The 1049098-nt window shown below is 39.8% G+C and overlaps 4 protein-coding genes across 15 annotated transcripts; 1 reads left to right on the top strand and 3 right to left on the bottom strand.

The window, feature by feature from the left end:
* The first annotated feature begins 5644 nt into the window (after positions 1-5644).
* Positions 5645-78920, top strand: Rsph14 (radial spoke head 14 homolog). Its single transcript, XM_038343242.1, has 6 exons — positions 5645-5882; positions 7948-8050; positions 11348-11466; positions 74829-75054; positions 76826-76962; positions 78679-78920. Exons 1-6 carry the CDS (start codon positions 5684-5686, stop codon positions 78918-78920), a joined length of 1026 nt encoding a protein of 341 aa, XP_038199170.1. The 5' UTR covers positions 5645-5683.
* On the bottom strand, positions 19212-44904 carry Gnaz (G protein subunit alpha z). The gene is made up of 2 exons (XM_038343241.1): positions 44182-44904; positions 19212-19556 (listed from the first exon to the last, which is right to left on the bottom strand). Exons 1-2 carry the CDS (start codon positions 44902-44904, stop codon positions 19212-19214), a joined length of 1068 nt encoding a protein of 355 aa, XP_038199169.1.
* Positions 78921-267546: 188626 nt separating the features above from the next.
* On the bottom strand, positions 267547-803509 carry Pcdh15 (protocadherin related 15). 12 transcript variants are annotated; one of them, XM_038341595.1, is made up of 36 exons: positions 803419-803509; positions 730387-730401; positions 729862-729927; positions 642125-642285; positions 630685-630840; positions 609191-609310; positions 599323-599433; positions 594427-594597; positions 550622-550730; positions 539627-539739; positions 527699-527905; positions 523990-524010; positions 520620-520754; positions 518895-519044; positions 505032-505225; positions 498051-498183; positions 471190-471269; positions 465976-466069; positions 457144-457272; positions 424236-424541; positions 421416-421640; positions 409567-409683; positions 396892-397032; positions 395450-395562; positions 379205-379314; positions 377273-377413; positions 349653-349780; positions 325686-325901; positions 316484-316572; positions 295294-295470; positions 289105-289323; positions 286828-286836; positions 286082-286222; positions 283939-283944; positions 271163-271271; positions 269346-270188 (listed from the first exon to the last, which is right to left on the bottom strand). In XM_038341595.1, exons 1-36 carry the CDS (start codon positions 803507-803509, stop codon positions 269346-269348), a joined length of 5346 nt encoding a protein of 1781 aa, XP_038197523.1. The 12 variants fall into 12 exon arrangements, with proteins under 12 accessions (XP_038197524.1, XP_038197525.1, XP_038197523.1 ...); XM_038341596.1 differs by lacking the exons at positions 269346-270188; positions 523990-524010 and adding an exon at positions 267547-268098; XM_038341597.1 differs by lacking the exons at positions 269346-270188; positions 523990-524010; positions 730387-730401 and adding an exon at positions 267547-268098.
* A 4725-nt stretch (positions 803510-808234) lies between these two features.
* On the bottom strand, positions 808235-808895 carry LOC119823781 (ferritin heavy chain-like). Its single transcript, XM_038343838.1, has one exon. It carries the CDS (start codon positions 808893-808895, stop codon positions 808386-808388), a length of 510 nt encoding a protein of 169 aa, XP_038199766.1. The 3' UTR covers positions 808235-808385.
* Positions 808896-1049098: the final 240203 nt, after the last annotated feature.

Raw genomic sequence — 1049098 nt, 5'->3', positions numbered from 1 at the left:
GTAACTTTGAACAACCCATTTGCCTTGAATTGCTTCTTCTTCCCAAACAGGTGTAATAGTAACACAGGAATATACACTCTGCATTTGGGAAGCAGAGGCAGGAGGATGGTGAATTCTGGGTGGTTGGGGCGATACAGTGAGTACCTGTCCTAAAAAGGCCCAAACCAACTAAACAAAAACACTCATTTTATTTTACAGGGTAAAGTGTTGCCTAATCCAGGTTCAAAGTCAGTTATGACTAAATTTCTTACATTTGTATTTTGACAAGAATCGCAAAGCCACAGAAGTCCTCAAAATGCACCTGTGAGTTTCATCATCACTTTTCATCAGGTTAAAAACACATCTCGGCCTCCATCCCCCTATGAGCAATATTAGGCAGAGTCCATTCCATCTGTAGGGGCCACAGTGAAGGAGCAACACATACCCCACCTTGCCCAGAGGCAAGATGTGAGTGTCTAGGAAGAGGGGGCCCCTTCTCTGGGCTCACTTCCTTGACCTGAGGGAGGTATGAAAAAAACCTGGCTGTGGATCACAGCCTAGATAGTGGAACTAGAGTGGGGAGCGGTCTCCTGCTCTTAGTGTGTTTTAAGATGGAGCCACTGAGTGGTACACGGACTTTAGGTTCCGGTCCCTTTTACTGATGGTCCCCCACAACACCCAGAGTCTGGTCCCTTAAAGGCCATTTGTCCTCTTCATCTGATCCGGCTCTCGCAGAGGCCTGGCCCGCAGGGGACCCTCAGTGAGGAAGAGCAGGCCTGCAGGCCACACTCAGGTTTGGGGGTAGGAAGAGGGCCGGGGACCGGGAAGCCTCAGGACCATAACCTCCGGGATGCGCCCCGAGTCGGGAGGGTGAGTGGACTCACCAAAGCTGCAGAGACCAGCTTCCGGCGCGCGCGGGCTGCAGCAAATCACTACAGCAACGAGGGCCTCGCGGGACTAGCTTGCAGCTCTCGAATCCCGACGTCGGGGGCGGGGTCTGGACCCTCCTCCAGGCCGTGGAAACTGATGGCACAGGGCCAACGCGGAGTCATCACCATAGCAACGAGAACCTCCCGGGGCGCAGAGCTCTGCACAGCCTGCTCAGAGACTTCCGGACTCCACTGGAGTGCCCAGGCTCACCATGACAACCAGGGCGGTGATGATCAGGCGGGACCAGTGGGTGGAGCTTGGTCTTTCGGGATGGAGTGTGGGTGGGGGAGAGCACGAAGGGGTTAGCTCTAGGTTTCCTCTGGCTGCCTTGTGGGCCGGGTCGTGACAGTCCACGGAAAAGTATTCGTATTGGATTGAAGCCCGCGTCCTCCTCCTCCCCCCCACACCCGGCAAGGGAAGGGTTCACCTCATGCCTACCATCTGCCTTACTGCATCAGTTTGAATTTAATGCTATTTGGAAATCATGTGCTTGGCTTCTGGCACTCACGCTGAAAAATTAATTTCCTCCATTAATGGATGTTTAAAAAGCTGACTCAAGTTACTGGGCTCCTTCAAGCTAGTTTCTGTTGAGAAGCGAGGTGTGGGGTACAGGATGTATCTCAGGGGCGTCAGAACTCTTACCAGACACCCCCTACCGGCTCCAAGTCTCATTCCAAAAGATTTGCCTAGTGAGTTAGAAATAGACTTGAACCCAGATTTTCTGACTCCCAGCCCAGGGGTGTTCACCACACGTTCCTAAAATCAAACTAGGGCAGTCTGGCTCGAGAGACCCTTTAGGGATCTCTCTGATCCTCTGAGGGACAGCAGCAGGTAGACTTCTAAGTGTAGGATGGAACTCTTGGTAGATCTATTGCCGTCCTCTTTAATGCAACAGGACATGCCCTGGAGGCTGATGCTTCTGCTTGATGTCTTGGTTAAGTAGTTTCACGGCTAAGGCTGTTCAGTCTCAAAGGGTCTTTACACCTCCAAACCTCAGAATACTCAGCTATTAAATGGCCCACTGGGGTCATTGTTAAGGATTTCTTGTGAGGATGACATTGCTGGAGACCTGGGTGCTTTTTAGCATAGATGCAATAGAAAGCAGACATGGGTATGTTCAGGTTTGGCAGGCAAGACTTTAAGGGATCTATGGCTAGGGAGTGGAAGTGGGATGGGACTGACAGATCAGCCCCCCAACAAAACGAGACACCGGCCTGTATCTTTTTACCAGGATGGGTAAGATGCAGGTGGTTGTCGCCATGCCGGCAGAGCTCAATGCACTGTTATTCAGAATTGTTTGTGGCAAGCCCTCATGCAGTCTAGGTGGACCTCAAATTTTCCATGATAATAGGCATGAACTCCTGATCCCGTTGCCCCCTTCACCCATGTGATAGGATAATAGGCATGCACCATGTGCCAAGTGTCTTTATGTACTTAAGAACATGAGGGTGGGGGTGGTAACTACGGGACCCTAGGCGTTTAAGTCATAGCGGCTAATTAAAGATCAGGAAGGCAGAAGTCCAGCTCCAAAAATCAATCTCCATGCAGGGACAGAGAGAATGTCACTGAAAAGGATAAGGCTGCCCCATCTTCTCATCCCTTCCCAGTCGCCCATCAGATGTTAATAGACCCCAATGAGCAGTCTTCATCGATAGGAGCCTTCAGATCCCTGAAAAGTAATCTAGACACTTGTTATTAGAACCCATATCCAGAGGTGTTCCCCACAGCAAGACAGTGGAAGACTACATTAAATATGTGATATTTAATCATCATCGTTGACAGGATTTAGACTTACCCCTGGGTAGTCAGCTCTGAGTGTGTCTGGAAGGATGTTTCCAGTGAGGTTTGACTGCCAAGAGAATACCCACCATAAATAGGACTGGAGTACCAACTGGGCACCAGCCTTCGCCATCCCTACCTGCTTCCTGTTCTATCAAGTTAGGAGAAGGGGAGGAGTCACAGCTGGGAGTTAGGGCACCCATCTTATCTTCCTCACCGTGATGGACTCCAATATATGAGCTGAAATAAATAAATCCCTCAATTTTTTTTGGGGGGGGGTCAGGTTAATTGGTCATACCAACGAGAAAACTATCAACTCGCCCAAATATGCGTCATTTTAGTCAATGAAGAACAAGGGAAACCAGAGGGTTTTCCTGGAGTTTGTGACCCGACTATAAATCAGCAACCCCCTTAGGCAGGCTCAGACACCTTCTCACAGGGGTCACCTAAGTCTTTTGGAAAATGCAGATTTTACATTATGATTCATAACAGCAGCAAAATTAGTTATGAAGTAGGAACAGAAATGATTTTATGGCTGGGGGGGGGGGTCACCACACCATGAGGAACTCTGTTAAAGGGTCGTAGTGTTAGGAAGGAAGAGAACCAGTGATATAAACTGTTTTCCTCAGGCTTATGTCTGAAATGCTTGGTCCCTAGCTGGTGGAAGCTTTAGACTATGGGGGGAACCAGGTCACTGGGGGCAAGTCCGTAGAAATCTGTTCTCCCTGGTATGCCCCTTCCCGCCTCCTGCTTCATGCGTCCGCACTGCCATAGTTTGCTAAGCATCCACGGGCTGGACCTCCTGAAATTCTAAAGCAAACCAAAGCTGTTCTCAGCTCTAGCGGCTTCTGCATTTGGTGATCTGTGAACTGTAGCAGAGGCTTTTACATTGTAACTCTTCATTCAAGACCGTCAGCCACTCTTTCTCATTTATGCTTCTTGGCGTATGTCTGGCACAGAGAGGCAATAAACAAAACAGGTACAGGCAAGGTCTTGCTCTGTTAGGAGTTTGGGCTGGGTCTTACTGAGTCGTGTCTATAGATGACAAGACAGGGTCTTGTTATATTGTGTGTGTTTGAGTTTGTGTAAGGTTTTAGGGGTGTGTGTGTGTGTGTGTTTATGCAGTCTCCATATGTTGTATGTATGTTACAGAAGTTAGGCTGGGCCTGCTATATTGTGTGTAGCATGCTAGGCAGGATTTCAGCATGGTGTATGTATGTAGGAGGGGATAGGTGGGGTCTGACTATATTGCCTGACTACCTCCCATGCAAAGGTAATAAAGGAATACACCACCACCTTCTATCTCAGGTTAGGGGTTTGGACTCAGGACAGAGTCCACTGGGGAGTCAAAGGGGGATGTTAAGCCGGTGCTGTTGGGGCACTCCAGACAGTATGACAGGGTGGTCAGCTTGCAGAAATGTGGGCCCTGACTAGGCAGTTCTGGGGACAGGTCTGTGTAATTGTCGGGGAAGCAACTGAATCTCTTTGAGAGTCTCAGCCTTATCATGCATGAAGTTACACCTTCTGAAGTTTGATGACCCAAAGCATGCAAAGTACACTGGGAAGAGAAGGGCGTAAATCCTTTCCATTCCCATCGGTACCACTAAAGTGAGCTGTCTTTGTTTTACATAGTAACATTGTAAAATATTGTTCCATTCCTGGCTGGGCTTAGCCTCAGGCTTTTTGCGCCTGCGCCTTGGCCCTCTAGGGGGATGACCAGGAAGCTGCAGACGCTGGCAGTCTCCTAGCAACCAGGTCGCCTGGGACTAGAATGAGCATTTCGGCTGGCAGACGCAAGGAGACAACAGGCACTAAAGCAAGTAAGGCAGCTGCAGCGGGTAGGTGCCCCCGCACAGGGCATGAGGGGGCTTCCTGACCTACCCAGTTCCGTTCACACTGGGCTTACGCCCCCCTGCCCCCCCCGCTGGGTCTCGCCTTTTCATTGGCGGTCGGATTCTTGTAGTGAACGTCTGTGTGCCCCTTACAGGAGGGCAGCTCCTGTCCTAGAGACCACGATTTCCTGGAGTGGAGCCCATTTCAGAGATGGCTGCCACCTTCCCAGCCTGGCTCTTTTCCTCCCCTTGTGGGCTGGTACCAGAGTCTGGCTTGTCATTAACTTAAGAACTGAGTCCTGCTCCTGCCACTAAATGTAATATGATCAGGACAATAAACACAATATATTTCAAGTTCTTGTCAGCCAGGCTCCTGCTCAGTTAAACGACAATGCTGGCAGGGCAAGAAGGAAGCACTCTTATTCCCTCATTTCTCAAACTGCACAGATAACACGCAGAAGGAATGATGTGTCAAGGGGAACCCGTAGCCTGAGACTATATCCCATTCCTAACCCTGAAGCCACACTGCCTATAGTTGTTCAAAGAGTGACTGTGTGGGTATTGGGGGGCGGGGAGATAATAATAAATAATCCTTTAACCTTCATCCCTTCTTGGGAATATGTCCTAAGCATGTGAAAACATGTCTTTGACATGAAGGAGCAAGAAATGTTTGAAAAGCTTCTAGTTTTGTCAAGTCCTAGGGAAAATATGTTTCCTTACTTATAAATGTGAACGACTCTTTATTGAGTGGTTGAGTTAGATGCCAGTTATGTACTAGTTAGGGCCGCCACCAGGTAAGCAGGGACATCAAAGGAGATACCGTCTTGGCTTTTGTTTGGTTGGCCTCTGTTTTTCTTGGTGCCTGTAACCAATGTACCATTTTTAAGTATCCCAAGCAGTTTCTTCTGTCAGTAAGGATGGAGATTTGCAGTTTGGGTTACTTACCTGAGCTGTGATCTTGAAAATCTCGTCAGCCTGTTTGCCTGTCTGTAAATTGAGGTGAGAGTATCCACCCATGTTTATCTTCACAGGCAGTTTTGAGGCTGAGATGGCTGACTTCTACACGATAACAGTAGTAACAACAGGTTCTTATTTATTTTTTTTCTCTTATTGGTGGTTTCTACAGAGCTTCGCTTTCAAAGCCCTTTGGCAGGTGTGGAAAGATGGCTCATGCCCGGATCTCCATGTACTTGCCTCCCGACATTGACCCCACAAAGGCTGCCATTGCTTATGGCTGTCGGGCCTTGCCCAAGCTTAATGAAGAGCTGCAATCAGAGATTCTCCTGACAAGGCAGAAAGCCCTAGTGGCTCTGTGTGACCTCATGCACGATCCTGAGTATGTCTATGAGGCTATCAACATAGGTGAGAGCGTCACACCCCAGCCGGTCACTACTGGGGTCCTGGTGGGGCTCAGAAACAGGATGGCATTAATAGAAGAGTTGTTACTTATTAAGCCTGATTTTAGGCCAGCAGTACCTTTAAGTGCAATGTTACCTGCAAGAGAGAGAGAGCATTCTCAGTCTACAGATATGAAAATCAGTGTTCAGGAGAGCAGTGTGAGTCTAAGGTTTCCTAATCAATAAATTAAATAAGGGGCTGGAGAGATGGCTCAGTGATTAGGAGCACTTATCAGTTTTCCGGAGGACCTGAGTTCAGATTCTAGCACCCACATCAGAGAACCCACAACTGCCTGCAACTCCAGCTCCAGGACCTCTGGGCCTTCTGTCCTTTGTGTGCCTTTGTACTCATGTGCACAAAATTACTTACACACACACACACACACACACACACACACCTACACCTATACATAATTTAAAATAGTGTAAGCAAATCTTTTAAAATTTAAGCAAGATCTTCACGGCTAAGTACTGGGCAGAGCTTCTGGAGACCAGTCAAAGAGAGGGAGGAGCAATAACATGAACAGAGGGGTCAAAATCACGATGGCGATGCCCTCAGAAACAGCTGGCCTGAGCAAGTGGGAGCTCTCTGACTCTGGACTGATAGTGGGGGAATCTGCATAGGACCACATTAGGCCTTCTGAATGTGGGTGATAGTTATGTGGCTTGGGCAGTCTGTGGGGCTACTAGCAGTGGGATCAGGATTTATCCCTAGTGATTGAACTGGCTTTTTGGTGCCCATTCTTTTTGGATAGATACCTTGCTCAGCCTAGATATGGGGAGAAGGGCCTTAGTCCTGCCTCAAAGTGATGTGTTAGACTTTGTTGACTCCCCATGGGAAGCCTTACCCTCTCCTAGGAGTGTATGGGAGGTTGGGGTGGCAGGGAAGTGAGGGGAGTGGGAGGAGGGGAAGGAGTGGGAACTGGGATAGGAATGTAAAACAAGAAAAGATGGTTTTTAAAAAATAAATTAAAATAAATAAATACAATATATTTTTATAAAACCTAAAAAAAATTAAGCAGGATTTTTATATGCTAAATCTGCCACCCACCCCTGAATCTAGCCAGCTCGAGGGCACATGACCAGTTTGTAGAATGTCTCTTTTTAAATTTTGCTTTTTATATTTTCATTATGTGTATGCGCCTCTGGGTGGGTATGTGTTTGTGAGGGCAAGCGTCTGCGGAGGTCAGAAGATGTCTGATCCCCGGAGCTGAAGTTCAGGTAGCTGCTACCTGACGTGCACACTGAGAACTGACTTTAGGGTCCTCTGCAAGAGTAGCGTGCATATGGCAGGTTTCCAGTTTGACCTCATGTCTCTCCTGAGATCAGAGAAATATCATGAAAAACTTTCTTAACCCCAGGGCTGATTACAAGAGGAGGAACTAATAAGAAAAATGAGGGTTTTGGGGATTTAGCTCAGTGGCAGAGTGCTTTCTCAGTTCTCAGTTCCAGGGGGCGGGGGAAGCAAAATAACAAAAAGGACAAAAACAAAATAAAACCCCCAAGGTAACTGGCACACACCTTTAATCCCAGCACTGGAGAGGTAGAGGCAGGAGGATCTCTGTAAGTTCGAAGCCAGGAACCTGGTCTACAAGATGAGTTCTAGGACAGCAAGGGCTACATAGCAAGACCCTGTCCCGAGGAAAACAGAGAGAGAGAGAGAGAGAGAGAGAGAGAGAGAGAGAGAGAGAGAGAGAGAGAGGAGAAGAGAGAGAGAGAGAGGAGAGGGGAGAGGGAGAGAGGAGTGAGAAAGGGAGGGAGGAGACAGAGAGAGAGAATGAGAGGGAGGGAGGAAGAGAGGAGAGGAGAAAGGAAGAGAGACAGAGAGAGAATGAATTATGAAGCGATTACATGAAATGGTCCCTGGTTATGAACCCCTTCTGCTAACAGACGCTGTGCCACTGACTTGGCTCCCCCAAACCCAAAGTGCAGATGTGGTGCTTTCCTGTTGCTAAACACTGGGTCACGTGTTGATTTCTAGCCAATCTGTTGGACTGGCAGATTTTCAAAAGGGTTTCCTGTGTCCACAGGCTGCCTGGAGAGCCTGAAGGCCCTGCTGAGTGATGATGACAACCTGGTGCGGATAAAGACCACCGAGGTGCTGTACATCATGGCCACCCATAACGTAGGCAGGTGGGCTGCTAATGGACACCAAAGTCCCAGTTAGAAGCTGTGCTGTTCCCCCTGGGCATCCATCCCTGCACGACTCTGAGCGCTTTAACTTTTCCCTATTTCTTCTATTTGCTGATGACAGTCCTCTCCGTAGGGCTGTGTTTGGTTTGTCTTGTGACAGCCTGACAGAATGGTGTCTGAAGCCTTTTCTTGGCACTGGGGATCAAACACAGTGCCTCATGCATGCTACGCAGGTGCCCGATCCTGGAGCTGTACCCTAGTTCTGTTCTAGACTAATTTTTATGTTAGCTCCTGGCTCTGGCCTTCCCACGCTGAAGGGGGGACGTTCAGACCCAACATCTGCAAGACCTTTGCCATCCCTGAGTTCTTTGTCTTCGATCCTCACAGGGAGTGCGGCTTCACCTTCCATTGTTAACACACGGCCAGTCTGAATGGTCTCACCTCTTGCTGAGACGCTGAGGACGAAGTGTATAATGCCTGAAAATGGTTCCCTCCTGCGTCAAGTTTTGTTAGTTACTATTTCTCCTTGCTAGTTTGGTTAGAGACTGGGGTGGCGGTTGGGGCAGGGTGCCTTCTCACAGCAGCTGAGCTCACCCCCTTGATGAGGGAGTACTAGTTGTACTTGGTATGAAAAACAGAATTCTAGGTAGGGGTATAGATCAGTGGTAGGGCACATGCCTACCTTGTAAAAGGTCCCTTGTTCCACTTCCAATACCCTCTCGTCCTCTGTGTACAGACCACTGCCCCTGTATAGATGCCCACAGAAAAAGAAAGCAGATCCAAGGACAGCTGCCAACCGTCTCGGGCTTATTTAGTGTAAATACCGACATTCAGAAAGGCTTTGTATCACTTCCAAAGTGCCTCAGGTTGTTTTAGAAAAATTCACACTGGCTTTGATGTTATCCCTGCTTTTAGACCCTTAGTGGCCTTCCTGTACTTGCTCCAGCCAGAATGTTTCTCAAAAGCACACTAAGATTAAAAAAAAAGACACTATTGAAATAATCTGCATACAAAAAAATATGGAATAGATTCAGTCATTTCACTTTCTTTAAGAGACTCATTTGAGTTTTTACATAGTATTCAAATTTTCTTTCAAGAGAAAATAAAAGCAATTCTTTATCTAATTGGCTTACCTAATAGTTAATTAAATTACGTGTTATTGTAACAAGCGCAGAGGGCAGCCTGGCTCTGGAGGGAAAGCAGCTGACTGCCTGCAAACTCTTAAGTCAGTTGGGAGAAGGCAAGAGAAGCAGGAAGGGCTGGGAAATCTGGCGGTGCCAGGCCTGTGAAATCTCTCCCTGGGAGCCAGAGCTGTAGAACAGTGGTGAGCTCAGCTCCACTGTGCAGGCAAGGTGGGTGCCAGGGTTCTGCTGCCTTGTGCCACTTCACAGTGGTGGCGCTGACGCTCAAAACGGTGAAAAGGATCCAGGATAGAGGGATCCCAAGACACTGCTCAAAAGCGGGAGGGCCGCGCCGCGATTCTTGCCACCCCACAAGCCACAGTACTTGGTGTTTCTGACCTCCCAGGCTTCTAGAATATAGCGGATATCTCTGGTCTTGGAGTCCAGCAGGATCAGTGACCTGATCTTAATCTGAGCCTCTTCAGAGATCATACTATAGAGCTATAGTAATAAAGACAGCATTGCACTGGCATAAGAACAGACATATTGGTCAGTGGGATAGAATGGAAGCCCCATGTGTAAGCACATATTCCTACGGCCACCTGACTTTTGACAAAAAAGAAAGAAAAGTCAAAATACACTTTGGAGAAAAGAGCATCTTCAGCAAAATGATGCTAGTCAAACTTAATAGCCATGTGTAAATGAATGGAACGAGAGTCGTATTCCACACCTAGAGCCACCTACCACAAAACTCCAAATGGATCAGGATTTCAACCTAAGTCTTGATATCCTGAATCTGATAAAAGAAAAGGTAGAGAATATACCCGAACTCGTTGGCACAGGAAAAGACTTTCTGATCAGGACACTGATAGTGTAGGCACCCAGACCAGGAATTAGTAAATGGAACCTCATGAAACTAGAAAGCTTCTATATGGCAAAGAAAGCAACCATTCTGAAGAAAGTCTACAGAATGGGAAAACCACTTACCAGCTATACAAGTTATAGCTCGACTATCCAAAGAACCCTCCCCCCCCCCCAAAAAAAACCCCTAAACTCCAAGGAAACAACCCAGTTAAAAATGAAGCATGAGGGGCTGGAGAGATGGCTCAGAGGTTAAGAGCACTGACTGCTCTTCCAAAGGTCCTGAGTTCAATTCCCAGCAACCACATGGTGGCTCACAACCATCTGTAATGAGATCTGGTGCCCTCTTCTGGCCTGCAGGCACGGAGGCTGAACACTGTGTACATAATAAATAAATAAATCTTTAAAAAAATGAAGCATGAAACTAGGTAATCAAAGAGTTCTCATGGTGGCACACACCTTTAATTCCAGCACTTGGGAGGCAGAGGCAGGTGAATCTCTGTGAGTTTGAGGCCAGCCTGGTCTACAGATAGAGTTCCAGGACAGGCTCCAAAGCTACACACACATACAAAAAAATCTGTCTCAAAAAACCAAAACCAACCAACCAAACAAACAAAAGATGAAATATGAATAGCTCAGAAACATTTTCAACATCCTCAATTATCATGGAAATGCATATTAAAATTACTTTGATATTTTAACTTAACTCCTGTCAGAAGGGATAAGATTTAAAAAAAAATGATGACAAACGTTAGCATGGATATAAGGAAAGAAGATGTCTTCACAGCTAGTAGGAGTGCAAACTGGATGCAGCCACTATGGAAATCAATGTGGCAGATCCTCAGAAAGCTAGAAATAGATCTACCACACAATCCAGCTAGACCTTTCTCGGGCACATGCCCCAAGGACCCTGAATCCTACTGTAGGGACAACTAGTAACCCGTGTTCCGTGCTGCTTTATTCACAATATCCAGGAAATAGAAACAACCCAGATGCCCATAAACCGGTGAATGGATAATGAAGATGCAGTGATTTACACAACAGAACATCAGTCGGCTGTTAAGACAAACAAAATTGGGTTTGGAGAGATGGCCAATGGTTAAGAATACTTGTTGCTCTTGCAGAGAACTTGTTGCTCTTGCTTGATTCTCAGCACCCATATGGTGGCTCCAGTCCCAGGTTTTTTACTGACATTCTTGGGCACATGTGATATATACACATACATGCAGGCAAAACAACCATAACACATAAATACTTTTAAAAAAAAAACCCTGAAATGGTCTTCTGATGTCAAAACCCATCTTCCCTTCTTTAGAACTGGCTTCTTAGAGCATGATGTCATCATAGCCCTGTCGCTCCTGCTGAATGATCTTCAGACAGTCTGCAGGGAAAACCTACACCAGGCATTCAAGCATCTGGCGCAGCTGCCCGAAGGTAGGGTTGCATGACATATGGGATGTGGTATATGACTGCCCGTGGTCTTTCCTTCTAGGTCAGTTTGTGCAGGGCCGCAGATCACAGTTCATGGTACTCCCCACCCATTAAAATGACCTTGGGGCAGGGCATAGTGGTGTGCAACCTGTTCCCTTAGCTACTCCTCAGTGTTGAAGAGGACCAGCCTGGACTGCAGAGGAAGACTTTGTCTTATAACCATAGCCATAGCAACAAAGTTACCTTTTTTGTTAAAATACTACAAAGTTGGGAGTATAGCTCAGAAGTAGGATAAAGCCGGAGTCACATCCATTTTTAAACACAAGAACCAGTGAATATTTGGTTAACTTTTAACAAATGAGCTGCATTCTTGAATGTATTGTGTCATGTTCCCATGTCCTGCATACTCCAGGCTAGCTGGCCCATGAATTTCTGGGCACGTTGGGTTCTGCCTTCTGTTTCTGCCCTAGGAATGCTGAGATTACACATCTTGCTTCTGCATCCATTTTAAAAAAAAAAAAACCCATGGATTCCAGGGATAGAATTCAGGTCACCAGGATTGTGTGGCAAGTGCCTTTACCTGTGGAGTCACCTCACTGGCCCTAATATTATAATTTTGAAATGTACCCATGTTGTACTGAAGGGTCTTGGACTCTCATTGTACTCTTTTGCCATTTGAATATATTTTTGTTTGTTTTATTTTGGTTTTTGAGACAGGGTTTCTCTGTGTAACAGCCCTGACTGTCCTGGAACTCACTTTGTAGACCAGGCTGGCCTCGAACTGACAGAGACCCACCTGCCTCTGTCTCTCAAGTGCTGAGATTAAAGGTGTGCGCCACCATGCCCAGCTCTTGAATGTATTGTGACATGTACCTACCCATGTTGGCTGTTTCCACTTCTGGGCCACCGAAGGAATGAGTAATGAGCATCTCCGCACAGACTTGCATCTCTGCACAGATTTTTCTGGTTCACAAGAAGAATGCTCTATGGAGTCTGCTAGGGAAGGTGATCCTGGCCTCCGATGCATGCCTGCCTTCACCTTAGCAGAATATCAAACTGCTCCCCAGCCTCCCCTCCCCCAGACAGGGGTATCCTTGTCAGTTATCCCAGTGGTGTGCCGTGGTAGATCACTGCTGTATAGTGTTGCCCATGGCTGTGACCAGTAAGAATGAACATCTCTCTGCTTGACATGACCTCAGACTCCTCTCTGCTCAGTGCCTCTAGGGAGCTGGGATCCATCCTGCCTATTAGTTCTTCTACTTCTTGTTAACCTGAAGAAGTTGTCCTAGAGCCCAAGTGTTTGCTGACTACCTGCATTGACAATACCACTTTTCCTGGACTGGTTAGGTAACATGATGGTTAATCTCCATTGCCGACTCAATGAGCTCCAGAATCATCTAGAAGATGGGCCCTGGGCATGAGTGTGAGGGACTATCTCGGGCACGTTATTTGGGGTGGGAAGACCCAAGACCCACCCACTGTGCGTGGCATCATGCCCTGGGCTGGGAGCCTAAATTAAAGGAGAAAGTGAACTGAACACATGTATTGGTCACGCTCTGCTTTCTGACTGGGAACGTGACACTGACAACCGCCCCAAGCTCCTGCCACTATGACTTCCTTGTGATGGACTCTTCCTGGATCTGTGAGCCAGATAAACCGCTCCTTCCTTAAGCTGCGTTTGTCCAGAGCATTTTACCACAGCCTTAGGAAAAGTAGCCGCAACAGGCGGCTTCGCATTATTTGTTCATTTGTTCCCCTGAAGGTTCTTCATGTGGAAGAGAATCTCACCAGTCTTTCCTTGGTGCTTTCCCCTGAGGGGCGGGGCCCATTGACCCTGAGCTCTTGGAGACACTCTGCCATGTTTCCTAGGAAGCAGAAGCGTTTGTTTTCACTTTTAGATTATGAAGGTTGTACCCTGAATGGAGCTTCTAGAAAGAAGGTCTTCTTTCTAGACCTTACCAATCAATACTGCCAGGGCTCTGAAGTGGTGTCCTGGGTTCTCTCAGATGCCCCCACCCATCTCCCTGTAGAACCCAAGCAACACAAAGAGCAGGGAGTCTATACCCAAATAACACGAAGAGTAGCAGGTCTGCTGTGTTGACAAGCCCAGTGAACACAAGTCTCTCTGGAGATCCTGGTACCAGCTCTGTCACAGGCCTTGATGGGTGCTGATCATTATGGATGAGGCCTCCAGAAGGGAGGTCAGGGCAGCCTGATGGAGGGATTGGCAGCAGGGGCTGGGGTGGTGACTGGGACAATGGGCAGAGGGAAGGAGGCAGTGTGGTAGATGCCTGGGGAGATGAATCTTGGGGTCACTCGGGTGTTGTGGCTTTTGGGTACGCTGGTATGCTGGGCTGTATGCCATATGGTGTCCTAGCTGGGCTTCTGGGTGGGGCATGGACTTCTACTTCAGCATCTCTCTAATCAGTATGTGACACTGGGCAGTAGCTGTTGGGGGGAGCCTGTGTAGTTTGTCTGGGTGCTCAGCTAGCTTGCAGCGTACGTTATAGGGCTTCCTGTCCATGGCCACATTGGAAAAGGTTTTTCTTTTTTTTTAACCATGGCACCCTTGCCACCTGTTGCTCCCATGGCACCACTGGTGCCTGGCCTCTAGAGTATCTTGTATATAGCTAATATTGTTTGGTAGGTGGGAGTACCTGCAGAAGTATCTGCCTTGTTCCCAGAATAACCAGCAGGGGGTGCTCCAGGATTAGAGCCTGTCCCAGTGACTGGCTTCTCAGGTCCTAAGGGGTTGCCCTGTTATGAGAAGAGAAACCAAAACAGAAGAGATAAATGCCACAAAAGGGGCTGCCAGGCCAGGATCCCTCATAAACTGGTGGCCTCGAGTGCCCACCCAGGATTTCAGGCATTGGCTGGGTATCTGGGTGAGTTTGGCCTGGTCCTTTCTCATGCTACTCCTCCTGTTGAGCCTGGCTCACAGAAGCTGGCCCCAAATCTAGAGGTGTTAGGTATAATTTGCTGTCTCTGGTTTTGGGTCAGGGCCTGGCGGCGGATGCAGGTACCCTTTCTAAACAGAGGTACCTGCAGTCAGTGACGGAGTGATGGGGTGCAACCTCTCCACGTGTGGAAACCATTCCCTGGCTTTGGGCCATCTCTATACCTCAGTGGGGGCAGTGGGAGCCACAGGAAGATGTCTGCATGCGGTCTTGAACCTGGCAAGGCTAAAATGCCACAGGGAGCTCCCCTGGAGTCATACTGTCTGGGCCGGAGTGAGATCTGAGAAGCGATTTCCACCGGGAGCTGAACCTGCAGGGACTGGCTATTCCCCAAAGTGAAGGGCTGCTGGAGAGACGGTCCCTTCACTGGGATCCCTCAACCCCCGGCAGGCGACCCTTGTTCTTCTGCAGCATCTGCCCGTTTCCTGAGGGCCTACGAAGTACTCCAGTAAGCCCTCACTCTCCTTGCAGCTGACACCACTTCCATGTCCTTAGCCTGACAGTCCAAGCTGCCCTGTCCCTGGCCTTAGCTAGGATAATGCCTGGCTACAAGGATCTATTTGGTTTCTAGGTTGCTGTCAATAGTTTCTGGGTGTCTCCTCCTCTCATTTCTACCCCGAAACCTCCAGTAGGATAGATCCTTTACCCGTCTTGTCCCTGTCAAGACTGACTAGGATCCCAGAACTTACTCTTAACAGCTCTTTTGGGCCAAGCAGCCTTTCACAGCTACTTCCATTAGGTTCTCATACTATCCCTTTAGGTTCAGAACAGCCTATTAACAATGCAATTACCGAAGGGACTAGGTCCCCTGGGACCACACTCTAGGCTGTGTTGGCTGGCACCTGGTGCGGAACTACCCCAGTCCTGAAGCTTCCTGTTAGGCTTCTGTGGGTGAGATGAGTCCCCCAGAGTGCCATCCAGCCTCTGGTGGCTGCTCACCCTCATGGCGCAGTTGCTGCCCTCCATGACATCTGCCCCTATGCCAGCTGGGCCTGTTCTCTGCCCATTTGTCTCAGATGCCTTCTTTTATCTAGGGCCTAGATAGACCACCTTTAAGTCTTTGGGGGTATAGATTGGCCAAGTCATTTGCTATGCTGTTTCATGGTGGTAATTTGTCCCGTTTGGGTCCCTACCTTTGTGTATGTGTGCATATAGGCAAATGTGTGTGTGTGGAGCCATAGATATCCTTGGGTTTTAGTCCTCGGGAACTGTCCATCTTATTATGTTGAGACAGGTTATTCTACAGGGAGGTAGGCTAGGCTGGCGAGCAAGCACTGTGGGTATGTCTGTGTCTACCTCCCCAGTACTGGGGTTACAAACCCACACCACGATTCCCAGCTTTTCACGGCAATGCTGGGAGTTGAACTCTGATTTTCATGCATGAGCAGCAAGCACCTGACCAGGTGAGCATCTTCTCATGCTGTTTCCTCGTTGGTCAATCAGAATCAACAATCTTAGCCTCTTAGGAATGGGATGCAGAGCACAGCTGTCGAGGGCAGCTAGCATCACTGCAACCATCAATGATGCCCTGCATCAGTGACCATACAAGCCACCAAGGAAGGTCATAGTCCTGGACGGTGCTGTCTTGGGGGAAAGGCTGGACAGTACCTGCAGAGGGTGGGCCAGTTCCATTCTCGCCATCAGCTTCTCACTTATTTCCTTTGTAAAGCCTGTTGCCAATCTCCCTGCTAAGGCTAGCTATTGATATTTACCTGGTAGGCCTCTCCTGACCCTTAGGGTCAGCCTGTGCCCCCAGGGGAAGGAGATGGGTCAGGCAGCACCTTGTGGGGGAATCAGTGGAACTTGCTATATTATACCGACCTGAATGAGTGGAATTTGCCTATACTGACCTGGAGTAGGTGAGCATGGGAAGGTAGAGACATGGGGAGAGATAAGACTTACAGACAGGCTGAGGTGGATTTAAGCTTGACCCTGAAGGATGGAAATATCCAGGACTGTGAGGTGGGAGAGCAAGAGAGAAGGAAGGAAGAACCGTCACAGGTGAACCGTGGTGGACATCCAGAGAGGCCAGCGTGGAGCGCAGAACGGAGGTCTTTCTGGGAAGGATTTGGTGGTTGATGCTGCTCGTGAGCCTGACAGGGTCTAGACTCTCCTGGGAGATAAGGCTCTGGGCGGGCATGCTGATTGTCAGGCAGGAGAGATTAGCTCAGTCACTGGACAAGTCTGTGAAGGATTATGTAGACTAGGTAAACAGAGGAGGGAGGGACCCACTTTGATTCAGGGTAGCGCCATTGTTCACACTGGGTTCCAGACAGACCACAAAGGGGCAAATGGACATTCGTATTCCTGACCGTGGATACAACGTCATCAGCTGCTCTTACAGCTATGATTTCTCCGCCACAAAGGCCTAGAACCTCAAATTGTGAGCCAAAGTAAATCCCTCCTTCCTGAAGCTGCCTTTCTCTGTTATTTTAACCATAGTACTAACCATAGCCATAGGACAAGTTACCAATACAGGGGTTGGGAGGGATCACGAGAAAGTGCTCATGGGGCTCCAGAGGAAAGCCATTTCCTGGGTCAGGCTCCCTCTGCTCCCTGCACACACCAAGGGAGGCAGGATCTTTCTACATTCCCTTCAGCTGTGTATTTTTAGGTTAAAGATGCTCACAGTGAAATTAGTTTTCTGTTTCACAGTTGGTATTAAAAGAACAAAGTACGCCTCAATGACTTACAGTTGAACATTTTTTTTCTTTTTTTGTTTTTTTGAGACTAGGTTTCTCTGTGTAGCTTTGGAGCCTGTCCTGGAACTCCCTTTGTAGACCAGACTGGCCTCAAACTCACTGAGATCCACCTGCTTCTGCTTCCCGAGTGCTGGTATTAAAGGCGTGCACCACCACCGCCCGTTGAACGTTTTATCTCCTTAAACAAAGCCCCCCCCCCCCAGTTCTTGCCGTTGGTGACATGGGGGCCTGTGAAGAAGTGTGAAGAAGATTTCCACATAGGTAGGAGGGTAGGTGAACCAGAGACCCAGGTCTGTGTATCTGTGTCTGAGATGTTTGCGAGGATGTCGGCTGTCCCACACTCAGGGCTCTGTCTGGGGTTCTCCCTGGAGGATGTGCAGGTATGTAGATGTGGAGAGGGAGTGGGAGAGACCCCAGTGGAAAGTGTCTCTAGCTGCTGTAGATGGCACCGAGTCAAGCTGCACATGAGCCACACACAGCACACAGGAACAAGGTCTGGCTCCATTCAGGGTATTTTATTTTCTTAAAGTAGACAATCTTTGACTTTTATATGCTCATCAGCTCTTCTCTCCCGCTGTACATCCCAACTCCTTGGCCGCGATTCTATACATTGACCTTGAACTCATGGGTACCACACAAAGGGTCGAGAGAGATTTGGCAAAGGCTCTAGTGGTGCCACCTCCTTGGCAGCAGGGGTTTTGGATTTCTGCACAGCCAGGGCTCTTTTAGGACCAGTGCCTGTGGGCCCTGGGGCTAGAAAGCCTGGAATGCATGGTACCAGCAGGGCTCCCTTCAGGTCACAACTCTGGCTGTGCCTTCACAGGAGTCTGAGCAGCTCCCAGCCCACCTCAGGCTCGGAGTATCTGGGGACCAGGGAGTAGCATCTCTTGCCTCCCCTTCCTTCATTTGGCAAAACCATAGATAATTTACACCTTAAATATCAAGACATTTAGCTATTGTTCATTCGCTCCTAGGTAAAGAACCTTCTGTAAATACATCACATTTATTTTTTTCTTAAATAAAAACAAAGCAGAAAACGGCACCAATTACAAGAGGACGCTGCAGAGGCTTATGTACACGTGTCCCATGAGGCTGGCGTCGCGGTGCCACTTGCCCCACAATTCTTTGGAGCCGAGGAGCAGAATCGTCCTATGACAACTTCTATACTCAGCAAGCCAGACACAAAAGGGACACCTGAAATAAAACGTGTTTTGAAAATCTGCATTTAAAAAAGAATATTTAATCACATCCGAAACCGTAGGATTTTTTTCCTGCGAAACATAAAAATTTGGCCAAAAATAAAAATTAAAAAAAAAAAACAACAAAAAAACGAAGATGCCAGAGAAGAAAAACCAGGTTTCCTTTTATAAAACATGAGACCAGCCAGAAGGGAAGCTGGGAACCCAGCTGGCCTAGTTTGAAAGAAACGATGCCACTCATTTTCCTGGGTTAATTTTTACTGCATACATTTTAGCTGTTTAAAAAGAGCCACCAGTGGTCAGAGGTCCGATTCCTACAGTCACTTCTTTCCCCAGGTCCGAGGTACTGGACACACGTGGTGCAGAGTGGCCAAGCTGGGTGTGGCTAGCAGGGAAGATACACAGTCCCTGCTCTGGGCATCCCTTCTGGTCAGTGATGGTCCCCAGTCCAGAGCTCAGTTGATGAGCTGGCCTTCTTCCGGGCAAGGGGCACAGCTGGCCGGACCTGGTCCCAGTCCTGCAGCCTCGCCCCCCGGGCGATCCAGTGTGAACCCCCATGCAGAGTAGGGCCAACTCAGGAAGGCAGGCGTGAAGGGGGCGAGATGGCCTTGGAACGAACTTGTGACAGCAGCTCAAGAGGAAACCTCGACACTTTGGGGAACTTTGCCATCTCTGGATGTGCGTGTGTGCGTGTCTACCTACCTAGCAATCTATCCAAATATATTTATGTTTGCGGAAACGTGGGGGCCAAGAAGGCAGAGGCTGGGGGTGGGGTGGGGACACATTCTTCAAGCCCCGTTTTCTGCCCCTGGGGTTGGGCCTCTCTAGCATGAGTTGGGGCATGACACCCCGTGGGTTTCACCACAGGCAAGTGGGCTGTGCCTGGCTCCTCAGCAAAGGCCAATGTACTTGAGATTGTTCTGTATAATGACATCTGTCACCGCGTCAAAAACAAACTGGATGTTACTGGTGTCGGTGGCACAGGTGAAGTGGGAGTAGATTTCCTTGGTTTCCTTGTTGCGGTTTAGGTCCTCGAACTGACGCTGGATATAGACCGCAGCCTCTTCGTACGTGTTCTGACCTTTGTACTCTGGGAAACAGACACTGAGCGGGATGCGCCGAATCTTCTCTGCCAGGAGGTCCTTCTTGTTCAGGAAGAGGATGAGCGAGGTGTTGATGAACCAGTTGTTGTTGCAGATGGAGTCAAACAGGCGTAGGCTTTCTGCCATTCGGCTCTGGGGTTGTGAGGAGGGAAGTGCTGGCGTTAGTCTCGCAGTGAGCAGAGAGAGAACTTAGACCCACAGCCTCGCCGCCAGGAGGCACTCCAGAGACTGCCTGCCTAGTGCTAGGCTCCTCCCCCCAGCATCATACTTCCGCCAGGAGCCCTCCCCCTCCTTAGTTCAAATCAGTCTTTACCCATCTCCCTCACCAACAACTGACAGCCCACTTCCTCCCGAGTACCCAGGGGTTTTCTACCCCTTCCGGATCCTTCTTGGGGCAATGGTGCTCAAATGGCCTCCATCTGCAGTATGAGGGCCGAGGCAGTGCCCAATCGAACCTCCTTGCACCCTAGGGATGCAGGTCCTACCACACTTATTCTGAGGCCCCATTTCAAACAGGGCTAGCTCCTGGGCCTCTCCACACCCACACTTAGAACTCAACTCTTCCCAGGGGAGTTATTCCTTCATCGCAAGTCTGGGTTTCACGCAGTCCCCCGAAAACTTAATTCTGCCATGCGGCACCTGCGGAGGGGCAGCCTGTGCTTCTGTAAGCTGGAACAGTTGCGGGTCACTGCCCCTTGCTCGTCTCCCTCACTGGCTTTACGGGCTCACATGCAGTGGGTGTCTGACGATGTTGTCTGACCAGGCAGGCTTGCACATGCCTTCCTATTTCCACCTTACTGATGGAGAAACCGAGGCAGGGAGAGGTAGGAGATGTGCTCCAAGTCCCTCACCAGGAGCTGTGGGCTTGCAGTCCTCTGCAAGGAAGTGGGCTGGGGGCAGAGTTTCAGGGCATCACACAGAAACCAGCTTTACAGACCCCGTGTTCTCCGAGGCAGAGGTTTTGGCAGTGCCTCTGCTGGGGGAAGCAGATATGCAGAATAAGGAGGGTGTAAAAAGGTACCTGTCATCATCCTGAGACTTGCCTACCTGGAAAACTATGTTTTGCAAACCCTTGTTTGGAGTTGATACAATCAATACAGAAGAAACTCTGAAAAGCGAGTAACCCCAGGTTTTGGCATAGTCTGAATTGACCCTTCCACTGAGAAACAGGAAGCAGGATCCCAAGCCCTGCGACACACACGAGAACCAGGCCTGGATGTGATGTTCTCAAAGTGAGATCAGTGGGTGGTGGTCTAGGGATGTTACATCCTACTGGGAGAACAATTAGCTCTAATGGATTCCTGGAAAATGCAGCGTAAAGATGACTGTGGGGACGGAGCTGTCACTTCTCATAGAAATGATGTCATAATTGGGGCTTTTGCTTCTGACTCCAGATTCTGTATCAGATATGGCTATTAGCACATATTCTTCAGTTCATCGAGCAGGCTTGCTGAGCATGTCCTGAGTGCACGGGGCCGCGACTCTCCTGCTAGACGGAGGGAGTCTCGGAGTTGTGAGCCTTGATAGGGATTCTGGAATCCACCCATGGGTGGCTAGGGAGCTTCTTCCGGCCTGTAAGGGGGATGGGAATCATAGAGTAGGGGGTTCCCTTAGCCCCGATGGGTCAACTGTGATGATGGCAGAAGTGGTTCTTGGACCCAGGTCAGCTCAGGGGTGTTCAGAAAGTGGGATGTGGCTTAGAGGGGCAGGAGAACTGTGTAAAGGTGCTGTAATGATTGACACACAATTGCTGGCCAGAGGGCAGTCCTCTTAGGACAGCGTTTGCAGGAAGAGCTCAGTTGCAGAGACCTTTAGGGGTAGCAGCATCCCTGAGACTGCCCCAGCTTCTGTGTGCACCATGGACCCCTTTCCACCCCAGCTGTCTGAACCACTTCCCCACTGGTGCTTCTCAGACTCTGGGGACCCTGCAGGACTAAACCTTGCACCTGTGACTCAGGACATCATGGAACTCAGGCACCTAGCTCACAGGGTGGCAGGCGGCAGAAGGGGTAGGATTAGGTGTCTAGGAAGCTCAGGATCTCCCTTTATCTCAGGCGCCTCTTGCTCTGTTGTGGGTTCAAGCTCAGGTTTCCTGGTGACCCCTCGATTTTTTGAGGACTACAGAGCCACACTGACCATCATTCAGCAGTCCCTTGGGAGATGATGTGCCTCCAATAACACTTGTCTCCACGGCACCATCTCTTGGTACCTGCCCAGTAGGGATCAGAAAAGTCTGCAGGGAAAACAGCAGTGCATTTGGCCTGTGGGCCCATGGAGACATGGGGCTTCAGAGCAATGGCACTTCCTGAGCTAGCCAATTCCTTCTGTCCTCCAGAGAGTCCCCATGCTGGGTGTGTTGTTGGTATGTGAGCACTGAAGCTCTGTAAAGTGGATGTGCAGAACTGCCCTGGGAGCCAATCAGGATGGTCGGTTAGAAAGCCCAGCATGGGCCGGGCGGTGGTGGGAACTTGGGAGGCAGAGGCAGGTGGATCTCTGTGAGTTCGAGACCAGCCTGGTCTACAAGAGCTAGTTCCAGGACAGGCTCCAAAGCTACAGAGAAACCCTGTCTCGAAAAAAACCAAAAAAAAAAAAAAAAAAAAAAAAAAAAAAAAAACCCAGCATGGTCAGAGTAGCTCCAGTGCACAACCTCTCAGTGTGAGGGCCCAGCAAGTGAGGCAGGTACCGCATCCTGCCTGAATCTGTCCCTAGACAAGAGGCTCTGTGATTGCCTGTGGCCCCGTGGCAGAGGTAGGAAGGACAAAAGAACGGCAGGCGATCACAATCAGGACCCTGCCCAAATGAAGCTGACAGGAGGATCCAGTGGCCAGGGAGGGTGTCTTACAACCTTGGGGGTGATGGTGGGAGCTCTGACGTGGTGCCTACCAATGAGTCCAATGCCCTTAGGGCCAGTTTCCACAGTGGTAGCCACTCTCTTGGAGACTTGTGTGCACAGTGGCACCCTGCTGCCTCAGTTCGTCACCATCGGAAGAGCTGTGCTACCCCAGGCTGTAACTGCAGAAGCCAGGCAGTGCAGGGGTGAGAGCGGGAGGGCTGAAGCTGACCTTCGGCCTGGCCCCCCAGCTCCATCACGGCAGCGCCTCTCACCGGTGCATAGTCTACTTTTCTTGTAGGGTGTCGCCTCAGGCCCCTTCTAGGACGCTGCTGCCTTCCTTCCTAACCACATCTGGCTTGTGCCCTAGTCAGTCTGTGGAGTCTCTCTCCCGCCTGTTCTCTGTTTCCGTCTGCTCGGCTTCAAGGGACATAGCTGCTTCTTGAAGTGGTGTGGCGGGGACTTCTACTGCGCCCCTAGGCTGGTAGCCACGACCCCCCTAGTCCAACACAACATGCTTTCTTTTGATCCTGGAATCTGAGTAGCTGCAAACATGCAAGGCCACAGTCCATTTGCTGGGGTAGAAGTGGCTATGGAGAGCCTTTGCTTTCACACAGAGATCAAGCCCTAGGGTGGTACTGACTTGCCAGAGCTTGGTTAAGAACCATAATATTTTCTCCTGGCAGGACATCCCCCTTACCTTTACCTCTCCAGCCACTAATAGTACAGCCATGGTGGCCGTGCTGTGGTCAGTTGTTACCATGAGGACAGTCAGGCCTTAGCCACCCAGCTCTCCGAAGGGCTCTTTCACTATGGAAACTGACATTTTCTCGGAGGCTGGGGTTCATCTGAACATTCGTTTATATAAATAACACAGAGCATATGATTCTGACAGCCTGTGCAATGTGGGAACCTTGCTGCTTGGTGGTGGGAACCAGTGATTTGTATCAAGTCATGTCAGCCACATCGAGGCTAGTAACAGTCCCCAGGGGGATTGTAGCTGTACCTTGGGCATTTGTAACATGTTTAGATATGTACTCAATGCCACATAACCTCTTCTACCCCAGGGTGGTGCTTCCCTGCACTTGGATTTCTTACACAGGGGTGGAAGAGAGCTTGTGGCACATTCCTAAGGACCTTCAAGCGTGTCAGCCTGAGAATCCAGGGGTCTTCTTCCCCAGTATAGCCTTCAGGGGCTGGCACCTATGGTAGCCGAACCAGGACTGGCTAGAATGATTCTTCAAGGAGGCCAGCCACCAGGGTATTTGTGCCAGGTTAGCCATTTGGTTCCCTTTCTGCACATCTGGTGACACACAGTGGCAGATGTCCCTGGTTATGCATACGAAGTCTGGGGCTCATTTTTAACAGCCTCCTTCTGTAGCCTCTCTGGATCCTGACTGAGCTTCTAAGGGTAGTATCTGGGCATTCTCCCCCTCTGCTGCTACCTCTGAGTTAAGGTGCTCCCAGAACCCCCACTGTCCCACATGGGCCAGCCCTACCGCTCAGGACACCACTCTGTCCCTTGTCACTCTGGGCAGGATGCTAGCTTGTCAGCGCCTCACACCTGTGCTAAGAGGTTGAGCTCAGCAGCTCCCAAAGAGGTTTTTTGTTTGTTTGCTTTGTTGTTTTTTTAAATCGAATACACGTACACACATAACCCGGAGTTCATGTGGGACCCAAGTCCCTCACCTCTGTTAGAGGCCTTGGTTTTCCACTTGGCACATACCCAGATGTGCCTGGCCAGACACCTCACCACACAGGCCCCAGTGTGGGGCTTGCGGTGACCACTGCCTTCCTTCCACATGAAAGAATGAGCAGCTTTGCTCTCAGAGTCATAAAGGTACCGGCTGGCTTTGTGTGTCAACCTGACACAAGCTAGAGACATCAGAGAGGAAGGAGCCTCAGCCGAGGAAATGCCTCCATGAGATCCAGCTGTAAGGCAAGTTTTCAATTAGTGATCAATGGGGGAGGCCCAGCCCATGGTGGTGTGGTGTCATCCCTGGGCTGGTGGTCTTGGGTTCTTTAAGAAAGCAGGCTGAGCAAGCCAGAGGAAGCAAGCAGCTCCCCTCCACAGCCTCTGCTTCAGCTCCTGCCTCTAGGTTCCTGCCCTGCCTAAGTTCCTGTTGTGACTTCCTCCAGTGATGGACTATGATCTGGAAGTATCAGCCAAATAAACCCTTTTCTTCTCAACTTGCTTTCTGGTTATGGTGTTTTGTCGTAACAATAGAAACCCTAGCTAAGGCAGTTTTCAAGATGAACAACCATGTTTTATGCCAAGCCTCTGGACTTTAGTTTCCTCTTTGAATTGAAAAGATACCCAGCCCTTGGGAAGCGGGACTGCCAGTTTGAGGTCAGCCTGGACAACATAGTGAGACTCTGTCTAAAGAAAAATAAAAGACGCCAACCCCCAAACCACGCACTGAAAAGGCCTCGGTTAAAAGGCACAAAGTTGTTCTCGTCCTCTGACCCAAGGAACAGCTCCTCCAATGGAGGTCCTACTAGCCAGTTAAGGAAGGAGGTAGCTAGGCTTGATGCTCAGGTGTGTCCCGTGCTCATTCCTCCAGGACCCACCTCCACCCCGAGAGCGGTGGTAGCTTAGGCCTCTTCTTCACGGGGGATGATCTCCCCAACAAGCCTTCTTGGGGAACCAGCATATCCCAGCTTCCTTTGGCTTTCATCTGCATGGAGACAGTCCTTCAGAAACTGGTCCTGTCTAATTCTTTCCCAACCCATCCCCCCATTTGTGTAAGCACCCCTGTAGCGGGCACCCCTAGTCATGTAGTCCATGGTCATACTGGTTTGGGGAAGCCACGTATAAACATCTCCTACTACCTTGCCCTCACCTGTAGGTCAAATCAGTTCTCGTGCAGTATGGGAAGTTCAAGTTAGCCAGTCTGTGGTAGAAAAGCCCAGAATACTTTTCTAAAGAATTCAGCTTTTTACCCTACAAGCGGGGCCTGGTCTGGGTCATGAATGAGTTTCACTCACCAGACTGTCAATCCCGTGGTTGAGTTAGCAGGCCTGACCCAGTCAGAGCAACAAACTGCCAGTCTTGGGGGCAGGGCATGGAGGGGAGGGACTTTGCAGACTTACTGGCTTTATATTGGTGGTCTTCACAGAGTGACAGCTAAGTTTGTGGGACCTTCCACTGTAGGGAAAGGCTTGGGAATGTCAAAGTGAGGGGCTGTCTACCAGATGGCAGTATGGCTTGAGGGTCATAGGAGCCGACACACCATGACAATCCTTGGTATAGAATGGATTTCATGGTCACAGTGTCTAGAGAAGGAAGAAAGGACCAGAGCCCCGTGCCTTGCATCCACTGGATATTACGTATCTCGGCCACTTCCCCGAACTGTCCTGAGCTCTACAGAAAGCACTTTTCTAGCAGGGGGAGAAGGTGGGTGGACCTAACCCTCAGGTCTCAGCAGGTCCACAGGATGGAGGAGCCTGTGAAAACAGCTTTGCTCTGGAGAGAAGGGCGGGTCTTCCAGGCAAGAGAAAGATGCCTTTTTCTTCCCAAGTGAAGAAGACTAGAAGTGTGGTACAGCTGGGGAGTTCACGGACAGGTTTCCAGGAAGCCAGGGCAATGTGCCTTGCCCCTGAACTTCATGGCAAAGAGACCAGTCTGCCCAACAATGCAGGGGGCTGGGGAGCTTAGCTTATGTCCCCCTGAACATTCTTTGTCAAGAGTTCTTGACTTGGATTTTCCTTTGGGGCTCTGAGATCATTCAGCACGGGCTCTGAGGAACAAGATCCCGGTCTGCATCTATCCCCAGGCCAAGGAGCTAGAAGCAGGAGCCAGTTCCACGGGTGACAATCTGGATCCTAGGTAGAATGGAGGAAGTGCTGAAGAACGAGGGTAGGCCCCACATGGGAGGAGGCTGGGTCCTGCACGGCCTCCTCATACAGAAGGGAAAATGTTCCAGAGGTCATATCGCCAGGTTCAGAACACCCTGTTCTAATGGAGCAAGCCTCAGCAGCATAGAACGAGCAGTTGGGCCATGTCCTGGCTGGCCATAATGCCTTGACCTGGGGGCTTTTCAAGGAGCCATGTCTCATAAGGTCTTCAATGGACTGTGCAGAAGGTGAAGCTGGTTTAGCGATCTCTATGGGGCAACTTGGGCATTAACATTTGCCTCTAGGGAATTTTTTTTTTTCTGAGGTGTAGGCCCCAGTCAGTACTAGAAGCAGTACCATTGTCTCTGGGACTCTGCGTGTTTACCTACTCCAGTGTCTCAAATTCTCCCCAAACAGATGTGCATGCTTCAGTTTTTGGTTCTGTTGGACCTCTCGAGGCCCCTCTACTAGGCTCCTGTTGGAGCCGTTCTGGCTGCTGTGTGCTCCCACCCTGCACATGTGTTCAGTTTCTTCTCTCTTCTAGGGCCACTTAGCCTCTAGCCTGTGCTGCGATCTCCAGAGGTGTCTTCCAGCTCCACATGGCTCCACCATGGTGCTTGGCCATGTCTGTCTTGTGGTTTGGGTGTGCAATGTCTCCACAGGCTCAGGTGTTTGAAACTTGGTCCCCAGCTAGTTGTGCTGTTTGGGAAGGCTGTGAAACCATACAAAATGGAGCCTCGGTGGAGGAAGTGGATCACTAGGGGTGGGCCTCCCTCTACTTCCTCTTTATACTTTGCTTCCTGGGTGTGGATGCAATGTGATCAGCCAGCCAGAGCTCCTGGCACCACACCTTCCCTGCTTGCTGTCACATCTCCTCTGCCCCAGCCCCGCCCTGGTAGACTGTGTCCTCTGGGAACTCTAAGCCAAACCAAATCCTTCCTCCCATTGCTTGCTCTTATCAGAGTATTTTATTGTAGCCACAGGAAAAGAAACTGAGGTACTTCCAGCGTCTGCCATGCTCTGTGATCAGAAGCCTCTGGTTTGGAAATGACCAGGTTAGATCGGAAACAGCTCACTGCTGTTGGGACCTGGGACCATTATAGGGACTGTCATTAAGATCAGTCACTGAGAAGCTTCTGTCAGGCATGACTCTGCTGGCTTCTTGGCGCAGAGGACCTGTATGTACATGTTAGGTAAGTGCTCTGAGCCACATTCCACTCGGACTGCAGCAAGACTCTGAGTTCATCACTTCCTACATTCCAGACCATAGTTCCTGCCTTAGGGAAATAGAGTACCCACCTTGGACCCTCAAGTGACCTGAATGGATTGTGTTTCTGATGAGTGGTCCTGGGATGGGTACTAAACCCTTCACCTTCACCTCTGAGACCTATCTCCAGGCCCCATGCTACCCCTTTAGTAGCCAGGCTTGCCAGCCGGGCCCTGCCCCAGGCCCTTGAGACTTTGCAGAGTGCCAGGGTCTCCTTTCACTGATAGACTAGACTGAGTCCAGTGCATTCAATTACTAGATGGTGTGAAGGCGTGTGCCATGGGGGAGGTTACTATCCATGCTCCGGTGGCCTCAAGGAGCTTAGAAACCTTACGAGGAGTGAGGTGAGAGACACGGAGGGAAAGTCAGCTGAAACCTAAGCAGGCATCATGGATTGCTTCCTGGCAGTAGGATGCGGCTGGGGAGACATCAGACATCTGCCTAGGGACCAGATGCTTGGTTCTCCCCAGACAATGCCAACTACTGGCTGCTGGCTTCCCCATGCCATCCTGTCTTCCCAGTGAAGTGGCTCGCAGTGGGCAGAGCCTACATACTTACCCCAGTGCCTGAATGGGATGCCAACTAACCCTCACAGAGACAGAGTGGCTGTGCCTCTGGCCCTGCTGCTCCCGGGCAAACTGGGCACGCCAGCCACATTCGAGAGTGTGGCAGCCCCTTGGGTCTTTCTCGGCACCGAACTGCTGGGAGGTGGTAACAGCAGCTGTCACACAAGGCCAGCTACCCCTCCCTCTGTGCAGTTTAGCACTCAGAGGCTCAGTAGACGCATTGCTGTTTCCATGACAACTGGAGAGGACGCCTCCACCCTCCGTCTCACACAGCAATAAAGACCAAAGACGGGAAGAGGCTGCACATCTTAGCCCAATATATCCACTTAGGGGTAATAGTAGAAGGTGGGCCTTGGGGAGTTGGGGGACCTGGTTCTCCCTTGATCTTTTTGAGGGAGCTCTCCAGGCGGCCAGCAGGTGGTTAGGATGGAAGGTCCCCCTGGTGACATGCTCCTAACAGGAGCATCCACGGGTGGGGAGGCCTCCATTCACATCAGAAAAGTGAGAGAGGGCTCCAGGCCCAGGGAGAGGAGTCAGGGTGGCGATCTTTGAAGCATTCCTAGTTCATAGCCACAACCAACCTCCACCTCGGCTCAGCCCAACATCCTGCACCAAGGAGAATCCTGGATAGACCGGATCACCTTCAGGCTTGGTCATGGATACTGGCCTCGGGCAGTATCTGGAGACAGAGAAGATGCCTGGGGACTTATTTCCAGTCCAATCTGGTTAGCACTCTTCCTTTTTCTGCAAATTTACACCTGGAGAATTGGATTAGGGAGGCTAAGGATTCAGTGAGCCCTACTGCCCTGGAGCCTGTCTGTGGGAACAGGACAGGACCAGACAGGAGCAGCTCAGGAGCAAGGGGTGGAATGGAGCTGAGGCGGGGCTGCTGTCAACAACGCGCTGGCTCCTACTAGTGTTCAGAGCCCTCTCCCTCAGGGTGGCCACTTCCACACAACTGTTCATCCACCTCACCTCCTTGCCCAACCCGGGCCTCACAGCTCCGTGGGTGCTCAGGGTACGGAAGCAGATGGCACAACCCAGCCTACTGTTCTGGATCCGAGGGCCTGGCTCACAGCCCCTATTCCCTTTCTGCCTGCCCACCACTTGCTTGGCTCCACACACTACCTTATTTTGTCTCTGGGATCTGCCACTGGTTTCCCAAGTAGAGGCCCCGCCTACCCTTAAATCTCAGGTCCCTCCATTCAGTTCAATATTCCTTTTACGAGAACGCTTCTGCTTGACTTTCATTTTAGGGCTTGGAGTGCTCTATGGGGAGGAGCCTGGAAGAGTCGGTGCTAGTCCCTGCTTGGGGGACAGACAGCAGCAATAAGCAAAATCAACTTCAAAGAAGCGAGTCCTTCCAGCTATCCAGAAAGACAGGAAACAAATGTGGAGCGTGGCTAGCTAGACGGTAGCACGGAGGACCATGTCTGGGCTGGGGCAGCAGTGTGGACATGACCACTTGGGAGTATGAGCTATCAAGAGAGTCTCTGGTGGGGACCCACCTTCCTGTGTGTGCCTTGCGAGCATCCTCCAGGGGCTTCCACCTCTGTTCCACACGTGGCTCATCCTCTGGATGCAGACAGCTGGCTGCCTTATGGAACCCACCTCCGAAGTTTCTACAGGTCCTAGCTTCAGCCTCTTAGCACTAGGATGCTTTTAGCACCGTTCGGGCCATATTCTTGTCTGTGGTCATCATCCGCCCACATCCATGACTGACCGTCACGGGACCTGCTGTCCTCAACTTGGGGCCATCATCAGACAGGGCCAGATGGCACTGGGAGTAGCAGCTCTGCTGCAGGTGGGGGTGAGGGTATGCTAGCAAGGTGCCCCTATTCTTTGGTATGGGGTACCAGGGTGGTATAGGGAAGAGCCCCAAAACTTCTGTGAGGATGCCTAGGCTGTGTTTGGGGGAGGTGACAGGTATCCAAATGAAGCTTTGAAAGAGTGTGACTGGGGGGCTTCCCAGTGACAGGTGGCCTGTATCGTATGTAACTACAGCTCTGATGCTCAAAGGGTTGGTCGGTAAGAGCCTAGAAAGGCGTTGGGTGAGGTACTCAGCTTTAACATGACTGGGAACCATCGGATCCCGTATCTTGGCAGGTGAGGTCTTGGGTTTTCTATTTGTAAATTAGCCCTCTCTGGTCAACCCCCTGGGCTCTGAGTACAGATGCTCAAGGTCCCGCTCTGTGTCTGTGCTCCTCTTTCTGGGTGTCCTGTGCATCCTGCTTATAAACCTGTAGGGACCAGAGACCCAAACCCAGCTGCAGCCTCCACCTGAACCTGCAGAAGCCACTCTGATCCAGGAGCAAAGGAGGGTTCGCCAGGAGGGTGGCTACAACTTGTAAAGCGAACATTCTGGACGTCTACTGGGTAGTGATATTTCATTTGTATTTTAATAAATAAAGCTCGCCTGAAGATCAGAGAGTAAAACAGCCACAGTGATCAGCCTTACAGACCAAGCAGTGGTGACACACACCTTTAATCTAAGTAGTCACACTAGTTTGCCATAGAAACCGAGTGGTCGTGATGCAAGCCTTTAATCCCAGAACTAGAGAGGAATATAAGACCGGGGGGGGGGGGGTAGAGGGGAGAGGGGGAGGAGGCAGCTCTCACTCAGTCTCATTCTGAGATTCCTGGAGGCAGGACCACCATTTCAGACTGAGGAAGAGGCAAGAGCCAGGGGCTGGCTGTTTAGCTTTTCCGACCTTCAGGCTGAAGGCCAATTTCTGTCACTGGGTTTTTATTAACTGTGCTATGCTACTGTTCACCTTTCCTCAGGTCTATTCTCGTCCAGTCCCCTTTGCTGTCACCCTCTCTTCTCCCTGCTGCTCTCTCCCCACCAAGGGCTGGCTCGTTGTCACACTAGGGGAGACCTACCTAGTTTATAGAGTACTTTGCCAAGCTCTCTGCTTGGCAGCAAATGAGATTTCTCTGGGTTGAAGGTTGGGGCAGGGGTATGACCAAAGCAAGTCCAGAAGTCAACCTCTGCTTACCCGTGTCCCTCCAAGTGCCCAGCGACAAGTGTAATATTCGCAGAAACAGTACACGCCAGGCTTGCCACTTCAAACAGCAAAGACTGTTTAAACAAGATAAGAGCTGTGGGTAAGGCTATACCTCAGGCTCTAATAACACGGACACGCTCGTCCCGAAACTGCCAGGAACAGCAGGTACTACTCCTTCCTGCCTCACGTAGCTGGAGAGCCTCTGGCCACCTCCTGTTTACCCATATAATGTGGAGGGGGCTGGGGTGACCCTAGATCGTAACAATAGAAGCCACCACCTAATCCTGCCAAGTCCCTAGGTAGGGAGGGGGCAGTGAAGGTCCTCATTGGGACCTATAGATTCGGAGGCCCCTGATTTTGCAGCCAGGGAAATATCTGTGCTTGGAACCCAAGTTTCTTCATCTGTGTCGTGGGGGCTGCCCCTTGCTGGGCTGGGGGCTCACAGGCTGCATGAGTGGTATTGTGGGAGAAGGCTCTGTGCCATCTGCTCACGGCTACTGCCCTTCTGTTTCTATTTATTTTGTCCCCAGTAAAACCCCACAGATCTCTTTCCACATCCTTCTGCATGGAGAGCTCAGAGCCCAGGATGTACCATGTGGATTGCCCTAGATCCCATGATGTACCACGTGGAGTTGGATGAGGGGCTTGGGAGGCCAGCCTGGATCTGGGCCATCCAGATGGACACAGGTGGCCACACGACACACTAGGATGACTGCCAGGCTACAGCCCTATCAGCCCGTAGGCCCCAGTGTTAGCTAGAGAGAGGTGCCTACAGTACCTGTCTACTTGTTGTTAGTTTGTTTCTTTAACTTACCCGCTAGAGCTCTCTAGGGGCATGAGTGGAACTATGAGAGACATTGCCCGTTCAGTCAGTGGCCTCTCAGCAGTAGGCCCAGCACCCCATAAGCCACCCTATTCTACCTTTTGTTTTGAATGGATCTTGGAAGCAATGACAGATGAGTTTTCAGGGCCTGGTAACCTTTCTGTCTTGATGGGTGTTGGTTCAATTCCAAGGGGAGGAAGAATCCCACAGTACGACATGGCCGTGGGCATCATATACCCAGAGGCTGTGACTCAGGAATGTTCTAAGACTTCTATGACTGGAACAGAAAACTACAAGATGCTAGGCACATTGACTACGGGGGGGAGTTGGAGCATAGAGTCCTGTTCGCTGTCCATGCCCAGCAGGCTAGCAGCACCAAGGGTGGAGGTGGGGGCAGAACTGAGGCTAGGGCTCCTATTCCAGCTTACGGGTTCTCCTGCCTGGCAGGAAGGTGCTATACTTTCCACAGTCCTAGTCTGCCTTTGCTTCTACTGAATTAAGAATCAGTCTCCTCTTGGCTTCTGTGCTAAATCTTGCTGACTGGATATAAGACACCGCCCCCATCCCTGCCAGTCACTAACAGGAAGTTAACGGCCACTAGGAAGCAAATATCTTATAGACTGGGGACTGTGGATACAGATACAGGCCTTTGAAGCAAACTAGTGTGTGAAGTCTTCCTGTTTGCTCTCCAGGGGACACTTCGGACTTACAGTTCAACACATCACCTTGACATGCTCAGCAGCAGAGACCCCAAGCTTGTAAAATCCTTCATGGCAGGACTGGGCCATTCCTTTGAGGAACAAAGGAAACTGGGGATAAAGAGAGATTCCAGTGGGGAATGTCTGTTTATGGCTACAGGATAGATTTCAGCAATGCTCACTCTTTATAAGAAAAGAAAGAGTATTAGGTCACCTGATGTCACCTGTAGGATACTGGGGGAGGGAGGAGATGCTGTAACAAGCTCAGCTCTGTCTAAAACTTGAGTTAAGTGAGAGGCCTCTTTGAGAAGAACGTATAAGGCAGTCACAGAAGCCAGATATGACTTACTCTTTGGGTCTCTGGTAATAGAACAGGGGCCTGGAACCTGGGATGTTTGCTCCTGACTCCAGCATCCATTACTATGTGTGCTGAGGAGCAGACTATATCCTGCCCTGAATACAGCAGCTGCCTAGCTTTAGGGACAATGAGTTGGCAGAAGACCTCAACTTATTTATTTTTCTTAATTCATCTTTTATTTTATATCCCGGCCACAGTATCCCCCCCATCCTCCCTTCCAAGTCCTTTCTTCCCTACCCCATAACTCCCATCCCCCCAATCTCCTCTTCTTCCATCTCCATCCAGGAAAGGGCAGGTCTTCCCTGAGTATCAACAAACATGGCATATCAAGTTGTAGCAAGGCTAAGCACTTCCCCATGTGTTAAGGCTAGGCAAGGCAACCCAGTATGAGAAGTAGGGTCCCAAAAGTGAGTTAAAGAGTCAAGAGACAACCCCTGTTCCCACTGTTTGGAGTCCCATAAGAGGATCAAGCTACACAACTGAACACATATATGCAGAGTGCCTACGTCAGTCCCAGGCAGGCTCCCTGGTTGTTGGTTCAGTATCCACGAGCCCCTGTGAGCTTAGGTTAGTTGACTGTGTGAGCCTTCCCATGGTGTCCTGGACCTGTCTGGCTCCTACACTCCTTCTTTAGGAAACCTCAGCTTTAAAGCTATCTTTTCAGAGGAACTCCCAGAGCACACAGCAGGATGGAAGGACCAAGGACAAGGCTTCCTGCCTGTCCTGATTTCTTGCTCTAGAAGAGGAAACAACTTCCACATTCCTGGCCCATGATTTACTCCACACATGGGCAGCAAAGCCAGGTCGTGCAGGAATTCTGATGCATGGTAGGGTCACCCCCAGTGTTTACAGTGGCAGGGACGGTCATACCTGTGGTGGCTATAGATCAAGGGCTCCTGTGCTATCTGTTTTGTTTTCTCTCTGGGCCAACCCTGAAGTCAGACTCTTGGCTTTCTGGACAGTGATCAAGGCTTGGTCTTAAGGCCATGCCTTAGGATGTCATGATTATATCGCAGGCTGCCACCTTCTGGAATATTTTAAGAACCGCAGAGTAGGTCATTAGGCCACGAGCAGTAATTAACAAAACAAAATAAAACAACAAAAACAGATGAGAAGAGAAAGCTCCCTCCATGTAATGTAGCTGCTACCATGGATGTGCTCCACGGTTCTTAGCACGTGACAATACTCATCCAAGTCAGTATCTTCTGAGGCCTCTCAGCGTATTTACTGACACCATTCTCATTCTGGCTTACTAGCAAGGTCCTGAGCCTACACACTTCACCTGGAGGAACTCTCAGCCTTCAAGCTGTTTTCAGTCAGGAAATACTTCATGCTGGGTGCCACCCAAATACCTAGCCCACCTCCAATCCTGTTCATCCTGAGTTTAACTGTTGTGTGACCCAATCCTTCCAGAGCAGACCGTGTGTCGGAGAGCAAGAGAAACCCCAGGGTACCACTCAGGCTGGGGCAGTCTAGGCTAAGGAATCACCAGGATCCAATGACAAGGCTGTCACTCAGAGTATTCTGGGATGATCTGGAAATAAGCAGGTCAGGGGAAGAGTTTCAATAGGGCCAGGTCAGGAGAGGCCACTGATGACCCTCTAAGCTCTGGAAGGCAGACAGCACAGATGCCCTAACAACAGGGCCCAGCAAGGGAGGAGCAGCCACAGCACGTGGCGAGAACTGGTCTATAGTCCAGGCTGCTCAGCAGGGTATGGCCTCAGTCCTGCTAAGTCCAAATTGGGTCATATAGAGCCTTCTACTAGGCTATAGGCGTGAGTTAGAGCAAGCAATGACTATGAGTTTCTATGTTGAGACTTTAAGTGGTCCACGGCCATGTCAAAGCAAAGTGCTAGCATAGGCTTTCTGTCTACATCTGCAATGAACCTTTCTCATTTTCAGTCACAAAGGTTGGGTGAGCTGATCTGTGCCAAGGTTATTATCCTGGAGCTGGGGCAGCATCCAGCTCTGCTGCCACGCTCTTGCTTCCTGTCTTTGGACAGGTGAGCCTCAAAGAGAGGCAGGTGCTCTGCCCAGAGCCTTTCAGGCCTGATCATTTCTCTTTAGTTTGCCTTGCTTGCTGGGGCTGGAAAGCCACATTGAAACCATGGCTTGCTCCTAAATCATTTCCAGAATGCTATTTTTGCCTAGACTGTGGCCTAGCTTGAGTAGTACCCTGAGATTCCACTTGCTTTCTCCTCTCTGCCTACTCTGAGAGGACAGGCTCTCCCAACCATAGCATAATCATAGGTAAGGGCAGGAGCAGAGGCAGATGAGGCTTTTGGGTTCCTGAGATGGAGTGGTGTTTTGACCCACACAACATGAAGGCTCAGAGTTCTTCCAGGTAGGACACACAGTCCAGAGCATGTAGTTTTTGAGGGCGAGCAAGCAGAAGCTCACACTTATTCAGTTCTACTTGCCACTACTCAAGGGAGGCTGGTGTCCTGTCGGGAGGGGACCTACCCATGGTCATGCTCTGCCTAGGCCAAACCACCCTGGAGGATTTGAACCTCCTGTTTTAGGGTGCTGGATCAGGACATCCAGCCCACCAGCAGAGCGGGGCAAGCTTTTCCCAGGTGCACAAGTGGGCAGGAAAAGTTGTGTAAGGCTATGGCCCTAGGTCTGAGGACCTTAGGATAGGGACCTGGGCACATAGTAGTGTTATTACTACTAGCCTGAATTTGTCCTCTGCCTAATTCAGAACATGCCCAGGGAGAAGGGGCACCTATCTTTATGCCCTTACCAACAATGGGTGCCTCCTTTAGATCTCCAGGGAGCCTCACAGAGGGTCAAAGAAGGGACTTTCCTGTCAGTACAGAAGCCTTTCTGCCCAGTAGGGTGGACCTACGTGTCCTGACCATTCTTCAAGGCCAGTCAAGGAACTCTCCCGGGTAGGGCAGACCTCATACCTACCCTGACCCTCCAAAGCCCCTGCCCCAAGCCAGTGAGACCCCAGAGCTTGCCTTCACCACCTCAGAGTCTGTTCTTGTCCAGTGGGAAATTGTTTTTTCAGCTCCTGGATTAGACAAATCCCTTAAAACAATAATAATCTGTGTCTTAAACCCCAGAGCCGTTCTGATGTGTACATAATGAGCAGAACTAATGTGCTCAGGAAATTAATTACCCACTGGCCAGGGCAGCAAGTGGACGGGAGGCAGATGCTACTCTGCCGAGTCTCTCGGTACAGCTCAGAGCAGGGCGTCTCTATGAGTACCCAGTGTGATTACTACTCTGGCAGCAAGGGAGCTCAGCCTGGGGGCTGAAACCACACCATGCCTGGCTCTGCATCACAGTATATTTGGACTACACCTCTTGCTCCTGGCAGGGCTGGGACGAGATGCAATGCTGGGGACTTTGTCCCACCTCCTCATTCCTTGGCCTCAGGACAGGGCGTCATCTACAGAGCTGTGCCGTGCACAGCCCTGAACAGCTGCCTGGTTTCTTCTGCCTTTGCCGGTTGCCCCAGCACTACCCTACAGTTCTGGGACTGGATTCTCTACGGTCCAGATCAGAATGCCACTGGACCTTTGTCCCAGTCTCTTCAGGCCCTGTTGCTGATTTCTGCCCCCCTACACTTTCATGCAAGCAGTTTCCAAGGCAGAAGTGCCCCTCCTGACTTCTCTGGCCCAGGCCAGCTGTTTCAGAGGGTATCCACAGATCCTTAATGCTATTTCCTCATCACTCAGAGAGGAAGGCCATGATGACTGCTATGTCCCTACTTTGTGAGCTCACCGGGTTGGGGGCCAGCACCTTCTAGGTGACTACTTTCCTGAATGATGCCTCAGGATGTGGCTCTCTCTGGGATGGAGGGCGTGCAGTGGGCCCAGCTTGAGCTGACGGGTCTCTGCTCAGGTTGGCTTACAGAGAGAGAAATGCTCAGTTCTACAGCTGTTTTTCTATGGAGCAGAGTTCTCCGAAGTCTGTGGAAAGGGAGCAGCAGCAAGGCTCAAGCGTGGAGTTGATGATCCTCCAGCAAATGATCCTTCTCCAGCAGGATGGTATCAATAGAAACGGCGTGTGGTCAGGGGGTCGAGGGAAATCGCCAAGGAATCACGGAGGAGGTGCAGACGAGCCACACTGCTCTGCTTCTCAAAAGCTTGCGGGCAGTGACTCTTGCTAAGTCATCATCTGTCGAGGATGGCCCTTGGCAGCATCTACCCACTAGGGTGTTCTGTCTGTAGACTGTTGGTAAATAGCAGCGGGCAGGGTGGGGATGGGAAATGGGACTGCTGGGTAAAGCCGGTCGATTTCTGTGATGTAATTACTGACACCTGGCTGATCTGAAGCTAGCACTATGTTGTCAGACACCTCGAAACTTCCTGATGACCAAGGGTTAACTCTCGCAAGCTGGTAAAAGCTGGATTGGCATACTGAGGGCTGATACATGTTCCTCTGCAAGGGGGTGAGTACCTGGGACAGGTACTTGCCTCCCTTCCTTAAAACTGATCAGCATTAAGAAAGCCAAGTTGGAAGGGAGCCCCTTTCCACCCAAGCCAGGGCGTAAGCTGGCTGTCATTCTGCTGTGGTATGGCCAACAGTCTCGGAGATCCAAGACCACAGTGCGTGTCTTGCTGTGCATTCTGTAAAGGTATAGGAGGGTTACTGTGGTGGAAATGATGGGCTGATAAGAGCTGGCATCCTGGGACTGTATCCAAGGAATGGTTTCTAGTGACACGGTGGGACACACGATCAGTCATTATGGAAAGAATAAGGTGAATTACACAGCCAAGTTCACAAGGATGCAATGAAGGCGTGACACATGAATGAAAAGGTCATGTCAGGAGTGCAGAGCTGTACCATGCAGGGATTTCTAGTGTAGGAGGCAAGGAAGTATACCGAGAAGCAAGCCCTAAATCCAATGGCCAAGGCCTGCTAAGGACCCACCAAGAGCAAGAAGCCACTGAACAAAGGGGACTAATGGAATGGCCTTGTCCTTGGAAGCACCCAGCAGGACAAGGAAAGACGGCCATGAGAAGGTGCTGTTGACATGGGTGTTTGTAGCTTATGTGTCTCTGAGAGCAGATGGAGGGCCTCAGCACAAGTATCTGAAATGCCATTTGGCAAGCCCAAGGGCCTTATGCCAGGGTGTTCTCCATTTTCTACCTCTCCCTGTCACAGGCTGAAGAGAGCACACTGCTGGGGCTTAGGTGAAGCCTGGGGTCCTAGGAGAACAGATTCCACCTCCCCCCCCACTGTCCGGGAAGATAGTATGGACAGCTGAGTCCTGCTCACTACTATTTCTGTTGAGTCTCTCAGGGCTGGGCCATCCAGGGGGCCACCAGTCCGTGAGACCCAAGCCCCCCTGCCATGCTACCCCACAAGGTCTGAGTTCCCGTCTCTGTCATCCCAGGGTCATGATTTGTGGACGTCATAAACGAACTGTGTGTGGCCCACAAGCCTCTCTGGCGTGGTTCTAAACACTAGGCCCTACTGCTGGAGCTGTGTCCCTAACTGGGTCAGGAGAAGGAGGCAGAGTGGGGACGGACACACTGTATTGAGGACTCCCGAGGTCCTGCTGCTGATTGTTAGGGAGCAGGTCAGCCCAGAGTCACTCGGGTCTCCCATGTGACGTGGGGCCGACAGGGGAGGGCGATGGCTTGAGTAGATGTCTCATAGGCACATGTACTATACAATTCAATCTCTGGCTGGCAGGGCTGTTAGGAGGTTGTGGAACCCTTCAGATTACGGCCTAACTAGCAGGGGTTGGTGGCTGGCGGGTAGGCCCCGAGGGTGGGATCTGCCAAGATGTGAACAAGCTGTTCTGCAGTCTCCTGCTCCCTCAGCCGCCATCCGTACCATGGCAGACTGTGCACTCCGAAACGTGAGGCAAGCATCGGTCTTTCCTCTCAAGTTACTCTGTTAGTACCGGGACACGTGATGCAGACACTCCTGAACACTCTTCCTCTGAAAAACTGCCTGGTTAAGGACGCTACGCAACCTGTAAGGTCCCTTGCGATTTAGTCTGTGCATGCTCAGAGAGGGGCGTCGTCCACATCTGGCTCTCTCCCATTTGGAGCTTCTTCCTGTGGCCAGATGTAAGCTGTTCCATTATCCCCGTCTTACAGCAGGCACTTTGCGCTCCTCTTAATATCTTTTTGGAGGCAGAGTCTCACTCTGTAGACCAGGCTGGCTCCCATCTCACAGAGATTCACCTGCTTCTGCCTCCTGAGTGCTGTGATTAAAGGTGTGTGCCATCGCGCCTGGTTCAACACCTCAGATTTTAATGAAATGTTTACATTTTTTTCCCCAGGTTGGCCTTTAACTTGTAATCCTGCCTTAGCCACTTGATTTCTAGGTTTACATTCCTTAAAACACTCTGAGGGGCTGGAGAGAAGGCTCAATGGTCAAGAGCACTTGCTGCTCTTAAAGGGACACCAGGTTCAGTTCCCAGCACCCATCTGGTGGCTCACAACCACCTATGACCTCAGTGCCAGGGAATTTGCTGCCTACTCTAACCTCTGACAGCACCAGGCATGCGTGTGATACACACAGACACATGCAAAACACTCAGACACAAGAAAGCAGGCCCTGAACGCAAGATAATCCTCCTGCCCCAGTTAAGATCACATGTGTGAGCTACTACACTTGACTTAAACTCCATTGAAAAGAAACTGAACACACCTTCTTTCAGTCTACACACGGCAAAGCCCGTGGTGGCTTTAAAACACAGTGGCAGGCCATACTGTTGTTTTCAGGACAGTCCTACAGATGCTTCCCTTCCTTTGGGGAACCCACTACGGATCAGCATCCATGGGGTCTCCCTCAGACAAGCTAAAGCGGGGTCCTCGGTCTCTAGCTCTTCCCACGCCTTCCTGCCTCCTACCTACTCCCCCGTGCCTGCTGAATGCCTACTATGGCCACAGCATAGTAGGCCATATGAATGCTGGCCTGCCCTGGGAATGTTGGGTCTAGACGGGGCTGCTGTCCTAGGAACCCGGACCTAGACAAGGGGCTGCTCTAGGTTATCTGCCTGGAATGTAGCTGCTGTAGACTCTCCTGCCTGCAGAACTTGCCCCTCAGCCCAAACGTAATATTCCGCATCTGGCTGGTCTCCTCGATTCTGTTGACCAGCTATCTGCCCGGGTGAGCACGAGACCTCCCTGTGGTGAGCCTCACCAAAGCTCAGCTGAACTTGTGGGACTCAAGTGGTCACCACTGATCCCACATGGGAGCAAATGGGGGAACAGCCCTGGTAACTACACCCCTTAGCTCTGGAAAGGGGGCAGGTGGCTTATGAGAATTACGCAGTCGCCATATAAGACTATCCCCCTTGTGCCAATCAACTCCGTGCTGTCAGAAGTTGACTTACGTTCGCTTGTTCCTAGTGCTCCCACCCCCCACCCCAATCAGGCCTTGTATCAGCCCAGCAGACACACAGCAGGGCACTGCGGGACTCGGGGTGGTGAGCTCTCTGTGGGTTTCTCTATGAGAACATTTAGCACTTTACAGCCATGCCTTTTAATCTGTCTCTTCTAAAGTGTCCCTCTACCCTTAAGTGGCTTCCGGTGTCCATTGGCTGATCCGCAAAGGGAGAGGCTAGATGGCAGCTGTCTGCTTCCTTCTGCTTCCACAGGACCTGGGGTCCTGTGAGGACTCTCACAGGTCACAGCCATGGCCATGGTTCCACATGGGCTGCTAGGGCTGTTTTATTCCTAGTTCCCAATCTCCAATCTGGTGGCCCCTGAATGACCTGCATCTGTTATCTGAGGAGGACAAGGCCTCTCTCCTCTGTCTGTCTGAGCCCTGGAGCTGGCTTCATGAAAAATACCCAGATGGGAGGGTGTGAGGCGGGTGGGCAGTTGAGTGCTGCTGGCTGGCTCACCAGACCAGTCAGGGGGTGGCACACAGGAGAAATCCCCATATGTCCCTGGGATGTGTTCCGCCTCTGGTGGCATCTGGGAGCACACCAGATGGTGCTGGAAAGCCCACCTAGGTTTGGAGTCTGCAGCTGCCTGTCAAGGTTGCCAAGGAGGGTGGAGACTCGGATGGTCTGGAGACCTGTCAAATCCTGGAGATGAGTGTATGAATCGTGGGCACACATGGCATGGCTCCTTGTATGTACCTGCTGCCACACTCCAAGGATGTCCTGGAAACCCGCACCTCCAAGGTGCTGCCTGCCCTGTGCTCACTGCAGCCCTGGTGCGCCCAGAAGCCTGGAGATGCTGAAGCTCTCCTTGGCAACACTGCTGACGCAGAAACCAGCAGGCGGGCTGGGGGGTGGGGGTGGGGCAATGGCTCCTTCTCCAGGCATGGGGATGGGAGGGGTACCACAGCCTCCGTGAGAGGAAAGGCAAGAGGGCCTTGGAACAGGGAAGGAGAGCTCTGAAGAGTGGTGTACACAGCCTTGGCACAGGCCCCAAACTTCATTGAGCTTTTGCAAAAAGTAGTGTGGTCCGTTTTGGACCGAGTCCTTGTTGGGGCTGGGACTCGCAGGGCATTCCGGGAGGGGGAGGAGGCAGCTGGTGGCAGCCCAGGCTCAGCATCTGGCTGAAGGGAGAGGTGAGAGGTGCTCACTGTTGGCCCCGGCAGGGCAGCGGGTGGGAGGGACGAGAGGAGGGCACTGTCTCTCCATAGCGGCCTGTTTGTTTTCTACCGTCAGATATTACTGGTGGAGCATGAAAGGTCAGACCATTTGGAATCCAGTGAATTCCCAGCTTTGCTAGGGTTTGTCATGAAGAATTTCCTTTTCTGGTGAACAACACTACTTCCTCAGGCCCATGGGGATGAGAGAGGGGGGGGGGGGGGAGAGAGAGAGAGAGAAGGGGGAGAGAGAGAGAGAGAGAAAGGGGAGAGGGGGAGCATAAGGGATAAGGGATGGAGGAGGTAAGGAGAGAGGGTGAGAGAAATGAATGAGAATAAATTTGTGTGTGTGTAGGCTCAGCTGTAAACCCCTCCCTTTAGGAGATGCCCTGGTAGACTTCAGTCTGGTTTCTGCACAGGCCTCACTGAAATCCCCCAGGGATGGGCCTGAAAGAGGGCTAGAGATACGAGGCCACAGAGCCCCATCAGTGCTCCCAGGGCCTATTCCCAGGAGCACCTTGCTTCCACGTGAGCGCGGATCCTGGCTGTTACAAACTACTCAGAGAGGAGTGTGCAGATTCCAGGCTATGGCCAGGGAAGGCATCCAGTGAAGTTCTGCCTGAGATGAGTTCTCGTCCTGATGAGCAGAAAGGGAGGGACCGGGCATGTGATGGCTGTGAACTATGGGAGGGATGGAGAGCTGCTGCAAACAGAAGCCACAGACAGCACGCGCAGAGAGGTGACACGGTGGTGGGTAAAGGTCAGGCAGAGCCGGGAAAGCTTGGGGTTGCTTTTGATGACAGATTCAGAGGGGGCAGAGAGGGTCAGGAAACTCAGGGACCAAGCATCCTGTCTAGGGATCCAGGTACACTTGTGGGCAAAGCCTGCAAGAGTTGGGACTGGGAGCCTGGTCCTGAGGGAATGTGCCATGCTTGTCGCGGAGATGGTAGATGAGGCCATCAGATCCAAGCCTGAGAGGCTTGTGAGCAGTATCTTCCCAGCAGACGTGTAGAGAAATTACAGAGAGCCTCTGTGGTGAGCAACGCCAGCATGGCTTGCCAACCTTCCACCATACTGTTCCCACAGCCAACCCCAGCACTGTGCTTTCCTTGCCTGACATCTGGGTCAACCTCAGACTCTGGTCTCAGTTCATGCTCTCTCCTCTGATAGGATGTCACTTCTAGTTAGAATCACACATGTTGCTGAAAGGGAAGAGCCAGAAAAGTTGGACGGGTGGGAACACTGAAGAAGGCTCACTCATAGGCACAGCCTGGGCACAAGGTCGACCATAGGGGCCAACAGGGCCACCTACATCTATAGCTTACACCTCACTCATTGGGAATAGTATCAATACCTGACACAGTCCCCAGGGTACCCGGATGCTGGAGGGGAGGGGAAGAGAGCCCTGCCTCTGTCTTCATGGTCACTCATCAGGCTGCAGGCTCTCTCTATGGCCAGAACACTCAGACATCCAGAGCTGTGGTCAGAGCCTTCAGTCTTCCAAAGACACCTTTGGGGGACATAGGCCCAAAGTTAGAGTCCTTGGATGAACTCAAAGAACTGTCATCACTCGTTTTAACTGGATCATCCTTGCCACTGAGCCCAGAGACCAGAGTTCCAAAGTGGAGAGGCTGGACCCTTGTCTCACAGCATGGTGGACATTGCATGCCCACAGAATCCTCACTGACATTAATACCTTCTCCTAGGTACCACAGTTCCAGGCATCCACAACCCCACTCAGACTCTCAGAGGCTGTAAAGGGAGGCTCTGGGTATTTGTTCAGTGCTCCTGCCTGGTAGAGGGAAGTCATCCCCAGAGCAGACCACTACCATCTGTCTGATTAATAGGCTCCCACGACTGCCATTCCTAGGGAGAGTGTAGGTAGCTCGGGTACCTCACCTTCTGCCTCAGCTGGATCCGAGCATGCTGGCGACACCCTCCATGCAAAAGGCCTACTTTTGCTTCCCAGTTTCTTCAGAAGCTCCCCCCCCCACCCCATCCCCGCGTTCTCAAGCTCTGCCAGCTAGCCAGTGAACCTAGGTCTCCTTCCAGTTGCTTCTCTGGCATCCCTTCTCACACACTGGTTTTCAGTCTAGGATAAGGGACTCAAAGAAGATCACTGAGGGCCACACAGCCTATTCCCTAAGCCCAAGGCCAGGTCCCTTGGGTTTAACCCATCTTAACCAGATCACTGCTAGCCGCTTCGCATCAAGAAGGAATCGTGTGCTGTTCTCAGGACCTACATGTTATGCGGTGCTGGTAGGAACTTAATGGTTTGCTAGACTGCCACACGGGCCACCAGGGATGTGCAGCCAGGCCTTGCCGTCCATGTCCTCAGCATGTGGCACCGGCACAATCTATTCACGGGACTGAGGCTGGGGTGACCTGGAAGCCTGGGCAGTGAAGCCAAGCACTACAAGGGAGGCTCCAAAGTTTCATCTGTAGCTGGGGGAGGGTAGTCAGAGTTGATATGGGTTGGGGGGTCCTGCCTGGTGAGCTCTGTGGGGCCTAAGGGTGTGGTGTTTTGTTGAACGTGTCATCTAGGTCAAAGCGACTCTCCTGAGGCTGGGGAAGTCATGGGAAGCTGAGATCTTACGGGGCATCAGCATGACTTTTACATCTTGACAGAAGTGCCCCTGAAGCCTTGTGGCATCTGTACACTCACCATGCTCCAAAGCACACTCCCACGAGCACAGAACAAGGGGCGTGCTCACCCCATCTCATGGAACTGCTAAAGGATCCATGTGGCTGGGTGAGGCTCAGTACCGGTTCTGGGCGAAGCCTCTCTTGGCTCACACGAGTCCATCTGCTTCCCAGGAACAAAGAGTAGGAACCCAGGCTTTTACTCACCGTCTGGTTATCCTCATAGAGCTTCAGGTCATAGCCACTGAGCTCCACACAGAAGATGATGGCAGTGACGCCCTCAAAGCAGTGGATCCATTTTTTGCGCTCTGACCTCTGCCCGCCCACGTCCACCATCTTGAACGTGAGCTCCTTGAAGGTGAACTTGTTTTCCACGATGCCCGTGGTCATGTCCCGAGAGCGTAGGATGTCCTCCACCGTGGGGATGTAGTCGGGTGCTGCGATGCGTTCCAGGTCATTCAGGTAGTAGGCTGCGTTGTCCTCCAAGTGGTACTCACTCGAGCGGCCGAAGCAGGCCTGAGCCCCAGGGTCGGCCCACAGCCGGCGCATGACACCCAACAGCTCGGGTGTAATCTCACCCTTGCTCTCTGCTGGGCCAGTCAGTGCAAACAGCTGCACGGCATCATAGGCACGGTCCGGGTTGTGGAAATCGATCTTTAGGGCAGCGAGGGCCCGAATGATACGGGTCAGTGAGTCGATGGCATTGTAGATGATGAGGGGCTTGTACTCCTTGCAGGCCTCCAGGTTGAAGCCGCCACTGTGGATGATCTTCATCTGCTTGACGATGGTACTCTTGCCCGAGTTGCTGGTGCCCAGCAGGAGGAGTTTGATTTCACGGCGCTGCCGCTGACTTTCTGAGCGCAGGTGGCGGTCAATTCTCCGGGACCGCCGCGCTGCCTCTTTTTCCTCTGAGCTTTGCCGACATCCCATGGTCTGGTCTGACAGCAGCAGGCCCCCCGATACAGAGCACAGGATGGGTGCCTCTCCCCCTTTTGCCAACAAACAGAATGGTCACAGTAAGGGATGGTGAAATGTGGGCTGGCGTGACAGGCAGACAAGAGAGACAGCTGACCCGGGAGTACTCAGCACCGGCTTTGGGGCAAGGCCGTGTCACACTGCAATCCCTGCCCCAGCACCTCTTCTCCTGTGGGCATGGCGCTCAGTGCAGCGGGGCAGAGACCACACCCTCCCCTCTAGTGACACTCCACCTCCCTTGTCAGCTGATTTGCCGTAGTCATTCCCTGTATTTGCCACGGTAGGAAGCTGTCCGCTTGCGTCTGCCTAGGCAGTGTCTGCTCAGGCTACTGCTGTCTGGTCGCTGGTTGCTGTGGCGATGCTTCTAAGCACGGCTGGAGGGCCCAGCGCTCCCTGAGGCCCCCCTGCCTCGGGCTGCTCCGGCTCCCTGCCTTGCATCCGGCCCTTCACCTAACGAAAAAGAGAACAGCATGAGCTATCTCTCGGGCCCACCTCAGGCTGGATGGGGAAAGGGATCAGCCACTGGGCCTCAGCAAACAGCAGAACAGTTCAACTCCCAGCCCCTTCGGTGCTTCAGGGCTAGTGCCCAACCCACAGCAAAACAAATACGCTTGGCCGATGCCTTCCACTCCGCTGATCTGCTTGACGCCAGGTGCAGGACAGGAGCGAGCCATGCACAGCTCTTGCCTGCAGCCCTCATGCTGGATTCACTTTTGCCACGCCTTCCTGCCTCCCAGACCTGGCTGACCTGTCCCTGCTGAGTCTGTGTGTGTGACTTGGGCTCCACAGAATGACCCCCTGTGGCAGTCCACCATTCCAGGACACGGAGGAGCTCATCCCCACTCTGCTTTGCAGTGTAGTCCTGCCCTTGTCCCTGCCATAAGGAAGTCAGGGGAAACTGGGGATCTCCCAGCTTTCATCCCTTTAGACCCAGGGCCATCTCTGTGGTAGAGCCAGATGCATAGAGTGTGTGGAGTGTGTCGGGACAGACTCCGGCCCCGCTGTCCCTTCCAGGCGGGGAGGGATCAGCCGGTGGGGGTACCACAGGGTCCTGAGTGTGCAATAGCTAGGCAGAGGTTTTGAGGAATGGCCAAGGCCTGCCAATCAGGGCAATATGGTGATAATCTGTCTAAGGAGGCAGGAGAGGATAGGGAGACTCTCAGAGAACTGGACATTGCTGAGTCCAGGCGTGGCTGCTCTGTTTAAGCCCTATCTAGGTTCAGGGTGAATCTTTCACAGATCCTTTCCGGGCTAGGGTGCTAATGAGGAACAGCTGGACTCACAGCTGGAGCCAGTGACACCTGTTGACCACCAGGGGGAAGGTTACCTATGATATTCCTCCATAGCAACCTGCTGGATGGCTGGGGCAGGTCTCCTCCAGCAGGGGGCTCAGTTCTGCCTCTGACTGAGAGCCCAGGGTGGCCTGCTGCCATGACACAGCTCTTGCTTTCTGATCTGTCTTTGCTTGGCTATGGTGCCGCGGGTACTTTATAACCGATCGAATGTCCTTTTCCCTGATAGCAGGCTCTGGGGTAGAAGACCCAAGGCAGACGGAGTTCCTAATCTAGGCAAGGGCCTCTCTCTGCCTCCACTCTTATGTGTGAGCAGCATGAGACCCAACCTACCCAACCACCCACGCACTCCTTACCCATCTGACTTGGACCCTTAGGAAATGGCAGCCCATCCCCCATGCTGTGCCTCTTTCTGTCCTACCCACACTAGACCCACGGTTCTGACTTTCTCCAGTGGCTGTGGCCTTTAGTCTTCAGGGTGTAAATCTCTTCACACGGCTTTTGACCAGGTACCCTGCTGTCTCTCAGCACCTTGGGTAATTCAGTCGACATCTCTGAGCTTGCCCCTCATGCTCACTGATATATGGGAGGGGTAGAGCATCTAGCACAGACAGACCCTGGTACTCTGCAAGTATCAGCCAATAACAGTCACCACCCAACTGTTTCAGTCACCGGGGACATCGTCACAGTAATACCTCCTTAGTCAGACTCCATTATTCTCCAACCCCCTTCCGCCCTCCCCTCCCCCGCCCTCTCCTCACTTCTGCCTCCACAGCGGCCCTCAGCTGTGGTGTGACATGCAGGACCTTCTGTGCTGATCCTGCCTGTGCTCTTCCCCTGGCAAAGACTGTGAAGCCAGCAGCCTGCCCTGGCTTTAGCTCTGCCGTGAACAGGGTGGTGCTCAGTGCAAAGCTCCCCCACCTCCCTGCCCCGGGGCAGGTGCTGGAGTAGGAGACAGGAAGGGAAGGTGAGGTTAAAGAAGGTCTCCATGTCTCCGCAGTCCCACTGCCTGAGCAGCCATGAAGTGTACCAGAGACATCCCAGGTGTAGAGTGGCTTGAAGTGAATGACGATTAGATGTCATTCAGACCATCTCAAGACGTCTGAGAATGGAAGCCTTGAGCCGTGCGTGCTCAGTGGTGGCACACAAACAGCGCACGCTCACGTGGGCCCTGGAGCCACACTCCTGCGTGTCTGTGTAGGTAAAGGTCCGGGAGCCACTTCCCAGCAGTACCAAGTTCCAGGGGAGTCCCCGCCGTGCATTTTGCCCACCATCTACGTCTCCTTTCGTGAACTTTCCTTAGGTAAAGGGGTTTGTAAGCAAATGTCACGGCGTCAATAAGGCCCTGTCTCTCACCACACTAGGGCTTGCCTGAGCCTCTCTCTTCATGGTCTGTGAGCAGGCAGAGGTCAACACGGACGGCTCCTGGTCCACACTGATGACCCCAGGGTACAAAGGTGTGTACCACCTTTAGCCTGCTGTGTGTGGGGGGATGTCTTTCCAGGAAGATGTCTTTCTAGCAGATGCTGGGGGAGGCACTGGGGGGAGCACTAGGAGGAAGCACTAAAGGGGAGCATTGTGGGAAGCCATAGGGGGAGCTCTGGAGCCAAGACAACTTCATGTCAGCATGATGGACAACACCCTCCTTCCTGAGGTCGGGCTGAGGGCGTTCCTTGCTAAAATCATATTCTTTGGTATTTTCAAAGTCAAAGGAATAGCCAGGCTTCACCAGCCAGTTCTCCTTTATCTGGATGGCATTAGTGGCAAAGGTCATCCGGAAAACGTGGAGCTGCTAAATGAGCCTCCCCCCCCCCCCCCACACACACCAAGTGTCTGCTGCCAAGACAAGCAGGATCCTTGGGACAGGTTTCAGCTACAATACTATCAGCACAGTCGCACAGTCTAGTCAAGCTAGGTGACCCCACTCTAGGTAGGGGACCCCAGAGTTACAACTCCTGAGGGATGGAAGGACAGCCCCCTGCCTTGGTCCAGAGTTGTATTTGAACAGAAGAGCCTGTCTACTTCCTGGCGGTGGACACCTACCTGGCCCTGCCCCTCCCACAGTGTGGCCCTGGGGAGCCCGTCAGGCCCTGCTTGCTCTCCTTGGCTACTCCTGATGTAGGTGTCTCTTGCTGGACGTCTGCCTGCTCTTTGTAGGTCAGCTCACACGTGTGAGGTGCCTCCCGGCCACGCTGCTGCTACTTCTGCACTCTGGCTGCTCTGCAGTGTCCCCCGCCAGGCGCAGGTCTTCCTACGGCTGCTGAAACTGTGGTGTGGGAGAAAGATGGGTAGCTAGTGAATGGAGCAGGCGGGGCACCAAAGCGGGGCACAGTCCTACCCTAACTGTCCATCCTGTTCCTGCCTTGGCGACCCCTCTGAAGCACTGGATCTTGAGAATGAAGAGAAGCAGCCTGGCTTTTGGTCTCAAGTGGCGGGCAAAGAAGTTTCTCTGTTTATGGACACGTGATCTGAATTTCAGGAAATGTGTTTCATCACCACGAGGCTGCGGGGGAGCTGGGAGAGCATGGTGGGGGGCAGTGGGCTGCCATCCGGGAGCGCTATCTTTTGCTGTCTAGAAACCCAGATCCAAGGGCTGGTCAGCTGGTCCTTGGTAAGTGGGCATTGGTTGCTAGGGGGCAATAAGAATAAAGGGGAAACTGTGGTCAGGCAGTGAGTTTGTGTCATGGGAACTACATGGGCAAGCAACTGTCACAGTGAGGGCACAGTGGAGTTGTCCTCTGCTAGATCACCAGGGTGCCAGATACCCAAAACCTGAAGCAAACACACTGATGACCCTACCCAGAATTCTTTTAGCAGTGGAACTGGGGGATGATGATGGATGCAGAAGTCCAGCTGTTCTCCAAATGGAACCCCAGCCAGTCCTACCTGCCGAGGTCAGGCTCCTGCCAGCTCTTCCTCTGAGTCTACCTGGATTTTAGTGGGGCTTGAGGGACTCCTCAAATCTCAGAATGGAACCTGATGTCATCAGGCCAGAGGTAGAGGCTCGGCGGGTGACCACACATTTTGATGTTCCCTAACCCAGAAACTGCTCATGGGTTCCTGAGGTGATACCCAGGAACCTACCAGCACAGTATCCTTGGGTATGGACAGAAATAACGGAAGTACTAGACAGAGGAGAGAGGCCTGTACAAAGGTTTGGAATGTGTGGGTGTGGGCAGGAGAGATGAGTTTTTGTGGAACTGAAGGGAGGTCAAAGGGCCTCAACAGAGACGAGAAAAGGACAAGTCGAGGGGAAGGGGCATGGTAGAAGAGACGCCTAGCTGGGCTCTTGGTTTTCCTTTGTCCAAGAGAAATAAGAAAATGGTCTGAAGCTATGTGTGCAGATGTGTGTTTGTGATAGTGACATGTATGCACTTATGTGCATGTGTATGTTTGTGTGTGTGCTCCTGCTTAAATATATCAGTGCAGCTGTTCCACAGAATGGCGTGTGTGTGTGTGTGTGTGTGTGTGTGTTCTATTAAATATCAGCGCAGCTGTTCCATGGGATGGGGTGGATGTGTCTGTGTGCAGTTCCACACGGCATCCTGGTACTCTAAAAGTGATGTGGCCATGGGCAAGAGGGACCAACTGGAGTGCAATGGAGAGGGGGGCTGGGAAAACCAGCCAGTGCATTACCTCACACTTACTTATGAAGCTATGGCTTTGAGCTTTGGAGCTTGGGGTTGTCTGCACTGGGTAAGGCAAAGACCGAGTCCCTACACTTGCTCCGGTAAAGGCAACAGAAGTCAGACCACAGATGGGGCATAAACAGCAGCAAATGACAAGGTGTCAAACTTTCTTGTAAAAATGGAGCTCCCATTAGGAGGGGAAGGTCAAAGGTAGAGTACACAGGCAGCAAGTCTGCAAAGGTAGGTAAGGCTGGCTGCCTAGCAGGTGACAAATGACTGCAAGCAAGTGGCAGAGGGTGTGCACAGGTGGGCATCTGGGGATGCAGGAGATGTTGGTGAAAAGGCTGAGGTACCCGTGAGAGGGCTGGCAGGACAGCTGGAGTGATGGTCTGACGGCAAATCAAAAACCACTATTGGAGAGGAGATGCTGAAAGTAGCAGGCATTTGGGGGTGGGTGGTCAACTTTCCTTGGAGTGTGGGACCTCAGTACAGACGCGTGGACTGTATCAGTATCAGCAAGTCCATCCCAGCCCTCCATCAGATGCATGCAGCCAGAGGCACGAAAAGCATAATGACTCTGCCCTGCAGTTTTTGGCAGCTGGTTTTCTTTGGCCCCCCAGTTCTTTACAAGCTCCATGCTGGCCTCAATCACGCCACTGCACAAAGACCATCAGTGTGCAGTGTGCAAACCCTGACCCCACACAGGGAATCCTCTACTGAAAGTCTATGCTCCTTCCGGTTCCAAGGCCAGAACTCTCAGTTTGTGATTGTATTCTATCACAAGTGCCAAGCATCTTCCTTAAGACCCCCCCCCCCCGCCTGAGTCTACAGCAACGGTTCTCAACCTGTGGGTTGAGACCCCTTTGGGGGGGGATCATGTGTCAGATATCCTACATATCAGATATTTATGTTATGATCCATAACAGTGGCAGAATTATAGTTATGAAGCAGCAACTAAATAATTTTATGGTTGGGGGTCACCACAACACGAGAAATTATATTAAAGGGTCACAGCATTAGAAAGGTTGAGAAACACTGGTCTAGAGTGTCCGACCCAAAAGGTGGTGGGCTAGCCAAGGCCCAGGTTACATCCTAACACACTGGTGGGCTACTCTATGTCCTCAAATATCACACACCTTGGGTGCATCAGGAGTCCCACTGTGTTGTACCCCAAGCAAAAAATTTGGCCTAGGGTATCTCTAGTCTTGCATATGTGGTTACAGGTCTTTTGGTTTTTCGAGACAGGGTTTCTCTGTAGCTTTAAAGCCTGTCCTGGAGCTAGCTCTTGTAGACCATACTGGCCTCAAACTCACAGAGATCCACCTGCCTCTGCCTCCCGAGTGCTGGAATTAAAGGCGTGTGCCACCACGGCCCGGCAATGGTTACAGGTCTTGAGGTAGAATCAGGGGTCCCTCTCACAGAGTCCTTTCTAATCCATGGGAGCCACTCTGGGGCTGCTTGCACTTGCCTGACCCTGGCCTATTCTTAAGTTTTCCACGGAGGACCAGTGTACCCCAAGTGGTGATGAACCTCAGTACTGCCCATGTCCTCCACCCCACTTTTTCGGTCACCTTTCACCCTGTCAGTGGCAGCTCTTGTGCCTCCCACGCTTCCGTGGCACCCAACCACCATGCCGTAATGTGGAGGGGGCAGAGGGCGGGTGGCTCAGTGGCAGCAAGCTGAGCTCCCAGGCCCCTCTTCCACACCAGGCTGTCAGGTAACAGGGGAAGTCTCAGCTCCTCAGCCACGCCATATCTCAGTCTGCAAGAACCAGTAGCAACAGCGCATCTGAGGTCCCCTGAGGCCGGCACCTGGGCCGTTCACACACTGCTGGCCTTTGGCTGCCCAACTCATTAGCCAGAAGGATTCCCCAGGCCAACAGAGCTCATTCATTTCTTCTCATGAGCTCGGCTGGGTGTGGTGGTATACACGCCATGAAAGGATTCTTTATGAATCCATTTCATTTGTATGTGTTCTTGAACAGTGGTGGGTAGCTTTGTGCTGGCCTCTGGGAGTGTTTGTCCCAGGGAAGTCAAGACAGTGGGCTTGGGGAGAAGGTAGTGGGCTGCACCAGGATTTCACTGTGCAGTCTAAGCAGCAGCATGCCTCCTTGGGCAGCTGGAGCCACCAGGGGAAGCAGGGCCCAGAAGACTGTGGCTACAGATACCCATTAATGAACACACCACCAGATACTGGAACCTCTCGCTTACCCCTGGAACTGAAGTCCCTGAGTGGACACCCAGTATGGCTTTATTTTAGAAACTGAAGAAAACGGAAAAGCTTGTGCCTGCGGCTGCTGCTGATAACCAGTTTCCTGCCCTCTTAATTCGGAAACATTTTCTCCTGCCCCTTCACGCCTGCCTCGCTAGATGCGTGCTCTCTGCTTCAGCTGCAAAACCGTATGTTCCTCGATTCCTTCCCTGCCGAGGTGGAACAGCCCTTGTTAGGTTTGTCCAGAGCCAGGCTCGGACTACAGGAGGAGAGTCTTCACGTTGTGTGGCCCTCTTGCCAGTTCTACTTCCCTTCTCTGTCTATCCCTGCACAAAGGAAACCCCAGAAGCCAAGACCCCACAGCTATAGACCTGTTCTCCGCAGCCAGATCTGTCCCCACACTGTAACTGCCTCGTCACTGTCCGGGGTCCCAGCAGACTCTTCAGGAATCCATTTTACTTGCGTGTGTTCTTGAACAGTGGAGGGTAGCTTTGGGCTGGCCTCCAGGAGTGTCTGTCCCAGGGAAGTCAAGACAGCGAGCTTGGGGAGAAGGTAGTGGGCTGCACCAGGGTTTCACTGTGCAGTCTAAGCAGCAGTTTGCCTCCTTGGGCAGCTGGAGCCACCAGGGGATGCAGGTGTTTAGGGAAACTCAGCCCAGGAGCCTGTGGCCACAGACACCAGGTGGACAGCTACACTCCCATCCCACACTTGTCTGCTCTCATCGACACCTGCACATGTGTAAGAGTAAGCGCAGGGATTGGTCCGTGACTTTGTAGAGGTCCAAAGAGAGAAGGCGACGCTCTCAGGGGAGGCTACAGAACTCAGCATTAATCACGCCCCTCCCCCTGCCTCTGTACCCCACTCTCTTTCCTAATCTGGCCACATCTGGATATAACCTGCTACAATGTTTTTCTTGAAATGGATACACATGCGCACCACACACACACACACACACACACACACACACACACACACACACACACACACACCTCCATACTTCAAGAAGAACTTTAAGCAGAAAGCCAGAGTAGTTCATCACAGAAATTATCTGGAATACACAACAAGGGGAAGGTCGTGTTTTTGCTGCTAGCCCGGGACTCACGTCTGCGGAAGAGCCAGGCGAGGTCACTCATTTATTAAACAGCAAGGATTAGTGCCTGCTGGATGGGGAGAGCCACACTGGCACCAACTGAGATTTTCTCCCCAAAGACAGAAGATTGTGAGATGTAGAGAGGATTACCTTCCTCACGAGAAAGGCTAGCACAGGACCTCCTAGGGTTTGGTGGCCACCCTGTCTCTTGCTGGGAGACGGAGATGGAGACGCTGGGTTCTGGAGCCACTGTTTTCTGGGAATGCAAATGGGATGAACAGAAGGCTTGGGCCTAGAGGACCTCTCTCTGGGACACTCGTGGGATTAAGACTCCTGGGCTGTGGCATCGACACTGTACCCCTTGTCTTTAGGCTGGAGACCCCTCTTCATCCCCTTCTCTGCCCGGCTGCACTTTCCTGTGTAGCAGGACATCCTCCACGGCTTTGGTTAGCATCTCAGATCTGCGTCTGGGCCTACGGCTCTCCACTCTCAGAGCCATGTGGGCAACACAACCTCTCTGCCCGCTCAGACTTAAGGTCCCAGTATGTATCGCTCTGCACCGTGCAGGGGGACATGGGAGGACAAGCTGAGTCTGTGTAACAGCTCATGCTATGGCTGGAAGATAACCAGACAGTTTCTGACACAGACCAGCGTTGCAGTGGCAGGGACACGGTGGCGGGTAGAGGATGGCACTGGTGAAGAATGGCTGACTTCACAGCAAGAGAGCGGGCCCTCGGTAACCTGGAGATTATGCCCTCACCTCAGAGGGAGGGTCTAAAGTCTGGGGTGGTGCTCTGGAGGCTAGCACCAGGGCTAGGAAACTGTGCTGGATGGGGGAGTGTTCTTGGGCAGGGTCGTGCAGGAGCGACTGCCATGTGGGACGCCACAGCTGCCACCAGGCTCCCAGAGCAGCTGTCTCCCTGGGTTTGGAAGGGGCACTTCCGTATTACAGCCCTCCATGTTACAGCGTAAGATGCCAAGTGGACATCTCGGCAAGGCTGAGCACAGTCAGTGTGTGTGCTGGGGAGTGAGTCATAGCTAAACCACACTCATCTGGATGATGGGCACACGTTTCCACACTCATCCTGATGACAGGAGCACACGTTTCCACACACATCTGGATGACGGGGGCACACGTTTCCAAACTCGTCTGGATGACAGCGGCACACCTTTCCACACTCATCCTGATGACAGGGATACACATTTCCATACTTGTCTGGATGACGGGGCACACATTTCCACACTCATCTGGATGACAGGGGCACACCTTTCCACGCTCGTCTGGATAACAGGGACACACGTTTCCACACTTGTCTGGATGATGGTGCACACATTTCCACACTCATCTGGATGACAGGAGCACACATTTCTGAGCAGTGGCTGTTCAGGTCTCCCTGAGCCTTAGGATTGAGGGCAGCCCCCGAGGCCACCGCTGAGCGGTGCCAGTGAGGATGTGGGAGACAGCCATGTACACGCAGACCCCGTTCTGGCTTCCCCTGTGCCTCTTCCCTCAGCCAGGGTAGACTGCAGGGAAGGTCTGATAAGTTCATTTAGGCTTTTGATACAACATGTATTTTGGGATCAAAAGCCACATCTTCCCAAAAGAGATAAAAACCTCTGCTTGTCTCGACGCCTGTGACACTGGACAAAGACAGGGTAGGCAATTCCACCAAGAAACCGCTCTAGTGGGAAGAGAGCTCAACCATCTCTCCTTCCTGTTAACCCTACCAAAAACCCCAGCTTCTGCTTCTTGGGTTCAGGTTCTATTTTACACCCTCAGGGCCACAGTGCCTATCACACGTGACATTTTCCCCGACCGCTTTTAAAGTAGAGTATGAGGCCAGCTCCATGGTAGTACTGGATTTTGCCCCAGGAAGAAAGGGCAGACTGGTCCCTCCCTGGCCTCAGGGCTCTTGGGTCCCCCCAGGGTACCCTTCCTGACCATGCTGTGAGTGTGGTCTTCCCTGAAATCCCCACTGTGGGCTTATCTGGGCTTCTGCTCTACCCCCACCCTGCAACTGCCAGCTCTACTTCCTTCAGAGCAGGTGCTCTGTGAAAAGATTTGCAGAACAGATGGATGGATAGATGGTCCAATGCTGAAAGATGTTTGCGCAGAGCTCGGAGCTTCCCAGCGTTCCCTTTGGAGTGCGTTACCTAACGTGACCTCGCTTAGGAGCCTGCGATGGAGGGGTCGCACACCAACAGCCCATATGGATCTCAGTCTCTGAGGTCTCCGCTGGACCTGGCTCTGCTGAGATTCCAGGGACCCTCTATCTGCTTCCCTGACTTTCTGGCTCCTACTTTCCATACATCTCCCTTAGATGGGTATCCCACCCATCCTTCCTGAACAGGAGGCCCGTCCAACAAAGACCCCAGACTTAGAAGTTTCTAGTTCCCTCATCCACATGGGCAGGAGTCCCAGGCTTCTCTCACTGCCGAGCCCTCCTTGCCTGAGATAATCACTTCCTACATATTCTGTGCCAGGCACGTGCTCATCCTGTGCCCTCTCCTCCCAGGTTCCTAGGCTCTTAGGCCATATTTTCTTCCTGATTCTCTAGCCCTCAATTGGTGTCTTTCCCTCCTGGTCCCTGTCCCAGTCCGCAGTTATATTCTCTTTACAGCCCTCCAGCCCTAGCCCTGTGTCCTCTGCCCCACCTCCATATTCCATTCTCTCCTCATCATCCTGGCTGAGGACCCCGTTTCCAGTCCTTGTCGCCCCTGCTCGTGCCCTCTCCCTCTGGTCCCTGTCTAACTATGTCTCTTACTGCTTCCTGGACCTCTGTCCCACTTTCCATGCCAGGAGCATCTCTTCCCTTCAGGTTGCCCCTAGACTCTCCCTCTACCGAGCCTGGCAACTTCTAAGAGTCCTTAGAAAAAGGGGCTTTCAGGTTGGCCTTCCCTGGGAGCTGTTACTCATTACCGAGCAGTCCCCTCCCACCCTTGGTCTGTCCCTTGTGACTTTATGTTTGTTGTACATCAGTTTACATTTTCTCAAGTAGAAAGACAACACCTCCCATGCGAACAAACAGTAGACACCCGCAACCGAGGAGACCAACTTTAAATGTAATCAATTATTAAGATGCATTTCTGATACCCATTAATCACCAAACACTGGTATCAAAGATGGGGCTGTTGGCTTGCTGCTTTAATGAGAAGAGATTTATAGAGAACGCTGAGGAACAAAAGCTAAGCACTTTAAATGCTTCCTTATCACTTAATACAGATGGGAGTACATTCCCGTGAGAAGGTGCAGTGAGGCTGGGATCTTCCCTCAAGCTCCGGCTCACATTCTGGAGCGACCGGTGGTGTCCTTGCTTAACTACAGCGGCGCACCTTGTACGACACCCAGCGCACTTTCCCCAACACCAGCGTGGCGAGAAAGGAGCTGCTCTGCAAACCCCGGGCTGTTATTACTCCCTGTGCCCAGACTTAAATTGTCTTACCCACACCAAACCAAACTACGCCCAGTTCTTGAGGACTCACAAATCAGCCGCTGTGATCTCGACAGAAGCCCCCTTGACAGTCATCTTCTATTCGTTTATGTAATATTCAAGGATATAATTATAATAAGGACAGCTGCCATAAACACGCTTGGGACAAACACAGCTGACACACAGGGGTGGGAAGACAAGTGCTCTGGGGTGCTGGAGGACTACCGCTATCCTGGGAAGGCACGCTTTACAGGGAGAATGGAGAACTCCCATCCTCCGCTCGCCAGTTTCAATAAGGCTTGCAAATGATTTTGCATTTTATTTATCACAAACCCTGCAAGTGTCTGAAAATTGATAGAAAATGCAGGGTTTCCTGATTTGGCTTAGAAAAACATGACTATGTTTGTGGTATTTTTGCAAACAAAGTCATGAGGGCCCTGGCCACTGGATTAGCTTTTTCATGTTTCCCTTACAACCTTCCTGACTTGCAAACTGGCAGCAGGTCCTCCTTCTTTGCCACCTCCAAGTGCTCCCTCTCTCTCTCTCTCTCTCTCTCTCTCTCTCTCTCTCTCTCTTTCTCTTTCTCTCCCCTCCTTCCCTCCCTTCCTCCCTCTCTCCTAGAGTCCAAGTAGATATTATAATGTACAAGAGTGTGTATATAGTGACCCAGTTCCCCAGACAGCCCCTAACCCAACCAAAGGCTCTGCTACAGCTAGGCAGGCCACAGTGGCCTATTAGTGTCCTACTAAAGGACGGTAAGATCACTAGAGAGACCCTTTCCTGTATCTCCATGACTCTGGCCAGCCACATCTTCTGGCCCATAGCAGCCACCAAGGTTGACCAGACAAGGGGGGATAGCTTCACTGGGAACACTGACTCAAAAGGAAATCTGGCCAGGACTGAAGAGGTAAAGATGAAGAATTTGACCTATGGAGGAGAAGGAGGGAGAAAAGATAGCCAAGAGGTAGGGTCTTTAATGAGCGCCACATTAAATGGTGTGCTACCTGGGGGAGCTGTGGCCTGGGGAGGCTAACTTTGTTTAATCAGGTCCTTGGGTTGGGGAGATAACCTTTATACTGGACCTCGGCAAATTCCTGCCCTTGTCTGAGATATCCATAATCTAGCCCTGCTTCCCAAAGCCCCTTTCTTCTCTTTGCTCTTTGGAACACAAGGTGCACCTCCCATCTATCTACCTGCTTCCCCTTCTTCCTCGTTCTGCCCCACAGCCCTCTTCTGGACCCATCTAAACTTACTCTTAAGTTTAGACTCAGTTCACATAGCCAGTGTGATGCTGGGATCCTCCTCAGGGCAGAGAAGGGCAGGAAATGCAGGAAAGTGCATATTGTCAGCGCGAGATCCACCTGTGGCTAGTTAGCTGCCTGGGGCCTTCGCCAACAACAGGTCACTCCTGTGAGCATCTGCACCTGCAGTTCCTTCTAAACCTTGATAAACAATCTTGGTGAGGTCCTTAAGAGGCACCGGAAGTCAGAGGCGGATATCTCAAAGAAACAGAACCAAACTAAAACAAAAAAAGAGGCTTACTGAGCATTCTTATACCATGATGAGCAGAAGGAGAACACCCAGGAGGAATTCTCAGGGAGTGAGGGGTGGGGCTCAGGACGGCATCGGGCCGTAGATAAGTACTGTGAAGTTCCAGCCATGGAGGAGCACTGGCCTGACCACAGGGGGAGCTTAGGAGGGGGAAGAGCTCTACCGCTGTGCACTCTGAGGAAGAGGCAGATCAACACAAGTATTTCCAAAGAAGAGGGCTCCAGGGCCCTGCTGCAGACGCCCACGAGTGTAGCACACCAGCAGGTGACAGTGTGGCCACATGACCAAGCTCTCCTGGGAGTATTATGGCAAGCACACTATGCTCAGTGGACTTTCCGGTTACTGCCTTTCTAACGGGCACCTCAGGCCAGGACTGGGCCCCTCTGTTATCCTTCTATCTATAACCTGGTCATTGAGCTTAATCTGCTTAGTCTGTCACCTGGACAGCAGCAGTGACCTCACAGGGTCCCTTGCTGTCACCCATGTCCTTGGTGCTCCACCAGCAGCTAAGGGTTTCTTATTGGACATAAGGCAACTGGTGTCTCCCTGCTGTGCTTCTTAAAGCCGTCTTTCTGTCTCTTGCCATTTTAGTTCAGAGCCGGGGTTGCGGTCTTGCCAGGGCCCAGGGGCTCTGCTGTGGCACACTCTTCACCTGCCTCCCTGCCCCCACTCCCTCCTTTGCTCATCTCCCCAGTGATCTCTATCATGAAGGGATCCCTCTCAACTGAGGACAACTGTGCCCTCCATCTCTGTCGAAGCCTGTGGACTTTTGTTCAGAGACATCTTCCATCCAATGGTTTAGATGTCTCTTCCTTACAAGCAAAACCAATCACCCTGACCCAAATATCCAAGTCTAACCTCACGGTACCGTTTCTTTCCACGACATGTCACTGCATAGATCGTGTACAGTGGGTGCTAACCCCTTTCTGAATCATGATCAATGACGTAAGCAGCACAGAATGACTGAGCTAGGGATGGGAGAAGGGATATCTGAATACCCCTTCCCCTGGATGGCATGCTGTCCTGCTGAGGAGTGACCAGGTTTATAGTCTGGGACATCCTTTATCCTGTATATTTTGGGGGGCTGTTGCTGCCTTCCCTATATACACTCCAAGCTGTTTTGAAGTCCTTCCCCAACCCGCAATGGGCCTGTTCTCCCGTCTTTAGCACTGACCTTCTTCCTGTGCCAGTGTCAGAGACATCTCTAAGCCCTAGAGGCTAAGGGCCAGGGGCTGTAATGCATCCTGAGCCAGAACATACCTATAACCTGATACCATGGATGTGTGTGTGTGTGGGGGGGCTGATCCAAGGAACCCCAAGAGCTGGGTCAGAGAGGAGGGTGCTGGTATATAATTGGAAAGCTTCCTGGAAAAGGCAGGTGGAATCGGGGAAACAGGAGTGGCCCCACCAAAGCCTCTGTGCAGTCCCAGCCACAGGGCAGGCTCTCTCTCTCTCTCTCTCTCTCTGTGTGTGTGTGTGTGTGTGTGTGTGGTGTTATCGCAGAGGAAATCGATGCCTGGCATCAGCCCAGTGTTTAAGGGAAATGAATAGATTTTGGCCGAGGACAAAGAGAGTTTGATTAATCAGAAATTGGATAATAGAGGCAACACTCTAATTATTTTTCTTCCCAGCATTTATCAAGAAATATGTTTGCAGTGCATATCAGAGGTAACAGAGTGGGTGAGGGGGCAACTCTGCTGCAGCAAATGTCCGACTGAGGATAGACCATCTGCACCTACACTCATGTCGGGGATGGACGTGAGGCTCCTGGACGCAGGTTCACAGGGCAATTGGAGGCGGGGAGGGGGGAGAGGGCAGGTGAACAGGTCTGAGCATGCGCACGACCTGGGCAACTAAGACCCTGAGGACACGCCATGAAGAGTGGAGTTCGGGGAGGAGGCACAGGGCCAGGTCATCCGTCAGCATGAACCCCCACCCTCACATACAGACTACTGTTAACCTGTCCCAGAGGCCCCCTTTCACCTGGCTCTGCCTACCCAAGCCCAGCATGGATAGAGGGCAGAAGGGCACACACTACCACTTCAGGTCAAGCTGTTTCTCACAGAGGTCTAGGACTTGCTGAAGCCAGGTTGTTAAAAGGTTGTTAAGTCTATCTTGCCAACCCTCATCTAGGAGAACCTTCCAGGGCTCCCCCAGCAGCTAGGGGGGTTTCCCACTTTCACCCTGGTCACTTTCTCCATGGTCAGGTCAGGACAGTGAGTCTCTCAGAGTCTAGGGCTCACACACCTTGTCATGCTCCGGTCACTCTGCCTCCTTCTCCCACGTTATCCCTACTCCTGCAATACCTCCTGCGGAAACCCGTAGTTTAGCGCTCTCTTCCCACCATAACCCGGTCCACTCAAACAGGCGGGCTTCTTAGGGTTCCACACAGGAATGAGACTTATGCCTGAGAGGAGCTTGGCCTTGCTAAGTGGCCTCTCTGATTCACTAGCTCATTCATTCATTCGCCCGGTCCACACAGTGAGGCTGCTATGGGGCAGGGAGGGAGACAAGACATCAGTGGACAGAAGGGACAGTCAACGACAGTGGCCCAGCTGCTTCAGAGACTCCAGATGCCAATGACAGGAATGTTGAGAGTGAGGATTCCTTTCCTGTGTGTGTGTGTGTGTGTGCGTAAGTGTGCTCATGCATGCATACATGCATGGGGGAAGGGGTCAGGGCCACATACATCCCCAAGTAAGGAGATATAGAATGAGTCAAAGCTGCCAGGCAACAGGCAGGCTGTAATAGCCGGCTGGCTAGCTGCCGGCAGGCACCTTTCCACCCTGCCTGGTGAACTTCTTAAGGATTATCACTAGCCAACCGTGACTGTTTCCCTCTGAACTATGACACGGCCTTAGAGTCCTCTTCGCCACAGCGTGCTTTAGGCGGCCACGCTGAATCTGGAACAAGAAAGGAAAGCTTTCCGTACCCTCCACTCAGCCCAGAGTCTCTGATTTAAAAATGAGGGTAGGGAGGAGGTTTGGTAAGATAGCTCAGCTGTAGAGGGTTTGCCTGTGTGTGCAAAGTACCCCTAGTACTGCAAAAATTAAACAAAACTGAGCAAATAAAATAATATAGGTGAGGCGGGTAGTGGGGGAGGATAAGAGTGTTTCAGGTCACTCTTGCTAGCAGCCCTGCTGACCTGACCTGATACGCTGTTTTCAGATCTGGGACCACTTAGCCACTGACTGAGCCGCTTTCCTTCCATCGGGATCTTGTTTCGTCCCCCAGGGCAGTTTCCCACGATTCACCTCTCCTGCATCACTTCCCTGTAAATTCCACTTCCTCGTTTTATCAAGGTTCCACTGAGGCACACCACATCACCAAGGAGCCAGGTGTCAGTCTGAGGTGTCTGACCCAGCCTCAGCAGCTAGGCAACTGACTGGTGTCTGTCTGGCACGTGAACCATGGCCAGGTCTGACGGGGCCCAGCTGGTGGTTTGTGATAGGTGTTCATCTCTCTTTGGAACAAAGGGCTAAGCCGGGGCCACCATTCTTCACACCAGTTAGCACATGCCAACCCTCTGCAAGAACGGGACTCGAGGGACAGACTGAGGTACAACCACTTACTGGGGGGTTGTTCCCCAAGAACAGATTTCCTGGGAGTTATTCTTATGTTCAAGTCTCACACCTCTTTCATTCAGACCCAGGAAACAATAAACAGCAAATAAAGGAAATAAATAGGTCAGACTGTGGTGACTGGCAAGGGGTGGGGGGAGAAGTGGGAGGGGCATAGACACATGCCTAGGGTGTGAATAAGGTTATAGTGAGGTCCCAGCCAGACTCGAGCAAGCATGGGGTCAGAGATGTAAAAATTCTCTCAGTGTGTGGCCCTATGTGAAAGCCACGACAACTGCAAGGCCCATTCTGTCCTGTGGAGAAATCTGGCCCACAATGCTGATGCCAGGAGTCAGGCAACTCACTTTAGGCAGGATCTGAGAAAGCGGAAAGACGGCGGGTGAGGCCAGCTTCCATGCTGAGTGCCCAACCTGGCAGCAGACCCTCAGCTCTCTACAGTTAGCCTACAAGGAACGTCACAGTCTGCTTACTCCTCTCACCCCTTTAGAGAAAAGGAAAATGTGGTCCAAAGGGGTAAAAGGGCTAAGGAAATAAGTCCAGTCCTGGAGCTGCACACCCCATCACCAGACGTGGAGCCAGAACGAAAGGGCTGGATGGGAAATACCCAGGTTTGCTGCAACTCCACCGCTCTGGCTGGAGCACAGGCCAGAGCCTGAGAGCTAGCAGCAGGTCCACCCCTGGCTCCAGGCCTATGGGTCCAGCCAGGTAGCCTCCAGCATGCTTCCTGTGGCCTACTGGGGGATAAAGTCAGTCTACAGAGTAGGAAGCTGAGCTATCCCCAGGCTGCTGAGACTCCCAGGTTCCCTAATGCCCTTCCTGAGCCTGGTTTGTCAAGGGCAGTGGCTTTCAGGGTCTACTGAGGCACTGAAGGACCCCACACCGCCACACCCATCAGGTCTCAGGTCTCCTCAACTAAAACTGATGTAGAAACAGGTCCCTCCACCACTGTGAGGGGATAACAAACATCGCCTGACCCCTGGGAGGCATGTGGCTGTGAAATACAGGGCAGATTTGGTAAGTTCTCCTTGGGGACGTCCATGTTTGGGCTCTAGGGAAATCTTAACTTCAGTCTACATCCCTCCGACTCAACTCAGCAAAGGACCATGACACCTGTGGCGCACGGGACACTCTCTCTGAGGAATCAGGATTCAGGCCAGGCCCATGCAGGAATCCTGTCCTGGCGGTTCTCCATCCTAGGAGAAGGGGTCTCTCTCTCTCAAAAGGCCTGCTTTGACCACAGCCCACGCCAGCATGGCCATGGCCACAAGAGCCCTGGGGACAGGATGTACCTCTAGCTGGATTCTGCTAGAAGGAACGTTGGGGTTGACACCGGAAGGCCCCTCCCCGCACTGTGGCTTTTGACAATCTAGCTTCCTAGCACTTCTTGATGGGTTCTCCAGGGACATCGCTAAAAGAGACGTATACCTTAATTTAGAAGTGAATAACTCAAAACTCTGTGATGTAGCAGGCTTTTGTGGAGAGAGAGAAAAAAAAAAAAAACTCACGGCAGCCACTGTATGAAGCTGCCAGCCACATCTGCCCCGTGTTTGACTGTGGGTGGGCTCCAAGATGTACCTCCCGCTACCTGCCGTCTTGGGTGGCTACTGGCCACTGAGGACAAAGATGGAGGTGGGAAGAAATGATAACGGACAGGGAGCAAGTTTTAATGAGTGGCTCTGGGATCCCTAGCCAGGAGATCAAAGGCAAGATCACAGGCTAGTCCTGACTGACCCCACACAGCCGATCTCCCCACTCTGGGGAAGGAAAAACGGAGCGGAGGGAGGGCAGCAGGCACGTCACAGGACAACTTGTTAGGCCTCTTTCTCTGCCCACTACAACTGTTCCTACAGTCTCCAGAAGTAGGCCTGCTTCACGGGCATACACATAGGTGGCTATACAGGGTCCTTAGTCAAGCCTGATGCTGAGCTGTGGCCATTTTGAAATGCTTACTAATTTCTTACCAAACCCCAATCAGTAGCATAGCCAGGGCGTCCTACGGCGCTCAACCCCACTGTTGAATACAGAACACCTCCCCTGATGTGGGAGGTGATGTATGCTGTGGATATGTTTATTGCCATTGGTTAATACAGTAACTGCTTTGGGCCAATGGCTTTACAGAATATAGCTAGGCTGGAAAATCTATCTATCTATCTATCTATCTATCTATCTATCTATCTATCTATTGAGTAGATGGAGTCAAAGGAGAAACCATGTAGCTGGCGCAAAGGTAAACCATGACTCTCATGGTAAAATATAAAATAATGGAAATGAGTTAATTTAAGATATAAAAGTTAGCTAGAAATATGCTTAAGCTAGTGGCCAAACAGTACTGCAATTAATATAGTTTCTGTGTGATTATTTCGGGTCTAGGCGGCTGGGAAACAAACAAGTGGTCTCTGCCTACACCCCTCCCACCCCATATCCTGGGATGCCTTCTTCAGCATCCTGATGGACCATCCCAAGGGTGTTCCCACCTAACCAGTCTGTCAATTCTCCTACCTCACCCTTATCCTCTCAGGTCCTATCCACCTTGGGCCTTCAGCGACCTCATTGGCCCACAGCTTCCTGGACACTTCGATGCCAACAACTCCACTGACTCTAGCTCTGACCACGACCTGGTCAATACCTGCCCGAGTCTCATCAGATTCCCAAGTTTCTTCCTCTTGCAGGGGTCTTGGTGAGCCTCCTTCCTTAGCCGGGCCAGCGATATCCTTCTAGTGGCTCAGACAAAATCCCAGAGCTCCCGCCTGACTCATACCCTTCTCCAGTCCCTCGCCCGAAATACTGCGTCACCCCCAGTGTTCTCAGGGTCTCATCCCAGCCCAGTCTACTTTTCTTTTACTTAGAGAATCATAGCTCTTTGGTAGTGGGGATGGAACCAAGGGCTTCCCTGTTTGATGATTCTCTCCCGCTTAGAGCTATACACCCAGCAGAGCAGAGCAGCTTTAAACACTCCAACTGTTCCAGATCTTCCTCTGTTCTACCCTGTGCTCCTCACACTGGAGTGTGAGCCTTACCTGGCCCAGTTTTAAGACCCTACCCATATGCTTGCATTGGGTTCCGGCCACCTATTCTTTTCTTTCACGTGTACATATGAACATGTTTGTGTACATGTACACACATACACATGGAGGACATCTCTCTGAGTGTTGTACACCTTGTTTTTTGAGAAGGTCTCTCATGGGCTTGGGTTTTGCCTGGTTAGGCTACACTGGCTGGCTAGCTAGCCCCAGGGACTTGCCTGTTTCTAGTCCTCATGCCCAACCCTGGAATTACAAGGATGCACCTCACCACATGGTTTTGTTATGTGGGTCCTGGGGATGGAATTCTGGCCCTCATGCTTGAGTGGCAGGGCTTTACTGACTGAGCCTTCTTCCCCCAGCCACTGCACTTTGAACTTTTGAGACAAGGTCTTGCTATATAGCTAAGGTTGGCCTCAAACTCACCACCGTCTTGCCTCTTCTCTTGCGCTTCTCCTCCAGTGTGGATACATTAAAATGGATGGCTGATGTGGGGACCACGGACAGCACTGTTAGGTCTTTACTGATGAGAACGAGAAGGGTCAGAGGAGATGGGTCTGTACTATAGGTAACAGGACCAGGGCCTGTCTCCATGGCTTCTGAAGCCTACACCGGAGTTCCTGCTTAATGGCTCTCAGTCACTGAAAGCCCTGGTGCTCCTGGGCCCTCCTTAGGCTACATAGAGTACAGCGTGGCCTCTGCCTGCCTGGAGCAAACTTTTGAACTTTTGGAGTCTGTCTGGAACACTTTTTCTTTTTTTAAAATCATGTTCCTTACAGGCTGCCCCAGGCTTGGACACCCTAGGTTTCCTTCCTAGGGGCTTTGGGAGACCAGTGGGCTATCTGCTTCCTCCAGAGTTTCCATGAGCAAAGCCACAGTCAGCAGCAGCTAACGCACCTCTGCAGACACCCAGCGCTTTTGGTCTTGAGGTGGCATAGGCATGCTCTGTCCTTGCCTCCAGGGGAGGAAGCACAGACGTCTGCCTGCGTGCACGCACACACACTTGCAAGCACACTGTCATCCAGGTTCACATACCACACTACTGAGTAGCTAGACTGAAGAGACATTCTCAAACTATCTGCAAGAAGACACCCTCTCCCAGCAGCCTCCGTGCAGGGGCCTCCTGGCAGTGATGTCTGTATCCGGCCACCCAGAAACTGCTGGACTCTCCATAGGATCTCCTGAGGGGCAGACTGAGACACTTTTCTTTCTTTCTTCTTCTTTTTAAAAAAAATCTGTAGGGACCAAAAGGTCTAGGAGGTTGGAAACAGAAGAAAGAATCTATTCTCTATGCTTCAAACCCTGAGTTCCATAGCAGGTTCCTGGAATGGGTCAGGGCAGGAGGGACAGATCATGTACTACATGAGGGCAGGCAGGCTGTGTTCTTGCTGCGGCACTCTGAGCCTCAGCCAATACCCAGTGTGTGTGTGTGTGTGTGTGTGTGTGTGTGTGTGTGTGTGTGTGTGTGTGTGTTTATCTTTCATGGTGGGCACACTATCAAGATGAGTAAGAACCGGGTCTTTCTGACAGAAAATCATAAAAACATCTCTGGGAACAAGAGAGCAGATCTAGGGCAGAAGGTGATGGCATTGGCCTCCTAAGGGGGAAGAACCAGGTCTACTCATAACCCGCCTCACAGAGGAGCGTCTGGGAGAGGAGTACCTGGGAAGAATTTTATACCAAATGCCAGCATCTCTTCCCGTCTAGAGGAGAAGGCAAACGGAAGGGGGCACCACTGTGTCCAAGCATGGGGCAGCCCTCTGTAGCTTCCTGGGTCCCTCAATGGTCCCTACTGTACCGCTGCTTTTTATCCTCCCCAACTCCAGACTCACCAGCTAAACACTGTCTCCTTCAAAGCAGGTGACTTCATCGTGGCTAAGAAGGGGGCAGGGTGGGTTGGTTACCCAGAGCCCTGGCTCTACCAGAGACAAGGTGCATTGTTAGGGCAGACCCAGGTGGCCAGGAGCCCTCTCTGCTCTCTGAAGTTCTTTCTGTAACACAACTCAGTTCCAGGGGGTGGTCAGAGAACCATTCCCTTTTATAGACCCAGAGGCTGTAGGCTCCACTGAGACAGCCTAACAAACAATGGTGTGTGGCCATGGTGTCTCTGCCCACTTCCCTTCATGTGTGTCTCTGGCCTTTCACCCACCTCCCACCTCTCCCTCACACCTCTGACCCCCCCCCCCCCATATACCCTGGGCTTCCACCCAACCCCGCAGCCTCAGCAACCAACTCTCCATTCATTCTCTCCCCTCTGCCCACATTGCTCATTCTGACTGTGCCCGTGTCCTTCAAGCTCCAGTTCAAATGTCACATTGCCCATAGGCAGGTCTGACCTAAGCTTAGGGGAATCTCTCTCAGGCCCCTCCCAAGCCCCCTGCACCACACCGAGGGCCTGGTTATCAGAGCACAGCCATATTTCTCCCATAAGAAGGCAAATCAGTCCTGGGAGGGCAGGCCCAGTCCACTCCCACCCTTCCACCTCAGCACCGGGCCCTGGGGGAGCCAGCACTCAGTAAATGTTTGCTTAATTGAATCTGGCCAAGCAGCTTCCTCTAGACCAGGGCCAGGTTAGCAGAACTAGATGATTCCTAGTGCGGGGAAAACCACTGGGCAGAAAAGAGTCTGTCAGGGCTCAGGTGTCTTGCCCCAAACCCCTCCCCAGACAAGGCGACCTCGGTTACCAGGCTGGTCCCTCCACCCTGAGACTCAGACTCCAGGGAACCCTGGTCTCACTTGGCACCGCTTTCCCATCCTCCTCTCTGTAACAGGATCCCCAATTCCCGGCCTAGGCAGATTCCTGCCATCCTCATCCAGACAGGCTCAGCACCTCCCTAAAGGCAGAGCCCCCATAGTTCCACCGCAGGATCCCAAGCAGAGGCCCTCACACCCCTCCCCAAACTCCCCACCGCCTTTTAAGGGAAAAAAATATTGAGCCAGGAACACATTACAATCGCAGCAGGTCGATACTCATCTCTGGCTCCAAATGCCTCCAAGGAACCTGCTCCCTTGCAAGAGCGATGACCGAGAACAGCGAGCTGTTGTACCCGGGCCTCAGGGCCCTCTCTTCCCTTTCTATCAAGGCCAAGCGCCGGAGCTCCTGACACCTGCGGCTGCCTGCACCCCTGGCCCCCGGAGAGAGACCCCCGCCTGGCGTCGCTCCCGCAGGTCGCCCGCCTGGGCTCCGCACCCGCAGCTGCTCAGGGCTTGCAGTGGCCCCACACCACCCTCGGCGCCCCCTGCCCAATCTCGTCAGGCGGCGGTCAGCCCATCCAAGGGTTACTGGGCCGCCGTGCCTCCCTCCCCAGGCACCTGTCTGGGCCGTGGCCACCCCTGCCCACCTCGCAGACAACCCCACCCTCGCGGCTCTTCTACCCGGCGGGGCATCCCTGTCTCTGCACCCCTAATCCTATAGCTCTCGGGTCCCCCAGCACAAAGGCCCCAAGCTCGGGCCCGAGTGGGGGTGGGGTGAGCCCCAGCCGCGCCCCCAGCCCAGGGTTCAGCTGTGCGCGCCGGGGCCGCTGGTGCGCTCACTCACTCACCTCCCGGGCGCGGCTTCGTGCGTCTGTCGAGCTGCACCCGGCGGGGCGGGGCCCGCGAGCGTGGGGCTGTGGCGCCCTGGTTCTGCACGACGCGGGTGCTGGCGCCCGCGCGAGGACGTGACCGGTCCGCGGGTGGCACACACGCTCCGCTGCCCTGGCTCCCTCCTCCGCCCTCCCGCGCCGCCCGCAAGCGGGTCCACCCGCTCCGCACCGCGCCGCCGCCGGCAGGGGGCGGAGTCGCGAGCGCAGCCCGTTGCCAGGCCAACCGCAGGCGGGGTCTGCCGCTCGCTTGCCCCGCACCACGCGCTGTCGCCGGACCACTAGCTCCAGCTCATTTTCCATTGGTCGATAGTGACCGACGGACGTACAAACAGTCCAATAACGACGGACGTGGGCGGGGCCGCGGCTGTGTGCGCGCTGCCGTACCGCACGCGCTGCTGGCTCCGGAGACTGTAGCACTGCACTGCGCTTAGCCTCGCCGAAGCCACTTCTAGCATCTTGGGAAACCCACCCAGAGAGCTTCGTAGCCCTGGTTCCTTGCACCCTGCTTGCTCCTTAGTCTCTACCTCAATGGTGTTCGAACTCAGCCCCGGCAACCTACTCTCCCACCCGTCTCTTTGCGAAGTGTTGTCTGTCCTGGCTTCCTTGGATCGTCTCAAAAATCCTTTAGGGAGCTTGAAAACGCTGATGGGTTGGCTAAGCTGGCGAGGTTCGCGGAACATGTCATTCGTCATCTCTTCTGCTCTCCTTTGCAACACGTAGGGGCACTTTTAGGAGACCCTCCTACCCCACCAGAGAGAAACCCAAGGGAACTAGACCAGTCCCCGCCTGCTTTGGAGACTCCCCTAGAGACCTCGGACCCTTGACAAAAAGCACCTAAGTGCAGCAGGCTGTGAGATTCCGCCAATAGGAGAAGCTCATGTGTGGGTCTTGGCTGGAGGCATCTCATTCCAGTACAAGAAAGACTTAGACCAGGGGGCATCAGAGTAGTGCCCCTTCTGTCTTTTCCATTCTTGTAACCCTGAACATACTATGTGTCTTGGAGTCCATGAGCACATGTTGATACCGGCCAGTCGTATGCTTTGGAATGAGGACACCATCCCACCGTCTCCCTGGGAATGGTTCTTCTGCTATTAAGTGGAGACTGTTTTCCTGCATATCCGGGGTGGGGGTGGCAGGGTGGGGCAGTCCACTTGTGAAAGTGCTGCCTAAAGTTGTAGGGAATGAACAGGTTGCTGGTTACGGATACTGCTGAGGCTAACCTAGACATACTACAATGCGTGGCCAATGAGGACTAAAGAAATGTGGCTAATGGATGAAGAACATGTCTACCAAGTCATCAGGCTGTGGGGCCAGTCTTCTGTCACTGGGACCTGGCTGAGCGTCAGTTACCTAATCTGTCAAAGAGGGTACTATACACTGCTCAGATGGTTAATGTACGTAGGACATAAAGGACCAGGGCTTGGAAGAGGCAGTTTGCACAGCAGGTTCAGGGGTCAGACTTCAGCCCGTTGCAGAGGGTAAAACCAATGCAATAATTAATTACCCCCTATAGCATTCTAGGTGCGGGAGCAGAGGCTAGCCCCTGAAGTCTGCCAGGGCTGATTACTGCCTTCTGGACCTGATCCTAGCGACTACCTCCAAGTGAGAGACTTTGGTCTCACCTGGTCTTTTCCTGGTGGCCTCGGCGTGCTCACCTGGTCTTTTTACTGGTGGTCCCCATGTGGGGTATACTTCTAGAATATAGCTCTGCACCCTTTTAGAAAACCCTGGAAAGGGGGTAGAAAGACAGCATGACCATTCATCCTTCTAGTATTGCAGTCATAGCCATCAAGTGGAGACTTTGGGGGCATAGGGAAAGGAGAGCAACCAAACCCTGGACTAGCTTTATAAAGATGCTTGGGCTAGAGCAATGGCAAGAGCAGGGATGGCCGGGTGTCAGAGAGAAGTGAGTTCCCAGGTGGGCACAAAGGAATGTGAGGTCTGTTGAGAACCTAGGAAAGACAAACTTGTCCACACTAGCGCCTACCAGACATGCAAGGATACTAGGAACAGTCACAGCTAGCTAATGGTACCATTGAGGACCAGCAGAGATATTTAAGACTGGCTTTTCCCACCCAAGAAAGTGAGTAGTAAGTATTGTATTATTTGAGCTAGGCGTGGCCTCACAGACAGGGCGAGCTGTGTTGCAGTGAATAATCAGATAATGAAAATATGGAGTAGTCCAGCTAGAGAAAATAAGAACAGGCTGAGAAGTCAGTCTCCAAGGCCTAGTGCGGGGTAGAGTCTGTTGCTTCTGTGGAATCACAGGGACACGTGTTCCCTAATGACTTGCCTGCCCCCACCCCCAGCTGGCTCTCCACCAGCCTTCCCAATACCCTGGTGTGGGCTGGAGGTGTCCTGCACCTCTCTGGTTTTTCAGCCCTCCAGGTCCTTGCCTTTAGAGATGGCACTGGTTCTGGCAGGGTCCGTTCTATGCTTTGCCTTTCTTTGCCTCCAAGACTCACTGATTCTCCTGTGGTGACAGCGGGTGGGTTTCTGCGGTATGGTTCCCTGTTTCTCATGTCTCCCATCCCCAACTTCAACATTGTGGATGGCACCCAGGTCAGTGAGAACTAGCCAGGCCTGCTACTCATCTTTTAGCCGAAAAGAAGCAATGTAAATGAGCAGAAAAAACACACCCGGCACAAAGTTTGTTTTTGATTTCCCCCCTTGGTCTCAAAATGAATCTTGGTCCTGGGGCTTAGTATTCCTAGGAGTGGTATCTGGAGACAGATGCCTGGGAAACAAAATCTGAGCTCCCGAGGGTCCTGATTTTGCCCTCAGCTGGCAAGTCCTTGGGCATTAGACTTGCTCTCTGGATCTCAATTCCTTACCGGGGGGGGGGGGGGGCTAGACAGAGGCAAAGAGAGTGCCTCTAATATTATAACGTTTCTAACTTCACCTCCCTTCATCCTTCCCCTAGCCTGTGTCTGTCTCAATTCAGGCAGCAGGGACACCAGTCTCCCCTCCTCAACACCCCGGGTTTCCAGAGAAGCTTAGACACAGGTCTAAGTCAGGGTAGAATCAAGTCCCAGTTAGAGAATGCACAGCTTCTACTGGCGTTGAACACTGAGGTCCATTTCGGTGCTGAAGAAACCTGGATCAGAGATTAGGTAATAGGTTCAAGTTACACAGCTGGGAAAAGACACATCTAGGCATCAAATCTAGGCTATGGAAGTCTGGGTGGGAAATAAAAAACAAACAAAAAAAGACCCCCCCCCCCCAAAAAATCCCAGTTCACTTGAAGCAGTGAGGAGGAAATTGGCTTCCCTGAGCTGTCCTGAGATCTTCCAGCACGAATGGGCAGAGCTAGTTGTCACACTCAGACACCCCAGGGAGAAGCGGGCTAAGAGCACCAGGGAACCTGAGGAGCAGTGAGAGCTGCTGAGATCCCTGCCCCACCTCTCTGCCCCATCACCACAGTCACCTGCCATCTGACATCCTCGGGGGACCGGGGAAGGAAAGCTGGGGTGATGCCCACAAAGAGGAAATTCCCTGGTGCTAATTGGCACTGAGAGACCTTTAGGCTAATTAACCTGTTCATTTGCCTCTCTAGAGTAAATTAGAGGGTTTAACTGGGGAGACCAAAAGAGAGATGTTTGCTGGTGGCTACCTCCTCAGGGGCAACGGGAGGCTTTGTAGTGGGCACAGTGGGCTGCTGAAGAGGCTTGGCAGTGTGACTGACTGCCAGGCGGTAGTCACAGGTGGCCCTTGTGTGGCAGGGAAGAGAGCTCCCTTTTGTTCCCTTTTCATTGCTGTGAATTGGGAAGGCTGCTCTGACAGCCCAGGGCTCTCCGGGTGCTGTCTGTGCCTGGTTCTGGATTCTCCAGAAGGAGAGGGGTAGGTCCCACTTATTGGGGTGCCCTCCCACTGTGCTGCTAGCATCTGCGCCCCATGGTTTGGTTGTAAGATGCCCCATCCCCACGGGTTCATGCACTGAGCATTCAGTCCTCAGCTAGTGACACTGTTTTAGGGAGATTTTTGGAACCTTTGGGGGGGGGTGGAGCCTAGCTGGAGGAATTGGGTCAGTGGGGGCATGCCTTAAAATTTATAGCCCGCCACCCCACCCCCATTTCTGTCCAATGTGTGTTTCCTGTTCTGCAGGTATATGAGTTGGTCAGGGGTCCAATCTTTGTGCTTCCACCACTACGGAGCCATATGTGGCTGTGCCTTCCCTACCACGAACGACTGTCCCCGCAGGGTTCATGTCACTTGTGTGTTCAGTCAGAACAGTGAGAATAGAAACCAGCACAGTCCTGCCCCAGGGATTCCCAAAACCCCTTGGCCAGAGTCCTGCCATTTTCAGATGGGGACACAGATCTTTAGGGGACAGGAGATGCTGTTTTCTTTCTCAGGCTCTATTCCAGGCTCCAGCAGCTTTGGCAAGGTTTGGATGGGAAAGGAAGCCCAGTGCTTCCCCACTACTCTGGAGGGAATTTGGTTGGTTTTCCTTTACCTATGACAAAATAACTTGAGAAAATTGATGTGGGATGCCCTTCTGTATATGTGTTGCTCTTATTGGTTGATGAATAAAGATGTTTCAGCCAATGGCTTAGCAGAGTAAAGCCAGGCAGGAAATCTGAACAGAGATAGAGGGAGAGAGAAGGTGGAGTCAAGGAGATGCTAAGTAGCCACTGAAGAAGAAAGATCCCAGAACATTACTGATAAACATAGCCTTGTGCCGATACATAGATGAATAGAAGTGGGTTAATTTAAGATGTAAGAGCTAGCTAGGAATATGCCTGAGCCATTGGTCAAACAGTGTTGTAGTTAATATAGTTAGTTTCTGTGTGATTATTCGGGTCTGGGCAGCCAGGAAACGACAACGCAGTCTCCAGTTACAGAAAATCAATGTAAAGGAGGGAAGATTTGCTTTGGCTCACGGTTTCCTAGGCTTCAGCCTATGTTCACATGGCTTCATGGCAAAGCATCTTAAAGTAGCTGGGGCAGAGCAGCACTGCCAACCTTATGGGTAGGTTGGGGCAAGGTGAGACAGAGAAAAGGGAGAAGGATGGGGAGAGAAAGAGGAAGAGGGAAGGAGGGGAAGGGGTGGTGGTTGGGAGCAAGACATAGTTTTCAAAGGCTCAACCCCAGTGACCTACTTCTAATAGACCCCACTTCTTATTAGCTCATTCAGTTATGAAGTAATCATGGATCACACCATCGATGAGGCTAATTAATGAAGTAAATGCCACCATGAGCCAATCACCTCTCAGCTGAGGCACTTATTGGGGACCAAGTCTTTAACCTGTGAACCTTTAGAGATAGTTTATGCCCAAACCTATCGGGGGTCTTAAGTACCAGCCTCAGTACCCCCTCAGGGCTCAGAATTGGATGTCTATGGCAGGTGAGGATCCGAGGGTAAAACTTAACTCAAGTACGTCACCTCTGCATCTTCTTTATTTTTCACGCAAGAGGAAGAAATGAAGGGAAGGGGGCGTGGAGGAGAGGAAGAATAAGAAGAGTAAGGGGAAGAATTAGGAGAAGAAGGAAGGAGGGTAAGGGGAAGAAGTAGAAGAAGTAGCGAGGAGGAGAAGAGTAGGGACTGATCTAGTTTTTACAGGCATAGTTGGAAAATTCCATAGGCAAGGACAATGATAATATGCCTATCAAAATCACAGAAAGGGGCAGGTAGAACCTGACAAAGCTGTACTCTGGAACCAGTGGCCCGGCCCAGGGAAAGGACAGCATTCAAGAGGAAGTACCTGACATCCCAAACCATTAGATAAAGCTACTAAACATCCCTGAATCCTGGATTCAACCAGCTCCTCACCTAATCTCTTTGGTGATAACCAGCTTTGGGGACACCAAGAATTGTTTGTTAGCAAAGGTGGGGCACCTTGCCATCCTGCTCAGTGACTGTCTTCTGTAGAAATTTCTATGTGTTCTGTTAGCAGGTAATTTTGTGGGACTGACTCTATGTAAATTTGACTGTTAGAACAAAAAGTGAATGCCATTGACCCAAAGCCTCGTGGTATGAGGGAATGGAGCAAGGTCACTCCGTTGCCCGTGTAGAAATCACACCGCTGAGGTGTTTTGGGAACAAATCCCATTTCGAAGGGAAGAATCATAGCTTCACAAGGTTTTTTACCAACACGACAGTGACTTTTCCAAAAGACAGGCATTTCTGCAGCCCTGTGAAACGGGCTGCTCCACGTGGACGTGGACACACACACTTCAGTGGATTTGTCTATTGGTCAGCTGTGCATTCACTGTATAGTCTTGTGGGCTCCAACACAAACCATAATAGAATGGCAGACAGAGGGTCTCTCTCTGTAAGCCCGGACCTTCAGCAGTGAGATGCAGCCTCTCAGGCTTCTGTGCACGGGCAACCAAAAGGCATCCATCTTCCGTCACTTCCAGGGCCTCCTGTCTCCAGACACCCTGCGTCTGTGAACTCTTTCTTGCCCACTCCTCGGATCAATCCCCTCACTTAGGCAGGCCAATTGGGGAAAGGACCCTTTAATAAATGCCCTTTCCTGTTCTGCAGGTGCCCGGGGCATCGTCAACAGTGGCCTGATCCCGTCACTAGTACGGAAGCTGCAGGTAGAGGAGGAACACATTCAGGAGATCATCTTGGACACTCTGGCACCATGCCTGCAGGAGGATGCCACTGAAGCTCTAAAAAGCCAAGCTGTGCCCCGCTTTAAGGAGAAGCTCCTTAGCGCCAACCCCCAAATCCGCAGCAAGGCTGCTCGGGCACTCATTGCCATCAGGTGAGGTCTGTTGTGTGTTGACTGAGTGGTCACTTCCTTGAGTCTTTGCTGAGGGTCAAAGTAGCAAACTCCTCCTGGCCTCTCAGTAGATCAGCGGTGGGGCTTTACCTAGCCGCGTCTGCCAGGGAACCCAAGAGCATCCATCCACGCATCCTCCCTCTGACTTCCTTGTGCCCTGGGGGAAGAGGACACTGGGTCAGAAGAGTACCTTTTCCATTAGTGTGGCCGTGATGCCTGAGATTGGCCTATATCCCAGGAAACTCTCTCGCGTTCCCATCCTGGACAAACCTAGCTAATCGGTCACTTCTCCATGAGGAAGACAAGCAGACAGACTCCAGTGATCATGACGATAGCCAGTGGTCATTAAGTATGCAAGCCTGTCAGGCACCGCCTAGAACGTCAACGGCAGCAGCTAGACAACTTCCAAGAAAGGAGACGTCCGCCTTTGGAGCGGAGAAAACGGAAGCATGTGTCCAGCCACTTGCTCGAGGTCACATAGCATCACAGTCTAAATCCTGGCCTGGAAACGGGGGTAGCACAGAACCTCCCCACAATTAGTCCTGTGCTTCTGGAAACCCCTTTGTCTGTGCCCACCTGCCCTCAGCTCGAGAGGGAGGGAAGGCCTTGCCATTCCTTAAGTCCTGGCTTTCCTTCTATCTGGGAGTCCTGCTAGAGGGCCAGGGTAGCATCTCTGGTGGGCCTGCCCCAGCCCCTGGGATGCTGGTTTGGAATGCTCACTATTACTCATATTCACCCGTATCTATGGCTGTCGGGTCTTTGGTAAGACATCCCCAGCCAGTGAAGCTCTGGCAACAGAACTTCATCAAAGTGCAGCTTCTGCCCTGTCCCTCTGGCCTCTCCCATCAGCCTGTGTTCCTTACCACCCCTTACTAATGTGTGTCACTCATGCAGTAGGTTTGTTCTCTTTGCTGCTGTAGACGAAGGGCTAGATAACAGGCTCCCAAATGTCACGTGCTCACTTGCCGAGGCAGATAAACTCAGCTTTTACCGTTGTGTCTGGACTAGTACCTGCCTTGTGTCACCAAGTAAATGAGCCCAGGACAGTCCTGCAGGTACACCCAGGACTCTTCGTTCCTGATAAATTGCCCCAGGGTCGATAAAGACTGACGGCCAATAGCAGCGCAGTATCACAGAGAAGTGGCTGCGGGATCTGTTTCCTAAACAGCCTTCCCGTAAAACACCTGAGGCGTCCCCGTAAAACACCTGAGGCGTCCAGAGTTCTGTAGGCAGTGAAGCGCTGAGACGGTGAGCAAACGGTCAAGTTGAAGGCTGTTTGTTGGGATGTCTGTGCGCTGTGTGGGACACAGCCTGTGAGGAGGGCTTCCTCGCCAGGAAATGCTGGCCCTCTCATGGCTGAGAAACTCTCGGGAAGTTCATTACCTTCATTTTCACAGCTTCATACAATGCTGGGACAGAGAGTTAAGCTGAGAGTTACCCGTGCCCGCAGGTGCTCGGCACTAAGCTACTCCCTGATTTGTGGAGCAGCTTGGTGCTTCCCTGGTAAAGAAGCCAGCTCAGGGTGAGGCAGATAGATAGTCTTGCTGTGGGTCACACCCTTGGGTCTTACTCTTCCACATAAACGAACACACCTTTACTTATGAGCCTGGCTTAGAATGACGCTCGCTCACTCCGCCGGGCTTCTTTATCTCTTTCCCTGACATTAAGCCACACTCCCAGCACAAGCCCTATCTTAGCCTGGGTGCCGGGATATTCCCAGGCCTTACCTCCTTTTGTCTTCTCTCTGCCTTAGCGTCCCTTTGGAGGGCAAGAACCAGGTGTGGCAAAACGATGTAATTCCAATCCTGGTGGAACTATTGTCGGACTCTGAGGAAGAGGTACAGGCTAATGCGGCTGGGGCCCTGATGCATGCGACAGTGACCACTGAAGGTAAGGCAAGGGTGCCCTTTGGATTCCCGAGGCTGGGTGGGTGTGGGCAGAAGGGGAGAGTAAGGCCCCCTAGCTTGTCAGCATCCATAGTGAGCTTTCCAAATGCTTCTTTCTCATGTCAAGGGCTGAAGTATTGACCCCTGAGATCTCTAGGCTCCATGAAAATCCACTTTCTGGCCTATCACTGAGGAGCTTTTGAAGTTTGGCCCAAGGTTTTAGATCTCTCTCATCTTCCTGGACTCAGTGGGTTGCCAGTGATCTCTCACAAGCTACTCGTGGTAGAACCTATACTCCTCTACAGCAAATCATTCCTTTGACCTAACGACCTTGCCTCAGACTCAGGTCTCTTTGAACCATGAGATTGATGAGTTTGGTGTCTATAGTTCTGTTATTCCTGGGGTGAATCAGATCCTGTAGCCCTTGACCTTATGTGTTTCGTTGAAAAATAATTTTGCTACTTTCAGTTGTGTGTGTGTGTGTGTGTGTGTGTGTGTGTAATCATAAGCCTCTTCTCCTAGAGCTAAAATAACACAAAAGAGGGAGATGGGAAAATGGCTTGGTCATAACTACATTTATCAAGTTGTGGGGTAGGACACATAAAAATATAGATGTGTCTTCCCCTGACCTGTTCCCCTCCCCTCCCTGGTCAGGATTCCCAGCTAGCAGATTTCAAGGCTAAGCTGCCCAACCACTGGCTGAGGGAAGAGACCAGGGTAGACAAACTAGATGTGGCCTTCTCCTGTCTTGCGCCTCATACCTTCTGAAAGCCATCTGGCCTTCCTGATTGGTTCATACTCCACTACTCCAGCCCTGTGTATGATGCTCTCTTTGTTTCCTGATGACTCTGTAGGTCTTGGATTTATAATCAGCTTGGCTCCCCACTGGACCCCAGTAGTAGATTCGAGACACACAGGAGGAGGGGTTGGGGCTTTCGCAGAGTCTATAGCACCTTCCTATTATATATCCTCCCTAAGGGAATTCTGATTGTGTGTGGATCAGGGCACCCCACATGTCTTCACATTGTGGGAACCCTCAGCCCAAGCTTATGTGGGAGGACTTGAAAGGCTGGGGACCCTTCAGGCCTTGGCCAATGGCTAGAGACACAAAGGCCAGGACCTAGGGATATATCACCATTTCCCAGCTGGGTCTCTGAGCCCCTAGCCCATGTCAGGCCCTGAGCTGGATGATGGGGCACAGAGGTCTCGGCTTTGGGTGTTTACAGTTGTCTGAAGAGGCAGAATAACAGAAGGTGTGGAGAAGCCAACATTTAGGGGATAGGGCATAAGGCAGGTGTCCAGCCTCCTCTGAGAGCCGCTGGAGGGCCCCACCGCTAAGCTGCACCTCTGACCTACCATAGATGTTGTGTGTCAGGTGCAGAATAGTTGCTCAAGAAACGCCTGACGCATGAACATATGATTGATTCTTTTCCTTTAGCAATACTATGTATTTTGTCTTATGGAGGCTGATTGCATGACAGGACAGGGGTAGGGTAACATAACTAGGCTGGTTAGGAAACTGAACAGGCAGAGGAGGAAAAGGATAGCCTAGGTTGGACTCAGTGGAACAGCGCAGCAAAGATGGGTGCGGGGGGGGGGGGCGGGGGAGAAGCAGGTGGACACAGGTGGTATTGCTCTTAAGGTACCCCAGGTAGAAGGACCGGGGGAGACAGCTTCTCTTGTGCAGATGATTGGGAAACTCAGTGTCTGTGGCCCATAGGGAAATACGCAGCCCTGGACGCAGAGGCCATTAGACCACTCCTGGAGTTGCTTTGTTCCACGCCCACGATCAAGGTGTGTCTGAATGCCACCAAAGCCCTCACCATGCTGGCTGAGGCCCCCGAGGGCCGCATGTTACTGCAGCCCCACGTGCCCACCTTCCGTCTCCTCCAGATGCATAAAAATGAGGCCATACAACGAGCAGCCCAAGTAGCCATCAAAGTGATTGAGTGGAGGCCATGATTTCCTTATGGGCCAAACCTGATAGGCGTTTCCAGGCCTGAATAAATGAGTTGAATCTTCTATTCTGGATTTCCAGTGTCATTTTATGTTCCTGGAACAATGTCACAGCTCTCCCCTGCCAAAGAAGAAACACTAGACCCCAAAGGGCTTGGTTCTGGGACGCACAGGTCCATCCCATGGTGTTGCGTAGGAGGAGGTAACCCCAGTACAAATATTTTCTGCTTGGATCCAAAGTCCTTATAGAAGGCAGATATCAGAACAGAGTCCTCCAGGGATAGGGGTGGGAGGCGGGGAGTTGGATTGGGGGTTAGAGGGTATACAGTCGGACCAGGCACCAGCCAAACTTTGTATACATTTGACTGATCAGGACCTTGGGGGTACAGCTCAGAATGGCTTTGCCAAGCACTTTCACTATGCTTTTCAATATAGACAGACCAAGTTACCCCATTAATATATGCTCATCTAGTCCTGTGTGAACGGTCAGTTTATGGATGCCCTGGCTTACAAATGAACTCGTGCGTCCAGCCTCTGTTGGAGGAGCGACTGGCACAGAGCAGGATTTCAGGGCCGAGTCTCTGGCCTGTGACTAAGCTGGACCCTCGTCTTTGTCCAAGAGCCTGTCTATGGCTCCTACCTCGCCAGTCAGAAGTGATTTTGAGAGGACTTCCGAGAGTAAATATTATCAAAACCAGAACCCCAAGAACCCGAGTCAACCTTTCTTCCCTCACTGTCCTTTCAAGGAGTCTCAGGGACCCTCCTGGTTATCAAGAGAAACACAGAGAAGTGTGTATCCTGGAATTAAAGGATCAGCTCAAGTTGTCTGTTTTGTGCCGAAGGGGACTGGCTGCTGGACCCAAGTGGCATTTCAGGTGCCATCCTATTTTCAAAAGCAGACGGCACCAAAGGAGACTAATCTCCTTCAAAAGAGGGGGGCCCTAGGGCCTCCACGGCCTCATTTTCTGATCCTGCCTCAATCCAGGGCAGGCTAACCCTGCTCCTGCCACGGGGTCCAGCCAAAGCCAGCAACACCCTCCCTGCTCCCAGGACCCTGTGCGTTTGATCTCTCTCCTGGAACTCTCTTTTGTGGACTTGGTCCCATGTGTAGACCATCCCCGCCCCCATAATCCCACCTATGTCACTATGGGTCCTTCTCCCATATCCCTTTCTAGCTGGGTGTGACTTTGTTTTCTCTGCCCAAAGCAGTGTTTCCAGCCCTAGTCTGCTTTAAGTGTTGGCCCTTTATGGTCTAACAGAAAATCGACCCTTAAATGTCTCCAGGCAACGATGAACACCAGTTCTTTGGAAAATGTTTCAAAAAATAGAAAAGGAAGGAACATTTTTTTTAAACGTAATTTTTAAAAAAGTTATTCCTTGGGAACTTGACATTGTGTACCCCAATCCCGCCCATTTCCCAGTCCATTTCCTACCTCCACCCTTGTAGCCTCCCAGCCCCCCCCCCAAAAAAAATGACATTTTGTTCCTCCATCTTTGCCGCCTCTCCATCATATTTTCTTTTGTTGTAGTGGCCCTGGGAGCTGCAGTGTGTCACACAGTATAACCTTTTGCCCAAACAGCTTTACTTGCAAATGTTCATTGCAGTGAGTTGTCGATTTGGTCCAAGGCCTCTCAGGCTTCTGGTCACCATCAATACTGGACCTTCCCCAAAACTTGTGCTGTTGCCCTGAATCATGAAGGTCCTACAGCTCTGGTTCCACAGGACCAGCTCTTTCCCACACTCCAGCAGGTCATAGGTGGGATAGATGCTGGGGTGGGCCAACTCAGAGTCCTGAATGGCTGCTAAGTTGGTCATATCTGGCCTTTATTGGGTCTGCCTGCCACACCCCACCCCCCCCCAGGCGAAGTTCAGGGCCAGCTCTCCTGCGCCTGTGCCGTTGGGTCCAGTTCTCCCAGGAATGGGGCAGCTCTCCTGCTGAGGTAACCAGTGAGGGGTAGGGCCAGTTCTCCAGTGCTCAGGCCAGCTCTCCCATGGCCCCTGGTGGTAACAAGGGCTGCAGACATGGACACAGATCCTAGATGCAGCAGGACCATCGACCCAGAAGTGGCCCTCAGCAACAGCTGAAGTCCAGACATCACCATGGCCTCAGGTGGCAGCCCAGGCCCTCAGATCAGTATGGCCTCTGGCAGCAGCATGGCCCTTGGACATCAACATGGCCTCAGGTAGGGACCCAGACCATAGGCATCCATCTGGCATTGGGTGGTAACAAGGGCCATGAACATCAACATAGACTCTGGTGGCTATAGAGCCACAGACCCAGTCATGGCCCTGAACAGCAGCGCGGGCCAGAACATCACATGGCCCAGGTGGCGGCGTAGGCCACCCAAGTCAGCCTGTTCCTCACGGTGGTTCCATCTTCAGTTCCTCGTTTCTGCACAGTGCATGAACCACTCGCCTCTCTGTCTCTCCTCGTTCTCAGCCAACACACCTGCTCATCGTCTTCCAGCCTGTGTCCCCCCTCCTGTCTTCCTGCCCACCTGTTGGAAGGAGCATTTTTTAACTCCTGTGACGATGCTTGCTACCGTTGTCCTTACACCACAGGGAAATTACAACAAGGACCAACATGCCTTCTGAACAGAGACATGAAAAAAATGGCAGCAAGCAATTAGTGGAGCAAATGTAGCAACATAGTAAAAGTATTACACATCAGGACCAACCAGGATTTAAATATCCCAGGAAAGGACACGAAAAAACCAATCAAGGTACAAGAGTCAGAAAGATCATTCCACACAATCCAACATCTGTTTGTCATTTAAAACAAAACAAAAACTGTTAGGATTCCCAAGTTAGGAATCTCAGAATAGAGGCAAATTTCCTCTACATAATAAAGAACACCTGCAAAAGGTCAACAGTTGGCGTCACATTAATGATTATACTAATTATTTCTTGAGATAAGGAACAAGACAAGAACCTCTGTTTTGGCCACTTTGGTTCAGTGTTGTCCTGGAGGTTCTAGTCAGGGTACATAAGCAAGAAAAAAAAGGGGGTGGGGAGCATCCAGACTTTTTTTTAAATGAGCAAACTATTTTTATACATCAACTATACCATAACTACAAGAAAAACACTTTAAAATTATTAGAACTAACAAGTTCATCTTCGTGGGTGGCATCAATATACAATTAATTATATTTCTGTACATTGACTATGAATAGAACAATGAAACTAAGAAATGTTTACTTACGGAAGCATCAAAGAATAAAATAAGTTAGAATAAAATATGTGCAGGCTAGACTTTTTTGTTGACACAAGTTAGAGTCATCTGGAAAGATGAACCACGATTAAGAAAATGCCCTCCCCAGATTGACCCATGGGAAGGACTTATTTTTTTTTATTGATTGATGTGGGAGGATCCAGCTACAGGGAGCAATTCTACCCTGAGGCTGGTGGTCCTGGATGCTGGATGACATAGAAATCAGGCTAAGTAAGCCGTAAGAAGTAAGCAGCGTTTTTCTATGGCCTCTGAGTCAATTCCTACCTTCAGGTTCCAGCTCTGAGTTCCTGCCATTTTTTCCCCCTGGATTGGAACTACAAGCTGCAAACTGAAATAAGCCCTTTCCCCCCGTGTCTGCGCTCTGTGCGCTATTACCCAGTTACTGAGCTTTGGGCAAGGGGGCAGGAGGTTAAAATACACAAACACATACAGACAGAGAGACAGCGACACGGGTCCTCCTTGAATTCCCCAAGAATGCCCCCTTTATTGTGTGCAGGGGCAGATTAGATAGAGATAGCCACGCCCCAGCCAAACCCACCAGAAACCACTCTCCTGCCATCAGGAACTCCTGAAGGTCTCGTGCTCAGAGCAGCTGTAGGCACTCAGATCAGGGGATTCCAAGAAATTCAGGGTCTGGGGTCTCACTGCTCCCAACACTTTCCCTTTCAAGCTGCTTCTGCCAAGGTGTTTTTATCATAGCAACAGTAACCCTAGAAGAAAGCCCAATAAAAGAAATACAAGACATAGACACTGAAATTTAAGTGTAGTGTGAAAGACCTTAAACATCTAAATAAATGGAAGGACATTCGTGTTTGTAGATCAGAGAGAGTCGACGCTGTCCGGCAGTAACACACTCACGCAACTCATGCTACACGTTGGAAACAGAGCTCTTGTTTCTCCCAGGTCTGTTCTTTCTCCAGTGCGGCTTATTCTAGACTGGATGGAGTTTTCACCCGAATTCTCATGACAGTCACCCCGGACTCTGTGATGGTCAAACCTGATTGTTGGAGGGATCTAGAAACACCTCCAGGCACACCTATATGAAGGACCATCTAGATTAGGTCAGCCTCTGGGCATGCCTGTGAGGGATTATTGTGGTTGGTTAACTGAGTTGGATAGACCCACCTTTAGAGAGTGATTGGTACCATTTCCTGAGCCGGGGTCCCGAGTTGAATAAAAGGAGAAACCAGGCTGATGGTGGACATTGGTCACTCTGCTTCTTGACTGTGGATGCAGTGTGATCAGCTACCCATAAGCTACTTTCACCCTGGCTTTCAGGCTATGGTGAAACTGTAACCTTGAATTGCAAGTCAAAATAGACTTTTCCCTGAAGTTGTTTTTATTGGGCATCTTATCCCAGCAACGTGGAAGGTAACTAAGACTCCCTCCACTCCAAAGTTCTCTTTGCCTCTGTTCCAGTCTCCCAGAGGGCGTTCCTGCTTCTCTTTCATCTCCCCAGCAGCAACCAGCAGATAGGATCTTATCATGTCTAACTCTAGAGGATTTAGGAGTCCAAAGCATACAAGACCTCTGGCTGGGTTTCAGAATCTCTACCGCCCATTGTCTTCGGGCGTCCTCAAATATGCCTTTCATTCTGGCCTCAAGCCTTCCACTGTTCCTTATCAAGGAAACAGCTCCTCCTTCCAGGACTCTGGATCTAGGTGGAAACCATGCTGGGCATTCCTGTGGTGTGCAGGATTCCTAGTGTGTAAACCTGTGGGCTTCTGCCTACCCCCAGATGGCTAGGTTTTGCTGGAGCTGCATTGCTTCCCCGCCGTGCGCAGTTAAGCAGATCCTCTGCCAGGCGGTCGTTCTACGTCTTGAAAGGGAAAAGGCGCTTAGGATGGGCATGCCGACAGCATATGCAATATAAGCTATAGCTACTATTGTTGTCTCCTCTCTGCATAGGCTATAAGGCCTCAGAGCTTAGATTCCTATATGCTCTGTTTGTAGCTATTTCTGTGGGGGCACAACACAGTCGGGGTAACACAGTAAATACCCAGAACTATCAGCTGGAGAATTAAGGAAAGAAGGAGGGACTGGCTCCTTGAGTGTGTTTTGATTTTCATGATGCTGGGTGGGCTTCCCCGAAGTTGCTTTCTTAAGGATTGTGTCATTTGTATTGGCCTAAAAAGGAAGAAGGAGAGGTTAGGTAGTCCCCGTAGAGGCAGCTCAGGAGTGCCTATACCTGATGGCTGGCTTAACATGAGACTGGAGAGAGTTCACAGAGAGTTTCCTTTCTACCTGCCCTCCAGAAATCCGTGTAGGAGACGCTAGTCAGTTGTGAATAGCTCAGGGAAGGCCAATTCAACTATACTCTCAGCCTTACCTCTGGGCCCTGCAGGAGACAAAATTCTCACCCAGGTGGCAGCTGTTGCCCCGATCTGAATGGTCATCAGCGCTGGGCCCAGCACCTGTGAGTCAGGGCCTCTGGCACCTCCACCTGGCAGGGGCGGGGCTGGGTTTATGACAGACATCTTTGACAACAGGGCTACCTTCAAGGATGAGACAATAAAGCCGCAGAAGGTGGGTGTAGGAAAGAAATCCTGATAGTCTGGTAAACACAAGAAAAAAAAAATGCCAAACATATCAGGGATAAGAAGCCAAAATTAAATTTAAAGCGAAAGTCGCTGCTTATGAAGTCGAGCCATTTGGAGAGAATGACTCATCTTGGAGAGGAACAGATGTTCTCATTTGCATAGTCTCCTTAATCCTGAATGGACTTTGCTCTGTCCCCTGCGCATGCATAGTCTGCAGCTGGTGGCACTCGCATGACACACCATTAGTGTTTTCATTAGCCTGGTCCTTGGCCCCGTATTGTTGGGTGTCCTTGGAGGAAACACTCCATCCCCATCACAAGGAGGGAGTCTAAAAAGGGCAGCTATCTTTCCTGTCCCCAAGTCCTCCCTCCAGCTAGCCTGTGATGGATGACACAGTAGACGTGGCCAACAGTCAACCACGAACACAGAGGATCCTTCCGGCAGTGACCGCTCTCCAATATGTCACCCCCTCTATGTCTTTCACATCCCACTCACCTCTGTCTTTCTGACTGCCTCTACTGGAGCTAGGACCTCTGTACCCCTCAACATGCCTCACGGTTCTCTACGTTCTCTTTAGTCACCTCCATCCTCGGAGTGGCCAGCTGTCGCTGAAATTCCTTCCTGGGGGAGATCAGCAACATTTACTTTTTTCTAAGGTTCCAGTGACAAACCTTCACTGGGCTTCCTTACAGGATAGAGCTGAAGGGGGGTTATTTACAGGGATATGGATATTTGTCTTAGGGCTTCTGCTGCTCTGATAAAACCCAAAGCAACTCGGAGAGGAAAGGGTTTCTTTCAGCCTTTACAGCTTGTGCTTCGGGAAGTCAGGACCGGAACTCCACACAGGTATCTGAAGGTAGGAACCGAAGCAGAGGCCATGGAGGAATGCTGCTTCCTGGATTGCTTTTTTTTAGCCTGCTCAACCTGCTTTCTTACATCACTTGGGGCCACCTGCCCAGGAGTGGTACTGCCTCCAGCGAGCGGGGACCACCCATATCAATCAGTCTTTAAAAAAATGCCCCATAGTCTTGCCCAGAGGCCTCTTTAGTGGGGGCAATTTTCTCAATTGAGGTTCCCTCTTCCCATGTGACTCTAGTTCGTGTCTTTGACAAAACCCTACCCAGCACAGTGTCTTTCCCTCCAACAGGCTGTACCTATAAAGCCTTTACTCACCAGGCATGAGGTCTTCTCCAGAGCTGAATAGATGGAGCACCCCCCCCATACTCTCCTGGCTGATATACTCTAGCTGTCTCCAAGGGCCACATGCAATTAAGGCAGAATTGTATACAACGGGTGGCAGGGGGCAGTTAGATCCTCAGGTGGGTGTCCTGTGAAACAGTCCAGAAAGCCCAGTTGGGACAACCCCTTGCAAGGGGCACACAGCTGAACTCCCTAAGATGGTGATTGTTTGGCTAGGAGGATAGTCACTCAGACAACGATTTGGGGTCAACCATGAGTTCAGGCCACAGAATAGGACCAGGGACATTTAGAGACAGGTCTCTAGGTCTCTCTAAGTATACCTGAAAGAAAGGGAACAGGCAAAAGTCTGAGGATGCACTAGTCTTGGTCCAGAAAGGAGGAACTGAGAGGGAAGCCCACCTCAACAGCGAGTACAGCGTGAATCCCCACAGACTCATGCCTAACGAGAAACAGACATTGACTAAGGCAGGGTGTGGGACGATGGTCTTGGGGGTTTGGTGGTTGGAGGAAAGGCAAGGAGGGAAAGCTGTGCTCAGATCCCATCAGCTGGACATTCCAGGTTCATATTATTGGGGCACAGCTGGCTCATGCTCCTGTTATGCTGTTATTTATTTATTACAACATCCCAACAGAGAATTACTTTTTCTTTTCAACATCTCGCTCTGCAGCTTCCCTGGTCCTCTCTGCTTGGATACCAAAGCCCTGGTGTTGCCAGGTGACTGACAAGAGTCCAGGGTCTTCTCTTTCTTTGCGATAAGTCCACTTCCTCCTTTTCTTAGATGTTTCAGATGGGCATCGCCGTGCCTCCTAGCCAGAAGGAGAGACGGCCCACATGTTCTTGCTATGCTGTTGCAATAGCCTGCTGTCTGTCTCTATAGGACTTGGGCATGTGTGGCCCCTATTCTGGGTGCATCCTCTCCTGAGGACACAGGAAACCCTGTGAGTCCTGGAAGCAGACATCATTCTCTTTCGATGACATCTGGGGCGTGTCTTCTCCAGGAAGCTCTAGTCCTCTGTTTGGCCGGCAGAGCATCTGCAGCTACCTGGGCCCTGGAGGAACATCCTATGGCCATCCTGAAGGGGAGCCTAGTAACTTCAGAAGGCTGCCATTCCTTTGTCTAGGACTCACAACTGGAGCTGCACATTATCCCAGCGTCTGTCTGCACTGATGGTGCAGGCTGGCCCCTCGGAGCCCGTGCTGGCCAGGATCAGTACCGTGTTAAGTTCTATCCCACTATTCTGGGTCCAGCCACCACCTAGGCTGTAACCTCCCAGACACACCTGGATAAAGAACAGCTCCATTTCAGTCAGAGCTGGATTACAATAATTGTGTTGTGACATCTCATGTCTCATCACTGAACAGCCCCTGAGTCTCCCATGTCGCCTGCCCCCTTCCTGTCTCTGCAGCTGAGGCTGGAGAAGCTCGGGGACAATGGAATTGTCTGTCAGAGATAGAGTAGTCTCCGTTACAAGGTGAAAGACACCTGTAGCCAGGGAGGACCAGTCAGTGAGATGGTTATCTCATCCTGTGGTGAGAGTCCTGATCACCAGCCGTGCTGTGGCTTCTGCTCTTAAAGGCCCATGGTATTACTTCATCACACAGTGCCCAGGAGCACACAGGCTGCAGGGAGGCACTGGAGACATGCAGGAAAGTCAACTAGAAATTCAACCTCAGCCCAAGGCACCTAACAGTGGGGCTGTTTGGTGAGCGTCTGGCTGTCTCAGGGGCTGAAAGCGCACATTTTGGGGGCAATATTCCTTACAGACCTCTCATTGGCTACCTGAGTACTAAGCGCTTCTACGTCCTTAGCTCTAAAACTCGGCTAGTAATTGTACCTATTCTACATCATTTTGGCAATGCCTGGCACATTGTGGGCACAAAGAGGTCCAGTTTTATCCACTTGGAGAAGAGCTAATAGTGGAGGATGTTGTGTCTTCTGACCCCAGGACAGGTGACTCTCACTCCACAGGCCATTCCTACCAGGTGGATCTGGAGGTCTTGAGAGGCTGCCACAGGTCTCTTTAGACCTAGAATTTAGATTGGAAGGGACCTGTCTTAGTCAGGGTTACTATTGCTGCGATGAAACACCACGGCCAAAAGCAAGTTGGGGAGGAAAGGGTTGATTTGCTTGTATTTTCACACTGTGGTCCATCACTGAAGGAAGTCAGGGCAGGAATTCAAGCAGGGCAGGGATCTGGAGGCAGGAGCTGATACAGAGGCTGTGGATGGGTGCTGCTTATTGACCTGCTCCTCATGGCTTGCTTGACATCCTTTATAACAGGATCCAGAACCACTAGGTCAGGAGGGACACTACGCACAGTGGGCTGGGCCCTTTCCCCATCAATCACTAATTAAGAAAATGCCCTACAGACTTGCCTACAGCCCAGTCTTACAGAGGTATTTTCTCAACTATGGCTCCTTCTTCTCCAATGACTCCAGCTTGTGTCAACTTGACATAAAACTAGCCAGTACAGGACCCCAGAACTCCACCTCTCCTAGAGTCTCTTTCCTTCTCCTTCCTCCCCTCCTTCAGATTCATAGACTCTCTCCAACTATGCCCCAGGATCGAGAGTAATCTCATTACAGCCTTTATCCGGCATTTGCGTCAGGGCTGGTGAGAGGCCCAGGTCACTGTAGTGCCTGGCCCCGTGACCTCACATACTCCTTTTCTGACCCTGCCTGCTAAGACAGGTTCTCAGGCCCTCTGGATACCTCAGGTCTCAGGGACAAATCGTTACTTTTTATTGGGTTTGAAAGTTAGTTCTTGAGACCTACTTTGATGGTGTGACCCCTTAAGTGAGATTGCTCATTCCCCTCTTTCTGCCCACCTGTCCCTGTTCTCTGTTACAGAAGGCTATCTCCCATCGCCTTCTGTGGAGGGTCTGGTTTGGAATCCTGCATTTCCCCCACCCCCACCATATCTACACATTTACACACACACACACACACACACACACACACACACACACACACATTAAAAGCTAAGCTCCACACCTGATAGAGAATATGCAATGTTGTCTGAGTCTGGGTTATCTAGTTTAATGTAATACTTTTCAGATTCATCTATTTTCTGGCAAATTTCATTTTTATTTAGTGTTGAAAAAAATCCTATTGTATATATATTACTGAATTTTCATTATCCATCCGTCTCTCTGTTGGTGGACATCTAGGCTGGTTTGTCTCCTTGCTACTATGATGGAGGGGCATCGATAAATGAGGATGTGCAGGTATTTCTAGGTAGGATATAGAGCCTTCGGGTGTATGCTCAGGAGTTGGTACAGTCAGATTGTATGGTAGTTTCATTTTTAATGGAAAATATTTATTTTATTTACCATCACTGTTTCTATTCTTGTGTGTGTTTGTGCACACACATACAATGGTGTGCGTATGGAGTCAGAGAACAGCTTTCAGGTATTTGGCTTTGCCCTTCCACCTTGTCAAGGCAGAGATTCTTTTGCTGTTTCTGTCAGTCTATGTATTCCACGCTAGCTGGACGGCTTCTGAGCAATCCTCCTGTCTCTGTCTTTTATCTGGTGGTAAACCTGCTCGGATTACAGGCACATACCACTGTATTCAGCTTTACCTGGGTACTAGGGATTGAACTTAGGTCATTGGGCTTGTGTGGCAAATGCGTTTACCCACTGAGCCATCTCACTGGTTCTATTTTTAATTTTTTGAGAGACATGTATGCTAATTTCCCTCAGTGGCTACACTAGTTGACACCCCAACCAGCACGGGATGAATGTTCCTCTCTCGTCACACCCTGGCCAGTGCTGATTGTCATCCAGTTACTTGATAACGGCATTCTGAATGGGTGAGATGGAATTTCAAAGTAGTTTAATTTGCATTTTTCCAGATGGCTAAGCATGTTGAACATTAAAAAAATATTAACAATTTGTTTTTCTTCTTTTGAGGACTGTCTGTTCATTTTATTAGCATGTTTACTGATTGATATGTTTGATTTGTTTTCCAGTGCTTTATTTATTTTATAAATTGGCCCCCTCTTAGGATTTAGCTGGCTGGCAAAGATGTTTTTCCCATTCTGTAGGCTATCTGATTGCCCTGCTGATAGTGTACCTTGTAATTTCCTGCAGTCTCATTTCTTGTTTCTTAGCACTATGCCCTGTGTTATTAGAATCCTTTCCTATATCTATATTCTCATCCGGTTTCAGTGTTTCAGCTTTTAAATTAAGGTCTTTGGTTCATATATCTATGTATCTACATATAGATGTAGATTATAGATAGATATTCAGTTTTACCAGCAGCATTTGTCGAATATGCTCTTTTTTATTTTATTTTATTTTATTTTTGTTTTGTTTTTTCGAGACAGGGTTTCTCTGCAGCTTTAGAGCCTGTCCTGGAGCTAGCTCTTGTAGACCAGGCTGGTCTCGAACTCACAGAGATCCGCCTGCCTCTGCCTCCCGAGTGCTGGGATTAAAGGTGTGCGCCACCACTGCCCGGCTGAATATGCTCTTTTTTAGTGTATGTCAAACATTAAGTTGCCGTAGCTGTGTGGCTTTATTGCTGAGTTTTCCATTCTATTTGAATTCATGTTTATTTTCATGCCAGTTTCAAGCTGTCTTTGTCACTATGGCTTTCTAGTATAATTTGAGGTCAAGTATTGTGATACCACGAGGTGTGTTATTTCTGACTAGGATTGCTTTGGCTATTCGTGGTTTCTTGTGTTTACATATGAATTTCTTGTTTAGTTTTTCTTTCAGTTTTATGAAGGATGTCTCTGGAATTTTGATGGGATTTGCACTGAATCTGTAGAGTACTTAGGGAACACAGCCGCTTTACAATATTATTTTGTCAACCCAGGAGCATGGAAGACCTTTCTAACATCTAGTTAAACTTTTATTCTTTAACTTTTAGTTTCATTATCTTAAGCTTTCCAGCATAGAGGTCTTTTATGGTGTGCTGCTAGTTTTGTGTCAACTTGACACAAGCTAGAGTCATCTGAGAGGGAGGAGACTCACTTAAGAAATTGCCTCCACTAAGCCAGGCTGTAGGCAAGCCTGTAAGGCATTTTCTTAATTAGTGATTGATATGGGAGGGCCCAGCCCATTGTGGGTGCTATCACCCCTGTGCTGGTGGTCTTCACTTCTACTAGAAAGCAGGTTGAACAAGCCATGGGAAGCAAGTCCATAAGCAGCCCTCCTCCACGGTCTCTGCTACAACTCCTGCTTCCAAGTTCCTTACTCTCTTTGAGTTCCTACCCCAACAACCTTTGGTGATAACTATAGTGTAAGTGGGAAAAAAAAACCCTTTCCTGCCCAAGTTGCTTTTGTTCATGGTGTTCTGTTACTATAATAGAAACTGTAACGAAGACAGCCAAATTTATTCCTAGGTACATTTGTGGTTGTTGTTTGTGTTTTGTGTCCTTAAAGATGCATGATTCCTAATTTGTTCTGCCCAGGGTCATTACTGGCATAAATGGAAGCTATTGGTTCTTATATGTCGGCTTTGCATTCCGCAGCTTCACGAGAAATGTTTATTAGATCTAGGAGTCTGTAAGTTCTTCTGCATACAGAATAACGTCGACCGTGAATAGGTGTAACTTGACTTTTCCTTCCTTATTTTTGTCCCCAGTGAGTTGCAAGCCCATGACGAAGGGCGGGGTCATCTTTCCTAAGTGGGGGCAGGGGCTGGAAGGAGGGGGACAGCTCTTCCCTGAGAGGCAGAGCCTGCTTTCCTGCTATCGTATCCATACCGAGGGGCAGAGCCATCCATCTCAGGGCCAGCAAAGGGCGGGGCTGTCTCACCACAGACCTCAGATTTGCACATGTGTGGTTCCTATGGCCCACTTTGCTAACACTAGCCATGGGTAATCACAGAACCCAGCTGCAGCAGGATCACAGACCCAGACATGGCCGCCACCAGTAACTTGGGTCCTGTGGCAGAACAGCTTTCGGACACTAACATGGTCTCAGGTGGCGGACCAGATTCTGGGCATTGGCAGAGCCCTCAGTGGTAATAGGAGCCATGCATATCACCCCTCACTATGGGCTGCTGCTGTTGGTCGTTTTTATTCTTTAGTTCTTTTTACTCTTTTTTTTGGGGGGGGGGTCTGCCACCCAGCTCCCAAATAAATACTCATGGAGACTATTTATTACTTATAAATTTCTGCCCTTTACTTGGTTTGCTTCTTGCCAGCTTTTCTTAATTTTCCTGTCTATCTTTAACCTCTGGACTTTTATCTTTCTCTATCTCTGTATACCTTTCTTTAGTTCTTACTCTGTGGCTTGCTGTGTAGCTGGGATGCTGGCCCCTGGAGTCCTCCTCCTCTTCTCCTTTTGCTCCTTAATCTTCTCTTCCTAGATTTCTCCTGCCTAGCTATTGGCCATTCAGCTCTTTATTAGACTAATCAGGTGTTTTAGGTAGGCAAAGTAACACAGTTTCACCGAGTTAACAAATATAACATAGAAGAATGTAACACAGCTTTGCATCATTAAACAAATGTTCCACAGCATAAACAATGTAACACATCTTAAACTAATATCACATAACAGTCTTCTTCTCGAGGTTGAGGATTAAGGGTGTGTGCCACCACATCTGACCCCTTTCTAGTTTCTTGACTTCTGTACACACCCCCTCACACACACACAAATGAATGTATAAAACCCAGCAAATTAGGATGCACATACGAAATAGAACATGCTGTATTATTTGTGTTCTGAAGCTGGATTAATTCAATTAATATAATATTTTGTTGAATTCAGTTTGCAAATATTTTGATGGGATTTTTTGCATCTATGTTTCTGTGGGAAACTGGTTTATAATTTGCTTTTGTTATGCCGGTGTGTAAGTGGGTGCACCCATGCCATGGCATGCATACGGAGGTCAGAGGACCAGCTTGGGTATCAGTCCTCACTTTCCTCCTTGTTTGAGGCAGGGGCTTTTGTTCGTGGCTGCAGATGCCAGGCTCCCTGGCCTGCAAGCTTGTGGAGATTTTTCTGGTTTTGCCGCTTACCTCACTGTAGGTGTGCTGGGATTACATCTGTTTCCCACTTCATCTGGATTTATGTAGCCCTGGGGATCCCAACTCTGCTCCTCATGATGTGTGGTGAGTGATTTATCCCCTGAGACAGCTTCTCAGTCCCTGTGATGAGACTTACTTATGCTGACATGTTAATAGGCATGCGCATACCAAAACGGGACAGTACTGAGAAACGTTTGTGTGAACAGGTATGCTCATGCTTCCATGTGATGGTGTGGGACTTGGCTCACAAGTAAACATGTGACCCCATGCCACAGTGGAATGGTGCTGGAACTTGGCTCACGTGATCATGTCATTACAAGACAGCACTGACGTAGGCTTATGTGTGAACACATATCCATGCTACCAGGGGATGGTGCTGTGTGCTGTGACATGACTCATGTGTGATCAGGTGTGCCAATGCCACCACAGGACAGACAGCACTATGCTATGGCTCCTATGTGAACATGCATGTCAGAGCTGAGACATGACCCTCATGTGACTGCATGCCCACACGACCATGAGAAAGTGCTGGGTCAGGGCATACATGTGCATAGGCACACCTACACTGACAGCACAGCATGTGTATTAATAGGTGTGCTCAGGTGGTACCACATGGCACAAAACATGTATGAATAGGTATGCCTATGCCACCCTAGGATGGCACTAGGACGATGCCACAGGGAATGTGGCTGAGACACAACTTGTGCGTGGACAGGTTTGTTCTCAGTGCCACAGGGCAGCACTGGGATATGGCTCATAGGCATGGCCATGTGGCCCTGGGTCATGGTGTGTGTGAAAGCAGGCATGAAAAATCCTGAAAACACAGACATGTCTCAGGTATGAACATATGTGTTCAGACTGCTGGCAGTGTTGGGGTAGGAGGATGCACAGCATAGGGTCGCCACTTGCGTGTGAATAGGCACACCCACGCCACCACATGACAGAGCTTGGACAAGAATTATTTAAGGACATACAAGCTCACACTGCCATGGGACGGGGATGGGGCACAGCTTGTATGCACACCTACGCTACTATGGTATTATGATGGGACATGGCAAATGTGGTGGCGCTGGAACACAGCCCAGCAGAGGCAGGCATGGCCATGTGGCCCTGGGTCATGGTGTGTGTGAAAGCAGGCATGACAAATACAGTCACTCGGTGGTGCTAGCACACAGTACATGCTAATTACTGGTTCTAGGAAACAGGCATGCCCCTGATGCTAAAAGACAGCCCTGGGACAAGGCATGAGTGGAAACAGGTGTGTCCACGCCACCACAGGAGGTGCTGAAGCACGGCATGTCTTTGAACAGGCTCACCCTTGCTGCTGTGGGATAATCCCGGGCCATGGCACATTGTGAACAGATGTGCCCATGCCACCACATGATAGCGTTGGAACATGGCACACATGTGAACAAGCATGCTCACATCACCACATGACAGCCTAGGACAGACTGTATATGTAAGCAAAGGGTGTCCATGCCACCACATGACAGCGCTAGGATATGGCATGCAGGGAAGCAGGCATGACCACACACACTACTGGGTGTTGTCACTGACTGTCATAGGCATCCGGTGTCACCATGTGGCAGAATGGGGATTGTACATGTGTGGGATCACATGTACCCACACTGCCATGTGGTGGTACTGAAATATGGCACATGTAGGGCCCATGCCACCCATGTTAGCATTGGCGCAAGGCATGTGTGGGAGCAGATGTTACCATGGTGCCATATTGAGGTGCTTGGATAGGACATGTGTGGGAACAGGCATGCATACAGCAGTGCATGGTAGTGTTGGGACCCTTGCTCATGAGGGAACAGGTCTATGCATGCCACTACCTTTTGATGCTGGAACATGGAATATATGGGAACAGGTCTAGTCACATCACATATGATGGAACCGGGTAACAACATGTCTGTAAATAGTTGTGCCTACACCACCGTGTGATGGCACTGGGGCATGACATGTGTATGAACAGGCATGCCCAGGCTGTCACATGATGGAGCTAGGACAAGCACAAGTGTCAACAGTTATGCTCATGGCACATTGTGATGGCTCTGGAACATGGCAGAGTCATGAACAGGAGCTCCTATGCCATACAACATGGCTCTGTTACACAGCATACATCTGAACAGGTGTGCTCATGCCACCAGATGTTGGTACTGGGACTCATGAGTGTGAACCCCACAGTGTTGGTGTAAGGATACTGCTTTTGTGTAGAAATACATGCCAACGCCACCAGGGGATATCTCTGGGACATGGCTTGCATGTGAACATACATAACCACACCCACCACATTGGGACAGTGCTAGAACATGGCACATGTGTTCATATGTGCCTGTGTTGCCACAGGATGGTGCTGAGACATGGCACACATATGAACAGGTGAGCTCTGTCATGTGGTAGCTCAGGGACAGGGCAGGTGAATCCATGGGCATACCTAGGCCACACATGGTGGTTCTGGGATATAGCAAGGATGCAAACAGGCGTGCCCATGTTTCCACATTGTTAGGCTGGAATGTGGTATGGGTATAAATAAGCAAACCCATGCCTCTAGATACCAATGTTGGGATACAAGGTGTACAAAAGGTAAGCCATCACTGTCATGTGGTTGCACTTGGAGATGGCTCACATGCAAACAGGCATGGCCATGCTCTCAACGATGTAGGACTTGGTATATGAATAACCAGGTCTGCCCACGCTGCAACATGTAGGTGATGGGAAATGGCAGGTGTGCCAACAGGTATCCTCATGCTGTCTAGTGGTGGTGCTGGACACAGAATGCACAAAGGCATGACTGGGCTGATGCAGTCTGGGACATGGCAGGTGTGTCAACAGCCATGCCATACTGCTGCACTGCAGCACTGTATGTGATAGGCATGCAAACAGGCATCCCCAAGCTGCCCATGGCAGTACTGGCACAAGGCAGGTGCGCAAACAGGCAACCTGTGCCACCATGTGGTGGCTCTGAGAAACAGCATGTGTGGGAGCAGAGGAGGCCAGGTTGACATGTTGTAACACGGGATCATTGCAGGTCTTTGGACAGCTGGGTCCATGATGCCACATGATGGCACATGCCAAAGCCACCACATGGAGGCACTGGAAAACAGTGTGTGGGAACAGGCACACCCAGGCTGCCTATGTCGGTGCTGGCTACAGCAGGTATGTGAACAGTCTTGCCTCTGTTTTTACAATGCAGCATTGGAACACAACATGGGTACCTTGTGTGCAAACGAGTATGCTACTGCCACAAGGTAGTGGCACTAGGATACAACACAAGTGTGAACAGAAGGGACTGCACCACCACATGGTGGCACTGCGACTTGGCAGATGTACTAACAGGCATTTCCATGACGTGATGTGGTGGATAGGACATAGCAGGCATGTGAACAGGTGTGCTAGTGCAGTTCCCTTGGTGGTTCTGGGACCCAGCAGCAGGTGTGCCTGCACCACCATATGACTGCTAGGACAGGACACTGTGAACACACAGGTGTTCCACACCGCCACACGACAGTGCTGGGCACAGCAGGTGTGCAAACAGGTGGAGTCATGCCACCACACATCATTGCTAGGATAGGGCAGTGTGCGAACAGGCCCGCATTTGCCACCATTTGGCAGCATTTGGATATGACAGGCATGCAAACATGTCTGCCCATGCTACCGTATGACAGCACCATGACACAGCTGGCAAACACCTAGGCTTCTCCATGCTACGAGGAGGTGGTGCCGACTTGGCAGGTATGAAAATAGTCTATGTGGCATCACTGGGGTACAGCAGGTGTGCAAATGAGCATGCCCTCACTGCCACAGGGTGGTACTGGGACACAGCAGGTGCTTGGATAGATGTGCTGTACTTCCAATCTGTGAGGGGACACAGCAGACGTGTGAACAAGCAGGTGGTAATGGTGATGATGTTATAGGCCAGCACGTGATGCAGGAAGTCCTTCTGTCTATGTGTTGTTTTTATTGGCTAAAGAATAAAGAGACTGCTTTGAGCCTATAGCAGGGCAGAACAGAGAGAGGCGGGGAAAACTAAACAGAATGCTGGGAGAAAGAAGGCAGAGACAAGAGAAGCCATGTAGCCTTTGCTAGGGACAGATGTGGGCTGGAACCTTGCCGGTAAGCCACAGCCACGTGGTGATACACAGATTAATGGAGATGGGTTAGCTTAGGATATAAGAGCAAGCTAGAAATACACTTAAGCTATTGGCCAAACAGTTTTGCAAATAATAGGGTTAATAGGGTTTCTGTGTGTTTATTTCGTGGTCTGGGCAGCCGGGAACAACAACCGGGCTCCTACAACAAGCATGCACATAGGGATGCTTATGTCATGGGGACGCACTTGGACATGGCAGATGTGTGAACAGGCAGACCCATGTTGCCACATGGCAACACTGGGACACGGTGTGTATGTGAACAGGCAAGCCCAGACTGCCATTTGGTGGTCCTGGGATGTGACAGATGTGTGAACACGTGTGCCAGACACAATGTGCATGCAAATAGTCTTGCCCAGGCTGTGTATTGGATTGCTGAATCATGTTAAGTGTGCAAACAGCTATGTTCATGCTTCCGCATGGCAACACACCCAAGAGTGTGACTAGGCATGGCCACGAATAGGTGCTGTAGCGGGGACATGCAGATGTGTGTGTAAACAGGTGTGCTAGCACTACCACATGGCAACACGGGGACTTGGTGCATCCCATGTACTGAGCCTTGGACTCAGCAGGCTCGTAAACTGGCATACTTGTGTGGATGCAGTGACATTAGGACATGGTAGACACATGCCAACGACTGCCTGCCCTGTCATAGGTCAACACTGGACATAGCATGTATGTGAAAAGGCATGCTGCATCACCCTCTGGCAGTCCTGGGACATGGCTGCACTGCGACAAGGTAAGTGTGAATAGGCACGCCCATGCAGCCACATGGTGCTGCTGCAGTGCAGCAGGTGTGTGAACAGGAGTGCTTTGGTGCTCCTGGGTCATGGAAGCATGCAAACAGTCATGCCTTGCTGCAGCATGATGGCCCTGGAACATGGCAGGCATGAGCAAGTATGCCTACACTCCCGTATCACAGCCATAGGGCACAGAGGGCACACAGACAGGTGTATTTGTACCCCCAGGTGGTAGCACCGGGACATATCAAGCTAACAAACAGGTGTGCATGTGCTACCATGTGTCAGCACTGGACATGGCATGTGGGTGAACAGGCGTGCTCACTCCATGATGTCATCACCAGAACACAGTAGGCACGTGAACAGGCATGCTTGTCCTGCCTCCAGGTGTGATATGTCGGACAGGCACGAAGTGGGCTCTCGTCAACCTGTGACATTTCTGGGACACGGTAGGCATGAACACAAGTATGCTTGTGCCAGCTGTGCTGGAACTCAGCAGACATGTGAACAGGTGTGCATCGTTCACCATGTATTGGTGTTCAGACATGACAGGCATGAACATACACGCCCACAGCACCATCATTTGGTGGCACTATGACACGGCAGGTAAACCACCAGGCGCAGGGGCGGAACATAGCAGGTGAATAAGTAGGTGTGCCCATTGCCATGTGGTGGCACAAGGACATGCAAGGCGTGAACAGGCATGGTGGAGGCACCACAAAGCTGAGTTGTAATGGGACATGGTGCGTGCGCAAGCAGGGACGCCTGTGTTGCCAGTGATGGTGTTGTAATACAGGGGGCACGTGAGCAGGTGTGATGCCACCAACCACCACCTAACAGTGTTAATATGGCAGGCATGCAAACCAGGCATGCTTGAAAGCTCTATGACATTGTTGGGACACAGAGGCATGCTAACAGGGTTTCCTGTGCTGCTGTGTAGCAGTGCTGGGACACAGCAAATATGCAAACATGTGCTCATGCCACCACATGGCATTGCTTGGCCATAGCAGGCATGTAAACAGGCATGTGACCAAATTGGGATAAAGCAGATACGTAAACAGGTTTGCCCTTGCCAACAAGGAGTGGAGCTGGGACACAGCAGGCTTGTGATCAGCTGTGCCAGGACCACCCATGTGGTGCTGAGACATGACAGTTGTGTGGATGGGCACAGTCAGGCTGCAGGTGCAGTGCTGGGTTAGTGTATGGGTGTGAACAGGCGTGCCCATGTTTCTGCACCCAGAGCTGAGACATGGATTTGGCAGACAGACATGGGAACAGGCCTGATCATGTTGCCATGTTTTGGAGTCGGGACACGGCAAGTGTAAACGAGTGTATCTGTGCTGTCATATGGCAGCCCCAGGCCACAGGAAGTGTGAACCAGGGTGCCCGTGCCACTACACGGCAGCTCTGGGACATGGCATGGGAGTAAGTGGGCATCCTGCACTACCGCATGGCAGTGCTGGACATGGCAGGTGTGCAAATAAACTTACCTACATAACTATGTGTCATTGATGGGCTAGGACAGTCATGCAAACAGATGTGCACATGCAAGCGCACGAGAGTGTTTTGATAGAGCAGCTAGGCAAGCACATGTGCTTCTGCAGGGCAGTGATGGCACATAGCAGGTGCACAAACACGTATGCCCTCGCTGCCAGGTGGTGGTGCTGGGGCACGGCAGGCTTGCAAACAGACACCTTTGTGCTGTGATGCAGCGGCACTGACATGGCTGGCATGCACACAGACATGCCTGGGCTCACTACATTGGCACACTAAGATTCAGCAGACGTGCCAAATGGATTGCCCATGCTGCCGTGTTTTAGTGTTGACATGCAGCAGGTGCACAGACAAACATGTTATCCTGGTAGTACCGGGACATGGCAGATATGTAAACAGGCATTTCCGTGCCACCCTGTGGCAGCAGTGGGACATGGCAGGTTCACACAGACATGCCTGTATTGTCAGACGGTGCTTGGGCACAGCAGGTATGTGAACAGGTGTGCCTGTGCTGCCACGTGGGAACACGGAAACGTGGGATGCCTGCAAACAAGGCTCAGGCCGCCATGTGGTTACCACCAGGTCATGGCAGCTGTGTGAACAGGTGTGCTAAGGTCATCAGGTGGTGGCCTTGGGAAACCGGGTGTAGGAACAGGCGTACCCAGGCTGCCTATTGTGTTGTTGGGATACGGCCCATGCTTCCATATCGTGAGGCTGGGACATGGCGTGTGTGTGAACAGACATGTCCACGCCACCAGGGACCTGTGCTGCATTATGGCCGATGTGCAAACAGGTGGCCCTGAAGATGGCACGTGTGTGAACAGGTGTGGTGGCGCCACCACACGGCAACACCAGTGCACAGCAGGTATGTGAACACGCATGCTGCATTTCCATGTGGGGGTGCTGCCACACGGCAGGTGGGCAAACGGGCATGCCTATAGCACTATGTGACCTTAAAGGGAAACATCAATCATGCTCACTGGCATGACTGCACCTACCACGTGGCATTGCTTGGATATTTCAGGCGAGCTCAGGCGACCATATGGTAGGACTGGGACTTGGTTGATGTGTGATCAGGTCTACCTGTCTGATCCTTGTTGGCCATGGGACGTGGCAGGTGCCTGAATAGGCATGTTCCCATTGCCAGATGATATTATTGGGAAATGGCAGTCATGCAAACAGGCATGCCCATGTGACACAGCAGTCATGAACATGCGTGCTCATACTGCCACATGGTATAGCTGGGATGTGACAGGTGTGTAAACAGACATGCCTATATCGTGTGGCACTGCTGGGAAGTGGCAAGCAAGAACACCTATGCCTGTGCTGCCAGGTGGCTGTGCTGGGTCACAGCAGAAACGTGAGCAGGTGTCCCTTTGATGCCACACATCAATGTTGAGACAGGACATGTGCACAAACAGGAATACTCATGCCGCCCAGTGGCAGCCTTGGGATCTGGAAGGCATGCACAGGCATTTCCACACCACCGTGTGGTGGCACTGAGGCATGGCAGGCATGAAGAGATGTGTGTGTAGTATTACGTGGCACTGCTGGGACTGGGCAGCAATGCCGATGACACACACAGAGCTTTTTGAGTCACAATATGTCAGAGCTGGGACACAGTTAATGCAGGAACAGGCATGCTTCGGCCAGCAGGTGGCTGTCCTAGGAAGTGATGGCATATATGCAGGCATGCCTGCACCCCTAGGTGACATTGCCGAGACACAGAAGACATACAAATAGATATGCTTGTGCCACCTGGTATTTCTGGGAAATGGCAGGTGTGTAAACAGGTGTGCCCGAGCACCAGATGGCTGTATTAGAACATGGCTGGCAGATGAACAGGAGCAGCTAGGCTGACATGTAGTGTCACTTGGATGTGGCCAGAATACAAACATACATGACATACATGCCCATGCTGTAATGGGGTAGCCCTGGGATCTGACAAATGTGTGCACAGGTGACAACCTGTGCCACCACGTATTGACTCTGGGACACGGCAAGCACATGAACACATAGGCTCACCCTCCCTCCCTGGTGGAGGCCCTGGTACACAGCTGGTGTGAAAAGGCAGGCTCAAATCACCATGCAACAATATTGGGAAATGGCAGGCATCCAAACAGGAGTGTCTCCCCTCAACGGTGGTGCTGGGACTCTACATGCATGAATAGGCAGAGCTGCATAGTTACGAGGCATAGCTGAGAAGTGGTAAATACAAATAGGTGTGCCCTCACTCTGGCAGGGCTAGGACACCGCAGATGCCCAAATAGGCTTAGCCATAATGCCACTTAGCGGGGTTGGGACACAGCAGGAGCAAAAACAGGTCTGCCTGTGCTACCACCTTTGTCTCTGGGATACGACGGATACAAGCATGTCCACACCGCCATATGATGATCCTGGGACGCGGTAGGCGTGCAAACAGGTATGTCTACACTGATGTGGCTGTATGGGGCAGGCAGGTTTGTGAACAGGTCTACTCACGCTCTTACACGAGACCCTGGGACACAGTAGGCATTAGCGAGTTTTCCCACACTGCCTGGTGGCATCTCTAGGATAGACAGGCATGTGAAAAGGTGTGTGTCCTTACTGCCACAGGCAGTGCTGGACATGGCAGGTGTGGAGATAGGCATGCCCATGTTCTATATGTTGGCACCGGGACAAGACAGGTATGTGAATGAACTTGGCCCTGGTAAACAGCAGGCATGACTGGATGCATAGAAGCTTCCACATAGAAAGTCTGGGGCACGTAAGCATGCTAACAGCTATGCCCACGTTGCAAGGTGGAGGTCTATTTTATGGCAGGTGCATACAGGCTTGCTCAAGCTGTTACATAGCAGTGCTGGGACAAGGCAGACACGTGCAGGTAATGGAGCTGCTGGGACCCCAAACATGTAAACAGGTGTGTTTGCACTGCCAGATGTTGCTGCTGAGATTTGCAGCAGGCCTGTGAACAGGTGTGCTTACATTGCCACATAGAGGTGCCGGACACAGAAGGCATGCAAACAGGTAAGCACGTGCCACACAGCATTGCAGAGATACAGCAGGAGCATGCACAGGCACGCCCACACATGGCAGCTCTGAGTCATGGCAGGCATGCAAACAGGTGTGCCTGTGCCAGCAGGTGGCATATCTGGGATGTGGTAGATGTGAATACAGGCACACCAGTGATGCCATGGAGTGGTGCTGGAGGCAGTAGTGTGCCCGCTCCACCACATGGTGGCGCTGGATGCCACAGATGTGTAAACAGCCCGTCCCTGCAGCCAGTGCTTGTGGGACTGGGACATCGCACGTGCACAAACAGGTTTGCCAAGGGCCACGTGGCAGCACTGGGACACAGCAGGAGTGCTGACAGGTGTGGCTTGTTAAAACCCAGCCTGCTCACGTTCCTCCCTATCTCCCTGCTGGTGCAGCAGGTTTGGAGGCCAGGTAACGCTCATGGTTCCGGATAAGAGCATATTACTCAGACCGCCGCTGCTGAAAGCCATTGATTCATAAAACAGTTTTGTGAGGCAAGAAGCAGTTCTTTTGTTTTTGCAAACAAGTAATTCAAGCATCCGTGTTACTAAACAACAGGTGATTTTCATGCAATTCAAGTGCTGTCTCTGGTTACTCTAAATTTAGAAACCATAACCACCGAATTGGCTCAAACAATGGTCACCAATGTCAGAGAAGTTTAAAGCCCGTGAAAACCTGTTCTACTGCATCTGAGCGAGATGAGGCTCGTTTCTTTTGTCATATTATGGAGTGTGGAGTTCGCTAATCCATTTCATCTAACCAACATAGATAATTTTGTGCCCTTTTATTTGAAAATGACATTATTTTTTTAATAACTTGTAAATATAGTTGGGTCAGGTAACTTAATTTCACTTTCAGTTATAGTGAACAAAATATGGGATTATTATTGACCTAGGCATTGCAGCACACATACTAGTAATCCTAATATCGAGAGGCTGAGGCCAGGCCGTTGTCAATCCAGTGTCAGCCTGAACATCAGAGTAAAGTTGTCTCAAGAAAAAAAAATATTAAAATGTAAATTAGTTTAGTTAGAAAGTAGCTATGGCAACACAATGTGCTTCCTATGAGGTAACACAATGAATATGTTCTAAGTATTTCAGTCAGACATCGTTATTATTTAACATGCTTTTGGTAATTAGAGAAAAAAAAATCAATTGAATTGAATATCATGAATCAGACAGTCACTGGGATAAAGGCACAGAGAGACAGAGCACCTAACACAGGCGGGATGTCCTAGGCAAATAAACACGCCTGGAATGACTGTACTGAAATGTTGCCCTGTTCCCATGTAGAGGGGCCATCTGGTCATCTCTTCAGGGCAGTGACAGTGGGGACGGAGCTTGGCAAGTCTGAGTGTCTGTGACTTTAGTCAATCCGAGTTTGGGTAAAATAATAAACAGAATATGAAACACGGCTTCAGTTGAAGACACACTTTCTTTTGGGAAGACCACATTGTGGGGGCAGAGGGACATCTAAATTGTGAGGTGGGATTCCTCTCTGTATGCTGGGAATACCATCGGTGAACAAAGAAACTGCCTTGGCCTGTCAAAAGGGCAGAACTTAGGTAGGCGGGGGAAAACTAAGCTGAATGCTGGGAGGAAGAAGGGTGAGTCAGAGAGAAGCCATGTAGCTCCGCCGGAGCCAGATGGAACTTTACCCCAGAAGCCACAGCCACATGGCGATACACAGATTACTAGAAATGGGTTAAATTAACATGTAAGAGCTAGCTGATAGTAAGTTAGAGCTAGTAAGCCAAGCAGTCATCTAATTAATATGGTTTCCTTGTGATTATTTCAGGGCTGAGCAGCCGGGAAACAAATAAGTGGCCTTCTTGCAACAAAACTGTTAAATCCTAAACATCAAAGAGACTACATTGTTTAGTCATGGTAACCATTTAGAAATTTTCAATGGGTCAATGCATGTTTAAGTGACTGCATGCATAAATAGAGATCAATGGGTGGAAACGTGAAAATAAACTGAGATCCAGGATTATCTGAAGAATAAGGGTTGAAGTGGGGGGGTCATTTTTTCTCTTTTGTCTTACTTAACTTTTTGGAAAACAGAGTCTTAAGAAACTGTATTCTAGACTCAACTTTATTCATGAACTGGTAGGTACCATGTTGAAAGAGAGCATCTTCAATCTTTGGGATACTTCCGATATTGAGACAAAATTCCTGTTGAGTAAAGGAAAGACATACTTTAGAAACACTTAAATATCTTGCAGTTTCCTTTCCATGGACAAACTGGATTAAACGCTTCCTGTCAATCACGATGGAATTCTGATTCAAAAGGAAATAATTTCGATGTGATTACATTTCAGTTTGTGCAGTTATAGCCACCTATGTGATTATGGCTTGGTAAAATTTTGTAATTCAATCAGCAAAGAACTCTTCTCTCCCCCATAGCCTGGTATAGAAAGACCAGATTTTTAAAGGCATTAACAAAAGCCTTAATGAAATAAAGTACCTAACTAGAAAATAATTGGATGGGATGATAATATTCTACTTGCTTTATGAAACCCAAACAGGATTTTTAAACTTAATGATGGTCTTTAGCAAGTTAAGAAATTAGCCCCTGGAAATGTATACTAGTAAGCACCTCAGCCAGCGACTCTCGGGCCACACAAATCCCAGCACAGCTATGAATGAGGGCTCTACTTTATTTTTCTGTTGCTGTGATAAACACCATCATAAACACTAGGAATGACTTGGATGAAAAAGGGATTTATCTCGTCTCGCAGGGTATATTCCATCACCGAGGGAAACCAGGGCAGGAACTCTAGCAGGGCAGGAACTTGAAGCAGAGCCCATTGAAGAATGATGTTTACTGCCTTGCTTACAGGATCAGGTTCAACCACCTTTCTCCTAGAGCCCAGCCCCACCTTACCTGCTTTGGGACAGGTCTTACCACAGCGGACTGGGCTACTACATCAGTTAGCAACCATGAAAATGCCCCACATGACTGACCCCAGGCTAGTCTGATGGAGGTAATTCCTCAGTTGAGGACTCCATGGTAGTATTCAGGCATCTGTACTGGCCTGATCTTGGGATCCTGACAGGCTATGTCCTCAGCTGTAACCACTAAGAGTACCTCCTGTGTACATTCGCTACGTTCCCTTTTAAAAGTGCTCTGCCCACCTCCCATCTCTCTCTCTCTCTGTCTCTGCCTGCCTGCCTGTCTGTCTCTCTCTCTCTTTTTCTCTTCTCTCCTCTCTTCTACCACTCCTGTTCCCAGAGGCCAGTCTCCCTTCTCCCCTCCCCCTTTTCCTATTCACTTTCCCCCAATAAAAACCCCTCCCTTGAGCTCTGTTGCATGGCATCTTTTTCTTTCACGCCACTTTTTCTAAATTACAGCAGTCCATACAGGTCAAGATGACAACCAAGACTAGCCATCACAACAAATCCCTCCCATCTCCTCTCAAAAAGCACAAGAAAACATTATGAAATTTTTGTGATTTAGAAAAAAATATGTACAGTCTCTAAGCTTGAACTTTGCAGATGACAACTTTATGTTACCACATCAAAAGCTGGACAGATATTCAAGGATGTATATAAAGAATATGTCTGGATGGCATGAACCTTGTAGTAATGTTAGGAAAGCTTCATGACACTCAGTCTTGTACCACCCCACGTACATTGACTGTGGTCCCTAAGGACACAGAAGCTACCACATTTGTGGACATATTTTTTGTTGGAGGAAGTTGATATTTTTAGTGCAGGATGAATGGCAAGCCACCAGATAACACTGCACCCAGGAAAGCGAGCAGGAGGTAAGATGCCTGCATTGCGTGTAGCAAATCCAGTGAAGTGTCATGAATAAAAGATCTCAAAACTCTCAGCTCAGAAGAAGCATAATGGAGTGGGAAGCTTCAAGCTTCATATCCCAAAGAAACGCTGTAAGATGCCAGACTCAATTTGTCAGCTCTCTGGAAGCAGGCAAGAGGCAACAGATGATGAAGCAAACACCAGCTAACACCAGGAGGACCCTTCAGGCCTTCTCTGTCTCATTCTTTCTCTACAGGACCATCCTGAACTCCACAAGTTTTCTCTGTTCTGTTTTCTTGAGAAAGCAGAGCAGACATCATTTAAATTTGATGCTTGTCTGTTCAAATTTACATTAGGACTGCCTAGAGAATTGTCCTAAAATTCTCTCCCTGTTTGGCTCATTGCTGAGGTCAGAGCAGAGAAACTGAGGTCATGGATGTAAAATTGGAGAAGTTATGAAATACCTGTGTGGAGCAAGAAGTTACACATGAAGCATGAGACGGACACCCTGAACTTGGAAGGAAAAAATTAGGGGGAGAATTTATTTCAGAAATGACAGCATTTGACATTTCTGTTTATTGAGGAATTCAATCACCAGCGTCCATACTGAGGGATTTACCTGCACCCCACACACCCAACCTCCCCCCCCCGACAGACACACAGGAGGAGTGTGTGGTGGGGAGGACAAGACAGAGGGAGCCATAGACAGATCTGTGCTCGGAAATTACCTGAGAAGATAATTTTTTAAAATAGCAATAGTTTTATTCTTTATTTAAAAGTATCTGCACTGACTGTCGCTTGATAGTATGTCTGTTATCACCACAATGGCCACATTCATCTCCAGTAGCTGACGTGTGTAACAGCTTCAATAAGATGTGAATTAAAGAACAGAGTGCTTTAATCTCACGATGCCACTTATGTTCTTTAAATTAAAATCATTTTAAATAAAACCGTGCATTCTTCTAGGTTTAATAGACTGCATTTATAAAATAAAGTTTAACAGGTGATTTTTGTCTTTCATTTCTCCAATTTTTTATAGTTTTATTGCCCATGACTATCTACAAAATTTGATCTATAATTTTTAATACCTATATAACTTGAAGGCTAAGACAATAAAGAACTGTGCAGTAAATGAGGACAATGACCTCCAAATGTAAACAATGCATAAGTATCTTGATCAGAGGTAGAAATGTACACTGCAATATGGTAAGTATATATCAATATATAAAAAGGTTTTAAACAGAGGTAGAAGCATACATGTATATAATCAATATAATTTAACTTTGTATCAATATACAAGAATCTATATCAATGTAATTGTCTATAAATAATAACTCATAAATACCAATCTATTATCCCATCCAATTTTTCCCTTAACAAGGTCTCATCTGTCAATCATTAGCATTAATTCTTGGGCACCTTGAGTCCTGTTAAGAGTCCTTGCCTATACCTTTAATTTAAAAATGTTTTCTTTATTATTTTCTCTAACAGTCTCAGAGTTTCAGATCTGACGTTAAGACCTGTGATCCATGTGGAGTTGAGTTTTGTAGAAGGCAAGAGCTGGGGCTCCAGTTTGACTCTTCTGTATGTGGCTAGCCACTTTCCCGGGACCATTTGTGAAGAGGCTGCCTTTCCACTGCTGTGCATTTTGGCGTCTTATTCATACATCCTGTAGCTGTAGCTGGAAGGGTTTGTAATCAAACAAACAGACAAGCAAATAATGTAAGGTATTGTTAATTGATTAAATAACTAAGATTTAAGTACATTATATATCTCTTCTCTGGAAATGCGGAGTCCTTTAGTCTTATAAGAATCATTTTATTTGCTTCATTTTCAAGTCCCTTAAAATTCTTTTAAATGTCAAAAATGAATCTCAAGGTTAGATTTTATTAGTATTTGATGTACTCATGTACTGAAATATGAAATAATACACTGAGCCCCACTGACATACATAATTTAAGCATATCAATTAAAAAGAAAATGCAAAAAAAACCTGAAAATTTTAAGTAAAAAGATTGGTCATAAATGTAAAAGAGAGATAAACTACATATAACAAGTTATTAATAAGGATAATTTATAAAGAACAAATTTTTTAGAGGGAACCGAACCCTGAAATGAAAATGAATCTTGAAAAACCTGTGCAGTCAAAATTAAATTGTTCTGCGACGGTTGGCAAGGGCGCTTAAATAAAAATGAAGGTAGAATACTTACCTCCTACTTGAGGGTTTGAAGACAAAGTGACATAAAATCCTAAGACAATAAATCAGAGATATCAAAAACCAGAGAGGGACACACAAGAAAGCGAATGCACAAGAATGGTCAAGTGAGCCTCATTAGATTGCTGCACAGGCCTCTCCAATTACAGCATCCCCAGGCAGTGTACTCTCATTTGCTTGAAGTTTCCTCTCCATTTATTAAAATGCCTTGGTTTTGAATTTTATATTTTTGCCTTAGGCAATAAGACTTCTAGGAGAGAGCAATGTGCAGCTCAGCAAAGTCACCAGATCTAGGACACCATTCACGCTTAGGACAGGATCCTCATGCATCACCCAAGACAAGCTTGGAAAGGGGTGGGAAAAGGAAAGGGGACTTGGGAAGGACTGGGAGCCTGTCTTCTTTCTAAATGGGAACTGTGAGGCTTGTTGGTAGGGGTCTGGGCTGGCAAGTACAACCAGAAATCTGGACAAATATTTAAGCAACAGATTGAGGATCAGTGCCCATGAAATGGAGTAAGCATATCTGGAGAGCGAGCAAGGAGTGATTGGGTTGGAACTGGCAGCTAAGGACATGGTTTCTGTTAGCCAACATTGTGGAAAAGCCACATTACAGATGGTGGGCTAAGAGCCCACACAAAATGACTATGGCAGAGCTCTTCCAATGATCTCCAAACCACCAGTTGGAATAGAACATAGACTCTAAATTGCACGCTACCGTTGGCACAACACTGCAGTGTGAGACAAAAGGCTTTCATGCTTCTCACATGTGAACACTCATGTCGAAGTCCTACTGACAACATGTGGCAAGTATCTGTCACATTTTATAAAGGAATATATGCACCAGATAAAGATTATGCAGAAAACTGCCTTCATTGTCTCAGTGACTGTTAGTTTTGAAATTTTATTTTAATAATGTTTAGGAAATGTTATTTGGAAATTTGTAGAAATATATAAACAAAAACCAATGTATCTCATTTTTACAGTATAAAAAAGAGCAAAAGTATTGTAAGTAATGAAAACATCCAACTACTCATATGAACTGCCAATTAAGGGACTAAACTGAAATTTTGCAATCCTCCTTGGTTTTCAGTCTTTGCTTTGTGAAGATGACAACATTCTTATCTTTATGGAAATATTTCTCTACTAAGTTCAGAATGTACCACATAAGTAAATCCACTGAGTGCTTAAATTCCAAGAATAAATGATGGCCACACTGAAAAGATAAACTAAATGATAAAAATGAGATTGGCCAACAAGTTATCAAGGTTACTCTAAAGAAATATTAATCTGAAGAGACATATTGCATTTCAGTAATTCAATTTTATGTGAATGTCATAAATTTCTGCATAAAAGAAAATTACTTTAAAGTTACATGTAATGCTAAAATTTAACATTTGCAAAATTTGGAATATAATCAGAATATAGCAAAGATAAAAATTCTGATGAATAAAAGTAAGTAGAAGGAACTGTTACACAGCAGGGGCCTATGAGTTTCACTTAAGGATCTCTTAATGATTATAAGAGAAACGGTTGAGTCCTAGGAGTCAGGCTGGCTCAAATTCCTTTAATCTTAATGCTGAAAGACACAGTCACAGGTTTCTGTGTGCATCATTAGCTGAAACAAAGTGTTTTTACCTGTGCTCTGTAGGAATTTAGCAGAATCACTGTAGAGGGTAAATATTTGAATGAGCAGCTGTTTTATAGAAGGACCTTGGCATTGAAGAATCCTTGTGGAAGATGGTGATTGTTTCACTGAGGGGCCTTGCAGTCATCCCGTGACTTTGACCACAAGACACCTCAGGCACACCCGAGGCTCTTGTGTTATTGTGTATTATACACAATGCATGATAAAGGACTAGAGTCATGGGGGCATGTGATGCTCCCCTTCAGTAAGACATGTAAATTAAGGTTAGGAACCTTGGTATGATGAAATACTTTGTGTAACAATCAATATGTATGCCTTTGTACAGCTGTTTGGGGTCCAAGTCCAGTCAGTCCAGTTCAGCCCATCAGAAGAGGCTGGACCAACCTGCTGTCACATAGGTCTTAAAATTTTACCCTGGAGAGCTTTTTTTTTTTTTTCTTGTATTGACAATGAAAGAACATGGAAAGAATACAGACTGAAAAAGGAAACCATCAAGAGAATGTGTGAGATAAAAAAGTCTTAGTTCACGTTGACACTGTGGATTCCCCTCGAGCCCTGTGTTTCTTCTAGGCTGCCCTCCTGCAGTCAGTGATGTAGCCACACCAAGGGGACTCACGGAAGGCAATGGCCAGAAAACAAAGGGATGCGATCTCATATGGAAAGGTGGAATCCTGAAGAAAGAGGGGCAATTGCCTAAGATACTTGATAATTTCAGACACTAAAACTGAGGTTGTATCCCAGAGGAGGTATGTGGAAGGTAGATTATTATCCAGTAAATGTTTGGATAACCGTAGTTAAGTACTGAAGACTGTGAGTGAGCTCCCTCAAGTTGAAATTGCAGCCTGCATCATGTTCCAGTAAATTGCAAAGGCAGTGCAGTTACCACCAGGTCTCCCCAGATCTGCCAAGATGTTCATTATTTAATGGATAGCACTTCGCTGTCTAGCAAAGGGCTCTGCCAAGTCCTCTGGGTTCATAATCCTTATTTTTATAATGAACTCAACTAGAAACAGGCGAAGATATAAACCTTAAGTATTTTCTTTGCAGAATAAAAAATAAAATTGCTGACCAAAAATCTTTCCCAGAGTGAAGATGAAATTCACACCTATACATCACCTAGAAACTATTTTACATGAATTACCACTGTTATTTTCAAATACCTAGCTTTGCAGGGCTAACTCCTGCCCACATGTCTGAGCGTGGACTTACTTTGTGCTCAATCATCTCTTTATTTTCTCATGATGTCAGGACAATCCTGTGCCATGTAAGATAGGTCTATTTTCTCCACGCTCACTTTAATTGCTAAAAAGATGGAAATACCGTTTTCATCAAACCGTCTCCTCTAACAGGCTCTGCAATAGATCTGCAAGCCGGCGGATGAGTGCGGCACCCGTGGCAGGACCTGCCTCGCTTGCACGTTGCTCCCCTCTTTAATTTCGTGTTTAATTACAGCTCGATGGAGAATTTCATTCTCTTCGAAGGGTAGTGAATTAATTTCCATAAATCTTAATCAAATTAAAACGACCCTAAATGTAATTAAAACAATCTGAAAATGGCCGCCCTTTAGACATCTTTGCAGAACAGTCCGTGGTAGCGCGTGGTGTATTCTGCAGACTGGGATACTTTGTGAGACAAATTACCATATTTTGTAAAAACCGTCTTTTAATTCGCAGGACTATCATTTATCATCTCATAAACAGCAGCTACTGGCAACTTAATAAAAATGCCTAATAGACATTATCAACTCAGTGATGTGATCCTTTTTGTGTGCTCTGGACTAGTTCCACAATATTGCTGAATTTCCAAGCAGCAAAACTCTTAGCATCTGAAATCTTTGTAACTCTTACTCTTAATTCTGTCCCTCTTATCAATGATCCTTATGTGTACAGTTTCCAGATTTGGACACTCTCCACTAAGAAGTGTTTCTATATGACTTCTGCTGCATATTATTATTTTTATTTATGAAAATATTATCCATACATTTACAAGCACATGGAAGTATAAAAAAACCATTAAGAAAAACAAAATGAGACAGCCATGGTGGTCTACGTACATAATTCCAACACATGGGAGGCAAGGCAGAGGAGGCAGATTTCTTTGAGTTTAAGGTCATACCTGATGAGTTGTAGAACAGCCAAAGCAACACAGTGAGCCCCTGTCTCAAACAAAGATTACCCAAATCATGTCATTTGTAGACATGTGTGGATCTACTGTTCAACATATTAAACGAAATGAATCAGACTCAGAAAGGCAAACATCATATTTTCTGTCATATGTGCGGTCTTGGGAAGTGAAGGACATGAAAGAAGAACAGATACCCCAAGAAAAAATTATGGGCATGGGGACAGGTAAAGAGGCACGTGGGAGAATATGGGATAAGCATGACTGAAGTACACAGCACACAGGTATGAACATGGGTGAACATGACTGAAGTACACGACACACGGGTATGGACATGGGTGAACATGACTGAAGTACATGGCACACAGGTATGAAAATGTCACAATAAACATCATTGTTCCAATGTAGACTAATAGCAATAACACTTTACTAATAACATAAAATGATAACTAGTAACAATAACTTTTGTGCTTTTAGTGGTGTGACCAGTGGAAGGTCGACCATGCTCCAGCAGACGGCCCCACATCCAGGAGTACATAGGCAGCTCAAACTGGACTCAATGGATTATTAAAAAAAGAAGGGAACATGAATTTCAGAGGGGATGAGGGTATAGGGTGGATCTGGGGGGAATTAAGGGGAGGACAGAGGGCGAATAGGATCAAAATACATTGCACCAGTTCTCAAGGAACCATAAATATATTTATTTTTATTTTTATTTATTTATTTATTATGTATACAATATTCTGTCTGTGTGTATGTCTGCAGGCCAGAAAAGGGCACCAGACCTCATTACAGATGGTTGTGAGCCACCATGTGGTTGCCGGGAATTGAACTCAGGACCTTTGGAAGAACAGGCAATGCTCTTAACCACTGAGCCATCTCTCCAGCCCCCATAAATATATTTTTAAACGCATGAATAGAACTAGAGGGAATTATGTGGATCTATAAACCAGACACAGAAAGACAAGTGCCACATTCTTCACATGGAAAGTTAAACAGTCTAATGGATTATAAAATCATGATTAATAAAGATTGGGCAGATCAGACATGGAGGGAAAACGGGGAGTGCGCATGCGTGCATGGAAATAGCACCCCAATCTCCACTACCTGTGCAGTCAGTATGTTTTAATATGAAGTAAACAATGAAATAGTAACAGATATAAAAGAAGAGATAGAACTATGGTTGTTCTGTTTGCCTGGAAAAGCTACTAAGGACCTATAACAGTTAAAGGTCTTTTGGAAATCCTGTGGTTTTGGAAATAAAAAAAATATCAATCAATAAAATTCCTGGATGCCAGCAAAAACGAGCTAGAAATTAGAAACACTAAAAGACCCCACACAAAAGAGAGTCCTTTTTAGTTTCCAATCATGCACAAAAATGGAGCTTACTAAAGTTTTGATTAATGACAGGTACCACAACTTAGATCATGAAGCCCAACACGGACAAGTTCAACCGAACCCCACCATACAGGCTGCCCATGTGTGCTTCGGCATTGCCAGGCCATACGTTTCATTCACTTCACCAGAAAATGAAGAGCAAGATGTGTATACAGAGAATAACTCAATGGGGTTCCACATTCATTTATCAAGAAATAAAAATACACCCACCATTTTTACTTGTTTTAGAACTTGAGCTAGTTTTTTAAAACTTCTTGGCGATTGTTTCAAATAAACTTAGAATATTGTAAAGAATATAAAATGCAGTCTGGATGGAAACTGATTACAATAACACTGACACTTACATAAGTAATCTTGTATGTTGTTAGCGGAATAACAGATATACTAGAACAACAATAACAAAAAAGCCCCAGCACAGTTGCAGGCTCAGACATATTTGAGGCTGTTTGTACCCTATAGGCGGTAGTAGAAGTCACTCAGAGAAGATGGGGATGGAGATTTTGGTAGCTGTCACTCACTAATCTTCATCAGTATCAACTTATCTATTATTTCCCAATACATTTGTTGTTAGACAAGGTCACGGACTAGGCTATGTAAGTGAAATGTGAAGTGAGCTGGGTTGAAATAATAAGAATCTTTCAGTTGCTTTTGATTATATATATGTATGTATATATATATATGTATGTATATGGACATATTCATGAATTGAGGAACATAAAAGTCTTTAGAAAGCAATGACATTAACAAAACAGTGTCACAGGAAACCCCGTGATGATATTGTAGCTAAAGGAAATATGCCACCTCTAAAAAAGATGCATTTCGTTTTCTGGGTATGAAGGTTCGACTTGCATGTATGTACGTGCACCGCACGTGTGCCTGATGTATGCAGAGATCAGAAGATGGTGCTGGATCCCCTGGAACTTGAGTTACAGATGGCTGTCAGTGACTATGTGGGTACTGGGAACTCACCCAAGATCAGCTGCAAGTGCAACAGATGCCCCTGAGCCAGCGTCCAGCTCTGAGAATAACACTTCTGTTTACAAGATTAGTAGCCAAATCTAACCAGTTGACAAATGATTTGTCATGAAAATTTAAAAAGAGTTAAAAATCATACAGGTACAAAGTTAGTATGTGTCCAAAGGATATACACCAAATCATGATTCTGTCCTAGGAAGCAGATAAGGTTAAAACCTGATGTGGAGAACTTAGGGTTTTTTTCAGGCCATGGCAGCAGGGTTACAAGAGCAGGGTTGATCCATCTTCTCTCCTTCCCTCCCTCCCTCTCTCTCTTACTCCTTTTCTGCCTCTTTCTTCTCTCTCTCTCTCCCTCCTTTCCACTGTCCCTCTTTCCCTTTCATTCTTGTTTTGTTCCTTTCTTTTACCTCGAGGGTTTGTAAAGCTGGTAACCAACAGGTCACTTACTGAAATAACACAGCTCAGAATCAGAGAAGTGAGAGGCAGTGTTTCCAGATGATCAATTCTCTGAATTTCAGAAGATAAACTCTGTCTGATTTTCAGTATTGTGATTTCGTGTTTTTAGTGTGATTAAAATTTAGGTCTTTCTTGGTATTTTCTAATTAATGTTTTAATCTTTTTTTTCTAAATAACTAGTGAAAGACTTGAATTTTGCCGGTTTTGAAGCCTCTGATCCTTATAAACAGCTTACCACCTCCCACCCACAAACAAAGGAAAAGCTAGCTATCATCCACAAGGCTGGGATGGCAGGGAAGTTTTTATGTAGCTGGCTAGAGTATCTCATGGCCCAATTTCACAAGCCATTAACACTCCAAAAGGAAGAATTAATTTGAATATTTGTCATAATCTAGACAGGGGGCAAAGTGCTGAGACATATTTTTTCAGTTGACTTCTTAGAAGGAATAGCTGGTTGCAAAATTAATTCTTTTTAATTTAATGGGTAGATATTTTCATTTAATTATTCATCAAGAATTTCCAGCATTCCCTCATTGTCCTTTGCTCAGCGCAAGGCAAAGGATGAACAACAATGAATTAACCAGAAGGCTTTCGAATGGGCACATAGATAAAGAAGAAAACGTTTAGTGTGGAAAGAGATTCAAGCAACTAAAAATAAAATTTAAAAAGTGTGGATTTAGAAAATGGCTGTTAAGAATTCAACAAAATGAAACAAATACCCCCGTGTGTCTTGTAAAAGGATATTAATTAAATATATTGAGGAAATATAAAAATCAGTTAGGCAGAATGGATTCTTCCTTCCTATGGAGGTCCTTACTCTAAAGACGACGGCAGCAAATCCTCTCTCTCTCTTCTCATGTTACTCTTTTTTATATACTCTTTTCTATTTTTACCCCCCCCCCCCCTTTTTGTTTTCTCAAAGTAAAGAGAGTCCTTATGTTGAGACTTAGGATTCCAATATCTGAAGTATCAGGTCTGAGAGGCAAGATGTAAAGACACAGGGTACAGCTAGACTCTGCCTGAGTGGCTGATGAGTCTACGGCTGCGATTGCTCGCCCTGCTGGGAGCTGCAATGCCGCAACCTTACTGTCTACTTTGGCATCCAGAAACCTAGTGGACTTGCGAGACTTCACAGCAGTCAAGTGTTAGGATGGAATCATTAGATGAAAGCTTGCAGACCCAACAACTGCGCTCTAAGCAAAGACGGAATGTTTCATCATGAGGAGATAGAAAGAGTGTAGGTATTTTTGTTCTTTTGAGCAAGTTGTGACTTCTTTGGCCAAACAAAGTTTAAAATATCTTATTTGGGGAACATGGGATTTATTAAAAACAGTTGCTTCCAGGGAAAGTTTTAACATAATTTTAATAAAATTAAACTAGTGGTACAGTATTTTAATCTTGTAACCGATGCCGTTTCTTCCCCTTAATGTGCAATGCTAAAAGGAAGGTCTTGGCGTTTCTAGGGTGTGTCTGAGTCCTACAAGCTCCTCCCAAACCTCAGTTCATTTTCTTGGTTGTCTCTTTGGTCCATTCATCTGAACGGGATTTGTCACGAAATAGTCAGTGTATTTCCTGAAAGTCTAAAACCTAATGTGAAGCTTCACAGCTTCTGTTTCGAATGTTAATTCTAACTGCACAAAAGTCCGTTAAGTGGTATAGACTTTGAGTCTGATTAATTTTGGTGTGTGTGATGTTTTCACTTATTATATATGTGAGATAATGTTTATTTAAAAAAAGAAGTATCCAGCACATAGCACATAGGTAGAATAAAACAGCTCTGGGGATCACTGCATGATTTTTATGTAGCATAGAGTTCTCTCATCTAGAGACTGACTGGTATCAAAAATCAGTGGCCCCCCAAACTGGAAGGAAATCAGATGCAAATAGGAGACAAATAGCATGAAGCATCAAGTCAGAACTAGTACCAAAGGCTTTTTGAAAAAGTCACATGGAATCTACTACTATAGACACTTCCTAAAATATACACGCACACACACACATATACACACGTGTATATCTATCTGTATCTGTGTACATATATACAAGGAGTATATATACATAATATATATACAATATATGTATATATACTATATATATGTATATATATCACACATGCAAAGAGTTCTAATTGAGTTACCCTATGATGGGGCAATCACTAGCTATAAGCTAGCAAATAAAAACCTATGACAGGAATGAGTTCCCTCATTTAGAAGTGTTTCTCACAGACCCCAAACATCACAGGCTATTGCCATTGCTCTTGATCAACCTCCAGAACTTAAAAATAATCTTGCTGTACACTACAGGGCAGGCCCCATGCTCAGGAGTATTAGGCCCACAAAAACCAGACTTAGTGGTTTAAAACCAAGCAAGAACATAAAGTTTAATGGGTAGGGAGGTTGGGGGTATCTGGGAGGAGTAAAGGGGAGGATGAATATGATAAAACACACATTCAATGATATTCTCAAATAATTAATAAAAACATTAATTAAAAAAATGAGACCTTATCACTGAAGACACCACGTATTTGAGCCATAGGAGAACTATAGCTGATACTGAGCTGGAAGTTTGATCCCTACTGACTCAGTGCTATGCATGCTCCTGAGGGACAACATCATCATCAATCTTACCATGCTCTGGAGCCTGGGAGATAGATAATGATTGTCCAGGGAAGATATGCCCACTGGTGCAACAGTGGCATTAGTGTCACAGGTGTATCCAAACACTTTCTGATCAGATTTAAAGTCTACCGCACAAGAAGGCAAACACGTCTGACAATGCTATTAGTGTCAAAAACTAGTGGCTAAACAGGTTTTATAGCTCATAGGGGAGGGCCCTACTGCTATTCTCTTAAATGGACATAAGTCTCCTAACGACGTATCAATAAACCCATAGATTAGTGAACCTCTCAACCCTTACTAGATAAACTTCTTTTAGCAGTGGGCGTTGACTAACCCAGAGACCCATAACTATTCAATGTGTAGTGGAAAAAATACTGCGGAGTACTCAGCCCTACAAGGTACATCTACACCACACCGTGTCTTAGTCACTTTTTTTTTTATCGCTATGATAAGACACAATGACCAAGACAACTTATAGAAGGAATATTTCACCGAGTCCTTACAGTTTCAAAGGGTGAGTATGGCCCTTATGGTGTGGGACTTAGTATCAGGTAGGCAGGCAGGGTGTGGAGCAGTAGCTGAGAGCTTGAGACACAACCACAAGGCAGAGAGAAAGAGCCAACTGGGGAAGATAAGGGCTTTTGAAGCCTCAAAGCACACCCCCAGCGACATATCTCCTCAAACAAGGCCACACCTCTTAAGCTTTTCCAAATGGTCTAACAACCTGGGACTAAGCATTCATATACATGAACCTATAGGGGACCATTCTTATTCAAAATCCCTCTTTCTTTTCTTTCTTTCTTTTTTTTGAGACAGGGTTTCTCTGTAGCTTTGGAGCCTGTCCTGGAACTAGCTCTTGTAGACCAGGCTGGTCTCGAACTCACAGAGAGATCCACCTGCCTCTGCCTCCCAAGTGCTGGGATTAAAGGCGTGTGCCACCACCGCCCGGCAAACCCCTCTTTCTTTAAAGACTCAGGGATCACTGTGGAAGACGTGACATCGATGGTGGTTGAGTACAAGGAAACTGTTTCCTGGAGCCAGCCTGGCAGTTGCTTCCATAAATACACTGTGTACGTGGCATGCTTAAGGATCCATGCAAGACCAAGCAGCACGGAGAGGGGAGATAGACATGACCACTCACCCCTTGCTGAGGAGCTATTGGCAACTGACCGCTTCTGGAAGAGTTAGAGTCAGTTTTCTTTAAGGATGTGGCTTCTGGTAGGTCAGCCAAGCTCCAGTGGGCAGTCCCAATCCAAGAGTATATGAGCAGCACAAAACTTTTTCAATGATTTAAAACACAAGACAAAGTGAGCACAGTTAGGCGGTGTCCTGCATGGTCTTGTGTGTCAACTTGATACAAGCTAGAGTCATCTACGGAAGAAGCCTCAGCTGAGGAAATCCCTCCACGAGATCCAGCTGTAAGGCATTTACTCATTTAGTGATCCATGGGGGAGGGCCCAGCCCATGGTGGATGGCGCCATCCCTGGGCTGCTGGTTCTTAATTCTATAAGAAGGTGGGCTGAGTGGGCCAGGGGAAGCAAGCCCGTCAGCAGCACCTTTTCATGGCCTCTGCATCAGCTCCCGCCTCCTGGATCTTGCCCTGTTTGAGTTCCTGTCCTGACTTCCTTCAGTGGTGAACAGCAATGCTGAAATGTAAGCCAAGCCAACCCTTTCCTCCCCGACTTGCTTTTTTGGTCATGGTGTTTCATCACGGCAATAGAAACCCTAACTAGGATGGGTGGATAGGAAAAGAAGGGATGGCCCTTGGAGGAGTTGGGCAAGGGGGTGTGAACAGGATCAAATCATGTATGAAATTTTCAAAAGATTAGTAAAAATGTTAAAAAATACAATGCCACATGGGTCCCTCCAGGAAACTTAAAAGTTTCATAATAGACAAAACCAATGTGATAGCAGAGAACAGAGGCAGGAAAAATGTTGCACTCTGAGGAGAGGGATGCTTCATGTGATTTTCTGATTTCTCATCGCTGGTTTTACATAATAGGTTTAACTGTCTGTTACGAATGTACAGCAGTCATCCAAAAGACCTATTTCCTCGGTTTCCCTTGTCAAGTCAATAAAACCTAAAAAGGGAACCCGCATTAAAGAACACATGGTAGTCACAGAACATGCTTTATATAGCAAGCTGGAACTTGCTAGAATTGCCTCAAGGAGGTTGATCTGACCACTCCTTTGCTCACAATCATGTAAGACAGAGATCACTTGGGGAAATGAATATATCACAAGGGTGGGAATTATGTATCCTTGCCAAATTAAATCTAAAATTTTATATGGGATATGTAATTGAAATTTGATACTTTCTCATAAAGAGGTACAGTTTGCTTCATCTGAATGAAGACATCCTTTGAAAGGCAAGGGTTAGTATCTCAGGCACATCAGACAGGAATGCTTAGTGGAGGGGGGTTGGATGAATTTATTAGTAATAGATATAATAGTAGCATATAGGTGGAATTCTATACCAGTAATCATAGCTCCAGGGAAAGAGCAATACAGCACTCTGTAGAAGACCAAAGTTTCTTTATCTTATTGAAGTTTAGCTGCCAATATGCCTTTCTGGTAGCCTGCAAACATCATCTTAAGTTGCCTTCAAGGGAAGCAGTATGCTCCAGCAGAGGTAAAGATGATAGCCAAGAGGAGCCATCTGGCAAGTCCCTTACTGTTGGAGACTCCTCTTATGCTTCTGATGCAAGCTAAAAACTTTGTTTCTTCTCCTTATCTTCCTCCTACTTCTCGTCCTCTTCTTCCTCCTCCTTTTCCTCTTTCTTCTTCTTCTCTTCTTCCTCCTCTTTCTCCTCATCTTCCTCCTCTTTCTCCTCTTTCTTTTTCAAGACAGGGTTTCTCTGTAGCTCTGGCTGTCCTGGAACATACTCTGTACACCAGGCTGGCCTCGAACTCACAGAGATCTGCCTGCCTCTGCCTTCTGTGAGCTGGGATTAAAGGTGTGTGCCACCACTGCCTGGCTGTGTTTGTATTTCTTTACCAATTTCCAGGAGGACAGAATGAGACAGCAAGAAAACTGCCTATAAGCCTATAGGACCCCACTTTTACATAATGAAAGTGAGAATTTATAATACTAAAAATCTATCTATCGAAAACCTTAGCATATTCATATCTGTCAGTTGAATCTAACCTTAAGTAAACAAAATCTTTAAAGGGAGTTTCCACAAAGGAAAAAAAATGTAGTATTTTAGTGTTATTTGTAATGTGTGTTTTTATTTAAAAACTCATTCCTTTTAATTAAAGCAAGCATTTTACTCTAACTTGGTTTATTGGATAGGAAAGTTGCTTTATTCCAGAGAGGAGAGATGCCCTCATGATCACAGAAGGTAGAACACAAATTGTACCAGCGAGTACGTGTCCCTTTGTCCCCGTGAACGGAATAAATGATCAATTGTCCAGTCCTGTCTGTTTTGATACGAAAAGGAATCATTGCTTACCTTTGTACTAACTATCTGATTCAGTTTCCATAGGGTATTTTGATTGATCTAGAAATATGGAAATTCTTGAATACATCATTTTGTACCTATTCAAAACCTTGTAACTTTTTTTTTTTTGGTTTTTCGAGACAGGGTTTCTCTGTGGCTTTTTGGAGCCTGTCCTGGAACTAGCTCTTGTAGACCAGGCTGGTCTCGAACTCACAGAGATCCGCCTGCCTCTGCCTCCCGAGTGCTGGGATTAAAGGCGTGCGCCACCCCCCGCCCGGCCTTGTAACTTTTTTTGTATCTGTCCTTCTCCCATCCTCATAGACCAACTGAGTAGTTCAAGGTCCAGGCCTGCACTCCTCTTCCAAAGATTCGTTTCCAAGGCTAGAACCCTTAGCAAACCCAGATGTCATTAAACTCACTACTAGCTAGGATTTGTAGCAGGCTCTTACAAGTATCACAGGAAGTAATTTCCCATTTTTTCTTGGTCTGGAAAATGTCCACAACGTGATACAAGTGGCAATTCTCACTAAAATGGGTGGTAATCAGTGACACACAGGTCACTTTCTGGAGCCCTGTGCGTTAGCTGTTATAGGCAAATGCAATATATTTAATTTTTACTAGTTTCCTTTCTCAGGCATTTTTTTGTGCTATTGCCTATCAAAACAAATATTTATATTAACACCAACAGCCTGGATGATAGTTACAATATATAACAATTCTTTGAGCAATTTGCTTTCACATCAGCAAACTCAAAAAACCTATACCTGGGATGGAATGCTGTTCCAAAAAAAAATGTTTTGGAATAAAATATTGTTTGTTTCTTTGTCAAATCCAACTGTAGTTTATTATCTTTATAAATTAATTTAATATATAGTATATGACATATAATTGTTATTGTGTATATTATATGATATATAGTTATATATATGTATGTATGTTCTAGTACCTTGAACTGTCTGGGAGAACCTAACCATATGAGATGGGATCCTGCAGTTTTCTGTGAAGTGAGGTAACGTTCCTGGGTGGTGATGTCTGTTTACCGAGGACGTTGACTATGGACCCCCTCACTGTCGGCTAAGAGCATCATGTTGTCTTTCATCACAGAAATGCTCCCATGGTATTTGTCTATAGCCATGACTTAGCAGAATCTTACAGAACTGGTTTCATGGTGATTTGTCTGAGATTTGAACTACCACCTGGTCTAACTGGAAATTACTGTCTAAGAAGCATTTGCTCCTACCTGGAGGTTGGGCAAACTCGGTGGTCAAACATTCACCTTACAAGCTCAAGGACTTGGGTTTGATTTCCACCATTGAAATGCAAGCATTTGATAAACTAGTGAATTATTAAATTAGTGGTAATTTAATGAACTGTATTTATATAGAGAGTCTGCATTCATACCTTAAATATTTCAGATGCTGGCTCAGGCTGAATGTCATCTAAAGAAATGTGTAAGCTGAAGTTTTCAAAATGTTATTCAGGAAGAAAATTATGACTCTATTTAAAATAATTATTATACTTTACCTAGCTGTCTAACCCACTGGGGTTGTCTGACATGACAGCCACACTCCCACCCTCCACCCACTGACTGACACACACACATACTCACACAGTATCAATCTTGAAAAATCAAACATTTCACCAAAATATAAATCATTTCATTGATGAATGGTGATGTAAAATAGCAAATTATCAAGTAGAAAACAACCCCCCCAAAATTTAAAAACCTAAAGTAGAGGTTACTTCCTAAATGCAAATATGGTTTGACTTTAGGAAATTTATTCATATTATACTAAGAAATCTAAGAGGAAAATCACTATTCCTTTGCATGTAGAAAGGCTTTAGATACATTTTAATATCTGTTCACGTTAAACATACTCAATAAAAAGAAGGAAAAAATGATAAATGGGTTTGCACTGTGATTTATTTTCCACAGTAAGATTAGCTACCTTTTCATATTCTGATGGAGGAAATTGAAATATTTAATAACTGAAGACAAGATGGACCATTCTATCTATTACTGTTTAATTTTATTCTGATGTTATGATGTTATTATCTAATCTAATTAACAAGGAGAAGCAATTATTGTGATAAGAAATTGAAATGTGCTGGTAAGTTTTTTTTTTTGTCTATGCTACAGCAAGCAGAGTCGTTTGGGAAGAGGAACCTCATTGGAGTAAAATGCGTCTGTCAGAGTGGTCTGCAGGCGAGTCCGTGGGTCATTCTCTCGATTCATGATTGACGTGGGAAGGTCCAGTCTACTGTGAGTGGTGCCACCCTTGGACAGTGGTCATGAGTTGTGTGAAAAAGCAAGCTGAGGAGCCATGAGGAGAAAGTCGGAAAGCCAAGGTTCTTCCATGCTCTGTGCCTCAGTTCCTGCCTTTAGGTTCCTGCTCAAGTTTCTTCCCTGTCTTCCCTCCGTGAGGGACTGTAAACTGTGAGGCGAAAGACCACTGCATATGAGAAAGAAGCGTGTTGCTAAGGAAACAGGTTGCTAAGTGAATAGATCCTAATGTGTGGGAAAAACTTGTTTGCAAGGGAGAAAACCCTTGAATTTATAGTTTTTTTTTTTTAAAGCCATCTACCATGCGCTCACAAAGTTAACTGACCATCAAACAAACACTATCAACAAGACCGGAAACCTCAAAAATGTGCTGACTCACATGAAAATAGGTTGGAGTGGTGGACCCCCCCAGTTTCCATGTGGGATGAGAAGTTTTACATCATTAAATCTAAGTTTTCCTGTAAAACAGAAAGTTAATGTCATTACAACAGAATTTAGTTTTTTATTTGGCAGGAATTAGATTGCAGAACTAGCACTCATTTAAATGAAATCATTCAAAGAAGGACTGAACTTAACCACTCACGAGAAGAGACTTGTATTTTTTTACTGATTATAACAATGTTTTGGTGCTTGACTAGGTAACTAATGAGAACAAAATATATTAAAAGACTTGGAAAAGACATTTGGTGTGGCTTAGTTTTTGAAAGAGACATTTTGTATCACTGAGAGTGTGTGAATTTCAAAGCAATGAACACGTAATTGAAAATTGTTGCACACCACAAGATAAAATGACTTCTGTCCTAGTTATGTTTCTGTTTGGTCCTGGAACATGTCTTCCACCTCCTGTTTGCTTGGTCTTTCTTCTCTCTACAGTGTCTCTCTGTGCAGTGAGACCCCAACACTGTCACCCTACATGGCTGAGTGTCCAGCTGCCATCAGTGAGAGAGAGTTCAATCTGAGAATATGGACACTTTGGCCCTTTCTTAAATTCCACCTTTCTTTATACCAGATTAAATTGGAGTAGTTACAAATAATTTACATTTCAAAGAAAGACTTGTTTCTGCAAACTGCCACCAGCCCTCTGGTCTTTATTTTTAGAAGTACATTTCACTAAAACTGGGCTCTTTTGAGATTCTCGGCTGTCAGAACAGAAACTGGCTAAAGAAACAGGGGAAAGGACAGTCATGTGGGGGAAATTCAGGGGTAGTTGGAGGGGGAAATAGGGGTTGGTCATTATTATGTTTAATTGTGTATATGTATGAAATTCTCAAAGAAAAATTAAAATATGAATATAATTATAAAATTTTTTACCATTTAATACATCTTATACATCTTCTTTTCTTTTTTATTGTTTTTATTGAGCTATATATTTTTCTCTGCTCTCCTCACTTCCTCTCCCCTTCCCTGCTACCCTCTCCCATGATCCCCACGCTCCCAATTTACTCAGGAGATCTTGTCTTTTCCTACTTCCAATGTAGTTTAGACCCATGTATGTCTCTCTTAAGGTCCTCATTGTTGTCTAGGTTCTCTGGGATTGTGAACTGTAGGCTGTTTTTTCTTTGCTTCATGTCTAAAAGTCACTTATGAGTGAGTGCATATTATATTTGTTTTTCTGTGTCTGGGTTACCTCACTGAGTATGATGTTTTCTAGATCCATCCATTTGGCTGCAAATTTCAAAATATCATTATTCTTTTCTGCTTTTCTGTTGTGTAAATGTACCACATGTTCTTTATCCATTCTTCTGTCGGGGGGAATTTAGGTTGTTTCCAGGTTCTGGCTATGACAAATAATGCTGTTACGAACACAATTGAGCACATGTCCTTGTGGTATGATTGAACATCCTTTGGATATATACCCAAAAGTGGTATTGCTGGGTCTTTGAGCTAGGTTGTTTCCTAATTTTCTGAGAAATTGCCATACAGAACTCTAAAGCAGCTGTACCAGTTTGCACTCCTACCAGCAATGCAGAAGTGTTCCCTTTACCCCACGTGCTCTCCAACATAAACCGACATCAGTGTTTTTGATCTTGGCTATTCTTACAGATATAAGATGGAATCTTAAGAGTTGTTTTGATTTGCATTTCTCTGATGACTAAGGATGTTGAGTACTTCCTTAGATGTCTTTCAGCCATTTGAGATTCGTCTGTTGAAAGTTCTCTGTTTAGGTCTGTACTCCATTTTTTATTGGATTACTTGGTATTTTGATGTCAAGTTTTTGAGTTCTTTGTATATTTTGGAGATCAGTCCTCTGTCCAATAAGGAGTTGGTGAAGATCTTTTCTCATTCTGTAGGCTATTGTTTTGTCTTATTGACCATGTCCTTTGCTTTACAGAAGCTTTTCAGTTTCAGGAAGTTCCATTATTAATTGTTGCTCTCAGTGTCTTGCTACTGGGGCTATATTTAGGAATTGGTTCCCTGTGCCAATGTGTTCAGGTTTGCTTTCCACTTTCTCTTCTATGAGTTCAGTATGGTTGGTTTTATGTTGAGGTCTTTGAATCATTTGGACTTGAGTTTTGTGCATGGTGATAGATATGGATCTATTTTCATTCTTCTATATGTTGAGATCTAGTTATGCCAAAACCATTTGTTGAATATACTTTCTTTTTTCCATTTTATAGATGTTCATAGGTATGTGGATTGATATCCGGGTCTCTAATTCAGTTCCAATGGTCCTCCTGTTTGTTTTTATGCCAATACCAGGCTGTTTTCAGTACTATAACTCTGTAGTAGAATTTGAAGTCAGGGATTGTGATGCCTCCAGAAGTTCCTTTATTGTACAGGATTGTGTTTGCTATCCTGGGTTTTTTGCTTTTCCATATGAAGTTGAGTATTGTTCTTTTGAGGAGTGTGAAGAATTTTGCTGGGATTATGATGGATATTGCTTTGAATCTATAGATTGTTTTGGGTTAAGAGTGCTGTTTTTACTATGTTAATTCTACCTACCTAAGAGCCTGGGAGATCTTTCCATTTTCTGGTGTCTTATCCAATTTTTTTTCATCAAAGATTTAAAGTTCTTGTCATACAGGTCTTCTACTTGTTTGGCTAGAGTTATTCCAAGATATTTTAATACTATTTGTGGCTATTGTATAGGGTTCTTTCTTAGCCCATTTATCATCTGTGTAAAGGAGGGCTACTAATTTTTTTTGGAGTTAATCTTGTATCTTGCTACGTTACTGAAGGTGTTTATGAGTTATAGAAGTTCCTTGGTAGAATTTTTGGGGTCGCTTATCTAAACTATCATATCATCAGCAAATAGTGAGAGTTTGACTTCTTTTTTCCAATTTGTATCTCCTTGATCTCCTTTTGTTGTCTTATTGCTCTAGTTAGGACCTCAAGAAATATATTGAATAGATATGGAGAGGGTGGACAAACTTATCTTGTTCCTGATTTCAGCGGGATTGCTTTGAGTTTCTCTCCATTTAGTTTGATGTTGGCTGTTGGCTTGCTGTATATTGCCCTTATTATGTTTAGGTATGTTCCTTGTATCCCTGATCTCACCAAGACTTTATCATGAAGGGATGATATATTTTGTTGAAGGCTTTTTCAGCATCTAATGAGATGATCATGTGGGTTTTTTTTAGTTTGTTTATATGTTGGATAACATTGACAGATTTTCATATATTGAACCATCCCTGCATCTCTGGGATGAAGCTGACTTGATCATGGTAGGTGATTTTTCTGATTTCTTCTTTGATTCGGTTTTCTAGTATTTTATTGAGTATTTTTGTATCAATGTTCATGCGTGAGATTGATCTGTAGTTCTCTTTCTTAGTAATGTCTTTGTGTGGTTTGGGTATCAGAGTAATTGTAGCTTCATAAAAAGAGTTTGGCAATATTCCTTCTGTTTCTATTGTGTGGAATAATTTGAGGAGTATTGGTATTAGTTCTTCTTTGAAAGTCTTGTAGAATTCTGAGCTGAAACCATCTGGTCCTGGGCTTTTTTTTTGGTTGGGAGACTTTTGATGACTGTTTCTATTTTTTTAGCGGTTACAGGCCTATCTAATTTGCTTATCTGCTCTTGATTTAATTTTGGTAAGTGATATTTATCCAGAAAATTGTCCATTTCCTTTAAGTTTTCCAATTTTATGGAGTATAGGTTTTCAAAGTATGACCTGGTGATTCTCTGGATTTCCTCTGTGTCTGTTGTTGTGTCCCCCTTTTCATTTCTGATTTTGTTAATTTGGATATTCTCTCTCTGCCTTTTGATTAGTTTGGATAAAGGTTTGTATATTATATTGATTTTCTCGAAGAACCAACTTTTTGTCTCATTGATTCTTTGTATTCTTTTTGTTGTTTCTATTTTGTTGATTTCAGCTCTCAATTTTATTATTTCCAACTGTCTAGCTGCCCTGAGTGAGTTTGCTTCTTTTTGTTCTAGAGTTTTGAGTTAAAACATCTGTTATTTCCCTATTTCTCTGTTAATTTTCTGTCTGGCAGACCTGTCCAGTGGTGAGAGTGGGGTTTTGACATCTCCCACTATTAGTGTGTAGGGTTTAGTTAAGCTTTAGTAATGTTTCTTTTACATATGAGGTTGCCCTTGTATTTGGGGTATAGATGCTCAGTATTGAGATTTCCTCTTGACAGATTTTTCCTGTGGCAAATATGAAATATCCCTCTTTGTCTGTTTTGACTGATTTTAGTTTGAAGTTTATTTTGTTAGGTATTAGGATAGCTACACCAGGTTATTTCTTAGGTCCATTTGATTGGAAAAATTTTTTCCCAACCATTTTCTCTGAGGTTCTCAAAATCCAGCAAAATCCACGTGGCATCACAGATTAATAGAAATGGATTAAACTAAGATGTAAGAGTTAGCCAATAAGAAGCTAGAGCTAATGGGCCAAGCATTGATTTAATTAGTACAGTTTCTGTGTGGTTATTTCGAGTCTGGGCAGATGGGAATGAACAAGTGACCTCCAACAACATCTCCTGCCCCATTCTTCTCTCCTCCTATCTATTCTCTCTGCCTGCCAGCCCCACCTATCTTTCTCCTGCCTAGCTATTGGCCATTAACCAATCAGGTGCCTTAGACAGGCAAAGTGAAACAAATGCAGCACATCTTTATCTAATTAAGCACACATCCTTACATTGCTAAACAAATGCAGCATAAACAAATGTAACACACCCTTACACAAAGTAATGTTCTGTAGCATTAACAAATGTCATATTTGCCCAGTTAAAATAATATTCCACAACATTATATATACATATATATGCACACATATATAAGTGTATAAACTGATGTATGTATATGTATGTTGTATAAACTGAGTAGAGCCAGAATCACAGGGTTATAAGGAGAAATGAGTAGCTAGTCGGAGGAGGGAAGCTCCTGGGCTGGATATGTTTGTGGTTGTGAAGAGGTGAGAAGAGGCAGGTACTTGTGATACTGAAGGAGCCTGGAGGCCAACACAGACAGCCATTTGTCCCTTCCGCCAGTGAGAAGGAATCTAGGGGAACCAACTTTATAAGCTCCTGAGGAAAGCTGACTGTTTCTAATGACCAATTGGGTGGGTGGGGGGGACAGTGTTTCCTTTCGCCCTGACATATTTCTGATGAATGAACTGGGGAAAGGGGAAAGGTACGAAACATCTAAGGTCCTGTGTCACCTCTGCTCTACTGGAAGCAAAGGAACTGGGTGTGGGGTAAAAGAGTCTTTGAAGTTGAGTCCAGGTCATTGTTTCCAATCCCACAACTTCTTTCTTAAGAACCCCTCTAATGCTGAAAAAACAGACACCCCAATTCTGCTTCCAGTCAGCATTCTTCCTCTGTGCTTCAAAGCTCTGTACCCAGCATCCCTCTGCTGTCTAATCAGTGCGGCCTCACAGTCTCAAGACGATATTTCACAGTGAACTGGTGGCTTCTTCCTCTGTCTTGTCTATCTTGGCGGCACACAGCACACCCTTCTTTCTCCTTGTTCAGACTTGACCTTATACTTGAGTCTGCCTTATACTTATGTCCCGTGAGCACATTGGGTCGTCTGTACCACAGAGGTATATGTGGCCGTTGATCAGGTCTGACTGCTTTGATCACTCTCTCAATAGCCTCACAGCTCTGGATGATAACTCTGGGCTCCCCATTTGCTTTCACTCTGGACCTCTTCCTCCATCAGTCTACTTTCAACACAGTTACCAATGTTGTCTATTTAAAGCGTCGTGCCAGCCCTCTGGTGGGAACTTTCTGGTGGCCATCATTCCACTGAGTGAGTGGAAGGTATTCTTAAAATCACCTACAGACTTTATCAGATTTAGACTTTCCCCTCTCATCCACTAACTGAGATTTTCTTTCTGTTTCTCTGTCTCTGTTTGCCTGTCTATGTGTCTGTCTGTCTCTCTCCTCCATGACTGCGCAGGTGTAGGACACAGGCGGAAGTCTACTGTCTTTGTCTATTGCTTTCTACCATGTTTTCTGAAACAGGGTCTCTCAACGAATCTGAACCTCAGCAATTGGTTAGGCTGGCTGGCAATTGGGTTTTAGTGATTTTTCATGTCTCTGTTCACGAGTTCTGGGGTGACAGGTACCTGTCAGGGACCAAACGTGGGTGCCATGCTTGTACAGCCAGCATTTGTCCACTGAGCCATCTCTCAAATCTTTGGAGGGAAAATTTTTCTACTTCTACCCTACACAAATCCCAGGGGCCATGTGTTCACCTATCACCACAAGCAAGCTCCATCCATCCCTAGGTGGGTGTCTGGTCTTCCTGTCTGCCCGGAGACCTTGCCTCACTCACTTTCCTCCATCCTGATGGCAATCTACCCTGAACATGGCACTGAGACTCATTTTGTTTGATTTCCCAACTCATTCTGTTATTGCTCTGTGCTGCTATTTTCTCTGTGGAGATGATCACAAATTCTCATATTGTGTGCTTTATTTGTTTGTTTGACAGTTTCTTTTTGTTTCTCCACATCTGGGAAAATGTGGGTTCCACAAGGGCACATAATAATCTTTGCTTCTTTTGAAATATGTACTTTAACAACTATAAATCTGCCTCAAATTGAAGCTTCAGCTAAATCATAAATTGTGTTCCCTACATTTTGATTATCATTCAGTCAATGTATTCTCTCTTTCTCTCTGACACACACACACACACACACACACACACACACACACACACCCTCAAATGCTCACACACACACACACACACACACACACACACACACCCTCAAATGCTCACACACACACACACACACACACACACATGAATGCACACAAACACATACATGGAAAGAGTATTTAAGAATGTTTACTTGCTTTTTAAGCTTTTGTCTTTAATATTTTGAGACTGTACCATAAAAAATAGAAATGGAAACTGGCCGTTGTTACTACGAAGCAAGTTTCTTTGTCATGGTCCTTTCTACTGGCCTAGGGATTAGCGACACCACCTTGCCTTCAATCAGTGTATGTGTGGCACAGTTCATTCACATCTTCTCAGTGTCCTTGTGGGAATCTAATGATGCACATCATACATTCTTTTAAAAACTTCAAACAATACCTGATATAGCTACTAATGCTTGAGTTTCAATCAATCATTTTGAATGTGTTCAATCTGTTTTATAGTCTTGTTTTCTCTTTGCCTTATTAGTAAGATGCTCTTTATTTCTCTTCATTTGTTATTCTGACAATATTTATAGGATACATGTAGTCTATGGGATTATGTTAGGAAGTGCAACATAACTTTTTCTACTCTAAATTAAAACTTGTGTTATTTCTCTGGAAACATTTTCATTTCATGGTTAATAAGGTGAAAACAATGATTTTCAATAATCAAGACCACAAATGTGGTTGTCTTTTCTGGAACTAAAGCTTACTGTTTTTTTAATATCAAGATTCATGTATTTATGCTTTTCAGGAAGCATCTGATCAACCCCTATTAAGAGCTATTTTTTTTTCAAAGTTAACTTTCAAAGTGATTTTCTCATATTATGTTTAAGTCCTCTCATTTTAAAGTATTACATAACCCAGCCTGTTAAAGGTTTGTTATCTTAGCAAATGCTAAGTGACTCGCTTAACAGAACTCATCCGTATCTAGGTGTGGTATCTGTACTCTAAACAGGTAGCATGGATCATACATCTCAGGATTTTGTGTGCCAGATGAGAGATGAGAATGGTCAAGGGAAGTTGCCACCTGGCAATGGGGAATTCACTGTGCCATCTCCATTAATTGGAATGAGACCAATGAAGAGAACCCTTGTACTCTTTTGAAAAGTTCTCCAGTGGATCAACGTGAAGTTGGGTAGCACACATGTTTCCTTGCTGGTCCCTGTACTACAAAAGATGACTGCATTCGGGTCAAAGAATAAAAAGGAAATCAGTTACTTTCAGAATTAGGGAGGCCCAGAAAATAACTCGATTGTTGTGTGAAATTTGTTCCTAAGACAATCAGAGGTGACTGCCAATCTTCACGTCACTGAGTTGGCTGGGTGTAAATAACATCTCTCTCTCTCTCCTTTTGCTTAGTGGTGTTCCAGAGACAGACTTTAAAAAGTCTATTGTTAATATATTGGAACACATGTGATTCCGTTTTCATAATAATTAATTTTAACTTTGGTAACTTGCATGGAGCAAAAAAGAAAATATCTTCCCAATGGCATCTTTGGGTATTTGAGTTTAAACTTATTCTCATCATTACGTTAACAATAAAGTATTCCCAGTATGCCTAGTGGCCTCCTTCTGGAAAGCAAATGAATTTTGTATAGTGTTCAGTGAGTGAATGGTTATTACCTTGCTGCACGACCCAGATAGGCTAAGAAACCAGAGAAGGCCCCATTCTTAAGTCGCTTCTCAGTGAGCTTTATTAAGAGATTCTGAAATTGTGCACCACGCCGCCGTGCCTAGATGTCCGTTTTCTGCAATGTGATTTTTACCCATAAAGTTTCATTGCGTGGGTCACCCAGCAAGGAGACCAGGAGAGTTAAGCTCTGTTAACGCGTTTCAAATCTGCCTCCCCAACAACTTGCTTTGGGGTAATTTGTAGGATGGGGAGGTGAGAAGCTGCTTTTTGGAAGGTGAGAGAGAGAGAGGTGGTTTTAGCATAGTCCTGGGGAAGCTCCAGTAGACAGCCACCCTGACTCTTTGGTGGTTCCATGCTTCCTCTCTGGGAAGTCGCTATACTTTCCACAATGGTTTTGACCTTTTTTTTTTTTTTTTTTTTTTTTTTGTAAAGCCATGAATGGGATGACGGGGCTGTCCTATGCATGTCTGCTCACTACGATTGAGTTTGTCTTTGTGCTTGTTATGAAACAGGGTCTTAGTATGTACTGAGGCTGACATTAACTCCTGGTCCTCCTACCCCTACCTCCCCAGTGCTGGGATACAGTGCAGGTCCTGATAACCATATACCTGTTCTTCTAAACTGCCACGAGTGGATTCTGGGGATTTTTTTTTTAAAGAACCAACTTAAGCCCTGTGTTATTCGATTCTGTTGTATCCAGGTGTATAGTACTGATTTCAGTCTCTTTTTAGGTTTGGAGAATTACACAGACACCAGTATGATATGTGGTACCACGTTCTAGCTACTTTAGTGAAAAACTTACAGCCAGTTGCTATTTCACACAGTGACAACAAGAAATTTGATAGTGAGTCTGTCACCTGCCCTCTCACAAGAGTGGGACAGAAACTGTACAGAATTTGGATACTTATTCATTTCTTTATTTTTTCTGATTCATGTGGGTAGAAGTTCATATAATTTAATAACAACCATTTATTTAACCATCTAGAATATTTACTTGTATAGGGTGCAATGTGAATTGTGAAAGTCTGATTTGTGGGTCAGCATTAACTTATTCATCCAAATGACTGCTTTTCCAGTAAGAATTTATTCGGCAGTGTGCTGTGTGGTTAACAAACCCTTTGCGGTTACGTGGCGGCAGAATAAACAAGGAAGCCTTTCTGTACCAGGCTTTTTCTTTTGGGCCACCATCCAGCTCCCAAATAACGACACAGAGATTTATTATTAGTTTTGAATGTTTGGCCTAGCTTAGGCACATTTCTGACTAGCTCTTTTAACTCAATCTGCTTCTCTTTATTTACCTTTTGCCTCAGGGTTTATTACCCTTTTCATTTCTCTATACCTTACTTTCACTGCTTCTCTATGTCGGACTGTCTGGCATCTGCCCTGGTCTTTCTTGCCCTGGTCTTGACCCTCATTCTCTCCTCCTCTCATTCTTCCTTCTCCTTCACCTGAGCCTAGATTTTTTCCTCCCATTTATTCTCTCTGCATGCCAGCCCCACCTATCCTTTCTCCTGCCTAGCTACTGGCCTTTCAGCTCTTTATTAGACCAATCAGGTGCCTTAGGCAGGCAAGGTGAAACAGATACAACACATCTTTACTTAATTAAACACACATCCTTACATCGTTAAACAAATGCAACTTAAACAAAAGTAACACACTTTATACAGTTCAAGTAATATTCTACAGCATAAACAAATGGAACACATCTTTGCCTAGGTAAAATAATATTCCATAGCACCTTTGTGCATAAGGATGGTTGGAAGAGCAGACACTTCTGTGGAAGATTTCACAGAAGGGTGCATGTTCCCTTTGGGCAAGAGTATTTTAGACCAATGAAGAAAAGCTTCACCTGTAATGTTTTTTTCCCTTCGGGTCCCAAGACAAGAGTGTCTCTTAACCACAAGGGATCTCGCCAGTGGAGGAGACAATATCTTCACCTGAAAAAACAAAGACTGGTTTGCTGCTATCCTTCCCCAGAGTTTTCTTACCACTTGCATCTTCAGCCACAAGCTCAAAATCCCATTTCCTTCAGCCTCATGGACATGAAAAGTCTGTGTGAAAGAGTCCCCTTCCATACCATTCACAATTTGATTGGTTATGCATTAGGTATCATGTTCTACCTTCCTGTTTGGTTATTAAGAGAAAAATGAATAGCAGTTGACTGTGTTTTGTGACAGAGAACCTGAAGATAATCCAGAATGCCGGAAGGAAGACATCAGCACCTTCACCAAAACATCATTTAAAAATATCGCCATCTCGTTAAAAGTCACATGGTACAAGATAGCTATTCTATTTGAGCTTTTCTTTTAAGAGGATAATAATGACAATGTTATGATTATGAAAGAGAAAGAGAATCTAACTGCTGTTTTTGTTTGTCACACCTTCATAACAAACACATTGTCGTGTCTCGGCTCTCGGGACTGACTGGGACAGTTTCAGGAGGGCTGGACGATCCAATGCCAGATGGTCAGCCCTGAAAACATACATGTGGTTAACATTGTATGGACCGAGCAGTTACACTTAGGAATTTATATGTCTACACACATGCATATCTGTATGCAATAGTGAGAGAAGAGGCCAGGAATTTAGAGGAGATGAGGGAGGGATATAATGGAAGGCTTGAAGGGAGGAATGTTGTAATTAAATTGTACTCTCAAAAAGGAAATTAAAAAAAAGAGACTTGGAGATTAAAAGTTTAGTAGCCCTCTTAGTAACTCTGGGGTACGTATTCTCCAGATGACAATACAAAAATGTCCCTGTGGGAACTGAGATGCACCTTATTATTTTTTCTTTTATATAAGATTTGTAATGCCTTAGTAAAATTTATAAAAGTGAAAAAAAATCCTCATTATTTGGAAGCAAATGACGACGACACCAGCCAAACCTATTTAATAGGTACAGCATGGAGCGACTTATCAAGGGAACGAATCAGTACTGATTTAATCCATCATAATAATCTGCTTTATAATTAATCAGGAATTTCCAATCAGTATTCCCCACAATATGAGAAATGACTAGTCTGGTTTTCTTGTCTGCTGTTTTCTGTAGCTGTGATGAACCCCGTGACCAACGGCAACTTGAGGAAGAGTGGTGTGTTTGGTTTATAGCTTACCGTCCATCCTCGAGGAAAGGAAGCCAAGGCAGTAACCCGAAAGCAGGGCCTGACCCCACAGATGTGCTGGTGGACCAGTCTGAAGGAACCAATTCTTCTTCTATGGAATTTTCCTTTTCCCAGGTGTGTCAGGTTGAAAGCTTAAGCTAACAATGACACACATGCATCTATGAGAAAGCAGACGTTTTTCTAATATGGGAACACATGTTTTTATGATGTCTGCATGCATTTAAATGTAGTAGCCTTGCTTCTAAATGTATATACATAAATTAAACGATGATCCCCAACAACACCCTTTCAAGTTCAAAACTAAAAATTTTTATTGCATTGTGCAAAAATAACTATTAAATTTTGCTCAAGAGTTAGTACAGATATATAAAATACAGATGGACGTAGGAGTCAGCCATGATAAGCTAAATAGAAACAGATCACCCAAGGGAAGTTCTTTCCTTCCAATCATTATCACCTGCCAGAGTAGGACTCAGCCATCAATAAATTTAATAGAGGCCTGAGTCTCAGTAGTTTACCCTGAAGCAATACCTGGTTGCAGGAAGAACCACAAACTGAGATTACCTGAGCACCACCCAAGAACAGACCATCCAAAGGAAATGCCTAACATTCCAACTGCTGTAGATAGGATCACCTGCTAGCATACCCACCAGGAAACCCCTAGACAAATGTCAGCCAATCAGGGGTCCTGAACCTCAGCAATCCCTCACCCCTACCTCTGCTACTATAAAAACCCAACTCTAACTGAGCTCGGGGGCTTTCCGTTTATTCCGATATGTTGGACATACAGAGAGGACAAGTTTGCAAACTTGCATAAAATAAAGGCTCTTTGCTTTTACATGTGGGACTCAGTCTCCTTGTCAGCTTTTGGACATAACATTTGGGGGCTCATCTTTATTTTTGATATTTTTAATATTGCAGGAAGACATTTAAGAGCTTTTAATTTTTTTTAGAAAAAATGTAAATAAATTTATAAGGCTGTGAGACATCTGTGCTATAAAATGTTTTATATTGTTAATATTTAAACTTGAAATAAAAGGCTAAAAATTAGGGTCAGAGCCATAAGCACCAAAAGTTAACCAGAAACAGAAATGTTCATTACTTGTGATGCAGACGACAATGACCTAAGCAGTTTGACTGAGGGCTTAGAACAGCATCCAAGCCTATGAATCTCAATCTTTTGGAGGTTGGACAGGGGTAGTCTAGGACCACCTGCAGGTCAGATGTTTGGATTGAGATAAAAACATAACAAAAACTGCAGTTGTAAAATAACCATGGGAAAAATTCTGTAATGGAAGGATCATTATAACATGAAAAACTATATTAAAAGATAAAGCATTAAAATATTAACTAGTGGTTTAAAAATATAGTTCCTTGTTCAAGGTCTATTCAGGCTTATAAGTGTATATTTAGTTTCCTTATCTTTGCTAACTTTGTTGGGTCTAAGCTATTTGGATAAACGGAGTCATAGATTTTTGTGTTGATACTAAGAGGTTTGGAGCTCCTCTTCTGGGGAAGGATGTTGTTTCTCTGCCATCACTCTGGGTAATTAGAGATTCAAAGGCTTTGTGAATGATAGAGAACAGAACGCTCACAGGGAAGCTGGATGAAACCTTGTTCAACTGGTCTCTTTCCAGCTCTAACGGCCCCTAGTGATCTTGCTTCTTATCAACAGACTTGATGGCTTTCATTCGAGAACAGGTCAATACTGTTTGACTGATGGATTGAGGTTCCAGTATCACCCCCTTGAGCCCCTGGACAGAAAGGACCCATGATTGAGTCCTGTCTTCGGTACTTGTGAAGGGGGAAAAATGTAGGGTCCGGGGCAGCTTTCCCAGCCCAACTTGGTACACACCTGCCAAGATGGGTTCTATAGATCAGCAGGAAGGTAGACCTGAGTTTGCCCTAGGGCAATGCTAGCTCTTAGATGCCCTCCTGTTCCCATTTCACCTTGGGACCTGTTGCTTGCCTTTGCAGGAGATAACATTAACAGCTGGATATAAACTTGTTCTGTGTTTACCCTCTGAATGACTAATTCAGTTTCTTTATTAGCTTTAATTCAAAATCATTACAGGGTGCGGAGTTCCAGTCTTGTGAAAGCTGCTAACTTATTATAGACTGTTAGGAAATACAAGTCAGTCATCTTTAAAGTACTGATTTAATTAGTTACAGGAATAGCCTTATTTAGTTCCCTGTATGTTTTCAAAGTCAAACTTAAAACAAATAATGAGAAACAAAGTTTGTCTAATCAGACATACTTAGGCAGCCCTCATACTTCAGAGATCTGCAGAATACGGCATTTAAAATAATGATTGAAAAGCTTATGCGGGGCTTCACGAATTGGGCATAACAATGGAGTGTGTGCAAATAGGCCTACCCACACACAGGGAATGCAGCATACAGTATGTGTAAATTTAAATTATTTAAAAAAGAGTGCATGAAAAAGTTTCTTCATTTGTAAATGTTTCTTAGAATATAGCAATCATTTTCTGTAATAGACTACCACCAAGTGAAAATCACATGTCAGTGTGGTATTTAATAACATAAATTACCCCACCGTAGGAGCAAAGAACCACTTTCAAGTTATAACACGAGAATAGGAATTATAAATGAGCGTTTAAAACTACAGTAATAACAGATAAAATAGACTTCCATACAAAAAGTCTACAAATGAAGAAGTCTATCTTACATCAGTTAAAGTCAATATGCTAGAATATATAACCATACACAGTAACACAGCAAAGATGTGTAAAGGCAAAACTGATAGGAATGAAGATGCAAAAAATTTTGGGTAGAACAGCTAGGCAGAAAGCCAACTAATAATAACAACAGACGATCAGGAAATGGGTCACACAGGACACCGTCACTACAAAGTCCCTAAGCAGGCTATGTAACAGCTTACACCCTCAACAAGAAGCCAGGTCATAAGGGTTTTAAGATTTCTCTACCATATGGTCCTTTCCACAACCATTAACTTGGCAACTGTAGTACAAAGATGAAATGCCAATGGCTTGGCATGACTGTGTACTGATAATATTTCACTCATAAAAGTTGTCATAAAATGTTGGCCCATGGTCATAGATTTCTAACATCTGGCTTAAAAATATTTCAGGCAATATAATGTTCAACTATTAAGTTTTATCACGTAGAACTATGCCGACACTTAAAAAATTCTTTCGTTTTTGATATTACAATATAATTACATCACTTTCTCCTTCCTTTTTCTCCCTCAAAACTTTCATATGTATGTAAGATAGACTTCTTAATTTGTAGACTTTTTTTTGTATGGAAGTCTATTTTATCTGTTATTACTGTAGTTTTAAATGCTCATTTATAATTCCTATTCTCGTGTTATAACTTGAAAGTGGTTCTTTGCTCCTACGGTGGGGTAATTTATGATATATATATATATATATATATATATATATATATATATATATTCCTTGGTCTCTTTCAAATTCATGGCTTCTTTTTTATTTCATTATTGTTTCATACATACATGGGTATACATACATACAAGCATTTCAGTCTGCATGTTATTCATATGTATGTTTTCAGGGCTGGCCATTGGTACTGGATAATCAATGGGAGGTTTCTGCTCTGGGGAAGACTGTTTCTCCAGCCCTCAGTACTCCTTAGTCACCTGTAGTTCTTTTTGTAGGACTGAGGTCTCATGGTCTCCCCCTACCCCAACCTAGTCCACTTTGGCACGCCTATTGCTGTTGTCCTTGGTCAGCTCATGTTTAAAACATTGCCAGCATCATTGGTCAAACCCCTGGAGTGTAGGAAGCTGTATGATTCAGAAATGCTTTCCTTGCATCAGTAAACTAACTCCAGAAAATTCTAAGAAAAGTAAAAGAGATAACTATATCAATTCATCTTTTCTAATTAGCAAAATAAAAAAAATGTGGCAAATTTGGGAAACAAAGCAATGATGCTATTAAGGAATCAGGAATGTATGTAGCAGATTTGAGACAAAACACGAACAGGAGAACAACATAATTTCATGCTAGCTGATGTTCAGACCATGCAACTGAAAAACTAGTCGTGTTTAAAATGAGATGTTTCATATGCTTGGTAAAAGAAAGATGTCATTTCTATGGCTTCTCTAGCTATCTCTAGACTTCGGAGCCTTTAAATCCAGTGATGCTGCTTAACAGACAACTTGACCCCAGATGGCTCTAAGTTCTGCCTCATTTGGACAGATTCATGTTGCATATTAAAACTGCATTTTTATATCATCCCAGAGTCACTGAAGGAAGAAGTCCCAATGCAAAGGTGTAAATATGGCCAATGGAACTTGGCCCGCTTCCCCTGGGTTCCAGATTTCCAAAGCAATAGTAGGTGTTAATTAAAGTTGAATACAGGAGAGTAAGCAATTTTCTAATTCTAGAAAAAAAGTAGGAGAGAAGTCTTGAGGGATGTGGTGTATTTAAAGAGCCAGAGATAGACAGCTTTTCAGACTGTAGCCTGGGACAAACCAATCTTTCCCCGACTCCTCAGGGGTTATTGCCTAATACGACACTCTGTTGGGGGAATATTTATTATTATTATTGTTTTTAGAGACAGGTTTTCTCTGTGTAACAATCCTAGCTTTCCTGGAACCAGGCTGGCCTTGAACTCACAGAGATCCGCCTGCCTCTGCCTCTCGAGTGCTGGGATTAAAGATGCGTGTTACCACCTCCCAGTAGGGAATATTATTTTAAGGTGTGTTACTTTTGTTTATGTTGCATTTGTTTAACTCTGTGAAGCTGTGTTACTGTGCCTGTCTAAAACACCTACTGGTTTAATAAAGAGCTGAATGGTTAATAGCGAGGCAGGAGAGAGAAATGGGAAGGGCTGGCAGGCAGAGAGGAGAAATCTGAGGAGAAATCTGGGGGAGAAAAGGATCTGGGAACGAGGAAGGAGGAGGACTTCAGGGGCCAGTCATCCAGCTACACAGCCAGACATGGAGTAAGAAGGAAAGAAAAGGAATAGAGAAAGCTAACAGCCCCAAGACCAATGTAATGTAATGTAATGTAATGTAATGTAATGTAATGTAATGTAATTAAGAAAAGCTGGCAGGAAACAAACCAAGATTAAGGCCGGGCATTCATAACTAAGAATAAGCCTCTGTGTGTGATTTAACTGGGAGCCGGGTGGAGACACGACCCTCCACCCCCCCCCCCCCCCCAAAAAAAAGCCAAAAGATTTAAAAGAGAAAAACAGGAACAACAACATCACTTGAGAAAGATAGTTAAACCAGGTTTATTCAACTTTTCGAGGTCCAATAAATTTCTTACTTATAAAATGCCAAATAAGCAGTAGTTCCTCATCATTTTCAAGGTCTCCACCGGCCAATAAAATGCTTTAGTTAGCATTACAAAAGGACCGTTCTTTCAGGTAGGCTGACGTGTAGAGAGCTAGCCTGGGATGCACAAAACACTAAGTTTGACCCCAGAGCCACTACCAATAAGTAAATACATACATACCAAATAAAGGAAAATTAAAACCAAAAGGGGCCGAGGAGATAGCTCAGTCAGTGACGTGCTCATGACGCAAGCATGAGGGCCCGACTCTGAACCGCTAGATTCCGCGGAAACACAGACACTGTGGCAAACATCTGTGACATCAGCACTGGGCATGTGAGGGAGGGATGAGACGGAGACGCCCCTGAATTCACTGGCTCATCAGCCTGGCCAAATTTATGGGTTCAGTTAGAGAAGCTGTTTCAGACAACAGAACGGAAATAATAAAGTCACATGACATAGACATCTGATCTCTATACACTTATGCATCTGTGCACACACACAGATATAGAGTACACACACACACACACACACACACACACACACACACACACACGCTCACGCACGCACGCACGCACGCAGGCAGGCACGCATGCATGCATGCGCACACGTACACACACACGCCCTGAAACTCCATACAGAGGATGTGTAGAGAAGACTGTGACTGGGTTGCAGGGCTAACCACACCTTATCCTGATCTTGGCCAAGCATTGCCACCGAGGACCCAGCCCATACCTTCGCATATAGACTGATGGACCCACGTGAGTCACAGAATGTGCTGGTTGGCTGAACTGGTCACACTTACTGGTGTTGGCATCTGTGACGCTACGGCAGGATTCACAGCTTTTGTATAACTAAGGTTCTGCCAAAGCCACGAAGCTATTCACGTTGAGCTCCTCGATTCTGTGCTATTCTGCATTTCTCTCTGAAGATCAGCAAGTAAGGTCGAGCTTATAGGCTCTAGACGCTGGCAGGGCAGCTTCATAACTTACTTTAAATCCTTCCCGTTTGTCATGTCTTCCTCATCGTAATTCTGAACCTGCACTTATAGATCCTGCTTATAGAACCTTCAGACCATATTCACATGCTGTCCTGCTTATCTGCCTTTGCTGCGAGATTATTTCTTCCCAAGTGAGCTATGTTTCATAAGAACATTCACAACATAAGCAAAATGTATTATTTATGAGTCTGGGTTGATGGAGATTGTAGCTATCATAGATACTCCTTGCAATCTAAAAACGATAAGGAAAGAATTGGATTTTATTCTTGAATAGGATCAAGGCGTGGTTTTTGAAACTCATTTGTGGACTCCTCCAGGCCTGGTGAACTTGCAATTTATCATCCAGGAGATGACTGTTAAGCTCCTATCTCCAGACATCACCGCCTCAATGAGTCCTTGATAATGTGCCGCTAAGCGTCACCTGTCAGTAGAGCACCATGGATCAGAGTCACCCCTGCATCTATTTATTAGTGCTATGTGCCACTGCGGAGTCACATCTCAGGGTCATGAACCCAGAGAGATGCTGAGGAGGCATTGTGATAAGTTATATCTTTAATAACGAGTCGAACTTGTTTTGTGGGCCTTCAAACAGCAACAGGGATGATGTCGGTAGGAATGTAGATATTATTTATGTTATTGAAAAACAAGAAGAAAGTTTAATATAAATTTTATTTCAGAATGTGTTTTATTTGTAACACTAGTCATACAGTATACTAGCTTTCAAACACCACATAATGTTTATTAATCGCGACTTATTGATATGACTTACTGACTTAGGTTTGGATTAGTAAACCTAACTCTTAGATCAGAGGTATTTTATATAAACTATGGATGATAGTTTAGTTATTTTGTTTTTCTTTCCTCTTCTGTCTAAACACATAACACTTCCTTTCTTTCCTCTAAGCTTAAAAATGCAAAGCCTTTGCAGGAAAAATTGCCCTTGAAAACCTCAGTTGATTTATGTTACTTGTACAATAGCCTCTCCCTGTTGGGTTATTTATTTACATTCGCTCCCATCACTCTGCCTAAAGGACCAGTTTCATCTTGCATAGTCGGATCTGTGAAAACCTGCCTTCCAGAGCAGAGGAGAAATAGCCACATTTCAATTTTTCATTGAGTTGTTACTTTATGACAGTTTTGTTACCACCTGCTAAGAACAATATAATTATTCCTGTTTTTATAAGAAGAGTACTTGGAGAAGATATGTGTCCAGAAGAGATCAATCAAGAGAGGAATCTTAGTTTTCGGAAAGCCAAGAGGCATTCATTGTTCCTGCTAATCCTGACATTAAAACCTATGCTAACAGTAATAATGACATTATGAGGAAGCAAACTTCCATCATATCCTATTACTAAGTATTAAGCAGTAATTTATTTAAGAAGAATGACTGTCTATTGATTCTCTAAACTAGTAAGAATTTTACAGTCTGCCTTTGCAGACTTGTGGGAGTGTGTTTACGATTTATCTGTCTGGAAAAAGACTGGGTTATAGTTTTAGTTTTATTTGCATGTTTGTCTGTTTGTTTAGAGGACAGGGATTGAGACAGGGTTTTACCTCTACCTCAGGCTAGCCTGAAACCCGCTCTGTTAGCCACGGCTGACCTTGAATCCATGGTAAAGTTCCCACCTCAGTCTCCCTTGTGCTTGTGTAACAGGCATGAGTCACCACACTTAGGCATCTATAGGTTATAGAATCACTTTCTTGCAATAGAGTTATAGCCTTTACATGTGTATTTAGTAATTAATCTTTTATTGAATGTATAATTTGAAAAGACCCTTTCTATCCCCTGAGTTAATGTTGGTGATTGACTCTTGCTATGCAGAACTTCTTAGTTCTGTTGCAAAGATCTTTCTGGAATATGCATTCCAACACCCGTGAGAGTGGAAGGGAGGAGATGTCACGAGGGGACCAATGCTGGGATAACTCATGAAAGGTTTCTGTCCTGGGTCCAGTTTGCATTCTCACTTGAGACTCTAAAACCACAAGGTGGGGCGGGCAAGCAAGCAGGATTTTACAGAAGCATATGTGGTGGTCAGCAGGTTATTAGGGGGCAGCGACCTATTTCAGCTGTTTCTGCAGGTCATTCTGTTTCTGGTGACAAGTTAAGTCATGTTTGGTAAACAGGCACTGCAAGCATTGCTTTAAGTAAACCATTAGATTAATCAATAAATCAGTATCTCGTATTTGGTCTTTTCCAGCTTATTCTGCTTCGTTCTCTCCTCTTCACCTTTATGACACAGATGAATCTATTTTGGAATGGGTTGGTACTCCTGGCGTATTATCTGTGCTGTACTTTGGTGGCTCTCATTTGTGCCTCAAGCCTTAACTTTTTAAAATGACATTTTTGGCATTTTCTCAAACCATTCCTGTCTGATTAGCATAAACAAGCATTCCTCATTTCAAAACATGCAAATTCCTCCTTTTTCAGCAGTAATCAAGTCTAATCCTGTAGGTTTAGGGAGGACCATGGCTGCCAATCAATCTGATTCTAAACACTGACTATGCTGTTCTGAACAAAGTTAAGTTCTTCCTGATGTGCTGGCTGGTTTTGTGTGCCAACTTGACATAAGATAAAGTCATCAGAGGGGAAGGAGCCTCAGTTGAGGAAATGCCTCCATGAGATCCAGCTTTAAGGTGTTTTCTCAATTAGTGATCAGTTGGGGAGGACCCAGCCCATTACGGGTAGTGCTGCTCTTGGACTGGTGGTTCTGGGTTCTACAAGAAAAGCAGGCTGAGCAAGCCACGAGGAGCAAGCCCATAAGCACCTCCCCTCCATGGCTTCTGCATCAGCTCCTGCCTCCAGGTTCCTGCCCTGCTTGAGTTCTGTCCTGACTTCCTTTAGTGATGAACAGCAATGTGGGAGTGTAAGCTGAATAAACCCTTCCTTCCCAGCTTGCTTTTTGGTCATGGTGATTCATTACAGCACTAAGACATTTGGTCTGAGTAGAGAGCTGGCTACATTGAACATGCCTATAGCAGTACGCTGGTGGTCACGGATCCTGTCAAGGCCATTCCTAGCAGGACTTATAGAAGTACAGGAGTTCTCTGATTTCTTGAATCTAAGGGATGTAAGTATTGCTAGACCCAACTTCCTGGAAACACATGTAAGCCAGGGGCCAAGAACACCCATTACCAAGTGTCTGCTAATAGCAGGTGTAAATACCTTTGGGGCAGGTGAAGTTAGGTACCATTGGGAGCAACTACTCTCTTAACTACTCCGTTATAGCTCTTTGTACTTTTCACATATGGTCTTTCCCATTGAGCGGGTGGCTCAGATAAACATGTCCCTTTTGTGTGTTAGGTCTTGGTTCATCATTTCTACCACAGCCTAAGTAACCTTGCTTACCTGTACATATATCCAGCCCTGTCCTAGAGATGGCTTTGTTAGGTTAAGGAGCTCAAGGCTGGCATTTATTAAAGCACGCATTTTGAGACATAGCTTTCCTGCATGAAGGGCTTTTCTATGGTCAGTTCCCTCGTCATTCCTCACGGATTCCCCCACCCCAAAGTCATATAGCGGCCATAACTTCTAGTTCCTCGGTGGAAGCTTCCTCTTCCAGACCCCTTCTTGGAGAAATCCATGCATGACCAATAGATTCCCCCGTAATCATTCTTTATCCCCTGGCCCTTGTCCGTAGGCTGTCACTACCTGTGTCATTACCCCTCTATAAAGAATCTGTGCCTGCTTTTCCAGCCTGGGCATTCCTGTCACAGCCTAAGGAGGCTCGATGGATGGTCTGTGGCTGGCCTAGTCCCAGGTCGCAGCACATACAAGAAGGAGCTAAGGCAGAACCCCTCTGGGGGACAGTTACATTTTGACAGGTATCCAAGAATTGGAGTTGCCCTGGGATGAGGTTGCACTCCGGACTCCGTTATGTGACAGGGTCAATGAGCAGGGACCGAAAGTGCAAACAGTATTTCAAATAGGTCAATAAATCAGTATCTAGTAACTGGTCTTTCCTACCTTATTGTACTTTAAATTTCTACACTATCAGTTTTGTATTTTTAACCCGTGTTTTGGCAAATACCTAAAATGCCACTACTCGGAGTAATGTCAAGAATCTTCCCCCCTGAGTTTTATGTAATATGTTTATAGTATGAGGTCTCACAATTGCATTTCACTCAAGTTTGAGCAGAATTTGGTGGACAGTGGAATCAGTGTCTGATTGTGTTCTGCATTTATATGTTCATTTTCATAATATTGTCTACTGAAGAGTTCTTTACCAGTGTGTATTCCATCTATATTATCTTTTGAGACAAAGGATCTCACTATTATGCAACTCTGGCTGTTCTGGATCTTGCTGTCCCCAAGCTCACAGAGACCTGTTTTGCCGGAGTGCTGGGATGAAGGGTGCGTGCCACCCACCCCAGGCTTATTCCTGACTCTTCTGTGAGAATCAGCTGACTCTGTTCCCGCACTTCTTGTGAGGCTCTGTATTTCACTGGCCGCCGTGTGTGTTTGCACACAGGACCCTGCCTTCATTACTACTGCACTGCAGTGCACTTTGGTTTACAGCAGGGTGCTGCTCAGCTTTGTACCTGTTTTGCTAGAGACTAACTTGGTTCATTTGGAACCCTTTGTGATCCTTGTGAATTTCAGTGAAAGTACCGGTAAGTTTCCAGGAGCCGCTATGGTGAATCTGTGGGTTGCTTTGAGTGATGTAGGTATTATAAATACTGGTTTTGCCAATCCATGAATAAGAAATATTTTCATTTATGCACATCTCTTTTAAATATTTCACTTTTAAGGTTTTCCTTCCTCCCTCCCTCCCTTCCTTCCTTCCTTCCTTCCTTCCTTCCTTCCTTCCTTCCTTCCTTCCTTCCTTCCTTCCTTCCTTCCTTCCTTTATTTTTGAGACAGGGTTTCTGTGTGGCTTTGGAGCTTGTCCTGGAACTAGCTCTTGTAGACCAGGTTGGCCTTGAACTCACAAGATCTGCCTGCCTCCGCACCCCCCCCCCCCCCGCAGCCTTTTGTTTTACAAACCAACATTCTAAAATAGTTAAGCTCTTGGGACTTTTCTGAGTGAATCCCTCAACCTTGCTTCATAATGTGCTTCCACAGAGTGACACCCAGGAATACACTGCCCTCTCAGGGCTCCGTTGCTCACCCTGCCCTCACAACTATTTGAGCCAAACATTTGTGAGTCCTGGGACCACACTGCAATCTTGTTATACTGCAGTTTTAATTGGTTATGATTTTATTAACCACAACACATATAATGAAGTTTTCAAAATTCAATAGATAAATTAAAAAATATGCAATTTTACAACTTAATTTAAGGCACTTTAATGAGGATTTTAGTCTTAATATGCAAGGATTTCTGCTTCTGTTGTGACATTTCTGGGGATTGTTTTTTATGTTGTCTTTTTTTTCTCTTCTTGAAATTTCTCATTATCAGAAGAAACCCTCCAATAGGAAGTTTTCAGAAGTGACTGGCTGCTTGTTATATATGCTTATGAATTTATTAACAACATATTGGCTATTCTGCAAGCAGCCAACAACAAAACATACAGTTATATTGCAACTTAAGTCCATTCTCAGGCCCCTCTCCACTCATATATGTACATGTAAAACAGCCTAGAACCCAAATAATATCACGGTCAAGTTTAGTCATTGCTGATGGCTCTGAGCTGTTTTCGTTCCTTTCTTCTGGTTCTCCTGCTTTCTGTTCTTCTCACTCAGTCTAGGAAATACTGCCCTGCACATAAAACTCACATGCTAACGCTGTGCTTTTGAAACGCAGGCTGTGCTGCAGTTGAAAATCGTGAAATCAACTTAATAAGACCTGATAACATCAAACTATGAACCGCTGCCTGGTTTTCTTAATTTCTTCTGTGCCTCGCTAATATGAAGCAAATAGACTTGAAACTCAGCCAACTATTTTGAAATATTATCACATCCAAGCATTATAAATCCATCAGAAACACCTCATTGAATTCGCTGTTTCCCATTTTCCTAATAAGATAATTTCAATGTTTGTTCAGTGTAAGAGCAAATGCTTTGTAAGAGGCGCAACCTCCAGGCAGAAAAGAAGTAGCTCACAGCATAACCAATGCTATCTGATCAGTCATCATCTGAGTTATTAGCACACGCTAACCTAAAAATCAACCACCGTGCTTGGCACTCAAGGGCATATGTTATTATATTAATGGCTTACTTTCAATATTTAAACAAGTTCAATTCCAGCTAAAATGCTTGTAGAGCTAATTAATAATGATCACAAATATAATTAAAAGACCTTCACATTAATTTAATAAAATCTTTTGTAAATATGGTATGTTTGCAGGTTATCAATATGTAGTCAATTCATGTATATACAGAAGTTATGTGTATTATGAGAATATATTTTTCAGATGTAGTTTATGTGTATATCTGTATATGGCTTATAGTTAAAAAAACTTAAATATAAAATCATCAGAAAGACTTAATGTTTTCTGGAAGGATATGCCAAATTTCATTTTGTCTGTTACATCTATAAATAAAGCTGGCTATAAGAGAAAGCAGTACACCAATATGCTAATTAACCAACTTAAGATATTAGATTAAAAAGTAAAAGTCTTGAGTAGTCTTTTAGATAAATGAAACATAGAATGAAAAATAACCAAATTAAAGCGAAACTATTTTATCTAACTGTAATTAATTTGGAAAACTGTTTTAATGTAGATAACAACATAAAATTTCCAGGGGAAACAGATTTGATTTAGCCAACATCAGAAGGCCAATTCCTAATGTAAAAATAATTCACAAATCCCCGCCCTGTCAACCTCATGACCTGAGCTGTCCTTTTCACACATGTAAACCTGAATAATGCTGTTGACTACATGACCTATCTCAAATGCAAGCAATGTAGCTAGAAATATTTATACTAAAAGTTTGTTAGGATGTAGAAAATGATAAAAGACTTTTAATTGTTTTCAAATCATAAAAGAGTTTTGATTGTCTTTTCTTCGCAAAGATCTTTAACATCAGATTTTGGCTTGTAGTTTATGTAGTTGTGTGTCTGTGGTGAGGTATGAGGGTGTGTGTGTGTGTGTGTGTGTGTGTGTGTGTGTATGTGTGGTATCTGTCAGTGGGTGAGGTGTGTGTGTGTGTTCCACATCAACTACTAAGAACTCCAACTTGTGAGAATAGTCAATGATAGAGGCTTCTTTATAGAAAATTGGTATGGGATAATATAGAATAAAGACGAATGTCTCAGACAAGAAGAAGAAAAATATAATGTTTAAACAAAGGTTTAACAGGCTTTTGTGAGTTTTCGTCAATGAACCACCAGCATGCTGAAGATGAGAACTCCCGTGTCAAGTTAGAAGAATGAGACTTGAAGCAAGTGAAGGATCTGAGGGTTCCAAAGCATGGGCTTGTGAAGCCTGAAGCCTGGGGAACGACACATTGTTGTCAGGCAGATACTGGTGTAGGCCTCTGGTGGAGAGCAGAAAGGAAAACAAGAGCAAACCCAACAAAACCCGCAGGGCATTACATCAATGCCAATCTTATACAGTTAGATTGAAATTTCCCATTTGGCTAACTAAAGTGTTTAGCTATTTCTCTTCAGAGAGTTCTTGTCCATCTCTCCTCATTTTCTCTGAAGTATCCACTTGTGTCTATCAGAGACCACGTGATGTATTGCCAAAGCCTGACAAGGGTCCTTGCTATAGCCCAGGTCCTGCCTGCTCTGTGAGTTCGAATAACTTTCTGTGACTGGACTCTGTGGAATGATGGACTCCTAAGTAGGCTTAATGACTCGTTCTACTGTAGAGAGCCTTTATTTCTCCTAGTGTGTTTTATAAGATCTAAAAATTATGCTATTACATTTTTATATCTTTTGTGCCCATGCATGACTTAACATCTACCTGTAGATGATAAGTATATGAATATACTTATATATATTTATTTATATTTATATAATATAATTTAGTATATGAATCATGGTTGTTGGATAGTTATTGGGAGGTCTTTACTGTTTCCATGTTTGTGGCATCTTTGCTTTGGTCACTTGGTTATCTTTCAGTAGCATTGAGTTTTATTCTTATTACTTTGTGAACTCATATAGTTTTAAAATAAATGCCCCAAATCCTTTGTACGATATCAGTCATGAAAGTGGAAGATATTATTCTTCCTGTCAGCAAGACTTTCCTGCCGCTAGTCCACTGCTGGCAGACTTGAGTTGCCACAGCCAGAAGATGAGCTGAACTGAGGTGTTACCATTACTGCCTTTGGCAGTCAGCAGCAGTCAGTGCAGACAAAAAGAATGTAGTAGCTGGAAGATGAGGAGGAGCACCATGAAATGCTGGACACAGAGGGCTTCTCCCTCTAGTGAACTCACAGCAGCCATGGTTGCTTGCACAAGATCAAGCCAGTCACCATCCCAGCAGAGATGTGGCCCTGCAGGGGTGGGATCAGCACAGATCCCTCCCTTGACTGTGGATCTATTGATTGGCAGATGACAACAATTGGAAGAAGAGGAATCTTTTTTTTTTTTTTCTAGAAAAATGTGGCTGCTTTCTCATGCACCTGTGCTGGCTTCACACCATGCAGGGGTAAGGTGTGTGCAAATTGGATTCGTGAGTGCTTAGAAAGGAGAAGTAGAGGGTAGGAGGTTTGGAGGGATGTACTGCAGGGAACACAGGAAGAGTGTGAAGGGGTGCAGTGGGCAAATATTATCACACTCCATTATATGTATGTATGTATGAAATCCTCAAGAAAAAAGAAAAACAATAAAATTTAGATTCCCCTCAGTTTGGGTTTTCTTTATTGATTCTATTTCTCTTGCAAGTGTTGAAATTTTTCTTCATTTTGTTCCACTGTTTATGCCTTCATATATTTCTTTAAGGAGTTTGTTCATTTTTCTCTTTAAGGACCTCTAACATATTCATAAAGGCTATTTGGAAGTCCTTGTCCTTTGCTTCAGCTGTGTTGATTTTCTCAGGGTCTACTGTGGTAGGGTTGCTGGGCTCTAGTCAAGACATAACTGTCCTGGCTGTTATTGGTTGTGTTTCTATGCTGGCGTCTGGGCATCTCAGTTTGGAATACTCATAATTCTAGGTGCTGATATTTGGTCTGGTCTTTGTGGGGTGAGTGTTTTGTTGTTTGGCTTCTGTAGCTGTTTCTTAGAGTGTGGTGGCTGTGTGTTATCTGGTAAGGAATGCCTCTGAGATCCCTGCAGGTGCGCTCCAGGTAAAATGTGTTTCTAAGTATTGGGAGCTGACACTTAGGAATGGGGATGTAGTGTGGTCACAGACAGCATTCACAGGAGAAAAGCAGTGTGTGCCACCAGGATCCACTTAGTTCCCTGGGAGTGGGGGCCGAGAGGGAGGAGAGGCCACAGCTGATCTGGGGATGGGACTGTGGACTGGGGTTGGAGGAGAGGAGGAGAGCGAAGATCTGAAGATCTGCTTCCCTGATGGGTATGGCTGTTGGGTTCCCAGGGAATGCCTGAGACAGATGGAGGCTGATGTGGTGCTGAGGAAAGCTGTAGGAGAAGATCCTTAGGAGATGGGGTGGGAGGAGGGAGGGTGCAGCAGGTGGTCTGTACAGGACTGGGGAAGAGACTGGGGGATTGGGTTTAGAGGAGAGAAGAGAGAGTGAAGGTCTGTGATCATCCACCTGCTTCCTTCAGGAGAGATATTAAGAGATGGGGAGAACGAGGAAAGAGGGTCCTGGAATGCATATGACAAAGCAGGAGGGGGCTACTAGGGTTGAGAGAGACCAACAATAATGGAGCAGTAGGAGGATGGGAGAGAGAAGTTGGGGAGCGCCCACCCGGAAGAACAAAGCATCTACAAAGATGTCCTAATGTTCCATTTTTTGTTTTTTAAAAAAACAAAACACAGAGTTGATTGAGTAGGGAAGAGGTGTGGATCTGGGAAGAGTTGAAGGAGGGAGGTGAATAGATCAAAAACATTATACAAAACTCCCAAAGAACTAATACCTTTTTAAAAATTAGAAAAACTGCCGGGCGGTGGTGGCGCACGCCTTTAATCCCAGCACTCGGGAGGCAGAGGCAGGCGGATCTCTGTGAGTTCGAGACCAGCCTGGTCTACAAGAGCTATTTCCAGGACAGGCTCCAAAGCCACAGAGAAACCCTGTCTCGAAAAACCAAAAAAAAAAAATTAGAAAAACTAAAGATATCTATCTATCTATATATCTATCTATCTATCTATCTATCTATCTATCTATCTATCTATCTATCTATCTATCTTCTATCTATCTATCTATCATCTATCTATCTATCTATCTATCATCTATCTATCTATCTATCTATCTATCTATCTATCTATCTATCATCTATCTATCTATCTATCTATCTATCTATCTATCATCTATCTATCTATCTATCTATCTATCTATCTATCTATCTATCTATCATCTATCTATCTATCTATCTATCTATCATCTATCTATCTATCATCTATCTATCTATCTATCTATCTATCATCTATCTATCATCTATCTATCCATCCATTCACGTACTCTCCCTCTTTCTTTCTTTCTTTCTTTCTTTCTTTCTTTCTTTCTTTCTTTCTTTCTTTCTTTCTTTCTTTCTTTATCTAAATGTAGGTCTAATTAAGGAAGTCCATGAGAGCCCAGAATAAAGGATCACTAATATTTATTTGGGAAAAGCTCACAATAAGGGTAGAGATCCATGGTCTTCTGCTCTGTGGGCACTGAAAGCTGCAAACCAAACTCTGACCACCCAAGAGAGTGAGCTGCTTCCTGTTTGTGCTTATCAGTCCACACATAGCCCCTCAGACCATGCTCTAATGGGCTGGTACAAAAGGCTACTGGTTTAAAGAATTCTCACAGCATCTAAACTCCAAGAAAGGAATACCATAGATGAAAACCTTGCTGCATTTGATTTGGGATCTCTATCTTCCATAGTGTGGAAAGGTGAGTGAGCACTTAAGGACCCAGCCTGTGGCACTTGACCATGGTGGACCTCCAGAAGTCTCCTGGAGAATGGAGAAGAAAAAGTAATTGGCTTCATTTAATATAATACATTCATAAGGCGTGACTTGCGAAAGCCCATTGAGAAGAGGGAATATGCTCTTTAGAATTTCATGAGCTTATTTAAATGTGACTTTCTCACCATCTGAGATGGATTTTAAGGATCTAGGAGTTGATAGAAACACTTGGAGGAGTGTAGTAGTATTCATTAGCAGAAATACAAACAGTAACTTTCAACCTCATTGCCTTACATAGAACTGTGCCAAAATCCAAGTTCTATCTAAAATAATTGTGTAGATTAACTGCATAATTAACAATATCAATGCAGACAATGAGGATTACAATGAAAATATTCTTAGGCTGAGATAAATGGAGAAGTGCTAGTACTTTAATTCCCTTATAAATATACATGAAGTACTTGAAAAAAATCACTATGGAATATTATTGTCCTGTTTGGTGTGGTCTCAAAATACTTTCTTTCCATTTTAAATCAGTGAGAACAGTGAATTCTGCCTCTAGATAAAATTGAGTCTTTGTTTTTCAATTTCATTAGGAACTTTTAACATATTACACTATGAAATAATGTTTGCTAAGACATTAAAGATCTTTGGAAACAAGGAATAAGTGGCGGCTACAAACTTTTCAGGAGAAGAGAGGACTAGCTGAGATGATAACACACACCCCCTGTCTTACTGGGTGCGCAGGAAGGCTGGGAGTGTGGACTAGCAAAACACAGGGAAACGGACGTGACATTGATGATCACTCCAGTCTGGCTTGATGATGCTGGCACATGGAGGGACTCCCAGTGAAAGTGATGGCATCTCAACAACTATGTCAATTTTATCTGAAGGAAGTGAGGGCTGAAAGCAAAGCAAAAAACGTTCCTGAGACGAAATTCAAGTCTTTCAGGGACAGGCTCCAGGCTAACATTCTATCCTAGAAGAGTGGACGTAGAGTCAGATCGAAAGCCAGCTTCTGTGCGCTGAACTCCTTAACATTGTGTTAAGTAAAGAAAAATGCAGGGCTCTGAAGGAAGATACTCTTAGCTAGAGACAACAGTTGAGTTGTTCACAATTTTTACCTCAAGGTGTAAAGCGGGCACCATACAAAAGGGAGGAGGAGGGCAATGGTGGCAGAGCCAGGCTTTAATCTTACAGCTGATAACGCTTGCCAGGGTTTGATTCTTAAGATGCTTGACAAAATACTTCTCTGCTTTTCAAATATCTGTCCAAGTAGACGTGATGATGATAAAATGTCTGACTTTGAAATTCCTAAAATACAGTTGAACTCCAGACGTGAAGAATACAATGGGGATAAAATGGGGAAAGAACTGTGACCCATTGCTTTAGAGAAACTTCTGAAAATCAAAGAAAGTAAGAACATAATAACACACCAGCAGAGAAGGACACATTTCCTTCAATGAAGTGGCAGTTAAGTGCACGTAGTGGCACACACCTTTCACGTATGCCTGAGGCGTGGATAGAGGATGCTATGTTTGAAACCAGCCTGTGGTATGTAGCCACAGTCTATCTGGAAAACAGAAACAAGGCAAAGCAAACAAAGATGTACTTTGATAACGGATTTCAGTAGGAATGAAGTAAAACAGAAGGCCAGATAGACGCAGGCTGGTAATGATAAATTCAAAGGGCATGATGATACCCTATAGATACCTACCAGTAAGCCGCTCTACCCTTCTCCATGGGTCTTTCAAGGTTTGGTGCATCTTCTGAACAGAAACAGGAAGCATTTTTGTTTTTTCCTATATTTTCAAAGATGTTTACACTGCAAATATTTTTGTAGGAGTCATAGGGTCTTGGGCAGACAGAAGTTACAGTTAAGGCAGAAGTTATGATTATATGAGATAAAACATCAATTTTGCCCATAAAAATTGTGTAGACAGCTAGCAGCCTGTTCAAAGGTTCAACAATCAAACGATTCTAAGCTTGGATGTCCTCAGCTGTTTCACACACTTGTTGGATATGGCATACAGGAAGTACTCCCCATCACACCAAAGAGACCCAGTACAAGACAGTGAGAGTCACATGGTCCCTATGGTAGCCTTGATCTCAGCCCCAGGTTTCTGACTTATGCCAGCATCCATGAAATTGTGTCAAACTTGTTAGACTATAAAGAGAATCACAAAACTGTCACAGTTCTGCACAAAAAATATTCCTGCAAATTAAAGCCAAACCCAAACCAAACCAAAAACAGCGCTGGACAAAAGAATGGGTAGAAGTATTTTTGGCTTGTTTTAAAGAAAAGCAGCGCACTGTGCCAAGAGTCCATAAGAATCACCCTAAATGAATGCACCACTCTGAGGGCAAGTCAGGTCAACCACTAACCCTGTCTTCAACAACGAGAGTGATTATCGTCTTATTTTAAAAGTTTGCTATTCTTTCCTTTCTTTTCTGAAAAGAAGCTTCTTTTCAGCTGGATGCTGATACAAGACTCGTGACTTGTGAAGACCCGGGAATCACGAGGCTAACTGTCCTCTCACTGTGTCACGGGGGGGGGGGGGGGGGGGGGGGGGAGGGAGCAGCTTAAGTTCATCGTCCGTGTACTTTCTTGGCTCCGAATGTGTTGTTTTTACTAATACACAGTTCAAGTTTTAAGCCAGATTCAGGGTTCTATTTGGTTGAAAGACATCCAGTAATCTGTACAGAAGCCTGAAACCCTGGAAGCCCTATCAGCTCCTTCAAGGATCAGCGGAGAAAACGGGAGCCTTCCTCTTGGGGCAGAATGTACTTCATCGTTACAAACTCACTAGCAGCTTGTTCACAGGGAGTCAACACAATCCTCAAGCCAATCCCCCCCTAATCCGATCTCTGTTTTATCTCTCCCAGAAATCAAATTATTCTGAACTGTGGGAAACTGAGCCCTGTATAAAGAGAGAAAACTTCATACTGGAGAAATCACAGGCTTATTTAACTCAGGATTTTGTTTATAATGATGTTAGCGGACAGTTTGGAAGAGCCTGTGATGATGTATCTTTGAGGTCTACATAAAAAAAAATCATGTACCAATTAAGTTGGCTTAATTAGTTTTGCTTAGAGCATTGGGAAAGAATTTAAGGATTGCTCCATTCCTGGTACCTTGTAAAGTATCTATCACTCAACAGACAAGAATATTGTTATATATTCTAATATAGTATGCCGTCATAATATTCTTTTAACTTTTTCTCTATCTGGCTGCAGGGAGTTGAGTGTGGGCAGTGAGGTGGCTCAGTGGTCTGTGCACTAACTGTGTTAGTAACTGTGTGTTACTAACACAATAAAAACTAGTTTCTCAGTGTCCCGAAAGCTGCCTGTGACAAAGATGGCATGATGATTTTATGTCATTTATGTTCGCTTTCAAAGGTCTAAAATCGTGCCCTAAAGGCTACATATAATATATAGATATATTTTAGTTGGTTTTCAAAGGGTTTTGAATTAAAGAAAATGCATAAGAAAAGACAAGATTTGTTTGTTTGTTTGTTTATTTACTGTTTTTTTTTCAAGACAGGGTTTCTTTGTTGTAGCTCTGGCTGTCTTGAACTTGCTCCGTAGATGGGGCTGGACTTGAATTCAGAGATCCACCTGCCTCTGCTTCCCGAGCGTTGGTGTTATAAGCGTGAGCCACCACTGCCTAGCTGGGTTTTATTTTTTAAAAGTCAACTATTTCTTGTACTACTTCTTGAAAGTACAGTTTGGCTTCATATATTTCTACCAAAAATATTCTTAGATGTTTAATACAAGCTTGCACTCTTGAGAGATACAATGTACCTTTTACTCCAAGCATTCTGGACCCTTGTTTTCCTAAGTTTTCTAGTAGCAGTGTTAGAAATCAGTTGTCAGTTGCTGTTTACTTAAACACCATGTTCTCCAGGAGGATGGCATTTCCCTGTGCACAGTCCCTGTCACCACTAGAAAGATAACAGGCACTGCCATGAAACATTAATGAGTATGTATTCTTTGTGTTTCGCTTCAAATGAAGACTTCTTCAAAATTAACACACACACAAAAAAAAATCTTAGTTTAAGACAAATGGAATCATTTTTAGGGAACTCGTGCCTGGCATGGCCTCTAGAAAGGAGAGAGCTTTTCTAAACAAAGTCCCTGTATTTCACAGGTGGGTCTTGCTGTACTCCAAGTACTCGGCACAGAAAGAATATCTAATGAGGGGAAAGAATATTCACAGTGTATGTGGAATGTCTTTGCTGTCAGACAGTGGCAACTGAGCGTGGGTGTGAGCTGCACAGAGAGACTGTACCCACAAGGCACTATGGGGAGCCACTTCTCCCTCAGGGTCGTTGATAAAGAAATAACTTGTATGTATTAAGAGGACAATGTTAAAAATCCAAAGGTAGAAGACAGCAAAAACAAAACACGGAATATAGAAGTTTGGAAAAGTGTCTTAGAAACAACTTTCTGTTTTTTGTTCTGCGGCACAAATTGTAAACTTCTTTCTATGTTTTGTTTTGTTTTGTCCCCAAAGTATACTTTGTGATTTTGCTGGATAGTTTTATGTACCAGGCTTTTTCTTCTGGGTCCTCAACCAGCTCCAAATCATGGCACAGAGACTTATTAGTTTTGAATGCTCAGTCTAGCTTAGGCACATTTCTGGCTAGCTCTTTTAACTTAAATTAACCTGTTTCTCTTTTTCTGCCTTTGGCCCTAGGGCATATCACCTTTCTCCTGTATAACTTTCACTGTTTCTCTGTGTCTCTCTGGCAGCTGCCTGACTTCTTGCCCAGAGCACATCCTTTTTTCTCCTCCTTTTTATCCTCTCTGCCTGCCAGTCTCAGCTATCCTTCCTTTGCCTACCTACTGGCCATTCAGCTCTTTATTAGACTAATCAGGTGCCTGAGGCAGGCAAGGTAAAACAGCTTTTCATAATTAAGCAAATGCAACATAAACAAAAACAACACACCCTTCCGCAGTTAAAGTAATATTCTGCAGCATAAACAAATGTAACACATCTTTGTCTAGTCAAAATAATAGTCTACAACAGTTTTATGTCAACTCAACACAAGCTAAAGTCAGAGGAAGGAACTTCAACTAAAAAATACATCCATAAGACAGGTCAGTAAGCAAGCCTGTTGCGCATTTTTAGTTAGTGATTGACTGGGAAGGGTCCAGCCCATTGTGGGTGGTGCCACCCTTGGGTTGGTGGCCCTGGGTTCTATAAGAAAGCAGACTGAGCAAACCATGATGAACAAGCCAGTAAATAACACCCCACCATGGCCTCTGCATCAGCTCCAATTTTAGGGAATCTCCAGGTTCCTGCGCTGTTTGAGTTCCTGTCCTGACTTCTTTCAGTGATGAACAATAATGTGGATCTGTAAGCCAAATCTCCTCCCCAAGTTGCTTGGGTCGTGGTGCTTCATCACGGCAATAGTAACCCTAACTAAGACAGTGATGTATTTAAACTTAAATTCCTGCACAAATAATTCAGTATGTACACAGGGTCTGCACAGATAAGATCCACATGAATATTGAGCCTGGCAACGGGACACCTGGTGAGGTTGCGTACCAGGGAGTTCTTTGTTGACCTCAATGAAGAGCAGTGCTGGCCCTGTCCTGGATGAGGAGATGCTGGCACTGTCCTGGATGAAGAGATGCTGGCACTGTCCTGGATGAGCAGATGCTGGCACTGTGGCAGTCTCTTGCTGATCATGTTAGGACCCATCGTTTAGCATCAGGATGCTTAAGTCAGCTTCCCACCATTGTGACAAAAAACAAGACATGCCACTAGAATAATAGAAAGGTCAGAGATTTCGGTGTCTGTTTACATTGGGCCCACAGTAGCTCAGGACACCGCTGCAGGAGCCTGAGGCAGTGCATCTCTGTTCTCCACAGGGTGGTCAGGAAGCAAGGCAAGAAAGAGAGACAGGAAGGAGCTGGGGTCCCCATATTCTCTTTCAAGGGCTCAATTCCCATCAGGTAACTTGTTCAACTGGGTCCCATCTCCTTAATGCTTTGCTTTGTCAATAGGATCAAAAGCTAGAAGGAAGGCAAGCCCTCAACATATGGGCCTTCCAGGAGAATTCATTGTTTCATTGTGCAAATTATAGCATTATCTATCTATCTATCTATCTATCTATCTATCTATCTATCTATCTATCTATCTATCTATCTATCTATCTATCATCTGTCTGTCTGTCTGTCTATGTCTGTCTGTCTGTGTCTGTCTGTCTGTCTGTCTGTGTGTCTGTCTCTCTCTGTGTGTGTGTGTGTGTGTCTGTCTGTCTGGAACCATCCATGGGCAGACAGATAACAGATCCATGATGCAGGGCCTTTGCTATTAGAGTAACCTGAAAACTGGCAAAAAGCTGATTTTCCTATTGCATTTAAGTTGAAGCATAAATAAAAGGGAAGGAAAAGGTTTTATCTTGATGTTGTTGCTCATAAGCCAAAGCAGTGCAAATGTTAAAGTCCAGCTTTCTGTGAGAGGGAGGAAATGCTATTTCCACTTGTTCTGTATTTGTACCAAGTTAGGCTTTACCCAGACGTGATGGCGTACCACAGGCCCACTCCGCTTTCACTCAGGGCTTTACGACAATAAACAGTTTTCATGAGGGGCTCTACCAAAGAGCTCCCGGCTCCTGGGAAGCAGCCTGGCCTAGCATTTGCTAATTTGTTAAAGTAGTTTGTCATTCATTCTTACACGACCTGATCAAACAGGCCTACCAAAGTGTGATATGGAGTTATCACTTGTCTGCCCCCCCACTCCAGGAAAGAGTCTGAGACAGAAACATGAAAAGTAAATGAAAAGCACAAGGTCACATAAGGTCGCCAAGGTGTAAGTGGAGGTCAGAGGAAGCAGAGCCCTGGTTTCCTACCTCACCGTCACAGCACCAGTGTTGGGCTCTTACGAGCCTGGGTTTCATCGTGGGTCTTCTACTGGGACATAGACTCTTACTGGGGTTGTCTTTGAAACTAGAGCAATGCATTCAAGATCAAAGAAGACCACTAGATGGATTGGAGACGTGATAATCGATGGGGCGAATCTTCTACCCACACCTTGGAGTATAGTCACACACCTTTGCAATATAAAGTTGAATACTTTTTCAAATAAAAAAATTATCTCTTATAGCCACAGTATCTCCACAGATAATTTAGCTCTTATTGCAGCCGCCAATTTTAGGGAATCTTGTAGATACACATTTCAGAGCTTTCGTTTCTGAGAGGATTAGGTTTCTCATGAAACTCCCTTACTGTTTAATGCTTCCTTGTTTTATTCTAGATCGGTCTTGGAGTTCGTAAAGTAAAAATTACTTTTAGCACATCAAAAATACAAGCATCTTTCCTGTGTCCTCTTTATGAATTTTGTTTTCCACCTAAATTGGCTTGTTTTATATCAAAATAGCAAGGGTAACATGAATGGCATGGGTGGGGTTAGGTGATGTACATACATTAAAATTTTTATTTAAATCTGAGTACAAAACACACTTGCCAGATGGAGTAAATTCACCTCCTAAACCTAAGTTTAGAGAAAGAAAATTTTTATAATTTTCCATGAAATTCTTTTAAATTACTGATCACTTCTTTGGGCCTCTTGGGCTCAGATATCAGATATTTTTTATCCAATTTCTCTTTGTGCAGATCTGAGTCTGAAGCTCTACACTGATAAACATTACAAGGAGAAAATTTACATGAGCACGTAGATCATCTCAGCCACTCTCAGCGGGATCCAGCACATTTATTCAGCGGCAAAGAGCTCACGCGTATCCCTCTCCATGACACCAGAAGGTAAGCTCCTACAATGATCTTTGATACTCATAAAATAGCTTTAAACAGGGATTTAAAAAATGTTCCACAACCACTAATCCCTGTAACACCTCAATAGATAAGGATTATAAAAGGTACTTTCGGAGAGGCCGAGCCTATCCCTTGATGCCCCAAATTGCCAGAACTCGAAGCCAGCGTAGGAAATGGATTTTCTTTGCCCATCGTTGCATGGCACCTGTTCTAATCGGGGCAGAACAGCGTTCTTATAAGTACCAGCTGTCAATCTGTGGTTCCGTTTCAAAACAATAAGCAACTCGGTACCTTTTCCCCAATCAGGCAATATATTAGGAAAGCAGTGGGATATTCACCAGAGATCAAGGCCTGCATATTCGTGATTGTACTTTTTGTTTAAAGGATTTGTGCGCGCACGTGTGTGTGTGTGTGTGTGTGTGGTGTTAAAAATACCACTTAGCAAATACACTTTAGAATTCACATCTGTTATTGTCTACACCAGTTATTTTAATTTTTCATGTAGTTACTGTAACAAGGCAGTTGTTACTGGTTCCTATGATCTCTGTTGAAAGAATTTATACAAGATAACAAGTACAATACCAACTAATGACAGAGTTTAGAGTATAACATCAGAGTGGACCAGGGCCATGGGTAGACAAATGCTATTTTCTAACGTCTCTGAAACAGACAGCCTTTCCGAGGGATGTTTTCCTTTTCAAGGGCTTGACAGGCCCATTTTTATTTACACTTAAGAGAGGAGACAATATTATGTCTTTTTTTTTTTTTTTTTTTTTTTTTTTTTTTTTTTTTTTAACAGAATGGCTTCTGGTGGATAGGATTCTTCCAATCTTCCCGACAGTTCAGAAAGTCATGTTTCAATGCATGTCTCACCACCTTGGAAAAAACCGAAACCACTATTGTAGGTTGTGAAAATGGTAAACGCAACTTGTAAATCCAGAGAGAAACATATAAATTCTACCTAGAAACACTGCCTATATTTAATGCAAGAGCCTTTGGCCAAAAGGTAAAGAAACACACTTTCATAGTAAAATTTATGGATATCACCATATATTAGCATAATTTAATTATGTATGTTCTATATATAGAACACAGAATTCTAGTGTCAACAAAGCTTTTTCAGCTTTTTTTTCCCCTGTGCCATTCTTGGATCTGTAGAAGTGGTGGTTTTATTTCCATGGTTAGGTCATGGTACCCAGGGCAGTTCCAATTGTCCAAGCATGAGCAAATCACATAAGACAGATGGTTGTAAGATGAGCAGGATTCATGCTGAGTGAGACAGACACGAGCAAATTCCACTGTTGTGCACTATTGAAAGAGTCACTTGGCGACAATCTAAAGAGGGACTCCCTCTGAGAGCAGCTGCTGGCCAAGGGCCACTGAGGGAGTTGGAACCTCCATCCTATAACACTGGAATGAGACCATAGACATAACAAGTGGATTTCTTTTCAGTCTCTAGAAGAAAACAGACATTAGCTGATTAAATCCATGAAACCTAGCCTTGCCTTATCTAATAATAAAACATGCTAACATTTTTAATTCTGATTAATTGTGAAATCATGCTGACCTTTGTGTGCCCAATTGTCACATGTCACACAGAACAATTGTGTCCTGGTGTGAGGGAGTCCTCTAGGAACTTAGAATGTTTCATGATTTAATGCATATGCTTGAAATATTATAAACCTTTATTGCCAAACATAAATCTGAATATTTAAATTAGCCTCAGATTTTCCTAGTTGGTGAATGTAAGATATTTTATTGATTTAATGATCAGGTATAAAAGTATGCCTGACTCTTCAATGAGCACAACACTGATGTCTCTTTAAATAAACACTTCATTCTCTAAGATAAAGAAAAATCGATGTACTCCAATTTTGAATTAAAAATTTTTAATTTTGATAATTATTTTTATTTCATTTTAATCATATTTCAAAAGATATTAATCAGCTGTGACTTTTTAAATTATAAGTGGTTGTGATTTCAAAAATATTGCTCCTAGTTAGCAGTTTGAAAAAATTCTCACTTTCAAATGCTTTGAGAATAGTTATTAAAAATAGAACTTTAACCTTGAAAACATACCTAACTGACTACAAGTTTGATTATTATAGATGACTAGCTACTAACCTGCACTCCCTAATTACACGTTACATTTCTTAAATGAGTTGCACCGGTACAATACCTTAAATAAGAGTAGAAACATATGTAGCATGTGCTAACAAAAATAACCTTAAATTTGTATCAATATACAGAAATCCATACCAGTGTAAAATATTTGTAATAATAGTTGCTTTTTAGTTTAAAAGTAGATTCAATAATCTACCTTTCTATTCTACCATTCCTATATCCTCCTTTTTATTTTCAGAAAGAGATCCTTGAATCCAACCTGCTTTGTTTTTTTTTTTCCCCTGACCATGATCAATTACAACTTGCATTTCCCACTGAAACCAGAAATCTGGATTCTTTAGGGCCATATTTCTTTAAAGGACTTTATAAGACAAACAAAAGTCAAAACCATTTATTTCCAACTGGATATAGCATTTGAGTGACCATTTAATTGTCTGTGTTTTACTTTAAGATTTTTGGTTAAAGAAAACAAAGCAGATACTTAAGAGAAATGCACGATTGAGTTGGGCCGTGTGCACATTATCCTAAGTGACCGGACAACTTGTAACAGCATGGAAAGCAACTGGAGTCAGGTCCTTTCTAGACTCCTTTGTAAAAAAGCTGTACCTGATCATATCTGGGTGATTTAAAATGGCAAATACAGCACAGGGCTCCAGTTGTACTGTGAGCCCCCACCACTCTGGTCACCTATAGCTTCCATGAGTGCATTATTCATGGCTTATTGCTCAGACCTGATGTATTTGCTATGTGGAGAACACAGGACTGAAACATTTAGCAAAATATATTATATTATACCGTAATAAACTATATTATACCATAACTTAAATACACAAACAACTCCTAAAGCTTTTCAGAGTCGGTACCAGTGACTGTTAAGTAAGAGAGGGACAAAGTGAGGGGAAACAGATGATTCTGCCCTAGACGCTGCTTTGCTCATCAACATCTCACCTCAACATCCCACTCCACTTTAATGGAGCACCTTTACAAACGACAAGTGGCTTAGTGAATGTAAAACCATACATCTCTCTAACCGGGAACTTAGACAGCCCTAACACAGCTTTGGCTCTACAAGGAATACTACAATCATATTTATGGTGCATATGCTTGTCAAAATGTAAAATCTTCCCTTTAAGATACTTGTGCACTGCGAATTATGACTCTTAGACTACTTTGCTTCATGAATGAGAAGAACAATGACTGCTTCATGAACGAACAGAACAATGACTGGCATCGACCGTGTCAAGAGTTAAAGACCTCCTGAAATTAAAAGTAGAGATTTAATGATAACAGGAACATTCAGTACCACGACACAGGTAGCTAAGTACTAAATCTTCAGACATCTACATGACCTTTTTCTCCTTGATGATCAGGGTATTAAGTAGAATAGCAGTCTTTGTGTAGATAACTGTTATGGAGACCTATGGCACTCTGACCTCTTTATAAATGTAAGAATATTAGCTGTTGTAAGAAGATCACTTGTTCATTTCTTGGCCGCCTGGCAGCTCAGACCCAAAATAATCACACAGAAACTATATTATTTGCAATACTGTTTGGCCAATAGCGTAAGTGTATCTCTGGCTAACTCATATCCTAAACTAACCCCATCCATTAATCTGTGTATCACCATGAGGCTGTGGCTTACCAGGTAGAGTTCCAGCATCCGTCTCCAGAGGGACTACATGGTTTCTCTCTGACTCTGCCTCCTTTTTCTCCCAGCATTCAGTTTAGTTTTCCATGCCTAGCTCTTCTCTATCCTATCAGACCAAGCCAGTTTCTTTATTAACCAATGATATTTACAACACACAGAGGGTATCACCTTCCCTTTTCTGTTTAAATAAAAAGGGAAGGTTTTTCCTCTTTTTTATTACTTTATAAATAATACCAATCAAAATTCCCACTTCCTCCCCTCCTCCCACTTCCTCCTGCTCCCCCCACCCCCTCCAGTCCTAAGAGAAGGCAGGGCACCCTGCCCTGTGGGAAGTCCAAGGCTCCTCCCCTCTCCATCCAGGTTTAGGAAGGTATGCATCCAAAGAGAATAGATCCCAAAAAGCCAGTACATGCAGTAGAGACAAATCCCAGTGCTATTATCATTGGCTTCTCAGTCTGCCCCAATTGTCAGCCACATTCAGAGGGATCAGTTTGATCCCATGCTTGTTTAGTCCCAGTCCAGCTGGAGTTGATGAGCTCCCGTTAGCTCAGGCACAGTGTCTCAGTGGGTGAACCGTAGCTTCTCTACGATCATGATCATGAACTATAGGCTCAATATCCTTTGTTTATGACTAGAATCCACTAATGAATGAGTACATACCATATTCATATTTTTGAGTCTGGTTATCTCACTCGGGATAGTGTTTTCTATTTCTATCCATTTGCATGAAAAGTTCAAGATGTCATTGTTTTTTACCGCTGAGTAGTACTCTAATGTGTAGATATGCCACACTTTCTTTATCCATTCTTCTCTTGAGGGGCATCTCGGTTGTTTCCAGGTTCTGGAAACGATGCTCTGAAAAATAATTGAATTCTCCTGCTCTCCCTCAGATCTAAAATCCTCGTGGGGGTAAATAACTAGTGACAAATACCCACAAACACTTTCTTTTGGACAACAGCACCAGCAGAGAATGTTTAAAAACATTAAGAGCTGGAGAGAGCAAGCAAACGAATTGCGGTTGTCTGGGCTTGGTCTTTTGGCAAACGTCTTCGGGACGAATGGCCCTCGCATGCAATGTTTAAGAAAACTAAGTGACTGATATACTCTCAATGGGAAGATGTAAGATGTGGAATTTCTGATTAGCCAATTGCTTGGCCTCTGCTCTTGAATAATAGCTAAACTTCCATCTAACACCAGAGGGCGCTCCAACATCAGTTTGTTTTATGTTCTGCTACTCCAGTTAAGTCATAGAAAATTAACACTTAACTGTGAGAAGATTCCCAAATAGAACAAGACACAGAAAATAGGCATGGCATGTCAGAGTGTCAGGGTGGTGCAGAGCTGAAACTTGTCTCTGGGGAAACTGTTAAAGGTCTCCGTGAGACATAAGAACGGAAGCAGTGCGAATGAGGTGCTGGCGCACTGTTCTAACTCAGAGAAACGGAATCATCAGCACGGTTTGCAATCTTGCAAAACGGCCACAGAAAATTCACTCATCCTTTTATTTTTGCTGAAATTCTTTTCAAACTTTCTTAGCGTAATTTGATACAAGATTTATCCAAATATTATTTCAATAATGATATTATTTTCCTGGACTGTTAGTGTGTAACTGTGACAACAGAAATATTGAAGGACATTATTTTTAAGAGATGAAAATTTAAAAATCTAAGTATGTGACAGATGAATCCATCCTTATGGATTATGATAAGCACCAAAATATTAAGACATTTTTTTTTACATATTGTGAATGAAAACACAGGGCTGAGGAGAGGGCTCTGTGGTTAAGAGCACTTGTTGCTCTCGCAGAGGACCTGGGTTCAAACTCCGGCACCTACATGGCAGCTCACAACCATTCCGAATTTCAGTTCCAGGGGTTACCCCTGTCTCATGCACCCAGCACACAGGTGCCACACACACATACATGTGGGAAAACTCTCATACCCATAACATATATAATTTTTTAAAAATATAAAAAAATCAAGAAATAAAAAATTCAGGAGGCAAAATCATAAAGTTAATCTGCTAAGTTCTTCATAGCCTTCAGTTATGATGATCTGTATCCTGCCAGGGGCTTCTATTTGGTTTATGATTTATTTCTTCCTTCTGTTTCTCTTATCAATCTTTGCTACTTGATTTTTATAATATTCCTTTATTCTTTTACTTTTTACCCCTCTCTCTCAGTTTTCTTTATATATATATGTGTGTGTGTATATATATAAATGATACAAAATATATAACAGTATATTTAAAACTAATATCAAATTAATATCTATCGTATATTAAATCTTTAAACTTTTATTCTTCTCACAATTTTGCAATTAACACCACAATTTCCACACTTTCTGCTCTAAGCCTTATTTAATATCTATTTGTTCATTTATAAAGTATTATTTCTTGTTATGTAGCCCAGAGTGTTGTCTATCAAGTTTAAATGTGGTCATTTTGTCCTTGATATCTTCCTGACTGCAGGTCCCAAAAGTACCACGTGGGGCTCAGCTTCTTTGCCTAAGGGAGAGATCTGAGAGTATCAAAAACTTAGAAGATGGTGCCTTTGCTTTCTGCAATGCTGTACTATTAAAATCCAACTCGATATCCTCTTACAACGAATTCTTCTTGCCGTGTGCCTTGATATGCATATTGATAAAAACAGGTTGCTATGAAGTGAACAGGATTCAGCCACAGCAACTTTCATGACTAAATATTAAATCCAAACCCAAGATATATATTATGCATGCATAAAAGGCTCACATTTAAATATAACGACAGAATGTCCAAATAAAAGACAGTAATTATAATACTCAGATATTTCTATTACATATTCACAAAAAATTTATTTCAAAAGTCACCACATATTACCAGTAAATTAACATATGAGGAAATTCAGGTCATGTGACATTTGTAAGGTTTGTAGGAAGAAACAGACCTCGGAGCATCCGATATTTCAAAGGCAGCATCAGGCAGATGCAGTCAGCTTGATACGTAAACAAGCAGTAGAAACTGAAGTGAGGTGAAGATGCATGGCCACGGTGGCACACTCCAGGACTTGGAGACGTGGCTAACTCCACCAGCAGCCAGGAGCATGTTCGATGATAGAGACTGGCAGTATGTTTGCGTAGGCAGGGAAGATATCCCATTAAGCTTGCTCTAGCCAACAGGAGCCCTTGGGAATTCGGCTGTGAGGGAGAGATGGGCGTGGTGAGGGTCCACTAACAGCACTCTGTAGGTCAGCATCTGTCTGCACCGTGCAATGGAGGAAGAAGAGTGGAGACGAGGGCGCAGTGCAGTGGGACCTCAACCAACTCTGCTAATCTCCAGATGGGATGGCCCTTCACAGGCATCCCAGGTGATGAGATGGTCCAGCATTTCACACTGATAGGGATTATCGATTGGAGGCAGGGTACTCCTGAAGGAGGGAATGATGCAGGCAAACCTGGGAATAGGTGACATTCAGCATCACTGCCAGAAAAGAGCAAGCAAGAATGAATATGTATGTACGTATTCACAAATACAAGGAGCAGCACTGAGTTGGGGGGAAAAAAAAGGCCATGAATTTGAAAGAGAACAAGGCGGCAAACAGGAGGGCTTTCAGGGAGAAAAGGGAAGAGGGAAATGATTTAGTTATATTATAATCTCAAAAATAAAAGAGAAATTGACAAAAAAAGTCAAGTAGTTTGTCCTTGGGACCCAAGATAGTCCATATTTGAAATATATTATCTCATGGCATTTTTTTCTGTAAATGCCTTTTTATATACAGTTAGGCTCTGTGTTTGCCAATCAGACTCCGTTTGATCATTATTTTTAGAACACATTTTTCTTTGTGTAGTGACTTGGTGAAGAATACTGAAGGGCAGTGGAAAGAAGGCCATTTCATTAGCTTAGAGTAAAGCATTCTGATAAATTAGAAGTTAGAGAGGTTCTAGTCCAATACAGGCAGACATCCTAACAGAAAAGGGAACAAGCATCCTCTGCCTTGATAACTAGCCTAAGGCAAGTTTCTACTGGCTCCCCAGAGAAGACTCCCCCATCAGCAGCTGGTCTTCTGCCTAAAATGGCAGTTTATAAATTAGGCCGAACTTGGCTTCATTGGCACCTAAGAGCTCTGTCTTGTTCCAAGTTACTTGAATTGAAAATGGGAATCATGAATCCTTGTACAAAGATTGAAGTGAGAGCTGAAGATACGTAATATATATACACACACATACATACACATGTATGTAATATTCTATATGCTATAATATATAGTATGTCTTATATTCTATATAGAATATACAATATTATTAATATCTGGTCCTTTTTTGTAAGATTTTTAATATTTTTTACATTTTTAATTGTTTTTATTGAGCTATACATTTCCCCCCGCCCCCTCCCTTCCTCCTCTCTTCTATTCTACCCTCACCCATCACCCCCATGCTCCACTGTGTCCCTAGCAGCATAATTCATGAGAGCCAGAACCTGGAAACAACCTAATGCCTCTCAACTGAAGAATGAATAAAGAAAATGTGGTACCTTTACACAATGGAGTACTACACAGCAGTAAAAATTAATGACATCTTGAAATTTGCAGGCAAATAGATGGTTCTAGAGAAAAAACATATTGAGTGGGGTAACCCAGACCCAGAAAGATAAATATAATATATACTCACTCATAAGTGGCTTTTAGACATAAAGCAAAGGAAAAATCAGTGAAGAATAATTAATAAAAACTCAGAGACAGATATTGGGGTTCAACCTGAAGGTTAGAAAAGCAAAGGAATCAGCCACTGGCTCTTACCTCTACCTCAGTCTGAAATGGCAATCCTGCCTCCTGGAATCTCAGAATGAGACTGTGTCTGAGAGCTGACTCCTCCCGTCTTCTATTCCTCTCTAGTGCTGGGATTAAAGGTGTGCACCACTACTGCTTGGTTTCTATGGCAAGCTAGTGTGGCTACTAGGATTAAAGGTGTGCGTGATTGTTGCTTGATCTGTAAGGCTGGCTGGCCAGTGTGACTGTTTTACTTTTCTAATCCCCAGGGAAAATTTATTTATTAAAATGAAAATGAAATACCACTACATTCTAGCCTACAGTCCACAAGCCCAGAGAACCTAGACAACAAAGTGGACCCTAACCTAAGAGAGGCACACATGGCTCTACATAGGAAGGAGAAAAAGGCGAGATCTCCCGAGTAAATCAATATCTGGTCCTTAATAAGGTTAAAGAGTCATTAACCATTTCTAGTATGAGACAATGAACATTAGACAATGAACACTATTTAAGGATGGCTAGCATTTTGAGGCACGGTTATTTATGAAGCACAGTGTTAACTTGATTTTAAATGCTGTATCTAAATGCTAGCATCATTGCAAATAGATATCCTATGCTATCACCTCTACATTACTCTATATTATCACATGATGTTAATATTAATTTCATAGTAATGTAACATAATAATGTGTTGGTTATATGTTATATATTGCCCTCTTCATACAGATGATGAATGACCTGGTAAAGATTTTCTAATAATTATAATGCTCCTAGTGGAGAACCAGCTTTGATTACAGTAGCCAAAGCCGAGATAATGAACTTAAAACAGTTTATTTGGACCCCCGTTTCGGGAGGTTTAGCTCAAGATGCTTTTAATTGTATGGTAAGTAATATATCACAGTGGGAATGTGTTAGAGCAAGCCTTGCCTTGTGACCAGGACCAGCACAAGAAAAAAGCAGGAAGGGCTTGGGTCCCCATGTCTCTCTGAAGGACCCCCACTTAATCACCTTGTTGGGGGAGACTGCTTGTTAGTTTCCGGCTGCTCAGTTCGAAATAATCACACAAAACTATATTATTTAAAACGCTGCTTGGTGCATTAGCTCTAGCTTCTTATTGGCTAACTCTTACACATTAATTTAACCCATTTCTATTAATCTGTGTATCACCATGTGACTGTAGCTTACTGGCTAAAGTTCCAGCATCTGTCTCGGGGGGGGGGTCTCTCTGTCTCTCTCACTCTGCCTCCGTTCTCCCAGCATTCAGTTTAGTTTCCTCCCCCCACCAGCTATGTTTCCCTATAGCTCTGCTATAAGCCCAAAGCAATTCCTTTATTAACCAGTGATATTCACAGCATACAGAGGGGAATCCCACATCATCACCTAAACACTTCCATTAGTCCACTCCTCTTAAATGTTTACCCATAATCTACTGGGAACCACACTTTTGTGGACCTTTTGAGAGCTGTCCAGATTTCAACCACACCCTGGACCAAAGGTCCATCCAAATCCTTGGTCCTAGGGGCATTTGTTTACTTTTATATTGTCTTTTCTTCCTAATAATTAAGCATTTTCATTATTAAAGAGCTGACATTGCCACTAGCTACTTTGTCGCCATAAGGTCAAATGATCAGGATAACCAGATACATTGCTTGGAAACAGAGACCTTCCTGCTTCTACCATGTTGTACTCTGAAAGAGTCAATGACTCAGGGAAGTCTGTTTAGTAAGGCATCTGACTCTCAAGTTCAAATCAGCCAATCTTCTAGCTGAAGTAGAACACTCATATATAATGTCTTGATTCACCTATTAGGACTAGAATGTGCACCCGCACAGCCCACTCAAACCCTATGGACGTGTCTACTCTATTCACACTATTCATAGATGTAGCAGTTTTCATTGATACAACACATTTTCAAAACCCCAATTTAAAACAACAAAGATGTATTAACTCAGTCAGCTTGGCGAAGATAAGGATGGCACAGGAGGATAGTTCTGTCTTAAAAGATTTCTAAAACTGAGAGCAATGTGGGATACTCGGAGTCTTCTAGAATTCTCCCTGTACCATTTAACCTTGATTGCACAAAGCAATCCTATTTAATTTAGGAAGGTTATAACAGCGATGGTCACAGGGACTTTCCTGGAGGTCTGCTACAAGGTTGGCTGTAAGTCAAAACATCCCCTTTTGTAAGCCATAGTCAAACTGAGCACGGCCGCCTCTACCAGAAGACTTCAGCTTGCAAAGCGCCTTTAATCATGCGCAAATACTTCAATCTTTGGATCTAATTCTCACTTTAAAAAAATGAAAATGAAAGCATTTGCTTTTCTTTACTGAGTTGATGATGACATTATTAACCACGACTGAGAATTAATGTTTTGACATGGAATAATTAGTTTCCGTAGCCCTTTAGACGATTAACACTATTAATGTGGAGCGAGACGTGTCAAAGAGGACTTTCTAGTCTTATTGATGTAGTGATAATTTAAAGCCAGGCAGAAACTTTCTAATGCTAAGAACTGACAGCGTAGCACCTATGCTGACCTCCGAGATTCAGAGAGTCACAAAGGCAGGGGCTGTCTAACAGAACCAGCCCTGTAAACTAAACTTAGTCCCTACATTACTTTTTTCTACACTACTTTTTTTGTTTTGGTTTGTCTCTGCTTACTTACTTAAGTGTACGCTAGACAATATTGTGTGTAACCTTAAGGAGCTTTGTTTTTAGAGGCCTCATTTTCTCATTCCACAGCCTACTCAGTTTAAGATCAAAGAAATGCATTCCCCCAGGGCTGTAACTGCTAGGACACAAACCATTTGACAATTTGGCCACATAACTTCAGGAGCATGGCTAGGCTCTATTTTTAGCATGTATTTTGGGTGTGCAGCTCCACCAAACTAAAACTGGCTATTGGGGTAGTCTGCATAAGGATGGTCCCCATAGATTCATGTATTTGAGTGATTAGTTACCAGTTACCAGTGAGTAGGAAGGATTAGAAGGATTAGGATATAGGCTTTGTTGGAGTAGGTGTGGCCTTCTCAGGGGAAGTTTGGGATAGAGTGGGTTTTGAGGTTTCAAAGGCCCTTGCTACTCTCTCTCTCTTTCTCTCTCCCCATCTTGCCCCCTCTCCCTCTCTCTCCATCTCTCCCTTCCTCCCTCCTTTTTTCTCTCTCCCTCCCTCCCTCCCTCCCTCTCTCCCTCCCTCCCTCCCTCCCTCCCTTCTCCCCTCCCTTCCTCCCTCCCTCCCTTTCTTCCCCCCCATCTCTCGGTCTCTCTGTCTCTCTCTGTCTCACTCTCTCTCTGTCTCTCTGTCTCTGTCTCTCTGTCTCTGTCTCTCTGTCTCTGTCTCTCTCTCTGTCTCTCTCTCTGTCTCTCTGTCTCTCTGTCTCTCTCTCTCTCCCAGTCTCTGCTTGTGGATTAGGATGTAGCTCTCAGCTACTCCTCTAGCACTATGCCTCCCTGCTGCCATGCTCCTTGCCATGATGATAATGAATTGAACCTCTGAAACCCTAAGAAAGCCTCAGTTAAATGTTTTCTAAGAGCTGCCTTGTCATGGCGTCTTTCCACAGCAATAGAAGAGTAACTAAGACAGCTACAGTATAAGAACCTGTTTTGTGAGTCAGGTAGTTTAGCCGAGCATCTGACTTTAAGGTTACTGGTCTAAATTTGGCAGATGAGAATTGGATTACAATAGAAAGCTTACACTGAGCAAGTGTGGCAAAGATCTGCAGTTTATGCCTGTAGTGTAGAAAACATTTTTTTAAAAGTTAAATTAAAACTTTATTATAACTGAACAAAACCATAATCTAAGCCAATGTTTTATTTCACAGAGAGCGAGGTAGATGCTCTCAAACTTAAGAATTTACCAGCAATGTTTTTCTAATTTGAAGTTTTTTTAGTTTCTAGTTGGGGAAGTGAGATTGGCAATGGTGTCTGATGCCATCTACTGAACAGCAAAACACTATTTTTAAGAGGGAAAGAGGAGCTAGCGGGAGTTGCCTCAGATTCCGCATCCAAGGTGAATGTGAGAGGAGAAGCACTGGTTTTCCATGCAGACCTTCGCGTTTGAATAAGAATCGGGAAAACATTCAGAGGGCGGCATGCCTCTAATCACGGAGATTAAGGGAAACTCCATGACACGAGCCCCCCCTTCCTTTGCAGAGACCCTGCTTGCGTGCGCCCAGAACTGGCCTGTGAAGGCTGATGTCTGGGCTTCCTCATCTTAACATGGCTTCCAGTGTGGAAACTGTTTCCCGAGGTTTCTTTCTGAAACAAAAGGTGAATGAGGTAGCTGGGGACTCTGTTTTTCAAACTTAGGGAGTTATGTGAAGTTTTAACTGCCTTTTCCATTTCTTTTTTTTTTTTTCTCTCATGGTTTTTTTTTTTTTATATTTAAAAATTTCCATCTCCTTCCCTCCTCCTCCCCCCTCCCTCCGCTCCTCCTCCCCCCTCCCTCCGCTCCTCCTCCCCCTTCCCTCCCCTCCTTCTCCCCCTTCCCTCCACCCATACCTCCCCTCCCTCCCTCTCAAGGCCAAGGAGCCATTTCTTAACCCTGATTCTTGATTTCTATGCTATGATATTTATTGCCATTTACTCTATTTTTTTTTCACCTGAAGTTTGTTTCTGTATAACTGCTGTGGCCTTCTGAAGGTAGTATGCCAAGTCTTCTCCTTGGGTAACAAAATCAAAGTGATTGCAGACCTGATTTCTCCTGCTCTTGGGTGAGCCTCCCCTAGGGTTATTCTCTCTCAAAGTTTAACAGTATCCAGAAGCCTGTGATATTTGTATTCTTTATAACAGTTTGCTCCTAAATTGACTCGGAGATTTTACACTGGAATAAACTGGAATGATTCTAATGTGACTAATATACAGAAAAAACTATGTGTAGCAGAAACTGCACTTGTAGCTTTATTTATGGTCCAAAAGAACAGCTCCAACTCTCGTCAGTGATTGCTTTAGCCTACACACTTCTTCACAGTGAATATTATTTTAATTTCATTTTTTTTCTAAAATTTGTTATTACTTTTTGATTTTCCTTACTTACAGCATAGTCACCTCATAAGGTTCAGTGCATTTTTTGATATCTTTAGAACTTACTTCTCAATGTGCTGTTTAGTCACATGATAGACTGTTGTTCAGAAGGTTTTTAAAAAAGGAGTAATTAATGTGGGCTCTCAGCAAACTATAAAAAAATCGAGTCTTTGGGAACTTATGATAAGATCTTATACCAATTACTTTTTTTTTTTTTGGTTTTTCGAGACAGGGTTTCTCTGCAGATTTAGAGCCTGTCCTGGAGCTAGCTCTTGTAGACCAGGCTGGTCTCGAACTCACAGAGATCCTGAGTGCTGGGATTAAAGGTGTGCACCACCACCGCCTGGCTACCAACTACATATTTTATTTTGCTTTTTTTCCCACCAAGGACTTGATTTCACATGGCCAGCTTCCCTCCATTTGCTTGTATCCACTCCAGATGTTCTCATTCTGATGTTTTTTACTCGATTGTCTTGTGACCTTTCTTTCTTTGTCTTTATATTTTTCTGATGGGTTGTGTCCTTTATCTCACTTGAATGGTGTCTCTTGGGTGACTTTTCTGGTGAAGGGAAGTGCCACAGAATCAGTTTCTTAAGAGGTTTCTCAACTGGAAAGTAAACTTCCTTCCAGTGTGCTGTTTCTGTGTGTGGGGCTCAGCTGAAGCTCATTGGTGCTGTGTCTCATTGCCACAGTAGATTCCAATTCAGAATCTCTAGGTGGAGTAGCTGGTCTGCAAACAGGCACAAGGAGATCAGGGTGAGGGTGGCCTCAGGTTCTCTGGAGGAGCTGAAAGGATGACAAGGAGCCTGAAACCTAGCTACATGCTGACCTCCAGTTATTCCAGCGCCATTTGCTGAAGATGCTTTCTTTTATTCCATTTTATAACTTTGACTTCTTTGTGAAAAACCAGGTGGCCATAGATCTGTGGATTTATGCCTGGATCTTTGATTTGATTCCATTGATAGAATCAGTGGGATTTTTTTTTTTTGCCAATACCATGCTGTTTTTATTACCATAGATTTGTACTAGAGCTTGAAATCAGGGATGATGATTATAGTACACAATTGTTTTAGCTTCCTCGGTCTTCTGTTTTACCATGTGAAGTTGAGTATTCTTTCAAGGCCTGTAAAGAATTGTGTTGGGATTTTCATGGGGATTGCATTGAATCTCTAGAGTGCTTTGGTAAAATGGCAATTTTTACTATGTTAATCTTACTGATCCATGAGCATGTAAGATCTTTCCATCTTTTGATAAATCCTCCAGTTTCTTTCTTTAAAGACTTGAAGTTCTTGCCATAGAGGTCTTTCACTTGCTTGGTTAGAGTTACACCAAGCCTGAGACTCACACCATGAGAGTGAGCCCACCCTGACCCTGCCTTAAGACTAGGACCTGGAGGCTGAATGGCCCAGAGACCTCAGATAGAGCCAAACACGACGAGTTTAAAAAAAAAAGTCAATGTAATGATTTTTAATAATATTCTGCTGTGCTCATAGATTGGTACCTATCCTAGTAGAGGCTTTATCCAGCAAATGATAGAAACAGATGCAGAGACCCACAGCCAAACAGACTGAGCTGAGAGAATCTTGCTGGAGAGAGGAGGAGGACTGTAGGATCCAGAGGGGTCAAAGATATCACAAGAAAACCCACAGAATCAACTAACCTGGGCTCATAGAACTCACAGAGACTTAACTGACAACCATGAGCCTACAGGGACTGACCTAGATCCTCTGCATCTATGTGACAATTATGTAGCTTACTCTTCTTGCAGAACTCCTAACAGTGGAGTCAGGACCTGTTTCTGACTCTTTTTTTTTTTTCCTGTTTCTAACTATTTTGCTAGTTTTTGGGATCCTATTCCTCATACTGGGTTGCCTTGTCCAGTCTTAATACAAAGGGAGATGATTAGTCTTCCCACAACTTGTTATGCCATTTTTTTTTTTTGTTGCTATCCATGGGTGGCCTGACATTTCCGAAGAGAAATGGAGGAGTGGTGGATGGGGGGAGGGCAGAGGCTGGGGAAGAGGTTGGGAGGAGAAATTTCGGTTGAGATGTAAAATAAATAAATAGATTTTAAAAAAATGCTGCATCTCCACTTCTGTTGCCTAGGCAACACTTAGATTCTCCCTGAAAATGTCCTGATTGTGTTTATTACATATTTATGAGCTTCAGAATTACTAACATACCTATGGTATTTTTAAAATTCCTAGATATTTAGTTAGTTTTCAACATTCAGGAGCTTGGAGAGTAACACAGTAACATTAGAAACAGATATGAATTTTTTTAGATAGTGTGGAATTAAGAGAGATCTCTTCAATAGCTCCTTAGGGATTAGGATACTTTCCTATGCTGCAGAAACCCTCAATGGGGGGCTTTGCATAGCACATTCTTTACTAGATGGTTGGCTTTATGGTTTCTTACTCACTTTGCTGGTTTGCAGAATTACAACATTTCCCACTCACTAATAAAACTTGAAATTAGAAATCCATTACAATGGCAGGAACCTGGAATTTGTGCCCCAGGTGGAGGCACACAGAGGACAGTGGTACATGTTTACAGTTTTAGCTTGGAACAAACAGATTCAAGGGGTCATTAGGGATTTACTCGTAATCATTAAATCTGAATATGTACTGTCACATGAGTAGCGAAGGTAATATCCTAGTTTAAAGAGCAATCCTGAAAAATATAAAATAGTCTTCCAGGTAGTTTGTGGGAAGTCTTCCTCTGAGCAGCGACTTTAGTCAGAGCTGGGGCACAAGTCTGGGTCCAGAGGCAATGGCTCTGCTGCTGTCTAAGTGGGTAGCATAGGCAAATCCCATCTGCAGTAAGAATGCTCTTGAGCTTACACAGTGTTGGGGTGTATTTATATAAAAAAAAAGGGGGGGAGGGAGGGATTAACTGATGATCTGAAGGAATAATTGATTTTTGTGAGTTATTGTTTTTCTTCCTTTTTTTTAAAAAAAACTATATGAGTGTTGATTCTTGTATATTGATATATTGAACATTGTATGAGAGTATGATACTACCTCTGTTTGAAACAATTGTTATATTGACATTGTTTACCATATTGCACTGTACATTTCTACCTCAGATATTATTTATGTAAGGACCCTGTTTACATTTGGAAATCATTGTCTTCATTTTTTACACAGTTGTCTATTCTATTAGTCATACAGTTACATAAGTGTTGAGAATTATATGTTGGTCATATTTATATTTAGGACAATCAGGTTTTTTAGACACATAGAGGTTGTATTTAGTATAGATAGCATAATCTTCAACCTCTTTGAAGAACTGTAGAACATGGCCTTTAATCTAACCTACAGTTTTGTATTTATGAGACACAATCACTCCTGGCAACAATGCTCTACTCCCGAGAGAACGTTGAGCACCAAAGACACTCCACTGGGAGTTTGTCTTCTACTTGGCAGAACTGGCCTTGGGGCAAAGAAAAGCCCATACCTCCATTACTGACTAAAGTACGAAATATCCATAAGTGGATAAAACAGAATTGTCTTATCTTGCCAAGACAGGATAGGATAGTTCTACTAAAGGTTCCTTGCCATTGTATAATGGTATGTCAGGTTTTTTCAGGCTTCAGCCAAAGTTGGTTGCCTCAACATTGCTATCAAGACTTCGTGTGGTTGCCCAGGTAGTCAATTGTCTCTGTCTTCTGTTGCACATTTTGGAAGTTTCTCGTTTGTGCTTCCTGGTTGCTTTGGTAATTTTACTCTCCTTCTCAGATCTTTGATGGGGTTGAAGATTAGATAATGGTAGCTACCTTCTAGATTATTTAGACTTCCCAAAGTAGAGTGATTAGAAAAATTCTTCATTATATACTTCTCGCCTGATATTGTTTACTTTTTGTAATTTTATATGATCTGTTCCCATTGTATATAGTTGTATTTGGTTTCTGAATCTGTCTTATTTAGACAAAAAGGGGGAGATGTTGGGGCAGCTGGCCCAATCCCTGCGTTCAGGGGCGTGGCTGCTCCAGCGGGGTAGCATTCCCCTTAAATAGGATTGGGGAGCCGGAAGGCGCCCCGTTCTTTTGCGCTGCCCCGCGCTCACCTTCGGCTCCGCTGGACCCTTGGTTCTGTAAGTTCCCTTATCTCCCCTTGTATTAAAATTGAGTAATTATAAAAGGACTATTTTTGGTTATTTCCAATCTTCGCCGCTTCAACACAGTCAATTGTTCATAAATTAGGTGGATGGAAGAGCTTAATAGCAAGTGTTGTAAAGGTTCCCAGGTGAAGCATGGATTCACCTTTCCAAATGACCAGTCCATGCCTGTTCCAGGACACAAACTGGGGATGCTCACTAGTAAACAGTAAGGAAAATGTCATCTAGACGGCTGTCAGTGCAGAATCTGAAAACTGTCAAGAGAGTCGAGTCAATTGAGTAAAAGATTCAAGAATATATAAAATTTAACAATAACACTATTTCAAAAAGCCAATCACACCAATAGCTGATTCTTACGGTTTAGGAAAGTCCCCAGACAGACAAACCCCCAGGGACAGAAAAGAAATCAAATAAAGCCTTTCAATACTAGCATTAACACACCATGTGTTGCACTGTTCCGTGAGAGGACAGTCTTTGGAACCCATGCTAGATTGTTTTTGTAAAACTTTAAAAATTATTAATGATGGGGGAGGTAAATGGGAGGCGGGGAGGAGGCGGAACTTTTTAATAAAAAAGATAAATAAAAAAAGAAAAAGATTATTAATGATTAGGTTAAAAAAAAGTATTTGTTGAACAGACATGATGCTAGACCATAAGAAAACAGTATTGATCAGGTAGACAAAGCCCTTTCCCCTGCTTAGTCTGTGACTGGAGAGAGATGATGCATACGTTGGTATAATTAGGCACTCAAGGGAAGCGCTGTATTGGAGGGTACCAATGCTTTGCTGAGTCAGCTCGCTCTCTGGTCAAGAGTCAGGAAGACAGAATGAAAGAGATAATGGTCAGGAAATCGGAAAGACGCTGCTGGGCTGCAAGGCAGGGTCTGAGGTGTCAGACGCATCCCAAGTGCAGGCAGGCATCACCTGTGTTTCCATAATTCTTTAATTTGACAAGTTACTCACAGAGGTGTTTATAAGGGAGGAGAGAAGAAGAGCAAGCCGAGCCTAAGCTATTTACTAATTTATCACCAATCAACAGCTGCCTAACACCGAGTGTTCACGATTCAGCAGAAAACAACAAAGTCAAGGAAGTTAGTTCTCTTAGACATCGCTTTCATCAAGTTCCTGAAGAGAGCTTTGAAAGGCAAATGGTTCAGAAGCTAAAAAAAAAAATCTTTGCTGTAAAACCATTCTGGACAATTATTGAGTTTTTAATAAACTTTAAAAAAATTTTTCCTTAATAATTTTAAACAAATACCAGATTAAAACTAATTATTAAATAAAAATACCACCCAAATATTTTACAGTATAAAGGTATATGAGGAACGTTTTGATGTAGAATTGGAAATGGAATATAATATTCTATTTAAGCTTTTCAAAAATTTGATTAATATGCTATCATTCCCTTTCTTTTTGTCTGACTAGGGAATAACAAACTGAATATTAAAATTTTCTGTTCCTGTTCCTTTTCAGAAATTTTAAATCAAATAGCATTATGACTTATTTAGCCTTGAAAAATTTCTGAAGAAAACCATGAGTTTTTTTGCCTATACCTTTAACTTATGAGCTCACTAAGAGAATTCATTAATACCAAAAGCTCTGAGAATATTTATATTATAGTAAAGACCATCTAGCATTTTAAAATGACTTTATTGCCTCTTTAACCCTTTTTAAGGCAGCAATCAAAACAACAGGGTATCAGAGGAACTCCTATTCAAATAGTTTCCCTCTTGCTCTAACCCTAACCTTTAACCCTTATCAGGCTATTGCATTCCCAGTGCCATAATAGCTGGGTCCACCAGGGTTCCGGCATCTTTACAAACAATGTCACACCTTAGCCTTTGCAATACAGCCACTAGAATGAACAACGATCTAAGTCACGTTCACTCTGGAATGACGGAGTGTGGCCAACAGTAACTATTGGGAGGGGCTACCTGACAGCAAGGAGTCAAATCCCAGGGTCTGAAGTGCCCTTGGGTTTTTTTTGGGGGGAGGGGCTAGCCTCCTACCCAGCCCACATCAAGCTCCATGCTGCAGAGCAGGTGGCCGCCTCTCACAGGTGTAAGGACTACCCACCACACGGACCAAACAGCAATCTATCGTTTCTCATCCTTCTCTAAATTCTATCACCGAAGTCCAGTCCGTTTTCAGCTAACGTCCCTGCTGTCTGCAATATGCCGCCACACGACCTCACTCTCTATGCCTTAGCAATCATGTTACTTATTTCATAATGAGTAGATAATAGTTTTTAATTTGCGGTAACAAGATGTCTCCCTCAACCTAAATAACAGCTGATAGTGTCAGATATGAGGGGAAGGTGGAGAAAGAAACCTTGTCTGTTTTTGCAACTTACAGATTAAATTAGATGACGTCCAAGGTGCGAAAGTCTGTGAATAATGAAAGCATATCTCCTGATGACATTAATTGATCCATGATTTATGTGAGAGGTTTGTTTTGTTTTTAGTTTAATGACTATGTTTAAATGATAAGAAACCAAACTAAGATAATAAAGGCGCTGGGCAGGGCTTGCCCTGGCCGGCTGCTCAACATTTATGAATGGTGTCCTTCTGCCTTCTTTTGTATCCTTGGCTGCTGAGCTACCCCACAAAGGAAGCAATCTTAATGACGAGTTAGTGAACTAACAGGACACGGGGAAGGGCAAAGTTATACCCTTCAGTGTTATCTTCCAGGAAACAGATGAGGACATAAAATCCCAAAACCTACACCCCGGGACAGAGCTTGTAAAAACGAGAGAAATCAAAGTATCATCAGTTCTACCCCTGCCACCGACTGGAGTAGAAGGGACTCATGACAATTTCATCTGTGTTAGCTGCAAGGTGAAGAGTGCAGCCTTGTGGGAAACAGTCCCATAGCCAGGACCCAGCATCACTATCTGTCATACATGGAGCTTCCTGACCGAAATAGTAGAGATGTTTTTCTCCATCGACTTAGTGTTCCTGGTACTTATTTCCCCTAACGATGTGGTTAGGCATTATACAGAGATAAAACACCTCTGAATTTGTAGAATTTAAAATTGATTCTGTATGAAAGGCTATTATTGTCCATACCGAAATTAAGCGCAGTTTTGAAAGTAATTCTTGTGTAATGAAGACTCATCTTTTTGCATGTACAAGTGTCTTGAGAAATGATGTGCTGAGTTAACGCGAGCCGGTTCTGGGCGGTATTGATGCAGCCACCCAGTGGTCACAGGCTGCTGTAAACACCTCCTTCCTCCTCTCCTTACTGTCTTTTTTTTTTTTTTTTTTTTTTTTCTTTTTTTTGGTTTTTCGAGACAGGGTTTCTCTGTAGCTTTGGAGCCTGTCCTGGAACTAGTTCTTGTAGACCAGGCTGGTCTCGAACTCACAGAAATCCGCCTGCCTCTGCCTCCCGAGTGCTGGGATTAAAGGCGTGCGCCACCACCGCCCGGCTCTCCTCACTGTCTTACCTTTCTTTCCCTTCTCCTTATCTCCCGCCAGGTAGGTGGTTCTCCCTTTCCTACCAGGGATCCTATTATTTTGGTGGCTATCGTGTTCAGATTAAATATCAAACACTATCAAAATCTGTTTTCTGATCTTTTGCCTCCAGAACGTTTATCTTCTAACTCTCTTAAAACTGCAGATTCCAGAACCATGAGATTCTAGAGCTTAGGTCTGTCACCTAAGCTGCGCAATTTGAAATACTCTATGCAAATATCCCACCACCGGCTGGCTGTCCTCTCCGCTCGCATGCACTGCTTCTTTGCCCGTCCTTTTGAATTCAGAATAGCGCTTTGATTTATGCTCACAGTCCTTCCTGTCAGCCCCTTTCTATTGTTTCATGATGAAGATGACATCCTCTGATCCATCAATCACTCATGTTGGTACCCTCCATTCCCCAGACCCACTAACTTTCCATCACGATGATCTTGAAATTTCCAGTACTCTTCGGCTTCACTGTCGGTGTTCTTGCTGCCCCTGAGTGACACTTTGACAGCCCCGCCTCACGTGATGATATACTCAAGTGCCCGGACACCACCTCATAATCTCAGTTTCTCTTCAATGATCAATCTTCCAGTTGCCATAGAAGCTTTGAAAAATGGTTCTTTTGTGATATCTGTTCAGCTAATCACTTGTTTTCAACGGTCGCGTGAATTCTCATTTTAAGGGGGGGAGGAAATAAAGCAAATTGGGGTTTGAGTCCTTGCCACAGACCCTAGGTTTCCCCGAATCCACATTTGTTTATGCTGCTACGCACATTGCTGCAGCGGAAGGAAGGAGGCAACTCCTCTGCCTTTCCTCTTCTTTAACCACATTTGAGGTTAGCTCTTTCCTCCTTTATAGTTTTGTTAATGTACAAAGTTGTTGTAGGAAGACTGCTTGTTCATTTCCCAGCTGCTCAGACTCCCGAAATAATTACACAGAATCTATATTATTTAAATCACTGCTTGGCCCATTAGCTCTAGCTTCTTATTGGCTAACTCTTACATCTTAATTTAACCCATCTCCATTAATCTGCGTATTACCACATGGCAGTGGCTTACTGGCAAAGTTTTGGCATGTCTGTCTCTGGCGGCGGCTTCATGGCTTCCCCCTGACTCTGCCTTCTTCCTCCCAGCATTCAGTTTAGATTTCCCTGCATAGCTAAGTTCTGCCTTGCTATATGTCCAAAGCAGTTTCTTTATTAATCAGCGGTAATCACAGCATCCAGAGGGGAATCCCACATCACAAAGTAGTAATAAGTCTTATGAAATATTAATAGATATATACCACTTTATCTGGCTCTTATTCACCCTTTCTTTGTTCTTTAATGCCCATTCTTTACTTGTTCCCTGGAAACAGTCTTCCTCTCCTGTGTGTGTGTGTGTGTATGCACGCATGTGCAAAATGTGCATTCTGTATATGAGAAAAAATGTAATATTTTGTGCTTCTTTTCCCTCTCTTTTTTTCCCACTCGTTCCCTTTAGAATTGTTCTACCTTTCTTCTAGAATTCCTTTGGCCACAAAGGAAATCAATGTGGCGGTTCCTTAGAAAGCTAAAATTAGAACTACCCTATGGTAGTTCTCTGCACGTATACCTGAAGGACCCTTTGTCCTACTGCAGAGATACTTGCTCATCCCTGTTTATCGCTGCAATAACCATAATACCTAGGGAGTGGAGGCAGCGAAAATAAATGTTCATCAGCAAACATATGAATAATAACAATGTAGTAATGTGATACACATGCACGAGGGAATGGTATCCAGTTGTAAAGAAAAATGAACTTATGAAATTCGCAGCTAAAATGGAGGAGCTAAAGACAAATGCAGTGTGTTCTCTCTCACACGGGGAGCCTAGCTTTGGATGTTTAGATTTGGTGGTTTACCTTAGAGCACCTGTAGAAGCCAGGAAACTAAGAAGCATTGTGGGGAGGAAGGCAAGCTTAAGAAAAGAGAAATGCTAGAACATAGTGTTGTAAAAGGATAGATAATGGAAGAGAAGGTGAAGTGGGGAGGGTGGGAGGCTGGTAGACCAAGGAAAGTGTGGGAGAGAAGCAACCAACACTAAGCATGATGTTTTGGATAAGAATGGCCCCTCTTAGGCTCATAGATTTGAATGCTTGTAGATACTTTGTGTACTGTGCAGTAACACATGTTGTGTATCATTTAATTTGCTTAATGGAAATGTACTTTAATAAATGATTAGAGAAATACCATTTCCTAAGTTACATGTAATTATGTTTGGTTAACTAATTGGCCCACACTTCAGCAGTTTAAATTGCTTGTTGACCTTTTCATGGCATTTGTGACATCAATTGTAAATTAATTTTTTTATAAATGTATATATTTAGTCATTTTTCTAATTTAAAATGTTTTGATAAAGTTAAAGATCCAAGTCTAATTACTTTGCACAACAATCTTTCCCTAATAGTTTTCTGTGAAGATTAAACGAAAAACAAAACAATGGCTTAAATCTGGGATTTCCGCCTTAACAAAGCATCTTGTTGTCAAGTGGAGTTTGGAAAGAAGTCTCTATCACAATGTCATGGTGGTACATGCCTTTAGTACCTGTATACAAGGCGCTGAGGAAAGGGGGTTGTAGATTTGAAGAGAAGCCTAGTCTACATAGAGACAGTCTAATTCTATTCCCCAAACAAAACAAATAACACAAACAGCATAAAAACCACCATGAAGAAGTCTTTTAAATCACAGCCCCCTAGATGAAACAGATTTTTTTTCCCAATAAATATGTATTTTGGGACTGAAATGATGGCTCAGCAGTTAAAAGTACCTGATGTTCTTCTAGACGATACAAGTTCAGTTTTTTTTTTTTTTTTTTCACCAAATCAAGTGGGTGACGGCCGTCTGTAACTTCCCCTCTGGAGATGAGGAACTCTGATGGCCTCCTATAACAACCACATGCACACCACGTGCGGCTGTGCACACATACAGGTCTTCTCAAAATTGCCTTCTTGTATATAGAAGCTTTCAAAAAACGAAAGAGAAAAAGACCATGAATTTGAAAGAGAACAGGGGAGGTGCCCACTTTGGAGGGCTTGAAGGGAAAAAAGGGAGAGGGGAAATGTATTCAATTGTATTATAATGTCAAATGTAAATGGTTTGCTCTCTTATGACTGTCAGAAGAAAGGAATGACAGGGAAACCATCACTAATTTTTTACAAATATATTGAAATAACTGATATGCAGGGAAGCATAATCCTTTTCATACTTGGAGGTAAATACACTTTTCAACTCCAGCCAAAAGTTTATAGTTATATGCAAACGTTTTTGTTCTGAAATCAGAATATTTTCCCATAAGTCTTAATTTGCAATTAATATTTCTGTAGATGCCAAAAGGTTCTAAATCTGCCAGATTTTATGGGTGAATTTTACTATGAATTTTGTATATTAAAGTATGTACTTCAATCATATGCAAATTTGAACTGCTTTTGAATTTTCTGAGATATGTCCCCTGTCTAGCATCTCATTTAAGCATATTCTTGATTACTATGAAAAAATATATATTGAAATGCTTAGCCGATTTTGTTGTCTTGTTTCTGACTCCTGTGATCTGTTTCCACGCTTTTCACTGATGTCAAAAGAGGCAGAAGCTGAAAGACCATCAAAACCAGGAGAATATCTTCAAGCTATTTAAGTTTCCAAAGCCAAGTCCTTTTGGAATCCTGAGAACTTATACCAATGACAGAAGGTTTGTGGGGCGGGGGCTGTGGCAACAAGGGAGTCTCAGGCCTGAGCTAGAAATACAGAGAGAAAAGAGAAAAGGATTTTCTGAGGGCCGGGACAGATCATGCACATAGAAACCAGTGAGTGATGAGTTTCTTTCTATCAGGCTGCTCCAGAGAAATTACAAAATCAATCAAAGATAGGGCTCAGACAATCTAAGGAATTTAAAAGAAAATGCGAGTTGTAGCCATTAACACTGCTGCTGACATCGGGAAGAAACCAAGCTTCCTTAGGCGGCTTGTTTTCCAGAATGCTCTCAACCAGGGACGTAGCCTGTGCGCCTGGCTCTGACATGGAAGTAACGAAGGACTAGCTGATTGTCAGCGCGCTGTCATGTGGAGCCTGGGTCTAAATCAGTTGATCTTGGAGATGACTGGCAGTGGTGAAAGTGTCTGCGGACCCTTCCATTCTTGCCTTCTCTTCTGCATGGAGGATGCTAACTTCCTCTTGGCAAAACTGAATGAGTGACTGAGTTATTGATTAATTTCTTAGGAATTACATTAGAAGTATAAAATATTGTTATAAAAAGCATAAGATGAAATGATACTAAGAAAAATACTTAATAGCTTGGCATCAGTCACTAGACAGAACTCGTGTGTGACTTGGCATGATACTACTGCATGATACTACTTGGCATGATACTTCAGCACAATGCCATGTGCCCTGTCTGTCCCACCCCTCCTCTCAGACACTGTCCAGTTGGCTTACCTCCATGTGTATGATGAGTAGGCAGAGACTGCTCGTTTGTTTCCTGGCTGCCCAGACCCAAATAACAACACAGAAACTATATTAATCACAACACTGTTTGGTTAATAGCTTGGGCATATTTCTAGCTAACTCTTATATCTTAAATTGACCCCACAAAGCTGTGGCCTACTGGTAAGTTCTGGTTGACATCTGGCATCTTTCTCCTTCGGCAGCTAAATGGCGTCTCCTTTACTCTGCCTACTTTCTGTCTGTATCTCTGTTCAGATTTCCTACCTGCTTTACTCTACTAAGCCATTGGCCAAAATAGCTTCTTTAATAACCAAAGATAATAAAACATATTCACAGCATGCAGAGGAGAATCCCACATTAATGATGAGTTTCCCAGCCTATAACTTTGTGTTTCTAGTCTACTACTCTATGGATCAATCAGTCATCTATCCACATTCCTATCATGGCAATTGAATGCTGACTCTGAGATGCCAACGACAAGAAATCCCAGGGCAAACAGGTGTCAGTGTGAACTCAGGGTCTGTGCTTTCCATGACCATACCCAGAAACACAGGGATGGAAATACACTGGTCAAAATTCATACATGGAAACAAATATGTCTAAATCCATATCTAGGTAACATGATTGCTGGTAGGGAGATAAATATGTTGTGATATGCTATAAGTCTAAAGCTCTTTCTTTGTATACAGTGTTTTTTTTTTGTTTTTTTTTTTTTTTTGGTTTTTCGAGACAGGGTTTCTCTGCAGCTTTTTTTAGAGCCTGTCCTGGACCTAGCTCTTGTAGACCAGGCTGGCCTCAAACTCACAGAGATCCGCCTGCCTCTGCCTCCCGAGTGCTGGGATTAAAGGCGTGCGCCACCACCGCCCGGCTAAAGCTCTTTCTTTATATGTATACTTCTCACCTGGGTTTGTTAATCCCAGTGTGATCTGGCCTGTGACTCTCTTATCTAGACTCGATTGTTTGACCTTGTGATTTCTGGGCCCCAGGTACATTGGTCTTTGCTTTCCTGTCACTTTTGACATGCGTGTAGTCTCTCTGTGATCTTTAGATGGGTGTCTCTACTTTGTGATCATGTCAAGTCATTGGAGACAGTCTTCTATTTCTGGTACACTTCATAAATATTCTCTTAATAACCCTTCCAGTTTTCTCTATAGTCACTGACTATGGTTTTATTCAAACTAGATAGGACTGCCAGGACTCATGAGTTTTAAGGCTTTACTACCCAAGTAAGTACCTCACTAGAATGCAAGCTTCAGGAGAGGTAAATTTGTCTGTTTTGTTTAATGTTCTTTGTTAAAGGAGAATCTTAATAAATTTCTCTTGATACTCACAAATGGTGATTATAGGATTATAATTAGAAGCCTAAGGAGATACATACCTTCTACCATAAATTTCAGGCCTCTGGGAATTCAAGCTCCTTATTTGTTTTTCTGAGACAGGGTGTTACTATGTAGCTCTACCTGGCCTGGAATTCCCTATGTAGACCTGAGTGGCCTAGAATTGAGAGATCTGCCTGTCTCTGACTCTGGAGTGCCAAGACAAAATTCATTCATTCCTCATATTTACTTTTTAAAAATGTACAATCCCGAGTTTGCTTTAGACAGGAAAATATACTAAGTCCTTAATAACCATTTGCATTTTGAAGTATAGTATTATACCTTGACTGTAGGTTTTCAAAGTCATTTTTAGAAATTGTACTTCTCTCCCTCCAAAACTTGACAGGGCTGGACGTAGCCATGATTTATCTGAGAAATTAAAGTTGATTTTCGTTAAGTGCTTTGCAAGTACATTTATAAACAATCATTAAAGATGAGAAATGACAGTGGTAAGGGCTGACAGAGATTCATGGGAATCGGCAGTGCTAGCCTCATTAAGGGACGTAGCGTCTCAGCTTTTCTGGTGGGAATTTTATATCACAGGATTGGACTCCCCGTGGCAGTTTCCACTGTGGGTAACCACTTCAGACCTAACGATTGCTTTACATCTTTCAACAATGAAGACTGTTTGTAGTGATTAAGAATTAGCTGTTTTGAGGACTGAGCCCAAGATCCAATGTAAAGTTTTTGTTTGTTTGTTTGCTTGTTTGTCTCAAAACCCCGGGGAAAGAAAAAGAGGGAAAGACGACAATAACAGCAAGAGAACATATTGTGGTGTGCTTGTAAGGGAGCAGTGTATACATCAAAAGAATATGTTTTAAGAAGCCACAGCTTTGTATAGTCAGCAATAATACAATTGTACTATTATTAAAAATAATTTAAATTAAGATTTATGAATTTCATAAGACATTTCAAAACAGCTAAATTAAGTGCTTGTAATAAAGGTTGATATTTAAATTGCAAAACTTGTTCCCAAGATAATTCAATTATGTGGAAAAACAAGCACCCCACAGTCCCTCTTAGTTATTAGCAAGCAAATTCTCACATCTGTGTTCTGATTTTGAAGCAGGAAATAAAGTCATTTTTACTGTTTTTCTGTCATTGTAACAGTGGATTTAAATTAGTGCTTATACTTTTATTGAAATAATACTGCTATAGCATAGTTGACGAAGTCTATTTCTATTTCAGCTCCACACGGAATGTTTCATTTATATAGTCTGTTGTTGAAACCCATGTCTGCAGCCCTGGCAGTGGAACGTCAGGGAGAAAGGAGGAAGAAAATGAGTTCCTGCAGAGGGAGGATGCAGGCTTCCTGGAAAGAGTAGGGTAATTCTTGTATGAAGCTAGCAGCCTCACAGACTGAACATGCAGAACCAGGAGAGAAGCTCTCTCTTGCTCCGAGGCAATTATGAGTCTATTTTTTGCATGGCTACCCCTCCACATCCTCCACAACTGATAACTCAGCCAACTGAGGTAATTGCCATGTCTGTCCTTTGTGTGTGCATGAGCTACAAACCCAGATATGACACTTACTCTCAGGAATAGGCGGTCAAACTTTTTTTTTAAATGAAAGAAATCAACCTTCTCCGTGCTTCCTTTACCCTTGAAAGCATATGAATAATGTGTTTCATTTTTATAAATCTACCAGTAAGTTTTACAGATGAGGGTTTTAATTGTGAATTTATCAATCAGCCTGTTGTGTGTATTACCATGTCTCCAGACAGACAGAGGATAGATGGAGATTCATGATGGCTAATAAACTGATGATGGCTAGATGGATGATTTATGACAGGAAGATGTTAATTAGATGGTAGACAGAAAGACAGACAGACAGACAGATATACATGGTTGGCCAGTAATATTTAGCCCCCACCAATTCTAGATGAAGTCATTTTAATACAGGATGTGTAGAGCTTTGGTGATAGTAAATTTCTTGCTGGCCACGCCTCCCCTTTAAACTCTGAGCAGCTCCTGAGCATCTTACTTTCTGGTTAGGCAAGAGCAGAAGTGAGGGGAGGACCACTGGTCTCACACGTAGACCAGCAGCCTTATGCAGCCTTCTATGTCCTATTCCTGATCCCTTTAGTGGCTGATACTCATGGGAGGCAGTGCCTTTTCTCACTGGTGCCAGAAGTCAGTGTGTGTGAGGGAGCCTTTCAAAGGGCTCCTCTGGAAAGGGATTCTATATTTGACTTCATAGCATCTCCTACACAGAATAAACCAAGGACTGGAGCAGAATGAGTCAAGCAACCACCTAAATTAGGACTCAGAACAATGAAGACATTTAGATACTAGGCATTATTTTTTAACAGATTTTTTTTAAACAGAGTCCATCGGACTCTTTAGAACCAATATATCTACTTTAAACTCTGACTGAATATTATGGATTCATGTTGTGAAGAAACACATACTAAAAGGACAACCATTGTGTTTGGTTTTTAAATATCCATGATATAATAATACTTACATACAAAGGCAATTTTGTCTCTACAAAGTTCTGTTGATTGGTATGTGGGAAGTCCTTCTGTATATGTGTTACTTTTATTGGTTAATGAATAAAAAAGCTACTTTGGCCTGTAATAGGGCAGAATAGATCTAGGTGGGAAAACTAAATTAAATGCTGGAAGAGAGTAGGAGGAGTCAGTGAGACACCATGTAGCTGCTGGAAGAGACAGATGCCGGAAATTTGCCTGTAAGCCATGACCTTGTGGCGATACACAGATTAATAGAAATGAGTTAATTTAAGATATAAGAGCTATCTAGCAATATGCTTAAGTGATTAACCAAACAGTGATTTGATTTAATATAGTTTCTGAGTGATTATTTTGGGTCTGGGTGGCCCGGAAATGAATGAGCGGTCTCTGACTACAGATTAATTCTTGTGTGTTTAAACTCTGTGTGTACATCTTATGACTTAAAAAAAATCAGATGGCCTTATAATCTAGTGCTATGGCATTTTTACTAGAAGACTCTCTTTGAATTTTAATTCTGCATTCTGAACATCTTGGAGATTTCTGTTTTGATTGACTATAAAAAGCAAACCTGTGTCAGGTTCACAGGGCCCAAGCAGCAGCGAGATGTATCCCACTCAGTCTCTGTGATAAGTAAGACGTGTTGTGTCTCTATGGAATCTTGTCCAGTGACAGCCCCAGAGACACTTGCTCACCCATACCTGTGAACCCATATAGTTGGGACCTGACAAGTTACCATATACTGAGAGCTAACTATGGGCCAAAAGCATTTAGAGGTCATGCATGCTGCATCAACGTTTGTCTTTCTATACCACAGCTCTATCCATAGGCAACTCAAGCCTGTCCATTGTCATACCCTGCCAAATGCTCATAATATAATATCCATGCTAAATGTGTAACCTAGACCACCCACATGTATATGTTTCACTTGAAATATACACATTGTATAATTAAAGATATAATAACCAAGACAAGCCAGTTGTGAAGGTTTGAAAAAAAGATGGCCCCAAATGGGAGTGACAGTATTGGGAGGTGTGGATTTGTTGGTGTAGTCTGGCCTTGTTGGAGGAAGTGTGTCACTGTGGAAGTGGGCTCTGAGGTCTCATATATGTTTAAGATATTGCATAGTGTCTCAGATCATTTCCTGTTGACTGCAAGATGTGGGACTCTTAGCTGCTTCTTCAGTACCATGTCTGCCTGCACATCACCATGTCCCCCCTCCCCCCAGGATGATAATGGACTAGACCTCTGAAAATGTAAGCCAGCTCCAATAAAATGTTTTCCTCTGGGATGTTGTGTTCCTATAAAGCTTATACATTTTATCCCTACCCCCAAGTAATATAGATCATAACTTTTAGGAATTGGTGTCTTTAAGGAAGTGATTAATTAAGATGAACTTATTTGGGAATGCCCAGGGTCGAATGGTACCCTTTGCAAGGAAGAGGGAGAGCAAGGGTCACATTAACAAAAGGACAAAGTCTATCTTCAGTGAACACTGGCTGGAGGCTATTGAAGACATTCACATTGAGAAATACTTTGTATATATGTTCCTGGAGTTTATTTTTGTAACTTGTACATTACCAATTTTGAAATAGAGGAAGAGTTACACTGGGTTTGTTGGTTATTTTCTCACTGCTATTACAGAAGCAACTTAAGGGAAGAGATAATTCATTGTGGCTCCCCAGTGGCAGGCAGCGGGAGCCTGTGGAGGAGGTACCCACATACCCAGAGAGTAGAAAATGGAAAACAGGAGAGTAGGGCCTGGTTAAAATTCTCAGAAGCTCTCAGAGCTCCACCACTGACAGCCAGGACACAACTCCTGATGTTCTGTAGCCTCCCCAGCCTTACCATCTGTGAGCCAAGTGTTCAGACACATGAACCCGTGAGAGACCACCCACACACAAACCACCGAACAATGCATGATCAATTGATGGGCTAGGGTTTCATTTTCTGATTGCGCTATAAACCATAGCTATATATATCTAAAGGTTGTACCCATAAATATGATACCTTTGCATCTAACCCCGGCCTCATAGTCAACAACCACAGTCTCTATAAACCACAGATGGATTTCTAATCCCCATCCCTATATTAACCATAGATATTTTTTCTTGTTAGTGATAATATTTGTTGGGCACTGTTTTTGATTTGATTTCCTTTTTGTTTTGATTTCATTGTAATATTACAAAATCATACTGTAACTGCCTCTTGCTGGGGTTGATTTATTGATCTATTGACCTTCAAAGGTCCTTGTAAGGATTCTGTATGTGTTAATTGTATTTAGGTTTCATAGTAAATGAAAACATTTGCTCTTCCTTGCTGTGATTTTTGGGATGTTTAATCAGTGATATTCAGGTGAAAAGGGGAAAGCTGACATTTAATCATTAATCTGTATTAATTTGATTAATAGAGTTTTCAGAGAGCCTGCTCTCCTTTCTGCCCCTGTGTGCACAGAAATACTGCACCCTGCTGGCAACCTTCCAGAGGTTTACATATGGGTAGGTACTCCATGCTGGTGTTGCTTCTGAAACTGACAATTATTAATATATTTTGCAACTCAAATGATACTGTATTTGTATAAGAAACCCGAGAGCAGTGAACTTAATGGAGTCTGTTAAAAAGTTAATTTTTAAAAGTATTTGTTTCAAGTATCTGTTAATGCATTTTATGAATGCTATGCCATTTGAACTATAAATAGAAATATTTATCTTCTCTCCAAAAAAGCAAAAAAAATCAATTTGATATGTTGGTAATAACTGTAATTAAAATGAAGTAGTACAGATATACAAAAGTTTAGTGAACTCAGGTTCATCAGCCCTGTTTAGTATCAATAAAATGTCTTCATATCTAATTTTAAAATAGTTCTTCAAAGTCCAGATAGTACCATAAGTTAAACATATCAGCATCCTTTTATTAGAATGTTGAGATCAGCTTTTATGTCTGCTACTTTTTTTTTCTCTTTGACATCCAAACGGGGAGCCCATCTGTCTTAAATGTATGTAAAAGAACCAGTAAATATTCAAACAACAAGGCAAGAAAAAATATTTTTACTTCATTCTTTTTCATGCTACCAGAATATTTTGAAAACTGTATGCATGGCTGATAAAAATTCAAATTTCAAGAAAAATTAAATGATGGTATAAGAACCAGTTTGTGTTCTTTAGAATTATTACTGTATAATAGTTAAGAAAAACTCACTTGGAATCAATAAAAGTTCTCTAATCTTCAGTATGTTTAAAGTCCATTTTAATAATCACTAAGCATGCTTATTTTATCCTGAAGAATATGAGGAATGTAAAAAATAGGCAAATGTGTTGTATCAGCCAAAACCCAACATGGCATCATAGAAACTTGTGGGCAATAATTATGAAGTCCACAGTACAGGACAAGCTTTAACTCAGAACAGTCTCCCAGGTCAGAGCCATGACTGTTCAACATGTTGAAGCCATTGCTGAGTTTCTTCTGATGCCTGCCATTATAAACAGTGTGTAATCTGCGACTAGGGAATAACTGTGGGAGAGAAGAGTTAGAAGACATGGAAGACCTGGGCAAAGCCACCCAATGTCTGATTGAACGTGAGGCCCAGGCCACGAGAGGGAGCTCATAGCTGATACTGCATAGATGGCCACGGACCAAAGACTAGACCATAACAGAACACAACAAACAATAAATCAATGAAGTGATTCGAAATGGTAGCCTGCTATACTCATAGATTGGTGCCCCCACAGCAGATAGGACCACATGCTGTAGGAAATAGTAACAAAATCTGCTTCACGAGGAGAGAAACCAGGGTAAAATGCAATGCACCATAGTGGTAATTCATTAGAAATAAACCATAAAGGCTTTCATGTGATATTCTGGAAATTTAACCATCTTAAGGTATTATTTAAAAATACCATTTTGAATTCACATATGTACTGAATCAACATTTTAAAAATTCTGTAAAGTTTGTATGTACTGTGAATCTTATGTAATAAAAAACACCAGTGATTACAAATCTGCTTTGTGTCTGGTTCACATACTCAGGTACAGTCTAACACGGGGTATGCCAGAACCCCACATTCAGGGCTAACGAGACATTGATGGTCAGAGAAATTTGATATAGTTGCTACTCTGTAAGTAGTAGGGTCATGATTTGTCAGACTTCAAAATTATGTTTTCCTATATGATCTGAATGCTTTTAATAACTTGTTCCAAACTGTAGCAAGTTATTGATGAACAGGATAAGATTTTTTTCAGGTTTAGACTGTGAATTCAGTGCATTGAGCTAAATACTCATTGTTGAAAAAGGCTTGTGCGACCACCAAGCGTTTCTGCAGGGGGACAGGCATATTTTCACAGATGGCTGTGCTGGTTAGCTTTTGTCAACTTGGCACAAACTAGAGTTACCTGGGGAGACAGTATCTCAACGGAAGAAACTGTTTATGTAAGAATGGCCCATGGGCATGTATATAGGGCATTTTCTTGTTTAATGTTTGAGCTATGAAGGTCCAGTTCATTGTGGATGGTGCCATCCCTAGACTTGTGGTCCTGAGATATATAAGAAAGTAAGCTCATCAAGTCTTGAAAAGCAAGCTAACAAGCAGGGTTCTTCCATTGTCTCTGCACATCAGTTTCTGCCCCTAGATTCTTGCCTCAAGTTCCTGACTTGGCATCCCACTGTGATGGACTATATCACCTGTAAGCCAAGATAAACCCTTTCCTCCACAAACTGCTTTGGGTCATGGTGTTTCCACAGCAACAGAGAAGCAGACCGAGATAACAAACATGTCAGTTTAAAAGTATCTCCATGCGTAACTTACGTGTGTCATGTTATCTTTCAGTACATGTGAGGGTGCATATGTGGCTATGAATGTATTGTTTTAATGGAACCACTATTTCTAACATCACATAGTTTTTCTGTAGAAAATTTCCCCTAGTAAAATAAATCTCAGCCTGTACATGGAAAAACTAGCCAGATTGGGTGGTGGAGAGAATCACTGCCTTCTGCTTCTGAGACCTGCCACTATTTTATTTCATTTGCCACTTATTAAAGACATAAAGGCTAACATTAAACTTCACCATCTATCCATCATGACATGTGGAATGAACCAATTAAAGCTTGGGCACTGTGAAATTGCTACCTTTCTATCTTTATGTGGATTTATGTTTGATGAATTGAGGAAACCAGGAAAGCTTATCATAGAATATGACCTAGGTAATAGGATTTCTTGTCATAGAGAATATGTTAGATGTAGAAATAGTCATGAAATTAGATACCTCTTGCATGGCATTGGAAGTTCTGGGAACGTTCATTAACTAAAGATGATGATAATGCAAATTCCCTATGCTAATAAAATAGGAAGAAGGATGTTACCAATACAGACAAAGAGTTCAACAAACAAGGGGAAATTATGAGGAAATGGATCTATGCCAAGTTTGCTTTTATGACAGTAGGCCACCATATGAAATTTTGATGAAATAGAAGAATTTCAGGTAATTCCTTTGACAGTATGGTGCCTTCTAACACATCCCAGAAGGAGAGAATGTTAACAAAAGCCATCCTTAAACAAAACAAAACAAAACAAAACAAAACCCACATATTAAGTTGCTCCTATCAGGAATCACAGTAGTAAGTACATATAATTGATAGACAGATAGTATTGGATGGATCTTTATAGATAAGATAGATATAGACAAAGATATATTATGGAAAATTGATAGATGATTGACATATAGATATTTCTAGAAAGATAGATGACAAATGGTTGATTGGTAGGTAATACATAGATCAATTGATTACACAAATTATAGAGAGATGATAAATACATAGATGATAGATGATGTATCATAGATAGATTACTGGTGATGGGCATATGATAGACAATAGATAGATGGGGAATAAGTAGATGATTGGTGCACTTAAAGTGAATAAGCAAGCCAACAGAACATTCTTAAAATATACACATAATGCACTGAAGACAAGCTTAGTTCCTAAATGAAGTACTCTGAAATAGAGGTACAGGACTCTATGCTGACTATTGATGTGCTACAAGAGAAATAGAAATCATGGCAAGACTCTTAGCATATCTCAATATCCATCATTATTGTGATAGTGACAGCTTTGACAAAATTCCAAGTAAAGTTTAGAAATACATTTTTTCCTTTTCCTGGTTCTATCCTTACATAACTTTACTTTCCCTTAACAATACATTGATGGACATAATATCATCCTTCAGCTGGCATGCAAGGAGGGCATTCAGTAGAGCTGAAGACAGAAGCTAATCCAGGGTGTGAAAGAGAAAGACACAGCACACATGTGTCCGTTTGGAGGGGCACAGATGTTGAGTGACATACCTATATATAACTCACATCAAAAAAAAACCAATAAAAGAGCCACTTTTCTTTAGAATATAGTCTGATATATAATATGTCTGTGGTGGGTTGGATGGGAATGACCCCTACAGGCTTACATGTTTGAATATTTGGTCCCCAGTTTAGTGGTACTCTTTGGGAAAGATAAAAATGTGTGTGGCCTTGTTGAAGAAGGTGTGTTACTAGGGGTGAGCTTTGAGATTTTTAAAGGCCCACACTGGCCTGGTCTTGTTGTCTGTCTACAGTGTGCAGATCAGATGTGAGAATTCAGCTACTACCGCTCCAGCACCTTGCTTGCCTGCCTGCTACTGTGCTTCCTGCCATGATGGTCATGAACTCACCCTCCGAAACTGTGAGCGAAGCCCTGAAAGAAATGCTTTCTTTTATAATTTGCCTTGGTCATGGTGTTTCATTACAGTCACAGGGCAGCAACTGAGACAATGCCATTTAAGACCTGGTATTGGCATTTTAAAACAATGGACATAATTTGAAACAAGACATGTTTAAAGGAAATTAATTTTGAGATTCAACCATACGCAAGCAAAATATTTTTAAAGAAAAATGGCCAAACTAAAGTTATAAAAAGAGCACAGTCATAAGGTAAAACACATGTACAAAAGAAAAATTGCTTGGTCTTATTGTTCTGATTTCAAATTTTTACTAAAATGTGGCTAGCAGTTAAACAAACATATGCCATGATATGCTTCCTTCCGCATAAGGAAGATTACTAACATCTAAGAGAGCACAATATATCTAATGCCAGAGCTACAACTATGAAAACACAAACAACATAAACAACACTCTTTGAATAGAAGAACACAAATAATATTTGTTATCTGCTTACAGAAGTGTGCTGAAATAATACACGGCATTATTGTCATCGATATACACAACTTATAATTCTCTTGATTTGTCTGTTGGATTGTTCTAAAATAATCTGGAAAATCGATATTTGTTTTCACAGCTCAGGCAGTTAACTATTGTGAGAATTTATCATGAGGTAGAAATTCTAAATAAGAGAAAATGTCATGCACAAAATGTTTATTGTCCTTTTTTTTTTTTTTGCACTGAGGAAAACATGATTCTTGATGAGAGTAGTACATTAGCATCGTGGAATTTCCCACAGAGACTGAAGTATTTGCAGGAAATGTAGAAGATGGTCTCTTAAGTTCTCTTCCACTTTAAAAATGGCAGCATTTTTTTTCTGCCTGTTGAACTGTTTGAAGAGACCACCAATGACGAAGCCCAGCGAGAAAAAGACCAGAAATTCTCCAAGATAATCTGACATTTCTCTCACACACTCGCTCTCCCATTTATGCCCGACTTAAAGGCACATGTCCTCCTTTCCTTTGTTTCCCCTAAGGCTTCTTCCTCCTCTGCTTGCCCTTCCTCAGTCCCTCCTCTCCTTTGTCTGATTCTGGATTCTGCTTTCTCCTCTTCTTCCCTCCCTCTCTTCCTTTCCCAGCCCTTCCTTCCTCCTCTCCTCTGACTAAAAACAGAACAACACAAAAGAACAATATTATGAGACCTTAGGCACACTATTACCATAAGACAGCTGTCAAGACAATGCTATAAGGATGACCCAGTCATCATTATATATAAGTGTTCTTTTCATTCATCTTTTGATTAATACCCCATAATAGACACCCCCATTTCTTCTATAACTTTCTTTTACTCTTTAAAAGTTTTAATATTCTACCTCTTGTAAATCTCAGGGGTTCTGTGGTAGCTTATAATATATTAAAAATAGAAAGTTAAACTTGCCTTAGTTATTATCTCAAAACCAAAAATTGAATATACCAGTGAGCAAATGAATTTTGAGACATATATACATTAAGCTGTAATTAAACCAAGCTAGACATGACTGTCTGTTCAAACATTTATCATTTCTTTATATATCTTTACAGTAAAAATTTACAAAATTTTCTCTTCTGGCTTTTGGAGTGTATGGTACACTGCTGAGCTTACAGCATAGCTGAGCCCTTGTTTGACCACTGTGTGGAATTCATCAACCCACCTTACCCATCTCTCATCATACCCGACTCACCCCATCCTTTGACATCTTCCATTCTACCCTCAATTTCTATGACACCAGAAGTTTCAGATTCTGCACACAAGTGAGATCACGATGTGTCCGTCTTCTTCCTATGTCTGTCTGACTTTGCCTGACATAGAATTCATTTCCATTCAGTTACACATGGTAAGTTTGCCTTTGTCTATTTTTGAGATTGTAATACAATCACAACATTTCTCCCCTCCTTTTTCCCTCTCCAAATCATCCCACATAGCTTCTGCTTCATTAGACTCTTAACACAGAAGTAGACTTTGTCCTAGTAGCGATGGCTTGTTGATGAGAAGTGATTGCTTTGATTCATAGGCCATGAGCCACCACTTACAACACAAGAACATAGCTAAACTTGCATTATTAAAATTATTAATCATTATTAAAATTATAAATTATTACAATGAATTTTAAGCAAAAACACTATTAATGATTTTAGGGAATGATCATATGTTGCTGGGACCTTGTTAAACTTAGCTTAGGATTTCCATTTTTCATAGATGGACACTGAAATTTCTTGCATAGACTCAAACAGTCTTATGCAAGAATTATATATTCTTCAATATTGCTTCCTCTTGACTTTGAATTTGGGGCACCTATTTTTTTGAAATACTTAATATTGAAGTGTTGTTGTCTACGTGAAGACATGTGCAATTCTCAGGATATCTGTAATCATCAACTAACATCTTTACACTGTGTGCCAGAAAACTTCTGTACTTCAGTCTTTCTTAAAGAAATTGCCCCTCGGGGCTGGAGAGATGGCTCAGAGGTTAAGAGCATTGCTTGCTCTTCCAAAGGTCCTGAGTTCAATTCCCAGCAACCACGTGGTGGCTCACAACCATCTGTAAGGGGTCTGCTGCCCTCTTCTGGCCTGCAGGCATACACACAGACAGAATATTGTTTGCATAATAAAATAAATAAATATTTAAAAAAAAGAAATTGCCCCAATTCAATTTATTGAATAAAAAGATCATCTTCATTCAAATTCAATGTAATTTCTTTGCCTGTTGAAGCTCAGTCACATCGTAATTTTTTTGCTTTGTTGTAAGATTTGTTTTGCACCTTCCTGTGTTATCTTTCCTCTTCTCTTCTTTCCACACTTTTATCTCTTTGCTGCTTCCTTTAAATTCTATTTCCAATTGCTTTTGTTTACTTGTTCAAACACTGATAAATTTCATAAAGTTTTATATTTATGCATTTCCTTAAGTACTACCTGGATCTATTAGAAGATAAAAGTTTGCTTTCCCTACTTTGTTTTCTGTTTTCCCTTTTTACCCTGTCTCCCTTATACAATCTTCCAGTCATCTCTGAGCCCTTGTTGGTGTGTCTACTCGGCTCTTCTGCAAGTTCTTGCAGCCCGATCTGTCTCCAGGGCCATGACTGGTTTGATAATGATAACCTCCTTAGTGTTTGGAGTTGATGTTGAGACACAGCTATTTCTAGAGCTCATGGGTGTCAGTGATGCTCGGGGCTCTCTAAGTCTAGAACTTGTGTCTTGTCCTCCATGCCTCAAATCACCTTTCCTTTGTCCTCTTCTCAAGAGTCTTATCTTCCTAGGTTTTCTCCTTTGATAAATATGGAGCTGGAAAGAGCTATCATTCCAATCTTATCTTTGTGTGTGTGCCGTGTGTGTGTGTGTGTGACAGACAGACAGACAGACACACATACACACAGAGAGAGAGAGAGAAAGAGAGAGAGACAGAGACAGAGACAGACACAGAGAGAGAGAGCGCACCACAAGAACAAAACCCCCAACTGTCTGCGAGGCTTCACCCTGGCTAGGTGCTCTGCCAGCCTGTGTTGATGCGGCCTCTACCCTTTCACAGGGTAATCTCATCTGGACCTGGACCTTGCCTCCTGGCCCCTGCTGGCTCTTCATCTCATCTCCGAGATGAACTCTACAGCTTCCCTTTCCTGTGGCCTGATGTCTGTACTGGCTTCTTCTTTGCAGCTGGATCTGGGTCTGTCACCTTATTAACACAGGCTCTTCTGATATTCCTCTCAGCCTTCTGAAATCTCTCAAACTCTGCTACAGCCTTTTTGCATTGTATTCATTCTATTAACTGCATACATACATATGTGGTTTTTATAATTCTATGTGATGTGTAATATGAGAATTAGCATTAATCATTAATATCAAAAAGAAATAAATGGCATTTGCATTGGCCAGATTACCAAGAAAAGTGGGATTATCTGACAAATTGCTGCCATTAAAACCTTGTCAATTTATTTATTTATTTATTTTTACATCCCAACCAAAGTTCTCCCCCCTGCTCCCTGCCATCCACTCCTCCTCCACTGTTTCATTTCAGATACAGGCAGGGCCTTCTATGGTTATCAGTCAGCCATGGTGTATCACTTTGCAATGAGACCAGGCACCTCCTCTTCTATTAAGGCTGGATGAGGAAATTTGGTAGGAGGAATGGGTCCCCACAGCAGGCAACAGAGTCAGAGACAGGCCCTGCTCCTTCTGTTAGGAGTCTCACAGTGAAGACCAAGTTACACCACTGTAACATAGTCACACCACTGTAACATAGTCATACCACTGTAACATAGTCACACCACTGTAACATAGTCATACCACTGTAACATAGTCACACCACTGTAACATAGTCACACCACTGTAACATAGTCACACCGCTGTAACATAGTCACACTGCTGTAACATAGTTCCACTGCTGTAACATAGTTATAAAACTGTAACATAGTTACACCACTGTAACATAGTTATACAACTGTAACATAGTTACACCACTGTAACATAGTTATACAACTGTAACTTAGTTATACAACTATAACATAGTTACACCACTGTAACATAGTTATACAACTGTAACATAGTTACACCACTGTAACATAGTTATACAACTGTAACATAGTTACACCACTGTAACATAGTTATACAACTGTAACTTAGTTATACAACTATAACATAGTTACACCACTGTAACATAGTTATACAACTGTAACATAGTTACACCAATGTAACATAGTTATACAACTGTAACATAGTTACACCAATGTAACATAGTTACACAACTCAAGCATATATGCAGAGAGTCTAGGCTGGTCCTATGCAGACTCCCTGGTTCAGTCGTAGTGAGCCCCATGAACCCAGGTTAGTTGCTTCTGTGAGTTTTCTTGTGGTTTCTTTAACAACATTGGGACCTGCAGTCTTTCCTCCCCCTATTCTACAGGATTTCCCAGGCTCCACCTAATGTCTGGCTGTGGGTCTGCATCTGTTTCCTATCAGTTGCTGAGTGAAGCCTCTCTGATGATGGCTGAACTAGGCACTAATCTATGAGCACAGCAGAATATCATTAGGAATCATTTCATTGTGTGTGTGTGTTTTTTCCCCCATTTGTGTTTGGTTCTATCCTTGGCCTTTGGGCTATCACGCCTCTGGGTCCTGGCCTTCAGGGGTGAGCTGCCTCTCAGGGTATGGGTCTCCAGCTGTGCCAGCCATTAGTTGGTCACTCCCATAATTTCTGTGCCATCTGCACCCCAGCACATCATGTAATAAATTCTGACATTGTGGGAAGACATGCAAGTCCGTTTACGTTTCTGGCAAAGCACGTTCTCTGTGTCCCTAAAATCAACTGGATTGCCCATCTGCTGAAGTAGTTTAGTCTCCGGAATCACAACTATTTAGATTATGCACTGCTTGTGCTTTTTGCTTTAAAACTTGAACAGAACACTTTTGTTATACCAGCTACATAGAGTAATTAAACTTGTAGAGATGAACCACTGAGTTGTTTTATGGAATTTCACTTTTTCTTAAAAATGAAAATTCTAGGCATTTCCTCATATGCCTTTATAAGAAGACTCTTTTATAAGAAAACCATTTACAAGAAAATGACAGCAGCAACAGCACCCCCTCTCCCCCCAAGACCCAATGACATGATAATTGGGGGGTTGCTGTCTAAAACCTATCTTTCACCATCTCTCCATCAGTATCTTTACAACTTTTCTCAAGAGAGACTTTTATTTTCCTTTATGTTTTTAGGAAAATGTTTGCAACAAAACTAAATACACTGACCAGGGAATCCCAAACTAATTAACTGTCCTACTTAACAAAATCCAGCTTAACTTCTGCATCAGAAAAAACAATAGAAATGCTAGTTTGATAAGACAAATCTAAATGGGTAGATTATAGGCCCATGCACAGCTATATTAATTCCTTTTCATGATCTCATGGGAGTAGGGCACAGCTGGGTGATATTTAATTAGGCTAAAAAAGCAACGCTGCTCAGTGGGTTATATATGCATTAGCTAAAGCCAGCGTTGCTGGAAGTGTTATGTAAGCTTGTTTCAGTGTGAGGTTGGGCTCATACAAAAATAAATTTAATATCTACTACATGTGAAAACCCCCTGTCCTATTGACATTTCCATACTGATAGAGATCAAACATAGTTTCTGGACTTGTTAGAACATGTCAGAAGATAAGGCTCATATGAAGTTGAATTTTCAATTTTAATTATCAAAGTTTGCTGCCCACAGTTGCTACTCATCTTGTGGTGATGGAATCAAATATTAGTTCTTCCTTTTAGTGCATTCCAAAGTCGTGAACTTTATAGTTATACTTGCATCTGTATGCTATCTTCAACAGTTAAGTGTAGGCTTGCTATTAATATTTTAATATATATTATGTGAAATACTCTGCTATGTGTAGGTTACATCGTGGAGTGCTGTTTGTTACTGTTTTTATATAAACAACATGAAAAGTTTTTCTAAATCACCTTCAAGTCAAGTCAGATATAAAGAAGATCCCTAACTAACTCGTGATCCCCAATTTCCAACCTGCTCATCCTCAGAGGCACAGTCAAGCTAAGCATGGCTTGTCTCTAGAACTTTGACCTTGTTATTCTTGGTGAGAGGCATTTTATAATAAGAACTGGTAAAAACTTAATGTAAATCATTTGTCTACTTTGTACATAGATCAAAGTATTGGGGACAATCACAAGCATGTTATTTTTCTGTTTCTTTTATGTTTTTAAGTCAGTGAAGTGAGACACTCAATTTACCAACTAAGGCTTAAGCTAGGATCCTATGTGTTTGGAGCTTCCCAGCCATGTCCTTAAAACTGTATCATCTCCATCACACCAAATATGCTCAAATTTTCAATGTCTCTCCAGTTTTATCTAAGACATCTCACTTTATTATTAACATTATACTATTTACATTTACAAATACAGTCATTTAATAAATCGGGAGCCCTGTTGGAGCTGGCAAGTTCCAGCACATAAATGTGTATGTTTGTATGTGTGTGTTTGTGTGCGAATATAAGGTAGACTTATTTATATGAATCTAAAAATTTTCACCAATTTATAATATTCAGGACTTCATGTAATATAAACGCATTATATGTTTTTAATTGATGGCATCGTATCAGTGGTGTGAAGGGCTTCTTTATCCACAAGAGGTGAGAGTTTTCTTGTACTATCAGTCACTAATCCTTTCTCTAAGGTAGTAAGAGCAGGTTTTACTCTATTGGGCATGCCACCTCTTCTATATGCTTGGAAGCAGTCATTCAGTACCGTCACATTGGTTCAGTCTTCTACAATTGATTCTAAACCATGAAGAATCATTGCAGGTTTGATCATATAGAGAATTTGTGACTATAGGAAGTCAGAAATCCAGTTGAGGGTATACAGTGCCATTATTTTACTGTTATAAAACCAAGCTTGTGGCATTTCTATGCTGGACAACTGTATTGTGGTCATCTTAAGATGATGATGAAGTCACATGGCATGTATCCTTTAACCTCAGTAAATATGGCTGCCAGCCACATGGTTCCTTCCGTCCTAATGAGGTCATCAGTCAAGATGAAGGCAAGTCACATGGTTACTATTTTAAAAAAAATCTATATTCCTAAACAAGAGTTGAATTAAAGATACACACACACACACACACACACACACACACACACACAGTAACTAGATCTACTTTTAAAATAAGAGTTGAATTGCATAGATAGTATGTTGTATTAAATTAAGGTTATGCATGTACAGATTTTTAACTGTAAGCCTTTTGTTATAACTTTTAAGATAAACTTGTCACAGATTTTTAAGCTATATCCAATGGACTTACAAATCCTGAGATAGAGTGTACAGCACGGTTGTAAGAGACGTTTTTGAGAGCAGAGCACAGAGAAGCCATAGAGATAAAAGATTTTTTAGGAGTGGGAAGTAGAAAACAAATCTTAGAGATAAGAGACTTTTGGAAGTGTGGAGCAGAGCAAGTTTAGATATAAGATATTTTGGGACATTTGTTTGTGCGGTGGCAGAAGTTGTCATATGAGAGAGCTTGAAAATCCAGCATGCCAATCTTCGGCCATTGATCTGCGAGGCCAAGTTCTTTGTAGTAACACAGCAGGGCTTCAATAAGATCTGAGTTTGTGGAGGAAGAGAAGAAAGGGTTGTGAAACCAAATTTTGCTGTTGGGAGGGTGGCTACAAGCTCTACCAGGGAGCCAAGAGATAGCGTGGTGGCCTTAAAGCAGCTGCAGGACCACAGGAGGCAGCTGTGAGGGAACAGGATCACAGAGTATCTCATGAGTCACAGGGAAGAAAAGGAGCAGGCAGCCCTGAGGGAGGAGAGAATACATCTGGAAGGAGCTGAGAAACAGAGGACAGGGTTGCAGAGGCCCAGAAGGGCTTCAGGAAATTGCAGAACTGCAGGCAGCTCCCAGGGGGAGGCCAGAGGAGCTGAGAGAGGCCACCCTGATATAGAGAAGCTGCAGGACTGCAGGAGGGAGCAGAGAGCACAGGAGGTGTGGTGACAATAATTTCAACTGGGACATTCCTAGTGGCATGAGAGTCTTGTGCTAGAGAAACACCCCAAATCACAGAGAGGTGCCTTTTTCAACATGATTGCATCCCGGGGGGGGGGGGGGGTGGGCAAGAAGAACTCCCTGGCACACTGATGTGGCTTTCATAGCAATAGCAGACAAAATAGGTAGTTTCCGTGTGAAACTTTTCAATAGTGTCACTGGGGAGTGGGCAGCGGAGGCTTTTGAGAAACAGGAAGCTGTAAGCATCTTTAGTAGAAAGATGTGCCTACATAGGCCTAAAAAGATACCCAGATGGACGTCGCAGGCCATATCTGAGAGATGCGAGGCAAGTGCCCAGGCAGATGCCCCAGGAAGGCATAGAAGGTTCCAGGAGCTGAAGACTCACTTGGAGTCGATGAGGAGAGGAACGGTCAGAGCAGGTGGAGAGGAGAAGTAGCTGGGGAGTCAGACTCTAAGGTTTGGAGTTAAAATTGGTGGGTGGCAGAAGCCAGCAGAAACACATGATCCATACATATCTTCATTTCAACATCTATGCCCCGGCAATGCTTATGCATGCATGGGCAGCCCATTTATGGCAGTTCTCCAGTTGTTCCTGTCCTGGGCAGTCCTAGATGCTTGCGTTATTGTCATATCCAAGGTCCCACAGTCTTCCTTTGTGATGTCTATTCAGTGTTTTATTGAGCCTCCCTTTTTGCCTTATGCTGTGCACTCCTCTAAGTAGGGCTATCTTTCGGGTATCTGCTGTCATTCATTCTCATAACATGGCCGAAGTATCTCAAGTGCCATTGTTGTATTCTGTAGTTTACTTACTTCTGTAGATGGAGATGTCATCGTTGTGCAGGCTAGTTCTTTGTGTGACACCTAGAATCCTCCTGAGACATGCCATCTCAAACACATTCAGCCGCTGTTCTGAGGAGTGCTTCATTGTCCAGGTTTTGGAGTTGTAAAGAAGGCAGCTCAAGACAGGTGTCTCATACACTTGTAATTTTGTTGTTGTTATTATGTCTCTTGCTAACCAAACCTTTTTTAGTGCTTGGAACGCAGCCCTCCCCATTTCTATCTGCTCTTGGAAGTCTGAAATAGTTCCTTCCTTTGAACCGAGGAGTCCTCCCAGATAGAGCTGACAGTTTGCTTGAGGTTCTGATTCTTCATTACAATGCTAAAATCCTTGTGTAATAGATCAGATCTTCACTTTGAGGCAACTGGCAGAAAAATACAAAGAATTTGGGAAAGACTTGTATGTCTGTTACATTGATCAGGAAGGCATTCGATAGCATTTGGAGGAAAGGACTTTGGGAAACTCAAGAGAGTCAAATCATCAGCTTGATTTGGAGAGGCCAAGTTCCTTATAAGGGAACTCATTTATGTCCAACCCAAGTTTTGGTAGCAGACGAATGAAGAACGAGAACATGGCTGCCCCTAGGTGTGGTTTAGAAGGAGGGGTTTATTGTACCTATGAGGGTGAGGGAGCAGCCAGAGGCATCCGGAAAGGTCCAGACTGAACTGGACCATGAGGTGGGGAGGACCGGGAGAGTGAGAGAGAAAGAGAAAGGAACTAGGAGCTAAGAGGTCAGGAAACCAAGAGGCCATGTATCCGAAATGATTGAGGTCATATAGGGATCAGAGGACCTGATTCCCTGGGTTGATCAGGTTGAGGGGTGGGGACAGACTATGCCAGCCAGGATGACTGACTCTGTAACAGGTGTAGGGACTGAAGGATTGGCAGGCAGAGTCCACTTTGATCTGTTAAATAGGAACCCCAGTTAGCCTTGTGTCCTCAATTGGAGACCTAATTGCTTTGAAAAAATAATCAAGCGATATTACTAAACTTTTCGTCCTAATCTTGATCAGGGTATTCTCTCCAACAGGACATTGTGAAAGGTTGTACATAGAAGCATTCAACACAGACAACCTTTTCGCTTATCTCTGAATTTCACCTGAGGTTATACAATCTGAGGTTACGTTTGATTTCATAAAAGGGTATAGGGACACACTTCTGTGATTTTATCTGCCCAGCAAATGATCTGAAAATCAAAAGCTTTCAAACACAGCATACTCATACATCAGTTTGAAAACAGTAAAACATGACATCGTAAGCTTATAATCCAGAGTGTTTTCCTACCATGTCTTCAGAAGAACCCAACCAGGTGATAATCTGATATTTCCTCCCGCGAGAAACACATTCCCACCACCGCCTGTTACAAGGCACTGTGAGCAAGAAGCTTCATTTTCAAATGAGAAAATAAAGCCAGTTCTCCCCTGCAACGCAAGGTTTTAAGTTTTACTGAGCACTGCAAAGGCATAGGTCTTCTTCTACTCAAAATATGATGCTGTGGTCAATTCTGAAGAAGCTTTTCCAAACAATTCCACTCTGTGACTTGAGAGATGTGTACCTTCAGCAGGTTATAACTTGGTGCAAAAGGCAGCGGCCTGTTGGTTTCAGACTGTGTGTGGAGGTACACACTGCCCTCACTTGCTCCGGAGCACTATGGGAAAATCACAGGTAGGCATGTGAATTTCCTTTGGGAAGTATCTCTTTTTTCAGATACATTTTTTTCTGTAGATTTTAAAGTTCAATCTTTATCATACAGTGTCTGCCCACCCTGTCTCTACATCCAGAGCGAGTATTAGCTGTGCTCTGTGCGTGTCTCTAAGGCTGCAAGCATGCATACACACCCTCTCCAGTCTTTATAGGTAGTAGACATTGGCCTAAGCACCTGTCTATTTTTTCTTCTTCATAATGAAAACCAAAAAGACTTAAAAGTTTTCAGAGTGCTGTTTGGGAAGAAAAGAGGTTTAAAAAAATGTTAATGGCCCTTTAAAAATGAGTCACGTGTAAACAATGTCGGTAATTATCTTGCGAGTAAGTGCTAATTACAGTGAAATCATTCTATTAGCACACACCTGCTGTTATGTAAGGTCCATTTCTTGCTGAAAAACTTAATTTGGGATAGGATTGAATCCGCAGTGCATTTCCTTAAGGGCTGTCTCCCTCACAGTGCCGCATTAGATTGGCCCACCTGAGGATATGGTTCTGAAGGTCACTCTTATAGGCTTCCAAAGGGTGAGTTTTCCACTGCGGTGTCTCCGCGATCTCTATTGTCTTAGGTTTTCTTCGGAGCAGAGGAAAATTAAAATTCAGTCTTTTGTCAAAGTCCCCGGAATGCAGTTTTCCCCTGTTTTGGGTCACGGAAGAGCTCGAAGTTCAGCCTCAGTCTCTTAGTCCTCGTGGAAATGCTACAGTGCCAACCCTTCCATCTACGTCAGCAATAAACCTCTTACTTTAAAATATTTAAGAGGCAATTTCCTTTTTATAGCTGTTCTTCTGTGAAATGAGGTTATGTTAGCCACACCACCCCAATACTGTGATCTAATAAACCATATCAAAGAATCTGCGTTACCTGTCTTACTGTCAGCAACGTCAGCCTCAAGGGCAGCAAAACAGCACAGACGTCACACTGTGCTCAGTCTCCAGGGTCCTAAGGTGAGACCCTGCACACACTGCACTTTCAGAAAGTGTTCGATTACATGTATACTAAATATATATGCATCAATAAATGACACACATGAAACCAACTTAGAGTAGAAAGAGCGGATCACAGAGTCATTTTTAAGAGCTGTCAAGTGAATTTTGGTTTGGGATTAGAGTAAGATTTCCAGAAACCTTTGAAATGAGTCTGACTAGGTTCTTGTGATTTAAAAAAAAATATGTACTCGTGCAAAGCATCACTTTGACATTAGTAGTTATAAAATCAAAACATTGATCTTTAAAAAAAAAACTAATGGGGGTACTTTTCTATGCTCTACAATGTCAAGCATTTAATTCTTTATGTAAAAATGAACAGATACACCCAATCTCATTCATCTGGCAATTTGCTTTCATTGTTAATAAATGATAACATTACATGCATTGTGTAAATATTTCTCAGGCAAAAAGTATCTGTAAGTAGAAAACATTGTTGTACAGGTCAGACTTAGGTGTGCTCTTTCCTTTTTTCTCCCCAAGAGCACCTTTATAAAGACCTGCCAGTCAAATCCTCCAAATACACATTCTACCCATGCACTTCCCTCGTTCTTAATTACTGCCAGCACAAGCCACAGTGATGCCCTGTCTAGCCTACTGTTCTCATCCTACTCTGCTTTCCTGACATTATCCTAGCCTCCCCCACCGCAAGATAGACACTTGGCAGTTTTGAAACTTCTCGTCTGTTTCTTGCTTTCATGCTTTACTACATCTCTCTAACTGAACCCTACAGTGTTAGCCAAGCCCATCCCATCTCTCCAATATTATCTGCCTTAATTCTTTGCTTTAGTTCACTTCCTCAATCTTTAATATCTATCTTTTAGTTCTTTGAATATTCTGAGGTTTTTCTTAAAGTAATACTTGATTTGGTGGAATGATTTTTCTCTCCAAGCTTTTAAGACAGAGTGTTTTATACGTTCACTCAAAATGTTTTCTTTTCAGAGGGCTGACCTTGACGATTCTTGACTCAGGCCATCGGGTCATTTTTCAGAGACAGGTCCCTAGAAGAAATGACCAGGAGAGTATAAGGTAAAGAAGATAGGAAGTTTGGGGTCAAGAGGTTTTGCACAAGCTATGTTTTATGGCAAGCAATTTTATATTAAGAAATGCAGCACCTTGTATTGCAGGGGGAAAACGGGACAGAGTCAGCAGAAAGCTAATTAAGCAATGTTGGCAAAGTAAGCACAGGAGTCATCAGGCACAGCTGCCTTAGGGCTGCTAAAGTCAGCCCAGGGGGCAGGCTGAGTTCCCAGAAACTCAACCTTGACTCCTTCAAGGCTCTTGTCACAGCCCCAGACCAGGCCTTTCCAAGTCTGCCCCTGGGTAAGTACTAAGAACGAGTGTTTGTTCCTTTATCTTTTCATTAGAGCTGCCGAGAAAGCCTTGGATTAGCCTGGTTCTTAGTAATTTCACCTACAGGGATCTGTTATTGATTCTTTGCAAAAATCATTGTATGCATTACCGTCTATATCCTCTCTCTCTCTCTCTCTCTCTCTCTCTCTCTCTCTCTCTCTCTATCATCTATCTATCTAATCATCTACTTATGCCTATCATCTACTTATATCTATGACATGTCTATGTATTTATCATCTATTATATATATATATCATCTATCTATATCTATTGTCTGTCATCCAGCTTTATCATCTATGTATATCTATATTATATATTCACTAGCTATTATTTATTAATTTCATCGTTGTCTATCACTACAACTGACATTCAAATTATAAGAGAAGAAAAGTTACATATCAAATACATTGGCCTCAATAAATGATTCAACGAATGAGTGAATAGAACTTGGAAACTACCTTGTGTGCTAGAAGTTTCTATGGCTTTGTTTGTGGGGTTAAGAAACTCAAGGCTCAGAACGTTACAGAATTTCTGGGGTTCACCAATGTGGTGATCCAGATACATCTCTGCTTGACTTCAGGTTCTCAATTCTGATCTTCACATTGTGCGTTCTGCAGAACTTCACCTGTGCCTGTAGTAAAGGACACAAGGTGGATTCTTCAGAAGCCCTTGACTTGACTCTAGCTTAGCTTTGGAGGTAAAGGAAATATGACAATATGTTTAAGCTCATGCTCTTAAATGACAAAGAAAAAAAGGAAATAAATAAAAGGAAAGGACATGGATGCTTCTAGGTGTGGTGGAGGAGGAAGTATACTATAGATAAAAAGGCGAACGTGGCCAAAGGAGAGTCCAGAGTGAACACGGCCACTAATCTGGACCATGTAAGGAGAGAGGGATAGAGAGCAAGAGAGGAGCCACTGATAAAGAGGCATGGCCTAGGCCAAGAGACCAGGATGGTAAAGAGTAGACCAAAGGCTAGGTAACCAAAATGTCTGGATTATACATGGAATAGCCTCTGGGGTAAGGTCAGTCCAGCCCCTGGACTGAAGAAGTTTAGGGTAGCGGACAAGGTATGGCGGCTATACCCTGTAACAGACAGGGACTAAGGGATGCTGGTAGAACCTGCAGCCAAGTCTGCTTTGGTATGGTAAATAAGCACCTCAGCCATTTGTTCCTGGTTTGAGACCTAACAGCTTTGCAGCCAAACTTGTTTCTGTAAGTGTCAGAGTCCAGAGTGGGCTTAGACATGCTCTCGCTCTCTCTCCTGGCTGAGGACGGTGTTCTCAACTGGTCTGTTTATGTTCCAGGTCTTATTAATCTTGTTAATACACAGGATTCTTTTATTAACCCTGTGCCTGCAGGTAGCACAATAAATCTCCTCCTCACGATAATGGGTCCCTTCCTTAGAGCACACAGTATCCTTCCCTACATCTTCTGGGAACAACTGTTGCAGGATAGACATACCATTCTGGGCTACAATGTAGCTTCTAAGAACATAAGAATATAATGTAATTATGTTTACTCATACCGAAGCTTAGATGATGTTAAAATGAACTTCATGAGTTGCCTTTACCAAAATGGTGTAATTTTGGAATTTATATAAGTTTCAAAAACATTTATTCTTTATTGAAAACCATTTGCAATTAACTTCTCTGTGTTTTATTTTAAATATTTATTGAATAGGTGCCATAAACAATTACATACATACTGTTATCCCTAAGTATTGAGTGAGAAATCTGTTTCTAGGAAACTACTTTGGTACCAAGTATGTGGATGTTCAGGCTTGTCATATAAAATGCTGCAGCATTTACATAAAATACACATGATTTTCGATTTTCTTTCAAGATATTTCTACATTTTATTTTTTTTCCTCCCAAAGTCAGACAACACTTTATTTTTTTTTTAATTTTATTAAATGTAGTATCTTTTGCAGTTTCTGTATTGTTTTAACGCTGCAAATTGCTTTCCTGCCCTTTTTAAAATTTTCTTTTTTTTTCTTTTTTTTATTTTTTATTTTTTTTCATGGTTTATTTTTTTATATTTAAAAATTTCCATCTCCTCCCCTCCTCCTCCCCCTTCCCTCCCCTCCTCCTCCCCCTTCCCTCCCGTCCTTCTTCCCCTTCCCTCCCCTCCCCTCCACCCATACCTCCCCTCCCTCCCTCTCAAGGCCAAGGAGACATCAGGGTTCCCTACTCTATGCTAAGACCAAGGTCCTCCCAACTCCCCCCAGGTCCAGGAAGGTGATCGACCAAGCTGAGAAGGCTCCCACAGAGCCCGTCCATGCAGAAGAATCAGAGCCCAGCGCCATTGTCCTTTGCTTCTCAGTCAGCCCCCACTTTTGGCCACATTCCAAGAGACGGGTTTGGTCTCATGATCCATCGGTCCCATTCCAACTGGAGTTGGTGATCTCCCATTAGTTCTGTCCCACCGTCTCCATGAGTGAACGCACCCCTCACGTTCCTGACTTTCTTTCTCATGTTCTCTCTCCTTCTGCTCCTCATCAGAACCTTGGGAGCTCAGTCCGGTGCTCCAATGTGGGGCTCAGTCATTTTCTTTATCTATCGCCAGGTGGAGGTTCCCTCACGGTCCTGACTTTCTTTCTCATGTTCTCTCTCCTTCTGCTCCTCATCAGGACCTTGGGAGCTCAGTCCGGTGCTCCAATGTGGGGCTCTGTCATTTTCTTCATCTATCGCCAGGTGGAGGTTCAATTCAGATGGAATGTCAGTGCACAGGATCAGGGATTCCAGGCAGCCCAGGGACACCGCCTGGACAAAAGGGCCAAGGTGGGGGCAGGGCGGGGTGGAATATCACACAGCGAACCTGGCAGCACAATCTGAAGGAGCCCGCACCCCTCCGCAGGAATCCTCAGACCTGCCTGGAGGCCAGAGTCTGACCCCTTTGGGTGGATGGCCTCAGTACAGGAGCAGGACACCAGTTCAGATGGAATGTCAGGGCACAGGGTCAGGGATTCCCGGCAGCCCAGGGACACTGCCCCTATTTCTACATTTTAATAATGCTTTATGTTATCTAAGTCCTATGTAAATATTTAGCATATTGAAATTTGAGGAAAATAGTGACAAAAGTCTATTTCTGTTTAGTATACAGTTTAAATAATTTATATCCATATTTGTCTGACTCCTCAGAAGCAGAGAATGGAAGACTGTGTGTGCATGTGTGTGTGTATAGGTGTGTGTTTGTATGTGTTCACATAAATGTGCACATATATTCATGTCTATGTGTATATGCACATATTCACATCTGTATGTGCATATACACTCATGCATTTATATATGTACATATGTATGCATGTGTATTCATATGCATGTATGTATTTGTATATGTATGTATATACATATATGGACACATGTATATGTTTATGTGCATATGTTTGTATATGTGTTTGTATGACTGTAAACATAAATGTAGCTACATGTAAAAATGAGTCAGAACATAAGTAATACTTAATTTTCCACTTTTACTTTCAGATTTCACATGTTTAAAAAGGAGTGATTGAAAAGCCACTTAGGAGTCCTGTGCTTCTTCTCCACTCTGATGATAATAATTAGTTTTATAAAAAAGTAGTTTTACAATGCTGAATAAACAATGATCAGTGTAAGAATCCAGTGTGTAAGTAACAAAATATTGATAAGTCACTCACTATGTTTTTTTTAAAATCAGATAAGACTGTGGCTCCCTCAATTAATGACTACCACAACTGTTAAAACCCTTTTGTGTATTTATAATGATTAAACTCATAAAAAGTCCTATTAGCTTTGGGTACAATATTCAATGTCCTTGACTATGGATATGTTATGTAGAAGCAGAGATAAATTCTGTGGCTGATTAATTCAGTTTCCTCTACTTTTAAGGCCTGAGCGTGGTTGAGCATCATTTATTAATGGATGAACACATTCTCACTTTGCCCAACCATCAGCAAATGTTAATGGGTTCAAGTGTCACAGCACAAAATGTACAGGGGTAGGGGCTGCTTCCAGTGAACTAGACCGAATGATCTCATTGATGGGAATCTAAATGGCAGGGATCATTTTCCTAGATGTGTTGGCTAGCGGATCAGCATCATTATCTTACGGTTCTCCTACAGTGAGGTAAGAGGAGTGGTACCCACATGCTAGGAGACTGATGTGGGGAAGGCAAAAACAAAGAGATGCAGCTGCTGAGCTTTGCCATTCTTCCATTTCACCCCATAAAAGGATGGGTCAAATTTGAGGATTAACTGTAGTATTTTTAAGGATACAGTTTTCTCAATGACCATTTTATTTAATCAGTCAAGATTAGAGAAATATTAAATACCAAAGCAATCATAAAGTTTGACTTACTGTCGTCTGGTTCCTGTGAAATCTAAATCTAGATGAACTGACATCCTGCTTATGAGCTGGTATTCGACGCAAGGATTATTCTGGGGTCAACAAGATGGCTCTGTGGGTAAAGATGTTCACCACCAGGTCTCACGACCTGAGCTGCATCACTGGAATGCACACAGAAGGAAAGAACTGACTCCCACAGGTGGTCTTCTGGTTTCAGATCTATTCCATGGCACGCTGGTATGCACCTCACTCATAATATAAATAAATAAAAGTAGAATAGAACCTGTCATTCTCTCTTTCACAAGGATGCTAGTAATATAGAAAGGGAAAGATGAAGTTGAAATTCAGTGTTTTATTGTACAGGCAGCACAAAGATCCTCACGTCTGAGAGGAGAAAAGTCGCTGCCTTGAAACGGCTAACATGCCTCACAACAATTTCTCTCTTCTTTATGCATAGTTAAATATGTATGAATATGTATAGTATGTATAAACATGTTTCTGTGTGTCACAGTGCTTTAAAACGGTTTAATCTGAGACGTATATGAAAGGATGATGTTCAAACATGGTGTGTTTAATACCTGAAAAAGATAAATTAAGTCACGAGTAGCGGTAGCGGCTCTCACAAGCGAGTAATCTAATTGACAACGTCTCCAGAGCTCACCTCTCTGCCCAGGGTCCGGATGAATTTCATCACACGCCGGCCGGCGGCATCGCAATGCTTGGAGACTGGGTGGAAGTGCCTCTGGTTGTCGGAAGTAGCACTTGAGCATCATGTGGGTCCAAGCAGCCTGGCATTCTGCCTGTGGCTAGCTTGGCGGGAAATGGAAGGCGTGAGAAAGTGCCGTGTGAACGCGCTAACTAGCTTCCTCCCCCAGCAGGGAGGAAAGAGTACGGCGGTGCATCGTGTTTCCCCTCGCTCAGTCCTCTCATCTTCCTATAAATGTATTCACAGCTTTTATATGTGTTGAAATTAATGACTTTTGAAAACGCTCATTATGGGGAGTGTGCTTTTCTGTAATTGGTTTTCTTTTTATCGCTTTAGTTTACTCAACCACAATTCTTCCCCTTCATGAAAATAAACTAGGCAATTAGGTCCTGGACAAGGTGGTTTACATTACCGCGAGTGTGCTTCTTGCCCAAATTTGCACTGCTCCATGATGTGTCTCCACCATTGTCAGATGGAGGCTTCCCCTTATCCTCTGGGTCTCTAAAGAGTATTTCTCTCTCCAAAGACCCAAGAAGAAGCTTCAGGTCATTCGGAACATACATATGATAGCAGAAAAAAATATTTCTGCATATTTTACGTGTTTCTGAATTACGGCGGTAGGCACACTGGGTAAATTTTATAGTACCACATTACGCTGTGGCTTCTAAATAGTGCAGCAAATGTCAGCACAGGATAGAGGTGGTGTGCAACCACTTCCTCAATTCCTTCAAGATGCCAGCATCAAAGGTGAGTAATCCTGAAGCCCTACACAGACAGACTCTAAATAACAGATATCCAGCCATAACCCAGGGCCTTCACTCTCCTCTTCTCAATACACTAGAAGACATTAACGGACAAGGAGAATGGTTGTCTGGGGGTAGCAGAGAATAAGTTTCAGCTCATAAACGCTAACGTCAGACTGCCTGTATCTACAGCTAGAGGCTGTAGTTTCTTAAGTTTCCTAGGCTCTACTTTCATATTTTACAAAGTGTAGAGGACGGCAGTGTCTATTTAACCGCACATCTTTAACGATTATAGATAGGTAGTAAATCTACAACTCTCTTAGGTAATGTTAGATGGGAGATTAAGATGCATACACAGACTATAACTTACTATTTTTCCTTTTTAAATAATGCAAACAGATAATATGCTTCCTAAAGTGGTTTTCAAACATTTGTATCTATATGTGTACTTTTCTGAGACAGGGCCTTACTCTGAAGGCCAGGCTGACCTTAAAGTCATGGTGCTATAGGTGAATTGTTGGCTCAGCTTAAACCCCATCACTATCATGGATCATTTTACTATATGTGCCTTAGCTTAAATGAACCCCTAGGGCCTAGAAATTTCTATTATCGAGCCAAAGGGATTTATGAAAACTCAGGCCAAAGGGGACTGATGTTATCTAGAAGAATAGATAGAAAGTTGCAAGGCCTGTCTAGATTTGGAGGTATTCAAATTAAGAAAGGATAGCAACAATTCTGAAGGATAATACTAAATGGGAACTCGCAGCCAGTGTGGATTTAGGAGAGATTGCTTTATTCCGCTGTTAATTAAGACCAGAGAAGCTGCCTAACAGGGTCAGCAAATCCTTATCCCCTACTTAGTAACAACATCCTGCAATGTGGGTAATGTGTTTGCTATTCAAACTTCCAAGAGGTATTCCAGGAGATACCATACATCGGGATGTTATTGTGCAACATCCTGCATTTTATATATCAGACAAAATACATTTTAATAGTATTTTGTAACCAAATAAAGAGAGCATGATGCCTTCAACCCAAGAACTACTTAAATAGCTTCTGTTGGCTACTGCTTCCTTGCTTATGTGCGAATTCGTCATGCTTCATCAGGTTAAGCAATCAGTCCTGTTCAATCATTACCATTCTGGTCCTTGTTTCCCTGTGTTTAGACACACTTGAAAGTTATCTGAGCACTCCGCTTTTCTTCTTTTTCTTAGAACCACGATGAAAACTCTAGTATGCTTTTTAATCTATTAACAAAAATAACCACACCCTTATCCATACAAGAGTACCGCATCTAATCCTGTTTCAACTGTTTTCCCCAAGCGCAGGAGTTTCTTTGTAATTTTGGTTGAAAAGACGTCATTCACAGTAACACTCCATATTCTCAGATATGGTCAAGGCAGAGCTAACTACTGTACTCTAAATGGCAGTGTAACATAGCCTGCACCGAGGGGCTATCTTTACTAGACCACTATAAACAAGAAATCTCTTTACTTCCGGATTTACTCCTCTGCCCTTCCTGATTTTGAACGTGTTTTATCATTTATTCCACTTGACACTTTCCTCAACACGTAGATATCTACTGCCACCTGTGACAGGAACACCAATGTCAGCGGCAGGACTGCACACAAGGGAGTTTTGTGAATGTGCTTAGGATGACGTTTATGGTGGACCCCATATTCCCACTCTCTAGTGTCCATGTTCTATAGTCTCCTTCTGGGAGCAAGCAGTAATGTGCAGAAAAAGCCCGGTGATTGGCTGCTTTGTAAAACAGGGAATTTTTAGGGTCTCTTGGAAGTCCTTTTAGTTGAATTTAAAGATATCAAAGACAAATTCTCAGAGGTAGGTCTAGCTCTATCAGGCAAACCAACAAAATAGACAGTAAAAATTCTGTCACTGGCCTTGCGAAGTTCCCGAGAAAGGCTACTTCTTGACACCAAGGAAAGCAAGGATCTTGGTTTTGAACTCCCACCAGAAACCGATTCTGATTAATGTGCATAAGATAGAGTGCTGATTCTCTGGTCAGCTTTTTAGCAATTCCTCACACCTTGCTCCCAGTCTGAGGACCTGTTTTAAGTCTTATTCTCAGAAGTCTGGCCAACAACCACTGTGACGTGACAGGTTTGTGTTATTTTGAAATTCGAATTTTGTAAATGTTTGGTACACCATGACAGAAAACTAATCAAAACTTATGTTAAATTTCTTTCAAGTTTTAAAATGAGGGAGAAGAAAAGTTATTATAAATTCCCCAAGCTTCTGTAGGATCACCAGTGGTGCCCCTGTGAGTTCATGATCCAGAGTGTGAGCATTCCTTCCGTTTTTCTGAACCTTACCATCTATAATGGATACTAATCTCCAAGGAAGCAAGTAGAATGGGCATAGAAAGGTAACTGCTGATATTTTGTGCCATATCAAATAAAGCTTGCCTGAAGATCAGAGTGCTGAGCTAGCCACACTAGTTAGTCATAGAAGCTGGGCGGTGGTGGCGCACACCTTTAATCCCAGCACTTACGAGGCAGAGGCAGGCGGATCTCAGTGAGTTCTTGGCTGTCCTCGAAGTCTCTATGTAGACAAGCCTGGCCTCAAACTCACTGAGATCCTCTTGTCTCTGCCTCCTGAGTGCTGGGACTAAATGCATAAGCCACCACACCTGGCCGCTATGACTAACTAGTGTGGCTAGCTCCGCACTCCGATCTTCAGGCAAGCTTTATTTGTTACAGCACAAACAAAATATCACCACATTTAACACTAGGCACAGAGAAGTAAAATTGACAACCAGGCAGAAGCAGATGGAATTGTAGCAAAATCTCTGTTGACCTGGTGCCAAGAGTTAGGAACTAGCTCTATGCTCTCCCTACAGGTTCTCACCCCACCCCCCAGCCACACCTGGCCTAACTCTGGAGTTAACACCTAGCCTTATCCGTCTTTTCTTTAGCTATTAATTTTTTGTTTCTCTTCTTGCTCTCTGTCCAAGAGTTTCCCAAGGCTACAAAGCCTATACAAAACTTGTTTAGAAGGAAACCCAGAAAACTGCAGTAATCTCCTTAATCTGGTATTTGCACTTGGCATTGTATTTTTGGAAGCTTCATTCAGCTTGTTTGGAGCATATGGAAATTAACTGGCTTAATTGTAAATATGGAGAAAATTAAAAATACCCATGGATGAGGGAAGGTGGTTTAGTCTATCGATGTTGGAGATCCTTGCAGCCGCAAAAGGCTAAGTTCATTCTCAAAGTGTCTCTGAGTTATCTTTCAAAGAACCTACATGAACCCACACCTGTGCAGTGCCATCCATGATGTGGAAATGACAGAATCTAACATTCAAAACTAGATTTTTGAATCCTGGAAACAGCAGTGACTTGCAGAAGTCTGGAGAGAAGGTAAGAGCATGCTCAACACAATCATGTTCTCTGGGACTAAAAGGCGCATTCAATGCTTGGTCTTATCATTTTACAAACTCAGGCGTTATAAGACAAGGAACTCCCAAAGATGCTGCTCAGTTTGTTTTCTGTTGGCCATCTGCTGCTGGGCATGCAGTTCATGCTGAAGACTGGTTATTTCCCGAATAAGATTCCCTTGGAGGAAACTAAATTTTCATTTGCAAGTGGTTATCACGTAGAGGTAGCGTCATAGCTAGGGTTGTGAGTTTATGTCCATTTCCCCTCTCAGCACCAGGAACTCTTCTGGTGCAGATCCGAACAAGCAGCCTCAGTCTCTGTGGGTCCACAAGATCCTGTTGGTTTAGTGGGCCTTATTTTTCTCAGTATCCTTCATCTCCTCTGGCTCTTACACTCTTTCTACCTCCTCTTCTGCAAGGTTCCCTGAGGTCTGAGCAGAGATATTTGATGGAACCATCCTGTTTTGGACTGAGTCTTTTTAGGTCTTTCACTCTCTGCATAATGTCTGGTTCTGGTTCTCTGTATTTATCCCCACCTGCTGCAGAAGAAGCGTCTCTGATGATGGCTGAGCAAGGCACTGATCTATGAGTCTAGCAGAATGCCACTAGGAGTCTTTGGTGGAGCAGTAGTATTTGGTTTGACCCTGGATCCCTGAACTATCTAGTCTCTGTTCTTGCTCACTCAAGCTGTGTCAGGAATGGCTCCTATCTCCTGGAGCAGGTATTAAATCAAATCAGGTATTGGTTAGTTGTTTCCAGTTTCCACACACATTGGACCACCATTGTGTAAGCGTATCTTGCAGGGAGGATGCCATTGTAGATGGGAGGGTTTTTAGCTGGGTTGGTGTTTATAGTTCTCCTTTGATAGCGTTCAGAGTACCTTCCTGTACTAAAGACACTAGCACATAGGGGTGAAGGCTCTAGGTAGGCACCAGCTTGACTTCTCCATGTTCAATGAGTTGTGAGCTGGAGGGAGGAAGACTTGATGTGAAGGCCCATGACATCCACTGGAGGCGGGGGCAGGGAGGGAGAGGGACCCAAGCAGGCTGTCTCCATGGAGCTGGGGGTGAGACTGGGGGTGAGACTGGGGGTTTGATTTGGAGGAGAGGAGGGAGACGTGAAGCTCTGCAGTTGGCCTTGAATGCTTTAAAGTTTAAAGAATTTCTTCTGAAAAAGTAAAGTTATAAGGTGGATTTACCAGGGATATTGTTTAGACGTAGGAATCAGAGGGAAGCAATAAAATGTCAAGATAATAGATCATTTTGTTCTTGAACAAACAATTTATGTACCATCTTTGACATCTCTGTTTGAGATGTCTTTAGGAAGACACACATTCTCTTTGTAGGGAATATTGACTTTGTCTGTGGAACCTGAATTTCCCTGACTCTGTTCTCAGGACAGGCAAGCCAGACCCAGAACAAAGAGATAACTTTCCTTCCATGCTTTCCTCCCATGTGACCATCATGGCCCAGTCTTTCTAGCCTGAGTCAAGAGGAAAAGTCTCTAGTAATCTTTTCCTTCTCTTTATTTATATTGGGGTGGGTGCAGGTCACACTGGGTACATGGCAGGCCCACTTTCAGGTCCTCGTAGATGTTTTATTGATAGATTGTTACTTTCAAAACATGGCTGCTGTTTTTTAATGCTCCAAGATAACAGGATGAACCTAGAGAGAGTCCCGTGATAGCCTCATCACACACTGCCGCCGATATCATCGGCGGAAAAGTCCTGAAGGGGAAACAGGAATCTGTGGGGACATGCTTCATGCCAGGCGTTCAGTAACTTTCACTCTTTGTGACTGGTGTCAAGAGTGACATATTGAGCCCACGCTGATGAACTTCATGTCTCACAACAGGAAAGGATCCTTTCGTTGTGCTACACACTGGGCAGGAGGTGTTGCTCAGCATTCATGCTCACTCCGTCTGGGCTGAGATTGAAGGTGCACTGTGGTTTGTGCAGGGATGATGAATAGATGCCTGCATGTGTCTGGGTCAGAGAAACGTGTAATTTGCAATCCTTGGTGGCAAATGTGTAGCTCAAATGTCACCAAGAAGAGATTTGGCATGATGCAGCAGTCCTTCAGGTCGGTTGTGGTCACCAACTGGACATGATGGGTTAGAGGACCCGTTTAGCATTATTCGTGCTCAAACATTATCTCTGTTAAAGAGAACAGATTTCGGCTGCAGCAGCTGGTGAGTGAACCACCACCACTGGACTAAACGCAAGCTTGCCATGGCCCCTTCACACCGGACTCGTCCCTCGCGTCTGCGGTGTGGATTGTTTTCTTAACTGTTCCTTGCTATCACTAAATCATAAGGATTCTGGAAGGTGTGTTACTTCTGCTTTGTTTCTCCACCACTTGGTCTGGTAATTTACAATCAATAGGTAGTCAGCAAAGGTAATTTGTAATAGAATATATTCAAAGACACAAACACTTACCTTTCATTATTTTTTGAGAGATTTCAAATCCATGATATCCAGTCATTTCTGAAGATTTTCCACATGTACTTCTGTGTTGATCAATCAATAAATTTTAAGTGCTCTATTATACCTATCAGTTTATACACATTAAATTACTAAGGGGCAGCTGGCAATTTTTTTGGAGCAGTTTAAGTAGTAATAATTTTTCTGTTCTCTAGAACTGAACTAGTAGATAGCTAAGAATCCATTTCCTCTTTATTTCGATACCTACTCTACCTCGGGTCCTTTTATTTTGAGGCAATATTCACCATTTTAGGAATAAATCTAACATTGTGTGTATTAGTGGATCATCAGAGCAATTAAGCATTCATAGAACTCCTTTGGGGGTGCCCCAGGCAGTGGTTGGCATAACAGCAATTTTCTGAAATCAGATTAGTGTTCACCACCCAGCTGTGCTGTCTCTCAGTCACAGTATAAAGACCTATATCAGGCTAAGTTTTATTAATGATGATGTCTAGCTTCTTATTGCCACAATCTTTGTAAATTATAAATGAATGGATAAGGAAATGGTGGATAGGATATAGAGGAAAAATAAACATTTTTCCTTAGAACGCTGAGCTAAGACTCTTGAAGAGAGACCATAACATCTACAATACAGTTCTTGTAGCTAAGGCTCAGGGATCTTTGCAGAAGAGGGGCCAGAAAGATTGGAAGAGCTGGAGGAATAGGAAGTCGGCTGTGAGACTCTCTTTCCTAGTCCGTGAAGTCTCAACAACATGGCTTCCTAAACAGACCGGAACAATAAAGGCACGATGGACATGCTAATGCAGTGATATTTTCTTTGTGTTTGAACAAATAAAGCTTGTCTGAAGATCAGAGTGCAGGGCTAAGAAGCCACTAGAGGCCAGGGAGTGGTGGCTCGCTCCTTTAATTCCAGGATTCAGGGAATTACATCAAGGCTACCCTGGGCTACATGAAATTAATTCAGTCAGAAAGAGTTTTGTACTTTATATTGGTTACTCACATTTTCTCAGTCTCTACACCATATCGCTGGTCAATATTTTCTTCTAATTCATATCATTTCTGCTATGCAATTAATTGTGGATAAATTGATAATATACTTCAATTAATGTAGGCATATGTCTATTTTACAGTTAACAGACACTGCAACGGTTGCACAAACACGGAACTTAAAGGAACTATGAAGCCCAGCAACATAGGGAGTTGGTGAACCTTGCTCTCAGCACCATAAACAGTTGCAGAAGCAGGGGGAATTTACAGCAAAATGATTTCACCTAAAACATATCCTTATTTTTCAGTGTCTCAGAGAAAAAGAAAGAAATAATTAAAATGCACAAAAGAATAAAGCAGTTAGGGCTCCTCCATGCAGCAGGACACCGCACAGTGTTGAAGTTATGTGAGTCCACTGGATATGCTGGGCTTTATAATTCCAGTTCCATGGAAGCCCTCACATTCCTTCATTCACATGCTGCCTATCACTACTATTGCTCTGCCACAGGAGAACAGGGCTTTTCATCCAGTGTTCTACCCCTAGTAAAGAATAATAGCTAATAATATAGAACATTTTCAGTATCAATTATATATGGTTCCAAAATTAAACCTAAAAGATTCTTGCTTTACATTCTGAATAAGTGATATTGTTTTCAAAATGTGTCATTCATCAGACTGCTTTGGTGTCTAACCCTAACCCATGCCAAACAATCAGTATCATCTGAGGGTCCCGCAACATTTTCAGGACTGGTCTTCCTGCTTTTGCTTGAAAGCTCCTTTATTCTTTGCTTCTCCTGATACAGTGGCCTATCATAATAGAATAATATATCAAATAAAAATACTTAAAGATAGGCTTGTGGCTGTATATGTGGACTAAAGGGGCAATAGAGGTTCTATTGGAAATAATACTGTTAAGGAACACATCTCTGAGGCTGAGATGAGTCAACACAGAGCTAACGAATAAGCACACACTCAGAGAGCCTGACTATTGAAAATCTGAAAGCGAAAACACACCTGATGTACTTGAGACACAACAAGAGCTTGCTGGAACCTGCTGAGCTGCCTAGAGACTGAATGAGCTAAACAAGAACTATTTTATATATGGTATACATATCATTAAAGGAGCTTTATTGCATTAAAATTAAAAGAAAATCCCTAGAGAACTCCAGGAGGCATGCAACAGAACAAATATGTGTCCTCTGAGGATACTCAGCTCTGTATATAAAGCAATGTTTGGATATGAGTTATGCCACCACCCTACTTTTGAAATCATCCCGACATTACTTATGATTCTTAATATAATATACACTGTGTGTAAATAGTTTTGTAAAGTGTTGTTCAAGAATAATAATAATTTAAGAGTCTATATAATGGTGTTTGTCTGTTTTCCTTGGTGAGGGGTAAAGACAACACTTACCTGTGAATATAAGGACAAACATTTAACACATATGTGTGTAGCAACAATTATCAAAAAAAGATGCAATAAATTTTAAAGAGATTAAGGAGGGGGTATAGCGGATGACTTCGAAGGAGGGATGGGAATGGAAAAATTATGTAATGATATTATAATCTCAAAAAATAAAATAAGTAATTGAAAAATCCATAGATATGCAATTTTTTAAATGTTTTTAGTCTATGTCTGGCTGAATCTGTGAATGTGGATCTACAGATAAGAAAGAAAATTTTATCATATTATATGCTAAAGAATAATATAACTCTGATACTCAATAAAACAAACCAATATATATTTTTTCATTTTTGCTTTTCTGTGACATTTTTTGATGATTTAACGAGTCACCGAAAGGATGCTCCAACTTCAAAGACAAAGATTAGGAAATTCCAAGGGAAGTTTTTCTTAGATTTTTTTTTCCCTAGGTTAGTCGTTCCTGACCCATGTAATTTGTTTCCTGAGAAAGTGTCAAAGTCACCAAAAGGCACAATTGTCTTCTCTCTTGTTTGTTCTGGGATGGAAACCGAATGAGGGCAGCAGCTGGAGAGAGCAACTAAGTGTCACAGAGGCTCTGCTCAAGTCTCCTATGAGAAAAACGAAGCACAGTTTGGAGTCTCTCCAAGCAGAACACACCACAAAGGCAATGCAGAGAACCACTGCTCTTGTCTGAATCTAGAATAACGCACTGGGAGTCAGCGTTGAGGATATGGAAGTAAGGGTGGGCTTTTGAATGTGTAGCAAGACTTCTATTATTTGTCAATTTGAATGCTCCCTTGACTCTGGTAGAGTAGAACAGTTCCAAGTTTGCTTACCACGAGTCACTTTGCTGTACGAGTTAAACGAGATCTTGCATAAGAGGTTTATACAACTATTCAGCAAGTTTAATGAGCACAGGAGCCCTGGGGATTTGAGACAACAACAAATGCCTTTGGCTGGAACTTACATTAACTGTCTTTTTCAAGAGCACTGCATCTCTTAAATGTTAAACCTGGCTGGCTGCACTGGAAGGGACTCATACCCATCCCCTGCTGTTTGGGGCCAGTGGCACACGTATGTTCCCATATTCTCTGCATTTTTCATACATTTACTAAAAGATCCTCATAAAAACATGGATAGCAAAAGTAACAGTTTACAGTGAAACACTGAAAACGAACATTGCATATGTAGACATTGTGTTTTCTTTGAAAATTGTGACAGCGCTGCCAGGCATTGGCTTAAAGAAAAGAATGGAGCGGATCTACAAAGGAACTCTGGAGTTGCAGGCTCTCACCGTTTACATGCACATAAGCACAAAGACACTCGGCTTTCGCTGATTCGATCACAGCTATGACTGTATGTTGATAGGCACCCTTCCGCCATCTAAAACATTCTGACTCCAAGAGAGTATTCTAGCCCCACATCAGGCATAATTTATGTCATTGGTAAAATGGTGTTCACACAATCCATATAAATTCATGCAGTAGTCCTATCCAATTTTATTTTGGTGTACCATTTGCTGTAATGCATATTGAACCATAATATGTGACTGCTCTTGACAGCAAAGTAGAACTATTTTTAGAATTCGTGACCTATTTTCTCTCCATTATACATTGATTTCTTGAGACCGCCATGACAAATGATTAGAACTGGGTAGCCTAAAATTGCAGAAATGTATCATCGCACCGCACTACAGGAGGGGACTGGGAAATCAGCGTGTCAGCACGGCTTGTGCCTCCTGGGGATTTGAAAAGGGTAACCCTAGGTTCTGGTGACTGCCAGCAGGCTGCCGCCTACAGTCCACAGCTACATCAGTCCAGTCTCCTCTCCCTCTTCAGATACTGCTAGTGTGTGTCACCCTTTCAGTGTGTTACCACTTCTTACAAGGACATCTGTCATTTGCTGTAGGACCACTCTAAGCAATGATTTCATCTTGTATCTCGAGTATTACCTCACCTTAAATTTCTAAATTAATTATGCTCACAAACTCATACCCACAGCCATAACTCTGAGAGATACTCTGACTAGGCTACACACATATTTTTGGTTGCCCAACAGGGACAAAGAGTTAATGGGTAACCTCCCTTTAGTTACTGCACATCCATTTCAGAGATTCATTTTATTAACCTCCAGGAGACTCCTTACCTGCCAGGTCAGGCTGACTGTAGCATCTACCCCGATGCATAACAGCACAACTTTATTTTGATGTGATAGTTTGAAAAATAAAAGCCCCCAAAGGGAGCGGCACTATTAGGTGTGGCTTTGTTGAAGTAGGTGTGGCTTTGTTGGATGAAATGTGTCACTGTCAGAGCAGGGTTTGAGGTCTCCTATGCACAAGCTGCTGCTAGTATGAAAGATAGTTCACTTCCTGTTGCCTGTGGATCAAGATATAAAACTCTCAGCTTCTTCTACAGCAACATATCTGTCTGCATGTGATGGGGGTGATTGATGTATGCTGTGAATATGTTTTTTTTTTTTGTCATTGGTTAATAAAGAAGCTGCTTTAGGTTAACAGCTTAACAGAGTAAAGCCAGGCTGAAAGAGATATCTGGAGAGAATAGGCAGAGTCAGAGAGAAGCCATGTAGCTGCCTGCAGGAGACAGATGCCCCAGAATCTTGCCAGTAAGCCACAGCCACATGGGAATACACAGATTAATAGAAATGGGTAAGTTTAGGATATAAGAGCTAGCTAGAAATGCACTTAAGCTATTGGCCAAACAGTATTGCAAATATTATGGTTTCTGAGTGATTATTTCAGTTATGGGTAGCCAGGAACGAACAAGCAGTCCTCCCCCAACATGCATGCTGCCATATCCCACCATGACGATAATGAACTAAACCTCTTAAACTGTAGGCCACCTCAACTAAATGTTTTCATTTGTAATTGCTGTCATGGTATTACATGGTATCTCTTGACAGCAATAGAAACCCTCACTAAGAAAGAAGTTGGAACTAGGAACTGGGGTATTGTGATAGGACTGGTCCTGCTTTTGTCTAGAGGAATTTGGACTTTGGGAGTTAGGGTTAGGAAAGCAGTGGAATACTGTAAGCGCTGCCTAGTGGGACATACTAGTAGGAGCAAGGAAGACAGCAGTGCTGAAGGTGAGTTGATGACCTGTGGGGGTCTGGCTCAAGAGGTTTCAGAGGAGAAGAATTTTAGTATGTTGCCTAACGACCATTCTTGTGATATTTTGGTGAAGAGTGTGGCTGCTTTTTGCCCTTGTCCAAAGAGTATGCCTGAGGTTAAAGTGAAGAGCTTTGGATTGATTCCTTACTATGCTCCGTTCCCTATGTTTTGGAATGGTAATGTATATCCTGTACCTTTATATGTTGGAAGTATACAATCTGCTTTTTGCTTTTGTGTTTATAGGGGATTATAGATAAGAGATTTCATGAATCTCAGAAGATACTTTGAATTTTTTTTAGACTTTTAAATAAGTTTGAGACTGTTATAGATTATGGGGACTTTAATATTGGACTGAATGCATTTTTGCATTGTGATACGGATACAAGTCTTTGGGGGTCTGGGAGTGGAATGTGGTGGTTTAAAAGAAAATGGCCCAGCAAAGGAAGAGGTACTATTGGGTTTGGCTCTGTTGGAGCAGATGTGACCATTTTAGAGGAAGTGTGTCACTGTAGGGGTTGGGTTTGAGGTCTCCTATGCTCAAGCTACACCTAGTGTGGAAAGACAGTTCACTTCCTTTTACCTGTATCAAGATCTAGAGCTCTCGGCACAGTCTCAAGCACCATGTCTGCCTTGGTGTGGCCATGTCCCACCATGATGATAATGGATTAAACCCTGGAACTGCAAGCTAGACCCAAGTAAATGTTTTCCTCTATAAGAGTTGCCATGGTCATGGTGTCTCTTCACAGCGATAGAAACCCTAACTAAGAAAATTGCTGTCTCACTTCCCTGGCTGTGATCTTCTCAGAATCAAACCCCAAAATAAATTTCTCAAGAACAAACTTTTACCACATGATTTGCTTTTAGGAAAACACAGGCTAAGTTACACTAATCTTGCTATTAATTATGAAAGAAGTTACCATTTTAAAAAGCTTATATGATTATATAGAACTCAAGTATATTTTTTTTAATCAACTCGTTTAGACATGTAGGCAGATAGATTTAATGACATTATATTCTAGTTATATTTTGTTTCTAATTATTCAATGAGAATGATCATCTTATAATAAACAAACCAAAGTTGTGCAAAGAAAAGCAAGTTAAAACAATGAAGGCAATATAACTTTTAACTATGTATAAATACTCTCTTTGTCCAATTTGGGATTGTTTATAGTTACATTTTACTTTTTTGGATTGTATATTGAAGGGGCTGGAGAGGTAGCTTGACAGCTGCCATCATGCCTCATAGTCTGAGTTTGATTCCCCTGATTTACATGGTAGTAGAGAGCTCACTCCCACAATCTGTGCTCTGAGCACATCTGTATTGTGGCATGTACACAGTATGGCACACATACATGTGCGCACACACATCTACACGCATACACACATGTATACACACATATACTGTAAAATGTAATAACTTAAAAATTTATATATTTACTTTTTAGTGTCAGCAGAATGAAAGAAAATACCTGGTGTAAAAAGAGTTTCTCCATTTTATATTATGGAGCGATCTCTATTTCATGTGATGTCTAAGTATTTTACACAGCGTTTTGCACAAGCACAGAGAAGTAGTGATGATCATGGTCTCAAGAAAGAGTTTTGGATGCCAGTCAGTCAAGCTGGCGTTTGCAGGGGCTTGGAAAATGCAGTTGTAGAGGACATGGGGATAAGTGGTTCATAGAAGCTCTGGTCTCTAAATTGACAAGTAAAACTCCTGATAGAATTGCTAGTCTTAGAAAAGATGCTGTGAGAACTTAGATAATTGTTTTCCTGTTAACTTTTAATATATTCAGAGATTAAAGTCATTAACCTGGGCATTTATAGTATTGAATTAAAATTCAATGGCATGAAGCTTAAGAAAGATTACTGTTGGATGTCTTGTAAGTTATCAGAGCCACCTAGGAAGTGATAAGACTGGCATCTTTAGTTCTTGGTGAGATGAAATCTCTTCAATCATTACTTCTTTCTCTTGTTTAATTACTTTTTTAGCAACTTTGAACAATCTCTTGGCAACTTTAAACAACTCAAGCAGGATTATGCTTAGTAATAATCATCAATATAGAATATGGACTCAAGTTTAAAAGCAGTATTAATTTTCCCACATCAGATTGGTGATAAAGTGTTTTCTTTATTTTTCTATTTTTGATTTATTTTAACATTACTATTTTTATTATGTAGCCATTTTACTATAGAAAATGTAACTTTTCCATAATTATTAAGTATTAATGTTTCCCTATGGGTTTGATATATACTACATGACTTGTGTATATTTAAAGGAAATATTTTAATAGAGCCAGTTTTCCTAAGCAAATTAAAAATTTGTACCTGAATTCTTCCTTTAGAATGCTTGAAGTTTCACAATTCCAACTGCATATAGGAATGTCCACTGAATAGAATAGAGATCTTCTGCTTGATATTGTTACACATAAGATATGAAGAAAAGCTTATTTCGTTAATGGCATGTCTTCCATTACACCTTAGCTATTGTTCGTTGATGTGCTGGGTTTTGTCTGAGTAACTGCCCTTCTTCTCTGATTCCTTCTTCCCCACTCTTTACGTTTTTCTTATTTATTCCAAGACTGACAGCAAGGAATCAAGTTGACTTTTGCTCCAAGGTCTTACCACCAAGATCAGAAGAAATGAAAAGTCCAAGTCTGACCCCAAACTTAAGCTAGGTTCTATAAGTCAGTTTTGTTGAGACAAATTTTTATTGGCATAAATTAGTCACGCTTTAAAATTACTGTGTGTCTCCATTTACTTTGTCCCCAAGATAATTTTTATTTGACAAAGTTCTGGAGGGGATGGTGGATGAGTCTTAAGTCCTTAACATCTAATTCAGCAATTAAAGGAGTTAAATTATTGACTTGGGAGAAACGACTTACTGCCATTAGTAAAACAAGAAGAAACTTGAATGCTCATTCTGTACTTAACTCTGAGCTAGGGACAGTGGACTTGACAAAATTGTCAAGCCAGTTTATCTGGAAGCCGAAGTCTGTAGAGCAAAGGCCAAGAGCCCTTATAGGTTGATGTCGACAAGAAGCAGAAGAAATAACTCTGTCTCTCAAGTAGGATCCTCTTTGACCTTGAAAACTCACCCGAGGAGAAGAACAATCAACCCCAGGAACTTTCTCTTAAGATGCAAATGAATCTTTCTTCCCTTGGGAAAAAGTTAGACGGGCTTTGAAATATTAAATATGTAAGATGAGATCACCAGAGAGGCGGAGGAAAAAATATTGACTGATTTTGTTGACTATCACTTTAATTCTTCTTGGGAAAATGTCTCAGTAAGGCATAGAGTGATGTAGCGAGACAGCCAGTGTCCTCCTCTAGCCCCAGGGTGTGTATGGGGATTCCCACACCTTAAGCACGTGTAATAGAGACATCATATGCTCGCTCATACTCACAAATCACCAGATCCCAGCACTCATCAGACATCTCAATTAAATGCCATTAGTTAATTTTGGGCCATTTAAATTCCTTTACTTTAGAAATGTAATTTAGTACAGAATCATTCAATATTTTTGAAATATTCATTCTCCAGTCTTTCGATAAATTTACGGATAAAAAGTATCATCCTCTATGATTTTCTCTAGTGGAAGGAAGGTGTGAACTTGCAACCTAATTTTCTGGGCCTTTTCAAGACCTTATGCATCTCTCTCTCAAACAGTTTCAGTATTTATATGGAGGAAATAAATATCCCTTTATCTCAGAAATGATTATCATCTTAGATCAAGTATGACCAACAGTCCTACTTCCATGGGTTATAAGAAACTAAGTGATGTTTAAAAATAGATTGTGTGGGCCCCACCTGAATTAATTCTAGGTTGGGCCAAACACTTCACTTTGCAGTCTGTCAACTTGCCTCTTTGGAAGAGTGTCTGAGGGCAAGAGACTATTGTTCTCAATGTCACATTGGCTTTGCCAAGAGTGTTCACGAAGGAGCAAGTGTTCATTGCTTCTTTTACTAGGGACCACTTTCCCAAGGTATTGGAGAGTGTCCCTGTTAAACAGCAGTTCTCAACGTTGGCTTTACGTTAAGAGCACATGGAGAGATTTTAAATTGAATGGCAGGTCTGGGTCCTGCCTGGAGCAATTAATACAGAATATCTGTCTATAGAAGTGGGACACCAGCCCTTTTCAAAGTTCCTAATCCAAGTTTGAAAAAGTCATCTTTTAAGAGGGTCAGACTTCTTGAGTTACATCAGTTAGATGTTCTCAACAGTGCAGTTTTTTTTAAAAAGATGTCTTACAACCTTCATCCAGTAACTAATAGAAACCAATGCCGAGATCCACAGTCAAGCACTGGACTGAGTTTCAGGAACCCTGTTGAAGAGAGGGAGGGAGGACTGTGTACAAGTTAGAAGGTTCAAGGTCATTACAAGAGAACCTACAGAAACATCTGCCTTGGGCTCATAGGAGCTCACGGACTCTGGACTGATAGCTAGAGAGCCTGCATGGAACTGGCCTAGGCTTTCTACATATGTGTGATGATTGTGTAGCTTGCTTTATTTGTGTGACTCCTAGCCTTGGGATTAGGGCCTGTCCCTAATCCCGGGCTGGCTTTTGGGAACCTATTCCCTATACTGGGTTGCCTCACCTAGCCTTAATACATCCTTAATTATCCTGAGGTAGCTTAGTCCTACTTCCACCTGATATACCATGCTTTGTTGACAGCCATGGGAGATCTTCCTATTTCTGAACAGAAACAGAGGAGTGGATGTGGGAGGAGCAGAGGAGAGACAGGGAGGGAATGGGAGGAGAGGAGGAAGGGGAACTGCAGTTGGGATGTAAAATAAATGAAAACATTTAATTAATAAAAAGGAATTGGGAAACAAAAGCAAAGAAGATGTTATTCTAAAAATAGCAAATATTGTACATTTAAGATAATTTTAAAAACCTGTGCTAATCTCTGTAGAGACAGAGAGGACAGCCCCTTTTGATTACTTCTTAGCATATCACATATTTGGGTAAGCACATGGGATTCATTTGCACTTTCTGCATGCTCTGAGGATGAAGCTTCCTCTTACTAGCATATGGCAGAGATTAGGTTTTTTTTTTTTTTTTCCTTTTACCAATTGGGAAAGTCCCAAAGTGAGATTGCACTACAAGGCTTCACAATGGACTTCAACAAGAGACATACCTGGGCCAAGGCAGTCCTTGTGTCCTGCTCAGCATGCCTAAACTATACTTACCCTTCCTGAAGACAGTCTTTTAACTTTCCTGTGTCTATTTTAGAAAGCTTTCGTTTCATCAATTTGGTCTGCAGTTAGAATATCTTTAAATCTTTCAGATTCTCCCTAGTTTCACAAATTAGGAAATATCTTTCTCAAGGACCAAAGAATATTTAAAACTGAATATTATTCTTCACATTGCTGTACTAAATATTGGACAAAAGCAGTATAAGGAAGGGAGGGTTTTGATTCACAGGCAGCAGAAAGAGCAAGAAAGAGAGATTGGATTTGGCATGGGATTTTTTTTTTTTTTGAAACCTCAAAGCCCACCCCAAGTGACACACTTCCTCCAACAAGGCCACACTTCCTAATCCTTCTAATCCCATCAAAGAGTTCCACTCCCTGGTGACTAAGCATTCAAATATATGAGCCCATGGGGTCATAATTATTCAAACCACCACATCTACTCCCTGGCCCCCATAGGCTTGTAGCCATATCATAATGCAAAGTGCATTTAGTTTAACTTCAAAAGTCCCCATTGTCTATCACAGTCTTCAAACTGCTTAAAAGCCCAAAGTTTCTTCTGAGATTCAAGGCAATCTTTTAACTTAACCCCTGTAAAATAAAAAAAAAAAAATTCAAAGAGCAGATCACATACTTCCAACATACCATGGCACAGAATACACATTATTCTTCCAAATTGGAGAAAATGGAGCATGGTGAGGAAATATTGGGTCAAAGTGAGTCCAAACTCTGGATCTCCGTGTGTGAAGTCAAGTGCTCTTCAGACCTCCAATTCCTTTAGCTTTGTTGACTACACTACACTACACTTCTCTCTCTTGAGCTGGTTCCACACCCGCTCTGCAGCTTTGCTTGGCAGGAATCTCATAACTCTGGCATCTTCAACATCTTGGAGTCTCCAAAGCAACCCAGGTTTTACCTTCACAGCTTCATGAAATGATCTCTCTGAACCTCCATGTAGGGACTTCCCTGTCACCGTTTTGGCCTCAGCGGCTTTTTTTTTTACCTGAGGAGGGAGATTCTTCAACCTTTTTCTTGTATCTTGACTCTAAAGCCAGAGCCATGTGACCAAAGCTGCCAAGTTCTGCTGCTTGCTGGAACTGAAACTTGGCTCCCTCATTCAAATACATTCACATCAGCTTTTTGTGTTTGATGGTTTCCTTCACTGCTTAAACTTTAATTTCTTTCTATAAACTGGAAGCTTAGCTGGGTGGGGTCTTGCTCTAAGGTTACCACTCCTATTGTTCCATTTAGCATCAGGCTTTTCTTTAAACTTTTTATCTCCTTGAGAACTGGACTGCCATTGCACTTCCTGGTCCCCTCTTCTCTTTAAACTGTACTTTTTGTATTGTTCTTGTTCAGCTTGCTTCTTTTAATTAAGAGTGACCAATAATAATCACACCACACAGTTAATACTAGGCTTGAAATCCCCTCTGCCAATGTCATTAATCCAAGACCCTTTGGCTTAGCCTCAGTCAGAATTTTAGGACAGATTTTTAGCTACATTTTTGGCCAAAATATCAAGAGAATGGCCTGTAGGCCACTTGCTAAAATTTTTCCCTTCTGAAATTTTTTGAGCTGGGTCTCCACAATTCCACTTGCCCTCATCTCTATGTCCCTTGCTCTTACTAGGATGGCCTATAAAGCCCCACTTTAAATGTCCAACCAGTTTTCTAGTCCAAAGTTCCAAAGGCTTCCATATTCCTCTAGCAAACAGCATGGTCAGGCTTATCACAGTAATACCCCACTCCTGGTAACAACTTATGTATCAGTCACTGTTCTATTGGTGAGATGGTCTAGACAACTCTTATAAAAGAAGACATTTAATTGGTGCCTTGCTTACAGTCCATTATCATCCTGGTGGGGTGTCGCGAATTAGGTTGATATGATAAGTAACCAGGCTAGCTCAAGAGTAACAGGAACACTTTAGTGGTTAAAGAGGGGAAACCTACACTATAAGAATGGGAGTTCCGAAATCCGCTAGGTCCGGCAGGCACCACGAAGAGAGAGCATGGGAACCTGCATCCCCAGGTTTTTCTGCTTGGGCTCCAGGTGGCCACACCCTAACTAGATGTGATTGGTTGAGTTTCCCCATCAGTGGGGAGCAAGGCAGCATGTAAACAGAACTAGGAAAGTAGCTGAGAGTTCTGCCTCTCTAGCCATAGGCAGCAGAAAGAGAGAGAGAGAAACTAGGCTTGGCATGGGATTTTGAAACTTCAAAGTGCACCCTCCAGTTAGACACTTCTTCCAGCAAGACCAAATTTCCTGTTCCTTCCAATGCAAAGAGATCCGTTCTTTGGTCTGGTGACTCAGCATTCAGTTATATGAGTCTCTGTCAACCATTCAACCCACCACGCATCTGTACTTGTACGTACATGTGCATATGTATTATCTATCTCTATGTGTTCCTAAGTATAGTAGCACAATCTGCTCAGCCTACACAATGTGACTTATAGGTATGTTTTCAGGGATGACTATTTGGTCATGCTTAAACCGCATTCTAAGTATTTGTCCTTACTCTCACCCACAAGTGCCGTCCTCACTCCTCGTTGAGAAATCTCTTTGAAACAGATGGAGACCATTACAGAAAGTTATAACCAATTAAAATACAGAGTTGTGGAGTCCAGTCCCAACAGGTCCATCTATATTACAACTCTTGTTTTCTTTGGAGGAATAGGAACCAGATTTCCATGACTACCAGTTAATAAGTGCACATGGCTATTCTCTGACAACCTTGTATACACCTAGGAACGGCTCCATATGCTGCATGCCCTGTACCTTCCGTTGACACCCCGCTCACACCCCTCCTTCAATGTCCTCAGTTCTTTTCTTTTTCGCATGCCAACATCTACAACCTTTCTGCTTCTTTAGATAAATTTTAGTTCAGATGCTCTCATTGAAAACCTTGAATAAAATCACCCTTTCCTATTTAGCTTTGCTCTCGAATTTAACAACGCCCATTTCATGTCTCCCTTATAACTTACTTGTACAGTAGAGAGACCCAAGGCCAAAGTGTTTTTACTCTCCAAATCCTCAAATGTCCTTAAGTAAAATGTGTGTGTGTGTGTGTGTGTGTGTGTGTTACTCATGACCTTATAGCATTATTCTGAGAATACTGAGTTACATTACTTAATGTTCTTAGTGATTTGGTTTAGTGAAAGAATAAACCCAGGCATGCTGGGTGTTAGTGAAAGAGGAAATAAGGAAGTGTGGGTAGAAAATCAGTGCATAGTGTTAATTGTTATTGATGTTGGCACTATTTTTGCTTGTACTACTCTTCCTATAGGTAGACAGCACTCAGCCCTTGAGCTTGATAAGACTGTATGTGACAAGCCATCACAGGATGGCTTCCTTGCCTTTGTTAAGTTAGTTCTACTTGATTGTACACACAAGAGGCATCCCAGACTCAACCTCAGATGGAGTCATAGCCTCCATAGCCGCTGGCACCTCGAGGCAAGCAGCTAATAGTGGCTGAAAACCCAGCTGATTGTTTAATGCCAATGATATTTGGAAGTACCCATTAGCACACCTAGGTCCAGGTCCAGATTACTCTAATATTGTCTTTGCTAGTCGCTGTTCATGCATGCTTGGAGGAGTTATTTTCAAACACTTCTTCTCAGAGTCTCTGTCTGTGAGACAATAGAGATGTGGTAAACTACAGGCGTTAATCACATGTCTAGTTACAAAGCTCTCTGTTTCTTTAGGAGACATTCATGTTTTCTACAAAGGCCGCATGTGGAGCCGCGCGAGGCAAGCCTGTGGTGGAGTGTTTAGGGCAAATCACAGAGGCGTCTCCTGAGGAGCAGCCACCGGTAAGTGAAGGTCTTTGGCTCTTATTCCCACCTGATTTATCTTAGAGCATCTCACTGTCATCACGAGACTGAGAACCAGGTGTGCTCTCCACCCCAGAAGACAGAGAGAGGCTGCGAATTTACGTCTTTCCATTCCTTTCCACATCCTGCTCTCATTATTTCCTGAGCCATTGAAGCATTTCATGTTTACCGAAGTAGTTTACAGTAGCTCATTTACCTTGTCAAATAAGGAAATAAAACCACCGTCAAGTTCACAACAAACAAACAAAACTGTCATTTATTCTAGTTTCTGCTGGAAAGTGGTTGAAGCCTGAAAACACCAGTTTCAGCTGTCTGTGTTTGGTGGTAGTGAAGCACTCGCAGACTTAATATTTGCTTTTTTAAAATGGACTTTTAAAAGTCTAGCTCTCTACACAGAATATCATGCTGAGAGCAAGAAGGAATAACTTTGGCCTCCTCCTTCCCCCCCAAAACCCCCTAAACACTGGTACCGGAAGCCTGCAACTAAACAAGAAACAAGAGGTCAGCCCTGAGATCATACACATAAAAGTCATGTTACATGGACTGAGCAAGTGGTATGTGATACGTGTGTGTGCACGCGCGCGCATGTGCACACACACACACACACACACACACACACACCCACCCACCAACAGTATTGAAAAGGAGGTCATGAGTTTGAGAATGAGCACAGTGAGGTGCATGGGAGAAGTTGGATGGAAGGAAGTGAAGCATGGGATATTATAATTTCCAAAAATACAAACATTATAAGACAGATAGACAAAAGGCCAGACTGCAGCTCGTGTTGCTTCCCTAGCTTCTTTCTCTGTCAGCTCGATAACTCTGCTGTGGAGAAGGTCGAGTGACTTTCTACTCGTTTGGGCAAAAGTGTAAATAAATTTGATTTCTGAATTTCAGGGAAGGCTGGGTAACATCTCAATCCAGCAAAGGAAGAGGGGTGCAGGGTCAGAGGTAGCGGGAGGGAATCAGATGAAGCATGTTGGTGACCCAAGTGCCCCCTCAACTGACAGGAACCTCCAGATTTTAGAAAAAAGTGAAAGACGAAGGGGTGGGTGGATATCGCTGGCCGATGCGATCCGGGTCAGGCAGTGCTCGCATGGATCACCCCCTCAGTTCTGTTCTGCGTGGAATCATGTAGAAGATGGTTTTGCTTGAGAGGAGTAAGCAGGCAGTCATGAGGCGGTCACTACGCTCTCGGGTGTGGCTCAGGGACTCTAGGTGCTTGGCTTTCTTTAGGGGTGATCTTTTCTGCTAGGTTTCTTTTGCTTGGTCAGGGGTGAGTGGGGTGGGGGTTCAGTCCTTTACTCTTTTTTTTTGTTTTTTTTTTTTTTTTTTTTTCCAGACAGGGTTTCCCTGTAGTTTCTAGAGCCTGTCCTGGAACTAGCTCTTGTAGACCAGGCTGGCCTCGAACTCAGAGATCCGCCTGCCTCTGCCTCCCGAGTGCTGGGATTAAAGGCGTGCGCCACCACCGCCCAGCTCAGTCCTTTACTCTTAAGTGTTTATTGAAGAATCCTGAAATTTTCTGGAATTCAAGCTAACTAGAAGAGAAGGTGACTTGAGGAAAAAGGTAAGAGAGGAACGAATTAGAACGAACAAGGCCATGACTGGTGCTGGCCCTTAAGTCTCCCTGTGATTTGTATGCCTTGTGCTATTTTCCTCGCAGTATGGCTAAGTGTCTGCATCCAGACCTGGATTGCCATGGCTGGAGCTTCTGGCAGCATTTCATATTCAATAGTTATATTTAGAGCTTTTGTTATGTCTTGTGAAGTGGGTAAAATGTAGTTCTTAAAATTCTCATAATGTGTTTAGACTAATGAGAAAGGCAGAGAAAAATAAGTAAGGTGCAATTTTACTGCAGCTTTAACACAGATAGGGACCTCTCCTGCAGACCAATGGGCCAGCATGGAATAGGTGACTAAGCCCATTACACATGGGTAAAGACCTCTTTGGGGTACTCATATTTACATTTCTGATCCAATTAATTACACACACACACACACACACACACACACACACAGAGAGAGAGTCATTGATGTAGTGTATTTCCTATATATGTCTGTCTCTCTCTCTCCCACCTCATGTGTGCATATGTATGTGTGTGCATGTGTATGCTTGTGCACATATGTGTGTGTGTGTGTGTGTGTGTGTGTGTATGTGCATGTATGTGTGGTCATAGAACAACTTGCAGGAATCACTCCCTCTTCACCATCTGGTTCCTAGGCATCAAATTTAGGTCCTCAGATTTGGCAGCCATGCCTTTACCCACTGAGCCATCTTACCGGCACCCACTTTTCTGATCTGATATTTTTACTGGTCAAAACAGAAAGCAATATAATTTGGTATTTAAATCTTTTTTTTTTCTTTTTTTGGTTTTTCGAGACAGGGTTTCTCTGCAGCTTTTTTAGAGCCTGTCCTGGAACTAGCTCTTGTAGACCAGGCTGGCCTCGAACTCAGAGATCCGCCTGCCTCTGCCTCCCGAGTGCTGGGATTAAAGGCGTGCGCCGCCGCCCGCCCGGCGGTGTTTAAATCTTAAGAGCAGAAAATGTAAATCTCAGTCCCACATTAGGTGTCCGACTTTGAGCAAAGCCTCCAATGTCTCAGCCTCATCTTGCAGACCCTGAAACTGTGGATGGTAACCTCATACCCTTGGATGCAGCTTTGTGAAGACGAAGTAAAACAATCACTCAGATATAGTGCTTAGCATAGTTTTGGTGGGGAGAAATCAAAACAGAATGGCTTTCATCACTTTTCCTATTCACTGTGGCACCGCTTCCATTTTTATAAGAACCTTAGTAGGTTCTCTTGCCGATATTAGTGCAGTGGATATAAATGCTTCTTGGGAGAAATATTTCCTCTACAGTCTTAGCATCTATGAATGACGCTACTGAGTACGCTTGTCAGGTCCCTAGATTCTTTTTAAGTCATGCGAATGATGGGCACCTTTTTATTTCCTAAGCTAGCTCTGCTTTACGTGACAAGCCACTTAATAACAAACCATTCCAAGTAAGCGCTTCTGTTAGGTGTCTGTTTTATTACTATTTCTCACACATGAAAAGTTGGCGCAGGAGTCGGTGCATGTGAACACTGCCCCAGATGCTCTCCTGTTCTCCGAGCTGCTTTAGCTAAAGAAGGCCTGCTGTTGGTTGTTTTCCACTTGTTGGCTCTTTTGGGGGTCCTGCCACCCACCTCTCAATAAACCACATGGAGGCCCAGTCTTACTTACGAATGCCCAACCTTACCTTGACTTGTTTCTAGCCAGCTTTTCTTAACTTAAATTATTCCTTCTACCTTTTGCCTCTAGGCATTTATTTTTATCTATTCTATATACCTTTCTTTACTTATTACTCTGTGACATGCTGTGTAACTCGGTGGCCAGCCCCTGGTGTCCTCTTTCCTTCTTTTCTTGCTCCTTGATCTTCTCTTCCCAGATTTCTCCTATTTATTCTCTCTGCCTGCCAGCCCCACCTATCCTTTTTCTGCCTAACTATCAGCCGTTCAGCTCTTTATTAGACCAATCAAGTTTTTTAGACAGGTAAAGTAACACAGCTTCACAGAGTTAAACAAATGCAGCATAAAGGAATGCAACACATCTATGCATCATTAAACAAATATTCTACAGCATATGAGAATGCAAAACATCTCAGCTACTTTTATATCATGGTCATAAAACACCGCAACCATGGCCTCTTCTAAAGGGAAGAGATTAATTGGGCTTATGGTTTCAGGGGTCAGTGTCTATGGTGGTCAAGCGAAGGCAGAAGGTAGCTGTGGCAGAAACTGATCGCCCACATCTTTGCTGGCAAACAGGAGGCAGCAACCACACTGGGAATGGCTGAAGTCTTTTGAAACTTCAATTTCATCTCCAGTAATACACCTTCTCCACACCTCCTAATCCTTCCCAAACAGTTCCAACCACCAGAAACCAAGTATTTAAACCTAAGAGTCAATGGTGGTCATTCTCATTCAAATCACCACAGAGAGGAAGGTGGAGAAATGGGAAGGGAGAGAGAAACAGAGAGAGAGAAAAAAAGGAGCTACAAATATTGAACAATTATTTTTTATGCTTTTCTAAAATGATTAAAAATACATTTTAAAGACTAAAGAACCATAGTATCACTCACATATTAAAAAAACTAGCAGTTTCATGAAATGCTAAAACCAAAGATAAAAACTATTGTAGCAACATTCAGACAAAAGCTCTAACAATAAAAGGACAGCTGCCTCTAGGCAGAAATACGGAGGCCTGCTGACTATGCGGTCTCATATTTCCATCTCCTTCTGGAGGATAGATTTAGGAAAAAGAACTGCAATGCTTCATGCTATTTTGATTATGAGAGCAGAAACTTGTATTACACCAAATACCAGACCTAGGAATGAGAATGACCCCGTAGGCACATATAGTTGAATACCTGGTCTCCAGTTGGTGTAACTGTTTCCGAAGTGTAGGCAGAATTTTTCAACTGGACTGCTGGCTGACCACATAGAGACATATTATTAATTAGGAATGCTTGGCCAATAGCTTAGACTTGTTATTAACTAGCCCTTACACTTAAATTAGCCCATATTTTTTATCTATGCTCTACCACGTGGTGGTATCTTTTCTCAGCACGTTCATCTCCTGCTTCCTTTGTGTCTCCTGGGGACTCCTGTGACTCGGCCCTCATCTTCCCCACGCTCTCTTTTTTGTCTAAAAGTCCCACCTAACCTCTCCTTGCCTAACTATTGGCCAATCAGTTCTTTATTAACCAATGAGAGTAATACATATTTACAGTGTACAGAAATACTGCTCCATAGCACTGAATGATTAAGAGGCATGGCTTTGTTGGAGGAGGAGTGTCACTGTGGTGGACGTTGAGGTTTCAAAAGACCAGAGTCATTCTCAGTTTTCTCTCTGCTTCCTGCTTCCAGATCAAGATGTGAGTTCTCAACGGCTCCTGCCACTTTGCCTTTGCTTCCCCAGCATGGCCTCTCACCTTACAGAAATGTAATCCCAATTAAATGTTCCATTTGTAAGTTCCCTTGGCTGTGGTGTTCTGTCACGGTAACAGAAACCCTAACCCACATAGGAATCAATAGTTATCTATAACTTCTTGATAGCTTTAGCTACACATACTTTGCTATTCTTCAAACAATTTCATCTTTCGTAGTACCCAGAATAGTTCATCATGATGTAGACTGAATCAAAATTGAACACTGTGAAGAATATCATCTAAAATTACACCTATTATGAATCCACACATCGTCTGAAAGATGCGTAAGACTTTCGGTAACTTGGATTTGGATGACGGGTGACAAGAAGCCACAGAGCAAGCAGTTGTGTGATATGCAGATGGACAAAGGACAAGTTCAATAGACAAGATTTGCACTGCTTCCAGCGTCCCAGGTGAGAAGGGTGCACAGACACCGGGGTGAATAGGTTGGGCTACAAGTCAAAGTTCTAAAGGGGATTCAGAGTCGGGAGTGGAAAAGCTGTTGGCAGTCTCAGTCCATTGGAAAACGTCTTTAGATGGTTACAAGAATAGTTCCTTAGTTGCTGAAGCTCACTGACGAACATTTAACTGCCAAAGAGAGAAGAAATATAGTTCCCCTTGCAGAGCTTTCCGTCGCCGTGGGGGAAGGAGGAACACAGATCAAAGGAAGCATTCTGTAATGAAAATTATTTTATTGTGGTGCTTGTTCTCCTTTCCCCCACAACATAAGAGGGATAATCACAGGAAATAATCTCTTATTTAAGAAGCAAGGGATGGATACTAATAAGAGGGATTTAAACCAAAAAGCTTTTTTTTTTGAACAATTGCTCATTGCAACAAAAATGTTATGGTTATACATCAGTTTCTGGCCACTTACATCATCCCATGAACCGCAGAGAAACCGTTCTTAAGTTAGTGAAAAAATACAAGTATTTTTAGAAAAAAAGAAAAAGAAAAAGAGGCTAAACACACAGAGGGCTAAAACCCAGGTGTGTTAATAGCGATGCCATTCGCTCAGAAGGCCAGAAACAATGAAGGAGCTCACGGTTCAACTTTTCACCAGAGCAAAGACCCCAGGTGCAGGCATGCTCTTCATCTTCTCTCAGCTGCTTTCATTCAAACCAGATACTATACACACAGAGCTCTTTCGTGTCGCGGGTGTTAGCACTGACAGGCTCTTTTGGTTCTGGAATATGTTTATGGTAAGCACGCACTGAGCCAGACTCTCATCTGAATGGAAGCCTGTCCTGTGGTGAGCTTGACCAATACTCATATCCCCTGCTTTGTGCTCAGTGACTCTGAAGTCTGCCCCTCCACTTTGATTTGGTTTCCCTTCTTTTGTATAGTTCTGCACTGAGTATTCAATGCTGCGACCTCAGATCCATTCCCACACTGGAGGTTCTAGGGTTCTTAAGGTTGTACAAAGACGAAATGTCCAAATTTAAATAGTCTGATCATTGCAACTCTCCCAGAGATAGGTTATGAGTTTGCTCAATAGTACGGCTTTGGATTTCTACACAAATGATCTCAAAAATGCATTTGTTTTTTGTATGCCAATGGCAAGGACACGCGATAAATCCAGTTCTGAAAACTAGGGAGCTGAGTGGTCCCAAGAAGATGATATCTTACATGAACTCAGGCAGTGGAAGTATTCAACTCCATCACACATATTTATGACTTAAAAGGTGGGAACCATGATAGAATGGTACATAGTAAGGACCACCACAACTGGTTTGAAAGACGTTTTCTCCAATGCTCAGGCTGAGACTTAATGGTCAGTAATGCACGCTCATGCTTCTATACCTTGAGGAGTTTGCACTCTGATGAGCTCACTATGAGGGTACATATCTTATATCACTTGTGTAGGGATTACCCTGGGAAACACACCTTAGAGCAAAACTAACCCTTGACTTGTGATGGACCTATGTCCACAAAATGCATTAGGAAGAAAACTCTTATGTCGGAATGTTGTCAGTGAGGGGATTTATGCGTTAAGGGACGTGTCCTTTGGGAGCTGATTAAGTCAGGAGGCTCTGCCCTATGGCAACACTGCCACATTTACAAAGGTCTCCAGGCTGATGATAAGAACCGGGAGGACTTGATGAACGTGAACACTGACATGGTCATTAGTTCAGCCCTTTGGACTCACAGTGTGGAAGGCTAATTGTGTGACCGCATCTGGCGAGAAGTCGGTAGTCACTCCACTGCTCTGTATATATGTTACTTTTTTTTCAAGAGAAGGTTTAAAAAGCTATGGAGGAAGCTGAGTAAAATCCTTGCTGCGCAAGCATGAGGATGCGTGCTTTTATCTCTTAAACCCACTTAAAATGCAAGCTACAGTCGTTCACGCCTGCTACCCTCACACCGTGCAGCACACAGTGCACCCACAGGTGCTTCCTGACCAGCCAGGCTAGCGAAATCGTCAAGCCCAAGGCTCAGTGAGAGACCCTTGTCTCTGAAAATACGGTGAGAGCCATAGAGAAAGGTATCTGACAGTGACCTCTGGCTTCTATACTGACACAGGCACATTCATACATTATGAAGAGTGTCACATGTGTGTGTACATGCACGCACACACACACACAAACACACACCGTTAAAGGAACGTGGAGATGAGAGAAAGTAGAAATTTTCCTGAGTTTCGGAGAACTACGAGTTCTAGGAAGCAGGGAGGTAAGCATGACTCTGTGCTGCACCTACGGCGTTCACCTGCGCACCATGATGCTAGATGGATTCCCAGGGTTTTCATCATTACACCATGTACCCGGAAGGTTCGCTTTTGCACCGTGATGCTAGCTATGTACTCGGCTTTGAACCATGAGGCTAGATCTGGAGTGTTCACCTTTGCTCCCCAACACTAGCAGTACGTCCAGAGGGCTCCCCGTTGTGGTCTGGATTACTATTTACTTAAGGTCCTAGTGAGTGTTTGGAGAACAGATATCACGGAGAGGAACTAGGGACAAGAAGCAATAACTTGTGAGATGACTGAGTCAAGGGGAGAGGGGCAGTGAAGCTTCCGCACTGGAAGGGAAAACAATCTTTGCTTCTTCCAGAGGGAATGAAATCCCAAAGCTGCACCAAATTGGCACTGCTGGAGCAGTTCAGTGCCATGAGGTGGGCAGTTGTTAGTGCCCAGAAAGTTCTGGTAGCAACCCATTGGATGGTTACCATGGTCCATGACGTTCACGCATGTGAGAGCTTTGCTTGCTCATCATGAAAGAGCAGAACGCTTGCCTCTTTCACTCTTTAAGATCTGATGACAGTGACTACGTTATCTTAACATCAAATAAACAGAGGAGGGCTGGAGAGATGGCTCAGGCAGGAGAGCGCTTGTCGTGAAACGGGCAATTCTCAACATTCACATTCAAAAATAACAAGAGAACAAAAACCTTGGTGCCGGAGCACTCTAATCCAGTGCTGGGGAGACGGACAGGGAGATGCATGGAGACAGCAGCATCCTTGGAGCCTCACCTTGCCTAAAAATTAATATGGAGAATAACAGAGGAAGCCATGCAGCATCAACCAGGGCTTCCACAACATGCGCAAGGAACTGTCAGGCAGATGTGCACACAGACACAAACATGTACACACACACAGGTGATACAGGAATACAGGGAAGAGGCTGAGGGTCAGGGAATTTCTGTATCTTGTTTGTCAATGCTCAGCTTCTGTGGGTACGCATCTTGTACAACAGTTCATCAAGAATTACTGTCCGTGTGCACATGCAGCAAGCAAATACAAAGCAAAGAAAGACAAAAATAAGAACCAAGTCCCCTCAAATGTAAGTACATATTCCTGCGCCTGTGCTGTGTATAGGATTTGCTTAGAGTCTCTTCATAAGGGAAAGGTACCATTTGAAATTATAAATACAAATGTCAAAGAAAAATTTTAAATGATCTGAAACTAGGATTGTTGTTATAAATTGTGTAAGAACCAAACAGGAAGTTGATGGGTAGTCCAGGAGTGAAAATTCCCTTTTCCTCGCATCTACTTTTCTTTGTAAAAATCGCTTCACCTGCAGATTAAAGCTCCCACCCACACAAACGTCACTGCCTGCACAGGACACTCCCTCCCTCATCCTGGATCGCACAGGAGAACCACTGCCATCCAGATTTAACAAGATAAACAGCTTTGCAGAAAGATAGAAGCTGGGATTATAACAGCTCTACTTCCCTCATTAAATATTATACCTAGCACATGCTATCTGTGTCAACCATGGAGAGAGATAATAAATCATCAGTTTCAGTAGGCTTGCATTGCTTTATCCTCTTTTATCTTCCACAGTTCAGAAAGAGATTTGACAGAAACTTGGAGATTATAGTCTTAAAGTTATAACATTGTCTAATTTAATTACAAATAACTGGGCCATCTTGCTTAAGTTTTTATTACTTTGATATTTTTCTGAGCTTTTCAATTCCTTTAAGGCTGTCTTAGTTTGCTCGAAAAAAAAAAAATCACAGTTTGAAGCCACTGTAAAGAAAGTATAAAAGTTGTTACCTTTGAGATTCTCAGTGTTGTTTAATACAATTGCTGGTGCTGAAAACCTTCAGTCTGAGTCTTTCTTCAACATTTGACAAAATCCTCGACACTGCAGCTCAGATGCACAGAACTCTCTGATCTTCATGTGGAACATTATACTGGGGCAGGGGGGAGGAGACTTATTGTACCCAACCAGGCAGTGACTAGATGGTTAAAGACTTTTATTTTGATGCAGGTGTGTCACTTGACAGTTTGTTCTAATCTAGACCTCAGCGGTCCTTACAGTGGCGTGATTATCTTAGTGCTACTTAGATCTCAGTGAACACAAGGCTTCCAAAGCATGGACTGCACAGAGGTTCTACAAATAGAAGCAGGACTGCGGCTTCCAGCTTCTGTTTCCCGAGACCCCAGGGCAAATGCAGTCTCTCGGTTGAGCCAGGTGTTTTGATATCGGTACACAAGCACCTGAGCCCTTTGCATTTCTGACGCGCCAGCTGACCTTCAGCCTTATGGGCTGCGCTTGAAACTTAGGATGTTGCAAGTGATTGTGCAGCCCGGCTTTGCTTTGACACCCACATCAGTGCATGTCTGGATGAACTGGATGAAGTTCTGCCAGACTGATAAGAGATTCAGGATTTTGCCTGCGAAGGCACAGGAACAGACATCAGTAAGAACTATGATGAAGGCCTTTTAAATGTTTCTGTGTCTTGAAACAAGCCACACTGGTCTGGTTTGTAAGTATTCAGGGTACAGCCTGGGAACGGGCAGCCGATTGCACTACATTTTGCAGTACAAAGCTCATGCCTCTGCCTAAAACAACAGCAAGGTTTTGCATGTCTTCCAGTGAAGACCGTACAGGGCCACCCCACCAATTGCTTCATTCTAGGTCTGACTTGAAATGTAGTCATACAAATATAAATGATTTGAAAGTCACAGGGCACAAAAAAAAATCTGCCAGATCTGAGGTCATTGACATTTTCACTGAAAATGCAGGACTGAGTCCAAGGAGATTGTGAAGTTCATTAATTTGTTTTGTTTTGTTCTCTAATAGAGGAAAAGCTGTGATAAGATTAGTAAAAATTTGACAAAACAATAGATGAGAATAAATAGCAGTATACGTAAATTTGGAGTTGAATGAAAAGCTTTATTTTTGTTTTGTGTGTCTGAGCCCTTGCCTGCATGGATGTGTGTGCACCATGTGTATGATTGCTGCATGGGGCCAGAAGAGGGCAATGGGTCCCTGAAACTGGAATTTAAGGTGTGTATGAGCTAGCTGATGTGGGTGGTAGGAACAGAACCCAGGTCTTCTGGAAAAAACTCACCTCTCCAGCCCAGAAGTTGAGTTTTATTTGTAAATATAAAGAGAAAAACCTAAACCCTCAAATGTATTTACACACACACACACACACACACGTGTACGTGCACACACGTCACACACGTTTGCACAGCAGTGTGATGCACGTCTTTGGCTTTCTACTTATACCTCTGTCGCTGCATCGTTCATCTTCAACCTTTAGGGTTAAAATTAGAATCTGCAGAGTCCTGTAGTATTAGGGGTTGGAAACCGAATAGCTTCATTTTCTCATGATGTATTTAGTGCCACCCTCCACCAAAAAGGAAACTGCTCTTTCTTAAGAATGTCTCTCCTTGGGGGATTGGTGTGCATATCTAACATATTAACCTGAGTAATTGTTTTTCAAGGTTTTTTTTTTTGATGAATGAATCAATGGATGAGTTTTATGTCAAGGAGATGAACTATGTTAGAACATAAATTTATAAGTGGTAAAGATTAATTGTGGACCATGGCTTTAGTCCATGCTTAGTCCTGTTTCCTAGGCTTGAGGTACCTTAGTACACTCATGGTGAGATCACACAACAGAGGAATCCTGCTCACTTTACCTTATGGCAGCTGGACTAGATAGTTTCATGTTGATGTGACAGACATTAAAGTGAGAGGGCAGAGACATAATTAAGTAAATGCCACCATAAGACCAAGCTGTAGGCAAGCAGGTAGTGCATTTCATAACTAGTGAGTGAAGGGGAAGGCCCAGCCCATTGTGAACGGTGTCATCCTTGGGCTGGTGGTCCTATAAGAAAGCAGACCAAGCAAGCCATGAGGAAGCAGCCAGCAAGTAGCGTCCCTTCATGGTCTTCGCATCAGCTCCTTCCTCCAGGTCATGGTGTTTCATCACAACAATAACAATCCTACCAAAAGAAGGAGAAAGAAGTAAATGGACCATAAAGAGGGACAGATTTCCAGCATGTCCTTTAATGGGATGACCCCAACGACCTAACTCTTTCTAACGAAGCACCACACCATAGTATAGTGACACACACCTGGAAAAACAGCACTATCGAGGCTAAGGAAGGGACGTTTAAATTTAAGGGCAGCCTGGGATACATAGTGAGACCCTAAAACAAACAAGCAAGCAAACAGATTTTCAATGTGATAAATGTGCATCTCCATAACTGATGTGCCAGCTTCCTTTATCACACTGGCTGGCTACAGTAGATGATGTTCTGAGACATTTTCTATCATGTACATTAAATATGAACTCTAATACTAGCGTGTTCTTCGTAATGAGGCATCATAGCACACCAAGAACCACCATTTACTAGTGTGGGGCCTGCTATTTACTTCTTGTGAAAGGGATTTGTCTCTCGAGCATGTGTACAATTTTTACTTCAGGGATACAAATATAAAGACATTTGTTCTACAGGATAGGATTTCAACTAATGAAGCAGGTAATGGGAACTGGAGCTATACACACTTCCATTTCTGTACAAATTGGAATTACATTAGAATAGTGATGTTAATGAGATTTAAACATTTATTTTCAATAGGGCCTTAACTCTCCCAGTGATTAAGTATATTTAATCAGCAGACTCTTTGGGTTCATTAGAATGTCTTCTGCTCATTGTTTGTGATTATTATAATTTGTTACAGTGTCGCGGAGAAAAGGGAGCGGGGCTGATTTCTAAAGCCAAACTGAATCAAACGTCTGCTGTGCTCTCAGTAATTTCTCCTTTAGTTCTTAAGGTGGCTTATGCACGTCATGCCAGCATTGGTTGGTTCGTCCACTTAGGAGAAAATTTGCACATGCTTGATTTGGGGGCAGGAAGATCCTGAAGTGGTCAATGTTGAATATAAGAGACAGGTAAGGTGACATAGTAGGGCACGGGTGTTAACGCATCCTTTTTTTTACAGGCCTCTTTATCCATTACTAGGCCATCTTCCAGCTTTACCACCAGTTAGTTCACAAGGAATTAGAAAGAGAGGCCAATTTATGAGTTAGAAAATGTCACGTGTGTTTTAGATTAGCCATTTTACCTCTGTACACAAGCAAATGGAAAGAACAAACCTAAATAAAATATAGATCCCATTTGTGGCTAAATAATAATAAAATGACAAAATTTTAAAACACACACACACTTTTCTTTTTTATAAATTTAATATTCTGAAAAATGATGATGATGTAATGTTTGCTTTAATTTGATAACATAAAATAGTAGCACATTAAAATATTTAGTGTCCCCTCTAGACATATCCTTAACACTGCTGTAGCCTGCCCACTTGAACCCCACTTCCAAGCTTCCCTTCATCTCCACGGAACTCAGACTCTTAGTTAATTGCAAACACCCATTTCTCATTACTTTGTGGCTCCCTTCCAACCACAGAACAGCTCTCCACAGGGACCCACAGCTGCCATATATGTCTTGGACCCAGCACGGGAAACAACAACTAACAACACAATACTCACCCAATGGAGAAAACACCAGATATCTACACCAAGAAGCACTTCAAACATCATGACTTCAGTTGCCAAGATCCCCATAAAAAACACATACATAAGAGACCCCTAGAAGCCATAAATCCTATTGTAATAGACCCAGAGAAAAACGAATTAGCTGAAGTATAAGATAAGGGTTGCAAAATAATTACATTTTCAAGGCCTTAAAGAAGATATGAATAAATGCCTTAATGAAGATCGGGAAAACACAAATATGCAGTTGAATGAAATGACAAAAACACTATACATGAAAAACTGTCAATCATAATCAACAAAGAAAGAAAAAACATTGAATGATTAATGCAAATTGAAGCAACTTTGCCCACCAATTCAGTTCTGCAGAAGGCACTAAAGGAAAACTTCCATCTAAAGAGGAAGTTAACTATATCCCAGAGGACTCAGGAATACAGCATCCAAGAATGGTTAACCATCAGAGTGGAATAAAAAGCCCATACCACCATAACAAAATGACAGGGATTAACAGGGGCATGGAGAGATGGTTCAGTGGTTAAAAACATTTGCTGTCACCAAGTTTGGCTTTGAACTTGTGTTCTTCTTGCCTCAGCCTTGTGAGCTGGACCTTGAGGCAGGTGTCGATGCCCACCTTAACCCAACCAGGTGCTGGAGCCCAACCAGGACACCAGATGTGTCTGGGAAATGAATCCAACCCTTTTCCAGTCAAGAAGTGAGTTTCACAAAACTTCGTGTTTGGTTGTGATTCTAGAAATTGTCCCAAATCCATGCATTGGAGTCTTGGTCACCAGTTGGCAGTACTCTTGAAAAGCAGCCAGATCATAACAATAATATTCATATAACCATTGGGGAGTTCATAACTGAATGGACTATTAGGGGGTGGGACTGGATGGGAGGAAGTAGGTCATTGGAGGTCTCTGGAGGTGTGTCCTTGAAAGTTATATCCCCCTTTCTCTCTCTTTCTCTTCCTCCTCCATCTTTCCCCTTCCATGCCTCCCTCCCTTCCTCTCTCCCTCTCTCCCCACCTCCTCCTGAGTTACCATCTTCTGCTTTATGTTCCCACATGTTGCCATATTTCAGGGTCAATATCATGGAGCTAGTCAGCCATAAGCTGAAACCTCTGCCTGCAGGCTGCTCATGGAGGAAGTTCCTAAGATGCAGTTTTTGTGAGTCCTCAATAGTCTTGGGGTGAACTTTCCTATGCTGCTGCTGCCTTGAGTCACTCAGTCTGCTGTATGCAACCCCAGCAAGCTAGCTAGTTCACGGTGGTAGCCTTGGGTAGAATTGTTTCTTTGGCTTGGCTTGGTATGGATGTCCTCTCTGGGTTGGATAAATATTTGTTCACACTTCTCTGGGACAAGTCACAAATCGTGCAGCTAAATTTTTGTTTGTTTGTTTGTGGGGTGTGTGCAGTACCATCTCGTTCCCCACAGCCAAGTTCAGCAGCTCCGTACCTGGGGTGATGGCAGCTTCGTTATCCTGGCACCTCCCTGAGCGCAGCACGCCCGTCCTTCCTCAGAGAAAACCACCCATCGTGCGGTCTGCAGCACCTCTCCCACCCACCTGACAATCTGTGACAGGTTATCCTCAGATCTCCTGGCAAAGTGTCACCAGAACCGGAAGTCCCACCTGTCGTGACGTCACAACATCGCGTCGCGCCCATCCAGGAAGCTGTTCCCCCTTACGTGTGAGGATAATGAGAGTAAGTTTTGATGACAGCTTGGTAGGAATGTGGTCCCTAGCCGGCGACATTGCTGGGAGCACTTAACAGCTAAAACTTCTTGAGAAATAAAGAGACTTCTTTCCTCAGAGATTTCAAATGTGTTTAATTAATTAATTATTAATTAGTTGACCAACGAGCTGTAACATTCACTGGCATCCTAGTTTTAGATCAGGCTGTTTTTCTCTAAGAGGAAAATTGCCATCTTTGACTTCAATCAATTTCGAACACTGCAGAACTCTTTAAAAGGATTGATTGATGCATGGAACTTGGTTTGTTGCAAGTGAGCTGCAAAGAAAATATAGGAAAAAAAAATCTAGTAGTATTTCCGCACTCCACATCATTTGGTACGCACTCAGCAGCTTTTCTTTTGACATTTAACAGGAATTTAATGTTCTAGAGTGGCGGGTCGTAATCCCATTCCACTTTTGAAAACCTCTGATTCATAAAGAAGTTTTCATGGTAATTAGAAATTGCGGTCACCAGTTTTTTATTCATGTTTTTCAAAACACTTTCTTTTCAGTGAAACGTGTTCTCAAATCCATACATGGGATAAATATTAACTTACTAAGTACTAAAAGAAGAGGTTTATTGTACCTATAAAATTATATGGCTGATTTTTAGATGCTGATAGCAACTGAAGTGTGGCACTCATGTTGTAAGAATCCCCATCCAAACAGTGAATTATTCCTTCAGCCATCCGAACCGGACCATAGCTTTGGGATCGGCAAGATGGATGTGGCGTAGTTTACCTCCGGAATGCTTCTCCTGGCAGAAGACAAAGACATCACTGAATAATCACAAAGTAAGGGAAGGGGCGTTCTCGTCCTCTCAGGAAGCCTCACTCTCCTGCTCCATCCGATACAGCTTTCTACAACACTGAGGACTGAAGAGGAGGGAGGGGAGAGAGAGTACTTTCCTCTATGGCGCTAACATAAACAGATGCTCCTCCTTCTGACGTACACTGATGTTCATTTGACAGCAGCCTGATATAAAGCAAGAAAGAGTGTGGTAAGAATGGGGACTCAGGCCAGTGCTGGAAGGAAGGAAATGGTCATCGTCCAGAATCATTTTCCAACTCCTTTTCAACAATTTGAGTACCCATTTCAGAGCAGGTTACAGGGCACTGGGAGTCCTCCACCCAGAAGGAACCATTCATTGATTTGTTCTTATTTTAAAATAATCCTTAGCAGAGTTGTGACCGCATCAGTCTGGCTAAGTAGCCTTACAAGCCTCCCCCCACCCCCTGCAACTGGGTGACTGTTTCTAGAAGAGAGCAAGCAACCTGTAATGTTGTGTATGACATTTCTTATTGTGTAATGCGGAGCCTTGAGAGTCACAAGTTGGTAAGTATGTTCTACTCATCTCCTAGCAGGTTGATGTCAGCCTCATCTTCCAGCCAGACCTCAGAAAGGCCAAACCCGCCTGTCTCAGCCATGGGACACACGGGCAGGTTCTGAGCTCATCAGAGGGCACAGACAGTTCTGTTTTTCCTCTCTAGCTCGATCCCTGTCACTTTCCATATGGATGAGCGACAACACTGTGGATGCTGGTTGCTAAAAACCAGCAAGAAAACGCATCACTGAAGATTTCTATGGGATTGTCGTAATCGTTTCTGACAGTGTGAAGAGACGCATCTAATAAGCCTCCTAATGGTGTGTCTGGACCCAGCTGCGAATGGATCAGGAAGAATGCAGGGAGTTAGTTTATTTATCTTTCATAACCTCAGCTGGGAAGAAGTGGCTCCAGAAAGCAAGCCATTTTTTTCTCAGTCCAGGTGTAGTTAGGGCTACCTACAATGGTCATATATGACAGGGTTACCCATTAGTCGAAGAGTGATTCTGTGTTAACATACATGTGAGACACCCATGAATGGCACATCATTATTTGAAAGAATAGGACTTTCTTAAGAGTTTATTTCCTATAATAGTCATAAGAAAATATAGAAAGATATTAAAAACACTATAAGGAAGAAAATAAATCTTATTTCTCTAACAGTTCAATGTAGTAATCAATATGTTTCAAAAATCTAAAATGTCATGTTTAACTTATAAATGGATAAGCACCAGAAACTTCTTGAAATATAGGTATATTTTCTTCTATATGCACTATACTTATATACATTGTTACAGTCATGCCTATACTACCCTCACTTGGAAGGCTGAATCAGAAGGACCATGAGTTTGAGGACAGCCTGGGCTACAAAAGTGAGATCCTGTCTCGTAAAAATAAATAAAAACTTTGAGGGTTGGGAGTGTAACTCATATTTGTTTGGCATCCATGAGACCCTGGGCTTGATTGCCCCGTTTCCAGATCTATAGCTTATTTTCCATGCCATATGTAATCAGCACATGTCTGGCACTCAAGTGCCCTAGGCACAGAGGTCTAGCAGCGTGATAATCAGTCTTTCTTTCCCCGAGGCCAGCCCCAAGAGTAGGAACTGCTCTGTTGTAATACAGAACTGGAAAGGCGGTCCTCCTAGAATTACATTGTCTATCTGTGAGTTCTCAGCCAAGGCCAAAGTCTTTTATTCAATCTAATGATTAAATTCATTCTGGCTAGAACGCATGTTTCTCCATCCTTACCTTGCTAGTTATTAGATATGAAACGTTGATAAATAAACCCGGTGTGCCTTTTTAGCTCATGCTTGTGGAAACAAATAAAAACAGTATTTTCTTGGGGTTCTGCTGTAACACAGTCTGTAGAGATTGGCAACCCACTTGCCCAATGACAGCTGTTATCTAAGTGTTGGTTTTGTTTGCCAAACAGCCCACCAACAATCAGTCTTGAAACAGTAGAAACCGAGGGGTCAGAAAGGAAGAGAAGATCCCCAAAGGTAGAGCATTCTATGGCTACACATTACAAGAGCAAAATGCCTTGAAGAAGGGAGGGAACAAAAGAGGATTCATCAGAAGAAGGGGATCCTGAACTAGATACTGACCTACAATGGATATTGGCAAGTAAATAAAGACAGAAGGTATTGTCTCTGTGTTCTGTCCATACGTGGAATTTCCAGGCAGTTTGGCTATCCAACTGAGTCAGTCTTCCAAAGTGTGACTTCTCAAGGTCAGCCTTTGACCTGCCAAACACCAGTGCATCCTCTCGAGGAAGCCAAACATCAGTGTTCACCAGTACAGTGGAGTTCATCATCAGCTGTAGCTTTGTTATTGCCGTGATAGCAGAGTGTGTAGCTCAGAGTCAGAGCTATTCTCTGGGTGAGAGACTGATCATTTAAAAGTCAATGGTTTATTTTAAATAAATGCATGTTCAGTCCAATTGTTCATTGCACCAAGAGCCCAAGATATATTTGTCACCTTGCCTATAAATCTATCTTCTGGTCCAAGCACATTATGGGTCCCATTGACAAATAAGCACGGTGCCATTCAAGTTGAGAATTCTTAGGGTGTTCTTGGTGAAGGTTAAAATAAGAAATAGTGTGGTGGGGATGATAGTTCCTGAGAATGATCTAAGCGTCAAGACCACAAGATTGGAACAGGATACATTTTGGAAGTTTTTACAGAAAAGGCTCTTGGTTATGGTGAGTTGGTGTTAAAAAAAAAACACAAAATAAAATGTGTTTTTAAAGTACATTTAAAATGAGGTTATGAGCAGTTGTTACAGTTACCAGAAACATTTGCATAGGAATTTCGATTGGGTTATGAGTTTAAGGGGATACCTATCTACGTAGGACCAAAAATGAGCTTGAAAATGAATGTATACAAAACCAAATAGCAATCAGTGCATTTCAGAGATGGCTGTGTTGGAGGACCATGTAATAGAAGCCCCTACTGAGTGTCAGAGTCAACAGAGAAGCATCTCAACTCCATGCCCTCTTAAAAAACATCACACACAGGGGCTGGAGAGATGGCTCAGTGGTTAAGAGCACTGGCTGCTCTTCCAGAGGTCCTGAGTTCAATTCCCTGCAACCACATGGTGGCTCACAACCACCTGTACTGAGATCTGGTGCCCTCTTCTGGTGTGTGGGCATACGTGGAGGCAGAATGTTGTATACATAAGAAATAAATAAATCTTTAAAAAATTATTAAGAAAAAAAATCACACACACAAAACCCCACAAAACAAGTAACTAAATTTGCTTTGGGAAGTGGAAACAAGTTCTTTCGTTTGAGCATTTGTGATGCCCTCTAACCACCTCCTATAGCTGCTTGCCTAGGGCTGTCACCCCTGGATTGCCAGATGTCTCACAGCCTTTGAGGGCTGGGAGATTAATACCCTCCAAAGTAATAGAGCAAGGACTCAGGTCCCCTGAGAACAACTGATGCTCTCCCCAGAGCACGACTAAATTCTTATTATTCTCTCTCTTCTAGGAAGTCAGACACAGCTGAGGAACAAACAGGAAGCTAACTTTTAGGATTGGAATAAGATGTAAGATAATATTGACTTTGAGATGGAGAGAGAAACTACCGAAACAGAGACAAAAATGAGGAGAAACAAACACATTTAAAACTGTGCATTTGAAATTGCCGCGTGGAAGAGGGTGCACGTGAAATTGAAACACATGATGTACATTGACATAAACATTCGTAACACACAACAACCCTTTAACGTTTCCTAAAGATAAACTAGACCACTAAAGTGAAGGAGAAACAGAATCGCCCCAAGTGTATGAAGAAGAAAGTTGTAGAGAAAATAGGGCAAATTGCTACTGAGGCCTTGAAAGAATATCCAAACCAGTAAAAAAGAGTGAAGCATAAGCTGGAACCAGGACACCATGACTTCTGTCATACTGACAAAAAAAAATAAGGTTTGGCAATGTAAACAATTTGGGGATAGGAAGAGAGGAAATTCTAGAATGGAGACGGGAATGCTGGGGTTACCATGTAACCCGATGAAGGAGACACAAGAATAAAAGAACAATTCTACTTTATTATTAGAGAAAGTAAGAATAAATCAATTCTATTTTATTATTATGATTTCTACCAAAAATGTCATTACTATCACATATAAATCCGTGTCACTCAAAATCAGTAAGTTTATTACCATTAACCATAATACCTACTTTGTGTGTTACACTTTCTTCTTTTCTGAGATGGTCACATGTAGCTCAAGTATACACAAACACATACACACAATGTGATGTGAGTATGTCTGTGTGTACAAAACAATAATTAATAAAAAATAGGCCACAAATTTGAAAGGGCAAAGAAGGGGTATATGGAGGGTTTGGAGAGAGTAAAGGGAAGGGGAAAACAATGTGATTATATTATAATCTCAAAAAAGAAAAAATAATTAAAAGAATAAAAAGATAATTTATAAATATTTTCATTTTTTGGCAGCATTCACTAGCAGGTTCATGTAAAGTGAGCTTTTACTTGTGAAAAGTTTGTTAAAGATCAATTCAATTTTATTGTGTTCAAAATTCTCTTTCTTCTCATAGTTTCAGTAATTGTCTACTTCTAAGAACGTATATATCTAAACTGTACAAACCATTGGCATTCTGCTGCTTATGATATTCTCTTTAAATCTATTGATTTTTGTAGAGTTGTTAGTATGGCCCTTCATAAGATGGGAGAGCTCCAAAGAAGTGGAAAGAATGGGATCCATTTGGCACAGAAAGAGAAGTGTCTTAAAACATACAAAAATAAACTCTTTTCTTACTAAAAGCAATGCCATTAGAGAAACAGCAAAAGGCACTGAATATAGATGTGGCAACTAAGAAATGAGACTTCTGCAAACCCAAGTATTAAACCAGGTAGTTACTCCAAGAATCATATGGGCAGATGCAATGCATGGTGCAATATTAGATACACGTAAAATAACATTCAAGGGAGAACCATCCCCTAGATCACGCAGGTAAGGCATGGCGTTGGTTCCTTGATGTCCTGATACTGTGGAACGATCCGTGCTGAAACTTCCATCTGAAACTCACTGTTGTCTGTGAAAGCTGTTCACGGGCATCATCACAGGACACACAGGAATGCTGATAGAGAAGAGGAAGTCAGGGCCTCGCTGCCTCTGGAGTTGGATGTTGGGCATGGGTTGCCACGGGCAACACTGAGATGCTCATTGGCTCAGGTGGATTCCTTTTATCGGCAGTATACCATATGACTAATATATTCTTGATTGAATTAAAAAAAATCACAGGATCCTAAGTAGAAGGCCATGAACTCTAAACCAACTAAGTGTATTAGAACATAGCATCTCAAGAGAAGATGTGTAACTGGCTGCCTGCATGTGAAAAGATAGTCTCCACCACTAATCACCAAGGACAAAGAGACTCTCATTGAGAAACTGTTAGACGAAGACAACACACGCAGGTGAGTTTACAGAGAGCCCCCTCCCTGCATGCCACGTTGTGGAGAAATACATGGCCATAGTCATTGCTAAATTGCATAAACATAAAACATTAAATAGAACTACTTTATGATCCAGCACATGCATGACTGGATACATAGCCAAAAGGAATGAGATAATTATATCTAAGACGCACCTGTCATTGTACCAAGCAAGATAACTGCCCTGCCACCTGTGTTATGTCATATTTACAAGCGCTAAAACATAGACTCAACCCAGATCCCCTTTAGTGGGTGAGCAGGCAGGGCAAAGGAAATATGCTAGACACTAGGTAGAATAGAATAAAAAGGAATGAGATTCTGTCAGGGTGGGAACTCAGGTTCACTGTATTAAGTGACATAAACCAGACGCAGGGACAAGGGCCATGTGTCCTCACTCACTTCAGGAAAGGAGTAACTTATCCCCATAGAGAGAGAAACAAAGTAATGGTGTCTACAGAGCTAGGAGACCTGGGGTAGGGGTTAAGAAGAGAGAGATGTGGCTATAAAGCCTAGAACAGTATGATGTCATGTGGAGTGAGAAAGTGGTTATTGCCTTTCTACAACACAGTGGGCAGTTATCATTTAAAACAGCCCAGGATTTCTTTCAAAACAGCATTTTAAAAGAGTATAAAATTTTCTACACAGGACATCAGGAAACAATTCACACTTAAAGAGATGGAAACGCCTGTCGCCCTGATTTGATTAAGAAGCATCCCAACTATCAAAGTGCATCCACAAAAACATATAAATGTAACTTGTTCAAAATACAAAAGAGAAAGCAAAACAACAACAACAACAAAAAAAATGGTCCAGGAAAAAAAAAACCCTTAAATTTAAGCGACTCCATACATCTGTTTTGTTCATGATCTAGACAGTGCGAAGGTGACCCCCCCAGCCCCCCAGGACAGACGGTAACCAGACTGTCCTGATTAAGTGATCAGGTGGAGTTAAGACTGGAAGAAATAGGAGGGTTTAAAAGCTGATTTTTGAGAAGGCCACCACCCCTGGGGGCCCACAATTTCAAATGATAGAGGAATTTTCCATTAAGAACCTTGACTACAGGACACTGTCTTGGTAATCTTTTTATGAAAAAGCCAATATTTTTCAGACAATGACTAGCCTACACTTCTGGAAAGATTATACTTGAATTTCAAGGCGAAAGGCCATGTGCGTTGTAGACTGAGGCTGAAATAATATGACAATAATTTAAAATGTTCACTAGTAGAAAGGCTTTCCTTAAACCCTCAAGAAAGGGCTAAACTATGCTGTAGTTACCTGCGAGGGTGTGTAAGGCCAATGGAACATGGCATTTGGCCTCATTTAAAAAAATTCCTATATATTAGGGGGATGGGAGGGGAAGGAGAGAGGTAAAGAGCGAGAGAGAGAGAGAGAGAGAGAGAGAGAGAGAGAGAGAGAGAGAGAGAGAGAGAGAGAGAGAGAGAATATGGTATTAGGAAAGGCAGATATATGCCATGGCATAGCATGCATATTGAGACACTTTGAGGTCCAGGGTTCATTTTCTTTTACTACTTTTATGTGAAATCCAAGGTCAGACTCAATTTGTCAGGGTTGCAAAGCAATGACCTTTACTTGCTATGCCATCATGGTGGCCTGATATGTGGCCTTTCTTATGGAAAAGGAAATAAATAAAGCACCTGGGACCAGGACACCACATGTCTACCATGGCCCAAAGGGTGCTTGCCACGTTATAGCTCATCAGGAAATGGAAACAGTGCCATGAGCCATACATTAGTTTGTCAGACGATGTGTTCAGGGCTACAATTATTTCCATAATATGTTGTCTTATGTAGGGGTGTTTTTTAAATTTACCATTTATATTCTCTTTGCTCAAGAGTCAATAAAAATATGATGCCATATCAACAGGAGTGAATATTGGCCAGAGCTATGAGAATAACTTAATCCCAGCCCTACAGAGTAATATAAAATGGGAGAAGGTAGCCCTCAGAGAGTCCCATTCTGAGGATTTCTGAAGGCAGGATTTGGACTGAGGCAGAGGTAAGAGTCAGTGACTGGCTGTTTTGCTTTTCTGAACTTCAAGTTGAACCCCAATATCTATCTCTGGGTTTTTATTAATTGTGCTACAGGGATGGGCTTTGAGGTTTCAAAAGCTCAAACCAAATCTAATGTCTCTTTCTTCCTGTTGCCATTGGATCCAGATGTAGAACTCTCAGCTGCTTCTTCAGCACCATGGCTGCCAGTGTACTGTCATGATGACAATGAACTAACCCTTGAAACGATAAACAAGCCCCAATTAAACACTTGCTCTTCTAATAACTGCATTGTTTGTGGCGTTGATTCTATTTTAATAAAAACCCAAAACAAGCAAAGAAAACTACCTAACATTTTGGTTCACACACTGTATCTTTGAATCTAGTCTCTTGAGATGTGTATTTTTTCTGAATGAGTATTCATTCATATATTACTGAACAAAAGCAGGAAGAAATATAGTCAGGTTGTGTCATGGGATGAAATAAAATTAAGAATATAAAGCATAAACACTTTACAATATTTAAGACAATAATCTAATAGTTGAATGTCTTTAAGTCTGTGTCTCAGAAAAATAAAATAAAACACCCTGTGAAAATAAAAACACACAAACCCCACACTTAAGTGTGAAAAGAAATCCTCTCTCTCTCTCTCTCTCTCTCTCTCTCTCTCTCTCTCTCTCTCTCTCTCTCTCTCTCTCTCTCTCTCTCTCTCTCTCTCTCTCTTTCTTTGTAACTGCTTTATATGTTTTCCACTGTCTGGACAACCTCACACATCTATACCTCATACACTGACTATGCAACAGCTGCCCATGCCTCCCGCGATGGTGTGAAGACAGGGCTCAGGTGTGACCACAGATATCACTCTTTTCTCCTGGAGGCGCTCTCCTTGTGTCCATGGAATATGATCCTTCAGCAAGCCTGCAGCCTGTCCTGTCAGTGTGGCTGAGCTCTTCTGACCCTTGACCCTGACACTCTCCTTTGTCACTCCAGATCCCTTTGGCTTTTCTCCACAGCATTCGTCTTACACTTAGAAGAAACTCTTCCCATGACGTGCTGACCCAACTCAAGACCTAAATGCCAACACCTGCGGCTGCTCATTCTTTTCACTGCCACTGTACAGAACTCTGGGCACACTGGACCTTTCTCTCTCCCAGTGTGAGGTCTTGTGTGGAAGCAGGGGAGCCGGATTTGGCTCCAGTGTGCCTTCACAAGCTATTTGCTTCACGAGGGAGTCTATGCTGCCATAAAGCACCCTGACAGAGCCTGATTTCCCAAACAAGAGTCTGATGAGAAACACATGTATTCTAACTCCCATTCCTATTCAGAAACATGGAGCAAAGACGGAGTCAAGAGAGGAAGTCAGAGTAAATATACATCATATCCGTTTCCTTCTATATCTGTAGATGAAAGAAGTGGTTTATCTGTTCTCTGGATGAGAGTCTTGGCATATCTTTTATCTTCTTGCCCATACCTTTTCACAACCCCCTTTATTACACGTTTGTGCTTGTCCCAAAAGTTTTACACAAATAACTCCATTTAACCCTCACATCTCCACACAAGGTCAGTACTTATTATGCTAATAGATGAAAAATTCTACAAGTTGCCAACACAGCTAGGATTGGGATCCTTGTGGTTTGATAAAATCTATGCTCAATTGCTGTGTTGGACTCTCTGTTATCTGGTTAGGTGGGAAGAGTAAGAAAATACAAAAACTGTACATGAATGAAAGGTTCATCATTTTAATATTTTCAGATTTTGACTTTACTTTTGCTAAGAGACATGGACAAGAGGATCCTGACAAGTGCAACACGCTGGGAAATCTGAGAGTTTCAATATGCAAACTACAAGTGTTGTTATTTCAAACAGGAGATGGAAACTGCAGAATAACACGGAGGATGAGCAGACAGGCTCGACCCGAGAAAGACCCAATTAGAGTGACACTTGGACCCACACTTTCTATGTGCAAATCTTCACCTGGATGCTTCTCATTTCCTTTAACTTAATGAATCCTATCTCTTATAGAAAAATTGATTGCATGACAGGATCTCGTGTTTGAATTTTTTAAGTGATTGCTGAAAGCCCACATGATAAGAAACAAATACAGGCTCAGGGAACGTATAGTGGGGGGTTAGTTAGTGACTGAGCTCTTTGCTGATAGTGGCTTAATCTTTTTTCTATTTCTTGGTCTAAGTGTGTTCTTTTGTACCATATGAAAATAAGAGACTGATATTTTTAACACATTACTTTACTGTTACCTTTGTACAAAATATTTTGACATGATTAGCATCCCGCAAGGACTCTTTTTGTCTCTTGTCTTCCCCCAGTGTGTATACAGCTTGCCTCTGACTAGTTATTTTTTCTGACGCCATCTCTCTGGTGAAGCATTTCTTTTGTAATTTATAGAGAAGGGACTTTACTGACAGATTTCAGATGGAAAGAAGGTGCTATTGATAATTTTAGGAGCAAAACACATAATCCCCGAGTCTGTGTCAGTGGGTGAAGGTCAGTTCTTAAGTTAGTGTTTTCAGGACAGATTTCCAAGGTATTCACAACTTGGAACTGACCATGATGGGAAATTTATGTGACAGAAATCTACAAACACAGCACAAACATTTTCTTTTGTTTTGTTTTTCTGGAGAGCTGTATTGCTTTGCTCACACACCGATGAAAATAAAACTGTCTATTCTTCATCCCCTGTAAGCCTTAGCTTTAAAATTTATGCATTTATATTCTGAAATATGTGCCTATAGGCTTCCTTTCAACGTTAACGTTATATGAATGGGGATATATATCTCAGGAAAAAATATAACCTTCAGTTTCACATAGTATAAATAATACATGACACGTAAAAGCTTAAAAGGCAAATTTAATATCCACACTGTTTTACTAATATTAATATACATACATAGCTAAAATAATTTTAATATAAGTTGTTCTTAGGTTATATTTTTCATCTATTTTTCAGCTATCTAAAACTCCCCTCTTTCTCTTCATTTGTACTATGACTGGTATTTTTGTCATGTTAGAGAATTCTGAGCCACTTGTGGAGGATGAACCTGATAAAGGATAAAAAACAAAGCAGATAAGGACATACGGAGTCACAGATTTTGACATTTCCCAAAAGCCATTACTTGGTGCTCATTGGGAAAAACCGGATGCTAAGGATATAGAGAGAAAAACCTAGATATGGATTATGTTTTTATTTAAAACTCAACTTTATTTCCAACCCAAAGAACCCAGGCTAATTCAGTCACTGTGTAAGTAGGTTTTGAGCAGTGGAAATGTGACAGGTTTTGGACACATCTCTAAATATTCCCCTGGCCTCCCAGATGCCAGGCCACCAAAGAGGGATTTCCTGTTCAGACATCGTCTGCTCCTCAGTAATAGTCCTTCAGTTTTCACCCTTTAAAACTCCCACTCTGAAGAAAAGGAAAACCAGAGCCAAAACCTGTTGGGCAGTGGTGGCACACACCTTTAATCCCAGCACTTAGGAGGAGGCGAGGCAAATCTCTGTGAGTTCGAAGCCAGCTTGGTCTACAAGAGCTAGTTCCAGGAAAGGCTCCAAAGCTACTGAGAAACCCTGTCTTGAAAAACCAAAAACCAAACCAAACCAAACCAAACCAAAACAAAACAAAACAAAAAACAAACCAAAACCGAAAACACCTTCTCAATCAATAGACCCTTTCTACTTCTGTTTTCTAAGTGCATTTTCAGGAGCATCATGGAAAAACAGTTACATTTTCTCATTTATTCAGTAAGAGGAACAGATCAAGAGGATTTAAATTCATGTCAGTACTAACATTTGAACAAATATGTGAAGACTATTGAAAGCAACTTTATTTCTTAATTTTGAAGGGTATTATTTCCTCTTCCCCATGGGATACATCGTAAACTGATGAATCTGAGCCTATAGTGTTGCAGTTATGATGAGTCAATCTTTTTTAATACCCTTGCTTCTCACCAGCTGTTGCTTATGGAAGGGGGCACACCGAGTGTGGGGCAAGTAGGAATCAATAAAGTTGTGCTCTAGAAAAGAACAGACGAACCGAGGGGCCAGGCAACTCCATGGCTAAATGGGTGGGATTAGAAACTTATCCTTATTGATAAGTATCACCAGCATTGGAAAGTAAGACAAGCTCCAAAATGTACAGGGAAATCAGGTGAAATTTCAGATGGACAAGCATGGAAAGACAGATGACATATAAACAATCATATATATATATTAGGTACATATATATGTATATATATTTACTACTAGGTGGTAGATTCTAGATAGATAGGTGATAAATGATAGGCTGTAGATAGATTGATATATGATAGAGACAGATGATAGAAAAATGCATAGACAGATGATTATAAGTAAATGATAAAAGATCAATGATAGATTAAAGATAGATGATATATAAATAGATAATATGTAGATAGATGATAGAAATGTAGATAGATGGGCAGAGAGTTGGCACATTGTTGATAACTATGTTTTCGAGACATATTCAATAGTGCTAAAGGTATATAACATAGCTTCACATTGGTTGCACCACTTCTCACAGTTCTGTGGTTCAACATTTCAGCAAACAGAATTGACTGGATAGAAGTGAAAACCTTAGTTTTTGCTTATAAAAATGTTTTCATGAATAAGAGAGTAGTATGCTAGGAACCACAGTCTTATTCTATGTAGAAAATGGGTAGGTACATGAACATGTGGTTGAAATGAACAAGAATGGGAATTAACGCTAAAATCTAATCTTTCTCCCACAGGTTTTTAAGAGCTGGACAAAAAGATTTATTATTTTTTTTCATAGTAAAATAAAGTTGTACATGGAGATGGCGAACGAATTGCTGATTTTATCTCTATCTGAAAGAACAATGAGACATGTTTTTTAAAATAGAAATTTATTTGTAAAACATCAGGTAATGTATAACAATGTACTTTAACTCAGACTTCAAACTTGATTTTTTTTTAATATGGGAACAAAATATTGACGGAAGAACAGGTGTTCGAGAAATCGGAAAAGCAGTGACTGTCCTGATAATTTCTCAAACTGTAGACAGAGTCCACATCCTCCATCCTGTGCTTAACTTACTGTAAACTTAAACTAGACTTCAGTAAAATAAAAAGTAAATGGAATCAACAAGTGCTAAAACAAGAGAGAAAGATAGCAAAGAATTCACGTGATTACCGTTGAATAGGGAGAAACTTTCTATATGAACTGGAGTCCTGGATACTATTTGAACTCACCCCTCAGACGCACCACTGTGGTACTGATAGGCACAGGAGGCATCTGCCCTGAGAATAGATTCTTAGCACATTCAGCCTGTTTCCCCAGTGAACTGAAGTAGTCTGTAAGTTCTCCTTACTATGTAAAGTGCAGGCAACGAACAAAGCAGAGCCAGAGATAAAAGAAGGTCCACGAAAGGAAGAAAGACAATGACTTTCGTTCACGAATCAGTGTTCAACGATTTCTTGCTCTGTGAAGCATAAATGTCATTAACAACGTTTTGATTGTAGCTACAGCGATCGATGGTCAGGAAGAACTGCAGAGGGCAAACGACATGTTTTAACATCACTGCTGGCAGTGGGGACTTCAAGGCCAGCCTCCTCCTTTACTTTAAGAAGGTTCTTTGGGCTGCTCTTCACTTGGAGTTAGATCTGTGACCGCTCTCGGGATTTTCAACCAATGAGAAGAAGAAATCTAGAGACTCAGGACATGGGGAGCTAATCGTCAAAACCTGGCCACACCGATTGCTTCACTTCTTGGCTTTCATGTCTACAGCTTCTGAAGTCACAATTCACAACAGTACTTGATGGTATTTGCTGCTTTGGTTGGTTCTTTGGGAGCTGCAGGTTTTTTTTTGTGTTTTCCTTTTTTTTTTTTTTTTGAAAGCTGGTGTTAAGAACAAAAGCAAAAGGAACTTCCTATGCCCTTCCAGTAAAACCAGCCTCAAATTTCCTCACACACATACACGGAAATAACATCTATGCTAACTCTTTTAAAGATTAAATATACCTAGGCATTTCCCCTGTGCTCCCCAGTTTTAATTACAAGTCAGGATTTTATGGGCTGTCCAAAGTCTCGTGAATGCAACAATTCAACTGCTCCAACTTTATTTAGCCAGAGTTTTAGTGCTGTCTCTTTTCTCCTAATACACCAGCCAAATATTTGATTTGGTTGTTCCATATCAAGGCTGCTCATTATCTTACCCCAGGAATAGATTAACCTCGTGATCATTTGTATCAAAACCTTCATCTTGTAAGAGCTGAAATAGGTACGCCTCTGGGTTTCAATAGCTGCATATTGTGTTACAAAATGAGATCTTGAAAATACAATGTTTTCTATCATGTTAGGGCATTAGTCTTGGGCAAAAAACCTGTCTTTAGAACTATGCTCATAGTTCATAATGATGGTCACAGAAATTTTCTGAGACCCATACCAGCTTATATCTTACCACAACCTCAAGTTTTTTTTCAATAGCAATAACCAAAGCATAAAACACTACAAACTTCCCTACCAAAGTATAAGAAACTCTGGCTTGAAACAAACAAACAAACAAACAACCGTGAAAGCAACAGCAACAAATAAGTTAAATTTTACAGCCAGAAGCTAAAGGAAGAAAAAATATACAGAGCTGTATGCACAAAGAATAGCAACAGAGGCTAGTGAACACCACCATGGAATGTCATGAAAATATTAAATTACAGTCAGTGATCAATGACTATGCTAATAGGGAAATATGAATGCTTAACTTGAGAGCTATGAAAATACTGTATGTCACAAGCAATTGCTTTGGTGCTTGAATGAATGAGACCTGCAGTACATCACTGCTTCACAACCTTCAATATGCACACAAGCCACCTTCAATACTGTCGAAACATGCATTCTTGTTAGTATGCCTGCGAGTGTGGGCCTGATTCCATACTTCTTACATTACTATTAATGCTGATGGGTTTTCTAAGGGTATAAAAGGGAATTAGTTCCCAAAATAATGAGATGTCAGGAACAAATATGTTCAGACATCTGAAATAAAAACACACTAGTCACAGAAAATGGCAAGTTTGTGAATATAATTCCTTCACCTTGTAAATATGAAAATAATACTCTAAAAACTTTAAAAATGTGGCCCATGTAGGGAAATTAATAGTAATGTACTAAATAGTTCTTTAATCACATAATAAGCATGCCTGAGGGAATTTAATTGAAATATGAACTTGGTCAACTTGTGTAAAATTTGAAATGAGCTATATCTATATCACACTAAGACATACTCATTAAAATTCTGAATTCTTTTAGCCTGCATTGGCCATCCTTTCTACTGCTGCAGAATATGCAATGCATAAGGTGATTTTTAAAGGATATTTTGTTTAGCTTCCATTAATGGTAAAACACCATGCTTTGTTCTGAGGTGGAAAATTAAGACACATTTGCAGACAATTGATAAGACAAATATGCAGACAATCATTTTTCTGGCTTTGGACCATAACACATAAGTATGTGCATTAAAATTACCTGTAAGTAAACTGGAGCTGGGAGAAGTTAAATGCATCAGTGCAATGAAGCTATATATGCATTTCACACATTACATGTATCCATGATCCTGATACATCCTTGTGTGCTTGGCTTCTAAAATATTCATGCCTAGTCACATCAAGACTTCTTTGCCTGGCCATGCCATCCACCCAACCTGGCTTCCATTACTGCCTATTTGATCCTCTCTTCTCCCCAGTAAGCTTTAGCTGAGAGTAAGGTTTCTATGTTGCTCCAAATAGTTGCTGAATTTCAAGTGGTTAAATTATTCGCTACATTTGGGGTGGATAGAGTGTGTGCAGACACCTGTAGGAATGGCTACATTTGGGGTGAATGGTGTGCAATCACCTGTAGGCATGGATACATTTGGGGTGCATGGAGGGTGTACAGACACTTGTAGGCATGGCTACATTTGGGGTGGATAGAGTGTGTGCAGACACCTGTAAATGTACAACAGGTAAAACTGGAAATTATTTATTTAATTAATTTTTGAAAAAAGCTTTGACCTCAAGTGTTCTTCCTAAGGTCTAAAACCACTCCTTCAAAATGTTTAAAACTTCATTGTGGATAATAAGTAAAGTATCTCCTAGATTAAAAATAACTTACAAGTGATTCCCACATGGATTGTTGCTTTGCAAGGCAATTTTTCATTTATAAAGTCAGCAATGTGCAGACAGTATCTGTATAAATCTCATACCCATAAAAGTCCCTGCATTCCATAGAAAATAAAATTACATGTGCTGAAAATCTAGAAATGGAGTACAATATATGTTAACAAAAAATTTAAATGATTTTTACTGTCATTTCTTATTTATTACATTGAAAACTAATTCAAGATCCAACAAATAGCTAAACTTTTAAGTGATATGTTATTTAGCAAATTGAATCTGCCCATGAACGTTTTCTGGAGCTAACAATTGATACAAATGTCCTCTCTCTCTCTCTCTCTCTCTCTCTCTCTCTCTCATTGTAAAGCATATTGTTCAAAATGTTAGCTTGTGCACATGTTATAAACCCCATATGTTGATTTTTGTGACAATAAAAAGCACAGTTCATTAAAAACAAGTAAAAACCAAGTTTTTTTTTTTTATTGGTCAGAGTTTTGTCATTGGTATATGGAGGCTGTTCCATGGGCCCATCCAGAGCTCCTCCTCATCTGATGGCGCATTGTCACCGTGGAATTCCATCGACTCTCTGGAGAGCCTACTGTCTACCATGGACTCCTGCTCAGCTGTGTTTTTCAGCCTGGTCCCTGATGGCTTCACTGCCGAGTGCTCGGCCACCACAGGGCACGGTGCAAATGTGACCAGAGTCGGGGTTCTTTTTACTTTTTCTGTAGAAAATGACCCCTTGAACAGCGTGTTCAAGGGCACATTCTCCTCACGTGTCACTGCCAACTTGTCTAACTTCTTCACGTGCCTCCCGAGCGGCACAGGGGAGGGGACCTTCAAGTTATCAGCAAGGCAGGCACGGCGAGTTCTCACCACGGAACCGTTCTGTGCAATGTAGATGTTGCCGTTGACATTGCTGTGGCCACCGGGCTTGTGGGGACAGCTTCTCTGACACTCAGGAGCACTGTCTTCTCCAGTGGAGCTGCTTTCATACTCTCGATCGACCACTAACTTGATCATTCTTTTTCTTGCCCACTGGGGGAAAAGAAAATAAAGAATCACAATAGGCCAGTCATTCTCAAGAAAAATAAAAGGTCTGTGCAAACCACAGCAATTCCTGGGAAAGGAGGGAGGAAGAACCTTTTCATCTCCTGTCCTTTTCTCCAATTCTGTATCTGATTCAGAGTTTTAACCTCCTTGAATAGAGTGTTACCGAGTTAGGGAGTAGACCTAATAGGAAACACTTTCTTTTTACATCAAAATACAGCAAGATGTGAAAAGAAAAGTGTATTCATAGAGACATTCCAACCATGGTTTCGCAGCTGCTCAGCGCTTCAGGGAGTTAAGCAGAAAGCCAGGAACAGAGTTTATATTGTACCCATTTTACGGCTTTTCGCTCCAGTATTTTAAAGATACTTCTGAATCCACGTAACTCTAATTTGCTATTCGCTTCCTCATGGTAGTGAAGTGGTCGGTACACTTAACACCTGCCATCAGCTGAAGCAATCATGGCGCTCCAAGTCAACTCACTTAGACTCCACTTGCCTAGAGGAACTGCCTGTCTGACAGGAATGCTTTTTACTCCACAGAATAGCATTCTCCCTGTAGAAGCAACTGAAATCCAATGGATGTTTTCACTGATTCAGTGGCCTTTTACCAACCAATATCAGAAGCGATGAGGAACAAAACAGAAGCTGGGCTGTCTGTTTCTCCAAACAGTGAGGCACTTTGGGGGAATGCGAACGCTCTCTTTGCACTGAATAGGCAATGGTTTCTGCTCTCCGTATGAATATTTTCAGATAGGATGTTTATTAACTGGTACAATTTATTTTAAACACAACATAAATGGCAATCACTTTTAACTTTCAAAATACAGTTTCTTTCAACTCCTAGAATTTGAAGGAGTGGGAGGCGATGCAGAGAGTCTTTGATACGGCACCTTTAGTGTGCAGAAATTACTTATATAATTTGTCTAGTATCTATTCTGCAAAGACCACATATTTGTCACATAAATGCATATCTCCTATAGCTATAGACAACGGTCACTGATAAGGCCACTTTATAGTCAGTATTGATATTTCCCTGTTTGGTGGTCTAGGAGAGAAGAGTCACTTTAGATCTAATGTGTTTCCGCATGCACATCTATGTAGGTAGCATAGGTCATCATTGATCTTGAGGCAGAGTGGAATCGTTCTAACGCCAAGAATCATTTCAGAGAGCACACAGAAGGCACTGCACACAAGAGCACACACCACCGCAAACCCCACCTACTATGAACTCTTCTAAAGGGCTGTGTTGTAGCCTTCCGAGTTTGCCCCCGGAGATTTCTTTGGGTCTGCATCCTCCCTTCTGTCATAATCTGGCACCTGGAAGCCCCACGGGCCTCCAGAGAGACTTTCACTAGTACTGCTGCTGCTGCTCAGCTCTGACTCCTCCTCACTTTCCACGCCTCTCTCCACCGAGGCTGATTCAGCACTGCCCTCCTCAAGGACGTCTTGAGCCTCCAGGTCTGCGGACTCATCCACAGGAGCTGCTTCACTTTCTTCTTCTGCCGGTTCTTCTTCTACCGGAGGCTCTTCCTCCTGCTCTTCCGGTGGCTCCTCTCTCTTGCGTTTCACCTCCCGGACTTCCTCTACCACAGGCCTTCTTCTAGCTAGCACGATGTTTTTCCTTGCTTTCTCTCCTTCAGACTCAGTGGACTCGGATTCCTCTGACTCAGGGGTCGAGCTCTCCTCCTCTTCCTCAGACGGGGTCTCCGACTCAGACTCTTCGGTGGTCTCGGACTCACTGAACTCAGACTCCGTTTCTGTGTATTCTGTGTAGTCGCTCGACTCCTCCTCGGATTCCACGGTGCTTTCTGTAGCTTCCTCCTGGTCTAGAGTTAGTTGGAGATAGTCTTTGTCTTCTTCCTCAAGGCGCCTTCTCCACTCCTCACCCTCAAGGTCAATGCCTCTTTTCTCAGCGAGACCTCGGACTTTCTTAAAAATCATGGGGAATATCCTGGCTCTTTTCCACGCTGGGTATGTGGGCTCAGCGGCTGGTGGCTTCTCAACGGTGACCACTACCTCTTCCTCACTAGGTTCTCTAATTTCAACTCTGGGTTTTTTAACTTTCTCTGGCTCTTCCTGAAAGTTTCGAGAGTGCAATTCAAATGTTAGCTTGAGGATAGTTATGGCGTGATCTTGTCCCTCATAAATTAAACAGGAATTTATCTTTTGGGTAATAGGCTCATGAATGCTATGCAAATAGTTTCCAAAAAAACAATGACGATATTCTTTTCTAATGATAGAGAGAAGCTGGCTGGCAGGCAGTAAGTTATTTTATTTTAGCTTTATTTGGTATTAATACTCAAATCTAATGGTCTTTCTTTTCTGTTATTCATAGTTTTATCTTTTAAAAAATCTTATATCAAGAAAAAATAATTATTGCCATTTTCCTCTCTAAATCTAGAGTTTTGGCTTGTTAGCTTTCTGCTGTGTCTCAGAATTTTTAAAATTCATGAAAATGTATTAGGTAATTTGAAAATTTATGAAAAATCTGTCTTGTTGAAGTGTGAACCAATTAGAGCTGCAGTAGCAGTCATTTCATGGGAAGAAAGGATTGTGTGCCAAATAAATGTAGCAGGAAAGGTCTAAAAGTTTGAAAAAATGATTCATGTTAATCTAGAAATGAGTCACATAATATTTTAAATATACGGGTAAAGATATTTTATACTCTGATATTTGAAAAATGAAGACTGTGGGTTTTTTTCTTCATGATTTTAGTTAAGCAGATAGTAGAACAAAAGTAACCAGGTATTGTATAATTTTTAATACATTTGGTTCTTAATTGTCTTTATAGAGAGATGCTCATAATTTTAGGGTGCATATTTTATTGCAACTTCTTTTAGTTAAGTTATTTAAGCTTTAATAATAAGGAAATAAACTGGTAAAATTAAGGACTTTTCCTCCACAGATAAGAGGATGTTGTATTTCTTTAAAAACAAATTATAAATTATTAGAAATTCTCAAAATTAGAATATTTGACTGTATGTTAATCAAACTGGTTCAAAAACTTGTTATTGCATTGCTGCTTAACGCAACAAAGTCACGGCCATTACCTCTTCTTCTTCGTATTCCTCTTCAGCTTCTCCCATCACTTCACCGTACTCCTCTTGGCCAGCAGGTGGAAGCAGTCGGCGGCGACTCCCATACTGGGGCATTTCATACCTGCAACACAAACTTGGAACTTGAGACGTTTTTCATGGGCGTGTAGCACCTACCACAATAATCTCTGCTTTCTTCTGTTTCTTCATCATTTCATCAACAGACACTTAGACAGGATCTATTCAATTCCCTCTAAAAATAGAACAACGGAACAGTAAAACTACGCAGTAAGAACCACTACCTGATGGCCAGAGGTTTTTTTGTTTGTTTTTGTTTGTTTGTTTTTGTTATTTCCCCCCAATTAGGGCTCCCTGGAATAACAAGGAAGAGAGTCGTTATTTCATATGCAAATCTGGGGAGAGGTGAGAAGGAGAAAGATATAACGTTTCATAACAAAACGAGGAACCAAGGTCACGAGGGAGAGTCCGTATACAAGTATGTCTCTCACCAAGGATGAAAAGAATCTATGTTTTTACATGAAAGTTTATGTGGAATATGGCCTGTGTGGCCATATTTATTTTTCAGTATGTTTTTTTTTTTTTTTTGTAGTTAGTTGGGTTAGGTGTGCAGAATTAACTCTACGTTTTCATACTTGCTATTAGATTCTTAAGTATATTTTCTATTTTTATTTTTTCACTGCTCTGGCACAAAACTTCAGGTAGGCTGGTTAGAAAAATTACTAAACACAGCATATGGAATAGGTGGTGAATTCAGGAATTGAGCGAACATGTTTGACTTCTATATTTCATGTTGATTATTACAAACCTCCTTAGCATAGTTCTAGAAACACAAGCGGCACAAATGAACTAGCAAAAATGGTGAGACCTTGACTAATCAGATACACTATTCATTTTCAAATATGAAACTGGGGCAACAATGTTTTCAAAATAAATCCTACTCATAATAATAGCTCCCTATTACATTTCAACATACAATACAATACAATGCTGAATGAAAAACTGAAGATGTACCCATGCTCATAACTGTAATAATCTTGTCCATATTCCTGGCCAGGATCAATCCCAGATTCCATGGATAACTCCTATTATTCAAAAAGAGAAATTTGCATTTTTAAACGAATTCCTTACGTGTTTCGGTTTCAAGTGAGATTTCCATACCTACAATTCATGTCTCTCCAAACACTCCTGCCAAAATAAGTTGAATGACAAGTGAGCTTTAACACATCCCTTTCTCACAGTCTCAACCGTTTTCGTGCAATATATTGGTGATGAGTTCGTGCGTCAACAGGAGAGCTCAGTCTAGAGACGTTCTCAGGTGAGTGGTTTTAGGTTCACCCGAATCAAAGAATTCTACCGAAAACCTGGGATTTGGGTTTCTCTTGGGAGACAAAGGTCTGGCATTATTGCATACTCCAAGAATCTTGTTAGCGTTCCGTGCCTTCCATGAGGTCTGGTTACTGCTCATCTTCTCCACAGCTCCATATCCGTACTCGATGTCACCCTGCAACCCACCCCCTGCCTTGCTCTCACTTCATGGTGTCTGTTCATGTACATGGCCAGTCAGCTTCCTGTAGTTACGAGGCCTACAGTTGCCCTTCTACACTAAAGCCAAATGACCTTGCAACCTACAAATACTTGGAAAACCAATTCAGTCCTGACGCTAAAACTCATTTAGCATTCCCATTAGAATGAACATTGAAAAGATAATTATCAATATCGCAGGTTTCCACATACGGTGGACAACCGGCACCTGTTAAATTTTGGGGTGCATGTGTGGGGAATATAACTCTGCAAAATCCTTTGGAAAATGTATACCACAATGTAGTCTTCATAACAGTCCCAAATCAGCACCAATGGGAAGGTCCAAGAATTGAATCCACCATGGCTCTTCAGCACAGGATGGGCAAAGGAGACCGAGGTCCAGTACAGATAGAGTGCCATGTGAGATCCCACTTATAAAAGAGGCTAGCAAAGAGGCCATCTACGTGGGGCATGTTTGAAGCCTGGAGAGCACTTAGGATGAGGGAAATGGGTGCTCAGAGTTGGCTCACATGCTAGTCATGCACGGGAACGCAGTCTTGAAAATTTCATCTAAGTGGTTTATGTGTGCTTTGTAGCTGTAGGTTTTAGTTCAAAAAATTTTCCATTACAGGAAGGGAAGCATAAAAATTCAGGTGAGGAAAGGGCAGTAAGAAATTAAAACAAAGTTAAAGCCTACTTTTAAGTTACTTTGAAAAACACATAAACTCCACACTGCTGAGTTCAGAATTTGAAGAGACTAATAGCATAATTATGTTGGTTTACATAAAGCAAGCACCTCAGAAATCCCATATTTCCACTGGTAATCAATGTGTGCCTAATCTAACATATATAAGGTGCCAAGAAGAAACTTCTAAACTTTAAATTCCATTTTAGTAATGACTAGTTATACATATATATATATATACTATATATAAATATATATGTACTTATATATGTTTATATTTTTATTCTTATGTACTTTTTATTGCTAAGGTAAGACCAAACTCAGGTCTTGCTAGTTGCTGTTTGGCCCCAGCACCAACTACTTTCAACAAGGTCAAGATTAGAAGGGAACAAAACAGGAGCTCTGGAGTGTAGTAAGATATTCTGCAGTTCTGAGCTGGGTCAAGATAGAGAGGGACTAACAAAACTGTGAATGAAGAGCAGAATGCTGTGTTTAAAAAAAGAAAGGAAAAAAAGAAGAGAAAACAAACAGAAGGAAAAAGTCCTAGTGACACCAAAAACCCCAAACTGAGCTGAGCAGGTGACAGGACTCGGCATCTTCACTGTATGACAGGAGCCCTAATTGCATCCCTAGTCACTGAATGGAAGGAGTCCTATCTGCATCCCTCATCATTACACAACACAGTCCCTATCTGTACCCCTCGTCACTGCACGACACAGGCCCTATCTGCATCCCTAGTTAGTGATGATTGTGTGAATGAACCCAACATTTAATGTCATTTGAAAGTTAATTTTTGCTGCTTACCACACAGAGTAAACAGAGTTAACTTAGTCTCTTATTACTATAATCAATGGTTTAACTGCTGTTAATCAGAATATTTTAGTCCCTCTTTCTCAGCTTCTCTCTGCTTTGTCTCTCTTGTTGACCAGAAGCTCATGAACTGAACGTGACCATCAACATTTTTGGGTGGTAGCACTGGTCAGGAGAATACATTTATTGATGAACGATGTGTATGCATTTAGATTTTTAACCCTGAATTTTCTGTCTCAATCATCCTGGGAGTTTTCTTCATTAAAGTTTCTAATTAAAAGCTTAACATTAACTAATACATTCCTGTCCCCTGTCTCCAGATTTGGACAGCTTTTCTTTAGTAAATGTAGGGTACTGTTCCAATAAATGCTTATCAAAAGCCTAAATTTATCATAAAGAAAATACACGCTTCAAACAAGTGTTACTTTATGTTCATTTTAGTCTTCAAGGTGGAGAGCAAATGAATAAAATAGTGTGCAATTATTGCATAACTCTGAAAATACTTTTTACTTTGTAGGAGAAACGCTGACTCATGCATGTGCTGAAGAGACCAGGGAGAATTCTGGAACTTTCCAGAAGTCTTTGCCTGATCTCTCTCTGACCTGAGGAGTCATGTGATAAGTCCACACTCAGATGAACCTCAGCTCCTCATCAGCCATGATATGATGTCACTCAGCAGTGCTGAGTCTTGGGGGGCAACCTTTCCTTGCCTGATTTCTATAGCAGTGGGTCTCAGCCTTCCTAATGCTGTGAGCCTTCAGTACAGTTCCTCGTGTTGTGGTGACTCCCAATCACAAAATTATTTTTGTTACTGCTTCATAACTGTAATTTTCCTACCGTTATGAATTGTAATGTAAATATCTATGCTTTTCAGTGGTCTTAGGAGGCCCCTGTGAAAGGGTCATTTGGGGTCGCAACCCACAGGTTGAGAACCACTGTTCTAGAGAGGGTAAAATTTTGTAATTTTGGCCAACGGCAAGCAATTGAGAGGTGATTTACTTTTATGTACTTTTTCCTTTCAATTTGAAAAAACATTTTTCTCTCCTTTGTAAAAGGGGACCACATCAGAGGCCACCCACTCTGCCCACACATAACAGAAATGTAAAAGTATTGTAAGGGTTTAGTGAGTTTGAAAAGGAAGTGAAAATCGATACCTCCGGCTTAAGAAGAGAAGGTCTCAGCAGTTGATGCTGCCAAAGGAAATCAAACAGGAAAAGGTTTAGGTAATAATTCAGATGGAGAATATAGAATATGATTGAGAAGAAAGGAATAAAGGCAACAGCTTGAACCTGCCGCTTAACATATGATTCATCATCCACATGACAGCTACCAAACTACTAAATAATAGTTTAGATAATTACTTGGGAACATAAGGTATATAAGAAGTCATTTGTTTCAATTTTGGTTACCTTAATTAGCAAATTTATAATCACCTTATTAACCAAATATCAATACAGATATTTTTGTCTAAGCTACCTAACGTGGGCTTCTAAGAACAAATGTCCCAGGGCCATTTTGAGAAGCGTAACCTTAATTCAAGCTCTTTACCATTTTACTTTTCATCCACTAGGAAGAACAGGAAACTAGGTGACAAGGTGCAGTATCCTTGGGATTGTGCTTAAGGCACGGTCCTCATTCCCCCACTTTTTAAAAACCAAATATGGATGGCTCACATTCAAGCATGCTTTTCACAGTCTTTCGGGAGTCAGGAAATTGTTCCTCGTCCTATTTTGTAGGGCCTGCCCCCGTCTTCTTCCCCTTTTACTCAGTCTGTGAACTGCGACAAAGTCCTTATTGGTAACTTCCATGATAATTTATGCTTCAAACAGATAGGAACTAATAACTGGTCAAATTTTGGATCCGCGAATTTTAGGAATAAATGGTTAAAGGATGGATCTTCCTGTACACCCTGGGAAGGTAGGGGGAGACGGCTCTGGAAGAGGTCCTGACTGGGAACCAGCTGCTCAAAATGAGCATTTAGACAGATTGCTCTTTGAAAAGGAAAGGACATTTAGGGCAGAACTCTGATTATAACTCAGTTGTTATCTGTTAAGGTCATCCCTGAGAAATAGATCTTCATCTAGGTCATTAGTATGGTTTTCCATAAGTCTAGCACATACACAGTCTGCAGTATAAGCTACTTAGAGAATATCATTACATCCCTCTCTGGGTTAAGAAGTTAAATCAAACTGGGTTCCCAGCAACTTTGCAGATACCGTCACTCACAAACCTCATTCTATTGGTTAGAATCCTCAGTATGTTCTCTGTAGGGTGAGTCAGAGGATCGTAATAGAAAACTCAGAGACTCCTAATGGTACAACTGAGTTATTAGATATTTAAGATACTTGGACTAGGTGAAACCCTGGGCTGTGTTTAGAGAAAGAATGTTAAGTAACTTTACAGCTTCTGAATTATATCTGTAGAACTAGAAAACCAAATTTGGCATGCTAACAGAGTCCTAAGTAGTTGCAATTCAGGACAAAGACATCGATCTTTGTTGACACCCTGACTTAAATCTCCAAAGCAAAAAAGCAACATATAGAAAGAAAATGCATTAGAAAACATCATTAAAAGTTTTGACTGAAATGAAAGAAGATAAAACTAGCTTCAAAAGAACCAGTATTCATCCTATACATTATACAAAGGCTTCCCCTGAAGGCTTGGCGCTGTACCATACGATAAGGCCCTTACCTCTGGTGCAAAGCCTCCCCTGAAAGGCAGAAATGGAAATTTGTATTAAATGCATGGATTTTCAGGCCAGAGAAAATTACAGATAAGGACCATTTAAGAGAATCAGAGGAAATACGATACATTTTACTAAAAATTGTCCGACCGGGGCATCTTTCCTATAATATTATTAAGATAAGAAAGTTCTGAGCCATGTCTGATTTGCTAAAGATTATCTCCACAGATTTTTCTCTCTTATGACCAACTAAGTATATCCAGTAAGCAGGTAAAGGCACTTGCCACACAGCCCGAAGACCTGAGTTCAAACCTCAGAAATCACATGATGGAGGAAATAACATTCCTGGAAGTTGTCCTCTGACCTCTATCTATACGCATGCTACGGTCCACGTGCTCTCTATCCCCATGCACACACATACACTGAATCACAGATGTGAAAATTACTTAAAAAGAATATGTAATAATTCATTCTGACTCTATTATGATCAGATGGCCTAAAGGTGTTCTGTGCTGTCTCTTCTACAAGTCTTGGTAGGAATAACAGTTTCATTGGGGAAGAGATGCTTCTTAAACCGAAAATAAGACAGGTATGTCCATACTCAGATTATAATCTTCAAAGTGATTGCAATTCTTTTGTCTGTGTCCACTTGATTCTAACAATAATGAAAATGAAAATAGTTACAACCTCCCATGGGTCAATAACAGTATTAGAACTAAAGCGAAAAAGACCCTAGAGAGTTAACCTTCAAGTATTCACAACTATAAAAGGTAAGTAGAGTTCGTGGACCACAAGTTGTCCAATATTTGACTGCCCTTGAGAGGTACAAGGGAGTGTAACACTAAGAATGCTACTGATTATGGGGCTTTTCTTATCTTCTGTATATTTAATCATTAGGCTGAGGCTGTTAATCTAGTTGTATATGCCTGTTATGAAGAGATGTTACTGAGTTAAAGGTATAGCTTTCTAAGGTACAACCAAAGTATCTTTGCAGTGCACAGGCAGGCATAATGCTACAGCAGTGGTTCTCAACCTGTGGGTCACGGTCTTCTCTGGGCATCAATCAGCCCTTTCACAGGGTCAAACTTCAGAAATCCTGCATATCACATGTTTACATTACGGTTCATAACAGTAGCAAAATTACAGTTATTAAGTAGCAACAGAAATAATTTTATGGCTGGTGGGGGGGTCACCACAACACGAGGAACTGTGTTAAAGGGTTGCAGTATTAGGAAGGTCGAGAAGCACTGCTCTGCAGGATGGGTCTACACATCCAGATGTGTCTTCAGTGATTACCCAATAGCTGGGTGGAGCTGCTGGTAATGGGGCCAATGCAGTGTGAAGTAATCCTCAACAGCTTATTTTCCTAACGTTTCGGTAGTGAACTTTACAAAGTGTTTATATACTTCTGTCAAGGCACGTGGCTATTATGATCCTTCTGATTTGTGTAAAGCTTTATACAGATTCAAATTTATCCCACTGTCTTTTTAGAGATGATAAGACACAGCTCACATTTAGGGCTTCATCCTGTTGATGCCACACATATCAGGTACAATATCCAGACAAATTTTATTTCCTAGGATATTTTGCAAAAAATTCAATATCCTGGTTTAGTGGGCTCCTGCCTACAACCCGGACACTTGGGAGGCTGAGACAGGAGAATTGGCACAAGTATAAGGTCAGTGTGGACTACATAGTGAATGTGAATTTACTGTGAGTTATGAGTTCAAGGTGACAGAATAAGACCCTTTTTCAAAAGTAATCACACACACATGTATGGACACACATACAAATGCATGCACACATGTACACACACAATACATTCTGGTGTTTTCATTGGGCAACTACACTGCTATTTGAGCTCAAAGGCAGAAACAAACCTACATGAGGTATATGATACAGTCAATATTCATAATTATCTGTGTTCTTTCAAAACATGAATGTTTTCATAATTATAAATCAAATAATATCAATGCATCTTTTATGTAATTTTATCACATTGTGTGTAGAAATCATTCATTTTACATCCTACATCTGTATACATTTAATTTTAATAATGATGAATGTATGATAAATGTTTTCTTTGGATTTTAAATAAGCTATCTAACCAACCTTGACCCATCGAGTGGACCTTCACAAATGCAAAGGAAAGGGTGTTCTTTTCATACAGACAGTGGTCAGCTTGGAGTTTGCCAAGAGGAGGAGCATTTAGGCTTACTGATCTAAATAACCTTTATAGGGCTCATGTGGAAGATAATTCAACTTGATTTCAGCAACAGCCTGTCAGAACCCACTACAAGTTCTCAGGTCTATGACCAGCTGCCACCAGCAGCACCAATTGCCTTTTTAGTGAAAGAGAGAAAACACGTTCAAGAATCCCTGGAAATCAATCACCTTTGATTTGGAGGAAAAACATCTGAAGCAGATGGGCTACCAAGAACAAGTATACTTGCTGATTTTTCTTTTTTAAAAATCTATTCTTGTTAATCAGGAATGAACATTAAATTATTGAAGAATTGTCCCAAATTTTAGAGCCAAGCCAAACCAAAACAAACCAAAACAAAACAAACCAAAAAAAAACCAACAACAAAAAACAATGAATAAAAACACCACCTCAGAGATGACACACTAGCAGTTTTCTCAGGCTTGGTGGACACACAGAAGTAAAGTCAAGCTTCACCCTGGCTGGGACACTTCAGGAAAACACCGGCTGTTTCCTTGAAGTAGCGGAAGCTATATTGGCCATCACAGCTGCTCTCCTGGCACACTGCATAGGGCTATTTTGGAAATGCACCTTTCTCTCTTTAGGTGTGTGTCTTCTCAAATACTACAGTTCTAGGGTCCAATGGATAAAGGATTTTGTTTCAAAAGTAGGGATATCTAGCAGTTAAAATTTATTCAACGGGTTTCATTGGAAAAATAGTTATTTGGTGGCTACATAGAATACATCATGTAACTATATATGTAGATATAATTATGAACAATGTGTATGCTTCATGAAGACAGTGATGCTTAGCTTAGCTTTGATCCCCAGAATTCCAGCTGTTGAGCTCAGGAATATTTTAACAACTATCGCAACTACGGGACTCTCTCCCCATGGGATAAATTTTTACCTGTGGTCTAAAACAAGGAGCAAACATATGAACAAAGAGGGGATAGTTCACCAAGTATAATGTCTCTTCTTTTTGAACATGATTTTATTTTATTTATTAAATGAATCGGATATCAAAGAATATTTTCTTGAAAGGAAGAATCCTAAAATTATAATTAAGGAGATGATGTCATCATATGAAAAGGCTAAATTAAACAGCATTTTAGGCACCTTTGATAAAAATAAGATGTCTTACAAATGTCAAGGGCATGAGATTTATTTTCATCATAAAGAAGGAAACAGAAAGCACCGAGAGAAAGGAATAGAACAGTAACTGAAAACGGGAGAGATTTATCGTCTGAAAGCATACTAATAAGATCAAAACAAGCCAGAACGGAGGGTATCATAAGAAAACCGATAACTACATATTATAGCACCTGAGATTGATTTGAAATCCCTACTGTCTGTCACTTCCTACATTTTGAAGGAACATTTTACCTGGGAAACATTTCTTTCCACCAAATACACAGACTTTAAGAGAGTAATAAGCCCGAGAGAGAGCACTATTGCTTACTGACAACCTGCTGTCTGTTTCTCCCCACTAGAACGTTTACATCAAATGATGGTCAAAAACTTTAGACAAAAGAAAAAAGTAACATCGCCTATCAGCAAAGTCAACAAGCCTTTGGTTTTAGTTGGATCAGTACTTTTCATGCCCATATCGCCCCAGGAAAAACAGAGAAAGTTACTTACTTTTTAAATAAATGAAGGACAAATAATGCTACCTTGAAGTTAAGAAAATTAAGGTAAATCTACTCTATGAGTTAGTGGCGATGATGTTAATTTAAATTAAAAGTGTGGAAGAAAACAGCATTGCATTGAGTTTGGAATTAAAACAGTGGATTCTTCTTTGACGTTCAAATTCTCGTGCTCCACTTGAGGATCATGACCAAGAAAAGAACTGCCCAGTTAAAACAGAAGCAACATTACAATGATGTTGATTGACTGTGAGGTTGCACGTCAATTCCCTCAACAACCCTAACCAACGTTTCCTGGCTCTGGTCACATGTGGTTTCCAAGTCTGTTTTTACTGGAGGGCAGAACGTGTGTAGTTTTGAGATGTCTGTGGGCGGACAGTTTTTTTCTATGTGGCTATACATGTTAGAAACCGACTTCTCGAGTTCTGCTAGGTTTTTCACGTGTCTGAGGACCCCTTTTGGATGTCTGTGAGGTTCCACGTCACACAGCTGTTTGGATGCTGGTGGCTGTGTCGTAGAAGATTTAGTTTCTCTGGCGTGGGTGACACTGGCAGTGCATTTAACGTCTGGGATACAAATGCTGTCTGTGGGTGGAACTGAAGTGGAAGGCGGCAGTGGGCAGAGACGTGGAGCTGGCAGTCGAGGAAGAGGAGGAAGCGATGGTGGTGGAGGTAGAGAAGAGGTCCGGGGGGCGGAAGTGGGAAGAGAAAATGTAAGAAGTTGGGGAGGAGGAGGGTTAGGAGGAGAGAGGGGAAGAGGAAAAGTGGTAAAGGCGACAGGAGGTCGAGGAAGAGGAGGTCGTGGGAGGGAAGCAAGGCTGTTAGGTGGATGGGGAAGGGTTTCAAAGGAGTTCCTCTTTGCTTCCGTATCTACCGTACAAGTCGGGGTCTCTCTCTTAAAACCTAGAGAATTTAAACCACAAGGTCTTGGAGGAGGAAGTTCCAGGGTGCAGTCGGGAGTGACAACGTTCGGTTCTGACCGGAGTTCTACCGCTCTTGAAATAGTCGGCAGAGTTGAGAAAGAAAGGTGAGACCAAGATGAAGAAAAGGAAGAGCTCGTGGACAGAGATTTCAACTGCTCTGTTTGTTGTACGACCAGGGTGTCTCTATGCCCCCTTTCTTTCTCTGACCCGTGGGCATCTTCGGTTGTGAGCATGACGTTGCTGCTACCTCTCGGGGTTGGGTGGGGTCCAGCGCTTTCGCATTCAGCTTTCTGCCTGGTGATCTGCCACTCCACCAGGTCTATGGTCTCTGGTCTGTGCGGAGTTTTCCACATGAGCCTCCTAGGAAAACTCACAGACTGGTTCCACATCCTCTGAATCTTTTCTCGTGGGCCCCTCAGAGACTGACTCTTAACTTGTGATCTGGGTGAAAACAGCTCTTCAAAATCTGTTCTTGGTGACAGGTCGGAATTGGTTGACCTTGGACCTATACTTTCCATATAGAGGGGATTATGGGTGCTTAAATCATCCTCATCGGGAAGAAATGAGAACGTCCTTGCTGGCTTAGGCTGGCTGTCCTTAAGCGGTCCCTCTACATGAGCCGGCTCATGAGACTCAGTGGTACTGGACGAAAAGGCCATCCCATCGTGATGACTGGTCCTGTCTTCTGGGACTGAGTTATTTCCCCTGCTTTGTTCAAAATGGTAGAGAAGGAAAAGACTTGAAAGAGAAGAAGGAGACAGGTTGTGAAACAGCTTTCATGAGAGAGGCTTTCTCATGCCTACCACTCTACTGTACACTACAAAGGCCTAACCGTGCTAAAGCCCTGAAGGGGAACATCACATTCACGCTCTAGTCTAGAAAAGACAAGGAGTTGGGAGAGGCCTGAGATGTTGACATTAAAATATAAATCTCTAGATTGTTGCCTCCCCCCATTAGTTTGATATAGCAAAGTATCTGGGTTCATATCTAATGGTTTGCTCCTGTACAAGTCACTGCTTTGGAGAGTGTAAATAGGCACCTCAATTTTTTTTGTGTGTACCCCAGGAAAAACCTCAGCTTTGACTGTGTACCCCACCTTGCTGGAGGATGCTCAGAGCCTGCTGTTATGCATGGGTCTTGGCAGTATCTCAGTTAGTAACTGCCCGTTATCTTGTATCTCACTAACTCTGGGAGCCAAATATATCCTCTGGTATAAAATCAAATTTGTAAGGCAATACAGAAAGGGATAGCACCTTTCCCAGCTTAGAAGAACGACAGCTTCCAAAGACAGGATGGTAAGTTCTCAGGGAGTTCAGAAATCAGAACTAAGAAATCAGCTTCACCACACAATCCTGAACTAAAATAACTTATTCCCATTTAAACTCTAGGCTTAATTATTTTACAACACAGAAAACATAAATAGAGAGAGGAAAAATGTACATTTTCTGCAAATATAATGTGGATCAAATTTTATTCAAGATCCCCGTTAATGAAAATATTTAGGTTAAAATAAGATTGTTTTGGTATCACTGTATGGTTTGCTCATGCATGAATACTGAGCAAATATCACAGTAGGTGTTCATTCTAATTAAAGTTAAAAAGTTTCAGAGCACCAATCAAGAGCCTGAACTACAAGCCTTGGAAGCCTTCCTTCAGAAAGGTTAGGTAACATGTACTTTACATAGCCCCCAATTAAGTTTGTTCCCAAGCTAAAACATAACAGCAAATTAATTTTGTCAATTGTTTAATGTTTAACATAAAAGAAAATAAAATATAAATATTTTAAATAAGAAATAAATAGTTATTCAGGATGGGGTAATAGATTAGACAATAAAATGATATGTAAGTTAGAAATTTGATGAGAAAAACAGGCATGCTCACAAACAGGCCTGGATTATCAGCCAATCTGAATAATTTAGAAAGCATAGACAAGTGGACCAAAAACAGATAATAAAGACTTTTGCCTTTCCTGAGCTTGGGAAGTGATCTTGAAAACATATCATTTAACCGGACATTGTATAGCCACCAGTTTTGGTGATTACATATAGGTCACTTGTGATAGAAAGAACTCTACGTCTGAGTTAAAGATAGAGATACTTTTGAAACCTCCCCTGCTGAGTATGAGGGCTGTCAAACCAGAAGGGAAGTAGGCGGGGAGGATGAGATTTCCTTTTAAACACAAACGCCTACATCCTACATCGTGACAGATGTGGACCACTGTGCAGACACAATACCGCTCAATCTATCCCATTGCATCTACTTTCTAGCAGCCTTTTATTAAAATGATATTGTTTACTTACTTATGCCTATGATTCCACGGGTGAGAAAGAGGAAACAGGTGACAGGGAGAAAAAGTTTTAGCTGTCATTAATTTGAGGCGATTATGCAATACTAACAGACACTTGCTTTAAACAATAACACATCCAAGAGAGAAAAAACTTGCATGTTTATTTTAAAAAATTTCTTCCCATTTATTCATGAGAATAATGCCTAATAATGTTTCAGATAAAATCTTGTGGCATTTACTCCAGTGTCTTATCATGTAGGAATTTAATTTAACAATCTGTTTGCTAGAGATATATACAATTTATCTCTGCGAAACATCTGTTACCTTAATCATGAAACATAAACCTTAAATAATAATAAGAATCATGAATGTGTCATAACTTTAAAGATTGGTTAGTGTGTGCTGTGTTAGGGAGATGGTACTGGGTTTGGGGAAGAAAGTAAATGTATCAAGTACAGATGAGTATTACTATAGAATGTTAAATTTACATGAAGTTATTAATTACTATGTGAAGATTTGTTTTTTCATAACTGTTTTTTTCTTTTAAAAATAATTGGCAATAATTTCCTTGGAGCTAGTTTATTTTGTGGCTTGCTAGAATCCTTATCAAATATTTTCAATAGAAAAGTGAAGCATTTCTAAAAGTGAGATAAGGTTCAGAATTAAAATGTTTCAATACATAATTGAAAAATCTACTACAACTTTTCAAGTGCAAATAGCCCTTAAAGACTCTTAGTTGCAATTTTCCCTCACAAAACTCTACTGATTGTCTCTCTCTCTCTTTCTCTCTCTCTCTATCATCTATCTATCTATCTATCTATCTATCATCTATCTATCTATCTATCATCTATCTATCTCAGCCATTGTTCTCATGTGTAAATACTGCTAACTTGAAACAAATTCTTTTTTATCTAAACATTGTTGCTGGAAAGAGCTGCTCAGTATAATCAGAGAATCAACTCATATTGGCTCAATTCCTATTTCACCAGTAATTCAATGAGAGCATCATTGCAGACTATGAAAGAGGTGAAAAGACATATTTAAGGAATGAATCCTGTATGCAAATACAATGCTGTGCATTAACATTCATAGGATTTATATACTGCATATTATATCTTAAGTATTAGATATATTTATACAACATAAAATGGCACCCATATACATTTTACAGCTTCATATATAATATTATTAATACTGTCTATACTATTTATGCATCCATCTAAACTGTTTTTTTTCCAGTAGAAACCATTTTCATGATTTTTTGTGATTGCTTTACTACTTTGAGTAAATGCTAGAAACATAAAAGATATATGTTTTTAGTCACTAATAACAAAGTTTCCTGAGTTTATCTCTCGTCAAAATTGTATAGTATACTTGATTGCTTATTATGTCCCAAAGTAGTTACTCTTGAAGCTTTATAATAAATACAAATTAAATCAGACTGCGTGGGTTGTATCATTTGACAGAAACAGTTGCAAAGTCTCAGCTATACATTAATAAGCTCTGTCAAAATGTCTGGCTTGAAATTGCTTAGGAATTCCACAGTGTGGTGGTGGGAACCACAGCTGCTTCCAGAGCAATACTGCTCGCAGACTGTTCAGAACACACTGTGTCATTTAACAGTTCAGATTTAAGTTTTCCTTTCTATAAAAGCCTACAGTAGTATCTTAAGAATGCCTGGTTTTTAAACTATAAAATTTGGCTTTGACTGACAAATGGGAGGTTTTTTTTTCTTTATCTTTCTGCTTGTTTTTTTTTTCTTATCTCAAATCAGGAATTACCATCTTATACCATTTAGATTTTTTTTATGATTTCCTATTTGGTTGCTTTTTAGAAATCTATAATTTTGTTGAGAAAATTGTCCCAATATCATTAAGCCTGGGAGATTAAATATAATATTCAAACTCTATTCTGCAGCTGTATGCTAACATGGATGCTGCCTTTTAAAAAATACATTTTTTTCTGTATTTTTTTTCCTTGATTTGCTTGCTTTTTATTATTGGCTACAGTTTTCCAACCTAACTTTTCAATTATTTTCTACTTAATAATAAATGATAAAGTATAATAGGCTTACAGCTGTTTTCTGCATAGGCTTAGAACTAGCTTGACTCAGCGCATCCACTTCACCCAACGCAGCTGGTCCCCCTGTTACTCACATGGTGCTGTCTCCCAGCTCCTCATAGAGATGTGGCCCTGGAGGTGGTGGTGGTGGTGGTGCCACAGGCACAGGAGCTGCAGGCTTGGCTGCAGGCATGGCAGACTGGATTCTTGCAGTCTTGGTGCACTCAGCCTGGCGTCTTGAGTAGAGTAAGGTTGTCTTGTAAAACTCAGTTTAGAATCCAAAAACAATCAATAGGCTATTGTTTAAATAATGAGGTCTTTTATCAGTGGGACCCACTTAAATTAGGAACAAATATTTGAACTAATAAATTGACATAAGAGAATAACCTCATGTTCAATATGCAAATGTTTTCCCCTTGAATAAACAGTATAATTCACAGAAATATTTTCAAATTAAGCTAATTTCTACTAATGTTCATGTCAGTGATGTTAGAGGTGATCTACGGTTTTAAATGTCACAGACGTATTTAATGTCTTTCTTAGAATTAAGGCATCAAATTGTAAAAATGATTAGAATACACCTTACCTTTCATGTTACTGCTCTGTATAACAAATGGTCTAAAATCAGCTTACACACACACACACACACACACACACACACACTCACGCACACGCACACGCACACGCACACACACACAGAGTTCAAAATCTTAAGCTCAAATAAGCACTAAGAAAATAATACACAGATCAGGATGATATGACTACTTGATCAATATAATCTGTGAGTTCTCATTTTCTATTACATAAATTCATGTGCAAAAATATTCATAATTATACTTACACTTTAAACCTGATTGGAAAGCAGTGTGTAGGGGGAAGAGAGAGCGGCATTAGAAACACTGTACTAACGGATTTCTAACATGACTTTCTATAAATTACGAACAATTTACTGATTCACATCATAATGCCACAGTAGCAGGGGAAGGAAGGACTTTAATTTGGTGAGTGGATGAGCAGAGTCTTACAAGTTATTAAAACATTCATCACAAAGAAAGAAATAGGTGAACTGAAGTGAGTAAGAAAAACTGAATTAAAACACAGACCTGTGAGTTTCAAATCTCATGAGAAAACAGAATCTTGAGGATGGCCTGATATTTGTAAGGGTTTTTTTTCCCCCATTGGAGGAATATTGATTTTACTGGTATCAGAATGTGATATACTCCTTTAAAGAATAGCTGAATGATAAAAGAGAAAGAACACTTCAAGATGTGAGAGATAGCCAATAAGAAGCTAGAGCAAATGGGCCAAGCAGTGTTTTAATTAATACAGTTTCTGTGTGGTTATTTGGGGGCTAAGCTAGCCGGGTGGCCAGGACTAACCAGCGGGCCCTCATCCTTGCAACAAACACTACAGAATAAATGTGGAAATTAATACTGATTTCTTTCAGTACTGTTTATGAGGAACATTTAATATAATATATAATATATAATAATTGATTTGTTAAGAAAACATTAACCTTAGCTTGTATCAGCCCAAATGTTATGTTTGCAAGGCCACATGACCTTTGTTATAAAATTATCTGTGAAACGTCTTCGCATGGAACACATCTTGGATTCAAGGTGGAATTAACTCACTGCATTCAGTTTAAGAGAAAATTATTTAGTGATTAAAAAGAAGGTATGATGACCTAATTTTGACCGTCAACTTGACACCCCTGGGAAGGTGGAAAACTCATTAAGAAATTGCTTCTATTAAACCGGCTTGTGGGTGCTTGTATTTGTTTTTCCCCCTCAACATCTCACAAGTTAGAAACATTTTGGAAGAAAGAAACTCAATGAGTAATATGCTTCCATCAGATTACCCATAGGTAAGTCTATGGGGCATTTTCTTGATGGATGATTGAGGTAGGTGAGCTCAGCTTATGGAATGTAGTGTCATTCCTGAGAATGTATGTTTGATTGTATAAGAAAGATGGCTGGACATGAGCCTGGAATCAAGTCAGCAGGTAGAACTCCTCCAATGCCTCTGTTTCAGTTCCCGCCTCCAGGTTCCTGTTTTGAGCTTCAGTCCTGGCTTCCCTGGATTATGTTTTATAATCCGTAAACCAAATAATCCTCTTCCTTCTCCAAATTGGTTTTGGTCAGTGTTTTATCACAGCAACAAAAAGCAGGTGAGGACAGAAAGGTTTCGGTGTAAGAATACAGCAGGAGCATCTTAATACTTTCTCTGGAGGTATTTTAAATAATGGATAGCTTTTCTGCCATTATTTGCTATATGCCAAACATTTATAAAATTTATTGTAATCATTCATCATTTACGTTTTGTGGCACCCTAAGGGCGACTTCTCCTGTTCATCAACTCTTCATTTTTTAAAGTGGCTGCCAGTAGGGACGCGTTACTAATTTCTCACACCTGCTATTAGGCCCACTGTATTTCTTGCTTACCTCATTGCAATGCTTCAAATACTTAAATACCGTGACTACCTCACAGGTCTTAAATAGTTTTCATGTATGGATAATCCAAATCGAATGTATTTTACTGTAGGAAGAGACTCTATCTAGCCATCCTGTTTATGATAAGATATGCCCTAGCAGGGGGCGCCAGAAGGAGAGAAGCCACATCAAAAGCCACAGGTGTGGTGTTGAGAGTTTACCACGATTTTGGCAACATTCTATTGTCTTCATAGAGGAAAACGTAGCTACAAGGATTAACAACAACAACAACAACATGAAATGATAGAACAATTAACAGGACAATATCTGGCCAGGTTAGAGACCCTGAAATATTTTTCTTGAATCTGGCTAAAGAGGGACTCTGATATCATCTTGCACTGCTTTCTCTCTGGGGGATTTTCTTGAGAGCTTTTGGCTTTCAGAAGAGAACGCACAAAGCCGGGAAGATAATAGCCCTGTTAGCAAAGACTTATTAGGAGCAAAGGGCACTAAGAAATGTATAGCAAGTCTGCGGTGTTGCCCATGAGGAAGGCGTGTTGGTACAGGCAGAAAAACACAACGACGGAATAGCTACACCATGGACATTGTTGTTCCAGAGGCTCCTTTACCAGGCAGCTTCCCGAATACCTTCCTGAGAATATCCACTGAGCGTCTCCCATACTCACTGTCGGTAGCTCACTAAGACAACCAAGATGGCCGGGATGCAGCAGAGGATGATGATGAAGGCCAAAGCCAGCAAGGCCCCTTCCGTGTACCCTAAGCTTTCCCCTCGCTTCTTGATGCTTGTCACGGCCTCAGGAGTCCGGATCTCCAGAATGCGTCCTCCTTCCCCGTAATAAGGTTGGAAGTCTTTATTGATATCGAGCAGTTTGCCGTCCAGGAATCTTTATTGTGAGACAAATTGAAAAACTAATTACATTAGAAGAGCACAGATGATTTGGAATTAAAATACATCTTTGAAGTCGTCTGATATTTTGAATTTAAAAAGCCAACTGTGGGGCTGGAGAGATGGCTCAGTGGTTAAGAGCACTGACTGCTCTTCCAGAGGTCCTGAGTTCAATTCCCAGCAACCACATGATGGCTCACAACCATCTGTAATGAGATCTGTGCCCTCTTCTGGCCAGCAGGCACACATGTAGACAGAACACTGTATACTAAATAAATAAATAAACTTTAAAAAAAAAAAAAGCCAACTGTGTGTGAGGAATAGTATTATTAACTTAAGCCCCAGGAAGCAAGCACACTAGTGAGGGATTGCTTAGTTAAGGTGAGCCTCTGAGAATGTCTTCATTACACAGAGAAAGGAGGACCTGCCCACTGTGGGTGGGACTGTTCTTTAGACCGGGGAAACTGGATTACATATCAGGAGATAGTGTGCACAGACCACGTGTGTTGGTTACTCTCTTCGGACCGTGGACGCACTGTGGTTAGCTCTGTCCTCATCCAGCCTCAGTGACTTCTCCACCATGAGCGTCTATAACCTGGAACTGTGTGCCAAGGAAACCATTCACCCCCTTAAGTTGCTTTTATTGGAGTTTCTTTACCATAGCAACAAGAAGCGAAACTGCTGATAGTAATTATACACTCTTTATCCCCTCCCCCCCCAAAGCAAGAAGGGATTGTGAACACCGTCACAGTAAATAAAAATTAAAGTTTAAAGAGATAAACAGGTCTAGCCTTACTCATGACAGGATACAGGGGAAGAGAGTGCAGTTATATAAGTTACATGTCAATTAAGGAAAGAAAAATACACGCTGAGCATGGTGGTACATAGTGGCAATCACAGAGTGGGGGAGGTTGACATGGAGGGTCATCAACTCCAGCTGTGAGTTCCCAATGGTCTGAGGGTCAATATTCATTTAGAAGCTACATATTTTCATTCTTTAAAACATTATTTATTTATTTTACATCCCAGCTGCAGTCCCCCCTCCCCTTCCCAGTCCTTTCCCTATCCCTTCTCTGTTCCTACCCCCATCCACTCCTCCCCTGTCTCCGTCCAGGAAAGGGCAGGCCTCCCATGAGTATCAACAAAACATGGCATACCAAGTTGCAGCAAGACTGAGTACCTCCCCATGCATTGAGGCTAGGCAAGATGACCAAGAGTTTGAAAAGGGTCCCAAAAGCCAGTAAAAGAGTCAGAGACCTGACCCCTTTGACTTCTGTGGTCCCTTTCCCTCCTCTTCTGCACAATTTCCTGAACTCTGCCCAATGTTTGTCCAAGGGTCTGCATCCTTTTCCATCAGTTGCTGGACAACTCCCCTCTGATTGGTTAGGCACCAATTCAGTCACTGGAGATGGCTGGATTAGAGTATTATCTGCTCTTGCGAGGAGTCTAAAATGGGTTATCCTTACAGATTCCTGGAAGATTCCCCTGCACTAGGTTTTTATCTGACCACCACCCCCACCCACTTCCACTAACTTTTCTTTCTTTCTTTTTTCTTTTTTTATTGCTGTAGCTCTGTAGTAGAGCTTGAAATCAGGAATGGTATACCTCTGAAAGTTCTTTTATTGTGTAGGATTGTTTTAGCTTTCTTGGATCTCTTGTTTTTTTTCATATGAAGACCAAGGTTTGTAAAGAATTGTATTGGGATTTTAATGGGAATTGAATTGACTCTGCTTTGGTAAGATGGCATTGTTTACTATGTTAATCCTTCTGGTCCATGAGCATGGGAAATCATCCCATATTCTGATATCTTCTCCAATTTCTTTCTTCAAAGACTTGAAGTCCCTGTCATACAGGTCTTTTTACTTGCTTAGAATTACACCAAGAAATGTAAAGGGTGTTGATTCTCTGATTTCTTTCTCAGCCTATTTATCATTTGTATATAGGAGGGCTGCTGATTTGTTTTTGAATTAATCTTGTATGTAGCCACTTGACTAAAGGTGTTTATTAGCTGTAGGAGTTCCTTGGTAGAGTTTTTATGGTCACTTATGCATAGTATCGTATCATCTGCAAATAATACTTTGAATTCTTCCTTTCCCATCTGTATCCCCTTGATTTCCTTTAGTTATCTTATTGTTCTAGCTAGAAGTACTATATTGAATAGATATGGAGAGAGTGGACAACCTTGTCTTGTTCCTGATTTTAGTGAAATTGCCTTGAGTTTCTCTCCATTTAATTTGATGTTGGCTGTCAGCTTTCTGTATTATGTTTAGGTATATCACTTGTATCCCTGATTCCTCCAAGATTTTTATCATGAAGGGGTGTTGGATTTTGTCAAAGACTTTTTCAGTATCTAACTAGATGATCATATGGTTTTTTCCCTTCAGTTTATTTATATGGTGGATTACACTGACAGATATTCGTATGTTGAACCATCCCTGCATATCTGGGATGAAGCTTTATTGGTCATGGTGGATAATCTTTTTGATGTGTTCTTAGATTAGGTTTGCCAGTGTATTCTATTGAGTATTTTTGGATCAACATTAAGTGAAATTGGTCTGTAATTCTCTTTCTTTCTTGAGTCTTTGCGTAGCTTGGATATCAGGGTGACTGTGGCCTTATAGAATGATTTTGGCAATGTTTCATGTCTTTCTATTTTGTGGAATAATCTGAAGAGCAATGATATTAGCTTTTGTTTGAACATCTGGTAAAATTCTGCATTTAAACCATCCGACCCTACACTTTTTTTAGTTGGGAAACTTTTAATGACTGCTTCTATTTCTTTAGGGATTATTGATCTACTTAAATTGTTAATCTGATCTTGATTCAACTTTGTTAAGTGATATCTCTCAAGATATTTGTCCATTTTTTTTACATTTTTCAATTTTGTGGCATACAGGATTTTGAAGTATGACCTAATGATTCTCTGGAGTTCCTCAGAGTCTGTTGTTATGTCCCCCTTTTCATTTTTGATTTTGTTGATTTGGATATTCTCTCTCTGCCTTTTAGTTAGTTTGGATAAGGGTTTATCTATTTTGTTCATTTTTCTTGAAGAACCAACTCTTTGTTTCATTGATTCTTTGTATTGTTCTGTTTGTTTCAATTTCATTGATTTCAGCCCTTAGTTTGATTATTTCCTGTCATCTACTCCTCTTAGGTGTGTCTCTTTCTTTTCATTTTAGAGCTTTTGGATGTGCTGTTAAGAGGCTAGTATGAGATCTCTCCAAATTCTTCATGAAGGCACTCAATGCTATGAACTTTTCTCTTATCGCCACGTTCACCGTGTCCTTTAAGTATGGGTATGATGTGCCTTCATTTTTACTGAATTCTAAGAAGTCTTTAATTTCTTTCTTTGTTTCTTCTTTGACCCAGTGGAAACTCAGTAGAGAGTTGCTCAGTTTCCATGAGTTCGTAGGCTTTCTGTTGTTTCTGTTTCTGAAAATCTAGCTTTAATCCATGGTGGTCAAGATACAGGGTGTTATTTCAATTTTTTATATATGTTGAGACTTGCTTTGTGGGGAGGATATGGTCAGTTTTGGAAAAGGTTCCATGAGGTGCTGAGAAGAAGATATATTCTTTTGTGTTTGGGTGAAATGTTCTGTAGGTATCTATTAAGTACATTTGAGTCAAAACATCTGTTAGTTCCATTATTGTGTTCTTACGCCAGCATTTAGGCATCTGGATTTGGGATGATTTATAGTTCTAGGTGTTGATTCCTGCATTTGTCTTTGTTAGATGGGTATTTTGTTCCTTGGTTTCTCTTTCTTCTCTGATCTTCTGGCCAAAATGTGGGCCCTAGCATGGAGCTCATGGGAGGGGTGAATTCTGGGATTATTGAGTGGGTTTTAAGGAGTGTTTTTGGGCAGTGGGTGGTATCTTACTTGGGGTCCCAAACTCTTGCCTGCCTCTGGTAAATCTGAAGACTTTTTCCAAAGTAGTTGGCCAGGACACGGGGTCCAGGGGAAGGGGTGCAGTCTAAGGTTGATGGACAAGCTTAAAGGGGTTCAGAGGGCAATGGGTGGTGTTTTTCCTGGGGTCCATAGGACCACTCTGGCCTCTGGTAAAGCTGCCAGGGAAGTGGGTCCTAGTGCAGAGCCCAGGGAAGGGGATGCAGTTTGGTCACTACCTATTTTCTTAACCAAAAATTATATACTATATAAACACATACATAATATATAATATACAATAATAAAATGTATATAAATATATATTAATGGGGGTTCATACAAAGAGACAGACATTACACCCAGGGCTCTGACAATAAATTTGCTAATTATTATTATTACTAGTTTTGTTTCCTATTTTTTTTTTTGGTTTTTTGAGACAGGGTTTCTCTGCAGCTTTAGAGCCTATCCTGGAACTAGCTCTTGTAGACCAGGCTGGTCTCGAACTCACAGAGATCCGCCTGCCTCTGCCTCCCGAGTGCTGGGATTAAAGGCGTGCGCCACCACCGCCCGGCTTTGTTTCCTATTTTTTGACCAAAGAATTCAACATCCTCAGATTCTTTGTTTTCAGATGATGAAAAGCTGAGAGAATAACCTTATTGTCTATGGCCTATGGCTGGGTGTTGAGTAACACGTATATTATCTCTGAATAATTTTTAAAGCATGATTTCCATTCCTATAATTTTAATGCTAATATCTGCATTTTGGGTCTTGGAACGTGAGTATGTGTGCTATTTATGAAAAATTCATAGTTTTAAAATGGCTAGTGTTACTCAGGTAGTAGTTTAGGAAAATTCTAAATGCCAGATATTATCTTTTCAAAATATTATTTTCATTTTCCATTTCCTTTTGTGGTTTGCTCTCAGATATTTTATCCTAAATTGCTCATGAACACAGTTCAAATTACACCCCAATCATTTCAGTTTTTGCCATCAGTTAGGATCCTTAAGATGCAGACATACTTCTAAAATCCTGAAATTTATTATCAAAATTAAAATAAATTTATATAGAAAATAAAGGAAACAGGTAGATAAAAACTAGGGAAAGATGTATTGAGAATACTTGTCAGGAAGAATATATGCATGGCTCTGAAAATCTAGATTAGACTCATGAATTGTGTTTACATATCGATGTGTTTTGATTTCTTCCCAGCAATCCTCAGGACACTAGGTGTCGCTATAATCCAGCAAAAATCTGGACACGGCCTTAAGATAATTAGAGCAGATTAACAGCCAATGAAAACAATGTAATGACATTCTATTAAGGATTTTAGGCTTTCTCTCCTTTATTGTTGTTCTTTCTGTCCTCCTCCTCCTCTTTTCCCTCCTCCTTGCCTTCCTAGCCCTTCCTTTTTCTCTTCTTCCCTTTCTCTGGAAATTCAGCTGTCGTACAGAATACAGAGCACGTGACTGTGAGTTTCCCTTTACCGAGCCCTCCCGAGTCAGGAGGACAGCAGACACTGTTTTTCTTTTTACAACAGAACTGTGAGAAGACACGATGTCTTCCTAACCTTCAAAACTGCTGAAGTCATTGCAGGCAACCTCCTCCACCATCGCCTGTGTCTCCCTCCTAGTCTCTGTCTTGCACCGGGAGAATGAGGTTCCTATGAGTGCTGTGGGAGCTCCTGATTTTAGCTGACTCCTGCTGCCCCGGGTTTCTGGCTTCGGTCCAGTCTGCGCAGGACTTGGAAGCGGTGTGTGGTGATACCACATCTCCCTCTGCTTTCACTTCTATGTCACTTTAACAACATTGAAGTAGTTTTTAAACTTTATTATCCTTCATTAAGAATTAGGTATAGGCCGGGCGGTGGTGGCGCACGCCTTTAATCCCAGCACTCGGGAGGCAGAGGCAGGTGGATCTCTGAGTTCGAGGCCAGCCTGGTCTACAAGAGCTAGTTCCAGGACAGGCTCTAGAAACTACAGGGAAACCCTGTCTCGAAAAACCAAAAAAAAAAAAAAAAAAAAGAATTAGGTATAGGTGCTCCAGTTACTGCATGGCTTACTATAATAAAATAAAAAACAACTTACTTAAAAAGCTCATTTCTGTCGATGGCTCTGTTGGTCTGGGGGTCGATGGCATAGACAGTCAGATCGCACTTGCTATAGTCTTCTAAGGAGAAGGCGTCTCCATGGCGACGGGCACCAATGGACTCTACCACAACCTTGGCACCAGGAATTTGCTCCTGAACATAGCGATCCAAAATCCTATATAAAAAATAACACATAAATATGACATTCTGATTGATTTAGTGAGGATTAAAAAAAAATCCACCTCAATGTGAAATGACATTTAGTAAATGATAGCTGGTGGTGCTCATGTTTACTATGTAGGAACCATTGGGCAGAGTCTATATGGGTTTTCAGCATTCAACTCTCAATGATTCTGGAGGATGAATAAGCGTAAGAGGTTATCAATCATGTGGATTTATGATATCTTTGAGTGCTTACTTGGCTCATGGGAAATGTCAGCTCTATCGCACAAACGAAGCTGTCGCTGGTTTAAAGGAGACACAGGACACTGGGACTCTCTACTCATATTGTTGATATCATAAATGACCCCTCTACAGGAGCATGTGATACTAGCAACATGTTACACTGGAGGAATAGAACACCAGCTTTCCCAAGGACACAATGGTCCTCAGATTATGGTCACAATGGAAGAATGTAGACATGTTTAGTGAGTTTACAAGACTAAATATTTCATGAACACCCCAGAAGCTAGTAAGGATTAATATAAAACACTTAAAAGATGTATTATTATCTTCTACGGAAAAAGAAATATTTGGTAGACGATAGAAATGATGTTATCCATTAGACCATTTCTTAGAGGAGTATACCTTTTTTCTAGTTCTATAACTTGATCTTAATTGAAAATACCTATTATTAAACATTCATTGTTTTCTATATTTCTATAAATAGGAACTTCTTTAATAAAGTCTTTATTATTAAGACATTATATCACTAACACTTGTAGAGAACATAAGAGTATATATATTAAAGTCTTATATTTAAGCATTAACAATAACCATATGTGTCAAGTTCTTTTGAAATAGGGTCTTACTAAGCAGCAAAGGTTGACTTAAAACTCAATCCATAGATCACTGACTTTTCATGCAGAAACCCTTCTTTACCCAAAATATCTTTGTTCTTACATCTTTCTTTTCAACGTGTTTTTCTCCAACTTACTGCCTCCCTTTCATTTTCTATCCTTTTTATGTTACCATGAGACATAGGGAGATTAACAAAATTATCATCTTATTAAAAGAAATTTGAATTCAATATACATATATAACATAATGTAATAACATTGCCTTTGTGCATATTATTATACTAAGAGACTTAGTACGTTTCCAGGGAAACCCTATACAAAACACAAGACAGCAAAATATCTTCTCAGTCTTTGTAGAGAATGATTTACAGTGGCCTTGCTTTCGACTTGGAGTGAGTGCAAACAGCAGACGGAGAAAGAAATAAGAGCAGAGACAAAGCCAAAGATGTGATCTTAGTCAAGACATAGAGGTACGAGGGAGTTTTATAGGCACATAAAAGAGGAAGTGTAGGGGTTACATAATGTATGATATTAAAATCTCGAAGGTCAAAGTCCAGCCTACTTAAATCAATGGAATTCTCTTAAATTATTGATCTGTTCATGGTAGCAACTACAAGGAACAGCTTAAAAGAAAATAATGCATATCTAATTAAAGTTCATTCCCATTTTTTTTCGGGGGAGTTTGTATATGCGTTAGCTAAATGTTATACCTTGTTAAAAAGAACCAGACTGCAAAAACTGACCTCCTGGATGTGGTGACCACAGTTGGAGGCCTATCTAATGTGGACACAGGGGCTAAACGGGAGAATATTTTGCCCTCACCATCCAAGGTTAACTAGATACCAGGGGCCATCTCTAAAATTGTTTTGTAACTTTTTGGTGTCACTGGCCTCTTGTTCAGGGAAGCCATGGAGACCTCCCTTGGTGGACTCCAACCAGTATCTATGACATAGGGAAATGTCCTCGGCACTTTCAAATGACCCTGCAGCAAATCAAGTCCCTCACCTCAGCTCATTCTCATTCAGATGGAACACCTGGAAATGGAGACCTAATGAACCAGAGGCTCTTTCCGAACCCAACTGACTCCTGAGGACCAGACACACAACTGGCCTTAGCAGTGAAAAAGACGGTTAATTTTCTCAACTTTCCTGACCTTAAATACCCAAAAAAGGAAGTATAAAAGATTAGAAAAAGAATTGGTATATTTCTATAACAGTCTGAGGGATTATGCTCTCTAAATATTATGCTTAAAACTATATAAGATGTTATTTAGACAACTATTTCTCACTAATGATATTGATTATAAGAGTCCCAGATATAAGATACCATGACATTGACTCAATTCAATACTGCAGCACCTACTTGCTACAACAGCAACAAAACAAGATAGTTGCACTGTTATTTTAACTTAAAGATCAAATGCTGATTAAATTTGTTCTTTCTCTTGCTCACTGGAAGCCGCCTGGGAGGGACCTCACACTGTGATGCTAGCTACTCCAACAGCTTTCAAAGTACCCAGAGCAGATCCTTGGCTCGACACTTTTGAGCTCAGTCTTTGGAGCTAAAGGAAAACTTTGGAAGAACACAATGGAGGGATGTGTGTGAGCTTTTCCAGAGACTTCAATGGACGTTGCTTGGACATTCCGTATCCTGGCTCATCCTGGCTCCCTGCCTAGGAACTGTAACGCTAAAGACTCTTGTCTTTACTTCTCCCTGGCATCTCTACCCAGGCACAAGGCAACGATTTTTTTCCTTCCTCCCTACCCCTGGCTGTCATACAAATGTAAGCATGAAGTACCTTTGATGTCCCCTAGATAGGTTCACTAGTGAGGTTACCCCAACTGCCATGTCTGAAGACCCCACCCGGCAGAACGAAGTCATCTTTGGTCAGTATCCCAGTTCCCTGAATGGCACCTACTATATCCTCCTCTTTGTAAAGGAGAATAAAGCCAGAAGAGACACTTACCAGGCAGTTTAAAAACAACAACAACAACAACAAAAAGCAGGGGCCTCAGGGCATGCTCTTGGCCAGAAGTTGAAATTGTCCTTGGTCCTGTCCTGGCTGGAGGCCAAAAGCATCCAGGAGTCTAAATTCCCAGCAACCACATGGTGGCTCACAACCATCTGTAATGGAGTCTGGTGCCCTCTTCTGGCTTGCAGGCATACACACAAGACAGAATATTGTATACATAATAAAAATAAATAAATAAATATTTAAAGAATGAATAGGCTTGGTAGAGACTGAACATTTCATTTGGGTGAGTCAGTGACCTGGCTAAGGGATCATCACTCGGAACGGTGGGCGCACCTTCAGCTAAGCCAAAGAGACCAGAGGAGTAAACAGCCCTTTAATGAGATGATGTAAAACTCTTTCCTAGGACCCCCACCCTCTAGCACAGTAGCCTAGAGAGCTTTGCTAGTCTGCCTGAGAGCTTTGCTTTCCCAAATTACTCAGAAGAGTGCGACTTTTCGTTTTTCTCTTCTCTTCCAAGTTCCTGCTTTCTTTAGTGCTTTAGGTTTCACTTTTTCTCTGAAGTGCTCCTTCCCTAGTGTGGCTGCTTCTTGACCACGTGGCTGGCCTGCACACAGGCTGAACTCAAACCACCAGGAACTTTTTCCTCTTCTGTTCCATATTTCTCCTCCAGGCACTTGCTAAGATTCACAGCTTGTCTGCTCTCTTAAAACTCAGTAAAATTGTCCTTGAGGTCCTTTTGGAGTCCATTCTTATATTTCTTTTTAATTCACAAGACTAAGAACCTCATGAGGGTACCCTGATATCCCTAGTAAATGTGATTCTTCCAGGCCTCCTCCATGGGGACACCCACAGTATTCTTCCTGGAGATTCTTTTTGGAGAAACCCAGAGCCATGCCATGGGTGTGCCCCTTTAAGGCAATAATGTAAAACCCTTTCCTAGGATTCCCATTCTCTAGCACGGTAGTTGAGAGAGCTCTTTACATTCATGGTTAATGTCCATATTAGAACCCCCACTCTAATCTACGTGAGTTCGAGGCCAAACTGGTCTACGGAGTGAATGCCAGGACAGGCTCCAAAGCTACACAGAGAAACCCTGTCTCGAAAAACCAAAAGTAAATGAATAAGTAAATAAATAAAAAGAATTCCCACTCTATTTCATTAAAGAAAACAAAGCAAATATTCAATACATAGCCCATGCAAGTCAGGCATTGCTGCCCATGCCTGCAAATCCTAAAATTTGGGAGGTGGAGGCAGGAAGATCAAAGGTTCAAGCTTGTCCCTGGAAATCTGGTCTATATGAGAACTGTCTCAAACAAACAAACAAACAAACAAACAAAGTGTGCAGCTCATACTTCCTTGAATTTGACTCCTGTTTTGTTCTCAGTAGTGCTGGGATTATTGGTGTGTGCTACCATCCTGGTTAAATATATCTGCAGATTTAATGCTCCTTCTTTGAAGTATTTGAGAGAACAACATATTTGAAAATGTTGGTACATCTAGAAATAACTTTGTTTCAAATATCAAACTGACTGACTTTCTGCTCTATTAAAAAATGCATCGCTTTAAGAGTCCAGTGTGTGCTACTTTTGCCCTTATTTCAAGAAAAATCAAGATCTTAACTTTGAAAGAAATTTGTATAACGGTGCATGCCGGGAGATGCTGCCAATTACAGTGAAACTGTTTTGTTTGCTTGATTGATCTTAAGCTTGTGTAGGGCAGATGCTTGAAGCCTGTCTCGTTAGAGTGCCGCTCTCTTTTCCATTTCTCTTATTCATTAGTTTCCCCACTTTTCCAGCTTCTTCCTAGAGAGAATCCCAAGGAACAAGCAAAACAGGGAAGACTCATGGAGAGGGGACAGTCACATACCAGACACTGTGAATATCTGACTGCAGTGTCCGTGGACGGAGAGGGAAAGGGGTCTCAATTAGCAGCAATATTTTTGATCCATATTTTAGGATTTTCTTTCTCCCTGAGAGATTTACCCTTATCATAATAATGAAATCCCGAGAGTCACATAAAACACACAGAATATAAGAAGGGCCTTCACCTCAAATCACTTTATAATTTTGACATTTTGTAGGTACAGACAGCATGAATATAGCATTGGAGCCCAGAGGGAGGAAGCAGGAGACAATCTGTTGTGTACCTTTAATAGAGCAATACCACCCAGCCCCGAAAAAAAATAATGCATAGTTAAACCTATTTATTTAATACGTTCTTGGGAAGTATATGAGTGCGTTCAACTAGAAGCCCTTTTCTTTTCTTTTTTTTGTTTTTGTTTTTTTTTTTTTGAGACAGGGTTTCCCTGTAGTTTCTAGAGCCTGTCCTGGAACTAGCTCTTGTAGACCAGGCTGGCCTTGAACTCAGAGATCTGCCTGCCTCTGCCTCCCGAGTGCTGGGATTAAAGGCGTGCGCCACCACCGCCCAGCTTAGAAGCCCTTTTCCACTTACAGTACTGAATTTACCCCTGCTCTGTGTTCCTAGATATTAAAAATGCTCAAGATGTCCTACATCCTTTTCTGTCACAAGACTCTACTTATTGAAAATCATCATTTCTACTATGACTTGGGGAAGATTTGGGGTGGAGCTTCATCTAGTAATTCTGAGAAGACCACACACACACCTGATTCCACTTCTGGGTCTCTTAAGTAACTGATTCTCACTGATCAGTCAGAACTTTTTTTTTTCTAAACATGCTTTCTTTTTAATAGGAAACTATGGGTTTTCTTTCCTTTCTCTGAGCCCCTTAATCTTATTTCCAATACAGGTTCTCTTCAAAAGGCTTCCATTTAATAGGATAATGCCAGGGTACGGCATTTTCTAATCTTGGTTGATCATTTTCCTTCCATACTTATTTCTGTCTGTCTTTAGCTCCTCCTCCCTCAAACAGAAGAGTTATTTTTCCCTGCCCTTGTCCTAAGTGAGTCAAAGTAGACTACACTTTCACGTTTGCTCACGGGTTGCATTCTTACAGTTCTTGTTGTAAGGCCCTTGTTACATAAGTCTTGTTTTAGGCCATTGGTGCTATCTGGTGACTGTGTTCACTCTGATTTCTATCCTCATCCTGATCCTGCATCTTCAAAGCTTTTCCAATCCATCTCTATATGCTGAGAATAGCTGGTGCATTCTGTTTCTAGAACCTAGGAGCTGCTGGTATGTGCACTGCCATTTCAGTGCTATTCCATATTTTATATAAAGTTGTAATAATTGCTACCGCCTTTGAAAGATATCTATAATCTAGATGTCAGTTTTGTCATTAAATTTCCTATGAATCAGAACCCCCAAGCTTAGAAATTACCAGGGTGCTTTTCAGAAAGTTATTGGACAAATAAACTGCGATCTATCTGCTACGTAGCTATCCAGATATTAGCAAACTTGAAGGTAAAACTAAAACCTGAAATGGGGAGAGGGCCATCCTTTATATTATAGGACAAAAATGGGATCTGGGTTTTATTTCTGGCCCTAATAGAGAAACATCCTAGAGCATCCAAATGATTACTACCCAGAAAAAAATTTTCTGATAAAGTACGAGAGCTTATTCTCCCTCCCTTAAGACAATGCCCATACGAACTGCCTAATATGGCTGTCAACATCTAGAGAGGCCCCTTCCCACTCCAGGAAAGGTGTCTGTTCAAGAAACATTAAGAAATAGTGCAAAGCCCACTGAATATATAGGTTAGCACAGTACTCTCCAGGCCACTGCTTTCTCTCTTATCCTTCTAGTGTGCCTCTATTGCTCCATAGTAAACGATGCTTGCCTTCTATACCAAGATCTATGTGTCTCACCTGAATTGTTTTGATGGAGAACACAAGGATCTGGGAGCAGAGAGGAGCCGGAGTGACATCCCTGCATCACATGTGCTTACTAAAGTACTAATCAGTGATAAAACAAAATGAGCTATCTAGCCCTGAAACTGTGGAGCAACCTTAGACGGTTATTATGAAGGAAGCCAACTTGAAAAGGCTGCATACTGAATAACTCCATACATTATCGTCCTTCAGTTTCCACGGAGATGGTTTTAGAATGCCTTGGGAATCGCAAAGTCTGTGGATGATCTTCAAGTTTTTTTTTTCTGCAAAATGTCATAGCTACTGCATTTAATTTTTCCACATCCTGTCAAATGACTTGAACCATCTCTACATGACTAATGGTACCCAACACAGTGTATGTGCCATGTAGACAGCTGCTATACTGGTTTGCTTGTCTTTCCATGTTCAGCATTAACTACATTTTTCTTTCAAAAATTTGAACCACAAGTTGGTCAAATTCATAATATGTGGCCTACAGATGTATAAAGGCAATTTTACATTACATTCTGGACCCAACAAAATCACAGATTAAAAAAAAAGAGTGTGTTCTAGGGAACTGAGTAAGAGAAGGGTGACATCAACATGTTGGACACAAATTATTACACCTGAGTCGGACACTTAGAAACTAATTTCTCTAAGGGTGAATGAGAATGAGTCCTCACTTGGGCTACAAGGTAACTAAAGTGAATGTCGGATTGACTCCTCCTCTTTCATTTTGTGTGTGTCTCCTTCACTATGGGCCAGACTGTGCTCTCTTTAATCACTTGAGGAGTGTCTAAGTCTATCTCATCTCCCTTCAAGGTCATTGTCTTGAGTCAGCTTCATTTGAGAGTTCAAGAAGAACAGGAATTCAGAGGAGTCAGACCCCCCCCCCCCCACCACATATGAGAGGAATTATCTATGAGGGTAAGTCTGCATTGCGCAGCAGAAGTGCTCATCTAGACACCAGATTGGTCCTCTGTGGTGATGACCAGTTATTAGATCAACAGTCCATCTGAGGACAAGGACAATGATGGGTCAGTGACATGCTGGACCATACCTTGGCCAACATTGGTTAATTATGTATACTTCTTGGACTCTATTTGAATCTAAATCTTACGGCAGCAGCTCGAAAGCAAACTTGTGTGTGGGGGTGTTACTGGCCCCCTCTATCTGTTCTTCCCAATATGGCTACATAGGATTAATCTCCCTTCTTTGCTTTCATCTCTTTAATCAGCATCATTGGGATAGCTGGTCAAGTTTATAATGTTGAAGCTGAAGGAACCTAGGTTTGTTTCTAAAAATTCTGGTTACACACACCGTTTAAATCCATAGAATGTATTAGCCCAAGACTTAATCATAATATAAATTCTGGACTTAGGTGATAATTATGTCTCAAAACATAATTGTTTTGGCAAAGAACACACCATAATGCTGGATATGTGTAAAGCTGACTAAGGGGCGGGGGATGAGGCTCGCGGTAACTCTCCATGGTTCCCTTTTAATGTTTCCTAAAAAAAAATAAGTTTAATAAATTCTGGTGATATTTGAAGAATAGAAGTAAAATGTACAAAGCACACAAAGTCAGACAAGGTTAACCACAAAATCTATAAAGAAAGTATTTTAGACAATTGATACTTTAAAATCAAAGAACTAAACCTTTGTCATTAAGTAGTATGACCTACAATAGGCTCTTTGAGAGCGGCATTTCACATTGAACACCGGCAAGTGTGGATTTAATAATATGAGTGTCAATGTGAAGACGAATGCACTGGTGTAAAGTTCAGGATGTGCACAGGTTAGTGAGAGAAATGGCATGAAATAAGTGTGTTTCCTCAAAACTGACAGTAATGCCTGTGATGTGATCATTTGTCAAACGTTCACATATGAGTGAGAGTACCGAGAAATTTTTATGGTGAAAATACTCTGAGTGATATTGTAATGATGGATATATATTACTTTAATGTATAGAGTCACTTGTCAGTGACCTATTCTTTAGTGTGAATAAATTCTATTATATATATTATTACATATAACATATATTATATATATACACATATTGTCTCTGTGCCAGCCACTTATCTATGTATTAGGCATACAGGAACATCTAAAAACTATGCTGACTTCATCAAATTGATACAAACAACGCAAGACTGATGTGCGATAGTACATTCTGGATACCACTGACTGTCACTTGTGTGGTCACAGGACATTTCTCTTGGTTTCACTACAGGCTCTGGTTTGCATTTAAGAAGAGGATTTATTCAATGTTTTGAAAATCTGACGATGGGGCTTGCTCATTGTCATGCACACAGAAAAAGGAGATATTGGTGACTGCGTTTCATCCATCCCTGCAGGGCACTTTAGCATCCTGTATGCTTAGCGAGAATGAAAATAAATGAGAGCATAACTGTAGCATCCATCGAAGAAGAACGAATTGAAGATGACTGACCAATAACGAGAAGAAGAAATGTCCTGAGTTTAAATTCTCACCATTAATTGGGTCTACTTAAAATACAAACACTATTGTAACAAAAATCTGAGACGAGGACTCATGCAAGAAATGCTGCGGTGGTGATGCTAGAAATACAGGTGGATGATGCCAGTCTAGTGTTTCGAGCTGGTGTGACACCCTAACAGTTACTTTTGGTTAGCAAGTGGCTCCATTCCACCCTGAGAGGCTTTGATGTGCGATGTGAACAGAGCAGGAAGAACCTATGACCGATGGCCTCCTTTTCCACGTCTTCTCTAATCCATTTTTGAAGATTGAGAATGTCTTGCTTTGCTCCCTGGTGTGGCCTTAAACTCATAACCTCCTCCCCCAGTTTTGCAGTGTTGGACTTATAGACATGTACCACCTCGCCTGGTTTCCTTTATCCTTTAAAGGCTCATGCCGTCTCACACTGTATTCTAAATTAAAGAAAACTTTTTTTTTTTTAGCTCACAGGAATTGAAAAAGCAATGTGTTTATCCATGATTCTGGCTTCAGAAGGTCCTAGATTAGAGTCAAAGCAAAGGAATTTCAAAAGCAAGGGCAGGGATTATACTCCATTCTGAGGAGAAAGACCGATAACACAGATAAACAAAGCTCTGCCAGAGAAGGGAAGACACACTACAGCAGGGATGTACACACATATCTCGTTGTAACCCAGTGTGTCCCACCAAAGCTTCCAACAAGCCTAGTCAACCCCTTCGAAGGTCAAGATGAAATAGAAAGCCTTCTCCATTTTCTTCAAAGCCAACTCTGAATCTAACAATAATACTTTTCAATTTGTTCTACAAAACAGAAAGTATTCCACAAAAAGGGAACACTATCAAATACTCTCTACAAAAAAATGTTATCTTGATACCAAAACCAAGTGATGATACAACAATAACCAATCACAGGCCAGTAAATCCAAAAATGCTCAAAAGAATACTTGCAAACAAGAATCACCCTGAAGAAGCAAGGTTGGCTCAACATACACAAATCAGATCATGTGGATAGAAAAATCTTGATAGGTGAAGAAAATGAATTCTAAAATGTTCAAAAGGCCTTCCTGATCAAAGTCATGACAGATATAGATATGATATACCTGTAAATAATAGAAACTATATACAGCTCTCTTAGTTACCTTTCTATTGCTGTGATAAAATGCCATCATGACTGAGGGACCTAAATAAGGGACACATTTGGTTTGGGGCTCAAATGTAAGACCTAGATAGCAATATGCTTAAGTAATTAGCCAAGCAGTGATTTAATTAATACAGTTTCTGTGTGGTTATTTCGGGAGTCTGGGCAGCTGGGAAACGAACAAGCAGCCTCCTTATAACATTGGAGATATTTTCCCCCCTTCTGCCAGGACTATAACCCAGTGCAGTCTTCATGAAAATCAATGTGGCAATTTCTCAATAATTAAAAATAGAACTACTCCCTGACCCAATTATGCCACTCCTGGGCATAGATCCAAAGATATAAAAATGGAATAGTATCTAGGTATAAAGAAAAATGAGATCATAAAATGTTGAGGCAAATGGATGGACACAGAGGCTTAAGTGAGGTGGCTGGAACTCAGAAACAAACAAAGAAATAAAGAAACCAAACAACAACTGTTGGGAGCAGTGAGACCCCAGATCCTGAATTTCTTGTAATCCCCTGATCTGAGCGCCTACAGCTGCTCTGAGCACGAGACCTTCAGGAGTTCCTGATGGCAGGAGAGTGGTTTCTGGTGGGTTTGGCTGGGGCGTGGCTATCTCTATATAATCTGCCCCTGCACACAATAAAGGGGGCATTCTTGAGGAATTCAAGGATGACCCATGTCGCTGTCTCTCTGTCTGTGTTTTTTAACCTCCAGCCCCTTGCCCGAAGCTTGGTAACTGGGTAAAAGCGCATCGAATGCAGACACGGGGGCGTGGTGCGCGGCAAACAACAAACGCTGAACATTCTCTTTCATCTGTAGAGAGTGAAAGTGTTAATGTTTCCTACTAAGAAATCTCTCTCTCTCTCTCTCTCTCTCTCTCTCTCTCTCTCTCTCTCTCTCTCTCTCTCTCTCTCTCTCTCTCTCTCTCTCTCTCTCTCTCTCTCTCTCTCTCTGTGTGTGTGTGTGTGTGTGTCTGGTTAGGACCTTCTCAGAACAAAGAGCTGGACATGCCATCTTCCGTAAAGTATATAATGTGAAAATCAATTACAACGTGCAATAAAAATCAAATTCAAATGGGGTTTTTATTGTTGCACCGTATTTTGAAGGCTGCATGTCATCCACAGCAAATATGGAAAAGCATATTTAACTAGGATTTTTCTATGTAAATAGCATTTAAAAAATAAGAGCCAAAAAAAAAAGGAAAAAAAACCCCTGGGTCATTTCACTTACATATTTTGGAACCAAATTATTTCTGACAGATACTTAAGTTCAAATCTGCGCCATCACCATTCCCAGTCCTTTGTATATAGATCTTCAGCTAGCTCCAACTGGAAAAAGCTATTGTGTAAGGAAGGGTTTTACTGAAATAAGTTTTAAGCTGAGGTGAGTGTGTTCATTTGAGAGTATTTTAACTTTTATTTTTATAGCAAATTATTATGGCAGTCATCTTCTTAATTACCTATTTGGTATTGTGAATAAGTCAAACTAAAATGATCATTTTCATTATTCAATGATAAAAATTTTTAAACTTGAATATTCAGCCAGAAAATAGTTATTGAATCTTTTAATTGAGTTTTCTTCATGGGAACCAATATCACCAAGGGGACGTGGCTTGGCTCTGTCCCTCAGTGTCGATTCAAACGAACCCCTACCTCCTAGTTATCTTCTATCTTTCTAGGAATGATGTCCCTTTCTAAAGTTTTGGAATTCCTTTGTACAATGAAGAGTCAGCCACACCCACCAAAACCAGGTTCTGTGTGGGATTCCACTGTGCATTCTGGCTGCTGTGTGGGCTCTAGAAGTCCTTACTCGTAAACCCTGCCTGGACTTTTCTTTTCCTATTAAAAGAGACTTATTGACCTTTGTGCCATCTCTTCAGCCCCCTTTTCTTAAAAATAAAATAGAACATCTTTTATTTATTCTTTGGCAATTTCATACATGTATATTTTGTATCTTGATTATACTTACCCCAGCTCTCCCTTCCTAGTCCCTCAGGCACTTTGAACACCCACCACCAACACATCCAAAGCCTCCCTTTCTGTCCTCTTTTTAAAATTAAAAAAAAAGCTTTTTCATACTACATATTCTTATCATGGTTTCTCCTCCCCCAAGCATTACCAGAATCTCAGCTCCTCACCCTACCAACTTCATGCCTTCTTTCTGTCTGTCTTTAGAAAACAAACAAACAAACAAACAAACAAACAAACAAAACGCAAACCAGACAAGACAACAAACCATAATTTAAAATAAAAAGCTAATGAAACACCCACATTAAAGTCCATAAAACTCAGAATATCTTAATATACAATCACAAAGTCAATAAGACAAAAACAAAACAAAAAAGCAACATGAGACAAAAAGTTTGCAAGATACTATTAAGTTCATTTTGCATTGGCCATCAACTGCTGGATGCAGGGCTTGCTCTTCTATATACTCAGTGAGACTACATAGAAGAAAACTCATTTCCTTCACTAGTGAATGCCCATTGGTGAATGCTTCTTGACTGGGGATGCGAGCTCATGCCTACTTTCCTCCTTCAGTACTGGGACTCCCCCTGGCTTGAGTCTGTGCTGGCCCTGTGCACACTGCCACAGTCTCTGTGAGTTCATATTACATCAGCCATGCTGTGTCTGGAAGACACATTTCCTTGGAGTCAATCATCCTTTATGGCTCTTACAATCTTTCTACTTCCTTTTCCTCATAGCTCCCCTAACCTCCCATAGCAGGCTTATATCCTCATATCTTTCCTACCGAGCTTTCCTGCTGTGCTGCCTGGGATGCTGACTGATTGTTGACTTGATCTTGAGAAGGTAACTACATCTTTAGTGAGTTCTTGAGTGTTATGACTATGTCGTGATGCCTGGAATTTTCTGTGAGTTTAACTGGCAATCCAAAAGGCTCTACCTACAGCTTGTCAAAACATTGTTTTTCCCTTTCAAAAGAGTCAACATACATGGCAGATGGTGGGAGAGCTCCAGCAGGTGGGTTTCCTGACCTTCTGAACTTTGTTCTATTCCTTCAAGGAATCTTCCCAGATTAAGCTTAAGTACCAGGCCAGGTGTTCCATAGCACTTTCTCCATTGGAGGAACCTTCTTCAGGACATCCCATAGACTGGAATTAGACTCTGAAAGAGTTTATTTTCTACAACAGCTGGTTTGGTGTTGTGAACTTTGAAACCGAGTTTATTCGGTTTGTATTTGGCTACGAGGCTTCATGCTAATTGTTCAATGGTTTGTGAAGACTCACTGATATTGACAGGCTCTTTAGTGATTGTTTCCTGTCTTGTGGTTGCTCTGTGCTACCTATAAGTTCTGTGGTGATTGCTCCCTGGCTTGTTGGTTGCTCTCTGGAAGGTTTTGAAGCCTATCTATTATTCTATGAGCTCTCTATTTTATTTTTCTGAACTAATTTTTAGTGTATTTTATCGAAATATACTATATAAGTCACTGTAAGCTATTTTCATTCTCTTTGGGATAAGGTGGACCATTAAGAATAATTCAGTGTAGGCATCAATGAAAGCATCTAAAATATTATTTATCACATTACTGATACAAATGAAATTTTTTACATGTAAGTGGTTGAATTTCCCATGATAAGAAGCAATAGCTCAGAGAGAAAATCCATGAATAAACTATAGACAGTTAAGAGAAAAACCATGAATAAACCATAGACAGTTAAGAGAAAAACCATAAGCACCAGAAAATGCAAAATTGATTGCTGCTGCTCAGAGCACAGTCCCGAGTAAAAGATTCATTGATTTTATACCCTGATGGTTGGATTATAAAATAATAAGTTGTTCTATTTGACAAAATTTCTGGATTTTAGAGCATAAAATATTACACTGCTAAATTATTCATTTGGTATCTATGGAGAAGAAGAGTACTTCAAAGCGGGGAGAGGGTCGCTACACTAGCTCATCTCTGTAAGGTAAGCACACAACTTCTCAAAAGAATGGTGGCTAGTGCCACACACCCATTTTCACAGGGCAACTGCAAATGTACTTTTTGGAAATGTTTGGGAAAAAAAAGCCAAACTGAATAGTCTTGTATTTAGAGAGAATAATACAGATTAATGATAACTAAGGCTGGCTAGTCTATATCTTAATCTTCCTTAACTTTCAAGGTATTTTACAATGAGAATCAGGCTAAATAAGCAACTAGAAAAAGGTATTTTCTTATTGCTTTAGTGACTTATTGATTCTGGTATCTGGGGGAGAATCCTCGGTAGATAAAAATGATGCTCACCTTGGAAGCAAGACAACCTGATTCTAATCCCTAGAATTCATGTAAATGTCAGGAATGGCCACATGGTCTGTAACCTCTGCATCATGGGATAGACATTGGTAAATCTGGGGAGCTCACTGACTATCCAGCCTAGTCAAAACAGAGAGCATTAGGGTCAGCAAGAGACCCTGCCTCAAAAACTAGCATGGGAACAATAGAACAGAACTTCCAATGTTCTCTTCTCACCTCTGCATGTATGCACATCACACACACACACACACACACACACACACACACACACACCCCACACACAGTCAGACATAATGATTCTTAAAAAATACACCACCTAAACACAATAGCTAAGTCTTGAATGTTGTCTTAACCTATTGTTTTTATTTGGTTAAAGAAGCATAGAAAAATAGCACAGATACGTGTTTGATTTTTTTATGTGATAGCTAATCAAAAAGCTAAGCAATTCACTATACTTTTGTGAATGTAATTCTCCCAACAGAAATGATATAGTTTTGACTATCAGCATTCCAAATAGAAACAATGATGAATGATGAGTGTTTTGGACATTGGAACAAAAGCCAAATCTTAGAAGAAGCAAGCAATGCAAATAAACAGGTTGCCTAACAGGAATTTTTACACAGGCGTTTTAAGTTTTAAACAGTAAAATCGAAATTGATTTTCTTTTTCGTTTAGTTTGTCTGTTTGATTTTCATGTTTTGTTTTTCTTGTTTCGTTGGTTTAAGAACTGACAGTAATTAAAATCCTGCCATAGGATACTCTCCATAAACTAGACATATATACGCGTACTTGTTTTAGTTCTCAAAGAAGATATTGCTCCCAGCACATGATGATTGACAACAATGGTTTCTAAATGCAATTATACATTTATTTTAAAGCCTTTCCAATCCAGGAGAGAAATTTTTAAAAAGATACGTGGGGAAGGTCTGAGAGGATTTGTGATGGGGGAAAGGATATGCTCAAAATATATGATATGAAAATCCTTTTAAATAAAATATTAATAAAAGAACAAGTGAAATCCACTTGTAAGTCATTTACTTTGTGTTACTTCTGCTTACCAGTAAGAACAGATTTACAAAGTAAAAGTGATGTAAAATAAACAGAATTGATCCTTATTCAAGTTAAAGATAATTTGGGTGACTAAAATCTAATTACTATGAAGCTCAGCCATTTGACACAGGAATAATCGTCAACACAAGGAATTTATTCGTATTATGATAATGTGATAATATGTAATATTCCTTCATATGACTAAGAAGTTTTATCAAAGTCAGCACAAAGTAGCAGAGATGCTCTGTGAGTAACCCCCCCCCCCCCCCAAAAAAAAATAACTGACTTTACCAAGTTAGGAACAAACCAATCAGAAAACAGAGCAGGGGCCACCTTTATCCACTTCCTTCTCCTGTGTTGTCAGTTGAAGATTTAAGAACTGTCAGTAACTAGGATTCTGCCCCAGGATGCTTCAGCACAAACTATTTATCTGCACACTTGTTTTAGGTCTCAAACAAGATATTACATTCTGCACACGGTGACTGATGACAAATGGCCTCCAAATGTAATTACTCATTAGTTTTCAATCCAGGAAAGAAATAAGACTTTTTATAAACTGTAAGTTTCAAATGGTCTAATTTCTTACAAATGGAGGAAGTTACAACTTCCCTGCGAAGATAAAGCAAAAACCTAATTTAGGAAAAAGCGGCACGTAAGTTCCCTGTGTGATGAAATTAAAAATTACCAAGAATGCTGCGGTTTTTTATTTCATCACTAGGGCAAAACAACTGAGTAGTTCGACTTAAAGAGAAAGCATTCAATTTTGCCTGACAGTTTCAGTCTATGGTCAACTGGCTTCCTGCTTTTAGGTCTGGAACAAGGTAAACCTATCATGGCAGAAAGGTGTACATGGAGGAGGGGGGCTGCTGATGTCATAGCTAGAGGGATTTCCATCTTTATTTTGAGTTACACTGATGAGCCACAGTGCTAAAAACAAATGATACTGGCACAAACGTGGGCAGGCAGATCCATGGAATAAAGCAAAGACCCAGATAGAAACCCATACAGCTACAATCATTTGATTTTTTTTCCAAAGATGTAAAGAATACTCGCTGGTGAACGGACAAACAGTGCCGAGAACATCGGCTATCCACAGAGAAAAGAATGAAAGCCGACCCTTGATGCTCACCTTGCATGAAGATAAACTCCAAATGGACCAAAAACTGCAACATAATGAAACCCTAAAAGGGATAGAGAAAAAAAGTAGGGGAAGACAGGACAAGATGCTGGCTTTCTGGATGGAGTTCATTACCTTGGAGGGATACCCTGCTCAGCTGCACAGTGGGGAGGGACTTGGTTCTACCCTACCTTGATGTGCCAGACTTTGTTGACTCCCCTTGGGAGGCCTTACCTTTTCTGAGGAGTGGATGTGGGGTTGGGTAGGGGAAGGTATGGGAGGGAAACAGGAGGAGGGGAGGGAGAGGGAACTGTGGTCGGTACGTAAAATGAAAAAAACCTTTTAAATAAAAAAATTTTTAAAAAGATACAAGAATAGGTAAAGATTTCCTAAGTAAGATTTTTGTAGCTCAGAAAGTAAAGCCATTGATGACAAATAAGACATCACCAGACTGAGAGTATTTGTATAGTAAAGGAAAAAGCTAATAAAGGGAGGAGGCAGCCTATAGACTGCCAGTTACTCATATCATAGAGCATTAATATCTAGAATATAAAAAGAACTAAAAAGAAGACTAAACACTAAGAACAAACAACCTAAATAAAAAGTGGGCTGCGGAACAGAGCAGTTTTTGAAAGAGGAAGGCACAAATGACCAATAAATGTTTTAGGGGTGCTTGATGTCAATACTCTGAGAGTCTACTTTGCCAGTCTCACAAGGGTATCATCAAGAAAAAAAAATGACAACAGATGTTGTCCTGGGTGTGGATAAAGAACCCCGACCCACTGCTGGTGGGTGTGATGTGGCACAGTGAAGCCACTGTGGGCATCACTGTAGAGATTTCTCCAAAAGCTGAGTGTGGACCTGCTCTGCATACCCAGCTATTCTGCTCCGAGGCATTTGCTGCAGAGAGACACGTCCAGCCATGAGTACAGCTTTTCTGTACACAATGCCCAGGGAGTGGAGTGGAGTCAGCCTATATGTCCCCAACTACTGGATGAAGAGTGAAAAAGGCAGTGCACATAAAAAGGCAGTGCACATAAAAAGGCAGTGCACATACTCAGTAGAATTTTATTTTACTGTAAAGTACAATGGAATTATATACATATATATATATATATATACACACACACACACACATATATATATATATACATTTGTATATATATACAAAATTGTAAAATGAGATAATTCAGGCCCTTAAAGACAAAAGCCACATGTTCTTTATTATATGTGGATCTTAGCTTATAATTTTTAATATATGTGTGAGAAGGTAGAAGCCAGACAATTAAAAAGGGTTCCCATAACAGGGGAAAATTACTTTTGTCGAAAAAGAAAAAACAAAACCAAACAAAAATAAAAAACCAAAACGTCTAAATAGCGGAATCACAGTAGGTATGGCCCCATGTCAAAATAGGTCAATCTGGAGGATGTTAGGCCAAGTCAATTAAGCCGGTCACAAAAGGTGAAATATCTGGTTTCACTCTACAGCCTGAATTAAAAAGCCAACTTCACACTGTTAGGAGCAGAATGTGGGTGCTAGGACCAGAGGATAATGGTATGGGAAGGAAGGCTGCCATGTGATTGATTGATGTGGAATCTTTTCCATGAGTTGAGGAAGTTATGGCATATGTTTAATAATAATGTGAGTCTATTTAATAATATACAACTGTGAACTTAAAAATGGTGAAATCTGTTTTACACACACACACACACACACACAATGGAGACAAAAGGAAACCAGGCATGTATGCATCTGCCTTGTCAATGAATGTATAACTCTATCAGGGTCAACAAGATGTTTTCATTCCCTTTTGAAGATGAGAAAGAACAGCTTCAAGTATTACTGGGCTGCCAGAGGCCACACAACTCTAACAGTATCCAAACACTTCCACCTGAATTAATAAGCTACTCTCTGTTACAAAGCTTTGTTGTCCTAAAAGACTGTACAAAAGCCTGGCCTCTCTCCCTCGGAACCATTTGACTTTGTCTACTGGGCCAATTTACACAGACCAGTCATCACTCACTGGGTGCTCGTGATTTTTATCACCTTACATAATTTGTTCTTTCAAGATCAGCCGTACCAGCCTTACTATCCCTTATCAACAAATGTTAGAACTCAGGCTGAGAAACACTGTTGCAGGTGAAAAGTCTTAGTACCGAAGTTTCCTTTGCAATAATATATGTATCGCAGGATCTCAGAATTCCCCATTCATGCCATTAGGTTCACTTATGCCATTAAATCTTATGAATGCTTATGAAATTATCCTTCTGTCTTGTTACTTTTAATTTCTGTGTAATACACTTTGTTTCAATATGAAGCAAAGAGCACAATGATTGTGTTTGGGTTAAGTGTCCAGTCAATAAAAATGCATCAAACGCCTCCTATAAAACTGAACTGATGACGGCATTAAACTGTGTTAATGCTTTCATTAGATTATAATCTAAGGAGAAGCTGATAAAAGATAAGAGCATTAGAGTACACTTTAAAGAAATCAAACAAACCAAACAGCTAGTTGGGGAATAGGGCATCACCTTTTTCAGCTGGTGTGATGAGAGAGCATGTGCCTAGGTGTGAAATAGAAGCAGCTAAGATTTTCGTGGAGGTTATCTGCACATGAACTGCACAGGTAAGCAAAAAGCTCCACTCTGGCTGTGCCTTGTGATGCTATATGTCTCCTGGGACGTTTACGTGGTATTAAATGTTCAAAGCACAAAATCTGAAGAAATCTCTACAAAGTCCGCAGGGGAACATGGCGTGTGCTAGCCAGGCTCTACTGTGTTTCATTCAGCGTTGAATTGTTGAAGGTAAACTACCAGATTATCTGAAGATTTTTCTGTGCATTTAGAACAAGGGCTATTTTTCAGAGAGAGCATCGTATTTGTAGCAGGAGTTGACACTGATCCATCCACCTGAAGGCACAAACATCACATGCTGCATGTAAAAAGGAGAAAGTGGCACCAGGCAAAAAGGACAAAAAAGGAAAATTTTAGTTTGATAATCCTTGCCACCATCAGAATATTAAAGACTAGAGAATTAATAAATAATAGTAAGACAGGTATGGGGCACAGAATACAACCTAATACCTAGGAAGCTGAAGCAGGGGCTTCAAGAGTTCAAGGCTAGCTGGGCAGTGGTGGTACACGCCTTTAATCCTAGCACTCATGAGGCAGAAGCAGGCAGATCTCTGTGAGTTCGAGGCCAGCCTGGTTTACAGAGTGAGTTTCAAGACAGCCAAAGCTACACTGAAAAACACTCTCTCAAAAAACAAACAACAAACAAAAAGTTCAAGGCTAGCCTGAGGTACAGGCTATTACAAACAATAAATATAGACCAATCAAAAATGACAGATGAAGTCAATACCTAACTAATGTTAAGGAGGCAGAACACATAAACTGATAAGCTAATACCACCTTTCATAATTTATTTATTTATATAAAGTAGAAAGCAGAAAGAGGAGATTTATTCAGTGTGGTCCTGTGGCCGAGGGACCAAGAGATCCAGTGGCCCACACATGGGTCCTGAAGTGTGGTAAAAAAATGAGGTAGAGGGCCAAGGACACGCACATAAAGTATCCCAAAGGTGCAGCCTTGCAATGAACGATACAGCCAACATTCTACAGAAGTAATGAACCAGTCAGTGGTCTATAGAAATACAGCTTCTAACATAGGAACCTGGACATTTGGCAGTGATAGCACATGACCCACAGTACAGCAGAATAGGCTTCAGTTACGCTTGACCTAAAGGCTATTCCTTCCCTACTTCAGTTGTCTAAAACGGGTGGTAAGTGTTTGCTAGCACTAAAGGATTTATGTTCGTCACCCACTCATTGGGGGAATCAAATCAGACCACTGAACGCAAATCTTTCCCTGGCCTCATGGAACAATGGAGAACAAACCACCAAATGGCTAATCAACAATGACTTTGTAAAATACCATTTTTTTTTAAATAAAAAGATGAGTTATATCAGTGGACATACGGTTTTGAAAAAGAACACTTTGTGTACATTGCATGGGACTGCGATTTTGAATTTTTTGGATGATCTTGGATGGCCATTCCAGGGCCCGTAGTCAACCACGTGCCTGAGAACTGCTCATGCTGTACTCTGAAGCTTTGTTGCTGCAGCAGAGCACCTGGACCCTGGGCTTTCCTCAGTCTAACGTCTACTGTTACTTGAAGGTATTTCCAGAACCTTTACCTACTTCCCGTGACACTCCACAGCCTGGGAAAAGAGTAAGCAAATTAGCATGAAGAAAGTGTTTTTCAAGCTTTACTCCATCTGAATATTGTAATCATTTAAAGGTCTCATTCGGACCAAGATGACAGCGCTATGGAGATAGATCTATAAAGAAGCGAAATCCATTACTCTGTGAGGTCTTCTATCTTCTTTTCCACTAACGTAGGTGGCACATTGGAGACAATGACCTGCATATCCAGCTGATTGACCACTGATACCTGAAAAGTGAAAACAGAATGTATTTAAGTCCTGATCACAGAAATTTATAAATATTAATAGTGTCTGTTCCCTATTATCTATAAAATTTGTTTCTTGTTTTTAACTCATTGCCAGATGTTTTTTTTTTTTTTTTTTTTTTTTTTTAAAAAAATCACATATTTCCCTACTGGTAGTAGGAATAAACCACTGCTGAGAGTACTTGCTATGGATCTAGAAATTACATGCTAAGAGGATTTCATTATTTTGGCTTTGAGTCTGCTTTTTAAAACTCTGTTTATGATGACTATGGAGGTTTGAATAAGAATGACCTTTAAAAGCTCCTGTTTGAATGCTTACTCACCAGGCAGTGGAACTGTTTGAAGGATTACAAGGATTAGGAGATGTGGTCTTGTGGGAGGAAGTACATCACTGGTGGTGGGCATGCTAGGCTCAGAGTCAGTCAGTCAGTCAGTCAGTCAGTCTTGTCTGTCTGCTTCCTGCCTGCCTATATGTCACTGCTATGGATTAGGATGTTCCTCTTAGCTCCTGTTCCACTGTCTGCCTACATGCTGTCGTGTTCTCCACTATGACTAAATTGACTAAACCTCTGAAACTGTAAACAAACCCCCAGTTAAAAGCTTCCTCATATAATAGCTGCTGCCTTGGTCATGGTGTCTCTTCACAGCCAGAGAACAGTCACTAAGACAGGGACAACGGGAGGGAAATTTTTGTTGTGCTTGATTTCATTAGTAAGGAACACCCAGCATAACAAACAGGCACTGTTCAGAATTTGCCAACCTTAGCTGGTAATTTATTCACTGCAACTGGTATTCTGAGGTAAAGCAGGTTAGAACGTACAGTTGCACAGAATTCTTACCGACAGTCTCCTTGTCTATTTTGCCAACTGTAATCTATAGATGCATGCATACAAATCTACTGTGGAGCCTAAAGGAGCCATTTTAGCAACAGTTGATGTATATGTTGTATTCATTTAGTATGCAATGAGTGCCTTCTCTTCTTATATAAAAGAAAAGAAATAACTCCATGCTGACTACATTCTATTTTATTTTTCTTTAGAACTCTACAGGCTTCAACTTTATCATTTACTATCCCAAGTAGTTATTAATATCATTCCAATTTAAATGAGAACACTGATGTGGGATTTCCCTCTGTATTCTGTGATTACCATTAATGAATGAAGAAACTGCTTTGGACCTATTAAAGGGCAGAACATAGCTAGGCAGAAAAAACTAAGCTGAATGCTGGGAGGAAGAAGGGTGGAGTCAGGGAGAAGTCACGGAGCCGCCAGAGACAGACACCGATTGTAATCTTGCTGTTCAGCCACAGCCATGTGGTGATACACAGATTAATATAAATGGGTTAAGTTAATATGTAAGAGTTAGTCAATAAGAAGCTAGAGCTACTGGGCCAAATAGTGATTTAATTAATACAGTTTCTGTGTGATTATTTTGGGGCTGAGCAGCTGGGAACGAACAAGTGCCTCCCAACAACAGAAAACTATAAAAATTGGAATATTTCTTGTGTGATTGTGATGGCTAGTTTTTATGTTAGCTTGACACAATCGTGAATCACCTCAGAGAAGGGAACCTCAGTTGAGGAATTGCCTCCAGAAATTTGTCTGTAAGTAAGACTGTAGGGCATTTTATTAACTACTGATCATTGTGGGTATTGCCATCCTGGTCTTGTGGTTCTGGTGATATAAGAAAGCAGGCTGAGCAAACCATAAAGAGCAAACCAGGGGGCTGGAGAGATGGCTCAGAGGTTAAGAGCATTGCCTGCTCTTCCAAAGGTCCTGAGTTCAATTCCCAGGTTGTGAGATGGTGGCTCACAACCATCTGTAGAGGGGTCTGGTGACCTCTTCTGGCCTGCAGGCATACACACAGACAGAATATTGTTTACATAATAAAATAAATAAATATTTAAAAAAAATAAAGAGCAAGCCAGTAAGCAGCACCCCTCCATGATCTCTGCATCAGATCCTGGCTCCAGGTTCCTATAGGCTTTGAGTTCCTGTCTTGTCTTCCTTCAATGGACTGTGATTCAAAGTATTTAGTTTTTAAGCTAAATCCTTTACTCTTCAAGTTGCCTTCGACCATATTGCTTCATCACAGCAATAGTAACCCTAACCGGGACAGAGATCAAAGGATGTGCCATAGCCACCGTTTAATAATTAATCCTGTTTCAGTGAGAGCTCTGTGGATCCATAGATTGTATGGTGCACTGCTTCTAAATATTTATACAAGACTATGAAGTCAAATCCTGAACAGTCCTTTACATATCCATGTCCCATTACAGCAGTATTAGTGCGTATACACCAAAACTATAAATTGGACACTCTGGATTGGTTATCGTTAGCATCAAATATCTCAAGAAAATTTCTGATAGAGAATACATTCATGCTGCCATATAATTTTTATATTGGCTCCAAGTTACCTTTATGTGGTTACTCACAGATGGGGTTACAAAACTTCAAGGAATCAGACCGGAAATTTAAATAACAAAAGTAGACAAAAGAATGGCTGACAGGAACTAATAGGCGTCTGCAATCTGAGGGCACACACCCCCGTCAAAAGCCTCTCATGGGCCATGCTGTGTCATTTAGATTTCCAAAGAAATAAGTTCAAAAGTTTACAGAAAATGTTCGACTTTAGTGTGAGCCTAATACTGTGTGAGGCTAGTAAATCTTCTCAAAGTCTATATTAAGAATGTGTTTGATATATCCATAGAAAAGCAGAGGGTACTCTGCTTCTCACTCGTAGGTAACTGGACCCCAATGCACAGAATTTTCTTGGATTTATTGTTTTGTGCTTTTAGCAGTAAAAATACTTGGGGAAAAAATCTTAGAAGCATGGATCTAAAGCTTATTGCTCCCTTCTCCCTTCCTTTCCCTTTCCTCTCTCCCTCCATGTTCCCTTCCCCATTCTTCCCCCTCCCTTTTACCTCTCTTCTCCTTTCTTTTCTACACTATCTCTTCTACTCCTTCCTTCCTTCCTTCCTTCCTTCCTTCCTTCCTTCCTTCCTTCCTTCCTTCCTTCCTTCCTTGGTGTTTTTGAGACAGGGTTTCTCTGTAGCTTTGGAGCCTGTCCTGGAAACTAGTTCTTGTAGACCAGGCTGGCCTTGAACTCACAGAAATCCACCTGCCTCTGCCTCCTGAGTGCTGGGAATAAAGCCGTGTGCCACCACGTGTGGTCTTCCAACTGTCATAAATGTCTAAGATCTTTTGTATAATGAATCTATCTAAGCATTGCTACATGCTCAGTAGAGTCTCATCGAGGGCAATGAAACATTGCCGTGTTATTTGTACGTGGGTTCAGAGAATTTGTAGACTTTATCTGTATATAAATATGTTCTGGTTTTCTGCAGCTTACCTCCAAGTAGATATTTAGAATGCAGTCTAGGTGTGGGACAAACTTTACTCAAAAGCTAAATTTGGCCATAGAGATACATGTAACTCTATCATTCACCATCTAAGGATATTTATATTGGGTCCTTATCAGTCATAAGGACAATTAACTTACCCAAAGGGATTTTAATTTGTTAGTGATATTTGGGCTGATTTTGATTGCACCAGAGGTCAAGGAAGTAAGGTTCTAGATCTCTGGAATTCACATGTATTACATTTACAATTTAAAGATTATTATCTTGACAAATTTTGAAAAAAAGTATTTTTAGAATAGGCAAGGGACTAGCAATTTTCAAATCAGTAGAGCAATTATCTTATCGGTAAAAAAGCAAGTATAGGTATGAAGCCTGGGCTCAGTTCTCATCACTGAACAAAAAATATATATTCATTTTTAATAAATTAAAAGTATATATCTATTTCTGATAAGTTAATAAATTGAGGCTGCTGCAACTCTGTAATTGGTTGTCTCTGACTTAGCTTTAAACAGGTATTTTAAATTTTTAAATAGCTGATGTGTAACAGAGCATAAATTTTTTATTATATATATGAGGAGAATAATGCATTATACTTATGTTTCCATCTTTAAGGAAATCCTGGATCCTGAGTTTTGCTGTTTTCAGCATCTCACCAAGCACATGTAAGCGATTAAGAGTATAACACTTGTCTTAATTTCCTATTGCAATCACTGTGCAAATATTTCCAGAAATTTACAACTTATTGTATCATAATTTTAAAATATCCTTATATAATTTCTTAATTTATTTTCTCTCTACAGGTCTCTACAGGCTGATTTTAAATATTTCATAAATGTTCATTTATATCACTGTTGCAGATGCTTTGACTGATAGAGTAAAATTAATAAAAATGTCAAAATAAAGAGAAGCATATGACTTACAAAAATCTAATGACAGTTTCACTAGATCTTTTATTTCTTCCTTATGAGCCATTTCTTTACCTTCCCAATTATTCCTAAGAAATTCAACATTGCCAAATTATCAATTATCACAAAGTTACCAATAATTGACCCTATGCAATTTTAAACTCTCCGGTACCCACATTAAAAAGGTAAATGTTAGCAAAATTGTTTTAATCATACTTTTAATCAAGTATTTAAAAACAGTTTACGAGCCAGGTGTTGGTGGCACACACCTTTAATCCCATCACTCAGGAGGCAGAGGCAGGTGGATCTCTGTGAGCTTGAGGCCAGCCTGGTCTACAAAAGCTACTTTCCAGGACAGGCTGCAAAGCTACAGAGAAACCCTGTCTTGAAAAACGAAAAAGAAAATATATAGTTTAAGACATGTTTAACACAATCCCAACATGCAATCAATATAAAACACCTCAAGGAGATATTTGACTTTATCCACAGAGTCTTCGGAATCCGGTTTCATCTCAAACTCAAAGCAGACCTCATTGTGCCTAGAGCAGGTCTGGGAACAACAGCTACGTGAAGTCAATAACTAATGTTGGCACACACTGTCCTTTTCTCATGGACTGTAACTATCATTCACAACTGGACATTACTATGAACTCACCTTTCATGAAATGAAAGGAGTAGATTAATAGCCTTTTAGGTAATTGTATATTTTCTTCTTTGATACTGCACCAAAATTCAAGTGTTGGTTTCTACAACCCTGCATTTCATTTGAAATCTGAAGCAAGGATTACAAATATAAAAGTCTATCCATTTTTTCTTGTATTTTAATTGATTTTTTTGTTTGTACTTCAAATTAATATTTGGTTACTTCTGTTTTAGATCACTGTCTCGTGTAGCCCAGCCTGGGTTTGAACTCTGTGTGTAGTTGAAATTGGACTTGAACTTTTGATTTTCATGCCGCCCGTCTCCAAAAGTGTAATTACAAGAGTATACTTTTGTATTCGACTCAATGAATTCATTTCAACATGTTGTCTTTGCCATTTGGATAATATTAGCTCATATTTTTCAAATACTGACATATTTCATTACACAATATGAAAGAGAAACATTTTTAATACGAACACCAATCTCATCAGACAGTCTCATAGTCATTGGATAATGGGGAGTTGTCAAGTTCACAGCGGGGAACACGAGCTTTCCAGTACTGTGATTTGAATTGGAAAGCTCCAGTACTGTCTGTCATCAGGAGCAAATGCTGCCAGTTGCTTTTCTCAAAATGAAAGCCTTACTTCATTCATTTTTTTGTAAATGTCTTTTGAATATTTAGCTTGAATATATATATTTTGCCTCTAAGTTGTTCCTTCAAATAAAAATATCTATTCTATGAAAACCTGCGTAGTTCAAATTGAATCATGTTTTTCTTGAGACGACTACATATTATTATTACTATATTAATTCATCATACAAAATGTTTAAAGATGTTGTCTTTGATAGTTAGATAGGTGATTGTTGAAAAGATAGAAGGTGTGTAGATAGGTAGGTAGGTAGGTAGATAGGTAGTGTCTGGTATTCAGGGGTAAACTCTGAGGTTTGAGCATTTTTACTACATGGATGATGTTTCAAAGTTATGGAACCAAAAACCTTGCCGAGTCAGTGAGAGTAGACAATAAAGAGAACACTTTGACAGATCCTTGTGAAGTAAAAATGCTACCAGATGAGAATGAAATAAACCAAGAAAAGAAAGCAAGAAGTTAGGAGTGATGTGGTAAGCCAACCAAAGGCGGTGAAAGTAAGCATAGATTTGTGTGCATTGCCTCAGATACTGTCAGCACGGGCATCGATCTAGTAGAAGGAGAGCCAGAGTTCTGTGGCTTTCTTAAAGGTGTACAATGCAGAGAGAATGGTGTTACGGTTGCATATTGACTGGCTGCTCTACTGAGTGCAGAATGGGGAAAGCACCTGTCAGGGTTTACCATTGAGGGTGGGGAGATGTAACAACCTCGTGGAGTCCACCTGCCCTGACAATGAGCTTGCTGTAAAGTTGCTTGGGGACCCAGATAAAATAAAGCACAAAATGAAAAAAGTCTCTCTTTCTGGTATTCTTTTCCAAGTAGACATGCTTTTATGGACAAATACCTTCTCTGCATTAACTCTGCACACGGACACTTACTCCTGTAACACTCCTAGGATTCTCAGGGCCTGGTGCTGCATTGTTAGCCTTCCCAATTCTGATGCTTCTACCTTCTTAGACTAGGGCATTTTGTCCCCTTCTCTGTGTTCCCAGCATGTAAACTGAAAATAGGGACCTTTCAGCCTCTATGGGCCTGGGAATCAATGTAGCAAATACTCTGACTTTATTTCCATGGAGATCACGAGGAAGGAATTCATAAGGAAAGGAACTTAGGTTTTATATCATGGGACATTTATTTAAATTGATGAAGCTTGATGTATTTGGTAATTAAGCATGGGGAACATGTAGGTTTCTCATAAGAGAATGTATGAGAAGGAAGCAATTCAATTACGTGGATTGAATGTCTTGCTAGGAAGAAGAGTGCTGAGTTTGTCTGGATACATCTGATATTGTGATTAAGGGTGGGGGGTTTGGAATAGACGTATAGTATAGGGGCAACAGCACAGGTAACCACGGCTCTAAATGATGAATCATCGTGGAGGACAGCATCATTGAGGGATGGAGCTCAAGGAAGTGTGAGTGCGGAACACGGGAAGAATAATCCCATTTAAAAAAATGGAAGAGATTGCCAAAAATAAGTCAGGAGATCTGGAAATAAGGAACCAAGCTAACTAAACTTCCTTAAGGCATAGAGGAGGAATCGCAAGGGCAGAGAATGGACTCTGAGGAAGCAGTAAAGAATGAGAAGTGAGCCGGGCGGTGGTGGCGCACGCCTTTAATCCCAGCACTAGGGAGGCAGAGGCAGGCGGATCTCTGAGTTTGAGGCCAGCCTGGTCTACAAGAGCTAGCTCCAGGACAGGCTCTAGAAACTACAGGGAAATCCTGTCTCAAAAAACCAAAAAAAAAAAAAAAAAAAAAAAAAAAAAAAAAAAAAAAAAAAAAAAAGAATGAGAAGTGACCACACGTGGGTAGCATAAAGACCACACTGTCAGTGGGTAGCATGAAGAACATACCAAAGAGAGTCGGTGAAGACTCCAAATGAACTAAAGCCCTCCCTTGAGAAAGCAACAGAAAGAAATAGAGGAATAGAGTAAAAAACGCCTTATCTAATGTGAAGACCATTACCTTCTTTTCTTGTTAATCATTGTCAGTGTCTACCCACTGCGTTGGCACACAGTTCCAGGGTATTTCACGTGGTTTCCAAGTCTCACATAAACCTCTGGCTTCTCTTACCCCACACATCCTCCATACTCCCTCTCTTGCTCCGTAGATTGAGGGAATAAGCATCTCTTACTTACTCAGCCTAGCTTCATTGTGGTTTTGGCATCTGTCATTATCACACCCTCTGCCTCCAGGCTTTATTTGGCCTTTCTCTTAACTGAAAAGATTGCATGCATTACTATAAAAAAATCATTTTTGGTAACAGAATTATATGTGTATATATATATCACATTGTGATTTCTTTTAGATTAATTTTTCTTTATAAATACATATTTAATAAAGTAAGAGTAAATACATATGATTTAAGCATATGGTTTATAATTTCTATTCAATTACTTTGAATTTCTAACAAAATATTAACTTCACATCATTCACGTTGCACTATTTAGTCCTATTTACTTTATACAAAATGGTTATTTATATTTACTTGTGCTTATCTTATAACAACTTATTTATATTTAGTACACTGACCTTATTTTTATTTTTATTTTTTTGGTTTTTCGAGACAGGGTTTCTCTGTAGCTTTGGAGCCTGTCCTGGAACTAGCTCTTGTAGACCAGGCTGGTCTCGAACTTACAGAGATCCGCCTGCCTCTGCCTCCCGAGTGCTGGGATTAAAGGCGTGCGCCACGGCCGCCCAGCCACTGACCTTATTTTTAAGCCTCATATTGTACTTTTCTTAAATAACAAGAAGGGATAAATGTACATTATCTTATATAAGGTATATAGACCTATATTTGATAAAAAATCTATGTCACCCATAATATCCTATATGTAAAAACTTCTTGGCTAATATTGACCTGATTTTACTACAACGAAGCCTTTTGTTTTGAAGGAGAGTATTGTCACCATACAACAATTTATGTATGATGACTAGGGCTCTCTACCACCTAAGAATAAAACATTTTATCCCTGATGTTTACATGTAGGTCAAAGTTAACTAAATGAGAGCTGAACAAGATGTGCAGTATACTCGGACACACAAGGGGATAGATGGATTTTACTTGATTTTTTTCTTGATATGATAAATGTTAATAATCATTCTTCTTATAACTGTTAGTTTTTTTTTTCAGAGAAAAATCCAAACAACCTTCATGCCCAAGTTGGAAGAGATGTGCACTTTGATGTTAGATATTTTGGTTAAAGTTAGAATCCAATTGCCCTTGAGATGATCTGCCCCTGAAGCTGTATTCAGCCTGAGAGAAGAAATGACAGGAATACTATTTTACATAAACACATGTAACTTAGTGAAGCATCATTTCTACCATCATTCGAGATTCTGTTATAAAAGGAAAATCATGCATATTAGAACACGTTACCACAATTTTTTTCTGTTTTTTAATTACAAAGGCCAAATATCTTGATAAAAATTTAATGACATTTACATTTTAGAGAGTCTATTTCAAAGTACTATTAAAAGTACAAATAGCTAAAACACTTGCCCCGGGCTAGCATCTCATGCCTCTCAGTCATGCGCTTACCAGCACGTCAGCTTTCCCACTCAACCCCTTCCCGTAGTCGTCAGTTGCGATCACTTGAAACTTGAAGTAGGATCTCCTCATATTGTGGAACAGCATGGCTGTCTTGATGAGTCCAGTGTATGTTTCCACCACAAATCCCTCTTTGCCCTCTTTAATGGGCGGTATGATGAGCCTGTAGGCCATGGCACTATAGTTCCCGGTGTCCCTGTCAGTAGCCTAGGAGGGTAAAACCAGATGAAAAATCGTCAGTGAGAAGTGAGTAAAAGCTTGCAACTGGAAATCTTGTTTCCACTTCCAAGGTTACTTGTGCAACAGAACAGCGCATTTCTCCTAAAATTCCGTTTCTCTGAATATCATTGTGCACAGGCAGAAGATACATCTACATAACAAATAGTTCTCATCAGAAAGATCCTGGCTCCGGGACAGTTGTTACAAAAGATGAGGAGCTAATCAATCAAATTATATATATATCTGTCAGGGTGAGTTCATGTTTAGGCTATGCATCCGGACCAAAGGCATGGTGGGATCTATGGGTCACCTGCAGAGCACCGTCACATAGTGAAGACATGACATATTTAGGCATTTTAAATTTGCATTAAAACTCTGAGACCCATATTAAAGTATTTTAAATAGTAAAAAATAATGCTGAGGAAGCTACTGTTCTGATTTTATAGATTAGGGATGCCTAATAAAATGTTCTGGGTGCTGATAGAAACCATCCCAGCATGTCTGATCAACAAAGCAGAAATTAGCCATATATGATTATCGAGAATTTAAAATGAGGTTAAGGCAGCAAAAGAACCAGGATTCTAATCACATGAGTGGCAGTGTTGGCATATAGACAGTGACAATAATAAATAACAGCTCACATACAGTAAGGTATAGTATACACTTGACTTAACTTCAAGTTTTATATATATTTCAAACTCGCAAAATATTTCAAAATAGGCACATCAACACAGCATGGGAAGTTAGAGTAAATAACACAGGTATTTCAACTCAAGATAAAAAAAATCATGATTTGTCTAAGCTGCTGTCACCGTTAATTCTGATTACCAACTCGACTGGTTTAGAGTTACCTAGGAGACAAGTCTATGGGTGTGACTATGGAGACACTGCCAGTTAAGTTTAATAGAGGAGGAAAAGTTCCCCCTAAATGTGGGCAGTACAGTGCCCTAGGTTAGTAGCTCAAACTGAACAAAATAGAAAACATGGAGGAAGTCATGTAGACAGCAGGATTCATCTCTGTCTGCTTTTCGACTGCATATGCAAAGTGTCCAACTGCCTTATGCTTCTGTCCCCATGGCGTCCCAGAAGGCCATGATGGGCTTTATCATCAAACTGTGAACCAAAGCAAACCCTTCCTTCTTACTTTTCCCCATCATTTTAGCCCCCACAGCAACAGCAAAACTACAGTTGCTAAAATCCCGCATTGAGAAGCGGGAAAGCTTGCTGTTTCGGCTCATTTTCTCGTGCGGTCTGATGATTGACAGAGCTGCGTTTGGGCATTAGAGTTCCAAGGATGAGACTTCTGTGAGCTTTCCATTCTCTTTCAGGGGAGAAAGAAAGTAGGAGTATTTAATGTTAACCCTTTAAAACTTTAAACCTTGGTGATTTTATTCATCCAACAAAAGATAGCATAAGAAATTAAATAAAAATGTATCCACAACTAAAACTCAGAATCTAAACCAACTAACATGAGATGTACATCTCCATTCTATGAGTAATTTGTTACTAAGGTCAGATCAAAGAGCCTTGACAAGGGGCTGTGAAGATGGTTCAGTCAGTAAAGCAACTGCATTGCAAGTGTGAGGACCTGAATTTGATTCCCATATATCACATAAAAGAAGTGTGGGCTTGGTGGCATGCATGTATAATCTTGGCATTGGGGAGGTGGAGACACTATAGTACTTGGGGTTCACTGGCCAGCCAGTCTAGCCTTCTTGGTGAGCTCCAGGCTAGTGAGACATCATCTCAAGATGAATGACACCCAAGAAACAACATTTCAGGTTGTCTTCTGGCTTCCACGTACGCATGCAAACACGTATGCACATGTATAACTACATATATGCAAACACATGCACACAGTACACACAGAGACATACACAAAAAAGATATGATACATACAACCTTTACCTCTTGGGTTAGCATTAAGATTCCTCTTTTAAGAAATATTTTATTGCTAGTGCAAACTTTGAGATGTAATACTCATGCCTAAAGCATTCCAAATTATGAATGTACAGAGCAATAAAATCTTGAAAAATATGCATATATGTGAGACTATTTGTATTAAGAGTCAAAACACCACAGCTCTTTATGTCTTCACGGATGCCTCAGTTATACCCATCCCCCTCGTCACACCCAATTCCCTGTCACACCCATCTCCCTGTCACACCCATATCCCCGTCACACCCAATTCCCTGTCACACCCAACTCCCTGTCACACCCATCTCCCTGTCACACCCATCTCCCTGTCACACCCATCCCCCTCGTCACACCCAACTCCCTGTCACACCCAACTCCCTGTCACACCCATCTCCCTGTCACACCCATCTCCCTGTCACACCCATCTCTCTGTCACACCCATCTCTCTGTCACACCCAATTCCCTGTCACACCCATCTCCCTGTCACACCCATCTCCCTGTCACACCCATCTCCCTGCCACACCCAACTCCCTGTCACACCCAACTCCCTGTCACACCCAACTCCCTGTCACACCCATCTCCCCGTCACACCCATCTCCCTCATCACACCCAACTCCCTGTCACACCCATCTCCCTGTCACACCCATCTCCCTGTCACACCCAATTCCCTGTCACACCCATCTCCCTGTCACACCCAACTCCCTGCCACACCCAACTCCCTGTCACACCCAACTCCCTCAGGGAAAGCATCACCTGGCTGCATCATTGCTTAGGTTTGCCCATTTTTAAATTTGTATTTGTAGGATCAGCACAAGTTCTACTTTACGACTCAACTCTTTCACCAATTTTTATGCTACGAGGTTCAATCATGTTCAATTTTAAGATAAATGCTAACACCACAATGATATGTAGAGAGGAGAGACAGTTACTGCACAAACATAGCGGTTGCTTGGTACATTAAGCTAACTCACACAGTTCCTATTGACTAACTTCCCATTTCAAAAAATTGTTTTGTGTTCTAATTTGTTAAATTATGAAAACTATAACATTGTCATATTTCATAATAAATGACTGAAGTGCTTTTTGTTGTAAGCTTTTTCTGAAGCAAATGATCGTTTAATATAAAACTCAAAAATAGCATTTGGTATTATAATTTTGCATAGTGGTCCAAAAAATGTAAAAAAATGAGGCACAGTTTCTAAAATTCAGGTTTGCTAGACCTTTGAGGCTCCTGAGCTCTATTTCTGTATGTTGTGCAATGACAGCCCTCTTTTATTTTCTCTTTCAAGGCTCACCGTTCTCGGTGGTCTATCTCAAGGATCTCACTTCTGGAGACGCTCACAGAACAGCTGTCAGGAATGTGTGAATTTTGGGAACTCTCTCCTCTCTAGCAAGTGTGTAGAGTTGAATGCTGGTTAACTACAGAGCAAGAGTGGAAAATTCCAGTGGCTGATGAACTTGGGACCAACACACAGCATGCTCAAGTTCCATTTAGGATCGTAGTTTCTCTAAGAGATGTAAATCAGATGGCTCATATAGTACATGCCCTACAGACAAGAACCAAGTGCTCTCATGAAGTAAATGATAAAATTGGCATGTTAAATACATACGGACTCATATCCAAAGTGCCAGTAACAAGATTCAGAGCACAGTTTGAAGTCTGGGTTAAAAGGTACACAGGCAGCAAAACACCTCAGTGTTGAGTGCATCATAACTTTTCGCTTTCTGCTTTCAATGCCTTTACATTTAATTTGCTTCCTTACTCTTACATTATGTTTTATATCGTAGGGGACTTCAAAGTCACTTTTAACTTGTATCTTTTATCCATCAATGAGATGACTTATGTCCAGAAAATATTATTATAAGCATATATTATATATTATGTATATATGCTGTGTTATATGACTATGATGTGCTGAAAATGATGTTTGTGAAATCATAGATAATGACCAAGGACGTCATGGCCACTAGAAATACTTGCTATGAGAGCTGTTAAATTCATATTGTAACAGCAAGAATACAGAAATCTAAGCACTCAAGAACTATATTTTGATTCTTCATCTTGGACACGTATGATTATAGCTCCTCTAAGAAAGTAATCTCTTAATAACTTCTTTCTTATTGAGGTCAGGGTGCATGCACTTGGTTTTAATATTCACCTTTCATTTCATTTGTGTTCTCTAGTTTTCCTTTATTGTTTCCTGATCCCATTGACCCAGTCTTACAAACCTTCTACCTTCGCTGAAACCCACACACTTACACAGAGAAAACACTCTCCCTTTATTACTGTATGCAAGGACATTGGTATGTAGTTCTCAGCCTTCCTCTCCAACTTATTCCTTCTTTCAAAGTGCAGTTTTCATGTAGATGGCATACTTGGCAATTTATCTTTCGTTCTCAGGCTAGTGACTCTCCTTGATCAGTGAGCTGCCTGAGAGTTGCTCTAGTGTTAAATCTCACAGAGGCAGTGTCCCTTGGGGAAACGCTCTGTCTCAGGAAGATAAAACTTCAATGTGTGCATTTCTGACCACAGTGCACTCATTACATCTGAAACCTCTTCTGCTAGAGAATTTTCCCATTTGCCCTCTTCCTTGAGACATTAGGTTTGGAAATTCCATCCACTTCTGCTCTGTCAAAGTCACACTGCGCGCATCTCACCTTTATTCCTTGGATCAATTGAGCCATAAGTTTATGCCTGATGACTTAAGACTGAAGATAGAGAATTTAAACAACCAGGAAAGCCAGTGTGACCATAAGCTCTCAACCTGAGCTCCTAACTGTGCTCTTGCTCCATTTAGAAAATCTTCTCTGTAAACAGTAACGTCTCACATCAATAATTCAGCCCACTTGTCAATGTGTGTGTCTTCTCCAGTCTCCTCTAGAGATGCACACATTCTAATTTACATGAAATTTCAGGATATCAAGTGTGACATTTCTCAGCTGTTCACCTTAGAAGCAAAATGTCTTTACTGGTGCCATCTGTCAGCTCTGGGAATCTTAGAGATGCAGCTGACCTGCTTCTCCCATCGAAGGCACATTCACAAGGATCTGAGCCTCCCCCAGTGCTCCGCATAGGGATCATGCTATCACCTCCCTGTCATTTTAACCTTTTCCTCCTAAAACTATAAAAACATATTAGTCTTTTCTATTAAGACAAAGTGAAACTTTTACTCTGATGCTAGCCACAGCGCTACGGTTCGGTTCTCTACCGTGTCTTAATAGAATTCCTTCCCTCCATTTCATTCTCCAAACGCAGTAAGACCTGAGCCTCTCCAGGGAGAGTAACTATTCCAAGTTGGCTTCAAGTGGAGCTCAGGCTCAGATCTCCCAGCCTGTGTTCTTGCAGGGCTTCTGCGTCAATAACACTGGTGCGCAATTCACAGTCAACTCTCATCTGTCCGCCATTCCGTTTCCAGCGCTGTGTGACACCCCATGTACACAGGCCCACTCACAGTCTACCGTTGTTTCACAGGACAATGATGAAGGCCAGAGGGATCAGTAAACCTATTGATAACCACACAGGTGTCCGGTAGCACAGCAGGGTGGGTCTCACTCTAAGTCCACTCTATCCAACATGTCAAAATACCAGGATTTCAAAACTCACTGAAAAGAACAGAAAATGAGACATAAACCACCCTAAGAATTTTTCCTGGATGCAATAAGGAGATGGAAAGAAAATAATAAACCTACACGCCACAAATGAAGTGCAAATGCCTTTTCCAAGGCTGTTAAAAATATCCCGATAATATGGTGTATGGAAGCTGGCCTTTTGAATAGTGATTGGTGCATGAGGGTGGAGCCTTATAGGAGGTTCTAGGATCTCCTTTATCCACTTCTGCATATAAAGATGTAGTGCAAAGATGGCTATCTAGGAGCCAGGGATACAGCTCTAGTGAATCTGCTGATATGTAAAAATCGCTTATGACCCAGGCCTCTAGGAACCAGGAATATAGCCTAAGTGAATCTGCTGATGGGTAAAAATTGCTAATGACCCTGTCCCAGGAGAAAGAATTTACCTTGCGTGAAATTCCTTAGTTATAAATGTCAGAATGGATAAGAAAAAAAACCCAGCAATATATTGTATAAATCTTATCATTTACTTGATATTTTATTTTATTCAGTTTTTTTTATAGTGTCTCATTGTGGGCTCTAGACAGTCATTGGACTTGCCATCCTCATGGCCCAGTCTCAAGTTCTATAATTATAGATGTGTACCAACAATTTTGGCTAAGAATGCAAAACTTTAATCTTAATGGTTTCTGCTTAGCTGTCCTCCTCTTTCCTCCCTTCCTCCCTTATTTGAGTGCCTGGGAGAGCAGGTAGCAAGGCGTGCTTATGGAAGAGAATTTAATAGTACGCCTTTCCCAGGAAGTAGGAATCTCACTGTAAATGGAAGAATATTCTTATCTTTTCTCCAGACACGTTCTGCCATCACCTCAAAACTGCAGTGAGACTTGATCATCTTGAACCCTAATACCCATTGCAGTGGGCCAAATTATCCCTGGGATTCCATAATCAAATGCATGCTCCATGTAAGGTTGTAGCCCCTCGTCACACACTTTGCTCAAGGCAAGAGAAAATAATCGAAGTTGTAAGGTCCAATGGCCCTGGACTTTGCTTGAATTGGTGGGCAAACCACAGTCTGGGGATTTAAGATCAACGATGTTTGATGAAGCATGGTGTGGGATTCTGACTGAGTGAGCTTTTTCCAAAAATCTCACCTCAAAATACACCTTACATAATTCTAGCAAATCAGGGTTCAAGAGAGATTAAAATTTTAAGTAAAAAAAAAAATCTAAAGAAAGAAACAAAACAGTAAGAGGATGTTAAGATAAAAGAACAGTTAAATCCATAACTAGGAAGACTTTAAAAATTTGAATAAGACTCATATAATGAAACAAATATTAACTATATCTATTTCTTTTTATATTTTTTCCAAGACAGGGTCTTACTAGCTAGCTCTGGCTGTCCTGGAACTCACTATGTAGATCAGGCTGGCCTAAGTTCATAGAGACTCTCCCACCTCCACCTCTGCCTCTTGAGGGCTGGAATTCAAGGAATGTGCCACAAAGTCCCCGCTAATTAATGATGTGGAATTCCCCTCTCTATGCTGTGGATATATTTTACTACCAATGCTTAATAAAAGAAGCTACTTTGGCCTATAGAAGGGCAGAATATAGCCAGGTTGTTAAAATATATATATTTTATATATGGAGAAAGAGAGAGAGAGAGAGAGAGAGAGAGAGAGAGAGAGAGAGAGAGAAGGTGGAATTAGAGAGAAGCCATGTAGCCACAGCAGGAGACAGATGAGATGCCAGACAGAACCTTACTGGTTGGCCACAACCTCATGGCAATAGATTAATAGAAATGGGTTAATTTAATTTATAAGACCTAGCTAGAAATACACTTAAGCTATTTGCAAAGCAGTGTTTTAATTAATACAGTTTCTGTGCAATTATTTCAGGTCTGGGCAACCTGGAAATGAATGAGTTGTCTCTGCCTACAAATTAATGATGTTTTAAAGTCATATAAAGAATGGAAAGTAGTTGAAGCCAAAAATCTCTTTCAGAAATGGAAAATAAACAATTCCATAAAAATCTCATTATAATTGATATTTTTAAAAATATGAACTGTTACAAATACTAAAAGACTACTCTCTTAAAATTGAAAATTTAGATATTTCCAAAATATCTATATTATTTTCAAAATAGAAAATTCATAGATATTTTCAAAAAGGTACAAACATATAAATAAAAGCCATAAAACTGTTTAATCATTTATTTGGTATTAAAAAGAGAACAGCCACTAACCTTGGCTAAATTAATACTTAATAACTAAAACTAACTCATCAAAAAATTCTACATGAATCATATTTCCTTAAAGAGTTAATACAATGTTACTTTGTTGCAAGGGAAGGAGCCGTTTGTTTGTCCCGGCCCCCCAGCCCTGAAATAATAACACAGAAACTGTATTCATTAAATCACTGCTTGGTCTATTAGCTCTAGCTTCTTATTGGCTAAATCTTACATCTTAGTTTAACTCATTTCTATTAATCTGTATATCATCACAAGGTTGTGTCCTACCAGCAAAATTTCAGCACATCTAGCTCCGGCCACGGATCCATGGTGTCTCTCTGACTCCGCCCCTCTTTCTTCCAGCATTCAGTTCCATCTTCCCGCCCTAACTAAACTCTGCCCTATCAACAGTCAAGGCAGTTTGTTTATTCATTAACCAAGAAAAGCAACACACAGACAGAAGGACCTCCCACACTATTACTTAATCTGTTTCTTTCTACTAAAAAGGTTATACCTGGTTCATGAAATAGTAACCAAGAGGAAGAGGTTAGCCTGATTTATTTTTATTTTTTCTGTTGGCAAAAAGTTATGTCTGGAGTTGCTTGGAAAGAAGCCAAACTTGGATATTACAATTCTACTTGCTTTAATTATATTTTATAATGAAAACTCAGATGCAAACAACCACTTACACGTTGCTAAGACCTCATCTGGAATTTTTAATGTGTACAGGTGCCCAACATTAAGAGACAACCACCAAATAATTGCCTCTATCATGCAGGGAATAGGTGAGACATTAATTTTCTAATAGCTTTAGTAACTGTTCCCCTCTGTTGCCTAAATGAATACCACGGATGCAGAAATATTAGTAAAATAATTAGTAATGTCCTAAGAAATTCCAAACCTATTAAAGTCCAATAATGAGGCTTAACTTCAGCTTCTCAATTAGACCCATTTCAGCCGTTAGTAGCACAGAAATCTTGCTTTTCCCGGGACAGAGTGAAGGTGATTTAGAATGTAGGGCCCAAAACTCATGCCTCACATCCACCCACTGGTGTGGGTGTCAAACTGTGATTATTCGAGGCAAAAAAGAACAGAGAATTGGCTTCTGAGTAATACTTTAACTTTACTCTTGTATTTTTAGAAAACATGAAGAAACTTTCTTTTCAAAGTCCTTACGGCCAATGTGCTCAGCTTCTGATTAAACATGGATAAAGAAATACCAAGGAGATTGATCTATTTCCAGGCCTATTCAAAAATTTTTGCAAAAACTATAAAGAAAAGGAAGAAATGATTTAAATAGGAAAAAAAATCAGTGCTAGATTTTTTCACAAGCATTTAATAAAAAGTGGCCACACTGGGACACTAATAACACCTAGTAATAAGTTCACATTAGGTAATTGTAGAGTTAAATAAATGATAACCAAGTTTAAAGCAAAATAACAACAAACAGATACTGGAACATTTACAAATGCAAATCAAACAGCTTCACTTCCTACTATTAAACAGAATATATTTCCATTGTTGGCAAATTTTTATCCTAGTAATGTATAGAACATTTTTCTCTTAAACACACACATGTACAGGTATATATTTGAAAGTATAGTTACCATTAAAAGATAGTCTTTAATCCTAACATCAAAGAGGCCAAGGCAGGAGGATCTCTGAGTTTGAGGCCAGATCTACATCCTGTGAGTTCTGGGACAGCCAAGACTACATAGAGAGATCCCATCTCAAAGACAAATAAACAAACAAAAAAACCAAACAAAACAATATTGGCTGTAAATTTGAATAAGAATCAAAAATAAGAAGACTTCTTATGTTTCAGCTCCTAAATTTAATAGAAAATCAAGTAAACAGAACAACAAGGTGTTTGAATATTCAGTCTGAAAGTTGATTTTTTTTTGTGAATTCACTCTCTTGATATTTATTGCCTATCAATTAAATTAAATATCACAAAAGAGCATCTTATTACATAAAGAAAAACTCATTTACCATGGCTTTTGCAGAAAAAAAGAACACATCTAGACAAATAGAATTCAATTTCTAAACCTTTTAGTTTGGAAATGCAGTGTGAACCTTCAAAGCATGATGAATCTAAATTGTTGCTCTGAAGCTAATGATAACCAAAAGAAGCCTTTAGTGTCATGAAAGTGGCACTAATTGTAAGGAAGTTCTAATCTGCAGGTTGGAGTGGGACTGTCTGCACATAGGACACTAAAATCTGTCTCTTTGGATTGCACAGTTTGCAACATTTTAATATAAAGACCACATTTATCCAAACCAGGGGCTATTCAAAATGTCCTTCATTTAAATTGGTCATATTTCAGAGTCTTCTCCTCTCTCTCTCTCTCTCTCTCTCTCTCTCTCTCTCTCTCTCTCTCTCCTCTCTCTCTCTCTGTCTCTCTCTGTCTGTCTGTCTCTGTCTCTCTCTCTCTGTCTTTCTGTCTCTCTCTCTCTCTCTCTCTCTGTGTGTGTGTGTGTCCTTCTCTCCCTCCTTCCTACCATTCCTTTCTCCCTTCTGGCATTTGTATGTATGAATATGTAAATGCATATGGTTACAAATATATATCGACATTTTTTTTGTCACAATGGATTTTATATTTTTGGGGTACAAACTGGTATTTTCTAAGAGGTAACAGCTGTTAAAACTGAAAAAACTATGAAATAGTCTTTGATTGGCAGAAAATATACTACCTGAAATTTGAGGATTCTTAGCCATATTCAGCATACACTGATAAAACTTCTTGGTTTAATCAGAAAATGACTGGGAATGAGAAAAAAATCCATGTGTAACAAACAGAAGATAAATATAGATGAGAAAGAGCTTTTCTGTTAAAATTTATCCATTTTACCATTTTTTACCAAATTATGAGACAATCATAATCTTTTGATCACTGAGACAAAACAAGCAATAAAGTATTTGTGTATGTGTGCCTGTGTATGAGTACATGAGTGCATGTGTTTGTGTGTGGGCATTTGTGCCCACGTTTTGTTTTTCTATGCATGTACATATATGTAGGTATATATGTATGCATATGTACGCTTATAAATGTGCCATGGTTTGTGTGGGTCAGAATAACACGTGCTTGATTTGGATCTCCCCTTTTATGGGATTGAACTTTGGGGTAAGCATAAGTTAGAATCATCAAATTCTGAAGGTTTTTTTTTTTGGCAAATATTCATTGTGCATAGCTATTCCTGCATCTACTTTGCAAACAATTCTTTAAAGTACAAATAAGTCAAGGACTTTGACAATATTAACCCCCATGCCCTCCCATTTCTACATCTTTCTCTTTTACTACACAGTGTGTTTATTTGTGTGCACGTGTGTGTGTGTGTGGGGGTGTGTGTATGGTTTTACTTTTTATTCTGGATCCTTAAATGAGAGTAAATACTCAACATATGTCTTTGCCACTTTGTTTAGTATAATCACCTTTAGTTACATCTATTGTTGAGCAAATGACATAATTTCAGTTTTCCCCTGGTTGGCTAAAATTGAGGGGTGTGCTAATATTCTTGTCAGCGGAGTGAATGAATCCCTCTCTTGCATACACACCAGCATGGGTTGTCAATTTTTTTTTTTTTTGTGAGTGCCATTCTGACAGGGCAAAATGTAATTTTAATTTGTAGATAAGAGTGTTGAATTATCCCCCCCATGCTTAGTGTACATTTGTATTTAATTCTTTGTGAATATCTTGTTCATTAGTCCATTCTAGAAACTGTTTTTTCATTCTTTTTGATATTCATCTTTCTAGTCTTTATATATTTCAGAAATATTCCCCTATACTGTTAGACTTTCTAACATTAAGGTGCTTAATACACTTGAATGATTTTTGTATAAAGCAAATGTACAGATCTAATCTCATTTTTTCTACATATGGGTATTCAATTTCTCTAGCACCATTTGAAGAGGTTGCCTTTTCTACAACACACGTGTGTCATCTTTAAAAAACGATCAGGTACCTGGGCGGTGGGGGCGCACGCCTTTAATCCCAGCACTCGGGAGGCAGAGAAAAGTGGATTTCTGTGAGTTCAAGGCCAGCCTGGTCTACAAAGTGAGTTCCAGGATGGGCTCCAAAGTTACACAGGGAAACCCTGTCTTGAAAAACCAAACCGAAGCAAACAAAACAAACCAACCAACCAGAGAAACAAAACCTGATCAGGAGTCTGTTACTGTGTGTGTTTCCTTCTGTGAACACCGTCTCGTTCTATTGATCTGTACATCCATTTCTGCACCATTATTACTCTTTGGTACTTTGACTTCACCGTGTGACATGAAATCAGGTATTGTCATAAGCCCAACACTGATCTTTTAGTTCAGGAGAGCTTTACTTTCTTTGGCCTTTGTGTACACATGCATTTCAGCGGATGTTTTCCCTATTTCTTTGAAGAATTCCATTATAATATTGATGGGAATTGCTTTGATGCTATAGATTATGTTTGGTAATACAGCAATTTCCACAAACATCAGTTGCACTGGTTGAGCCTGGCAGATGTTTCCACTTTCTGTAGCCTTCTTCAATTTATTTATTGAAAAAAATTTGTTTCTTCAGAAGTCTTCCCTTCCTTGGCTAGGCTTATTCCTACATTTTACAGTTTTGAAGCTATTATGAATAGGATAGGTTTTTTTGTCCGTTTTCTCAGCATATTCATTGTTGGTGTATAGAAAATAAGTTTCTTACTATGATATTATAAATATGGTATAGTGATTATGTTTTCTGCTACGTTGTTGAAGGTGTTTTTTGGTTCTAAGTGTTGAATGGCAGAATCTTTAGGGTCTTTATGTACCAGATCAAATTGTCCACAAGCAGAAATATTTTTACTTCTCATTTTTCTAGCTAAGATTTCAAGGACTTTATGTAGGAAGCAGATAGTCTTATCTCATTCCTAATTTTAATGCCAGTGCATTAATTTTTTCCCGATTCAGTATTATGTTGGCTATAGATTTTCTATAAACAGCATTTACTATGTTGATGTATGTTCCTTTTATTCTTGATTTATTCCAGGTTTTTATCATGGAGGTATTCTGGACTTTTTTATTAAAAGCTTTTTTCTTCATCTACTGAGATGATCATGTGATTTATGCCCCCGAGTTTATTAAAATTTTGTAATACATTAATTGTTTTTCTGTATTGAAGCACCATTTAATCACTGAAAGGAAATTCACTTGGTCATGTGGAAGACTCTTTACAATGCATTGTTGAATTCAGTTTACAAGTATTGAGAGTTTTTGTAACAATGTACATCTTGGGAATTAGCCTATCATTTTCTTTTATTGCTAAATCCTTGTATGATTTTGATAAGGGAGCTTGGCCAGCCATGTGAAATGAATTCGGTGTATTCCTTCTATTTAATTTTGTGCATTAATTGGGGAAAATTTATTTTTGAGGTCTGGAAGAAAGCTGTGAAGACTGGGGATAAAACTTGATGCTTGTTATGAGCGTGTTTATATCAATGTTCTTTGCTTAATCTGGTAGGTTTATGTGTCTGGAAAAATGAACTTTTTCCTAGAGTTTTAAATTTATTAGACCACAGGTTGTCATAGTATGCATTAATAATCCCCTGAATCTCCCTTCTGTCTGTTTTAATGTCTTGCTTCATCTGTATTTGTATATATTGGGTCTTTTCTTGCTTTTGATTAGTTTGGATAAGGGCTTGCTAACCTTGCTAATCTTTTCAGAGAAGCAACTCTTCACTCTGGATTCCTTTTCTGTCATTCATTCCTTTGTGCTGTTATCGTTACTGTCACTGCTTATTGATTTAGGTTTGCTTGATCTAGATTTTCTAGAACCTTGAGGCTCATTATTATTTATTCAAATTTCTCTGTTTTTAAAATACAGGTATTTATAGTACAAGCTTTCCTCTTAGAACCACTTTTAAACAATGTACCTCGGTGTCAAAGGGAAATGAGAGTTCAGAGTGAAACAATGGGAAAAACTAAGAGATGAAGAAGCCAGAAAGTGTGACAAGTCTCGTTCCTGAGGATATGGACCTCAGAATAATTAGGAGACAAAAGGACAGACACATCATGACATTTAATAGGAAAAAAAATCCAGCAACAGGCTATTACAATTGTAAATTTTGATTCTCAAGTTTGACTGTTTTGATTTTCCCCACAGAGAGGATTTGCTGACCTGTTTTCTATCTAACTGCCTTTGATGAGCTTGCTGTGGTTCAAACATTCTCCAGCCAAATCCACAGGGATTGGTCCTGATAATGGTTGGGGTGACTCAATGCTGAGGGATGGTACTGCACAAAGGGAAGAAACAACGGATGATATTTGAGGAATATCTGAGGAAATATATGATAATCTTAGGATGTAGAGTAAACGGGACCTGTCTAAACACTTTATTAATAGGTTTCTTTCAATCTTGCAGAATTACAGGCCCATCCTGTACATGGCATTTCTGAGCCTCAGAAGAGGTAGTAAAGAACCAAACATGAAGAAGAGCTTTCTCTTGACAGCAAGGCAGAAATGCCATTTGTTCATTAGTCAAACCTACAAGATCATGAGACAGGCTGAAGATTACAAAGAGGTTCCGTCTTTCACAGTGAGAAAATTCTTGCAATGGATTGACAGATTTTATTAAAATTACTATCTTGTGGTTGGCCTGTGTGGAGTGTGGTTTAGTTGATAACGTACTTGCCATCAGAACTTGAGAACTCAGTTGGACCCCAAACTCCCATGTAAAAGCCAGGTATGTGGTGTAGAGGTCCTTCTGTCTTTGTGTTGCTTTCACTGGCTAATAAAGAAACAGCTTTGGGCCTCTTGATAGGGCAGAATTTAGGTAGGTGGGGAGACAGAACTGAATGCTGGGAGAAAGAAAGGCAGAGTTGGGAAAGACGCCATGGATCCACCACCTAAGATAGATGCGCTATGCTGGTAAGCCACTGTCTCATGGTGATACACAGATGAATAGAAATGGGTTAAATTAAGATGTAAGACTTAACCAATAAGAAACTAGAGCAGTGATTTAATTTAATACAGTTTCTGTGTGGTTATTTTGGGGCTAAGCTAGCCGGGTGGCCAGGATGATCAAGCAGCCCCCTCCTTAGAATAATCTCCTTACAAGGGGTATGGGCACACACGTTTGTAACCACAGTGCCAGGGAAGCAGAGACGAAAGGATCCCTTGGACTCACTGGTCAGACAGTTTAGCCTAATTGGCGATTTCAGTTTCAGTGAGAAATTGTCTTAAAAAATAAAGTGGAGAGAAATTGAACAGGACAACCAGTGTTGACCTCTGGTTACCATATACTCATACACATGCAGCCTTCAACACACACATGCATGCACACACGCATGCATTGCTCCCCCATCTAATACTGTTTATTATTTTCTTGTCTATGCACACTGTCGAACTCTAGTATGAATTAGAGTAAACGGGCAGATTCTTTTCTATGCCTCCTTTTTCAGACAAAGCAGGACTTAAGTGTGGAAGGAAATGAGTTGCAGATGACCTTGTCTGTACCACAGCTCTGGTAGATGAGCTGTGGGGCTGTAATTCAAGGTTCTAATTGCATTTACTGCTAAGCAGACACTCATCAGCGTAGGTGAGATGTGGGTTTTCTGCAAAACTTCTGCTTTTCTCATTAGATGTCCCTAATTTCCTTGATGATTATTCATGTAACATACAATTAATATGCACAGGAGGGGGCAGAAAAGATTACACCATGATTCATTAGTGAGAGAAAAGATTGTTTTTTTTTTAAAACAAGTTTTATAGATAATTTATTTTATGTTCATGAAAGACAGTTTTTCTGCTGATCAGGACTTTCTTATATACCTTTACTCTGAAAACAAAACAAAAAACAAAAACAAAACCCCCAGTTTTTTTTAAAACATTGTGTCTATTAGGGAAAATATAAGGAGACCCTTAAAAATTCATAAATTGATGCTCTTTTCTGCTTTAGAAATGTTAAAGTTTTTATCTTTTCTAAGACCCACCCTATTTTCATTTACCCACAAATCTCTTTGCTTCACCTCTGCCACTTTATACCCAGACATCCCACATCCTCCTGCAGAGTTCAGCCTCGTGGGTACCCCCACCACTCCTCCCTCACTTTCCCACAACCCTCCAGATCTACTTTATGCCCCACAGCCCGTATCCTGGCACTTTGCAGTGCCTGTCCTCTAGCCTTCTGCAGGGTCTTACTCCCTGTGTCTCAGCCTAGTCTGACCTGTGTCATAGCTAAGGACCTTCCCTGCCTGCAGTTACCCACGAGTCCCTTCTTGACCACCTCTACCACCCTACAAGGTACCCAGATTTCCCACATCCTCAGTTGTACAGCATAGGACCCATATCCTTGCCTTGACTCAGTCAGACTGACGACTGACTCTGCTTGGGATTTAGCAGAACTTTAGGCTTCCACCAGCACCTTCTCTTCCTGTAACCATTGCCAAGTCTCTCTGTATTGCCTCCACCACCCCACTCCATACTCAGACTTCTTTCCATGTTTGCCTTCAGGGTCTGGCCCAGTGAGTCCCCCTGACCTCCTTCCTCATCCATTCCCTTTCCCCAATTCATCAGCTTTGCCTGGCACTCACAACCAGTGGACCAGTCTGGCCTTCATTACAAAGGAGATCTAGTTTGGGGCCAGGATCCTCCCAGCCCATCTGTCAAATCACAGGCCTTTCCTTGTCTCCTACATCATATCCAGCCATTGTATTCAGACTTCTCCACTGCCATACTCAAGGCTTGGAATGGGAAACACATTCTGAATACCAGCCTAGTCTCGTCTGTCCATCTGACTTAATTCCACCCAAAATATTTTCAACTAGAGACCCACACCATCCCCACATCTTTTCTCCTTCCTCAACATGCTTTATAAATCATAAACTCAGAACCAACAAAGGGAGTTCACATGCCCAGATCTCATCCTAGGAATATCAACAGTATGAAAGATAAAGTCAGTATCTTTTCTCTAAAGCTGACCAGTCCTGCAGACATGCTTGCAAATGCAATTATCTAGATGAACTCTAGGAGACAGGTTTAAAAGAACAATTGTAAAATGCTCCAAAGAACTCAAGGAGTTCAAAGAAGACCCATAGAAGCAGATTAACATCAATCCATCAAGAGTAGGTGATTTTGATACCCACTTTCTCCATAGACAGATCATCTGGACAAAAAAATAAAGAGAAACATCCAAATTAATTGACATCATACATCAAATTGAATTAACAGATGTCTATAGAATTTTCTGCCGAAACACAAAAGAATACACATTCTATTCAGCAGCACATGAAATCTTTTCTTCCACTTTCTGGGATGCAAAACAATTCTGTGCAAGTTCAAAAAGTTTAAAGTAATTCCCTGTATTCCATCTGATCACAGTGCAACAGAACTTAAAATTGGTAGACAAAAAGAAACCTCTGAAAAATAAGCAAATCAATGAAGATTAAATAACTCATTACTTGATGATGAATGAATCAAAAAAGATATTAAAATCAAAATAAAAACTTTCTGGAAGAAAATGAAAATGAAAATACAACATAACAAAACCCCTGATACATACTGAAGGCATTCCTACAAGAGGAATGTATAGCTCTAAGTGCCTATGCTTATAAAAACTATAAAGAGCACAGAGAAATACTGCAATAATAATGCAACCCAAAAGTCAGTAAAAAAAAAGAACAAATCAAATCCAGACCCAATCGGTGGCAACAAATAATAAAATATCAGAGCAGAAATCAACAAAGTAGAAACAAAAAACAATATAAAGAAAGAATCAACAAATCTAAGAACTGTTTCTTTGAGAAGATACACAAAATTGACAGACCTATTGCCCAACAAATAAAAAGAAAAAAAAATGACCCAAATTAATGGGATCAGAAATGAACGGGGAAACATTACAATTGATACTGAAGAAATTCACAGTTTTATAAGGTGCTATTTCAAAAACCTGTACTCTCTAAAGCTGGAAAACCTAGATTTCTAGGTCTAGTCAAACCATCAAAATTAAACCATGAAGTCAATGACTTGAACAGACCCATAACAAATGAGGAGATTGAAGTAGTAATAAAATGTCTTCCAGCTAAAAAAAGTCCAGGACCAGGTGGATTAACAGCAGACCTCTACCAGACATTCAAAGGAGATGTACAGCCAGTTCTGCCTCAGCTCTTAAAAAAATTAAAGATAAGAAAAAGGAAAAGAAAGAGTGAGAAGCAGCACTTATAAACTCCTCCAAATCCAGTATTACTCCAATACCCAAAGGAGGTAAAAACAGCAACAAGTACAATAACAGAAAACTATAGGCTGATATCTCTGGTGAACACAGATTAAAATAATCAACAAAATACTGTTTTTGTTCAGTGATGATGGTGCGCCAGAGGTCTTGCATCGGACCAATCACTCATTGCAATGAACTTTTTGCGGGTGGGGCTGATTGGACGAAAGAGTACACTGTGTGACCACCCCAGCAGCTCCTGGTACCACTACAATGGATGAAGAAGTGTTGGAAAGACAGAGGAAGGTGTTTTTTGTTTATTTTGTTTTTAATTAATTTTGGAAGGTGTTCTTTTGGGGGGCACACTGTAGGGAAGTGAAGGGCAGACATGGAAGGACTCAGAGGTGAGTGGGATTAGGTTGCATGATGTGAAATTCTCAAAGAATCAAAAGGAATTATGGTAAAAAATCAAAACAAACAAACAAACAACAATATGATACTGGCACAAAAAGAGACATGCAGATCAATGGAACAAAGCTGAAGACACAATTGTAAGCACATGTAACTTCAGCCACTTAATTTTGACAAAGATGCCAAAAACATACACTGGAGAAAATAAAGTATCTTCAACAAAATTTGGCATGTATACACTATGAGAATATTAATCAGCTGTAAAGAAAAACAAAATCATGAACTTTGTAGGCAATTGGATAGGACTAGAAAAAATGATATTGAGTGAGGTAAGGCAAGCCCCAAAACACACATCCAATGTTCTCTCTTATTAGAGAATCCTAGCTCCAAATCTTGAGATATAAATATATATTCATGGAATAACTATAGAAGCCAGTAAAACAGAACCATTGCCAGTATAAGGGTGTTGGGTAGCAATAGAGAAGGAAATCACAGAGTATACATGATCTGACCGAGGAAATGGGAAAGAGGGGATGCTTTAGGGAGGGAAAGGGAGGTAAAAACAGAAGAAGGTGGAGGAGGGTAAAGGGGAAACGCAGGGCATATAAATCAACAACGGTTATCACAAGAATGAGACTTGCAAGGACACTGGAGTAGGCTTTGGATGGAGAGGACAGAATAGTGTTGAGCTTTTAGGAAGAGTGCTGATGACCCAGCTCGGTAGCTGAAGGCACTGACCCCACTAGCCTGGCCAGGCTTGAGTTTGGAACTCATGTAAAGGTGGAAGGAAAGGTCTGACTCCACAACGTCCTTTGACCTCCACCACCAGCCATCCATTGTGCCACTCCCGCAAGATTAATACTAAGGCATTTTAGATGTATAAAGGGGCATTTAAATGGTATCAGTGTGAATGAATTAGAATAAACCGCAAGAAACCATTATATGTCCATCCAATGGGTAAAATATCAAGAATAGACTAAAAAATTTTTTCAGGAGACAATCAAAGTGTTCAGGTACTGCTAAAAGGTTGGACGTTAATTTGTGCAAAGATTTGGAGAGCGTTGTGACACCAACTATTAAGTATGAGCATACGTGCCAACCCTTATAGACCTCTACTTCTGTCTGCTAACAGAAATTAATACATTCCTTAAAAAATAACTGACATGAAGCTAAAAGATGGCTCGGAGGTTACGAGCAACTGTTATCCTTCTAGATGTCCTGGATTTGATTCCCAGCACCTACATGGTGGCTCACAAGCATCTGTAATTCTAGTTTAGGGGGGGCCTGATCTTCCAACCCTTTTTCCAACCTTTTTTTTAAACCCGTTTAAACATTCTCTTTAGACTTAAGGCTTCAGTAATCTAAAAGTCAAAATTCAGCACTGCTTACAATTATTTGGAACATTTTAACAAGACTCAATTACCATTTACTCCAAGATCTACCATAAACATTTCAAAGAAAATGTTTAGTGTAATATTTTTATTGAAATAATGTGTACCCAGAAGTGAAACGGTTGTAGAAACATCAGATCAGCAGCCCTCACAGCCTGCTGACATACCTTCTGTGAGTTACACCATTGCCGTCTCCTGTAGCTCTATTCTCTTTCCCTGGACTTCACGCACCTTCAGTATTCAGCCAGGATAGGCTACATGTCAGATTTTACTTCCCTTTAGGACTGAATAATATTGCTTCATATGTGCAGACTCTAGTTGTTCAATCCATTCACGCATAGACAGGCACATAGGGTGTGCTCCCAGTTTTTAATCTTTTTCTTCGATTGACATTGTTGCGTGCATGTTTGTGAATGCCTGTGTGAGTTCTTGCTTTAAGTTATTCTGGTATAGCTCTAAGCTTTGTGGTGGTGATGGGGCGGGGACTCTATCCCAACGTGAGTGAGACTTCTAAGGGATGTTAATGACTTGGATTAAAGACTGACGAGGAACAAGTATTGGGACTTCCCTCCCCCTCTGCCGTTGGAATGACTGATTACATGTTGCCGGTGGACATCAATGTGGCTGAACCCTTCGTGACAAACATGTCAGCCTTAAACCACAGTGAGTGCTGCTCAGGCCGATCCATCTTTATCTCCTGCGACCTTCTAACACAACCCAACAATTGCTTGAACACGACGTGAACATTTCATTTCCCAAGCCAGAAAGCAGACTCCATTGCCATGTGAAACACTCTCTCGTGATCTCCTCAGGAGGCTGCATGATCACTGAACACATATGCAAAACGAGTGGGACGCCCACGTCCAAGGGCATCATTTACAACAGGACAAGGGTGCTTGGCTCAGGCTGGCCAGGTTTAAGAGCAGGCTTAGCCTCTTCCGAGGCAGAAGACGCCAAGAGGATAAACACCTGAATAAAATTAGACAATCTAAGCAGGTAAAAGCCAAACATACCCTCCAAACTGTCCCATGGAGGCAAATAATTTAAAGGCACCTTTCCCCCTATTTCAGATGATTATGTTCGACTCAGTGTAGTATAAACATGTGGTAAGATCACGTTAGATGGTATTCCTATGCAGAGTTAACTACTGCTTCTCCCTCTGTCTTTCTTTCTTTTTGTCTCATTAACTAGAATGTTATTTATGTTATTTTTTTTGGAGGAGGGTAGAAAGCTAGTTCTGTATATTTAGCGCCTGAGTAGGAAAATAGTACACTTACTTCTTCAGCATGAGTACCCAGCAAGCCTGTTAGCATATTAGACGCTCCAGTGGAGAGCAGATACACAACTTCTTGATTTCCCAACACATACTGGGCAGTTTATTCCATCAGTTATCCTACTGTGTTATCTTCATATAGCATATTCGAAGTATCAGCTCGAGTCCACGCTCCAGCGTCTCAGGTAGTTCAGCTTGCCTTCCTGCCTTTTCAAAGCCCCATCGTACCCTGTCGGTTCTATTTTATGCAACATTTTTTTTCCTTCCTTATTCTTTTCCTGGCGGCATCTTTTGAAAGGTGTAACTTTCAGTATTTTTAATTTTATGGCAGGCTAAAAATAACTTTTATTCCTAGTAGATGAAACCCAGCATTACTCTAATACGCACCAGCAAGTGGCTTAAAAGCCCCTATCATATTCCCGGGAGATTTCTCATTTTTAAAACCATTTTTTTCTCAAACCTCCCAGGAGAGTAGTCCCCAATTCAGTGTGATTTTTTAAATAATATTTTCCCACCGCACGTATGAATTGAGAACTGCTTTAACTCGTGAATACTGGGCTAAAACGGGAAAGAGATGATTTCTGGGTTCCAGTCTGAGAGTGGCAACTATGCAGGCCAACAAAGACTTCTCCGTTGGCTCATCCGTCCCTTGCCTCCTGTCACCATCCACTGGCTTTTGCACTCACTGGCTGCCCTGCAATAGAGGATCCTATATATGTTCCAGTCTGATCTATCTGCCTTGCTGCACGAGTGTTATCTGCTGTGTCCTCCCGGAAAAAAAAATGTTCTTTCAGTAATTGAACTGGTTCCTTCCTTTAGATCCACAGTGTAGTCTTTGTTCTCCTAACTGAATTACTTCATCAGGTCTGTCCATCAGTGTATCGCTAAACTCTGCTCAGTCTTTGCATTCCTGGGTTTCGGATCATCCCAGGGGCATGTCTCAGGGTCGAACACTGATTTCCACGAAGCAGTTGATCTTTTGTGAGTGTTTCCCACACAAACTTCACTGTTGCCTTTCTCTAGATCCCCTAGAACTCACAAGTTCTGGAGTGTTTATCCTCCCCTCTTTGCATTGCCCTTACATTTGATTGTGGGTTTGACTGAAATTTCTTTTTGTTACTGAAGATGTTGGATATGTGCTGAAAGCAGTTGGAAACATTAAGACTGACCACGGAGGTCCTGCTCATGGGCAAGAAAGACAGCTTCTAATAAGCAGAGCTCAGGAAAACCAAAGCCGAGCTTGCCAGGGATCAAAATCAGTTCATATATTTAGTGTATAGCTGTTAAAATGGTTGTTAAGGAGAGCTCAGAAAAGTAACCGTAACCTGTAATCTACGGTGAACTAAGAATCTAACTTTTAGGCTAATCAGAAGAAAACATCAAAATTTTTATTACATAATAACAAAACAACTGAAAATATCCAAGAGCATTTTAGATATCTCTAGATGTATTTGTGGATATCAGAGAAAAACTGAAAGCATCAATCTGAAACTTGAGCATTCTCTACATTATATATGTAGTTTTCCAATTCTTTTCTGAATATGAAGAGACTTAAAAAACTTTTAGTCGACTACTAAAATTAGCAGTGTTTATGAGTATTATCTTTTGCTAATTTAAATATCACTTGATATTTGAAAAGTTGTTGTAAGAAGGCAATCATTCTCACTAGAGTAGATGATTTCCACATCTGTCATTAGAAATTTCATTTGGAGATTCTATAGAGTTATTTTGAAGAGGTCCTAGTAGAGGCATGAAAACCCATTGAGAGGGCTGTCAGGATGGTATTGCTGGTAAAGATGATTGCAGTATAAACCTGGCAACCTGGATCAAGCTCCCCAACCCAAATAAAGGAGGAAGGAAAGAAAGAACTCCAGAAGTGTGACCTCTGATCTTCCCAGATATGATGTAAGCTTCAGCCACGGCAACATATCCACACTTATACAATACTGAACAAACAAACAGGTAATAAATAAATAAATTAAATTAAATATATACTGGGGGAAACATTGTAACATTTTATGTAGAATATTATAAGGAATTTGACTCAGTTTTCAGTAAAAATATACTAAGTTGCTTAGTGTTGACCTCATAAAAACTGTGTTGAGTTTGGATAATTTAAGTTTATATCATGTTTGAATGTGAAATGTTCACTACAGGCTTACGTGTTTGAAGATGTGGTTCCCAGAGGCAGGTGCTTTTGGGGGAGGTTTTGAAACCTTTAAGAGGACAGAGACTTCTTGGAGGAAGTTTGTAACTGGGAAGGGCTTTGAGATGTTACAGCTTGGTTCTACTTCGTTTCCACTCAGTGGTTCTGAACTGGTGATACAATGGGCTGGTGGACCTTCTATTCCTGCTACTATGACTTCCACCATGATGGGTATATCCTCTCTGGAAGCAAGATCCAAAATAACTTTCTCTCATTATGTTGCCTTTAGGGTATTTTATCCAGCAACAGGAACAACACTATTGCAATTTGTAGTTTAAGAATTTTGTATTCAGGTGGTGGTGGTTCTTGCCTTTGATCCCAGCACCTAGGAGGCAGAGACAGGTGGATCTCTGTGAGTTAAAGGCCAGCCTGGTCTACAGAGTTAGTTCCAGGACAGTCAAGGGTATACATAGAAACCCTGTCTCAAAAACCAACCAAACCAAACAACAAACAAAGAATTTTGTGTTTTTAACCTGAGGATAAATGTCATTCACACAAATGATGAGGCTATAGCATATCGGCAAAACTCAGAGCTCTTTGCTTTCAATGTAGTTTCATATCAGGGTTTCTTTTCTCCTACCTTCACTCTGAGCACAGACGCAAACATCCTTGCATCCTCAGACACACCGCCAATGTAGAATTTCTTCTGAAACACCGGAGGGTGATCATTTTCATCCTGAATCTCAATGTACACTTTAGCTGTGTTGCCTGGAAAAGAAGATATATCTTTATTGGTGATTGTTCATTAGAATAAAAATCACTAGATTAATAGTTATTGTGCTTTTAGACAAAGGGGTATGTGTAATTTGTTTGAAGGTCATTCCTATGTTTTACCTAATTCTAGGTCAAGAGGAGATGGATAAAAATATTACTGGCAATGTTAAATTTTTACTATTTTTGAGGGACTAGGTATTGAATCTAGGGCTTCATGGGTGCTAAGCAATTTTTTTTCAGTGTTTCCAAACTGCTACCATTTGAAGGTATTACCATAGTAATTTACTTTCCATTTTAACTTGTTTAACTTATTTTCCCTTTTATAGTAAGTAATAAAAGAGCTGTCCAAATAACAATGTTCAGTGTTACGAGACACAGGCTTACTGAAAATTCATTGGAACTATATTTTTGTGTCATGCTGTTCTATATGGTTTCTATATTTGACTAGCTAAGATCTAGAAAATCAAAATTTTCACTTGTGTATTTCTTAACACAATGCATATATACATGCAGACACATATACAAATAGTAAGTTTAAGATAAAATCCTCTTTTGGTTCAATGGCCTGGACCAGTTCATGAGGGCTTTGAGGTAAGAAGGCTTATGGACAACTCAAAACAGAAGGTAAAATTTGAAGATGAAAGGAATGGCGGTGCTATGGGTTGGGTGTGATTGTCTCCTAAGGTTTCTCATGTTGGAGATTTGGTCCCCTGGATGGCAATATTAGGAAGTGGTGAAAATTTCAAGACTGGGACTTTAGGAGAAGTCACTGTATATGCTGACCCCAGAAGACAATCAGAAAACACAGATATTTATATTAGGATTCACAGTAGTCGCTAATTACAGTTATGAAGTAGCAATAAAAATAATTTTATGGTTGGGGGTCACCACAACATGAGGATTTGTATTAAAGGGTTGCAGCATTAGAAGGTTGAGAACCACTGACTTAAGGTAATATGCACATGGTTCATTTGTATAAATTTATAAATGCACAGGAAATAATACAAAATAACTGAAACACCCACACAGCAAGCTTTAGCAATCTTTAAAAGAAATGTACATAGAAAAATACAAGCTCCTACTTATATCTCCTCTAAAGCAGTTTATTCAGTTTTTCTGACAGAAGTAAGATTTTCCACTGTGCGCTCTTAGCATGATACACATGGGTCGTCGCACTTTAGGCTGCATCATGGTTTTATAGAGATTGTACTTAGCTCACCTTGGTTCCATAAGTAACAGTGTTTGTCATCTTGGCAATTCTTACTGGTGTAAGATGAAATCTCAGACTTGTTTTGATTTGCACTTCTCTAATGACTATGGATGTTGGCCATTTCCTTAAGTGTCTTTCAGCCATTTTAGATTTCCTTGTTGAGAGTTCTCTGTTTAGGTCTGTACCCCATTTTTTAAAACTGGATTATTTGTTCTCTTGATGACCAATTTCTTGAGATCTTTGTATATTTTGGAGATAGGCCCCCTGTTTGATATGGGGTTGGTGAAGATCTTTTCCCATTCTGTAGGCTGCTGTTTTGTCTTGTTGACCGTGTCCTTTGCTTTACAGAAGCTTCTCATATTCAGGAGGTCCCATATCTTTTAATACTTTATAAAATGTATTTTTGTCAAATTATCTGACAGCTTCTGACTAAAATATAATAATTTACAACTGCATGTAGCCTCTGAATTCCATTTGTGTGTGTGTATGTGTGTGTGTGTGTGTGTGTGTGCTAGTCTGTCTGTCTGTCTGTCTGTCTGTCAAGGTAAGTGAGCTGTTCAGCTCCCAGACAGCTGTTGGATGAAAGCATGAGACAGCAAACAGCAACATTTAGAACACAGCAGTTGCTGTTGGTTCCCTTTCCACTCATAAACCCACTTATCCTCTAGGACACTCCAGGAATTATAATTATAGTTATAATTCAGGAATGAAAATAAAAATTATTATAATTTATGTGCACATTGGTCTGTCTGCATGTGTGTGTACATGCATGTGCTTGTGGCTCCCTGTGTATAAAGAGGAGAAGCACTCTTTAGCTACCACGCTGTCTCTCAAGACATTATTTTTTTTTTCCTCATGGTTTATTTTTTTTATATTTAAAAATTTCCATCTCCTTCCCTCCTCCTCCCCCCTCCCTCCCCTCCTCCTCCCCCTTCCCTCCCCTCCTTCTCCCCCTTCCCTCCCCTCCCCTCCACCCATACCTTCCCTCCCTCCCTCTCAAGGCCAAGGAGCCATCAGGGTTCCCATAGTGTTCCTTTCTTAAAATAGGCCTGATGTTGTAGATGTACCTAACCTTTATATCCTAGTTTAAGGTATAAAACTAACCATTAAATACTGTTTTAAGGATTCATCAACATTAACAATTCGATTCATAGTAATGGAAAAGCTAATGGGTTTTAACTTAAGAACAGAATTTAGATTGTGACATTTTAGAATTATTGTATTAACTCACTTTAGATTGAGTTCATCTTTGTCTTGGTAAAACACCATGACCAAAGTAACTTGGGGAGGAAATGATTTAATTGGAATATGCTTTCATATTGCTACCCATCACTGTAGAAAGTCAGGGTGGGACCTCAAAACAGGAGAAACCTGCAGGCAGGAGGGGAAGCAGAATCCATCAAGGATCCCTGCTTACTGACTTGCCTCGTGTGGTTTCCCCAGCCTGCTTCTTATATACTCCATGAACACCTTCCTGGGGTGGTACCATGCTCAGTAGGCTGGGACCTCGCACATCAATCATTAATCAAGAAAATGGCCTATATACCTGCTTGCAGGCCAGTGTTATGGGGCATGTGATCAATTATGGGTCTGCTTTTCCAGGCATGTCTGTGTTTGTGTCAAGTTGACAAAACCCAACCAGCATGTTGTTACTCCTTGTTAACTTGACAAACAAACATAATAAACGAACACCATTAAACTATAACCTTTCATTTCTGATAGTCCTCAAGACGACAATATAAAACATTTTAACTTTCCTAAATTCAAGCCTTTAAAAATTCAACATTTTAAAAGTCCATTCTCTTTAAAACATCCAACGTCTCTATCTAAAATTGTTAGTACCTCAAAAAGTCCAACGGCTCTCTAAAATTCAAAAATATCTTAATTGTGAGAGTCTGTAAAATAAAAAGATAAGTTACATAATTTTTTACTCCAAGAGGGAAAACCAAAGCACAGTTGGATCAAATTAAAGGAAAAACAAAACTCCAGAAATATAAATAACGTTGTTCCAATGCCCAGGACTCAAGGTCTCTGGGCTGCAGGAGAAAGCTACACTGTGGTGCTGAGTTTCTGTTTGCTGTCTTTTTGTTTTAGTAGGTTTTTTTTTATTTTTTAAAAAGTTTACTATCCCAAGAATCCTTGAAGCGTTATAAATTAATAGAAGGCATGCATTTTCTTGTCCTAATTCCATTCACTTAAATTCTGAAAAGCTGGGACATTTTCTGTTTTTGCAACCTAGTCGAATATGTGTCTTCTATAAACTTAACAGAGATGATTGTCTTTACCAGTTGATGAATGCCCTGGCACCTGGCTGGGAAGACGTCAGGAAGTTTGATAATCAGAGCTCTTTGTTCGTTTTCTGTTACCAGATCCCTGACGTGGTTTGCCAAGACAAAGATACTAAGGAGAGAAAATGCTTCACTTCGGAAACATTGAGAGGTGTGCATTTATTCATCCAGTCCTGACACTTTTTAGGCTGTTCACAGTCACCCGTGCTCACCACTCCGGTGTCACAGAGCTTTTGCGGGAATTTGAATTACTGGCATTTCATTTGAAAGAGATTATTAAATATACAAGATTCCAAAGTAATCGCCAGGCAAACTAAAAACAATCAGTCATAGCTCAGATTTAAATGTCTAAGGTTACACTTATTTTAAAAAATGCCATCATTTCGTATATTTTACAAAAGACATAAAATTACTTTATGACTTGTGATTTAATATTATTTGCCGATTAACTCTGAAATTTATGCTTACAACCTTGTGCCAAACTATTTATGATGGTCAGCTAAAGTACAGTTGTGAAACAAGTGTTTTTCTAGTTGTGTGATTTATAGTTAGAATAAAATTAGCTTTATGTTTTTGCTGTAAAATAAGCAAGTCCACTTCTTCCTTTTCCTGCTAATTTTACAGGACCATAGAGGCCTTTGAACTTTGGACTTGAGAAACAGATGGCCACTGTTAGCGGAGCTTAATCAAAGACAAAATTTCTAAGAGCAATGTGGGACCATGAGGCTTCAGTGAGGAAAAAATTCTTAGCAGCTGACCTAAAGATTCTTGCGATATTTTGGCAAAGAATGTGAATGCTTTCTGCCCATGTCCTAAGAACTTGCTTGGGGCTAAATTAAAAATTAATGGACTGATTTCTTTGGTGGAAGAGATTTCAACATATTCTAATATTAACTTTGCTGTGTGGTTTTTAATAATCACTGTTATGTTCTGAAAAAAACAGTCAGCCCAGTAGAGTTTATGGTAGTTTGCTAGGTCAGGATAAAATCAGAACAACGACTTTGGTATTTAAAGAAAACAAGGAGTGCAGAGTCTTGGCTATAGGGGTTGCTCAATTATCTGACAGACTGCTGAAGGAAACGTTGCCATCAGTGCATTAGAGGTACTGATCAATTTGGTTCCTGAAACCTGAGGAACTGTCTTCAAGATCTTCCCAGGTCCTTGACTGTGCCAGAGAAAAGAATTAGAAGTTATTATAGAGGAGAAACATTGGTGCTTTATTGAGAGAAGAAATAGGACAGACATTAGATTTAAGTGTGAGTTAGTTAGAGAGGAAGGAGGGATCTTTAAATGACTTCACAGTGTGTGTGTTTTTAAACCTTTTGAAATTGCATTGCTTGAAAGATGTAATTGACCAGTTTCAATGATTAGTAAAAACCTAAAATACACACAAAACACAAGGTGTTGATTTGTTACTCTTAAAGAATTTCATTGTTGTAAATAGGATTTTGTGTTCAGGTTAAGGACTGAGAGAAGAATCCTAATATAGCTAAACCCAAACATCATGGATGTTCTGGTCTTAAGGAAGTATTATTTATTTGTGGTTTTTGCATTCTTGCTTGAGAGTCTTAGGAAAGTCATTTTTTTTTTCTTGATAGTTTTTATTGGCTTTGTCAACTGTATTCAGTTCTGGCTTCTCAGACAGTGGGATGTGCACCCAGACTTAGAGTGAGAAGCTATTTCCTTGCCCCAATATTTTCTTTCTATCTCATCTCAAAATAATTGAGCAAATTCTGTTGTTTTCTTCCCTTATGATCCTTTCCCTTCTTTATTTTTATTCCTTAGGCAAAAACCAAAGATTCATGTACTGGAGACTGAGCACCTTATTTACCCAGTTTGAGTCATGTGTGCACCCAGTATCTGAGAGGTAGAGAGGTTGCCATCCACCTCGAAAGAAGACTGATAAGGAATTTACAAGGAGCATGCGGTGTGTTTGCTAGAAGAATGCAGAATGAACGTGGGGCAATAGTGAAAGATCAAAGTGTTCACCTGTGTGTGCAATCACCAGGGTGCCTTCATTTGGATGCTTTTGCTTGTGGACACACAGCATGTGTGGTGCCTTGATTTCCATACCGTACACACATTGGTTGGAGGACTGTGTTGCTTTTTTTTTTTTTTCCCAGCCAACTCCAGGTTTGAATATTTTAAGGCAAATTCTGGGATGTAACTCTGATTTAAGTCAAGTTGCTTTAAATTTTATTGAACGCTTACAAAATCCCTTTCCTCCCCCTGTTGTATCATTTATTTACAACAGATTTTTAAACTCATGATAGATTACAAGCACACATTGAATAAAGATAAGATAAAATGAAAGAAGAGTTGATAAAATAGATAAAAAAAAATCATAGAAAGGCCTAGTATTCTTCAGTCTCCCTGTATGAGAGTCACAGTGAGTTGAGCTGGAAAAGTGGCTAAGGTTAGATTGCACAGACTGCTTCTACAGAGTATTTGGAAATAAACCGCTAGGCAGAATGAGATGAGAAAGCCACTGGTTCTTAGTTCTCAGCGTCTCTCTGTGACTTTATATTCTGCTGTTCTTCTGTGGAATTTGTTTTCAGTAGCCAGACAGCGAGAAAGATTGAATATTTCAAAGTTTATTTTTAATAGTTTTCTAATTTAGCTCTGATGTTGATTTAATTAACCTTTGCAAGATTTTAATTACTTGTATCTAAAACATGCACTTTATGTATGTGTTTGACTGAAAGGTTAATAGCTGAATTAGGGAAGAAATGCACACAACTGCTTGCCCCAGACACAGACATTCAGATTACTAGAATATATTGTACTGTATTTTAACTAGGTCTTCGGAGAAAATGACAACTCTGATGAGTTTATTACTATGATATTGAGGGCATAATTAAATGAGTAATATTCTAGATATTAATTAAAGTCTGAATTTGTGTTCATATTAACATATTCTCTTCTTTGGAAAATTATAAATATTTCACTGCATTGAGAGTCTCCTATATTAATGGTTATCTTTTTCTATAATCTATTATCAATATACCTATCTATCTAATCTTATATATTTATAATCTAATATCTATGTATCATTTATCTATGATCTATGCCTATCCCTATTATCAACCTGTTTATATATTAACTATCAATCTATCATATAGCTACCTATCCGTCCATTATTTTTATATCTAGTATATACATTTCATATAATTTTATAGCAAATGATCATAAAATTGGTGCATTAAAACATTAACTTGTGACTTTAAGAAATAAAAAATGTTTTATTTTACAGTATGTCAGTCCAAAATTTTCCTCTAGGCTTATTGAGATGCAGGCAGCATGAATCCCATTTGGGAAGCCCCAGGTAGGGTTGTGTCTTTCATTATCCATCTATTATGCAAATATCACAATTCTTTTAAAATGAATCTGCCAGGGTCTTACTTGGCCAGCTTTCAAAAGCTATGTGTGCTCTTCACTTCCCAATGCTTTGCTTTCTTTTATTCAGTTTAGAATAGCTGGAGAATTCCTAGTGTTGTTTTCCGACACAGATCATCTTGCTTCTTTCTCTCTCTCACCAGGACCTTCGCACTTGTGGTAACTCCCTGATGTCTTAGAGCTGGCTCCGTGTCTCTCACTCACCAAATCCAAGAAGTCTCTGAAGGTCAAACCTTCATGAAGCCCAGAGATTTGGACATAGTGATCTCTTGGGAATGAAGGTCACTATTCTGTCTACAATGACTTCAATTTTTGTATTTTTAAATTCCAGGAGACAGGTTTACAAAATAGAAAGGTTTTTAGGGAGTTCCCAAGTAACAAAGTTAGTGAAAGTAAAATTATTTTCCAATACAAATGCTTTTATTTTGTATCTTTTATTCATGCACGAACATGACCAGGGACAGTGACTCTTAGTAATGGTTATACCAACCTTGGGAACTCTGGGGGTTAAATGCTTTCCAAGTGCTATTTCCATTTAATTCTGTAATAAAATCTTAAGGATCATTGGTTGCCTTTGTTTTATCAATAGAGATAATGGGGCTTGAAGAAATTAAAGAACATGCTGGAAATGATACAACTAGGAGAGCCAGAAACAGGACTTAGGCCCAAACATCTGATCACATACACAGAATAATTTCATTATGACCTCAGTTAAATCATTTAAAAATTTAAGAGACTATTTAAAACTCTTCAAATATTGTAATTCAGAAAAAGAATAGGGCGCAGAGAATTTTATGTCAATAGATTGTTTTTTAAAAAAGTACTTTTATGCGTATAGGTACTAGACATTTTATTATTCTTCTGTATTTGAAAATGTAAGACATATTATATCGCTGGGGCATTTTCAAAGCTTTCTAAGTTTTAATAAGTACATTTGAGGCTGAGAACAGAATAATGAAATGGGATTCAGGAGCTGAAGTTTACTTTAAAACTGCTTCCGAGAATGGATGAACTAGTTGAAATGAACATGGTCCTGGGGGTGTATCTCTATGACGTCACATTTGACCTCACTTCAACCAACAGGAAATCATTTAAAAACAGAATGAATGAACAGTGAGACCTCACATCCCACTGAATTCTGCTGCCAACTATACTTGTAAAAGAAATCAGATTATCATTAACATGGGATGGGGAGACTAAATTGATATATCTATAAGGCAGATGATGAAGGTTATTAAGTCACTGAAATGGTGTTTCTGAAAAGTATCTAATGACATAAATTATTTTGGACATTATAATAATAAACAAAAAGAAACAGTCCCAGATTTTAAGAAGAGTACACACAATGAAAATTGTGTTTGTGTGCCTGTAGCCACAGCAAAATCGTTTAGGAGAAAGTATATCAAGGCTTAAAAGAACAAAAATGTGGAAATGTAAATTAAATTTCTTTTTATACACAGTTTATAATTTTATATAACAAGACACCACTTTTCTAACTAAAATAAATCAATTTAATGAATAAAAGGAAAGAGAATCCCCAAATTATAAAACATAATATTCTCTCTCACACACAAATCCTGCAGTGTGCTTGACCATGCCCATTCCATGTATTTTCTACAATGTGCTAAGCAAAGAGGAGACACTGTATGAATATTTACTTATTCTACACAAATAAACTAAGGATAAAAACCTACATTTTCCTCTATGAAATAAAAATATGATTTTGTGATTTTCTGGTTCACCTGTTTATAAGAAAGTATTTCCAACTAGTATATGACTTACTTGTGAAGATTTAACCAAGAAGGAACCACCGAACAGAACAATGATCATGCAAAATACCCCTAATTATTCTTTAATCTGTTTATTTTCTCTTAGTTCATTAATCACTGGTGCACAGCATATTAAATAATTAAATTTTACAGAAAAGTTGGAAGCAATTTAAGATGGAGCAATGTACTTGCAGCTCTTTAGTGTAATGAGTGTGCTAAATTTAGCCTTTGGAAAGTCCATAATGAATACCTGTTAGCATTTCACAGTTCCTGCAGTAGGTCATTAACTCTAAGCATTACTTCCATCCACTCCTAAACTACTTACTAGAAACAAAACATGTTTGAAGCAACACAACTTCATACATTTTTTTCAGCTATTCACCTACTAATAATTTTGAGCATAAGTCAGTAAAAATGAAAAATAAAATTCTAGTAATAGAACCTTTAAAGAATATCCTATTCCTTCTCATGGATCTCCACACTGCTCACCCAAACATTACCTAAAATATATCAGTGTTCTAATTTATTTTTGAAAAGGTAAAATTTTTTTTTTTTTTCGAGACAGGGTTTTACTGTAGTTTCTAGAGCCTGTCCTGGAACTAGCTCTTGTAGACCAGGCTGGCCTCGAACTCAGAGATCCGCCTGCCTCTGCCTCCTGAGTGCTGGGATTAAAGGCGTGTGCCACCGCCGCCCGGCGTAAAATAATTTTTTTGTCTTTCTTGGTTAGTAGTCTCTTTTTATCTTTCATTTTTATCATAGACTATTATCACCACTCCCCATACCTCATAGGTTACTGCCACATCTCATGAACTATGAGGATCCACATCTCCCATGGTCAAGAGGACACTCCAACTCAAGCCAACCAGGTTTTGTCCCCAACAGATACTTCCAAAGGCCAGAAAGTTAGTGTCCCAGCTGTCTTGGTGGCATAGTTACAAAAACAATATTAGTTACTAATATTGTTTGTTTCTCTAGTATTTATCTTTCCTTAGATCCTGTTTTACTTGAACTTTGGTTGTGAAAGCCTTAAAGGATTCTTCTAATAAATTCTTCTCACGAGTCAGTCAAACATGGCTTCCATTACTTCTAACCAGGTATCCTTTCTAGGAATAGTTCAGAATAATAAAAATATCATGCTTAAAATTTTCAAACATCCAATGAGATAAACACATTTTACCCCTAAAGAAAGTTGAGATTTCTAAACTTTAGAAAATATAATAAATACTGAAACTTGATATGAATTCCAGGCCAATCTAATACCAAAGACAGGGATGTGAGACAGTTGCACAAATATTTTATCCATATGCCTTTTTCTGTTCTGCTAAGGCAAATTTGACTGTGAGCATTTTTACTGTTAAACTTTGTGAGATGTATAATCTTTGCTAATGTAGATTTTTAAAATAACATTTCCTCTGTATTTGCTTTATGGCTATATTTAGCCTCCTTGCTAATGTCTTAGAATGTCTTCTATGGAAACAGTGTATGAACAAAGCTGAGCCACTGACCTGCCTAGTATTCTTGCTGTTCTTGTATGTTTTAATAAAGCAGGCAAGTAGCTCTGTATGTCAAATAGTCAAGATGGAAAATACATGCTGTATGTAAATAACTAGCAAAAAGACTTTCCAAATTGAAAGTGAAAGCATTCAGAATAATAATTTCCTTTGAACTTCTTGTCTGTAATTATTTTTAAAGGTATTATCTAGGGATTTAATTCTCTACACGTTTCCAGAAGAGGTGATAAAAGGAACAAGATTGATTAATGGAACTTATCAAAAGTCCTGGGAATAAAGGAATGAATTAGATTTTGAAGAATTGACTGTTAGACTTGCATTCTAAATAATGATTAAAAAGAATGACAAACTAAATTTATGTTTATTGCTTCTGAGTCATAAAATTTCCAGAAACACTGTTACAGCTTAAATCACATATTGACCTTCACACAGTGATAGTGTATGACTTCAGTACTCAATTCTTACCAATAGACATGGTAATTCAGACAAAAACTAAACAGAGAAATGCTGGTACTAACTGATATGATACATCAAATGACCTAACAGAACTTTTTACTCAAATACAAAAGAATATAACATCTCAGTACCTCATAGAACTTTCTCCAAAATTGACCACATACTTCACACAAAGAAAATCTCACCAGATACAAGAAAATTGAAACAGCACGCTGTACTCTATCTGACCACCACAGTTTAAAACTGGGTATCATCAACAACAGAACTAACAGAAGTTTACAAACTCTCTGAAATGGAACAACTAACTACTGAATGAAAAATGGGTCATTGAAGAAGCTAGCAGAAGATGGAAAGACCTCTCAGGTTCATGGGATGGTAGAATTAATACAGTAAAATGGCCAACCTACCAGAAACAATCTACTGATGCAATGTAAGACCTATTAAAATTCCAATAGAGTCCTTAACAGGTCTTGAAGGGACATATGTGTCGTAGTTAGGCTTTCTATTGCTGTGAAGAGACACCATGACCATGGCAACTCTTATAAAGGAAAACATTTAATTCAGGTGGCAGCTGAGAGTTTCAGAGGTTTAGTCCATTACCATCATGTGGCAGATGTTGGCATGCAGGAAGACCTGGTGTTGGAGAGGTAGCTGAGAGTTCTATATATTATAGGCAACAGTAAGTGGTCTGTCTCACTGGGAGTAGCTTGAGCATAGGAGACCTCAAAGCCTACTCCTACAGTAACACACTTCCTCCAACAAGACTACACCTATGCCAGCAAGGCTACACCTCCTAGTAGTGCCACTCCCTTAGGGAGCCATATTTCCTTCAAACCACCACAATATGGAAATACAAAAAAGACCCCACATGATAGCTAGCAAAACCAATACACAGTAATAAAAGAACCTTTGGGGGGTATTACCTTCCATAACATTAAGTTGTATTTCAGAACTGTAGCAAAAAACAAATAAACAAACAAAAAACATCATGGTGTTTACACAAAGGCAGGCATGTTGATCAACAGAATCTAATTGAAGTCCTAGACATGAATCTACACAGTCATGGACAATGGATTTTTGATTAAGAAGCTAGAATTATACACTGAAAAAAAGTCACCATCTTCAGCAAATGGTGCTATTTGCCCTGGATGAGTATGTATAGATCTAGGATGAGGAAAAGGCCTACTACACTTTTCTATTACAGATGTTTTCAAGGTGATTAACTTGCTTAATAGAAGGTTTAATTCTGCAATGTTCTATTTCTTGTTATTATCCAAAATGTCTTAATCAGTGTTCTGTTGCTAGGAAGAGACACCATGACCACAGCAACTTGTAAAGGAAAGCATATATATCTTAAAGGTATCTTGACTTCAAAATTTGGTTCTAAGAATATGTTGCTTTGGAAAAGAGGCTCTGCTTGTTTCCACAGAGGATGAGGACCTATAGATTCCTTCTAGCCTAGTGTGGCTGGATGGAACAAGACTCCCTGAAAGTTCTCTGTGAACCCCCCAAAATACTTTGCCCAACAAAAAGTAGGAAGCAGTTTGGAAAGGACTATGTCCAAATTCCCAAATATTGCTTATAAATGTTCATTTTCATTTAAAGGGGTATAAGATATAGAGATATATACTTTGCATTGTTATGGATCTTGATATATTGATACAAATTTAAGGTCAATTTTGTTATGTGTATATTTCTGCTCTTGATTAACGTATTGTGTTTGTGCAGCTCATTTAAAAATGTAATGTGTAATTAAGAAATATAGGTTAATAGTCATCTATAATAGTCAAACTTGTAGTCAGGTTAATTAGGTTTTCTAGATGTGCAGAGATATATTTCAGATAATAGGTAGTCTTCAAACCTTTCAAAGGCTTACAGAACATGTCATTTAAATGTCTTAAGAATTTAAGGCTTTTCATAACAATGAGACGCATTTGCTTCTGGCAGCAACAATCTACTTCAAGAGGATGATGGGCATTAAAGAGTCTCTTTATGGAGTTTGTTAGCCATTTGGGTGAGAAACTGCTCTAGCCTGGACTGCTTGATGTTAAGCTGTATAAACTGGACAAGCAAGACCCACAGAAAAATGACTGCTGAACTCACTTAAATGTGAGACAGTCCTTCTGAATTCCTGCTTTATGAAAGAGTCTGCCAGACATTCTGCAGGACACAGAAGAAAGTGACTGACAAACTGCCAATAGATGTGAAACAGTCTTTCAAATTTCCTGCTTCATGGAAAAGTATGCCGCATGCTATGGGCCTGTAGGCTGAAGATGTATGCTCCAGTATTACAAAAGAACTTTGGGTGACTATTCAGGCACTGAAATGTCTGTCAATTCTAGAGTTTTAAAAGTTGCTTACAATGTACTTCCTGTTAATTTAGGTAATATTATATCTTTCTGAGGTCTTTGATAATGTTAAAAAATAGATAGCTATAATTATAGTTTTCCTTAGTTGTGATAAAAGATAAAGTATATATAAATATTATAAGTATAATTATTGCTTGATAACTGCTTTCTAATAGGTAATTTTACTATGTTAAAGTTAAAACCTTCCTTTTTATTTAGACAGAAAAGGGGAGGTGATGTAAAACTCCGCTCTTAAGTTGTGAATATGTTTTATTAGCATTGGTTAATAAAGAATCTGCTTTGAGCCTATGGAAGGGCAGAATAGAGCAAGGCAGGAATTCCAAGCAGAGATAGAGGAGGAAAGAAGATGGAGTCAGAGAGACACCATTTAGCTGCTGATGGAGACCGATGCTGGAACTTTACCCAGTAAATCATAACCTTTAGCAATATATAGAATAATAAAAATGGGTTAATTTAAGATGCAAGAGTTAGTTAATAAGAAACCGAAGCTAAGAGGCCAAGCAGTGCTGCACTTAAATAATTTTTGTATGATTATTTCAGGTCTGGACCAACAGGAAATGAACTAGCAGCCTCCACCTACACAGCAACATTACTGCTGTATTCCTCACAATGATGTCTTACTGAATACAAACATCTGAGTTCAAGGGACTGTTTTCGGGCTAACCTGACCTCTTCTCGTACAGAGAAAAATGCTGTGTCTAGTGAGCAATCAATGTAGCCTTATTGATTCAGCCCTTCACTTTGATTCCAATGGCAAGGAAATAAGGCTCCCGGGGCTATGTAACAGAAACAAAATCATGTTAGGCGTATACCCTTAGATTAAATGAATCGTAGTTGTTTTAAGGGACAAAATAACTTTAAAAGAGTTACTCTGCTTGGGAGGTATGTGTGTGTATGTATGTTTGTGCGTATAAAGACTACTAAAATATGCTCTGATTTAAGTTGTTACATGTCTTTTGATGTGTCCCATTCACACAAGTTAAGACATTATTGTTGTGAACGATATATAATATGTATGCATTTGCTACATAATGAAATAGGAAATACAGTCCAATCATTTGCATTTTGAATAAGTCTTCTTCCTGTCTTTGAGTGGTCCATCCTAAGGATTGAATCCGGATTCTTGCCTGAGCTATGCACGTACTTACCAGCTGAGTCACATTCCCTAATCTATAAATTATCTTGATTCTACACAACTTGCATTAAGTACAAAAGAAGGACATTTTAAAAAGAGAGAATGGGGCAACCAAAGGAATTAAAGCGGCTATCCTTGAAGTAGTTTTAAATAAAAAAGAAATTGTTTCTGTGGCAGGGTCTCACATAGCCCAGACAGGCATCAAGCTAGCAGTTAGCCTAGAATGACCTTGAGATTCTTATCCCACAGCTTCTTCCTTCTATATACTGGGGGTTGCAGATATGCACCTCTATACCTAGCCATAATTCCTTAAGGTTAAATGAACATGTTCAATATGGAAACAGAAAAAACAGGTACCTAGATGCTTAATAGAATTGAAAAGGCTTACATAAATATTATTCAAAGAACAAGACTAACAAGGACAGGTTAGAAATCCTTTACCAGTCCCCGAGGTGTAATCTAAGATAATAGAGATTTCATCTCAAGGTTTCTATAACTTGTTATGCATGTGTTCATCAATTTTACCTTGGAATATTCTAGGTCGTATTAGCTACTTTCGTATCTCATACTTATTTTTATGTTTAATTTTTAGAAAGTTTCTAAATTCTAGACAAACCATAATTCACTTAGCAGAAACTATTTCATGCAGAAATTGTACAAAATTTTCTAAAGTCATTGGCAATAATATGTGAATAAGAATAGCATGGTCTTTACGTACATAATAAATGTCAAAGGTAAGATTAAGGAGCTAGAGGGAGACTTCTGGAAAATATACAGCTGCCATGAGTGAGAACCGGGGAGAAATCTTCAGGATTAAAAAACAAACAAACAAACAATAAAACTCAAAGCAAAATGTGAGATTGAATTCGAGCAATTGACAACAGGAAAGTGCTTTGTTCACAGAAAACAACTGTACAGAGAATTAATCACATTTATTACAAAAATTATGCAACGTGAAGGCAAAGGTGTGGCCACAATGGCCCCTGAAATAATATCCCCCACTCTACAGTGCTGTCCCTGCTTTATTGACCCACAGGATCAAGCTCAAAATTCATCTCCTGTGAGATTCCCCACATATCACCCGTGTCCTGGTGATAGAAACTGGGGCACTGCAAAATGGAATAATGTCACATCCTTCTCCTTATGAAGAAATCAAGGCCAGATGTATCTGTTCCCACTCGACAGGGACCACTTATCATTAAAAGTTTCAAAACCGGGACACTTTGAAGCTCAGGCTAGTAATCAGGGGTTGATGCGGATCGAAGAAATAAAAGTTCATTTTAAAAGGAGAAGGGTGCAAGCAAAGAAATTAAGATGCCCTTATTCTCGGAAGTCATTTTCAATCTGCTTTTGACTTCGGTTGTCTTGAGACCGGCGTTTGTCCAGGCTAGAATTGGTTTACTCTGTAGCTGAAGAGGACATCCACGACTGATGCTCCTGCCTCCGTATCTATCTCCAAGAGCTAGGATTATGACTATGGAGTATCACTCTCAGCTATATTTATTTCTTGAGAGTAAATAGATGTAATGAATATAGGATTGAGAAAAACGGCCACCTAGATGTTTTGCATAATGGGATTACACTTCAGTTGAGACCAAGATTCGCTTAAAGGGTCATTTCCGCTCACACGTCTTGCACATGGCACTTCTACGGTACTTCTGTTCTCTATATAAACATAATGTTGTGTGGGGAGCACACGACGTCTCGAGGACGTTTGTATTATTGACACACAGACAGCCATGCCACGGGTCCCACTGCGGCAAGGCTTTTCTCAGGCCAGGCTCAAATGAAAGGCAAAGCCTTCTCTTGGTCTGATCATCGATACTGACAGTGTATAGAAAATAATCAGCTGCAGCAACCTCCTCCTGGATGACGGCAGCCTGAGACGGCTCACTCCAGAGACCGCCTACGGACCCCAGCCACCTGCCTCTTTCTCCTTCCTGCTCTGCATTTTGAAGATGCTGGGTTTCTGAACTTATGCCTTTGCATCTCCAGCAGAGTGCACGGGTTACCTGAGCACAGCTTTTCTGTATGTCTGTCTACCAGTTCTTCAGTCCTGTGCGTCTCCAGCAGAGTGCACGGGTCACCTGAGCACAGCTTTTCTGTATGTCTGTCTACCAGTTCTTCAGTCCCTGCCACCCCATTCAAGTCAACCCCTAACTTTGCAGCACCTAGCAATCATGGGTACTTAAAAACAACTTTTAAAAACAAGGTTTATTCTAATTAGGTGTGTGTGTGTGTGTGTGTGTGTGTGTGTGTACAGAGTGCAGGTACCTTTGGAGGTCAGAAACACCACCGAATTCTTTGGAGCTGAAGTTATAGACAGGTGTGAGCCACCAGAAGTGGGTGCTGGGAATTGAACTAGAGTCCTCAGAAAGGGCAGTGAGAGCTCACAACTACTAAGCCATCTCTTTGGCTCTAGAAACTACTATTGTTATCAGGGAATAATGCTCAGATAGAGAACATCTTCCTAGTATGAGCACAGCCATGGGTTCTATCTCCAGTCTTTAAAAGAGTTCTTTCTCTATAAAGCATCGACCTCCCATTTATTCTATAAGGTTACTAACAGCAGGTTTGATGCCCAGTGTTTCTGCCTTCATGTATTTCTGAATGTTGGGCCATACTCCTCATGATTCTGCACAGATATGGTAAAGACTCAGATATGCCTGACCTATCTCACACTCAGCAAGCCCAAAGGCACAGAGATAAATATCATCATTCTTGGCTGCAGTCTCCCTGGTTTCCAGGATTAGATGTGCATCACTGGGCAGAGCACCTCCAAAGTTAGGGCAATTAATTCTGTTGGTGAGGCTAAACTCTGAAGCAGGTGTATTGTGATATTTTATTTGTTTTTTTTTTTTAATAAATAAAGCTTGCCTGAAGCTCAGAGTGCAAAGTTAGCCACGCTAGTCAGCCATACAGGCCAGGCAGTGGTGGCACACACCCTCAGCAGTCACACTAGTTAGCCATAGAGGCTGGGTGGTGGTGGTGGTGCCCACTTTTAATCCCAGCACTAGAGAGGAATATAAAGCAGGATGAGACAGGAACCTGCTCTCTTTTTCCGTCTGAAGATTTCGTAGAGGTAAGAGCTCTCTAATGGTTGGTTGCGTTGCATCTCTGATCTTTCAGCTTGAACTCCAGTATCTGTCTCTGGGTTTTTATTATCCATGCTACACAGGGGAGTCATCTTACAGGAACCAGATTTCTCCTCTCAAACAACTCTGTAGCTGAGAGGATGGCTGGGGAGACACACCTTGTCCAGCACTGGTTAATTGTGCAAACTTCTTGCCCTGATTCTCCCTCTAGTCAAACCTAAGGCTCCCGCCAGTCCTCCGAGGGTGGAGCTGGCCACTGACACTCTTTTATTGGGTCATCTTCTCAGCACAGCCACACCGATGGAAATGCCTCTGTGCTTTTTCATGATTGCTCCCCTCAGCTTGCTATGGAGCCTAGCCTATTAATTGTGCTGGACTCAGTTGTTGCCCTAAAACTCAGGCAACAACAATGCTGAAATTTATCTTTGTCTAGTTAATGAGATTCCTCCCCCCCCCAACAATCAAGAACCAGCAGGTTCAGCTGCTTTTAAAATCTGATCAAAATAAAGTATTTCATTAAGTAGAAAAAAAGTCCACTACTCACGGGCTGTAAGGAATAAAATAAATGAAAACCTACCTAACAGGTGTACTAAACCTTCGGGAAATTATCAAATGTCAGCTATGCTATTGGAGACTTGAGGTCTTTTGTCTTTGAAGCAATAGAAATAAAACCGAGTCGCATGCTCGGGAAACACAGGGAAAACACAGGCCTGACTGGCCTGGGCCTTCTACAATCAATGCAGTAGAACCAGCCTGACAAAGAGGCCAGGCTGCTCTCTGGGTAAAGAAGAGGCAGCTTTTATTGATTTGCTGGCATAGGTTAATGGGCAAGCATCATCTTGTCTGAATGACTTCAGATGCTTAAGTTGTTATAGCTGCTGAGAGACTAGGAGGGCACTAGTTCTGCCCCAAGGGAGAGTCAGCATGTCTGCACACAAGCCTGAAAGGAATTGACCCGGAGGTTCAGGCAAGAAAGGAAGGACAGACGTGTCAAGGTTTTCCATTCAGTTACAGGCACTATTGAGCATCCAAAAGCCCATGAAGCCAAAAGGCTTATTTAGCTTTTCTCTCCATAACCCTGGTTTTATGCTTCAGACCCAAGTTTCCTCTCTCTGATACTAGGGACTATAGATGGCCTTTGTGTAGGCTAGGCAAGCACTCTTCCTCTGAGTTACATCCAAACCCTGATCAAAATAAAATATCTGTAAACTAAATACAGCTGACTCTTACTCATCAACAGTAAGGAATTCATGTCATCTAGAAGAGAATAATGATGATTTATCCTGTATTTTATATTGCCTAGGCAGTTGCTTCAATTTTCCATTTTCAGAAATGATGTTTTAGTTCTATGCATTATTTAATGAACTTCAGTTGCATGAATAGTGTTGTGTGCATTAAATTGAGTTACTTACTCTCCATGGAACAAGTGTCTTTCTGATTGCAGAAGCACAGGGACCCATTGTATCGTTTAGGACTCTTATTATTAATAGAGCATTTGTGCTTTCTATTTTCTGAAATGGAATACAAGTTTTAAAAACTTTTTAATTCAATAAATGATCTTGACTTGATTCTTAATTCAAATTTGGACTAAAAAGCTTAGCGGAAGCTCAGATGATGGCACTGGTAACATAGTTCAGGGGAAAAATATTTTAGTGTATGAACAAGGCTCAGAGTAACAACACATACAACTGTCAATTGCAGTCATTAGAGAAAATTTAAGCAGGAATAAAATTACATCTTTTTTCTTTTCACTTGTGGTCAGTTCTCAAAGAGAAGCAAGGAGACTATTTTATGCATTCCTAATCTCTTAAATACTTTTTTATTAGTTATTTATTTATCCTAGGAATCAGATCCATGGGTTTATGTATGCTAGGGCATCTGCCACTGAGCAAAATTATCAATAATTTTTTGAAACATGATCTTTTCAAGCAGTTTGGGCTATCCTTTAACTACCTATATAGCTTAGGTTAGCTTATTATCCTTAAGCTCATTACCTTCTGCCTGCTGAACGCTGGTGCTTAGATTTTTAACCACCACTCCTGGTTAAGAAGATGCCTAAAACATTTGAGATAAAAAATGGTACACATGACAAGGCATTATTTTAAACTGGTATCCATATTTGAAATAAATGAATTATTCGTAGATTTCTAGAAATGCAGCCACATGAACGTACAACATTGACCGTACCTAGCATTTTTATGGTGAAGACTCTACTATGTAGCATGCTTCAGTTTTGTGGCTTGAGTTGTTTGAAGAATGCTTTTGTAAGTCAGTCAATAACAAATAGTCATTAGCATTATCTGTCACAGACCTTCTGTCTGAAACTGGAAAAAGCCAAGAAAATGAAATGTATTACAAGCTTGTACCCTAAAGCGAAACCATAAAATGAAATCAATAGCATTTGAGTCTGTTTTATCACCAGTTTACGCTTATCTTAATTGCTCTGTCATTTGTTCCTGACTGAAGGCCTAGTTAACGGAATCAAAAATATGATGGCACGCTTGTAAAAAGATTTGGTTTTCTCTTCGACATTTAAAGATAATTATAATTTTACAATAAAGCAAAACTTGCCACTTTAGTTATGGAATTACATAAATCCACCTCAGTCATAAAGTTTCATGTTGCTTCTTTTACACTACATAAAAATGAAGCATTTTGGGTATCGCTGTGGCAGAAATACTGTCATACTCTTCTGTACATGGTCTTGTGGTTACCAGCTCTGTAGCGCTGCTTTGAGACACAGGATAGTTTACTCTGTGGACTCAGGAGCAATTGGGTTGGTGTGGAGAGACATAGCACATGTGCAGAAACTAAAGAGGTGCCGGTGTTCAAGACAGACAGTCTATTAGAAATACCAACGCTCTTAAGTTCACAATTATTTGATCATAAATAGTGTTGAATGTGAGGAGAGAAAGAAATTACCGATACTGTCAGAATGGACTGAAGGTGTAGGGGAGGTCTAGAGAATGGAGTAGGAGACATCATAGGAGCCAGTCTGACTTTACCCCAAGAAAGGTAATCCCTCAGATGGGTTGTTCCCATAGTAAGTACTAAGGAACAACAGAAACCTGGCACATTCCTCTGATGACAGCGCTGGTGTGGCTCATCTTTGGTATAACCAAGGCTTGAGAGCCAATGTGGGGGATGTGGAGGGAAGTGGTGCTCAGGCGGCCAGTCCTTGGGTGGATGAGTACTGTGATATTCATTTGATGCTGTTAGCCTGGCTCTCCAACTTTTCACAATTTGACCTAAACTTTCCAGATTCACTCCTGCATTGAGCAAATACCCAATGGACATATTTATACATTCTGTTTTTAAAGTTATCGTTATACACCAATTTTGCTTTTATTGGGATAAGAACCAACAGGGCCTCATGCCTGCTAGAAATACCCTAACACTATTCTGTGTCCCACTCAATATTAGTAATATTAGTAATTCTAACAAAAACTTGTACATGAATTGGGCTCTGTTCATTACAACTATTCTCACGCTATAGTCTTACTAAAGAAGGACTCAGAACAGAGACACGGGTCATAGCTTTTGAAAGACTATATTTTAAAGATTTACATTTTATTTTCACTTAAATATATCCTTTAACAATTTCATATATGGGTATAGTGTATCCTAATTACCCCATCTCATAACTCCCTACAAAAGTATATGTGTTGTTTAAATATCTTTTCTAATCTTTGATTTAAAATATTTTTTTTCTGGTTGATAAATGCTTAAAATACCGCAGTTTAAAAACCTGAAATTATAAAACAATGAGAAGAAAATTATGGGGAAATATTTTACATTGATTGAAACACGATTCTCAATGCACAAGGAACAAAAGCGAAACTTCAGAGGCAATTCCTTCAAGATAAAGAGACTCGGCAGAGCACAGAAAACATCACTGGGGCGAAGAGTGTTCTACAGATTAGGAGAATGTATTTTCCAACATATCTGACAATATATTATCTGAATATATTATATTAGAAAGTTGAAAAAATCTTAACAATAAGAACAACCCCCAAAGTGATTAAATGGCATCAACAGATATTTCTCAAAGGAAAAATGTAAATGACCAGTAAAATTTATGGATAATTATCAATACATCATCTATCAGGGAAATGAAACCAAAACAACAGATGCCACCTGAGACTAGACAGCAACTAATTAACAAAAGCTAAACATAATAAATGCCTGCAGGGAAACGGAAAAACAAACCCTCTTGTTGAAAAACATGTTTTTTAAAAAAGAATACAAATTCTCCTACATTGATACTAAAGTTGCACAATCATTTTGAAGACCAGTACGAAATTTCTTTGTCAAATTAAAATTAGATGAGCCGTAAAAAACACTCCTCCATTCTACTTCTAGGTAAAAAGCACAAGAAATAAAAGCAGCAGCCAGAGGGAAGACCCCGAACACAGCCATGATCACAATAGTTAAGCTATGAAATCAATCTAGGTGTCTGCTGTCCACCAATGGATGAATAGGGAAATACCGTTATGTATACATGCAATGCAACATAATTCACCCCCAAACAAGAATGGGACTTTGTTATCTGCAGTAAAGTACAAGGACATGGGGGAAAATGAGTGAAACAATCCACTAGCAGAAGGAGGAGTACCACACCCTTTCTCAAATGGAGGAGCTAAAAAAAGACTAACCTCAGCATAGGTTTTCATTGAACATGGGTTTTTATTGAATCTCATATTATGTAATTAATACATATTAATAAAAAGGAGATAAAAAGAATATAATTGTTTATTAGCAAGTGTGTTTTAAAATGAATTAAACTATTTAATATATAAATTAATGCTTTAAATTTTATTTAAAGACAAACTCCCCCCCACACACACCATTTAGGGATGTTACCAGAAGTTGCCTGTTGTGGAAAGTCGAGAGTACTCTGTTTAAAGTAACTTCTCTCTCTCTCTCTCTCTCTCTCTCTCTCTCTCTCTCTCTCTCAATTGATCGATCAATCTATCTATCATCTATCAACCTTTCCATTCTCTTTTGTTCATTAAATGTTATGCTATTTCACTTGATTTTTAAAAAAGATGTACTTATTATATATTTATTTATTTTCATGTGTGGCCATGCATCATGACCCAAGACACACCTGTGAATCTCAGTGAACAACATCCTTTCACTATGGAGTATGTAGGGGTCAGACACTGGTTGACAGGTGTCTTTCCCCAAGGAGCCATCTCACTCAGTGACGCAAAGGTCAAGCTGCATCTGTGTTCCCAGGCTGTGGGCATTTATACTTGGCTCATAATGCACTCACTCTGACTTTGGAGCGAGGTATGAAGAAGCAAGAGAATAATTTTTTTGGTTGGGAGTCACCACAACATGAAGAACTGTATTAAAGGGTTGCAGCATTAGGAAGGCTGAGAACCACTGGTGTAGAAAGAAAACTTCAGACTGAAGAGGTTAACTATATCCAAGAGGTCACAAGGAATAAATAACCCAGAACAGTTAATCAAATAGGGGAATGAAAAATAAAGAGAATTAATAAACATTAATATCTCTAAATAGTAATAGTTTCAATTGCCCAGATAAAGAACAAAAACTGGTAGATTGTATTAGAAAGCAACATCCATCTTTTGGCTGCCTTGAAGAAACACACCTCACCATCAAGAATAGAGATTACTTTAAGGAAAAAAAATGGAAAAAGATATTCAAACAAAGAAAACCAAAAAGTAACAAGCATAGGTATCTTAATATCTAAAAAAAAATATAATTCTAACCAAAGCTAATCAGAAGAGATAGGGAAGGACAGCACATTTTATTGATTTAGGTAGAGGCTGTGGTGGAGTTATAATTAAGATCTAAGAGTGTTTACTGTTAACTGAAGTTTGCAATGCCATCCCTACCGTGTTGAAGTTCTACAAGCCTTGACGACTGGTTAGAACTTGTGAGGGTGGAGCGCTCAGACACCGCGTGAGCAGGGCCAGGTTATCTGGTGCTCATTTCAGTTCCTTTGAAAGCCATTCCTGCTCACTACTGTGTCTGACCCAACATCGTTTGGATCATGCGAGACCTTAGACTGTGTTAGCGAAGCGAATCACTGCTCCCAAGAGCTAATTATGATGTCAGGTAGCATCCAAGACCCATAGCAGAGATTTGCTCACTTTGCGGTAAGCTTCCTGTGGGTAGTATCCATTGGTTGTTTATAGGAATCTTTTGCTTGCAGGAATATTTGTTTGTAGGAATCTTTTCCTCAACCATGCGGATTTGGAGATTGACAGCAATTGCTCTTTTCTGCTAAGCAACCTTAAGTCACTTAAGCCCCCACCTTGAGGACTTTAAAGCCCGAATGAAGTGGCTGAAGAGATGGCTTACGTGGAGTACTTGCTCTTTTAGAGGATCTACTTCTAGTTCCCAGCTCTCACAACTGTGGCTCACAGATAATACCCTTTATTATTTGTATTTTAATGCCTTAATTTATAAATTTCCTTGTCCTGTTTCTTAACAAAAAGCATGTAATCACTGCCACAATGGAATGAGTCTTTCTGGACAACTTGAATTTATGTTTTGGGTAGCAGTCGTCAGTTTTGTTTCAAGAATAAAATATCACTTATTCCCTTTGAGGTCAGAGTTGTTTTGGGTTGGCATTATCTTTAAGAGATAGCATGGAGATATTCAAAGATGGATAGGATGTTTCTGATGAGATTTAGAAAAAACATGATGGCAGGTAGCTGGAATTGTGGAAGAGATGTTAATATTTCTCTGTGATGGTCAGGTAAGAGTTAGATGTTGAAATATGGAAAAAATGAAATTTATGCCCTAGCAAGGCTAAAGCATGCATGAGCAGCCCATATATCGTGGTTCTGTTGAACTTGTCCATATTGGGTTTCATGGTCTAAGTTGGTGAGGACGACTGACCAGGTCCCTTCCTCAAGAAGACACCAGATCTCATTACAGATGGTTGTGAGTCACCATGTGGTTGCTGGGAATTGAACTCAGGACCTTTGGAAGAGCAGGCAGTTATCTTAACCGCTGAGTCATCTCTCCAGTTCACAGTAAATTGAAATATGCCCAACTTTAATCCTAACACTAAAAAACCACTAGTCCTTACTGTCTTAAACTCTACAGCTGGATCTATGAAATAAACTCTATAATCGCCTGTTTTAATTCTCATTCACATGTTAAATCCATTTATAGAACAGTTATAAAATTCACTTTGAAAATTATTTTATGAACAATCACTTGATAAGGAAGTCACAATAAAATACAACTTCAGTGAATTAGATTCTTATTAATATATTGTACAATAGAGTTAAAATCCTTAGGGTAGCTAATTTTGTAGCAAAGTAAAACCTTTAGACAATTAATTAATTAACCTCAATTTACATAATGGTCTTCTTATTTGCATAGTTAATGGACTAGGGATTGATTACAGGCCATTAACAGTTATTAATAAATGGAATGATGTTGGAAATGCATGTGTCTTCACTTCGAAGAGAAGGCAAAGGTTAGTCATGAAATGTTAATAGCAATATTCAAATAAACAGGCAGCACTCAAATGAACATGTGCCTTTTAGACTTCATGCATTTCTGAGAGGTAATTCATGAGCATTTCCTAGCTGGTCTCATCACTACGTACCCACCAGAGCACAGTCAAGCATATACCTGGGCACTGGCTAAATTTCACTGCCTTCCATTTTACATTTAAACTATAGTGAAGGGAATTATTTGTATTATGCTTATATAGAGAGCTTACCATCTTTCTATTCTGAAAATCAAAAATAGTCATTTTGAAATACAAGATCCTACACCCTGAGCCTGCAGTTAAATTTTCCTTTTAAAGCTATGTGTTTCAATGAAAAGTGATAGTTACAATTCAATTAGCTTTTCCCACGTGCTGTGTTTACAAGTTACATAATACCTTTCTTTTAGATATCTGTTTTAGCCAACAAGATATACAATGCTGCTCTTTATAACATTTTATCTGTTTGTTTAGCCAGAGAAGTTTACAGTCTATGGAATCTTCTACCTTTCTCTAAAAGTGTAAATGCTTGCATTTATAGGGTTTTAAAATTGCATCCATTTAATCCATTGTGTGTGTGTGTATGTGTGTGTGTGTGTGTGCACATGTGTGGGTTCATCACAGGTAAGTGGGAGTCAGAGGACAACTTGAAGGAATCAGTTCCTCAATCATGGGGACCTGGGGACGGACAGAAATTGCCCTTTCCTGATAATCCACCTTATTGGCCCCAGCTTAAGGACTTTAAAACCTGAACAAAGGGACAGAAGAGATGGCTCAGTGATTCGGAGCACCTGCTGCTCTTGTAGAGGATCCGGTTCCAGCTCCCTGCTCCCACTCTGTGGCTCACAACCACTGATAGCTCCAGTTCCAGAGGATCGGACTCCCTCTTGGGCCTCCATGCCCATGCTGTCACATGCAGGGAAACCCCAGTACATATAAAATTTTTAAAAAATTACAAATGTTTAAAACCTGGGGGAAGTGGTTTACCATTTTAAGATAATTCAAACACGCCAGTGAAGTACTGTCTCCGAGGACAATTTAATTCCTTTAATTTAAAATGTATTATGTGACCTGAATTTTTGTTCTTTTTTTTAAAGATTTATTTATTTATTATGTATACAGTGTTCTGTCTGCGTGTATGCCTGTGGGCCAGAAGAGGGTACCAGATCTCATGGTTGTGAGTCACCATGTGGTTGCTGGGTATTGAGCTCAGGACCTCTAGAACAGGCAGTGCTCTTAACCTCTGAACCGTCTCTCCAGCCCCATGACCTGGATTTTTAAATAATGTTGATGTATCTTTACTTAACACTTTACTTAACACACGGGTGTGGGTGGCTGTACAGTTAAGATCGATAACGGTCTCCTCTAGTGACAGTCAGTGGCTGAGCTGATGTGATTGTATATCATATCTCCCATTTTTTCCCACCCTGGGCCCCTTTTCAGCACCTGGCTTTCTCTCTGAGCATCACATCCTCTCCATCTCTTTTTCTATTCCCCGTCGAGGGATGCTGATGCATGCCGTGCTGTAATTTGGTGTTGAAAGATGATGTCAAGGGAAAAGGCGGCTGTTTCAGCTCACTGGTTCTCAACCTTCTTAATGCTGTGACCCTTTAATACAGTTCCTCATGTTGTGGTGACCCCCAACCATAAAACTACTTTTGCTGCTACTCCATAACTGTAATTGTGCTACTGTTATGAATCATAATGTAAATATCTGATAAGCAGGATGGACAGTATGCCACCCCTGTGAAAGGGTCTTTTGACCCCCTCAACACAGGTTGAGAACCACTGTCTTAGAGGCTTTATTGGAACTTTCTTTTTCTGCAGGTGCCTCTATTGTATGAAGTTAGCTGAAATGCGTTTTTACTGTAACCATCTAGATCTTAACCAGGACACACTGGTTATAAAAGTCTCATTTGCATGAGAAAGTATTACATACATGGATTTATTGGGATACTGGTAACATCTCCTAGCGCCGGGGCCAGTTCTTTCTACAAACTGACTTGTCCTTGCTTTTCCATGGTGGTGACATTGCTCTTACAGGTCAAAGGAATATTTGAGCATCACAGTTCTGGCGGCATCACGTCTTTGATGTACGGACTGTCACTTTATAACATCCCTGAAACTAAGGGTAGTCATCATCACACAGAAATGCATGGGAATTAGATGGGATGGCGCATGTAATTTGGCATTACTGTTAATCACTGATTTAAAAATACTAAAATACCATAATTTTATATAGTTTGCTCCCTCTCTGTCTCTCTGTGTGTACATTGGGCATATGCATGCTTCCATTTGTGTGTGGCAGTTAGACGATAACATTCAGGCGGTGATTCTTTTCTTCTACAATGAGGATTCTGGGATCAATCTCATGTCTAGGCTCGGTGGCAAGTACCTTCACTCTCTGAGTCATCTTGCCAGCCCACTAGTTATGGTTTTTAATATACTTTTTCCTCTATTCTTATGTAGTCACTGTCTGGTGGTCATGCAACATTGCAGTATTGTTAGCCATGCTCCCAGGCTTCCAAAGGGGGATGAGAAGTTTAATGATGAACTTATGCAAGTGAGGTTATCATAACAGTATTTTATACATTATCTGTAAACAGTACGTATGTTATTATCTCATCCCTAGAGTTGCCATGCCAAATGCTACCAGCAACTGCAGAGGTTCTGACAGCATCAAAAGATAGCTTTATTTTATGCACATGTAACTCCTTATTAAACCAGCAACCCCCCCGCAAAACATATTCATTCTCCTAAGAAATGTAGCTTACTTTTTGAAGGAACCCGGAGATTGGCGAGGACCACTTCCAGAGAGTCTGCTTGCACCCGAAGCACATAGCTGGTCTGTGTTTCGTAATCCAATGGTGCATTCACGTAGATAACCCCTGTGACATTGTTGATTCCGAACTTATCTGGAATTTAAGATACAGCTCCTTAGTTTCTTCATATGGCAAGAAAAAAATTCTCTTTAAAGGGTATTATGGTTTCAACAGCATTAGAAACATCAGAAAGAATTGTTAAGTTTCAAAGTGTTAGGGTTCCGGTATTCAGAAACACATTCCTGCTCTTCAGATTATCAATATGTGTTCCCTGAATGGCGCGTTCAGACTGTAGCTTCGGTTGCATGTTATTTTGAGTCTGCTGGGTGCAAGTGCTCAGTTGGCAATCTTCCTGTCACCGTGATGTTAGATGGTCCCGCTTTAGCAGGGCCCCCCTTCTCTTACAGAATCTCGTTGCATTTTGTTTAACTGGGTGTCTTCTACTTTTACTTTTCACACATCCAATCCTGCAGATTTGGTGCTTGGCTATGAACACCGAATATGGTGTTTGAAATTTAGCTTGTAGGTTACTTTTATACAATGCTTTTATTGTTATTTCTTCTTCTTATTATTATTTGCCTTGCTTGCTTTTTTTAAGTTAGTATGTAAGTAATTTAAGTGGAACGAAGGAAGCATTGTCTATTGGTATAGTTCTCCACTGCTTCCTTCCCTACATCCTTCCTTACCCTTTCTCTGTAGTGATCAACATCTTTTGAAATACTCTACATGTGTGCTTAACCGTAACTGGATTGTTTAATTCTGAGCTCACGGGGAACATGCTTGTTGGCTTTTCTCTACACTCCTAGTCGCTGGAAGAGCTGTTATCACATAACTGACATGCAGCATTTGCTGGATGAGGAAACAGAGAAGCTGCACGAAATAGCCACTGTGGTGGAAACTGTTGATAAATAGTTTATTGCTACCTTCAAGGACAAGGACAGGGCGAGCACCAGAGCAAGCTGAGAAGCTCAGGAAGGAGATGTGGTGGTGGAGAGAAAACAGGATCAATAAACAGCAGGTCAATGAGCGCTTCCTGAAGGGGCAGCCCACTCTAGTGAGAGGTGGGGACCTAAGCCCTTCAGGCAGTCTCAAGACTGCCCTTTCAGATGCCAAGGAACAGCCATGTTCACTCTTTGATCAAATATTCAAAGTAATCGACTATATTAAATATGTATTAAGCGCTCTCAGCTACCCATCACGTCTCAGGCTGCTTAGGGCCTCAGAAGAGAAAACAGCAGACAAGCCTGAAATGCATTTCAGGGGTGGATGATGAAATTGCTCCTAGTGGGAACATGGTGGGAATGTGAGTGGGAACAAGTGTGGGACATCTCGTTCCTAGTGGGAACATGATGGGGACATATAAGTGGGAGACGATATCATTCCCAGAACACAGCAAACGACATTTTTGAGCATGGCTGAGAGACTAAACACAACATTCTTGTTAACGGATTTGGCTATTTGGGGCATTGTATTACATAACACACCTGTCTGTCGGCACTGATATGGCTCTTTTGGTATTTATACTAATATAAACTTCCTCAGGATTAGTATGCCATGAGGTCAGGCTTGTGGTCTACCAAAGGGAAAGAGGAGTCTAGAAAATAATTATCTCTTGTGGTTGAAATAACTGTTCATTCATTTTGAAGAAATGTCACAAAACTACCACCAAAAAAGGGAGGGTAAAAGCTATACTTGAATGGTAAGCATTAATCACGGCACACAATGGCTTTAGCTAATGCAATGCAACTATTAATCAAGTCGTAAATTACATGGAAGATGGACACAATTACATTAGGATAGAGAATATAATAGTTCAATCAAAAGTTCACCTGATTCCACATTTATTGGTTTTTGGAGAAAACATAGGCAGGATTTCCTACTTACCTTCCTCATTTCCTGCCACAATGGAATACACGATGCTCTGATTGACAGCGGCAGCGGAAATGACACCAACGACAGTCCCTTTGGTCGCAAGCTCGCTTACAGGAGGAGGTCTGCAGGGTTAAAAAAAAGATAGTCATTTCCTTCCTTTATTCATTCATATCTATTTCAGTACAATATTTTTATTATTATCATTGTTATCATTATTTTTTTAAGACAGGTTTTCTCTGGCTGTCCTGGAACTCACGCTGTAGACCAAGCTGGCCTCAAACTCAGAGATTCTCCTGATGCTGCCTCTCAAGTACTGGGATTAAAGGTGTGCAAGATGGATCAGCCTTTGAAGGCTGGACTCACAATCAAAAATATAAGTGACATTTATTTTTGAGTGAAACTGAAAACATGGAATTATCTACCCCAAATCCCCTGATGAACAGTAATACTTTTATAAATTTTAGGCTATTTCCTTCCAGTTGCAATTCCTAAAGCATTACACACAAATTATTTTATAGCAGGCCCATCACATTGGTTATATCAATAGAATCCCACCTAAATAGTCTTTGAAGCTTTATGTTAAAAAATGACAATTCTGATGTTAACATTTAGAAGGTTTGATCATGTGTGATTTGTATGTGTGGACAAATTTAAGACTTGTTGATCCCTTTAATCAATATTTCTTGACATAGCGTGTTATTTTTGCATTTCTGTATATAGTATGCATACATGTGTGTTCAACTGTATGTACATAGGTGTATGTGTGTACGAGTGTTCATGTACGTGTGAGTATATGCATGTGCAGGTGTGAATACATGTCTGTATGAGTGTTTATATGTATGGCTATATGTGTGGAGTATGAATACATGTGTATATGAGTGTTCATATGTGTGAGTGTGAGTACATATATGAGCAGGTGTGCATGCATGTATGTGCACTTGTCTGTGGGGGCCAGAGATTGATCTTGATGTGAGATGCCTTCTTTTATCATTCTATTTTTGAGAGTCACTGAACCTGGACAGACGAATATCATTAGAGTAATTAGTTAGAGAGCTCCAGAGATTCTGTTCTTTCTACCCCCTCCCCAGCACTGAGATAACCCGTGTGCACTGCCCTGTCTAGATTTTTCATGGTTGCCGAGGTTCCCATCTCATTTGTTTAAGACTAACTTTCAAAGCAACTTCAAGTTCACGTAAAAACTGAGTGGGGAGGGGGTAAAGAATTTTTTTGTATAACTTCTGCTGCTCCCAGTGCATAGCTTCCTTGATGCACAAACGCTATGGATACTGTCACCACAATTTATGGGCAGGCATTAATAAGCCATTGTCACCTCAATTCTGGTATTGCATATTCTATGGTGTTGGGTAAATATCTAATTGCATGTGTCAGTTTTGCCTTCATGATGTGCCTCTACCTTCAGTTCTATAAGAAACCCGACTGAGCAAAGCAGGGGTAGCAGAGGCCATGGAGAGGAGCTGCTGACGGGCTTGCTACCCCTGACTTGTTCAGTTGGCTTTCTTATAAAACTCAGGACCCTTAGCCCAGGGATGGCACCACACACCATCACCATCACCCTCCCCAGTGATCACTAATTGAGAAAATGCCTTAAAGCTGGATCTCATGGAGGTATTTCCTCAGCTGCGGCTCCTTCCTCTCTCATGACTCTAAGTGTATCAAGTTGACACACAAAAACAGCCAGTACACAGACTCTCTACATTTGAATTATGTTGTAGATGTACCCATGCCTTTCCTACCAAGAGCATTTCACTTATGGAAACAGTGAATTCTATCTCATACCTTCTTTATTTAGTACTTTTTATCAATTTCCTTGATTAATTTTAATGCTGTTGTGTTAGAAAAAGACATATGGATGAAGTAGATTTCTAAAGTAAGATATTACCGAAATAATATATTCCATAAGCAACTAATTTCCATATTGTTGCAGTATTGGGTCAGTGAAGTAGAAATACTCTGACCTTTAAATGACACTAACATAGTAAAGAACGACCGCACACTTACAAAGTTTTAAGGTTGGATTTGATCCCTAACTATAAATTTGTAGTATTTGATCTCACAAAGGAAAGAAAGACTACTTGTTTCAGCTCTGTTGCTTAGTGGGTGAACATGTAGAACTGATCCTGGATAGGATTAAAAGGAGCGATCCATAGGGCACGGGCAAGACAGAGTTCTAACATGATTGTCAACTATTTCTTCCTGGCATTCTTCCCTCTTGCTCATTTGTCTTCTCCTGTATGAGAGTCATGTGCTATTAACATCTAACCAGAATAGCGGAATAACAGATAAGAGATTGAGTGGCATAACTGAACATTTAACACCAGGCAGTGGTTACTCTTGACCACATCCCATGCTGGACAGAATAACCGCTACTTGGGGAGTGTTACATATAGCAGGAAGTTGAAGGTTCTGTCTTCACTGGAACCAGCAGACATTATTGATAACACCTGTCCTTGGACAGAATTGTGTCAGTTGTCATGGGGAGTTTTTAATGTGACAAAATCCAAAAGGGATGTTCAACCACCAACCTGAAATGAATCTAAGACCCCAGATCTAACAACCTCTAAGTCTTGACATGAGTCCTTGAGCTTAGAAGTTTATCCAAGCTCAACAGTTCATTGGGGATCTACATGAGCCTCACATGAGACTATCCCTGGTCTACACCTGTATGACAGTCACATCAAACTGTGAGAGATCACAAGACAGGCCATACCTAGTCCATGCCTGGGTTTCTAACTGCTGAATCTTCCAGATGACAAAGGTGTGATTCTTACACTTTAGGCTTGCTGTGCTGTGATTGTGCTGAGGTGGATACTCAAAGACTAGAACTCTGAGATGTTTATTTGTGATATACTATTACATGTTACCTTTTAATATGTTGGACACAAGAAAACATATTAATCAAACTATTGGATGATTTCCAAACCTGGAATTTCTTTTGTAGAAGTTCATAGCTGGTGCTTAGACTAAGTTTCTGTCTTGTTACTATATGTGATAAGCTAACTGCTGTATTTTTATGATGGATCTATTTTGTGATTAGGACAAGATGTATGTGTGTGTATTTGACAGCTGGAATAAGAACCCTTCTAGTATTAACATTGGGAAAATAACTCAAACATGGAAATGATACGTTGTATTCATTTTTGCTACTTTAACTGAATAATCAAGATATTCAATACATGAAATAATCAATACATGAAAAAAGAATGACATAATTTATAATGAAATTACATCTTCTGCATACCAATAAAGCATTTAAATTTCTTCTTGGTAGTGAATGTGTAAAACTAATTTCCTTCTAGACAAATATCAGCTCATTAACCTTTGCCCTAATTATTCTAGTGGCACACTTCTCTCTACCAGAACAAACACTGCTATAAAAATTCAATTTTCTCCTGCCTGAATTGAGTGGACCTCTATGATAAGTGAACATTAGATTAAACATTTTCAATTCTTCTCTGTTTATTGGAAGTCAAGCCCATTTTATTATTGTTTTATGCTCTGGAAAAGATCTGTTTTATTATTTGACAAATTACATTCTCTCTCTGCAGTGAGATATAAATTGAATATGAGATACATTAACTACAAATTATGAGCAAGATAATCCTATGGATGGAGGAACAGACTTATAATCAGGTTAAATCAGGTGAGCATGAATCACCATGGAGATGGATGGAGGTAAGGTGGTGGCAAAGTATAACTGAGATGTTATTGTATATCAACAAACTTCATGTATGTAATTCCAGTGTAATATTCTGGATTGACAAGAGAAATTTAAAGTTTTTAAAAATGTGAGTTGCATGAATTTTAAAAATTTGATAACTAATGGATGTTGTTTTATAGCATCAGGTGACTAAATTTGATTTATGGGTAAACATTTTTTAGTGTGTTTTCAAATTTCTCTCTTTGTAACTGATAGATTATGATGTATCATTCTTTTCTTTTCTTCTACAAAGTATAATCAAAATGTACTGCTTAATTTCTGCAGCAATTAATTATAGGTAAAAAAAGAAAAGATTTCTCAGAAGCCTTAGCCCAAAAAAATCTTCCACCATTAACTCATACACCTGAAATTCTTATAAAGTGCATTACTAGACCTCTTTAAATTTATTTTTGAAGATAGTATCTAACTAAGCAGTCTAGTTGGTGTAGGATTTTCTATGTAGCTCAGGTTCCCCTCAGTCTTGAGTGATATTCATGCCCCTGTGTTCTTGAGTGCTGGGATTATGGGTATGCATCACTTTGGTTGGCTTACTTTTCTTTTTAAAAGTTTTTTTTTTTTATTAGCTGTTACATTTTACTCATATTCCCTCCCATCTCCTCCACGATCCATCTTCATCTCCCTTGTGGCTCTACTCTGCCCCCAGCCCTCTGCCATAAAATTCATCAAGCCCAATTTGTGATACTCATATATGGTCGGCTGTGTAGTCAACCACTTGGCTCCTCCTCTCACAGCAGGCCATCAATTGTGGAAAGCCTCTGGGCTATTCATGAGATTGGGCCAACTTCCTCTCTCCACTTAATCCTACTTGTTCCATGACTTCATGACTTCATTCCATACCACTGCGTTATATGTCCTTGAAACCCCTCTACCACAGCCCCTTCCTAATTTCCCAACTCCTGTGGGTATTCCAAATGAAATGGGCATACCTGAAGATCAAAGGTAACAGCTACAAATGAAAAACAAAACAAAAACATGTGACATTTATCTTTCTGGGTTTGGGTTATATCACTCAGAATGTTTCCAATTCCACTCACTTACCTGAGAAGTTAATTTTGTTTTTCTTAAGAACTGAATAATATTCCATTGTGTAATTTTTGCATAAGAACGGCAATGAAAAAATGGAGATGTTATTCATGGAAAATGAAGTAGAAGGCATAGTGAGATATGATCATGTCCCTGGCTGCAAAGATGGCTATTAGTACTGCATTCACAGGCCTTGTGTGAGAGTGAGCTCACACAAGTCTCAGAGACTCAAGCAGGTAACGGTTTTGGTGTATGTTTCTGCTGTCAGCACAGTCCGGACTTCTGCTGTCCTAGGTAAAGGAAGTCTGATTTATGGTGACCTCAGAACTCCCCTACTTTCTCTGCTCCTTCCCTCCTCCTGAGCCTCCAGTTGCAGCCTATCTCTGTTCCCATTTCCCAGAATGCCGTGAGGTTATAATTAGATGGCAAGGAATATTGTCTTTCTTTAGCCACACGTACTTTAGTTTCCCAAGTAGCTTCATGATATGACATCACATTTCATTGCCTTGCTGAACAGTGCTTCATTACATGCACGGACCAGAACAGTAGTGGTTTTTAGAAGAAATTTGATCATAATAACTTTAAACTTACTTTAATAATCTTTATAGGTAAAGTATAAACCAGAAAGATTATTAGCTTTATAATAATTTATATGTAAGAAATGTGCAACCTAACTTTTCTTGGTGTTATAAATTAATATTTGCTTAACATTTCTGTTTGAGAAAACACATAGTGCAGTAATTCTTTTTCAATTAAATATTTCAAAACTGTATGAGTCATCTAGATAATAGCTACTAAAATAACACAATTTGTAGTATCCAAATGTTAGACCCCATTTTTACAGTATAAATAGAGATGAAGCAATTATTTCACAGTTTAAAATCAAGGTTTATATTTGGGTTCAAGAAGTAACAATAAAAGTAAATGTTATGCATGCTGAACAAAGCTCCTAATTATTTTTAAATGCTGTGTAGTTTAGGGCATAAAAGTGTTTGTCAATAGATGTTATAAAAGTTCAGTGGTTCCAATCTGGTTCTACTGCCCTCCTTTTACAGAGAGACAAATCTAATTTATTTTGACATGTTGGAATTCAATATATTTGCAAATGAGTACCAATTAAGGGACCATTTTTATATCTGCTCTGCGAAAGTTTAATGAAAATGAGAAGAAATAAACACCCACTGCAACTCCTATTATTTGTAACCTTGTGGTAATTGTTTCAGAGTGACCTAATTCTCCATATTTAACTAAGAAAAATAGTGCCAAGACAGGACTCTTCAGAGATACCAGCTCTCCCTGATTCTGGGGATGAATTATAAATAAGAAAATTAGTCAAGGGCCCAGTGGGCGGAAGCTATTAGAGGTTCAGCTCTGCTTAGACTCACAAGGCACCTTCAGCAAGAAGATGTGAGAGTTAGGATCCAAAGGATTCCTCAAATTATTGTCAAGATAAAAATGTCAACACATAGCGTTCTTGTGAGCATAGGGTGTGCATGTTGTAAGGTTGGGGCAACACTGCATGACTTGGAGTTTAACACTGAACAAGTACCGAGGCTTCTACTCTGCCCCATGGCAGCATGGGAAATCATCAGAAGAGAACATGGGGAGAGATGCCCAGCCATTTCCCAATAACTCAGTCTATATTCTGAACACATGCGGGTTGTATAAACTGAGATAATTTTAAAGTTTCCCCATTTGACTAAACTTAAGGAGATGTTCTTCCAGGTTCTTAGTTCTTAGCTTCCTTGTTCTTATAGCTTTCCACTAGAAAACTTGACATTGTAAATCACTTCCACAAAATCTTTAAGACAAACCCTTCTTGCCAGCTTTACAGTTCAGCGCAATGGCATTACCACTGGCCAGGGAGGCATGCTTTGACAGTAGGACAAACACCTATCTAACCTGTCACTGGTCCCCATACCTGGTTATTCTGTTTTATGGGTTCCCTGCTTCACAATGTAAAACTATGTCTCTTAATGAACATGGGAGGACCTCTCGAGCACAACTTTAAAACCCCTTTCCCATGCAATATGGATCTCTGGCTGAGTTCTCGCCCTCTCCGTCATTACAGTAGCTTGTTATCTTTCATGCAATCAACATGCTAAGTTAGGTTTAGTCGTGTGCTCTTCTTTTCTTCATAGCATCACATGTGAACACAGCTCCGACCAACACAAGTTCTATCCAAGCAACCCACGAATCATGAGAAACAGCCTGTGGCTATTAGGAACAACTGCACTTATTTATACAGTGATGTATAACTTAGGCATACAGGAAAAGTCTGTAACGAGCAAGACTCCTTTCATACATAGCAGAAAACAGGATATCAAAGGCACAGGGCACATACTACAAATCAAGATGTATTGGGAGGGATTCTAATAATCATATGATTCATCTTATCTGTGACAACCCTTTTGTACCTACTGCCATAGCTTAATACAATATGTGACTTTACACTGGAAAGTACTGTGTGTCAGGCACAGTAAAGATAGAGTAAGCAGCAAGTGTTAGCCCCTCACGTAAGTTTATAATCTCAGAACTCTACCTCTGAATTGTACCTTCATTATGTTATAGAATAGTCCTGGATTTTCCCTGTTTGCGAATGCCTGATATGTCTTTTCCTATCATGTGATTTTTCTGCATGTGCTTTTGTTTTCTATGCATTGGTTAATGGAACATAGCCGTGTTTTAAAATTTTACAAGAAAAAAATTAATTACCCCTTAGAAGAAGAATTAAATGGCACAGCTACTGCAGACCACGGTAGACTAAAGACGGGTGACTTCACCATCATAAACTGCAAACAACACCGTTTTGTGATTGTGAAGTCAAACTCAGTGGGAAGATTTGACTTCTGTTCTTAATAATCCGTATGACATTTTCTGGTTGACACCTTTCAAACTTTGAATTTCTCTTGTAATAAATAATAAAAATAGGCTCTTCAAATTTTTCCTAAGTCTCCTTCTAGTTTGGCTTATCTTGCATCTCTAGGCTCATCAAGTGAGAACCATACCTCCAGAGCCCTTAGACAGGACACTCCACCGATTAACTCAAGAAGAGAAAGGCACCATCCACAGAGTTCATGTGAGTAATGAACTCTGAATGAGGGAAGCAACAAGAGCCTGTGAAACATCTACAACTCAGAAGACGTGAAGAAGTTCATTTCCACGTGGCAGGGAAAGTGTATGGACTCACTCTAAATGTCCCAAGCTTTTTCTCAACTATAAAGAGAAACTCTCCTATGCTTGAGGAATGACTTAAATGGTGACAGAAGAAGACATGGCAGTTTGTCTTCAGGAGATGTGGGTTTTCATGTTGGGCCTCAGACATACACAAAAGTAGAGCAGCTTTAGGCATCAAGTAGCACTCTCTGTATTTGTAGCACTCCCTATATTTGAAGGTTTCTTGTCTTTGCTGTGGTCTCTTCAATCAGTGTTTTCTCCCTACACAATGTTCTTGATGAAAAAAGGTCTTTAAATTTGTAGGTCAAGATTCTATGAATGGTAGCAATGTCCCTCCATAGAACAGAACTGCAGTTCTTCGACTAACAAAATCTCTCTGGACGGCAGTGAAAACATTGCTTCTACTTTTTACAATTTAGTATATCAGCTACCTCTAATTATAAATTATAATTTTCCTCATTTTTACACATTAGAAGGCAGACTATTAATTCTTTATCCAGTTTCTAGTAATTTCAATCCCCTATATAAAACTGTTGAGATTGAGTTTAACTATGAATTATGTATAAGTTTTACTGTCATTAGGGATGAAATTCATTCACATTTATCAGCAACATAGCAGTTATTAATTCTAATGTGGGAATTGTGAAGGTTATATTCTAGTAAAGAGTATTTAAGGTTTGGAAATCATCAGGATAGTCTTATGCATAATTATCTTTTATCAGGGTTTGATACATTGAGATTGATAATATAATTAACAAAATACTTAAGACATTAACAAAATGCATTTGGAACATTTGGTCTTTTTCTTTTTAGCATATAGTTATAAACTTATTTATTTTCGTGGAAACTATACTTTCAAATACACAGTTTTAATTGTCTATAATTATAACTTTAAATTTGAAATATTTAACAATAAAATTGAAACATCTCTATCAGAAATAAATACCAAAGTGCTCTCCCCTCATTCTCTATCTATATACCTATATAAATATTTGTATTGTATTTTTTGGAAACTTTTAAGATAATCGCCTTTGACTAATTTTTTGATAAATGGAGAAGACGGTGCATTTCTATACAAAACCAATATTCACATTTAGACTGCATGGTCTATCTGAGACATGTTGATCTTTCTGTGATATTTACTCTCAAACTGAAGGCAAGTGGATCCCAGTGTACGCATGACTCAGTCTGCCATCCTCAGATGAAGAGCAAATGTCATTCTTTAGGGTCTAACACACTTGACCTACAGGAGTCAATCCATTCTCTGGTGATCATCCAACCTGAACTACTACTTGGACTTTGGTATTCTCGCACAGGGTAACGGAGAGACGCGGGAGATGACTTTTCCATGACGCTGCAATAGCTTTCTAGGAGACGCTAAACCAGGAAAGACAAGAACCTTATCAAGCACGGACAGGTGGTAGTGTAGGCTCCATCTTGAGGCTACCGCCACTGGAGGCACATCTGAACCACACTTTCAAGAATAGCACATGGAATTTTAGGGGGTATTTGTGTGAAGGATGTGTGTCCACCATCAAACTGCAGTTAATGGTGAGGTGAGCACATACACAGAGGTGCAGTTTTGTACTATGATCTACAGATGACCTGGTTGCCGTGTAGACGCACACTTAGGTGAGGTCATGCTCATTTCAATGCCACAATCAAATCTGGAATGTTGTGATGTTTCAGCCTAATACAATACCGATCTCTTCTTAACTTGGGTTCATAATATATATTTCTCTTAAAGTCCTCCATCCTGACCCCTACTCCCTTCCAATCTCACCTTGGTAATTTATTGTTGCCAGACTTTACTATTTTGATAGCTATAATTTCAAAATGTTTATTATTTAGGAGTTTTAAGTAAAACTGAGAGAAATTTAATGGATTATTAATATAGAATTTAAACAAATATATTAAATTCGGCCTTTTTATTTGCTTGTATACTAAAAGAAAATGAGTTACTTGGTTATATATAATATATGTTAATTTATGCACGTGTCACATTAGTAACAACATCAATTACATGGATTTTTCATTCCTAAACATCCCAAACCATGTCAGGATATCTACAACTACATGTGAGGACAATGGCCAGGTGGCTGTTATGTCCCTTTTTCTCATATGACTCCTTTCACTCCGTTTTAATCATAGCACTCGGAAGAGGAAACAAATTATGAAATGGATGAAGTCTCCAAGAAGAATGAATCAGAAATAATTTCAGAAAATGAACCTAATTACTGGAGGATTGATGACTAAATGACTCCCTAACCTGCACGTTGCTTCCAAGACTGAAAGGGGCACGTGAAAGACGGAGACAGCTTCGGCCAGTGAGATGCCTCAATGGGACAAATATTCACCTTATAAGCCTGAATACTCGAGTTTGGTCCTGAAAACCCACAAAGAAATGAGAGGAGAGAGCTGACTTCACAAATTTGTCCACATGTACACACAGTGACACACACACCCTCCACCATAAATATATATATACAGAATAAGCAAAAATGAAAATAAAAAAAACCCCAGCATATTTAACCTCATTGTGAGGATTTCAGTTAAACCAAATAATAAATTGTCAGGTCTGCCAGGTGGTCTATATGGTCTGAGCCAATCATGACATGAGAAGTTTAAGAACAGATTATTAGAAGATTTTTCTAGGTTTTTTTGAGGGTGTTTTTTAAGTCAAAGATGTGAGGCTATATCACACACATACATACACACACACACACACACACACACATACACCACACACAGAACACACACACCAATAACTTATATCACCCAGGGTAGGTACTATTACTTGATCTTTATTTACTGCAAAGGGAAAAATAAGATATAATTAAAGCAAGAGAAAGGGCACCTGGATAGATGCCGAGGGCAGGGCACATTTCAGCAATTAAGAGCCTCTAGCTCTTTAAGAGTTTTGTTTCAGGTAAAGGTAGGAGAGGGTGAATGAGGATGGAGGTCCTCATGGAGCCTCAATACAGTCATGTGGACGTGTTACAGCATTGCATGTTTAACCTTGTTTTAAGCTTGGTTAGACTGAGATCCCCTGCAAGAGGAGAGGAACACACGTCTGAACACACATCTGAGGGTAATTATAGAGAGGACAACTCCCCAGTGAAGAAAGGCCTGTCTTGAATGTGGTTGGTGCTATTCCATAGACTGGGGGTCTAAAAGGGGTTAAAGGGTAAGGACAGGGTCCCTTTTCAAATGTCCACTTCTCGGTGGCCACAGAGATTTATTCATTTCGGACTGCCATGAGAGACAAGCATGCGGCTTTTAATTGCTCCACCACCAATGTTTCTTGCGTTTCCCCTTTGAGAGACTGAGTGATTTAAGTGGTGGTTCCAGTATATGAAATGGTAGGGTGAGCGGGAGATGGTGTTAAGATTGTCAAGAATTCAGTTTAAATTCCTGAGCTACAAGATTAGTTCATCTTTGAATGTGTCCATTTTTAATTGATTTTTATTGAGCTCTACATTTTTCTCCACTCTCCTCCCTTCCTCTCCCCTCCCCTTCAACCCTCTCCTAAGGTCTCCGTGCTCCCAACTTGCTCAGGAGATCTTGTCTTTTTCTACTACCAATGTAGATTAGATCTATGTATGTCTCTCTTAGGGCTCTTATTGTTGTCTAGATTCTCTGGGATTTTGATTTGTGGGGTGGTTTTCTTTTTGGAAATAAATTTTCCACTAAGAACACAGACGTCAACACTTGAAATGGAGACAGTTCTGAAACCTAAAAACACAAGTATTCCAGCTCCCAGTACGACTTTTCTTAGAAAATACTGTCCACGTGTCAACTGTGAGTCCACATCACAGGGTCCGAATGGACACATTACTGTTTTGTATTTCTGCAAAATTTGATGCTAGAAGGATTTGTGTTTTTTACTACCAGGAGTGACACCACACAGGGTCTCCTATATAGTCATAGATGGGTGCCTCTTCACCCTCTGGGAGTGATACACAAACTGCTAAGGCAGCAAATGGATTTAAAAGTAAGAGAGCAAAGGCAGTAGGCACCTGATATCTCATGGATCCGTATTAGAAAGCAGTGGGGATGGCTTTTCAGGTAGTCTGCAGTAGCATAAGAACAATGCCACAGCCAGCAACTGAAAATATAATGACACGAACCATCCCTATAGACAACGCTTTCAAAAGGAACATGAGGAAATGCTGCAACACGAATGAGAATGACTTTCCGTATGATTAATAAATTGTGTGATAAGTCCTTTCAAATCAGTATAAGGTTAAATTATATCATTTGAAATGGCAGAAAATAGGATTATAAATTTCTTGTCTGTGTTTCTACCTTTGTCAACAGCTGGCTGACAGGGTTGTGCTGGGTGGGCTCTGTATTTTAGGTATTCCTGGAGGCAACGGTTCAATCAGGCCAAAACATGGTAAAGACTGTTCAGTGCCACATTTTATTTCCAAAAGTATAACCCTGTTGTGTGACTTGGGAAACAGTTTGGCGGTATGCTCATGAGAAAATAGGAAGGACTTAGGGAGTCCAGAAACACTGCCATGAGTATCCCCCAAATCCCCAAAGCTGGAGAGATTGCTGGGGAACTGCCCTCAGCTTTAAGATTTTCTTAGAATGTTGTATAAACATTTAAATTCAGATATTGTCATCAATCACCAAAGCAATGCCTTCTGCTCATATCTGCTACCATTGTTTTTTGTTTTCCAAAGTTCCTGGGAAATCTGGTAGAAAGCAAGGTCTTCTTTTTCAGGACCAAATTCCACTAACTCCATTTTAACAGGAACACTGACTCTCATGTAGAAGTCGATCCATAAACAATAAGTCACAAGATTGCTAAATCTCCTTTTTTGATTCAAAAGAATGTAGGATTGAGACAATCAGAGAGGCACTGCAGCTATTAGCAAGTTCTTGAAGGTCAGAACCCTCCTAAAGACATTGTGATGGCTTTTGTTTATAGCAACAGATAATTGGCAATTTTTTGTTCTCTAAGTTAATAATTTTATTAATAGAATTCATTTGTAGTTGGTATTTATATTCAGACACAGTGTGAAATGCTAAATTATTTATTGAGCAAAACATTTGTGTTTTTCAAAGTTAGTACTGAACAAGGACACATAGAAAAGAAAGCCAAATGAAAAATGTCCAGATTCTCAGCATGACCTTAGCCTCAAAGTCTCAAGGTTTTACCCAAAGGAGACAAAGATCAGCATGATTGTCTGAGAATCTGAGGCACACCTGTTACTGATGGGGAACAAGCCAAGTCCCAAGCTGGGGCCCAGAGGAAGGACGGGATTCCAGAGCTCACTCACAGAGAGATACTGCTTAGCCCATGGCCAACTGTGCTGTTTATTTGTTTTCTTTCTAGATTTTCCAAGGAAGGACTGGGATTAAGGTAAATAGTCAGGAGAAGTAGAAATTTCATTTACGATTGCTGTGACGTGTAGCATGAATAATAACAACCCAAAGACAGAAATTGGAGTTCAACCTGCAAACTAGAAAAGCAAAGCAGCCAAGCCATTAGAGAAGTTTTACCTCTATCAAGGCTGGGTTACCACAGACTAAGAGGACTAAGCAGTCTACAAAGACTAAGCAGACTGAGCCTTCCTCTCCTCCCATTCTATATTCTCTCTAGTGCTGGGATTAGAGGCATGTGACTCCCTAGTACTGGGATTAAAGTTATATGTCACTACCACCTGCATTTGTTTCTGCATTGATCTTGTATAGTCCAGGGTGGCCTTGAACGCACAGAGATTCATCTGCCTCTGTTCTCACAAATCCTAAGATTACAGGTGTGTGTCACTACTGTCTGACCTCTAGTGGCTAATTTTGCCCATATGATACTCAGAAAAGATTTATGTATTAAAACATAAATAAAATATCACTATAGTGATAAAACATCATGACCATAAAAGACCCCAAGAGGGAAGGGTTTACTGAAGCTTACAGCTTCCAATATAGACCATCACAGAGGGAAATCAGATCAGGAATTCAAGAGGGGCAGTAACCTACAGGCAGGAGCTGATGCAGGGGCCATGTAGGAGTGCTGCTTACTGGCTTACTCCCTCATACCTTGCTCAGTCTTCTTTCTTACAGCTCTTAGGACCACAAGCTCAGGGATAGCACCACCTTCAAAGGACTAGGCCCTCCCACATCAATCACTAATTAAGAAAATGCCCTATGGGCTTCCTTACAACAAAGAGAGCATTTACTCACTTGAGTTTCCTTCTTCCCATATGGCTATGACCTGTATCAAGTTGGCATAAAAGTATCAAAAACTACCTTGTGAATCTGTCACCTTGGTGCTCGAAACAGTCAATGAAATTCATCAGGAAAATCTTTCCAATGGCAGGAAACTGAGCCCATTGTAAACCAGAGAAAAAGAATTCCAGAACCGCTAAGCGAGAGGGCCAGCAATGATGGGCAAGATTGTGAAATGAACTCACAGTCACATTAACTATGTTTTTTTTTTTTTGTTACACCTTTGGTTTAGAACCTAGTATAGTTTGTGTGCTTGCTTTGGAGGACTGTCCAGGAGGTACGTCATGGAAGTTCAGTATTATAAAGATAACATTTTCTTGTGGTGGCAGATGTTCCCAAGATATGTCATTTATTCCGCTCACCAGTATTTTGGCTCCTGCTGTAACTTCAAACTCTTAAGTACTTATTTGAAATTATAATGCATTATGGTCCAAATTTAAAAGCGGGATGAACTCCATGGTCATCAGAAATCTCTTTTGCTCTTGAGCCTCAATTAGTAGCATCTTCCAATCCCAATTTGTCTCAGAAGAGACTAAATGAATTAAATTCTTTGAAACCCAGTGGAGACTCCATCATCCCTGTTACACTGATGTTGACACTGACTGACCGATGTGGGCCATTTATCAGTATTGTTATGGATAACCCTATGCCAAACCTTCAACTCAGCTCAGCAGAATGTGGGTATTCAGGCATGATTGCATATCTATATACCTTGTTTCCCCAGCACAGTGGTGCTACAGTCTCCTGGTGGATTATGTTTTCATGGTGTACTGTGTTACCAACAGGTACACTTGTTTTTAGTCCAGGGATGTGAGCCTTTTGGAGTAATCACTTTATTGGGAATATTTTTAAATTAAAATTTCTGTATTGTATATTGGTTCGTGATTGCATATTTGTGCTGTGGATGGATATTTACCACCCTTCAGCTGTCTTGGAGGGAATGTAGAGATTATTCACCAAAATAAGGGCAGATGTTTCCCATCTATGAATCAGCATCACTATCAGGATAAATGAGGGATGATGGAGTCTACTTTGGGTTCCAGGGCATTGAGCAATCCAGTCTTTCTTGAGACAAACTAGAAATGAGAAGATGATACTGATTAAGGCTCAAGAAGAGTCAAGATTTCAGATGGCAATAGAATTAAAAACCATATGTATACACACATGCGTGTCACATGTATGTTCACATACATGTTTGTGAGCACATGATGAGAGTTTGCAAAGAGCTGACTTTCTTTGCCATGTGCAGACATAACGAGAAAGCATCTCTAAGAAAGACTGGGTAGGAATCTATTCTGATGATGCTAGTGCCCCAGAGGATCTTGGCTGGCAGGTCACCATGGCCATAACAAAATGAATTGTAGGATAGGTTCATTTAGCTTTTGTTTCCAAGTGTCCTTGTTGAATGCCACTGTTTTAGAAAATGAAAATATTTTGCTTAATGAATAATGTAGAATTTTATACATGTCTTAATATAGATACTAACTGAATGAGATTCTATTAATGAAATTTGCAACTTGGGAAGTAAAATCCAGCCAATCATTTTGTGCCATTGTCAGAGCACATGCAAGAGGGTTCTGACCTGCAGGCCATTTCCTAATATTTGCCAACTTTCCCTAGACTGTCTCACTTTATTGGTTAGTCTGAATTATTTTCTTGTCACTGGATGACTTGAAAATGCCCTTGTTATAATACATAACATAGTATGAAGACTCACATCGCATGACTTAGAAAGTGTTGCTGTAGATCATACATCAGAGGTGGAGGTCACATTGTACTGGCAACAATGAGAACTAAAAATCTGTTTATCACCACTGGGTTCCTTAATGACTTAGAACTATATGATTACATTTCAGAATTCTTTTATTATTTATAAAGGATCAGCTATTCACTGAAGCATCCCTAACGTGCTTCATACTAAATGGTTGCTAGTGGTATGTCTTTAAAGATTATATTCTAATTTTAATATCAAGCTGGAGTTGAAAGTCAACATCATTGGTTAAACTCAGATCAATTTCGAGAGTGCCTTTAAAGCATACTAAAAGCTCAGTGTTCTAAAACCTGACAGAAATGCATACCTATATTCCTCTTGGGTGAAGCGGGGGATCTCTCCAGGATGTAAGACAAGAATTCTCACGGTTGCACTGCTGGACATCACAGGCTCGCCATCATCAAAAGCCACAACCACCAGCTAAAAAAGTGACAGGATCCACATACAGATTATAAATAGGAGAAAATGTCAACACAGACAGCTTCAAAGATTTTGATATTTTGTTTCTGGTTCCAGCTGTGGGAAGAAGTAAACATTTTCCTACTCCCTTCAAGGAAAGAAATACTGTGTTAGAACACGCCACATTCTCCCTTAATCTTCAAATATATTCAGCTATGTAATGTCATTGCTAGAAGAAAAAAATCAAATGAATTACTAATTCTATTAAGAAAATAAACCAGCTTCTTGCAGAGTGTATGGATGATGCTCTATCTACGTAATTCTAAACGGATATCTACAGTAAATGCTGCTGATAAGGAGAAAAATCTACTTTTATAGCATCAACACACTTACTAAAAAGATGTTAAATCCAATTATATCAGCAGCAAAAAGATAATTAGAGTACTTATAAAAAATTAATTGGCCAGTGAATTTTCTCTGAATTTAAAGAGTAGGAATGTTTTCCTTTAGAGAATAAAATAGATGACCTTTATAGTTAACACTTCATTAAGTAATGTCTTAAAACAATTAGTCCATTGAAAACCAAGACCGTGCAGTACACAGTGGGAATTATTCAAACAAATAAACTGAAAAGTTTTAGACTTATGAGGAAATATCTATAAATTATTACTGCAGTATTAATTGATACTCTCTCTTTGCAAACATAATACAAAAGAAGTGCTCTAATATTTACGTAAAAGCATGCCAAACATTTTCACAGAGACGTATATTCTTGTGAAAATTATAGGTTATTAATACAAAGCAACTCAGTTTAGGTTAATGGATTTTTTTTCTAAAAAATTCTAGAAGCATTGTCTGTCAAGATAAGATTTCACTTCTGCGGTTATACTTGTAGTCACTTTTATGCTTTCAAGCAGGTGTACAATGACATTCACACAGTTGTTTCAGAACAATAGAGGCGCTTGCTATAAAAACACAGTAACAACCTAATGATCTACTATTGTAGCATTAGAAGCACAAAGAAAAATGTAATGGTTTACTTGCACAGCAGAACACCATATAGTCATTAAGATAATAGCTTTACTGTTGTTGATTGGTATGGACAATATATAGTTGAGTACAGATTGAATATCATGATTATTATCTTATCATGATAAGATCAAGTAGCAGCAAATATATAAAATATAAAGTAATTCTTTTATTTTAAATATAACTTCCAAATTTCAATGAGAAATGATTTTTAAAAATTAAAGAGTTGAAAAATAGAAAGAAAATCATATTGACAACTGTTAAGTCGAACCCTCGGCGCTAAATGTCAAAGAGCTGTCACAAAGAAAATGCCACACTGACCTTAAAAATGGTTGTAGGCTCTTCATTAAGATTGACACGAGTTATTACTCTTCCAGAATCTTCTTCTACATCAAAAATGCTGGCAGGGTATGGAAACTGCACATCATCCACTCGATACCTCACCCGACTTGCAGGCAAACCCTGAAATGAAATAATTGATCTACCTAGATGAAGGCTAAAAAACATCAGCGGAGATAAACCGACTTTTACAATGAATGGCTTTGTAAAGAAAAAGTGTCTTGGTTCCACACACTGTGTTAAAATGTGACAGGGTATTTCTTCCTGTGAACGACTCAATCCTAATCAACGAACTGTGTTGCGATTAGGTTTTGGTGAAATGATTCTTATGAGGGAAAAGTTAGTATATTGCCACAGCCATCTTTCCTTTCATTCCACGTCATGTCTGCCTCCCGAAATACCCGTTCTCTGTGAATATTTTTATTTTCTGCCACAGCTGTTTCACTTTTAATTATGCTAATCTAAATTCAGGATGCTGGTTTCTTTCTGCTTGTGTGCATCTGGACAATAGCTAAATGGCTGTACCATAACAAAGGGTATATCCGAGAGAGTATCACCGAGAATACTCACCAATCCCTCTATCCACTAATAGTCTACAACCTACACTAAACTACCATAATAGTCACGACTTCTGTGGACAACTCATACCCTGATTTTCTTCCATTCCTCTACAGCCACTTTTTCTGTACTGGACACTGATCTGGCTCTCTGCTTCCGCCCTATTAAAACAGTCTTTAAAATATACACACTCTCAGCCGGGGGCGGTGGCTCGCACTCACAATCTCAGCGCTAGTGTGTTCAAAGAAAGAGAACCACTATAATTTAAGAGGCCACTCTGTGCTGCACCGTGAGTTCCAGGACATTCTGAAAAGCAGAGTGAGACCCTGTGTCAAAATTAAAATCAAACAAAACCCAGAGAGGGAGCAGGAGGGAGAGTTCAAAAGTGAGAGAGGACGCATTCTCATTAAAGCTGTTCATAACCCTCTGTGCCTTCCATCCAACACACAGATCCAGACTCCCCACGTGGGGAATCAAGTTTTGAAAATGTCTTATTTTTCTTACCTAATTTGCAATCACTGTTCATTTTTTGCTATTATCTATGCTTGGATGCCTCTGTTTTCTTTCTTATACTCTAGTTTGATAGACTTCTACTTTCTGAATTTGTGCTCATGAGTCCCTGGTTCCGGTTAAGATGTGTCTCGAAGCTATTTCTATTCTCCGATTCGACCTGGAATTGTATCACACATTTTGTGATGGCGCAAACGTGAAGTATCTCCTACAGCCTCGTGTTTTAAAATCTTCATTCCCAACTTCAGTATAAGTTCAGGAGGCTATGGGAGCTTCAGATGGTGGGTCTATCTGGTAGACAACGGCCTTGGGATTGTATACTTGAAAAACTACTTTCTATCTTGCTGTCTTTCATTTGGTCCACTGTGATATCAGTAGATTTTTTTCGGGTATGAGCTTGCATCACCATGAGGATTTGCCGGTCACATGGGGCCAATAAATTAAGGACTAAATACTTTGAAATCATCGGTCAAGATAAATCTTTCCTCTTTTTAAGTTGTTATGTGAGGTGCTTTGTTAGAGGAGCGCACCGGCCATCAATACACAAATAGTACAGGAGTGGGGTCATTGCTGGAACGAAGCCTATCCACATGGGTTTGGGCCTTTGGAACTTGTTTATAGGAATGATTTGGAAGTGTTTAGAGATTTGGCCTAGACAAGCCCTAAAATGCTATCAGATGAGCTTAATTGATGGCTCTGGTGGGGTCTAAGAAAACCAGAATGGCAACGCAAATGTGGAGAATCCTGGGGATACAGAGTCTGAGAGGAGAACAGACGTTGTTCTTAGAGTAGGCGCTCTGCCTCGTAATCTTCCCATGTCTCAAAATTTTGAGTGAGGAAGAACCAAAGCATTAAGAACGTATTACTTTAGCTGATTAAGTTTTAATTAAGTTGCAGAGCATCTTCTCTGAGACACGGCTACTGCTCATTTCTACCAGTCAGGCCTACCGTGAGAACCAGGAGCAAAGACTGAAGCAGGAAGAACTGCAAAACATGCAGACTGGCTGAAAATCTGCTCCTTTAAAGTGGTAGACAAGGAAACCAGAGATTTTGTAAATCTAAATTTGCTTATTTATTTTACATTTCGATTACAGTCTCCCCTCCCCTCTTTCTTCCCATTTCCTCATCATACCTCTCCTCCACCCCTAGTCAGTCCAGTTCCTCCTCTGTTTCTGTTCTGAAAGGGACAAGCCTCCCATGAGTATCAATAAAGCATGGCATATCTATATATAGATAGATCGTTGATTCTTTGGGTTGTCTAGTGAGGACTTTGAGCCCTCTGGCTTCTACGATTCTTCCTTCTCTCCATCAGGGATTTTTAAGTGTGAAGCCCCATTAAAAAGAGACCAAACGCTGGAATAATAGGAAATGTGTCCTGATACCTTTTCAGGGAGGGAAGGGACTCCTCCCCTTGCAGGCTCTGGGGCATAAGACTGCAACTCACTTTGCTTTGAAAAGGTGTGCTGGTGAATGCTATGTTTACAAAGCATTCTCTCCATTTCAGACACACTGACACGCAGACACCATTGTAGCCATGCTAAGAGGATGAGCAGTTACAATTTAAGTTGGATAAGAGCTTTCCATCATCCACTTGGTTCAAGTATTTCTGTTGTATATTGAAAGAATATAATTTTATCACCACCACCACCACCACCACCACCACCACCACCACCATCATCATCATCATCATCAGTTATTCCATAGAGGCTCACAGCTTTGACTTTCCATTGTCTTACACTTTCTAATGCTGCTTTATCTTATTGTTATTATGTTTTGACACAATTATTCTGGATGTCCCTGAACTTACTTTGCAGACCTTGATGGCTTCGGACACTCAGCCTCTTGTCTGTACCTCTTGGTTGCTGGGATTAAAGGCACATGCCATCACACCCAGAACACTATTGGGATTTTTAAAATGATAGGGCCATGAGCTTTTGGGGCACAGAAGCAAAATTTTATGATCTGCACTTGAAATTTTCCCTACAGACTCGGGTCTTAAATATGTTTGTTTCCATCTGTTGGCTGGGTTTGGGGAGTCTGTAGAGTCAGGAGTGATAACCTCACTTGCGGAAGGAAGTGACTGTGAGAATTGCCTCGAATGTTGTATATATCAGCTATCCCTGTCTCATTTCCTACTACTTTGTCCACCACGATGAGATCAGTTTTCCCCATGTTCCCATCTCCACGAACTGCACTTCTTCAATGGCACTGCTTGCTACAATGAACTAAAACCCTTGGAAACCCATAAGGTTCATCCCCTTTCTTGGGAGGTTCCTGTCATTTATTGTGGTCACACTAACATCAATGCCATATCATACTATTCGCTATGTGTGTAATAATGCAAGAGTATTGTATTCACAAGAGTAATGACTGTGTCTGAACAGCTCGAAGGACATTCCACCCCTGTACACATGCAAGGAACATCATGGCTGAATAAATAAATTAGAGAATTGAGGGCTAATGGTATCGATCAGGCCCAGGCATGTTGATAGCTATGTAAATATTTCCATATTTCAAGATTTTAGAAAAACACAACACTAGTTAATTCTTGTGATAAGTTGAGGAGGTATCACCTCCATGTTGGTTTTACATGTGACCGTATAATCTCTGAGTGGCATAGGGGAAGTCCTGCAGTATGGTGAAAGAGACACCTTTCACCATACTGTCTGTATAGTTTGTGTGTTTGTGTACATTTTTAATGTAATGGCAGTGCTCCTTGTTTCTTAATGATGCTGACGGCAGTTTCAGCAGTCAGTCTGCAAATTTGACTAAGTATCAGAATAGCTGTTATATTCATTCTCATATTTATATCTAAAATAGATCTAGGAGTTTGTATAGCCATTCATATTTTACAAATGAAAAAAACAAGGTTTTAAAAATGAATCCATTTCCTAAAATTTCCTCACCTAAATATCAAGGTTATTAGGCACTCTTTATATTTAAACATGATCCTTAGACATGAAGCTCACTTAATAATCATGATATCTTAAAGGTAATATTCCCATAACATGTGAATAAAATGGAAAAACATTTCTTAAAACTTGGTTGCAGAAGAAGTTGATGCTGTAAGAAAACCCAACGTGTATAGTTCCAATTGGGAAGCATAATTTCCCAATGGTTATTTTATTTGTGCATTATTTACATCTTCTTAGATTATTTTCAAAAAAATTATGCTCTCAATATAAATTGTTTCATTAGATAATGTATTCAGTGAAAATCTCCCATGCAAATAAGACAAACTAAACCAAGATGCAACACATGAAATTTAATTTTGTATTCTAAAATGTAAAAGAGATGGTATTAACTGTGCAATGCCTTTTGTCTGCTAAAATTGACATCTACAAGCCTACATACTGCTACAAGAGCTTTATTTATTGTAGATATTCTGACAGTGTAATATGATGTGCCTATAGCCAATAGGCCCAGATCAAAGAATCTTAGAAACCAAAGCTCAATGTAATTCCATCCTATAAAGTAGAAATCATTAATAGCAAAGTGAATATAATCATATTAAGAAATTACAAGCAATTTTGATTATTTTTGTTATCAGTACATTTTTTACTGATTATTTTTTAGAATTCTATTTTTATGGGTCAAATATAATATGTTTTAACTTAATTATGGTGAAAATCTAATTAATTAGTACAGTTGGTAATTGCAGATCTGTGTGAAAGATATTACAAACATACAAACATGAGGAATTTTAATGAGACTGTAATGGACCAAAATAATTAGATTCTTACTATCACAGGACATGTTATTTAGTTATTTTTAAATATATAATTAACAAGAAATTACTCAGACTCACATAACTTCCTTTATAATAATGTGATCATATTATATCAGGAAATACTAAACACATTATCATTAAATTCAAATACCAAGTAATCTGTTTTCAGATACATGAAGAGTTTTTCTCCATGACATGGTTTTAAAATCCCTTTCTGACACTATCTTTGAAATCAGCATTGGTTTACTGGGTAACTGTGTAATTCACAAATAATCTTCCAAGTATGAATTAGCACAAGGAATTATTAAAAAGTAGTTAGTATTTTTTCCATCACTCATGCTAATTTTGTCAATTATTTTCCTAATTCTAATAAAATGCTATAATAGCCTTGAAAATGATAAAGAGGAACTATGGGTCATACTCAATTTATCCCAAAGATCATTTTTATTCTTCCAGTCTGTATGTAACAGCACTCTGATAGGAGGGTCCTTCATGTCACACATCATGTAATTAGTATGTGTGCAGTTGTAGTATGTCCATAGCCATTAAAGTCCTAAGAAACATTTCTTTGAGATTATTTACCACTTAAGTTCTTGGAAAATATGCTATTAGAGGGAAACATAACCCTTCAAAATATCTATATAACGTCTCTGATCTATACACCTATTGACAGGCTGAGATAGCAAACTCCCTACTTCCCTTACAAAACGGATCACATAACCCAGAGGTTGAACCAGGACTAGAGAGATTCTGCCCCTGCTCCCCTAAAATCTTCCTACTTTTTAATGATAAAACAGGAATTTCAGGAATTGGAGAGATGGCTCAGTGGGTAAGAGCACTTGCTGCTCTTCTTGGGACCTAAGTTTTATTCCTAGCACCCAAGTCTGGTGGCCCACAACTGCCTATAGTTCTAGCTCTAAGTGTTATAACATACTCTTCCGGTCTTCATGGGCATACATATGTGTGTTATATGCTGATATACATACATATCAATAAAAACTGAAAATAAATAAAATGAAGAATTTTTCCTACTGCCTCCTTCATGAGGTTAGAAATAGGCCTCTCAGGGCTATTTTCAGCCTATTTTCACTGGAACATTGCTTACTGTATTCAAACCGTAGCTAACAGCTGAGGTGTGCACTGGTGGATAACCCAGTAAGGATGTGTTCTATGTGTGCAATGACAGAGAGTATACATATAGTGAAAAGGTTGCTGTATATACACAATCTTAACAGGAAACCAAATCCAGCCATTTGCACCAATGGGAACCCAGCTTAAGGGCACAATGCAGCCCCAGTTACATTCATAAAGAAAAACGCTATTTAATTCTTCCAGTATGAGGAATGTACAAAATGGGAAATGTTATCTAATTTTGCTTGCATTAAGAATCTCAAATAGTCAAAGAAACTGGAGAGGAGAATGGGGGTTGATGGGGGCTGAGGGATAGGTAAATGGGGAGCTGATGTTCATAAGGTCCAACATCCAGTTGCATGTTTTTGTTCTCTTTTCTAAATCTAAGAATTGAAGGATGGAGTTGTTAAGTGAGCCTATGAGTAACTGTTGGGTGACCATGTAGGCTTGCTGAAGGTTAATGAAAAACCCATTTTCTTGAAGCCCTTGGAAATTTTTTGAGTTAATGAACATTTAAGCTTGTGTATGGGGAGTCATAAATATCAGACAATATTAACATGGGAATCAATATCTAATTACATTACTAGTAATATATTATTTCTAGTAGACAAGCCAAAACAAAATACAAAAACTAATAAAATTATCTTGGCTTTATATAATTTCAGGTAACACAAGACAGTAGGGATCACACATGTATAGTGTTAAGGAGAAAACATTACAAGAGTCTAATAGGTTGTCAAATTGTGTTTTATATGTACCAACAAAATAAAACCCATATGCAGAAGAACTCAGTGTCTGTCCTCAGCTACGCAAAGAGGCAACAAAATATAATGTGTGAAAAGAAGGGGCTCGCTCACACATATCTTAAACTGGAGCTAGGGATAGAATCACCTCAGAATACCTAGATTAAGATGCCATGAATAATCCTATAGAGTTCTTCTGTAAGAAGTTTAGCAAAATAAATTGAGAACTGTGGCATATTTAGAGGTAAATTTAACAAAAGTCATTTGAGATCTATATTTGAATCTAAGGATCATTCCTGAAAAAAATAAGCCCTCTAAATAAATGGACAAAAATATCCAAAACAAATAGATGAAGACAAAGGAAAAACTGTCCCAGAAATGAGAGTTGTACTCTCAAATAATTTGATACATAAGGAAAGTAGCAGAAGCCCCTTGGGGACTCAAGGAGGTTTATTACCCAGGCTGCTAGTGAGCTGTCAATCCACAGAGCTGTGGTCCTTTATGTAGGTTGCATTCTGTCAGTAAAATCCTTCATTTTCAGTCCTTCTTCATCATTGAGTATCTTTAATCTGCTCTGAAACACAGGTAAATTCCTCCTCAATCTTTTCGGTCTTTTCTACAGACATTTCTGCCCTTATGCCCTACCGTGTCTCTGTCTTGGCGAATGAATTCGCTCCCAGCTTTGAATTCTGCTCAAGATGTTTCCAGGTCGGTGTTTATTGTCTTCGGTTTCTTCTGGAGTTTCTGCCCGATTCAGCCATCCCTGATCCTGAAAGGCTGAGTCATCATTGCTTCAGATCAAAGCAACTGTTCTATGTACCCGTTTATCAGCTTTTTCTACAACTACCTTCCCTGCTCCAGCTGAAACTCTGGATTGACATTCAAGTGTGCCTTTAGTACCCTGTAATCTTCTGCCTCATGTCCAATATCTATTATTTCCCTGCCTAAATGCCTTTACATATTTCTGTTGTCTCTATAAGCATGGCAACTTCACTTTTCTAAATTAAATGAAGGATGTGGTAGCCAATTTGTCCTCTGGATTTTATTTATCATGTTTTATAAAAATTTCTGTGTATCATAGAATAATTTATCATAATAGGTACCTTTGATTTTTTATTATTACTCTTTATATCTTTAGTATTTTTTTAGTCTATATAATAAACTGCGTCTCATAAACCATTGTTCATAATTGAGGCCTACAAAAGAACTTCTAAAGACAGATTTTAGGCTATCTTTCATATAACTTGAGTTATTTAACCAGACATCATCAAAATCATGTTACATAAATTCATGAATGTTCTGGACTCTGTAACATGTGAATATATTTTTATTGCCAACTTATTCTATCTACATTCATATGAAGCCCTGTATTTTTTTTAAAAAAAACAACTTCCTATCCAAAGCAGGATCAAAATATATGAGAGTACATACATCTGTCCATTCTCTGATGTATTTTTGGAAGCTATGGTATGGACAATAGCAAAGCCAAATTATCACTGCCTTCACAGACAATTAAATCCAAGGATCCTGGTCACAAAAGGCCAAAGTTTCTCTTTCAGAACACATGCTCCTTTTTCTTCTGAAAAGATGTTCAGAAAAAAAAGGGTCCCATTTAATACCTAATGGAAACCCCTGAGTGAATTCCAAAAACCAAGTAGTTTGTTTTACCCAGGGCCTTGAGAAATGCCCTTTGTGTTGTGACCTTGGTCCACAAGGTTTGTTTCTACAAGAAGAAAAGGCTGATGTCAATTACATCACGAGCTGATACTTTTAATTGACCACATACTAAGACAAAAAGCAAGTCTCAACAAGTACAAGAAGACTGCAATAACACCCTGCATCCTCTCCGCACACCACAGATTACAGCTGGATATAAAAGACAACAGAAGCAGCAGAAAGCTTACAAACTCATGAAAACTGGACAATTCAATACTGAATGAAAAATGGCTCAAGACAGAAACTAAGAAGGAAGTTAAAAACTCTTTAGAATGACAATGAAAACGCAACATATCTAAATTTCTGGAACACAACAAAGGCAGTTACAAGAGGCAAGTTTATAGCACTAAGTACCTACATAAAAAAGTTTGGAGAGATCTCCAAATCTAACTACATCCAACTGTCATTTAAAAATCCCACCTCAACTATTTCATAGTGTTTATTTTTCTATCTAATTAAGTTTCTGAAATCAAAGGGATGTGGACTGGGCCATGTCTTCTCAGTGTTTCCAAGCCATTCCTGGTGCAAGTAGACCATGATTGTATCCTGGTTCAGCTTTCCTGTGAAGGAAAGCTCCTGCAGGCTGTGCCCACCCCCCTGCTCTAGACTGTGTAGTCAGTCAGTTTCCGTTGCATAGCTGACAACAAATTGAATCAACGCAGTGTTACAACACAGGCTGGAAAACGAAGAGCGATGAAAAAATAGATCAGTAAAGATATGAAGGGAAAAGAAGAGGTGAGCACACCAAAGCAGAGGTAAAAGCACAGTTTTATAACATTTCTGGCTTGGGGCAGCTTTCAGCGTTGCACACAGAGCAAGCAAATAGGAAGCTATGGATCAAAATGGGATTACTTCTCATATGAGCTCATCAGTTATAAAACGCTGCAGAACCACGGATAAGCTTTCCAGAGGCCCACAATCAGCTGGTGCTCCTGACATCACACCATTTTAATAAAACAAGGTGTTCATTGTAGAAATAAAATGAATGGCCACCTTTCCCTCTCTGTAAATATCAGCTGAGGTACCCTGGCTGGTGAGGATAGCTGTTAAAGACAACTGAACAAATACATAGCTCTTTAGTGGCTTGCCTGAATCCAGAATGGCTAAGTCTCATGTTTTTATAGAAGGATATGAAATACATCACATTGGTGATTACTGTCTCATTATTTCTTCTGAAGAAATCTTGTAAGATTACTTACTGTTTAGGAACAGATTTTAAGCCAATTGTTACTGATAATTTACAAAATATTTTATGGAGATTTTATTTCCTAATTCTCAAAGACTATGTATTTATTTGAAAATAAAGAAGTTTATGAGTTGCAAACATTAAGCATGTTCTCATTAATGCCTTACTTAGCTGAACAGGTATCTCATTAAAGTACATGAAAGGAGAGATTACACTGAGGGTTTGAGCTTCCATGAGCTCCTATGCGTCCCTTCTTAGAAACGGGTAAACAGTCAACAGCACATGCAACCCAGTTGGTCCACGGCTGTGTGTTGGCAGAGGAGACTGTTTTAATACTAACTATATAATAGCTTAATTTATAACACTGCTTACTAACAGAATTCCAAGTGAGTTTGACCTGAAGCTTCAGAAAGACTCAAGATACGCAAATGGAAATTACACGTCCAGTTTGTTCTGTGGAAGTTTAAAGAAGTCCCCAGTGAGCAGAAAGAAAAGGTTAGCAGTATTTTTTTCCTCTCCCAGCAATCCATCATGCCTCAGTTCTGTGTGAGCACACAGTGTCAATCTTGCCGTCTCAGTAGAGGAAAACAGAAAATCCCAGCAGTGTCGGAGTCCTGGAAGATTGCTCCTCCCTCCAGAGCACTTTAATTTTGCACAACATGCATTTTATAATTTTTCATTTATATTCAGAAATAGTGTTCTCTCTGGCTTTGAGGCGGCACTCCGTCTCTGCATTCGGTACTTCAAACGGTTTGCTGCTACTACATTATAGTTTAAAATGTGTGGCTCTCACTTTCCTCAAATCAAGCAGGATGTCTTGAAAAAGGTATGGTAAATCTCAAAACATAAAAGTAATTTCTAGAGTAGCAATGATACTTAAAACAGGAGGGGTTGGGGAGAAGCTGTGCAAAGAAGAAATATGCATCATTCTTAAATCCCAGCTTTTCAGGGACCTAAGGGAGGCTTGGAGACAGCAGATCTTCCGAATATCATATACAACCAAATTTCTGAGGCTCTTTTTAATATGCCAACACCGAAGAGTTCACAAATAAGCATTACTTTATCTATTCATTACATCATGCGAATATTTCATAGCTTACTATTATGTGCTGAACTAAGAGGTGGGCATACAAATGGAGTGAGTTTCCTACCATTGGAGGATCTGGTTTAGAACAAGGTCACCAAATAAACATTTAGTATTATATTAGGCAGTAATAGCCTCACGTACTGAACAGGTAAAGGAGCAGAGACTCTATAAGATAGGACATTAAAATTATTATTATTATTATTATTATTATTATTATTATTATTATTATTATTATTTGCACTTGTGTGGATGCAGCCAAGTCATCTTAAATCAAGGGAAAAAAATCTGTAGAAGCAATTAAGAAGCCAAACTCCAAATAATAGCTACCATGAAACATTGCTAATGTTTCAAGAATGGAAACTGAATCAGAAGTTTGTACCTAGATGCAGCAGCTGAAGCCAACACTCTCAGCCAATGGGATGATCTGAATCAAGTTTTTACTTGCTAAAAAAGCTATCATCATCATCATCATCATCATCATCAATTATCAGATATTTCAATAATCACTTAAGAACCGAGGGTGCAAACTTTTTCCACAGAAATGTGGACCTGGGGCTATTTTTAAGGGTTTAAAAGTCAGAGACTCTAGGAAAGCTAACAATAGAGTCGACCACTGACTGAGACATCATTTCTCACCCTCTGATAGCCAGATACCAAAGTCGTGCATGCTAAGAGCAAATGCACTAAGACTTTGAGTACCTCATACAGAAGAACAGGACCATTTCGTTACCCATCATTTATACTTTTTATGCTGTAAGTTCTTCATCAATCAACTAGACTGTGTTCTAAGTTCTCTCTGCAGTTCTGCCTCGTCTGATGGTGAGTTTCTTGACAGCAGAAACAGGTTAGCGCAGTGGGCAGTTGGCACAGGTGCTCATTGTTATTGGTGTGCTCCTGGATCACAGAGGACAGTGTGCCGGGGGTGCTTGTTGCTATTGGTGCATTCACAGATATGAATTTTTGCTTATTTTTACAAGTGTGACAAGCCAGTTTCAAAAACATTTTAAAGCCCCAGAGCAGGTGCTCCTGAGCTAAAGACTGTTGCTTCCAAAGTCAGCATATTGTATTTGTTCGGATGTTATAGTCACGGCAAACTTCATACAGCTTGCTGCTGCCAGAACTGACAAACTTTATGGTTGCTATTGACTTTTCATTAAATAAAAACTCTTCTGGAAATACTATGGGTATTAGCCCTAAAAATATTTTTTTAACTTGCTTACATGATTCAAGACTATTTTTTTCTGACTTTTCAGTTATGGCTTAGTATGTTTATTTGTCTTTCCTAGAATCCATTAGTAGCATGAGTTCGCTCAAAGGAAAAATATAAATCTTTAATATTCTGTTCAGAAATTAAGAAAAAAAAAACAGTGGAAAGCACTGTAGGTTTTCCACAGAGCATTCTACACTGGTGCTGTTACTTTTAACTTGTATTAAATGTAATAATTTAACAACATTAAGGAAAATTTTCCTCACTGCTGTTGTAATAATGTATTAGCTGAAAGTCCTCTGTCTTGATTGGCAATTTGGGATGTTTTGAAATCGGTAAACACTCTACGTGGTTAAAGAAAAATCTCCTAAATATATTTGAAAGAAATATCGAGACTTATGTTTATAAAAGTGCAGGCTTATGTTATATGTGGACTTAGCATTTTCTTATAAAATTTTATGCATAAATAAAGCAGAAAATCATGAATGTGGAACCTTCCCACACAAAATTGAACTTAAAGAAAAGCCCTGCATGATGGCAAGTGTTTCCAAGAGCAATTCTGCCTGTCTTCATCATTAAGGCTACATAAATGGACAGATAATAAGAATTTTGAAATCTAGGCAAAAAGTATATCCCTGGCTGTCTCACTTTATCAGGATCAAGGGAGTTGTTTAGGTAATTAGTAAGAACCACCCAAAGGAGGGGCCAGGTTCTCAAGACTTCACTACTTTCTTGGGAACTGGGCACTTTTTCACGCAACTCAGAGCATGGGCCAGTGTCTCTACTTACAGGAGGATCTGCATCTTCAGCATACACAGTCGTGATTGGTGTCCCTTTGACAGCATCTGGAGCCACCATCCCCTTGTAGATACGTTTACTAAATACCGGAGGGTAGTCATTCATGTCCTGTAAGACAGGATAAGGATTTAGTGCTGTAGGTGAGATGGGGAAATGGTTAGGTTGATTTGGTTCTTTATGTCATGCAACCTATTTACCACGGCAAGCTGAATCCCCCTACTTCTACTTATTTCCCAACTCACACCCCAAAGAAGCCAGGTCCCTGCATCAGTACCAAACAAACTACCCAGCCATCTAGCTACCAATATGATTTCTTAAAAAGTTACTTTCTGAACTTGGCATAAGAAATTGTGCACGCCTTTAATCCCAGCACGTGGGATGCAGAGGCAGGCAGGTCTCAAAGTTCTAGGGTTCTAGGCCAGCGTGGTCTACAGAGTGAGTTCCAGGACAGCCAGAGCCACACAGAGAAACCCTGCCTCAAAACCAAAAAAAGAAGAAAGGAAAGTTCCAGGAAGTGGGATAAGATGATGTTTTTGATGTTTTGTTATTTGTTTGGAATATTTTGCATTTGCATACTTAATATGACTGTATGAACGAACTGAACTGTCTCTAATTTGATATTCATTCCTATGAATATAAAAACTAAGGGAGACTCTTCCCTGAAGCACATTACAGTGATGGTTTTCAGGATTACATATGCTTACAGATGGAAAACAGCGTTAATTTACTTAAGGGAAAATTTCAAAGCACTTCATATGCATCTGATTTCATTTCACTCTGGTGGTTAAGGCTTACTTTCAGTTACTAAGTAGATATTTGCTAAGTTATATCCATAATAACTAAGCACCGGATACTATACTATTGGCTATTCTATGACTCCAGATAAAGATAGTCCCGGAAGAAACCTCTTCCAACTGCTGTTTGACACATAAGGTCCAGACAGTTACGGAATTCATCAAACTGATCTAATTATTTGTCGGAGCCAAAAACAATAGGTTAAGTTCCTTGAGAAGAACGTAATTTTCCTTAACCATCTTATCCTTTAGGGAGACCTGTGTGCCATTTATTTATGACTAATGTTTATTACAGTGGTTGCCTTAATATTTGATTAGCCATCACATTCTGCACTGTTTGGGGATGTTTCAGGTCAAATGCATTAGGCACTATGCAACTTTTGTTAGTTATCTATTTTTCATCTTCAAGGTACCTTTTCTCACTTGCTCTGAAATGAATAGAGTAAAATACTCTATACATTCCCTCATATGAGTTCAGACACATCATCTCTACCCAATGCTAATCTGAAATGTACAAATTCACCAATTATATTCTATTCTATTCAAAAAATTCACCCTTTTATTCTTTTGCAGAATGGTCGAGGTGGTAGTGTCTGAGCAATGAGGCCAGTTTCCTTTTGTATGTACAGTACAGTAGGCTGAGTAAGAATAACCTGAAGGAACTGGATAGAAACAGTCCTTGTTCCACAAAATTGAAAAATAAAAGGTACCATTTCCCCAGACACATGATACTCACAACCTTTTCCTTTCTAAGTTATGGAGTGCAGCATCTGAACTAGCAAATGAGCTTAGAAATGCTGGCTCTCCATCAGGGGTGATGTAAAGAGAGTCACCTGGGAATCTCGGCAGGGACAATGGAGGGAGCATTTACCTTCCCATTGTCCACTGCTTTCTCAAGAGTGGTGATTAATTTAGTAACTGTATCTTATAACTAAAGATGGGAAGCCACTTGGGCCCCCTACCTGTAACTTCTAGAAGTTTTAAAAGGAGAATCCAGCATCACACTTTTTAACCATGTGGCTTTTCAAAGCTTGAGAAACTCAGTGTGTTCCTGTGTAGTTTCTTTGGTACCTCTCCATGCTCTTCTGGCTCAAGGAATCTCAAATTTTTGGAAAATTTCACTCTTTGGGGTAGGATATCAAGATGTATTTTTCTAGTTGCATTTTTTCTGTTCTTCATGATATTGAGAGCAAAGAACTCTTTTATCCCTGCTGGGAAGGTGTTTACCAGATTCACTTTTGTGAATACACTGTGGGTGTTTTGATATTCATCCTCATAAACCGATTACACGCACACCTAAGGCTCTAATAACAGAAGGCCATTACAAGATTGCTTATCCTCCTCATTATTTTTGCTTGCCATTGACAGTGTGAAGCATAAATCAATATAGTTATAATGTGGCAGTATTTCTTGTGATGGCCTCCTGTACATGTTTTAGTTTTATAATCTCTATTGTGGCTGAGATATGTGGCAGATTGCCCATCATTCTCCCACAATGCGCTGTTCCAGACGAGGCGGTTTATTGAAATGCAATGCAAACATGCATAATCAATAGTTCATTATATGTATGCTTTGGGGACGTCAAAGAAAAACCACACATAACTAACTCTGCTTCTGCACGTGTTCTATTATGCTATAAATTTAAAAGTGCAGCTCTCCCACTAGAGGGAAGTATTGGCAAAAGGAAAGATTTCTTCCTCTGCCCTATAGCTAATTTTATCATTAAAACCCATTATCATTTGCTTCCTGTGGTTATATTTGTTGATCTGAACACAAATTAGTTTTTGTATTTCAATGGAGCATTCTAAATGTTACCATGGTTTTCAGCTAAAACAACACCAGGGATCTCTCACGATGTTGCTTTAACCAGTACAGCTTGTAATTTGAATCCATGCATCCTGCAAATAAAACTTGACCTCAAGATATTGTTAGCTAGCTGGAGGAAAATATGAGTTCCTTGTATTCATTTTCAAAATTAAAGTCTAAAATAATCATACATACTATTTTTCTTTCCTTTTTTTCAGATTAAAGAGTAGATTTAGGGAATAATTTGAACAGCATCCCAGCATGCTAGGAGCTAGCTGGCAAATTTATAAATGAATAAAGTTTGAAAAGAAAACACAAAACCTGAGAAGGGGAGGATGGGGAGAGCATGGGGTAATGGGACAGTTGGGATGGAGGAGGAGTGGATATGGGAGCAGGGAAGTATATATCTTAATTAAGGGAGCCATTAGAGGGTTGGCAAGAGACTGGACCCTGGAGGGGTTCCCAGGTGTTCAAGGAGATGCCCCCAGCCTGTTCCTTGAGCAGCTGAGGAGAGGGTGCCTGAACTGGCCCTATACTATAGCTACTCTGATGAATATCTTGCCTATCATCATAGAACCTTCGTCTGGCGATGGATGGAGATAGAGACAGAGACCCACATTGGAGCACTGGACTGAGCTCCCAAGGTCCAAATGAGGAGCAGAAGGAGGGAGAACATGAGCAAGGAAGTCATGGCTGCAAGGGTGCGCCCATCCACTGTGACGGTGGAGCCGATCTAATGGGAACTCACCAAGGCCAGCTGGACTAGGACTGATGGAGAATGTGATCAAACCGGACTCTCTGAATGTGGCTGACATGGAGGGCCGACTGAGAAGCCAAGGACAAAGGCACTGGGTTATGATTCTACTCCATATACTGGCTGTGTGGGAACCTGATCTGTTTGGATCCTCAACTTCTTAGACCGGGATGGAGGGGGGAGGACCTTGGACTTCCCACAGGGCAGGGAACCCTGACTGTTCTTTGGACTGGAGAGGGAGGAGGAGGGGGAATGGGGGAAGGGGGAGGGAAATAGGAGGAAGGGAGGAGGTGAAAATCTGGAGTAATAATAATACTAATAATAAAGAAAAAAGAAAAAAGAAATGACAAAATGTGATTCTTTTCAGAAATTTGAATCAACTGTAGTCTAAATATCCTTCAGTTCTGATGCCTCCTAAGAAAACACAGTGGTGGAAACCAGTGCATGGATCAGAATTCATGCTTCTGCCGTTCTGTCTGGCACTGTCCTGGGGCACTGTCTGGCTGCCATGCCCTCCTCTGGCTCTTCTCAGTCAAGTACAGTTGGTTCTACTGTCTGTGCCCTTTAGTTCTCGTCCTGGCCACCAGACTCCGAAGTCAAAGCATGCATGCTTTTAGACAAACGGCAAATTCTTCTGTTTTGCACTGGGACTTTCTTAAATAGAAATCAATTTGTTTAATATTTTCATAGTTTCAGAAAGCTTAAGATCTTCACTAAAGGGTTCTTTCTTAGTTGCCCTCTGTGATGTCTATACTAGGTTGTCAACTTAACTACATCTGGATTCAACTAAAATCCAAAAATGGGGTACACCTGTGAAGGATTTTTGCATAATTTGAATTAGGTAGGTCCACTTCTAATCTAGATCTTTGAGGTAGGAAGACACGTGCCTTTAATCTGAACCACAGCTTTTGCTGGAAGCCTATGTAAAGAAAGTTTTCTCTTTGAATATTCCCTCCTGCCATCAATAGCAAGTCCATTCCTTTACTGGCATGAAAGCCTGTTTTATTTTTTTTGTTGTTGTTGTTGCTGTTTGTTTGTTTTTGTTTTTTGGATTCCAGTATATACTGAAGACCGGACAGAAAACAAAGTGACTTTAATATCAAAGACCCTCCCCTAGCCCTGTTCTCTATAATCTATTAATAGGCTAATTTCTTCAAGAGGTTAGAGCCCTTGGGAACCAATCAGTGAGATCCCCGTCTGCAATACTTCTGCACTGACTACCAAAGAGCTTTTATTAATTGATTTTTTATTGATTTTTTATTGAGCTCTACATTTTTCTCTGCTCCCCTCATTGCCTCTCCCCTCCCCACTTCAACTCTCCCCCATGTTCCCAATTTACTCAGGAGATCTTGTCTTTTTCTACTTTCTACTTCCCACGTAGATTAGATCTATGTATGTCTCTCTTAGGGTGTCATTGTTGTCTATGTTCTCTGGGATTGTGATTTGCAGACTGGTTTTCTTTGCTTTATGTTTAAAAATCACTTATGAGTGAGTACATGTGATAATTGTCTTTCTGTGTCTGGGTTACCTTACTCAAAATAATGTTTTATAGCTCCATCTATTTTCCTGCGAAATTCAAAATGTCATTTTCTTCTGCTGTGTAGTATTCAATTGTGTAAATGTACCACATTTTCCTTATCCATTCTTCAGTAAAGAGGCATTTAGGTTGTTTCCAGTTCTGGCTATGACAAACAATGCTGCTGTGAACATTGTTGAGCACATGTCCTTGTGGTACAATTGAGCATCCTTTGGATATATACCCAAAAGTGGTATTACTGGGTCTTGAGGAAGGTTGTTTTCTAATTTTCTGAGAAATCACCACAGTGACATACAAAGGGGTTGTACCAGCTTGCAGAAGTGTTCCCTTTTACCCCAAACCTCTCCAGCATAAGTTGTCATCGGTGTTTTTGATCTTGGCCATTCTTATAGGTTTAAGATGGAATCTCAGAGTTGTTTTGATTTGTATTTCTCTGATGGCTAAGGATGTTGAACATTTCCTTAAGTGTCTTTCAGTCATTTTAGATTCCTTTGTTGAGAGTTCTCTGTTTAGGTCTCTACTCAGTTTATTTTTTATTGGATTATTTGTTCTTTTGATGACCAATTTCTTGAGTTCTTTGTATATTTTGGAGATTAGACCTTTGTTTGATGTGGGGTTAGTGAAGACCTTTTCCCATTCTGTAGGCTGTTGTTTTGTCTTGTTGACCGTGTCCTTTGCTTTACAGAAGCTTTTCAGTTTCAGGAGGTCCCATTTAGTAATTGTTTCTCTCTGTGTCTGTGCTGCTGGGGCTATATTTGGGAAGTGGTCTCCTGTGCCAATGAGTTCAAGTGTACTTCTCACTTTCTCTTCTATGAGGTTCCGTGTGGCTGGCATTATGCTGATGTTTTTGATCCATTTGGACTTGAGTTTTGTGCATGGTGATAGATATGGGTCTTTTGAGGGCTTTTGAAACTCCAACCATGATATTACAGGCTTACACTCATTATCATGGTTTAAATATAAAGAAGTGAAGTTTGGAGACCTTAAATTATCCACTCTTATCCAGCTAATAAAAGATAAAGGCACAATTGAAATCTTGTGAGTCAGACAAACCCTAAAGCATCATCCTGATATTTGAAGAGAACAACAAAAGTGACCACAAAACCCACTAGAACATTTTTTGGGAAGAAGACCTAAATAGAATTTTCATTAAAAACAAAACAAAACAAAGAAAACCCTCAGACAATATTTAAAAGATCTCTTTCTCGGTTACCTCACTCAGAAAGACAATTATCACATGTACTCACTTATAAGTGGTTTTTAAACATAAAGCAAAGAAAACCAGCCTGCAAATCACAATCCCAGAGAACATAGACAACAATGACACCCTAAGAGAGACATACATAGATCTAATCTACACAGGAAGTAGAAAAAGACAAGATCTCCTAAGTAAATTGGGAGCATGGGGACCTTGGGAGAGGGTTAAAGGGGAAGGGAGAGGTAGGGATGGGAGCAGAAAAAATTGTAGGGATCAATAAAAAATCAATAAAAAAGAAATACTGAAAAAAGATCTCTGAAACTAGATTTTAGCAATCCTCCGTGTCTTTGCTATAACTCATTTTTTCCTTTGAAAACTTACAGATCTTAAATGATTGCATAGTTTTAAAGATTTTATGGAAGTTTTTGTGGTGGATAAGACAGAAAAGGGGTAGAAGTTATACCTGCATTTAAAAACAGCAACCCATTCAATGCTCAACCATCCAAACAGTTGTTTTCTGTAAAACTTAAGACAGTTTCCTCAAATATTATTCTTGGCAACCTTAATTCCAAAAGAGGATTCACAAACAGGACCAAATATTCATTATGGGAATCAAAAATATTATTTCATTTCTTTGAGAGTCACGATCTATAGTAGTATTTTATGAAGTCCTGCTGTGTGGAAACTGCATTTGCTTTTCTGAAGTCTAGTGTTTCCCAAAGTTATTTGTCTATTGTGTGTGTGCATGCACATGGATGTGTGTGTGTGTGTGTTTGTTTGTGTATGTGTATGTACTATCTCCAAGAATTAGTAAACTATAAAATATTCCCAAGAGACAAATCCGAGATGTTGAAGATGTTAATTATTATTGTTTGGAAAACTGAATGACTTTAATCGAAATTTTCTGAGGAAATACTAAGATACCAAACACGCACAAGCACCATACAGTGTATAACAGGTAGCTCCTTAGGGCAAGGACAGCGGCTGTGCATAGATGGGATGTAGCTAAGACAACAGAACCCATGATAGCTGGTAACAAGGTGCTAGTACAAATGAGATCTTAACAGCTTCCTTGGCTACCATTGGAAGGGGCGGGGTTTAGTTTCTAGAGTGTGAGGACTGCTTTTCAATTAGGGGCGTAAGTGCTAAACAGTGAAGGCTAAAGGACTGCAGTATATTCACAAGTGGGACGATTACTTAGGACTTCCAGAAACCATCATGATTTCCTGATGGAGTTCTAAGAGACCTATGTAGTTGTTACAGCTCAGGAGACAAATTCAACCTGTGTGTACCTTTTTATTGGCTTCCTCCAGTCTGGAGGAATCAGGTTACATCTGAGTCCTCACATTCTAGGCTATTAGAGCATAAAGAGGTCCTAAACAACTCTCTGCACCAGTCACAATCGTGTCTCCCAATATATTCAGCTTTTGAAATTTGATGGCCAACACATTAGAAGGAACACTTCAATAGGAATCTGACCAGAAGAAGAGAAGAGGGGAGATATTTGAAGGCCACCATAGAAAACAATTATTTTTATTTTGTCAAGATAAATTACCCCATGGAAGAGCTCAGTAGTTTTTTATTCTTAAATTTTATTTTACAAGTAAAGGTGTTTTGCCTGCATGCATGTCTGGGTACCAAGTGAAGGTCTGATGCCTGCTGAGGCAGGAAGAGGACCTCAGACCTCCTGAAACTGGAGTTACAGGTGTGCTGTGAGCTACCACATGTGTTGGGAATTAAACTCAGGAAGAGCAAAAACTGTTTTTAATCACAGAACAATCTCTCCAGTCCCATGCACCCAATAAATCTGAAGTGTAACAATCATTATTCCAGCAGCTAGTTTCATACAATTATCATTTTGTTCAAATGCCTCTGTTCAGACAGGAACATGATGGCTGTTAGTAGTCTTGGAAAGTGCAGAGTTTCTGCCTCCATTGTGCTCAGGCCGTTTCTTTAAGCCATGGGTACTACGTCCATATCAAAGCCAGGACCCTACTCACCGGCTCTCAGGTGTTGTGGCTTTACTAATGTTGTGGCTCTGTACACTGGTTCCTTCTAGAAGAGCTAACATCTAGTATGTAATATTTGGTTCTGGAGGACAGTCATTTGAAAAGATAAAATATGAGGTCCTTCTAGGACCCACTGTTTGTCACAGCCTCAGCTTCTGTGGGCAATCTCCCTTCATGTCCCACACACGCCCTCTGGAAGAGTCAAGCACAGCTAGGGTGAACTCAGTCATTTCTCTTCATAGGAGAACTCCCCCCTCCCACTTGCTCCTCTGTAGCCATTCTAATAGAATCATAACCAATGAGGGAACCTGGCCACACATCTGTCTTTACTTGTCCCCTGAAGGTGTCATTCACGTACGAACAAGTTCAGCCTTTCACACTGGCACTCTTTCTAGTGCTGCAATTGCATCATATCTTAGACTTTAAGAACTGATTTGTATTATAACTTAGTCTGTGAGCCAAGACATCATACTGGATCTTGTTGTTTATATTATTTAGAGGTTTGTTTTTGATTTTAGGTATTTTCACATAGTATGTAATTTACTATGTTTTCAGATGTTTAGTATAATAAAGGTTTTTTTATGAGTGCCCTCTAAATCTACAACAAAACATAGGTTGTTTATATGATTTTGTTTTAGACCATTAAAACTAGACACTGGAGAAGTCTTTCATGGGTGTTTGTGGTTAACTTCTATTTTGTTCATTGTGTCGACATATTTTCTTATTTTAATTTTTTTTAAAAAAGAAAACAAACTATCTTTCAAGTATTTGTTGATTTACCCAGCTGTCAAGATTTAAAATATTAGGTGCGCTCAGGATTAAATACTTTATCATTTCATCTTTTTTTTTATTTCTTCTCTACAAAAGAAACCATGTCTCTGTTCATATTTTTCAGAGAAAATATGCTTTCCCTGTGGGGAATATTTGGAGAACAAGTGTTTCTTCCTCAAATACCATGCAACTATGTTATCATTGGAATAGCTTGTCAGTGCTGCTAGAAACAGACATACAGTTGAAACTTTGCAAGCTCGGCAAGGTTGCATTTGTGGAGGGATGTGAGCTGGACTCCAGTTGCTGGTGTCAGTGGTATCTGAGAGAGTTTTAAAGTTTCAACTTGCACATCTCACCTAGAGTTACCAGAAGGATAAAACAACAACCTTCTGTTAGAAATGTTGCCTGAAATTTTATTATGTGTATATAAGTTATAAGAGAATTAAAAAAAAGTGATGTAGAGCATGTACATAATTCCACTTTGGAGAAGTTTTGTTTCAAATGTATAAAAAATGAGAAAAGATGTGGGTCAGTCAGATTTATCCACTGGGATTCTTGACTTTTCTCAAGAAAAGGAAGGACAGAGGCACAAAGTTAGTCCAACATCCTCTAATTGCTGAGGAAAAAATGAACCACCGAGAATGATCCCTCAGAGATGCTGCTGTGTGGCCTAGTGAAACCTTGTGTTATGATAAGGAGCAGCCTGGGACAAGGAAGCTGGAGTCTAGCTAGAAAGCAGGGTGACTAATTAAAAGCCGACCACTTCCTAAATATAACTCCAGTAGCACAGACATTGAGAGAATCAATTAATAAATGGAACCTCCAAAACTGAAAAGCTTCTGTAAAGCAAGGACACAGTCAACAAAACAAAATGGCAGCCGACAGAATGGGATAAGATCTTCACCAGCCCCACATCAGACAGAGGACTGATCTCCAAAATATACAAAGAACTCAAGAAATTGGTCATCAAAAAAAACCACCCAAATAATCCAATAAAAAATAAATGAAGTACAGGTCTAAACAGAGAACTCCCAACAGAGGAATGTAAAATGGCTAAAAGACACTTAAGGAAATGGCCAACATCCTTACCCATCAGAGAAATGCGAATCAAAACAACTGTGATATTTCATCTTACACCCATAAGAATGGCCAAGATCAAAAACACTGATGATAACTTTTGCTGGAGAGGTTGTGGGGTAAAAGGAACACTCCTGAAATGCTGGTGGGAATGCAGGCTGGTACAACCCTTTGGAAGTCAGTGTGGTAATTTCTCAGAAAATTAGGAACCAACCAGCCTCAAGACCCAGCAATACCATTTCTGGGTATATACCCAAAGAATGCTCAATTGTACCACAAGGACATGTGCTCAATTATGTTCACAGCAGCATTGCTTGTCATAGCCAGAACCTGGAAACGACCTAAATGCCCCTTTTTCGAAGAATGGATAAGGAAAATGTGGTACATTTACACAATGGAGTACTACACAGCTGAAAAAAATCTTGAATTTTGCAGTCAAATGGATGGAGCTAGAAACATCATATTGAGTGAGGTAACCCTGACCTAGAAAGACAAATATCATATGTACTCACTCACAAGTGTTTTTAAACATAAAGTAAACCAGCCTACAAATTACAATCCCAGAGAACCTAGACATCAATGAGGACCCTAAGAGAGATATGCATGGATCTAATCTACATGGGAAGTAGAAAAAGGCAAGATCTCCTGAGTAAATTAGTAGCATGGGGACCATGGGAGAGGGTAGAAGGGGAGAGGAGAGGAAGAGGGGGAAGCAGAGAAAAATGAATTGCTCAATAAAATGAATAATAAAAAGACAAAAAAAATATTTTGATTTTTTAATGAACTATTTGGTCTCAGTTTGTTCCTAGTGAGTTCTTCCATGTGTGTAATCAAAGCAGATAGTGCTTCAATCAGTTTGATATAGTTAGTCCCAATTTGACTTCTTCTGATCCTCTGCATGAGCCCAAGTCTAACCTAACCAGTACAGTGAGCTCCACTCCTGGGTATTTATGACGATTACTACCAGCCAGTCCGGAAAGACAGAAGACAGTGCCATTCAATTAGCTATTTTTCAGTCTGGGGATGATATGAAAATGCCATCAAATGACAAGGCTTTCTCCATTGCCATGTAACAACTGGACTATTCCCCTTTTTTCAAGGACTCAGTCCTGCCACATGAAGGTAAGAAAATCAGACCATGTGTCATCTCTTGGCATCTGCTTCAGGTGCTATTTGATGGACTTGATCCTTTTGGTCACTCTCACTCAGTGTTTTTCCCTACTTAACAGTTGTGACTTTTTAACCCCCCCACAAAAGTATGTGTACACACCATAGAACTCAGAACACAGACCAGGCTGATATTATTTTTGTGGGGACCCTCTCTTTGTCTGCTCTTTGCTAGGACCTTAGTAGTACTGACCACCAAACCTGGTAGTCATGACAAATGCTTGCCCACCAGAGAGGTAAGCTAAGTCCTCAGTGCCAGAGAAATTGGAAGTTAATACAGAATTGAGCACTAAACCCACCTATCTCTGAAGCCCTTTTCATCTTAGAATGTTGAAATTTTAAACTGAACTAGTTCATGCTAAAAAACTCTATCATCTATTCTCTCTCTCTCTCTCTCTCTCTCTCTCTCTCTCTCTCTCTTCCCCGAAAAATTTGTAATATGTTAATATCCACTTTGATATGGACTATCAAAATGAAGTTCTGATTTGACCAGTCACAACCTATGGAAGACTTATAACCAATCTTCAAAGATTTGTTTAATGCCTCTTTAAAATCCTTCTTGTAGGTTTATTTTGCAAGTTTTCTTAAGTACTTCATATTAATAAATCTTTATCCTTGGTTCATACCACTGAGTTCCTATGATTTTTTTTTTCCAAAAATACACTGTGAGTTGAAGAAACAGTTGTGGCACATAGAGAAGGGAGGGCGGCCCCTCCAGGTTCCTTACCTTTACGATTACCGTGACTGTCGCTATACCAGGTGGCATTGTTCCATAAATATCAAAGGCCTCCACCAAGAATGTGATGCTGGCTTCCTGGTCAGGAAAGGCCTCATAATCCAAACTCCTCAAAAGGGACAATTCTCCAGTAAATGGATGAAGTGCAAAAAGGTGCTTCACCTCAGGGCTTCTGATCCGATATGACACATTTGCTCCAAGATCAACATCCTTGGCCTATGAAGAGTGAGCGAGAAGAATGGTTATGTCAGAGGGCTTCCCACAAGAGGAATGAGGGCTGATGGAAGCGCATTAGTGCCTGGGACAGCGTGGGTTTCGTGATAAGGAAAGGACACATGACTGTCATTTACCAGGAAATGGAAAATGGAAAGATGGAGAAAGGACAAACATAAGATAGTGAACACAAAATATTTTTGAATTAAAATTATTTGTGGAGTGATTTACATAAACAGGTTCTAAAATCCCATAAGTAAATATGGAACCAGGTCCTTCTCGGAAGGCTGCCTTGGAAGGATGGGGTGATGTATTCGCAAACGCTACTCTCTCGCTCTTTCCTGCCTCTTGCTAGTGTCTGTTTGGCACGCATTATGCAGACGGTGAAGTAAAGAGAATACAATGAACTGACATGTAAATCTTGCCCTCTATATCACAGCCCAGAAGAGAATAAAAAGTATAAATACCCAAATATAAAGGGAAAGATAATGTTTTATACAAAGGTATTCTGAATGAGTCCTGATGAAAAGCTGTTTTTTTTTTAATGTGTGTGTATGGGGGGTGTAAAATGGTCATTCCATTCAGTGGGGCAGAGGAGAGAAGCACCTTGGTGGAGAGAAGGCAACTGCAGGAGTAAACATGTCAAATCTTAGTTCTGTGGAATGAATACCCATGGAAGGCCATGTGAGTCATGGTCTCTTATCAGTTGATGATGTCACAGTAGAGGGAACCAGTCAGGACACAGATTTCATGTCATTTCTTGCTGAAAAATTCTCCTGTTTCCACTCGATCTCTGACCGAGACTGTTAGTTCCCTTCCGGTATTTGTTACAAAATTCTTTAGTAAGTAACTTATAAAGTGGGGTTTCAGTCCCTGATCCCATAACCCTGTATGGACCTAGACATCATGGTGGCAAACAAAGACCAGAGAAGCCTTGTCTGTGTTATGAAATCCAGAAAGTAGAGAGAAATTCAAAGGGGCTGGAGAACTCAATATCTTCTTCAAGGGTAAGCTACCTCTGTCTCAACCTCCAATAATTCCACAGGCTGAGTACCAAGCCTTCAGCATATGGGCCTTGAGGGACATTTGAGATTCAAATGACAGCAATCTCATCCTCTGAATATTGTGACAGAACACAATGCCTTCTGGCTCCTTAGAACCTTGGGCATCAATCAGCATCTCCCTTGACATTTTGAGTGTTTTATTTTTACATGACCTTGATTAATCCTTTCTGTTTCTCTCTTTAACTGGGAACCGACTGGCTTCTCAGTACACAGCAGCACCGTAGCTTTTCCTAGCAGAAAGAACCACGCAAGTTTGAATAGAAGGTGTGTATCAGATTGCTAGGATCTTGCTTCTTACTACCAATGTTGAGAGCTGTTTAAAAATGAATGAGAAGTCCATAGGGGCTGTGAATCCATCTTGAGCACCTGTTCATCACCCAGACCGTATATACACACATACATACGTATGTATATAGCATATATGTATGTAACCACAATTAATGAAAAAAGAGGACATGAATTTTTGAAAGACAGCAAGGAGTAGTTTTGAGGATGAAAAAGGAAGAAGAAAAGGGAAGGGGAAATGATAATTATAGAATCAACAAATAAAAAAATTAATTACTAAATAAAGAAGTCATAGTATACAGCTCAGCACCTATACTGCATGAGTGTTGAAGAGGTAAATGGATGAACAAATGGACAGGTGATTTTTTTCTAGGTTGGCACACATCGTTATTTGATTTATTAATGTCTGTAACCTAAGTATTTGCTCAGGTCTATCAAGACGGTCTTGATAGAAAACTTCAAGCTTTACTTTGCAGACGAAGTATAAACAGACTGAGGTTGATTTTTTTCTTTTGTTATAATATGGTTCTCGGGCCCCCTTTTCAGTATTAAATAGGTAAGTGTATAAAAAGAGATTTATGGGTTCTCCTGAGCTACTGTCATAAAATGTTGGGAGCTACTAATATTACACTTGAGCACAGAGCTTTGTATATGAGTTTCAGTTAGGAAGAGTTAGAAATTTGAAAATGGTGTAAAAGTGAGTAAAAAAATTACTACAGAATAAACAATGTCTTATATGAGCATATAAAGTATATGAGGAAAAGTATATTAGTTCACATGCATATATGCATTTATGAATTTATATGCTATGTATGCACATACCTAAACACATGTTTATATATATGCATGTTTATATAAATGCATGTCTCTATTTGATGTCTATTTGATATTCGTGTGACTCCTCTGGAAAAATTTAATTTTTTTTTGAGAAAATCAGTTTTTTCTTTGTATTGTCAATGTGACAAAACCATCTAGCATTACTTTTATACATGCCAAAACGCATAAAATGTGGTATATTTCTTACCATTGCAAACTTTCTCCTTTTAATTTTGTGGGTTCTCCCAGAGGAAGGGTTTCGTATAAAACACAATATGCAATTTTTGAGACTTAATAAGGTTTATCCATAGCTTATCCGAATCTAAGTTATTCTGAGCTCATCATATATATGTTTGTAGTTAAACTTCAAAGTCTGATCCTCACAGCTAATCTTGTAATATAGATCTCCTGGAATTAATGCTTGTCCACACACCTCTATTTGCAGGAAGGTGGTCCCAGCTGGAAGATTCTCTTCAACCACGACTGTGTATGTTGAATTGGTAAAAACAGGACTGTTATCATCAATGTCCAACACCTTGATATACAGTGTCAGCGTTGAATGCCGAGGGTGCACGGCTCCATCCGTTGCCACAACAACCAGTTCATAGTGGTCCCTGACTTCCCTGTTCAGCTTCACGGCTGTGTAAATGCTCCCATTGGACGTTATGCGGAAGAGGTTGTTGAAGTTACCCAGGCTGTAGTGCACTTGGCCATTTATCCCAGCATCTGGATCTGTTGCCTAAACAGGAGAACCAGAGGGCTTAGCACAACTCTTCTGGCATATTGCTGATAAACTCTGCCACAGTTTCTAACCAAAAATTCTTTTTCCTTCTAAAGGGGAAATTTAGAAGGATAATAAAGGTACAATTTGCAGTCAAAATCATGAAAAGAAATGAGCTATGATTTAATTATATACTCAGTGGAAAAGGACATAAAGCTGATATCATTAGAAACAACAATATATTATGTCAGAGAAAATGAATATTATAAAAATGGAAGGTATCATGTACTTTCATTGCTGCAATAGATTTTGAATGTCAAAAAAAGCACTTAGTTTGAATTTATTTAAGATGATTTACGAACAGTTTAAGATTTGATGGTTGTTTTTGTTTAAGAAATTCATATAGTCATTTTCATATTTACATATGTTTGGGCATGATGCATATTTACCTCATTTAATCCTTGTGATGATTTTGATGAGTAAATATCATTGGCCCCATTTTGCAAATGAGACCATATGGCTTAAGGAAATTAATTGTCTCATGTAAAGTTACACAAGAATTAAATACCTTGGGGGGTCCTAGAATTTAAACAGTATCTCATATGCAAAACTATTTAATAAATGTTAATGAAATTAATGAAGGCTCTGTGAACATATAGAACTGAGGTTTGAAATTAAACATATTCCCAAACTGGATGACAATAAAGTGCAGTAACTGTCAAATCAGAAGACAGGGCTACTGTTTAATATTAGACTATGAATCTCAAATAATAGCAGGGAGAATTGTTGGTGCTGCCTGAATCTATATTTGTTCAAAATTTTAGGCATAAAGCCATTTTGCTCCAAACATAAGAAAGCTTTGAGTGACTATATTTCTGATAGAATGTTGATAGGAGTACTCTTATTTAAAATTCAGCAACTTATAACCTCACACCATCAAATACTGTACATCTTATACCAAATGATTCTATTACCATTTCTTATAAAGTCTTGAATCTTTTTAAGAAGCTGTGAAATACTGTAGAATTATGTTTCAAACTGCCACTAAAGAAAGAAAGGGGACAGGACTTTATTTTGATTTCTCTGCTTGTAATCACTGAATCTTCGTGAGGCCTGGAATGCAAGATGGTGCATTTTACTTTTTATTTATTTTTATCTATCTATCTATCTATCTATCTATCTATCTATCTATCTACCCACCCATCTATCTATCTATCTATCTATCTATCTATCTATCTATCTATCTATCATCTATCTATCCATCTATCCATCTATCTATCTATCTATCTATCTATCTATCTATCATCTATCTATCATTTATTAAGGCAGAGCATTTTAGCATCCCATACACACTGCTCAGTTTGGAAAAAAATAAAGACTAGATGTGGACACTGGGCTGGTTTTAAGATGGCACTTGCTGATGGCCTGATTTCAACCTTTGGATCATCTAGAATAGAAGAATTCATTCTGATCTTCACACATACACTGTGTGAGCACACACACACACACACACAATTAAATACACAATACATAAGCAAACAAACAAATAAATGAGATGCAAAAAGCTGAGAACAACGTTTCTAACACCAGTCTTCAGTTTCACAAGTCTGACACTTCAGCCAGATCTGTCCCTTAGACAAAAATACAGATGCCCTGGAGAGGTGAAGCCTGGGAAGAAAACAGAAGAGTTTGCAATAACACCTGGAGAAGGAGAACAAACATAGTCAGAGAACTATGCAGAAATACTTTCTTGGAAGCTCTACTTTGCTTAGATGTTTCCAGAAACTGCTGGTAGGTGAATGGCAATTGCCATCCCAGGGGGACAACAAAGAACAGGCTCCATCCCTCCATCATTCCAGACAGTCACGGAAGCATTTGTTCTCTGTAGTCAACTGAATGGATAAAGAAAAAAATTTACACCACTGCTCTTAGGATTTTCAGTCTCCCCTTCCAGCTCTGGGACACTTAGTAAAAACCGTTCTAATCATGTGTCGTATTTTAAGTGACTACTGCCCAAGGTGGTTTGTTCGTTCTTCTAACTCAATGTTCACTATGACAAGTGGTTTGATTTAACTAGTACAACTTTGCTTCCCTCTGTCTCTCATCTCTCTCCTTCCTTCCCTCCTTCCCTCCCTCCTTCCCTCCCTCCTTCACTCCCTCTCTCCCTCTCTCCCTCCCTCCCTTCCTGTTCCCCTCCCCCTCTCTGTGTGTATTTCTATGTGTGTTAAGGAGTTGAACCCATTGTCTTTGTATGTTCGGCTACGTAACAATGTCTCATTTCCAATACTCTGATATATCTGGGCAGATGCGCTCTGATTTACCATGGATTATACCCTTACAAACCCATTTAAATGAAAACTATTGTTAAGTCAAAACATATTTCAAACATTGATGTGCTGAGCCCTACAGACTAGGAACTCATCACACTGTACAGCTCTGGTCATTTCCTCTCCCAAAGAGGCATGCTGACCAGGGGCTGGAGCTCCCTGCTGCTGCCCAACACTGGACACCGCCATTGCAGAAGGAATGCCACCGTGATCAAGAAGAAACTTCAAAAATTTAAGTTTTCTTTGTATCTGATACCTGTTGCTTCTGTACCATCAGAAAGTCAAAAACTCCTAAGTCAACCTATCACACGCAGGCGGCACCTATGCTAGCATTTATTCCATTGCCAAAACATCAAATAATCATACCCTTATTGGCTCCCATGAAATAGCAGTTCATTATATAAATCTCTGAAAGTAAGATGTTCAGTGTAGGGTCATCAGTCTAAAAGCTAGGTTTGAGCCATCTCTGCTCCTTCCCGGAAGCTCTGGGGGAATATTGGCAGACTCGGCTATGTAAGCAGTGAGCCTGAGATTCTGATCCCTTTGAAAACAGAAATGTGAAGACTGTCGCCAGCCTCCTGCTCAACCATTTTCTGTACCTGTAAGTGCAGTAGCGTTTAACCTGGCTTTCTTGCAAGTTTTGAATCCCTCCTTCTCCTCTTTCTACTTTGCTTCTTTGACCCATGGTCCAACCACCTCGCTCCTTTTTAAAGGCCTGTGTAAGTATTTTAGGTTTACTTTGACAAACAGGGATAAATTATTACCCTCTCAAGGGCCTTTACTTTAACCATATGTTATGCAAATATTTAGCAATCTCTATAGTTTTTGAAATTATTTACTTTTAGTCTACCCGTTAAATTACCCATTTTAAAAGATTTCTATTAAGAAACTTTAGCTGGGACACCCTCTTTAATGCATTCCCTAACTTCTTTAAAATCCATTTAAATTGGCTAAAGTGTAGTAAATGTGTCAAGTACTTATACAGGCACCTGAACCTTTGCCTCGTGTAGAAATACTTAGCTCCCTGCATGGCTAGCCACCATGAAATAAAGCTTGTTTGACTTTATATTCTGTAGCAATTAACTCTAACCATGTTAAAGTTGCTCAAATATGCAGCTAATGGTGACAAAAGGACAGAATATGCACAAAACTGCTTCCTCCCTCCCTCCCTCCCTCCTTCCCTCCCTCCCTCCCTTCCTCCCTCCCTCCCTCCCTCCCTTCCCTGTCTCCCAGTCACTGAGCTAGACAAATGAGGTTGTGGCTCAGGCACTGGGGGCAGATTCAGTTGCTTTACTGTTACATATGAGGGAGCCAGCGTGAGACAAGAGAGTTCTCTCAGAGTTCCTATTATCAATAGTAGTGTCGAGAACTTTGCATGGATGCTTACCAGCTCCACTCAAGCAGCTCACTGCACAGTGCTGTAATGGAGCCATTCATCTCCTTACAGATCAATTAGAAGTTAATTAAAATTGTTAATAAGAAAAATCGCACTTCTCTACTTGTACTACATTGAAGCAATAAACAGTAAAGGCTGCAACTTTATAATCATCTGTCCACGGAACACTCATTTTAAAACCTATGTCTTCCCGGGGCCTGATTTGTGGTGAGATTTTTGGGCATGCATAGGGCTGGGAGATTGGCTGAAAGTCTATAATCAAATAATCACCTTAAAAATCAAAACAAAGGTCTCATTGGAGAGACGTTTAGTTGTGTGCTTAAAAGGCAAACAACACATTTAAATCACTAAAATCAAAATCAGAGAATATGTTAAAGAAAACCAGTTATTTAAGAGGGAGGCCAGAGGCCATGGAAAAATCACTTGCTAAACAAATATATCATTTTGAACAAAATTGTGCACAGATTTATTTTTCCATGCTACATGTCATCAGCACTAGGAATACTAGTTCCTAAGTGTTCAATTCATGCCCTCTTTTTCGTTACTGCTATCTTTGCTCACTGTCTTTCTGGAGGTCTAAATCTTTCTCTTTAGGAAATTAAGCTCACTGCTAAGGTTTCTACATCAGGGGCTACCAAACTTGTTGAACCCTTCAATCTCTCTGCTTCTTTTTCAGACATTCTCTTCCTCTGTGGCCCAGGCTGCCCACAAAATCAGCTTAAACACGAGCCACACACCTCAGCTGCCTGAGTTCTGGGAATACAGATGCGAGCTAGCATCCAAGGATTTCTGTGAGCAAAACAGACTGACATCAAACTCTCAAAGAAGGCTAGGTGTATGTGGCCTGCTGCTGAAACAGCTGGGAGGTAGGGCTCCTATGTAACATACAAGTAATTGATTCCAAGTTAAATATTTATCATTACATTCAACTCATTTAGGGAAAAGTGATTTGTTTACAGTGACGGAATTCTTCTACAAGCATCAGACAGATGACACAGAAAGGGATATCTCAGTTACCACGAAGGTGTGAACTACCGTGTGGCACCTCCCTGTACCAGTGTGAGGAAGAGAGAGAGCTTTGCTCCCTCTTTGCCCATTCTCTGCAGCAGATTTAGAGGCTATGCCCCCTCTTCTCACTTAGAGAAGAAGTGGGAGGTGTTCCTGAGGAGGTCATCCGTACACTGGCCCGCGCATCTTTCATGGCATTATTAGCAGAGATGCTTTTGAAGATGCTTATCTAGAAACTTCAACATTTATAAAGCAGTTTCTGGTGTACTTCTCTATCGATGCTGACCTTTCTCAAGAGTGATGATAATTTTTTTTGAGGGGAAAGAAACAATTCAATGACTCAAGTAAGGTTAGACTTCCCCCTCTCTATAAAAATACCGCATTAATATTATTGAATGAAAACCGGCAGTCTACTAGGCAAGAGTAAGTAGCCCATGAGTTATCCCAAATGACAGTCAGAGCGAACAGTTTCCTGAGCAGAACCCTGAGATCTCAGGCTGTAGGTCTCAGAAAGGTTGGGTTTTCCAACTTATAGACAACATTTCCATACTGATTGAATTGCCTTGACTAAGCCTCCCACCCTCCTCCTGTAAAGAATGCCAGCCAGTAGTGTTTACCTCACTGCCTCTTATGGGCTCTGTATTGAGTTAGCAACAAACTTAGGTCACATTAAGGAAGTAATCAAAATATTGACCCTGATTATTGTTATCACCTTTTCTGATCTCTATTAGTAGTTCATTTAGATAGATAGGTTGTGCCCTGAAATACTTTCAGAGTTTTGTTGTGGAACATGCCAGACTACTTTTATCAATGTCTGTATGCTATTTTCCTTTGTCTCTATTAACTCTGAGAGTCTAGAGATTCTCTGGGAGTTTCAGTGTTGATTTGCCAAAGAATTCACATATGAAGTGCACCTGTTCATGCAGCAATTTTAGTGCAACAAGTGATATTTATGAGGAGATTTTATTGGATGCAAGTAATAAAAATGTATTTTTTGTTATTATAAGGAAGATTAAAGACAATCAAAGCTTTCTTATGTGTTTATAAATGTACTGTAGCATTTATGAAGGGGTGAACTACCATGTATCACCTAAAATATGAGTGTATGTGTGTGAATATGCATATCTGTGTGCATGAGCATGGGGTTCTGTGTATGTGTGCATATGTGAGAATACATGTACATCAGTGTGTACAAATGTATGTCTATGAGTGCATTTGTATGTAGGTTTATATGCACATGTGTTACTATGGGAAAAATGCATGTATATTTGAGCATGTGTATGTGTTTATGGGCCTGTGTGGGTATGGGTGTTTCTGTATGCATGTGTGTGTGTGTGTGTGTGTGTGCATCTGTTCTTGCATGTATGATGGTTACATGTGTGTACATACACATGTCCATGTATAAATGCATGTGTACATTTATCTACATGTGGGTACATGTACACATATGGGTGTGTGTGTTTGTATGAATGAGAAACATCTCCATAAGTTCATGTACTTGATCTGTGGGTTCCCCATGGCAGTGCGTTTGGGAGGTCCTGGAATTTGTAGGAGGTGGAATCTTACAAAAGGAAGAAGGCCACTGAGGGCGGGATTAGAGCATCTATGGCCTCTCACTACTGCCAGTTCATGGCTTTGTGTAGTTGAAACTGTGATCTGTCGGCTTCCTGCTCCGGCTGTCTGCAGTCATGCCTCCCCCACCCTTAGGGACTCTCTCCCTGGACTGCTCAGCCAAATCAACTCCTTTTCCTATCTGCCACTTTCAGTTGTGCTGTTTTCTCACAGCAACAAAAAGTAATGAATCCATCTGTGTACCTGTATATGTGTGCAGGCACCTGTGTGCATTATATGTGTGCGCGCGCGCGTTGTGTATTCATGTATGTGTATGGATATACGCATGTTTGTGGGTGTGTGATCATGTAGAGGTGAGAGGACAACCTCGTGTGTTTCCTAAGTCACTGCCCATTTTATTTTATTTTTTTTTCATGGTTTATTTTTTATATTTAAAAATTTCCATCTCCTCCCCTCCTCCTCCCCCTTCCCTCCCCTCCTTCTCCCCCTTCCCTCCCCTCCCCTCCACCCATACCTCCCCTTCCTCCCTCTCCAGGCCAAGGAGCCATCAGGGTTCCCTACTCTATGTTAAGACCAAGGTCCTCCCAACTCCCCCCAGGTCCAGGAAGGTGATCGACCAAGCTGAGAAGGCTCCCACAGAGCCCGTCCATGCAGAAGAATCAGAGCCCAGCGCCATTGTTCTTTGCTTCTCAGTCAGCCCCCACTGTTGGCCACATTCAGAGAGACAGGTTTGGTCGCATGATCCATCAGTCCCATTCCAACTGGAGTTGGTGATCTCCCATTAGTTCTGTCTCACTGTCTCCATGAGTGAACGCACCCCTCATGTTCCTGACTTTCTTTCTCATGATCTCTCTCCTTCTGCTCCTCATCAGGACCTTGGGAGCTCAGTCCAGTGCTCCAATGTGGGGCTCAGTCATGGTCAGTCTGGCGATAGATGAAGAAAATGACTGAGCCCCATTTTATTTTTTAAGACAGGAATATCATTGTCCTAGAACTCTCCAAGTAGGCTAGACTGGCTGGCCAGAAAACACCAAGGATCCTCCCATTCCTTCCTCTGCAGTGCTGGAATGACAAGCTGCCTTAACAAACCAGGCTATTGCATGTGGATTCTGGGGGTCTAGGGATTAAACATAGGTCTTATATTGACTTAAACACATCTTCAGTGCCTCATCAAGTGTTAAAATTAATCTTCTGTATTATTATTGCTATTGTTATTCTACATGTGGACATCCACTTCTATTTGGGTAAAGATGATTGAACTCAGATTATCAGCCTTTTTAGCCAGTGCTTCTACCCCCTGAGCTATTTCCCAGCCTGATACAGAGGCTTTTTTTCTGATATACAAATTTAGATATTAATTAGACACATAACAGGGACAGTTTCAATGATGAAGTTGTAGATATTTTCACACAGAAATGTCTACCAAATCTGTTGTGAGAGAAAGCATTTCAAGACGCTCATTTTCATTTTAAAGTAATTTCACTGAGGCTTGAGAAACAAATGCATGTGTCTTTATGTAAGTGTTTACGACCTGGTCTTAAAAATCACGGCAGTGATGCATTAAAGGGTGTAAGAGTTTTCTCACACTAAGCATGCCTTTACTCATCGCTACTGCAGGCTGTCCTAGCACATTTGAAAAGATAAATTCTGCCCACAGGAATCCGTAAATAGTATTTCTACACATAAAAGGTTTGGCAGCTGCCCATATTTTTCTACAAAGCTATGGCTTTTTTAGTGTTCTTACATTCTTTCTATTCTATCACGGAGAAAGCACAATTAAGCTGTTGTAAAGAGTTTAGATATTTTCCCGGCTTGCAATCCTCCAATTGACTCCACCAATTTCAAATAGCTTTCCTTTCACTCCGGACCCCTGTCACCTTGTATTTATTTGGCTTTCTAACATGTTATAATTGCCTATTTACCTGCCTGCCTCCTACACTATACTTCAAACAGCCCAAGAAAAGAAGTACACCTTTTATCCTTGACTTCCCATTCACATCCTTCATGTATGCCCAACAAATATTTGTTGAATAAATGTTTAATTAAGAACTTCTTACCAAGCAATAGGTGGCTTTCATAAAGGTTTTTGCTGACTTCCTCAGCATCCAAAGCAACTACTCTTAGTCACACAATAAGTTGGGTTTTATAATAGCATTTGAGAATCTTCATGACCGCCTCCTCCTCTGTCTTTATGCATTTATTTCCACAGCTAACACTTTGACACCATCTCCATTTCATTTATATTTTTAAAATGCTAGTCAGTTATTTAGTGTCTGTAGTCTGTGGTTTCCTTCTCCCATCAATGCTGGCAGGCATCTTAGTTTCTTGCAATTTGTACTCCATCCTTGCTTTGCTTCAGACAGGAGAATGCTACCACAGCCCCACTGAAACAGGCCACTCTTGTGACAGAGGGGGAAAAGCCAAGAGATAATCCTGTCCTACCACTTCCTGCTTCTACTTGGAAGGGGACACCTCCACTATCACTTCATTGGTTGAGACAAATCACATGATTGAAGCTGATCCCATAAGGTGGAGAAGCTTACTTCAGAGGGCAATAAGAACAGCTGAGAAGCAATCATTCTATCTACTTGCCTCATTTGTCCTGAAATGCATTTGGATCTCTTGTGATTTCTTTGAGAGACTCCTTTCTCTCCCTTGCTAAGCCTCAGAAACTTCTCAATCTTTTTGTTCAGCCTCCTGATCCTTCCCATACTTAGCAAAAACCACTTTTTTATTGCTCTTTCTAAGTACGGTGTGTCTGTATATTAGGTGGGAAGGCTACAACTCACTATCTAATACATGGTGGTTCCAGTGTGAGAGAGAGGCAGTATTAGAGAAAAGAACCTGTGGGCTACTTGGAGAGAAGATAAGGGAAATAAGAAGTAGAAGCAGGGGTAGGGACATGAAAAAAAATTAAACCAGCCAGGCAAGTGAGAGGAAATAATCTCTGTGGATTTGGGGGTATGAAGATGCCAATTTAAGCAAGTCATTTTAAGATGCCCCCACACCACCTATAGATCTTGTAATGAAAGAATGTAAATTAACCCAGGTAATTAAAAAGAGACCATCAGGCAGGAGCGGGTGCAGCCTTGTGCTTGAATATTTACATATTAAATTGTCACATGATGGCAGACAGCATGAGATGAATGCTTTGGAGTGTCACAAAAGGGTTGTTCATTTCCCATGATATTTCTAGGTTCACTAACAGGCTCTCTACGATTCTATGATAATTCTATTTTCTTTCTGCTCTCAGTCTTGTCCAACAGAGCTGGGAACAAAGAGGAAGCTCTAGGAAGAGTTCTTCAATGGATTTTACCTTCCCCCCCCTCTGTTACTTGACATCATAGTTTCTGTTTCTATTACTGTGATAGAATGTCCTGACAAAAGCCACTCAAGGGAGAAAGGGCCATTTTAGTCCACAGTTCTAAGTTACTGTCCATCATAGCTGGGAAGGCATTGTAGAAAGAGCTTGCCACAGCCATGATCAGGCAAAGATGAACACTCTCATGCTCATCTTTCTCCCTCCATTTTATACTGTGTAGGGTTTCCTACCCACAGTGGCAGTTCTACCCATCTAAATTAAGAAAGAAAAAAAGGATCCCTCACAGATCTTGCATCTCCCAGGTGATTCTAGATGGTATCAAGCTGACATCATTAAAAACCACACCTGGTCTTTTATAACTCTACAATGGGTTCAGTCGATATGACTCTATTGCTTGAGGTGGTGAAAACCCACAGTTGGAATTTATATTTGGAATCTTTACCTTTGTTCTCATTCTTGAGAGGTATGGGCCAAGTCTAAGTACTAAGTATTTTCTCAAAATAACAATGCTGTCTTATACCAGCTCCTATATTTCCTAAGCTTATTTAATCTTTATCGCAAGCTTATTACCTCTCGGAAGCAACAGGCACTAAAAAGGGACATGGAATGATGTGTACAGTTCTTTAACCAATGCCTTATTAGTATTTTTAGCAATTCTTTTCAAACTATCCTTGTAATAGCTATTTTTCATTGCCATGACAGAAATAACCAGCATAGACAATGTAATCTGTCTCAATGTGATCTGGAAGATGTCACTCTACCACAGCAGGGGTAAGTGGCAGAGCAGAGCTATTCCTGCCGTGGTGGGCCAGGAAGCATGGAAGGGAGAATATTGGCCTTGGCTGCTCTCATCATTTTCATCCCTTTAATTCAGCTCAGATCACAAGAGCATAGGGAGGTCCTTCCATATTATGAGTGATTCTGTGGTTTTTCCACTCTTAGTTATAGACAACACAAGCTTAGTTAAGCCATTCGGGCAGCTGCTGAGATTAACCATCACAGCGCCAGGAAGTGAAAGATTCTTTATACTATGTCACATCCTTCATGGTCCTATGACCTTTGTAGCTAGGCAATATCTTCTGCAAACAACACCTTCCTTAAGCTTCAGCGTGTTGCTCCTATCTCAGACCCAGCTCATGAACAAATGGAAACTATTATTTGGTATTCACAGTGTTTTTTTTTTCAAAGTGGGCAAGTCTTAAATTTGTTAGAAAAAAATTAAGAAAAAATACTTCCTTCTTAAGATTAAAATTAAGTTAACAATAATATCAACAATAAATTACCCTCAAACTAGTAACTATGTGGCTACTCTATTGCTTTCTTTGGCTTGCCATTTAGAATCCCTTATGAAAATATATTTATGGTTTAACATGAATGTGAATATATTACTTTGTGCAGAGTTCATATAGTAGTTTAATTCTTCATACTCTTCCTAATGCTGTTCCACTCCCTTTTCATTATCATTGCCTTATAGAGGTTTTCTAGATCTCTTATATGTAACTAAACACTCATGAAACCTCATTACCACAGATACATAGGATATATATTTATATTCACACACACACACACAAACACACACACACACCTGTGTTTACACATAAAGAAGGAAGGTAAGCTATTTTCATCATGTAAGTAACAAGATTCACTTTTCAGGAATGCTATGTTCCCCAAACCATTTGTATTCTCATCTAGCAGCTCCCGTTTCTTCCTAAAATGACAGAGACATACAAAATAATGTTACACGAGAGCTGTCCTTTTAGAGCTCATTTTGATGCCAAGACTTTCTAAAGTGTTTGTCCATGTCACTATAAAGGCAACTCAGAGCAAGTGGAGCTGTCCTTAAGGAACAGTACTTTTCCGCAATAACTGTGCTCTGTGTAGCAATCTGCTTGAACCAGATTTTCAATGCATTCATGTGCATTTTCTGTCAAGTTCTGATGCAAAGTATTGCTTTCTTTCCTAAATTAATTCCTAAACTAATCACAGCCTACCTATTTAAAATTGTTGATGCAATATCCCCCTTACTAAATACCTACATTATTCTATAACTTAACTACTTGTCTTAATTGTATTTTACCCAATATTATTTGCTATTAAATATGAGCATAACATGGACTTCTTTAAGGAGCCAGTCCTAATTTTTGCTCTACATACTTTCCTCTATCCCAGAGATTTTTATTTTACTTTGCTGTCTTTTGATTTACTTTTTTGGTATCAGTATTGGTATAATATAACAAGAATCTAAAACATAAAATAAGGCATTATTCTCTAAATAAATACCTTTTAATTCTCCAAACTATCAGTGATTCTTTCAGTGTAGGTAAGCTGTTTGGGGTACTTTTCTTGCTGTGACGATATATCAGACTTGAAAGACTTATTTTGACTTAAGGTTTCTGAGGGATGCCACCCTCTCAGAGGGGCAATATTCCAGATGCCTTACAGAGGGGCCTTGCGGTGGAGGATCCTTACATGTGGCCATACCAGGAGGCAGAGAGCAAACACAGGGATCAGAAATAAGGATGGCAAACATGGTCATTCCTAGTTTCTTCCATTGGCTGCCTAAGTTCACATCCCTAAGATTCCATCACCTGAGATCATCATCTGAGAACAAGGCTCACAGCTGTTACATTCAGACCATAGCAGTTATGTCCCTGGCTCCAGTATGGTTATGCCCATTTCCTAAAGCAAAATGTATCTGATCCAACTTCAAGAATCCTCACAATTTAAAACCCTAATACTGTACAAAAGTTCAAAGTCTCTTGAGGCTTAAGGCAAACTCTCAGTTGTAGGATCCTGTGAAATTGTAAAAAAAAAAAAATTACCCTTCTAGCCAGGCAGTGATGGCACACACCTTTAATCTCAGCGTTCAGAGGCAGAAACAGGCAGATCTCTGTGAGTTTGAGGCCAGCCTGGTCTATACAGCTAGTTCCAGGGCAGCTAGGGCTATTACACAGAAAACCTCTGTATTGAAAAACAACAACAACAAAAAAAAATCCCACAAAAACTAACAAACGAAAAAAGAAAGTTGTCCTTCTAATGTGCCATGGTACAGAGTAACATGTCCAATTACCAAAGGGAAGACCAGAAAAATAACAAAAGGAGAGCACAACTAAAGGCAGAAGGGTAAGTAGGAAGATCTGTAGCTATAGCTCAAGATCTGAGGACAACGATGGCATCATATGAGTTCCAGCAGACTTGGGTAGCTATCCATCTACAGCCCTTCCCCTTGCAGCACTCAGCCTCTGTCTGGGCTGATTGCACCCAGCATTTGTAGCTCTTCTCTACGATATCCCTCTCCAACGTTCTGCTCTTTCCATTGAAACATGCACTTCATCAGCCCATCTTCATACATAGCTCTCTCAGGATCGCCATTCGGGGTTCTGCTAATGCCTCCCATTGGCTGGTCCCACAAGCTCCACTTGGTGAAAACCCTATGGCCATGGAACTTTCTCTTTCTGCACATCAATGGAATCAGAGTCATACAGTTGATGACAAATTCTTCTGCCAGGTGGAGATGTAGCCAAGCTCTCTTGGCCCATGACTGGTTTGATCATTAAGTGTATGAGAAGCTGAACTGGGGAAGAACTTTTCCGTGAACAGTTTTTTAAAAGTTGTTTCTTTTTTGTGCCTTTCTTTTTCTCCCCCGCTACACACACTACACTACACACACTACACTACACACACACACACACACACACACACACACACACACACACACACACACTACATGCTCACTATAAAGATAGATTTTTTTTAGATGTGTTCTCATTTTCAAATGCTGGGGTTTTCTAGGGAGGGTTCTCACTCTCAAAGCTCCCCTGCTATGGTCCCAGTGCATGTGTGTGGCTTTTGCTTAATCTCTTTAACAGTCAGCAATTTCTTTTCCTGTGTTTTTCCCGTCACTAATGTCATCTAGATTTGCATTTCTTTCATGGCTCTATTATAACATTTTCCACATTTCTGTTTTGTTTGTCTTCCCGGACATTGTAAATATGCCCCAAAGCAGGGAACAGTGAACCTGACACCGCCTGAAGGATTTTCTGTGTGAAATTTCTTCTATCAAATTAAGTGGATTCACTAATTTTATAATTTAGCCTTATTCAAAACTTCAGAAAAGGGGCCAGCACAGCCAGCTTCATTGTTTTACTATGTCACGAGGTTCCTTCTAGACCTTCCTCTGGCAGAATCCTTTCCCAGCTTGAGACCTCATGAGTCAGGCCTTTACTTCCTCCATTAATATAGGCATTCTGGTGTTCAGCATTCCCTCTAGCCTGGCTCATGAAGGTTTTCATTTTATAGACCCTGTCAGGTCTTCGAACTCTCCTACCTTTGCCTCCTGAGTACCGGTTCCAGTGGCCAGCCATCCACAGGATCAGGTTCGTGCAGCAGAAGTCCCCCTCTCTACCATCAATTTTCTATATTAATTTCTGCTTTCATCCATGTGACAAAATAACTGAGAGAAATGATTTAATGGAGGAATGGTTATATGAATGGTCTAGTGCTTTTGTGGATTTCAGTGCATCGCAGGAAGGGGGCGTGCTAAAGCTCACAACAGCAGGAACACAGAGCCGAAGTGCCTCACAGCTCAGCACATTTGAAATCAGAATGCATAGACCAGAAGCAGAAGTGGGTGTGACCTTTTTTGCTCGTGTCCTCACAATCCACTTCTTACAATTAAGACCCCTGTCTCAAATGTTCCAACACCGTCTAAAATGGTGCCACTATCTTGAGCCCAGATGCTCACAAACATGTGTCTGTAAGGGTTAGTCATAGTCGACCACAAGCTCACACAGTCGCTAATACAACCACAAAGTCACAAAATTAAAAGGCTCTGCCTATTTTGTACATCCTCTTACATTCATCCTTACAAAGCCAGCAGGAAGATCACCTCACACATGTGTTTTCTATTGTGCTTTCTTGGAGCTAGCCCTAAGATCCGTTTTCCAGCAATGTTCTTTACTGCACTGAGGATGCTGTTAATTTGTGAATCAAAATTGTGATTTCTGTATTCACTCCTTTACCAACCATTTGCCGAGGTCCTATTTTCCAGCAGTCACATCTGGCATACTCATTTCAATTAGGGAAGCAGAAAGAATGAGAAGAAATAACTCCTATGTTTAACATTTAGTATATGGAAGGTGTTTGGTGTAGAAGGAAATCCTGAGTGAAGAGAAAAAGTTCAAGAAAAATTTTCACTGGGTGTGTGTGTGAGTGCATGAACACACCCAGGCTTGCCATTTTGTTGCTGGCACAAAGGCAGTGAGTAGATGCATATTTGATGAGTGGAAATCTTCCTTGTTATAATGAGATGTGATCTATGGAGTTATGTTTATACAGTATTTCCCCTCCCCATGGGAGAGACTATTCAGTGGCATGCAATGATATAATGGTATAAAACAGCAGATATCAATTGGAAGGTTTTGTTTAAACTATATTACTCCTAGATGCCGAAACTGTATAATGTGTCCACCAAGAATTTTTGCATATAAATTAAGAAGAAAGCCGTTGACTTGCTTCAGACTTAAAATTTGAAGAATTCAAATAGAGGCGAGAGCTACCAGGCAACAGAACAAGAGAGAACCACTTTGATTTGGTCTACCCATAGGAAACATTACCCCTTCAGCTTCATAAAGACTGATTGTTCTTGACAGGAATCTGTCTGTGCCGATGTGGATGAGCAGGAGGCTGAGGAGTCATGAAACCATCAGAAAAGACTGCGGGCTCTGAGGAACCCCTCGTAAAAACAGAGCTGGCAAAGACAGTGAATGAGTGGCTGTGCTCGCTGTATATCCACGCTGTGAATTACGGGACATGCAGGGAATATCTCCAGTCCTGAGTTTCAGAAATCCCAATGAAGCAATTTTTCTGAGATACCATAAACTAAATAGTGAGAAAACAAGCCGAAGAAATATTGCCTGCTTTTATATATTTATTTTTTCAGCCTGAAACCCTCTTTGATTCCTGTAGCTTAAAGGAGAGGAGGCTACATTTTCTCACAGGCTGCATTCTTTGGGAAGAAGGCAAGGAGGCAGACATTGCCTACAAGTCCTTTATTATGATATGCTTTTGAAATTAATATCTTTGGGCAGCAAAGAAAAGCAGGGTTGGAGTCAAGGAGAAGTCTAATTTCTCTAAGGGGCCAACTATAGAATTAGCTAAGCCCAGAAGCAGTTCCGAAATTAACATAGCAGATCACAATTGTTCTTTACTGAGCCAAAATTACCATGCCCTACCCTGCTGCTATAGGTCAGAACATAAAATACAACAATCAGAGTGAGATGCTGGGCAAGGAAGCCTCCCACAGCTGAGAGGAACCTGATACACTGTCACTGAAGGGCATCTGCCTACCTTACCCACAGCAGATGAGGCATGATTTTTTTTTCCTGTAAGAGGAGTCTTGGTGGTGTCTTATACTCCCATTAAAAGCTTCTATCACAATTATTTTTATTAGATTATGAATTCCTTAGTTCAAGGGATACAGCAAATTTTCTAAGCATATATATGTAAAAACCATTACAATAGCAAACACTGATTTTTCTCAAAAAAGTCAACCAAAGCATAGCCATATAAATATTTAATAAAAACCCATGTTTTGATTGTTCAGTCTCATACAATTTTCTTTTCTGCCCAGAGATGTGGCTCATGCTTTTCTGTTGAATTTGATTCCATGTGAGATTCAAAATCACTGATAGCACAAGATTCAAATCCTTCTTTCTCATGCTTGCCCATCAACACTACTTTCAGCATTTGGAAGATGTTTTTTTTTTCCCCCCTGTGGAAATTTAAGCTTGTTTAGATTATTATGATGAGCACACAAAAAGAAATTGGATTTGAATTTAGGACCCTAGTGTGGTTTCTATCTGTGATCTTTGTTCAGGAACACACTAATTTGTCTGGTGTGGTGTTAAGTATTGCACCTTTAAGGGGATAGAGTCCAGAGATGACAGACTATTAGCTGGAAACGATATATTATCTCCTTTAAAAAGTTTAGTTCTATGTGTTTTAATTTTGAAAAGTGAGAGCCATATCAGAGAAATACATGCTTTGAAGATCACAATCCCATAAGAATTCAGAATTTACATTAGAGTTAAAATATGAAGATGTAGGTGACCTAGAATATTGTTGGTGTTTCCCCTCCCACTCGCCTTCGTTCTGTATTCATTCTGAAGTAATGTACTATCAGAAAGAAACCAAATTATTAACAAATTCCAGCAGAAGCCACTCTGCTGGATCACAGTGACAGAGTGTGCAATGTGCTCAGGGCTAGGAATGTCACTCATGATCCTAAAGCATGGAGAGCACGATGGCAAATAAACCGAAACACCCTTCACGGCTGTGCTGTTTCCTCTTTGTCCTCTTACTATTGAAACTGAAGGAAACACCAGGAAACGTCCGCATTCCTCCCACTCCAGAGGCCACCCCCAGGGGACATGCCATTTTCCCTGCAGCATCTTCCAAACCTCTCTTAAATACACCCATTAATGTTCAAACATGCTGACAAATTTTTCATTGCAAAGAAACCACTCTTCCTTTATCTATTTTTTTTTTAAAAAAAACCTCTTATCTCAATCTTATAGTGGGAGAAGATTCAACACTCCTAGCCATTGCACTCATCCCATTAGCGGTAATTCACTATGTTGTCTGTTAAGCTACTTGTACAGAATATTCCTATTGTATCTGCCTGCCTTATTAAGTTCCTCTGTGTGGCCCTCACTTCAGCCCTCAAGCCCACAGAAGAGAAACTTCTTCACATATACCCATAGTGCTCCCTCTTTTTCCTCATGGTGCAGCTGACTACTGGATGAATAAAGTAATAGGCAAGATATGTATATGAATAGTACACATACCAGTTTTAAAACGTTATAATGTATATCATGTTGGATCTAAAACCATGACTAAATGTCTGCTGATGCATCAGGATGACAATCATAAAATTTCACCCAGTCACTCACTATCATTAATTTATTTTTAACATTTAATAACAGGATTACAACTATTTTTCACATCTCAGGATCTCTAATTTCAAAAGCAGAGATTAAGCCAAGTACAAGAAAAATAGATTATGAAAGACATGATGCCATGGTTCTAAAATAGTTTTCCAAATATGTTAATCCGTGATGTGGGAAGTCCTTCTGTATATGTGTTGCTTTTATTGATTAATGAATAAAGCTGACTTGGCCTACTGCCTACATGGCAGGGCAGAATAGGATAAGGTGGGAATTTCAAGCAGATAGAGGAAGAAAGAAGGTGGAGTCAGAGGGACATCATGTAGCTGCCAAAGGAGAAAGACTCCTGTTGTAGCCCGCTGGAACCTTGCCAGTAGGCCATGACCTCGTGCTGATGCACAGATTAATAGAGATGGGTTAATTTAAGGTATAAGAGCTAGCTAGCAATATGCCTAAGTTATTGGCCAAGTACTGTTTTAATTAATTCAGTTTCTGTGTGATTACTTCAGGTCTGGGTGGCTGGGAATGAACAAGCAGTCTCTGTCAACAAATCTGCAACATCTCTCAAGGAGAAGTTTAGTTGTCACATGATCTAAATTGTTAGTGGGGTATTTAATACAACTGTGACTGTCCCTTGAGCTGAGAGAATTTGCTATCTGTGATTTTGGTGCAATCAAAGACAAAATTCTAGGCACAAAGCTTGGAAAAGTAGACCTAGTTTTCATCAGTGGCAAGGCTTTGCTGAACTGCATTTAATTCATTAAGTTTCTCCTGTGCATAATGTTGTTTCAGTACACTGATAATGATTTTTCTGTCTCCTCAGGACTTAGATTACCTGCACATCCCAGTGAGATCATTAAATTAAGTGTGTGTTTTATGTACAAAGATTTTTGTCTCATACTTGTTCCAAGTAGGTTCTAACCAAATAATCCATGATTTCACTCTGAAAGCTAACTTTGAATTTCAAAAGAAATTTTAGTGTGCCCTTAGAAAATATCTTCGTATTCTCAATCTATTTTTTTTCTTCTTCTTCAAATCAGCCTTCCTGAGTCTCCATCTCTGGACCTCCTCATATTCTTTCATCATTAAATTTTTTACCGCTGGAAAGTCTTGTCAAAGGAGACTTTTGTTTCATAAGTACATTGTGGTTTGATAAAGAATTAAATAACTCGAAGCAAAGCAGTTCGCAAACAACCAATTTCATTTTATTGCTTGGTATTTAACTTTTATGTCTATGAGAGGCCCTTGGTTTACAGAGCTCTCCAAGTGCCTTTTTAGGAACCACACAGTCCTTTCGCTATTTATTCCTCTACCCCTTTCTCAATACTTGTGTTTAGCCTACGTCCAACAGGACGTTGACTTTATGAGCAAATAATAAAATTAAACCAGAGATGCATTGTCCTAATGCAAAATTTTGATAGAACAGTAATGGCCAGGTTGTTAGCAATGAGCATTCTCTAGACTTCCAGAGACAAAAGATGAATACCCTTGGTCTCTGTGATTTCGAGGCTGTGATGTGAAAAATACTGGTCTACTCAATAGGGAGGTTTTCTATAGTAGCTTGTTGTTAAATTATTGGTCAGTTCGATCTTTCTGTAAAATGTACTGGAGAATGAATGAAATATACCGAATGGCAGCAAGCTCTTTTAAACCATCATGCAGGCACTAGTCACAGCTGTTTCTTCTTACCTACTTTTCTTGACTGCTTTATTGGATCATGATCCAACTGAGACCCTAGGATAACCTACTCTCCTTGGTCACTGGATGTAGGGAAGATATTTTAAAGTTAAAAACATAGCTATGTGTGGTGGTGCTTGACTTTAACCACAGCAAGCAGGAGGCAGAGACAGGCATATCTCTGTGAGTTTGAGGTCAGCCTGGTCTACAAAGAACATTTCAGACCCTCCAGGGCTACACAGTGGCACTCTGTATATAAAAAGAGATATTTTCATGATAATGAGTATTTAAAAATGTGTACATGACAATTTCTTTGCTATAATTATAAAATCAATGCCAAGTTTGAGGTCCATTTGAATAACTGGACTTACAGACAGAATAGATTTTTAGGAATTCAACATTATTCTGCAGGACATAGCCAAGTGGGGCAAACTTTAGATTCCATTGAATCTTGGTTGTACATCAAGAAGTTCAGAAATCTAAATTTATTTGTATACATATATGTGTATATTGTATATAAAATATGTATTTATATGTATTGTCTATGGGCGATACAGCATTATGTCCAGAATGCCTTTTAGTTCAAGCACCCTTACAAACTGCTGAAGAGCAGGGCAGTAGTGGCTCATGCCTTTAATGCCAGCACTCAGGGAGGCAGAGACAGGAAGATCTCTGTGAGTTTGAGGCCAGCCTGGTCTACAGAGGGAGGTCCAGAATATTCAGAGATACACAGAGAAATGCTGTTTCAAAAAACAAAAACAAAAAAGGCAAAGAAAACCATCTAAAATCTGCATTTTATAAAACAGTCCCCAAGTGATGAGTCTCTTTTATCCTATGCTATCCATGAAAGATGAAGTAAAATCTTGTATTGCCTTTCCTCAACATAAGTCAAGATAGTTTAAACATTGGAACCTTCTTAAAATAGAGAGATTAAATGTAATGAGATATAAATTTGGCAGCAAGACTCCAGTTGTTATTTTTTTAAATGCCAAGTCTCACAGTTTAGTAAGAGAGATGAACACACAGAATAAGGTCAGCCTGATATTTGATATAATTCCTTAAAAATCTAGCAAATTCTCTAATGACAGCCTATATTGGAAAGGATATGGAATAAGGAGACACCCCTCCATTGCTGATCAGAGTGCAAACTTGTACAGACACTTCAGAAATCAATATGGCAGTTTCCCAGAAATTTGGCAATCAATCTACCTCAAGACCCAGCTATATTAATCTTGGGCATATATCCAAAGGATGCTCAATCATACCACAAGGACACTTGTCCAGCTGTGTTCACAGCAGAGTTCTTTGTAATAGACAGAACCTGGAAACACCCTAGATGCCCCTCAACTGAAGAATGGTTAAAGAAAATGTGGTATATTTACACAATGGAGTATTAGCCAGCGTTAAAAAAACAATAACATGAAATTTGCAGGCAAATGGATGGAACTAAAAAAAATTATCCCCAGTGAGGAAATCCAAACCCAGAAAGGCAAATAAGGCAATACTCACTCATAAGTGAATATTAGCTATAAGTTAAGAACAACCAAGCTATAATCCACAACCACAGAAAGACTAGGTAACGAGGAAGGCCCAAAGAGGGACATATAGATTTCTCTGGAAAGGGGAAATAGAGATCTCCTGGGTAAACCCAAGTTAGGTTGCCTTGCCCAGCCTTGATGCAGGGAAGGAGCTTAGTTCTGCCTCAAATTGATGTGCCATGCTTTGTTAACTTTCATGGTAAGCCTTCCTCTTTCTGACTGGAGAAGTGGCTGGGGGAGGGGTAGATGAGAAGTGGGTGGAGGAGAGAAGGGGGGGGAGAACTGGTTGGTATGTAAAATAAATGAAAAATAATTTTAAAAGGAATAGAAAAAATATCTAGCAAATTTTCAATTCTAAAGTATTCCCTGATGCCCTACTTTAGAAAAGAAAAAGAAGATAAAGTCACTGGCTCATCATCATTCGATCAGACCTAGTGATATCGCAGTTGTTAGGGTTAGAGGATGCTACAAATAAGGACAAACAAAAGATGAAGCTGGGTAAAATATTAGTCTACAATCTTAGGAGGCAATTTCTGTTAAATTCATATTCTTCCTTGTCTGGGTGCTTGTAGAAGAAAGCTGATCAAATGCAGTTAGCCTAAAGTACTTGAAAACAGAGAAGAGTTTTTAAAAAGGCGACTCAGTGTTTAATAGCAGCTGCTGCTCTTGTAAAAGACCCAATTACAGTTCCCAGAACACAAATGATGGGTCACAACTAGTTCCAGGGATCTGACTCTTGTGCACCTCTATCCATGCAAGCAAACACCTGTGCATGTAAAATAAACAATTCATGAAAGTAAAAGAAAACAAACCTTAAAACTTCCAGACTAGGAAGCACAAATCTCTATCACTACAGGACACTGGTGTCCACTGTCCAGGAGGTGCATTTTGGTTTCTATTGCATCATCTTGAGATGGCTCACCTACTTATACTTCACATCTCCGTGGTCTCTTCTTTCACTGTCTCTGGACCAATAATTTAGGTCAAGCTATGGCATTGTCTTATAGGTGTTCTAGCCATTGCAGCTAACTGTCTGTGAAGTACAGATGTCTGTGGAAAACGATAATTAATCATGTTGTTCCTGAAGTCAAAATGGTATGGCTAAATTGGCATAATTTAAAAAAACATCTTGAACAGGTGAACTGAAGGCTTGAATTTTCTTCTATATTTACTGTGACATATATATATATATATATATATATATACACACACACAATATTCAGAGACATTATATATAATGCATATACATTACATATTATTATATATTAACATTGTACATATTATAATACACAATGTTATAATTATATATAAAATGTCACAGTGAATATATATATATATATATATATATATACATATATATTAAGTATGGGTTATTTTGTTCTTCCTACAATCCAGCAACCAATATTAATGTTATAGGGTGCTAAACAGTTCTTTGAGTATCCATAGATTCAAAAAACATGTTTTTTGTTTTGTTTTGTTTTTGTTTTTTTTATTAGCTATTTAGGAAAGGGTGCTAGAATATACAAAGACAACGTATCAACTGATCCCATGTATAGAAACAACAATCATTGCTGGCCTGTTCGAACCAGGGAGTAGACTCTCAAAGCAACAAGAAATGAAGGTAAGATTTGGGGATTGTTACTAAAGGGTTAGGGAAACAGTGACCATTGTGTACCACTACCTTCTCAATAGGGAAAACAGATGGGAATGGAAAGAGTTCAGAAATGGAGGGCCCTCTATTACCATCATCCTAACAGCCCTGGATGCATCCTGTCCTTAGGGACTGTGCACTTCTTCCTCAGATCACGTGATCTCTAAGGACTAGGATGATAATTTCACCAAGAGGATGCAGAGGTGTCCCACCAGAGTGACAAGATAGAGGAAGAATCCTAAAGCAATTGTCTACTAAATGATAGCATACAAAAAGGATACCACTACAGCACCAAGAAGCAGGAATGATACCAGTAGAGTAATAGTAATGCGTATGGTAATCACTGGTCACATTTGCCTATTTATGCAAATAGTTTGCAAGTACAACAAGGAGACACTGTGACCGAGGAGTTAGCCGAGTTGACTCTAGTGAAAATTCACCAAAGAAGAAAGAGGACTGATTTCATCACATACTAAGACTTGTAAAATTCAGGTAAGTAAGAGACTTTGGATGTTACTGCAAAGGTAGATTAATACACCAATAAAACAGAAGAGAGAAAACAGAAACAGCCCCTGGTACACATGAGTATGGAATTTATGATATGGCTCATGCAAAGCAGCAGCAAGGGAAGGATTGCTTGCTAAGTACATATAGGACCTTATGCACAAAACTACAGATAATACATTTAATAGAACTAAGAAAAAATGAGGTGCTGAAAAATAGTATAGAGTGTTATTCATGACTTGGTGGTTTAGGCAGCATTACTTAAACAGGGAAAAACAGCAGTGCCAACTTCAAAATGATTTATGAATGAGAATAAGCTGTGTCAAAAGTTGCTCTTATCTATAGGTTGATGTGGGATGTCCTTCTCTATATGGGTTGCTTTTATTGGTTGATGAATAAAGCTGTTTGGCCAATGGATTAGCAGAGTAAAGTTGGTGGGAAGTACAAACAAAGATACACGATACACACACACACACACACACACACACACACACAGAGAGAGAGAGAGAGAGAGAGAGAGAGAGAGAGAGAGAGAGAGAGAGAGAGAAATCAGAGTGGACATGCAATGTAGCTGCCAAAAGAGAAAGAGGTCTGAACATTACTGGCAAGACACGAGCCTTATTGTAAAATATAACTAATAAAAATGGATTAATTTATAGTTAGAGTTAGCCAATAAGAAGCCTAAGCCATTGGTCAAGCAATTATATATATTAAGCCTGAGAGTGGTTAATCAGGATCTGGTGGGTGGAACAGAAAGTCTCTAACTACAATAAGTTTTTGTTTGTTTGCAGATCTGGTGATGGAGCCCAGAGCCTTGTGCTTGCTAGGCTGTACTCCTGAATTGTCTCAAGCCCCATACCCCCAAATTGTCTTGCACAGAGAGGGAGAAGTTGTCTGAGCACATATAACAAGAAAAGGGTCATATTACCATATCAAAAATGGAACTGAGACTACTCATAGTTGAAAAGAGACATCAAGAAAGGACAGTTAATGGCAATCCAGTGGGCAAGTGACAAAGAAACTCAAATAAGCTTTTATTTTTTTTTGCAAAGAGAAGGTTCAGAATAATAATTAAACACATGAAAAGATGCTCAGTCTCAGGGAAGTAATAACCAAGGCCACAGTGTAATGTATCTGACGGTGTGTTATGCTGTTAAAAGGTCTGACGCAGAAGGATGCTGATGGCCACCTCCTTGACTCGCACATATTCACCTTGACAAGCAAACCAGGATCGCCAATGAAGCCAAACCCACACATATGTTTGACCTAGAGACCCAGGGACACGTGCATGAAGAGAAACAACAGGAGACTACGCAAAGACTTATGCGGACAATATCCTCAAGACAAAGACCACTCAAATATGCATCAAATGTGTGGTATAAAAACGAACCATGCTGCAACTGCAGACATGAAGTAGAATAAAAGACACAGAAAGGTGCTAGATCACAAGACAGATGAGCACATGGTAGCAACCACCAACACATGTACACTGGACCATTCTGCTTCTATATATTTCAAAAGACAGAGGCCATTAAACTACATCATGTATGGAAGTTCATTCTGGTGAGGAATCTGCACAAGAGAACAAGGTCCAGGGAGTGACTGAGTGAGTACTTCCTCTACTTCGAGGAGAGGAAGGTAGCTGCACTGAGGAGTGACGAGCAAAGTTGTTCCATGGCTCACTGTACAGACACACTGTGTTTATAGCTGTGTTTGCTTTAAATGACTTGGAAGGTATTCATTGGTATTATATCACATTCACCTTTCTTAACATACGAGGGAAAGAAGCTGTGGTCTATAAAAGGCTTCAGAAGAGTTGGAATCATGCCTGTGAACCAAAAGGTTGATTGCCATCTTTATTTCTGGTTGTGTAATAGTCAGGGAAAGTAATTGCGGCTATAACATTTGTAAAGAACGAGAAATGAATCCAGATAAGTGTATAGGCCATGAATCCTCACCAGTCTATAAAACAGGAATACAATTTGTATAAAGTGGGGCCTTATAAATATGTAATGTTGCATTGACTGACACAGCAAGATGAACCAAGCAAGGTTGTAAAGCAGAAACAGTGGGTAATTCTACTTCAGCAACTGTTAAAAAATTTAAAGAAAACATGTTGCCTGTGGGTCTGTGTGTACATCCACATGACTGTGTATGCATGTGGAGGCCAGAGGTCAATGAGGTCTTTCATTAGGCAAGGTTTCTTACTGAGATCGGCACTTGCCAGTTGGGGCTCCGTTAGCCAGCCCATTAGATCAGCAGGATCTAGTAATCTCCTTGCACCTGCCTCTTCAGGGTTGGGATATCAGTGTGCACTGCTGTGTCTACCTTTTTATATAGTTCTATGGATTGTTCTCATACTTACATAGCAAGCACTTTACCAACTATGCGATCTCTCCAATGTCGTATACATTTTAAAGGAGAATGTTTTTTTAAAATGCTGGAGAGATGGCTCAGAAGTTAAGAGCACTGACTGCTCTTCCAGAGGTCCTGAGTTCAATTCCCAGTGACCACATGGTGGCTCACAACCATCTGTAATGAGATCTAGTGCCCTCATATGGCCATCAAGCATACAGACAGACAGAACATGGTATACATAATAAATAAAGTACCTATCAGGCTAATAGCATGTTCGTTAGACTTTCTTCCTAAGTAACCTTCACACCTGAGATAATCCTCCATTATCCCAAGAGTTCTTACCAGCCCACTGCCAACCTCAATCACTGTTGTTTTAATAATTCTTTTAAAAATGAACTAAATATATAGTATGCTATTTGCCAAATTTCTAAAACTGGATAGATATGCAATATTAAAATACATTCTCATTTGCCAAGGGAGCTTATAGTTATGGCTATGCTTGCCTAATATGTCAAATAAGTACATTTGTGACATGTGATATGAATGTAGTATAAATCTCTTTCCAAAAATTTTGAATCTTCAGTGTAAAACATCAAATTTAAGGAACTTCATTCATCATAGATAATTTAGCATGTTTCTGTCAGCCCAAACCCAGGATACTGATCTTTCTAAGATCAATAATGCAGTCTGTGATTTAAAGAATTTTGATAACTGATGTTAATATGCTTTGGCAAGTATCCTACAAGGAGATACCTAATCTGTAAAAATGTCTCCAAGGGGTTTTCTAGGACATGTGTGTATATGTGGCAGAAAATTTAAGAATGAGTAACCCAAATTTAAGAAGTGGAGAAAGGAAATAAAACAAGTATGGGTAGAGACAGAGGCAGAGGCAGATGGGAAAGCAGAGGCAGGAGTGTCATTAACTGTTCCAACCCCATGGCAAATGCTAGAAACCAACAGCCCAAAGGAGGGGAGATTTAGTTTAGCTCACACTTAGAGCTTCCAATCCACTGTGATTGGGAGGACCTGGCTGAGTCTCTGAGTTGAGAGCAGCTGGCCTCCTAGTAGGCAGGGAGCAGAGAGAGGACACCTGTGCCAGCAAGTTCTCGCCCCTCTCACTTTTTAACTCTGAGTCCAAAGCATCTGGTATAGGGGACGCCATGCACACTTAGGACTGGTCCCTACTCCTTAGCCTTTTCTAGAAACACCACCACAGATACACCTGGAGTGCGTGCTTCTTCAACCTTCTAGGCACTCACTGTTCAATACAACCATGTGTACCATCGAAACTAACTGACGCAGGAGAGATCACAGACAGAGACATGGTAACTTCAAACAGGCTAGAACAGATGTTGGTGAAGTGTCAAAACAGTTAAGGTCTTTACAGGTATAGTTTCCTAATGGCATGATGAGGGGACCATCTGCTATAGCTCAGCTGTGTTAGCTGCATTATCTTATGAGTCACATGACAATAATTAGTAGCTATCTATACTATCTCATGGTTTTAAAAATACTTTGGATTAAAAATATGAGCCTGATAAGGTTGTTCGGAAAGAGAAGAGGAGACTGTAACACAATCACCAGCACAAATGGTAATCAGTATCAGTGACTGGTGGCATATAGATTTTAGAGGAGGATGGGCAGGTTCATGGCTTGCTGACTGCTGTTTTGGGGAGCACCAACAGAGGTGTGGACTAAGAAGGAGGAGCACTTTCAGGGAAAGTTGTTTTTCAGGCAAAGCTTGATGGTCAGAAGGAACACAAGATACAGCTGTGGAGCCACCAGCATCTGGATGGAATGCATTCTGTGGGTTTAACGTGAGTAGAACTTTCCCAAAGGAATCCACAGTTGCAAGGCTATATTTAGAAGATATTTCCAAAGTTTCTGGGAGAATAGAAAATATTAGATATAACCAAACATGAAAACTAGAAGCAAGCAGGTATTAGAGATGAGCAAAGAGACCAGTGACCTTTCATTGGTGATCTTGGGTCTATGGTGCATCACCATTCACTGTGTCTAGAATTATAAAATAATATTTATACATGCATATCTGCATAAAGACATGTATATACATTTATTATGACAGGTGGTAATAAAACTAAAACTGGTACCAGGCCGGGCTTTAAATAACTACTATAAAAATACTTTCACAATTTTCAAATCTTTTTATGAACTGCTAATGGAACAGTCAAAAGATCGTTTCCAAAAATAGCGACAGGAAACAGATGAATCTCATTATCAGTAACCTTAGAGGTAGCAACATTGAAATAGACACCTCCAAATTTTCAGACCCGTGTGATTTGTGTGTGAGTGGTTCGGGGGACTGAGTGGTGGTGTCCGCATTCTATTGTTTGGCTTGGCGAGAGAACACATAAAGCTCTCCACTTGTGGCCCACTTAAAAAAGAAGTATTATAGTTTGAGGCACTGTTGAGTGCCACGCTGAGCTACAAAATATAAAAGAAGACTCATAAAGCTCTCTACCTTCGTTTCATTTTTAGAACCCCTCACGGAGAGACAACAGCTGCATCAGTCAGAGACAGACCACAGAGGCTAAGATTTATTTTTGTTTAATATTAAAATGTATAGTCGAAGGAAACACCAATTTTCTTTTCAGATGACGCCATCACTGTCTTCTAAGCACCCCAGTTTACTAATGATCTTAAAACTGCCTTAAGGGTTTAGAAGTGAATGACTACCTTACATCCCGGTGACGATCTAGCATGCAGATCTCCTGGGAAATGCCCTTGACTTCAGGGTAAATAAATTCAGCGTCTTTGTTTTAGAACTACAGGGGAATGTTTCTGTTGACTCAGGGCTCCATTATAGGGCTTTAAGAACATAGCGGGCCATGACCTAAAGTTTGGTGGGAGAAGCCCTCCTCTACACTGTACACAGCAATAAGACCTAATTTAAACTAACAGGAAGTGTTCTCCCAGTTTCTTCGCTGGTGCACTCCGTGTGTGTTTATGCCTGAGGTTTCTCTGAGATGTAGACAAACTCATTGTTTCTGAACTTGAAGAAGTTTGGCCCTTAAGACATTTGTCAACGAGATGCAACTATGGAGGCTAGCCACCAGGGTATGAGCTTGGGGGTTCATATCCTCAAGTCCCCTCCTTCTGCCTCCACTCAGCCTGCATATCCACACAGAGATGGGCCAAAGTATCCAGTGTGTTAACTAAGATACTCACAGTCACTACAGAAAATTCTGGGGTCCCATTCTGCCAATCATGAAGTCATGTCACTGCAGATGATTTCCTGTGGAATACCATGATGGAGTCCCCCCAGAATTATACTGGCATTTGCCTTTCATTGGGAGCTATTGGATTATATTACTATATGACAAGCAGCATTGGTCCCCCGATCTTACTACTCACAGGGCATCAGGACTAGTCTAAGCACATCTTCAATGATCTGTGTGACTCTCAACTTCAGTGGCCCCAAACTACCTCTCCATAGGAGTTACATTATATTGTAACCTCTTCTGGCTTCACAATCTTGGCTTAGTTCCCCCTTTCTCAACATAAAATGTCAGTAGTATTTGAGATAGTACTAAAAATGACCTTTTTTTCTCTTGAACCCTGCTCTGGTCACTTCAGGTCTCTGTAATTTCTCTATTCTTCTATAAACACACACACACACACACACACACACACACACACACACCAATTAGGCACATGTTCATACTATATGACTAGGTTTTATTATATATATATTTCCTCCATTATTTCTTTTCTATTTCAAGTAGTTGGAAAATATTGATAAGCTTCTTTTATAAACCTCTAATAATTATTTGCGAATAGTAAGATCTACATTAATATTTGTTGATTGGTGGTTTATAATATATCCTGTTAATGAAATTTCATTGAAAAAAATTTGACATGTATGGTCTTACGCATTGATTAAGGTATTTTCCTTCCTATATAACTTTTTAAAAAAATTAAACAAAAATCCCTTCAGCTTTTGTACTAAAACATTGGATTGCTCATATTAAAACACCATTAGAGGATAAACAGAAACCAATAACTCATGTTTAGTACAGTAATTAACCATATGTATCCTGGCTTTGAGACTGTCCTAATAGTGTGTGGTGACAATTAAAATTAAACAAGAAGATCATGAGTCATTTAATAAAATTAATGTATTACATAATTATCATTAGGTAGCAACAAGAGACCTTTATGAGGCATCAAAATTCCATTGGAAGAACATTGTCATATTCTCAGAGCTGCACAGTCAGATGGATATCGGGTTCTTTGAGGTGTTTCTCTCATCTTTGTACATTCAAAATTGTTCTGGTTTTGTGTGGAATCCAAGATCACTGCATTGGATGATGAGCGGTAGGTTCAGTGTTCAGTTTTCAAAGCTGAAATACATCTTCTATGTATGTGGACGCCCAAAAATGTGAGCCTATTTCCACCTTGTCTAAAGGTCGGAGTTTGAGGTTGTTCAAGGTCATTGTCAACAAGTGTGGCTGCACATCGTGGCCTAGGGTGTGGTTACTTGGTGTTTGGACTTTAAGATGGCCCACACAGGTAGATCTACTCCACCATGACAAAAGGTCAGAGAATTCAAGCATACTCCTACTTCTTCTTTTGAACTAAGAAGTTTGACCTAGGGAATGGCTGCCTTCAGGATACTTGGTTTAGGGTGTGTTTGCTGCCTAAACGACAGAATGCTTTTCTCATGGATTAATGGCTTGCTATCTCAAAGTAATGAAGCAAGTAACTGTTTAAGTTGTTCTTTGTATCAAGTTAAAGCAGTCTTTTGTCTTCTTCCCCCTGTTGTATTGGGGCATAATAGTGTATGGAAAATCAAATGCAGGTGATATCAGTATTCACTCGAACCTCCCCCCCGCCAGTACTATCGTCTTCTGTTTTATTATTTTTACTCACATCTTCATTTTCTTTACTTACTTTTCTAATCCCCATGCCCCTACCCTGGTAAGTGGTATCCTTGTTGAAGCTGGTCTCTGACAGTTCTATACCTTAGGTAGGCAGGGAAAGCTAGGCTGAATGCTGGGAGAAAGGATGTGGAGTCAGAGGGACACCATGGAGCTGCTGCCATAGTCAGGCATGCTGAAACTTTGCCAGTAAGCCACTGCAACATGGCGATACACAGATTAATAGAAATGGGTTAAATTAATATAAGAGTTAGCCAGTAAGAAGCTAGAGCTAATGGGCCAAGCAGTGATTTAAATAATACAGTTTCTGTGTGATTATTTCTGGTGTAAGCTATTCAGGTGGCTGGGAAGGACAAGTGGCTTCCTCCCCCAGCACCAGTGATCTTTCTGTCTCTATTCCCCACACAGCTGGGATCCAAGTACATTGGGGCCACATCTGAATTTTTATGTGGTTGCCAGTGATTCAAAGTCAGGGCCAAGTGCTTATGCAGCAAGTGTCCTTACCCACTGAGCCATCTCCATAAGCCCCTAGGAAACTATTTCTATCTAAATCTTCTGTCATCTGTGATGTCCTTGTATAATCTACATGTGGTACTTGACAGTAGAGATGGCATGAGGGCGTGGAGCCATGGGTGGCTCCACATCTGCTCTCTAGTTTGCATTGTAGCATCAGCGACACCGCAATGGCTCAGGTTCTCCCCGGCGGTGAGTTGGAGGGGAAGAAAAATGCAAAGTGCATTCTCGCTGGGATTGGAAATGGTGGCAGAAAATGATGACCATGGACTGGCAGTCAGAGGATTGGCAGAGCTATGAAAGAAGAAAGAGCAGGTTCAAACTAGTCAATCACTCCTAGGACCTGGGCTGGGGAGGTGGCTCAGTGTTTGAGTATTGTGTGGAAGAAGAGGATCAGAGTTTAGATCCTCAGAATCCATATTCATGACACGTAGTTATGGTGATAATTCCAACCTTGGAGATGGAGGTAAGGGATCCTCAGAGCAAGGTAGCTATGGAGATTAGATAGATCAGCGATCTCTGGGTTTGATTGATTGAGTCTTCCTCACTGAATAAAGTGAAAGAGCCATCCAGGGTATTTGCTGACATCAAGTCCAACCCAGGCCTCCATATGCAAGCACACCCACATATGTACACAAACATGCATAAAACACACACACATACACACACACACACACACACACACACACACACACACACAATGAGGGGGAAAAATCTTAGTACCTAATATGAAAGTTTCAAGTCTACAGCAGCATTTAAAGAAAATGTCTTCCACAGTCAGAGAAGATTTTATTAAAACCTAGGTTCTATGATTGGTTAAGAAGTAGTGGAATTCTAGAAAATTCTTATTCAGAGAACCAACCAGACTCCTTTGGAAAAAATGAGCATGAAGAGAACATCCTTATTCTGAAAGATTGTCCTCACTACTGGAAGATGGCAGACTCTTTGAAAGGTGGAGCCTTGTGGGAGATTCTTGTACCCTTTGGGGCATGCTCTTAGAAGATATATTTCCTCTTCCTGGATCCAGACATGGACAGTTGACTCAGCTGTACAATTGTGTTGTGGTGTTTGTCCTCTTCAGATGTCCATAGCAATGGACTGCTTGATCTCAGGAGACACTGAGCTAAGTCAGCATCCTGTTTATAATGTCAGTTACCTAGGAGGGTTCCCAGGGGGTAAGTCTTAGGGATGCTGCTGGAGGACACCTCCATGCTTCATCTGCAGGAGGAGCTTCAGAGGATACTCTCTGCCTCTAGACACCTCTTATCCTATGGCTTCCAAACCACAAGCTGTGCTAAAGACCAAGCACAGACCAAATGTGTTTAAGAGAAACAAGAGTTCGCCAAAAGCAACTGCAAAGCTGAGGTTATGGCTAAGTGAATGAGTGTTGCACTAATAGGCAAAGCTGTGGGCTCTTCACTAGCACTGAAGATAAATGCTGCAGGAAAGAGCCATCATGCCCGCATAGGAAGTAGAGGAACACACCTATAAATTAATCCTAGAGTGTGCAAGAATACACAAGGAGTAGAGTCTTAAGTACAGATATATAATGTCAAATGAATTAACATCTAGTGTTCTATATTTTGAATTAGGAAGGTCCACAGCCAAACCTAATGGTATACTGATATACAGTTTTCTAGACATATTTCATTTTCCCCATAAAATAAAATTAGATGGGTTAAGTTACAAAGGAATACTCTAAGATCAAGCTATGTTTAAATATTACACAGTATCATTAACTATGACACATAAAAATCAAATGTACAGAATTTGACTATGAAATGATCATAGAGAGTACTCAAAGAGTCATTTAATAGATTACCTGAACTGCGTCTCTTTTTGAAATTACAATGTAAGAAATTCAGTCCCTCCAAACAACATTTAAGCTATATGATTATTCTGCTTACCCTCACTTGTCCCACGAAGGCATTGGCCTCCTCCTCCAGCACGGAGAGATTCCTGGGCAGATAGGGATCAAACACAGGAGCGTTGTCATTGACGTCTGTCACCACCACATTCACAGTGGCAGTGGAGGTCTGAAAGTAAGAGAGAAGGTTGTGAGAGGTGAGAGGAGTTGCCGTCATTTTGGATTCAGTCGTGCCCACACTGGTTTTTCTCTATCTGAAAAGCATCTTGGTCCCTAGTTTTCCAAAGGGAAAAAAAAGACATAGAACATAAAAGAATCAGCTTGAAAGCCTCAAACATCTCAAAAAAAAAAAAGATGGAGAAAGTTGATGATAATATCAAAGGGCACGCGTCTTGCTGAGAATGCCAAGTATTTCCTGGAGGCTTACCTCTTAGGTGATGCTACCTTTATTTAATTCACATGTAGTAGCATTTGTTTATACACACTCGCACCCTTTCATCCAAAGAATATCCTATCCTGTAGTTTTTCTCAACTTGTGTATTTCTCTGTCTAAACATAACTACATATATTATCAAATAGCATGGCATATAAATAAGCATTATCAGGTAAGAGAACACTGTCAGAATATATTAAGTTTCCATGTTTACATTTAAACCAAAAATTTGAACCCATAACATTATTATTATATTAAATTACCATTGAAATTGCTGTGTTCTAAGTCCCCAGACAATGACATTAGTGTCAGTTCCACCCATTTTTGTGGAAGCTGTTTCCTTACAGGGAAATCTTGGCTTAGGGAACCAGAAAATGTTACAGAGTTCGTGGAGTCAGTAAATTTGTTTTTATGTGTGACTTGAATGTGAGCCACCATCTAACCTGGCTTCTTTCCCTCTCTGTCTCAGTGTGGGGTGGTTGGCACAAACCAAACGCAGAAGGAAAGAACCCTAATAAGTTAAGGCATGCAGTATGGTATGATACTAAAATGCTTAGTTACAGGTCAATGAGATACAAGAGGAAAAGAGAGAATGAAAATCCCATGAGAGTTTGGTACAAGATTTAAGAAAATATAAACACATTGAGCCTTGCACACCAGAGAAAGTATTTACATGCAAAGTTTCTATGAATCTGTGGGTAATGTGCAATGAAACTAGACACAGGGCATGAGCTGCAGTGGGTGGCTCTATAGAGGTGGTGTGGCAGTCAGCAAGGGCAAAGACACACAGTAGGGTTTCTTGACTGCCAGAATGAAATGGCCTGGTAAATGACTCTATGATCGGTTTTAAACAACACAACTCCTCACTTGCCTGCAGGAGTAAAGATGCTTTCCCCAGCTTCCAAGACTTCTAGTCTAAACTGTTTCTGCCTTAACAAAATCAAGAGCAATCTTTCATAGAACTTTACCCTAAACCTCCATATCTATTCTATAACACGTTCAGTTGTCATCAAAACTTACCACGCATCACAGAGCATAGCCATGGGTGGCTTGTTTATTTGTGTTCACTGATGACTTATCCCATCATAATTTAGAGCTATGTATACATGATTTATATGTATTTAATGTTCCACCACGCTTCACTTTAAAGACATGAACACAGTCACAAAAGCATTCTGTAGCCCATATATAAAAACTACCCAATACCCATCCATAGCAGATATTTGTAAAGTGTTTTACTCACGTCATGACCCAATGCCACGAGCGATCCTGTAGTATATTTCCGGGACATAAGCTTGAGTGACAGAAGTCACTCACAATCATATGTAGTTACAGGACTTCACTGACATAGGTGAAAACCCTACACACTGACAAGAGTCATAAGACAGCAAGGAGAGCTGGAGAAAATCCTACATCACAGAGGGTTAGGGGAGTGCCCCAGTATGGGATAATGTGTTTCTTGTAGTGGGCAATGCTCACAGATGCTTTCTTACTATGGAAACTCATCACGCTTTCCGGTTATGGTTTGTGTTCTCTACTTTTTACATATATCCAATGATACCGTTTAATTTAAAAGCTGCAGACAAACAAATACACATGTGTGTACGTATACTGTGAATTTATATAAAGAAATTAAAATGTTTTCTGACTAGATGGAGTGCAGGTGTTTTATTTTCCCCTTGTAACATTAATATATTTCTCAAATGTTCTCCCAGAGAACATTGCTTCTATAACAGAAAAATATTCGAACAAATGTTATTTCATTTCAACTTATGTTGGAAGTGAAACCAGTTTTTTTAAAATGTGTTTTAAGGGAGCAGTATTTCCCAGTTTGCCTGAGGGTGAGCAAGGTATTAAGTCTGACAGCTTGAAGCTAAGACCTCAGAGTGGCTGTACTAGTGTTGCTGGCATTTCTTCAAGCTACCTTTATGTCCACCTCTGCCTTTCTTATCAGTCTATTATGTTTTTAAATTCTCCTTCCTCCCAGGGAATAGTAGGCTGGCAGACTATCTTGGATCCACTGTCAAAGACTGTGACCTCTGGCTGGCTGATGCACAGGGGAACTGAGTTATCGCTGAGGGAAGGACCTACTGAAGGGAACTTGGGCATACTTTTCTATGCCGTTCTGAGTTTTACAGGAAATGGCAGGAATCTACATTGCTGAGCAAGTTCTATTTCACACATTTTAAGAGAGGGACAAGTCCCACATCAAAGTTGCCCGGTGGTCAGTACTGTACATTCAGGTTCTACTTGACTTGACATCTACTGGTCATACTCTTGACTGTGCTGACATCGTCACAGACTGCCTGGCTATAGGGCATGTTGGTTTTAATTTTTAAATTGGTCAGGAATATAGTCACCCTATGGTTCAACATGGCTCAGGCTTCACTCTAAGGATAGATTCTAGGTTTTAAACCTTAATTACCAAAAAATGAACATAGTCTCTGCTGATAAAGGTATGATTAAATGACCCTTCTCACAATTAATTCTATAAGTCAATTTGTAATATGACAGTCAACAAATACCAAACCAATAAACCTAATCAATAAGACAACTGACATCAAATGCTGGTAAGGATGTGAGTAAAAGGGGCCCACCATTGACTGGTGTAGGGAATTCTAAAAAAGCTAAAACTAAATCTACAATATGACCACTCCTTGGCATATGCCCACAGGACTCAACATCCAACTTCACAGATACTGGTTCAGCTATGTTCATTGGTGCCTTTTTCACAATAGCTAGGAAGTAGAAACAACCTAAACGTCCTTTGGTTGATGAATGGAAAATAAAAATGAGGTACAGAACACTGTGGATACTATTCAGCTGTAAAGAAAAATGAAATCATAAAGACTTCAGGGAAGGGGGAGAACTAGGGTTAACACCGACTGAGAAAACAAATGCCTTCTTGTGTGTTGTTTCCAGGTCTGCACCTTGGGATGTAGATATACAGCCTCAAGTAATGGCAGGTACCAAGAAAATGGAAAGAGACCATTGGGCAGGGAGGTAGAAGAGGGTCTCTGTAGAGAATGGTAGGACATGGACATTATGAAGTCAGACACAGTAAAAGTGGGGAAGGCTGTGGGAGTCCGCAGTGCGACTCCATTCCATTTGGACTTAAGGTCTGAGCATTCAAGCTTGTTAACAGGAAGTCTGGCCTAAGAATGGTCTTTCACTGTTTTGCTCCTCAAGGCCAAAATAACAAGTTGTTCGGCCAAAAGCGTGGTTATCAGATATTTTGATGATTAAGGAGGTGACTATACTTGTTTGTTCCTTCAACCATGATAACGAAGTCTTTTGCCCTCCCCTTTTGCTTTGGGTATATAAGTAGGAGAGATAAATTTGAGGCTTCTACAATATTCACCGAGAGCCTCCTCCATTCTATCTTGTCTTTTGTCTCTTTTTTTCCTTAATCCTCACACCCTTTATCAGGTATTGTTTGACAAGGCACTGGTCCAGACAGAAGACTTTAACTCAGGAGGGGGTGTGGAGATAAAGCACTGGTAGAGGGAGGAAGGCGTGAATATCACCGGGACTGTCTGAAAAAGCCATAGGCAAATAGAGTATTTACAACGGTCATTTAAACACAAGCAGAATTCCCCACTGGGGTAGTGCCCTCTACCCAGAGCCCTCCATTACGTAACACAATCCTCAGTTTCAAGAATGGGAAACCTCCCTTGGAGTTGTGGGTCGCAGGGTAACCAGAAGACTCCAAAACAATATAGGCTGTTGTCATTGTCCTCTGGAGCTCCAAACTTGAAGCTTGTACTCCATTGTTGAAGACACCACGGACTTTTGACACAGGAATTGGAAGAAAATGGACTCCCAGAGACGGCAGCACGCACAGGGCCTGCTGTGGTCATCATCAGATGGGGGGCCTAAGACTAAAAGGAGAAATGGGTGCACACTCCCATTCCTAATGCAGGAACTGACCTGGAATCCTCCTCCATGAGAACTCTCTCACATTATTAGAAACTGCTATTCAAGTTACCAAGGGAGAAAAGCAATTGGAAGTTTTACCCAGCTATAAAGTCAATGAACCACAACAATGCTCAGGAGAAATAAAGCTACTTACAGAACACACAGTCCCCACATCTGGATAACAAATTCATATTTTAGAAATTCACTTTTTTTATAAAAATGAAAGTTTAAAAGTTTGAGAAGATTACGATGTATGACTTAAAGGTAGATTTTTTTTAATGCCAAATAAAACAAGGAAGTGGAAGGTCAGGAGTGGAAACACTACCTAGAGAATGATAATGGAAATAATAATAATGATGATGATAATGACAATAATAATAATAATAATAATAATAATAATAATAATAACAGTAGCCAGCCTTCTTGAGGCTCAAGTATCAAGAGCCAGGGGAATCTTATTTAGGTCACTGGATTTCCTCTGTAATTTGGAAAAATGTTTTTCCTGCCATTGAGGCTGAGCTGTAAAATTTTTCAAGGGAGAAAAACAAGGAGAAGAGAGCATCATTTATAAAGATGGAGCAGGGAAGAGACCTGGGAATGATGGAAGAGAGACTCAGAGGAAGGGAGGCAGAGCACATGGTCTCTCTCCTCACCCCATCCCTGATACCTGGAGACATCATGGAGGTGGTTGGCACATTCTACACCAGTGGAAGCTAGTCATAGAGAGAGGAAGAGGAATTTGTGACAATCAAATCATATCCATGAACGCAGAGTCAAGTTGGCCCAGGTTTTCAATCACATTTTGTTTTAGTCTGGCTTTGCTGGACCGGCCTTAGTTCAAAATTAAGAAACTTTACATAAGATGTCTTAAAAGGAGAGAGTAATTGTGAAACTCTTCCAAGGGAAAGGGAAGCCAGAGTCTGAGAACCTACAAGCTGTGGCTGGGAATACATGTAACAATGTGTAACTGCTTAAATGCCAAGAAACACGATGTGTTCCATCAAAACATCTCCCAGCTCCACTTTGGCAAGCTCATAAACAAGCAGCAACTCTAAATGAGCGTAATTACTAATATGTGAAAAATGAATGTAATTATTAATATGTGAAAATGACTTATGTCTGTGAAGATTAATAAAATCTACACATTTATAATAATAAACTGTAGTTAGCTTGCTGAGGTTTTTAATTATTTAGAATGAAAACAGAAAAAATAAAATATAAGAAAATCGAATTATATAAAATCAAATCTTCTCCAAAATCACAATGAGAAATATAGTGTGAGGATGCTTATTTACTTTCTCATTGGAAAGAGAGAAAGAGACAAGAGATCTTCATAAAAATACTTACCCTGGCAATTTATTTCATATAGATTAATTTTAACTTAATTTTTGTTTAATCAAAACCTGACTACCCCGACCTATGTTCAATACACATTTATTTAAAATTCTATGGTTTGTTTGAAAAATTATTTTGTTATGGCTGCCCCAAAGTTAAAAAGTTTAAATAAGAGAAGTGTTTTTAAACTACAGAATACATTACAATATATTGTATAGTTTTTTTCTTCAGGTACTGGCTGTACCTGACCCCTAAAAGTATATCTCCCAGTGCTGGAGAGATGTCTCAGCAGTTAAGAGCTGGTTCTGCTTCTACCAACTTCCTGACTTCAACCCCAGCACTCACACAGGGCAGCTCAGAACTGCCTACAACTTCATAACTTCAGTGCTCTCTTCTGGCCTCTGCAGGCATCTGTATGCATGTGTACAAGCTCCCCATTAAAAATTTTAAAAATGCATATATCACAAATTACATGAATGATTAAACTACTTAAACCAAATATGGTTGGTTAAAAATCCAAACATTTCAATATTTGTTTTCAATACAAACTTTGGAAACTAGTTCAGAACTCATCCCAAAGCAACAAGTTTTTAAAGCTGAACGAGATCTTAATAATTAAAGAATGAGAAAATAGAAACCTAGACTTGATGTGACCCAGAAAGCAGAGCTGAGATCCACACGCGGATGACAGAACATGCCCTGCTGTCACCCAGTAGCTGTAACATATGGCTTGTGTAATGAGCAGCACCATGCTTAGCAGAAGGCGGCGTCTGGCCCAGACAGTGAACATGCTGGCTAGTCTCCATCTCGTCCCTTCTCGGAGGCATTTTAGTTTGAAGGGTAGGGCTAAAATATCCTCGGTGATGTCACTGCTGCCATCAATTCCCGACCGCCGCTCTGATTCTCCCCGAAGCTATGTGTACCCTTTGCTTTACTTGTACCCATGGTTGGCCTGAATGCTGTTTTGTTCTAATTACACCCTTTACCTAGCTACTCAAATAGTCCCTCCTTCGTTTCCTTAGCACCCCCTCTCAGCTGTTGACTTGTTACATGACTCAGTAATCTTTAATATTATTGTTTTTTTAATTTTTAAGTTTTTTTCATTCTCGCACCTCTCTCTTCTCCCTCCAGTCCTTTCCCCTCCATTCCCACTCCCCAATCCTCTCCTTAAGGTACCATGTTTTGTTGGTGCTAGAGGAAGGTTTGCCCTTTTCCGGACTCGGTAATCTTTAATCATCAGTCAAGTTTCAGGTTCCTCCTAGAGAGTCTGACTCTTGCACTCTCCTATAACACTGGCAAGCTACGAATCATACATGTCTCAATATTCTTTGAACTGTGTTTTATTACCTGCATAGTGCTTACCAAAATCTTTTTTTAAATTTTATTTTATTTGAATGTTTATCTTTTTTTTATTTATTATGTAAAATCTGTCTGCATGTATGCCTGCAGGCCAGAAGAGGGCACCAGACCTCATTACAGATGGTTGTGAGCCACCATGTGGTTGCTGGGAATTGAACTCAAGACCTTTGGAAGAGCAGGCAATGCTCTTAACCGCTGAGCCTTACCAAAATCTTTATTTTATTTTTTATTTTTTTTTTGGTTTTTCGAGACAAGGTTTCTCTGCAGCTTTTAGAGCCTGTCCTGGAGCTAGCTCTTGTAGACCAGGCTGGTCTCGAACTCATAGAGATCCGCCTGCCTCTGCCTCCCGAGTGCTGGGATTAAAGGCGTGCGCCACCACCCGCCCGTCAACCTTACCAAAATCTTTAAAATGTCAAATAGTTCTTATGGGAAGATTATAAGGGCCAATTATCTCTATTTTTCTTAACTCTGTGATGACTTTAATATTATTTCAGTGTTTATTTGATATGTTTCATCTAGGTAACTTTTCTCAGTAATCCACCTGATGTGAATGTTCGAAAAACATTCTCTTATATTCAGACAAGTTGCCATAGAGAGCAAAGTCAATTCAAGGAACTAGAGTATGTTACTGTTGAACTGGATGACCCACACCTACACATTTCATAGGTTCAAAATCATTTCTAGGCAGCTGTGTTGACAGGCAAGCAGCTGGCTAAAGGAGATGAAACACAGGGCCTGGGGGTATGGTTTAATCTGTAAAACCTGTGTGTTACAAGCATGAGGAACCTAAATGAGCTGGGCATGGTGGCACAAACTTGTAAGTCCTATGTTAGTGGTGTTGAGACCGACAAATCCCTGGGGCTTGCTGGCCAGCTAGCCTAATCTGAAAACCAGCTCCTGGGGCAAGGCTCGAGGTTGACCTCTGCCCTGCAATTGTGCACGTACTGGTACACACATGAACACATGTATATACACATCTCATACATGCACACACGAGAGAGAGAGAGAGAGAGAGAGAGAGAGAGAGAGAGAGAGAGAGAGAGAGAGAGAGAGAGAATGGAAACCAAAACTGGTGAATAAACTACAACTGGGGACTGAAACGCTGCACTGTTTGAAATCCAGATCTGGAGACGGTGAGCAAAGTGATTGAAAGAACACAGGCAAATGATGTTTAATTCTCGACTCTTGTGATGGGGATCTGTGGTAAAGGCTCAGGCCAGACTCTGGGTTTGATCGCCAGAGGTTAAAATAAAGGAAAGAAACAAAGCATACAAGAAAGACAAAGATAAACTCAATTTATTTATACTTAAAACTGATGATAGGTCTAGAATGAAGTGGGAAATGGGTTTACCTCTCTAAAGTTTTAGGTAGCGTTAATTGGAGATCATTAAGTTTTCATCAGGTCCCGAGTGATCCGTGTGGACACCTCTGGCCTCAATTGACCCAATTTCCTAGTCACTTCAACCTCTCTCATTCCTCCCTCTTTAATAGCGGGACCGAGAGGAGCGTGTTCAACCCAGAAAGCCTCAGGAGGCACTCTGCTGCTGCTTGTGACTGACACAGGGCGAGGACGGGTAGACAAAGTCTGAGTTCAGCTTCTCTGTGAATTGCGCTGATAAAATGGCAAGAGTGTGTATCACTAGGGTCTGTTCGGCAAATCAAAGGCCGAGGTACAGGGCAGTCCCAGAGTGTGGATCTCTCTGTTAGGAAGCACTTTGGTGGCTAAGACTCCGGATGGCCATCACACATGTTTTAGAGGGTAGGGATACAGGACTCTTTGGTTTCCTTAGTCTTGCTCTGAGCATCCTTCCCAGTGACCTTACTTACCCCGTCGGGCCTGCCATCTGAGGCTGTGACAATGAGGATGTAGCGGTCTGTGCTCTCCCTGTCTAGCGCCTTCCCGAGCGTGAGAATCCCCGTGCTAGAGGCAGAGAGAGAAACAAAAAGACAGTGGATCATGCGAGTTGTTCTTTTCCTGACTTGGATGTAAAGGTCCCTGCAGACCTTTTCACCTCTCTCTCCTCTCCCTCCCTCTCTTCCCTCTTCTCATGCTTCCTCCTTCCAGCCCCAGTTCCACTTCCGCCTCTGGCCCTCACTCATGTTCACGCCTTACCTTTGCTTGTCCCCCTCCCCCACTGGCTTCCATTCCTCTCTACAAATAAAAAATTGCGTATTTTCTTATGTATATCACATGAAGCAGAAGCGGGTCCATTGGGAAGACCTATTTTGATTATTTTTATCCACTTTGCATAATCATAAACTGAGTATTAAAGTGTGATTCTAGGATGCACGCTGAAATCAGAAATGATCCTTTAAAGTTGTTGAGATTCTTAGCAATAAGGAGGAAATTGCAAACCTGAATGAGATCACAGAGATGATTCTCAGCCTTCTAGTGGAAAAAAAAATCAAGCAAAACAACATCACAACTGGGAGAGACACACAGGTCTTGCCAGTCATGATTTCAAAGTAAAAGGCTCCATGGTTTCCAGGCAACATGACAATTCCCAGTCAAGGCTCTCCTTACAAATATCATGTGTTTTCCTCTGTATTGCAAAGTGCTCCACTGGGAGACAAGCTATCTAGTTGACAAATTCTATGATGAAGCCTATTTTCCTTCGCATGTCCCATTTATAGAACTTATAAGAAATCAGGTAATTTAAAGAGTATATTAAATCTTCAGTGTGCCAAATTTTTAATAGTTATTTTTATTTCCATAAGTACACTTAAATTTATAAGTGTTTTATAAGGGAATCATATTGTATATTTTATATCATTTATAATAAATTATAATTAGTGTTCATGTGCCCACTTAATAAAATTTAAATATATGCTTGTGTATGTACTAGAAATTATATCATTTGCTTATTTTTATGAAATTTAGAGTGATATTCAACCCAAGTAACCTAATTTACAAATATTTAAATAAATTATTATCCTTAGAATTATTTAATTCTACCCCCTTACTACGCAGATGTGCATACTTCCTCCAAAGTAATACCAATAACAATTCAGCTATTTAAAAATAAGTTCAAAATGTCTTTTTGGGTTTTACACTGGATGCTACAAATGAAATTTTCATCAAGCACCCACTGTAAGAAAACATTTATTTTAATGCATTAAAACACTGAGATATTAATCAAATGTAAGAACCTAGTTTGTTTTTAATTGATAGATAGGCTTCATTTCAACTTAAACGCTTTGATTCTGAGAGTAGGATTTATGTGATACTCATCGCAAGGGGCAGTGAAAACAGAGTTGGGAGAAAATGGAATCCAGGGACACAGTAGCTCATTTGGTTGATTTTGTTGTTGATGATGCAGACTTTGGAAGCTCTCAGAGCATATGGCAGGATTGGGAAACACTGCCTGAAACTGTCTCGTCCAAATAACTGAAAACCACTTCCAGAACACATCCACAGTAATCAGGTTTGTATCAACTCTACACCACACATGCCTCAAGCAATCTCACCGTGCAACTAACATTCAAAGAGAAAAGTAAGGCAGTTTTTGCCTTTCAGACATACCTATAAGCAACTCAAGGAAGAGGAAGTCTGTCAACCTAGGTGTTGTGCAATGAGAACAAAAACCGGATTGTTTCTGCTTTGCTCTGTTTTAGGTTGTTATAGTCCTTCGTTCCTCCCCTCCGACTCTCCTTAGGAATGAACTTAGAAAGCATCTTGACTTTCTGTCTTTTGTGTCAAATTTTACATAAATCTATATTTTCTTATTTATCTGATTATGATGGAGATAAAGTGCTATGTGCCTTCTGACTCAACGATGGAAGCACTTGAATGTGGAGGAATATTTGGCATGGGGAGGGAAATGGAGTTAGTATCTTTGAGTATTCAGAGCAGAAAGATGAGTCAGTGGAGAATAAGAACATCTCTCATGGTAAAGCTGGCTTGGAGGAACATTCCCACCGACTGGTGGAGGCCACGAGGCAGGAAACATTATCTGCATCAGGAGTGCAAAAAAAAATCTTTGCATCATGCACAAGCATTATTTATGATAAAAATCTAACTACAGTGCTGCGTAAATTTTGCAGGACTGCAAACATGGATCACGCATGAAGGCAGTGGGTGTGGTCAATAAGGCAATTCCAAAACAGCATCTCCCTATTGCTGTAACAAGCCTAAGCTATTGCTTAAGCATTTATGATTAATGATAAGTCTCTGTGTGGTATTTGGGAGCAGCTGTGGCAGGACAGAGCTGAATGGCAGTCTCAATGAAAAACTGCCTACACCCGACAGACCATCAAAACTCCAAGCAAACAGTGTCAGACCTACATTGGATGGGACTCAGTAAATGTTCAGGTATTTATAGAACCCACATAAAGACACAATAAAGAAAAAGGTTAAGTTATTAATCATGGGAGAGTATTACGGTGATTCTGTTTGTTTTTGTTTCTACTCTCCTGGCTCACATTGGTCTTGAGCATTTTCAACCTGTGAGCCATGACCTCTTTGAGGGTTGAATGACCCTTTCATAGGGGTTGCATATCAGATATCCTGAATATTTACATGATAATTAGTAACAGTAGCAAAATTACAGTTATGAAGTAGCAACAAAATAATTTTATGGTTGGGGAATCACCACAACATGAGGAACTATATATATATAAAGGGTCACAGCATTAGGAAGGTTGAAAACTACTGGTCTTAAGGGTGTAAAGAGGTTATCTCAGAGTTTTTTGATTTGCATTTCCCGGATGGCTAAGGATGTTGAACATTTTCTTAAGTATCTTTTTGCCATTTGAGAGTCTTCTGTTGAGAATTCTCTGTTTAGTTCTGAACCCCATTTTTAATTGTGTTATTTAGAATTTTAATGTCTAATTTCTTGAGTTCTTTATATATTTTGGAGATCAATCCTTTGTCTGATGTGGGGTTGGTGAAGATCTTTTCCCATTCAGTAGGCTGCCTTTTTGTCTTATTGACTGTGTCCTTTGCTTTACAGAAGCCTCTCAGTTTCAAGAGGTACCATTTATTTATTGTTGCTTTCAGTGTCTGTGCTACTGGGGTTATATTTAGGAAGTGGTCCTCAGTACCCATGCATTGAAGATTACTTCCTACTTTCTCTTCTATCAGGTTTAGTGTAGTCAGATTTATATTGAGGTCTTTAATCCATATGGACTTAAGTTTTGTGCATGGCAATAATTATGAATCAATTTTCATTCTTCTACATGTTGACATCCTGTTATGCCAATACCATTTGTTGAAGATACTTTCATTTTTCCATTGTATAATTTTAGCTTCTTTGTCAAAAATCAGGTATTCATAGGTGTGTGGATTAATATCCGGGTCTTCAATTATGTTCCATTGGTCAACCTCTCTGTTTTTATGCCAGTATCAAGCTGTGTTCATTATTGTAGCTCTGTAATAGAACTTGATGTCAGGGATGGTAATGCCTCTAGAAGTTCCTTTATTTATGGAATTGTTTTGGCTATTCTGTGTTTTTTGTTTTTCCATATGAAGTTGAGTATTGTTCTTTCAAGGTCTGTGAAGAATTTGGTGGGATTTTGATGGGGATTGCATTGAATCTATAGATTGCTTTGGTAGGATTGCCATTTTTACTATGTCGATCCTACCGATCAAAGAGCATGGGAGATCTTTCCATTTTCTGGTATCTTCTTCAATTTCTTTCTTCAAAGACTTAAAGTTTTTGTCAAATAGGTCTTCTACTTTTTGGTTAGTGTTACCCCAAGATATTTTATAATATTTGTGGCTATCGTGAAAGGTTATGTTTCTGTGATTTCCCTCTTAGCTTCTTTATCCTTTGTGCATAGGAGGGCTACTGATTTTTTTGAGTTGATCTTATATTCTGCCACATCACTGAAGGTATTTATCAGCTGTAGGAGTTCTCTGGTAGAGTTGTTGGGGTAACTTATATATACTATCATATCATCTGCAAATAATAAAAGTTTGATTTCTTCCTTTCCAATTAGAATCTCCTTGATCTCCTTTTGTTGTCTTATTGCTATTGCCAAAACTTCATTCCCTCTCGCTGTGTTCACAACTCACCATTCTTGATAGGATGGGTTCTGGCCCTGTTTGGTAACTGTTAATGTAACTCTATTTCAGTCTTGGTGTGGATTCTTAGCCTCTCACGACTACAGTTTCAATAGAAAGCCTTTCATGTCATTTCATTTTAATGGAAATTACAAACTGTGGCCAAATTATGATTTCAATGTATCTGTGAAGTAAATTTCGAATAGATAAGATTTTCTATTGTTAAGTAGAAATTACTTATCCAGCTTTTAAATCCAGAGAGGTGGGCAAAAACTGCTACTGTTTCCCTAAGACTTTTGGAAATGACTCGACTTTTTCTCATAAAACCCTATCATGTTCAATTTTGTTGGTCGTAAGATTAACAGACTTTCATATGGCCTACTTGATTACAAACCACATATTCGAGCAGCAGAGGCTGTGGCTATCTTATTGTAACCACAGGTAAGTTATCTCTCCCTACATACACCGGCAACAGATGTGGAACATCAATTTTGCTCTTTAGAAAGACTCCCCCGGGCATCACGATGTAGAGCAGAAGCCTGTGGTGTCTCTACACTAACCATCTTCTCGAATGCCCTCACCCATTACAAAAGCTATGACTCGAGTATCTCTGATACCTGGAGAGCAGGTAGACTAAAAAGGTGCTGCGATTTTATTCTGTCTTAGAGGTGATGTAATACACCTGGCTGCCCAAGCTCCCTTCAAATGAACGAGGAGTTAGTGCTGTGCTCTTTGCGGAAATGCCCTCGTCGCTAAGAGCAACTGACAACATTACAGGCACCTAATTAGTCCAAGGCTTTGCCGGCAAGTGAAATTTTTCCACCTCGGTGGATTTTAGTTGATAAAATTGTTTAAGATAAACAAATAGTCTCTTGGGAAAGGTTTGGTGTTTAGAATTACCCCCAGAGCTCATTAGCATTCACAGAAAAAAATGTAAAGTAAAACTACAAGCAGCCGAAATCCGTCCTCCTGCTAACAGCGTGTTGCTTGACGTCAACAGGGGGCAATCAAGTGTAAATCATTTCCTTGTAACTTACGTTTCTGAAAGATTAAAAACTCGCTGAGGGTCTCCATTCTCAATGGCATATGTGATTGGGTCTCCCTCTCGATCAGTTGCCTTCAGAGAAGAAAACATAATTCAGTTACCAACTAATTACAGAATGTTCAAACTATTAGTGTTAAGGAATAAAGCATGACCTAATGTCAATTACTGGATAAAGAATTTTATACTGAATCTCGGCAGTTTTGACAGTACAAGAATTTCATGTGTGTATAATAGTGATAAAAGTTAATTGATATAAGTTAATGAGCTTAACCATTTTAATTTTCAGGCACCTGTGTCTGGAATGTAAACAAATATGTTAAATAATACCTACATAATTGGTTAATATATTATATATGAACCAATATTAAATAATATGTCATTATAATATTTAAACACTTTTCTATTTAAACTCTTTCCTCCCAGGTCAAAATGTATCAAGATAGTATTCAAATCAGCAAAAATAATTCTGATTAAAAATCGTGAATTCAAAGTTATGCAACTATCTCTCAATTTCTTTGCTCATAAAAAAAGCAGGCGATGGCACAAATTGTAATGGAAGTTGAGAGATCTAAATTGAGACACTATATCAAGGCTGATATTTAGAATATTGCAGACTTTCAATAAGTTTTACTATTTTATCATTGCCATGTTTTCTTCTTTCCTAACCTTGGTCTAAGAAGCAAAACCCCACATCTTCTCACACTTAGTTCTGTGTCACTCCCCTTTAAAGCAGAGACATAAGCATGTGTTGTTGGAAGAGGTCTATGCTTGCCCATTTCAAAACATTTAATACTTTCCTTTTACGAAGCGCCATCAAATTCCCCAATGAAGTCATGGGTGGAAAGGGGACTCTGGTGGCTGTCTGAGGAATATCAAAGGGAAGTCATAATTGGAGAATGAAATCTCAGTGCTGCTCAAAGAATGTCAAGGGACTTCTCTGATCTTATTCTAGGGTGAGGGGATTATCCTTGGGGTGAGAAGAACCTTCTCCGTGGGTCACTGTTCAGACACAGCCTATTCCTTGGGTGAGATAAACTCTTGCCTGTTACTGACCAGATACCAGGCTGTGATCTGGCAGCTATTATTGCCTTGGAGTTGGAGGACCCAGGAATAAGGTGGTCACTGGAATTCCTTAGCAGGATATTAAGTGGATCAGACAATCACAGTCCAGTATGCCATCCATGCCCCACTGGACATAAAAGCCATTTCTATTGGCAGATCAACCTGTAGCGGGTTCCACATCTCTGGGTGTAGAATCTTATCTCTGAAACGCTTTATTTATTTATTTATTTATTTATTTATTTATTTATTTATTTATTTATTTATTTTAATTGATGAGGGGCATATGTGATGAAGTGTGGGTGTGGAGGTCAGAGGACAACTTGCACAAATCAGTTTTCTCTTTCCGATATGAGGGTCCTGGATATCTAACTCCAGTCACCAGACTTGGTGGCAGCAGCTTTCCCCGCTGAACCATCTCACTGGCTGGCCCATGAATCCTTTAATGTGCAGGAGTGACCACAATTTATAATATTGGGAATGAAGGAACTGTGGATACCGTGCAACTTTATTTGCATCATTCTTTTGGGGTGTTGGTAAATTTTAGTTTTATCTGAGGTTGACAGGAATTTTATTGGTAAATAAAACATGCAGAAGAGTTCACTTATGCTATTATTTCTACCTTCCTTTCAACCAGAGTACTTGGTGGGTTGGAGAGATGGCTCAAAGGTTAAGAACACTGCCTGCTTTTCCTAAAGGTACTGAGTTCAGTTCCCAGCATCTACATGGTGGCTCACAACCATCTGGTGCCTCTTGAGGAAGAGAACTGATCAGTTGTCCTCATCAACTTAGATCATCAAGCCCAATATGGACAAGTTCAACAGAACTGCCATATATGGGCTGCCCAAGCATGCTTCAGCATTACCAGGGCATAAATTTCATTTCACTTGGTGCTCTAATAATTAGTGTTTTTCTTGAAAATGGAAAGTTTAGTCATATCATACATTTTTCGTGTAATAAGTAGGAATCACTCCTCCTTATTGCAAAAATATTTCTAACATATTTATTTTACGCAAGTCCAGTGAAAAATGAGCCCCCTTTTTTTAAGAGTTTGGAAAGTGCAATATCAATTATAATAACAACAAATAATAAAACAAATATATAATAAAAGTGTCCATATCTTTTTTTGACATGGAATCCACTGGGAGGCTCTGGAGTTAGCTATCAGGTTGGTCCCTGGCTGTCATCTATTCTGAGGTAAGATACCTAAGTTTTAAAAAGCTAAATAATGAGTACCGTATCTGCTCCTTAACTTGCCTCATAGTTATTAGGCATTTCACCTACGTCAAACACCGGAAGTTCAGGGATGAGCAACAGAGATTAACCCCTGCTTGCTCTGTTTACATTATTGGGGAGCAAAGGGCCAAGAGATTTGAATGCAGAATTTTCAGGTCCCTGTGAAATAATTCAGGAAGAACATCTAGAGATGATGGTAAATTCCCCTTCACAAACAACCGTTCGGGACAGCATAACTTAGTGTATGAAACTCCGGTGCTTGCTTGAACACGGGGTAGGAGAAATGCTGGCCCATAGGAAGCAATCCAGGCAGGAGTGGAGAGCTGAGAGAGGCAGAACCTGCTCAGTCGGTGTGGGGGAAGCTCCAAGAGCTCCTTAGCTTGGTACACAGAAGACAATGACTGGTGTTTGTTGGCCACTGACCTCAAGCTAAGTGACTGAATGCTGTTGACATTGAACAGATAGGATAGCAAGTGATGGTATTTAGCTATTAATTTGCTGATATACGTTCAATTTAATGGCTAGAATAGAGTTAGGGTTTTCTTTAATTATTGCTGGAAGAACAAACAGTACCTTTGTAAACAACTCTTTATAGTCAATTCAGCCAGACGGCTTAATTCATCTCTTATGAAATTGTCATCTTCATTTTCTTTTCTTTTCTTTTTTTTTTTTGAGTCAGGGTTTCTCTGCAGCTTTTTTAGAGCCTGGCCTGGAACTAGCTCTTGTAGACCAGGCTGGCCTCGAACTCACAGAGATCTGCCTGCCTCTGCCTCCCGAGTGCTGGGTTCTTTTATTTTAAAGCTTCCAATATAATTACACCACCTCTCCTCTTCCCTTTCCTCTTTCTGAGTCCTCCCATACGCCCTTCCTTGCTCTTTCAAATTCATGTCATCTTTTTTTATTTTTAAAAAAGTCAATTGTTATTCTATGCATACATGTACACATTTCAGGGGCACAAAAACTCCCAAAAATACTCAAGTAAGCAATGTCTTCAGAGTCTAGAAAAGAATTGTGAAAAATAAGCAAATCTATATACAGTATTCTGTCAAGTTATAGAGGAACAGAGCCATCAAATGCCACCTGGCAGAGTGCACCTTAACACAGAGAATGATGCTATCCATTTCGGAGTATATTAAGACAAAGTACCAGCCTGTGGGGACTCTAAGGAGATACAAGATCAATGGATTTAGATGAGTTTCTCTCTCACTGAGGCAAACAGGCCCTGACAGTCGCTATTAAGTACTTGAGGGCAAGAACTAAAACTCGGTTTAGTAAAATAGTTTCTTCCTCTTTTTGAAAGATTCTTCTCCTTAATGTGTTTTCTTTAATATGTTGGATATTTTATCTACATGTATGCAAATGCACCACACACCTGCTGAATTAGTGTCCTTCAACATGTGCTTACTCCTGCTGTTATACTGTTGGGCCTTTGAACAAACGACATCATCATGAATATATTTTGGTGTAGATTAACGTGTATACCCTGTTTAGGTGCAGGGGTGTTGATATAAAAATCACTTTTCAAAATAAGCACTCAAAGGATCTACTTATTAAATATTCAAAATACGTGAAGTAAATATTATATGTAACACATAATTCTGAAATTTGTATTGTACCTAAATATGTGACAAAATAAAAATATGCTTCAAAATATAATGATGTAGAAAATAACACACTGGAAGGTGGTAATTCCTCGAATGCTTCTTTTTACTTTTTTGGAATGGTGTGGTACACAATCTATGAGAAGGAAGGCATATGAAATGCTTTCAGCTGGAAAGCCAAAGCAGAGCATTTGCTGACAGGATTAGAAAGGGGCAGAATTTAAACTAAGTGTGTGCAATACTCAGAAATAAATAGTGGTTAAAGTGGGTCTCTGTTTATTTGTCCCATGTTGGGAAATGCCTGGAAACCAGGAACCTTAAAAAGGAAAGACTCTGGATTTTGGAAGATTTGAGACAATGGTTATAAGGTCTAGTTTCAATTTTCTTTTTTTCTAATACACAAAATTGGTCATTTTGGAACACAGTGGAACTTAATCTATTCTTAATGCGCTTGCAGTTCTAACTGCGTAGGGCTCTCAAGAACAATCAGCAAACTAAATGTAAAATTAACAGAAATACTCAAATTAACCACTCTTTTATATCCACAGGATGCTTTAGATCGTACACATCACAGTCCTGAAACCACACAAACTTCTTGTCTGTTGAGAACTGTAATCTCTACTTCCAAGTTCATAAAATATTGAGTTTTGAAAGTTAAAGAATTCTTTAAGTCATATACGGCTCACTGTCCTCGACGCTTTTTACCTCTCTCTTGTTAGAATCCAGATTCTATAGTGAGAGTATCCTCTTTTCAAGGTGTGAATCCCATGGTAGCTGCTTTGTTCCAGATTGCTAATTTCCCAGCTCTCATTCAACACCCTATTCACTCAACTGTATGTATCAATTGCAAGCCTTCTTTGTGAATGTCTACAGTCTACACTAATGAACATCCTTTCCATATTTTGCTCAATATCAATCTCATTACCTGCTTTGTTAATCGAGTACAATTGGGTTTTCTAGCTCCTGTTGTTACAGGCTTGGAAAAGAAGCATCTTTGCAAAGTTTCATGTGTTGGAAGGGTTGGGCTCTGACTGGGAGATGCTGGAAGCTTTATGAAGTATGTTCTACGAAGTAGGAGGAAGCAGGTCTCCTGTAGCAGGAATTTAGGGATTGCTGATTCTTGCTACCCCTGCTTTCTTTCTGTCTCCATGGAAGTGAATAATCTCCCCCCTCACTCACACTTCTGTCAAAATTCATAGGCAAAAGCCACCATGGACTGAACTCCCTGAGCCCAGAATAAATCTTTCTTCCTTACGCTGTTTAGGTTAGGCATTTTGATCACAAAAACAAAATAGGAAAAGTAACAAATATATTCTTATTCCAAATCATCTCTCAAACCACCCAGACAATTTCTTCAGTAGATGTGTTGCGAGCTCAGGCTGGAGTGTGATGATATTTTCTCATAGATCTAAGGACTAAAAGTTCTGAGTCAGTCCAAAAACAGACCTAGTGTCTACTGAGGGTGCTCTTCCCTCTCCCTGGTTTGTGAATGAGTGTTGTACTGGCCCACAGTGGGAATCCAGACTTCTGGTTTCTTTGACTTTCAGGACAATAATTCCCTTCATGAGTCCTCTATATACAAGACTAAATTGCTTCTCAGAAACCTTACAAATACCATCATTGATAATTTAGGCTTCAACCCATTAATTTGGGGGAAACAAACACACTCATTCCAGAGTAGATATCCAAAACGAATTTCACATTTGATATTACCCCAAACTTTTAAATTGATTTTCTGAAACTCTTTTTATTTTAATTTCATATTTTCAGTTGTGTAGAATATTGCAAAAACAACACTGCTCATTTCTTCTTCCCCATATTCACACCAACAAATAATGGCTTCTTTTCACAAAATATAATTTCCAGACTTAGTGTGGATATTGTATATCAACTAATCTCCAAGTTTTTACATGATTTAAAGGTAGCATTTCATAGACAGCCATAACAATTCCTTTGAAATTTAATTTAGTCGTCTGATTTTTTTTTTTTAATGGTAACTAATTTTGCTTAAAGGAAGTCCAGCTGTGTTCCACATGGACTGTTCTTCTGAATAACAGGCTACCAGTACACTGGTGGCTTCATAAAGTTTTATCAACAGGTGATCTTATAGGCATTTTAGACTGTAAATACATGGTGGTGTTCACATGATGAGATCGCCTAAGGGTATAGCTCTCGGAACACACACCAGGGGCTCCATATAGGTCACTGCATATAGGTCTACTTGCTCCTTCTCATACTCCATCTATCCCTTCTTCCTCCATAGGCTGCAGCTGGAGAGTACCATGAGACGACCAATGCCAACAATGCACCCACAAATAGCCATGCACAAATCTCTCGTGTGCAGTATTGACTCAGTTTTTTTCCATGACCCACAGACATTCAGGGCATCTCTGACTATTATATCTTCAAAGGCAGACATATGCATCATATCAAGGCAACCTTCTGCCCTGCTGGATGCCATTCAAGCTACAACACACATACTTGAGGCCAACTAGAGTAAGTTTACCTTGTTCAACTCATGAAAACTAAACTGGTCCCTGCCATAGCTGGCAACTAGAGTCATTATGCTATATCTGCACTAGCCTGTAGAGACAGAGATATGCACTGTATACTTGTGGCAGAGGGATGCTCCACTCCCACAGTTCTGTGCATGTCTTCCCGGGATATTACAGTGTTCACAGTGTTCCGGGCCTTTCAAAGTGGACGATGTTCTGACTCACTGCTGTGCATGTATCATGACCTTCAAATGAAACCAAATCTATACCTTAAAATATATCTTTAGGAGAGAGAGAGTTATTTACTGTGAAAACTCTATAAATCAACAAACCGCTCTGACAGATAGACAAATAACAAAGTTAGTAGTATACAAATCAAGGACATGTGTTAGCTCAAAGGGAATGCAAAACATTTCATCAACAAAACCAAAAAAGGTAAAAAGAAAAAAAGAAAGGAAAAAATTGAATGCCTAAAAAGAGTCTTTTAAAAACTGATTATATGAAAAGTCTGTAAAATACTAGATTATGTAAATAATTTAAAAATAGAATGGTACAAATAAGAAATTCAACCAAGAAACTGAGATCATGTTCAAGAAGCAGGAATTTTGGACTGATGAACTTATGAAGTCAAAGGAATGACATCAGCAAGTCCCTCACCAACAGAGCAGACCAAGCAGAAGAAAGAATGCCTCTTTAATGTTCTGTCAGTTGGAATTAAAGTTTTAGAAAATGCCAATAAAAACTGTGACGGCACACACCTTTAATTCCAGCACTCAGGAAGCAGAAGAAGGTGGATCTCTGTGAGTTCTAGGCTGGCCTTGTCTTCAGAGTGAGTTCCAGCAAGAAACCTTGTCTTGAAAAACAACACCCACCCTTCCAAATGACAAGAAGAAAACACCCAAGATGAATGAGGCAGAACCACATGAGCAAAATTTCAAATTATAAGAATTCCACATGCTGAAGACAAGGAAAGTGACCTGGGAAACTGAGCAAAATGAAACCTTGAATTTCCTCATTCCTGGAATATTTATATATAGAACCCGAAAGGCCAAAAATACATTTGACAATAATATATCCTGTCTGAAATATAATATACTCAATATCTAAAAAGAACGAGTAAAATAAACTGTGTGGTATTATATAGAGTCCAATTAGGTTAAGGGCAGATTTCTCAGAATAAACATTACAGATTAGGTGGAAAATGATTGACATATTCAAAACTTTAACCTTCAGAATTTTAAGCAAGAAATATTTTTCAACACAAACATAAAGGGAATCTTTCAGTAGTATCTGGTGTGTTGGTACAGACATTCAAGGACTTCAATGTCTGAGAGAGAGAGAGAGAGAGAGAGAGAGAGAGAGAGAGAGAGAGAGAGAGAGAGAGAGAGAGAGATTAAAACATGGAACACTGTGAAATCAACAAAGAGACAAATATACACAAGAGAAGAAAAGAATCAACTTTTACCAAAATCAAGGAAAACACAATAAAAGCTGCAAATTACCAAAATAAGTAGGACAGGAAGAGAGCAAGGGATCCCCAACCAAGCAGAAGACAATGAGCAGAGTGCTAGTCAGTTTCTGCCTGCCAGTCGTAACACCGAACATAAAACAATCGCATTCTCCAATTAAAAGATACAGACTGGAAGTGTGTCTTTAAATAATTCACCCAAAAGAAAACTCATGTAAGATTTCAAGATAAGCTACTACAAGAGACTTACTAGTTAGAACACACTGGATTTACAAAATAAAGCGATTTAAAAGGATATGTCTTGAAGAGGAAATAAGGAAAACAGGAACTGTTGTTTGTATGTAAAATACAATGGACTTAGAGAGAACTGTGTAAAGACATGCAGAAAAGTACATTATATATCTGTGCGTGTTTATGTACATAGATCAATGAATCAATTTAGCAAGAACCCTCTACGCACCTAACATTAATTACCCTATTAAAAAAATCAACATTATTAGGTCTGGGGGAAGCATGGCCTTAGATGAAAGAATAGTTTAGAACGTCATGGCTCCACTTTAACCACAGGACAGGACACTCAAGCAAAGCAGCAGGTTCAAGTCAAACATTTGACCTGGGAGTCACAGACCACATCACTTCAAGTATCAACAGGCAGATACATTTTTATCTCAGGAGCACATGGATAGTTCTCTAGAATTGATCACATTGCCCGCCACAAACCATTTTTTTCAGTTAACAAAAATGATAGACGTCATATCAGACATCATCTCTGGCTATTATGGGATAAAATGAGCAATGAAAAAACAAAAGGTGTCAAACATCCAAACACAGGAAAGTCACTGATACACAGAAATACAAAGTATCACTGAAACTGTAAAGAACAACTTCCTGGAAAAGCAATATGTGATAAATTCCGGCGTACACATAACCAGCACAAAGAGACAACCTGAAAACTTCAACCACAGAAAAACAAGATTGAATCAGAAACAAGAATTTTCTCATTAGAGAGAAAACCAGGAGTTCATAGCTGACCTTTACTGAAGGCAAACACCAACAAAACACCCTACACTGTTTTTCTTAACGTTTAAAAGCAACAAGAAAACAAAATAAAACAAAAGGGCATTCCTTAACACTCATTTTGAAGTTGACTCGACCTTGAAAACACCAAATAATATCAGAAACACGACAAATAAATAAATAAGTAAACAAGTAAATAACTAAATAAATATTTAAGACCACAGAAACTTAATGGACGCAGAACCAAAAGTTATCAAAAAATGTTTACAAAGAAATCTTAAGGTCAATGAAAAAAACAACCTAAAAGCACATGAAAAAAAAAAAACAATTTTTCAAGATCCAGTAGATTTAACTCAAAGCCTCAAGTTGAGATTTATAACAAATTAATAAATGTTACACATCTTAGCATTTCAATAACAAAATGATATCAATAGATACAAGAAAAACATTCAATAAGATCCAACATTTTCATGATAAAACTCTGAACAAATCATGTATATATGTAACACATATGAAATACAATACATACTGTGTATAAAAAATTTATCACCAGTATCACACTGAATGAATCAAAGCTGAACATGCTTCTTGGATGGGGAGAAGAACATAGTGTCTACTCTAAACAAACATGCTTCATGGAGTCTTAGTGCCATTATTGATGAGAAAGAATAAAGGCAGTGGGAAGTCAAATTATTCTTATTTGCAGATGGGCAGACGCAATGATTCTAAATATAGAAAATAGAAGGGCACTGCCAAAATATTTTTGTATGTGATAGACTAATGTAAACTTTAGGATCCCTTTCACAAGCCAACATTGACCTTAGAAAGGGAGTATCCCATTTATAATGGTTATGGTAAGTCCACCATAATCAATTTAACCAAGGATGCTGATGTTCTCTCTATGATAAAACAGACAAGCTACTGATAAGTACACACACACACACACACACACACACACACACACACACACATATCTTTTTTGGCTATTTTAGAAAAAAATTACAGCTATTTTGTTATTTTATCCAGGGTGATTTGCATATTGAATTGCAATTCCCACTAAAATATTTATGGTATTCATCACAGAAATAAAAAAGGCTATTTTAAATTAATATGGGAGTCTTGAAGGTTTCAAAAAGCCAACGGAGTCTTCCAAGAACAGATCGAGCGTTAACACAACACCTTGGTGTGATGATACAGGGCTCTGATGGAATCAGAGAGACAGCATTTTAGTGAGGTTAATAACTGACAAGGGGACCAGTGGCACAGCACCAAGAACACAGAAACAAGCCTGCACATCAACAGCCAAGAGGTTCTTTATAAGGTTGCCAGAAAGAGTGCTCCAGGAGGAACCACTGCAATAAACGGCACTGGGGAAAGTGAATTTCAATATGCAGAAGAATGAAATCTGACACAAACACCCACAGGAATCCAGTGTGGCTTAAAGACCCAGATGTCACATTTGAGACTATAAAGTGACTAGCCAAAAACATGGGCACACTTCCCAGAAAGCCAGTATAGGTAATAAAGACAGGTGAAAATATATCAAAGACACAAGCACAAAAGCCAAATGGACAAGTATGAGTCCATCGACCTCAGAAGCTTTTTCATAAAGTCTGTCATGAATGAGAGAAGGTGTTGCCATCTACCCACACGAAGGAGAAGTCACACAGAGGATGGGGAAGGAACTTGAACCACATCAAACACTTCTGATTTGATCAAAATTGGGCAAATGATGTGAATGGACATTTCTCACCAGGCAAACCCAGAGAAAATATCAACTGATAAATGAACAGGAGCTGACTCAGGAGTCATAAAAGAAATAAAAAAAAAAATCAAAGGCACACTCTTGTCACATTCAGGATTTCAGTTCGAAAATAAAAGGAAATGCTGGCAGTCAACTCAAGTGAAGGGCACTCACAGGTTAGTGCTGTGCCTAAAAATCAGCCCATCCACCAAGAGGAATGTGTAGAGTCCTCAGACACCTGAATTAGGTCGACAGTCAGAATTTGGGGTATCAAAAGGAAAAATGTAATCAGCACATGGAAGCGAGTTTGTTACAGTGTTACGTCTAGCAGCCAAAGCAGGAACTTCGGCGTTCATGGATGAAGAGATGAAGAGAGCAGCGGATGTAACTGATACTACTCAGTCTATTAGGAATGACAAACAGTAACTGTGACAGGACGAGGGGGCTACGATAAAGTAAGTCAAAGAGAAATGCCACATTCTCAGATGTGGAAGCTGAATGTTGATCTGGGTGAAATGGTTATTAATACAGGTAGGAGCCAGGGCGTGTAAGATAATGGGATCCAAAATACAGTGAGATCGGAGGAGTCGTCTAGAATTCTGTAGCATAGTGAGGTCCTCTACATTTGTGTGAAGAGCTCATGACATGAAACCTGGTGCTCAGGCAGTATGCGTGTAAGGCTGGGGTAGCAATTAGTGGAAGAGGAAGCAGCGTGATTTATTTGACCAGCATGTTTCAATACAAGTGTTGAGCTATCACACTCCACCCTCATATTTAAGGGTGCGTTTATGTGTACATGTGTATGTGCATCTGTGTGTGCTTATATATATATGTATGTATGTGTGTTTATGCGTATGAATGTATATGCAGTGTATGTTATATGCATGTTTGAATAAATAATACTCTATAATCATATAAATCCGAGCGTTTCATATATCTTAGTCCATGGCTGACATAAGAAAATATAAAACAAGTGTGAAATTTCTTGTTAGAACAGAAAATAGCAGTGTCCAGAGAATGGCGAGGACGTAATAAGGAAACACAAGGTCTTCTTTGAACAGAGTCATGAGAATAACTTTCAAGCTAAAGGACAGCGATGGGGCTGTGACCTAAATTTACATCCTCTTACAACCCCGCACACAAAGCCTAGGCCCCATAGGGTTGTCTGTAGGAGGGACGCATCATGCGTGGAACTGTGTCCTTGTATGAGGAAGACTAGGAACGGGATCTTCCTCCTGTCTCCCCCACACAGTGACAGGTGAGGATACAGGGAGGGTTTTTTGGACCCTGACTATGGTGACAACCTGATCTCACACTTTCTCAGCTCAAGGATTTAGAGAAGAAACATCTGTCATGTGAACTAATCCACAGGTAATTTGGAAGAAATTGTGCCCTATTATTTCAGCGTGTGTTACACTGTGCTACATTAACACCAATGGCTTATAAGCCTTTGAATAAAGTTGAAATATGTACTTCATATTGATATAAATCAATACATGAATACATTCATGAGGGAAAAGAGGTGTTTTCTTAAAGAAAACACCTAGTAACATAGCAATCAATTGATGTAGAATGATGTTAAGAAATTGCCACTAAGGAACAATAATGATAGTTTGTTCATACATCATGTTTAAAATACATGGTTGAAATGAATGAGGAAAGGGGATTTATATTATTTTTAAGTAGTTCAGTAAGGTTCTTTTTAAAAATATGTATTTTTATGGATGTGTATATGTGTGGGAACAGTGCAGAGGCATGAAGAAGGCCTTTTACATCTTGGAACTAGAGTTATGGGGGGTTGTGAGGCACCCAGTATGGATGCTGGGAACTGGACCATATCCTCTGCAAGAGCCCTAAGAGCTGAAGCAATGAGCTGCCTTTAATGAAGCAACAGCTTCAAAGTATCCAGAGTAAAGTTTGCTGTACGAGGTAAAGTAAGTTCTCTGCCCTCCGAGTGTTCTTGCCAGAAAACTGATTTACAGGCCCTGATTATTGAGAAATAATAGCCAAACTCACTGCTGGGAATGTGTGTTAAAAATATGTCCTGGAATACTGAAAAAAAAAAGTCAGAGTCACAGAAAAGCCAAGGGTGCATGCTCCAACTTGTGGACCCTAAAGGGACGACAAATACGCCTAGACTGTGACTATGTGATTAGCATGGGGACCTGGACTGTGCTAACAAGGGCTCTATGTTACCACAGAATCTGAACTGTGGATATGGGCTAGCCAGTGCTCTAGGGCTAGCCAGTGCTCTACGTTAGCATGAAACCTGGCCTGTGGGTCATGTTCACAAGGGCTCTGTTAGCGGACTAGTGGGAGCTGACAGTAGTCATAGGGCTATTAGAATGTAGGATGCGCCAAATGATTTTTTACTTTGAGTGTTTGAGTTGTAGCTATGCACATACACACACACACACACACACACACAAAAATAAAGAACAAAAAAATAAAACTTGCTTTTTATAAGAATTGTAAGTTGTAGTCTTTGATGATGATGTGACATCAGGCTGGCAAGTTCATCCAAAAGTTTTTTGTAACAATTGTTTCTGTGCCTTTTATGCTATTTCAAAAGAAACTTACGATTAAAATATCCCATGCACATTTATGGACTAGAGAAAAATGGCATGTTTATGTGTCAATTATATGCAAATGTTCACCTAGACAATTATATGCCTTATGTAATCCTGTATCCTATATGACTCTATAGCGCAAAACGTGGAAAGCAAGAGGTAAGAAAAGTTGGGAAAAGGAAGAAGGAAATAGGAACCAAGCAAAAATAAGAAATATGTTTTAAATCTATGTATGAAATAAATAACGTGTATATGATTGGATTTGTGACTACATGACATATTTTAAAGGGCAAACATAAAGGAAGAGGGTAGAGAACGTGTAAACTTCTGGGTGACTTTTAGCTAGCTGCGTTTTGTCCCAGTCTTTGCATTTTTCCGTCCTGCCTCACACAGGCGGCTTTCGGGTCCAAATCACTCAGCAGTATTCAATCAGGGACAATCAAGTGTGGCAATCAAGTGTGCCGTGCTTTCTACCCATTTGATTACCCAAATCAAAATGAACTACTTTTAGTTTGGAGGAAGGGAGGGACCAGCTCTATTGAAGAGCTGAGTCAATTTTTATTGCTAGATAATTCTGTTTCCCTCTCTCTAGTTTGTTTTCTTAAGCTGCAGCACTTTAAAAAAAAGTCTGCTTCTTCCCTGGAGTGCGTCATGTTGTGTGCAAATGGGTCATGTTTGTGAGTAGGTCATGTGTGCAAATGGACCATGTGTGAGGGGCCATGCGTGTGAGGGGCCATGTGTGTGAGGGGCCATGTGTGTAAGGAGCCATGTGTACGAGCAGGGAAGCAGAAGGAGGAAAAGATACTTAGTTGTACGATTTTTTGAATGATTGGTTTTGTGAATCTTGTATCTTAAAACTATATTTGCAGTAAGCACAAGAGGCACGTAATTGAATTCTTCGGGTTTCTTGGGTAAATTAAAACCTTCCAGTGTAAATAACCACTGATTTTTAAAAAATTGTTTTCTCAGCTGCAGTCCTAGGAGATGAGAGTGGGACTCTCTCCAGACTCTTCTCCAGATCGATGGAGCTCACATTAATTTCAGTAGAAAACTAACTCCCGCTCGCTGCTTGTCAAGTGTTTCTCAGGAACAGCATTTTTGTTTCTTCGATCGGAATCACAGGGAAATAATGGCATTTGCATATTTAAGCTTTCATCAACAAAAGCTGGCAGTAAGTGAAGCCATAAACAGCGTCAAGACATTCAAACACACTGTAAGCATCATTTAAAAAACAAAACAAAAAGCAAGATTCTTACTTTCTAGTTATTAAAGGTAGGATTGAAAAATTTCACAGAAATCTCAGCTATAAGTCGTTATCTCTGCAAATGTTCTATTTCAACACAGAACTCAAATTAGTTCTGTTTTCACTTAACCTTAAAAGAGCAGAATGGTTTAACTATGTTTAATATAAAAATATAAAAACAAACCAAACCAAGGTTAACTAAACAACAAAACTCCGTATGCCATGTCCATTAGACAATGCACATTTTTTTCCCCTGTGGCTCACATACCAGTCTCCTGGCATAAAGCAAATAGAATCTCTCACTTTCATTTACAGATAGAACGCAGCTAAAATTCACCGGGGAACTGTGGTTGGTATGTAAAATGAATAAAAATAAAAGAAAGAAGAATGCAAAAAGATAGACCCAGGAATATCCTCAGAAAAATGGGAAGTGCCATGCTTTCAAAGTAGACATGACAAAGCCTGTGGAAGGCACTCAACATAGAAGGAAAATAAATCCAACGTGTCTTTTTCTCAAGGCATAGTGCCGCTGCTCTATGCATGCCATTCAGGATCGCCTATGTTTGGTTAAAGATGATACTGTATTGGAACATAGGGATTCTCTCTCTGCCTGCTATGACCATCTTTGTCACACAGTCGAGGATGTGGCTACCTAGAGAAAGTGTGGTCTTGTAGTCATGGCAACAAACAATACAGAGACACTAGAGAGCTAAGAGAGTACATCACTCCCTCATGTCCCTGCTGCATATGGTCTTGTTGGAAGGGCTGGGACACTGTGGACTTCAAGGCTCTCGTCTGTCCTAAAGTTACTCCACAGCATATAAAACAAAATCTTTAAACTCTATGGCTCTGTGAAGATGTTAATGCCTTATGTGGATCAAAATATCTCCAAGAGATGCACACAAAATGCCCTTGTATGGAATTATTATCATGAGTTTCTCTTTCAGGAGAAACTGAAATATATTTTTTCTTTTTTTTCTCATTTTTTTATTAAAAATTTCCATCTCCTCCCTTCCTCCTATTTTTAATATGCAATATGGCATGGCATTTTTCTTAAGGCTTTGAAACATATAAAATGATAGAGAATTTCCCAAAAATCTTTATGTTAAATTTTCAAGAAAATTGCAGGAGATGTGATCCATACAATAATGTCACATTCAGGGGCTGACTTAGACTACTCTGCATAGGATGGAACATGTCTGCTTGAAGTGTTTGCAAATATGATAGAATACAGTGTGGCATTAGAGGATGACTGAATTGTTAAAGCATGTTTTTGTTAAATCCTCCAAAAAATAAAAAATAAAGTACTTTTTGTTGGGCTAACTTAAAATATAAATTTAAAATAATTTTAAGATTGGTCTATATGTAGAGATTATTTCACATTTTTCTGACATTCCTCCATAAAACTAAACATGTATTTTGACATTAATTCAATGGTCAGAGAAGACATTTTTCTATCAAGAATGTTATGCACTGAGATATTGTAATACCTAACTTTTTATATATTTATATTTAAAAAGCTATCAATATAATATTGGCATCACTCACAAACTGGTAGTATATTTTGAGTCTCTCTGTTTCTTGGATCAGAAATACAAGCTTTTATTCATTCATTTTTAAAACTATAACAAAATAAATTATAATGAGATAAGACAAAAACTGTCACATCAAAGTTGGAAAAGACAAAACAACAGAAGGAAAAAAGCCCAAGAGATGGCACAAGAATCAGAGACCCACTTGTTCACATACTCAGGAATCCCATAAAACCACTAAGCTGGAAGCCATAATATATACATAATATATACACAGAGACCTGTGCAGACCCTTGCACGCCCTGTGCGTGCTGCTTCTGCCAGAGGTTCAATTTTATGTTTGTAACAGAAAATGTTCTCCCCAAGCCTGCAGTATAAGCTACATGAGTCTCTGGCAAGGATAATGTGGTAAAAGTATCATTAGAAACTTCGTTCCTTTGGGAACTGAGATGAAGAGAATTTACTGCTCTTGCAGAGGACCAGAGTTCAGTTCCTGGCTGCTATGAGGTGGCTCATAATGGCCCGTGACTTCAGCTTCAAGGATCTGACACTTCAGATTTTTGTTGGCTTCTGCACCCACATGGTGCATGTCCATGTACTCAAGTACACATATATACACACTCACTCAATCAATCAATCAATATTTTTAAAAAGAAGTTTTGTTCCTTTTATGATTTTCAAATATATTAATTTGTAATGGACATGGCATGATCTCATCTGTAAATGCCCGTCCATCATGTGTCCATGGTATAGATTTAAATTTACATGAGGATTTAAAATACAAATCTGGGCTGGCAAGGCGGCTCAGCATGTAAAGGTACTTGTCACCTTTACATGACCAGAGTTCAATCACTGAGACCCACATGGTAGCAAAAGACAATTCATTTCTAACAGTTGCTCTTTGCATTCTATACATGTGCTGTGGTAAATGTGTGTGTGTGTGTGTGTGTGTGTGTCTGTGTATACACATAACTAACTAAATAAATGTAATAAAATACATATTTAGTTAAGTAAAGCTATAACTATAATGTAGTTCATTGAAGTTTTTAAATGTTTAAAAACATTTTAAAATAATATGATTACATCACTTACCCCCTTCCTTGACCTCAGTCTATCCCCTCCCATGTCACCTTCTTCCATTCCCTCCTTTGCTACTCCAACTTCCACTTAAATTGGTGGCCTCTTTGTTATTATTATTGCTATACCCATAGACACACAAATACATACATAAATAAATATAACCTGCTGAGTTCATTTGGTGTAGTGTGCAAGTGTGTGTGTGTGTGTGTGTGTGTGTGTGTGTGTAATTTCAGGTCTGACCACTTTTCATTCAATTCTTTATATTCAGAGCCATCAGACTTTCTTACAATGTTGATCTACTCTTAGTAAAATTTTAAAGAGACCAGCTATTAAACAAGAATATAATACTCTGTTTGCTGTTAATCTTAGCAGTGGCAGCATTGGGGCTCATTTAAATTCTTTTTTAAGCTAAAATCTTAATGATAACTTTACAGTTCTATTTAAGAGTGCTTAACTCACCTTTACACCAGAGGATAAGGCTACTTGTCAGGACTGATGTTATTTTTAATTGTAAAAAATGTTTCAAAATGTGTGTTTTTTTTCTAAAGGGTTTTCTGAGATCAAAATTTAATGAGGCAATGTAAAATAGGACTGGATTTTCTGTGTTTAGAGCATTGGGGCTTCTTAAAAAGATACTTCTGTTCTTATTAACATATACTAAAAGACTTAATTCTGACTCCTTAAGAAACTGAGTGTTAGCAGGGTAATTTGAGTATTTCAGAGTCAATCAAGAACTAAGCAGGCCAGAGACAACAGCTGGTAAGGTCAGTGGAAGGCAGTGGGGTTGGGGGTGGTAGTGCAGGGAAACAGTGAGTTATCTTGGGAGCAACCAATTTGGTTGACTGGTTGGAAGTGAGGGCTACAGAGAAAGTGAAGTTCAGGGGTGACTTTAGAGGAGGTCTGAGAATTTGCAGAGTGAAGATGCTCTTTAGCAAATGGGGTAAACACAGGAGGGTCCTTGTTTTCCTTGAGATGGGGGAAGTTAGCATCAAGTTCTCAGTCCAAGATAAATTAATTCAGGGATTCTATGGCAGTGCTGTGACGGCATCCTATAACTCCTTTGAAGAACAGAGCAGTGTTCCCCGTGTGTGTTGAAATGCTGCCGGCTGAACGGCTTTAACTGTCACTATGTTCAGGAATCAAATCTTCCAAAGGGAGTTGATTTACTTATGGTCAAGCTGCACCTTTTTCCTGTCTAATCCTTCCAACCGGCAGTTACCACCTCAAGCTCTGGCTTCAGCGGAGTCTGCTAAACAGAACTGACAGAGCGAAGACTCACCATCTCCCACATCCTGATACTCCTGCACCTCTCTCCCTCTCCCCCAAAAGATTGTCAAATGGTTCCTCCTGAGGGTCAGGAGAGATGCTCAGTAGTTAACAGCACTGACTGATCTTCCAGAGGATCTAGATTCAATTCCCAGCACAAACATGGCAGCTCACAACTGTCTGTAACTCTAGTTCCAGGAACCTGACCCCCTCTTCTGCCCTCCATGGACACCAGCATGTACTCAATGCACATAAAAACATCCAAAGCAAACACTCATACACATCAAATGTGTGAGTGCGTGCATGTGTGTGGTGTGTGTGTGTGTGCGCATATGTGTGAGTGTGTTTAGACTCCCCTGTAGGTTTTTTGAAAGGCCTTCATGATACATATCATTCCAGTGATCCTGTATCTCTTGGCTGGCTTTGCTAAAAAGCCAATTCAAATAAATGCTTACTTAGTATTCGGAGGGAAGCAGTGATCTTATACCCAGACATCAGGTCATATTTGACCCCTGAACTGGATGAATAAATTAGAAAATTTGAACACATAACAGATGACCTGATAACATTCAATGAACTTTGGTAACAAATGCAAACAGGAAAAGAAGTTTGAAAATTTAGCCTAAAGGTATTTCAAAAAAATTTAAAAAGGATTTATTTATGTATACATGTGTATGCAGGTGAGAGTTTATATGTATGACACACGTGTAGGTGCCTGTGGATGTGATAACGTGGCATTTGGTCCCCTGGAACTGGGGTTGCAAGTAGTTGTTAGCCTCCAATCTAGGTGATGGGAACCAAACCCAGATCCACTGCAAAATTAGTAAGTGATCCTAACTACAGAGGCATCTCTCCAGACCCCATTTTCATTTTTTAAATTCAAGAAAATGAGAAAGAACTATCAAAGTAGAGTTAAAGAAGGAATGAAGTAAAAGCATCCCTGGAGAATTGTATGCTGGAAGCCAACTAAATGCATTTTAATTTTTTGTGTGTATGAGAGTTCTGCTTGTGTGTGTGTCTATACACGATGCCTGGTCATGATGAAAGCTAAGTCGGGATATCATTTCCCCAGTTGCTGGGATTATAAATGGTTGTGAGCTGCCATGTGGGTTTTGGGATTGAACCTGTGTCCTCTAGTAGAGCAGCCAGTGTCCTTAACTGCTGCACCATCTCTCCAGCCTCCAAATATATTTTAACACAGAGAGATGATCACTTTTGACACTGCCTGCCGATAGTTGTGGTATGAAGAAGGATATGTTTGAGAATGGAATGGGCGTGGAGATTGTAAAATAGTCATTTGAATGAATTATTGTGATCAAAGTTCTGAGTAACACAGTGTCTGCAAGAATGAAAGGAAGGAGAAAACCAAGATGTCAGGTCATTTTGAGGACCAAATCTAAGACATTTTGCACATTTATCAGAAACCTAGAATCAAGAGGCTGCTCATCAAGTGCGAATTTTTTTTCTGTTGTTTTGCTTTTAATTGCAAGCTATGTAGGCCAATTTGAATACTGATAAAGTGAATTAGGTCAAGAAAGATATCCTTAAGTTGCTAAGAATGGATGATTCTGGATCATATAGCATGGTCTACAGTAGATATACACAGAAAACAGCAGCATGTAGACTGGGTCACTATCAAGGCTGAGACACTTAGAAGGGGTAGTGACTTGTCATTTGTACTGGGCTTTGCAAATTAAGTTGCTAGTCTCCACTGCTGAACGGTCCATTGCCATTGCCATTCTGTAATGTGCCTATGATGGATCAAGGTATGATAAGAAACTGAGAGTCATGCTTAGTAACATTTGAAGTCTTTTAATAGGAGTTTTGTATTGATTCTTCATAGTAGCTTGATGTTTGGATGTGCAGGCATGTGTACATTTGTGTGATTGCATGTAGAAGGCAGAGGACAATCTGGATATCATACCGAAGATACTGGCCACCATTTTTTTTTTTAAAAAGTGTTCCTCATTGGTCTGAATATCACTGAACAGATAGTACAGTCTGGTCAATAAGACTCAGATTCTCACATATCTACTTCCCAAGCTCTGGAATAAACAATGTGTACCACCATGCTGGCCCTTTATTTTAATATGAGGATTAAATTTGGGTCCTTCTGCTTGACAGGCAAGTACTTGCAGACAAAGCTATCTCTCTGACCCCCTAAAACAACTTTGAAATGTGGATTTTGCTAGTAATTCAATTAAATTCTTCCTTCGTCACAAAAGTTTTGAACCAGTTGAGATGTGGAGGGAACAGCGAAGGTAGGAATGTGGAGCATTTGGTGATTCAGAGGAAGAAATACAGCATAAGGAAAAGAGATGAGTAAGTCTGAGCTCTTGGGTGAGAGACTGTGAGAGTCATCCTTCATGTGTTTGACGAGAAGATGACGCAGGACAAATGCCAACGTAAACTTCCCCCTCTTCCCAACGAATTTTTATTGTTGGGCTCGATTCTAACCACAAATGACATCTACATTGACCTGTGCAAGAAGACACGGGAATGCTCTTCTATGCATAGTGGTATCAGAAAACACTGCTGTGAGTGCTGGGCTCAGTGCACATCTGTGATCCCCGCATCTGGGAAGATGAGAGGGGAGGATGATGAATTTGAAGCTAGTGTATAGAGCAAGATTGAGGTATCTCAATCTTCTGCAGTGTAAGATCCTCAAGTGGGGTGGTAGAAGAAGGAGGAAGAAAACGAAGAGAACAAATGAGGGAGAGAAGGAAAGAAACTTTTATCTTAGTTTATTTTTACAAAAGGACTCAAGAACATGGCTTTATCACTTGCTAACAATGAGTTTTTCCTAAACTACTAGTCCTCTTCAAGGGAAATTTTTTTTTTACTTGTTTCTATGGAAGCACCTGTTGTTAAATTGTAAGTCAGAAGCAGAAATAAGGATAAAATAATTTTCTCTCATTAAAAATAAGCATGTAGTTCACAGCTTGAGGAACAAGAGTCAGGGGCAATTAGGTAGGAAAAAGCTGTTGTTTTAGACATGCTAAATTCAGATTCGTTCCTGCAACATCCCTGGCATGTCAGAGTTCATGTCTATGAGCTCACTGTTGTCTAAGGAACATTTATTATGTGGGACTAAGTTATAACTGGGAAGAAGGAAGAACATATGAATAGAAAATATCTAAAAATGTGTTTTATTTCAGATACTATGGTTCTGCTAAAGGTGCACAGCAATAAAATAACTCCTAATGATGTTCTTCTATATCCATAGACCAGTGTCTCACTCAGCCATCATTGGAGAGGCTTCCTCTACTGGAGATAGGAATTAACACAAGAGAACCACAAGTGGATAATGTGCAGAGAGTGAGCAACCTCGGAACACTCAGTCCTAAATGGAATATTTTCATTAAACTCTGCCCTCAGGGCCCAGGGAGTTATGTGGGAGAGAAAGCAGAAAGATTACAAGAGCCAGAGGGAATGGCTGACTACAAGGATTCAGTGTCTTCTAGACACAACAGGACTAACATGCATATGAACGTAGAGAAACCATGTCAACAAGCACAGGGCCTTCACAAGTCCAAAGCAGATAGAGTCCTAGCACTGAGAGGGGGAAGTGGATAGGAACTCCCATCTCTAATCCAGAAGCCCTCTCTAATGAACACCTGCTTGCAAAGGAAGTGTTTTCCCTAACAAAGTATCACTGGGTATATAAACCACACTGAGTGTAGGTCACGGGCTCAGCAATAGATGACCAACACAAACTCAATGATATTTTCAAGTATATGTTTTGTCTCATGTTGCTTCACATTGGGGCATGTTTTTGTCTTACTGATGATCTCTTGCTTGTTATTATGGTTCTTGATCTCTTTTTCTCTTGGGTGTGTTTCTTGTGCTTTCTCTTCGCTTTCATTTTTCCTTTATTCTGGTTTGTTTATTTTATTTGCCTGTTTGTTTTCTTAAGAGAGAAAGAAAGAAGGCATGGGGTTAGTGGGGTGGGGAGTTGGGAGAGATGAGATGGGGAGGGAAGAAACCATAATAAGAATAAATGAAAATGTAGTGGCCATATAACTTTACTTACTTGGAGATGAAAATTTTTCTTGGGTAATTGATATCCCATAGTATTAAAAAAATCAAAATATTTCTTTTGAAACTTATACATACCAGATCATCTACTTAGAAAAGAAAATTTTCACTATGGATCTGTTTATTTTTGTAAGAAACAGACAACTGATATTATGAAACAGTCTCACTCTCCTACTTTCCCTCCTCCTCTGTCTCTCCTTCATGTTTCTCTCGTTCCTCCCTTTCTCTCACAACTATATCATCCGTCTATCTATCTGGTGTGGGAGGTCCTTCTGTCTGTGTGTTGCTTTCCTTGGTTAACAAATAAAGAAACTGCCTTGGCCTGTTGATAGGGCAGAACTTAGGTAGGCAGGGAGACAGAACTGAATGCTGGGAGAAGGAAGGGCAGAGTTAGAGATGCCATGGATCCGCAGCCAGAGGTAGACATGCTGAAACTTTGCTGGTAGACCACTACCTCATGGTGATATACAGATTAATAGAAATAGGTTAAATTAAGATGTAAGAGTTAGCCAATAAGAAGCCAGAGCTAATGGGCCAAGCAGTGATTTAATTAATACAATTTCTGTTTGGTTAGTTTGGGGCTAAGCTAGCCCAGCGGCTGGGACAAACAAACAGCTCTCTCCTTGAAACATCTATCTATCTATCTATCTATCTATCTATCTATCTATCTATCTATCTATCTATCTATCATTTTTAGCTGTCATCTATCTATATATATATATAAAATCATCAGTTATCAAGCATATCATCATCATCTCTCATCTATCGGTCGTCTATCACTTATCTACCAACCATTCATCAATCACCTATCAATCATGTATTTGTCATCTATGTATTCATCTACCTCTTTTTCTACCTATCAATTTATTCATTTATCATTTGTCTATCATCCACCTATCATCTAAACTATTAACCTATAATCAATCAGTTATCAGTCAGTCCATCTATCTACACCTATCTCTATTTTATACAAACTACAATTTATGCTTGAAATTAGGTGACCAGTATCAGTATTTAGCATATATCAGTTGCATCTTCTTTACTCCTGACATTCTTTTGAGACAATGCTAATGATGAGTCATTCCAAATCTGAAATTTAGTACTAACAAAGGTGCACAAATGATTTTTCTAACACACTAATTTAAAATAAAGTAAAATCAGTGAGCTTGCCCCTCTACAAATATAGGGGTATCACGGTAGCCTTCCAACTGGGATAAATGGCACCGGTTATTTATGGGGAAATGGCATCTTCAAACCTGATCTTCAGCTTTCATCAGTACAGTAATACATGAAGGAACTTGAATGCTCAGAGAAGAGAAAATATTAAAGAAATGCACCCAACAATACTGTCAGTTACTTAGTGCACACCTGCACCCGGTGCACAGTGTTCATGAATCATAAACTCAAGTGTCACCTTTGGGCAAAAGTACATTCTATTGTGTAAGGAATATTTATCAAACAAAAGGGGAGAAAATGAAAGAAGAGAGCAAGAACCTGAAACTTCCAGAGCATTTCAAATGTCAGCAAAACAAATTAGCACCTCTGACGGGCTCTGAGCTGCAGCGGGGCGCGTGTAGGACAGCTTGCGTTTAATTCAAACTGTTATGGGAAAGAATCAATTCTGTAGTGAGGTCAAGGCAGCAGGACGTTTTCTTTAAGATTAAAAATAATACTGCCTCCAGGTATGTGGGCTAAATTCCACAGCATCTTGAAACTATTGTTAAAGACTTTAAATATGGATAAAGATGAATGGAAAACCCGCTACAAGTCCACATAGCAACTCTGGAAGGAAGAAAACCCAACCTACCCCATGCTAACCCCAATTAGCATCAGAAAGTGAGAAACCAGAGGTCTGAGGGTAGTTTCCTTCTCTGGCATCCCATCTCTACAGCAAATTAATATGCACACCAAGAGGAAACTACACCAAACACCCTTAGGCAGAATGAAAAGGACAAACTGAAAAATAGGCATGGGTCTGGAACGAGGATCATTGATGTCCCTAGATTTTAGGTAAAACAGATTTTCCTGTCCCGAAGCAAATCCCTTACCACCCCAGGCTTTTCCTTTTCTTTTTATGTTGGGTGGCATTGCACCTATGAAGAAAGGGTGAGGACAGAGAGTTGCAGGCACCATTGTGCCTTGTCTTGCAAGATGTTGGAGGAGTAATTTGATGGATACTTTTCAACTTAGAGGTCACTAGTTTAAACTGTGTCTCAGTGGATTTCGAACAAAAGAGGTTGGCGGTCTACAAAAAACCCTTGATGGTGACACTCTTGCTCCTTCTTATCCAGTCTGCCACCACAATTGTGTTCCTCCTTTGTTTCTTCCAGCAACACAAAGGAGAATTGAAATGTCATTGCAAGTATTTTTTTCCCAGACTTTGTGCCAAAGAAATGTGAGATATGAGAAAGGCAAACTCGATTCATCTTGGATGTCCAGCTAGTGTTATTCTCCTATAATAAGGTTTCTAGATCTTCCTCAGATTTATTGACATTAAAACCAGGCTACTTTATAAGTCAAAGTTATGACTTATCTCATACAAGTTATATTACAAAAGGGAACATTGTTAGGGAAGATTTCATTATAACCTATGGATAATTTCTTGACCTGAGTGTTAAAAATTTAAGATTTATTATGTTTTCCATTTCCTTTTGTTTTGCTAAATAATTCCTTATGGATGTAAGTTTTGTTTTATTATTTCATTTCAGTGAATGCAAATTAACATTTTATCTCCCATTCTATACCTTTATAATATATGGATAGGTGTTTGGTCTAGCTGAAGAAATGCTATATTTTCTTTAACTCACCTATTAGTATTTTTGACATTTTATTATTACTGATACTTTTACTTGTGAGTAATTTTATTACTCACACATTCTATTAATAATTAAATAATAAAAAGGGAAACTTTAGACTTGAGGAAGAAAAGCAGTAAAATAGATATTAAAGGAAAACTTCAGACGTGTTTGGGAATGCCAACAAAATTCTGGCATCTGAGTAGCCAAAGGATGACCCTGCCATAGAAAGTGTGGGGGTCAGAGGGCATAAGAACATAAGAACATAAGAACTTTGAGCAAAACCTAGCTGTGTCCTGTTTCACCATAGTCAAGAGTACAAGTTGAGGCTGGGATTCTCCTCAGCATATTATTTTAATAAATGTCTTTTTACTTAAAGTGCAGCATCCTGAATATTTATATCATAAACTGGGCCATTTCCAAACAGCATAAAGACAGATAATGTCTGTCCTATGAACAGGTAAAGTAATATGATTAATTTTCATCTTTTTAGAGAAAATTATTAATATTTGTGGGCATTAAAATTGTGATGTATATTATGACATTTTCAACACAACATACAAACATATACACATGCATAAACGCAGAGACACATAAACATAGATACCACACATACACACGCATATACTTACACAGACACGTGTTGACATACACATTCATACACATATTGACACATACACACAAACATAAACTCACTAACACACATGCAAACACATACACATACAGACATATACACACATGCACATACACTAACACAAATACACACACACACACACACACACACACACCTAACCATATAACTACACTTTGCTCAGACTGACCCTCTTTGTACCCTTCACTAAAGAACACCTTCTACTTTAATGTCACATAGAGACAGAGATTAGTAAGATACATTTATATCTGGTTTGCCTATGAGAGAAAAAATATTTCACCCTTTTCCTTCTCTTGAGCCCCCTTCTTTATACACCAACTCCTCTTCATATAGTCCTTTCCGATACCATAGCCATGACTGTGTAAACCCCAGAGATAATTATTGACATCATGACGCTCCCTATTCAGTCAAAGGTTTACCTGTAGTGGCTCAGTCTGCCTTGGTCTGTGACATGTTAATACTGAAAACCAAGCTATTCTTTTACAAGAATATTCTCTGCCAGGAACCTTGAGCTGGACATAGAAGCATCATCTCAAAGCACCCTTTTCATATAAATGAACACACTGAAACACAGTCATCAAATCAGATCTGTGGCCATAGGGCCAAAACGAAGTTTGCCTCAGACTTTGAATGCCGCCGTAAGCCTGAGTATAAGATTGTTCCCCCTGGTATGACATTGCAGCCGAAACAAGCCCAGCTGGGGAAGCCAGGACGATGGTCAGCTGTACTCCTCAGCTGCAAAGTACTAGCTACTCAAACACACACTGCCTATCCCTTCATTGTCTCCCGTGAGCATCGCGACCAACTCCTGCCAGTCTGTGTGAGGTTTTCAACTGTGCAAACCGTGAAACAGATCAGTTGCCGACCAGATCATCCCCACCCCGCATCCACTTGCTACTTGCCTCTGGCCCTTCACCCGAAAGAAATGTCATTCACCAGAACATAATTAGGTGTGCAAGGGCTTCCACCCCACACCATATACACTCACGGGTTATCACACGGGGGCATTGGGGACATATTACACACACGAGCACACATATTCGTATCCTAGGCACACCTGTAGATTTAATAAAACAGCGCCGATCCTCATGGCTTCGCTGACTTCCAGGCTGTACATCAGCTGCGGGAAGCGGGGAGGGCTCTGGTTGTTGGGAGGCAGCACCTCGATGTACACCGTGCAGATGGAGTGCCTGCCCGAGAAAAGGGAACAGGGCGTTTAATGACCCCCACTACACCAAAACTTTGAAGGCAGGTTTTATTTGTTTGCTGTGTTTATAGGACAAGAAATTTCAACTTTTACAGAAAGCAGTAAAATCATAAAAGAATAAAACAGTAAAAGTTACCTGCCAAAATATAACACCTTTGTGAAATTAGTGTAGTAAAAGAAAAAAGATTTGTCTCCGGAGGCCAGCCTGGTCTACAAGAGCTAGTTCCAGGACAGGCTCTAAAAAAGCTGCAGAGAAACCCTGTCTCGAAAAACCAAAAAAAAAAAAAAAAAAAAAAAAAAAAAGATTTGTCTCCAGTACCTGTTCCTACTACTTAGACGAATAGTGTAAGTTAAAAACAGTGGCTGGCTGCAAAAGAGAGGTAACAAATTGACTTGCCTCAACTGATGTCCTATTTTTAATCCTATTTTTAATAGCAAAGCAAACAAACAAACAAAATCTTTGTGTAAACACTTGGCAATAAAACTTGTCCTTCAGGTTCTCTTCCAATTAAACCAGATGAAGGAGTATTGAGTAATTCAACACATAGCTACACAGCTACACATATGAACACACATGTGCCTATGTGCATACACCCTTATACACACACACACACAATCAGAGAGAGAGAGAGAGAGAGAGAGAGAGAGAGAGAGAGAGAGAGAGAACAAAGAAAGAAACAAGGGGCTGTATTTTATTAGTGTTGTCTTGAACATCTAACATTAATCACTTACTGTGAAATTTTTTTTTTTTGGTTGAATGTCAAATCATGGAGTAATCCTAGGGTGAATGGGTGAATTCGTGGTAATAAACCTGAAAATGTTTTAAATTCTTGAAAATAAAATGAAAAACTGAAAATTACTTTTATTTAAAGCCCATAATGACGGAGAATTTTTATGAAGGGAATGCAGTTCCTTCATTATCGTGAGTAAAATTTTTACTATTTTCACGTCGATTCTTTTAGCATCTTTGAACACTGGATTTTTAGACAATGAAAGCTGAAGAATCAAGGTTTTTGAGGCTGATACTGCTTTATAAAGAGAAATACTGACAAAGTAGATAAATGGAACACATGAATTTTTAGACAATGAAAGCTGAAGAATCAAGGTTTTTGAGGCTGATACTGCTTTATAAAGAGAAATACTGACAAAATAGATAAATGGAACACATGAATTTGCAGATCTGGTCCTTTACCAAGACCATTTTATATTTTTTAGTAATTTTTAGTATTTTATAGGAACATACTCTGCTTCCTGAAATGTAGGTTTCATGCACTATTTTTTAATAATATTTATTTATTTGTTTATTATGTATACAGTATTCTTTCTGCAGGCCAGAAGAGGGCACCAGGCCTCATTACAGATGGTTGTGAGCCACCATGTGGTTGCTGGGAATTGAACTCAGGACCTTTGGAAGAGCAGGCAATGCTCTTAACCGTTGAGCCATCTCTCCAGCCCTCATGCACTATTTTTTAAATTATCTTTTTAAATTTAAATTTAAAATGTTTTAGTGGTAATTCCTGTGTAGGGACTAGAATTTTCTTATTTTTTTAAAACAGTAAAACCAACCAACCAACCAAACAAAAACCCTTTATAATGTACTCCAATGACACATTTTTCTGGGATTAACCAATCTGTTTTGTTTTTCTTTTCAAAAGCTTTAAGCGCCGACTGCAAGCGCTGGGAGCTGACTGGCAGCTTGTCCATCCATAGCGCGCATGGGTACGAGTTGCTGAGTTCTGTGCAGACAGATCACACGCACTGTTAAACATTTCTATTAAACTGGGCTCACTTTAACACATGTATTACTTCTATTTATTGTGATACGGTTACAAAGTAAACTCATTTTAAGTTAAAATACGTCAGAGTTTTACAATCAGTTCAAGTGTCTGAAGTCATTATCTCTGTCTTATATTTTGTGAAAGTGCCCTCACAAAAATGAGTACATTTTTTTCTCATCGAGATAAATTCAGCTGGAGATATAAATAAAAGAGTCAATAATTAAAATTTAGCCTTTAAGGGTACATTAAGATGAGCTAAAACAGGAGGTCTCAGCTTGTGGGTCATGACCCCTTTGACAAACCTCTAGAACCACAAATAGATTATGATTCACAACAGTGACAAAATTACAGTTATGAAGTAGCAATGAAAATGATTTTACGGTTAGGGGTCAACACAACACGAGGAACTGTATTAAAGGGTCACAGCATTAGGTAGGTTGAGAATCACTGAGTTAAAGTAATAACAAATCATTTTTCACAAGCCTGTAAGTCTTCCTACAAAAGCCGAGTAACAGACGACTACAGATTTTCTTTCCTGTTGGTTTTTTTTGTTTGGGTTTTTGTTTGTTTGTTTTGTTTTATTGTTTTTGTTTTTAAGACAGGGTTTCTCTGTTGCCCTGGCTATCCTGGAACTAGCTCTGTTGACTAGGCTGACCTGAAACTCAGAGGTCTGCCTGCCAGTGCCTCCTGAGTACAGGAATCAAGGCGAGTCTCAGAAATTGGTAACTGCTGTTGGTTTTGTTTGTTTTGTTTTTTTGAGACAGGGTAGCTGTTATTTGTTTGTGAGAACAAGTCTGACTACTTCACCCAGGCTGGCCCAGAACTTTCGTCTTTGTTGGTCTTGAGTTAATGGGAGTCTGTCTCAACCTCTAGCACGTTGGTATTATGTTCGTAAACCACCATCACTAGACCAATTGTCAGATTTTGTAGCTGGATAATGCTTTACTGGGTTATTGTTGGTCCCCCCTCCCCATGTGACCTTGGGCAGAGACAGAGGACAATTCTGGTCCAGCATGACTGTCTTTTCCCCTTTTCTTTCTCCAGTCCTTTCTAACCATAATTCAGGGATTTGGATTGCTAGTCATGCTCACAACACCTCCGCGGGATTTATCTCTCAGGCTTGTTTTGGGAGGATCATATTTCAGTCCGTACTTCTTTCATCCGTCCTATCTTGGCACTCTGCTGTGGCGTGTTTAATAAGTACCAGTCTTTTTGAGGGTTACTGCTTTTAAAAATGAGATCTCCTCTTTATCCCTGATGTCAGCATAGTGTCATAGGAAGCATGCCTAAAATTGAATGCCTATAGCATTAACAGTAAAAGGATGTCTTGATGCTGTAATAAACAGCAATCATTCAACAGCACAGTCTAAGCACCCAGCAAAACAGGGCAGTTGCTAGGTAAATAATAACCCTTTATGTGAGTATTTCATATTCACATTTATAGCCAGCCCTAACTGCATAAAACCAAGCTTCTTTCTATTCATATTTTATTTTGGTAATAGGGCAAGTATGATGCAAATAATTTTCCATTTCAAAAAATGATAATCATGAGGCCTTATTATTCTTATTCTGTTGACTAAAAGGTCAAAGCAGAACAAAAGAGGTAATGAATTTCTAACGCAGTTTTATGACCGAAAAAGTCATGTTGAATCACCGAATTTGACTAGCTTGGATTATAATTTTAAATAATTGCAGAACAAGTGACTGAATTAAAGTTACTGAGCTCATTAACAACTGCGGATAAATAAAAGAGCTCTTGAATTCCTCCGGTCTCATAAGAACATATTCTATAAAGTATATTGGAGAGGTTTTCTTTATTTATCTGATGGCTGTGAGTATGAAAGGTCCTTGGTTTGTTACAAAAGATGATGTCTTATTCGGAACCCTAAAGTATGTGAAGTCTTGGATTCAGACTATGAAATTCCACTATTTAATCAGTTATGCCGTAACTGAAACTTCATCCATGATGAAGTATATGTTTGTGGTAAGGGATAAATAAAATATTAATAAAGAAAAGCCAGAAAGAGGAACCTAATGCACTTTGACTTTGGAAACACCATAATTTAAAAAGATAAACTAGCCCAACTTTGTGTCACTATGATAATAATTTACATGATTGTGCTTATGCAATTATGGCTTCTTGTTTCTATGCTAAAGGTGGCTGGTATTTATAGTACTTTCTTTGCAAGATTTTAAGCAGAGAAGTCACAGTGGGTTTTCCTTTATCCCCTCCCCATTAGGAACTTGCTACAAAAATCTATTTTTATAGTTCGCTGCTTATGGAGTTCATTCTGCTATCTTGGCAGAAAATACAGACATCTCCAGAAGCAGAAACTTCTTATTTCTGTCCAACACAGGCGAACACTTATCAGAAGATGGGAGCAGAGTTTTCAGAGGCAACACACAAGGCTTCCCAGACAGAGGGAAAGTTCATGCAGCCAAAGGAATAAAGAGAAAACAGTAAATGTTGCACAGTCTGAGAGGAGAAGTTGCGGACACTGGAGTGTATGGTCATTCAGTACCATCAAGTCTGAACTTCATCTCGATGGTGGGACAGGCAATACATGGAAAGCAGGCCACCGACATTTCCCATCGTGTCTGCACCTATGTGTGTAGTTCCACCTCACTTTACTTTCTTTTACCACTTTAGCTTACTTTCATTTCCAGTATTTTCCCCAGAAGACAAGGAAATTTGGGAACCCAGTATTTTTTTTTTCTTTTTCAAAACAGAAGATTCTTTGTCATGTCTTTATTACTATGTACAATTATTTTAAAGAACATATATTCACAGTGGAAAAATTTCTGCTGGAGAACACTGCTTAGTCATGGGTTAATTAGGTACTAAGTTAGATTCCATGACACACACACACAAAAAATAAGAACATAAGAGGATACCATATCATGTATCAATCATTTTATGGTCATTTTTTATGAGGAGCTGTTGGGATTAGAACTGTTTTCATATCTGCTGGTAGTAATAATTCATTCCAGGATTTAATGATATTTACTCAACTTCATTAAACTAAATAAATATATTAACTAACAGACACCACTAGAGTAAATGATGCTTTAATCTTAGGACTTCTTTTAATCCTTTAACTTATATCTGCAGTTTTGCTCTTATCAAAGCCCTGTAACAAAAAATAAAAAATAAAAAAAGACAAAACCTAAGAATCCAGCAAAGAATTTCTACTGGTGTCACTCTGAACTTCTGGACACTTCCCTAGGACTGGGGCGACAGAAACCTGAAGTCATTTTATATGGGGCATGAGAATCCGAATGCCTCCAATTCTGATTTTTGCTGCCAAGCGTTTCCCTGTCATTACTTAACGACATGCATATTCCACTGTGGCTGGTGGTTATACTCTTATTCTGGTAACTTTCAAGTATCATCTTCCTTTCAAAGGAAACACTGAGAGCAAAGCCTTCCAAGTCCTTAGCTCACTTACCAACTTGATTTGAAGACTTAAATTCCCCACAGAAACAGTGGATATCATTACCCAGCAGCAAGCATTATAGCATCCTCACAGGTAGAGAGGGCATGTGTGAATTTTATTCTTTGCTGGCCCCAAGTGATGTCTGAAGAGTATGTTGGTGATACAGTGGTGAGCACCACTGTCTTCCATGTGATGTCTGATGACAGATTATAAGGCAATCTTTTCGCATCCAACCCATTTTAAAAAAATAAAAAGGAAATTGTTGTTTGTTTCTAGACAGGGTTTCTCTGCAGCTTCGGAGCTTGTCCTGGAACTAGCTCTTGTAGACCAGGCTGGCCTCGAACTCACAGAGATCTGCCCATCTCTGCCTCCCGAGTGCTGGGATTAAAGACATGTACCACCACCACTTGGTGGGAAACTGTTGTCATCGAGAGGACAGGCACTCCCTTTTGAAGACGACACTTTGCTTGAATGCCATTTTACCTGAGTAAAATTCTTTTACTGAACTAGCTTGCTTGGGAAGAGTTGAACAATCTACACAAAGGAGAGGAACAAGCTGAGAAATCTTTGCTATTACTCATTAACCATAGTAGGAACCTCACTCCGAGGTTTGCTCTCTGCATTTTCAGTTGATCACGGTCAATTGTGGTCCCAAGGTAATAAAAGAAAACAACTGGAATAAAGAATTGCTAAGTTTTAAATTGTGTATTATTCTGAGTAGCACAGTGAAGTCGGCTTCTCCCCTCTCTTTTCTATCTTGACAATGAATCAGCCATTCTCCCTTTAACCCTGATGCCCATACATCCTCCCATATAAACATCCTCCCATACATCCTCCAATTCACGTAACAGCTGTCTGTTGGCAGCTTTTTTTTTTTCATGGGCAGCCCATATATGGGGGTTCTATTAAACTTGCTCATGTTGGGTTTAATGGTTTAAGTTGATGAGGATGACTGATCAGGTGTCTTTCTCAAAAAGGCACCAGATCTCATTACAGATGGTTGTGAGCCACCATGTGATTGCTGGGGATTGAACTCAGGACCTTTTGAAGAGCAGGCAGTGCTCTTCACCTCTGAGTCATCTCTCCAGCCCTTTTATTTAAAAAGGACTCCCAAGTATAAGTATGTGATGCTGGCAATGTTGTCCTATTACATTGCTATAATAATTGACTTTCATCATGAATGTTACTTGATTACAGTTCCTCATTTATAAAGTATATTAAAATATGAGAGCACAGTTAGAAAACAGCATACATGCATGCAAAGTCAACGCTTCAATAATCCCGTTTGTGAGTGATGTCCTGGTTGCTCACTGGAGGTGAGCCTATTACTCACAAAGAAGGGAGCAACACCGCAATTCATGGGGTGATTTAAAACTCTTACATCATAGTAAATATAACATATCGACACATGTAATCAGGCCAGAATTATTCAGTACAACGATGCCTTCAACTGAGAAAAATAAGTATTATAAAATAAACTGAAGAATATAAAGGCCTTTTATGAAAGTTTAGCTGAAAATAACACACGGTGACCTTTTTATTGTAGCCCCTTTTAATATTGATAGTGAACAAATATAATACTTTTTCTAAAGACTCTGGGTCCTACTGGGAGTCACCTTCTCTCTGCAGGCGGGGCGTTGTCTGAGGCCTGCACTGTCAGTGCGTAAGTCCGTCCCACGATCAGCTCCACTCCTGGTGCAATGCTCACCAGACCCGTAGTCCTGTTGATGACGAAGTCTCCCTGGGCACCCACCAGGATTTCATAAGAGATCTCCCCATTAGAGCCTTCATCAGCGTCTACTGCCGTCAGCTGGGATCGAAAAAGCACAACACAAACCGGTTAGGATTCAGCCTCTCACTGCCTTGCCGCTTCCCCAAACACAAGGAGCTGATTTCAAAGCTGAAGATGCTATAGAGTGTGTTTGGTGTGCAAATGTGTCCACTGCTTTTGTGGTTTGCTGTGACACCAAGTCACTGCAGGAACCGGGATTGTTGTTTTGTCCCTTGGAACCGTGTTCAGAACAGTTTTTCAATATTGAAGACTGTCTTTATTCTAATTTAATAAAAGGATAAAGGGAAGAAAGCCTTAACATAAAATTTAAGAAGTTATTCTTTTATCTTATCTCTCATTCTTTACATATGAACACATATCGCTACAGTCTGAGACCAGGACAAAATAAAAGGGCTAAGTCGGCTTTGTTTCCACTGTGCTTCTGTTGATTGGTTTTCCCATCCCGTGTTCTCCTGCCCCATAACCTCTTCCCACTGGCTTATGAAGGACTGATAAAGCCCACACTACAAAAACCATTTTCTTCTAAGAAAAGAGAATTGTTTTTCAGAGCTACAGAGATAGTGGCACACAGGCAAACTATAATATACACAAATTCAAAACCACTTGTAGACAACTGGCGCTTATTGCTTATGAGAGGAGAATGACTATTTTTTAATCCCATAAAGCAATAGTTGTTTATTATATTAAACAAGGTTCCTCCACTTCTTGACAGATGTACATTTACAAAAGAGAGAAGGGATAACCCTTGCAGGAGATGTTACTAATATGCAGTTCACAGGCTTTCAAACAATCCTGTATTCACCCAGAGCAGTCTATGAAGGGAATAAGAATATGACCTCCTTTTACCTGGGAAAAAAATTTGTCTTTTGGATATGTACAGCACATTCCTTGACCAGCCATTGTGCCTCTTCTCCTGTCACTTTTCCACATGCTCTGCCAATACCTGTCACTCTGAAGTCCCAGATCTTCAAAGTTCTTTTGGGACTTTGGTGACCCCGGTGCATACTGTTTGAGAAAATGCACATGGTGCGCATTTGCCTTGGGACTTCCAATGCAGGCCGCTGGGAGGCAGTGTTAACAGACGACCCCCCTTTAATAGCACCAGGAAATGCAAACAAATTCCTCGCATGCCCATTTACAGCTGCCTAAGGAGACCTGCGGCACATGTTGTAATTCCGGTTCTATTTTATAAGGGACTGGAGAGAAGGCTCAGTGCTTAAGAGCAGTTGCCACTCTTCCCGAAGACCTGGGTTCAAGTCACAGCACCCACGTGATGGCGAATCACTAGCTGTAATTCTAGTGCCAGGGATCTGTTGCATGTACCAGTCATGCAAATGGTGGACATACAGCATGCAAGGAAAACACTCATACACATAAAAATCTATTTCATAACCATGGCTTGTGTGTGTGTGTGTGTGTGTGTGTGTGTGTGTGTGGTGTAGATTAGAGGACAACTTTGAGTAATTCGTTTTCTCCTTCTATCTCGTGGGTTCCAGGATAAAATCCAGGCTGTCAAGCTTGACTGAAAGTGCCTTGACCCATACTGGTCCATCCATCTTGCTGGCCCTCTCATTGTATTTTTAATTATTCACTGCGCTTGGAGTGGTGATGGGCACAGAAATAGCAGCAACAAAAATAGCGAAGACAAAAGGAAAGTTAGAGACTGGTATTAAGGATGCTTCATCCAGAGATTGGTATTTTAGGTAGACAGATGTGCCTGCCACGGGGAAGATATTTCCTGAAATGATTCCGGGACTCGCGTAGGCAAAGGAGAAGGGAGCTATTTGTAGAAACAGTCAAATGAACGATGTGTATTTGGAGAGACCTGGTCTTGTCATCCAAAGTCGTGATCTTCAGTGTGAGGATAAAATTAGAGCATTAGAGGGTGGGGACTGAGGAGGAAATATCAGTTTTGATTATAGTAAATCACTTATACAAAATGTCTTAGGAAATCTTAATTAAAACTTAGCTCAAAGTGGATTCAATATTAACATTTTTCTAGGGAATTAAATTGGCTAAAGAGATTTAATGATAAATGGCAGTGCATCCGTTTATGAAGAGGAGCTGGGAGTGTGCTTTGGGGACACAGGAATTATGGATGGTCTTATTTAACATTTTTATAAATGAGGTTGGAAGGGAGGCACGGAGAGATGATAATTAAATTGAGGATGGCACCCATGTGGGAGGAGCTATAAATACCAGACAGGGCTACAGAACACAGGTGGTAAGAAGTTACCCAAATCTGCAGTCAGCTTACCACAGAGGAGCTAACCTACTCTGCCAACACCACAACTAACCCCACAGAAGCTTGCCATCTGAGGAAAGTCTGACAAGTGAACAGAGGGATGGATCTATGTTTAAGAGACTTAAAGAGTTTCAAATAATCTCGGCCTTCTCATTTCCTTAGTTTTGAGTTGTAAGATAACTCAGAACTGACATCATTTTTGCACATTAGCAAACATTTTTTTTTAAAAGAAATTATCGGTAGTTTAGGGTTAGATTGGTTTGACTTCCCCAATAGTATTACTACTGGACTACCTCTCTGAGTGCCCAATTAATAGCAACATCCTCCTGCATAAAACTGAAAATGCAACACATTTCTTTTAAATTCTCGGCAAAGGTTTGCTGTGGGGCTCTACATTGTGAGATTGGGCAGAAGTAGAGATGACACCTTGACAGCTAAGGTGCTCACTGCCATGACAATATAAGTGACTTCTGTTCAAAGTCATTAGGTGAGGGTGCGTGAAACACATTTCTATTATGGGGTGGGGAGAGCTGCCTCATAAATGAGAAGATGTGGGGAAGACTGAGTGTAGGAGGACAGACACTAGTGTAAGATCTCTGATGGAATAAAAGCCAAACCTGTTATTTTAATACTTGAAATAATTATAACAACGTCATGATGAATTTGGAATGATTTATCTCCTTTCCATATTGAGTTACAGTTCTTTCCATGAAGTTTAAGCATGCCCTCTCATAATTCTGTCCTGCTATTTTTAAAATCTATGTATTCCAGGGATTCCCAACCTGATTTGAGCATTGATGCTATGTTTTCCTGGGCATCCTGGGTTAGCTATAATCAGAGGCTCCATTTTTCAGTGAGTAGTTTATCAGTCCCCAATCCATTTCTGTGTGACGTTGACACTCGGCTCCTATAAGGCACTGTACTGAGGCTGAAGCCTGGATTTGGGAACATTTCTGCTGGTCCTGTCTACCCTGAGCTGAGACAAGCTTCCACACAGAGAAAGCAGGTCCAGGAATTAAAGCAAGTGTCATTGACTGATACTGATGGCCTCATAACAGTTATGTCCAAGGTTGAATGGTACTCGAATGTCTTGATACATGAATCAAAACTCTACCTTCAAGAAAGCTAATTGAATTAGAGAGTTGCCACATTATGAAAAGCAATTCTAAATTATATAGGAAAAGAGTTTTGTAACTGGTTATGAGGCACACTAGCTTGCGAAATAAGTTAGCCATATGGTACTCTTTCTTCTTCTTGGTTTGTGCTGGGCACACCCTCTCACCCCATAATGCATATGGCACCCTTGCTCCCTAACCATGCACTATGCACACACATGCGTCTCCAAACAAGCACCCAGCAACTTTAGATTCCTGACTTGATTGTACTTTCCTCATGACCTAATAGGATACTAGAAGAGCAATTCTGGTTTGAACTGGTTTTATGCATAGGAAAAATAAGACAAAATTGTGTCCTCCACTGGATTTTATTTTATCTCTATGCATAATTTGGTATTCAAATAATTGAAATTATATGCATCATTTGAAAGAACAAGGTTAACAAATAAATAACTTAACATGCTATTCAAGATGGAGAAGCATCTAAACTCTGCCCTTGGTAACCTGAATCGCAGAAGTGGAAGTTCCAAACAATTATCCTGGGCCTGAGGATATTCACTTAGGTTGCTGTTTGCTTCCTTTATTATACACTGGTCTTTTCTAATGTTTTGCATTCAATAAAGTTTCTTTTCTCAACTTTTTTCAATGTATGAGGGCTTTTGTTTCAATTCCTTGAACAAGAAGCTTAAAATTTACCAACACCCAACTGTGACCCAACAGTGCACAACAGTTAAGTTCTTGACTCACGCATGACTTTTCTGTAGAATGATTGTCCCCTGATATCTTGGTACGTGGTAAATGTGATCCAAAAGTTATTTAACCATCTATGGCTACTACATCTACTCACTGTAATGGTCCGAGATCTTAATATGAAGATAGTAGCATTGCTTTATTGAAACATTGCAAGATACTTAGTGAGTGATGAAAAGCGAATGATAGACTTTTTCTTTGTACTGATTTTTATATTTTAAAATTATATTTATGAAAATTTTAAATTGAACAATTTAAAATGGCCTTACTTCTTATAACATCTGTTAATATTCTATTTATCATCTAAGTTGACTTTTTGAAGTAAATGTACAGAAAATAATAGAGCCATTTTGGTAAAATTTGGAGGTATTTAAAACAGTATTTGCCCATTAAATGTTCATTTGTGGTTCTTCTTACAATAAAGAGAAACTTACCAAATGAATTGTAGATTGATGATATCTTAAACCATATAAACCTGTGCTTGAAAATTCTGGAAAATGCTCCATTTTTCCATGGGAAGAGAGTTACAAAAGTATGCTACCCAAAGCCACATGATAGTGATGATAACAGAATTAGATTCCAACTTTGATTGAGAGAGAGAGAGTCACAATCTAGAGGGAGCATTCATTTCAGGGTGAGTGAGGGATACGGCAAAGCTCTAAGGCAATGCAGAAGGAACTGCGTGAAAGCCAAAATACGAAATGATGTTGTGCTTGGGGAATTTACTGTCAGATGGGGGAAAAAACTGCAAAAAGAAACAAATAAAATTCATGTTGACATCTTGTAATGTCTAAATTTTAAAATGAAGGCAATAAATGGCTAAAAGGTGATTGGGCAGATACAACGCTGCTTAGGCGTAGGTTAGATTCCACCCGTATCTGAAAGATGCAGTATGAGAGAAGGAGACATATAAGAAAATGAATAAAGTGCCGTTGTGTCCCATGTGCAGTGTAGAGGGGCTGCATAGATTGTGATTTTGCGAGATTATAATGGGCCTATGAAGACGAGGGATGAGGGGACACGGTACTTGTCACACAGAGCATTGCTATAGGTGGATGATGCAGGTGTCAGCACTCTCTTCAAAATGCCAGGTCGTTATTCACTGCTTGTATATAGTGCACCTTGTCACCCATACTATAGAGTGGCTTCTTCTGTATCACACTGCCAGCCCAGGCTCACGTGTGTGTATGTCACACATTGGCTTTTGCCTTGTGTTGTTTGCTCATTAACGATTAATAACTAATGAAACATTTCTAAGAACTTATCTCTGTCAAGAAGCAACATGTGACGGCTCCGAAGCTCACAATGAATCCACAGATAGTTCTGCCAGCGTGCTGATGAAACATTCCCCAGACTGCGGTAAGTCTTTGAAAGCCTCTGCGCTAGAGCTCAAAGGGGAAAGGGTTGATTCATATGACGTGGGAAACACACAGGGGACTCTCAAACAACAAATGCATCTTGCAGAGGTGTCTCTGTACTGTTCCCTCCATCATAGTTGGTCAGTGTTTTTTTAGTATTTGGGCTTGGGAAAGCTGGGGAGACTGACAAGCTTCTGGTTAGGAAATACCGTTGCAAGAGGCAAAGAACGGAAGAGAACCATTTTAATATATATTTTTAACTTTACATTTAATTATTTATATGTATATGTGAGTGTATGTGCATGGGTATGGTATGTGCACCATGACATGCTTGTGGAGGTCAGAGGACAACCTTTAGGATTTGGTTCTCTGCTTCCACAAAATACGGGTTTCACAGATTGAACTCTAGCGCTCTTGCTTGATGGTAGGTACCATTACTGGCTGAGTCATTTCATTGGCTATCCTATGGGCCCTTTGTAAATAAGATTTTAATTTATTTTTATCTTCTCCATGTTGACTTCCACTATGTATGTGTACCACACTCATGTCTGGTACCTGCGGAGGCCAAAAGAGGGTAAGATATAGCCTGGAATTGGAATCCAAGCGGCCATGTAAAGGCTGGGAGCTGAATCTGGGTCTCCTGCAAGAACAGCAAGCACTCTTAAGTGCTGAGTCAGCTGTCCAGTCCCCATAGGACTTACCTTTGAGGATGAAAAACTTTGATCAAATATGAATAGTAGACAAACGACAAAGGATAATGACTTATTATTTGCCACGTACGTGTACGTGCAAACTCTTTTATATTATCGCTTTCTGGTGTGGTAACAAAGTGTTTTCAAAATTATGCAGCACAAATATTATTATTACTGATGAAGCTGTGCTCTAGGGACCCCATACCAGTGGAGGCAGTGTTAGAATGTTAACACAAGAAAATCTAAGGGCTTTTACTTTTATAAGATGTGATTTTCATTGAGGAAACTTCTGCTTCCCTTAGAATTTCAGATCCCCCTCTCCCCCCCCCCCAAGTGCTATTTATTTGAATCTTAACTGGAGACAAATTGGAATCAAACAATAGACCACAAGGGACAAAGGTAGACAAAAAAAAGATTGTATTGTGCTTCTGCCTGCTTCCAGCCAGGTCATGCTGAGACTCCCATTTTCTGTTTTGCATTTTAATGGAAGAGATTTCTCTGTTTCATCCATTGTTTTCCTGTTTGGTCTGTTTCTGAGAAAACAAGGAAAATAATCCCTCAGGAATGACATCGCAAGGTCACGGCATTGTCTTGATGTTAAGGAATTTGTGAACTCCTAATTTCCTCAGAGAGTAGTTCTTTTGTTTATTTTAATTTAACAGAGCAAGATTTTATACACCAACAATCTACTATTGTATAACTGTGTTACGCATACACTGCTACCTACTATAAAGTTTGAGTCGTAAAATGAATATACTAGATTGTAGCTATCTCAAAACACAGAATTTTCCCTTTACAAAAAAAATCTATGTATCATATAATTAATATTTGAAACTATCCATTCTGATTGTGTCGGTCTGTTTTCCCTGCAGAGAATTTCCCTTTTTAAAAATCCCGTTCCTCCCCTTGCGTCTGGCAAAGGAATTTTTTAGTGCAAAACCTGTTGGAGCTAGGACTTTAGCAAGAATGGTTTACAATATTGGCTAAACCCCTTTCCAGATGACTGAAAATTGCTCGCCTTGCTAATGTTCGAGCGAAACATACAAATGAACAAGTGATACGTCAGAGATGATTAAGGAAAACAAAATCTACGACACCTGTTACAATGACACGGAAATCTTTACTGGGAAGTCTTGAAATAGTTGTGGAGACTTCTTCAGTTGGTAAGAGAAGGCCAGCTGGGCTCAGTCCAACTCAAGAAGGAATTTAGAGTTGAAGAACAGAGGAAGAGGGCAAATGCTGGACATTTATTAACAGGAGACAACAAAGGTAGGGGATCTTTTACCGGTGATAAGGGCAAGGGGTAGAAGAACTTGATCAGATTTCTAGGATGGAATCAATCACTCTCTGACCTGGGATTCTGTCTAAAGTTTGGCTAGCCAGGCTGGAGGTAGAGCCCAGGGAATCAGTGCTATAGTATCCGCCGAGTTGATGTGAATTGAGTTCAGCAAAGAAACATCATGAATATTCAAAAGTTTAAGTATCCCAAATGGCATAAAAACGTAGATGGATCCATACTTCATAGACTGTGGAAAATGAAGAGAAAACTTTGAAAGTGAGAAGAGCATGCTCTTCCATATGAAAAAGCAGCTAGACGCAAGTTTACAGTTCACAACTATTTGATGGTGGAAGGCTGACCTGGAAGGAGAAATGTCCATCTGCACTTTCACTATAGGTTTTGCACTGGGATGTGCTCATGGGCACAGACACCTATGGGGGTGGCATGAACCACAGAGGCTAGTACTACAGTACTGATTCTCTGGGTCTCTAAAAAACAAAACCTTATGCATGTAGAACGGTGTCTATTATGATAGCCAACCAGCCCAAACCAGAACCATCTGAGAAATGCTTTAAAGGTAATTTGCTGGAAAAGTTGAGAAAAATCATATGGTATGTTAAATAATTGAAGAATGTCGTGCTAAAAGGTCTGAGTGTCTGCCTCTACTCTTCTCTGTAATGGAGAATTCTTTTTTCCTTATACAGCTGATAAAAATGAAATTTGCTTAGGTGCTGACCTCCGGGTCAGAAATGTGAGCTGGGAAAGCAACCAAGCCTCATAAGGTAAATAATTATCTACAGAGACAGAGTCACCTGGAGAAGAATATATGTTGCAATTGGAAAAGAAACACATTGGGGGGTTTCTGCCAATGCCAATAAAAGTTATGATCAGTAGAAGACAGAAATATTTTTAAGTGAAATGCAAATATCAGAAAATTAAGTGAAAGCTGCCTGAGGTTAACAGTGTGCTTATTGCAGGAAATCCCAACTATTTTCTTGTTTAAAATGAATTGTGGGATAAAACTGTTTTAATATCTACTTTCATGCTCCAGACATGTTGATAGAAAAAGTAAATAAAATACCTTACATTCTGTGTCCACACATCTCAGAAGAATGTAAAGGTGACACCAAGAAGTCTTCTTGGTGTCATTAAATGAGATTTCCCATCTTGCATCCTTTCTTGAAGCTGCATGGACTTGGTCCTGGGTCTGACATACCAGGGGTCTCAAACTCGGAGTCTTTGAACCCAATATCATTTCTGCTCATTGGACAAATTGAGCCTTTGAGGCTTAAGAGTATAGCAGGCTATCGTCTACGCCTCAACAAAGGCGATGGGTTTCTCAGAAGAGTATGTGTTTAGCAATGTATAGCCCCCAGACATACAAATATCACAAGTTACATGCCTGAGTATAGGCAGCACATGCCACTCATTTCTTAGGAACTGTCAGAAAAAGAAAACGAGGAATGGGATTACGAGAAGACTTTATATTGTAGGGGTGCCGGAAGTGTTTGCTTCACTTTCTCTGGCACTTTCAAAATCATTTATTAGAGTTTTACAGATTCACAAAGCTCAGACTCTGAGACAGTAGACGGAGACCTGAAGTGCTCGGATGCTCTTGAATCTTCTCACATTCAGCTTCCACTTTTATTATATTAAAGAAGGAGTTGTCGAACCAGGCTTTCATCATATCACTCACATAAGCATCAACAGCCCACCTGTACCAGGATATTATATATTATATTATATCATATTATATTATATATACTAGTTTTTGAGGAAACCTCATGTTTGCAAAGCCAAATCTAAACTACTTTTCTATCTAAGATCACTCTTTCCCGACCAACTGATGGATTAACTGACACACACACACACACACAGCAGTCTTAACCTGCCCTCTGAAACATGCGTATTCAAAAGCTAAGCAAAGCAGGTACCCTGGGAAGGGTGATGATGGCCAGCTAGAAAGTCTTTAACAGAAGTGTGTTATCATCCAGGACACAAAGTCTGAGACTAAATGATAGAAGAGCCTTTAGCAATAACAGTGTTAGAGGGACAAGGCAAACTATATTTAATACAGTAAAAGGAAAGCAAATATCTCAGTCTCCTATCAATTTGAACTTTTATCCAAGTAGACCTGCGTCCGGATGCCTCCACAGGTGTTACGCCTGTGCTCATCACATCCACCTCTGCGAGAACACGTATTTGCCTCTGCCTTTGAGTGCAAAGTATCCTGCCAGAGTCCCAGAGTCCCCATCATCTGGGAAGATCTCCTATCTTCCACATCCTTAACAGGTATCACCCAGAGTGAGGACTCAAAGAAAGGCTTTCAAGTCTGACATGCCATGGGACGCTGAGGAGATGCGTGGCTCCATGTGAACGCAGCGGGGAGGCATGCGTGAAGTTTAGGTCATGCAGCTCAGAGAGAAGGGCGGGGAGAAAGAAGAGGGATCGCTACAGCTGTGTGGACACGTGCATTGGTACATACATCCAGATACTTTGTCACGGAAGTGAATGAACGGAGTAGGGTGGCAGAATGAAGAGCTGAAGATATTGCTTAGCTCATAGAGTGCCCATCTAGCTTGCACAGTGTCCTGAGTTCCCACCCCGCGCCACATAAACTCGACATAGTAGCACCTCTTCTATAATCCCAGCATTTGATATGTGGAGCCGTGAGAAACAGGAATTCAATGGCAGTCTGTTGTTCAGTGAGTTCAGGGTAGACTGAAGACCAAAAGAGTTCTATCTGGGTATAATGTTTAGATTCCAGCCTAGATATACAATGTTAAAGAGCCACTTTAAGACAACCAAAGATTGGCTCATTAGTCATTCATGCAAGATTCATGATGGTCTGTTAACAGTATCCATGAATACGGCCAACACATAGACGCATAGGGTTAAAACTAAAACCTTTGAGATAGGCCTGGCTTCACTCTTCACGTACAGCCTATCCACTTCCTGTAGGCTATGCTAGCTACCACCTACTAAAGAGACACTGCACTCAGAGATGGACCTGGGCTCCAACAGGCCCAGTAGTCTTTCTTAGACACACAGACAGTGGCATTACTGAACTTGTAGTGAAGACTCGCTTTTTGGGAGGGTGCCTGCTCTCACCTTTGTCTTGTAAGACCATCACTCATATGACATCAGGTTCTGAAGCAACAAGCCGAATGGCTGATGTCTGGCAGGTCAGGGGTGTCAATGGTGAGAAGGGGAAACACAGAAATGGGTCAGAACCTCACATGGCATTTGCACACTGAATCTCTTTGCTTTATTTTCAAGTCTTCTCTCTCTGGGAAATCAATTTCATTTTTTATCTCTAGTCTCTTGCTGGATGATTTACAGTCACACAGTTCTTTCAGCACGCACCAGGAATAACATTGCAAATACTAATTATGAACCTTAAATTCTTGGCTTTTAAATAATTAAAAAAAAACTTGAAGGCATATAGACACAAACAACAGTCTGTCTTCATAATCTGCATGGTTCAGGGAAATACACACAATATAAATCTTTGAATGCAAAGCAAGATCTGTTTTAGAAACAGATACATAAGGGAAATTAACTTTTGTAGACCTCAAATGCCGGAAATAAGCTTTTGATCCCCGAGGGCAAGCATCTTTGAGCTACGCTTCCCCACATAATTACTATCGTTTTCTTAGTTAAACTTTCCCATTCCCTGCTGGCTGGTTTTCTATATAAACTTCCTTTTATTTGTAATTACACCATTATAGAGATGAGAATCAGGTCTAATTAAATAAAAACATGAAAATAATTGTCATTCCCTTATCTGCTACCTTTGAAAGATGGCTTTTTAAAGAAAAATGTGCCCGGTTCACAGATTGACCAGAGATAAAGGGCACGGGCTTATGAGTCCCCGTCCTGCACCTCTGTTCACAGACATGGCTTCTGTCATTCTTTTCTTTTGTCTTCAATACACGCGTGCAGCACCTACTCTGTTAATCAACTACTACACCCAGGTACTATAGATATGCAAATGGACTAATTACAGGTCTGCTCTAGAAATAAATGAGCTAGAACTAATCCTCAGTATGAGAAGGGCCACATGAGTGTGTGGAGAACCTTGGTGGAGCAGTGCGAAGCATTCCTTCAGAACGTGCAGAGAGATTCCCACGCTGAATTGCGTCATTCCTTTTCATAAGACCCCAGAAACTCCCAGGCCGAGTAAAAGTAAAAGAAGGAATAGATGGCTTCCTGCTCACCCTGAAGAGTGTAAGTGGGCAATGACATTTCATCAGAATATGCATTTCTTACACAGGAAATATTCCTGGTATGTGCTGGCATTGCAGCAGCAAATATAGAGAAATGGGTGATGAATTCTAAAAGGTTGTCTCTGAGGAACAGAGGAAAACAAGGACATTTCGGATGTTTATAAGGGGCCTGGCTTTTAAAAAGAGGGAAAGGTAGACATAGAGTATGCATGTGTGTGCACATGGGCAGGTGTGTGTGTATCTGTGAACATGCACAGGTATATGTGTATGTACTACATGCACAGGTGTGTGAGTATAGATATACATGTGTGATTATACATGCAGAGGTGTTTGTATGTGAACACGTGAGCATGTAGATGTTTATTCGTGTGCTTGTCTTTGTAGTTCATGTGTGTCCATGTATGTGTATGCCTGTGCGCATGTATGTGTGTCTATGTGCACAGAGATCCATAGGTGTTTGTGCACACACAGAGACAACTGACATGCTGGTAGAAACCCTTTCTCGTCACATCACTGTTGGCAATGAAGCATTTTGCTTCTGAGATTCGGGCGTAGGAGCTACTGAATTCTTAGTAGCACACTAGTGATGACTGAACAACAGGATGACGACTTAGGAGAAAAAGAAAATGAGAGGGCACAGGGAAGAGAGCAAAGCACAAAACCCATTCATAGGAAGAAAGGGATCAGGAGGAAGAAATAATTCAGGGAAATGAAGATGGGGAAGTTGGGGATGGAGGCCAGTAATGAAGTTAATTGAAGGACCAAGACAATAAATACTGTGAAGATGACGCTGTACCCACAGGTGAGGCATTGGGGCAGTTTTCAAAACTTCCTGACCTATTTATCTCATGATAAACCATGCACTAACATTTAACACTACTTATTTTGTCATTATTCAGTACATATGAATAATTTACAATCATTTGTTGCCAGACACTGTAATAAGTATGCAGGATGTGGCATCCCAGACCTGAAAGTGTCTTAACATAATTAGGTCTAACCTTAGGGTCAGAGAAGGTCTAGGTCTCTTCATGGTTGTACAGCTGAACCCAGGCAACTGTGTTTTCAGTGCGAATCGCCTATGTTTTGTCCTCTGAGATAAACATCCCAAAACTCTAAAGGGAAATTTAGAGGTTGCCTGTCTAGCAAATTCCCCCCAAAAATGTAGAGCAAATGGCTTGGAAAATATTAGAATCAACTATACTTTGGATTCTTAAAGATCCTCATAGATTGGTATGAACAAGTCTTTATGCCTTCTATTCAAAATAGTCAGAATACTAAAGGAATTTGCAATGACTTATAATTATTTAAATGTGAAAAGTAGAACAAATTGAGAACATAATTTTGTCCGATATACATGTTTTCAAAAGAACCATTTACTATCTAATCTAAAATTTCTCTACTGTAATGATTTGATTTTACCCAGGTATGCAATATCTACTATGTCAATCTACTGATTTCTTAATGCAATCTTTTATTTATGCCAGCAAAGAAAGCTTAGCCCATTTCCACAACAGCGAAAGGTAATTTGAATATTTAAATTATGTGCGGAAACACCAATTAATCATTTTCAGTAAACTGAAAATTTTTAAAAACCCAAGCATCAGAAGGTGAAACGATTATTTATATGCAATAGTTACTTTATATTCCATCTACATTGTAGATATTCATTGTTAGTGTGTGTGTGCGTGTGTGTGCACGCACATGTGCAGGTGTGCGTGTGGTGTATGAATGCATGTGTGCATGTACGTACATTTCTTGATGTGGTTCAGTCCTATACCATGGTTTCTGGGCATCAGACATAGAACATGTGACTTGTGCACTAGTGATTTTACCCACTGGGCCATCCTGTTGCCATCCCATAATATTTATTTTTATTTGAAACACTAACATCAACTAGGAACTTTCTAAAGCTGTGTTATTTGTATGTCTGAAGCTAGTTTTCAATTCCCAGAGAGAGCAGTGTATGGTGCCCTGGGAAGGCTTCCTGCAAGTAGACCTCACATCCAAGGGAGTTACCTGAATGACACTGTCCCCAGGGCGCATGTCTGTGTAAACATAGACGTCATAGGAGATTTCGGGGAAGGTTGGTGTGTTATCATTTGCGTCCATCACTCGGATATTTACCACAACTGGTTCACTTTCTTGTACACCATCAAATGCTGTTATCTGTGCAGTAATAGAACACACTTAGTGGAGAAGTCCCAAAACCGTAAGCACAAAGAAGTTACTCTAACAAGCTAATACATTTTAAAATGTGATTAAAAAATATGCTAAGCTATGCTTTCAATAAAGCGACCTAGTAAGACATGGATTACAAGTGAATCCAAAGTGTTTCCATGTGTTAAGAAGCAATTACTGAGGACACCCCATATGGTTACAAAAACTTTTAAATAATGAGATATGAAAAGGTTTTAGAAACATATGTTGTACCGATGATGTTGCTGACGCTTCAAAGTTAAATACATTTCTTGTGTTTGAGACAGGAATCCTATACAGACTTCAAACTCATTATAAAGATAATGATGACTTTAACTTTGATCGTCTGATATTTCTACTTCCACCTCCAAAGTACTGATATTATAGGCAGGCACCACCACATTTGATTTATGCAATAGTGGGGATTGAACCTAGGACCTCACGCATGCTTGACGGGTAACCCACCAACTGAGCTATATTCCCCATCCCTTTACAGTTTTTCCCTAATATATTACTGACAATTTTTCTTCATGATTATAGAATTTGCATACAAGGCAATTATTTCACAATCAGAACTCTCATATTAATTAAGTAAATGAAGGCCGTGGATATGCAGTGTAATATGCTATTAGTATGTAAAATGGTGACATAAATGATCCATCAACATTCATTACTCAAGATACCTTAGTTGCCTTCTTGACAATTTAGCAGTACCTAATGCGCATGAGTGCTGCAGCAATCTGTTGGCCATCTTGCCTGAATGATTTCTAAAATCCATATCTAAGTTGCAGTTGTATGAAGCTCTCTGGAAGCTACAGGCACCTGCTACATGGGCTCTTCCAGAATGAACTCCCAAGTAAGCCCCATAATGTGTGCCTTTTCCTCATTCACTTTTTTTCTATTGCTTCATTTGGGATTTTGGCTATAATTAAACTTGCTTCGGTCTCTATGATGTATGAGTGTTTGATGCATTTGTATCCTGTACCATGATAAACAACTACAAAGCACAGTTTGAAGGACCTTCATTCTCCCTCTAGTAAGGCACACTCAAGCTCTTTGTCTCAATATTCCTGACATCCTGTTGCAGATGCTTTCTGGTGCTGGGCTCCTGTGTGCACTGTGGCATGTGCACCAGTGTGTGCCCGGAGCACACGCCACACATCAACAGGAGTTCTCTGAAGGGGGGAATCATTGCTAGTTGAGAACCACCTGCTTCAGACAGCAGTGAAATTGAAAAATACATTCACATCACCAAAGTTAAAAATAATGCTTTATTTGCTGGGTTTCATTTTATATCAATCACCCCTGTAAGGCGAAGATTGAAAAATATGTTTTCTCTAGTCAGTAAATAACGCAACTACTCTGCGATGGCACATTCTCCAATTATTCTCCAATGGCGCACATTTATAAAGAGTAAAAAGAAAAAGGAATGTATGGATATTTTCTCTTCTTCCTGACATGGCATGTTTTTACCCACAAATCATTGACCTTATCAACTTTAATATCAGTTTCAACTATGAGAATATAATGTATGAACTATTTTACCAGAAAGGTATATGTTTGCTGTTCCTCCCTGTCCACAGGCTGAAGGAGGGTCAGGTAGCGGGTGATGCCGGTGGGGGTAACAGTGAAGACTGAGGTATAATCGTTCAGGAAAAGGTGGAGTTCTGGATCTTTTGTCTTTGAAAGAAAATACAGTGTTTAAACATGGTTATCACACAATGGGCTTTTAGTGTATTGCCTGAAAATTAAGCTTTGAAATTTATTATAAATACATGTCATCATATTAACAGTTCCTAAAGGAAAAGAGGTATTCGAGTAGCACTTACTCCCAAGCAACCATAGCCATACAACAACACGGGCCCCAGAATACTGAAGTGGGTCTTAGCACAATTAACGTCAAACAGGAAAGACAACAGTAAGAACGAGCAGGAAATGAGCTAATTGAATGTACTTCTGCTGGTCATTTAATATCAAAATTTCTGGGCTTTCTTGGATCCAAGATATAAGAAATAATAGGAAGGAAGGAAACTTGGAGCCTAGAATTTCAGCTGTAAAATTTTATAGTCACTTCATTTGTTGCAATAAACTGAGCATATGCATGCTACTGCGTTGCTCTCACTTTCAATGTAAAACAGGAATGAAATTGGTGATGCATTATTCATTACCCATAAATATTAGGCTTGCCTTTTTCCTGTCTCATTTTAATACTGTACAGTTCATCAAAGGAAAACACAATATTTTAATTAAAATATTTCAGATTATTTGCTAGAAAATATATGTAATCTTAACACTCATGCCTGTCAAAGAGTCTAGATAAAATTATACTATTGAGGAAACTTTTTTTTTAAAAAAAATTCAGAACTAAGATAATTAGCATAGCATTGAAAACCCTTCATAGTTTTGCTCACCCACCTCCCTTCAATGGTATGACACCATTCACTGTTGTTTGGAGAAGCAGAGGTAGGGACCTTGGGTTATTGCTTGCACATTGAACAAGGTAGGAGCTGGAGAAAATGAAAGGAAGTCAGGGGAATCCAGTGCACTGCAGGCTTATAAAGCTGGGCGATGCAGGAGACAAGTAGACATATGTGTGTTCCCTCTACAATATTATCATAGTGCAATGTGTTTGAGAATGCCTTCACAGGTCTTCTGCTAAGTATTAATCACAGAGCAGAGAGCAGGGGGTTGTCACGTGTGTTAATTTGAGAAAAAATTAGACACTGCAATTTAGATTTTCTGTGTAGAAAGAGAAAGTAACTACTTACATAAAATGGGCATGCTTTGAACCACAAGCTTTCACCTGTGTGGTTATTTATGTATATTCCAAACATACACATGAATGCTATTCTTTTGAACCTGCGACACAGTGTGTGTTTGTCTTTGTGCACTTCTGTGTCCATGCCTTGGGGGTCAGGTTGGTGTTCTCTTTCATCTCAGGAAAACAAAGAAGGAGTGCTATTGAGTCTTCCACTAGAAATTGACTATGGATGGAAACAGTGTCCCCTAGAGCTGACAGTCACTGCCTTACATGGACCTGTAATGTCACAGGACACATTTCAGATTACTCTGCTCCATTTTGCAGTTAATCTCTCACTACACTAGAGCTTTCCTTGACATTTGTGTTTTTATTTTTACAACAGGAACCTTTTAAACTTCTATAACGTATGTATAAATGCTATTGCTAAACACCTTAGTGATCCTTCAAGAACAAACGTTTATGATAGAATTGGAAACATTGAGCAAATTGTCACTTAAGGGTTAATATTTTTAGATTGATTTTAAGGTTAATACTGAGTTTTAAAATGTTATATTTTTGATGATTTAAATAAAAACGTCATGATCAGTATCAAATTTCATTGCATGTGTGTCAACACAAACAGCACTAGCGCTTTAAGAATTTTATCACTAGAAGTTCCAGCTCTTGAACAGAAACATTTTAACTATGCCAAAATTTTGGCAAAAACAGTTTGTATATTGAATCTAATATCTCTGTTTTCATAAAGTAAAGGTTTCTTTTGACAACCTGCATTGCAGCATCACACTTTTGATTTTATAAGACTAATGGAATTTTCATACAGTTACAGAATTAAATTCAGGAAATATTAGTGTGTTCGCATCACCTTGGACCAAAGAAGAGTCTAGACTCCTGGACTTCACAGAATAAGATGCAAGTGGACATATTTTCCCACGTAGCCAGAAGATTTTATGAATAGACACAAAGTGCTCTGATCTCATTAAGAGTTCATGGAGCAGTCATGTTTATGTGACTCTAAAATGAGCTTCAGCTTGCTAAAGATAAAGAATTTATTAATATATAAGATTTTCTTCTGTGACATAAAATATCATTTATTTTACCCCCAAACACCCATGCAGTTGCACCAAATATATGATCTGTTAGTGTATTGTTTTGGAAATGGTTTGGCGTAGGGTAAAATAAATTTCAATCCACTCACAAAACAGGATAAAAACCAATGCAAAAGCAAATGTATACACAAAAAGGTATATAATTGTTTGAATGTAAAATGAAATATCAAATATTTCTTCATCGTAGTTCACATGAATGTTTATAAGAGTTGAAAACAGACATCTTAGTGAGTCAAAATATTATCACATACATGCAAGACAATAGGCATGTTTTTATATGTGCTCATAAAGCATGCCTATATTTATTTATTAATGATTTATTAATAATTTATTAATGAATAATATTCTCTTCTGTGACATAAGATGCTATTTATTTTACCCTGAAATACCTATGCAGTATGCGCCAAATATATGAACTGTTGGTGTATTGCTTTGGAAATGGTTTGGTGTAGGGTAAAATAAATTCCAATCTATTAAGAAACAGGATAAAAACCAATGCAAAAGCAAATGTATATACAAAAAGGTAAATAATTATTTGAATGTAAAATGAAATATCAAATAATTCTTCATTATAGTTCACATGAATGTTTATAAGATTTGAAAACAGACATAATAGTGAATCAAAACATCATATACATTTGAGATAATATGCATGTTTGTATATGTGCACATAAAGCATGCCTATACTTGTATATACATGTATGCATATTAATCTGAATATATTCACATGGCAAAGAATGACAAGAAATGATAAAAATCTACTCTAACTTGTCATTTTTTAGTTAGCAATCGAGTCCAAAAGTACTTAGATCAATACTACTCCATCTCAAATTTAGAACCTTTTAGAAGAGAAATTCCATGACTAATTTCCAATGCCTGTAACAGACTCAGAAACCAATCAATATTTAAATAATATTTAAAATACTATTTTTGACTAAATTATCACTTAGATGTTAGTAAGTGATAATAAAGTTTTATTTGGAAGAAGAAAGAACTAGAAGTGGTACACAGCAACTGACAATCACAAAACCAACAACCTAGTACCTACAGGAACTCCACCAGGTGGCACCTATATGGAAATCAGACACAAAATAAACATGGTAAACGTAAAGATCATGCCTATCCAATGCACATAAATACACACTAGGAGGGATGATAAATGAAGTTCTCTTAAACTAACAACATTGTCCATGAAATATACAACCATTTTTTTTTTTTAGCAAGTTGACACATGTATGATAAGATTACAATTTTTTTTTTTTTTGGTTTTTCGAGACAGGGTTTCCCTGTAGTTTCTAGAGCCTGTCCTGGAACTAGCTCTTGTAGACCAGGCTGGCCTCGAACTCAGAGATCCGCCTGCCTCTGCCTCCCGAGTGCTGGGATTAAAGGCGTGCGCCACCACCGCCCGGCAAGATTACAATTTTAAAAGTATCTACTTAGAAGTACATAATACCTGGAAAAGTATAATGATTAACATCGTAAAATATCAACACTTGTATTCAATTGTTAGTGAATCACTATCGTCAAAGAAGCTAGTGATAATTGTTAACTATCACCTTGTGTGCTCTTACAGATAAGGTCAATGCTCAGCTTTTTCTGGCTCTGCCCTGGGAAGCCCAGTGGCCTCAGTTCTGTTGTAAACCTTGTGCGGTTCTTGATGCTCTTCCAGGAAGAACTATTTCAAAACTGCACTACTGCTAAATGATGTAAGGAAGCATTTCGTGTATGTGTGCGTGTCAGTCTGTGAAAAGTAAAGGCTAATACAAGGATGTTCTCTCAAATAAGTTTTCAATCTTACAGTGATGTTCAGAGTGCTTTTGAACTCCAAGTCCAGACTATGGATGGCTATAACTCAGCAAACCTGGATCTTATTTCCTGAAATCTTGTCTCACTTTTTCCTGATAGAAGGAAAAAGTCATCTGTAGGATGTAATTTACCATCTGTAGGAGATGATCCAGTTGGCATGGGACCTTAGCCTTGCCTATCCAGGAAGCAGCCCAAAGGAAACTACTTTTGCAGTGAGCCCTGGCTTCTCTTGCTTGAGGTCAGTCTCTTTTGATATTGGTAACATCTTCTTGAGGTTGCTCATTTCTGTAACTCTTATTAGATCACTGCCTTATGCTGGTTATTCTTGCTAATTCTGACCCCTTCCAGAGCAAGTTGGTCTTACCAGGTAGTAAATACTTTGACAGTAAGTTGAAACAACCTTGCTATTTATTTTTGTTAATGCACATATTTGGAAACTCCTAGAATGGAACTAGTTTCTTGTAAAAATATAGAAAAGAGTTTTCAAAGAGAAACAACAGATGATTCAGACAGACAAATATCCATTTTCAAACATATTAATGTCTATTTTGTGTTCCAGTGAATGTAGAATTTACAAATCATGGATGAGTTGTAAGTAAATGTCTTATGTCAATATGATAGGGAGTTCTCTAAGAATTGGCGTTGACCAGCCATTGAAAGGGCTGTACAGCGAGTACCTGAATCGACTATCTCAGTATCTTTGAGCTATCTGAAGCACATGCTCGATGTCCTCTTCCTTCAACCATGTCTGAGTTTATCAGTACACTGGAGAGTTATCAAAATCTATCGAGGGGTGGGAAGTGGTATGAATAACACACAAGTTATCATGGTGTGAGATCTACCATGAGGAGATTTAAGCTCACTGAAGGGGAAAGACCGAGACTGCAAAATCTAAAGTGTGTTAGAAAAATACATCAAAGGGGGACACCCAACCTCAGTGTGGACTATGAAAGAAAAAGATTTTTTGAACCACCAGAGATGAATTATGAACACTAAAAAAATGTTAGCCAGGCAAAATCATTTTATATAAAAAGAAGAGACCCCTCAGACCATGAAAGTGAAGCAAAATCATTTAGCTAAGGCATAGTTTGGCAATTATGAGAGGTGTCAGTGACTGCTCAGGTCAGCAGAAAATTTCAGAAATTGAAGACAGGCAAGTGTTCAAGTTACAAGAAGTGCTATATGTGTGAGATTGGGTGTTCTTCTACAGAGCAACACACATCTCAACTTATTTCAAGCACAAAGGAATCTAGTGTGTAATCTAATCTAAAAGTTTAATTTAAAAATCATGTATGCATCCTTAGAAGCGTCATACAGTCAAGTGTTGAGTTTTTGAAGTCATTCAATGTCCCTTTATGAAATGCAGAGTTTTAGAGGAGGGGCATTCACCTTGTTTCCAAGCAGAGATGAAGAACTTGAGAGAACTGTGGTTCAAAATGCAATTCAAGATTAAGAGTAGAAGAAACTAAGAAGGACCAAAGAGTTAGACAAGAATCAGCAAAGGCAAGCATCAAGACAAAGAACAGAAGAGAACATTTAAGAGTGATGGACCTCTATGTGATGAACAATTTAAGAATGTTCTAGAGCAGTGCTGTGTGCTGTGCATTTAGTCAAATAGGACACTTTTATTTGTCAATTAAAAATTTTAGAATTAAAGCCAGGTGTTGTGGTGCAGGCCTGTCATCCCAAGGCTCACGGGGTGAGAGCAGAAGGATGAAGAGTTTGAAGTGGATTTTAGGGATGGGGACAGCGCTGAGATCCAATGTCTCATCATGACTCTGCCAAGTCCCCTCTCCCTCTGGTAGCTTGCTTTCCTTGTTAGTATTATATTAGCCGATTGGCTACCAAGATATCACATTCATTTCTGCCATAAAAAATGCTGACAAGCTTCCTCACTCTGCTTCTCCCTCCGTAATTTCCTAGAGGACTCTGGGTTGACTCACATGGATTTTCTATCCAGTCTTCATATACAATATCTCTGGCCAATGGGATACATTACTTTAATTTTGCCCAGCTGGACTATTTTCCACTCATACCAGCAAGGTCAATACAACAAGAGCAGAAGTCAGCCAGATGGGACCTGGAGGAACAGACACCTCACCAGCCACTAGCTGAAGTACACATGCGTCAATGGTCCCCAAGATGTCTTCCTTAATAGCCTGCCTTCACAATGGAAGGGAATCCCAAAGATGCTACTCTGGGCTGCTTTTAGGAATGGCTTTAGTTTTAAACGATTGAGTCACATTTTTTTATTTTTCACTTTTTGTTTTATCGTTTGTTTATTTATTTACTTATTTATTTGTGTTTGTGATACATATATGTGTGTGGGTGTACATATGGTACATGTGTGTGATATGGAAGTACACCTGCATCTGTGTATAGTGGAATGCATGGACACATGCCCGTGTATGGGTGTGCATTCACACATGGAGGTTAGTGGTAAAATCTGGCATTTCCCCCACACTTTATTGTTAGTGGTCTTTCATTGGTCTGGAGCTCACTTACTGGCTAGATTTTCTTCATGTGGGTGTTTAGGATCTGAGCTGAGGTCTTTGCACCTGCCTGGAAGCAACTCCCTCCTTTATCCTGCTCTTGTGACTTTATAGTCACTTAATAATGCCATTATTTTTCTTTATCACAAACTATATCACACAGCTTTCAATTTATATTAACACAAAAGCTCACCCTGGTGATTTAGCAAGCACCAAGTGAACCACTCGTTGACTTTCATATGCAGAAAAGCTACAGTGAAGAACACCATTTAAACAAAACACACTTTGAAAACTACCTCTGATATGCAATTGAACTACAGCAGCACCAAGATTCGTTACACCAACTTTGTTTATTCTCTGCTTTGTGGTTTGTGTAGCTATTATTTTGTACTACTTCCTATGAATATACATAAAGGAGAGGATATCAATAAACACTACAAAGATATTGATAGAACTTACGTCTTCTATGTCTTTGTCCAGAGCTACAATTTTCAGAGGAGTAGTTAGGTTTAGGCTCTCAGAAATGGTGGCGCCCACTGGTGCAGATTCCAGGATGTACCCTTGATAGCTGGGCATTGTGAAATATGGGCTCTGATTGTTTTCATCCAGTATTTCGATGTGTAGACTAGCAAAGGCAGGAAGCGGGTGGCCATTGTCCTGCTCAGCCTGCAAGTTAAAGAAAAATTAGTTGTGATGTTCTTTTGAGTGACACCTTTCGTGTTATAGGTATGGGCTCTCTATACCCTACGGTTCTTGCAGTGAGACAGACTGCTCTAACCAGTGTCAAAAAGCATGAGAAATAGAAGTAGGGAGCCTGTAGTGTTAATTGCCTTTTTCAAATCCAGGATTCATTTCAGAAAACTGACTATGATAAACTATTGCAATACTACATACAGTAAAGAGCTAAGTGTATTGATACATAATTAGAAATACAGAAGGCATATAAAATTGAGTTGCTGATAATTCGAGGATACAGAAAAAAGTGGCTTATCAGTAAAATAAAACCTTCAATTGCTTTTGTCTTTTCAATGACTTCTTATTTCACGCTGCACATTAACTGCTAGGTGTCTCATGTATGCATATATGACCAAAGTTGTATATTAAACCACTAATCCAAAAGGTAGTAAACAGTGGGGCTTTGGAGATGAATGCCTTGACAAGTATACAGCCTCTCTTAGAGATATTATTGTACTTAATAAAGAGGTCACAGTGGCCCTGAGGAGGCTGTCCTTTCATCTTAGCCCTGCTTGACAGAGCAGGAGAAGAAGGGTTCTAGGACAGCCAGGGCCATACAGGAGGAATCATATCTGAAAACAAAGAACTGTGCAAAGGCCCTAGAAGAACTAGAAGAACCCTGGATTTCTGCCACCACACAAGAGCACAGCACAGAAGTGCCAAATATGAGAGGATGCTCCCCTTGCCAAATGAACGTGCCAGAGCCTTGATCTCAGACTCCAGAGGCCAGAACTGTACGAAATTTGTGTCATTGGCAAGTCACCGGCAGTATGCAGTTTGTCATGGCACAGTCCCCAGTAATTGTTTTGTATAAATTAATAGATTCAAGTGGCATTTATCAATCAGGAAAAGACCTAAAAATCCACAGCTACAAGTGAAAGAGAAAATTCCACCATAATTTTTCACAGTTAAATACTTTCTAAGGTTATTTATTGGAAATATGTTACTTGAGTATACTTGAATAAAATTGTACTAATGCATGCACTTATTTTTTCATTTATTTTATTCTTTTCTGGTCTATTTCTGCTGCACTTCTGAAGGGCATGGAGCGATAAGGGAAAGAAGAAACACGCACTGAGCCTGCAGGCCAGAAAAATCCATCCTGGCAATCAATGGGGTCATATGTGGAAATCCCATTGCCCTTGTGTCCCAAACCCAGGCTTCTAAAATAAACTTTCCCTCTGTTCTTCTTATTTAACATTTCCACCAAATAAGAAGACGAACAATAAGCCCTACTGGCATTAGGTGGAATTGGTAACTTTTGTGCCAAGAAAACTCCCGGGCTCTGTTACTATATCTGACTAGTCCTCATGTGTAAGATGTCATGAATGTCATGACTGACAATTTTAAAGTATGATGATTAGTAAATGGACAGCAAAATGTTATATAAAGGATTGAGAAACTTCTTTGTATATTTTAACTTATTTTTTGTTCACACTTTGAGGTTACTTTCTCTTTTGTTCAGCTATTTTATGCCTATCCATTATTGCTTAGCAATGGAATGCCAAAATAGTCTGTGGCATATGGTATTCTGAGCTCCACTCCTCAATGAAGGTGACCCCACAGTCAACCTGTGGCTTCTTCACGCTGATGTGGTTGGTGCTGGCATCATCAGAATAAAGATCACTGTGCTTTGAGGGACTGAGACTAACTGTGCTGAGCCAGGGAAGTTCTGGGAGCTTCTGTGATATAGATCAAGTCTTCTGGAGATCATGAACAAGAAATGGAGATGCAGTGTACAAAAGAAAATAGAGTCCATCACCATGGAAACCAACTGTTCAAACACGGGATTCACACCTAGCATCATGGCCTGCTCAAGGCAGAGATGCTCTGCTGTGATGGGCCTATGGGCAAGAAGCAGTTTATACACACAGGCCATTCTACACAGGATATTTTTATCTCTGCTTTACTCTTCTTGTTCTAATTGTTATTTTAAGTGCTGTCCAGAAATACCAACAATGGCACAGCAGTTTGCAAATTGTATAATCTATTTCTCTCATGCAACAAAAGCATACATATTATTCTGTGGGGAAAAATGAGGGAGACAGCCCTCATTATTGTGTATAATAATGCAAGAGGCTTACATTCCATATTCAGACTGTGCCATTAGTTTTTACTACGAGTTGTGAAGCCGGGAAAACATGTATTATTTGCTTCATGAAAACAAAGTGATTCAGTGGGAAGAAAACTAAAACTCAAATTAAATTCTTCAGAATAACTTAATTCCCACTTTGCCCGTAGCTTTGAAAAGCATCACACGAAAAAGTTTCACAGCTTATTATGCAGATATTGATTTGTTATAATAATGACTAATGCTTTTGGATTGCTATTATACCTTTAGTTCTACCGGAAGTACAGCAGCATCTAATAATTTGTGATCAACCCCATATTTTAATTCTTATGCCGTTTGCCTGTCCAGATATAAAACCACATACTTTGCATTGGGTAAAAGCTAAGAATGTGTTAGTTCATGTTGAGTGCCATGTGGTATGTAAGACACAGGCAGGTTGGGCTGAGATGTCTCCAGATGCACAAGAAACCAAACAAGGATCCCTAAATTTACAGGACAATAAGGAAAGGAAAAGGGGATGGGAGAAAATGGCAGAGGAAAGTTCTAGGAAGATAAACACTTCCTGTTCAGTTAGGATTAAAATGTGGCACCGAAATAAAACAGTTTTACGCTTTGTCCTTTAGTGGGCCTAAGTGTTTGTGCGACTCCCTGGCAATCAGAAGGGATAAGAGGCTTTTTAAGAAAGAAAGGCAAGTGAAAGCGGTAGCATTTAAAGCTATTTACTCGTATAAAATATTATTAACGCTGACAAGTGTGTGGTTAGACGTGGAAAGGTGGATCGGAGAGCCAGGTTGGAGGGCTGGTGAGATGGCTCAGGGAGTTAAGTGTTTGCTCTGCAAGTTTGAGGAGCAGCGCTGATTCAGCACCCACGTAAAAAGCCAAACAGTGGAGTGTGTCTCTAATCTCAGCACAGGGAAAGGGAATAGGAGGTCAGCCTGAGCTCACTGCCCTCAGCATTGCCAAAGCAGGAGGCTCCAGGCTCAGTGAGAGACTCTGGCTCAAAATGCATGATGAGGATTGAGGAAGACAGAAACTACAGGTATGCATGCATGGGCATGATCACCCACATACACACAGGTACATACATGAAAGAACATCACAACACACACACACACACACACACACACACACACACCCCACAGATTGTAAGCACTTTCATCCACTGCGCTACCATCTCCTATGGACTGTTTAAACTTCTCAGCCTAGTTCTACACTCGATCACTACACATTCCCATAAGGATAACTTGACTTTATCAAATACCAGTTTTTTCATTTGTTTGGGTCACATGTAGACTACGGATTGAAGAGCTTGTCCACAGTAGGCAAACACACCTGCCACTGCATTGTTTCCAGTTGTGCTTTATTTTTTCATGCCCTTCAGTGATTTCTACATTACCTCAGACCCGGTAAGCTCTGCATACTGTGCTCCGGATTGCTACCCCTGTGTGGAATCACTGACATCCAATAATGCTGTTAGGTTAGAACCTTCTGGATCTTTGCTCTTCTGCAATTCTCTTCTCATAGACATTACACTGATCAAATGCTTTTGACACCTGGCTCATTTGATGACCTTATTAATTAACATGATATGCTACTAGATTTCCTTCCTTTATCTCTTGATAGCACTTTGGGACTCCTAAAATCTTGCTAAAATATTTACCATCTATCTTGTCATTTGCTATTAAAATCTTACTGTAGAATATAAATTACAAAGCCTGGTATACTGATAAATGTATGCAATTTTAGCACTCTGGAAGTGGAGGTGTGACATTAAGGAGATCAATCCTCAGTTACCTAGCAAGAGTTCAAGGACAGACTGGGCCAAATGACATTCTGTCTCGAAAGAAAAATATCCACCACTAAAAGAAATAAAAGTCCTCAGAAATCAGGGATGTATGGCAATTTTATTATTCCTTGAATGCTAACTGTTATTTCCGAAGTACAAGACAGTGATGGAAGTTAGGAGATTTGCCTTCGAGAAACAAACCCACAAGCCAGACATGGTGGTCCAAGACTTTAATTCCAGTACTTAGGAGAAAGAAGCAGGCTGTCTCTGCGTGCTCAAGGTCAGTCTGGTTTATGTAGTGAGTTCCAAGCCAGGCAGGCCTGCAGTAAGACCCTACCTCACAAGCAAGCAAGCAAACAAAATACTACCATGACCTGGACACATTCACACTGCACTCTTTTGGAAAACATGACTCCAGCATTTCAGCTTGTCTTATTAAGTCTAGCAAATGGTTAAGGTTAATTCACCGATAATAGGCCCCAGGTGAGCAGGTGAAGTTAACTCTGCCCACACCTCATGGATAATTGGTCATCAATCATTTCAGTTTGGGAGAAGTATCATTTAAATATCATTTAAAGTTAAATGCTGCATAATTTAACCTTCCTTTTCTTCCCTCCGATGATTAGAGTCTAATCCATGCCATGTACTCCACTGATCCCTCTTGAAATCATAACTTCCTTTTCATATGCCTCTGTGTGTGTGTGTGTGTGTGTGTGTGCGTGCATGTGTGTGTGTTTACGAGAGAGACCCACTGTATAACTTGTAAATATATACATACAACCTGTTTAGTCCATTCAGTGTAATTTGTATACATGATTTCAGGGCTAATCATTTGGCATTAGATAATCAATTGCAAGTTCATTCCCAAAGAAGACAATTTCTTCTGCTCTCAGCATTTCTTCATTGCCTGTATTTCTTTGTCTAGGGAAAGAGCCCCATGGAATATCTCCCTTCTGGGTGAGCATACACTTTTTTTGGGTCTTAGTTAGACAGCCATACGGTTCAAGTATCATTAGTGTATCTTATTTCCAGGAGACACCTTCATACAGAAGTTGTCCTCCTCATCCTCTGCCTCAAATAGCTTTCTGCCTCCTCTACTAAGAAGTTCCCTAGGCTTAAGGTGCAGGAGTTATGTTATAGATGCATTCACTGGGGCTGGGGTCCCTACTTTCACATGTTCTCTGCTTTAGGGCAGTCAGTTTTCTGTAATCTCCATGTATTTAAGAGAGAATCTTCTTTTGTGAGGGTGGGGGTCTACATTTATCTGTGAGTTTAAGAATATATATTTAGAAACCTTTTAGGTATCATGCTGATTCAGTTGTGTGGCAACATAGGCCACTCTCTAAGACCTATGACCTCACTAGCCTCAGGAGTTTGGTTATGTTTCTAGTATCAGACATGATTTTCTGCCTATCAAACAGGATTTGAGTCCAATTGGAAAGCTGTTGTTTACTGCCCAGACATGGGTGCCACTATTATACCCTCAGAGTTATCATGCCATGCTGTTTTTGTTGTTGTTGTGGTGGTGGTTCATAGAGATATGTTATTGGTTCCTTCCTTCCTTCAGAAACCTGTATAGCCTCTTATGCACCATGAGTACTAGTTCTCCTTCAGGGAGGAGGTGTTCAAATCAGATATAGATCAGATCTCGTGTTGGAAAAGCACGGTATCTTCAGTTATAAAGCCTTACCTTAAACTTTTGGGAAACAACCAATGGTAACAGCAATAGCCTATATTTTTGGGGTGAGGGCCTTTCTCTCCCCCAAACAACATTTTGAATGGTGGTTTCTTATGACTGGTATTGGGGGTTTTGTTATATAGTCTTTGACCCCTGTGGAGATCTTTGTCAGTCCAAGTGGACTTAACTTCCTTAAGCTATATATGTATAAACATTGATTTATATGTATTGTATGTAATTTTATATGTAATTTGTGTATTGTAATGATTCCTTATGGGGTTTTAAGCTATTTCATCCTCTTCCCTCCCTCTCCTTTTGTATTGCTACTCTTCCCCCTTTTTCTGTTTTTAAATTTCCCTCCTACTCCATTTTACCTTTCACCCCATGTAAATTTCTTATATCCTGATAGTCTTTCTCCTTTGAGCAATGTCTCCTATTTAAATTTGGACATCTTGTAGAGAGAGATTGCTTTCAGCAAGGCTATGCTTACCTGGTCAAAAATCATCATCATAATAACTAAGTAGTAATTTTATTAAGGTTAGCCTTCTTGAATGCATATAAACTTATTCTGCATTCAACCCTATAGAACATTATTAAGTAGGCTAAAAATTAATTACCACATCAAGTAGTTTGGAAGTAAAGGAACTAGAAATCTTCAAAAGCTCACAAAATATATAATAGATAGCACAAACAAAATACACAGAATTGTGTGTGCACAGTAAAACTGATTTGTCTACAGGGCTATAAATCCAAAGAGCTCATTTCTCATAGGAATAAACATATTTCCATTTGACAAAGAAAGATATCTTCACTACAAAGAATATAGGAAGCATACTCTCAGAAGACCTTATATTATGACAACACGATAAAATCAACAGACTTTCCAGCTAGGGATTATTTTTCATATAATGAAGTATATTTTACTTTTGTTTCAAGTTGTTCATATGCTTGTAACTTATTGCAGTGGAGAAAGAAATCCTCAAAGCCTTTATGTACTTCTCAGTAATAAAATCATTTCCTTTTGTTTAGATTTTAAAATATAAACCAGTGCAAAGTACGCCAGCTATTTTCAGCAATTTGAAGATAGATGCAGTCACTTCTGGAAAGAACAGAGCTTTGGAAAGGGTATTATACAACCTGAGGTAGTTCTGCATTTAGCCTTTCCCTTAAGACTACCATAACAGGGGAACTCTGGGAGGTGGCTATTCCCAGTTTCAAAATAGCCTCAACTTTTAGAAAACACTCGTCAAGTACCTCTTCTGAATTGGTTGATAAACATCCCACTTTGAATCATATGAATGTTAAGGACCAACAACATAAAAATACTGATGTAAAAATGGACCTGGAATGTGCATAGCAGAGACTATTATTTCTCTTCTCTGTTCCTGAGAAAAACAAAAGTTTTCTTTTGCTTAGACATTTTTCACTATTCATTTTAATATTTCCATGGAAAAGCTAAGAATCACATGAGAAAAGCCTGCTTGGGTTCAGTACAGAGGGTGTTGGGGAGGTTCATAAGGGGATTGTGTGGATTCTGGAGCTTGGGGTGATTCATGGGGAGAGAGTAGAGTGAGGGCGGGGGCTGTTCGTGTGCAGAAAGCAGAAGTTGAATGGGAGCTGGGGTAGTTTATGTGCAAACTGGAGTGGGTGCTTGGTTGTTCATGTGGGAGAATGGCAGTGGGTGACTAAGGTGGCTCATAGAACAGAATAGCACGAGGATGGGGTAGTTTAGGTGGCAGAGTGGAGTGAGGGCCGGGGTAGCCCATGCAGGGGAGTGAAGTATGGGCTTGTCTAGTTCATGTGGGTGTAAAAAGTGGTCTTGAGTGGTTCCCGTGGGAAACTGAGTACAGGCTAGTGAAGTTCTTGAGGGGAGTGGAGAGGAATCTGTGGTAAATCATGTGGGACATGGAGCAGGGGGGGGTGGCAAAGGGTGTGGAGTGGGGGCTGGGTAGCTCATATGCATTGGGTCAAGGAGGACTTTTACACCAACTGAAAGGCTGCTTTCTTCTAAATATCCTGGGGGACTTGGACTTGCTGTTTTGTCCTCAAAGTGACCTGTACATGTGGAGGGGACTTACTAAAATTAAGTGTCCATGAAGGGACTGAATAAATTTTCTCTCTTTCTCCAAGGAGTGGCAGGTCAACTTGTGAGCATCAAGTAAACTCTTGCCTCTGTGTGTATTTTGTCAACATGTGTTTGATGGCTGCTGTATTCATCTACCTTTTATTTCTGGACTCACTCTCCCTTCTGGATGAACACTGTTGTGAGACAGGGATGCCATGTCATTAACTTAAATTTTGGTCTCATATCCTATATCAAATACTTATATTTTCTTAGAAGGAACTGACTGTTTGTAGCAGTCATAAATAGCCTAAACTATGCATCAGCATATATTTGGATTTTACTAAGGGTTCTACATAGGTACTGGTAAGCAGGGAGTCCAATACGAAATATATTTTAGTATGGATGAAAAGATATTTCAGTGACTAGGAACAGATACTGCTCTTCCAGAGTATGAGGACCTGAGTTCGATTCCTAGTACTGGCATCAGGGGGTTTATATCCAAGCTGCAGGGAAACCTGACACCTCTGGCCTCTTCAGGCACCTGGACTCACATGTACGTATATGTATACCCCCCAGCTATACATAATTATAGATGATAAAAGCACAATTGAAAGATATTTAAAAGCAAATGCATTACCCCCCCATCTTCTGTAAAAACTAAGAGATTGAAGAGACATTTAATATAGAGGACGCTTGCCATAATACAGACACATGGTCTAGAAGGGGGCATCTTCCATATGCATATGCCATTTTTTTAATTCTGTGATTTAGACCTCTGGCCTGAAAGTTCAAGGAGAAGAAGACCAGAGGAGCATGATGCATTTAGGTCTCTCTGATTATCTCCATCTGGCCCTCAGATCCTACACGGTGGCTGCTCACACTTAGGAGAGCAATATATTTACGTGATAGTATAGCATGGCTGTGGCGTGGAAGAGAAGCAAACTAGGTTGTGGTTGCTGGGTACGTGAGTGAGCCACTGAGTGACAACCGGAAGCTCAAGGCACTATAATGTCTATGGTAGCAGTTTTACTGTGGCCCTTGCTTTATCAGGGTTTAATAAAAGCTTTTAATCAAAAGGATTTAGATGAAATGCAATTATTCTTTAAGGAACCCAGGGAGAATGAATTATTAATAATTTATTCATTTGATCTGTTTTAATAATTCAAGGTTTTGCTTTGTATTCGATGCCTAGCATATAAACACTAATTTAAATATACTATATTAATAAAAGTGAATTTCCTGAGATTTGTTAAAGGCACTCAGCACCTGCATTAAACTCACTGAGTCATCTGATATCTGAAATATGACTTCGTATTTCCACATCACAGCAAATTTGTGATTGCTTTTGAAAGAACCCTGTGGAAGGATAAGATATTTCAAAATTCAAACTGGGATGTTCTTGACAGTGCCTAGTGTGTTATGGACACTCATTTGAGGACTATGGTCCATAAGTAAGATTACTCTGGCACAAAGCAAATGACCGATTCTTCTTCTCAATGCGCATCAACTTTCCAGCATCCTCAGATGAGAGCAGCTAACTGAAGGCTGGGAATGTTTTACAGCTGAGCATCCCTTCCTTTTTCAGTTCAGTGTGTTTGGGTTGTTTACTGAGCTAAAGTTTCTAATTATCCAACGTTGTCTTCCAGGTTTCACCTTTGCATTGTTTTTTCTTGTCTGCGTGCAGAATAAATCACTGGCAGAAACAGCAAGAAATAAAGATGAGAAATCTCTGGTTTGTGACACAAGCCAGCTGTTAGTGTGCCATGCGGCTTTTAAAGGCAGGATTCTTCATCGGTCCAGAGGCAGACACTGCCATGTTTTATTTTCCTCAGCTTCCCAAACACAAATTTGGACCAAAATCAACAGCACCAAAAACACTTCCATAGTTAATGAAAAACAAAACACTAATGTAAGAAAAACTAACAATGAAATATTTACTACTGAGGAGAACTGTGTGGTGGCGGCATTTCAAAGAATGCCAGGATAGTCAGCCTGGTATAAGGCCCATTGTTATTTTTTTTAATTGATACTTTCACTCACGATCCTATCATGGGACCTTTGGGTCACAGCAATGTGGTAGTAATGTCTGCAACTCCCTTCGGTAGTAGTATAAAGTGCTATTGAAACATGAACAATTTTTTGGTCACATTTCAAATTGATTTTTTTTTGTTCTGTAACTGATGGATTGTTGCACTGATGTGGGTAGTAAAAGAAACTGATTTCATGTTTTAAAATGAAGCAGTTTGGAAACAATACTTAGACAAAATAAGTATTTTGTCAAACCCAACATTCCCAGAACACCTACTCAGCAAGTCCTTTCTTCATTTCCTTTTTATTTAAATTTTTCATTCAATTAGGTAATTTATTTATGTGGTTCTGGGGATAGAAACCAGGGCCTCATGCAAAATAAGTCAGTGCAAGATGAGAAACTAGGGTGTGACACCTTTGTACAGAGGAGGACAGCCATGTGCCTTTGCTGAGTGACATCCCAGCGGGGCTGTATCCACCCAAAAGGTGCTCTTCCTTTATTTCTTGTTTGTTTTGTTGCTGATTGCTTGCTGTCAGCTACACAATGCTTCTAAACCTTTCTATTAAAAGTCACATTTTGGCTTTCATTTACTGGCCAAAATCTCTTGACCCAACAACATTAAGCTTGGGGTAATCTTCAGAAACTCTTTGAAACTCCAGATAATTGAAATACTTTCTTTTGGTTGGTTGTTAGATCTTTGATCTGCTCTCTGCCAGCAGATAAATCCAGAGTGATGGAGACTTACCTACATCTACACTATTAATTCTCCAAGGACAAAGCATGACTAGATAAACACATGATTAGCTACACATAGTATAATGTGATGTAGGAAGCTATCACGTACTATGCACTAAAATGAAATGCATTTAGTGTAATGGTATTTGAAGTTGACCTTACCTACAGTTAATCCAGAAAAGCACACTACAAGTTTGGATAAAGTAAAACCAAAGCCAGCCTCACTTGTGGCCAGTATTAACCATGTGCCTGTCTCACAATAGCTACTGACACTGAATTTCACATCCCACTCACAGTGGTACAAATAAGAGAACAGGCAGGTGGTGGCAACCAGCCAATGAAGAAGGACAAAACCCAACATTCCCAGAGCACCTACTCAGCAAGTCCTCTTTCTTCATTTCCTTTTTATTTAAATTTTTCATTCAATTAGGTAATTTATTTATGAGGTTCTGGGGATAGAAACCAGGGCCTCATGCAAATGTTCTACCACTGAACTAATTCCACAGCGCTAATATTTTTGTTTCAATAATTCTGTGGGCATGTGCACATGTGTGTGTGTATAATATCATGTAATATGTATTAGACTTATCCAGGGTTTATTGTTGTCCTGTCTCTTACTTAGAGCTACCCTCATTCAGTATGTGATTTCACTCAGCAAATTCTCATTCTTCCTTCAGTGTTGAACAGAAATCTTAGATCTCAACTTTCTTATGAAGTCTGTCAGGATTTGTGGTTTCAATATAATATAATTCCTACTAATATTAATTAATAATTACTTAATTTTCAATTTAAAAATGATAATATTTTAATGTCCAGTAGGTCATGCTAGCTTTAAGTTTTCTTTCAGCTCTAGGTTTATCTTCCTGACATAAAGAAAATAGTAAGGCATACATTTAAAAATCTCAGGGTGGGTAAGTAAGTTCAATATATGCTATAAATGCATGAGCACCAAAAATAATAACATTAAGGTAAACAATATATAAAGTATATTCTAATGTTGCCAATTTTTATCTTTTATATCCAAAAGTTATTTTTATAAGAAAATAAATGCTAAAAGATAAAGTATAGTTTGTTATATAAACTATGTATCTCTGACCAATTCATTTATTGTATAAATACATTGAAAATTACTATATATATGAGAAAAATTTCAATGTTTATAGAAAAAAATCGGTTATCGTGGTTCATATGTATTCTCATTTTTAAATTGAGGTCTACAGTGGCCTCTGTATGTTCCTTTGGTTAGCATTTCATAACTACAAGGAAATTAGGTTTTAGTTTAATTTACCTTAATAACCAAATCAAATTTCTGGTGGAAGTCTCTGTTGACTGGCTCCAGAAGAGTGAGCGCCGCGGTCCTGGGATGCATGTGGAAGAAGCGGGGGTAGTCCTCAGGGGTGCCTGCAAGACATGAGACACAGTTCGGAACTGAGAACAAACAGCAACCCACCCACCTGATTCGTCTTTTTCCTTCAGTAACAGAGCAACACAGCTATAATTCCATTAGTAAATTAAGTTTCTAAATTATCCAGTCTAGGGAGAGTGGATGCAAATGTGATATATAATTAATTAGCCTGTGAGTTAGTGAAGGGGAAGGTATTTGTTTGGATGGTTTTCTGAATTATTATTTTTTTAAAGAGAGCTCTTTAATTAATTTGGAAACTCGTCATATGAAAAGAGACATTAAGTAGAGGAAAAGCAAATTTTAGATTATAAAATTATATTTTAATGGTACATAAATCTTAATTATACTCTGCATGGTTTTTCAATATGTCTTATAATAAATAAAGACTAGCAATTTAAAACAAATATCAAGATGTCAAGGAACTAATATAGATATGTTCTCCTGCAGCAGGGAAGTTCTTTTTTGTTGTTGTTTTATGCTTTTGATTTTTTTAAAAGGTAAGTGTTCAGCTAATATGCCAACCACTGACAATTTAAATAAATTTGTTTTTTAAGGTGCATCTTTCTTAAACGCAGGCACTTCAGTACATTGCAATATATTTGTTCCTGCATATTTTTCTAACTTTACCCACATAATCTTTCCCTGTATATTAGAATATTCTTGTTCCCAAAGTAAAGAAATGTCCGGCCAGAGCAGTCAGATGTAAAAGTCAAATCATATCACATTAACAATTAAGCATGTCAGTAACCAACAGCGACTGTCAATAATCTATTTGTATATGGATGTAAGTATATGGCATTCAATCAAATGAGGATGCAAAAATTTGGGAGATTAAATATTCCGACTACAAAGAGATTTATAATTACTGATTTCAACTATGGTAAGTAATTCGACTTACTACTATAGAGAGATTTATTTATAGGAAAAATCGACAGCAGTGAGTTGAAATGGTCTGTGAGAGATTATACAGAGGGCACAGAAGGAAAATACAGTGTTTTAGTCACAGCCATAGAGAGCTTCCTCTGGACTTAAGAACACAAACACAGATTCAGCTGCATTAAGATTCCATCTCTCATTTCTGGGCAAATGTGGCATCAATAAAGAGTGTTGCAAAACTATAGATCTATACCAAAACCATGTTTGCCTTCTTTGTAACAGCACCCAGGATGATTCCTATGACCTTATTCGTGATCAGTACTCTGCCATTGACTATGTGTATCTTCTGCTCAACAATGTAAGAATACCATTGTTACAATCAATAACCATCCAAAATCTATAATTATTCATCTGGCTAAGTAAGTAAGTGGCAATAGATCTTTGAATGAATGCTATATTCTTCCATCTACCTACACATACATATATGCTTAGCACACCTGTAACCTTGAACTATCAATGTAACTCTCTTCATATAAGTAAAACTGAACTCAGAAAACTGGTCCACTAAAAGAGAAATGCATAGTGTATTAAATGGAATAATCATAATATTAAAAATGGATGACAAAAAGGAAAGAGAGTAAAGCAATGAATGACAGGTTGGCATAGAAGATGGACTCTTAATAACTAATGTTTTATTTTTGAGCATATATATGTGCTCTATGTAACTATAAAACAAACTAGATCTACAGATATCTCAGAAATGCCAATCTAAATGTAAATTCATTTGGTGTTATAAACACAAACATTTCAGAACTTCAAAAGGTAACGATCTGTTATCTTATCCTGGTGATTATAGCTGAGACAGAAAAATTAAAGATGAAGTGAAGCTGTGTACACTACTCATACCTTGATGGTAGGGTTGATAATTTTACTCTAAGATAATTATGTGATACTTGAATTTTAGCACTTAAAGTATTGAAAACTGAAAGATCAAAAAACAAACAAACAAACAAAGAAAAAACCACCCCAAACCAAGACATGAATGTAGGATTAAAGGTAAAATATAAATATTTCCATTTTAAGCCTTGACTTAGAAGTAAATGCGGAGTCTCATGTTATAGTTTAGCTCTCAGAAGAGACAGGCTCACCCCATGGCTGTGCACACTGAATTGATGACCTGCTGGGAACAATGACCACCCTTGGTAGTCAGGTGGTCATTGTAGTAAATGTATTTGATGCAATGTATTTGATTTGATACAAACCCTTAGTACCAGAAGTTTCTTAAAGGGCATGGCATTTTCCACTCTGGGTCCAAGTCAGATTTAAAAGAACTGTGAACTATTTTACTACAGGTGGCAAGAATGATTAGCACGTCTCCTATGCTGCTGTCCACTTCTCAAGAGCCAGTAAGAAGGATCTCCCTCCTCAAATTCAGGTACTTTGGACATCAAAAATAACTGTCCTGACATGAAACAGATCAAATATTAAATTTTTTAAAATTTAATTTTAATTAAATTTAAATTCCTAATTTCATAACACTAAAAACAAGAGGGCTCTATTGATCATTGCCCTCATTTAAATAGGTATGGCCCCCATAGATTCATGTGTTTGAATGCCTGACCCATAGGGAATGGCACTATTAGGAGATGTGGCCTTGATAGACTAGGTGTGGCTTTGTTGGAGGAAGTGTGTCACTGCGTGAGTGGTTGTTGGGGTCTTGCATGCTCAAGTTATGCACACTATTGCTGGCACACAGTGTCTCCTTCTACTGCCAGCAGATAAGATGTAGAACTCTCAGCTCCTTCTCCAGCAGTGTCTCCCTATGTGCCACCATGCTTCCCAACATGATGACAATAGATCTGTAAACCAGCCCCAATAAAATATTCTCCTTTATAAAAGTTTTCATAGTCATGGTGTCTCTTCACATCAATAGAACACCTGAGCTAAGACAATGATTATGGAGGAGGATGGTTGGCACCATTTGAAGAGTAGAAAATTATACTGGAAATCCAAAAAACTGAGAACACACATTCATTTTTTATGAGCTTATTCAAGCTGGTAAAATAAAAACAAAAACCTACTAATAACAAAAATGAGGTGAGGATGATATATTGCATTTATAGGATGGGGACTTCGTCAAATGTCAGAGATGGGACCCTTGATCTTCATCTCCAGAAAAGTAAGGAGATACTTTCTCTGGGTTTGTGTATATGGACCTATGTGCCATGGATAGTTCGTCTTGGGCATTCTGGGAGGACAAAACAGAAAAGGCTGTACATCATCTAGGAAATGGCTTTAGCAGAGACAACAAAATCCTTCATTTGTTTACAGCAAACCTAAGCGGCAGCCATGTGGAACCATGCCAAGAAGAGCACAATGTGTTCGGTAGGGAATCTCAACAACCATCAACTTATGTTTCCAATAAACCCATCTAGGGGAAAATTAATGGGAAGAAAACCAGTGTAAATTTAAAACGATTCAATAGAAATATCATTTACAACAGGTGAACAGTATGTGATGCTTCAGCATCCCACCTGGGGTACTTACCAAGAAAAAAATAGTAAGACATAAAGCGTAAGTGTGTTTGTGAGAAATCTATAATAAATAATGATGAGCAGCACATTTTTAAGCAGCTATTTTATAAACATTTGTAATAGATATTTGTGGATTAAAGAGCTATGTCTGAAGTCCTTTTCATGATAATGAGAAGAAATGGAAGGGAATATAGAGATAAAAACAACTTCACTCTGTTCATCATTTCTTAAGTAATAGTGAAGAGAAAATTTTTATTCTCTCATATTTTTACATATTTCCATTAAAATTTCTGTCAAGTATAGTGTAATTCAGAGTTGGCTCTGCAGGTTGCACCAGCCATCTCTTGGATGGAGAATGAGGTAGGGATATGCTAGAAGGTGAGCCGAGAGCATAAAAGAATGTGCTACACAACTGATCTGAAAAAAGAGGCTGAGCCTCCAGAAAGAAACACTTATTAGATGATAACTCTGGGTTTACTGTGGGGGAAACACTGTAATCTTTATATTTATAAATCTACTACCTCATCTAAGTATCAAACAGCCCTATGGGGAAGATGTTATTATTGTGTCTATGAAGACAGGAAAACTCAAAAGAGATTAAGGGGAATTAATGTCATCAACTCTCATAGCTGAAAAATGAATAAAGCAGGATTCTACCATAGAATATCTATTTATAGACTCCAAATTCTTCCATGTCAGGTCATATAGTCTCACCCAATGAATTGCACCATTGGGTTTATTGGTCTATTGTAGAAGGTAGATTTGTAGAAGTGGTTACAAAACACTAATGGATCAAATATGTAGTTAGAGATCTAAAAATAGATCTAGAGTAAATGCTATGGTAGTTTAATATTCTATACATGTTAAAAATAATGATTTATTAAAGATAACTAAAAATACAATGCTCATCTATTCACCATACACATATTTTCATACATATGTGAAACTCATACATAGAAGAAAATTTGATTGTCCAAATTTTAATGCAAACTTGAAAGCTATATCCTAAACCAGTTAAATTATGAACATAGTAATTAAGAGAATGTAATTCTTTGTAGTCAACAGAACTTATGAGTCTGAAAACCCTTATTGTTGTACATACAAAAAGACCTCCATTTTTACTCTCATAGTTCTGTGAAGGAAATGTCAAGCTAAATTAGCCCTCTGTAATTTTTACAAAGTTGGACATAATTTGTTTTCTGTAAGAGAACTATAATTACCAAACCATAAGCTTTACATGTTATAGAAGTATAATTTCATGTTGATCTACGTACCACTGTCACCATTAAAGCAATGCTCCTGTTAATAATTGCATGATGGCTCCTGAATGCCTTTCTGTGCCACTGTGCACTTTCTGTCAGCATGTACTAATTTTGTGGCATTATCTGCTCCTTTTATAGCAACCTAGTGATTGGTATTCTTTTCTGCATTTTCAGGTCATTTCTTTTTATTGCATTGGCATTTTCCTGCTCTATTGACACACCATGATTTATCTATTCTTGTGTTTGTAAGGATTCCAATAGCATTAATCACAGATTCAGTTTCTTTACCATTCTTGTGCACATCAGTATATGAGCATTGACATGCTTTTATCTTGCATAAATAGTCAGAAAGCAAGCTTGTGGCAGATGGTGAGTCTAAATGTTTTATTAACTGTTTAAGGCAGCACAGTTGCAAGTGTGTCAGATATGCTGGTTGCATAATCACCACGTCTTTGGTGATTCACACAGGCCTTGGCCAAAGTGCCCTCCATGAGATTCTTAGCTCAGCAGCCAGATTTGCTCATTGTCCCTTGGGTCCACCTCCCTAAAAACCCATTTAGATGAAATCACACAATTAATAGTCTTCTTAAGGACACCTCAGAGATTTATACCATTTTTCATTCATGACCATGCTTCTCTTTTAAAGAAAATGCTAGTTTTTCAAGGTGACGGCAGCACTCAGTCAGCACTGTGTTTGTGAGCAACCCAAGGGATCCGTTTTCAAATTTGGGCAGTTTCTATAGGTATGCAGTCATATTCACTGAGTTTTAATTTGTCTTTTTTAAAGGTAAATAATCTAAAAGAACTTTTACTTGCTTTTATATATTTATATGTTTTCTATGACAAATCATCTATTCAAACTTTATCCAAATAATAATTTAGCTTCTCTTATTACATTGTCATCTTCCATATACCCAGAGAAAGCCTTCTGCTATATGTGCATTTTGCTAGTCTAGACCTTTCTTCTGTCACTTGCCTTTGTAAGTCAGCTAACAATATCCATTGAAGAGTACATGATTTCTTTATTATTTGGATAATATTAAACTTTAACTTTTTCTGTCTCTATGTCAGCATTTTGCTGTATTTAAGAAATAAAAGATAACCATGACACCACTAAAATTTTCACGTCTTCCTTCATCTCAGGGTAAGCACTACTAATATTGCATCCCCCTGATGTTAAGTTCAAAGGCTACCCCTTGATATTTGCATTCCTCTGATGATACCGCCAAGGGTTTCTCCTTTGTAGTAAATAAAATAATTTGGCAATTTTAACATAATCTCCACACAGCAATTCAACATTCCCATTCAATGCATCTGTGTATAAGGAGTAGTGACCATCTCATGTCATGCATTGTATGGAGTCTCAGTGATTCTAGAATACAGAACATCTAGTCTCTGGCTATGGTCTGCAACAAGCAACAGTTTTTAGTTAACTTCTATAAACTCTGCTAAAATAAGCTATTGCTGTTAATGGGATATTAAACCTATATGATCAAAGTAAATCAAAATAGATATAGATGGTTCAATACATCTGACACATCAAGTTTATGGTAATTTGCTTTTGAGGTATTGTCTGGGGTACTATGAAGTCTGTCTAGAGTCAAAGAATACAGTTTGCATAAATTTAATGATTTCCTACTTAATCAGCCTTATTGTCAGTAGAGTAAACTCTCCTGGTGAATTTGAGAAGCCTGTTTTATGTTTTCTGCAATTTGGAATTAGAGAGGTCTATAGATCAAGGATTGGTTTGGTTACTTTTTTTTTAACACCAGTTGACCTCTCTTCACTTTTAGCCACATTTTTTTTCTTTACAGCAGAAGGTGCTCTTCATGAAGCTTTCATTTCAGAGGCTTTTCTCATTTTTATTTATTTTCATTCCTTTCAAGTCATGTATATCTCTGTTGCTGTTCTGTATTCATTCAGGCTCATTCCTCTGCTTTCCTTTATTTCTTTTATTTCCTTTATTTCTTTGTTTTGTTTTGTGGTTCTGTTTAGCTTTTTACACATATAACTAGGGGACTGAAAGTGATTTTCCAGCAGGTTAATCTCACACAAGCAACTTAATTGCACACCATATCTATTAAATATAGTACTTGGGATTCTACCTAGAGCCATAAGCAACCAAAGGAGATCAAGGGATACAAATTGGAAAGGAAGAAGTTAAGCTTTCACTATTTTCTGATGATACAATAGTATACATAAATGACCTCAAAAACTCTACCAAGGAACTTCTACAGCTGATAAACACTTTAAGTAATGTGGCTGGATATAAGATACATTAAAAAAATCAGTAGTCCTCCTATATACAAATGATAAATTAGCTGAGAAAGAAATAACACCCTTTACAATAGCAACAAATAATATAAAATATCTTGAGGTAACTCTAACCAAACAGGTGAAAGGCCTATATTACAAGAATTTTAAGGCATTGAAGGAAGAAACTGGGGGAAGAGGTCAGAAAATGGAGTGATCTTCCATGTTCATGGATTCAGTGGGTTTAACATAGCAAAAATGGTGATTTTACCAAAAGCAATCTACAGATTCAATGTAGTCCCCATCAAAATCCTAACACAATTCTTCACAGACCTCAAAGGAACAATACACAATTTAATATAGAAAACAAAAAACCCAGGATAGCTATAACAATCCTGTACAATAAAGGAACTTCTGGAGGTATCTTTACCCCTTACTTCAAGCTCTACTACAGAGCTATAGTAATTAAAACATTTTGGTATTGGCATAAAAACAGACATTTGTATCAACAGAATCAAAGACCCTGACAAAAACCCACCAGTGAATACCTAATTTTGACAAAGAAGCCAGAAGCGTGCAATGGAAAAAGAAAGCATCTTCAACAAATGATGTTGGCATAACTGAATGGCAGCATGTAGAAGAATGAAAATAGATCCATATCTATTGCCCTGCACAAAACTCAAGCCTAATAGTACAAAGGCCTCAACATAAATCCAGTTTCACTGAAACTGATAGACAAGAAAGTGGGAAATAGCCTTGAATGTATTGGCACAGGAGACTGCTTCCTGAATATAACACCAGTAATACAGATATTGAGATTGACAATTAATAGATGGGATCTCCTGAAACTGAAAAGCTTCTGTAAGGTAAAGGATACTGTCAATAAAACAAAATGGCAGCCTACAAAACTGAAAAAAGATCTTCACCAACCCCACATCTAACAAAGGACTGATATCCAAAATATATAAAAAAAATTTAAGAAACTAGACATCAAAATATCAATAATCTCTTTAATAATGGGGTACAGATTTAAATAGAATTCACAACAGAAGAATTTTGAATGGCTGAGATACACTTAAAGAAATGTTCAACATTCTTAGCTACCAAGGAAATGCAAATCAAAATGACTCTGAGAAACTATCTTATGCCTGTCAGAATGACCAACAACAAAAACACTAATGACAGCTTATGCTGGAGAAAATGTGGAGTAAGGAGAAACTCCTCCACTGCTGGTAGGCGTGCAAACATGTATAGCCACTTTGGAAATCAGTATGGCAGTTTCTCAGAAAATTGAGAATTAATCTACTTCAAGACCCAGCAATACTACTCTTGAGGATATACACAAAGGATGCTCAACAATACCCCAAGGACAATTGTTAAACTATGTTCATAGCATTATTCATAATAGACAGAACCTGGAAACAACCTAGATGCCCCTCAACAAAAGACTAGATAAGGGAAATGTGGTATATCTACAGAGTGGAGTATTACTCAGCAGAGAAAAAACAAACCAAAACAATGAAATCATGAAGTTTGAAACCTAGTGGATGGAACTAGAAAAAATAACCAGGCTATAATCTTCAGCCCCAGAGAACCTAGGTAACAAGGAGGAAGCTAAGAGGGACACATGATTTTCCTGGGAAGAGGAAGTAGATAGGATGACCTGTGTAAACTGGGAGTAGAGGAGGGAGTAGAGGGGAGGGATGAGGAGATGGGAACATGAGGGATATTGGATGGTCGAGTTGTGGGCTTGACAGCGTGGGAGAGTGATGGGGAGATACCATGGTACAGAGAGGGTCATTGTGTTTGATGGAAGCAGATGCAGTGATCCACAGCCAAGCACCGGGAGAAACTATCGGATTCCAGTTGAAAAGAGGGTGGAGGGATTTTATGAGCAAGGTTTGGCAAGGGGAGGGTAAATCAAGATTATGACGGGAAAACCCACAGAGACCCCTGACCTGAGCTTGCGGAACCTCATGAACTTTGGACTGATAGCTAGGGAGCCGGCAGGGGACCTACATAGTCCTCTGCATCTGGGTAAGAACTGTGTAGCTTGGTCTTTTGTGGAGCCAGGACCTGTTTCTGATACATAAGCAGGCTCTTTGGAACCCATTCCCTATAGTGAGATGTCTTGTTCAGCCTTGGTGTGGAGAGTGGGACAGGAGCTTGGTCCTGCCCCAGCTTGATGTACCATGCTTTATTGATTCCCAGAGGCGGCCTTACCCCATCTAAGTGGAGATGGAGGAGGAGTAAAATGGGGGAGTAAGAAGAGGTGGGGGAGGGAGCAGGAGGAGAGGAGGGAGGAGAAACTGTGGTTGGTATGTAAATTAAATAAAAAATGATGAAAATAAAGAATAACAAATACAAAACAAAGTCAAATAAAATATCTAAATATATGTGTAAATTAAATAAAAATGATGAAAATAAGGAATAACAAATACAAAACAAAATCAAATAAAATATCTAAATATATGTATATTTCATGGAAAAGTTCAGCTCAGCAGAAATTCTTATTTTATACTTACTAGGAATCTAATTTTGAAAGTTTTCCCTGTAGCCTGTTTCAAAGACTAAAATTCATCTCCCTATTGCTACACATGGGAAGACTACCAGTTAAACAATCTGAGTTTACATCCATAAACCCATTAACCCATTTAAGGACATATCAAACGCTAATCGTTAAAGCAGGACATGTCTTTCGTTATCAGTTTTGCAAATGTTTGGATGATAGTCTTGGGCATTGTTTATGTTAATCTGTCAATCATTTTCTGTGTCTTTTGTAGAAAGTCTTGGTGAGTACAGCATGGGCATTAATGTCTCATGGTGCCAGAGAGCTGACGTGGGTCACAGAGGCACGTTAATTGCAGTAGCAAAAATTCTATTGGTTTCCACGTGGAAAACAGTTTTCCTGTGAAAATAGCTGTAGCTACAGCCAGGCAGCTCTTTTAGGAGTATTTATTTTCTTTGTCCTCCTTCCTGTATTTTAGTTCTGCTTCTGAGACTTTGGTGCCCATGTATCCCCTCTTTAAACTGTAGTGTTTGCCCCTCCCTTCTCTATGTACAGTACAGGTGGACATATTTCATCATTTCCTTTAATTAGTGGCTCAAAAATTTCATGTTTCCTGTTATTTATATCGAGAGAACTGTAGACTTAAAAAGGCTTGCATTCATAAACACTAAAAAAAATAATAATTAAATGGTTAATTCTATGCATTTGGCCTGTGTTTTACACATTACTCTAAAGACTAAAGTCTTGAAATAGAACTATGGGGTGCAATGTTAGAAATACCACTCCTAAGTATGGCAGTGTACAATTATCTAGAATCTGCCTAATACGGTGGTGTGTGCATGTGAGCACACAGGCTGGAGGCAAAGCCAGAGACTAGGACTGGAAAGAGAATGCTGAACTCTACTAGGGTTATTCCAAAATCATCAATTTCTAGTTCAGAGATGCTGGTCTCTCCCATGCACCCGTCTTTCCAGAACCCATCAGTCATGCACATCAGAAACATCAACGTTTTTTCAACATCATTTAAGAAGTTTTGTAAAATCTCCTCAATTTTGCAACTGGTGCAAATGATAGCATGTCTAAAGATGCATTGGCGCATACTTTGCTTTCAGAGCAGAAATGGGCTCTTGGTATTTGTATCGTGTTCAGGGGTCAGTAGTCCTCTCCTTCCTCCATAAGCTTCAACAAAGCCCATAGTGCTTTCATTTTGGAAAACACTGAAAAATGCTTTAAAGTTGATCTGCAACTTGTTTGTTTTATAAAGGCAATATCGTCTGTTGCATAACAATTTACTGAAACAGGAAGAAGAAAAAAACTCAGATTTTTATCTAGTTTTATATATGTTACCTTCAATAAGAAAAGCCTTGCTATTAAAGAGCTTGCTATGATTTGAGGGGATTCGTTCATCGATTTCTAACAGGATAAAAGGTTGGCAAATACAAACCGACAAGGATGGAATAGAGGATGCCAGGTCGATCTGATGGTGGCTGGATGTTTCGATCCTGATCAATGGCTTGGATAGGTGGGGTCACCAAAATGGGGTTCAGTTCTTCCTGGAAGAAAATTAAGAGTGTTTAGCTGTGCTGCACACTCACACTTCAGGGAATGCTGACATCAGGATGCTTACTCGAATTTGGACAGCTAGGTACGCACTAAGAACCAAGTAGGCACGGGAACTCAATCGCCTGGATGTATAATTTGACACTAGTTAATTCTACGTCTGAAGGGGAAATGAGCCTCTCTTAAATTCAAAATAAAAACATGTAGTAGCTATGTTCACAGAACTTTAAGGGATTCTCCCAGGAGGAAGTCTGGGAGAAAATCTACACTGTTAAACTGCTTAGAAGACTTCAGCGAAATGTAAAGACATCAAACAGTTCCTTATGTGGGTTCTCCCTGTTTTAGAAAAGATTTGAGACTCTACATTCTTTCATTTTAAAATAATTTATTTTATCTGGATAATTACAGTGAACTTGAAAAAAAACCACTCGAAATATATTTTAATTAAAAAGAAATCAAAGCCATGCCATTCAGGTTTTATGTAATTAAAACAAAGTACACACTACAGTTATGTTTATTGAATGAAGAGTGGCATGAAAAGACTCTGTTTAGGATGATATGGGATTCTTTTAAGTCAGCGTTGCTCAGTTTGATGTTCAGCAGTATCCACTGAGCCATCAAGATTGCCAGACTGCTGTGGTAGAGGTGAGTAGGCGAATTACTCAGAACTAGGCATAAAGGTTTCTCTTTCAGAGAACCCTGCTTATGTTTCCAAAACCCAAGTGGTTAGGTCACAACTCTCTGTAATTCGAGATGCAGGGCCTCCAACATCCTCTTCTAGACTCCACGGGCACTGCAAAACATGGTGTAGTTATACACATGCAGGCAAACACTCCAATTACACATAAATATTAAAATAAATAGATTTTGATAAGAGGAAGAGAACACTTATATTTTGAAAGGGACCAAGCTATAAGTTTAAATTCTTGTAGCTAGAGGACTGGGTTGCAGCCTTTCAGCCCTGCCGTTACCGTAGAAGAGGCACAGGAGGACGTGGCTCAGTTAAATGAGGAAATAGTAACATGTATGCCAAAGGGAACAATGCAAATCTTACTCAGCAGATCAGTTTGCGAAACACTAGCCTAGAAAAAGTTTTGAACAGATAATATTTCCTAGAGGTCTTCTCAGGGAATTCATTATGCTGCTTTCCATTAGTGGTTCAAATAAGAAGGTATGTTTTCATATTTTTAGTTTTACATAAATTAAGTAAACATCCTCTAATATCTCCTTGAAATAACACTTAGAACATTGTTTAAACATTAAGGGTTTACAGCTCTCAGCCAAAATATATAAGCAGCGAGTCTAAGGGGAAATCAGTATTTCCTCAGTGTCTGTAGAAATGCTTTTCTGTGATTTATTCTGAAATGAAGAACACTGACCTCTGCTATGTACTCTTAGGCAAATCTGGAAGTTTAAACTCTCAGTGGACATTGCATGGCGTTTGGTTTTATTTAAAATGGGCCATCATATTAAATAAACACAGGCAATATTGTTTTATTAAAATCATAGGGATGATATATCATTATTGGCTGATGGCTAGTTCCTCACATAAATCTCAGATGCTATATACTTGTTTTTAGGTTTTCTAAGTGGCACACCATATTTTACTATAAATAATGAGGCACTGATAGCAACAATTTAGTAAAATCGTATCACATCTTTTAATGTGGATTTAGAATCATGGATATATCACCTCACAATAAAAATTGCTCCTTTACATCCAAATGATTCTTCTTCTTCTCTTTTTTATACATATAGAAAATCTAGAATTCTCTCCCTTTCTTTTCCTCCTCCCTAACTCATTTCTAATGTTCCTCTCCCTGTACTTTGTTTTCTGTCTCCATCTCTTTGGCTCAACCCCTCTCTCACATAGTACCTTCTCAATAGGCAGTTCTTGTCATCTGTAATAATCTTTTCCCTAAACTGAAACACGTCCAAGGTTCTGTCTTGGTTAGTTAAGAGCTGAAGAGCACCTTTCAGTCAGATATGAAGAGAACGTGCGTCAGAGTTAACTCATACTTCAGATATGAAGAGAACGTGCGTCAGAGTTAACTCATACTTCAGATATGAAGAGAACGTGCGTCAGAGTTAACTCATACTTCAGATATGAAGAGAACGTGCGTCAGAGTTAACTCATACTTCAGATATGAAGAGAACGTGCGTCAGAGTTAACTCATACTTCAGATATGAAGAGAACGTGCGTCAGAGTTAACTCATACTTCAGATATGAAGAGAACGTGCGTCAGAGTTAACTCATACTTCAGATATGAAGAGAACGTGCGTCAGAGTTAACTCATACTTCAGATATGAAGAGAACGTGCGTCAGAGTTAACTCATACTTCAGATATGAAGAGAACGTGCGTCAGAGTTAACTCATACTTCTACTGCTTTGCTTCTCTTCCACCAGTTAACTCTTCACGAGCTTTCCACATGCATCATTCTCGTCAACCCCAGTAAGAAACTGATGGCCCTTTGCAATCCAACTGCGTGCCTCAAAGTCAGATATTCCAGGGAATTCTCTGAAATCTTTGGCTATTAGAGAGGCAAACCCTCTTTCTTATATACATTTTTTTTTTAAAAAAAAAAAACCTAGGATCTGAACTATCCTCTTGGAGTATCAAGTAAAGAAATCTCATTTTGATGGCTCCCTGTCACCTTCCCCACCTTTTCTCTCCTTGTTTCTGTAGAGTCACCAAGCTATCAACCCAGAATAAATTTTGTTTTTGTTAATTCATCAGATAATTTAAAATCCACTCTCATTATTATGTAGACTTGTTGAAATGAGCAATGGAGATTTAATTACATTATTTAACGTGACATAAACAGCAGAAAAAGCTCAAAATAGCACAGCAAATAAAATCAGTGGAGATGGAGACATGTAAATTAGATTCCTCATCTTATATCATTGCTTGTCAATAAGTCTCATAATATAAATTGAGGACATGAAAGAAATATGGCTATGATTTAGTATTACTTTACTGGACTTTAGAAAAACTCCTAGCATGGCAAAAACAAAAACAAAACAAATAACTATGAGCCAGGTGTGACAGATATTTATGATATCTGCACTTTTGATTCTGAGCTAGGAGGATGGAAAAATATCAAGCCAGACTCAGCGGCAGAGTGAGATCCTGTCTGAGTGGAAATAAATGAACACACAAATACATAAAGCACATTTTAAGATAATTTATTGCTTAGTGATTAATTACTGACTTACACTGTACATCACAGATATGTACAATCACATGTGTAGGTCAAAAATAGCTTATTAAAGTTCAATATGAAGATGTTTACTACTCTAATTTGATTCTTACACATTTTATATAAAAGTATTGAACTATCACACTGCACTTCACAAAAATCTTATTAATAGCATTAATAAAAATAAGTAAGTAGAAATGATAGTGCTTACAGTTGAATGATAGTGGTATTTTTAAACACTAAAACCTGCAAAATACTACTGAATAGTTGGAAATAAATTAACTAAATATTCAATTACCAGACTTGGTTTGAAAGAACAACGTAAGTTCTAAAACCCAGTGTAAAAATGGTTAAAGATGAAGATGAGGCCATAGGTGTGATCACATATATAATACAGCAGATGAAGTAAACAGGAGATATCTTGGTTCATATCACTGAACACCAGAATATCACAGATTTTGAATTTCCAGAAAATAAAAGTTTTCCTAATCCACCTAGTTTTTTCTTAGATCAATCTGAGATATGTTTTTAAATCTGAAATACCAGCCTATATAGACTTACTCAGAACCCTTTAGCTTGTAAACTGAGTTCTTGAGAACATAATTTTTATGGCATACCAAAGTCACGTGGCCATATGTTAAGCCATATGTTAAGTAGCAGGTTCAATCCTTTTCTGGTCAACTGTCATCTTAACGAATCTTCCAGGCAGCTCATATTGAACAATTTTTCTCAAGAAGACCTTGCAGTAACCACTTCCAGAAGTGTCTATTAGTGATTACACAAAGAATTATTTCAAGTGTGTGAAATGGCAACCAGTTCAGCTCTTTGTTTAGAAGTGAATCATCCCTGGGAGGTGGGAACCGCTGTCTCTCCTCATCTCCCTATTTCTCTTAGCTTGTGAGCATGTCTAGGGCATGTAGCTGGTACATGTTGCAATTATGGAGCCAATCATAACTCAAATATGTCTGCAAATTCTTGAAAGTGTGGTTGAAAATACCCCTCTATATTCTATACTTACTTCTTTACCAAGAATTGTATTGATACTGCAGAAAATACACAATTCATCTTTATAAACCACAGCCTAATGCCTAGTGGATTTTAAAGAATTTCACAGCTGAGTTGAATTCCAGGAGACAGAAACAAGCCTTCTGAACACTGAGGGATTCTCGTGCTTTCCTTTGGAAACACAGACGCTGTGTGATAGTGTTTGGTGTCTTGGGGAAACCACGCCTCACACCCATTTGCAGGGTACCTGTCATTTCACTGTGGTTTGGCTCCTTTTCCCACTTTAGCTATGGGGACACATATCTAACTTGAATTATGTGCACGTGGAGGTTCGCACTGTAAAGATAATCATAGATGCTTTCACAGTAACAAAAATACACCCGAAAAATCCTTGTATCTTTGTGTGGTTATGAAGGTCGAGAGTCCTGCAGCAGCAGCACTTGCTTCTATGCACTAGCATTACTGAGACACACTTTCTCTTCTGAGCTCATCCGAGACAGAATTTTCAGGCACGGTTATTGTGGTCTTATGAGAAGACTCATAAAATGCAATTGAAATTTTGCTTTCAAATAGTTTAAGTACAAATTCTATCATATTCAGATAAGCAACCAGAATTTTTTCTTAGCAACCATTTGCAAGAGGATGGTTTAAGAAACGTTTTTGTTAGTTTAAGTAGTCTTAGTTCTCAACATTTTTACGGTTTAAACCACTGCCCTGTATGAAAGATAGGTGCTCAAATTTCAGATATTTGAAATTTTGACCTCATTAACATCCATCAGACAAATGTAAGACATTATATCAGATCTATATCCAAAAGGTGCAGAGCCCATTTGAGTTTTAAATCCAGGTCTTCTTTAGATAGACAATCTTTAAAATAATTTCAGATAGTTATTATGTTTAGTATTTTCTATTTTATTACTGGAAAAATATATTCTATGCTTATATAAATATATCAGATATAAAATTAAAATCCTATATTTGACCCCAGAAGACTGAATATTAAAGTCTTCAATCCTAAGAGATTCCAGTATGAGAAACAGTGCTAAAATTCTAAGTAGACTTCAACTTATCATTCCAGGGACTTTTTTCCTGAACAACACATGGCTAACAGTACTCTCTACTTGGTGAAGGAATGATATATTCTAAATTAAATGAAATTAGACCAATTCCCAAGACATTATGATAACTCTAAAACGAATAGGGTTGGATGCAGCCCTGAGAAGGTAAAATGTGCCCATATACCCACACAGTTTCCTGGCATTTCAAAAAGAGTCCAGGATACTGTCTTATAATATTATAGATACTAATTTTACTTCTATGTTCCTCAAATAATGAAGTCCTGAACTCACCATTTTATCAGTGTTTAAATATTTGTTCCCAGTTTTAAATAAGCAATAATCTTATAGGATTGGAAAAGCTACATTAAAATATTAAAAGTCATTTATTATATATTCAAAACACTCAAATTAAATGATTTGAAAATACAGCATGTTATAAACTTCACACGTAAATAATTAAATTTAACCATTTGTATTTACCACTGAATTACTTTATTAATACAATGTCTTTTATACTTGAACAGGTATTTATCTTTTTAACATTCATTAATTAATACTTACTACTTGATTTTTATTTTAAAGATATTATACATTGCAGCACAAATAATAAAACCTCAGAAACAGATATTGGGGTTAAACCTGAAGATCAGAAAAGCAAAGCAGCCAAGCCACTAGAGAGATATTGCCTCTACCAAGGCTCAGGCAAAGAGGTGATCCTGCAAAGCTCTCCACTAACCTCAAACTTCTCTGTCCTCTGACTTCCTTTCTCTTCTCCTTTATAGTCCTCTCTCTACCCAACCATATCACTCCTGTCTCCTCCTCCCTAGTGCTGAGATTAAAATTGTGGGATACCAAGTGCTAAGATCACCTTTGTGTGAGTTCCGTTTCTCTTTTTGACAGATTCAATCTTGTGTAGCCTACGGTGGCCTTGAACTCACAGAGATCTTCTGCCTCTAGTCCTGGGATTAAAGGTGTTTGCCACCACTTCCTGGCCTGTATGGCTGACTAATATGGCTGCTTTGCCCTCTGATCTTCAGGCAAGGTTTATTTATTAAAACACAAATAATATACCACTATAATAATTTCCTCAATAAAATAATATTTAGGGTGCACAACAAGGAAGTTGTGGATATTACTATTCTCCTTTTATATTGTATTATAAAATTAGAATTTTCCAAGAAGTTTTTGAAAATATTCTGTCGTCTTGCTTATATGCATGTGTTAAATAGTACAGAAATGAATATCAAACTCAACATGTTCTTTTGCACATTTGTATATAAATAAATAGACTTACACGATCCCTTTAGAGACTATTTGTTTTTATTTGGCTTATTTTGCTTTTTTTTTTTACAAGTTGTAGAAATAACATATTGGCTGAAAGCTATCAGAAAATTTTACATGCTCTTTGCCTTTGGCATATTTTTGAAAAGTAAATTAACTTGGGTGAGTGGCAAGGCCAACGAGGTTGCATTGAAAGCTATTATTATGACATATTAACAAATGGAGACCTCGTGCATATTTGTGAAGCTTATATATTCCATAATGAGACACCTGGCTCTTATTAGTCTTCCAAACAACACTGATAGTTTTCTTCCCTAGACTAGTATTGGAAAGAACACAGGGCAGAAGTCACATGGCCATCCCTCAAGAAAATAATATCAACACCTACAGAGCCATTGGAATTTTATGTTATAGCCAGATAAATAACAGAATCCACTGAGGAAACAACAGCAACAAAATGTTATGATGGTTTACCTTCATATTATTGTCTTGATGATGGGACTTCATGAATCTTTCAATATTATGCATATTTACCTGATATGTACCTAAATTTCTCTCAGATGTATAGTTAGGTATATTCTGAGATTGAAATCACTTTCAAAATTTTCATTTGAATATCCTTTCAGTTGAACATCTGAATACTTTTGTCAAATTCAAACTTTTAAATCTTTGTTTGGGTCCCCTACCTTTAAAATTTGCTTTCTCAGAAGCCTGTGTCTCTGGCACTACAGATCTCAGTTCACTCCATACAGGGACTCGAACCCTTGTTTCTTCCTAGCAGCAGGCATAAAACCTACAGCAAAAGGCGGACTGGGGGCTCATTTTATGCTACCTATACTACATAGTCCCAAAGCACTGATGAAATCAAAGGCAGTGGGTTAGCTTCCAGGAAGCAGTATCAAAAACACTCCAGTTCAAGGGCATCCATTGTATAGAGACAGGGAAGAAGAACCACAGGTCATAGAAATATTTCTTACAACTGTTTTCAGCTGTCTCATGGCTTCTCTGATGGTTTCCCTTGTTTTGTTCCTTGTGACCTTGGGTCTGACTGAGAATCCTGTCTCTTCCCCTCCATTCCAAACCTGAATTCAGGAATGTTCAAGATGTTGGTGAGAAGTCGTCATGTACTTTGGAAATTGAAAGGAGGGAGGACAGTGAGCCATTGGAAATTATTCCCCATGACAACGAAGAGAAAATCTTGGGAGAAGTTGTTTGTAAGTTTTGACTTGCTGCACTTAAAGGTCATTGTGGTTCCAATGGCATATACTTTCTGATGAAATCTTGTGGTAGCTTCATCATTAACAAATAATTCCATTCTGGGTTTGCTTGGTAACAGGGACTTTGTGAGCATTTTAGGGTGGTTCCCTTACTCTGCCTAGCTCAAGTTTCCTTAATCAATAAAACACAGAGAGAGCATGAGAAACACACATACAGACATATACATGTGCATACATACACACATACATACACACATATACACATGCACACACATATACATATGCACACAGAGACACACACACATATATATATATATACATACACTCAAAGAACATATAAAACTATATGTTTCTTCTAACATCACAATTAGTGTTGTCTTGAAACTCATGTTGAAACTCATCCCTTCTGCTTCATTATGTCTTACATGAATGTGACATGTATATTCACAGTAACTCATTTTAATATTTATAAAATAGTTCATTATATGAACAAGCCAAGCACTATTTATTGACACTTGAAAAGTCACTGGTAATAGGCTGGCTTGATTTTATTCTCAGGTATTATGAACAATCCTACTGAACCCTCTTGGTGGGTTTACTCACATGGACAGGCTTGAGTTAAACCTAAGAATAAAGCAACTGAAGGAATGTGTGGTCTAATAGATGATTACGACTGTTCTTCAAAAGACATCGCATGGGTTTATCATTTTAGATGCAGAATAAGCCCATTTGTTCCACATCTTTGCCACCGTTTATAATTTTGGTTTGTGGGAACTATGTCAGTCATTATAATTGTATATTTGGTCTACCAGTGATTTAAACTTGAATTTATCAATAACACACAAGGTTGATCAGTCATTTTCTTCTCTTGCCTATTTCATTTGTACTTTTGTTCATAATTTCATGAATTTATATAAATAATCTGAATAAAAATCCAAGTCTTCTTTCCTGCTTAAGTTTCTATAAATATCATGTCCTTAGTGGCTTATATTTGACTTTGTTTGTATATATAGTAGTATAATATATGAATACTTATTTAGTATGGTCCATTTTATCCCTTTCCCTTTCAATGACACCGCCCTAGCTCCGCCATACATATTCTGACCACCCATGATATACATGGCATTTTTCTTACCTACTACTATTTACAGAATGATCAATGTATTCTTATAACATTTCATGCATTTGATCCTTGTATGCTTGTATGTCTCTGCATTTTCCTTTAGAGTATGATTAATGATCCTTTCCTTTGTTATCTGTAGCACTGAATAACCCAGACATCACAAATAACCTTCTTGAAATGAAGGGCTTCAGCTGCAAATTGACTTAGCGTGTTCTCAAGGGTCACAGATCTGAGCTTTGCTCTTAAACATTCCACAATTTTCTACACAGAATCTATTACAGCCCTGAAGCCTTTATATGACTATGTTTTTGCCATCAATTAGAGACAGAGTTAATCTAGTCTCAGAATATCTAAGGAGGACTGGGGTTCACAACACTTCGTTGAGAAGGCTGCTTGGAGGCATGAATGTCTCATTGAAATATATATCACTGCTACTTGATTTGAAGACTAGCTATGGATGGGAAATCTGAACATAAATTATTTAACTATTGTATTTAAACATAAGTTAAAATTCTGGGGGAGGGAGCTGCGTATTCACTTACAATGGGTATTTTCATTTGGCCTTGTAAAAGTGAATTACCTTGAAATTAATTTCCACAAAATAAATAATATACCAGTTTTACATCCAATTTTATAAAATTGTCTTTATGCTTTTAAAATAAAAATTGAAGGTATCATCTTATAACTGATTGATCTGCAGATGAGATGGATCAACCTATGAAGGTCTGATCTGAGAGTGTTTCAGAATTCTAGTCATATTCAAGCAGGTGAAGTAAACTAGATGTTTTTGATTCCTGGAGGAGTTCATGATGGGGGTCAGAAAGTTTGTGCTGCACATGTTAATTTACAAAATATATTGAGAACATTTATTGATAAACTTTTCTACAAAGTACTTAACAAAAATATGTAAGTTGATGCATAATGTGAGACTATTTCAGAACAGCAAAATTGTATATACTTAAGCATGTATATCTTGAACAAAAAATATGATCCAGTGAACAAAATAAGCCTGAGACAGAGATAAGCTTGTGTCTGGTAGGTTTGGATTAGCCAGAAAGACAGACAATGATAGACAAAGGTAGAGACTGATAAAATGATGATAGGTAATAGATATACAGACAAGAAGATTTGGAGGATTTTATTTCTACCTCTTTGGGTCTTTTATGGATTTTTCAAGTTTTATAAGAACACGTAGAACCCATAAAGAATACTCCACAAAATGGGCTCCCTTGGCAAATGTAATATAGAATACAGCAGCATTCATGGAATAAGTTCTCAACGTTGGCACTAACAAAAGTCATAACCCACAGCAGTGTAGCCCAAATTCTAATTGGTCTTAATAGCATCTTATATCCAATCATATCAACAGCAGCTTTTGAGTCTGAACTCTTACTCTTTTCCAATGTGTTAAAATACTTTAAATAAATCTGGATTGTTCAGAGAAACTGATTTATTCAGAAATAACTCAAGACTGGATTTGTCTTAGAAGATGGCTATGTTAGCCAGGTGGTGCTAGTGCATGCCTTTAATCTCAGCACCCCGGAGACAGAGGCAGGTGAATCTCTGTGAGTTCCAGGCCAGCTAGAGCTGTTCCACTGAGAAACTTCATCTCAAAAAACAACACACAAAACAAAACAAATATCCAAACAAGCATAAATAAATGACTATGTTTGTTCTAGACATTTTCTCTATGAACCATGAATCTTAAGATGAGTGAATTAGAGTATTATTTAGTCTAATCATTCCTTTTATACAAGCTATTATCAAATAAGGTTTCATAAAAATCTTAAAAGTATTTTATTAATAATCAACACAACGTTGATTGATTTTTTTGTAATTTTTTTAAGTAGGTGTATATGATTGTGCGTGAGAGAGAAAGAGAGCAGACACCCGAAAAGGCCACAAAATAATGTCAGAGCCCTAGGAACTAGAGTTACAGATGGCTGTGCATCTCTTGGTTTGGGTGTTGGGAACACAGTCCTCTTCAAGAGAAGAAAGGATTATTTCTAATTAGTAATCTGTCTCTCCAGCCCTACATATTTGGGGTACATACATAGTACTTTTAGCAAGCTGTTGCTAAATAGGGCTTCCTCATAAACATTCAAAAAATTTTATATGCTAGCACAATTATTGGTCAACTATTTGTTTTCTAGTAAGTGTGGGCCAGGATAGACGAGATAAGATATATTAGTAGCTTTTATAAATGCTACTTAAATTTAGTAATGTTTATCATACTGTGTCTCTCATTTAGCTAAATATCAAGTAAGTGCCAATGAATCAGTGCTATTACACTATCCGTAAACCACAGATGAGTTTTCCTTCTCATAACTGCTCTAAGTTATTTAGGGCTTTTAAACCTGGTCTTTTGACAAGTATATCAGCATTCTACCACTGAGGTCCATCCTTAGCCCCTGTCCTGTATTTCAAAGACAGTATTTTCAATTTCATATACAAAATTTGCATTTAGTACTAAGAAGAGAAATGTTAGTATCACTCTCTGGTTTTGGTTAATCTAATATATTGACATTTTATAATTTATTTTCTTTATAAATAACATCGTGTTCTGTGCAGAAAATATGCATGGAATTTAAAAAAATGGGAGCCCTATATAACTATACACAGTGCATCCATGATACTGAAAGAGGAATTGAACAAAATGCTCATTTGGAGATAGAAATGAACTGACTTTTTAATTTGTATTTTTGTGATGGTACAGAGTAACTTTAGGTGACTGTCCAGGCAGTGAGTTGTCTCTGTCATTTCTAGAGTTTGAAAGGTGCATATGACTTGTTTACTAGGTAATATTATATCCTTCTGGAGTCTTTGTTGGAGTTGAAGAATAGATAGATAGTTATAGTTTTCCTTAGTTATGATAAAAGATAAAATAGATCTAAATATTGTAACTGTAATTCTTGCTTGATAACTGTTTTGTTACATGTAATTTTACTATGTTAAAGTTAAAGCCTTTTTTGTTTAAACAGAAAAAGGAGAAATGATGGAGGAGTGTCTATATGTTACTTTCATTATTAATAAAGAAACTGCCCTGGCCCTTTAAGAGAACAGAAAATTAGGTAGGCGGAGTAGACAGAACAGAATGCTGGGTAGAAGGCAGTGGGGGAGACACTTCAGGCAGTCGCCATAAGCAGTAGCCATGCCTCTCCTCTCCGAGATGGATGCAGGTTAAGATCTCTCCTGATAAGCGATCCACCTCGTGGTGCTACACGGATTACTAAATATGGGTTAATCAAGATGTGAGGAAGAGGCTGAAATTAATGGGCCAGGCAGTATTTAAATGAATACAGTTTCCTACAGTTTCCATGTAATTATTTTGGGTAAAGCTAGCCGGGTGGCGGGACACAGCCCGCTGTTCCTTCTACAATTTTGTTAATGTAAGTGGGGTAAAAAGAGGCATTGTCCCATAACAGAACTTAACCCATAAAGATTCTGCATGATCTAAATGGTAACAAAAATACACAAACATATCACCTACAAAATAACACTGGAATGGAAATACACACAGGATTCCTTGGAATCATAATGTCTCCATGAGATCTGGAATTTCCTGAGAACACAAGGCAAGCAGAAACCAAGAATTGATGGTATTATGTTTGCCTAACGGGACACTCAAAATATAGCCTGTAGATCAGCTGCCCCGTAGCTTCACCCTAGCTGAAATGCAAACAGCAGAGCAACTTCCACAGACTAAATTTCCTTATTATGTAAATCCCAGCATCTGAGACCTGGCATTTTCTGTGGTAACAAAACACTTGGGTCTATGTCTGGGAGAAATATGACTTAGTTATGAGTTCAGACCACCGCTTTGTCCTTGTGAGAGAGACAGTTGTAAATCTCTCAGAGGAGTGATGCCCCTGAACACTGGAACCTTCAAGGCATCAAGGCTGGTTTCATAAGTCTTCTCTCAGTGGTTCTTGGCATGTTCCCCCAGGGTCTTTGAAAACACCCGTCAGATTTTTTGATTTTTCCTTGGAAGTTCGACATGATAGGTTCGTCCTTCGTTCACTGCACTGGTGTAGCACTGGTGTCGTGAATATTTCCTCTGCGGAGTGGTGCATCTTCCCTACTCTACTGGCCTTTTTAGAAGAGTTAGTAGGATTATATTAGCACAGAAGACCCTGAGAAAGAAGCCTCATTCTGGCTTCTTTATAGTCATGACCCCTCAGGGAGACTCTGGGTAACCCACATTCTGAATGAGCACTCCAGGCGATATGTATGCTCAACCAGGATATATGTAAACTATCTTCAAACCTCTTGGCTCATTCTGAGCAACTTTCTCTACCAGGGCAACTGCAGCCCTCTCCCAGGCTCATTTCTCTGCATTTGTAACAAGGAGAACCTGAAAGGTGTTGGAAAGCAGGGAGCAAGGCAAGGTGTGCATTCTGTTTTAAACAGGGCTTCCTATTGCTTCCGAAGTTACCTTAGCTTAGGCAGGTTTTACTGTGTGGTTCCATTGAGTGTGTCCCAAACTGTGGTCTCAGCTCAGGTATTCCAAAATACATACATTTGAATGCATGGGAATTAATTCCACTTTCAGAAATACACTGTCAAGTTTGTCTCAAAAAATCCTTCTTGATAGCAAAATATTAAATGTAAGCAGGTGTTTAAGTCATCCACAAACTCCAAGATTTAACTGAATATATATATTTTATTACGGGATTTAGGTAACTGGTGAAGAAACAATAGTTAATGGAGCGATTTAATGTGGGAGCAAAGTGGAACTTTAAATAGAAAAAGGCTTGGAACGCTTACAATGGCACAAAGAACAGGGAAGTTAATTTAAAAATAACTTTGAAAGAAGCCTCACATGGCCAGCATCATCTATTTGTGAAAGCGTCTGAGATGGGTTGAATAATCTGCACCCACTTGCTGGGATTAAATGCAAAGCAGAGTCAAGGACACTTGCTGACTCTCTACTTCTGTCTGGTCCTGCGGCTTTAATTTTAAATTTCATTGTTATGAGAACTGCTGGCAGCTTGAACAGCAAGTGGGCTACTGTGAACCAGAGGAGGAGCCTGAAGCCTGTGCTTCCCTATGCCTGGGACTTTCTGCAGATGTGGGGACAAGACTTCCTGACCTTGTTTGGTACCTGACTGCATCTCTTATGTCCTTTCTCATTCCTAGTATCATTAGTTCTCTGTCTTTATTTCTTTTTATTAAAATGTAACTGGCCTTGCCCCACTATCACACTGATGATTATCTCGAATACTACCATAGAATCTTCGTCTGGCGATGGATGGAGATAGAGACAAAATCCCTCATCAGAGCAACGGACTGAGCCCCCAAGGTCCAGTTGAAAGGCAGAAGGAGGGATCAAGGAAGTCAGGACCACGAGGGGTTGGTCCACCAACTGAGGCAGTGTGCCTGTTCTAATGGGAACTCACCAAATCCAGCTGGACCGAATCTGAATGAGCATGTGATCAAACTGGACTCTCTGATTGTGGCTGACAATGGGGTCTGACTGAGAAGCCATTGATAAAGGCACTGGGACCTGTTTTTACGGCGTGTTCTGGCTTTTTGGGACCCTAGTCTATATGGAGGCACAGCTCCCTAGGCCTGGATGTAGCAGGGAGGGCCTTGGACTCTCCACAGGGCAGGATTCCCTGCCCTCCCTCAAGCAGGGAGGGAGAGGGAGGAGGCCTTGTGGGGGAGCAGGAGGGGATTGGGAGGAGACAAGGAAGTGTAAATATTTGAATGGAAAAATAAAAAATAAAAATGAGAAAAAATGTAAATGCTTCCACTTTTTTTGTTTTTAAACATTTACTGCTTCTTTAATTTTCTTCGCAAGAAGCAGGTCTCAAGTCAAACTTCTTCCTCAAAGAAACATCCTGTGACCAGGCTAAGTCGACTGCCTCCCTCCTGAGTAGTCTTCAGCAGTAACATACAGCCAAATGGGGAGATAAAAATCTGCTGACAAGATCACAGATCAACTACCTAAAGAAGGGAATTTTTGTACACATATATGTGTGTGCAGGAGTGCTTTGTCAAGCAAATAGATGGACTTTTGATAGACATAATCAAACTAAGCCATTTTCCAAAGTATAAAATGTGATGGAAGAAATCATTTTTTTTTTTAGAGATAGGATGTCACACTTGTAGAAAACATGCATTTTTAAACAGAATTCTTCCCAATTGGCTTCACATAGAACTAAATCCATCTTTCCACATAATAAAAGGGTGATTAGTGATTACCCATATGCACAGATCTCTACATGAGGCCTCATCACATGTACATCCCATGTACCCATCAACATATCAGCCATATCTCTTCAGTATTGAGACACAAGCCATAAGAAGTGATTCTTATTCTCTCAGTTACTGTTCTCTTTTTGGGAACATTCTCTGGTTTTTATCCAATATTCTAGATCCACTTCTGCCAGTTGGGAGACCTGGAGATGTGGTTGCTTAGCTACCACAGATCCTGCCTGGCCAAGGGGAGGCAGAAAGTCGAAGAGTGAATTAGATTGAGGTCTTGTTCCGGTTTGGAAACGGAATTTGTTTTGCTCACCGAGACAGAAGAATCTGGTCAGTTAAGAAAAAGAAGACGCTGCTATCAAAAGACTTCACGAAGAAAACCAAGAATTAGGGAAAGCATGGTGGGATGCTTCGGGGATCAACTAGAGCAAAATAAGTGTTCCTGAATGAACATAAATATAAATCGTTAGTGAGCAGGACAGCATCGGCCATGACAGTGAGGAATGTGCCCTCCTCTTAGTCCTCTCTTTAACCCTGAGTGTGCTTGCTCATTCATGCTCTCTCTGTTCCCTCCTCTTAGTCCTCTCTCTTTCTCTCTCTTCTTTGCTGTCTCTCCAGTCTGTGCATATAAAGTGAACATCATTACCTCCTTCACTTGAAATTGGAGACAATCGTCTCGGCACATTGTGATTTTTTTTTTAATAAGGTGAATTATATAATGGAGAGAAATAAGCTTAAAATCACTAATATAAGAAAATACCATCCAGGTGGAAATTATTTGGAGTAATGAAAACCATATCAAAACAAAAAAATCTTGTCTGGAAAAATATTTAAAAACATTGATACTAATACCTTACAATACAGGATTCTGACATAATGTAACAATCCCGTTTCATTTTCTGTTAATATTATTTTTACATTTTCCAATATGAGAACATTTAACATTCATCTTTTTGCCACCTGCCTTTTAAAACTGTTTTAGTCACTCTAAATCTTACAAAGTGTTTGCATTTTATATGAAAAATCCCAGACCCTCTGCTTTTGGGAGACAGCGACCCAGTATACTCAGCTGTGATGCTCACTATGGTGGAATGACACAGGAGAGCCAAGGGTTTGTTTATCTAAAAAATAAAAAAAAAACAAGTTTGCATGGAATTCAACAGTCCTGCACTAAACAGACTGAAGACTTGGAAAGAAAATGACATCTGACACCAGTTTCCATGGCAATGAGATGAAGTCCTTGCAGTTTAACCCACAAGCCCCTGTCAGGATTGTGTTAGTCTAGACCGAGTAGATGTGGGGTGAGCCTCTTGGCTGTGCTGGAGAGATGAGAAGGAACACTCCAAGCAGGATAGGAAAGGAGAGGGCACAAAGTGTCACTGCTTCAGCATTTCCAAATGTCCCAGAAAGAGTGGTAAGCAAGGTCAGCAGAGCATTGTGAGGGTAAGGATCATCACATTTTTATTTTAATTTTTGTGATGCTTTATATTAATAGAATGAACCATTAAATTCTAGGTAGAATTGACCAAGATTCAGCTAGGAGTTCTTTCTTTTTTTTCAGTGTAATCATTCCATTAGACACTATTTATTTATTGACATAGATGGACTCTGTGACCTTGCATATGCAGGTTGAATACTCTTACTCTACCATTGTCAAGAATTTATTTTTAACAGGGCCTACTTAAGGTGCCCAGCCTAGACTGGAACTCAATGTGTAGTCTAGGCAGGACCGTAGACAAGATTGTGCACAGAAGAGAAAGCTGGTTATTAGGACCCTAGATCCCAATTCACTCACTGAACGAGTTTTCACACTTATCACCTGGGTTGTGCTGAGATGTAAGATAATTTCCCCATACATCAAGGCTTCTTGCCAACCGTGCCTCATTCAATTAAGGAATTCCTCGTGCCATTAATTATCTACTCATATTTATGAATATAACTCTGAGATAACATACAAAGAGAAAATAATTTTACGCAGGAATTGAAAAAATCTTTAATTGAAGATATTTCTTGACTGAGAGAATTTAAAAAAAAAATTCTGGGGAGGAAATGTCCATTTTTTAATGAGTCTTTCTTTATGTATCTTACATATTTGACATGTCCATCTCTTGTCTGCTCAGTTCCAATACAGCAGCTAATGTTTCTATACTTCTAAGAAGACTTAAGACTCACCCTACACTCATTCTGAGTATCAGTAATTTCCCCTGCAGCGGCAATGCTGCTGTGTTCTATCAACAGTATAATCATGAAAAAGTGAGCAACTGGAAATTTAATTTGGAGAACACGAAAGGAGTGGAGTCAATTAGCCCGGGTTGTTTGTAGGCAGCATATGCTCAGCTTTCCGCGGGGATGAACAAATGAGGACAAATGAGACCCTGAAAGCAACCATGCAAGGACTTGTTTTAAGGCCCAGGAGTATTACAGAGCGTGTGTTCTCTACTGAGGCAAGCAAACACACATTTTGTTAGACTGGCGGGTGGTCAGCCGTCTCCCAACAACTTTGTAAAGGACGGTGACTGGAATGTAATGACTCTGTGTGGCGGGGAACAACACGCTTAGACCCAAAACGATGCTGTAGGTGCTGCATGTTCAAAACAAAATGACCAAGAAGAAACTTTGTGGATGCTGGATCACGATGGTTATTAAATTGTTCTTTCTATATTTGACAAGCTTTACAGAAATGGCCTCAACCGAAGAACTGCTGAAACCAAAAAGGAATGCGTTATTAAGGGACGCGCCTCCCTTGATATCCAGGTGAAGTTCAGTCTTGCGTGGGGTCCATGCAAGAGTGTGCAGTTGGGACTGAAATTCCTTTGGGTTTAGTTTGATAACTGTGGTTAAGGCCATAAAGATGTTCTCACTGACATGTCATTTTTCCTTCACAAAATCAGACTGCTGCAATTTTCCTATTTTTATTTTTATTTCCGCTGAACTCTGATAGCATCTATAGATGTGGGATTTCTCTTAAGGGTAACATTCTACAGTAAACTACTTCTGAATCACCGCTTCATTTTACCAGAAAGGGTCCACAGACTCTTGAGCTATTTTTAAACATTACTATTGGATCGTTAGTATTATGCAGAATAAATACACAAATAAAATGATTTTGATTATGCCGATATCTTAAAAATATGCTATCCAAAATGAATTACTGGGCTTTGCAAGCTTTCATTTCATTTTTCAATATTTAATTTGTTCTAGGGGAACTTTAAAAAAAAATCCACCTATGAAAGTCATGGAAACTGTTGGATGTATGATCCTGAGCGGATTATTTCATTGAAGGAAGGAGTTTATCCCAAACATAGTTACCATTACCACGTTGGCCAAGACTGAGTAGACAGTAAGATTCTGTAGAACATACTGGGCACATTTACAATTAATACTTTTATTTTTACTCATTATTATTAGTGGTGTGTGTGTGTGTGTGTGTGTGTGTGTGTGTGTGTGTTTGTATACATGTGTGTTTGTCACTGCATGCTTATGGAGGTCAGGGAATAATTTTCAGGAAATTATTCTCTCCTTATACCTTTGGTTTGGGGGCTCTAACTTAGATTGTCTGCCTTGTGGGAAAGGGATATTATCTTCTGAGTCATTTAGCTCACCCATGTTTTAAATTGTGACAATTATCATTCCTAATATCTCAAAGCAAGCAAATCCTGAAGTGTGTGGTGGCCTATTTTCCAAGAAGCCCTAAAGAGTGTGAGGATGAAATTACAAAGGATTATCTCCCAACATTTCTTCCAAGTACCTTGGATTTGCCCATCTGTTTATTTTAAAGGTGTTTATGAACCAAAGCAAATAATACTAACTAGATTGTGCACACGATCTCTAGCTCATGAGGTGAAAAGCATGAGCCGATTACAGTCTGTTTTGATTAAAAACTTTCGCATGGCTTGAAATGTTTCCTTGAGGCTGAGGAGATGGCTACATCCCAGGTAAATACATCTAGACTACCCTGAAGCAAAGGAGGACAGAGACAGTCGCTTTTCTGTAATAACGCCCACCGGAGCGCCTGTCCATCAGCCTGATATACAGGCTGCACCACTCCCATTTCAACGGGAGGAAGAAACAGGCTATCACACCTCCTAACCAGTGGCAAAGAAATAGGGACCACCTTTTTAAAATTACGGCATTTAAAAGACCAGAGGCACCAGAGACACACCCATCAACACACATTCTATTTATAGTTCACAAAAGGTTTGATTTGGTACCCTGTTATTTGATTAATTATGCAGCTGTCAAATTACCGAGGACTCTCACTGTTTCAACAATACAGAGAAAAGTATCCCCAGCTCCCTTGTTCATAAGCAGCTATTTGGGGACTAAGGTAATATTCTGGAGGTCAATGTTGACGTTAAAGTTATTGCCATTTGTACTAGTAATTTGATGGAAATAGGTGACTATGGAAGCAAGAGATATTTGGGAGAGAGGTAAATCTTGTTACGTTAATGGTCATTCCAAATGATGCTATCAAGTGAAAAGCAGAAAGATCTACGGAACATGCAATCTAAATTTAAATCATTTGATGATAATGAAAATGAGTAAGAGACAGCTTTTAAAGATAGAAAGATAATATTTTTAAATATGCAGTAAAATAAATTAATGATACCAGGTGATGGGAGATGTTTTGACTTCTGACATGTTTTTCAGAATAAACTAAAAAAATAATTAAAAAGAACACACAAAAACCACTGCATAATATTTTCAAATGTTATAAAACAGTACCATTCTTACAATATTATCTAATCAAAATTTAAAGACTAATTAGAGAATGTAAGATAGGACAGGGGCGTGTGGTTCAGCTGTGCTTGCCTTGTGTAGGAAGCCCTAGGTTCAGCTGTCAGTACCACTCAAGACAGTGTATGGCATTTGCTTATCACCCAAAACTTGAGGGTTGGAGGCAGGCAGATTAGGAGTTCCAGGTCATCCTGAGCTACATTTTACTTTGCCTCAAAAAGGAAACAAAACGAAACCTACATAATGTTGCTAATGTTTGTGAAATTAAATAGATGCATTACATTTATAGTTCAAAAACTTGAATGGTAAATACACAGTTTCAAAAATTTATTTTAGTTTTCATATATTAATCTCTCTCTCTCTCTCTCTCTCTCTCTCTCTCTCTCTTTTTCTCTCTCTCTCTGTGTGTGTGTGTGTAGGTGTGGGTTCCAGAATAAGCCAGAGGAGGGTGTTGGATCCTTTGTGCCTGTAGGTTTAGAGGATTGTGAGAAGTCAGATGTGGATGCTGGGAACCAGACTCCACTTCTTTCAATAACAAGTACTTTTAACCACTGCACTACTTCTTCAGTTCTGTAAACATGCTATCTTGAGATTTTTTTTTCTTTTTGTTTATCAAGACAGGGTTTGTGTAGCCTTGGTTGTACTGGAACTTGCTCTGTAGACCAGGCTAGCCTCGAACTCAAAGAGGTCTACCTGCCTTGGACTCTCCAGTGCTTAAATTAAAGGCATAAACCACCACTGCCTGACTGCTATCTTCAGAGTTTAATCTCAGTTAAATCGCTACAAAATATCATTAGATAGAACAGAAACTGAAACATGACAGAGAAGGCCTCAGTTTCCCTGGAATTAGAAGCAGCTGTGAGCTGCCACTGGTGAGGAGACTCCAACATAGGTTCCCTCTGCAAAGCTGTAAGGGTTCTTGACTTTTTGGCCACCTCTCCAGCCCCAAGAATAAACATTAAATCCACATCACACCTGATGGAAATGTGAAGACAGTAGAGTAACCACTAATGATGGACAAATGATGATCTTCATATTATATTGAAAAATAAACTGAGTTTACCATAAAAAATATAGAAGATAAGCAACAGTCCTAAAAAACTTATAGTTCTAGTGGCACAATTGCTGGACTCAACAGGCAACACGTGAGACAACCAATTATATTCGAATTTAAGATTCATAAAAACGTTGCTTAATATATGTTGCATGCAAGAATTAATGTCACTTATACTAATGAAGAGGAGAAAACATTGCTGCTTACTTAAAAATTAAACTTAGCTGGGAATGTCGCATTTTACCTGGTATCCTTTCAGGCTGACAGAAGAGGTTTCAAAATAGTAATATAGAGCTATTTCCTTTTTAGTGTTAAGGAAATTAAAAAGAGAAAAAAAAAGATTCTATGGGGGTTCATGAAGCCAGTGAAGTAGCAAGCAAAATATTAGGTATTTTAAACGCATGGAATTTTCTCTAATGAACTGGAAACGATCCAAGTGTTATTTCTGTTACTGTGATAAAGTACCTGGACAGAAAATGACTTAGGGGACAGAGGGCTTATTTTAGATCACAGTCCCTTTATAGTTTATCCTAACAGGCAAGTCAAAACGGCAGGGACTTAAAACAGTTTGTCACATCCAAACCACAGCCAGAAGTTTTGGAAAAGGAATCCATGCAATGCTTCTACTCATCTCGCATTCTCTTTTACCCAGTACCAAACTGAAACCTAGGGAATGGCTCCCCCCATGGTGGGTTACATCTTCCCACATCAATGAACGCAGGACCACCCCCAACGGACATGTCCAGAAGCCAGCTGATTTAGGCAAGCCATCATAGGCACTCTCTTTCCATTAGGATAACCATCAAAACAATGCGGCAGGGAACCTTGATCTCGGTGCCTTTGACAGCAGTGAAGTCTGTTCAGAAGGCACTACAAGGATGCCTGTTTGAGTATAAAGTCCTGGGCTGAGCAGAAGCAGTGAGCTCAGTGGGAGACTATTCAAATGCTCAGGCTAGACTTGAGAGGCACAGAATTGAGATGATTTGTCCCACACAGATTTAGAGTTGAGACCCACAGGTTTAAATCAATGTTATCTGCATGTCCAGCCTGTGGAGCATTACAGTATGTGTGTTTGGTTTAAGAACAAATTAATTTTCACATCTGTATCTTTGGCATGTTACTCTTTCTGCTCACTATGTTCCAAGATGTCTGAAAACTCCTTATTTTGGGGCTCCAGGTAGCTCTAGTCTAAGACCCTATGTATCCTACAGCATCCTTAGTTTTCTCCAGGGACTTGCTGTATTTCCTAGGATAAACATGGTTTTTTTTTTTTTTTTTTTTTTTTTTTTTTTTTTGGTTTTTCGAGACAGGGTTTCTCTGTGGCTTTTGGAGCCTGTCCTGGAACTAGCTCTTGTAGACCAGGCTGGTCTCGAACTCACAGAGATCCGCCTGCCTCTGCCTCCCGAGTGCTGGGAGATAAACATGTTCTTATATATCATTGTGAACTTGCTTGTAACAGCTCCTCTTTACATATGTACTGGTATCACTTCCAAGCTGATGGATATTAGAAATCAAAATAAACATAATCAAGAAAATATAAAAATATGATACTAATCTGTATAAAAAATAGATGACATTTGTTACAGCTTGGTGGAGCACACTTTGTGGGGCATAATCATATAATAGTATGGTCTACTGGGAAAAAGTTTCCATACTTATACAAGAAAATGAAACATCTTAATATTTAAATAGTGAAGGCTAGGTCTCGGCTCTTCTGTATGTCTAGAAATGAGTACGAGGTGGATTATACTCACTCTCTTTATTATCTGAATGATTTGTCCAGTCTGTACTCTCTCACCATCTCATTATTCCTGCAATCTTCTACTTTCTGCTCTCCTGTGCTTTCTCTCGTCTCTCCTGCTTCCTTCTATCTCTTGCTATCTCCGTTCCTCTCTTCTGCTCTCCTGCATCCCTAGCCCTGGCCATGTTCAGTCTGCCTTTCTTTCTCTCTGCTCTGGACTCTTCCAGATTCTCTGGTTAGTTTGTCTCTGACTCACCATAAAAACCTCCCCGCCCCTGATGAAGCAGTCATGTCTACAGTTCCTTTACTACCTCCCAACCCAAATAGAGTGTCAAGGGTCTAAATGCGGGTTAAACAAACTATTTAGAAGTATTTCTCATCTCTCCCAATAAAGCACAGTCCTAAAGGTTGCCTAGTAGGCTAATAGCTAAACTGATTCCTAAGACATCTTTCTAAGATATGGCTCTAATTGGGGAGGAGCTCTGCAGTGGAAAACAGTGTCATTTTAGGTAGGACGTAAACTTATTTTGTATTAGCATTCAATTAACTTGCTGCTGCGATACCAGAGACAGCAGCACACAGTCCTGAGAGCTGAGTCTGGATGTCTCCATTTCTTCAAGGGAAGGGACTTTGATGGCCTCTCACATCTCAATCACTTTCTCAATTAGCAGCCGTTTCTCTTAATTGTTCCTGTCCTTAGAGCAGCCTTAGATATATAAAAATTAATTACCTGGAACTCACGTCTTTATGATTTTAACCTTTTTATGCTTCAGTTGTTTACAGTGACATTTATTTAAATTGTTTTGCAGATGACTGGATGCAGCTGACACGTGATTGATCAAAGCGGGGGAGGGGGCGAGAAGGAAAGTCAGCTTTTTATGGTACTTTGAGAGTTTCCTAGAAATCCTTGGCTCATCAAAAGTTGTTTTGACATGGCCGAACGACAAGTCCTATTAAAATGGTATTAAGGCAGGATCTCCCCTGTGCTGAAGCCATTACATTGCAAATTACACACAAGATGAAAACCTGTTTCAACTTCTCATCCCCTTCTCTTTCAATTATGATAAGGAACTTCCCAGATTACAGACTGCTAATTCACAGCAAGGAAATCAAGGTCACCCGCAAAGCCACTTTCTCACCTCTGCTCTGTGAAGTCTGTGTGCTACTTTCAGGGTCCTCAGCAAACCCTGATATCTGACAACCGTCTCCACTCTTCACCTTTGATATCTAATCTTTTATTATTGTTTTTTGAATGAGTGACCTAAGAAAAAAATCTTTTATTCATCCTGCTGTTTTGCTCTTTTGTTAATAATCCTCTCTCTATGCCTTACATTGTTATATGTCACCTTGATTTGATGAGGTTTTGTTCTTTGTTTTATACCTTCAAATACCTGTCTGTTTCTGTTGTCTGGTTCTCAGCCCCATAGATGCTTTTTTATCTCCCCCAAAGATTCATTGTTTGCTTTTTTGTAGATACTCAAAGAAGATCTTGCATATAAGCATTTTAAATTAAGCAACTGTCCAGTTTCCCAATGTTGACAGGGCTGCAGATGTTTCAAAAGCAAACGTGATTGAGGCTGGCAATGTGAATTCTTTGTGGGATGCCCAGATACCTCCTTGGATTCTATTATAACCATGGTCAGCAAACTGGATTCCTTGTCTGTAACCCCCAGCTGGCCTCCTTTTAGCCCAACAATGACTGTTGCCTGTTCACAAATCTAAAAATATATAACCTTGCTTAAAACATGAACAGTTGATTTTCTGCTCACGAACATACATATTCTCAAACTGTTCAAAATGTCAATCAAATGTTCGCCATGTCACTAGGTCCTAAAACCAACATGATACTACTACAGGAAGGAACGCAGCCTTGTCTTTGTCTACATGGAGAAGCTTAAAGATGTACTAGTAACTTAGAGCTTGTGGTAATGACAGCTTGTACATTTAACAGTGTAAAATCTAAGGAAATAAATGATTTCAGAAAAGACTCCAGGTAAACAATTCCTCATAGACTTCTGACTAGATAAAGGTAAAAGTAAAACTGAAACGTTTACAGATGATCTTCCCTCCTCAAATAAAGCCTAGCTAAGGATTCAAGAGACAACAACACAAACTTTATGACTATGCACGCGGCCTGTATACAAAACACTTCATGCAGTAAAATTATCGTGAGACTGTTCTGGAAGGAGTGGCATTTTTCACACAGCTCAATGTGCTCCGGGTACTGTGCAGAAGTAGAGTCCGCTGCTAGGCAGCCTAGGCCTTATTTTAGAATTTATTTACCGGTTTCCTCCTAGTGGTTCTTTTAAATCACACTTAGATATAACAAGCGCCAAGATAACTACACACTAGGAAGAATAATGAGATTAATAAATCTGAGAATCATGCACTCTGTAATTAAGTTGTTATTCTTGCCTAGGCTAGCATGGTATAACTATTATATAATTGCAGATAAATATCAAGCCCTTAATTCAAAGTAATCTTGCAGGTATTAAAGAAACAAACTACCCTGTAACTCTTCAAAAATACCCTCTTACTAAGATGATGTAAGTAATAACACCTGTGCATGCCAGTATAATGAGATCTTAATTCAATTCCTTAAAGGTGGGGGGACAGAATCTTCAATTTGTTTGATTTCTGGAGCCAATCAGAGCTGCTGATTTCTCAAGCAGGCTAGATGATCTCTGACATTTACTACTGAAAGCCTTTGCCATATATACTTCAATAACGCTCTTAAATTTACCCTTCATCCACAGTGAAAACAATGTCACTAGTTCTCTGTGAAGGAGCACTGATCTCTGCACCATAAAGGAACTCGAAATTCTCATGCTTCACTGCAGCTCTAAGGGAGAAGAAATGTTTTGGGTCCAACCACTGATGCTTTAAAAAGTTCTTTAAACAATTTTGACAGGTGCAAAGACTTTCAAAGCACTGGAAAAGAGAGAGTATGGGAAGATTATTGTAGAACCACAGGCATGCTTGGTACCTGAGGAGGTCAGAAAAGAGGGGCATTGGATCCCCTAGAACTGGAGTTAAATATGGTTGTGGGACACTGTGTGGTTGCTGGTAATCAAACTGGGGTCCCCTGCAAGAACAAGTGCTCTTAACTACTGAGTTATCTTTCCAGCTCTGAAGTCTGCATTTTGGAACCCTGTGTGACTTGAAAAAACCAAAAGACTTTTTAACCAAAGATAGAACAGTCTAAAAAGATTTAGAAATGTTGGATAGTCATGCCATGTTTAAGCTCATGATTTCTCTGGATTACCAGTGTCGGCATCTCTGGGACGAGTTGGTGAAAACAGTTCCTGTGTAAGATTATGACAAAAAATATGATAATTTAAATATTGGATGAGAGGACAAACCTATAGGGAAAAGTGAAAGATACCCATCTCAATGAAAGTCTATTGAAATTCTGGAAATAGTGTCTTGTCAATTGAATCTGTGCAGAGCAATCAAGATTTGGGTGCTGTAGGTAGCATGCTGAACACATAGAGAGAGAACCATATTGTTTGTGCAGTATTTGGGGCAACCGAATTCCTGTTCCATTACTACTAATGATGTTTTGGCAAAGTAACCTCTGCCATGGCCTCCTGTAGGCACAGGAGCTTTACTTAACTCTATTTCATCTTCAGGTTCCATTTTTAATTTGTTTCTCCTCCTTTTGTGAGAATTAGAAAATAACTACCCCCAAATTACAACACTTGAGGTGGGAAATGTAATTGCAATTTTGATTTAAAAACATACTCACTTGTGATATTGTATTAAACACTACTCATGCTGCTTCTGGGAGGAAATTGCCCAGTGTCACTAGTGAATGGATTTGCAGCTCTTCACTGAAATACTAAGAGTTCAAGACTATCTGGAAGGAAGCAGTATACAATAATATTTCTAAAATCAGTGTTTAAAGATAAAAAGTTATTTCTTTTTTTTGTTCATTATACGAACCATAATATTGACTAATAAAAAGTAGAAAGAAAATGTACATTAAAAAACCCATTATTTAGTCTGTGCCTTGGTGTATCATCTAAAATGAAAACTAGGAACTTAGCACTTTCCATAAGACATGCTGGAATAGGTGGCATGGCTCACTTGATGCTCAGATCTCAGGAGATTCATGGGAGATGAATGGATTAAGTAGAGAAATGCAAAAGTTAAAATGATAATCAAGGTTTAAGTAGACTTTAATAAAAATGGATTAGAACTAGGCATTATAGAAAACACCTATAATCCCTAGCATTGAAAAGGTGAAGGCAAGAGGATCAGGAGTTCAAAGCCAGCCTGCACTGCATAAGTTCCCTAAGACAAACCAATGAATAAATAAATAAACAATAAATATTAAATGGATTAGAATGGATAAGAGGAAAAAACTAGTAATTCAGTTTTGAGAAGTAGATTTGAGCATGTATTTCCATGTATAGATGTCTGTTAAATCTTTCTGGTTGTTTTAGTCAGAGAAAATAATGAAACATTATTTTAAAGTGACTACCCTGTGATTGTAATTATGTTTACAAGTGTCAGAGACTAGTTGTTCAGCTTTCTCCAAGCCCAGTGTTTATCCTCTGCTCATGATATGTGTTGACTAACGTGGTGTGGCGTGTTTTAGAATTCCTTTGAAATATAGCAACAAATACATGGCAAAGCATTAACATCAAAGGCCTAACCTGGAATAAAAGACAAATTGAGGAGATTGTTACTTCAGTCTGAGAAAGCTCTTTGATGCCCAAGCCATTCAACTTCCACAAAGGTCAGAAATAAAAACTGAATTATTCACAAAGGATATAGTGACTTTTAAGATACGGTACTGATTCTTGTCTTTGTAGATCTGCTCATCATTGCTTGCTAACCTCAATGAGTTCATGATACAGAATTGCCTGTAACACCAACTTCAGCAGAGCTGTCTCATGCTACAACACACATTTAATAAAGACCCAAGGCAGAGACCTTCCTGCCCTGGAAGGGAGAGAGGAAGGGTAATTCATGACTCCTCCCCTCCACTTTGTGGTCCACCTAGAGGCTCAGAGATCCAAGAAAGTCCAAGAAAGTAACTTGTGCATGCTGTTGAACATAACTGAGATATTTTTATGTTTCACATGAAATATTTTGCATGAAAGAGGTCTTTGTAACAAATTTTATTCAATAAAATTATAGAAAGGAATATTTTTAGCTAATTTTATTCAACAAATGTTCTGTTAGACTCTGTTTGTCTGGCTGACTACTACCTGTTTATGTAACTTAAAATTAAAGGATCAATGTTGAATTTATCATTGGCTCCTAGACATGTATCAAGTTTTATTGTCATATTTTACATAATCTAGACTCTAAATAGGGACAGAGAAAAGTGTCTGTCTTTTACACCCTATACTAATAGCATCCAAAGCCTGAGGGAGTATAATGAGATTGCCACAATAAACGCATGAGTAATGGAACCACTTTACGGTAGCAATTTGTGCATTCAGACCTCTAAAAATACGTCCTCTTGATTTTTTAATGTATTTATCTATCATAATATTTTAATCACCTTCTCTTAATGTTCAAGTATTCTTACAGTGTTTACATTGTAGTGAGAAGGTAAAAATCTCTCAATCGTTCAGTCTGATTCAAGTAAACACATGGCACACTTTTGATTGGTTCCAATCTCAAGAACTCTGAGCCTAAGTATTTTCTTTGTCGTACCTTTTCATTATTTTAATCAAACTTTTGTTAATAGTGGTACTTATTTCAGTGACATTGGTTTCATCAATGTATATCAATTCTGTATTTTTTGTTTGTTTTTTCTAGCGAAGATTACTCTGTGTATCTTTGGCTGTTCTGGAACTCACTCTGTAGACCAGGCTGGCCTTAGACTCACAGAGATCCGCCTGCCTCTGCCTCCCGAGTGCTGGGATTAAAGGCCTTCACCACCATGCCCGGCATGCCAAATTAACAGAAAATTGGATTCAATTCCCTTTAAAATAATTGAAGTTGTCTACAAATGTATCACTACGAAAACAGATATATCTAATCAATCTTGGATAGAAATGACAGTGTATCCTAAATTAACTACAAATTATTAAAGAAGGATATAAAAGTCATCATTGCATAGAAAGTTCTTCAGAGAGGAAAAAACTCAGAGTCAAGGATATCTGCTTTTGAATACTCATGATGGTGTTGGCGATGATGATGTTAGGAAGAGAATAAAAACAGAGAGAGTGAGGAAAAGTTAGAGGGAGGAGAGGATGAAGGAGCGTGGGGAAGAGATGGGTAAGTCAGGTCGGGTCATGCTCAGGTCCATCACTGTACACAAAAAGCATACACAATAACATCCAGTTATGTTCTTCTGAATTCCAATATCCATCTGAAGGCACATAACTCTTAAAAATATGAACATTTAAAAATTCTCGATCCCAAGGTGATGGAATTGGGAGATAGAACCTTTGTTAGATGAGTGATTCGGGGATAGAAATCAAACCCTTCATCAATTGGCTATTGCCCATGATAAGTGAGAAGCCTAAGAGAGGTCCCACATTCATTTATCATGTGAGGATACAGCCAGCTTCACATACACGGAAGCTCTGTGATTAAATGTACCCAACTCAAGACTCTTGAAAAACAAATATATATATATATTGTTTTAAATCTACATGAAGAAGGACACTTAAAAGAAATCCCACACTAGCTCAGAATTGAGAAATCGATGGCTATTTATTTAGGGGTAGACTCACAAATCAGAATCCTCTGCTTGAACGGAAATCAAAAATCAAAATCTGCAAACAAAACAGAGAGGCCGGAAAAAAGAGGCTGGACTCAGGCTCTACATCAGCATATATAGTATAAGAGGCCACGCCCCAGTGAGCAGGTAACCATTAGCTGTAAAAACTTCCTACAGCATCTACACAGATTTCTATTGTTGCCTACACACTCTAAGAATTGGTATCCTGCTACAATCAGCCTATACAGCATTCCGCACATATACCATAGGCAGCTAACACTCAGCTCCTCTTCTGAACTCAGTCTTTTCTTTGGGGCATTTTACACTTTTTTTTCAATTGATTTTAGTTTACATTAGAGAAAATGTAAGAAATATTGTCATGTTTAAATTTAGTTCATTGAATGGTGAGTTCTGTAGTGAAAATCTCTAGAGGAAAGTGTCTTTAAGAACAGGCATCACCTCTGACCCAAAGTGGACTTTCCACCTAAAAGTGCACCCAAGAAATCAGGAGCCTTTACCAAGTTCGTAGAACTGCAGAGACTCTTACGCTACTCTGCCATTCAACAATAGATTTCTGAGTGCATTTTCCCCACAAAGAAAAGTGTCTATGTTTCTTCAGATTTAAAATTGAAAATCAGGTAAACAGATTCTTGGTGGTTTCCTTAATCATCGTTACAAAAATGTTCCGTATCCCAGATAGCTAATTTGCAAACCAATTATTAGAGTTCAATTATTCTGGAGGCAGGTGATCATCACGGCTCTCTTTTGCAGTCTATTTGCATATATTCTTCAACTCTCCAGGTCTCTGAGTGTGGCAATGTGCCAATATCTTACAGCAACCAGAGTCTTAATGTGGAGCATAACTCAAGGTCATTCCACACACCCTTTATAGGTTTTACATCTTATGGTGCACACAGAAAACATAATGTTAGCCCCAGAGTGATTTACCATTCTGGCATGTGACATCCTTAAACACTGTGTGGGATATATAATATTGCTTCTGAACACAAGACATATTTACAACCCAAGTATTCAACCTGAGAACTTCCTTATTTGTGACACTTTGTCACAAAGCAAACAGACTGAGAAATGAGTACTTCGAATAGATAGTTGTGTTTTTAATAACACTTAGCCTGGTACATGTACGCCATGCTGATAAGTGCAAACTGCCTTTTACGACCCTCGAATCACATACAGATGCTTCCTGCAGAGTGACTTAACCCACTCACATCTTCTTTGCTTTTCCTCTTGTATGGAAATTACCTTAAGAGTTTTTTTTTAATAGTGTATTCATTTCATAGGCCTTCAAATGAATTTTCTGTCAAACTTTATATTGAAGATTTAGAGGTTTGGGGATGTTTTTTGACACTATTACTATAAATGCATACAAGGATCATGGTAATTATTCTCTGATTATTCAAAATGTCAGGGGTTTGTTTTCCCTATTTCAGGAAGATAAAAATAGCTGTCTTCTGTATTACTTATTGATATTTTTACCTGAAATAATCAACAGCACCACAAAACCATGGAAAGGATGAGAAAAAATCTCAGTGAAATTATAAGTGAAATATTATAAATTTTATTTACCTATACATAGAAACTGAACACAAATCCAGTCATTTCTTGGTATCATTTTGTGTCATAATCTACTTTAGCAAGGGTTGCCAGGAAATGAATGCATGGTTTTGATTTCTGAAACATGGATTTGAGTGAAGAGAATGGATCAACGATTGGAAAGGCTCAGAACAGTTTGCATCAGAATGAGCACAAAACGTTGGTCATGGGAACAAACTCACAAGGTCAGAGAATAAGAAAAAGACTTGGAAAAAAAACCACACAAGAGGCAGGGCTTGAAAACCACATGTTGTATTGAAGCCTTATTTGAACACTGGGATTTTATCCTTACCATAATTAGATGACGCTGGAATGTTTAACCAGGTGTTTTAAAGCTATTTGCCCCAAATTGAGAAGGAAGGGGGAATATTAAGTAATTAATTAACATTTGTAAAGAATGATTTGTCTTAGGGTTTTTATTGCTGTGAAGAGACACCATGACCACAGCAACTGTTGTTATAAAGGAAAAACATTTAACTGGGGAGGCTTACATCTTTGGAGGTTTATTGCATTATCCTCATGGCACAACATGGTGGTATGCAGGCAGACATGGCGCAGTAGAAGCAGTCAAGTGTCCTTCTTCTTGACTTGCAGGCAGTGGGAAGTAGTCTGTCTCACTGAGAATTCATAGCTCACTTCCACAGTGACACACTTCCTTCAGCAAGAGCACGCTTACTCCAACAAGGTCACACCTCCCAATAGTGCCGCTCCCGTTGGGGGGTATTTTCTTTCAAACTACCACAGATACGTTTTTGAAATTGCTAATGGGAAACTAGTATGGTGAGTCACCAGAGGTATAGTAAGATGACTGGGGCTTAAGGTCTTTGTTGACAAGACTGAGGACCCAAGTTCAATCCCTGAGGCTGACACTGTGGAAGGACAGGCCCGACACCAGACTATACATTCTAATATACACAAAATACACAAATAAATGGTAATAAAAAACCCTACAAAACCATGAGAACAGTTGGAATTAGAACCACTAGGGACTGAGTTAGCACACCAGAGAGAGGCTGGCATACTCAGGCTTGTAGCAGCCCCGCTCACAATAGCAGAAATGAAACCCATGCATTGGTCCATTAGTATGTGAATAGATGAAGAAAATGCAGTACATAAACAATAATATTCTTCTCAGCCCTAAAAGTTGAAACAAAATTATTGTCAAGAAAATGGATGGAGATTAAAATCATTATGTTGGGCGAAACGCTTGCTCAGGAAACAAATACTGTTTCCTGTCATACTCAGAATCTAGATTCAGAATCATATATTTAACTATGTATGTGTATGCATGAACAAGAGGTGTGTCTGTGCAGGTGATGAAACTAGATGGGGGGATGATGAGAGAGGAGGAAGTTACCTTAAGAGAGAAGGAAATAGCAAGGGCAACAGAAAACACATTATAAGGGAAGGAGAGGGCAAGAGAATGAGGGGTGGAGGGAGGAGACTCTGCAGAAGCATTGAAGTAACTAACAAACCATTATAATGTTGAAGCAGGAAATGACATAATCTAATGTCACTTTTCAACAGTTCTGACTACATTCCAGGTCCAGCTGGAAATAGCAATTGTGAGGCTCTCGAAGTGAACTCAAGGAGTGATGATTTGATTATAAACCTGCCTTGGGCGGGGCACGTTCAGCAGTCAAGTACTGGAAGACTTAATGCTACCAGTGGTTCTATTTCAGGAAAAACCATATTCACCGCTAGACATGCTCTCATGTATAATTTGGAAGAGGGACACACGGAGGATGTATATCAGGAAGTGGATTGATAACTTGTGAGGTCCTGAAAGGCCAGAGACTATGGAAGATGCTGGCAGGCGGGAGGCTGAGAGAACAATACCTCAGTTCAAGGTCAAGCATAATCATCTGGGAAGAATGCCCTCCCATTTGAGGAAGCTTAGGTTTTGTTCCTAATGTGTTCAACTGATTGGATGAGCAGCACTTACAATTAGAAATTGACCTGTTCTACCGTAAGCCCATTGATGAAATGTTAATCTGACATAAGCAAACACACTCACAATGTTGCCGATGTTGGACCAAATGTTTGGGTACTATAATTTGTCTAAATTAATTTATAAAGTATGCACCCCAGGCTTACCCCTCTAGTCAGAGGAGCTGTGATAACAGTTATATCAGTGGGAGACTGTGTCTTCAAAGTTATATTTTTGTTCATGTTTTTTCTGAGTCAACTTATCATGTAGCCCAAGTTGGCCTACAACTTTCCTTGTAGCCAAGGATGTCATGAACTCCTTATTCTTCTGCCTTCACCTACCAAGTACTATTCATGTACACGGGCAGAAATCTAGGTCCAGCTTCCAAAGAACATAGCTGGGTTTGTATGTGCACTGGTCCTGCTGTTTAGAAGTGCTTGTTTTCTTGATGTTCTTTCTCCCCTAAAGCTTTTACAATCTTCCCACTTCCTCTTCCACGGGGTTCTCTAAGCCCTGAGGGGAAGAAATTAATGGAGATATTCCATTTAGGACAAGTGTTCCAATGTCTCTTACTTCCTGCATATTGTCCGGCTGTGGGGGACCCTTTGTATTGGTTCCCATTTTCTATAGTAGGAAGATTCTCTAATGATGACTGGGAAGGCTATTGATCTATGAATATAGCATGTCATTAGGAGTCATCGTAGTGCTATGTTCTTTTAGCAGAACATTAGCATTTGGTTTTCCCCTAGGTCCCTAGTCTCAAGTTATTGGTCACTTAAGGAGTGTTGGGGGTAGTTTCTATCTCATGAAGTAGGTCTTAAATATAATCAGATATTGACTGCTTTGTCCCAAAAGCTTTGTTCCACTATTTCACTAGAACATCTTGCATGCAACTCACCATTGTGGATCAAAGGGTTATTAGCTGGGTTGGTGTTTACCTTCTTTGGTAGCATAAAGAGTACCTTCCAGTAACATGAACACTAGTCAGTAGGGGAGAAAGATCCAGAAACCAGCTTGATTTCTCCGTGTTTAATGAGTTGTGTAGATGGTGTCTTGAGCCAAATAGGGCCCTACCATCAGTATGTGAATAGTAACTAATAGCCATGCCAATAGCCTGGGTTATTTTGGGGTTCCCATAAGAATCCTTTGGCCAATAACTTGATTCGATAGAACCCATTCCTAGTACCGAAAGCTTCATTTTGTGATGAGGGATGTCTGCTGCCTCCCTGTTATTTGGTGTTTCCATTTAGATTACCTTCACACACACACACACACACACACACACACACACACACACACACACACACACACACACTCAAGATTCTACTGTATTAGGTTTCCTTACATCCCCTCAAATGGCCCTTAGTTTTAGCCACATCCTCCCAGTTTGATCCTGTTATTTCAGTTCTCCCCATTCATCCATAACTATCTATTCTATTTCTCTTTCCAAATTGATACAATCCTTCCTGCAGTCCCTTACTCTATACCTAACGACTGTGGTTATATGTACCGTACCCTGCTTATTGAAGACTTAACAGTTAACATCCAAATATAAGTGAATACATAATATAATTGTCTCTCTGAGTTGGGGTTGCTTCACTCAGGATAATTTTTTATAGTTGTATCTTTTTGCCTGCAAATTTCATTTTTTTAACAACTGAGTTTCATTCATTTGTATAAATGTACTACTTTTTTTTATCTATTATCCCATTGATGAACATTTAATTTGTTTAGAATTTCTGTCTCTTATGAATAAAGTAGCAGTGAACATGGATGAGCAAGCATCTCTGTTGTAGGATGTAAGGCCCTTTGGTTATATATTCAAATGTAATATAGCTGTATCTTGAGGTAGATCTATTCCCAGGTTCCTGAGAAACCACCATACTGATTTCCCTAGTAACTGTACAAGTTTGCACTCCCACCAGCAACAAATGGGTGTTCTTCTTACTCCACATCCTTGCCATCATAAGCTGTCATTTCTTTTATTGATTTTAACCAAGATGACTGGTATAAGATGAAATCTCAAAGTAATTTTGATCTGGATTTCCCTGATAAGTAAGGATGCTGAACATAATCTTTAGATACTTCTCAGCCATTTAAGTTTCCTCTTCTGAGAAATCTCTGCTAGGATTTGTAGCTCACTTTTAAATTTAGTTATTTGTTTTTTAGCATCTAGGTTAGCTCTCCATATGTTATGAAAATTAGCCCTTTATCAGATTCTCAGTGGTGAAGTTGGCAAAAATATTTTCCCATTTTGTGTGCTGCCTCTTTGTCAGAGAGATAGTGTCCTTTGTTATGCAGAAGCTTTTCAGTTTCATGAGATTCCATTTATTAACTATTGGTCTGGATGCCTGTGATAATGGTACTCTCTTTTGAAAGTCCTTTATTTTGCCAGTAAGTTTAAGGCCATTCTTAATATTCTTTTCTATTAGAGTCAGTGTATCTGGTCCTAAGTAGAGGTCTTTGATCCATCTGGGGTAGAGATTTGTGTAAGGTTACAAGTATGAATCTATTTGCCTTCTTCTACATGCAACCATCCAGTTTGGCTAGCATCATTTTTTGAAGATGCTGGTTTTTCCCCCGTGTATATATATAGCTTCTTTATCAAAATTTGGGTGTCCAATGGTGTGGAGATTTATGTCTGAGTATTTCATTATATTTTATTGATCAACTTGTCTGTTTGTATGCCAATACCATGCTGCTTTAATATTATAGTTCTTTCATCCAATTTGAGATTAGGGATGGGAATACCTCCAGTATCTCTTTAATCAATAAGGACTTTAAAAACGATCCTGGGTTTTTGTATTTCCATATAAAGTTGAAAGTTGTTCTTTCAAGGTCTGTGAAGAATTATGTTTGAATTTTGATGGAGATTGCATCAAACCTTTAGATTACTTTTGATAGGATGGCCATTTTATTAACTTAATCCTACTGATCCATGAGCATGGGAGATCTTTCTATCTCCTGATAACTTCTTCAGTTTCTTTCTTTGGTGCATAAAAGTTTTATTATTCATTTTTTCCCTTGTTTGGTTAGTGTTATCCCAAAATATTTTATGTTTTGAGGTTACTGTAAATGGTATTGTTTCCTTAAATTCTCTCTCAGTTTTTATTTTTTATTTAAGAAAACTACTAATTATTATGAGTTATTTTTGTATTGTACTACTTTGTTGAAAGTGTTTATCAGTTTCCTGGTGGAGGTTCTTTGTAAGAGGAGGCTTACTCTCTCTCTCTCTCTCTCTCTCATATACATACATATATATATATATATATATATATATATATATATATATATATATATATAGTGTGTGTGTGTGTGTGTTTAGATTTCCTGCCTGCCTTTATTATGCCCTGCCATAGACCAAAGCAGCTTCTTTATTAACTACTGGTAATAAAACATATTCATAGCATACAGAGGGGAATCCCATATTAGTTCTTGGGTCACAATATCTGCAAATAAAGATATGCTTACTGTTTCCCTTCCTTTTTGTATGCCCTTGGTCTCCTTCAGTTATCTTACTGCTATAGCTAAGACTTCAAGTATTATATTGAATAGGAATGAAGAGAGTGGGCAGCCTCACTTTTCATGTTTCTGATTTTAGTGGAAATACATTGAGTTTCTACTTAGATTAATGTTGGCTGAGTGCACCAGTTTTTAGTATGTATAATGTTTAGTTGTTTCTGTATATTGTGTATATTTCCTAGCCTCTTACTTTAACATTGAAGTAAATTGTGGATCATTTTCCATTCATACGAAAAGTCAGAAGGCCCAATGATATGGTCAGTGTAAATCCTTGGTAGCTAGAGCACCCTGTAAGCTGGAAACTCAGTAGGACAATTTGAAAAACTTTATAAAATCCTTTGTTTTTTATATTTCTACTGAGGAAAGAGAAAAAGTATCAGGCACTGAATGCTCTCCTGTTGACATTTGGAATGTGGCATGTTGATATATTTTTGGCTCGGGGCATTTATTACCTCGTGGCATTTTGCCTCAGCTGTTTCTCTGCACAAAGGGATAATATACTGCATAATTAATTCAACACGAGCCTGCCAGTGCCACACCTGGCTGTTCAAAAAAAATACAGAGCACAGGTACTCAATCCTTTTAAAGGGCTAAAATCATGCTGAAGTAATTTGAAATACCAAATCAGAATAAATTAGGCACCTCCAACACACACAACTCATTTTTTCAAGGTGGAATTCAAGTCAAATACGGTCATACATTTTAAAATTAATCTAAATTGCCTACTTCTTATCAAGAACCATCGAGCGAACACCCTACCAGGTGACAACATGCGGCACTGACAATGAGAACTATAGATGGTACTATTAAAGTCTTTTCCAGGAGGTGGGTTGTGTCCATCAAATGAACAGCACATATGATGGATGTTTTTTCCCGTGGTGTAGATGGCAAACTGAGAAGTTTAGAGATACCAGGCGTGTTACCTAATATCACCGAGGATTTTCCTTCATATTGGCTTATTAGTAAGTGTCCTAGACTGTAGCAGAAAACATCTCCATAATTTATTTCCACACCAATTTGGGAAACAATCAGAGAGTTTCAAAATACATGGCTAAGAAGAGTTTAACATAACCTAACACAATTTACACAACTTTTGTCTTTTACTTCGACATATATTTCATAGATAAATATAGATCAAGAAGAATTCTTAGTAATGAGTACTTGGAACTCTTTGTTCCAAGTAAAGATGCACTTAATCTTGATGCTCAGATCACCATTACTTTAAAGTTTCTCCAGACTTCAAGAATAAATTCCTTCTCAGAGTTCAACTGCTTACCAAAGATTTCAATTTCTTATTACCAAGGTAGAGATGTGATAGAGTGGGCAGTGGTAAACAGAAACTGCGCCCCTGAAGAACTGCTCTACAGCGCCATACCTGAGACAGTACTAACCAAGTCAGTAGCTTTGTTACTGTCTCTCTTGTGGATTAGCTGAGACAGTCCTAACTGAGCCTGTGGTCTTTGTTACTGTCATTCTTGTGGATTAGCTGTTGCTTCTACTACCTGAATCTGAGGCTTCTGAGCATCTGTTTGACCTTGGGGGAAAATATACATTTTTTTTTTTTTTTGCCATTTGAATGTGTTGTTTATCAGTTTTCCTTGCATGGTCTAAGTTGCCATTGTTTCTTCTCTAGGTATGTGTACAAGGCCCCCATAAAGCTCCATGGGAAACACACTGCAAAGAATTGTGCTAAAGACTGAGCAGGGAGTCAAATTTGGTATTTGAGACATTATTGAAATGGAAAGGAGGCCTTATGAGCAGTGTGTTGAGACACCTGGGGCTTGCTATGGCAACCAGGGAAGATGCTGACTTTACGGGGACTGTTAGAGTCCTGCTTTAAGAATACCCTGCTTAGAAAGTAGAAAGGCAAATTGGTGCTTGCCATTCTATTCTTACTTTAAAGGACCTATAGTGAATTAAAATATACAACTAATGTGGCTGTTTTTATAATATATGATTATTTTAAATCAATGTAGACACATGTGTATTAAACTCTTTACATGTGCTTGTTTGTTATAGAACAGAATGGGTAGGAGTTGTTTTTATTTATTTAGTATATGTTTCTTAACATATCAGGTAATCAATTTAAAATAAAACTTATTCAACATCTACTATTTGAGGTCACTGGATTCAAGCTGGAATATAGTAAAAAATAAAACCCTCACTTTCTACTGAAAAAGAAATAGGTGATTGAGTGTTATATAACACTTGTGGTGGGTATATGCAAACACAATTTTACATTATTCAAAATAAACGTTTAATAGTAAACTTAAGCTTAATGTATGAAATACTTAAGACATGGATTGATGGAGAAGTGCAGGAACAAATCAAAATCAGGTGTTTGTAGATGAGGTGTTTATGAGAGAGTAGAGATAAGTTATAGAAAAGGATAAGATATAGCATTACTTTGAACAAAATGCTGAAAAGCTTTTTACTTACTTGATATGCCCCATTGAACATCAGTATTTTCGTTTATTCTAAATAGTCAAATATCAGAACCGAAACGTTCTTTGAAAACTAGCTTTGGTTTTGATGTTTGGGTGACTAGATACAGAAGAGACAGAAGGTTAGGGACTTCAGGGTTAACAAAAATACCTTTAAGTGAATTGTTGGCTTTGGGAATTGGGGGGGGGGGAAACACAATTGAGCATGGTAAAGAGGTCAAAAAAGTGGGTTTGGGACATATTAGAGCTAGCCATGAAGGATACAGTGACGGTATAGAAGCAGTAACTATAAAACCATGACAAACCAAAGCTTGGAACCTAGGATAGAGCTGGAGACAGAGATGCAGCTTCAGCCTATTTAAAGAGAACCAGAACTCACGGATGTGGTACTAATTTAGTCTTAACAAAAACTGTATTATGGCAAAAATTTAAAAACAGAAAAATCTAGATATCCTTACATTTAAGAATAAAAAAATGCAACAAGTTTTTTCCAATATGAGTAAAACCATAAAACATTTAAGATATTGAACTCAAAGCCCTATGTTTATAAAACATGTTTATCTCTAAATATATGCTCACTTAAAATTTAATAAGAAGCACAGACGTTAAATTTTATAAGTTGGAGTACACTTGACCACATTCTAAAAGGTTTTTTTTTTTTTTTAAGCTGATGAATTCTGTGTGTGTTATAGTAGAATTAAAAATATCACTGAGGTAATTCTTGGAAAACTTCCCAAACATAGAGAGGTGAGTATTGAAAGGACTTTTGGAATCTAAGGAATTAGTTTGAGAATCAGACAGTGTGTAATTAGAGTCAACATGTGTAGTTCAGCTGGCATCAATGGTTATTTTTCTCACTCAGAATAGCAAGATCTTATTTATTAAAATTTCCCAAATTTTTGCCAGGATATGTAAAGGAAAATTAAAGACTTAAAGATAGAAGATAGGGGGGATGAAAAGACAGACATAAACAAAGAAATTTTACCATGAAGTTTTAAAATGAACTCTTGTTTGACCTGAGCTTTGGAGTGGATTCAAGTAACGATGTGGAAAGACACATGGATTTCTAAAAACTTCCTTTCTCCCGTGGTCTTCTTAAGCACAATTTGAACCCCTCTCCCCGCCGCCAGCAACATTTGTCTACAGCTAAACCAAACAGAGATTTGACTGAGCAGAAACAACACTGTCAGTGCCTAAGCTACTTCACAGATGTTTATGCCCACTGCTCTAATAAGGCTATTTTTCAACTCACTGTCTTGCTCTGGGCAAGTAACAGCAGAATTAACCTGCTAGCAACCCGAGTTACCCATCCTAAACATGGTTCCAGTGAGTGCCACAGGCAGAAATATTGAGATGCTTCTTCAAATCCCATAAAATAGAATCATAGCTTTATGGAAACTTTAAATGATTATAGTTTGAAGGCACTGAGTTTTGAAGTAAACACATTGTGTATTTTTTTTCCTGGATGGCAATACAAATCATCTCTAATGAGTAACTATCAACTTCCATATTTATGGATATAAAAATTTACTTTTCTTTGTTTTACAGATCATTAAGGAATGAATCGATTTCTTAGAATGGTGAAGTATGAGGCTGGAGAGATGACTCTGAGGTTAAGAGCACTTACTACTCTTGGAGAGGACCTGCATTTAGAATGTTCCCAGAACCTGTATCATTTGGATCACAACTACCAGGAACTGACTCTAGTTTCTGGAGATCCAGGACACTCTTTTGACTGCTAAAGGCACCACACATATATGTGCAGACATTCACACATGCACAGAAAATAAAAATAATATGAAATATAATGATTAATTATCCTAGAATTTTAATATAGCATTAATTCATAAAGCATGGGTTTAAGAGCCACGCAAAGGATTCCTTCTCATGTGTTTATTTTATTTGTTTGAATGTCTCCATTTATCCAAGAAAGCATCTAGCATGCTCAGAGCTCCTGAGGTTTCTGTTAACTGTCTTTCATGGGGGTTAATTTATCAGAGATTTCTTGGCCAGACAGCAGTCCTCTCCTTGTATTATACTAGTAAGTTAGAGGCAAAGGAACAGATCAGCCTATAGAAAACACAGTAACTGTAAAAGTTGAGGTACATCTTACTCGGGTCCTGATATTCAGTGTGTGAAAATTATCATGTATAATGTGATGATGTTGAAGGGGAGTCAATGGCACATCAGGCATCATCGTTTCCAGAGGTAGCATCAACGCCCAGCTTAGCACATGCCACAGGAGCCACAGGACTCCTCTGAGGTGGTGTGTAGTGTTGGCCAGGCAATCGGGTTAAGACTCTATTAGTGATCATATATATCTTTCACTTTTACACACACAAGCATACACAAATGAACGCACGCACGCATGTACACACACAGTGTGCATAAATACCCTCTACAATTCACTTATTCATGCAACCATGGGAAATTATGTAAATTCTCTGAAAGCTAATCTGCAAAATTTGCATAAAGATAGGGCCTCTGCAAGAGAGATATGGGTATGTTTGCTCAGTTAATATTTGTTTAGTTCGTGAGTTCATGGCAAACTGGACATTTAATATTACTGTTGGTTACTGATATCATTTATCTGACTCCTCCAAATCATGGGATGTGAATATAAGATTTCCAGCTCTTAATAACCTCAGGGTATACTGTTGCTCAAACTACAGCTTCAGTATTTCCTCAAAATATCAAGTCCTATTAAACAGCCAATGTATAAACTTGATGAATATAATTATTTCTATTCCACTAATCCTTCCTGTTGGTGTCTTAGTAACTAGACAAACTAACATAGTAACAAATTAATACCAATGTATTTTCAACATTCTCATTAAACCTTACAAAAATACCCTGCTATTCCCCACTCATAGTATCTTTTCTTACAGAAATTCAAATATTAATATCAAGACAAAAAATTAAGTTGCCCACCCATTTTATTTACACAATGCTGATTAGCTTTTGGCCCTTCAAATTTAATAAATGTTTGCCATGGTCTGTAGCCATTAAACAGGTCAATGCACCTGATCTCAAAAATATGATTTGCATCATATAATAAGTGTCATATACAATAAACATCTTCAGATAATAAGCATCACAACATTAATTCTTCATGTGTTTGTTTTTATGCAGGCCAGTGCAACAGTGGTCATTTATACTTTAACTAAGCTCTCACACATTTAAGATACACTAAGCGTGAAGTCTCCTACCAGATGTAAGATTGGATGAGAACTTTTTTAACTGGATAAAATTCTCAGAAAATTATCACAAATTTAGGAGAAAATATTTCTGTCATATCATCTAAATGCTCATATAAGAAAAGCAAACCCCAAACTTCTATTTTCACTTATGTTGAGAAAAATGTCTAAGATTCTCCGACTAATTATAATATTGAAAATTATGTTGGGAAACCCAGAGAGCTGGACAAATAACAGAGAAAGTTCGGGGAGATAACTCCTGGGAATTTAACTTTCATGAAACAATACATGTAAATGCATGGGCACACATGTGCTAATGCATGCATGCATGCACACATTTGAAAAAATAGTATTTTGATCTTATCTAGATGCCTTATTATGCTACAATTAGTTAATATTTTCTTAGTTTTTATTAATGTGCATTTGTTGTATAAAGTGGTGGGCTTCTTTCTGACATTTTCATTCATATATATCATGAATTTTTATTATATTCACCCCCAGTTGCCTTTTTTTTGATGTTTCTCATTTCCTGCTGGACTATTTTCTCTTTTCAAACACTCCTTCTTTTAATGTGATATATCATCAAATCATCTATTACACATTCATACATCTATCCAACAATTAGTCAATCATCTGTAAACTTACTTGCCCATCCATGTATGTTTTGCACATGAGAGACAACACACAGTCCTGTCCTTCTGAGTTTTTAATGTAATTTTCAGGAACATGCCTGCCTTAAACTCTTGCCCCTTGGGTATATGTATCTGGCACTCAGGATGTTCCAGATTGTGATTTTCAAATGCCTGAAATGTATAGTTCTGCTGGTATGTTTTAATACTCAGGATTGAATGTGAAAAAATATACTCTCTTATTTTGCTTTCCTGTTTCTTTAAAGCATATCTACAAAGGGTGGACATGTATACTCAGGATCTGCTAGCTTCTATTTCCAGAGAGCCCAGCAGCATCTCCAACCTTTGTGAATGTGTTAGCAACTGGACACTCTTCTAATTTACTGGTGAAAACACTTTTTAAAAATGATCATTTCTTCTTCTTCACTATCTGACAGCACTATAGGGACACCTTAAGAAAATACCAAAAAAGGAAAAGTAACTGCTTAACCTATCTACATCAGAAGTCCTGATGCTCCCATTCCTGTGCCCACACACTCGAGCTCTGCTGCCTGCAGGCATATGCATTACTCTTTCCAAATCTTCCCCCCCGCAATAAATTTTAAAAATTTATGTTTTCTGTAAGTATTTTCTTTCTTTCTTTTTTTTTAAAAGAGGACTAATGTAGGCCAAGACGGTCTAGTATATTACTACCAGGGCTAACCATGAAAAATGTAGAAAACTGTTTTGTTTGCCCATTTTTCTTTTGAATATTAATTATATATATGTGTGTAAATAAAGCATGCAAATTAATCCTTTAAAAAAAAGATTAGTCTCAGAGAGTTTGCAACTCCTTGAGATTCTTTCCACTTTGTAAAGGATAAAATTACACAATGTGATGTTATCTACATAGTATATAAAAATAGTGTTACATAAAACCAACATTTCAGTTCTTTGTAAGTAAATTTTGCTATTATCTACCACTGTCTGCACAGCATTTTGACAGGATTCTGATGGGTTTAAAGATACAAATAGAGTAGAAAAGATGAGCTTACTTACCGGAGTCCTCAGTTCAGGAATGGCCGCTTGGTAGGTGAGTGGACGGCAGTCACGGGTGTTTGGCACAAGGACACAGGGCAGAAACATTGGTCCGAGGTCATCTCCATCTAGAATGTCCACCGTGAGGGTAGTGGTGGTTGTTCGCCTCTCATTCAGATTCTGGGCACGGTCCTGATGTATGTAAAACAAACAATTAGATAACTAGATGATATAAATATCAGGTACAATTTAGTTTTATTAATTCTTTCTTCTTTGTTTCTTCTTCTTGCTTGCTTCTTCCCCTCCTCCTTTTTCTTCTTCTGTTTGTTTTTGAGGCACGGTTTCTCTGTCTCCTCAAACTCACAGAGCTCTGCTTTGCCTCTGCCTCTCGAGTACTGGTATTAAAGGTGTGTAGCGCCATTCCTGGCTCCATAAGTCTTCTTAAAAGTAACTTATCAATGTCTGATTCTGACCTAAAATCTTTGTTACTATAACATAAAACTTTTGAAATAGACTAACAGTATATTACTTTCTTCAACCCACCTAGAGCTAAAATGGTATCAGATACAATCTGAGGTCTATAGCAGAGATCTTGCACTTGACTGCAACCCACTACTCCATGATCTCCCCACTAATATTCTTGGTAAATGCCTTGATTTATGCCATTCTGTTGTGACTATAAAAGTCCACGTGATCTTCCTTACAGTGGATAGTGCCATCAGAGAAGCCTGAATGGCTGCTTCCAGGTCACAGTCTGTCTTTTGTATATAGTTCAGAATAAATTATCTCCTCTTCCTTTGTTACAGCGCTGTGCTTTCTTCATTATTGGGAATAACACAGAGTGCCATATATATCCTAAATAGCTTCTTTTTTTTACTAACATGTCATAGTAGCATAAAACTTTGCTGTAAAGAAACATCTCTGGTGGTTTGGGTTTGCTCAGCAAGTCTGGACTTTATGGGTATGTCTCTCTGCCTTTAGGTCTCTGATCTGCTTGATCCTTGTAAAATCCAGATGGCCTAAAACAAAGGTCCATCCTTCCTCTTAGAATGTTTACTCTGGGAACCTTGCCATTTTAATTCCTTCTCTGCTCCTGAGGGATGTAAATCTTTCCCATAGCGCTCTAACCTAAGCTTACTCCCTTTTAATGGCCCAGGAGTCATTCACTTGTAATATTACGGTTAAGGAATTTGAGTTTTCTACTCAACATCCATGGAAACATGGGAATAAAACCTTCTAAAAGACTTGGTCTGAATTCCAAAATTTTTTATCATCATAAGCATACAAAGGTTTATTTTTCCCATGAAAAGGACCATTATTAAATATATGATTTTCAACTTCATGCCTCAACCCTACATGCATGACAACCACCCTCCTTGAGAGGAGAGGATGCAACGCAACAGCTAAAAAGAAAAAACTCATTCATTATATGTCCTAATTTAGACTCTTGACTGCTTTTTTCTTCCTTAAAAATAAGATGTTTGCAAATTTTATTTTAAATTGGGATATTTAATTAACTTAGAAAACTGTAATTACTATGGACAAAAATGGCGCTTTAAAGCATTTTTCCTGAATTTAACTACTACTCTACAACCAGAATCATGTGTCATCCAAATTTGCATGAGACAGTTCTCATTACAATGAAGCTATATAAGTGGGTGGTCAAGGGTAACTGCTATCACAGGATGGACTCTGGCACTGTAGGAGAAGAAAGTGTACACAGATAGGAGGAACTAGAGACCTCTTGTCCACAGAAAGACAAAGGGAAGGCAATGGGAGTGCACAACCAGGAAACAGCTGTCTCTAATCAAGAAAGAGACCTCCCCATCCCTGAAACAAGCCCTGGCCAATTCTGATCTGGAGTTTTAGACTCAAAACTTTTGATAAAATAAATTTCTGTTGCATAAGGTACCCATTCTATGGTGAGATTGATGGAGTGTATCTGACATAGATTGGACTATAGATCGAGGGACTGGGATGCAGGAAAACCATCCACTATCAAAGCTAGTAGGCCTAGAGTCTCTGAGTTCTTATCTCATGAACTCAAAGAATGAAATTCAGAGGGCGAGTGAGTTTCAAAAGGAAACTTTATTATAGAATTATAGGTAAGAGCTTAAGAAGAAGACCATAGAGCTTCTGTTAACAGACGTGGGTCCTCAGAAATGGGGAACCACTGGTTTGTTAGAAGAGTTTCATGGGACCTGAGGCAGACACTGGGGTGAGGTACGGAACAGGGAAGCGGGGAGCTGGTTCATTCAGTCTGCTCATGCTCGAGGTATTCCAGTGTCTGTTTCCTTCCTGATTCACATGTAGCTTCTGGTCAGAGGTGTTGATTTGTGATACATCAGACCTCCCTTACAGCATGTCTAGCTTTTGACCATGACAGAACTGTTGGCAGGACCAAGGACCTTTCTGACTGCTAACACAGGACCAGAGGTAAAACTTTACTTTTTTGCATTTCTACCCTAAAGTCAATATAAATTACCTTAAAGCACAATTAGTTTGTTTCTCTTTTTCAAATCAAATTCTTTAATTATTTTTCTTAAAACTGAATCATTCAACAGATTTTATGTTCCACTCACTGTAGGTATTTTAAGTTATCATTAAAATCACTAAAATGTGGCAAAAACTTGTGCATGTGTTTTCAACACAGAATTATATATCAAAGACAAAAAAAATCTTATCATGAACTAACAAAGACCAGAATGAAGGTGAAAAACGAAACACCTTTGGACAAGATAAAGAAATGTGAGGAATGGCTGTGCCTAAGAGAAGGAATGTACTCATAGCTCCAAATCCCAGCCTGGGGACTAGGTCCACGCATTCTCTGGAAATCGGATGTAATTTGAAAAGCTGACCCTCCCCAGCCTTTGTATTGTCATTAATGCTCCAGTTTACAGACAGGCCAAGATTCCATAACCTGCCATCTCAACAAAAACTCATGGAGAAACAGATGAATAACATCAAAAGCTCATCCTAACCATTGACTAGAGTAGGGTTGGTGTGATTGCACTTTCTGTCAGTGCTTGTAGGGGACCAAACTGACTCCCGAGTTCTTAGGAAACTTCACAGAGGGTTTCAATACTCTAATCCCACACGGTAGCACGACGCCGCTCTGGTTCCATGCTTACTCCGCTTCTGAACAAAATTATCACCATATATCATGATGAAAAACAAACTTTGTTTTTCCAAAACAAGACATGTGCCTAGTACAGTCTCAAACAAAAGTACCTCTGACAAGGAGCTCGGGTACAGCTCATAAATCACCCCTACTCCATTTATTAGCCACAGCCGTGTTAATCACTTTAACCTGTGATTTTAAGACTTTAACATGCTGGATGTTAGACAATATGCGATACTTTATTTTCTCCATTCCAGATGAAAATACGTTTTGTGAACTGTTTTGATTCCTTGGACTTCTTCAATTGAACTTGTCAAAATGCTACCTTTTTGCATTTAGTACTCCTATTCTCTTTAGCAATATATTGAATAAGTAGGATTTTATGAGATGGAGCCATGGGTATGAAGATTTTAGCAAATGATATGAAATTATGAAATTATATAAACTTGACTAAAATAAATTTGAGGTAGAAATGCTTATTTTATTTTTGAAGCCATGTCATGTGATCTCTGGAATAAATATCTAGCATTTACATTCACTACGAATGTAGCTCCACAATTGCCTGGGGGCACCTCAGAGCCCCATTGACAGACACATGTATTTAATTCTGTGCCCTCACTACCAGATATTTACTGCAGCAGAAAATGCAGCCTAGCCAGAGTAGCCCTAAGAACGTCGCCACAATCAGTTCCTTTCAACCGCAGTGGAAACTGTGGATGCTTCTAACCAAGCAAGGATGGAGCAGCTCTAGCAGAGATCTTAAAACTTAAGCCCAGGGTTAATCTAAAAATACAAACAATGCACATTGTCTTCATTTAAATTATTTTAGTAGTGGGTCTTTAATTATTCTTTTTTTTTTTTTTTTTTTTTTTTTGAGACAGGGTTTCTCTGTGGCTTTGGAGCCTGTCCTGGAACTAGCTCTTGTAGACCAGGCTGGTCTCGAACTCACAGAGATCCGCCTGCCTCTGCCTCCCGAGTGCTGGGATTAAAGGCGTGCGCCACCACCGCCCGGCTTTAATTATTCTTGAAGGTGTTTTTCTTTTTGTTTTAGTTGTTCATTTGACACAGTCATATAGTGTTCATGAGCTTTATTCTTACCAATAGATGGAAAAATACTGTATTACGGTTCCATGTGTCTGGATATCCATAAATACACTTTTCTTTGAAGCATTCATCCTCCTATTCTACCTCAAGACACCCTAGAAACTAGCAAGGCAAAATTAGTGGGGTTTAAGTTAAGGCACATCGCACATATAAACAGAAAGCAGAAGCCACTGAGGTTGCAGAAGTGACTTTACATACTCACGAAATGAAGATAATTTATGTACCTCCTCTGATGTGCAGTTGTTGCTGCCATTGGTAACCAAAGAGCAGAAGTTTGTGAGCTGCCTGACCCAGCTGCTGAGCTCCAGACTCTCTTAATCACTGATCCAGCCTCTCAGTCCTACCGTCAGATTTTAATTATAAACTTTTGGGGTAGAATTCAGAAAAAAAAAAATACCTTTTGTAACATGCTTCAGGGTGACAGCACTGTAGCTATTTGTGTATAGTATCTGAAGAAATACCTCAGCATGGGCAGAGACGAGCTTCTGCAGTGTGGTTAGTGCGTCAGAGGAGGACTTAGATGGAGAAAAGAATGAAGAGAAACAATACCCAACCCCTTCCTCCATCTATCTATAGAATATACCCTCCAAGTGCAAGGGTGCGACGACTTAATCACACTCAGAGCTCAGGAAGTCACCACGCCTGTCCAGAGGCACACTTTGCTTCGGAAGCATGAGAACAAGAGCACTCACGTTAGCTTGGATGATGACGTAGTAGCGAGTCTTGTCCTCATAGTTGAGTCGTTTCCTCAGCACCACATTTCCGGTTAGCATGAGTGGGATTTCAAAGGTGTCGTTGGACATCTGCAAATGTTAAATAGACACACTTCAGACCAGTTGTGAATACGAACGGTGTAGGCTGCTATCATGGTTAAGTCCTCTCCAACATTGGAGGCGACAGGTGTAAGGTTTGAGAAGAAAGCAGGAGTGTTAGCTTCAGAGTTGACATTCTTACTTATCAAAGTGATTGAGGGCTATCAACGAGTTCCCTCAGAGTCCTTCGAATATGTTGACTTTTCACAGTTTTTCATGCATTATTTGATACATTCATCCGCAGACCTAGACTGGCCCTTAACCAAGTCTATTCATATGAGAAAAACTTCCTCTATTGTCTTTAATTATCTTTGCCATTTGGGTTTGCACAAAAGAGTTCAAACATTTCTGATTTATAATTTCTACTGCATTTCACTTTACAACAATAGTATTTACTTTGTGTTCTTAGTATGTTTTTCCTTTGAAAAAGGGTGTATTATTATAAACCAATATGGGAGCCAGCGAGATGCCTTGGCAGGGAAATGCTGATAGCCACTCCTGGAGACTAGAGACGGCTCATTTGAACTCACATGATTCACATGATAGACGAAAAGAGCTGATTTTTATCAAATTTCCCATTCACTTACACACACACACACACACACACACACACGCACGCGCGCGCATGCGAGTGTGACCCCATACATGCATGTACACACGTATGCATGCACTAACGATTTAAAGAAAAAGATCAAGGAGATGACTCAGAGGGCAAGGGTTCCTGCTGCCAAGCCACGCTTCAGGGCCTGATCTAATGCCTGGACGCCAAATGCTAAAAAAAGAGAACTTAAGCTGTCTTCTGATTCCCATACACACACAAAACAAATACATAAAAAACATAATTATGAAACAATTGAAATAAAATAATCTTGGATGTGGGTTAGTGTGTTAGACTTTGCAGCCTGCCTATGCCCTGAGCTCCTCCCAGCAGAAACATACAGGGAGAAGGACAGATTCTAAGAGTGTTCGGTATCCCTGCTCTGTTCATCATCTCAGGTTAGGATCTTAGCCTTAGAAGCCTTCTGTGGCTCTCGTTTGCCTGTCACTGTGGAGAAGGGTTGATGACGACGACCTCAGGAACTGTGTAAGTTCCCACTGTTTCCACCTCTGCAACTGATTATCAGGAACTTGTTTTGTGACTCTGTGTTGAGCAGTTTCTTCCATACAGATTAATGCACCAGCTTCTGCAAGGAGAGTCAGCCTATCAGGGCCCAGGAAACCCATAAGAGTTTTAGAAGACTAAACACACACACACACACACACACACACACACACACACACACACACGTCAGATGCTTGACCTAAAAGCTTTCTCATCCCTGGACTCGGAATTCAAAGCTTAGCTTTCCACTTCTTTGTGCTAGGGAGGTGAGACTATAAGTAGACTGAATTATACAATCAAATGTAATGCCATTTTTTTTTTTTAAAAAACGATAATTTTTGTTTGTTTGTTTTTATATGCCACTCAATCCTGGGGAAGGCAGAAGACTTTCTCTTAATTAGAAAAAGTGATAAAGGAACAAATTCCCTCTCCTGTTTTTGGATGTTGTCAGATGAGACCTGAACCTCCACAGCCAATTAGTGAGCATTACTGGATTCCTGAAACTATTTAGAAGTTGCTAACGTGCTAACAAAGTCTGGGGAGAGTAAAATGTGGAGTCCAGGTTTTGTCTGTGAGGTTTTAGACATGTCCAGATGTTTGCTCCACCTTTGAGAGACAATAAATCATATTTTGGGTTGGACATTTTTATCTCTGGTTTCTAACTTCCACAACTAGAAGCCTCATGTTCCTTTCTGTTTTCTGTCTCTGCCTGTGGATTGTGGTCTGCAGATCTTTCCATGTGGACTGTGGCTCCCTGTTCTTGCCATCTGCTCCTGTTTTTTTTTTTTTTAATTGTCTAAGCAATTTGTTTCTCTGCATAGTTAAGTTTCTGATACCTTACTCTTTGTCTTCTTTCAGATTAAGAATTTGATGTGATGATATACTATTGTTCTTCACAAACAAAGGATTTATATTTTTGCTTACCTCACAGATTCTTCATGGCCCAAGACTGGGATAGCAACCCTTCTATCAATGTAACCAAATAATATGTGTAATTTTCCCCAAATATTGTTACTAACAGTTTTATTAAAGTTTTGTAGACTTATTACAATGATGTTAGTAGCCGTATTATTACCGTTAAAAGGACTTTTCAATTGAATTTAATTCCTATAGCTGTATCTAACTATCACATATACAATATATTTCCTTTTTATTTGTTTTATAAATTTTTGCATCTCAAAAAACAAAAGGAAAAGTATATGCTGTATAATCAAGCTAGGTTTGAGTGGCTGGGACACTTCTGTACTGAGGTCAATAATTGTTTAATTAAACAAATAGTTTTGGAGTATAAATTTGTTTTCTAAATTTCTGAATTCTAATAAAAGTTTCAGTAACAAAATATAGGCTGTATATTCAGGACACTACTTCCTCTTTTTCCTTCCGTTTAGAAGTATATTTGACTAAATCAGCTCTACATAGATGTCACAATTAGTGAGATTTTGTAAGCAGACACTGTTTGTTTGAATTGTTACAAATGGGCTGTGAGGGAACTGGGCACACAAACCCAGCTTCCTGTGCCTAAGGAAGACAGAAGAGGTGGACACCACACCTCAGTTTCTGGTACCAACCAACCTGAATGTCATGGATCTTCATGTGACCCATTCAATGCTGATGGACATGAATAAAAATTTACTTGAGAAACAGTGAGCATGGAGATGACAGGCGTGACCCCCATGGCACTTTGCTCAGAGGATTGGCCCACAAAGAATTTTGGGGACAGAACAACACCCGATCCAAAGCAGTATTATATTTGTGGGGCAAATCCACTGCCTCTCTGGCTGCTTTGGAAACTTCCTTGTAAGCACAAAGGATGTTTATTTTCTGAGTGTTGGAAACTTCAATGTTTACCTCCCACTCTGTATTAAAGAAGAAAAGCTTGCTGCTGAAAAATCTATTATTTCCTCCTGGTTCAAAACATCTGCCTGGCGTTCACAGAGGAACACGCACAAGTACTTGGAAATGCAGTAACTTCACAGTTACCAGACAAGAAGTCATCCTCCATTTAAGATAGGTCAAACAATTATGTCACCGCTCTAGACAGATTGGGTAAGGTGGCAGGAAGGACAGGTAGAATTCCCAGCCCAAGTATACACACCTCCACAACAAGGGAGGGAGAGGGTTACTGCTATTCTGGAAACTCTAGTTCCAGTGCTGACCCAACCCCATGAACTTAGATGTCATGTCATGGCAGCTGAGCTGGTATCTTCATAGAGACAGATGCTCTGGAAGCAAGAAGTAGCTAACCTTCTTCCGTCCTCTGATTAGAACTCTGGCCATTTATCCATTCTAATGATAAATAATAGATTATGTACAGATCTCATACCTGTGCAATATTTAGAAATATTGCTCTATCTCCATTTGTATTTATGTTAAAAATACAGAAGGAACACCTCCACAAAGACAGGGACACACACATGCACATAGGTTCCCTTCAGAGCCACTGAGCACAGGTGTGCCTAGGAAGACCAGTAATTCTGTCTGACCAGTGCTGTTAAAGGCAGGTAATAGCCTGTCTCTCAGAAGCTTTTACTCACAAAACTCACAAATGTTTTGAAATCTCTCTACACACCTCAATGTCATCCCCCTTCCTGTTTCCATCTTCTTCCCCTCTCGTCCATATGATTCTTTCACTTTCCCCATTTGCTCACTTTAAGTATAGCTGACTTTATCATTGAGTCGCAATGGACATTAATCAACTGGTTTCTACTCAGCCTCCATTCACTCTTTCCCACGTCTCTTAATAAGACAGGCCACTGCTATGGAACAATGGTATCTATCCTGTAACTTGCATTATTTTTAATAAAATGCTGATTGGCCAGTAGCCAGGCAGGAAGTAGAGGCTGGGCGATGAAAACAAGAGAATTCTGGGAAGGGAAAAGCTCAGTCTGCAGTCATCACCCAGACCTAGAGGACACAGATGAGAATGCCTCGCTGATGAAAGGTACCAAGCCACGTGGCTAACACAGACAAAACTTATGGGTTAAGATGTAAGAATTAACTAATAAGAAGCCTGAGCTAATAGGCCAACCAGTTTATGATTAATGTAGACCTCTGTGTATTTCTTTGGGACTGAACGACGGTGGGACCTGGTGGGACAGAAACCTCTGCCAACAGACCACTGCATGCCTTCAGCTGCTATCAGTCTCTAGGTTGTGCCACTGCTGAGAATTTTTTCTGACCAAATTCTCCAAGGAGAAAATAAGAAGGCTTAACAAGATTTGCAGGTCTCTAGCCACTCAAAAGGAACTGACTAGCAGACAATAAAATTTGCCCTTTTATAGGAGGAATGGATACTAATCAACTACATTGTCTCATAAAAAAGATATTCCTAAAGGTACAATAGTAGCAATCATATGTTGATGGTAACCAACAGCTGTCTAGTGGGTTTAAGGCTCACACAATAGGAGGGAAATCATACTAGAAACCTAACCCACTCCCTGGGTCTACCGGACCTCAGAGGAGATCCTACTGGCATTGCTTTATTAGACCAGCGTAATTGCTACATGTATTCGGAATACTCATCCTTAACACTAACAGATAACTGAATGGGGAAATGGAATGGGGAAATGATTTTAAAATATTTTAGTTAAAATTTTAAAACCAGAGGCAGGCGGATCTCTGTGAGTTCGAGACCAGCCTGGTCTACAAGAGCTAGTTCCAGGACAGGCTCCAAAGCCACAGAGAAACCCTGTCTCGAAAAAAACCAAAAAAAAAAAAAAAAAAAAAAAAAAAACAAACAAAATTTTAAAACATTATAAGAAGAAAGAAGGTATTGAAGAAAACAGAAGAGTTCAAAATTTTTTTAATGGCAAAGTAGAAATAAGAAATAATCAAAGAGTAGCAAAAAGCACTGAAGGAGTTTCAGTTTCCTTAGAAGTAAGTTTTTCTGAGTGAAGACTCCATACCAAAATTATTCTCACCAGTCCTGCGATTGCAGTCTTGGAGAAGCCTCAGCAGAGGCTCAGGTGAGCTGAGAAGAGGCACTGGAAGACACACACGGAGGAAAATCAAAGTGTGCTGTTTAAGGCCACAATTTTCGAGACCATATGCTACTAGACTAGAAACGCATGATGTGACTCAGACTCACCTGAGACTTGGTGAGTATAGCTAATCTAGTAAACCATAAACACTTACATGTGTTTATTCTTGAACATAATGATTCAGCCAGAACACTGAATTCTTACTCTGCTGACTGCTGGCTACATCATGGAATGGTGGTATCCTCATAGCATCTTCTTCTACCCAAAGCATCAGTATCCTTTTTCTTGTATATAAAGTAGTGAATGATCATCTGTTGTGGGAATTCATTCAGCCAATACCCTTTTAGAGACCAGCCGATTAGGATGTGGTCTGATGTACTAAAAGCACAGGAAGGAAGCATGCTCAACCCTTTTCCCCTTTGGTTTGGTTGGTAATTGGGGTTTGGTTGGCAGCTCCCAGTGCTCACAGAGCTTTCTTATTGAGAATGTTCCCAATAAGCATTTGTTATCCTTTATTATGGGCTCTCATGGACCTTCTTAATTATGCCTACTGACATCTCAGAGTCCAATGTCTTTACTAAGTTGATTTCTATCAGAAGGCATAGTACAGGACAGATTTGAAGATTTAAAGTATCTAGCTGCAAAGCCACAATATTCTGAAAGAGAGGGAGGGAGGGAGAGAGAAAGAGAGAGATAGAGATAGAGAAAAAGAGAGAGAGAGAGAGAGAGAGAGAGAGAGAGAGAGAGAGAGAGAGAGAGAGGAGAGGGGGATATGTTTTCTCATTTTATAATTGTGTTAGGAAAGCTGACATCAGCATTATACTGAGATCTTCAAGTCTAATGGAGATCCTGGAATATTCATCAACTAAAATATTGAGGTACTGATTTCAAGGCCACAAATTTGGTGAGGGTAAGGAAGGAAATACCAGAAAGAATCTAGAGAGAGAAGGAGAAATTGAGAGTTGACTCTAAACCCCACTTTCATGAAGCTCCCTATCAGCAGATCAACTAAGAAGAGGACACACTGAAAGGGTTGGGAGCTGTGCCCAATGGCAAACTTGTGTCTGGAGTTCAGGTAATGTGAGTAGAATCAAGGGTCTCTCTCCAGTGTAAGACTCACCGTGCTCAGGATGGACTCCATAGCAACCTGACATGACAGAGAAGGAAATGCTAGCCTTTTGAAAGGGGAGACTCAAATAAACAGTATTATATTAATCTCACAATTATTTATTCAATTATATAAATTGTCTATTATGACAGTTACTGTGCTAAACACATAAAATGCCCACAACAAATAAAAATGGGAAAATCTTCTTTGTATTGTTTGCAAAAGAATTAAGACCCATGAAATACAGAGCAATTTGACACAAAGAATACAATGCACAAATTGTTTTTTTAGATATAAAAACCGATCATAGAAATTGGTTTTCAACAGGTTGGAATTGTGTGAAAGTGTAGTGGCCTTGAACATAGGTCAATGGATGATATAGTTTGTAAAGAGGAAAATACATAGAAAGTGAATGAACAGAGCCATGGACCAGTGGAATGCCAACAAAATGTCTGGCATTCCTGTAACTTGAGCCTCAGAGGAGAAAGAGTTTCAGGAAAGTCAGAGAAGCCAGAGTGTTAAGGAGACAATGGCTGATTTAATTTAGGAATGATATACACCCATTATGAACAATCATCCTAAAAGAAATTAACTCTAAAGGAACACCTGAAATGCAAACGTCATGTCATTAAGCACTGAAATTAAATGAGGAAAAAAAAACCCTGAAAGTATATTTATAGGAAAATGACACAGCACATGCTGGAAACACAACTAAGTATGTGCCCACTCCTCTTATCAGAAGCAGCAGTAGGAGTGATGTATGTGGTTAAAAGATTTGTGTGACACCATTACACTGTGCTGATGCACAGGATGGAGAGGTTGACCTAAGATGGGAAGGGATGGACTTTGCATGGTCAATGGCTCAAGGTAGGAGTGGTTCAGCCCAACATCGGAAGATGCTGTCATAATGAAACTCACAATTTCTCACTAAGGTCAACAACAAAAACATTTATTGCTGTGAAGTTTCGTAATATTTCCTCTTTGGCTCAAAAATGGCTTAAGAGGCGGTGTGGACAAATCTGTGAGAGAATGAGTCGGGTTAGTTTCCATTTTACAAAGATCTGACTCAAGGATTAAAAATTTGACTTGAGACACCAATGAACATGATCTCGAACCAGGCACCTTCGGCAGTTACTGACAGTAGTAGTGCTGCCAATGATAAAACTCGCATTTCCTTGTAATTTTGAACTCTGTAGCTGAATGGTTTATCCGTCTATAAGTTGTAAGACACACATAGTTGATCATAGTAGCAGAACAGCTAGTCCCTGAAAGGCAAAGCAGTCAAAGCGGATATTTTCACTGTGAGGAAAGGACTCGGCGTCACAGAACTTCTGAAGGTCAGCTTCTAGGTAACTCACAGCTGTTTCAAGATGCAACTAAACCTTGGATTTCTTTTTCAATGCAATAAATATTTCTTTAAAATTCATGGGTTGGCGCTTTATTGCTTTCTGTGTTCTGTTTGTACAGCTTGATACCAAAGACTAGGGAAAGACGGTTAAGGGGGAAGAGAGCCATGCACACGAGTTATTTAGGGAAACCCACAGAAGAAAACAGAGAATGGCTTGGAAAAGCCATGTGCATGTGGTCACTGGTCTTCCTACCACTGAAGGGAAGGAGTTGTTCCCACCCTTGACTGTTCAGGTTCATGCTCCTTATGCCATTTCTCACGCAACGCTTCACAGAACCCATCACTCCTCTCATTCTCATAACCTGGCTTCGTGCCCTGTGCTACACATCTGTTCAGAGGTTCCTTTTAAGGGGAAACAAAGTCGAACTCCACATTTTCAAAGCCTTCCCTTGACCTTATTATCTTCCTAAGATTTTTTTTTTTTAAATCGTATTTAGCTTTCAACACAGGTCATCAACAGCCACCTCATTAGCACATAGTGAAAAGCCCAAGCCTCTGAAATGAGCCATTGTATTCTGTAATGTTAGGAAGTTACTTTCACCTCAGGACCTGGTTGGTTTTCTTTCCTGAACTACCTGACCTGAGAGAAGAAAGCCCTCAGGGAAGACACCCCCAAATAGTTATCCAGTCCCAACTGGTCAGCTTTAAGTCATATATGTGCATGTAACATTATACAGACTGAAGGACCGAGGAGACTGTAATTATAGTTATGAATATAAATGTGTGTGAGTGAATTCGCGCGTGTGTGTGTGCACGCGTGCGCATGCACAGCTGTGGGTAACAAGAATTATAAAGGGGACATGAATTTGAGGGAGAACAGGGTGGAGAATGGGTGGGATGGGAGAGAAAAAAGGAAAGGAGAAATTGTGCATTATATTTTAATTTCAAAACCCTTAAAATATTTTTAAATGCAAAGATGTGTACACTCAGTGTGTGTCATTCATTTAATTTCCATAATCAGTGACAGTTGAAGCTAAATTTGAGTCTGCACTCTACTGTGGAAGGAGTGAAGGTCTGAGCAATGAAGATGTGACATTAACTGTGCTTTGTTTTATATTTTTAAATGATTAGGAAGGAGAAGTGGGACATCAGAAAACGCACACGAGAAGCAGTTTTTAATCTGTTTAGGAAAACCTAGAATAATCCAGAAGCTGCCTTGGGAGTTATGAAGAAATAATCTGGCTGGGTTTCTCTTTCCTTTCTTGCTTTTCCCCCTTCTTTTCATTTATTGAAAATAGATTCTTCTCCATACAATACATACCGACGACAGTTTCCCTCCCTCCACTCCCCCAGATTCACTTTCTCTGTTTCCCTTCAGGAAAGAGCATGCCTCCAAAAAACAACCACCAAACATAACTAAGCAGGATACAAAAAGAGAAGGCAAAAACTATCCTATGGAGACTGAACAAGGTAATTAAATTGGATGAAAAGAACCCCAGGAGCAGGCAAAAGAGTCAGAGACACACCCACTTCCACTGTCAAGAGACACCCCAAACACCAAACTGACAACTATAACATAAATGTAGTGGACCTAGCACAGCCCCACACAGCCCCATGCTTGCCACTTCAATCTCCATGAGCCCGTGTGAGCCCTGCTTTGTTGATTCTGTTTGCCATGTGTTCTTGCTTTTTCAGCTAAAGATTTCTGACATTATGCATAAGTCACTAGAAACAAATCATTTCATGACTTGAGCTATTAGAAAACCAACACACATATCCTCTGGTCTAAAACAAATAAAACTGAGCCCACCCACAAAACACAGAGGCCATTGCTAGAAGTTGTGCCTTGTTCTCCATAGGGTCCGTAGTCACACAAATGGACATTAGGGCCATTATATACCAGAAACACTTCCTGTGTTTGCCAGGTATGATGGCAGCAGCAAATTACCTGCATGCCTTCTAAACTGGGCCCCATCTGGTCTGTGTTGTTCTGTGCTGTCAACACACACATGAACCGATGGTGTTCTGGAGTTCAGTGTAATGGAAATTTAGTAAAAAAAAAATGGTGCATTACATTTACTTTCAAAACAAGTTTTATAAAATATTCATCAATATTAAGAATAGGGAAACTCAGGGATAACTTAATAACTATATCAGCTGAAACAATCCCCCATGATATGTCTCCCAGCAAACAGAAAATGAGAACCTACCGGATCGTCTGGGTTGTACTGAATGACATACTCTATCTGTCCATTCGGGCCGTCATCGATGTCTGTAGCTCCATTGTCTCCTGAAAACCCCGTGAATATTGTGGTGCCAACTGGAGTGAGCTGAAAAAAGAAAGAAACATGGTCTGTTCTCCTTTGATCTTCTGTACAAATCTTCCAGCTTAAAAGCCATCTCTATATTACACAGAGGACGAGAGAAGTCAGCTGCTCAAACCACAGACTTGTAGTACTAAGAATAAATAGGAAAATCTGTGTAGTCCTCACACAAGAGACTTTAAGTGTGTGAAGTTTGCAACATCAGGAAAGTAATCGGATAGAGAGACAGAAAGTTGAAAAGCACACTTGGACCAATTTGTTTCCATTAGCATCTCAGCACCTGTGGAGAAAAATGCATCTGTTTTCTTTTGTAGAAACATTAAGACATTAAGTTATTCGCAGGCTAAAACTTTAATTGGGGTTGGGGATTTTACTTTAAAACAAAAAAATCATTTCAGAGAGTCACAAAATCCAGGTTGATAATTCATGCAGAAGGTAGGTTAACAAATATCTAATCTGATGCCCAAATCTACTCCTCGAGCATAAAACTTCCTTTATATTTCTCTGTCTATCTTAAAAATAATACACTTAATGACAAGGACCAAAGACACTGACTTTAAACTACTTAAAAGAGAAGTGTATTCATTTATTTTTGCAACTTTAAAGTTACCACAGACATCAATGCTATTTATTTATGAATTTTCTAATTCTGATTCAGGATTTGGTGTTATACATATCATCAATGATAAATTATATTTGGTCAAACTTATTTTTTATTTTAGAAATTCAAGCAGAAATACCATTCTACAAGAAATTTTATTAGTTTATATTTCTGGAAGGAAGGGGAGAAACAGTAGCTTACTGTATCAACAGAGAAGGGGAATATGATTGTTATATTGGTACATGGGAGATGTATCTAAAAACATCTGAAGTTAATGTCAGAAGGGGATGTAAGCCCTTGAAAACGAAATTGCTAGCTGTAGCATGGCAGAAGATTTGGCCATTTTATTCCCTTCACGCTACCGTCTCTGTTCATACTTATAGTAGGAAATCAATTGATCTCCAGCTTGGGAAATGTTAACAGTGTGGGTTTCTCAGTGTGGAGGAGGGCAAGCTTGGGCACAGCCATGCAATCACAGAGCTCAGTATTGTACCGATGAGTGAGCTTGGCTCTGTTCCCTGATTGCGTGTTTATAGCAAACATCTTAGTGTAGATGGCTCCTGCTCATTTTTACTGTTCTAGCACACTAATGCGAACACGTGTGCATCCACACATGCAGATCCATTCCCCATGATCTGCTGATGACAGACCTGTCCAGCAAAGGTTTGAAGCTGATGGAAAAGCACTATCTGGGAACAATGTGTGGAGGCTCTCGGTGACCATGTGCCAATTAAAATCTGCAGTAAATGCAAATGAATGGAACGAATGGGGAGAGACAAAATTTTTAAAAGTTAGTAACGTTAGGGCTAGGAAGATGGCTCAATGATTCGTTAGCTTGCCTTTCAAGCAAGAGGACCGGGCCTTGGCTACTCACTCCCCAGGCAAATACTCTGCAGGTGTTACAGCAGCCTCTGATTCCAGTCTCAGAAGGCAAAGGAGGAGATCCCTATAGCAAGCTGACTAAAGAAATATTCTAGGTGATCTCAGGGTATGATTGAAAGAGTCTGCCTCATAGACTAGCTGATCTCTGGCTTTGATTGAGGGAGTCTGCCACAAAGAATAAGTAGAGAACCATCCAAGAAGATTGTGGACTCTAGCTTCAGGTCTCCACAGGCACATTCACCTGTATGCATGTGCATCTGCACACGCACACACACAAAAAAAAACACACACAGGCACACACACACACACACACACACCATATTCATACACATGAAAAGAAGAAAAAGACAAAAATAAATGTAAAAATAGACTTCAACAATACTTCTTGGTATTTGTTCCCACCAGAAATTGCTTGTATCTTTGTACTTGCACAGCTGCGTACATGTGGCCTGTGGGTTTGAGTACACAAGCATATACCCAAGAAGTATGTCTACGTTAGAAACATGCTCATAAGCTTGCCTGTGCACATGTGCCACATAGGTATGAATATATAAGCATATCTTCATGTGAGCATTTCTTACTGATGCACAATCGATGCTACGTTGTGAACTCTTGAGTATCCTGTGTGTGCGACACCCCCAAGACTGCCTGCTCTTGCTGGACGTAGTGGCGCATATCCTTAAACCCAGCACTGTGTAAGCAGAGGCAGGTGGATCTCTGTGAATTTGAGGCCAGCCTGGTCTACAGTGTTAGTTCCAGGACAGTTAAGGCTACACAGAGAAACCCTGCCTCCAACAACAAACAAAACCAAACAGCAACAAAACCTACTTGCTCTTTTGTAGACTATACTGTGTGGTATTCATCATTTGGTGCATATCTGCTACACAAGTAAGTAGGTTCTAAATCTTTTATATTTCAATATGCCACATTTAAATTTGGTTTTTGAAGAGCCCAATATACAACAGGACCAGCCTGGAAAATGCCTGAGGGCGCTATTTACTTATGTAATTGGTGTCTTTCCTCACAAATCATTTACACAGCTATCTGAAGGTTCATAAAGTATACAGATTAATTGAAGATCAAAGGGGTAGAAAATCACTATCCAGCAAGTAAAATAGTTTATGAAGTTATAATGGTGAAAAAGTCCCTGGCATAAATAAATGATAAATGCCTCAGGAGACAGGCAAGTTTAGGCTGGCTGAAATGTTATGCGCTTGATACCTGTGTGCAAAATTTGGCTAGGAGTGCATCAATAGGAACAATTTACTTAATACATAAGTTATTGATTTAATTAAAAAGGTCATTGTTTCCATATTCTATGGCTAATGGGAGACTTTGTTTTGATTTGTAAAGTTATTTTTTCTTAAAAGTTAAGCCATCGCCTTATTTAATGAACACTAGGAAGCATTAGAATGTAAAAATATTCCTAGCTATTTTGTTTATTGTGTAGATATCATATGACACATATCTCCTTTTGCTGACTGAATTTTGATTAAGAATCTCAAAGAGAATATTTACCTTTACTAATCTCACTTGATTTCCCCCAGAGAGCCATAGTGTTCATTGTTTGATTTATAGTTTTGTGCAGTTGCTATTTTATTATATGTGCATCTTAAGTTGCATAAAATTACAAAGGATGAAGAATTAATGAATAATAACTTTGGAGCCCTGAGCAATATACAATCAGTCTGTAAGTCTCTGCTTAAACAATTTTATCTGGCTAGCCAATGTAAAATCATTCTTACCCACTTCTCTATAGAGATATTTAATATGAGCTGGGCAGTGGTGGCACATGCCTATAACCCCAGTACTTGGGAGACAGAGACAGGAGGGTCTCTGTGAGTTCAAGGCCTGCCTGGGCTACAGAGCAAGTTCCAGGACAGACCCAACAAACATAGCAAAGAGAGGAAGAAATAAATAGATCCGTATGTATTGTCTGAACATTATGTAAGAAAACTTAAAATCAATACCCAACAAGAGCCCGTTAAGTATAAACTCATAGAGATTAAACAACACATTACTAAATGGTAAATGAATCAAAGAAGAAGCCACGAGAGAAATAAAAGCATTCCTGAAACTAAATAAAATTGAAAACACAACCAACAACAACAACAACAATCCTCTGGAAAATATTAAAATAAGATCTAAGAGGGAAATTTATAGATCTAAATGCCTACATAAAAAATCAGAAAAAGCACAAATAAATGGCTCAATGAATACAATACAAGGACTTGGAAAAACAAAAACAAATCAAACCCAAACCCGGCAGATAGCAAGAAATATAATAATAATAAAAACACAAGCATAAATTAATGAAATAGAAACAAACAAACAAAACACAGAGAATCAACAATTCTAAGAATTGGTTCTTTGAGAAGATAGTCAAGATAAATTGATAGAACCGCAATCCAACTAACCAAAAGAAGGAAATGGAGTATCCTAATTAGCAGAATCAGAAATGATCAGGGAAACATCACAGAAGACACCAAGGAAATTCAGAATATTATAAGGCAGTTGTTCTCAATCTGTAGGACCAACCTCGAGAATCTACGCAACCCAAAGTGGTCGCATATCAGGTGTTTACATTATGATTCATAACAGTAGCAAAATTGTCATTATGAAGTAATAACAAAATAATTCATGGTTGGGGGGTCACCACCACGTAAGGAGCTGTATTAAAGAGCTGCAGCGTAAGGATGTTTGAGGGCCTTGGTACGAGGGAATACTATAAAAATCTGTGCTTCATTATGGTGAAAATCTAAAACAAATGGATGAATTTCTTATTTCATTCAAACTACCAAAGTTAGACCAAGAAGAGCCCACCAACCTAACAGATCCAAAAAGATTATTGCAGAGAGAAATCTCCTTGACACTGATATGGACAATTTTTAAATTTTTATAATACCAAAACAGGCAAAACAACAAAAATAGGAGAATGAATTTATATGAAAATAAAGTTACGAATGGCTGATGAAACAGAATAATGAGCTCTGAAATAAATGTGCGTATTTATTGTCAAGTAAGTTTTGAGTATGGTACCAAAAATACATATTGGGGTAGAAAATGTTTCCTGTATAAATGGTGTTGGAACATTGGATGTATTTGTGTGTGTGTGTGTGTGTGTGTGTGTATGTGTGTGTGTTAGAGAATGCTAACCAGAGGTTTACCTGTAAGACCTAGAACGAGGGATCCATTGAATGACCCTTGCATTTTCACATAGATGATTTGGAACTCAAATTCATTCTCCTTGCAAATATCAAAATTGGCCTGAGGTACTCGGAAGGGACAGTTTGGATATGTAGTTCAACTGCTTTCCAAAGAACAAATATATCAATACATTTGCTGATTCAATAAGATACAGTATCATTCCTTTCCTAACTTATCTAAGATAAGGAAATTTATAACATGATGGGAAAAAAATTAAACAAATGTTCATAGGCTCAGGAACAGAAGAAAAAGAACTAAGTCAGAAGGAAGACTTACTCTTCCAAAATTCAAGATTTCAGTTGGAGATGCTGAGTCACTTGCTTCAGAATAAAACACTACCAGAAAAAGCCTTACAGAGTGTCCTCTGAACCATAAAAGAGCATTTCAGAATAATAAGAACATAACTGTAGCATGAAGAAAGGGCTGTGTCAATCACATAGCCACATAGGAAAAACACTCAGCATTTAGTTTTTCCACCCAGTAAATATTAAAAACAAATTTTTGTAGATGATGGATGAAAATGCATATTACAAGATAAAATTCTAGGACAAATAAAAGATAGTATTTCCTCAACACTGTAATCGCTAATGAATTATTCAGTGGGACACATGGCACATAAGTCAAGAAAACACTCAACACATTTGAGTGGGTTGAAGATAACAACTTGTGAAAAAATCCATGTTAAAGATTGGTGGAGATCGCTGCAGTAATACATTCAACAAAGTGTTCATACACAGGAAGTATTTTTAAAAATACCCTCATAATTCCACAGAGAATAACAGACCCTAAGATAGGATAGTTGTCAAAATATCACAATAGTCGTTAAACATTTAGAAAATTCTCTTTTTAACCAGCAACAGGAAATCTCTATCAAAATGTCAATAAAACATATCCATACATTTACCAGCGGGGCTAAAATTAGAATTCGTGAAAATACCAATTTTCTCCAGAAGGTGGAGCATGGTGAATGCTGTTGTTCTGCAGTGGAAACAAATTTTCCTAATCACTTAGAAAATTTATGCATATCCTATTGCTTGCAATTTTCTCTTTAAACGATTTAGTATTTACAAAAAAAGAATATACACATGAGTACTCTCACACCCCATATAAGAATATACATAGGTAAGTGTTGACAGAAAACGTTGAATGACCATCCATAGTCAAGGAATGGAGATACATCACTATGGTAAACAGCTGCTGAGAACCATGACCTTCTTCAGTCCTCAGTCCTTCTAAAAGCCAGCTATGTATTAGACGAGCAGCATTCAGATCACCGCACACTGTGTTGCTGCACAATCAGTACAAATGGACCAGCAACACAATGGTGAAACAGAAGCCTGCACTTGAAAGGAATGTACGATATATACAACTCGGTATATACTATCAAAGCCAATGAGGGTGAAGATGTTAGACCACCATTTACAAGAGTTCCTTCCCTATAAAGGGGATGGCTTGGGAGGTCAGGCTCTTGATCCTTTATTGGTTTGATTTAGAGGAACACTCAGGACTTTGGAAATACCACTGAAGTAAATAATATAATTCATTCATCTATGACATCTCTGTAATATTTCAGAAGTACGCTTTAGTATAAAGCCTTTATCATGAAGTATCAATATAAATACCAAAATGATGACGTGTGAAATGATATGGTACTTAGGATTTGCTTCAAAGTAACATTGCTAAATGAGGAATATAATAAAATAAAACCAGACTTTCAGTGCTGTTGATGGCTGAGGCTGGATTACTGCTCTTGATCGCCGCACACAAAAAGAAATTAATAAGGATTTGAACAGGTAATAAAAAAATCATAGTGAAGTTATTTTTCTTCAGTATGTCTCTTCTTTCTGTTCATATCAATTCAACTTTTTCCTGGTTCTCTAATATCAAGATGAAAGATTAAAAGTCAAATGTATGTGAAGACAAATGTGTGTCTTCGTGGATTCTGGAATTTTACACTCCCAGCAGAGTGCTGATATTGGAATTTTCTTTCCTGGTGTCTCTCAAAATATGTCCTTCTAGTTGGTCTCATTTTTGCAAGCAAACTGTGGTGTGAAAACAGCGACTTTAAAGAACTTTCCAAAACTGCTGCCTTGCTTCTGTAGATTACAACAGAGACCGCAAAAAGCAATTTTGATACAAATATACAATTTACCCACAAAGGTACAACAAGCTGGAAGTGTCCACTTGCTATAAAACAAATGCAAAAAGCAAAAGGAAAAATCAATAACACCAACTTAATAAAAATGCCACTTCAAAACTCCAAAATACAAAAATGGTTCTAAGGAATAGGAGCTCAGTGCAACATAAGCGGTAAATTGATGTCACAGTGGGGATTATATGTAAGAACATTCTATTAAAACCGTCTGGCTTTGGATTACTGATGCTAGTAAAGAAACATCAAACTGAGCAAGACAGCCCTGCCCAGTGGTTAAATACCAGGCCTTACTGCTAAGTATACTGCATTAACAAAGCAATTTTATTTGTTACATTTTCTTCACGAAACAATTATAAAGATTATATAAGATCAGCAATGTCATAAATCATATATATAATCCCACAATTAACAGGTAACACTTGCATAGTGTTTTGAAGGTGAAAAGTGCCCCATATGTTCATATGTTGTTATTGGCTAGAGGTGTTGTATTTGGCTATTACTGTGGAATTTTTTGGAGGTGGATCCTTCTTGGATAAGGTGGGTCACTTGGCTCTGGCTTTGAGGTTTCTCCCTTCTTCCTGAGAGACACAATGTGGCTGGATAGCCTCCTGCTTTTGCAGCCGTGCCTCCCCCACTCATTTACACATACTTCCCAAGACTAGGAAGATCTGGAGTCATGTGTCATAACGACAAATCATGTTATCACATATAAAAGTCAATCCGTTCTCACTAAGAGAAGAACATCAAGAAGGCAACGTCTTCTTGCAAAGCATGTTATTTCCAGTTACCAATATAATTTATGTGATTCGTGGCATTAGACGTTGCTTGACAATTAACCTTAAGAAAGTCTGCTCCGCAGAAGGCAATTGCTGCACATGTTGTCATTACTCTTGAAAGTTAGGGATGCTCCCTATCTAATCAACAAATCCTTAGTCTTGTGATTAATCTCTCGCATCTGTATCGCCTGGGTTTGACTCATTTGTTAGGATTTATATATGTATTTACACTATCTTGGCCACAGAGTGGCCAGATATTTGGCTAAACATCATTCTGCATATGTATGTGACAGATTTCTGAATGTGATTATCAGTAGAAATGTAGAGAAATTAACATGTCTCAATTATCCTGCTCAGTGGGATGGGTCTCTTCCAAGTCACAGAAGCCATGAGTAAGAAAAAGGTGTGAGAGGGGGAGAAGTACTTCTTTACTCTGTCATTGAGCTGGGGCAGGGCGTCTTTCTGATTCAGACCTGGACTGGAGATAGGGTGATTTCCTGTGTGTGTATAACATATGGGCAGACTATGCTTTCCCTTTCAAGAAATACATATTAATATGTGATGGGCTTAAAGGGCTTCATATGTGCAGCTTGCTATTCCCCAATATAAGTAGCTGTATGTTTTTATGGAACATTTGACAGACGATTATAAATGACAGAAATTGCCATGTGCTCTATATCCAGCTATAGGATATATGTAGACAAGCATTTATTGCTACGTATTTCCTATATCATAAAAGTGTACATTACCTTTTATCTATTAGAGGGGATGATTGTCTGAGCAATTTTTCTCAAGGTCATCAGAGTGAAAACTTTAAACAGTCTAAGTATGAAAGAAGAAATTAAGATACTAAAATAATAAAAGACATAAATGGGGATATTGAGGATGCCAAATTTAAAAAAAACACTAAGGATATGTCAGTAGTTAGATTTGAGTTAATAATAGTGGTTACATGTTTTAGTTATTAAAAATGAACCATACAGATTTAAGAAACTACTAACACAGGAGCTTGTATGAAGACTTCACAGTGCCTTAAAATAGCATTTATGCATAAATTGTTCTTATAAAATTATAACAATCATTTCTATTATGTTTTTCATCATAATAAAATCTAACATATTACCATATTGTTAGAAAATTAACTTTCTAAATAATATAACTTTATGTTAATTTAATTTAATAAATATCATACATAGCAAATCACAACTATTTATCATTAACCAAACAAGCTGTTTTTGAAACTGAGAGAAGAGTAAAAGAAAGAAGAGAAATTTTCCCAGACCTTTTGTTTGTGTGTGCGGTTTAACTTGCCTGAAGCTCTATACCTGATTCCTGCAGGTGAACAGAATTATTAAAATAGTTTATTTTTATACAGTCTAAGCATAGCTGAAGTGGCTATGGATATGACCCAACACAAGATATAAATTTACTTAAAACACTGAGAAGACTTTTTGTAATTACTTTGTGGCTCAGTTCTGTGGTTTTCCAATGCTAACTTGATACATGTTAATGCTGTCACAATATCCATCACATGTAGTAAGTTTGCTTGCTCTCAACTGGACTGGCTGAATGTTGGACACACTTTGTGGTCCAAGACAGTCCTTACTCATCCCGTGTGGCTTGGAGAAGCCAAAATGTTAAAATTTTCAAGGAAGGCTTTAATTAAAAAGAAGCTCAAAATTTCACCACCACTTTAAACGGAATATTCTATGAATGCAATAACAGTTAGTGATTAAAAGAGTCATGAATTTGTAAAAGAACAAGGAGAGGTATATGGAAGGCCTTGAAGGGAAGAAAAGGAAATGTTGTGTTATAATATAGAAATTTCCATAAAAGAAGACAAAGATAGGAAAGAAAAAGAGAGAATATTAGATATACAGTGGTGTAGGAGCTAGTACTGAAGGATGTGATCAGCCATACTGACAGGAATAAGCATAAATGCATGTAAGCCTAAACAAGACATCTGATTAAGCAATTGTAACTCCTAATTAATTCAAAGAGGAAAAGTCCTCTATCAATGCCAACAACTACACAATGCCCATCTTGATGAACAGGCACTTTCATTACTGCATAGACATCCCCTTGACAGTATGACATTCTATAGAAAAGGCTATTAAAATTATAATGCATATAATTACCATATAAGTGTTGTATCTGATAAACTTGTCCTTACAACCAACTGCATTTAATGCTGTACCACCATCGTCCTATAGTCTACTCTGTACTCCACAGTAACCAATCACAAATAGTTCATTTTACTTGCACTATGATACACTCAAGGGAGACTCCAGGTTGTTAATCTGATAGAGTTTGAAAAGAATGGGAAATGTTGTGTTCCTGTTAAGAGAAATCTAGGTAACTTAACCCACTGTGCCGGTATTCATTTTACATAGGTTTCAACCTATTTGACTATCATGCTGTGTGAACCAGTTTTCTTCAGTTTTTAAAAACAGAATGACTAGCAATATAACTACTAGTCCTGGGACCTAGGATTACCCTAACATGAATAAGGCAGTAATAGAGAAAATATTAATAATTTCATGATAAAGTTGCATGGTGAAACATTGATTCATAGGTATTTTGATAACTATTTCTGGAAGTGTGCTTGGGTGAAGATGGAGAACCTAAGGGTACTTTGATGCCTCCTATTGACTTCCTTAAATTGTAGGTGGCATTTTAGATTTAGAGTTATGAAGTAGTCTTTAAAGTTTATGTCATTAAGAAGAGAAAACATGAGAAATTGATCAAATCAAATTTTTAAATTGACTGTGAACCTCCTTGGATACTTTGTATTGAGATTCAGGGGCATGTATGGAAAAGTTGCCCAGACAAACAGATATTTGGCCAGAGGGGAGTCTATGGAGTGGATAATTAACATCATTTGTATCAGTAATCATTCCTATTAACTTCACAATTTGATAAGAGAATAACATTGTTCCTAAATTACTGTAAGAAAAGAGCGCTTGGAATGCTCACGAGGTAGGGACGAGTTTCTGAAAGAACACTTTCTGTCTGTAAAGATAGAAAGCAGGTTAGTTTCTAAGAGACTTAGGTCCTTTCATCAAAAAAGTAAACAAAATATTTTAAGATAGTTATGACAAATTAAAGGAGGCAAGGACCTTACAGTGAATCCAGTGATGGGTAGGGGGCCATTACAGTAACTCCATAGACTTTCAGAAAACATGATTTGAAGACATGGAGAAGCAGCGTGTATTTAATTTTATTATTGATATTTTCCTAGATATGAAAGCCTTGTCATTTTTTTTACCTTGTGGGTTTCTACAATCTTGTGGTGAAGTTCCATGTTTTCAGGTGAGACTACTTGGATTCTGACTTCCATTTGTCACTTGCCATCAGAGAGATCATGTGAAACTTGATGACACATCTCTGTTCCTACAACTCAGTTGTCATATGAAACAGTGAGGACACATGTTTGAGCTTCTGAGCAGATAGGCATTCACAGGTTTTGAGTATAATATTTTATAGAAAAAAATTTAAATCTGTTTACCCCCTGTGACTTTCAATATCAGTAATTAGAATTATATTGCTATAATAACGTCATTCCACTCAATACCAGAAGTGGTGAAGCTACTAAAATGATAAGTCTTCTATAGTAATTCTCTCATAAAATGTTAGAAAGCAACATTAAACATTGGTCTGCTGGACACTTAAGATGTTAAGTAAGGCATGATTCGCAGTGTATTTGTGATGGCAACATTTGAAGTATAAAATTTGTTCATTTGGAAAACCTAAGGGTACTTTGATGCCTCCTATTGACTTCCTTAAATTGTAGGTGGCATTTTAGATTTAGAGTTATGAAGTAGTCTTTAAAGTTTTATGTCATTAAGAAGAGAAAACATGAGAAATTGATCAAATCAAATTTTTAAATTGACTGTGAACCTCCTTGGATACTTTGTATTGAGATTCAGGGGCATGTATGGAAAAGTTGCCCAGACAAACAGATATTTGGCCAGAGGGGAGCCATCAGGGCTGCCACATCAATATGACTGCATGCTTTCTGGATGTGAGAAGCACAGTAGACATTCTCCAGTGGTGAAAAGCCCTAAATGAATAAATGCACAGTCACTACAGCACAATGTTCCTATCCATGTCCCAGTATGAAAAAATGTGTTTTGTTATCACTGCTGCTCATAATTATGTAACACTTTTGATTTTATAAAACTTTGCCATACTTCTTTTCAAATACTACAAAGAAGGGCCCTTCTAATTATGAGCTCATAGGTTAGAAATCATGCAAGACATATTCTAACCTCTGTGTTTTTCCTTATTTCAGGTTTCAACTCACTGTGCCTATTCCTTTAACTTGATGATGTATTCTTGAGTATAACTTCAAGTTTTACATGACGAATTTGAAGCACATAGAATAAAAGAGAACTATGTTTTAAAATAAAAATCCAATAAATTATAAATAACTTTATCTTCAATGAGTACCCAGACTGGGAGCATTTGTAGCTCCTTTGTGAAAATCTATACTGAATTTCTATGTAAACTTTTGATGGATATATTATTGATTTATTTTAGGTAGGTAAAAACAAAGTGAACTGTTGGTTCCTAGAGAACCTATCTACCTGATTAGTTTTATAGACACTAGGAGATTTCCAAAGCATTTGGTCCAATGCACTCAAGACTAACAATGTAGAACCATTACAGTGATTCCCTAACTTTGCCCAAAATTGTGACTGTAACTACCATCACAGAATTTACACAGTAATTTCTATAACTTCTCTAACAAAACATGCAAATTTAGAGTCTTACATAGAATTATAGTTTTTTAAATATAGTTATGATAGCTAGGACGGCAGTTACGAAAGGTAACTGAAAAGTAAGCAATGTGTGACCCCAGGTTTTTCTTCAAAGACTCTGGGAACGAATACACACCCAAGCTCATCTCATACGGCTGTAATTAGTTGGTTAATTTTGTCATTTAGAACCGAGGAATGAAATTCCTTGGTACTCTCTAGCAATCAGAGTGTATCTCCACTGAGGCTTCTGTTATGCCAACTTGACAGCAAGCAAGTGTGACTGGGGACTTACTATGCCATCTTTTTCTTAATCTCTTCTGCCTCATTTCTCTCCTGTCTTCTGACTCTACCTATTTCTGATTCTAGAAAAGCAAACACTTCTTATTCTACCTAAATATAAGAGTACATACATCTTTGGAGTCTAGAGTAGCAAACATCTATATATCATATATGTACAGATATATGAGCATATATAATGTTTAATGCTCAGACCATGGTAATGATACCCACTGCCTATTTGACAATTTGCCACTTTGTGGTAGGAAGTTTTGAAGTCTTCTTTTCTCTATTTTTTAAATAATGAATTATTATAAATGTCACTCTACAGCATATTCCTCCTGTGTACTTGGTACACTAGCTCCTCCCTTTATTATCTAATAGTGATGATTCTATTCTCCATTTTCATGGATACCAAGTTTTCCTCTTCCATTCATGAAGAAGGGTTTGTTGCATATCTCTTTCCATGCCTAGTTTATTTCAATCAATTGCCTCCTGAGCTGTTTATTTTGTTGTAAATTACAGGGTTTCATCATTTATGATTGAATAATATTTGGTTTTGTATGAAAACTACCTATTGTTTTCCACTTATGCATGGATAATACAGCAATCGATTTCACACTTTGACTATAGTAAATTTGTCAGAGTAAACCCTGGAGGCTAGGTATCTATATGATTCAATGATTTCATTTCTGTTTGTTAAAAACTCTGTCTTGAACAGCTGAATGCTTCTATTGTTCTATTTTTACTTGTTTGGGGGATTTTTCTTACTGATTTCCATGATGGACTTGCTAATTTTCATTCCCTCCAATGGGCATTCACATTTTCCCTGCCCCACCTCCTGATCACTATGTAATTTCATCCTTTTGGAAACAACCATTATAATTAGCATATAATATTTATGGTAATGATTTTACATGTTGTTGAAAATTAATGGTACTAAAAATTTTCATATTCTTTTTGGTCACTTTTGCACTTTTCTTGGGAAACATCTGTAGATGCTTTCCCCAAGTTTCAGTTTTTTATTGTTATTAGTATTATTAGGCATTAAATTATATAAGTTCTTAGACTACGCAACTTAATTCTTTGTTAGTTATTTTTTCACTATTTTTACATTTAAAATCACTTTTCATGCACTATATTCTGATCACAGTTTCTCCCCCTCCAGCTCGTCTCCACTCCTTCACCCATGAACTCCATACCCTTTATTTCTCTCTTTGGAAAGTAAACAAACAAAATTAAACACCAAAACAGAAGAAACAGAGAGACACATAAACAAAACCCATAAACACAAAATTGGAAACTATAAAATATAACCAAAAGACTATTAAGACAAAAATTGGTCAAATAAGGTGTCATGAGACAAAAAGTCAACAACAAAAAAAAACCACTGAGTTCATTTTGTTTTGGCCATCTACTGCTGGGCATGGCGCCTACCCTTAAGTAGTTAATATACTCAGTGAGACTATATTAGAGAAAACAAAATCCTTTCCTTAGTAAGTGGGTGTCAACTGCAGAAAGCTTCTCAGTTAGGGGTGGGAGTTCATGTCTATTTCACCTACTCAGTGCTGGAGACCCACTGTGTCTGGCAGTTTTCAAGTATTTTCTGTATCCCGTCTGCTGCCTGTACTTCACCGTGTGGATGCTCTTTCTTTGATGTAACCCCATGTGTCTACACTTGCTCTTTTCTGCACAGCACGGCCTTTTCTGACATTTTGAAGCTGTTTTCTCTTTCCTTCTCGTCCTTCTATGCCTTTAGGGTGACTCTGCCTGCAAGCCATTACCAGCTTCAAGCTTACAGGCTGTTGCCATGGATAATTGTTGCTTAGTCAGTAGAGATAGGAAATCTTTGGGATCTGTCTATGTAAAGATGCAGGGACTTCTGCTTTCCCATGTGGGATAGTTTAATTCAAAGTTCTGTCTCTGTTCCACACCAGGCAAGCAAAGGAGAAGGAACCCTCCTTCAAAGGTCTATCTATATATTGTATTTATCTTCTATTTTCTAAGGTTTTATTTTTGATTACTAATTTTATTTCATTATGGAAAGCACGTGATAAGATTTTATGTCTTAACATATTGAAGGTTTTGTGGTCCAATGACTGCAAAATCTTTTAAGGGTACATGGTAAGGCTGGGCACCAGAGTAACCTGGGAGATTCCCTCCGGTTGACTTTAATAGAGTAAATCATACCTGCACAATTCCGTGTGCCAGGTCAGGGTCTTTTGGGGGACCCTTTCACTCCAGTTACCTCAGAGTTTTAATTTTTTTATGATTACAGATTTTTCTATTTCTGATTTTATTCTGCCAGCTATCATGAAGTTATGTGTATAGGTATAAATGCAAATTTATTTTGTAGTTTGGAGGTCAATTGAATATTTGCCATTGTGAATAGTTTTGCATATTCATCTACAATTCTTTTCTCAATTTCATCTGATTTTAGGACATTTATAATAGATTTTTGTGTGTGACTATAAAAGACAGGATCTGCTGAGTAAATTGGGAACATGGGGACCATGAGAGGGAGAAAAAAGGAGGAAAGCAGAGAAAAATGTATATTCAATAAAGTCAATAATAATTAAAAAAATAAAATGCTATTTTATGTATTGTTTATGGGTGTTTACGGCATCTATATCTGTGCACCATGTGTTTTCTGTACCTATGGAGGCCAGAGCAGGGCATCATATCTTCTAGAACTGGAGTTATAGACATCTGTGAGCTGCCACATAGATGCTGAGAATCTACTCTGCATTCTCTGGAAGAGCAGCCAGTGCTCTTAATCACTGAGCCATCTCTACAGCCCCTCATGGCTGTTTAAATGGCATGTTTTCTTCCACCTCTTTTTATTTATTTGTTTCAATAATCCTGATTTTTATTTTATTTCCTTTCAAACATATATATCTGGTTTTATATTTAAACATATGCTGAAAATATGTCTTTTGAGCTGTTTATGTTGTCTACTTACATTAAAGTAGTTATTGATATATGTTGGTACAAATTTACTAACTTAAGTGTGTATATTTTGATATGCTAGTCTGTTTTACTTTCTTCTTGCCTAAGAGTGATTATCTGTTCATGTGATATAAATAATGAGTGATATAAAGAATATATATATATACATAAGTTATTTCATTTATTTTCTAGGCAATGAAGGCTTTAAAAATACTTGTCAGTGGCTGTCAATCTTTCACAGGCTTGTAAGTATAGTGTTTATCTATTTCATATATATTCAAATGTAAATTACATATATACATATTCATGAACATGTTTTATTCAGTCAATATTTAGAATTGCTCACATGTCTATATTCTTATTTTTCTTATTTTTACTTACTAGCGTATCTCATTAGAAACAGGAGATTCTTTTATTTTGTATGGATGGATATAAAGGTGATTAGTTACCATCCTTAAGATACACACTGCACAGTAGGCGAATATGCCAAGGCAATAGCATAGAAACTTCCTGAAGTGGGCATTAAACTACTTAGGTGCAGTCTTGCCCAACCCTCAAGTTCCCAATTTTGCCTGGCGATCGTGTCTACTTCCAATATCCAGGAGGATTACTATATCTTTTTTTGGGAGTTCACCTTCTTATTATCTTCTCAAGGATCCCAAATTTATAGGCTCGATGTCCTTTAATTATGGCTAGAAACCGATTATGAGTGAGTACATCCCATATTCATCTTTTTGGGTCTGGGTTACCTCACTGGTCGATCACCTTCCTGGACCTGGGGGGAGTTGGGAGGACCGTGGTCTTAGCATAGAGTGGGGAACCCTGATGGCTCCTTGGCCTTGAGAGGGAGGGAGGGGAGGTATGGGTGGAGGGGAGGGGAGGGAAGGGGGAGAAGGAGGGAAGGGGGAAGAGGAGGGGAGGGAGGGGGGAGGAGGAGGGAAGGAGATGGAAATTTTTAAATATAAAAAAAATAAACCATGAGGAAAAAAAAAACAAAAAAAAGAAAAAAAAAATAAAATAGCATAAAAAAAAAACTACTACTTAGGTGGGGGAAGTGCCATCCCCTTGCACTTTCACACGCTGTATTTCAATTGCACAGGAACCTATATATTTGTAAACAGGAAGAGTTTTACTTTCGCTTCTATGACTCCGCTCTCTGTAAGCCTCACACCTTAACTCTTCATGCCGTGTTTTTGTTCACGATGTTGGGGCTTTACCGTTAGCATGACAACACATTGTGGGCAGTGGCTACTAGGATGTAGCGTAACGAAGTTATTTTTATGGGCACATATTTTATAACATCCCTGTCATTGAATTTGTTTTCAGAGTTTCCCTGTAGAACAAGTTGTTGCTTCGGGTGTCAGTATGCTAGACAGAAGGATCTGCTTTTAGCCTGAGCACAGAACTTAAGATCTCTAAACTTCTGACTTATAATAGAGATGGTTGTGAGTCCAGAGTCTCCTGCTTTTGCAGGGGCAAGAGAGACTTTCTGGTCATTGAGTGTGAAATGTGGATTATTATTATTTACTCATCACAGTTTTTATTCCCCAGCTGCAATAGCTTGTGTAAAAGTGTAAAGATTGTTCTTTCAGAAACTGTCCAATTTATTTCATATACTTAGGCACATTATGTGGCTGCTTTGATTTGTCATCATTATATCTCTGACTTCCACAGATGAGGTCTGTATTTTCTCATCTCAGTAAAGTTGTATTGATTTAAGAATAATTTTGGTGATTTTTACTGTTGTTTTGAAATAAAAATTTAATTACAAAATTTCTCTTTTTCCTATCCTCCCTCCAACCTTTCCAATGACCCCCCCCCCAATCTTGATCTACCACTGGCTCTCAAATTCAAGGCCTCTGGCCTCTTCTTTACTTGTCATATACTAAGTATATAGATAAAATCTTTTCAGGCCACATAATATAACTTGTATGCATATGATTTCAGAGCTGGCCACCTGGTATTGAATAACCAATTAGGGTCTGATTCATGGAAAGAGTATTATCTCCCCCCACAGTATTTTTTAGTTGCCTGTATTTCTTTGTCTAGGGTTGGAGCCCAGTGTGATTTCCCCTGTCTGTGTTAGAATGTTAGTTGATATTATCTTTGGTTCAGTATTGTTTAGACAGTCATATTGTTGCGATTCCATGGGTATGGCTTCCCTAAGATTGAAGCAAAAATCTCAAAGTAGACATTCTCTTCCCCTGGCTCTTATAATCTTGTTTGCAACAATGCATCTTAGTATGGTGTAATATTTACATTTTCTTTAATAAATTGCTAATATGTTGCATGGATTTTTATGTATTTACTTGTATTTTTGTCTGCTATTTCAAAAGGAATTTTGGGGGTGAGATATATGTAAATATGTTTTAGGAGGTAGAAGGTATATAAAGAAATTAGGGTGTAGATATATGTACTTTTAAAGACATTATTGTTGATAAAGTTTATATTCTGAACTAGCTTAAGAATAAAGTACAATTTTATGCTTCAATTTAGTTTTCAAATCAGCCAATAAAACTACTTACTGATATAATTGTCTATGGTTTGTTGAGTTGCCAATTACCTAAAGGGATGAAAAATCCTTGTACTGTCTTATGTTTTGTTTTCAAGTAGGAGGTTATACCATTTGTCATAATCATTAGTTGGAATTTAAATAAAATATTAGTGATTCTGGTGAATTTTTGACAAACTACTAGAAAAACATGCTTCCAAAGATTATTAGCATCTAGAATTCAACATATTGTAAATGTACTGATTGTGGTCAAAATTACATCTAACAGTACACTAAGTATAAGCCTTAATATTTATTTCTGGTTTAGATATATAAAAATATGCTTATCCCAGTCTACCTGATGGCCTATTAGTCAGTAGTGAAGCAAGGACCAAAGGAAGGGTTTGGGTTTAGAAGTAAACTCTAATGTTTCTGAGACATTTTCTGTCACTGTAGATACTGCTCAGGTCTCAATTTTCTGATCTTGGGAGGGAAAAGGACTATCTGAGCTTGGAAAATCTCCTTTATAGATCTGTGATTTTGATTTTATTCGTGTCTTGCATTTTATTGCAGTGTCAAATAAGATCACATCAACAATTTCTTAAACCCTGAATGACTGTTAAATCCAGAGTTTTAGTATATCAACCTTGTACTAAATGAGAAAATAGTCAGAGAAATATTTTATATGTTTATAATCTTAGGCAGAGCAAAATAAATTCATTTAATTTTAGAGGTAATATGGTAGATGGCATTTTGTGTGCATATGTCTAGACACAAATATAAATATATACCATACACATATTCACCTACATATATACATGTATAATATATGCATAAACACATACATGTCTGCATATTCACATATACACTTATATTTATATATACTGATTTTGTCTCATTAAAACAGTGACTTTTATCACAGAATTACTTAGATGAAACAGCAGAATTTTTCACTTGATATTGTAGACAAGTATAAAGAAAGCCTTGATTTTAAAAATAAAAATATGAGTCAGAGTTAGCATGTGACAAGTCAGGAGGAGTGGGTGTGACCATCTACACAGTCTGCACGACCAAATACAGATTCAGTGGATCCGGCTTATCTCAGCTGCCAGTCACACACAAAACACTGAACAACTTTGCAGAAGAAACTGGGTTGTTCAAAACAACGGGCAAAAATGTCACAGGTCCCTACTTTACATCACTCAGTTATCCCGATGCTGTGTGAGTTCAGGGTCTGAAAAAAATCAATGATCGATAAATATGGATCCTCTAGGAGAACACGGTTTCAGGAAAACAGATCCTGAACTAACTTTAGATGACAGAGGAGGAAGAACTCATTGGACAGAACATAAGCCCGGCAGTGGAGACAGTTGCCTGTGAGACACGAGGAATCAGTTTGAACAAGGTGAGGCACCATTAGCTGAAACATGGGATGTGAAGAGCACGGACCAATGACGAGACTATGCAGGCCTTGGAGAACCACTAAAGGAGCCAGCCATTGCCCTGATGGCAACGTGAAATGACGCGGCCTCTGAGCAGCATAGTGATGTGAAGGGAACGGTAGGTATCTGAGAAGTATTATTCTGCAGCAAGACCGCGAAAGGATCGTGGGAGAGACAGGAAGTAAGCAGGAAATACAGAATGCTTTAAACATTGAACTAAGAGCATTTTAAGTTTCAGTAAGAAAACATGAACACTAGAGGAAGCAGAAAGAAAACGAATGTGAACTAAAAACAGATTTTTGCGTAAGCTGAGCTTTGCCTAAAATAATTTGCCTATCAGTTTCTATCAGCCAAGTCAGCAATCAAAGAGAGCAAACTCTAATTCAAATGTTGTACTTCAGATATTGAAACAGAGAGCATTCAAAATGAACTCTGAGGCAGAGGCGTGGGAAGTAGTGAGAATCTATGGCTACCGCAGAACCTGATGCAAGGGTTTCAAAGACAGGGTGAGGCCCTGACCAACACGCCGAACTTTTAATCTTCGAGCACTTTAAAGAGATATTATTTCACCATCTATCACTTAATTTGACCCCATGTTTACAAATAGGAGTTTTTTACTAAAGCAAAACATGTTTTGATTGATTTTAGAGATTGCTGAGCTGAAAGTATGAATTTTGTGTTTATATCCAAATATACTAATAATTTATTATAGGGCATATGTATTTAAAAGAGGAAAACCTTTTGAAGAAAAGAATAGTTTTATATGTCAAGTGTAGTTTTTGATAGCAAAACTTAATTTAATTTTTTATGTGTCTATATTGTATGTTGGAAGTGATATTATAATTATTTTGCAAGTGTTCTCTGGCTTAATGTCTAAAACAAAATTAATAGAGAAACCATTACTTAGAAGATCAGAGGGCTATTTGGTTAAAGGTAAAAATAAGACAATAAAAATTAATTTTTAATAAAATCAATATTATCACTTTTAAGATTCTTTCAAAACATCATTATTGTTTATATATAAGAATTTTTAATAAAAATAAGACAAAATAAGGCCAGGAAGTGGTGGCATATGCCTTGAATCCCAGCATTTGTGAGGTAGAGGCAGGTGGATCTCTGTGAGTTCAAGGCCAGCCTGGTCTACAGAGTGAGCTCCATGGCAGGCTCCAAAGCTACAGAGAAAGCCTGTCTCGCAAAAATAAATAAATAAATAAATAAATAAATAAATAAATTTCAAAGAATATGATTGTGGTTTTAATTTGAAGTTTATGGCTGTCATAGAATTGAACTTCAAAATGTAAGAGACTTCTACTGGTCTCAATCTTGTAATTTGAGACTAGAGAAGGTGAGGCCGAAGGATTGCCATGAGTTTGGAGTTTGAAGCCAGAGGGAGACAGATGTCTCGTCTATGGAGTGAGAATATCTTAACACAACAAAAATAAAATATTATTATTATTATTAATAAAAATAAACATTAGTCAATAACTCTACATAGTTTCACAAAAATAATTTCTTCTGATGCCTAGTAAGATCATTTCATAAATCTGAAGACATTTTGCCCAATGCTTTTTCAATAAACATAAATGTCAGTCGCATGCCTTGAATTTTCTCAAGATCTCCTTTCAATATATTTTATAATGAAAGAAATAGTCATTTTCATTTTTCTCTGGCAACATGAATTTCTGGAATGCTATTATAAGCTACTAGAATGCATTTTTACAAGTTTTAGTTCTTATAGTACACTCTTATTACTTCTAGGACACGTTGGTCATTATTATAATGGAATCACACAGTTTTATATCATAAGCTAACACATACATCAACACAAGGGCACAGACCTCATTCACTGTGGCATAGTAGCTTTCGTGCTTGAATGTGGGTGAGTTGTCGTTCCTGTCCCGCACCACAATGCGTACTTCGTGATAGATAACTGTGCCAACCTTCTTGTTGACACACTGGACTTGTACCACGATGGAGTGTATGTTCATTGGGGGCTGCAGGAAGAAATTACATCTTTTTAAACACAGTTTTGGTCAGGGTCTGAGCACTGAAAACACACGAACATTCATTACCAATCCAATTACTTTTTCTCTTTGCACTATGACAGACTTGGGGAAAAAAACAGTGTTGCCCTGGTTTAAAAGAGAAGCTCTTTGGCCTGGAGAGGGAGGGAGTGGGAGTGTGGGTGGAGGGGAGGGGAGGGAAGTGGGCGGAGGGGAGGAGATGAAAATTTTTAATAAAATAAAAAAATAAAATAAAATAAAACTGAAAAAAAGAAACACACATTGCTCAGTACATGCATGAGCTTTAAAGTACATATTTCTTATAAATAAAATTAATTCAAAAGCTAAAAAAGTAAAGATAATTGAGATTATTCCATTGTTCAATTTCATATCTAAGCATAGAAGGTTTCAAGTACTATTATCATCACAGAATTTTGCTGATGAATATAACCAAAGATCAATACTGAGATTTGCTGGGCAAAATTTATTTTCTTTATAAAGTCTGAAAAAGTAATGGCATTAACTTTATTTTTTTATTAACAAAGTATCAATAAACTTCTGAGGTATGAGAGATATTATAACAGTTTGTTCATTTATTCATTATGGGGACAATACTGACAAAACTAATATGAGAAATAAGAACAACTCACAAACCAATCAAATTGAAACTGCACACGTAAACACATATACGTTGTCTATCCTCCATGTCTTCTATATACACCATTTTCTATCGCATCAGGCTCATCGACTTTTCCCTCTGCTTTGTCAGAATAATCCTTAGGGTGCTCTCTCATCTTAAATGCCCTGTCTCTACCATGCCTCATCTTTCCAGCTTCTACTATTAAGTTTTTGTTTACTGTACTTCTCATTCCCAACTTTGTGTATTTTGTGTTTTATATGATTGTTTCGATCTGTGGCCCTTGATGAGGCTGCAAGCCCCCTCCAATCATGGGGTACTATTCTAGAACACTCGTTATACCCTCCACCTAACAGCTGACCTGCGCCTGGGACAGCTGAATAAAGGCTGTCAGAGCTAAACCACCTCCTTTCTCACCCTGTTTCCAGAGATACTGTCTGAATGACCAAGGGAAGTTTACTACGTCTCCAGTGCTTACCTGCTTAACTCTGACCGTGGGATTCCAATAATGTTAAGGGGATGTTACTACAGTTGCCGTAAACATTCACCCATAACTGGGAGCTTATTATGAACAGTTATCAGATATAAACTATCTTCCAGTCACTAAACAATGAATTCCTAACACCTTAAGCTTTTATTCTATATTTATGGCACATTCAGCGTTATCTTTTGCCATGTTTTAGAGGTCCATAAGGAACAATTTATTATTCATCCATTTGCCGTGTGCCATAGATCCCTATAACCTCTTTTTCTGTCCGTCTGTAGGGCTGTTTCAGTGGCCATCCTCCTCCTCACTCTTGACCATATGCCCCGTGTCTGACAATTTCCTAAGTAGATCACCATTGTACACAAACTTTATAATATGAGCACATCTGTGCTGATCGAAAGTAATATGCTGAATCCATCCATAAAAATAAAGTAAATGAAATCTACACAATATAAAGTAATAATTTTGGATTATATGACAAGCTACTTAAACTAATTGATGGACAAGTTAATGATGCCTGGGACTGAGGAAAGCGCCATGTAAATAAGTATATGCCACACATGGAGGCGAGAAGAATGCTGTAGCAAATATGTTTAAACTGCAGCAAAATATTATTTGATTAGAAGGGTCCTTCATGAACAACAAAGACAAGGAGAACAGAACTGGTAAATGGCAGCCTCCTTAAAATTAGCTGAGACACCATTCTGTATTGTGATGATACACTGACATCTATGTGAACAGTGAAGTCAGGTTTGTAGAATGTCTGAGTGACACAAAAACCACAGGAGCAAATAATAAACACCACAACTGAGAATAAAATCATCTCAATCATTTATCATAAATGATGTTGCAGTTTTGCAGTAACACATGTAAGTCCCCAAATTTGTATAAGCAAAAATCTCCTAAATACTGTAAGTGACTACAGACATTAATATGAGCACATACCGATGAAAGAATGATAGCTAAGAGCTACTCTTACATGCCAAAAGCAGAGGTTGGAACACTAACGTAAACCCTGTAGTAATTATTAATAACAGAATCATAAGAACTTGAGATAGTAGATTCTATTTTATAGGAATAACGCAAGTGCATTTTGAGAAAATTTGGCAACTTTCAGAAGTAAGAAAAGACGAAAAGGTTGCCAGTCTAAAGAGTTTTATAAGAGGGCTTCTTAATAAAACATCATCAAATGCAATAGAGAAGCCTACCAGCAAACTCACGCTGAACACCTTCAAACTTCAGCAAAAGGCCAGTTTTAAAGGACTGAGTTGTAGAGGAAGAATCCCAGAACGAACTTAAAAGAACCCCTGTGTCTTTACTTCCAGTTTTAAATATTTTTTATTATTTTTTAAAAATATTTATTTATTTATTATGTATACAATATTCTGTATGTATGTATGCCTGAAGGCCAGAAGAGGGCACCAGACCCCATTACAGATGGCTGTGAGCCACCATGTGGTTGCTGGGAATTGAACTCAGGACCTTTGGAAGAGCAGGCAATGCTCTTAACCTCTGAGCCTTCTCTCCAGCCCCTGATGGTTGTTTTAATAGGCTAGTAGAGAAGACCCTATTTAATTGTAAAAAAAAATAGAGTAAGTATGCCCACTGTTATCCATGGCAAACTCTTAGAAGACAAACAGGTAAGTTCTATTCATCTGACGTTATTCTCCTTCTAAATATTTCAAGAGAGACATATGAAACCACCCATCTTCACTTGCAGTTTTAGATGGGACAGTAGCTCTGGGACAGAAAGGTCACAGATTTTCAAAGGGATTTAAATGCAGTATATGAGAAGCACCCCCTCAGCCCAGCTGATTACCTGTAAATTAGATATAAACAAGTCACCTGGAATGGCTGTCATTCTCAACTTCAACTCCCCATGCAATGCTTAGTGGCATGGATGAACTTGGTAGGCAATAAATTCCAACCACTATGGATTACGCTGAAGTGAAGAGTTCCCTACGGCTAATATTTAAGGCACAGTGTAATTTTGTATTGAAATAAATTCTATTCTCCTGTACAGAAAAGTCATAAATACATCAGGTATAGTCACACTGAGTTGATTAATCAGAGTTTAGGGACACTGTACTGCTTGTGGCAGTGCTGGAGAGTTAGGGACCCTGTAATGCTTACAGAAGTGTTAGGGGAATTTTGGATGAGCTTTCTCAGCTACTGGCAAAAGTCAGCCATAGGAATTCTTCGATAATCTTTCTTCCATACTGAATTCTCTTTACTTGCTCTATTCGTGAAACAAATGTGCCACATATAAACTGTGCGGGATGTATATTTAAAATAATCACATCCATGTACACCCGAAATTCCAAATGAAACCATTATGGAGTCTTTCAAAAGCATACCTGCATGTCTGTGTTTTCGCACACCTGTGTAGCAGGAATGATATGAATCACGCAATTTATGAAGTTTATCTATGGAGAGTAGGATTAGAAGGATGACGTAAAGAAGAACCATTGCAAAGTGCGTAGGATTTTGTAATGAAAGAAGATGGGAAATTAGCCATTTTCTATAACATGTACAAAAGAAGTTACTGATGCCAGCATTGTTCATTGTAACCGTCCTCTGTGGTCTAAAAAGAAGTCACTGTTTTTAGAACCTATTACTTGAAGATTAATGATTTGAAGTTTCATTGCTTAAATTAAAGTATTTTTTTTTGCAAACCTGTAAGACTTGATCTTATTTTTTCATAGAGTACAAAGAAGTGTGTCAAATTCTTACAGGAATGAATGAGTTTGTCATGTCCCCTTACCTCTACCTGTGGATTTACTCACTACCTCAGCAGAATGAATTATTGATGTTTTACATAAAAAGGGAAACAATAAAAATGTGTTCAGAAATCTATATTTCACATTTCTGAAGCCTGAGGCTTGGACTTAAGGCCACAAACACTGTAGGCAAGCAGTCTACCACTGGGGTATATAGTTCAGCCCTGAAAATTATTTGCAAATGAAGAAATAGAGGTAATGACTGTCTAATGTTGTCTACTTCAAAAATTGAATTTAATAAATAATGATATATTTATAGGTGTTACTTAAGAAATAAAATGCTAATTTGAAAATCATAAAATTTATAGATATTTCATAGTTTTTAATAGTATTTGTTTTATGCCAAATTCTAGATTGATTAAAATTAATATGACTTAATCTTTGGATACTAAAGAATATTCTTGTAAAATTTATATCAAATAGGTGTAAATAATCATAATGAAGATAAAACAGACAGGTGAAGATTATGGAGTATAGAATATGTAATTACATACCAGTATCAGATTTTTATTTATGTAGCATTTATGGATCTGTGCCTTGTTACTTGGTGAGAACTCATCCCTAGTATCACAAATATGGCAGTAAAATAAAAAAGAAGAGATGAATTTGGGATGGAGACAAGAAGAACTTAGAGAGAGTTGAGAGGAGGGAGTAAAAATGGCTAGCTGATCTCTATGGAAAGTCTGCCAGTTTTCTGAAGAGGATCAAATGAGAAGGAATGGGTTGGGGGAGAGGAACTCAGGGGAAAGACTAAGAAGAGAGGCTATAGAGAAAACTTTGGTTGAGATATAAAAACAAAAATAGGTAAATGAACAAAAGTTGAAAAATGGAGAGTGTCTATGCTCAAGGTAAAGTGTTTACAAAGATGCATTTCTCAAAGAATTTAAAAGATTTTCAATCAACTTTAGCGTCTATTTAAGTTGATGGTTGGGAGAACAGTGAGACTGTCCTGGGTTCCAAATGAGGGGAAAGAATACTGACAAAGAACTGATTCTGATGGATGTAGTTGCAAACCTAATCAGCGATTTGGCCATTCATCACAGCTGGCCCGTGAAGAGCATCCTGGGCAGAATGGACCAAACCCTGGTGCAACTCTGAAGTTCAGACAACAGGAGGCGATGGGTTCTCTGAAGTCTTCACTGAAGGTCAAAACACAGAATGTGCTGGGTTCTCTTTGGTCATCACTATCTCTGACCAAGGGCTTTCAATCTTTGCAATGAGTTTCAAGATACATATTGTATGATTGGAACAGATCCAGATGTCTCTTAGTAGTCTGTTGATTATGCAGCAACAGTGATCATTTCATTCTTTGTAGTGATTACGGAATACTGACTGGTCTTATGATGTCTTAGAGATTCTTGAGTCTCTTATTATATACACTTTTTATTTCTGACTTGTGGTTTTATAGTTTCTTCTGTTTAAGAAGCAAAAACTAAACTGAACACAAAGGAAAATAGAGAAAAAAAAGATGTCCGAATCAATGTTTGAAAATTGACAAAGGGTTCATATTCATTCAACCTCTTAACAAATGTTTCCCAATCAAATTCAAATATTTGGAGCTTGGTAATTTTTTATATTTTTTTCTATAAATTGTTTATTAAAATAGTGTATTTTAAAACTTTGAATTTTGAATTATTTTTATTTACATTTAAATTTGATTTATGCTCTGCATAACCATGGTTCTACAAAGTTGGAATCATGCATTGCCTCAGTGAGCAGAGGGCACACAACTTGATGTAGATTTCTATCTCTAGAAAAATTTCCATTATTAGTGGCTTCAAAAGCAAGTATAAGCACATTTGGCATGGCCTTATCTCTCTTCTGTGTTATAGTTCAGTCAGACAAATGACTGTTTAGTTGGTCTTCATATCAACAATTTGAAAAAAATCAATAAATACATTCAACTTATGAACTGGGTATTCATTACAAAAGAGAGAAACTTGGACTCTTTCCCTCAAATTTATAAAAATACTCCAAATGAATCAAAGGTCTGAAGGTACAGTTTCTAAAGCTAACTGCTAAAATGAAAGAGGTTTGACACGGACCTTGAAGGCATTGGCATGGTGACTTCTTTTCATGATAATATTCCCCAAAGCAGAGGAAACAAAAGCAAAGTCTTACAAATGGGTATAGCATATATCAAACAAGAAGATTTGATATCACAAAGGAGAAAAACAGGGCAGAATAGGTTGCATTTAGTAATAGAATGTTAGAAATTGCCAACTAATTACCCCAAAATGTTAATAGTAGGATATATGAAGAATTCAAAAGATTCAATATGACAAAAGTCCAAAAAACTCCACCAGAAATATGCAAAAATTATGAATAGACACATCTCAGAAGAAGGTTTAAATGACCAAAAAAAGTTTTGAAAGAGTGTTAAATTCTGTCAGTTTAGTTATCCATGGAAATGCAAATCAAAGCCTCACTGAAGGTCCCTCAGCTAGAATGCCTCTGATGAAGAATAGGAAAGGCAGCAAGTGCTACTGAGAATTGAAGAGGGATTGCTCACACCCCTTTGCTGGGGAGGCAAATATAACACAAACAGTGTGGGGAAAAATGTGGTGCTTCCGGGAGCCTGGATCTAGCACAAGGCACAGCTATCCCCCTTCTGGATGTTCATCAGAGGAAAGATTGCCTGAACATATCACAGAAAAGTCTATGCCTGCTGTGGAATTACACTCAGTATTCAGACAGTAGATTTAGTAGATTTACTCAGGTATCTATTACAGAGCAGCGGATACAGAAAATGTGGTACATATGCACAACAGAAACTTTCCTTTAGACATGGAAGGAAATGACAACTCTATCACACAGCAAAACTGAAGGCCTTAAAGGACTCCATGGTGATGGAAATCAAGTTAGACAGGTGAAGAAAAATACTGGTGCTCTCTCAGATATGAATGTCCTAGATACAGTAGGTTGGAATTGATGATAGCGAATACCAATTGAAGAGAAGGACAGTGGCGGTGGGTGGGGGCTGGCAACAGAGACTGGTGTTGAGGACCACAAGATAAACATTGTTCTTCCTATGAGTTCGTTTGTGTATGTGAATGTGTGTGTGTGTGTGTGTGTGTGTGTGTGTGTGCGCGCGCGCGCGCACACACACTTCTTACTTGGATTTGACGTTAAAAATTCTATACATGTATTGAAATATCACACTGATATTCACAAAGGTGTATATTTAAATATACAAGGAAGGCAAGGAAAACTGGTACTGTGGAACTGGGAGGCATGGACATCCAAAGCTAGGATAACATGTGACAATAAAGAATCCAAAGACAGAGAAGAAGCTGATCTGTGGGGAAGAGGGTAAAGGATGCATAGAGAAAGACAGACAGCATCACAGGGGCCCAGACCAAGAAATACAGAAGCAGATACACAAAACCACTGGGACCAGGACCAGATCGGGTTCTTCTGGAAATACAACAGTTTTCTAAAAACATTTATGATCTTAATATTCATTATTGTTAATACTCACCTGTATCTACTTGTATTTACGTGATGACATTTTTCTACTTTATTGGCCAAAATATTGACTTTTTAAATTTTAGTAAAGTATTATGGTATGCCTAAAATACAGGTATCTAAAATACAGTCCTCTAAAACATATCTGTAGCAGCTTTTTTTCCTTAATGTTTTGAATGAATGCAAAGCTGTTTGTATCATGGAGCTTGGCAGTTGCTTCTAGACTCAAACATGATTATCAGGTCTGTCTGGCTGTAAAAAGCGTTCATATTGTTTATTATGGCTAATTATATTCATAATATGAATGGACCAAATTATTTGGCAACAACCTCAAGAATTATATTTCTGAAAATACTCCATGTTTAACAGGAAAGCATTGTTTGGCTTTCGTTCACAATAACTACCTCCTTTATAATAATAGTGTGTGCTTTATCAGTATTTACAGTTTAGAAAGGGATATATTCTAAATTAATTAAAATTTCATATATGTGTATCTATATTCACATATACTGTACATTATCATATTAAATGTCATCTCAATGTGATAAACAGGTACTCAAACTTTGTAAAATGAGTTGTTACAGCTTTTTAGTAGAAACTGGTAGCAAGGAATATGCTTAAGAATAGCCACTGGTTAGTCTGACCCAAGACCTTCACCCTACACTGTCACTTCAGACCCATGTGGGGATCAAAGTCATTTGTTTTCTTGCCTTGTCTGAAGAAGGACCCTAACCCCTTGCCCCCCGCCCACCTTCCAGGCCCAGACAGAAGCTGCATTGCCGCATGTGTGAATCCTTGCTGAGTCTCAGTTACCTCATCCTATTTGCTGATGATGATATTAGATATGAAATCCCAAACATTCTACCACAAAACTTCTAGAGACAACCAAAAATTTTAGCTAAGCCGTATCATCATGATGCAACATCAACTTACAAAAAATCTGTAGCCTTTTTATATGTCAATAACAAACATTCTGCAAAAAGGGTTCATGGGAACTCTTTCATCTATTAATAGCTTAAAAATCATATCTACAAGTAAACATAACTAATGAGGTGAAAAGCCTATATGATAAAACATAAGTCTCTGAATACAGAGCTTGAGGAAGTAGCAAGACGTGTAGACTGCCAGTTCTCATGAGTTGGTAGAATGTTGTGAAAATATGATCTTCCTACCAAAACAAATTTAAAGACTCAATGTGAGCAAAATCAACACACACAACCTTCTTCAAGGAAATCGGGGAAATATCTTAGAATTCATATGGAAGAACAAAAGACCCCAGAGAACTATGCAATCCTGGGCAGAAAGAATGATCCTGGAACAATTACCACACCAGATGACAAGCTATCTTGCAAAATTATAGTGGTAAACACAACATGGTCCCATCACAAAAATAAAAACGTGGAAAAATGAAATAAAATAAAGAAAGACCAAAACATGAGTTCCCTTAACTACAGCCATTTCATGTTGGACAGAGATCTCAAACATACACACTGTAGGAAAGACAGCATCTTTAACCAGACTGTGCTGGGAAAAACCGGAAGACCAGTTGTAGAAGAACGGTATTAAACACATATCATTCACTGACACAGACATCACTTTCAAAGGGACCAAAGACCCCCCACCACTGTGAAACTTGACCAGCTAACACTTCCAGAAGAAAATATATGCACTACCCTGGAAGATACAGGAATAGAAAAAGGGCTTTCCAAATGGGACTCCATTTTTTTTTTGTTCAGGAAATAAAAGTTACAAATTGACAAATGATGTCATTTATAAAGAGAGAAATAGAACAAAAAATCAAACAAGTGAAGAAACCCAGAAGTTGCACCTATTCATCTGATGGAAGATTAATTTTAAAGAACTAATTTCAAGAGGACAAATAGCTCAATTTAAAATATCCACTACAGATATCAATGGATAATTTTAACAAAAGAAATAAAAATTGTTGAGGAATATCTGAAAGAGTTCCAGCATCGTTGGCAATTAGGGAAATGTATATTAATTACAGTGTCATCTTATGTGAGCCAAAACGGCTCAGATCAACAAGATAACTGACAATAAATGCCTGTGAGTGTACAGGGAAAAGAGAGCTCTCATTCACTGTTGATGGGATTATAAACTGGTACAGCTACTCAGAAATCAGTGTGTGTGTGTGTGTGTGTGTGTGTGTGTGTGTGTGTGTGTGTGTGTGTGTGTGTGTTTGTGTGTGTGTGTGCATGTGTGTGTGTGTTTGTGTGTGTGTGTGTGTGTGGTCTCAATAAGGATAGGTCTATGGCACGAGCCATCAACTCCCCTGCTTGGCCAAGTCATATCAGCATATAGGATGTAGAATGCTAGTACAGAGGTACTTGCTGTATTCACAATAGTTAGAAAATGAAAAGCGCAGAAGCCGTTGACAGAAATGGATAAAGAAACTGGTATATATTACAAGATTGATGTCTGTTAAATTGTAAAGAAAATGAAAGCATGAAGTTTGCAGGAAAATAGATGGAACTGGAAAATATTATACAGTAGAATAGCCCAGACCCAGAAAAACAAAGACCACATGGTCTCTCTTAAGTATGGATCTTAGCTCTGTATCTTTAAATGTGCATCTATATAACATGAAGACATCTCAGAAGCCAGGAAAGTAGAAAGAGTTAGAGGGGAGAAGGAGCTATGGGCAGAGGGGATAGGGGATGTAGTAGGAATCAAGGGCTATAAATAGGGAAAGGAAGAATATGGGGGTGGAGTTTAACTGGGGAAGAGCAAGAACGGAGAGATAAATAATGCTAAGGAAGTTTGAAAATTCCACAGCGATACACATCAGTTTATATCTAGTCATGGAATTGAAGCCCTGATTGATTTCACTAACTGCCTGTCAGTAGGGCTTTGTGAATGACTTAGCACAGGTGGGTGTGTAGGCAGACTGTAGACAGAAAGACTTCAGCTGTGATAAGTGCAGCCCTAAAAGCAGCGCCGCAGGCAAGGGGGTAATTCCCGAGAATCCGAGAGCCAAAGATCCTACAGGAAATAGTGAACCTAGTTAACGGCAAGTAGAAAGAGCTATTACAGACTGCGTTTGGGATACATGTTGGATGAAGGGGTCATGTACTCAGTATCCTGCTGGGATATGGGGTCGTGAAGCTACAGAGCAATGGCCAACAGCTCTGCTTTAGCTCCCCAGCCTCAGAGCCTGGAATTTTTCACTCTGAGGTGGGAACGTTTCTCTACACTGCTTCAGTTTCCCCAGGGTCCTGTGTACTCCCCTCCCTTCTTTGTCTCCAAGAAACAGGAGGATATTTGTGGTTGAGATGGAACACCGATCTTTTCAATACTTTGTCTATTCTTTCAGAAATGATGGCTTGAACAACTTTAGTAGTTTAGCTGTTCTTTATGAAATGCTTCTGCCCCCCCCCCCACCCCTGTCTGATAATGGCCGAATAAGAATGTTGCCAGGACTCTGGTTTATCTTTGGTTTTTAGCAGTCATATGAACATAGGTCCAGCCTCCTCCTTCCAGTTCTAACTGTGCTAGCGTCTAAACGAGATGGCACACACTCACTTCTACCCTTGCCCCAAGTCAGAAGCCAAATAGCACCCTCACTTTCATATTGTTGGGAAAAAGATTAGGGATCTGTGTGATAGCCCTACTGGGCCAAAGTCTTAACTCACTGTAGCCTGTTATTTTGTGGAGAACTAGGAAAAAAATTCTTGAGTATTAATCTGGTTTCCTCAGACACAGATGCCTCCTTCCCTTCTTATTCTTATCCCAAATAGTTATATGTTCTGTTGCTCCTATGTCTAGTAAATAAAATCTAATTATATGAATAACATTTGCTATTATATGGATAGTACATGTAGACATTTAAATGATGCTAAAGCTATAGCACAGGGACAGAGAAAAACAAATAAAGCCACTGACGTCTCTGTCCAGAACTCTTCCGGTACTGTTCAGGAAAAGCATCTGTTTAACAGGGTCCAACAACACCCAGTAGTCCACGTTGTCCTTTAAAGAGAGCTCTATGGTGGGGTCTGGTCCTCCAGCAGTCCCCTTAATCAGCATGTTGTCCACCAGAATTGTACCTGCAAACCAAACACAGCTATTTACAACCAAGCTTTACTCAAAAGCCTTCTTTAGCAAGGATTACGCTTTTAAACCTACCGCCTCACATGTTTCTGCCAAGGTGGAGCACATTCAATATCACACCGAGCATCACCAAGCTGCAAATATCTATCTTCATTATGTTATTTGTCAGTAGTGTTTGGGGAAGATGCAGGGAGGGGGTGGGAAGGATTTCAGACCCCTGCAAAGTACCACCTTGTCTCTCTTCAGCAGCACTGAATCTCCCCCGTCCCCGTCCATCACTTCTCTCAGGATTTATCACTGAAATTTTTTTTTATGCTGAACAAAGGAAAGAACCGTAACCTCAGAGCAGGATACAAATTCCACTCCGTGAGACTTCTGATATGAAAAGAGAGATCTTAAAAATGAGAGAGGAGGAAGGGGGAAGATGCTAAAAGAGCAGCAAGATTTCCCACAGTGAGAGGTGCATCTTGTTCTCACATGTCAGAGCAGATTCGTGAAGCACAAATCTTAATGCTACCTCATCGACACAGCGGTAGCCGCTCATCTGGAGCGCTCAGCTGTAGTGACAGACTCTCATGATTTTATATTTTAATGCTTGGTTTCTCCGTCTCCTTCTTTTTAAAAGGCAGTTCTTGAATAAATATGGAAACGAGAGTGTGCTTCTAACATTTCTTCTCTGAAAAAGACCCCATGTGCTTTACAGATTGAAAGCGAACAGCAGTTGGTGCAGCTCAAATTTGTTTTTCCCCACACAGTAATGATCTCCCTGCCAATCAAGAGAGGATGATGGCTCAGAGTGGTCACTATCTGAGCTATCGCATTGCATGAACAGCATATAGAAAAAGATATGACTGTGAAAATAAAGGTGAGCTCTTCTAAACACTAGAAGACAGTGGAGATACTCAGATATTGCCTGTGCTTGCGCACATCTTACGTAACTCGCAAATATAAACCTGGGCTTGAGAAACAAAATGTCAGATTTATCAGTCACCTATTTAAATGTTTTATCTGCCTAGGAAACTCTGAAAGGAACTGCCTTTCTTTGTAAGTGAACCAGTTTTGTTAATGCCCGTATTCTTCACATCTTCCTGAATTCTAGATGTTATCTTCTTTTTGTTTCTTCTGCAGAACTGTCACGATAACCAGACAGGAATGTCTACCCTAAACCGTATGTTTATCATTGAAACACATTTCTGTTTTTGCATCTGCACACCAACAAGAGCTGAAACAAGCCTGAAAGATGCTCTCACGCACTGAGAAGGCTGCCCAGCTGTCTCCTTCGGCCTCCAACACTGTAGTGTGTGCTTCTGCTTTGAAAAGCAGGTGCTCGTCTTTTGTCTTTTAACAGATGTATTTAGTTTGTTTTATTCTTAAAAACAAATATCTGTTTATTCTTTTTTTCAACCACCCTTAAAAGGATAGAGTGTTTGCTAACATAATTAAATGTAAGAAACAAAGTCTTGAGGACAGAATGGCATTCTTTTCTTTTTCTCTTTACCATTGCCAGTTCAGGCTTGGACAATGTTTTTTTTTTTGTTGTTGTTGTTAACTTATTTTTCATACATAGCATTTTTTCTATTATTGAAAATAGATTTTATACAATATATTTCTGAATTATAGTTTTCTCTCGCCTAACTCTTCCCAGAACCTCCTCACATCACCTCTCTCATCCAAACTCAAACCATTCTCTCTCTCCTTAGGAAACAAACAGGTGTGTAAGAACAATAGTAGACTAAAAGACAACAAAAACAAACAAACCAACTCGAATAGGACTATGCAAGCAAGCAAAAGGAAAAGGGCCAAAAAGAAAGCTCAAGAAACACAAGCAGAGCTGGGTGGTGGTGGTGCACGCCTTTAATCCCAGCACTCGGGAGGCAGAGGCAGGCGGATCTCTGAGTTCGAGGCCAGCCTGGTCTACAAGAGCTATTCCAGGACAGACTCTAGAAACTACAGGGAAACCCTGTCTTAAAAAAAAAAAAACCAAAAAAAGAAACACAAGCAGATGCAGACATATACATGTTCACACACATGGGAACTCCATAAAAACGCAGACTGGACACTATAATACATAGTCCAAAGACCTGAAAGGTCAGCAGCAAACAACAACAACAACAACAACAAAGTCCTTTCAAAACATTGTGAGACAAATACTTTTCAAAAGTGCTATTGAGTTCAGTTTGTGTTGACCACCTGCTACTTAACATGAAACCTGCCTTTAAGAGTGTTCTGTAAACCCAGTGAGTCTCTACCAAAGCAAACTAATTTTTCATTTGCAAGTGGTTATCCTTTGGAGACAGTTTTGGGTAGTTATGGGAGCATGTGTTTACTTCCACTCTCATCACTGCAACCCCATCTGACTCAGAACCTTGCAGGTCCAGTGCATGCTGCTACAGTCTCTATGAGCCCTGCTGTGTTTACAATATCTTGTTTCCTTGGTATCGTCCTTCCCTCTAGCTGTTACGTGGTTTCTACCTCCTCTTCCGCGGGGTCTCCTGAGCCCTGAGGGGGGGGGGGATTCGATGGAGACAACCCATTTTGGATGGAGTCTTCCAAGGTCTTTCACTTCCTGCACGTTGTCCTGCTGAGAGTCTCTGTATTTGTTCCCATCATGTAGGAAGAAGCTTTTCTAATGATGGCTGAGCAAGGCACTGGTGAGTATAGCAGAATGTCATTAGGAGTCATTTAATCTCTCCATTCCTTTAACAGACCAATAGTGCTTGGTTTTCCCCCAGGTCCCTGGCCAATTCAGTCTCAGGTGCTGGGCTACCCAAGAAGCGCTAGGGATGGATTCCATTGCATGGTGTGGTCCTTAAATCCTATAAGATATTGGTTGGTTTCTCTGACAAGCTTTGCGCCACCATTGTGCCAGCCTATCTTGCAGGTGGGTCACCCTTGTAGATTTCTTCTATGTTAGCATACAAAGTACAATGACCATTAATCAGGAGGGATGCAGGCTCTAAGTTGGTACCAGCTCAGCTCCTCTATACTCAGTGAATTGTGGAGGTTTTGTCTTCAGCAACAGGGCCTTATTATCTGTTTGTGGAGAGAAACCAAAAGCTTTGGCAATCGCCTGGATTGTTTAGGGATTACCATGGGACCCCTTTGACCAGCATCTCTGTTAGATGGAACACATTTTAAAAGTGGAGGCTTCCTTTGGTGATAAGAGATGATGTTCATTTGGTTCAGGGAGACATAATATACATGTATATATGTAACACAGAGACAGTGTGTTCACAACCAGATATCCTCTGTTCATTTGCGAGTCATTGTATTTCCTTAAGTAAATGGTTGTAATGCAAATGGATCACTCTCCAAAAATACTGAGGAAGCCTCAGCGTGGAGGGGAGAGGACCTTTGTGTTTCTAATTAACCTAATTTTATGAAGCTTAAAAAGTATATTGTGCAGAGAGGAAATAATGGAGTGACTGGGCTCATTCCAAACTCTAATATATACATTGCATAGAGCCTCCCAGATGATGCCACGATCAATTAATTACCCAAAGGTCTCCAACCACTCCTTTAGCTTCCCCAGTAATATTTTCCCAGTTTTGCCCCTTGGAAAAATGGTACACCGCAAACTCACAGAATCTTTTGCTTTCTCTCACATGTTATTCTACGAGAAAAACAAAAACAAAGAAACAGGGAGTGGATTTCACGATCATCAGACTAAAACAAGACTCTTCTTATGCACGAACCTTTTGTCCTACATCTTTCTGGGATGCTCGCAGAAATCATCTTTTATCTGACTTTCCTTCTTCTTGGTTTAGAGACAAGTTCTATAGGCCAGTTATGAATTTGTACTTAGCATATCTACATAACAGAAAGTCTTGTGGGAGGAAGTATACCTGTTTCTAGCAACTTCATTAAAAAGTTTTAATATAAACTTTAGGTGAATTGTGATTTAAATATTAGGAGGCTGTTAGCAGCCTGCCATTCTTTCTAAAGATGAATAATGCTGCCTCCCCATTAAAAAGTAGCTAAATGAAAACTCATATATAAAAGCATAATGCTTTGCAAAATTATGCTTTTGCTGAAATTTAAATCATTTATATTTCATAAAAGAGCAAAAATTATGACAAAATGGAATACATCACTATAATGTACATATTTTTAGGGAATAATACGTTTTTATACTTATTTTTACTTTATGTTACTTAATAGATAGTGGGTCAAGAATTTTGTAAAATTCCATGTACAAAAGTTTAGAAATAGAGAATCACCTCCGAAAGCCAGTGAGCATTGAGGATGGTACCGTAGTTGAAATCAGCATGGCAGTGAGGAATGAGAACGAATCCCATGGAGCTGAGTCCATGGAGCAGCAGTGCTACCTCCTCTTGCTAGGGTACAGCATGGAGTGTGTAGCATGAAGTCAGTGCTCCATTCAGAGGAGCTGAAGCATCCTTCAACTGGGCAATCTCTTCAGTGGTCACTGTGAGGCCTGCCTCTTGCTTTCTGTATGTGCGGTGCCCTTGTGTGGTTACAGCCTGTCCCTTGCCTATAACAGGAAAAGAGGTGAGGAAGTGATGGGAAGATATGTTCCCATGGAGGTGTTTACAGAGCCGTTTTTCTCTCTTTGCCTGATGACTTTGATAGAGCAGCTTAGGCACATTGGGACACACATAGGGCCAGGAGCTGTGTGGAGCTATTAGGAACTATACGTGGCCTGCAACTGATTGCAATCAAGTCACTGAAGAATATACAGATATAACCAAAAAGAATAAGTAGTTTCCAGTGATCCAAGTAAGCTTGGCTGCCTCCTTAATACTTCCTTAATACTATGTTGCTGACAACTCTTCCATCACAGTCCTAGCAGGCTGAGTAGTGAAGGATGAGCCTCTGCTTGGTCTGGAACTTGACTGAAAGCACCCATGGAATTATAGATGTTTATTGTTTAAAGCCACTAAGTTTTGAAAACCTCATTGTGTAGTAATAGATAATATAGGTTTTAAAGACAAAGGTCTACGTTAAAAATCTTGGCTCCAAATCATACTCTGTGAGGCTTAGCAAATTTCCCAGATTCTTATAATTTCCCAGACTCAACAACAGGGCTGTTATGATACCTGAACATTATGAGTGAAGTTACATAGCTATTAATTAATACTTTTCATCTATGTCATGGGCATTGCATAGAGATTTAAGCTTGCAAAGGAGTTATTATTTTTCATGAAATTGTGAGTATCATGCATGCTCTTTTTACAGAGAGATGTAATATTTTTAAATCTGAGATAAAAGTATGAAATTTAGGCTGGGGAGATGGACCAGCAGTTAAAAATGCTCTGTAATCATGAAAACCACAGTTCAGATCCCAGAATCTACCCAGCAACTGGAGGGTTCTTGCATGCCTTCTGCTCTAGCCTTCCATTTCAAAGGGATGGAGACAGGAGGAGTATTATGGCTTGCTGGTTTCGAACCCAACCATACACACACACACACACACACACACACTGGTTTCTGCTAGAAATACTTCCTCAGAGAATGTGCATAGAGTGACAGATGACACCACATGCCATCTCTGTCCTCCAGGTGACACCAACACACATGTACCTACACTCACAAAGACATAACAAAACAGAGGGTCGAAGGTATATGGATGATAGAGATAGATAGATAGATAGATAAATAGATAGATAGATAGATAGATGATAGATGGATAGATAGATGATAGATAGATAGATATAGATAGATAGATAAATAGATAGATAGATGATGATAGATAGATAGATAGATAGATAGATAGATAGATAGATAGATAGATAGATGATAGATAGATAATGTGTATAAAAACACAGGAAAATGGCCACGTCTGTGAAAAAAAATTAATCAGAAACAGAAAACAGGGACAGCTTATTTTTAATTACTGTTGAGAATCTGTCACAAGGCAAAGGCTATTCTTTGCTGGTCAAAAAGAAATGCTAACAACCTAACAACCTAGCAAGCAATGGAGGTCATATTACTGAAGTCAAATGAGGTTAGGATTTGTTGACTGGAACAAGTACCATAAGTGATAAGGCGTAAAGACCAAGTGATCACCAGCACCTCCAATTAGCAGACACAAAAGTGAGAAAGGCTCACACCTTCCTAACGCTGCAAGACTATCATTTTTAGACCATCACACTGAAGCGGTCTGAAATTAAATACCTAACATTTTCAAAACAGATGATTCGCAAAGGCACTAGAAATGTGACTACAAGGCAAGCCTTCTCTTGCTTTCATCTTTCCTAATCTGATAAAGAATGTAGAACTTAGTCTGTTCCAGAGGGAATGTGAGGAAGGCGGGGCCGGGAAGGCAGGAGACCTAGAGGAGAGAGAGGAGACTCACTTGGTCATTAGCCTTCCTCCCATTTCTTTCCCTTGAGACTGCAGTAAAGACTAAGGTGAGATGAGGTCTTCTGGGGCCCTCCTGCTGCTCACCAAGCGTGTGTGTTCCTCTAGTCTGCTTCTCTTCCTCATGCCCCCCAACCCACAGGTTCGGACAGGCTCCCAAGTATGGGACACAGTCAGTTCATACATAATTTGTTGACTTCTTCAGTGTACTTAATATCGGAAAAGGCTATAGAAATGCTGGTGAATTGATCTGCTGTGAGCATAGCTTCTAATGACTTCAATTCTTTTCTATAATTTTGAATTTCTGTTTGAACTCAAACTGTGTTTATATTGTAAACAGCTTAATAGGACACATTATACTCTCCCCCTGTTTTCTGATGGTTTCAGATTTAATTAAGCATTTTATATGTACTTAAAATACTTTATAACAAGATACACAGTATTTTAAACATATAATATCATGGATGAATTTGTAGGAAAAAAGCAATGCGATTTTGTTTCTAATAATTCTGAGCGATTGTAGCTCTAAAATTAAATCCATTTCCTCACCTCTAAATCTATTCAAAAACTCAACCAAAAGCAGAAGGTTCTTGCAACTACACTAAATGACAATTAGCAAAAATATCACATAGAGAGGTTTTATTTCACAGGTAAGTTGCTTCTACAAACCAGTCCTTGAAGGACTTATTAAATAAATTGTGTGTATTTTCTACTTGATTTCTAAGTATCCACGTATTAGGAAAGTCAACTGCCATCTTTTTAAATCAAAGTATCCACCCTGGGAAAATCAATATGCTGAAGTCTGACCATTAAAGAATAATAGAGTACAATAAAAAAGAACAGCAAAAATTTAGCTAGGTGTCACAGAAGTTGCTGACCAAGTCAAACTGAATTCAATGAACTCTCTAATGACAAGTGAAGTTAACTCTCTAAGCCTTTCTGAATTTTCCATACTAAAGATAAGTACCAGTTTAAAAATCAAAGTAAGTCAAATATGTTTCTTTTAAATATTTAAAAAATATTTTTTCATTTGGTCTTTAAACCTCAGGTAAGCACTGGATTCCAGTGTGAAGTTCTAATGTGGTTTCAGAAAACTTTATAGTTTTTACTATGCAAACTTCCATTTTCTTAGCTAACCCAACTACTAATTATCTAATTCTTTGTTATGCTCTGACACATAAGGCAGTTTTCTTAATTTTCTATTGGGATGGTTCATTTTCAGTGTGGAGACCATAATTGATTTTGTATAGTCTTGATTTTGTAATCGACTTTGTGCAACTATTTCTTTGTTCTAGCAGTGTGCATATTTAATCAAGATTTTCTACATATATACTATATTTAGAGAGGAAGCTTATTTAACTTTATAGAATGCCAGCAGAGAATTTGCAGAGTCTTTTAAACAACTTTAAAAATCTTCGTTCAACAATAATCCATTATTATTGAGAACACTACCAGAAAGTAATTGTCTATTTTTCTGTAAATATATTTCTATCACCAAAAATAAAGCAGTGATAGCTAGTTTATTTAGCTGCTCCTAACACTCTAAAAGAAAAATATTTGTTTAAAATACAGGTAAAGGATATAAATAGACACCACTCCAAAGAAGATTCATTATCAACCAAAAATGACTATGAAAAGTTCTGGAACTTTATATTCAGTAGGGAAAATCAAACCAGAACTGCCATGAATTCCCTCTTCTACCCATTAGAATAGGTATCAACACCACACTCAAAGCACAGAAGGACAAAATGTGAAGTACTGCTTAGAATGTGGTACTTGGGGTGAGGAGATGGCTCAAGACTCTTCTGTAGTAGAAGCATAATGATCTGAGTTCAAGTTCCCAGACAGCATGAACAAACCTGGGGACAGCAGCATGTGTGACATGTAGCCCTAGAATTTGGGATCCAGACAGAGGAGGATGGTTGGGGTTTCCTGGCTTGTTGATAGGGCAGAACTTATGTGGGGAGAGATAGACTGTATGCTGGAAAGAAGAGGCAGAGGGAGAAGCCAAGGATCCTCCACCTGAGACGATGCCAGTGAGAATTTTGCTGGTAAGACACAGCCACATGGAGATACACAGAATAATGAAGATGGGTCAAATTAAGATGTAAGAGTTAGCCAATAAGAAACTAGATCTAATGGGCCAAGCAGTGATTTAATTAATATAGCTTATGTGTGGTTTTTTTGGTTCTGGGTGGCTGGGACAAACAAGCAGCCTCCTCCTACACCCCCCATTTTCACCCCCCCAAAATAGTAGTCTAAAGGAGACTGGGAATGGAAAGCTAGTTGGCCCTGTGGGTTGGAACATTTTGATTTCTACTTTACCTCACCTGCTGCTTAGCTGAACATTCAGGGACAGAGGCAGCCAGGTCTGCTTCAGGAAAACCATCTTGCTGAGCCTATAAATATGAATTATTTCTTGCTGAGATACTATGGTCGACTTTTCCGAGGGAAATTTCTTAATTCCTATTGATATCAGGACACCATTCCATCACAGCATCCTCCACTACCTTGCCTACATCTTGGATAGTGCTATAAGCAATGGAGCTCCTCATGGATGTTAGATGCTTCTCCCACATGTTTGCTAAACCCTGTTGCTATGCATGACTTCTGGTCAGGCTGGAAGAGTATGATAAAGAGTGGCTTATCAGGTTATGCATAAACATGAGTCTACTCCACATTTCAATCGCCTGAAGCTTTCAAGTTCTCTAACGTGGTGCTTCTGGACTGTAATGCGTCTATGACTCACTAGGGATCTTAGAGCGACAAGCTCTGACTTTGTAAATACAACTCTGGCCTCTAGTTGATGGTGCCCCTTCTCTATAAATCTTGATTCGTGGAATCATACCTTTTAGCTTTTTTTTTTCTTTAAATGTCATTCATGACAGAGGCCTCAGTTTCATACATAAACTTACTAGAAATGTTTATCTGTGGCTTTTTATATATCACACTATCACTGAATTAGGACCTCAGAGAGAGGGTTTCAGGCACCTGACTTAACAAGTCAACCACATGATTCTGATGCTCTGCTGAGAACCTAAATTTGCAATAAGCTGGAAAGAATGGAAAATTTTGAACTCTTCAACCGTAGGAAGCAACCAAGAACTCAGAGCAGTCTACCAGTCTATTCATACCACCTTTGATAGTACAGCCTACTTATTCAACATATTCCATAATGAATCCAAACAAATAGACTCAGGGAAAGGATTAAGCATGATGAAATTTAAAAGCATGAGCTTGTACAGAAATTACCCATGTTCAGTGAGTACGGGACTATTAATTACAAATATCATAGTCTAGGTAATTAGTAGGAAAAAGAGTCTACCTTCATATAAGAGAGGTACGAGAGATTTAGAGGTTCAAGTGTGACTACATCATTCTCATCTGTTTTAATGTCTCACTTGTTCCTGGCCGTGTTTTCATTGACTTTGTTTCTAGGTTAAAAGAAAAGGAAGGGCTGGGGACACATGTGGCCCTAAATCTGTCAAACATTTACACATGCTCAAAGATGTAGGCCTCCTTCAAAGCCGTTAGGGAGACATACAGGTTCCCCGTGGATATTCTTGGCATATTTTATAGATGTTCATTTCACCTTTTTGTTTTTTTGCTACGTAGATTTTCTAGGATTGTCGGAGAAAGCAGATATGACCATAATTACTACTGTTGTCATGGTGATTAAATACTTCAGCCACTTGAGCTTCCAATGTTCTACACCTGCACTTCATCTCATGCTACTGCGGGTGCTAATTTGGGTAATTGTGATGCTATGCTTGGCACAGATTAGCCACATGCCATGTAGATTACCCACCTTGAAGAGGAGAACATATCTCCAGCTTTTCAAATATATGTGCAACGCAATCCAAACATTTTATTACAAGGTCGTTTTATTTATTTACTTATTTCTGTCCCTTGGAGGCAAGTCAAAGTACCAATTACAATATCAGTGTGTCAGCAAGAAAACGTCAACTGCCAATCTTTGAAGTCAGTGTGGGCTCAGCAAAGGAACTCTTAACAGGGTGGAGTAAGGGAAATTACATGTGATATAGACATGCAGCAAGGAATACAGAAGGGAAATGCTATGAAAATAACCAAAAATGAATATAACAGAATCACAAACAACTTCTCACGATGAGAGCCACTGTGAGAAGTTTTCCCTTGCAGAGAAACTTTAATTCCAGCACCGTAGGAACAAGCTTTTCTATAATACTGAGTCACCAATCACTCAGTTCTACCCTCAGTCTCCAGCTACTAAGAGCCACACCATTTCACAGCCGAGCATTCCCTCCTCATACAGATCCTCTCACGTCCCGAGCATCTCACCTTCTGGCTGACTTCTTTCTCATCTATGTTCCTTTCTGATCTCCCTGCTCAAACAATCCAGTTTCCACGGCATATTCTTTATCATCCCTCCTTCCCAGTGTCTTATGAGTCCTATGTGTGCAGCTGACTCATGATACCTTAACATGCAGTCACCATCCACACTACTTTCCTGCTCAAAAACCCACTCCCTGATCTCCACAGCACCACTCACGGATGTCAGGTGACTCAAACTGAGCACTGACTAGAAGGAGCCAGGAGGCTCAGTCCTTCCATACATTTTTCTTGTTATTTATCCTGCATCAGTTTAAGTGGTCTCCATTTTACTGGTGTTAAGTTTATTATTTATCATTATCCAATCTCTAACACACCTCTTACCCATTTATTAGAAAAGAATATATCTTGAATATAACCAGGACTGGATAAATTTAAAAATTGTCTTAACAGCTTGGTCTATGCCAACCTTCTTATGGTTATCGCAGTAAATCCCCAGATGGTCTTCATGCTGCAGACTCTACTCTGCCTTTGTCTATTTTCAACACACCTGCTAAAATTATCCTTCAAAAATATGCCAGCTCAAAATTCTCTAATGGCTTCTAATGCCCCAGAAAATAGAAGCTAAATCCTTTCACTGATCCAAAATGTCTAACACGATTTGGTCCTTTCAGTCTCTCGAAGGCTGCTATTTTTTAAATCACAGCAGCCACCTTCTCTACTTAGCCTTCTTGCCTTGTGCCCCATACCTAACCCTTCCCTCGCTGCAAGGCCTCTGCGAAATCATCTCACTCATGGCTTCTCTCACCACGTTACTGACTTACACATAATACTGCGCACATTTCTCCAACTTCTATTTTTCTACTCCATCTAGTAAATATTTAATGGATTAATGAAAAATAGAATGCTGTTATATAGTAGTTTTTTTAACTTAAATTTAAAAACACTTTGAAACTTTGGGCTGGAGATACATTTATTATTGGTGGTTATTAGGCTTAGATTTGTAGCATATTCCACCAGAAATGGGTAAATAGTTTTCATAGCATTAATTTCACAATTTGATACATAGGTTCTGATTAATGTGAAATTTATTATTATGAAAGAATTATGTAAATATTGCTTTCATATGCTCATTAAAATATTAGAATGTTGATATAATTAGTCAAATCTACTTGAAGGTTTATTTTTTATAACTCTGTCTACTGGTTAGTTGGAAATAATGAACAATTGAGAGAAGTTCATATATCACATACACATTCCCTAATTATCTTATATATAAAAGAAACAATAGGAACTCAGAAAAAAGTAAATACACAAGAGTTCATGTTTGTTATTCTCAGGATAAGTGTATTTCATTAAAGAAAGATCTCAGTATCTCAAAGAACCATAGTACACAGGACAGAAGTTGCGAACTAATTTTTACATTGTTAAGTACTATTTCGTTATTGTTATTTGGGCCATTTGATGGTAATACATCTTATATTATGTTGAATTGCAATTACTTTATTCACATACTGTCTTCTGATAATGCTTGAGAAAAGTGAACATTCTTGAGGACTGGTTCATTACCACCTCTCTGACCTCTGCCTTTCCATCAATACATCCTCATACCACCTCTACTCTGTCTTCACACTGGGGAAAGTCAACCAAGTGAACTCTAATATCAACACTGCTACTCTCGTTCCATTCAAACCTTAAGACCACACCTGAAATTCTTGTCATCTTTACTACTGATTTTCTCATTCTGCGGCAACAGCAACTTGCAGAAGGTTTATTTGGCTCAAGGTTTGAAGGGTACAATCCATCCTGATAGGGGAGGCAAAGCAGCTGATCACATGGCACCCATGGTCGCATGGCACCTATGGTCGCATGGCACCCACAATAACAAAGCAGAGAGAAGAATGAATTTCCCCTTTTCCTTGTTTATTCAGTCCTCTATACCAGCGGTGAGAAGGTGTCACCCACGTTGAGGAGGGGTTCTCATGTCATACTCCCAGGAATGACACTCACAGATTTACTGAAAGCTGTTTATCTCTTTAATACTCCATGCCTTTTGTTTCCTATGAAACCAAGTTTTCCTCTTGTCAACCTGTCTGATAAAACACACCTGCACTACTGTATTGAATGCTAAGGCTCTCATCCTTAGTGAAGATTCTAAAGAAACTCATGAGGAGGAAATGCCACCACGTTCTTAGCGCACACTAATCCATTTACAATGGGACAGGTTAAAAGTTTAATGGCCACTACGAAAGGTAATGAAACGGCAATAACTAAATAAAGTTGGAGATAAAACTTGAATATCAGATTTGAAAGAAAATTGCAAGAGGAAAAATTCAGAGAAATGCATACGCTTATCTCATCCTTCGTTTCCCCCATTTGCAGCCTTTTCAAAAGATGCTGGAAAGTCTCCACTAACCCTTTAAAACAATCTGCATTTCATTTTCAAAAGGTTGCAGGCTGTTGTTTTCTGTTTACCATGTCTGAACCACTTCAGGATCCCTTTCCTTAATCCACTCTACTTCATAGTCTTACTCCAGAAAGGTCTTTTGTTTGGAGAGAAGACATTCCTACGGTCTGATTCTGAATGCCTTCGCAGGCAACCTTAGAGCCATTACTGGGCATGGAAATCCATCTCTACCTTGCTATGTGGGCTCTACGGCTGTTCTAGAATGTGCTTTAGTACATTCCATATAGTTTTTGTTCCATTGGGGCAAAATAATGTCTTCTACGTTTTATGATGTGGTGAACTACAGGAAGGAAAGAAAATGAGGAAGTAGGAGTAGAAAGATGATGATAATGATGAGAAACTAAATCTAGAACTTGTGTCTAATAAAACTGTGCAATTAATCTTAGCTCCGGTTCACAGTTATAATAAATGAAGATGCTCTAAAGAGGCTTAAATTAGTCTGCAGGTGTAGATAGATGGTAGAGTGGCCTGGCATGAAAAATGCTCGGGGCTCAATTGAGCAAACCATCGCCAACAATAATAAAGGCTGAAATGGGTAATGGTTCTGTGTTAATTTCAGCATGAGTAGGAACTGGTAAGGCAGGGGCTGAGATACTCTAGGATTAAATTACACAAAAATTTATGGTTGTATGCGATAACAAATCATTAACGATTATATTAAATATATAAACATCTTAGAAAGCATGAATACACAAGAAAAACAAACTAATGATAAATTGTTAATATCCTCCTTTTCTGCATGTGTGTGTACGTACCCGTTATATACATATACATTTTGAGGGATGGCTATATACAACATAATTCTATATAATATATTTTCCTGTATTATAATGGAGTAAATTTTGCTCCATATTAGGATGTGTCTTAAGTACTTTGAATATGTACAGTGCCTTGCAGCACACAAATGCTAACTATGTGGTTCTAAGCATTAATGCATCATCACACGAAGCTGTGAGAGTCAAGAGGCAGGAGGGTCTTTTAAGGATTTTCATAGCTCTAAGCCAGTAAAGGTGATTTCCCCAAAGCCTGAGGACCTAAGTTTTGTTGATCAGCCTCTGATCACAACTTTTTTGAGTTGTCCTCTGATGTCCATGTGCTCAGAAGTAAGTTCTGCTAATGAAAGGAAACTAAACAACTAATAAAGGATGTGCTCTTTCATTTCTGGATTTCTGGATTCTGGATTGTTTTGTGTGTGTGTGTGTGTGTGTGTGTATGTGTCAGAGAGAGAGAGAGAGAGCGAGAGAGAGAGAGAGAGAGAGAGAGAGAGAGAGAGAGAGAGAGAGAGAGAGAGAGAGAAAACACATCTTAAAAGAAGACTTGCCAGCCACCAAGCTGTCCTGAGACTTGAGGATGAGAGCTTAATTATGGGGAAGGGAAGACTAATGGAATCTGTGGAATCTGTATTGTATTGAAGCAGAGTGGGGTGGGGGCTGAGAGGATAGAAATAGCCACCAAGAAATGGACAGGGGACCTCACTGAGTGTGCATGACAGCAAAGTACGATGACATCTATGCATAAAAATACCTTAGTGAAACCTATCATGGCATGACAACTCTAAAAAATAATTTAAAATAAAAGAAAGAGAAGCAAGGCCCTCTGTGTTCCCTGTATTTACCTATAGGGGGCACACGTGTTCCGACATGGTTTACTTCATAGTCTTCTCAAGGAAGAAGGAGGCAAACACAGAGCATAGCTTGAGGGGCCTGTGTGGGATCCTCCCTGATGTCCTGGTCCCTGGCCATCACCTGCCATCAGTGTGTTTTGTCTTCAGGTTATCATTGTTGATTGCAAAGTCAGACAATTTATTCTTGTGCAACACATTACACAAACAGGCTTCAAACTCACCCCTTTCAGAACAATTCATTCCCTGCATGTCTCCTGTCTATAAATGGCACGGTCACCTTAATTCAACTCTGATAATCTTCTCTTAGATTCTTTATTTTTTTCTTACAGGAGTTCGGTATGACCAAGAGCTCACCAGATTGTAGACCAGCACTCAACCTATATACAGCACGCCTATTAGTATTTCCAGGCAGAGAGATCGAAGGCAATGACCCAGGGGCCCACTTCACTGTCCTTTAGCCCTTTAATTACAGCCTTTGGAAATCAGTTTCACAGCTAAAAGGTGGCGTGACACAGGGAAAGGGCCATGGCTTCATTCCAGAGTTTAATGTGCTAATAACGGGAATGGAAGGCAAAGGCCCACACTGATATATATGTCATGTCGAGCAGAGGTGTGACCCAATCAAACACAATCATCGAGGGACTCAGCTGCCACCATGAGCGGGCCGGAGTTCAAGTGATAACTGTTGATTGGGATGGGATTTGAGAATACCAGGATGGAAATGATGCTTCTCTCTTGCAGTATGTTATTTCCAAATGAGTAGAAAATGTCCAGATAATACTAGAATTTTTATCTGAGTGGATTTTTTTCTTGTTTCTTTCCATTTATATTTTGATTCATTGTGTAATGCTGCATCTAATTGAGGATTTCTCTCCAACCACTTCTGGCTCACTCTGAAAAGTCAACTGAACATTGCAAGGGCAATGTGTGCTCATGTCCTGAAGTTCAGGAAAACGTCTTGCCTGCGGGCTCCAACCTCCTCTGGATTTTCTTTGCAAAACTTCATACAAAAAAAACAATGTCTCTGATTTTTCAAGATAAATATTCTCTCAGTCTCTTTCCAATTTTATAATTCGGGAATGCCTTTCTCACAAACTGGACAGCCATCAGTTTGAAGGACCAGAAAGACAATTTATTTGTTATCTGTGAGTTTGTTTGGAAGGGGCGGAAATTATTTCCACAAGCAGTGATGAACAGACGCAGACGGTTTGATCACACGGACTGACCTCATCCAAATGCCTTCCAGCACTTTCCTATGAATTACTTCAGCCTAGAAAATTTCTCTTGCCTGTTGTTTCCAGAGACGTGAGCAGTTTCTTTCCATTACAGAAATAGCCTTAAGTAATGACTTCCTTGCCTGTTTAATTTGTTCATTGAAATTATTTTTGGAAGAACTTTATTTAATCCAGTTGTGTTTTTGAAAAAGAGCTTAATTTTAACGTATTGTCATTTTATAAAAAAATGATTAAATACACAGAAATGAAACGGAAGACAAACACACACTGTAAACGATATTACATGTATTCAAGGAGACACTTATCAACAAAGCTTCCAAAATTGGGACAGTTTGAATGGGTCTCATTCTTCTGCAGGTACTACATAATCCTCCAAGTATAATGACTTGAAAGTATTGCTGCAAGATAGAAATTTATTCATTACTGGTAAGATTTTTAGATATTTCCAAATTAACACAGTCTAATTGAAATCCATTGCTCTATTTGCTGTCCCTTCAAAGGGTAATATCACATTGTTTCCTCTGCTACAAATGCTCCACCGAAGTCAGATTGAATTCAGAAAGTTAATTTGTTTAATATCTTAGTTGGCTACAAATGTGTTTTTGTTATTACTAAAAACAACTTTATTTTTAGTAAAAAATATTTTTTTAGCCTAATTGAGGTAAAAGTTAGATAGCAAGATTTTGAAAGTAATTCCACAGATATTACACTTATGCTCATATATTGTTTGAAATTGGGAATAAAGTAATCTGAGAAGCAAGGTACATAAAGACTCAAAGATCAGAATTGTATTTAATACAGAGAAAAATTTAAAAAAATATAGGTTCTGCTGAAATCAAACAAAAAATCCTTATTTAAAAATGGTAAAATTAAAACAGTTCAGATCATTTGCTTCCAAGGTCTTTCCTGAATTATAGGATGTTGTAATGAATATTGCATGTGCCACGGTGTATGTAGTCATGCCTACCTTTTCAACACATGTGTGTGAATATTCAGAGCGTTCTGGGAAATCTATGATATCAAACTTCACTCTGAAGAGTAGCTGAGGAGAATTCTAGATTGAGTGAGAGTGACTACCACTCAGTGTGCAATGCTAATTCTAGCAACTGCTTAGCGAGATAAAAAGATTCAAAACAGGAGAACACAATCCGGAAAGTGAAAACACAGTACCAGAGGCAAGGTAAGGAAAGTAAGCATCAGGTCACCAAAGGCAACAGGACAGAGAGCATTCTGCCACGAGAGACAGCAAGCCAGTGAGAATCTGGCCACCAGAGACACCAGGAGAAAGGAAAACAGCATCTGATTATGACAGGCACTAGGTTAGTGAGCATTTGGTCATTAGAGGGGCACCAGCAGAGTCCACTTCTCCTCAAGTTGGATGAGAACCTCAGGAGTATCTGAGGGGAGCTGTGTGGGTTCGAGTTCAGAAGGAACATACTGGCATCTCAGACTGGACAGTATGAAAGAGCAGAATTTAGATGAAGGGATTTTTGCAGGAGATCCAATGATGCTCAGATGCTCGGAGGACATAAAAGCTTTGGGCTCCCAGTGAGGTGTTTTTTTTTTTTTTTCTTTTTTGTCAGTAGACAGTGGCCATGCCAGAGAATAATAAGAATGAAGAGAACTGTGTCTGGCCCACGAGGGTCAACAAGTATAGCGAGGAATGCTCTCCATGAGAGGCAGGTGGTAGAGTTGTCCAGCTGTCTATGTGGATAGAGTTCCATCAGTCAAGAACATGTGAATGTGAATACCAAGTATCCAAAGATGTTAGTCTTTGAAAAATCTGCCAAAGCAGCCAGTGATTTAACCTCAGGAATTTATTGTTCCAGACCAGAGGACACAGCAATATGATTTTTTCCTTCCTCTATTTCTCTCATGTCCATCAAGACAGTGTCGGCAAATTGAAAAAAAAAAATAAGAAAACAAAAAAGAAAAAAAAAAAAACAGAGTAAATTGTCAAACCTCAGACACAAATCCAGTGCTGGATTTCAGGGAAGTCCTAGAGAGCTGACACGCTTTAGTATGCATAAGGATCAGGAAAAAAGTAGATTCCATCACTAGCGAAGGAATGTCCCAGTAGAGAGAGAGAGAGAGGGAGAGGGAGAGGGAGAGGGAGCGGGAGGGAGAGGGAGAAGGAGAGGGAGAGGGACAGAGAGAGAGAGAGAGAGAGAGAGAGAGAGAGAGAGAGAGAGAGAGAGAGAGAGAGAGAGAGAGAGAGAGAACAAGCAATCCAAAAGCAAAAGCTTCCAGTCCCATGTCCTTTTATGTGGGCTGCCACCAGAAGGTGTGGTTCAGATTTAAGGAGTGGTCTTCTGATCTCAAACGATCTGATAAGCATAATCCCTCACAGGAGAGCCCTGTTGCTTGGTTTTCAGTTGATCACAGATGTGGTCGGGCTGACAACCAAGACTATCATTATTAATACAATGGATGAATGGTATCACAGGGGCCAAATAAGTACCTGCTAAGCCTTGTAAACCCAACATGTTTATGCCAAAGAAAGAGATTAAACTAAGCATGTTAAATTAAAAGCAGTGGGCAGAAAATTGAGCAAAAAAATGCCAGAGCAAGGACTGATAAAAATCTTCAAATGGAATGGATGCTGATTTGGCAAATAATGTGCAACATGGGACTTTTTAACAAGAAACTAGGATTAGGAGTATTACTGAACAGTATACTTGTGTTTCAGCAACAAACACATGAGTAAAGCTACTTTCACTGGCTTGTAAATTTATTTTTCAATGTGCCATTTCAACCATAACCATTTCATTAAAAATTCATTACCTACTGCTAATAATTGCATATTCAAATTTCCATCATGTATGCAATATATGTTACAAAAGATGGTTCTAGTAATCATTAATAATCAAATTTAAGGTGATATACAGTTGTATTAGACTATTAATATCTACAAGAAATTAATATTTTGACTCAAAGATACTCTCCAGTTTTACTCACTAAACTGCAATGGTATAATATGTAATATTTACACAGTAAAATTCAATAAACACATTGCTTGTTCATCATTTATTTTAATTCCTATGATAAAGAATGGTCTATAAAACAACAACAATAAAGTAGCTTTAAATTTAGAGTTTTCCCAGGTATCTTCCCACAAAAATATGAATCATCAACAATGTGAGATAAAAGACAGAGAGGGCAGAGAGGGAGAGTTTTCTACAATACAAAGGTAAGTTGAATTTTTAATTTCTTTTTATAGGTCATACATTTTCTCGTGATGAAGGGACAATGAGAGTGTATGAGGGTGTGTTAGCAATGGCCGCGTGGTGCTCTCAGTGTAGCGCATGCATTTCTGAACCCCACGATAATAAAGTGTTAAAAATGTTCTGGTCTTATTTTTAGAATAAGGAGAGAATATAGCAAAGTGCTTTTGGTTGTCAGAGATACCATCGATCAAGCAGGACTAAAGACTTGGTGCTAGCAGTACAGACAGAAAATGCTCTCAGTGGAAGACTATGGTTGCGTGCAGTCTTAATTACCAAACCAATGTGTGCATATGGCCTATGTTCTAAAATTTACTTGAGATATGAACTAGCCCAAATCCTGAAGACACATAGATTACACAGAGAAGTTCACAGATCTCCACCTCTCATACTTGGACCGACCAAACAGGCCACAGATCACACTTTGGCCATTTCTGGGATACCTAGAAGAACCAGATCTACAACTTCCTTCTACAAAATCTCAAAGGAATCGAGTGGAGCAAGAAAAACCTCTCAACAAATGCGAATTCATGTGAAGTACAAAATAGTGTTAGGGACCATGAAAAAAAAAAAAAAAACACCAAAGAAGACCAACAACCACATATGCAATAACAAGAGCATATATTGATTCTAATGTTGGGGTGGCAAAAGAGTGACCCCCCAAAAGGTCCCAAGCTTTTTTTTTTTTTTTAAGCAGTTAGAGGAATTCCAGAGAGGAAGGATTAATCTGTGGCTGATTGGTAGAGGAAAGATTAGTATGGGGGCTGATTGGTGGAAAGTCCTAGTGGTTAGGGACCTTCCAGCAGCAGGGTAGGGAAAGTTCTCTTTAGCCTGCAGAAGTCTGGGGGGCATCCACTGAGCTACCAGAAGGGCTTTTGTGGCCTGCTGACCCAGCAGGAGGGCTTGCTGATGGTCACCCATAAGTTGTGGCTTTCAGGAGACCTGCTTGCTCATGTGATCCACTCTACTGAAGTGATACTGAGGTCTCATCTCTGTCGGGTCTCTCTGGTCTGTTACCCCCTTTCCAGCATTTTCAAATATAACCCAGACTTCTGCCTCATCCCAACCACAAAACAAAAACAAACACAAAACAAAAACATGTGGGACCAGAGCCCTGCTGCAAGCTCTCTCTGAAGAGAGGGACATAAAGAAGAGTACCACAGCCAACATGGAAGAACAGTTTTTATTTTAAGGACATAATAGACAAAAATATTAAAAGTAATTTCTGATAAATTTGTACTTCCAGGCGGTCAGTCCTAAGGCCTTGTGCATGGAGTTAAATTCTTTACTGCTGAACTACATAGACATCCCTAAAAGGAAAATCTTTAAACCTGTAAAATTAACATTATAGAAACTGATTGTGTGGGGGAAGGTTGGCTGCATTGCAAACTCCTTAGAGTCATAGAACATTTCATCTCCTGAATGAAGCAGTAGTTACACAGATATTCATGTGGTTGAAACTACAATTCATTCTGCTGCCCTCTATCAGGGCACACACCACTTATTCCAGCCAGTTTCTTACCACATACTCCTTAAATCGAGAATATGGGAAGAGGTGAAGAATCAGAAAGGGAAGGGACAACTACATGCAGGAACTCAGTAGTAACTAGGATCCTGTGCATAATTATGTTACATAGACAAGAAGGGACTTGTAAGGCTGGGGCTAAGGATCAGTGACTAAGAAATTACTGCTGCTCTTTCAGACACCCTGACTTCCATGCTCCAGTAGGCTCTACTTCCCTCTTCTGACCTCCAATAGCACATAGACACACAGACACACAGACACACACACACACACACACACACACACACACGCGCACACACACACACACGCGCGCACACACACACAGAAACACAGACTTAGACAGGCACACACAGATATACAAGCAGCTGCACACATGCAGCCTACACATATATAAAAATGAATAAATATTTTTAAAAGAATCATTTTTTGCAAGAGGCATGGTGTACAATGTACTACACAAGCTGTTTCTTCCTAGATCAAAAAATTCCATCCTGCAGGAACACTTCTTAAGCAGGAAGGTAAACAAAAGAGCTTCAGGAAGTCCCTGAAACTGAATAAGATTCACTAGGCTGCTTCTTCTCTTAAATAAATAATGCAAGCAGCTGAAAACCACTTTCAGACAAGCTGCAAAGAAGACTTTGAGTTAAGACCAGCTGCCTAGAAGATGCAGAAATCAGCAGAACTGCCTGTTAGAGGTTTAGACTTGCTGAATCACTGAGAAGGAACCCTTTCCAACATGTTGAGCTGTGGACAAGCTGTGCAGTGTATGCCAGGATTCCAGATTTTGGGGAGCTGCCATCCATGGTAAGGTAGGCTTTGGAGGTCAGCAGTTTTTTGGTCATTTCTGCTGCTTCAAGTAACCCCTCACCCATTTTCCTATAAATAACTTCAATAAAACTTGGTTCACCAAGCTGAATTTTGGTGGTGTCTGCTCTTTGATCTGTTGTGTGTTCCCTAGCTGAGATGAGTTGACAGGTGTTACATATTCCCAGGAGAAGACACACAAGAGGTGCACACCTAATGTCAGGTGTCTGTGTTTTTCAAGAATGGATAGTAATGAATTGCTGAGGACCTGGGGTTGGAGACAGGAGAAGACCTTTCTGATTCTTCACTTCTGGACTGTAGGAAAAGCAGCATATCCTGGGGTGGTTTCTTGTGTTACAGTTGGAGAATTTGTCCAAATAATCTCTTGCTTTAGCCCTTCCAACAATATCTAAAGTATTTATTCTGTTTAAATAAACTAGGGTGGATTCTGTAGTGGGTTAGTTGTTATTTGATTGTTTAAATTACAATGCTACCTGTTTCAGGCATCACATCAAATCCATCTTGCTGACGATAAGAACCTAGCGGTGGAAGATGCATTCTTCAGAAACACATAAAAGGCAACACACCTATGATCTTGATGACGAACTTGATTCCATAGCACAGTTGGTTTGAATCCTATGCATTATCAGTCTCTTGCTCAAAATGTAAAGCCGTTTAAAATGTGCTCCACTATTTTTTTTCCAATCTTTGGAAAACCACAGTCTCTCACGCACTTGGTTTGCTTGCTTGCTCGTCTGTTACCTTTACTTGGAATTTCACAACCACAACAGGGTGTAAATTGATTGTTAAAATATAACCTGTGCAGAAGCCTATTATTTAAGTACCAGAGAGCAGAGCTGGGCTAACTGTTGCTCTCAAGAGTTTCAGACGGACAGGCTGTGGGGAGCTCTGCTCTTGCTTAACATCTAGCTCATACAGGGACACACACAAACAAAGAGAAAATGAAACTAATCTTCCTGAAAATCACACCCCATCTCTCTCCTAACCATGTGAATCATGATGCAGAGTGATCTTGACTTTGAACATGGCCATGATGTTTCCCTTATATTCTGGCCTTTGCTTGACAGTGACGTTCTGGAAGCCTGAGTGGCAAGGCAATCGTGTGCTCATAAAATAGACTCACAGAACCTATCAGACAACATTTCTTGTAGCTATTAAAAGCTTTCACAATGTTTAGCATTTATGTAAGTAATTGTAAAAGAACACTCCGGTTGGAATAAATTACTTGGAGGCCCGTTTTTACCCTTTTCCGAATAATGCTCTTCACGTTCCTGATAAAACTCACAACACACAAACTTTCGGAGGAAAATGAAGACAGGAGACTCCCTAAAGATAAATTAATAGTGTACATTTTTTTTTCAAACCTTAAAGATAGGTTAGTTGTGCTAAGCTGTAAAGTTTTGCTAAGTTACCATTTGAAATTCAAAGGCAGACGTTTTCCAAAAAGATAGACCCACTGCAAGTAAAGAGAAGATAACAAGTCTGACTCAGGCAGCCTTGTTGGAGACAAGGCTCTGATGTGCGGTATAACAGTTCACTCTTCAGGCTTCAATTATAAGACTATCTGGGATGGTTTTCCTCTGCGGCCTTACGGGGAGCACTTGCAAAGAAATGCCATACAGAATCTAAGCGTGTTGAGGTGGGCATTACAGCAAAAGCACCTGGACTATGGAAATGTGTTCACGTCTTGTTGTTTATTAGGGCAGCGTGGTGGCGTTAACAATGGAACATTTAACTACATCCACACTTGGATCCCGGATGGACTGGCAGCCCACTCTGACTCTGAAGGGCACCCTAGAAGGTGACCTTGAGAAAGCTTTAAGCACCACTTTCGAAACTGTGCAGAATCTTCCTACGGACGTAATAAAAAACTGACAGAATTACAAATGACAAACTTAGTTCCAACGTGCAAGTTTATTTACTTAAGTAAGTAAAAGAGATTAATTTTAGTACACTGTGATAAAAAAGGAAGGGTGGATTGATTGTTTGCTAGCCGTGTGGGATCCGGGCTGGATGAAAAGCAGGCCTGCCCGCAGCCCCTCACTACAACCAAGAGATTTTCTATTTGAGGATGAGAATGGAAGGAATCAATGGGTTTTTGTTGTTGTTTCTTTGTTCTGTTTTTTTTTTTTAATTGTGATTTTGAAAGCTTATTTTGGAACTAGAATATGTTATTTACGGTTCAAACATGTGCAATTGTATTACGTCCTAGAGTTTTGTCATGCAAGCCTTTAATCCCAGCACTGAGGAGGCAGAGGCAGGCAGAGCTCTATGAGTTTCAGGTGAGTCTGGTCTACAAAGTGAGTTCCAGTACAGCCAGGGCCACAGAGAAACGCTGTCTCAAAAAAAAAAAAATCAAGAGAGGAAAAAGAAAAAAATTGCAATGGAATCCCAACTGTAATAGCAATAGTAATCACTTTCATACCTAACAAATTGTGTATGTGAGCCATAACAGGAAAGAGAAGCCAAGTGGCACAGACTACAAGAAATAAGATTCAGTAAAAAGACATCACAGCTTGCCATGATTTAAACACAGCAAAAGATGCGCCACAGTGTGGGATGAGGAAATGAGAATGGGAGTGTATCCTAGCCAACGGCTTTACCATTCATCTACAACTCTAACAAGACTCTATCAGGAGCATAGTGAGAGACTGCAGACTTGCTGCAGTAATTCTCAGGTCAAGAGAGTCAAGGAGAAAAGACACTCTGTCACTTTAAAAGTGAGATGAATAGAGACAGACATGGCCTGTTTAAATCGCATGTCGCTCTTACTGTGGTCTTTAGACTAGAAGTCTACATTTAAACACAGAGTCATAAAGGAAGCCTGCCCTCAGATCCCTGCCCCCAATACTGGAGAGTGAAGCAGGCCCTCATATATGCCAGGCAAATGCTGTACACTGAGCCATTTCTCCCGACTCTCATGAAAAGCTTTGACACTGTTTATATTATAGCTTCACATTATATTTCAGTTAAAGTCAGTATTTCAAACTACGGGATGCTTTGTGTTTCCTTTAAAGTAGGTGTATTTTGGTCATTGCATACCAGTCTATAAGAAAATATAATAACTAAACGTATTAAATGGTTTATGTGGTGTAGGCTATCCTGGAACTCAGCACGGAGCTGAGGATGAAGGACACACATTGCATGTACATAGAATCCACTTCTAGAACTCTAATGGGGTAAAATGGTAATCAATCAGAAAACATGAAATAGCAGTATAGAGTAAAATAAGAATTGTAAAAAAACAGAAACAGCTGTTGTTTAATTTTTAAATCTCTGTATGTTATCCTACGTGCAAGCAAATATTTGATTAAGACAATTACTGGAGAAATTTCCATCATTAAAATCAATGACTATAGAAAGAATTTAGAGTTATAAAAGTTTAGAAGCTCTTTGGAAATAGTTGTTTGATAGGATCTTATCAAATGTGAATTTGAAGTGTCTGATCTTTTGTTTTTCTATCTCACGTAATAAGCTAGCCTCCTCTTTCTTTAGACATATTCTTTAATTTCATAAGAGATAACTAGTGAAGCCTTCTGTGTAAATTCTGTTTATAGTTATTAAAGTAAATATTTTGAAACTGGTATTTTGTATTTAGTTATATTTATCTCTTTTTTCTTTCTAACGATTAAATGGTGATAATTATAATCATCTCTTACTTTCACCACAGATCTCCACAGGCAGGCTATATAAAGGTACACATCTTTAATTGTTATTTAGAATTCACAAAAGATGAAGAAAGTGTATCTTCATGTAGTTCAGGTTATTTTTTTTTTTTACCTTTGACATGTAGAGTCATCTTAGCCATAAATTTGCTTCCTATCATATATAAAAAGGTAGAAAATTGATTATTAAGGCAGCAGAAGATGATAACAAAGCAGAAAGCAGAGTATGGCATATTAAATATTCCCCAGGATCCGTAAAAACAAAGAACTATTGTGCCAGATGTTACAGCAGCCACCTGATCCCATTTCACAGGAGAGACAGTAGGCGACTTTCCACGGGTCTCACTAAACTTTGCTTAGGAAGTAGGGCAACTGGAAGGAACTAGCCCATGAGAGTTTGACTCTAAAGGGTCGTGGGTGCATCCCTTGGTCCTAAACTAAATGACACAGGTTGTTATCAACTCAGGTCCTTGCATCAGGTTGAAAGAGCTTTGTAGGGCTCCCAACACTGTGAGTACATGTGGTAGTTTGAATATAATTGTTCCCCATAATATTAGGAGTGGCACTTAGGAGGTATGTCTCTGTTGGAGTGGATATGGCCATGTTGGAGGAAGTGTGTCGTTGTGGGGGCAAGCTTTGAGTTTTCCTATGCTCAGGAGATCACCCAGTGCCTCAGTTGACTTCCTGTTGTCTGCAAGATATTGGACTCTCAGTTACTCCACCAGCATCATGTCTGCCTGCATGTTGCCATGCTCCCCACCATGATCATTATCATGTAATCTCTGAACTGTAAGCTGTCACCTCAGTTAAATATCTTCTTTTATAAGAAAGCAAAGAAAACCAGCCCACAAACCACACTCCCAAAGAATTTAGACAACAATGAGGACACTAAGAGAGACTTACATATATTTAATCTACAAGGGAAGTAGAAAAGACAAGATCTCCTGACTAAATTGGGAGCATGGGGACCTTGGGGGGAGGGTTAAAGGGGAGAGGCAGGGAGGGGAGTGGAAACAATGTAGAGCTCAATAAAAATCAATAAAAAAAAGAAGAAAAAAGAGTTGCTGTGGTCATTGTGTCTCTTCATAGCAATAGAAACCCTAACTAAGACAGCACAAGCTATACTTATAGCTACTAAACTATACACAGTCCCAGCTGAGATCCACATTTTTGTAGAAATATGACTCATGGAATACTTGATAATGGCATTTTTTGGCATCATTCATTATTTTATGTTCACATTTAGTTTAATATCCTATATTGCTATTGGCTAAACCTATCTCACTTGTTACTGCCATAAGCAAATTTATCTTCTGAGAACTGCCTTTCCCACCTCCTTTGCCAGGCATTCCAACAAATATTTTATACATATCTATCTTAAATTCATACCTAGAACAGAATTCTTAGCCGTATGCTCAGATGAAGATTCTTAATGAGTCTATCGACATTGAAGTATTGTCAGCTCTTTGGTTTAAATATCAGCAGCATTAATTATACCTTAAAAATAAAAAATCATAACACAAGGGTTTTTAGTACATTTAAGCTTTACTCATTAAAATTAATGTCTTATCAAAAGTAAACCAAGAAGCAGACAAGTAAAGCTATGCTGGGTTTGGGTGCATATGCATCTGTCCCTAAGACACAGGTAGCAGACCAGGCTTTCGGAAAGTTTGTTTTCTCTGAATATCCTCTAGTAGGCATGCACAACCTGATCCCAGTGCGATAGGATATTACTATCTATGGAGTTCACATGGGAGCCCCATGATATCAAGTTGCAACACTGAAACAGCAACACCAACAACAAAATCTCCCAAGACAGACAAACACCTCCTAATGTCCTAAGTAACTTTCATGTTTCATGTTTGTGTTGGCCCCTTTGTAGGTGTTCTGCAGTGTACAAGGACTGCAGACTGTGAGCTAGCAATTCCTGCCAGAACAAAGCCAGGAATTAGTGGAAAGAATGATAATTAAAGCAAATTTTTTCACAATGTCTTTGTCCAGTTAGAAACCACATTTCTTCTTGCTATGATGACCACCATTTGTTGCCACCTGGGGTGTAATTCATAGGATGCTTGAGAACTTATCCTAAACAGGGGTGCAAAGTTGATGTGAGCAATTGGAAATGCCTGCAGTAGGGGCACAGAGACCAAGGGGGTTAGATGGGTATGGTACCATTATTTCTTTTCTTTCTTTCTTTCTTTCTTTTTTTTTTTTGCTCTATTAAAGCATACACAAATTTCTTCCTCTTCTAGAAGGTCCACAAAACCTCTCAATGACTTCAGCAGTAAGTCTAAATTCCTTGCTGTGGACCACAAATCTTTGAAGTATTTATGAAGCTTCTCTTTTGTCCTTTTCTTCTAGCCCCAGCTTAAAAAGCCTTTCAGTTCCATACATGCTGACACTTAGATCTTGTGTTTTGCACTATCAGCAAGCCTTTCTTCAAAGACATCTGATTGCTTGCAGCTTTCTCTGATCACCTTTTCTTCTTTTGTATAATCCTTACTCATGCTTCATGTTCTAGGTTTGGTTGTCCTCACACCAGCTCTGGGATTCTTTAATGCTGTAACTGTGTAATACCTGCTACCTGCTACCTGTTGCCTGCTTCCTGCTGCCTGCCCTTAACCACATGCAAGTTTGCAGGTGGTTCAGCACTTGTCTGCTGGAAAAAGGATGGTATCTATGGAGGTGACTATTGGTGTGGGTCTCATAAACTAACCATAAATAACATGTAATTCTTTGTTTTGTTTTGTTTTTTTTATTTCCCACAGTGGATTCTCCAATCTGAGGTCACCCAGAAGTAATCTTGTTTTAGTGATGGTTTTTATTTCTTTGTCTTGTTTTCTTTTTATAAATTTAATTGACTTAACTGAAGCAAGCAACTCATCTTGGCTTACAATAAACATAGATATTAGAACAAAGCCAAGTCAGTGGTGTTTATATGCAGTGTGATTTGGCTTAATAGTCAGATAAAGTTTTTCATTAACAAACAAAATGAAAACCGAAAGAGCATACAGGAACACTTCCAGCTGAGTGTTGTGGCTTTGGGAAATATTAATAAGTCAAGGCATATCCTTCACAATAAAAAATGGTTTGAGATGTTTCCTCAAGGGCCATTATGATAATAAAAATTCTTTAAAGATTTGTCACAATTTCAAACATATAAGTAGTTCAAATAATTGGTATTATGTGTGATTTTCACTTTTTTTTGCCTAGCTCTGATTTCCTATACTTTACAGATAACACTATACTAAAATGAAAAGCGTTGCTCAATGTATATTCTGCTTCCAAAACAAACAAACGGAAAAGATATTCAAGGTACTATTAAATGCATGACGCTGGTTCCTGGGGAGGTGTGAACAAATGCCCATTCATCCCAGAAAGAGAACCAAGGATCCAACAAAAATCAGGAGCACAGGGAACAAAAGAGACTGAGGCGAGCACACCTGGATCTTTTATCTGTTTTTCATGGCCTCAGAGGGACACACCCTAAATAGAATGTGATTGGCTGAACTTCCCCATCACACCTGTGGGTGATTATCTTAATTAGTTTAGTCCCTTGACATTGTTGTGTTGAGCTATGGAGATGTGGGTCACTGTGACCCTCAACACGAGCAGCACCATTTCTTAGGCATCTGTCTTGGACTTCATAGAAAGAAGGAAGCTAGCTGAGTCCAAGCATGTACTGTTAATGGCTCTCTAACTATGGACATGGTGTGTTTAGCCATCCCTGGCCTCTGCTGCTACAGCTTCCCTGTCATGAATCCCACAGAACTAGAGGAAGAAAGAATTCTTTTTTTCCTTTTGCTGGAGAATTTTATGTGGAAATGGGGCAAGTAATTAATTCAGAGAGCACGCATTCCTAATTAAAGAGAGAAGCCTAGAAGAGGAATTTTGATGCCACTGTGAAAACTGGTGCCTCTCCCTGTTGTCGCAAATGTCTATAATCTTCACTGCAGTGGGGTCCTTTCTTGTCCCCCAGGAGAGCAGGTAAATAAACAATGGCACAAGATACAGCTATTAATGACCACAGTAAGATCAGCAAACAGTGACTATCAGACTGAGGACATTTAGCAGAGATGATGAACAAATTACCCATATGCTATGTTGTAGAAGCAAACACTGAATGTTTGGCTAACATTTCAGGAGAGGGCAAGGCAGAAGGGAGGCTCCCATTGACAGAACTGCTGCTTTCATAATGCAATATCCTAATTGAGGAACTTTGATGTATTTTTCTTTTCTGTTGTTAGTTACCCTCTATGAGATAATATTCCTATCTTTAATTTGAAATAAAAACAACATTTAAAAGCCCACTATGGTGTGTGCCCAGATAACACAGTAAACTAACAGTTTGGCAGTATATTGGGTTGGTAACCTCAACAACCTAAATGGCTAACACAGTGCTTCTGCTTGAGGTCAAAAAAGGGAAGCTCTGCTTCAATCAATGTTGTAGACACTTAATAATGAGTAATATTTGCCAATTATGTAGACCTTCCTTCTTATTTGTGTACTTTATTTCATATCTGTACATGGATTGATTCGTCCATACCACAAAATGTTTTGCACCTGATTAGATTTCTGTTTTATGATGAAATCTTGCTCATGGTGGCTTTAGAGCTTCCTTTTCTCAAGAAAATATGAGACACAGTAGTGAAAGTCGTCAAAACTAGTACAAATAGTCTTTCAATTTATATTAATTATTCTTGTACACATATATACTTATGGTCACAACTGAGAACTTTAACTGTGTACACATACTATACACTGAAAATTCTAGGCGACCTTACAGGTATAAACTCAGTCAATATTTAGACATTGACCTATTATTCCCTCAATTTTCAGATAATTAACTTAAGATAAATAGGCTAAAAGAAACTAAATAAAGACGACTTTAAGGAATTACTAATTAATTTTGTCTGCGCCTAAGACTGTACAGGATGCAATCTATTCATGAAAGCTATTTTAAGTTCCTATTACTCCTTTAAGAGAGAGATCTATAATCAAGGTTGCCCTAACTGTAAATCAAAATCTTTGGAGCTTCCCCACATTCAGACACTGAGCTCATTATGAGACTTGAGTTATCTAGGGGTAGTAGAAAATATTTCTGAAATTATAAGGAAAATATGTTCTTAAATGGTATCAGTATATAGAGCATGAGAATAAAACAATTGTCAACATGTCACAAGGACACTTTTCTGTGAATAATTGATGCCCATGTCTTTATTTTTTGTTTTTTTATTTATTTTATATTTTTTGGCCCATGTCTTTATTGCATTGGACTTTTTTGCTCTTTTCTATGTCATGTCTTGCTACTAACTTTGAATTAAACCTTACCGTACTAATCTAATTTTATACCTATTCTTAAAGAGGCTGGCGAATAGGTTGAGAGCTGCGTTTAGGTTATGTCACTGATACAGTTCCCACAATCATGCATCCATTATTCAAGATGTAACCATGAAGCCTATATTTTTAGAAATAAGCCTATTAACAGAATGACTGATTGGGACACTAGCAAATGGTACCTTTATATAGTTAGTCCTCGAGAGCTATGACTTTCACATTTGTGGATCCAATCAACTTTAAACAGAAATATCTGAAAAGTACTTGCTTGCTACTGAGCATGTAGAGACATCCTCCAACTCTTCTTGTAAAGAGTAAAGCATAGTAGCTATTTGTACAACATTCACATTGAGTTAGGCATGATAGATCATCTATGAATGGCCTGAAGTATGCAGGAGCCTCCCAGCATTTAGAAAGATAATATGTAGCATCCCATATGGGACTGAGCTTCTAGGAGTTAAGAATCCATGTCTGCACAGTTTGTCAGTTTGCCTTATCCTGATCCCAGGGATCCACCCACTCCATACACAAAGGAGATTTTACAATAAACTTTGCAATATTATATAATTTCATAGAGATGATCATCATTTCCCATTATGCATGCAATGTAAATGAATATATTGATTAGTATAAAGAAGGAATTTTCCAGTTCAAAAGTATTGCTTATTTCTCATTGGTAATGATGATAAGTTTTATTTGACAAATGATAAATTTGATAATTAATTTTGATTTCAGTGCTGAATCCCATCTTCCTTCTTTGGTGAATACATACTGCTAGTTCAGTGCTGTCAGCTACATTTTATCAGCTAGCAAGGCATATGACAGCTAAAAATGAATTTTTTTCTTTATAAAAATAGTCTGTTCAAGAAAAAGTAAAAACTGTATGACACAGATTTCAAAGTCTAAACTGAGGAAAGCATTGTCTTTGGGTTGTAGAACGTGTCAGTTCAGGTATTTTCTTACGTTCATCTCTGAATTTGACTCCAGTAGTGCCCAAGTTGGGATTGCAGCTATTTTGCCTCTTAGCAATATGGCTTGGGCCTCAATCAATGTACCCAATGGGTCTGAAGACAGGGTTATTGAAAAAAATTTCATCAAATGAGGTTGATCTGAGAGTTAAAACTAAAAAGAAAAGAGTTTTCATTTATGTTACACTTTTTAAGATTTATTTTAACTTAACATGTATGAGCATTTACCTGCAGTTAGCATGTGGGTGTGTGTGTATGAGAGAGAGAGAGAGAGAGAGAGAGAGAGAGAGAGAGAGAGAGAGAGAGAGAGAGAGAGAGAGAGAGAAAGAGAGAGAGAGAGAGAGAGAGAGGACAGAAACTCAAACAGGGCAGGAACCTAGAGGCAGGAGCTGATGCAGAGGCTATGGAGGGGTGCTATTTCCTAGCTTGCTCCCTGTTCTAGCTAGTTTTATGTCAACTTGATGTGTTATAGTCATCTGAAAGGAGGGAAACTTGATTGAGAAAATACTTAAGAACAGGCTGTAGACAACGCTATAAGTTATTTTTTCTAATTCTTTTTTTTTTTTTTGATGATTTGGGAATCTCACATCATGTGTTCCACTAACATGCACCTCCCAGCCTTCCCATGTCTGCCCCCACTCTGAGCTCCTTACCACCAAAAAAAAAAAAAAAGAGAAAAGAAAGAAAGAAAGAAAAAAAGAAATGGAAAAGAAGGAAGGAAGGAAAAATAGAAAAATTTCTGTCTTTGGGGTATTTTCTTAAGTAATGATTGATATTTGAGGACCCACCCCATTGTGTGTGAGGTTCCCTAAGCTGGTGATCCTGGGTTCTATTAGAAAGCAGTGCGAGCAAGTTATGAGCTGCAAGCCAATAAGTAGTATTCTTTAATGGCATCTGTATCAGAGGAACCTCTAGCTTTCTTCCCTGTTTGAGTTTCTGTCCTGAATGTCCTCAGTGGTGAAAAGTGATATGGAAGTATAAGCCAAATATGTAACTTCCAGCTCGGTCATCATGCTTTATTACAGCGATGGTAACCGTAAGAAATTCTTTCTGTTTTCTTCTTTTTTCTTTTCCTTTTTCTTTTTGCCTACTTTCTTATAGAACCCAGGACAACAGGGTCAGGGCTGGTCCCACTCACAATGGGATGGGTCTTTCCCATCAATCACTAATTAAGAAATTGCCCTACATACAGACTTGCCTACAGCTCAATCTTAGGAAGGCATTTTCTCATTTGAGGCTCTAGTTTGTGTCAACTTGACATAAAACTAATCAGCACAAGCTGTATGTGTATACCACATGTGTACCTGATGCCCCTGGAGGCCAAAAGAGAGCATCAGAACCCCTGGAACTAGAGGTACAGCTGGCTATAAGCTATGATGTGGGTTTCAGGAACCAAGCCTCCAAATCTGGTTCCTCTGCAAGAGCAAGAAATGTTCTTAACAATAGAGCCATCGCTTTAGCCCCATGTTATTTACTTTTAATTTTCAAAATCCTGCATGTATTTTATCAGTTAAAAAATTTCAATGACATTGATAGTCTGATAGGGAATATATTTCTTTATATACATTAAGAAAAAAACAAAAAAAAGTAAAGTAGCTAAATCCTTTAGGTTTATCGAGGTAGTATAAAGTATAGTTTTATATATTAGGTTTTATTTTTCCTTTATTAAATGCAGGGAACTTCCATTTATGATTAAAATGTATTCCTCTGAGGAAGGGGTAGTGGTAAAGACCCACAATCTCAGCACAATAGAAGCCGAGGCATGGGTTACATAGTAAGGTTCTATCCAAAAATAAAAAAGATAAAGAGAACAAATACATGTGGTCTTATTATGTTAGAGCTGGGATTTTTTTTTCAGTTGATCTTTTTTAAAATGAAAAAGTAATAAACCTAACTGTATTGTACTCTCTCCTACTTCTCAAAAATTCCAATTCTCACTCTTGCTATTTTGCTTTCCACTACCCAGCCTTCTTCTCTACATACCTCAAGCAGCATGACCCTCCTCTGAGCATCTCTCCATGATCACGCCTTACTTACAGAAAAAGAAATGAATAAAGCTACAGAGCCACATTGTCGGTCACATATTTTCACATTGAGGATAAACAGAATTTCTAATTCACTTTTAAATGACTGTGTCTCCTCTCTAACCAGATTAAAACAGCAATCAAGTGCTTTACTTATCCCTTAATTCAGGAAAATGACTGGCGCTCAGACCCATTTTTTAATGAAGGCATCATTGAGTTCCTGCCACCAGAGTATGCCAAAAGCAAAATACAATACAATACGCAGGTTCCTCGTGTCAGAACATACAGTGTCCTGAGCCTGAAAACACATCTCATATGAGAATGATGGATTTCTGCTTCACTCTTCAATGGTGAGTAAAAGGGAAGCAGTGTTCAAAAGTATGCCAGGAGTAACTTCAATCTGTTGTTTCCTTGATGCCAGGAATCTGGCAGAATGATGTTTTCTTTACCAGAATTACAGAGAAACTCAGGAAGTACGAGGATGATATTTCCAGAACCAAAAGAGGAAACACAGACCATGCCTACACAAGAAGGGGGGTACATCTGCTTCCAAATGACATCATCCAGGCATACAGTTGAGAATGGATGATTGATAATGTAAGTAATGTCAAGATTCCCATAACAGCTTCACTACATGACTTCATATAGCTATTTGTGTAAAAGAAGAAACTCTTCATTCCTTTTCCCCATCAGTGCCTTTAAACATGCTCTCAAAATTTCAACACAGTTGAAGATTGTATAATGAATTTTATCTTAGACCATTTGGTTCATTTTTCCATATTTTAAAAGAATTTGTTGAATATTCTTAAAAATATGACCCCCTCAACTCCCCATCTCTTTCTCAGAACTAAGAGACAACAGGGATTTGTGCCAAATTTGCCACTTTCCCTAATTGCTTTTCTTCCTGTTTTCTTATTTAAAGATCCTAATAATTGTAGCCGTGGAAAGAAGAAAATTATAACAAAAAATATACCTCATTCCTTCAAAAGTATTCTTTGGATGGTAGCTTTATTTCTTTGAGAGGTAGGCAACTACATGCCTGTTTGGGTATAGAAAGCATTTTTATGTGATTGGGGACCCAGCTAGCCCCCCACATGCTCTGTGACCTTGGTGATGTGTCCTCGTGGCTTCTCACAGCTCTTTGTCTCAGAGCATCTCTGACATTCAGTCTTCCGTGAGCTATACTGCATTCACTCATCCAAACTGCAGGACTTTAATTTGACAGCTTTTCCCATCTTCTCACTGTTCCAGCAGCTGCCTGAGCCTCTGAGTTGCCTTCAAAAATCTGAAAAGAAGCTAGGACCAGGGTGTATAATGGCTGAGTTTGGATTCATACAAGGAAACAGAATTTGCCCTAAATTGCATTTTGTACATTTCATCCTTCAATGAATGTAATCTTGAGAGTCTAAAACTCAAGAATAATGATGTCTAAGTAGCACCATCCTCAGATTACTTCCACATGGATCCTTTTTCTGATTTGGCTATAGAATAGAAAGCCATAATAGTTCTTCCCAATGAATGAACACTTTGCCACTTAGGTAACAAACCCTCTTCTTATATCATTATCTATAAAATGGCTAGTTGTTTCTTTTTATCAGAGAAAGGAAATCAGTGAAGATTTAAGTACGTAGAATTTAAAAAGCTTTTTTCCTCAATATTTCAAAGCCTTATCATTTCTTTTCCTGAGTTTATAATATCCATCACTTTAGATAAATAAAAGACATCAAAATGTTTGTTTCTTTTTTTAAATTATAGACTATGGATGAAAATAGGTTTTAAAAGAATGAAATAGACTTTCAGATAACAGAGAGTGATAGATAGTAACATGTGGATTGTTAGGCCCAAATCCACAAAGTCCCCCAAAAGCCACCAAGGAGACTGAGTCCCATATGTAAAAGCAAAGAGCCTTTATTTTATGCAAGTTTGCAAACTCGATCTCTCCACATGTCCAACGTATTGGAATAAACGGAGAGCCCGCAGCTCAGTTAGAGTAGGGTTTTTATAGTAGTAAAGGTGGGGGTGAGGGTTTCTGAGGTTCAGGACCTCAGAACTGACATTTGTCTAGGGGAATCCTGGGGCGTGTGTACTGGCAGGTGATCCACATTTCCTTTGGATGGTCTGTTCTTGGGTGGTGCTCAGGTAATCTCAGTTTATGGTTCTTCCTAGAACCAGGAATTGCTTCAGGGTAAACTACTGAGACTCAGGCCTCTATTAAATTTATGGATGGTTGAGTTCTACTCTGGCAGGTGATAATAGTTGGAAGTAAAGAACTTCCTTTGGGTGATCTGTTCATATTTAGCTTATCACGGCTGGCTCCTACATGGATAATTTAAATATATAACAGACAACATTCTGAGTGATGGTGCATACGTGCATAAGTGTAAGACTTATGGGGAAGAACATAGAGAAACAGATCCTGGAGGAGAGTGTATATGTGTTAACAGCGAAATGGGGACCCAAACAGAAGTTGAAAATAAGACCATGATAGTGTGAACATTCAATAGAGCAAGTTAAGTCCTAAAAGTAACAGGTTTTATTATGTTTTATGATTATGGTTCATTGGTAATGCATCTGTGGATAGATACAGTGCTTAGATAATCTTTATATTCATGGTAAAAGTGGAAGACAGCTACCAACACCTGTGACCCCCATGAACTCTTGAGAATGTGAAAGTAGGGGGACCAGATCAGTCAGACGCAGTGTAAACAATACTGAGGCAGTCTTTGACCTCTAAAGAGGGCATCTGTTATGTAATATTTTTAAAATATGCTTTATGATGCCATACTTTGTATCTACTACTTTTATATTGTCTTTATTTTGTCTGGACAGCAGAAAACAATTAAGGTTTTTGCTAAGGTTGTTCTACATGATTCAGATATTCATAACTGAACTTTAAGTTCCTCAAAAAGGGATAAAAATTACAAGTAATACAAGTGCTAATTTATACTACTATGAAGTTCTTATGCCTCTAATAGCTGTCGGGGTTTTATGGACAATTAGACATTGTACAGGATGCAGTTATAAACGAACAGATTTCTCATTAGACCATCTAATAAATATTTTCTACTTTGCGTTGTAAAACATGATCTCTTTTTAAAGTCTTTGTTCCAAAAGATAAAATGCAATTTATAGTGAATGTTAAATTGACTGGAGTAAAATTCTCCTTTTTTTATTTTTATATTTTTTTTTATAGAGAGAGGATGTTGGCAATTGAATGCCTGCTGTTTATTCAAAGTATATGGATCAGCAGCAGACATGAAGGAAAGTTGGCTGCTTCCCCACTTCCCACAAGCAGGGCGCTGTGCTCAGTGAAGGGAGGTTTGTTGTGTGCACAAGGAGCAAGGGGAGAAGAGGGTGAGGGAGCTTTATTCCCATGCAAATAAGCTATCTGCAGGTGGCCCTGTGAACAGGAGGGAAACTATGTTTAAAAAAACTGGGTCAGATTCTCCTTTGTGCTCAAAATTTAACATGTTCAGGAAGAATGACTTAAATTTTATTAAATAAAAAATATTATGTTATTTTTAAGGAAATTTGATATGTAGCCACTTGTCCTTTTATACTACTAGTTCACAGAAACATTTTCCTTTTGTAATATGATTATGTTAGAAAATGTGATGGGATTCTGAATGCGTGTCTTTAGAATCTGTTTCTTTAGGGTGGCATCAAATTTGGTCAAAGTGCTTAAATGAAGGAATAAAATTCTTTTTTTTTGTATTGAAGCCATACTTATTTTATTTTATTTATTTTTTTTGTTTTTTTTCTCATGGTTTAATTTTTATATTTAAAAATCTCCATCTCCTCCCCTCCTCGTCCCCCTTCCCTCCCCTCCTCCTCCCCCTTCCCTCCCCTCCTTCTCCCCCTTCCCTCCCCTCCCTTCCACCCATACCTCCCCTCCCTCCCTCTCAAGGCCAAAAAGGAATAAAATTCTTAAAATGTTTCTAAGTACTCAACTTGAAATGCTCTTTCTTTAAAAACACATTTCTTTTATTGAGATGTGTTCATTATATTTTATCTACATGAGTGTGTTTTGTCTTTGTGTATATATGCATCATGTGTATACAGAAAGAGGCAATTGTGAGTGTCCTCACATGTTTTCTGGGAACAGAGGGTCATGTGGAAGAGAGACAACACATTCTAACAGTGAGCCATCTCCCAAGTCTTAAACATCCTTCATAAACAACACTCTGTTTGACTAAATTTTCATTTACTATTCATCAATTTTTCTACTTTTCTCTATCATCTCTACAGTTCTCTAGCATCTATCTATCTATCTATCTATCTATCTATCTATCTATCTATCTATCTATCTATCTATCTATCTATCTATCTATCTATCTATCATCTATCTATAATCTATCTGTCTATCTGTCTATCTATCTATCTATCTATCTATCTATCTATCTATCTATCATCTATCTATCTATCTAATACTTGTGGTACTGGGAATTGAGCTTAAGATAAGCATGCTAACAATGAGTTTTAATCCCACCCTTGCAATCTGCTTTTTAAAATCCTCACATTTTAAGACATTTATACTTATTATGACTTATACATCTCTTATCTAGTAAACAATATGAACTAAAAAAATAAAAATAAACAAATTTTCAGGACAAAAAATTAACCCCCCCCCCCACCAACCTAGGCAAACATTGTTTTATATCATGGAATACATGAATTAAGAGAAGTTTTTGTTTAAAAAAAACTAGTTCGGTATGATGTTGTACAACTTTGATGAAAGCACTTGGTAGGCAGAGGCAGGCAGATCTCTGAATTGGAGCCAGATTTGGTCTATGGTACCAATTCTTCATAAGCCATAGTTACATAATGTGACCCTGTCTCAAATATACAAACAAACAAACAAACAAAATAGCCAGTAAACTGAACAAAACAAAATAAAGAGTGACAAAAATCATAAAATCATTGTTCAATTCCTAGTTGTGGCCTTACAGTTTGTGGCTATCTTTATCTTATTCCTTAGGTTGACAATATATATCTGTTAAGATGATTTGCAACTATAAAGAGATGGTAAAGATGTAGAGACTGGTAGGAGGTCTTTCATGCACTGCCATAGTAAGAAGCAACACTGTACTTTCTCCTTGTTTCTTTACTTTCCATTTGACTGGTTTTTTCCTTCTCACTCACACCAACCTTAATCTATTGGATCTGTAACATTGTTAAAGGGACTTTCTCCAGAGCTGAGCCAATGCTAGCAGCATGAGGGAAGTATCTCTGAGGTATCATGAGGGGTATCCACACACAAGGAATCTCTGCATTCATTCTCTCTGTATGATATGGAAACTAATTAAAGCAAAATCTTTTAAATGTGTAAAATCTTTATACTTCTAAGCCCACTAGTGAGGTTTGGCCATATCTATGTGTTGACCTATATAAACACTTCCTACATGTGTTTTTCAATTTTCTTGGGGGCAAAAATATCAGTTTCTTATTAATGGTGCTAATCTCTTCAATAAACATATACTTTTATGTTTCAAACTTTGCCCCTTGTCCCATGTTTTTTTTCCTAGCCAAACTTCAAATTTAGCAAACAGCAAATGTCATAAGATGAACAGCATACTGTTTTTGTAAGTATCTTCAACTACATCAATTAGCCCATCATTTTTGAGGTTGTTTGGATGAGAATGGCCCCCATAGGATGGATACACACACACACACACACACACACACACACACACATATATACATATATATGTGTGTGTATGTATGTATATTGTTTGGTTTCCTGTTGGCAGAATTGTTTGGGATGTTTGGGAAGGATTAGGAGGTATGGTGTGGCCTTGTTGGAGGAGGTATGTCACTAAGATTGCCAGTTAGCTCTCTATTTCTCTCTGCCTTCTAATTGTGGTGAAAGATGTAAGCTCTCAGCTACTGCTCCAACTCCATGCCTACCTGCCTGTTGTAACACCCTGCATCATGATGGTCATTGACTCCAAACCTCTGAAACTGAAGTCCCCAGATAAAGCCTTTCCACTATAAGTTGCCTTCGTCATGGTGTCATCATAATAGAAAGGTACCTAAGACAATTTAAGCTTGAGCTCTTAACAACCTTAAGATAGTGGCAAAATATAGGCAAGTTCCTTGTCACCATCTAGCTCTATTGCTCTCTAGGACAACTCCCAACATAGTCCTCACTTCAATCTAATTGTCATAAGCAAAGTCTTTTCTGCCCTAATGCCCATTAACATCTAAGAGCACTCTGGGGTGTCTCTGAACACTTATCCAAATTTTCCAAAGTTCCCCACACTCCAGTTCTAATGTCCTCTAGACTATAGTGGATAGCCACAGCAATTACCACTCCCACCTCCCTGGAACTAATTTTCTGTGTTGGTCATGGTCATACTTTATGTTGCTGTGACAAATACTGTCTTGATCACACTTAAAGATAGACTGTAATCTGTATGACAATTAAACGTTTTTCTTGACTCCTGGCTTCAAAGCTTTGAGTTTAATATAATAGGGCTTAGTGCAAGAACAGCTGCATCACAGTGTAGAGGAAGCAATCCCAAAGACTGTCCACTCTAGTGGGTCTCGTCCTCCCTCCTCTGTTATTCTATATTTGTTTCCAGCCCATCGTCAAGTAGTCCTGCCCATTTTCAGGACTGGTCTTCTCTTTTAGTAAATCTTTCCTGTAAGCCACCACTTCATAGACAGATCCAGAACAGTGCTTGTGAGGATGACTCCATCCAACCCAGGAGAAAATCAAGTTTAATAGTTGCGCAGACAGCTACATAGTTCATATAATCCACACAAAGAGATGAGTATCACAGAAGAGTGAGGGAAATTATTATATTCCTTCTCTGGAAGTAGAAAAAAATCCAGAGAGGGGACAAGGCAGGTTTGTATACAGAGAACGCAATAATTAATATTCTACTTGATGACAAAGGCACCTCTCTTTTTTTAAGAAGCTAGTTTCTCTCTTGCTTCTAATTTTTCTAATCAAACTTTATCCTCTATTGTTACTGACTCTGTGACTGGGCAACGACTTCCTAATTCGATTTAGATAATCCCTTGGATTACATGTTCATCTATTTTTGGTCAGGTGTTGAGAGTCCTAATTAGTCTGGATCCTCTGATTTCCTTCAGCTCACCAATGGCTCTACCCCTAGCTCAGAGTTCCTTTAACAGAAATCTAAGCTCTGGTGTGGCCTCTTCTGACTAAGTTGCCTTGTGCCTGTCAAGAACACAAATATGTAAACCTTTCCATTGAACCTGAACCTAAAGGCCCACTGTATTTCTTCTTCCTGGAAATATTCCAAGAAAATGATATTTTATAATGAGTTCAGGCTATCAAAAATCCATTAGCATTCTATAAACATAGTAAGGGAGAATCTAAATGATAATTATTTCAATATTCTTTTTTAGTGTTTATACATTATATCAGAATGAATTTTGTTATTAATGTTGAATAAAAATTCAATAACAAAACCCCCACTAAATATGATGATACAATGTTTACTTTTGTGATAATATACCAGAATATTTATTACCTGTACTTTGCAAAGAGACAGGGTATTGGCATGAGTCCAGTGAGTATTATGCCCAGGTTCTGTGAGATTGGTGCCACATTCACTGGGTGGGGGCAGTCTTGGCTGCCTCTCTCTTATTGTAGTTCTCTACCGAAATTATTCCTGTCTCTTCATGAGGAATATGCAAATACATGAACAGTATGAATTTAATAAGTTTATCCCAACTATTATCTAGATATTTCCATTATTTAAATTCCTACAGATGGAAGGATTTAAATTCTCTGACTGAATTCACACTATAAACATATTTTCTGAAAAACTATTATTTTAATTTGATATATTTTCAACTTTTGTAAAGCAATCAACATCACTTAAGGATTTTGGCATTCTAAAGCAAATTGTTCTAGCTAGTTTACTGTGATTTGACCCAGAGTTATCTGAGAAGAGGGAAGTACAATTGAGAGAATGCCTTCATATGATTGGCCTGTAGGTAATTTGAGGGACATTTTCTGAATCAGTGATTGATGGTGGAGAGACCAACCCAGTGTGGGTGCTGCCATATGTGGAAAGGTGATCTTATGTTTTATAAGAAAGTAGGCTAAGTCATGGGGAACAAGCCAGGAAGCAGTTTTTTTCCATGGCTTTTGCTTCGGTCCTCATCTTCAGTCTCTTGCCCTGCTTGAGTCCCTGGGTGACTTCCTCCAATGTAGTCTGGTATCTGGAATTGTAGGATGACATAAACCCTTTACTCCCCAAGCTGCTCTCAGTCATAATGTTTCATCAAGCAATCATCCCTCTACCTAAAACACATATCAAAACCTGGAACAGAGTGTGAGGTGATGCACACCTGAAATCCCACCACTCAGGAAGCAAAACAGTCAGGAGGATGGCCATAAGTTCAAGGCCAACTTGTGCCACACTGCAAACACTGTGCTGTTCAGTGCCACATGGTGAATATCAGGCTATCCAAGGATACATAGTGGACCCTGTCTTAATAATGCAAACAGAGAAGCAAAGCAACAGCACAGAAACTTTAAATATGACTATATTTCAGTTCACTTGCTAAACTTACACAAATTCTTATCTTGAGCATCCACAGGTCCTGAGGTTATTTGACTGCGAGTGTTGTGTTTTATCTCGATGCCAGGCATTTTGTTTGAACACTCTGTTTTCCTCAACATAGACAGCATGTTTAGATTTTGATAGCTTCTTGATTGGCAAGGTCTTCTCTGGATAGTCACATGGGAAGCTCTCCTTCTCATATTACATTATGCTTTTTCATAAGACCATAGAAATTTGTACTTGATCTGACAAAATGGTTTTTTACCCCCCTGAGGTCAAGGAATGAATCTTTCTCAGCTGTTTCCATGGAGATATTTTTTCCTTTCCTCAACTGTCTATTGTATCTGTTGTGCCCTGGCATTTATCTTTTCAAATCTCTTGAGGCATCCCACTCTGGCATTCATCGTCTGTGAATCGAGGTCCTTGGCTTTTTCCCTTATGCATTGTTTTGTTTGTGGGCAGTTTGTGTATTTGATTTTTATTGTCTTTCCTCCCTCATGATGTGAAAGCCCAAGGCAGAATGAACCCATCTATTATTCTGTGTTTACATCACACTTTATGCGTGCACATTAAGGAAGGGCTACGAGTCAGATGTCCCCTAGAAAGACACAGGGCATGGAGAGGGATGCAGCGAAGTTCTGTCTTTTGGATATGACACGACTTACTGTCGCGAACTCACATCAGCTTTGGTTACCAACAGAAGACCCAAACATTATCAAATCCGCTAACATAGCAGGGATGGGAGCTCATGATGCCCCACTCTTGAGGAGCTATTGGCAGTTGATATCTGCCAGGAAGAGAGAACCATTCTTATTTATGGTGTGACCACAGGTAATCCATGCTCCCATGAATGGCCCTACAATTGGTGCACATTTGGGTAGCACTTAGTGGTTGTCAGAGAAAAAGAAGGAAGATGAAGAAAGGAAGCCAGTAAGGGGACATGATAAGGGGGGTTAGGGTTGAGAGTAGGAGGATAGACATATTATTATATTTCATTGTGGGTATATATGAAATTCTCAAATAGTTATCTTTTAAATTTTACTTATTCTTTGAGAATTTCATACAGTATATTATATTCTTTACCATCCTTCAACCCCTCCCAAATTCCTCACCTAGTCTCCACATTTCATGTTCTTTCTCTTTCTTAAGAAGACACAAAATCAAAAGAACACAGCCATTTACAAACCACCGAGTCTGTGTGGGTCAACACAAATTAAAAGGTTTAAGACTTGACCTGAGGTGTGGTCCATAAACCCGGCATCTCTCAACTGAAGAAAAGTGATTTTCCTTCTCCCATTATTTGTCAACAGCTTTTTGATTAAAAGTAGTATGTGGGCCTACTTTCCCCATCTTCACACTGACATTGCTGTCTGGTGTGAACTTGCGAGGTCATAACAGTCTCTGCGAGTTCACAGGCACATCAGCTGGGGTGGGTCTGGAAAGTGATGTTTCCTTAAAACTGTCCATCAATTGGAACTCTCACAGTCTTCCCACCCCAACTTTATCATAGATCCCTGAACCTTGAGGAAAGAGTATGATTAAAGACATCCTATTGAGTGCAGGACGCTTCAAAGTCTCTCACTCTCTGCACATGGTCCAGAGGTGAGTCTCTTTGTTAATTATCATCTTCTGCAGAAGGAAGCTGCTCCCATGAAAGCTGGTGAAGCTGATCTGATCTATGGGTATATCCACATGTCATGAGGAGTCATTTTATTGCTATGTTCATGTACTCAATTAATGGTAGTAGGTTTTCTATTACAGCCTTATCTACTTTCAGGTTCTTGGTCGTTATAGTAGTGACCGGTACACATTCCTTCTCATGGCATTGGCCTTGAATTCAACCAGAAAATGGCTGTTTACCCTTCCCACAATCCAATTAATAATTAAGGACAAAATAAAATGAATCAGTAAGCTGGGCAGGGGTGGCGCACGCCTTTAATCCCAGCACTCGGGAGGCAGAGGCAGGCGGATCTCTGAGTTCGAGGCCAGCCTGGTCTACAAGAGCTAGTTCCAGGACAGGCTCTAGAGACTACAGGGAAACCCTGTCTCGAAAAACCAAAAAAATAAATAAATAAATAAATAAATAAATAAATAAATAAAATAAAAAAAAATTTAAAAAAATTAAAAAAAAAAGAATCAGTAAAAGCAAACCTAGCTGCCATCTGATTTTACCAGTTTGCTCCTGAATGGTCTACAGAAGCTCTCCGTGCAAATTCAAGATCTTGACTGTGGTGTATGCGTGATCATTTCCTGAAAGATATCACAGCAGTTCCCTACTGAAGCACCTGGCTTCTATCCAGAAATGACTATTAAGTGGGCTGAGGTACAAACTTCCCTCCACTTTACTTTTTTTTTTTTTTTCTAACATTCCCTCTGATGAAAATCTGGTATTTTCCTTGTCATCCAATGTCATTTGATTTCAAATTTTACTAAGATCTCACTTTTTTTTTTTTTTTTTTTTTTTTGGTTTTTCGAGACAGGGTTTCTCTGTGGCTTTGGAGCCTGTCCTGGAGCTAGCTCTTGTAGACCAGGCTGGTCTCGAACTCACAGAGATCCGCCTGCCTCTGCCTCCCGAGTGCTGGGATTAAAGGCGTGTGCCACCACCACCCGGCTCTAAGATCTCACTTTAAATAGTATTTTTTGTCTTAAAACTCAAGCATCTAATATACATTATTTAACTATGGCTTCTTTTTAGCTATTTTATTTTCTTAGGATTTTCCCTAAGGTCCCTTCCCTTGGTGATCCTTCCCGATATTAAATTTATTCCCATCCTCTCCTTGGAATCTGACTTCCTCAGCAAGCTGCACTGCAGTCTCTGCAGGGTTTTTGAAGGCAATGCAGTTTTACTACTTTGTGGCCTTTAGATACTGCGTTGTGATGATGAGAAAATAGCTTTTGGGGTTTTGGATGCGGTTTCATTAGGATTCTTGACAATACCAAAGGTAAGGGCTTTCATGGCTTAACTCTAAGAGTCTTAGTTTGTCTTTGTCCTGTTTTGTCTGGGAACAACATTTCCAAGAATAAACTCCCACACCAACATTAGCTCAGAGGCCCCTTCACGATGCTCAGCACCCGGAGTTGCCGTTTTACAAACAATATCTATTTCATATGAATTTTGGAATGAAATTTGAATTAGCAACACTGTAAGTTTAAAATAAGTATACTTGAACCATGTGATTTAGTAATAAATGTTTTCTGGGGCTGGAGCGATGGCTCTGTGGTTAAGATCATGCACTGTTTTTGCAGAATACCTCAATTTGGTTCCCAGAACCCGTGCTGGAAATCTCACAACTGCCTATCACTCCAGCACTAGGTGAATGGAAAGCCACTGACTTCTGTGTACACAAGTGCACATAATCACACAGAGGCACACACTTATGCATATAATTAAATTAATAATTATAAGTGTTTATAAAATATGTTCTCAAGCAAAAAATCTCAAGGATATCTATTCTATTTTATTTTTCCCTTACAGATACCCCCATTAAAACAACTTAATATAATTCTAACTTGGATGCAGCATCATCCAAAATTGGAACTTAGATATGGGCATCCTGGCATAGTCTTGTAATTCTATTATCTGAGACCCTGAGGTAGGATGGCTGTCATGAGTTCTAGGTTAGCCTGAGCTATGTCCATAATGTGTTCCAGGCAAGCCTGACCTGCAAGATGATGCCTTTTTTCAAAGAAAATAAGCAAAAAAAAAAAAAAAAAACCAACAGAAAGACCATATATATATATATGTATATATATATATATATATATATATATATATATATATATATAATTTTCTTACCCATGGTGGTTTAATTAATGGTCTCTCCAACAGTCTAAGCTGGGCATAAGCTAAAACATATAGGAAGTACTCAGAAGTATGTGGAATTCATTCACCATGGGCCTTAGGCGGTTGACGATTTCAGTACCCCCCAAAGCAAATTATGCACTGGCAATATCAAAGAATCATATACAGTATTGAAATACATAATTTTAAGATCTGGATTGGGGAGAGATGTCTTAGAAGAGATTAGTGATATCCCCTCCATCCCTACTATTGTCTGTGGCTAAATACTTAATGCAAAGCACTGGATTCGAAGACCAGCTGGAAACAACCATTAGAACCAGAGGGACTCTTCCCTGGAGACTCAAGAGGAAATGGTAGAAACAGCATTTATTGTTGAGGCTAAGTTGCATCAATATTATCTCTGCACGCTTTCTGTAATCCTCTGTAATCTTCGAAAGCAAACAGGGACGGTACCAGTCTTTCCTGTGCACCCGGGTCCTTCTCTGAGTGATGAGGACATATCTTAAAGGCAGCACGCATTCTCAAGTCAAATTTCTATTCTTCCACTTCTCAAGGAGTGGATGCTTGTGCTTTAAGCTCCCATCCCCTCCTCTTTCCTTTTATGCTTATCTTAATCTCTCCTTTGTTTGTTATTCCATTGTTGCCCTTTAACAGCTGAGGACTTTAACACCTTCCTTCTCCAATCTTGCTTACTTTGGGCAGCAATAGGAAGCTTATTACCCCCACCCTCAAAGACAGAGGACAATTTCAAGCCATGCAAATCCTAGCCTTTTATTTACCATTTCTTGGAAGTGAAGGCTTTCTTTGAGTCTCTAGGTCCATCAATGCAAGAACAGCACTACCTCACCTAAAACTCATTTTTTTTACAGACCGGGAACCATTTTCATTGACAATTGAATTCCATTTACTGTGTAGTCAATCACACTATTTAAAAAAAAAAACAACAATCATTTCATACCCATTGTTTTTTATGACTCTCTGTACCAATAAATTTATAGACGTTGGGTAGAGTGAAGGTATCCCAAATCCAGCAAATACACATGAGAGACATTTTGAGGAATATGCTCTTATTTCCACAAAAGACTTTGTGCTTTCTCTACTACATGTGTAGAATCTCTAATGAACATTAGTTACTTAATTAATCTCTGGTTGTTTATGTAAAGATGATCAAACGCTTCTTTGTACTGAGAAACTTGGAAGGCATAGATCATGCCCAAATGAGACAGGTGTTGAAAGACATTCTATGCAAGAACTCAGTGAGAAGAGGAAAGAAGACCCTTAGGGACATAGGACCTCATTTTTGGAAGCAATCTTGTAGTGCCAGTGATAGTCCTTGTTCAAAGTATGAAATATCAGGGAAGGTGGTGAAAAGAATGTAAAAGCAGAAGGCTTAGTAGGGATGCTATGAAATGCTGTCCTGTGTACATGGCATGGTTGTTGCACATATAAGCTCATGGCAGTAGCGCTTGTTTAGGCAAGAGCTGAACAAGAGCAAGCCAGTTAAAAATCCTATTGTGGAGTGTGGAGTGGCCGCTGAGGTCCCAAGCTAGCAGAAGAGTTATTGGCAGTTGATGGGTGTTGGAGAGGAAGAATCACTTTCTTTAGAAGTGTGGGGGCTGGTGAGTTATCTATGTCCCAGTGGACAATTCATCCTCATGCTCATGTGGGATCAATGGATTAAAATCAATAGTGAGTATTTTAGGAGACAGTAGAGGATAGGAGGCTAGGAGGGCGATGTGGCATAAGATCCTGGGGGAAAGTAAGGAGTATATATGACCAAGGTACATCATACACCTCTGTGACATTTTTGAAGAATAAATCAAAATTTTAAAATACATCACCAAGAAATGTGTGACTTTCGGGAGTTTTAAGGAGTGATGACAGAAAAAAATATTATCATGAAAACTTACAGCTTTGTTTATGCTTTTGTTTCTCTTCTTACTCTAGTTCAGCTTTGCCTTTTAACCTAAATGGGATATTTTCCAAGGTAGAACATTAGACAAACATTGTGTGTCGTTCAATCCATCATAACAATGGCTGCTTCAACTGTACAAGATAATGAACTCTCAGAAGCTGACAACACTTTGGCTGCCTTAAATTAAGATTACATCTTTGTGGGTTATAATTATGAAAAAAGGCACGCAGGTAATCAAACTGGCCTAGAACATTGTGAGTAATATTACCAGAAAATAATGGCTCAGATCTATAGACAGTCAAATAAAAAGCAGTTATTCTAGATCCAATAAAGATGTTAAAAGGAAAGCAAATGGAATTGTCTCCTCTGGATACTCAATCATTTGTTTGTTTTACTGTCTATCTGCAAACAAGGCATCTCACAGATGGAGTCAACATAATATAATGAAAATTAACAATACAGGTCTGCAAGAATGTATAATATCCCGGGGATATACAATGGATGGTGAACAATCCAATCAACATGTAGCTCTCTTACAGTGCATATATTAATTTTCACCAAATTCACATTCAAAATCTGTTCAAATTTTCCTAAGAGCTGCAAAGCCTAGAATTCTTATACTATTATTGCTACATGCTCACAAACAAAAATATTAATTTTAAATGTGATTTTTATTGAAGAAAATTTGTTCTTATCTACCCTTTTCATTGCCTAGGTCCCTCTTGTTTTGTTGAAATATGAAAGAGTAATATCATTAAATCAAGTGTTATAAACATCACCTTTTATATTTATCTTTCACCATCAGCATTTATTGGCACTTGAAATCTATTTATAATGTTATATGTTCTTGCTAACATAAATTATTATGCAAATAGTTGAAATTTTACTGGCTGTTTATAAATATTGTATGAAAGTCTGTAGACTTTAACAACTAGGAAATATCATTTTTGATTATAAATGCAGAATAGATAATAAGGCATAGCTTAGACCAGTCTGGAAAACAGATGTCCCCTGTTCATGGATTCTAGTGACTTTGTTTGGAAAAGGTTTTATTTATACCACTTGCATCTATACTTTGGAAAGTTAAATGAGAAATTATTTTGCTACCCTAACCATGTGGGAAGCAGGTAGCTCTAATCAATTGACCCTAAATATGACTCAGTGGATTCTAGTAATGTTTGGTCAATATTGGAGAGTTTTCACATAATGAATGTTTAACCTAAATTCACCAATATCTAGTAGTTATAAAAATACCAGATGTTATAAAGTTAACTTCAACTCCAAAGTTCTGTAATGTAAATTTAAAATATGTATATTTACTTTTAATTCACATTGTCTAAAATCTGCAGGAGACTATCACAGAGGTCTAATAAATGGTCTATAAATCATTCCTAGGGAGTAATTTTTATATGTGTACACATACATTCCTGCATGTACAAAGATATGCAATGCAGTGCTTTATGACTATCTTTTTATTTCAAAATAATGAATATGAATATTAATGTGAAATAAATATTTTTGCTTTCTACAAAGAAAATAACAAACAACAATTCCACGGGCAGTGATAACTACTTCCAGTCCTTTGTTTTCTTTTATGTACTCAGCATTCCAGGTAATACTTTGCAAGGGTATCTAGGCTACATTTCATGAGTTTTAAAATATTTCAGGATGTTTTGACAATTTTTGCTCATATCTTTTCAGCTATTATTTCATATGAATGCAATTCGAGTCAAGGTAAAAATAATAAAGTATAAATCAGCCTTGCAAAGACATATAAATCATGAATTTAGCAGCTAATTCAGATCTCAATATTGTGCACAGTACAAAACAATCTATTGCAGATGACTAATTTCAACTCCAACTGTCAAAACGACAAGGAAACAAGCTATTAAAGTCAGCCTCCCTCACAAATGCATGTGGTATTTTACTGACAAATAGTAACAACTAAATAATGAGCAATATTAGGAAGATTGAAACTCATAATGTAATGGATGACAGCCAAGGGCAGAATGATGTCCTCCATCCTCTAGAATGTCTTATTCTTCAGCTAACTTTTGTGTCTTTCTTTTTCTCCAAAAGAATATGAAATATAACCCTCCTCCTCCTTCACATTCTCTCCCTAGTCTACAGCATTCAAAACTTCCTGTGCGGCAGTCGGAATGTTATCAAATATTCCCCAATGCTTGGACCACCTGCTATTGTTCTCAGGGTCTGTTTAGAGAAAAACGGTTTGCCTATTTTTTTTTTTCAAATCTGGTAAATGAAAACTCATTTGCAATGTGTTTCAATGGAAAAATTCTAGGCATAAAAATTATATAACCGCATCTAAAATATGCTTAAAATTTAATGATAAATCATAGTTATAAACACATAAAATGAAGTTCTATTAAAATGATAATCATAAACACCAAAGTGTATGTTGCAGGGAAAAGTGCAGCAGGAAAGTTCTTAAACACTCTGCAATGTCTATAAAAATCCACATATTGAATTTGTGGTGCACATTTAGCACATTTTTATGCACTAGAATGATGCTCTACTCTAGCCTCAAGGATAGTTAGCAGTCTGGGCTGAGCTTGGGATATTGCTGCCACATATCAATAGCCACTGAATAACACGAGGGAGCATTTAACGTAGTTACGACCAAACGAGTCTTTAATTTGAAAGTAGGATATGCCTCTCTATTAGCATTCAGCCTACTGCCTTCCTTTCCTTTTGAAGACTCTTTCTCTGTAGACTCTGTATCTACTCCTTACAAATCAGTGTTGGACCAGAAGTAGGCACTAATACTAACATTCATCTGCGGAGGAATACTAAGTTATACTACATTAATAATTGTCTTTGGAAATCCCAAATATGTGAATAAATTGCTTAGAGAATATGAGTGCTACTGCTGCTTTTAACATTAAAGTTAAATATTTGTCCTGGTCTAAAAATGCCTTTTGCAGTCTAACACATGTTTTCTATTCATTCAGCCTCAAAACAAGTATTTTCTACCTAAAGTTGGTTGAGTCAGCAGACAAGGCACCCTTAGATGAGAAAAGCAAAGAGAATTGTGAATTTGAAAGGAGACAAGTGAAGACATTGGCAGGGCAGGGCATAAAAATGGAGGAAAACAGGTTGAGCCAGAGAATCTCATGGTAGGGTTAATGATTTCAATGTTCTTGTGTTTGAGCGTGGGGAACGAGAAGCAGAGATGGCCTTGCTACTTGACCCGCCTGTTACAATGGCAAGATATGAGCTGGAACATTCGTGCCTAGCTATGTGTTTTGGTACTAACATTGTAGATTTTTTTCCTATTTTTAATGTACTCTCTCTTCAACAAGTATATCACCAGGTATAATGGCTGTCAGCATCGCCTAGCCGTTTTCTTCTGGAAAGAATAAGCCTATGCTACTAGTGATGGCTGATTAGCTCAGGAAGTCCTGACATGCACTAGCTTGTGTTTTCTCTTTGTGGGTCCCATTTCCTTTCTGTACCTATCTTAGATAGCTTTAATTATTAATCTACACGGTCTATAGTCATCAGAGAGGAAAGGCTAGATAGATTGAAGGATTGTCTAAATCAGACTGGTCTCTGGGCACATTTGTGGGTGACTGTCTTAATTGTTAGGTTTATAAGAAGTCTCAGCCCACTGTAGGCAGCACAGTTCCTTAGGCAGGTAGTCCTTGGTGGAGAAAGCTAGCTAACTATGAGTCTATGAGCCACTTGGGGAGAGGATATTCTTCATGGATTCTGGCATGACTTTCTGTCCCTGCTTCCCTCAATGATAGATGTAACCTAGGAGTATAAGATGAAATATACCTTTTCCTCCTCTAAGGTGTTTTGATTAGAGTATTTTTAGCACAGCAACAGAATGAAGCTAAACTAATAGCTTTCTTCATGCTCTTTGCACAGTATTAGCAAAGGAAGGAGGGAGCAGGAATGAACAGTTAGTTCCCTTGTCAATACCATCCATGCTCATGTCTCTCCATGTAGTTTTAAATGCTGAGCCACAAACCCTCGTGATCACACCAGCTATTGGGCTTATGATGTTAAACTTCAGTATCCAACCAATCGTCCTTAGTTGTAGGTCTTTGTAGAAACATGAATCAGAAGCAGCTATGCTGAATACACGATGGTCTCCATGGACTATGAGCAGATGTATGTATGCAGAACTAAGTACTGGTAAAGGCCTCCTCAAGTCCTTTCAACTATGCATGGATTTGCTATGGTGAAATCAGACCAGTGAGCACCAGCCTCCCTCAGAAGACTGCAGTCAGAATTAAATAAAACATTATGGGCAAAGACTGCAGAACACAGGTCAATGAGAACAACTTAAAACCTAACTATGTCTTAGATGGAGCATGGTGCATTCTTGAAAGTATAAAGCACAGCATGGGCTGAACTCCTCATTTACCCAGATTAAGATTAACTAGTTCTAGATCACTCTTGGGTGGTTTGGCTTTCACTTTGACACAGTCACTTGAGACGAATGCAGCTGGTAATTCTGAGAATCAGAGAAATGAGTGAAGCTTCTGTATTTGTGATCCGTAACCTTTGAAGATACACACATGAGAGCTAAGTCAAAATTAACTTAGAGGTTAAGTCAAAATTTACTTGGAGGTTGGAAGCATATTTGGTGTTTGTTTGCATGGGTGATAGCAACTGTCCTCTATCTGAATTGAGTCTTTGATAAAATTCTCCCACCTCAGCTCTTCACGGTGTGTTTTTGAGCATGGTGTTATTTCATCTCAGTTGTTTTGGTGAGGGCATGTCTTTCACTTCCTCTGTCTTCAGTATGTGTTGGCTTCTTTGTTTAAAGTAACTGACGTTTTCTAGATCATTCCAAAGCTTATATAAAACATGAAAAACAATGTTCTAAGAAGTTTCTGCTCATGAGAGGATTGATTGAAAAGAAAACATGGTTCTTAGAGAGGTTCAGCTAAGAATGTCAGAGTATACGGGGACAGCCCTTCAGTCACCCTGACACATGCCACTGTGAGTGCATGCTTACTGAGGGAGATGAGACGAGTGCTCAGCTCTGCTAACCCTGTCATGAAGTTTATCTTAACACATTCTAGGTTAGAAAGATTGCTTTATAGACTAACGTTAGAAAACTAAATGCACTCAACAAATATTGATGTCAAACTGCCTGAGAATATAGCTTTCATCTTATTAATCCCACTATACAGTTTTCAATGGCTTCTATTCACAAAAGGTCAAAATTCAAAGCATGTAATTGCATTGATTATTTTTATATGTCTGTAACCTAAACAGAAGTCACAAAAAGAAGGTGTATTTTAGTTTACTTCATGGTTTGAGGACACTGTCAGCCCTAACTGGGAGAGTGTTGCAGATGGCTGGGGTAGACTGTCTACAGGGATCTAAACACATTCTGTGGTGTGCTGCATCTGGATCAGGCAGCAGAGTGAGTCTTTCATGCTGGAGACCCACCTTATGGCTTGGTCTACACTTACGTGTTCCATAATCTCCAGCATCAGTCAGTGCTACTGCTAGAGACTGAGTATTGAAACAAATGAGAGTGGCAGTGGGGGGGCATTCACATTTAAATACTACACTAATGTGAAAGGGAACAAACTATCTGAAGCCATAGTGAAAACATAATCATTCTTTAACAAACATATTAACAGTGTACAAATAAATGTAGCTATTGTCTATCAGGGGGGAAACTGAGAGCAGTAAGCACAGTTTATCCACCGCCAGGGGGATCCCTAGATGGCTTCTCAACAGCTCACTGAATCATTGGCAGCAAAGATTCACTGTCTTACAGTAAAAGTTGAGCAAACATTCATGTTTAATAAAACTAAGTTCTGTGTGAACGGCATAAATTCCTATCAGGCAGCAAGCTTTTCATCACCCCGGAGAGCAGAAGGGTCAGACACTTCATCTGGTTTGACTTCCTGTTCCCAACACCGCCCACGACAACACCTCTTCATCTAACTCGTGATGGGGTTTTGTGGCAAAATGCTGACACAGCTCTGACCAAGCCCCAGAAGGAAGCTTTCAATAGAAGCTGACATATGAACTCTCTCATGGAAAATCAGGGAAGTTAGTTATTTAAGGGAAAAACTCAGAGGGGAAAAAAAAAAAACAGCCAGCATGTGTGAAGGACAGTCTGAAATGAGAAAGTGCTGGATGCTATTAGGTAGGGCGGCTCAAGGCATGGAAAGACAACTAAAGACAAGTCTGTCTAAAGCTTTTCTCCCCATCAACCTCATGCAATATAGAAGAGAAGTCTGGGCCAGAGACAGGGCTGTCCCGGCACAGCTTCGCCTGGAAAGGGAGCTCAACTACATGGGATTCGTGAAGAAACTGGTTCTGCTTCCATGAAGCTCTCAATGAATTAGGCCCAACCAACCCCCAAGTCTTCCTCATCTATGCCTTCATGCTAATGGAATGTTTTCCTGTTTGCAAATTTGGCCTTTTGAATTCAGAGTAATAAGAGCAGGGTTGGCAAGAACTGAGGAATGAGTACTACAATAAGAAAGGCTTTGAAAGTGGGTTTACTCATCGTAGACTTAAAGGAATGTAAAAGAAAGCTTGCCCAGATGTCAATGGAGACATCCTTGTTCATGTATGTGCAGATACTAGCCCAGAAGCTACAATGTTACAGAAAAAATTCTGTTTGCATGAGACACAAAATCTCTCTCTCTCTCTCTCTCTCTCTCTCTCTCTCTCTCTCTCTCTCTCTCTCTCTCTGTGTGTGTGTGGGGGGGTGGTGGGAGGGGGGTGGGAGTGGGGGGGTTGGGGGTGCTCTTGTTCATGGGTGTGGCTGGGGAGCAGAGGATGTCTGGTGTCCTCTTCTTTCACTTTCTACTTTATTACCTTGAGACAGGATCTATTCCGCAAGTTTCTTTAATAAAAATTACAACGAAATATTTATTGTCCAGTGTGGTAGGCATCAATTTGCAAGATATATGATTAACACAAAACCTGAAAAAATAGCATTTTAAAAAAGAAAATTTTATTATGTGTACAGTATTCTGTCTGCATGTAAGAAAAGGGCACAAGATCTCATTATAGATGGTTGTGAGCCACCTTGTGGTTGCTGGGAATTGAACTCAGGACCTCTGGAAGCCCAGCCAGTATCTTAACCACTGAGGAAATGTATGGCTCAATAAAAACGATAAAAAAGTGTAAAAAAAAAAAAAAAAAGAGTTTTGGTTAGTTAGAGCAATATAGCCAGTGAAGTTTTTAGGAAAGACACAAAGTCAAGAGAAGCTTCCAGAAGGAGGTAATAACTCACCACAACTTCAGAGGATGAGCAGAAAGCAGTGAACAGTTGTTTTTGTTGAGGGGCAACTAAGATGGGAGGAGAGAAACGACCAGAGGGAGAAATGCATTGTGCATACAGAAGACCACAGTGCTTACAGCTTCCTGGAGTAAGTTTAAGACACCCACATGGAACCACATCTCACCACCTTTAGGGTGAATATCGCACCTGGAAGATCTGGGAAAATGCAGATGAGTCCATTCTCAGGAAATTCTGTGTTGCCTTATCATACAGGGTGTGACAATGGGGCAAGAGGAAACTGTATGTGACACAGATGTTTATGCATCCAATTAAGATCAGAGCCACAGGAGTTATTGAGTGAGACACAATATGGAGATAAGTCAAGGATTTCCTTTAAAAGGATCCAATAGCAAACTCCTATCTAGATTTCAGAGCTTCTTGAGTGGTGTGGGGGGGTGTTCTTCAGGAAGCAAGGAATTGATCTACTTTAAGACCCAGCTACCACTCTTGGGGACGCACACAAAGGAATCTACATCCTGCTACAGAGACACTTGCTCAACCATGTTTGTTGCTGCTCTATTCACAATTGCCAGAAATCAGAAACAAGCTAGATGTCTTAATTAATGGTACATTTACACAACGGAATATTACTCAGTCAATAAAAAATTAAATTGTTGCAGGGTGGTGGTGGCATAAATGTTTAACCCCAGCACTTGGGAGACAGGGACATACAGATCTTTAAGTTCAAGGCCAGCATGGTCTATAGAGTTCCAGGACATCTAGGGATACACAGAGAAACCCAGGCTTAAGATAAAAACGAAATCATGAAGTTTGTAGGAAAATGGATGGAACTAGAAAAAAAAAATCCTGTATGTGGTAACCCAGACCCAGAAAGACAAATATGTAATCATTTGGATGTGAATGTTGGCTGTTAAGTCATTGATAAGCAAGCTACAATCCATAGACAAAATTTGGAATATAGGAGTGGGGGAAGAAGGGAGGGTGGGAGGGGAAAAGGGGCGGAGAAGGGGAGGAGCAAGAAGAACTTGAGGGAATGGGATAGTCAAGATGGAGGAAGGACAGAGATGAAAGCAAGGGAAGAGATACCTGAAGAGGGAGCCATTATGGGGTTAGCAAGAAACCTGGCTCTAGAGAATTTTCCAGGAATCCACAAGGATGACACCAGCTAAAACCCTAAGTAATAGAGGAGAAGGTGCCCGGATTGGCCTTGCCCTGTATCCAGACTGATGAATATTTTAAATATCGTCATAGAACCTTCGTCTAGCAACTAATGGAAAGACAGGCAGTCTCTCTCTCCTGTCTTCCTTTCTTCCATCTTTGTGTATGTATTATGGCTTCTGTTTTTGTGTTTTTTGAGATTTCAAAAAAAAAAAAAACAAAAATAAGAAATAAAAAAAACAAACATACTTCTTTAAGAAAACAAAAATAAAAATCTTTTTGAGGGGACATTTGAAACATTAAAAACATATTGCTAGCAAAATATCCCATACTTTACATGGGATATGTTTCCAAAAGCCACTTTAATATCAAGAAGCCTTCAGTTAAATAATGAAAGAATTGGAGACATACTTGTCATTGTTTTAGAAAAATATGGTCTCTGTAGTCTCCTTCTTCCTCTCTCTCTCTCCGTCTCCCCCTCCATTCCTGCCCCACCCCTGTCTGATAATATTTCTAAGATGCAGGTTTTCCTTGCTGAACTTTTGCTTTACTTTTATGTTACCGCTAACAATTGCATTTCCATAATGTATTAGGTAAAATAAGTGCTTTAATTATTTAAGAGCACATTTGATATTTTAATATTTAATACTTTAGTATCATGCTGTCTTCAGTTTATTAGAAGAGTTTTGAATTCTCAAGACAATATAGGAAATAAAATAGCAGCCCATTAAAGAGCATCTTTTAATTTTTTTCATTAGAGTATTTTATCATCCTTATATCAACAAAAATGTATATGGAGACCATCAAGTATAAAATATAACTACAGATCTATATAGAAAATTTATAAAACTAAAAACTTCAAACTTCCTTTGTATATATGGTATTATTATGTGAAATTAGATTAGATTTTTCTAATATGTATTTATTTTAAGGTATCTATCAACTCATTTTAATCAAAGAACTAAGCAAAATAGTAATTTGAAAGTTAGGTAGAGTACAATTAATAAAATCCATGTTTCAAAGTATATTTAAAATCGTGTGTGTGCATGTGTGCACATCGTGGTGTGCCTGTGGAGGTCAGGGCACAGCTTGCAGGATGTGGCTGGCTACTTCCAGCATGTGTGTCCGAGGGATGAGCCCAGATCATCAGGCTTGGCGACAGGTGCTTTTACACAGCTCACTGACTACTAAATCTAAAATTTTAAGAGGGACTTTTAACAAAACCAGTTTACTGCAAAGAGAAATAAAGAAGAAGAAATAAAACCCTCATTTCTATGCTCAGAATGCATAGGTTGGGACAAGAGCAAACAGGCAATTTGTATAGTTCACAAATTATTTCCCAATGACAACGGCTGAATATTTCACTTAGAGTGGTATTTTGATTCAATAAAATGAATCTTAAGAATAAAAGTTGTATTTAAGCGGAGACCAAAGATTAGATTCTTAGAAATGAAGAAAACATAATCTTAACTCAATCCTAGTTTCACAGATGAGGAAACACTGATCCAAAACAGAGCATGTGGGAGTCAGCAGTGTACCTAGCCTGCAGGATACCTTGGGTTTGGCTTCCAACACTTTATGTGTCAGGCAATGGTGTTTCGCATCTCTGATCTCTGCAGAGGGGAGGTGAAGACACAGGATCAGCTGCAGTCAGAGGCCTACCTAGCTCAGCTGAGATCCTTTTTCAAAAACAAAAGTAAGATACAGTGAACAAGTGTTTGGGGTCAGTCAAATGGGCCTCTGACTCAGCTATCTGTAAGTACATTAGCTAAGTTGTTCAGGGGATGACTAGTCTCCTCAGGGTTGTTCTCAGTGGGGAGGGTCAAATCAGCAGACACCAGACTGAAGAGAATTTGCTCGTGGCCTACAGGATTGCATTATTAAGCAAAACTAATAAACCCACAAACATCCCTGTGAAACTGTATCACATATTAATAAAACAAAGAAAATATACTTGTGTCTAGAGATTGATGATAAGCTGGCATCAACAATTTATAAACTGATAGTGTCCCAAGATTTTTGTTATTTTTTAAACAAATTTCCCTTTTTAATTTTCTTCCTAACAAATTTCTGAAATCGATGATGCACATTCTTTAAATGAATGAACAAAAATTCTATTTTACATGAATTTGCTAAAGCACTCTTACATACACAGCCATATGAAATTAAATTCATTCTTTGTGATTTTAAGACTGTCTCTAGTAATCATTCTTAATCATTTGTTTTATTGTTTCTTTCTCTTTTATTGTTTATTGTTTTATTGTTTCTTTCTCTTGTTTTCCAACCAAGTTGGTTGTTAATCACCATGTGGATGGTGGGAAACAAAGCAAGTTCTCTGGAAGAACATCCAGTGCTCTTAGCTGATCTGTCATCGTTCTAGCCAACGCCGGTCTTATCATTGGGATTCTCGAGCTCTGCCTCCTGAGTAGTTGGAAATACATGTTACCATTCCTGGTTCCCTTTCTCTCAACTATAAACAGTCATCTTTTATCCGGTCACTTGTATTATTTTTAATAAAATGCTGATTGGCCAGTAGTCAGGCAAGAAGTATAAGCAGGGTAACAAGAATTCTGGGAAGAGGGAAGTTTCAGCCTGCAGTCGTGACCCAGCTGCAGAGGAAGCAAGATGTGACTGCCTCGCTGAAAAAGGTACCAAGCCACATGGCCAACATAGACAAGAATTATGGGCTAATATAAGTTATAAGAATTAGTTAATAAGAAGAACCCGAGATACTGGGCCAATCAGTTTATAATTGATGTAGACTTCTGTATGATTCTTTGGGTCTGAATGATGCAGGGAGGACAGAAACCTCAGTCAACACACTATGAGTAGGCTATTTTCTCTAATTTGTGAATAAAACACTTAAATGTCTCACTCAAATAGATTTCAAATATGAGACACCCTATCCCACACTTTATGTAACTCACTGTCCTATGATGATTAAGGTAACCCAGACCAGAAAGACAATTATCACATGTATTTATTCATAAGTGTTTTTAAAACATAAAGCAAAGAAAAGCAGCCCAGAAATCACAATCCCAGAGAACCTAGATAACAATGAGGACCCTAAGAGAGACATTCATAGATCTAATCTACATGGGAAGTAGAAAAAGCCAAGATCTCCTGAGTAAATTGGGAGCATGGAAACTTTAGGAGAGGGTTGAAGGAGAGGGGAGAGGCAGGGAGGGGAGCAGAGAAAATGTAGAGCTCAATAAAAATCAATAAAAATAATAAAAAAGAATGTCAAAATGTTACGATCTGTGATCACTCCAGATAGATCTCTTGGCATCCCTGGGAGGGTAACTATAGATTAGATCTGCTGAGGTTGGGGGAAGGCTCATTCCAAATGTGGGCTGCATCATTCTAGGAGCAGAGATTCCAGACAGAATGGAAAGTAGAAATGAGAGCCAAGCACTTGCTTTCATCTTTCTTTGCTTGCTGACTGCGGATGCAACGTGGACCAGCCATTTGAATACCCCATAATGGTGCCAAAAGTATGACAACTCTATAAGCCCTGCTCTCTTCCATTTCCAGTCTATCATTAATTCTTAAGTATGTATTGAATTCCCATACTTTTTCCATATCCCTAAGCATCATTTATCAAACTCAGACATCATGTATTTTCTTCACCTTGTTTTTTTCCTCTTTTTTTTTTAATTAAAAAGAGATACTTTTTTTTAGACAGTATATTCTGATTACAGTTTCCCTCTTCCAGTGCCTCTCAGATCCTACCCACCTACCCTCTCACCCAAATCCAGGGAAATTCTTTCTCTCGTTCGAAAAACAACAGGCATCTCAAAAAATGATGAAATAAGATAAAATAAAAATGAACAAACCAGAATAAGAAAAAAACAGACAAATAAAAGGGACCATAGGAAAAGCACAAGACTCACACATAGATGCAGAAACACATACTCTAGTTCACATGGACATTCCATAAATACATAAAATCAGAAACTATTGTATATATATAGAAGACCTGAAAGGAAATAAAACCTTAACATTTGAAACTAAGAACCTCCAAAATGCCATGGAATTCTATTTTTGTTAGCCATCTATTGCTAGGTATGGGGACAACCCTTAAGTGTGGTTTGTGTACCCAGTGAGATTCCATTGGAGAACACTAATTTTTCCTTTGCAAGTGGTTATCAGTTGGAGATGGATTATGTGTTAAAGATGGGCACTATTTCCTTTAATAGGGTCTAATTGGCTTCCTTGCCTCCAGTCTTTCTCATTTAATCTCTTCTCCTTAGGGATGTCTGAGTGAGTCTTTGAGTCCTCAAACAGGCTTTTATTGTATCTTTGATGAGCTCTTTATGAGGTTATCCCCACTTTCACACCGAATGCGGTGTTCACAGCTGATTTCTAACTAATGCCAGTAGCCTTATCATTCACGGTCTGTGCAGCAAAATGCAGTGACTCTTGGGTATCAGAAAATTGGTCCCAGGGACTCAAAAAGATACCCAAGACTTCAGTTTAAAATGGTATCATATTTGCATATAATATACACATAAACCCCAGCATACATTAAGTCATCCCTTGGTTATATCGATAAGCATTTATGCTATGTGATGGCATGTGCATCATATTGACTAGGGGATGATAGGATAAATGCACTAGTGAAATACTTTATAAACATCATTAGGGGCTTGAGATGTGGCTCAGTGGTTAAGAGCACTGACTGCTTTTCTAGAGGATCTGGATTCAATTCTCAGCATCCAGTGGTGGCTCACAACTGTCTGTAGTTCCAGCTCCATGGGACATGACACCCTCACACAGACATACATACAGGCAAAACACTAATGCACATAAATAAAAATCAATATTTTTAAAGTACTGAATGCAATTTGGAAAAAAAGAGAAGACTGGCTGTCTTGTGACATTTTCAAAGCACTTTCTGCCTTTGCCTCTCCCTCATACACATTTTTTTTTTTTTTACCAATTCCTTCCTTTGCACCTTTTAGTTCTCAGCTAAGAAATAGATTTGCCCATGTAGCTCTGCTGGGTTCCTCAGGAGCTGGGTGCTCCTTTCTAACTGCCCTTGCAGAAGCACTCATTACAGAGTGTTAAAATCAATGCCAAACTAATTTGTGTGGGCCACTCAACTTCAAGTTCTTTGAGACAAATGACTGTAGACACCAGACACACACTATGTCGGAGAGCAACATGAAGCCAATGGAAGAGAACCTGCTTGTAGAACTCCAATGACAGATGGAACAGAGAGAAGAGAGACCTAGAGACCACAGCACACTGCCTTAGCATTTCCTTAATGCTTAAAATTAACTTAGGATTATTAACATGCATTTCCCCATATTTCTGTACTTTTATTGCTATAATGTACCTTGGAGGTAGCCAAGTTTAAATGGTCTGAATATCTATTTAAACTAATTGTATTTTTAGGATTTCCAAATTCCTACAGATAATGACCATTACTTAACTACTGTGCACAGCTAGACCCAAACTGCACAATAAAACCAAGTACTCACCATCAGATTCTGATGATAAACCTTATTGGCAGGAAACTTGAGCTTTATTTTTTTTAGATAAAAATAAAATATTCTACAGCATTTATGGAGGAAAATCAAATTGAAGCCTGTCTTTAAAAGACTTTAAAAATCAAGAACATTGTAAAAAAAAAAAAAAACCTAAATGTCTTAAAAGGTTTCTTTTCTTTTCTTTTTACCAAAATTCAATCTGTTCATATTTCAGTTATTTACAGCCCATGCTTTCAAGAAAGGAAAAAAAAGAATGTTTGAAGTATACACTAGCAAGTCTAAAACACAACCATTTATCTCATTTCCTTAAGACAAATATTCACAAGTAAGTAATTTAATCTGCAAAAATAGTGACACAAAGACCATATTTAACATAAAACTATCTGACTTATTTCAGCAAAATGTAGTGGCATTTCTTTCGTATTTTAATAAAACTTGCCTGAAGATCGGAGAGTAAAACAGCCTTTTTGGTCAGCCTTATAGGTCAGGCAGTGGTGACACACACCTTTAATCCCTAGCCACACTAGTTACCATAGAAACCATATGATGCATGCCTTTAATCCCCAGTGGTGCATTTCTTTAATCCCAGAACTAAAAAGGATTATAAAATGGGAGGAGACAGATCTCACACTCAGCTTCATTATGAGATTCCTGGAGGCAGGATCGCCATTTCGGAATGAGGTCAATAGACGAGTTGGTGACTGGCTACATTGTTTATCTGACTTTCAGGTTGAACCCCAATTTCTGTCATTGAGTTTTAATTAATTGTGCTTTAGCAGAGGATTTACAGTCACTAAGTATGAATCCTCCTCATCTCATACTCCCTCCTGACATTCCATTCCTCTCCACCTGGGGCCAATCCAACCATCCTATGTTATAATGGTGAAAGTGTTGATTTTTTTCTTTGCAAGATCCTAAATGTTCATTAGACTTATCTAGCAATTCCATTATTTATAGCTGTTGTGGAGGGATGAAGGCAGAGTATGGCAGAAAAGAGAATGCTGTGCAAATTGCATATTATAAAATTAAATGGTAACATATTGTGTTGTTTCAGATCACAGTCAAGTCTAGAGGCAAAATAGAAATAACAGATGCAATATAAATGCAGAGTTACCATGTGTGTCATGCTGGATTCCAGGCTCACAAAATTAGCACAATATGCTGTACCTGAGGGCACACACACACCACACACACACACACACACACACACACACACACACACACACACACACAAGAGAGAGAGAGAGAGAGAGACAGAGAGAGAGTGAGACAGAGAGAGAGTGAGAGAGAGACAGAGACAGAGACAGAGAGAGAGACAGACAGAGAAAGAGAGAGGATACAAGAACCTTTTAATTTTGGTTGATAATAAGCTGTGAAAAGAAACTGTACCCTAATTGGATTTTTATTCTGTATTAATAGGTGCCTCCGTTTTTAATATTAGATTTATAATATATCTTTTAATTCAGTCATTTTTACTAGGTTGAATGAACCTAATTAAACTCCACCCTGAAGCTAAGCATGGGTAGCTCCTTATTTTAATAGTCCCTCAGTCCGTTTACAGATCTGGTTTGGGAAACAACCTAAGGCAACTGGGCTATATTTGTGGTTGAAATATAAATGCACATGTATAAGTTATTGCACAAATAGCTCATTTTCTATAGCTAGTGCTATATTTTATGGACTACCTATGATATTCAGCAGTTACCAGATTTCTTTTGATTTATAATCTACTGGAAAAAAACAACTTACTTTGTACATGAAAATTTAAATTTAAAGATACTCTTTCTTTAGAAAATGGAACTTGGAGAAGAAAGCAGTTATAAGCCATGCATTTTTTTGTGGTAAATTTACTGGGCCCTCATCTTTATCCTTACACTATTTTTGCCTGTTTGTCATGTAGGTTTACTAATATTTTTCTTTTTTTCCCTAAAAAAATGAAAAATAAGAGACCCCATGTTTTACTAACAGAAAGAATTAAAAATGCTATTAAATAATTTAAGCATATAATAACCATTTCCTTACAACTTGGGGGTTAAAGGTCCTATATTACCATTAATATCTGTAACCTGATTTGCTGCATTAGCCCTCACAGCTTATAGAACCAACACTATTCTCTTGGAAAAAACCTTTCAAGGACTTTTAATATTTGTGTCTAATATTTTTGGGATTAAATGCACATAGGATTCCCTATCTCTAAATCCCAGAGGGAAATATCCATAAAACTATAGAATAAAAAGCACTAGGGAAATTCATTGTAAGGTTTGGTGATGAAGCTCAATTTAAGAGTATGTGTTATGGGTGCCTGGGCCCTAGGTTCAATTCCTCAGGAAATGAAGAAGAAGAGGTAGATGGGGGCAGGGTCTGAGGAAAATGGAAGGAAAACCGGGGGAAGAGGAGTGAAAATGGATTTTCTCATTACTAATAAGAGCACAGTTTAATTAATTGCATAATTAAATTCCATCTGGTGACACTGAGCTGTTTTTAGCATGTTTATTCAGTAGATACATTAAGGAAAAAGTGACTAGTAACTAGGAGACAATTAGTTGTAGTGAACCTTGTCTGCATCTAAAAACTGAATATTATATTACACCCACTCACCATAGGCCATGAACTCAGGAAGTTTGGTACATTATTCCTGTAAGAACTCCAGGTATTGTCTAAACCAAAAATGATGTGCAAGGAAGCTTTGCTACCTTTATCCCAACATTCTGATCAGAACTCACAAAGCAAAAGATCTTATCTTCTCCCAAGAAAATACATGTCCAAACTGCCAAATGCGCATTCTACTAGACTCACGAACTTCCACTTGACCATTCTTATCGGGCTCCATCTTCATTATCTCCCACAGAGGAATGTATGACTAAAGCCTTAAAGACAAGGTTCGTACCTTCCTAAAAGCGTTTTCCAAAGTCTCTGAGGAAAGCAAACACTTCGCATACTCGACAATCAAAACAGAAACCCAGAACTACAAATATCTTGACAGTTTCAGCTCTTCCTTCAGAGAAACATGAGACCCTTCCCAAGCAAACAAAGCCAAGAAGGTGCGTGGCTCTGCGTCAAGGTGGGCAAAGGGGCAGGTTAGCAAAACCGTGACCTTGAGGGCAGTCAGGAGAGAGGAGCAGTGGAGCTTTCTTTTCTGGCCAACTTCTAGATTTCAGCGTGTGAGAGACTATCTCAAAGGAATGAAAACATTATGAGAACTGTTGTTAAAAATTAACCCCTGACTCCAAATAGCGGCAACAGGAAGGTGGGATTGGACTGCTGCTACATCAGCAGGTGCTACCCACAGCTCCTGTCTGGAGCCAGTTGTTATGGATACAGAACAAGTTAGCCTGCAGTGGCGTTTTTAACAGTGAGTTTTTCTCAATGGAACAAGCAAATAATTTTTAGCTGAGGTTTTTCCATTTAGAGGGATTTAAGGATTCTGTTTTATGATGTTTTCTTGAGTCATGTTGCCTCCCGATAACTCCCTTCCTTTTGTACATTTGTCTCTGACTTGCATCCCTAGGAAGACAGGGAAGTTCAGGGGCCATCAGCCCTGTATCAGCTTCTGCATGAGCAAAAAAATGAACCACCTTAAAATGCTTCTCCTTCTCATAGATTTCTATTGCTGTGATAAAACTGTGAGGAGAATCAACTTTGGGAGGAAAGGGTATATTTCAGTTTAAGACTCTTAGCTTACAGTAGTCCATCAAGGTGGGAATTCAGGGTAGGAACCAAAGGCAGGAACCTAGAGGCAGACGCTGAAGCAGAGGCCATGGAGAAATGTTGCTTACTGGCTTGGTCCTCACAGCTTGCTCAGCCTACTTTCTCCTATACTGCAGGGCTACCTGCTCAGGGATGGTATCCCCTACAGTGAGTTAGTCCTTCCTACATTAATTGTCAATCAAGAAAGTAAGGGCCCCAGTTCTTACCTACAGGAACTTTGATGGAGACAATTACTCACTTAAGGTCTTTCTTCTCAAATGACTACCTTGTGTTACATGAAACAGCAGCAAAACCCTTAGAGACCTTGCAGTTGAAAGCCTAATTCTTAACTACGAAAACCATGATGTCAGCCGGGCGGTGGTGGCGCACGCCTTTAATCCCAGCACTCGGGAGGTAGAGGCAGGCAGATCTCTGAGTTCAAGGCCAGCGTGGTCTACAAGAGCTAGTTCCAGGACAGGCCCTAGAAACTACAGGGAAACCCTGTCTCAAAAAACCAAAAAAAAAAAAAAAAAAGAAAATCATGATGTCTTTACCAGATACAGATGATAGGATCAAAGGAAAGGGGATTCCTACAAGAGAAAGGAAAGCTGCAACCAATTGTAACTGAAGGCTGATATCTCTCTAGCCACGCTTTCATTTCCCCACCTTTTCCTCAAAAATATTGTTATTGGTGTGTGTGTGTGTGTGTGTGTGTAAGAGAGGTAGAGAGAGACAGAGAGAGAAATGTGGGAAAGGACAAACACTATTATTTTAGATATTTTTATACTAGATACTTTAAAAAACATTTTCCAATTTAATTCTGCTCTATATTTTCACGCAAATATCACAAATGCTTTTTAGCTGGAAAGGTAAGTAAATGAGCAAAGTCAAACATGTGAAAACCTTTGCTCTCTGATTTAGCAGGTTATAGATGATTTTATTTACTATCTTAAACCCATTAGTTCTTTTTATGACCCACAAAATCTTCAGAAGTATTTCATTGCTCCTTAAAGGGCAAAGCTATCCAGACATTACAAAGATTACATTTTGCTCTTGTAACAAAACCCAACGAAGATGTCAACCATTGGAACCAAACAGAAAGGTGGCAGGTTTTCTTTTTCGTTTTTCTTTTCTTCTTCTCTTTTCCTCCCTCCCTCCCTCCCTCCCTCTCTCTCTCTCTCTCTCTCTCTCTCTCTCTCTCTCTCTCTCTCTTTCTCTCTCTTTAATACATGTGAAATATACCTGACTCTGTCCTGTGGGTTGAACATGGCAAGTGGGATCTTTGCAAACTGCCTGCTTGACAGTAGCTGAATGGAGGATACAGACATCTTCTCCTAATCATGAAACAAGGAGACTACCTTCTCTTCTCAAGCTCCCAAGGCCTCCATTCAAATGCTTAAGGCTCACTTTTGACCTTTAGCGGAATTCAACTGTTTAGAGTGCATTCAGAAGCCTGGGTAGAGGTTCCTGTTCTAACTTCACAGAATCTTCAAAGGAAAGCTGATATCCCTCCAATGGTGTATGGACACCTAGCAGTAAGGATACAGGGAGCTATGGTAGCCATAAATAAAAGGCAAGGCAAGTCAAGGGTTTGACATATGATGAGTGAGAGAGAACTCGCTGTTATTTCTCTGGAAAGAGGGAGATACTTTTAATCTTGGAATGAATTTTAAAAATTTAAAAAAGTGGATTAGACTCAACAAAAATCACATGGTAATGCAGAGAATTAGAAAAAAGTGTTTAGATACATGATTGGAGTCAATCTCCTAGATGAGTTATTAAATAGGGATGGTTGTAGGGATGACTGCCTCTGTCAAGAGCAGATCTAGGAGGCCTTTTCAGATAGCTCATGAAGAAGCACAACGACATGTGGTCATCTCCTGAGTGCTCCATGACAGTACAGAAGAATGTATATCAATAAAAATCCATGTCACCATCTAAGACACTCAACTCAAGGGCAGGCAGAAAAGGTCCCATGAAGAGACCCTGAGCGCAAAAGAAATCCCACAGTCTGATGCCAGGCAGGGGTTGTGAACTCCTGTAGCAGGAGATTGAACACCCCTTTCTAACCCCCTTTCTCACAAATTTTCTCTCTATGATTCTGGAATAAAATAGAAGTAATAGCTGAAAAGACTTCTCATAAACCATCATAGTGACTGAGTAATAGCGTTTTCCAAGTTGCTGCATACCAGAAAGTTCCCTTTTCTCTGTGACCTACAGAATCAAAAAAAAAAAATGTCTATTAACAAAGCATGGCTTCCTAGAAAGGGTTTCTGAGATGCATCCCAAAGGAATCTGCTCTTCAACAAACAGCTGACCCATGTTTTCTTCTACAAGCCTCACATTAGAGTAAGGGCAAAGTTGCATATTGAGAAATTGGAGATTAGTCGCATCAAAATAATAAAAACAAATAAAATCACATGTTGCCTACGGCATTTCATACTTCTCTTAGGAGGAAACTTGCTTCTGTTTTATTCAAAAATAAAAATAAATGCCATTTGGCCCATGGCTATTAAGCTAGGTGTTAGTTAGCCAATAGCTGACCTTGAACCATGCTATATCCTTGAAAAATGTGAGACTGGAAATGTTTCTCCTGAAGTCAACATGTTCTTTTTTAAAAATATATATTTATTTTATACACATTGATGTTTTTGCCTTCATATATGTCTTTGTGAGGGTGTTGGATCCCATGGACCTGGAGTCACAGACAGTTGTGAGCTGCCATGTGGGTGCTGGGAATCAAACCCTGGTCCTCTGGAAGAGCAGTCAGTGCTCTTAACCGCTGAGCCATCTCTTCAGCCCCCATCAACATGTTCTTGAGTCTTATAGAATATGAGCTGATAAACATTTGTTTAAAAACAAACTCCAGTAGATCCTCTTTGCAGGATAAACACACACACATGAGAGATTGCAGTTTGGAAACAAGATTGCCTCTTTCTGTATAAATTTGATTTAAAAAGAAGAAAGAAAATTTTGAGACATACCCTGGCTTGAAATGCTTTTTAGCTTTTTAGCTCTGACATCTTAGGTCTTTAGAGTTGGTGGTAAAGACAATAGTACAAGGTTCCGTTCACAGATATATGTGAAGACATGAAGCATCCTGTCCCAACCATGTAAAATTTGGTCAGAGGTCTAACGTGTGAGGATGTTTGCTGACTCTGCTCTTCCTGGCTGACATAAAAGCACACCCTACAATACTCGTGGCCCACTGAGTCCCACAAGTTCTACCCAGTTGCCCCAGGGAACACCTGACCGATTCCTTACATTTCCAACAAAGAAGGGCAACCGCTTGAAAAGGTAATAGGACACAGACAAGGCCAAAATTTTTCCTTTCAGTATCTCTGTCCTGTAACCTGAAAATACCAAATATGTAGAAGAATATTTAAGGAAAACATACTAGATATTTGAAATTTACCAACAATAGATATTTTTACCTTTTAAAGATTAAAGAGAATTATGGTTTTGAAGCACTCCATTTGCAATGAATAGTTCACTGATTTACACTTATGTTGAGGTTAAATATACTCATCTCATATATTAGAAGCTATTTGTGGCCACTGAATATCCATTTTTCCTTTTCTTTAACTGTGAATGCCTTGACTTTTACAAAACACTTTATCCTCTGCTCAAATTATTGGGGGATGTCAGAGCTAAGTTAAATTGAATCCTCTAACAACAACAACAACAACAACAACAACAACAAAATCAGAATAGATTTGTAATTTGGATTATAAGTCAACTGCATCCATTTTTTTTCTAGAGTTTATAAGAAACTATCCAAAGATGATTTCACATTTACTTTGTGTGTGTGGTATCTTCATGTTTGTGTGTGCTGCAGTACAAGAGGGGTGAGCATAGAACAGCCCCAGGCCATAGTCCTTACCTTCCACCATGATTGCGTCTATTGTACACCCCATGTAAGCTAGACCATGAGCTTCCAGGAAGTGTCCTGTTTTCACCCCTCCCTCCTGCTTTAGAAGCACTAGACTATAGATTTCTGTTATTGCACCAAACTTTACAATGGTTCCTTGGATTCCATGTCCTCACACTTATATGGAAAGTGTATTTGCCCTTGAGCTACTACCTCCCCCAAACTTTACTTATGTTTTAAATAATCCCTATTGTGAATTATCTGGCCCTGCCTAAAGGGAGGAGCTTTGTCCTGCCTCAACTTGAAGAGCCAAGCTTCTCGAAAGCCCCTGGAAGGAATGTCAAATTCAGAGTGGAGATGGAGGAGGAGTGGATAGGGAGGGAGTAGTTGGGAAAGGGGAGGGAACAGGATGAGAGGAGGTAGAGGAACCTGGTTGGTATGTAACATGAATGAAAAAAAAGTTATTTAAATAAAAATAAATAACTTTAAAAACTATAAAATTGGAAGGCATCAGAGGAAAACCATACCCTATGGGTTGAAATTTTGGAGTGTCTACAATGGGTGCTCTTGGTTCCACTCCAGAACTGGACAGCAAGACCTTATTGCTGAAGACAGTAGGTAGCCAGGTCACAGAACATGGAGCATTCAAGCTAGGATGGACATGAAAGCTTCGTCTTTATTGGCTAGCTTTCACAGTGCTCAAAGGTGCTGTGCATGCTTCTGGAGGAGAAAAGTAATCCTCAATCTTACCTAACTGTGACCCTGTGAGCTGCAATAATGACTGCATTAGGAAGACATGCCCACTGGGGCAATAATGACACAAGCATCATGTGGCTAACAACTACCTTATGGTTGGGTTTAAGTCCCAGAATGAAACCCATATGTGACCGCCTATTGGGAGAAGAACCAGTCCCAGACTTGAGGAATGTTCATCCCTCAGTGGGCATGAGCATCATTCCCCTACTCCCAGTTCTCAGGGAACTATAGTAAAAGAAAGTGTGGAAAGTTTGTTATAGCCATGGGTAATGTTCTCAAGACACAAAAAGGCAGCTACATCTATAAGCTCACAGGTGTTGTGACAACACATACAAAACCAACTCAAGCTAAAGCCAGAAAAGTGCCAGTCCAGAGAAGGAAGGTGGGCATGAAGTTCAATCCATACGTGAGAAACAATCCGGAGAGGGGGAGTAGGTGTTCCCTGGTAGATTGACAACACTTTAGTGGAAGGCTATATATTTAATAGTATATGGACAACACAAATTGGACTTGGTTGCAAAAAAAAATACCCAAAAAAGCAGAAGAAGAAGAAGAAGAAGAAGAAGAAGAAGAAGAAGAAGAAGAAGAAGAAGAAGAAGAAGAAGAAGAAGGAGAAAGAAAGAAAGAAGACATAAGGGTGGGTAGGACAGGGGGTAGATCAGGAAGGAATTGGGGGTGGGGGTAGGTGAATACAATCAAAGCAATTTGTGTGGAATATTTAAACTACAATAAAAATAAGGAAAGAAAATCCCACAAACTATAAGGTAAACATATAAAGGAATTCTTTTGCAATATGTTTTTATTCATTCTTTGAAAATTCAATACAATGTCCCTTTGTTTAGTAGTATCTAAATTTTAATTAAAATGTAACTACCCCATTTCTCCTCTCTCTGTTCTTCCTCCAACCCCTTCAGTGTCTCCTCCCTACAACCTTCCGCAGGTCCCCCTGTCATTCTCTCTTATATTAATGACCGATTTTCTACTATTGTTATTGAAAATATATGCAGAAATATGTAAACAAAGCTTGCTGAGTTCATGTAGTATGGATTGTGTGGGTAGGATTTCAGGGTCAACCACTTTGTATTGAATAACTAATTAGTATTAATGTTAAAAACCTGAGTGAATATAAGCAGTTTTGGTTTTTGAATAATAGATTTCATTACCTCAGAATATAATCTCCACAGCTTAATGAATCATGAACTAAAGACAGTAGGGTATTTTAAATTTTTTTGGCAGATTGAAACAGTTTGGTCACTGATCAGTTAACAATAAAGACTGTAAAGTGTGGGATTAACTCTGCCAACTATTAGCATAACAAACCTTGAATTTTTCTTATGATAATGGTAAAATAACCTTACTTTATGCCACTGGATTTAATAGGAGAAAAATATGAATTTTTACTCCATCACGCTGTCGGGTTAAATAGCCAGTGAGAACAGCAGCTTGTTTGCACTGATGTTTTGTTATCCTATGAAATTCTCTCATTTTTGTGGGAACATATGTTAAAATTGTTCTGTATCTAATATTTATTTAAAATTTCATTTTTCACCTGATCAAAGAGAGGCCCAGTTAATTGTTATTTTCAAACTACTGCCTTCATCAAATGGATAAATCTCAGATCATACTTTTGTTGTTATTTCTGAAGAGTAATCTTAAATATAGAACATAAGGTACAGGCTATTTTTTTGACCACAAAGACTCAATTTCAGAGAAAAATCACACAAATCTATGCTTTTGACTCAGTAGGAATAGCAATGCAAAAGTAATGTTACATGTTTGGCTGAGCATCTCTACATTTCTTATAGGGCTTCAGCACTTTCATGAATAAAATGTTCTTAAGTAAAATACTTCTCTACTATTGGTTACTTCATATAAAAATATATTTAAGAATCTCTAGTACATGAAATCTCAGAAACATAGAATATGCATTTAATCATCTAATATATAATGGGGGAAGGAAGAGAGGGATAGACACACACACAGAAAGAGAAAGAGAGAAAGAGAGAGAGAGAGAGAGAGAGAGAGAGAGAGAGAGAGAGAGAGAGAGAGAGAGAGAGAATGAAAGAGATGAAAAAATGTTAAGATTCCTAAGATTCCTCAGTTGGGACCAATTGGACTCCTGGCCTTCAGCAGCTCTTCCCTGTCTAGAGCCTTCTAATTGGAGTTACTAAAAGCTGTGCCTTCCCTAGAGGATCTAGATGTTCTCTAGATCTCTGTAAAACCTTATCGAAGACATTTATGAATGGAAGTATCTCCTCCTATGGTGGTTTGAGTGGGAATGGTCCCATAGTCTCACACGACTGAATGCTTGGTCTCTAGTTCATGGAACTGCTTTGGAAGGGTTAGTATGTGTGGCCTTGTTAGGGAAGGTATGTTATTGGCAGTGGGCTTTGAGGTTTCAAAACTCATAACAGACAGGCCCTTTTAACGTTCTCTCTGCCTTGTGCTTGTGGATCAGACATGAGCTCTCAGTAGCTACTCCCATATTATACTTGCCTGCCTCCTCCCATGTTCTCACCTGGGATGGCCATGGACCCATTTTCTGAAATATAAGCCAATAATCAGTTTCTTCTATAAGTTGCCATGATCATGGTGATTTAGCACAGTAGTAGAAAAGTAATTAAGTCACCCCTCTAAGCAGAGATCTGTCTGTTTTCCTGTAGGATGCCTTTGCTTCCCTGATAAACAAACTTAAGCCATCAAATCCTGTCCTCAATAAGTAAAATTTGCATTGATTTACTTTTCATATTTAATTAAAGTCCAAAGAAAAAGACTAGAATGTAGGTTTTTAGTAGACTGGACGCTTTCAGGATTTCAGGAGAAATTTAAGTAGTAGAAATAAAACAGAAACAGCTCAGAGATCAATGTTAGATTGCAGTTTTCATTTGACTCCTGAAGAGAACTCAAGAATTGAAAAGAAGCGTAAAGGGCTTGGCTGGGTTTCTTTTTTCTGGCACTGCATGAGGGACCGTGTGTCTGGGCATTCTTTCCAGTCTTCTTTCTTTAACTTTCATCTAGTAACAGATCAGGAAAAGATCAGATGCTGAATCTGAGCAATGCGTAGTGTAATAACTGGGATGTGGTAAGGATTAACTAGTTTAGAAGTCTAATCCCTGAGATCAAGCTCAAAGTCGTGGGGCACCAAGATGGTGTCTCAGCCTCTTCAATAACTAATTACAGAAACACACTGGGTATCTTAGAGGAGAAGAGAAGCTTGTCAAAAAAAAATCAACATTTCCTCTTGGTGCATCTTTCTCACTGAGCGTCACGAGATTCTGTGTCCTCAATTTTACGATAAAGATGTAAAATTACAGATTAATTTTACAACTCTGACATGTAGCAGAATTTATCAGGGAATTTATAAACCAGATGTGTACCATCCCACCCAAACCCGTTGATATGGATTACCTAAGGAAAGGTGTTTAACAAATATTCCCTAAAGAAATCAATCATAATCAAATTTGAAACATTGACCACACTCATATGAGGAGTTCCTTGCTCTTTTACATGCTTTCTAGGTTTATTGACCACTCAAACTGTTAATAACGTAAAATTAGAAAATAAGATTTCATCTAGATTCACTGAAGTCTTATCTTTATATAGTAACACTCTAGTGCCTAAAATTTTCATGAGATTTCAAATGGTCTGCTCTTAACCATATTAAATATGCTACATTTTTAGCTTCCTGGGACCAGAGCATATTTTCTTAGTGACAATACTGCATATTCAGCAAAGTGTGAACATTTAAAAGAATGCACATGTATAAAAGAAGGCAGTTATAGTGGTCATCCCTTTCTTTACAAAGGTATTGCAAAAGTATTGCAGGCAATGAAATTGGACACCACATACCTCTATAGAGCAATTTATTAGACATCTTTCAAGTCATGAGAGAGTATTGTTGGGTAGGCTTGAAACTGAAGGTGAAGATCTTAATAATTGCTCTGTTACAAGTGACAAGCACTTGGCATATTTTAACTTAAAAAAAAACACCAGTGAAATATCTTCATCTTCTAAAAAGGAAAATAAATTTCTTTATACAGTTGGCACTAGTAAGATTTCTGACATAAATATACAAGCTATAAGGTAAAATATAAAGAATATTGTGTAATATGTTTTTATTAATTACCTTTAAATTAATCTTTACAAATTGAAAACAATGTACCTTTGTTTTGTAGTGTTTAAATTTTAATTAAACTGCAATTATATCACTTCTCCTCATCTCTGTTCTCCCTTCAACACCTTCAGGGCTCCCTCCCTACAACCTTCCTCATAGCTCCATATCATTCTCCTCATTTTGATAACCTACTTTTTATTATTACTGTTGCAAATGTATGCATAAATATATAAAGACAACTTGCCGAGCCCACTTAGTTTTCTGTTTCTTATATTTATTTAAAATGTATTATAAAAACCAAGGGTAACATTTTTAAGACAGAAAAAGGAAGTTGTATCTATAAACTCACAGATGTTTCAACAGGCAGAAAACCAACACAAGCTAAAAGTCAGAGAAACTCCAGTACGGAGAAGGACGATAGGCACGTAGTTCAATCCCTATGTGAGGAGCTATTGGGAGAGGGAGAGTCAGTATTCTTTAGCAAAACAGTCCCTGGTAGATTGACTCTCCAGTAAAAGGCTAGATATTTAGTAGTATATGGACAACATAAATTGGACTTGATTGCTAAAAAGAAAGAAAGAAAGAAAGAAAGAAAGAAAGAAAGAAAGAAAGAAAGAAAGAGAAAGAAGAAAGAATGATAGGAAGGAAGAAAGGTAGAAAGGAAGGAAGGAAGGAAGGAAGGAAGGAAGGAAGGAAGGAAGGAAGAGGACATAAAAATGGGTAGGACAGGGGAGGTAGATCTGGAAGGAATTGGGGGAAGGTCAAATATGATCAAAGTATATTGTATGAAATACTTAAAATACAATAAAAATAAGAAAAATACTGTTGTAGGATTTCCTGTCACCAGGAGCCTTTAAGTTACTCGCCCACTTTGGCATCTTATACTATATATGCCAATGTAAAGCACAAGTCTGGCCTCTTTTCCGCTGCGGGGCTTGGTTGCTGTTCCCTGTTCCAACAAAGGATTGTGATCAGTGAGTCTACCCCTAAATAAATAGCCTTTTATTATACTCAATTCTGAGCTAATGTGGGATTTCCTTTTTAGCGTCCTTCTTTAAAATACATTTTTCAAATTATTTATTGCTTTATTTAGTAGTCTATTGGTGAAGATTAAAGAAATTGAAACTATGACACAGACATTGTCCCAGAATCACATGTATAGAGGAGATGCTAAATAAACAATGGCTCTTAGGAGGCTGAGAAAGAAATAATTACATTGCTCTGCTATGTAAGGCTAGAGACAAGTTCTTGAAGTTGGAAAGGGGCATGGTTCTATTTTCTTGTTCTCAGGAGTAAATCTGATAATGTTCTCAAAGTGGTTGCTTTTAACCACTTCAAAATCCGTTTTCAGAAAGGAGAAGAGAGAAGAGAGAGGAGAAGAAAGAAGGTGATGACACATGATTGAGCAGGAGGAGGTGGCAGGGAAGGAGTGGGACAATGTTCTTTGGAGATGTCATGGCAATTGAAACAGTTAGAATTCTGCTTTTTATATTTAAGAATGTATATTATTAAGATTTCCCCACTTTCATTACTAAATTATCTCCAAAATAAAGAATTTAAAATTTATTGAGAAAGAACTGTTGGACATAAAAATCTAATTTTACCTATGTGAGCAAGGTTGGTTATAAAACTATATACTAACTGGTTTACACTATACTTGCCCTAATGATCAAATTTTAACTAGTATACATCACTCAGTATTCTCTAAGATCTAGTTTAAAAAATCTCTTTAATAAAAGCGTTTCTACTCCCGTAAGATTCATTCCATGCATCCTAAAAACAATAGGATAATTTTGCAGAGGGCAGACCTCTTGAAAACAAGAAGTGGGCCATGTCTTGAACAGACAGGCATTCATCTTTACACACAAAAGTAAGAGATAAGAAGGCATAGAAGACTGCCAGCAGACAGAGGGATGATCTCAAAAATAAAAAAAAACTCAAGAAATTGGTCATCAAAAGAACAAGCAATCCAATAAAAAAATGGGGTACAAATCTAAACAGAGAACTCTCAACAGAGGAATCTAAAATGGCTGAAAGACACTTAAGGAAATACTCAAAATCCTTAAGCCATCAGAGAAATGCAAATCAAAACAAGTCTGAGATTCCATCTTATACCTGTAAGAATGGCCAAGATATAAAACACTGATGATAACTTATGCTGGAGAGGTTGTGGGGTAAAACTCCATTTTAATGGGGTAATGCCTCCATTGCTGGTGTGAGTGCAAACTAATACAGCCTCTTTGGATGTCAGTATGGCTATTTCTCAGAAAAATAAGAAAAACCTATTTCAAGAACCAGCAATATCACTTTTGGGTATATACCCAAAGGATGCTCAATCATGCCACAAGGACATGTGCTCAACTATGTTCATAGCGGCATAGCCAGAACATGGAAAGATCCTAAATGTCCCTTGACCAAAGAATGGATAAGTAAAATGTGGTACATTTACACACAGTAGAAAACAATAATGACATCTTGAAATTTGCAGGCAAATGGATGGATTTAGAAAGCATCATATTGAGTGAGGTAACCCAGACCCAGAAAGAAAGCAGCATGCAATTCACAATCTAAAGAACCTAAGCAACAATGAGGACACTAATAGAGACATACATGGATCTAATGTGCATGGGAAGTAGAAAAAGACAAGATCTCCTAAATAAATTGGGAGCATGGAAACCATGGGAGAGGGTAGAAGGGGAGGATAGAGGAAGGGAGGGGAGTGGAGAAAAATATATTGCTCAATAAAAACAATTTAAAATAAAGAGGGCATGGAAGAAAAGTGTAATGGGGCATTCAAGTCAAGCACACTCAACTGCTAAACAGAAAAATGTGAATTTCAGGTTTCAGTAAATAGTTTTCTAAATAAATACATTTTAAAGTAATTTTCTATATGAATCATAAACAAGTGGCAGGGTGCTAAATAAAGCTGCAGCTACAGTTCTCATGCAACAGCTTAATTTATAATCTTCCTAATTGTGATCATGCCTCTATCATTATATTATCTTTATTGTAGTCTCACAATAAGTACCAGCAAATGCAAACTCTTGGAGGGTTGATGTTTATTTTGGTAATTAGCACAATATGTGTTACCCATTAAACTGAGGATGAGCAATGGGCAAATCTCAGAAGTTCTTGTCCTGGAAGTAAACTGAGAAATGCATTATGGATTTCTCTACCGCTCGTCCTATTTATTTTTATATAACCCGTTATTTAGTTTATTATAGAACTCTTGGCAGGAAGACGGACAGACAGACAGTCAGACAGAGAGACAGACAGACAGTATCGTGATGGCTCTGTGGAAAGACCGGGTCCATAGTGCAGAGTGAAGTTCTCTTCTTATATGTTTTAGGGGAAGGGGAATGTATACCATGTGATTGATAGGCACTTTCTATGTTTGTAGTCAATTGTCTTTAATGGCTGCCATGTGGGAGGGTAGGATTCTGTTTACAACATGGGCTATGAAGGTGAGATGAGCAAGAATCTGGAACTATATATTAATGGGCTAATTTTGCAAAATGGCATGGCCCTGGCTAATATTGAGTGAGCAGGTAAGTGCCATTTATCCCGGTGATGGTTGGAAAGTAATTGTGGGTTTCGAGGTCATGTTAATGAGTGTCTGCATAGAAGTACATGTCTTGGGGGCCTATGTTGTATCAGACACGTTGTGGGATTATAATGAACTAGCACAGATCCACCTCTGTCTCTTGGGGTTGTAACCTAATATAGGATTTAAAAATTATTCTTTTTTTTTTAAAGGTAAAATGTACTCTCAGCTTATAGGAAAAGTAGCTAAATGTTCCCTTCCTGCCTCTCCCTAGATCATGGCTGAAAGGCTGACTTCAACATGTCTCAGCTCTTTTAATGTAAATACAGTGACGTGAGTTATTCACATAATAAGACATTTCTCTCACTTAGGGAAGCAATGACTGCAGCGTCACAGAAACTCTGTCCCAGAATAAAGTGGCACACTTTCCTGCGACCTTCATTTTAACCAAGAATATTTTCAAACATTGAAATTTAAATCAAAAGCAGATATGATAAATTCACATTACTATTTAGTGCTGGGGGCAATTCAACACCATGCATTTATGAGACTAGAGCTCCAAGGATGACCTGTGCAACCTGGCACAAGAAGGAAGACTGGCAAGGCATCATATAAATGCTTAATTCATAAAGGCCATTCAGTTGATCTCCGCAAAAAATAAATATTCTGTCCATGAAATAATGATTTCTAATCAGGGAAATAATAAGGTCATCAGCTTACTATTACATGAAATAATAATAATTATCTATAATTTCAAATTGTTGATATTTTAGTCTCCTCTCAATGTAATCATAAATTTTAATTGATTTTGACTGTAAAGAAGAAAGCAAAAATATTGGCAGGTAGTTAAAAAGTGAAAGAAAAAACAAATGTCCCATGACTTTTCTTAACATTTTGAAGTTGTCATAATGACATAAATAGTATTTCTACTCTGGGGACTCTTCGTAGATAAAAATAAATTGTGTTAACTTACAGGAACCCACCCACAGTGGAGCATTATTTCAAAGACATTAAGATTCAAGATGTCAAAAGGATGTTCAACCAATACAAACAAGTCATTTTTATACTCATTTATCATTACAGGACAGAAATCGCAATAGAGGTATAAATTAATCCTGATATATTAAAATATCAAAATTAACATGAAATTATATTCTATAAAACTCACTTACTACCTAGAAACTCATACTATTCAATCTACCACCACTGAGATGGTCACTAAGTCTTTTCCAGGGCAACATTTCAATGACTGGCTGCGGCTGGGTTATTCTTGACCTTCAGTCTGACTGTTGCCAGTGTCTTCAGACCTCTAAATAAACTATTAAGGACATAATTGAACTCTTTAGGTCAGTGGCTTGGTAGGGCTTCTTCACTCATGTGCACACCTTGCCATTGCCATGGTACTAAGACTAACCACAAAGTAAGCACATTTGCCAACATTTCCATCAGGACATACATCTCCAAATATAATTATTTTACCAAGTGGAGTGAAGACATTTCCAAGTATTTATCTGAAATGCAGCTCTACTAGAATCATATTTTACCTGTGGATTAGCAATGCTTTGAATACAATGTAATATAATTAAATAATCAGTGGTTAATTTTGATGACACAACTTTGCCCAACTTGTATTCATCTGGCACTAACTTATGACTGAAAATGCCCAGTGTTCACCTAGGCCCTCAGCTTCTGTTACCAGTGGTGGTGACACCAGTGAGCCACACTCTATGGCTTCATGTAGGAGCCATGTGGCTATGTATTTGCACCCAGCATTGTGGCGAACAAGACTGTTGAGAAATGGGAAAGAGAAAGGGTCTCTGTACTACAGGCTGCTAGATGAGTTCAACATCAATGCGAAATTAATAACATCGAAGACTTTCATGATGAATGTGCATGCGTGGCATCCGTCAGAACCACTCTTTTAGCCTCATCCAAACACAGCAGCTGTTAGTCACCCGCCACTCAGGTTCCTTCGTGAAGTCCGGATTTGTTATCCTATGAGTAGTATGATGTTTCTAAAGGCACACCTCGTATCTCCAGTCTTCGCTGTTCAGGGCTGTACTCAGCACACTGCTTCCCTACATCCTTATCGTTCTCCATACTCTTGCTGTCCTCTCCATTCGCTCCTGGTCATCTACCCCTAGCCCATGTTTGGATGCTCTGCCCTATTTTTTCTTGATACTTCCCAGTACAATTGTGCACTTCACATGACAGCGCCAGGATATATGCATAACTACACTTCAATAAGGGGTCTAAATAAACAACTTAACAAGTGAGTGAGCCCCTGACATAATGACAGGCATGCAGTGTGCTTTTCTTCAGTTGTTTGGAACAAGAAAATGAGAATGCAGTCTCCTCCTGCATGTTCTGCTGCAATCAAGTGAGGAAAGTTAAAGGTAGAAACATGGATGTATGGATAACCTGGTTTTGATTGGCAACCCACTCAGCTACATAAATATTCACAGGTATATTCACTGATGAGCATTTTCATACATTTTCCAAAGCAAATAAAGGAATAGTAAAACACCAGGAAAAGCAAGAAACTAGCTGCCAAAACATCTAAGTAATGAAAAAAATAGTTCAGTGATAATCACATCATTACTGGAAACTGAGGACCAAATTTTCCATAAAATACAGAAAAATACAGAATGCAAAAAGCAGAACCATACAAACTAACCAAATAGAACAAGATACCTACCATCTCCATCTCCAAAATAAATAAACCAAAACCAAAGAAAACAAAATGCTCTATTCTCCAAAATAATAATCTCTATTCTCCAAAATAATAAAAATAAATAAATAAATATATAAACTTATCTCTGATAAACACACTGGCAAGTAATTTTGATAAATTTTAAAGAAAGTGTGTTGCTGCACAATTGATATCCACCATCAAATTGTCAGCTCTGAAAACATATATACAGGCAACACTATACAGATTAAACAAGTTATATTTAAGAATATGTACACATAGACATGTAATAACAATTAATGAAAAGCGGGAGCCAGTAATTTGAAACAGAGGAAGTAGGAATATAGGGGAGGGTTTAGAGGGAGGAAGGGAAAGGGAGAGATGATGTGGTTGTGTTATAATTTTAAAAATATAACAAAAAAGAAAGTCTGCTGGGTATGCTATATTGGTATGTTTCCGTATTCTATTTAATAAGCCCATTTGTAAAGTTGAGAGTACTTTAGTGATGCATTGGGTAACAATATCCAAAACCAACATTATTACTGAGAGTGTTGTGATTAGGACATTTCTTTATTTGATATAAAGAGCAAGTGTACACTGCTTGCTTGAACTATATCCTCTGAAATAATGTACAAGAAACACATAGATTTCTAAAGTACATATAGATTGAATATAGTCACTCACTACTTTAGTGTTACTTGATCCAAATGTGAAAAGTACATGTAGTTGAAATGCTACAGCCATTCCATGAGGAATTATTTGGCACATAAGCATTTTCTTAATTGCTATGGGAGGCACTTTGAGACTAAAGCATTTCAAAAGGTGATGGCATTATTGGGTTTTCTCAAGTGATTGCTAAGAACCTATGTATTGTTGATTTCTATATTCTTTTCAAAGGTGAGAATTTTGACCCATTTCACATTCTCTGTGTCCTTAAGGGAAAATTCACAGTGCAATTGTCAGAAAACCCAAATCACTAATCTGCCCTCTGATCCCAAGGAACACAAGTGTGTTCGAAATGCTATGTGTGAATGTAACTTGGAAGAGAAATGACATGGGCTGAGGGCAAGCGTAATCTAAAGCCTCCAGAAAGTGTGTGTAAGGGCAGCTAACCCTGGAGACCCATGCTTAGGATGTTCTTGGAAGACCCGCCAGGTGCTGCACTCCAAACCTAACAAGTTAACTGCAATGCATCTGCCAGCCACTGTGTCTAAATGACTTCTGCCTACTCACTAGGGACTGTAATACCAAACAAGCCAAACCTAAGCAGTAGAGTGGATGGACAAAGAGGAAGAGGAATCCCTTCCCATAACAATGCAGCCCTAAACATGTGCCTAAACATGGAAGATCTCTGATTTTTCTGTTATTTTAATTGACATCTGTTGGGAGCTGTGGATCCCCCAGATCCTGAATTTCTGGTAAACAACTTGTAATGCTTGCAGCTGCTCCGAGCAGGAGGACTTCCTGATGGCAGGGGAGTGGTTTCTGGTGGGTTTGCCTGGGACGTGGCTATCAGTTAAGGATCTCTATATAAGCTGCTCTGGTATACAATAAAGGGGGCATTCTTGTTTAAGGATGACTTGTCTCTGTGTGTCCTTGAGTGTTTCAGTCTACAGCCCCTTCCTGGTTCACGAACTATATGGTAGTGCATGGAGCACAGACGTGTGTGGTGCACTACAGACATCTTCTACCCCTGAATCCTTAATGAGTTTCAAAACCAGTGTCAGGGCCACTGAGCTGCATAGGAACATTCTGTTTTACAAGGAATCAATCATTAAATTAGGCTGACTGGTTCATGTGGAGAATTTCCTCCTTTAGTGAAAAAACTATGGTAGAATGCTATTCCCTACAGGTTACAAGTGAGCATCCCCCTCTCTTACTTTGTGTGGTAGGACCCTGGCCATTCTTATCACCACCAGTTTGATATTGCTACAGTTTATGCAAATGAAAGAATTACTCTATCTAACCATGGCCATGATGGCTGATGACTTAAATGCTGCATTTATAGAAAGTCACTCACTGTCATAGTTTCACTTAGGAGTAATGGGCTATCTGCGCTACAAGATGCAATTTGACATGAGTCAGGCTTCCTTTTGTAATGCACATAGCTAACTTCAATATTAGAATAAAAAAGCATGCACATAGCAGAACCTGATGCTTCTTTCCATAAATGTGATAGATAACTCTGCAAATTAATCTTTTCATCATCAATAATAAAAAAAAATAATAATTAATAATAATAATAGAATCATAAAATTTAAAATGCAATGAAGCAGTCGCTAACATTTACAGTTATTTCTCTCCATAACAAAATACTTCAGCTCGGAAGTCATTGTTATACATTGCCTGATTTGTGTATGTCTTCTTTTCCTCCTACTGTGGCCATTCTCTTATTCCCTAAAATCCCATCGTTGACTTGAACATATAGCCAAAACTGAGGATATGACTAGTATGGGAACATACGGAGCTTGCTGAACTTCTAATAAACTTAGAGACTATTTGAGGAGATAATAACTGTTTTCTTTTTATTTATGAATACTTCGAAACCTTCCTCTTTTCTTGTCTGTTCAGCTGCACTTGCAGACAGATGTTACCGCTGACCTTTCGGGAAGCATCCCCCTACAGGAATGAAACACGCAGGATACGCTGCCCTCTACACAACCTCCTGGTGATGGGCACAGCCAAATGGTTTCGCATGACAGCAGCCATCACACAATAGTAATCACGAGAGCAGTTAAATATATGGGGGAGTCTGACATGATAATTTTATAATTCACAAGAAAATGACTCCTTCATCATTGCGAGCTACTTTCACTGTAAACCAAGTAATTCAGAATGACTGGATGATGAGTCGGGTAGGAAATAGAGCAATGCTGATGGATGAGTTTGAAATCAGGCTTTTAATGTTATGTAGCACCCACCAAACCACTAACATTATACAAAGGCTCATTCTTTTTTTTCTGCAGTTAGAAATGTTAGGACTCCCAAATGTTGTAGAGTACTTCCCACTTTCTCCTCTAACAGGTTCAGTGTGTTCAGATTGATATTGAGGTCTTTAATCCATTTGGACTTCCTATGTATAGCCCCAGCAGCACAGACATTAAGGGCAACATTGAATAAATGGGACCTCCTGAAGCTGAGCAGCTTCTGTAAAGCAAAGGGCACTGTCACTAAGACAAAAAGGCAGCCTACTGACTGGGAAAAGATCTTCACCAACCCTACAACAGACAAAGGTCTGATCTCCAAAATATATAAGGAACTCAAGAGACTAGACTTTAAAATGCTAATGAACCCAATTAAAAAATGGGGCACTGAACTGAACAGAGAATTCTCAACAGAAGAAGTTCGAATGGCCAAAAGACACTTAAGGGCATGCTCAACCTCCTTAGCAATCAGGGAAATGCAAATCAAAACAACGTTAAGATACCATCTTACACCTGTCAGAATGGCTAAAATCAAAAACACCAATGATAGCCTTTGCTGGAGAGGATGTGGAGTAAGGGGTACACTCATCCATTGCTGGTGGGAATGCAAACTTGTGCAACCACTTTGGAAAGCAGTGTGGAGGTTTCTCAGGAAATTTGGGATCCACCTACCCCAGGACCCAGCAATCCTACTCTTGGGAATTTACCCAAGAGATGCCCAATCATATTACAAAAGCATCTGTTCAACTATGTTTATAGCAGCATTATTTGTAATAGCCAGAACCTGGAAACAACCTAGATGCCCTTCAGTGGAAGAATGGATGAAGAAAGTGTGGAATATATACATATTAGAGTACTACTCGGCGGTAAAAAACAATGACATCTTGAATTTTGCATGCAAATGGAGGGAAATAGAAAACACCATCCTGAGTGAGGTAACCCAGGCCCAAAAAGATGAACATGGGATGTACTCACTCATAATTGGGTTCTAGCCATAAATAAAGGACATCGAGCCTATAATTCGTAAAAATCCTAGAGAAGCTATATAAGAAGGTGAACCCAAAGAAAAACATATAGATATCCTCCTGGATACTGGAAGTAGACAAGATTGCCGGACAAAAAATGGGAACATAGGGGTGGGGTGGGATGGGGGGAGAGGGGATGGGGCGAGAAAAGTGTGTAAAAAAGGAAAAAGATTTATTAAAATTATATAAAAAAAGAAATGTTAGGACTCTACAACCTTATAGAATAAAATAAGATATTTTTTTTCCGAGTTATCCAAATGTTAGAATTACTATGTTGCATCAAAGGCCAGTGGTTTGACATTGACATGGACTAACTTACAAACATATTATAATATCATATCTATATTACAATATCGTATCTATTTCAATACATTGTAAGATGGCACGATCCTTGTAGATTAGCCCCAAGAAGTTTTTGTCTTTGTTTTTTGAGCAGAGTGTCACTATGTAGCCCTGACTAGCCTGAAACTTGCTACGTAGCTAAGGCTGACCTTGAGCTCACAAAGACTCATCTACCTATGCCTCAGGAATGATGCAATTAGAAGGGCATATTACCACCCCTGAATCGCCAAAATTTTAGTTTCTTCTGTTGTTACAATTTGTCTCTAAGAATCTCTTGTAAAGAACTTTAGTTTTTGTTTATTTAAAATTGTCTTTTGTTCATTCCAATTTTGTTAGTAACTAGTCTTTGATCAAGAATTATCCCACAGTTTTGTGTAAATATATGAGAGAGAGAGAGAGAGAGAGAGAGAGAGAGAGAGAGAGAGAGAGAGCTAACTTTCTCTGGCTGACAATAGTTTTGCAGAGCAATGTGGCAAATGCACTTGCTGAGTTACCATAATACGTACTTAACCATACAAGAACAATCCTTTCAAATGCACATGTAGGAAATACAAACTCTGATTCATCTCCAACAGAGCTTTATATATATTTTCAACAGCTTATTATCTGAGTCATCTACCTTATTTAAATGTGGAATGCACATAAGTACCACAGATGCTTCATTTGAAATAATTTTATGATTATAGAAATTTGATGGTGGGAGGGAATGAGAGAGTGGGGGGGAGAAGAAGAGGAATAAAAAAACATCAAATCATAACTACCACTGTTTTCTATTAGTGGTCTATCTTTAACTCACTGAAAAGGCTATGACCCAGACTGGGCTCAGATGAGAGCCTCAATATTTATAAAGGTATTTCTGAAATATTTGCAAACATTTTCCTATTTGCTGGATCCTGGAAAATCAGGATACATAAGAGTTTATTACTACCTCTGAAAATAGTCAGGAAAGAAGAAATTGGCACAGTGTTTCATATCAGGACTGGTAATACCTGGGTTAATGGGAAGTCTTTTGGGTGTCCTAGAATATGAACGCTATGTCTTGAGCTGTGTCCTGAGATTCTCACAGGGAAGGGGATTGTGCACATGACAGGCCCTGGCAGAGATGCATTTGATCTCAATAGTTTTATAAATTTAGTGCAAAAAGAAAAAATGCAAAACATTGACTGTAGGTTGATATTTATACCGTGTGTTGATGCTCAAACAGCTTTGGCAGCAGTCTGAGGACTTGGCAGTTTTTGTAAAATATGTCAAGAAAGAAGCACAACATCCTCATGCTGCCTTAAACAGCAGAGCTAACCTCTCTTCATACACCAGTGCAGCCTTGACAATATCTGCCAGCACCTTATAGAGAGCCAGGGCTCAGTTAGCACTAATGGAGACAGGCACCCATACTGTGGCATGTCCTGCAAGCCCTGTAGAGTCACATGCTAGCACAACTTCCTTTAGTAAAAGTAACTATTTTATTTCAGCTCAGTTTTAGGTACAAAGGAATTGGTTAAAAATAAGGAAAGACATACATAGACATTCTGGCATGTTCATTAGCTTCATTCTTCTGCTTAAAAAGTCAAACATGCATCTTCAAGAAATATAGGTTTGTTCTGAATAGAAATAGTTAAGTTTAAGAAAAGCAAAGATCTACTTATAAAAAAGTCTCTTCCTATTATAGCACTTTAATACATTTTCTCCTTTGTATATAATTATAATTTAGTTCCAACTTATTCAAGCTGGCCACAATTACTCACTCCATATGTTTTCATTGTAGATGGATGGAATTAATTTTTAAATAACCAAAATGCATTTTCATAATTACCTAATATGTTAAAAATAGTGTTTGTTCTTAATATTTTTTAAAGGGAGGTCAGCGACAGTGCAGATAGTCTAACTACTTACAAAGACCGTGGATGAAAGGAGAACTTAATAGTGATTTCTCAGGTAAGTCAAAGGGGCAGCCATCAAAAATAAATCCATAATGAACTGTAGGTTATTGTTATAATGTTATGTTGCTTTAATGCTGGTTAATGTTCTCAAAGCAAGTCTCAGTAGAATTGCAGGGGAAAACCCATTTTTCTCAATGAGCCTCTTGACACAATTCCTTTCCTTAAAGTGTAATTCCAGAAGAAAACTCTCTTAAGACAGGAAGTACACTGGCAATAACCCAGGAAAACCACTTAGATGCATAGTGGAGAAAATGCTCAGAACACTCTCCCCCAGGATGGCCCCAAACATCATCTCCATATGACTGAGAGAGGAGGGTGTTTTATGACTATTTTAAAAGTTCAAACATGTGAAGAGTGAGAGTTCCGGAACAAAACTGCATATATTTTTGATTTTGAGAAATATTATTGTTTTGTATACTGCAGGATGGTTTGATATTATTCCTAGTGACTGCAGACAGTATGAACAAAGTCAATGTTCAGGCTACTTCCCTGCTGGCAGCTTTAGCTCTCTTTCCACTCTACGTGGATTCCCTGCTACCCATGTTAAACCACTGTGTCTCACCAGTTTTAAGTATTAATCTTTACGAGATTCCATATAGCACTCACAGTTGCTCCCTTCTTTGGAGGAACACATTGCATTTCAGTCAGATAATTCCACGTGTGACTGTCAGTTCTCCCTATTTACAGAAGCATCTCAGCACATATACGATTCATGCTTGTGCTAACTTAAATAAGTCACTGCTCATACAGAAATAAAAACTATATTCATCACTAGAGTCTTTTGTGACATAACCAAATGAAGCATTTCTAGAAGTGATATATTTGAAAGCAGAAATTTGGGCAGAAAATTAAAGATGAATCATTTATGGACTTTGATTAAAAAAACACTTTATGTGAAGTCTCTGATCACATCAAACCAAATGTTAAATAAAAAGGAATTCCTATTATAGAAAGTATTGGTAAATACAGAACTCACTCACCATTCCGGCTTTCTTCATCAATGGCCACAATGGTTGCTGGTGGGCCTCCCCGAGCTAGTTTGCAATCTGGAGAAAAGATAATCAAACACCATAATTGACAAGTGCGCAAGAACTTACTCAAGGTATAGAGTGATATTTAAAAACTATAATCAACTTAATATCAAACATTCCAAGTGTTTTACTAGTAAAAAAAAACATTTTTGAGGGCCCACACAAGTTCTATGACATCAAGCCAAACACTGCTTAAATCTTTACTGTGAAACCAACAAAGAAGACTTGGGAATAGTCCTTCTGAACAGAGATAATGGAATGGTAACTTAACGCAGAGAAATAACATAGAGCAATGATTCACTGGATAAACCACGAGAAAGCTTCACAACAGAAACATAATTGGAAATTAATTGTGATAAAGGGTATAATTAAAGACAGTACATAGAATTTTAATAATGCTCTAAAAACAATAAAGGGAAAATGGACAAGCAAGGGGTGCCATGAGGTGCTGGGGGTTATTTTAAGTGACCTTACCCTCATATTGCCAGTCTGGAGTCAAAGTACAGAATCAGCAGTGGGAGCAGATCAGAAAACAGAAGAAAGAAAGAAAGAAAGGATACATGTATATATTTAGTGAGAAGTTTACAGATACGTAAAATTCATTCTATGATAATAGATGAATTACCTAATGATTTGTGGAAAAGAAATACATCATATTTTATAATACTAATGTAATATTGACATGAAAATTAGATAATTTATACATCAAATCATTAGCATAAATTATTAGCACTGACAATAACATAAAATACATGTATACAGGCTTTTAAAAGATATTTAAATTTCTTATAGAGTTTTTATCTTTACATTGAAATATTTGGAGTAATGTCTATCAATCAGAAGTGGTCGTGAATTCATATTTTAAGCATTCATCTCACCTCATTGAATATTACTCAATAACAGCTGTAAAAATGACATAGCATCCTCAAGTTAAATATGAAGGCTAAATTCACAAGCTGCCACGTGTACATTTCAGAGGCAAAAGACACTCTCTGGAGAAAGCCATAGGCTAATGCGGATTTATGACACACGGATATGCATGCTGGAAAGAAATGTGATACATGTGGCTAACATGTATGTGCTATCTGGAAGCGATGTCAAGATTTTCTCATAAAAAATGTTTCTTGCCTTTTATTCATGTCGGCCCAGGTTATACAGTCTTTAGAAGCCCAGTTCTGTGAGGTAAGTGTGCATTTTCTCTTTTGAAGTGAAAAGGCTGTGAGCTCTGCAGGTTTTTCTCATCTTTGCCAGTCTCTTCAGATTTCCTGCCATGCTAACTCTCTACTGCTTTCCCATCTTCCTGCACCTCCCCACAGCTTGGCTCTGCCTATCCCCTCTGTTCTTACAGAGCAATTATTACCGGCCTCCCATACACCCTGTTCCTGGGTATATCTTTTCATTTCATGACATTTACCTGCATGCAGTTCATAATAGAGTTAAAAGAAGGTCTATTTTTTTTTTTTGCCAAAACATATTACGTGCTTTGTTTGAAGTAAAGAGAAACTCTGAATAACCATCTAAGATTTTCCTTCTCTGTCCCAACTAAGGCTTGAATCAATGGGTCCCTAAGCTTTCCTGTTTTAGTAGTTCAGTGTTTTGTATTTGGGTTGTGAGCCTTAGGCATTTCTCCAGCCTCCGAGTCTTTGAACAACAGTGACAGGAAGTGGTGTACATATGGCACTGTGGTACACAGGGACAATGATGGGAGAATCATCCCCAGAAAGATTTAGTATAGGTCTCCTAGAACCCTAATATTTTCCACAAGACAGAGGTGATCTGAAATGATGGACCTGGCTTTGATGCCCCACCCCTGTCTTCCTTTGTCCTGGGATGGTCTCTTCCCTGTCTCAGGCTCTTGCCATTGATGTGTCCTTTAGTGAAGACTGAAAGTCTGCCAGATGGGCAGTTGAATCCTCATGTGCGCGCCTCCCAAATCAGGCGTCAAAGAAAGTTCTTCATAAGTTCCTATCCTCAGTATTTTTGTATGGAAACACTGCTGTGTATCTCACGGGAACAAAGGTGTTTAGTAGAAAGAGCTGCGACCAGAGGAACAATAACATCTAAACACAGGCAGAGTTCAATGCTGTGTTTGTGGAGTCAATTATTTCTCTTAAACCACAAAGGACAGAAATAAATGAACTGCTACAGTAATAGCTAATTTGTGTGGAGAGACAGACGGACAACGAGAAGACAGGAGTGGCTGAGGAGCAGAGGCGTGGGAATCCCATGGGTCCTCGACGAGGGGGGCTTTAGATTGTGCTTGTCTTTTCAGCTACATGGGGGAGAGCATGTAATCTTTAGGACTGTTACCTTCACCCATGTATAGAAAAAGGGCCTAAAACCGTGACAAATGCAGAGAATGGATAAAGCTGTCACATTCTAGAGTAAAAACTGAAAGAGGAAAAAGGTATTTAATTAATAAGATATTCAGCAGGCAGGATGAAAAAATAGGGGAGAAATTAATATATGTAACTACTAAACTTTAACCAGTTTGCTTCTTGTTTATAACTAGAAAGATCGCTCAACTGGAAAGGGCACTTGATGCCAAGCCTAAAAATCTGTGATCTATACCTGTGATGTGGTGGAAAATGAGCCAAATCCCTCAAGTTGTCCTCTGACATTCCCATACATGTAATGACATGCATAGGCCCACACATAAGCACAAACAAGTAAGTAAATAAAAGTAACAAATTTTAAAGAAAGGATAGATCTTAACATAGCTAAATAAAAACCAAAGGGGAGAAAAACAAAAAATTAGGAGGAGGAAGAAGAAGAGGAGGAGGAGGAGGAGGAGGAGGAGGAGGAGGAAGAGGAGGAGGAGGAGGAGGAGGAGGGTCTCAGTTCCTCCTTCGCCTTCACTTAATCTCCTCTCTCTCCTGCCTTCCGCCTCCTCATCCTCTCGCCCCTCCTCTCCTCCTCCCCGCCTTCCTCGCTCCCTATCTCTAGCCGTCATAGAGAGAGAGAGAGAGAGAGAGAGAGAGAGAGAGAGAGGTTGTTCACATTCAGGCCTAGTTGGTCCACAGTCCCTGGTTCAATAATCACATCCTAGATACACTGAAATATATCTATTTAATGCTTTAATCTTCTGGAAGCTCATTTTCCCTTTGTCTTTCCCCATAGTAGTAGAAAAAGCCACAAAGTAAGAATTTAACTCAACTTCTTCTAAGTTAGACCTTTTATCGGGCTCCCATTTTCCACTAATAATTTACCATGTCCAACTCATACTTCAGGATTGACTCAAGTCCATTTTTACTTTATTACTTTTAAACTCAGAACACCAATGTGTTTGTCAGACACATAATCTATTAATAACACTATTCAAAGCAGCTCAAGTGTTTGTTTTGAAATGATGCATTCATGAAATTATAATTAGCTCTGAAATGCACGAAAACATTTTTAATAACAAGTTTATTTAAAAATTGTCTTGAGAAGAAAGTAATTTTGGATAGAATAGATGAGGACTTATTGAGTGTAAAATACCCTAATTGAAATCAAAGGGAACACTAGGAGGCAATTTGAACTTGGCTGTTCTCTTTGGCCTGTGAAGAATGCACCTGTCATGAGCAGGGTGAGTTAGCTGCTGGTGAGGAGTCCTGGGAAATGGGCTTCTCCTGTCTCTTTACTTTACTCTTCACCATATTGGTTAAACCACATATTTATCTTCCATTGTGAAAAATTTCAACCTCTTAGGGCCTTACATAGTTCCAACATCTCATTTGCTACTAAATGTGAGGTGTGAATGCCAACACCTGGATCAAGGTGGCTTATTCTACAGACGTGTCTTCATGCTAAATGTATGCCCTGCATCTGTCAATGACCTTATACAGCTGGTTGGTTGGTTTGAGAATCAGAAGGAAGTCCTAGATTGACATGTCATAAAGGGCGTGAGATTTGAATCCCAAGACTGGGTGCTTGGACTGCACCCCAAGGACCATTCATGCTTAGTTACTAACTGAAATCCTTATTCTGAAGAGGAGGCAGCCTGGGAAGAACATTCAATTCTAGCGATTTCAATTCTAGCGATTTCAATTCATATAAAACACTTATTTCAGTCAAATTCAGAGTTATTCGCTTTTGTCGTGTATGGACATAACAACGGTCATCTGATTGTCGGGGACTGGCGCATGGCTTTTCCTACCAGTTTTATGGGAGTCCCATTGCCCAGATAATGTCTGCACCTATAATTCTGAAGCAGAGTTCTAAAATAAAAAATCAGTTGTTACTTCATCTTAGGCCAAGGCTGGTCTCTTTCAGTCACAATGGCAAAGTGAATGTCAATAATTCATGCCAACTCCTAAGAGAAGTCATCTATGCTCCCTCCCACTTCCTGGGTTTCCCTCCAGGGATGCACTAGGAAGTCTGAATGTATTTCATGAAAGGCATCTTCTCATATGTTGATAGGAAGCTCTCAGCTTAGGGGAAGGTCCTTAGTTTAGATCCCAGACCATGAACTTGAAGGGGGCAGAAACAAATTGGCAGATTCTTAAACGGATCTCCTGCCATTCTTTCAGTGTATCTTTCAGAATTATTCCACTAAAGTTTATTGTTCAAAAAATGTGCATTACATTATTGTATGTGATCACTTGTCAGTGTTCAGGTGTATTTTAGCTAAAACTAGTGAATGCCCTAACTTAGATGGTTTTTGAAGTCTATACATTTGGTATTATTTGGCACTTAAGCTCTTAACATCTCTTAGAATGGAGGATGAAGAAAGAAAGCCGTACATTGTTGCTTGAGAGTCTGTACATTTTAGACCAGATTTGTATTTGCACTGTCAGTATGGCAAATGCGTGGAAAATGTTAATATACTATTGGATTTTTTTTTATTTCCTGTTTTAATTTCAGCTTATGCCCTGGATGTAAAACCTCAATTTATGTTCATGACAGTGGGGATTTTTTTTTTTTTTTGGTGTACATTCTTTCTAATAAACTGTTGGACGATTTCTTGGCTCTCCTAAGTGTCTGGTTTGCTCTAATTTTGTGTATTTTACACTTACTGGAATGGAGGTCTTATTTTTTTAAGGGAAAATCCTACAGATCACTGTCCCAAATAACAGTCCTCTAGTTGCAAACAGGGAACAGAGAGTCTTGCGCCAGAACGGGAGCCGGAAGAGAGAGAGAGAGAGAGAGAGAGAGAGAGAGAGAGAGAGAGAGAGAGAGAGAGAGAGAGAGAGAGAGAGAGAGAGAGAGAGCACGGTTCCCACAGTTCCCACTCCTTTTTTAAAATATAAGAGACCACGCTCCAGTAGGTTGGTATCTTAAAATGTGCTCCCACAGCAATATGTTATGATTTTCATCTCCAGACCTATCAGGGGATACCTAACGCTTTTCTATAATAGGTTCTCCCAAGTTTGCTTCCTACAGGAAAACACGTCCCAACATTTTATATTAACTTTTTATTTTTAACATGGTGGTCTTTGGCAAATGAAAATATTCTCTTAAAAATGTCTAAAGACATATAATATTCATTTCCTGTTTCCCAAGACACAGGAACCCTCATGGAAAGGAGGAAGAAAGATTATAAGAGCCAGAAGTGGCCAAGAACACTAATTAAATAGTGATTTTCATACACAATGGGGAAGTTACTCTTGTGAACTTACAGCAATTGTGACAGTTTACACAAAAAAATGTGCCCTTTCCAGCCAGAAAAAAATCTCAGCATAGATGGGGTAGGGGATGGGCATGAAATTCCACCCCTAGCTGAGTAGCTATTTCATCGATGATGGGAGAAAAAGAGTGAATATTCTTGATGATGTGACCCTGATAAGTCAACCACATGCCAGAAGAGACCCACTCCCAAGACTATTCGGCCAACGCAAACTGGACTCCGCAGGAAAAGAAAAGTAAATAAAAGAAGAAGATATGTCAAAGTTGGGTGGTGAGGGAGAGAAGGGTGGAAAGGGTGGTCATAGGAAGTGTTGAGTGAGGTGGGATGAATATGCTCAAAATACATTATATGAAATTCTCAAAGAAATAATAAAATTGTTGAAAATGACTAACCATTTATTTCAGGCTAAAACTAAGTATTTTGGTGGTCTAGAACTCAACGCATTATAATATTTTAGAAGAAAATAGTTAAAATATGTTAAATGGCCCACCAGATGCTGCAAGCATAAATCCTTCCCTTTCTCTTTCATCCAGAGCTTACCTCAAGACATGCTGATGTTGCATGATTTTCTTGCTCTTTTCTTTCTTTCTTTCTTTCTTTCTTTCTTTCTTTCTTTCTTTCTTTCTTTCTTTCTTCCTCTTTCTCTCTCTCTCCCCCCCCTCTCTTCGTTCTCTTCTTTCTTCTTTTCTGGCTTTCTCTTCTTTCTTTCTTCTTTATTCTTTCTTTCTTTCTTTCTCCCCCCTTTTACTCTTTGTGACCATATGTTCATATGCCTCATCTACTGATGTCAACTTATGCTTCACTTTGCCAGGAAAACCTTTTCTGGCCCTGACTCGGTAGAGTCCCTGATGTGCCCCTCTATAATTGCCTGTATCTCATAAGCAATTGTCGAATATATCTTTTTTTTTTTCTTTTTTTTTTCATGGTTTATTTTTTTATATTTAAAAATTTCCATCTCCTTCCCTCCTCCTCCCCCCCCTTCCCTCCTCCTCCCCCTTCCCTCCCCTCCTTCTCCCCCTTCCCTCCATGAAAAAAATAAAAAGAAATAATCTGATGCCAGGCACAGAAAATCTGGTAAAATCCTAGACCTTCTGTATAATCCTATGGTGTGTCTTACAGATAAGACCACATTATAAATTAACGTTCCCTTTTTCCTCTTAACTTTTAAATTTTTTCTAAAGTACAACAAACTGGGAAAAGATAGAAATTCACTCGTTGTCTAAAGACAGGACTGTTGTTATCTCTATAACCAGAGGGTCTCCATTTCTCTAACTGGGGAGAACATGCTTCCTTGCTACCAATTATTCATAGCCTGCACTGGAGATCCATACACTAACTATCCAGTTGTCTGGATGAAACAAATATTATGGAGTAAGTTACTCTGTCAGCAGTGAGGAAGTCTTTTGCATCATGATTCTGCTGAATCGTGCCTTAAGCAAATAATACATAAAGACTTCTGATACCCGGGCCTTGTGAAACCTGGATGACAGCACACCCCAAAACTCTAGATAGACTGAGATTCGCAATATAGCTTATATAAGTCACTTCCTTATCAGTATTATATAATCATCTGAACATATTAGAGCCACCAAAGTTTTTAACTTATTATAATTACTTGATACAATTGTTAAATTGAGAATTTTCATCTCTTTGCAAACAAATACAAATTCACTCATCTAATCTTTAAGTTCAGTCATTTCTAGTTGAAATTGATCCTTAGTGAAGTGTATTATGCTTAGACATTTGAAATCTAATGTTTAATAATATAATATGAAATAGATGGGGCATCGCTATTAAAGCTTCTTCAATGTTGACTTTATTCTAATATGTACACTGAAGATTTATTATGTTAAGCTTATTTTGCACACTAATCAAACTGTCTTCGTTCTTTTGAATTTTTTAAAGAGAATTTTTTTTTTAAATTTGAATTTTTAAAGAGACCATTACAGAAGACCACAGCCAATCAAAATGCAGAGTCGTGGAGCCCAGTCCAAATGGATACAACTACAAAACAATCCTCACACCTAAGGCTCAGGGGACATAGTGGAAGATGGGGCGGTAAGATTGTAAGAGTCAGAGGATCAGTGAGTTTGCTGTGAGATTTTGTCTTCTACTAAATTAGAAACTACACCCATAAAGTCTCACCAACATGATCACCTAAATACAACATGGACAAGGAAGACATTCCACAGTGGATGGGGAGAAGCTCACAAGGCCTCAACCCTACATAGAGGACTACAACTATGGACTCATGTGAGTGGAGACACAGATTTCCAGGGAAGAACACACCAGTTGACTACCCAGCACCAAATGCTTGGCCCTGAAAACATACATAAATCCAACATGATATGTACTAAGCAGGTTATATTTAGTTGTATATTATATGTATATTTGTATGTGTGTATACATATAATCATGTGACAACATTAATGAGAAAAAGCAGCCATCAATTTGAAGTAAATCATGGAGGGATATACGGGAGGGTTTGGGGGGAGGAAATGGAAGGGAGAAATGTAATTATGTTAGAATATAAAAAAATTAACAAAACAAGCAATAAAATTGAGTCTTAAAATATTTATTTATTTATGTTTATGTGTATGTATGTGTGTGTACCAAATGCATGTCTAGTGTCTACAAGGCCAGAAGATGGTGTGTGATCCTCTGGAAATGGACTTAAAGGCAGCTGTGAGTTGTGTAGATTAGTTTTTGTGTAGGTGACAGAAACTGAACCCAAATCTTCTCCAAAAGCAAAAGGTATCTATCTGAATTGATGAGGTGTCCTCCTCGTCTCTGTTTTCATTGTTCAAGAATTTCACATCTGCATAAATTACTTTGGTGAAGTTTACAGCCCATTCCCTTCACTCAAAATTATTCACCGTCTCCTCAACATTAATGCTCTCAATTGAATGTCTCCTTTAAAAAAATCCACTGAGCCTTCTTTGAGCAAAAAAAGGAACGCAAGCAAGCAAACATATAATGAAAACCCAAAACAGGTGTTTAAGTATCCAGGAGACACAGAGTGGGGGGTTGGGGTGGGTAACAACTCACATTATGAAAAGCAGGTAAACAGTTTATGTCCAAGATGCTACTAAAACTAATTTTCTTATCTAATTTTTCTTAATGAGGCTATGTAAAGATTCTCAACCATGATTCTACTGCTCAAAGCTGCTACACCAACTCCAGTGCCTAAGATCACAGTCTTCAAGCAGGAAGTTCCTCAACCTTTGCTTAGATCTACTTTGCTTTTTTAAATAGAATTATTTGCCATAAGTCAATTATGCATATGGCTAAACTTTTACTAAAAAAGCAAACTGTTGACTCACAGAGGAAAGAAATGATAATCCTTTAATTACTGATAATACTCAACAGGTATTCATTTTAATTCAAGGTCTGTTTTACAGGTGTGAAATATTTCAAGAAATTAATCTGCCAGATTTACTTGTTAGTGTGCTGCCATGTTTTCTTTTCTTACTTAAATGGAAAAAAATTGGATTTATTTTTATTTCTGGAAACTTGGAGTATATGGTAATATTTAAAATTGTACTTAAATATCTTTGACTTATACATAAGCAGGAAAATTTCTTGAGGGAGAAGAAAATGTTTTTATATGGCTAGAAGATAAACTTTGATTTTATAGAGGTAGCAGAAGTTAAGCATTTTACATTATGTTATTTAATAGTTTACTTTTATTAATCAAAGTCATTTTTACATGCATATACTCCATACTGGCCACTCTTACCTCCCATGTCCTTGCCATCCCTGTCCATACTAGCTCCCACAAATCTCTGTCACATTCAGATTTTGTTTTTGTGATCCACTGATTTTATCAGGGCTAGTGTCATAGTTAGGGTTTCTATTCCTGTGATAAATACCATGACCAAAAAGCAGCTTGGGAAGGAAAGAAAACATTTTGCTTACACTTACTAATGTTCATAATCCAAAAAAGTCAGGACAGGAGCACAAACAGGAGAGGAACCTGGTGCCAGCAGTTGATGCAGAGAGCATTGATGGGTGTTTCTTAATGAGTTGCTCAGCTTGGTTTATTATATCACAGGACTACCATCCCACAATAGACTGGGCCCACCCACATCAATCACTAATTCAGAAAATGCCATTCAGGGTTGCCTACAGTTCAATCTTAGGAAGGCATCTTTGTGTGTGTGTGTGTTGAGGTTCCCCCTTTTCAGATGAGTCAAATTTACAAAAATTTCTTCAGCACAACTAGCTGTGTGATAATGGATTTAGAACAACCCTTTGTAGTCTAGAGGGCTCAGCAAATCTGTAAAACTGGTAAAACATCAATGCACACAAGACTGTTCACTGTTCCCTTATTCATTTCATCTTGTTATCTCAGGTTTTTCCTGGGCACTGTAACTGGTTATAGTCTTCTTAGGGTCAGCAGGCCAGAAATCCATTTCTGACAACTCTGAACATGGAATTGTGAGCCCCAAATAAATTATCTTCTCTTCGTATGACACCAGAGGAGCAAAGTGCTAGCAATGTTTTTATATGTCACCAGCTTAAACCTGACATTGTGCCATTTAATGAATAATTTCTTCTTGCATCATAACCACCTCAAAGAACAAAATAAAAGTCAATTCCAATCAGAGGTCTGATGAGATCCATTCTGAGCAGAAAGAAAATTCTTGTTGGCAAGTTATACATGCATATGTATAGCAAAAACTAAAATAGCCCTTTAATAGAGCAATGACATTTTCAAGTATCCCTTCCTAATATTCAACATATGAAGAAGAAAGATCTTCTCCTGCAAATGCTTCTACTCACAAGCTCCTCTTTTAACAAGAACCTTACAAATGACTGAGATTTTGAAGACCTGCTGATACTTATGGGAATTTGGGGTAAAATTCTGTGCTTTCTTTTATTACATTTGCGTAGCTCACATTTTGCATACCGAGTAAGCCCAATGAAAACTTCATTAAAATTGTGCTGCTCTTGGTCTATAAGCTGCATGGTCTTTCTCCATTTCAGTCTTCAATAGCACTGTAAATCAAATGTGGTTTCCCCCATACACAGAGACCTACACAGACTGAGAATGGAACTTCTTAGAATATCTAAAGCAGAAGAAACATCAGTGCAGGTCTCTTCATAGTGTCTCCCTTCCCTGTGATGCTGGCCTCGGTAAAGGCCAAAATTGGACCTCCTCAGGATGTCTAAAGTACTCACAGTACGGATGGAGACCTCTTTAGATTGCCTTACATTTTTGTGCTGCTAGACTTGGTATCTTTTTGATTTCTTTTCCCTATGAAGCTTGGTAATGTTTCTTGGTAATGTTATTTGGGTGTCCTTTGGAAAATAGTCATTGCCATAATCACAAGACTGTATCAGGACAGGAGTACAATAAATATCTGTCCTGTCTTGATGCTTAGAAAAAGGTAAACATAAATTAGGAAGCAGGCAAGAGTAAAGAACGTGTGGATGAAGGAGGGACAAGAAAGCACATTTCCAATCTGAGTCCCATGATGGAGATGATGGAGAGTAACAGTTATCGGAGTAAACAGAACTCCAAGGCATGTGGTCTGGAGTAATGTCTGTGTCTGCTAGGACAGCTTTGCTGCCTTATGGCAAGTTAAACTAATTAATGACTAGAGTACTGACCATAATTTATCACACACACACACACATATATATACATGTATATGTGTGTGTGTGTGTAATTTATGCATACTATTTAAATAAGAGAAAAGTAAAAGATTTATTCTAGAAGTCTTTATATTTACATAGTTTATAAAAAATACCATAAAATAAAAATTCTGTTCTTTTAAATTTTTCAAGGATTTTGGTAAAGAAAGTACTAGATGATTTTGTTAGAGATAGTTTTAATGAGAAAGAATAAAAGTAAAACAAAAGGAAGAAAAAAAGTTGTAAATCCATATAGAAAATATTTAAGACAATGTTTTTTATCCCCCAAACTTTACTTCAGAGATTATATCAGTGAAGAAATATTTAAGTATTTGTTATTGTTAAAGTATACTAGTAAATAACTACATAATTATGTAATTTTGTTAAATTATCATTATTTGAATGTCATCTGCATGTATGAGCGGTAGAGTGATAACTATGTTTTCTTGTTTCTACGTTTGTTGTAATTGTTGGCTTTATTTTCATATCATGAAGACCTGAGTCCATAAAACTGCTACACCCACACAGGCTCATTTTCTACCAGGGGTGATGTAATCTGCAAAGAAAAGTGCACTCCCCTGGTATGGGAAGAGGAAGGTAGTAAATAATCTAAGGTGAGGTTGATTGGGGAATGTGGGAAACGTGCAGTTCATTGATGTCAGTTTCAAAGGACAAGGGGATCTGGGCACCTATATCCTGGATATGTTGTACCAATCACGCTTCTAGGAGAAACTTCAAAATTGTGAGCAGATAGTATTCTGTCTGTCTCTTTTGATCTTCCCTCTGTAATAATCATGTTTAGTTTCTGATTTTTCTAAGTCATTTGTCACATCTTATGTGTTACATGTCACGTATATCAAGACACACAGGATTTAACTAATAAATCAGTCATTGTATTTGTGTTGTTTGAAAACATTTGAGAGTGGCCGGAGAGAGGGTTCCACAGTGCAGAATGTTTCCTGCTCTTGCTAATTACCAGGGTAAAGTATCCTGGAGATTTAACTCAGTGGTAGAGTGCTCTCTTAGCAAGCACAAGGCTCCAGGTTCAGTTCTCAGCTCCGAAAAAAATATTATCATTACTCCTAGTTATGCACTAATGTTTAGAGTTCCAAAGTTATATGCACATTACATTTATTAATTATAAGAAAACCTGCAGCAAATATCTGAGAGAGAACAAACTTTAAGCAAGAAAATACTTGAGCTATCAGACTCTAAAGAGATTAGGGGCTTATAACCAGTGTATAACAAAACATTCTACAGTGTATAATCTGGAAGATCAGAACACAGATTTACATGCACTCAAGTAAGGGTGATAGCTGCCTGTCACCATACCATGATGAACTTCTCTAGAGTGCATTGTTTGATTCACATCAGGAAGCACGATGGTTACACAATGCTATACTCAATGTAGATTTCAGAACTGGACGTGTCAGCGATAGGAACAAGAGAGACAGGATCTGGGGGTCAGCCAGCTTTTATTCTCTTGAACAACGGAGCCATAGGCCTTGCATCCTGATGGCTGTCATGTCACCCTGGGAAAGTTGTAGACGGTATTGACACTCAAATTAGGGGTGAATATGTATTGTTCACCCAGTCTGCAATCTTCCCTGTACTTGAGATCAATTTTCCTAGCTTTTATTGGACAGAAAGATATTCTACCATGTATAAAGTAACCTAATAAGGGTTTTAAAAGGTTACAAAAGTGATGGATATCCAGAAATTCAACAAAACATTTAACATTATCTCTCTTTTCTAAAACAAAATATAAATTGTCAAAAAGCTTTCTTACCATCTCTGCCAATGTTCTTCTATTTATGTTATTTTGTTTTACCTGTTTTAGAAATGACAAATATATCTGGTCTACAAAAAGAAAATCTAATATATTTATAGAGGTGGTCATCAATAAAGGCACAATAAAATAAATGTATTTGTACCCAAATACTGACACAAATAGATAGAAATAGCCATAGCCTTATTATTCCATGTTACAAAAAAATACCAGCGCATATCCTGGCATGCATTTCATGCAACCAGAATGTTATTGGCATCCTGGTGGCAGAAAGGGATTGTGGGCACTGTGGATATTTAAATTTACTAATTCAGCAGCAAATGATTGTCTAAAACACTGGTATCATTATCATAGGTAAAGGTACTTTGAAGGCATCTCCTTATAAGAATTAGCGTTGCTTTTTGCCATTTGAAAACTTTAAATGACATTGGGCGCTTTTAGTTCTACATTTTTCTTACAGCTTGGCAATTTTGTGTATTTAGTGAACACGTCTTCTGTAAAGTATTTGTACAATTTTCCACTAAGTGGCCTCGTTTGAAATGTGCCCTGACAACTCGATTCATGTGTGATTTCACAGTCGGTGGAAGGCACTGCTATTTTCACATGTGTCTTTTGATAGGCTATTACTTATTAGTTTGCTTTGTTCATACATTTGTTCTTTGACATCATTTCACCATTAGCCCAGGTTAGGTTTTAATTCTTTATACTCTTGCCTTACTTCATAGGTGCTGCTTTACAAACATGCTCTACTGTATCTCTTCCATAAATTTCTCGATATGGCATTTTTGAAAACTCTTCTGAACCTAAGGACACAAAGATGTGTCTCCAGAGCAACTTCTACTAGGCTTAAGTTTTTGTCTCTTTTTAGGACAAACTAATATTAGTCTCCAAAACACATTGCTATTTATTTAATTTATTTTGTGGTGTTGGGCAGGAAATCTCGAGCGCCATGCGGTCCTGTATCACTGAGCTACATCATCAAGTAAAATAATTGTTTATAATATGACAAAAGCAGAAAATAACCAATTCCTCTGAATGCTAAAAGGAAGCGACAAACACACACCACATTATCAGGAAACAGGAATGGGTTTTTACCCAAGTGGAACCATAACATTGATGGCGCCTCAGCCCTAAATAAAAGAGATGGTAACCTAGAAATTAAATGTGTCATATCAGCTGCTTTTAATATATGGATGCTCTGGGCATTATGGAATTAAGTGAACATTTGTGACTCAGAACAAGAAAGCAGCACATTAAAGCGGAATAAACTAATTCAATTGGAAAATGAGTTGGGAGAATAATTTAGGGGCAAATATAGTAAGATAATTATCTTCATATAAGAAAGTATAGCCACCAAAATTCAATTTTTACTTTGACATCCTAAATTTCTCTAGCTTTCTAAATGACACAGTTTTCTCCTCTTTGAAGATATGCCTCCACTAAGCAGTTTTAAAACCCATCAGACCATCATTTTCACCACTCGCTTTAATCATATTTTTAAATCATATTAACCATGTTAGAAATCTTTGTTTTTTCAACTATACTTACTTTCAGTAGTATGCTTTTGGAGGAAAATAGTCCATTGATGTGTTTTTTAATCTCCAAAATTATTTTAACTGAACTATCGCTCACAAATGAATATTAGAATCTCATTCATTTTAATATAATATCTGCAAAATTTTCTTACATTTCTATAGTACATTATTAAAGACAGGTATAAATGGATGCTAAATTAGCTAGACTTTGATGAGACTATCATTAAAATTTCCTTTTTGGTATCAATAATATTGTTCATTAAATGATATCATGATTCTTGTAATAGAAATACACTGATAATCAAAATTGATACCTATGGGCTTCTAAATGGTTCATTTTAGCCATTTTATAAATTTACAATCCTGTGAAGATTGTGGTCATTATCCCACTTCTTTCCTCTGACTGTTGATGGAAGAGTGAGAAGTAAGCCCTCGCTGTCCAACTCTTCAGTGTTAATGTTGATCTCTATTGTTTATCTGAAATGCATTATTAATTTGATAGTGTCATTATAGCACAGTCATTTGGGTTGGGAAGATGGCTCTGTTGGTATAGTGTTTTCCATGCAAGCATGCCAAACTGAGTTCAGATACCCAGAACCAATAATAAAAAAAAAAGACAGACATGATAGCTGACATCTGCAATCTAAGGCAGGCTGAAGGGAGTAAGATGGGTAAAGAACCCGGAGAATGCTAGCCAGCCTGTCCACCATTGTGCATTCTGGATTCAGTGAGAGACCCTGTCTCAAAAACAGTTAGGAGAGCAATTGAGGAAGACGCTTAGTGTCTGTCATCCAAAGTTATGTGTACACTATCAGAAACACAGAAATGCATATACCACAAATGCACACATATCATATACAACACACACACACACACACATACCCATGCACACACATACACACACACGATGCAGTCAGCTGTTTGCTGTGTCATTCAGGTGAACATTCTTAACCAATAGTTAGGGGTCCAGAAAATTATTATTGGCTTAAATCAATGTAAATGACAAATAACTTGATTAATTTTGCTTGCTTGTTTCCCTATGAAAAACACAGATAAATTTACTTGATACAATAGTCTGCTCATCTAAGTACTTCAATTTTAAACAGTCTATTACATTATAATCCCATCATCAACTTTGAACTCACAATCTCGATCAGTCCTTTGCAGTGAAGGATCTGCATTCACACCTCTCGAGTTCAGATCCCAAATCTTTAATATGTTCCTCTGAAATATAGCTAAGTTTCTGTCAAGAGAATGGTCTCTCTCATTACACCTTCCTTTTAGATGTAACTATGTATCACTAACAGATAGACCAGGATAAAAAAACTTGCATAACTAGATGGCAGTATTGTGTTCAACTCAAAAAGTCGCTTCTCTAATGTTTCTCCAATTCATTGACTTGGAGATGCTCCCATCATCTGTTGAACCCTTGGGGTGAATCTGCAGCTGCAATGGCAAGTACTGATGATGAACCTGATCTTTGAGGGGCCTCTGCCAAGCTTCCAAATGCAAATTTCACTTTGTGTACTAGGAGATGAGAAATATCCCAAAACAATGTGGTATGATCATATATGAGAGTTGACATGACTAATGAAAACCTGTTGTAAATCAAATGCGTGTGGTCAGGCTGTTCTTTACACTAAATGACTTCATAGTTTAGAATACAATTAGTAGTTTTCAGGGAGCATGCCTTGCCCCAAGTGACTCTGTATTATGGAATAACAGTTTACCCCATTTTGAGTACAAATGCAGAGACAGAATAACTCTGTGTCTTCTTTGCATAGGTAAACAACCACAAACAACGAGTGGTGGACTGTTAAATAAGTTAGTTAGAAAAGTAAATACTACCATCTCTGCACTTAACAAACTAATCAGGAACACATGGACACATGGGTATATCAGAAACACAGAAGAAAAATAAAAAACCCAAGCATAAAAAAATGATGAAACACATTTATCTTGGAATACAAAAGGGAGACACCAAGTAAGGGGGCATAGAGGCATAGCACCTACCTTGTCTCATTATCTAGTTGCTCTTCATGACCTTGATTCAGAAAGCTGCCACCCACAAATACTGCTCTTTGGGTTCCGAGACTCAAATACACGTGTAGTTTTATTTCATGGTCCTTTAGCAGAATAATAGAATTAGGTTCTCCCCTAGGCTCATGATCTATCTAATCTCAAGTTCTTGGTCATATTATCAGGGTCAGGTAGGTGTTCCATTTCATGAAGTAGGCCCTATATCTAAAATAAATTGCTTGGTTTCTCTAGTATCAGTTACATGTGGCAGAGTGGGTAACTGGGTGGTACTGATGTTTAGTTTTGTGCCTCAGTAGTAAACAGAATATTTTCCAGAGCCATGAACACTAATTGAGGTTTCTAGCTGGGCACCAGCTTGAATTGTCTGTATTTGATGTCACAAACGTTGTCTTCAGTAATAGGATGTAGGCAGAGGTTGCTCATTCTTTTCCAGGCCTCCCGGACCCAAAATAATAACACAGAAACTATATTAATTAAAACATTGTTTGGCCTATTAGCTCAGCTTCTTTTTAACTAATTCTTACATCTTAAATTAACCCATTCCTATTATTTTGTATTGTACCATGAGGCTTGTAGTTTACCAGTAAGGCTCCAGGGTGTCTATCTCCTTAGGCAGCTGCATGGTGCCTCTTCAATTCCACCTACTCTCTTTCTATATCTCTGTTCCGATTTCCCACCTGGCTATATTCTGCCCTGCCATAGACCCCAAGCAGATTCTTTATTAACTAATGGTAACAAAACATATTCACAGCATAGAAGGGAATCCCACATCAGTAGGACATTTCAATCAGGTAGGGAAAAGCAATCAATAACCTTGTCAACAGCCTGTGATATTTGAAAAGTTGTCTATGAGAGCCCATGGACCAGTGGCTCAACACTTGTAGCCATTCCATAAAATGATTCCTAATGATATATTTCTATACCCATAGGTGGCCTCATTCAACCATCATCAGAGATGCTTCTTGAATGAGATGTGAACCAACAAAGAAACCCACAACGGGACATTGTGAAAGACTTTGAAACATTCAGTCCTAATGGGATGTATTCATTAAACCCCTCCTTAGGGCTAGGAATATATGCAAAAGATGTAACAGGAAGTCTGTACGACCTAGAAGTCATGGATGACTCCAAGGAAGCATGCATGGTGCACACATGAATTCACAGAGATTGTGAGACAGTCTCATCTTGCTTCCTCTGCTCCTGGCTGGTGGCTTCAAACTGAGTCTTTCCTCTTCCCAGAATTCTCCTAGTCTGGTTGCCCCACCTGTACTTCCTGGCTAGCTACTGGCCAATCAGTGTTTTATTAAACCAATACAAGTGAAAAATCTTTATAGGGTACAAGAGCATTATCCCACAGTACAAAACTGACTCCCTGTTTTTTTTTATTACCAGTAGGCCATAGGCTTTTGTTGATTCACAAATTAATAGAATGGGTTAATTTAAGATGTAAGAGTTAGCTAGAAATATGTGTAAGCTATTGGCCAAACAGTGTTGTAATTAATATAGTTTCCATGTGATTATTTGCAGTTTGTTGGCCAGGAACCTAATGAGCATCTCTGCCTACATTAATGCTACAAACCTGTAAAACTGTTCCTCATGTTCTGGTGACCTCCCAACCATAAAATTATGTAATTTCTACTTCATAGGTATAATTTTGTTGCTGTTGTGAATTGCAAATATCTAATATGTAGGATATCTGTTATGCGACCTCCAAAGGGTTCAGGACCCACTGTACTGCACACATTCGCTGTTCATAAGTAACTATGCTTACATCTCTAGAAAGAGGAATTGGAGGAGGGAGTTTTTACACAAGGCAAAATTATTTTAATTCTTTGGCTTTGTTATCTCTGTAAAAGCAATACTAACTTAAATGGATAAAAGAAAAATATTATGCATTCATTTTATGCAGTAAATAGCAAGAGATGTAATTAAGTGATGTATATACATGATAAAACATTCCTCAGTTTTTGGTCAGTAAGTCATTTTTCCTACTGAAAGAAAAATAACCTAAAGCTGATTATAAAAACAAATTATTTTCTTATTACAACATGTAAGGATTGTATCATTTCATGGACTTTTGTGAGGGTTTAATAGCACGGCTGAAATGTAATACAGGAAATCAGTACTGGATATCAAGAAATTAAGATAACATGCCATGAATGATGGAAAAGTGTCTATCGTGCACACAGAAACTAATTTTTATTCTACAATAATAATCATGGTGCACAGGGCTTTAATACCAATCTGGGAATCTTATCTCTTATTAGAGTATAATTTACAAATGGATGTGACCATGTGTACTGGTCAAAACAGGGACTCCTAATTGCCTACTGTGCTGAAGACAAGGAACTGTGAGTTTTCGACTATATGTGCACTATCTACATCAGTCTCCCCACCCCTCAGGCTCAGAACACAGCACAGATGAGGGAGTGGAAAAATGTTAAAAGTCGGAGGCTGGGGAGAGGTACTGTGAAAAGCTGTCCCTGGGCCATGACATGTCCATTACACCTGTGAACTCACAGAAGCTGTGGTTGTGTGCACAAGATTAAACTAGTTAAAGCTTCCAGTTTAGCATGTGGAGGGCTCCTGAGGCTCCACCCCTAAGGAAAACTCTAAAGAACAATTTTCTTAGTATTGTACCCACTGGTAGTTTCTCTATACCCTAGGAGACAACTACACACACACACACACACACACACACACACACACATATAGCACTAATTGAATCCAATGGGTTGGAAAATATTAAGTGGAGGATATGAAATTGGGAGGGAGATGTGATAGCGTTGCTGGTTAGAGTGGGAAGCAGAAGTGAGGGGTGGATATGATTAAGATACGTTATATACTCATATGGAATTTTCAAAGGATAAATATTAAGCTGGGTATGAAGATACTAACATCATAACACACATACATATGTCCACAAAATACTTGCATGCACACATACACATAACTGTCATAATAACTGTCGTGCTCCATCTCATGGCAGCATATGCATTATAATCTGTACCACTGAATGAATAAAACTGAGTTATCAATGGTCCATGAGAGTGGCCAATATTATACTCATCTCTCTGCATGAAAGCAAATGCCCCAAACTCCATTTTAAAGATAGGCCTCTAAGAAACACTATGGAAAATGACTGTGTATTCATTTACTATTGTATTATTGAGGGGGAAAAAGCAGCATAATCAATTTGGTCTCCAAAGACTTGAAAACTCTTTCTTTCTTTTGCTTAAAAGTATTTTTCAAAACTGAAAATTAATACAATAAAAATCTGCTAGCAAGGTGGACTTTAAAACAACTTAACAATTTGTATTTCAGTACTATCTCTGAACCACTTAATATTACATTTACACATTTAGTTTAAGAATGAATAATAAGTTTGCGTCATTGGCCAGGTTGCGAAGTGAACAATTTTATTGCTAATGCTATCAACTTAAGACTAAGTCTACGGTGGCCACACAGCCACAGGTCTGTGATCCAGCAGGCACCAAAGCACTGTGGCTCTTGTGGTTCTCTCCCTCTGTGGGCCTATGATTTCAGTTTGCACAAAACCACGAATTTAATGGGATTGCACTAGCATCTGGATTTTCCAGGTTATCACTGACACCAGTGCCAAAGGCAAATCCACTCCAAATACAGTGTTACTTTCAGCCAAATAGAATGCTTGGCTGTCTGTAGAGACCAAATAACCTGCCCAGCCGACAAAAGAGAAACATGTAATAAAGAAGAAAAGTCAAAGGCAAAGTTGTTTCTGTAAACAACCTTGGCAGGATGTCATTATATTAGCGGATGGCAGACTGATGAATAGAATACTTTCTAAGAGTCAAGCAGCCCTGGGATTTTACCCACAGCAGTGAAAAATAAAGCAGGAAGAGAATCATGTGTTCCATATTGTCTCACTTACCCCTCGCTTGGAATTGTGAGAAAGGCTAGAATCTGTATGCAGTGATAAGTTTGAAAGAAGAAGGAGGAAGGGCTGGAGAGACAGCTCTGCCTTCAAAAGGTAGTCTCACAACCACAGAGACAAGTAGGAAGTGGTTGAGCAAATACTTGAACAACAAACCTGTCATACTTAGCTTGTTATGGCATTAGGATAGACCTGCCACATCAGGAGAACCTTAACATACATTTATCTGGCATTGCTCATAATACTAAGGTATAAATCTGTAATTACCATGTAGGGTTGGTTTTTACCTCCAAATATTCAATGAAAACAAAATAATGTTTTCTTTCTTCAAAACAAAACAAAAACAAAAATGACAGCATTTATTTTTCAGTAAGGGGCATGCCTGTCAGACAAAAGTTCTCCAGCCTGAGTTTTGATGCTGTGAGTAGGGTAGGACCCGTCTCTGGGTGGCTGTGCTTATTGCTATACATGACACACAGCATTGCAAGCTGTGCCTGCTGGCTTCTGCCATCCCAGGCTCCTGTGAAGTCTTGGTCCCCAGCCTGTGACGCTGTTCTCAGAAGTGGTGGGAACTGCAGGATGCAAGGCCTAATTGGAGGAGGGTCACTGGGCATATGCCTTTGAACACCCAGTCTCTGGTTCCTTTGTACAACTCTCTGCTTTCTGGCCACAAAAGATGAGCAGGTGTGTGCCACCATTACCCTTTCACCAAGATGGTCCTCACCAAAGAGCCAAAGCCAATGAAACAAGTAATGTGCACTGAATAGATGGGGGCAAAATAAACTCTTCCTTGAAAACAAAAGAAAACAAAACACCGTTTCTCCTAGCCATTTGTCACAGCCTCAGGAAAGCTAACACACAAGCATTGAAAAATTCTTGAAAATATGAAGCCATTGCCCTCAGAGACTAAAAATGCAAGAGTGACTATTTTTTGATTGGTGTTGAGGGAAAACAAATATTAGATTAGCTGCTAACTCACAGAGAACAGAGAGCACAGGCAAATAAATGGAACACCCCCACCCCAGAGGCTCACTGATTTATCCTCAGAATCTCGGAGAGGAAATAGGAGAGAGGGCTAGAGCATGGTTGATTAATTCCACATTAATTAATTAAAACTGAGTCACCCACAGCAAAACGCTATCTCGCAGCAGTTTTCCTAGATTTATTATTTTTTCCATATGTTGCACAACTCACTGGTGTCTGAAACTAGAAGTCGGCTTTATCTGTTCTTTCTATATTATCTTAACCAGGGGGTTTATTTGTGTGATAAAACACAATGACCAAAGGCAAGTTAGGGTAGAAAAGGTTTGTTTCAGCTTACAATTGTTCATTATTCAAAGGAGTCGGCGCTGGAACCCAAGGCAGGCACCTGAAGGCGGGAGCTCACGCAGACGCAATGGAAGAGTGTTGCTTAGTGGCTTCCTCCTCATGGTGTGCTTAGCTTGCCTTCTTATAATCCCAGGGCACCTACCCAGGAGTGGCACCTTCCAGAATGGGTTGGGCCCGCACACATCATCAATCAAGAAAATATACCGCAGGCTTGCCCACAAGTCAATCCTGCTAGTGTATTTTGTCAATAGAAGTTCACTTTTTTTAAAGGACACTAAGTTGGGTCATGTTGACATAAAACTAGCCAGTGCACACATCATTATATACCAGAGAAAACTGCCAAAGATACAAAAGTGAATTCTTATTCATTTCTGAAATAATGAGAACATCTAAGACAAACTAGAGTTTGTTTCTTTTAACTCAGATTCCTCAGAACTTTATGCTCAGTGTATTTCAATGAAAAATGCACAGGTTGGTATCAGTTAGAGGAATGAACATTTAGTACATCTTCAGGAAAGAGTGACAAGTGCTATCTTACTTACTTCTCTAAGTGGATAACATGTGAACCTCTTTGGTTAAGGTTTCCAGAATGCATAAGCCATATCCCAGAATTGATGACAAGGAAAACCCTCTATGATTCATTGTTAATTCTGTTATAGAATCATTCATCAATGTATCTATCTTTGGAATGTGGATATTAGTAACCAAAATGCCACATTCTTGGGGTAAAACTGTGAAAATGTAAGCACAAGAAAAAGTGAATGCTTTAACAAAAATACAGTCTATCGATGCTACCATGTAACTATAGGCACTTCAGGCTATTCATTCAGGAAAAAACCTATACAGTATTCTACTTATAAATAGAAAGGTTTGAATAAGTGCTATGGGATGAAAGTCATGTGCTACCTCACTCAGCCAAAAGCTGTATTTTTTTTTAAAGGCCGTTTTAGGTACATAACAAAGTTGAGAGATGTCAACATCTCCCCTGCATCTCTTCCCTTTTCTCATCATAATGAAAGCTCTACCCAGAGCTGTGCATCTGTTCCAACAGAGCCCTCATCATCACCGAGGACCACCGAGGATTTAACAGGCTACGGTTTAAAACACAGTTTAAAGTTTACACTCTTTAGCTTTTTCCAAATGCACAGCAACCTGTGTCCTTCATTAGCATAGCATAAAAGGTATTTTCACTTCTCTAACCATTCTCTGGGCTCTACAGATTCAACCACTCTTCCTTCAAGCCCCTGTCAAGCACTAGGTTTCTTTTTAAGCATTTCTATAATTTTCCCAATTTCATAAAATGAGATCGTTGGAACGGTAGACTGCAGCTGCTGCCGACTGTTTCATTCACTTAGTAGCATACATCCAGGATTCCTGGCTTTTTATAGACTGAAAATCCATTTATATTTTAGTTCTAAGTAAAATTCCATTGCTTGGATGTATGCCCTGGAGTTTCTTTGTCCATCTACCTGTTGAGATGAAGTTTTCCTCTAAATTCTGGCAGTTGGGATTTAACTGCCATAAGTACACAAGAGTAGACCTTTGGGAGTCAGTGGTTTTACCACCATTCAGTAAATAGCAAGGACTGTGATTTCTGCATCACATTTGGTCTTCCCTGCGGCTGTGTGGTTTGCATTCCTGCCATCATTGAATGAGCCTCCATCTGCTGCTGAGCTTGGAAAGCACTCCGGATTTGGTGGAGAATCCGACAGGTGTTTAGCGAGAGCTCATTGTCTTGATGTGTGTTTGTTTTGGATCTTGAATGACACATCTTTTCACAGCTTCTTTTACATTTACCACCCCCCCCCCCCATTTTGTGATTGTTAAAGTTTTGGACCATGCTATTAGCTTGTTTGTTCTTATTTATTACATTTTAAAAGTTACTTGTTATTTTAGTTAGTTCCTTACTTAGCCCTATGTGTTTTTACAAAAATTTATCCTAGCCTGCCTCATCTCCTCATCTCCTCCCAAGCATCCCATATCCCCCCTCTCATCTCTCTCTATTCCCAGCACCTCATCTCTTTTTTTCTCTTTTTTTTTCTCTCTAATCCCAGAACCTCATCCTCTTATTCACCCTTTTCTCCAAGTACCTCACCTCTAAGATCTCTTTCTCTAGTTTCAGTACCTAACCTTTTCTCTCTCTCCTCTCTCTCTCTCTCTCTCTCTCTCTCTCTCTCTCTCTCTCTCTCTCTCTCTCTCTCTCTCTCCATTTTCTCCCTTCAGGATGACTTTCAGAATTTTTTTTACTTAAATGAAAGCAAAATTGTTTGCTTATATAATCATGCTCTGATGCTTTGTTTAAGATTTAATTGCTATAGGAATGGCCACAAGGTTGGTTCATCTCCATAGCATTTTCATAAAATCTCTCAGATAGAAATATAATTGAATTGTAACTGGTATTACATAATTTCATGCTTCCCTCCTTCCATAAATTCTTAAATTATTCCATCTCTTCTCAAAGTGAGCATCTTTTCATTGTGTTACAAAACAATTTCGGAATTACCATTTTATATTGTCAATACCACAAGCTTCTCCAACGAAGCAGCCTGGCATTCGAAAATCATTTTATCCGTTCAAGGAATTTACTCTGTGTTGCGTCAGAACTGCTGTTTTCCTGTCTTCAAAGTTTTTCTTTAGCTCAAAGACTTTTATTGTTACCCATCTACACATACATATCCACACATCCCTAGAGGTGGTGGGAAGAAGTGGAAGTGGGTCACAATGTCAAGTGATTTCATTACTATGTCAAGAGGCACACTGTAAGGGTGAGCGGAAGCAGAGTTCTGTCAGGGCATGGTTTATCTCCTGCTGGGCTTCCTGCTCCATCTGGGAGGCTCCCAAGAGACTCTAGAGGATAAAAGTCATCTTCCCACCCAGCACTTATCTGATCACAGAAGTGCACTCGTTAGCAAGAGTGCTTGTCAGCCACTTAGCACATGAAAGTATGACTAATAAGATGATAGCTAATTTTTCACTATATTAAAATATATTTTGAAACATATTTTCAAAACTTAACTCTTCCTTCTTTTTTTTGTGTCACTCATTAGCTTCAGCCAGTTTTTCTCTAATATTTGATGGATTTTTTCCATTATTGATTTTGCATTTCCTTCTGCCTGTGGGGCTCAGGGCCATATTTTGTTCCCAACTTAGCACCCCAAAACACATTTTCAAACTCTGTGTAAATTAGCCTACCTCCACTTCACCCAGGTAAACCAGTTCTTAAATAACATATTATGATTTGATTTATTGAATTTTCATTTGCATACTCAAAAGTTTCCTCTAAAAAAATGCCAAGTGTCTTTAATGAAGAGTATGACTTATTGGAAGGTAAGATTTCATTGCTCTTAAGTATTTTGGTTTAATAGTCTTGACATATATGCAGGATGCATACTTGGTACTTAGAAGACAGAGCACAATCATCATTCCAGAAGGCTTGCTCCTGCCTCTCTCCAGCTGACAGAACACATTCCATCTTACTAAGACATACCATTCTTAGTTAGTAGACCTAAGGTGTTTTCTTCAAAGAATTAATGAGACAAAGAGTTGGTCCTTCAAGTAAATCACCAAAATACACAAACCTTTATCCAAAATAACCAAACGGCAGAGAGAGATAATATCCAAATTAACAAATCAGAAATAAAAGTGAGGACATAACAACAGATACAGAGGAAATCTAGAGAATCATTAGGTTATATTTCTAAAACCTGTACTCCACAAAATTAGAAAACGTAAGGGAAATGGACTACCTTCTGGATAAATATCACCTACCAAAATTAAATCAAAATTAGATAAGCAAATTAAACAGACCTATAACTGCTAAAGAAATAGAAATAGTCATCAAAAGTCTCCCAATCAAATAAAGCCCAGAACTAGATGGTTTCAGCACAGAATTCTACAAGATTTTCAGAGAAGAAATAATACCAATACTTCTCAAATTGCTCCACACAATAGAAACAGAAGGACCATTGCCAAACTCTTTTTATGAGGCTACAATAATCATGATAACCAAACCACATGAAGACATTACTAAGAAAAAGAATTACAGGCCAGTCTCACTCATGAACACTGATGCAAAAATACTTGATAAATACTGGCAAATCAAATCCAAACACATGAGAAAAATCATCCACCATGATCAAGTCAGCTTCATCTTAGAGATGCAGGGATGGTTTAACATATGAAAATCTGTCAAGGTAATCCACCATATAAACAAACTGAAAAATAAAGACCTCATGGTCATCTCACTAGATGCTAAAAAAGCCTTCAACAAAATACAACATTCCTTCATGATAAAGATCTTGGAGAGAGCAGGGATACAAGGAACATAGAAAGGCAATAAACAGCAAGCCAGCAGCCAACATCAAATTAAGTGGAGAGAAACTCACAGCGACCCCACTGAAATCAGGAACAAGATAAGGTTGTCTGCTCTCTCCATATCTATTCAATATAGTTCTTAACATACTAGCTAGAGCAAGAAGACAACAAAAGGAGATCAAGGAGATACAAATTGGAAAAAAAATAATTCAAACTCACTATTTGCTGATGATATGATAGTTTACATAAGTGACCCCAAAATTTCTACCAAGGAATTTCTACAACTCATAAACACTTTCAGTAATGTAGCAGGATACAAGATAAACTTAAAAAAAAAAAAAAACAAAAACAAAAAAAAACCACAAAAAACCAGTAACCCTCCTTTACACAGATGATAAATGGGCTGAGAAGAAATTAGAGAAATATTGCCCTTCACAAAAGCCACAAATACCATAAAATATCTCTAACCAAACAAGTGGAAGATCTGTATGACAGGAACTTCAAATCTTTGAAGAAAAAAATTGAAGGGGACACCAAAAAATGGAAAGATCTCCCATGCTCTTGGATAGGTAGAATTAACATAGTAAAAATGGCAATCTTAACAAAAACAAATAGATAGATCTAGAAAACATCATATTAAGTGAGGCAACTCTGACTCAGAAAGGAAGACATCATATGTACTCATTTATAACTGGCTTTTAGACATAAAGCAAAGAAAGCCAGCCTACAAATTCACAATACCAGAGAACCTAGACTACAATGAGGACCATAAGAGAGAAATACATGGATCTAATCTACATGGGAAGTAGAAAAAGACAAGATCTCCTGAGTAAATTGGGAGCATGGGAAAGGGTAGAAGGGGAGGGGAGAGAAAGGGAGGGGAAAAGAGAAAAATGTACGACTCAATAAAATCAATTAAAAAAATTTTTAAAAAAAGATAAAAGAAATTTTCCACTATATTCACATGTTGGCTCATACTGCACACCTCTTTACTGTGTTACTTTGAGAGATGTGGGGAAAACTGAACACAAAAATATTTTTAAAGCTATACATGATTTATATTAGTTCACCACTAGTGAGGTGTGGACCTTAGAGAACTTCAATTCATATTTTATAATTCTTTTCTGTCCTGTGATAAGCTACTTTTTGTCTTCCTGTGGAACCATGATTTGAAACAAACTGAGAGGAATACATTGTTATAATTGGCTGGGGGGAGGGTAGCCCTATCTGTCCTGGAACTCTGTAGACCAGGCTGGCCTTGAACTCACAGAAATCTCCTGCCAAGGTTTCCTGAATGGAGGGACTAAAGCTATCGTTAGAATTTTAAACTGCTTTTCACACTTGAGTGCTCATATTATTTTTAGAAGAAACGAAATTTTTGATCAGGATGGAGGTGGGAGGACCTTGGACTTCCCACAGGGCAGGGAACCCTGACTGCTCTTAGGACTGGAGAGAGAGGGGAAGGGGCAGTGGGGGGAGTGGGAGGGAAAAGGGAGGAGGGGAGGAGGTGAAAATTTTTAATAAATAAATAAATTAATTAATTAAAAATAAAATAAAATAAAATTCATTCTAGAAGAGGAGACTAGCAGTCAGGTCACTTGTTAGAAGTGCTATTTGTTGTTATTTGTTTGCTTTCTTCTTTATGATATTGAAAAATTAGGAGATATACTAAAGTTATTTAGGAAAAGCTACAAAGCAATATTCATAAACTAACAATTAGGGGTTCTCAGGTCTTATGGTCTTATTAGATTTTTTTTTGCAGTCATAGAAATTCTGACAGTAAGACGTTATGACTAGACATTCTGCAAGTGAGGCCCACATATTTGCAAAAGGAAATGATGCTCTTATAAGACATTGCCAACAGTGTGCAAGATCATTTACTTACGTGGTGAATTTATTTTGAAATACTCCAATTAGAAGATATCAAGGAAGCTAAAATTAGGGTAAGACAACTGTATGAAAATAAATTCTCAGTGGAGTCTATACTAATCAAGATGCATAATAACGCTTTCTGAGCCTGACTGTGGGGATTTTCAGATGAAGTCAGATGTCAAGGCTGTTGCCAGTACGTCTGATCTGGAATAATGTATCTCCTTTGGGAACCACTACCATGTGGGAAGCATTGAACTGAGGAAGTGAGAAACAGTTAATGTGGGGCATGCATTGTGGAAGACTGTCTATCACATACCCTAGTCTTCCTTAAAACTTTAAGATTGTCAAAAATCATGTTTTAGGTTGGAATGTGAAGAATAAAATTTAAAAATATGTTAAATATACCTAATTATGTACAAATAAAATACAAATGTAAAAGAAACCGAGGGAGAGGAGGAGACAGGAGAGAGGGGGGGGGGGGGGAATACGGTAGTAGGTAGCCCCAACACCAGAGATTTGACTGGATTCCAGAAACTCGGTGTTTTTAGAATGAGTCTATAATTAAAAATTTGCTATAAAGATGTATAGGTGAAGGGTTTAGCAGTCTGATTTTTTGCAAGCAATACAATCTTCTTTATTGTGAGACAACGCAGCATCTGTTGAAAAGGAAGATATATAAATGTGTCCTTTTATGTACAACCATTTAGTACCTGCTATGTGCTATAATACAGAAGTTCAAAAACTTAGAACAAACTCTTGCTAGCTTGGGATCCCTTATTCCAATGGGTTTTGATTATAATTAGCAATGCTGTTAGCAACAAATGCTAGGAGAGTTAAAAAGAACTGACCTTATGCAATCCTTTCAGATACAGAACAGCAGAGTGATCTAGATTCATTCAGAAAAGATGAAAGGGTCCAATTGCTAGTTTTACAACTTCCAAAATAATAATAAAAATGAAAATTTGAAAGGGAAGGATACAAAAGAGGATTTGAACGAGGTTGTAAAACACCGTTAAAGATGAACAGAGGCAGACCGCTGCAGTTGAATGATGTCTATCAAATGTGTTACTTAAATGGGCTTGGGCTATGGTGATGATGTAGTAGGCACTACCCAATAGAATCCCCTGTGCTGACAAATACTGTGTCACTGTGAGAAGTTCCAGCTCCTTCATTGTTTAATATTTTGGAAAGCACTATTCTTTAGCCCGTGGATACCATGGTGAAAAGTTGTGATGAAGAAAATATAAGTACCAACAGATAATCAGGACAATAAAAATGTTATGAATAACTTATGTATTGTAATTGTTACATGTGGTGGTTTGGATAAAATCTGTCCCCCAAAGGCCAATGCATTTGATCACTTGGTGACTCGTGTAGTTTGTAGAGGTAATCAAACCTTTATAAAGCTTTGATGGAGGGATTATAACATTGAAGGATGGCTTTGAGAGTACATAGCCTGGCCCCACTTCCTGCTCTCACTTCCTGTTTACTGTATGCCAATAAACTGTGATCTTTGTTCCCTGTGAATATATGCGAATATGATCATCAGCTTTCTGCTGCTGTCACCATGCATTCCCATCTTGATGGATTTCATCCCCTCTGGGGTAAACTGCAAGCTGAATAATTTCTTTCTTCCTCAGTTAGCTCTGGAGAGGGTATTGATCACAGCAAGAGGATAGACTGCTAGTACACTGTTTCCTTAATATAGGATTAAATTCAGCAGAGGAGGAGATGAAGGGTTAAATATAGAGTTGATTTGTATCCTTAAGGAGATTTAAAAAAAAATCAAGGGACTGGAGAGATGGTTCAGTGGTTCAGAGCACTGGTTGTTCCTCTAAAGTACCTGGGTTCAAGTCTCACTACCCACATGGAGGACTACCATCACCTGTAACTCCAGAGTCAGGGAATCTGACACTCTCTTCTGATCACCAAGAGCATTAGGCATGTTCATGGTGCAAACACATACAGTAAAACACTAGTATACATATACATGAATAAATACATCTTTAAAGAACTTTTAAAATTTGAATGTTTATCTGTAAAACAAAAGTCAATAAAATGATTGCTAATGATATTCTGTTATACTCATAGATTGGTGCCTAGCCCAACAGTCATCAGAAAGACTTCACCCAGCAACTACAGGAAAAAGATTCAGAGACCCACAGCCTATCGTTAGGTAGAACTTGGGGAGTCTTGTAGAAGGCAGGGAGCAAGAATTGTAGGAGCCCGAGTTGTCAAAGACACCACAAGAAGAACCACAGAATCAACTAACCTGTGCTCAAAGGAGCTCATAGAGACTGAACCACCAGTCAGAGAGCCTGTATGGGACTGACCTCTACATATATGCTATAGTTGTGTAACTTGGTCTTCTTCTGGGACTCCTAACAGTGGGAGTATGGACTGTTTCTGACTCTGGTGCCTGCTTCTGGTACCCTTTCCTCCAACAGGGTTGCCTTGTCCAGCCTAAATAGAGAAATGCCTAGTCTCACTGCAACTTGATATACTAAAGCTGGTTGATATACATGGGAAGCCTGCCTTTTTCTGATGAGAAACAGAGGAGGAATGGATGGAGGGGAAGTGAAGGAGGAGCTAGGAGGAGAGGAGGGAGGGAAAGCTGTGATGGGATGTAAAAACAAAACAAATAAATAAAAATAAATAAATAAACATGTGACCTTATACTGTGGGTCAATTGTCTTATACCCTGTAAAAGTTTGTCAGTTGTATTGGTTTAAGAAAATGCTGATTGGTCAATAGCCAGGTGGGAAGTATAGGTGGGGTGATCAGAACAGGAGAATTCTGTAAAGAAGAAAGGCCGAGTCTTCAGTTGTCATCCAGACACAAAGGAAGCAAGATGAGAATGCCTCACTGATAAAAGGTACCAAGTCAACTAGGCAGTGGTGGTGCACGCCTTTAATCTCAGCACTCAGGAAGCAGAGGCAGGCAGATCTCTGTGAGTTCGAAGCCATCCTGGTCTACATGAGCTAGTTCCAGGACAGGCTCCAAGGTTACAGAGAAACCCTGTCTTGAAAAACAAAAACAAAAACAACCAACCACAAAAAAGGTACCAAGCCATGTGGCTAACACAGACAAGAATTATGGGTTAATGTAGGATGTAAGAGTTAATAAGAAGCCTGAGTTAATAGGCCAACCAGTTTATAATTAATATAGACCTCTGTCTATTTCTTTAGGACTGAATGACTATGGGACTGGGCAGAACAGAAACCTCTGTCAAAACCTTAAATTTTTGTTTCTATATTTATATATTGATATTTTATATCTTTACCTTCCTTCATATTACATTATAGCTTTCTTCCCCATGAAGAATAAAAACACACTTACCTCATATATACATATAAAATTTCATATATATATATATATGAAATTGTGCATGTGTGTAGATAATTTTTTACAAATGTGAGGGTAAATAAGGTTATGAATCATATTCACTGCTAAATCTCCTTCTTGGTCAATATATATTCCTTCCATATATTCACAATGAAAATGCTATAGCAGTATTATAATAAAAATATGTCCTGTTTTTGATTTCTCTTTATTTATTCATAATTTTAAAAGTAAAATTTATGTATCTAGGGATGAGTGCACAATAATTATTCTTTCACTTTCCCTTTCCTTCTATCATCACATGTATGATAATGTGGAAGAAAATATATAATATGGCAACAATTTGGTGTTCAGACAGATGGTATTTTCAGACGGGCTCTGTGGGAGCCTTCTCAGCTTGGTCGATCACCTTCCTGGACCTGGGGGGAGATGGGAGGACCTTGGACTTAGCATAGAGTGGGGAACCCTGATGGCTCCTTGGCCTTGAGAGGGGAGGGAAGGGAGGTATGGGTGGAGGGAAGGGGAGGGAAGGCGGAGAAGGAGGGGCGGGAAGGGGGAGGAGGAGCGGAGGGAGGGGGAGGGAAGGAGATGGAAATTTTTAAATATAAAAAAAAATAAACCATGAGAATGAAAAAAAAAAGTCTCAGTCATGCAGTCCCAGAAAAAAAAAATCTAAGAAAACATAAATCTTTTTAAATATGTGCACATATTTATGAGATATTTTGTGATGCTTGATTCCTGCCTGTTTTACATAATGACCGGCAGAGAGGAAACAGCACATTCGTCATTTTAAATATTTGTCATTCTGTATTTCAATCACATCATAATCCCCTTTCATTCTGAAATGTGCAATATAGTTGCATGCTCTCCCCCACCAGAGGGTATTATGCTTAACCTCAGCACTGTGCCCTTTGCCCTATGTGCCCATCTGTCTGCCCACACCACAGGTTACCTCCTTAACCCCAGCACTGTGACCTTTTCCTTATGTGTGCTCATCTGTCTGCCCACAGCAGGTTATTCTCCTTAACCCCAGCACTGCGCCCTTTGCCCTATGTGCCCCTATCTGTATGCCTACACCAGAGTTTATTCTCCTTAACCCCAGCACTGTGACCTTTCCCTTATATGCCCATCTGTCTGCCCACAGTGCCGCCCACCGCGCCCCTGTGTCTGCATTCGGTGCGCTTGAACCCAGTTCGCCAGATTTGGGCAAGGGGCAGGAGGTTAAAATACACAAACACATACAGACAGAGAAACAGAGACAGGGTCCTCCTTGAATTCCCCAAGAATGCCCCCTTTATTGTGTTCAGGGGCAGATTATATAGAGATAGCCACGCCCCAGCCAAACCCACCAGAAACCAATCTCCTGCCGTCAGGAACCCCTGAAGGTCTCGTGCACAGAGCAGCTGTAGGCACTCAGATCAGGGGATTACAAGAAATTCAGGATCTGGGGTCTCACTGCTCCCAACACCACAGCAGGGTTATTCTCCTTAACCCCAGCACTGCGCCCTTTGCCCCATGTGCTCCTATCTGTCTTCCTCTTCTCTTCCCCCCTTCTCAGTCTTTGGCACGCACATTCTAATTTCAAAATCGATGTCATCAACTTTTACAATATTTTCTATATGAGTGAGTTTAAACAATATTCCTTACTGCCTAACTTGTTTGGAATAATTTTAATTTCCTGACTTTTGAGCTTTTTGCCTCATAATGATTCTCTCTCCAAATAACACATGAAGTGGAAGGAGGACATTCCACATCTATTGTAGACTATATTATTTAAAATGCATAGACTGTATTATCCTAAAGGGCAACGTTTTGTACATTGCTGTTAGGATAAAGTTTACTAGGAAACAGTCCTTTTATTAAAATGACTCAAGGTAACCTGATTTATCCTCTCAGCTTTTTCTTGTCAGGACCTTGCATACTATGCCATAACCTAGATCAAATCTCGTTATAACTCATTCTTCAACATTAGCCAACTTAATAATGAGAAATAAGTTATACAACCAAAAATATTTGAACTTTGGATATGGTCACAGTTACATAACTAAGGACTATGAAGATATTATAGTGGATTCAGGCTTGTTATCATGTGATTTAACAACAGTCACATTATATGTAAAATATGTAAAATTTTCCATCTGAATATATGCATTTTCACATTTATTGTACTCCTTCCACATCTCCCTCAGTGTTTTACTGGAGTGTTCTTATTCTTCCCTGCCAGGAAGTCTTTGTTCATCCATATATACTTAAGACAATGAAAAGCAAAGAATGTCTGGCATGGAGCAATGACTCAGTGATTGGCAGCTGAGTTCAAACCCTAGTACTTACATTAGATAGCTCACAACCACTTGAAACTCCAGCTCTTGGGGATCTGACACACTCTACTGGTTTCCATGGTTATTTGTGCATGCACACACATGCATATGCACACACAGATACACACAGGAATAAAAATAATATAAATTATGAAGTGAAAAACTGAGGAAAATACCAAAAAAAAACATGAATAATATTTTTACAACTGGATTCTGAGGTTCTTACTTTTATATGAGATCCATATGAGGCTAATAATATAAATGTCTATCAATTGTTTGGTCATTTATCTTGTTAACATTTTACTGATTTAGACTGCATCTCTATTCGTGCCCAAAGATAGCTGGCTATTAATATACTGATCTCCTTAAAGCAGTTATTGTTTACAAATGTGCCATTAAAATTAGCTTTAGAGGATTGGCTTACTTGTCACTATTCAGTCTAATTGTAGAATCTGAGGGATGAATATTGCACGGAGAGCTCTCTCTGAGTAGGGCATCTTATCTGTAAAGCAAGGCTGTTGAAACAATAATAATTGGTCATTTTAAGATAACTTGCTTGAAGTGAAAGAGGAAGTGGAATGGAGTATACATCACCTCTCCTCCCTCCCTCTCCAGGCCAAGGAGCCATCAGGGTTCCCTACTCTATGTTAAGTCCAAGGTCCTCCCAATTCCCCCCAGGTCCAGGAACGTGATCAACCAAGCTGACAAGGCTCCCACAGAGCCCGTCCATGCAGAAGAATCAAATCCCAGCGCCATTGTCCTTGGCTTCTCAGTAGGACATCGAGCCTATAATTCGGGATCCTTGAGAAGATAATAAGAAGGTGAACCCAAAGTAAAACATATAGTAATCCTCCTGGATATTGGAAGTAGACAAGATCGCCGAGCAAAAATTGGGAACTTGGGGGTGAGGTGAGACGGGCCAAGGGGAGATGGGGAGAGAAAAGCATGAAGGGGAGGATGGGGAGAGCTCTGGGGAATGGGATGCTTGGGATACAGGAAGGGTGGATATGGGAGCAGGGAAGCATATATCTTAATTAAGGGAGCCATCTGAGGGTTGTCAAGAGACTTGACTCTAGAGGGGTTCCCAGGTTTCCAGGGAGATGCCCCCAGCTAGTTCCTTGGGCAGCAAAAGCTCCTATTTTAATGAATTAGAATGGTATAAATGATTTGGAAATGCTTAAGTGATAATTTTGTTGTTATAAAAAGTTTAATGGTCACAAGATATCATTTTCATTTTTCATTTTTTTCTTTTTTCTCTTTTGGCTTTTTCAAGACAAGGTTTCTCTGTGTTGCTGTGATGCCTATCCTGGAATTAGCTCTTGTAGACCAGGCTGACCTCAAACTCACAGAGATCTGCTTTCCTATGCCTCCCGAGTGCTGGGATTAAAGGCATGTGCCTGACCAAAATATCATTTTCTAATAAATTACACTCATCTTCTATGAATTATATTTTATTTACTTCATATTGACCAATGAACTCCGTGAGGGAAGAAGCAAGTGTCCATGATGGTTAAACCTCTAACTACTTTGGTTTCTGCTTTAAGTATCAGTTTTTCAAATGGGTAGCCGCCCAAGTCAATGCCAAGAAAGTTGTAAGTTTATGTAAAATTAATTTCCAGCATTTTAAACCTCAAAGGGCTGCAGCTACAATCTGTAAAGTACTCCAGGACCTGTGGGCATTCTCATCAACATATTTATGAGTCTGGACAGCACTTGGGTCCAAATCAGCTCCTCTATTGGAAATAGAAATGCCCTCTCTGATGTCCCTTGTGGCATCAAGGCCCCAAAGCATGACAGGACTGCACATCTGCTTTTTCTCTGCAGCTAAGGGCATCCTGTACTTGCAGATCTATTCAGTCTGGATTTTTTACATTTACCTTATTTAAACATACTTAAGAATCATTATAAAAATTAAAGAGCCTACATGTTCATGTGGCAACAGGATATTTCAGTGCATAGAAATGAGTGCTTATCAATGTGAAACATGGTTCAAAAGAATACCAAAAGTTATGTGGGTGCATGTGTGTTCCCAACTTGTCTGACTGACTCTGTCTAGTCTTAAGGCAATGTGCCTGTAGACCCATAAGGTTTTGTAGAGTGGAATGCCCTTCTGGATGGTTTTTCCCACTTAATTTTCTTAATTAGTGCATATTCATCATGCATAGTATAGGTTACCCATAGACAATGTTTTTCTAGTATATCATGTGCTTTGACTCTATAACCCCTCCTCTATTACCCTTATCTCTTTTCTGGTCTTCCTTCATCCATCCCTCTTAGGTGTCTCATGTTCTTATCCAATGCTTATGAATGACTAGTTTTTATTCATGCACATATGACTAAACATTATTATCTATCTATAAACAATTTAGAAGTCCACATTTGAAAAAATTAATGCAGTGCTTATTGTCTACCTCTGAGCTTATTATGACGATCTCCAGTGTCATCCTTTCTAGTAAAGTCATTCTTTCATCTCTTTATGAATAAAAAAAACATTGTATGTATGTGCCGCATTTTCCTAACTTGATCTTCTATTGTCAGACATCTATTCTGACTCCATAATAGTCTGCAGGTTCAAAGCAGACTGATTCCTCTTATTGCAAAGCCACATAAACCAGCCACAGGATGGCTGACGTACTAGAAAAATGCAGTATAAACCATAAGTCCCCTAAAGTCACCCCACAAGCTATCACAATATAGATTCTCAGGGATTTCTGACCTGGATCAGAGTCACGCTTTTCCATACAGTCATTTTGCAGCCTAAGTTACTGAGTATATGTTTATAGAGCTAGACAAACCCAGAGCTTAACCAGGCACCCATGATTTTGTGCTTTTGATAACACAAAATTACAATTTCACACAGTACTTCTCTCATGTGATGTAAAGATTTCCCGTTGTGAACGAATCATAAAGCAGCACAACAAAAAATCAAAAGGGCAAGTGACATACATAGAAATCGGCCATCAAACAGGAAACAATATATTGACAGAAGGGATGTAAATTTTTTTATTTTTAGTACTTCCTCTTCACTAGGCTGCTTTTATGTCATTGTGAACTATTTTCAAAAGAAGCTGGTGAATGGTTTTCTGTTTTTCTCTTTTTCTTGTATCTCAGAAAACAAGACAGTCATAATAATAGATAAATTGGAGGGTGTAGGCAGTGCATAGGTCTCTTTCCATCAGCCAAGTTTCTATTTTCATCTCGCCTCATATGTCCGCACATTAATGTACAGTAGTGCTTGGGTAAGAAGAAAGGAAGCTCATCCCTTGGGCACTTCAGTCAAAAGTATTGTGTGTATTGTAATTGTTATTAGTGGCTGAACACAGAGTTTTACGTTTGTTAGCCAAACATTCTAACAATGGGCTTTAACCACAGAGCCCAGCTTTATCAATCACTGAAAAGTAAAGCTGTTTCTTTAGAAATAAATTTAATAATTTGACTGATTAATTTAATCAATAAATACTCACTGTGAAAAACATTTTGGGAAAAAATATCCCTTATTGACTTTAAATTATCATCTACCTTGACACTGACCCATTTGAGGAACCATCATCTCTGCTGCAATTTGGACATCTATTCAGTTTTCCCTGCCATATCCAAATGTTTTCCAAAATCAAAGTTAGGAGGTCACTAGAGAAAAAGTCAAAAGATCACCTACTTCTTCAACAATATGCCTGAGTTTTCACATGCACAAATTAGTAAAAAGGGCTTTACAGACATTATGTCAACCATCAGTCAATATTAAATAATCTTGGGGCTCAATGTTTTAGGGCAGAACAAAAAGAACAGAAACTAAAATAAGCATCTCAATAAAGTATAAGTTAAGATCTGGGTATATCCATGGAGGGACTAAGCATGTAATTCTATAGACATGTACCCTAGCATAGATATATACCTAGGACAGCATGCCACACTCTAGAGCTGTATTTTGGGACACACATAGTTTATCAAGAGGAGAAAGTGATTCATGAAAAGTAAAAATGTATTTCTATGTCTCTGAAAGATATGCTATTTAATCTTAGATATAAAAGTCTAAAAGACTTTGGCTTTATCATTCAAAGAGCCTAGTATTTTCTAATGGAATTTTATTATTATTTCTTTAGCATTTTGGATTAGAGTGTTAATATTATCAACACACTGCAGTGGCTTATCTCAGACTTAATAGTTTTTCAGTTGGTATTAAGACTTATTTACGTCATCCGTACTCTAAGGACAAAATTAAATATATCTAAAAAAAACCCATGCAGGCTCAGGTATGTGAATAATACTCAATCAATATAGCAAATCATCTGGTAAATAAATCAATGCATAAGGTACTTATGTCTTTAGAACAAATGTTTCCCATTTACCTTTCATTTAATTATTATATTAAAATGATGAAATTGATAACCTTAAGCAATATATTCTTTTGTATCACTTAACTTGAGACAAACACCTGTGGCTCAACGGATCTGCTTTTGGAAGGTTATTTTGTATGTGCTTGAATTGCAGCTCCAAGGGTCAATTAGGAAACACATACCCTTTGGGAGCAGAAATCAAAAGGTAATTCCTTTCATTGCAGGCGTATGATGGAGAGCATTGACGTGTTTGGCTAGTGTGGGCTGCTGTTGTTGGTTACACCCAAGAGCTGATGTTATGGTTGAAACTCTTGGGATTTCTGTTTCGATATTTCACAACTATAGCTGTGTATGCTTTATCCCACTTGTAGATCAAAGTATAAAAACATTTCAAATGATGGCTTTCTTTATTTTTTATAGAAAATGAACAAAAGACTTTACTGCAATCTGACAGTTTACCAAGTACATCACTATTACATCAGAGTTTTAAGTGTTAAAACACGGAAAATACAGCCAAGAGTTCTTCCTTAAATGCGAACTGCATAATGTATGTTTCAACAATTTTACAATGTGATAAAAATCAACCTCAGTTCTACATCATTAGCAACACACTGTTCACAGGTCGCAGTGAGATGACTCACATCTTCTTTGGCTCATTCTGTCTTCTTTAGTTTGGGCTCTTTCTCTTCGTTCTCCTTTATTACCCATCTGCCTGTATTTTCCTCTGACATGTTTCTATATTTTTTAAAAATCTATAGATTATCTATAGAGTATAGCCCTCCACCTTCTTTCATTATCTCCTGGCTACATGGATAGAGTAATTCTGCTTGATATTCTTGGGGGGACAATAAGATGGACTTGGAAATCATTACATTGCATGAAAGTACTTCAAAGAATATGAAAATGAGTACTACAAGATCTCATTCATCCATGAAATATAAATAAAGTGTGCTCTGCGCAAGTGAATGGAGGGTAGTCGCCAAAGACTGGGAAACAAAAAGTCAGGAGACATGGGGAAAGGCCAATCAATGCACACAGCTATTACTTGATAGAAACAGGACTCTCTGGTTTGTGAAGCAGGGAGAGCACTGAAATTGCCAATGAGCTGGGTGCATATGTAAAAGTGAGAGGAAGGATTTGCAATTTCCACTTCAGAGACAACTGCATGCGTGAGAAGAGAGGAAAACTAGAAATAAACACAACAGTGTATGCATGTATCAAAATATCACCCCATATATTGGATATTTTCTTTTTATGTAATGACTTTAAAACTAAGAAACTGTTATGCGAGCTCTCAAGGGAGGGAAGCAATTAATAGTGTTACCCAGCTGCAATGCTGATGAAACATTACCTTACCAGCATGGCTAGATGCGGGTACAAGGGGTGGCACTGCCATGGCATTGATAACAAACAGTTGTGTAATTGGATTTAAAATCCACTTGCTCAGAGGTTAACCATGCCTGGTAGAGGAAACCCAACTTCCCCAGGCTAGTGAAGTTAAGGACTACAGAAAAAATTCTGCCACTATCCTTTGACTAGACCAGCATGATTCCTTACTACATTCTGAACAGTATCCTTATACCCACAGATAAGTGTAGCAACCACCACTCAACGAAAAAAGAAAAAAAAAATCCACAAGGTGACGTAGTCATGCATCAACATATTGTGAGGGGTTCACCCCAATGAATGTGTCTACACAATAGCTCCTGTGTCTCTGTCTCAGGGAACATTGTGGAAGATGGGGTGGAAAGATTGTAAGAACCAAAATACTAGCAAATCTGCTGTGAAACACACTCTCCTAGAAATGGTTTCATAAACATGAAAAATGAAACTATCAATGGACATGTTAACGTGGAAAGGGAAATTCCATAGGCTCCCACCTCTATACAAAGAAATAGTTGGGTAGGCAACTAATGACTGCTGGGAAAAAAGAAGACTTAGCCTTTTCCACTGGTGAACCCATTAGTTGTCACACAATGCAGAGTTGTCAGCCTTGAAATCATTTATACGCAAACCATAAAGGTGGACTCAGCAGGCTGTATCTGTCTATATTTGTATGCATATACACATGCATATATGTGCATATGCATGTTACAAATCCAATCAAAGTAAAGGGAGCTATCAACTTAAGAGTAGGGGCTTGGGAGGGTCTAGAGGGAGGGTAGTAGAGAGGGACTGGAGAGGAGAAATGGGGATGAAAGTGATGCAGTCCTATTACGATTTTTAAAAGTTTAAAAATAAAATAATACATAAGAATAATTCAGAAAATAAATCAGGAACAAAATAAAGATGATACAGCCAAATTTTCCTTAGGAAAAAAATAGTTTAGTCATATAAAATATATGACAGTTTCAAATAATGAAAGCAAGAGACTAAAGAGACAGACAAGCATCATATGTATAGGAACGTCTTGACCAGATGCTAGGCTTGTTTTTATTATATCAAGTTTGATTAAGAAAATATTCTTCTAATACCAGATATTAAACATGGCTGGTGGTGTTCCTGAGGTGTTGACAAAGTACAGACATACTGTAGTAAACAGCCTGATTCAAAATGGTTTCAGGACTCTAGATGCACAAGCTCTGTGTTCTGTAAAATCTATAAACTACCCAAGAAATTAGTTGCCTTAAAGGGTTAGTCTGAATGAGCTAGCCAGCACTCTTAACAGCTACCAGGTGAACTTCCTTAATTGAGACATTAATCTTGTGAGAATTTCTAGTTCTTAGTATCAGTACCTTGAAAATAGCTGTCCTATGAATTACCATTTCTTACCCACAAAATGAGATATTTCCAGAGTCTTAAGAACCTGAATGGTTTCAAATTGTTAAACAAAAGTTCTAGTCAATATATGCATCATTAAAGGTTGTCAAATATAGTAAAGGTTTCTGGTTGACTAGCCCCCAGAGAAACTTCTAGAAGTGAAGAAAAGAACAGTTTTAGATTCTCTTTTATTGACTTTATAGCAATATAAACCAGTAGTGCCATTGCCTTTTTCTTGGCATTATTACCTCTCAAGAAATAATTACACATTTTAAAAAGGATTTTTTATAACCCATGGTCTCCCATCTTTTGCTTCGATTGGCATGATGGACCACACCATTAAAAAGAAGCCCATCAACTCTAGCAATCACAAGAGGCAAATTTATGCCTGTTTCTAATTTGCTTCCTTCACTCATGCTGTGATTTTCCTAATGCTCATTAAACAAAAAAATCGTCTTTCTTTCCAGAAGATAGGGCTCTTTAGGATTTGAAAACTGGGCATTTCCTCTTCTGCCTCAGAGAGTTAATCCAAAGGTTATTGATCAATGCTGAATAAGTTCAGTGTAGAGTATCCTGTCCCAAAAAGGAAAGATACGATTTTTAAAACTGATTAGTAAATCAAATCAGAAAAAGATATTGCTCCAACTTTCCCTTCAAGGCTTGTTTTCAGGAAAATTCAATCCAGGTTCCAGTATTTTGTTATACTCCGACTATAGAGTTTTCACTTTATAAAGAGGAATTATGACAGGTTCATTCGATTGGAGGATGGGGAGAGAAAAGGAATCAATCTCTGTTTCACTGAAAATGAATCTTCTTGGATTAAGAAAATGTGTGGATCCTCTGATTTAGTTATGGGTTGTTCTGAGAGTGGAGACTGTGGGTTTCATTCGTTTAATCGGGTTGGTTGGTGCCTCCTGTGTTACAGGCCTTGTGTTAGGTGATGAGAATCCAACAGTTCAAGAACTTTCGAGCACAAGCAATAATCCATCAGCTGTCAGAGACAGGAGCAAGGAGCCAGCAGCTCAGGAGAAGTGGGAAAAACAAGGGCACTAGGTGTGTCGCAGCTTCTTCCTAGCATGAACCTCTGGGCTTATTGCACAGCTGGGATGAGCTGCTCAGGCTCAGCAAGTGAAGCAATAATTCTTTGTGGTAGTGCATAGCTGGCCTCCAACTCACCATGTGCAGAGAGAGGCGGAGAAGTTTTGAACCCTGATCCTCCTCTCAGTATGCCACATTGTTGCCAGTATTTGTATTTCATTTCCCACTGGAGAATCCGGGAAGTTGGGTGGAGTATTGAAGCAAAGTAAGAGCGGAGAGGGAGGCCATGTTGGGAATCCACTTTTGAAGTTTTATTATTACCAACTTGTAGCTTGTCAGCTGTAGAGGGACACAGTAGTCATAATGTTCACCCCCAAGTGACAAAAACTGCTCTTTGGGTATGACTTCCATGGATGGGGAGGGAGAAGATCACAAGCATCTAAAAGAAACTGCCCAAAATTTTGCACAGAGGACCAAGGGCAAGATGCATTTAAGAGTAAAGCAAATGATGAACATAGAGGATGCTAATCGCACGAGCCTGGGATAAGTTCCTAAGACTTGAGTCTCAAAGGGCATGGGGAAACTTCCTCAGGGAATGGAAAAGAACTGAAGGCTATCAAAGACTGTGAATATCACCTTGCCCATAAATGCAAGCAGTGGTTCAGGAGAGGAAAACAATTTGGATGTGGTTGAAGAAAATACAGATCATCCTTATGCTGAGTAGCCACCCAAAGCCTAAACGTATGTATGAGTGTGTAGGAGTGTTCAAAATGAGACAAACAAAGAAATAAAGGTTGACAGATTCATAAGCCATATGAAAAGGAGTGCAGAATACTAACTGGATGGCCAGCACCCCTGAAATAGGCACAACAGCCTGACTGGAGGAACAGACTTTCATTGCACAATGCAGCACAATTTGAGAGGACCTCAGCTGTGAACAACATTTATGTACTCAGGTAAAATTAGAGGTAAACATAAATTAGAATTTCTAAGGGAAAAGAAGCATGCATGCATGCCTTTAAAATGCTCTGTTTTTCATGAAGTAACTAGTTGAAAGTTATGTCATTTGGCAGTTGTGAGAATTATACAAATAAGTAATAGTGATATAAAAATTGATCCTTACATATAATTCTTTAACCAAGAAACATTTGGCATCTGAGGGAGTCTCTAAAACCTTTACACAAACTATAAGGAGAAAGATAGCAAAATAAATATTCAAAGATTTTTATTGCATAATTCCAATGCCACCCTGAGGCCCAAAATAGATAATTGAACATACCTATAAAAAGTCAGTAAGTTTAAAATATATGTCAACTTGAACTGGTAGAAATGATTTAATAATGCCAGTATTTATATGTTGAGCTCATTAATAACCATGAAAACTTTAAAAAGAAAACAATGACAATATTATTTATAGGAAAAATTAGACATTTTTAATGATCAAGTCCAATTAGTAAATCATTTTTAAATACAACAGATCTTGGAAGTCACAGTGTAATATAGACTTTTAAAGGAATTTATATGTGCTATGTGGATGTAAAACTAACTAATGGGTTTAATCCATATATAATAATTCCTCTATGTGATTTCTCTAGAACCAATTTCTTTATTCCTTCTATACCTTCTCTCCCTAACACTAAATATTAAGAGGCAACTTGAGGATGGCAATACGTGTCCTGAGAAGGCATTGGTATTATACACGACATGTACTTCCGGGCTACATAGATCTTTCAATTACTGCCATACATTTATTTTCTACACATTGTACCCAAATGGCTACAACACAGATTTTTCTTGTTTGAGGCTAATGGTAGAAAATAACCTCTGGTTCTTGGCATTAAAATTACCATAGCATAAAGAAAGGACAAAAATTAAACCGCTGAGTCAGTAAGGAATGAAATGAATGGACACGGAGGGAGAGGGATTTTCGCCTTTGTGTTACCTTGATGTGTTTAGTCCATGAGCACTGGAACACGTTAACACATCAACAGTGCTTCTAAAAAAGAGTTTATTGCAAAGAGAGTTAGGAGCAATAGTGGGGAAACGGATGTGCCTGGCGTGTGTGGTGAGCCCACACATTGCTGAGCATGCTGTCTCTGTCTTCCATGTGACTATGGAAAGGCTTGAGACCTCTGCCATTTGGTTGCTGTGAAAAAATGCACAAATGTGTAATTTTAAATAAGAAAAGTAAACTTGAACTATAATTCTTTAACCATTAGCATAAAAGTAAAAGAGCAACAGAGAGGGGCCAACACAACTCTGGTCCCTAAGGGCAGGTCTCTAAAGGCTTTATACTAAACACAAGCAGGGCGTCTGAAAATAAGATAGTCTCAGCATCTGCAGTACCTTTTAGGAAGGTAGACACTGAGTACTTTAAAAATCCAACTTTCACATGGAATTAAATTATGATATCATTTTGTAGCTTAATCATAGTTTAATTTAGTTCCATCAAACCAAAGCATTTGCTTTCTATAGTTATTTATGGACAAAATGGGAGGCAGAGGGAAAGGAAGGAGGAGATGCAGGAAAGAGAAAAGAAAGGTACAAAGGAGGAAATAGGAAGGAAACACAAGTCCTTGGGCAGAGGGTTTAAGAGTAAATAATATTTGAGAAATGAAAATGTACTTTGAAGTCATGTAATCACAGCCAAACTCTGATGCTCCGTACTCAATCTACAAAATGTATGCGAGCAAAGTATTAGAATCAAGATGAGCGATATCTGTGTATTAAAAGCCCATGAATAATATCACCCCAAACATACAGTGAACAATTACTCTGTGCAAAGCAAAACACTGACTGGGACAATTATGAAACTCTTACCACTGGGCTGAGTGTATTAAAATTTAAAACATTTGGAAACTATAAATGGGCACTTCTGCATTTGTTCCTTTGTCTTAAAATGGAAGCATTTGGTGGAGTCTTACCTGAAGGCAGATATTCATTATTGCAGTCAAGCACCATGAAATGCATTTCAAATATTATGTATTCCCCATAAATTACGCAGGAGCAAGAACAACTAGGTTGTAAAGTTCTCACACAAGCATAGACATATTTCTTGGGGACAAATAGTGTGTTTGAGACTATCTACAGTGTAGTCTCAGGAAAAGCACAGGCAGCCTTCTGCCCATTACCTAAGCTTCATAAAAATGCAGCTATCTAATTTAATTTAACTCTGAACAGATTTCCTTGCAGCACAATTTGTATTTTGAGAACATGTCTAAGAATCATCGCTTGCAATGTATGGCAGCTCAATGAAGAATAATCTGTAAACAAAATCTCCATCTATCAACAAAGGCCATTAAAGACCATAAAATAACCCATCCCTAACTGATTAATGCTGCCGCTGAAAGGGATTTCAGGCCATTAACATCCACAAAATATACTGCATCTGGGCTTGCATTTATTAGATAAATCACATAGTTATGTGTGTTGGTATAAGGCCGTGCTTTCTTAACCACCTCCCCACCCACGTTAATTTAACATTTTTATAAGGAAGAAGCTTTGAAGAATGCTGAGCATCCGCGGAACGTAAACAATTCTATTCGTTGCCTAGAGACAAAAACAATGACAGGGTGGCTAAGGTCAAATGTTGGAGGCATAGCGATTCTTGTGTGCATTTTAAACACTATGAAGGTATAGCTATTTTCCTTTATAAATGTTGATATTCTATACACGGTAATGAGGGTGTTTTGTGGCTAAATTGGCAATGGAAGTGTAGCCTCTACTGCAGATCTGTAGCCACACAACCCTCTCCCCTTCTAGGGATGGTAACATGGCATAGTCCGACCATTGCCTTCCGAGTGAGGGGCTTGGTCCACTGCTTACAACCTCTCCGCTCTAACGTGTTTACAGCTCTGACTTGTGTCTGTCCAATGGATTCAATACTAGAACCTGCCTCTAGTTAACATCCCCTTTCAGAGATGTCTTCTCAAATGAAGCATTTGATAGAAGGCATCCTTTAAATGCTTTTTAAAAAGCCGGGCGGTGGTGGCGCACGCCTTTAATCCCAGCACTCGGGAGGCAGAGGCAGGCGGATCTCTGTGAGTTCAAGACCAGCCTGGTCTACAAGAGCTAGTTCCAGGATAGGCTTCAAAGCTACAGAGAAACCCTGTCTCAAAAAAAAAAAAAAAAAAAAAAAAAAAAAAAAAAAAAAAAAAAAAGTCATTTCCAAAGACATATTTTAACTTTTTTGAGAGTATAATATAATTTAATCATTTCTCTCTTCCCTTTTCTTCCTCCAAAACTCCCTGTGTATTATCCCTGCTCTCTTTCAAATTCAGAGCCTCATTTAAAAATTATTGTTGTTGTTGTATGAGTGAGTTTGTATATTCCTAAATATATAAAATGCACCCTGCTCAGCTTGTCTAATGCTACTTGCATGTACATGTTTTAGGGCTGGCTACTTGGTACTGGGTAACCAACTGGTGCCATTGAATGTTTCATGCACACTGTCTCACTTCATAGATTCCGGAGAAACCCAGTGATTGTTTAATAGCTATTTTAGAACAGGAAAACCTTGATTCGCTAGGTTAAGTAAAGTTTCCAAGTTTTCATATCCAGTCTATTGCAGTGCAAATTTAAGTCCTGGCCTGTGTTTTCACTGAAATTCATAGGCAAATGGTTCCTTAACCCGCCATCATGCCATCATGGATTGAATCTTTATAGCTAAAAGCAGGGTCTGACTTTCCATTAATTACTTTGACCTTAGTTACTCCACTTTGAATTGTTCTGACCTCTGATCTTTTTTCCTGTACTCCTTTCTTCACTGAATATCTATGATGATATCAAGAGCAAAGAGAGGAGAAGAATTACAGCTAAGCAGGCTTAAGATCCAGGAGCAGGTTTCTGGGATTAGAAGGTTGAAGATTAGCTCTCCAACCTGGAACTAGGGAATGGCAGAGATATGGCTGTAATATAAAACAATATACAATAAGAACAAATAACAAGTATAAAAATTAGAATTACAGCCAGCATAAACAATATTAAGCAAGAAACATATGTTAAATGTTTTAGTAGTTATCCTAAGGAGTCTAAGTCTTATATTAGAAATGACTTGTCTAGGTCATGAGAGGAAAGTAACTATGACTATCTAGTCCCATTAAAGACCTGAGAAGGGAGATTATATTACTTGAGAAAACAGGAAGTATAATCAAATAACTTCCAAAAGGTATAATAAGTGTCAGAGACAAATGGCTACTTGGGCAGTCGCCTGAAGTCTCACTTGCGATGTTAGAGTGACTTTTTTGTTTAAGGCCCACAGTAACTGTCAGACCATTTTCAGAGGCAGGAAATTTTTCAAAACCGTCTTACCCTTTCTTGGCAAGGTTTGGAAGTCCTTTTTCTTTTCTTTGTATCCTGCTTGTCGAGTCCAGACACAAGGACACCATGTATTTTGTCAGTGGTTGAGGCATGAGCAGTTCTTTGCCCAAAGATCAGTTTTACCAAGAAGAAAGCAAGATCCAAGAGGAGTTTCTTCAGTGCCCAACATTTTCTTGGGAATGGATTAGTGCTGCAAGGGGCGATCGTCTCTCATGCCAACAGAACCCTAAGTAATCTAAATGCCATGTTCTACAGTTCTACAGTGTGGAACTATTTTATTATAATCAACAACACACGGCAGAGTGTCGCGGATCATGGCTCTGCAAACAGTGGCTGGGAATTGCGGGTAAGGTAGAAAAAGATACACCTTTATTCCTTCTCTACTTCATTTGTCTTTGCTCTGTGTCTGTAATACCTCCCAAAGGGTTAAAAACACTGTTCTTTGCAGATTATGGATATCACAGTCTATATAAATCAAGACACAAGTCCTGAGTCTCATATCATGAAAATCTGTTTACATATAGGCTGGAAGTTCCAAGAAGAATCTTCCTTCCTGTTAATCATGTTTTTTTTTTTCAACAGTATCTAACTTGATGTGCCTTTATGAAATTAATTTCAAGATATTATTTGGAGTGGATAAATACAGAGACAGTATGGCTCTCAGGCTCATTTTAACATGAGAGGGTAGCCAGATTTACGCAGACCTAATATTATAATTTCTAGCACTCAAAACACTGCTGGTTTAACACACAGATGAGTTAAATCTATCAGCAAGGAAAATATATTTACCTATTTAACATTTGTTTCATACACGGTCCCCAGATTTGCTTTGCTTTGCTATTAGTCAAGTCTTATAGACATGACAAGTGTTCACCATTCATAGTTATATCTTTTAAAATGTCAGAAAACATTCGAACAATATCAACCACCAAGTCCATCTTCATCACATTCTAGCTTCTAAGAGATTTTTCACTTGCTTAAAAATATTTGATAAAAATACATATTTTCATCATCTGATTATACTTTGCACATGTGAAAGGCACGGTGTATTTATATTTTAATCAATTGAAATCTTAATATTGAAGAAAACTAAAGAAACAGAAGGTTAGGCAGCCCACTGATTCAGTTTTAGCAACAATAGAGTATGTAATGTTTTCAGGAAATACAGACAGCCATGGCCCTAAAGCACAATTAGTTCAAAATGAAGGTGGTTTATCACTCCCACAAGGAAAGATTTAAAGGATGTGGAAAATATGAATACAGAAAGTATCAATTGTAATTCAGTATATTCTGGTGGGTGATCTAATGATATACAGGAAATGTAGCTTACTTTGTTGCACGAGGAAGAGAAAAACAAATTCAACCACAATTTTTTATATGACTGTGGAACATTATATACTTCGGATGCAAGATGTAGAGAGACTAGGCTGGACCTAAGCTGGGTGGTTCTCAGAGTTTCAGATGGTACTGTGATTGTCAGTGTGCTGTAAAAGTATTAAAGGTCTAACCTAAAAATAAACTCTATGAACTATATAATACCAACCAGTCAGGCAAGATGCACTATTGGTTTCAAGGAGGTACAACTGGAATGGGGGATTTCAACAACTGTCTAATAGGATTTGAGGGTTGATCTATAGGAGGTAATTCATGTGTAAGACTATAAATATAGTCTAAAATTTATGATCCTGGGAGGGGACTCAATATGGCTGCTTGACTGAATCAACATAGTGACAAACCATTCACTAAATATGTACATTTATTCTCAAAGAGGCTACTGTCATTCTTCAACATTAAACAAAAAAGCCTCTACTTGCAGTAAATGCAGATAAATGCAAAGGCCTATGGCTGTAAATGATGTTAAGGAAAAAGGACAGTTGGGTTTGCAGCCCTAGATAATTTCATGGAATATTATGGAGGAAGACACAGAAAAAAAATTTAAGAGCTGGAGGATGGGAAGTGGAGTTGTGAAATTACATCTTCCAAGGAGGACATGGATTCAACAGCCATAAGTTCACAATAGTTGTGCATTCTGGCAGAGAGTTCAGGACCTCTGATTCATGGGACCCTACCACACACTACAGATCTGTTGACAACAAACTGGTTCTGGGAGAAAAGAATGCATGGTATTTAGCTCTGTAACCACAAATGAACACACCAGGTTCTCATGGTTAATAACAAACTCAGAATCACAACCCCGATTAAACTCAGATTAAAGAAAAACAAATCCAGTAAGTAGGAAAAGAGATTTATGTGGGGACTGAATTCTGGTAGGTCTGAGAATGAAATAGAATATAGACACACATTTATATGCACATATATACAATGCTGTGTAGACCCAAAGAGATACTGAGGCTCCAAACTTGAAAGAAGTGAAGAGCAGTTTTCCTGGGTGATACAACCAAGGGTCCCTTGACAATTTTTAGATAATCAGATAAAAATCAAATTTATTGCAATAGTAATATTTCAATAGTAAAAGAGGGATTTACTGGAATTAAAAAGAGAAATGACAACTAGATATTGCAATGTAATCCAAATCCCCATATGGACAAATACAAATCTGATAACTGTCTTATAGAATAAAATCTAATTTATATTTCTGATTTATGGTGAGTTTTGGAGGTGCCAGGATTTGGGAACAAGTTTTCCTGAATGCTATGTAGAGTTGAGTACTCCTTTAATGCTAGATGAGGAAATTTGAAATCATTTGCAATTTTAAACTTGTATCAGCTATCAATATCTTCATTTAATTATGTCCTTAAAATATAGCTCCCTTAATTACATATAAAGTCAAAAAAGATAAAACATTGCCAAAGGAACAAATGAACAATTTTATTAGCATACACAAAATACACACACATCAGTATCATAAACCATTGGAACTATTTTTTATGGCAGTTCATTAAACTATTTCATTACTGCCTTTAACAAATGCCGATTTTGCTTTTCAGATTTTTAAAATACATTATGGGTATGAAATTAGAGAGAAATTTGGAAAAGATTTACTCATTTTAAGGTGACATCTTAAGACAAATTTCTCTATTAAAATTGTTTTAAGAATCTTAATGATAACCTACAAGGGGTTCAGTTGTAAGTGATCAGCCTTAAATACACATGCATACATGAACAACACTAAATATACTGGTCAGGTGTGTGTGTGTGTGTGTGTGTGTGTGTGTGTAGTGTGTATTTTCTCCTAAGTGAAAGAGAGAAACTGTATCTATATAGCACTGTGAAGTTACAGTGCTGAATTTTATGCATACATGTATGTATGCTACAGCATGTATAACATTAATAATCATATTTAAAGAGGTGATAATTTGGAGACAAGTAGGGGTGATGGGAAGAACTGGAAAGGGAGTAGTAGGGGTAAAAATAATATGAATAAAATGCTAATGTAAGAAGTTTTAAACATACGAAATCAACGAATTTTAATGTGTTAGAAATGGAAACGGTGGAAGTCAAGAACATTATTATCTTGGAATTTGAAAGCAACTTAAACCTGAATAATTTTCATAAGCATAACAACCACAGACATAAAATCTTGCTTGAACATTTTACTTTCACTATTTGACTTAAATATTATAGCTCTAATTATAATAGTCACTGCTGAAGCACTCCACCGTATCTGAGGAAGCTTTGGTACTCCTTTTCCTTCCCTTGTTCTTTGACTTCTTTCACGTCACCCACCAAATTCTTCCTAGAAAACTACATCGCACTACAGAATTCTAGGCATAGGGAAGAATCTTGTATCATGACTGTGCCTTCTGAGGTTTACCCATTGCTACTTTTCCTTAAGCCTCTATTTTCTCCTCGGTAAGCATATCTATCTATGCAAGCACTGTAAGATCTAATGGACCATCAGGTAGAATTTTCTTACTGTAGATCCTGACATCCGAATATGCAATGACCATGTTCAGTGAATATTATTTTATTCTTGCTTATTTGGGCTAGGATTTGAACTGGGCAATGTTTTGATTTTCCCATTGTTCTGTACTTATTCATTAACAGTGTTGCAAACGCAATCATTGACTTTTGGTGTCCAGTTAGAAGGTGAAAACACTTGAAGGTGGTTCTTACCTAAAAGGGCAGGCTCTAATTGACTGACACGTGACATGACTCAGACCATCAGAGAGAAAGCTGAAGACACACAGAAGAAGATCAGAATGGTGCTAATTTTAGTTCTACCATTATGTGCTGATGGGGAGGTAAGGAAGCTGGAAGGTGAGGGAATTTGTCTTAACAAATTCAGTGCCCTGTGTCTATTTTCCAATAGCTATGGTGATGTGGGATTCCCTTCTGTATGCTATGAATATGTTTTATTGCCATTGGTTAATAAAGAAGCTGCTTTTGGCCAATGGCTTAACAGGATATAGCCAGGCTGGAAAAGATATTTAGAGAGAGTAGGCAGAGTTAGTGAGAAGCCATGTAGTCACCAGAGGAGAAAGACGTGAGCCGCCAGCTGGAACCTTGCTGGTAGGCCATGGGTCTCAAAGTAAAATATAAAATAATAGAAATGGGTGAACCAAAAATATAAGAGCTAGCTAGCAATATGCTTAGGTGATTAGCCAAGCAGTGATTTAAATGATATAGTTTTTGTGTGATTATTTCAGGTGTTTGGGCATGGTACGGGAAGTTGTTTTATGTGGTTTTTTTTTGTTTTTTTTTTGTTTTTTTTTGTTTTTTTTTTTTTTTTTTGTTTATGAATAAAGAAACTGCCTTGGTCTGTGATAGGGTAGAGTAGAGCTAGGTGGTGGGAGAACTAAACTGAATGCTGAGAGAAAGAAGGCAGAGTTGTGAGAAGCATGTAACCCCGCCAGAGATATACGGACAGAACCTTGCCAGTAAGCCACAGCCATGTGGCGATATGCAGATTAATAGAAATGGGCTAAATTAAGATGTAAGAGCTATTTGATAAAAAACTAGAGCTAATAGGCCAAGCAGTGATTTAATTAATACAGCTTCTGTGTAGTTATTTCAGGGCTGAGCAGCCAGGAACAAACAAAGAGCCTTTTACAACAGCTGGGAAAGGAACAAGCAGCCTCCCCCAACAAAATGTTCTCTTTGTCTCTTTTCTTTTAGATTTTTTTTTTAGAGAAGTGGTCAAAAAATTATGTAAAGGGCAGAAGAAAAGCATGCATGATCAAGAAAGTCTAACAGGTGTGGGAGTTAGAGAAATAAGTCCCTAAGTGGAAATGATATCCATGTGATATTTATGAAATGTGCTTCCATGCATAAGAAAAACACTTTGCAGTTATTTTGGTGCTTAGGGATACGGAAAGTAACAAAATACCATCTACATATTTATACATACAGACAGAAACACACACACACACACACACACACACACACACACACACACACACACACTTAGAAGGGAGAGAAGAGGGAGGAGAAAACACAAGCAACTACAAAGCCAGCCTACCTAGAGATAACAAATATGAAGCATTTCAGATTTTAAATTAAACTTGTAAACAATTACCCCCTTTTTCTTAGGTTTTTTTTTTGTATTTCTGTGATAAACACCATGACTGAAAGCAGTTTAGAAAGAAGGGATGCATTTCAGCTTAGAGTTTAAGTCCTTCGTGGCTGGAAATCAACGTAGGAACTGAAGAGAGACCCTGGAGAAGTGCTTGCTGGTTTGCTCAGTCTGCTTTTATGGTTTCAGTTGTATGTTACATATGTTAAATCTAGATGCAGTTTCCCTACCTTCACTCCTCCAGTCTCCCCTTCCCTTCCCCTCTCTCCCAGATGTACTCCTCCTCTTCCCCCTTCCCCAAAAGAACGTCCCCCTCCCCAGGGAATCAACTGAACACAGCATGGCAGATTAAAAAAAGGGTAGGCATAAACACTTATGTGAAGGTTGGACAAGGTGACCCAGTAGGAGGAAAAGGGTCCCAAACAGAGGCAACAGTGTCACAGATACCCCCATTCCACTCCCACTGTTAGGAACCCCACAAGAACACCAAGCTATACAACCACAACATTTATGCAGAAGACCTATGTCAGACACATACAGAGTCATGATTGTCTCTTTCTTATGTTATGTAGGACCTCCTGCCCAGGGGTGGCACCATTCACAGTAATCTGGGTGCTCCTACATCAGCTATCAAGAAAATGCCTTTAGGCAATCTAGTGGAGGAATATCCTAATTGACAATCTTCTTCTCAGATCACTCTAGTTTGTGTCAAGGTGACAAAATCTACCCAGGACACCCCTTAATAAAACTCTTTATTTCTATTGAAAATTAAGTTCATGTATAATCTTCTGATCTATGAACTTTAACAGATGTGTCTGAATAGAGTTATATTCCTCACTGATAAGAAAGCACTCTGAATGAGAATCAGTCATGGACAATTGTCCCAAGGTCAGTAGGACATGATAAGTGGTAGATACACTGACAAAAGAAAAATATTCTATTATTATTAAAGCAGGTAGATTCTACTCAGAAATTGTTGCCATGTACAATTGTGGGGAAAGTATTACCAAAGTAGCTCATATTTTAAATAAAAGAAAAAAGTGCCTATTTTATATGTAAAGCCATTCATTGGTGGTTGATTCAATAAAAATTAGAAACAGAACAGTAACAGGTAAATAATTTTAGACAAAAATTTCAATCAAAAGGTTCTGTATGCAGGGAGAAACAACATTCCATTTCTGGCATCAGTGCACAGCTAGGGGAACGGGAAGGAAAAGGGAAGGTTGAAGAGCGCTTAGTAGGTCTGTAGGAAGACTGTGTACAAAACCCTCATGTGCCTTTCCTTGACTCATTGGAAACAATGCAAGCATCCTTAAAAGAAGGGATTTTGAATCCACGTGAAATCATAGAACTGCTTTCATGGAGGGCTTAAATTTTGAAAATTTGCATTTACTTATTTTTATTTTTCAGGGATGTTTGCACACAGCTTGGACAGGCCTCCTACAAAGTGTGTAGCTGAAGGTGACTTTGACCTTCAGGTGCTCTTGCTTCCACCAATGTACTGCAGCGTTGAGGACTGAACCAGGGACCTCGGTGTGCTTAGCATGCTGTCTCCCAACAGCGTTACACCTCCACCTCTTGTTTACATGTTTTTAAAGAAGGACTTTTTGCAAAGGTATCCTTTTTTTTTTTTTTTTTTTTTTTTTTTTTTTTTTTTTTTTTAGTTTTTTTTTTTTTAGTTTTTGTTGAAAGCTCCCTGCATGATGATTACTGGATGGACTTGGGGGAAAATGAGTGTTCTAAGAAAACATTCCAGTGTTAGAGAGCTAAATATTTTATACTGAGTGGAGAAATCTGAAATTTTAGATAAGTGCTTTTAATAAATTTAAATACAAGTATATATTGAGAATTACAGCACTGCACAAACAACCAGAATAGAGACCCCAGAGAACAGAGCTCAGAAAGTCTTTATTCACTTCAGGTTTATGTGTTACTCATGTATGTTCAGATGCATGAGGTTATAATTTATGGTAGTATCTTTTCTATGTTGTCTTAGATGTACATTCTTCCCAATAACACTGAAAAACGAAGAGCATGTCACTTCTCTTGCTTCAGTGTCTCAATTGTATGACACAACACACACAGAGCCGTGTAAAGATAAAGGGAGTTTTTCTAATGTAGTTTCCAGGAAGCTGCCCCTCTACCCAGAACATACACATTCCAGAGACACACCAGCAACAACTCCTCATTTTAAGCCCTTCCTTCTAAACAGATTCAGTATCAACCACCTCTGCATTATCCCATTGATTAGGTAATTACTGATTGATTAAATCATGTCTCAATATGAACTCTGGCTAGGGACCAAGTTCCTCACAGGAGACTTTAGAATGTAATGGTATTTTGTTTGTAATCTAACAAATAAAGTTGCCTGGAGATCAGAGTGTGGAGTAAGCCATTAGTTATTATTCATAGAGACCAGGAAGTGGTGGCACAAACCTTTAATCTCAGCACTCCAGAGACAGAGGTGGGTGGATCTCTCTGAGTTCAAGGCCACCCTGGGCTACAGGAGATTCAATCTGTCGAAAGAGAAACAGAGCTCACACAGAGGCAATCATAGCTCTTGGGATCTCATGTCTTTAATCCCAGCACTAGGGAGGTAGATACAGAAGTGATGTGGTTGGGTGGAGAGAGGAATATAATACATGAGAAGACAGGAGCTCAGAGGCAGTCTGAGGTTTCATAGAGAGAGTAGCAGCCTGAGGATTTATGGACACAAGATTGACCCTTCTTTCAATCTGAGCATTGGTAAAGGTAAGAACTGTCTTGGGATTAGCTGCTCTGTTTCTCTGATCTTCAGCTTTAGCCCCTATATCTGACTTGATTTGTATTATTAAGAACAATTAAAATTCATGCTATATTAAAAGGGACTTGAGCAAAGCCTCAACATTGATAAAATTGTATTTCTAGTCCTAAGGGACTAATTTCACATAAAATAATATCTATTTTAAAAGTAACATCACCACGAAAATTTTATATTATAAATTTCTTTGTTCCTTTAGAAATATGAATATTTGGTGGAATTTTGAACCATCTTAGGAAAGTATTTCTAGATCTGCTTCTAGGGGGATGGTGCCTACTGATGGATCATGAACAGATATCAAGTTTGTTTTGATCTTCAGGAAGATATATTTAACAGTTTTTAAACTGCCCAATCTTTCTAGAGATTTGTCTTCAAATAATAGTACAAGTCTGTATAAAAATACTTTCACTTATGAATAGATCACATCAATGTAAGATGAAGAGAATACACCATTTATTTTAGCATAGAACAGGAGAAGGGAATCTGCTTCACAGGAGCCTCCAGCAGGCTAGAAGCTTGTTTCCTGAAGAATCGGATGCCAGCTAAGAAAATGAAAGAGTACTTTATATATTTTGGAGATCAGACCTTTGTCTGTTGTGGGGTTGGTGAAGATCTTCTCCTAGTCAGTAGGTTGCCTTTTTGTCTTAGTTACAGTGTCCTTTGCTTTACAGAATCTTCTCAGTTTCAGCAGGTCTCATTTATTCAACATTGCCCTTTAATGTCTGTACTGCTAGGGTTACACGTAGGAAGCGGTCTCCTGTGCCCATATGTTGTAGAGTACTTCCCACTTTCTCTTATATCAGGTTCAGTGTGTTCAGATTGATATTGAGGTTTTTAATCCATTTGTACTTGAGTTTTGTGCATGGTGATAGATATGGATCTACTTTCATTCTTCTACAGGTTGACATCCAGTTATGCCAGCACCATTTGTTGAAGATGCTTTCTTTCTTCCATTGTGTACTTTTAGCTCCTTTATCGAAAATCAGGTGTTCATAGGTTTGTGGGTTAAAATCCAAATGCAATATTTAACATGGTTTTTAAATGTCTGATTAATAGTGCTAATTATTTTTTAGGAAGTAGTCTGTTGTCCTAAGAATCTTTCACCAACCATGTCTTCAAGCCAAGCTTCTTAAACTTTGATACACAAGGCAACACCAGCCCATGGCTTGATTTTTGTACAGCAGACAAGAAATGAGTGTTTCTTCACATTTTTTCATCAGGGGGAAAAGTTAAAGGCTGACTAACATGACTCGTAGGTGAAAATGATATACTATTCAAATTTGAATATTCCCTTTATTCTCTTTTTATTTATTGGGGTTAAAACAACAAAATTTACCTTTTGCTGTAGAGTTTAGAAATCTTACCTGTTACTGGTGTTCTGATAAAGGGACATGATGTCAAACTGGCTTTAATACTATACACAAAAAGCAGATCCTTTACACAGTGGACATTGGTTATGCAGAGACTCCTCAGTGGCCAAAATGTATAAATAAGTAATTATGGAGTACTCAGGCCTAAACAGGTCATCTCTATTGCTAACCCCAAGGCTGAGGGAACATTATGACAGGGGAATTGGAAATAGTGTAATAGCTGATGGTTGGGAAGAAGGCTAACAGTGTCTTCTGGACACAGCATGGCTGTTGCATCTATTCACTGAACTCACTACTGCTGTGATTACCTACATAGAACTTCACGAGAATGGACCTGTTACTGTTTCTTCATGTGTGAGAGAGGGCTCATGTTTCACTAAGGGACTATGAAAAGGCAATGGTTTCTTAGGGATGGAGAGTCATTTTAGTGGGCCACTCCAAAAATATCCACCTTCCAGTAAAACAGTTTTCTCCTTTCTCTGTAGATGTTAAGATAGTGAAGTTCAGTATTTGCAACTCAGTTGATCTTGCAGATCTCACACTCAGCCTAAAATATATACCACTGTGCTAAAGTCCTTAGCTAAAGTCAGCTGGGGGCCATGTTTGGATGTTCACATAGAGGGATCTGGATATCCATTAGGATAATACACTGAGCACTTTCGATCTGGAGTGATGGACATTATGCTATGCAAGCTGTAAAATGGGCATCTTATGACGACATCACACATAGCACAGGAAAATGTCTGATACAAGTGAAAAATGGGGTAATCAAAATGGTTCTGTTGTTCCTAGGTTTAAAGTTAAACCTGTTCAAATGAGAGTCAGGGGGAAACCAGTTATATGGTTTGATTTCTAACATAAGCTTTCAGTCCTTCACTAAAGGTCAGATCACTGAATGCTCTAGTCCACCTTTGCACAAAGCCTGGATGGGTACAACGAACCTCATGCCGTCTCCCATGGCTTCTCTGAAATCAAACAATACATCCTATGAGAGATAATAAGGGGAGTGCCAGACAGAAATCGTTCTGACAGGCAGGTAATTAATTATAGCATGTATAGTAAGAAACAGTCAGTTATATAATTCTCTTGGATACAACTTTTCTACTTGTTCTCTAGGATTGTTTATGCAGGAGAGAAGTGTCATATTGTATATATTATGCCCCTGTGTATGCACTCTGTACATAAAATATGCTTTCAGGTTTGCTTCAATCACGAAAAAGGATGTATAACTTATTTATTTGAATAAGTAAGAGCAAAAGATCCAATATCTTAATATAAAGATGTGGAAAAGTATATGCATTCTTTGTAATTACATCCAAACAGTAGGCTTAAGGGTCGTCTTTTCTCCAGGGTATACATTTCAGGTAGAGAAAATTAATTTTCATTTAAAATTATACCCCTACATCCCATTTTAACTAAACATTGTGGGCATGAATCTGATTCACTCATAAAAGATATATCGGTTGTAATTATTCAACTAACAAAAGCAACACGTACCTAAAATGATTTAATGCTAGGGTGCTTTTCATTTAGAGAAAATTAACACCTACTGAGGAGTGACCTAGCAAATCCTGAGCTGGTAGGAATAATTACTATTATTAGTAAAATACACCTCTGTTGTGTATGAATCATCTGACTCATTGGATATGATAATCTCTGCATACTTTCAAAGATTATTTTGCAAGCAAAGTTTACTTGTGTGACCCTGTAAGTGTGAAATTACTTGCCAATTAAAAGTAAATTGAAACAAAATAAAATATGATGATCACATGGGAAATATTCACGTTTCCTAGGTTGTCACAAAATAAGGTTCAATTCTCTGAATTCTCTCTTTTCCTTAAGCACATTAAATGGAAAAAAACTCCATTTTATCAGAAAACAGACAATGTCTAATACACTAGAATCTCATGACTTCTGGTTATGCAAGAACTGCTCATTTTCAATCTTTAAAATTTACCAACATGGATTTTATTGTGAAGTACACCCTAAGTCCAGATTTGCTTCCAGGTGCCCCATTCTCTCTCAATTCTCTTTCTTCTCAACACAGAAATACATCCTCTTTGTGAAGGCCACTGGTGACTGACAGCCACAGAAAACTTAATGAGTGCTAAAATGCCAAGGTTTGAGAGAAAGGAAGAAATTTTCTTCGAGAAAAGAATGAAAAGGGACATTTGACGAGAGGCGGTTGCCGAGAAGAGAAAGTAGAGAAAAAAATGACTGGTTGGGAATGGTAAGCATTTTTTAGTAAAGAAAAATGGTATTGATTTTTAAAATACTTTATTTATTTATTTATTCATTCATTTATTTATTTATTTATTTATTTTGGATTTTTTTCCAAGGCAAGGTTGCTCTGTATAGCTCTGACTGTTCTGGAACTTGCTTTGTAGACCAGGCTGACCTCAAATTCACAGGGATCTGCCTGCCTTTGCCTCCCAAGTGCTAGAATTAAAGGTATGTGTTACCACCTACTGCTTAAAATATTATTGTTTCATTAAAATGTTTTAAACAATATATTTTAAAGCTGGGCGGTGGTGGCGCATGCCTTTAATCCCAGCACTCGGGAGGCAGAGGCAGGCAGATCTCTGTGAGTTCGAGGCCAGCCTGGTCTACAAGAGCTAGTTCCAGGACAGGCTCTAAAAAAGCTGCAGAGAAACCCTGTCTCGAAAAACCAAAAAAAAAAAAAAAAAAAAAAAAAAAAAAAAAAAAAAAAAAAAAAAAAAAAAAAAACCAATATATTTTAATCACAGTTTTCTTCCATAAATTCCTCCCAGATCCTTACCTCCTCCACACCATCCAATTTTATGTTCTTTTTCTCCTCTCTTTCAAAAGACAAAACAATGAGAACAAAACAAAAAAAAGTCCACAATATACAGGAACCCAAATGACCAAGTGGAAGGTCAATATTGAATTTTTTCAAAAAGAAAGATCCTTGAATTTTTGTGTTGGTCACCTATTTCTAGGCATGCTGTTGCTGGGCATGGGGCATGCCCTGAAAAGTGGTTGATATACCAAATGAGACCCCATTTACATTTTTTTTTGCAGGAGGTTTCAGATAACTTATTGATTACGGGTGGGAGCACTTGTACACCTCCCCACTGAGCACTAGAATCTTGTATGACTTGAAGCTGTGCATGCTGCCTCAATCTCTCTTTGAGCTAATACGTCCTATTGTGTCTGGTAGACTTTGGGTTTATGGTGTAAACCATGCCTTTGATTCTTATAATCTTTCCAACTCTTCTTCTTTGTTGAGCCTTGCACTGTGAGAGGAAGGATTTGATGAAGACATTTTTGCTAGGACTGAGTGCTCCAAAGTCTCTCAACCTCTGCATATTATCCAGCTGTGGAACTCTGTGTTTTGATTTCCCATCTGCTTAAAGAAGCTTTTCTAATCATGGATGAGGAAGGCAATGATCTATGGTTATAATCAGTATGTAATTATGAGTTATTTTATTGCTATGTTCCTTTAGTAGAACAATAGTGGCATGTTTTTCTTAGCTGCATGGACTATCTAGGTCTCAGCCACTTTAACAGTGTCAGTAATGGGTTCCATGTCATGAAATTGGCATTGAGCTACATAAAAATGTGGATGGTTACTCCCAAAACATGTGTGCCACAATTGTGCTAGTACATTTTCCAAGTAGTCATTGCTGTAAGTCATAGGGTCTGTAACCTGGAGATATGGATGATTTCCTTTCTCTTCTGGTAGTGAGCAGAGTATCTTTCAGTAGCATAAACACTAGTGAATAAGGGAGAAATCCTAGTTAGGTACCAGAACAACTTCTTTATGTTTGATGACATTAATGTGTTTTCATCAATAAGTCATTATCACCAGTTTAAGGAAAGAAAATATAGCCATATCTTTGGCCAATGACTCCCCATAATGTAATCGAATCCTCGCACTGAATGTTCATGATATAAGATGTTTATTTGGGGCATTATCTTGCATATTATTTGGAAATCCATTTAGATTCCTTTCATACATGTATATATTTTAGGAGGCTTCTACAATAGTATGTTTCTATATAGTTTTTCAGATGCGCATTAATCTTATCTGTTCCTTTCCACATTGCCTCTTTATCCTTCAGTCCCATCCCCTCCCTATTTAACCTTTCTATTCTAGTTTCTCCTCTGTCTGGACTCTCTGAATGTGGCTGACGGTGGAGGAGGACTGAGAAACCAAGGACAACGGTAATGAACATGAACTCTACAGCATGGACAGGCTCACTGTGAGCCTTGTCAGTTTGGTTGCTCACCTTCCTGGACTTAGGGGGAGCTGGGAGGACCTTGAACTTAACATAGTGAAGGGAACCCTGATGGCTCTTTGTCTTGGAGAAGAGTGGAGAGGGGGTATGGGTGGAAGGGAGGGGAGGGAAGGGGGAGGAGGAGGGAAGGAGATGGAAATCTTTAATAAAAAATGAGGAAGAAAAAAAAAGACTATATTCTGTTTCCCCATTCTTGAAAGATTCTCTCTTCTCTTTCATAGTCCCTTATTTAGTACCTAATACCTCTAGTTATTTGGATTGTGGCACACATTTTGAAGGATGAGATACTTCTACCCACAAATAAGAGAAAACACACAAAATTTGTTTTAGGGGAGTCTGGGTCAACTCACTCAGGATGCTTGTCTCTAATTTTTCTGCAAGTTTCATGGTTTTGATGTGTGTGTATGTGTGTATGCGTGTGTGTGTGTGTGTGTGTGTGTGCGTGTGCGTGTGTGTGTGTGTGTTAACAGCTGAATATTATACTATGTAAATGCATCACAATTTCATTATCCAGTCATCTGCTGATGGACATCTAGACTGTTTCCAATTTCTGGCTATTATGAATAGAGTAGCAATGAACATAGACAAGCAATTATCTGCGTAAAAAGATATGGGGTGCTATATGCTCATGAGTGGTACAGCTAGATCTTGAAGTGGATTGATTCCCAGCTTCTTGAGGAATGGCTACATGGACTTTCTTAAGGGTTGTACAAGTTTTTATTCCCATGAGTAATGGAAGAGTGTTCCCACTGCTCTTCATCCTCGACAGCATGGGTTTTCATTTGTTTTATTGACCTTGGTCATTCTGACTGGGGTAAGATGAAATTCAATGTAGTTTTGATTTGCAATTTCTGAAGACTACAGATATTAAGCATTTCTTTGAGTGTTTTTCAGCCATTTGTGTTTCATATTTTTAGAGCCCTCCACTTAATTCTGTGCCCCACTTTTTAAACAGGTTATATGTTTTCTTGATATTCAGTGTTTTAGTTCCACACCTCCAGTTCCTTTTGTCCACAACTGAAGGACTCAGCACAATTCTCAAACATTGTATCAGGAACAAAGTTTATTGCCATGTGGATGAAATTAACACTACATTTCAAAATATGTACAGAAAACTTAACATAGAGATTGCAAGACACTGACACTGTTATTGATACTTAGAAATGCTATTTGTGTGATCTGATATTACAGTGAATAATAAAAACTAAAAATCTGCACAGCTATTGATGTGGTATTACCCTCTGCATGCTGTGAATATCATTGGTTAATAAAGAAACTGCTTTGGGCCTATAGCAGAGCTCTAGGGAAACAGAGCTAGGCAGGAAAAACTAAACTGAATGCTGGGAGAAAGGTGGCAGAGGCAGGGAGAAGCTATGTAGCCCTGCTGGACACAAATGCCAAAACTTTACCTGGTAAGCCACTGCCACGTGATGATACACAGATTAATAGATATGTGTTAGATTAAGATATAAGAGTTAGCCAATAAGAAGACAGAGCTAATTGGCCAAGCAGTGATTTAAATAATACAGTTTATGTGTGATTATTTCAGGGCTAAGTGGCCAGGAACTAACAAATGGCTTCCTTACTACATGCTATAGAAATTAATAATTAATAATGCTTTTGAATTCTTAACAGCCTTATCAACTATTTGACTCTGTGTTTTATCCTAAAAACTATGATTTTGATGGAAAACTAGAGAATGGACGTCTTTTCTCATGTAATAGGCAGCTGTGCTTCCCTTGTAGGAACTGAAACTTGTAATTGTTTTATAAGAGATCAAGGAAAATGGGAAGCTAAAGAAACTGTCAGAAAGAACCAGAAAAGAGAACTTATATATCTGGTTTTAACATTGGAATTTAAGGAGTGAGCTCTATTGCTGTGCACAAATGCTCTCTTCCAGCTGCTAGCACTGTGATGTCCTAAAACAAATTCTTGAAACTTGGGGAAACAGAAAAGACACATGGTTAGGCTTGATGATAAATATAAAACTGCCATTCCTTCTAACACACCTCCCTGCGATGCTGTGAGAGCTGGCATCATTGTCGCAGATAACAAGCTCCAAACGGACTATTTTAAAAAATGAGTCTGCCATTGTGTGGTCCATTTAGGTAGATGCACAATGCAGAGGTTCCAGCCTTATCAACTTCTTGTGTCAATATTTAACTGCCCTCCAGTTTTTATCATCATCCTATTCTTGCTTTAAAACATTTACAAACTTATCTATGCCTAAAATATACATTGGGCAATTTTGTTTATTTTTTAAAAAGGTATAAGAATCATCTTATGTTGTAAATAGATTTTTATACTATTCTCATGATTTTTAATTGAGGCAAAACTGATCTGAGACCTTTCACAAACATGTCTTATTGTTTAAAATGATTCATATATGGGTCAGTCTATGGTGTGAGCACATGAGTGCACATGCCTGTGGAGGAGGTCAGATCTCCCTGGAGCTGAAGTGACAGGTGACTCTGAGCCACCTGCTATGGGACCTAGGAATCAAATTTGGGTCCTCTGAAGGATCAGCAGGTACCTAGCCATTTGTGAGACTTTTGATCACACTATATTGACTTCTCATTAGACAAATCATATCCTAAGATATTCAGTGAACTCATACAGAGTCAGTTATGGTGTCTCATATCTGTTATTCCAATAATTTCTTACATTAAGCAGACTGTCTTGAGTTTGAATCAGAGAAATAAACCTTTGTGTCAAAGATGCATGAATAAATTACTTAATAAGTATGCAAATAAATTGTATTTTGCAAATGTTTTCTTTATGTGGAACGAATGTCCCCTACACAAAAAATAAACAACTGAATTATAAAATGAACAATATAAAAGTGTTAAATAAATAAACAGTGAATTGAGTCATAACCAAGTGCTAATAGTGAAGCTGTATGTTACCTATGCATTGGCAAAGATATAATGAAATACAGAAAAAAGTTTGTGATCAAAGACACACATTTATACAAAAATATGATTCACTGACCAAAGCAATTATGTGTATGTTATAATCCAGACTGATCACAGTGAACCAGCTTAAGCTAGACTAAGTGTATTTATTCTACTTCTTAATATTTGCAACAAATTATATTGAAGGTAAATAAAAAGCCAAAGCCATATTAGAAATGGCTTGAATGTATTTTATGTGAAAACACCAGTCTCTAGTCAAGTGCTCTGAGCTAAGCATATTCCTTGTAAATACCCCTGGGCCTTACAAAATGGAGAGGGGTCTGTGATGACCCCTTGGGGGAGCTCACTTTGGTATCCTCTTTCTTCTCTCTGAGAAGCATCTTTTTACTAACCCTGTGCATTAAGCCTGTTTGAAGTGGTTTCCAAATATCAGATGTGGAAGAATCATCACCAGGCACTTGGAGTACACTTCAGCAGGGCTGCAAAGCCACTTTCCCATTTGTTGCCTTTATGCAATTGAATTCAACAACAGAAAACACTTGGTAAGCATAACTTGTTGATAAATCAACATATGTGTTTCAAATCTTGATGTGTCTACTATTGTAAAATGGTTTATTTTTAAGATTATCAGAGGCTTGCCAGGCGGTGGTGGCGCACACCTTTAATCCCAGCACTCGGGAGGCAGAGGCAGGCGGATCTCTGTGAGTTCGAGACCAGCCTGGTCCACAAGAGCTAGTTCCAGGACAGGCTCTAAAGCTGCAGAGAAACCCTGTCTCGAAAAACCAAAAAAAAAAAAAAAAAAAAAGATTATCAGAGGCTAGAGTTATATTTGTGCTTTATAAACACGTTTAGAAGTTGCCTGCTCCAATATATTTTAAATAATCTAGGATACATGTGCTTTTTTTTAAAAAATATAACTTTTGTCCTATGTTAGACTAGTGCCTTTAGAATCTGGGGTAGATTTCATAGATTTATTTTAATGTATATGTTGGCTTGCATATATATATATCTGTTTACCACATGTGTTCCTAGTGCTCACAGAGGTCAAAAAAGAGGGTGGGATGCACTGGAATTAGATTTAGGGATGGCTGTGAGCTACCATGTTTAGTTCTGAGAACCAAACCTGGGTCTCCCGAAAGAACGACAAGCTTTCTTAGCCAATGAAGCACCTTTCCAGTCCTTTCCAGTTCCACAATAATCTAGCTTATGCTTATCAGTCTTTCCCTTGATTTTCCTTTTACATATCAATTCAACAAATTATGTTTTTAATTGAAAATATAGTTTTCATACAATATATTCTGACCAGGTTCCCCTCTCTCAATTCCCCCCATATCTTCCTCATCGCCCCAACCCACCGAAGCCCATACCTTCCTTTTCTTTCTTAAGAAATAAAGTCAAAAAGAAAAAAGTCAGAAATAAAGGTTAAAGCACAAATGGCACACTCACAAACACACATACACACACACACACACACACACACACACTCACACACACACACACACCATAAAAGTACAAATCAGAGACCACAATATGTAAGCAAATGACCAATGCCATCCTTTCAACTTCAGCCTCCTACTCACAGGACAACCCATGCTGTTGTTTCCAAGAAGGGAGGGAGTTGTCGAAATGAAAATCAGGTGCCTTGTGCCGACCACTACGAAGGAATGCTAAGGATAACCCAGGAATCCTGGGAAGCCTGAAGGAAGGAGGAGGATCTTTTGCGTGACAGCTGATAATAATTACCACAGAAGACTGCCAGAATCAGACTCACACAGAAGAAGCTCTCTATGGACGCTCTCTTATAAAGACGCAGGTCTGGTCACTGTCAGCTCAGCTCAGGCAGACACTGGTCTAGCCTCTAATCTTTGTGTTCAAGAAAGGTGGTGGTGGAGCCTTTTGTAATCATACTCATTACCGCCTCTAAGCAGCACACACCTCCCTACCCCCTGCAGAAGTGCACACTTGCTATGCCTTTCCCACTTCCAAAGCTCTGCCGATCCCACTGTGGTGCCATGGTTCTCCAACTACATCATTTCTCTCCTCTTTATTGGTTTCTAACTTCCTGACTTTTTGGTTACATTGACAATTAACATGTTTTTTGCAAGCATGGATTTAATTGACTGGCGAAAAAAATCTACATATGTGCAAAAGAAAGATTTCCATCCACTGAGCAGATATAGAATCTCTCTTGGCTTAGTATTCCCAACACACAGAATAATAGTAATAGTTACATATTATATGTACTATAGTATTCCAGAGATACCTAGTAGGATGCAGGAGGGTCAGACTATATGCCTACACTTTGTCCCTTTACATATGGAATCTGGGCATCACTGTATTTTGGTATTTTTCTGAGGGTCATATTCCCTCAGATAACAGAACTGAGGGTTCTGTTTGCTTTACAAAAGATTCAAATACATACTTTATTCCCATGTTCATCCCCCAAACTTCTGTAAACTGCTGCTGACATACATGGCTGTACAGTAGGGACTGATCACAGCCTCCCTTCCTTAGCATTCTGTGCAGTGAGACTTACATCCTTTCCATGAGCCCCACAGAGCCAGATAATGAGGCTGTGGACTCAGAAGCTGATGGGTTCTGTGTGAGTTAGCATGGTAGCAGTTGCATTAATTGCATAGCACCCTTCGGGCAACACTAGCATGTTCATGATACTGGATACCAACATCCGAACATAGGACATGTTTAGCTCCAGAACTGCTTTTATGATCAGTACACTAATTACCATGCTAGCTGCGACTGGACTTTCCACCGTCAACCTTCCCCCACCCCATGGTGTCACAAACACTTAATGTGGGCAACCTTTCTCTTTTTGCCCAGAAGATTTTAATAAATTTCTCACTGTCCACCCTGATCTTGGTAATTGATTTTCCACAAAAGGCCAAAGTATTTTGTTAAAACAAGAGTGAAAATGTTTAATTCATCTGATTGCAATACCCCAGGAGCTTTCTTCCCACCCGGCCGAGGGCACAAAGCCATTCAATTAGTCATGAGGCAGCTCCTGGATCTGACTTTCCTCCTCACCTCTCTGATCTTGTCTTTCACATCACTATTCCATGCAGGATGATGCACTTGGTTCTGTTCTTTACACATGCCGAACATGTTCCCACCTCCAGGACCTTCTCTGGCGTGCTTTCTCCACCCTTGAGGCATTGCTGCTGGAAATCTCTGTGCTTTCTCCTCCTTGCTTCCAGATTTGCTTACAAGGCACTGTCCATGTTCATGACCTCCTATGCTGAAACTTGCTCTAAGCCCCTTACAATTTAACCCACCTTACATTTAATATAAAGTTCAGATATATCCTTCAGATACTAGCAAATGGTACCATTTTTATGTTATATTGTGTTTCACGCCAATGAAGCAAACATCCTGAGGGGTGTGTGTATGTGGTATGTATGTGTGCTATGTGTGTGTGTGTGCATGCGTGTGTTTGTGTGTGTGCATGTGTGAGAGAGAGACAGAGACAGAGACAGAGAGAGAGATCTTTTGTTGTCTGCTGAATCTATAGCATCTATAAGAGGACTTGACTCGTAGAGGCAACATAAAAACATTTACAGGAATCTACAGAACTTTGTATAAATAAAATGTTATATAACTATGAACTATGAAGGTATGTATATATATATATATATCATATCATATAAATACACAATGGCTGGATAGAATGAGACATGCTAAAGTGCTTGGGTTCTACAAATAACCCAGAATATGCTAACAACATATATCAGAGAGCTGCTATAGACATAAAATACAGAAATGTTTTCTGTACTGGAATGAAGATGAGGCAAGTATTTTACTATCTCATGTGTCACATTATATTCTCCTCTGGAATATCAGAATTGCATTGTGGGTATACAGCAGACTCAGGAATCGAAATTTAAAACACTGATGACTATGTTAGCAATGTTCTAAGTCTAGTCTGGAAGAACACAGAAGTATTTTATACAATAAAGACACTTAATGATGTTAAGCTGGCTGCCAGCTTCACTGAGCTTCTGTCTATACTCAAGCAGAGAGGGAGGGGTAGCATCATGGACTGGGTCACAGACCCCAGGAAACAGCACTGTGACTCTCCTCAGTTAAGAGAGTGACAGAGTTTCAGGCTCAGGAAGAGACGGGGGCGAAACATCTCATTCTTCAAGGAAGCTCATTAGGAGTTCTAAAGTAATTCCTGTTTGGTAAGACTCAGGAAGGAAAGAGCTCCAAAACAATCCCTGAAATGGATCAGATGTTCTAAGACTACCCTTCTCCAAGATTATATAAGCAAAAGAATTGTTGAAGGGACTCATATGAGTCCAGCTGCCTAACAGTACCAGAGACCAGCAGAATGACCTGGAAGAGCATTCTCTCCTGGCTTGGATACAAGTCATAAAGCAAGTTCCAGGGTCCCCGCTTTTGTAAGCTGTTGTCCAGTCTAGAGGAAAGTTTCAATGATGTTGCTGCTTCTGAGTCATTCCCATTTTTGTAAGCATCTCTCGCCATATTCCCCAAAATAACCCAAAAGAAACTCAGTGGTTCACCTCATAGGGACTTCAGTGCTGTCCTTATTTGTTCTATGATTAATTTCTTATTTAGTGTAAAGAGGTTTTTGTGTGCATCTTCCAAGGAATGGCATCACAAACACAGATCTATTTTAGCAAGTGGAGGAAGAAGAACCTTTGCCCAGTGAGTCAGTTATTAGGGAAGATGGAAGCATCAGCTACAAGTTTACCCAATTACAAGGCATGGCCTACTTAAGCTGCTTCTGTGGTAAAGAGTTGAGAACTGCAAACGGTCTTGTGTAATATACCAACTGTAATATATTACTCCTGCTCACTGTTCACTACGCACAGGTGGTCTAACATCATTGCCAATAACTCAATGTTTAAGTAGTTCATCTGAGAAAATTAGATATTTATCAAGAATACTGTTTATTACGTGGTGAGATATAAACAAACAAAGATCTGGAGTTTTCATTTATTTATTTATTTGAAAAGGGCATACTAAGCAACAAATATGAAGAGGGACACACAATTTAAATGGCAAGCAATACACACCCTGTACTCAAGGCATAGCAAGGTCTATTGAGGTATTCCCCAAAAGGACCGAGAACTAAGCATTCCTAGGAAGAGGGGGTGAATGTTGGGAGAAAACTGTAGAGCCATCTCTGAATATTTGTGTGGGCAACGCTTCCTCATCCTGTCCTACCAAGGTGCCCTGAAGCATGCCTCTGGCCCTTTTCTCGTCCTCACCCCTGCTTCTCTCTAGACTTTTAGTTCCCTTCTTTCTTCTGAGAGGCTTCAGCTACTCTGTCTTGCAGTTTTTATGCTCTGTGATCATGTCCTTCCTGGAGTCCCAGAGATTTTTGTACCTAAATCATGGTCAGTTCTCACTGCCTTAAGGCACAGACAGCTATAACAGCTCTCTTCAATATTTTAGGGTGTGTGGCCCAGGACTCCTGACTAAAACTTACTAAAATCTCCTTCTACAGCATTGTTCTGTATCCCCAGTTTCTTTTCTGTTGCTGTGATAAAATACGCAGACAAAAGTTCAAACTAAGGGACAGTGGGTTTATTTTAATTAATAATCTCTGGGTAGCTAAAATAATTCCAGTCTATCATTGCCAGGATGTCAAGGAATCAGAAGCTTGAAGTAACTAGGTCCCTCACAAACACAGTCAAGAACTGAGAAAAAATGAATGCATATGTAACTACAACTTATACACACACACACACACACACACACACACACACACACACACACACACAGAGGCACATGCACACACACAGTCCATGCCCTCAAACCAGGAAATGATCGCTTTTACTTTAAGGCTGAGTCTTCATACATAAATTAACACAGTCAAGACAGGCTAACTCAGTCTGGACAATTCCTTATTGAGAATCTCTTTGCAGATACATCAATAGGTCAATTAAGACTAGTCCTCACATGTGAAACTGGATTTTGTTCCTAGGAGACTGAGCCTTTGAAGAAGTGAGGCTGAAGAGACTCTTACGGTGGCTCCTAATCCCACTTGACAGTTGTTCTTATAAATGGATTACAACAGAGAAATTAAGACCCAAGGAGAGAGATTGTAACACTCATGGATGGATGGGCAGTAGAAAAGGTGTAGAAGGGTGGTTTTCTGCAAGCCAAAGGGAGAAGGTCTCAAAGAAAGCCAACCATGCCTACCTGGATTGTGCATAATTATTCCCTCAAGAACAGGACCAAAGATAAAATAAAATTTTCTGCTGTGTAGGCCAGTCTATGACATTGGTGTCATATCTGTTTCTAGTTTGTACAGAGGAGAACCTACAAACAAGAAGAGCCAGCCTGTTGCCAGTATTTCAGGAATTCTCTCTACTCTGTTGAGTCAGGGAATTGAAAAGTCTGACCCAACGTTCCATCTGTATGATGCAATTAAAAACGATTATGAATGTGATGGTATCTTTGTGGTTCTGAGATTAGAAAACCGGATATATTTGAATCACATCTTAGTCTGGAAAAAAAACATATGTTTTATTGTAGTATAAATTGAAATAGAACAAAACTTTAATTGTAATCTTACTTGGCTCAGACATTCAAGTGTTGCATGATAGCCTGACCATTCTTAGCTGGATCTTTCTGGGCCAGTGTGTGTTTCTTACCACCAGTTCCCAAATCCTCTTAAGCTCTACAATTTGGTTTTTCTCACACTCTGGTGAAAATGCATTTCTAAAGCCTTCGGTGGCTCCCATGTTGGACAAATCCTGTAATTCTCTAGCATTTCAGTAAGTAGGGTTATTGATCCACTATACCGATGACTTTATTGCTTTCTGGGTTCTTTGCATTGACCTTTCCAAAGTGTCTGACTATTAACTTTCTGTGCCATTTTCTCAAAATACTCAACCTGTACCTCCTTTCTGATTTGGAAATCATCCTATTCTTGGGTATAATTCTGTAAAGAGTCATATATCATAATCAACAACATGGTTAGCTTACAACCAAACAAGGTCCTGTTCTTGGCTATTATCCGCCCCATCCACCCCCGTTACTTCTCTTACTCTGTGCGTACAGATGCTTTCAACTGTTCCCACTCTGCCTGACAGACTCTACAAAAACACATTTTAATTAACACTTGTTTGAGTCTCAAATTCTGAGAAACAAAAGCAATGCACCCCATGAAACCTAGCAGAATAAGCATGAATAATACACAATTTACATAATAATAGAAGTGGGAATGGTGTGTATATTTTAGGGAAATAAAATCGGTTGAATTTGGAATGCAGTTAGTCACAAAATGATGCTTCATGCCTCATGGAATTAACATGAATTCAAATGACAGAGCATTATATGAATTGTACTTTTAATGCATAATGATTCTTGTGTATGTGTGTTATCAGTTCTTGGAAAAATAGGGGAGATACTGTATATGACATAATTAAGAATATACAAGACTCTTTTGTTTGTACTATTAATCAAGATTCTTAGTGTTAGATTGAAAAACTAAGCAGACTTTGGCATTTTTATTTTTGTTTTCCACTGCGTGTATGTTGACAGTAAGAGCTGGTTACTGCACTGTTTAAAAAAATATGAAGTATTCAAGGTATGAGCTTGGAGTAGAAAAAAGTAAAGGCTATATGGACGAAATTGATTCCTAGGAAAATATTTTAGAAACAAACAAACAAACAAAAAACCCTATGTGTTTTCAGATTTTAAAACTCTGAGGTATTGGGGATAGAAGGACATACTAGATCCCTCAGACTCCATATCCCTGGAGCATGACCCCAGAGGGGATACTGAGGCATGCATTCAGCGTTGATACTTTCTGCAAAAGCATTGTCAAACACCTGCAGAACTCAGGGACCTGCATTATTTCTGGTACCACCAGGCCACCATGTTGGTCCCTTCCTAAAACTGATTCACTCATGTCTAGGAGAGAGCTGAGAAGGCTGCAGGGGCTGATCTGGACAGCTAACTTGAAACCTTAAAGCTTTAGCCTTGTCATTGACCAGCAGAGAAAGGCCAATGTTTCACTGCCTTCAGGGCCTTAACTAGACAATATCTGACAGTGGCCACACAGTCTTAGAGTTGAGATTGCCCAAGGCTGTTGAAAAAAGAGCAAGAGCTCTAATGAGCTTAGGAATGAAATCCATCTGAAAGCATTATGGTTTAGACATGGGTGGCTTCATCTGATTACACAAATTAGCTTGCTAAAGTGCATGTTTTGTGAATGTAGAACGTGAGAAATGGTTTGTCTGCTCAATATCACTGTTAAATATGAATAAGAATAGAATGTTTTATGAAATAAATGTGGGCCCACTGATTGGTTACTGAGAGCTCAATTAAAATGTGTTCCCTCAGTATACTTGAATGCCTCTTAAATTGTATTTTTTAAATTCCAGGCAGCTGTTTACTTATTACTACCTTTTAAAATTCATTTTTTAGACTGGATATTTAAATTTTCCACTAAAGGAAAGAGTGTGAACATTTAATTTAGATGTACTTGACATAAACAGAGTGCTAATTAGTGGGACCACTCCAGGATAAATCTTCTGATTTTTATGAATAAACATTATAACTTGTTCTTCAATCCCAAAAGATATTCACTGCTGCAAATACTGAGGACCAAAGGTAACTTAATCTGTGAACAACCTGAACACATTTAGAAAGTATCAAACTAACTCATTTATCTTTGGGCATGTCAATTTAGTTAGGCAGAGTACAAAGGAATTCCACACTTGTGCTGCTACGGAAGCTAACCAGGTAACAGGTAAAGAAGGAAGAGGCTGAGGCAAGGTTTATTTTCCTCTACGCTGAATAAACATCAATAAAAACAACAGGAAGTTAAATAAATACACATATTCTTAGGTAGTAAAATTCCAAGGGGAAATTTGCCCATATGTGCATCATATATAAATATGCCATTCATCTCACATGAATACTCTAATTCTCATTGTGTGGTATTTAAAATTGGTCACTCTTATACTGAGACACTAGCCCAAGCATATTTTGGTCACTGCAGACCTAATGTAATGAATCTTATGAGAGATACTTAAGGTGACTTACTCTTTTTTAATAAAATGATTTGCTATTATGGAATGACTTAAGAAGTCAATTACCAAGTCTTTGACATTTTCTCTTCCCAAACAAAATCACAAGGAATCTAATAAAGCAATGTGCTGTGGTGGCATCAGCCCACAAACCACTTATGGCATTTCCTATTGTCCGATACAGATTTTTGACTCATGGAAGAATGGGCTGTGCATCATTTTGCTGGCTTTATTAAAGACTACATTCAAAGGCATCAGTAGAATTTAATGTTTCTCAAAGCAAGTTAGCACTCCCTTAATAAGTATTCAAATGGAGGTTTTATGTTGGATTTTCTACACACTGCAGTCTTTACAGCGCATCAAACGTATCTACTGTCACTTTTGTAAGTTCATCCACTTACGTTTCTACAAAGAGCTCCTAACCTTTGAAAATATCTACAAATCAATATTCATTACCAGGAAGATGCCTTGTTGAACTACAGAGATCAGAGTAAAGGCAGACTTACCATCATCGTACTGGCCCCAGCTGACTGCCAAGAGCGAGGCAATGATGATCCCATGGGGTAAACACTTCCATAGAGCCCACTGGGGGAACATCTTCTGTCAAATTTCACTCAAGGCTGAACTGCAATAACAAGAAGCAGAAAAACACATTTGACATGTTCATTATCAGCTATAGGAAAACAAAACTATCCGGGCACAGAGAAAAACTTTAAAGACTTCATAGTTAATTACCTATGTCACACCAAGTAACCCTCATGGCTAACACACTGGAACCCTTCGCAGACATGAATTTGTACAGAAGTTTATTAGCAGAACTTAGATTGGCAAGCAAGATGGTTGGGAAGTCAGTACATGAACAACATTAAAAATGCTGACTTGAAACCCGAGACACGGGGAGGGGCTAAGTGAAATTCTAATCAGTCTAACTTAGAATGTGGTTTTCCCAGTGTCATTCAACAATCAAGTATATATTTCTCTGGGATGGCTTATCGATGGTTCATTTTTCATATGAATTTTTTTAATGAAAATGAGCCATAAAGAGTTAAATAGGGAAAACCACCATGAAAAGGGTAATTATTTATGGTATAGTAATTGGAAACCATATTGACTATGCCAAGACAAACAGAAAAAGCCAAAAATTTTTATTGTATTGCCTTCCTAAGAATTTAGGTGCATTTTAATTCCTATGTTTTACTTTCCAATGCCCCATCAATTTAGAAAGAAAAAGAATGATGTATTGAGAAGTCATAAGTTAGTTAACACATGGAAAATATTTCTAAAAGATGATGTACCGAATTTCCTTATAAACTGAGAAAATTATTTACACCAAATTACACAAAACAAAACATTATAGATTGTGGCCAAGTGGAAATTTGAATTCAGCTTCTTGGATTCACAGTTTTTCAGACCCAAACATTACCAAGGATGAAAAATAGAGGGGCTCAGTGAGTCAAACAATGGGGACAAGCAATCTGAGAAGGCTGTGACTATCTAGAGGTACAGGGCAGGATTCTCTAAGGAGATCACCTGGTGCGCAGCCTCTCAGGGAGGCTGTGTAAGGATGTAGGCTAGGTCCAGAATCTCCTGTGATGGCACAGAGTTGGGATGGCCTTTTAGTCCCCTTTATGGTGTTGAAGGCTTCCCAGAGATCCTACAATGCTCACCATGTCTAGGATTCTCTCCTCCAGACCAGCTTAGATAAGCCCTAAGCAGGGGCACACAATTTTATGCTACGTGAGTATGTTGATATTTCATTTACACGAATCTTATAGTATTGATTTTTTTACCATACTGGATCACATGGAGCTTATTGAAATATGCTAAAGAGAGATCAAAGTGTTCTGAAGGTATATGGCATGCTACACTGGGTCAGAGACATTCTCTTCTCCTTTCTGTTTTCCACAACAGGGAATAGGAACTTCCTTTGTCCTGGACCATTTATATATAATTCTTGACTGTGCTATAGAGGAATGAGATAAAAGAGTATGAATTTTATTTTAATCCAAGTTCATCATCCAGTTACATGGCTTCGTGGAAACTAAATAGAAGCCGTTGCTGTCACTAAAATTAAGTGGGCATAACTCACTCGCTATCAAACTGTCCTAAACACTGTGCCGTTAGGCAAACATAAACGCATGCTCAAGACAGTGGCTCACTTGTCATGAGAACCAATATGTCAGCTATGAACCTCTGCCACTCAACATCTGGACTCCTGTGTCCGGGTGTGGCTCATGTGTTGGTTCCATAGATCATCAGAATTGTATTATCACTGTCTTTCTCAGCCCCTGAAAAGCAGGGGGGAGGGATCAGTACAGATCTTTGCTACAAAGCTCTGCTTGCAGGATGGTACAGGAATTAGAAGTCCATGGAGTTTGACCTGGAATCAATCTATGGTCATTCCATCATGGAGAATTTTTGGTTAATAACCTAGGGGGCAGGAATGGTGGGAAATTCCTTTCATGCTGCCACACTCTGGAGCCATTTGAACCCCTTATTGGTGTTCTGTAATTTTCTTTTCATGTTGAAATGTAATGGTGCTAACACTTCTTTTCCAAACATAACATTACAAAGAAAACAAAAATGATGTTAACAATGAAAAACAAAATCTAGAAAAAGGGCTGGGGATGCCCTCACCAACTGAGCACTTGCACAGCATGGCCAGAGTTCTGGGTTTTATATCCAGGAGTTAAAAGAGTTAAGGAAATAACCAAAACCTCAAAACTAATGGATGAGTGAGAAGATACTACAATGATATCCTTAAGAAGCAATGAAAGCAAGAGGAGCATCTTAGCCCAGGCCAGAAAGGAACAGTTGCCTTCCTTTGTGGGCCCCAATTTTGCTCACATGATGTCTCTGCTCCCTGGTGAAACTTGAGTTTGTTGCTCTTCAGACTGATATTATATTGTTTTATGTCTGACTCAAATCAATTTAGCTTCACTTAAAAGCTTTCAAGATGAACACGACCTTACAGGTCATCACTTTAAAATGATCCAGCCGCTGGTTCCATTGTGGATCCAGAAATAGCCCCTTTTGATATGAGACTCTGTAGAGGGTTGCTTGTTGAAGGGTTTTGTACACTTCAGAACACGTCACACTAAATCATGCGTATTCAACAGAGAAGATAGACTAATGTCCAGCTGGAAGCAAAGGGGCTCAGGAGAACGCTTGGCTGTCTCTGAATCAAGAAAATGCAGCACATCTGTGTTTTTATCATTTCCTTCCTTGCTTTCTACTTGCTTTATCTCCAATCTACCTGTAAAAACATCAGTGTGTTGCATCAAGAACCTGCAAGAAGGCTACAATCCACCCTGCAAACCCGACACCCTACAGATGGAGAAAAGTTGACTCTACACGGCAACATGGCAAGAACGCAGTTTTTAAGGAATATGTTCTTCAGGAACTGGAGAGCACTGTGTATACTTAGTGCCACGTCACGCCAACCAGAGGAATTGTGCCAAGCAGTGGAATTTACCATGACACCAGCTGAAACAAATCAGATGTTTTAGGTTGAGACTACTTCCTTAGTAGCTTTGAGGTCTTTGGAATTACAGAAAATAACTTTCTAGAGGTGAAAAACCAGTACGTTGCTAAATGAGTAGAGGATTTTCAACATCATCTCCAAGGTAGGCTTGTGTCTCTAACAAACTCATGCCAGGTCCTCAATATACAACCTTTACCAGCATACCATTCTTCAGATATCGCTATGCCTGAGAAGTCTAAAGTGTGCCCAGAGTTTAAAAGGCATACAGTGGGATTTGAAGAACTTCAACTAGTTCTCTATTAAGGAGGTAATTTAATTAGTGTGTTCAACCCTCTGGTGTTGTTCGACTTACTTTAGCCGTAACATTCAAACCCTGTCAAAATACTGGGGATAGAAGCTTTTACAATTAAGTTTCAGTCTTACGGAGGAAAAACAGAAGCTTCATGCTTGGTGTTTGATCTTTTACTGGGGGCTAAAATACCTCACTATAATTATTCTCTAGAGGATATGTCTGTTTTTAGATTTTACATTAATTGTGTTCTCTACAGGATAATAGTGATAATGAAGTATTAGCATTATTCTACCATTCCATAGTCTCAGAATCCATCCTCCCAGCAAGAACTTACAGAGGGACACTGGCTACCTCTTGCTCTTCTAGCAGGTAGAAACTATCAGTGATGATAATGTAATCATTTTCCTGGATTAATAGGTAGGGATAGCACCTGTTAATCAAATGAGTATAAAACTCCATAGACATTATTATAAACGATGTTTAAAAGGTCACAAGTGACATGAAATGAAAGAACCAGCATTGTCAAAAAAAATTACAGTATCACATTACCCTTCTGGTAATGGTAACAGGTGAAATCAGACTGCACGTAGCATCGACAATCCAAGGAAAACCTTGTACAAAGTCTGAATTTCCTAAGAATCTGTTTGCGAGCCCTCTGCAGCATGTCTACAGTCCGAGTGCAGTCTGTTCATGTCTTTGGGCAAGGAAAAACATCTCTTTTACCTTTTTCTGTTTGAGTGCAAATCAAAGATGCACCCTTCAGCATTTAACCCATGCTCTCACCAAGGGTAAGGGCCATAGGAAGGGCAACAGCAGCAAAACTAGATACCAGCCCTGTTCTAGAAATAACACTTTTGAAATGTTAACTTTTCTTTAAGCAGTTGCTCTTCACCACTATGAAAGGGACCATTGGTTTTCTTGAGACCAAATCTGGAGTGCACTGTCATAAGGTGATAGGCCACTCCACATCCGTTCTCAAGAGGAAGCAAAGGAGCACCACAACATCGAGGGAGTCTGACCTTCTGCAGTTTGCCCGTCAAATACCCAGGACTTCTGATCTCTGACACAGCCTAGAAAAACATACCAACTTCCAAAATTTTTCCTCTGACCTAAACCATGGCACGTGTATACCCCCCAATAATTAAATGTGATTTAGTTTTGAAAAGATTTATCTCAATTACCTTCCTTTTGTGTATTTGTAGTGTCGGTGCGAATGTATGCCACAAATTAGGGTACCTGGGAAGGTCAAAAGAGGTCATCCCATCCCATCAGCTGTGAGTCCCCTGGGTTCTTCAATGAATGTGGGGGTAGTAGATGGGGCTCTTAGAGGGGAGCCTAGGGGAGGACTAATGTTACCAGGAAATGCCTTCAGAATACTTGGGCTGTCTTGAAAATGAATCTATTCCAGGATAGATTGCAGCTGATAGTTTTATTTGGTGATGTTTATACAACCTAAGAAACACAGATGAACTAAAGATAAACACTGAGTCTTCTTTTAGGTCTAGTAAGTTAACAAAAATAGAAACATGATTGTATTTTTTTGGGAGGTACCAAAATTCTTTATTTAAAGAAATGGTACAAATGAAAGAACTTAAGCGGATGTTTTGGTGAGACTTATAGAAAAGATAAAGGCAGACCGACATGCACGCACTGCCTCAGTGACCAGTAAAGTCACTTGTGGCTTTGGGGAAATCAGCTTAGCTCTGATTACTGTGTCCCAGGGTGTGCTGGTCAAACAGATATTCTGCCATGCCAGCTTCAGGGGCTCCCATCTTGCGCAAGTTGGTCACGTGGTCACCCAGTTCCTTGATGGATTTCACCTGCTCATTCAGGTAATGCGTCTCAATGAAGTCACACAAGTGGGGGTCATTTTTGTCAGTAGCCAGTTTGTGCAGTTCCAGGAGTGACTGATTCACACTCTTTTCCAGGTGCAGTGCACACTCCATTGCATTCAGCCCGTTCTCCCAGTCATCTCGGTCTGGTTTCTTGATATCCTGCTGGAAGATTGGGCCGCCTCGCTCGTTCTGCAGATTCATCAGTTTCTCAGAGTGTTCCCTTTCCTCATGAGATTGGTGGAGAAAGTATTTGGCAAAGTTCCTCAGAGCCACATCATCCCGGTCGAAGTAGCAAGACATAGACAGGTAGACGTAGGAGGCATACAGTTCCAGGTTGATCTGGCTGTTGATGGCAGCCTCCGGGTCCACCATGACCACCGCGTCTCCCTCGCAAGTGTGCCAGATGATTGTATTTTAAGACTGAAAATAGAGCAGGGTCCTGACCTGGTTACCACAAATTTACAAGCTCAAAAGTCCCACGTTTTGTATTGATGTTGTAGCAGAAGATGGTTTATTTTCATAGCCAAATTTCTTATATTGTAAATTAGTGGAACCTGTGGCATTTAGCCCCAAATAGAAGGAAAACAATCTTCTGTTGTAACTAATACCTTAAAACTAACCAGTGTTCTTTAGGAAGAGTCGATAGTGTATCTACAGTAGTGAGTTTATTATTTGCAAATTCTGGGCAGAGTACTGTAAATCAGAGCTTAGAACACCTAGAAAGACAGATGAATTACCTGTGAATGAAGAAATGAATAATGACTCATATGGAAGTTTTCAGGTTCCTGCTTGGATGTCCCACCAAAGAGGCAAGTCTTGTGTGATATCCTGCCTTATATCAATATGTAAAAGAGCAATAAATGTTTCTTACTGCTGAGTCATCTCTCCAGTGATGTCAGTTTCTTGATTCAGTTTTTTATAGGAGACAACTGGAAATAGGGAATTGATGTGAGAAAAAAAGGGGGAAGAGATGTTGGGAAAAAAAAAGGGAAGGCATACTGATGTGGGATTCCTTTCTGTATGCTGTGAATGTGTTTGGGCTTCTTGGGTCTATCACCAGACAAAATAGAATAAAGCCGGGTGGGAATTCCAAGCAGACACAGAGGAGAAAGTAGACAGAGTTAGGGAGACATCATGTAACCGCCAGACAAGACAGACACCCAGAAACTTTACTGGTAAACCTGCCATCACTGATATTGAAAAATACTAATTGAAATAGCTATTTGGATAATGCTATATATAGAATATATAATATATTTCATGTTTATAATATTATAAACATATTATGTTTAAATATCCTGTTTATACATTATAAATATAAACTAAAGACTGAAAAATGGGAGACATAATTGGAAGACTTTATTTATTATAGTGCAAGTATATACCTTATAAAAGTTATTTATTTAGCATGAATAAAATAGGAAATATGTATTCCATGTGTTTGCTAAGTGACATAAGCAGAAAGAATGGGACCAACCTATACACTACTTCATTTTAATCGAATAGGATCAAATAGCCCATCCCTTCTGCACTTGATCTCTGTTTTGTGTTCCACGGAAGTTAATCAATGATCAACACGGTGCTGTCTCAGTAAAGTAGTGTTTCACCTTTCACTGTTTTTCCATGAACTTCAGGTGAGGTCCTGAACATCCTGCATTTGAGTGACATGGTATAACTTTAAAGTTTCAGAATTCTGCCCAGAACTAAACACATTCATCTGATGATCAAAATCAGCGAAGAGGAAAGTACAATAGCATGTACCATCGATACTAAGACAATTCGGTTTTTACTAAAGTTTGCTAAATCAAGTATATCTCTGATTTTCTTCAATAAGTACTGTTTTTTTTTTTACTTTCATGCTAAATGTTGTATATATGTTGTATGTACTGTGATGCATGCATAAGTATCTCAATTATGGTTGCTAAAATAATCATCTAACAGATAAAGAAAACCAGATGAAAATAGCATTTTTAAAACTTTAAAATCTTTGTTTTAAAGAAATTACTTTACGCTTCATCTTAAAACCATGCTAAAGGAAGTGATCAGTTTTTACTTGTAATTATAGGATGATGAATCATTTGTCTTAGGAAAATAACTTTTTGTAAAAAATAATACAAGCCCTAAATATCCAACAAGAACACTGTATTTTCAAAGAGATAAGATTTTATACAGCACCACATTTTATTTGAACACACAAAATTGTGTTCAAAAACACATCTATTGAGTTAAAAACAGAGCCTCAATCCATTTCTATATTCAAACTACATTAAATCTATATTAGATATTTTGGTTGCATGACACAAGAGATAACATTTAAAGTATATCCAATGCATGGAATTATAGAATATAATATACAAAAACTAAAACAAAGTGAGCAGCAATATGAAGAAAATATAGGTAAAGTTTCCTTAGTCGGAGTGTGGATATGACCCTAACTTACAAAGAAGTGTCCAAACCAGTCCATTACTCACTGATGAAGAAATCATAACATAAATAATATATGTGTGCAAGGGAATTTTATTCTATTACAGAGCCTCAGGTCTCTTTTATAAGTAGATATTCTCTTAATGACCTATGACTTTCCAAAGCCAAATTTAACACTTTCATGCTATGATCTATTATTTTCATTAGTTGAATCAAATTCTCTGTGGTTACATCTCTCTCTCTCTGTGTGTGTGTGTGTGTGTGTGTGTGTGTGTGTGTGTTAGGGCGGACTCATGAACACACGTGTGGTTAAATGGTGAGAGTATTGGAAATTGACAAAAAGAATTCTTTATATTAAGGAGAACTTTTCAGAAAAAATGAAATACTGAGACAAAACATAATGGAAGCTTGAATTATAGTCTTTTACCAATTAATTAGCTCTGATCATCTGTATAAAGAGTGCTTTTCCTATAGAATCATTGGTGACATTCAGAGGTTCAACATTTAATTACCACTCCTAAAGTATGCTTCCTAACTTCCAAAACTATGAAAAAAAATCCACAAGTTTTCATAAGTCAGCAAGATATTTCCCTTAGAACTAAACCATTAAAAAGTATTAACTTCATGCAAATTAATGGCCAGAAACTTCCATGTCTACTTTCTGACATGTGATTAGATCAGAGCCAGCCATTATATGTAGATGTAAGGGCTTCTGGGAAGCCTTAAGATGTGGACGTCATTACTCTGAAGCCCTCGGGTAAAGATGAATCAGATCTTAGGAATGAGTTTGGAGTATCAGTTTTAATGAGGATTATGATTCGCTGAAGGGAAGAACTGATAGAGCCATACATTACAGCCTCTTGTTTTTACCTAACCAGCCGCCACCACATGTCTCCATAGTCAAGTCTGGTGTCACTTTGTAAACCCAAAAGTTTAAAGAACAAGAGAATTCAGAGGTAATTGTGATACTAGTATGTATTTGGTTGCATTTTTAGAATCCTTTTTCCATTTTCCTATGCAAATGTGGTGTACATGTGTCTATACATGTGTATATGTATATATTTGTGTATGAACACATTTGTGCATGTGTGTACATGCATGTGGAGGTTCAAAGCTGATATTGTCACCATCCTTAATGATTATTTCCCTTTACTCACTGAGGCAGATTTCTCTATCAAACCCAGAGCTTGCCAATTGACTAGGTTTGATAGCCATCAGGCTTGGGCATCCATCATCTCCACTTTCCAAGCCAGGAATAACAGTAGGCCACCAGCATTTTTCCTGGCACTTGCATAGATCTCAGGGATCTCAACTCTGGTCTTCATGTTTCTGTGGTAAGCACTTTAACTACCGAGCAAAAGTAGTCCCATAGCTCCATATATTCTTCACTACATGTGGTCTGATATTTACTTGTGTTATTGGAAGTTTAGGAAGACACTGAGAAAAGTCTAAGAACAAGAAGTTCCTGAATTTCAACTAATACTAAATTTGTCCTAGGAATTACAAACCATGGTTTTTATTTTATCTTGCATTAAAAATATAGAATAAGCATCTACTATATAAATAGCTAATTCTCATAGCTGTAACTGAATTATTTTTACTTAAGTTTCATTATATTGTAAAATGATATGAAATTTATGCCCTGGCAATGCTGAAGCATGCATGGGCAGGCCATATATGGCGGTTCTGTTGAACTTGTCCATATTGGGTTTCATGGTCTAAGTTGATGGGGATGACTGACAAGGTCTCTTCCTCAAGAGGGCACCAGGTCTCATAACATGGTTGTGAGCCACCATGGGGTTGCCGGAAATTGAACTTAGGACCATTGGAAGATCAGGCAGTGCTCTTAACTACTGAGCCATCTCTCCAGCCCTCTTTCATTGGATTAGCATAGTCCAAATATCCCATATGTGTGCACATCATTTACACACCATGCCCATCCTCCTGCTTCCCCTCCTTAGGCACAACAGACAATGTTGACTAAAGAGCTGCTTGCATTGGTCTGATCTTGGTTCCAATTTGAAACCTTTCATCTTTTGGCCTGCCATGTGACACCCAGCCAGGATGATATCAGCCTTATCTATATTCAGAATCCCAGTATCATTATCGTCATGTTCTCTAAACCCTGTTTTCATAAGCATACACTGTCTGAATAGGTTTTAGTATACTTTTGTGTGGGAAATATTAAGTCTGTAAGGAGTGCACCATATTAATGGTGATATGCTGAACCGCCAGGATGGAGGAGGTAGAAACTGTATATCTGTAATATGCAGGCTATCTATAAAGATAACATATGAGCCTAGGATGGGATAGGTGAAAATTTCGGTGATACGTCTAGTCATTATTTTCTCAAAAAAGCAGTTGTCAGAACTGCCACATACTTATTAGACAGAATAAGACTATCATAAAATATAAATTTATTCAGAAAATCATTCCTGTGTGTTCCAAAGCCCCAGTATAAATCCAGAATGCACATCGGGCAGCCCTAGGCATTTTAGTTGCTTCTTTTGCCCCAAGTGTTAATACATACTCTAATTTTGCAACCCTGAGGGCATGTTTCAGCATGCTACGAAACTTCCAGGTTCCTCTGCTACTGAAGTGTGTTTATCCATGCCTTTTCTATGCTTTTGAGGTTTAAAGAGGATTCTAGACAATATTTTAAACCAGCTCTTGGTAAAAATAGATGCTTGTCTTTTGAGCAACACTGAGATTGACATAACTTTCCATGAGAGTCCTTACATACTAAAAGTATACACTCTGGTCTTACAGACACAAATAGATGGAAAAGAGAATACTTGTACAATACTATATTTCTGTAGGTATTTCTGAATTTTCTATAAACCTAATAATAAAGAAGTGTTTCCAGGTGAATATCATGGTTGCCATAGACATGTTTGATGTGAGAAGTCCTTCTATATATATGCTGTTATTACTTAATGAATAAAGCTACTTTGGCCTATGACAGGGCAGAATAGAGCTAAGGGCTGTTGGGAGAAAGTAGGTGGAGTCAGAGAGACACCATGTAGCTGCCAAAGGAGAAAGACATGAGCCCCCAGCTGAAACCTTACTGGTAACCATGAACCTCATGGTAAAATACAAAACAATAGAAATGGGTTAATTTAAGATGTAAGAGTTAGTTAATAAGAAATATCAGCTAATAGGCCAAGTAGTGTTTTAATTAATATAGTTTCTATGTGATTATTTCAGGTATAGGTGGCCAGGAATGAACAATTAGCCTCCACCTACATACATTCAAGGTTGTAATGTCTGTGATCATAACACGCATGGTGTGTTATTTAGAGAAAGTGTACCATTTTAAAGGTAACTATATCTAAATACGGGAGGGAAAATACTAATATATAAAATATAGAAAAATGAAACCTGATGGCATAGAAGCTCCTTCTCAAAGCATTTTCTTACCTGTTGTATATTATTTTTTAAACCATCTACTATAAAATAAAACATGCATAATAGTGGAAATAGCTAATACTTTGCTGGCATAAACTCGGAACTTTCCCTTAGAGATTAGTGCATTAAAGAGTAAAATTTGTATTTAATGCTATTGAAAGCAGATTTATACGAATGTGGACAAGCACAGCATCTGGCAAATGCACTCAGATTCACAAGGCATTGCTAATTAAAGTGGGAAATACTGTTGGCAGGGGTTAGCCTCTAAAAATCACTTTTCCCAGAATCACACTAGACGCAGACTAATTTTAATCCTCGGAGCTAGGACTAAAATTGTATCATGTACTATCTTGTGCCCGCCAAGTAGTACAGACCTGGTGAATGTCATCCAATTGTCATATTAAGCCACTTTAAGTGTGGCTCATGTCTGTAATTTACTTGTAATCTTATTCTGAGTAGAGCATTCTTAAGCTACAGTAATTATAATGGAGTAAAAGTCTGGCAATAGCTATTGGTTTATGAAATAATACAAACAAACAAAATAACTAATAAGAAAGGGAATGGAAACAGTCTGATAAGGAAAGTTTTCATTATACTTTTGCAAGGAAGCCAAATATTGTTATAAACTAAAATGATTTCTCAATGATTATTTTCAAAATATTATTTCTTTACAATGTTAAAGAAACAGTTGCTTTCTAATATCATAAACTAATTAATGTGGTAACAGCTTTGGTTCTGTGATTGTTGCACACACTGGAGATGGAAAATATATTTCTAACTAATCTATATGTGTCTGAGTATGTGCTGTATTGATACATCTATAAATTTCCAAGATACACTTTATCAAATATGAATAAATGAGCAATAATTAAGTGAATAAGTGTCCTTTGAGATTTTGCCTGGTTTCAAAAAGACTTAGCTTTTTTTTTATTTCCTCTAAGGATGCTGATGATGAGTTATGCATTTCTCTTAAATGGAAACAGTATGAGGCAGGTTGTGCAAAGTAAATGAGAATAAACGGAAGCCCCTATGCAAACTGACATGAACAGACTGTAGCACTTCAGACTGTCAGACAAAGAAGCCTGGCTTTAGTTGAGGCCACTTTCCCTATAGTCAGTGACCATCCACAATTTCTGAAGATGTATTTGAGGTGTGGGCTTGAATACCTATGTTTAGGTCCATCTGATCATATCTCATACACATGACATTAAATACAATTATCGGGAAATTTTAGATAACATCTTACTTCATTTTAAATATATTAGTTATAAAGGCCTTTGTGATGTTTATATTTTGTGAGAAAATACAAAAATACAAATGTAAAGTTGATGTTATGAACTCTCATCATTATGATAAATGATATGATGATAGCAGGAGGACTGAAGTACGAAAGGGATTCCTGTATTGTGTTTGAAGTTCAAGCTGAGAAAAGGTCATTTGAGCTGGAACACAAGTAAACCAATGGTATTATAGAGAGTCCAAAATTGGGGCACAGGAATGCACTTCTGAAGGGGCTTAGTTAGGAATGTGGAATTTGCGATGGAGACATGGCATCCATGTTGGTCAATATGCGGGAAACAACATCCACTAGAAGGGGATATGTCTGATACGGCAGCCTGGGAGAATGAAGGTGTCACTACATGTGGTGTTATGCTGAAAAAGACGTAGCTCTGAAGGAGAAACAAAACTCTGCTTTGGGACATTGAAGACTTTAAGAGTTGTTAAATCACTGAAATGCAGATGCCCACAGACTCTCGAATTGAGGAGAGGATATGAAAGTTGTCATTCATGAAATAAACAGAACGGATGGAGCTTAGTGAGTAGAAATGAGGCATACACAGGATCTGCAAATGTTTAGAAATCACAAAGTAAACCCAGCTTTAAGACCGAAAAGTAGAGAAGAGGAGTAGCTGAAGTCAAGGCAAGTCTTTGAAGCAGAGATTCTGATGTAGTGGTTGTTTCTGAAAGTCAGAGAGTAAGAGGAACAGGGAATTCACCACTATGAACCTGTCAAATCAGAAATTGCTGGGAGCTCTAAGGAAAGTCACTTAAATGGATACGTCAAAGCCATACCCCAGGCTGAAGACATTCAGGAAAATGGAATGCCTAGAGATTTCATTGTTACTATATAAGGTTCAAGTAAATATCGCAGCTATGGGTGGCAAGAGCTAGCATGGGAGTTAGGGACATGTGTGCATATGGTACCTGTGCTAAGCACATCTGCTGCCCGTGAGACTGACCTAGGGAAGCTGAGTTCAGACAGCAGAAGTAGGTAGGCTTCCTTGGTGAGATCAGTGCTTCAGCTTGGCAATCACTCATCCACAGCTTGTTGTATGCAGAGAATCAAGGTTCCCAGCTGGTGGACGTTGGGGATAAGAAAGTTCTGTTGGGGCTGTGAAGAGAAGGAGGGAGCTGCCTCCTTGCATAGAATTAACATGAAGAAGTTTACTTCATAAATTTTCTCAATTAAATTAAAAGTCGAAAACTATTTGCCTAAGAAAGACCTTGCCTAAAAGATGACGATGAATGTGAAGAGTGTAACTAAAGTGAAGGAGCATTTGTGATGAGGTAATCTTTAGGGGGCAGAGATCTTTTCAACAGCAGGGTAAGCCATCCTTCCTGTTTGTTGCACAGTTGCACTCTGAAGTGTTGGGATGATCCTGGTAGCTACCACGATAGTCCTGAGCCTGCAACACAGTCATTAGCAAAGAGCAGTTCAGACTCTGCCCAAACATCATGTGTTTCGCAACTTTCAATCATTATCTTCGAAGTTGACTTTCAACACAGAAACCAATTTTTGGAATCCAAACTTGAATAGAGGTAGACACTCAAGTAAATGCTTTGTTATGTGCACAGGGCTCCCCGTGGCGGGAAACAGAGATTCTACTGAAAATGACAGGGTGTAGCAGTTCTTTCTCTCCATCTGTCCAATGATGCAAATTGATTATATGGGATGGTGGCAAAAGACCAGGTAGGAAGAACCCAATAGACAGCACTGAAGTGAGTGGCAGGCTCTGAGAAGGAGAACAACTGTGGCCAAGTTATAGGAAAAGAAAGGTAACAGAGGCACAAAGAAAGTGGTTGGCCAGAAAATAGCCCCACATTACTGTGACTTTAACATGCTCTACTAAGTGCTCATATCAGGGGAGAAAAAGTTAAACTAGTCTTTGACATCAACATTTTAAGCTACAGGGAATCTCTGAATTATTTGCTAGAATAACCTCAGAAATATCAAATAAGGTTCTTAGTTTCTGTTAACAGAATTAACTTTTAAAGTCTATTATGTATCAAGTTTAATGTCCCAGTTTCTCTATGAATGCCAATACTTTCTTAGGGACATAATTGCTACTCTCATTGAATTTGAGCACAATTATAAGCAGGTGAAGATCTATAAAAAATATCAGGTTATTTATTCAAATGGTTCAAGGGTGAAAGATACCCCTCTAAGCAGGAAGTGCAAACAGGCATTCCTTTGGAAGGAACAGATGATTCCACTGAAGGTAGGATGTGGACATAAGAGGTGATAGATGGTCCCATAAGAGGTAGAGGATGTTACAGTAGGAGATAGCAGATGTGCTGTGGATACTCCTTCAGCCAATAGCCTTTCAGATACTGGTCCACTTTGGGCATGGTCTCATGTACTGTAAATGCAGATGAAAAATGTATGTGGGCCTCTTGGGTGCTGGATTCACTTCCAGTTCCTAATGCACACAGAGGACTGCAGATCACTACCCTTTCTGTGAGTTCATTCCCGAAAAATTAAACCTTTGTTATACTCCATTCTGGGTTATTGTGGAACTCTTTTATGTCAACAAATTGGTGCCAAATGTGGGGCCTGAATCCATGCCACTGCCAGGCTCTGCCCAAATGCCTTCCTGTGGCCTTTTCCGTCCCCTCCACAGCTGAATTACCCCTCCACAAATGAACTACCCCTCTGGTGTGCAGCTGTGTATGTTTGGCTCAACTGGCCCATGACAGCAACTTGGCAGTTTCTCACAGATCCACACCTATATGGCTTGGTCCCACCTACTAAAAGCCTGAGTTACCGCCACCTGCCACCTGTGGCTTTCTGCTGCAGCTCCTCCATGGCTTCTCTGGCTTCTGCCAGGCTTGCTCTGATCAGGTCGAGCTCTGACTATGGGAGCAAGGGTTCTAACTCTGCTTCTGGAACACAGGCTTGCTTTCCATTCCCAGTTTAGATATGTGAATGTCTGGCCCAAGCTCTGGCCAGTAATCTCGTGGCTTGCAATTGTCTGCAAACTCTGGGTTCCTTGATAATTCTGTTCAACTCAAACCTTCTGTGTATGTGGGTGTACTGCTCTTAAGTAATTAACTGAATTGGTTAGTAATTCTAAGTCTCGGGTAATTAACGTACTGATCTAGGACATGCCTTACTACCACAACTGCAGCACCTACTGGTCAATCAAGATTATTACACCTACAACAATTTTTCTGAAAATTATAATGGAGGTAAGTTAATTGGATTAATAAATAAATAATTGAAAACTGTAAACCAACACCAAAATAATTGCAAACAGTATCACCTTTCAGGAATTTAACAACCTTTTTGTTTGTACTATGAATGGGATTCTGCAAGAGCTTTATGACTTATCTGGAACATATATTTTTATGGACATGGCAGCTATTAATTTTGTTCTTCACATTATATCCTTAAAGAAATTGTTTGATAACAGAGTCAAGAATGAGAAACTTTTAAGAATGACACAGTCTTTAGCTAAAATTATTCATTCTATTGAAAATAATAACCTTAATTTTACAGACAAAATTCAATCCATGTCAAAGGGTTATGAAACCTTCCAAAACGGAACAGAGAGATTATCTGAAAGAATTCACACTGTTGAAATTGGCAATCAAAATCTGTTAAAAAGTTATAATAAGCTAGCAGATAGAACATCTCTCCAGGAAGGGAATCTACACACCATCCAAATAATATCTAAGGATGAAAGATATCATTAATGGTAAGATTTAAAAACTTGAAATCACAGTGTAAAATGAGAACCAGAAATTAATTGATTTGATAAAGTCTTTAGAAATATTCTCAAGTCAAGAGATTCAGGTTTTACAAATGACAGTGATAAAAAGCTTTTAATCGATTGAGGAACTTGTCAGCATGATAAGCAAGGAGAAGAGGTACAGGCAAAGAATTTAGCATCACCAGTACCTCAAGAGTCAGAGATGACGTACCAAGAGATTTAGCTACCTATCCTGTTATTACTTCTGAAAAACCAGCAAGTACTCAATATCCAATTGGACACACAAAATGTAAATGGAAACCTATAGTTATGAAAGATCTAAAATATATTAAGTAAGCAGTTGTATCTTATGGTATGCATCCACCATTTTTTAGGGAATTGGTAAAGATATGGGCTTCAAGAAATAGGGTCACTTTACATGATTGCTTCAATTAGTCTCAGCAATGATAGAAGATTGGCCACAGTTACAGTGGAAGTGTTTTTGGAGAGAGGAGGCTAATGCCCTGGAACATCAAGGTAGAGTCAAGGTTTTAAGGTCAAATTCTTGGTGAGGGCCAACATGCTGACCCACAAAGTCAAGCTATTTACAATGACCACATCTTTTCTTCATACCATACAGCAGTCTTGAGTGCTTGGAACAGGGTTCAAGAACCAGAAATATGAATTGGATCATATACTATGGTCATACAAGGCCCAAGATAACCCTTTGGTGACTTTTTACAAAGATTAACTAAAACTGTACAAATAGGGGTAACAGACCCAAAAGCTAAATGAATACTTATTGAATCTCTGGATTTTGAAAATACCAACTTAGATTGCACAAAGATACTTTAGTCTTTAAAGATCAAATCAGTACCAATGAATGAATGGATCCTACACACAGTCAATGCTGAGTCACTTGATTATAATACTGATGCTTGGATAGGGGAAACATTTTCCAAAGGTATGTAGAGACATCAAAATACTCATGTTTTTGTGGTAGAATAGTACATCTGAGAAGAATTTGTAGACAAAAAATTTCTAGAAGTAATGTTTCCTCTGGGAATGACAAAATTAGAAGGTCTCAATCTTCTGGATTATGTAGAATATGTGGCAAAGGCCAACATTGGACCAATGAATGTAGATCAACAATAGACAAACAAGGCAACCCATTACCATCAGGAAACTCTTTGGGGGGGGCTCTCATAGGGTCATAAATTAAAAATCTTATGTGGAAAAGGTCTCTGAATTAAATATAAAAGAAAAAAACGAGACTCCATCAATTAGCAGGAATAGACCCAGCAAAAATAATAGTATCTTTTACTACTGTTAATATAAAAAAAAAATGGAGAAGACAATGAACCCTAGGAAAGAGCTTGTACTAATTTTTTGGGGAGAGATTAATAACAACTATCTCCAAAGTGATAGAATTAACATTATAAAGAGAGGTAATTGGATCCTTCCTTACATTGTTTGTGGCATACCAATAAATGGATTCCGTACATTCTATACTGATGCAAATAAATCAGGAAAGGCAGATCATAAATTAGAAGATTTGTGCAAAGTAGAACAAAATTTTTATGATTTTGTCCAAAAGCCAGTATTACATGCTATTTTCGTGGTATTAAGGGATTTTTAAAGAACCTCTCAATACAGCTACTGATTTATAATATGCAGGAAGAGTTGTGATTACCCTGGTAACTGGTTTTCTCTGTCATTTTGTGCACCTTTTGGAAGTACTTGATTGCACTTCCTGTTTAGTCAAATAATATTATTTCCCTTCTCAGGTCTTTGATGGGGTTGAAGACTAGATAGTCATAGTTACTTTCCTCTCATGACTTAGCCAAACCATTTTTAATATAAGACTTAAACTCCTTGGAATAGAAGTTTCTTGTTTGATATTGTTCATGCACGTTTAATTCCAACTTTTATGTATGGTTTTACTTCTTCTTTTCCCTGAACAATACTTTATATTTGTTCTTATCGTATATAGTTTTGTATTAGGTTTAGAACACTCTTATTTAAACAAAAGGGGGAGGTGCTGTGGCAAATCCTTCAGTCAATAGCCTTTAAGATACAGGCCCACTTTGGGCATGGTCTTGTATACTATACATGCTGATAAAAAGCATGCATGGGCTCTTGGCTGCTGAATTTGGTTCTGGTTCCCAGCAAATACAGAGGACTGAAAATTGTTACACTTTCTATTTTATGCCCAAATAAATAAGCATTTGTTATAGTCCATTCCAGGCTATTGTTGAACTCTTTTGTATGCCAACAATAATGGTTCCATGGAAGACAATATATAGTCCTATGGGAAGTAACAGATGAATCAATGGAAAACAATAAATGCTCTCATGGGAAGGGGAAATTATTTCCATAAGATATGCAGATGCTATAATGGAAGGGGGTAGATGGGTCAATGGGAGGTGACAAATGGGCCAATGGGAGGTGACAAATGGACCAATGGGAGGCGACAGGTGGGACAATGGGAGGTGACAGGTGAGTCCATTGGAGATAGCAGATGAGCCCATGAGAACTTTGAGATGATCCCTACAGCGGTGGCAGTTGTATCCATGTGAGGTGACAAATGGTGCAATAGCAGGTAAAAGATGACCTCTTGAAAAGTGACAGGTGAGCCTATGGGAGTAGGCAGATGGTCACATGGGAGGTAGTAGATGGTTCCTTGGGATGTGGCAGATGGTCCCACAGGAGCTGATGGCAGAGGGTTGAATGGGAGATAAGAGATGGTCCCATATAAGGTGGCAGAGAGTACCCTGAGAAGTGGCATATAGACATGAGAGGCATCAGATGGTATTAGGGGAGATGACAGGTGGTCATACAAAAGATAGAAGATGGTGCCATTGGAGGTGGAGGATGGTCTCACATAATGTGGTAGATAGTCCCACAGGAGATGGCAGATGGTCCCACAAGAGGTTGTAGATGATGTCACCAAAGATTATCAAATGGCCCTATGTGAGGTGACAGACTTCCCCATGGGAGGGAGAATATGGACACGGGAAGTGACAGATGGCATAGTGGAAATAATGCTGTAGAACATAGTGAAAGCCTAACCAATAAATACAAAACTATATTTTGCCATCAGTTCTTATTCACGAATTAGTCCTGATTTAATATTGAAAAAGAAAATTTGTGTGTACTGGGACAACAGTCCTTTTGAAGCCTAACTTTGTAAATACGGCTCTTCGGAACCCTGCATTTCTGTTTACTTTTCTTTGTTTTTAAGAGCAGCCTATGCTTAATAGGCTGTAATGTTTCTCCCTGCTGACAATGCTACACCCACTTCCTCCTTGGACTGCTATTCCCTGGGCCACATAAACTGTCACTGACCCACCTTTTAGAACTGAAATACCTGCATTGAATACCATCCCAAACATCACAGCCTCAGTTTAGAAAAATGTCGTCTGTTCGAAGGCCCAATCTTGACAGGGCTGATGTTAGGATGCCCTTTACTAACTGTGAAGGGTTACTGTTCAGGAACCAGGAGATACACCTCTGAGGGCAGTGACAAAATACCGAAATGCCACGGAAGGAAAAAAAGTGGTTCTGTGGAATTTTCAACTGTGTTATTGTGTAAAGTTTTATATTTCTCAGATGCTGGAGGTTTGAATATCATCCTTCAGAGAAATTGGATTTCTGGAAACGATTTTTTTCCTCGTGACTACAGTCCTACAAGCACTTAGAGAAATGGCTGACAGATTTGCAAAGAATGCCCAATTCCTCCTGCACATCTTCTACTTAGGGAGGTTGAAGTTACTCAGGAATTTGGCTCTGTGCCATTACAGTCATTTAGGCAGAAAGAGAACAAGCTAGGAAACAGGAGACCTGCTCTTGGAACAGACCAAGCACACAGAGGCAATTCTCCAGTCACTTTACAGGAAGAGGAATGGATCTCAAATTCATATGCTTTCGAGTGCCTTTGGATTGTGTTTTGGAGCTGATTGTTGGAATTAAGTCTTTGGTAACTTACATGCCTTCTCGAAGCACTCGCTGCTGGAAGAAAAGTAAAATGTGTAGTTTGAATGAATAGCTCATGGTAATTTGTGATTTGTGGTGCTCAGCAGAATGCTATGAACTGAAATTATAGACTGCTGTGCTGGATGCCCTTTATATCCACTCGATTCTTAACCTCTGCATCTTCATACTGTACATATGTGGTAAGTATATACCTTTATGAAATAAGTTTATATAATGTCCTACTCAATCACTAATTTTATTAAAATTCCAAGATCCAAATTAAAGCTCTAAAGAATGTACATCTTCCTCAGATATTCAAAGATTGAATTCACTGGATTCAGATGCTGGGCAAAGAGCTGTAATATGGGTTGCACATGACTTGTGCATCCACTCCATCCCAAACCCCTGATTTAACCTTACCCAAAACAGCTCATGCATTGAAAATACTCTGTAGCAAAGTAAAAGCTTATGATTTTAGTTTACATAAGATGAAGTCACCTAACGTCCATAATTTCTATGCTCAGACACACTAAAATTTCCATTATAGCTGAAACTGAAGAAACTCAAACACCTCTGATTGAAGAAATCAAAATGAGATGCTCATCAAGCTGACAGGAATGCCAATCTCAGTGGTAGCAACAAGAAAATGAAGGCAGCATGGTCTGGAGTACATAAGAAAGAGATACCACATGCTTAGCATAAATTTAAGAGACAAGTTAAAACCCTGACAAATGACAACCGTTCCCACTGTGGTTGTTTCTATTCTATCTCTCTATGACCTTGACAATGGAGGGTCATTGCATGTTGCTTCCTTCAGTATATTCCACCTCAATCTATATAAGTAAAGGGGCCCTTAATGTGCAGTATATATTCAAATTCTAGAGGATTCCTAGCGCACAGAACGACCATGTAATAGTTTGTCATGGTGGGTTATTTTATCAGTGCAGAATATCTCATTCTAGACTGATGATATTTTCTGAGATCAACGCTTCTTAACGTTTTGATTAGAAACAAACATTGCTGTTTCATGATCACAGGAGTTTAAGATGCTATTGCTTATTTAAGTGTTATATGGGGATCTACTGATTCCGTAAAATGATTTTGAAAGGAAAAATAGAGGTCAACAGTAACTGCTTTGCCAGCAACTTGACTCTCCATGAAGCCTTCATTCTCCTATGCTTCACCTCTCTCAGACAAGTGTTTTTAGATGGAAGCTGTCAGGATAAGTACAGGTTTGGGAGCCAGAATTGACTGCAGCCTTGGATGGAAGAGGGAGGGTTCCAGCAAACAGAAGCATTCGTTAAATGGCTTTGAAGGACCAATGCATGCATTTGAACACATAACTGTCTATTATCCTGGAACATCTCACTATGTGAGATGGATGTTCATGGTCATCAGAGGTCAGATGAAACAAGAGTCAAACTCAAAACAGGGCGGAGGGGCTCTTCAAGAAACAGATTTCACAGCACTGATTTGCATTGAGCTAGACAGGGTTTGTGAACAAGGTTTGCAACTGTCATTTTAGCTTAGTTGTTCTCTCATCTATAAAATTCAAATGTCTAGATAGGAATAAAGATCAAACTGAATCATATCTATAAATATTTAGCACTGACAAATTCCCCATAATAATTCACATTTGTGTTATGAATATAGATGAATATTATGAGGAAAGAATGAACTAAATGAAAATGGGAATGGCATGGCCAATTTGGTTCTATTTAGAATAAAATGTGTTGCTGTTTTTGTTTGTTTGTTTGAGACAGGGTTTCTCTGTGTAACAGTTCTAGCTGTCCTGGAACTCACTTTATAGACCAGGCTGGCCTTAAACTCACAGAGATCTGCCTGCCTTTGCCTCTCGAATGCCGGGATTAAAGGTGTGCGCTACCATTGCCTGGCTTTGAAGAAATCTGTGAATCTGTAGCAAACATGAAGAGAAAGATGTCAGATCGTGGTGGCATGGCATGCGTTTAACTTGCCCATGTTGAGAAAAAATGTGCCAGTAGAGTATATTTTAAAAACTGGAGTTCCTTCAAGATTTTTGATATTTAAAAGTTCTAGGCACTTCCTATTCTTATCTCTGACATAATACCAAACATTTCAGTTTAAAAGAAAACAGCAATAATCTTCTCGCAGTATTTTGGATTCTGCCCTTAATTTATGTTTCAAATTTTATTTCAATTAAGCTCATCTTTCTACTGTGTTTAGGTTTTACTTCTTGGGCCATTGCAAAGACTTTAAATACTCGCAAGTAGAAGGATATTGTTTTAAGTCTTCTTGCATGTTTGTGGTGTGTGTGTGTGTGTGTGTGTGTGTGTGTGTGTGGTGTGTGTGTGTTTATCTTCTCGCTTGACTTGTCATTATGTCCCTACATGCAATGCAGAGATCTTTGCTGATGCTCCTGTAATTACGTAAGGACAATGTCATAATTCATTTATTTGTATTTATTGTGTAAGACATGAAGTATAAAAGATTGTAACTAATGATTTTCAAATAGACAATAAAATTATCCACATGAAACTTCAGAGATAGGTTCTTTTATTATGATTTATATATATATACTCTCTCTTTTTCTCCCTCACCCTTTCACCCACTCTGTGACATGTGTGTGACAGTTACTCATGTGGAGGCCAGAGGTCAACACTGTGTTCTTCTATCTTTGTCATTTCGCCTTTCCTCAAGTCATCCTTCTTTGTATTCAGTAAGGATAGACTACTTCTGTCTATTTTAAGTATACTAACAATAGCACACTACAGTGGTGTTTGCATGTATGTGGAAGGGCTGACATTATTAGTATTTTATTGGCCATATCGAGATATTTTCTTAAAGAGGATAGAGGAGGATTGTTTGTACTTTTTTGGTGCTGAGACATGTGGTTCTGCATCGCATTGCTGATGGTCATTTGGTTTGGGGAGTCCTGATGTGGTCAAGGGTAAACTGGTGTTTTCATCTCATCATGATCACTAGTGACCTCATATTTCCAGATGATAATTCCCAGATTATAGCATATTGACCAATTTAAATTCCAATTATAATACCGAAGAGTTTTCCAAAGTAGTTCTACAGAACAGAAGGAGCCTGAAAATCCCAGCTGACTTCTACTCTTGCAAGTACCTGAGGCTGCTTATCTTTCATATTGGCCTTCTCATGGGAGTGTAGTGCTTCTCATTTCTATCTTCAAACTGCATTTTTCCAAATTGAATAGCCTTTGTGAGTTCGCTGCTACTGGAATAGCTTATATGGGAATTTGAGAGCCTATATTTCACTTTGCTCCAGGGATAGGCCACCATGTTCATTTGATTATATGCTTTGTGTGGGATGACCTGTGAGCCCTATGAGCTGTTACCTTGTCATTTTCATTATGTATTTTTGATGATCATTTTAAATTTTCAAATGCAACAATGCATTTTCTTTGCATTGTGGCTATTGGTGTTTTTAACTTACAAGATTTCATTGTTATCAAATTTAAGAAGATATTCCTACATTGTGTCTTTCAGAAATTTTACTCAAAATGTCACTTGAACTTTCTTTCTCCCTTCCTTGCTTCCTTTTTTCCTTCCTTCCCTTTCTTTCTTTCTTTCTTTCTTTCTTTCTTTCTTTCTTTCTTTCTTTCTTTCTTTCTTTCTTCCTTCCTTCCTTCCTTCCTTCCTTGCCTCTTTCCTTCCTTCCTACTTCCCTCCCTTCCCTTCCTTTCCTTTCTTCCATCCTTCCTTTCTTCCTTCCTTCTTTCTTTCCCTTCCCCTTCCTCTTCTTTCTTCTTTTTGTACAGTATAAGAAAAAGGCTTTTGAAGACCAGAATTGCTCAACACAGTAATGGATTTCTCTGCATATATATAAATCATCTTACATCACATTCCATAGTAAAACAGTTTATTTGAGGAGATGAAACAGAAATTGAAACAGAGAAGTATATTGTTAAAAAAATAATGATGGCTGAATTAAGTGATAAATTCTTGCTGTGTATTTAGAATTCTTGATAAGAGAGAGGAAACCTCCATCCGTTTGAGGGCTACACTGACTTATTCAGGTGTGGGCTTTGTAGGACAAATTGGAACAGAATAGAAAGGATCGACTGGGAGGCATCTAAGACAGACAAATGCATGCCAGGGGGACAACTGCATCCTGAACTAGTGAAGGCTCATGAGAATCAAGGTGTGAGAAACATTTTAGCCTTGATTAAAGGCTTTTCCTACCTTTCATGCTTTGTTTGGTCTTTCAACAAAATGTCATTTGTTAGAAATAAATTACAGTATGCTTCACTGCCTTTAGTTATTTTTAAACCATGCTAGAAAACGTTAAAAGACTTTTCTTAACATCAAATTGTAATTGTCCCTATTAGAATTAAAAATCTGGCAAAGTTATCTTTGATGAATTCACCTTGAGATGGGAGGAGCAAAGATTTTACTCGGTGTGCACATTCTTACTCAGAATGGAGTGGTCTGTAGTTTTCAGTTGTGTTATTATTAAAGGTTGAAAAGATCATTATAGGGGGATTATTGATTGTGTCACGCATAATCCACATATTCTGTATCTTCATATATATACTTATCATATTCTATGAAAAATAGACATAGTAAAAGTCAGGTGTCACATTTTAGTTTAAGAGCATTTGGCTTGTCCCTTGTTTACCCTTGCATCTCCTTAAAAAAAATGCTCACATATTTTTCATTCTACTTATATCCTTTAGCTTTTCACATATATTTGCTTTATTTAAAATTAATTTACTATATTAATTAGGTGCTCAAATTCTTAGTCAGAAAGTCACATCAATCATTACAACAGAAAATATGTCCAGTGCAAATGCAGACAATATTTAATAGCTACTAAAGCAATAAAAATAGATGAAATGATTGTTTGACATAAATTAATTGAATTATTATTGGGTATTAATCATTATTACCATCAACTGGATATTTTAGTATCAATTCCCTTAACTTCTCAGCATTCCTATTCTGCATTTCTCAAATGACACTATGGGAGTTAGTAATATTTAATAGCGAGGACACAGTTGTAAAACCAATGAACTGTGATGCCAGTAGGCTGCCTTGGGTAAGCTTACAAACACTTGTGTGGATTTGTGTCTGGACGTTAGCTTTCTCCAAGATTCTATCAGTTGTAGTGTGCATTTTTATTTGTTGCAATTTGGTTGTCAACTATACCCACTCCAAACTGAATTCTTTAGGTATTCTATTTTATTTTATCTCCTAGACTGTTTCTAATTGTGTTATATCCTTGAATGACTAACTAACCTGTCACCAAAAAAAAAAAAAAAAAAGATTGACAGCATCCTTTTCCTTTGCAAACAATTTATCTTGAGTTTTCTCATTACCCATTTAAATCAACTCACAAAAGGCCCTCCTGAAGGTTTCCATTTGAGGACAGTGAGGTTTCATTGCTCACGGAGATGGGAATATGTAATGAGATAAAGAGAAAAATACCCAGGGAGATGGTAGGTAGAGTACTTTCTGTGCAAGCATGAGGACCTTGGTAGGCTTGAGGACCTAAGGTTTATTATCAGTATCCAAGTAAAATCCAGGTGAATACCTAGCCTTGGAAGGTAGAGACAGTCGAGCCTATAAAAAAATAGCATGAGAAGCAACTAAGAACATTGACCTATGACTTGACATTGACCTATTACCTGACATTGGCTTATGAACTTCACATACATACACATATCTGCTTGTATACATGAACACATGCAATCACAGACAGAGGGGGAAAAAGTCTTCATTAGGTGCTTTGCAGTTTAAATAGTAATACCAAGCTTATTCCTGTCTTCAACGTGCTGCTGATATCACTGAAATTTATAACCTTTACACTAAATATGTGTTGATTACTCTGGTTTTGAAGTTGAAACTGCATTGATACCTTAAGACATTATTATGAAGCTGTCATGATAAGCTATGATTGAGGTAAGAGAATGATATAAAATTTTGGAATGACCTTCTTTTCTCAACTTTGATAGATCTGGACCCAGGTATACAGGAAAATTTGCAACTGTTTAAAACCTCATTCTTATTAAACATAGAAATGGAGGACATATTTCAGACCTTTGAAGTATAAACCAAGACATCCTGCTAATGGTAAAACCCTGACCTGCCTCCAATTAACACAGTTCAATTGATCTAGAGTGACTTGGTGAGGCTTCAAGATGAGTATAGCTGCATTTCTTGGACTCCTTGGGCTTCCGTCTATGGGTGAAGGTCAGAACTGCACAGAGGGCTGCCTACCTACACTATTGCACTGAGAGATGACATATAATAACACTTAAATGATAAAATGCTGTAAAAACATGAAGTGAGTATCACATCCTTTGCTGAAGCTGATAGTATCACAGGAAGGCAGGACAGTACACACAGCTCATGTGTGTACTGAAGAAAGAAAGGGCAGTGGGATTAGGATTTATCCCTAGTGCTTGAATTGGCATCTTGGAGCACATTCTCCTTAGCGAGATACCTTGCTCAGCCTAGAAACAGGTGGGGGGGCCTTGGTCTTGCCTTGAAGTGAAGTGTCAGACTTTGTTGACTCCCCATGGGAAGCCTCACCCTTTCTGAGGAGTGCATGGGAGGGTGGGATGGGGGTGATGGTAAGGCAGGAGGAGGGGAGTGTGAGGAAATGGGGATAGCTTTGTAAAATGAGAAAAGTTTGTACTTAATAACATCCTTAACAAAAAAGTAAACATCTAAATAAATTATATTTCTGAAGAAAGAAAAAAATCTAAATAAATTATATTTCTGTATTTTTTATTGGAGCCAGTTTACTGATGAGGAAGCAACTGTTAAGACATGAACACACTCTCAGATGTTACAAACAAACAAATCAAATGGAGGGTAACTAAATCAATTACCTATAATAGTGAGAAAATCAGAGCAGATATGGGTTAAGGGTTACTACAAAATTTCAGTGTCTCTTGATCAATGTTTGCTTTCCAAAACAACACAAGACTGTTCATTAATGCTGAAGGTGGTTTGAAATAGTATTACAATTCTTGGGTCGGAAGAAATTGGCTATTCCATTTCAAATACACATTATATGACTTGAAGCCAGGCTTAATGTTCGGGGATGAAGACAAACCCTGACTCCATCATCAGTGAATCTGCTGTCAGGGGATAAAGAAGTCTAAACCTTGAGCAGTTCTTTATAATGAGGGGAGAAGTAAACAATCTGAATGTAAAGCAGGGCAGGTAGCTGGCACGTGATTGCAAGAGTGTCCCAGAGCACACAGGGTCGAAAAGCATCCTGTGCTGCAGACAGTAAGCTAAGTAAACGAGGACAACAGATCTCGGCAGCTACAAAAACAGCCGAGCAAATGCAAGCAACCATGAAAGGGCACAGATACCCTCGAAGCAGATATCTCGAGTGCAGTTTTGCATTCTTTTAACAGAGGCGCTGGGGACGGCTGTGAATAAGCCAGAGATCAGCAAGGACCAGACACTGGGGGTAGCATGCAAAAGAGAAGGGAAACATGGACAGTGCCATACTGTGAATGAATTGCTATGGCAACCAGGCTGAGAGGTACCTCCTTCACTCTGTGTCTTTTCTTTCTGAGATTCACCCTCAGTCTTATGGCCATAGCCCTCTGTTAACCAAAAGGGTCTTCTTGCATTGTTTCCCTTCTGAGACTCACTAGAATGTAAAATTTGCTATGAATTTGATTTGTGTTTCTTTTCTTTTCCTTGCCTTTTTCCATATTCAGGGTTTCATCTGAGCTATCCAGATTGTCTCTGGGATCTTTATTCTTTTTATTTCTTCACTGATTCACTGACTTACGGACCTACTCATTAGATTTCCAGGTGTTGCCTAAAGCACGCACGGCACTCTAATAACTAAGTGTATGTCCATGTCCCCTTTTACTTTTTATGTGAGATAAGATTTACTAACTTGCTCAGTCTTTGAGTTCACACACTCTGTAATCCAAGCAGGACTGGAACTTGCAATATTTGATTTTCTTTTCTTCTTAAAATATCAGAATTACAGGACTGTGTTGCCAGCCCTGTCCCTCATTATTTATTTTGGTATTCTCATAGTAATTTTATCTCCTTAGTTGGAGTGCAATCTCTAATCATCATCATCCCTGAACACACCAGAACAAAGACTCGGTGTATAAGTGAGATAGGGGTGGGTAGGTGGGTGCAGTGGGAGAGGTCACCTGGCTGGCTAAAATTGCCATGGCTTGAATAGAAAATGTCTCCTACAGGCTTATATGACTTAAATGCTTGGCACCTAACACTTGGCTCTTTTTACTAAATTCTCAAAACTGGTGGTGGTGGTGGTTACCAGGGCATGCGTGTACCTTTGTAGTCCACTCCTCCCTTTGTTTCCTGTCCACGATGGGGTAGACAACCCTCATGCACCATTAACATGAAGACCAGTGCATTTGATAATGACCATGCATTTTTGAATGTTCAAGGTTTTCTTCCCTGGAGTATGGCATCTGGGTATAGCTGTACCTCAACTGGACTAGATTCAGTGGAACTCAGAAATCATGACTGGTTTCAAAACCTTGACTTCCAAATTGATCTCCTTCCTTGCCTATGACAAACAACCCTCATATTTCTTTGGTCACACAGAAAACAGTGGCTTTGAGTATTTCAAAGCAACTAATAATAGGAGTTTGCATAGACCCATCACAAAGAAATGATGACTGTTTGAGACAATAGATACCCTGACCTCAGCATCATATACTGTATTCACATATTTGAGCATTAAAATGTGTTTTAATAAATGTGTGACTGAATTGTAGATCTAATTAAAATGACTAGATACTTAAACCAGGTTTTACAAACATGTATTCTCTTATTTCACCCCTTCCCCCACAAAAGAGTAATATCAAGAAAAGCAACTACAAGACCACATGAATGTAACTCTACTGTAATTTCTCTCTAATTGGAATTTTATGTAGTGAAACCCTTTGCAAATACGTTCCATGCTATCTCAAATTTAAGCACATCCACCAAATTAAGTGTCCATTCATCTGTTCTTTCTTTCTTGTTTTCTTTTCTTTTCATTTTTTGCAGTAAACAGTGTATTACGTGGTTGGCTTGAATATCTTTTACTTATTCCTTTATTCTTTAATGAATTTAACTTATGATTTGGTTAATCATTAAATGTACATACACTATAAAATGTATGCTATTCTGCCTGTTTAAAACCTCCATTTTGTCCTCTCAAAAGTGGCTATGGGGAAAATAATATTTATATGAAATATAATAGTATGTGCATTCTATTTGTGTGTTAGGTCGCAGAGCACCTAGCTGTATGGCTAGCGTCAAAAAATGTACAGGAGATCTTAGCAGTTATTGACAGTTCCTAACTGTGTGTCATAGACTGAATAAATAGAGCAACTGCCATTGTTATCGACAGGACCACACAAAGCAAAGGCCTGTGTGGCCTTTTCTTTGCTCTCATCCAGCAACACGGATGGTGCCAGCCCACTCCAGAAGTTGGTGAGGTGATTTTTCATAAACACGTATAGGAAATCTGCTTTCATGGTGACAAGACCTTGTCTCTAAAGGCTGCAAACATGAAGAAATCAATACCTGGCACTGGACAGGTAGCATGATAGATCTGCTACTTTCAGAATTAATCCTGTTTAGTTTAATGTCATTTAATAGCAGTGAGAATTTGATTCTCTCTGGTTAGATTTCTTAGTGGGATGTTCTTCTCTCAAGACTATGTGACTACTCTTCAAGACTAGAATAGCAACATACTTAGTGCATTCATTATCCACTGATGAGTGTAGAAAATATCAGCGTCCACAAAGACTGCAGACTAGACTCAGTCCAAATGTTAAAAGGATTTTAATTGTTTTTCTTTTGTAGATCCTACTTCTACCTGCCCCACGTAGCAGGTATCTGTTGCCCCCAGATAGCAGGAAGTAAATTTAAGAATACAACATCCATATTCCCAAGAGGTGGGGTTGGTGGTTATGGTTATTCAATGGGTTATGAATATTTTCATTGTTTAGGGGGCTTGTTACTTTTCTTATTTAATGACTTGATTTCTTGTTTTCTGCACCTACCATCTAGTTATTTCGGTGCAAACTTTTTGATGAGCAATGGGGTGGAGGTAGCCTATAATCCAAACCAGAATAATTTTGTGAGTGAAAGCATGTGTTATGAACACAAATTGTTCTGGAATGGTTTGGGGGGAAATTAATACATATGGTCACTTGCATGTAAGGGATTTACATTTAGGGTTTGGTAGTATGTGAGCAACATATTTGGTCATGGTCGGGTGTCTTTGACCCATCACATATTTCCCCATTGGGTTATTATACTAGCCTGCTGTCAACGCTTGGCTTGCCGTACCCCAATGGGTATTACCCATCATAGTAGGTCCACAGAGCATCTCGGTAGTGCCGCTGATAGCATAGTTCATTTCAAAGTGAATAAAAAGCATCTCCTCTCTGCTATTTTAAATCACCACAAAACAATATTGCGGCAGTGTGGCAGTGTGGAGAGACTCTGACTATATCTTTGATGGTGTGGTGTGTCCGCATTTCCTTGTGAACTCTTTAAGACATTGAAACCAACAAATGTACAAATCCAACATGTGAAAGAAGTAGAAAACTGGTTTCTTCCTGTCAGAGACGCCCACTCTAAGGGACTGTAGAAAGAGAATAATACATAGAAGTAAGGGTCTCTTCGCCGCTGCCCTGAAAAAAAGCTAAAGAGCTATGACATCTGGAGAAGACACAGACATTCCTACATTCTCAGTGAAAACTTCAACTGTTAAACATCTGGGATCTGTAGGTAGCTCTTCTATAATTAACGAATGCGAGGAATAACTTTCTTAAATAGAAATACAACTATATCCCAACCATCCTATTCCCCCAAGCTCTTCCCATCCTCCACTTCACACTTTTCTCGCCCCATCCCCCCTCCCCCCATCCCACCCCACCCCTATGTTCCCATTTTTTGTCCGGCAATCTTGTCTACTTCCAGTATCCAGGAGGATAACTATATGTTTTTCTTTGGGTTCACCTTCTTATATAGCTTCTCGAGGATTTTTACGAATTATAGGCTCGATGTCATTTATTTATGGCTAGAACCCAATTATGAGTGAGTACATCCCATGTTCATCTTTTTGGGCCTGGGTTACCTCACTCAGGATGGTGTTTTCTATTTCCCTCCATTTGCATGCAAAATTCAAGATGTCATTGTTTTTTACCACCGAGTAGTACTCTAATATGTATATATTCCACACTTTCTTCAACCATTCTTCCACTGAAGGGCATCTAGATTGTTTCCAGGTTCTGGCTATTACAAATAATGCTGTGGGAACAAGGAATTATATATCTTACTTAAGGGAGCCATTCTAGGGTTGGCAGAGGCTTGACTCTAGAGGGGTTCCCAGGTGTCCAGGAAGACGCCCCCAGCTAGGTCCCTGGGCAGCTGAGGAGAGGGTGCCAGAAATGTCCAGATCCTATTGCCATACTCATGAATATCTTGCATATCACCATAGAACCTTCACCTGGCATTGGATGGAGAAAATGACTGAGCCCTACATAGGAGCACCGGACTGAGCTCCCAAGGTCCTGATGAGGAGCAAAAGGGTGGGGAACACTGATGGCTCCTTGGCCTTGAGAGGGAGGGAGGGGAGGTATGGGTGGAGGGGAGAGGAGGGAAGGGGGAGAAGGAGGGGAGAGAAAGGGGAGAAGGAGGGGAGTGAGGGGGGAGGAGGAGGGAAGGAGATGGAAATTTTTAAATATAAAAAAAAATAAACCATGAGAAAAAAAAAAAAAAAAAAAAAGGAGGGAGATCATGAGCAAGGAAGTCAGGACCGTGAGGAGTGCGTTTACCCATTGAGACGGTGGGACAGATCTAACGGGAGACCACCAAGTCCAGTTGGAATGGAACTGATGGAACAGGGGACCAAACCGGGCTCTCTGAATGTGGCTGACGGTGGAGGAGGACTGAGAAACCAAGGACAACGGCAATGAATGTGAACTCTACAGCATGGACGGGCTCACTGTGAGCCTTAACCTTCACCTGGTGATGGATGGAGATAGAGACAGAGCCCAACATTGGAGCACCGGACTGAGCTCCCAAAGTTCTGATGAGGAGCGGATGGAGAGAGATCATGAGAAAGAAAGTCAGAACCATGAGGGACGCGTTCACCCACTGAGACGGCAGGACAGAACTAATGGGAGACCACCAAGTCCACTTGGAATGGGACTGATGGAACATGCGACCAAATCGGACTCTCTGAGGGTGGCTGATGGTGGAGGCTGACCGAGGAGCCAAGGACAATGGCGATGGGCTTGGTCTCTATGACATGGACGGGCTCTGTGTGAGCCTTGTCAGTTCGGTTGCTCACCTTCCTGGACCTGGGGGGAGTTGGGAGGACCTTGGACTCAACATAGTGTAGAGAACCCTGATGGCTGTTTGGCCTCTAGAGGGAGGGAGTGGGGGTGTGGGTGGAGGGGAGGGGAGGGAAGGGGGAGGAGGAGGGGAGGAGATGGCAATTTTTAATAAAAAATAAATAAACTGGAGAAAAAATAGAAATACAACTGAAAGTATCTTTATATTTAGTAATCATGCAATTTGGTTTTATGAGGATTTGGTCTGATTGTTATGGTTAAACATCAGGGCTAACATCTTGAACTGTGTGCATAACTAACTTGATTTTTATTACCATAATGCCTGGTACTACATTAACCACAGGTGGTGTTGGAGTCCTTTTCATTTCAATATTCTCTAATTTCGCAATCTATCATAGTGTAATTTCTAGAGCTCTTATGACTAGTATTTGAATTTCTATGATTGGTTCTGACCCTTTTGCCTCTGATTATAAGAATAAATATGAAACACTGTTGAACTCTGACACGCCCATGAATGTTTCATGCCCACACTGTCAGGGGAACTGGCCTGCTGAAGCAGTCAGAATTCAGTATGGAGACTATGAAAATGCAAGGTTTTCTTTTTAAAAAGACACCTTAAGATCCCCCAATCTTTTCTTCTCTCAATGCAAAACAAAGGTCTTTAGGATCCTTTCTGCATCACCCAGAACCTGACAGCTGGACATAAAGAAGTGGAATAGAAACCATGCTAAGCATTTAGGCTAAGAAGAATGACCTGTTATCCAAGCACAAGCAAAATCATTTTAGAGCTCATTATTCTATGACTAGATTTGGGCAACATTTAAACTATGTAATAGTTGAGGTAGATAATTAGGAAAAATAGAAGGAAGGGCATATTCTATTAATGAAAGTTGAAATTGCCCCAGAGGAGGACATGCTGTAATGATGGAAGAGACAGACACAGAGGAATATAAACGCATTGTAGGTAGGATTGCTCTAACATGGCCTTGAGCATGTTGCACCTGCTATTGATTATATACCTGAACCCATCTCACATTTACACCAAAGGCCAGGAGGAATTCCACTTATTCTTACCACTCCAGGAGGTCAAGACTACTAAGTGATACATGTAGTGCTGTTTTCAGTGGGACCTTGAGGGTAAAACACTGAGGGGGGAAAGCTGGAGAAGTAGCTCAGCAGTTTGCGTGGCTCTGAGTCTCCCGATATGGATGCTGGGAGTCAAACTCTAGTGCTCTGTGCAAGCATCCTTAACAGGAGATACAAATATGCCTGTCACTCAAGCCCCAGGGAAGCCAACCCCTCTGGTCTCTACAGTTACTGATATAGACCAGCACATACCCATAAAAACACACACAACTACAACCAAAATGATTTCGCTTTCTGCTGAGAGAAAGAATTAGGCTAAGGTGATATGAAGATTGCCCTTGTGGACAGCAACTGAGGCAGCACTAAGAATCCTGAAGCACATTAACACAGAATCTCATCAATGGATGGGAGAGTAAAGAGTCCTAAATGAAAAATAACTAAACTAGACAGAATTACCTGTTCTGTGATACATTGTATCACAATTCATTATCTTGACTTGTCATAACTGAAATAATTATAGATTGGTATTTTAAATAATCTTTAAATGTCACTATACATAAAACCATTTAATATTCTGTGTATAAATAGAAAAGTAATAGAGGTATGATGAAAAATTTGGTGCTATGGGGATATCTTTCATTCCTTTTATCAAGCTGTAAAGAGACTAATGCTATGTCTGTAGGTATAGTGTACACTTCAGGATACACCTTCAGGACTCAGAATAGGATGTCTCTGACAGGTGAGGATCTGACAGTAAAAAATTAAATCAAGAACGTTACCTCTGCATGCTCATTATTTTTTAGGCAAGGGGGAAAAGTGAAGTGAAGGGGCACAGAGAAGAAGAAGGAGAAGAAGGATGAGGAGGAGGAGGAGAAGAAGGATGAGGAGGAGGAGGAGAAGAAGGATGAGGAGGAGGAGGAGAAGAAGGATGAGGAGGAGGAGGAGAAGGATGAGGAGAAGGATAAGGAGGAGGAGGAGAAGGATGAGGAGGAGGAGGAGAAGAAGGATGAGGAGGAGAAGGAATGATTTCCATGAAGTTTCCATTGTTTACAGATATAGTTGGAAAATGCCATAGGCAAGGACATGATCATATTCATGTCAAAATCACAAAAAGGGCAGAGGAATAACCTGACAAGGCAGGTCTCTGGAACAGGTGACAGGACCCAGGAAAGAACCAGCAATCAAGGGGAAATACCTGACATTCCAAACCATTAGATAAAGTTACTAAATATCCCCAAATCCTGGATTCATCCATTTTCCTCATTCAATCTCTTTTCTGATAACCAGCTTTGGGGATACCAAAATTTGTTTGTTAGCAAAGATGGGGCACGCTACCTGCCTACTCAGTGCCTGCTTTCTTTAGATATTTCTTTGTGGTCTGTTAAGAGGTAATTTTGTGGGACTGACTCTATGTAACTTTGACTGTTAGAACAAAGAGTGAATGTTGTTGCTCTAAGGCCTCATGACATGGGGGAATTGAAAAGTCATTCCATTTCCCATGTAGGAGAAGTTACACTGTTGAGGTGTTTTAGGAATGAATCCCATTTTGAAGGGAGATTCATGGCCTCACAAAGTTTCCACAGATATGACAATGCCTTTTCCAAAAGACAAGTGTTCCTGTAGCTCTGCAAAATGGGTTATTTAGTGTGGACATGTGCATATACACTTCCCGTGGATCTGCCTGTTTGTCTGTCAGCTGTACATTTACTGTATAGTTTTGTGGGCTCCAACATGTTCCATTTTCTTTTTACTCTGACTTTGTTCATGTGTGTGCTAATCAGAGGTCAACTTGCTGGCACTGGTTCTCTCATTCTGCAATGTGGCATGGAACTAAAGTGTGCAATTGTGGTGGCAAGTGTCTTTCTTTACCTGCTGAGCCATCTATGGCCCAGCAATGTGGTTCTGAATTTCAGCATAGTGAATGTTATTTAGATTGTTGGAGTATGATAATTCTTTCCCTGGGTGGTTTTGTGGCTTTCTCAAAACAAGTAACGAACTGATATAGAATCTAGGTCAACTAACATGTCAATATTCTAGAGAGCATGAAATATTTTAGGTTCCAGTATGTACTTTAACTCATTAATAAAATGAATATCTGTTCAAACTGGCAGTGACATGCCTAGAGACTTTATTATGGAAAACCTTGAAGATCCATTGATACAGCTCCTAGTGCATTGTAACACGCTAAGTATACATCATCAGTTTGTCTTTTGTTCTATGAGTATCTTACTTATTTGTAGTAGGAGGCTACTTTTCTGTCATAGGGGGCTGCTATTTTGTTTTCAGCTGCCCAGACCATGAAATAATCACTGAGAAACTGTATTATTTAAATCACTGCTTGGCCAATCACTTCAGTGTATTGCTAGCTAGCTCTTATATCTGTGATTAACCCATTTCTATTAAACTGTGTATCGCCACGTGGCTGTGGCTTACTGGACCAGCAAGGTTCAGGTTTTTCTGTCCCTGGCTGTGGCTACAGGGTGTCTCACTGACTTCACCTTCTTTCTCCCAGCATTTAGTTTATTTTTCCCTGCCAACTCTGTTCTGACCTGCTATAGGCTCAAAGTAGTTTTTTTTTTTTAAAAATTCATTGACCAATAAAAGCAACACATATTTGTGTTCAAGTATTTGATATTAAAATAGAAAATAAATGTTTTCCTTTACAGTTAGATGATGACACTATGTAAGGTTATCAAGAAGATCAAACTTTCTCACTGGTGCACTGTATTTTAACTTAATGATCTTAACTTGATTCACATCACTATATGGTTATGTTGTTATCTGGAAAACCAGACCATAGATTCCAATTCTGTACCATTTACTTATCAATGAACCAGCATGGGGCAGCCCACAGAATCAAGGCTTAGAAACAGAATGTCTTCAGGGAGACACCTAAGTGCTCCGAGACTCCATTTTCTCCTAAGAACCACGGAGTACTTCGTTTAACCTCTCATCCTCAAGTTATGTTTTCTTTCACAACTTCACAGCTACACAGGACTTGGAAAGAGCAATGTCAGACAGCCTAAAAGTGGAACTCAGTCCTGTGATCAGAGAAGAAGGTCTCATTTTGAGAGAGGTGCCAGAAGTCCTGTGAAGTGGACTGTCTGTCACCCACATTCCTGAAGTCTGGGAATAGCCTCTACACTCAGTACTGGGAGCTAATGTGAAATCACAGAATTTAGAGCTGACCCTCAGACCATCGGTGTGCGGGGAGCCATACACAGGCTCAGTCCTGTTGAGGGCAAGGTACATGCACTAAGGGTCACACAGTGATTAGCTCCACTAACTCAGCAGCATTGCTCTCAAAAGCCATAAAGACTGGATCTGTGCACTTGGTTTATTCCTAGCCAGTAAAGGAACCATGGCTTCAAAAGATACACTAGATTCAGGAACAGTGTTGTATATAAGAAAAGTCATTTTATTGTTTTCTATAATACATTAGGAAATCATTTAAAGCTAAAGGGATATGGGTCTCTCACCTTGCTATAGGGTTATGAAATAAAGATCTTCAAGCTACGAATTAAAAAGGTTGATGTTAAAGTCATCATTTGATATGACGTCCACTGAGACTCAATTCAGTGAGAATTAAAAATAATCAATGTATATTTTTAAGATGCATGCCTAATAAATATATATTCATTTTCTTTTTTCATTCAATTTTTTATTATTATCTACTCCATGCATAGGAACAACTATGTACATAGAACTTAAATTAGAGTAGTTCTTGGTTAAAAAGAAAATAAATACAAAATATAGTCCTAGGTAATCTAGACATAATTTAATAATGGAGTGACTAGGTCACATAAAGATACCACGACACTATTTAGAACATTTAGAACATCTAGAAGCTCTTTAATCATAGAAGCCATTGATAGATACACACACACACACACACACACACACACACACACACAGTGGGGATGGGGTGGGAAAGGTTATCTGGCTGGGTAAAACTGAAAATGTCATGGCCATGCCTGTGCCTTTAAGGGTTCATGAGTCAGGTTACCAAGTTAGGTGACTTTGAGTGAGGTAACCTGACCCAGAAAGACAAAGGTCTGTAACACCTGATATAAGAAGCTCTCTTTTGAACTGTTGGTCAAGGCTACCTAAGAGACTCCCAAAATATACAGCTCACTGCTGTTTACCTTGGTGACCCCTGCATTCCGAGAGGTGGAAGGTAAGTCTGTATTGCTGAGGGTATTACATACTTCCGAAACAGGGCCCAGAGGGTCCTATGCTAGAACTGACCTGAAGGTCCCCTCCATGAGAACTAGCTTTCATGGTACCAGAAGCGTCTGTGAAAGCTTTTAAAGGAGAAAGACAAGTAACAGTGCCATCCAGACATAACACGAACGAACCAAGTCGATGTCTCCCATGACACGCTAGCCCCACAAATGCAGCGACGGCACACACTCCTTGATGTAAGCCGTGATCAACGGATGGATTCTATTCCTGGCCCTGGATACCTGCTAGTTAATCGGTGCTAGTGGGATCATAGTTGTTGGAGGAGAATTTAGAACCACGAATTTACTAAACCAGCATCATCCCTAATAACAATCTATAAACATTTGTCCTTGTACCCACTGATAAGTGTGGTCTTCACCTGTGATCAAGGAAACTTTGGTTTGCAACAGATGAAGACCACAGCAGGAAAACACAATCAGTCAAAGACAGAGCTGTGGATACATCTACAAAACACTTCTGAACCTAAGACTCGGGGAACATGGCAGAAGAGCAGGCAGAAAGGGTGTGTGTAATCGTAACATTAGAAGCTACTCCTGTAGAGGTCCACTCAGGTGACCAGGGATGAGCCGAACAAGAATTGCATCAATGACTTTGCCAAACTGTATAGGAGAAAAGCCCACAAGGCCTCAACCCACACAAAAAAAACTACAGGGAACTGAGTAAAGTTGGGTCCCTACACAAAGAACTACAGGCAACTAAGTAAGCTGGATGTGGGAAAGGTGGCCCTCCCCATGGAAGAGTAAACCAATTGCTTATCTAGTATCAAACAGCTCTGAAAACATATATACAAGTAACATTATATGGACTTGGCCTTTGGGAATATGTATGTATATACAATAATATATGAATACAGTAACATTGATAAATAATGAGGCTATGAATATGAAAAAGAGTGAGGAGGTATATGGGAAGGTTTAAGAGGGAAAGGGGAAGGTAAAAATATAATTAAAATACAATCTCAAAAATAAATTAAAAAAATTAAAAATCAACTCAGTTCTCTTAAAAGTTTTTAAAAGAAAAAAACTGATGTAAATACTACAAAGTATTTTAAATTTTAAACATAAAATAGCCATGAAATAAGATAGTATATTATAAATAAATATTTCATTTATACTGATAGAGGAAAGCATTTCAAAGCTGAAATCATTAAATCAGGTTCTTAGTCAATGGAAATTTAAATTACAAGGTAATGAGGCAAATGTAACTTTTAGAAATTAGATTTAAATTTGATTGACTCCAAACTGAAACTGAGCAGCTTAATCTGCAACATAAGGGGACTATAATGAAGGAGGTAACACAATGCATTATTAATAAGTAACTCCTATACCGGATGGGATCTACTGTAAGTTAAAAAATGCTGAGGGTCTTGAGGATTCCACTAGCATATCTTTTCCAAGCATTAAATGAGCATGTTCAAAATTAAAATTTGGAAAACTGACAATGACAGCACTAGTTTGTGCTGTTGCGAGACTATCCATGTGCATTGAAGGCACACTGTCCAGTGAGTTTGGCGGGAACAACGTTCACATGAGTTATAGCCATACCATCCCAGTGAGTTGCAATATCACTATTAGTGTAAGCCACATTCAGCCAAGTGAATGAAACGGCATCATCCTTGTGAATTACAATGGAATCATCTGTGCTAGATGGAATGGCATCATCCATGTGAGATGCAGTGCCATCATTCCTACGAAATGGAACATCATCCATGGGTTTGAGTGACATCATCAATGTAAATTGGAGTCATCCATGTAACTGAAGTGACAGCATGCATGTGTGTTGGAATGGCAGTGTCCATATGAGTTGGAGAAACAGTACTAAAGTTTGGGCCTTCCTTTCTGAAAATTATTGAGAAATGATTATCAACATATAGGAAAAATACAACCACATCTGAAATGTCCAATAGAAAATGACTTCCAAAGCACAAGTTAGTTTATTTACCAGGAAACTAAGTATCATTGCTCAGAATAAGTGTTGAAATAAAAGGGAAGTACATGTGTTTGAAATTATGATCCTGATTCTGCTACCTTGCCAAAAAAAAAAAAAAAAAACAAGCTTACTATTATAAGAGTGCTGATATCAAATGTTTGTCTCTGTGTATGTGGGTCTGTGTACTTTAACACAGAGTTAATGTTAATGGTTATGGAAAGAAATATAAAGTAGAGAGGATGCTAGATAAAGAGAATGATGATAATATAGTGTTAAGAATTTATATAAAATGCTGTCAAATCATTCAGTGTATTATAGAGAGCACAGAGTAAAAATGCAATGAAGGTATTCACATCACTCTTCCTAGTCTTAGTCGCATGATAAAGCTACAAAAATCTACAGAGAAAGAGAAAGAACAAGAGTGAGATTCAAGCTACCAAGATGATGCTGAAGAAGAACACACTACTACTCAGCTGTACATGTTGTAATTATAATAAAAGTCAATATTAAAATACCCTCCATAAGTTAAGTGAAGGCATGAAAGAGATAAAATCTTTGATAGATATAAACTTGCTAAGAAAACACACAACCTAAGATTTGCAATCTGATAAAAATTCAAATTTAGGTTAGAAAAACCACGGAAATATGTTGTTTGGCTGGATGAATTCATTGGGGGAATGAATGCAGATGGAATTTAACGACTTCACACATCACTTTCCAGAAAATAGAAGGCACAACACCTCCCACCTGAGATATAAGTCAGTGTTTCTCTGATTATCCAAGTCACACAAAAACATCATGATCAAAAGGAGTGGTAAGCTCGTTAACAAACATAGGTGTCAATATTCTCAGCAAATGATTAGCAATCAAAACCCAGTGTTACAAAGAGTGACAGATAGCAGTATTCATTCCAATATCAGAAATTTAAATGGCCATTAGGTGTAATATGATTAATTATCTTGATATCACAGAATAAGAATAAAAATATCATTACTGTCAAAGAAAAACTTTGACAAAATTCAAAATTATGTATGATGATGCTTCTGGCAAACTCAAAGTTCTTTATTAACAAGGCAGATTCAGGTATGAAAATCTACAGCCGTCACTTGGGGTGAGAGATGAGTATGACATGTATATCTGTCCTCTGCTTTATTATACTGGATGTTATCAATAGTAAAAACAAACAAATGAACGAACAAACAAAAATACACATGACTAGATATCACCAAACTCTATGGCCAAGAGCAGAGAGCAGTGGGTGAATGCTGTCTGCTTTTGCTCACCATGCTCTTGTCTTTATACCCAGCCCAGGGCTTAGCCCTCACAACAGTGACGCGTACATTAGTGATAAACGTATGTAAGGGCCAGCAAGATGCTGCAGTGGATAGAGGGACTCGACTGGAAGTCGGAAGCCCTGAGTTCCATCCCAGAATCCCTAGGACAGTAGGAGAAAACCCGCTTTTGTAAGTTGTCTTCTGAGATTCACATGTGTGCCTTGCCAAATGCCCTGTCCCTTCCAACATAAAGTAAATAATCATAAAATACACTCATTTTTATATATCTCCAACATTGTCAATCACTCCATTTCTACTATGGATCTTTATGAACTGTTATTCTTGCAATCTGTACGAGCTGTCCACAGAAAAACTATTCATTAGAGAGAGTTTTTAGGAAGACAAGAGGAATGGCTTAGCCACATGGCATTCAACTGCAAAGGGGTTTTCATCAGTTACAATAAAATATGGTTAATTAAAGCTATCAAAAGAAATAAATCTAAAATTATTTGTTCTTTTATCCTGCTTGGTATATTCTCCATGTCTTGTAGACTTCAAGTTCCTTATGTTGCTTTGAAGGATAAATTCTAAGAGAACGTTCAGGGGTACTAACACAGTCCCCAGGGGGGCGGTATTAGTGGTACGCTAGACACTGAAGAGGTGGGGATGTGGGGCTCAGCCTCTCCACCTCTCTCCGTTTCAGTCATTTTACAAGTCAGAGTCCAGCTGTTCAGTGTGGTTCCAACATTTTTATCTGATAGCCCCACTGGCAGCCCACAGCCATGGGTTCACTGTGGGCTTGAACAAGAGACTCCGAATCATGTCCTAAATAAAACTTAATTTTTATAAGATATCACTTTCAGGGATTTTGTTTTAGTAACATGAAGATAGATAATGCCAGCAATCCCTTTAAGGTGCAACAATGAAAAAGTAAGGAATTAAAAAGACCCAAAATCCTGAAGTCACTTTGATACACAAAATCCTCATGTATCATGTCTAGTAATCATGCAACAATTTAGTCTCTCTTTCTCAAGAGAAATAACCAGTCTTGTTCAGTCATATTAAATTACGAAAAATACTCTCCCACCTCCACAGAGTGATTCATTCATCAGACTTCAGATTCATTAAAATCAACTCTTGATTTAGGATTTCATCCACTAAAATACTTGCAGGCAGCGATCAGTCACATCTGATTAGGCTTCATTATGGGGTCTATGGCTCTCTGTCTCCTTTATCAGTTTATTTTTCTTCTCTAAATCTTGTTAAAGTACTGAATGCACAATAGAGTGTTGAAACTAAAAGAAACTGGAGCCCCATGGGGGCTTCTACCACAGGGTCTTGTATGTCAGACTCAGGTCAGACCATATGTACTTATGGCTGTGGAGAACGTAGACAGGGTCACAGTCCTGGGCTGCAGTTGACTTGAGGCTGAATCTCACACTTGGACATAACCATCCAATGTTATCCCAGGTGCATTATTCTATAGCCCCCATATTAGCTCAGGACACTTCCAAAATCAGGTAAGCAATTCAGTTTTGTCAAGTAGAATTTTTCAAATGGTCGATACTTTGATAGCAGTATTTTCAAGAGAATAAAATTTGAAAGATGATTTCAACCATTTCACACACACACACACACACACACACACACACACACAGACTAGCACTCTGCCTTAGTAAGAACACCCTTATGCTTCCTTCCTGGCCATGGGGAGATAACCATCAGGGCTGCATTTTGTTGAAGTGCTCATATTTTTCTAGAAAAATCTCACTTATCTCTTTAGACTTAATGGATTTCATGCTTTAAAAATAGCTTCATTTTAACCTCAGTCAAAAAGAAAAGGAAAGAGAAAGACAGAGAGACAGAGGGAGAACTTTGTGGCTTCTTAGCTTGCAGCCATGTTATTGAGATTTAGATATAACAACACTTGGCCGTTGCTGTGCATGGCAAAACCAACTTTCTCCTTCTAAGTCTTTTAATGCCTTTCCCAGGAAGCACAACATGAAGAAAATTTATGTCCTAGAGTTTTGTTAGGAGCTATAGCCCCTGGGAAACAGGACTGAGGGAGGGGGTGTGAAGCAGGAAGGAAGCAGATGACAGGCCAGTATGGTCTTGATCTGATAATTCCTAGTGTCAGCTCTAATGGATGACTTCATTTTAAAGAAGTATTTTCAAAGAGGTGAAGTAAATAAAAAGAGGTCTGCCAGGGCAATGAAGTCATAGGCTAACACCCATTTCAAGGCAACCTAAGATTTATCTGATGGAGTACTGCCGCCCTGTGAGTGACAACAGCTTCAAGTTCACAGCACCACAGGCCCTAGAGAATATGAAAGAAACACAGCAAGGCCTGAGCGATGGCACTGTCTTGGCCTGCCTGGAGAAGCTGGTCAAGGATGAATGATCTGTGGTTATGCCCATGGCTGTAGAAGAACTGTAATAGCCTTCCCTGGCCACAAGGGGGGTGAAAATGATTTGAGGCAGCAGGAAAGATGTTTAATTTGGTTGTAGCCTGACTGACCTGGAGCTCACTCTGTAGATCGGTTTGATCTTGAATTTGTGATTTTTTTTTTTTTTATTTTTTGAGACAGGGTTTCTCTGTAGCTTTGGAGCCTGTGCTGGAACTAGCTCTTGTAGATCAGGTTGGTCTCAAACTCACAGATCTGCCTGCCTCTGCTTCCCAAGTGCTGGCATTAAAGGCGTGGGCCACTGCCGCCTGGTGATATTTGTGATGGTTTTTATGTCTCAGTCTTTTATATGCTGGAGCACAGATTTAAGCTACAATGCCAGCTCTATGTATGTATCCTGAAGTTGTACTATGGAGGTGGAAATCTGTTTTCTATGTACTCACTGCATTCAAGAGTATCTTACGTAACAATTATTTGAGATATGTGTACAGTAGGGCTATCAACACGACTTAGTGAGGAAACATGCCTACCACTTAGGCTGACGACCTGCTATCAGTCCCTGGCAACCACATGATAAAAGAGGGAGACTGACTTGTACTAGTTGTGCTCTGACCTCCACAGGCAAAGAGTGGCATGCACATAAACATGCACAGATGATATACGCACCCAGCATAGATAAATACCATGAATGTAAATACTTCATCAATGAAAGACTGCTAAAATTTAAAGGGGATGTAAGAATGAATGCTGACTTAGATGTGAAACTCCTATTTAAGGAAAGTAAATATACAAAAATAACAGGTTATAGTACTAAATATTTAAAATTAAAAATATTTTTAATCTTTACTTATGAAAGCACACCAGTGTATAAGCACTTTGCGTTTAGATCTTTAAACAGTACACGAGACTGCTCTACTATGATATTCTGGCATGAGCTCTGGATACAGGGACCTCAAATTTTGTACCATCCATGAGGTTAAAGGAATGAACTTCATGACATAAAACATCATCCAAACTCTAAAATATACTTTAAGATTCTGAATTAAGAAGAAAATATGAATTTAGGAGATACTATAGAGGACAGGCATCATGGGTATGTTTTATGTTTTATGTACCTATTAAAGGGAGAATCAGGGAGGAAAAAAAGAAACATAAATGATGTCCAGATGGAAGTTAAATAAGAGTGTGAGAATCTCTTAGCAAAATAAGCATGTGTAGTGTGTTTTTTAAGGTAGATGACCAAGAGGCTAGAAGGAAGCGTTTATTAGGAGTCAGGGCGAGGGTTACATATAAATTGAAGGGACGGACCCATTCACATGTGGCACAGAAAGGAATCCCTTCCTCAAGCATAATCAGAGTGTGAGTACTCTGAGCAGGGAGTAGACTTGACCCATGGGGGAGTGCTGTGGCTCCAGCCAAGAACAGAAGTAGAGATGATTGCTGGAGAGAAGCCAGGCAGTGAAGGCTAGGTCAGACCGTGACAGATGGCAGGGCACTTAAACAATTTGGCTTTTACTCATAATGTGGTAGTCACTGAGGATTTTGAGCAAGGAAATCAGGCAACTTGACATACGGTTTTAAATGATCAGCCTAATGTTACAGTTCCTTCATGTTAGCTGCCATACTGATTACAACAGAACAATATATCAACAAAGAAATGGGAACCCAATGGCCTCTGGAGACCTCTAATACCTTGTGTGTGCTTTTAACAGCCTGGCTGTAATGACAATCACATACCTGTGTTTGAACTTATGCATTGAATTGTTTCTTAGTAACACAGAATATACTGGTGTTACAGTTTCCTGTTGCTCCCAGGACAAAACACAGAACTGGTGCAGCAAAATCACCACAGACTGGGAGCTGGAACAAGATGGTCATTGGGTAAGATCTACTGACAACCAATTCTGCATGGGCCAATCAAGTTGAAGAGGGTTTAGTAACCCTTACTTCTGTGAAGGCACCAAGGAAGCCAGGTGAACCCAATACCTGGTTTAGCAAAAGAAGAAAAGATTCGCCAAAGAAGGTAGATATGACAAAGAAGAAAAGAAATCCTCACACTGAAAAGCACACTAAATAAAATGAAAAACACAGCAGAAGACTTCAATAGCAGAATACATCAACGTGAAGAAAAAATTGTTGAGGTTAAAGTCTAAACACAGATTTGAAAAGAATAAAGGAAAAAAATGAAAGCAATAAAGGATGCAATGAAAATCCTGGGGTAACAATTCAAAAGCAATTATGTAGGCTGCTGGTGTTAGGGAATACTTGAGGATTTTCCAAACCCCAGAAGGATGTAAAAGGTAAACTTTATATTGCAGGACATTTTAATGAAACTGATAAGTATTAAAAACTCTAGAATAATTTTTAAAACTCTAAGAAAGAAATGATTTACAAGGCTGCTAGTTTTTGATTGCTGTTACAAAGAGCATGATCAAAAGCAACTTGGAAGTGAAAGGGTTTCCAGTCCAGTGAGCAACGTCAAAAGCAGGAAACTGCAGTAGAGGCCATGGAAGACGGCTGCTTACTGGCTTGCTCTCATCGTTTGTTCATTTTGCTTTTTGATATACCGAGGACCATCCACCTAGTGGTGGCACCATCCACAGTGACTTAGGCTGTCCTGTATCACTCATTAATCAAGAAAATATTCTATGGGCTTTTCTACAAGCCAAGATGATGAAAATGTTTTCTTAACTGAGGTTCTTTTTCTCAGATGACTGTAGCTTATATAAAATTGGCAAAACGCTATCCAGGGCATTTGTGTTATATTAACTATATGAATAAACTCTCATGTGTTGAAAGCCAACTCTGGGCACAAGGGGGACACCCCTGACCCAGTTTCAAGCATGTTTATTTCAAGTATGCTTTGAAACCCCAAGCCTCCTTGACAAAGATGAATAGGGCAGAAAACATCTAGAAGTGTTATAAGCAGTGCTTCATTGAGAACAGAAGGAAGGGAAGCCCATTCCAACAGAGGTAACTATTGCTTACATCAGTGTACACAAATGTCTGTGGTGATATTTAGAAGCAGGAAGCTTATCTATGGAGACAGCACTGTCTTCTGTCTTTATATTTTTCAATCAGTAACACCAGTGTGATGGTTTGAGTGGGGCCTCTTGTTTAGTATTTGTTCAATTCCACAAAGTTGCTTTAGTTTGCTCTCCCAATTGAGGTTCCTGGTTGTCTCCGCCAGATGCTGCCAGTGCCCAAGGTAATGATTTTTTTCTACCTCTTGCTGCTTCTACATACCTGATAACCTGCTCTTTGACTTTTGCTCGCTATATGCTTAATAAAACGCACAAATATGAATTCAGAATCAGGGCCTTCACAAATCATTATCCATACAGAACATGCAGAACATACTTTTCAACTGACATGATAACAGATACTTCAGCAGAAGCAGGAAAAAAATCAATAAAACAAGAGAAAAACATTCCAATGAACACTCTTAGATAGGAGGAGGGGATACACATATTCTAGCACAATAAGAGGACAATGTGTCTTCTCTGGGCTTTTCGTATAAAAATCTGAAAAAAAAAGTTACTTAAAAAGTCACAGGACGACAGACAGAAAGTTCACTGAGGATAGTTAAGTAGGCGGGTGAACCCAGGACACAATGTTGCATAATGCATGTGTGTAGGCCACATATTTAATATGTGTTGTCTATTTCTTGAATAAGGGTGTACCTTGCAATACTGAAGGATTTCATGTTGATTGCACAACTGTGTCATCTCAATAGGTAGAAGAAAGATCCCATCTCTGTCTTTTCTGATTCTGGAAACCTTTAATTATCACTGATTAACTGAGTCTTCTCCATCTTTGTCACCCCAGCCTCCCTTGGTAGTTTCTCCCACCATGAACACATATTGATTCATCAGGCCTGTCTCCCCACCTCAAAGTCAAATGTTCGCAATCTTAACCCCATTTCCATCCTTCACTCCCCTTTCCAGGGCCCTTAGCACTGTCAGCGTTTCTGGGAGGAAAACCTTAATATCTTTGGAGGCTCCGTGTTTTAGGGACTACAAATGGTGAGATCAGTTTAAGGTGAAGGGGAGTCCTAGGTAAACCTTTCTTCTTCACTAAAAAAGTCACCAGAATCCACCTAAATATGGATAGCAGCGTGTCTGCACAAATTTTGTGACTATCCTGCTCAATTATCTTTTTTTGTCCTAAGGTCGATTGATCGTTTAAAGAAAAATGTAAACTGTTAAAATTCTCTTATATTACTTAGTTTTTCTGAAAAATTAGGAAATTGATGGTGCAGGAGACAAATTTTGAGTCTTCACTAAACACTTTTAATGTTGTTGTTGTTGTTGTTGTTGTGTGTGTACATTTGTCAATGTGTGAAGACTGAGATGCTGAAAGAAGAAGATACAGACATTGTTGCATGGGGGCAGCCTAATTAAATCCGTTATTCAAGGATTTGTGTATTGAGCTGATGATATGTTTTACTACTTCCATGGCATGATAATGGTACTATAGACTATAGATGTTCAACTAACGAAACATTATAATGCACTGATCTCTCTCTGATTGTCAGAGCTTTGGCAGACTGACCTATCTCTGGGCATAGAATACTAGTTTTCTCCTGAAGCTACTACAGATTCACACTGACATCACAGAGTGACAAAGAGTGGGAAGCCATGGAAGCTGCAGAGAAAGGCCTTACATCAGGATGAAAGGTGAGCAGAGCTTTGCTCCTCCCTCAAATAGTTGTCTTCAAGTCTGCATGCTTGACAGAGAGACATAATGCAGGACACGTAGACAGGGGAGAAGAAGAACCCTCGCTCCTATGAGTGATTGTCTGCTTAGAGTGAAGTCTCTCTAGTTCGCAGATAATACATGGCTCAGTAGACCATCACTAAGGACGTAAAGGATGTAGGCTCTGTAACGGATTATTAAAAATTGCTGCAGGATCCCCAATAGCAGCAGGCAGTGGGCAAGGGGGTCCCGAGAGCAGCCAGTCCCAGGCAGGGATGGTGCAGGAGACCATGCGGCAGATCGCCAAAGGTGGCTGTTCCCCAGCAGCGAGCCATGTGGGCGGTGGGTGAGAGACAGATGCCTAGGCACACCATGCCGAGTGAGGTTGGATAGGTTGGATATTTATTTAGTGGTTATGTAAGGGAAGGGGTAAGGGGAGAAGAACAGAGGTGCAGAGAGAGGGGAGAGGGAGAGAGAGAGAGAGCGAGAGCGAGAGCGAGAGCGAGAGCGAGAGCGAGAGCGAGAGAGCGAGAGAGAGAGAGAGAGAGAGAGAGAGAGAGAGAGAGAGAGAGAGAGAGAGAGAGAGCGCGCGCGAGCAAGCTGCCTCTCAGAGAGGAAGATGAAGGAGACTAAGGCTGCAAGCAGCCAGGGAGTGGGCGTGGCTTGTCTCTTAAAGAGACAGACCAACCATTACAGGCTCCTTATTGGTCTCATAGCACACTGAACTCTAAATGGATCTGATATGTTATCTTTATTCATAACTTCACCCTAATTTCCTTAACATATATAAACAAGCTTTATCTCATTGTTTGTTGCCACGCACTGAGCACCCCCCCCCCACTGCACTCTATGCACTAGAACCCAGTTCGTTAGCCTCGGGCAAGGGGCTGGAGGTTGAGGAAACACACACAGAGACAGACCGACACATGGACCTCTAATCACAGGTACCAAAAGCCTTTCTTTAATAGCACCATGGAGGCTTAAATACCCTGCAGTCAATGGCCAACAGGTGAAAATCCTAGCCTCTGATCCTCTAGGTAAAGCACAGCTTTTAGTAACTTCAATTAGAAGGCTCTAGCAGGGAAGAGCACCTGAAGGCCAGGACTCCATTAGTCCCAACAGTTTGTAACGAACAATGGATGTGGTTCTTCAAATGTGAGTTGAGAAAATTAGAAGAGAGTAACATTTGTATGAAAAAAAAAAGTCAAAATGACAAATCTGTAGGGCGTGGAATGGTTCCAGACTCTTATCTTGGAGCTCCAGAAAGGGTTTTAGAACACACATACTCCTAGAAAAGTTTACCAGTTGATGAAGTGGTCAAATTCTAACATGTAATAAAATACACTTAGGGAATGCAACAGTTTACTAAGACATTTCCGAAAAATCAAAACCTTCATGACTAGAAATGTGTTGCTGTGGCTGTGGGAGAGCATTGTCTTAGTCTCATTTGGCTGCTGTGGTGACCATACCCAGACCAAACAAAACAGCTTAAAGGAGAAGGGCTTTTTTTTTGGTGTTTTTTTTTTTTTTTTTTCAGACTCAGTCACCTACTTGTGTTGAGGAAGTTAAGGAAGCCAGAACTTAAGAGAGATGATCACATTATATCTATGATCAAATTGCAGAGAGATCAATGAATGCCACTGTTTAGGTCCCTTTCTTCACTTGTAAGTTCTAGGATCCCAGATAGGCAAGGAGGAGACTGATAAATATGTGTATCTTACCACATCAATGAATGTAATGAAGAAATTCCCCAAAGCAAGCTCACTGGCTCATTTCCCAGGTGAGGCCAGTTTCTAAGGGACGATGCCAACCATATCAAGCACTGTAGAGAAATTGAGGAGGACACGCATGCTGTATTTTTAAGCCTTCACTCTTCCTTTCTTCAGCCATATCCCTGTTGGATAGTGGATTGGCAGTATTAGTCCAGATGTCTCTATTTCAAAAGCCAGCCACACTGGCCTCATATACATATAAAAGGATGACACAAGGAACCCTGATGGCTCTTTGGCTTGGAGAGGGATGGAGTGGGGATATGGGTGGAAGGGAGGGGAGGGAAGGAGGAGGGGAGGAGATGGAAATTTTTAATAAAAAAAATGAGAAAAAAAAGTCAGATTACCAAGATACACAGGGATGCACACAGGGCCACTTAGTCATCAACTAAGCCAATTCTAACTCCGTAAAGTGCCACTCTAATTTGATCTAAGAACACTTCAGCCATGCCAAATAATCACTTCTTGAAAGACAAAGAAGAGGGAGAGAGATGAATATCATGCTTCTAACATGAGGTCCTGGCAATGGTGGTCCCCTTTAGATGATGTGCTATGCTGGTCTTTTATAGAGGACTTGATTTTAATTAGCAAGGGAATCATGCTGTACCATAAGGTATGCCTGAAAGAAACTAAAAATTAAATCAAACAGCAATAAGAAGGCTTTTGGGTTTATTTTCTCTCTAAAATAAACATATAAACACACAATTAAAGACAATTTGTCAAGGATTCACTTTGAAAAATCATATCTGGCCTTTCTCTTTGTCCATGAGCTGAAGTCAGTGGTGCTTTTTCTTAATGATATCGAAGTGGAAATTACAGAAGCCTAAGACATATTTCGTGTTCTCTCTGTCTACAGATTTTGGATGCTGGCTCCCTGACGAGCTGTTTTGGGGGGCCGATCCAGGTGATCAGATAGTGAAAGGGAGCATCTTAAAATATTTGGCAGAGCAGAATCAAGCCCTCTCCTGCATCTCAGGAACTGGCTCCACCATGAATTCAACTGCTGGATAACTAGTCTGTGGGTCATTGACCCCTGGACAGTACTAAGCAGTCTTCCCTCTACCACTACAATCAACAGGGGGTCAATGACAGACAGAACTGAGGTACAAACAACTAAAGAACTGCTATGACTTTAATAAACACAATCTGGAGAAAACATTTAAATGGGAGTTTATAAGTATCACTCTCACACAGGAGAGTGAAATTTGAAAAACAAAACCCATGGCTGTAGATGTAGAAACTTCATAGTTTCTACATCGTTGCCATAATAGTCAAGCTCAATAATGCTTGCTCACAGGACATGAGAAATCATGAAACACTTCTCCTCAAACACGTTAAGCACTCAACAGTTCTCACAGTGTGTATGTAAGGATGTAAAGAAAGACACGGGAAACTACACGGTTTTAATTGAAGGTGGCTAAAGAGGTCAAAAATTTAAAAATCAAAGTCAACATTTTAAGGCAAATGAACAGTATTTAAGAAACTCTTTCTCCTCTTTTAGTACTAATTATTTTCCTAGTGATCTGTTGCAACAAATGAATTTCTGAGAGTCATACTAGATCAATATTCAAGCAACAATTCCGGTAAAGGTGTCTTAACAGAGGGAGCAAGAAGCAATTTGGTATTTAACATATATTTAAATTTCTCTTTGAGATTTTTTTAAAGAAAATTTTATGCATGTGTGTACTTACAGTCATGGATGCCTGTGCAGTGTCCATATGAAAAAAGTGGCCACAAAAAAAAAATTTCAAGAAGGCGATGGATCCGTTGGAACTGAAGCTACAGATAGTTGTGAGCTGCCATCTGGGTGCTAGGATTAGAACTGGGATACCCTACAACAGCAGACAGTGTTCTAATGGCAGTCATCTCTCTAGACCCTTTGCAAATACTTCTTATGTGTTTCCAAGAGATTAGAAGATCTACATTCTTGGGAAGACAATATTTTGGTCACCAATTTTTCAGCACAATTATCTATTTATGAAATTTGTTGATTTTTAGTCTTTTTCATTACAGTCACATTTCATTAATAAGTGCTTAATAACAAAATAAACGTCTTCCAGCAGCAATGAGATCGCAACAAATTAAATCAACTGAGCAGACATAGAGCTGGATCAGACAATGGAGACCTAAGCCATCCTCTAAATTGAAGTTGATCACTATATAACACTTTCTGTGTTCTAAACTTTTATAGATTACATATGATTGCGGTTCAGACAAAATTTAGATTGCTGATTGCCTTTAATATAGAAAGAATTATTCAGAAAAAGGGTGGCATCAAAACCAAATCCTATTAAACATACACTGGAGGGAGTCAGGGAAAGGTAACACCAGAATTATTATGCTAGTAAAATGTGAAGAGAGAAAATCACTAATATAGAAATTACAGAATCATTAAAGCACTTTGTAAAGCCCATCTTGGTGAGGGTTGGGGTAATATTAAGTATTGGTCAATTACTTTCTTTACCGGTTTCCAAAAGTCTGAGAAGCATAATTGCAGCTATGTTGTTGAGTGAGTCAAGAGTCCTAGAGAGGAGGAATGCATAAGCCATGTTCAGTACTAGCAACGGCTATGATAGCCTCACTGTGTCTCTGTAGACAAACCTAACTGGTTGCAACTGTAGTTAAAATAGCTTCTTCCCACAGATTCATTGACTATTTCCCCTCTACGTCTTCACTGTTGTGCCATTCATAGTTACTTAAAATTATTTTAGAAGGCAATATTTATTTATACTTATTACACAGGATGTGTTGAGGAAGATGTACACATTGATGTGCTAAGGAATACGCACAAATTGCAGAAGAGCTAAGTTAGGCTGGTTAACAAATGCTTAGCCTGATATCATCTTCAAGATTTGTGGTAAGAACACTTAAGATCTACCTAACATTTTGGTAATTTTCAAGTATGCAGTAATATTTACTAGTTATTTTTGAGTATTTTATTATAGTCAACACAACATATAAGAGATCTCTTGAGCATATTCTCTTGTCCAAGTAAAATGTATACTTGACAAACATCTCCCAAAGTCATAGTATAAGTGAACATCATTCTAACCTGCTGTTAGGGTCTGACGTTTAGAATCACATATATAAGTGGGAGCAAGTGGTACAAGTATCATGTGCATACACCTTGACATATTTCAATTATCATGGTATCTTGCAAGGTCCTCTTTGTCAACAAACATAACACAATATTTCTTCTCTGTATATCTGCATTCCACAATGCATAGAGTCTGTATTTTTGGTTCACATTTGTGATGACATATTTCATTCCCTTTGGAATGAGGCTGAGTAGCGGAATTGCTCAATCATGTAGTAGTCTTGTTTCTGTTTAGCCATCTTCTTCCATTTCCATAATGACTGCTTGTTCTCACTTTCCCTCCACTAGTGCACTGCACAGCGATTCTTTCTTTCTCTCCACTCTCAGTAGAACTGTCTTCATTCATTCTTAGAAAAATGACTTCTGGTGAGGTGAGGTGAGATCCTATTGTGATCTTAGTTTCCTATTTCTTGATGTTTAGTGATATCATTTTTTTTCAAATGCCACTTGTTAAAGGGTTAATAGACAAAATGTATAAATAATTTAGACAACTAAACAGAAGGAAAACAAGCCTGAAGATAAATGTAAGAAACGATCCTAACATATATATTGAAAGAATAAACATTTATCATTTATTTTTAGCCAATTATTCACTTCTATGTAAGACACCAATCATTCCAAATAGGAACCCCATAGGTCAGTTTGTAGGGGAGCCACACATTTCTCTTTGCTTCTTTGACTCCAAATAACAATGTCTCTTTTGCTTAAACCAGTGTGCCCACATTGACCTAACTCACTCTCCAAGAGGAGGTTGGTAGAAACCAGTTGTACATTTGAAATTCATTCAAGTGAAACCACCTGATAAAGATAGGCTCCTACAAAATGGTAGTTTAAAACCACACCTACTTTGAAACACATCAAGTTAGATCTCAACTTCTCATTATGAATATGAAAACTCGGATGATTCAATTTTTGAAAATAATCCAGAAAGCATTTTTCCTTAAGTCACTCGTTAATAAATAAAAATCTGAAGTTAAATTCTATTCATGCCATTATAGACCACTGTAGGTGACTACTGAAAATACAATACACACTATCATAATGTTTTGTCTCCCAATCTGGATGGATCCTAATGCTAATATTTGGTATAACATCATTGCCTCCAGGCTACAAAACACAGTATAGTGAATCTCTGATATATTCTTTCTAAAAATACCCATACTATTATAAGTCAATGGTTATCTAGTGATGAGCATGGGGAGTCCTTAATGCCAATTCTGCAACTCTATAACCTTACGGCCATCTCCCAACTCGGTGTAACGAAGTCTAAGTCTTAATTAACCATTAAGTTCCTACAGTTTTGCCTCTTTGAGTGCTCATCTTCAACTCAACATTTTCCAAGACTGGGAGCAGCTACAGGTAACAGAGGTCTGAGTGGATTCCATTCATTTTTCTGACCCCAGAAATGTGTTCAACTCCTCTGAGCTATTTCAGGAATGGAATATAATAACTTAAGAAGAGAAGGGAGGGTCAATATAAGGTATAGGCTTTATGAAAATTAGTTCTTATCAAATACAAGTATCAAGACCCTAAAACAAAACAAAACAATGAGCAAATAAACAAAAAATATTGCTGATAGAATTGTAACAGAGATTCAGAGACCTGAGTTACAAATGACTTTCCTGAAAGCAAGAGTACACACACAAGCAATATTTATATCTAAGACACTTAATGTGTGTGAAAAGCCATATCTATCTTTCAAAACCAAATTTTTGTGTTTTTTTTATTGAAAATCAACTAGTATGTTTCAAAAAAATTCTATGTACTAATCACTAAAGACCATGTTAACTGGTACACAGTTTGAGATGCCTGTGAGTATTTGTTTTTCACATCCCAGGAGGGTGAACTTTTAGGAATGTTTAGGTTTGACAACACATCAAAGGTATTTTTTAAGTTATTCCCTTTTGATATTCATTTTTATTTTTACCATGTCTGTTTACTTGGGACTGTGTACGGGTAATCACACATGAGTGCAGGTATTGGAGTTGGCAGGAGATGTTAGATTCCCCTGAAGCTGAAATTACTTGTTAGTTGTTTGGAAGTTTTTTTTCAAAATGGAAACACTCCTTTTTGGGGGATTTTGAGCCTCAGGAGGTAAACAAACATGTCTGGGAGAATAGAACTTTGGAAGGTTCTGGGGGATCCTTTCTCCCCATCAGGATAAAATTGAATCAGCAACTGATGGGAGAGGGGGTTTCGGTTTGTTAGGTTGGAGAGTGAAGAAATACTCCAAGCTGTGTGGCTGCCTGAAAGCTTTTCAGAGATTGCCAAGGATGCAATTTTTGTGAGTTATCAGCCATGATGAGTTTGAGGTGAACTGAGTGATACAGCTGCTTTTCAATCCTTCCCACTCCTTTTAAGAAACACCTCACACACTCCTATTACTGAGCCCTATAAAAACTCGCTGGTTCACCTATAGACTTGGATGTTATTGTAGGCTAAAAGTCTGAGCTCCTTCCTGGGTTTGAAAAGCCACCAATCCCAGAGCTTTATCACTCTCCTGCCAATCCCTGAGCTCAAAATCCTACCAATCCTTGGGCTCAAAATCTCACCAATCCCAGGGCTTGCCCCCAGCTCAGGATGTGAAATTCCCAACACTCTCACCCTAAAAATATCCACCCTGCAACGATACCCCTCAAGAAACCCTATATAACCCTGTCTCCTGCTCATTTCCTTGGTACTTCTCCCCCAAGCTGAGGAAGATACCTTCTTGTGTCTTTGCAAATAAATTTCTTAAGTGATGGATGTGAAGTTTGGTGTGTAGTGTGACGTTGTGGTGTTCCTTGGATTCCAGTGGCCCAGATACCTTTCTCCTTAGAGCTGCAACACTTTCCCTGGGGAAATCTCCCCCCACCCCACAGTTACTTCGGGCTCATACTTTTCCTCTCTGGGATGAATAGAATGTGCATTGCATCTCCCCAGGAGAAGTCTGTCATACAAGGCAGTTTTGAGTTTCCTGATTTGGGTGCTGGGAATCAAATGTATGCCCTCTGCAAGAGCAGCATGCACTCTTAACCACTGAGCCATTGCTCCAGTTCTTAAAATTTCTATATTCTTTTCCTGAGCATTTATTGTCTACTTATATTTTGATAAGTGATCAGGGGGTTCTTAGAAGAGTGGTTCTCAACCTTCCTAACAATTTGACTCTTACAGTTCCTCATGTTGTACTGACCCTCCAACCATAAAATTATTCTGTTGGTACTTCGCAACTATGATTTTGCTATTGTTATGGATCCTAAGGTAAATAAATATCTGTGCTTTCTGATGGTCTTAGGTGACTCCCGGGAAAGGGCCATTTGACCTGACGCATCACAACCCATGGGTTGAGAAATGCTGTTCTAGAGCTTACAGCCATTGACATTTGGGACCAGACACCACTTGGCTGTGGTGGCACGCTACCCACTGTAGGATGCTTAGCAGGTGCAGACCCTTTCAGTCAGTGGATGAACCACTGACTGCCATTCATAGCAAAGATGGCTCCATAAATTGTCCTATGCTCCCTGGGGGAAATCACTGTTGTTCGAAATCACTGTAGGCTTTTATTCCTATGACATATGAATACAATTTAGAGGTCACAATAAGCAAATCCATGTCTTATTAGTAATGTATCAGGGTCCCAAGACATTGCTCAAGTGAGATTACTGGGAGAGTGGTTCTCAACCTGTGGGTCAAACCCTTTTGAGGATTGCATATCAGATATCTAGTAATCTGATATTTACATTAGGATTCATAGCATTAGTAAAATTACCATTATGAAGTAGTAATGAGATAATTTTATGGCTGGGGACCACCACAACATGTGGAACTGTATTTAGGGTCACAGCATTAGGGAGGCTGAGAACCACTCCACTAGGAGAACTCTAAATACTCAAGATATAGACACATTTGAGACTATAGTTTATCACAGTGGCAAACCAAAAGGGGAAAGACAGATGGGGCAAAGGCCACCGTAAAGCGTATGCAAGCTCTTCAGCACTGTCTGTTGTTCGAGCTGCACAGATGCAGATGAGTCTTCCAAGGGTGGACTGCAACAAAAGTTGTGAAATAATGTCCATCAGAGAAGCTCAATTGAACCTGAATGCTGACTGCCTCACACACAGCTGTGACCTCGGACTCCCGGAACTAAAGCAGGTGTCTTGCAAACCCTGCACTGCTTGTAGAGTTCCAGGGCTGTGAGCCTTGACTAATAGCACGGATTGGAAGTGCAAGTTTCTAAAGGTCAGCCAAAGGCCAACTTGGCAAGAAACCTGGGAATCCTTTAGAATAACAGCCACTTTGATGACTAAGAGATAATTCTTCAAACTCTGTGGAAGCTCAATCATTAAATGTAACATTGAACAGAGGCATTGGATTGTAGCATGTATATTCTTGTGTATACCGAAAATCATCACTGGATAACTTAAGAAACCTAATAAAAGGCAAGTGCTGTATAAATAGTGAATGCACAGTATCACTTAGGGGAGAACAGTAAGAGAAAATGTCTATGTAATTGGAGTAGTGATTTGCTACCTACTGTGGCAGGCTTGATCCCACCAGCATGGATCTGGAAAACACAGAGGATGAATTGTAGAAATCTACTGAGGGTTTGGTGTTTTAACAACCATGGTTCAGGCACTCAAAGTCTTTTTGAATGAATAAATAAACTATTTAATAAAGTAATCAAATTTTAAGTGAGAATCTAATAAACATTTCCATTTAGAGTTTAGTTCAGAGCAATTTTCACTGTGGTGATTTTATGTGTGTGTGTGTGTGTGTGTGTGTGTGTGTGTGTGTGTGTGTTATCTAACAAATAAGCTTGCCTGAAGACCAGAGTGCATAGCTAAGCCACTAGTTAACCATAGAGGCCAGGCAGTAGTGGCATACACCTTTAATTCCATCACTCAGAAGACAGAGGCAGATGGATCTCTGTGAGTTAAAGGTCACCCTGGGATGCATGAGACTGAATCTATTTAAAAGAGAAACAGAGCTCACACAAAGGTGATCCAAACACTAGGGATCACATGCCTTTAATCCCAGCACTAGGGAGGTGGAGACAGGGGTGATATGAATCGGTGGAGAGAGGAATATAATGTGGGAGGAGACAAGAACTCAGGGAAGTCTGAGGATTCCTGGAGACAGATGCGATCTGAGAATTCAGTCTGAGATACAGTCTGAGAATTCTCAGGGACAGGATCTCCCATTTGGTCTGAGCATTGGTAGATGTAAGAACTCTATTGACTGGTTGCTCTGCTTCTCTGCTCCTTTAGCTTTCATCCCCGATAGCTGACTCTAAGGTTAATTATGTGACCAATTAGGATTCATGTCACATTTCACTACTAAATAGAGGAAATATTATGAGAAGCAAAATATAATTTAACAATTAAAAACAAGAATATTTGATTTAACTTAATTGGACTCTTCACCTATTTTTACAGAAAATCTTCACAATTAGCATATGAATGGGGATATTTTCCAGTAACATTTATTAATGTCCATTTCAGTTTCTATGTGCAATTACTGAAAGAATGAGGAAGTTGGAATTCTTCTCTGTCTTAGATACCATGAACAATGCCTTGGGGTCAAGGAGAATGGTTGACTAATTCAAATATGGAACCACTTAGCGATTACATCTTTAGCTAGAGTATGGAGCTGTCACCTTTCCCTACAGATAAACTTCTCTGAACTAATAGAGTGGTTTGAAAAAGAAGCATTGCCTCACCTGTAGAAAATAGGATGCTTTTCACGATAATTTAATTAGTGCCTTTTCCAGTTGTTGTGATAAAATATTAATGACAAAGCATCTTATATGAAGGAAGATTTATTTATTCTGGCCCAACGTCCATCACAGATGGGTAGGTAAGGTAGCTCGTCATAACACATCCAGTCAGGAAGCAGAAGTTGGACAAATACAATCGCTCATCTCTCTCCACAGACTGGAGGATTCTAGTCAGAGAATGCTGCTACCCACAGTGGGCAGGTCTGTAGTGAGATTTCATTTGTATTTTAATTAATAAAGCTCGCCTGAAGATCAGAGAGTAAAACAGCCCCACTGGTCAGTCTTACAGACAAGGCAGTGGTGACCCACACACACACACCTTTAATCTCAGTAGCCACATTAGTTTGCCATAGAAATGGAATTGTAGTAGTGCACACCTTTAAACCCAGCACTAGAGAGGAACATAAGATAGGAGGAAATAGATAGCTCTCACACACAGTCCCATTCTGAGATTCCTGGAGGCAGGATCGCCATTTCAGACTGAGGTCGAGGTAGGAGCGCGTGGCTGGCTGCTTTACACTCTGAATTTCAGGAAAGCTTTGTTTGTTAAAATTCAAATAAAACATCACTATACAGGTTTTTCCTCCTTTGTTAATGAACACAATCAGGACAATCTCATAAAGGCGTGCCCAGGGGCCCATCTCCCAGGTGATGGCAGATTCCAACAGGTTGACAATACTAGCCATCACGATAATGCGCAAGCGAACACCTATCACCACAGTGCCATCTTTACACTCCCTGTAGTACTGCTTAAATCAAATTTACTTACTATATTACCTTCTGGTCACCACTCTGCTTTCACGAGAGCAGGACCCAGAACATGGGTTCGTTTTTGTCTCTTTAGAACCTCACATGATAGGCAGCAACAAGTGCTTAACAAAAATTTGTTGCAAGAAAATATTAAAATCTCACAAGCAACATTCCCTAATCCATTATAATAAAGCAATTTAAATCAAGCAGGCTGTTAAGAAAGAAAATGTAGCATTGTTGGATTTTTTTTCTCTCTCTATTGTAAGGCAGTATAACAATGGACTTAGGACGTACAATAACACCATCAAGAGAATCCTAAACAGGACCAGCAGGGCTTGGAGTACCAGCAGCCCGCAGGAGATAGCTGTGACAGACCGGTCTAAATATCAATGCAAGTCTCCACCCTTGTCACCCTCTGTATTTTCAAGGTCTGTTAACTGCATTGGAAAGCAGTTTGGAGGTAGACGAGCTTGGTTTTAAATACTGCAATATCCCTTCAGTGTGCAATTATTCCTTGTATGAAAAATAAGAAACATCTACTTCATGCCTCTGGCAGGGAGTTTGCGAAGGAGTCTATCTTACTCGGTCCCTCTGGTAAGCTGTTTCTGTTTCCCTGAGCACAATTATACCGTAAGAGAACTATTGCATGTCCGTTGTTTCCACAGGGTGAAAGGGCTCAGCAAAGGTTCGTGTCTGAAAGCTACTCATAGGGAGGCCACAGGGACTGTTATAAACCTGCAATGCCATACGAAGCACGGGAATTCAGAAGCGAGACATTACCCCACAATTCCCTGTCTACGGTTTCTGCCATATGCAATCCAATTTTACATATGTGGATAATTTTTTTGGTGAGTGCATCTGGGTGCAATGTGATATCTTCATCACAATGTACGCATGAAATGATTAATAATAGTAAATAGAAAATGTTCAAAACTAAGAGCCATAAACTCATGAATACTAAATGATGATGAAATGTCACATGACCACAAATAAAGCTTTCAAATCTCTGGCTATTCTTTGGGCATCTGGGTGCTACTGGAAGACAAATGTATTTGAAATGTTGAGATATGTTTTTGTAGAATTCAGCATTTCACACTTATTCTGATGGCACTAACTCTCTGGGCTGTGAAGTCCCATTTCCTCTTCCAGAATTAATGGAAATCAGTCAGTCAGTGTGGTATAGCTTTCTTATCGGTGTGCTACTGAAGAAAAATCATGCAGTGTTTTCCTTCCAAGGACTTGTTTTTCAGCTGTAGTGGATCTAGAAACAGTGCCCCCAAGGACAAATGCAATCAGCAGCATTAAGTATATGGTAGCCTAGACTGACTTCTGGAAACCTCTTTGGTTTTCTTGCTCTCCGAGGACCGCCCCATTAGTCACCTTGCTCTATGCAGGCAAATGTGCTCTATGCTAACAGACCTTGGCTTGAGTTCTGTTTCTGTTGTGCGTAGATGCAGACCCCCCAGCAGCAGGAAGTTGTATCTCGCTTTAGTGATGCACAGCTACAGTGTTTAGTTGTCAGAGTCCCTCCCTCCAGAGAGAAGAGGGCCATGCCCCAGAGAAGCGGTTCTTTAGAGCTCTTCCTCTTTTCCCAGCTACTCGTCTTTTCTCTGCATGGGGATAAGTTAAAATGTAATTAGAGAAATTGGTTTTCTCTCTACTCATTTTTACTTAGCTTTGTCTTCAGTGTGGGATTGACCTCCAAACATTCTAATTATTAGACGACACATGAACACTGTAACACTGAAAATATCAAAGCCACGATTTTACTTTAAAACTTGTTATAATGGTACATTTGAAGATGTTCTTCTCACTGTTAAGGAGATACCATCAGCTTATATAAAGAACATAAAAAGAGTCTTTAACAAGGCAAATAACTAGCCATTATAACTACAGATTTTACTTTTTTAAAAATGAGTCATCAAAAGGAAAAATGATGTGTACTTAATAAATATGGGCCTCCTAGGAAAAACTGGAGGGTGAATTATTAAGGATCAACTTCTATGGTGACTCTAACTGTAAACTTAGGGGCTTTATAACTACATTTTTGTGTATTAGGATATTCTGTTTCTTTGTAAGTTTAAAGTCACCACCTTTAAATATACTTTTAAAATAACTAATGGGCTTTTAAATAAATTATTATTGAAATTAGGATATCTAAAATCAATGGACTTATCTTTTTTATACTCAATGCTATTTCCAACCAGTAGACTTGGGAAAAAGTGAAAATAGATTTTAAAATATCCTGTTAAGGTAATACTGTTCCTCGTTCAGTAATTCAGTGGCATCTATAGTTTCTCCATCTTCCAGAATAAAGGATTGTTTAAAGGTTGTTCAGAAGCTCTGAGGACAAGATTCAACCTTAGTTCCATGTTTAATATTCCATATTGCCAAGAACAGCTTTACTAACGCCCTGCTTGATTTCAAAATGTTCTCCCTAATTGAATATAATCACCAGGATAAGTCATTTAGAAATTTTATTTTGTTGACTGTGGTTATATCTTATTTACACTTCCCTACCTGATGTAAGGAAGCTGCTTGTTCGTTTTCCACCTGCTCAGCCCTGAAATAATCACACAAAATTATATTATTTAAATCACTGCTTAGCTAATCACTTAAGTGTATTGCTAGCTAGCTCACACATCTAGTATTAACCCATTTCCAGTATTTTATATTTTACCACAAGGTTTGTGGCCTATTGGCATAGTTCTAACATCTGTCTACAGCAGGGCTACATGACTTCTCTCTACTCTGCCTCCTTTCTTCCAGCATTCAGTTTAGTTTTCCCCACATAGCTCTGTTCTACCCTATCAGGCCAAGCCAGTTTCTTTCTTAACCAATGGTATTCACAGCATACAAAGGGGAACCCCACAGCACCTACCAACCAGGTTTATATGCATGAGAAACTCAGGAAAGAAATTTAATTTTTTACATAGAGATATGAATTAAAGATATTTAAAGAAATATCAAGAGAGTTAATAACATCCTGTGAGCACTCATTTGTAACAGTATATTAAGTACTATTGAAAATTATGCATATTAATGTTAATATTAAAACATTTTATTTATTTGTCAGATAGGTAATTATTGTCCTAACTGTGCTGAATAATTCAAATTGAGGATTGACATAGTTAGGCATTTGTTGTATACATTTAACTACTTTGTAGGAGGACTTAAAAATAATTAGGTTTGTGTAATCTTATAATAAGCAGATGATTATTCCAGGATGTCTTTGTGTTATTCAAACAAACAGGTGTGTCATTAAAATTTCTTATAATATGTATAAACAGATGGTGTCTACTAGACACGTAATTGACAATAATATCCTGGTATTTTCAAATGCTTATGAGTATAGATCTCAAAGGGTTTTGAAATTTGCAACATATTATCTTATACCCCAAAAGAGGCTTTGTAGACAATCACTCTACCACTCTTTAGATAAAACAAGAAGTTTGAGTGAGAAGACTAGGCTAATTTACTGTTCTTAAAACTCCAACATCCAGACTCATAGCTCTTATCTTGATCAATTTCAAGAGGGGCTTCTATCATGTCAAGAAAGAAGTTTGGTCATATTTCAAAACACTGTATGCTTAATCTTAAATTTTTGAGCAGTGGTCCTCAATCTTCCTAATGCCTCAACCCTTTAATATAGTTCCTCATGATGTGGTAAGCCCAACTATAAAATTATTTTGCTGCTACTTTATACCTGTAACTTTGCTACTGCTATGAATTGTAATCTGCTATACAGGATATCTGATATGTGACTCCTATAAAAGGGTCATTTGACTCACAAAGGAATCTCGATCTACAGGTTGAGAACAGCTGATCTAGAGGGATCACAATGCTAATTCTCAATATTAAGACAGAAGAAAAAAACATTAAGAATTAGAAAATCTTTATCACCTCATAACTGAGGAACAGGGAATTCAAAAGGAGCCAGCAATTAATTATATTATTTTTCAGTTTTGCAAAATTTGTGTTTAGTGTAAGAGAGCAAAGTATATTTTAAAATGATATCATTAAGAAAACAATACATAATACAATCTTCTGATCTCTGTGTAAAGTTGGTTGTCACAAATATACTGCCTAGAAATGACTTGTTTTATCATAAAATTGTGACTTAATTTTTTTAAAGCAACCATAATGGAATTTCTATTTTAGATTTCCTATTGTTTCAGTTTGTGTTCATAGTTACAAATGTGTTTCTGGAACTCAATGCAAATACTGAAAATTATGACAGAAGATGTTTAAAACCACTTTAAATACCTTGAAGAGTAAAACAATGTTTTCAACAGGTATATATTTTTGCTCATAGTTCTTGAGAGTCATATAAATCATTGAACTAATGCATTCAAGTAGAGGATTCTATTTTATCTTTGATACTTCCTGTGTTCCTCTAAAAATGATCTACTGTGTATTTTTATGATTTCTGCCAGGGAAACATTGGTGTCATGATGTGAGATGCCCCTCTTTATGCTGTGAATATGTCTTATTACCATTGGTTAATAAATAATATGTCAGGGCAGAATAGAGATAAGCTGGAAAACTAAACCAAATGCATGGAGAAAGAAGGTAGAGTCAGGCAGACTCCATGTAGCTGCCAAAGGAGAAAGATGCCAGAACCATACTGGTAAGCCACAGCCTCATGGTGATACATAGATTAACAGAAATGGGTTAATTTAAAATGTAAGAGTTCACTAGAAATACACCTGAGCCATCGACCAAACAGTGTTGTGATTAATATAGTTTCTGTGTGAGTATTTGGGTTTGAGTCACCAGGAAACAAATGCACAGTCTCCTTTTACAATGTCATGGTGGTCTATCACTAGTTCTGATTGACATGCCTTCATCAGCGTCTCAGTGATCATCCCTACAGACGGTCATTCATGGTTAAAGCAGGTGAATGATCATGTGTGGTCCAAACGCCCACAGCAGGGAAAAGGCACTGATTTAGATGGAAACAAATTCACCAATTAGCCTCTAATACATTAACATTTTATAATAATAAAAGAATAAAGAATCTTCTGAGGCTCGGATAAACCATTATCTAGAGACAGTGGCAAAGATTACTTCAAGTTTAGCACTATTCTGATTGCTTAGTATTTCCCATGTAGTAGAGATACAGACAGTGGGAGGTTTCTTCACTTATCACAGGCATGCTTCTGATGTTAGAGGGCGTGTTTGTAACATGAAGATAAAACCAGCACAAGAAAATGCTTGCTTACTAGTAAAGAATAAAATCAAGGCATTTTCTAATATGCTTGATTTATATGCTTACCTGAAGACATTACTGAGGCTCTAATGCTCCAGGTATTGATTTTTTTCTTTTTGAGTACCTGTCCTTTCCTTTCCCATTACTTTAAATGGATGAGATACCATCATATGTTTAAACCCTTCTAAAAGTCAGGTAGCACTGTACTAAGATTTCTCTTGGAGAGGTGACAATGGTTTCTCTGAATGTGTCCCTAGGCACTGAAAAGTGACCTCAGCCCTGTACAGTTCTGGCTCATTCCCCAAATATTAATTGTTACTCAAGTTCATTGCCTGGGGCTATGCTGCCAGAGAAAGCGGCCAGATGAATAATGTCCTAGAGATTCCAGTCAATATAGATATCACTCATTGTAGATGAACACTTTTGAATGAAATCATATAGTCTTAAAATCTTTTAGTTTGAGGAAATTGCAATTTAAGATTATGTAATAAAGAAACATCACTCTAATAATGAATAGTCATTTTAGAAGATCCTATTTGAAAGGTACAGACTACCTTCTCTGCAGTTTGAAATACTATTAAAACATGTAATATTAGTTCAAATTAAACATCATTTGAACCATACTATCAAAGTAAATCTGTATTATATCTTGAAGATTAAAATCAATATATAAATCAACATACCAATTAAGTTTATATTAATACCTACTTCTGATGGCCATAGATTTTAACTGGGGGGAAATTCAGACAATACATGTGAAAAGGAAGTTTATCATTTTGATTTTCATCTCTTCAAATGCATTTCTGAGAGGGAATCCTGGAGTCCTAGTGATCGATTACCAGCCCTGATGGATCTGTGTTTATTAGACCTCCACATTCCCACAATACAAAGGATGCCATTCACAGCTGGTGTGCAGAGATGAGAGAACATGTAGTCCAAACATTCACATGTTTCCTGTAAAGTTTCCCTGCTAGATCACTGTGGAACAATCTTTGTACACTGTAAATATTTATTAGTCTCATTAGTTAATAAAAGAGCTGACTGGTCAATAGCTGGACAGGTAGAGGTTAGGTAATATTTGTAGACAAAATGAGAGGAGGAAGAGGAAGAAGAGAGCAGGCTCAGGAGTCATGAGGAGAGATGGAGAGAAGCAAAATGAACTTGCTGTGTTGAAAAAAAGTACCACAAGGTAGCAGAGCGTAGAAAAAAAATGTGCTAAGTTAAAACAAAAGAGTTAGTTAGTAGCAAGCTTGAGCTATTGGCTGAGCACTTATAAATAATATGAATAATAATGTCTCTGTATAGTTACTTGAGAACTGGCTGGTGGGACAGAAAATTCCACCTACAAATGGTACACACTGTTGGGCAATGTGTGACCACATACAACCTAAAAAGGCTTTAATAAAAGGTTCTGAACACACAAAGATGGAATCGAATATAATTTCTTAGTAACCACTTTTTCTCAGGTAAACTCAATACTAGCAGTTTTTTTTTTTTTTTTTTAAGAGTCCCGGCTACCAAAACTTAAATGGGGTTTATGAACAATGGGCAGCATGCTACTTGATGATAGCATGGATCTCAAAACTCCCCAGAATTTGGCAGAATACATGGCTCCCTGGTACTTGTGTCAAGAGACTAAGCTCTCAGGAAGAGGAGAGATGAGGAACCAGCTGCCAGCATGTGATAAGTTGCAGAGTTATTTAAGTTTGACTCATGCAGACAAAAAAGATTACAGATACACAGTAAGGAAACGTTCAGACAAAAGAAACTTCTAAGTGGGTTACAGTGTGTTTAATATATATATATATATATATATATATATATATAGGCTTGGGAGAGAAAAAAGAAAGGGTGTATATACAGTCATAGATTAAAAATAATTTAAAAATAAAAAGTCCTTTAAAAGGTATAAAGTAACAAAAATATAATAAGCCACATAAAGATGGGAAAACCACAGAGAGTCTGGATCCTGTGCGTTATTATGTTGTCTTTGAATTTTCTGACTACTGTTTAAGGAGAAATAGTCGCTAAGAGACATTGAATTATGAAAGCCCTTAGGTTAAACTAGCCTATATATTTTAAAAATACCTTGACATCACACTGGAAGTCAAAATGTGTGCTGCTTTAGGAAAAGTTTATGTTTTTATTTCTACAAGAAATGAGAGGCTGTGGATTCATTCCAGGTTGATATGGAACTGGTTTGATGAGGGAAAGTCCCCTGAAAATCCTGACTACAATCATAAAAATAAACCTAGAAAATCCACAAAACACATAACTTGTAGAAATATTTTGTGCACATTTTAGCAAATAGTTTGCATGAAGATCATACTGTAGAACTAAGCCACTAGAGGCCAGGAAGTGGTGGGACACCTTTATTCCCAGGACTAGGGGGACAGACAGATCTCTGTTAGTTCAAGGCCACCCTTGGCTATATAAAATTGATGGAGTCTAAAATATAAACAGAACTCATGCAAAGGTGATCCCAGTACTTGGGATCATATGCCTTTAATTTTAATCACAGCACTTGGGAGGTGGAAACTGGCTGGGCTGGGCAGAGAGAGGAATATAAGGTAGGAGGAGACAGGAGCTCAAAGCAGTTTGAGGAGCAATCAGTCTGAGGAGGCAGTCTGAGCACAGGATCAGACTTTTGGTTTGAGCATTGGTAGAGGTGAGAACTCTCTAGTGGTTGACTACTCTGAGTCTCTGATCTTTCAACTTTCACCCCCTAATATCTGACTCCAGGTTTTTAATAATAATATCAATTAGTAAAATACCTGTATTTTACCTGCTCAAACATATAACAAAAAAATTAATCTTTAGCTAACTTGTGTACTGCACACAGACTATTCTCGTATTAATACAAAAATGTATATCACCTTTAGAAGTTTATGTATTTTCAGAACAAGGATGTCAGATACCGATGAAACAAATGGCCTGGGTGAGCCAGAATCTCAGAATGCCTCTGTTGCAGTTTCTTTAAAATTCTCCATCTAGAACAGCTTCAAGGCTGCTGGAAGAGATAGTCCAGCCTCAGAAAATACTCCAGTCAAGACTTAACAATTATCCTGATTTTCTCAAGGTTCTCCAAAAGATGCCAGTGCCCGCAGACAACAGGAAGAAGTCTAGAAAAAAAGCCCACATTTCCAAAAGACAGGTTAGAGATGTCATGATTTAAGAGGAGGTAGGTTACATATTGTTATTGGTCATAGAAAAAAAAAACAAATAAAAGAGTTGAATACAATGATCTCTTTCTAAAGGAAAAAAGGAGGGTATGAAAGGAGAAAGGAGTAGATTATTGAATCTACTTTAATCCAAAGCACAATTATTAGCTTAAAATATTTTACATTGGTATGGATTTTGGTTTATTTATTCAAATTTAAAGTTATTTTTGCTATACTGCACGTATGGGCTATTGTGCTTATGCAACTCATTTAAAATATAATGTATAATTAAAAATACAGATTAGTAATCAGTCATTTATTATAATCAAATTTATAGTCATAATAGGTATGTTTTCAAGATTTAATAGATATATTTAGATAGATGGTCTTCAAGCACTTCAAAGATCAACAGAAAATAGCATTTAATATGCTTAATAACGTAAGGCTTTCTATGACAATGAGACATATCTGTTCCAAGTAGCAATAATTTACTTCAAAAGAAGATAATGGGTGTCAAAGGACTTCTGTTTGGAGTTTACTTTCTTTATGGCAAAATCTAGTCATTTGAGCAAATCAAAAAAAAAAAAAAACTACCCTTGCCTCAATTACTAACAATATATGCTCAAAACTGAACCAACAGGATGCAAAATAACTAACTACCAAATATTGAAACGATAAGGTAGAACAGTCCTTCAAAATTCCCTGCTTCTCAAAAATGTCTGTCAGATATACTTGGCCTGTAGGCCAAAGTTGGATGCCTCAACATTGCAGAGCAATTTTGGGTGACTGTCTAGGCAGCTAGATATCCCAGTCATTAAGTAACATTATAACCTTCTGAAGTCTTTGACAAAGTTAAAGACTAAATAATTAGACTTAAAATTTTCTTTAGTAATGATAAAAAAGTAAATTAGGCATAAAACTTTAGACTCAAAGAGATGAGACAGTATTTTCTCTAAATTTGCCAAATAGAAATAGGCCGGATATTGTACCTGCAATTATTACTTGATAACTCTTTTTGTTGTCTATAGTTTTACCATGTTAGAGTTAAAACCATCCTTTTTAATTAGAGGAAAGGGGAGAAAAGTGAAGGAACCATCTTTGTACACTGTAAATACGTATCACTCCTTTAGGTTAATAAAAGAGCTGACTGGCAAAACGTAAAGTTTAGGTGAGATTGCAGACAAAATGAGAACATGAAGAGAAAAAAGGGAGGGGGTCTCAGAATTACAAGAAGATGTGGAGAGAAGCAAGATGAACTTACTGTGTTCAAAAAAGGTATCACCATGTGGGAGAGCATAAAACATAAGAGCTAGTTGGCAACAAGCCTGAGCTATTGACTAAGCAATTATAATTAATAAGTCTCTATGTAATTATTTGGGAACTGGTTTGTGGGGCAGAAAAGTCTGCCTGCAATAGCCAGCACTGTCCCTTTCTGTTGTGTCTGCAGAATATACGCCGCTGGCTTCTGCACCACTGTGGAATCCTGGCATGTGGTCAGTCCCTTCCTTGTCTCTACAGAACAGAAAGTTTTACTTCATAGATGCTGGTAACTTATAATTCAGATGACAGATGCTTTAGTACTTTATATAATAAGTTACTCAAAGTAATAATAATATGAATAAAAAACAATTACCGTGTGTTCTATAAAATGCCACGAATAATACACAAAAATCACACACACACACATACAGAGATAAACACACACACACACACACACACCCACTTTCCAGACTCAAGTATTTCAAATACTTTAAGTTCTTAATATTATTGTTGGTTTGTGTATAATGTTAATTAATGTTTATGTAAAAAGCATCTGGAAACAATGTAAGTGCTGATGTAATTTTCTTACAAGGTATCAAATAAAAGGCAGCAAGCTACTAATACTTTTTAAAATTACAGCTTAACATTGTCGTGAGCTTTTCCTAGAAAGTCAAATAATTCAAGTGCGAACTACAATAGTATAAAGATTCACTTGGGCTAAAAATGCTTCTTTATCCAGATTTGAGATCATCATGCCTGCACCCACTGTGCAGTATGTCAATTACAGAATAAAATTTATTTAGGACCCTGGGTACGATTTCGAAGAAATGAACAAACCCCCAGTGAAGCATAGGTTAAAGTAAGACTGTGGATATTAGTGGCCCCACTGTTAATGAATGTATTCATTATGAGCCTCTCTGAGCCAGTCTGTTCAGGGAAATCCCACTGTGTACTTATATTTCCATGCAATTAAAAGTGTTATACAATTGACCACATTAATAGAAATGAGCTAAAATTATTCCGATGGTCCCTCACGGTCAACTGCTCTTGTCTCTTTGGAAATTAACAGACAATATTCACATAAAACACAAGTTTTGTTCAGTAAGGAGCGCAAGGTGCTCGCTAATTGCATGTTGTTTGCTCTCTTTCTCATGCGGAAACTTCATCAGTGCAAGAACAAACTACCTGTCTCCTACCTGTGGCCAAGTCCACAGGCCTATGTGCTCGGAACTTGCCATCTCTCTGACCATGAAGTACAGACCCAAAGTCTGAGTGCAGCTCCCACTTCCATATGTATCTGGTTAGTACTCAGTCAACAGAGAGCCAGCCACACCTGAACGGGCTCCTAAGGGTCCGATGGCCCCAGTGGGCGCCATGGCAACCTGAGGAATCAGGATTTGTTAAGCAGACTTAGCATGATTGGGGATGTGGATGTGAAAGATAATGGATATTCAAAAATTAATCTGGCTTTTTTGTTAGATCATAGTAATGAAATAAACATTTTTCTCTGTGTGTTTGTAAATACTTGGCACTTCAGAATGTGATCAGAAGTTTATATTAATACAATCTGAAGTTCTTAAAGGAACAGTTTAATGAGTTTAATGATGTTCTGTATTTGGTTTCTTTTTATTTCTTTGCTTTTGCTTTGATGACCTTTGACTTTAGAAAGCCAGGTCATTGAGTAGAATTTTAACAGCTCTCAATAACCCTGGTGGCATGTGTGTCAGTCAGTTTACAGGAACTATAAAGAAGACATATGGCTCAAAGCTTCATACACTGTCTTGAACAGTTTTGATTGTGGTTCAAAGATTTGTGTTGCATTAGGGTTTTTTGAAAAGAAGCTGTGCCTGTGGAGACTAGTTGGCTGATTAGAATTTTGATACTTTTTTTGACCAATTTCTTGAGCTCTTTGTATATTTTGGAGATCAGTCCTCTGTCTGATGTGGGGTTGGTGAAGATCTTTTTCCATTCTGTAGGCTGTCATTTTGTCTTGTTGACCATGTCCTTTGCTTTACAGAACCTTTTCAGTTTCAGGAGGGCCCATTTATTAATTGTTTTTCTCAGTGTCTGTGTTACTGGGGGTTATATTTAGGAAGTGGTCTCCTGTGCCAATATGTTCCAGCAAAAGAAAATAGAGTACAGACCTAAACAGAACTGTCAACAAAGGAATCTAAAATGGCTGAAAGACACTTAATGAAATGCTCAACATCTTAGGCATCAGAGAAATGCAAATCAAAACAATTTTGAGATTCCATCTTATACCTGTAAGAATGGCCAAGATCAAAAACACTGATGACAACTTATGCTGGAGAGGTTTTGGGATAAAAGGAACACTCCTGCATTGCTGGTGGGAGTACAAGCTGGTACAGCTCCTTTAGATATCCGTATGGTAATTTCTCAGAAAATTAGAAAATAACCTTCCTCAATACACAGGAATACCACTTTTGGGTATATACCCAAAGGATGCTCAATCGTATCACAAGAACATGTGCTCAACTATGTTCCCAGCAGCATTATTTGTCATAAACAGAACCTGGAAACAACCTAAATGCCCCTCAACTGAAGAATGGATTAGGAAAATGTGGTACATTTACACAATGGAGTACTACACAGCAGAGAAAAAATAAGGACATCTTGAAATTTGCAGGCAAATGGATGGAGCTAGAAAATATTATATGGAGTGTGGTAATCCAGACCCAGAAAGACAATTATAATATGCACTCACTCATAAGTGGATTTTAAACATAAAGCAAAGAAAACCAGCCTTCAAATCACAATCCCAGAGAACCTAGACAACAATGAGGACCGTAAGAGAGACATACATGAATCTAATCTACATGGAAAGTAGAAAAAGATAAGATCTCCTGAGAAGGGAAGTGGAGAGGAATGGAGGAGAGCAGAGAAAAATGTATAGCTCATTAAAATCAATAAACAAATAAAATAAAAAGATTTGTGGTACTGAGGAGAGAGATGGAAATGTCACAAGTCCAAAGTCTAATTACTTTACTTGGCTAACTTTAGGCCCCAGAACAGTCATGCCTTGCCTACTTCTTTATCAGAACTAACATCTTGTGACTAATAGTTAAACACCTCTTGGAATCTATTAACTTAGCTTCCCCCGTCTTGCTGCACTCGCCTCTCTGAAGTACCCACCAATATATTTTGAAGTTGCCTTACTTTACAACTTTATTTTGTAAAACTGAGTGAAACTGTTTCCTAGTTCCTGGGCCTTCGTCAATCAAAACGGCACTAGAATAAGCGCCTTTAAACCCTTTAAAATGGGGGCTATAAGTTTGGCCTTGAGAGATTGCAACATGAAATCTCAGAGTAGAAACAAAAATGTTTTTCTTAGGATGGCAGAGGTAAGGCCTCTTGCCTGAATATAGTGATTTCTGCTTTCTAAAACTTGATCCTCCATTGGGCAGCCATGATTGTTCTCCTCTTCTTGAGGGACAGGTTGAACGAAGAGGACACAAATAGCATCTCAGGGTTATTCTCTGAAGTTTATTCGGTATACTGAGAGAAAGGGGCTTCTAATTCTGGCAGTTGCAATCCTAAGATATTTAGGTACCAGGTCTTCAGCAATCTTGATATACTCCCATGAACTCTAATAGTATAAAAGTCAGTACCCTAAGACAGGAAGACATCACAGGAAACCAAAACCTCAAGAGACTGTATCTCCAGGTGGGTTCAGAGCTAAAGGGTCCTCCCTACCACTGTCACCCCATGAGTTTATTTGAGCTCATTTGACTTCTCTTCCAAACAAAGGCCTGGTCAATACTGGCTGGGTAAAGAGTATTGCAAAGGCTAAACTTAAAATGGAAAGCATGCATGTGCTTCTGGGCTGAGGTTCCTAAAACCGTTGAAACTGCCAATTCTCTAGCGCCCATTACAGTTCATTCTTCTATGTTTCCATATGTGAATATACCAAGTCAAACAGTATTGAGCATTTTCTTCCATTAACAAAAGCTTTGCTTTACAATTAGTTATAGGTGATTTTTCTCCTTTAGGGAAAAGAGGCAGAGCCAGAGTGGTGAGAATATTTGACTGCTGAAGTGAAGGACCCTGGAAGAGAGACTTAAAAAACAAATACCAAATAAAATCTAACCAATCGATGTTTGGCTTCTGTCCTGAAGTGCTGATATCTAATAAGGCAGCTGGTTTTCATATTATCTTTTAATCTGGTAAATATTAGAGTATATGCTTTAAACAGTCTCTCGAGGGCAGGCTTTTCTGATCATGTCATTGCTCTTTTGTTCTTTGAAGATTTCTGACACCTGCCTGCCTTTGCTTTTAATCTCAGCTCCACTGGGTCTGGCCCCCTCCACCCTCTCATTTTCCTGCCTCCCACTGAGTCTCTATCTCTCTTATCTCCACAGCTTGCTCCTTAGGCATCTCTTCCAGCATCTCCATCTTCTTTGAACTTCACTTCCTGTCCACATTCCTTCCCTCTCCTCCTGTCTAGCTTACTGATTGTCAGTGCCCACATAGAAAAAGAAAACACAATCTGACATCGTAAACAAGGCTTCAAGTAGGCATTTCATTTCCTTTAAGGTGGCAAACATGACCTGAAATACTGAAAGTGGATCATTGCTAAAGGGCTTGTGAGTCAACCTTAATTGAATTATTAAATATCTCAGTCTTCCCTTTCTTGTGTCATGAACTATGTGAGTTCTCTGAATATTCTGTAAACTTAACAGTAAAACAGAACGACAGAATAGTTTCGAAGGTATGAATGAACAATTTTAGTTTTATTGGGATAATATAAATTAGTGTTAGAAAAGTGCGACATTTCCAAGCACAAATCTAATTGTTTACAGAATTAAAATCCCTGAAGAAATTTCCGAATGAGCATTTACTTTCAACAGATTTGTTTTCCTTTCCGTGGTCAGAAACAACTTGCAAATGTGCAGTCAAATTCCCTAGTTGTATATAGTCTACCCACTTCAATTTTTAAACCCGTAGGCTCTAACTAGTAGCATCAGTAGCATTTGAAAATTAATAGTGTATGTTTCTATTTTTAATGAATTCATTTTTTTTCTAATTTATGCACAAATGAAAACACCACACAGGTCAATTAAGGAAGCCAATCAAACATTTTTCCCAGACTCAAACTCTGTACAATTCACTGAATTCAGACATTCATAAGCCATGGAGCTTTGTATAGGGTTTTTCACTTTCTCTAACTTCTCTATCATCTATCTATCTATCTATCTATCTATCTATCTATCTATCTATCTATCATCTATCTATCTATCTATCTATCTATCTATCTATCTATCTATCTATCTATCTATCATCTATCTATCTATCATCTATCTATCTATCTCTATCTATCTATCTATCTATCTATCTATCTATCTATCTATCTATCATCTATCTATCTATCTATCTATCATCTATCTATCATCTATCTATCTATCTATCATCTATCTATCTATCTATCATCTATCTATCTAATCTATCTATCTATCTATCTATCTATCATCTATCTATCTATCTATCTATCTATCATCTATCTATCTATCTATCTATCTATCTATCTATCTATCATCTATCTATCTATCTATCTATCATCTATTTATCTATCTATCATCTATCTATCTATCTATCTATCTATCTATCTATCATCTATCTATCTATCTATCTGCTATAAAAATAATAAACTATGACAAAATCAAAATTATAAGAATATTGATTTTGTAACTTCTTCCACCACTAGTGCATCTTTTTGCTAACATTTTGTCTTTCCTTACCACCTGATATCACCCTCTGTTGTTCTCCTTTTTAAATTTTATTCTCTGTCTATACTTACACCTGTTCTCTCTCTCACACACACAGAGATAGGTGTAGATATATACACATTAATATATACATATTTTAAGTAAGGTATTTGTTTTCATTCCAGTGAATGAAAAATCTAGCAAGATTCTTTGAACATTCATCTTTAAGAAATAATACATGCTTTCAAGGTAGAAAACGCCTTTAAGCTCTTTATGAAATATTAAAGGTTTTTCCTGGGAATTGGCTAATACTTAGGTTCTGTCATCTAGCCACACTTGCTTGTTCACTATCTATGCCATGAAATGAACCAACGGTATAAAGTTTATTAAATCCACAACTCTCTTTGATCTACATTTTCAAAACATTTTTATGCATTACTAGGGTAGATAACTGGTCCCTTCTATTACTTTCTGCTGTGGTTCTTGGAAGTTCCAGTTATTATTGCTTATTTGAAAAGCTGTCTTGAAACAGGTGGAACACACAAATGGGTAACACAACCTAATATGTTTTTATCTCTGTAATTTCGGTGATGAGAGGAACTGCCACCCACTGTTACTCTGCCATCTCACATAATGTGCTAATATCCAAGATAATGAGAGCTGCAGAAGAGGCCACTAAATATCTATTCACATTAACTGTGATCCAGGTAGAAATGGAAGCAATCCTGTAATCCACAAAATGCTTCGTGAGCCTGTGTTTTTACCAGCAGCATTTGATTGTAATAATATTGGCATTTTAGAACATACTCTCTTACTGATTTCAGTAAACTATATTTTGTGTTCATTTACCAGGACTAGAAACATCATAGACAATTTAAGATGTTAATCATTAAACATCGATTCAAGATGTCAGAGGAGTACAAAGACAGTTGAAATTTGTGAGTGAAATTCTCATGTGTCCATGATCTTTGTGTTCACAGTGTTACACAAATGAAATGGAAGTTGGGATGGGGAGGGACTGAGTTCCATTTATGAATGTTAAGAAAGATTAATGCTCACAGCTGTCTTCTTGTACAGAAATTTGATGTCATTCCAGTTCATAAAATATGGTGAAGACACTGAGAAATGTAACTTAGTTCCAAGACAGAAAACAAACACACTGAAATTTTTCATCCATTAAACTAAACGCCATGGTTCTGGGATCTAAGCTAGACGTTTATATCTGTCATATTTGACATCATTTGATAAATCCAGTTTATTTCTTCTAAGCCATTCTGATAATTTGGAGCATTGTCCTTAAACATTTAGGAAAGGCTTAAGAATTATTACAGGAATGTTTTACAACAGTCATAAAAATAAAGTGTTTGGAATGGTAAATGAATGAATACTTCTCGATCGCAGCCACATGTTTGAGCTGTTCAGACATGTTACACTGAAGTAGAGTGTCTTTGCCAAACACATGTTTTATGCAGAAGGTAGTTTCCTCGGTTTCTGTCATTTTGAAATAAACTCTCTTCGCTCTCAGCCTTTAAAGCATTCACTGTGACAGAACTGAAGTTGATGCTAGCAGCGTGCCACCACCATTCTCTGTCACGATTACTTAGTTATTCAACGAAGGCGTGTGCTGGAGACCATCTGCGACGGACATTATTTCTTCTGCCCCTTGAGGATTAATATGTCTCATCTGAAAATGAGCCCACCTTGCTTTCTGTGAAAACAGGACTGTGCCAGGTGGTTGGCAGAGAAAAACACAAAGAGCAATACTGTGGGCGACTAAAAGACAGGGCTTTGGCAGCAAGCCTTTGTAATATTGCTGTGCACTGCAACAGGTGGCAAACACTGACACCGCCATGTCACAAATGGAGACAAGCTGGAGTCTGATCCACGTTGAGTAGCTCAGATTCCATGAGATGTCAAGAACAGATGTTAGGAAATTTCAGTGTTCAAAAATAGTGGAATCTAATATCGCCCTGAAACCCCAGTCTTATCCAGGTGCTATACTGAAGTGCCTTACTGCAGAAGAGACCCTCAGACCGCTGAACAGTAAATGACTTTGTAAGTCACAAGTAAAACTGCAAACTTCCTGGGGAATCTTGATTGCAATCTGTCAAGAGACAAACTGACTGTTGGGTCAATTTTAACTAAGTATAAAGAGAGGTATCATGGTCACCTTGAAGATAAGAAACACCTGCCACCAACATTTCCATTTTCTGAGTGCACCCCATAAAGGTAATGGAATTAGAATAGTAAGTAAAATCAAGAAAGATCACTTTGTAGTCTAACAAGGCCAGGGCCATTGTATATCCTTGGTAACGCACTGTTTCTGGCTGTGCTATAGGCACAGAATGATCACAACAGTTCTCTGAGTTAACTTCAGTTTAAAGACAAAATGCAACAGAATAAGGACTAAAATAGAGGCCCCACCGCGGACACGCTATATCCTGGCAAGCTTTCTTCACCTATTTTCTGTTAGGTTCAGTCCGTTCTATAGAGAAGTCAGACTCCACTGGGTAACTTATATACTGGGAATATGAGCTTAAAGAGGCTTGTGCAAAATAAAATAAAATAAAATAAAAAATAGATGAGATAAGGAATAAAGAATGTCTTTTTTTAAAAGCCTTGGAGAATATGAAAGGACAGTGGGAGCTAGGCCAAAGTGATATTTCAAAATTACCACTCACATATGATAGATCTCTTTGTAACAAACCGTGTTAATGCAGTCTCTATGATAGCTGTCAAACACTATGAAGCTGAGCAGTTGGCGCAGTTACATCTCTTAACATCTTCTGTGAACTTTATCCACAGTTAGTCCATGACAAAAATTTTTAATGAGTAAGCAGAACATGCAAGGTGAAATCCAGAGGGGGCCTGCAGGCAGGGAAGGCAGCTGTGAAGAGGTGAGGATGAAACTCAGTTCAGATTGAAATCGTCAACCTGGATCAAGATTCTGGGGAGTCTATTGCCAGATAGCTTAATCCCAAAATATTGTCTCTTTTTTGGGGGAATGGTGGGGGTCCAAGACAGGATTTCTCTGTGCAATGGTGCTGATTGTCCTGGAATGCTCTTTGTAGACTAGCCTGGTCTTGAACTCACAGAGATACGCCTGTCTCTGTTTTCTAAGTGCTAGAATTAAGGGCACATATCGCCATGCCTGGCTTTCCAACTCATTTAAATTCAGTATAATTTGGGGAAGAAAGTTTCCTGGTATTCAGTCACAGTGCACAAGGAAGAGTAATTACATACAAACTTGACTCAGTGCATGCTTTTTTCCCCCCAACGATGGGTTCTACAGATAACCTGTACTATCTTAAGGGCCTAAAAAAGGTCTAGCCTGTTCTTCCTCATAAAGATAACATACAGATCATTTGTACTATTACCCACCTCTGGTCCTGGTTGTGGAAACTTAGGGAACCCCCAGCCTAAGGGCCATTGAGATTACTAGTCACCTCCAGTTGTAAGAGCTTTATATGCCCTTGATATGCCCTAGGTCAACAAATGATGCAGATCACCAGGCTATTCATCTCTTCCAATTCCCATCTTTCTAGATGGAAGAACATTTTTTTTTAAAAACACCTTTTCCATCGGAAAGACAATCCTGCCTATTTAATATTCCTGGTTTTTCTAGAGATCTGTAGGCACAAGGAACTTCATGCTGGGCTCCCAACAGGCATGCAGGATCAATTCAAATCTGAACCCCTTGAAAGATGCCTCCTAGTGTATTATGGGGGAGGAAAAGGAAAGAGTAATTATTAAAATAGCTACAGTGAGAAAGGACAACAAAGTGAAGAGATTAAACTAATAAGCCTGATAAAAGGAAAGTTGATCTTTTTCACAATAATTATTTACTTTCTTCATAGGGAACAATACTACACCATGTAATGTGAGTGGATGTATGGAGCTGACATCGCCAATGTCAAATATAGCAGTTGCAGACGTAGAGACAATGAGTAGACACAGGCTTTGCTCCACTCCTCTAAGGATGCAAACTGATCTCTGCCATGGAGCTACCTCACACAGACACTCTGATATCATGATGCTGTTCATATAACCTTTGAAGCAGTTGTTTATAATATTAATTTTAATGTTTCTTTGTCAAGTTATATGAATCCTTACCAGTTTGTGTTGAGATCTCAAACACTAATATTGAATTTGGAAACTAATCATTTGCATTTTCTATAAGTCTCAAACCTACTTAGCAAAGTATAATTTTAAAAATAAAAGGGTCAGAGACAATGATCACAAATAATATAGAAAGGTGAACTCAGGGCCTGGAGAGATGGCTCAGTATTTCTGAGCACTTGATCAGGCAGAGAACCAGAGTTCAGTTCCCAGTACTCACGTCAGACAGCTGTAGCTGCCTGAACCTCCATATACACAAAAATGCCTTTTTCTAGTCTCTGTGGGTACCACATGCATTCATGAATACTCATATACAAATATACACATAGAAATAAAAAATAAATTTTCCTGAAATTGTTTGAAAATACTAATTCATGGCTATGTAAATTAGCTCTGAAGAGTAACAACAACGTATCATAAATTCTTATGGTGGTGTTCCTGGTCCATGGGATAGTTTAGATGTGGTAAATACTTGGCAGGGTTATGAAGGGCACACATTAAGAAAATAATTTGTAGCATCATTATAAATATATCGTAAATAATTTAATCACCCATACTATATTACTCTTCTTGGTAGAAATACTCTTATACAGATCACCATTAAATCATCAATCATAGACCTTTGTTATTTGCTAAAACTAGAAGTCAGACGTTAAATTGCCAAGGGTTGTGCGAACTTTGAAATAAAGGCTCTGAGTAATCCTTCATAAGGCTACAGTGCTGAGAAACACCAAATCCTAGCTAGGAATGGCCACCACATCTACATTAAGACAACAGGTAACCTGACCACACACTGAAGCACCCTTAGAACTTCACATTCTACATCAGAACAGAGAGCTCTTCTTTTCTGCAATTCTATTGTTTCTCTTTATAAAATGTATTTCCTGTGTCCCTTGTTCATCTTCTAATGAGAGAAAAAACTGCTGTGCACTGGGAAACATTTGGAAGAAAATTATACTAACTATATAATAGGACAATGAATGAAAGCTATAAAAATTTAAACTTGGCAATGTGCAAAGAAACTGGAAAAAAAGGAATTAGGAACAACCAATGAGGACTGAGGAGGATTGGATGAAGAAGGGATAGTTTTATTGCTATAGAACTGGGTTCTATGGGAATTTTTAATCTTTTACAGTAAAGGCTTCAAGATTACACTAAATTTAACCATATTTTGACTTTATTGTGATTTAAATTATTTTAAAGCTTCATTCCTGAAGTCATATATACAAATCAACAAAAATGAATCCATCACATTGTATCTAAATATGTATGCATACAATTATGTAATGACGATAAAGAAAAAGAGGTCATCAATTTGAGAAGGAGTTGAGGAAGTAACATGAGGGGCTGGAAAGGATAGGCATTTCAGAGTTGAAGGGAGAGAAAGGAAGTGGGAAGTGATGTGACTATATTTTAATTTAAAATACAGTTTGAAAATTAATTGCTTAAAAATTATCACGGGTTTCTTCCTGTTTTTGCTAGTGTTCGCACTTGTCAGGCCTACAATCTAAGTATAAGTTATATTCTCAGGCCCGGGTGATTTATATAATTAAGAAACTGCTAATTTTGGAAATAAATTATTCTTCTTAAAAATGAACTACAGAATGACACACCTTGCCATATACTATCAATAGGCCAAGTTAAGAAAGCGGGTTTGCTTTTGACTGGAAAATATCCACAGCTTAATTTTCTGTTTAGAAAACCAAACTGTCCTTATTTATCCAGGTTCAAAAGAACGTGAATCGAACCTCTGCTCTGTTTAATTACAGTGGACAAAAAACTGTCAAAAATGTTCTGAGGTTTCTCATCTTTTATTCTTTTCTTAGAAGTTATTCCAGAGGTCTCCATAGGTGATTTCACTCTTGTCTATTCACAGACACTGTTCTATCATTTTTCCTTCATTTTTAGGATCAGAACACACACACACACACACACACACACACACACACACACACACCATATATTATCATTGAATGACAAGTAATTATGTAGTGACTATGTATCTATATCCTTATGATCTTAACTATTTATGGTGAGAGACTGAAGCAATTATTTTTTCTTTTCAGTTTTGCTGATATAATTACAATTAAACACTGTACATATTGATTATGAAAAATTTAAAGTTTTGAAGCTTGCAGACATTGTAATATGCCTGGCACACTTTAATTACCTTATCTCTAACCTCAGATCTCTTTAAACATGGTAAATACCTTGAAAATCACTCATGGCTAGATTGTTAGCACAGTGATGAGTTAGAGCCTCCATTCTGTACACGCGTCTCTAGATGCTCACATTTTTGTATTACATTGCTACACTAATGAATACTAACACCACAAACTAGGGAAGGCTCCAAACAGCACCTACAGCATATAGTTGTGCAGCTTAGTCCTTGAGTTGTGCAGGTTGGTACTTTGCTGAGTTTACTAATGAATCTCCTGTGGGCTTCAGGACTTCCACTCAGGTTCTCAGCAGAGTCAGATCTTAGATCTGTAGCAGAGGTCCTGATTTCCTCACTGGTTACTGCTGGAAGATGCCCCTGCCAACTGATCTTTCTTTGTCCTATTCAGGTTCCACTCCAGAGGTCAGGGCGCTGAATTCATCCTCCTGATGGTTACAGTCTCTCCCATTTCTCTTTTGCTATGACAAGTACAATCTTTTTGATTGTTCTTTGGCTACATCTCGCCTTTTATTTACAGCTAGGGATGGCTCTGTGCTTTCAAGGCTCATGTGATAGACTAAACACACCTGGATAGAGTCATCTCCCTGTCTTGGAGGCTGAAACCCAAATTATCTCTGCTATACGTGTTTGTAAATGAAGGCATCATCCTCAGGAACTGGGGTTATTTGTAGGACAACAATTCTGTTGGGCTCATTGCCAGCCATGTGGGATCTCGAATATGTTAAAATCCTAAAATGAGTAGGCTTTGTAGTCCAGAGTATTGAAACAAAAGCAAGAATAAACACTGACTGAGCTTAAGCTGTTTGTCTTCTCATTTGAAATCTCTGTTTCTACATCCAAATAGTTTACATGACCCACTCCTCAAATGATTTATTCCTAATGACTGTCATTAACTCTTTAGGTAAATCAAGAGTAAAGTAGACATATATATGACAGTTCTGTAGGCTGCTCTACTCGTGGGAAGCTAACAATGGGAGCAGGTGTGTCCCTAATGCCTTGATTGCATCTTAGGAACCTATTCCTCATACTGGATTGTCTTGTTTACCCTTAATACAAGGGGGTGGGGTGTGCTTAGTCTTACTGCAACTTCATATGCCACAATTTGTGATACCCATGGGAGGCCTGCCCCTTTCTGAACAGAAATAGAGGAAAAGTGGATTGAGGGGCATTAGGTGGAAGGAGAAAGGAATGGGAGGAGAGGAAGAAGAGGAAACTGCAGTTGGGATGTTAAATAATTAAATAATAAAATAAAATAAAAGAAGTGTAAATTGGAGCACTGAAAATTGCGTTATTAGCAGTCCCATTTTTGTGTCTTGGGTAGAACACAAACCATACGGAATGATACAACAGAAACTTCTCAACAGTAGAGTATTGCTCCTTTTCTGATATAATTCCCCATTGTTTTAAAGGGATTAAGTAAAACATTCTTTGAAAACACAAGATTTAAGAGAAATGTAATTTGATAAATTAAAATAATTTCTATTCCTCTCCACATCATTAAATCACAAACTTAATTTAAAACCCAATTAAGACAGTGTTGCTCATGAGCCTGTTTCACAGACGGAGCTCATAGAACCTTTCTGATTATTCCCCTTGCTAGCTTTCTTTGCAGTTTTTCCCAAAATGTGCTGCAGTATTGCAGTTTATACGAACAGGACACTATTGAAAACACATTCTCTATGGAATGACAGCTCAGAAACCCTTCCAGTGGGCATGGTCTGACTCCACACAGCCTGAAAATGAACTTATTTATCTTTCGCTGTAAAATCTCTCTCTCTAAAAGAAACCAAATGCTCTAAAATATTATCTTTAGGACATTTTTATTCTTAAATAAAATGCTAGTTATATTCTTGCTGATACCATTTCCTTGTATTATAAGAGGTCTCCTTAAAGCCTCCAATGCCAAAGGCATGACGAGTCTCCCCAGAGTTCCTATCAAGAGTTTGGCTCATAGTACTCTACTTCAGAAGAATGGACTCTGATGAGCCCTTTTGCTATTTTCACATTATTTTTGTTAAACTTCTCAAATTTCTGTGTATCTTACACTAAGCTTTCAGTATAAATTAAGAAAAAGAAAACTATTGGAGAACTCTGATGACCAGTTATGACATGACATCCTGACAGCGGGCTACACTGGCTTCATTGAGGACTATTGGGAGTCTTTGTTTAGGGCTTTGCTTGAGTGTCATTGGCTCATACTATCAGAAATACAGGATACCACTCGCCAAATGTGAATTTGTCAATATGGAGAGAATTGCTTCCTCTGAGTTATTTCTATTCCTTAGCTTGTTTGTTTGTTGCAGCAGAATATATGAGCAGTATATTATTAGAAATTAAGCTGAAATTTATAGTGAAAAATCTAGCACGGCAGCTTTAAAATTCTTGCGGCCTTTTTGAATGGTGCGTTGGTATGTAGAATATTTTGACAAAGTCAAGTTGACAATACAATAGGACTTTTTACTTCTTTATTTTAAAAGGAATATCTTGCATCCTACAATTAGACCCCATTAAGTATGCCTTAATATGTAATTTTAGCTACAACAAAAATGTATACAGTATGAGAAAAAGTAGAAAATGCCACCTTGTATACACCCTATACGTTGATGCATGTGACTATGAACTCCAAGATTTTTATTCTTAAAACTCCCATTTCTCTACTGAAATTTATATTGAGGAAATATTTTATTTGAATAAAATGAATATTTTATTCACTGAATATTTTGATGATCAGATACTGTATGTATGTATGTATGTATGTGTGTATACTTATGAGTTTTAAAATTACATTTATTTTTCAGAAACTTGCAAGCAGGTAGGAGTAAGAATGTTCTAAATAACTAAAGTAAAAACATCTTTTCACTGAGATTTGAGGAGGCTGCCTTTTCAGAATGCAGAATTGCCAGTGCTGGTGAGGCCATGGAACCTGTAGGACAACTTACTTCAGCCAGGTTTCTTAACAAGGAATATCTCCTTAACTGTATTCTAAATGCTTATCCTTAAACCCACAGGGAAATGTAGCTCTCACCTCTCCTCAAAGAAATTACTTTGTAGAAAGCTACAACTGGCTGTGATGTGGACATCAGTCTGTTGGGTCTCCACATGTAATTAATGCATTTACAACACAACCTCTGTGCTTTAGGCTTAGGAAGGATCAGGTGGGAGGGAGCAGAAGGACTGTAAGAACCAGAGGGTCAAGACAGATGCTGCTTTGAGATTGTCTACAGTAAGATAAAATTAAGAAAAATTAAACAAAAATTAAAAGAGGGGAAGTTAGGGAGGCATCTGGAGAAGTTGGGGGGAAATGTGGTGGGAATGTGATCAGGATACCTTTGTATAAAATTCTCTAGGAATTATTAAAATATGTCACACAATGTGTCATTTCTCAATCATAATTGTGCCATGGGCATTCTTGTGGTCCAATTCACGAACAGAAACAGTCATTCCCCCATCCTTTTTCAACACCTTCGGGGATGGCACAAGGCCTGTTTAGCTATGAAGGAGTATTAAACTTGACAGATACAAAGGCTATCAGGTATCTACAGTCAACTTCTGACGGGGAATCAGAATCTGATATATCCACGTGGATGAACTGTAGACTATCAGCCTTCCATCAGTCCCATGCAATGAACTCACCTTTGGCTCCAGAACAAACCAATTCTCACTTAAAATGTGCCCGAATCTTTAGGTTTAACACTGAATCTAGTCAGGGTGTGCATCCAATGTACAACAGATATGTGAGCTTTAAGCAAGCTGTTGCCCTCTCCGAGGCTGTTTTCATATTTGGAAAACAGTCATGTGAGTCTTCGTGCTTAAATAACCCTAAGTAGGCACTCCCATGTTCTTAACTCAAATGCCCATCTCATTAAAGTTCAGAAGACTAGGATTAATCAGTTTCTTAGGATTTTCCAAACAAAATTGAAATACCCCCACCAGCCATTCTTAGATATAATATAGCCTATTAGTCAAAGACAGCAGGAATTAATGTATGCTAATGAAGAACCCTTAATATAACAGTGTTACCACCTACTTTTAATTTGGAATAGCAATGCTTATTATTTAAATAATATTATTTTATCTCGAGCAAGGAGCTCACATTATGAAACTAGAATGTGTACGTCTTCCTGGGTACTTCTTCCTATGCCTAGTCTCCTGAAGAAAGAGGGGTGAACCTCAGATCCCAGTAGATACTTGTATCAAGCAGGGAAACTTTTCTCCTTTAATTGGAAAATAGGTAATTCTGTTGACTGTCCGGAGAATAATCTCCAGGCTCCACCACAGGTTTAGGAAAGTCAATAGGAACCTGGTATCCACATGTATTATTGGAATTTCAAACATCTTATTGAAACCTCAAACTGAAGTTAATCCCATAATCACACAGGGAAATAATCCATAATGCCATGTCTCAGTAATTAGGATGACATGGCCTTGCTATTTTTGAAGGAGATTTCACAAAGCACATAATCCTATGTCTGATCTGCAATGGTGCCTCAGAACGTGTGACTAACTAGGTTCCCACTACTTTTCTCACACTTTTCTCAATCTGCATGATGGCAGATTTATGCTTCAAATGGCGGGGGTAATACAACATTGCCTTATACCCAGTTTAAGACAGCATATGTTCAACTTCACATATGAATGCAGATCAGTTTTACATAAAGATTTTGTGATATTTTGGTTTACAAAGCAGAAACACATAGAAGGTTTTTATAAACCACTCTGCTTTACTCTGTGAAGTTGACAGATTTGTAAAATAAGATCCCCATGCGGCTATTGCCTGATCATGGACATAAGAGGATATTGTGAACTCCCTCCCTTCCTCCTACTCTCTCATTGTAGCTTGTCTATGGCTCAGATACAGGGTTAAAATATTTATAGTAAGTATTTCATAACCAATGATACCCTTTCACTAGTACCTAAAACACAGCATAGAGTCACTACCACTCATTCACTAGTGAGGACACTTATTAGATTTCTTTTTTAAAAAAATATTTCTTTATTTATTTGTGTGTATCTGGTATCTCTCTGTGCGTATGCACACACACACATGCACACACACAGACACACACATGCACACACACACATGTGCCCAGGGAAGATCTGTCAAGTTCCCTAGAACTGGATGTACAGAGTTTGTAGGCCACCTGACATAGGCACTGGAACCATTTCAAGTCCTTCAAGACGCATGAAGTACTCTTAACAATTGAGATATCTTTCCAGCTCCAGGTCACTTTTGAATAAACAGTGATCATCTATTTATATTATACGATGTCCTTGTGATGAATAACTCTAACAAACATCAAAAGAAAGTCTTTACATAATGATAATTAAAAATCATCATTTATAGCATTTAATTTTCATGAAGCTCTACATAGCTTAAGGGAGGCTAAATATTATTAAAAGGAAATTTCTGTGTCTTCCTAACAATGTCGTCAGTCCCAGATTAGCAAGTTTTAAAATTATTACTATACAATAATTTTAAGATATATTTAAGACAAAATTTCCAGTCAGTCCAAAATCATACTTTTAACCCGTGCAACCACAAATAGTATGTTTTATACAACAGATTTATAAAGTATTATAATAAGTAATGTATACATGAATGTGTTCATGTTATCTAACCTGTATATCTATTTAGAATTATTTAGCAGTATTTATACTATTTTTGAATTCAGATTCATTACATATGCAAAGAATATTTTTAGAGTGTTGAAAAGTAAAGTACTGGATAGAACACAAAGTATTACAGAGAACTGGAAAGAATTTCATTGATTCTGAAGATGAATCAAACCAACAAAAGAGTTGATTAATCACAGACAAAAATGAAAAGAAAGCAATGAGTCTTTATCACTTTGAACAACAATTAGGTAAATTCATCTGGTGTGTGTGTGTGTGTGTGTGTGTGTGTGTGTGTGTCTGGGTAGGGGTAGGAAAAAAACTATCATTGAATTGGATTTCAATAAAATCATGATAGACAGGAAGAGACAGGTTTCCCAGGTCTTGTCTATGGGCTGTGTAGGGTCTTCCTTTCAAAAGATACAGCATGGGAAGTAGTATCGGATAAACAAACACAAGTGATTTAAGGGTGGAGTGAGTTGACAAACCTAATTGCATCCAGATAACCAGTGGGCATCTGCTGAGCAGTCATAAGTCCTGTTGAATGCGTAGATCATGGACTTGGTACAATAAAATCAGCAGCTCACGCCTGCTAAGTTCCTTCTGAAGCTCCAGCTCTGTCAGAAACCTGACAGATCCTCGGTAGAGTCTTATAGTATGCTTTCAAAGTGCCAACACCACTGACATGGAAAGTCTAACTTGCCACGGCCTTTAGGAGTAGCATGTCAAAACAGTGTGATTTGGTACTATGGCTGGCATTTGGAATCAGGGACCTTCTGTGAATGTGAGGTGTGACTTTTAGCTAATCCTGATGATGCACCAATGCCAGCAATAGACACATCTGCTTGCTGCAGGTCAGAAACAATTCTTTCTATAATCCATTCTATTATTCTCTAAATCCAAATTGTTCTAAACATGTCTGGTATTTCCTAAAGCAGCTGGCAGACTCTGAATATGTGTGCAGCTATGCATCAGATGAAGGAAGGACGCACACTGTGAGGTATGGAGTGTGCACACACTGACCTGAAGTCTAGAAGACAGTCACTTTCTTCCCTGTGCACCACACTCCTTGAGCACACTTAAATAGCTCACTTAACCCATCTTTTTCCTAGCTGGCTGTAAAATAGATGGACAGGAATCCATGATTCTAAGCTTTATTTTATTTACTTACATAAGAAATGTTGTCACCCTCAGAGAACATACAGTTCCAGTAAGAGATGGCTTATGAATAGTGAAATAAACCAAAGATGATTAAACAGGGCTAGAGTCATAATTTGTGTGCATAGATTTCAAAGATCCCAGGAAAATAGATCAAGGATAGGATGGACGTAACAAGTCAGGGAAACTAAATGATCGCCTTGACCATGTAATGTGTATGTGCATGCTATTTCTCTACTCTGAAAGAATACCTAGTAAAAAGCAACTTAAAGATGAAAGGATTCTTTAGGCTCACAAATCTGAGGAAGCAGACCATGAAGGCAGTGAAGGGAGGGCAACACCAGGCAGCTGGTTACTTTGCATCCACACTTAGGACACAGAGCTACAACGTTGGCTTTCTCTTTCACATTCGATCTGGCATCCCCAGCCATTAAATAAATGCATACATTTAGGGTAAGTCCTCCCGTGTCATTTAGTCTAGGGCCTCTTTCACAGGCATGTCTAGAGATGTGTTTCCATGGCAATTTTAACTTGTATCAATTTGAGAATCAATATTAGCTGTCTCAGTATGCATGAAAATAAAAGGGAACCAGTACTGACCTTGTCAAGTTATTGGAATGTTGCTATTGCATTATGCTGTCAATTGACCTCAGGTTTGGGGGTTAAAGAACAGATACTATCTCCTTGAGGTCCTCAGCTGTTCACTATCACCTATTTGACCAAACCTATGTGACTATCACTTGGACAGCAAGCTCGCCCTCTCTGACTGGTTCCGTCAGCTCTCTAACGTCCTTTTCATGTCCTTTAGCTTCCAGGTGCACCCTGGAAACCCTGAAGTACACAATCTCCTCCTCACCCTGTGTGGGTAGATGCCCTAATAACGCAGACCCTCCCCTTATGCTATAGTACCCATCATAAACACTGGTGTAGTCATTCCTGCCCCCATACTGCAGTGCAGAGGGACTGGTTTGGAATTTTTCTTAAATCCATCTCCACCAAGAGAATTCTCACTTTTATTTAGGTTTTTTCCAGTTCTCAGGGAAAATGTTTATCACTGATCTCAGCCTTGCAGGCACCAGCGACTACACTTCCCCCACCCAGTGATACTGGCTCCATCGCATTAGTGACCAGATTACATCATGATCAACCCTTAGCAAATGACAATTGGTGATGTGATGGCGACCATAGCAATGATAACTGCCAGCGGCTCTGTGCTTGAGTCACATTTTATGTCCCCTTTAATCAAAGCCAGGTATCCAATACCATTTACAATACATGTCCCATCCATACATCTTTATACCTAATGCGCATGTTAGAACTGATTCGAGGAACTCCACTCAAGAGCTTATTTAAAGGGCAGAGAGAAAAGGAGGATTTAGAAGAAGAGATGTCAAGACGAATTGGCTGTGTTTATTCAGACCTCATGAGAAAATGTCTTTGATAAATATATTTTCCCTTTCTTTGTACTGTGAAAAGTCGATCTTACTTTACATCTTCCCAAAGCATTTTGCCTTCAATTATCCACGTGATTCAGCATTCCTGACAGCACACAACAGAGAAATCAGCAAATACTAGAGGAGCACCATAAATACCTTTTCTGTTTCCCCCCTTGCGTTAGTGTGTCACTTAGATTCTGCTTTCACTGGACTTTTCTACCCTGTGACTTACAAGCCTGCCTTGAGTGTGTGTGTCAGATTTCTAACTAACGATACTATTTAAAGGCTTCACACAAGAGATTAGTTGAAAGCAAAGCCCTGTCCATAAGGTAACAAAGCATTTTCCTTTCTGCCCTAGAGAAAGACAGAAATGCCACTGCTGTTCTCTCTCATACATTGATCTCAGAGGGCTGGGTCTCCATGGCTTGATTTAAGGAGCGAAGCAAGTTATAGGCTTAACATTACATATTGTGATAGTTACTTAATGGATTTCCATGACTTCCTTTGCACTTTCTCTAGATGACTTTCGACTACAACAACACTACCGATTTTTCTAAAACAAATACAGTCATATGAGAAAATTTGCACTTGTGACCCTATATATTTTAATTTTCTGCTTAGATAAATAGTAAGCACACAAGCTTATGATCCAAGATTAACTGTAATATATAGCAAGGAGATTGGGAGTTCTTTTGGATTTATTTACATCTTTACTCTGGAAACAAAATATTTATAGCTAATTTTGACTTAAAACTTCTAAAAAATGATGCTTCAATGTACAAAGTTAGAATTTATACATATTAGTGGTGATTTTAGTTTCTAGCAGAGACCTGTGTTTTCAGAATATCAGGCTAATAAACCAAAAAAACATTTAGCACTCTCCTAGATGATGTCACATGATGAACAGAGCAGCAGAGAAGTGTCAAGTCAGACAGGATGACAGCAAACTTAACTGGAGTTACATGTAGTTGTAAGCCACCAATGGTGGGTGCTCACAACCAGATATGAATCCACTGAAGATCTGGATGTGCGCTTAACCACCAAAGCATCTCTTTAACCATAAAGTGTGTGTTATTAAATATTAAAAAAATCATACAAAATATTTCATGCTTGAAATGATAGGAAAACATCACTCGACAAAGTATCAAGTTTTTGCTATTGATCATCCTAGAACACAGTTAATATTATGGCAGTGGCTAGAAAAATGTACAATCTACTTTTTAATCATCCATTACCTTAAAAACAAAATAAATGTAAGTCATATTAGTTAGAGGATGCTTAAAATGCATATGAAAGCATTTTTAGAATATAGTGACTGAGTCTAGTTAAATTCATTCAATTTATTCTCCTATTTATGACTTTGAGAAGACTGGCACCTTTGCTAAAATCTTCCCATTAGTTAATGGATCCAAAGTATAGTTGTAGTTCAATTACTGATGTTGTCTAGTGAGTAGAACAATAGCATGGAACTTAAGATTAACAAAAATGATCCTCTGGAGTCTTTGATGGAGTTGAAGAATGGATAATTATAGTTTTCCTTAGTTATGATAAAAGATAAAATAGATATAAATATTATAACTCTAATTCTTGCTTGATAACTGTTTTGTTATATGTAATTTTGCTATGTTAAAATTAAAGCCTTCCCTTTTGTTTAAACAGAAAAAGGGGAAAATAATGGAGGATGGTCATCTGTCTATGTGTTACTTTCGTTAGTTAATAAAGAAACTTCCTTGGCCCTTTAATAGGACAGAAAATTAGGTAGGCGGAGTAGACAGAACAGAATTGTGGGAGAAAGAAAGGGAGTCAGGCAAACACTTCAGGTAGACACCATAGCTCTCCTCTCCGAGATGGACGCAGGCAGGCTAAGATCCTCCCTGGTAAGACACCACCTCGTGGTGCTATACAAATTACTAAATATGGGTTAAAGCAAGATATGAGAATTAGCTAATAAGAGGCTGAAACTAATGGGCCAGGCAGTGTTTAAAAGAGAAAAAAATGACCTGTTGACAAGAGGCACCAATACAAGATAATCTACCAAGCAGGTCCAGTCCAGAATCTAGTTGGCAATCTGCAGAAACCTGTGGGAGCTTTGTGAGAAAATTTCCACAATCTAGGACCAATATGTCAGCAGGCAGGCTGTGGCGGTTACATATGTCAACACTAACAAGTCTGTGTGCAATCAGTTATTCCCAACTCAGATCATCAATGAACCTGTCAGTGTAGCTAGATGGCTTTTGAGATAGCTGGCAAATGAATTTTGGGGTCCATGCTTTTTATTATTAGTTTGCTCTTCAATTTAAAGTAAACAGTCGAAGGTGGCCCCACAGCCCCATATTCTGATCAATCACCATAGGAGGTTATTTAAATCGAAAGGGGTCAAAAAGAGTAAGATTAAAAGCTCACTTTTATAGTCACTCTGGGCATTTAAATCAGAGGGGGGGGCAAGAGGTAACCACATACAATAATACATCTACAATGTGGTTACTACTGAAGAAACTTCTGCAGAATAAAAGCTGCCCAAAGAGCATATAAGCAGAAAGAACATGTGTGGGTGCCTTACTTCGGAGGGTGCTTTCCGAACAGCTTCTGAAGGTGATCTCACTTCATCATTATGTTTGAGCAGAATCGTAAGACGTGACCACAAAGACCAACATTTGATAGAGTTGATGAAGTGAATCCATGTCACCTCAAAGCACCGCTGACTCATCTTTCTCCTCTTGATATCCACGGCTTGTTTCACTTGGTCCTACTTGCCATTTGGTTTGTGCTTTCTTTTGAACTTGTCACTAATTCTTGATGTTTCATGGTGTGACCCTCACGCCTCTGCCATCCTTATTCTCGCATGCCCAAGATATGTTCCTCTGGATCTGGGCCCAGAGAATGCCGTGAGGTTGGCAGTGGAGGAACAATTTTATCTCCACTGCTCTGGCCACTTTTGCCAGGATATTTTTAAAATCTCCCTCCAATCGTTAACTTTATGTTTGAAATTAAATGTCCATATGCTCCTGCTATGAGAGATTTTTGCAGAAGCAGGAGAACAGAAATAGCTATTTTAGATAGTTAGGCTTGATTCTGGCAAACCTGGTTGGGGATTTATGGAAGCATGCTGCTGAATTGACAAATTTGAAGAAAGACACATAGCACTCTTCTGTCCTGGAATGTATTCAATACCTCTGTATTAAGAGTTTCATGATATGTTATTTACTAAACTTAGGGCATTCATTCTAAGTAAATATTTACCAAACATCTTGAGTTAATTCAGATAGAGGAAACTGATATATAGCAAAGGTTATATGAGCTCAAAAACACAGAATTGCTAATGTGAATAACACTAAGTAAAGAAATTTGTTTTAGAGGGGCAGAGGTTAGACACAATTATAAATATTCATTTCATTAGCATTTAAACTCATTTGACAGAAGGCTGGTTTAGATTCAACTTAACAGTCAAATATTCAAGTTAAATATCTTGCAAAATGCCCCCTTTAAATTCCTTAGAGACATTATGGTTGGTACTATAAACTGAACATAAAATAATATGTGAAAAGCACCCACATATGCAAATGAGAAAATTCATGCCACAATTCTTAGCCATTCGTCCCATAACAAGAGAGAGATCTGAATTCTGCACATTAAATACTTGATAGAATTAAGTGGGCCTAAACATTACTGTGATTATTCAGCATTAAATGTTCAACATCTACCAGGAAAAGGTTTTTTTTTGTTGTTGTTGTTGTTATTTGTAGAAAAAATACATTTCAAGAATTCAAAGCAAAACAAATGTTTAGTGACCTCACATAAATTAAACCATTCAAAGTATTGCAGCTTAGGTTAGCGTGGAACTCACCATGTAGCCGATATTGTCGTCAAGCAATCCAGGTTTTCTCCCTCAGCTGCCAAACTGCTGAGAACATATGTATGAGCCTCTACACATCTGTCTCAGTAGTTTCTTTTTCTAGTGACGCAATTCTTTCACATGTTTTTTTGTGTTTTACATATGGCAATTCCACACACGATTAAATCAAGCCTGCCACATTTCAAAGTACCAACACACACACACACATTTAGAGTAGATATTAAGCCCAAATTCTTACATTGTCTTTCATGTTTGTAATGACCAGAATGACCAAGCCGATCTTGCTCCCATTAAAGACTGACTCAATGAAATAAATAATTCAAACTTTCTTTGTTTATAACTATTTTCAGAATGCAGAATGCAATTACCACTTACAAACATCGACCTACAATGTTGTCTGAGTGGGAGAAAGAGCTGAAGGAATCATGAATTAAAAATTAAATACAGAGATTTCTGACTGCTTGATTGCCCTAATTGTGAGAATGCTTCACTTAATGAATAGACCTGTGTTCATCAGTGAGTATGAACTGTCAAAACTATGAATTAAAGTCTGCTATTTACCACGTTCACCCATCAGGTACTGGCATCACCATGTTCCTCACACTTGGCTGAGGGCAATATCCTAGGCTTCAGCGTAAATTACTCACATAACCAGATGAAGTATATGTCTCCATGTATGTTTCCCATCATATTGGGAAGAGCATATCTAGCTAAATCTTCTAAGTGGGAATGATTTGGAGGCAGCACCTCACCTGAAATATCATGTTTTTTTTTTTTTTAAAGTTGAATACATATTTTTTTTTCTGTTTTTGTCATCCTCACTTTCAAAGATACCAAGAAAACATCACATCGTATCCTGTATATCTAGGAGAAACTGAGTGTGGCTCAGTGGTAGAACAGGGACTTTGGTTTAATACTTAGCCAAACAAAAATCAGTGATCCCAGAATCTAAATACAAATTCCAGGAGGTTATACAATCCCCAGAGGACTTCTTATGCTGTCAGCTTCATATATACTCAAAGGGACGAGTTCTTAATTCTTATAATGGGCTGTTTAACGTGCTGTGTAACACTTCATAGAAGTCAACTGAAGGTGGATTAGCACTCTTTATAATCTTATACATATCTCTCATTTTCCAGTAAAGGTGGTATAGCAACCATTAGTCATTAGAACCTGAATGGATAGGATCATATGCTTCTACTGAAACCAGAAACAATGGGAAAATATCACACACTTTAAGGTACACACTTTCCCAAGAATAAACCCACAGAGTTATATTTTATACACATATAAATTAAGATCAATAAAACTGGTGTTTATCAAATTCTACACACTTAAAGCCATCATTGGTTAGTTATCCAGATAGTATTACCTACTAAGCCCCAAAGACCATTATTTTCATTTAAATTCCACAAGTAGGCAAAATCTAAATGTCAAAACTTAGCACACTGTTTAATGAGTGGATAAATACTGGAAGCGAAGCTCCTGAGGCCTGAGCAAGTCGTTATTAGGGGCTTACCACTCTCAGTACCTGACATTTGCTTGTTTTTTTTTTCATTTTCCGTACTCGTTTTATTTCTTATTAAACATCTTCCTGCTTTGAAGTTAATCTGTTTAATAAAGAAGGAAGAGGGTGGGTTTTTTTTTTTCATTGTGATTTACTTGGTCAGAATCAGTTGAGGCTCTCGTTCTGCATTCTAGTAACTTGTATAATGATAAGAGTTGAGAGGAAAAATGTAGGAAATATACAGATATTCCTCTTTCTACACAGGAGAAAGGGGAGCAAAGAGAGGGATGGAAGGGTGGAGAGAGAGAGATGAGGTACATTTGCCATAGTACATGTAAAGTGGAGAAATGCCTTAAAGAATTTTATATTAAATACCCAAGGAAAATATGTAGGCTAAAGACTAATTCTTGATACATTGTTATTACATATTTATCCTAACAATGTCACAGACTGAGGGTTTAATATCAGCTCCAGCCTATGGCATCTGCACACTGTGTAGTATTCAACCAACTGACATTTTACGGGAAGAGCAGCATTTTTAAGCGATGCCTCAAAAAAGTAGATCCTGCTAACAAATTCTAAGACTAACTTCTCTGGGGTCTAGCTGCATATTCTGTACTGCTAGACACAGCTGCAACCATGGTATTAAAACAAATCACACACACACACACACACACACACACACACACACACAAAAGTTAATTTTTGATAGCAACTCATACCTGTGCCTTCCAGACTTGGGTTGCTCTTGATTTAGTCAAATCTTAGTGCTCTCTTAGGGCAGTGTTTTTGTACTGACAGCATGTGAAGCAGTGTGTGAAATTAATATGATGTCAATGTGAACGAAGCTGTTATGAGGATCAAGAGAAACTTCCTAACAAAGGTTAACACTTCTCTCTTCTTCTTAGACTAAAAACTATGTATAGATATCCAAATATTCAATTAAGCTGCATATTTTTCCTTAAAATAGTGTTTGTCTGTATTGGATGACAGACCTAGTATGTTAGATTTTCTATGCTGCTCATGGAAGGGGGTTAGTCATGGGATTCATGGGGCACAGTACTAGTTTGTCACTGAAGACAGTGTGAGACATGAAGTCTTCATAAAGAATTAGAAAGTGTGCAGAATGCCTTTCAATGAAAACTCAGTTTTTGAAAATTATATCTTGTATTTAAATATATTTCCAAACATTTTACTTAAACTTTGCAAAATATCAGTTTTTTATTAATTTGTTGAATTGTTTTAGTGGATGCTAGGACAGAGGACTGTTGGTTGCCTTGGAAACAGATATTAAGATGGCTCTCCCATGCAGTGATTGGTGAATGGGTACCTGAGAAGTGCTCCTGTCTTCATTCAGCGATTGCAGATTTTTACACACTACCCTTTACCTCATTCCAATACCAGATCTGCCATCCATGATTGTCTACAGGTGTGGGTGTGACCTCATCAGCCGAAGGTACCACTTAGAGTGGGCAGGCTCTGAGAGATGCCAATAGTCACCATTGCTGATTACTTTGGAGAATAAAAAAAAAGGAATCTCAATGATAGCCATCAGAAAAAGAAATCTAGTTGGGGAATGTTAACCAGGGAATAAGAAGCATGGGTGGTATCTTGATGTGGATTGCTGTGCAGAGGCCACAGACAGATAGCAAAAGCCTTTTCCTCACCCTTTTGTTCTGGCTTCAAAACCCCAAGTCCCAGAGCTCTCTTCCCTAGCTCCAGGCACCAGAACATCAGAGAACATACATGACTCACCACCAGGGCATGTGGATTCTGAAGAATGATTAACTTTCTGATCCCTGAGGTCTGCAGCCTCGTGAGCCCAGTGGTCATCTATGCCAGCAATAAAATTGGTCTGAGTGATGCTGAGGTGTATGTCGTTGACTGAGGCTACATGCTGACACTGTACACAGATACGCTTCATCTTGTACCTTGAGATCACAGCGTTGATGAAGACATCTTGATTCAGCATTACAAGTACCCTGAGAGGATTTGAAGGCATTACGACAACCCTAGTTTCGCCATTTGTGGCCTTCACTATGATATTTAGAGGAGCCTTCTGATGAAAATTTATTTCTTGCCCCATGGCTGGTACATGGGAACCATTATCCCTGAACTGGAGGTCGAGACGTGCAGAGTCAACAAACAGCAGTCAGCTGTCCTTGCAGCAGGTGCTCACTTGGCTGTTAAGACCCCCAGAGACCCACACAGGTCATAGAGGTGTTGGCTGCCTGATGACGTAACAACAGTGGGGATGGATGCATCACCAGGGACCTGCAACATCTCTATCTTCCACAAATGCAACTACTTCTGCATCCTCCTGGGCTCTTTGGACTTCTACATGGCCTTCCTCAGCTGTTTGCTCAACTACGGCATGGAGTTAACATTCTATTCACAAGCATGCCCCTGCAGCACGAGGCATATTCTTGGTGACATGGCTCATATCCTCTGGAGGAAATTTTATTGTCTTAGACAGACCATTGATCCTTCCAGTTTTGGCTTTACAGACAAGCAATAAAAGTGGTATCTTGGGAAAAACAGAGGGTATAAAGAGGAGGATGGTGTCAGAGAGAGAGAGAGAGAGAGAGAGAGAGAGAGAGAGAGAGAGAGAGAGAGAGAGAGAGAGAGAGAGAGAGATTCTCAAATGAGATGAGAGCCTGGATCATGAGCCAAGACTGTCTATAAGAGGCTTTCTCCAACAAATGAGAAAAGGATTTCAAGGCCACAGAAAATTAGTAAGATTTTACAAGCTCCGCTAGAAGCAGACAAAGAGAAGACAGAGACATTCAAATCTCAAGTTGCTTTAGTTTAACCATTGACATTCATTTCTCTAGTAGTTTAACCATTGACATTCATTTCTCTAGTAGTTTAACCATTGACATTCATTTCTCTAGTAGTTTCCATTTTATCGTTAGTGTTCATTTCATGTATGAAATGATCTTTGGAATTATTATTTCAAAAGGTATCACTCTTTCTACTACAAGCAATTGAAAAGAAAAGAATAAGAAAAAAAAACATTTAATTTTGTGAAAGACGAATACTTTTAACAAGTAGCAAAGTGGAAATTAAGGTGCCCTAGAGAGATTTCCAAGTGTTTTCGACAGTAGCAGAGGGTATTCAGTTTTCTCAACAATCGATACTGTTGGGTATATGAAATCAGTTGGGCAACAAGAATGCAGCCTGCTTTAGAAGACACTGTCAAACCACTGTGCGATAGAAAAGACGTCAGAAGTGTCAAGATTGCTCATGCAAAATGGGGATGCACTTGATTGACTTGCAGAAATCTTCTTGCAGGTAAAGAGATTACTAATGCAAATGTCATGGTTTTAGTGTGACAATAATGCATCTATCTTAGAAATCTATGGCTATGGTACCTGATGGAATGTCTTATATCTACCAATATCAAATGGCTACCATTGGCAGGCAAAAGCCCAGCTATGAGTCTCTGTTACATTCTTCATGAAATTTGATATTATGGTGGTCTTGTTCAATACTGCTTGCAAAGCCCTTGGATAGATTGTAGAACTATAAACTTTTCCAAATGAATGGTAATAAACCTTGTCCTCTAGCTGTGTGCCAACATCAATCACTGGTCAAGGAAGTCTGAAAAGGTATTCTTGATTGCTCTTATAAAGTTTATAAAATCAGGTATCATATTACTTCTACATTAGTTACTGGTTCATATTTTTTCTCTAACTTTAGTAGGTAAATGATTGTGAACCACTACCAAATTCCCTTGAAATTAGACTAATTTATATGCTACAAACATGCTAATCATACAATTCCAAGGAAGTTCTCTTCCTGGGATTTTAGATTCTATGGAAAAGGGCAACTGCAACCAAGGCTTAGCACTTGACCAATCCTAGAACCTACAAATTGTTCTCTGACCTCCATACTGTACGGATACATATACATGCTAGCACTCTCTATTCGTTTCATACAAATAAAAACTTAATTTTTTATGTTTTTGTTTGTTTCTGATTTTTTAGTCAGGCTGAATTTCATATTAATGACTAAAATAAATGTAAATCCTCTCCATGATTTTAGATCAAGTATATGGCTTGAATCATTTCTGTCTATAACGAGGATCAATATGCTAATATTTTACTCATATTAAATTTATATACCTAGACACAAATCAGTATGAAGAAGACACTTTGATGATGTGGCTGACATGACCCACAGGAAGACCTGAGTCTACCCTGCCATAGGTTTCATTGCTGTTTTGATGGATTTCTCATACCTTCATGTATACTAGTTTTAGTTACAGAAATAAAAGAATTTTCTAGGGACTGGGAATGCAATGGTAAAAGGTCAGGTATGGCAGCACTCTTGTAATGGCATGTGTGTTTCTTCAGTTCATTGAGCAGCCTTTCTGGCATACCTGGGGAGTTCCAGGGTAGTGAGATACTTAGGTACCTATGATGGACCTTTGGCCTCCATGTACACGCACATGTGCTCCTGTGTCTTCTCCCCATCTCTCTCTCTCTCTCTCTCTCTCTCTCTGTCTCTCTCTGTCTCTCTCTCTCTCTCTCTCTCTCTCTCTCTCTCTCTCTCACACACACATATATATACACACACACACAGACAGGAATTCACAAGCAAGACAGATGAGAATGCTAACATAATTTTAAGTAGTAGAGCTACATAAAACAAACCAACAACAAAAACGGACCAATGCTACTCTGTCTACAGATAGAGACTAGGAAAGATAACTATCCTGTTTCACCAGATTTCACCACTGAAGGTTAGAAGTTTAGCCTTGAGGGTTGAGGATTTATCCACATGCTTGATAATGCTCTTCCGTCTGATGATTGGCAGCAATGGGGCCAGCAAACTGTCATAAATGCACTTAGGTGTAGGTAATGGGTTTCTGTTTGCTTTGTTTTGCGTCAACATCGCTGACATTTATTTCCCATTACGTTGATAAATGCACACTGATTCTCACCCTCTGTGTGATCGGCTGGCTGGACTCTGAATCCAGAAGTCTGACTTTTCTTAGCTAAAAGCTAAATATTGCAGAGTACAGTCAGGCAATAAATAAACTCTGCTCTCATTAGGAATACTTTGAATTGTGTATAATGATCAAGAGCGAGGAAAAATTAGTGGATGCAGTGATTTTAGCGGGAGGGGCTCTGCCCCCATTCCCTTTTGTTCTTGTTACTCAGACCCCTGTGGCTTTTCTGTAGCATGTGCACCCATGAGCCTCATTTGCAAACCTCCCCCACGATCCTGGGGCTAACACTTCCCAGAGAAGACCCACTGCTTGTCAAACTGGACAGTAGTTTCTCTGCCAGTACAACTGAAAACTGCAAAGCAACATACCAAATACAGGAGAAATGTTTCCCTCCCTCTCATAAGCTCCTGTAAACTGTTTAGTACTTTTTTTTTGGTTTTTCGAGACAGGGTTTCCCTGTAGTTTCTAGAGCCTGTCCTGGAACTAGCTCTTGTAGACCAGGCTGGCCTCGAACTCAGAGATCCGCCTGCCTCTGCCTCCCGAGTGCTGGGATTAAAGACGTGCACCACCACCGCCCGGCTCAGATTAGTACTTTTTACTATTTTGTTTGAATTCAATAGTAAAATTAAAATGTGTCTTCCAAATGATGTGCCTTCTTAAATAAAGGCTACTCTTATCCATGTAAGATAAGTAAATTCCTTTTCAGTAATTTTGTTCTAGTGAAGTCTTGCCACCTTTGGGAAAGGCCTGTAAGAACAGCCTTTCCATAGAGAGAAAATCAAGGAAGAGAACCTGGGTCAGTTTCTATAGCTTATATACAATGGGAAATCATAAATATGGGATATAAAAGAAAAAAAAACAGATATCTGAAAAATGGTGAGATCTCAACGTAATCTAGTTGTCAAGTGTCATAACAAATTCTGAAATGTTTGGAAACCAGAGAACAGTTTGGCCTAAAAAGAGATGTGAGACCAGAAATATATTCCTTGGGAGTGCAGCTTTTAAGTATATTAATCACGGTGCTCTTGGCAAATAAACTATGTAAAATCAGGGTACATGCAAGACAGGAGAAGTTTCATCTCGAGGCATTCTTGGAAGCATTTAAAAAATACCATCCAATATTTACCTTTGGAAAGTAACACAAGGCACAGGCTGGAGGTGAGAAGAAATAAACATCCTTTTCAGACCTATAAGCTGAGTAGGCAACACCAGAAAGAAAGAAAATTCAAAATATGAATTATCAGCCGGGCGATGGTGGCGCACGCCTTTAATCCCAGCACTTGGGAGGCAGAGGCAGGCGGATCTCTGTGAGTTCGAGGCCAGCCTGGTCTACAAGAGCTAGTTCCAGGACAGGCTCTAAAGCCACAGAGAAACCCTGTCTCGAAAAACCAAAAAAAAAAAAATATGAATTATCCTTTCATAATGGGAAACAAGGCATTTGGAGGTAAATGTCTGGCCACCGAAACACTATAAGCTAAGATACAGATTTCTTATCGACAGCTCAATACAGAGCTAGGTAAAACCCAAATATTGAAAGCTCTTAAGCCTTATCTTAACGTCTCGCACAATATAAGGCAGAAGACACCTGATCCTACATATCCATGACAGAATAAGCACCTTGGACCCTTTCTTACCACTCTAAGCCTGCTAAGTAAACACCACCAAAAAATGATTTATAGTGTGATACATGTGGGATCTAACCAAGTACAGTGTCAGACATTCTAATTCAAGATTATACCCATGCAAACAATGGTAACTACAGAAGAAATCTACCAAAGTTTCAACATGTAATTACCAGTTCTGTCAGATAATGGTACATTTATAATCAAAGCACATTTTTATTTAATAGAAGCTAATTTTCTTTTAATTACAGAAATTCCGTTATTACAAAGTTGCCAATATAGTTTACATCTAATGAAATGCGCATCAGTCAAGTACTTGTGGAAGAGAATTTATAGTAACACATTCTTTCTATAAATGTACTATGACAGCGGGTTCTGCGCCCATTTCCCTCCGTCAGTGCATGGGGAGGGGCTTAGTCTTGTTCCCACTTGATATGCCACGTTTTGTTGATACGCTTGGGAGTCTGGCTCTTTCCTGGACAGAGTCAGAGGAGGAGTGAACTGAGGGTTGGGAACAGAGGGTTGATGGGGAATGGGGGGAGTGACTGGGAGGAGAGGGGGATGAAGAGACTGTGACTGGGATGTGAAATAAATAAATAAATAGATTGAAAAATGTAATGTAAATGGCTGATCTTAGGAGAAACATATTTTGAAACAAAATGGTTCAATTTCTTTCAAAGAAGTTTTGTTTTTCTGTATTTTAGCTTTCGGATATCAATTTTATAAATCTTCATAGTTATGGATACTCACTAATTAATTATCTCACTGAAGGCTTCTGTACATACACCCCCCCACACACACACACACAAGTGTTATGGCTCTGTGAAAGAATATTATACACACAAAGACATACTTCAACACAGGGTTCCTTCCTTCATTTGGGTCAAGCTTTGTTCCAGGTGTTTATATCCAGGCAGGAGAACCTTTACTGAAAGCATGCTAAGCTACTCAAATTAATTTATATTTGTCACCCAGACGGGCAATACATTTCTAAATGGTTCAAATATACTTTGAAGTCATCTGTGATAAAAAGCAGTGGCAACATTGTCCATATAAGGTAAACATAAGGATACTGTAGGAATGTGTGATCAAATGGTATGATGAATCAAGTGTAGGTGTTTTGCGGACAAATACACCTGTGTTATATCGGATTGCCTAATTTAATATTGATATGTTTCACTTTCTGGTATTCTGCAGCTTTCAGGTTTGGTATCTTTAATTCAGGCTAATGATGCCAAGCTTTATTAATATTATTTTGCTGCTATCATTCAAGCAGGAACATTGTCAATAAATATATATGGAACGTATTGACATGAACAAGTAGTATCTCATCGAAACATACATACCCTTTTAATTGTTTATAGAGAATCATTAACTGTCATAATGGTTTGTGCTCCCTTAGTTGGAAGATCCCTTTGGAAGGAACTTCTCCAAGTGTCTCCAATGCTCACTTATTACGAATGACAGACCAAACTATGGCTTGATGTAACTGACCCCACTGTGGGAAGACATTTTAGTTGCTCAGTTTCCCTGGAGTGTTTGCTGCATTCTCTACAAGTGTCCCAGGTGGATTCCTGTTGGGAAACAGTTTATCTGCCTTTTTGATACAAGGTCTTACTAAGCAGCTCTAGCTGGTATGAAAATTGCTTTCTTAGAAACCCCAGAGATCCTCCTGCCTCTGTCTCCCAAGTACTAGTGTTAAAGACATGTGCCACCACCACAGTGCACTTCCAGAGCACACTCAGTTATTCATAGTTACTCAGGAAGCTCCTACAGATTTGGAATAATATTGTGTCTAAGGTGATGAATTCAGACTCATGGCTTTTGTAGTTGTTGTTTTTGTGGCTAAGCACAGAAATCAGTAAAATTCTTGGTTGTTTATAGCCATATCGAATACATTTAATTCCAATAGGGAACATTTGGAGTAGATAATCACCCAGAAAACTCATTCAGTATTATGTTAAATATGGTATATATCAGTATTTATGCTTATACTCTGGTAGGAAAAGGATCATATACATTGAGAATTGCATCAAGATTTCAGACATGTCACACACTGGCTCTAGTTGGCATGATCGGGGCATATTCACTATACCAACAAATCACACACTTTCTGATTCACAATCCTATTCCCATGTCCACTCAGGAAAGAGTGTAAGGTGGAGATATCTCTTGCCAATCTATGTAAGCCAGAGCTACAGATGAGAAGAGGAATTTCATATAGAAAACATCGATGCTATCACACAGAAAACATTGATACTATCACTCAGGTGTAGGGCAGGGAACAAAGGGGAAAAAATCTATTAGATTTTTGTTTGATAAATCTGCAAAAAAGGATGTCCAGTGATATATTTGCTGGTTGCTTTGCTTGTACCCATATGAAATACTGGCTTCAGGCTCAGAGAAACAGAAACTGAGGATGGAATTATGGGAACATCATTTAGTATCTGTGCCTATAACTTCACCCAGGTCTCCTCTTCTCATCTGCCACATGAATCCTCCATCCTTCAGGTCCTGGAACAATCCTAAACAAGACAGGAGAGTTCAGAGACCAACTTGTCAGAAACTCAGTAGAATCCCCAAATCAGATGGGGTGAAGATCAGAGAAAGAAAAAAAAAACAGAAAGAAACAGAAGTGGAAGCAAAATAAGTGGAAATCCACTGTATCAAAACTATTGCTACTCAATTCCCATTGGGAAACGATGGCTTGTGAATGTCTTATACTCAGAAAATGAACTATTCCAGTTCTTTTTTTCCCCTTGATTCACAGAAACCTGCTGAAATGTCTCTTTCTTATCACTCCACTGGGTTCTCTGAATGACTACATAAACAAAGCTATATAATAATTTTCTTCCACAAAATCGCCCCTCTACCTAAGATATTTTTAGTTTCCAATAAGTTTGCATAGTTTGGAGACACTGCTGCAGAAACAGCCAAAAAGTCTCATCTAAAACATGTGTGATGAGTGACCTGAGTCTCTTTTTGGTGTGCTTTCTCTGAATAATACTGATTTTTAATTTACATTGCTATTAATAATATATAATATAACAATTATAATGTATTATATGTATTATATATTATGTATTGTATAACATAATATGTAGCAATATAATATATAACAATAATATATATTTTTAAATTATGGACAATACTGAAGGCATTCTCAGCCTTCAAGACAAAAATCTCCCAACTCTTGATGCGACTGGTCAGAGATTGATAGAGATATTAAGTGCCTTGTCATTCTTGGTATACAATTGAATAGAAGCAAGGTTTCAGGGGTACTGATTCCATAAAAAAATCTGGAATGTTAACCTCATGAATAAAATTAATCTGTGCCTGTCTCTTCCCTGCACAAAACACTAAAAGGAAAAAAAAATACACCCTGGGCTTGTCCATTTGATTTCAATCCTAAGTGTCCATCACTTTGCATAGTGGGAACGTCATATCTATTCAAATACAACCTATGCTTGAATGGCCAATGTCAATTCTATATCCACGCACAGTGGAAACATGGTATTCTCCTCTACAATGAGGGACATAGACAGAACCAAACTGGAATCATTGTTGAGGAAAACAGGATTTTGCATTTTCTGTCTATAGATTGGACAGCTAGCAGAGTCTCAAAATCAATTTCTCTTTATCAAAGAAAAATTCTTGTGATTTCCACTGTCATCTCCGGAAGAAACTAACCCAGGCTTCTTCATTCTAACACTTAGAAACCCATCTACCATTCTACTCCAGAATTTTGTCTCAGAGCCGCAGTGAAGGGGACATTGCATTTTCTTGAAAGTGACTTTAGCGATACTCTTACTCTGAGTAGCAATCCATGTTAACTCCCCCACATCCTCTAGTTTCCTTAGAAACTAGCATACAACTTTGACTTTGCTTCTTAGCCTGATAGCTGTTAGGTCACAAAGGCTACCCAGAAAACACCCTGGGAGAAAGCCACTGGGATGCATGTGTAAGAAGGGATTTTTTTCTCATCCACCCATCTGATTCCCAACATGAGATGTTCATTTACTTCTTGGCTTCTTTGCTCCACACTGAAACTAACGCAAGAGTCCCTGACATATGTTTTCCAATTTTCTATTAAGGAGTGTACTTTTGAGGGAACTGGAGGTGTATTTCTGATTTTAATATAAAGCAAACAGTCAAAGTCCATCACTCCCCTGAACCTGTCTGTCACTGGATCTTGTTGTCTTTATCCTGCTTCCCTCCTCAGCCTCTGTTCTGTCACACTGTTGGCATCAAAGGCAGCCTCATGTCTTGGGTCATCTACTTCGTGCTTTTCCCTTTTTCTTTTCTCTTTTATTTATTCTTTTCTCATACAATATATCCAGCTGCACTCCCTCCACTCCTCCCAGTTCCTCCCACTCACTTTCCCTCTCCCTCAGATTCACTGCTTCTTCCTTTTTGTTCAGAAATAAGCAGCCCTCCTAGGGATATCAACCGAACACAGCATGGCAAGGTATAATAAGACTGGGCACAAACTGTCATGCTTTTTAATTTAACAACAAACTTATATATTCATATTCTATGTAAGGGAACGATCCAAACAGGATCAGATTCTTAGTCAAGTACAGGATGAATCAGTCAAGAGAAAGATAGCGCTCTGAAGAAACTGAGACAAGTTGCCAATGTGTCAGCTCTGCTGGAAGATTTGAAGTTGTATGTTACCTATTTTATTATCTCAATAAACAGGTTAGGCATATATTAGACTTTTGGAGGTGGGCAGTGTAGATACTCAGGCATGCACATGAAGATAATAAAAGTCAACACTTGGTGTCTTCTACCATCTCTTTCTACCTTAATTTTAGAGACAGTCTCTAACTGAAACACCCAGGATCCCATTGTGTCTCCTTCCTCAGACTGGCAGTGTAGGCATGAATATCACATTTGACATTCCAGATGGGTGATGAAGATTACACTCAGACTGTCTTGTCTCAACAGCCAGCACTTGGCCTACCAAGCTATCTAGTTGGTCCTAACAATGTGTTTTTGATTATTCATTTTGTTTTATTTTAAACATACCAGATTCTCTTTTCACTTTCAATATTCCTTAGTATAGCAATGAACACTGCATCATTTGAACATCTAAAATTAGTTGAAAATAACCTTATGTGCCAATTACTAAATACAGCTATATAGTATCAATGGACACGAGCATACAGAACTCTATGATAGTAAAATTCATAAAGAAAACAGTAACTATAACTGAAATTATTATTTAGAGTACCTGTAGATATTCCTTCAGATACCATTCCACATAAACAAAAGAGATCTTGTGGTAAGATGTTTTTACATTTTTTCTTCATTGTATTGATGCAATGCCTGTATGATCAACAAAATGCTGATAACTCAAAATCACAAATGACTACAACTGATTCCATTAGATCTATTCACACATACAGGTATATTCTTCAGGTTTGTTTTATTTTCAAGGAATCATTAGTAGAGTCTAAGCATCAAGTATAATTTTTTTTCTTTGAAAACTTTCTCCTGCAAAATCTGATCTGGGCTTCAGTGAATTAGATGTTGTATTGATTAAATTTTCTCTCTCAAATTCATTTCCTATTTTATGGGTTGAAACACGTTCAATTTATTCAATTTGAATCTCCTCAAGAAGTAATCTGTATACATTTTAGTTATTATCATAAGTATTGTTAAAAGGTCCTTTTTAAGGACTACTACAAAATAGATACACCTTACCTTAGGGATTCACACATGCTCAGAATTATTACAGATGTCAATGCTTCTCCGTGACTCTGTGTAAATCTTCTTATATCTCATATCTATACCCAGAGCTAGAATTATATCAGAAAATACAGTTCTAATATTGAGGAAGGTTGGTGAAACATACCTAATGTTATTACATCAGAATTGATTTGAAGTAATAACCATCATGCAGTGGCATCTCTTTGCTACTGAATTTTGCCTTTCTAACTGGAAGATTGACTTCTAAAATTAGTAGCTCATAGTCAGCTGTAAAGGATCAGGTATGAAGAACACGTCCGTTGTGAGAGAAGCCTAAGGCTTAAGGTCCACAAGTGAGAAAGAAACAATGAGAACAAGAGCAAGAGTGAAAGAGAATATATATAAGAGATAGATGGAGATAGAGATGGGGACAGAGGCAGAAAGACAGAGAGGCAAAGATTCTTGAAGGAGTTAACATAAAAGACTTCATCTTCCAATAGAAATCCACACCCAGGCTGAAAAGAAAATTGCCTTCCAAGTCAATACAACTCAAAAGCTATCCACATAACTATGCTGACATTCAACACAGTGTAACTTGGGCCACATAATTTAATCATCATTGAATCCATAAGTTAAATTAAAACCCAACGAAGAAATTTAAGTTAACTTGTCTCATAGATCAAAAATGTAAGAGATCCCTACAGAATATGATATCCAGTATCTCTACAAAACATATGCCTCCCATTGGACGTAGAATTTTCTCCAAAGTACACCAAATACTAGGCTATAAAGCATGTTCTATCAAATAGAAAACACAGGGCAAAAGTTATTATTACACACTAACTGACCAGCATAAAAGGCAGTAGCAACAGAAACTGCATCAACTATCCAGATACAGAGTTACTGAACACTATACTTTTGAAAGGTCAGCAGGTCACTAAAATAACCAGGGAGACTTATAGAAAGCAATCAGATTAAAATAAAAGTAGTATATTAGAACCTATTCAATAAGCTGGTCATAATTCTTCCTTTTGTCTATCTTGCCCCAGCTCGAGCGAAGACCATACGATTTTCTTTCTTCCCATCCCTGGGATAAGGCACACCACAGTCTTCAGTCTCAGGTCTTCCTCAGTAGTATGGACTCAAACAGCATCATCATGCATTAACCAACGTGATTTTCAGAACAGATTCAGGCAGTCAAAGAAAGCTAACCAAAGAAATCCTACATGTTGACAAGATGTATAAGCTTTAAATCCAGTTGTATGAAAAGCAAGCTAGGTCTGTACTTGTGGGATTTACTCTTTGCTTTCTAACAAATTTGATTAGATAGAGAGAGTACCCCCAAGACTTTCTGGATAAATAAAATGAGAAAATAAAACAATAACATGATGATATTCATAGCACTCTAAAAATAAATAAAATAGACGGGCAATGGGGAATGAAGCTCAGAGTAGGTTAGGAGAAAACAGGCACTGGGGTCCAGTAAGGGATATGGGGATCAAAAGAAAATATCAGGCATTTTACTTTAGTTATTAAGGAAAAAATAGCAGAGAAAACAGGGCACTTGAATAGAAGGCAAGAGGAGGAAATGACAGGCGGCAGTTTCTAAGTCTGGAATTTTATGTTGTTGATATATTAGTAATAAAGATATGAAAAGGAGAAAATGGGAAAGCCAGGATGAAAAAGACACTATAGTTTAGCATTACACTTACATAGGCAAATGGATATGATTGAGTTTTGGAAGAAACTTAGAAATGTTACACATAGAATTCCAGCTAGCACCTAAAGGCACAAATTAACATTTTTCCCAGCAGCTGGGATGTGTCACAAGTATTAGGGGAAAGAATTAGTATTGGCCAACATATCTAGGGATATCTACACATAAGACTCAAACCTGAATAAAGGGAGTAAAAATAAGAACGTGTATTGAAAAATAAAACCTTAAAACAAGATAATAATAAATAAAGGCAATATAAAGAGATAAAAATGGGGCTGATTGACAGGAATGTAGAGAAACTGGAAGCTTAGGAACAGTCAGGAACCTCATGTAATGCAAGTCAAGGCATGCATACAATCTTCTTTAAGTTAGCAGTGATGACCTTTGCCAGTGCTCATATGAGGAGAAGCAAATAAGCCGTGAAGCTGGAAATGATGTCTCAATACAAGTATTGAAACTGCCTTAATAATTTACTGATGGCTCCTTGAGTCTGAAGCTGAATTCAGACTTATGAATTTGATTCTTTACAGGGTCAAGGTCCTTTGGGCAACCAGTCAATTCTTATCTGAGACTGCTAGGAAAGGTTTTTGTATCCATGAGATTGCCCGTCATCAGGAAGCAACCTGGGATGTCCCTAAAATTTCTGCCGATTTTCCTTCCAAGGCAACACAATCTCTTCTAGTGAAATGGGTGGCTTTGAAACCGTCATAACTTAGAATTGACTTGACGAGAAAGATATTTTGTAATAGTTACAATTATCCCTTTGATTTGCCAACAGCAATAAATCACAAGACACACACTGTTAATATTATCCAAACTTTGTTTCTATTTTGTCTCTCTTTAAATTCCAACCCCATGACTTCCTGCAGTGCTGCAAGAAAGGGGGTTGCCTTGCCAGTGGAAGAAGAGATATTCCGTCTTCCTGTTAGTGTCTCAGCAATTATAGTCAGCAGTAAACTGAACTGCAGCCTAGGCGAGTGTGAGAGCAGGTCTGTCTGGGTATGCACACCTATGTGAGTATGCATCCGTGCACATATATGGACATGTACTAATGTGGGGATGCGAATGCCTGCATGCCTGTTTAGATGTGTATGTCTTAAGCAATAAATAGAGTGCAGAAATGACAAAAAGTGACATATAATTCACTAACAACAAGGTCCCGTATTCTTAGGTTCAAGCCAAATCTTTTCAAAGAAGCTGGGTATGGTGACACATACCTTTAGTACCTGTTTCGGGGAGGCAGAATTAGGTGGCTCTCTGTGAGTATGAAGCTAGCCTGGTCTACAAAGCAATTTTTCCAATAGCCAAAGCTACACAAAAGAGACAGCTTGTCTCTAAACAATAATAAAATGGCATATTTCTCCCATCTTGTTCTACCCTGTCTACCAGAGTGATATGCCCTGAGTCATAGAGTGAGCGCTATAACTACCCAATCTTTTAAAAGTTTGTATGACAAACACATCTGCAAGGTTATCCTTTGGCTAACATGAAATAATTGTTATATTCTATATACTCATCTCAGGTTGGAAATTGTAATGCGCTAAACACCCAAAATTGAGATATAGCAAAAGCAACATCTGCTTGTTCACAAGCTCTGATCACCAACTGAGGTCCTCCACCATGTTTTTTGTTCTGTTTTGTTTTTGTTCGTTTGTTTTTGTTTTGTGGCTTCTAACAAGGACTCCCTTCTATTGATTAAAAAGTCACTGTTTTTCCATCTGGCATAAAGCAAAGTTATGACTCAGCCTCGTTTAGCGTTAGGAGCGACAACACCTGCGACCTAGAGAAGCACAAGTGAGCAGCAGCTGGGTGACCACACTAACGTTTATCCATCACCCCAACCCACAGAATGTGTATTCACAAATCCACTCGCCAGTTCAGTACAGAAAACTTAACAAATAATAAATATCTGATAAATGAACATGGATTTGTCCTGGATATTATTTCTAAGAGGAGAGAAGAAGCTGAAATGCTTTTTTTTGGTGTTTTAATATGAAATATAACAGTAAGGAAGTTTGCTTCTTCCTGTCTTGTGTCCTACCTAGAAAATCATCAATAGACACTGGTAGCTTGGCAAAAATATATCCAGCACAAAAAAAAAAAAAAAACCAAGACAGGCAGAAGCTAAAAACCAAATCAAAAGAGAACAACAGCAACAAAACAGGTACTCAGAATAACCTCTGCTTTGCCTCCAAATTCCTTCCCCTGTCTCCAGCACTGACCTTTTGCAGAATTTCCACAGAGTGAGTCTGAAAGCCTTGATTTTCCCATGTTATCATAGCTCCATTCCCTTACATTGTTCTTCTTAAAACCGATAAACTCTGGTGCACAAGAGCAAATGCTTAACACTTCTTTGAAGACTAAAAAGAAGGTTGGTAGGCTTGGAAACCAATGACATACAAAATATCTTGGATTTTATTGGATTCCTTTGGATTTCCTTAATGGCTCCATATGGACCAGATAATAGGGCCAGGAGAAAACCCTCCAAGAAAAAACCATTTTCTTGAAAAAAAATAAATAAATAAAACTTAGAGCATCTTTGCAAACACAGAGATTTGGGTAACATGTAAACCTTCTGCAACCAACACTAGGAGAGTAACTGTAACCATCATTCTACCAACCCCTGTCACAGAATCACAAAGATTAGGTAGGAAGTTGTTTTTCTATCTCCTAAACATATCCCTTTTAGAGGGGAGCCAGTATCAATCATTTAACTTTTATGATGTAATATGATGATGCTTCCCATGTGCCCACAGGGTGTGAGCTGTCCAGATAGTTTAGTCATCATTATTCATTTGTGCCCATCCGTTAGTGCATCTGTGGGAACATTCGGGATGTAAAGCAGATTGCTCACTTCCATGTGCACATTCCTCGCCCAATTTATTGAAAGTCTGAATGGAACAGATTGGGGAAAGAACAAATCTCTCTCTAGGCTTATTTTTAAGCTGGAAAATGGGTTTCCGGCATTCATATGTGAACGTGGACCAAAATATACCATCCACTTTCCTGAATCTCTAACTTGAAAATTATAGGTCTCAGAAATTCTCAGTGTTTATATATGACCTGTATTTATCTGTATCTATGATTAATAGTCCATCATACATCTGTCCATCATCCATTTATCCATCTATCACCTCATTTAAACCCTCCATCACTCATCAACTATCAACTACCTGTCTATCTATCTATGCATCTATTCATCTATACCCATAATCACTTTGGTCTTTGGGGGAATTATTTGTTAGAATAGTAGTGCTTGCTTATTGAATGTAGACAGTCTAGAAACACCATCCAGTTAGCATCAATCAAAGAGTTCACTGAAACTTAAATCTCACCCAAAAAATATTTTTGCGGGGTCATTCACCAAACATGCCAAGTGAGCCTTCACCCCAGTCCTGTAAAACATAGAGTAGAACAGGCAGGCTTAGGCTAAGCTTGACATCTATTGACTACATGGCTTTATGTCTCCATTAATGGCCATATAATCAGTGTGAGAAGAGCTCAGTTCGGTTGATTGTCCCTTCATCTGGAAGTAAGTTATGAGGTGAGATAAGCCTCACTTATCCTCTGGTGTTGGAGAGTTCAAGAATTCTAGTCCCAACCCATCCTGTGGTAGAAAAGTGACTTCAGCTAGTGTTCCACTGTCTCCTCCCAGGGGCTGCAGTTCTAGTGGAAAACTGAACTCAGATTCTCAGTCAGGGTCAATGATCTGGTATTTATCCTAAATCTCATATTACTAAAAGCATAGCTGCTACTTCAGGAAAAAAATGAAATTTATTTATATATTTCTGAAGATGGGGAAAATGTTTAAAGCATAGATGGAGTGCCTCACACAAAGAATAATAAATTAGGTGTTTAAAAAAGGAACCACAAAGGTCTGCTGGTATGAAAATTAGAAAGACCATGTTGTATAATGATGGTACTTGAAGATAAACATGATCCTAGTTTATACTATCACTGTATTTGGAAAGAGGATTAAGTTGAAAATGGCAGAGATAGCATAGAGAACAATGGATATCTCGTGTTTTCATTAAATCAAGTAAGGCACTACGAAGATAGACAGACAGATAATGAATATATATAATATAATATATAATGAGTATAGATAGCTAGATTATATAGAGATAAATGAGAGATAGATAGATGATAGATATAGATAGATACATAGATAGATGATAGATAGGTAGATAGATAGATGATAGATAGATACATAGATAGATAGATAGATAGATAGATAGATAGATAGATAGGTAGATAGATAACGTATTGATAGAAGTTAGATAAACAAATGTCTGTGCATAAAAGTTAAGAGGAAATGGGCTGGAGAAGCATCTCATATGGTAAGATAATTTGTTACTCTTGCAATGGAGTTTTATTCTTATCACCCATGTTGTGAAGTTAACAACCACCTGTAACTCCAGTTTTACAGGCTCTGGCACCCTCTTCTGACTTCTGAGTATTAACATACATATACACACAGATGAAAAGACATAGATACCCAAACACTTGTGTGTGTGTGTGTGTGCATGCACACACACACACACACACACATACACACACACACACACACACACACACACACAAAGCAAAGAGAAAATAAATCAATACCTAAATGGCACCAGCTTCCTATGTATGTACTATATTCTATAAGCCTTAAGACATACCTTTGTACCCCCTGAAGCACACAGTGTCAGTGTCTCCCACAGACGCTACTATCATTTTAAATGTTATTTTATGATGTGATAAAGCATCATATCTGACACTCTGTTGAATGTCATCCTTGTCCTAACTGTGACCGTTAAATCCACATACAAATGCATGTAACATATTCAGAATCCAATATGTTTCGAATGAATATTTACCAATAAATCTTGGGACAATGCCTAGAAATTTTGCTATTTTTCCAAAGTAACTAATCAAATCCTAGAATTTCAAGAGAACATGCATTCTTGTTTGAAGTATGTGACAGAATGCAAAGTGGTTTCATACAGTGTCACCACATATTGGATGTAGAGATTTTCAGATATGAAATCAGTCAAGAGGGGCAAGCTGGTGGACATCACTTTCCTTGTAGATGCTAAGTGGCTGGCACTACTGAAGCTCCCTGCACAGCTCCTGACATAGAGTGGACACTCAATGCATTATCCTTTACATAGGCAAACTGACTCTAGTACACACCAAAGAAAGTCAAGAAAAATCATCCAACCAAACCCTTGCAAATATCCTCAGAGTCTCTTCTAATGTGTTCCTGGCTACATGAGAAATGATCTGTTTAGTGTAGAGAGCTCAGTACTGAAACATCTAAGATTTTAAGTTCCAATAAATAAAACCACATTTTAGAAAAAGAGCTTGTCTGTTACTTTCTACCGAGAGCCTAAAACTGTTTGATTCTTGCAATGTGTACATTTTCATTCATTAACCAGACATACTCTTTATTTTCTCCCACATCTCCTTCAGATTCAAAATATGCACTTGTTTTATTATCTCAATTACAAACATCTTCTGATTCTTTGCAAACATCTATTTTAATTGCCATCAGTCCTTTTTCATTCTTGTTACTAGAAAATAAATCATTTTCCAAATTCCTATTCCCTTTCTTCCATAATAACACAGGGTTATAAGCAAAATCACTATAATGCCAATTGCATTTTTAATAAGTGGGCTGGACCACAGAGAGACTGCTCCAATGCTTCTGTGCATTAATGGAACATCATCTGAAACCGAAAGGAGGACGCAGACTGCCATACTGCAGTATTTTCTATTAAACCCCGACACTGCATTTTAGCCTTGAAAACAATATGCAGGGCAAAAGAATGTTCATTTATTAAATATTTCAGTGGACTTGCAAATACCCTTTAAGTCCCAAATTAAAGTCCCAAAGAAATAATAAGAGGTCATTAATCACACCCAAGTTTTATAAGTGAAGTTAACTAGATTATCAATACTAAATGCTGTATAGTAGTGTGGCAGGATGAGGAGGAGGTGAAGGATTTGGCTTTATCTCTGATTTCTATGCTTCTGCTTTTATGAATTTATCCCAGAGGACAGTGATGGGAAAGATGGAGGTGATGATAATTAAGATAATAGTTGTTCTGAGCGTGATGACAAGGATGATAGTGATGATGACGATACTGCCCCATAACAGTCTCTACTCGTGGAGACCATGCTTGGCTCCAGGCCATTGCGCAAATGGATTGCATAGGTGGGGTTCTGTATACTTTCTATGTCTCTTTGCAAATATAAAGTAATGTTTGGAGAAGTCACACAACTCACACATTGCTGCCAGGTTCTGGAGCATAAATCAAGTTCTGTTGCTCCTGGATGACATTACCTCCCATACAACCCTTCCCCATAACTGCACTTACAGAAATAAGAAGACTCTTTCGTGCACCCCTCACCTAGACACACTGTCCCTCATCCACCATCCTTCACACAGAATTTTCTCCTTCTCTCTCTTCCTTTCTTCTACCTCAGTCTCGCATTCCTTGGTCTCTCCCTGCCAGGCACTGTCTTTACTTCTCCAAGCATGGTGTTATGTTATGTTGTGATTTGTTTCAGAAATGGACTCCATAGATAGCCTAGGCTAGCCTCAACTCAAGGTCATTTGTTTCTACTATCTGAGTTGCGTGATTTAGAGCTACAAGGACTAATTCAGCATGCTAGGATTTTGTTTTGTTTTCTATTAATCATTCTGTGCTCCCTTTTGCTGTCCGTCGGTTTCTGTGTGTGCATCTCTGTCCAGGTGTTTGTCTGTAGCCCTCTATTCTCAGCCTCCCTTCACTCAGTGTTTAATCTTCTGTCGCAATGTATGTCAATCTTTCTACACTCTGCCTTTTAGCCTACTCTTCACGCTGTTTCTCACCTTATTGAACTACCCCCTTTCCTTCATTTCATTTGTGAGTACCTTGGTGTCTCCTCATGTGTCCCTGTCAGTTTCTGAGAAATCTCTGTGATGGCTTGTCCCTCGGCTGAAATGTTGGGCTTAAAAGTAACAGAAACTCTCATCCAGTTCCAAAGACCCTTCTCTGGATTCAGTGATAGATGCAAAGTTGAAGAAACCAGTCCATTAAGTGGGAAAGCAAAAAGGAAGTCACTGTCCTTGGATAAACAGTTTGCGTCCCCATAAGGATTCAGTGGCGCGGAATCAGAAAAGGCCCTTTCTGAAAAGTGTGTAAAGACACAGTGCAGGCATTCACTAGCAGGGCCCAGTTGAATGATAAACCTCATCCCTCAGCGCTGTCCTCCCCCACTCAGGAAACAGTGCTTAATTCTGCCCGAACCCACCCTTTCACTGGCCATGGGAATGAGCGTCCTTGCAAAGTGGTCGGAGCCCTGCACCTGCCGTGGCCTGAGAATGCTTGCTCTCTAAAAACCTCACAGAAGTTACACCTCCTGTCAGTCCCTTGCCCATCGAGAAACACAATAAACAAGCTTTGAATTTTCCATTTAGCAACATGAAGGAGAGTCGTGCTTTCTTTTCTGTAGTTTCCTAAGATAATGACTACTTGTGCCTTTTGCACTTGTGGGATCAGTAGCCATGGTCTCATGTTTATGGCCGAACACATCTTTCAAATGGCTCGCGAGAAAAGAGAAAATCTTTCCATTTGTCCACTCAAGTAGAAACTTTTCTTAGACTAGACGTTCTGTTGCTGTTATTGACACACACCTGTGCACACGTATCTCATCAGAGATACGAGGCCGTTAAAACAGCTGAGTTTAGATCATTTCGCACTGACAACCCGGACTTCCCACTTAACATCCTGCCCTGATGACAGTCCTGAAAGCTGAACTGTAAATGATGGTACTTGAAGGACTACACGTAAGCTGTGTGCCGAAGTCCCGAGGAAACAACTATTGTCCTTGAAACACAATCTGAAGCTCGCTTGCTTCTTATCGAAATAGGTCTTTTTTGGGTGTATACATGTTTGCATGTATACACTATAAACTAGCATGCCTTTTGTGGTCATATGTATGTCTATCTGTTTGGATGTGTTTGGGTGCACATGTGAGTACATGCTGTCTCTCTGTGTGTGGTCACCTAGCACAACGGTTTATGACTTATTTTCAGACCGAGACCAACTAACGTTCACCTTTACCTTCACTCAGTTCTGTTACTTCAGATAACACATTACCGGGAATGCAGATGCAAGGCAAGGCTCCTGCTCACCTTCAAGTCCAACCCAAGGAAGGAGGAGCCACATTTTAATTTCTTTGTATATTCACTTCTCTTGTTGCCACTCCAATCTTAGTGACCTTAGGACTGAATGTAAGTGAAGATTTCTTCTTAGCTCAGTTTTAAGGTGTTTAAACCTGCGACTTTGGGAGAATATAATCCTGCTATAATTGTTCAGAGTCACTCATCTTTCTGAAGATCCACCAAGGACTCCGATGTGTTCCCACAGTCCTTTTCAATCTTTTGCATGTAGCTCAGCATCACAGGAGCAGGAAGACAATACCCAAAGGCCCTCAAGGCATCTTCAGTTGTCAGTCCCATCTGTACCCTTATAAAGTGACAACACGCACAAACTTGCTGCTGCAAAGCAGCTTGTGTCACCCACATGCAAGCTTTAGTAGCAAGTGTGGGAAGTAGATTTTGGAGAGTTACTTTAAACTGCCATGGTAATTCCAATGTTATAATTCTACGCTATCATTGTATCTGTAAAAACCACCAGGATGTTGTCACACAATGTTTCTAGCAAATGAAGGATCCTAGGAGGAAAGGTAACTCCTTAAGAAAATTGAAACAAACAAACAAACAAAAACAAAACAGCAACAATATGACTATAATCCAAATCTATGATTGATCAATAAACGTGAAATCACAAGTAAAGTGGAATCTTTAGACAACATACATAACCTCCTCCTTAAGATGAGCTCCTAAAAGATGGCACAGCAGGTACAGCACCTAGAGCCAAGACTGATTAATAACACAGTTACATACCTACCCTCTCCTAAAACCTCCTGAAATGCCAGGTATTCCATCGAAGGGGCATGTCTGCTAACATATGCACAAACGTCAAACATCAACACAAATAAAATATGAATTTAAAAAGAGACGCAGTCTTTTGTTTAGATCATTATTGCTGATGACTTAAATGCTCAAAACCATGCATCTCCACTCAGTGTTAGGAAGGTATTAACATGTAAATGTCTTTTAACTATATTTTAGACACAAGGGGCTTCTCTGTATGTCAAATAATGTTGGGTGAAGTACCGGTTCATTAGAGGGCTCTGTCGTCCTATGTACTGTGAATTCCAGAATACTAGACTCTGCTAGAATCATGCCTTCACTTTTACAACACAGGGCAGCAGATCCTCAGACCTGATAAACTGGTCATATCTGGGCTTTTTCAATTTTACTTTCATAAAACAGTCTCGTTCTTAGTCATGAAGTAAAAATCCTCATGATCTGGCAGCAACAGAGAGGAATGAATAAACCAACACAGCCTGGAACTCCAGACACCACCACTGAAGGCAGAAGTTTGCTTGCCTGCCTGCTCACAAGACTGGATGAAAGACAGACATTTTTAACGTGGAAATATTGGGAAGCACAACGTGTTTACCTTTCAACTCACCTTCAATTTAAAAGCACAGACAATTTGTGCAACTGATTTTATAATTCCCATGCTCACTGATCCCATCACGTATGCACCAACATATCATCAGGTTAAGAATGTCTCACGAAGATTTTATTGAAATCTCTTTATAAGCAGTGGTCACAGCCGCTCCATCATTTCCTACAGGGCAGCCCCTAAGTGAGCCTCGAGCCCCGACCTGCTCATGGCCCTTTGCCGTTAGTGCTTAGGGGTAACTTCTGTGTTAGGGATCAGCACGGCTCGTCGAGCACCAGCCGAGGGTTGAGGAGGTCATCTCTCAGGGGAACTGAGCACCATTCAACTGCACCTTCCTCTCATAGGAGAAGGAGTCCAGAGGCAGAGGCATCAAGTTGCTGAAACCCGAAGACTTCTCCAGGGCAGATAAAGTGTGGCTCAGACTCAGCCACAGATGAACAAAATAAAGGGACCAGAGGCAACTTGCAGAGAAAAATCAACATCTTTATCAAAAGCCTGACCATAGACCAAACAAACTAGGGGTAATATTCTATGCTTATAATATGCCTTACAAACAAACAAACAAACAAAAAACCTTAATTCTTTCTCTAAAGTTAAGTACCACCACGACTTAGGCATCCGATTTCTATTCTTGACAACCGGCCCTTTTCTGTATGCACAACTGGAGTTAACTCCGCAGAATATACTGCATTCTAGTGAACCTGGGGTCTGTAGGTCAGGACTACAATTGCACAGATGACTTTGTGTTCAGGGGACACACACTTCAGAGTCTCTGGAGACCGAGCTAAAGCTAATGGCTTGGGGCCCATTTCCCCAACCAAAACACACCTGTAAAGTAGAAACGCTCCTGCACCACATAGGACTACTGTAAAACCAGGAAAGCTTCAGCATAGACCCAAGTCTCACAAGCCTTCTGTTCCCAAACACTGTCCAAATGTAGCATGCTTTCCAGTGCACTACAGGGGCAATAGTAACATCGTCTAGATCCACAATACAACAGAAAGGCAAGCAGTCCAGCGTGGCTCACTGTAAACGAGATCAGGTCTCTTACAGCAACTTCACACATAAAAGTAAACACTGATATTTGTGCACATAAAACACAGCATGCCAGATTTTATACTTTCAGGGGAAGAAAAGTAGAGAAAGCGATTTGAGCTTTTTTTTTAAGCCAAGTGAAAGAGTTATCATTCAAAAGCATTTTTATTACACTGAGTTCTCAACACAAAAATCATAAGACTACTCGGTCCTCAGGCCGTAAAGGTGACACACAATTTCCAGAAAGTAAGTCCTTGGCCACCACTCCTGAATGCACTGAATAAATGAGAGAGAGAGAGAGAGAGAGAGAGAGAGAGAGAGAGAGAGAGAGAGAGAGAGAGAGAGAGAGAGAGAGAGAGAGAGAGATCACAACACAGAAACATCCCGTCCCAAAGAGTTTTCCTTGTTCTACGGAGCTCACCGCAATCTTAAAAGGCTATGAAAAAGATGGGACCCAAGAACTTACTTGCCATTTAAAGTTTCCTCTTCAGTGGAGGCGAGCTCATGAAGTGACTCCCGGTGCCAAGATCGCTCCCGCACATCCTTTTTACAAACCACCAGCGTTGGCTCCTTCACTACTCTCAAGATGATTCATTCACAAATTATGCTCCTGTTTCTGATGAAGCATTAATATCCACGCTGGTCTCATCACACACCCAAAGTGTTACTGGAGATGAATAAAACAGCATCCCTTCACGTATTACCCGAGGAGGCACCCCAGCCTCCCCCTACATGATTGGAGGAGCATGCCAACTGCCTCAGGTACGAGGAGAAACTAACTCCAAGCTGCTAGCGGGGATCTGCATGCCCTCTATCTGTGGCTATTAGCTCAGCACGTTGATCAGCTGGCTGAAAAGCAGCAGCAATTAGCTCTCCTGCTCCTCTAGGCTTATACAGGCGACAGTTGGATGTGCTCAGCCAGGAGGAGGCTCCTGAATGCTTTGCACCAATTAGTAGCAGGTGCTAGGGCCCCAAAGACGAATCGACATCCCGCTGTCCCTGCTGCTCTGGGCTGTATTATGCCATGTCCTCTGAGCCTGTCTGGTGGGTCTCTCTGCTCTTTTGTGTGGTTGTTTGTACCATTTCAATTAAACAGGATTAAGAAGTTCAGCGCTTGTGTTCGGTGACAATATTATTGACCGGGCAAAAATAATGTCTTTAGCTCTGTTTACCATCGCCTCCTCTTTCTCTCTGACTTCTCTTTCCTATTCTATACAATCCTTCTCCTTGAATACAACTTCTCAAACCAACATTTTCACATCTGCAGTCCACTGTGGTTGCGGGTGGGGGACGGGGAACAACAACAACAAAAACAAAAACGTATGCGTTCATCTGGAGACAAAAGTAAACATTTAAGGTTTTTATAATCATGCATGTCTCACGAAAGGGTGCTATGATAAAGCTTACCCTGAAATTGGGTGTATTTCTAAAACATTGCTATATAGCACCTTTGCACTAACGTTTAGACTTGTCTAAACTGGTAAATGTTAGCTATGGTGAGCTCTAACCAGAGTCTCATTTTGAACAAACACATCTGTGTTGCAAAGTATTTATTCAAGTCAAATTAAATTTTACCACTCCATTTCAGGAGACTAGCGGGCAGAATAAAGGCAAAAATCCTAATACCTTAATCCTAGCCCTTTAAATTCCCCACCCCTCCCCCATGCTCTAAAAGACCTCCCATCCCCCTGGCTCCCCAAGGTGGATTCTGGTGTACTCTCTTGGTCTGTGACCAGTGCTCCACCCGGAAAAAGTAAACATTTGTTCACCACAACCCCAGAAAAAGAAGGATCTAATAGATATTAACAAAGAGGGAAGACTCATCCAACTCAATTGTCATATATGAGGATTACAGATTACACATATTAAGAGCATTGGGAAAGCAGCTGCTTTCGTAAGAATGATAAACTGTAATTTTATATTAATGACAAAGTACCCCCCTCTCCTGGTAAAATTCAATTATAACTTCCATGACACATCAGAAAATAAACCATAACACACACACACACACACACACACACAAACAAATTTCCCATCTCTTGCTTGTCTTCTATGAAAAATTAAATCATCAATAGGATGTTTCCTGAAATAGCTGATTTTCCTTTTTGTTTTCATGAAAAGGAAATGATCACATCTCTGTATTTGGATACCAGCAAAAACATTTTTTTTTAAATTAGCAGTTAGTAAACTGTAATATCATGCAGAACTTAAAAGTAAATTTTACACAGATAGTTTAAAAGCAGGCCAGAAAAGGGAAGGCAGTGTCTGAGAAAATTAAATAACATATTAATGTAGAAGGTGCCTATTCTGGTAATAATTTCTGTTAAACAAACAGTATAGAATATTCCAGACTTATTCCTAGTTCTCCTTCTCTCTCCATCTCTCCCTCTTCTTAAAGCCTAGTTGAAGTCAATTCTGTATACCCTTAAAGGACCGTGCTTCCAATTCTTCAATAAATCTGTAATTTAAGAAACATCAAAATTTCACAATACCTGTGAGAATATATAGTATATATTTTTACTTTTACTTTTAATTACACCCATTTTGGTATTTATTTTTTACTTTGGTTTTAATTACATTTATCCATGTGCCTGTTTATTTACTCAACATGTGTGTGTTTGTATCAATGTGCATGTCTGTGTACGGATGTCAAAAGGCAGCTTACTGGTATCTGTTCGATTGTTCCAACAGTGTTAATCCTGGATATCCTACCCTGAGTCTTCAAGAAAGTACCTATACCCATAAGACATCTCACAGGTCTTGATGTTGAGTTTCTCACTATAGTGTCTGTATAGCATCTTAGCTTAACACAGGTAAATTTCCAAACCCCACCTTACTATCTTATTTTTTTTTTCTTTTCTTTTCTTTTTTTTTTTTTGGTTTTTCGAGACAGGGTTTCTCTGCAGCTTTTTTAGAGCCTGTCCTGGAACTAGCTCTTGTAGACCAGGCTGGCCTCGAACTCACAGAGATCCGCCTGCCTCTGCCTCCCGAGTGCTGGGATTAAAGGCGTGCGCCACCACCGCCCGGCTCCCACCTTACTATCTTAACCAATGTTTTGGGTTAAGAGAAACTTACTCAACATAGTGGCCTGCAAGCTTTGTGTCTGCCTGGGGCCCTGTATATTCATTTTCCTTTTTGCTCTCTAAACGTTATATGTTTTGACTTCTCTTATCACATTCCTGTCCTAAAGTAGCGTTTGTATACTCTTAACAATTAATTTTACTTTGTCTGTTGGTACACAATATATGTTACATTGTATCCTAAAATTTCATAAGTTCTTATAATTGCATTTTGTGAGATTTTTTTTCATAGAAATATGTTGTCACATTTTATATTTTCCAGAGCCCTGAAACTGAAAAGGAGTCCTCTCCATTCATGTCAAAAATCACTCCCTCCTGCATAAACTGTGTCTCCATTACCATCTGGGTCCACATCAGCTCTTCTGCACACTGCTTTAAGAAAACAATTAAAGGGGCTGGGGAGATGGCTCAGAGGTTAAGAGCGCTGCCTGCTCTTCCAAAGGTCCTGAGTTCAATTCCCAGCAACCACATGGTGGCTCACAACCATCTGTAATGGGGTCTGGTGCCCTCTTCTGGCCTGCAGGCATACACACAGACAGAATATTGTATACATAATAAATAAATAAATAAATAAATAAATAAATAAATAAATAAAAATTTAAAAAGAAAACAATTAAAAAGCAAACAGACAAATACAAGTTCCTTCATCTACTCTTTCCAATATTAACTTATTTTAATGGTTGTTGAAGAGGAGTACTTATTATCATTAAGCAAATTTACTTCTCTTCCTGAGGACTGACTAAAAATGCAATTGATTCCTTTCCGTAACTCAAGGAAAACTAACAAAACAGAGTAGTTCTTATGGACTTTTGCCATTTGTTTTCTGGTGGGAAACGTTTTAAAGAATCTGGTTACCAGTAGTAAACACCCCATGTTATTCGTAAGTACAGCCCATTGAGAAAGCAAGATGGAAGAGGACCTTCTCTTTTCCTGGTAGCACGAGGGCTAGTTGCTTGATTCAATAGTTATTGCAAAGCAAAGAGGAGAGAAATCATTTCCCTCCACCCAGATTAAAAAGCTTCACTGTACAAAAGCCTCCGAATTATTACCCAAATCACCTGTGACTGCAAGCGTCTCTCTTTGTTGGCTGGGAACACGCTGCTGCCAGCTTGTTACTCTTCACAGTTGCTGACAACCGAAATCCAAAATTGCTAGTAAATCACACAGCGAGACCCAGAAACTGGAGATTTGGGACTCATCTACACTCACACCAAAATCCTTTGCCATTTTCCCCTGATAATTCCCATATATACAATTTTTGATGCTATAACATATTTATAACATTTTCCCTTGTCCCTTTCTCCCCAACAGCATTTCCTAAGAAATTTTCCCATCTGGGCTGACAATGCTCCTCTAAGAGCTACCCGACAGAAAGAAAGAAAGAAAGAAAGAAAGAAAGAAAGAAAGAAAGAAAGAAAGAAAGAAAGAAAGAAAGAAAAAAGAATTCTCACACTATTTACTATCAAGATTTGGTAAAATAAATTTAACTCAGTTTCTTGCCAGCCATATTTAATTCACATCATTAACTCAGCATTTACATTAAGGGACTGCTCAAGGGACAAGAATGTGAAAGTCCTTGAAAACTTGGACCAAATGGGTTACACCAAACAGCTGGCTTACAAGAGTAACTTGTGAGCCGGATGGCCACACAGGACAGGGAAACAGGGGCTGCAGATCTTTATTTCTCCTCCAAATCCAATACCCCAGCTCTGTGGCAGACCGCATGCTTCGGCCTCCCTTCCCTCTATGCCCCCATCTTCAGCAGATCATACAGATCTTCCAACCTTCCTCCTAGCTCATGTCTTTGTCTCAGGCCCCACCTCAAGCAGGCCTTCCCCGGGAACCCAAATGGCAAAGCTGCCGGTGATGCCAGCAGGCCAGCGGAGCAGTTAGACAAGCCCTAGATTTTCACTCTGCCTTTTTTGCTCCATACCTGATCACCCAGTCTTGTTCCCAGCTCTGTTCCAGGCCACCTGCTGTGACATCACCTCACTGTCTATCCCCATTACCAGGAAGTAAGAGAAGCTGGCGAAACACCCTACAATGATACCTCCTGTGGACCCCATCAGCACCACTTTCTGTACTATCCACATTCTTTTTTTTAAAATCTTATTTTATATACCAATCCCAGTTCTCTCTCCCTCCTGTCTTGCCACTCCTCCCACCTTCTTCCCCATGCTCCCCCATGCTCCCCCATGCACTCCTCAGAGAGCCAGACTTCCCATGAGTAGTCAACAAAGTCTGTCATATCACTTGAGGCATGACCAAGGACCTCCCCACCCTTTAGCTAGGCAGGCTGAGCAATTATCCCTCCACAGGGATTAGGCTCCAAAGAGCTAAATTATGCACTAGGGATGGATATTGGTTCCACTGCTAGTCGCCAGACAAACTGCCCATGTCACACAACTGTCACCCACATTCAGAGGGCCTAGTTCAGTCTTAAGCTGGTCCCCCAGCTATCATCCCAGGGTCAGTGGGCCCCCAATAGCTTGAATAGGATCCATAGCTAAGCACTGGGACCAACTCCTGGAGTCTAGTCATAGAAAGGGAGGAATGATATTATGAGAAAGGGGCCAAGACCATGATGGGGATACCCACAGAAATGACTATCCATGTTTTTAAGTATCAGTTTCCAAAACCTAGAAATATGTCTTATCTGGAAACCCTAGTGAACAAACCTAGCAGAATCTCAGAAGCCTTCCCTACCAGGTAACACACAGCCACCTATACTCTCCTGAGAACCCAAGAGGGCATAACAAACCAAAGAACAAAACACCACCCCAACAAAGACAAGACCAGTTATCAGCACCTAGAATTACAATCTTCCCAAACCCAGACATTTATTCCTGGGTAAAAACATAATCATTAACAATCAGGGGAATATGGGTTCCCCACCCCAGAGCCCAGCAACACCACTGCAGTAGGCCCTGGAAATGCTACATACCTGAAACATAAGACAAGGATATTAACATAGTCCTTAGGAATATGATAAAAGACTTTAAAGTGGAAATGAAAGAATCCACTTAAAATGTGAAAACACAAACTGGGAAAGGACATGAATAAAACAGTTCAGGACCTGAAAGCAGAAACAGAATCAATAAAACAAAACGAAACAAACAAAAAAACCCCTCAAACTGAGGGAGATAAGGATTTGAAAATGTTAATACCTAGAACAGGAACCTCAGAGGCAAGACTCAGCAACAGATTACAAGATATAGAAGAAAGAATCTAAGCCAAAGTAGAGGAAATGGGTACTTAAGTCAAAGAAAATGTTAAATTTCAACAAATCCTGGCAGGAGCATCTAGGAAATAGAGGGCATTATGAAAAGACCAAATCTAAGAACGATAGGAGTAGAGGAAGGAGAAGAAACCTATGTCAAAATCCTTGAAAATTTCCTCAACCTGAAGAAGGTACCTATGAATATACAAGAAGCATACAGAATACCAAATAACATCGGATGAGAAAAATTCCCATTAACACATAAAAATCAAAGGACTAAACATATACAATGAAAAAAGCATATTTAAAGCTTCAAGGAAAAAAGACCAAGTAATATATTAAGGCAGACCTAGTAAAAGAATGCCTGACTTCTCAATGGAGACTCTAAAACTAGAAGGGTCTGGACAGGCATTCTACAGACTCTAAGAGACCACAGATGTAAGCCAAGACTACTATATACTCAACAGAAATTTTAATCACAATAAATGGAGAAACAAAAAATTCAAACAGTACCTGTCTACAAATACAGACCTACAGAGGATACTAGAAAGAAAACCTGAACCTGCAAAAGTTAAGGACAACCAAGTAAACAGAAGGAATAAATAATCCTGGGCCAGCAAGTCAAAAGAGGAAGTACACACACACACACACACACACACACACACACACCATTACCACGACCACAGCCACCATCATCATCAACAAAATAACAGGAATCGACAAACACTGTTCACTGATATCTCTCAACATCAGTGGTGTCGACTCCATAATAAAGAAAAACACACTAACAGAATTGATATAAAAACAGGATCTAACGTTGTACTGTATCCAAGAAACACAACTTAACATCAAGAATAAACATCATCACCAAGTAAAAGGATGGAAAAAGGTATTCCAAAATAATGGATCTTAGAAGAAAGCCAGCAAAGCCATTTTAATATTTGACAAAAAGATTTAAAGCCGCAACTAATCAGAAGAGTTATAGAAAGACACTACATGCTTATCCAAGGAAAAATTTATCAAGAGAATGTCTATGCACCAAATACAAGGGCATCCAAGAAACACTACTACAGCTTAAATCACATATTGACCTTCACAGACTGATAGTGGGAGACTTCAGTACCCCACTGTCACCAATAGACAGATCATCTAGACAAAACATTATCAGAAAAATACTAAAGCTAATTGATTTTATACATCAAATAAACCTAACAAATATTACAGAACATTTCATCCAAACGCAAAAGAATATACCTTCTTTTCAGCAGTTCATTGAACTTTCTCCAAAGTTGCCCACATAATTGGACCATTAAACAAGTCCCAACAGATGCAAGTAAATTGAAACAACACCCTGCATCCTATATGGCCACCACAGATCAAAGTTGGATACAACAACGCCAAGTTTACAAACTCATGGAAACTTTACAACTAATTGCTCAATGTAATATGGGTCCAGACGCAAATTAAGAAAGAAATTTAAAACTTTCTAGAATCAAATGAAAATGAAAACACAATATTCACAGACTAATGGAACATTATGAAGGTTTTACTGAGAGAAAAGTTCATAGCACTAAGTGCCTACATACAGAAATTGGAGAAATCTCATACGTATTACTTAACAGCCTCCCTGAAGACTCTAGAACAAAAAGAGGAAATCACAGACACACAAAGTAGACTGCAAGAAACAACCAAACTCATGGTTAAAATCATTAAACTAGAAATAAAAAATCAATACAAAGAATCAATGAAGCAGAGAGTTAGTTCTTTGAAACAATCAAAACACTGACAGACCCTTAGCCAAATTAACTAAAAGGCAGAGAGAGAAGATCCAAACTAACAATTAGAGGTAAAGGGGAAAAGGCTGGAAGAACATAATAATAGACACTCAGAGGTCCAGAGAATTATAAGGGTGTACTTTAAAAAACTGTACTCCACCAAACTGGAAAATCTGAAAGAAATGGATTATTTTCTCAATATGTACCACCTACAAAAGTCAAATAAAAATCAGATAAGCAATTTAAACAGTTCTATGATACCTGGTAAAATAAAAGTGGTCATTAAAAGTCTCCCAAGCAGAAAAAGCCCAAGGCTAGATAGTTGTATTGCAGAATTCTACCAGACTTTCAAAGGAGAATTAACACCAATACTCTTCAAATTATTACACAAATTGTAGCAGAGGGATCATGGCCCAATTTGTTCTCCAAGTTCACAGTTACCCTAATAACAAACCACAAAAAGATCCAGCAAAGAAAGAAAATTACAGATCAATTTATTTTATGAACATAGAGGCAAAATTACTCAATAAAATATTTGCAAACTGAATCAAAGAATGCATCAAGAAGATCATCCATCAAGATCAAGTAGGCTTCATCCTAGACATGCAGGCATTGTTCAATAGATGAAAATTAATAAATGTAACCCATCATATAGACAAACTGAAAAAAAGGCCACATAATCATCTCATCAGATGAAGAAAAGGCCTTGGACAAAATTCAAAACTGCTTGCTGACATAAAGTACTGGGGAGATTAGAGATACAAGTAAAATAACCCAATATAATAAAGTTTACAGCAAGCTCATGGCCAATATAAACTTAAATGCAGTGAAACCCAGAGCATTTCCACTGAAATCAGGAATAAGACAAGACTGTTCACTCTTTCCATACCTAGTCAACATAACATTAGAGTCTTAGCTCAAGCTATAAGACACCTGAAGGAGATCAAGGAGATATAAATTGGAAACGAAGAAGGCAAAGAATCTCTATTTCTGGTTGATATGACAGTATACATAAGTGTCCCTAAAAATTCCACCAGTAAACTCCAATAGCTGAAATATATTTTCAGCCAAGTAGTAGGATACATCATTAACTCACAAAAATCAGTAGCCTTTCTGTATACCAATGACTGGTGGACTAAGAAAGACACCAGGGAAACAAAATCATTCACAATAGGCTAAGAAAAAAATAAGTTGAGGTAACTCTAATCAAAGAAGTGAAAGACTTGCGTGGTAAGTTTGAGACACTGAGAAAAGAAATTGAAGAAGGTATCAGAAGATGAAAAGATCTTGTATGGTTATGTATCAGTGCGATTTATGTAGTAAAAATGGCGTACAAAAAGCATATACAGATACAAATACAATCAAAATTCTAACACAATTCTTTTCAGATCTTGGAAGGACAGTTTTCTATTTCACATGGAAAGACAGAAATTCTATGATAGCGAAAACAATCTGGAATCATCAAAGAACTGCAAGAGACATCACGGGTCCTTACCCAGGTATAGTTTACCTCAGTAGGGATGATTTTTTTTCTAGTTCCATTCATTTACTGGAAAATTCATTTCAAGATGCATAAAGAGAGATGAGAATTATAAAATATTTTTGCATGTCATGTCTACTGTCAAGCCATTTCATGCCTGGCTCAGGGATACTTCGCCATGATCCCAGCAAATAAAAATAAATCAGACTTAACAAAATAGCTTATGTTAACTACGATGATGAGATTACTAATGGGTTCGCTCAAGATTCCAGGTGTTACATGTTGATTATTAATACATTATTACTGCAAAATAAATCAACAAATGTTTAGCGTCTTAGCCCAGCACACAGATCCGCCTGCCTCTGCCTCCCGAGTGCTGGGATTAAAGGCGTGCACCACCACCGCCCGGCCATCTTGTGATGTTTTAAGCAACTTCACAGTTTTAGTGTTTGATATGTCCCATGGAACATGGGTTATTTACAACCCTAGGTGCCCTCTTAGAATTTGACCAAAAACTTTGTTACCTCCTAATCCAGTTAATATATTCAAAGAGACAGCAAACTGTGGCTACTTATGCATAAATATTAATTTAAGCTAAACTGATCAAGTTTGAACAAGGAATAATGGCCTTTCAATCAGCTTGGAAGTTTTATAAGAATTTTCGTATGTAAAGGTGGCTTTTATTTAAAAAGAAAGGATGATATAAACCTGGGTCAATGAGCTAGTAAGAGCCCATTGACAGCGAGGGAACCTGCATAGGACCAAACTAGGCCGTCTGAATTTGGGTGAGCACTGTGACTGGGGTAGTCTGTGGGGCCACTGGCAGTGTGACCAGGATTTATTCCTAGAGCTTGAATTGGCTTTCTGGAGTCCATTTTCATTGGAAGGTTACCTTGTTTAGTCTAGATATGGAGGGTTCATTGGGCCTTGGTCCTGCCTTCAAGTGATTTGCCAGACTTTGTTGACTCCCCCTAGGAAGCCTTACTCACTCTGAGAAGTGGATGGAGGGTGGGGTTGGTTGCAAGTGGAGGGAACATGAGGAGGGAAGGGAGAGAAAAGAGAGGGAACTGGGATTGTTACGTAAAATGAAAAAAATAGTATTTAAAAAATTTAAAATATCCACATCAAAAAGAAAAGGCTCTCTGAGAAGTTAGTCAATATATTCAAAACCTGAACTCGAGGAATATTTCCAAAAATCAAAAAGAATTCAGGGGACCCTCAGGCCATATGAGATACAAATATTCTGCACGCTGCGGGATATACCAGGAATTGTGTACCTTTTATAAGTAACTAAAGAATGTGAAACATTTTTGCATTAGTGACTGAAACTTTCAAACTCATTTTATATTCTGTATATGCCTTTAATCCTAAAGATGAATATCAAGATATCTTCTTAGATTCCGTGAGCTTAAAGCCTATTGTTACATGTTTTATTTATATACACGTGATTTCTTGAAAATGAGCTCACAGATAAGCAAACCTACTTCATATGTGAGGAGATAATTAATGTGCCCATTTAAAGTTTCTTTGTTAGAGATTGAATGATAACAAGTGATAGTTCTAAAAATCAATTTTCTTTTCTTTCTTTTTTTTTCAGAGTGAAGTGTAGTAAAACAGTTTTGAAGAAAGCTTATAACAAATGCATGCTCTTTGTTCTTGTCTGTCTTTTGTTTCTTCCTGAAAAAGCAGATACACTTGAGTGTTCAGGAAAAGAAAGATCATCTACCACAAATCCCAGAGTACTTCTGCCAGCCATTTTCAACCCACTTCCAGGGACAAAGATTACAGAATTGGTTGACATCCAAGCCCAGTAAACTCCCCCAAATAGCAGAACAGGTTGAAAGACAATGATAACTAGGAACTGGATGCAGGGAGTCACAGAAAAGAGGCAGAAAGTCAGGTAGCAGATGTAGAGAGTCATGAACCAGATGTAGAGAGTCATGGGCCAGCTATAAAGAACCATAGACCAGAGATAATCGTTGACCAATTGTGAAAGTCCTTGGCCCAGCAATAGAGAGCCACAGACCAGAAATAATCATTGACCAATTATGAGAGTCATGGACTTATTCAAAGAGTCAAACACAGACAGAGAACAAAGAACTAGATACAGCGTCATGAATCAAATGCAGAAAATCACAGACTACTGATAAAGAGTTCTAACTGATGCAGAAAGACGTGAACCAGATATAGAAATTATGAACCAATTACAAAATGTCAAAGACTGGATGCATAGAGCTCAGATCTTTGGGGAGAATCTTGGAATGAAGGCAGTCACCGCTTTGGCTTGCATTGTGGAAAGTCAGTTCATAAATTCTCATCTTTGAGGTCTATCACTAGCAGTCCCTCACCCTTAATGCATGGTGGATAACTGATATAGTACTTGATGATTATTCATATATTTTCAAAATAAATGATCTATTTCTCTTCCGTCCTGTTGTCCCACTGGAGCGAAAGGCTCTGTCGCTGATTTATATGCTCCATTTAAAAGTGTTCTTATAATTTTTACAGGAACAGAAAACTATGTCCCATATTTGAAATAAGGTCAAGTTACCAGGGACTCAAACTGCTGTGGCAGCACAGACTGTGACTAGCAGGAACTTCTAGAAATCTAAATGCATGGATACTAAGATATACACCTTTAACTGTACTGGCGTTCACTTTCATTTTAATTCAGCCCTAAAGAATGCGTTTGTGAGCACTCGAACATGGAGACTCCACTAAGAAGCAACACCAGCATCGACAGAAGAATGACACATTTTTTTTTTTCCTGAACCAACAGCAAAAGCTGCCATCAGCATTGCTATGAAGGAGATCATAAATTTTACTGGAGCATGCTTTCTGAATATTTAAGGTATGAGTGTTATCTGCAAGCTCACCCTCATTCTTGTGTGTGTGACTTGCTGTGAAATTCAGATTCATCATCAATGAATCTCAGTGCTATTTGTTAGACATAGTCTCCCTTAAGTATGATTTCACTTAAATTCTCACGTGAAAATTATTGACCTAGGAAAATGTCAGTACTAAGCATTTTTATGGACTGTAGCTCTTCTTGCTATGAGTGCTTGGCTAGGCTTACAACATCAGACAAGTCCTCCCCCACACTCTTCAGAACTTACATCCAACTAGATGGCTGTTGGATAGCCCAGGTTAAAAGCTTCTGCACTGCTCCATTGGGATAGCTTGCCAGACTGGCCACTGTCATGGTTCACAATCTTTGTACCTGAGCAAGAGTATGGATTGCTATTCCCCCTTGGCATCTTTCATAGCACATTTGAACACTATGAGAGGAAACCCTCGGGGAGGAGTCTTCAGGCCAGTTCCAGCTCAATTCCTTTAAGGCCTGTGTCTGAAATGTGTGGTACTTTCAGCAATAAGGTCTTGCCTTCTAGTTCTTGGATGCAACAGAGAGCAACAGCAATAGCCTATACGGTTTTTGAACCCTCTTGGACCCCTGGCAAATACTGGAAGGGAGGTTTCCCATGTCTGACACTTGGATTTTGTCAGATGGTCTATGACTCTTTGGGGGACCATTATCATATGATGTAGTTTAATTAATTTAAACTATGCATATATATCAAACTGAACTTATGGAAGAATAGGTTTTTCTATATTTTTAAAGGATCCTTAGTGTCATTTTATATTTCTTTACTCCAACTCTTTCCACATCACCCGTCTACCCTTTCCCCAGCTAAAGTTTGTGACTACTGATTTTCCCTTTCCCCACCTCATAGCATCTGTGTCCCGCTAGCCTTCACTACAGCTCCTTCTATCCTCTGTGCACATGGTGCCTTTATATTTTTTTTTTTTTTGCTCCTGCAGTTACTTCAGGTTATATTCTCAAATCATTATAGCCACAGCTAAGTATAACTCTTCCCTCTCATCAAAGAATATTGTTAGTGTCTGGTGACCATGACAGAGATCCAGAACTGGTCAACATACAGAGACTTAGGAATCACGGAATTCCTAACTCCAGTAGTACATCAACAACTCAGCATTTCTACCTAAGGCTCAGGGAACATCATAGAAGTTAGGGCAGAAAATTACACATGCCTGAGGATGAGGTTGTCTGTTACTAGGCTGCTTAGGAAAAGCTTTATCCATGAAATCTCAGCATCTATCTATCTATCTATCTATCTATCTATCTATCTATCTATCTATCTATCTATCTATCTGCTGTATAAACAGAACCTTCATAATGGCCAGTCAATCAATGTGCCAGTGTGGATGGAGATTTCATGAGGCCCTACCCATAGACAAAAGTTAGTTACCAACAACCAACAGCTGCCAAGAGAGGGAGAGTCAGCTTTCTCCAGAGACAAGCCAGATAATCAATTATCAATCCCATAGAACCAGCTCTAATCACATGTACATATACATGCCGTGTGAAAGACTTTTCCTAGGGCAATAAGAACAATTATCTACTCATCCAAGATGGGGAACTGACTATAGACCAAAGCATAGATATCACCAAAGTCCAACTTAGTGAACCAATGAGTTTTATTGGGGTTACTTAGAGAAATATGGGTAAAGGGTTACTTAAAGGAACAAAGAATGAATTAAAGGCAGTTGACTCATCAAGGTTTATCCAGTGGGTGACAGCTCACTGACACTTTAACCTTGGAGCATAGTACACATCAAATAGGCAACCTAACAAGTAGGAGAGTGTTATTTGTAGGTGGTTCAGTTGGTCTAAGCCTGTTCCATCAGCTCTCTTGGTCTTTGTGTCTTCCAGGCAATTCTCTTGTCTCAGTTTCTGGTGGGTCTATCTCTGCTTCTATCAGGCAGTTGATCTTTTCTAAGAGTGACTCTTTGTGGTCTTTACTGTTTATTCTTTGGGACAGGGGCACCTAGTGGATCTGGTTAGTCCTAGGCACTTCCTAAAGCTATTTTATGTTGTTGATTTCCTGTCTTAAGAAATTTCTTTGTAGGGTGGAATGTTTCAGTTTGGGAAGAAATGGCTATACAACAACAGGCTTTACTAAGTAGACTCAGGAGGGTGTTTGTGTGCACTTGTGTGTGTGTGTGTATAAAACAATAATAATTGTAAGAGAAACCATGAACTGAGAAGGAGTTGGGGGACAACAAATGAGTTGGAAGGTGAAGAGAGTTAGAAATTATATAAATTCATTACTCATCTATGAAATTTTAATAATATATTACATTTTAAAAAATAAAAAATAATTAACAGGTGAAAAGGAAATGAAAATACAGTATATTAGCATCACTGATTCCCTCTCTACTTCCTATACCGTGCTTACAAAATGGACATTAGTACCTCCAGAGAAGTCCAAAAGGTTCAAAAGTTCAAAATAACGTACATGCGTGCCCGTGAGTGCAGAAAGCAACGGATGACCTTAGGCACCATCTACCTTTTTTGTTGTTGTTGTTGTTGTCATTTTTGTCTGAAATATTCCTTTTAAAAAACTATGTGTATGTGTGTCATCTGTGTGCACACGAATGCAGGTGTGTGTAGAACCAGAAAAGACACTGGCTTCCCTGAAGCTGAAGGTACAGGTGATTGTGAGCCGATCTTCACAGAAAGAATGCTGGGGTCCCCTGAAAGAGCAGCAAGTGTTCTTCACAACCGAGCCATCTCCGCAGTCCTTTTTGTTTGCTTTTGAGAAAGGGTGTCTGCCTGGCTTGGAGTCACCCGTCAGTTGTACCAGGCTGGTTGATCAGGGAATCCCAGTGATCTTCCTTTTCTTCCTTCTCAGTACTGGGATTACAAGTACGCACCACAATGCTTGACTTTTACAGGAATTTTTTAAACATGAGTTCTGGGGATCAAGCTCAGACTCTAGAACTCCCAAAATAAACACTTTTCCGAGCGAGCCATCTCCCCAGACCTCAGAGGTATGCTCTGTACAAACCGTATTACTGTTTCATTTCTCTTTAATAATAGCGCTTCTGATTCCATGGATACAGTGTGTAAAGAATCAGGGCTGAGTGTTTACACCTTCCGTGTCAAGGGGCAATGACACATGAGCCAAAGCTGTAGGGCTGAGAATATCGTATTTAGATGAACCAGCATGGCTGAACATTTAAAAAGTACATATGCCTCAGAAAGAGAGAAGAGAAGCAGGGCGGTGGTGGTGCACGCCTTTAATCCCAGCACTCGGGAGGCAGAGGCAGACGGATCTCTGTGAGTTCGAGGCCAACCTGGTTTACAAGAGCTAGTTTCAGGACAGGCTCCAAAGCCACAGAGAAACCCTGTCTCGAAAAAAAAAAAAGAAAGAAAAGAAAGAGAGAAGAGAAAGGTGAAACTTTCAGGCACTGCGACTCCCACCTGTGATCCAAGCATTAGGAAAAAGGAGGCAAGAGAATCAACAGTTCAAGGCCAGACTCCTGGAAAATACAGTCAGTTTGAGGCCAGCAAGAAGGCATAAGCTACAGCTATAAGCAGACACACACGCACACACACACACACACACACACAAGAGAATTATGATGGATAAAAAATACATAATGTTAATTCTCTAGTCTTTCAACTTCAAAACTTAGAAAAAGAATTGGTAGGTTTTCCAGTTGCTTTGTTGTTAAAATGTTGTTCATATTAATCATTCATAGCTGCAATATGTGATCATACAAACGACAACAACACTTGTCTATGCAGTTAGGCGGCTCCCAAAGCTTCAGTCTAATTAAACATCTAATATACCCTCAATGTAAAAGCAGTACTTTGGTTGGGGGCGTCCTTATTTGACATACTCCTAAATGTTTCCCTCCCACAGGAGCACATGAGAATCTCCTGTCAATTTTACACATCAGTAAAGCAGAACTGTGTCCCTTTCATCCTCAACTGAAGGGCTCTTGGTGACAAGGTCTACGTGGAATGCTCAGGCATAATAAATCTCAATGTCTCAGAAGTATTAATCTTACTAACATTGATTTTACTCCCCCCTTGGCAAACCAGAGAAGGCTTCTTGTACCTACTGCAATTTAGTGTGTGCTCCATAATTTTCATACCTGAGTAGTAAGATTTCTTTCCACAGTCTCCCTTCAATATTGAGGTGTGGAAGTTTCACAACCTAGACATAATACTTAACATTTCTCTCTTTAAGCATACGGTGTTGGCATGTATCATTATGTTAGAGGCTAATTAGTACATGTTCTTTGAGCTTCTACCTCTGAAGGAACAAAACTGCGTTTATACCATAGGTCGAAATGAAATGTCACAAGACATGACAGGGTTTTAACAACTCGCTTACTGTTTCATAGCTCATGCTTGGAACCCATCTTTATTTTTTCTTCTGAGATACAGTCTGGATGTATAATGCTAGGTGGCCAGGAATTCACTTTGTAGCTGTGGCTGGTTCAAACTAACAGAGAATTACCTGCCTCAGACTCCTCTGTGCTGAGATTATCGGTGTACTCTAGAAAGCTCAGAAATTCTAACACTTTCTTGTCTGCATTTTTTCCTTAAAATCCACAGATGCTTCTTATATCCCAACCATCCTATTCCCCCAAGCTCTTCCCATCCTCCACTTCACACTTTCTGAGCTCCCAAAGTTCTGATGAGGAGCAGATGGAGAGAAATCATGAGAAAGAAAGTCAGAACCATGAGGGATGCGTTCACCCACTGAGACGGCAGGACAGAACTAATGGGAGACCACCAAATCCACTTGGAATGGGACTGATGGAACATGTGACCAAATCGGACTCTCTGAGGGTGGCTGATGGTGGAGGCTGACCGAGGAGCCAAGGACAATGGCGATGGGCTTGGTCTCTACGACATGGACGGGCTCTGTGTGAGCCTTGTCAGTTTGGTTGCTCACCTTCCTGGACCTGGGGGGAGTTGGGAGGACCTTGGACTCAACATAGTGTAGAGAACCCTGATGGCTGTTTGGCCTCAAGAGGGAGGGAGTGGGGGTGTGGGTGGAGGGGAGGGGAGGGAAGGGGGAGGAGGAGGGGAAGAGATGGCAATTTTTAATAAAAAATAAATAAACTGGAAAAAAAAAGATGAAAAAAAAATCCACAGATGCTCAAACAGCCAACTATATGAGGAGGATTCATTCAGGTTCAGCCAGAGATGTTAGAAGATGTGCTAATTCCTTATGTTTTGGTTTTTTTCCCACAGTTTTACTATTTTATTTTATGTATTTGAGTGTTTGCCTTAAAACGTATGCATGTGCATCATTTGCCTTTCTGGTGGCCTCAGAGGCAGAGGAGGCTGTTAGAACTGGTACTGGTGTTACAGATGGTTCTGAGTCACCATGTTGGTCCTGGAAACTAAACGGTGGTCCTCTGCAAGGGCAGAAAGTGTTCTTGAATACTGAGTCATCTATCTAGTCTCACATTTCTTTTATCTTATGAACAACTCACCATAGAATATTCATGAGAGCTATCCTTTGCACTAATAGTAAAAATTAAAGTTACAATTCTAATAAAATCTGTTTCATCAGTTCAACTAAATCATAGATCAAATAGTGTTTCTCCAAAGAAAGGCTATATATTGTGAAGGTTGCTGAGGAAAGGATGCCATAGTTACTCTGTTAAAACCTCTTTCAAATGTTATTCTGGTATTAAAGCTCTTGCCAGTCTAGATGACTTTGTGGAATAAGCCAACCGGTAGAGAAAAGCAGACTGCATGGGAGAGAGCACTCCAGCATGCATCTCTTAAAAATAATTTTTCTCTACATTTCTTACTGTTCACCTACATCTTAGTAATAGAAAAAGACAACAACAGTTAAAACTATTGGTTTCTGAATCATATTGAAGCTCTGTAACATTTCCCAAGCTTGAACATATGAACACAAAGTGCTGCAAAATCTTGTGAAGGAACTCATGTAGATGTAAATGAAGTCATCTCAATCTAATTCCAGATTCATATACTCAAATAAAAAGCATTTAGTCAAAAAAAAAAAAAAACTTCAAAAAAATGTAGGTTTCCCAGGTTTTGGCTGCTGTGTTTGGTTTAGGTTGAATATTACAGTCTATTTCACTTCTGTGTTGAGTTTGTTGGTCTCCATCCTGTTTTAACATCTCCCAGATTAATGAAGTGCACGTTAACCAATTGTTCACTGACAACAGAATGATTGACATCATGAAATCCTATTAATGGTCTGACAATTATCTTATTGCAAGGGATCTAAATGTGATGGTCATATAAGTTAAAGAGATCAATGTTTATCACTAATTCTCAAAATGACAGCTCAGAGAGATATTTGGAGTAGTAATGTGTGGTGGTTTGAATAAGAATAGTTCCCATTGGTTTATATATTTGCATGCTTAGGGAGTGGCATTATTTGAGAAGATCAGTAGGTGTGGATTTGCTAGAGGAAATATGTCACTGGGGATGACCCTGGAGGCTTTAAATGACCAAGTCAAGCCCAGTTTATCTCTCTCTCTCTCTCTCTCTCTCTCTCTCTCTCTCTCTCTCTCTCTCTCTCTCTCTCTCTCTCTCTCTCTCTCTCTCTCTCTCTCTGTGTGTGTGTGTGTGTGTGTGTGTGTGTGTGTGTGTGCTGCCCTTTTTCTTCCAGATAACTGTGGATTTGATATTTGGATATAGAACTCTCAATGCTCTAGTACTATGTCTTTATGCATGCTGCCACGCTCCCTACCATGGCAATAATGCAATAAATCTCTGAAACTGTAAGCAGGCTCCAATTAAACGCTTTCTTTCATAAGAGTTGCCTTGGTCATGACCTCTCTAAACAAAAACAGAACAGTGACAATGATGGACTAAACCTCTAAAACTGTAACTAATCTCCAACCAAATACTTCCTTTTTATAAGAGTTTCCATGATTGTGATGTGTCTTCATAACAATAGAGCAATGACTAAGACATAGGTTTTTATTTTTCTGTTGTCTGTTTTTCTCAATTGTCTTAAACTTTACTTAAAGTCCTGCCTGGCATTTTAAAATAAATGTCAAAACCTCTAAACATAAGAAAACTTAATTGTAAGTCCTCTCCTGAGATTTAGTGAAACTTCATAATTCAGAATTTTTCAAGGTATTAAATAAGCAACATAGGAGAAAGGATATGAGAATATTGATGATACAACATTTCACACAATCCCAAATACCATAAACCTGAGCGTATTTTTCAGATCCTTGCATTCTTTCCAAATATCAGCTCAATAAAACAAATAAAAATTCATCCTAAAATATAAAATGAATCATTTAGGCTTATTGTCACAGACCTATGATCCAAGTAGCTCATCAAGTTCAAGGCTGGCATAAACAAATCAGTGACATTCTATCTCACAAAAACCTGAATAGAAAAGGAATATTATCCTGTATATGGTACTAACAGCATGCAAAAGGCTATAATTTGGCACTACTAAATGAATGAATGAATTAATTAATAAAAATAGATAGGTACCTGGATGGATTCTAGATAGAGATAGATTATAAATATATGGCAAATATAGACAGGTGGTATATTATTGCTAGATTCTTAAATTCTCTGTGATAGTTGGAATAGGTATGATTCACCATAAACTTAAAATATTATTTTAAGATGTGTTACATTTGTTTATGCTGTAGAAAATTTGTCTAATGAAGCAAAGATGTGTTGCATTCTTTTATGTTGCATTTGTTTAACTCTGTGAAACTGTTACTCTGCCTGTTTAAAACACCTGATTGGTTTAATAAAGAGCTGAACAGCCAGTAGCAAGGCAGGAGAAAGGATAGGCAAGTCTAGCAGGTAGAAAGAATAAATAGGGGTTGAAATATGGGAGGAGTGGTTAGAAAAGCAAGAATAAGATGGAGAGGAAGACTTCAGGGCCAGATACCCAGACTCACAGCCAGACATGGAATAAGAAGGAAAGAAAATATATACAGAAATAGAGAAAGGTAAAATCCCAGAGGTAAAAGATAGATGGGATAATTTTTTTAAAGCTGGCTAGAAATAAGTCAAATTAAGGCCAGGAAATCTAAAGTGAGATTAAGACTCTGCATGTATTTATTTAGGAGTTGTTCGTAGTCCCCAAAATAGCAATGAGCCAAAAGAGTAAATAAAGAACATGAAAAAAAAAAAAACAAAAAAAAAACAAAAAACAAAAACAACTATACTCGTGCGTTTGAATGCTTGGCCCACAGGGATTGGCACTGTTAGGATGTGTGTAACTGTGGAGGTGGGCTCTGAGGTCTCATATATGCTCAAGTTATGCCCACTGTGAGTTCACTTTCTGTTGCTTGTGGATCAAGATGTAGAACTCTCAGTTCTTTCTCCAACACCACATCTGCCTGCATACCAACCTGTTTCCCACCATGATGATAATGAACTAAACTTCTGTAAGCCAGCCTCAATTAAATGCTTTTCTTTGTAAGAAACAGCATGATCATGTTTTCTCTTCAGAGCAGTAGAAATTCTAAGACACTCTCCTTCACTATTTCAACCTCAAACTCCTTTCAAGAATTCTTCTTCTCAGCTGGGCGATGGTGGCGCACGCCTTTAATCCCAGCACTCGGGAGGCAGAGGCAGGCGGATCTCTGTGAGTTCGAGACCAGCCTGGTCTACAAGAGCTAGTTCCAGGACAGGCTCTAAAGTCACAGAGAAACCCTGTCTCGAAAAACCAAAAAAAAAAAAAAAAAAAAATTCTTCTTCTCTCCCACTTGCTATCACAACAACTTAAGCATGAATGCTGTCACACAACATTTCACTGTCGCTCACAAATCTTGCTTTTCTTCTAAACTTTTTTTTAGAGGCTCTGTTGCCTCTCTCATTGGGATCTCTTCTGGAATGACACAGACCATTTCTCCTACTTCAACTTTGGCTGCTGGCTGTTCCTTTTTAGTGACTTAGGGAAAAAGGTGTTTTTCACAAACTGTATTTATTTGACCAAAAACTTAATAATCAGTTTGCAATGCTCGATGCATCTCTCCTTTGGTGTCAAGTGAACTAGTGTTTTCCATGTGAAAGAGCTATACTAATTGGTTCCGTTTTTCCCATTAAACAATTCGGTACTTTCTCTATTTTTGTGGGTAGCTGTGAAGCTGCTCTGGCTTCCCAACACTCTTCTACCCAATATTCAATCAAATATACACCAAGGGTCTTAATCAAAGTTCCTAATCTTATCTCAGATCAATTCTTATTCTTCATCTCCCCCATGCTCCTCTGTATATCACAATCAAGCCTTAACATTCAACCCTGCCTCTTATCTGCATGTTGCAATCAGAGTGACATCTGGAAAGCATTTTGATTGACTCACACCCCCATTGAGAATCTGTGAATGTTTTCTGAAATCCTCCAAATGACTCAATTCTTCCCATGATCTTTAGTAATCAGGTTTGCCTGCCTTTACTCCTTTCTTTCCTATTGAGTCCAGTCTTCTCTCCTCTTGGAAACAGTACATGTTAATCAGGGAATACATTCCATAAACATAGCATGTCATGGTCATCACAGAGGTATGTCCTGCTCATATGCTAATATTTCTACTGCAGAGCTATTTCTCCTCACAGCTCACCTTGCACAGGCATGTTAAACCTCATATCTGTTCTTACATGTACACACCAAACTCTTCCAATTGCAGCCATCTTTGTACATGTCCCTACACCCCGTTATTCACATAACCCTGCACACACATAATAAACCCTTCTACTCACTGCCAGCTCTGCAAACAGATCATCAATCTTTTGTTCACATCCAGTTCAAGATGTACATACTATGCCTTTCTACTCCCAATCCTCACAATCCTGCTCATACCTACTCAGGAAAACTACATGCTCCTGAACTTTCAAACACCGCAAGATCCTAAAAAATTAAAGTAGCCTGTGTTCATTTTCATAGCATTATGCCATCTGTCCCTTACTGCTATATTGGATATATTCAGGGGTGAGTCTCTCTATATGTCCTTAAATATAAAACTGGTAAGGAGTAGGTCTCTACATGAACTTATTCAGTGAGTATAAGGTATCTCATGCCTGATGTAGACCTGTTTACCCTGTGGTAAAAGTGAATACACAGCAACCCAGAGACATGGTGCATATGTGTGTCTAACTTGCAATCTTCTCACAACAGATACTGTATATCATTTTTACCCCATTATCAAAATGATCATCTATTATTTATCATTTCCATTTTGAAGAAGATGGCTCTGTCTTCTTAGAAGTTACTTTTCTTGAACCTACACTCTAATACAGAACCTGTCTTAGGGTTACTATTGCTCTGAAGAGACACCATGACCGTGGCAACACTTTTAATTGAGGGGGCTCACTTAACAGTTTCAGAGGTTCAGTCTATTATCATCACTGTGGGGATCATAGTGCATACAGGCAGATGTGGTGTTGATTGTGCAAGTCATACATCTTCCATGCAACGGGATGTCAAACAGAGACAATGAATGGCATCCCGAGCACAGCAAGCCTCCAGGCCACCCCCACAGTGACAAAATTTCTCCAACAAGGCCATATCCACCAATAAAGTTACAGTTCCTAATGGTACCATATTACATTCAAACTACCACAGCACTTTAGTGTACCACAGAGGACCCTTTCTGGCTAGGTTATGGCTGTCTTCAAGGGATAGACTCTTTAGGTGGCTTCTTTCTGTTCTGCATATTCATCAGAATGCATTCACATAGTTCTCCATAAAGCTATGGGCACATCTTCTCTCTTGATTTCCCCTGACTCTCAAACAACAGATTTTCTCCCATTTCTTTGAATTTTCTATATCACAACAGAACTAACTTTGTGACCGCTTCTTCATTACCAAATATAAATGAGCTATCCCTTCAGAGTACCGATAGCCTGATGATCACTGCTTTTGTCCTAACGTATAGCAGACATGGGAAATAGTTTGGATTGTCTCTAACTTAATCTATTTATCAAGTCTGTGTTTTCATCAACGTTACCTAAGAACATGGCTGACTTATAGGAAATAGTTAATGTATGCATTCATGGAAATCTGCATGGACATAAGAACTAAAGTTTCTTTCTCTTGGAGCCCATGACTGTGTATATCCTTGTTACACATGCATCTAACTGAAATCTAGCAGATAGTGGGATGTCATCAAAATGCTGAGGGAGAAAGAATGCAACAATGATTAAATTAGGAGCATACGAAGGCAGTTAATCAGGAAAAAACTATTTTATAACATTGAAGTCTCCAATAATTAATAGTGTCAAAATCTCACCATTCTTGTGGGACCACTTATAACTCAGTGGTCCCCAACCTTCCTAATGCTATGACCCTCTAAGACAGATCCTCATGCTATAGTGACCCCCAAGCATAAAATTATTTTGTTGTCACCTCACAACTGTAATTTTGCTAGTTATTCATCATAAGATAAATATCTGAGAAGCAGAGATATCTGATATGTGACCCTAAAAGGGGTCATAACCTATATATAGGTTAAGAACCACTATTGTAAAGAGAAATGAACAAAAAAGCAGTGTAAATTTAAATTCTTTGTGCTTGTAAAAAAGGTATTTTCAGTACAACATTTGATATACTTGAATTTTAATAATAAACAAAAGCCAAATCAATTAAAAATGAGTTACATTAATGTTAGGTAACTTTAAACACCACACCACACCACATTCTACTTTGTATTCACTGTAATCACAATGCTGTAAAAATAGACTAAAAGTAACTGCCTGATTGTTGTCCAGAATCATTTCTTACAAAAGTATTGATGATGATTTAGGGATACCCTCATTTGACAAGCTAATGAAAATGCTCAACCATGGAATAGTTGAGAGCCAGCTCAGACTGACTCTTACCTCTTCATGAACTGTAGTATGTCCTCACTGAGGACTCTTCTATTTCTCTGGATATAACCTCACTGGAGGACACTCATACATCACTGGGTACGTCCTCACTGGAGGACACTCATAGATCACTGGGTACATTCTCACTGGAGGACACTCCTATGTCTCTAGGCACATGCTTACTGGAGAGCACTTATACATCTCTGGAGTTGTGTTCTTTGTCTACCTAAAATTGAGTGACTATTGATGCCAATCTTGAAACTGGTACCAAGCACAGTTATAGTCTACTCCTTAAAATGCAATGTGATATAGTAGGGAATCCTATTACCTGTATGCAATATATTAAAAGAAATGTCCTAAAAGAAAAACCTACCCAAGAGTCTAATAATCTGTAATGCTTTCTTGTGAGAACCTGTAGGTAATTCATTCCGTAGGAAGTAATATTAGAAGTCACAATAATATTCTTCTCAGTGCACTTGCCACAAATCTTTTAGAGTTCATCTCATTTTATGTATGAGTAAATTGAGGTTCAATGATGCAATGTTACATCTCTAGGCTCACACACTTACAGAAAGGCAGAGAAGGAGAATTCATCTGTTCATATCTAGAATCTATTCCCCTGAATCACCTCTATAAATGCATCTGCGTAGAGAAAATCCTAATGAGTTCATCTTCAACAAGAAAGAGAAAATAAACTAGTGACCTGTCCATAACTGCTACACTGGATCTTTACCACTGAGGTGATTTTACTGGTAAAATCTCAAGTAAAATAGTTCTGTGATGACAAATGAACAGTCATCTCGGTGAAAACATTGCCATAGAAATCATATGTAGTGAGCAGTACACTAGTCAGATGGGGAAACCACAAGGTCGCTGTACTCCACCAAAGCAATGTTCTTCCCAGCTCCCATTTCATTCATGCTAATCTTAAAAATCACAATGAGTAAATGGAAGATATAAGACTAATATGATACCATCACCAGACTCCCTGGCCTGAAATGTCCTTTCCATTGTTCTTACTATGATCTCTAACCATGAATTCACACATGTCTTGTCCTGGAATATATATATATATATATATATATATATATATATACACACACACATATATATGTATATATATATATATATATATATATTCCATCCACAGGACACTGAATTAGATTAGCAGAAGTATAATATTTCTTTCTTTTATGTATTCAAATGCAGTTTGCAACAAATATTCTAAGACTTGGCTCATTCCAGCCTATTGCTCTCTTTCCATTTTCCTATTTTCCTCTTCTTCACATCTCCATTTGACTATCTGGGATCTAGACTATTCTTGTAAAGAGTTGCGTGGGTTTGAAAAAGAATGTTCCCCTTCCCCTAGGCTCATGTATTTGAACAACTTGGTCCCCACTTGGTGGAGGTTTAGGTGGTACAGCCTTGTTGGAGGAAGTGTCTCACCTGAGATAGGCTTTGAGAGGTAAGACTTATGCCTAAATTTTCCTCTTTGTTCATGCTTGTACTTTAAGATGTGAGTGTTTAGCTTTCTACTCCTGCTACTATGATGGAAGTGTAACTCTCTGGAAGTGTAAGTCAAAATCAATTTGTGATAAGTCATTTTTGGCCATGGTACTTGATCATAAAAACAGAAAAAAAATGACTACTAGAAGTATCCTTGATTTACCCATACACATGCATTGGTTAATACTGAGATTAATTTCTTAATGTGACAGGTATGCATTTACAGCAGAGAATTTTAAGGGAAAAAACTTTATAAAGAAGAAAATCAGAAGGGTTCCTACCAGAGTCTATTCCCACACCATGTAGTCAGTGTCAGCTTAGGCTAATTTTGTCATGCTTTTCTCAAACAACCACATCAATTCTTCCCATCCCATGTACATGTGTTCCTTTGAAAGGGAGTCTGACGTTCCTTGATCTTACAAGGCAGGTATGAGGTTTTTATCTTAAATCTGTGTTTGTTTGTTACTTGAGCTATTACAGGAGTCACATTTTAATTGCTGGCACATGGTAATACTAGCCTAAGGCCCCTCCACCTGGTACTCCAGGGATGCTCACTTACATGCCTGAATGGCTGCACTGAAATGACTTGGTATTTGTGTAGAGCGCCAGAGTTCAGATTCCAGCACTCACCTCAGGCACCTCCCAACCTCCAAGAGCTCCGACACCCTCTTTCAGCCTGCATATATACTTGTGCACACACATACACACGCAGACACACAAAATAAAAATATTCATCTTTAACAAGTCTACATGGACCCATTAACGATCTGACCACTACTATAAGTGAGAATGCCCCACGTTAGGCCATGAAGTCAACTCCACATTTTCATACATCAAGTCATACCTGAATAAGACTATATAGTCACCACTCTTCCCTATATTTTAACTCCATGCTGACAATACTACAGTCAGGCACAGAAGTCTACCTGAGAACGTCCCAAGTTCCTTGACCCTATACACTCTAAAAAGTGATAATGTATATACTGTTTCCTTAAGAAGTGAATTTGAAGGGATTTTTCTTGTATTTTTTTATTTTTACTTTTGGCAAATTCAGAATAACTGGTACTCTGATCTTTCTCAGAACATAAGTAATTTTGGAGTAGTGTCTTGGGATACTGGCAAGAACCTGCAGGAGCTAAAAAAAAAAAATACTTGCTGATTTTTGGATCAGATGCATCCCATTTTAGACCTGCAGGGTCCTTAATATTGCATTTTAAAAATTCATGATCACTGATATAATAAACACATGTCATGCCTACATATACTCTATGCAAAATCATCAATTAGTGTGTCTTTTCTCCATTGTTCATATTTTGATCTTTAGCTTACAAAGCTTGTTCATAGTGAAATCTGTCCAATGTGACTAGCATAAACTAAGCAAATGGAAATAATTTGTAGTTCTTACAACTGACTTTCATTTCATATCACTTGACAAAAAAGCCCTAAATTACTTTTCCTCTTGTTTTAAAATTTGATGTTACTAAAATCTATTATTTGTGATATTATTCTCTTATTGGAATCAGTAGTACCAGAATTTACATATATATATATATATATATATATATATATTCATATGCACAATTAGGTCACAAATAAAAACATCACATAGCTGTTTTAAAGAATGGCCAGTCTTTGAGGAGCAAAGATCTCTTACATCTGCTATCAATCTTTCTTCTAAAATTGTTAAGGCTGGTAGAAGCACATTGATTAGGATTAGGGTTTTCTGGGTGAACCTTTTTAAAACCTTGGAAGGCAAAACATAGATTTAAACTTGACATTGCAAACTATCTTTCAATTATGTAGGATCAAAATAAACTTACATCTTTAAATGCTGCTTTACATATTTTCTCTCTTCTTGTAAACACCTTATTGTAATATGTGATTTGGGAAATGGAAGACTACTAAAATTGAAATTTATAGGAGATTAGTATTTTATAGTGTCTAAAGATATTGGGGGGAACTACACTCTTATAACTAAAGCCACCTGACACTTACCTGTCCACATGATTATGGTACTGTGTTACTACGTATGTGATAAAATCCAGGAATGTACTCCTTTTTGGAGTTCCAATGCAGAGTAGTTAGCTCAGAAACCATATGCATGCAAGCAATAGAAATGGGCTTAGCAGGTTGTATTTATATAGGTTTGTGCATATGCACGCATGCACATGCACACACACACAGACATACACAAACAGACACACATAACAAATAAAACAGAAAAGGAGGCTATCCGCTTGATAATAGGGCCATGAGAGGGGTTCGGGGGGGTAACCTAGAAGGGGCTGGAAGAGAAAAAGAGAGGGGGGAATGTATAATTGTGTTTCAATTTACAATATATTAAAAACAAAGGAAAATTAATTTGTAATGAATAATAGCCAAAATAAACAATAAATAACAACAACAACAAAAACAACAGATTGGAAGATTGAGAATATTGAATCCTCCAAGAGGTGGAAAAAATTTAATGTAAACTTTTGTAATTGTGGCGCTAAAGGAGAATTTATCAAAGCATTGGAGGAAGAATGCTGGAGACATTTGGATGAAGGATGGTCTCTGCAAGTAGAATGATTCAGAGCAGTGTAATCTGTGGGTCGCGAGCCCTTTGAGGGTTGCTTGGACTATTGGAAAGCAAGATGTTTACATTACAACTCATAACGTTAGCAAAATTACAGTTAGGAAGTAGCAAGGAAAGTAATTTTGTGGTTTGGGGGTCTGCACAGCATGAGGAACTGTATTAAATGGTCGCAGCATTAGGAAAGTTGAAAACCATTGGTTTAAAGAACCAGTGACAATTTCTAGAGAAAATGAGATTGGGTAAAATAAATACTGGTATTCCAAAAGGCAAATAAATTTAGAAAATTTCACCAGGATTACAAGAGAGAAATTCCTTGTACCTAATCTCACACTAGAACTCAAATTATAAGGTGAAACTAACTTAATATTCAGTGGTTAAGAGGAATTTATTACTGCTACTGATGCTTCAGTTTTGAGAGCAGAAGGGATATGAAGGAAGTATTTCCACTTGTTAAATTTAAGCTAATTGGGCACATTTGCTTATGAGCAGTTCCTCATCTCAAGAATAAACTGAAATACAAAAACTATATAAACAAAAATAAAGAAAAGAAGTAAAAGAAGGTAGAGTCCAAATTGATGGGTAGGTTACATTGCTAAGGAAGGCTGAGGCAGAACAGTACCTGCAATTACAGATATCCTGGGCTACCTAGTGAGTTCCAGGCCAGCCTGGTCTATGGTATGTGTATGCACTTCACTCCCAACAGTCAGAAGCAAACAAAGTAAACAGTAAGCATGTTATAATTGATGAAAGTACTTTTAAAGGTATTTTGCAACCTTTTCAATGTTTCTTCACCATTTTACATGAAATAACTACTTTATAAAAATGCAACAATTAAATGACAAGAATGTTCCTCTCTAAAAATGTCCACATCAGTTCTTGCTGCTGTTCACATTTATTTATTCTTTTTCTTTTCTTTTTTGGCATGGGTAACTACTCTTCAATGTTTGAATCACTGGCTTAAATCCTCTGCTTTGCTGTAGTATCTCCTGAGGGATTATGGAGATCCACACATCCAGAGCTGGGATTAACTTGCTTTATTCACAATTAAGAAAGCCCAAAATAATCTACTAGCCAGGATGAGAGAGCAGTGAGGGGCTGGGAGGGAGGAAAGCAGGGAAAGACAGGGAAAGGAGTCTCTACATAGATACACGTGCTTTTTATTTAACCCTTTAAGACGGCTGACTTCCTAGTCTTTCTCTCTAAGACAAAGATTTGAGGAAGCAGTTGAAAAGGGTGGAGGTTCTGTGGCAGGAAGCAATCAGCTCCCTTTCTTTGTCATTATTGCCTAATCCCACACAACAGCCCAAGGCAATCAGCTCCTGAGAGTGAAAGGGAAAGAACCCCATAGGCAAATGAATTAGCTTTCCATTCTTATCAACTCTGGGGAGTTTGTCTGTTTGTTTGCCTTAAACTTTGTCTGTGTGTGTGTGTGTGTGTGTGTGTGTGTGTGTGTGTGTGTGTGTGTGTGGTGTGCTCCTGTGCGCACGTGTATGTCCTGGGTTTGATCTCTAGAACCAAAGAAAAAAAAATAAAATAAAATAAAGAAAAGAAAAAAAATGGTTAAATAGCACTTTGATGTATTTATCCAAATGGCAGGAGATGTGCAAAGACAGAGGCCTCTCTCACTTCTATTTGCCTATATCCCAGGACAGCACGCTAGTGAACCGCTCTTGACTTCAACCCAGGCAGGTGCCCGCTGAACTTTGTTCTGTAAGAACATTTCATAACTGGGAAAACAGCCTCATGGCAGATTAGTGACTGTAAAAGCTGGTGCTAGCAGGGGCAGGCCATGACTCTTTTATAGCACCCTGGGAACACAGCACACCTGGGCAGTAGCTGCCATCTGAGTTAAATTAAACCAAGCATAGAGAGGCCCAGGCGCTCACTTGCAGGAAGCTTTTCCCTCCATGTAGTCTTTTCTGATCATGATGCCTGTCCGGCTATTCCACTGTGTTTCCTACCAGCAATTTATCATGTCACTGAAAAATGAAGCGGAGAACCACAAGGGCATGAAGCTGCACAATTCTACCTCACTTTGTGCAGTGGAAGCTTACTCCAGCAGTGCATTTTCAATTAGATAAGCCTAACACGGTTTGTTTATGTCTCAAGAAAAAAAAAAAAAAAAAACAAGCAAAAACAAAAATAATCAGACTTTAAAAGTTTTGTGTTCATACAAAACAAGACAGGGTACGTGATATAGATTTTTTTTTTTAAAAAAAAAAGCTTTTAAGGGTCTATACAGTTTACTTTTCCTGAATCCCTAAGGTTATGACAAAAAAATTACTTTCAATATTTATAAAACTGCCATGTGTCCAGCATATGATCAAACTCTTCCACATCCTTCTGCCTAAGCTTACCACCACAATCTCTTTATGATCCCCAGGTTTCTAAGGGAAGTCTTATTTCTTCTGAATGAATTTCGGTGGAAATTTCTAGAGGGTTCCATCCATCAACCCAGGGCTCTTCGTTTTCTTTCTTCATCTCTCCTCAGTCTCTTATATGAATTGCCACTTGTTTATGGAGTCTAATATACTAGCACAGGATGTTAAATGATAATTATATAGTTAATAAGAGAGTAAATTGGGGCTGGAGAGACAGTGCAGTGGTTTTGAGTCCATACTTGCAGATGACCTGGGTTTGTGGACCACAACCCTGGAAAGACAGAATACAACCTGCAAGTGTACCTCCCAGGACTGGATTCCCTCTTCTGGTCTCCTCAGATATCCGCACACATGTGACACATCCTGACACAGACACACACATACAAACACACAGAGACAGACACAGGCACACTCCTAAATAAAAACAAAATAAACTGGAGGCTCGAGAGATGACTCGGCGGTTTAAGAGCATGGGTGCTCTTCCATAGGAGCTGAGTTCAGTTCCCAGCACCTGTGTTTGGTGGTTGACAGGTTCCTGTAACTCTAGTTCAAGAGGATATGATGTCCTTTGACCTTAGGAGACAACTATGCTCATGTGTACCCACACCCTTGTTCCAACATTTATACACGTGAAAATAAAAATAAAGATTTTTTTTTAAAAAGAAATAGAACTTCAAGTATTTCTATGACACAAATAAGCATAACCTTCCAAGTTAGCATTATTTCTAATTAATAAATGATGGTGGTATTAATATATGGGTTAATTGTGTTTGGTTCTACGATTGCATTATAAAAAAGATTCAGTCAAATTAATTAATATATTTATCATCTAATCAATATTTATGAATATTTGTGCTGAGAAAATGAAAACATCTATATTTCTTAACAAGATTGAAAGTTCATTGTCTCCCCATTAGATTTAAATAGAGTTGCTGTGGGCCTTCTCCATATTATATTAAAGACCCACAAGATCAATAAGAACCACTTGATAATAGCCACTCACTCAGCTTAGGTTCCCTAAGCAATGAAGTCTATATACAACCACAGACCTTCTAATGTGACCCTTTTCTTGTCTTCTCTGATCTGTATTGACTCGTGAGTTGTGGATGCTCATCTGCACAGCCCTTGAACACTCCTCAGAGAGTCCTCACAGCCTTCCAGGAAAGGCTTTGGTGCAGTCCCAAGCACTCCTCTCCAGGGAACACCAAGTGATACTCTCAGATAGAGCTGGGAATTCTTTCTAAAGACATCAAGTTATTAACATCCCTACACCTGGAGCCTAGAAAAGCGTTCCTTCCCCTACTAGAGACCTACTATCTAATCTATTTGATGACTAAACACATGAATTAATCCGCAGATGCTATCTGATACCTGAGAGGTTTCAGTCTTTGCTTGTTGCTGAAAATTATTCTGCTCATCAAGATAGTGTGATAAAAGTATAGTCGGCTACATTAAAGCTAACTATAGTGAATATATCAGTTAATATACAATGGTGATAACAAAATCTGAGGTAAGATAAGGGCAACCAAACAAAAGAATCTGTGGATCTGAATTCATAGTAAAGACTCCTAAATACACACACACACATATATATATGTGTATATATATATATATCAATTATATATAATTATTATATAATTAATATTGTATAATAATAAATATATATGTAACATAAGGCAAATATAATTTGGCTTTCAAATTCCTATTTGAGGTAGAAATTTCAAGTAAACAATGCATCAGGGTTTTTTTTATTGTACCATAGAGAATGTTATAAGATTTGATCAATGCCAGGCTGTATTTCTAAAAAATATTCTCACTAAACATATAGGTAAGGCATTAAATATCCTCATTTGCTTGGCCATAAAAGCTAGGATGAGCTACACCAAGGAACACAGATATAACTGACCACTATTCTCCCTTTCAGAAGGTCTCTGTGCATTTTTTTTCTGGAATCTGAAGGCAACCTGAGCGATTCAGACCCAGCCTTGTATGTAAACACACACACACACACACACACACACACACACACACACGCCCACTAGGAATTATAGCTTATAAGGAGAGATATTTCATTTGCCTGTCAAACACAACCTATGTAGACCTAGTGTTCTTTCTCTCCCCTTCTCTCCCTCCCTCCCTCCCTCCCCCCTCCCTCCCTCCCTCCCTCCCTCCCTCTCTACATCCATATGCCTCTTGCTTTCTTTCTCTCTCCCGCCCTCCCTATCCCCCTGCTCTCCTGTGAATGTGTGTGTGTATGTATGTGTGTGTGTCCGTGTAAGTGTGCATATGCATGTGTATATATATACATATGTGTGTGTGTGTGTGTGTGTGTGTGTGTGTGTGTGTGAAAGAATCCTGGATCCAAAAACAGGTAGACAGGATTTGGAGTCAGTGACTGGGCTAACAGATGGACAGAGACCCAATTTACCCCTGGATGAGAGAAACCTTTCTGGTGAGAGTTGCCTCACTCCCCAAATTGCCATCATTATGCTCCAGGAGCTCTCCAAAGGAACCAGTACTCAGTGCAGAATGGTGTGTCCTCCCCTGAGTCCTCTGCCCTGCATACAAGTGTTTGTAGCCATTTTCAAATGTTTGCCCAAGAAACACTGGAGTGAACACTTCATTTTTCTTCAGCTGTCACACAAACAACAGATGGTAACACCCAGTGAATCTCCATTGGGCAGCATTTGAGGCAGGAACTAGAAGATAACCCATTGAAAAAGCACTTCATTAACTGCTGAGTCTTGGTCTTAAAAGTGGCTTCATTCTGCTGAATTTGAAATATTGTACTTTAAAAAAAAGTTTTAATTATTTTCCCTCAAGTCTACCAAATAGACTCTCCCATCTAGTGAGAGTAGAAGCAATTTGCAGGACATTGCCCTTTAAATCAACTACATCCCCTTCCTTTTCTTCCCACTGGGAGTAGAGTCCTGATTTTCAACACAGAAGACCTGGCAAAAAAACGACGGTGTCTTATTAAAGTGCCTGCTGGGTTTATTGAAACTTTAAAAATTATTGTCCAGCTAATAGCCATTTTCATTTAGCTGGCAAAGACAACAGATATTTATCACAGCTACTGCCTTCAAGTTCTTTAAACAAGTTACTCAAATTCTGTGTGGGAAGAGATTTTCAATATGGCTGGCATAATTTTGGGGGTTAGAACATATAATGAGGTGATGAAGGACATTTTCATATTAGTCAATTATTCATCTGCCACATAAGCTACTACCAGATCATATACAGCTAGTTACTGGATTATATCCATGCAGAAGTGGTTCAAGAATTGTCCACTTTACTCTGTGTCACCTCCCTACAAAAAACTATGGGTTCTCGTGTTGCTTATAAGATGTGTTTGTGTATAACCTATATACATATTGAATCACTTAGATTAATAAAAGTAGATTTTATTTAAATAGGTGTTTTAATACAGTGTTTGAGGAATAATTTAACAGCCTATATATCTTCAGAAGAAATTCATTTTTAATTATTTTCAATCTGGGATTAGCTGCTGTCTGTAAGGAAGAGGTTACAGACAGAGAAGTGACTGAACACATACATGTATATATGTATGTAATCTTACATACAGAAATTTACACTATGTTATATGCATTCATGCATCTATGGAAACTGGACAGAATATTGGGAAAACATTCCATTTCTCTTGGATACTTCATAATGTGCCTTTTGTGATCAATTATCTTTCTGTATGAGGCTTGGCTGTAATATCATTTAGTTTACATGGAAGCAGTCATTTTAGGGTTGAATTAATGATATTCTCATCATGATATAGGTATTAAAAGCCTTTGACCTGGCTATATACTGGCCACATATTGCATATATACATAACACAAAGTGCTTGGATAACAGTCTGTAATAAAGAGAAACATGAAGGGGGGTGATCTGAGCAGAGCATTGAAAAGAAGCAATGCCAATTGCAATGATTATCAAGAATATTGACACTCTGAAAGGCCTGACCCTCTGCAAGTTAGACAAACATGAACGAGAGGGTAGTGGTAGAGACCGGAGCTAAGAAGAGGCAGGGACTCCTGGCTCTTTAGATAGTTTTGTGTGCACACCCTATAAGAGGAGATAAAAGGCTTTGACTTCCAATGTGTTATAAGATAGAGGTGTCTGGAGATCTTGTATGATTAATTCGGTAACGTCCCACAAGCTAAGCTTCTCTTTGTGATTCAGCCAATGAGGGCTCCAGGTTTTATTGCATTTGACCTGTACTCTGACCTCCAGTCGTAGGCTTCTCCTTATAATTACATATTCCAGTTAAGAAAAATTTGCCTTTCAAGTGAGAGGCTATCTGTGTTCTGAAACGTTCTTACCTACCTATGGTATGTCAGATACATGAGGATGTATAAAACTTTCATTCAGAAATCAAATTCAGCCATTACTGAAACTATGTGCGGTGTGTTTCCTACTTAATAATTAGCTTATTTCAATGGAACATCTCAATTAATGCACTCATCATGAATTCATTCATTCATTTCAACACTTGTATGCATCTGTTATAAAATATTTATTTGTTTTAGAGATCTCTTTCTATATATGTATATATACATATACATATACATACATACATACATACATATATACTTTGGAATTTTGAGACAGGGTTTCTCTGTGTAGCCCTGGCTGTTCTGGAACTTGCTCTGTAGATCAGGCTGACATCAAACTCAGAGAGATGCACCTGCCTCTGATTCCTGAGTGCTGAGATTAAAAGCATGCTCCACCACCATTCGTCAAGATTTATTTTGTGATAATTTATTTTTATGTTTTTAATTACATGGGGAAGGCATACCAGATGACAGCTGAGAACTGAACCATATGGAAGAGCAGTACTCTCTCTTAAACTGTTGAACTATGTCTCTAGCCCTTGATTTATTTGATTTTTTGTTATGTGTGTGCATCTGTGTCTATGTGCACATGTGTGTGGGTGCCTGAGATGGTCAGGAGGGGGCATAAGATCCTTTGAGTTACAGTCTACTGTGATCCATAGATGTGAGCACTTGCAACTGAACTCGAGCACCGGACTGAGCTCCCAAAGTTCTGATGAGGAGCAGAAGGAGAGAGATCATGAGAAAGAAGGTCAGAACCATGAGGGATGCGTTCACCCACTGAGACGGCAGGACAGAACTAATGGGAGACCACCAAGTCCACTTGGAATGGGACTGATAGAACATGCGACCAAATTGGACTCTCTGAAAGTGGCTGATGGTGGAGGCTGACCGAGGAGCCAAGGACAATGGCGATGGGCTTGGTCTCTACGACATGGACGGGCTCTGTGTGAGCCTTGTCAGTTTGGTTGCTCACCTTCCTGGACCTGGAGGGAGTTGGGAGGACCTTGGACTCAACATAGTGTAGAGAACCCTGATGGCTCTTTGGCCTGGAGAGGGAGGGAGTGGGGGTATGGGTGGAGGGGAGGGGAGGGAAGGGGGAGGAGGAGGAGAGGAGATGGCAATTTTTAATAAAAAATAAATAAACTGGAAACAAAAAAAAAGTCCCCTGAGAGTGCAGTAAATGGTCTTAATCACTAAGTTCTTTCTCTGTCCTCTATAAATATTTATTTAAAGAAGCTCCTATGTGCCAGCTATGGCTCCATGTGCAGAAATACATACAGAATGAAAATTTTGCATAGCACATTTTTATACTGATGTAGTGGAGAAAAAGGTGAAAAGAAACATTTTGTAGAGAATAAAATAAATTAGAAGATGTGATGAGGGAGTCCCCTCTATGCACTGTAATAACCATTAATGGATTAAAAAAAAATTGCTTTGACCTGTTGATAAGGCAGAGCTTAGGTAGGCGAGGAAATGGAACTGGATTCTGGGAGGAAGAAGGCAGAGCCAGGGAGACACCATGGAGCTGCCACCAGAGTCGGACACGCTAGAACTTTGCTGGTAGGCCATGACCTCGTGGTGATATACAGATTAATAGAAATAGGTTAAATTAAGGTGTAAGAGTTAGCCAATAAGAAGCTAGTGCTAATAGGCCAAGCAGTGATTTAATTAATACAGTTTCTGTGTGGTTATTTCAAGGCTAAGCTAGCTGGGCAGCCAGGACAAACAAGAGGGCCCTCCTCCAATGAAGACCAAAGGAGGGAAAGGAACACAGTATCAGAAATGTACATTTGGCTCAAGCGATGTGTCCAGGATTTAAGCAGAGATCTGGAATTGGTGCATGGTTTGAGAGTCTGATGAAGAGAGTCCCTGTTTGAGACACTGTCAAGTACAAGGACTCTTAACATCTGAGAACCTAGGTCACGAAGCTTGTCAAGAAGAGCTGATATCATGGGTAGAGCTGGGATATAGAGGGGAAACAGAGATTAGGTTTCCAGCCTTATATTTTGCACATCAGCCTGGGAAGAGGTTAAATATTTGTGTTTTAGTTCAGGGATGATGAGTCAGCCCTCAAAACTTAGGAAAGAATTGCTCTGGCTGTTTTGTAATGAAGAGAGAAGCAGAGAAGGCTACAGGAAAGCAGTAATGGTGATGAAAGCGAAAATAGTGGGATTGCATAGATGAGTGGCAAGCCAGAGCGTCTACAGGAATCCGCACAGAGCTGTGATTAATAGCACAGCGAAACTACAGTTAGAAGTAATTTATTTCATAGCCAAACCTTCACTGTTTTAAGCTAAATGTCTCTGCTCACCTACAATGAAGCCAAGAGTGTACTCTGAGCTCAAATGGTATCTGTGAATTTCATCAATTGCTGCCTTGTATTACGTTTCCTATCTTCTGGTCCCAGTTCTATTAACAAAGCTGTCCTTGAATCTCCACTGATTCTGAACCACAGGCTCACCTTCCCCTTCTTCCTTCCTCTCTCTTCTGCCCCTCTTCTCCTCCTTCCCCTCCTTCTTTCCTGCTGCTGCTCCTCTGACCTCAGCAGGAAGATCTTCCCCAGCCTCATTAACATCATCTAGTTCTACGGAATCTACACTTAAATACTGAAGTCCTATGTGCTCTTAAAATTACGGCAAGGCTTACCACTTTGAAGAAAACATTAAAAGCAAGCAGGAAACACTCTCATAAATACTACTCAGATAGAGAAATGATCTTAAATATAAGAATAAACTCCTATATCTGTTCTGTAACTTCAACTATCTCACCAAATTAACAAGCACGACATAAGGGAATACATTTTTTTTGGGTGGGAATAATTTTTGAGAACAGTATTGACACAACTTTGACAAGCAAGAAACCCTTTTCATGAATATTATATAAACCTAAGCGGAGGAAAACTGTCATGATGGAAGGTTAGTTTATACTGAGACCGAAGAGGCAGGCTACATAAACACATACTGCATAAACACAAACAACTCCATACATTCACAAACACACACAGAGAAACAAACACCATACAGAAACACATAAAACATGAACACGTAAACATACACACAAATATTTGTAAATCACTTAATTTAATAAAAATCTGATACATAAATTCTGTCAGAGTACAACTCCTGTAAGAATTCCTGGAAACAGATTTTCAGTAAAAGGCACTTGTATTATAATTTTTTAAAATTTTTTTTCCTCATTTTTTTTTATTAAAGATTTCCATCTCCTTCCTTCCTCCTCCCCCTTCCCTCCCCTCCCTTCCACCCATACCCCCACTCCCTCCCTCTCCAAGACAAAGAGCCATCAGGGTTCCCTTCACTATGTTAAGTCCAAGGTCCTCCCAGCTCCCCCTAAGTCCAGGAAGGTGAGCAACCAAACTGACAAGGCTCACAGTGAGCCCGTCCATGCTGTAGAGTTCATGTTCATTGCCGTTGTCCTTGGTTTCTCAGTCCTCCTCCACCTTCAGCCACATTCAGAGAGTCCAGTTTGGTCCCCTGTTCCATCAGTCCCATTCCAACTGGACTTGGTGGTCTCCCGTTAGATCTGTCCCACCGTCTCAATGGGTGAACGCACTCCTCATGGTCCTGACTTCCTTGCTCATGATCTCCCTCCTTTTGCTCCTCATCGGGACCTTGGGAGCTCAGTCAGGTGCTCCTATGTAGGGCTCTGTCTTCAGTTCACAGGGAATTAGTTATGTTGGCCATTGTTCATAGTCTCAACATTTTTGTGATATTTATAGAAACATATATCAATAAAATCATAGTGCAGTGAGTGACAAAACATTTTTCACATTTGAAATAGTTCAAGCAGCTTGGACACCAAATGCACTTAAATCAACTCAAGGATAGAAAACAGCACAGTGAGTAGAATTGTTAGTCCAGTCACATTTTTCGACTTCTCCTGATGTGACATTTGCTACCCTACAGGAGAATATCCTCAACTCAACGTTTTATTGTGTAAATGAACTATACACTGTAGTACTGGGGCAGGCTAGTTAAGAAACTAGCTGGCATTTGAAGAATGCAGCAACCTAAAAAAGCAAAGCTTCACAGAAAAAAATGTGCTACATATCATAAGCACATCTTCTTCCCTGTGTCAAACTACATTGAAAGGAGACAAATGTCATCAGATATTCTTTCAATTGAGGAAACAGAGAAGTTTCTTTAAAAAACTTATATTAAGTGATCAGTTGTGTGTAGTCAATCCCAACTGAGAGAAAAATGTGCATAGAACTGGGGAGTTCTTAGAAAGCTCTGAATCGAAGAGTGTTACAGGGTTTATGTTGCCTTGGCAGGAGAACAAAATCAAATCAAAGTGCATTCTTAGTTCCACCTTAAGTTGACCATTTGGTTTTTGGAATGAAAACAGGGTTCAATCAGGAACTCCAGACTTCTCAGATCCTTGCTGCAGATCCCTCTTCAGCTCCAAGAACTCTTTCATGTTGCTAGTCTCTATCCTGATGCCAAGATGCACTTATGAAAGCCAGCTGCACAGCTGATGTCCACACTGGCTGTTAACATAAAGCAACTGACAGCCACAGGACATGGGGACCCAGGAGAGAAGCAGGGTGAGAATACCCCATGAGTTCCAGTCCCAGTCAGTCACAGGAAACTGGGTAGAGGTAAATGAGACCTAAGCACAAATAATCAACTGAATGTCTAAAGTAGGATTATGCAAATATGTGTAACACCTCTATTTGGAATGCCGGCTTTACTTAGAAGATGAATGTGAGATTGTGTGGACAGGTTTAACTAGGGTATGGAAGCAAGAAGCATAAACAATTTCATCTGCAGGATGAGTCTCATTAAAGATTCAGGAGACAGGGCCATTTCTTGTTCATTTCCATTCCTTGGCATGCCTCATTCTGAGAAATTAGTGCTTGTAGTGAAAACTATAAAAAAGATGAAATAATTTGAAAAAAATTAGAACGATGACCTGTGTTCTTTAACTAGTAAAAAGTAATAAGATCAAACATGCATAGTGTGCAAAGGGGTTCACGTGTGTTTTGTGGTCTTTAGTAAAACTCTGATGTCACAGAAATAAAAATATCTAACCTAATTCGTAAAGGAACATAAAAACAGCCCTGAAAACTATGTTTTTGAAGATAAAAAAATATCACGTTTTACACATTACCCTTTGCTAGATAAATGATTTTATAAAGCTGCAACAGTGAAAATAGTGTAGTGCTAGCTAGCATTAAAAGCACAAATAGGCCAGAGTTCACAGAACTAAACACACATCAGCATACAACTAATCAATATAGAGTACTAGCCAGACACAACCAGAAAGACAATGTCTTAAGCAGTGGTTCTGGGAAAAGGTAGATGACTTGCATAACAGATAACACAGTGCCTTTCTCCTGTAGAATACACAAAAATGCAATTCAAACTTGTTGGAAACTTAAATGTAAGACTACAAAAGGCAAATTCTTCAAAATCTTCTTTATATTTGTCTTGTCAAATAAACATTTTGAATACTATCAGTTACACAGCAACAACCAGTAAGTGACCAAATAAGGTTACACCAATCTAAGAAACTTTCACAAGTTTCATCGTGAAATTATTATCATGAAAAAGATCTCAGGGGGTAGCAGAAAGGATTTCCAAGCCACATATAAGTCAGTGATTAAAACAATAAGGCTCCCACAGGAGTGGAAGGCAAACCCGATCAATTGGGAAATGCAAATTCTCACACCCAGGAGCGCACCTTTCACTAATTAGGAGAGCTGTCATCTCAAAGTCATTTGTTTGTAGAGAGTGTGTAAGAAAACCCTGAGTGACCTGAGTGAATGGATTTTAATGAGTCCATCCAAATGAATTGCGAGTATCACAGTAAGCAATAGTATGAATGCCCCGACAGGTTGTGGAGAAAGGCCACGCTTGTGTATTGACAATGGGATTGCAAACTTGTGCAACTATCTCATAAGTCAGTGTGGGATAGTCTCAAAAGCTAAAGATAGATGCAAATGGAGACTGCACTTTCATATCTGCCCAGACCTGAATAATCACACAGAAACTATATTAATTACACTCTTTGGCCATATTCCTAGCTAACTCTTCCATCTTAAATTAATCCATTTTCTATTAATCTGTGCATTGCCACAAGGCTGTGGTTTACCAGTAATATCTTGGCATCTTTTCTCATCGACAGCTAACTTTCTCTATCTCTGTTCTGATTTCCCACCTGGCTTTACTCTGTCACTGGACAAAACAGTTTTATTCATAAACCAATAAGAGCAACACATATAAAAAAGGATATCTCACATCAGGTAGATCTATGGTGTGATCCAGATATAGTACTTGTTGGTTTATGACCAATGGACTTGACACCCTACTCCATAGACACATACTTAACTGTGTTTATTACTGCTTTATTCATAAGATCTAGGAAATGGAAATAATCTAATAGTTCATTCTTTTAACTAGTTAACAGATAATAAAACATGCAGTATATATATATACTATATATATATATAGTATATATATATACAATGGAATTATTTTCAGTTATAATGAAAGATGAAATCATAAAAGGTTCAAGTAATTGGATGGAAATGGAACACATTATAAGGTAATCCAGACCCAGAAAGACAAATGTTACGGGTTCTCTGTTATTTGTGTATTTCAGCTCCAAATCTTTTTATTTAAAAATAAAACCTGAAGTAACAATAGAAGCTGGGGAATTAGAAAGGATACCCTGGGAGGGGACACAGAGATTATAAGACACAAGGTCCAGAAAGGGTGAGGCTCTAACTGGATAGAAAGTAAAGACAACACATAGAAAAGAGAGACTAGATAAATAACAACTGTCTCTGTTGATTTCCCCATCATGGTCTTGACCTCCCTTGCTCATATATTCCCTCCTCTCTCTGTTTGATTGGATTCCTGTTGCTTGGTTGTGGATCTCTGCATCTGGTTCCATCAGTTACTGGATGACAATTGGAGTATTCACCAATCTGATTACAGGGGAAGGCCAGTTCTGGCACCTTCTCCACTGTTGTTAGGAGTTTTAGCTGGGGTTATCCTTGTGGATTCTTGGGAATTTCCCTGGCACCGGGTTTCTCCCTAACTCCACAGTAGAGCTCACTATCAAAATCTCTCTTTCATTACTCTCCCACTCTGTCCCTCTCTCCCCTCCACCATCCCTTTCCCTTTATTGCCTCGCCTCACCTCAAGTTTACCCAAGAGATCTCATCTAATTCCCCTTCCCAGGGCAATCCATGTATCCCTCTCAGGGTCTTCCTCGTTATCTAGCTTCTCTGGAGCTGTGCACTGTAGTTTGGTTATCCTTTGCTTTATGTCTAACATCTACTTGTGAGTGAGTTCATACCATATTTGTGTTTCTGAGTCTGTGTTACCTCACTCACGATCATTTTTTCTAGTTCCATCCATTTGCCTGCAAATTTCATGATGTCATTGCTTTCTTTACAGCGGAGTAATACTCCATTGTGTAAATGCACCACATTTTCCTTATCCATTCTTCAGCTGAGGGGCATCTAGGCTGTTTCTAGGTTCTATCTATTACAAATAATGCTGCTATGAACATCGTTGAACAAATGTCCTTATAGTATTATTGAACATCCTTTGGGTTATATGCTCAAGAGTGGTATTACTGGGTCTTGAGGTAAATTGATTCCCAGTTTTCCGAGAAACTGCTACACTGATTTCCAAAGTGTCAGACTCCACATCCTGTCCAACATAAGCTGCCCTCTGTATTTTTGATCTTAGACTTTCTGACAGGTTAAGAGTGTATCTCAGAGTCATTTTGATTTGCATTTCTCTGATGATTACGGATGCTGAACAATTACTTAAAAGTTTATTGGTTCTAGACGGACAGCTGTGGAGTCTCCAAGGGACCAAACCAGACTCTTCCATATGTGGGTGACAGTAGTGAGATTTGGACAATCTGAGAGACCCTGGCAGTAGGATCAGGCTCTATACCTGATGGATGAGCTAGTTTGTTGGAGTCCATTCCCTATGGTGAGATGCCATGAGCAGCCTTAATGCAGGGGTCAAGGGACTTGGTCCTGCCCCAACATAATGTGCCAGACTTTGTTGACAGGATGGGAGCCCTTACCCATTGGTAGGAGTAGCTGAGAGGTGGCCTCGGGGGAGGCAAGGGGAGTCAGGAGATGGGTAGAGGGGGAAATTGTGATTGGAATGTGAAATAAAATTATAAAAAAATAACTTTTTAAAGGAAGTTATGATTTAGGGCCGGAGAGGAGATGCAGCAACAGTAATACTTGTTGTTCAATTCCCTACTCCACACTTAGGTTCAAAAATGTCTTCAGCACCTGAGTATCTTAATCCTTCTCCTGGCATCCTCAACTGCCTCATACTCATATGGAACATAGATGTATACAGGCAAAATAACCATATACACAAAAAGTTTAAAGATACAAGTTATAATTAATAAAACAACTAGGTGGGCTATGAAAATGCTAATCTATGGTTAGAGAAGTCGGCAATTTAGGACCTCCTCATCAAAATGCTTGAATAAAATTATAATATGTATAATTATTATATACATTATATTATATTATAAATTGTAATCTATAATTATATAAAGAATTGTATACATAAAGAACATATTATAGTATATTTATACAATATATATTAATATATATATTAAGCCACTGAGCCGAGGAGACCTCATGAAGCACTTACTATCTCTCACGACAGTATATTTTGTGGATTTTTCAGAGTTGTACAGCTCCATGGTCGAGGCTACCACTGAGACAGAGAAAGGCTTCTACTCTGCTGAGGTTTATGCTCAAAGAATATAGCTAAATATGGTAAACTGGAAGGAAAAATTGATGTAACCAATGAGTAAATGAGACACAGAGATGGCTGGTTATCATGAAGGAATAGAATGATGTCTAATATATAATTATTTGGGAGTCAAACATGACTGGAATTTTTTAGTGTGTGAGATTATTAGCTTGAGATATTTAAAGCACTAAATATCAGATTTTATACATTTCTAGCCCCATTTACCAGGTGAATATATCAAAATATCAGAGTGTGCCTAGTTTTTGAGAATTTATTTAAATGTGAATAAAAGTTAGTGGTTTTATAAGATTTACAAAAAATCAGGCATATTACTTATTTTCTGCAGAACATTCCTTTTCTTTTAAAGTTCTCTTTACTTTGGTGTACAAGTGTTTTGTCTTTATGAATGTCTGAGCACAAAACATGCTTGATGCCAGAAGCGGTCATCAGATCCTCTGTAATTGAGGTTACAGATAGTTGTGAGCCACCCTGCAGAGTTGGGAATTGTAGCCTGGTCTTCTGGGAAATCAAAATGTGCTCATAATCACTAAGACTTTACTGCAGTCCACTTCCTACAATTTTTTTGCTCTTTTATGTTCATAGTAACTATTTAATTTTACTGCATATTAAATGTAGCTCCAAATAATATCTCTTTTTCTGTGATTGTGGCTGCTTTTGCTAGAAACCTTCATCACAGGCAGAAACTTCACTTCATCGTGACAAATGATAAAGACAATTAATTAAAGATTTTAGGTCCTAATTAACATGTATTATACTTCATAATTAAAATAAGTCTGCTTTAAACGTGTTTTCAGTCAGTGTTCAGTTGTAGCCTTTTCTGAGTCAATGAATAATGAGCTAAATAATCTGTGCCTTTTGTGTGTGGGACGTATGTGTGCAGGTCTGCATGTATGTGTATGTGGTGTGTGTGTGTGTGTGTGTGCGTGTGTGTGTGTGTGTGGTGCATATATAGAATATGTATGCAAGCCATCGTTCAATGACGGATGTCTTATGTCACTGTTCATCCCTCTTTAGAGGCAGGGTTTCTTGTTAAAACTTGGGCTCATCAATTCAGTTAGGCTGACTCATGTCTCTTTCGTCTACACAGCACTGTGATCATAGGGAGCTGCCATGAACAGCTTTTCCATGAGCTGCCAGGACTGCCCACTCAGGTCCTCATGTTTGCATGGCCAGTACTTTATCCATAGATACCTGTTTCCAGGCCTGAAACTAGTTATTTAATCACATGAAGGTATTTGTACCCCTCGGAGATATGAAGCCTTGATTACTCTCCAATTTTGAAGAGGTTTTTGGACCGGGAAATCAGAGAGGCAGAAAGGGAAAAAAGATGTCAGTCAAAATTTATCTCCAACATTTTGACACTAGTCCTAATGCCAAGCTCAACTCCCTTTTCAGAAAATGAACAACTTATTTAACTTGTCATTCTCTCTCTCTCTCTCTCTCTCTCTCTCTCTCTCTCTCTCTCTCTCTCTCTCTCTCTCTCTCTCTCTCTCTCTCTCCCCTCTCCTCTCTCTCCTCCCCTCTCCTCTCTATCAATAAGGGTTACAAGGGAAAAACCTCTATCCAAGGGTACACTGTCACTGCTAATGAGTTGAATTTGGCATGAGTTCCATTCTACCTGTGGCCAATTATGAAGCCAAATCTTTTTCTGGCCAATGTACTAATTGCTCGAGGTGACAGGTATCTGCCCCAGCTGACTACCTCTTCAGAAATAAACAAACACAAAAGTGACAGGACATTAAGTAAAAGCCGAGGAGCCATGGCTGTGATACAGCAACCAGATCTGACCTAATGCATCAGGTACATACAGGAAATATGTGGTCTGCCTCATCACGGATGTTCTTTGCTATCACATGCATGGCAGCCCACTGTGAATCTGATCATTGAGAGGACCCTCTGTGAAAAATGCATTGGTTAGAGTTCAAGGCTTCATGTTCAAATCAGGAAACGTTCAAACCTGTCTGAACAGGTTTGCCACTGATCCTCTTTCTATTTCCTGATTATTAACTGCATATCATTGTTTATTTGGGCAGGGGGGGATAAGCCAAAATTGCAAAAATTTAGTCTTTCATGGCTATTAATCTTGAAACCAAATTATCTTTCATTAACCATCCACCATACCATCATCCATTAGGCTATGTTAAAGTAAAAACAAGTAAACACACACACATACACACACACACACACACACACACACACACACACACACACACCAAACCTTCAGTCTTTAAATGTACTCTTCCAAACTGAATGTGGTTTCTTTTCTAACTCCAGTACTTGGTAGATAAGGGCATGAGGATTTCCACAACTCAAGGCTAGACTGGTCTACATAGTAAGTGTCAGGTCAACCATTGCTAGGTCGTAAGAGCATGTATCAATAAGCAAGGGAACAAACAAACAAGGCTTCCTCAAAATAACTTCCATAGTTCACATCAAAATGTTCACTTGTGGCATTTCCTTATAATGCCAGTGTTGGGGAGTTAGAGGCCCGTGAATTTCTGGGGCTCTCAAGCCAGCAACCCTACTCTAAGCAGGCAGTTCCAGGTCCCAACCCTGTCTCAAAAAAATTATAAGGGGATGTCTTGCACTAAATGGCATCTAAGTTTGCATTTTAGTCTAGACACAAATCTACACCATATAAACATAAGCAGCCCCCATGTGTACCTACACAAACACACACAAAGTTAATCAAATGTATACACCACAGTATTGATGCGAATGTCTGTGATCTCATGCCTTAGTATGTCTTAAAATTAGATCCAGTCACTTTGCTCATAGGGCATTGCCTTCTCTATTCAGATCACTCTCCTTTTTAAAAATTTAGTTTCTCTCTTCATACTCACCTTAGCTCCATTTTCCAAATCCAAATCTCTCACCTAGAATCTGAGGCATAGATTATAATTACTTGGAATTGAGTCAGATACTTACAGGCTGTATAACATTGACGATAGAACAGTATAAGCTTCACTGCAATTTTTTGTTTGCTGTACAGTAACCATCATCCTGGAATTCAATTCAGTTTTACCCTTTCTAAGAAATGAAATGTGATTTAAGCTTAGAGTAGATAGGGCTATGAGAGTTTGATTGAATGAATATTTATTGATCACACACACTTACGTTTATCACGTTGAGCATGGTAGATATTAGCATTATTTTCCTCATTATTCTATGGGTTAGAATACTGATGCCAGGCTTTTCAAAGAATTTTCTCAAGAGCAGATGGTTAATCTCCTGTCTGCAGTGGATTGCAGTAGCCTGCTGTCTGATGACCAAACCCATTTACCTGATATGAAACAAAACAGACCTTGCTAATATTACTATAATTAACAAGAAGTTGCCCTCGCCTCTACCCCTTTATCTCTGTCCTTAATCCAAAACTTTCTTAGGATAGAGTCATCAAGACTCATCAAGAGGACAAAGAAGGTCTTTCTGAAAAAGGATTATTTAATCAGAATCTTAAGGCATTTTGGGATTTAGTCAAGAGAACATTAAATAAAACTGAGCAAAATACATCCCGGGAATAAAATGCAACACACAATTATCAAATGATCCAAATGACACAAGTTATGTTATTGCTACAATTTGCAAATTTTAAAAAAGGCACACAGCCTATCTATGTAGGCTAAATTAAAATTTCAAAACTTACCACATTTTCATTGTTTATTCATATGTTTAAGGGTTTTTGTTATTCACTAAGTTGATGGATGAAAACTAGTGAAAATTAATGTATTCCACCTTCATTTCAAGGGAAAAGACAGCATTGGTAGAATAGTCTCCAGACTGGGTATTAAACAAGCTGCTAAATCCTCACAAAACCTCCCCAAGTCACCTCTGTTTACCTCGGAGTCCTGAAATCTGAACTGCTTTGTGTCGAGTCTTTTAAAAATGATGGATTAATGATCTTCCTTGACTTTGGTTTTATTTACTCTCACTCTCCCCAGGGCCCCTGTTGATCCTGGCTTTGCTCTGTGACTTCACGGGCAGCTTGCCATTAGATGGCACCTGCCACATCTGCTCTATCAGCCCATTCTCCACCCAGCGACCTCCCAGGAAGTCTATGAGTCACATGACCCTTTGGCTCATTAGCCACTCAACTAATTAATTGTAATTAGCCAATATCTTGCCTGACTCCAAATTCGTACTAGGTTAGAGACAAAACTTGAACTGTAAGTTCATAAAAATCAGAAAATTTTTCATATATCAAAAAAACTTATCCTGGTTGGGATGAGAATTTATTTAATTTTGATCTGATATTTTATCACTTAACTTTCATAATTACATAACCCTATAGCTTCTAGGCTATCTCATGCTATGTTACACATTCGGATAAAGCAGATTGTCAGGGAAATATTGAAACAGCGGAAATATTTTCCTCAATGATGTAGTACAATTAGTTGATAGTTTAAGAGGAATAAATTTTCAACTACTTTGAAATTTATTAATTTTTTTCCAAATGCATTTAAATTACACAAAAATGTAGAGCAATTCAGGTGCATCAGGTGGATTTAGTTATTTTCAATATTTACTCCAACTTTAGTGATATTTCCAGCGTTTATGTAATTATTCCATTTACGAAACAGTAAAACTCAGAGGGCAGTTCAGTCTTGTTAAGAACATTTATTTACATATTAGATTATGTATTTCATATGTGCATGGATAAACAAAATAGTGCCATATCTATGGAGCCTAAAATATGACATATTTATTGTAAGCATCAAACTGGACAGAAGATTGGAACATTGCCATTTCTTTCTGAAATGGAAGAGCTTGTGCCCGCAATGTCACAGTGTAAGGAAGAGTCGGGTATCACAGTGAAGCACTACACACAAGGTCAGTGTACGTGCTGGTACTCAGATTATGAGAAAATGACATTCGAAGCATTTGAAAATTGAGTGGAGGAAAGAAAACTGTATCAAATAAGATGCTAGAAGCTTGATTTCAAGCTAAGAACAATTGGCATGCACTGCTTCGGAAGCTGACTGCAGGAAGCAATACCATGAAAGGGAAAGGGAATTCATAAAGGAAAGAGGAAGGGAAGCTCTAGAATGCATTACATAAGAGGCTGTTAGCAACTCTTTAACATACATCAATAGCAAATAAGATGTCATGGGGGAAAGAATTCAATACTTTGGAGCATAATTTTTTATTTTAAAGACTCAATACCAAGATGAAAATGGGATATAGAACTAAAAAGAATGTTCTCAAAAGATAAAAACACAAGTTACTGAGAAATATTATTTTTAATGTTCAACACCCTTAGTAAGCTGAAAAATACAATTCAAAAGAATTATGAGACTTCACCTCACCATAGATCCAAATTAACAAATGATTATATATCCGGACATGAATATAAGGAAAGACAATTACATATTCACTACTGTTAGAGTACAAACTAGGTTCAGTCACTATGGAAAGTGTGTGGAGGTTCCTCAAAAAGCTAGAAAAAAACACCATATAATTGATCATATACCCTAAGGATTCCATATTCTACCGTAGACACCTGCTCATCCACACTCCTTGCAGCTCTGTTCACACCTGCAGTTCTAATGTCTATCAACTGATGAATGGCTAATAAAAATGAGGTCTATTTACACAATGGAATACTTGGTTAAATGAAGACAGTCACGGGTCAACAGATGGAGCTGGAAACAACCATTCTGAATGAGTTACTGTGGAACCAGAAAGGCAAATGTCACATTCTTTTTCTTCCCTGTGGATGTTAAGTATGAATCTTCATATATGTGTATTTCATTTGGATCATCAAAGAGGCTTTAGATATGTGTGCTTAATTTGGAATACCAAAGACATCAGGAAATCACTAAAGGGCCACAGGGGAGGGCCTTTTAAGAGCGCATAGATAGATAGAAAAAAAAATTAAAAGGGATAATGAAAAAGAAAGGGCTACGGTGACAAAGCTCTGGACAGACACCACAGGCTAACAAATAAATCCCCTCACCTGAAATGGGTTAACTCTTTGGGAGTTTCTGGCCAGTGAGGCCCTAGAGACGCATGCGCATTACAGGTTACTGCTGATGCCAATGATTGCCCTCTCAAACTTGGCAGTAAGACCATATTGCTGAAGACCCACTGACTTGAACATGGAGGGGCCAATCTGGTATTGAGCTGGAAGCTTCAGCCCTACTGGCTAGCTTTCGCAGTGTTGGGAAGTACTTTGCAAACTCCAGAGAGGAAAACTAACCATGAAATTTGCCACCTATCTTACCCATCTGTCAACACTCTGAGTTACAATAACGACTGGACTGGCAAGATAGGCAACCCGTATAATTGCAGCTGAAACAGCATGGGAGTAATCAACCCAGAGCCCTGTTTTAGTTTTGAGATACCCAAGGATAAACTTTTTAAAACTGAATTAATTTGGGGCAAATTAGTATGGAGATAGATAAGGAGAATGCTAATAATTCTGACATCAGTAGAAGACACAGTCTCATAGAAAACCCCTGGGTCTCTGAGGCTTATAATTTTTCTGTCTCTATTACCCGGTGTACCATGAACCTGAAGTACGTAGATTGTTTTGATTGAGTCCATTTGTAATATGTTCCACAACTCTTCATTTTGATTGGTTGTTGTTTTCTATAGTGGTCTCTGTCGAATACACACATATATGTATATTTCTATATATAGATTATACATACAATGTTATATATTATATATTACATATACATATATAGTTTGTGCTCATATAATATATATATACCTGTATATGTGTATATCTGTATACATAATGTGTATATATGTGTGTATATATACTTGTCCTACCTAAAAAGATGGATATGTATAACTTCACTTAAATTTTTTGAATTTCACACTTATCAATTCCAACACATTTAAAAAACTAAAGAATGAACACATAAATTATTTGTAATATTCATGCTTAATTGCATATTTCTAATTATATGTGCTAAGGATTAGCAAACTAGGAACAACAGACCAAAATTATCTCTCAACAGGTTTGCTCTCTGAGGACAAACTGGATATTATGCATTAAAATAATTATAAAAACAAAGCAAAAAGTGTGAAGAACATTCGTCAGAAAATAAAGGTAACATTAAAGTATTAAACATTTATTATTTCATCCTTAGAGATGTTTTATTGCTTTGTTCTATAAAACTGCAGCTTATTTCCTGATTTCAGGAAATCCAGGACTGAAGAAAAGATTGTCAAGGCATCTTTAGGAACTAGGAGTTGTGTACTTGAGAACAGCACCACATCTTCCCTCAAAGGGGTCTCTGATGGGCTGAGCGATTAGAAGATAGTATCCAGCCACAAAAGCCTAAAGGCACCTGAGACTCATTCAAATGAAATATCATAAATATTACCATTCATGAGTCTTTTTATCGCAGGCCATTAGCCCTGAGTTGTGACAGTTGCAGCAAGAGACATAAAAATTTTTTTTTCAAACTTTATTCTACGAATGAATTTTCCAGTCTGAGAAATATGCTCAATCTAGAAAGGTCAAAAGCATTAATGTGGAATTTTAACAAGGTCTTTCATCCTCCCCTTCGCTTCCTGAACAACCTGACAAGGCTACATTTTCTCACAAATTTCTCGGTATCTGAATTAATTTGTATCTTTTAAAACAAGAGACATGAACCTTGAATACTCTTCATGTAGATTACTATTAAAAAAAACCAACAAAAACAAAACCGAATGGCTCTTGAGGCTTGAACAAAAAAACCACTGCTCCCTTATAAGAGCAGTGGTCCCTTATAAGAGCAGTGGTCTCTTATAAGAGCAGTGGTCCCTTATAAGAGCAGTGGTCCCTTGCTGGCAAATCACCGCTGGTAGAATTGAAACATTGCTGACTCTTGGTCCTTGTTCTTTATTCACAGAGTGAGGCCCCTGAGATTTGCACAATGGTTACTGTTCATCATAAGCCGAGGACCTGGGGCAGAGAGGACCTCTGTCAGCACCGTGATGGAGAAGACCACCTCACCTGCCCTTGAATTTGAAAGAGGCCAGGGAAGCTGTTTCGATGGGTCACATACAAGGTCATTTACAAAGGACTTAATAAAATACCATTATAGCAAAGCAGAATAGAAAGATCCCAGAGATGAAATAAGACTTTATTTATGCAATTATATGGTCTTAAGCGGCTAAAGCGCGTTTATTGAATATGGAAATTTTTACAGCTTGGAAGTCCTGACCTTCTTTGAAGGCTATAGCTGAGGTTGGACTACCTAGCCCTTCCTGGTCTTCATTTTTATCCCTGATAAATGCATATAATTTTAATAGCAGAATTCTGATTCCACACTATAAGCCTAACAGCAGCTCCATTAGCCCCCGTGATGTTAATCCTCTGTGTTCTTACAAACACTACACTGTTTGAACTACGTATGTGGGGAGGTCTGGGATCTGCCATGACTGCTAGGCATCACTGAAACACAGTCACGGTACACATTCTGCATACCCCTCTGTCAAATCCTGGACTTTATCCTGATGACTCTGAATAGCACATTCCCTCTAAGGGTCTTTTATGGATTCTGAATGCCCTCCTCTCACCTTCTCACCCTTGACACTGAGGAAAAATGCTTGCATCCACTTCTGTAACCTCACTAGATGAGGACTATCACAAGGCATCTGTAGCTCTGAACTGTGTGTTTTCTGCTCCTCATGCACTTGTGGGTTCAGCATTGCTGACAAGTGAGTCTGGGACTCACCTCTGCTTCTCCAGCAATTTTATTTGCAGCTGTCAATCACACACTCAGAGAGATACCAAGGAGGAATAGACCATTTCTCTGGTCCTATACGAATGGAATCAGATGCCTGGGCTTCTTAGAGAATAAAATATGCTAATATATTTTAAAGGGCTATAGGGTCTCTATAGTTAATGGCTAGCTCAGTGTTACAACTTTAAATTTTAAGGTCAAAGCTTCCTAGGGAATGTAGATCCACTATTTATATAATTTATATGTTGGATATCTTCATAAAAATTAATTTTTTTTATTTAAGTGTAAATGACTGTGTCTATTTGGGAGTATGTTCAAGAGAGTGTCCTTGTGTTTCAAAGCAGTTTCCTCTGAAAGTGAAACATTCTATCCTGCAGGGAAGCTGCAGAAGGTAGAAGGTAAACAACTCAAAGTAACTCCAGGAAGTCCCTGAAAATGACCATATTCACTAGGTCCCTCCCTCCCAATATTAAAGAAGTAAGGAACGCTGAGAGTCAGTAACTCTCAGATAAGTCAAGCTGCAAGGAAGCCTCTGAGACCAGACCAGCTGCCTGGAAGTGTAGTGATGAGCTGCAGGCTGCATTCCTGCCGCCCGGCTTTTGGCCTCCGGCTAGCTTATGCCCCGAAATAATTACACGGAAACTGTATTCTTTTAAACACTGCCTGGCCCATTATTTTCAGCCTCTTTTTTTTTTTTTTTTTTTTTTTTTTTTTTTGGTTTTTCGAGACAGGGTTTCTCTGTAGCTTTGGAGCCTGTCCTGGAACTAGCTCTTGTAGACCAGGCTGGTCTCGAACTCACAGAGATCCGCCTGCCTCTGCCTCCCGAGTGCTGGGATTAAAGGCGTGCGCCACCACCGCCCGGCTTATTTTCAGCCTCTTATTCACATCTTGACTAACCCATATCTAATAATATATATAACACCATGAGCGGTGTCTTACCGGGAAGTTTCTAGCATACGTCCATCTTGGGCTGGAGCTCCATCGCATCTGGTTGCAGAGGCAGGGCAATTGTCTGAGCCATCTACCTCACTTCCTTCTTCCTGTTCTGTCTACTCCAGCCACCTATTTTCTAACCTATTAGGCCAAGCTGTTTTCTTTATTAATTAACCAATGAAATCAACAGATTGATAGAAGACCCACCTCCATCATGGAAGAGGTTTAGACCAACTGAGTCACTTGGAAAGGACAGCAGCCTGTTGAACTACCTGCAGACTGTACAGTGTGCTCTCGGTTTTTAGATTTTGTGAGCTGTCGTCTGTGCTGGGGAGGGCTTTGGTGGCACAGCTGTCTTTGAGTCACTTCTGCTCCTGTAAGTAACCCCTCCCACATATTTCCTAAGTGACTCAAATTAAACTCACTGGCTCACCAAATTGAACCTTGATGATATCCATACCTGGGTCTGTCATGGGTTCCCTACCTGGTTTGAACAGACATATGTGTTGCATTTCCACAGGATAAGTGTTGTATCCCCATGCCCTAGGGAACAGAAGAGGGCATCAGTTCCTTTAATCTGGAGTTATGGGCAACAACATTGCCATTGATCCCGGGCAACACCAGTACCCTCTTGTAACTGCTGACCATCTTTCCAGCCCCATGTAAGCATCTTTAAAAAAAAAGATTTTGAACGATTCAGAGTACAAATATTATTCTTTGCTCACAATTTATTTCCTATCTCCATAGGGTTGACCTTTCCTCATTTGTCTATCAGCCCTTCCCCACCGCTATGTAAGCATCACCATTCTACTCTAGGTATGAGGACCCCACACAGTAACTAATGTCTTCCTGAGCCTGGTGTGTTTCCCTTGACAAAATCATCTTTGCCTTCTTTTACAATGTCGCATACAGTAGATATTCATCTACTCTTTTGTCTTCTTTTTTATTCTTTTTTTGGTTTTTTGAGACAGGGTTTCTCTGCAGCTTTAGAGCCTATCCTGGAGCTAGCTCTTGTAGACCAGGCTGGTCTCGAACTCACAGAGATCCGCCTGCCTCTGCCTCCCGAGTGCTGGGATTAAAGGCGTGCGCCACCACTGCCCGGCCTCATCTACTCTTTTGGATGAAGATTATTCATTGTGTTTGTGTGTGTATACTAGTTTATTTTATATATATATAAATACACACACACATGTATATAAATATATATATACACATATATGTGTGTGTGTATATATTTATATATATATATATATATATATAAATAATTTTGTCTGAACCCATCAGTCATATTTGGGTACTTGGTTGTCTCTTTCTTTGCTATTTCGACTGTTATTGCAATAAATGCATACATGGAGATATCTCCTGGATAAACTGATTTGATTTATTTTTTATTTCCACCTAGTCGTGGGGCTGCACCATCCCATGGTATCTTTATTCTTTGAGGACTTTTGTGCTGTTTCCACCAATAGTATGCAAGAGTTCTATCTTGCCAGAGCTTCTATTTCAGTCATTGTTACTAAAGCCATTTTTTACTGAGGTGACGTGCTGTATGTTTTGGTTGGGAATGTGACTTTCCCAATAACTAGTAATACTGATGGTTTTGTATACCTGTTGCCCTTTGCATGTATTTCTTTGAAACTGCCTGCTTGGGCGTATTTTCCATTTATGAAACAGATTAGATTATTTGTAGACTTTTCCCTATTCAAGTTTGTTTCATCGTCTAGATTTTAGCTCCTTGTACAGTTCCATACACTTCTGGTTTGGAGGTCACCTCTTTATCCTGGAGACTTGTTTTTCACTATGAAGATACCATGAGGAAGATGCTACACCATTTGTCTGTTAGCTGTGTTTTTCTGAGTGTTTTAGTGCAGATACAATTTTCTCATCTCCATTTATTGGAAAGACAGTCGTCTCTCCACAATGATGTCAGTTTAGTACTCATTTGGCTGTGGACACACGAGTTTACTCTGAGGTTCTTTTACAGTTATGCTGGTCTGTGTGTTTGCTTTTATGCCAATACTGTGATGTGTTATTACTATACATTTGTAGTATATTTTAAAGGTAGGTCGTCTAATGCTACCTGATTTTGCTCAAAATTTCTTGGGCTGTTTTTAATATCTTAAAATCATATTGTGGTTATATACTGACTTTCTGAATGTTTTCTTATTCTGTGATGCATGGTATTGGTATTATGTTCGTGATTATATTGTTATACACATTTTAATACAGTAATTTTTCTTGATAGACTAACGGGTGCATCATATCCTTGTGGGTGATAGCCAACATTGTCTTCAGTCTTCTATTTTTTCCCATTGTTGAGGTCTTTGCTTAAATGTATTTGTATAAATAATTTAGCTCTTCTCAATCAGATTTCTTTACTGATAGCTCTTTTTCAGACACCTCACAGATATCTGACATCTTTACTGGGATTTATTTCGGATAATTCACTACTATTGTACAACTATGCTTCTGATGTCTATAAATTCAGGTTGTTTCCTGGAATTTTTCTGAGTTTATTTAAAATCTTGATGGACTCCTTGGGATTTTCCACAGACAAGATCATACCGTGTGGAAACTGTCAGGATTTGACTTTTCGCTCTTCTGATTAATTGTACATCATTTCTTTCTCTGTCTTGGCAATCCTGACTGGGATTTCCAGGACTGTGTAAAAGGAGGCGAAGTCCACATCCTCGTTTCCTTTCTCTTCTTGCCAGCTTTTCATTGTCAATGGTATTGTCTTCTCACAAACATGTTTATACTCAAAGTGTGTTCCTTTTCTACCCAGAACAATCGATGTCTTTATGAAGAGGAGTTGGGTTTTATCATACGATTTGTCTCCCTCTGTAGAGAGACCATCTGTTTTCAGATGCATCCTTTTATTGAGCTGTGTCACGTTTACTGATAAGTGAATGTTGAAACGACTCTGTGGGCTGAACTGAGCTGATTGCTCAATGTGCTCTTGGATTAGCCAGTAGTTTCTCTTTTTGTTGTGTCTTTGGTTTGGTTATTAAGGACATGCTGGCTCCAGAATGTATAAGGGAGAGAATTCTTTTCTATCCCATTTCTTGAGTAATTGGCGAATTTAGTCTTAGGCAAGTTCAAGTGTATGGAGTCGAGTGGACACTTCTTGCCTGGCTTTTGCTTTGAGAGGCTTTTTATTACCACTGAGATGCTCATTCCCTACTTCAGATTTTTCTTTCTTTCATTTCTAGTCTAGTTTGAGATTTGTCTATTAACAAAAACTCTTTTTTTAGAGAGTCACTTCTCTGTCTCATCAGTGTGTTGGATAATTTTCCTGTGTTCTATTTATATTCTACTTATTTTGGATGTATTTATTGTAATCTTTCAAAGGCAATGGTTGTTTATTTGAGGTATTTTTTTGGTGTGTTTATTTATTGAAAAAGATTTCACATTGTAGCCAAGAATGCCAATTCTTGGACTCATGCCGATTCTCTTGCTCCAGGTTCTCAAGGGATGAGATATGAGAGCCACACACCTGAGTTCTCTCTACTTTTCTCTTGTCAGCCTCCATGACTGTAAGAGAACCTTTACTACTTTCTCCTAAAACAGCATGCTATTTTATTTAATCAGTTTTCACAACAAAGTTAACAGATAATGCCTCTGTTTTAGATCATAATTTCTTTTCATTATTCTTTGTATTTGCTATTGTTTCAATGACAGCATGTTAATAAGTGATAAATTGGCATACCTGGATAACATAGAACTATTTCATCAAGAGGATTGCAAATGTTTTGTGATGAGACATTAAAATTTTTCATCCATTCTGAAATTTGTAAAAGGCCTTTAACTGTAATCACTATGCTGCCTGTATCACACTTAAAACACACCCCCTTGCTTTTCCTTTCCCCCACATAGTAATTAGCATTCTTTGTAAATATGAGCTCATGTGACATTTGTCTTCTTCTGATTTCACCCAGTATAGTGCATACATTGTGAGTTTCAGCTTTTCCTTTCCCTCTTTGAGGGATTGATACTATTTCTTTGTGTGTGTGGATTGTGTACTCTATTATCCCTTCCTCTAATGAGTCCTACTTAAACACATCCCATATCTTTACTGTGAATAAAGCCACAATGAGCGTGAAAGCTACTCCTAATATTTATGTCTCTAATATCATTTTTAATCCATCATCTGTGCTTTCTTTTAGGTCTCAACTTGGCATAATTAGGACGAGACCCTAGCAATGTGGGTGCCTAATAATTTACAATATTTTTCCAAATTCCAAAATGATTTTGTACTGTAATTTTGTAGTGTTGTGCAGAATTTTGGTTCTCCAGGTACCGACATGACAGCATTTACTAGAATCCTTGGAGGTGTCTGTCACCTTTAGTCCCTGTGGCTAAACAATAGCAGTTTCACCAAAGCTAATGCACCTTGCTAAGCTTGTTTGTGTGGAAATTAGTGTTGATGATGGCAGCCTGGAACCCAGGAGTTAGTTGTCAGATGTTCTATCACCAAGATATAACTACAGTCCTACCTCTTATTAATGTACTCATTATGTGTGCATGTGTGTTAGGAAGTACAGATTTTGCTATAATTAACACCATTTATGCGATGATCATTGAGGCATTAGTCTGTGAACTTTAGTGTAAAACAGAGCAGCATCATTGAAGCCAATTACTGGAGGTTTCTTTTTTTAAAAAAATTCGGAATAAGAAATAAAAACCATAGGAAAATATCAAGATGATTCATTTTGGGGATTTTATCCATAGATTTGAAAAGCATATACCTGCATGGATTGGTACCTTTTTATAATATCAGGATGATAGCTACCTTAGCCTGCTAACAGAATGGCGAGCAGTCCTAGAGTTCAAACCTCTTTACATTACCTTCTGGTTGTGCCCAGCTGGATCCCTTATCCCTCATTTGTTTTATGACTTTCTCTTGCTTTCTTGTTTATCTTTCCTGTAAAGAAATATGAAGCTGCTTCTGTTTGAAAAGATATTTTAATAATACTTGCTTACTTCTAAACATTCCCCCAAGTTAATATTCATGAATCCTAAAAGTAAGAATCAGTAGTCTTACTCCATCAGAATATCTGTAATTCTTTTCATGGATCTCAACCCACATGCTCATGCTTTTGTACATTCTCTTTCTCTCTCCCTAGAAAGAATGTCTGAGTTGCTTTGTACTAGACTTCCGTTTCTCTATTTTTTCATGAATTGACTTTTATTCTTTAAAAACATATTATAAAATACATTTCTGTTTATGCACAAATGTAATAGGTCATCCACCAGTTCTGGAATGCAGTTGTTCAGTCCACTCCCAATCAGGCAGCTTTATTTGTTTGCACAATATAAGGAAATCAATATTTTTCTGAGCAATAATTATGTTTCTCGCATACTTTTAATGTAGGTGTGCCTGCATTTAAAAAAAGTTTAAAATTGAAAATACCAGAAAATCTAGATGTTTAGCTCAAGTTCTCATAAAGGTCCTGAAATTTTATATAAGGTCTGTATCTATCTGATCATATTCAGAACCACAGAAAATGGCTTGCTCATGATGCTGTCATGGTGATGATATCTTGACACTTAGGGGAAAACGCCACAGATAAACAGAAAACAGGGCAAGCTCAACCAATTCATGTGATGGTTTGGGAAACTAGGGTAAGGAAAGGAGAGATATCATTGCTATTCTCAAGAAATTAGAGAGGAATCACCTGGTGGTATGTGCAGTGCTATAAGGGTATTTTGACTGGAACTTCTGCAGCTGTTTGCCAAAATAAACCAATCTGAATAGATTATCTGAGGCCTTCTGTTGCCTGAAGATTTATCGGCATTGACAACAGTTGTTATCACATGGTTTCTGAGGGGCAGCAGGACTGCTCATGTGAATCCATACAGTTCACACGCAAGATGTTGCTTTGGCTACAGTCTAAGAGAAAGGCCTAGAGAAACGTTTCTATCTAAGAAACATACTTGAAAACAGACACAGCAAGAAACAGTGGGAATTGGGGCTTGTGGAGGGGAGGAGCCCTGAAAGAGACTGCTGGAAGAGGCAGGAGGCATTTTGGGGTCAGGTAGAAATCTGGTGCAAGGGAATCTCCCAGGAATCTGTAAGAATAACCACAGCTAAGACTTAGCAATAGCAGATACATAGCCTGCATGGCCATCTCCTTTGACAAGGGACGACTTCAACTAAAGGGATTTTGTACACCAACCCAGCCACATAACCTTTGACCTACAGTCTGTTCTGACTATGGGATGTACTAGGATAAGGGTTGCCTAGAGAAGATGTGCTAGGATAAGGGGTGGCTAACCAATGACTGGTCTAGCCTAAAACCCATGCTAGGACAGTAAGTCCGCTTCTGATAGTACCTGGAACATCAGGACCCACAGGCTGAATGACCCAGAGATCTAGGATAGACCTAGAGACACAGCTAGAGACAAAAGGATCAATGTAATGATGCCTAATGATATTCTGCTGCATGTATAGATTGGTGTCTACCCAAATGTTATCAAAGGGGCTTCATCTTGCAAGTGGTGGAAAAGGCCCACAAGCAAACATTCAGCAGAGCTTGGGGAATACAGCAGAAGAGGGGCAGAAAGGATTATAGGAGCCATAGAGGTCAAGGATACCACAGAAAAACCCACATAATCCACTATCCTGGGCTCATAGGGGTTCACAGAGACTGAACCAACAACAAAGCATCTTTCATGGAACTGGCCTAGACCCTCTGCATATGTTATAGCTGTTCTGCTTGGCCTTCTTGTTTGACTCCCCACAGCGGGAAGAGAGGTGATTCCTGATTCTTTTGATGGCTTTTGGGAACCCGACTCCTCATACGGGGTTGCCTTGCCCATCTTGAATACATGGGGAGGTACTTAGTCTTACTGCAACTTGATATGCCATGTTTTTTTGATATTCATGGGAGGCCTTTCCTTTCTTGAAAAAAAAATCTTTAGGAAGACAACCTTCTGTGAGCAAGTTTCTATACATTTCTGATCGAAAAGAAACTCTCAAAGATGTAAGTCAATAATACATAGATTCCAGAAAGTGTGGATTGTAAGAATCAAAGCGACTTCAGTGACTTCAGCGACTTCAAAAAGTTTTGATGTTTTTCTAACACAGATAGAATCTTGAACTGTTTATTCCCCCCGTCTAATTAGGCTACCAATTCAGGGGATGTTATGAAGGCATAGGAGATACAGCAGCACAACCTCCAATTGAATGCAATTATAAATCTATTTCTTCTGATGCCAGTCAGGATGTAGATATGTCTTGTTTTTAGAGGTGGGTTTACAAGAAGAAATCTGTAGACACCAGAAACAAAATATTTCTGTTTGAGGTCTTTGAGTCAGGATCACTTTAATACAAGTTAGTTTCTAATTCATTAGGTAGCACTGTCTAATCTCTAACATGTGGCAATCCTTTGCCTCAGTCCAGATGTGTTATATTCTTAGCATCAGTTAGAAATGCCTCTTCTGATAATATGAGAAATAGGTCATGACCATGATGGGGATACCAACAGAAACAGCTGACCTGAGCTGGTGGGAGCTCACTGACACCAGATTAACAGCAGGGAACCATAATAGGACCAAACTAAGCCTTCTGATTTGGGTGACATTTGTGTGGTGTTGGAAAGCGCCTATTTGTCAGAGAGAGGCTGCTTGTTCATCCTGGCCACCCAGAGCAGAAATAACACAGAAACTGTATTAGTTAAATCACCGCTTGGCCCATTAGCTCTAGCTTCTTATTGGCTAACTCTTACATATCAATTTAACCCATTTCTATTAATCTGTGTATTGCCACATGGCTGTTATTTACCGGCTAATGTTCTGGTGTCTGTCTCCAGTGGAGCTACATGGCTTCTCTCTGACTCTGCCTCCTTTCTCCCAGCATTCAATTTAGTTTTCCCCACCTAGCTAAGTTCTGCCCTGCTATAGGTTCAAAACAGTTTCTTTATTAATTAATCAATAAAAGCAACACATAGACAAAAGGACCTCCCAAACCAGTGTGGCTGGGGCAGCCTGTGGAGTCACTGGCAGTGGGACCAGGATTTATCTGTAGTGTTTGAACTGTGATTTGGAGCCCATTCTCTTTGGAGGGATACCTTGCTCAACCTAGATACAGGGGGGAGGGCCTTGGTCCTGGCTCAAACTGATGTGCCAGACTTTTTTGACTGCCCATGGGAAGCCTCACCCTCTCGGAGGAGTGGAGGGTAGGTGGGGTGGGGGAAGGTGAGAGCAGTGGGAAGAGAAGAGGGAGGAGAAAATGGGATTGGTATGCAAAATGAAAAAGTTAGTTTTTAAAGAAATAAATTAAAACCAGGTGGCGGTGGTGAATGCCTTTAATCCCAGCACTTGGGAGGCAGAGGCAGGGGGATTTCTGTCAATTCGAGGCCAGTCTGGTCTACAAGAACTAGTTCCAGGATGGGCTCCATAGTTACAGAGAAACTCTGTATTGAAAAACAAAAACAAAAAATTTAAAAAAAATTGATTTTCTTTAAATTAAAAAATGTCTCTATTACTAGACTTCTTCATGTTCGTATAGAATGCTTTTGAGCTGAGGTGTCAAAGGAGCAGCTCAAGAGTAAGGTTTACAGTCGTGATCCTTTTCCCCTATTAATACTATAGGAGGAGTTTCAAAATAAGTTCACTCTCGATGGAAAATAATGTCTAAAGTCTCATTTCTGCATAAAGAGAATTTTTAGGAGTGTGTGTTTGATTCTTCCTCCTCCTCCTTTCCCCCAATAATAACAGAATGAAGAACACTAAATGAAACTTTAAGTGAATAAACATTTTCTTTTTTTCTGGTAATAACAAAAAATCGTGTTATATTCCTTTAACTGCTAAATAGGTACAGAAATGCAAAATATTGAAGGTTAGGGTGGCAAGTAAAATTAGCAGCTTGGTATCTGCAGCAGAGATCTCCTACTGCCAAATACAATATTTACCCAAAGAAAAGCAGTCGTTGCCATCACATCTTATTAGTTCTCACACGAAAAAGGAGAAAGGTCTCTTTGGGATATTTCTTTTTGGCAAGAAATGGTTACAGTGTCATTTTGCCTCCTGTTTGTGGGAAAACAAAGACAAACATTCATTTCAGTAATTGTGACACCTTCCAAGTTTAAATATTCTGCCTATCAAATATGAATTGTGGTGTCAGATAACATGATGATAACTGTGACGACTCACAACTAATTCCCTGGTATCCTAAGAGGCAAAGCAGCTGAATCTCAGACAGTCAATTCTGATGTCAGTATGATTTGAAAATGTAAACAACTAGTAAGTGAACTGTGGGTTTTTCGGGACTTTCTTGCTGCATGACTGTGAGCATATGTAGCCCTATTAGGGTTTGGACTGGTATCTCCCTTTAATCTAGTTCCCACCACTACCTCACTCCACAGAGGGGTTATGTAGCACTATTAATAAAAACCCAGAGACAGATACTGAGGCCCAACTTGAAGTTCAGAGAAGAAAACAGCCAGCCACTGGCTCTTACCTCTACCTCAGTCTGAAATGGTGATCCTGCTTCCAGGAATCTCAGAATGAGACTGTGTGTGAGAGCTGTCTCCTCCTGTCTTATAGTCCTCTCTAGGGCTGGGATTAAAAGTGTGCACCACTACTGCCCAGTTTCTATGGCAACTAGTGTGCCTACTGGGATTAAAGGTGTGTGTTAGTGCTGTCTGGTCTGTAAGACTGACCAGGGAGGGGGGCTGTTTTACTCTCTGATCTTCAGGAAAACTTTATATAATAAAATACAAATAAAATGTCATTACATTGTTGTGACTCCCCTTCCTCTAATTCTTAGGGAATTTAAACTCTAGGCTCTTAGTCAGATTGTGAAATTCACATAAATTTTGAACAAGTTTGATAGTCTTCTTTTTTCATTCCATCATTTCTGTCAACAAAACCTATGTCTCTTGTAAGTTCTCTTTCATAGATGTCTAGTCTTAGATGTCTAGGACCAAATAATTTTCCAGCTTCAGCCTCTTAGGTGGAGGTCACTGCAGGTATGTGTCACGATGCACAACAAATAAGACTTCTTTTCTATGATTGGTAAGGCCTCCCATAGCCTTGCACAGGGTCGGCAAGGATCCTAGCGCTGAGCTACACCTTCAGCTGTTCAACATATTCTGTCATTATCATCTGAGCCTCCCAGGGGAAGCGCTGCATTAGGGAAAGCTATGCAACCACTAAGGTTACCTATTGCTTTATATGTTAACTGAAACTGTTAGGAAAAAGTCTATCATGCAAAATGCCTTTTTTTTTTGTTGGAAATCAATAAGATTTAGAAGAACTGAGGCATCCTCTAATTTATGGTAACAGTCTCTAGCCCTGATCCTTCTCAAATAGTCATGGAAATCTTATGAGGTATGGAATGGAATGTGGTCATTTTCCAGTGGAAATGCGACATGGAAGCCAAGGGCAAGTGGTTATGATGAAGGCCGTTCATGACTCCAAGATACGTGCGTGGTTGGGGCTTCTGAAGATTCACAGGCATTCATTCATGCTCTATTAGGTTTACAAGTGCATTAGAGTGGACCCTTAACTAATGGCTGGTGGCTTTTTACTAGAAGAAACTTTAGACATGGAGACAAAGGGGGAATATCACTAGACAAGGGCAGGTTTGTGTTGCACACATGTGACAAGGATATGGCAAAGCAGTGCCAAAAAGACAAGGAAAGAGAAGGTCGTAGAGGCTCCGTGGAGAGTCCTGCTTTGCCAGCAGCTTGGTTTCAAACCTCTGTCTTCATGGTGTCTGCTCAGACTGCCAAGGAATCCAATATAAATGCCATGAGCCACTCTATAATAAACAGTATGTAAAGGGGGGGGGGGAGTTTTCACTGTTAAATCAAAGCCTGGGTTCTGATATAGCACTGTGGCTTTAGACAGGTTGCTTCGACAGTTTAAATTCCCTCATGTGGAAACTTTCCAATAAAAATTGTACCTTCTGAATAGGGATGAGGCCTGAAGAGATAAAATAATGGGAATGAAGTGCATGTCATGGTGATCTTGCTGTAGTAATAGCTATGTGATGTTACCTACGACCTGCTCTGTATAGATTGCTGCAGGACTTAGTGCATCAGGGAAAGGCACTTAACAATATAAAACACAACCATCCAACCTTTGCTTTACCCACAGAATAGCAAGGATTTTTGAAACTACACTTCTGAAAAGAGTGGCATATATTCTGGGAGTCAAGTCGACCAACCTTATTTCAGATGCAAATTGGCATATGAAAATCTTTCTAGTCATAACACAACACCTTGGGAATTGGACATTGCATAAAACATCACGTGTGCAGTGGCTTGGGATGTGAGTAAATATCTTTTCTCCCTTAAAAAGAATGCCAGCATTGAATTCAGGAGATATGCATTTGTGTGACATATCAACCCGCACTGTGAAGTCACCCCCTTGTGAACTGCTGCTGCCTGAGGAGCCTCAAAAAGAAAAGGAGGCCCATGCATGTGGGGTGCAGTGCTCTAGTGCTTAGAGAGAGAGAAGGATCTGGAAGAACACAGCAGAGGCCACAAAGTTCTTGTATCAACTTAGTGTGACACCTCATGAGATGGAGATTCCCCAGAAGCCACGCACAGGAAAGGTAAGAGAGCCCATTATTAGACTTCAGCAGATTCCGCAGGTGATGGAGGTGAAGGTGATGTGAAGTCGCATTTTGAGAGATGCTAGCCTGTCTAGAACAGGGTACACTCTAATAACTTTCCCTTAGGATTATACATACACATAATTATTGTCAGGCACAGAGACAGGGAATTCTTACATAGTCTAATTTTGTTTTGCACTCGCAATTCCCTTTCCTCAGCAATTAAATAGTGCTGTTACAGACTGCCCAGTTCCACCTGGCTTTGGCTTAGGACTTTTATTTTGTGAGATTTGTGTGATGGCATGAAGGTTGAAGATGGCTGTAAATTATTGTAAATGTATTAAATGAGCTCTCCTTCCTTGCCCTTCTTAGGCTCGTTTTCCCAGACTGTTCCTTTCCCTACCAACTCAGGCCTTCTTATTAAAAAAAAAATCAGTGTAATAACACTTTTTAATGATTTGTCTTGATGGAATCATTGTTTAGAATGTAAAAACGGGGAAAGGGCCACTTCCTTTCAGTCCTCTTTTTATATCGGATATTTTTATTAGATACGTGTTTACCCCTTCTTTTGGAAGTCAATATTATGTTTGTACTTTTACCAGAGAACTGTTGGGTAATACGCAAATCATAAACTTGATGCTCTGGGAACTTTTTCAGATACATTTGGTTTAAAAGGGTAAGTGTATGAACACTTTCAGAACCCAAAATGGCCAAAACTTACTGTAAATCCATGTGTTTTCCCTTTTCATGTATGGGCAATAATGTCAAATGTGCTATGCAGCCAGGTTAACATTTTAGATGAATTTGATTAACTTTTTAATATAAACTGTTACAGTGCACACTGATTGTACATAAAAACCTTATATATGAAAAATTAAATTTAAGAAAAAGGAAAAAAATACTTCAATTTGAGTTTAAGCTCAGAGATAAAAATTATATTTAAAAATATAACAGCCTTCCTTCAGAGTTGTATCTCATTTTATTTTAGTAAAATATATGGATAAAAGACCCTACACTGCTATCTACATACCTTAGCTAATAGTGTTACTTAAAATGAGTCTTACAGTTCAGGTTCAAGTATAAAGACCAGAGATCTGTTCTAGGTTCTAGAAAATTATTTTAAAGGTTGCTCTCAATCATTTCTTTATGTGCAGTTTTCAGATATCTACACCTTAGGCCAATTAAGTGATCGTTTCTGGATATGTGGACCCAGAGTGCAGGCTCCTAAATTGGTTCTAATGGGATCTCAAGGCTGAGGATTTGTGCTTGTACTGAAGAGATTTATCAAAGTCTACCTGACCAAAGACTTGGCTTGGTTACAAAAAAGTTTCTATTTATGAAGAATCTGACCCACATGCTTCGTCAAATAATATATGCATATGCACAAGACAAGAAATACTAAAGTGGGGTATCGTGTATTATAAACTTTACCAAAAAAGATTATTGGTGTGAAAACACCCCCAAACAAAAAACATCTATCAAAAAACAAGTGATACACAGAAGTATATCATTGCCCTAAAAACGTCAAAGGAAAGGAGAGATTTTATTACAACTCTGAAATACAGAGCAGCTAACCCACAGGACATTTATTTAGACAGTCAATCATCACCCATGTACTCAAACATACCTGCAGAAGAAATTTTGGCTCAAATTGTTCTTGAGTGAATTAAGATTTCTTTGCTCGAATAAGCAGAATATGAGCTCGCCTGCCAATTTTGTCCCTACTTTTCCTAATTATTATTATTCCCAGAACATTTACATAGCTAATCTTATCATGATTGACAGGCTACCCAGCAGGATTGATGAAAGGACACAGATCTCTGTACACATTCTTGCCCTAAGAAGATAGGAACAGAAGGAAAGTCAATGATAATCAGCTCTGGTTATAATAGTTTTAAGATATAAAGACAGAAAGAAAAATTAATCTGATTCAAATGTGGATGAGCCTGATTCCAGCATGGCTGTGCAGCCAGCACTGTTGGACACATGGTCTCGAAGCTGGGAATGATGAACACATTGTACTCTTAGCACGAGAGAAACAGAGGCAGGAGAATTACCAATGTTTGGTACTTTCCTGGGCTATATGGTGAAATTCAGGCCATCCTGATATAATGTCAGATTATGTCTCAAAAAGCAAAAACAAAAAACCAAGTAAATAGCATGAAAAAAATAAGAAAATTAAAAAAGAGAGAAATTGGTGTCTTAGCCAACTAAGTTTCTTGATATACTTATACAAATAAGTATACTGAAGACTATTTGAAATAGGTCTTCATTTTTGTGGTGGTGAAATCTTGACCTAATGATGTTATGTTGTGGACTCTTAAAGAACCTTCCTGAGGGGACTGAGTAGGCAGCCTTCAGCCTTTGAACACAGAACAAGTTGTGATTCTCTCCTTCACATCTACCCAGCATTCTGTGAGGTCTCCATGTGCTCTGAGATGCTGTTGCTTATGGAACCTTTCTAATTTCCAACACGCATCCTCAACTCTTTGCTGAAGAAAATAACAACAGAAACAGGTCAGCCATCCATGACAGACCAGTTTCGCAGAGGCAAATTTACTCTGTGAAAGCTGATGTTTGGTATCTGTTTGGTATCTTCTTCACTAAGTAGAACTTATAGAGTCAAGAAACAAAATCAAGGACTCAGAGAACAAATGGCCATTCATGAAATGATGCGGAACATATTCCAAGGGAGGCTAACCTTCAAAGAAAAGTGACCAACTCTCTAAAGTTGAGGATTCTATAAGCTACAACAATTTTCTTTGCAGATTTATTTGAAGCAAATGGTAAATTTAACCTTTAGTTCTGAAGATGCTGCACACTGTAAAATGCATTAATTTTTTTAAATAGATGTAAGCTCCTTTATGTTATAAGTCGGTAGATTTTTGTACATTTACAGACAGTCTAGTGATGTCTAAGACTATGGCATACAAACATTATTATTTTCTAAGAAGGTCAAGAATACTTATAAACTTATATTGGGGATAATAAGTTGGTGAAATCTTCCCACGAAGAGCAGCTTATGAAATACAGGGACAATGGCTACAGCAATTGAGCACGTGTCAGGCAGCTTATGCAAAATGTACAACCCGATTACCTCAGGTGATGGTTTTGTCATGAAAAGGCATAGTACACCTACTCTGTGTGTATGGGTGTGTGTGTGTGTGTGTGTGTGTGTGTGTGTGTGTGTGTGTGTAATATGTCTGCATGTTTGGGTATGCCTTGTGAACATATGGAGGGATTATGGGTTACATCCCTAACCTTCCACCCTTTGAGGGAGGATCTCGTGTTGTTTACCTCTGCAAACACCATGTTAGCTGGTAGACTTCCACAAATCCCTGTCTCTGTCTCCTATCTCACTGTAGGAAGAATGTTTGTGTGAGGTATTATATCCTTTAAAGGGTGATTTTAAACTTAGATTCTCTTGCTTGCCTGATAAATGTTTTACCCATTGAGTCATCTTCTCATTCCTTATTTAAATTTATGAACTGTCTTTGCTGATTCAAATAAAGCAAAATGTATGTGTATATATACATATATATATATGTATATATGTATATATACACATATACTCAGTGAGTACTCTCCTTAACAGCCATGAAATCTCCTACATATTTATGGATTAAACAAATATGAGTATATTATGTTACTAATTACTTAAAATGCCACTGTTTTAAGTTTGCTTTAAATAAAATGACTAAGAAATATATGTAAAGGAATGAAAAATTTTATGTGAATTTTGTTTAAGATTATGAAGCATGTCAGATTATCTCATGAGATGAAATTTCTCTCTAAATGAAGTGATGACTCTTCTAAACTCACAATACTTTATTACTTGAACAAATGACGCACAACCTCAGATGCTTAGTAATTGATGTTTTATATTTGAACAATTTACCCATATGATTCATGTTTATTGGCCTAATAAAACCACATCTGTGAGGCCTAGATACATTTGTTAATGCTTTCCATTTTGTATTGCTTGTAGATTTGCAAATAGCCAGCTAATCAAAGGTTTATTTATGTTCAATACATTTTCACTTTTCGTGCTAGAGTTAAGTAGCTTCCTAGGATAAGAATACAGTCATCCAACATCTAAAACACAAATTAAAATATCAGCTCTATGGATCTGGATTATTTTTAACTGGCTTAACCAGTACCAAACCATATCTGCCAGAGGAGTTGCTTCCCTGAGAGAAGGCATCACTGAGCTATTTAATAAGTCAACTTCAAGTGCTAAAAGCAGAGAAATAAAGAAACCAGTAGTATGTTTACTACTTATTAAAATATAAACATATATGCAAATGCAAATCAGGTTGGGAAAATTGTGTGTATATTTTATTCAAACACTGATATTCTTTCAGGGAAATATGGACGAGAATATATACATTTTTCCTGATAGAATAAAGTGACTCATAGCTTTTTTCATGACAGGTACAGGGTGGAGGCAAACCATTGTTAATGTTATATGTTAAATTTATATTGAGTAGCATATTGCCATTAAATGACTTGCAAACCAAAGAGTAAAGTGTAGAAAATCCTTGCTCAATGAACTGCTGCTTAGGAAATTTTATGGCTACAATAACTGCTGAGGGGTTTGTCACGTGGACAAATGCTATCTCTTTACCACATGCACACAGAGATGTTTCATATCATTATTTTCCTGTTTCTATAGATAATAAAAAGATTTCCCACAGAAATTCTGAATGCTATGTTCATTCTGTGACTGTCCTCCATCACTGTATATCCTGGAAGAGATGTTGTAGTTTGAGGGGAGGGGGTGTGCGATGGTCAGTTTTAATTATCTGCTTGACACAGTGAACTGGAGAGGGTGTCTGACTGAGGTCTTATCTATAGCAGGTTGGCCTTTGGGCACATCTGTAGGGGCTCGTCATGCTTAGCTGAACTGATGTAGGAAAAGTCATCCTACAGCTCGCAGCACCATTTCCCTGATTTGGTACCTTGTGAGAGCAGAGAGGATGAGCTGAATATGACAGGTCCACAGCATTCTTTCTGCTCTACCCTGTGGACTTGCCAACTACTGTGATTTCTTGCTGCAGCTAGCTTCCCACTCTAATGGGATATAGCTTGGAACCGTGAGCTACAATCCCCCTCTGTTTCTAAGTCACTTTTGTCAGCGCATTTTGCTAGAGCAACAGACAATCGTACCAAGGCAGGGTCTCTCTCAGAGACCCTCAAGTGCTTAGGATCACAATTATGATGCGGGGAGCTGCTCACATGTCTAGAGTTTGAGGTTCATTTTTTCCCCCAAAATCCCTGTGATTAGGCTCTGCTACCATAGAAATAAAATAATGTATTTCTCACTCTTGAGCCAAATATTATTTTATTAGGAATCAATATTATTATACTTTTGATTAGAAAACTACATTAGAGAAGTAAAATACCAAATGAGCAGGAATAGCAAGCTGATTGTAACATTATGTTAATATTTGCAAATTGCAATGAATACATCTCAAGTTTGTATTCCAGTGATACAATTTAAAACAAGTTCATATTTAGTAAAGGACAAAGTTAGGGACAGAGTAAGGATTGGAGGGTATGTGTCTGTGTGCATGTTTATGTGCGTGAGTGTTCAACCGGCTTTTCATTGATATTTACTTAGAAAGTGGCAAAGGAATAGCTTAATCTCTACTCAATAAACAGGAAGAAAGTTATAACAAAACCTTAATAAAATAGAGCATAGGAGTATGATGTGATTGTACTACAGAGACCAAAGTAAGTTGCATTAAATGATTTTTAGAAAATTAAAATTGTATAAAATGATATTTTATTTAGCTAATATATATTTAATATTTAAAATGTAAATACAAATTTCAATGACATACAGATTTCTACTTTCCAACATATAGCCGATATGACTAAAAGATAGTCGTATAAGACCTCTAATAAATAATAACATTAATTTTATCTTTATTACTATGGAGACTCAGTAAATAGAATTACATTGAGGAAGGATTTTATATTAGTATAAATACCACAACTTCTTAATATTAATGTTTTTCATTATGGGCTTCAGATATCAAGATATAAGAAGGAATCAAGTAAATAGAATAGATTCACTCAAAATATTATATATTCTTAATTTTCCCTGTTTAGATCACTTTCTTAACTTCTAAAAAACATCATAGATCTATACATTTAGACAATGTCCCCAATTCTGGTTTGACATTTTTCCATCCATATTCTGCATGTAATCTGTTGCTGACTATGTTGGTTATGACTGAACCATATGAAGACAGAAGAGTGTTTACTGCTCTAGTTGGCTGTGTGAACTCCAGAGAGCAGGGCCTAAAAATAAGGCAGACTAAAGTCTCATGCTGAGGCATTAACTAAATATTGTTTATCAATAACACATCAGGAGTCAGTTATCAGCGTAAGAACTTGAAAGATCAGAGTATCAACAAAGCAGCCACCAGTGACTTCCTGTCTCTTCCACAAAGACTGAGATCCTCTCTAAGACCCACCTTGCTATTTCTTCAGTCCTCCAAAATGTCTATGGTTAATTTTGGTCAGCTAGTGGCTGGGTCTGTCCTCTGATTCAAAATTCAAAACCAAGTTTATTATCAGAATGCAGTCAAAATATCACACAACATCGTGCAATAGTCAACTTTATCCAGGAGATCGGGCAATTAATACTCAGAGGTTTGAGAGAGGCCTTCTGAGTAAAGGTTGCAGCTGAAAGTCTTTCCTCTGTCCATTCTGGTCCCAGTGCACTGGTTTTCTCCCACCTGCCAGTCCTGACAGCCACTTATGAAATAATTATTTGGAAGCTTAATACTAATTATAGTTGTTTGGCTGATGATGCAAGCTTCTTACTGGCTAGCTCTACATATAAATTGACCCATTTCTAATAATCCGTGTATCACCACGTGCCCCGTGGCTTACCAATAATGCTCTGGGGTCTTACTCCTCTGATGGCTGCTGGTATTTCCTCAACTCTGTCTTCTTTTTCCCTTTCTCTCTGCTTAGATTTTCTCCCTAGCTAGAGTCTGCCCTTCCATAGGCCAAAGTAGCCTCTTTATTACCAATGGCAATAAAATATATTCACAGCATACCAAGGGGCACCCCACATCAAAAGGTCTCATGAGTTCAAGCTGTGTGCAATCAAAGGGACAAGCCACGGGTGGCAAAACATGTTTTTTTTTTTCCATAGAGGCACACAAAGGATACTTTAAACATTTAATTGAATAATACCAGCAAACAATAATGAACATTCTGAAGTAAACTCACTCCTATCCACTACCCCTGGGAGGAACACTAAACACATTCCAAGAACAATTCTGTCCTTTGAAGAAACTGGGATCCTTTTTTTCTTGGAGTTTTCTTACAAACTCTCAGAAATGTCCTCGCACAGCTCCATTCTTAGAGTGCCCCAAAAGTAGAGGAGTGGAAAAGCCCTGCACATAGCTCTTTCACTATCCCCTGAACTACTGCCTCTGGTTGTATCTATAGTATCGCTGCTTAAATTGAGGACCCTCAAATCTCTATCTATAGAGAAATCTTCAAGTTTGGCATACTGGTACACACCTATGACTTCAGCATTTGAAGTACAGAGGCAGGTAGATCACAAGTAGGCAGACTGGTTTCACAGAGTAATATCCGTCCCCCCTCGTGTGTGTGTGTGTGTGTGTGTGTGTGTGTGTGTGTGTGTAGGTCCTAGCTCCCAATCTTTAGATGTGAGTACATATCCTGGAGTAAGTGCAGAAACCAGGTAAGTAAAAGGGGATCATAGTTGGGGTAGGAGCAGGGGTAGTAATAGAGCAAGGATTATAGAGTACATGAGATCTGTGCCCTGAAAAGGAAATAAGGGAGGAGGCTTTAATTAGGGATGGGGAGGAGATAAATACAGAAATGGAAAGGACAAGAAAATAATACTCAGGATGCCCAAAATAATGCAAAGGAATCACTATTAACTTTTTCTCTTAAAAAGGTATGTAATATACATATAATTCATGTAAGTCTGTTTTTAAATATCCATATATTATTTTTTAACTTTTAAATTTGAGCTCTACATTTTTCTCTGCTCTCCTCCCTGCCTCCCCCTTCCCCCCTTTAACCCTTCCCTCAAGGTCCCCATGCTCCCAATTTACTTAGGAGATTATTATTATTTTAATATATTATTTATATTATATATATTATTTATATTATATATATTATTTATATTATTTAAATGAAAATTTCTCATCTGGGCTGAATATGCTCCTCCTCAAAGTCAATAGATACCTAACAAAAATTTAACACAAGGTATGAGAGAACCTCTTTTGAGTTGCTGGTCAGAGTTGTCCAGGAGACTCCCAAAACATACAGCCTATTACTATTGCCCTTTTTGCCCCTAAGAGGTGGAAGGTAAGTTCCTACTGTGAAGACACCATGAACTTCAGACATAGTCCCAGAGGCCACTAGCTTGAGTTGACCTAAATGTTTCTAACCTGAGAACTTACTTTCATGGTACTAGCAGGCATCATGGAGGCTTCCAAAAAAAAGGGAAGCAACTAACCATTTGCCCAGCTAAGACACACACAAACTACAGGCATGAGGACCATGGCATGAAACCATTAAGAGTATAGAAGTCATGCAGATGCTTTTGTAGTAACCAACAGCTCTATTGAGCTCACCCCAGCAAGATCAAAATCATGCCTGGTAACATAGTCAACTACTAAGGGCTAGTGAAGTCATGGATCTTGGAGGAGAACCTACAAGTACCAATTTGCTAAACCAGAATAATCCCTAACAACACTATGTTATGTCCTTATACTCACATTTAAATGCAGTCTTTACCACCTCCTCCAGGAAACTTCTCTTTGAAAATATATGTATAAGTAACATTATACAGACTGAGCAGGCTACATTTAGGAATATACATCTATCTACATATACCTATATGCACGTAACAATGATAAAAAGGCCATGGGTTTGAAAGAGCAAGGAAGGGTCAAGGGAGGACTTGAGGGAGGGGAGGGAAAGGAAACATGATGTATTTATAATCCAAAAAGTAATTAATTAAATTGGATTTTCTGAAGAGCTCTCAACAATTCAGTACCTTTGCCTTTCAATTCTATGGGCAGATGAATTCGATCATCAGCTCTAATTCCATGTACCTTTCAGAAGACTACAGTGGGGATTGGACAGATGACTCAGTGGTTCAGAGAACTTCCAGAGGATCCCAGCATCCACCTGGTGCAGCTCAAAACTGTCTGTAACTTAGGTATAGAAAATCTGATGCCCTCTTCTGGCTTCCATTGGTCCTGCATCTTTAAAATAAAATGGTGATGTGTCCTGATGGACAAACTGAAAAATATTTACCAATAATAGAGAAAAATACAAGGATTCCCAGCCCTTGAGGCTCTCTTGAAATGTATGTTTATTCCTACTCAAAGTAACATAAGAAGACATAATATATTTTAATTTTCTTCAAAGAAATTTTCTCCCCTTTGATTTTATTTGGAACTGGCCTTCCTTTTCTGTCTCACAAGTTGAAATTCGACATAATAACTAAAATTTGAAATGATTGGTCTAAATCTGGAGAGAATGTGTGAAATTTACCTTATCAATATCAGGAACCTGAGAGGTGTGTGCTGGGATTTAGAAACAGTTATGTCCAAGTAGCATGAATGAGAACAGACATATACTGTTAGCATGTAAAAGAAGGTTGATTTCAGCAAATACTTTAAACCACATGGTTAGGTCCCCATTGACGCTGAACACATTACTTGTTACGGCACACGCTTGCTGGAATTGGTCTTTATAGGAAAAAATGAAAAACGGGTTGTCTCCAAGGCTATTTTATATCTGAGAAAAATCTCAGCTGGGATTCTAGATGGATGCTCATAGGTGAGGCTGAATTTAAATATAGCCTCGATTTCAAGCATCTTTTCGGACTTTTAAAAGGCACTTGAAAAATGAGAAAGGCAGGTCTCTGCCATCTGTGATGATTTTAAACGACTTTGATACATTTAGTTTTTCTCCAGGGTAAAATGAGAACATGGTTGGTTGTCCTGTGTGTTCAGAAACTCAGTAGGAGGCTTCAAGGATCTGCTCAGTGGGGTCTGTAGAAATTAAAAAGACTAGACACACAGACCCATCTCCTTTCTGGGAAGAAAATGTGAGGAAGGGCATTTGCCTTCTCTGAGCCTTAAGGGACATGCAGGAGGTTTCTACAGAGACTTTTTCTGGTAACATCTAATGTATTTTTTGGTTTAAGTTCGGATATGTGGGTTTTGAGATACTGAGTCTAGATTTTACTGTGTGTCTCTGGTCTCAGCACTACAAGAGTAATCAGCTTCTCCTACACTCTGGTGCCAAAAGGATAAGTCTTTGTTCCCAGATCACCAACTCTTGTATTAACCTTTTAATGTTTTAGCATCTTATTTCTCGCCTCCCAAATTTGGATTTCTAATGTAAGCCTTCTAAGGTAACTCAGTAAATGAAGCATCAGACAGAGACAACTGGAACCCTGGAGATTACTGGCAGCCAGTCAAACCAGATTAGTGAGGCCCAGGCTAATGACAGGGCCTGCCTCTTGCAAACCAAGTTGGAAGGTGCCTGAGAAATGACACCTGAGTTTGGTATGTGGCTGCCCCTTACATGTGCACGCGCGCGCACAAACACACACACACACACACACACACACACACACACACACACACACACACACAGACAAAACTCTCTTCATACTAAAATGATAAGAAAAAAGAAGTGTTGCAGAACTTAACTAAATTTCTCATTAGAGCCTCAAGAGGGCAGTGAGTAAAAGAAAATTTCATTCCTGACTACCACTTAGATGATGAGATGTTTCTCTTTTAAATAACCTATAAATTCAGAATCATCTTTCTTCTTTTAATAATGTTAGTATTCACAAAAACTGATGCAAATGAATTTAAGTACTTGGTATGAATAGACCTTTTTTTGTTTTGTCTTCTTTCTTTTCTTTTTCTCTTTTTTTCTTTTTTTGCCTCTTTTAAAATTTCAATCAAAATTCTCAAGAGCTGACAGAAACATTCCAGTAAGCACACAAATATGGTCCGGGGCTCTTCTCCTGCTGCAGGATTGGCAGGCAGTTCTACTGGAGTTGAAGGTTGGAAAGAGAATTTGCAAAGCATTGTCATGTAGCCATGAGCACTCAGCTCACAGGCATAGCCAGGGCTGGTCTACTCTAAGGAATCAAGTTCCACAAAATTTGGTTATGTTATTTGGTTCTGCAAGGTGCAGAAGAACTCACAGAATCCCTTTTTCAAATTATGGGGTAGGGAGATTTCCTCAGCAGGATATTTTTCCTTTCCAAGTTAGTGATGAAGGTCTCATTTCAAGTGTTTCTGCATTTGGACAATACTACAGCAGCTGTCCCTGTATTAAAGCCTTCCATCTTATACCTTAGATGGATGCACCTTAAGGTATAAGGTGTTAAAGAGGAACTTAAAATAACAGGGTATTTAATGTAAGAAAAAGATGTTTGTTAAAAGTGGGATGAAACAACTGGATGTGCTTCTGAAAGGAAGTGAAAATATTCCAACCCACAGGGAAAATCCTTAAACTTAAGGATGTAAACAACATAATGAATCCAGGAAGTCCATGAAACTGACCAGATTCACTAGGCCTCTCCCTCTACAAGCATCTATAAGCAGCATGGTTGCTGAGGCCCATGTTTAGGCTAGTAGAACTCTCTGGATGAATCAGAGCCCAGCAGAGCTGCCTGGAAGACGTTCACTAGCTTGAAGTGAACCTGGAAAGCACAGCTTTCAACTAGGGTGAGTTTGTTAGTGGCAACCCGGAAACAGTGTCACACAACATGGTGACACCTGATATTATCATCACCTAACTTTGTCCAGAGAAGGTTGAAGTCAACATGTGCACTTTGAATAAATTCTGGCTTATATTTCAAAACCAAACCAGGTCCTTTAAAAGTACTTAAGCTTCTTTTGATTAAAAATTTTTCAATAAATATGTATTTCAAAGATTTATTTCCCAATGAAAGCAAAACCAATACCAGAACTTCTATCATATATATTTCATTACTGGCTAAAGAAGAAGAATTTTACAATATATTTCTACCAAGGCCTTTTATTGGTTGAATAATCTAAATGTATATATTCTTAGATTTTAGACCAAACACTCTGAAATCTAATTTAAATTTGGAAAAAAGCCTCTTCAGGCAATTTGAAAGGGAGGAAAGTGCCGCCAATCTAAGTTTTGTACTTGGAAGGCAGGAGAAATCTTGCAGGAGAGACAACGTCCTCAGAAGCATTTGCTTGCATATATTTATATGCCACCAGGTTATTTCCCTTCAACAAAGTCATTCAAGGTGAAAGAGCGTGTATAAAGCAAGAACTTGAACTTCGTTAGCACTAAAGTTCTATGGAAATTCACCACTGTTTACAGCATTGGGAGGGAATAATAAGAAAGCTAAATAATATCCATATTAAAAAGGACAAGTTGCAAGGATTTTTCTCTGCCTATAACTTTCTATATATCTCAAGCAATAAAACAATATTGACAAATTTTAAAATAAATAAAATATTAAAGTAACAATATGGTTTTGTTGTAAAATAATTTTACGAATCTATATCGTAAGTAAGATGTAATCCTTACTAGAATTTGTTTTTATTTATTTATCACTTTATTACTTGAGAACGACTTTCTGTCTTCAGAGCTAGGGGGAAACGGCATACAGGGTATCTGATTTACTCCTTACTTGGAGGAGAGTGAGGCAACATTAAGAGACACTTTCTGAGTAACAGCGAAGGTACAGTCTCACGCTCAAGACTCAGGCCAGCTTCATTTTCATCTCAATAGCCTGAACTTGGAGTCCTAAAATGAATAGCTCTTCTCCTAAGCTTTGCGGGAAAACAACAGTTGGAAACACGTTCTAGAGGTGCTAAAAAGTAATTCTCTCTCTCTCTCTCTCTCTCTCTCTCTCTCTCTCTCTCTCTCTCTCTCTCTCTCTCTCTCTCTCTCTCTCTCTCTCTCTCTGTGTGTGTGTGTGTGTGTCTAATCTCTGAATTTACCTGTCTCAGAATATTATGCAATTTAAATGGCAGGTTAGTAAACTGTGCCATTTTGGTTGTAATCTCAAAACAAAGGCTACTGATGAAAGCTATAGAAGGAGAAACTAGAGACTAAATAAACACACTAATCCATATTTGACCTTATCGTTTGGGGGAGGAATGCCAAAACCAACATCATTCCTGCACTGTGCACATTCTTCTTGTACATATTCACGGTATCCGTCAGACAGTTCTCAGACATACTCAGTCCTTTAAGGCCAGCATCTGACAGAACAAATTCTTCCACAGCTTAAGTTAGTATAAGACCCGAGCTTTCACATTTCACATCTCAAATGTTTTGGAGAGAATGTCAGGCTTTAACCAGCCTGTGTGACCACTGAGATGCAAAGACATGGCTAATCTCAGTACTTCCACGTCCTTGAACATTAACAGTTTTCCCATTGTAATATAACTTTAAAATAAATAGGACTCTGTTGATATGAGGGTGAAAGTCAAATCCTATTATTTGCATATAAATTGAGTTATTTTACCATTTTTTACACTATTCTTAAGAATAGCAAAATGATCCATGGTTCAATTTTGTTTGGTTTAAAAATGAAGGATTATTTATTCATAATTTTATACATAATTATTCTCCATTTGCTTTACTTATTTGCCCCAATATCTCTAATAACTATATACATTATACATATATGTATATATAGTTGATTCTCTTTCTCACAAATTTAACACCTTAAAAGCATTGATTTTAAATACATCGATTATATTATTCAAAGATTTAAGGACTGTTATTGTTATATAATAAGTAAAAGAATAATAAAGAAAATTAAACAGTTATATTTATATGACAAAAGGTGCAATTTCTGGTTTCACATCATTAGAATGTGCTAGACTCATAGCTATCCTGTACCTACAATAGCATATATATTTTAGGGCTTCAGGAAGAACATAGGAACACCATTTGGGTTTGATCACTTCATTCTAACGTCATTGAAATCTTGATAAAGACCATTTGAAGAACTTTAAAAAGTCCATTTAAAATATACATCAAGGAACACACACACACACAAAAGCTTACCACAATATAATACTACCATGCCTAAATCTTTCTAGAAAAAATCCATTGTTATCAGCAAGGAAACAACTTGTCCATTTACAGTGTTGCACAGAAAGAGCATGGAGGTTTGTTATGTTTTCATATAGCAAGCAGACTGGAAGATGAAAACAGAACTGTGAAGGAGAATATGAACCATGAAAAGGAGACTGAAAAATAATATAAAAGATCCTTCCAGGTTCTCTCACATAAAGACAAAAACAAAGATAATCCATGGACCAATAACACAGTTTAAAAGTAACTACATTTCAAAATAACTCCAGCTGTACTTCCTCTCATTGTCACCACATCCAGGCCCATACCTCTGGTGGAAGCCTCCTCTTGCTCTGAGAGGCCAGGCTAGCATTCTGAACCCCAGGAAATACTGCCCACACCCCACCTGCACTCACCTAGTGTAACTCCTAGTGCATCTCCTCTTATCATCACCATAGCCTGCTCACACCTCTGGAAGAAGCCTTACACTCCATCATAGCCCAGGCCAGAGTCCTGATCTCCAGAGGTCAGACCAGCATCTTGAACCCCAAAGACCGGGCCAACTTCCTGAAAACCAGGCAGAAGCATCCTACCAAAAGCCAGGCCAGCAAATGAACAACCTAGTCCTCATACTGGGTTGCCTTGTCCAGCCTTAATACATACAAGGCAAGATGTTTAGTCTTACTACAACTTGGTATATCATGTTTTGGTGATATCCATAGGAGGCCTGCCCTCTTCTGAATAGAAATGAAGGAGGAGTGTATGTGTGTGTGGGGAGACAGAGAGGAAGTGGGGGTAGGAACTGGGAGGAGAGGAAAGAGGGGAAAGTATGGTTGGAATGTAATAAAATAAAGAAAAGGAAAGGAAGGGAGAGGGGAGGAGTCAAGGAAGAAAAAGTAACTATACACAAACATGAGCATCTTACATGTTCATGTTTGTCTTATATGTCATATTAACATGAATATCATGTTCCTTCTCAAGGTACATTTGGCACCTCATTATTCCACACAACACGCTTGACAATAAGGTCTCAGGGGGAAAAATAAAATAAAACAAGAGTTTCCCCTCCAGGTGAAGCAGCTTGTATGGACAAGAGGAAGAGCTCAACAAATGAGAGAATGCTATTGATAAAATGTGAGTTTGCGTGTGTTTTCCTCCTGGCCACTTCAGCTGTGCATCTCTTATTACAGAGTTGGAAGAGCCACAATCACACATTTCCAACCCCTTGCAGGCTGGAGGGAGATGAATCACTTTGTGTAAACACAGTCAGCAAATGAACACAGACATACCCCAAAGCAACATCCTCTCTCCTTTCCTTCCTCCCCTCTAGTTAAATTTAATGTGAAATTAGGCTCAAAATTGCAGTTCAGTGATACACACTGTATCATTATGTAGCTCTGTCTTTGATATCGTGATTACCAGACAGGTCACTGCTGTGAAAGCTAAACGGAACTGATATGATTGCTGTCAATGAAAGAGTCAACAAGAATAGCAGCCCAGTGTCTGTGCCTTCACAACAGGAGACTGTGCTCATATTTTATATTTTTAATGGATCAGTGTTTTTCATCATTGATACAGCTTCCTTAAGCTGTGTGTGTTTTTTTTTTAAACCAAGGTAATTAAGAATTTCCTCAGTAAAGTATTATTTGACTTAAGAAAAATATCAAACTAGATGTCTACTCTCGAGGGTTATTGGACAATTTGGGTTACTTGTGGCAGACACCCATCTGCCTTGAGATGACATAATTATAGTATCTGTAACTTCTTTGTTCTCTTTTAAATGTCCAGTCAACTTCGAAGCTGGAGAAATGTCTGGGGTTGAGAACATATATTTACTTGCAAGGGACTGAACACCAGTTCTAAGTGCCCTTATGAAGTTGCAGATGAGAGTATGTAACTCCAGTGCCTGGAGATCAAACACCCTTTTCTGGTCCCTGAAGGAACCTTCACGCATTTACACAGCCACATAACTAAAAAGTAAATGAATCTCTAGAAGAATTTAATTGTTTTGATTTAAAATCATGATGTACTTTGCTTCAAATGCGCTAGTTTGGAATGTGAGACTGTTAGCAATACCCAGAGCCTGTGCAAGTAAACAAAGTGTGTAGGGACAGTCATAACCATGAGCATTTCCCATTGCCAATGAGTTTCATAACAGTTCTGAACCCAATGCAGTTCTGCTGAATTCTAAATCTGATAGGCGAAGTCTCTGCATTTGACCACTCCAGTTGGATGGTCTCATCTCTTCCGTGAGATAAGTTGTGTTTGATGGTTTTAGGGCACACTGCCAGCTGCTCCACTTAATCTCCAGATGGATCCAAGCTGCATCGCTTGATGTTGCTGAGCATCTTGTCAGGTTCTTGTTTTCATCCAATACCTCCCTGGGTTAAGTGTTTGTTCAGTTTTTTTCTAGAAAATCACAGGCTCAATTTATCATTGCCTTTTAAGAGATTGCTCACACACTTCCAATCCTCACGATGTGGAAATAACACCACTCATATTCTTGTCTAATTTGAATAATTTTTACATTTTTATTTATTAGTTTTATTATGTTTAATGAAAATATTAATACATTACTTTGCTTCTTACCTTTTCTCTTTCCAGAGATGCCTGTGTCCCCTTCTCTCCAATCCCTCCCATTCTCCCAACTCTTAAGTTGATAGCCTCATTTTCTTTGATTATTATACTGATTCGAATCCTTTTAATTGCATCATGAGTTACAATTCCAACACGGTCTGTCTTGTTAAATGTTCCATGAGATGGTTTTACAAGCTGTGTTGCTAGCGGTGATTTACTTCATGGAGCTCTCTCTCTATATATACATCAGCATAAACCTATATTGGAAAATATTCCAGTTATGTGTACCATGCACCAGTGATCTTCCTCATTGAAGAATTGATGACTCTCAAAATTTGATACCTCCTATATTTTTACTATTACAACAGTTAATTGTCAGTAAAATAAAATTGGAGAGTAATGATCCCTGAGGTGGACAGATGTCTGTGCAGCAACAGTTATCCTGCCCAGGTCCAACTGTGCTTCTTCTGACACGGAGGACAAAACATGCTCGTGCAGGACGTTAGGGAGGGTAGGTATCTAAGCTGGGATTTCTATTGCCGTGATGAACCACCATTACCCAAAACAATGTGGAGGGGGAAGAAATAAACATTATTTATTCCTTCTTAGAAGTAATATACGTCCACCAGCAGAAACCAGGGCAAGAGCTCAAGGAACCTGGAGGTAGGAACTAAAGCAGAGGACATGGAGGATTATTGCATTCTGGATTGATCCTCACGGCTTGCTCAGTAATCTTACATTATACAGCCCAGGAACATCTATCATGGTGGGACCACCCATAATAGTATGAATCAGTTTCACATATCAACCAGCAATCGAGAAAATGCCCCACAGTCATGCCCATGGCCAATCTGAGGGAAGAAATTTCTCAACTGTGACTCTCTTTTCCCAGGAATATCTAGGTTGTGTCCAGTTGAGAAAAAATAAGCAGCACTGTGGTTAATCTAATCAGTGAGCAAAAACCCACCATATAATACTTATACCCAGATTACCTTCAATATAATAAAGCAAATTTTAAAATGGTTCATTATCTATCATCATGAAGAGCCATAGAAACTTGTGCTGAAAATTCTAGGAAGCAAGTGAGACAAATGTAGATTAGTTAATGTTTCAACATATTAAATTCATTGAGTGAATACTTATGAGTTTCATAAAGATTTTATTTATTTAATATTTGCATGTGTGTACCTGGGTATATGTTTGTGCACCATGCCCATGCAGATGTCCCCGGAGACCAAAAGAGGGCATTGCATCTCCAGGTTACAAGTAGTTGGTAGTTACAAGTGGTTGTGAGCCACCTGGTGTGGGTACTGGGAATGGAATCCAGGTCCTTGGCAGAACCAGTGAGTGCTCTTAATCACTGAGACATTTTCTCCACCCTCTTAGTGTTATTTAAGTTAGAAAATGATAATCAATAATGTCCTTCTTACTAAGAAGATGAGCATTCTAAAGTTTCAAGGCACATCCATAAGGGTTAGCACATTTTTACCCCAGGTCATCTTGAAAGGAGGGTCGTCTTGCAAATGTCATAAAGCTTTTAAGTCTTTACCTTATTAAATGACTGATAAAAATGTAAATGTTCCTTTTCTAAGACTTTTCTTTTACAGACAGAATACACAGAATCAAAGAAAAGCCCATATATTCAACACTACACTCAGCATTGAAGTCAGACCCCAGGCTTGGCAGTAAGAGTTCACTTTGAAAATTTAAATATTAATTATAATTAATCCATTTTAGTGAAGAATTTCAAAATTATATCTTCATCGCCTTTGGGCAAATGAGCTTGAAACATGATACAAGCTTTAAATGAATACAATACAAGAGAGAAACCATTTCACCACTGAACACATTTTAGTGTGGTAAGAGTAGCACACCAGAAATATTCAAAAACTATAAGGTGCATTACAGTGCAAAATGTCTACATGGGCAGCGAAAATCAAAATAGTAGTAAAGCACACATGTTAAATAAAATATAAAATTCAATGAGTTTTTATAATAATGCGAGCTCTCTGAATGAAACAGATATATATGTTCCATATATATGTTCTATATATGTATTCATATATGTATTACATATATATATGTATTCATGTTCTCTGAAGTTTTAAAGTTTATTTTTGGCAACAAGATAGTGGAATCTAATTGTAAGAACATGTGACTTCATAACGCATAGTATTTTCAGAGAGGAAACATAGGAGAATTCAAAGTCCCGGGAAATGACATAGAAAGGGTGTGCACAGCATACAGTAAACAAAAGACTGTGCACCGCATTGTCCAGAAAATAAAAAGAAAGGGGAAGAGAACAAAGCAGCAAACAAAGAAAAAAAACATTGCTCTGGGAAGAAATGGATCTAGAATATTCCTCCTATAGATGAGGGAAATATAAAGGAAAAGATTACAAGTTGAGAATGAAAACAAAAAGTAAATTATAAACAAATAGTTCCATCATTTAAAGAAAATAACGGTTTAAAAATTGAATTTTCAGAGAAACTCAATGAGAAGCGTTATGAAAGCCATCTCCTCCTGAAATTTTAAATGCTAATGGCAAAGAAACACAGAAGGTAGGAAGGGAAATATCAATGAAATTAGATCAGTCCCAAACAGTCTACATCATTAAACCCTGGAGTACATCAGCCAGCCATCTGCAAGGGATGCAGGGGTCAGTGGAGCCTATGTGGGACTGACCTAGGCACTCTGCATATGTGACGGTTGTGTGTCTTGGCTTTCTTGGACTCCTAAAAGTGGCAGCAGGGAATGTCTCGGAGTCTTATACTGGCTTTTGGGACCCTATTCCTCATAATGGGTTGCCTTGCCCAGTCTTAATACAAGGGGAGGTTTTTATTTCTTACTGCAACTTGATATTCCAAGTTTTGTTGATATTCATGGAGGTCTGTGCTTGTCTGAATAGAGATGGAGGAGGAGCAGATTGGAGGGGGGATCGAGGGGAGTGGAGGGGAGTGGAGGGGAAGGGACTGGAAGGGGAGCAGGGAAGGGAAACTGCCCCTGAGATGTAAAATAAATGAACAATTTTTTTTTAAAATTTCATTCTAAGAAATACATTACGTGCAATTATCCTTTAAAAAGTACTGACTGGACGTAGACATGGAAAATAAAGCACATTTTTCCTAAGTCATCCATATGTAGACAGAAAAGTACTGAAATTTCATAAAAAATTAGAAATTGTGTCATAACGTGCACAAAGAGATAGAATTTAACAGCCACTGATTATAATAGAATCAACTAATTATTTCATCTTGCAGTGAAGTCTTTTAACTATAATGCAATTATCATTGACTTATCGTTTGAGGGAAACAGCTACACCTTGATTCTCTCCTAGTATTCAGAGCAATGACTTAAGACATTCAGTGACTTGAATTTGAGCCATGTAAGTTGACTGTGTGTGTGTGTGTGTGTGTGTGTGTGTGTGTGTGTGTAAGAGAGAGAGAAAGCATGCAAGCATATATTTCTGTTGAAAGGCACAAAAATATTAATAGTTAATAAAGATTATGTTTAAGGATTAAGCTGGACTATCACGTTATAGATTTTAGTAGGCAGTATTTCTTTTATTATATAAAAGGTTAGGTAAACATATCCTCAAAAGTATAAAATGCAATAATCCATATTTAAAATACCAACATATGATAGTAAAACACAGAGATATCGAGAGTCTTATATGTAGCATCCAATATGGGATTTCATGGAGAAACAAAGTGTTTGCAAAGCACACGCTGGTGTTTCAGTTGCTGCCTGTCACAGACTATCCTCTCCCAACGTCCCCATCCCCATATTCTGATCCAGGAAAACACTTGTAACTGCACCAAATAAATGCCTTAGCTTACCACGCATAGAGTAATCCCTCTAGTATAACTTGGCTTTGGCAGCTACCTCAGAGGAGCATGTAGCATTCACAACATTTGGATTCGGCGTGTTTTTGTATTTCTTTCACAAAGATAGGGTTCCTCTTTCCAGAAAGTTGACATACCAGCAAGAGAGGTGTGCTAACACAACAGATTGATAATGGAAAGTAAAGGGCCTTCACAAAGTAGGTATTGATAAGAAATTCATAACAGTGGGGTATTTATGGGACTTTTATGACAAGGGTAGGAGAGATTTGGGGTGGCTGTGCTGTCTTGAGGAGAAGGCGTCACATGGCAGACCCCTTCCAAGCCTAACATGATGGTTAATACAGATAGATCTGAACACAGAAGTCAACTTTATGAGCACAGTAAGTCAATGTGGAGGGTAATAATGGTGAGCCAGATTCAAGAGCAAAGATATAACAAAGCATAAACTAAAATACTAAATCAAGAGCTATTTTAGATTTACCTGAAGAAAAAGGAAAAAAATGTTCTGCAATTTACATAACTGCCCCTAAACTATTTGTGTTGCAGAATATAATAACAAACAATGATTTAGTGAGCTTATTTTATGCGTTAAAACCCAGACAAGAAATGGACAACTAGAAACAAAATTCCTTAAAGAAAATAAAAAATTCACACCCAAATGGGGGCAGACTATAATAAATAATAACAAATGATAAATAAATAATAGTGAGATACTATTTTAAAATTTCATAGAAATTAAAACAGCTGGCACAGGGAGCTTTGGTGTGTGGCTAATGTCCTTTAGGCTTGTTGGTAAGAAGTAAGAAATTTTGGGTAATCTCAAAAGTTCTGAAAGTCTCTCTTACAAGCGCTGATTAAAAGAACAGAATACCAAATGCAACCAAGAGATTTCTTTTGTATTTACTGGCTACCGAGAATACTAGGCATTTTCTTGTCTCAATCATTCTCAAACTATCTTGAAACAGCTTATCTATACATATTCATCACCTTGACAGCAGAATCATGAATAAATATGCAGATAAGAAAACAGAATTGCATCCCTTTATCTTTTAAATATGGGACATACATAAAAATAGATACAGGAGGGCAGATTATTAGAAGGAACAGTAAAAGTAGGGAGAGGCCTTTCAATTCTGTCCTGATAAGGTAGAGCAAACGCAGGGACTGAGTCCTCGGCTTGTGTGTGTTCACATTCTTCTTCTAAAAGTCGGTACTCAGTGCTGAGCATTCAAAAATCATAGTTTTATTTCTTTTGTAGCCCTTCAATACACATCTGTGGTTTCCCCAATTCCACTACCATCATTCTGGCCATGGGAATTGGCAAGCATTTGAGTACACAGCTGGAAGATTATAAAGGATGGGCAGTGAGCCTTGGGCGGACTGTCAAGTGATCTTCTTTTGATGCTCTGGCAATGACCTAAAAGGCTGGGGACAAGTTCAACATCCGAGTGACCTCACCACTGGCATAGTTTTATAAATGATGACCTGAAATGAATACACATTCCTCTATGCATTCCTTTCATGCTCCGGAATTATTGGTTACCTTCTGTTTTATAGTTCCTTTGTGTGTATGTGTGTGTTTTAATTGGGAGACCTTTTGTTCTTTTTTGTCATCATTAACTCAAGGATAAAGAGAATATTTAGTTTCTGTTCTTCTGAAGGAAATGTCACAAGAAATTAAATTAACTTAGTCAAGTGATTTTTTTTAATTATACCTATTTACGTTGTAAAGCCATATGTAGTATTGCTGATGGACAAATCCCAAGATAGATAAGAACACAGAACTTATTTTTAAAACAATAAGACAACAGCACAAATGAGGGTTTCTTCTTTAACCCCGAAGTTAGCTTGTCTATGCGTATTTGGGATGTAACAGTAAAGCATTCACATCTAATTTCATCCCCCTCCAAATCCACAGGCGAACACAAGAGAAACAGCTGAGAACCCAAAACTTGAAAAGAGTCCAAATTCTTTTGCCCAGATGTCTACTTCTTTGAAAGTTCGAATGCAAACTAACTCAAAAAAGCATGACTGAAATACCGAGCTTCAATGCTTTTTCCTTGATTTACTTAGCGTAAGAAGCAATCAGCTTCCCATGCAAAAGGGAAGCTCCACTGCAAGGATCCAATCTCATTTATAACAAAACCCGTCACTTTGGGAAGACCTATTCCTAGCCTTCCTCTCCTTCAGTGCTTCTGAATACTAAGACCTGAAGGGTGGCATTTTGGACCTGCTCTTTCTCTTTCTTCCCTTTTTTACAAGCGCTCAAGCAGAAACCCCAGAGAACTGTGCTGGAATGAGTCTCTTCAAATATGGAAGAAGGTACAGACAAGCAGATGCACGCAGTAAAATGTTTCATCTTAAAGCTTTTCTAACTGTGATGTACGGAAATATACAACAACTTTATCATTAGCATATAGTCAGGGAATATCCAAATTCATTTTGTGAAGGTCAATATTTTTCCAATTTAGGTAAAAGTTAAACATTGAGAATTAAGACCTTTAAAGATATAAGAGACATATTTTTAAACTCCACACACAAAGCACCATGATTTTGGACTGACTTTTTATAGCATTGTGAAACTCATAATGTGGCTTATTTCTTTTCTTTTTGCATAAATGTAGATAGACACATAAATACTAGGTAAATGCATCCATGATAGAGAAATGATAGGCACATGATAGACGTATAGATAATAGATGTTTTAAGATAAATAATATTGTTGGAGGGATAGATTTTACAGAGAGACAATGATAAATGATGGATCAATAGATACATGATTGATAGATGATAGAGATGTGATAGAGGAATGATATACACAAGATAAATAAATGATGAATGATATGTAAATAAAAAGATGATTCTCCAATGACAGGTGAATGGATACTCAGATAGATCATAAAAACATAGATGATTATTGATGATGGTTAATGATATTCAGCTGGTAGATAACAAATAGATTGATGATCAATCAACCCCTACATCACAGGTGATAGATGACATTCCCCTAGGAAGTCACTGTTGTGAGCACTTAACTTTTCTTCACAGTTTATATCGAGAAGAACAACAGAAGCAGACACAGATATAAGAGACATATTTTTAAACTCCACACACAAAGCACCATGATTTTGGACTGATTTTTTTTATAGCATTGTGAAATTCATAATGTGGCTTATTTCTTTTCTTTTTGCATAAATGTAGATAGACACATAAATACTAGGTAAATGCATCCATGAGAGAGAAATGAGAGGCACATGATAGACTGAAAACTCTGTGTTTTCAGTGTTATAATCAGAGAAAAACCACCAATATTTGACAGAATACAAAAGACAGATATGACTTCAATTTTGAAACCAATGAAGTTTGAAATTTTTACCTAACTGTAAATTAAAGCTGACTTTACCTTGTTCGCAGAGCTTGAAGGGTGCATTCAGAGCATGACAGCGCAAGTTCCTGTAACAAAAGAAACCACTAAGTTCAAGACATTTGCAAACCCGAAGAATATAAAGTAATAGGAAATTAATTGCTAACTCTTAAACATTTCTTTATAAATTCTGGGGCTGTTATTGTTTTTTCTCTACAAGTTATCAGACACAAAACTCAGTGTGTGTGTATGTATTTGAGAGAGAGAGAAAGATAGACATACAGAGGGACGCACACACACACATACAGAGAGAGAGAGAGAGAGAGAGAGAGAGAGAGAGAGAGAGAGAGAGAGAGAGAGAGAGTGAACGGTGTTGCATATGTTTAAATGACATATTCACTTAATTACTTAATTTTGTTATCAGTTGCTTATAGGTCCAGGAACTGATTCTATTTGAAATTTGAAATCCTTCAAATTTTACAGAAAGCTTGGAAATGATGGACCATGGTTAGATTTGTTGAAATAGATATTTTGTTAGAATAAGCAATATGGATACCTGAGAAATATATTAGCCATACCTGAGTAATAAATTGACATGCAGAAAAAAAGTACGTGTTTGTACAAATTCACATAGTATAGTTTGTTAAAAAATATAAGGGTGGTGCTTTACAGACTGCTATCATTTTGAAGAAGGTAGAAATACTTTATGAGTCAAATAAATGATTTGTTGGTTATTTTATGTTAATTTCATTATTTTCATCATTTCGTATATTTTTAGTTTTATGTATGTGCACACGAGTGCAGGGGCCTGAGACATCACATCTCCTGGAGCTGGAGTTCCAAGCAGTTGTGAGGTGCTTGAGTTGGGTGCTGGGAACCTCTCTCATGCTCTCTCCACGAGCAGCACCTGCTCTTAACCACCGAGCTACTTCTCCATCCTCTGATTTCAACTGCTCAACAACATAAAATTTGCTTCTTTGCTTTTGAAACAAGACAGGTGAGCTAATATTGTTAAGAGGTCAAATTTCCAGCATCCGTCCTGCACACTCGGTGCTTTTGACAGTTATTTCTGCTTCATGCTCCATCTCTCATTGACCATCAACATGTATGTACGGCCCTCCACTTGTACAGAACAAATTGTGCTCACTGTTCATTCGCACTGTATACCTAATTACAGCTGCAGTAGAATCGTGGCTTTTGAAAAAGAATATAAAAATGAGTTTAAACAGTTAGGTCCAGGTCAATTTGCAGATGTTAATGTGGAAGCAAAGTCACTCATGCTGAAGTGAGAAGAGATGCAGCCAGGTCATCACAGAGGTAGAACGGTGTGTGGGGACTGAGCCTGTTTTGTGGAGCAGAAGAGGATCTCCTGAAGGACATGTAGCACATTTAGCACAAGACATGGATGAGTTCTGTGATTGAAAGTACCATTGCCATTCAAGAAATTATTCCATGGGAGAAACTCAGCCAGTCAAGCTCCGACAAATAGACTGCTTGCGAGCTCATAATACTTGTGGAATGACCTGAATCTAGAGTGGAAGAGAGCTGTATCCTGACACATTGAGATGATGCTAAATTCTGATGCACAAGTCATTTCCCATAAGATATTTGAATTTTTATACACTTATTGCTCCACACAGTTTTTACTCATTACAGGAATACATAACAAATGTTCATCTGTGATCAGCTGGAGTTTGATTTCCTCCTTAACTATCAACGGTGACAAGAATGGACTTCTAATTTCACACATTCACCATGGGAGAGGTGGTAGTTATATTTCATGATTAAAAACACGTTCTGGACATAATTTTCTGTCACTGGGTTCAACATGAACTTGAACTCATCTTGGCTCTGCCTTCAAAGGGCTGGAATTGCAGTTGTATACCCAACTAGGTCACAATTAAAAATAATTTATTAGCCTTCTATTTGTACTTTTGTAGAGCTTTAAACCAAAAGAGAAACCAAATTCGCCATACCTTCCAGCTATATATTTAATTAAAATACACAAGTTTTTATAAATTCTTAAAAATTTCAAGACCAGATTCTTTTATTGATACTTTGAAAATTTCATACATTCTATGTTTATCATATTCAGCACTCTGCCATCTCCTCTGAGGTCCAGCTCTCATGCTCAGCCCACACAACTTTGAGTTGAGTTCTCATTTTTTTCATAAATCTATTGAGTTCCATTACTGTTGCCCATATACTCTTCAGTGTGTACATCCACTAGAGGATGTAACCTACCAGAGGTCAAACCATTAAAGAAAGCTAACTTTCCTTCTGTTGACAGGCACCTCAATGACAAGTGGGACACCATGACCTCCATGCTGGGATTTCATCTCGCTTGAGCCTGAGAAGGTCTTGTGCATTCTGTCATAGCCCCTGTGGCTATATTTGTACAACTGCTCTATTGAGTCTAGAAAACAGATACCTTGTTGTCTTCCACTCTGGGTCTTACAAGCCTTCTTCTCCCTCTTTGCTTTTAACCCTGACCTAGGGAGAAGAGTGTGTAATAAACATTATTTTTTGCTGTTTTTTGTTTTTGTTTTTTTTCAAGATGGGACAAAACTATATATATACGTGTACACACACACACACACACACACACACACACACACACACATATATATATATATATTGTTAGGGCATCTAGATTGTACATGTAGGGATAACATCTAGTGTCAAGAAATAAAAAGTATAAAATGAACACATATAAGTGATATATACTATTAAGGAGTGACAAATTCCAACAAGAAAAAATGGCAATGGTGGGAAAACATGAGTTATGAGGAACTTGAGATACTGAATGGGCAGAGACATAAACATGTTAGTTTTTAAGGAAGGACACTGACTAAATTAGTGATGTAAATTAAACTAATTGCAATTCCCCAAAGACCAAGGTGGTTATATCCTACACCAAAAATATTTGACAATTTGCACTCCATTGATTTCTTCTGTTTCACCTTTGACATTAAAGCATTGCTACCACTTCTAAAACCACAAATGAATCAGCAGAATAGGTCCTGACTTGCTTTTAGCAAAAAGTCACAGATAGCAACAGAAGGAATCATGCTACGTATTTAGTATCAGTTTCAATATTTTATATGATGTGGACCACATCCTAGAGTTTAATTCAATTAAAAATTAAATCAAATTAACCTAAAGACATTGTTCCTCACTCCCAATATGATAAAGATTTTTCAAATACATTTCAATATCATGAAAATGAAATCAACCTTCCTGACTTTCATCATGTAATTAAGGAATTAAGAAAATCCAAGTCATCACATAACTCTCTAGATGTTTGATAAATCATGAAAAACTATACCTGAATTTGATAGCAACTGCTGGATCATTGCTGCCTTTGACTCTCTAAACCCAGTGGCGAATTGCATGGCAAGGTTAGCATGCCGTGAGCACTGGCATTGTAGATTGTGTCTACGTACACAGCCTAAGAAATCAACACGCAATCTGTGAAATATCTCTACTGTCCAACTGCTTCCTCCTCAAAGAATCAAGACCTCTGGTGAATCTCAGGCGAATGCCATCATTTCCAGTTGAGCTGGTGTGGGAGGGCATAGAAATCAGCAGAGAAACAGGGGAAGCAGAGCTAGAGTCCCAGACTGTGTGTGTTTCTTCCTAACCCTGATGGGATGAGGATAAAAGCGGGCCACAGCAGTTTTCTGAGATTAGATACTGGCCTCCTTTGGGATTGTTTCCCCATGTTTATAAGCTTTGAATGCTCATTAGGAAAGGAGCCTCAAATCTAAGTCAGACTCCTCCTTTAAGTCAGAATCCTCCTTTAAAAAGCATTCCATGCTGTCTCGGTGTGAGAAGGATCCTCTTGTGTGAATCTGGACGCTTGACATGTCAGAGAGCACTGTCATTTCTATCTGTGAGACACTGAGGTACCCCACTAAAACCATCGTGGCTCAATAGAGACAGATAGTCATCATGTGTCCTGTATAGGATAATAGAGGGTGTTAGCCCCAAGACTTGGGAGTCCTGAGATCCTTCCTCTATACTCAGGCCATGGCCCGCTGCCACTTGCAGATTCAAAGTTTTGGCCTAGTGAAGGCAGGATACAAACACTAGTTTGACCAACAGGGAAATATTTTCATCACTTACTATCAAAATTTTCTGGAATAAATTGCGTAAAACATACTTAGAAAATAATTAACATTAGAAAGAGATTAGTTTTTTCTCATCAGTCATGATTTCATAATGACATGTGTGAAAATCTTCATATAATTACTAATAACATTTACCAAATGTTCCTGGTGATAAAATCTAATTTAAATATTTTTAGTCATTATGATAGTAAATATTCTCCGTCCAGCTGTTAGAATCATAGTCACACAGTCAACTGATGGTTCAATATAATGAAAGCCAGTTACTAAAAGCTTCTTCTGTCAACTATAGCATAGAAATTAGTTATGCCTTCTAACTTGCTACTGAGTGGCTAAACTTAATTCGCCTCAAATAGTTCATATTTCATTAAACATAAAAGAAATGAATGTACATGTGGGTTTTTTTTTGTTCACATATTTCAAGCAAATAAAACAGAATTACTTCAGACCAGATGGGCAGATGGTCTTGCCAAAAGAGGCATCAAATTTCAGTCCAGGGTGTCCACGGTGTTTTTGTTAGGGTTTCTATTGCTGTGATAAAGACCATTATCAAAAGCAGCTTGGGGAGGGAAAGGTGAATTTCGGCTTACAATTCAGGTAAACTGCATCACTGATGAAAGAGAGAGAGTAAAAGCAAGTGACATCACCAGAGTACAATGAACATGGCAGTAACTCTTGTGTGGGAAGTCATTTCATACACACACACACACACACACACACCAAAATCCAAAAACCAACCAACCAAACAAACAAACAAACAAATCACAGAACCATGGCTCCTTTGAGAGTGGCATGCCAGTCATGATGAGTGTTAAGAGCAAAGCCCTACGCACTATCTATATTGTGAGTTGAAACTGATTTGTGTATGTTCTCTGATTTACAAATGCGTCCCGAATCCCCATCCATTCAGACTCCCGAAGTTTATGAGCTGGAACACAAGCTTTGTTATCCCTTATAGTATTTGCCTATATAGGCTAAGTTTGTTATTATGACTGCAAAAATAAAATAAGTAAAATAGAAACATGACAAATTGTAGGCGTTGAACAAAATCATTTCTACACAAACCTCAGGATCAGGACTCAGGGCCATTTGCAACAGTTATTTCTACAGAGCTAACAAGTCAGAAGACTGAGTGGAATATCCCGCATCACCAATAACACAGCAGTTGTCAAGCCACAGTGGGAACGCCAGGCTATTTACTCTCAATGTGCTCTACCTCGTGCAACATCGCCACTACTACAGCACCTGAAACAGCTACCTTTTTGGAGAATATGTGTAGCCTGGTTCTTATTATAACATTGTTCTACTTCTTTTAACAAGACATCAAGGTCCTCAGTATATTGCTTTTATTGAATTCAATATATGTCAAGGAAGTAATTTCACACTTGAAAATTAAAGATAAAAGCGAAGTGGAACCATAGAGCACTGCCCCTTGGGCTTTGTATCGCTTCTTTTAATTTGAGATTTGAAAATTACTGCATGTTTGTCTTTGAATCATATCCAATGTTATTATATTTTTAAAATACATTAATTTAAAATTTTAAACCTAAATCTTAGGGTTTAGAAAAAGTAAGAGAAGTAACTTCTGCCCGTTTATGTTAAGTATGAACCATTAAAAAAACACATCCATCAGAATTTCATATCTATCTACATAAGAACAGAAAGAGGAATGTAATTCATTACAACTTCAATACTCATATCTCAAACTGATATTGATTTTCACAAATTATAAATATTTACTATTCCTCATTTAATCTAGTCTAAATTCAATGGTATGATGATATGACATATCTCAGGCTGAAAAAAAACTATATAATAAGATCAAATATAAATTTATGTATCCTTGACTTTATGATGCTTTTATGGAAAAGTGTCATAAGAGAAAGATGAAGAAACAAGCTAGGCATGGTGGTTCATGCCTGTAACTCCAGCAGTCTAGAGGCTGAGGCAGGAGAATCATTGCAATGTCAAAGTCAGTCTGTGCTACGAAGTGAGGAACTTCCTCAAAAACAAAGTAAAATGAGAAAGATCTCTAACCTTCCCCTGACTTCAGTGTAGACTATGACACTAGAGCCCTTGATGTGAGCTCCACTGGAGATGAAACCAGACCAAATGCATACATGAAGAATGTTTTCTTTTGCTTCTCTCTGTACTTTACTGTCTCAGTTCAGCAAAGGCACTTTCAGCCTTAAGCATTCTCTATATCCTGCTTTAGACATTGTGGTTCATTAGGAAGTCCATGAGGAAGCCAGATATGGAAGCACAGACCTATAATCCTCCTACACTGGAGAGACTGGGGTAGCAGGCTCACACATTTGAGGCTAACTGACATTGGTATGACTTCCAAGATGTCCTAGCCTACAGAATGAAATTCTTTCTCAGAACAAATAAACAGTATATAAAAAGAGGATAAAGTGGGAGAAATGAGAGCCCTGTTTTGAAATTGGTTCTTCTAACAATTATAATCTATTCCATTTTTATAATAATCACAATCTGTTATATTTTCTATCATTATACTATAAAGCAGAAGTTAGGATCAATCCTTCACAATCATAAGAGAGTTCCAGCATATTGGGTATTGAGAATGGTCCAATAATCAAATAAACTCAGGGAAACTAGCTGCTGAGTGCAGGTCTTGTCATTAATCATATTACATAGTTCCTGGTTTGACTCTCTGTTGCTATGGTAAAACACTGGCCAGCATCAACTTGGCAGGAAGGGTACTTTATTTTAGCTTAAAGTTATAGAGGACCATCAAGGGAGGTCAGGCAGAATTTCGAGACAGAAACCGAAGAAGCAGAGATCTGGAGGTACACTGAGTTTGCAAGCATGTTCCATCAAGCCCACCACTCAATTGTATTTCCTTTATCTTTTCTTTTGATCAAAGTTATAAAATAATATCCTCAAGTGGATGCCAGTTTAACCCTTTTTATTTTTTATTAATTTTAAAATTTATTTTACATACCAACCACAGTTTCCCCTTCCTCCTCCCTTCCTGTTCCCTCGCCTCATCTCTTTTCTACCCACCCCTATCCACTCCTTCTCACTACCATTCAAGAAAGGGTCCCATGTGAGTCAACAAAGCATGGCATCTCAAGTTAAGACAGGACCAAGTTCCTCTCCTCTGCGTCAAGGCTGAGCAAGGCATGACATCATAGGGTATAGGTTCCAAAATGTCAGTTCATGAGCCAGGGACAGTTCCTGATCCCACTGCTAGGGGCCCCCCTAATAGAGCAAGCTACACAACTGTCACCCACATGCAGAGGACCTGACAGAAAGGGAGAGCAATGAAAGAGATATCTTGAAAGAGGGGGCCATTATAAGATTAGGCAGTTTTAATACGTTGAATGATATTGTTATATTTTATCATCATAAATACATACAGCCGCAATTGTATTTCTCTTTACCGAAATCCACAGTGTTAGTTAATGAGATGAATTCATTTGAGAAATTACGGGTTTAGCTGATAGAGTTTCCAGACACTCTATCAAATATATGAAATCTCACAGTGATACATTTTTCATGTTTCTTTTCATTTCTCATGCAAGGAGTTAATTAGTTGATCTCTTGACCGTTTTGTAGAGCACTGCAATAACTCAGATCATGCTATATTACTCTTGCAAACTGTAAGAAATGCCAAATCCTAGCAGTACCAGGATGTGAGAAGACAGGCTTTTCAAAAAAACTAGGTCAGGAGAGCATCTTGCTCTAATCCTCAGAACACCAGACAGACTTGGCTTTTAAAAATGAAAACAGGGTTCCTGTGTCTCCTATGGGAAAGAACTAGATGGAATCCTCAGTTTGTACGAAATTAGACTTCCAACACTAGGCTGCATGCATGTGCTGGGTGCAAAATTTGCTCCCTTTTAACATTTCATTTGGAAGTAATAAGCGCCTCTAATACAGCAGATTAACTGATTTACTTTCTAAATATGCTAAGATTTAATTTCTAAATATATTCAGATTACATTAAGTCGGTTAATCTCACTGAGCCCCACGTCTGATAACACTGTAACATATAAACTTTTACACAGAAGGATGATGCACACAGGGGCCAAACTCTGTCACTCCAAGGTCAAACCCAAGCTTCCTTCTAGTAATAGGCCACCAAGGACTGAAAGCTGTTATAAAGAGGAGAGAGAAATCAAAGCTTTTTAGCTCTGGGATTTCTCAGTAAGCAAAGAGAATCCAGGGTCAGAGCAGTAATTAAATCATGCAAGGTTACTCGGATCACTGGGACTCTGCAATACGGGCACACAAGAGGGCCCGTGTCTGTTCCACCTGGATTTTCTTTTCAGATATAGCCCTGTCTGAAAGGGGACAGCAATTGATTAGATTCTTCTAGTATCCTTCTTATCTTAGTTAAAATTCAACAAAAAAAAAAACATACATTTGTATTCTGAATAAAGGTATTCTCTGAGCTTAAACTTAAGGACATTAATGAAAAGAAGCCCACACAGGCACATACTAAGTAAAAATAAAAATAGAGAACTTCAGAATTCTGAATTTGTTTGAGAATTCCGTGACATGATGCATACAGAATACATAGCCTACTCTTCATATCTTTAATTATCAGAGGCAATACTTCTCCAACATTTCCTTGTCAATTTGTCTGGAAATTAACTCAGAACGGAACTGGAAAGGGTACAAAACATTTCTTTTTGGTATTATGAAAGATTATTAAGCATATTGCTTTGCAAAGGTAAGCAATGCTGATTTATAAAGATAAGGTGTACCCTTGGGTCTAGGATGGCTTATAGCAAGCACTTAGTGATCATTGATTCTATGTGGAGTCTTAGGCAACTAGATATGTTGAGAAATAGTCACAAGCCCATAATCAGCTCTGTCCAGGAAGCCACAGACTCTAGCTCCTATTATCAAAAAGCCTATAGTAAGTTAAACTCTTCTTTTCACGAGGCTCGCTGGTCCTAAAGTGCAGGTACTAGACCTAATATGTAGTCTTCCCAGAGCCTGGTGCACCTGCAAATTGGAAGTAAGCAATAAAAGTGAATGCAGCTGCCATGGAAGGGCCATACACCTTAGTGGTTCTGCAGGGTGTCATGTAACCTCTCATATTCTTCCTTTGACAAGTGTGCCAGCACTCTCCATTCCCTTCTCATGGCAAATGTCACCTGGAAAAGAGGACAGGAGTGATTCTTTTCTATGGCTGTGCATTGTAGGGCTTGGGCTGCAATACTCTAATTCAAATGTATGTTTTCTCTTGGGAAAAAATGGATGCTATTACCAAGCATGAAAGCCTTGATAATAGAACTTGAGGATAATGAATGTATAATACATCATGTATATTATAGGCATGCTTCCAGCAAAGGAAGCTCTGAGTTTTACCAAGCAAAACTTACATGCCTTTCTTATTTTCTTTTGGTCTCCAGAATATATTGAGAAGAACACAAACAGCAGCGCAACCATATCACCACAAAATATGAATCTCCTCAGACACTTGGGCAGTTTCACCTTTGAAAATTATTGCCCAAACAAGGAGTTGTACCGGGACAAACATGTCTGTTTCTGCTTTTTTCTGTTTCTGGATTTCCCACCTTGACCGTTGCCCTTTGAACCGCTGCACACTGACTATGGTTACAGTTCTTGCTGTTATCGTGAGGGTCTTGAGAACATCATTTCTGTAGAGATTCCGTTGTTTGAGAGTCTGCCCTCTCTCTATTTGCATCCCACTCCATCTTCATTTCCTTTGGTGTTGAGACAGACTGGAGTCAAGCTCACCATGTCCGTTCTCATTCTCCCGGAGGCTCGGAACATTAGCACATGCCATAATGACAATTTGATTTGCCCATAGTAAACCCTTCTTGTCGAGTTTTCCCAGTAAAAGCAGGAGGTCATGTTCAGTCCTAGGAAATCAGAGCTCAAGATCCTCTCTGGAGAACGTGATGGGAGTTCTAGGACTGGAAAGAAGCTGACCTAAGGCTCATTGGGGTTTCCAAAGCTGCATGAATGTCACCAACACCTGCTTTTGCCAAGTCTCCCCTTTCACAGGTGGGGACATTTATGTCTTTGGAAGTCACAGCTATGCCAACGGAGACCAGAACAAGATGAGTTATGAATGATGCTGATGGTTCTTATTAAAGTACCACGATCTCCATTTAATCTCATTAGGGGAAATATATATTTCTTACCCCCATCATTGAATATAATAAATTAGTATCTCATCAAGCTGAGTGCATGAAATGCCGCCTTTGAAAGGTTAGCCATGATGCTCAGGACTGACAGAGTGGCTGCTCTCCTTCCGTGTGTGGTGTGTTTATCAGTATCAATCTACCTCACTGCCACTTCCATGGATATCTGATTCTCCCCATTTTACCAGATTCCCTTGCTAATACCTGTCATAACATCTTACACTGATTTTATCTTCAGTTCTCAGATCAAGTTTGATCAAATATTTGTTGAACACAGACATGGACGAACAAACAAATCTTAAGGACGTGGCAGTGAACAAGGATCCTTGGCATCTGCCTGTCAGTAATGCGATGAGGTCAGGCATCCTCAGCCTCCACAGTCTAGTTTGGTTAGGAGAGGCCAGTGCACGCTGTTTCTCTTAAAACCTGAGTAAGAGCTGTCGGGTAGCTCAGAGCTCAGTAAAAGCACAATAGGTGTGTGCAATTAGAACCGTTAACGAACACTGACACAATACACCTGCACTTCTACCGATTCTTCCAGATTCTGTTTTGTATTCTTGTTCTTCTGGCGGATCCATTCTACAGCTAGTCCCTCAGTTCAGATAGCACCATAGGCATGCGATTTTCACAGTAGGACCTTGTTTCTCATGGCCATTGTTTCTCAAGTAAGAGAAATCTTCAACACAGAACACAATGAAGCTTTTTCTGGATGGGTGTCATTTAAGAGTTAATTTTGCTAGAAACGAAAAGCTTCCTATACCCTCACTGACTCAAAGGAATTTGACTAGTGATTATAAATGAACAGCAAGGGATGGGGGAGGTATGTGGATTAATAAGTAATATAAGATACTGAGTAGCTCTCAAAGAAAACTCCTTTCCTTTGAAAGAAAGACAGGTACAAAGCTTAAGATTCTCCCCAGAACTATCAGTGTGAGCAAATGTAGGTGGAACCACAAGAACCCGTATCAAGGATTTGTCAGGATATATTTATTCACAGATACATAGCAAGGTTGCTGTGGTTCTCTATTCTTCCTGGTAATGAGTGGAACCAGCAGTCTGATCTGCAACCAAAATATGAGAGAGCAAGCAATTGCCCCCTCTTTCCTTTAAAGAGGTCATGTGGGCAGACAAGAAGCACCGCCTCTATCGGGTCACATAGTCCAAGGTCATGGGCAGAACGAATACCAATTACATGCTAGTTGTAATTCAGGTTCAGTATTGCAAGGAGAGAAAATGAAACAGAAACACCTGTGTGTTTCCCTGGCTTCACCAGTACCACGAGGCTGGAGACAGAGTTCTTCTGAGCAAAGAATTACAGCAGCCAAAAGGGAAATGTGAAAGCTTTTTCCTCCCTACCCATTCACGCAATTGTGTCAATTAAAATTTGCCAATTGATGAGAGAAAGCCATTGACAAACTACCACAGAAATTAGAGAAGAATGTTTTGGAAATAAAATATGAGAAGCACAGGTGGGATCTCAGACTTTAGGGAACCCCATGCTTCTCACTACTCCCTGAAATACCCCTAGTTTTCTCTGTTTCGCTCAATGAATTTTCTTTTTAAAAATTGATGATTACAAAATAAATGTGACCTATGGAAAGAATATGGAAAACATTAAACATGAGAATAAACAATTGAGTCTAAAGAATAGAGAACTATTAAAATTCAAATTAGAGAAAAAGAAATCCTCTAAAAGCAGTAACCGTGAGAAAGTGAGATAAAGCAAGGTGGAGACGCTAGAGCCAGTGCAGACGGGATGACCCGGTGTTCAGAACTTAGACAATAACATGAGTTCCCTTGACCACCGAAGGCTGAGGGGAGTATCTTCAGGGAAGAATAATTGCAGACAAATGGACTGTTTATGTTCACATAAGCTTTATAATGAGTGTAAAGAATAAATTTAGTCATAAATGACAGCAGTCCTGAAATGATACTGACTTGGAAAAAAATTATTGGTGGATATAAACAGGTTTCTAGGAAGCAGGTGTATGGACTAAAATAAAATAAATAAAAGAAAGTGTGCATATCACAAAATCATGCCATTTTTAATATGTTAAACTGAGATATGAAAAAGCAAGGAAGATTTTTAATTTGTCATATTTTGCCAGCTTGCATTCTGTGAAGTGCCCATTGGCTTTAATTATGACCAACCTATTTTCATTATTAATAGTATGATTTCCATTAGTGTAGAAGGTGGATTGGTGTGCAATATAATGATTCTAGGTTTTAATAACATTAATTCCACTTCATTTTTTCTTGGATCTGTTGAACTCCTTTGTCTCTGTGTTCTTGTACAGTGAGGTCTCTGCCAAGTCCCAATATTTAAAGGAATTTTAGTCTGACGAGTTTGAACAGTATAACACAAATGTTAACTTAGATTTGACATTGCTTTGGGCTAGAATCTGGGCAGAAAAATTGCAATTGATGAGAAATGGGGAGTGCATCTCCCCATCTCCCCATCTTCTGTAAGAGTTTTAATTACAAATACCAGAAATTAATGTGTAATATCACAGGGGTGGAAGGTGCATGCTGCCTCTAGCCATATTAAATGGAACCCTGAAAAGAAGATTAGATAGCTCATGTCCAAGGTCTGCTTACTGAAGGACTTTGCATGATCTTCTTTTCATGAGCACAGTTCAAGCACATGTGAACAGCGCATCGCAGTGCACACCTGCGAACCCAGGTCTTGTGAATCTGATGAAGGAGAATTACAAGAAAACCAGCTTGGGCTACGCATCAGTTCAGGCCCTGCTTTGAAAAAGAAATGAAACCAAATAATATAAATTTTAAAAGGTTTCTGAACATTTAAAACATTCCCCAGCAGCTTCAAAAAGTGAATGTAACTCTGACCGACATGAACACCGAGGGTATAATGGAATTAACTCTAGGCCATGAGCCACCCATCCCAACAGCACTTAGCACAAGAGACTGTACAGACATAAAAGGAAGTCTTGCTCCTTCCTGAAGATGTGTTAGTGGTGAAATACTTCTAGGAACTTGACATGAGTCGAGTATAGATATCAACTTTCTAAAACCTTTTAATCTGTACATTTAGCTGTAAAGGAACCCGACAAAGCTACTGGCTTTTAAACCCAGAGTTCACAATTGATGTTAAAACGCTTTAGGAAAACCATCTGGTAAAATTAAAGAGATCCGTGTAATCGAATTTTGAAAGATAAGTATTGCTCTAGCTGTTGATGCTGATGTCACGGTTTAAAAATATTTGTCAGTTAATACCTGCTGGAAAAGGCAAAAATCGGTCTTCTCCACTGGAGTGTCCAGAGGTATAAAACTCTACTCTAGGGAAGCCCTGTGTCCAGCAGTAGTGTCAACAAATTAAGGGACTCCATGTGTGTATATGTGTGTTGTTATTTTTTCATTGTTGTTTAAGAGAGGGTGAGAGAACATGAACTTGGGGGAGTAGGAAGATGGAAAGGATAAAAGGATCTGAGAGGCACTGGGGGACGGAAAATAATATGATCTTGATCGAAATATATTTTATGAAAACTTTAACTAGAAGATAATTTAAAAAGTACTTGTCCAAAGGGAAGCTATACTTTTTCCATAGTCATATAGCATGGCCTATAGAATAATATAACCACAGGTAGTAGAAATTTCACAAAGCCCCACTTCTATATGAGAAACTGGTTGTTGATAAAGTGAGATCTGTCTTTTACAGGGTTGAGCCTCCTGACATATTATCATATCCCAAATGGTCAACCCTAAACAAGTAAACACATGAACAACACTAGATAGATAAATTACTACATATTATATATTACACATAATCTACATCAATATTTGTTGTGTGTCACAACAATGATTATAGAATAAATGGTCATAGATATAAGAGCAAGGGAGGGAAAGGAAGAGATGAAGTGAGGAGGGGTCATAAATGAAATAAACACAGCATTCTAGTAGAAAATTCTCAAAAATATTTAAACTAAAAATATCTTATTCAATCTAAGATTTCCCTGTTACTACCAAAATTAAGACTTCTCATCTTTTCAGGAACTTGATGTCAGTGCCACATGTCTTGGGTCTACTGAGTCTCATTGCGAAGATTTATGTCCTGATTCTGTTTTTCACACTGTGAAACGTAGTAAACCTGTGTGAGCCTCGGCCCTTCTTTGGGACAATGAAAGATACCCGAGTCTGTCTTGCTGTGTGATGGAGATGACATCAGACAACAGACAGGAGGTGTTTCCAAAGAGTCAGTTCCCCCTTTCTCTTGCTTTGGTAATTAAAATGCCTCAAACTGTACTCACGGCATGCAGCCATGGCAGACTGGTGTTGACCACTATGCCATTTTCTCTTCCGTCGTCATTTCGCAGAACAAGCTGGAGATGCAGTGTTTATCTGAGACAAGCCGTTATGTAGCAAAGAAAAAAATGCCTCAAGAAGGAAACTGATAATGGTACCTAGGGCGTTGCTATGTGCTGTCTCTGAAGCCTTCCCATGAGGCAAGCCAGGGGCCACGATAGTGATCATCAAATCACAAACAGCCACAAGGTCCAGGACTTCGTCTCACCACTTCTTAATGCCAAAGATAGAAATGCGTATGTAGAAGGGTTGTCTTCACATTTATCTCTCTGCATATCATGATAGGAGAGATGATCAAGAACTCCGTCACAACCAGAGTTCACATCTATACTCTGAAGATAATTTTAGTCTGCACTACTAATAAACTGATCAATTACTTACCCCACAAATCCACTTTTCAGGGAGAAATGAGTGGGATCTTTTCTAAGATGACTGACTGGGTTTGGTCTGACCTTTCCTCCTCTCCACTCCCTGAAATGTGAATGCCATAGCTGAAGCTCAGTTCTCACCTGACATCCGGGGGAATCATGCCAGCTTCTGCTGTCATAACATAGATATCAGCGATAGTCAGCCCCGTCTAGTTCTGAGACGGGTAAGGCTCTGTACCTTCTGATTCTTCCCACTACTTAATTAACTGTAAGTATCTGCACTTGAGTCAAGCTCAGCTCTTTCCTATTGTGGTATATGAGAAATCATCCTTGGGATTTGTAAGATAATATAACTATTGAAAAGATAGTAATGCAAATAATTATATCGCTGTAAAGACTATATGGAATGCAGGAAGGTAGTTTCCAGATCTCTATAACATTGTCTAGGAAGAATTTGTATCCAGTAACTAGTTGGAGACTGCATTCCAGGTAAAAAATTCTTGCTCCTTCCCTCAGCATTCATCTGCACAATCACTCAGTCTGCTTTCATGAAGTTCTATTTTAATAAAGATTTGGCTTGCAGGTAACTAGAGATAAAAGAGAAAATTGTGGGTAAAATTATATATTTTATGGTGCGATATTGTTTCCTATGTTATGTCTGTATAAAGGCCCATATCTGGCAAGTATTATTAGCCTCAAGTAATATTTGTTTTAATAGGCTTATTTAAAAAAATAAAGTAGACAACGTTGTGCCTATTTTATAAAGGCATTTTATTTGTACATTGTGATGAAATAATCAATCACACCTGCTTTTACAAAGTCTTTCATTCTAAAGAGCATAAAGCATCATTATGCATATTAAGGTATGACTTTATATAGCATAGATTTAATCTCCCACTGGTATCATCATTATTTGAGACCACAGACAGAAATCAAACCTTTTTTAAGCCAAATTAATTTTAAATAAATTGAGGCTTCATGTTATTTTATTTATTCTAATTTGAGAAGCAAAGATATTATTGGGATTTTTCTCAAGTAGTGGATATGGGGACAGTTCATGATGGGTCTTGGCCCGAGGACAGGTATCTTCACAGGAAGAAAGAGCCAAAGGATGGAGAATAGAAGTCAGGGCTTCTTTTATTACAGGACAAGGAATCTGAAAGCCTCATGCTTCAAAGAGAGTGTGTTGAACAGCCCTGACAGAACATAAGCCTACTGTGTGATACTTAATCTTGACTGTCAAATGAGTTGGATCTGGAATCAACTAGGGGCCAAACCTCTGGCTGTTGTCATTCCTCATGGATCTCAAAACCCAACTTCATTAGCCATACAGAGTACAATGAAAATCACCTGCTCTCTAGGAAACATTCAGGCCTTTGTCACTAGACTGGAATTGTTAAGAAACCTAGCCTTGTGTACAGGGGAATTATTAGGTTCTCAATTTCTCTATCTATCCTGCATGCCTAGTTGAGACTACCTAGTCCCTATTATATAAGCCAATCTAACATACTTTATACTCTCTGTCTCGGTCTCTATCTCTCTCTGTCTATTTTTCTATTGGTCTGTTCCTCTAGAGCATTGTATCTTACGCCTTATATAGCTGTACTAGAGAAACATGACATTAAATATAAACTGAACATAAGTAATTAAGATGAGTTTGACAGAAAGACAGCAAGTCATAATCAAAATACACATGGGAATTAATTTTGGTGCTTCCTAGACAGAAAATCCTAATTTAGAAGACTTGACATTAGTTGATACACAACAAGGATGTGATGATGAGACACAGTGGACTGAGGTCTTATTTTCCTTAAGCTTCAAATATTGATTATAGAAAATATCAGAGTCAATGTCTAAAGAAATGGGTGACTGTTACTGCTAAGATCAGAATGGCAGGTACATGTCGTTTATAGATCTCTTCACTTGTAGAGGGACTTTTATTCCCTTTTGAGTTCGAGACAACCCTGAGGGGAGCATGAAGTTCCTGGACTTCAGAAGGATAATAGAGTCCTGCAATAATCTTATTCTGTTTTGCTTCTGGTGTCCATCAGCCCAAACGTCAGAATGGCCCACTCTTGCCCTCCTTAAAAGGAAAGAGGTTGTCATTTTCCAAAAGCATACTCAGGGAAAACTCATTAGCAAAGGAGCAGTCTCTACTTCTTCTCAAAGTTAGCAACCTCGTTTTTTCTTTCCTTTTCCATCTGCCCTGTGCTTTCCTGAATTTTCAAATCTCAATTACTTCAGAAGAACATGATAGTGGAAATACAATTAAAAGTGATTCTGCATATGTTAGGCGATAAAGGCATACATGTCTTTGCCATCAGTTTGATGTTCTCAAAAAAATTTCTCTCTTGTTTCCAATTTTCAACTGCAATAGCCAAATTCTAAGCATAAAGAATCCATCGGTGGCATTCCATATGCATGTCTGACAACTGTAAATTTCTATTTTCGAAGCAAGTTTGGTGAATATTTATTAATAGTTGCCAGAAAGAGCGTGAGTGTTGACTTTTCAGAAGAATGCTCTTTCTCAGAACAGAGCATTCTGGTAAAGTGTTCTGTCTCCATATGTGAAACAGCTGAAAACTGCTAACCATATGTGTTTTAATCTGTGCCTTGCCAATTCAATGATAGCTTTTGATATTGATAGTTCTCATATCAAATCTGTTGTTAAAAATCTAAATGTGTCTTAGAAGCATCCTGTCTCTACTGATCGTCTCCTCATGACTGTACATGTCATGTTATCCCTCACTGCCATTCTGTGCATCTCTTTGTAGCTTAAACCCTGGTTTAAGACTCACCTGGGAAGCTATTCCCCTTTCTGCAAATCTAAGCTACATCAAAAGTATGTTTGGCCACATCCTAGAAAACTTTCATGCTTGTATCTTATTCTTCAGTGAGATTTAAAGTTCATATAGATGCATTCATGTTTCATAGCCCTTTTCTTAATGTTTATATTTGTTTAACTCTAAATACCAGAAGTGCACTTTTGCCCTAGATATATATTTTGTGCTTATGGAAATTAGAATGATAAATGAGGTCTCCACCAAAACTGCTTTCTTCTTCTTCTTCTTCTTCTTCTTCTTCTTCTTCTTCTTCTTCTTCTTCTTCTTCTTCTTCTTCTTCTTCTTCTTCTTCTTTTCTTTTTAATTCTTCCTTTTTATTATTCTTGAAAAGAAACTATCTTTTTCATTTTACATACAATTCCCAGTTCCCACTCCATCCCCTACTCCCATTCCCTCAACGTACCGCCTCACCTCAGCCCCCCATCCACTTTTCAGAGAGGGTAAGGCACATTGCTTTGGGGAAGGTCCTAGGCCCTCCCTACTGTATCTAGGCTGAGCAAGGTATCCATCCAAAGAGAATGGGTTCCAAAAAAGCCAGTAACAGAAGTAGGTATAAATCCTGGTGCCACTGTCAGTGGCACCACAGTCTTCCCAAGCCATATAACTGTCACCTATATTCAGAGGGACTTTTTTGGACCTATGCTGGTTCCTTCCATGTCTAGCTGGAGTTAGTGAGTTCCCATTAGCTCAGGGACACTAACTGTCCAAAACTGTATTTTACCTTTCATAATGTACCCTCTCAAAATATAGATTCTAAAGAGTAGGCCATGGTCCAATTCGAATGAGTAACTGTATGATGTTTGGTCATTCTAAAGTGAATCATTAAATAACTAGAATATCTATTAGTGCTTGGAAGGAGCATCCACAGAGAAGACTGAACATGTGCTTTTCTCTGGGAGGTGTTAGACCACATGATATGTCCATGTACCCAGCCCCCAAATCAAGGACCCATGTCAGTGTGAGCTGCGTGAAGAATGCACTGGCCAGATATGGAATTCCCCAATGCTTCTCTCTCATGAGGCACACACAGTCCCCTTGTTTGTTACAAAAACCTATCTTTGCACATCATTTTTGGGCCACCATCTCGTTCATCATCTGGGTTCTTCATCCTGTGCTATCATCTTGGGGCATTTTCTGTCCACTCTGTCTACCATGATATGAGGTCTACCATTATATGAGATTCAAGAACGCCTCAACCCCATCTTTGGCTTTGACTTCCTATTATTAGCTACACTTTTGATTCATAAAATTTATAACCCTTATACATTCCAGTATTACACTATCATATGTACATATTATAATTATTTTTAATATCCTTTCAGAACTGTAAACTCTCTCAAATCCTACCCCAGACTCCTTTTTCCCCCCTCCAAATACCTAATAGGAATACAGTTAACATTTGTGGTTTGATTGAATAGGTGAATCTTCTAGAAAAATAAAACATTTGGAAAGACATACATAATCAATTTCCTATGGATTCCTCAATTGAGTAATAAATGCTTCTGACAATTTCTGTCTCTAACAAACAACTTGAAATGGGTTCCTGTCAAAATTATGAATTAGCAACAGTATTGGCAAGAAGGATAAATTATATATTTACTTCATATCCTGCAAAGCCATTCTGCTATTTCTTGTGTGTTTTATTTTTAACTATCCTTTAGGACCACTTTATCAAATCAAAATTTAATATTTGTTTTAGATATACAAAATTATTTCAAAATCACACTTGGAAAGCGTTCTGAGGAGGGACAGTGATGAGTCGAGTTATTCTCTGACATCAATCTCTCTCGGAGATTTCTTCTTGTCATTTTGCAAATATTTTCAGAGATAGATTCTGCTGGGTGGAAACAAATCATTTATTTTAACTACTCACAATGTGGCTTTGCAGTTACTTTTAAAATAATCAACATTCAAACATAAAATTAGGGCTGTATTCCAAAGAGAGCGGCACCATGGGGATAATGATAACGCAGGTTCTGGTAGCTATGTGACATTGAGATGTGCACTGTATCTGAATAAAATTCTTCTTTCTCAATCTTTACTAAGGCTCTGCAAAGTATTTTAATCAGCCCCATTGTGGTAGTCAAGGAGACGAAGGCAAAGGCAGTTCAAATAACCTTTCTCTTGGACCACAGTGACTAAAGAACTGAAGAAAAAGAAGAAAAAAAAAGTCCTTGGCCTCAAAAGCGACATGCTTCACCTTCGTGATCTAAGACCGATACTGATTAATTCTGGCTCTAAACACTGACCCAGGATTTCCTTTGCTCTGTTGCTTTCTAAGACGGATGACAAGGCTTTTTTTTCCATGTGACTGAAAGAACAATCAGTCAAATCCTAGGAGCGCGCGCGCGCACACACACACACACACACACACACACACACACACACACACACACACACACACACACACACACACGTATAAAACTTCAACTCCTTGCAGTAACTGTTAAAAGCTTAACGTCCTGACCCTTACACTCTATATTTTAAAACCAGTGTTCCCAGTGACTTTACACTCCCTGAGTTCTGATGGACAGTACTGGAGCACAGTGGGTCCTGTATTTGCTGACTAAGTGACCCAACAATTCTGCAGGGCCAACCAGAGCATCAACATATGAATGGCTTCACCCATTTCTTCCCTGCATCTTACAAATGACATCATTTCTGTCTGTTACAAAACAAGTAAGTAGAAATGAATCTGTTACCCACCCTTAATTTTGAAAAGCGCTAAGATTAAGACTCTTAAAGGCATCCACTAAGATAACCCTTTCGGGATTGCTTCCATTTTCGTGTGATAATTACCCACCAATATGTGTTTTTGCTTTGTAGTTTTAGGAGTATCTACCCTCTTAAGTCATCTGCTTTCTTCAGAGAGCTTCAGCATGATGTGCAGCTTTGTAAAGAAATAGAGTCAGAAGTCACATCTAACCCTTGGGACAATGGATGGTCATGCCAGCTTCAGAATCAATCAGCCTTTCCATTCATCTTAGAAAATGCACAGAGCAATTCTCCCAAGCCTGAAGAAAATCAGGTTATAAATAGAACTTTTTTATGGAATTATTATTGGTGGGCATTTTACTGTAAGTGAAGTATTAGAGCTCCCTTCTTGGTTTTGACCTCTCTGTTTTTCCCCGCTAATTGCTAAAAGCAGCAGTTACAGGGTGGAGGAACATAGTAATTCCTGATACAAAGATGAGAAAATGTGAGTTCATCTCTGGCATCTGACTCACATTATGGAGACAGGACAGAAAAAAGACAAAGTATGCTACACTTTAATCCTTGATATTTTGTCTGATGCAAAGAATTCTCTACCTCAAGCCAACGAACAGCTGACTATCCACAGAGCTGCAAGTTTCTCTTAATTAGTGGCTTTTTGTGCCAAAGAAACTATGATAAAATGTCCCAGAGAGCTGCATGCTTTTCCACCCATGCATCATATATGAGTAATATTTAATCCACATTTTAAATGTAGATTCTGAATGCACACTCTTTATAGTCACTGTACTGGGCACAACTACTTTGGAAGGACCTGCATTAACTCTGAAAACTGCGCAAAGGAGAATCAAATCATCTTTCACAGGTGACTGCTTCAGCCTTCATCCTCATGTTCAGAAGGTACCGGAAGGTCATGCCTACATTGCACCCCTTGACTATAAATTTAAAGATCCATCAATTTGCATTCATGCCCCAATGAACCCCCAACACAAACAAGAAGTGAGAAATAGAAACCTTATCAAAATTTTAGTTTTACTTAAAAGAAGAGCAAAGACTGCCTAAACGTAATATTTTTATGCATAATCAGAAAATCATATATCCAGGTAGGTGAGGTTTACATTATTAAATAAACTTGTGATTTGATACTTGATATGTCATTAATTTGTGCAGGCATCTTTCTGATCTGTTCTTTGTTCTTCCTTTTGTGTCTGTTACTAAGGAAATAGGATAGACCTTCAAAGGTTATTAATTTATCTCCAAATTTAAATGTATTTCTAAAATTTTACAGCAATTGATAAGAACTTATAGTGATCTGTAGTATGAATAGTTGCATATAATTTACAGGGTGATTAAAATATGGAAATATAGGAAATACATTAATTTAAATAAAATGCTTTTAAGGAGATACTTAAAAGGCTCAGAACTAGAGGGCTGAGACATGGGGAATATATTCAGAATCAGGATGATCAGGCAACTGTTGAGTCATAGTCTGAGTTTCTATCACCGTAGAGTGAATTCTGAAATGAAGACTTTTCTAGATGAGCTTTTTATTTAAATAACTCTAGTTATGTTAGGTCCTTGTGTTTCTATATAACTCTTATCAGTTTGCATTGAATCCCTAGATCAATAAGGTGTTGTATTGCTATTGTTCATTTTTTCAATTCTAGTACAACAGGCAGTTACATTTGTTTATGTGCTCTTTGATTTCTTTCTATTTGTTGATGTTACTATAAATGTGCTTCCTGATTTCATTTCATCTGGGGAGGTGACCTGCTGGTGCTCAGACTAACAGTGGAAGACTGAAGGTGCACCCCAGTGGCAGAGCAGCAGACCAGCTGTCTGTGAGCCTTAGCACTGGCAAGAATGTATTCAATTATGACTACTCCTATACTCAGCAACCCTGATGAAATCAGAGTTTTGTCAAGAATCTATAAGTGGTAAAGTATTTTGACTCCTGTACTTTAATTTGCTATATTGAACACCGTAAGATAAATCCTTGTTTGAAACATTTTCTTTCCCAGTATTAACTGATACCTGGACAGCTTTTAAGTTAGAATTAATTTCTTTGCTGCTACCTGCACCACTTTTAAGTTATTATATTTATGAATTTTCCCTTTGGCTCAAGCCATATATCCTTCCTTCCTATGTCTCTCTCTCTCTCTTTCTCCCCTTTTAAGAATATGAAATCTTGGGAATATTTTCTTAATTAAATATTACCCTCTTAAGGTATTAAATAAATAATTATTTAGAGTGTTTTCTACCTCAGACTACTGGATATTATATTTAAATTAATATGCTAAATTATTTGCATAAATTATACAATTATTTTTTTTATAAAGTGATGTGAAGTAGACACTTTTTAAGTAGACTAGTTGTTATTAGAAACAAGCTTTGGCCATTAGACAGGGCAAGTTGAAGATGTACACTTTTTATCAAATGAATAGACATTACTGATGCTGGGAACATTGCCAGACTATGAGCATGGAGCTCAGGGAAGAGCATTATGATGGGAAAAACGTACTTGATATATAAGACTAATGTATTTCCATTTCCTGTATATCTTCTTCCTTGAGGCACAAGAAGCTACACATGGGCAAAGCAAGTACAACCTACAATAAAAGCCCTTGCTGATGCTGGCACTCTAGTTCAACTTGTTGAGCAGTAAAGATCACAGTGAAGAAGTAGGTTTGGGGCTGGAAAGACGTCTCCAGAACCGGGAGCACATACTGTCCCTGCTGAGTATCCCAGCTCAGTTCTCTGCATCACAGCCTTGGTCATCTGTTAGTCCAGCTCTGCGGGAATGCAACTGCCTCTAACCTCCAAAGGCACCTACACTTGTGTGCACATACCTCCTACCCATATACACACAATTTAATATCTATCTATCTATCTATCTATCTATCTATCTATCTATCTATCTATCTATCTGTCTATAGTATCTATATCTATCTATCATCTATCTATCTATCATCTATCTATCTATCTATCTATCTATCTATCATCTATCTATCTATCTATCTATCTATCTATCTATCTATCTGTCTATAGTATCTCTATCTATCTATCTATCTATCTATCTATCTATCTATCTATCTATAGTATCTATATCTATCTATCTATCTATCTATCATCTATCTATCTATCATCTATCTATCTAATCTCATCTATCTATCTAATCTATATCTATCTATCTATCTATCTATCTATCTATCTATCTATCTATCTATCTAATCTATCGTATCTATATCTATATCTAAATCTATCTATCTATCTAGTTATCTATCTATCTATCTATCATCTATCTATCTATCTATCATCTATCTATCTATCTAGCTTTAAAACATGAAGTGAGGTTTTAGCTGGGTGGTTGTGGTGCACGCCTTTAATCCCAGCACTCGTGAGGCAGAAGCCAGCAAATCTCTGTGAGTTCGAGACCAGCCTGGTCTACAAGAGCTAGTTCCAGGACCGGCTCCAAAGCTACCAAGAAACCCTGTCTCGAAAAAAAAAAGTGGGTTTTTAATTTAAAAATATTCTTTATTCAGATGAACTCATCTTGGTTAGAAGGGAGGAAACTACAGCACTCTAAGTAGAATTCAGATGAAAGGGAATATAGACCTATGGCTTAAAGCAGTTTGTGCCATACAACACAGTATGCAGGCATTCTGAGGAAGGAGACCCTGAGAAGAGTGGAGACCAGCAGGGAAGAAGGCCTAAGCAGAAGTTCTATCTATATTATTATTATGGTTTCTGTGTGAAGCATACCCATTTTCGATACATGTGCAGCACTGACTACTTTGCTTTTATGCACTGATGCATTAATTTGCTAATAATTTGTTGATGGTGAGTTCCTTTGCAATTTTATATCTTATTGACAACACGCGTGGCAGGGGGTACAATGGGATGTTGTGATTCAGGACGCATGGGTAATTAGGATACACAACCCATCATTTCCCCCAGGCAAGCTCCAATTCCTCTCCTTTGTTGTGAGGTACTCAGTTCACAACAGGTAACTATCTGACTCCACCACAGGAGAGGATGCCGAAACTTCTTTCTGTACAACTATACCCCACTGGCCTTGTGCACAGTAGGCAAGTTCTCTGCCACTGAGCTACAGTCCTATAGTCCCCACAATCCAACACCAAAGTAACCATTGCATGTTTAGCCCTGGTAAGATTTTACACTGTGATACACTGATGGAGATGCTTGCTACTAGCTTAAAGATGCCATCACATTTCATTTAAGAACGTTTGGAAAACAAAGAAGCAAGTTGATTAAGGATGCAAGTCCTAAAGTAATGTTTTTCTAACCTTTGAACAGCACAGGATTTGTGGCATTGAGCTCAGTATACTAGCAAGGTACGGACATGACCTCTGATCGTGTTATAGACAAGTGCATATTCAGTGCCTTTTTATCTCTACAACATGATTGGAAGATGGTCCTTAACAGTAATCTGGACTCTTGGCTGAGATAATTTATAAGCCATTAGCACTGTTCGCTACACCTTTTATTGCTGAGCTATAAATTTTCTGCATTAATGAGTTCTGAAGTTTTCTTGGCAACAAGAACAAAATCAAAGGGTAGCTCCTTGAGTTGTTTAAATGATAACTGATACTGGAAAGCACAGAGTTTGAATAGAGAAACATAATTAACACAGAAACAAAATGAACATCAAAGGTTCAAGTTGCATCATAATCTGTAAAAATGAAAAGGACTTTTCTGCCTTTTATGCTTTCCACTATTACTAGATTGTACAAATATTTTCAAATAATTTTTGTTTGATGTCAAAAACAATAGCTGGAAAATATTTTGATTTTCATAACTATTTCTCCAAATGGCCATTGTTCCCTTACAGATCATTTTTAAGACGATGCTCCATTTGTTATAATAAAGACAAATGGCTAAAGCAATTTTGTCTTTTAGACCTAATTGTATTTATTTTTATAGTTAGATAGAGCTGTGTGATACTAAAGCAACAAATATTTTCAGAGGTCCTTTTACAACTATCACTTTAATTTCCCCTTTTCTATAGTATGTGACTTTTAAAGTAAAAAAATGTAATTTTAGTTAATTATAAATTAATATGATTTACTTTTCATTTGGGGAAACACACCTAGAACAAACAAATTTGAAGCTGAAAAAAATTAAGTGCACTGCATCGATACTAAGAACAGAACAAAAATTTTATTATGTCTGCAACATGCCATAACTGAATACGAAATCAAGAATGAGGATCCTACGAGAGATCTAATCTATATAGGAAGTAGAAAAAGACAAGCATGGGGACCATGGGAGAGTGTTGAAAGGAAGGAGAGAGGGAGGGTGGAAAAAGAGAAAAATGTATAGCTCAAGAAAATCAATTAAAAAAAAGGAAATCAAGAAAATGTTCGATGTACACTGGGCACTGGTCATCCACAGGAATCTTGCTTACCACTTCATTGCATCTCTAGAATCAGGATGCCTTCTTGGTGAGATCAGAGGCCCTTGTCCAAATACCTGTTCCCTTCTGCTCAGCTCACTTCTTCCATCATCAATGGGTTTCTAAACCCTCTCTTCCATTTTTTCTCAGTCCACAGATTCAAGGCTGAAACTGCAATCTTCCTCACAGTCTACAGATATAAGGTTGATACTGTTTCTCATCTTCACCCATGGACTCAGCCCCTTTCCTCCTCAGGACCCACAGACTATTGTCCAAATGTCAAGTCCAGTGACTTTGATGAGCAACCAAATGCATTCATTTACATGAATTTGATAGCTACCTTTGGGTCTGTGGAACCCATGGAAGAAACCATGTAGTGCTCTCAGAAAACCTGAAACTTTGATAGATATTATTTTACAGAAAAAGTTTGCCTTGATTTTTATGGGGGATGGGTCATTTTAACATATTTCCCTAGTGGGTGTTTATCAAATGTGATAAAAGAATGTGTAGTAACCTACGGTAATCATAATGGATCTCTAAGATCAATGTATCTCAGTAACTCTGGGAGATGGGAGAAGGAAAGGGGAAGTTATTTTGTATGTGTGCTCATATAAACTCTGAATAAAAACATCCACAAAACAATTGGTTTAATGTTATCTTCTTCACACTTCAATTTCATGTTGAAAATTGGAGCTGAAAATTAGTCTCATTATATTTGTCACTGATAGAAAAATGCTGGAATCCAGAACTGTATCACTTAAAAAGCACATTGAGCATACATGCAAAGAGATGCATGACACATAATGTTCATTTTCCAAATGAAGAGTCAGGGCATGCTGATTCCCAGGTGATGCCAGGAAGGGACTTCTATTCTAGATTCAAATGTAAGCAGCCAGGCCCATATTAACTGTCGATAATATGTAAATTTTATGACCCAGTAAACATTGTTTCCCAGGCCAGGACTTCTCTATTTCTTATTAGTTTGCTAAAGCCAGAGCACACACCCCCAAAACATTATATAGTAAACAAAGGATGAGAGAAAGTCATGGCCTTTCTCCATGAATACTAAATTCATCTACATTAGCAAATCATCCAAGAAATAGCATTGACTTCCAAATCTGCAGATTCGAAACAACTCAAAACTAATTTTAAAGCACTTAAAATGAAATATCATAGAAAACACTAAGAATGTTCATAATTATTCACAAGTTCATTTTCTTTTCTAATGGGTAAAAGGGAAATCTACTTTATCAGAGTAAAACTTTGATAAACAGTAACAAATGAGATGAACTCAGCTTGGATAAATAAACATGCATGCTATTTCACAACACTTTTTTGTCTATTTCCTAAGTGACAGTGGTATTTGTCTCTGGCTCTAGCTCTAGGGACATTTGGGGATAATTGTCAACATGGCCTGGGTATTTAGTAAAAGCCTGCTGCGCTGTAAGAGAAAGTCATTCGACTTACAGGAAATGCAGAACAGCTCAAATAATAATTTCCATTAAAACATTTAATAGTAACATATATGAGAAGGCTGAAGTAGCATAAATTATAGATATGCTTAAGATAAATTAGAGAAGACTGTGTCCATCCCAAGTTTACCCTCCCTGTTATACTAATTAGATGAAGTTCAGTGTGTCAGAAAATAACCCTGGCAACTCAGTGAGAATCATCAGGCCCAATTTTTTCCATCTATTTCTACTCGCAGCTGGGTGATCATTAATAAACCATTTAAGCTTTAGGGCCCTAGTTTCCTCCACTATCTTGTGGGGATAATTACCCAGATAGCTTTAGCATCCACGGGGGAGAAACCTGAAGATTTGAAAGCAAAGTACACTGGGTTGGGGGTACAGAGTAGAAGAACCTAGAGGGAGAGGAGTTCAGCAGAAAGATTCATCCCTACAGGGAAGGAGGGATGTAGAGATTAGAAGAGTCTTTCCAAGAAAAACGCAAGCAGACATGGGGAAAGTGGATTCACACAACAGTCACCTGTTAGAGAACAGGGACTTAAACCGCTCCATGAGTTCAATCAGAAAGCCGTTCAAAGATGTGTGTAGGGACAGAGAAAAGTTTTCTCTTCTTCAATGTGAGCCTTGTCAGTTTGGTTGATCACCTTCCTGGACTTAGGGGGAGCTGGGAGGACCTTGGACTTAACATAGTGAAGGGAACCCTGATGGCTCTTTGGCTTGGAGAGGGGCAGAGTGGAGGTATGGGTGGAAGGGAGGGGAGGGAAGGGGGAGGAGGAGGAGAGGAGATGGAAATTTTTAATAAAAAAATGAGAAAAAAATAAAAAAAATAAAACAGTCTCAGAGCAATAGAGCTGTGACTTAGCAGCGTGTCAGGTTGAAAATAAACAGCATTACATGGAAAAAGGAGGCAACCAGAGCAGTGAGACTGGTCTCCAAGTAGGAAGTCATTCAAAACAAGACCAGGGCCCAAACACTCAGTAGCTATTGCACAGAGGCCAAGTGGAATTCCCCTGTTGAAAGGGCACATTTGTCCTAGAGAGGACTCACCCTGTGCAGAGGGCCCATCTGTCCTAGGAAGAGAACAAACCAAAACATAGCACATAGTCCCAGAATCCCAACTGACTCCAGTGACTTTAAGTTTGCACAGTTATATGAGAAATGTATCGGATATGTTCATACAACAGAATATATTATGCTGGCATAAAGGTTATATTGAGGTACCCCTCCCACTTTTTTTTTCCGAGACAGTTTCTCTATGTAGCTTTGGCTGTCCCAGAAATCACTATGTAGACCAGGTCTTCTTGTGGGACTCCTAACAGTAGGAGCAAGGGCAGACTCTGACTCTGTTACCTACTTTTGAGACCTTTTCCTCTTTCTAAGTTGTATCTTCCAGCCTTAATAGCAAAGGAGGAACCTAATCTTAATGAAACTTGATGCACTAAATTTGGCCAATATACATGGGAGACTTGCATTTTTCTGGAGAGACAGGAGGAGTGGATAGTGGTGGGGTATGTGTGTGTGGAGGGGGAGAGACTGGGAGGAGAGGAGGCAGGGAGAGGAAACTGTGATTGTGTTGAAAAAAGTTAATTAAATAATAATAATGGTAATGATAATAATAATACAATAATAATAAATAGAAAAGAGAAAAACTTAAACGAGGCAAGGCAGGAATCAGCACATAGGTGCCTTTCTTCTCCTAAAACCAGAGAAAAAATTGTTTACCAAGCAAGGCAATGCTAGACCCTAGCAGACACCAATGGATCTACAGCACTGGACCTCAGTAACTCTTCCTGATTGCTATTCCCACAGTTTCCAGCACCAGTGACTGAAGTCCAGACAGCTCTGTGTTAAAGACACCATATAAGCTGGGCTGGAAAATCACGTTGGTAAACGAAGCAAATCCGTGGTGACTCACATATCTTAAAAAAAAAGACTTTCTGAGACTTTCTATTTTTAATTAATCATTTGTTGCAAGGGTCCATCCAAGCTAAAAGGCATGAAAAGCAGGAGTATTGTTCCCTTCCTTAGAATTGCGATGTCTCATCGAATTTAAAGAAAGGTCAGACTCTAACAAATAACCTGGTGACAGAGCCATGGAAACATTTAGAAGCGAGACTGCATTCAACAAAAGAGTCTAAAGAAAACTGCCTTGTATCAGTGTGTTGATTTTTCGTACTGGTAAACACCACGCCATGCCAATAGAGCAAGCATGTTTGGAGGTCACACATTTAGAAAGGTGGGGACCATTACATTAGTGGTGCTATCTTTTTGTCTTTGAAAATGAGCTGCTTACATCTCTCCCAAATCTTTGGAGTTAGGTCCTAGTGACCTTTGTTCTTCATTTGGGTCACTTGCCCAGAAACCCTCTATTTTTACATTTAATTGACCCCTTGAATAAGAATGACTTCTCTTTCTATGCTTCTAAATCTGACCTCTCACCTGAATATCATGCTAATAACATTTCTGCCAGTGATAAGCTGGAAAATGTGTGTAAGAGTTTGATTTGTTCTTTGTCCTTATTATCTAAAATATTGGAATAAAATACCAGGCTGGACCATCTCAGTTTATTTTAATAAATAGATGAGAGAGTAAATAATATAATCTAGTAGCATGAAATAATGCACACAGCTTATTTATTCATTAGCCAATTTGGTACATAGTTTCCTAAATTTCTTCACTGAAGAGGGCATGTTTCCCCATAGGCCCCAGAAAGAGAATGTCTCCACAGAGGGCTAATGAACAACATTAGCCCACTTCCAACACTGCTCTAAAGCAGCACTTCTCAACCTTTGGGCACAGCCCATTTGAAGGTTGGATTGTATATTTACAATACAGTAGCAATGAAATAATTTTATGGGTGGGCATCCCCACAACATGAGGAACTGTACTAAAGAGTCACTGTGAGAGGAAGGGCTGAGACCATTGAACTACAGGATGGTCAGTTTCCTGGAATCTTCCTCTTCATACTAACCCATTTCCAATGTCTTATGAACATCAGTTTTTCTCTCTGTACTGTGATCACTGCTGTAGTCTTCCTCAATGGGCTTAAAGCAGAGGGCACCAGCAAAGAGAAGCCTGGACATGTGCTATGACAGAACAACTCAAATTGCAAAGTCACGCAGCTCCAGGTCACCAAACACTTAATGGAGCTCTTTAAATAATTTCTTAAAAACCATCTTCCCACTCTGTTACATCCTTCATTCCAGCTTTGCAGAAGGAATCAATGTTGGCCTTGATCAATGTAACAGGTTCCCGAGGGACACATGATTAACCTAACATCCCCCAGGATGAGACTTCCTTGTGACCACACATGGTTCTAAATAGGGAGGAGACCTGTCCTTTCTAATTCTTCTTATTATGGATGCACAAATCCTTAGGATATACTGAAATATCTAGAAGACAAAGCCAGAGTAATGATGTCATTGATGTGGATTGAAAAGAAAGTGAGGAAAGAGGCCACTATTGTTGGGGATGAGAATGGCATTGCATTTCTAAAGTTCTGAAAGCTACTATGGGCAGTAAGTCTAACTTGAGTCTCATTAAATATGATGAGGAATATTACATATAGGAGTACAAATGAAGGAAATGTCATTCTCAGCACAGAGAAATGTATCTGATATGTGTTTCTTTTGTAAACACTTAGAAGACAGGCTTTTAACTTTTAACTTATAGGGAGGGGGTATTTGAAGTAACATCTCACACGCGCTTGATAAAAATCATGTTTTCCTGGATGTCTGTCACAGGAGAATATCAGCTGTAATATAAATTTTAAATACATATGAAATCTAAACTCACTCACTATAGGTCATGACCCATAGATGGACGAGGAATAATGAGCTGCATTTCTGAACAAAATACCATACGAGACAGAAATCCAAGTAAATCCTTTAGCTTACGACTTGTGAAACTCAATTTCTCTATATACTGAATTGGCCTGTTGTGGCCAGGGCAGCCTGTTTGAAATCAGTGCTTCCTTGCTAGTTAGATGAGACAGGTGATGTCTATAATCCCAGCACAGGGGCAAATTTGAGACTGGTCTGGGTTACCTAGGGAGTCCCATGTGTGCGTGAGCCATAGCATAATACACTGCCTTAAATAAATGAACAAACAAGCAAATAAGTAAACAAATAAATAAATGTTTCCTTACGAGGTTAATTATGATGGAAAATAAACCTTCTGACAAATCTACACTAAAATAAACTAGCATGAATTTACTTTGCTTAGCTATTCATTCAAAGAAGGGCAAAAATATTAATATGACAACCTGTTTGTACACAAATAGATGTGAAGGACATGTGCATGTATCCTGTGTTTGTGTTTGCTGTTGCAGAGGTGGTATCAAATCATTAATTATATTGATGCTACATACATATTATATGTACATATAAAATCATGTACACACACTGAAGTTTCCCAACTTACAAGACCCTTGCTTCTTGATAAGTCTCCTGTAAACTGAAATGCCATGTAAATACACATTTAACACAGCTAACCTTCTGACCCCCAGCTTTTCAGACATCCGCTGCTGAGTGTTGACTGTTTATGCTCATAACTGATGAGGCTTCTTGGCTGTGCCGCAGCCAGCCTTGACAGTTAGTATCACAGCACCTGTCACGAGCCTGAGAAAAAGCTGCACATTTAAAGTTTGTGGTGCAGTTTGCTTCTGAATATGTGTCACTTTCTCGTCACTGAGGTGTCAAAAACTCACGCAGAACTGTTTGAAATTAGGGCTGCGTGCAACTGTATGTGCGCTCGTCCAAACTATGAAACAAATAATAAGAACAAATTTAAGTCATTAGGGATGCAGTGTGTGGTAAAGAAACATGGTCGACCGCATTTATGTAACCACTTATGCTTTACTATTTATTTATTTATTAATTCTTTATCGATCAGAGTTTACAATGTAGGCTAGACCAAAGGAAATGCAGGAAAAAGGGACGATGCTCTCTTTAGTCTTTGTTTCATATTTTTAAAGTTCCATTAAAACTTAATTCTCACAACGCAATGTGCTTATCCTTTCATGGTGACACTTGGTGGCACTTTCAGCTGTAATATGTTTAGGGGAAAAGGTTGTTTTGTTGCTTTTGTTCATTTTCTTTTGGGGAGTTTTATTATTGTTCATGAGCTATCACTGCTAGCCAGGGCCTGACCTAGCATCAGCTCCTGAGAAATGGCTGAGGACAGGTGGGAGACTAAGCAGGAAGGAGCATTGAACTCCCGGATGGACAGAAAGTCACAGTCTGTTCAAGAGATTTCTGTCATCCATTCTATCTCCTCACCCACCAAACTCTGCCCACCCTGCCCCATCTCAGTAGGCGCTGTATTCCCACTCTGAATCCCACTGTGCTCTACCCTATCAGAACCCTTGGAGCTGGAGGTACAGATAGCTGGGAGTCACCTGACATAGGTACTGGAATCACGCTGGCTCCTCGGGAAGAGCAGCAGTAGGGGCTCTTACCTATTGGGCCATCTCCACAGCCCCTATGGAGGGCATTGAAGTATTATTATTTTTCATTTATATATAGAGCTGTGTTTAGAATTGTTGGTGACCTGAAACTCTCTCTGCACCGTCAATTCAGAATGCAGTGTTTACAGAGTAAAGTCCGTTAACTGACCCTTCTCAGCCCGCTCTCTGGTTTTAGCAAGAATAGCTTAGATGTAACATTGACTACCACCTGCCTTTGCTGACTTTATGGATGCCGTTTTAAATTTAGCTGTTATTATTTGTCTTGAGAGGTTTAATGGGCATTGAAATGGTGAGTGTCTTGATCACACAGGTGTGAACCTATTCACCTCATTTGGAAAATGCACGGCCATTGCATTAAACGATATTTGTGCGCATCTCAGGTACATCAGTACATCAGTTGTACCAGTCAACCAGGCATTGCCTCCTAGAACACGGAAGCTCTGGTTATTCCGTAGCTAGTATGTTTTAATTAATACTGCACTAGTCTGCAGGAACATTGCTTGGAATGATATGACCTTTTAAAGAATGACCGTCTAGTTATCTCTGCTTCCAGAGCTTTGCTCTGTCTAGGACTAACCATTCCATAGAGTTATGGCTGATCTCTTCTGAATGCCTCAAGCAATATAGATTGTAGCACACTGAGGGTAAGAGCTCTACATTTTGGAGAATAAGTCCTCTTGTGCTTATGTAAACTGCAAGGATTGCTCCTCTGTTCTTTTCAGTTTTGTTTTCTGTACATCTCAGGTCACTCCCTCGGGTGCCTGCGCCATTTGAGTGAAGACTAGGAGATGTTAAATCCTGAGAGGATCTCTTTGTTCAGCTCTTTCTGCCACAAACTCCTGTCATTTGCATTCCCTAGTCTTAGCTCGACATATAGATATCTCTGCAGAACTCAGGTTTCCTCTATGTAGGCAGTCGGTGGGGAAATTTCTGCAGACCATTCTCAGAGAAGCACAGTGTTCAGCTTGTTTCCCTCTCCTGAGGGATCATTTATTTTATGTTCAATATGAAAATAAAACAGTATTTCTACTTAGCCAGTTCCTTCAGATTTGTGGAAATCTAACCTGGACTCTGGATTGAAAAAGAAACCTCTCAAGAATATCTGATGTTTTAAACTCTTTTTGTTTGTTTTTTTTTTTTTCTGAAGAAATTTGCTCTCATTCAATAATGTCCCTTTCAAAGTTCATGTTGAAACTTGCTTTCCAATATAACAGGATAGAGAAGCACACTTGTACAAAGCAGTAGAGTTCAATTCTGTAGATTGTTCAGCAATGCACAAGAAGGCTGGGGAAAGCAGATAGACCCTTCCAGATTGTAAGAATACAACATTTGTCCCTGGGGACTACGGCAACAAATGGCAATCCCAGAAACAGAGACCCAGCCCTTTTCAGACATCTGCCATCTTGACCATGGATTTCTGGCCTCCAGAATGAAAATAAAATAAACATCTGACTTTTAACTGCTGGTCATAGGGCAGCATTTTATTGTAGTGCAATGGACTAAGACAGAACCTGATGTGTAAACAGCTATGTCCTGCCATGAAATCTTCAGTGCAAATATCATTTAAGAATAAACTGTCAAAGGTCAACATACTGTTCAATAACTGGAAAATGAAAGCAACCTTCGTATTAATCTGTATATCCCCAGAATCTGCAACTGCGCTCACACAGAGCAAGCACACGAGAAATCAGTGTTGTGTAAAATAAAAACTGTGACGGATAAAAACTAAACATGTCCTTACAGACACACATTGATATCTACAGTTTAGTTCAGGCTTTTAAATAAAATTGTCTCAGACTCTTCTGATTTAAGAGTAATTATGAAAATGTTTAAAGTTTCCTTCCCGTGTTTCATATCATATGATGATAATACAATATTAACCCAGCCTCCCTGGAACAATCCTCACTCTATCTCTCTATCTATCATCTATCTATCTATCTATCTATCTATCTATCTATCTATCTATCTATCTATCTATCTATCTGTCTGTCTATTATCTACCTACCATCTATCTATCTATCTATCTATCTGTCTGTCTGTCTACTACATACCTATCTAAACTGTGTACAGGTATGAATGCCTAGTGTCTAACATCCATGTATCAGATCCTCTGCAGTAATGGGAGGTTATAAGCTTCCATGTGAGTTCTGGTAACAAAAGTCAGTACAGTCTCTGCAAGGCCAGTCAGGATTCTCAATTGTGGAGCCATCTAGCCAGCCCTAAAAGCTGAGTTCTTGAAATCAGATAGCAGTAGAGGTGGAACACAAGCCAGAAGCAGAATTTGAATTCTTAAGAACTGTTTTACCTACATGCTATTAGAATGCTTCTCTTTATAACTTTTCTTTACAACTACTCTCTACGGGCTCACATTGTCCCGTTAAATAGCAATGCAATGGACTAAGACAGAAGACAGTGTCCTGCCACAAAATCTTCTTCCATAGCCCCTGGAGATTCTGGCCTGGGGACCAATCTGCTTATGATATTGTAAGGTTTTTGTGGGAGTCACACTAATGAGAATATGTTAGAAAATTCCAGGGCTGTCATATTTCATATCGAAACACTGTCCCTGTTCTAGCTCCTTTAAGAACAGAAAAACACAGAGGCAAGAGGCAGAGCATGCCTCCCAGGAAGAAGTTGAACAGCTCTCCACTGACCCGGGAGCAGAGCAATGATGATCTGAGCACGGGGGTGCTACGTAGACTAGGCTCTAAGCAGCAACGAAGCAGCACATTGAACTCTAGTAATGGGATAACTTGAATATAGTTGCATGTCAATTGAGTATTTTTAAAGTGCACATACATTTCTTCCTAATAAATACAAAACCTGGAACGATTTGATCAGAGAAATGGTATTATTTCAGATCAGTTGGTAGCGATGCTAGATACAAAGTTGCAATAACTTAAGATGGAAATCTTATTCAGTGATCATCAACTTGCAGTCCGATTTTCTTGGGCCACCACATTCCCAAAACAATGACATGAAGACCTCTTATTAATTATGAAAATTCAACCTATAGCTTGGGCTGTTTCTAATTATCTCTTCTGAATTAACCCATTTCTAGTCATCTACATCCTGACACATGACTGGTGGCTGCTACCTCTTCTTCTGCACAGTCTGCTTCTTCAGAGTTTCCCTGACATCCCTTGCCTGTCTCCATTATCTCCTCTTCCTTTCTCTACATGGAACTTCTGTCTGTCTTTCCTGCCTAACTATGGGCCATTTAGCTGTTATGCCAATCACAGCAATCTGTCCTCACACAGGGTAAAAATATCCCACACCAATCAACACTGCAAGTGCTCTGTAGCTAAATGATTACATGGTGATTGTTAGTTGCACACAATGAACAGTACACAGAATGCATCTGTGAGACTGAGATAGATTATGTGTGAACATTAATAAGAATTACAAAGATTTGTGATATGAAAACAAACTTGTCAAGCTGATTAGATGTGGATGATTTTTTTCATAGCAAGTACATGTATAGAGTAGTTTTTCACATAATATATCTGTATATTTTACAAATATTTTTACTTTTGTGTTTGTGTCTTGAGCACATAGTGTTTGATTGAACTGATCAAGCCAGTCAGGGGAGGTGTCAGATTCCTTATAATTAGCATTATAGGTAGATATCAGCTGCCTGATATGGGTGTTGGGAACCTAACTCAGGTTCTCTGGAGAAATAACAAGTGAATTATTTTTTATCAATGAGCATCTTTTAGGAACTCAAAAATGTATTAAGGTCAATTTCAATCTGAGTCATTTTTGCACGAGGAAAGGAGTCAGTTTTTATGCCCTAAACCATGCCTCAAGGGACATCATTACATGCCATTAATGGTGCTTTAAGGTCATAAATTACTATGTAAACTTGTAACCAAGGGTGCTTTGGTTGGTATCAATGATCGTGGCATGGATACACTGCTAGTTCACTGTAACTTTGCATTGTTTACACTGGAGGTTTTGAGTCTTTATGCTCTTTTTTCTGCGTGCTCTCATATCTGCAGCCAGGGAAAGTAGAAATTCCCACTGTAGGAGTAGGAGATAAAGATGACAGGCTAGACTGCACTGTGGCCATGGAAGTTGGACTTCCATGGACTGCTGAAACGATAGAACTGGACTAACTTGAAGACAATGTGTGAGTGCTGAGTGTCACAGAGGAAGCGTAAACCCTACTGACAGAATGATGGTGGCAATTATCCAAAGGAGTGACTCTCCTGGGGTTGACAAGATAACTCTGGAAGAAAGAGCCTCTGTCATAGAATAAATACTACAAGCAGGACCCTTCCTTAAAGCCCACGCACAAGAACAGGAAGGGGTGTAAAAAGGGGAACCAACAACCACTTTGTGTGTATACGACATGCTTTAAAGGAGGGTTGCACAGTCTAGCACTGTGTACTCTACCTAGAAAATATCACTAATAATGAATAGCTCATGCCAGTAAAAACTATAAAAACCTAATGCCAAATGTGTATTTGTAATATATTTTCTAAACATAAATATGTTCACACAAATATAAGCCTATTAATATTTTTATATTCAGGGCTGGGAAAATAGCTTAGTTAATAAGTAAGGTGTAGAAGGATAGAAGCAGTGGGGCTGTGTCCCACTACCCGGCTAGCTTTACACCCGAAATAATTACACGGAAACTGTATTCATTTAAACACTGCCTGGCCCATTAGTTTCAGCCTCTTATTGGCTAATTCTCACATCTTGACTAACCCATATTTAGTAATCTGTGTAGCACCACGAGGTGGTGGCTTACTAGAGAGATCTTAATCTGTGTCCGACTCAGAGAGGAGAGGCATGGCGACTGCCTGAAACGTCTGCCTGACTCTGCTTTCTTTCTCCCACAATTCTGTTCTGTCTACTCCACCTACCT

This window comes from Arvicola amphibius, chromosome 9, assembly GCF_903992535.2.
Source record: "Arvicola amphibius chromosome 9, mArvAmp1.2, whole genome shotgun sequence".
NCBI lineage: Eukaryota > Metazoa > Chordata > Mammalia > Rodentia > Cricetidae > Arvicola > Arvicola amphibius.
The sequence above is the reverse complement of the archived record's forward strand: the minus strand, read 5'-3'. Positions and strand labels throughout refer to the sequence as shown.

Coding starts and splice junctions, on each gene's coding strand:
- Pcdh15 (XM_038341586.1), bottom strand. CDS start 803,509: ATGTTCCCCCAGTGGGCTCTATGGAAGTGTTTACCCCATGGGATCATC. Junction 539,740..550,621: donor CCTCTATTCCATCCTTGTCG/GTTTGTATTTGC, acceptor CATGTCTTGCAG/GCACCCCTGAGGACTACCCC. Junction 295,471..316,483: donor AAGATAGAAGACCTCACAGA/GTAATGGATTTC, acceptor TTTTTTATATAG/GATTTTGGATCGCTATGTTC.
- LOC119823781 (XM_038343838.1), bottom strand. CDS start 808,895: ATGGTGGACCCGGAGGCTGCCATCAACAGCCAGATCAACCTGGAACTG.
- Rsph14 (XM_038343242.1), top strand. CDS start 5,684: ATGGCTCATGCCCGGATCTCCATGTACTTGCCTCCCGACATTGACCCC. Junction 8,051..11,347: donor GCCACCCATAACGTAGGCAG/GTGGGCTGCTAA, acceptor TCCCTTCTTTAG/AACTGGCTTCTTAGAGCATG. Junction 11,467..74,828: donor TCTGGCGCAGCTGCCCGAAG/GTAGGGTTGCAT, acceptor CCTGTTCTGCAG/GTGCCCGGGGCATCGTCAAC.
- Gnaz (XM_038343241.1), bottom strand. CDS start 44,904: ATGGGATGTCGGCAAAGCTCAGAGGAAAAAGAGGCAGCGCGGCGGTCC. Junction 19,557..44,181: donor TCTATGAGGATAACCAGACG/GTGAGTAAAAGC, acceptor TCACAACCCCAG/AGCCGAATGGCAGAAAGCCT.